At 43.3% G+C, this 1,065,077-nt stretch overlaps 4 protein-coding genes across 9 annotated transcripts; 1 reads left to right on the top strand and 3 right to left on the bottom strand.

Annotated features, from left to right (window-relative positions):
• Nucleotides 1-4,320: 4,320 nt before the first annotated feature.
• Nucleotides 4,321-49,115, bottom strand: LOC115090114 (serum albumin-like). Its single transcript, XM_029598832.1, has 15 exons — nucleotides 48,988-49,115; nucleotides 42,421-42,487; nucleotides 41,387-41,519; nucleotides 40,434-40,648; nucleotides 39,678-39,810; nucleotides 37,657-37,754; nucleotides 27,488-27,617; nucleotides 25,235-25,449; nucleotides 21,577-21,709; nucleotides 19,808-19,905; nucleotides 17,523-17,661; nucleotides 11,096-11,319; nucleotides 9,609-9,741; nucleotides 6,729-6,783; nucleotides 4,321-4,522 (listed from the first exon to the last, which is right to left on the bottom strand). Exons 1-14 carry the CDS (start codon nucleotides 49,064-49,066, stop codon nucleotides 6,739-6,741), a joined length of 1,842 nt encoding a protein of 613 aa, XP_029454692.1. The 5' UTR covers nucleotides 49,067-49,115; the 3' UTR covers nucleotides 4,321-4,522; nucleotides 6,729-6,738.
• Nucleotides 49,116-134,225: 85,110 nt separating this feature from the next.
• On the bottom strand, nucleotides 134,226-308,871 carry LOC115095751 (vitamin D-binding protein-like). Its single transcript, XM_029609871.1, has 11 exons — nucleotides 308,574-308,871; nucleotides 305,997-306,071; nucleotides 300,632-300,685; nucleotides 263,761-263,824; nucleotides 250,302-250,434; nucleotides 219,440-219,657; nucleotides 210,881-211,013; nucleotides 206,884-206,981; nucleotides 164,823-164,958; nucleotides 161,216-161,418; nucleotides 134,226-135,404 (listed from the first exon to the last, which is right to left on the bottom strand). The coding sequence occupies exons 1-11, from the start codon at nucleotides 308,869-308,871 to the stop codon at nucleotides 135,242-135,244; spliced, it is 1,575 nt and encodes a 524-aa protein (XP_029465731.1). The 3' UTR covers nucleotides 134,226-135,241.
• Nucleotides 308,872-310,782: 1,911 nt separating this feature from the next.
• LOC115090109 (afamin-like) lies at nucleotides 310,783-396,583 on the bottom strand. The gene is made up of 10 exons (XM_029598820.1): nucleotides 396,306-396,583; nucleotides 373,133-373,234; nucleotides 346,614-346,677; nucleotides 345,639-345,771; nucleotides 344,900-345,117; nucleotides 342,376-342,511; nucleotides 333,997-334,091; nucleotides 329,823-329,958; nucleotides 316,123-316,322; nucleotides 310,783-314,305 (listed from the first exon to the last, which is right to left on the bottom strand). Exons 2-10 carry the CDS (start codon nucleotides 373,227-373,229, stop codon nucleotides 314,116-314,118), a joined length of 1,269 nt encoding a protein of 422 aa, XP_029454680.1. The 5' UTR covers nucleotides 373,230-373,234; nucleotides 396,306-396,583; the 3' UTR covers nucleotides 310,783-314,115.
• ANKRD17 (ankyrin repeat domain 17) lies at nucleotides 395,585-884,523 on the top strand. Of its 6 annotated transcripts, none has more exons than XM_029598782.1 (34): nucleotides 395,585-396,044; nucleotides 508,474-508,627; nucleotides 556,109-556,265; nucleotides 570,307-570,454; nucleotides 570,718-570,865; nucleotides 593,283-593,516; nucleotides 595,463-595,557; nucleotides 603,938-604,175; nucleotides 613,729-613,920; nucleotides 617,502-617,611; nucleotides 619,710-619,797; nucleotides 659,332-659,459; nucleotides 667,144-667,287; nucleotides 667,852-667,954; nucleotides 670,168-670,920; nucleotides 698,209-698,357; nucleotides 699,942-700,053; nucleotides 703,878-704,023; nucleotides 704,716-704,858; nucleotides 718,466-718,679; nucleotides 732,466-732,641; nucleotides 733,478-733,640; nucleotides 747,820-747,915; nucleotides 748,390-748,506; nucleotides 755,269-755,440; nucleotides 760,960-761,395; nucleotides 782,259-782,414; nucleotides 784,164-784,313; nucleotides 791,999-793,632; nucleotides 812,927-813,124; nucleotides 831,646-831,894; nucleotides 864,824-864,981; nucleotides 871,159-871,320; nucleotides 883,878-884,523. In XM_029598782.1, exons 1-34 carry the CDS (start codon nucleotides 395,793-395,795, stop codon nucleotides 883,935-883,937), a joined length of 7,635 nt encoding a protein of 2,544 aa, XP_029454642.1. In that variant the 5' UTR covers nucleotides 395,585-395,792; the 3' UTR covers nucleotides 883,938-884,523. The 6 variants fall into 6 exon arrangements, with proteins under 6 accessions (XP_029454642.1, XP_029454666.1, XP_029454659.1 ...); XM_029598771.1 differs by having other exon boundaries at nucleotides 395,586-396,044; nucleotides 698,212-698,357; nucleotides 864,797-864,981; XM_029598762.1 differs by having other exon boundaries at nucleotides 395,586-396,044; nucleotides 864,797-864,981.
• The last annotated feature ends 180,554 nt before the right edge of the window (nucleotides 884,524-1,065,077 follow it).

The raw sequence follows: 1,065,077 nt of genomic DNA, 5'->3' as shown, positions 1-1,065,077 counted from the left end.
TTGCTCCTCGAGGGCCTAATGTATACCATCTCCTGGGCTGCCTTAAGAGACTATTGTGTGAGCGTTACCATCAAGGACTTGTTCCAGAACTCTGCATATACTGCCTACTCACTGTCTTAGTTTCTCTACAGCTCAGCCACACTGGGATCACTGTTCCAATACCTGAGGGACTACAGTAGGGATGTGAATCGTTTTTGAACGATTAAAATTATCGTCCGATAATTTTAAAATTGTTCTAAACCGTTAGAGTACACGATACAATACAAATGCCACGATTTATCGTTAGGAGCATTTATATTGTATCGTTAAATAGGGCATGGGAATTATTTGGGGGAGGGTGGGAAAACCGGCACACCAACACAACCTCTAAACCCACCCCGACCTTTTAAAACAAATTCCTTACACTCCCCCACCCTCCCGAACCCCCCCAAAATGTTAAATTACCTGGTGGTCCAGTGGGGGGGGGGGGGGGTCCCCGGTCGCTCCCTGTGACAAGGTAAGGGCAAAGGCGATCGGCGCCATTTTGAAACCTCCAGCACTGGCACCGGCACGATTGAAGGGATGGCTCCTGGACCCCCCGCTAGACCACCAGGTACATCTAAAAGGTTTTTGGGGGGGTCGGGAGGGTGGGAGAAGCAAAGGGGTAATTTGAAAAAGGTCGGGGTGGGTTTTTTTTTTTCGGGCCATCGGTGCCTTTTTATCAGTGGTAGCCAAAATGGCGCCGATGGCCCAAGAGCGGGAGATCGCGCCGGGGACCCCCCCCCCCCACTGGACCACCAGGTAATTTAACATTTTGGGGGGGGGGTTCGGGAGGGTGGGGGAGTGTAAGGAATTTGTTTTAAAAGGTCGGGGTGGGTTTAGAGGTTGTGTTGGTGTGCCGGTTTTCCCACCCTCCCCCAAATAATTCCCGTGCCCTATTTAACGATACAATATAAATGCTCCTGACGATCTCCCGCCGGGGACCCCCCCCCCCCCCACTGGACCACCAGGTAATTTAACATTTTTTTTGGGGGGGGGGGGGTCGGTGGGGTTTTGTTTATCTGCTCAGGCCTCACTAAAAATTTAACAATGTGAATTGGAATCGGAACGATTCCAATTCACAATCTCTAACGATCCGATTTTTCCCTCCCACCATCCAAACCTGATCGTTAAGACGATCGGGCACACGATTCACATCTCTAGACTACAGCCCATCTGGGCGTTTTCAGCTCACTACTGCCACCTCTGGTGGTTTACTATATTGTAGAGATGTGAATCGGAACCGGAATCGGTTCTGATTCTGGTTCAGATTCACCTCGTGGATTTTTTTCGTTCGGTCCCATCGGGTTTTTTTTTTATCGACTGCGCCCGAGCCGATAAAACAAAAAACCCACCCCGACCCTTTAAAACCGCTCCCTTAGCTTCTCCCGCCCTCCTGCCCCTCCCCCCCCAAAAAAAACGTTTTAAAATTACATGGTGGCCCAGTGGTGGTCCCGGGAACAATCTCCCGCTCTTGGGCCGTCGGCTGCCACTAATAAAAATGGCACCGATGGCCCTTTGTCCTTACCATGTGACAGGGTATCTGTGCCATTGCCATTTTTAAAGATGGTGCCGGCCATCCATTATGGCCAGCGCCATCTTTAAAAATGGCGCGGGCCATCCAGTACTCCTACCATGTGACAGGGGTCGGCCAATGGCACAGATACCCTGTCACATGGTAAGGGCAAAGAGCCATCAGCGCCATTTTTATTAGTGGCAGCCGACGGCCCGAGAGCGGGAGATCGCTCCCAGGACCACCACTGGGCCACCAGGTAATTTTAAAATGTTTTGGAGGGGGGGTTGGGAGGGTGGGAGAAGCAAAGGGAGCGGTTTTAAAGGGTAAGGGTGGGTTTAGAGGTTGTTTTAGTGTGCTGTTTTTCCCGCCCTCCTCCCAAAACGATAAGAGAACCCCACGAACAATTTTGTGGGGTTTTCCTATCGGTTTCAGGGAGCCCCCACTTTCTGATGATTTTGAAAATATCATTCAATATTTTCAATCGTCAGAAACACGATTCACATCCCTACTATATTGTATAATAAAAGAACTAGTGTGTGTCTGTCTCCTACACTAAGCCTGACCAGTGGTCCCTCTCGGGATTTCCCCCGTGGGCGTGGTCACCTGCCATTGGTCTAAGGATCCACCCACAACCATTCTAAATAACTACAGATTGCTAAATACCAGCTCAACAACAGAGCTTTCTGACACTATACCCTGTGGTGTTGAAGACCTGTGCTTTCTGCTCAGATAAGGACATCATCTTTCATGTGTTCCTGAAGTGTCCAAGGTTAAAACCTCTTGATTTTATGCAGAACAATTTTTCCTTATTTGCTATCAATTTTTCCACTTATTTACAGTATATATGTGTCGGTTATGGGTTCTATCTTACCATCCTCATTAAGATTTAAAGTAGTATATTAAAAGTTTATACTTTAATTCAGTGACTAATTGTATGTGATATTTGAGGTACCTGGGGCTACAGGTATGCCACTTGACTTGATGTATTCTTTTCTCTAATAAAAAGATTTAACACTGGGAAAAAGGGTTAGATTTAGAGAGCGGAGAGGAGATATGTGCACTGCAGTGATTTCATTTATAAGTCTATCCCATGCTACTGATGCTAGTAATAGCAGTGGCTATTTTCTAAGTCAACTTGATTAATAGCAGGTAATGGACTTCTCCTCCAAGAACTTATCCAATCCTTTTTTAAACCCAGCTACAGTAACTGCACTAACCACATCCTCTGGCAACAAATTTCAGAGTTTAATTGTGCATTGAGTGAAAAAGAATTTTCTCTGATTAGTTTTAAATGTGCCCCATGCTAACTTCATGGAGTGCCTCCTAGTCCTTCTATTATCCGAAAGAGTAAATAATCGATTTACATCTACTCGTTCAAGACCTCTCATGATTTTAAACACCTCTAGCATATCCCCACTCAGCCGACTCTTCTCCAAGCTGAATAACCCTAACCTCTTTAGTCTTTCCTCATAGGGGAGCAGTTCCATCCGCTTTATCATTTTGGTAGCCCTTCTCTGTACTTTCTCCATCGCAACTATATCTTTCTTGAGATGCGGTGACCAGAATTGTACACAGTATTCAAGGTGCGGTCTCACCATGGAGCGATACAGAGGCATTATGACATTTTTCGTTTTATTCACCATTCCCTTCCTAATAATTCCTAACATTCTCTTTGCTTTTTTGACTGCAACAGCACACTGAGCCGACGATTTCAAAGTAAATATTATCCAAAGTATTATCATTGTGTATTCTTTCTAGCACATACTTTGTTTCTGCCCCCATATGGCTGCAAAGTACATGGGTACAAAATGACCAGGTTGTGCTGCGCTGCCTGAAAATTCACTTGCAGATCTGTGTTTCAAGACAGCAAAGATATGGTAAATTATTTAGTCAGTTTTTGGGAACTTGAGCAACTGTAACACAGTTTAGTATATAGGCCTTTGTATCTGCTTGCCAATGTTTCCTCTCTTGATATATGCAGGGAAGTTAGGAACAGAGATGAGTGTACTATGGGACAATGTTTGGATCCAAGACATATGTTCCATAACAAACCTACAGAACCAAACCAACTGAAGTTGCAGAGTAGTTTTCTGTCTTTATGAGACTGAAATTTCTCCAGCACTGACATTAGGCCATATGTAGCATTCTAAATTGGAAAATGACCCTACAATCTGTAAAGTCCACCTTCCACTGCCAAGCACCTTCAACATGGTATAGACTTATGTTGAAATATATGGCACCTCTGTTACTGACTTTATATTAGAAATGGTCATTCAGTAAAAAAAAATATCACTAATATCTCTCCAATCTATAACTGTGGCAATGATCCACATGCTACTCAACATCTCCAGGGCCATTGGACTTGAATAAAAAGATAAAAATAATTTCAAAACAAGCAGTGATGAGAGGAGAATTAATAGAGTGTCTGGGTTATATGATAGGAATATTGTACTATTGTATTTTGACTTCTAACATTTCCATTCATGACTAGGAATTCTGTGTTGCACTTTCAGTCAATTTAATGTATTTGCATGGCTATTATGCAACCCCTATATGAGACCAAATCAGCCAATCAGGACAAACATAGTTCTTTTCTAAAGAATAAGTTGAGATGTATATCATTGTGTCAGCTACAAAAATAGTTGGAACTTGTCCTTTGCCTGCAATAATACAGGAAAATATGCTGGGAATCAGAAGTCTGCAACCTGAAACAGGTGGTGAGCGAGGAATGGCAAGCCAACATAGAACTGGATTAAGTTTGATTAAGTCACAATATCACAACTGTCAAGTGTTTTGTAAAGTATTTATTCATTCTTCATTGTACCTAAGGGAAAAGAATAGAAAGCTGCAGAAAGATCAATATCTTCTGTAGGGGCTGTTAGTTTTCCAGGAAACTGAAGACTAAACCAATAGGATGAATGAGACTAAAGCAAAGGAGAACTGGTCTTGCTTGGAGGAATTTGCTTATTATTTTAGTCTCACCGCAAGCTACAAAAACAAATAAACAAAAAAACAGTAAGTTGCTAGGCAGTAAATAAACATTATAATGTTTATGGCTTTACAATATAGTAGAAATAATTGTAGAGGAAACATTGTCCTGTAACTTCAGCCTGAAATTGCATAGGTCTGCCTTGTTAGTGCTCTTCTCAGTCTTACGTAAGTCTGCAAGATTTCCATTAATTTAAGGAAATGTTAAACACATGGAGGAAGATATTCAAAAGAAAACATCTAAGTGAATTAGCCAGATACTCTAACAGCAATGCTGCTGGTATACTGTGATCCTAGGAATGCTTTCAGAGTATGGTTCTGACATTAATAAAGCTACTGGGAGTGCTACAAACCATACTGGGAGGGGGAGGTGAGAGGGGCTGTTGGCCTGATAAGCTATAAACCTTTTAATTATCTTTGGAAGGATCGGATGCAAGGTCTGACATTAATGTTATTGGGGTGGGGGATAGGGCCAACAGGTCTATTCTTTGTTTGGGGGAGGGAGGAGATCATCTCCACTTAACTGGCTATATTCTTTAAATATAGCCACTTAAATTAAAGTTATCTTGGAACACATTTCCAAATTACTTTACCCCTGCTCTGAGGTACATCTTAGCTGACTCTAAATATCTGCCAGATGACTAATCTGGCTAAGTCAACTCTGCCCGGGAACGCCCCTAAAATGCCTCCAAGTTATCCCAATACATTTTAATGTCTTATCCAGATAAAATTTATGCAACTACGTAGCCAAGATTTTCAAACTTTGGGGTTTATCTGGTTAGCTCCAAAGTTATCCAGATAAACCCCTTTGAATATCGATCTCGTGCTTTATAAATATGCTCTTTTTACATTCCTTTTGAAAAACTATTTACAAGAACATTTTATTGGTGATGCTTTATGCTTACTTTCAAAAACATGACACTTTGCTCTCCTTTAATAAATTGCTTAACTTTTCTGTGCTTATTACATGGAAAGAAAGAAATGGATAAGGCCAGTCCTAGAGAATCTGCAGTGTCTTGCTACAGATTTTAATGTTCTACTTTCCTCCTACTCCATGGCTTAATTACAGAGCACACTGTGGATCTCATTATGTATTATAGTCTTCTCTTATAAGTGAATTATTGTTTTAATTACAAACCAGAGTATAAGATTAATAAACGGTCTTGTACTGAAGTGACTGCTTCCTGTCAGCATGCTGATTTTTCTAAATGTTCAAGAGTTTTCGGTAGACTAGACTATTATTATTATTTGGTGGCCAATATTCAGCGCTACTGAGGAGGATAAATAGCGTAATCCAGCTAAGTGGCAGCCGCTGAATATCTGGCTGAGATGTGAGTGGATCAGGGAGGAGCAATTTATCTGGTTAAGTTAGATGGATAAGAACCAATAGTCGGGCTTATCCAATTAAGATAACGAGATAAGATAGAACTGCTCAATAGTAGGATAAGACTTATCCAGAACTAGTGACGTTAAAAAGGGATATTCAGCAGCACTACTATACTGCTGAATATCCCTTCTGTTAGCCAAATAAGTCTTATCCAGCTAACTCACCTAAATGTTCATCTTTGAATATCTACCCCATTATTATCATTTTAGAATCTTTTTGCATTTATGCAGCTAACTTTAGGATAGGTCAGTGGCACAACCAGAGTTAGCCACATAAATTAAGCTGCTAACTCTGCTCCTCCCCATAATGCCTCCCGCCCACATCCTGTATACAACTGACTTATGCAGCTAAATTATAGGTGCATATGGTGTTTAATATCACCGTTTTGCCATTTAGATGAATAGCTCTTTAGTTTTCTGTCTAAATGGGTTTTGAATATCAACCTATAGGTGTATTTAACCAGGCAAAAGATCTAAAATCATAAAATACCCAAATCTTCCAAATTTTAAAATGCCCGACTAACAGAGAGTCTTTTATAAACTAGTCATGTACCTGGAAACTTGTTGGACATTCTCTGCCAGGTCCTACGTTGAACCAAACTTTTTCTCTATAAACACTGCCTTTTTGTAGTTCTATAACTCAATACATCACAATTGATAAATAATCCAGAACTACCTCAGAGAGCTTTGGGTTGCGGATTAGTCATCACATGATAGTTCAAGAAATGCTCCCATTAACATTGCATCCCTTCCCTTTACACATGCATGCAATCATTTGTTTGTAAATTCTACCTTTAAAGAACATCTTTACGAAAGTTACCTGAAATTCCTTATGTTGTAAATAGTGCCTCACATTTTTTTATCAATACTGGTCCCTGTGAAAGTCCCCAGAAAAAAAATTGTTAAAATCATTCTAGATCTTGTACAATATAACAGAAATCTATGTGCTTCTAGTGGGCAGATGTTCCAAGCCCAGGTAAATAGCAAATTATCAGAGTAACTTGAATGTTTGAAAACTGGTCCTACTCTTAGCAAGCATACAGTGAGCCAGTAGGAGAGGAGGCATTCCCGGGGCATGTTTTGGTTGGAGTGAGAAAATAACATGCAGGGACTGTATTTTCAAATTGAGTGCAGATGTAGTTTTTCCAAAGAAAATTTACCTCCCCCCATAAAAAAAAAAAATAAAAAAACTGTTGCAAAAATCTGCAGGTTCACTGTTCCAAAGCAATTTACAAAGGGAACTCACGCACATATTTTCCCCTTAAAAACTAGATATGAAGTCCCATGGATTTTGCACCTAAAGGAATAATTTGAAAATTGCCCCTTATTAATCTCAAAAGGGGTTTTCCCCCATAATTTTCATGAATATTTTATTCTTCAATACAGATATTAAAATCTGATTGTTAGACAATTAAAATTAACAAAAGTATCTGAAACGCTGATCACCAAAAAAAAAAAATTTTTTATATATATATATATATATATCTTCTATGCTTAGGGAAGAATGTGGTGTCTATCTGCAGTCAGCAGGGAGCAGATGCAGGTGTCAGAATGCATGTACACCCTGCTGTCCACTGAGGAGCATACGCAAAGCCTCAGGGTTATGTGCCTAATGTGAGCCTTGCAAGCAGCTTGTCAGATTCAGGAGCTGGGCGTAAAGCCACATGAACGTATAGAATGCAGACACTGGGCGTGCACATTACTTGGTGGACAGTAGGGTATTCATGTGCATATAAGCACTCTAGTGCACACATGCACCCTGTTAATCATGGACAGGTAAGAGTGCACTGTAGTTAGGTGTGAGGAAATGAGTAATGGTGTTAGCCTGGGCAGATGGGTCACCATATGCTTTGGCAGGGCGAGGGAGGCAAGGGAGTGAGTGCTGAGGTCAGGCTGTACAGAAGGGATGGGAATGTGCTGAAGTTGTAATGGGGAAGATGTATCAGGGAGCACAGAGTTGGGCCAGGGAAGCAGATTGGAGGTTGCTGGGGGTCAGGTGTTGAGTTGAAATTGGGGGGGAGGGGGGGGGGCTTGGTGTATTCTGGACTTAGGCTGGGGAAGGAGTGGGATGTAAGTATTGGGGTCTAGATGGGGATGGGTGGAGGAAAGTGCTATATGCTAGGGATATCAGGAGTGAGATTCTAGATGTCATGCAAGGGAAGAATGAGTCCATGTATATTTGTAATGAAACTGGCAATGCAATAGAGAAAGCAAGAGTGGAGGCTGGCCTAAAACCCATCTAAAGGGATCTTATCACTTTTAAACCATATACACAAGTTGTGATTTTTCTAGAAAATAGGTTGTTATATTTTTCTTCATTTAAATCACTGAATATCCTTCTGCTGAAAAATGTTACTAAGACTTCAAGCTGGGTAAAGGGAGCCAATCTGGTCGATTTTAATAACCCTGTGTGTACCAAAGCTGGGAGATATGCACATGACTCGGCACAGCGTGTGTCGCACGGTTTTTCATATCCTCCGGCCGGATACGTGCATATCTCCCAGTATTACACACAAAAATATTTTTCACAAAAGAAGCGGGGTCCGGGTGAGGCACGGGCGGGTCAGAACTGCATCTTGAACTCTGCCCGTAATTCTTGACGCACACAAGTGTACACTTGGGCCCCCTACCATTTAACTTTACTTCCTCTATGGACGGTCACGGCATGTAAGTTGTAAAATAAAGAAAAATAGGGTATCAGCGGGGTTTTAAGGCTCGGGCCTAATAGGGTAAAAGGGAGGCGAGTTAGCTGGAGGGGGGTGGGGGGCGTTAGGAAGTCCTCTCCTTCACTGGAGTGAACTGGGGACAAACTGGGAAAAAAGGTAATTGCGTCGGCGTGCCTCCAGTAAAATCCCCTGCCCCTCCCCCCCAATTCGCCTGAGCAAGGCAGCCTTTGCACGCTCATGCGCACATCAGTATGAAACATGCACACATGCACGCGCGAACCATCGATTTTAAAACGCGCACATACGCTCGTATGCTTTAAATCCGCCGTGTCCATGTGCATGTGCCGGCAAACATGCTCGTGCATGGCTCTTAAAATCTCTCTCAATATGAATGCAACATGCACAAGTGAAGAACTGACCCACATGGGTGGAGCCTTGCTAAGGAGCACTGATTGATAATCCAAACAACTATAAAAAATATCAGTGATGATCCAGCCCCTCAGCTCAGGCCAAGGAATATTGTTCAATGCAGCATACTAGACTCAAGTGTAAGTTTAATCTCTGCTGGGACCAGCAGGAACTCGAGCACATTGTGGAGGTAATCTGCCCAAGCCCAGGACAAGAGACGATGCTTCTGTGGTGACCTCTGCTAGTCCTAGATTGGATCTGAGAGTTCCTCTTGTAGGAGGACTTCCCTCCAGCCTTCAAGGCCAGTGAATGCATGACAATTACCCATGTGAAAGGGGAAAAAACGGGGAGAGAGTAGCTCAATTTAGAATAATTCATGGTGACTAAAATAAATGGAGACCTGGACTATGAAACAAAGAGGATGCCATAAAACAAACTGATCATTTAAAAACTAGGAATCACTAATTCTTTACATTTATTCAATGCATTCTGTGCCAAACTGAACTGGGATCATTCTGGGCCCCTGTATCCTGGCACAGGCTTTCTATGGCTATCTTAGACCACAGATTGCCTTTCAATGTGAAGTTGTCCATATAGTAATCAATATTTATCATAATGTATTGTACCTGTGTTGTAAAGCATTCTTCTGGAGAACCATCTTTACAGCAGTCGTTCACCATTGTTAGGAAAAGTTGAGAGACTTCCTGAAACTGACTGTCTGTCATGGTTGGCTTATTTTGCAGAAGATGAACTAGCAACCTGAAAAGTAAACAAACAGGAAAGGTCTGTTAGCTTCAGCAGCACGCCCCCGTGATTCACTAAAGGCAAAACAAAATGCCGTTAAGCAGGCATCGCAATGGAATAACATTAACATTGCATCTGTGAAAAGAACCCCCCACCCCCACCCCCCACAAAGTCAAAATCTAATCAATCACATATAAGAACCAAAGGGATGAAAAAAAAAACATGTTAAGACTTTTTAAAGAAGATACACAAAACAATAAAGGCTAGATTTTGCAAGACGTGCCGATTTTATACGAGGCGACTCGCGCGTGCAAGGGAGGGTCATTTTCTAAACAAACGCATGGTGATGCGATCGAGCCATTCCCAGTTCCCTGCCTCCAATTAGGGAACAAACTGGGAGGGAGCTCCTTATCCCCCTACCTACCTTTCCTCCCTTTTCCCTTCTCCTCCCCAACCCCTAACCCCTCCCCCCCCCAGCTAATCTTTTTTGTTGTCGTTGTTGGGGGTTTTTTTGGGTTTTTTTTAACTTACTTCATCTTCAATAATGAAGTACGTTCCGAGCACCGGGACAGGCCCTAATGGCTGCTGGCCCAGCTGGCTCCCACCCCGCCCTCGCCCCTTTTAAACCACCCGGCACTTCTGCGTGTACCGGGAGATACGCACGCGCCTGGGCCGTTTTTTAAAATGCGCTCAGCCACGTGCATAGCTCCCATTTTTTTTTGCATGCGCTGGGTCCTGAAAATTTGCCCATATATGTTAAAAAAAAAAATAAAAAGTGTGTGTGGTGTCATAGTAGCACTGTAATCACAATCAAGATTAAGTCCAATCTGCTGGGTGTCTCATGGACTATTTTTTTTTAGACATAAAAGAACATGAATATATAAAGTTTCACAAATTAAGAGAGTGTAAATATAATCAAGCATTAAGCATTAGAGCTTAATCACATACCTACATCCAACTGGGCTGACTGGGATTAAGGATGTTTTGGAGGTGATGTTACAGTGACTAGGGGATGTGGGAAGTGAGCTCCAGTTATTACTCCAGACTGGCATGTACTGGCCAGACTTAGGGGGCTACACTTGTGAATGCAGCAGAAAGAAGTGAGCGTTGCTGGGGCTTTGGTCGTTCATCAAAAAACTCCCTTCCAACTTTAGGTGAAAGAGAAAAACAACATATTACAGAAATAAGACTTCGTTTTTCACACGTCTCCAACTGCTACCAGGAGCACACTCTACCCACTGATCCCGAGTCCATCTGCTACACGTGAGGAAAGACCTCGTTTTTCACACGTTTCCTGCTGCAAAGATTCGCCCACGTCTCTGCTTGCGGTACAGAGGGAAAGCGCCACGGGGAAGCCGTGTGCACTTACACTTGCTTCTTTTCCTGTTGCTCCTTCTCCGACACAGTGCAGAGGTCCTTGTGGAAGGAGAACATGTCAGGAGTGAGGGGTGGCGGGACGTAGCTCTCATCGGGTTTCATTTCGATGAAACACCTGCTTCGTCCAGAGTACGAAAGGTCGCAGCACTGGGTGACCCTGTCGCTTATGGGTACCTTCTCGTGCCTTTTACACAATTCGTTAATTACCATACTCAGCTGTGGAACAGAAACAAAAGAAAACAAATTGGGATTTAGCACCGGGAATTACATCAATGACAACGATGACAGCACTGGGGGGGGGGGGGGGGGCAAATCGCACTACAACTACACAGATACAAAAGTACTCGGGTAGGTTTGCCCCCTGCTTTAGTTTCTCTTGGATTAGGCAGGAGAAACTTTGCACATACATTTGAACTTCTAGGTGTGTGCATAATTCCCTTCCCTGACTCAAGCTTGCCTCCCAAAATGAGTTGTGTATATTTAGCTGTTCAAGAGGGAACAATTTTTAAACCCGGGGATCTGGTTGCCTACTTCTGTGCGCAGGCAGCTAGATTCCTTTTGAAATTGTTCTCAATAATAACCAAGAGCACTGAGCATGAGCCTGCGAAGAGGCACAGACAAATTAAGGGGGCCTATGAAATAAAATGTGCCCAGCCTAGCGCAACCAAAACACGTGCACTGAGATAGTAAGGGGTAAGAAGGAGAAGAAACTCTAGATGGAGAGAAATGGGAGAAGAACTGAGGTAGTGTGGGAAGGGAAGGGAGGGAAGAGCATCTGGAGGGAGAGAAAGGGGTAAAAAGTGGGGGAATGAGGAAAGATAGAGAGGGAAAAGGGAGGAAGAGCTAAGGTGGGGAGGTAAGGGGTTGAGAAGTAAAAGCGCCGAGATAGTGAAGCCATGGTCCGCTTGGTGAACCCCATCTATCTGCAGATGGCCTAAGTAGGGAAGAGGCTTTGGACTGCCGGTGGATCGCAACCTACCAGCAGCTCAAGTGGAGTGGAGGCCACCTTAGGATCCTGATCCAACAGAGGCCAAAGTGAAGAGACGGGCCCAGAGCTCCCAGGGTAGCAATTGGAAGAAAAGAAAAGGTAAAGCTTGTGTGTGTGAGTCAGCATATGTTTGTATGTGAGACAGCATGTGTGTGTGTGTGTGTGTGTGTGTGCACGCATGCATGTGGGAGAGAGGGAGTATGTGCATCTGAGAGAGGAAGCATGAGTGTATGAGAATGAGTATGTATGAGAGAAAGAAAGTGTTTGTGCATATATGAGAGAGAAAAAGGAGAAAGTTTGGGTGCCACTAATCCCCAGATATAGAGAGAGTGGGAATTATTTTTTAATCCTTATAAGTTTTAATTATTGGGGTTTTGATGTGTCTGCTGTTTTGAAATATTTTACTGGTGTTTGGGAAATTTAAAAATAAATTTAAATTAGTTTTTAAATATTGGATGTTTATTCTTCAGCTGCTTGAAATATTTGTTTTTGTTATTAATATGGCTTTACTATTATGATTAATTTTTTATATTTCTTGATTTTATTTGATATTTTATGAAGAATGGTGGTTTCTGTTTTTGCATTGTTGCACTGTAAACAGAGTCTGGCTTTTTGCAATGTCCATTTGTTTTTGTCTGCACATTTCTATTTCTACTTTATGGTTTCTTTATCTGTATTTGCTGAGGGTCTGTCAGTGTTTTGCATGTGTTACAGAGGTGAAGTATTTTGCTAGTGTGTAGCTTCTGTGTAGGGCTATATAGCAGCCTGGCTTGTTCCGTTTTCCTAATAGGAGGTGTATTGGTATTTTAGGAGCAGGTGTTATATTTGCAATGTTACTTTTTCATAGGTCAGATTGTTATTGTTTGAATGCTAGCAGTTAGTGCTGTTTTGGCATGGGAGGTTACTCCTGGCTTTCTGATGGTCAAGCCCACATTCAGCATGCATTACAATACGCCTAATAACATATGGGTATTTTTGCAGGGTTTTCTGGTTGGCCGTGCATGTAAATATAATAAGCAAGTTGTTGTAAGGATATTTTCACCTCAGAAGACTGTACTCTGAATGTTATTTTAATGCAAAATCTGCTATTATAGATGCATAATGTGTAATTGTGTGTTTTGTAGAGGGCTGCAGTGGGGGAGGGGATGCTAGGGCATCTAATACTCTTGCATTGGCCATGAGTTCCAGACGAGAAGGGGTGGACCCAGGTAGGGAGGAATGTCAGATTTTAATGTTTAGATTACTGGAGGGAGATGAATGAATCATGGGGGGGGGGGGGGGGGGGGGGCGGCAGAGGGAGTGCAGTACACTACTTGTCTCACAGGGCAGCAAAAAAAAACCTAGCTCTGGCCATGCTAGGTCAAGAGTACAATGTACAAATCTCATCTTTATGTACCTTTCCTCACTCTCAATCACATCAAATCTTCACTGATGTGTACTGTGCTGTTCATACCTCTTATTGTGCATGTAAAACTGCCTCCCAAACCTCACCTAGAGTTACTAGTTGACCCTTTTATAGTAGTATAAATAGTTGACTTATAGGAGAGCTTTATCAAGTCTCTCTCTCTCATGTGATAAAAACCTGTCCAGGCAGTAACACAGGGTGAGATGTGAAATAACGCAGCTTGCGATGCAGTAACAGGAAAATTTCCCTAAACAAGCACCTTTTCCTTATCTCGGGTGTTAGGCCTGCGAAATTTATAGAAAAATGATTAATCTAGGCTAAGATAGCCGGATAAGTGTTAAAACGCTTCTTAGCCAGCTATCTTACCTAGCAGGATAAGTCTCAAAAAGTGCTAGGTAGCCAGCTAAGTAGCGCTTTTAAGACATATCCAGCTAAGGGGGGGGGGGGGGGGGGGGGGGGGAGAGTAGGCTTTGCTACCCCTTAGCCAGATAAATCGTAAATGATCCAACTTAAAAATGCCTTCCCGCCTATCTTTTCAATACACGCAAATGTGCTAACGTATATTTAAGAGTATTTTGAATTGTGCACACATACATTTGTGTGCATGAGAACGTACGTCCATATAAACGCATATATGGTCACGCATGTGTGAAAGTTATCCTCTTAAAGGTGAATTTTAAAAACGCAACGCATGCTGAAATCATGGAATGTGCAAATACATTGGGCAGGCTCGCACCGAGAAATTTTTAAAAGCCACCGGGAAGCACATGGTCATACGCTGCATGCACAAATGTAAAGATTCCAAAGGGGGGGTGTGGCAAGGGCGTGGTCAGGGTGGGGCATGGGTGTTCCAGGATTTTAACATGAAATTTGCACGGAAATATGTACGTGCACTGTGTGTGCTAGGGTCCCCTACTGCGTAACTTAACTTCTGTTATGGATGATGTGTAAGTTATCAAACAAAAAAAATCTAGGCAGATCAGCGGGGTTTTAAAGGTCAGGGCTAACGGGGAAGGGAGGCTATTAAACTAGGGGGTGTTTGGAAGTCCCATTCCTTAACTGGGTGAACTGGGAACAAACTAGGAAATTGGCAATGGCATCGGGGTATGTGCCTTTTAACATTCCACCACTTATGCGGTCAGAGCGTCATTTGCGCGCACAGGCACACATCCACTTAAAGCTGAGTGCACATCTAAAATAAATAAACAAATAAGCGTGCATATACGCATGCATATTCTATAATGGCCGCGCCCCTAGACACAGGCAGGCGAATGCGCGCACATGTGGCTGCACATCATTATGAAAGTTACCTTAGTGGTTGAAATAATGAAACTATGAAAGATTTTTAGAAAATACATTGGCTAAGGTGGCTCAAAGCGCACAAAAATCTATTGGGGAGCATGCTTGGTAAAAGTTGAGAAGTGCTGATCTTGGGCAAGAAGTGACTTGACCAAGGTCACTCCTTGTGACCTTGGGCAAGTCACTTTACCCTACATTGCCTCAGGTACAAAAACTTAGATTGTAAGCCCTCTGGGGATAGAGAAATACCTACAGTACCTGAATGTAAACCGGTGTGATATCTCAATTGAGATGAATGTCGGTATATAAAAATAATAAATAAATAAATAAAATAAAAAATGGTCCATTTGTTATCCGCTGTAAACATATGATATGTGCAAAATATAAAATGTCTTAAATAAATAAATACAATTTTAAGCCACATCTGTCAATTTTATCTGAGGTCATTCTGCCACTTAACCTTAGAGCAATTCCTCAAATTATGGTACAACAGAGTTTATGGAGAGATTGCAAATCCTTTATAACCGGCTGCTGACAGCGATTATAAATTCTGGCACGAATACATAGGAGTTTACCCATTCTAGGCAGGAACCTTTAAAAAATTAGAAACGTGTTTAATACCAATAAGATTTCTTTTTTTGTTGTCTTCAAAAGTATTAATCCCACAATTTTCAGTACAATAAGGAAGTCTTCTTGCCTTTCCATTTAATAACTCAATAGTGTGTATACAGACACCACAAATAACTATGCATGACAAAAAGCATTATTTATTGGGATTTCCACATAAACGCTGTCCAGTGCTGGCTTTCTGATAATTTCTGTATAAACCAGGGCACAATGATAAGAATGATTGAGGAATGATTGAGACCAGTAAATGCAAATATAAGGCTGGATTTTAAAACCCCAGCACGCGTGTAAGTACAGGGGCCTCAAAAGGGGGTGGTCCCGGGGGGTGGCCCGGGACAGCACCATTCCTCGCTGTCCCAGCATGCGCAAGTTACTTCAGGGCCCGACCTGAAGTAACTTGCAAAACAGAAGGTAACAACAATTTTAAAAAGGGTTTTAGAGGGTGGGGAGGAGAGGGGAAGGGGAAGGGAGGTTAGGTAGGCGGGGGGGGGGGGGGGTAGGAAAGATCCTTCCAATTAAGGAGCGGACCGGGAGGGAACTGGGGAAGGCCCCGATCTCGTCACCACGCGATTTTGCAATATTCCCCCCCCCCCTTGCGCGCGTATTTTAAAACATCTACCCCATAGTCATGAAGAGATTTTTTTTACTAAAGCGCATTAGTAAAGAGATAATAATGCATGTTAGACACTTTAACATGTGTAAATGCTACACTATTTAAGTTGCTTAATGTGGCCTTTATGCAATTTTACATACAAAGGCGGGTGATGTGGATCATTAATATTGCAGTGCATTACCAAAAATCATGTTAAGGAACACTTCAGCATTGTCTACCACAAAATACCAAAATTAACGCCCCCCATATAAAAGGTTTTAACCCCTTTAGTGTCCTGGACTTTAAATTCACAGATAGCAGGGGTTAATTGACAAATTTAATGCAGTTCAGTGACACTTAAATCTGACTGGTTGCAAAATTGCCTACTATTACTTTTCTACACTGAAAAAATGGCTCTAGTATTTGTGTTAAAATGGTGCTCTTTGCATTGCAGCGATTACATTATGATTTAATGTAAAATGAAATGCCAAATAAAACGTATTTGCTCCAGATCTGAAAAAAGTCATATAAATACACCCCTTTAGATTATTCCTAAAGCTCATCCTGGAGTAAGCTTAAATAAATTATGTCATTAATTCTAGCTTATTGCAATGGGTATTAAAGGATAAAATTTGCTGAGGTTGAATTAACCCAAGAGAATATGAAAATTCCTTTGATATAACTAATGTGAGCCACTAACCAGTGTTACAAAATATACTTTAAAAGGATTCTATATACAGTGGTTAGTTCAAAAAACAAATCTAACCAGTTACCGCCAAATATCCAAAACCCCCATAAAGAAGAAGATGAGGAGCAGCTTGGTGGTTTGGTGACTGCTATCTATTCTAGAGGACTCAATTCCTGATTCCGGTTTTCCACTCCCAGTGTTAGGTGGGCCTGGAGGTACTGCAGATTAGAGATGTGAATCGGAACCAGAATCGGATCCGATTTCAGTTCCGATTCACATCTCTACTGCAGATGCAGCATTCACAGTCCCTGGCAGGAGGGAGTCCAAGTCATTGAGCAAGGGAGACACCTAGAGGACAGATTTGGGGCCCTTGATTATAGGCGTTCTGGAAGGAACTCTGGGGTATGATCCCTGGCAGAGGACTGTCACCGCAATGACAGGACTAAAGTAAATTGGAAAGGGATATGAAATAGGAGAAAAAAAATCCACAGGTTGTTCTTAATAAAGGTTCAAGGAGCTAGTTCCTGGCTCTAGTTTTCAATTGAGCTAGAAGCAAACAGGCATAGGAGGAAACTGCCAGGTTAAAAAATGAAAAGAATAAGTTGGACCATCTCAGAGCAGTTTAAATATAAAACAAAAACTCAGGACAGTATACAAAAGAGAAATGAAAATCCATTACTGGTATGAACTCATGTGCAGTTGTTATCAAGATTAAAAAAAATATATATGTATATCTTTGGAAACTTAAAGGCAAATTATTTTGATGGAAGTGAATCATCTTTGAAACTAGGGGAGGTGGATTTCAGGAAAAGATACTCACGCCCGTGTCAGAGCAAAACATTTGTTTCTCCTCAGGATCTTCACAACACTTCTCTGCTACGTTCACCATTTTTTGTGTCAGGTCAACAATTTCTTCAGCTCGAACTAAAGGCATCTTCACTGTGTAGGCCCTGATAAGCCTGAAACCAGAGCCATGATTTACTTATATGCTAGAGCATGTCTCCCATCCTGAGTTGCAGCAGCCCAACACGAAACTAAAAGAGCTAACCTTAGCAATATTTTTGGCAATAGCAGCACAGTTATAAGTGGTAAAAAATTACAAGCCATGCCCAGTACTAATAACTCAGCCCATTGGGGACAGGAAAGAGACCAAAATCATGCTGGCTGGCTGTTTACAGGAAAGATTATTTGCATTGCTTGCTCAATAGTTGAGAAATTTGCATGTTTTATTTTTGACCAAAACAAAAAACAAATGCAAACTAAGATTAACTGATATCCAAGACATAGTTCATTTGAACATTATTTACATTAGTTAAACATAGCCTTAGCTCAGTGGGGAAAGAAAGAGATCCATGAGAACATTATTGGGGCAATTTTCAAAATTGTGCGTTTTGATGCAAAGTCCACAGGCACTCGTACCCATGGGCTTTGCACCACTTCTCAAAGGTCCACACACCTTTCCCCTTTGATAATTGCCTCCCAGAAAATGTACCCCCCAGAAATTTGCACCTCCTTTTTCTGTGGGGTCATTTTTCCTTGAAAAGCAAGGTGCCTCATTCTCAAAATGCAAATTGTTGCATCCACTGTCCTGACCCCATCCCAGTAACGCTGCCACGAAAACGTAAGTAAATGGCTTTTGAAAGTTGCCCTTCCCATTCTTAGGGGCCGTTGCTGAGCGCACTATATAACCTGCGATTGGACGCGGGTTGAACAGGCGCTAATCAATCCCCTAATGCAAAAAGGGGATTAGCGTCTATTCAATGCGCATCCGATGCAGACTGAATCTAATAGCGATCATAACATGCAAATGCATGTGAATGAGGCAATTAGGCATTCACTCCCGATGCGAAAAAAAAAAAAAAATGTGCGTCTCGGACACACATTTAACTGTCATCTATTAACGCCTGCCTGGAGCAGGCGTTAATAGCTGAGCGCATCTAAAACAAGTACAGAAAAGCAGAAAAAACTGCTTTTCTGTACTGCCTTCTACTTAATATAGTTGTGATATTAAGTAGGAGGAAAAACTTAAAGAAACAAGTTTAAAAAAAAAAACTCTTGGCAGTCGGGTGCAGGAAATGGATGCTCAACTGACGAGCATCCATTTCCTGAACCCCCGGCATCAGTTTTCCTAACCAGCAGACGGCCGAGTTAGTAACAGCGATTGGGTTCTCATTAGCCTCTAGCGCCTCCTTGCTAATGTGACCCTCCTACTTTAAATATTGCATGCCACCCACCTTGGGGGCGCCTGGGGCGCGTTAAGAAAGCGAGCACTGACTGCTCAGTGCCTGCTTTCTACGTATATTTATTTCATCGGCTCCTTGTTCAATAAGAACCACCTTCTTCTTTTAGAGAAATACCAGGTTGCCAAGTGTCCTTCTGCAGAGCCAGTTAATAGGAACTGTGCTAGGGGGGAATGAAAGCTATTACAAAATCTCTGAAGCATTCTAGGAAAATGCTTATGGTTTATATGGGTCAATGGGTTTTTCTGGAAGATAGGAAGGGATTTTGTGATCTGTCCCACAGGTCTCTATTTTTTTTTTGAAACTCAGAGGATACTGATTTCTTTTTGCATACACCATAGCCCAAAGCCAACCATCTCCTGACTCAGCCTAAATAAAATATTTTGTTTTGCAGCAGGAAAGAACATCCCACAGAGAAAACGCTCCACTTATTTTGTCACGCGAACATATTTTGCAGTAGAAATATCCCAGAGAATGGGAAAACAAGTATTCATTTATGTATTTTTATTCATTTGCTATTCTACCTTTTTCTTGGGAAAGGCACAATAATGACTACTATTGCATCTCTGCCTTTTACTTATAAATATTTTTTCACTCTTAAAAGCTGTTTAGAAGCAACAGAACGTTTGTTGCATTAAAGGATCTGGCAAAGCCAAGGATTCAGCCGCAGGTCTAAATGAAAGACCCAAAAGAAGGTGCCAGGCACAGCAGCAAGTGCCTCCCTAATGCGGGCCCACCTATGGGATTCTTGAGTAGTCGGTAATATACGAATAGCTCTGATCATGGTTAACCCACACCCCCACTGGGAACAAAAGAAACCAGATTTCAAAAATGGATGGATGGAAAGGTTTGTATTGTCCCTTACGCATTTTGGAATATATAGGGTCCTGATTTGTGAAGCTGCTCGCAAGAATGTTTCAGCACAGCCTTGGCCGCGGCAATTCTCTCATTGAGCTGGGTTTCCTAAAATGAAAGACAGAAAGAAGAAAGTTATTCACAGTTACTAAGATGTCCCCTCTGGTTACTGTTCCCTCACGTTCGGACTGTTCCTAGCTGTTACTGTATTATACGAGCTCAAGCATATCATACAGCCCCCCCCCCGTTTCCCCTTCCCCTCTGCACAAGCCCACCCAGGGGACGAGAAGGTCAAAAAACGTTTCCAGGAAGAAAATGTGCAAGCATGTAAAAGATGTTCATCTGCCCCGCTAGGGGGCAGTGTTCTAGAAAACCTCTTCACGAGAAGTCTCATTGATCTATTTGAATTGATATTCTTTCTCCGTACTAGGACAAATCCTCCAGGAAGTTATACTGCTGTGGCAGTTTAGCATGCGTAAGGGATGGGCTGAGGAGCCATTTACTTTTCATTTCTTTTGTACTATGACTGCAAATTAAGCATTCCACCTGCCCCCGCCCTTCCCCCCAGACAGAGAATGGGGAAAAGCCTTAGCAAGCCAAGTCCTGTAAGTGTCTCCTCGGATCGCGTAAGTCTGCTTTTGAAAAACAATATTTCTTGGAACATTATGAGCCCCTGATTAATATACAAATGGATTATCACGGGCACCTGTTTTTTTTTTTTCCTTTCCTCTCCTTATCTGCTAATGCGCACACTGTGTGCCCACACTCATGCACACTTTTCTCGGGGGCGGGTGCTGGGATGTAAGACTTTCAGTTCTTCTCTGTACACATAACAAATAATTCCTCAGTGTTCGTTACTCATGTTTGCATGTTGTCTGTTACTAATATGTTAGCGTAGTGTCGTGCTGGATTGCGGTGCTAGGTTGCTTTCGATAAGCTGCAGTTTCCTGTTCTGTTCAAGTGACAATGAACCCTCTTTTAGATCCGAGGCACAGCTGAGAAAAAAAGACTTATGGAGTTTCTACTCACTGACCAACAAGAGAGCTTCCTTCTGACACAGTTGCTGTCCTGTTGATCCCACAAGTCACTGAGATTTCTCAGGATATCTACAATGCCTATTCGTTTGCCTACATTGAAGACTCAGTATATGCACATCATTTTCACCTGCATATTCGTTGTGGATATCCTGAAAACCTGACTGGTCATGGGGGTCGCCAGCACAGGTTTGGGAACCACTGCTCTAGTCTAGACAACAAGTTTGCTGGATCTGTTCTTCAAGCTGAGCTGGACTGACTGTTGCTTGCAATTTGTTTGCTGTGCTGAGTGGTTTTTTTTTTTTTATGTCATGGTTTACAGTACTGGCCTGGCCTGCAATACGGTACCACAAGGCATCTTACAGAACACGGATGTCCACTAATCTGATTAACTACCGGAGTCACTGAGAAAACCGAACCCCCCCCCCCCCCCCCAGTGTGGCCCTAGTTCCCTGCCAGAGAATATGCCGCACATACTGATGCGATACTCTCTAGCATAATTTCGTACTTCAAAACTTCCCTTCCCCTATAAACATAGAAACATAGAAATGACGGCAGAAGAAGACCAAACGGCCCATCTAGGCTGCCTAGCAAGCTACGCACTTTATCCATTTTTTCCCCCTTTTTTTCCTCTCCCACCTGTTTCTATTGACTTCCAGTACCCTCCAGCCCTAATTCCCCTCCACCCCACCACCAATAAAGCAGCCTTTTAATCTCTTTTGCTAGATGGAACAATGCAAAGTACCGCTTTGCTCAGGCATTCCACAGCGTTTTCTTGGGGGCAGCAGTTTTTCAGAAACTGTTCATAGTTGCTGGCAACGATTAAGACCTGTTGAACAGACAAGTCCCGGCGGTCCTTTGCAAACGCACACTCAAATCTGTAAAATTCCAGACATTTTTTTTACGTCAGGATGTAACAAATAGAATACCAGCAAACAAAAGAAAGTAATATTAGCATAAAATAAATGCAAGAATTTTTTTTTAAACAATTCATTTGTCAGTTAGAACGAAGACTGTGACTCATTTTCATCCTTTTTTTTTCTTCTATTTCATTTCTGAGATATCTTAGCGCGTTAACATTTGTGGGCCATCCCGCCCCGCTGGAATAAATCTTAAGTAACTCGGAAAGCTGCCACGATCATCCCCATGCAGGCATCACACTTTTACCCGAATGTAAGACGAACAGCTAAAGATTTCTGTCGCGAGGGTAGGATCGTGAGAATAGGTGCTGCATTCAGTAACTTTTGTTGATAAAAACATGCAAATATAAGACATACAGTCACATTTAAAAAAAAAAAAAAAGAAAAAACTGGAAGGTAGGCTGCAATACTTTTTATTGAACCCCCAAAGTAAAGGCGATCTGCTAACTTTAAATCTTTTATGTTAAACACACTCCCTGTGCTAGAAGGGCTATCATAGGCACAGGTAATGAGGGTTGTACTTGAGTCACCTGAAATGCCCATGGCGGATGATTATAAACAGGGAGAAGATTTTAAGTCAGCAGATTCCTTTAATTTTTGGTGAATGCTCCTATCTGGCCATGCTGGTCTGGTTTTTTGTTTTTTTTAGTGTTACTTTTATTGAACCAACATGAAAGGATGCTGTTCTTCAGGGTATTTAAAGATCACATAAATGTGATACTTCGAGAAGAAACGTGTGTGGTTTTTAAAGCTCCTGTACTGCCAACATCTTTGTGAAATCTTTAAGTTGGACCAATAAAATGTATTACAGTCAGCAAAAAAAAAAAATCTAATCTAAGCAATTTTGCCATTATAAATAATAAAATGGGTAACTTTAGCACCGTAGTAGGCGGGAGATCTGGGTTTGATTGCCCCGATCATTGGACTCAGTCAAACCTGGGTGAGCAGCAGGGGTGGCACATTCAGGCCTGGGGAGGGAGGGAAGCTGCCTGCTGCTGTGGTATCTCCTGCCAGCCCTCCAGCAGCACCAATGGTACATCTTGGAGGTGGCGCCACCCTAGCTCACGGATTAGGGACAAAACAATGGAAGATCCAACCCAAAAAAAAAAAAAAGGTTTTAATTAATTAATTAATCTGTAACTTCCAGAGTTTGCTTATAAGGCTTTTTCCTGAGCTCTCGCATTCTTACTCTGAGTCATAATAAGTTTTTTCCCCTAAAGTTTGCCATGATAAAATGTCAGCCCTACTGCCTACCTGGCAGGGTGTACCATGAGGAGTATTAAGCTCAGAAAATATGCTAACCTGCTATTTGTCCAGGGTTTCCCCATCAATTTTACAGAGTCGCCATCACCCGTCCTTCAGCTCAGTGAGAAGAAATGGCGCCTCAATACAATTTAGATATTGAGTTCCATTAATATCTCAACCTAAGGCCCAGAAGCGTGCTAGGGGGGGAGGGGAGCGAGGGAGGCGCTCAGCCCCGGGTGGCAACAGGGGGGAAGGGTGCCATTGCTTCCAGCAGGAAGGTCCCGCGGTGGCGCAGAACCAGGTCCCGCGCAACCAGGGGTGCATACCGTGCATTTGCACAGGGCAGCACAACCAGGGGAGGCAGCGAGCCGGCGGCAGCAGGAGAGACCATGGGGGGGCCCGCCGGCAGCCAAAGAAGCAGAGCAGCTGCAAGAATCCGGTGCTCGAGCCGCCAGCGGCCTTCGAAGAGGTCCGCATTTTGTTTCCGTGTGCGCCCACGCGCGCGCACACAGAGTTTCCACTCTTCTCCCCCACCCCCCCCCCCCAACAGGAAGGCCCGCGGGGCCCTGATGGATAGGGCCGGTGAAAGCCTGCCTTCCCTTCCCCCTTCGGGCTCCCAATGACGATGATGCAACAGAGAAGCTCGTGCCATCTACTGCATGCATGCTCGAGCAGGAACAGGAGTGCATGGGAAGGGAGGAGAGCGACTGAGGGATTTAAGTAGGAGAATGGAAATTTGAACATTGAAGGGAGAACAGGAACACAGATTGGGTGTGGGGGGGGGGGGGATTGAGGGAACGAGCAGAAGGGAGGGGGACAGAGAGTGGCCACAGGTGGGAGAGAAGCTTGGGTATGGGAGAGCAGGTGTTTGGATTGGGGCTGGGGACAAGAGCGAGAATTGGGGGATCGAGTGGGAGAGCAGTAACGCTGGGAATGGAGAGAGAGGGGGGAAGAGGAAGGACTGGGTGATGAGGTGGGGTGAGGATGCCTGTGGAAGAAGAGCAACGACTTTGTGATTGAATTGTTGTGTGTGTGTGTGTGTGGGGGGGGGGGGGGGCGCATGGCTGCCTAGGGCACCTAATACTCTTGCACTGGCCCTGATGATGCTGCTCATCCTACCATGGCCCTAAGATATCAGACGGTCCACAGGGCCATGGTGGAGCTCGTCCCACCACGACCCCGAAGATAACAATAGACCATGTGTGTATGTGTGTGAGTAACTGAGAGCAAATGTGTGTCTGAGAGCCTGTGTATTTGTGCATGTGTGTCTGTGTGAGAGCCTGTGTGCCTGTGAATGTGCTTGTGTGAGAGTCTGTGTGTATGTTTGGGTGCCTGTGAGAGCCCATGTGTCACACATAGGCTCTTACAGGCACACCCACAGACATAATGTATCTGTGAGGGAGAGGGAGCCTGTGTATGTTAGAGAGAGGGAGCGTGTGAGAGAATGAATGTGTTATGTGCATGTGTGTGTGAGAGAGAAGATAAAATTTGGGTGTCCTTACATCCCCCAATCCACAACAATTTCAGAGTGACTGGAAATCAAAAGATTACAGGTATGGAGAGCAGGAGAATTTTTTAAATCCTTATTAGTTGTAATTATTGGGTATAATTTGATAATTCTGCTGCTTCAAAATATTTTTTTTTTTGAGGGGGGAGGGAATAAAACATTTTTTAATTATTGCATTTTTTTTATTCATCAAATGTTTTGTGCGTGTGTTTTTCTGGGTACCCCAGTTCACTACAATCTCAGGATGACAGGTATGGAGAATGGGGGATTTTTAAAATCCTTACTAGTTTTAATTGCTGGGTGTTATTTGATGTCTGCTGTTTTGAAATATTGTATCGATTTTTAGGAAATTTTTTAAAATGTGTACAGGAGTTCTAATTATTGAATACTATTCCATTCACCAGCTGTTTTGAAATGAATATTTTTTAGTGTGATGTGTCTGCTGTTTTGAAATATTTTATCGATGTTTAGGAAATTTTACAATTATATATTGGTGGGGGAAGGGTGCCAAAGAAGTATCTGCCCCAGGTGCCAAATACTCTAGGTCCGTCTCTGGTAAGCCCCCCCCCCCCCCCCAAAAAAAAAAGGAGCCTATGCTCCTAGTTTTCTTTTTTTTTTGCAGTGAAACAGTGGGAATCTTTTCTTTCTGGATAATTCCACGCTTGTCAATCATCAAGGGCATTGAAAATATTTCGTCCAAAAAATAATAAGAGTTTTCTGAGTTGCATTACTTTGCGAGGTGGATGTCCTTTTCTTGTTCAAACTGCTGGCACATCTTTGGGTCCTGTATGTACTCAAGGACTTTGGCAGCCAGTCCCTCAGGTTTCTCATCGTCCTCCTTCTTGATGATGCAGTCTCCTTTCTCTCCGATAGGCTTATCACAGCATTCTTTCAGATTGCTTGATATCTTCTCTTGGTTGCTGCATGTATAGTCTGTAACGTCCTTCTATAAAAGTGGAAACAAAGCTCAGGTTACATCACTACTTATGTACTTTGGGGCCAGCTGTACTAAACTTTCTTCTTTTAGACACAAATTGGGAAAAATCCCTTTAAAACATCTGCCCTTTATTCTGGGGGTGTGGTGGGCACAGTTGTTCTCTGACCTTCCTCCCAGATAATCTAACACAAAAGAAAACTGAGAAAATCAGCACAATTCACTGAGGCGCACTGGAAGAGGATGAGGCTGTCCCTTCGTTCAGGTCAGCTTGTCAGTCCTGAGTCAAGAGACATATCCGAAGGCAAAGCACGAGATCCCTGGCTTCCATTCTGTGAAGTTAGGAGATGTGCCTAAGAATCTCCTCCATGATGGCCTTAATATCTTGTCTACATTCTCAGAAAAAAAATAAACTATCATTTATACAGCTCAGGAATTTTGCAGAATAGAAGCCCATGTCTTTAGCCTTGAGCAAGATAGCTTGCTACCATCCAACCCTCATTACTGTCATCTTGTGCAGTCATTCACACAACCAAGCCAGGGCTCCTGAAACTCTACACCCAGCACTGCATTCTACAGGTGGACATTTGAAAATGTCTACCGCAGGCATTAGAAACTATGTAAAGCTAGCTAACTTCCATATGTCTCTCTCACTGGTTTTCTCCATATGGACTTTGCATATTATCACAGTTCTCAATGTGGTAATTTGTGAGTTGTCTCAGTTAAACACAACAAATACATTTTTATTTATGTATGCATTTTATACACCGTCGTTCCAATAGAAGATCACAATGGTTTACAAAAGCGACATTAATATTATAGGTCAACACAATACCTAAAATGTAAAAATAGCCAGCTGAAGAACTCCTTAACCTTTGCTACAGGAATTGCACCTAAAATGCTAATCAGTTCTTCAAAAGTACCCCTGGCAAGTGGTTAAGTCTGAGTTAATTTCACTATAATTCTCCTTAACCCCAGTAGTCAAGAGAGAGTCACAAAGACTGCTCATTGACTTGACATAGAGTTACAGAGCTTTTTTGTTTCTGCGTCACCAGCTGAAATGTGACTCTGCTCAGCTGATCTACATAAAATAAGTTTGTGATCTCAGTCCTGTTTCCAGCAGACAAGTGTCCACATCATTAAAGATAACATCACAGTTTTGAAAGTAACTGGTACCAAAGTCAGTAGTCTCATCCAAATAAGGCCGAACACCACATGGGAATGAAGAATTCCAAATTATGCTCTCACCGCTAATGGCATTCTCTCTGGGGGGGGGGGGGGGGGGACGGGACTGAAGTATATTGACAGGGCAGTCTCTCTCTCCCTCTCACTGTATACTTGTTACAAATGAGTGATGCATGGAGAGGCTTCAACTGCAGCTGCCCGTGTTATACCTGTTCTATGGATAAATGAAGGATTTTAATGTCCCGTGCTGTCAATAAAGCACTTTTCATACACTATCTTCCCTCATAAAAAAAATACAATAAAAAAAACACACACACTGTAAGGTGTTAAATAATGGGAAAAAAAATGAAAAAACACCCATGTAAGAATTACAAATTATATCTCCCAACATGCCACAAGCAGCATCAAACCCAATCCATGAACCAGTTGGGGCCTATTCCATACCAGGACATTTGTGACACTGCACTCCCAGGGACTTAGAGGAACTGGAGGAAACACATTTAAAAAGTGTAAAATGAATATACTTTAGCAGTGAACACCTGCTCCATGTACTTTGAAAATGCTGTACATTACAGCAGAGAGTAGCGCTATCTTTTACTCTCCCACTAAACTGCAGTAGGATAGAAGAATTTAATTTTTGAGAAGCAGAGCAGAAAAATATCCCACTTTTATCCAGAATGAGGGATTATGTTTTAAATGAGGGTGTGCAGATGAGAGCCAGTTAATCTGTTTTATGCAGTGAACTGGACTAGATTATCCACATCTGAAAAATGTTAATGCAGCACACAAACCAAAGAAAAAGGAAAAGTCAATTCTGTTAATTTCTGTTTGATGTAGAGTGCTTAAAATGGTTTTGTGATTTTACCCGTTCAAGCATACACTCCAGCATGTCCCCACTGCAACATTCCTTATGCAGGTGCGTAATATCTCCTGAAAGTTTGATTAATATGTCAGAAGCAGCACTTGGGTATTTCCGGCATGCATGAGCAAGTTTTCTGGGGGGAGAAAAGAGAGAAAAATGTCACAACCTTTACATTTCATAACAGGATTCTGAAATTGATAATACTTCGTCATATTCCCGGGTTGTGTTTTAGCAATCCTGAGATGCTTTATAGGTTAGAGGCTGGGGTTCAGAACATTCCCAGCTTGGACGCTGATTCAAATCCCACACCCCTAATCCATAAACAGATTTAAGAAGAACGAGAAACAAGAGTGGAGAAAAATGGTCTTGTAATGTATTTGTTTTGTTTCTCAAATGTCCCACAGTCTCATTTAACATGTCTGGCTTTCAGGAAATCAGGCAGGCCTGTGCGTGGAATATATTTTCCTACCTCAGATCTCCTGCTTATGCCACTAGATCTCATGCAAATTCAATGTAGATATCCCAAAAATCAGACCTGTAGATGAGGCTGCAGGACAAAGCTTGAAATCACTGCTCTAATACCCGCGTTACCAGATCTCTCATCCCAATCATGATCTCCCCCTTTACTCAACTTCTGGGTCTTACACTATTCTCATTGACTCTATTCAATGCTCAATCTCTCACTAAGAAATCACATATTCTAAACGATTATCTCCTCGACTCAAAGCCAGACATCTGCGCTATAACGGAAACCTGGCTTCAACCCACAGACATAGCCCTGATAAACCAACTACCTACACATCTTTACAACTTCTTCTCTATTCCCAGACAAAAAAAGAGAGGCAGTGGCCTGCTCCTGGCGGCCAAGAAAGAACGTAGGCTAACTCTACAACCAGCCAAGTCAACATCTAAATTAGAATTTGGCCTGATCAAATCTGACCAGCTTCAAATCCTTCTCATTTATGCTCCGCCAGGTCTCCTAGACACCAACGCCTCCCCCATTGTAGAAACCATAGCTAAACATATCAACCTAGATGCCCCCGCTATGATCTTAGGAGACTTCAACTTCCACATTGATTCAATACCTCTCTCTACCAACTGCGAAGCATTCCTCACCTCCCTCAAGGCTATGGACTTCAAACAAATTATCAATAAGCCCACCCACAAAGTAGGTCATACTTTAGACCTCATCTTCATAAACTCCGGCCTCTCACATTCTACCCCCCCTGAATGCACCCCAGTCCCCTGGTCAGACCATTCATTGATTTCCACCACCCTCACGAGAAAAGAAAATCCCAACTCTCACCCCACTCAATCCACATTTCACTACAGGAGATCATTCTCTCCCGAGGTCCTCAATGAGCATCTAACAAAGAAGCTACTTAATCTAGATGTCTCAACCCCCAACTCAGCTCTGTCCTCATGGAACAGCATCACAGAATCAGTAGCAAACAAAATATGCCCTCTTACAACCAGAAAAATCAATCAGACGTCTAACAGGAAACAACCATGGTTTTCCGATGAACTCAGAAAACTTAAACAAAACCTCAGACAGAAAGAGAACAAATGGCGTAAGACCCCATGCTCGAGCACACTAGCTGCCTACAAATCAGCCCTCCACTCCTACAGGACCTCCACTCTTCGAACAAAAAAAGATTTTTATGCCCACAGAATCCACGACTTCATTTTTGACGCCAAGGCCCTATTCTCATATATATCGGATCTCACGAGAACCATCACCCCATCCATCCCGGATGATCAAGCACAATCAAAGGCAAACGAACTCGCAACTTTCTTCCAGAGCAAATTAACCAACTTACTAACACTCCTGCCCATCAACCCCAACTGCACTCCCATCTCCATCTCTCTCTCATCAAACACCGGAACCACATTGGATTCATTTGAACCCACATCTGCCCTAGAGATAGAATCCTTAATAAAGAAAATGAAACCCTCATACCATCCCCTCGATCAAATTCCAACTAAACTACTCCTTTCAGTACCAGACGCCATTTCCAAACATTTAGTGGATATTATAAACTGCTCACTATCATAAGGAATTTTCCCGGATGTACTAAAACTTGCCACTCTGAAACCCCTGCTCAAGAAACCAAACCTAGACCCTAAGGAACCCATCAATTTCCGCCCCATCTCCAATCTCCTAGGATTAAGGAAAAACTAGTCAATAACCAACTATCAGACTACCTGGAAGACCACAACATTCTCCACCCAATGCAATATGGATTCCGCAAATCTCTAAGCACGGAAACCCTCATCTCCCTCACAGACCACCTCCTCATGGGGCTGGACACTGGGCACTCCTTCCTTCTAGTACTTCTTGACATCTCGGCTGCATTTCACACGGTGAATCACTCCATTCTCCTCAAACGACTTTCAGACATCGGGATAACAGGATCAGCCTTCAAATGGTTCGACTCCTTCCTCAGTAACAGAGGATACAAAGTAAAAATCAATAACAAAGAGTCTCCTCGCATCAACTCCACAAGAGGTGTATCTCAGGGCTCTTCCCTGTCACCCACACTCTTCAATATATACCTTCTCCTCCTCTGTCAGTTGCTTTTGAATCTAAAACTTAAACACTATTTCTATGCAGACGACGTACAAATTCTGATCCCGATAACCGAATCCCTCTCAAAAACACTTAAGTTCTGGGACAACTGTCTCCAAGACATCAACCACCTCCTAACGAACCTAAACCTAGTTATGAACACATCTAAGACGGAACTGCTCCTTATATCTCCCAACCACAGTGATAACCTTCACTTGACCCACACCAATACTCTGGTCAGCCAAGCAAGAGATCTTGGTGTTATAATTGATAATCAGCTAATTCTAAAGAGGTTCATCAACAACACAACCAAAGACTGCTTCTTCAAACTTCAGGTGCTAAAAAGATTCAAACTGCTTCTGTACTTCCAGAACTTCAGATCGGTACTCCAGGCCATTATATTTTCCAAATTAGACTATTGTAATTCAATTCTACTAGATCTTCCCGCCTCTTCCACCAAACCTCTTCAGATGCTGCAAAACTCAGCCACCAGAATCTTAACAAACGCCAACAGAAGAGACCACATCACACCTATCCTAAAAAATCTGCACTGGCTTCCAGTAAGCTTCAGAATTTTACACAAATGTCTCACCATTATTCACAAATCTGTTTACAACCAGACCCCTATCGATATCCAATACCCACTCACTCTCCACACGTCTCCAAGACCCATCAGAGAAGCTTACAGGGGATCGCTTCACCCCCCCCCCCCCAGCCAAATCCACACTCCACTCAGCCACCAAAGAGCGAGCCTTCTCGACAGCGATGCCTACCATTTGGAATGCTATGCCCCCAGACCTCAGACAAGAACCCTGTCTATTGACATTCAGAAAAAAACTGAAAACTTGGCTATTTCAACAAGCCTTCCCTTAATTTGGGACCTCCACAGCTACAGGCACACTCCAAGGCCCTCTAATCGTCGCACTGCCTTTACCGCTATTATAAATATCGTTGTATTGATATTGTTAGTTCCGAGTTTCCTTTGCCACTGGCTCCTCTTCTTCCCAGTTCAACTACCCCTGTTTTATTGTAACTTTCGCTATCTTCTTGGTTATGTTAATGTTATTTCTCCTTGTTCCATGTAAACCGATATGATATGATCTGTATCATGAATGTCGGTATAGAAAAGCACTAAATAATAATAATAATAATACATGCTCCTGCTTCATTTGAGCTAATAAATAAGGCATGCCCAGTTATTTCTTTTTCTCTTCATTATAAGGAAAGTCCAGACAAAGCAGAAACTAAGGAGCAGGGTTGGGGAGCACTGTCTCAATGTGTGCTACTGCACATTAGACATGATCTAGCCATTGAGATGTGTTGAATCCTCTTTCATTATTTCAAACAAGAAAAGAATTGCATTCCAGTGGAGCAGGAGTTGAAGCAGCTCATGCAATGGAGATATCTGGGCCAGGCCAAAAGGTACAGCCTCCCCCAGCTCTGCAGTCTCAGAATGGGTGGCCCTCCTCTCGCTCCTCAGTATCTCAGAGGGAACGTGTCCCTTTGAAGAGGCTGCAATACTCAACATGTCAGTATCATCTATTAGAATTAGGGCTTGAGATTTCAGGTGAGGGTGCCTATTGGGCAGCGCATGTCCACCCGTCTTTCTGTCCATCTGTCCATATTCATCCTTGTGGAGGTGAAAGTGTGCGTGTGCAGCCGCACACACCCTTGCTGAAGTGGCGGTAACATGCCACGTGCAAAGGGGCCCAGGATCCAAGAGGAGCAGAGGGAGCCATCACTGCTCCTCATCTCTAACTTCCCTGCACTTTAGAGGGAGGGAGCAGAAGACATAGCGGGAGTCCATGCCACTGCACTTCTACTCTCATTGAAGCCAACTTTTCAAAATGTTTGGGGATGCTCAAGACAAAACACATTTCCCAGCCCTGGCAAAATAAAGAAGAAAAGGAAGAAAAAAAAAAGCATGGTGAGTCATAGGCACAACTGACTAGGATCAGATGGTACATCAGACAGTGGGAGGATTCATGCGGTCAAAAGAAAAGCTAGGAAAGCAGTGAAAGCCCCATTAGTTTTTCTTGCCTCAGCTCATCCCCATCAGTCACCCAATCCCCTATCCCACAGCCCATCCACACTCTCCCCTGTACACTCTCTCTCCCTCCAGCCCAGCCTGGCTCATCCACACTACCCACACTCTCTCACTCGCAGCCAGTCCTCGATAGTCTCTCTTCCCACTCCAGCACACACTCTCTTCCTCCAACCTATCCCCACTTATCTCTTAAAACCTCTCCTTTTATTTTCTCCAAAATCTCTTCTTCCTCTATCCTATTTTTCTCCTCCCTCTTTTCTCCCTATGTATAGGCATAGTATTTGGAAGCAGGTCGCTTAATGCCCTCCTGGCTCTTCCACTCCCCCCCTCCCCCCACAACCTCTGCTCCACACTTCCTCCTGCCCTGGCCAGCTCTGCCCCCTTCCTGGTTCCCCCCCCCCCAACTTCCTTCCTTCCCCAGGTCCCCTTCCCTGTAGGCTCAGCTCACTCACTCCTGCCTCTGCAGGCTCAGCTGTCTTTCAGTTTGTGATTTTTCGCCTTTCCTCCCCTTGCTCCAACCTCTTTTCTCTGGGACCATTCTTGCCTCCCCATCATCTGCAGCACTTCTCCAAGTACTCCCAGATTCCAGGCCAGTGGCAGTCCCCGCACCTGCATGGTCCAGGCGAACGGCTTCATTACCTCCATGCCCTGAATGCTGGCCACTCGGCACCAGTCAGCACCTACTCGGTCCCAGGGCCACAGCTGCCCACTCTTCTCCCTGTGCTCAGCCTAGAAACTCCCAGAGGTTACACATGTAAACCCTTTGCAAGGTCGCTAGAAAGATCCGGAGAGTTAAAGCTGATCGTCCCCAAAGGGGCTGGGTTTGAGGTGAGGACCTAAAAAAGTACAGTAGCTGTGAAATAGATTTCTGAGGCTAGATAGTGGCTGAAGAAGTTCGCCGCCGGAGGAGCAGGAGAGCTCCCTGCAGTACAGCTATGGATCATCAAGAAGGATAAGGGGACCATGTCCGGGGGGGGACACACACACTGGTTCTGTCTGGGGAAGCCCACAAGTTGTAGAAGTGATGTGAGCAGCACAGCTTTCTAGGCTGTGTTAGGTGATTTTCTGCCGCAGTGATTAGGATTAAACTGTGCGTAACATCTGTGAAGGATTTTGTGAGATTAGGATTAAACTGTGCGTAACATCTGTGAAGGATTTTGTGAGATTAGGATTAAACTGTGCGTAACATCTGTGAAGGATTTTGTGATTGACTGAGAAGCTGCCTTGGTATTTAAGTGCTGGGCTGTAGTTCTCAGTATATTTCAAACTTCTTGGACTTTGCTCTCTAAAATAAATTATTTTCTCTGTTCGGAACACCATCCGGATGTGGACAGCTATTGTTTTCTGTGTGCAAGTCTCCCCAGTTGGCCTTCCCAGCTTTTGCTGGTCCCCCAACTGGTGTGAACTCTGCTTTTGTCCATTCTGAGGCTGCAGAAGGGTCGCTCACCACCCTTGCAGCCGCCAAAGTTGCCCCCTCAACAAAAGGGTTTTGGTTTTTTTCGGGTTTTTTTTTTTAATTGGCATCTGAACAGTGGACTTAAAGATTTGGTGTTTTTTGTGAAAACTGCAGCTTTCCAGTGCGAAGAGGCTGGAGAAGATTTTCCTTTTTTTGCTCCCGTTGACCCAGTCCAGCTGCCACAGAAATCTTCACTAACCTTAAACCATTCTCCAACCTTTGTGTCTGCAGTTTGATTTCTGTCCTCTGCCTCCGCTTGTTCTTGGTCTTCTCTTCAGTTTCCTCTCTGCCTCCATATTCCTTTTTTTTTTTTTTTTAAACACTTCTTTTACTGTATTCCTCTCCTTTATTTATCATTTGTTCTCTCTCCTCCAGGTCTGCATCTCTCTCTCTCTCAGTTCAGAGCTGGTATTCTGCCTGCGCTCACCTCTTCCTGCTGTTTCTTTCCTCCCCTGTCTCTTTTCTTCTCTGTCCGCATCCCTTTAACACCTTTTCTCTTCACCGTGATTCCTTTTCCTCTCAGCCCCCCCCCCTTGCTGCTCTCCCAATCCTCCCCCCTTTTCTCTCCCTTTCACAGCCTGTGTTACCACTCCCAGCCCCCTGCCTGCTTTTCTTCCTCGCTCCCAGGTCCTTCCCTCCCCCCCTCCCCCTTCACAGCCCATTTCCCCTCAGCCCCTCTTATCCTCATCCTTTATTTACTTCTCTCCCGGGAATCTCTCCCCTTTCTTCATCCTCTCTTTCCCCCTCCTAAGCTTCTCTCCAGACTTCCTGCAGCAGTATTCTCTCTCCCAAGCAGTCACCTCTTTCACTTCCTCTCTCTCACCCCCTGCCAGCACTTCCTCCATTCTCTTGAGCAGTCTATCTGCTGCTCTTCCCCTCTCCAGCGCTGACGCGGGCAGGACGAGTGCCTTATCCTGCACCGCCACCGCCGCGCTGACGCGGCCCATTGCTCGGGCCAAGAGGCTGCAGGAGCAGCAGCAGCAGCGCCGGAGACAGAAGCTTTACCTGAGAACTTTTGAGTTCCGGGTTCTACTGAGACTGGAGTCGATAAGCAGGGGAGGAGATGAGAGGAAAGGGAGAGAGAGAGAGAGCAAGGATGCATGTCACCATTCCCTCTTCCTCAACCTCACCCCCACCCCAATTCCTCTCCCTTTCTCTTCCTGCCTCCAGGAATGACCCTAGAGCTGTCTCCCCCTTCCCATTCCGGACCCCGACACTCCTTCTATCCCCAAACCTGAGCCCTCTCCCCCTTCCCTCTGTCCTCCTCCCGGGCTGGATCCCAGCATTCTTCCCCCTCCCCAGGCCTGCACTTTCCTTCACAGAATTCCCCGGCATTCAATCCCCACCTTAACCTCTTCCTGGTGTTCACCCCTCCTCATCTCCTCCACATCCACTCCTCCTCACACCCACCTGCAGAGGCTGCAGCACCAGCACTGGCTACAAAAAGTGTCAGCAGCGTATTATTAAAATTAGGGCTTCTGTTTGTAGGTGGATACTAAAAATGAGTGCTTATCAGTGTTTTCATGGTGTGGCGAGCTTCCGCAGGGTGCTTTTTCTTTTAATACAAACACTTGGGGGTAGATTTTACAAATCTACGCACGCGCGAACAAAAGTACGCGGGATTTTATAAGATACGCGCGTATCTTATAAAATCCGGGGTCGGCGCGCGCAAGGGGGTGCACATTTGTGCACCTTGCGCGTGCCAAGCCCTGCACGCGCTGCCCGTTCCCTCCGAGGCCGCTCCGAAATCGGAGCGGCCTCGGAGGGAACTTTCCATTCACCCCCCCCCCGCACCTTCCCCTCCCTTCCCCTACCTAACCCTCCCCCCCAGTCCTATCTAAACCCCCTCCCTACCTTTATTTAAAAGTTACTACTGCCTCTGGGCACTCTGGGCACTCGGCCATGCCCCCGAGCTGGAAACACTCCCCCGGACACGCCCCGAAAACGCCGCGCCACCCCCGACCCCCCCCCCCCCCCCCCCCCCAGGCAAGCACCGGGACCTATGCGCATCCTGGGGCTTGCGCGGGCCCGCCGAGCCTATGCAAAATAGGCTCAGCGCACGCAAGGGGCTTTTTTAAGGGTTACGCGCATAACTTATGCGCGTAACCCTTTTAAAATCCGGCCCTTGTCTTGTAATGTTGTAACATGCAACATACTCTGTAACTTAACTCTAAAATAAAACATTGAGCCATTGCTCTGTCCCCCAAAAGATTTTTTAAGGTAAGCAATATAAGAGTTTTGATTTCTGCAATTCAGCAGAGACTTTAATGCCTCTTACAAGAGAGCAGAGTCAAGAAAGTACTAGGGCTCTGTGACATTGTTTTTACGGTGCTTATCCAATACACGCAGATTTCATTCTTGTTTTCACTGGGGTTGATTTATCAACGTTTAAGGATTAAAACCAACCAAGCTGAGAAGTGCCTGCTAAAAGCATTGCCCAGCTGTGTGCTCCTCTGTGCTCTCTTCTCCCGGCCCCCTCTTACAATTTCCGTCAGGTCTGAGACTGGGAGCAGCATCGGCGGCTGCCATGCAGTCTTCCCCACTGCTCCTCCCACTTTTGCATCAGAAGTTGCACGGGGTCCCAAATGGGGTGTTGGCAGTGGCATGAACCCACCTCTGCTCCTGTTGCGAGGTCCAACTTACGGGACGATACAGTTGGCCCGGGTTTGGACGGGCATTTTTGACGCGCTAGCTTTACCCCTTATACAGTAAGGGGAAATAGCGCGTCGAAAATGCGCGGCCAACCCCCTCGAAACTAATAGCGCCCGCAACATGCAAATGCACCTTGACGGCCCCTATTAGTTTTTTCCCCGCGCCATACCAGAAAGCAAAATGTTCAGCCAAGCCGCACATTTTACATTCAGAAATGAACGCCTGCCCAAAGGCTGGCGTTAAGTTCAGCCGGCCCCAAAAGTTAAAAAAAAAAATAAATTATAAATGTGCCTGCGGCCCGCGGGTCGGATGACGGACGCTCAATTTAGCCGGCGTCCGTTTCCCGAACCCGTGGCTATGTCAGCAGGCTTGAGAACCGACGCCAGTTCTGTGGGTGCTGTAGTCTCTTGAGCGCCCCTAGCAGTCTCCCCTTCCCTCCTGCACTCTTACTGGCCTGAATTTGAGAGCTAGCTTGCTGCTGGGCTGCAGGGGAGAGGGACTGTGTCGGACAGTCCCACATTCGCAGGGGGAAGACAGCAGCCTTCTGTGTCCTGCTTTCGCCCCTGCCCTTCCTGGCTGGGTGTGGGGGGGAACAGGATGGGAGGAGGAGTGAGCCTGGAGCAGAGCAGAGCATGGAACTGCTGCTCTGCTCTCTGATCTGGCTCTACCTCTCCTATCATTCAGGAACAGCTGAGGAGAGGGTGAGAATGGAGCAGCCGACATGGGAGATCCAAGAAATAAGAACCAACTCTGCTCCAAAATCCAACCCTTCCTCTCCTGTCATTCAGGGACTGGAAGAGAAGGAGAGGATGGATCAGAAACAGGTCTAGGCCACCTCTGTGATTCCTGTGAGGAGTACTTTGTGGGGAGGGAGAGGTGGCTACTGCTAAAAAAAAAAAAAAAAAGGGAGTAATAATCTTCTTGCCATTTGTTTTTTGGTTTTTTTTGTGTGTGTCATGTGTCTGTGCTATGTTATATTTACATGGATGTAAATAATTTGATAATACTGTACCTTGTTGACAGAAGAGCAAATAACAAATAATAGTAATATTGTTATAAACTGGTTTTCTTGATTTTTGCTACCAGTTAATTCTGAAAAATTATTTTTTTTTATTGTTTGCTAGGGATAACAGGCTTGGCCTGCCTTGGAATGTGGGGGTTTGTTCCCGTTTTTGTAATTGGTATTCAGTGAAAGCTAGGACTTTTTTTTTTTTCCCCTTTTGCTGTATTTTTTTTTTTTTTTTACTTATAAAATAATAATAATAATTTTTTTTTTTTAAACTCTTCAATCTATTTAAACGTCTCCCGCCTGTAAGAGACTTTAAAGGTTGTGCTAATGAAGTGGAAAGCAGAAGCCGAGTCTGGCTTGCTAAGGCTGTGTGCGCCGGACCTTACGGTGGTAGAAAAGAAGGTGTGACCCATGTGCTGCAGAAATGTAAAAAACTTACGAGGCCTGAAAAACTCTTTCTTCAAACTTGCGCAGGATTTCACAGTTGTATGCCTGATAGGCCTCCACGGTTTTGATTTCTTTTAGAAGGTCGGGTTTCTAACATATGGCGAGAAAGGTAGCACATCAACAAAGCAAGTCATTGGCATTTTTTTTTTTAATCTTATAATAATGAGAAAACTTAACTAAACAACAACAAAAACAAACAAACAAACAAAAAAAAAGGCAGGAGACTGCTCCTTGTGATATCTTAACCCCTGACCAAAGCCATATCAACACCGATGTATGTTTGCTTATTCCTTCAGCGAGAGCATCGGTGGTTTTTGTCACATTTCAACTGACTAAACTGCTGGAAAAGGCATGTTTGCTGAATAGAGCCTTCCAGATTATGTTGTATACTGAGAGCAGGAGTGGGTGCTTTATATTTGCTTTTGCTGTGGGAAGAATTTGAAAATTAAAAAAAAAGACTAAAAGGCCCCTTAATCCCAGCAAGTATGATTTCTTCTGAGTCGCTGTAATACCGGATGTGTTAAACAGTGAGTTCTTCCAAATCAGAGCGGTTTTGGACTGCATCGACAAGGGCACCCCTTACTCTCTATTCCCCTCCCTGTCAGGAAAGCCCTTACAATACAAGGATTCATTACAGGACTTGGGGGGGGGGGGTTCAGCTAGATCAAAACCCTTACAATGGAATTCCCACATCTCCTTTCCACACCCATGGTGGATTCACCGGCTCTGTGACTACTTTGATAAAAGCGCAGCCTTGCTACTGTGATAAATGCTTTACTTCCCAGCCGCATCGACTACTATAATCCTCTGTTCGGTGGTATTCCACAGTGCAATCTCGGATGCCTCCAACTCCTACAAAGCATGGCTGCCAGAATCATGGTAGGGGGCCAGCGCATCTGAGCACAATAAAACGAATCCTAAAGACCACTGCACTGGCTCCCAGCTGAAAAAAAAATCTCTCTGTTTCATCTTCAGATGCGTGAGCAACCTGGACCCCCTGAGCATCTTTCCCAATTCCTATTCCGCTGCACCCCAACAAGAGAACTTCGATCCTCCCAAATGGCCCCCACTGTGGCTTCCACCAGGTCAGCACGCAGTCGCACTAAGCCGCTTTGCCCCCAAACTATGGAACAATCTACTGCTACCTCTCCACCTCAAGACAAGTTACCTTACTTTCCCCAAACCCCAAAAAGCCAAAGCTTTGCTATTCAGCCAAGCCTTCCTCCAGCTTCTGCACCAAAGACTTGGACTAAGCCTGTAACATAGATTTGCCTCTGTCACCGGTCACCTGAGCCTGACCTCTCTTATTTCATCTCCCTATACTTGAGGCACCGTCTCTCCTCTTCCTATCAGACTAGTCCCATCTTTGTTTTGTTTTATTTCTCTTCCCCTTGTTTATTTCCAATGTTTATTCATTTCACATTTACCAAAATGAAACATAAAATAGACATGTTCAGTTCAGATTCCTAATTCATTTAAAACACACGCACATCCCTTCAAAGGACCTGTGGGCATTTGCACCTGCTCTTTGTGTGGGCAGCCAATCCAGGGAAAAGCTGCCTGCGTGCCTATAAAGTGCAAACATATTTGTGCAGTTTATTCCCCTAAACTAAGTGTCCCTTCCTAGAAACATCTGGGAATTTGCCAGGTATTTGTATTCTGGATTGGCCACTGTTGGAAACAGGATACTGGATTTGATGGACCCTCAGTCTGACTCCGTATGTTCTTACATTTCTCTTTTTAATCCGACAGAACGTGCACACACTGTGAAAGCTCAGGCACACTTTAGCTGCTCTGAGGAGGATTATTTTTGACCACAGCAATCTACCCCCAGGTAATATTTACCCAGTAAAAATCCCTTTTTAAAATTGTCTTCAGTGTACTGTGGATGGAGAGCTCATTTATGTTCGATTTCTGCCTTCTTATATAAGTTCACCTTGTACGCTATAAAACTAAAGCAGTGACTCCCTGAGAGAAACATTGCACCATTTTACCTGTGGAAAATCTAAATACCTTCTCTTTAATGCATTCAGCAATGTTGGGTTCCTTGCAACAACGGTTAAGGAGGTCTTCCCACTGATGGGTAGCGTACAATACGAATGGGGACTGAAGGGACGGGTATCTTTTGGCAAGTTCACAGCCATAGCTGAAACAAAAACAAAACAAAAAAAAAACCATTCAGATAACCCGTGGTTTCTACCATAATATTGCAATCGATTTTGTAAAGCTCTGAAATTGTCAGGAAATTGTAGAAAAAAAGACATAACTGGAAACAAATAACTGAACAATGCAGTGAAAAATCATGCATTTGTACTATAGGAACATTTTCCGCTTTTCAACAATTTTTTATGTTGATACCACTGATCCCTTACTGCCTCTAAGTCACAGAGCCATTGTTGAGCTTCATTCAAGGTTAAAAGTCAATTGTCTCTCTTTTGCCAAAATTCTCCTGTTCCCAGACAACGGGATGACTTGAATCACTCCCAGCTGAAAAGTGCCAAAAAAAAAGCTCTCTCATACCCTATAATTTTTATTCTTTTCTCTATTCCTCTCCTTTTTTGTTCTTTGATTCTCATTGTCTTTTACTCACTCTTGTTCTCTCTTCCTCTCCACCTATCCTCCCTCTTTGAATCTTCCCCTTACTTTCTCTCTCAGTCACAGGCTTTTTTTTTTTCTTTCATGATTTCCCTTTCTCTCTCTTCTCCATCTCACACTCTTTTTCTCCAGTCTGGATACAATGAACATTCTCGCCAGGTTAATGATCCTTACTTTTGCAAGGTGTCTATTTTGTGCTCTTCCAAATTCTTGCAGACTTCCTGAGGGTCTGGTCTTACATAGGGAGGGAGGAGCTTTGAATCGGTGATTTTATGACTCTTAAAGCATGTATTTCTCTCAGGATCCTGTTTACTGCAACAGTCTGTGAAGCCTTCATTCATGCCCGCCTGGTCTGAATGTCTGCAAACAGCGTCTAGCATAGTGGTAACCTGTATGGAGAGAAAGAAATATGATCACTGACTGTTGGTTTGCTTTCTTCTGGACATATCCTCAAAGCAAAGAATTGATTAATACTGCATCACCCAAGATTTGCTTCCTGTTTATTATCAGAAATAGTAGTCCAATATTTCTTTTATTTATGCCCTGGTGTTCTGCTCCAACACACACTGATTGCTACTGGCTGTGCAATACAATGTGTGACTCCTACGCTCAGGTTAATGTCTTTTTCTGAGTCAGGGTAGATGGGAATCTCTTCATTTATGAAAAGATTGCCTAGGCTGAATAGTTTGAAGCAGAAAAAATAAGTTTCTTTTATCTCCCTAAGACTTACTTAAGATTTAGCAAAAAAAGATCTCATTTCTGAGGTAGAATGTATTCTTCTGTTTTACTCTAGACTCATTATTTCCCTAAATGAGACAAATTATTAGTTCTGGAGTGACACTTGGTGAACAAGGAGGACTGGAAGTTTTATATGGCACAGAAAAAGAGAATGACGTGAAACAGCAAAAGCAACATATTATGCAATTCTGTTTAGAAAAATCGACACAAAGGGCAATATTTAGGGGTGGTGTTGTAAATTGGCAAATTATATGATCTTTTCCAATTTCTCAGCTGAAATCCTCTCTCTTTACTTCTTGGGGGGAGGGCTAATTACATGCAGATTCATAGCATTCCTTGTCTAGTGAAGATCTGACCAGTAAGCTCTTTGAAAATAAATTATTTCATACTGCGTGTTTCTGACAGTCCTCTTCATGTTCGTTGGTGGCACAGGCCTCTGCCTTAGCTGTGATATCCCTGGCAATATGGTCTATATCATGACAGGAGCTTTGCGGGATATAATGAGCAAGCATCATAATAGCCCTAGAATATAAAACAGAATTTGTTTTGTCACTGTAAAAAAGGATCAATGCAATTAAAATGCTAGTTCTACCAGTTATGAGAATACTTTAGAGGACATCCATGGTCTTGCCAATAGAGCTATATAAGTCCCAAGCAGATTCTCAACCTAAAAAATGTGATTCGCTGTCACTGAATATTCTCATCTTTTATCCAGAACTCCATTCTAAATGAAAATATAAAAACATAAATGAATACATATTGATGACAAACAGTACAGATAACATTTAGCATTTATAAATGTTATTTGTACAGTTTATCATTAATATTATTAATTCATTTCTATACTGCTTGTTTTAGAAAGGAAGAGAGGATATTTTCTATAATGATTTAGGTTTTCTTCTTACGATGAATTTCAGCTAGCCAGATCGAACACATCTTAACATCCACAAAATTGACAGAACTGTGGTTCCCACCATGTTACCTGTCAAAATAGCACTGCCTCCAGTATTCCCCTCCCCCCACCATACATGTGGCCCCTACTTTGATTCATCACTGGTTCAAAGGGGAGTTTGTGTATATGCTGTTACTTCCAGATCCAGCTTTTCTGAGATTTTGCAAGATGAATGCCCAAGATGGTATGGGTGAAGTAAAACCAATAACTTTTTAAATTATTGTTTCCTCCTTTCAGTAGCACCAGTTATAAAAATACTAAATAATTGCTATTTCTCAAATTATAGCATGTGGAACACCTTTAGAGACCCCATATCCTGGAATTTTAATGTAGTCCATTTTTTGTGTCTGAAGGATGTAACTCACAAAAAAAAAAAAACCCCAAACCCTGGTATTAAAATAGCTGACATTTTAATCTATAATAATGATTATCTCTACAATGGAGGTTTACGATTTGGGGGATGATACTTACCCAGCTTGAAATTTATCTTTATCTAAACTCTTGAACAACTCGCCAGCTGTTTTGTGGTGGTCGTCATCTGAAAAAACAAGATTTATTCTCTTTAAATACATTAAAAGCAGCTTCGATCCTCATTTATTAGAGGGAACAAAACAGAGCTCAGTTTAGTTTTTCACCAGCAAATGTTACTTGCACCGCCACACTCATCTCCTCTCAATACTGAAAGCAGCTGATTGGATTTCTCAACAAAGCTCTCAAAGGCCATGATCTCCTCTATCAAAATCACCTGAAGGAATGTGCGGCTGAAAAAGACCACAGCTCTCTCTTTCTCAAGGATACTTTATTTTCCAACAATAGTGTAGAGAATCCCCCACAGGAGGATATTGTTCAGGCCTGGATTTGTCAGTAGGCACATCAGGCCAGTGCCTAGGATGGCAAAAATCTGAGGTTTAGCAGGCTGGCTGAAGATTTACAGACTTCTAGCTGTGCTGAACCTCACTCAGCAGAAAAGAGCCCCTCCCCTCCCAGGCAGCATGCAGGGAACAGGAGAGGAGGGGGTGAGCCTGGAGCAAGCATTGCAGAGCAAAGAAGAGTTTCTTTGCTCTCTAATCCAGTTCCTCCTCCCCCCTGTCATTCAAAGGCAAGAGGGGAGAGATTGAGCCTTGAGCAGGCAGAGCAAAGGAGAATTATTTTGGGAAGGTTAGAAGGAAACGAATGGGGGGATCATCCTGGGGTGATGGAGATGATAGAGGATCGACTGGGGGGATGGGGAGGCAGGTGTCTGTGTATGAGAAAAAAAAAGAAAAGAGGAGCAGGAAGGGCAATGTTTGTGTGAGAGAAAGATATGTGAGTGGGTGGAAGGTTACAGAGGGGATGCAAGGGGGATCAGATCTGGAGCATGGAAGGGACACCTGCCCTCTCTTACCCCCCCCCCCCCCACCATCCCACTACTTGCCCCTGATCTCAAATTCTTTCCTACAGATCCTTGAAATTCCCTCCCTCCCTTCCTTCCTACCTCTCCCTTCTGCCCAGATCTTTGAATCCACTTTTCAAGCCTTCCTACTCTGTTCTTCCCTCTGTTCTCCCTAACCCCAGAACTTCCCTCCTTCTCCCTCTTTTTTTTTCTATCCCAGGTATCTTGATCTTCCTCTGTCCTTCCTTGATCCCCATCTCTGGTCCTCTCTCCCTCTCCTCCTGTGTCTCCAGGGCTCCACAGCCTGAAACCCAACTGACTTCCTCTGATGTAACCTGTCACCTTTGCAGCCACTATAGCTTAACTCATGAACCCACCCTCCTCTGGTCACAGCCACACATTTCTATAGATGCTAGTATGGACTTGGTCAGGCACTTTTGGGGCTCGGAGTGGGGGGGGGGGGGGGGGAGAGCGGCTAGAGTTTAGACGCACCAGTGGCAGCAAAGACATAGATTTCATGCTGCATTTTCAGAGGTAGCATTTTGCACCACAAGGGAGAAGCATTGGAGATGGTGGCAGTGGGAAGGAAGAGAGAAGAGCTATACGTGGCATCCGGCTCCTCCTGCCGCGCAGTGAGACCTGTGGCCACTGAAAACAATGCCATGACCACCACATTTCCCAACATTTGTTTTAACCCTTGGGGAATCCCTTTTTCTGAAGGTTGCCTTTGACTAACAGGAAGCCTCTTATAAAATATGAATAGAGAGAGACACAGGCTAGCTTTTATTTCATGCTGGGTTATAATTCCCATTGCCTGCCGCTCCTATCCTTTGAAATGCTATCATCAGTCCGCATGCATAGTTGGCGTCGCACAGCACAGGCCTCAGAATCCTGTAACCAGAATACCCAGGCCTGGGAGCCCTGGAACTCGCCACTCCCCACCCACAGTCAGATGACCGATCAAAGAACAGCAAAGTGCTTTACTCGGAGGAAGGACATAACCAGCGGTTTCTGTCTCCAACAGTCTTCTTCGGCAAAGGGCTTCTTTATATATTTTTTTTTGGACCCAAAGTGAAAGATGTTTTTTTACGGTGTATTATTAAGGAATTTATCGCATATACATTGGACAGGGGAGAAGGTGGGGGAGGACAGGGGGGAGTTGGGTTGGAGACTGTGGGTTGCTTTGGAGTGACAAATATGCCAGCCTTTGAATGACGTTGCTCTTTGCTTCCTGGGATACATACAGTAAGGAACAAATGTACGCCAGATCAATTGTTTGCATCATTATTGTTCTTTAATAAAAATGCTTTTTTTTTTTTATAAGCATACATGAGACTTAAAGTCGTACGTTTCTGGGTTTAAGATAAATCACTTCAGCACCCTCTGCCCTATTCACCCATCTGTGGAATAACTACACTGTCCATTTTCCCTTTTAGAAGCTGTTATATTGATAGAAATCAGTGAACATGGTCATCCACTCCAGGTGTGTCTGCACACTCTATCGGCCAGATTTTAAAAGGCCTGAGCACGTAAAATCCGGGGTTTATGCGCGTGGCCGGGCCATGCTTGCACCACACACATTTTCAAAGCGGCCCGGCCACGCGCATAAACCACGGTATGTGCACAAGTGCTGGGCCTCTTCAAAGGGGCAGACCGGGAAGGCTGGGGCTGCGCCATTGAATGCTGTCCCAAAGACTCGCACGCTGGCAGCTGGCCAGCGCACGCAACTTACTTCAGCTCGGGATCTGAAGTAAGTTCTAAAACACAAAAAAAAAGGATAGGTAAGGTTTAGGGGGTGGGGAGGAGAGGAGAGGGGAAGAGGGAGGGAGTTTAGGTAGGGAACTGGAGAAGGCCCGAATGCATCACTGAGCGGAATTTGCATTAATTCTCTCCCCCTTACGCGCACGGATTATAAAATCAGCCCACAGCTTTTATAACATGCGCACGCTGGTGCATGCATGTTATAAAATCAGTGCCTCCATGTGTGCATCCATGCACATGAGCACGCACGTTATAAAATCTTAATCTACCTCTATATTTTTCTCAATTCTATGTTTTTTAAATGCAGTAGGATCACATTGGGCTGAAAGATGCAAAATAGAAACAGAGAAAAATGCAACGTGATGGCAGACAAAGCACATATGGCCCATCCACTGTGCCCATCCATATCTGCTCAGACTTAGAGTCTCTTCCTTTTCCTCAGAGATATTCTCTGCTTCTCCCATGCTGTCTTTAATTCCTTTACTGTCTCTGCCTCCACTAGGAAACTGTTCCTTACAATACATCCACTAACCTTTCTGTAAGGAAATATTTCCTTAGATTACTCTAGATTCCTACCCCCTTTCACCTTCATCCCATGATCCCTCATTCCAGATCTTCCTTTGAAAGATATTTAAATGTCTCTGTATCTTCTTATCCTGCCTTTCTTCTAGGGCAGGGGTGGGCAGTTCTGGTCCTCGAGGGCCACAAACCAGTCTGGTTTTCAGGATATCCCTAATGAATATGCATGAGAGAGATTTGCATGCACTCTGCCTCAGTTGTATGCAAATCTATGGCATGCATATTCATTAGGATATCCTAAAACCTTGACAGGTTTGTGGCCCTCGAGGACTGGAATTGCCCACCCCTGCTCTAGGGAATACATGTTCAGATGTCAGTCCCCATAAGCTTTATTATGAACACAATGACCATTTTAGTTCCTGGCTTCTGGACCAACTCTATTCAGTTTATATCCATATGAAGTTGCGGTCTACAAAGTGCTCCAAATGAGGTCTCACCGAAGACTTATGCAAAGGCTATATCACCTCCCTTTTCCTGCTGTCTATTCCCCTCCCTGTGCACCCAAGCATCCTTCTGGATTTTTCCACTGCGTTATTTACTTGTTTGGCCACCTTGAAATCATCAGATACTATCAACACCAGTTCCCATTCTTATTTCATACATAGAAGAATTTTACCCCCTATACTATACTCTTCTCTTGGGTTCTTGCAACTCAAATTGCACGGTCCTGCATTTTTGTTTTAGCATTAATTTTTAGCTGTTGGACTCTAAACCATTCTTCAAGCTTCACTAAATCCCTCCTCATGTTCTCCACACCTTCCAGGGTGTCTACCCAATGATTCTGGTATCATTCACAAAAAGGCAAACCTTTCCACATACAGGGCAAGTGGCTATAAACAATCTGTGCCAATGCCATAGATTGGACAGGGGCTGCCATGTCCGCCAGATGCTGCTTTAGTCACTTCATTGGAGCAGACCTCTGTCTGTTATTGCAACCTCTGGCAAATCTGCAGAATACTCTATATCGCCAGCACCTCATAGCAATTGGCCCTGTAGCTGCAAATTACTCTTATTTCACTTCTGAACACCAACTGTATCAGAGTCTACCTTCCTTATGATCTGTCTTAAAAGAAAGTAGCACACTGTGGATAATGTACAATATTTTAGAAGTGAACATTGTGAATAGCAATATTTTTTCCATCCCAGTTAGAAAATAAATATGGCAAAGTTCTTCTCTGTAACTCTGCTACAACCCTAGGAAATCTCACATTTGGGGAAAGTGTCATCTTTGACCTCACATACAGTGGGATCTGTTGTTTTATGCAATGACTATGAGCTTATTTGTGACATCATACAAATGGACCAATAGGATACAAGACTTGTGCAGTAATTTGTGTTTCTCTTGCTAACATGGCAGCTGCAGTTCAGGAGAAACTGCAGGAAAGCTGATCAAAGCTGATGAAAAAGAGGATTCATTTTAATTTTCTCTTATGTCTGATTGCTCAGGGGATATCTTGGATGTAGCATTCATTTATTCACATTCCGATTTTCATTTTTAAATTTATTTTTATAACTGTTCACTGTGGCCCCCCTCTGCATTCGATAAAGGCTCTATTGAGAGGTGGCTGCAGTCATTATTCTGGTCAGGAGTCCATAGTCCACTATAAAATATGAATACAAATACTGTATAAAAAAAAACTGCACCAAAAGACATTAATATTGATTCTTACATAACATCTGCCTATGAATCAGCTGCAGCTTCTTGTAAAAAATTCTATTACGGCTGAATAGTCTCCCATGAGCTTTATAAAAATGAGGTACTTAACAGGAATAATTCTCATGGATGCAGAGCGCTTATTACTGCTTATCACATGGAATCCTTGAACCCTGTACAATACACGGTGTACAGTTTGCACTTTATGCAAATTTTAGATACCTCATTACTGTTATAGGAGTGGCTCCATTTGGGTGCTTATGGTGTGAGAGCTGCTGAAGCTCCCTACTCACCTTGAGCCATCCGGCATACTGACAACTGCATCATCAGCAGTGAACCTCCATTAGTACACCATATACTAGAGAAGTCACATTTTATAGACAAATATTTTAGAAAAGTATTTGACGAGTGAATATGCAGGAGAGCACCGTCTGTTTCTTTTTAGTGACAACTGCTCTAATTCACCACTAAGCATGGCACAGGTGTAGTGACATTGGTACAGCCCCTGAGGTCAATGAAATGTGTGACATGGAATGCTGTTTCAACAAAGCATAGGGGAAATGACAGTGCTCAGAACAGTGTTTCATGAGAATCATTGCATTGTTTTCTGCTGAAGCATACTGCAGATAACTACAGCTATTTAAGTTACATCGTGCAATTTAAAGGTGGCACTAATTTTTTTTGCAGTTAATCATTAATTAAAGTTAAGCAGGGCGACTAACATAGTGGCCAGGAACAGAGCTAGTCCTATTCTTGTGGAACTGGGGATAGGGTAATGCATTTAGCAGGCAAGGGCTGGGAGGTCAATAATCTGAGCCACTACTGAGTCCACAGAATAGCAATGTGTTTTACAGCATCAGTTATAAATAATGCCAGTCTAGGCAGAATCCAAAGGAAAAGTTACTTACATTCATTCAATTTTAGATCCATCTCAAATTATTTCAAAAAGGTTTCATTGTCGCTCATCAGCAAAATCATGACAAGATATTCTGCTTTGCAGTGGTAAAAACTACAAGTAAAAGCTAAAGTGTGGAAGTGCAAATTTCTTTTTTAGGCCAATCATTACAATCTAAGGCTTAGCTTTTACCTTTTGCTTACACAGGATTCCTGAGAATGACCATAGCTAAATAACTGGAGGCATCTGAACCACAGCGCTTTTTATTTTTTTGCTTATGCTGCTGAGATGTGCTCGTGCAAGTGCACATGATTTTGCGTAACTCCAAATTTCGCAGAAAGACAGGTAAACGGCATTTATCTCAGAAGCTATATGAGGCTCTTTGGTTTTAGAAACGGGTGCCATGCTTAACTATCTTGTAAAAAGTAAGATGATTGGCAAAAAGAAAACACTGACCCTCAATGAAAAATGTTACTATATAAAAGGAAGATGTGTTTGCCGTAATAAGACAAGTGCAAACATGTTTGGCAATGTAGCAGCTTTGTATGGGCACCCACTCTAAGGCCGGTCGTATTGCACAGTACACGGGCAATCTTCCGAAGGAAGAGCTGAGCAGTGAAATGTGGGAATTTCTGTGCCATTTGTAACAGCCACCTACACACATTTTAAACTGGATCAGAGAAGTTAGGAGCACGAGCTACTTAACATCTGTACATTGATCTATTATGTATGTGCTGCCATTTAATCATAAAAATGGTGAAAAATACTTTTTCTTACCTGTATCCCTCTTTTGGAAGTTCCTGGACTCAGTAAAGCTTAGCAAAATTACAAGCGAAATTAAGGCTATCCACTTCATGTTTGTGGATTTTGGGGGGGTTGGACTCCAGAGAAGTCTGAAGAGTCAGACCAAAGAAACTCTTTTTATATTTTTTGCTATCACCTTTCATGAATGATTAACCAATAGTATTCCATATTTAATTAACATTTGTCCTTCTAAAGGTTCCAACAGGTAAAATATTCCAGCCAATAAATAGAGAGAGAACCTGATTTGCGTAGGTGTTTGTGAACTGGACATGGTGTTTCAGAAGGGCCTTGTAAATTCATTAGCGCATCAGAACTCAGACAGATAATCATTTTGTAAATTACCTTATCAATTTACAAACAAGAGTTTAAACAAATTGCTCATTTTTCATTACCATGGTCTTTGTCCCTTGTATCTTATGGTCCAGCTTTTTTTTTTTTTTTTGCAATGTCTGTATAAAGGTGAACAGGTCTGGTGGTGTAGGGGGTGATCTTTCAGACCCAAGTGCATGTAAACAGACCTTGTCCTCTGAAAGAGATGATGATCTAATCTCTACTTGACTAAATATGAGATGCTAATACCACAGTGTGTCGCTCTAAGGACCCCCCCACCCCAATTCCTTAACTAGAGCTCAAAGAGGAACAGCAGAACCCCCTGATTCCTTTAGCTTCTGTTGCAGGTGAGAGCCACTAGTATGGTGCACCTTATAAAAAGTTTGGCCATTGCTGGTGCAGGAGGATAATGGTGAACATAATAATAATAGTGGCAAAGTTTGGGCTTCTTACTGTTCTAGAATGCTGCCTGGAGCATGTAGAAAAACCTCTTATTCTAGGAGGTTGAAGATCTGGAATAGAGAATATTCTAAAGGACTTTGGAATGGAAATATTAATGCTGATCGCAGAAAAACAGAGTTTTTTCTTATGTTCAGCAGGTTTTTTGGATAAATGCATTCTAAAAACAGGTCACATTTTGGACCGCGGCCACTGTGATTTAAGGAGGCAAGGTCCAAGCCACTTAATTTTGTCAGCATCTTATTTATGGATTACAATCCATGATTAAAATTGTGCAAGTCAGAGCATGATCTTAATATAAATCTCAGTTCCCTATCATACTGGAGACTTTATTTTTTACCTGGATCAATTTCCAGATCACAAACTCCCAATAGTGATTCAAAAATAGAGACCAAACTTGAAAATATCAAAATCAGCCTCTGCTTTATGGATCACAGTTAATAAAATGTCAAAAGTTAGTTTGTCTCTAATCTTTTTCCAGTGTCCTAATTTGAATATCAGAAACTCTGATCCTTCTACAGGGAACACTAAGGAATGTACCGGGCTGGAAGTTGTATTAGCCTAGTGATAACTGCAACATGCTTCACAGTACAAGCTTAGGGCCTGATTTATTAAGGTTTTTCTCCCTTTCTATGTCAATGCAGCTCTCTACATTAATGGCGGGGGTGGAAGGGAATTAGAACCAAGAGCTAAGAGAAACAGATAAGTATGAGAGAAGAAATGAGGGAAGCTTGCTGGGCAGACTGGATGGGCCATTTGGTCTTCTTCTGCCGTCATTTCTATGTTTCTATGTTTCTATAATGGGGAAAATGGTTAGTAAATCAGATTTAAGCTCTCTGGGGGCAGGGAAATACCTACAGTACCAGAATGTAATCAGTATCAAAGCTTTGCTACATTTTTGTTCTCATGCAAACATTTCTTGAGTTCTGATCTGGTCTTCATGAAAAAATCCAGAAACATTTTTGCAAAGTGAATGAATATGCAAGCATTGCATAATGATAAAATTCCCTCATTCTTTTGGTTGATCATATATGTGATGGTGAAACCCAAGTCCAAGAAGGCAAAATGTCTAAAGCCTACCAAACATCCCATGATTCAAATGATTCGTAAGTAGTTGACTGGATAATTGTAATCTTTGTGGCCATCATGCGTTAACACTTTTAAAGGGCTTTTGCTGGAGAAAAAGCAAGGCTGAGAGGACAGTTTTCATTCATGAGAAATGAAAGAACTGACATGCAAGATAAAAACTTCAAAAGAGCAAATACAGTGCAGCCCTCATTTATCTTTCCTTGAAAGCTTTCAGTGCATTCCATTTGAGGTCCAAGTCTATTTACTCAAATTGGTCTCAAGATCAATTATATTCTAAACTCAGCTGAGTGAAAGTTAAATATGGACTATATCATACTGTAATTTTATGTAGTGTGTACTTAAAGATGTATGAGAAGTATATTTTATTATTTTTTTTTTCAATTTCTCTTTATTAAATTTTTTAACAAATTACAAAGATAATTTAACACTTTGTAGTGAAATACAATAGCAGACAAAACACATTGATATTATTCAATAAAATTACAGACATAAATTTCAAGAAATATTATCTTATCTTTGTGCTTGTCATTGCTAAAACATCAAAGAGGTAATACTTGCAAAGGGTTTCTGTGCAACATTAGATAGGGATTTCCAAAAATATTCTAACAATAAACAATTGTATAAGATACAGCCTTTATTCTTTATTGACCTCATTACCATTTCCATCATTCAGAACCTGTTGTTTTGCTTTCAAAAAATCTCTTAACTGATTTATTTCAAAGAAAATATATGTTATTCCTTGAAGTTTTAACATACACTTACATGGGTATTTTATTTTCATTATAGCACCTAATGCCTCAGCTTCAGGTTTTAACAATAAAAAGGACTTTCGACGTACCTGGGTACACCTTGCTAGGTCAGGAAACAACCTGACCTTATTACCTAGAAAATTAATATCCATATTTTTAAAATATACTTTCATCACTAAATTATTTTCCTGTTCAGATTGAAAGGTAATCAAGAGTGTAATGTGTGTGAGTATCTCTACCTGAGATTCTTCTAGAAATCTTGTTAAATTCTGAAAGTCTATGGGATTTCTTTCTGCATTATCATTAGAAGTTTGCTTATTAGATAGTTGAACAATTTTCTTTATATCTGGTACTTTATCTGATGGAATTTTTAAATTTTCCATCAAATATTTCTTAAAGGTAGTAAGCAATGGTTCTTCTTTAATTTTTGGGAAGTTTAAAACCCGGATATTCAAAAATTTGATGGAATTTTCTAAAAACTCCATTTTTCTAGATGTTGCTAACTTATCTCGGGAGATAGCTGATGACAAATCTTTCAATCCCTTTACTTCTTCTCCTAGAGATTGTGGGGTAGATTTTCAGACGAGCGCGAACAGCCTACTTTTGTTTGCGCTCCAGGCGCAAACAAAAGTACGCTGGATTTTAGTAGATACGCGCGGAGCCGCGCGTATCCACTAAAATCCTGGATCGGCGCGCGCAAGGCTATCGATTTTGTATAGCCTGCGCGCGCCGAGCCGCGCTACCTCCCCCCGTTCCCTCCAAGGCCGCTCCGAAATCGGAGCGGCCTTGGAGGGAACTTTCCTTTGCCCTCCCCTCACCTTCCCCTCCCTTCCCCTACCTACCACCCACCCGCCCGGCCCTGTCTAACACCCCCCCTTACCTTTGTCGGGGATTTACGCCTCCCGGAGGGAGACGTAAATCCCCGCGCGCCAGCGGGCCTGCTGCGCGCCGGGGCCGCGACCTGGGGGCGGGTACGGAGGGCGCGGCCACGCCCCCGGGCCGTAGCCACGCCCCGTACCCGCCCCCAAAACGCTGCCGACACGCCCCCGGAACGCCGCGACGACCGGGCCCGCCCCCCGACACGCCCCCGACACGCCCCCCTCCAAGAACCCCGGGACTTACGCGAGTCCCGGGGCTCTGCGCGCGCCGGGAGGCCTATGTAAAATAGGCTTCCCGGCGCGCAGGGCCCTGCTCGCCTAAATCCGCCCGGTTTTGGGCGGATTTAGGCGAGCAGGGCTCTGAAAATCTACCCCTGTATCTGCACACACTGGTCTGTAAGAATTTTCTGATGGTCTTGAGATACAAAATCTAGCTTCTGGGAAACATTTCTTAAAATTAAAGACTGTTCTTGAATGCTAACAGACAGCTTTCTGATCATGTCCGCCAAGGACTCTATGGACACAGCTGATAGTTCTTTAATCCCTTCATCCTCTATTACCCCAGATTTGCCTTCTGGTATAGAGGACCTAACTATCACTAAATCCTCTCCATGGTCTCCAGTTGTTTGTTGTACTGTGGTAGATATATCTCCATTTCCAACAACAACCATGGAGGGTATTAAGGGGGAAGCTGTAAGCAGCTGGCGAGGTTCAGGGGGGCTTAAAGATATTTCGCCCGGTGATAGCGGTATCCCTACCCCCACTACACCAATGGGACTAGCACTCCCCTGTAATGTGGCTGTTAATGCATATTCAGGAATTAGGCGTTGTTGTAACAAGGGAGAAGGTTCAGCTAGAAAAACCCGTACCTTGGCTTTTCTCTTATGAGGCATACTTTAAAAGGAAATTTCTAACACTTACCTAAAATCCTGAATTAGCACTTATGCAAACAAATTAATACACAGAAAACCTCTTATGGAGAGGTTTGGAGTTTTCCCAATCTAGACAAAAGAATAAAAACTTTATCCTTTAAAAGGAAAAGGAAAATTACGGGCCCTAAAATCCGTACAATCCGGACTAAGCCGGACAAAGCCGCACGCGCCGGCTTTGGCGGAGCGCCGGCGGCAGCAGGGCACCGCAAGGGCATGGATCTTATGCGCGCCTCTAGCTCCTCCCACTGGCGTCCGAATTCAAAGAAGAAATCTTTAAGCAGGCAATTACTCACACTGCAGCAAGAAATGTCCCACACAGACTGTCTGATGAAACTCCAATTGGGAAAAGGATTCCAAACCGCCCGGTGAGCTCTCTCAGGCCGCGGATCTTATGCGCGCCTCTAGCTCCTCCCACTGGCGTCCAAATTCAAAGAAAAAATCTTTAAGCAGGCAATTACTCACACTGCAGCAAGAAATGTCCCACACAGACTGTCTGATGAAACTCCAATTGGGAAAAGGATTCCAAACCGCCCGGTGAGCTCTCTCAGGCCGCGGATCTTATGCGCGCCTCTAGCTCCTCCCACTGGCGTCCGAATTCAAAGAAGAAATATTTAAGCAGGCAATTACTCACACTGCAGCAAGAAATGTCCCACACAGACTGTCTGATGAAACTCCAATTGGGAAAAGGATTCCAAACTGCCCGGTGAGCTCTCTCAGGCCGCGGATCTTATGCGCGCCTCTAGCTCCTCCCACTGGCGTCCGAATTCAAAGAAGAAATCTTTAAGAGAAGTATATTTTCACTTGGTGATTTTAGTTATATAGAAAATCCACCAAAGAATGCTGTGCTGAAATATGCCACCTCTGCATTGATTTATCTAGTGCTTTCTTATCTTTCAAGTCAGCCATGGTAAATGTTCTGCTTTTCTCATGGCACCTAAGGTACTTAGGACACTAAAAGCATTGTATCATCTTATGCAGGGGTGGCCAATTCTGGCCCCCCGAGAGTCACAAATAGGCCACGCCTTCAGGATATTCACAATAAATATACCTGAGATAGATCTGCATACAATGGAGATCGTGCATGTAGATCTGTCTCATGCATATTCATTGTGGATATCCTGAAACCTGGCCTATTTGTTGCTCTGAAGGACCAGAGTTAGCCACCCCTGATCTTGGGACTTGGCTGTGAAATCTAGATACATTTTCATGAAATGTCAGAACACTGTGGGTCAGATTTTCAAAGCCCCACGCACGTAAATCCAGGAGGATTTATGCGCATGGGGGGTTACGCGCGCCAGGCCTATTTTCAAAAGGCCCAGTGGCGCGCATAAAGCCCCGGGACGCGTGTAAGTCCCGGGGCTTGAAAAAAAGGGCGGGCATGGGTGGGGGGGGGCGGGGCGGGCCGGAGCCTCCAGGCACAGCGGCCATTTGCCGCTGTGCCAGGGATCGCGGGCCGGCCATCAGCCGGCGCACGCAAACTACGCCTGCCCGGAGGCAGGCGCAACTTATAAAATAAAGGTTAGGGGCAGCCTTGGAGGGAACGGGGAAAGCCAGCAGGGCTCCTCAAGGGCTCGGCGTGCGCAAGGGGGTGCACTATTGTGCACCCCCTTGCGCACGCCGACCCCGGATTTTATAACATGCGTGAGGCTGTGCGCACATGTTATAAAATCGGGCGTACATTTGTGCGTGCCGGGTTGCGTGCACAAATGCACGCCAGAGCGTAGGTATTAAAATCCGGCCCTGTATGTATCTTGAGAGAGAAAAATTTCATATAGAATGCCCCCCCCCCCCCACCTCCCCTAGAGAAAAATTTGTGAAGGAGTTGAGACTGAATAATACTGAGTGGCCAACTTCGGTCTTCGAGAGCAATAAACAATCCAGCCTTTCAGGATATCCACAATAAATATACTTGAGAGAGATTTGCGTACATTACCTCCATTGTATGTAAATCTACCTCATACATATTCACTGTGGATATCTTGAAAACCAGGCCTGTCTGTGGCTCTCGAGGACCGGAGCTGGCCACACCTGGCATACAATAACAATGCGCATGTTTCTGTTAGGCATCCTTTACCAAAGATGAGGTGGGGCGGAGGAGGAGAATGCCTTATGGGCAGGTGGAGTCTTGGGTCTGAGACCCAGTATTAGCAGAGAAATCGGTAAACTGATCTGAACGTTATCATAAAGACAACTACAAAATTTAGACCTTATAGGCAGCTTGTAATGAGACATAAGAACTTAAGAATATAAGAACTGCCATACTGAGTCAGACAAAAGGTCCATCAAGCCCAGTATCCTGTCTCCAGTAGTCCTCAAACCAAATCACAAAACCTGGTAGAATCCCAGATAATAGATTACATGTTGCTTACACCCAGCGATAAACAATGGCATTCCCTAAGTCTTCCTGGTTAATAACAGTGTATGAACTTTTTCTTCAGAAACGTGCCCAAACCTTTTTAAATCCACCTACACTAACTGCCTTTACCACATCCTCCATCAACAGAGAGTCTAACTGTGTTCCAAATGATAAAAATATCCTTTCAGACCTGTTCCAGATATGCTACTTAGCAATTCCATCGAGAGTTCCCCAGTCTGCCTATTCTTTGAAAGAGCAAACAACCAATTTGAATCCATCCATTCCATACCACTCATGACCCTTCAGCCCTCCATCATATCTCTCCCCACCCCACCCCCACACCAACCATCTCTTCTCCAAGCTGAAGAGCCCTGAACTTCTCCAGCCTCTCTGTTTGAGACCTAGGATCAGCAGAGAAACCAAAGAAAAAATTTAGATGAAATTTGATATTTGAGAGCTATAGACAGACACTGAGTCAAAATTTATGGTTTCAAACTATGACTGTGAAACATGCCAGCCAGTTTATATGAAGGTTTACTGATGAAAGCCAAAGTACTTGTGTTCTTATAGTATTGTTGATTATTTAGCCAGCATCTAAATGAGACAGCAGACACAATGAGTTGGATAAAAGCATTGGGGGAGGAGGAGAATGAAGGGGTGAAAGGGAGAGAGGAAGGGGAAGTGAGTAGCAAGGAGACCGAGTGGGATGGGAGAGGAAACAGAGTGGAGGAAGGGGAATGTGTTCAGGGGAGGGAAATGGGAAGAGGAGAGAAAGGACTGCAGCAGGATAGGGATAGGAAAGAGATGGCACTACACAGTAGAGGATAGGGTGGAGGATGTGCGCACTCGCTAGGGAAGGTCGCCAGGAAAGAACTGCACTACCATGCACGCCTGCCATCCATCAGCCTCAAAAAATGTTCTTAGGAGCTACAGAGAGGCAGGATATCTGGTAAGTTCATTTTATCCCTGGTGTGTATGTGCTGGATATAAAGAACACATTTGGAAATTTTATGTGCTCCTTGGAATGCACCTTCCCAATCTTGCTTTCCTTCTGTTGATACCCATCTCTTAGATGATATTTGTAAACAAGGGGCTTTCTTGTTAGACAATGTGACTCCATCAAGAATTTCAGAAAACAAATAAAGACTTACATAAGAACATAAGAAATTGCCATGCTGAATCAGACCAAGGGACCATCAAGCCCAGCATCCTGTTTCCAACGGAGGCCAAACCAGGCTACAAGAACCTGGCAAGTACCCAAACACTAAGAAGATCCCATGCTACTGATGCAATTAATACCAGAGGCCATTCCGTAAGTCAACTTGATTAATAGCATTTAATGGACTTCTCCTCCAAGAACTTATCCAAACCTTTTTTAAACCCAGCTACACTAAATGCACTAACCACAACCTCTGACAACAAATTCCAGAGCTTAATTGTGCATTGGCTGAAAACAATTTTCTCCATTTAGTCTTAAATGTGCTACTTGCCTACTTCATGGAATGCTCCCTATTCCTTCTATTATCCGAAAGTGTAAATAACCAATTCACATCTACTCGTTCAAGACCTCTCATGATTTTAAAGACCTCTATCATATCCCCCCTCAGCTGTCTCTTCTCCAAGCTGAACAACCCTAACCTCTTTAGCCTTTCCTCATAGGGGAGCTGTTCCATCCCCTTTATCATTTTGGTCACCCTTCTCTGTACCCAGTGCAACTATATCTTTTTTGAGATGAGGTGACCAGAACTGTATACAGTACTCAAGGTGCGGTCTCACCATGGAGCGATACAGAGGCATTATGACATTTTCCATTTTATTCACCATTCCCTTCCTAATCATTCCTAACATTCTGTTTGTCTTTTGATTGCTGCAGCACACTGAGTCGACAATTTCAATGTATTATCTACTATGATGCCTAGATCTTTTTCCTGGGTGGTAGCTCCTAATATTGAATCTAACATCGTGTAACTACAGTAAGGGTTATTTTTCCCTATATGCAACACCTTGCACTTGTCCTTATTAAATTTCATCTCCCATTTGGATGCCCAATCTTCCAGTCTTGCAAGGTCCTCCTCAATGTATCACAATCCGCTTGTGATTTAACTCGTTGTATTCCTTTCCAGATCACTCGTTGTATTCCTTTCCAGATCATTTATAAATATATTGAAAAGCACCGGTCCAAGTGTTATAATCTTGGGTGATAAAGTGTGGACTCTTGGTCATTGCAAGAGATGGTACCTCCCACAGGGAGGAGCCCTGTGGGGACTTGCAGCGATAGGCCAACTCAAATAGCTGTGGTCACAGATTAAGAGTCTTTATTGTACTGCAAATAGAATCAGGTTGTAGATGCTGATCCCTGCCAGAGAGGAGTCTCTGGCGCTGTTGTGTTCTCTGTGGACTGTATAGAACATACAGTGGCATAGCTTTGTCAGTCCCGATAGCCAATGGGACCAGAGCGTAGTCTTTGGTGGTAGAAGGCCAGGGGTTCTGTAAGAGATAGAGCAGAGATATACAGGAGCAGCAGTACTCACTGAGATGTAGTTACAGATGTGAGAGAATCTCTGAGGAGCAGAGATTTGGGACAAGAGCGGGCCCCCGAGGCACGGTTACCCTGGACTTACTAAGGTCAAACAGGAGCAAGGCAAGACCCCCAAGGAGCAGGAGTCTTGGTGTCCTTGCGATAGCCATATCCTGAAGAAAGCAGAAGAGGCAAGGCTCAAAGGTAAATACCTTTAAGCTTCTGTAGTCAGTCTGGCCACAAAGGGTAGAAGGGAACAAGGCAAGGCCCCCAAGGAGCAGGTACCCTGATAGTCCCAACATTGTCCTTATCTAGGCCAATAGTGGAAGTGGTGAGGCCCTCGAGGAGCAAGTGCCAAGTAGTCCAGGAAGAGACCAGAGCAGCGTCTGGCAGTGAGTCAGAGAAGCAGGAGAATCCTTGCTAACTCATATTGCTGTGAGCGCTATGAGTTTAAATACTGAAGCCTCATGAAGGCGTCCCCGAAGTTCCCACCATGATGCTGGTAAAAGGGCGGAGTCACAATTCCAGCGCAACCCCAGCGGACGGTGCCAGAAGAAAGAAGAGGACAATGAGGGAGCAGCATGAGGCCTGGGCTCTGGGCCTGACCCAAGGTTGAGGGCCAGGCCCCAGTGTCGAGCAGGCCAAGGTCCAGATATGGGGACCTGGCCTCTGGATCGGGTCACAACATTGGGCTTGGGACCTGGGCCGAGGCCCTGGGGTTGAGACCTGACCTCCGGTCCGGGTCATGGCATCAGGCCTGAGTCTGGGCTCTAGCCTAGACCGAGGGCCCGGTGTCAGGACCTAGCTTCTGGGCCAGACTCCAGTGTCAGGCCTAAGTTCAGCCGAGGGTTCAGCCTTGCGTAGGCCAAGGACATGGTAGGTCACTGCAATCTCAGCCTCTGCAAAACCGAGGATCTTCTCCAGACCAGGTAAGTGGAGGCCAGGAAGGATCCAGGCCCCGACATATTTCTGGGCAGGCAGGCACCCCCGTTTTTTATTTTTGGCCATTTTCCTTTTTTGTTTTTTTATTATTGCTAGATTCATTTTTTTCTCACGATTTAAACCTAAATTTGTGGGGGAAAAAACTCCCAAAAACGAACCGAAAACAAACATGAATATTTTTCTCCTGCACACCCCTATTTGATCCAAACATATGGCAAGAATCAGAAGCAACCCAGTATTTGGTGGAGCTGTTCTTGTTGCTGCTGTACTTGGTGGGCCAAATCAGGTATGGCCTGAACTGAAGATGCATTTACCAAGCTCATGGCCTCAGCAAACTGTCACGATTGTGAGTCCTTGGGCTGTGGCGTGGTTGACGCAGCCTGGTAGATGAATCAACTAGGCCCAAGTTGACAGCTGGCAGGCACGCACTTTGCTGAGATTGAGCTGGACCTTCACCTATACCAGCTCTGTTCCCTGCAAGTTGAGCTTTTAGGTTTCAGGGGCCAGAAGGACTTAGGCAAATGTCCCTGAGGGCGGTCAGAAACAGAATGTCCAGAGATGGGCTGAGGTTCAGGGTAGGCAGGAAATGTCAGTGTCCGTGGCAAAGATCAATACCAGGTGGCAGGCAAGAGAATGTTCCAGGTCTGTAGCAGAGGTCAATACCAGGCAAGCAAGAGAAGGACCGTGACAGGGCAAGGCACAGAGCAGGAATAAGGTAAGGCTGGACTGGGAACAGGGCAATCTGGAACAAGGCAGGTTGGATCAAGAATGAGGCAGACAGGATCAGGAACTAGCAACACACACTGCAAGACTGCAGGATCACTTGTTGCTGACGTCATCAGTGGAGCGCCAGCCTGACTTTGCCACTGCGGGACCTTGAAACTGAAAGGGAGTTTGAGTGCATGCATGCATGTATGTCTAGGAGAAGGCGCAGAGTGCCGGGTCCAGCACACAATGATGGCGTTCCTGCTGTAAAGAATTCCTGGTGGCACACTGGGATTTGGCGGCACTTGGGGTAGGTGCGATTGGTTGCGGGGCCTTCCTGCGGCTGGTTGGAATGTTACATTTCCTCTTCACAACTGGCAGAAGAAGGTTAGATAGCTGATTGTGCTCCAATGTATCATACCCTCCTTTTTGAGACTGGCAATATAGCATTGCAGAGGCCTGACAACTTTTATTCTCTCCTAGAAATTTAGGGAATCATTAGACTCCAGACAAGTAAAACTTGTACCAGTTGTAGGAGATTTGACATTCTTAATCTTTTTTGGCACAGCATGATATTTCAAATTAATTTCTCCCAGCTTATCAGACAGAGAAAAAATAAAAACAAGGCCATATATTAAGTGGGGAATATACTCCAAGGACCTATAAATTCTTTAGAGGGATGTGTCTCCAGACTTTGTTTCTGTTTCTTAGCTTTTGGGCTGTACTTTTGATAAGTACATTAATTTTGGTTATGTATTTTAATTATTCACTTCTCTTTGCAAGATATTGCTAAATACAATTTAGCTCATGACTTCTACAGTATGTTCTTGAAAACTAAGTCTTTCTAAAGCTTTTCAGGTGATCTCCACATCAATTATCTTTATCTTTATTTGAAATGTGTTGATTGCTTAGGCTGAAGCACTAAGCGATGTACAAAATGCAAACATAAAATTTTAAAATAAAGTACAAACAAGACAACATATAAAACAAAAAGCAGCGCCTTAAAATGTTTAGAGCAGTATTGGCAGGAGTCTGGGAGATCTGCCTTTTGGTAAAATGAAATAGGACTTTAGTTACTCTGACCTGGTAGCTTTAAACAGAAATTACAGTATATATGCAACTGAGACATTAGTGATGTTCTAAACAAGGTCCTTGAACTAGTGAGCTGAAGTATTGACCTTGTTTGCTGGACAAGAGTGTAACGAGAACATGCTCAATAATGGGGCCATAGAACAGAGATTAGACTTTATTGAAGAGCCAAAAGCCGAAGTGAGATTTGATGCTGGGCCAAAGAGCAAATATAAGACCTCATATTTGAGCCAGAAATCCCAGAGTCCAGGCAAAAATCAGATCAGGAGAGGTTATGAAAACCAATATCTATCTATATATACTGTAGTTATGTATATATATATATAGAGAGAGAAAGAGAGAGAAAGAGAGAGAGAGAGTTAAGCTGAGTGCAGGGTTCACATTGATCCCAGGGTTAAGTTCTTGCACAGTCCAATAGTCCCAGGCCCTGGATTCTCCAATGGGAGAGGAGGATAGATTAGGTCCCACGATGAAGGGCTAAAACCCTTCTGTGAGTATAAATGTAAATAAAGGTGGTGCAGATGGATGTATGTGCCAAAATAACCAGTTTGGACACTCTGGATGTGTGTTTCAACTTAAATGTTACTGCTGCAGATCTTCAATTGTAATCATATGGCACCATACATATTTGACTTTTGTTACATCCATGTCCCAAAGTTGCTGACCAAATGCCTTTCTATCTGTGAAAGTGTCCCTCAGCACTGATGTCCTGAAATGTTCCTACCTTCCAGGGTTGGAATGGCTAACATCTCCAAAGTGTAGAAGAACCCCTTCCCAGACAGTACTTGAGGTCCAGATGTACTTCAGAATCTCCAAAACTCTCAGTCCTCTTCTCTTTCCTGAGGAAAAATCTCCAGCAGGATTGCTAGATGAACAAAAGTTCTTATTCTCACTTCTCCTTTCCAGAAGGTAACTTGGGATCTTTGAAGATGAAAAGTCCAATGCAGCAGGTAAAAATAAAGCTCTTTTCCTTTCTATACTGTCAAGTAGGAAGATTAGATTGGTAGAGAACATCCTCCCAAAACCAGAAACAGAAAAATATTCACAAAAATAATCATTCAAACTAGAGTTACCACAATACCACTGTCCATTTAGTGTAAGCTAGAAACATCAGGTCTCTCTCATCCTAATCCTTGCCAGAGGAAGACGGATCTTCCTTCCTAACTTGAACAAGAACCAAGGGATCCAAAAAAACACCAAAATGTAAAAGCCAAAATCTCTTAAACTATTAAAAAAAAAAAAAAAAAAAAAAAAGGACCAGAGGCAACCTAACCAGCTAGATTATGGACTGAAAAGATATTTGCCTCCTTCCTATTCTGGGACACTTGGGTGAGAGGCCTAGCCACTAGAAACAGGGGAACAAACACAAAATCCACGCCTACTTCTTTGAATACTAACTCAATATGTCATAATGTTTCCCCTTCTAACTCCCGCTCTGCATGCTTTTAAGCAGGCAGGAGCTCACAGTTCCATTCAACCTCACAAAAGTTGCTGTAAGAAAGGTAAAACTTCAGCTCTGTCTCCATCCAGGGCATGTCCACCAGCTGACAATCATGCCGCAACGCTAGGATCCACTTCGCTTAGGGGCGGATTTTAAGAGCCCTGCTCACCTAAATCCGCCTAAATGAGGGCGGATTTAGGCGAGCAGGGCCCTGCGCGCCGGTGCGCCTATTTTACATAGGCCTACCAGCGCGCGCAGAGCCCTGGGACTCGCGTAAGTCCCGGGGTTTTCTGAGGGGGCGTGTCGGGGGCGGGCCCTGTCGGCGCGGCATTTTGGGGCCGTGTCGGCAGCGTTTGGGGGCGGGCCCGTGGGCGTGGTTATGGCCCTGGGCGGTCCGAGGGCATGGCTGCGCCCTCCGTACCCATCCCCAGGTCGCGTCCCGGCTCGCGGGGATTTACGTCTCCCTCCGGGAGGCGTAAATCCCCCGACAAAGGTAAGGGGGGGGTTTAGACAGGGCTGGGCGGGTGGGTTAGGTAGGGGAAGGTGAGGGGAGGGCAAAAGAAAGTTCCCTCTGAGGCCGCTCCGATTTCGGAGCGGCCTCGGAGGGAACGGGGGTAGGCTGCGCGGCTTGGCGCGCGCCGGCTATACGGAATCGATAGCCTTGCGCGCGCCGATCCAGGATTTTAGCGGATACGCGCGGCTACTCGCGTATCTACTATAATCCCGCGTACTTTTGCTTGCGCCTGATGCGCCAGCAAAAGTACGCCAAATCGCGCGGTTTGAAAATCTACCCCAGACTCTATGGCTTGCAGTTTTCCACACCAGTGCTCCTGCTGCACTGAGGCTGTCTTGGTAACTTTGGATCATAGGTGTTTATGCCTCTGCTCGATCTGTTCTTTTCAAATTCTCTTATGGTACTTATTGACTGTTGATCTTGCCATGCCAATGCAATGTTTACACACTTGCTGCAACTTTCATAGTCTCTCTAGGTTGTGTTCATGATACTGTTGGTACTGATTTGCTGCTCTTTCAATCCCTTAGAGTTTTGATGCCACTCTTCTTCTTGATTTAGCCCTTTCTCCATGTTTGGGGACATTGATTGATAGTACCACTATGTACATTTTTTCCGATGAACATGATTGTCTGCTCTCCTTGAGTGTTTGTCCACACTACCAGATGATAATGTATTATAGTAAAACTAAAATCTCCTAGCTTTCTACTATACCCCTCAATGTAAACCCTTAGGAGTTAAAGCCATTCTTCTCTTTTCTGACGGTTGTAGTCTGTGGATGGCCCCAGGAATGAGCTGCCTAATCCCAGGAAAGTCAAATCCAGGCTAACCATGATAGATGGAGTTCTGTCTAGGTCAGCCACCTTCACTTCGGTTTGAGCCCTCCGGTGCTGGTGGCTTTACATTGTTTACGTGAAGAATGTGTGTTAAAGAGAATGACATTAATTGTATATTACGTTTAAAAAATGGGGGAGGAGCTTGTTTGATGCTCTTGTCCCCCACCCAACCCAAAAAGGCATTCCACTGCCCCTGATGCACTGGGGAGTTTTTATCTCCGTAAAGGCATAGAAAAGGGGATTTCAGTCTCCAGACCCTACCCTCCAACCCATTTCCCAAGTGATGCCTTAAGGAAAGTACAACAGGACCTTTACAGACCTCCTGCAGAGATTTCCTCACAACCTCTCCCTGTCCAATGATAACATTCATCATCTTCTGGTTTCTAGATGGTTGGATAAGCACTCTACATACATGAGGTCCTACTTGTACGTCCTGACCGCTACGGAAACTCTCCACAGTTTTTCCGGCTTCACAGGTCATTGTTTAAGATGATTTTTCCCCTCTCATGATAATTTTGAGGTTTTAGCAGTGGGGTACAACTATTAATATAATCTTGACCGAGGAAAGGCATTTCTGTTGGAGAATGTCATCCACTCTGTCTAAGCCCACATCTTCTGGAGGGACAGGTATGGAGCGCAGTGAGGGAAGAAAGTTATACCCATGGGGATATGAGCCCAGCCGGATCAGCTGAATCAATCTTGGTAATCAATGGCATGACGTGTCAGAGCCAGAATGCCCTCACAACCCTCTCACGGTGCCTCAGGCTTTTTTTTATGCGAGTGTTGTTAGTGCCATTTGCCCCTCTTTCAGTGCTTTGGGGTCTTCACATCAATTATATTAGTGCCCATTTAGAGCTTTGCTCCTCTCATGGTGCCTTGGGGTGTTGTTTGGGCTATTTTGCCCTGTCGCAGTGCCATGGGCTATCGTTGTCACTCTTGGTACCACTTTGCCCCAGTCTATTTGTCTTGGAGCACCTTTCCCTCTGCTGCTGACGTCTGCCTGCAGGGTTCAATAAGCTGGAATGGAAAATCCCAGTTTTAGAGCCCAAAATAAGATGCATTGCTTCCCTCATTGACTTTAATTGAAACAAAAAATGACATGAATAATTTTTAAAAAATTGTTGAAACAAAACAAATTAATAAACCGAAGTTAACATTTTTACACACACATTCCTAATTCCATTATTAATTACAAAGCCATCTCCTATTTTACAATGGGGCCACATATTTAATTCTGAATTGGTATAAACAAAGCTGGCCCTAGGGCTGTGTGGTCCAGGGCAAGTCGGCTAGAGCAGGCCCCCCCCCCCTCTTGAGATTGAAGAGCAGGGGGGAGATGGGGGTTGTTGGGACCATCTGATTCTCAGGCCGATTCAGTAAAATGCGCGGGAGAGCGGGCGCTCCGAGGCGAGCACCCGCTCTCCCAACGCACGCCCAGGCCCCCTCTCCTGGGCGCGCGACTCAGTATGCAAATGAGGGCCCGCACTAATAAGTGTGTCCCTTGCGCCTCCTTATTGGTAGAAGCGGGGCTGTCAGTGGGTTTGACAGCCGATGCTTAATTTTACTGGCGTCGGTTGTCAAACCCGCTGACAGCCACGGGTTCGGAAAACAAACACCAGCAAAATTGAGCGTCCTTTTTCCAACCCGCGGGCCGCGGGCAGATTTTTTTTTTTTAGGATTTTTATTTTTTTTTTAATTTTTGGGGCCTCCGACTTAATATCTCTATAATATTAAGTCGGAGGGTGTACAGAAAATCAGTTTTTTCTGCTTTTCTGTACACTTTACCGGTGCCGGCCAAAATTAGCGTCTGGGTAGGCGTTAATTTCTGAGAGTAAAATGTGCGGCTTGGCTGCACATTTTACTTTCTGTATCGCGCGGGAATAACTAATAGGCTCATCAACATGCATTTGCATTTTGCGGGCGCTATCCGTTTCGGGGGGGAGGAGGTTGGACGCGTGTTTTCCACGCGCTATTATATAGCGCGTGGAAAACGCGCGTCCAAACAGGGGTTAACGGTGCGCTTGCCCTGAGCGCACCGTACTGAATCGGCCTGATTGTTCGCTCTTCTTGTCAGCACTCCACCAAAGACTGCCAGCAAGCACTGCCCACATACTTACCACCATCAGACCCCTGCAAACATCTTTCTACCCTCCCCCCTCAAACACCCCAGGTCCAAATTAGGATTGGTCCCCCCCCTTCCCATATCCACACCCCTCCCCAAAAATTTAAATTGAAAAAAAGGGTCCCAGGCCCCATCTCCTCTCCCGCACCCCCTTGAACCCCCTGGACCTTATAAAAGATCCCACATTGGGGTAAGATCTGGAGATTGGACCCTCCTACCCATGGCTTAAAATGTGGGCAGTCAATCCCCCCCTGTATCTCCCTGACCTCTTCTCCATCCTCCCCCCAATTCATGGCAGTCCGTGCTGGGAGCGGGTAATGGGTATGACCTTACCCGCTCTCGGCCCTCCAGCACTGAATCTGTTGACCGGCCACATTTTAAGCCATGGGTGAGTGGGAGGCTCTAGGGAGGAGAAGAAGATTTACAATTACTTTAAATTGCTAACAGGGTTGGCAGACCAGGGACATTTAAATATATTGTACTGGGTTTGACTGGGGGGGGGGGGAGGCAGATGCAAGGGCAACAGGGCTTCATTTATAATTTTATCAAGGAATCAAAAGAAATGGGCCACAGGCCCCTTTACATATATGTTTTTCTTTTCGAGATCTCTACTTAACCAGATATCTTTCGAGATACCTGTTAAGTAGCAAATTATCTGGCTGCACAAGGCCGGATAACTTTAGATCTGCTCAGAAGCAGATCTAAGTGCTAAGTGGCTGAATATGACACATTTGCCATTTATCTGTCTAATATTGACCTCCAAGTGGCAGTACTGGGTTGGTTGGCACTTACTGAATAAGCACATGAGCAGCAGTGCAACAGCAGAATGTGACTGGGTGTCTCTGTGTCTAAGAGAGAGAGTGCCTGTGTCTGTCTGTATGTGTCTCTGTATCTGAGACAGAGTGTGACTGTGTGTGTCTCTGTGACTGAGAGAGTGATTGTGTCTGTGTCTGAAAGTGCCTGTGTGTGTGTCTATGTGTCTGTCTCTGTCTGAGAGAGGGTGATTTTGTGTGCGAATCTCTGAGAGAGAGTGACTGTCTATGTGTGACTGAGAGAGAATATGTTACACTCAGTGCATACAAATTAAACCCTTATTTTGAATTTAAAGAAAGAACACTGTTATCCTGTTTGGAGTGGGTTTTGTTTTTTTTTTTTTTTTGGGGGGGGGGGGTTTGGGGGGGTGATAAATGACTAGGGGTGCACCAAATTACTAGCCAGCCCAGGGTGCCAGCATGTTTTAGTCCGGCCCTGAGCCTCCCCTTTCACATGAGACCTATTCCTGTTCAAATGCAATTTACCAGCCTGATACAGCTTGCATTTTCCTGAGAAAGGCTCCCAGTACAGCAGCTCCTTTATTTACTTATTGGTGGCAGTAACTAAACAGGATGAGCTTTCAAGACATAATAATATAGTAACATAATAAATGATGTTGGATAAAGACCAAAGCAGCCTGTTCAGTCTGCCCAGCAAGGTGTTTAGGGTTGCAAGTGCCACTCCATGCAGCTACACTTTTCTTCATGGTTATAATTGCTGCTCTGTGCAGGTTACATTTCCATACAGTTCTTCAATTCCATTCTCTTGCCACTAGGGATCCCCCACCCTACTCCTCCTCCAACCCCAGGAGCTTCAGATCATGGCCCATAGATCTACAGCTTCCTCTCTTTTGGAAAAGTCTTGATTATTGTATATCATTCATATCTTTCAGGTATTTAAAAGTCGGTCTCTCCTTTCTTCCAGGGTGTACATATTTAGGTTCCCAAGTCTCATTTCATGGGTCTTTTGGTGCAGAGCCCGCCCATTTTGAATGCCTTTTTCTGGACCGCTTCTATCCTTTCCTTCTCTTTTTTTTTTTTTGAGAGAGGGCCTCCATAACTGAGCACAGCACTCCAGGTGAGTCCTCATCAGTGACCTGTACAATGGCATTTATCACCTTCCTCGTTTCCTGCTTGTTATGCCTCTCTCTATGCAGCTCAGCACCCCTCTGGGCATTGCCATATTGCTTCACTACCTTCAGATCATCGAACTCTACTACCCAGAGGCCCCTCTCTCTCCTGGGTCCACGCTCATGGCCATTCGACCTTTCACCCCCATCGCACACAGCTCCTTTGGATTGCTGCACCCCAAATGCAGGACTCTGCACTTTTCGGATCTGGATCTTAAGCCAAGCATGAGCCCACGCCACGGAGTTTTCTTAGATCAGGTCTCCTCCTCTCTAATCCTTTAATTAAATAACTTTAGCCATGCAAGGAAAAAAAAAAAAGCATTAGAAGCGATTGCATTTCACACGTTTGCCTTTACTGGGGGAAGTGGGAGGGAAGATTTGCTCCTTGAACATTTTTAATGCATTTCATTTATTTAAGAACACGTTTCATATCCCTCCTGCCTCTCCTCTAGGGTATACATATATGGGTTCTTAATCTAACCCTAAACCTTTGAGTAATGCCACTTAAGGAATTAAATATCCATCAGGATGCAAAAGAAGGGATATTAATGACTACTTGATTGAACTGCTCGCTGAATTATCTAAACATTTTTTTTATTGACACTGTTACAAGTCACAAATGTATTGGAATAAATACATCAGAAACCCAAATAGAAAATATTTCACATGCATCCAGAAGTTAAAAAAAAAAAAATGAGGACTGTGTTGTATGCTGCATCAATAGCATTGTGAGAGAATTCAGTTTATCACCCATGTACCCTGCTTTACCTTTTCAACTCATCCTAGGGAAAAATATAATGAAGCATGGATGCAAATGGTGCATCAGCTGTAGATTAAGCAGGAAAAAAAATTGCAAATGTATGAAATGCAGTCACTTCTGCTGCTCTTTGTGTGACCAAAGTTATTTAACATTCTGAACACTGCATGAAAGGAAAGAAGATCAAGGTCTGAACACTCCATTGTAACATAGGTAAGCAAGAACAACATTTTCACTGTCAGCTACCTTTAAATCAGTTTGAAATCGATCCCCACAGCAATTTCCTATGTCAACAAGTAAGAGGTAGAAAAAAACAACCCATAGTTGTTCTTCTTGAACAAACAAGTAAGTTTGTCAATGCAGGGTCCATGTTTACTTCGAGATATCACAGGCTGCTCAGTGTCCCAGAACACTGCTAAAAAGATACTTATGCCAGCATTTAGTAAAAATGCTGAATCAGAGATTTGGTGTCATCCAAGGTACATTTTAAGTAATAGCAGACAGAAAGTTAGCTCAGGAAAGAAATCTTTAGTGCACTGCTCAGGTATTTTTGCCAAAAACTACAATTTTATCATAGCCGATCGGATTCTACTTACTTTCAGGGCTTTTTTTTTCAGGGGGGGTGGGGTACGTGCAGGTACTGAGTACCGGCACCTTTTCTCCTCCACCTGCTTGATCTGCCCTGTCATCCCTAAAAAAAAAACACCATTTTTTCCAGAAGGAAAGCACTGCTTACTTGAATCCCCATTCTAAAATCATGGGGATTGATTCACCCAAATTATTTGTGGTTTTTGGAGGATGAATAGCAGATATTCACCAAATATTGCTTAAAACAAACGTCAATATTTGGCACAACCTGAGGAAAGACATTGGGGCATGCAAGAGAAGGGGGCCATCATAAACCCTCCACTACTGTCCTCCATTTCCCCCATGGACTAGCCCATAAGAACTGATTCACCTGAATAAATAGGCATCATTTGTGTACTTCTGGGGGGCTTCTGACTTGAATATATTTTTTCCAGCCCAGAGTGATGAAGCAGCAGGGAAAGCTACCAGAATGCTGAGGTACATAAAAAATTGGTCACCAGCAAGGGAAAGGTGGTAATATTGCACTTGTATAAGACCGAAGCTTTGAGTACTGTGTTCAGCTTTGGAGGCCATAGTACCTTTGTAAAGACATTGGAGAAAAATCAGATTTTAATTTCTGGAGGGTAAATAAATTTCAGTATTGGCGTGCTACCATCATAGACCATTTTGCAGGTGTGTGTGTGTTGGAGGGTGTCTTATTCGATAAAGATTTTTTTACATATGGACAGAAGTGGGACGTGTCCTTCTTGAATAAGGCCCTTTGCTTTATAAGGCATGCTGGTTAAGTACACAGGAATAAATGCAGAAACAAATACCCATTGTTCATGAGCCCTTAGGGTGCAAAGGAATCCCTGGACACAATGCATTCCAAAGCACACTTTCAGTACAGCCATGTATGACTATTCCATGCACACTCAGGACTTAATCAGAATCAGTCATTGTAGCCCTTTTAGTATTATTGCATATGATAAGCATATGTTGCTTATCAACAAGACAGCTGTCAAACTCTGATATATTCAGCTCAATCACATATCCATACTAGCTGCTACACCATACACATTCTCTCATACTCCTATGCTTATAGGAAATTACAATAAATAGGAGTATGCCGTATTTCTTTTTTCTTTTTTTGCTTTATTTCATTTGTGAGGGAGGTTTTGTTTAGTTTGTGTCATTTTTTTTTTTTTTACTTATAATTTAAATTGGTTTTAGCATGCACTGTTTTACAATAGCATGCACTGAAATCAAATTCCAGCTAACATTTTTAAATGGTCCCTCCCCCTATTATCTCCGACCCCTGCCGGCCCCACCAGACTCCCTTTTAACATATTGTAAAGCTGGGATCCCCCCCACCCCTGGGCAGGAGTAATCCCCAGTTGCTCCTGGCCCACCGGTGTCATTTCTCATAAGGACATCCAGTGGTTTTTTAAAATGTATATGTGCAAAAATATGGCATAGGTAGGACAGACACAGACAGCATGTGAAAGCAAACTTACAGTCTCTCACAAAAGTTGCTATGCAAGCAAACAAGAGACCTACAAACAAAAGTGCTCATGGAGTAGGCATTCACCACTACAGCTTGTTTCCCAGAGTGTGATGTCCTTCTTCCAACCAATGAGGCCCCTGGATCTAGGAAAGAAGGATGGTGCCCTGCTCCAATCCTTGCACCAGAAACAGGCTGTCAGTGTTAACTAATCCCTGGTCTATCTGTAAAAACGAAAAACATTAGTACATAATCTAGCTTGGATCAAAGAAACATACATTTCCCCTTTTACTGTTCATTATCGCCCTCCTAGCATGCAATGGATACAGCAACAATATTTAGTTTTATTTTATTTGTTTCCATTTGATATTCCAACATTACCTAGGAATGAGACAAAACAGATTACAAAGAAAAATGTGAATTGCAGTATATATGTCTGGGAGGGGGAAAATTGGCAATTGAACAATGCAAAACAGTATAGGTGGCAATATATGGTAGGGATGTGAATCGTTTTCCATATCGTCTTAACGATAGAAATCGTGTGGCAGGGCAAGAAAATCGTCTTAGGCACGATTTTTTAGTTAAAAAAATCGTTAAAAATCGTTTTTTCCGATTAGTGCGCACTAACTCGAGTTAGTGCGCACTAACTGGGAGTTAGTGCGCACTAACTGGGAGTTAGTGCGCACTAACTGAAAATGATACAATTTGACACTTTTCAGGTCAGTTAAGGTCAGTTTAGGAATGAATATGTATTCCTATTGGCTGCCCTCTTATTTATTCATGTTACCAAGTTTCCTACTGACAGTATATGGGGGATGGGAAATGGAAACAGTTGGTAGCTTGACAAAACAAGTAATGTGATCAGTCAATGTGACTAGAACTTGTGCCCTAACCCTGATACCAGGGGTATTGTGATCTTCCTGCACACAGTGCCCTATCCCTATTAATACCAGGAGTGTTGTGATCTTCCTGCACACAATGCCCTATCCCTAATACCAGGTGTGTTGTGATCTTCCTGCACACAGTGCCCTATTCCTGATACTGGGGGTGTTGTGATCTTCCTGCACACAGTGCCCTATTCCTGATACCGGGGGTGTTGTGATCTTCTTGCACACATCCCGATATCAGGGATAGGGCACTGCATGCAGGAAGATCACAACACTCCTGGTATTAATAGGGATAGGGCACTGCATGCAGGAAGATCACAACACTCCTGGTATTAATAGGGATAGGGCACTGCATGCAGGAAGATCACAACACCCCTGGTATCAGGGATAGGGCACTGTGTGCAGGAAGATCACAATACCCCGGAGGAGTGAGGGTCAGGCAGCTCCCCCCTGTCTGTGAAGCCAGCCTCTCACTAGTAATGCAGGGAGGGAGCTGTCTCAGACTTCACCATCCTCCCCCCCCCCTTACCCACACACCATTCACTAGCTGGGACATGGGGGAAGTCAGGAGTGAGGGTCAGGCAGCTCCCCCCTGTCTGTGAAGCCAGCCTCTCACTAGTAATGCAGGGAGGGAGCTGTCTCAGACTTCACCATCCTCCCCCCCCCCCCTCACCCACACACCATTCACTAGCTGGGACATGGGGGAAGTCAGGAGTGAGGGTCAGGCAGCTCCCCCCTGTCTGTGAAGACAGCCTCTCACTAGTAATGCAGGGAGGGAGCTGTCTCAGACTTCACCATCCTCCCCACCCCCCCCCCCCTCACCCACACACCATTCACTAGCTGGGACATGGGGGAAGTCAGGAGTGAGGGTCAGGCAGCTCCCCCCTGTCTGTGAAGCCAGCCTCTCACTAGTAATGCAGGGAGGGAGCTGTCTCAGACTTCACCATCCTCCCCCCCCCCCTCACCCACACACCATTCACTAGCTGGGACATGGGGGAAGTCAGGAGTGAGGGTCAGGCAGCTCCCCCCTGTCTGTGAAGCCAGCCTCTCACTAGTAATGCAGGGAGGGAGCTGTCTCAGACTTCACCATCCACCCCCCCCCCTCACCCACACACCATTCACTAGCTGGGACATGGGGGAAGTCAGGAGTGAGGGTCAGGCAGCTCCCCCCTGTCTGTGAAGCCAGCCTCTCACTAGTAATGCAGGGAGGGAGCTGTCTCAGACTTCACCATCCTCCCTCCCCCCCCTCACCCACACACCATTCACTAGCTGGGACATGGGGGAAGTCAGGAGTGAGGGTCAGGCAGCTCCCCCCTGTCTGTGAAGCCAGCCTCTCACTAGTAATGCAGGGAGGGAGCTGTCTCAGACTTCACCATCCTCCCCCCCCCCCCTCACCCACACACCATTCACTAGCTGGGACATGGGGGAAGTCAGGAGTGAGGGTCAGGCAGCTCCCCCCTGTCTGTGAAGCCAGCCTCTCACTAGTAATGCAGGGAGGGAGCTGTCTCAGACTGCACCATCCTCCCCCCCCCCCCTCACCCACACACCATTCACTAGCTGGGACATGGGGGAAGTCAGGAGTGAGGGTCAGGCAGCTCCCCCCTGTCTGTGAAGCCAGCCTCTCACTAGTAATGCAGGGAGGGAGCTGTCTCAGACTGGTATCAGGGTTAGGGCACTGTGTGCAGGAAGATCACAACACTCCTGGTATTAATAGGGATAGGGCACTGTAAGAGATGACTGTAGTAGATTGAATAAAGATCTGATGTTTCTGCTCTCCTCACACCAAACAAAAACAACACACAAGCAGAGAAGCCCTTCTTACAAAGCTGAGCTAGTGAGTTAAGTAGGAGGAAAAGTAAACATACTGGTGCCAGTGTGGCTACTTAAAAAATACACTTACCAACAATCAATTACATATATTTGAACTGTGTACAGTTCCAGCCAGGACCACCTTTCTATAATGCACAGTGATTGGCAAATTCAACATGCACTAGCATTTCAGGTGCCTGCTAACAAAAATAATAAACAAACAAGTTCTAGTCACGTGAGTGCTGATCATTACATTACTTTTTTTGTCAAGCTTCCAACTGTTTCCATTTCACATCCTCCCAACCATATTGGTAACATCAATAGATAAGAGCACAGCCAGCCAATAGGAATACATACATACATATTCATTCCTAAGTGACCTTTACTGACCTGGGAAGTGTGAACACTTTGTTTCATTTTCTGTTGGTGTTCGTTAGTTTCCAGTTCCATTTCCCATCCCCCCCAACCATCACCTCAGTGGTAACCTTGGTAACATCAATAGATAAGAGGGCAGCCAGCCAATAGGAACACATATTCATTCCTAACTGACCTTCAGTGACCTGGATAGTGTTTATTTGTATCATTTTCAGTTAGTGCGCACTAAATCGAGTTAGTGCGCACTAACGGGGAGTTAGTGCGCACTAACTCGAGTTAGTGCGCACTAACACGATTTAACGATTTTTAACGATAAATCGTTAGAATTTCTATTGTATCGTGTTCTATAACGATGTAAGACGATATAAACATTATCGGACGATAATTTTAATCGTTGAAAAACGATTCACATCCCTAATATATGGTGTACATGGATTTCATAGTATAGGAGGATGCCTAACATTAGACAAACATAGCACATAAAAGTAGAATACTGTTTTTATAGTTAAGGGAGGATACTAACAGTAAGATGGGTGCAAATGTGGAGGTCAGAAGAAGGCTTGGCTGAATAGCCAGGTTTTAATTCTTTTTTTGAAAGCAAGAGTAGCAGGTTTCTTTGCATAAGTCCTGTGGGATATTATTCCATAAGATGGATGTGAAGCAACTGAATCCACAATATCATGTTCAGGTGAGCCTTGCTGGAGCTGGTGAAGGGGCAGATAAAGGGCCTGTTGGTAGGATCAAAATTCCCAAATGAGAGCTCTGAATTTTTCTGTTAACTCTTAGCTTAGCACACACATTTTTAACATAAAATTTGATCTTACCGGAGGAGGGAAGAACACCCTCTAGGGCAGGGGTCGGGAACCCATGGCTCGCGAGCCAGATATGGCTCTTTTGAGGGCTGCATCTGGCTCGCAGACAAGTGTCGCCATACTTCGCGGTTCCCCGCTGACCCAGCTGCTCCCCGGTCCTCCGCCGCCCGGGCTTAAAATGCTGTCAGCCCGGGCGGAACGCGGCAGGACAGCTGGAGTCAGCGGCACCGGCGTGCTCTCTTCTCCTCCCCTCCCCCCCCCCCGCGGCCCGGAAGAGGAAGTGGAGAGCATCGGGTGCCTGCGCGGGAAGAAGAGACCACACTAGCGTGGTCTCTTCTTCCGCGCAGGCACCCGATGCTCACCACTTCCTCTTCCGGGCCGCGGGGGGGAGGAGAAGAGAGCACGCCGACTGGAGTCATCCGGGTGCCTGCGCGGGAGTCATCGGGTGTCAGCCGGGTGCCAGCGCTGGAGTCATCGGGTGCCTGCGCGGGTCTTCCCGCGCAGGCACCCGATACTCTCCACTTCCTCTTCCGGGCCGCGGGAAGAAGAGAGCACGCCGGTGCTCTCTTCTTCCCGCGGCCCGGAAGAGGAAGTGGAGAGCATCGGGTGCCTGCGCGGGAAGAAGACTGCAGCGCGGCTCGGAGGAAAATGAAAATCTTCAACCGCGGCCGATGGGACTCCGCCTTCGCCTCCGCGAGGGCTGAAAATGAAGGAGGTTAGTGTTGGGAGGTGGCTGCTGCTGCCGCGAGTTCCCGGGGGGGGGGGGGAAGGGGGAGAGAGAGAGTGAATGAATGAGCGAGCAAGCATGTGTGTTTGAGATCCTGTGTGTGTGAGTGAGAGATTGCATGTATGTGAATGATTGAGAGCCTGTATATGTGAAAGAGAGTATGTCAGTGATTGAGATCCTGCCTGTGAGAGAGAGAGCATGAATGTAAGTTTACCATTGGGAACCTGTATGTGTAAATTTGTAATTGAAAACCTGTTTGTTTGAAAGAGTATGTGTGTATGATTGAGATCCTTTGTGTGTGAGAGAGATCATGTGTATGTATGATTAAGAGCCTGTGTGTATAAGTAAGAGAGAGATCATGTGTGTCTGACAGCTGGTTTAGGTGATGGAGCATGTGAGTATGTGATTGAGAGCCTGTGTTTAAATGAGAGAGAGAGACCATGTGTGTATGTGTGTGATTGAGAGCTGATTTAGGTGAGGGAGTATGTGATTGAGAGCCTGTGTGTAAATGAGAGAAAGAGAGGACATGTTTGTAAGCATGTGAATGAGAGTCTGTGTGTGAGAGAAAAAGACAGCATGTATTTATGTGATTGAAAGCCTGTGTGTGTGTAAGCGTGAAAAGATAGACAGCATGTGTGTAAATGTGTAATTAAGAGCCTATATAAGTGAGAGAGAAAAAACATTTGTATATGTGAGTGACTGAGAGCATGTGTGTATAGGTGTGTCATTGAGAGCCAGTGTGAGAGAGAGCGCTGGTATGTGACTGAGAGAGGAGAAAGTTCCAAGCAAACCACCCCACCTCCTGCTAATTCAGAACAATCTCAGGACACCTGGATATCAAACGTTCCCAGGTATGCAGAGCAAAAAAATTTTTGTATCCTTATTATTTTTCATTACTGGATCTTTGTGTCTGCTATTTTGAAATATTTTGTTGGTATCTGGAAATGTTTTATATGAGTTTTTAATTATTGGATATTCCACTCATCAGCTGTTTCGAAATATGTTCTTTTTGTTAGTACAGTTTTACTGCTGATGATTTTATATTTCTTGATTTGTTTTATAAGGATGTGTGATGTTTCTTTTTTCCTTTGTTACACTGCATACAGAGACTCTGGCTTGTTGCAGTTTCCAATTCAGTTTTTGTCTGCATGCTTCTTGTTATGCGTTTTGGTCTCTTTATTCTATGTTAGGTGAGGGACAGCACGTGATTCAGGTGAGGTTTTCTGCTGGCGTGTAGTTTCTGTGTAGGACTCTATAGCAGCCTGACTTGGTCCGTTTTCCTAATAGGAGATGTATTGGTGTCTTAAGGCCTGGTGTAATATTTTCAGAGACTTATTGTACTTTAAAAGTGTGATCTTACATAAAATGCACACATTTACTTGTATTTAGTTTTAAACATATTGTATGGCTCTCATGGAATTACATTTTAAAATATGTGGCGTTTATGGCTCTCTCAGCCAAAAAGGTTCCTGACCCCTGCTCTAGGGCATGTTTCTGGATTCCCAGCACACATCCAGGAGGAATGCAAGCTTGGAATGATGTTGGTGTGGTCATGTTAGTGCTCAGTCTAGGAATGATCAACAACATGTGATGTCTAAGTATTAATACTTTGCCATGCATCCATGAGGGAAGAGCTGCAATAATATTTAGAGGGCCTACATTTGTTATAACAAGGTTAGTTGAGGGGCCCCCCTCCTCACCTGATGGGAGACAGAGACGCAGTAAGCAATTCCTCATTCTAGCTAGGAATGTCTAAGCTGGTGTCCTGGAATGTAAATGGGCTGGGTTCCCCTATAAAACGCAAAAAGGTCTTGTCCCATCTTAGACGGTTACATGCAGAAATAGCCGGCATTCAGGAGACTCATCTTAACGCGCAGGAAAGTCAAAAGTTGCAAAGGGAGTGGGTTGGCAAGTGTTTGTATGCAGCGGCCCCCCACAGGAAAGGAGGAGTCGCGATTTTGATACACAAAACTGCAAACTTCCAAGTTTCCCTCTCTATATCAGATCCTGAGGGACGGTATCTTATCCTAAAGGGCACTTGGAATGGTAGACAGGTCACTATTTGTAACCTGTATGCCCCGAACGATTATAACCATAAATTTTTTGTGACCCTCTGCAATTTATTACATGAGCATACTCAAGGCACTTTATACGTTATGGGAGACTTTAACTGTGTCCATGATGGGTCCCTGGATAAAAGCGCTGTGCCTCCAACCAGCGTTGGGGGAGGGAGTCGTAGAAACAAAAAAGGAGTAGAGTTCATTTGCCATCACTTAGCTCTCCTGGATGTCTGGCGAATACTGCACCCGCAGGAACGGGACTACACGCACATTTCCCGTTCGCACAACACGTTCTCACGAATAGACTACATTCTCACTTCTCAACAGGATTTTTTCACAGTAATGAAGGCAGAGATAGAAGTTCTAGCTATATCGGATCATGCCCCTGTCTCTATACAAATACAAACATCCACCCATATGCACCACCCACGCTTGTGGCGTTTTCCAACTTTCCTCCGAGACGATGTTCAGTTTCGGGACTTTTTAAAAGAAAAATGGAAAGACTATGCATATCATAACAGTCAGCACACTGCCACCCCGCAAATTTATTGGGAAACCGCGAAAGTGGTGCTCCGAGGGGAAATAATCACCTATGTATACTCGCGTAACAAACGCATAAACAAGGCTATTTTAGACCTAGAGGCCTTATTGAAACGTGCAAAACAAGCAATGACTAGGCATAATTCCAGTGCACATAGAACTGAGTTTTATAGTATCCTGGGTCGTTTAAATACACTTCTGGATGCACGTGCGCAATCGTATTTATGGAAAGGACAGAAATCCTTTTTTAAATATGGAAATAAGCCGAGCCGCCTGCTAGCCAATTTAACAAAAGTTAGACGACAAAATCCTCCTATAGTAAATTTGCAGACCCTTGCGGGACGACTTACCTCCAATGAAACGGAGATCAGGGACATTTTTAGACAATTTTACAAGACCCTGTACACGGCAGAAGCTACGGAAGATGGGGAAATAGAGGACCACTTTTTCAGAGACCTCACTATACCAACCCTTACGAGCTCTCAACTCTCCTTTTTAAATCGCCCACTACAGACATTCGAAATTGCCCAAGTCATTTCAGCTGCGCAACCGGGCAAATCACCAGGTCCGGACGGTTTTTCATATGATTTTTACAAATTGCTAGAACCATTTGTCACAACACCCCTGACTGAATTTTATAGGGAGGGGCTGAAGCGTGAATACTTTCCCACTCACTTCAATGAAGCCCATACTATAGTCCTCCCCAAACCAGGGAAGGACCCAGTGAGTCCTTCCTCCTACAGGCTGATTTCCCTATTAAACTGCGACCTCAAAATCTTAGCAAAGGTTTTAGCGGAAAGATTAAAAATTTTCCTTCCCCGCCTGATCTCACACCCTCAGACAGGCTTTGTTCGGGGGCGAAAGCCTAATTCGAATATTATACAGTTACTTACGGCCATGACCATCTGCCAAACCCAAGATATCCCGGCCCTGGTGATCGGGTTTGATTCAGAAAAGGCTTTCGATCGGGTAGCGTGGCCATACCTTTTTTCGGTTTTACAGCGTTTTGGGGTTCGGGGGGATTTTCTGAATTACATCTCTTTATTATATCATGGCCCGACATCACGTATCTGGGTGAATAATGGCCTATCTGAAGCAGTAGAAATACAACGTGGGGTTCGGCAGGGATGCCCTCTATCCCCTTTGCTATACATACTTGCCTTAGACCCCCTTTTACGGAAGGTGGATGGTTGTAGGGAGGTGAAGGGTTTTGGAGGCCCAAAGCATATTTTCAAAATTGCCGCTTTCGCGGACGACTTGCTAGTTTATCTGACGCAACCTAGCAGGTCCCTCCCAGCGGTGTTGAGCCTTTTGGAGCAGTACGGACAGTTTGCGGGACTTAGGATAAACTTCACCAAATCCGAGGCCTTGGATGTTACAGACTCCATACGACCCCACTGGCGTGGTGATTTTCCTCTCAAATGGGCAGCTGACACGTTAAAATACTTGGGCCTATATATCCCTAACAAGATGACCCATTTTTATAGAGCGAATATACACCCTCTGTTAAAAAGGTCTCAGGAAACTCTGAAAAGATGGGGGCCCCTTCCGCTATCATTAATGGGGCGGATAAACCTGTTCCGGATGGTATTGCTCCCCAAATGGATATACATATTACAATTGGCTCCATTGTGGATCAATAAACGGGATCACCACAGCTTCCAACAGGCACTACGTTCCTTTCTCTGGAAGGGAAAAAGGTCACGCGTACCTCTGTCGACCGTGATGTTACCTAAGGACAGAGGGGGGCTGGGCTGTCCAAATTTGGGTGTGTACAACTTAGCGTGCAGTATGAGATATGTCAAAGATTGGCTTTTCGCCTCGACTTCCTTTACCCCATATTTTCAGCTCTTAGAATGGTACGGGGTTTCGTCACTCAATCCCTTATTACAACTTTCCTATCAGCTGATCCCCAATCATATTAAGGTACAAGGTCTGTTACAGACGTGCCGGAAAGCCTGGCAGTCGTTTTGTAAATTGAGTTCACTGCCGAACTCTCTTACCCCACTTCTTACAATAACAGGACATGATCTCTTTCCTCCGGGGAAAACCAACAAAGCTTTTCAGCGGTGGAAGGATTCGGGGCTCACCTATGTATTTGAGCTCTATGACAGCCAGACTGGAGACATGCTTCCTTTTCAGAACCTCCAACAAAGGTATTCCTTGCCAGGGACAGATATATTTGCATATCACCAAGTTACTCATTTCATTAAGGCACATAAGCCATTTCTTACAGACAGCTCAGGGGTAACAAAAATGAGGGAGGTGGTTCAGGCGCAGAGGGAGAGGAAGATTTCGATCTCCTATTATTATAGAGAGCTTATGCGATGGGGAGATCCGGGCCATCTGCGTCCGGTATATACTAGATGGCAGACATGGGCTTTGTTTGACTTAACATATTCTGAATTTGTGCACTGTTTCCAGGATGTCAATATGTTATCGGAAAATGTATTATTACAAGAAACACAGTACAGATTTCTTTGGCTGAGCCATATTACGCCTAAACGAGCATACCAAATGAAAATTGCGCAGTCACCCCGGTGTCTTAAATGTAACACTATTGAAAGCAGTCATTTTCACTGTTTTTGGGAGTGTACAGGAATATCTCAATTTTGGAAGCAGGTGCGTCAAACCTGCACTAAAATATTAAAAAGGGTTTTACCGCCGGACCCAAACCTGTGGTTCTTTGGTTTGACTGACACAATGCCCACCCCACTATCTCCGCCAGAACGTCTTTTTATTCTAAGAGCGGGATTGGTGGGGAAACAGGTAATCCTGACCAATTGGCTAGATATAGCACCTCCAAACCATGAATACTGGTTTAGGAAAATGGTGCGTTTGTGCTCTATGGAACATGCCATTGTGACTCCGGTGGAGCCAAAGAGGGCTGTATGTACTTCGCAGATATGGGCTGCTTTCACTACTTTCCTTCGTCCTAGAATCCAAACCCATGAAGACCCGTGGCTCCCGCACCAGACACCCACGCAACAGAAGACATTCGAAACGATAGACGAAGCACCTAGGGATTAACTGGATATCACTTCCCAAAGCTCAGGCCTCGGCCTGCAGTATGATGGACAATTCTCGGAAGGGGAGGGGGGGGGGGAGGAAGGAGGGAGGGGGAGACGGGATAGGGGCTGTTTGATACTGTTATTGTGTTTCAAAGGTGATTATTATTGTTATTGAAAAACTCTTAATAAAGATAATAATAAAAAAAAAAAACAAGGTTAGTTGACACACATCATCACATTTTTTCCCTTTTTTTTCTTCAGTGGTTTCTGCCACTCCCTCCATCAGCAGATGGCATGCCTGGTGGCTTAGAAGACTCTTCCTGGCTTGAGGGTTGGATCCAACCAACTACAACAGATGGGCAATCAGAATCTGGTTCCCCTATGTTGCAATGTACAATGCTGTGACCTCAACCTCAGAACTGGCCCCACCCACCAATTTTTCTAATATACAGCAGCCTTTATAAAAGAAGCAGGAAGACAAGCATTTTCCTTTATACATGCTTACGGTAAGATGGATATGCATTTGAGGTACATCTCTGTGTCTCTACGAGTGATTCGAACATTTTAGGAGATATCAAGTAAGGATGTGCATTCATTTGAAACAAACGGGCAGAACATAACAATTGAACCTATATTTGTTGCATGGCCCCTCAAAATGAAGAGAGGAATCCCACAAATGAAACAAATAATCTTCATTGCATTTATTTTTATGTATCTTATTCATTTCTATGGCCCATTGAAGTCTATGGCTGTGTACTGCTGAGAAAACAAAAACAACTGGAACTATAGCAACCAGCTCTTGCCTGTGTGACCTCACTGACTTGTCAGAGCCAAGGCAGAACAAACTGGCAAGGAGACTAGCCAGTCTCTTTTTAAATAGCCTATAGCTCTATCTAGTTAAAATAATTCGACGTCCTCCCACTGTAAAGTCTGAGCATGTGCAAAAACCTCTATCGTACCTCTCTAGCTCTTGGCAGAGAAGGTCATTCTACTAAGTTCTTCAGAATTTTATAAAAGCACTGGTAAAAGGCTGCCTCTACTTTTCTCTGTATTACAGTGGTCTCACACATTCACTGTGCCAAAAAGAGAGGCAGTGCACTATTGCTGATTTTTCTCTTCACTGGAAGAGGGTAAGGGTGGGAGACACTAGATAGTGTAGAGATTGCAGTTGCACCAAAAGAACTTGCCATACTGGGTCAGACCAAGGGTCCTTCAAGCCCAGCATCCTGTTTACACAGTAACCAATCCAGGTCATAAGTACTTGGCAGATTCCAAACAATAAATAGATCCCATGTTGCCATCGTGAAGTGATAAGTAGTGGCTATTTCATAAGTCTACTTGGTTAATAACAGTTTATTTATTTACTTTATTTATTTAAAATCTTTTCTATACCGTCGTTACGCAAGCTGCCGTCACAACGGTTCACAATAAGGCACTAATTACATTTTTGCTTAAATGTGTTATAATATATTAACTAAACAGGTGCCAACAAATACTGTCACATAGTTTCATATTAAATATTACTTAGTGGTTGTGATAAGTCATGTCTACTTCTAACTATATCAGCTATAAGATAAATTCACACTAAAATCTCGTTCTGTGTTGATGCAATCTATTAAGAATAAAATACACACAATTTAAGTAAGCTGGTGTGTGTGTGTGTGTGTGGGGTGGAGTTCTGACTGCATCCTACATTTCTCTGGATTCGACTCTCCATTCTCTTTGTGGTATACTTGTTTAAAAAGCCATGTTTTAGACTTTTTTTTTTTAATGTTTTGATGTCTCTTTGCATTCTGATTTCTGAGGCATGGTGTTCCATATTATAGGTCCTGCTAGGGATAGGGCCCTATCCCTTACTTGAGTTAGTCTAGCTGTTTTTACTGAGGGAATAGATAGCAGGGCTTTGTTTGCTGATCTCAGTTTTCTATTGGGGACGTGTACGCGAAGGGCTGTGTTCAGCCATTCTGCCTTTTCATCATGTATTAATCTATGTATGGTGCATAGGGTCTTATATTGAATTCTTTGTTCAATGGGTAGCCAGTGTAGTTCAATTAGGGTTTCGGTTATATGGTCTCTTTTAATTTTACCAGTTAGAATTCTTGCAGCTGTGTTTTGTAATACCTGTAGTGGTCTTATTGTGGTGTAGGGTAATCCCAGTAGCAGGGCATTACAGTAGTCGGTGCTCGAAAAAATTAATGCTTGTAATACTGATCGGAAGTCGTTTGTCGTTAGTAAAGGTTTAAGTCTTCTAAGAGTCATAAGTTTGGCGTATCCTTCCCTTACTTTTAGAGATATATGTTGTTTCATACTTAGTTCCGTATCAATAATCACTCCAAGGTTTCGTACTTTCTCAGCTAGTTGTATTTTTTGGTTGTTATTGATTGTGGTTTTGAATGATTGTGGTGGTTTTTTGTTCTAGATGTAAGAATTCTGTTTTCTCAATATTAATAACTAATTCCATTTGGTTAAGTAATAATTCATAACATTCTGTTTGCTTTTTTGACTGCCACTTTACACTGAACGAAGGATTTCAAAGTATTGCCCACTATGATGCCCAGGTACTTTTCCTAGGTGGTAACTCCTAATATGGAACCTAACATCGTGTAAATGCAATATGGGTTACTTTTCCCAATGTGCATCACTTTGCAGTTGTCCACATTAAATTTCACCTGTCATTTAAATTCCCAGTCTTCGAGAATTGCAAGATCCTCCTGCAATTTTTCACAAACTACTTGTGATTTGAATACTCGGAATATTCACTGCATCCTATCTTTAAACCAGCTTGCAAACATTGCCTCCTATCCTGTGACTTTTTAATTTTCTCAGGAGTCTCTCATAAGGGACTTTGTCAAACACCTTCTGAAAATCCAAATACACTATATCCACTGGCTCACCATTATCCACATGTTTATTAACTCCTTCAAAAAATGTATCGGTGAGGCAAGATTTCACTTGTGTAATGCCATGCTGGCTGTGTCCCATTAAACCATGTCTTTCTATATGTTCTGTGATTTTGTTCTTTATAATAGTTTAACTTTCCATGATTTTTTCCAGCACTGAAATTAGATTCACCAGTCTATAGTTTCCTGGATCACCTCTGGAGTCCTTTTTCAAGATTGGGGTTACAATGGCCAGGATCCAGTTTTCAGGCATGATGGATGATCCCAACGATAGGTTAAAAATTGCCAGTAACAGATCTGCAATTTCATTTTTGAGTTCTTTCAGAACTCTGGGGTATATCCCATCTGATCTGGGCGATTTGCAACTTTTTAATTTGTCAGTCTGCCTTATTATTACTGTTTCTTCCAGCTTCACAGTGTTTTGTATCAGTTCTTCTGAATCATTACCATTGAAAATAGTTTCTGGCACAGGTATCTCCCCAACATCCTCTAGAGTAAATACCAAAGCAAAGAATTCATTCAATCTTTCCATGCTGGCCTTATTATTCCCAAGTGTCCCTTTAATTCCTTGATCATTTAACAGTCCAACCTACTCCCTCACTAGCTTTCTACTTCGGATACATTTTAAAACGTTTTTATTATGAGTTTTTGTCTCTAAGGACTGGCTTCTTTTCAAATTATATTTTACCCCCCTATTTTCTTTAGTTGAATCCTTTTTCCGATTTTTGAAAGAAATTATTTTGGCTAAAATAGTCTCTTTCACCTCACCATTTAACCATGCTGGCAATTGCTTGGCCTTCCTTCCACTTTTTTAAATGCATGGACTATATCTGGACTGGGCTTCTGAGGTGGTATTTTTAAACAATAACCACGCCTGATGTAAACGCTTAACCTTTGTAACTGCACCTTTCAGGTTTTTTCTATTTTCTCATTTTATCAAAGTCTTCCTTTTGAAAGTTTAATGTCCTCCCAGTTATTAAGTCAAATTTGATCACACTATGATCGCTGTTGCTGAGTGGCCACATCTCTATTACCAAATCCTGTGTTCCACTAAGAATTAGGTCTAAAATGCATCCCCCTCTCTCAGTTCCCAGACAGAAGTCATTTATTTCATCTAGAAACTTTACCTCCTTACCAAGTCCTGATGTTACTGAGAGGAGAGGATCACCTTACTGGTGGCTGAAAGGAATCAGTAAGTTTTGCTTGGCACATTTTTTAAAAGTATTGGGGAGAAGTAAACCATTGGGGTATATTATTTAATAGAGATGTGCATTCATTTGTGAAGAAATAGGAAATATCGTCTATATTTTCTATTTCATCGCGTTTCAGGGGGTCATCGAAACGATAGGAAAACCCACAAAGTTTCATGTAGTTTTCTTATCATTTTTGTAGCAAGGAGAAAGGGCAGATAAAAAAAAACAAAAAACCCCAAACCCACCCAAACCCTTCAAATTTCATTAATTGCAACTCCCCACACTCCCGACACTCCAAAACTTGCCCGACACCCCCCCCCCCCCCCCCCAAGACTTACCGAAAGTCTCTGGTGATCCAGTGGGGTTCTGGGAGTGATCTCCCCCTCTCGGGCCATCGGCTGCCAATAATCAAAATGGTGTCATTGGCCCTTTGCCCTTACCATGTGACAGGGGCTATCGATCCCATTGGCCAGCCCCTGTCACATGCTAGGAGCAAAGGATGGCCTGCACCATTTTTTAAGATGGCGCAGGCCATCCATTGCTCTTACCTTGTGACAGAGGCCGGCCAATGGGATCGATAGCCCCTGTCACATGGTAAGGGCAAAGGACCACCGGCACCATTTTGTTTACTGGCAGCCGACTGCCCGAGAGCGGGAGATCACTCCCAGGACCCCTGCTGGACCACCAGGGGCTTTAGGCAAGATTTGAGGGGGGGGGGGGGGTCAGGAGGGTGGAGAATTGTAATTAATTAAATCTTAAGGGTTGGGGTTTTTGTTTTTTTCAGTTTGGGACAGCCGAAAAAAAACGGCCCGAACCATGGTAAACAAAATTTCCCGCGGCGGGCCGATAACAAAGGCCGAACCAAAAGGTTCGGCCAAATCACATCTCTATTATTTAGTGTGTTTGTGTTTTCAATAGTCAGTAAGGCAGGTAATAGGGATGTGAATCGTATTTCTGACGATTGAAAATATCGTACGATATTTTCAAAGTCGTCAGAAATCGGGGCTCCCTGAAACCGATAGGAAACCCCCAAGAAATTTTTCGTGGGATTCTCTTATCGTTTTGGGGGAGGGCGGGAAAAACGGCACACAAAAACAACCCCTAAACCTACCCCAACCCTTTAAAACAGCTCCATTAGCTTCCCCCACCCTCCCGACCCCCCCAAAAAACATTTTAAAATTACCTGGTGATCCAGTGGGGGTCCCGGGAGCGATCTCCCGCTCTCGGGCCATTGGCTGCCACTAATAAAAATGGCGTCGATGGCCCTTTGCCCTTACCATGTGACAGGGTATGACATAGTGAGGGCAAAGGTAGCGCCGGCACCATTTTGAAGATTGGCAATACGGCCCGCGTGCAGGAGGCCCCCCCAAGCTGGCCAAAAGTCCCTGGGGGTCCAGCGGGGGTCCGGGGGCGATCTCCTGCACGCATGACGTCGGGAGCCAGGAACCAAAATGGCGCCGGCGCTACCTTTGCCCTGTCACATGATAAGGGCAAAGGGCCACCGGCGCCATTTCTCTTAACGCAGTCGTGGCCAGAGAGAGGGAGATTGCGCCGGGACCACCCCACTGGACCCCAGGTAATTTAAAACATTTGGGGGGGGGTTCGGGAGGGTGGGGGATTTGTTTTAAAGGTTCGGGGTGGGTTTTAGGGTTTTTTTGGTGTGCCAGTTTTCCCGCCCTCCCCCGATTTACGATTTTTAACGATTTTTAAAAAAATAAAAACACGACGATCAGATTTCCCTCCCCCCTAGCCAAAATCGATCGTTAAGACGATCAATCACACGATTCACACCCCTAGTAACCACCGTAATAAGCAAGCTACACCCATACTTATTTGTTTACTCAGACTATGTAATTCAGTCCTTGTTGGTTGTTGCCTGAATATAAATCCTCTTTTCCTCTTCCCTCCCTGCCGTTGAAGCAGAGAGCTATGCTGCATATGCATTGAAAGTGAAGTATGTGTCTTTCCCCCTTGCCATTGAAGCAGAGAGCTATGCTGGATATGCATTGAAAGTGAAGTATCAGACTTATTTGGTTTGGGGTAGTAACCGCCGCAACATGCAAGCTATTCCACTTTTTTGTGAATGCAAATCCTTTTTTCCACATTTCCTCTTGCTGTTGAAGCACAGAGCAATGTTGGAGTCACATTAACAGTGAGTATGTTTATTGAGTAAGGGTATTAATCTCCAGGTAATAGCTGTGGATAGCTACTATAGACGCCACTGAGACTTCAACGGAAGTGGCGATGTTAGGGTACTTCCAACCTACTTCTAAAGGTAACTCTCCAGTAAATGATGCTGGATGAGAGATGGTAATTTCAGCAGCAATAGCTTAGCTGCTATAGCATCACTGAACCTTCTGTGAAAGTGGCGAAGTTGGGGTATGTCCAAACCATTTCTTGATAACTCTTCCATAGTTGAAGTGGAAGAGAGATGGTGGCAGCACCAGCCATCACACATGCTGGTAGCTAGAGACATCTTCTTCTGAACTAATAGTGCTGTAGAGCTTCAGACACGTCTTACAAAAATGCTTCCTTCGGAACTAATAGTGCTGTAGAGCTTCAGACACGTCTCCCAAAAATGCTTCTTTGGTAACTTGAGGAGGAATACACGCATCCTTCTAGTGGCACCAAAAACTTAGACCCAGGGCACCAACGTGAGAAATCCAGGGATGTCCAGACAAATAGAGGTTGGTGCATCAGCAGCCATGGAAACCCCAGGACAATACGGTGCATAGCCTTTTCCGGTCCAAAGAAAGAGATGGTTCCTGTAAGGAGCGTGACAGATATCTCTAAGTTACAGTCCGTGAAATGGTAAGATGTTATATCTTCTTTGGATCTACAATGTGCTATTGTACATCCAGCATATCTTCTGAGTGAATGAGCGTGCCAACGCGTTACTCTGATGTTCCGATCTCCAGATTGGTATGTGAAGCGGAGATACACAAGTTCTTGTGATCCATGAAGACAATAAAGATGTCGAGCGCCATCTGACCATGGCGAACATAGCAACTGCTATGTATATCAGCAGCCAGGAGTAGAACGGCTGTGGATGTCATTAAGATCCTCAAGAGAAGTGGTGATATAAGGAACGTCCAAAGCCCACTTCAAGTTGTGATGCAATAATGGATCTTCAATTTTGATGAAGGGACTCTGCAGGTCATCCACAAGACGACTGAGAATTAGGTTTCCTCCTGCCCCTGAGTCCAACAGCGCAGAGGTTTGAACCACAGCTGGTTCAGAGGTCACAGAGACTGAATGAGAGATCAGAGGATAAAATGCAGTATGCCCAAGAACAGTCCTCCCACGGGACTTAGGCCCATCCGTTTCCCGGATGAACGAGGCATGTAGAAACCTCATGGCCAGGCTGACCACAGTACATGCATAGGCCGTGCTTCTTCCGAAATCTTCTCTCCTTTGAGGTCAAGTGACCATGATCAAGTTGCATCGGTTCATCTTTATTAACAGCAGGAACTACTGGACTCTTCCGAGGTGCAGGGGTACTAGCCTGTTTCAACTCGATTAACACCTTAGGACGGAGTTCCTTCACCTTGTCTCGGAGCCGACAATCAATCCGAGTAGCTAAGGCTGTCAATTCTTCCAGCGAGACAGGTGTCTGGCGAGCAACCAGCTCATCTTTCAAGTGGGTATCCAGGCCTCTGCAGAAGAGGGTCTTGAGACATCTGGGGTCCCAGCGAAGTTCCGCTGCAAGAGTTTTGAATTCTATGGCAAATTCAGCCAATGATCTGTTGCCTTGTTTCAAGTCCACTAAAGCAAATCCGGCAACAGACATGCGCGCAGGGTCATCAAAAAAGGATTTAAACAAGTCCATAAATCCTTCTATGTCCTGCAATATAGGGTCCTTGCATTCCCACAGGGTAGATGCCCATGACAAGGCTTTCCCATCCAAGTACGACAGGATGCAGGTAGTCTTAGAGAGGTCCATGGGAAATAGTAAAGGCTGTAAAGTGAAATGTATGATGCACTGGTTCAAAAAGCCCCGCGTCTTCTGGAGTTCTCCCGAGAAGCGAATAGGAGCAGCCAATGGAACAGCAGTCTTTATAGTTACCTCCTGTAACTGACCTTCTTGTGTAGAAGCTGTGCCTTGTATCTTCTGTGTGTGTAGCTTATGGAATGCTGCAGTAAGTTTTTCCAAGGTTTCTTGCTGTTCTGAGATGCGTTGAGCCAGGCCCGGTATAACCTGCAAAGCAGAGAGATGTGCCGGGTCCATAAGGTTACTGACATCTCATACCTTAAGCTGGATTCCCAGGAGTACTGCTTCTCCAATTAAGCTGGATCCACTGGAGTTAGCAATCTGTTATGAGCGAGCTCCTCTGGAGGGAGGAGCTAGCAATCTGATGTAAATCTGCTCCTGTGGAAGGAGGAGTTAGCAATCTGTTATGCTTCACTCCTCGAGAGAGGAGGAGTTAGCAATCTAGTAGATCTGATGCCGGATGGGCGGAGACATCAGATAGGAATTAGCATTCTGTTAAGGATCTGCTAGGGAGTTAGCAATCTCTTATGTGTGAGCTCCTCTGGAGGGGGAGCTAGCAATCTGTTATGGTGGAACTCCTATGAAGGGGAGGAGTTAGCAATCTTGATAGGAAAGCTCTGTGTTACAGCTAGGTGTAGCAATCTGTTGTGTACTAGCTCCAGAAGGAGGTGGAGTTAGTAAGCTGTTATGAATCTGTTGCTGAAGACTCCCAGTAGGAAAGGAGTAGCCATCTGTTACCAGTGGAGTACTTGAAGAGGACACTCAGCTGTAGAGGAATGTAAATAGGTGAATCCTTGAGCCGATGGCAGATGACAGCCCCCCTAGGAGATTATCCTGAGAGGGACCACCGGCTAGGCTTGAGTATGAAGACAGACACAGAATTATTTTATTACACAGGTAGTAGAACCACCAGAGGTGGCAGTAGTGAGTCGCTACACCGGCAGGGCTGAAGTCCCTCAGGTACTGGAACCACAATACCAGGGTAGCGGAGCTGTAGAGAAACTATAGATAGTGAGTAGACAGGTATACTGTGTTCATAGCCAGAACTGGATGACAGATCTCACATAAGGTCTTTAGAAAGCTCAGTAGCTGGAAAGGGTTAGGCCCTCAGGGAACGAGTACCTGGTTCCAGGGAAAGCTTTGAGAGAGCGATGGTAACTCCCAATTGTCTGTATCTGTGATAGCTTCCAGGCAGTAGAGAATCTTCAGAGTGTTCAGGAACATGGGCCCTCGAGGAGCGAGTACCAGTTCCTATCGGCAATCTGAAATAGAGAAAAGAGAGCGAGGTCCCCGTGGATGTGGTTAGTGCAGTTAGTGTAGCTGGATTTAAAAAAGGATTGGATAAGTTCTTGGAGGAGAAGTCCATTACCTGCTGTTAATCAGCTTGACTTAGAAAATAACCACTGCTATTACTAGCATCAGTAGCATGGGATAGACTTAGTTTTTTGGTACTTGCCAGGTACTTGTAGCCTAGATTGGCCACTGTTGGAAGCAGGATGCTGTGCTTGATAGACCCTTGGTCTGACCCAGTATGGCATGTTCTTATGCGGTAATTGAAATCTCCCATTATTACTCTTTTGCCAAAATTATTAGCTTCCCTAATCTCTGTTAGAATTTTATTATCCATCTGTTCATTTTAGCCATTTAAATGGTAGTATACCCCCAATGCTACATCTTCTCCATCACACATGGAATTTCCATTCATAAGAATTCTATTGTGCCTTTAGTCACCTGAAGGATCTTTATCCTTTCAGACTCTATACCATCCCTAATATAAAGTGCCAACCCCCTCACCCCTCTGGTTGATCCACCCAATCATTGCTATATAATTTGTACCCTGGTATAGCAGTATCCCAAAGGCTCAGCCAGAGGGGAATGTGGGCTGGTAAAGGTAAAACTCCTAACCGGTCTCTGCTTCGCCTGCTGATGGTGAGAACCTACAGGACTTCTCCCTACAGGTAGAGCCAATCTCACTTCAGCCCAAGGTCCACAGACACAACAGATGCCAATTATATCTACCTCTTCATTCAGTTCTATGCATTCTAACTCTCCCATCTTTCTTTGTAAACTTATTGTATTAGCATACAGACATTTCAAAGTACTTTTTTGTTGGTATTAATAATTTGCTAATCACTTGGCAGGGATATTTTGGAATCTTTTAATTCAGGTGGTTCTTTACTTATATGTACGTGGGCTACTATTACTTTAATTGGAAACCTCTCTGTCGGGATGCCCTATCTCCTCTACTGTTTTAGTTTTCTTTGAAGATACCTCCCTCTGAACCATGTGCTGCTGAGCAGCTGTCTGCTTTCCCCCATGTTTTAGTTTTAAAGCTGCTGTATCTCCTTTTTGAAAATTAGCACCAGCAGCCTGGTTTCTCCCTGGTTAAGGTGGAGCCCATCCCTTTGGAATAGGCTCCCCCTTCCACAAAATGTTACCCAGTTCTTAATAAAACTAAAGCCCTCGTCCCTGCACAATTGTCTCATTCATGCATTGAGACTCTGGAGCTCTGCCTGCCTCTGGGGAATGGGGAGCATTTCAGAGAATGCTGCCCTGGAAGTTCTGGATTTCAAATCTCTACCTAAGAGACTAAATTTGGCTCCCAGAACCTCCGTCCCACATCTCCCTGAGTGTTTGATGCCCACATGGATCATGACATTGCTAGTGAATTTTTTTTATCTCTGTCTGGACACCAGTGAGATGAGCAATACATCACAGAGACTGATGAAAAGTCTTTTTTTTGTCTGTTAGTGTTTAACATTTTTTTGTGTGGAGTCAGTTAGCAATAGTACATACAGCATATCAGACCTACACGGTATATTTCTGTGGTGACAGATAATTCTCCATTCAGTAAATGGTATTTTGAGTTAGAGTACAGTTACAGTATCAAATTCATTTGTAATATCTAAACCCTCAGTAAGCAGTGCATTTCACCAAATTCCATCATGCCTGGAAAATGGAGAAGATGTGATATTGTCAGATTTGGCAGCATTGGCAGGGGCAGCAATAAAAAAAACAGTCCTACACCTAAATTGAAGATCCAGAATGGCAGAAGGAGGCAGCTCAATGCAGAATACATTGCTTGTGCCACTGCCACCTATTCCTCTCCCACTTGTTTTGGAGCAGAGAGAAAAGGTGGCAGAGCCATCCAAGACTGACATTAGCAGGGCCTGAGTAGCATAACTGCAATACCCAAAACCACCAGCATGCTTCTCTTTGGTTCCTGCTTCTGAAGCAGTGAAGGCAGTATTTGCACCATCTGATTAGAGGAAGAATCTTGTGTGTGATTCTCTGAATCAGAAGATATTGAAGAACTAGTAGCCCAAGAAAATTTAGGAAGTTTAGTCAGTAACATCTTAGTCTCCAATTCAGTGTTGGAGGAGAGAGATTATATGAAAAATAACTAGCTATGTGTTTGTTGCTGAGAATCAACTTAAATCTCCAGAGTTATCTCTATCTTAAAATCATGGAACTTTATTTCTCTCAATATAACTAAACTATTTTTATTTTAGAGAAAAGACCTCAGTATTTGCAAGAGATCCGAAAAATCAGAAACTGCTTTAAAGCCAATTGTTTCAGTCACCGGTCTTATATTCTCTTATTTTTATTTTAATAAAATTATTTGAAGAAACTCCTTCTTGTTTATTTATTATGATGTGTTCTTATAACGGTGTCATTGTGTTTTAATGCTGACCTATTGTTTGATGAATTCAGAATTACTGTTGACAATGTTTATTTTAGTTGGAAGGATTACACTCCTTGTAACTCAATTGTTATTTGCTGCTTTATCCACAGTCACAACTTGAGTGCCAATGTTTTTACTTTAAATAGTCCTTATGAAGTTATCATATTTCTCCAAAAATCAAGGCTATCTCATTATGTTCTCCAACTTTGATGATAATGTCTTTTTCTTTTTTAACATTAACGCTTGTCTTCAGCTGTTGTAATCTTTAAGTTGTGTTCATTATTATTCCGCTGTACTTTAAATGCTGGAACATTATGATTTATATACTCTTATTCGTCACTGGCTCATGAACCAAATGACACCTTTCAACAGTTTTCTCTGCAACACAAATTAAAATTCTTTCTTAATAGCCCTTCTTGCAAATTTCTTTTTATCTTTCAAACCTCCAACAAATGACAATTGTGTCATTTTGTAAAGCGCATATTTGTGCTTCTAATATCCAATATTCCTTAAGAATCCCGACAATTTTTACATTTTATAATGGAGCACTTGTCTAGCGCTTGCAATATAGAACTCTTATTTTGCCTCGCTGCCGTGCCTCCGACTCAAAGGGTCTGTTTGACCACCACCAGTACTCCTTAACAATCCCGACAATTTTTGATTTTATAGCAGAGCACTTATCTGGCGCTTGCAATGTAGAACTCTTGTTTTGCCGTGCTGCCGTGCCTCCAACTCAAAAGGTCTGTTTGACCGCCACCAACGTGGCCGACGTTTCGCTATGAAAACGGTGCTTCAAGGCGGACTCAAATTTAAAACATAAGTCAATGTAATTGCTTACTGACAGCAGTTTCAATCGGAATTTTTATCCGGAATACTCACAATGTTAAAGGGTTCCTCCTTCTTTAGATGTCGGGCTCTTTAAAAATGGCGCCGGCCATCCAGTGCTCCTACCATGTGACAGGGGCCGGCCAATGGCACGGATACCCTGTCACATGGTAAGGGCAAAGGATCATCGGCGCCATTTTTATTAGTGGTAGCCGACGGCCCAAGAGCGGGAGATCGCTCCCGGGACCACCACTGGACCACCAGGTAATTTTAAAACGTTTTGGGGGGGGATTGGGAGGGTGGGGGGGAAACTAAGGGGGCGGTTTTAAAGGGTCGGGTGGGTTTAGGGGTGTTTTAGTGTGCCGTTTTTCCCGCCCTCCTCCCAAAACGATAAGAGAACCCCACGAACAATTTTGTGGGGTTTTCCTATCGGTTTCAGGGAACCCCCGATTTCTGACGACTTTGAAAATATCGTACGATATTTTCAATCGTCAGAAATACGATTCACATCCCTAGTTCTGGTCTCTTTTTTCCACTTTTCCCTTGACAGACTTTTCCTAATTCTTTCTCCAGGGTCACTCTTCTCTTTTTGTTTCTTCTATCTTCTTCCCTTCCTCTCTCACACACATACGCACACAGATTCATGCTTTCTCTCACAGACTCCCTTATACACACAAGCTCTCACTCTCACATGCTCTAACTCACACACAAACTCACTCTCTCATTCATACACCAAGGCTCCCATTCTCACATACACAAAACACCCAGGCTCCCATTCTCTCAAACACACACACAAAAAAACCCAAGATTCCATTCATAAACACAAACAACTCAGGCTCCCATTCTTACACACATATGAGGCTCCCATTCTCTGACACAAACATCCAGGCTCCCATTCTTTCACTCACACACACAGACATAAATACCCAGGCTCCCATTCTCACACACATACAAAACACCCAGGCTCCCATTCTGACCCCCACACTCAGACTCCCATTCTCACACATATGCACCGGGCCTCGCCGCCAAACCTCTTGCTCTGCCGCTGTGGGTTGGACTCCCATGATGGTCTTGCTTTCATGGGTTTTCTTGTTCGCCACCATGAGGATGGGCTCCTATGGCAACCTTGCCTCAGCAAGGCCTTCTTCACGATCACAGGGATTGGCTCCCATGGCAGCCTTGCTTCAGCGGGGCTTTCTTCACCACCACAAGAAGGAGTTCCTGTGGCAGCATTGCTCCAGCAGACCCTCTCGCTGCCACGGAGATGGGCTGCTGGACTCCTCTCCCTGGGGATGCTGAGAGCAGTATGCAGATGAGCCTTCCGGTCCTCTTCTACTGCAAAGGGTGCGGGGCCTCTGGAAACTGGGGCTGTGGAATTCAATCCCTGGAATGCTTGTGGTAACCTCTGGACTCCTCTTCCAGGGATGCTGGGAGCAGTAGGCAGATGAGCCTTCTAGTCTCTTCTACTGCAAAGGGTGTGGAGCCTCTGGATGCTGGGGCTGTGGAATTCAATCCCTGGATCGCTTGCGGTGACCGCTGGGCTCCTCTCCCAGGGGATGCTGGGAGCAGTATGCAGATGAGCTTCTGGTCCTCTTTTACTGCAAAGGGTGCAGGGCCTCTGGTAGCTGGGGCTGTGGAATTCAATCCCTGGATCGCTTGCGGTGACCTCTGGGCTCCTGTCCCGCGGGATGCTGGGAGCAGTATGCAGATGAGCCTTTTGGTTTAAAGCATGCTTCTCTAGGCACAGTTCAAGGCCCCTCTTTAAACCTTGGTTTTCTAGGCACAGTTCAAGGCTCCTGCCACTGGTTTAAACCTCACTTCTCTAGGCACAGTTCATGGCTCCTTCCATGGCTCAAGCACTGAATCAAGTGCCTGTGGGCTTGGTTCAAGGGAAACCAAGCCCTTACTGCCACCACCCACCATAGCTTGTAGAGGGACACTTACATAATGCACCTTGCTCAACTACAGCTTCAACCACCCACAGGCAGTTTCCTCTTATCAGATTCTAACCTGTTTTGCAATCTGAGTTTACTTGAGGTGGTTTCTACCAGTCATCTCCCACCTCTAGCCGTATTGGCCTGGGCTCTCTGACATGTCCACCTCTATCTCCTCCATGTCTCCTTCTGCCTTTAGTAGTAGCACTGTTTATATCAGACTTTCCTGTTCTCTGTTGTTTTGGGGTGAGAGGTCTGGGCAAAATGAGGGGCGTTCAGGGTTAAGTACTAGGAGGCTCTTAGTTAATCATACTATTATACCTTGATTGAGCTCGTTTTATCCTATATCATCATATATAACTCCCGGCTCCACCAGTTACAGCATTGCGTTTCTATGGTTTCTCTACATGTATTTCGTTGTTCCAAATGTAAACTGGAGTGAAGGCACCTAGCTAAACTTCAGTATATAAAAACGATCAAATAAATAAATAGTGAACTATAGACGGAGTGGGGAGAAATGGCAGAAGTATTGACAAACTGCTGATTTTAAGTACACATGGATATTTTAAAATATACCCTCCTTCTGCATATAAGTCAGGGTTTTATGCGCACATTTTTCTTCGCATGTAAAATAAGTAGAGAAATTACATGCTTTCAATGCATTGCAAACATTTGCATGTACTGAAACATAGGCTGTATTTTACATGTGCAAATCCAGTAATGCAAATAGATTCAAAAGTTGTCTTTCCTAGTAGGAGAATAAAACCTACATAGCTGGGTTAGTAAATAACCCCTTATGGCTTCTGCAAGGTGGCTAAGTGGAGGTCATTAACAAAGAGCATTTATGGTGACTCTGCCTCCTACACACAATGACTATAATTTTTTGGGGGGCTGTGCTGAATATCTTTTTGTTAACCTTGAATACTCTTGTATGACACTTATTATTCAGGAAAACCTAAAATGTCTCCAGTTATTCATGCAAGGGAGGCTGAAAACTGTGGGGATGAAATTACTGTTTCTGAAAAATGCTATTTAAAGCAACAGTTTCACATAGTCTATTAGGATTCTGTAGGATTTCAGAGAGACTCTGCGTGAGGAGGAGAAATCTGTTGGATTCGTGGACCCTTGAGCTGGCTAGAACTGATGATGAAGCACCGTGGGAAGGCCAACCGCGGAGGTTGTAGCCGGGAGGTGGTCTAAGCCAGTAGACCAGCCAAATCTTTACCACTGCAATCCCGAGACCCCCCCCCCCCCCCCCCCCCGGGAGAAGCCCTTGAGGATCCGGACCGCTTGGACTTACGTACGGTCTCCTGAGGGCGAGTATCCGAAGAGAAGTCCAGGAGTGCGGAGAAAAGGAGAAGCTGGAACCAGGAGGCCAACCGGAACTTCACCACTGGAAGCCTGAAGTCCCCCCAGGAGGAGTCCGTGGGGACCCGAGCCTCTTGGACTAGGCGAAGCCTCCTAGATGGAGCGATCCGGACAAAGAAAAGCAGAAGGAAGGAACAAACCAGGATTCAGGGTAGGTGGCTGACAGCAGAAACTGAAGACGAACCAAGGTCGAGGCAGGCAGAGAGCGGAATACCAGGAGACGAGCCGAAGTCAAGAGCCAGAGGACAAGCTGGAGACAGAAGCCAGTGGACGAGCCGAAGTCAGAAGCCAGTTGACAAGCCAAAGTCAGAAGGAAGAGCAAGACAGGAACAGCAACTAGCACACTCCAAGGAGTCAACCTTGTTGCTAGGCCAGGAGTGTAGCTAGTTGCAGGGTTTTAAACCCTGAAGAGCGTCTGACGTCATCCCCGGGGCAGTGCTAAGTTTCCCGCGCTGGCCCCTTTAAATGCTGAGCCCCTGCGCGTGCGCACGCTAGGGGGTGGGACCAGCTACAGCACATCAGCGGTGCTTCCCTCGAGGAGGAAACGTCACGGGCAGGAGCCGGGTAGGCCGGCTCAGGCCACAGCGATGCCGCAACGTCTCGGACCGTCACCGAGGTAGGAGGAGGGACTGGGGTATGGCCTGGGACTGCAACAACAAAATCACAGCCTTACATAAATAGAAGAAAAAAAACATTTCAATGGATAGTTTTGAAATATATATTTTACTGCAAAGGGTATAAAACACTATTCTGTTAAGTAGACTTATATGATCGACCCAATACAAACCCAATACAAACCCCTTCAGATGGTACAGAACGCCGCCGCCAGAATCCTAACAAACACCAATAAAAAAGAACATATCTCCCCTATCCTGAGCAACCTCCACTGGCTACCCATCAAACAGAGAATCCTTTATAAAACCCTTACCATTATTCATAAATCAATAAACAACATCGCCCCTATATCTCTCCAAACGCAACTTCGTCCACACCTATCCTCCAGACCCATCAGAAGCGCCTACAGAGGCACATTATTCGCCCCTCCAGCAACATCATTACTAAGAAAAAGAGCACTCTCAACCGCAGGACCACACCATTGGAATGCTCTCCCCCCAGACCTACGCCTTGAACCCAGTCTGCCAGAGTTCAAAAAAAAGTTAAAAACCTGGCTCTTCAGACAAGCGTTCCAATTTACAGAATCCAACTAAGCACCTTATCCTGATTGAACCTTTAATTTATTGTTTTATACAGTTAACAATATTCAACATATATATATATGCAATATTTAACTTTTTAATTATTTTAATTTAATTTAATTTAGGTCACGAAAACATTCAATGTTTAATGTTTAATTGTTAATTGTTATTTTTTATTTTATTTTTATTTTTCATTGTTATTTTTCAATGTTCAATGTTCGATGTAATCAACCCAGGTCTGACCTCCCAGACTGGGGCAATTTCTTCGTTTACTGTAAACCGGACTGATTTGTATTGTATACAGGAATTCCGGTATATAAAAATTAAAAATAAATAAATAAATAAATACAGAGCAATTCTACACAGCTAAAATGTTAGCTATCCTTTAGTTGAGCACCAGTTGTGTATTGTGAAATCTGCAGACAGAGAGCAAACTTTGTGTAATCCTTTAACAGCAAATCTCTGGACTGTGTTCAGAAAAAAAAAAAAAAGCATTTTTGGCAGTAGAATCACTTAGCACAAGCAATCCAACCAGTCCCCAGACAATGAGCACTGCAGTAGTCTGGCCCAATATCAGTCAGAGACCAGCTTTTTTTTTTTTTCCTGAGTAGACCCTGTTTTTGTGCAGTTGTTTTCCCACCTGGGGTAGTAAGGCCATGAGATAATCTAAACCACTTGAAACAAGAAAGTTATTTCAGACATGATTACTTTGCTCTAAGTTTAACTGTTCATTCCCAACTAGAGCAAAGTTACAGGTCACCAAATGCTTGTGTTGGGACTTGGTACCCTTTTCGAGTTTTTAATGCCCTTTGTACAATCTCTATCATCTTTGTTGACAACTTATTTAGCATTTTAAACCTGCAATGTTCCATTCTGACTTCGTTTTGATCCCCCCTCCCAGTTTTATTTTTTACACCCTGTTAATTGTAATTCTGTTTCTCTCAAGTTTCATGTAAACTGATATGATGTTCTTACGAATACTGGTCTATAAAAGCCTTTAAATAAATACATAAATAAATAAATAAATACATAAATAAATAAATAGATATCTGGTTTTTCAAAACTGTACTAATTGCTATTTTTATGTGTTTACTCAAAAGGAAATTATTATATCAAACTTAAAGCAGATATTTTCACCTGGACTGGGAAGATGATGCCAGTATGCCCAGAAATTTCATGCCTGGAGATTCCAAAAGCACCAAGCTTTAAAGTCTCAAATATTTGACCTAATGAGGCCAATTTTCAGGAGGGCGGTTAGTGGACAAGTTATCCGGCTACACTTAGCCGGGTAACGTGTCCTTTATATTCAGCAGGTTAAACATTCCGCTGAATATACTTGTTTAAAATTATCCGGCTACATATAGCCGTCGATGTTTTTAAGTTATCCGGCCACGTGTGGATAAATAACTTGCTATTTAACTGGATATCTTGAAAAGATATCCAGCTAAATGGTGCTGTCATAATAAGGAAAAAGGAAAAAAAGCTTTCAAATCTAGGGGCCTCCGGAGCAATCTTCTCCTTCTCCCCCACAATATCTTAAGAAGGCCCTGTCAGGCTGTCCTCTTATCACCCCAAAAAAGCTCCCTGTGCCGGTTTTTGTTTTCAATGTTTTCTGTTTGGCCTATACCCCACCCGCTAACAATGGTCGCAGATACCCCTTTCCCCCGACTGCCCCTGCCCCCATCCCCCTAGCACCTTATTTTTGTTTGCCGAAAGCCAGGGACCCTGTGTCCTGCTCCCGGCACCTCCAGCACTGCTGTAAGACAGGCAGCACTGGAAGTGTCAGCTTACATTAAACTCATGCTTCCAGCACAGCCTGTAGCCGTAAGAGAAGGCGATCTAGATGATGCACTGGATGCATAAACATTCCTTCCTCTGACACAGAGTGCCTTATCTCTTATTTTCATCCAGGAGACCTTTTTGTTATTGGAGGGGGAAGGTTTTCCCATGCTTCCTGCCTCTTGTTTGGTTTCCCCTTTGAGCAAACTTTTTTCTTTATGTTTTGCTGAGTGCTCTAGGGCCCAGGACTCTGATTTGTTTTCCATCCGGAGGAAGTGGTGTCTTTCACCTAGAAGGAACTTGAAGAACATCTATGCCATCAAGGAGGAATGGATTCCCATCCCTTACCAGGGAGGAGCAGCCTTGGGAGTATCATTCAAGAGCATTTTATTAGTAACCCAGGTTTGAAACACTTGGGAGAAGAGGAATAAGATAGTACCAACTTGATACTACAAAGAGAAGAAAAGGAGAATAGGGAAACTACAGGAGAGGTATGAGATCTGGGGATTTGATATTCTTTCAATGCAACTGGTTCTAAATTTCTAACCATTTAAAGAGGGGAAGAAGCTGAAAATAAATGTACTAATTGGCAAGGAGTAGGAGCTAAATTAACAAAGGAATTGGCTTTACTGGAAGTTGAAAGTCTCAAATTTATTTGGATTTAATGTGTAAACTTTAATTGAGTGAAACATCAAGAGGTATAAAGAACTTTTCAGCTATTTCCATCAATATCAGTAATACCGCATTGGAAATCATGCAGTTTCCAGTATGATAATTGATGCTTTTTACCACCTATGAGATTTATCAATGTTGTTTACAAATGGACTTACAGTGCAATTAAGAACTAAGCAACATATATGGCCTAGAACCAGGGGTAAAATCCAAAAGAACAAAATAGCAAATCTGCACTCTACCACGATATGTTCATAACAAAGAGTGTAGAAGAATATTTCACTTAGTCCGTAGATATCTTCAAAAGATTTTATTGTGAAAATTTATATATCTTTATAATGAGCGGCAGCTCCATACATTTACACAAATCACGTCTTAAGTCCCCCGATGCGGACCCGCGTTTCGCGGTAGCTGCTTTGGGAGGGACGTAACCATTCAAAGAACCATCTGTAAATATTTTAAACAGTTTAAAATATTTAAACAGTTTAAAATATTTACAGATGGTTCTTTGAATGCTTACGTCCCTCCCGAAGCAGCTACCGCGAAACGCGGGTCCGCGTCTGGGGACTTAAGACGTGATTTGTGTAAATGTATGGAGCTGCCGCTCATTATAAAGATATATAAATTTTCACAATAAAGTCTTTTGAAGATATCTACGGACTAAGTGAAATATTCTTTTACACTCTTTGTCTAGAACAAGGGGTAGCCAACTCTGGTCCTGACAAGCCACAATCAGATCTAGTTTTCAGGATATCCATGTGAGGAAGTGTACAGAAAACTCCCTCATATTACCTTAAAGGACAGGGTGTTGCAGTCTGGGAAGCTGCGGACCAGGAGTGAACCCTTGGGCCGAACTACCCCAATGATAGGGCAGGTCGGGAGGCGGAGCCACAGGCAGAGGTCTTCACCCGGGAACCAGGAACCCCCCAGGAGGAGCCCGTAGGGTCCTAGAACCTTGGGACTTAGGAGAACAGTGAGAGTCTCTATAGTAGAAGAAGGCCTGGGCAGAGAGTATGATAAGGTAGTCCAATAAGAATGCTGTAGTCCGTGGGCTGGTTGGGGCCGGCGTATGCTGGAGCAGATAGTGAGCAGATACAGAGTCTTTAGCGTGCTGTGGACTGAAGCAAGCTATGAGCAGGAACGGAGTCTGTAGCGTGCGAAGAGCTGAAGCAAGCTGTGAGCAGGAACGGAGTCTGTAGCGTGCTGAGAACTGGAACAGACTGTGAGCAGGAACGGAGTCTGTAGCGTGCCATGAGATGAAGCAACCTGCGAGCAGGAACCGAGTCTGTAGCATGCTGAGAACTGGAACAGACTGTGAGCAGGAACGGAGACAAACCCAGGTCAGGCTGGCAGCAGGCAGGAGCAGAATCAGGCACGGGCAAAGGTCGGTGGCTGGCGGCGAGCAGAAGCGGAATCAGGAACAGGCTGAGGTCAATGGCAGGCAGAAGCAGAGTCAGGAACAGGCGGAGGTCAATGGCAGGCGGCAGGCAGAAGCAGAGTCAGGAACAGGCTGAGGTCAAAGCAGGAACGTGGAACAAGTGAAGCGCAACTCAGAACTACTATCCAGTAGCGACCCTCGTTGCAAGGCAATGAGACGGTAACCGAACGCCGGTTAAATCAGGCTTGGGGCGTGGCATCATTAGCCCGGGCGGGGCCAGACTTCCGGCGGCTGTGCGTCCATAGTGCGCGTTCTCACGCGCGCGCATGGCGGCAGGGAGACGAGCTGGTAATGGCGGACGCCCTGGAGGACCGACAGAGCCGCGGGAGCGACGTTTCCACCACTGTAGGTAAGCGCAGTGCAGAGCGGATAGAGGGGAAGCGGTGGAGACCGCAACACAGGGCACAGATGTCTCACCCGGTCCTCCTTAAGGATGAGACCTGCAGAGAATCTTGGGTGAAGGGAGGAGCCCTTCACCAGAGTATAAGACCTCAGGGCCCAGAAGGGTTATACGGGTCCCAGGGAAGAGCGAAAGTCCCACCATATGAGAAGACCTGCTACGTTTGAGGTTGAGACTGCCATTGTTAAAACCTGCTAGCTTAAATTTGAGAACTTGCCTGAAATCAAGGGTGAATTGCCTGCAAGTAATTATTTTTGCTTTGCACTTTCCTTTCTTAATTGTGAGATCCATGCAGGCAAGGTGAGCTGCCTAAGTTGTTTTGTTTTGCTGTGCACTGCACTTTTGAGTGTTTTCGCTGTAAATAAACTGCACTTGAACAGCCAGAGCGCATCTCCATTTTTCCTCTGGCTGCCCCCAAGCCACTACCGCTCAACTTTCCATAATAAACAATTTGAATTTGATTATCCTAATGGGTGATTTTAATCTCCATGTAAACGCCAACCCAGTTTTTTTGACATCATGAACTCACTGGGTTGGAAGCAGTTAGTGCATCAAGCAACACATAGATTTGGTCACACATTGGATTTGGTATTGTTATCAATTCTCTTTTTGATTCTTGTGTTCCCAGTTCAGCTTTAACTGATATCACCTGGTCTGATCATTTGTTAATTTTATATTGCAGATTTCCCCTATATAGCCTTGAGTAAATAACTCTAATGAATATGTCTTGAGAAGAGGCCATATTGATAGCACTGCATCTTCTAAAATGGCAGAGAAGGAATTAGCATCTTTTGAAAATGCATCTTTTTGAAAATTCAGTCACCTCATGGAACTCCACCACGAGCACTACTGATCAGTTAAGCCCCGTTAAAACTACTTTGTAGAAGACTTAAACATGTTCCATGGTTAACCTCCAAGGTTTTAACACAGAAGTGCTTTTTGCAAAGGTACATGCGTAAATGGCGAAAATTTAAATCAGCTGAATCCCGAAAGGATTATAGGGCTAGGCTTTAACAATATAGAATCTCCATTATTAATGCCAAAAGATCTTATTTTTCCTCACTGCTTTCATGAAGAAAGCAGAGACATAAAGTTCCTGGGAAATGTAAGCTAAGGATTTTATGACTTCGCCAGGAGTGAACAACACTTTGGCAGTGTCAGCTTCTCTTCCAAGCTGTGATGATTTTTTTGGATTATTTTACATCTAAAATCCATAATATATCGTGCTTGGAGTGTGTCCATCAGTGATCGCGGATGTTCCGCAGCCCGCCGATAGATGGCGCTATAATATTTATTTACTTATTTTTATTTAATTAAAATCTTTTCTATACCATCGTTAAGTTAATTCACCATTACAACGGTTTACAAAAGGCACAAATAGTATTAGAAGTTGATTGGTATAGATTACATATTATAGATGTGCCATTATGGTTCCTAATATAAATGTAACACTCTAATATGTATTAGGATATAGGAAAGAAAAATTTAAAAAAACTGATTGCTTGGTGCTTACTTATGCGCTCATTTGTTTTCTTCGTTCTCCTTATAAAAGCCTGTTTAAAAAGCCAGATTTTTAGACTTACTTTGAAAAGTTTAAAGCTCCTCTGCAGTCTAATTTCGAGTGGCATTGAGTTTCCCAGCCCGCCGATAGATGGCGCAGGCAGCTCAAACACGGCACAGGTAAGAAGGACAGCGGCCATCGCCGGAGAGGCAGAATATAGCAGAGGAGATCCTGGCATGCAGCGAACAGAGCGCGTCCCGTGGCACATGCTCCGTTGGTGAGGAGGAAGCTCCAGTGAACGATTCGCGGCGAAAAGGGAAGGCCTCCATTTGCCATGGTTGGCACGCCCGGGCCTTCCTCTTCACCGCGAATGGAGAGTGTGCCACGGGACGCGCTGTGTTCACGGCATGCTGGGATCTCCGCTGCTATTTTCTGATCACGCCGAAAATGGAAGGCCCCCGTGTGTCACGAATAGTACGCCGAGCCTTCATCTTCGCTGTGAACAGCGCGGGTCCCGCAGCTTGCCGGTGAGAGATAATGTTTGTCGGGGAGGGGAGGATGAGAGAGAGCAGGAGGGTGTGAAACAGATCATGGGGGGGATGCCAGTGAGAGACAATGTGTGTGTGAGAGAGGGGGGGTGACAGAGAGCATGGTTGGTGAGAGGTGGGTGGGGAGGGTGTGAGAGAGAGCATGGGAGGTAAGAGAGGGTGGGTGAAGGGATGCTTGAGTGTGGGTTTCAGAGAGAGGGAGCCTATATGAGAGGAGGGGGATGCCGGTGAGAGACAATGTGTGTGTGTGTGGGGGGGGGGGGACAGAGAGCATGGTTTGTAAGAGGGGGGTGGGGAGGTGTGAGTGAGAGCATGGGAGGTATGAGAGGGTGGGTGGACCCGTGCCATGCCGGTGACAAGAGAATGTGTGTCGGGGAGGGTGAGAGAGAGCAGGAGGGTGGAGAGAGAGCATTGGGGGGGATGCCGGTGAGAGGGAATGTGTATGTGAGAGAGGGGGGTGACAGAGAGCATGGTTGGTGAGAGGTGGGTGGGGAGGGTGTGAGAGAGAGCATGGGAGGTAAGAGAGGGTAGGTGGAGGATGCTTGAGTGTGGGTTTCAGAGACAGGGAGCCTATATGAGGGGAGGTGTGTGTGTGTGAGAGAGGGGGAGTGACAGAGAGCATGGTTGGTCAGAGGGTGTGAGAGAGAGCATGGGGGGGATGCCAGTGAGAGACAATGTGTATGTGAGAGAGGAGGTGACAGAGAGCATGGTTGGTGAGAGGTGGGTGGGGAAGGTGTGAGAGAGAGCATGGGAGGTAAGAGAGGGTGGGTGGGGGGGATGCTTGACTGTGGGTTTCAGAGACAGGGAGCCTATATGAGGGGAGGTGTGTGTGTGAGAGAGGGATATGACAGAGAGTATGGTTGGTCAGAGGGGGGTGGGGAGGGTGTGAGAGCATGGGAGGTAAGAGAGGGTGGGTGGGGGGATGCTTGAGTGTGGGTTTCAGAGAGGGGAGGTGTGTGTGTGTGAGAGAGGGGGTATGACAGAGAGTATGGTTGGTCAAAGGGGGATGGGGAGGGTGTGAGAGAGAGCATGGGGGGATGCTGGTGAGAGAATGTGTGTGTGAGAGAGGGGGGATGACAGAGAGCATGGTTGGTGAGCAGGGGGTGGGGAGGGTGTGAGAGAGAGCATGGGGGGATGCCAGTGAGAGAGAGGGGGGTGACAGAGAGCATGGTTGGTGAGAGGGGGTGGGGAGGGTGTGAGAGAGAGCATGGGAGGTAAGAGAGGGTGGGTGGGGGAATGCTTGAGTGTGGGTTTCAGAGACAGGGAACCTATATGAGGGGAGGTGTGTGTGTGAGAGAGGGGGTGTGACAGAGAGTATGGTTGGTCAGAGGGGGGTGGGGAGGGTGTGAGAGAGAGCATGGGGGGGGAATGCCGGTAAGAGAGAATGTGTGTGTGAGAGAGGGGGTAAGAGAGAGCATTGTTGGTGAGTGGGGGTGGTGAGGGTATGAGAGAGAGCATGGGAGGTAAGAGAGGGTGGGTGGGGGGATGCTTAAGTGTGGATTTCAGACAGAGGGAGCCTATATGAGGGGAGGGGGATGCCGGTGAGAGAGAATGTGTATGTGAGAGAGGAGAGGGTGTGTGGGGGAGTGCGAGAGACAGCTTGGTTGGTAAGAGGGGGAGTGTGCGGGATGCTTGTCTGTGGGTTTCAGAGAGGGAGCTTATATGAGAGGATGTGTGTGTGTGCCAGAGAGTGAGGGAGCCTGTATGAGGGTGTGTGTATGTGGAAGAGACACTCTTACAGTGAATTTCTAGGGAAATTCAGCTCAAAACAAGAACAGATGTACCAATAAAAAGGCTCTCCGTCCAGGCGTAGAACGATTACAGTTGCTAGTCAAGAATATTGCAGAATCTTTCTAGTTTCTTCCTGACTGAACACTTCATAGATACATTACGACATTTCCTGTTGGGATTCTTTTGATACAGCTCAATTAGTGAGATTGAGTCTATCATTTCTAAAATGAATCCCTCATATTGTTTTTTAAACATTTGTCATGAAGTTGTTTTGAAAGTTGCTAAGGGCACTTTAGCTCCTTCTTTCACTACCATTGCCAAAGCTTCCCTGGAACAGGGAATTATGCCTTCTGTTCTTAAGAAGGCTGCTAGGCCTTTATTAAAAAACACAGTCGTAATCCTGCTGAACCCTACAACTTTAGGCCTATCTCTTCCTTATCTTTTGTGCTTAAGCTTTTAGAAAATGTGGTCTTGCATCAGCTTTCTAACTTTATTGAAGTGAAGCAAGTTTTGGAATTGCATCAATTTGGTTTTACAAAATCTCTTTGTTCTGAGCTACTCATGACTTTGTTACTAGATTATTTAATTGAGGTTTAGACTGTGGTCATAAATACATACTAATTTCATTAGACATTTCAGCCACATTCGATACAGTTGATCACAATATCCTGCTGTTCTGCCTCAAAGAATGTGGTATTTCCAGCCTCTGTGAAGGTTACAAAATTTATGCAGATGATATACAATTCTTCATTCCTGTTCAAGATACCTAGTCAGCCACCAAAATTCTTCTTGGTATCTGAATAACTACTGTCAGGAAATGGTTTTCATTTAACAAATTGGCCCTTAATATGGAGAAAGCTTATTTTATTTTAATTCAAAGAGATCTGTCTAATTTCATCCTCATGTAATTCACATTGAAAATGCAGTTTTTCCTTTAGTCTTTTGTATTAAAAGTTTAAGGATTTCAATGGATTCTAACTTATCTTTCCGTTCACATATTGAATATGTCATTCAAACTGGATTCTACAAATTACGTGTTCTCCGTGGAATGAAACAGCTTTTAGACATATCTGATTTTTATATTATTGTGCAGGCCTCAGTTTTGCCCTTGGTAGATTTTTGCTATACTAGTTACCTCGGTTTACCTTCTATAGCTACAAGACTGTTGCAACTTCTTGTCAACTCTGCTGCATATCTGATGTCTGGTGTGAGTCAGAGAGAATGTATTATTCCAGTTCTTGATCTTCATTGGCTTCCCATTCAGCAGTGGGTTCAATATAAAATTGTCATGACTGTTTACAAATTTGTCGTATTCTGATGTGACTCCTTGGGCGAATGCGTTACAGGAGCTGGATCAGCCTACTCAGAACCTGAGATTTGTTCAGAGGCTTTTTAGATGTTCCCTCATTGAAACAAGCATACTTTGTCTCTACATGTGAGTCCTCTCTCTCTATAGCAGCTCCAGTGCTTTGGCATACAAGTACTCTCCAAGATGCATTGCAGTTAGAAGAGAATTTTAAGATGATTTCAAGCAGGCTTATTTTTTTAATTTATGGCTTTTACACGGATCAGATTTTTGTGTGTTTTATCTGTTTCTAAATTATTATTTTTTTAAGTTTTGTGTTTGTTGCGTTCGAGCCTGCTCTTCGCCCTCGCTCCACCCTCTCTACCTCTGTGGCAACTCCCTCCAGGCCTGATGGACGGCTTGCTGCCACAGTGTCTCCATGCCACTTCTTTCCGGCATCCCAGACCGGCTCAACGCTGCGGATCCGCCATGTTCCCGATAACGTAGGGCACGCGCGCGCGCTCCGAAGTATGTACCAACAAGGGCGCGAACCTCAGGGGTGTCCCCCTGTATTGACGTCATCCGCTTCCAACATAAAAGGTCTTCACTTGCGCTTACTATTCGAGTTAGCAAGGACTACGGACTATGAATTTGACTCTCTAAGGATTCGTCCAAGCTACTCTGCCTCCTCGGACTTACCAGGGGTACCCGCTCCTTGGGGGCCTCGCTTTCTTTTCTCTATTTCAGATTGCAGATAGGAACCGGTACTCGCTCCTCGAGGGCCCATGTTCCTGAAGACTCTGAAGATTCTCTACTGCCTAGAAGCTATTACAGATACAGACAATCATGAGTTGCCACCGCTCTCTCAGAGCTTTCCCTGGGACCAGGTACTCGCTCTTCGAGGGCCTAACTCTTTCCAGCTACTGAGCCTCCTTAAGATTCTATGTGAGATTATCATCTACTACAGGCTATATATACAGCATATCCTGTCTACTCACTATCTATAATCTCTCTACAACTCAGCAACCCTGGGATCGCAGTTCCAGTATCTGAGGGACTTCAGCTCTGCTGGGCATACCAGCTCACTACTGCCACCTCTGGTGTTTCTACTAACCTGTCTAATAAAAGAACTATCTATGTCTGTCTCCATACTCAAGCCTAGCTGGTGGATCCTCTCAGGATATCCTCTTGCAGCACTGTCATCTGCCATCGGCCCAAGGATTCACCTATTTACTACAGTGTGCTCACTCCTCCCACTTTAGGAGCTGAGCATAACAGAGTGCCAACTCTTCCCTTCTGGGGGAGCAAACCTCTAACAGATCGCTAACTTCCCCCTCCTGGGGAGCTCACTCAGCCGGCGCCATTTTTCAAAATGGCCGCCGCAAAATGGCGGCGGCCATAGACAAAAACGATTCGACGGAGGAGGTCGTTCCGGACCCCCGCTGGACTTTTGGCAAGTCTTGTGGGGGTCAGGAGGCCCCCCCAAGCTGGCCAAAAGTTTCCTGGGAGTCCAGCGGGGTTCCGGGAGCGATTTCTTGCCGCGAATCGTTTTCGTACGGAAAATGGCGCCGGCAGGAGATCGAGTGCAGGAGGTCGTTCAGCGGCGGTCCGAAACCCCCGCTGAACGACCTCCTAGCGTTAGAACATTCTACTTGATGCTCTTTTCTCCGGATCCCACTGACCCAGACACCTGCATGGTTTTATGGGAAGGGCTTCCCATGGTCAATAAGGATGACAGGGAGTGAATGGACAAACCCCTCAGTCTAGATGAGCTCTCCAAATCCCTAAGTCTGATGCCCTACAATATGTCTCCCGGTATCAATGGGCTGACCGTGGAGTTCTATCATCACTTTTAGTGAACTAGGGCCCACCTTCCTGTGGGTCCTAGAAGAAACCTTTGAGACCAGTTACCGCTGTCATGCCATCGCCCAGTGTTAACTCTAATACCTAAGAAGGGGGACCTGTGCAACTTGAATAACTGGTGCCTGGTCTCGCTGCTCAGCACAGACAATAAAAACATAGCCAAAGCCATCTTGCTGCGACTTGTCTGTGCATGCCGATGTGATTCACCAGTCCTACACAATCCCAGGCTGCACCATATTTGATAACATCTATTTGGTCTGGGATCTGATCCATTTTGCACGCAGGATTAGTCTGCTGATCACCCTTCTCACTCTACATCAAGAGAAGGCATTTGACAAGGTGGATCATGGATACCTCATGGAAACCCTGCAGATGTTTGGTTTTGGCCCATACGTCATGGGTCTTTTCCAACTCCTATACAGCTCTGCAGAGTGCCTTGTAACGGTCATTTGGTCCCTGACAGTGCCTCTGGCATTCAGGCTAGAAGCGTGTCAAGGGTGCCCCTTGTCGGGGCAACAGTATGCACTGCTCATTGAGCCTTTCCTGCTCCTCATATGAGACTCACCAGGCTAGTGCTGCAGGAACCCGAGATGTGACTGATCCTTTCAGCATATGCCGACAACGTACTCCTCATGGCCCGAGACCCGGTTGATCTAGTGAGAATGCAGGAGTGCTAGCAGGCGTACTCCACTACATCATTGGCAAAGATCAACTGGGCCAAATATTCCGGGCTTTTGGGATGTTCCATGTCCCTGACTCCCAGTTAACAGAGCAAGGGACCTCCTCATCAACTTCCTCCTGGCGCTTGTAAAAATGGCCATCTACAAGATCAGGAGGCAGCAACTGAATGGGAGTTACCCATGGATTGCGAAGTCCTGTTCCAGGCAATAGTATGTTCCCGCCTTCAAGCAGAGAACATAAGAACATAAGAAATTGCCATGCTGGGTCAGACCAAGGGTCCATCAAGCCCAGCATCCTGTTTCCAACAGAGGCTAAACCAGGCCACAAGAACCTGGCAATTACCCAAACACCAAGAAGATCCCATGCTACTGATGAAATGAATAGCAGTGGCTATTCCCTAAGTAAACTTGATTACTCTGCCCCCGCCCCCGCCCCAGACCGCCCTACCCCCAGACCGCCCCTTTTTTAAAGCCTGGGACACAGCACTGGAGGCAGCTATAAAAGGCGCTGAAGAAAAATTAGAGGACCTGGAAAACAGGTCGAGAAGAAACAATTTAAAATTCCTTGGCATTCCTGAAACCATAGCTGACCTGGACCTGAAGCAAACCCTGGAAGAATGGCTACCTCAGGAGCTGCATATACCGGAGCTGAGGGGTAAGCTGCAAATAGAACGAGCTCACAGACTGGGACCCAGGAAGGACATGGCGAACAGACCGAGGCTGGTTATTGCCCAATTTTTAGATTGGAGACAGCGGGCTGCAATCCTGTCAGCATACAGAAAGAGTAAATCAGTGATTTTTAAGGAACAAAAAATTATAATTTTCCAGGACTATTCAGCAGCGGTGGCCACCAAGAGAAAATTATTCTCTCAAACATGCCAGGATCTTTACAATCAAAATACGCGGTTTGCCCTGCAGTATCCTGCGGTGTTAAAGATTTGGAGTGGAGGAAAGATTCATACGTTCGAGTCCCCTAAAAATGCAGCGGAATGGCTCAACAACAACAAGGGACATACATGATCTGCGAGTATGAAGTCTGGAGGTTATTAGCACTGGGATGTTACGAAAGGGGCGCATCTGCTGCAGATTATGTGGCAAGCAGCTCAAGTTGTTTATGTTTATTCTGGACTGTTTCAAGGGTTATCCTATGTTCCGTCTTCAGAGATTTTGGAACTTTGAAAGGTGGGACTTATTGGAGGTAATTCCAGGTTGAACTTCTAAGTTGTAAGTTGAACTATAAAGCTAATGTTCTGTTTCCGCTGCAGTCAGATAGCGAATCTTGACTTCATGTACCTAAAGTGTTGTTATGGGTTATGGGGTTACAGCATTTACCGTGCAGTCAGTTATGCAGTTTAAAAGCTGTTACAACACTTAAAAAAAAACAAAACAAAAAACCAACAACAACACTGAGGCAGCAATGGGTATCAGCTGGGCAAGATTGCAACTACTGCGAAGTCTGCCTTAGAGCCGTAACACAAAAGGATACAGTTTCGTGAAGCGAGGTGGGAGCGGACCATTATAGGGGGGAAGCTCCTGAGCGCATATTCACACGGACCTCGACCCACAAATAGTGGGGGCGGGTGGGTCTTGCACCCACCAGCATTCAAAGATGCGGCGGAGGGAGGAAGGAGGGAGGGGTAGGGGGAGGAGGGGAAAGGGAAGGGTAAAGGGATATGGCAGGGGGGTTGACCATAAGTGGGGAGAGATAGTGCGGTTTGTAGATGCTATAGAACTGGGGGCCCAGGCTGGGGGGCCTCGAGTTCATCTTGAATTATGGCAGCAAACATCAAGGGTAAAACTCAGAAGACAATCATGATTACTCTCAGATGTGGATCATGGAATGTCGGAGGAATAGGATCACCAATAAAAAGGAAAAAAATACTTAGTGCTTTACAACGAAAACATATTGGAGTAGCGAGCTTACAAGAAACGCATTTGAATGATGATGAAAGTAAAAAATTGAAATGTAGCTGGGTGGGACAATGTATCTATGCACCTGCAGCTAATAGGAAAGCGGGAATAGCCCTCTTGGTTCATAAAAGTATTTCCCTGGAGGTCACCTCTCAATCGAGTGATGATCAGGGTCGATATTTAATAGTGACTGGGAAAATTCAGGGAAGGGAATACACGTTCTGCTCAGTGTATGGCCCCAATGTATACTCTCATTCCTTTTTTCAGAATTTGGTAGCCAAGGTCATACAGCTTACCAAGGGTTCCCTAATTATGATGGGGGATTTTAATTGTGTACATGATCCCACTCTTGACAAGTCAGTGCCGGGAACCACTAGCCACGGTGGGAAGAAAAAAGGAATTGAATATCTTTGTGACGAACTAAATATGGTAGATATCTGGCGTACATTACATCCTACCGAACGGGATTACACCCACGTTTCGAGGGCACACGCTACAATGTCTAGAATTGATTACATATTGGTGGCAGAGGCATTGTTTCCACAAATCGGAAAAGCGGAAATAGGGCCTATCGAAATTTCAGATCATGCCATTCTTGGGATAGAGGTCATAGGTAGCACTAAGATTCCTGGAAATAATTTGTGGAAATTCCCGGGGTATTACACGGACAATCAAAAATTCCAAGAATTCCTAAAGGCAAAATGGAGGGAATATGAGCTTTTCAACCAGATACATAAAGATGACCCCATATTGTATTGGGAAGCAGGGAAAACTGTTATGAGGGGGGAAATTTTGGCCTATCAGATAGCTCGATCTAAAAACATGCATGCCACTATTAAACGGCTAGAGACCCAACTTAAACTTGCTAAGGCAAAATTGGCCACACATAACACAGTTCCAAACCGAGAAGAATATCAGGCCATTCTGTACTCTTTAAACGAATGGTTACATAAAAAAGCGCAACAGGCGATGCTTTTTGGAGAACATAAATGGTTTCGATTCGGAAATAAAGCCGGACGGTTACTAGCGAATATGACCAAGTTAGCGCGGGGGAAATCTTATATTGCTAAATTGAGGGACAGTCAGGGTAATCCCATTAGTAAGGAATCGGACATTTGCGCTGCATTTCGGGAATTCTATATCCAGCTATATACAGAGGATAGAAAGGGTGGACTTGAACAAGAAACAGCATTTTTTAGCGATATTCGCATTCCCAATATTAGTCCGGAGCAGTTGGAACAATTAAATAAACCAATTAGCTTGATAGAAGTAGTGGGTGCCATCACATCTAGTAAACGGGGCAAGGCACCAGGGCCTGACGGCTTTAGTGCTGAATACTATAAAGCCCTTTTACATCAAATTGCTCCCGACCTTTTAAACTTCTTCAAAGAAGCACAAATACAACAGCGCTTCCCTAAAGGATTCACTCGTGCTTATATTACTGTACTAGAGAAACCGGGTAAGGATCCCGCTTTTACATCGTCATACAGACCGATATCTTTGCTAAATTATTTATTTATTTAAGGTTTTTTTATACCGGCATTCATGAACTCGTTATGAATTATGAAGCTAAAATCTTTGCTAAGATACTAGCAGACCGCATGAGCATGGTTTTCCCATCTATAATTATGCCAAATCAGGTGGGATTCGTGAGGGGGCGGTCGATAACAACAAACCTCACTAAGCTCTTAATAGCTCTGGAGGAATGTAAGACAACCAGTTTACCGGCCTTGATCGTTGGGTTTAATTCGGAAAAGGCCTTTGATAGGGTTTCTTGGCCTTATTTATTTTCCGTGTTGGACAGATATGGGTTCCAGGGAGACATATTGCGAAATATTCAGATGTTATACGATGCCCCGAAGTCGGCCATTATAGCCAACGGTCATGTGTCAGAGGACTTTCAACTGTACAGGGGAACAAGACAAGGGTGCCCCCTATCCCCGCTATTATATATCTTAACTATCGATCAGAAATTGTTTGGTGCCTTTGCAGGATTAAAAATCAATGAGGAAAAATCAGAAGCAATGGACATAGGGCAGGCAGTGAAGGAAGGATGGGTGGGGACATTCCCATTACGCTGGGTAAACCAGACTATGAGGTACCTTGGCATCCAAATAACTAGGGACGTCGCTCAGTTGCGAGGGGCGAATATTCGCCCGCTTCTTGCCAAAATGGAAAATAGACTTCGGGGTTGGGCTTCGCTTCCCCTGTCCTTGATGGGGAAAATTAGTCTTCTAAAAATGATGGAGTTGCCTCGCTGGCTATACGTGCTTCAACAGGTTCTCTTCTGGCTGACTAAAGGGGAAATACAACAAATAAATAGGACTATACGCCACTTCCTCTGGGGAGGACGTAGGGCGAGGGTATCCCTAAAATCATTGATGCGTCCGTCTGCCCAGGGGGGCCTCTCGTGCCCCAATTGGAGAGACTACAACTTAGCGTGTCTCTTGCGACATGTACAAGACTGGATACGGGGAACTAGTTCCTTTACTCCTTACGCCTTCCTTGCGGAGTGGTTGCGCCCATATAAACCTGAAAATTTGTTACAAATCCGGGAAGCGGAGGTGCCTGCTCACTATAAGACCAGTCTGCTGATTAAAGCATGCAGGAAAGCTTGGTCCTATCTATGCGGAGAGAAAATGGCCAGTAAAGGCGTACACTTGCAGTATCTGACCTTAAGGGGGAACCCACAATTCGAAGCCGGGTTATTCAGTCCAGTGTTTCAAAAGTGGGAACAAAGAGGGTTGGTAAGGTTATCTCAACTGTGGGATGTACAAAATGCAGGGGTATTGAGCTTTAGAGAACTGCAGGACATATATGGGCTGGACTCTAAAGATTTCTATGCTTTTCTCCAAGCGAGACATTATATACAGGCCTTACAGAGCACATATGGGCTCAGCCAGTCTGTTAAACAATTATCAGACTTCTTTACTCTTCTGGGTAAGAGGCAGAATTCCTGTGCTATGTTCTCCAGATCTCTCAGGGAGCTACAATCGGAAGAGACCTTAATAGAAATATGAGGGAAATGGGAACATCAGTCAGGGATTTGCCTGACGACGAAAGAGGTCTCTCAGCTATGGCTGGACTGTTTAGCGACTTCAGAAAATGTCCCTTTACGGGAGACAGGGTATAAGATTTTAAGATGTATGTATATGTCCAGATCCAGGCTGTATCTTGCTAAATTGTGTTCCACAGCCATTTGCCTGAAATGCAATAAAGAGTCGGGTACTTTCATGCATGTCCTCTGGGAATGTGATAAGTCACAGCAGTATTGGCAGCAGGTGACCAGGGCTCTGGCCACGATGTTAAAGGCTATGGTGCCAATGTCACCAGAAGTATGCTTACTTCGCTATTTTCAAGGAACTATGGGAGACCTGCCCGAGGACGACCAGTCATTTTTGAAAAAAGCTCTACTGGTTGCGTTGCAACCCGTTCTGACTGAGTGGATTACAGTGGAACCCCGTAGTGTGGACCGATGGAAACATAGACTATACAAGCTCCTACAGTTTGAATATATGACTGCCAATACCAAATCCCAGGAGGCGATCGCACGATGTCACGCGATATGGAGCAAATATTGGAATACTCTGACATCCACCATGCAAGACTGCGTAAAGAACTGTACTATCCCTTAAGCATTGGTCGGTAAACCATAGGAAATCAATGATGGTCACATAATAATAGGAGGGGGGGGAGGGGAGGGGGATAAGATAAAGGACTATCGAAAAACAGAAAACTATATGTTCATAGAACAGTTCATGATATGCCATGTATACGGACATCATTACAGGAGTTTTATTTTGAATTGTACTTTTGACTTTCCTCTTCTTGTAAGAGGCTTGCCTGTATTGCATATCTTATGATGTTGAATTGTCAATAAACATAAATTAAAAAAAAAAAAAAAAAAAAGGATTGTATAAGTTCTTGGAGAAGAAGTTCATTACCTGCTATTAATTAAGCTGACTTAGAAAATAGCCACTGCTATTATTAGCATCAGTAACATGGGATAGACTTAGTTTTTGGGAACTTGCCAGGTTCTTATGACCTGGATTGGCCACTGTTGGAAACAGGATGCTGGGCTTGATGGACCCTTGGTCTGACCCAGTATGGCATGTTCTTATGTATCGGTTTTGTTGCTGTTGGAATCATTCTACCTGCTGAATCTTTCACTGAAAACTGTTAAGGTGTGTTTTCAGAAAGCATTTAAAGAACTTCTTACTTGTTTCCAAAATGGGTTTTTCTCCAATTTGGGATTTTTAAAAATAAATTTGACTGAATCTGAACATTAGAGTCAAGGTAGCTATTGCTGTGAACCAACAATCATTGCATTTCAGGTACTGTTATTGTTTGTATCTCTTTCAACTAAATCTCATGGCACTTACTTCTGTCCCCTACTTCCAGGGAAACCATTTTTTATTGTTATAATTACAATAGAGTGAAAAAGTGTTCTTTTATACGTGACAGCTTTTAGAGGAAAAGTGAAGGAGAGAGTTTTTCCTCCACTTTGGCCATGTGACAGATCTGCTGAAGCTTCTCCTTTGTTCCGCCCTAGAGGGTTACAGTAGGGAAGTCTCAGTGGGGATCATGTAACTCTGAGCCTGTGAGAGCTCCACTGCCTTCCCCATTACAAGTAAAGTGCAATTCAAGGCTTTGACTTTAGTGCACCAATGTCTCAATGGAGCTTGCCAGATGTACAAGGTACATCAACGATTATGCTCGAGTACTTATATACCTAGTAAGTCCTTCCAATCCTCGCAGCAGCCACTGCTTGTGACTTGAGCTTTGTCAGTAGCTAAACTGATTTCAACCAGAACCCCCCCCCCCAAAAAAAACCAAAAACGTTTTCTTGCAATGCTTAGGGGTTGCCAGCTGACTCCAGATTTTCAGGACAGGTTGATCCAGTTTTGGTTTTACCCCATTGCCTGCAGGGACTTGCCGTCCAGACATCTCTATCACATTTCTTTAGAAAAGCAAGACTACAAGTCCCTGCATATAGTGCGATATAACCAAGACCGGATCAGTTTGTCCTGAAACCTGGAGCAGGTTGGCAACCCTAGCCTATGCCCTTGAAATGTCCTGCTCAGATGTTAAAATATTGTATATTAATGCTCAATCTGTTAAAAGAAAATTTCAGTTGTTGTTTGACATGATTGAAATAGAAAAACCTGATTTTTTTTTGTGTTACAGAAAGTCGGCTTCTTGACTCTTAGTTATTCTAAACCAGATGTGTCCTTTATCTCATAACCTCGCCTAAAAGGTCGAGGGGGCGGGTTACTTAGAATCTATAAAAATTCATGGAATATTAAATCTCAAAATCTTAGTGGATCCTCACACCAGGAATTACTTTTGGTATGTACTTCAGGTTTTTCTATCTGTTTGGTTTATTGTCCTCCCAAACTCTTACAGTCTAATCTTTCATTCTTTGAACAATTATTGTTAGCAAAGGCTGATTTAAATAACATGTTGATTCTTGGTGACTTCAATTTACCTTTTAACCATGCTATTCAGGATAGTCAAGTTCAATTGTTTCTTGAAATCTTATCATCATTAGGATGGTCTCAATTGGTTCAAGCTTCTACTCACCATATAGGGAATATATTAGATCTTGTTTTCATTAATACTTTCAGCTAAGCTTTCGGCTTAGAATTCACTTAACATTAGTGATGTACCCTGGTCTGACCATTCTTTAATTAAATTTATCTTGAAAAATTCTTCTGAGGTAAGGAATTCTAGTAAGCCATTAACATATATAAAGCGTCCATTCATAGATATTCTGAAATTTAAAGAGTCTTTGGCTCTGTTCTTTGATTCTCTTGTTTTTAATGATTTGGATTCCTATTTTGATAATTGGATGAAACATAAGAACATAAGAGCATGCTATACTGGGTCAGACCAAGGGTCCATCAAGCCCAGCATCCTGTTTCCAACAGTGGCCAATCCAGGCCATAAGAACCTGGCAAGTACCCAAAAACTAAGTCTATTCCATGTTACCATTGCTAATGGCAGTGGCTATTAGGGGCGGATTTTAAAACGAGCGCGAATAGCCTACTTTTGTTTGCGCTCCAGGCGCAAACAAAAGTACGCTGGATTTTAGTAGATACGCGCGGAGCCGCGCGTATCCGCTAAAATCCTGGATCGGCGCGCGCAAGGCTATCGATTTCGTATAGCCGGCGCGCGCCGAGCCGCACAGCCTACCCCCGTTCCCTCCAAGGCCGCTCCGAAATCGGAGCGGCCTCGGAGGGAACTTTCCTTTGCCCTCCCCTCACCTTCCCCTCCCTTCCCCTACCTAACCCACCCGCCCGGCCCTGTCTAAACCCCCCCCTTACCTTTGTCGGGGGATTTACGCCTCCCTCTGGGAGGCGTAAATCCCCGCGCGTCAGCGGGCCTGCTGCGCGCCGGGACGCGACCTGGGGGCGGGTCCGGAGGGCGCGGCCACGCCCCCGGGCCGCCCCGGGCCGTAGCCACACCCCCGGGCCCGCCCCTGGAACGCTCCCAACACGCCCCGAAAACGCCGCGCGGTTCGGGCCCGCCCCCGACACGCCCCCCCGACACGCCCCCTCCGAAAACCCCGGGACTTACGCGAGTCCCGGGGCTCTGCGCGCGCCGGTAGGCCTATGTAAAATAGGCCTACCGGCGCGCAGGGCCCTTCTCGCGTAAATCCGCCCGGTTTTGGGCGGATTTACGCGAGCAGGGCTCTGAAAATCCGCCCCTAAGTGAACTTAATAGCAGGTAATGGACTTCTCCTCCAAGAACTTATCCAATCCTTTTTTAAACACAGCTATACTAACTGCACTAACCACATCCTCTGGCAACAAATTCCAGAGTTTAATTGTACGATCAGTAAAAAAGAACTTTCTCCGATTAGTTTTAAACGTGCCACATGCTAACTTCATGGAGTACACCCTAGTCTTTCTATTATCCAAAAGAGTAAATAACCGATTCACATCTACCTGTTCTAGACCTCTCATGATTTTAAACACCTCAATCATATCCCCCCTCAGCCTTCTCTTCTCCAAGCTGAAAAGTCCTAACCTCTTTAGTCTTTCCTCATAGGGGAACTGTTCCATTCCCCTTATCATTTTGGTAGCCCTTCTCTGTACTTTCTCCATCGCAATTATATCTTTCTTTTTTGAGATGCCGTGACCAGAAATGTACACAGTATTCAAGGTGCGGTCTCACCATGGAGCGATACAGAGGCATTATGACATTTTCCGTTTTATTTACCATTCCCTTTCTAATAATTTATTTACTTTATTTATTTAGAGCTTTTTTATACTGGCATTCATGATACAATCACATCATGCTGGTTTACAGGAAACAGGGGGAGTGATAACTTTGAACAATAAACAGGTGATGAGAAGAAAAGAAGTAAAAGTTACAATAAAACAGGGGAAGTTGGAACTAGGGGAAGAAGAAGAGATTAAGGAATAATTTAACCATTCCCAACATTTAACCATTCCCAACAATTCCCAACATTCTGTTTGCTTTTTTGACTGCCACAGCACACTGAACCGACGATTTCAATGTGTTATCCACTATGACGCCTAGATCTCTTTCTTGGGTTATAGCACCTAATATGGAACCCAACATTTTATAGCATGGGTTATTTTTCCCTATATGCATCACCTTGCACTTATCCACATTAAATTTCATCTGCCATTTGGATGCCCAGTTTTCCAGTCTCACAAGGTCTTCCTGCAATTTATCACAATCTGCTTGTGATTTAACTACTCTGAACAATTTTGTGTCATCTGCAAATTTGATTATCTCACTCGTTGTATTTCTTTCCAGATCATTTATAAATATATTGAAAAGTAAGGGTCCCAATACAGATCCCTGAGGCACTCCACTGCCCACTCCCTTCCATTGAGAAAATTGTCCATTTAACCCTACTCTCTGTTTCCTGTCTTTTAGCCAGTTTGCAATCCACGAAAGGACGTCGCCACCTATCCCATGACTTTTTATTTTTCTTAGAAGCCTCTCATGAGGAACTTTGTCATACGCCTTCTGAAAATCCAAGTATACTACATCTACTGGTTCACCTTTATCCACATGCTTATTAACTCCTTCAAAAAAGTGAAGCAGATTTGTGAGGCAAGGCTTGCCTTGGGTAAAACCATGCTGACTTTGTTCCATTAAACCATGTCTTTCTATATGTTCTGTGATTTTGATGTTTAGAACACTTTCCACTATTTTCCTGGCACTGAAGTCAGGCTAACCGGTCTGTAGTTTCCCGGATCATCCCTGGAGCCCTTTTTAAATATTGGGGTTACATTTGCTATCCTCCAGACTTCAGGTACAATGGATAATTTTAATGATAGGTTACAAATCTTTACTAATAGGTCTGAAATTTCATTTTTTAGTTCCTTCAGAACTCTGGGATGTATACCATCCGGTCCAGGTGATTTACTACTCTTCAGTTTGTCAATCAGGTCTACCACATCTTCTAGGTTCACCGTGATTTGATTCAGTCCATTTGAATCATTACCCATGAAAACCTTCTCCAGTACGGGTACCTCCCCAACATCCTCTTCAGTAAACACCGAAGCAAAGAATCATTTAATCTTTCCGTAATGGCCTTATCTTCTCTAAGTGCCCCTTTAACCCCTCGATCATCTAATGGTCCAATTGACTCCCTCACAGGCTTTCTGCTTCAGATATATTTTTTAAAAAAGTCTTACTATGAGTTTTTGCCTCTACGGCCAACTTCTTTTCAAATTCTCTCTTAGCCTGTCTTATCAGTGTCTTACATTTAACTTGCCAACGTTTATGCTTTATCCTATTTTCTTCTGTTGGATCCTTCTTCCAGTTTTTGAATGACGATCTTTTGGCTAAAATAGCTTCTTTCACCTCCCCTTTTAACCATGCCGGTAATCGTTTTGCCTTCTTTCCACCTTTCTTAATGTGTGGAATACATCTGGACTGTGCTTCTAGAATGGTACTTTTTAACAATTTTTTACTTTTGTAGCTGCTCCTTTCAATTTTTTTCTAACAATTTTTCTCATTTTATCAAAGTTTCTCTTTTGAAAGTTTAGCACGAGAGCTGTGGATTTGCACACTGTTCCTCTTCCAGTCATTAAATCAAATTTGATCATATTATGATCACTATTGCCAAGCTGCCCCACCACCGTTACCTCTCTCACCAAGTCCTGTGCTCCACTGAGAATTAGATCTAGAATTGTTCCCTCTCTTGTCGGTTCCTGAACCAATTGATCCATAAAGCTATCATTTATTCCATCCAGGAACGTTATTTCTCTAGCATGTCCCGATGATACATTTACCCAGTCAATATTGGGGTAATTGAAGTCTTCCGATAATCCAATGAAGCATAAACCTTGCACATCCGCAAGTACTCAGACACAATGGTGCAGGATAGAACTCTCATCCACTGAGAATTTCAAACATTCTGTTTATTCAGGAGAATTATCAAGCATTCATATGGCAACTCCATCAATAATAGCAAGATATTCTTAAAGTCCCCCGACACGGTCCCGTGTTTCGCGACTGCTGCATCGGGAGGGACCAAATTAACAGTATCAATCTGTAATACAATAAATTAAGTAAGAAGTGGAACAAAATAAGGCTACAATAAAATTTCATTGTACAAACACATACCTGTAGAAGTAATCATTGGAGCGCAAGCGCCCTTGAAAATGACAGCCATTTAAACCAGAAAAGGTGCGAAGAAAAGGACTCTTGCGAGACCCAATCAGATCACTTTAGACACCGGATCACTTCCCTCAGTAAAACAGGTGCCACTCGATATCTTTGTTAAGTCCTTTTGGGCAAAAAGGACTCTGCTCTCTCCTTCCTAGTGTTAGAGGTAGTCCCGTGTCCCCAGCGGGGAGGTGACTTCCCCATGATACTGGGTCGGAGAGAGCAACGATGGATTTTCAGAGAGTCTCAGCCACGGTACATTATTCAGGAAATAATTTCCACTTACCACTGAATAACCAAAACTCAAGAAAAAAGAGATTTACTGTGGGCTCAGGTAGGATAAGACCTGTAATCCACAGACACCCATTATTGAAAGCTGTGCAACCCACAACTCTATCCCACCACTCACACAGGCCATTAAGGAACTTTAAAAGTATTTCAGTGGGCTCTGGTAGAATAAGACCTGTGTTCCGTAGACACACACTGTATCAAGTGCAACAAGTACAAAATGCCTTCTCTGTATTAAATTCTGAAGAAGTCCTTGAGAAAAAGATTGAAATGTTATCGGAAAAGAGAGAAAAAACCCAATGCATACAGAAATTCCAAATCGAAACCAAAGGAAAAAGCTCACGGGGATGGATGACTCTGTCATTAGAGGCATTAATCTCTTCCCTTGCACAAATGCAAAGAGAAAAGTGGATAACAAAACTCAACTAAATAGGTCACAAAAGGAGTCCAGGAACAGCAGTAACCTGAGCAAAGAAAGCTGGAAAGCTATGAGCACAAATGCTCGTAGTTTGGGTAATAAAATCCCAGAGCTGCAAGCCCTAATGGTGGAGGAGGATTTGGACGTTGTTGCTGTCACGGAAACATGGTTTACAGAATATCATGACTGGGATACGGCAATACCAGGCTATAACTTGTTAAGGAAGGACAGAGAGGATAGGAAAGGGGGAGGAGTGGCTCTCTATGTCAGAAACAATATCCAAGCATCTGAGCTGCAAGGAAGATGGGGCAAAGAAGAAGCACTATGGGCCGACTTAAAAAAAGATGGGGCATCCATTTTTATTGGAGTGGTTTACAGGCCTTCAAACCAAAAGGAAGAGCTGGACAGAGATCTGATTGAAGACATCCACAGGATAGCAAAGAAAGGAGAAGTGGTGATCATTGGAGACTTTAATATGCCAGATGTAGACTGGAGAATCCCATCTGCAGAATCTGATAATAGTAGAGAAATAGTAGATGCCCTGCAAGTAGCTTTGTTCAAACAAATGGTAATGGAACCCACGAGAGAAGGAGCTATACTCGACTTAGTGCTCACTAATGGAGATAATGTCTCAGACGTCCAGGTGGGTGCCCACCTCAGCACCAGTGATCATCAAACGGTATGGTTTAATATCACAAAAAGGACACGGAAAAGAAGCACAAAAACCCAAGTTTTGATGTTCAAAAACACAGACTTTGATGAAATGGGGAAGTACCTGGAGGAAGAACTAAAAGGCTGGGAAAACGAGAGAGATGTGGATCAACAGTGGACCAATCTAAAAGGAGCAATCACCAAGGCAACTAATCTATATGTTACAAAAGTAAAGAAAAGCAAAAGCAAAATGAAACCTATCTGGTTCTCAAAGGAGGTGGCTGACAAAATAAAGGCTAAAAGAACAGCGTTCAAGAAATATAAAAGATCCCAAAAGGAGGAACACAAAGAAGAATATCTGGTAGAACTGAGGGAGACGAAGAAATTAATCAAGATGGCAAAAAGTCAAGCGGAAGAGAGGATTGCCAAAGAGGTAAAGAGTGGTAACAAAACATTTTTCAGATACATCAGTGAAAAGAGAAAAGTTCAAAGTGGTATAGTGAAATTGAAAGGTGGAAAGGATCAATGTGTGGAGAGAGACGAAGAAATGGCAGAAATATTAAATGAATACTTCAGTTCTGTGTTCACTAAAGAGGACCCTGGAGAAGGACCGACACTAGTTAACAAGAAACTGGAGGGGAATGGAGTAGATGTAACTCCATTTACAGTAGAAAATGTATGGGAAGAGCTGGTGAAACTGAAAGTGGACAAAGCCATGGGGCCTGATGAAGTTCATCCCAGAATACTGAGGGAGCTCAGAGATGTGCTGGCGGGTCCGCTGTGTGACCTATTCAATAGATCCCTAGAAACGGGAGTGGTGCCGAATGATTGGAGGATAGCGGTGGTGGTCCCGCTTCACAAGAGTGGGAACAGAGAAGAGGCTGGTAACTACAGATCGGTTAGCCTCACTTCGGTGGTGGGAAAAGTAATGGAATCATTGTTGAAAGAGAGAATAGTGAACTATCTACAGTCGGGAGAATTGCTGGACCAGAGGCAGCATGGATTCACCATTGGAAGATCCTGTCAGACAAATCTGATTGACTTTTTTGACTGGGTAACCAAGGAATTGGATCGAGGAAGAGCACTCGATGTCATCTACTTGGATTTCAGCAAAGCTTTTGACACTGTCCCGCACAGGAGACTGGTGAATAAAATGAGAACCTTAGGAGTGAGTGCCGAGGTGGTGGCCTGGATTGCAAACTGGTTGACGGACAGAAGACAATGTGTGATGGTAAATGGAACTCTCTCTGAAGAGAGAGCGGTTTTAAGCGGTGTACCACAGGGATCGGTGTTGGGACCGGTCCTTTTCAATATCTTTGTGAGCGACATTGCGGAAGGGATAGAAGGTAAGGTATGTCTTTTTGCAGATGACACTAAGATCTGCAACAGAGTGGACACGCCGGAAGGAGTGGAGAGAATGAGACGGGATTTAAGGAAGATGGAAGAGTGGTCGAAGACATGGCAGCTGACATTCAATGCCAAGAAGTGCAAAGTCATGCATATGGGGAGTGGAAATCCGAATGAACTGTATTCGATGGGGGGAGAAAGGCTGATGTGCACGGAGCAGGAGAGAGACCTTGGGGTGATGGTGTCTAATGATCTGAAGTCGGCGAAACAATGTGACAAGGCGATAGCTAAAGCCAGAAGAATGCTGGGCTGCATAGAGAGAGGAATATTGAGTAAGAAAAGGGAAGTGATTATCCCCTTGTACAGGTCCTTGGTGAGACCTCACCTGGAGTATTGTGTTCAGTTCTGGAGACCGTATCTCCGAAGAGACAGAGACAAGATGGAGGCGGTCCAGAGAAGGGTGACCAAAAAGGTGGAAGGTCTTCATCGAATGACTTATGAGGAGAGATTGAAGAATCTAAATATGTACACCCTGGAGGAAAGGAGGAGCAGAGGTGATATGATACAGACTTTCAGATACTTGAAAGGTTTTAATGATCCAAAGACAACGACAAACCTTTTCCATAGGAAAAAAATCAGCAGAACCAGGGGTCATGATTTGAAGCTCCAGGGAGGAAGATTCAGAACCAATGTCAGGAAGTATTTCTTCACGGAGAGGGTGGTGGATGCCTGGAATGCCCTTCCGAAGGAAGTGGTGAAGACCAGAACTGTGAAGGACTTCAAAGGGGCGTGGGATAAACACTGTGGATCCATAAAATCAAGAGGCCGTCAATAAAGAGTGGGTGGCTCGCCAGAATGACGGCTACTGCCTGGAGATAATACCCTTATTCAATAAACATACACATGGTTACTGTGACTCCAACATCGCTCTAAGCTACAACAGCAAGAGGAAATGTGGAAAAAAGGATTCGCACTCACAAAGTGGGGAGTAGCTGGCTTGTTACGGCGGTTACTACCCCAAACCAAATAAGCCTGATACTTCACTTTCAATGCATATCCAGCATAGCTCTCTGCTTCAACGGCAGGGGAGAAGAAAAACTGATACTTCACGCATATCCAGCATAGCTCTCTGCTTCAACAGCAGGGGAGAAGAAAAAAGGATTCGCACTCACAAAGCGGGGAGTAGCTGGCTTGTTACGGCGGTTACTACCCCAAACCAAATAAGCCTGATACTTCACTTTCAATGCATATCCTGCTTCAACGGCAGGGGAGAAGAAAAACTGATACTTCACGCATATCCAGCATAGCTCTCTGCTTCAACGGCAGGGGAGAAGAAAAACTGATACTACACACATATCCAGCATAGCTCCCTGCTTCAACGGCAGGGGAGAAGAAAAACAACCAATAAGGGCTGAATAACACAGTCTGGGTAAAACAAATAAGCATGGGTGTAGCTTGCTTATTGTGGCGGTTACTTCCCCTACTTCCCCTACTACCCATAACTAATCAAGCTTGATATTTCACTTGGTTGCTGCTCCATCACTGCTCTCTACATTAATGGTGGGGGTGGAAGGGAAATAGAACCAAAGAGCTAAGAGAAACAGATAAGTATGAGAAAAAAAATGTGAAGCTTGCTGGGCAGACTGGATGGGCCGTTTGGTCTTCTTCTGCCGTCATTTCTATGTTTCTATGTTTCTATCTATGATGGAGTTGCCATATGAATGCTTGATAATTCTCCTGAATAAACAGAATGTTTGAAATTCTCAGTGGATGAGAGTTCTATCCTGCACCATTGTGTCTGGGTAATTGAAGTCTCCCATTATTACTGCACTACCATTTTGGTTAGCTTCCCTAATTTCTCTTAGCATTTCACTGTCTGTCTCACCATCTTGACCAGGTGGATGGTAGTATACTCCTATCACTATAGTCTTCCCCGACACACAAGGGATTTCTACCCATAAAGATTCAATTTTGTATTTAGTCTCATGCAGGATGTTTATCCTGTTGGACTCTATGCCATCCCGGACATAAAGCACATTTGATTTTTGTGTTTGATACCATAGCTCCTTTGAAACAGTTTACTTACAGAATAAATAGAAAGTCCAAACCATGGTTTACCTCATCACTACTTTCTTTACGCAAATTATTGCAAAGGAGCAGGCGAATTTGGGTTAAGAGACGTTCTGCTTCTAATGCAGCTGAATTTAGAACTTTGCTTAGGAAGTACAAGAATGAATCATCTAAGGCCAGAAAATAATTTTAAGCCGTAAAAATCAAAGAACTAGAAAATCATCCTAAGGCCTTATTTCACTCAGTTCATAGATTATTTCAGGATCATAAATCTGATATGACTTCTGTTGAATCTTTATCAGCGGACACTTTTGCCAAATACTTTTCTTTGAAAGTTGAGAACTTATCTCTAATCTTCAAGGATGTTAGTCCTTGGATTCATAATGCTATCGTGGACAAATTGTCAGTTTGGTCAACTTTAGAAGCTGTTTCCTCTTTGGAAATTTACAACCTTGTTTCAAAGATGAATAATGTGTTTTATCCACTAACTAATGTCTCTGTGTTAGTTTTCAAAGCTATCTCTGACATTTTAAGTGTCTGTCTCTCGTATTATTAATTCTTCACATAGTACTGGTTTGCTTCCTAATTGTCTTAAAAAAGCTGTAGTTAAACCTTTGTTGAAAAAGCCTCAGTTAGACAGTACTGACATTGGGAATGATAGGCCTATTTCTTCCCAACCCTTTGTAGCGAAAATTATTGAAAGCGCTGTTCTGCAACAACTTACAGACTTCCTGGGAAAAAAAGAGAAATTCTTAATCCTCATCAATTCGGTTTTCGCCAGTCTATGAGTATAGAATTGATCCTCATCTCACTTATTGATACTTTAAAATGAGGACTCGATAATGGACAGTAATTTCTATTGGTTTCTTTGGACATCTGATTGGCTTTCAACACTGTCGACCATGACATGCTTCTTTTTCAATTGCGTGAATGGCTCTGTTCTTGCTTGGTTTGCCAACTACCTTGAAGGTCGTTCGCAATCCATTATTTTCAATAATCAGCAGTCGGCAGTCTTTCTCTTAAAATCTGGAGTGCCGCAAGGTTTGGCATTGTCCGCCATGCTGTTTAATATCTACCTTGCGCCTATTACTAAATTACTGACCAATGTTACAGATGGTTTCAAATTATATGCAGATGACAAACAGATTTTTATCAGACCTTCTTGGCAAGAAACACTTTATCACCTAAATCTATGTTTAACTACTATCAAACAAATGGCTAAATCAAAACAAGCTTTCTCTCAATACAAAAAAGATAGAGTTTTTACTCATACATCATCCTCATTCTACACCTTACATAGACACCATTAGGTTGGATAATTCCTCTTTTGCTTTGAATAAACCTATTAAAAGTCTCGGCATCTTTCTTGATGCTACGCTTTCATTCAAACCTCAGATTAAAGCCATTGTTAAATCTGGGTTTTTCAAATTACATTTGCTTTCTGGTCTACACCATTTGTTTAATTCTGATTTTCTTACCGTAGTGCGAGCTATTATCTTTCCGCATTTAGACTATTGTAATAGTTTATTGTTAGGTCTACCTAAATCTAATCTGCAGCCATTACAATTACTACTTAACGTTGCTGCTAGACTAGTGTCTTGTACTAAACGATTCGAACATATTACCCCGTTCTGATTCATTTAAAATGGCTTTAAATTTCTGAATGTATTCATTATAATATTGCAATGACTGTATATAAACTACTCAGTCCGGATTCTCCTCCCTGGGCAAATGCCCTTCTCAGGATTTACCAACCTACTCGGCAATTAAGATCATCACAACGTGGTTTACTAGATGTGCCTTCTGCCATCATGCCCATCTTGCTTTTACACGGGAAACTGCTTTCTCTGTAGCTGCTCCCTCTATCTGGAACTCTTTACCTTTTGAGGTTCGAATGCAGGAAAATCTGAAGAAATTTAGACTTTCCCTAAAAAACGTCCTCCTTCAGTGCTCTTGATGCAAGGTCTGAATTTCTAAATGCTGGTAGTTTCTGTGTTGTTTTAGAATCCAATGCTGTTGTATGTGATATTTTTTGTTTGTTTACTAATACTATTTTATGTATGTTCTATTGTAAATTGCCTAGGCCACAAACAACCCTGGTATACCCCCCAGAATTAAAGAATATGAAATCCAATTTAAAAAAGCTCGAAAGAGCATGGCGCAAAGACCCCACCTCTACCCAATTAAATAAATTCAAATCCTACATGCACTCCTACCATATAGCTATCGATAAAACCAAAAGAGATTTCCACTCTCAACGCATACACCATCTACAATTCAATCCAAGAGCCCTATTCCAACGAAACCCTGTACCCCATCCATACCAGACATAGACAACCTGACTAAATGTGAAGACCTAGCCTTATTCTTTCACAATAAAATCAGCAACATCATGTCACGCTTCCCCCACAACCAATCATCCAATGAAACGCTACAACACCAAGCTACTACCAATCTTTCTGCCTTCGACACCACATCATCTCTTGAAATTGAATCTATCCTAAAAAAAATCAGACCCTCTACACACCCATCAGATACTATCCCCACAAAAAATCTCCTCTCCATCCCCGGGATCATCGCCAAACCCATCTCCAACATCATAAACAAGTCCATTGAACTTGGCAGTATCCCCAAAAACCTTAAACATGCCATTGTTAAACCCATACTGAAAAAGCCCTCCCTTGACCCCTCCGATCTCTCCAATTTCCGACCTATCTCCAACCTGCCACTTATCACAAAAGTTCTTGAGAAAGCTATAAACAAACAGCTATCAGACTACCTGGATGAAAACAACATCCTATCCCCCTCACAATTTGGCTTTCGAAAGCATCATAGTACTGAGACCTTGCTCATTTCACTCTCCGACCACATCTTGAAAGGTCTTGACAAAGGTCTCTCACACATCCTCATTCTTCTTGACATATCCGCTGCATTTGACACCATTAAAAATCACATTCTATTAGAACGCCTGAGCGGCATTGGTATCTCAGGATCGGCACTTCAATGGTTCCACTCATACCTGGCTGAAAGACAATTTAGCGTACAACTTGGAAACTCCACCTCCAAACCCCACTCCCTCGCTCAAGGAGTACCTCAAGGATCATCTCTTTCCTCTACACTTTTCAATATATATCTCCTCCCCCTCTGCCATCTCCTAGCTAAACTTGGCCTTCCGCACTTCATATATGCTGATGATGTGCAAATACTTATTCCGGTTAATGACTCAATACACAAAGCCATTGAAACTTGGAAATCCGCCCTCTCCGAAATCAGCAGCCTCCTATCCAACAACTTTCTTGCCCTCAACGCTGCTAAAACGGAACTCATCCTCATATCACCCCCCAACATCTCCCACACTCCTCCTATGACCCCCCTCACTCACACATAACAATGATCCCTCCACCAACATCACCTTCCCTACCCATGTACGAAGCCTCGGCGTATACCTTGACAGCCACCTCAACTGCAAAAAATTCATCAATAATACCCTCAAAGACTGCTTCTTCAAATTGCACACCCTAAAAAGACTCAAACCTCTATTACATCTCAGCGACTTCCATACCATACTACAAGCCCTCGTATTATCTAAAATAGATTACTGCAACTCCTTGCTCCTAGGCCTGCCTAAAAGCACCATACAGCCGTTACAACTCCTCCAAAATGCAGCTGCCCGGATACTCACCAACACCCACAAAAATGACCACATAACCCCAGTACTCAAACAGCTACATTGGTTACCCGTAGCATCTAGAATCACCTTCAAAGCCCTCACCCTAATACACAAATCTCTTCACAACCAGAACATGCACTGGTACAAAGAACATCTCTCCTTTCACAACAATAACAGACCCACTAGAAAACAATACCTGGCCACACTACATACCCCCTCATCCAAACTCACTAAGCTCCACACCACAAATGAAAGGGCCCTCTCCCTAGCAGGCCCTCTCCTCTGGAACAAACTACCCACCTCCCTCCGCCTAGAAACCTGCCCAAAAATGTTCAGGAAAAACCTCAAGGCCTGGTTCTTCAAGCACTCATACACCTAACCTACGCCCATTCACCCGCACTCCCTCCCTAAACTCACCCGCATTCCCTCCCTAACTCCATCCCATCCTTCCTCCCCCACCCCTCCCCCCACCCTCTTCATGGCCCCCACAGCACCATGGCCTCCTCCCTCTTCCACCCCACCCCCCATCCTCTCCATTGCCATTACACTTCCTTTCCTCTTCCTTTCCACCTCCCTTTATATTCCTAAGTGTATATAAAGGCATTACAACTGTATATAAGAACATTATATTCTCAAACACATGTATATTTACCCCTTCTAAATGTAGGGATCGCCCCCAATTCTCGGAATTTTCCTGCTCCTCCAAGTTTAACTAACCTTAACTCACATTTCCTCTTCCCCTATTTGTTACTTGTAAAAACGAACTTGTTATATGTAAATACTAATGGTTTAACTGTTCTTCATATAATCATGCGTTAATTGTAAAGCCTGTTGCTAAATTTGTGTTCTCTGTAAACCGATGAGATGTTCCCAACGTTCGTCGGTATATAAAAGCCATTAAATAAATAAATAAATAAATAAATAATAAATGAAATGAAATGAAAATAAGAACTCTGAACGGGCAGTTACTGTTTGAGGTTTCCTAAGCAGTTGAAGGCATGGCTCTTTCAGCAGATTTTGTTATGCAGACGTTCTGTGAGGGCATTATGTGATGGAGTTAGAAAAGTGAGCCTGGGTCTGCTGATTGAGAAGGTCCTTAACTGCAGGCCTTCTGCTGGGGGAAAGAATAAACCTTTACTTTCCTCTTCAGTGCCAATAAAGGAGCTGCACACGGTGACAGTGATTCACCATAAAACTTTAATGAATAAAATGTTCAACATGAATATATGGCATGGGATACAAGTCTTTTAGATAATTAACTCCATCATTGCAACTCAAAAGTTGTGAATCTTTTCCTCAAGATCCCTTCTCTTCCTTGAGATGTGTTGTGAAACTGCTCTGGGCAGGGATGGATTTCTGCTTCTGCAGACCTTAGGCACTGTAATTTATTTCATTAAAAGATGTATATCCCACTCACTCCAAAGGTTCCTGGGGAGGTACAATACACAGCATATTGTGCATAAAAGAGATATATGCAAAACAAAACAGTTACATAACTCCCACAAACAAAGACAATTAAGACAGCATAGGAGAAAGAAAGTGGAACATCTTATGAGCCTTATAAAAATAACAAGCATAATAAAAGTATCTTTGATTGCCCCTAGTGATGGATTTAGAATTTTGCTGCCCCCTAAGCACTGTTGGTGTCGTTGCCCCTGCCCCTTTTTTCTTCCCATTTCCTCTTCAGACAACAGAGCAGAACGTCTAACTCTAAGGCACAGCCTTCATGTTCTGCTCATTCTGCTCCAGGCTCATCGCCTCCTCTTAAGCCCATGAATGACAGGAGGAAAAGGGCAGGATCAGCATACCTGGGAACTCACCGGATTTAGACCGGGTCTGTGGGCAGAACCATAAAATCTCCAGAGGGTGGGGCACTAATTTTTTTTTAGTTTCCTCTCGGTTCCTTTAACTTCTGACCCATGTCACATGTGCTGCTGCCAGGGGCGGATTGGCCTATCTGGGGATTGGGCATGCCCTGGCCTAGCAGGTCACATGAGCTCCCGTTTTGCATCGAGGCTCCCACTCTGCTGTGTCCCAGCCTGCACAGTGCAAAGCAATTGATGGCGAGCCGACCTGATTGCTTCAGTGCTTTTTCCTCCAAAGCTGGTGGCTGGCCTGGCAGGCCCCAGGTAAGCCTGTTCGAGTCTCGACCCTAGTGGGAAGGGAGTGGAGGCGAGAGAAGGGGGTGACTGACAGAGGGAGCAGCATAAAGGAGGGGAAGGAGGTGTGAATGAGGGGAGGGAAGGGGCGTGAGTGAAGGTGAAATGGGAGATCAAAAGAGGATGTGAAAGAGGGAAGAGAAGAAGGCGAACGAGTGGGAATTCGAAAGATGCTCTTTCACATCTGCTTTCATACTCCCACTCATTCTCCCCTCTCTTTTATATCCCCTTTTTAACTCCCCATTTCACCCCCTTCATTCCCTTCATTCACATTCCCTTTCCTTCCCTTACCCATCATCCTTCTGTCATTAAAGAAAATTTAGAAACTGAAGAAAGAATGCCTGTTTGGGGGAGGAAGAGAGAAAGCGTGTTGTGTCACTACATCCACCTTCCCTCCCTCCCCCCCCCCCCCCCAATCTAGCGGGTGAGCAGAATTCAAAAGTTCCCAGGTATGAGGATTAGGGAGCAGAGTGACTTTTCCTGGCTTCCTGCTGTGTGCTGTGGCCTCACCTCCCTCTTCCTGTTTCCTGCACAGGATAAGAGAGGAAGGGCTGGAATAGGGAGAAGAGCACTTTTTTCTTTGCTCTGTCCCTTCCAGCCTCACTCCTTCCTTCCTGCTCTCTGCACTGGAAGGGGAGGGTTTGCAGCAGAAAGCAGGCCATTCCCCACTGAGTGAGATTCAGCATAACTGGGAGGCAACAATTTTTCAGCGGGCCCTGCTGCCCTCCAGAATTTTGCCACCCTAGGCACAGGCCCTAGTGTGCCTATTGGCAAATCCAAGCCTGATATAACCATGGACCTCTTAATTCCCAACTGTATGAAACCCCTGATTCCCATGCCACTTCTCCCTGTGGTCCTCTGATTCAGTTTCCAACCCAGCCTGGATCTGCAATCCTTTTGCTCCTGTCACCCCTCCACTGACCTCAGGGATCCCACTCTACCTTTGCCCAACTCAAGGGACCGATATCACCTTAAAGAGGCCGCTGCTGCCCCCCGGAAAAATAAAAGTTGAATGGGGGTCAGGGCTGACCCCCAGTTCAACCCAGGGCCATCACTGTAGGTGGCTCCAAAACCTCTAAGTTAAAAAAAAAAAAAAGTGCTAAGTAGGTCTCACAGCGACAGCCCTCCTCCCCCATGTTCCTAAAATGCATTCCCCACCCCCCTTTTCCAATGACAATAGGGCACCCTAAACCCCTCCATCCCACCACCGCAATGTATCAAGCAACTCGTTGGGGGTATAGTGCCCCTACCCCCTCCCCTCGTTGGGGGTTCAGTGGGGAGTGCAATTGTAATTTTAGTTTAATTTCTAATTTTATTGATGTAATTGTTTTTATTTTAATTTTAGTAACGTTTTATTTTGTTATTGTTGTTTGTGCTGAATTCTGTGAGTATTTATTGTAATCGGCGTTTGAACATTGGGAGTACAAGTGGAATATAAGTTTTTATTAAATTATTTATTTATTTATTTATTTATTTATTTATTTATTTATTTATTGTTTTTGTTATACCGGCTTTCATGACAGGTATCACATCAAACCGGTTTACATTTAACAGGGTGTGCAATATACAGAGAACTCAAACCAACCCACACTCCCAAGCATCCCCCAACTTCCCCACCAATTCCCCTGCCATACCTCCAAACCTTGATGGTACCATACCCCAAATAAGTTGCTTGGTACATTAGGGAAGGGGTGTCTGGGCCACTTCGAGAGATTGCCCCGGGTTGAGTTGGGACTCCGCCCTGATCCCACTAAACTTTTATTTTTTGGCGCAGCAGTTCTTTTTGCTTGCATGGCCCTTTAAATGTAATGTAGGAGCCTCAGGACCCGTGTTAGGGTCCCGGGGCTTCTGCTTTGCATTTATTAATTCCCCAGGAGATGTTATTTTATCGTGGCTGGCCACTTTCTCGGTCAGCCATGATAAAATATTTACATAAAATTGTCTACCAATAACCTCCTTTTCATGCATTTGCATTATTCATGCATACAAACCGCATATAATGCAGGTCATTGTAATAGGGGAGGAAACCTGTGCAGGGCCATGCAAAATATCATATGTATTACACTATATCACTCCAATAGTGCTCTAATTTGTAATATACAGCATATATCACGCAATATACTCTGTTTAACATACATCAAGCAGTAATATTCTAATGTATCTCCCAGTTACTCAGTTATTCTCATTTATTTATTTATTTAAACCATTTCTATACAATCTTTAACAATACAGGATGTTAAAAATCAGCTGTTAGCTGGATAATGTAATACCTTCTAGAAATGCCTCCAGAATGCCTCTACATTATCTGGTTCAATTTTAGAAGGATAACTCATTATCCTTCAAAACTACAGCTGGATAAGTGGAGGAAATATTGAGTACTCCACATTTAGCTGGATAATTTGAGAGTTATCTGGCTAAATGCCACTGAATAGTGAATATTGATCCCTAGAGGTCACATATTTATATGAAAGCAGGAATAAACCTTTACAGCAGCCTCCAATGGGGATGCTGTGGCAGAGGTGGTACATTCCTTTACTCTACACTGCCTGACCTAGCCACTAGGCTACACTCCTTAGTAGGGATTCCAGTGGGGCCCTGCAGATGGACATCAGAGTGTGCCTGAGTAGAGGGTGGAGATAGGCATCAGAGGTCTGCGGGTGAGTAGGGAAGGATGGACATCTGAGGTCCACATGGAGGGATGGGTGAGAATATCAGAGGGCTGTGGAAAGAGGGAATGGCAGTTAAGGCATCAGCTTCAAGGTCTGAAGTGGGGCAGCAGAGCATGGAGAATGAAATCCATCACTGTTTTCTGTATTGTTTCATTATTGCCCACACCTGCTTGCACAGACTGCTGTAATAGAATTTGATACTCTGTAAAAAGATGTACTGTGGAAAACATAAGACTTTTTAACGATAACTATAGATGACATTCACAGATACATTTACATTTTTGCTGACTGGTTCCAATAAAGGGTTCTTACTAACTGATATTCCTTGTAGTGAATACAAGATTGTGAAACCTCGGGCGATCTTGACGTTCTAATACAGCAGAATGACTAGCCATACTTTTGTGCTATTATAAGCTATATAAACGGTGCATTTATTTCCTATGACGGTCTCTAAGGAACTGGAAAACTAAGCTGGGGCAATGAAGTTGAGAGGCATATTTGATAGTCACTTTCTTTACAACATCTTTTCACTGTAGTCTTAAAATCTGAGACTGCCCTCAGCACCATGTCCAAGTTTTGCTTTCTGTGTCTTCTTGCATATTCATATGTATACCTGGGAGAATTTCAGAGGGAAAATAAAATAACTATTAGAGAATTATATCTGTAGAAGGAAAATAAGTAAATGCGAGTATTATTTATTTATTTTATTTAATAACTTTTATATATCAGCTTTTCATGCAAGCATATCAAATCGGTTTACAGCAGTTAGCAATTAATCATTTAAAATTATTTGCATTTCCAAAGAAGAAAGAAGTAAATACATTATTTCATAATAAAATTAACATAGCAAACTAAATAGTATGCTAAATAATCAAAGTTTAAACACTTAGAGAGGTAGTATAGTTAGGGTAGAGATAGTATAATAAAAATAAAAATATACATTACCTTGGTATTAAATCAGAAGTGTAAGATAATTATGCTAACAGCTCTTGGTAGGCTTGTTTAAAAAGCCAAGTTTTAATTCCCTTTTTAAATAATTTGATGTCAGCTTCTAGTCGTAATTCCTGCGGGATAGAGTTCCATAGAAGGGGTCCAGCAATAGAGATAGATCTTTCTCTTACATTATTTAGGTGGGCAATTTTGGGGGAAGGAATTGGTAGCATCCCTGTTCCGGTTGATCTGGTGGATCTTGAGGGGGTGTGAAAGGGAAGTGAAGAGGTTAGCCATTCAATTTTTTCATTGTAGAGGGTTTTGTGTATTAGTGATAAGATTTTATGCTGGGCACTGTATTTGACCAGCAGTCAATGAAGTTCTTTTAATATTGGGGTGATATGTTCAGATCTTCTAGTACTTGTCAAGAGTCTAGCTGCAGAGTTCTGCAGAAGTTGCAATGGTCTTGTTATATTTGCGGCAAGGCCTAAGAATAGTGAGTTACAGTAGTCTAATCTTGATAAGACAAGTGCCTGTAAGACAGTTCTAAAGTCTTTAGGGAATAGGAAGGGTTTTAATCTTTTGAGTATGTTTAATTTGAGTATGTTTAATTTGAAGTAACCATCGCTTATGATTTTTTTAACGCAGGATTTCATGGAGAATTCGCAATCTATAAGAATCCCTAGATCTCGTACTTCTAGGGAGATTTGGATGTTGCTGCTACCACAGATCCAGGCTGCAATGAGTCTCATGACTGGAACACCATACCAGGCTATAATCCATTAAGAAAGGATAGAGTAGACAGAGAGAAATAGCATTATATGTTAACAAAAAAATAAATCTATTCATCTGGAATGCATTACATAAATAATAAGGGCAAGGGGTATGAGGAAGGGCAAGGAGACACTGTGGGTTAGGGGAAATGGCACTTCTATTTATATGGGTGTGATATATAGATCTCCAATGTAGGTAGAAGAACAGGATAGAGATTTAGTTAGTGATATATATATTAAGATTGCAATAAAGGGGATGGTGTTGCTGGTGTGAGATTTTAATCTGCCAGATGCCATTTGGAGAATCCCTACTGCAGATACAGTTAGAAGCTGGGAGATCTTGGACTCCCTACCACAGGATGCTCTTCAGGCAACTGGTAGCAGTGGAGTGCATCACATATCTGTACTTGGACCCATGCTTTTTAATACATTTATAAATGATCTGCAAAGAGGTATGATGAGTGACATAATCAGATTTCCAGATGACACTAAATTATTCAGAGTATTTAAATCATAAGAGGATTGTGATAAATTGCAGGAGGACCCTGACGAACTGGAAGACTGAGTGTCCATATGGCAGATGAAATATAATGTGGACAAGTGCAAAGTGATGCATATAGGGAAAAATAACCCTTGCTGTAGTTGAATGATATTAGGTTCCATTTTAGGAGTTGCCCAGATCTTTTTCCTGGGTGGTGTCATAGTTGATATCACATTGAAATCGTCGGAACAATGTGCTGTAGTGGTCAAAAAACCCAGACAGAATGTTAGGAATCATTAGGACGGGAATGGCAAATAAAACTATGATTCTTATGGATGTTTTGTTGTACCTCGCTTCAATCATTGTAGAATGTGACTAAAAAAATCAAATGTGACTAACAAGCTTTTACATAAGGTAGTCGCAATCAAATATCAGCACTGCTATCCTCCTTTGATCTCACAACCCCACCTTCATGAATCTCTCATATCTGTACCCTCCTCGCAGATATGCCCCCTCCTTCCTCTCGATTCTTCCCTTCCAGTGCATGACATGCCATGCCCCTTCACTTCTAATAGGTTCCTCCCTAGAATATCTCCCCTTTTACAGAGATGTATTTCTGCAAGCTATTATTCATATTAGTTTAATTGTACCAATCATATTGAGGTACCACTCACCTCAATACGCAGATAACAAGTTTTCAAATTCTGTTAAATTTTGTCCTTCTCTTATGCTTGCTTAATGTGCAATAATCAATGCCCCTAGAGATATCCCTAGAGATATTAGTCCATTAATTCAATTTCATCAAATAGAGGTCCATGAGAATTATTCCTCTAGTTAATATAACATTGCCTTTTAATTTGGTAGTTTTCTTGTATTTAGCTTTCTTGTATAAAATTACCTTCCACCATGTTAACCCCTAGCATTTATGTGGATTTGTCATTACTCTCTTAAGTCTGAATATCGGTATATAAAAACCAAAAATAAAATAAATAAATGCATTTTAAATAAATAAATTTAACTTGGTAGGTAGTTAACATGTAAAAAAAAGAGGGAGCTTGAAGACTGGAGAGGGCACGAGAGATGGGGAAGAGAAGAGGTAAAATCCAGTCATGAGTGGAGAGAGAAACAAAGGAGAGAGAAACTGAGGAAAAAGTTGAAAGTTCAATGTCAGAAGCAGGTGCAGGAAAGGAATGGAGAAGAATGGATTTAGCTTAAATTGCTTGATTTTCCAAATGTAAACTTGAGGCACGTTATAACCAGGTATTTCCCTACCTCAGAAGGCTTACAATTTAAGGGGCCTATTTACTAAAGGACTTTTCCCATGCTTTGTAAATCAGGACCCAAGTTGGTACCTGAGGCAGTGGAGGGTGAAGTAAGTTTACCCAAGGTCACAAAGAGTACTAGTGGGATATGAACCCTGGCTTATAGCTCACTCCTCTAACCACTACATTACTCCTTCACTCTATCACAATACTTAAGAGAAGACCAACAAAAGGAAATAAGAGACCCGGAGAAGTAGAGAGATAGTGGATGTCCTCCAAGGTGCTCTGCTCATACAATGGTAATGGAACCCACGAGGGAGGGTGTGATACTCGATCTAATGCTCACTAATGGGGAGAATGTCTCTAATGTCCTGGTAGGTGCCCACCAGAGCATCAGTAATCATTAGATGGTATGGTTTGATATCGCAAAAAAAAAAAGATACAGAGAAGTCACACGAAGACTCAAGTTTTGAATTTCAAAGAGGATGTTCCTGGAGGAAGTCTAGAAGACTGGGAGAAAATGGGTGAGGTAAAACAACAATGGGCCAAATTAAAACGAGCTATTACAAAGGCAACACATCTGTATGTTAGTTAAACAAAAGTAAGAGGAAAAAGGAACCAATCTGGTTCTCAAAGGAGGTGGCTGAAAAAATACAAGCAAAATGAACACTGTATAAAGGATCCCAAAAAGAGGAACACAGGGAAGAATATCTGGTGAAACTGAGGGAGATGAAGAAAGAAATTGGGATTGCCAAAGAGGTAAAGCGAGGTGATAAAACATTTTTCAGATATATCAGAAAAAGAAGGGAGGCCAGAAGTGGTATAGTGAAATTGAAAAGTGACAAGGAGCAATGTATGGCAAGAGATGAAGAAATAGCAGAAATATTAAACAAATACTTCAGTTCTGTGTTCATTAAAGAATACCCTGGAAAAGGATCACTGCTGGTTGACAAGACTGTAGATGAGAGTGGGGTAGATTAAATTCAGCTAGGAAAACTGAAAGTGGACAATGCCATGAGGGCCAGATGAGGTACATCCCAGGATACTAAGGGAGCTGAAAGACCTGTTCAATAGATCCCTGGATTCGGGAGTGGTGCGGCATGACTGTAGAAGAGTGGTGGTGATCCCTCTACACAAGAATGGTAGCAGAGAGGAGGCTGGGAACTGCAGGCTGGTTAGCCTCGCCTCAGTGGTAGAAAAATTAATAGTCTCTGTAGATGAAAGGATAGTGAATTATCTACAGTCTGGTGGGTTGTTGGATCCAAGACAGCATGGATTTACCAGGGGAAGGTCCTGTCAGACAAATCTGATTGATTTTTTTTTGATTGAGTGACTAGAGAATTGGTTCAAGGAAGAGCACTCGATGTGATTTACTTGGATGTCAGAAAAGCATTTGATATGGTCCCGCATACTCGGTGCCAAGGTAGAGGGGTAGATTACAAACTGGTTGATAGACAGCGTGAACTGGTAAACGGAGCCTACACCGAAGAGAGAATGGTGTTAAGTGGAGTGCCACAGAGATAGGTTTTGGGACGGGTTCTGATCAATATATTTGTGAGCGACCAGTGCAGAAGGGATAGAAGGTAAAGTTTGTCTATTTATGGATGATACTAAGATCTGTAACAGAGTAGAGATAATGAAAAATTATTTTAAAAAGCTTGAAGACTTGGCAGCTGGGGTTCAGTGCCAAGAAGAGCAGAGTTATGTACCTGGGGGTGCAGTAATCCAAAAGAGCTGTATGTAATACGGGGTGAAAGTCTAATGTGCACAGACTGGGAGAGGGACCTTGGGGTAATAGTGTCTGGCAATCTGAAGGTGGCGAAGCAATGTAACAAGGTGATAGCTAAAGCCTGAAGAATGCTGGGCTGCATGAAGAGAGGAATAACTAGTAAGAAAAAGGAGGTGATAGTGCCCTTGTTACAGATCCTTGGTGAGGCCTCACCTGGAGTACTAGAGACCATATCTCAAAAAAGGTAGAGGTGGTCCAGCAAAGGGCAACTAAAATGGTGTGGAATCTGTATCAGAAGATTTATGAGGAGAGGCTGAAAGATCTAAATTTGTGTAGAGATACCTTGATCTCCACTAGCTGGCCCTAGCTCCCAACTCTTAGACATCTGCCATTCAATCCTGCACCGCCCCAGAGGGTGCAGGAACTTGAAGTCCTTTAGGCATAAGGGAAGGGGCTGGCCAATGTGACTAGGAGGCAGTGTAGTTTGGCTTTCAGGAGGGAAAGGAGTGTTTTCAGCGTGCTCTCCAAGTTTAGGCCCCTGCCTAGATAAGGAAGGGAGAGACACTGCCCTGCCAGGTCTTGGTTATAGACTGGAGGAAGAGAGAAATAGAGAGTTAGGAGGGGGGGTTTTTTTTGCCTTTTTGCTCAGATTAAGATTTTTGCTGTTTTTGCCCTGCATCTGCTGAGAGGCTGAAATCTCCTCTCCAAAAGGAGCAGGAGGGATCTGTATACCCCTTTGCCTCATTAGGTTTCAGAGATCTGCAGTTAAGACCCAGTGCTGTTTTTGGAAAGCTTGAGTTTTCTCCTCTGATTGGGAAGGACGTATTTTGCTGCCCCCTTCCTTACCCACAGCTGGGCTGTAACTGTTCCAGTATAGGCCTTTCCTACAGAAGTGTCCTATGTCTATCTTTTGAAAAGAATACTAGAGGAGTAGAACCTTTGGAGACCCCCATTGGAGTTTCAACCCCGGGACTCAGGACACAGGCAGGTTGGAGTCTGAGAGTGCCCTCTGGATATCAGGTAATGTGGGGAAGGGGGATATCCACCCTGGTTAGGACACCCCAGCCCCTTGGGACACAAAATCATTCCACACCATGAATGAAATATAAGTTCCAAGTTTTAGTACAAAGGGATGCTTTCACAGAGGGAGATACAACTTAAACCTATGCTACCTTAAAGATAAAGAATCTGGATGTACTTGGACACTTTATTATTTGCACCTATTGATTCTTTTCAAATCAAGCATGAAAACCATTAATTTGAACACCCATCCAGTGAGTCCAGCCTGTTTTGGTAAGGTACCTGTCTCAAAGATACACACACACACACACACACAGAATGTTTCCAGTGCCTGGGACCAGAAGTTTAGCCTTCCCCCACAGAAATGAAATCCACTTCTTGGAGACAGAAGAGTTGGGGAATTAATTGGCAGAGGAGCTAGCCCAGTTTAATAAATTATTTTATGGCTCATTTCCTGAAAATGGGTTACATATCTATACCCTGGAGGAGAGGAGGTGCAGGGGAGGATATGATACAGACCTTCAGATACCTGAAAGGTTTTAATGATGCATGAACTTCAAACCTTTTCTGTTGGAAAGCAGACAGCACTAGGGGGTCATGAAATGAAACTCCAGTGGGAACGACTCAGAACCAACAGGAAATATTTCTTCATAGAGAGGGTGGTGGATGCCTGGAATGCCCTTCTGGAGGAGGTGGTGAAGACAAAAACAGTGAAAGAGTTCAAAGGGGCATGGGATAAACACTGTGGATCCCTAAAGGCTAGAGGATGGAAATGAAGAAAAGAGTGCATGGGGGTAACCTTCATGGAGTGGCAATTACTACCCTTAACAAATTAGCTTTTATGATTTTGACGGAATTGCCACATCGCTCTCCGCTTCAACGGTGGAGGTAAAAAAGGAGTTGGATTCAGACGACAGCCAACCCTGGGCCTTTACTTTTAAGGTCTGGGGCACTGACCTGCAGATATTAGGGAAAAAGTGGACTGCTTCTACGAGAAAGTCCAAAGTCTGAATTATCAAGGCTGCTCACCCCATAAAAATGTTGCTAGTAGGATTACTACCCTTATCATAATGTTTGGAGGTAACCAGCACAGAGTGGCCTGTACTACCCTTAACAGAAACATGGAGGTAACCTGCATGGAGCAGCAGTTATTATCATATAAAACATGCTAGGCAGACTGGATGGACCATTTGGTCTTTTTCTGGCATCATTATTATGTTACTATGCTCTAACCACTACATTATTCCTTCACTGTTATGAATTGGAGAGATGTGAACTCTTGGACTGCTCCTCGGGTTCTCCTATCGGGTGGCGAGGCTGAATTGAAACAGGAACTGGCCGGATCTTCGCCACTGGAAGCCCGCGGCCCCCCCGGGACGAGCCCGTAGGGGCCCGGACCACTGGGTCTTAGGTGGACCTTTGGGAGGTCGAAGAGATGTGGAGTCGGTGCAAGGGCCAGGTGGATCTTCGCCACTGGAAGCCCGCGGCCCCCCTGGGAGGAGCCTGTAGGGACCCGGACCGCTGGGACTTAGGTGGGCCCTTGAAGGTGGAAGGTCCGTCGAAGTTATTCCGAGGTCGAGTACCAGAGAATCGCCGCTTGCCAGGCCGAAGTCACACACCGAAGAATCGTTGCTTGCCAATCCGAAGTCACACACCGAAGAATCGTCGCTTGCCAATCCGAAGTCACACACCAGAGAAACGTCCAGAAAGAGAGGCAGGAACCAGGAAATACAAGGCACCAGAAGACTCACAGAAGCGAGCAGACTTGCTGCCAAATCAAAGAATGAATGGAAGAAGTCTCCTTAAATACTTCCCTGTGCCTGGCCCGTCTGGAGCAGGTGAAGACAATTTAGAGGACGAATCCCCTTTAAATATCTTCAAGAGGCGCGGCCTCGCACCTAAGAGCAGGGCAGCCAAGGCCATTCCTGGAAGAGCCTACGGAGCGGCCCAATGCCTCGAGAGGAAGCCCGGGGGGGCATCTCCCCTGCCAGCAAATCCCACGGGGACCCATCCCAGGGAGTGGGGAGAACAGGAGGCCAGCACCAGAGTGCTTCCCTGCTGCTGCCATGGCAGCGGCAGCAGCCCCGACACCATGACCCGAGGTAAGGGGTGGTCAGCCGCAGCCGCCCGCAGCCAGAAACCACAACATTCACTCTATGAAAGACTTAGGGGAAGACCAATAAAAGGAAACAAAAGACCCGGACCACCCCAATTGGAAAAATAAAACAACCATTTAACAAAGGTAGAAATAGATTTTATTTTCCATTTTTAGTGATCGGAATAAATCAACTTTGGGAAATGTACATTTTGTATATCTTTGCATATAGCTTCTGAGTGCCTTTTTTGCAGGGTTTTGTGTTATTTCACAAAGGATATAATTTCAAAAGGATTTACATGCACAAATGGGCTTTTAAAAATTGCTACTTGTATGGCATAACTCCTTTGAAAATGCACTTCATAGGACTGAATTGTCAAAGGATTGTATGTGCATAAATACACTTTATGCATGCAAATGGACTTTTGAAAATTGCTATGAAAAATGCTACTTTTATGAGTGAAAATACTTTAAAAAAATTACCTGCAAAATGCCTGGCAGTTGAAAGATTTGGAATTGCTTTTTTGACGGTAATACCAGAATCTGAATATACTTTTTTTTTTTTTTCTATGGTGAGTTGAAAGGGGACTTGAAGGAATCATAAAATGCAATGACAAATACATTTAATTACAAATACCTTTAATTAAAGATTCCTTCATGTTCAAGATAACTTTGATTTTGGAATCTTGATTTTTCTACCTTTGTTAGAGTTGAAAGGGGAAACATTCTGATTCCGCTCTGTATAACTCCAGAATAGGTTAAAATATTTGGATGTTGACAGTGAGATGCACCAGAGTTTGTCTACCCTTCAACCCTGTATTGAGAAATTGTGTGCAGCACATCAGTCCCACGTTTCTCCCTGATGAAGTAAGCAAAGATTAAAACTTGTAAAAAAATAAAATGCAATAACTTTAATTTCAATAACAGCCTCTAAAAAATAAATGAAGAATATTCTATCTTTCTATTGTGCCATTGTTGACAGTAAGATAATAATTGGATTTTTGTTTTAGTTCAGCTGTGGCATATAGTGTGCAGTGTCACACACTTGAGCATTGTCTGGCAGGTGTGTCACAATAGACAAAAAGGTTGAGAACCGCTGGTTTAATACACAAGCAAAGGCAGAGAGAAAGGTCACACAAAGGCGTATCAACTCTGGGGTAAATTTTCAAAGAGCCACTAATCAGTCAAAGTTAGCTGGTTATATTTAGCCAGCTAACCTCAGGATGGATTTCAGCCACAAGTTACCTAGTCAGCTAGTTTATGGCTGAAAATTAGCATGAGTCAACTTAGCCAGCTATAATTTAGTGGGCTAGACTGATACTGAGTGGCTTTCTGAATATTTACCCCTTAGAGGTTTCTATTCCTCCTTTTTTTTTTCTGCACATGTAAAGCTATCACAAATCCTCCTGCTCTGACTCATGGTCTCCCTCTCAGCAGCACCCCCCAAAGCAACTTTAAGGGTGCTGAGAGGAAGGGAGATGGCAGATCTGGATAGGATGGTTTGTGACAGTTTCAGGAATGCAGAAGGAAAGTGAGGGAGGGGAGGAGTCGTTAGATGGATGGGAAAATATAGGGCAGTATTTCCCAAAATTTCCAAGCTGTCACTTAATTCACTTACAACAAATGTTGTAAAGCACACCATCTTCAATGGAGCAGGCAGTGTGTCACGAGCTTGAAAGAGTGGACCTTGGGATCACTGACTGAAAGGGCCAGGGCCTGGTACAGAACCATGGGGCAGAGATGTGATTGGGCAGGCAAGATCAAGGCAGGTAGATTCCATTCGGAAGCAGGAGATAAGGATCAGGGCAGGCAGCAGACAGAAGCAATAGGAACAGCCAGACACAGAGAAATGAAGAATCAAGGCCTGTTGCTCAGGCACTAGCCCAGAGGAGTTAGCTTCCTTTTATGTTAGCGTAGTAATGATGTCATCAGTCCGCGTGGCACAGGAAATCCTAGGTGCTGGCACTGTAGGGTTGGTTAGTTGCTATGGTCCCTTACTCAGAGCAGCAGGATGCAGCTGAGAGGACACTGAGCTGGGCCTGGGACCATAAGGTACAGGACACCATTTCAGTGCAGCACCCCGTGGTCAGCGGCATAATACACATTGCAGACATGAAAAGGATACATATGGCCAAATGAATAGCTAGGAAAGCACTGGAAGCCCCAGCAGTCTTTCTTCCAAATTAAAAACAAAGAGAGAGGGGGAAAAAGACACACATGAGCCCATCATGATGTACCAGCTCCCTCAGGAGAAGGGAAGATATGGTGTGGTGTGGGCAACTGGTTCAGTTAGTTAACTGGCTGCCAGAGCTCATTCACTGCTGCTGCTGCTGCTCCCAGCACTCAAAGTGAGTCACATCCAGTGCTCAGTGCATACACTCTCTCCATCTTATTCAGCCTGGGAATAAGATAAAGGCTTGAAGGACTCATAGACAGGGAATATGAGGAACTGCTGTGTGCATTGTGCATGCTGCACAAAGTGGGTAGCAGTTGGCCATGTCCTGCGTGCTGCCCATTAATTACCACATTCCAAGGCTCATGCTGTAACTGGGAAGAAGAGGCATTCATGATTACACATGTTCTCAGAAAGGAGTTCCTATCTGTCTAAGAGCCACACCGGTGTCTCTTGTTGAAAGGCTGAGAGAAGAGCCCAGGTACTGGCCTGTATCTGAGCATCATGCAGTGATGAACATAAGAACATAACATGCCATACTGGGTCAGACCAAGGGTCCATCAAGCCCAGCATCCTGTTCCCAACAGTGGCCAATCCAAGTCACAAGTACCTGGCAAGTACCCAAACATTTGATAGATCATGTGTTACTATTGCTTATTAATTACCATAATAGTTTTTGGATTTATCCTCTAGGAATTTATCCAACCCTTCTTTAAACCCAGTTACAGTAACTGCTGAATTTTCAATGGCACACCTGATCAGGTCTGAAGGCCCATCAGTGTGCCGTAGCATACTGCTTGGAAAACTCTGATCTAAGGGAAGCAGAAGAGCAGTGGAAAAAACTAGAAGAGGATATTATAAGGGCAACTAATATTTTTGATAGGAATGTAAAAGGAAAGAGAAAAAAAGAGGCTGCTATGTTTTTCTAAAGAAGTAGCTGAAAAGATAAGGGGAAAAAAAGTTAGTGTTCATAAAATACAAGAGAGTGCAGAAAGAGGAAGATGGATGACAATATTTGGAAAAGGTAAGGGCCCACATTGATGCTGGCTCTTCTAGAAGCCTCTTCCCATGCCTAGCCTGCTCCCAAATTGCCTCTTTGACCAGCTTTTGAGGGGTTCTATTGCTCTTTCTTCCACGTGCAAGCTCCCTCAAGACTATCCCCTGGCAACTTTCTGCTGTCCCGTTACCACTACTGAGTCTGAACTAGAGCAACTCTGCCCCCTCAGGTGATCAGGGGTGGTCTTGTTAAAGGGCCCATGTATCAGAGTGGCGGACACCTCTGTTGTGTGCATGATGGAGCGCGACAAAGGAGCAGCTCCTTTGTGTGCTCCTTTGTGCACATGATAGAGGTATGCACTGCTCCGGTGTCAGTGTGAGCCCTTTAACAAGGCTGCCATCCAAATGTTATGTGAGTGAGTGGGACTGGTCTTGCATTGGACTTGTCAGTTGTAGCAGGGCAGCAGAAAGTTGCCTGGAGATAGTTTTGAGGGAGCTCCCACATGCTATCCTGTACCAGCTTCTGGAGCAGTAGGAACACAATTTTTTCACTCCTGTACAGCAACAGCAGATCAGGTCCAAAGAAGGGTTTTCATGTGCTCACTTAACACTTCCTTTCATCCCAGTCTATTCTTAAATTTTTCTTCAGTTCTCAGAGTTCAAAATCTAACCATCCTCTCTTTTCTCATCCAGAGTCAAAAATGATTAGAGATCATTATCCAGACCTTTTGAGTATCACAGAAACTTGGTTCTGTCCCTCAGATATTGTTTTGCTGAATCAGCTATGGTTTGTCCGGTAATACTATGTTGTATTATTCTTGTACTGACAAGCATGGTGGTGGACTTTTACTTATTGCTAAAGAAGCTCTGAATTTATCTCAATCTCCCGGCGAAGAAGTCCCCCATATTGAGCTACTCCTTCCATCCTCCCCATCCGGCTGGGATATAAGTTTCATTTACAGCCATCCTGGATTTTTGAACACCTATCATTCCTTACTAACGGACTTATTGCTTTCTGCCATATTGACAAGAACTGTTTAGTTCTTGGCAACTTCAGCCTACAAGTAGGTATCTCCCCCTCTTCCTATATGGTGTGAAGATTTTTTGAGTGCATTGGCATCTTTGGGTTGGATTCAGACTATTAATAAAATATAAATATAATATAAAATAAATAAATATTAACTCCCTGGCACACAAGCATGGTCGCATGCTTGATCTAGTCTTTCTGAGAGAGAATTTACTTTCTCTGAGTTCCTTTCAGTTTTCCTGACCTAAAACAAGGCAGTGAGTATATTGCTGGAGGTAAGCAGTGCATGTTATGTATACTGATTAATGCTATAATAAAGTGGAATCATTTATGAAAGAGGCTTGAGTCATGTGAAGTGTCTCCAGCCTGAAATTTCCTCAGCTACCCACAGTGCCCCTATACACGAGCGAGCACATTGCCCCCATCCTAAACAGATTCCATTGGTTACCAGTGACCTGGAAAATCCAGTTGAAGATCATTATGCTGATTATACAAAGCTAACAATGGCCCCACCCCTCACTGCCTTAACTCTGTATTAAAGATATATTGTCCTACCTGAACTTCACGCTCATCATTTAGAAATATGCTTGATGTGCCTTCCCTGAAACTGATTCAGCATGAGTGATCATTCTGTGTGGCTGGTCCCTTGCTTTAGAACTCACTTCCTGAGGAACATAAATCTGAACCATCTTTGCTTCAGAAAATTGCTTATAGCTCACTTGTTAGCAGTGGCGTAGCCACGGGTGGGCCTGGGTGGGCAGGTGCCCACCCAACTTAGACCCAGGCCCACCCAACTGGCACCGGAACTGCAAGGCTGTCGCGGGATCCCATCCCCGCGACAGCGAACAAGAGAACCCACGCCTCGCGCGCCATCACGGCACACATGGGGAAGCGCTGCTGCGGCCGTATGGCCAACCGGTCTTCCTGTGGAAGGGAGGGGGGGGGGAGCGGAAGCGCCGCGCGCAGCTTCCGCTTCCTCCCCCCAATGCAGGAAGATCAGCTGCCTCTCCTGCTGCCTTCGGACCAAACGGCCCGCCGAACTTCCTGTTTGAGGGTGGGGAAGCGGAAGCGCCGCGCACAGCTTCCGCTTTCTCCCCCAAAGCAGGAAGATCAGCTGCCTCTCCTGCTGCCACCGCCCTCCTGCTATCTTCGGGCGTCGGGCCGATCTTCCTGCTTGGGGGGGGGAGGAAGCGGACGTTGTGCGCTGCGCTTCCGCTCCCCCCCCCGACAGGAAGTTCGGCGGGCAGTACGGCCCGACGCCCGAAGATAGCAGGAATCCGGTGGCAGCAGGAGAGGCAGCTGATCCTCCTGCTCTGGGGGAGAAAGCGGAAGCTGTGCACGTGCTTGAATGTGTATGTGTGGATGAGAATGGGAGTGTGTGTGGGTGAAAACTGGAGCCTGGGTGTGTATGTGGGTGAGAATGGAAGCTTGAATATGTGGGTGAATGGGAGCTCGAATGTGTGTATGTGTGGGTGAGAATGGGAGCCTGGGTTTGTGGGTGGGTGAGAATGGGAGCTTGAATATGTGTATATATGGGTGAGAATGAGAGCCTGGGTTTGTGTGGGTGGGTGAGAATGGAAGCTTGAATATGTGGATAAGAATGGGTGCTTGAATGTGTGTATGTGTGGGTGAGAATAGGACCTTAAATGTGTATATGTATGGATGAGAATGGGAGCTTGAATATGTGTGGGTGAGACTGGGAGCATGGGTTTGTGGGTGAGAATGGGAGTCTGGGTTTATGTGTGTGGGTGAGAATGGGTGCCTGGATGTGCGTGTGTGTGTGCATAAGAATATAAGCCTGGGGAGGGGTGAGAAAGTGAGAACTTGTATGTGTGTCTGCAGAGAATGTGAGCTTGGGGGGGGGGGGGGAGAGCATATGAGAGTGACAGCTTGAGTGTGTGAGAGGGAGTCTGTGAGAGAAAGCATGTATGTGTGTGTGTGTGTGTGTGTGTGGAAGGGAAGAAGACAGTAATAGAAGAAAGACACTGAAAAGGAATTAGGAAATGAACTATAAGGGAAAAAATGGGAAAAAGAGACCAGGACCAACTGATTAGAAAAATACAAAGATCAGACAACAAAGGTAAAAATATATATCTATATTTTGAGATGTTAGCAATTTAAATATAAGCAACACAACCGCTCTCTCAAAATTTATGGACAGGTAGGAGCCGTGTATAAAATCGTAATAATAAGAAGACTAAAGTACCACAAATCACCGTGAATTATGTTTGTATCATTAAGTAAACCTCATACTTAGGCGTAGATGTGAATGCTATGCTGCATAATTTGGCATTATTTATCAGTAAAAAAACAACTAGTAGACCTGCATGCCTACAGCCCACCCATGTTAACCTTGTGCCCACCCAAAAAATCAATTCTGGCTATGCCACTGCTTGTTAGTATAAAACTATTTATTGAAACAAGATGTAATTACAAACATAAGCTTAGTGTATATTAACAACATAAGAATTGCTATACTGGGTAAGACCAAGAGTCCATCAAGCCCAGTATCCTGTTTCCAACAGTGGCCAATCCAGGCCACAATAACCTGGCAAGTACCCAAACATGAAATAAATCTCAAACTACTATTGCTTATTAATTAATAGCAGTTTATGGATTTTTCCTCTAGGAACTTATGCAAACATTTTTTAAACCCAGCTATATACCAAACGTGGAAATAAGAGCAAGAACATTTTTGAAAATATATTTTCATTCCCCCTAGCCAGTAACAAAATACTCAACAGAAATTATGCTGATAACCACCCCCTCACCCTTGATTCCACACCCCTACTAAAAGAATATTATATAGAACATCTCCCCTTCATCAATGTTAAAGATCATTAAGGGCATTGCATGCACTCTAATAGACAACACCTGTAGATAATTGTCCCAAATAGCTAGAAAGGTCCTCTGAGCCTTAAAAGACCATTTTGATTCCAGCTTTTCCATTAGATTAAAAATGAAACTTCTGCATGTTCAGTAGGAAGGGGGTTCATTCAAGATACCTCCAATGTAACAAAACAGATTTTTTTGTACCCAACAAATAAGCCTTCCTTACAAAAAGACATGTGTGCTTCCCTGCTAATCTCAATGCATCAGGAATGTCAAAGCACTTACTCCAGAGAAAAAAAGTATCATTTGCCCTTTAACCTAGTCAAGAAAAGATTAAATTTTAGCCCAGAATTGCTGGATAACAGAACAAGACCAAAATGCCACATTGCCTGTACATTTAGGACAATTATCAGGGTCCGAAAAATGAGCTTGAGATACCTCAACAAGAAAGATATATGCACACTAAAGAATTGTATAGAGTATTTCCTGGAGGGTGACTTGACCCACAACAGCTGGAATCTGTTTAAAACCAGCGACCGCATCTCTGCAGGAAAATCAAAGACTAAATCCCTTTTCCATCTGTCCAATAAAATTTCGGCATCAACCTTCAAAGAAAGCGCCAAAATGAATGTATATTAGAACCCCCCTTAAAAGATCAAGACCAGGCATTTACCCTGGTCCAACTTAAGAGACACACTGGAAGAAAATCCTGATTCCAGGGTGTTTCCCTTAGCAGGGGGGATAAGTAAAGAGGCATCAGAGAAACAGGGAGGCTCCAGACTGGAAAAGGAAGCAGGGTCTATGCTAGAACTACTTATGTGTAACTGCTGCATTTCTGTTCTAAGCACTGCTGAGGTAAGGAGGCCTTTTTGTTTGCTTTTTCTGTAAACAATGTTTTTGGCAAGAACAGCCAGAATCCATATTTCTCGGTCCTCCAGTACTTGTCCCAATCTATGGGCTGCTCCCACAGCCTTGCATAAGGTGTCAGCAATGGAATCCGTCTGCTGTAAAACATGTGCACAAGTAGAGACCCATGTAGAAGGGAAAAAAGGGGATTTTTTTTGGGGGGGGGGGCGGGGACTGGCAACAGTTGCAGTTGAGTGTTTAAAAACAACAGGTTAAAGGGGGTAGCCCTACCTGGACAGGTAGGGGACTACAATTAGAGCTGGATAGGCCATGATGTTTTTTTTTCCTTCCCTGAGGCAAAGGGGAGAGACTTTTTGCTTTCTATGTTTTGAACAGGGTAGTGGCCCCTGAGAAGAGAAGCCTCTGTGGCACCACAGCAAGGTAAGACCAAAATGGAGAAAACAGTACAGACTCTTGCAGAAGGGCAGCAGCAACTACAGATAGAGGTTCAAGCCCTACACGAACATTTCCGTCAGCAACAATTGGCACTAACGTACAGGCCGATTCAGTAAAGTCCATGGGAGAGCAGGCAAACGCCCACTCTCCCGGCTTGCGCACAGGCCACTCGCCTGTGCGCGGGATACAGTATGCAAATTAGGCCCGGCAGTAGAAACGGGCAAAAGGAGGCACTAGGGACACTAGCATGTCCCTAGCGCCTCCTTTTTGACAGGAGCGGCGGCTGTCAGCGGGTTTGACAGCCAACGCTCAATTTTGCCGGCGTCGGTTCTCGAGCCCGCTGACAGCCAAGGGCTCGGAAACCGTACGCCGGCAAAATTGAGCATCCGGTTTTCGACCCGACAGCCGCCGGCCTACTTCAAATTTTTTTTTCTTTTTTTTAAACTTTATTTACTCTTCGGGACCTCCGACTTAATATCGCCATGATATTAAGTCGGAGGGTGCACAGAAAAGCAGTTTTTACTGCTTTTCTGTGCACTTTCCTGGTGCCGGAAGAAATTAGCGCCTACCTTTGGGTAGGCGCTAATTTCTGAAAGTAAAATGTGCGGCTTGGCTGCACATTTTACTTTCTGAATCACGCGCGAATACCTAATAGGGCCATTAACATGCATTTGCATCTTTGGCTATCTGTCAGGCCGATACAGTACAGTGCGCTCCGATGGAGCGCACTGTACTGTATCGGCCTGACAGATAGCCAAAGCTATGCAAGCTGCCACAACCTGGATGGCTCCCCTATCTCTGGTGATATTTAAAATGATGACAGAAGATCCTGACTGTTTCTTTAGGATTTTCAGAGATGCACTCAGCTGGCAGGCTGGCCAGAAACCACATGGACCACTTACCTGGATAATCTGCTTAAAGGCAGCAGCCAGGCTGTCTTCCAAGCTGCCAATGCAGATGGAAGATACACCTATACTGAGGTTAAGGCTACTGTCCTTGAAAGGGCTCCGTACATCCCAGAAGTATGTCAGCAACAGTTCCAGCAGGGAGTCCTCCAGCCTGAGTGGGGCATCCAGTGAGTTTTTGTTTTTACTTGCTAAAAGATATACACTGAAAACTGCTACAGCCTGAAGGGCGAGCCCTGCTTTCTAGATCCTCAGTACATGCAAAGGCTGCGCTTCTTCTGAAATCTTCTCTCTTTAGAAGTCAAATGTCCACGACCAAGTTGCATCAGTTCATCTTTATCAATAGCAGGAATAATTGGAACCATATGAGGTGCAGATATGGCACTAGCCTGTTTCAACCCAGGTAACACCTTGGGCCGGAGCTCCTTCACCTTGTCCCAGAGCCGGTGATCAATCCGAGTGGCCAAGGCTACTAATTCGTCCAGCGAGTCAGGTGTTTCGCGAGCAGCCAGCTCGTCCTTTAAACGGGTATTCAGGCTTCTGCAAAAGAGTGTCTTGAGACATTTGGGGTCCCAGCGAAGTTCTGCCGCAAGAGTTTTGAACTTGATGGCAAATTCAGCCAATGATCTGCTGCCTTGCTTCAATTCCACCAAAGCAGAACCAGCTACAGCAGTTCGAGCAGGGTCATTGAAAACAGATTTGAATAAGTCCATAAATCCTTCTATGTCCTGAAAAATGGGGTCCTTGTTTTCCCACAAGGTGGATGCCCAAGACAAGGCTCTACCATCCAGATAGGAAAGGATGTAGGTAGTCTTGGAGAGACCCGTAGGAAATAAAGATGGCTGTAAGGCAAAATGCGTGCAGCACTGGTTTAAAAATCCCCGGGTCTTCTGGATGTCTCCGGAGAAGCGGATAAGAGCCATCAGTGGTACAGCAGTCTTTAAAGTTATCTCCTGTAACTGACCTTCATGGTTGGAAGTTGTGCCTTGAAACGTCTGTGTGTGTAGCTGATTAAACGCTGAAGTAAATTTCTCCAAGGTGTCTTGCTGCTCCATAATGTGCTGGGCCAGGCCTGGTATGGCCTGTAAGGCGTTAAGTTGTGCCAGATCCATGGAGTTAGCAATCTGTTATTATTTGTGGTAGTTGTGGGTGGATCCTTGGGCCAGTGGCAGATGACCAAGCCCCTGAGGGGAAGATCCCGAGAGGGACCACCGGTCAGGCTCAGAGGCTGGAGACAGACACACACTAGTTCTTTTATTAAACAGTATATAGAACCACCAGAGGTGGCAGTAGTAAGCTGGAAGTGCCCGACTGGGCTATAGTCCCTCAGATACTGGAACAGCAATCCTGGATACTGAGCTGTAGAGAAACTGAATATAGTGAGTAGGCAGGGTATGCTGAGTTCTGGTACCGAACCTTGATAATAACACACAATAATCTCATAGAAGTAGTCCAGGTGTTGGAATGAGTTAGGCCCTCGAGGAGCGAGTACCTGGTTCCAGGGAAAGCTCTGAGAGAGAGATGGTGACTCACTGGTGTAGTTAGCAACGATGACTTCCAGGCAGAAGAGATATTCAACAACCAGTCCGGGAACATAGGCCCTCGATGAGCGAGTACCGGTTCCACACTGTGACCTGAAAAACAAAGAGAGAGCGAGGCCCCCAAGGAGCGGGTATCCCTGGTAAGTCCGAAGAGGCAGAGTAGCTTAGAACGAATCCTTGCTAACTCGATTAGTTAGCGATTTCAACACCTTATATATCCGGTACTGATGACATCATCTCAGGGGGACGCCCCTGAGGTTCACGCCACTGCTGGTACATCAGTCGGGGCTGCGCCTCGCGCGCACCCTTAGGCTCTTGTGAATCATGGCGGATTGCAGCATCGAGCTGCTCCGGGGATGCCGGAGGAAGACGGCAGAAAGACGCTGCGGAAGCCACCCTTCCACTTGAGCAAGAGGGAGTCACCGAGGAGGTGAGGAGGGCGGAGTGGAGACATCGGGCAGCGATGGTCGCAACAAAATTAGTCAGGAATATGAAGATTCAAATGGAAGAAAAAACAGCAAATACAGTAAAACAGGAAGGCAAGACTTCTTCAGATATGTTAGGGATAGGAGGAAGTGCAATAGTGGCATTGTGAAACTCAGAGGTGAAGGGGAGGACTATGTAGATCAGAGTTTTCTAAACTTTTATCCAAAATGACCCCATTTTAGCACCTAAAAATTCACAAGACCATAGAAGATGACCAGAGCAAATTAGCAGGGGTCTGTTACCTTTCAATCACTTCATGTTCACCTGCCCTGTACTTCAAGTGATCCTCTTTTCTTAACCTCCATCCTCTCCATAGGACCTGCTCTCTTAGCCTTCTCCCCTCCAGTGGACTTTCTTTCTTAACCACCACTTCTCTAGCTGATCCCATCCAGTTCCTCACCTCCCCAGCTGATCCTTAGATCTCCAGGCCCTTCGAATAACCTCCAACTGATCCTCTATCATCCTCTCTCTCTCTCTCTCTCAATCCATCCCCCATTCTCACCTCACTCTTCTCCCCTACTCTCAACTCCCATGCTCGACTCCTCCCCTTCATCCCTTCTTTCCCCTCCCCCCCAGCATCTCTTACATCCTCCAGTTAATCTTTTGTCATTTCACTCTTACCCTCCACAGCCAATTCTTCTTCAGCTGATCCAAACTCAAACCCCTCCTGAATCTGATTCCTTCCTTCAAACCCCCATCTCTTCCAAGCCCCCAGGCCAGGTCAGTGGCACCATTTTCTTTTGCAACCCACACCAAAAGTGGATGACGGCTGGTGAAAAGAAAGTCAGGCTGATGAAAGGGGAAACATTTTTTTTGGGGGGTGGCTGTAAATTCAATGATGGATGAGGAGAAAGAAGTGTCATTCTCCACTGGCCCATGCATACTCAGCCCTCCCTTCACCTCTTGGTTGGACCCAAGTCCAACAGTGATTGACAAGTGGGAGAAATCTTAATAGTGGAAGTCAGCATGGGGCCTGTGAGTTAGTAGAAGCACAAGGACCGTGCAGTGACCCCGATCCTTCCTTGTGCAGGGCTTCCTGTTACCATAGAATCTCATGTAGGGGCAGAGCCACTGCAGGGTCTATGAGTGCGTGATGGCTCCTGTTAGCGTTTTGAGGTGTTGAAGTGGATTCTTGAGTACTGCGGAGATGGCGACTCCCATGGGAAGGAGCCCCGTGAGGAACCGCAGTACTAGGCTAGACTCTATGCGCACAGACACAGAGAATTTGTATTTATTATACAGCTTGATGGTACTGCCTGGGGTGAACCAGTAGTAAGGCAACCCAGTAGAAGCAGTCCAGGGGTCCTCGGCAGAGGAGACCAGTCCCACTCGAGTAGATGAAAGGCAGCGCAGGGTAGCAGAGGCAGGATCTGGATGTAGACTCCAAGAGCTGAAGCTGAAGGTGGAACAGACTGAGAGTGTTAGTACTCACTGAGAAGTTAGCTGTATTGATGGAAATCCTGGCAGGCAGAAGCGAAGCAGTTTCAGGCACCAATGTAGGGAGCGCAGGCCCTCGAGGAGCGAGTACCCGGTTTCCCAGATAGGTACCTGAAAGAGAGAAGATGGGCCCCCGAGGAGCGGGTATCCACGTTAGCGATGAATTACCCCGAAGGGCAGAGAGAGAGCTTCCAGCAGTTGCTGGGAAGCAGCAGAGCAGCTTAGACTGGAGCGATTCCAATCCTTGCTAACTCAGTTGGTTAGCAAACGACGAGCAGGCTAAATATCGGGATGTGCTGACGTCACTAGGAGGGGACGCCCCCGAGGTTCCCGCCATGACGTGGATAAAGACAAGGGTGGTGTGCGCGCACACACCCTAGGAGGCTCTTAGGAGAAACATGGCGAATGCCGTCGCCGTTGCCGATCTGGGGACGCCGGGGAGAACAGCATGAAGACGCGGTGGCAGCCAACCTCCCAAGGCTTGAGGAGAGAAAAGGAAGAAAGGCAAAGGGCAAAGGTGATTGCATCTCAAAATGGTGCCGATCGCCTTTGCCCTCACTATGTGTGACATAGTGAGGGCAAAGGCGATCGGCGCCATTTTGAGTATTGGCATCGGACGGCCGGCGTGCACGAGGTCGCTCCCGGACCCCCGCTGGACTTTTGGCAAGTCTTGTGGGGGTCAGGAGGCCCCCCCAAGCTGGCCAAAAGTCCCTGTGGGTCCAACGGGGGTCCCGGAGCGACCTCGTGCACGCCAGCCGTCCGATGCCAGGACTCAAAATGGCGCTGATAGCCTTTGCCCATAATATGTCACAAGGGCTACCGGTGCCATTGGTCAGCCCCTGTCACATGGTAGGAGCACAAGATGGCGCTGGTGACCATGTGACAGGGACTGACCAATGGCACCGGTAGCCCCTGTGACACAGGCTATCGGCGCCATGATGAAACCGGCAAACGAGGGTGTGAGAATGCAGGGATGGCTTTTGGACTCGCCACTGGACCACCAGGGAGTTTTGGTAAGTCTTGGGGGGGGTCAGGAGGGTGGGGGGTTGTAGTTAATTTTAATTTTAGCTGGGACACGAATTTACTCGCCGTATTAACGCATCGGGGCGTCATACGTCCGTATGGAACGGAATTGACCCTCCACGAATCCGAATTGCTAACGCAACGAAAACATTTTGGCTGCACATCCCTACTGGTTTGCATGCAAAAAGTAGAGAATCATTGATTTGAATTATGCAAAAAATACAAGGAAACAGAGGGTGAGATACTAATGATGTTGCGCTGGAGGTGGACCCTTGGCCTGGTGCAGGATTAGCACGGCCCTCTGGTCGGACCCAGAAAGTGCCTGCCACCAGGAGGCGGAGCACACAAGGAGACAGAGGCTAGCTGGAGCTTCGCCAATAACGGTCTGGGGTTTCCGCAGGTTGAGCATTTGGGTACCCGGACTGCCTGGACGTAGGTGGGCCTCAGATGGTCTCCCGGAGAGGTAGCGGAGGGGTGTGCCCACCACGAGCAAGGGTGCGCGGCTGATGCTGAAAGGATGGACTAGACCCGAACTGGAAGCTCCGGAGACCTCAGGGAGGTAACAGTTCAGGAAGGTTGTCCAGGCAAGGCAGACAGCGTCTGCGGGTCTAGTCAGATGGAGGCCGCGGGTTGAATCCAAGCAGGTTGGTCTGGTAGTCATGGTAGGCCAGAAGAGAGTGTCCGAGGGAAGCGCAAGGGTCAAAGCCAGAGTATCCATCCAGAAGTGGTCAGTCAAAGCAGGGGTCAATACCAATGTCAGTCCGAATGTAGTCAAGGCAAGTGAGGGTCAGTTCCAGGCAGCAGATGAAGAGAATGGTCAGGCAGGCAGTGGTCAGTTCCAGGCAGCAGACGAATAGAATGGTCAGGCAGGCAGTGGTCAGTACCAGAGATCAGTCCGAAAAGGTTCTACCTGAGTGAGGACACAGGAACACTGGAGACGCTGGAACAAGGACACGCTGGAACAAGGATCAGATACGAGGAACAGGCAAACTAGTACACCGAGGTGTCGACCCAATTGCCAAGGCGAGGTCCTGGGGGCAGGACCTCGCTTTATATAGGGCTTCTATGTGATGTCATCAATTCACGTCCGAGTCAGGATTCCCGCACTTGGCCCTTTAAATATCGAGACGTCGGCTGCGTGCGCACCTAGGGGCAGATCCGAAGCAGCTGAAGACACGGAGCCCCGACGGGAGCTCCGCTGCGAGACCTGCGACGTGGAGGAAGCCGGAGAGAGCCATGGTAAGCGAAGGGGACGGCGGGAGTTGGCAGCAGCAGCGAGACTGGAGCTAGTTGAGGGCTGCGCGAGGTGAGCATGCCCGGTTGCAGCACCCACGCGGCTGGGACGCACAACAAATGAGCACCAACCAGGTCTGAAATCTCAGGGTGATTGTTTCTGTTGATCTCAATGCAGCAAAACGGTGTGATAAGGTAGTGGCCAAAGCCAGGGGAAAATTGGAGCACACAGAGAGAGGTATAACCAGTAGGGAAAAGGAGATAATAATGCCTCTGTACATATTGTTGGTGAGATCTCCCCTAGAATATTGTGTCCAGCTCTGGAGACAACACCTCCAATAGGCTATAAACAGGGTGGAAGTTACCCAGAGAAAGCTGACCAAATTAGTTCAGGGTTTTCATTAAAATAAAAATGAAATAAGGCTTAAGGACCTATATATGTATACCCTGGAGGAGAGGAGAGATGAAACAGGACATTATGATAAAGACATACAAGGGGGCAATTTTCACAAATGTTTCTGTGGGTAAAACATGTGCTTACCTGCATAAAAATGCAGTTGGAAATTACTTAAGAACATAAAAGATGCCATACTGGGTCAGACCAAAGGTCCATCAAGCCCAGCATCCTGTTTCCAACAGTGGCCAATCCAGGCCACAAGTACTTGGAAGGATCCCAAGGGGTAGATAGACTCCAAGCTATTCATCCCAGGGATAAGAGGTGGATTTCAGCAACTCCACCTTAATAATGGTTTATGGGCTTTTCCTCCAGGAACTTATCCAATCCTTTTACAAACCCAGCTACACTGCGGGAAAAGGTATGTATGCTGTATGATAGCACATGTACTTTTGTCTGCACTGAAAAGGGGAGGAGTTAAGAGCATGGAAAGGGTGGGCACCATGAGGTATATACAGGGATTTCATTTTATCCTGTAAACTTTACACCTGCAAAGTTCATGAGTGCACAACAATTTTCAAATGGAAAGGAAGTTCTTCAATAGAGCTGGGCCACATTGAGTGTCCTTTCTAGGTGGAAATAGATTCCCCCCGCAAGTTTGCGGAATGGGGGGATTCCCCATGGAGAACTGCATGAGGAGGGTCCCCAGTGTCAACGTTTGCACTTTTGCCCAATGCAGTGTCACTTCTAAACGCAAGCACCTACACCCATAATGTCACTTCCAGCTGCACCTCCTAGTATTACCACCATGGGCCAGGACCCAACTCATCGCTGGGTCATAGTTTGCCCACCTCTGTTCTAGAACAAGTGATCGTGGCATGAGGCTCAAAGGGGCAAGGCTCAGAAGCAGCAGAAGTAAAATATTTCTTCACAGAAAGGATAGTAGTTACATGGAGAAACATCCCAGGGGAAGTATTGGAGGCAAATACAGTAGCAGAATTAAAGAAATATAGGAGAAGCACAAATGATGATGCTTAGTTGTGAGGATGTGAAAGTAAAGCCTGAGATCAGGTATGGTCTGCAGTATTGCATCAGAAATGGACATTGGACAGATGGACCTTGCGTACCTTATCTTCTGTCATATTCTATGTTTCTATGAAGCATTTCATTACGCAGATGCAATAAACAACTGCTCTGCACTTACACTGGGCACACAATTGTACTGACAAGCATCAATGCATACCGGTAATTACCATAATAAAACTGACACAACCTGTTTACCAATGTTAGAGTATTAAAAAAAAAAAATACTTGCCATTACATAATTCTACACTATAACATCTGCATATAATAATGTTTCTTTGGCATAACTGCAATTCATTTGCCAGTCATGTTGAAAAGCATACCTATCAAGTTAGTGGTTTTGTGATAGAAAGAGTATTCATTGTGTTAATTCTAAAATACAGAATATTTTTAAAATACTAGGTGCTGCACTTCTGCTTGCTTTGGTCTCAAACTTCGGCAGTAAGCTCTCCACTATGTACTCTATGTTCCTGCCAAGACATTAAGTGCAAGAAGTGGCTGGGTGGGACAACTGACTGACGGCATACTAACACATGTGGATGGGGTGGGGTGGTGTATATGAGGACGATAGTGATGTGGGTGGGGTGTTGGTATGTATGTGTATGTTGGGGGAGAGTGTAGGTGGGGTATGTGTTGGGATTGGGTATGTATATCTGTGGCAGGGTAGGGACGTGTTTGTGTCTGTGTCAAGGGTGTACATGGTGTAGATTGCAGGACAGGGTGCTGGGGAGGTGGTGGTGTAGCGCTGAGTGTAGTAGGGTGGGGAATGCGTGTATAGGGGGAATGTGGATGTGGTGGGAAAGGTTGGCATAGGGTAGGTGGGTGTGGTGACAGGATACGATAGTATAGAAATATATGTGTGTGTGTGTACAGTGAGATGTGGGTGTGGTGGTATTAGGGGTTTGTGAGGTGTGGGGAGGGTGGTATAGGAGGTGGAGAGGGCGTGAGAGTGAAGGGAATGGAGGTGTGTTAAGGGATGTAGGGGGTAGTCATTAGTGGAGTGGAGATGTTTCTTTGTGTGTGAGGGGGCTGTGGAGGATTGGGACATGCATGATGGGTGTAGGTGGGTGATCATTATATGTTGGAGTGTGGTGTGGTGGTGGTGGTGGTGGCTGCAGGGATGCAAGGTTTGGGGTGATGGTGGTGTGTGGGTGAATATGCATGCATGTACATTCTGTCCCCCACTTTCCTCTCCTTCCCTCCCATTTATCACATGCTCGATTTCATCCCCCTTCCCTGCACTCCCCTCCCCTCTCTCATATTCTCCTTCCTCCTTCACATTCTCCTCTTCCTACTCATCCCCTCATTCCCTCTGGTTGTGGGGTTGGGAGTGGTGTGGTAATGTGTGTGCAGGTGGCAGCGGGTGGGGGTGTTGAGGTACGCATATGCATTCTTTCCCGTTCATACTCTCCATTTCTGCCCCCTCCCCTCCCTTGCACTCTCTGCTTCACCTATCTTCCCCTCCCTGTGTGTATCAAGGGGTGATGATACAGGGTATTGGGAGGGCTGGTTATGGTGTAAGGGTGTGTAAGGATTAGAAGTTGCTTGCTTCAGTTCAAATCCCAATGAAACCAGACTGTGATGTCATCAGCCACTGTTCAATTTGCCTCTCTATTGGCCAGTGACGCATGATGTGTTCAGTGTTCATCAAAAAGTTGTGGTGCTGCAATACATGATGGTTTATGCATTCAAATATTCTTACCAAACAATAATATTTGCATCATCTTCCCTGTGAATCTTGCACAACTGTCCAGCTCTTGCTGGTATCTTTTCAGGCACTGCTTTTGACTGTTGATTTGCAATTGCATTCAGACATCCTATTCTGTCAGACCCATTTCTCAGGCAACAAGTGCTGTAGCTGGCAGGGGTGGATTTTGAGCAAAATTGATCCAGAAGAACTTCTGACTGTAACAGCACAAAGTGAAAAATAAGGATCTTCATCACAGGAACACTTCCCAACTGTTAATAAAAACAGCACAAACGAACTAACACAGAAATGCCAATCAGACAATAGTTTGAAATGTAACTTGAAGAATGACAATTTTTTGCTTTCTCATTATAACCTTATCTTGTTAAGTCATAGGCCTGTCTGCTCCTGTGATGTGTGGAGAATGCCAGAAAATGAATGAAGCAGCTTTGCATGGCTGAGAGACTAGCAAAGGTATGTTTGCTAGGTTAACTTTGGCTCCTGTACAAAAAGTATGGGCTTGGCTTTCTTCTTCTCCTGTTATAGGACAGAGTATCACTTCTGTAAACTAGGAAGTAATGATATTTCTTTTGTGTACCCCCTCTTTCTCTGGGTCACCTTCAGCGGCTGCAGAGGTGGTGACTAACACTTCTGCAGCCCCGGAATGGGGTGAAGTCTGCCAGAGTTCACCAGTCGGGAACCAGAAAAAATCTGGTAGGCCCAAGGAGATAGTCCCAAAAAGCTAAAGTCCACACTTAAGTATGTAGTTCCAAAGACAATGAATTTATTAAAGAGTCCAAAATTGCAAAGTCACAAAATCACAACAAATTATCCAGATGCAGTCTAAGTAAAAAGAAAATAAGAAAAATATTGAAAAAGCAGGTAGAAACAGGAAAACAGTCACTTACAGATGGAGTACAGTTCAATATCCAAAAAACAGAATTCCTGTCAGATATTAATTCAAGGCTTCAGTCTTTAACCCCAAGGTTTGAGGGTAAACTCCACACAGCAGTAACTCTTCTACCTTCACTTTAGGCTTCCTTAGTTTAATTACCTCTGGATGGCTCTCAGTGATCTAGACCAAAAAATATTCATAGCTACGCCACCACCTCACCCCTGGGAGGTTGTAAACAGCTAGAATCTTTCACTTACTAAACTTACTCTCCTTTCTAGTGATCCTAAGCAGGATTACATTTAGGACAAGCTGCTCCCTCTCACTTTGGCTTTAATATCTGATTTCTGTTTGCAGAAAGTGTTCTTAATGACGAACATAAGAACATAAGAAAATGCCATACTGGGTCAGACCAAGGGTCCATCAAGCCCAGCATCCTGTTTCCAACAGTGGCCAATCCAGGCCATAAGAACCTGGCAAGTACCCAAAAACTAAGTCTATTCCATGTTACCATTGCTAATGGCAGTGGCTATTCTCTTACAGGCCTATCCTGTAAAGTGCGGCCGCGTTTACCCTGCTCCTAAGCCGCTTTTAACTCACGTTTCGGCCGCGTTAGCCCTTCCTGCGATCCCGAATCCCCTTTAACCTACTCCTACCGCATCCTAAATTCCCCGGGCAACCCCTTCCGCCCGCGGCATGTATATTGCATGCAAACGAGCGAATTAGCGCGATATTGCATGCAAACGAGCCAATTAGCTATTCCCCTAGCATCCCGTAACCCGCGCCCCGACTATCGCTACCTTTCCCTGCTGTTTTGTCGCGCGTTTAACCTGCAAACTTACCGCCTACCCTGACCCAGGCGGTAGAGGCATGGGTAAGGGTAGGTGGCAAGCTTTCCCCCAGCCCCCGCTCACCTGCCCCGGCCGCGATCATGGGTGCCGGTCTCCGTGGCAGCCCCAGTCCTCTCCCCTCCTCCCAAAGCCAAAAAAAAAAGCGAAAAAAACGTTGCAGCCCCCCTCCGATGTCCGGAGGGGGGCTGCAACGTTTCCCAGTCCTCTCCCCTCCCTTCGGGAGGAGGGGAGAGGACTGGGGCTGCCACGGAGACCGCTTTCCCCCGTGCAAGTAAGTTGCTTCGCCGCTTCAGTTCTTCTCCCCCCTCCCGGAGCAGGGCGCGAAAAGCAGCCTTGCTCTGGGACGGGGGAAAATAGAAACTGAGCGGCGAAGCTAAAAAAAACCAAAAGCAATTTTGGTTTTTTTTTTTCAAAATTGACAATTTTGTTTTTTTTCAAAAGCGACTTACTTTTGGGATCTGTCAAGATCCCAAAAGTAAGTCGCTTTTGGACGCCGGCAAAACTTATCTTTTTTTGCAGCCATCAGCCATCAGCAGGAACACGATCTGGCTCCCGTAGCTCCTCCCAACAAGATGGCCGCCTGCACGGGGAAAGCGTACAATTGGCCGCTGAAGATGTGGCTGAAGATGTGGCTGAAGATTCCAATTTTACTACCAAATGTCATTATATCGCTACTTATGAGAAATAAAAATTCAAGTCATCCCATAGCACAGCCTAATCTTTCTCAGGGTCAGTCATCAAAATAGGATATTTTATTTATTTATTTATTTATTTAAAACATTTATATACCGACGTTCAAATGGATATCACATCGGTTTACATAACGCATACGGTTTGCATTAACGCATATGATAACGCGTTAACGCATGTGATAACGCATGTGATAACGCATATGATAACGCATTAACGCATGTGTTAATGTCATAATGCATGCAATAATAGCAATATCACATGACGCGAATGCAAATTTTGAGAAGGGGTGAGATTAGGGAGGAGTTTGGGTGGGATTTATGAAAATGAGGGGCAATATCACTCCATGCAATAGCATAATGCATGCTGTCACATGGTTTTAATGCCGGAAATAACTACACCTTTTTTCCTGGCGTTAAGATGTGCAATATGACCAAAACGGCTGTAATGCAATTTGCGATAAATTTTTTGAATTGCATTTTGGCCATTTCTGGGCTTGGGAGGGGGAGAGAGAGAGAGAACGAACCTCTGGTGAGGCCTTCACAGTATGCAACTATTTATATGCCTATAGGAGGACCAGCTAATAGTTCGAGATGAGGTGTTGGAGGTGGTTTAGGGGCCAGTTTCACATGTAGCGTGAGACGTACAAACAGCACAGTACACCTTGGTGAAGATTTGACATCATTTGGAGTGAGGAAAGTCTCTCAAAGATGAAATTTTGTATTATGTTATCTTGCCCTAGCTTGATGGTACCCTGTTATAGATTCCATCAAGCTAGGGAGAGAGAACATAGTAGAGATGTCATCTTTATGAGACTTTCCTCACTCCAAATGTCTACAAGGAAGGCCTTGCAGATAGTCAGTCTCTCTCTCTCTCTCTCTCTCTCTCTCTCTCCCTCTCCCTCCCCACAGTCTATGCTGTTTGTGATTTTCTTACCTTCCACTTTTTAAGATAGTACACATCCCTTATTTGCTTTCCATATCATAAAGTTCTTTATTTATTGTGTTTACATGGAAGAGAAGGATGATATGAAGTTAGAAGATATGTAGAAAAACTGAAAAGTAACAAGTTTATGCCTATGAGTGATAATAAAAGCAGCTGAGTTGGGTCCTTTAAAAGAAAAATAGCTGAAAGTATAGAAAAATATGATTATAAAAAAAAATCAAGAAAGCTTAAAGTTATAACTCACCTCATCCAGGAAACAGTCTGTTGCCCATTTACTCAGTTCACAACACTGTGATGCACACTGTTCATAATTTGTAGCAAAATCCATTGTTTTTGCAATTGAACCCGTGGGATTAAATGATGTAAAGAACACAATTCCCCTAAAGATAAACAGACAAAAAATACATATATATTATTTTTGAAATATGAAGGCTGCCTCAAAACCAGACAATATTTGATTTTTAAGCATTATCCTGAGCTCTAACATTTGTAATATCAGGCTTATGGAAGTCTGTGATGTACTGTATGACAAACACTGCTGTCCTACCCTCAGATATTTATGGGTCAGCAGGCTCTGCCTAGCTGCCAACCTGCCTGAAAACCAGCGAGGGCTCCTGTTTGTTTTCTTCCCTCCCTCTCTCCCTGTCTCCATTCCAGGATTACCTGTGCTCCTATTTGACCGCATTTCTCTTTTGTTTTTTCTGTCTTTTGTCTTTTTTTTCTCCATACAGACGCCGTCCACAATGCCCCCGAGAACCCCGGAAATGCTGCCACGCTCCTCCCCCTTGGCTGACGCTACTGACGTCACTGATGTCGGTAAGTGCGCCAAGAGGGGGGATTTAAATTGCTGAGAGGGAAGCGGAGGTGCCACGTGCCAGCATCACGCACCTAAGGGGCATGCCCCTTTGTACGCCCCTTCGTACACCCCTGAGAAACCGAGAACAACCATAAAACCCACAAGTCAAAACCTGTGAACTTGCAACATGGACAAGAAAGGTGAAGTACCAATTAAACAACCAATAACCATCTGCCTGAACAAAGGTAAATATGCAAATAATTATTTAAAGAACAAAACTAGATGTAGAACACAAGAGACAAAGAAAACCTCACACAATAACCTTATACAGATAAAAAGGACCCCTATTTCAAAAAACTCTGCCATAAAGAACCTACTTATGTTAACATTCCTCTTAGTAAATGCACAATCAGTCGCAAAAAAAATTCCCTATCACAGATTTACTGTATGACAATAAACCAAACTTCGTTGCAATAACTGAATCATGGTTAAAAAAATCAGACGTAGTTCTAAAAAATCAAATAGCACATAGAAATTATGAGGTGTTTTCAGTCCCTAGAATAAATAAGCGCGGAGGTGGACTCTCACTAATTATTGAAAAAACTTTTAAATGTAAACCAATCCAAATAACAACCCCCCCCCCAATCATTAAATTGCCATTTTTGATACTTACAATGTACAAATATGCCTTATCTACTGCCCACCAAGCCTCCTAGAATTAAATATCTCATCACTAATTGAGTTCCTTACAACACACTTAAACATCTCTAAACCTACCATAGTGCTAGGAGATTTTAATCTTCACATGGACGTCCACCCGTTATCAAACACATGCCAGACACTAATAGACACTATGACAGCACTAATAACAGACAAATCAACACAAAGCTGGACACTCCCTGGATCTCACCTTCATCAACCACAACTGTTTAGAACACTGTAAAACTGACTACACGCAAATTCCCTGGTGAGACCACTTTTTTATTCATTCCAACATAAAATTCCTTAAACCTCAATCAAACAAAATTATAAACCCATAGAATATGAATATCGACCACCTTTTAAGACTGAAAAACTAAACGACAAACTAGAGGAAAACTAACAAATCTTCAGGCCGATACAGTACATTGCACTCCGATGGAGCACACTGTTAGCCCGCTCTGGGACGTGAGTTTTCCCTTACCCCTTATTCAGTAAGCAAAGGTCAGCGCTAATTTCTTCCGGCGCCGGGAAAGTGCACAGAAAAGCAGTAAAAACTGCTTTTCTGTGCACCTTCCGACTTAATATCATAGCGATATTAAGTCGGAGGTCCCGAAAAGTAAAAAAAAAAAAGAAAATTTGAATTCGGCCCACAGCTGTCGGGCTGAAAACTGGACGCTCAATTTTGCTGGCGTCTGGTTTCTGAGCCCGTGGTTGTCAGCTGGCTCGAGAACCAACGCCGGCAAAATTGAGCATCGGCTGTCAAACCCGCTGACATCTGCCGCTCCTGTCAAAAAGGAGGCGCTAGGGATGCGCTAGTGTCCCTAGCGCCTCCTTTTACCCGAATCTACCGCGTCACCTAATTTAAATAGAGAATCGCGCGCACCGGCTCCACACAAAATCGACTCAATACCAACATTTGAACTTAAGAAAACAGCTAACACAGTCTCCCCTACATTAGCTAAGATCATAAACCTATCCCTAGAAGAAGGAACTATGCTAGATATACTGAAAGGGGCAATTATAAAACCAATCATAAAGAAAAAAAACAGTGACCCCCTTATCCTGAACAACTACCGCCCAGTATCAAATCTTCCCTTAATAGCTAAACTAATAGAAAAAACAGTACAGAAACAGCTAGCTGAACACCTAGATAATAACATACTGTGTCTATCTCAACATGGATTTCGAAAGCACTACAGCACTGAGACACTACTTCTCTCGCTAACAGATAACATTCTAAGAGGTTTTGATAGCGGTAAACATTACATTCTAATAATGCTAGACTTATCAGCAGCCTTCAACACAGTAAACCATAAAATACTACTAAAAAGACTAGAAGAAATTGGATTACACAGCAATACAATAAAATGATTCAGTTCATATCTAAATAATAGGTTCTTCCAAGTTCAGATCAACAATGTATTATCAGAAAAAGTCAATCACAAAACAGGAGTACCGCAGGGATCAGCTCTGTCTGCAACCCTCTTTAACATATACATGCTGCCCTTATGCCATCTGCTTGCAGGATTAGGAATCATACATTACATTTATGCAGATGATATTCAACTAATTCTACCAATCGAGGACACATTAGAGAAAATGTTAAACCTAGCTAACATGTACCTAGATATTATAAAACAACTGCTAAATCAAATGGAACTTGTGATTAATATTGAAAAAACAGAATTTCTACACTTTGTTCGCGCACCAGGCGTGAACAAAAGTACGCTGGATTTTATAAGATACGCGCGTAGCCGCGCGTACCTTATAAAATCCGGGGTCGGCGCGCGCAAGGGGGTGCACATTTGTGCAACCTGCACGCGCCGAGCCCAGCGCGCGCTACCTGTTCCCTCCGAGGCCGCTCCGATTTCGGAGCGGCCTCGGAGGGAACTTTCCTTCGCCCTCCCCCCACCTTCCCCTACCTAACCCCCCCCCGGCCCTATCTAAACCCCCCTACCTTTCGGCAAAGTTACGCCTGCTGAAAGCAGGCGTAACTTTGTGCGTGCCGGCCGGCAGCCCCACTCCGTTTTCCGGTCCCGGGGGCTGGTCTGGCACCACGCCCCCGGGCCCACCCCCGAAACGCCGCATCGTTTCGGGAACGCCCCAACACGCCCCCTCCCCGCCCCTTTTCCAAAGCCCTGGGACTTACGCGCGTCCCGGGGCTTTACGCCCGCCGGCGGCCTATGCAAAATAGGCGTGCTGGCGCGCATAAATCCGGAAGGATTTACGCGCACAGGGCTTTTAAAATCCGCCCCTTAGAACGGAAAAATTTTGAAATCATCCAAACTCCAATAATCCTCAAAGACAACCAGAAAATTGAACTAGCTGAAAAAGTATGAAACCTTGGAATAATAATGGACCCTGAAATAAATCTAAGACTGCAAATATCACTAAAAATAAAAGAAGGCTATGCAAAACTCATGGTACTCAGAAAACTAAAACCACTAGCTGATTTCAGAACAGTACTTTAGGCACTAGTTTTCTCCAGCATGGACTACTGTAATGCCCTTTTACTAGGACTCCCGAATACAACATTAAGGCCACTTCAAATACTTCAAAACACAGCAGGTAGAATACTAACCGGAAAAAGGAGGAGGGACCATATAACTGAAACCCTGGCGGAATTACATTGGCTACCTATTGAACACAGAATTAAATACAAAGCCCTAATGTACCATATATAAACTAATACATGATGAAAAATCGGACTGGCTAAACACAGCATTACGAGTACACGTCCCACACAGAAACCTTCGATCGGCAAATAAAGCACTCTTAACCATTCCCTCAGTAAAGACAGCAAGACTAACCCAAGTGAGAGAAAGGGCCTTATCTTTAGCAGGCTCCACACTTTGGAACACAATGCCTCTAGAGATCAGATTACAAAGAGATCTCAAAACCTTTAAGAAAAGTTTAAAAACATTGCTTTTTAAACAAGCATTTTATAAAGAGACTGGAGAATAGAAAATATACAGGAATAGGCAGAAGAGCACCAGAACACAGCACCATTCTAAGAATGTGCATTAAAATAGTCTATGAACTCTATATCACAATAAATGTAATTGTAAACCCTATGAATACGAATTTTACCCATGAACATTACCTTACAGGTACACCTGGTCATGACCTACTTCACTAAACAATTGATTGTCTTTAATGATATATTGTAACAGAACTTTTTGTGGCACCTGTTTTTCTGTCCTTTATTTCCTGGCTACTCTAGCCCCCAAGTTTCATTCTCCCTGTTATTTGTAACTGCGCTTCGGCCTTCCTGTTATATGGTTATGTTCAGTTAATCCCTAAGTTTTGATGTAAAACTGTCTGATATGAAGCTTGTCATGAAGTTCGGTATAGAAAAATGTTAAATAAATAAATAAATAAATAAATGTACTATAGCACGCATTCACCTACATTAATTTATGTGCCTACATGTAAACCGTTGCGATGGTATATAACTTAGCGAGGGTATAGAAAAAATTTTAAATAAATAAAATATAAATGTATTACTTGCCTCCGATACATGTTTGGGCATATAAATGGCAGATGAAATTTAATGTGGACAAATGCAAGGTGTTGCATATAGGGAAAAATAACCCTTGTTGTAGTTACACAATGTTAGGTTTGATATTAGGAGTTACCACCCAAGAAAAAGATCTAGGCATCACAATGGATAACACATTGAAATCGTTGGCTCAGTGTGCTGCAGCAGCAGCCAAAAAAGCAAATAGAATGTCAGGAATTATTAGGAAAGCAATGGTGAATAAAACAGAAAATGTCAAAATGCCTCTGTATCACTCCATGGTGAAACCGCACCTTGAATACTGTGTAAAATTCTGGTCACCACATCTCAAAAAAGATATAGCTGCACTAGAGAAGGTACAGAGAAGGGCAGCCAAAATGATAAAAGGTATGGAATAGCTCCCCTATGAGGAAAGGCTGAAGAGGTGGCTGAGGGGGGATATGATAGAGGTCTTTAAAATCACGAGAGGTCTAGAACAGGTAGATGTGAATCAGTTATTTACTCTTTCGGATAATAGAAGGACCAGGGGGCACTCCATGAAGTTAGCATGTGGCACATTTAAAACTAATCGGAGAAAATTCTTTTTCACTCAATGCACAATTAAGCTCAGGAGTTTGTTGCCAGAAGATGTGGTTAGTATAACTGGGTTTAAAAAAAGATTTGGATAAGTTCTTGGAGGAGAAGTCTATTAACTGCTATTAATCAAGTTGACTTAGAGAATAGCCACTGCTATTACTGACATCAGTAGCATGGGATCTACTTAATGTTTGGGTATTTGCCAAGTACTTGTAGTCTGGATTAGCCACTGTTGGAAACAGGGTGCTGGGCTTGATGGACCCTTGGTCTGAACCAGTATGGCAGTTTCTTATGTTCTTATGAGACGAAGTACAAAAAAAGACTAAGGGGCGGATTTTCAGAGCCCTGCTCGCCTAAATCCGCCCAAAACCGGGCGGATTTAGGCGAGCAGGGCCCTGCGCGCCGGTAAGCCTATTTTACATAGGCCTCCCGGCGCGCGCAGAGCCCCGGGACTCGCGTAAGTCCCGGGGTTCTCGGAGGGGGGCGTGTCGGGGGCGTGTCGGGGGGCGGGCCCGGTCGTCGCGGCGTTCCGGGGGCGTGTCAGCAGCGTTTTGGGGGCGGGTACGGGGCGTGGCTACGGCCCGGGGGCGTGGCCGCGCCCTCCGTACCCGCCCCCAGGTCGCGGCCCGGCGCGCAGCAGGCCCGCTGGCGCGCGGGGATTTACGTCTCCCTCCGGGAGGCGTAAATCCCCCGACAAAGGTAAGGGGGGGGTGTAGACAGGGCCGGGCGGGTGGGTTAGGTAGGGGAAGGGAGGGGAAGGTGAGGGGAGGGCAAAGGAAAGTTCCCTCCGAGGCCGCTCCGATTTCGGAGCGGCCTTGGAGGGAACGGGGGGAGGCAGCGCGGCTCGGCGCGCGCAGGCTATACAAAATCGATAGCCTTGCGCGCGCCGATCCAGGATTTTAGTGGATACGCGCGGCTCCGCGCGTATCTACTAAAATCCAGCGTACTTTTGCTTGAGTCTGATGCGCAAGCAAAAGTAGGCTGATCGCGCTTCTTTTAAAATCTACCCCATTATGTAAGTTCATAATATAATGTAATACATAAAAATCTAAAACCAATGAGAACAATGATAAATTATCCAAAACTAAAAATGACAAAAATTCCATAAAATAATATTTACTAAGATATTCAATCCATCTAATATCTCCAGTAAGAAAATATCAACCAACCACAAACTAACATCACCACGAAGGAAAAAATTAAAGCTTGAATAGCTGTGCAACCAACCAGATCTTTATTGTATGGTGGAAGACAAGGTAATCATTTGCTAAAGAAATCTCTTTAGGAAGCTTCATCCATAAGAATGGCACTAAACAAGAAAAGGCTTTATTACAAGTCTGAGATATTCTTGCCTCTTTTATTGTTGGGACCACCAGTAAAAATTCATCCTGTGACCTTAAAGATCAACTTGGCAAATAATGACAAAGTCATAACAAAGATATGCAGATCCCTGTTCATTCAAGACCTTGAAAGCTAAACGCAAGGCTTTAAATTGTGCTTTGAAATAAGCTGGAAGCCAGTGTAAGCCTTTCATAATCTCTAAAGCTGCAGATACACAGTAGCCAGGTAGCAGCATTCTGAACCAATTGCAATCACTGTAATAAAATAAGATGGAAGCCCACAGCACATTGTTAGTAGTCGAGATGAGATGTCACAGATTCATGACTAAAAACTAGTGAGGTCTTATTTGCAAAATATGGATTTAACTGATGTACCAAAAACAAATGAAAAAAAGGCGCTTCTAGATACCATAGCAACTTGAGAATTCATATTTGATTTGGTATCAATGAAAACACTAAGGTTGTGGATCTCATTGTTCAATGAAAGCCTGTAGCTGAATTACAAATGAGAAAACTCAGATTGAGGGTTGATTGACTTTCATACAAAACCTTGATCTTAGCAGGATTGAGTTTCAATTTATTTCCTGTTATCCAGTTCCAAAACATACAGAAAAGAATTGATGTAATCTATAGTGGCATACATATGGAAATGAATACCAAATCCTCTCTGACTGATTGATTTAAAATTAATTTTGCTGGCACCCTGACCACGGTTTGGGGTGGGGAACAATTAAAACATACACAATTTCAAATCAAAAGAACAAGAAAATTAAAATATAAAATTACAGACATGAACCTACCAAATATCAAAATAGTTTGTTACAACACACCTATTCTAATATAAATTAAACGTGCTTCTGAAAAATGCTAGGTTCATAAGTATATCAACCATTTTCCTAATGTAAAGAGGAAAATAATTCCAGGCTACTTGAGCAGGTATTGAAAAATCTTTTATCTCGTGTTTCCCTGAGGTAACCATCATGAATTGCAAGGACATCAAGAAGACCTTGTTGGGAAGATCTTAGTGACTTAGAGGGAGCACAAATCCAAAGGATAGAGTTAAACCAAGGTGTTTTCACATTGTTCAAAAGTTCATGAACAAGTAAAACCACCTTAAACTCAATTTGTGATTGCACTGGGTGCCGATGCAATGAGCACAGCATAGGAATGATATGTAATCGAGTTCTAGTCAACAGGCAAGCTGCATCATTCTGCAGCACAAAGGTCAGATTGTGGTGGCAGGGAGGCCCGTATATAAAGAATTGCAGTAATCAAAGGCCAAAAAATAAGCATTTGCAGGACAGAGTGGATGTTGTTATAGTTTAATAATGGCCCAAGAGCCTAAGCATCCTGACTTTATTAAAGGGCAACTCATTACAGGCTTAATCTGGTGACACAGTACGTTGTTGATCCAAAATGACACAGATATTTTTAATTTCCTTGGTAACTAGAATTGAGATGTTTTCAAACATAAAAAATCTGTAAGAGGAAATCTGCTTAGAATCATCATTTTTGTCTTGTTTAGATTAAGCATCAACCTGTTATGTTGTAACATCTCCTAGAGATTTCAAGTGCATATTGAAACGCAATGGTGATAATATTGCTCTCTAAAGCATGCACCTGGGTGAGGAACAGAAATCACCCATAAAAAAATGTTGTAATCTTTCATTTAAGAATGATCTAGACCAATCAAGGGCTTATTCTCCAATTCAAAAAAATCTGTTTATTTATTTTATTTAATTAATTTTTAAAATCTTTTATACTGCCTCCCTGGATTTTACAGACTGCCCAATGCAGTTTTCAAGTACAAAAAATGTACATGCTGCCACAAATAATGTTTTTAAAAATCTGTTATCAAATGTGGCAGATAAATCAAGTACAATTAACACAATGAATTGCTGCTATCTAAAAACTGAAGCAGATCATCCAGCAAGATGACAAATACAGTCTCTGTCCCATACGTCATTCTAAAACTGGACTGCCTCATGCCCAGAGGGTGCCCTTCATCTAAAAAAAAAACAAAACCCAGTAAATACTTAAGATAATATTGTGTGCTCTATTATTCCAGTCAGTACGAAAATGACCCAAAACATCAAGCACCTCAGTTTTGTCCAGGTTCATTTTAAAACCCGAGATCTCTCCATATTGCATGAACAAAGTCAAAGCCTTTGGAAGTGCCTCTTGGGCATTGGTAAGCAATAATAACATATCATCAGCAAAGAGAACTGTGTTTAAATTTGCCGAGCCTACCAATATTCCTTGGATATTCTCTTTACTTCTAAGCTTAATTATAAATGGTTCCACAGTAAGGATGGTTCTACAGAAAACTGGTCAGATAACACACTGTTTAGATATATTTGAGCACATGGATTGGTATATAGTTGCTTGATATCATTTATAATATTCCCTGAGATCCCAAATTTTTCCAAGCAGTCAAAAAGAAATGGCCATACCACCCTATTGAGGGTCCTCTCCATGTCACAGCCTACTAAAACAGAATCCTTCAATTCTGCCATCTGACACTGATGTAACGCAGCATACACCTTGGGTATATTGATTCAGGAATGCCTTCCATATACAAATCCTGCCTGATCCCTCCAATAAGCCTAGGTAGGATTAATTTAAACCTAGAGGCCATAATTGTCGCATATATTTTTTAATGGCAAGATTTACTAATGAAATTGGTCTGTATGAAGATGGATGTACAGAATCTTTTCCCAGTTTGGGAAGAATGACTATCACTACTTCCTTCAAGGAATTTGGCATGGACCCTTCCAATTTAATTTGTTCATAGACATCCCTCAAAGTTTCAGGTATATAATCTGTCAGTGCTTTGTAAAAGTTGGAATCTATGCCATTTGTTCCTGGAGCTTTATTGGAGGGCAACTTTAAACTGTTGCAATGACCTCTGATACACAAATTGGAGCATTAATTTTTGTAGTTCTATATCAGATACAGTTGATAAAGGAATATCTTTTTTTTTTTTAAACTGTACCATGATTTTGAGTTCAAACGTTTCTTGTATTTATACTGTATTTATACTCTATCTACACTATATTATAATATTACTATGTTCAATTGGCATTCTGTTCTATTGTTCCATGTAAAGCCCCTACCTCTATTTTGGGCATTTCATTGTTTTATGTAAACCGGAGTGATTTGTATTTCTTACAAGAACATCGGTATATAAAAATTAAAAATAAATAAATATCTTCTAGGAATGCCCTGATTTTATTAGGTTCTACGCCTTCCGCAGAATATAGACTTTTATAATATTCTATGAAAACCCTACAGATATCTTCAGATTTGATTCAAAAATTACCATTTTTATCTTTTATCATTGTAATAAATTTATAAGAATTATTTTGCCTTACAAGGTTGGCAAACATTTTTCCAGATTTGTTTCCATATCAATATAATTTATATATAATATATTGCACTGATTTGTAAGCCCTCTGGTGCATCAGACCATTCATAGACTATTGCAAATATTTAAAACATTCCCTAAGATGATTAGATGGACTTTTATTCATTTGGATTCTAATTTCCATCATCTGCTTATCCATTACTTAGATGGCTGTATTTAATCTGTTAGGGTTAACTTTAACATAACTGATTATATCCCCTCTTAAAATGGCTTTTGCTATTTCCCAAAATAAAATAGGGGTTGCTTTATATTGTGCATTATCTTGTGCATACTGCTGCCATTTCTCTACCAGATAAGCTGGAAAATCTTTAACCTGGGATAATTCCAGCAGCATCCACCACAGTTTCGGAGCTATACTGTTGTTAATTAATTGCACACTACAGGTCATCAGGCTATGATCTGAAATGAATTGACTCTCTATGGTAGCTGACCTGACCATATTAAAGAGAGTCTCTGAAAGAATATAATCTATTCACATTTGGGTTGGGTGCACTCTAGCTTGGTGTGTAAAGTCATCCTCAGTGAGATGGAGTACCTTCCATATATCCAGCATCTTTAAATGAGCACATAAAAATTGAACATCTTTCCCTTTATCAAACTGTGAAACATGATCCTGTGGTTGTCTATCCTAACAAAAATCCACAATGCAAGTCAGGTCTCCACCAAAGAGTATTGGATAGTCCCCCATCTCAGTAATCACAGTAGCCAGTGATGAAAAAAAGGAATGATCATATGCATTAGGCACGTATACAGACACTAATAAAATCTGTTTACCCATTAAATACCCCATAACCATGACATATCTACTGCCAGGGTCACTAAATGACTTAACTAGCTTAAAGGAGATATTTTTTGGATCAAAATAGCTACTCTACAGTTCTTAGAGGAGCCTGAAGCATAAAACACCTGGGACACCCACTTGTTCTAAGTTTTATATGTTCAGAATCTAGCAAATGTATTTCTTGTTGCAAGTGAGTCAGCACCTTCTCCTATTTTATAGAAATTCCAAGTCCAGCCACATTCTAGGATGTTAATTTAACTTGCATCAAGTATCCAAAAAAATTAATGGAATATGTAGAAAATGCATACTTTCTATCAAAGCAGGAATACTACCTGTCCCACACCAAGCAACAGGTTCCTACAAGTAATATACCTTTTCACATGTCACCTCGATTACTTTCACTGCCTTGCTCCTCTCTAAAAATGAACTCCCTTCTCTCCTCCCCACCCAATACCCCTCTCCAATACAAACATCAAGACTAGTAGCTTCCAATAGACCATCAAGGCCACCTGATATGCTCAGGTGCCACTTTCATTATCAATTCAAACATTAACATTGCCTGGAACATGCGCATTAATAACTCGAAGAATTATTTTACAAAGGGACAAAAATAAAAAATATAGTAAGTTAGAGGAAAACCAAGTAAACATCAAGAAACTTTCCTTTAACATAACTTGTTCCTCTGAGATTAAACAGAATCAGTTGAATATCTGATCCTTGCAGTAGTCGACAAATCATTTCTTATTGATATTTTCAGTTACTGCAAAATTATTTCCCGCTGAACCTTTCTTCTCCAGAAGATTGGCCATGAAAGTAGATGTTCTGTTGGAGTATCCAAATTGTGTGTTTTTCTTTTGAGCCCTATCTTATGTCTCACCGAATACGGAAGATTAAAACAGATATTCCGGCGAACAAGATCAGAGCAAATAGAAGAGAACTTTCTTCGTCAATTTACAATAGGAGCCAAAAAGTCTTGAAATATTAAGATCTTCGCTTTCTGGTATTTTATCTCTTTGCATTTCCATATGCCAAAAGCAATCGAGTTTTGTGAGTATAATTTAAGAATCAAACCATAGCCGCTTTCGAGTGATTTTGTGATGCAGTTTTAAGCTTCACATGCCACCACCAGTTTTAGGGCCTTTCCACCACCACATTACCAGCTAGCTTGTCCTTACCTACCACTTGTGGCAACCAGGTTCCTAACAGTTGAGCCAAGTCTGCATCGGGAATGCTCTCGGGTATACCCACAAAACTCAGGTTATTGCGGTGTGAACAATTCTCTAAATCATCAATTTTCTATGTTGCACTGTCAAGAGCTTACATGTTTCCCATAATTGTGTAGTCAAATCTTCTGTGTTGTCTTCCAATGAGGAATTCTGGTTTCTGCCTTCATAACCCATTGAGATTTTTTAACTCTGATATGTTCTCATTTATTTTCTCAAAGCGACTATCAGGCATCATCACAGTTGACACAGTTAAGTCAGCTATAAGTGTATCTGATTGATCCAGATTCTCCTCCTCAGTTTCATCCACCATTTTTATTTCTACTGGCCTAGATTTTTCTCTCTTTAAATCTTGTCGCCATGGTAGGTGTCTGCGGAATCATGTATTTCTCCAAATGTTCCCAAAACTGATTCTTTTTCTTAGTAAGAAGCTGATGAGATTACAGGGCAAGAAATCCAAGAAAAATTGGAGGTGGCACCCGGAACTCTGCAAAAACGCAGCTGCCTGCGCTCACCGCATCATAAGACCCCCCTCCAGTGGCTTGTTTAAGTGAAACTAGAACTAAATCTTCCCTGATAGAATAATTAACAATATGTCTGAAGCAGCCACCAAATTAGAATGCGAAGCCTTAACCAGCCAACCCCTAGATTGAAAGATATCAACAAGAGGAGTTATTACTACAAAGCAGTTTCTACTTCATTGTACAGATAAACTCCCCTTGTTGGTACCTTTCACTGATTCAAATGATAGAAATTCATCAGTGCAGAAAACAAGGAAAAAAAAAAAGAAACTGTGTTTTTACAAATAAAAGAAAATGTTGAACCTTGAGCCATAGGGCCCTGTTTTTGGCAGTGTGTGCTTTGAAAGCAAACTGTACTCAACATGATTTATGCAATATTTGAAAAGTACACAAGGCAAGCATTAGTGTTCAACCTGTATTAATCAAAAACACTCTGTTAACTTATTATTTTTTATTCTTAAAGCTGGCCCCTGTGTTGTTTTCTACCTGTCTTGGCACAGTCACACAAAGTTATGCTGATGAACCAACATTCTGTCAACCTCTCTATTGCATTTCTGAGTCTTTCTGCTATCAGTTGACTTATTTTTTTTTATGCTTGCCTTTATTTAGGCAAGCTATTTAGTGAAATGATTTGTTCAATCTCATTATGGCATTTTCCCCCTTTTTTCTCTTGTCAATTGTCTGTATTATATGATTTGTATGTTTTTATTGTACCCCTCCACGAACTGAAGTGAGTGGGATATAAATTTGATTTAGATTATAAATAAATTAATAGCCATATTTTGAAGTGAGTCATACCACTCTTAAATTCTTTCCAATACATTTGAAACAGTTTCAAGTGGATTTCAAAAGACTTTTCATTTTGCAAGCTACAACTAATTTAAATCTGGGCCTTAAACTCATTGGGCAAGACAGAGAACACAATAGTATATATCACAAGAGGAGCCTGTGTCAGGCCTTCACACCTCACAATGAAGAAACAGCAGGTTCTTTCTCATAGAATATTAATTCTAGGGTTACTAAATGTTCAGGGCATCTAAACAATATGTGCACAGGATATTAAAAGTTGTATGTTTGGGCATCTATGTCCTCTGAGAGACTGTGAGAGCAGACAAGATGTCTTTCCATATCTTGCAGCTGCTGCTTCTTCCCCCTCCAATGATCTATTGACTATGCAACCAATGTCTGACCAAAAGGTTTTGGAAAGAGACAGAGATTCCTACCTGCCCTTGTGGTCCCTTGTACTCCCCACTCAATGGCAGGCTACTGCCATTGAAAGGTGGTGGACCCAGGAAACCATCCAGAATACGACCATTAGAAGCAGGCATGGCAACCTGACACCATCCTTGATAAGGCCATTACCATCAGAAGCTGTATCAGTAATGGCCCACAAAAATCATCCACTTACAAGCCATTGCCATCAGAGCTTTGCGCAACAGTAATACTGCACATTCTGAATAGTGGTGGGAAGTGGAGGGAAAAGAGTGTTTGTTAGAGAGAGAGAGAAGGAGACAGAAGATGAAAATGGAAGGAAAGAGAGTTACAAATCAGAAGGTGGACCCCTGTTCTGAGGTAGGGTTAGTGCTACCAAAGAGAGAATCAACCCTCTTAGGTCCCTACCGTCGGAGGGCAAGGCCTGGTGAATCAGCAGCTGAAGGAAGACTTCGCCCTGGAAGCTCGTGGTCCCCCCAGGAGGAGCCAGTAGGGACCTGGGCCGCTGGGACTTAGGAGACTCACTGAAGATTGAATATAGGTCTGGATGCAGGCGCCTCTTGCAGGTCGTGGATTCCAGACAGCTGGCGCCTCCAGCAGATCATAGTCCAGCAGTGGAAGCCGAAGAATGGTCAGGAACCGGTCCAATGGTCAAATCCAGGAGAGCGGTCATAAGCCGGTCCAGGAGCAATTCAGGAGAGTGGTCAGAAGTCAGTCCAGGAGCAAGCCAGGAGAAGGGTCAGAAGCTGGTCCAGGGTCGAGCCAAGAGTAGAACAGAAGCCGGTCCAAAGTCAGATGCCAAGAATCAGTCCAACAAGGGAGGAGAGCAGAAGCAGGACAAAGAGCAGGAACAAAACCAGGAGCGGCCCCTTTAAATAAATTCTTCAGCCGCGCATCCAGCTCTAACAAACCCAGAGGGGGAGGAGACATCCCGGCCAAGCAGGGCCATGCAGCCAGTCTTCAACAGCAGCTGAGGCCACAGGGAGAATGCTGAGGGAGGCTGCCTGCTGCAGCAGGAGCCTCCGAGACAGCCCGACGCTGCGGGTGAGCACTTGGTCCCAGCCGCGAACTGCCACAGCCAGCAGCCATGACAGTCGGCCCCAGTCGTGGACCGCTGCGGCCGACAGCCATAACAAAGAGTGTGGCAGAACAAATAGGAATAAAGGATGGGGTAGAATAGAGACAAGGAGGAGGGAATGAAAGAGATGAGAGAGTGAAGTGAGTGTTGTGGCTTCATTGCTGGAGGAGCCTCCAGAGTGGTGCAGGAAGGCACGATGAAGCTAGGCCTAAACTGGGGCAGTCCGGTGAGGCAGGAGCAAGGCATGAAATGCTGGAATTCAGGAACAGATTGGAATGTGTGCTGTTATAGATTAAAGCCTAATATAAGAGCAAAACAAATTCAAATTAATCAATGAGAAGATTCCATCATGTCAGTAACTACCTGCATCTAATGATCTCTACATATACTTTTACTAATTTGCATAATGTTCCCACTTTATTTTAAGGAACAAGCAATAGTCAAAACCACAAACAACTTAGGTGCTCAGACATTACATAAAAACATATATTTCACTGATCTGACTACATAAATTCATTCATTGCATTCTTCATTTGTAATGACAAACGAATAACAGTGCAGGTAAGGGTGAATTGGAACTCAGGAACAGACTGGAGCTGGGTGCAAGAGTGAACTGGAACAATTGGAACAGAGTGCAGGAAAGCATGGAACTGGAATAACTGGAACAGAATGAAGGAAAGCAGGTAACTGGAACAGAGTGCAGGTAGGCATGGAACTGGAGCAACTGGAACAGAGTGCAGATAAGCGTGGAACTGGAACAGAGTGTAGGTAAGCTTGGAACTGGAATAACTGGAACAGAGTGCAGATAGGCATGGAACTGGAGCAACTGGAACAGAGTGCAGGTAAGTGTGGAACTGGAATAATTGGAACAGAGTGCAGGTAAGAGTATAACTCAGGAACACTAGAAGAGAGTGCAGGTAAGCATGGAACTGGAACAATTGGAACAGAAGCTAGGGCATGGTCAGACTAAGTCAGTACACAACAGCACAGGTCAAGGACGACACAAAACATAGACTATAAGCCCAAGGCATCAATGCAGGAATGCCCCAAGGGGCAAGACAAGGAGAGGCCAAGAACAGCCTCAGGGCTAGAAAAGGCCAGAGGTTAGTGATGTCCTAGGTAGACCACAAGCAAGGAAAGGGCTAGAAGGCCCAGAGGCCACAAGACAAGACAGAGGCTGAAGGCTGGATGGCCACAAAGCAAAGGTAGAAGGCTGGATAGCCACAAAACACAGTCAAGGAAGGACTGGAGTCAGAAGGCCTAAAGGCCATGAGGCAAACAAAGAAAATGCCTGAGAAGGCCACAAGGCAGAAGTAGCTAGAGCAAGGAACTAAAAGGAACTCAATGTTGAAGCATTGAGGCAGGGGTTAGACGGGGTTAAGTAGGACTGGAGTTTGGGCATGGACATGCAGGCAAGGGCTGCTTGGACAGCCAGGGGAGTGTGTTCAAGGAGGTCCCTTGGTGAAGCAGAGGCTGTAGGACTGGTTGAGGCAAGATCAGGGATGTGCTGAAGGGTACAGTTCAGAGCAGGGCTCACTGGAGTCCTCTGATGGAGGGGAGGCTGCACAGCAGCCGGAACCATAACAGGAAGAAGAGGAGAGGCAAAGAGGTAAGATAAAGAGGAAGAGGTGGTGGAGGGATGATTAAGAGAATGGGCAGAAGTGGGGGGGGGGACAGAGTTAAATAAAAGAAACAGGGCAGAGATGTAATAGGAGAAAAAGAGTATGAAAGAGGGTGGAATAGTACAGAGGGGAAGAAATAGAGATTCTTAAAAGGGAGAGAAGGAAGGAAAGAAGTATGGGTTGGGAGTGGTAGGCAAGCAGGCGACAAAAGGTGGGAGAAGATGGCAAGGGGCAAACTAAGGATGTACATTTATTTATTTATTTTATTTAACACTTTTCTATACCGACCTTCATGGTAGAGACCATATCAGGTCGGTTCACATCGAATAGGGGAACTGAACCAAGAACAGTAACCAAAACAAAAGGTTGAACGTGAAAAAGCAAAGTTACATTTAACAGGGAAATTAAACTTGGAGGCATAGACTGCTGGAAGGAAGGAAAGGCTAGAGATAGCGGAGAAATTATTAGTATAAACAGAGCAGTCAGGAGGCTCTTATTCTGGGCTTAGGGGTAATATGGAAATCCATTGCTCCTAAAGGAAGTTCTGTCGACTATTGTGTGTCATGGGTATCTGAGAAGGTTTGGCGGAAAAGCCAGGTCTTAAGTTTTTTCTTGAATGTTGGTAGGCAGGGTTCCATTCTGAGGTCAGCTGGGATGTTGTTCCAGATAGTTGGGCCTGCTGTTGAAAAGGATCGGTCTTTAGTTGAGATGAGGCGTGTGGCTTTTGTAGGTGGGGTCTGTAGGGTTCCTTTATATATTTCTCTAGTCGGTCTGTTGGTGAGGTGGAGATTGAGGGGGAATTCGAGGTCCAGATGCAAGTGATTGTAGATGACTATGTGGATTAAGGTGAGTGATTTGTGGAGGATTCTGTACTTCACTGGGAGCCATGTACATGTACATGTACATGGAGGAAAAACAGCATGGATGTGGGAAGAGAGGATAGGGAAGAAAGCTGGATGGAGTAAGAAAGCAGGAAGAGGCATGAGGAGGACAGTAGAGGGAGGGACAGGCATAAGGGGAGAAGAGAACATGGAGAGAGAGAAGGAAGAAGTATAAAGAGAGAGAGAGATGGGGAATCAGGATGAGAGGAAAGGGAGAAAAGTGACATGGAAGGGCAGGTGCATGAGTGGGTAAGTAGGAGGAGGAAAGAGACAGAAAAAAAACAGGAAAATAACATTTTGAAGAGAAGGAACGAGGAGCCCAGATATGGTGTTCCGAGAAGATCAAGAAAAGAAGGAACAAGCAGAGACAAAGAATAATTAAAACCACAAAGTTTACAAAATTGTATTTTAATTTTAGTAAGAAATGCCTCCTTTTTTCAGGTCAGTTAATGTTTGGACTTTAGAAGAGTGCAGCATATTGAAGCTAATGAGTTACACAGGCCAGGTTAGGTGTTAGTGGTGGTTTAGGGTTTAGAGGCCAGTTTTGCATGTAGAGTAAGAAGTATGAACACCACAGTACACCTCGGTGAAGATTTGATGTCATTCAGGATGAGGAAAGGCTCAAAACATGCCATTTCTACTATGTTCTCTCACCCTAGCTTGATGGACTCTGTAACAGGTTACCATCAAGCTAGGGCGAGATAACAGTACAAAATGTCATCTTTGTGAAAATTTCCTCACTCCAAATGATGTCAAATCTTCACTGAGGTGTACTGTGTTGTTCGTACATCTCACTCTACATGAGAAACTGGCCCCTAAACCACCACCAACACCTCACCTTGAGCTATTAAATGGCCCTTCTATAGAGAGATAAATAATTGTACATTGTCAGGCCAATACAGTAAAAATCATGGGAGAGAGAGCGCTCTGTGTTGAGCGCCCGCTCTCCCAACATGTGCCCAGCCACCTCTCCTGCATGTTATTTATTTATTTATTTATTTATTTATTTATTTAAATCTTTTTCTATACCGTCATTAAGGTGGGTACCATCACAACGGTTTACAGTAAGGCACAAAAGTAATGCTATTAAAATCTAGCAGTTTACACAGGTGCCATAAGGTTCGGTAACATAGTTTTTAGTTAATGCTAATTGATAAATGAGTGTGATCACTATCATGTCCAGGTCAATTCTATAGCAGTTTTGAGTCTAGGACTCATTCTATAGATGTAACTTATCCTTAGTGATGAATTCAGTTAAAATCTACACCCTTAGTGATTTCTGTTTGTGTGGGTGTTTCGTATCTTGCTCTTCCCTGTTTTGAACCTTGCAGTTCCCTGGATTCTATTCCCCCTTCTCTTTTTGAAAGGCTTGTTGCATGTGTGATTCTTTATTTAAATGAGGGGTCACGCTAATAAGGAGGCACTAGGGACAGCATGTCCCTAGAACCTCCTTATTAGCGTAGAGGTGGCTGTTTGCGTGTCCTGAAAACCGATGCTGTATTTTACCGGCATCGATTTTCAAACCCGCTGACAGCCACAGGTTAGGAAAATGGACGCCAGTAAAATTGAGCGTTCATTTTTCTAATCGCTGACAGGCAGGCAGATTTAAAAAAAAAAAATTTTATTTTTAGTTCCTCCAACTTAATATTGCTAGGATATTAAATTGGAGGGTGTACTGAAAAGCAGTATTTTCCAGGTTGCTCAGAAATTTCTGAGTGTAAAATATACGGCTTGGCTTGGCCGCACATTTTACTTTCAGTAACCCAGGGGTTAACTAATAGCCTCATCAATATGCATTTGCATGTGATAAGCGCTAGTAGTTTTCGGGGGGGGGGGGGGGGGGGGGGGGGGGGGTTGGCTGCACGTTTTCGACACACTAAACCTTTTACTGTATAAGGAGTAATAGACACGTGTCGAAAACGTGCGGCCAATCGCATGGTAAACGGTGTGCTCAGCCAAACGCACCATACTGTCTTGACCTGTGTGAGGGCCTCCCCTTAGGCTCTCTCTCTCTTTCTCTCTCTCCTCCATACTCTATTTCTCCTCCCCTCTCCCTTCCCAAGCCCAGAAATTGCCAAAATGCAATTCTAAAAATTTATTGCGAATTGCGTTACGGCCATTTCAGGCATATCGCACAGCTTTAACACCAGGAAAAAGGTGTAGTTATTTCCAGTGTTAAAACCATGCGATAGCATGCATTATGCTATCTCACGGTGTGATATTGCCTCTCATTTTCATAAATCCCACCCAAACTCCTCCCTGTTCCCACCCCTTCCAAAAACTTTGCATTCGCGCCATGCACTAGCGTTATCGCATGCGTTATGGCGTTAACACGTTATTGCATGTGTTAATGCCATAATGCATTTTGATGAATGACCCTAAAAGATGGGAATTGGGAAGGGGTGAGAAACAGAGGGGAAGCAAGTTGGAGAAAGGGGTGATAGAACAGGGAGGTGATGTGATCTGAGAGATGAGTAAAACAGTAAAAGAGAAGCCAGTGTAAGGATAAGGAGTGAGAAGTCTGAATAAGGGGAGAAGGGGAAATTGTGGGCTGAGGGGAATGGTGGGGTAAGATAGATAACTGGTAGGAAGGCAAATAGTGGAAAGAGGAAGATTGAGGAATCAGATGGAGGCAGTGTGAATGAGAATTATAGAGATGTCATGGGAGCTATGGAGGAGAGAAGGAGGGGAGGGAGATAGAGTACTATAAGGAGATAAAAGACATGGAGAGAAGGGAGGTGGAAATAGATGATGATGGTGAAAAAAAAAATATAGAGGCAAAGAAGAAAAAGATATATAACAGTAGCATAAAAGAGAGAATACATGTTGGCGGGATGGAGGAGATGGATTAAAGAAGAGGGAGAAATGGAAAGGAGAACTAGGAAAAAGAAGCAGTATATGAAGGACAAGACGAAAGCACAACAGTAAATTGAGAAACTAGACTATGCCAGAAAAAATTCAATTTAAGTACCATGAGGTAGATATTCAGAAGTATCCGGTTTAATTAAGTTAGCCAGTTAGACATATCTGGCTACCTTACAAGGGATATTCAGCAGCACAGCTTTAGGTACAAACTTAAATTGTAAGGCCCTCTGGGGACAGGAAATACCTACTGAGCCTGTATATAATCTGAAGTGCCTGAAAGGTGGAATATATAAAAAAAAAAAAATCAAATCACAGCTACTGTATGCTGCTGAATATCTTCATAAAAGTCACTAGTTAGCCAGTTAAGTTATATCCAGCTAATTTTAGACTTGCAATTGTATAGGATGTACTACATTTAGATATTTAATTAAATGTTGAGTAATGTGTCGTCCTTGCTTATGCTTTCATGCCAACAATGTTACTGATTCCTTTCCAGGTCACCTCCTTCATCTGCCTGCTTTCTCTGTAGACAGGGTAATAAAGATGGGAGTTGTAGATAGGGTAAAGGTTTAATTCCTTACAGGACTGCAAGGCACAGCAAGGCTGAGGAGGTGCAGTGAACCTGCTCCTTGATCACTGTGAGCCCTGTTGCTGCTGCTACCTTCCACAGCCCCTTGCCACTCCTGAGAGCCTGGTCCAGTTTGGTCCAGCACCCAGGATATCATCATCAAGGACTGGGGACAGTAAGAGAAGAGCCAGCATCAAAACCACTAAAGCATAGCAGGGTTGAAAATAGGCAGCGGATTGCTCCTTGATCACTGAGATCCCCACTACCCTCCATGCCCTCTTGCCACTGCTGAAAACCTGGTATGGTTCTGTCTTGCATGGCTCACAAAAGGATTGTCGCCTTAGTGAGCCACGGTGACTTATACAGTGTTTAAGAAACAGTACTGAGGCTGTGTTGCTTAGCAACTTAGCAATTATTGTTATTACAAATAGAAGTAGATATGGAGAGAAAAAAAAGGGTAGGCCATGTTTTGTCTATACCATTGATATTACCAATACCTGATAACTCTCAGCTTAATGGTGAGAAGTTGTTAGGTATTTTACTTGCTTGGAAGATAATCCTGTTAAATACCAGGTCTTTGAATTTGAAAACCTATACCATTCATGATCTGATCTTTGATGAGTATGATATCCTATGAGTATATTGATATACTATGCCAGGGGTGACTCAAGGCAGACCTCAGGATTCACAGACAGGTCTGGTTTTCAGGATATCCACACTGACTATGCACAAGAGATTTGCATGCACTACATCCACTGTATGCAAATCTTTCTTGTGCATAGTCATTGAGGATATCCTGAAAACTAGACGTGTTGTGGCTCTTGAGGACCGGAGATGGCCACCCCTGTTTTATGCATTACACAGTAAGATTCAGAAGGTTTTTTTTATTTTTCCAACTGTGTCCATCTGTTTTTCTTATTTTGAGCACTCACAACTGGGCAAATGAGTTGGAATGGAAGCAACAGTTTACTGTGATGCTATCCCAGTAAGACATTTCTTGATCTGTCAGCCCCATGGCCCAGGGTGTGTATTTTTTATCTTTTAAAAATTGTAACAAGTTGGGGATTATTTCTAGCTTATCAAACACCTCATGGTACTATTGACTCTCTCTGACCTGACAGAAGTATCCTAGAGTCGTACAACTGTGGACGTCAACATACACACCGAACATACTGCTTCAGGGACAGCATGTGACTTTTTAATGTACTTGTACATGGATATTTTGGGCTTGTCCCAGGTAGTCTGCATGCCCATTCATAGAGCAGACCATATTTTTTACTTGATTTTTCACCACAGTTGAGTCTAGACCTGGTAGTGGATATAATTTTTCAGTAAGTTTCAGTCTAACTGACACTCTACCTGGTATTAAACATTTAGCAACTTTTATGGTATTTCATTCCAAAATCAAAATTAATTCAGAAATGTTTCTTAGGGTTTTAGCAAATTTTTCCCTGGAACAATCAAGCAGCTCATTAGAGTCCTATGGTTGACATTTGGAACAGGTAAATGAGTAAAGCCATTAACTTAGTTGCCCCTTCCCTCCCCTCCCCCCCCCTCCCCCCACCATCACCACCAAAGGCTATGTATAATCTCCCAGAAAAAGTCCACTCCCTGGTTTGCAGCTCAGTTACATGCCTTGAACCAACAAGGTCATAAACTTGAGAGATGGTTGTAGAAATCCACAGCTGACTGGATAAAACTGTGCAAATTTCATCAACTATCCCTGTATATAATTTGCTATTCTTAATGTGCCCAATGTTCAAAGCGTGTTCAGCACTATTTAGCCAGATAAGTGAGATTTATGCGGCTAACAAGCAGCCGCTGAATATTTGTCTTCATTCAGCGGCCGCCATTTAGCCATATAAATCTCTTATACAGCTAAAGGTTACACACACAAATGGTAGGCATTACTGGGCAGATCGTGGGTGGAGCAAGTTATACTGATATTCAGAGTTAGCTGTATAAATATACATGTAAGTTTAGATGCTCCATAGAGCAGTTCTAAACTTAACTGGGTAGACATAACTGGCTAAGTGTGTGTGTGTGTGTGTGTGTGTGTATATATATATATATATATATATATGTGTGTGTGTATGTGTGTATATATTTATATGTATGTAACTTCTGCAGCTTCACTGTGCCAGTGAATATACATCATAACATAGCCAGATAAATTCTATCTGGCTACGTAACTTACATGGCCAGCTTTGAATATTGTTACACTCACTGGCTGCAGGCCGTCCCGCTTGGCCTCCCTGGCTGAGCTCCAGCCCTTGGTTCTCGGGCCGCGGCACTCGGCTCATTCCAACGCGGCCGGCATCTCATCTCAGGCCAGCCAGCATATGGGACACCGCCGTCTCCATCCTCTCCTGCTCCTTCCCCTAGGCACGTGCCGCCTGCGGGGATTTAAAGGGCCCGTGGCGGGAACTCGCTGCCGGCCTCCTCCGATGAGGTCAGGGCTCTGGCCCTATTTAAACCCACGGCAGATTTCCACCCAACGACTTGGCAACAGGTCTCTTCGCTCTGGATTCCTGTCACAGTGTTCCAGTTACTGTGTTCCTGTTTTCTACGCTCCAGTTCCTGAGTCCCTGATCCTGCCTACGTGCTCCAGCTTGCCTGTTCCAGCCTGCCTGTACCTGCTTCCAGCCTTTCCATCCAGCCCTCCAGCTCCAGCCTCTCCTTTTCCCTTTCAGATGGATCTCCCAGTTACTTGACCTCAGACCGGACCTCTTCCTGCTGTCTCACCGCCAGCCCCAACCTCTTGGACTGTACTTCACCTTGCCTCTCCTCTCCTGCCTCGACTTCTGGACCACTGGGATATTCGCTTGCATCCTACCTCTGGCCATGGACTGGACTTCACCACACCTTCAGTCTTCCACCTCATCTCGACCTGTCTTCACAGGGGCCCACCTAAAACCAGCCGGCCCCGGTACCCAAAGGTTCAACACGCAGGGAACATGGGCTGGTAGTGGTGAAGCTCCCATTGGCCCCTGCCTCTTTTCAGCCTTGCCTCCCGACGGTGGAGACTTGGAGGGGTTTACCCCTTCAGGTAGCGCCAACTCCCCCCTCGGGCCAAGGATCCACGATCTATACTGGATTCATAACACCTATGTGTTTGTCACTCTGTCAGTCACATTAAATAAACATTTATTACCTGGGAATTTATGGGGCATCATGTGACTTAGGTTCAACAGTAACCCATGGGAGTGTGAGCTGGCAGAGAAATGGAAGGAAGTGCATTTTGGCATTTTCCACAGGTCTGGACAGCAAACACACTCTAAAGAATAGCATGAACTGATCTTAAGAAAGACATAGTGGAACTAGGAAAGGTGTTGAGGAGAGAGACAAAAATGATAAAGGGAATGGAACATATCTCCTATGATGAAAGGCTACGCAGGCTAGGGCTCTTCAACTTGGAAAAGAGATGGCTGAAAAGGGATATGATAAAAATGTATAATTTCTTTATTTATGCATACAAACTTCTATTCTGCTGATCCACAAATGTCAGCGGAGTATAAATAAACATTAAAAAAAATCAGGCAAACAATAACTTAATTTTAAGCAACACTAGCAATTAAGGAACAAAAGCTATTGGAAACCTGAAAGGTAGGAAGTGGAAGGGAATTGCATCAGTCAGGGAAGACCAGGGTCAACAATGGAGTGGAACAGGTAAATGAAGGATGGTTATTTACACTTTCAAATACCATTAAATAAGGGGTCACTCTATGAAACTAACAACCAGCAGATCCTAAACAAATCATAGAAAGTACTTTTTCACCAAACGTACTATCAAGCTTGGGAATCTGTTACCAGAGGACGTGATCAAGGTGATTAGCACAGGGAGGTTTAAAAGAGGTTTAGACAAGTCACTGGAGAAAAAGTCAATAACACGTTACTAGCTGGGTAGACTAAAGAAAGCTATTGCTAACCCTGGAAATGAACAACTGGAATTAGATCTACTTTATGGAATCTGCCAGGAATTTGTGACCCGGATTGGCCACTGTTGGAGACAGGATGCTGGACTCACTGGACTTTAGTGTTCTTATGGTCCATTATTATGTATTTAATGTTGTTTTCTGTTCTTTTTTAGAAACTGTGTTTAAATCTCTTGACAACATTATAAGCACAGTCCAGATGTATTCCACACATTAAGAAAGGTGTTGCGGTCTCGGCCGCCACGGGGGCGTCCGAGCCCTTACCTTCCCTCCAGGTCCCGGGTCTGGGCCGCGGTCCGCGGGCTCGGAGCTCGTGCGGGCAGCATGGGCCTAGTTCCTCCTCGTGGGAGACGCCGCCGGCCGTCGCGGGGGACTCCTCCCCTTCGGGGGAACGCGCGCGCGCGACGGGAGGGTTTTTCTGCTGTCAGCACCCGGATGTGCTGACACGCCCCCCGTGATGTCAGACGCCGGGTAGGGATTTAAACCGGGACCCGGGGCTTTTCGAATTGCCTTGCAACGAGGTTCCTTCTTTGAAGTACTAGTTGCCTTGCTGCTACCCGGTTCCTGATTCCTGTTGCCTGCACTTCGATTCCAGCTTGTCTTCTGCCTGCCTTGATCCCGGTTCGTGACTCCGATTCCAGCTTGTCTTCTGCCTGCCTTGACCCCGGTTCGTGACTCCGATTCCAGCTTGTCTTCTGCCTGCCTTGACCCCGGTTCGTGACTCCGATTCCAGCTTGTCTTCTGCCTGCCTTGACCCCGGTTCGTGACTCCGATTCCAGCTTGCCTTCTGCCTGCCTTGACTCCGGTTCGTACTCCGATTCCTGCTTGCCTGCCATCTGCCTAGACTCCGGTCCGTACTTCACTCCTGGGCTTCTTCACCCTCGCCTAAGTCCCAGCGGTCCGGGTCCCTACGGGCTTCTCCTGGGGGGACCTCGGACTTCCAGGGCGAAGACTCCTAAGACCTAGCGACCCGGGCTCTCACAGCTCCTCTGGAGGAGTCGCGGGTTTCCAGGTGAAGCTCCAGTTGCCCAGTGGGAGTTCTGCCTCCCGACTGTTCCCGCTGGGCAGTCGGCCTAAGGATCCACTTCCGGATTTTGTCTATCACAACAGTTTGCAAGGCCATGGATCCGGCAGACCTCGCCGGGCTACAGGCCATTCCGGGTTTGGCCCAACGCTTAGTTCAGCAACAACAAGTTTTGGACTCTCTGGCCGCTACAGTAGAGCGGTTGGCAGCTCGCATGGATGTCGAGCCGCCCGCACCTGTACAGGTACCGGTACCTGCTCCTGTACCGCTGGTAACCTTCCAGACTCCGACACAGCTTCCAGCCCCATCCCGCTACTCTGGGGATGCCAAGGCGTGCCGAGGGTTTTTTAAACCAATGTTACGTGCGCTTTGCACTTTTGCCTAACCAGTTCCCTACTGACGGCGCCAAGGTGGCGTACATTTTTTCCCTTTTGGATGGACGGGCCTTGAACTGGGCTTCACCCATGTGGGAGAATAGTGATCCGGCTCTGGGAGATTTGAACCGTTTTGTTGAAGAGTTTAAAGCGGCTTTTGATGAGCCAGCACGACAAGCTTCCGCTACTACTGAGTTGCTCCAGCTTCGGCAAGGAACACGGTCTCTTGCGGACTATGCATTGGATTTCCGCACACTCGCCCACGAGGTAGGCTGGCAGGATGAAGCTCTACGGGGCGTTTTTCTGGAGGGCTTAGCAGGCCGTATAAAGGATGAGCTAGCGGCTCGCGATCTGCCAGAAAACCTCAACTCTCTTATTGACCTTGCGGGTCGAATCGATCGGCGTTTACAGCAGAGGGCGAGAGAGGCTCGCCCTTTTCGACGCCTGACATCTGTGGCACCAAAGACCCTGAATTCTGGCTCTCGAGGTACTACCGCCTCTTCAGCAACTTCTTCGGAGGAGCCCATGCAATTGGGTCGTTCTTCTTTGTCGCCCGAGGAAAGGCAGCGTCGCCGCGACCTGAGGTTGTGTCTGTACTGTGGCGGTAAGGGTCACTACCTTGCGCAATGCAAGGAACGAGCGGAAAACTCCCGCGCCTAGAGGTAAGGGAGGAGTGTCCCCTAGGCTGCCTTAGCACTGCTCCTCCATGTACCATACCAGTAACTTTGGAATACCCGGGTGGTTCTTTTCCCACGCAAGCCTTGGTCGACTCCGGGGCTGGAGGCAACTTCATTTCTAAGGAGCTCGTGCAACAGTTGTCTCTTTCTACACGAACTAGGACTCCTGCCTTGAGGGTAACCTCTATTCAGGGTACTCCTCTATCTGGGTGCATTTCCACAGAGACCTTCCCGCTTATTCTGCAGACGGGGTTATTGCACACCGAAGAAATTTCATTTCTGATTCTGGAGAAAGCTGTACATCCGATGGTCCTTGGTCTACCCTGGCTCCAAAAGCACTCTCCAGTAATCCGTTGGAAGGACTTTCAGATCACCCAGTGGAGCCCCGACTGTTTCCAGTCCTGTCTCCAAGCAAAGAAAGTCCACCGGATTCCATTGGCACTCATCGAATCAGAGTTACCGGCCCCGTACGCGGATTTTATGGATGTCTTCTCCAAAGAGAAAGCGGAACTGTTACCACACCACCGACCTTTTGACTGTGCTATTGAACTGCTCCCGGGTTCTACTCCTCCTCGGGGACGCGTATACCCTTTGTCTCAGCCTGAGACTCGGGCTATGTCGGAATACATTACCGAAAATCTGGCGAAGGGCTTCATCCGCCCTTCAAAGTCTCCCGCAGGAGCTGGTTTCTTTTTTGTTGCAAAGAAGGACGGAGCCTTACGGCCGTGCATAGACTACCGTGGGCTCAACGCCATCACCAAGAAGAATCGCTACCCGCTGCCTCTTATCCCAGAGTTGTTGGACAGACTCCAGGGGGCTCAAGTTTTCACCAAATTGGATCTGCGCGGTGCATACAACTTGGTCCGGATCCGTCCCGGGGATGAATGGAAGACGGCGTTCAATACCCGGGACGGCCATTACGAATACTTAGTAATGCCCTTTGGGCTGTGTAATGCCCCTGCCGTCTTCCAGCACTTAATGAACGAGATTCTACGAGAGTTACTTCACTCCTGTGTAATAGTCTATTTGGACGACGTGCTAATACATTCTCCAGACCTTTCCTCCCATCGACAACATGTGAGACAAGTCCTCCAGATCCTACGGGACCATCACCTGTATGCGAAATTTGAGAAATGTCTCTTTGAGCGGGAGTCGTTACCCTTCTTAGGGTATATAGTGTCCTCTACCGGTTTCCGGATGGATCCCAGCAAGGTGTCCGCCATCAAGAAGTGGCCCCGCCCTGAAGGGCTTAAAGCGTTGCAGCGGTTTTTGGGGTTTGCTAACTTCTATAGACACTTCATTCCCCAGTACTCTCATTTGGTGGCACCTTTAACTGCTTTGACTCGGAAGGGGGCTAACACCCGTCTATGGCCTGAAGAAGCTTGCGAGGCTTTTGATCAGTTAAAGAAGGCGTTTCTCCAGGATACTTGTCTACGTCACCCGGATCCCACTCGGCCATTCTTTGTTGAAGTAGACGCTTCGAATATTGCGGTGGGAGCGGTCCTTTCGCAAGTTTCTACTACCGGACATCTCCTACCCTGCTCCTATTTCTCCAGAAAGTTTTCTTCAGCTGAGTGTAATTACGGCATAGGAGATAAGGAGTTGCTGGCCGTCAAACTTGCACTGGAAGAATGGAGACAGTGGTTGGAGGGCTCTCTCCATCCGGTCACGATTTACACTGATCATAGGAATCTGGAGTTCTTAAACCAGGCCCAACGATTGAATCCCAGACAAGCACGTTGGTCACTCTTCTTTAACCGTTTTGATTTCATATTAAAATATCGGCCAGCCGCGAAGAACGTTCGGGCAGATGCACTCTCCCGTTATGAAATTCAGGAGGAAAAGGAAAATTGTCCCCAACACATCATTGACCCGGCTAAGATCCAGGTGGCCAGTTCCACTGTTTCTACTCTAGGTCGAGTTGTGGTTTCCCGCAGGGACCGAAGAAAGGCGTTAGCCTGGGCCCACGATTCCCTTTCAGGAGGTCATGCTGGCAGAGCGAGGACTCTCGATCTACTAAATCGCTATTACTGGTGGCCTCAAATCCGTCAGGATGTACGGTTGTATGTGGATTCATGTCCAGTATGTGCTCGGCAAAAACCCTTGAATGGCCGGTCCTGGGGCCTGCTGCACCCACTACCTATTCCCGCGGAACCGTGGTCCCACATTGCCACGGATTTTGTGGTGGATCTGCCATCCTCAGAAGGTAATACGGTCATTTGGGTAACCGTAGACCGTTTCTCTAAAATGATCCATTTGGTGCCTCTGCCTAAACTACCCTCTGCACCTGAGCTCGCGCTTTTGTTTACTCAACACATCTTCCGGGCTCATGGACTACCTCAGAGTATCGTATCTGACAGAGGACCACAGTTTACGGCCCGTTTCTGGCGTGCCCTTTGTAAGAAATTTGGGGTACAGCTGAATTTGTCTACGGCTTTCCACCCACAGACCAATGGTCAAACGGAGCGCACTAATCGTACTCTTAAGACTTTCCTCCGAAGTTTTGTTTCTGAGAAGGGGACTAACTGGGTTTCTCTTCTGCCTTGGGCTGAGTTCGCCTACAACAACCACACCCATGCCATCACGGGACGAACGCCTTTTCAGATTGTGTTTGGTCGCCACCCGCGGCCCCCAATACCAGTACCTGTTTCCGTTCCTTCCCCAGCTGCACTAACCACAGCAAGTCAAGTGCATCGTCTCTGGAGGAGTATTCAGCACAGACTAACCAGCGCAGCGAAGAAGTCTCAGCAGTTTGCTAATCGCCACCGACGTCCTGCACCAGTCTTCCTGCCAGGCACCAAGGTTTGGCTCAGCACCCGGAATCTTCACCTACCCAATCGTTCTCGCAAATTGGTTCCCCGTTACTGCGGCCCTTTCCAAGTTGCGGAACGTATAGGAGCGGTATCTTATAGACTTCGTCTTCCCACTACCCTGCGCATACATAACGTTTTTCACGTCTCCTTGCTGAAACCGGTGGTTTTTTCACGCTTCCATCACCCCTCCTCGGATGCACTTTCTTCTGCTTCTTCAGGTGAAAATACATATCAAGTACGGGAGGTTCTGGACGTCCGCTTCCACGCCCGTCGCTGGGAGTACCTGCTGGCATGGGAGGGGTGCGGTCCCGAGGAGGACTCGTGGGAACCAGCTCGGAACATCTTGGACAAATCACTGCTAACTCAGTTCCATTTGGACAATCCTGGGAAACTTGGCCCTCGGCGGAGAGGGCGTAAGGGAGGGGGTACTGTTGCGGTCTCGGCCGCCACGGGGGCGTCCGAGCCCTTACCTTCCCTCCAGGTCCCGGGTCTGGGCCGCGGTCCGCGGGCTCGGAGCTCGTGCGGGCAGCATGGGCCTAGTTCCTCCTCGTGGGAGACGCCGCCGGCCGTCGCGGGGGACTCCTCCCCTTCGGGGGAACGCGCGCGCGCGACGGGAGGGTTTTTCTGCTGTCAGCACCCGGATGTGCTGACACGCCCCCCGTGATGTCAGACGCCGGGTAGGGATTTAAACCGGGACCCGGGGCTTTTCGAATTGCCTTGCAACGAGGTTCCTTCTTTCAAGTACTAGTTGCCTTGCTGCTACCCGGTTCCTGATTCCTGTTGCCTGCACTTGGATTCCAGCTTGTCTTCTGCCTGCCTTGATCCCGGTTCGTGACTCCGATTCCAGCTTGTCTTCTGCCTGCCTTGACCCCGGTTCGTGACTCCGATTCCAGCTTGTCTTCTGCCTGCCTTGACCCCGGTTCGTGACTCCGATTCCAGCTTGTCTTCTGCCTGCCTTGACCCCGGTTCGTGACTCCGATTCCAGCTTGTCTTCTGCCTGCCTTGACCCCGGTTCGTGACTCCGATTCCAGCTTGCCTTCTGCCTGCCTTGACTCCGGTTCGTACTCCGATTCCTGCTTGCCTGCCATCTGCCTAGACTCCGGTCCGTACTTCACTCCTGGGCTTCTTCACCCTCGCCTAAGTCCCAGCGGTCCGGGTCCCTACGGGCTTCTCCTGGGGGGACCTCGGACTTCCAGGGCGAAGACTCCTAAGACCTAGCGACCCGGGCTCTCACAGCTCCTCTGGAGGAGTCGCGGGTTTCCAGGTGAAGCTCCAGTTGCCCAGTGGGAGTTCTGCCTCCCGACTGTTCCCGCCGGGCAGTCGGCCTAAGGATCCACTTCCGGATTTTGTCTATCACAACAGAAAGGTGCAAAGAAGGCAAAACGATTACCGGCATGATTAAAAGGGGAGGTGAAAGAAGCTATTTTAGCCAAAAGACCTTCATTTAAAAATTGGAAGAAGGATCCAACAGAAGAAAATAGGATAATGCATAAATGTTGGCAAGTTAAATGTGAGACATTGATAAGACAGGCTAAGAGAGAATTTGAAAAGAAGTTGGCCGTAGAGGCAAAAACTCACAGTAAAACCTTTTTAAAATATATCCAAAGCAGAAAGCCTGTGAGGGAGTCAGTTAGACCGTTAGATGTTCGAGGGGTTAAAGGGACACTTAGAGAAGATAAGGCCATTGCAGAAAGCTTAAATTGTTTCTTTGCTTCGGTGTTTACTGAAGAGGATTTTGGGGAGGTACCCGTACTGGAGAAGGTTTTCATGGGTAATGATTCAAATGATTGAACCAAATCACGGTGAACCTAGAAGATGATTGACAAACTGAAGAGTAGTAAATCACCTGGACCAGATGGTATACACCCCAGAGTTCTGAAGGAACTAAAAATGAAATTTCAAACCTATTAGTAAAAATTTGTAACTTATCATTAAAATCATCCATTGTACCTGAAGACTGGAGGATAGCTAATATAACCCCAATATTTAAAAAGGGCTACAGGGGCGATCCAGGAAACTGCAGACCAGTTAGCCTGACTTCAGTTCCAGGAAAAATAGTGGAAAGTGTTCTAAACATCAAAATCACAGAACATATAAAAAGACATGGTTAAATGGAACAAAGTCAGCATGGCTTTACCCAAGGCAAGTCTTGCCTCACAAATCTGCTTCACTTTTTTGAAGGAGTTAATAAACATGTGGATAAAGGTGAACCGGTAGATGTAGTATACTTGGATTTTCAGAAGGCGTTTGACAAAGTTCCTCATGAGAGGCTTCTAGGAAAAGTAAAAAGTCATGGGATAGATGGTGATGTCCTTTCGAGGATTACAAACTGGCTAAAAGACAGGAAACAGAGAGTAGGATTAAATGAACAATTTTCTCAGTGGAAGGGAGTGGGCAGTGGAGTGCCTCAGGGATCTGTATTGGGACCCTTACTTTTCAATATATTTATAAATGATCTGGAAAGAAATACGACGAGTGAGGTAATCAGATTTGCAGATGATAAAAAATTGTTCAGAGTAGTTAAATCACAAGCAGATTGTGATAAATTGCAGGAAGACCTTGTGAGACTGGAAAATTGGGCATCAAAATGGCAGATGAAATTTAATGTGGATAAGTGCAAGGTAATGCATATAGGGAAAAATAATCCATGCAATAGTTACTCAATGTTAGGTTCCATATTAAGTGCTACCACCCAAGAAAGAGATCTAGGAGTCATAGTGGATAACACATAGAAATTGTCGGTTCAGTGTGCTGCGGCATCAAAAAAGCAAACAGAATGTTGGGAATTATTAGAAAGGGAATGGTGAATAAAACGGAAAATGTCATAATGCCTCTGTATCGCTTCAAGGTGAGACCGACCTTGAATACTGTGTACAATTCTGGTCGCCACATCTCAAAAAAGATATAGTTGTGATGGAGAAGGTACAGAGAAGGGCTACCAAAATGATAAGGGGAATGGAACAGCTCCCCTATGAGGAAAGACTAAAGAGGTTAGGACTTTTCAGCTTGGAAAAGAGACGGCTGAGGGGGGATATGATAGAGGTGTTTAAAATCATGAGAGGTCTAGAATGAGTAGATGTGAATCGGTTATTTACGCTTTCGGATAATAGAAAGATTAGGGGGCACTCCATGAAGTTAGCATGTGGCACATTTAAAACTAATCGGAGAAAGTTCTTTTTCACTCAACGCACAATTAAACTCTGGAATTTGTTTCCAGAAGATGTGGTTAGTACAGTTAGTATAGATGTGTTTGAAAAAAAATTGGATAAGTTCTTGGAGGAGAAATCCATTACCTGCTATTAATTAAGTTGACTTGGAAATTAGCCACTGCTATTACTAGCAACGGTAGCATGGAATAGACTTAGTTTTTGGGTACTTGCCAGGTTCTTATGGCCTGGATTGGCCACTGTTGGAAACAGGATGCTGGGCTTGATGGACCCTAGGTCTCACCCAGTATGGCATGTTCTTATGTTGTTAGGACATGTTTTCATATGTAAGCTGTCCCTCCCGATGCAACCCATGCGAAACACTGTTCTGTGTCGGGGGACCGTTTGTCAAATAAAATTTGCTGTGTACAAATTTTGAAGGCAGTATTTCCCCCTTTTTATTTAATTGTATCCACCTGCATTGTCAGGTGTATGGACTATATGCAAGTTCCTTTTGCAACACACCTGCTCTCTTGTTTCATTTAGTGTGTTTGCTCATCCTTCCACAATTTGTTGTGGTAACTTAAAGTAAATTATTCCAGAAAAGACAAAAATGACTCATCTGGTCTGCCCAACATGTTTTTTTAGGGTTGTAACTGCTGCTCTGTGCTGGTCATCCCACTGCTTTATTAGCATCCTAGATATCTTTGTGTTTATCCCATGCTGTTATGAATTTCAGTACTGCTTTTCTTTTCTCCACCACCTCTACTGGGAAAGCATTCCAGATATCCACTACCCTTTCTGTGAAAATATATTTTTTGATTTTGGTCCTGAGTTTACCCACTTGGAGCATCATATCTTACACCCTAGTTCCAGAACTTACTTCTATTGAAAAAGGTTTGCTACTTGTTCCTTACTAATATCTATCAGTTATTAAAAGCGTATATCCTATGCCTCCTGCCTCACTCTCCTCTAGGATATTTAGATCTTAAAGTCTTATCTTATATGGCTCCTGATACAGATCCCAAACCTCTAGACTTTCTCTGTCCCTTTTGATATGCAGTCTCCAGAACTGAACACAGTAGTCCAGGTGAGGCCTCACCAATACCTGTACAGTGGCATGATAACCTCCTTTATTCTGCTAGTTATGCCTCTCTCTATGCATCCCAACATTCCCCTAGCTCTAGCCATTACATTGTCACACTGTTTCACAACCTTGAGCTCATTCGGCACTATTACCCTAAGGGCTCTCTCCCTATCAGTGCACATCGGCTTTTCACTCACCATCTCATACAGCTCCTTTAGATTTCTATACCCCAAATTCATGACTTTGCGCTTTTTAAAAATGAATTTGAACTGCCAAGAACTCTACCACTCCTTGAACTGTCTTAGATAACTTGTCATTTTGTCTACTCTGTCAGGTGTGTCCACTTTATTGCAGATTGTAGTGTCCTCCACAAAAGGACTTTTCTTTCTAACCCTTCTGCAATATTGCTCACAAAAATATTGAACAGAATTAGCCCCAGGACCAATACCTGAAGCACTCCACTAATCACCATTCTTTCCTCAGAGTGAATTCCATTTACTATTACCCTTTATCATTTATCACTCAACCAGTTTTTAATCCAGTATTCCAACTTAGGACCTAGCCCCAGTCTAGTCGGTTTATTTATGAGCCTTCTTTGTGGGACAGTACCATAGCTTTCCTGATATCCAAGAAAATCTTATCTAGCACATGTCCTTGATCTAATTCCTTTTTCACACAATGGAAGAATTCAGTCAGATTTGTTTGACATGATAGGCCTCTAGTAAAACCAGGCTGCCTTGAACTCTGCAACCTGTTGCATTGTAAATAGTTCCCTATCCTTTCCTTCAGGACAGTCTTCTTTAATTTTCCCACCACCAATGTAAGACTAACAGGGATCCTCCCTTCTTCTATTTTTATGAAGAGGAACTACATCTGCTCTTTTCCAGGTCCGTGGAACAACTTCCGTCTTCAAGATCTATTGAATAGGTCTTTCAGTGAACTCACCAGAATTTCTCCAAGTATTTTTAATATTCTAGGATGTATCCTATCTGGCTTCAGGGGCAGCTGTATCATGAGGCAGGATGAGTTGGCTGTCTCAGGTGGCAAAATTTTGAAGCGGTAGCAATTGGCCCCGAAAACACCCCTACAGTGGCCTGCTTTACCCTGCATCCACATTCAAAGTGTAGGTAGTGCAGGATGATGCAATGCCCATGGGATTCTCAGGCCCCTTGGAGAAGAAGAAAACCTTGCAGCTATGCGGGTTGATGGCGTACCTATGAGCAGGAAGATGACTCATGGTAGCACTGGATGATGAACTGCCTGTGGGGAACCCAGGTCTCTTGGGCAGGAAGAAAATGAAGACACAGCAGGGTGGGGGTGAGTAAAAGGAGCTGGAAGAAAAAGGGGGGAAATATGGAATGAAGGGGGGAAGGGATATGTTTTAAGGGAGGGGCAAGTAAATGAGAGAAGATAAAAGGGAAGAGGTGAGTGACAAGGGCCAGGAGGAAATGGAAATGGAGAAAAGTGAGTGAGAGAGTAGATGGGAGGGAAGGGAAGGAGTGAGTGACAAAGAAGGGAGGAAAGGGAAGGGATATTTATTGCTATCCATGGGAATGCTATTGTTATCCCTGGGAGTGGGTAATAGGAATTAGATCTACTTTATGGGATCTACCAGGTAATTTGGATGTGAAATGGCCACTGTTGAAGACAGGATGCTGGGCTTGATGGACCTTGGTCTGACCAAGCATAGCAATTCTTATGTTTTTATGAGTAGGTGAGTGGGAGGAGAGGTAAGGGAAGAGAAAGGTATGAGTAAATGAGAGGGGATGGGAGGGAAGGGAAGGCTATAAGTGAGAAGAGAGGGGATGGAAGGGAAGGCAGTGAATGGGAAGGGAGGGGCTGTGTGTGAAGAGAAGGGAGGGGAGGGGAGAGGGTAAGTGAGAGGAAAAAAGTTAGGTGGGTGAGATGAGATGGAGGGGAAGGAAGTATGTGAGGGGGAAAGGATTGAAAGTAGAGAGGTAGCAATACTGAGTGAGGGTGTGAATGGGAGAGAGTGCTGGGCCAGTGGAAGCACAGTTTTGAGTGTGGCACATCAATGGCAAGACCACAACAGTATGGAGAGCACGGTGTGTTTGTGTGTGTGTGTGTGTGGGGGGGGGGGTGTTATCTTTGTTTTAATTATTATTAGATGTTATTTAATGTGTCTGCTTGTGAGGGGGTATACCAGAAACACCCTGAAACTACCTTAAGGGATTGGCCTCAGAGATTTAGTCAGGTCTTCCTTAAGGATTAGACCCGCAAGGGATTCTGGGCCCAGGGAGGATCCCTTCAGCCTAACAAAAGTTGGCAGGGTCCAGAAGGGTTAGAGAGGCCCCAGAGAGCAGGCAGGAACCAGGAACATGCTACGACTTGTTATGTGTGATACTGAATATTTGTGAGATATTTGAACTTCAAGGTGAGCTGCCTAATTTGCTGTTTTGTTTTTCGCTGTGCTTGCTTTCACTATAAGTAAATGGCATTTAAGGAACAGCTAGAATCAGCATCCTTTTCTCTCTGGCTGTTTCCAAGTCACTACCACTTGAGTTATCACATTGCTGTTTTGAAATATGTTATTGTATTTTGTGAATTTTTTATATGAGTTTAATTATAGAATGTTATTCTATTAGCTGTTCTGAAATATTTATTCTTTTTGTTAGTATGGTTTTACTATTATGAGGTATCTTTTATATTTTCTGACTTTATGAGGAATGGTGCTGATTTTATTTTTCCATTGTTGCACTGCAAACAGAGTCTGGATTTTTGTGGTTTCCAATTTAATCTTTGCCTGCATGTTTCTATTTATACTTTATGATTACTTTATTCTGTATTTGGTGAAGGTCTGATGTGAGACCAAGGTGAGGTATTCCATTACCATATTTCTGTGCAGGAATCTATGGCAGCCTGGCTTGTTCTGTTTCCTTAATAGGAGGTGCATTGGTGGTTTAGAGCCTGGTGTAATATTTACAGTTTTGCCTTTTCTTAGGTAGGGTTGTTACTGTTTGAGTGCTGGCAGTTTGTACTGTTTTGATATGGGAGGTTTATTATATTTTAATTGTAGTTCAGTTTATTCATGGCTTTCTGATGGCTGGGGCCAAGCCCAAACACAAAGCATTTTACAACAGCCTAATACCATATGGTTTCCAACTTTTTTTTCAAGTTTTTCTCATTAGAAACACAGCAGTGCTTGTAAATATAATATACATGTTATAATAAATGATATTTTTAGCTGAGAAGACTGCGAATGCCCTTTTTCATGTAAAATCTGTTTCTATAACTTCATGGGAGTAAATATTCAGCCGCTAGGTGGCCAGTTAAGTTAGCCAGATTCCCATATCTGGCTAACTTAACCAGGATATTCAGCGGCGTACATATTCAAAAGCCGCATATTGAAAAGGTTTACCCAGCTAAGTTCTAGCCGGATGACAGTTGGTTGGCACTTTCCCCTGTTTTTGGGAGTGGTCAGTGCTCCCCTATAAAATACTGGTTTGAACACGAGGAAGGTATGGGTAAGTGTAGTTTTTGGTTTGACGTGGAAGGTTCTATTCTTGTGAACTCCAGTAAGACTCCTGTCTGCACCAGTAGGATAATCAAGGAGAGCTCTGAAGAGTGGATTTTTTTTTTTAACTTTTGTAGAGAGCTGGTTTGTCTTTGACCTGCTCCCAGTTTTAGGAGAGAACCCCCCTGGCCTAAGGGGTCGGGACTGGGTGCTCTTTCCCCTGCGGAACTGTAGTGGCTTAGAAGGAGGAGGGGTAAGCACTTAGTTTTTGCAGAAGTTTTGGCACCATCTTTATGAAGGAAGGAGTTGTTTTTCCCACTGCCATCTCCCTGCCTATACTTTTTAAGAAGAGAAGGTTTTTTTTAAAACCTCAGCATCAGCTCAAAGCAGTGTTGTGGACAGTACAAGCAAGAGAGAAGAGAAATCCGGGAGATGGGGACTTCTGCTGTGAACCCCTGTATCAGGGACTTCAAAACCAAGAAGGGGGTCACACTCAGATAAAATGCATCACGTGTATTAAAAAGATTGAAGGGAGACTAAACTGCCAGCATGGTTGAATGGCGAGGCGAAAGAGCCAAAGTCAAAAAGGCATCTTTCAAAAAATGAAAAGCAGACCCAATCGATGAAAATAGAACATAAGTACTGGAAAGTTAGATATAAAACAGTATTCAAATAGGCTCAGAAATTCAAGAAGAAGCTTGCTATTGAAGCAAAAATGAATAACACAATTTTTTTTTCAGGTACGTTCAAAGCAAAAGCTGGTGAAGAGTCATTTAGGCGCTACATGATTGGGTGGGGGAGGGTAAAAAGGGACGCTCAGGGAGGAAAAGGAAACAGCAGAGAGAGGGAATTAATGTTTTGCCTTGGTCTATAATGAGGAGGATGTTGGGAATATGCCCACACTGGAAACATTCTTTGATGGTGATTATTCTGAAAAACTAAAACAAATCGATGTGATAATAGAGGATGTAATAGACCAAGTTGACAAAGAAAAGCATAACAAATCACCGGGAATGGATAATATCCAGCCTAGGTCCTGATAGAACTCAAACATGAAATTGAAAACATGTTGTGAGTAATTTGTAACCTACAATACCTGAAAGCTGGAGGTGGCTACTGTAACATTGATTTTTTAAAAAGGGCTCTAGGGGAGATCCAGGAAACCATAGACTGGTGAGTCTAACATCAGTGTTGGGCAAAATAATAGAAGCTATACTAAAACAAAAACTACTGGCCATGAAGAGTCAACATGGTTTCAGCAAAGAGAAGTGTTGTCGTACAAATCTATTAGAAGTTTTTGAAGATGTAAATAAATATGTAGATAAAGGTGAGCCAGTTAATCTATAATATATCGGGCTTGGAGTGAATCCATCAGTGATCGCAGATGTTCCGCAGCTCGCCGATAGATGGCGCTATAATATTTATTTATTTATTTTTATTTATTTAAAATCTTTTCTATACCGTCATTAAGTTAATTCACCATCACAACGGTTTACAAAATTGATTGGTATAGATTACATATTACAGATGTGCCATTAGTGAACGGTAACATGTTTTTTATAATATAAAAAGCTATGTGTTGATTTTGCTTATACATTGGTTGAAAAAACTACTTTATGGTTCCTATATAAATTTAACACTCTAATATGTATTAGGCGATAGGAAAGAACAATTTTAAAAACTGATTGCTTGGTGCTTACTTATGCGCTCATTTGTTTTCTTTGTTCTCCTTATAAAAAGCCTGTTTAAAAAGCCAGGTTTTTAGACTTACTTTGAAAAGTTTAAAGCTTCTCTGCAGTCTAATTTCGAGTGGCATTGAGTTTCCCAGCCCACCGATAGATGGCGCAGGCGGCTCAAACACAGCACAGGTAGGAAGGACAGCGGCCATCGCTGGAGAGGCAGAATATAGCAGAGGAGACCCTGGCATGCAGCGAACAGAGCGTGTCCCACAGCACACGCTCCATTCGCGGCGAGGAGGAAGGCCCAGTGCGCAGTTCGTGGTGAAAAGGGAAGGCCTCCGTGTGCCGTGATCGGCGCGCCCAGGCCTTCCTTTTCACTGTGAATAGAGCGTGTGCCGCGGGACGCGCTCCGTTCACGGCATGCCAGGATCTCCGCTGCTATTTTCTGATCACGCTAAAAATGGAAGGCCCCCATGTGTCGCGAACAGCATGCCGGGCCTTCATCTTCGCCATGAATGGTGCGCCGGGCCTTCATCTTCGCCGTGAACAGCGCAGGTCCCACAGCTTGCTGGTGAGAGCTAATGTTTGTCGGGGAGGGGAGGGTGAGAGAGAGCAGGAGGGTGTGAGAGAGAGCATGGGGGGTGGGGATGCCGGTGAGAGAGAATGTGTGTGTGAGAGAGGGGGGTGACAGAGAGCATGGTTGGTAAGAGGGGGTGGGGGAGGGGGTGAGAGAGAGCATGGGAGGTAAGAGAGGGTAGGTGGAGCCGCGAATTTGTGTCGGGAAGGGTGAGAGAGAGCAGGAGGGTGTGAGAGAGAGCATTGGGGGGGGGGGGGGGCTGCCAGTGAGAGGGACAGCGCCTCTGGAGCTGAAGTAAGTTGTGAGACAACGAAAAAAACAAGAAAAAGGTAGGGTTTAGGGGGTGGGGAAGAGCAGGGAAGGGAGGGGAAGGGAGGAATGCTCCTTAATTGGAGCGGACTGGGAGGGAGCTGGGGAAGGCATCGCTGGGTGGAAATTGCAGAAATTCCCCTCCCCTTGCGTGCACCGCCAGCACATACGTGCGCGGATTATAAAATCCAGCGTGCATGTGCGTGTGGCCCAAGGATTTTATAACATGCACGCTCCAGCGTGCGTATAATATAAAATCTCTCCATCCATACCTTTTAAAATCTACCCCTTTTTCCCTCTTATGGTGCCACTTTGACACAGTTTTGGTGACATGGAGGGATCTTCTTTCTTCTGATGATGTCCACCCACAAGTTTAATTAGAATTGATTTAAAAAAAAAAAATTTTTTTTTGGAGTCTAAAATAGGCTGCATTGCTTCCTCCATTGACTTTAATGGGAAACAGATAGCCAAATGGAGCAAATAAATGAATTGAGTTTTTTTTCATCTGAAATGAACCAAACTAATTTTTGTGACCTACAAAACAAATTAATGAATCGAAACAAAATGTTTTCCTCTGCTTATCCCTATCAGGTAGACTAAAGAAAGCTATTGCTATCTCTGGGAATGAGTAACAGGAAACAGACCTACTTTATGGGATCTGCTGGTTACTTGTGACCTGGACTGGCCACTGTCAGAGACAAGACGCTGGGCTGGATGGACCTTGGTCTGACTCAGTAAGGTATTTCTGTATAAGCAAATATATGTGCTAAGGTTAATCCAAAATGTTTAAGAACAAACACTACCATCACTGGTAGGGAAATCAACACTGGCCCTTTAAAAGTGGATCTGGCATGCAAAATTGTAATCAGTATCAAAATAGGGGAATGTTGTTAAAATTAACGAGGGGAATATTATCTGATAAAATAAAAGTAGAGGGTTTGTTCACTCTAGCTTGCCTTTTTTTTTTCAGAATTAAAAAAAATTGAAAGCACCAAAATTGCTGTCAAAAAGAAATTAGTGGGTACTAAGGCTGCAGCAGTGCTCTTACTGAACTAACAGGGCTTCTGGAGTGAATAAAAGGTGGGTACGTATGTAGGTGAATGGGTATTTGTGGGCTTGTCTGTGGGCACAGTGGATGCTCTGAATATCTTGGTTTGGAATCAAATAGTTCCCAGATATCTACTTTCATGACAATTACCATTTGAGGTGCTTGCTTTATTCACCTTTTAGAGGCCAAAAAGAATTTGAGTGAATCTAGTCCATTAATATACATTATTACCAGCAATTTTCCATTTTATTCTCCTAATGTTGCTCATCAGCTTGCAAGGCACTCTTAAAATATTTGCATTTCCTATTGCAAGGTAGTACCTCAGGCACAGTGACATGCAGTGTAGCAGGCACGGACCGGTCAGATCATGAGAACCACTGAGCGTATTACCCCTTGGGTATGTACCTCTGTCTCGGCGGCACATGTCTGTTAGGTTGGGGTATATTATGGTTTATGAACATGCCGTTCTGTCTGTAGTATGTGGTATTTTCAACTTAATTTGCATATCAGAAACAAATATTTAATGCCACATACAGAATGCAAAAATCACGGTTTGTGTTTGGGTAATACACTGGATTCTGAACAGGCAACTTTTGTAACATCCATACAAACTGTTGATTTTGGTTTTGTTTAGTTGTTTTTCCTTTGGGGGGAGGGAACCTGGCAGCTTCCTCCCAGTCCTTTTGGGCTTTAAGTTCAGCCAGACCTGGGGCTAGGATCAGACACCATAAGCCTTCATTTACAATCCCCTGAGAAATTTTCCTCCCTGTTTTATTTGCCTTCCCAACTCACTTAGCCCAGTCATGGCAGTGAAATTCCTTGTCCAGAGATGGCACCTGTAACTAACTTTGCGATCATGAGGCTTTAGAACCGGCCACTGGGCGCCTTCGCTGCATGATGGCTGGAGCTCAATGTCCCGGCTCACAAGCGGAGCAGAGAAACTAAGTTGGGAATTAAACCAGGGTCTTCTGCAAGACGGGGCCTCTGGGTTGGTTCCCATATGGACCGTTTTAAAACGAGGAGATTATATCATCAGAGTAGCACATTACCACAGGATAGTCTTTCCGGCTCCCATGACTTTGTACTTATTGCAAATTCTGTTTGCTTCTGCTATCACCTTTACAACACGAGTCACAGTGTCGGCTGTCTGAAAACAAAAACACATTTTTGTTTATTTCTAGAATATTCAGACTAGTAAAATATTTTACAACTCTGTTTTTACTATAATGAATTTTAACTTCCCCCCCCCCCCCAATACCCCACCCCATTATGTGGAGAAAAATGAGTGCTGTCCACGGCACGTGCTCTTTTCCCTGTGGGGGAAAAAGGGACAGTGCTGAAGGCAGGATTAGGGCAAAGTAAATAGGACAAAGACTTACCACAGTATCAGCCCACTGCAGGATTTTTAAAGGGAAACTTCTACATAGTGTTTGGACGTCGCCCCCGTATACCAAGATCTGTTCCGATTTCAGTCACTTGTCCAGCAGCTAACCTGATGGAGCATGAACTCCAGGAACTTTGGCAGAAGATACGCTGCCTCCTAGAGCAAGTGGCAAAGCAGCTTAAGAAGCAAGCAGACTAGAAATATTGCCCATTGTCTCAGCTTTGCCTGGGAAGCCTGGTTTGGCTCAGCACTAAAAACCTGCAGTTGAAAATGTCTTCACTGATATTCGCTCCATGATTCATGGGTCTATTTCCCATTGTACGACAATTCGGACTGTTACGCATGCCTTCTGCGGCAGACTCTCGGCATGGCCCCCTTACCTTTCTACAGTGACTCCAGCTTCTGGTTCCTCCTCGCTGGCGGCGGTGGGCCATCAGCTCTGTCCTCAGGCCTCCCCTGGTGCCTCCGGCTATGCCACAGTCCCAGCGTTCCTGGTCCTGCTACCACTTCTCGTCAGGCCTCTCCGTGTGGCCCGCCGAGAGACGCCATTGATCCTTAAATGGGGACCATGGCGGGAACTTAATCGTGGCCCTGGATGATGACATCAACTCAGCTACAGTATTTAAGCTCAGGCTCCATTCTCTAGCATTGCCTTTGCAACAGATCCCCTCGCTGATCGAGTATTCGTTGCCTCCTAGAGATTTGTCTCATCTCTATGTTCCTGTTCCTCGTTGTTCCTGGTTCCTGTCGCCTTGTTCCTACCTTGCTTCATACCTCAGATTGACTACACGGACTTTGACTTTGCTTCGCCTGACCACGCCATTGACTCTCTCCAAGCCCGGACCTCTGCTTCACCTGGCCACGCCATTGACTCTTTCCAAGCCCGGACCTCTGCTTCGCCTGACCACGCCATTGACTCTCTCTAAGCCTGGACCTCTGCTTCGCCTGACCACGCCATTGACTTTCTCCAAGCCCTGACCTCTACTTCGCCTGACTACGCTGTTGCCTATCTCCAGACCCAGACCTCTGCTTTGCCTGACTACGCTATAGACTATCTCCATGATCAGACCTCAGCCTTGCTTGCTACTGCCTTCCGATTGCCACCAGCCCTGACTCAAGGCTGCTCTTTGACGCCTCTTCAGCTTACTCCCTGGACATGGTTTATTCAGTCTTCAGCCTGCTCTTGCTCGAGCGCCCCCTGTCTGCCTCCATTCCATTGATGCCCGAGTTTTCAGGACATTACCCAGTCCAGAGTAAGTTTGTACCACCTCTCACCTGCTGTCTCTGGGCTGAACCAGCTCTTACTTCGACTACACACAGAGGCCCACTTAAGTCCTGCCGGTCCTGGCACCCAAAGGCTCAACCCGCGGGGAACGAGGGCTGGTATAGGTGAAGCTCCAGTGGCTCTGTCTATCAGCCCACTTCGCCTGCCAACGGTGGGGACCCGTAGGTCTCCTACCTATGGGTTGCATCAACCCCACCTCGGCCCAAGGGTCCACCTCCAGCACAACACATCATAGTGGATAATCCATTTAAATCATCAGCTCAGTGTGCTGCAGCAGTCAAAGAAGCAAACAGAATGTTAGGAATTATTAGGAAGAAACCTCGGACTTCTTAAAGAAGATGCTCGACACTCTTGTGGGGTGTTCCAAAAATAAATTTACTTTTACCAAAAACACTTCAAGTCCCAATTAGCAACAAAAATTCTCCAGTTGATCTTCTCACAAACTTAAAACAGTTCAAAAGGTTTTTCTTTTCTCAGTTGTATCAGCTGAGTCTGTGTCCCTTGGATGACACACACTAAGCAAAAACCTAGTATGTAATGTATGGTAAGTCTGTGCTTAAAGTCCTGTTTTGTTTTATTTGTTTTGAGGCAGGAATTATGACCTGCACAAGTATTTTACTCAGTGGTCATCTTTGGATTCTTAATGTGGGCTAACTTTTGGGCCATCCTCTTTTTGGGATGAGTCTCAGGGTATAAAATGCCACTGAGCACGTGCAGAGAGGCAGAGGGAAGGCGAGGTTGCAGAAGCCAGAGGGTTGGTGGCACATGGGTGGAGGAGGAGATCAATCCAGGATTTCAATGTGAAGAGGTTTTTGAGATTCAGAGTTCTGAGAACACTGGATATAAGTGATTTTTTTTTTTTTTTGTGCTGTTTAGGATCAGTGTCTGACTGAGAGGGAAGGAAGGAAGGGCTCCCTGTTTTTGCACCCTGTGCTCAGTTAACAGCATAGTGGAAGACAGATTGGGATTTCTGAGAATTTTGAGTTTTGGACCATCCATCTATTTTTGAAGCTGGGAAAAGTTTTCCGTCACCCCTAGTATATCTTGGAATTGGAGGAGATCCTTCCTTTTCTTCCTGGGGAAGGTATTTTGGACCAGGACATGGTGGGGGAAAGGAAGGCCATAAAAATAGGCACCATGGATAAAGAAACGTACTACTCTTTTATTTGTATTTTTTTCTCATCTTGTTTATCAGTTTTTGGAATCATAGCCTGGATATTTATTTTTCAAGCTTAAGTGGCTGTTTTATGGTTTGACCACCGCCTTTGGATTCTGAGTTTTTATTCATGCGCCTTTTTGGATCGATTGACCCCACTCACTCTGATTCTTGAGCAACGAGTGTTGGCGACTGTGCAGCCTGGTTACTCCCCCCCCCCCCCCCCCAGCACCCAGGGCCCTGCAGGTTCAGGCCGCCTCCCCGCCAAATAACCCCGGCCCCCAGGGTTGAAGTTTGGTGCATGATTGTGTTTAAAGGACTGGGAGAGTAAAGACAGCCCTGGGACTTTGTTGTAGCCCCTGCCTCAGGGACTTCCACCAAAGAGGGGGTTACATTTATATTGTACTCTGCGCCGAACAATGCATTGGAGGTAGCGGATTATAAAACATTTTAAATAAATAAATAGCCTTTAGTGATAGAATGTGGGGACTGGGATCTACTTCTCCCTCTTTCTCTTTGATGGTATAACTCTGGACCTCTGGTGTTCAGAAGTCCCAAAAATTGCAAAAACTAATGTCCTTCTCCTTCTCAGTGGGCAGAAACTGGTGGCAAAAGAAATTCCTCACAAAACAACAGAAATTAAAATTTTCAAAACTCACAAACTGCTTTTCTCTTCTTCCCTGTCAGGTCACTGCTATCTCTCCTTAGCTGGGGTGGGGGGGGGGGGGGGGCAGGGAATCACAGCCCCTCATCCTAACCTCCCAAAGGCAGGGATGAAAATCATCCTTAGGCAGGCCCAGGCTCCAAGAAAAACTCATCTCAAAACAGCAGCTTTTTAAAAATTCTTCTTCCAGGCTTCAAAGCTGATTCCTTCCAGACCTGTAAGGGGGAGGGGTGGAGGTACTGGCAAGGGCAGAGTTTCTTCTTCTGGTTCAGGCTGTGTGAACTTAAACTGGGTTCCACTTCATCCCTCTCTCCTGCTACTCAAAACTCCAACTAAAACAGGAACTGAAGCCACCACTCTGCTCCTCCTGCACAGCCTGCCTTTAAGGAGCTGGCTGACCAATCCGGCTTAGCCTCTGTGGAGGTACCTGCAAGGGATGGTCTGCAAACTACTCTCTCTTCCTAAACCCTAGCCTAGGGCTTATGCTAAGTACAATTTAGTTAGTGAGCGCCCTCGGGGGCCCCTTACAAACATTTTGGAGAGCAAACTGTACTTACCATAGACAGGAAGCATGCGTGGGGTCTTAATTCTTTGCAGCAGATCTCATGCATCTTTATGAAAGCATTCACTGCTTGAGCTACAGTTTCAGGTGGAAATATCTGTAATCGTCTTGAAAATTCATACAGGTAGCTAATGGCAGAACAAGTAAAACAAGAGAAAAATGTAACAGTTTGTACTGCCGGATTATATAACAAGTCAGGGCAGACTTTTATTTCCTAAAGCTCCTCTCCGTCAAAGGATAAGATGTGAGCCACTTTGCATCAATACAGAAAAGTGCATCATCATCATCATCTAATTGCCTCATAATTTGGTTAAGTGTTTCAACTGTTTGGTAAATTGTGACCGATAGATAAAAATTGGGTGTGATTGGGCCCCTATCATTGGGTCCATGTCTTGGAGTATATGCACCGAGAGATAAAATTGTCATTATAGACAAGTGGAAAAAATGTTATATGTGCAGTACCAGTGAATTACCTGGTAATAAAACCCTTTGTATGTTGTTCAGTGGGAATGTTCCAGATAAAGTTAATATTGGGTTCTAGTGACTTTGCTTCTTAGGGTTGGAAAGAAGATCCTTTAGACGAGTAGTTAACAGAGTTCAAGGCTTGTCGAGAGGATTCTAAGAGGAGAGACCACCATGGACTAGGAGTGGGTCCTGCAGGAACAAAGGGAAAAGTCCAAGGCTGAAGATGAACTCTCATGAAGAATCATCAGGGACCCGGTCTGGGTTTTGCCCGCAGGAGGAGGAAACAGGAGGAGTGTGGCCCCTTCCAGAACTAAAGAAGATAATGAGTGGAGAAAACAATTCATGAGGAGGAGAATACCAGGGATGCCAGGGAAGTCCCAGAACACACAAAGGTATTGGACTTAAGCAAAGGTGGCAATCTGTTGGCCAATGTTGTGAGTTCTGTTTCACAAAGGAGAGACCACGGAGAGGTTGGTTTCCCTGTTCCAGCTTAAGAAAAAAGTATGCATCCTTTCTGCCTCTGGCCCAGGTCCACTATGCCATCTGCTTCATCCACATTGCTGAACCCTAAAACTGAGAGGCTGGTACTTGGCTCTCATAGGTGTCGGACCCTCTCAACATTGTATGTGATCATAAATATATGAAAGATTGATCTTTCTCAGTGCCTCATTTTCTAAGCTTTTTTTCCTCATAGACACAGAATGGGAGAAGAGCCTTAGTAAATCAGGCCCTTAATCTTATTTTGTTTGCAATACAGGATGCTAATCAGGTATTTAAGAACATAAGAACATAAGAAAATGCCATACTGGGTCAGACCAAGGGTCCATCAAGCCCAGCATCCTGTTTCCAACAGTGGCCAATCCAGGCCATAAGAACCTGGCAAGTACCCAAAAACTAAGTCTATTCCATGTAACCATTGCTAATGGCAGTGGCTATTCTCTAAGTGAACTTAATAGCAGGTAATGGACTTCTCCTCCAAGAACTTATCCAATCCTTTTTTAAATACAGCTATACTAACTGCACGAACCACATTCTCTGGCAACAAATTCCAGAGTTTAATTGTGCGTTGAGTAAAAAAGAACTTTCTCCGATTAGTTTTAAATGTGCCCCATGCTAACTTCATGGAGTGCCCCCTAGTCTTTCTACTATCCGAAAGAGTGATAACCGATTCACATCTACCCGTTCTAGACCTCTCATGATTTTAAACACCTCTATCATATCCCCCCTCAGTCGTCTCTTCTCCAAGCTGAAAAGTCCTAACCTCTTTAGTCTTTCCTCATAGGGGAGTTGTTCCATTCCCCTTATCATTTTGGTAGCCCTTCTCTGTACCTTCTCCATCGCAATTATATCTTTTTTGAGATGCGGCGACCAGAATTGTACACAGTATTCAAGGTGCGGTCTCACCATGGAGCGATACAGAGGCATTATGACATTTTCCGTTTTATTCATCATTCCTTTTCTAATAATTCCCAACATTCTGTTTGCTTTTTTGACTGCTGCAGCACACTGCACCGACAATTTCAATGTGTTATCCACTATGACACCTAGATCTCTTTCTTGGGTTGTAGCACCTAATATGGAACCCAACATTGTGTAATTATAGCATGGGTTATTTTTCCCTATATGCATCACCTTGCACTTATCCACATTAAATTTCATCTGCCATTTGGATGCCCAATTTTCCAGTCTCACAAGGTCTTCCTGCAATTTATCACAATCTGCTTGTGATTTAACTACTCTGAACAATTTTGTGTCATCTGCAAATTTGATAATCTCACTCGTCGTATTTCTTTCCAGATCATTTATAAATATATTGAACAGTAAGGGTCCCAATACAGATCCCTGAGGCACTCCACTGTCCACTCCCTTCCACTGAGAAAATTGCCCATTCAATCCTACTCTCTGTTTCCTGTCTTTTAGCCAGTTTGCAATCCATGAAAGGACATCGCCACCTATCCCATGACTTTTTACTTTTCCTAGAAGCCTCTCATGAGGAACTTTGTCAAACGCCTTCTGAAAATCCAAGTATACTATATCTACCGGTTCACCTTTATCCACATGTTTATTAACTCCTTCAAAAAAGTGAAGCAGATTTGTGAGGCAAGTCTTGCCTTGGGTAAAGCCATGCTGACTTTGTTCCATTAAACCATGTCTTTCTATATGTTCTGTGATTTTGATGTTTAGAACACTTTCCACTATTTTTCCTGGCACTGAAGTCAGGCTAACCGGTCTGTAGTTTCCCGGATCGCCCCTGGAGCCCTTTTTAAATATTGGGGTTACATTTGCTATCCTCCAGTCTTCAGGTACAATGGATGATTTTAATGATAAGTTACAAATTTTTACTAATAGGTCTGAAATTTCATTTTTTAGTTCCTTCAGAACTCTGGGGTGTATACCATCCGGTCCAGGTGATTTACTACTCTTCAGTTTGTCAATCAGGCCTACCACATCTTCTAGGTTCACCGTGATTTGATTCAGTCCATCTGAATCATTACCCATGAAAACCTTCTCCATTACGGGTACCTCCCCAACATCCTCTTCAGTAAACACCGAAGCAAAGAAATCATTTAATCTTTCCGCGATGGCCTTATCTTCTCTAAGTGCCCCTTTAACCCCTCGATCATCTAACGGTCCAACTGACTCCCTCACAGGCTTTCTGCTTCGGACATATTTTAAAAAGTTTTTACTGTGAGTTTTTGCCTCTACAGCCAACTTCTTTTCAAATTCTCTCTTAGCCTGTCTTATCAATGTCTTACATTTAACTTGCCAATGTTTATGCTTTATCCTATTTTCTTCTGTTGGATCCTTCTTCCAATTTTTGAATGAAAATCTTTTGGCTAAAATAGCTTCTTTCACCTCCCCTTTTAACCATGCCGGTAATTGTTTTGCCTTCTTTCCACCTTTCTTAATGTGTGGAATACATCTGGACTGTGCTTCTAGAATGGTATTTTTTAACAATGACCATGCCTCTTGGACATTTTTTACTTTTGTAGCTGCTCCTTTCAGTTTTTTTCTAACAATTTTTCTCATTTTATCAAAGTTTCCCTTTTGAAAGTTTAGCACGAGAGCCTTGGATTTGCACACTGTTCCTTTTCCAGTCATTAAATCAAATTTGATCATATTATGATCACTATTGCCAAGCGGCCCCACCACCGTTACCTCTCTCACCAAGTCCTGTGCTCCACTGAGAATTAGATCTAAAATTGCTCCCTCTCTCGTCGGTTCCTGAACCAATTGCTCCATAAAGCTATCATTTATTCCATCCAGGAACGTTATCTCTCTAGTGTGACCCGATGATACATTTACCCAGTCTATATTGGGGTAATTGAAGTCTCCCATTATTACTGCACTACCAATTTGGTTAGCTTCCCTAATTTCTCTTAGCATTTCACTGTCCATCTCACCATCTTGACCAGGTGGACGGTAGTATACCCCTATCACTGTAGTCTTCCCTGACACACAAGGGATTTCTACCCATAAAGATTCAATTTTGTATTTAGTCTCATGCAGGATGTTTATCCTGTTGGACTCTATGCCATCCCGGACATAAAGCGCCACACCTCCTCCCGACTGCTCCTCTCTGTCATTTGAGAAGTTTCTTGGAGAGAGCATGGCACAATCTCTCTCCGAGGTTTGTGTGATATGATTGTGGATTGTTACAGTGGATTTTTCTTATCTTGAGTCCTTCAGGGGTGGATTTTGTGTACCTAAAACCCTGTTATAAGCATGCAAGTGGCGCGTTGAAAATCAACTGGGTAGGGTGGCTTTGTGTGTGCAGGTATGTGCGAAACACAATTTTGTATGTGCTTTCAACTTCACTTGTGATAGGTGCTCTGGGGTGGTGGGGAGAGCGGATATGGGATAATAGTCAAAAGTATGTGCTTACATTTACATGCACAAAATTACACCTGCTTTGGAGCCAGTGTGCAATTTTGTGCCTGTATGTCCACGCGTGTACTAGGACAACTCGCAAATGTTCAAAGCAGACTTATATGCATCAGTCTACTTTGAAAATTTGGGCTAAAGTCTGGGGGTTCAAAATATTTTTTACTTTAGACCTGCATGGGGCTATCTGAAAATTCCCCTCTGCGGACTGACATCCTGTTAGGAAGAAGCTGTCCATCTGTAACTGAGCAAGCTTCTTCCTGAGGCTGATGGGCTCCAGGGATGATTCAGGAAATTAGAAACAGGGGAGCCTGACATTCATGCCAGACAAAATGGTGGAAACAATTTCCAAATATCAAATCACTGAACATATTGATAGATATGCATTAATAGGGAAAAGGCACCATGGAAGCCGATGTACTGAAATGTTCTGTGGGTAGAAATTTTGAATGAAGGTCAGCCACTTGATATATAATATACCAAGATTTTCAGAAGGCATTTGACGAAGACCCTCATGAGAGATTCCAGAAGACATTAAAAAGCCACAGGATAGAAGACAGTGTCCTCTTGTGGTTAAAAGATAGTGAAAGCCCACTCCGGTGTGCCGGTCTAGCACGGGTGAGGCCATAGAGTTATTTATACTCTTTGGGGCAGGAACCCTGACTAGCTCTTGCACCTCCTTGACTTCCCATGGTGTGGATTCGCTGGACTGGGGGAAGAAAGGAGTCCTCTCAGGTCCAGATGTGACAGGGGTGGATTTCTTACACAATCCCTTGTGTTTCCCCTGGGGAGGATGCTGGTCTCTCTTGTGGGTGCAGTGAGTGTAGAAATAAATACTCTGGAGCCACTTGGTTAGTGTCCAAAACAAAAGGCTTTACTGTTAAGCACTGATAGTGAATGTCGCAACTCAAACTGCAGCACCACAGAAATCTCTCTGCAGTTCCTTTACAGCCTCTTCCCTCTATTTGTGCAGGACTCACTTATATCAGGGCAAGGGAGGCACCCACTCTCCTTGGATTAAGGTGGAGAGGAGCTCACAGATGGGCAGGGTCTTTAGGATGGTCAAAATCCCTTCCAAGCTGATAAAAATAGCAAAGTCTATGGCACAGAAAGTAAATCCTGTCTTTCTCTCCCCAGGGTGGTAAACACTGGATGGGTGTCCCCAGTGATGTTATTTCCTTGACACATGGTTAACAGATCTTCAGGATCTCCTTGATCTTACACAGTCTTTTTAGTACTCTCTCTGGATCCTTGATGTAAGGGACCCTCTTTGAAACAAGCAGTTCTCTTGCCTCTAGCAGGAAGGAAGGGGCGGCCAAAATCTTCCTCCTGGATCTTCTAGCAAAAGTGTTCTTTCTCCAAACTGGAACAGAAACTAACAGCGGAGTCACCTCCTCATAGCAGGTCACCAGCACTTCAGGGGGTATCTTCCCTATTCCTGGGTGGTTCACACACAGGGTTCCCAATCCCTGCATGCAAGACAGGCCCAGGTGTCCCGTGAGGCTCCTAACAAAAATCTCAAAAATCCTCAAAAACAACCCAGAAGGATATCCCAACCAGCTAGTGAGAAGTCTGGAAGGAAAATCTTCCTGACTCTGCTCAGGACCAACAGCCTGGATTAGCCTACCTCTATTGACTGGGCCTGGAAAAAATAACAAAAGTTAAACTTCTCTATACGTCTTGAACTCTCTGAAAACCTAAAGGGGCTGCCTCCTGAGCTCACTGTGTAGAGCTCCTAAATAGACTCCCAGGGCCATTCCCAACTCCACAAAAGGCGGAGCTATATGTGAATGGTACTTCCATCTATTCTAATCTATTCTCTCTCTAGCTAAACTAAGGGCTCAACCAGGTCTTAATAGTGACGTGACCGCAGGGTCTGTCACAATAGAAAACAGAGAGAAGAATTAAATGGTAAGATTTCCAAGTGGAAGGAGGTAAATCATGGAGTGCCATGGGATCTGTGCTGGGACCAGTGTTAATTTTTTTTTTTTTTTTTTTACATATTCATGAAATGACCAGAAACACGGCAGAAAGAGTGAGATCACCAAATTTGCAGATGACACAAAATTAATCAAAGTTGTCAAAATACAAGTTGATTGTGAAAGATTGCAGGAGGACTTTGTGAAACTGGGGAACTTAGCATCTAAATAGAAGATGAAATTTATGTAAAGTGATGCACATAGGGAAACAAATCCAAACCATATGTAAACAATGATGGATTCAGTGCTAGGAGTAACCACTCAGCAAATGGATTCTGAGTCATTGTGGACAACACTTTGTCCACAATAACTGGCTCCAAGGGACAGCAGTTAAAAAAAAAAAAAAAAGCAAATAAAATGCTAGTAATTATTTGGAAAGGGATTGCAAATAAAATATGGATATTACAATGTCCTTGTATCAATCTACAGTGTAATCACACCGGGAGCATTGTATCCATTTCTGGTTGTGACATCTAGCAGAACTAGAAAAGATGTAGAGAAGGGAGACAAAAATGATAAAGGGGATGGAATGGCTTCTGTATGAAGAAAGATTAAGGCTCTTTTATTTGGAGAAGTAATGGCTGAGAGAAAACATGATAAATGTTTACAGATTCATGAGATGTGTGGAATAAGTTGATAGGGAATGGATAGTTGTTTTTTCCAATAGTGCTAGGACTAAGAGGGCGCTTCATGAAATTAACTAGTAGCAGATTTAAAATGAAGTCTAGCAAGTACTTTTTTCAGTCAGTGCATAATTATACTATAGAATTTGTTCCCAGAGAATGTGGTCAAAGCTAGTAATTTAGCTGAATTTAAAAAGGTGTGGATAAGTTTCTAGAATACAGATCTTTCTTTAGCTGGATAGCCTTAGATATCTCCACCTCCCTCGCACCGAGAGTAAGTAATACAAAATGGGCTTTCCTATTCGGGATCTGATGGGCACTTCTAAGTGACCTGGACTGGCCGCTGTCAGAGGCAGGATTCCGGGCTGGATGGACCTTGGTCTGACCCAGTTTGGTAATTCTTATGTTTTCCACATGATACAGCTGACAAAGTGAACTCTGGTCCTCAAACGCTCGTAACTCGGTAGGTCTGCTAGGTCTGTAAAGTGCCAGCAGACTCTTTGTTACTTTTGCTGCTACAGACTAACACAGCTACCCCTCTGGAAATTATATGAAAGCTTTACTAGTCAGTAGGGATGTGAATCGTTTTTGACGATTTAAAACAATCGTCAGATAAATTTTAAATCGTCAAAAATCGTTAGAGCCGCGATACAATAGCAATTCCCCCGATTTATCGTCAAAAAATCGTAAATCGGGGGAGGGGGAGGGCGGGAAAACCGGCACACCAAAACAACCCTAAAACCCACCCCGACCCTTTAAAACAAATTCCCCACCCTCCCGAAGCCCCCCAAATGTTTTAAATTACCTGGGGTCCAGTGGGGGGGGGGGGGGGGGTCCCGGCGCGATCTCCCGCTCTCAGGCCACGGCTGCGTTAATAGAAATGGCGCCGGTGGCCCTTTGCCCTTACCATATGACAGGGCAAAGGTAGCGCCGGCGCCATTTTGAATATTGGCAATACGGCCCGCGTGCAGGAGGTCGCTCCCGGACCCCCGCTGGACTTTTGGCAAGTCTTGTGAGGGTCAGGAGGCCCCCCCAAGCTGGCCAAAAGTCCCTGGGGGTCCATCTGGGGTCCGGGAGCGATCTCCTGCACTTGTGACGTCGGGTGACAGGAACCAAAATGGCGCCCTGTCATATGGTAAGGGCAAAAGGGCCACCGGCGCCATTTCTATTAATGCAGCCGTGGCCCGAGAGCGGGAAATCGCGCCGGGACCCCCCCTCCCCCACTGGACCCCAGGTAATTTAAAACATTTTGGGGGGCTTCGGGAGGGTGGAGGAGGGTTTTAGGGTTGTTTTGGTGTGCCGGTTTTCCCGCCCTCCCCCGATTTACGATTTTTTACGATTTTGTACCAAAAAAACCCATGACAATCAGATTTCCCTCCCCCCCCCAGCCAAAATCGATCGTTAAGACGATTGATCACACGATTCACATCCCTACTAGTCAGCAATGTTTGCCAGTGCGTAAGTGTGCCATGACAGTGACGTTTTGCCAGTCAGGTGACAAATTCTTAAATCCTTGGCTTATAATGGCTTTAATTTCATGCATTGTTTTAATGTCTTTTTTTTTTTTTTAGAGAGAAAATGTCTTTCAAGCAGTTTGCTTACTTTTCCACAAAAGAGCGGTGATCTCCCATGTGGAAGAGACAGCGCTCCTCGAGATGATCGCTGGCTCCAAGTGGTGGCAGCTGCCCGGATGGACTATGCCGGAGCTCTTTAAAGCAGTTCTGTCTTTCCAGGCTGAGTTTCCCACAGCATGCAGCGGCTTCCTTGTTTTTGAGTTTTGACCCGGCATCTTTGCACGCTCTGGCCAGAAACACACTGCTCTGTAAAACAATGAAAGGTATTTAGGGAACTACAAAACCGATTGCGATTATGCACCGAGTACCCGATGAATTTATGGGAGTGGATTCTTCCTATTGCAAACAAAAATTTTGTTTTAATTTAATTTTTGGAACTTGAGGGAGAGAATCAAAGCAAAGCATAGCACAAGTTTTCATTTATCATGGGCTCTCCCAATTATCTTTGTCTTTTGGGGGGGGGGGTTCCATTCACTGCGAGCCATGTTCTCCTGGAGGCTACCGGTGAGTTTAAAGCTGCAACACCAACATATTGTTGCAGCTTTAAACTCACCGGTAGTAAGCAAAGTCTTTGCAGATCACCTTTTCGTTACTTTTTCTTTACAGTAATTCTGGTACCGTTGCTTGTTTTAAGTGGCCTAGGTTTGGTTAGAATCCCTCCTGTGCTGAGCTTCATTGGAAGCCCATGCAGGCATCAGACTGAAACATGTAGCGCATGAATATAATGTGGCAAGAACAGCTGAAGACAGGATTCAATGAAGGAGATTTTTAGAAACAAAAGGTCCTACCATAAGAAAAGGCGTACAACTTTTAATCAGAAATGTCTAAAGGTCCAGCCTGGTGAGGCCATAGCCCATAACAGTGCTGTACACTGCCATGCAGAGGGTTGGGCTTTGGTTCCTAGACTGGGTCCTCAACAATGCGAGTTGGCCGAGGCTGGGAATGGAGAGGAGAGGAGACTGTAGAGGAAGCATTTATAGCTATTGGAGGGGAGAGAGTTGTGGTCATCCATGCCTGTTAGTTGGATTTATACCACATGATACAGGGTTCCAGAAGGAGCCCAGGTCAATGGCTCCCAGCCTCATGACAGGATCGCAGGACTGGTTCTGAGAAAGGAGGAACTTTCAAAAGGGAAACTTTGATAAAATGAGAAAAATAGAAAAAAAACTGAAAGGTGCAACTACAAAGGTAAGAAGTGTGCAACAGGTGTGGACATTGTTAAAAATTACCATCCATGAAGCACAGTCCAGATGTATTCCATGCATTAAGAAAGGTGGAAGGAAGGCAAAACAAATACTGGCATGCTTAAAAGGTGAGATGAAAGGAGATCTTGATGCCAGAAAAAGTTAATTTCATTGTGTGCGTGTGTTGCAGAAATCAAAGTGAAAATGAATTCACACTGCACTATTTAAGTGGAAGCAGAAGAGAGATGAATTTATGGAGAGTTAAATTATGAAAGGCTTTGAGCATGTGACTGTGAATCTGAAAAGAGATTATACTACCATATGTGATATGGAGACTGAAGAAGAAAATATACTACTTTGATGCCATTGTGACAGAATTTTGCTGCAAATCTGAGTTGTTGGCAGAAATTTAATTCTACATTTTGCACAGTGAATGAGAGTGTCAACTAAATTATATATAGGAAAGTCTCCCTCTGAGGGTAATTCACTTTTGCTGGGAAAAATTCAAAAGAGAAATAGGGCAATATTTTGATTAAGTTTCGTAGCTAGAATATAGTTTCAATAAGGTATGTGGATGGTTGAGAGAACATTCTCTCTCTAGATCAGTAGTTCCCAAACCTGTCCTGGAGAGAACATGTCAAGTTTTCAGGATATCCACAATGAATATGCATGAGATCAAATTTGCATGCATGAAAACCTGACTATCTGGGTGTCCTCCAGGACAGATTTGGGAACCTCTACTCTAGATTTTTGGAAGAATAACATGAGAGTGCCGACAGGTTTCTTTTATTGATTTTTGTTGAGAATATGGAAAAAGGCCACTTCATGAATCTTTAGTGACAAGAGTCAAGAGGCAGCAGAATGGCTTCCAAAAGGATACAGCCCAGTTATGACTGGTCCAATGCATCAAATGGACTACCTGAAAAATTGTGAGTTCACAAATCAACATACCACATCTGAGTACTCAATTATTCAAATCCAGAGCTCTGGTGTACATCAGGGATATTAAAATACTAACCCCAAGAGGACTCAGTGTACATGAATGCAGATTTATATATTTTCCCTAGCCCAGCACAATTAGTACTTGCTGATTTATGCACACGATTTCCCATCAAAATAACATTTACAATATTTTTTCCTCCAATATCCTTTGCTAACAAACCATCCCCCAGATGCATTAAGCCATAATGTTTTATCACAGATGGGGTCAACTATCGCGGGGCATTTCATTGCAATAATGGAGCCCCTCCCTCAAAAAACATCATGGCTGCTTGGCATGTTCTTTTTTCTGGCGGCCAAACACTGCAGGGTAAAAGAGAGCGCCTAGTGATCCTTTAACACACTGGTGGCCCCCTCCTCAAGGGACCGCTATTTCCTTGAAGGGTTGCTGGCCCCAAAACAAAAGAATTTGTGGGAAAATGAGGAAGTTGATTGGGGATCAGTGCTAACTCAAGGCAGCGCCAACTCCCCCAAATTGTAAAAATAAAGAGCTCACGCAGCAATGCTAAATACATGCACGCAGGGGCATAGGGTGACTACTGAAGTTGGTGGTACACCATAAAATATGCTGGGGTCAGGTGATTTAGAACACAGTCCACCCTCCTACATTACCTTGTGAGCATTACTTTCTTTGAGGCAAAAGCCTATCAATTTTATGCTCAGAGCAACCTAATCCTTAGAGGGAAAATTAGCTAAAGCCATCACTTAAAATAATCTCCTAATCTACTATCAATAGTTACAATAATATATTTGAATGAAAAAATATTTTCTTCAAGAACATTCAAAACCATTTTTCTGCAAGCACATGAAATTAATAAAGAACAAACTTCTGCTTAAAATAGAAATGAGAAAGAGAGGACCATAATGCCATAAAAGCCAGTGATAAGTACCATAATTTTTACAGCAAAAATTCAAGTAACACAAGAACTGAACCTTTAAAATGCAGACAAACCCTCACCAAATACAAAATAGAAATGTGTCACCAAAAGCTGTACTGGAAACCAGAAGCCTGTCTATATTCCTCGCAAAACATCAAGCAATAAAATCAAGAGATTATAAAACATTCATAATATTAAAACCATGATAATAAAAAGAATAAATGTCAACACTGCAGACGTACATCCAATAATTTTTTTAAAACTTGCATAAATTTATTCTATTATTTCAGAAACATCAATACAATATTTCGAAACTTCTGATGAATAAAACATCCAATAAAACATTTTCTAATATTCCCCCACCCCCCAAAAAATAAAATGTTTCAAAACAATAGAAACATCAAATTACACCCAATAATTAAAAATAATAAGGATTAAAAAAATGTCCTGCTCTCCGTACCAGGGACCTTTTGGTTTCCACTCACCATGAAATTATCATAGATTGGGGAGGTAGGGCCACACAAATTATTTCTTCTCTCTCTCATTCACATACACATACTAACACATTAATTCTTTCAACATTCCCTTTCTCATACATATGCCAATGCTTTCACACACACACTCCCTCTCACACACAAGCTCTCTCTCCCACGTGCCTGCTATGAGCCTGTGTTTGACACACCAGGCCCTAGAATACTAATACACCACCTACTGGGCAAACAGAACAAGTCAGGCTGCTACAAATCTCTACAGAGAACCTACATGCTAGTCAAAATACTCACCTCTGTCTCACTTGCACCTCATAGACAGACACTTACCTAATACAGAATAAGGGACTAAAAATTAGAAACAGAAATATGCAGGCAAAACCAAACTGTGAACTCTGGAATACACTCATATGATCTTACAAGCATGTTCCCATTCTCACCAACACACACACAAGCTCTCACTTTCACATGCAGGCTGCCACTTTATCACACACAGGCTTTTACTCTCGTATACTGTCTCTATCATGCAGGCTCCATTCCTCCTCTATAGACAAACACATTCTCTCTCACACAGCTTCATATCGCCTCACAAACACACAAGCTCTCACATGCTCTTTCTCACATGCAGGCTCCGACTCCCATACATATCTCTCTCTCTCACACACACACACACACACACATCCAGGCAGCTCCCATTCACAACCCTCCAAGCAGGCACCCATTCACACCCATTCCCAGGCAGGCTCCCAATTTCACACACACACACACACACACACACACACACACACACACACACACACACACACATCCAGGCAGCTCCCATTCACAACCCTCCAAGCAGGCACCCATTCACACCCATTCCCAGGCAGGCTCCCATTTTCACACACACACACACACACACACACACACACACAGGTAGGTTACCATTCACACATACCCAGGCAGGTTATCATTCACAAGTAGGCTCCCCATCAGTCCAGAAGGCCGCCAGCAGAAGTTCTTGTTGGGATGATTGCAGGGAACGTGTTGGGCAATATGAAACTACTAGACATACAAGATAAGATGGAGTTCCAAATCAAAGTGTCTGTAAAGCCAAACATCCAATTTTAAACTATATACCATAGGAGCCTGGAAGAGAGTGCAGAACCTACAGAAGTGGGGTAACATGGTCATATCTATGTTTAATAAAACTAACTTTAGCTGTTGTGTTTTCAACCTGATTGGACATTAACCTTTGACATAATGAATTGCAGTAATCTAATCTGTTCAAAACAAGAGAATGAGCTAATAGTTTTAGATATGAGAGATTTAAAAATTGGTGGCAGCCATCGAATGAATCGCAGGAAAAGGCAAACTTTTTTCATAAGATTAGAAATATGAAATGAAAAGGTCAACGTGAGGGGGATGTGGGCTGGTATAGTTGAACGTCCTAACTGGTCTTTGCTTTACCTGGTGAGAATCTGAAGGGCTCCTCCTTGCAGCTAGAGCCAATCTTGCCTCAGCTCAAGGGTCCACAGACACAATAGAAAAAAGAGTAACACCTAGAATGATCACAGAATCTCTAAATTGAACGAGTTCACCAACCATAATAGAATTGGTAATGAGTCACAGCACTTCTTTCTAGTAAATCAGAGCCATCTGACTTGGAGGATTTGACCTTAAGTTTGAAAGACTTAAGCCAGTGGACAACTTCTATAAGATAATAATTAAATTCAAAAAGAGGATCCACTGATTCAAGATATTGGTGTGCAATGATCTAAATGTGATTGGCATAAAAATATCTGGTAGGAGTCACGTGATGTGGTGAACGGGGTTAGACGTGTCTGACTCGGCTCCAGGAGACCGGCCCGGAATCCTTTTACAAATTGCGCCATCTGTCCTAATTTTGCGCTGCAAAATTCCCAGTGAAATCCGCTTATGAATATCGATAGATATATGAACAAATCTCCAGCGACTATGCCCGCAAAACTGGCTAGGAAGGAGAAGGAAAAAACTAAGCCGGTGGAAGACAAAATGGCTGCCAACGCTGCAAAATCACCCTCGGCTGGAGCAGTTACAGACCCCACCATTGCGGCGATCACGGAAGCTGTTACTGAGGCGCTAGCGGTCAAATTGGATAAAATCTCGGACCAACTTTCTAGTTTGCAGAATGCACTTGCAGAAATACCGCCCCGAATCGACGCACTAGAGCTCCGCATGGCAGCAGCGGAAGATGAAAATCTAGCAGCTGGGGGCAAATTAACAACTTTGGAGAAAGCAGTCCTACAGCACGAAGAAAAATTGGATGAGCTAGAAAACCGCTCAAGGCGGAACAACCTGAGGTTTGTAGGACTGCCAGAGACTGTCCCGGACTCGGAACTTGCTAGCCAGCTTGGGAAGTGGCTCCCAGAGGCTCTGGGCCTCTCAGATCAGTTGGGCGCCATGAAAATTGAGCGGGCTCACCGTCTGGGACCACGCATTGATTCTCAACAGAGACCCAGGGTGGTCATTGCGCGCATGTTGGACTTTACGGACAGGCAACTTATATGGCAAGCTTCGAGAAAAGCACCATCGTTACAATTTCAAAATATGCCGGTAAAGATATTTCAAGATTTCTCTGCCCGAGTGGCGGCTAAGCGAAAAGAATTCGGCCCACTCTGCTCACAATTAGCTACCAAACAAGTGCGGTTTGCTCTTCAGTTTCCCGCCAAGCTTTGCATATGGCACAATGGGCAATCTCAGGCTTTTGAAACCTTCTCTGAAGCGCAAACGTATGTGAAAGATTCGCTGGCGATTGTTACTACTTGAATCGACTTGCAACGGAAAGGGGAAGGTTTTCTTCTTCGCTGAGGAATTTAGTTGATGTTTGGCGTGCCTGACCTGATTCAGGCTACTTTATGGATCTACAGTTTGATATGCGGGTTCTTGTTTAGTTGGAAGCTTTTTCATTCTTGTTTGGTTCTGCTTGGACATTGATTGACTGGTTTCCTTTTATTTTGGGTTATTTGACCAAGATAACTGGATCAGTATTTTTCTAAAATGTCCGGGACCTGTCTCCTGACCACGTACATTGGCTCCAGCTCTCCTTGTTGAGGGCGTACCCTGAGGATGGGAGCATATTTTGATAAGGTTCCTAAGGGGAAGGGGGGGTGGGGTGGGAATCGGGGAGGGAGGGAGTTTAGATACCAATCTGTTGGGATAAAGGACTGTGGCTTCAGGGTTGAGACCCATTTGCAGTGTAATTGCTTGAATGTTCAAAAGATGTGGAGAGTGGATACCCAATTGTCTTATAATGATGGGGGGGGGTTATGGAAAGCTCCAGCGGCTTGTTTGTATCATGACGGGGTGATTTCAATGATAACATGTGAGGTTTTTCATGTCTATGTAATTGTAGTAAGTGATGATACCTAAAACGAAATATATGAGTTGGAATGTTGCAGGTTTGGGCACAGCTATTAAGAGGGAAAAGGTCCTGGCGCACTGTCATAAATCCAAGGGTGACATAATTTTTCTGCAGGAAACGCATATGCTGGATAAAAACATCTTAAATTGCAAAACAAAAGGGGTTATACACAGGTGTTTTTCTCCTCTGGTACGAGTAAGCGCAATGGAGTGGCCATTTTAATTAAAAAATCGACTCCATTTCAACTAGATACTCAATGGTCCGATACGGAGGGGAGGATTATAATTATTAAAGGTACGCTGTATGGCCATCCCATTGTCCTAGCTTCTATCTATGGGCCAAATAAATATAACCATTTGTTTTATTCCAATTTGGTTTCCCAAATTACAGGATTGGGTGTTGCAGCAGTAATATTGGCAGGTGATTTTAACTGCTTGGCGGACCCCAAAATGGATAAGTGCTCAACAGTCCATACGCCTTCTTTGGGTAAGGGGAAAGGCATTCCTTTTTTATGTGATACCTTGCACTTATTAGATATTTGGCGAGTGTATCATCCATCGGAAAGGGATTATACCCATTTTGCTCGTGCCCATCCAGCGAAGTCTAGGATTGACTATTTTCTCATTTCTGAATCCCTCTTTCCTGACGCGGATGGCGCAGAAATTGGAAACCTGCTCATCTCCGATCATTGCCCGATTTTTTGTACGGTGGGGGAGATGGCCAGGGTGCCTTCACTGTTTCAATGGCGTATGCCAGAGTGGCTGGCGATGGATTCAGAGTTTAAGACATTTTTGGAGCAAAAATGGACTGAATTTGCAAATTTCAATGCTCAACACCAGGACACGCCAGTTCTCTTTTGGGAGACGGCTAAAGCAGTCATCAGAGGCGATATTCTTAAATACACAATCCAAAAGAAAAAACAACAAAATAAACAAATTTTAGAGTTGGAAACTAGACTAACCTATTATAAGAAGCAATGGAATAGTCAAAATTCCCAGATTTGGAAAGATCGGTTTCAGCAAACCCAGACCTTGCTTAACGATTTAATTCATCGCAGGGCTACTGGTAATATTTTTGCATTTAAACACAAGCTGTTTGTGCATGGTAACAAGCCAGGCAGACTTTTGGCACAGTTATCCAAAGCACGGGAACCCTCTAAATTTATCTCCTTTATTAACCAACCTGATGGCACCCGGGCTATTTCTACGGCTGAGATTGGGCGGGTTTTTCAAACTTTTTATGAGACCCTTTATACAGCAGATCCCTCGAATGTTGACAATCAGCAGGCCTTTTTTACTGATCTACTCTTGCCTACGATATCGGATACTCAGCGGTCTAGTCTTAACAAACCCATCACTGCACTGGAAGTTAAAAAGGTAATTTCAGAGCTCAAATTACATAAATCCCCGGGACCAGATGGCATGAACTCGTTATTTTATAAGTCCTTAGGAGACCTTCTGGTGCCCTCCCTGGTTACATTGTTTAATCATATGATCGATAATGAGATGATACCAGATACCATGAAGGTTGCAGCGATTACTATTTTACCCAAACCGGGTAAAGATCCTGCGGAACCGGGCTCTTACTGCCCTATTTCTTTGCTTAACCAGGATGTTAAGATATACGCTAAAGTGCTGACCAATAGGCTGAAACATGTTTTGCCCGATATTATCTCTCCAGAACAGACAGGATTTGTACAAGGCCGCAAGCCTGTAACCAATATCAGACGCTTGCTGGCTGCCTTGGAGAGTTGCAAGGTGACATCAATGCCTGAACCTCTCTTGGTAAGCTTCGACGCTGAAAAAGCGTTTGATCGGGTAGCTTGGCAATATTTATTCGATGCCTTGAGGGGCTTTGGCATTACGGGTCCCTTTTTATCAGCAGTTCAGTTACTGTACAAGGACCCTAGGGCTTTTATATGCGTCAATGGGACCACCTCCCCTATGTTTACCTTGGGAAGGGGAACCAGGCAAGGATGCCCCTTGTCTCCCCTACTGTACATTCTATCCTTAGAACCGTTGACCCAAAAAATTAAGCAATCCCATCTTATCCCGGGTATTAGAACAGGAGCCATAGAGCAAAAGTTGATGTTATTTGCTGATGATATGTTGATGATGATAACTCAGGCTCGTACCTCTTTACCGGAGCTGCTTAGTGTGATTAAAACTTTTGGGACTTTCTCTGGTTTGAAGCTTAATCTAACGAAATCAGAGGCATTAGACTTATCTGGCTCCTTACGGTCTTGTTGGGGGGATTTTCCGTTAATGTGGGCGACCGACACGATTAAGTATTTAGGGATCAGAATACATAGAGATCCGCAGCATTGGTACTCATATAACATTTTACCAGTATTGAAAATATTTCAGGTGAAAACGGATAGTTGGCGAGCATTGCCCTTGTCCATATCGGGGAGAATTGCTTTGGTGAATATGATCCTTTTGCCTAAACTACTTTATATTTTACAGATGACACCTTTCTACCTAACAGTTAAAGATGTAAAACTTTTCTATAGGATATTGGGTAAATTTTTTTGGAGTCCTAAACGAGCCCGATTGGCCTTCTCGAAGCTGATGGCCCCTAGGGCAGCCGGAGGCAAGGGTGTTGCAAATTTGCGATTTTATAATATTGCTTGCTTGTTGCCAACCCTGAGGGACTGGTTAGGGTATGAGACCGGCTCCGAAGCCCTGCTAGTAGAGAGGGAGGCATATTCACCCCACCATTTGGTTTTTTGGTTACACTCTCCGCAGGGGAATCTTCCAGCACATGTCTCCTGCGGTCTAGTGGCGAGTGGAATGCGCAAATGTTGGCAATACATTAGACGACACTTTCATTTAGACTGGAGAGTGTCATATTGTCTACCGCTTTTACAAAACCCAGATTTTCCAGCTGGGATTCCCCTACAAACGTTGAGGAGGTTTCAACGGAGGGATATTGTAGATATTTCTCCGTTTATTGACTTACAGACCAACTCAATGCACTCCTTTGCTCACTGTTGCCAACAATATGAATTGACTGATGCAGATCATTTCACATACATGCGGATACGGAGTTATATCCATTCATGTCATAACCGCTGTAGTAGAGCGGTCACTAATGGCCCCTTCCAGAGGTATTTGCACATTAATTCACTTAAAAAAGTTAAACTGTCCATGTTTTATAAGTTGCTGCATGATACTACTACTTATGATTTATATCAAAGGTGCTCTACTCGATGGGGGGAGGCTTTGCAGGAAGACATTCCGGTAAAGGCCTTACGTCAGGCCACTCAAATAATACCGAAGGCCGTAACCAGTGCAGACATGCGGGACCTACATTTTAGAATATTACACAAACTTATTATTGGCCCCCATAGAGCATTTTTGGCTGGTATCATACCTTCGGGGGCGTGCCCTAAATGCTCTGAGGTCCACGCTTCTTTGTTTCACTGTTTATGGGAGTGCTCACAGATTCAAACCTTTTGGTTACAAATTATTGATTACAATAACTTGCAGTGGCCGCAGCATTTACGGACAGGTTCTTTTTGCTTATTGGGGACCACATGCACGATGATATCCCAAGACTCTTGGAACACTGCTTCGATTTCGTCTCTAAAGTTTCTGCACAAGAGTCGATTGGTGGCGCTGCGGATTATACTTCGCCATTGGATAACTTCGACCATTCCATCAATGACAGAATGGAAAGAGGCTATGCTGGACTTATATCTTCTGGAATGCAAATCGATATTGACTTCTCCCAAACAATAACAGGCACGCTTTGGGAAGCTGTGGTCCCCTTTCCTAAAGAAGTCCCCATTGGGAGGTGATATACAGTCTGGATTGGGTAGCGGATAGTATTTCCTTGTAGTATTCACTTCTGATTCTGATTATGGCTTGTTTGATTACACTGCTTTGCTAGGTTAAGCTATATTTTTGGAATATTTTTGGAATTTTTCTTTCTTTTTGTTTAGTTAGTCTCAAGGGATGGTGTCTACTACTGGGAGGGGGTATGGGAGGGGTAGCTGCAATGGGATTTGTTGGGGAACTGTTGGGGGAAGTTGGGAAGGGGAAACAAAACGGTGACAATATCACCTGTATTGTACACATCAGCTTCTACCTTTAATAACGGATCTGTGTGTAAGGTTTATGAGAGCTGCTATGCTTTTTCTTTAAAAATATTTGCTGGTCTTGTTATCTTTTTATGGTATGGTACTATGCTGTGATATTTGCTTGTTTGTATTTACCATAACGCCAAGGCCTATTTTGTATTACATGATTATTTCTTCTGTTTAGTACCATGTAATGTTAACATTGGTGATTTGATGCTATAATAAAAATGATTACAAACAAAAAAAAAATATCTGGTAAAGCCAAGGCTCTATATCAATGTTGCTAGGGGTGTCAGGGAAAGAGTAAAAAGAATAGGTGAAAGCAACGATCCCTGTAGAACACTATAGTCTAGGTCTTTTGATGCTGAAGTAATAGAGTTCCTAGTAATTTGATACATCTAATCTTTCAAAACAAGATTGAAACCAATCTAATGCTCAGTTGTAAATTCCTATATCCTGTAGTCAAATCAACAATAGCTGATGATCTGCTATGTCAAATGCTGCACTTATGTCTAAGCAGACCAGGAGAACAACCCTACCATTATCAAGATGAAGACTTACCTCATTAACCAGGGATACCATGGCTGTCTCAGTAGTCGGTACTATACTCTTTTCTGTAATGAGAATGTTTGGGATGCAAAACCAAATTTTGTTCCAAAAATGTATTAAGTTAAAGTTGTACTGTTTTTTCAGTGACTTTAGACAGAGAAGCCAAATAGTTGTGTTCTTGCCACAACAGCAGCCGGATATTCAGTCACTGATTATATGGCTAAGATGGGCTGAATATCGGCCTCTTATAAAATAGATATAGAAAGTATGCATCTCCCTGCATTAAAAAAATGAGGATATACTGAACATATGCATGTATGTTTGGGACAGAGATATGTGATATTTTATAAAGTGTGCAGCTCCCATCACAAAGCTTATAAAATACAGGCATAACATTTTGTGCACATTTTATATGTGTAAGTGCTAAATTACACATGCTTAGGAGAGAATATTGTTCTGGGTGGGCTATAAATATTTTAAATTAATTAACTAATAATGAAAACTAGAGACGTATGTTTTCAGTTTTATTTTATTTTGTCTGGGAATTTCAATGTTATAACAAAACAAGTCTGTGGAAAAAGGACTTTGATATTGTACACAGGAAAAAAAATCAATGGAAACGTCAATTTTCCACTGATTTCCTTTTTTGTTCTAAATAAAAACTGAAAATGAAGGTCCTTAAAAATTACCCTCATTATATTTATCTTTTGAAAACAAGGAAAGTAGTTACAAAGGAAAGACTTGGTGTTGTCACTTTGGATTGAATTATGGAGGGTTGGTGGGCAGAAGCACCTCAAGTTACATACTTCAAAATATTAACTTACCTGATGTTTTACTCTTATTAATTATATGATCTTATTCCTAGGTGATTATTTCTTTTTTGATGCGATATATTGATTTTAGTTAAATCTTTTTTATTAATATTGCTAGCAATTTTAACAGTTATAACACATAACTCCAGCAATATACTATGGGGCCAATATAATAAGCTGCGGTAGATCTGCTGCAGGTTTTTGCATGTGGTATTATGTATGTTTTCCCATGCTAATCATATGCATTTATGTAATAATGCGGATAGCATGGAAAATATGCACATAGAAACCTACTCAAAAATCCACGGCTTGTTTAAGCACTATTCTGTGCTAATGCCATGCAAAGGATGCAATTAACTATTCATGGACAAAGCAGAGAGTCGCATTAGGTAGGATTTTTAGCACCTAGGTCAGGGCAGGAGTTAAGTTTAAGTGCCTGTCTGGAGGTTAATAAGTTAAGCAGTAGAAGCCAGAAGAGAGGTCAGAGAGGGAACAGGCATGTGTCAGAAATGCCAAATGCTTTTGTAGTCCCTTCCAAATCTCTACTACATTTCCCCTGCTTACTGGCATCCACCATTATAGCTCCCATTTGGTTGATTTGGATCATGAAAGGGTTAGACTGCACTACTAGGTTGCCAGCTGGCTCTGAAATTTCAGGACAGGTTGATCCAGTCCTAGTTTTACCCCATTGCATGCTGGGACTTATCCTGATCTACCTATTGCATTCCTTCAGAAAATCTAGACTATAAGTACCTGCGTGCAAGGGAGTAAAACCAGGACTAGATCAACCTGTCCTGAAAATCTGTAGCTGGTTGGCTACCTGTGCTCTACCCACCTACAGTCCCACTCCCAGACCACTAACTGTCTTAAAGGCTTTTAACTGAGAATCAGTCGGGGGTCACCACATTAATGCAAATGTATGTGAAATTTATTGCATAGGGCCTTCAGCGCACATTGAAGTGTTTGTATCGGTGCAGATATTTGCTTTGCATGGATTTTCTGCACGTATCTCATTTGCATGCAATCCCTTTATTACATACTGTGCAGGTGCCTGCATTTTCCGCATGTGCTAAAAAAATAATACATACTGAAAAATAGCACCAATTTTAACATGGGTTTTATTACATCAGCCCCTATGAATGTACAAGGAAAAAATATTTCTTTCGGTTTGGTTGCCATTTTTTGTTCATTTTGGTCCCTAAGTTCATTTGTTTCTCTCATTGGGGTGTGTGCGGGCGTACATGTGTGCGCACACTTGTATGCCCGATTTTATAATGTGCGCGCATGTTATAAAAATGTGGATCGGCGCACGCAAGGGGATGCACAATGGTGCATCTTGCATGTGCGAGCCACGCTGCTTTCCCCCATTCCCTCCCCCCCTAGCCTGACCTTCCCACCCCTTCCTCTAACCTTCCCCCCTAGCCCTACTCTAACCCCCCCCCCCCCCCGACCTTTGTCTTACCTTTTGCGCCTGCCTCTAGGCAGACTGCGCGCACCGGCAGCCTGTTGGCACGCAATCCTGCAACACAGTGGCAATGGCCGCTGTATCGGAGGCTTCTGGCCCCAGTCCCAGCCCCACCCCTGGACCGCCCCTTTAGTAAAGCCCCAGGACTTACACGTATCCCAGGGCTTTACGCACATCACCGGGCCTTTTTAAAATAGGTCCGGCAGGCATATCCCAGCCCTACATGCGTAAATCCAGCACATTTTGTTTTTCATTCATTTTCATTAAAATCAGTGGGGGAAGCAATGCATCCTATTTTGGGTTCTAACATTGGAATTGTTTATCCAAGTTTAATGAAACTTGAAGGCATGTATCGGCAGCAGAAAAAATGGCATTCATTGACCCCAAAAGTGAGATAAAGTGCACCAACAGTGATATCAAAAACCTCAGGCAGCGTGAGAGGGGCAAAGAAGAATGAACAGTTTTATAAAGAGCCCAAGGTGCCATGAGAGGGGCAACATCATAAAACAATGGCATGAACACTTCAAGACACCAAAAGAGGGGGAAAGGGCTCTAACAATAGTGGCATTAATACCCCATGGTACTGAGATAAGGGCAAAGCAGAACAAACAGTGGCATGAACACCCGAAGGCATGAAAAGATGGGCAAAGATCACCAACAACACTAGCATGAACACCCCAATAACCAAAAGTGGGGCAAAGAACACCAACAGTTGCATCAATACCCCACAGCACCAAAAGAAGGGCAAAACAGCACAGAAAATGGCATGAAGATACCAAGGCTCAAAAAGGGGAGGAAAGGGCACCAACAACGGTGTTTTGAAGACCTCCAAGGCAGCAACAAAAGAGCAAAATGTTCATATGCAAAGATAGTTAAATTGAGCTTTTGAATTAAGAAAAGCAAAACGTAAATGGAAAAATCCAAAATGATATTTGTAGCCCCAATTAGCCGTACAGCTGAGAAGTGCGATTTGGTAGGGGGAGATGGCATTCAAACCTTTTGGTTGATTAGAGCAGCGGTCCCCAACCCTGTTCTGGGGGCCCACCAGCCAGTCGGGTTTTCAAGATATCCACAATGATTATGCATGAGAGAAAATGTGCATGCACTGCCTCCATAACATGCAAATTTTCTCTCATGCATATTCAATGTGGATATCCTGAAAACCCGACTGGCTGTGGATATCCTGATAACCCGACTGGCTGGTGAGCCCCCAGGAAAGGGTTGGGGACCACTGGATTAGAGCACCAAATATGCTAATTGGTTATGACATACATCTAAACAATAATCCAGTAGCCAATAGACATGCAAATATATATTTAATAATTATAAAAGCTATTTATTGAAGCATTCTATACTCAAATCATGAAAAATAATGTCTGATAAATACTATTTAAACCACCCCAAAAATATTCCACAATGCAAAATTACAGATTATAATATACAAAATATTTTTGGAGTGGTTTAAATAGTATTTATCAGACATTATTTTTCATTATGATTATTAAATATATATATTTGTGCATCTTTCTTGGCTATTTGATTAGAGCAGCAGCAAAGCTGAAATTCTCGATTGACATGTAACAGAAGGAAAAAATGATTGTTTTTTAAAAAAGAAAAGTTTTATGGCTTGCAACAGTATAGCAGTAATCACTCTGACTTCCCCATTTGGATACCTCCTGTTCATTAATGTCCCAGTGGGCTAAAGGTCCTTTGGCTTACATCATTTAAAAAGAATATTCTGGGATTTTCCAAAGGCTGAATGGCATGCTGTTTACTACTTGGTCTATTCTTGACAGGCATTTACTTTGACACTTTGCAGATTTTTCCACCTGTGGATTGACTTATGACCGTAAAAAGTAAATATCAAAGATGTGTATCTATTGCAAAGAGGCTGCAGATAAAGTGGGTTCCAATATCCACACTTTTGCAAGCAAAAGTTAGAGTTGAAGGAACGGAAGGTAGTGACACATGTATTATCAAGCGTGTTATCAGAAACCAGTGGTACCAAATGTGTTGCCAACTCAACGGTTACTCTCTGTGTGCTGTTCAAAGATGGTTGAACAACATCAGCCACAAAGTAATTCCAGAGAGCTTAATCATTCTGGTTAAATTTCAGCTTACAAAAGTGTCATCTAGGCCATTTTAAGCAGCACCCCTTAAAAAAAAAATAAAGATGTTATCATTTTTTACAGAGGCAAATTCAGTTTTATTTTTATTTTCAGGTTCATATACTCTCTGTTCTTGATATAGTCACATAACTATATTACATCACAGAGAGACCACATACATATGAATATAATTTATCATTTATTAGAAATCACAAAATATTCACCTATGTAAACATTTTAAAATCTAAACTCACACATTCAACCACCATTCACACACCAACATAAAAATATCTATATTGCACAAACGATATTCATTAATCCTAAATTACAATTGATTTTCTAACATCAAGTGTACATCATTTTTACTACATTAAAGTTATTCACATCAAATTTATTCAAATGTTTCTTTGTGTTTTTCTTGTATGTCCAACAAAGGATCTCCTTGTTTCGCCTTCCAATCAGGCTTCCTCAGGGACTTAATCTCATAAAGCCGGTTATATATCTCTCAATGCTTATATCTTGAGACTTTTGTTCTTATTCCACCACGAAAGAAACTAAAAACAAAAAAATTTTTATGTTCCAAAAGCTAATCAGCGTAAATTAATAACTATTGTATAAACCCCAAAGCTTACCTCTCATAAAGTGCAAATCTTCACACTTTTCATTCTACCATCGGTATAGCTCAAGGTCATTTTCAGCTATAAACACACCTTCCCAAACCAGCTTTTGATCACTATAATAAACAACCGAAACATTATATAGAACCTCCACTACATAACTATATCCCCAATCAAATTTACCCCGTATCTCAATTTACTCACACCTCTCAGTAGTGCAAAACATTACAACCGAACACCGCCGCTGGTTCCAGTTTTTAAATAACTCATCTCAAACAATTCATCAACATTGATTCAATGTGGAACCTTGCGTGTTGTGCTTCATTGTATCTATTTAAAAACCAATAATGAATAGCTCCTTAGAATTCATCCTTTAAATACAGACTTACCATTACTTTGTAGCACTCCTAACCACAATCATTTCACCTCCGCCATACTTACACGTGACCCGACGTAACAATCTACGTCGGAAGTAGAGTACCGATGTTGAATACTCAAAACTTTATATACTTGCCTCCAAACAATCCATTTCTCCACCCCTTCAATTGGTTCACATTCAAAAAAATGCGTGCCATTCAATGGCTTCATTAAGGCCCGATGGTATAATAGTTCGCCAATTAAAAATGAATCGTTGTTCCGTCTTTCTTAAAGCTCTAGACAAATCCCCACCATGCTTCAATATTACTCGTTTAATCACGAAAAAACGAATCTCATCTACTGAATGATTTTTTAACACCCAGTGTTCTACCAAGGGGGCATGTTCTCGACGTGTCTTAATTCGACTGCGATGTTCAATAATTCTTAAGCGTATCGAACGCGCCGTTTGACCCACGTAGATCAACCCACATGGGCAAAGTATGGCGTATACTACACCGCTGGAACTGCAATCGAATCTCCCAGGAATCTTATAAGGGTGCTTTAAATGAGAGTGTTCAAAGACTTTACACACCATTACTAAAGAACAGACCGAACAGGCCTCACATCTGAATTGACCACAATTTTCATCAGGATCTAATGGACTGTTATAATCTCTCAATTGTTCACGTAACGACTGGCGCTTTTTCATCGCAAAAATTGGTGTCTCTCTAAATTGTGAATTAGTAGTCAAAATATGCCAATGTTTTAAAATGGCTTGTTTAATACTCCCAGATTTTACAGAGTAAGGGATGGTACAAATTGGTCGAGTCAATCTTTCCTTGGTATTGGATATCAGAAGATTTTCCCTGTTTGAATATAATGCCCGCTTGTAGGCCTTCTTCACTATAGATTTACTATACCCCCTAGACAGAAAGCGTTCTGATAACTGATAAGCCTGTGCTTTAAACTCTGCTGTAGAGCTGCACAAGCGTCTGTAGCGTAAGAACTGTCCTGTTGGAATATTGTTTTTAAGCGTTTTTGGATGAAAGCTCCCATAATGCAATAAAGTATTGCGATCCGTAGGTTTTCTATGTACACTGGTAACCAACCTGTGTTCATGAATCGACACTTTCATATCCAAAAATACTGTAGATCCTGTGTTTTGAGTCACTGTAAAAATCAAATTTGGATCACTAGAGTTCATCATATTCAAAAATCTCTCCAAATCAACCCTATTACCTCTCCAGATAAAAAATAAATCATCTATAAATCGTTTCCAATAGATAATATTGTGGAATAAAGGCGAACTATAAATAAAAGTTTCCTCAAAATTTGCCACATAAAGGCAAGCTGTACTAGGGGCTAATGGGGACCCCATCGGAATGCCACTGACTTGTAAAAAATATTCAGTTTTATAACTGAATATATTCCTAGTGAGTGCTATTTCAGCAATAGTAATCAAAAATTTTAACCTTCGTCTGGGCATATCCATCCTTCTAAGTTCACCTTTAATAATATCTAATATCTAATAATTCTATATAGAATCGGATTGGCTATTGGTGACTGCCGGTATAACCTCTTTATACACCAGTATTCCACAACAGTCGGCATTAGATATTATTAAAGGTGAACTTAGAAGGATGGATATGCCCAGACGAAGGTTAAAATTTTTGATTACTATTGCTGAAATAGTAGAATGAAAAGTGTGAAGATTTGCACTTTATGAGAGGTAAGCTTTGGGGTTTATACAATAGTTATTAATTTACGCTGATTAGCTTTTGGAACATAAAAATTTTTTTGTTTTTAGTTTCTTTCGTGGTGGAATAAGAACAAAAGTCTCAAGATATAAGCATTGAGAGATTTATAACCGGCTTTATGAGATTAAGTCCCTGAGGAAGCCTGATTGGAAGGCGAAACAAGGAGATCCTTTGTTGGACATACAAGAAAAACACAAAGAAACATTTGAATAAATTTGATGTGAATAACTTTAATGTAGTAAAAATGATGTACACTTGATGTTAGAAAATCAATTGTAATTTAGGATTAATGAATATCGTTTGTGCAATATAGATATTTTTATGTTGGTGTGTGAATGGTGGTTGAATGTGTGAGTTTAGATTTTAAAATGTTTAGATAGGTGAATATTTTGTGATTTCTAATAAATGATAAATTATATTCATATGTATGTGGTCTCTCTGTGATGTAATATAGTTATGTGATATCAGAGAGTTGTGTAAAAAGAATTTCCCTCTGTTTAATTACCTTGATATAGTCACGGCATTTTGTGTGCACAACAGCGATTGTTGCTAAATTCCACCAAATGTGATGCAAATTATTATGAATTCCTTCTTATATTCAACATGGCCTGGTGAAATCTAACAGCAGATTAGATGTCGAACATGACTTATTTAGAGATAAGTTTATAATGGCACTTCACTATGAAAATTTTTGTTAGTACGCTATTTTTTTTTTTTTAACTCAGCAACTTGCTCATGCTTCTTTGGGATTCCAGCTCAGTTGGAAACTGCCCTGGCAGTATTCCTTCTCATTTTGAAAGGGTATGTGAGCAAAACTTTTCTTATGTGCAACTTTTTATCAGCTGAGTTCAAATTTGTGTGCTACGAGCCAGTATAATGCAAATAACATCAGGATTTCTTGTGTGTGCTATGACTTGCCATTTGCACAGGGTTCATGGCCTGCGACTGCAAGCTTAGAGGGGACACTGCTAACTGGCATAAGGCACCATGCTGAGCTTTCATTTACAACCACGCAGGCTCTTTCCCATTTTATTCCCCTTTAATCAGTCCAACATTGCTTTCTGCTTCATTGGCAAGAGGTAACAGGGAATTGGACTCAGACAGCAACCAACAAGGGCCTTGACTTTGACAGTTCGGGATACTAAGTATGGGGGTGAGCTGTATGGCACGGCGAATGCTACCATAAGCTAGCTGGGCAGACTGTATGGACCTTTTTTGTCCTTTTCTGCCATCTTTTTTCTCATTTTCTAAGTCACTGGAACAATAATCCTCATGCTGAGAAGCACCAAGCCTTGGCCCCTCCAGTCCTGGTAGAAGTACACTCTTGAGTTAGCTAGTAGGAGTCACGGTTGTGCAATGGCAGTGATTCTCTTCCTCCTAAAGGCTGCCTCAAGGAGCGGGAGTCATACCTGATTTCCTAAATGACAGTGTTGCCGTTGAGTCATTGGGCCAACCTAACATTGGCATATATTTAAATGGGGTTAAGAATTGTACAGTTTAACTTCTCTATCTAACTTGTAGAGGCATCCAAACATTTTGTTATTGGTTAAGTACAGCATGCGTTATAAAAATGTGATGAGAATCAATGACGGCATTGTTTGGCTTGACTTATCCAGATAATTTTGGACTTATTCATCTAAGTGACACCGGCTGAATATCTGCCAGGGATGATTGGCTGCTATTGAACTGGATAAATACTCATCCAGATAAGTTTTTAGGCAAATACGTGTCGTAAGGGGTGAGGGTGTTCCGGGGGAGGAGCTGAGTTAACCAGATAAGTTTTCCAGCTAACTCCTATATTCAGTCAGCTGGATAACTTATCCAGCTAACTATGGTTGGCCTATATGCCTGTCATAAAGTTAGAAACTTAACCAGCCAATGTTGGGGCAGCCAGCAGGGACGGATTTAGGATTTTGCTGCCCCTAGGCACTTTTGGTGCTTTCACCCCTTCACCTTCTGCAAGGGGCTATTACAGGATAGCAGAGCCGGAAGGCAGCAAATCTTAGCCAGCCTGCTGCTCCTAAATATTTGCCATCCTAGGCACAAACATAATGGGTGCCTATTGACAAATCCAGGGCTGATAGCCAGGAATATTCAGCAGCACGGCTGCACCACTGACTTTACAAGGTAGGTCAGCTGGATAATTTATCCGGTTAAGTAGACAAGCCACACCCTGGCCTAATATGGACCTCACTATCAGGCCGATACAGTAAAAATCACAGGAGAGCGGGCAAGCGCACATGCCAATCTCCTGTGCGCGATTCAGTAAATAAAATTATTCAAATTATGGCCTGTGGTAAAAAGAGGCGCTAGGGACACTAGCGCATCCCTAGCGCCTCTTTTTTGACAGGAGCGGCGGCTGTCAGCGAGTTTGACAGCCGACGCTCAATTTTGGTGGCGTCGGTTCTCAAACCCGCTGACTGCCACGGGTTCGGAAACCGGACGCCAGCAAAATTGAGCTTCCAGTTTTCAACCCGCGAGCCGCGGGCTGATTTTAAAAATTTTTTTTATAATTATTTTTAACTTTTGGGACCTCCGACTTAATATCGCCATGATATTAAGTCGGAAGGTGCCAACAGAAATTATTAAGTCGGAAGGTGCCGGCCGAAATTAACGCCTAGCTTTGGGTAGGCGCTAATTTCTGAAAGTAAAATGTGTGGCTTGGCTGCACATTTTACTTAGTGAATCGCGCGGGAATAACTAATAGGGCCATCAATATGCATTTGCATCTTGCGGGCGATATTATTTTCGGGTGGTTGGACGCGCGTTTTGGATGCGCTATTGCCCCTTACTGAATAAGGGGTAAAGCTAACGTGTCGAAAACGCGCGTCCAAACACGGGATAACAGTGCGCTCCGCTGGAGCACAGTGTACTGTATCGGCCTGAATGTTTTAAACATTTTAACCATTATCTCCCAGCCTGTGTCATATGCAAAGAAGAAAATGCAAAATGCAGTTTTCAAGACAACTATCAAATCAAGCGAATTAGACTGGATTTTTCATTTATTTTTGTATTTATTTTGCAATGGATTTTTCTCGTACAATAGCCACAATGTTAGAGTTCCACACTTGCCACCGCACTCTATATTACTAGAGTTTATTATTCCACTTATGGGCTGGTGCTATGATATCGCCACATTCTACTTAACAGAACAATTCTCTTGGAGAATTAGCAGATGAATATATATATATTTTTTTTTTTTTTAAACTGTATCAGGGTTGCCAACTATTACTTGAAGAAAGTTATGTGAGACACTGTAACATCTCCAGATGGGGAAAATGTACCTAACAGAAACTGCAGGACACACAGCAAGCAAGCATGGGTGGAACATTTTAAAATGAACCTTTGGGGATTTGGAAATGAGCCTTAAACAGAAATCCCTCTGTATTATATGCTGCCTTTTCATAGGTAGAGCTTTTACTGTGAGTCCTGGGATTTAGTGCTCTTTTGGTATAGAGATTTGCTATATAGTTGTTGAATGTGTTTTTGCAGGGTTTTTTTTGTTACATGATATCGGGCCAAGTAGAGGAAGTGGTCCATGTTGCTGTTAATGAGTTGGCACCAGAATCTGAGTCTCTTTTTATTTTTTATGCTGAGCAATGAGGGGAAACATCCTAACTCTGTACACACATTGCTGGGGAGTCTCTGTGGATGTGTTGTATGTTTTCAGATCTGGAGGTGCTGGATTTTCCTCTTAAAAACATGGAGAATAAAGTATTTTTCCACTCTGTGAACACTACCATCTTCCTAATTGATTGACAGTTCTGTATTGCAATAAGGAGGCATTTCAGATTTGAAAATTAGACCTATATCTGACATAGAATAATCAATGCCTAACCTTTGCATTTTTATCAGTGGTCAGGGCTATGGGAACTGCAATCTCAATTATCTGACAAAATAGCTCTATCTCTGCTACATTTAATCTGCCTGTCTTCAGCCAGGGCATCTCCACCAGTCATGTACTCATACAAGGAGCTCTGCCTTCATGTAAGTCCCTTGATAGAGATGTGCAGAGGAAAATGTTTCATTTTGGTTCATTCATATAATTTTATTTTTATTTATTTAAAAACTTTTCTATATCATCATTAAGTTAAATAACCATCACAACAGTTTAGAGAAGGGCACGATAAAGAGAAATATGGGTGGTACAGATTACAAATTAATCATGTGCGCCTCCATTTGGTGGTATAGATTACAAATTAATCATGGCGCCTCCATTTGTTTCATTAGTTTCAAACAAAAAAAATTGTTTGCTCATTTTATTCATTAGCCATTATAGTCAATGGAGGAAATAATGTAGGCTATTTTGGGATCCCAAATTGGGATTTTCTAATCATTTCTAATGGAACTGGTGAGTATACATCATCAGAAGGGTGCCAATGAATCAAGATTATGTCAACGTGACACCAAAGACTGCATGAAGAGCCCAAGGACCCGCAATGGGGCAAACTGGTACCAGTAGTGGCAGGATTTCTCCAAGACACTGACAGTGAAATAGAACAGCAACAAGAATGGTCAGAATATCCCAAGACTTCAAAAGTGGGGAAAAGGGCACCAACAACAGTAGCATGAACTCCTCAAGGATGTATGAGAGGGAACAAAGCACAAAAAGAGGCAGAACTCCCCCCCAGCAGTGAAGGTCAAAAAAAGTGAGAGTGGCATGAAGACTCCAAAGCATCATGAGAGATGCAAAGCAGCCACCCAGAGGGCAAGAACATCCCAAGGCTTCAAATGAGAGGCAAAGGGAATCAACCAAATTGGTAGAAAGTAGAGATGTGATTCGGCCGAACCTTTTGGTTCGGCCTTCATTATTGGCCCGCCACAGGAAATTTTGTTTCCCACTGTTCAGGCCCATTTTTTTTTGACTGTCCCGAACAAAAAAAAAACAAAACCCAACCCTTCAGATTTAATTAATTAAAATCCCCCACCCTCCTGACCCCCCAAAACTTGTCTAAAGTCCCTGGTGGTCCAGCGAGGGTCCCGGGAGCGATTTCCCACTCTCGGGCCGACGGCTGCCAGTTAACAAAATGGTGCCGGTGGCCCTTTGCCCTTACCATGTGACAGGGGCTATCGGTGCCATTGGCTGGCCTCTGTCAGTTGGTAGGAGTAATGGACGGCAGGCGCCATCTTAAACAATGGCGCAGGCCATCCATTGCTCCTACCATGTGACATCTATTCCTGATGGCTCATGTTGATGAACAATGGAGCCGTCTGGTACTTGTCTCTCTTCCTGGAGTTAATACCTGAGGTGTCCACAGCCCTCGGGACAGCTCTGAAGGAAAAAAAACTTATCAGGAGCCATGGAGGCTCCAGGAAAATTAAAGAGATGGGTATTGTGGATGGGAGTCTTATCATTTTCGGGGATCTCCACCATTCTCAAGGTGACCCCTTGTTCTTTTACCACTTCATCAGGTTGTTTGTCCTGTCCCGAAAGCAGAGGGAGGGAAGCCCACTCCTCCTTTTTATTTTGTGTGTCAATCGGCACCCATATCACCGTTTCCCCGGGGGGCTCCTCTCTAACTAGGAGACGAGGGTAGTGATTATCCCGTAGCAGCCTGTAACTCAATAGCTGCAGTTGCCAGGAGTCCTTCCGGTCTCCTGTTATCCTTCCCTAGATCTGCAGAAAGGGGGTGGGGGGGGGGGCTGCCCTGTGTTATCAAGGAGGGGTGTCTCTAATGGTCCTACAAGCCTTGCCATGTCTGTTTCCTGTCCTTCTGGGAGTTCCCTTGTAATGACTGGGGGATCATCTGCGGGGGGACATGTTTCCTATTTGGGGGCACATGTGGCTCCGGAAAGGCTTTCCTGGGAGCTGTGGGAAGTCAAATTGTCTCCCCACTGACGTTCAAGGGCAGCTGGCTCTCCCCTTCCTCGCTGGCCAGGAGCGTCAGGGTTTTTCATTGCAAGGGGATATATCTCTTCCCCACTTAATGGGTCAGATGGAACTGAACTTCTGGTTATTACTAGATCAAGGGTGATCATCACCTCCCCAATCATCTGTTGGCAGGCTGTCACAGGAGGCGGACACCAAGAGGTCTCATTACCTGGACTCTCAGCCTGTGGAGTTGTTTCTTTTTCTTTTTGGCCGTTTGATGGGTTCTTTTCCCACATTTTTCTCTCTTCTTCAAGCCCCGTGATATCCCGCTTACCATCCATGGCTAACAGGAGGAAACAAGTAGGGATTTTATTTATAGGGGGAGCAAACAAAAGTGGGGGGGGGGAACTAAACTGTTTCATAAAAGAAAAATAAGAAGAGAGGGGGCAAAGAAAAATGGGGCTTTCACCTGCAGCCTTCCTTCACCTCAAGGTAGAAGGCAACCAAACTTGCCCTTCTCATACCCTGGCAAAGGAAAAAGGTCTGCTTCCTAAGAACATAAGAACATAAGAAAATGCCATACTGGGTCAGACCAAGGGTCCATCAAGCCCAGCATCCTGTTTCCAACAGAGGCCAATCCAGGCCATAAGAACCTGGCAAGTACCCAAAAACTAAGTCTATTTCATCTTACCGTTACTAGTAATAGCAGTGGCTATTTTCTAAGTCAACTTAATTAATTCCTATAATATAAAGGAACGCTGCAACTCCTTTCCTAAAATACAAAGAGTGGGGGAGTGGTTTTCCTGCTCTAAGAAACACCAGAAGAAAAAGTTAATTAAAAGGGAAAAAGCAACTCCTTTCAGCAGTTGTGCCACTCCTCCCCAAGTGTCTGTCTATCCCGCAGTTCCTGCTGCCTCAGAAAGATGTTCCAGAAAGAAGGCAAAGAAAATAACCCACCTTGTTTTTTTTGGGGCAGCAGGGAAATTCAGCAATTGGGCAGTCTCTGGAGAGGAGCAGATGCAGGGCCAGAAATGGGAGGGAGAGGGGAAAGCAAACTTATTTGCTTTTAAGTTGGGAAAGAGGGGAAAAAAGAAAGAAAATGGTAGTAGTAGAAGAGGGAAAAAGCAATCTTTCCCCCGCCCCAAAACCCACTGAATAGTAGCTAGGGTAAGGAGCCAAGGAAGACTGTATGCAGAAGCATCTTGGGTTTGGTAAGGCAGGGTTATATAGGGCTGGAGTCTGGGTGTGGTGCAGGCAGGGAGGAGGAGCTTGGCAAGGTAGGTGGCCAAGCTCACTGAGGGATCCTGGAGGCTGGGAGCTGTACTACAGGCATAGTCATGCTGATAGTGAGGGGATGGCTCTGATGGCTGGAAGCAGAGTTCATTAGAGGCCTCTGCTGGTGGGGAGGCACCACTGCAGGAGCCAACAAGGAAGGATGAGGCTATGTAGCAGGCGAAATCCTAACACACTGGCAGTACAGAGTAGGGATGATCTTCCTACTAAGAATAGTATAACTGTACCCCCACTCACAGTACCACCCATATTTAGAACTGTCTCTCACACACACACAGTGTATGTGTGCTGTGCTGACTGACTCCATACAGAAAAAAACCTGTTAGTTAAATAGAACCAAAAAGACTGGTAACTTGATAAAACTCTTCTTCTCTTCAGTCTATCAGTGTGCTTTGCTCACCTCACTGTTCAGAGACAAAAAAAAATCATTAGCACTGCTACAATCGACACAATGTCTCCCACCATGATCTCTCCCCCAGTGAAGAGAAAATTCATAATCAGCAGCAGTTCACTACCTCTGTCTTTCTGGTACAATGAAAGAGATCACTGCAGAATAGAAAGCAAAAGTATCAGAGAGAAGATCAGAAGCAAAAGTTCCAAATCCAAAAGTTCTAAGCTTTTTTTAAAACTCTGCGAAAGCTTCTACAAAAAAGTCTTTCTCTGCTAACAGCTAGAGAGGAAATCTACTCTGCTTCTTGCACATGCTCAGACTTTACAGCGAGCGTGGTTCAGTGTCATTTAATCCTGATAACTGCTATAGGTTTCTAAAAAGATGCTGCATCATGATTTGTCCTCTGGCTGGTCTCCTTGCCAAGTTGGTTGCTATAGTTACTTCCATCTGTTTATTTACACAGAGCACAGCCATAGACTTAAATGGGAAACATAAATAAATTAGATGAATTTTTTTTATTTCATTTGTGGGACTTCTCCATTTATTTTGGGAGTCCACAAATATAGACTCATTCATTGTGTTTACCCATTCCTTTCAAACAAATGCACATTCCTATTCCCTGATGCTAAGACCATGGGAATGTATGGACCACATCCATCTCCTAGATAGGGAAGATGATCCATCAGGACACAGAAGTGTGAATGCTTCCACTCATTTTGCTTGTCCTTTTATAAACACAGTTGTTAAATATTAGAGGTGTGCCGAACTAAAATTGTTTTTATGTCATTTCATTTGAATAATTGTAATTTTTAGTTTCATTTCAGTTCCTTCTTTTGTTTAGTTTTTGGTGTCAGAAAATAGTGCATGCAATTTGCAAATAGTGCATGCTATTTTCCGACACTAAAAGCAAAATGAAAGAAAGGAAAAAACTTGAGTCTCAAAACTTTGGCGTCTCTGGAGACCCCCGTCCCACCAATCCACCACCGCTGGAAGTGGGCATTTCCCTAGAAAAGATAATATTTATCTAAAAATCTGTCACAGGCCCCACCCCCAACCCTCCAGCCCCTCCTACTTGAGGCTTGAAATCTGCTTGGCGCGCACCTGCCCAACTTGGGCATGTAGCTCCTTTTTTTTTGGCACACAACAGGCTTTTATAATTCACCTAACAGCATGTACAATATATACTCAATAGTATTTGTATTATACTGGCTTGAGCTGCATAAATTTGAACTTGGCTTATAAAAAGTTGCACAAAAAGAAAATTCTGCCAGTCCACACCATTCCTTTTCCAGTTCACCTAGACCCTCTAGTACTTCAACCTGAATTCCCCCCCCCCCCCCAGTTCATCCAGACCTCCCACCCAAAAATTGCAAACAGAGAAGTCTGATTTCAGTTGCCTTAAATCAATTAGCAAGTACAAAACTGTACAAAAAAAGTTTGATAATTTATGCATGTAAAGCTCTTATAAAAACAGCTACTTCCACAAATACCTCATGACCTCACCCCAGAATGCCCTTAGACCGTCCCTTTTTTATGCCGGTAGATGTGCACTCAATACTGAAATTACACACACACTTTTGATGCTTATAAACTTGCATGTGCACAAGTACATGCTACTTAAGTGCATATATGCTAGTTTTGGGCACAGAACCTCTTTCAAAATGTATTCAGTGTTGCTGATGTGTCCAAATTGTGTTGGAAGAGTGAGTGAGGAGTAATAGTGTATTTAAACTTTGCTCTGAGATCTTTGCTATGCTGTTTACAAAATGAGATTTTCTTTTTTCCTGGTTTTCAAACTGGCCAGTGACCAGTCATCATTATGCTTCTTGGCCAGGGCACTTGCAATAAGAACGTGCAGCCTGGGGTTTTTACAACAAGGACAGCTTTGCCACATTTATCCCTCATGAAATGTGATAGATTAAATTGACATTTGTTGTTTAAGAGGAAAAGAAAAGTGCCTAAATTGGTCCTAGAGGGTACATTTTTCAAGAGCTTCTGAGCTGCTATTTAGCTGACTATTTTATAGCCAGCTAAGTTTATACACATTTTAGTCACAATCTAGCTGGCTAGGTTGTGACTGAAAATTAGCCTATAGTTAGCCAGCTTTAACACAGCTTGCTGATTTAAGTCATCTATCCTGTACATGGGGATAGGTGCATAATGTAGCTGAAGTGGCTAGCGCTGAAGTTTCAATGCTTATCAGCTAAGTTTCCCTGCCCATCTGACTGAACGAAGCCTCCAGGAATTCCAGTTTTTTGCTCTGAAGGGGATAATTTTTACTCCAAGGGGACTTGCTTAGTCACGTAGGTCCATTCCAAAATGGATCCCATAGACTATAAAGGGAGTTATGCAGCTGTGAAAAGGGACCGGGAGATATCCCAACATTAGGGCAGGGCTTCCCAAACCTGCCCTGCGGACCCCTCAGCCAGTCGGGTTTTCAGGATATCCACAATGAATATGCATGCAATAGATATGCATACCATGGAGACTCAGAATATGCAAATTGATGTCATACATATTCATTGTGAATATCCTGAAAACCCAACTGGAGAGTTCAGGATTAGGAAGCCCTGCATTAGGGTTTGTTGACTCCAGGAGGTAAATAAAGGCTGTGTAAGTGTGTGGGTGAATAAATCTTTCTGAGTTAATTCATGGGCAGAATGGAGAATATTAATGAATTATCTAATGAGGCTCCACTTCCTGCACAGCCCCAATATTTTTTTTAAGCATGCCAAATATCTTTCTGACTGCCAGTAATATCACAGGCCTGTCCTCTTTTCCAACAGATACTAACCAGCAAAACCTGAACAGCCAGGGATATTCTCTAGAGTCCAAAAAACAGCAATATTTTATTTAATTTCTGTACCCTCCCCCGCCCCCAACATCAACTTCCTTGTGTTCAGCTCACCCTTATTTCACTTTGCTAAAATCAAAAACAAAAGGTACAGCCGATCTCAATAACTACAGACCTATTGCCTCCCTCACATCATTAGCTAAACTAATAGAATCTGCAGTTTTACGTCAACTTTCTGACTTTCTATCCGAAAATAACATTCTCCACATTAACCAGCACGGCTTCAGAAAGGGACACTCTACAGAAACACTTCTCCTATCTACCTTTGACACATTATTCCGGGCATTTGATTCATATACAGATTACATTATAGTATTTTTAGATATCTCAGCAGCATTTGATACGGTCGATCACCAAATTCTCATCTCAGGCCTACAAGCAATAGGCATCACTGGAACAGTATTAAGTTGGTTTTCATCTTTTCTTACAGATCGTCCTCAACAAGTTAATATTAACCATCAATCCTCTACCCCCTACACAATTCCATCCGGCGTTCCCCAAGGATCTTCATTATCTCCCATATTATTCAATATATATCTTCTTCCGCTTTGTCATATCTTATCTTCACTCAACCTACAATTCAAAATTTATGCAGACGACATTCAATTTCTGGTCCCCTACAAAACTTCCTGGTCCGATACTCTATCTTTAGTTTCACTCTACCTTTCCACCATTAACTCTTGGCTATCTCATAATCGTTTAAAATTAAATCCATCAAAAACTGAATTAGTCCATTTAACATCCATTACAGATTCCTCTATAGGCCCACCATCTCATTTCACTTTCAATGGCTCAACCATTCCAATTAACTGCCATGCCATAAATCTAGGTGTAACCATAAATACAGACTTATCTATGAAACAACAAATCTCCTCCCTAACAAAGAAATCATTCTACAAATTACAGCTTCTGAAACGTCTTCGTCCTCTTCTTTTCTATCGTGATTTCAGGACTGTTCTACAATCTCTTATATTTTCTGGTCTAGACTATTGTAACGCTCTTTATCTAGGTCTATCTGATTCATCAATTCACCCGCTACAATTAGTTCAAAATAGTGCAGCTCGCTTATTATCCGGTACCCCCATTCGCAATCATATTACACCTATTTTACATTCCCTTCACTGGTTACCCATAAAATACAGGATAAAATACAAAGTAATCTCAATCATCCATAGTTTAATCTACAACTCTACATCCACCTGGCTTTGCACCTTACTCCGCATTTACAAACCCACCCGACACTTAAGATCACTTACTCAAAATCTCTTAGACATTCCATCACCACGACAGGCTAGATTAGATATCACCAGGAAAAGAGCTTTTTCAGTAGCAGGACCATCTCTCTGGAACTCTTTACCCAACCCACTCCGTTTAATATCAAATCCTCATCATTTCAAAAAGGCTTTAAAAACATTCTTTTTTCAACAAGCATTTAACACTCCCACTAAGCATCTCCCCGATCAAAAATGAAACTCCATCCCCTAAATTTCTCTCATCAGATACATATTACCTTAACGTCTCTCCTCTTTCATTCCATCCGTGTTCTTTCTAGGACATTACAATTCGATAAGTTGCTACCCCCCCTCCCCCCCCTCCATCCCTTTTACCCTCCCTACTCTTTACCCATGGCATGTTACCATTATTATTATTTTGTTATTTAATAATTTGTTTTAGCTAACATTTATCTAGCTATTTAGTTAAATTTATGTATTTTAAGTTTATTTTAGTTATATTTTATTTTCACTTTATTTTAACATGTTGTAAACCGTTTTGATAAAATTTTATTTTAAAAAGCGGTATATAAATACTTTTAAATAAATAAATAAAATTATCTTTACTAATCAACACTTTTTACTGTACCTGATCTTCAAAGCAGTCAGATCCTGCATCAATTAAGCAACAGTTCGATGAAAACAATATGAGCCCATTTACCAATCTCTTGACATCTTCAAATGAGTTGTTCACTAGAATCTGAGTATAAAATATCAGAGCCCTGAAAAACATTATTTACACTATGTCAGTATTTTCATTTTTTCAAATGTAATATTCTTCTGTGATTGCTCCAATAGACAGCAGACCTGGTTTCCTGCACAGTAGTCCATATAAGACTCTTCTAATTTCATTTTAATATACCCCCTCCCCATAAAAGTTCTAACTCACTGTAAATTTATACCAGGGAGCAATAAAATGGCAAGTTTGATACCAAATACCCTAAAGAACCTGAAAAATAATCTAGAACAGCAGAGATGTATCTATTTATTTAGCAGCAGGTCCATATTCAAAAGCATTTAGCCAGCTAACTCAAACGTTAGCCGGCCAAATGAATATTTGAGCACTTATTCAGCCAAATTCTAGCCTACTAATAAGATAACCGGCTAGAATTTAGCCAGCTAATTTAAGGGCATTCCAGGGACGTAACTGGGAGGAGTTGAGTTAGCCAGTTAATTTAGCCAGCTAATTCCGATATTCAGAATTAGCTGGATGACTTATCTGGCTAAGGGCTGGATTTTCTTTCTTTGCACGCCTTCCTGAATCACGGAGGGCGGGGGGGTGAAGCGGGGGGTGGGCCTGTGAAAGCCAGCAGTGATCGCACCACCGCAGTATCACTGCCGACCTTCGCACCCAATAGCGCCATCATAAAAGGTGGTGCTTTTGGGCGTGCTACTGGCAGCGATAAAGGGTCTTACCTTATCGCCGCCAGCAAAGTTTCCGCAGTGTCCACCCTGACACCGCCTCAACTCCTCCTCTTCCGTTGCCGACACTGCCCAGACTACAGGATTCAACGAATGCTTTCGCGTCGGAGACCATGGTGGGCCACCAGAAGAACCGCTGGAGCAGTGCCAAGGTTCGTGCTCGTACTGGGTGACCAGCGAATTTGGAATCATGTGCCCGGCGGAGAACTCTTTCTCAGAGTCGTCGGGGCATGACTGTCTTTCCTGCAGGAATTAGATGAGTGGCAGATAAACAAATACAGGCCGGGTCTATTATATGCATAGGTTCTTCCAGAGTATCCTAGGGCTCGAAGGATCGTGATAAGGCATCAGCCCGGAGGTTTTTATTGGCTGGACAATAGCAGAGTTCAAAATCGAACCTGGAGAAAAACAAGGCTCATCAGGGTTGACGGGCGTTGAAGCATTGTGCTTGACTCAAATGTTCCAGATTCTTATGATCGGTGAACACAGTAAATTTGTGTTGTACACCCTCTAGCCATGGGTGCCACTCTTCGAGGAGCCAATTTTACGGCGAGCAGCTCCTGATCCCTGATGCTGTAATTTTGCTCTGCAGATATAAATTTTCAAGAATAAAAAAGAACAAGGAACTACAGTTCCAGAGATGGTGCATAGACTCAGGACTACCCCAGTCCCAATGGTGGAAGCATCAACTTCAACCAGGAATAGACTATTCGAGTCAGGATGGTGCAGACAGGAGCCCTTCTGGAAGGCTTCCTTCAGGTGATGGAAGGCTGCAACGGCCTCGGGAGGCCAATTTCGTGTGTCTTGTAGGGATGTGAATCGTTTTAGGACGATTAAAATTATCGTCCGATAATTTTAATATCGTCTTAAACCGTTATGGAACACAATACAATACAGATTCTAATGATTTATCGTTATAAATCGTTAGAATCGTGAGCCGGCACACTAAAACCCCCTAAAACCCACCCCCGACCCTTTAAATTAAATCCCCCCCCCCCCCGAACCCCCCCCCCCCAATAACTTAAATAACCTGCGGGTCCAGCGGCGGTCCGGAACGGCAGCGGTCCGGAACGGGCTCCTGCTCCTGAATCTTGTCGTCTTCAGCCGGCGCCATTTCCAAAATGGCACCGAAAAATGGCGGCGGCCATAGACGAAAAAGATTGGACGGCAGGAGGTCCTTCCGGACCCCCGCTGGACTTTTGGCAAGTCTTGTGGGGGTCAGGAGGCCCCCCACAAGCTGGCCAAAAGTTCCTGGAGGTCCAGCGGGGGTCAGGGAGCGATTTCCCGCCGCGAATCGTTTTCGTACGGAAAATGGCGCCGGCAGGAGATCGACTGCAGGAGGTCGTTCAGCGAGGGTTCCGGCGCCTCGCTGAACGACCTCCTGCAGTCGATCTCCTGCCGGCAGTTTTCGTACGGAAAATGGCGCCGGCCATACGCGTATGGCCGGCGCCATTTTCCGTACGAAAACGATTCGCGGCGGGAAATCGCTCCCTGACCCCCGCTGGACCTCCAGGAACTTTTGGCCAGCTTGTGGGGGGCCTCCTGACCCCCACGAGACTTGCCAAAAGTCCAGCGGGGGTCCGGAAGGACCTCCTGCCGTCCAATCTTTTTCGTCTATGGCCGCCGCCATTTTTCGGCGCCATTTTGGAAAATGGCGCCGGCTGAAGACGACAAGATTCAGGAGCAGGAGCCCGTTCCGGACCGCTGCCGTTCCGGACCGCCGCTGGACCCGCAGGTTATTTAAGTTATTTGGGGGGGGGGGTTCGGGAGGGTGGGGGATTTAATTTAAAGGGTCGGGGGTGGGTTTTAGGGGGTTTTAATGTGCCGGTTTTTCGATTTTTCGATTTTTCGATTTTTAATGATTTTTAACGATTTTTCACGATATTTTACCCCCCCAAACGGCAACAATACGATTCCCTCCCCCTCCCAGCCGAATTCGATCGTTAAGACGATCGAGGACACGATTCACATCCCTAGTGTCTTGACCCTTACGAGTCAAGGCTGTCAACAGGGCAGCCCGGCTTGAATAGTGTGGGATGAAATGACAATAGTAGTTGAGGAATCCCAAGAAGCACTGGAGCACACTGAGGCCCACCGGCTGGGGCCAATCCTGGATTCCCTTTAGTTTGGCTGGATCCATGGAAAAGCCTTGCTGAGAGATTATATAACCAAGAAACGGTAGGCTGGATTTCTCGAACAGGCATTTGTCCAATTTCGCAAACATGGTTTTCACGAAGGCGCTGGAGAATGGTTCGAACATCAGTGCGATGAGTGTCTAGGTCTTTGGAAAAGACGAGGTATGCCATGACTTTGGTGTACAGTAGATCTCTGAAGATTTCGTTCATCATTCGTTGGAATAATGCAGATGCGTCACAGAGGCCAAAAGGCATCACCAAGTATTCATAGTGCCCGTCCCGGGTGTTAAAGGCAGTTTTCCAAATGTCATCGGGATGGATTCTTACCAAGGTTATATGGAGGAGGCCGTACCTAAAGAAACTGCAGCTGTTTTTGTACCTTGGAGGCCTGGCCTGGGATGGCCTGGAGGGCATGCGGCTCCACCGAGTCCATGGCCTTTGCAACCTGTTGCGTCAGAGGTGGACCCTTGGGCCAAGGTGGGGTTGATGCAACCCGTAGGTGAGGACCTATGGGTCCCCACCGTCGGCAGATGGAGTGGGCTGAAGATAGAGGCCGCTGGAGCTTCACCTATACCAGCCCTCGTTCCCTGCGGGTTGAGCCTTTGGGTGCCGGGCTGGCAGGACTTAGGTGGGCCTCGAAGTGATTAGTGAGAGAAGTTGGTTCAGCCCAGAGACAGCAGTCGATAGATGGCGTAGTCCTACCCTGGACTGGGTACGGTACTGGAATTCGGGCACCAATGGGTCAGAGAGTAGCTGGAGGCGCTCGAGCAAAGATAGGCCAAAGCCTAATAAGTCCATATCCAGGGAGTAGGCTAGAAGAGGCATCAATGATAGGCTTGGATCAGGGCCAGGGGCAAACGGAGGTCGTGGCAAGCAATATAGAATTCTGAACATGGAGAAGTCTATAGTGCAGTCAATCAAGGCGATGGTCTGAGCACGAAGTCAAGCGAAGTCAGGCATAGCAGATGTCTGGGTCTGGAGATAGGCTGAAGAGTAGTCAGGCATAGCAGAGGTCTGGGTCTGGATATAGGCTGAAGAGTAGTCAAACAAAGCAAAGTCGATATCCGTAGAGTCAGTCCAACACATAGACAATGCAGGACCAATGAAGACAGGAACCAGGAACAATGAAGGTCAGGAACATGGAATAGAGAGGATTCTAGAGATGTGAATCGTGTGCCAGATCGTCTTAACGATCAGATTCGGCTGGGGGGGGGGAAAAATCTGATCGTTAAGATATGTGAATTGGAATCGTTTCCGATTCCAATTCACATCGCTAATTTTTTTTTTAGGGAGGCCCGCGCCGCTAAAAAAAAACAAACCCACCCGACCCTTTAAATCGACCCCCCCAAAACCTTTTAAAATTACCTGGTGGTCCAGGGGGGCCTCGAGGGACCTCAGGGAGAGATCCAGGGGGGCCTCGGGGAGAGGAGAGATCCAGGGGGGCCTTGGGAAGAGATTTCCCATTCCCAGGCATCAGCTGTTCTAAAAAACAAATGGCGCCAATGCCCCTTTGCCCTTACCATGTGACAGGGTATCCGTGCCATTGGCCGGCCCCTGTCACATGGTAGGAGCACTGGATGGCTGGCGCCATCTTTAAAGATGGCACCGGCCACCTTTACTCATCAGCCCCTATTTGGCGCTGGCCATCCAGTGCTCCTACCATGTGACAGGGGCCGGCCAATGGCACGGATACCCTGTCACATGGTAAGGGCAAAGGGGCATCGGCGCCATTTTTTTTTTTTAGAACAGCTGATGCCTGGGAACGGGAAATACACTGGAGAGTCTGTCATCATCCGGGGCTGTGGCCAAGTTCCCTCCGCGAGCCTTCAAAAGGATTAGCGATGCGCGTGCGCCTAGGGAGGGGTGCGGCGCTGGTGGCAGCGTCTCTCCGTGGACCATGCAGAGAGGTCTGACGAGCACTGGTATCTTGACTGGCAACACTGGGGACCATGGCAAAGCCGGAGGCACTAGGGGCAACCAGAGGGTGAAGCTGGTGGCCCACTGCCGCTAGCAAGGAGGAACCAGGAGCTGGAGTCCGTGAAAGAAGTTGAGGGGGCCATGCCACGGGTCTGCCGCAAATGGCACATGTAACACTAATTTTTTTATGTACCATGAAAGGGGACTACTTAATCATCACAAAAACTGTAGCATTTCAAGTCATCTACAAATGGTAAGCGAGATGCCATCAATTGGGGATTGGTAGCTCTAGGATTAAGGAGTTAATTACAATACTCGATGGATTTAGTGCTATTCATGATGCCCAAATGGGCCATCCGCACTTATGTCATCTTGCAGAGCCAAATCATGAAGGATTTCCCATTGCTCCAGTATCCTCTTCAGTAAAAAATACATGCCTACATCCCCGATCACCCAGTAAACAGGCACCCACACTGCTTTCTGCTGCTCAGGCAGCTGCTACCTACCCTTCATGCTATGGTGAAAATACCCCCCCTCTTTTCTTGCACTTATCAATCTTTTCAGCACTAAGCTGTTAAGTTCTTGGCTTGGCCCCAAGGCATCTTATACTGCCAGGTGCAGTAAGTGTGCAAAATAATGGATGCCCTCATAGCTCCCATCCTGCACTGCCTTTTTCTTATTTTTACCACTATCTGTCACAATAAAAAAAAACCCAGGAGCAACAGTCTTGTGTCTCTACTCTAGGTGCCAGCCCACCTGCTGCTAAGATGTTCATTGAGGTGTAGTTAATATCATTGCATGGGTGTGCGGCATAGCCCACCTGTACTCTGCTGCTCTTCCCTCTGCTACAGCTGCTTCCTGTCCCTGCCTTGGACTGCTGCCACTAATGGGCTATCAAGGAAATATAGGTGTGTGTAGCATTCTGGCTTGTCCAGATATCGCTAGTGGAATGCACGCGTATCTTCTCCACCTTGGCCAACTCTGCCTGTATGTGAGCATAGCACCGAGCGTACAGATTGGGGATAACCTGCGTGCTGAAAGTTGTCTGGGAGGGAACTTTGAAATTAGAGGCTAACACCTGCAGTAGCTGCTTAAATCCCATGGTCTGGACTGATCATTGAGTGTAATTATTTCCCTGATGCATTAGGTGGCAACCTTTCAACCTGCCTGCTTCCTACTATGGGATAGTGAGGTGGTGATACATCCCAACTGCTCCATGATAGCTTGCCACATTGATAATTCAATGGAATATATTGTAGCAATTTTCAAAAGCCCACTTACATGGGTAAAGTGCATTTATATGGGTAAAACCCAGTGTGAAGTGCTTATATGCTTTTGAAAACTGGGCCCATAAAAATGAATTTTTCCTCCATAAATAGGCTTTTGAGAATTGCTACATTTATGTGCGTGACTCCTTTGAAAAGTTTTACATGCATAAATGCACTTTATGGGTGTAAATGGGCTTTTGAAAATTACTATGGTATCAGCTACTTTTATGTGCACAATTCCTTTGAAAATTACCTCCAATGGTTACATATGATTGAAGTGCAAATGTGAATGATTTTCTGGAAATAATTTTATTTATTTATTTATTCATTTGAAGTTTTTTCTATACCGACATTCGTTGGCATATCATATCGGTTTACATGGAACACGTTTCCAGAACCTTCCTAGAAAATATAATCCTCAATACCTTTGCTGAGCACACTGGATTCACCATTTACTATATTAACTTTTCCAAAATCAAGATACTTGTCACCTAACTACTCTAGGTTCTCCAAATTATATGAACAAAAAAAAAGGCCTGGCTAAACAGGCATCATCACCAAAAATATAACTACAAGCATACAAATAAAATGATATACTATATTACTTTTTACTCAACAGCTAGAGTTTCTTATCAATGTATTTTTACAAAACAATCTTTGAAAGGTTAAAAAGCAGTTCTACAAATACTTAGCAATAAGCACAGAGGGACAACACTTAAGAATTAACACAATACATACAACAAATTCCCCACAGAATCAAAACCATCACTCCCCCCCCCCCCCCCCCCACACACACACACACACACAATACTCTGTGGAAGTATATTGAAAACTAGACACTCAATAAGCTAGCATGCAAAGCTGAGACTAAATGTTTTGTTATATTGCAAACTCCAGACAGGATTGCACAGTCCCACCATAATTTTATCAAGGAGGAATTCCAAAGGGATTCCTGAATATTTTAGGTTGTGATCTAAAGAGAGTTATACAACCAGCGGCATTATACTCTCAACATGTTTCGCCCACCACAGCCTTCCTCAGGGAATCTTTTATTCACCGCCACTGTCGCTGTCTGTGTCATGCATATTTATTTATTTATTTATTTATTTAGAATTTTTTATTAGGGATGTGCAGAGCAAAATTTTATGTTCATATTTTTTATGTCCGAAAGGGGGTCCCACTTGCGGCCAATATGGACATAAAAAAAATCCAATGAGTTGGGTATATGTACATATGTGCAAAAAAAAATTTAAACCCCCTCACCCTCCTTAATCCCCCCCCCAGACTTACCACAACCCCCCCAAGCTGGCCAAAAGTTCTTTTTGGGCCGAACGAGCCGTCCGGCGCGAACTCGCCGGGAATCACGTGACGCCGCGTCACTCGACGTGCCGCCGACGTCACATGCTTCTCGCCAAGGATTGCAGAAATGGCGTCCTCACTCCTCGCTCGATCACCAGGGAGTTGTGGTAAGTCTGGGGGGGGGGATTAAGGAGGGTGAGGGGGTTTAAATTTTTATTTTGGCTCAACAATCGCGATTTCCCACATATCGAACATATCTATGTTCGATATGTGGGAAATCCGATCGTTTATGTCGAATCAATTTTTTAAGTAAAAAAAAAATATGAGTTGCGTTTTACTAATGCGGTCAATCCGAATGCACACCCCTATTTTTTATATAACCGACATTCCTGTAAAGAATACAGATCACACCGGTTTACATTGAAACAGAACTTTCACTGGGAGGCGATACATTAAACAATGAACATTAGCGTATTATAACATTCAAACATTTGGAAACAAGGAACAATTACAAACCGAAAACAGCTTCAACGCAGAATTAATAAAAAATAAAAATAAAAATAAAAATAAATATAAATACTTTAATACAAGTTCCATTAAAACAAGTAGGAAGGTTAAGTAGCTTGGATAAGGGGGGGGAGAGAAGGAGGGAAAGGATGGCAAAGGGGGTGGGAGGGAGGGGGCAGGAAGGAATAAGGGGTAGAGCCTACGGAAGAAAACAATAGGAGGGAGAAACCCAGATGAGTCCTGGGAGGGCTGTGTAGAGAGATCGGTGTGCCCATTAACTGTTGGCCTTAGGCCTTAGTCCATGTTCTAAGAACAGCATCAGAAAGAACTTGGGTTTTCAGGGAAAGCTTGACTGAAATGTAAAGCTTCAACGCATATCTGGGAAAATCAAGGCATTCATACAATAAGATGCATCCAAACCATGTGAACTTTGAATGAATCTGATTTTCAATACACTTCAACAGAGGATTGTGGGGAGGGGGTGGGGCAAAGATGGTTTTGTTTCTGTGAGAACTTTTTTTTAATCTATAGATGCAATATTGCATATGTTATGTTACTTGTTAGTGTTGTCCCTCTGCATTGTATGCTAAGTATTTGTTTAACTGCTTTTAATCTAAAGATGTTTTGGTAAAAATAAATTAATCCTTGATTAGAAGTTTTAGCCATTGATTAAGTAATGTAGCACATCACTTTGTTTATACAATCCAAATTAGATGGACATCTATTCTATCTCAAACCTTAGAAGCACAGTAATCTTTCAAAAATCTCCCCCTCGCAATCTGATGTTTATAATTTTCTCCCCCAAATGAATAAGTCAATTTTTCAATTCTTGCTACTTCAAAAAAAACTGCAGTCGTCCATACCTCACAGATGACACAGATTTCCAAAAAAAGCCACATCAGAGAATCTAGCAGTTAATAGCACTGGTGATGCTAGTTTTGGAATCTTTTTAGGAATAGTGTTCTCACCACCAATCTACTAAGCCTTGTCCTGGAGACAGATACAGTTTTTACAGTGGTTAAAAGACAGGAAACAGAGAGTAGGATTAAATGGTCAATGTTCTCAGTGGAAAAGGGTAAACAGTGGAGTGCCTCAGGGATCTGTACTTGGACTGGTGCTTTTCAATATATATATATATATATAAATGATCTAGAAAGGAATACGACGAGTGAGGTTATCAAATTTGCGGATGATACAAAATTATTCAGAGTAGGGGGAGAGAGAGAGGATTAGAGCAGGAGAACTGCTTCGTTTACCTTTGAATATTTGCCTTTCTTACTGACTGTCTCCTTTGCAACCGGGGGTGAGGGTGTGGCCCTGGCCCTGACGGAGAGTGTCCACTGCTGATGACATCACGGGCTGGAAGGCCTTAAAAGGAACGCCCCCAGCGGCGTGCAGTCGACGCCGACGCGCTGCCAAAGCCGCGCGCGCCAAAGGGGCGCGCGGCTTAGCAGTAGTTTGCTGCTCGAAAATTTGTTTACTTCTTAGAAGAACTCCTATACAGTGAGTAAACAGTTTATTTTTGCGCTTATTATCCTCTCGAAACTCTCCTCTCCCTCTATACCAGGAAACAAATAAGAATACTTCCTCTTCAGAGAAGCATAAAAAAGGGATTTTGTTTGTTACTTGTTTATCTTATGCCGCACACTAAAAGAAAGGCACGGGTGAGGGAGGCTATTACCTCGTCTCCACTCCCCATATCATCACAGCCTCAAATTGACTCCTTTTTTATGATGCAAGCCACTTCGACGCCGGTGGAGGGTGCCGCAGGGGATGCCACTATAGAGAGAAATGTGGCACCCAGGGCAGAGGTCATCTCTTTGAGTCCCGGTGCTCCTTCTACTCCTTCCCCTCCAGCAAAAAATTTGATAAATGTTACTAGACCCATCTTGTTAGATGAGAGTCTTAATAACTCTATTACTGAAAAGGGGAAAGAGGACCTTGCTGTAGGGGGTAAAGAGGACTATAAGGCTGAGCTTGGAGTGATACTTCCTTCAGAGGTTCCGATTACATTAGAAACTCTTTGGATGGCAATTAAATCCCTGGAAAAGGCAATTATAAATTTAACTCAATCGACATCTGAATATCAAAAGAGACTTGTGGAATTGGAAAGTACTAACAACTTAAGCCAGAGTAAAATTGATAATACTGTAAAGCGTTTGGATAGTGTAGAGTCTTTACAATTAAATATTGTTAAAAATGAAATGGTAAATGTAAAGAAATTAGAGTATATAGAGAATACTTTGAAATACTCCAATCTAAGGGTTATAAATTTTCCTATCCAAAATTTAATATCAGCTAAAGATATGTTTACAGATTATCTACATAATATATTAAAAATGCCCCAACAGGCAATACCAGCTATAGCTAAGATATTTTACATTACAAATAGGGGGAAAAATGAGAATCAAGTAGCAATTCCTCAAGTAGAAGAAATGAACCTGACGGAGGTATTGGAAACCTCCATGAGTACTGAGATTAGATCACGATCTACTATGTTTGTACAATTCCTATTTCAATCTGAAAGGGACACAGTGCTAAGATTGTTTTTGAGACATAGAGGGGAGAAATTTCATGGACAGCAGATTTGGATTTACCCAGATCTTGCTAGAAACACCCAATTAAGAAGAAAAGAATTCTTGAAATTTAAACCTGATATAATAGCTAGGGGCGCTAGATTTATGCTTAAATATCCATGTAGATGTGAGTTAGTATACAAAGAACATAAATATGTATTCATGGAGGTTTCGGGTCTTCAGTCTTTTTTAGATTCTCACCCCATAGATACAGCTGATGGTTAGGAGCTATTTAAGGGTAGTGGCTTAATATCTCTGAGAATAAGAGGTAGGGGGATTTATTCCCCTATGTTTTTCTTTAGAATTTTCTTTAGTTAAATTTCGCTCAATACTTATTGTTCCCTGGATTACTTTCATGACGATAGATATTGTTTAACAATGTAAGTAAGAGAAAAAAATTCTTGTTTAAATTATGATAACAATATGGATATGGTATAATGTTTGTCATTATATTTGTGAAAATTTATAAATAAAAAAAAAAAAATTATTCAGAGTACATAAATCACAAGCGGACTGTGATACATTACAGGAGGACCTTGCAAGACTGGAAGATTGGGCAACCAAATGGCAGATGAAATTTAATGTGGACAAGTGCAAGGTGTTGCATATAGGGAAAAATAACCCTTGCTGTAGTTACACAATGTTAGGATCTATATAAGGAGCTACCACCCAAGAAAAAGATCTAGGCATCATAGTGGATAATACTTTAAAATCGTCGGCTCAGTGTGCTGCAGCAGTCAAAAAAGCAAACAGAATGTTAGGAATTATTAGGAAGGGAATGGTTAATAAAACGGAAAATGTCATAATGTCTCTAAATCACTCCATGGTGAGACCACACCTTGAATACTGTGTACAATTCTGGTTGCCGCATCTCAAAAAAGATATTGTTGCGATGGAGAAGGTACAGAGAAGGGCAAACAAAATGATAAAGGGGATGGAACAGCTCCCCTATGAGGAAAGGCTGAAGAGGTTAGGGCTGTTCAGCTTGGAGAAGAGATGGCTGAGGGGGGGATATGATAGAGGTCTTTAAGATCATGAGAGGTCTTAAATGAGTAGATGTGAATCAGTTATTTACACTTTCGAATAATAGAAGGACTAGGGGGCATTCCATGAAGTTAGCAAGTTGCACATTTAAGACTAATCGGAGAAAATTCTTTTTCACTCAATGCACAAAAAAGCTCTGGAATTTGTTGCCAGAGGATGTGATTAGTGCAGTTAGTGTAGCTGGGTTCAAAAACGGTTTGGATAAGGTCTTGGAGGAGAAGTTCATTAACGGCTATTAATCAAGTTTACTTAGGAATAGCCACTGCTATTAATTGCATCAGTAGCATGGGATGTTCTTGGTGTTTGGGTAATTGCCAGGTTCTTGTGGCCTGGTTTGACCTCTGTTGGAAACAGGATGCTGGGCTTGATGGACCCTTGGTCTGACCCAACATGGCTAGTTCTTATGTTCTTATGTTCTCAGTGACTGGAGACAGCTCCAGGAAAAATTCTGGATCTTAGGACCACATCTACCATTCTACCATGCATGTATGTGTGTAGTGTAATGTCCACAGTTTCTCCAACAATATGGATTAGTTTTAGGATCGTGACAGAAGAGAGGAAATCTGTACATTTGCTGAAACAAACGAACCATCAGCTTAGAATGGCAGGCACTACTATGTTAGAATTAAATGGTGTCACTTACTCCAGCCTGCTTTCATGTCTAATCAACCTTGATTTTCTTTGCTTTGGAGTCAAAACTCTTTTTTTATGTGACTTTTACTTATTTAAAGGATGCTATAATATATGCAAACATGACCATAATATGATGTGCATCGTTTTTTGTGTTTGTGTCGTTCTTCGTTTTTCGGCCGCCATGGAAAATGTCGTTTTTTTTCGGTTCGGGTCTTTTTTTTCGCGAAAAATCGATTTTTAGTTAGTGCGCGCTAACTCCCCGTTAGATTTTGTTAGTTTTTGTTAGTTTTTGTTAGTTTTTGTTAGTGCGCACTAACAGGACTTAGTGCGCACTAACGGGGAGTTAGCGCGCACTGACTCCCGTTAGTGCGCACTAATCGGAAAGACGAATTTTTGCGAAAAAACAGGAAAATCCTGATTTTTTTCGGGCTCCCTGAAACATGCCGAATTGGACAATTTCGTTGCAATTTTCCAATTCGGCAAAAACGAATGCACATCTCTAATATGCACTAGTAATGAATCATATTCTGTCACGTTGCTTGCTCTGTTTTCCCTGTGTATTGTTTCTAGCAGCGATGGGCAGACTGCATTTAACCTGTTTCAGATTCCTGCTTGGAATAGACTGGCCTGGTCTGGATTCTTTTTTAGTTCTTTTAGTTAGATTTATCATGGTTATGACAGAATATTACTTTTGCAGGCTGTCTCAGATTTTCCTGGCTTGTCTGAGCTCCAACTTTTCAGACAAGGCCTCTCTGTTTCTGATCTAGACTGGTTTGGGTTATCAATGCCAGCCAACTTAGACTGTCCAGCTCACCAGGTAGGGGAAGGCAAGAAGCTTTGCCCTGATCTTTGTATCTCTTTCACCTAACCAAACAGGGCAGTAATCTTACAACAGATGCCAAACAAGAATCCAGTCCATCAACTACCTTACATGAGTCAGGTTGAAAATGCATTCTGGAAGCCAAGTTGATTTTGGTGTCAGAACTCATGTCTGTCTGGATTGGATCTAAGTGACATCTGGACAGACCCAGAGTTTCTCAGAAAATCTGAATGAACCCCACCCCAGGTCTAAAGATGAAGGAAATTAAATCTGCAGTGACTCACTTGTTCCTAGTTATTAGTATCACTTCACTGAAAAATACATTCATCTAACCTAGACTTTTTGGTCTGGTGAACAATATATTACCGAGCCTCGACATAGGTATGAACATAATATGATTACAAATTTATTTAAAGGCATAACTTACCTGGTCCTAAAAACAGTTTCCACACCGTACGTTAGCCCACACCCAGTGTTTTTCACTTCTTGATCTAGAGTACAAATACCAAAAAATATTAATGTGAACATAGCTGATTAGTTAACAGTCACGTATTAGATCATTTGCTCTGTGCCTTTTGTATTGTTGTGTGGGTACCACTGGTAAAGGTAATTCACTTATAGAGTTCAGCCTAATGGGTCATCCCCTATATGCAGGATGCCTTTGGCAGGCACAAGAAACCAATGGAATAAAAGCCCACAACTCCACCCAATTGCATTTTCCTTTGCCAGGTCTTTCTCCAGCCCTTCTCATATTACTTTCTTTTTTTTCCCTCTATCTCTTTTAGAATGATAGTTTTTCCTTGATCCTTTGTGGGTTTCCAGCCCAACCAGAAATGGCCTTTACTGAGATGTGGCATTGAAAGCCTTCACAACTCTTTGGGGATTTTTCTGTCTTTAACACTCTTCTTCCTTCCATCTAGCTCGACCACTGCAGCAATTGGCCTTGGGTCATGGGTCATATATTGACACTCCCTCCAGAACCCACTAGGCACAGGCACTGAGTTTGGCCAGTAGGTGGCATTGTTATACAATGACTAAGACTTTCTCCATTTCTTCTGCAGTATCCCAAGCTGCAGCTGGCCCAAGGAGCAGAAGCCATGCTTAGGTATCAAACCAAGATCTTTATTTTTATTGCAGATTTATCGCCTGCTGCATAAGCATTAGGCAGTGTACAATATGAACATACATAAATTTAAAATATTGATAGTAATAAAATAACATAAAATACTAATTAAAATCAACAAGCATACAATCTTTCTCAATACTAAAATAATAAATCACACACAAAAAACTGTCCAGAAGTGCAATACCATCACTTGTATGCTTATCATAATGTGCATAAACCAGGACAATAACCTGCCTGGAATTTCAAAAGAAACAATATAATCAATCAAATATCTGTCTAAATAGAAATGCTTTTAACAAGGTTTTAAATGTTTTAGTACATTCCATCAACTGTATAACTTCAGGAAAGGTATCCAAAGTTCTGGAGCAATGACTGAAAAGGACCGTGCATGCTCCTCTGGTAGCAGGGACATCTAACAAACCTTGTTGGGAAAACTGAAGGGTGCAAATAGGATTGTAGAACTGTAATAAGGCATTAACCCATGGAAAAGAATTAATTCTTAATAAATTATGGACAAGCATTGCAATCTTATATTGGATGCAAAACTGAACTGGTAACCAATGCAGATTATACAAGATTAGTGTAATGCGATCTTCTATGATCTTCCTATAATAAGACAAGCAGCTGACTTCTGCAATAATTGAATTTCTCTCAAAGAAGAGACAGGAAGGCTGATATAGATGATATTACAATAGCAAATAAGAGAATTAATGCCCGCACTATGGATCAAACATTAATATGATCAAGAAGTGGTTTTAGTCCACAAAACACTGCCAGCTTCAAAAACCCAGATCTTACTACTAATCTGATATGCTGATGAAAAGATAAATTTGAGTTTCGCCTACCCCAAGAGTTTTTACAGAGAAAGTATTTGGAACTGTCAATCAATGACAGTTGAAACTGTCAATCAATGATGACACTGGCTTCACATTAGAGCATTAGAACACAATGATCTCTGACTTCGAGACATTAAGAGTGAGTTTATTGTGAAAAAGCTATTTTGTAATGAATGACAAACAGAGCAAATCCTACTTTTCAATGAAAAATTGAATATTGTCTGCATAAATTCTTTAACCCACACAAAGCCCTGCTAACAATTTATATACTGGTGCCAAATAGATATTAAATAAGGTAGCAGAGAAGGGGACTCTGGTGGTTACAGAATACCAATGTGAAAGTTCATTCCCCATCCTAATCTGATGGAAACGGTCAACAAGGTAAGATCTGAACCAATTCATAAAAACACCCAAGACCCCGCACTCCTCTAGTCGATAATAGAAGAATGCGGTGATCAAAGGTGTGAAATGCGGCAGAAATGTCCAATGTAACTAGAATAAATCTTTTACCACTATCAAGACCTCTCCTAAAAGTATCAATTAATGAGACTAATAGGACTGCTGTTATAACTGAACTAAAAAGGATGTAAAATATGATATTTACTCAAAAAGTCCTTGAGCTGTTGCCATATTTGAGGGATTAAGCCCATGTTGTTACGCGTGCCGTCCGCAGCAGACCTGCGGCACGGCCCCCTCACCTTCTTACACACACTCCAGCTACTGGTTCCTCCTTGCTAGCGGTGGTGAGCCGCCAGCTCTGACCTCGGGCCGCCCCAGTGTCTCCGGCTCTGCCATAGTCCCCAGCGTTTCAGGTCAAGATGCCATTGCTCGTCGGGCCTCTCTGCGTGGCCCACAGAGAGACGCCACTGACCGCGCCGCACCCCTCCCTAGGCGCGTGCACGCGAATCACTGATCCTTATCAAGGGCCCGCCGCAGGAACCTGGCCGCGGCCCCGGATGATGACGTCAAACTCTTCAGTGTATTTAAACTCAGGCCTCACTCCATAACGTTGCCTTTGCAACAGGTCTCCTCACTACTCAAGTACTCGTTGCTGCTAGAGATTCGTCTCTATTCTTCACTCCTGACCCTCGTTCCTGGTTCCTGTTCTCTTCATTCATGCCCTGCCTATGCCTTGGATTGACTACACGAATATCGACCTCGCTTTGCCTGACTACGCTACAGCCTATCTCCAGACCCAGACCCATGCTACCCCCGACTACGCTACAGCCTTCTCCAGACCCAGACCTCCGCTACGCCCGACTACGCTACTGCCTATCTCCAGACCCAGACCTCTGCTACACCCGACTATGCTACTGCCTATCTCCAGACCCAGACCTCCGCTATGCCCAACTAAGCTACTGCCTATCTCCAGACCCAGACCTCCGCTACGTCTGACCAACACTACTGCGTATCTCCAGACCCAGACCCCTGCTACCCCCGACTACGCTACAGCCTTCTCCAGACCCAGACCTCCGCTACGCCCGACTACGCTACTGCCTATCTCCAGACCCAGACCTCCGCTACGCCCGACTATGCTACTGCCTATCTCCAGACCCAGACCTCTGCTATGCCTGACCAACGCTATTGACTTCTCCATGATCAGACCATTGCTTCGATTGACCAACACTATTGACTTCTCCGTGATCAGATCTCAGCATTGCTTGCCACGACTTCCACTTTGCCGCTGGCCCTGATCCAAGCCTGTTATTGACGCCTCTCCTAGTCTACTCCCTGGACGTGGACTTATTAGGCTTTGGCCTATCTTTGCTCGAGCGCCCTCTGTCAGCCTCTGTTCCATTGGTGCCCAAGTTCCAGTACCTTACCGAGTCCAGAGTAGGACTATGCCACCTATCATCTGCTGTCTCTTTGCTGAACCAGCCTTCTCTGATATCCAACCTCGAGGCCCACCTAAATCCTGCCGGCCCCGGCACCCAAAGGCTCCACCCGCAGGGAATGAGGGCTGGTATAGGTGAAGCTCCAGCGGCCTCTGCCTATCAGCCCACTCCACCTGCCGATGGTGGGGACCCGTAGGTCCTCGCCTACGGGTTGCATCAGCCCCACCTCTGCCTAATGGTCCACCTCCGACGCAGCACATGTTTCTTCAAAAGGGGTCTCACTGAGTCCTTTTATAGGGATGAAGGAAACATAACTTCAGAGAAAGATAAATTTACAATAGATGCCAAAGAAGGTACCAAGATATCTCTAAACGTTTTTAACAATCTGATATCACAGATGTTTAACAGAGACCTCAGATGCAGATAACCTTTCTAACGAGGTCCTAAAGAGATTCACTATGCTGTGGAATATCATTATACCAAATGAGAACAGATTTAAATATTAGAGATAAGTTTATCACTTTCTCTACAAAAAAATTCAAAAAATCATTACCACTCAACTAACTAGACTTATCATTGTGCCTATTGTTTGTTATGCTCAGGCTTGTGGACCCTTGGGCCGACGAGAGGATGGCATACCTTGTGGAGGATCCGTAGGTTCTCTCGTCGGGTGGCGAGGCAGAACAGAAGAGGAGAGCAGTTGACCCTCGGCACTGGAGACGGAGGAGGCTGCAGGCAGATGAAGAGGCTGGAAGAGGAGCTGTGACTTTACCCTTGGAAGTCTGTGGTCCCCCCAGGAGGAGCCCGTAGGAACCCAGACCGCTGGGATCTTAGGTGGACCCAGAGGAGTCGTGGTATCGGTGCAAGGGCTGACTGGAGCTTCACCCTGGAAGTCCGTGGTCCCCCCAGGAGGAGCCCGTAGGGACCCGGACCACTGGGAATTAGGTGGGCCCTTGGAGACGGAGTCCAGGAGCGGTCCAAGACTGAGTGCCAGAGAGTCGTCACTACCAGTCCGAGGTCACGCACCAAGGGATCACCATTTGCCAGTCCGAAGTCACACCAGAGAATCACTGCTTGCCAATCCAAGTTGCACACCAGAGAATCACCGTAAGCCAATCCGAAGTCAGGAACCGAGAAGATCAAGATGCACAAGGAACTCACCGAAGCAAGCAGACTAGACAGCACTGGAGGACGTTGCCAAGTCAGAGAATGAGCAGAGGAAGCTTCCTTTTATACTTCCCCTGCTCAGGCTGATCCAGGACAGGTGAGGCTTGTTAAAGAGATCAGGTCCCTTTAAATTTGTGAAGGGGGCATGGCCTCGCGCCTAAAGATGGCGGCAGCCATCTTTGATTTCCTCCGTGGAGGAATGGCTGCAGGAATGGCGCGGGGGAAGAGCAGGGACAGCTCTTCCCCTGACAGTCAGGACGGGGACCCGCGCCGGGGCACGGAGCACCCGGTCAGGGGTTTTCCCCGAAGCTGCCGCAGTGGGTCGCCGCCGCAGACGAGGTAGGGGAGCGAGGTCATGGACTCCCATGGCTGCAGGACACAACATTGTTAGCGATATCAGGAGTACAATTTAATTTCTGACCAGTCTTAAACAGTTCCCTGGGATTATGCCCAGCAAAGTGAATGTGTCTAGTAAAATAAGATTTTTTGGCTTCATTAACCCTCGTTTGGTAATCGGCCAAAATTGTTTTATAGATGCATAGTGAGTTGGCAGATCTAGCAACATGCCAGGCCTGCTTGCATATATGTAACAAATGTCTTAATTCAAGAAGACCAGGTTTCAACCGGCCAGCGGTCTTACCAGTACAACATTTCACAATCCTATGGGAGCAAGCGGACTCTTTTTCAGGATCTGTAACAATTTGTTAAGGCCTTCAAACTCAACTTCGATGAACCCAGCGGCTGGCCACAATGGATTTAGATCTCCTTCACCTTTGCCAGGGTTCCCAGATCCTGATGGACTATGAAATTGAGTTTTGGATCATGGCTATGAGGTTCAACTGAGGAGAGGATAGCTTCCATAGTATTTTCATGGAAGGGCTGTCTTCGTGGATCAAAGACAAGCTAGCTACCCACGAGTTTCCAGCATCCCTGCATGCATGGAGCTCTGCCCACCACACAGACCATTCTCACTAGCCCCACATTTTCAGCGTCTTCTCTCTTTCTCTTCCATAAACCTTAACCCTTGCCCCAGCACACCCAGAGGAGCCAATAGAACTTGGTCATGGGTGCCTCACCCCTGAAGTGAAGCTTCACCGACACCAGTTGGGTTTTGTTTCTATTGCGCTAAGACCAGGCACCAGCTCAAACAGTGCTTCCGAAAGCTGGGAAACTACCAAGTCTAGAATCTAGTGGGGCTTTAATCCTAGGCTTCATGACTCCGGCTTCTCAACTGACACTCACAGTGACCATTGTGATGGGCAACCAGGAATTTCCCACTTTAGACTCAGTTGCCAGGGAGAACTTCCTAATGAAAGCCCTCGTTAACCACTTGCAGCTTTCCACGGTGCTCCGTAAGATACCCCCCTCATCATTTCATCCATTCTTGGGGACCCTCATGCCACAGTGCCTTTGCACATATGCACCAGCATTCTACAAATAGAAAACATGATTCTCACATCATTGATAAAGCAGTACACCCAATTGAACTGGGTCTTCTATGGCTATAACTCCACTCTCCGCAGTTCAATTGGGCTTCAGCTGAGGAACTCTTTGCCATGACTCCTAATTGCAGGGAATTGAACCACCACTCTGTTTGCCTTTAACAGCCATTATTGTGGGGTTACCCCCATCGTATATTGACTACCCAAATATCTTCTCCTAAAAGGAATCTGAGACACTGCCCTCTCATAGAGTATTCGACTGTGCCATCGAACTGTTCCCTAATTCTAAACCCTCTCAGAGCAGGGTGTACCCATTGTCCATCCCAGAGAGCCAAGCAATGACAGAATATATCAAGGAAAACTTCACTGGGGTTTCATTTGGCCTTCTACTTCCTTTGCCAGGGCTGGCTTCTTTTTTGTCTCCAAGAAGGATGGCTCTCTATGCCCGTGAATCAATTACAGAGGGATAAATGTGATTACAAAGAAAGATCAGTACCTTATACCACTCATTGCTGAGCTATTTGACCATCTCCAAGGAGCAAGTGTCTTATTAAGTTGGATCTCCGCGAGGCCTACAACCTGATTCAGATTCAGCCAGGAGATGAGTGGAGGACAACACTCAATACATAAGATGGGACTATCAGTACCCAGTAATGCCTTTTGGATTATGTAACACACCCGCAGTGTTTCATAAAATGATGAACTAATCGGAGAAAATTCTTTTTCACTCAACGCACAATAAAGCTCTGGAATTTGTTGCCAGAGGATGTGGTTAGTGCAGTTAGTGTAGCTGGGTTCAAAAAAGGTTTTGATAGGTTCTTGGAGGAGAAGTCCATTAAAGGCTATTAATCAAATTTACTTAGGGAATAGCCACTGCTATTAATTGCATCAGTAGCATGGGATCTTCTTAGTGTTTGGGTAATTGCCAGGTTCTTGTGGCCTGGTTTAGCCTCTGTTGGAAACAGGATACTGGGCTTGATGGACCCTTGGTCTGACCCAGCATGGCAATTTCTTATGTTCTTATGTTCTTATGAATGAAATCTTCAGAGACCTTCTCTCATCTGTGTCATCATCTATCTTGATGGATTTCTCATTTTCTCTAAAGACCTTAACTTTCATAGCTGGAATTTACATTTAGTCCTCCAGAAGCTGTGAGTCAAGAAGCTATATGCGAAGCTAGAAAAGTGTCTTTTCGGAATGGAAAGTCTCCCCTTCCTGAGATACATCGTGTCCAGCAAAAGATTCCACATGGACTCCGATAAGATCAAAAGTATTCAAGATTGTCCACAACCCACGGGCCTATGGGTCCTGCAAAGATTCTTAGGCTTTGCCAACTATTAGCGGACTACTCTAAGATTGTGGCTCCTCTTATGGCTCTCACCTACAATGGAGCAGACCCAAAGGTATGAACTGCAGAGGCTATTATCACCTTCCAAGAGTTGAAGAACGCCTTTCTACAAAAGCTCTGTCTCCATCATTCTGATCCTACTCGACCCTTCATAACGAAGAAGATGCATCCACTCTCTGGGGGTAGGGGCAGTCAAGTCAATACTCAGATAAAGGCATTCTACATCCAACATCCATGCTCCTTCTTTTCAAGAAAATTGTCTCCTGCAGAATGCAATTTGGGTTTGGCGACAGAGTACTTCTGGCTGTTAAGCTTGCAGGGAACTCTGCCCACCAAGCAGACCATTCTTACTAGCCCCACATTTTCAGCGTCTTCTCTCTTTCTTGAAGGAACTCATTATTGCATTACTATTTATTGCATTACTATTTATTTTTCTTGAAGGAGCTCATCATTGCATTACTATTTACACCAATCATAAAAACTTTGAACATCTCCACCATGCACATCTAAATGCTCACCAGGCCCACTGGTCTCGATTTTTTGCACATTTTGACTTTGAATTAAGATACCAACCAGCCATCAAAAACTTTGAGCTAACGCCCTAACTTGATCCTTCCTCTCAGAAGATACTCCAGAGCCTCCCAAAAATATTATTGACCCCACCTGGATTCTTCTGGCCACTAACATGACTGTCCCACCAGGGAAGACAGTTATTCCATACAAACTCTGAGATAAAGTGTCGAAATGGTCTCATGACTCCCGTGTCACAGGTCACCCTGGATAAGCCCGAACTCTCACGATGCTCCAGCAATACTAATGATAGCCCCAGATGGAAAGAGATATCCAAGCCTATGTTGGCTCCTGTCCCACCTGCACACAGCAGAAACCTTTGGCAGGACAACCCTGAGGGTTGTTACAGCTACTGCCAGCACCCAGGGAACCCTGGACCCACTTATCCATTTGTTCATAGTGGATCTTGTCTACTTGTTCATAGTGAATCTTCCTTTCTCTAGTGGCTGCTCATTCATTTGGGTCATTGTTGACCGCTTCTCAAAGATGGCTCATTTCATTCTGCTTCCTGGACCCTATGGCCCTGGAGGTAGCCCGATTACTCATACACCGCACAGCCTGCCCCAGAACATTGTCTCAGACCAAGAGTCCCAAATTATGGCCAAATACTGATGCTCCCTCTGTAAAAAATTTAACATCATCTTGGATTATACAACAGCGTACCACCCCAAGCAAATGGACAGACCGAGCAGACCAACCACACTCTGAAGGGTTTTCTTAGGGTGTAGGCTAATGAACATCTAGACAATTGGGCCTCTGTCCTACCATGGGTGGAATTCTCTCACAACTCCCATATCTGCAACACTACAGGCTTGTCCCCCTTTCAAATCATATATGGGAAGCAAACATCACCTCCGTTGCTGTTCCATTGGCCGTTCTCTCACCCATGGCCCAGCTGACTGTCCAGGTGTTTCAAGAATTCTGGGTATGCATCAATGACATGCTCTCAAAGGCAGTTGACAGGGCCAAAAAAGCTACAGACATGCACTGAAGACCAGCACCACAGTTCAAGCTGGGAAACAAACTCTGGCTCAGCACCTGTCATATTTGGCTCTAGATCCCTCCATGCACCTAGCTCCCAGTTATATTGGGCCTTTTCCAGTTCTACACCAACTGGGTCCAGTAACTTACCATCTATGGTTATCTGCCACTCTCGGGATCCACAATGAATTCCATGTTTCACTATTAAAAACCCTAATCCTTTCTTGGCCCTCCAGAAGACCACCAAAAATCCTAGAAGTTTTTTCGGAGGACAGCATTACCTACCAAGTAAAGGAAATGCTAAACGTCAGATGACATGACAAGAGAGTACCTTATCTCTAGGGAAGGATATGGTCTGGAAGAGAACACATGGGAGCACCAGCATTTTAGATAAGACTCTCCTGAAGGAAATCCATGCCATGCAAGCCCATCCCACAGACCACTGCTCTTACCTCCAGAGCTGGACCTCAAAATGAAGCAGCCAACGCTGAGGGAGACCACCCGGGAAGCACATGGTGGACCATCATGCGATTCATCTGCCTCCTCTGCTGGGCTTTCCACTGACTCATGAGAGGCCCCTGAGCCTGACCTGCCATTGATGCTGCTCCTGCCTTAGGCCCCCCTAGGGGTGGGTGCCGATGGCATCCCTCTTAAAGGGACCACGATGGGAAAACCCTGGAGGTACCTGAAGATGAAGTCACCCACTGATGGCTCCTTGTCTCGGCAATAGGTCAACTCACTTGAGTAATGCTTTGCCATTATGTGCCTGGATCTTGATTCTTGTTCCTGGTGCTGGATTCCACTGTGTATCATTCTTGAGTTCCTGTGTCCTGTTCCTGGTTCTCTGGCAGTCATAAGTTTTTGTCTTCCTGGTCAGTCTCCCTCATTTGTCTTCAGTGTCCCTTTCTAGTTCCTGTGATCCCTCATCCTCCTTCATTCCTCATCTCTTCGGATTGGACTTCTGGCTTTGACCTCATATTGGACATTGATGCTGCTTGACCTCCGCATGCCACTGACCACTGCCTGTTTACCATTATTGAATGAACTCTGCCTGGCCCGACCTCTACCCAAACCTCAACAATGAGAGAACTCTGCCTGCTTTGACCTGCCTTCTTTGACCTGATTACCTGCTGCATGCCCTGACCACTGCTTGACCTGATTTAACTTTCCTTTACTATGCTGGCCTGCAACATCTACCACATGATGGATCTTCACTTCCACAGAGGGCTCAACCTAAGGGGAACAAGAGCTGATATTGTTAAAGCTCCAGTGGGGCCTCTGTTTCAGTGAACTCTTCCAGTCGACAGAGGAGACCTACAGAGTTACTCCCTGCAGGTTGTGTCAACTCCCCATCGGCCCAAAGGTCCACTTCTGCAACATCACCTGATTGAGATACTGCTAATAGAGCCAAGAAGACTGCAGATGCCCATAGTAGACCAGCCCCCCTGTTCAAAATTAGGGAGAAAGTGTGGCTAAGTACTTGGCATTTGTACCTGCAGCTCCCTTCTATGTGCCTAGCTCCATTTTACATTGAACCCTTCTCCATGTTCTGATAGTTGGGAACAGTCATGTACCAATTGAGAATATTTTCATGTATCGCTACTCAAGCCAGTGGTACTCTCATGGCCCTCTAGGGTAGCACCTGAACCAAAATATCTGGCTATCGATGGAGATCTTATACATGAAGTTAATGAGGTGTTGGATTCCCGCCCTAGGGGTAAAATATTTGAATACCTCCTTTTTGGAAGAATTACGGCCCAGAAGAAAATTTTTGGGAGCCAGCTTCTTGAGGACTTCCATCAACGGTACCCCAAGAAACCCAAAATTCTCAGGGAGGGGGCGTAAGAGGGAGGTACACTTATGATCAGTGGTCCGCAGGCTAGTCCTGCGAACCACCAAGCTCACCTCCCCATCCAGGCCTCCTCCACTGGCTCCCAATGCAGCGCAGTCTCTCCAGGCCTCTTCGCGGTAGCTCGCCTTCCTCCAACGTGGTGAAACACTGCCAACATTCTGCACAGCAGGAAGCTGCCAACACATGCTGGCCTCTCTCCTCCTAAGATGCACGTGCACCCATGGTCAGATCATTTAAAGGGCCAATGGTGGGAAAAGACTCAAGGCGCCTTCTGATAACATCACGTACACAGGGCTATACAAGGACCTTGTCAGCACTCCTTCAGTGCTTCAGCATCAGATCCCACTACCCTGGTGTAGAGCATGTTGCTACTGCATCTTGTAATCAGCCCAGCCTTGTTTTCAGCATATTGTCCAGCCCAGTCTTGTCTCAAGTGTCTTGTCTTCTGATTCTGTGCTGTCTTCTGTTCCAGCCCAGTCTTCAGTTTTCCTTGCCTTCTGTGCTTTTCCATGCCTGACATAAGAACATAAGAACATGCCATACTGGGTCAGACCAAGGGTCCATCAAGCCTAGCATCCTGTTTCCAACAGTGGCCAATCCAGGCCATAAGAGCCTGGCAAGTACCCAAAAACTAAGTCTATTGCATGTTATTGTTGCTAGTAATAGCAGTGGCCATTTACTAAGTCAACTTAATTAATAGCAGGTAATGGACTTCTCCTCCAAGAACTTATCCAATCCTTTTTTAAACACAGCTACACTAACTACACTAACCACATCCTCTGGCAATGAATTCCAGAGGTTAATTGTGCGTTGAGTGAAAAATAACTTTCTCTGATTAGTTTTCAATGTGCCACATGCTAACTTCATGGAGTGCCCCCTAGTCTTTCTATTATCTGAAAGAGTAAATAACCGATTCACATCTACCCGTTCTAGACCTCTCATGATTTTAAACACCTCTATCATATCCCCCCTCAGCCGTCTCTTCTCCAAGCTGAAAAGTCCTAACCTCTTTAGTCTTTCCTTATAGGGGAGCTGTTCCCTTCCCCTTATCATTTTGGTAGCCCTTCTCTGTACCTTCTCCATCGCAATTATATCTTTTTTGAGATGCGGCGACCAGAATTGTACACAGTATTCAAGGTGCGGTCTCACCATGGAGCAATACAGAGACATTATGACATTTTCCGTTTTATTCACCATTCCCTTTCTAATAATTCCCAACATTCTCTTTGCTTTTTTGACTGCTGCAGCACACTGAACCGACTTTTTCAATGTGTTATCCACTATGACGCCTAGATCTCTTTCTTGGGTTGTAGCACCTAATATGGAACCTAACATTGTGTAACTATAGCATGGGTCATTTTTTCCCTATATGCATCACCTTGCACTTATCCACATTAAATTTCATCTGCCATTTTGATGCCCAATTTTCCAGTCTCACAAGGTCTTCCTGCAATTTATCACAATCTGCTTGTGATTTAATTACTCTGAACAATTTTGTATCATCTGCAAATTTGATTATCTCACTCGTCGTATTTCTTTCCAGATCATTTATAAATATATTGAAAAGTAAGGGACCCAATATATATATATATATATATATATGCAAAAAAACCCCAATAACAAAAATTGTTTGGGGAAAAAGCACTATTGTATTCCTCATATAATTAATTTCAAAAATTCCATGATATCATAAATATAATTATGCTTTATTGAAAAATATATATTAAATATCAATTTTTCTATTTTTTATAAAACATTCCATCAATATAAAAGTTTTATATATTAAATTGAACCTCAATAACAATATCCACAATTATACCATCATATATTTGCCCTCTACTTTATACTACCTCTAATCTCAATCTGTCCCTCAAGTTCCCAAATAACACCAGAGGATGAAAATATTTTAATAATACTATTGGTCTTCTTATGTGGTAAACACCACTAGATCTATATAATTATTATTTAGAGACCAAGTCTATAAACCTAGAGGGCCATTTTCCAAGGAGTTACCACAGGTTCACAACATTTCTAGGGGGGGGGGGAGAGAGAGAGAGAGAGAGAGAGAGAGAGAGAGAGAGAGAGAGAGAGAGAGAGAGAGAGAGAGAGAGAGAGAGAGAGAGAGCGCCATGCTATAATGTCTACTCCCTAGACAACTATTTGTATCCCTATGAGAGGCCCACCTAGTAACTCGAGGTGGGGATTAGGTATGAGTGTAGGGGGTTGGGGGCCGCTTTCACATTCAACATGAGACGTACGAACAGAACAGTGGTCTCTTGTGAAGATTTGATGGCCTTCGGAGTGGGGAAACTCACTCCAAGATGAGATTTGGACAATGTTCTCTCCACCTAGCTTGTTGTTGCCCAGGTAGAGTGTCCATCAAGCTAGGTGGAGAGAACATTGGCCAAATCTCATCTTGGAGTGAGTTTCCCCACTCCGAAGGCCATCAAATCTTCACAAGAGACCACTGTTCTGTTCGTACGTCTCATGTTGAATGTGAAAGCGGCTCCCAACCCCCTACACTCATACCTAATCCCGACCTCGAGTTACTAGGTGGGCCTCTCATAGGGATACAAATAGTTGTCTAGGGAGTAGACATTATAGTATGGTGCTCTCTCTCTCTCTCTCTCTCTCTCTCTCTCTCTCTCTCTCTCTCTCTCTCTCTCTCTCTCTCTCTCTCTCTCTCCCCCTCCCCTAGAAATGTTGTGAACCTGTGGTAACTCCTTGGAAAATGACCCCCTAAGTTTATAGACTTGGTCTCTAAATAATATTATATAGATCTAGTGGTGTTTACCACATAAGAAGACCAATAGTATTATTAAAATATTTTCATCCTCTGGTGTTATTTGGGTAATTGAGGGACAGATTGAGATTAGAGGTAGTATAAAGTAGAGGGCAAATATATGATGGTATAATTGTGGATATTGTTATTGAGGTTCAATTTAATATATTAAACTTTTATATTGATGGAATGTTTTATAAAAAATAGAAAAATTGATATTTAATATATATTTTTCAATAAAGCATAATTATATTTATGATATCATGGAATTTTTGAAATTAATTATATGAGGAATACAATAGTGCTTTTTCCCGAAACAATTTTTGTTATTGGGGTTTTTTTGCATATATTACATGTAAGCACTATTAATAATATACAATACAATACATTGCCTTAGTTTTTGATTTCTTATATATATATATATATATATATATATATATATATATATATATGCTGGTACTATATCAGTGAAAGATTATAGTACTTTTCTATGTACTTTCATCGAGTGGTTTTAGTCCATGTGGTAGCATGTTTGGATGATTCACGTGAAGTATGACATTAGTGTGAGTATGATTTTAGGGGAATTAAGGTGGGTTTGAAATGGGTTTAAATTGGTTATTGGATACACTGTTATTGTATATGAGATTTGGAAAGTTTTAATGCTATCTATTGAAAAAATGGCGATAATAATAAGTGTATCTGTAAATGTTTTGTAAAGTTGTTTGTCATTTTGTACTTTTGACATTGATTATGTAATAAATATTTTTAGGAAGCAATGAAGAGTCAATTTTAATATGTATATTTGTTCTAAGAAATGTTTGTCACTATTTGCGTAGTCTCAGTGTGTTATATTGAGTTTATAGACCTTCCAGGGTCTATATTTCCCTGTTGACTCTTCTAAGGTCAGCAGGGAAATATGTGCTAGAGGTTTCCACAATAAGATTAGCTCGATTGGACATTACAAGGGACAGAGCATTCTCAATTGCAGGTCCACACTTTTGGAACTCTTTACCGGATTGCATCAGATTAATTGATAACATTAACAATTTCAAGAAAGCTGTAAAAACATATTTATTCAGAAAAGTATACAATCTAGACGAGATGCATAATTAATGTTATTGAGTGCTTGGTTTTTACATTCCGTCATGAGGTGTTATTCCTCTGCTTGTATTAATGTTATAAAGACAATAAGATTCTTTGTGCTTGTAAATAGATGCTTATCATAAGATTTACAGTACATTTTTTATGCACTATGTTTATTTAATTACAAATTTAAAATTTCAATATACATTATTAAGTAAAACAAGAAAAATACAATAACTGACACCATCACATTAAAGTAAAATTCAAAAGACTCCTGATAAAAATAAAATAAAACTAAATTACAGTAAAAGAAACAGTAATATTAAAACTGATCACAAAGGCACTTTAAGATATTTAAAATGCCCAGTGTGTGTTCTTTTGTAATCCACCTTGTAATATCTTTGTGAAAATGTGGACAATAAGTTTTAATAAATATCAAGTATATGGAGAGGGGACCAAAATGGTAGCCTGACCTGGACACGCTGAGGCTTCTCTCTTACCTTCCAATTCTTTGAATCTTTTTCCTTGGAAAACGCCACCTAAAAGGAAGGGGAAAGGTCATTTCTATCCCTACAAGACAGAGTGCTCTCTTAGACAGCAGTCTATAACACCTTTTGTGTCCAGAATTCCTGCAGTGTTGGGGAACTGCAGCGGCACCATTGTGGTCTCAGGCGAGGGAGCGCTTGAATTGCCAGGTGAAGAAACATCTTTGAGTCCACTGGATCTCTGAGCCCCACCGTCGGAGCAACATGATGATTCAAGTGGGCTGCATGTAATGAAGTCATCAACACTTCTGTGCTGAAGGAAGCCCATGCTATGACGGCATTTGGAGCAGCTTCTGCTGTTTTGGAGGAGCTGGAGCACGAATTGAGGGGAGAATTCCAACCTTCCCTTATTGAAACTTCAAATAAGGTTGGTGTCATCTCTGCTGCCCCTATACCAGCTTTGTTGCAGAGGGATGTAACTGTGTTTCCCTCCTTCTCTGCAGCCGGGACCTCCAAACTCGCAGTGGTGACGTTAAATTCTTTGTGGGACTTGATCTCTATTCATGGAAATCTAATAGCTGACTACTCTTCAAAAATTGCTTCGCTATTTCAAAAGTTTACAATTTTCAAAATCATGTGGAGCAATTAAAAGAACATAGCAATAGAATTACAAAGCTGAAAAACAAGGTACAGGGCCTCCGGTCTCTTAATTTTACTATGGTGCAAGAGCAGGGATTCCTTTCCAGGTGGATTGAGTACAGGGAGAACTGTGAGAGAAATCTTAATCTATGTCTGCTTAATTTCCCTCAGGTGGTTGTCAAGCCTTTTTGTATGATACTTTAAAAAGTTTCTTATTGAAATTCTATATATGTCTGAAGAGACTATTTGCTCCAGAATTCATTTGCTTCCTTTGAAATGTGTAATTTGAAAACTTTTTTTGAAAGTTCTAATGTAGTAGTCTCTGAGCGTATAACTCTATTGGTTTCTTTTGTCTCAGAATTTGATTGGAATCATGCTATAAAATTATATTTTCAAAATTTGAATGTTAATTTTCTAGGACAGTCCATGATAATATTTCCTGATTTAGCCAGGGCCAGCCAGGAAAAAAGGAAGGCTTTCTTCACTGTGAGATCAGAGGCTTTAGCACTGGGGGCTTCTTTTTCATAAAGATATCCATGTAAGTGTATCATTAAGTATAATTGAGATTGCTATGTTTTTTGTTTTTTTTTACCACTGAGCAACTATGTTCTTTTTTAGATTCCAGGAATGTGATCACTGAATCCCAGTCTGAGTCACCTAGAGATACATAACGGGCCAGATTTCCAAGGATTTACGCGAGTAACCGGTCATATGCACGCCGGGCCTATTTTCAAAAGGCCCGGCGACGCGCATAAAGGCCCGGGAGTGTGTAAGTCCCAGGGCTTGCAAAAAGGGGTAGTCCCGGGGCAGGGAGGGGGCGTGGCCAGAGGCCTCCGCACGGCCGCTGTGCCAGGGATCGCATGCCGGCAGTTGGCCAGCGCACTCAACTTACTTCAGCCCCAGGGCTGAAGTAAGTTTGGAAATAAAGAAAAACAAAGAAAAAGGTAGGGGGGAAAGGGCGGGGGAGGTGAGATAAGGGAAGGGAAGGTGGGGTGGGGGGTAGAGAAGTTCCCTCCAAGGCTGCTTCGATTTCGGAGCAGCCTGGGAGGGAACGGGGGGAAGGCAGTGCGGCTCGGCGCGGGCTTGGCGCACACAAGGTGCACAATTGTGCACCCCCTTGCATGCGCCGATCCACGATTTTATAACATGCGCGCGCGCATGTTATAAAATCGGGCATACATGTGCGCGCGCCAGGTAGCACGTGCACATGTACGCCCACGCGCAGGTTTGAAAATGTACCACAGTATGTTTATTTTGCAGGATTTATCATGCTGTTCTCCTGTTTATTACTGCTAGCTCCTTCTTGTTACTATGGAATAGATGTTGAAGGATGATATTTTGTATCTTATTTCGTTGTATATGAAGAGCTCGATATTCAGCCATATCCAGCTAAGTAACTTAGACACCTATAACACGTCCAGCTAAGTTACAAGGGATATTCAGCGACATGGCTATGCCTCTGAATATCCATGTACCAATCGCTCTATGACTCGTCTAATTTATCTGGTTAACTTAATCCGATAAGTAGCGCTGCCTTGATCTACCCACTATCTGCTGACTTTTTATTTTGCTAAAAGATAGTCAGATAAGTGACTTATCCAGCTATCTAGCAGCCGCTGAATTTACCTAGATACTTATCTGGCTATCGTGCGCTGAACTTGTTTTGAATATGCCACCCTAGATGTTTTATTATGTTTTGTTTCTGAATTGAACCCCTTAACGTGTTTCTACAAAGTTTATTTCTAACTTTGTAATTTGTAAAGTCTATAAATAAATTTAAAAAATATATCAGGTACAGAGTCATATTATTTGCCAGTGGATCTTCTTTAATTGGTTTAGCAATGAGGAGTCCTATTTTTTCTCCTCAGGTTCCTAATAGAACATCCATCATGGTGCTTTGTTTGTGACCTACAGCATGGGCACTATATATTTAGGAAAAGAATTGTAAAATAGAAATGTGCAGTCCAAAGTTTTGTTTTGGTTCATTATTTTTTTAGGGGGAGGTTTTATTATTGTTTGTTTTAATATTTATTTTGTTTCAGTTCATTTGCCAAACCAAAATAAAGATTAACCCCTGCCAAAAATAAACAGACGAAAAAAAATAAATAAATGGAGCATCCCAGGCCCCAACTGCTTCTTCCTGGAGCTTCTTAGGGCCTCCCTGACCCCTCACCCCACCAAGACCAGGACTAACCAGCCAAGCCCAGCTTCCCCCCAGAAATCAACTGGGGTCAGGGACCTCTTAGACCCTCATATGACCCCTTCCATGGGAGTTTTGGCAGAAGAAAGGGGCAGGAACATTCCCCACTTATTTCTGTCCACCGTGCCTATTTAAAAATGGATCTCTGCCCTGAGACTGGCCCCAAGGTGACATAAAATGGGTACCATAAATATATGGCCATAAAAGAAAATGGCACCAGCCAGCCCTTAGACTGGCTCTGTTGATTTCTGGAGGGCAGAAGAGGAGGGGGGGATTGGTGTTCCCCGACTGGGCTTGGTCAGCCCAGCTAGATAGGTTAGGGCTTGACATCTTTGCAGGGAATGGGTGAACAGAGGGGCCAGGGAAGGCCCTGGGAGACATTGGAAATGGCAGAAGGAGATCTTGAGGCACTATGGGAGGCTACTTTCTTTTTAAACAAACTGAAAATATCAAAAGAATTTTGGATATTTTTGGGGAAGACCATTTTCAGTTTGTTGTGTTAGGAGCGAACCAAAAATGGCCTTTTTTGTCTTGGATGAGTCATTCGTTTTCAACATATATGCACATCTCTACTGTAAAACATACATTGAAATATATACTAAGAGTAATTTTCAAAGGCATTTCCATGGGTGAAATGGTGCCTGCCTGATTTTATAATAAACTTAGGTGCATATGTCCTGTATGAGTGTAAGGATGGTGTTGTAAAGGGATTGGGACTCACATGCATACTTCTGTATTTTGGAAAGTATGCATACAAATTTTCCCAAAATTTTTCCACTCACATAATAGCACTTGTAATTTTGTGCAGAAAAATTTAGTGGGATACATTTCACAGCAGATTTATGCACGTAAGTCTGCTGTGAAAATTATCCCACCAAATTTTGCAGGGCATTATAAAATTACCCCCTGGATAACTCCCATTCCCCAGGTGTTCTTCACTCTAAGGATGCCATGACTTTGTAATATTACCAATAATACTTTCAGGAAGGGTGATGAGAAATACTAAATATAATATAACTAAAATCATAGATCTAAAAATATCATTAGCTTCCTCCAATTAAGTCTGTAACAGTTTCAGATTCAGGGATGCCTTATTCTTCTGAATGGCAGTATACAAAATCTCTGAAAAGCTGCAACTTTCTTCCCTTACTAGTGCGTTTCGAAATACGAGCAGTGTGTAGTCTAACAACAACCATAGAAAGAGTCAGAGCACCACCTCCTGGAGGATAGGGTGTTCTGCAGAGAAAAACATGCCAGGTACAGGGGAAAAGACTTTTCAATTGATTGGGAGTAAGGGGAAATCCTGCCGAAGAATAAAGATACTATGGTAGTATGCTTCATACTCTATAATCAAATGAAAAGTGCAGTATCCCACATGCTGTCCCATTTCCTCTTCCTTCAGAAATACTTCAACTGATTCTTCTTTTCAGCTTCCCTTGGTCTTCCCCCAAGGTCTTCCCTGACAAGTCAGCCTCAAATAATACTGCTACTATGGTGATGTTATGCCATGTTTGGTTTTCTTACCAGAACTAGGCTGCTTGTTTGTCTTGAGAGATCCATGAAGGAGCAACATCAAAGCTAAGAAAAACTTAGAGAGAAAGCATGAGAAAAAATTCAGGTGTTAAATGTCTAAAGTAATAATAGAAGGACTAGGGGACATTCCATGAAGTTAGCAAGTAGCACATTTAAAACTAATCGGAGAAAATTCTTTTTCTCTCAATGCACAATAAAGCTCTGGAATTTGTTGCCAGAGGTTGTGGTTAGTGCAGTTAGTGTAGCTGGGTTCAAAAAAGTTTGGATAAGTTCTTGGAGGAGAAATCCTTTAACGGCTACTAATCAAGTTTAGTTAGGGAATAGCCACTGGTATTAATTGCATCAATAGCATGGGATCTTCTTAATGTTTGGGTAATTGCCAGGTTCTTGTGGCCTGGTTTGGTCTCTGTTGGAAACAGGATGCTGGGCTTGATGGACCCTTGATCTGACCCAGCATGGCAATTTCTTATGTTCTTAAGTCTTTCTTCAGATAAGGACCCTAGTAGAGTTCAAGAGGACCTCGCTGCTTACCCATTTCAGTGGGCCTCCACACCCTTTAAATATTTGAGGGTATGGTTTTGTTCTAATCTACTAGCACCATTGAAGCCAATGTTGACTATCTAGTTACTCTTGTTAAAGAATTGGTCACACGATGGTTTCCACTGCACTTGAAAACTTGAGCTGCAAAAGTTAATTTTATACTTAGCATGTTACTTCTCCTGTTTCATATGAAGTTGTACAAAACCATTGTTAAACTCCTTATTTCTTTCCTATGAAATGCAAAGACCCTCTAGAGAAGCTTTGAAAAACTGAAACTTGTGAAGCAAGAAGCTTTCATAATGAAGCAGGGTAGCCTCTGGTTACAGGCAGACACTCTAACTTCTAAGACTATATGGCTATGTTTAGAAGAATCCTTGGTTCACCTATCCCAATGATTTATTTTTTTGATATCTGTCTGCCTTTTTTTTTTAATTTATAATTTTATTGAATCTTTTAACAATAAACATGGCTTATCATAGTAACACATTCGTATTAACTATGGAATTACAACATTGCAATGTTACTCCTGTTACAAACATAACTTCAAAATAAACCCCCCTCCCTAAATTCCCCCACCCTCCCTCCCTAGCCGGAACAGAGACAGCAATACTTCCATGTTATGAATTACTCATGTCCGAATATAGATGATGATATAGATGATGTGTCTATCTTTTAAAATGGGGGATCATTTGGTTCTTAAGGATACTTTATTAACTTTTCAGATTTGGGAAAATCTTATTCAAACACCATCGCTTTTGTCTAAAAAAGCAACTATATGGTATAATAAGTCATTCAAAATGTATACTACAGTTTTGTTTTGGGTTGTTTTTTTTTTTTAAACAGTGATGTATATCTGGTGTTTGGGCCTTTGGACATCTGAGCCAGAATGGCAGATTAAAGCCATTTACTGCTCTGCAGGCAGAGTGTTATCTACATTGCTTCACAATTTTTTCAAAAGCTACAATTATATCATTGCATTCTAACTTGTAATTTAGTTTTGGTGATTGCCCCTGAAGCATTGCCTATAGAGAATGTTTGTGAATGTGTTCTTACAGTAATAAGCAAGCATCAAAGTTTTATCAATTTAAGACTGGCCTGAAGTATAGCTGTATTGAAATAGTTCAGTTCTGGGAAAATGATCTAGATTTCAACTTTACTTTCAGCCACTGGCCTATTTCTTGGGGATAAATTGTTGAAAATATCCTCCTTGGCTTCTATTACCTAGTCTCTTCTTTTTATTGCCTATAGAGTTATATGGACTCCTATAAAGTTTGCGGGGGCTCGGGTACTGAGAGCAATAAATGCTGATCCTGCTTGATTAAGACGGGCACCTTGTCACAACTTTTGTTTTCCTGTCCAATCTCCTGCATTTTCGGTCTCAGTTGTGGGACAGAATTTGTGTCATTTCTTCTATTGACCAAGAATTCGTGTATAACGAGGTCATTTTGAAATCATTGGCTATTAAATATTGATTCGCTTCAAACATTTTTTGGTAATCAATTGCAGAATATAAATATATGTAAATAAATAAAAATAAATACTGGTAAATTAATTGATGCCATTTTATCTTTTCATTAAAAGAAACTCATGGATTTTTTTTACTGTCCATGGCTAAAGCATATTTGAATAACTGGAAGAACAACATTGTGCTGGATATGAATATGTGGTTGTTTTCAAGGTATGAACGTGCTGCAGCAGATCGGAAGGGATTAATTTCGGAGGCCCGAAAGGTTTGGAACCCGCTTTTGTCATTTTCATATTACTTCTTTTGCTGTATTCTCTAGATTATTGTGAACATATCACTGTTTGTTTTTGTTTTTTACTGGTGGCTTCTTGTTCTGATGAAATCCATACTTCAGGGGTGGTCAACTCTGGTTCTCAAGAGCCACAAAGAGGCCAGGTTTTCAGAATATCCACAATGAATATGCATGAGATAGATTTGCATACAATGGAAGCACTACATTCAAATCTATCTCATGCATATTCATTGTGGATATCCTGAAAACCTGGCCTGTTTGTGGCTCTTGAGGACTGGAGTTGGCCACCCCTGCCATATTTTATCTGAACAAGGGAGAGGGGTTTGGAGAATGAGAGTAACATAGTAATATAATCCATCCAGTCTGACTAGCAAGTTGTTTAGGGTAGTAACTGTTGCTCCATGCATGTTACCTCTATGCCAGGACTTTCCAAAATTGTCCTGGGGCCACACAGTCAGTTGGGTTTTCAGGATATCCACACTGAATATACATGAGATAAATTTGCATACCATGGATACTCAGTATATTCAAATTTATCTCATGCATATTCATTGTGGATATCCTGAAAATATGACTGGCTGTGGGGTCCCAAAGACAGGTTTGGGAAGTCCTGTTCTATGCAGAAATGTGATACCTAAAGTTAACACAGGTTACCTCATTTCTTTAGTTTCCTCCATTAGGCACTAGGGATCGTCTGTATTTATCCTGTGCCCTTTTGAATTCCATTACTGTTCTTGTCATCACCACTTCTTTCAGGAGGTCATTCCATGTATCCACCACCCTTTCTGTAAAGAAATATTCCCTGATATTGTTGCTATATCTATCCCTTTGGAGCTTCATATCATGACCCCTACTTCTTCAATTTCCTTTTCAATGGAGAAGATTTGATTCTTGTGCAGCATTAATATCTTTTAGGTGTTTAAAAGTCTGTATCATATCTCCTCTGTCTCCTCTCTTCCAGGGTATACGTATTTAGGTCCTCCAGTCTCATTTCATAAGTCTGTCAGTGCAGAAGACCCCAGACCACTTTGGTTGCCTTTCTCTAGCCCTTTCCATCCTGTCTCTATCCTCTTTGAGATACGATCTCCAGAACTGAACATAGTTACAGATCTTAGTGTCATCTATAAAAAGACAAACTTTACCTTCTAATCCCTCTGATATAGTGCTCACAAAGATATTGAACAGGATGTGCCAAAACTCATCCTTGATGCACTCCACTTATCACTCTTCTGACTCCAGAGCAAGTTCTGTTCACTATTATACACTGTCGTCTGTCAGACAACCAATTTATAATTCATTCCACCATCTTGGAACCCACTCCCAGGCTTCTCATTTTATTCATGAGCCTTCTTATGTGGGACCATATCAAAAACTTTGCTGAAATCCAAGTAAACCACTTTGCATGCTTTTCCTTAATCTAATTGTCTAGTTACCTAATTAAAAAAAAAAAAAACAGTCAGATTTGTTTGACATGACCTTCCTCTGGTAAAACCATGTTGTCTTGGATCATGAAACACACTAGATTGTAGATAGCTCCCTACCCTTTCCTTTAGCAGAGTCTCCATTAATTTTCCAAACACTGAGATAAAGCTCACCGCTTGTAGTTTCCAGCATCCTCTCTGCTACTATTTTTGTGAAACGGGACAACTATTGCAGCACCACTCCCATCTCCAAGGATCTATTGAACAGTTCCTCCAGCAAGCCAGACAGCATCTCTCTGAACTGTCTTAGTATCCTGGGATGTTTCGCATCAGGTCCCATGGTCTTGTTCACTTTCAGTTTTGCTAGCACCTCCCAAACACTCTTCTGTAAACAGAGTGGCATCTACCCCATGCCCATCCACACTCTTGAGATCCAGCAGAGGCCCTACTCCAAAGGCTTCTTTAATGAACTCTGAACTGAAGTATTTTGTTTAATATGTCTGCGATCTCCACATCTTTCTACACACATTGTCGCTTGTCTCCTTTCAAACTTAAAAAGCCAGTTGGCCTTCTTCCTTTCCCTGATATATCTGAAAAACGTTTTATTATCTCACTTTACATCGTTGGCGATCCTTTCTTCTACTTGTGCTTTTGATATTCATATTTCTTTCCTTATCTCTTTCAGCTTCACCAGATATTCTTTCCTGTGTTCCTCTTTTTTGAGTTCGCTTGTACTTTATGATTACTAATCTTTTTGTGTTTATCTTTTCAGTCACCTTTTTGGAGAACCATGTCGGTTTCCTTTCTTCTTATTTTTATTTGCTTTTCTTACATGTAACCCCATCCCCAGGTACTTGCTTACTACCAATGGAGCCATAAATATGTTTGTACTTCTGGGGCTGGATCACACACTCAGGTGAGCTCTTGCACAAGTCTCCTTCCCCAAAGGCTTGAGTTCTTTGGTGGTTGTGGTAGGAGGGGGAACAAATTCTCTTTCTAGGCCCAGAGTGCCAGCAGTGCCTTTGAAGCCTTTTTCCCTGGGAGAGGTATACTTACTTTTCCACGGTGGGTGCTACAAGTGCCAATAAACACCGGAGACCCAGACTTGATTGTTCAAAACAAACTTTACTGAAGGTGAGATGAGTGTATGACATATTTAATACAGTCCTCAGCACCACAGATTATATTTAATCATCACAGACTTTTCCTCCATCTGTGCAAGAGTATCTTAATGCCAGGGCAAGGGAGACACTCACCTTCCAGGGCTTGGATAAATGAGATTCCTAATTAGGTAAAGAATCCTTGTGTAGGCAGGAAAATCCTTCCATCACTGGTAAATTACGTAACAGAGTCTCTGCACAGAGAGACCAGGTTTCTCTCTCTCCAGGGGTGAAGACTCTGAGTGGGTGTCCTCAATAAGTTTCAAGATGGTATTACTCATAGTTTATTCCAATGTCTCTCTTGATCTCTCTCTCTCTCTCTCCCTCTCTCTCTCTCTCTCGAATTCCACAATGGAAGGGATCCTCTCAGGAACGCACAGCTCTTGATCTTCCTCCTCAGGTAGGAATGGGGCAGCAAAATTTTTCCTCCTGACTTTTCTAACAATAATCCTTTTCTCCAAAAACAGATCAAAACACCAGAATGTCCTTGCATCTGGTCACCACCATTCATCTGTCCAAGAGGCCACAGAGGGTTATGTCTTCCTTATCCTGGGTCCCTCAGGGTAAGGGTTCCCCATGTCTTCTAACCAAGTGACACCCAAAGGTCTCACAAGGCTTCCTATCACAAACAAATTTAAAAACCTGAAACAACCTTGGAAGCAAACCCAACCAGCCAGTTAATGGCCTGGTAGGGCAGCTTCACAACCTTGCTCAGGATTCCCAGGCAGAGTGTTAGATTTCAGTCCATTTTCCCTTACTGCATGGCAGGGAGCCACCATCTCATGCTCTGATGCGTGCATTACTAGGGCCTGGTGAAAAGACGCATAGGGCCTGCATGCGAATCTGTGCACACAATTCTGCTCACTCTGGTGAGAGAGTCAGGTAGTCACCCTGATAATGTTGTCACACACTCAAGACTATTTAGCTTGCCCGGATATGGTCTCCTTGCCTTGACAACAAGTTGCTTGGTCTGTTCCTGGTTCCTGCCTTGCTTGCTGTGTGCCTGGTTCTGGATGCTGTTCCTGTCTGTCTGCCTGCCTGCCTGCTTGTTTGCTGCTCATCTTGACTTTGGACCATTCTGGATTCTGCTTGACAACTGGCTGTCTTGACCCCACACCAGTTATTGGATTTTGCATGCCCACTGCCTGCCTTGACCCTGGACCAGTTACTGACACAAGCAAGGGCTGCTCTTCTAACACTAACAGTTTGCCAAGGCCATGGACCTAGTGGAACTTGCCATGTTCCATGCTATTCCTGGTATGGCACAACATATACAACAACAACAGAATGTTTTGGATCAGGTGACACGGGTTCTGGAAAGGCTTGCAGCATGAATGGATGTACTCTCCACACAACAGGCACCTGTAGAAGTGGCTTCACCTTGGGCTCCAGCTTCTGTGGCAGATCCATTGCCATGTCTCCCTCCATCACCTAAATACAGTGGCAACCCCCAGGAGTGTTGGGGTTTTATTAATCAGTGCCAAATGCACTTCAGTCTGCAGGCAGCTCTATTTCCAACAGACAGAATTATGGTTATATTTATTATGACTCTACTGGGGGAATCAGCTCTGGCCTGGGCTTCCCCATTATGGGAGCATGAGGATCTGATCTTGGAGGACCTCAACTGCTTCCTTTGTGACATCTGGTTCATATTTGATGAGCCTGGATGAGGGTCATCGGCTGAAATGAGCTGTAACAGATTCTTTAAGGTTCTTGGATTGTCGGCCAATATGCAGTCCAGTTCTGGACTTTGGCCTCAGAACTAAGTGGCAGGATGATAGTCTGTTAGCCATCTTTCATCAGGACCTGTGTGAACCTTTGAAAGATGAGCTGGCCTGGTGGGACCCACCTGAGGATCTATAAGAGTTCATTAGGTGACTATTCACCTTGACTTTCGCCTGCAGGAAAGAGGTAAAGAATGGTGCCAAGCCTGACAATCTATCTGTCTAGCTCCCGAGTTCTAGCAGTCAGTGATTCCGCCCAGGGCCCCTCTGTCAGCCAAAACCCCACAGGAACCTATGCAAGTGGATCAGCCTCATTTTTCACTGGAGGAACGCCTATGCAGAAGGCGCCTCAACCTTTGACTTTATTGCGCCGGTTCAAGACACTATGCCGGCCAATGCCCTGTTAAAAGCGGTAAACTCCCAGGCCTAGGGATGGTAGTAGAGGCCATCCTAGGTCGACAAGGTACCTATCCCCAACTCCTATTTCCAGTGAACATCGTCCTGGGGAAATCTGAAACCCTGAGTTTGGAATGAGGAAGTCATTTTAGCCATCAACCGTCTGAAACAAGAATTTACCCATGATCCATGCCTTCACTACCCTGACTCTACTCGACCATTTATCATAGAGATTGACATCTCCACGCTTGGGGTAGGAGCCATTCTGCTTCAACATGACCCTCACGGTTTTCTTGTTATCTGTGCCTTTTTCTCAAGGAAGTTGTTCCCAGTGGAGAGGAATTAAACCATCAGTGACCGGGAACTCTTAACAGTTAAATTGGCTCTCAAAGAATGGCGCTATTTGTTATAAGGCACCCAATTCACAGTAACAAAAATCTTGAATATTTGGCTCAAGCCCAGTGGTTGAATGCTCACCAAGCCTGCTGGTCTCTATTTTTTAACCAATTTGATTTTGAGTTATGGTATTGCCTGGTGGGAAAGAATATATGCGCTGATGCCCTTTCCCGTTCTTTCCAAGATGACAGTGTCTCGAGATCTATTATTGATCCTGCAAAGATCTGCCTGGCCACTGCCTTGACTGTACCCCCAGGGAAAATGGTGGTACCACGACACCTCAGGAAATGGGTACTGAAATGGGACCATGACTCTCAGATAGCCAGGCATCCCGACCTCACCAGGACTTTTGAACTACTCTCCTGCTATTATTGGTGGCATCAATTGTGAAAAGATCTTAAGCACTATGTGGAATCTTGCCCAACCTGTGCTGCAAATAAGACATGCAGAGTCTGACCCTGGGGTCTACTACAACTATTGCCTATTCCCAAGTGACCATGAACCCACCTTGCCACAGATTTCAACACCGATCTCCTGCTTTCGGATGGCAAAAATACCATCTGGGTGATTGTGGACCAGTTTTCAAAAATGGCTCACTTCCAGTGCTAATCGGAGAAAGTTCTTTTTTACTCAACGCACAATTAAACTCTGGAATTTGTTGCCAGAGGATGTGGTTAGTGCAGTTAGTATAGCTGTGTTTAAAAAAGGATTGGATAAGTTCTTGGAGGAGAAGTCCATTACCTGCTATTAATTAAGTTGACTTAGAAAATAGCCACTGCTATTACTATCAACGGTAACATGAAATAGGCTTAGTTTTTGGGTACTTGCCAGGTTCTTATGGCCTGGATTGGAAACAGGATGCTGGGCTTGATGGACCCTTGGTCTGACCCAGTATGGCATGTTCTTATGTTCTTATGTTCTTACCATCTGCTCCTCAACTAGCTTGCTGTTTATTCAGCACATCTTTCGGTTACATGGTCTAGCTACCCATATCTTGTCTGATTGTGCAGATCACCTTGACCTTTTCTTCCGCGTATCACCCACAGACAAATGGACAAAATGAATGGACTAATCAATCTCTCAAAGCCTCCTTCCTTCCCTGGGCGAAGGCTTACCATAATAACCAAATCAATAAATCTACCAGCTCATCCACCTTCTTCCTAGTATATGGATGCTACCCCCAGATTCTAGTACCACTGACCCCCTCTGTGGAATGCCCAGCTGCTGAGATCAAGGGGCAGGAATTACTAGACCTCTGTCACTCAACCCATCAGTTCCTAAAACAGGCCGCAATCCATTCCAAAATACAGGCAGATAAGAAACGTCAGCCAGCCCCTCAGTTTCAACCTGGAGACTTAGTCTGGCTGAATACTCACAATTTGAAGCTTCACATGCCATCCCTCAAGTTTGCTCCTTGCTTCAACGGATCCTTCCCAATGATCTGTGCTATAGGCCAGGTAGACTATAAGCTTAAAATACCGCCTTCAGTACATAATCACAATGTGCCCAGCCTAGCACGCAGCTTGACAAGCGGTTGGACATGCGTTTTGGACACACATCTATAACCCCCAATGCAATAAGGGGATAAGTGCATCCAAAATGTGCATCCAAACTCGCATGTAGCTAATAATGCTCATCACATGTAAATTCCTGCTCGCCAAATGCACCCTTGTTAACATGGAAAATTTAACACCAGCCCCGGAACTGGAAATAAGCCTTGCCGCGAATCAAGGGCTCACAACAAAATAAAAATTCCTGCTTTCTGTGGTGCCTGCTACTTAGCATTGTGACGACACAAAGTTGGAGGAACCACAGAAAGCTGTATCATGACAAAATGAAAAAGGGAAAAAAATGAAAAGGGGAAAAAAATTCTGGGCACACAATATACACTCTCCAGGCCGTGTATATTGTGCATCTTTATATTGTGCAGGTAGTGGGATAAAACGGACACTCATATTGAGCGTCTGTTTTCCTAACCTGCACACAGCCAAGTTTCCTGGATGCCCGAAGCCAAGGATGCACTAGGGATGCAAATTTTCCCTAGTACGTCCATATTAGAGCAGCATCTCATTTAGCAATTGCATCAGGCGCCCAGGAGCTGAGGATGTGAGCACATTAGGAAAACAGGCGCTCTACATGAGCGCCCATTTTACTGCATGTTTTTATTGCTTTGACCCCAATGTATTTCACATATTTTTGCTGAAACCTGCAGTACTTTTGTAGCCCACCAAACTGCCATCCCAGCTGCAGGAGATCCCAGTAGAAGAAGAGACACAGTACAAACTTGCAGAGGTCTTGGGCTCACGAGTCGGCAATAAACTACAGTATCTTGTTGCTTGGAAGGCTTATGGTCCTGAGAAAAATTTGTGGGAGCCGGTTTCCAGGGCTGGTGCAAGGGTATTAGGATCCCGGTCCAGGACATGTGACGTGTCCTGGACCGGCCTGGGCGGCAAATACCCGGGCCAGTCCAACGTCGTGAGTCGGCCGCTGGTCTTGGGATCTACCTAAGTCCTGCTGGCTATCCACACCAAGGGCTCAACCTGAGGGAACGACAGTTAGTAGATGTGAAGCCTCCCCAGGTCCCTCTTTGGCAATTCCACCTGAGCTCAGCGTCATCGGTGGTGCTTCTTGCTACCTCACCACACAGGGGTCCACATCACTGCCTGTAGTCCACAAGGGCTTATGCAGTGGCTAGAGGGCTACCCCAATGACATCACCAAGGGCTACCTTCCTAACACTAACATAGAGTTTATCTGCCTCCTCCAAATAGGCCAGAAATCCAAAACAAAGAAAAAGATTTCTGTACTGCCACCTAACTCTAAGACTGCCTCCAATTTCTTAGTAAAGAGCTGCTTTTATATCCTAATTAGGGGATGGCCATCCCAGCTCCTTCATAAGGAGGAGGCTGTACTGAATAGTACCTCCCCATAAAGTCCAACTTGTCTATCTTCCCAGTTAAAAGGAATCACTAGGGCAATATTAGTAATGAACTCAATGGGTCATTACAAACATAAAGATTTGTTGCTTTTATTTCAGTGGCGTAGCCAGAAATTAATTTTTTGGAGGGGCCGAAAGTTAACATGAGTGGGTAGTTGATATACAAGTCTAGGCCCTACTAGTTGATAAATAGTGCCTGACAAGGGATATCTAAGTAGTTTTATCATGAATGATGCTTTTAACTATTTTAATTCTATTTCAAGCACTTTCCAGCTTATACATCTGTATAAATTTATTTTATATTTATTACAGTTTATAAATACACATCATATAAAAAGTAAACAAAAAACACTTAACAGAAACATCAGATCCAAACACATAATAAAACAAATATCAATGTATTCTTTAATGAATCATCTTTTCAAAAATGCAAAGAATATCATAACTACAATAAAACAGCAATAATTATTATAAGAACTTAAGATTTACAACAGGTGCAGAACAGAACTAGGACATGCAAAATAAATATATTCAAATTCTGGTGCCTCCTTAGTGTCAGCAAAACAAACTCCCTACAATGCCAAACATTCTGTGAAGTAAGACAAATCCCTATAAAAAAACAAAAACCAACAACAACGCCTAGAATCTTTCCATATCATATCATAACAGCAGTAACCTTGTCATATCATATCATAACAGCAGCAACCTTATCAACAAAAAGGCAGCAAAGGCAAGCATTACACCAAGCCTTAGAACACTAATACACCACTAGTGAGCAAACAGAACAAGCCGAACTGCTACAAATCCCTACAGAGAAACTACACGCTAGCCAAAATACTGCACTTCTGTCACACATGTGCAACACAGACAGAGACTTACCTAATACAGAATAAGAGACTACAAATTAGAAACAAACATGCAGACAAAACTGAAATGGAAAGCATGAGAAACCAGGCACTGAACACTGAAATACTGAAGAAACAGCAAAATGCAAATATATAAGAAAATCATTCTCAAAGATGGCATATTTTAGTAAAAATAACTTTTTTTTACCTTGTTGTCTAATCTTATTTTTCTAATTGGTTGGTCCCAGTCTCTTTGTTCCCCTTATCCGTCTTTTCCTATTTCCTTTTTCAGGGTTTCTTTTATTCTTTTTGTTTCTTCTCTCGCCACTTGCGTCTTTCCTTCCTCCTTCATACACACACAGAAGTTCTCTCACACATGCTCTCTCATACACATTCTTTCTCTCACATAGACTCCCACTCTTGCATGCTCTCCCTCTCACATACACACAGACTCCCACTCCCACACACTCTCTCTCACTCAGGCTCCCACTCTCACATGCTGTCCCTCAATTGCAGGCTCTCACTCTCACATGCAGATTCCCACTCCCCCCCCACAAACACAGGCTCTCACTCTTACATGCTGCCTTTCACATTCAGGCTCCCATTCCCCTCACAGACACGCACAAGTCCTCACTCTTACATTCTGTCTCATACACAGATCCAGATTCCCATACAAACACACATGCTATCACATGCTCTCTCTCACATAGAGGCTTACACACACACACACACACACACACACACAGGATCTCACTCTCACAAGCAGGCTGCCACTCCCTCACAGACAGAGGCTCCCACTTTCACACACATACGCTCCCTCACACACACACAGGGACTCACTCTTTCAAACATACATACTCTCGCTCTCTGTTACACACAGGCTCACACATGCATATGCTTTCTCTTTCACACACAGCTTCTCCACTCCAACATGTTGTCTCTCATACACACATACACCCTCCCAGGAAGTCTCCCATTAACACCCCCACGCCACACTATTTCAAGCTTTCATACACACATACACCCAAGCAGGCTCCCATTCACAACAACACCCCCCCCCCCTCAGGCAGGCTCTCATTCACACCTTCCCCTCCAGGCATCATCCCATTCATACCCCCAATCCACATCACAGCAGGCTTCCATTCACACACACACACACACACACAGACACACACCTAGGCAGGCTCCCATTCACACAAACATACACCCAGGCAGTCTTCCCATCGGGAGCAAAAAGAGAAGCCCATTCTGTTGCTCCTCCTCATGTGCCTACCTCTTCACTATGCAAAACTCTTGTGGCTAGCACTTCCTCATGAGATAAGCATAGAGCACATGCTAGCCACAAGAGTTTTGAATTCCATAGGGCTGGCACACATGGAGAAGCAATCAAATGGGCTCCCTCTCTTCTTGGCCATCAATGGATGGATTCCAATGGCGAATTCTTGGGCCTCTTCTTTCTTTATCTGCTGGTGGGACAGGGTCCACTGGTGGCCTCCTGAGCCTCATTCTCTTTCCGGACGCCAGTGGATGGGAGCCACCGGTTGCCTCGTAGGCCTCCTTCTCTCTTCAGTTGCCAGTGGGGCAGGATCCACCAGTGGCCTCCTGGGCTGCCTCCCCTCTTCAGCCACTGTTCCGCTAGCTGTGTACACCTGGCAGTGCCAGGCCTGTTCACAGGGACCCTATGACACAGCCTCTCTTTTCAGGACACCAAGAAATGCTAAGTGAGTAGGTCTGAGCTCAACGTGGGTGGGCTGTGACCCATCTAGGCCCACCTGTGGCTACGTCACTGCTTATTAGAGCTCCCTTTAATTTGAAGTATGGATCCAATTCACCCATCTTGTCCCAGTCTTCTAGCTCCTCAAGGTACATCACCATTTGACCACAGTCAATATTTTTGAGATCCAGGGCATTGATCTTCATTTGATTTCTTGCCTCCTTGGCTATGATATCAAACTATGATGATCATTCGCGTTCAGGTGGACACCTATCAGGACATTAAATATGTCTCCTGTAGGATAACCAAATGAATTCTGTATAGGCTGGAACAGGAACCACACTGACGCCAGCCTTTCTTCATGCACTTTAACTGTTATTCACAGCAAAACAACAGATCAGTAGACTGCCTACCTTTGCAACTTCCCAGAGAGGGTCAGGAGCTCCTGCTCCTGGAGACACGGGCCTCCTAATCTCAGCTGGGCTCACACTCTTATCCTGCCCCAGCAAGGTCTACCCTCAGAGCTCTCTCTCCCTGTAGGATTTAAGGTGGACCAGGCTGGATGCCTGGTCAAGTACAGGTTAAGGAGGGGAAAAGGGTCACTCCTTCATAGCGCCATTTGTGACTACAAGATCCAGTATTGTTCCTCCACTTGTGGGTTCACATCACCATTTGTCTGAGCAGAACCCCCTTGAACAGCATTCACAATCTCTGCTTCTTACAGATTCTGCAGCAGGGTAATCTAATCCACATCTGGAAGATTAACATTTCCAATGAGCAATGCCTCTCCCTTCCTTCCTACTTTCTGGATGTCTTTGGCCAGATCTCTGTCCAGTTCTTCTGTCAGAGTCAGAGGATGGTAGATCACATTAGTATAAATGGAACTGCCATCATCTTTTTTCTTTTTTGACAGCCCTCAATGATTTTTCATTTTCTCACAACCCCTGCATTTCAATTGCTTGGATATTGTTTTTGATATAAAGAGCTACTCCTCCACCTTTTCTGAGTCAGACCAAAGATCAAACAGAATAAATCAAAGTCACTGATCATTTCACATAAATCTCCAGATTCTCCTAATTTAGGCCTGGGTTTTCTTATGGCGCAGAGCTCATTGAATCTCCCTTGCCTTCCCAGCAAGGTCTGCCCCCCCCCCCCCCGCCTTGCTGAGAAGGTGGGGGGCAAAGCAGGGGGCAGGCCTGCGAAAGCCGGCAGCGATCGCACCACCGCGGTGTTATCGCTGTTGGCTTTTGCACCCAATAGCACCACTGTGAAAGGTGGTGCTATTGGGCTAGCTACTGGCGGCGATAACGGGTCTTACCTTATCGCCGCCAGCGATGTTACCGCCACGTCTGCCCCGTCGCCGCCCCAACTCCTCCTCTTCCGGTCCCGACTCCGCCCCTATCAAGCTATCGCGTGCGAAAAGTCCTTTTTCGCGTGCGATACCGATAGAAAATGACCCCCTTTAGTTCTTTTTGTCCTAAACTGAATACACAGATTTGCATGTATTTTAATTATTTCCAAGTTTTGCACTACCAATACATACATCAAATGACATCCAATTACACAGGTGTTTTTCATTCATAAAATATAATTAAAAGATGATTCTGAAAGCTGCTCAAATAACTTATATTTAGATAAGCAGTTTATGAAAACCTGAAGAAACAAAGAGGCCAATAGTCAAAAGATTTACCCAGGTAACATTGGCTTTTAGCCAGGTAAATCTGTGCAGTTAAAAATTGGCCTCTTTAACCAGCTAAATCTGTGCAGTTAAAAGCTGTGTGAATTTAGCTAAATAATAAAAGGCTCTGCTGTGGCCTGATATTCAGTCCTATATGGCTAAAAATTCAGGCCAGGAGAATGACAGGCCTAAATCCACTCAAATTTTGAACACTTAGAAGCATGGAAAAATAACAGGAAACCTCTTTGTGAGTCATTAACCTGGGCAAACTGGGGCTGTTTGGTAATTGCTAGGGATGTGCAGACCAAAAGTTTAAGTTCATAAGTCCATAAGTCGAAAGGGGGTCCCATTTGCGGTCAATATGGACATATGGAGAATTCCATAAGTTGAGTCTATGTCCATATGTGCAAATAAAAATTTAAACCCCTCACCCGCCTTAATCCCCCCCCCCCAAGACTTACCAAAACTCCCTGGTGGTCCAGAGGGGTCAGGACGCCATTCCTGAACTCCTTTGCAAGGAGCACATGATGTCGGCGTCACGTCGGAGTGACGCGGCGTCACGTGATTCCCCTCGGGTTCACTCCCGGACCCCTCGTTGGGCTCAAAAGGCACTTTTGGACAGCTTGAGGGGGGCCTCCTGACCCCCCCAAGCTGGCCAAAAGTGCCTTTTGGGCCCAACGAGGGGTCCGGGAGCGAACCCGAGGGGAATCACGTGACGCCGCGTCACTCCGACGTGACGCCGACGTCACGTGATTCCCCACGCGTCCGCTCCCGGACCCTCACGGAACTTTTGGCCAGCTTTGGTAAGTCTTGGGGGGGGGATTAAGGAGGGTGAGGGGGTTTAAATTTTTATTTAGATCAACAATCGCGATTTACAACGTATTCAACATAGCTATGTTGAATAAGTTGGAAATCCGATCGTTTAAGCCTCATCTTTTTTTTAAGTTAAAAAAAAAAAATAAGTTGCGTTTTCCATTTAAGTTCAAAACGAATGCACACCCCTAGTAATTGCCTTCTTCAGAGCAGCTGAGAAGTGTGCCTGGGATTTACAATGCACCTACTTTCAGCTGCACTATTAAGAACCGTTCCAGGGATGTGTTTAGTTTGGGGGGAATAAAGTCCATGGGCAGAATGACATTTTCAGTTCTGCGTGCGTGCCTTTCCCACTTTTCCTGTGCCCTGGAATTGTCTGCGTGGACTTTGGTGCCCCTGTAGCTACATAAGCATATCTTCACAAGAAAAGCTACACATCTAGTTTTCTTTGAAAATTGCCTACCAGGTCTGCAGGTACAAAAATACCCGCGGACTTTGCACCTTGGGAGGCTATAGAAAATGTCCCCTCTCCCCCCCCCATAATGTAAAGGGAGCAAAGTCCTCAAGGCTGCCCATTTTCCCAAACTTTGGGGCAGATGCTAAAAGCTGACAGGTAGATTTTAAAAGTGTTGCTCGCACAAAAGACCCCTTACACGTGTATATAGGCCGTGCGCAAGCAACCAAATTTAAAGATGACGGGAAATCCCCCACCATAAGAGAGGCACTTTCAACTCAGGGTGGGTTTTGGAGGGGGCGGTGTTACATTGGTCTGCTTACAGCGCAAGGGTCTGTAGACCCTTGTAACTCTGAGCCCCCCCAAAACCCACCCTGAGTTGGAAGTGCCCTACTTATGGTGGGAGAAATATAGAGGGTCAGATTCTTTCTCTCTCCTCCCCCGCCCAATAGGGTCACTTGTGTGAGTACACGCGTAAAGCCTGCATGCATACGTGCGGCAGGGATATTTTGAATGATGTGCATGTACTTGAATTCACGATATAAAATTAAGCGAATCTTTGCTTGCATGCCCAATTTGCTCATTTATGGGCACACACACACACGCTCCTTTTAAAATGTACCTGTGAGTGTTAAACTGTGCACTGAAAGTTTCTTAATACACAAGCTAATTTCTTTTTACTTCCGATGCAGAAAGCTAATGGTATGCTAATTCATCGGAAGTTAATAAATGCACAAACCAAAAAATGTATGCAAAGAAAAAGCTTAGCATACTACACAACATGATTTATGTGCATAAATCATATTTTCCATAAATGTAAGTATGATTTATGCACATAAAAAAATATGTTTTATGTGTAATCAGAAACAGAAAGGAACACAACTTTGTGTGCTTAGCTTACTGTCACTGTGCGCATGACTTGAGCTAGGAGCACAACTTTGTAATCCTAACTCAAGTTGTGCTCTTAACTTGAGTGCCAGTTCCTGTAATCGAGATTTTCTGCACAGAAAATTATGCTTTGTGCACAGAAAATATGATTTATGCACATAAGAAATTTTTTCAGCAAAGAAAGGTTTTTGTGCACATATCATATTTTATGCACAGAAAATATGCTTTTTGTGCATAAAGCATGTTGTCTGGGCATAAAATCCAGACTACCAGTCCTGTCATCAGAACTTCAGCTTCCGCTGGTACATTAAAGTAAGCCCTGGAAACAACTAGGAGTTAAGTTTCCAGCACTAAGAAAACACAAAATAAGCCAATGTACCTTTCTGCAATGGGGGGGGTGATAGATAATGCCTTCCATGCAAGGGCGCTAAGGAATATGCACAGGTCTAAGCACACATTTATTGCGCACAAAACTCCTTGCTGCGTTGGCAGTAACGTTTGTACACAAAAAATGTGCACACGACTGCAGATTAAATTTATGCGCTCTGTCAGGCACACCTTATTCTACACTTTCCCCCACTCTTCCCCCCCTCCCCAGTCATCACCACCATTATGGAAACGTTTTGCATTTCCCAGGATTCCTTGAACTCTGTCACTGTTTTTGCCTCCACTGCTTTCTCCTACTTAGTTACTTACCAGTACTTCCCAGGTACCATGGTTCATGCGTAAGACACGCGGGTGCAGCTATTTCTACAAATAAAATAGTATAAAACAAAGGATACATGTCTTCATAGCTGAAAGTTATATGTCAGACTAAAATATCCATGGTATTTAACTGCTGTTCCCATAGTAAATTCAACAATTCATGTGCAGTAATATTGTCCTGTAACTGATTAACAATCTTTATTTCATTTCTACTTTAGTTGCTGGATGTGACTTTAAAACACAACAGAAGTTCATTTTAAGTCATTTCAAAGTCAATACTGTCTGACCTTACTATGCCAATCAGATGTTTACCTGGAATACAGGGAACAGGAGTCAAATGCCTCCCCATCCCCCCCCCCCAAAAAAAAAAAAAAGGTTGCATTAGCTTGTACACGGTGATGCAATCAGAATCCATACATTAATCCATCACCTTCCCTCCTGATGAATGTTCCACTATCACACTACACGTAGAAATCCAAATGCTAGCTAAATGCTTGCAAAAGTGAAAATGGCATTAAAAAAAAGGCTTTTTCATCATTTAATACTTTCATAAGCATGACACCTTCACCCTGGGAGTTCTGTATTCACTTTAGAGGCAGAAGGTAAAAAAGAGAGAGAGATCTTATTATTGCTGTATGATTATTTTACCTATGTACTGTATAAGGAGAATGATTATGCCTAATCCTTCTAAATCTAATTAATTCTCAAGATAAAAGATTTTCTCTCTCTGAAATTAGAACAGAGTTGATAGCTTTTGTGCCACTCGATGCAAAAACCATTTTTACATTTAGTATAAATCCTGGATTTCCCCGCCTTTAGAACCTGAAAATCCAAGCAGAGGCATCATTCCACTTGCATTTATCATTTAAAAAAAAAAGTATATATAGATACACGTAGAAAAGCTAGTCCGTGATTTGTCATATCCATTTTCCCCAGGAAAAAATACATCCACCATATAAAACACATCCACAGAAAAACAAGGGTATAGATTTTATGTATGGATATTTGAGGGCAAAGAAACAAGTACAGCATCTATTATTTCCCGCACATCCCCAAGAAATAGATGTATTTACTTTGAGAAAAAATGTATTGCCTAGTTTAAATGACCTTGAAGGAAATAAGAAACAGATAAGAACCGGGAAGAATGCACTACAGATTATGCGACATTGAACTGGGAAGTAATGGTGGGGAAGAGGGATGTGCTGCTATGGGAATGGAGTGCAGAGAAACTATCAATTCAAGGAAAAATAGCAACATTGAAAGGAAATGGCACCCGCTTTATGGGTTTCAAGTTTATTTCTCCTGAACTACTTTCCATCCTTCCTGAGGCCAGTCAGGGCAGGAGGTAGGATCCCCAGGCCTTGACTTTCCCACCCTCCCGTGCCGTGAAATAGCTGAGGGCTTTCCTGATGCCAGAGTTGAAGTTTGCAATCCCTGAAGTTTTGTCTTAAAGCTATTGAATTACCAACTTTGCTGCTCATGTTGCTCTTCAATGGACTATTCCAGGAGTTCTCTACCCTATTCCTCAGAACACACCTCACCAGTCACATTTTCAGGATTTCCACAATGAAAATCTATAAGATATATTTGCATACAATGGAGACAGTGCTTGCAAATTTACTTCAATCATATTCATTGTGGAGATCCTGAAAACCTGACAACATGTGTCCCAAGGACTTGGTTGAGAACCCCTGGTCTATTCAATACATTTACCGTCCATTCTGAAATGCGGTGGTTGCCCTGAGTGACACATGAGCAGTGGCACTGAAATCAGTGGCACTGCCTATGTCTTGCAATGAATATCTGCATAGTCCCGCAGATACCTGGCTACATTTCAGTGATTGCCACGCTTGCCTGCTTTTCTGCAGCCAGTATTACCTGTCCATAAGTAAATTATTACTACAGTGTAGAAAAAGTGCTAAGAGCTGGTAGCTGTAGGAGCACTGAATGACATGTCAACGGCACCTCTTGCTATAATGTCAGTAGTTAATATTTGACTTGATTGCTTTGTTGAATTAAAGATGGGATTAACTTGTACTAAATCTGGCCAAGGCAATCTCAACAAGAGCAGCAACAAAAATCAGCAAAAGCTTTGGGAGAGCCTGGGAGAACTTTGAGAATTTGCAAAGACTAGAAACAACAAAAAATTAGTCTGAGAAAGCAAATGTCTTCAAGGTCATTTCCAAATATAAAGATGCTCAGAATGCTATGAAGGAACATGCGCATAAAAAGTTGTGGAACCAGGAGCTAGCCTGGTGGTTGTGAGAGTGCTGTGCACTGCCTTGGAAAGGGACCTGGGTTCAATATTTGGCTCACATCTTCCACTCCCCAGGTCAGCCAAGACTGGGGTTCCTATGGAGGCCCCTGGGTGGAGAGATTCATTGTGCAGTGGCGACACCTAGTGGCCAGATTTAGGGTTTATGATTGCAGCCCTGGTGCATGGCCCTTCTCCCAGACTAAAGGACTGTCACTGCAATGACTGGACTCAGATAAGTTGGGAAGGGGAATAAAATTTGGGGGAAAATCCCTGGTTTCTTGCAAATGAAGGCTCCTGGCAACAAATCCCAGCCCTGCTTCCGACTGAGCTGAAAGAACAATGAAGCAGGAGGAAACTGTGGTGCTGAAAAAAAAAAAAGATAGAACCTGATGTTATTCAGAAAACTTTGATTCAGGCAACTGCCCTCATTCATGTGCTCTCATATTATTTCAGTGAGTATTATGGCCTTTTCAGTTTGACATATTTTTAGAAATACCTGTTCTGTCAGTGAGAAACTAGTTCCAATATGAATGCGCTATTTATTCTTTATGTATTTTTGACTAGATGTTGCCATGTTTCTCTTTGAGCTTCCAGCTCAAATTGGAGCAAACCTTTACTAGGGCTATGCTGCCATGAGCCTGGATTTGCAACTATCCAGGTTTTACCCCCCCCCCCCCCCCCCCAGCTAGTTCAGCCACTGTAGCCACAGTCCTTGGCCAGCGGACGCAGACTGTGGCCTCCTCTGGAACCTAGAGTTAAGTGTACCCTGAGCCTGGGCACTAGGCTTCATGGCTAGGGCTGTGAACTATGACTTTGTCATAATTCTTATACCAACTAATCTGTCGAGTAAGACTTCATGCCTGCTATTCTTAATAATATGTCTAAACTCTACTGAAATAGTAGAGTCTCTTGAGTTTGCCCAGAATGCCCTCTGTTTTCCACTGTATTAGCAGACTTTAATTGGAAAACAATAGATACAAACTTTTATTCCAGAGGAAAAAAAAAGTTGAATTGGCATCTATGTCAATGCTGATTAACATGTCTCCAGTAGCTCCTTTTACATGATATCATAAAAACATATAGAAACATAGAAATGACGGCATCCATCCAGTCTCCCCAGCAAGCTTATGGTAGGATCTGCCGTGTCGTGCAGGTTACCCCCAGGCTTATCAGTTTCCCAAACTATAAAAGTCAGGGCCCTTGTTGGTTACTGTCTGAATCCAATTCCCTGTTACCCCTTGCCGTTGAACCAGAAAGCAATGACGGAGTTGCATTAACAGTATGTAGGCTTATTGGTTAAGGGTGGTAACTGCCGCAATAGCAAATTACCCCCATGCATTCTTTTCTTTATTTCCATCCTCTAGTAGTTAGGAATCCACAGTGTTTATCCCATGATGTTTGATTGAGCTACTACCTTTTTGGAAACACCTGCTTTGTCAAAAGGTACTTTCTTAGCGTACAGACAGGTGAATTCAAAACCGGTGGGTTATGCACCTCTAGCAGCAGATGGGGATGGAGCAAAAATGACATCATGGTATATATACCCCTGCAGTGACATCAGCCTGCCAGTATTCTCCATCTCCAGGAGATGGTGACCTGTATCTCCCTACTGAGAATTGCTTTAAGTTTTAGAAAGAGAAAAGAAGAAGGAAATTTAATTTGACCCACTCTCTTGTGGTGATACTTTATGGACCCTCCCTCAATTGAGAATTCCTGAGGTGATTTCTGTGGTCCCTCAGATGAGTGCTTGGCCCAGTAGCTAGTTTTTCGACTGGCATGGGCTTAGCTGTAAAAAAAAAAAAAAAAAAAATACAGCTCAAAGGGAAGCAGGTGCAGGAAGCTGAGCACGGCAGTTAAAGTTTATGCCCTCTCCCCCTGCAGCCGGAGACCGACCTTGTACTCAGCCAAGATGGGCCGAGCCTAGGTAAAGGGTATTTTTTAAAAAATGAGTAAGGATTCTTCCCCTCCCAGTCTCTGTGCTTGGTGCGCAATCCAACGGTCGTTCCCCACCTCTGGTGAAGTTCAGGGGACAGGGGCTGCCTGACTGGTTGAGCAGCCTTTGTGGCTAGGCCTCACTCCAAGGCTTGTCTGGTTTGCCATGTGGTAGGCCGCGGCAACATTTTTCACGCGTTTTGTGTACCACAGACTGCCTCTTTCAGTTTCCATTGGATCATGCTTCTGCGCCAGACTGTGCGGCCTGTTGAGTGTTTGGTTCAGTGCCTAATTGGGTGTCTAGTTAAGCGCCTAGTTAGGCACATAGGAGCGCATTCCAGGGCGCTCATTTATGCGCATGTGCACGCACCTTTGTACACGCACTCACATGCATGCGCCTTTTTACACACATGGGGAGCTCAGTTGGGCTCAGTTGGGCTCAGTTGAGCTCAGTTGGGCACTTATATAGACACAGTGTTATGCACCTTATCTTTGAGCGCCTACATTTTTGGGTGCACTATTGTCAGGTGCCTGTTAGGGTGTATTGGCAGATTGATGGCACCCATAGTGAAGAAACCTAAGCACCTTGCCCTATGTGTTGCTAGTCATATTCAGGCATCTCAACCTGGCATTCCCTCAAATTTGTGTCAGTGCTGTTTGGAGGCTCAGGGAGAATTAACTCCTTCTGATTTTACTAAGCTTGGTTCTTCCCAGCCTGGTACGGGAATGGAAAAAGAGCTGCCAGAAGGGTTGCCTGAATTTGGAGCTCCCCTAACTGGTTCATCAAGCAGGGAAAGTGTTCAGTGTGCACAGGACAGTTTCTCCCTGGTTTTGGCATGGATCCTTCTACCTTTTCTTGGGTAGAATTTTTTCAAGGACTGCACTCCCTCCTTAAGGTGAAGTTCCCGGCCCTGGCCAATTTTAACAAGTCAGGGTCGCAAACGGTGAAACCCTGCACGCCAGGTGCTGCGGGTAAGCATCGGTGTACGCCTGGAGCAGGTCTTCCCAATAGAGACCCAGATGGCATGGATGATGAGACCAATCTTTACTCCTTGGAGGATGGGGAAATTCCTTTAGGATTGGAGCCGAATAGAACTATGTTGAGATTCTTTCATAGAGATGAGTTACCAGCTCTGATTTCCCAGACATTGAAGCTGCTGGGAGTACCTAGCGCTGAATCCATGTCTGAGCCAAAGAAAGATCCAGTTTTGATTTCCTTGCTTAAAGCCTCATGCTTTTTCCCTGTTATGGAGGCCATTTATGAATTAATTGATCTTGAATGTGGCACCCCATAAGCTAATTTTAAAGGGGGTTGAGTCTTGGAAGGACTGTATCCCCTGGATCCAGTTGTAAGAGAGCAATTATGTTTTCTGAAGGTGGATGTACTTGTGTGTGTTGTTACCAAGCAGATGACTATTCCTGTAGAAGGGAGAGAAGCCTTGAAGGATGCACAGGATAGGAGAATTGAGGCTATTCTTAAGCAGTCTTTAATGCATTGGCAATGAATTTGCAAATAGCTTCCTGTTGTTCCCTGGTGGCTTGCTCTTGTTTATTGCTCTCTCAGGAGACTGATGAATCTGTTGTGAATTCAAGAGCAGTGATGGATACAGCAGCCACCTTTTTGGCAGATGTGGGCTGCTATTTGGTCTGCACTTTGGCCAGAGGGGTGACTTCAGTAATAGCGGCTAGGCCTCAACAATGGCTGAGAAACTGGTCGGCCGGTAAAACTTTTAAGTCTAACCTTATGAAATTGCCCTTTAAAGACTCATTTTTATTTGGGAGTGAGCTGGAGAAAATGGCCAATAAGTGGAGTGAGTCCCAGGTCCCTCGATTACCAGAAGATAAGAAACAGGAGTCGCAATCCTTTAGCACTAGAGGTCATACTAGGGAGTTCAGATGTTTTCAATCCTACAGATTTTTCAGAGGACTCGACCTTTGGGTAGATCTCAGTCCTTTCATCTCAGGCAGCACAGAAGGGGTGCAGGCTCAGATACTGGAGCACCCTGAGCCTCCCAATGAAGGGGTGCCAACGCACCTCCAGAATCAGGAGATAGGAAGACACCTCTCTCACTTTTTTATTGGAGGTGTGTAAATGTGGTGAAGAGAATTAAAAATAAAAGAATTAATTTGAAGGGGCTGTATGAGTGCCAGTGATGCCTGCATTGAGTAAAGTGCTTGGGAACCATAGCAACGGGTATCCAGGGAAGTTATTACCTTAACAACAGAGCACTGGTCATCTGCTCACTGTAACAAAGTTTAAAGTAATGGTTCAAATTATACCCAAATTACTATTTTGTTTAAAGAGTTGGTATAATTGAGAATGCATTTAAATTAGTTAATAAGTTTCCTTTTTACTAGTCTCTTGAACCAAGGGGGTTTTTTTTTATTTTTTAGATTTCTGTTAATTACTAATCTATCCCAAGTAAACACTTTTCTTTTTATGACATCAGCAATATTCTTTTAGTTTCTCTGCATAACAGCTGGTCAGTAAGAGGTTGAGCTGGGAAAGGTGACAGAGAGAGAGCGGGTGCTGCTGAGCTCTGTTACTTAGGCCTGTATATTGTGTAAAACACCTTAAAAACATTTAAGAAACACTAATTAAGAGTGAATGAGAGTGATTATTAATGTTTATTTGCCTGCCAAAGGTAAGGAAATTACTTTAGTGAGATTAAAAATAAAACAGCTGAAACACGGATATTTTCTCAGCTTTCATAGTTAGCTGAAAGAAAGAAAATTTGGAAACTGATTGTGTGATATCATAATTACCCTGAAGTTAAAGCCCTTTAAGAAGCAGACAAATATTGCTGCTTATATATATTTTGCTGTACACCTGAAGATACGGGTGACTGCTGCTGAATTCCAAAGGGAAATTAAAAGCATTTTGGCAGAAGGGCAAAATATTTTCATTTTGGGCTTCAAGACTTCTTATTTTCAAAACCTCATTTCCATTTAAATGCAGTTATCTGAAGACTGTTTGAGGAAAGAGTGACTGAATGGGTATAAGGATCTCGTGTGTTATCTAATTTAAAGAGTGTCTGATCTGAAAACACATCAATTTATTCTTTTCCACCTTTCCTAGTTGTAGACAGGGAACTGAATTAGCCTTTTATTTTGAAGCTAGTAACATTAAAGAAAGTAAAAATTGACAGTCTCAGGGAGACAGGTTCTTTTATTGATTTCTTAAAGTCAGAATAGTAGGAAATTGTTCCAGAGATGACGTGGTCAAGCTCCAGAGACGACGTGGTCAAGCATAAATTCAGAAAGAACTGTAGCCTTCAAAACGTTTCTTCTTTGTCCAAAAACCAGCGTACACAAATCATCGTGGGAATCATAGATAAGTGCACCAACGAATACACTTGTAAAAGTATTAAAGACTTTATAAAAAAACATTTAAATATTTAATAGTGCGGAAAATATTTTATAAAATAGACAGAATTTGAAATATAGTTATAATTATCTGAAATGTTTGGAATGTTTTAAAAACCTGGCACCAAGGTTAAAATATATTTATTTGTGTTATAATTCATGTTTATATTTGTTTTCCCAGTAAATCATATTCTCTATTGCTAGTTTAATAAATTTAACGTTAATAATACCAAGTGTCAAAATAATTAATTTTTCTTTTATTGGTGAAACTTCATTGAGGAAAATTGTAAACTGTTAACTTATAACAACTTTAATTAAGGAAACCCCAAAGCCTGAACCACACAGCTACCTATGTGACCGTGCATAAAAGCAGTTTACAATTTCCGAAGTGGTTTACAGGTGGATCAAGATCATGACAGACCAGTGGGTGCTGGATGTAATAAGGGATAGCTATGTGCTGGATTTTTGCAGTGCGCCTCAGGGACATGTTCATGGTGTCTCCCTGCAACTCTCCGCAGAAGAGACATGCAATGTAGGTTACGTTGTCAAGAATCCTCAGTCTGTGGGCTGTAATTCCAGTGTCCACATTGTAAGAAAATATGGGCTGATTTTCCATATATTCGTGGTTCCCAAGATGGAGGGCTCCATCCTGGATCTCAAAGGAGTCAACCGTCATTTGTGTGTGACTCATTTTTTCATGGAAACCTTGTGCTCAGTGATAATGGCAGTGCAGTCAGGGGAGTTCCTGTAGTCTCTAGATCTGTCTGAGATGTACTTGCATATTCCCATCTGACTAGAGCATCAACGATTTCTGCATTTTGAGGTTTTGGGATGTCTTTATCAGTTTCGAACACTACGCTTTGGTTTGCTCACTGCACCCAGAACCTTTTCCAAGGTTATGGTGGTGGTGGCGGTGGGGTTGAGAAAAGATGGGATCCTGGTACACCCGTACTTGGATGACTGGATGATTCGGGCCAAGAATCTGGAAGAGAGCCTCCGGGTCTAGTGCAAGGTGATCTCCCTGTTGCAGGGGCTAGGTTGGGTCATGAATCTGGCTAAGAGCAATCTTCAGCCATCACAGTTGCTACAGTACCTCAGTATTCAGTTTGACACAAAACAGGGCAGGGTGTTCCTACCAGAGGGATGTATACAGAAGCTGATGGCACAGGTGCATCTATTGACGAACACAATACGCTCGACAATATGGTCCTATTTTCAGGTGCTTGGATTGATGGTGGTGACACTGGAGGTGGTGCCATGGGCAAGGGTGCATATGTGTCCTCTTCAACACACTCTGCTGTCTCGTTGGAGCCCACAGTCTCAAGGCTATTCGATTTGGCTCCACCTGCCAATGGAGATCTTCTCTCAATTACAGTGGTGGTTTCAAGTGGATCATGTAAGAAAGGGAGTTTCCCTAAGATCACCGGACTGGCTAACACTCAAGACAGATGTGAGCCTCTCAGATTGGGGAGCTCACTATCAGGAGCTGACAGCATAAGTGCACTGGAGTGCAGAAGAGCCTCTCTGAAACATCAATTAGCTGGAAGCCAGTGCGGTCTGGTTGTCATGCTTGCAGTTTGGCAACAGATTTCAGGGTCAAGCAGTCTGGATAATGTCAATTGAATGACAGTGGCTTACATCAGTTGGCAGGGAGGAACCAAGAGCCAGCAAGTGTCATAGGAAATAGCCAACTTTTCAAATGGGCAGAAGCGCATCTTCAGGCGATCTCAGCCTCACACATTGCAGGAAAAGACAATGTAAAAGCAGACTTTCTCAGCAGACAGAGTCTAGATCCAGGAGACTGGGAATTGTCAAAAGAGACATTTTGGTTAATAGTGGATCATTAGGGCCTTCCGTTTCTGGTCCCGCTGGTGACTTCTTGCAATGTGAAGGTTCTTCGATTCTTCAGTCGCAGGAGAGATCCAAAGTCCTTGGGCATCAATGCCCTCATACAGAAGTGGCAAGAAGAGAAGCTGCTGTATGCTTTTCTCCCATGGCCCATATTGGGCAGAATGATTCGGAGGGTCGAGGGTCACAGAGGGATGGTGCATCTGATGGCACTAGATTGGCCCAGGAGACCGTGGTATGCAGATCTGCAAAGGCTTCTGGTGGATTCTCCCCTCCGGTTTCTGGCGCACAGGAATCTGCTACAGCTGTGTACTGGTCCTTCTTTTTTGCCAAAGTGGTCTCAGATTTTCACTTGAATCAGTGTATTTCCCTGCTGTCTCTGGACAAGACAAGAGGTGTGGAGGAATATTGCCTCTTACAGCCCTTAGATGTCAAAAAGCATATCTTGAGGTATTTAGAGGTTTCTGAACCTCTCAGAAAGAAGGATCGGCTGCTTATTCTCCATGGTGGAAGTAAACAGGGCGAGCCGGTGTAACAGGCTATAATAGCCCGCTGGATTAAGGAGGTAGTCACAGCTGCGTATCTGGATGCTGAGCAGCCATTGCCTAGTCAGGTTAGGGCTCATTCCACTAGGGCTCAGGCAGTGTCATGGGCGGAAGTTAGCTTATTATTTTTATTAGTATGGTTTTATTATTATGATTGATCCTTAATATTTATTAATTTTATTGTGTGTTGGTCCCTTATTCTGTCTTTGCTAAGGGTCTGTCTGTTTTCTGTATCTGTGACTGAGATGAGAGATTCTGCTATATAATTTCTGTGTAGAGGTATAGTTTTCTGTTTTCAATAGGAGGTGTATTAGTCTTCTAGAACCAGATGCAATATTTACACTGATGATCTTTCCTGGATAGGGTTGTTGCTATTTGAGTCCTTGGAGTTAGTGTTTTGATATGACAGATTTGTCTCTTGGTATAAACTGTATTCTTGGCAACCCGTGATTTTATTGGAGCTATGTAAGTATTATCTCAAAATAATGTCTTAAGATATGAATGTTTCAGGGTGAATCTGAAGAATGGACCTATATAGTTTTAAAAGCTTTTGTACAATATATTTAGGAACATGCATTTTTTTTTTTTATTTTGCAGGTATTTTTAGGTAACCTGGCTTCTTCTGTTTTCCTTAGAGCCTGATGTAATATTTGCTGTGTTGTCTTTTCATAGTGCTCTTTTGGTATGGAAGGTTACCTTATTCTAATTGCTTGTTCATGGTTTTCTGAGGGCTAAGCCCACACCCAGTACATTTTCAATAGGCCTAATGCCATATGGGTCCCAAGTATTTTTTGTATCATGGGGAGAGGGGGTGGAGGGAGTGAGACTGGTGTGTGTGTGTGTTTATGTGGAAAGGTTTAGGGAGGGGAGAAGGGACTGAGGGAGCGAGACTGCTGGTGTTTCGGAAAAGGGCAGGATGGAAATGGAGAGGGGGCCGAGGGAACGAGACTGAATCCCCTGCTATAAATGTTACCACACGCCACTGCCTGGCATGGGTGTCAATGTCCAAAAAGGAGGAGAATAAGCTCCGGTTATTCCAGAGCAATTAAAGAACTTGAAGGAGACGTTTTAAGTTTGTAAGTAAATAAAGTGGAGCCTGTATAGTCAGGCATGCAATACTTGATAAGTAGGGACCTTCATTTTTGGCTTTTATCATTTTTCCTGGGAATTCATCAGGGTTTATTATGACAAGAACAAAAACAGGAGAAAATCAGTGGGGGGGAAAAGGGAACTCCTCATTGTTCTGGGTAAAATATCTGAGTTTATTTTGGTGGACAGAAGCCAGGACAATAAAACATTTAGCAGCTTCTCTAACCCACCCAATCGGCAGCATCCCTATCTCTCCCCACATCCCTGATAATCTCCCTCTTCCCCTCCGTTATTGGAGCAGCATTCATCCTTGCTAGGGGTGGCTCCAGGCTTCTCCTCTCTCCTTCAGCAGCACGCTTACTGAGGCCCCTGTGAGCTGCACTTCTGCTCTTGTGTGGGACCAGGGAACCTGCCGGGAAGTGCTTCTGTTGGGAATGGAGGCCTTGGGACGCTGCATCTGCAGTTCTGGAGCTGCTTTCTAATCAGCTTATAATTAGGGTGAGAATTGGATGAAACCGAATGTCACTTTTGGAAAATCTGGGAATTTATGAGTGAAAACCGGTTGAAACTGAAAACAAAGGACCCTACTGATCAGGTACAGGATTCTAGCAACACACCGAAAAGGGAGAAATGAACAACTTAAGAGAAGCAACCCAGGAAGTGAGCCAACTGCTTAGTGGTCACAGGATCTCTCCCCTAGTACTACTACTACTACTACTATTTATCATTTTAAAAGTGCTACTAGATATACAGCGCTGTACAGATACACAAATAAACAGTCTCTACTCCAAATAGCTTACAATCTATTCAGCATAAACATACTTGGCAAACATAATTCTCTAAGAAGTGTATTATAGAGAGATTTGAAAAGCAGTTTGAAAAAGGTGTTTTGAACACAGCCAGAGAAGGAGCTTACACTTCCAGCACTGCCTCTGTCAGAGCAGCGCCAGAGGCACGGGGGGTGGGACAGAGAGTCCCTCGCTCCCGGCTCACATCATAAAGGTTTGGGGCAGGATGGAGAGGGTCTGGGGAATGGGAGGCGGGGGGAGGTTGCTGGTGCAAGGATTCTCCTTTGTGGGTGAGTTGGGGGGGGGGGGGGGGGGGGCGAGAGGCAAGGAGGCAGCCAGATGGTATGTGCGACACTGGGACTGGGGACTGGGGGTCCAGCATTGAATGCCAGGCACTTCCTCAAGGTTTAAAAAGGTTTTGGAGAGAGGAGAATATGGCCTGACAGGGTCCTGATATCACACTTTGAGGAGGAGGGAGGGGATTGGCCATATGCTGTGCTGTTATTTACTTAGCAAATGACAGTGCCACTTAACTGGCTATCTTTTAAAGACAGCACATTATCTGGCCACAGAAGGCCATATAACTTTAGATCTGATAAGAAGCAAGTTTAAAGTTATCTGGCTAAACAAGCCGGATATACCCGATTCTTGGCTAGGTTAGCCACATATCTCAGCTCCTCCCTGGAACACCCCCAAAGCACCCCTTTTTTTATCCATCTAAATTATAGCCAGATAACTACTTATCCGGCTACAATTTAGATGCATAATTGGCTAAATATTCCACATTTGCTATTTAGATGGATAACCTTTAAGTTATCCATCTAAATGGCCTTTGAATATAGTCCTCAGAAAATCTATTCCAATTTCTTGGTTCAGATAATTGGTTTTTTTTTCATTTAATAGCTGCATATTCTCCATCTCCTCCTTTCCTGCATCTTTTAAAGTTGCCTTTAACGATGAAGGGCCTGATTTACTAAGGCTTTTACCTAATTCTAAAGAATGGAAAAAATAGTCTCAGTAAATCAGGCCCTAACTCAGTTAGAGACTGCCCTGGTTGGATGGTTGCGCTGGTGCTACCACCTTCTGTTCTCTGTCCTGATGGGGTGTTACCTTAGGACCCTGAGCAGACCACCTAGCAAAGGTTTTCTATCACTGTTACAATACACTGAGACATTCACCACCATTACTATTGAAGAGCCCTACTGGGAGAAGAGAAATGGCTGGATATGAGAAAGAGATTTTTGAAGCTGGTGAGCAGTAGACAGTACAGAAGACAGAACGGCTGGTGAAATGAAGAATGCAGAGAATGGGGACTGTAGATTTGCTATTCACAGCAGATTATGGTAGGAAATAAGATTGATGAAAATTATCATGAACAAGAGAAGATTTAGAGGAACCATAGGAAACAGAGAAAAAGAAGAACAGGGTGTCAGCAGCCCTGGCCCAGATGGGTTGTACTGGACATGTTGTGGTATGTAGATGGATCACAACCTGCCCAGTTACCTAGCATGCAGTTAGAAGGAGCGTACGGTGTCAGAAGCCCAAGTGAGTTGTGATGGGCTCAGTAGTCCACCACCAGGGAAGTTGGGAGAAGCATGCAGATGGCCTGCAACCTCCCCTTCTCTGATGTTTTCTTTTTTTATTTCATAGTCATCTACCAGCTTCTACTGCAAACAAAGCAATAATGTATTGGGAAAGAAAGGGGAAATGGCTGGAAAAGCAGGTTCCAGGGTCATGTCTTGCACAGCAGTCGCTGATGGCATCTCTGGCTTCAAGGGAAGAATTCAAAATTGCTTGAGTGCTTTCATTGGTATGTCGCCGTGCATATTCATACGCACACCTGCAATGAGAGATGGTATGACAAGAAGATTAACTCCCCAAAAAATTATTTTAAAAAATATATACTGCCATGGAACCTATAGAATGACAGATAAGCTACATCAAAATACAGAAACTAATTTCATCTACAGAATCTAATGATGTTTCCAGTAACTTGAAAACTTACTGAAAATATGTTGATTTTAATTTGCCAAGTTATGATTCTGGACCATTAGGATCACTCTGGAAGGTGAGGTTATACAATGTTTCCCAACCCTCTCCTGGAAGCACACCTAACCAGTCTGCTTTTCAGGATATCTATAATGAATATGCATGTGATAGATTTGCATACATTGAATGATTAATGTATGCAAATATCAAGCATATTCATTATTGCAATCCTGAAAACCCGACTTGCTAGGTGCACCTCCAGAACAGGGCTGGGAAATTCTGCTCTATGAGAATTCCTCCAATGGAAGCAGATAATTCTGGCAAGAAAAGGCCTCCTCCTGTGGACAATCTATGTCTGCACATCCCACCACTTGTGCTCTGATAAGAACATAAGAACATGCCATACTGGGTCAGACCAAGGGTCCATCAAGCCCAGCATCCTGTCTCCAACAGTGGCCAATCTAGGCAAAAAGAACCTGGCAAGTTCCCAAAAACTAAGTCTTATCCCATGTTACTGACACTAGTAATAGCAGTGGCTATTTTCTAAGTCAACATAATTAGTAGCAGTCTGGTAATGGTCTTCTCCTCCAAGCACTTATCCAATCCTTTTTTAAACCCAGCTACACAAACTGCACTAACCACATCCTCTGGCAACAAATTCTAGAGTTTAATTTTGCGTTGAGTGAAAAAGAACTTTCTCTGATTAGTTTTAAATGTGCCATATGCTAACTTCATGGCATGCCCCCTAGGCCTTCTATTATCCGAAAGAGTAATAACTGATTCACATTTACCCGTTCTAGACCTCTCATGATTTTAAAGACCTCTATCATATCCCCCCTCAGCTGTCTCTTCTCCAAGCTGAACAGCCCTAACCTCTTTAGTCTTTCCTCATAGGGGAGCTGTTCCATTCCCTTTATCATTTTGGTCACCCTTCTCTGTACCTTCTCCATCACAACTATATCTTTTTTGAGATGCGGCGACCAGAATTGTACACAGTATTCAAGGTGCGGTCTCACCATGAAGCGATTCAGAGACATTATGACATTTTCCATTTTATTCACCCTTCCCTTTCTAATAATTCCCATCTTTCTGTGGGCTATACCAATTTTTTTTTTTTTTTTTACAGCAGTCTGGATTGATTGCAGAGCTGCTATTTCTGAATATGATTGGTGTCCCTAAAATGCTAACCAATAAGAAGAAGGACATGAACAGTCAGCACCTACAGCCATGCCAATCCGATGCTTTACACACTTGCTGCACCTCTCATGGTCCCTTGGTGAACCACTTTGCCCTTATTTTGATGCCTTAGGGTGCTGATGCCACTCTTTTTGCTGCCTTGCTCTGCTCCTATTGTAAAGGTTTTTAACATCTATACTCCTTCTGTTTTGCCCCTCTTCTGGTGCCTTGCTATGATTTAGCCTCCACTCATACTGCTTTGACTTTTAATCAATGCCTTGAGTGTGAGAAATAGTTGCACATGGCACAGGTATCGACGATCCACACTGGACCAACACTACCATCGGTTTGAATCCTCCCAACATACTCCACAAACCTTACCCGCTTATCTTTAATGGTTTCATGCTCTTGTGGACATTTTCTTTACAATTTTTTTCAAGTTACCTCCCTTTATTTTTGTTTTTTTTTCTGAAAAGAATTGCAGACCCTTACCAGCTGAGAACATCCTCCCTACTTTGACTGTTGAGTTCACAAAGATGATCTGATTTTAAAGAGATATCTGATATCGCCTGTGATTCCTGGAATGCTAATTTTTCAAAACAGTCTTCGATTTCCGAATCCCTTTTAAGGCAACATTCTCCATCAGGTCTGATAGTTGGCAAGGTACAGAAATAGTCTAGGAGACTATCTGACTGCAAATAGAAAAAAGTCAGGTTAGCCATATTTTTACTCATCTGAGAGTGTAAGGATTTCAAGAATAAAGTTAAGCTCTGTCACATTAACAATTTATGGGCCTGATTTTCAAAAGCACTTATATGCTTGAAACTGGGTTTTACACATCTAAATGCACTTTACCCGTGTAAGTGAGCTTTTGAAAATTGCTACAATATATGACCTTGACGTGTTAATAGGTTTTATCCATGTTAAGCGAACTTAACCCGGGTAACATGGCTTTTGAAAATTGCTATGATAATAGGTTACATTTGCATACGTAACTTCTTTGAAAATTCACCTTTGAGGAGAAAACCTTGGTTTGATGCTTGATAGCTACATAGCAGGTGGCATAAGTTTCAAAATGGTGTCACTAATATGGGAAAAGCAAAACTGAGATAACATAAACAGCTATGACAGCCCAATATAGAAGGAGAAATATTACAAACAAATGGACTTGGTCAGCTAAGTGGAGGTATGGTAAGCTGAATGCTACGTTTGGTGGTCTATGGGCTAATCCCGCAAACTGCCGCCCTCATGTTCAGTCTCAGGCCAGCCACGCTGTCCTCCGTTACTACATTGCCATCTTGGATCGGCTTCCGGTTTGTTTTTTGGCTCCAACTCCGTAGCAGTGGGTCAGCAACCCCGGACACACCAGGAAACCGCTGTGCCTTCACACAGCAGGATGGTGCTGTCTTCAGCATGCCACCCCTCTCCTCAAGCAAACACACGTGTGCATCACACTGAAACATTTAAAAGAACTGTGGTGGGAAAACCCCTGCAGCCCTGGAGATGTCGCCACAGGTGCTAGCCTATGAAAAAGCAGATTCCCAACTGCAACATGCCTCAACAACAGGACCCAATACTCTCAGTAGAGCATGTTGCTCCAGCATCTCGTCTTCAGCCCAGCCCTGTCTTCAGTCTCTTGTCTCCAGCTCCTGCGTAGTCTCCAGTTCAGCCCTTTCTTCAGTGTCCCTTACCTTCTGTGCTTCTCCTCTCTGGACCTCCCTGCCTATCCATCCCTTATTCCCTTTGGATGGATAACTGGATCGACCACAGCCTGCCCTCAGATTATGTTGACCACCTTCTGCTACCGACCTCTGCCTGCTTCTCAACATGCTTGACCGCTACCTGTCACCAACCACTGCCTGCTTCTAAATGTGCCTGATTGCTGCTTGACATGCCTATGACCCTGCTATCCAAACAGAGACTCCACCTAAGACCTGCCAGCCCCTGCACCCAAAGGCTTAACCCGAAGGTGAAGCTCCAGCTGGGTCTCTGTTTTGTCCGGGTCCACTTGCTGACAGACCCGTCTCAGCCTAAGGGTCCACAAACACAACAGTGAAATGGTGAAGGATCATTCCTAAGTACTTTTCCTTTTCTGTCATTTTAGTAAGCAAGTAATAGATGGCAATAGGAAGCAAATTGGTAAGGAAACATTGTGCATCAGAAGTGGGCATGGAGGAACCCATATTCAGAGATCACAAAAATGGTAAGTAAAACAAAAGGCAAGAAATTATACAATAAAAACACAAGTTTATCTGCAATGTACTGTTTGCAGATGTAGCTGAATGCAGAATATGTAGACATTCCTTGTACTTCAGGAAATAGCAACACACTATGTAAGTGTGGCCCAGGTCCCAATTGTGGTCCATATGTCACTATTTCATCACTTACATAAGAAATTGCCATGCTGGGTCAGACCAAGGGTCCATCAAGCCCAGCATCCTGCCTCCAACAGAGACCAAACCAGGCCACAAGAACCTGGCAATTACCCAAACACTAAGAAGATCCCATGCCACTGATGCAATTAATAGCAGTGGCTATTCCCTAAGTAAATTTCATTAATAGCCGTTAATGGACTTCTCCTCCAAGAACTTATCCAAACCTTTTTTGAACCCAGCTACACTAACTGCACTAACCACATCCTCTGGCAACAAATTCCAGAGCTTTATTGTGCATTGAGTGAAAAAGAACGTTCTCCGATTAGTCTTAAATGTGCTACTTGCTAACTTCATGGAATGCCCCCTAGTCCTTCTATTATTCGAAAGTGTAAATAACCGAGTCACATTTACTCATTCAAGACCTCTCAGGATCTTAAAGACCTCTATCATATCCCCCTTCAGCCGTCTCTTCTCCAAGCTGAACAGCCCTAACCTCTACCCATAGAACCTCTACCCATAGAAGGTATAGGGAAGTTTTCATTTCAGTAGTATATGGTATAAAATGACAGTTGTACATTTAGGTCTGGATGATGTCATAAGGTGACATCCAGTGGTATGAAAGATCATTCTAGCAGTGAGTGCATTCCTTTTCTTCCGGTCCTTTTTCTGTCTTTCTCCAGTTCTCAGTTGAGAGGTTGTGTGTATTTTCTCGCTGGTTTAGAAACCGATGGAGACACATTTTTCCATGAAGAGAGTAAATCTTATGTAGGGATCCTTTCAGCTCCCTACTTGAGTATAGTCAGAATATACATAATTGTAACCTTGTGGGTTTACAGCTCCCTCATGTGGAAACTAGTAATGGCTGTATCACTTGAGCCTGATCACCATTTTATCTTGTGAATTCCCTATTTGCTTTTGTAGATGCAGCATGTCTTGGCTGTCCTCTGTGGTTCTATATTGAGTTGAAGCTTGTATGAAGACTTTTATGTGGATGGGATTTCCTTCCACCCTCCCAATCTACCCTATAGTCTTCAATTAAAGTTTGGAGTACCCAGTACTCCAAGTTACTGGGTACTGCAAGCCCTAATGGTGGAGGCAGACTTGGACATTGTCGCTGTTACAGACACATGGTTTTATTTCTTTTATTTATTTATTATTTTATTTAAAATCTTTTCTATCCCGTTGTTAAGCAGATGCCGTCACAATGGTTCACAATAAGGCACATAACTTCATGTTGCTTAAATGTTAAATTATATCAACTAACCAGGTGCCATCAAATACTGTAACATAGTTTCATATTAAATATTAATTGGTGGTTTTGATAAGTCATGTCTACTTCTATCTATATCAGCTATAAGATAAAGTAATACTTAAATCTAATCCTTTGTTGTTGAAATAAAATAAAAATAAAATGCACACAATTCGAGTAAGATAGTGTATGTGTGTGCGGGAGTTCTGCTGACTGCATCCTACATTTCCCTGGATTCTACTCTCCATTCTCTTTGTGGTATGCTTGTTTAAATAGCCATGTTTTTAAACTTTTTCTGAATGTTTTGATGTCTCTTTGCATTCTGATTTCTAAGGGCATGGTGTTCCATATTATAGGTCCTACAAGGAATAGGGCCCTATCCCTTACTTGAGTTAGTCTAGCTGTTTTTACTGAGGGAATAGTTAGCAGTGCTTTGTTTGCTGATCTCAGGTTTCTGTTAGGGACGTGTATGCGAAGGGCCGTGTTCAGCCATTCTGCCTTTTCGTCATGTATTAATTTATGTATGGTGCATAGGGTCTTGTATTGTATTCTTTGTTCAATGGGTAGCCAGTGTAGTTCAATTAGGGTATCAGTGATATGGTCTCTTTTACTTTTAGCAGTTAGAATTCTTGCAGCTGTGTTTTGTAATACCTGTATCGGTCTTATCATGGTGTAGGGTAAGCCCAGTAGAAGGGCATTACAGTAGTCAGTGCTCGCAAATATTAATGCTTGTAATACTGACCGGAAGTCATTTGTCGTTAATAGTAGTTTAAGTCTTCTAAGAGTCATACGTTTGGCGTATCCTTCCCTTACTTTTAGAGATATATGTTGTTTCATACTTAGTTCCGTATTATCACTCCAAGGTTTCGTACTTTCTCAGCTAGTTGTATTTTTTGGTTGTTATTGAGTGTGATTGGGTTTTGAATGATCGTGATGTTTTTTCATTCTAGATGTAGGAATTCTGTTTTCTCTATATTAATAACTAATTCCATTTGGTTTAGGAGCTGTTTTATTATATCTAGATACATGTTGGCTAAGTTTAGTGTTTTCTCAAGTGAGTCATCAATTGGAAGTATTAATTGAATATCAGCGTATATGTAGTGTGAGATGCCCAAACCAGCTAGCAGGTGTCATAACGGCAGCATGTATATGTTGAATAGTGTGGCGGATAGGGCTGATCCCTGAAGAACTCCTGTTTAAAGGTTTATTTTTTTTTGACATTACATTTTTGATTTGCACTTGGAAGTATCTATTATTTAGCTTTGATTTGAACCATTTGATTGTTGTGTTGCATAATCCTATTTCTTTGAATCTATTTAATAGGATATTATGATTTACTGTATCGAATGCCGCTGATAGGTCTAGCATCACTAAAATGTAATGTTTACCGCTGTCGAAACCTCTCATGATGTATGTTAGCACAAGTAGTAGTGTTTCAGTGCTGTAGTTTTTGCGAAAGCCATGTTGTGATGGGTACAGGATATTGTTGCTCTCTAAGTGTTCTGCTAATTGATTTTGTATGGTTTTTTCTATTAATTTTGCTGATTCTCATGATTGGCATATGGCCATCCTGGGCAATAAGAAAGAACAAAGAGGACAGAAAAGAGGGAGGAGTAGATCTTTATGTCAAAAACAATATTCAAGCAACTGAAATGAAGGACTTGGGGTAGAAAAGAGGCATGAACTATCCTAAAAAAAAAAAAAGAAGATGGTGCTTCCATTTTTACTGGTGTAATCTGCAGGCCACTGCCTCAAAAAGAAGAAATGGACAGAGAACTCACTGAAGACATTAAAAAGTTGGGAAAAAAGGGTGAAGGGTTGCTTGTTGGAGATTTTAATCTGCTGGATGAAGATTTGAATATTCTTTCTGCGGAATCTACAAGAAGTAGAGAGATAGTGGATGCCCATCAAAGGGCTCTGCACAGACAAATAGTAATGGAACTCATGAGGGAGGGTGCAAACTCAATCTAGTGCTCACTGATAGTGATAATGTCTAATGTTCAGGTAGGTGCTCACCTGAGCACCAGTAATCATCAGACGGTCTGGTCTGATTTTCCAAATAGGATACAGAGAATTCACACGAAGACCTGATTTTGAATTTCAAAAATACTGACTTTGTCAAAATGGGGACGTACCTGGAGGAAGAATTGGAAGACGGAGAAAATGGGTGAGATGGAACAACATTGGACCAAATTAAAAGGAGCTATTACAAAGGCAACAAATCTTTATGTTAGGAAAGTAAACAAAACTAAGAGGAAAAATAAACTGATCTGGTTCTCAAAGGAGGTGGCTGAAAAAATAAAGACAAAAAGAACAGCGTTCAAGAAGTATAAAGGATTCTAAAAAGAGGGAAGAATATCTGGTTAAACTGAGGGAAACGAAAGAAATCAGTAAAGCAAAAAGTCAAGCAAAAGAAAGGATTACCAAAGAGTTAAAATGAGATGACAAAACATTTTTTAGATATATCAGAGAAAAAAGGAAGGGCCAAAGTGGTGTAGTGAAATTGAAAGGGGACAAGGAACAATGTGTACAGATAGATGAAAAAATATTAAAGAAATACTTCAGTTCAATATTCACTAAAGACGACCTTGGAGAAGGACCATTGCTGGAGTTACAAGACCATAGATCAGGGTGGGGTAGACAAAACTCCATTTACAGAAGAGAATGTATGGGAAAAGCTAGAAAAACTGAAAACTGAAACATGGAGAATTCCATGGGGCCAAATGAGGTACATCCCAGGATTCTAAGGGAGCTCAGAGATATGCTGGCGGGTCCGCTGAAAGCCTTGTTCAATGGATCCCTGGAAACGGATGTGGTGCCATGAAATTGAAGAAGAGTGGTTGTGATCCCACTTTACAAGAGTGGTAGCAGAGAGGAGGATGGAAACTACAAGCCAGATAGCCTCACTGTGGTATTGCAGAAAATTAATAGAGACTCTGCTGAAGGAAAGGATAATGAACTATCTTCAATCTGGTAGGTTGCTGGACCCAAGGCAGCATGGATTCACTAGGAGAAGGTCCTGTCAGACAAATCTAATTGACTTTTTCGATTGGTTGACTAGAGAATTGGATCAAGAAAGAGTACTCAATGTGATTTTCTTAAATTTCAGCAAAGCTTTTGATATGGTCCTGCACAGGAGGCTCATAAATAAAATGAGAAGCTTGGGAGTGGGCACCAAAGTGGTGGAGTAGATTACAAACTTGTTGAGTGACAGGAGACAGTGTGTAATAGTAAATAAAACCTACTCTAAAGAGAGAACAGTGTTAAGTGGAGTGCCACAGGGATCGGTTTTGGGGCTGGTTCTGTTCAATATCTTTGTGAGTGGCATTGTGAAAGGGATAGAAGATAAAGTTTGTCTTACTGCGGATGATACTAAGATCTGTCACAAAGTGGATATGCCTGAAGGAGTAAAGAGAATGAAAAGTGATTTAAGAAAGCTTGAAGAATAGTCAAAGGTTTGGCAGTTAAGATTCAATGCCAAGAGTACAGAGTGCATCTGGGGTGCAGTAATTCAAAAGAGCTGTACATGATTGGGGATGAAAGACTAATGTGCACAGATTGGGAGAGTGACCTTGGGGTAACAGTGTTTGGTGATCTGAAGGCAGCAAAGCAATGTGTCAAGGCTATAGCTAAAGCTAGAAGAATGCTGGATGCATAGAGAGAAGAATAACCAGTAAGATAAAAGAAGGTAATAATGCTTGTGTACAGGTCTTTCGTGACGCCTCACCTAGAGCACAGTTTTGAAGCCATATCTCAAAAGGATAGAGACCAAGATGGAGGCAGTCCAGAGAAGGGTGACCAAAATGGTGTGGGTGTCTGTATCGGGAGACTTATGAAGAAGGGCTGAAGGATCTGAATATGCACACCCTGGAAGAGAGAAGGTACAGGGGAGATACCCGAAAGGTTTTAATGATGCACAAACTTTGAACCTTTTCTGTTGGAAAGGAAACAGTAGAACTATGAGGTCATAAAATGAAACTCATAAGAACATAAGAAATTGCCATGCTGGGTCAGACCAATGGTTCATCAAGCCCAGGATCCTGTTTCCAACAGAGGCCAAACCAGGCCACAAGAACCTGGCAATCACCCGAACACCAAGAAGATCCCGTGCCACTGATGCAACAAATAGCAGTGGCTACTCCCTAAGTAAACTTGATTAATTGCAGTTAATGGACTTCTCCAAGAACTTATCCAAACCTTTTTTAAACCCAGCTACATTAACTGCACTAACCACATCCGCTGGCAACAAATTCCAGTGCTTAATTGTGCATTGAGTGAAAAAGAATTTTCTCCGATTAGTCTTAAATGTGCTACTTGCTAACTTCATGGAATACCCCCTAATCCTTCTATTATCCGAAAGTGTAAATAACCGATTCACATCTACTCGTTCATGACCTCTCATGATCTTAAAGACCTCTATCATATCCCCCCTCAGCCGTCTGTTCTCCAAGCTGAACAGCCCTAACGTCTTCAGCCTTTCCTCATAGGGAAGCTGTTCCATCCCCATTATCATTTTGGTTGCCCTTCTCTGTACCTTCTCCATCGCATCCATATCTTTTTTGAGATACGGTGCGGTCTCACCATGGAGCAATACAGAGGCATTAAGACATTTTCTGTTTTATTAACCATTCCCTTCCTAATAATTCCTAACATTCTGTTTGCTTTTTTGACTGCTGCAGCACACTGAGCCGACGATTTTAAAGTATTACCCATTATGATGCCTAAATCTTTTTCCTGGGTGGTAGTTCCTAATATGGAACCTAACATCATGTAACTACAGCAAGGGTTATTTTTCCCTAAATGCAACATCTTGCACTTGTCCACATTAAATTTCATCTGCCATTTGGATGCCCAATCTTCCAGTCTTGCAAGGTCCTCCTGTAATGTATCGCAATCCACTTGTGATTTAACAACTCTGAATAATTTTGTATCGTCTGCAAATTTGATAACCTCACTCATCGTATTCCTTTCCAGATCATTTATTTATTTATTTATGTATTTATTTAACATTTTTCTATACCGAACTTCATGACGAGATTCATATCAGAACGGTTTACATGGAATTTAGGGACTAAATAAACATAACCATATAACAGGAAGGCCGAAGCGCAGTTACATATAACAAGGAGATAGAACTTGGGGGCTAGAGTAGCCTGGAAATAAAAGGACAGCAAAAAACTAGAGGCTGAGAACATATGTCTATACTGTGGCTGGACCAGGCATCTAGCCAGTTGGGCTGAGTCTGATAGAGAGTAATGTTGAAATGTTAGAACTTAAGGGAAGGCTTGGAGGAAATTTTTATATTTATATTTTTATATTTATATATTTATTGAAAAGCACCTGTCCAATTACAGATCCGTGAGGCACTCCACTGTTTACCCATTTCCACTGAGAAAATTGACCTTTTAATCCTACTCTGTTTCCTGTCTTTTAGCCAGTTTGCTATCCATGAAAGGACATCGCCTCCTATCCCATGACTTTTTAGTTTTCTTAGAAGCCTCTCATGAGGGACTTTGTCAAACGCCTTCTGAAAATCCAAATACACTACATATACCGGTTCACTATTATCCACATGTTTATTAACCCCTTCAAAAAAATGAAGCAGATTTGTTAGGTAAGTCTTCCCTTGGGTGAATCCATGTTGACTGTGTTCCATTAAACCATGTCTTTCTATATGCTCTATGATTTTGATCTTTAGAATAGTTTCCACTTTTTTTCCTGGCAGTGAAGTTAGGCTGACTGGTCTATAGTTACCCGGATCGCCCCTGGATCCCTTTTTAAATATTGGGGTTACATTGGCCACCCTCCAGTCTTCAGGTATAATGGATGATTTTAATGATAGCTTACAAATTTTAACTAATAGATCAGAAATTTCATTTTTTTTTTTAGTTCCTTCAGTACCCTAGGATGAATACCATCCAGTCCAGGTGATTTGCTACTCTTTACTCTTTGTCAATCTGGCCTACTATATCTTCAGTTCCTCTGACTCATCACCCTTGAAAACTATCTCCGGAACTGATACCTCCCAATATCCTCATTAGTAAACACAGAAGCAAAGAATTAATTTAATCTTTCTGCAATGGCCTTATCTTCCCTAAGAACCCCTTTAACTCCTCGGTCATTTAATGGTCCAACCGACTCCCTCACAGGTTTCTTGCTTCGGATATATTTTAAAACATTTTTATTATGAGTTCTTGCCTCTATGGCCAACTTCATTTCAAATTCTCTCTTCGCCTGTCTTATCCATGTTATACACTTAATGTGACAATGTTTATGTTTTATCCTATTTTCTTCAGATGGATCCTTCTTCCAATTTTTGAAGGATGTTTTTTTTGGCTAAAATAGCCTTTTTCATCTCACTTTTTAACCATGACTGTAATCGTTTTACCTTCCTTCCACCTTTCTTAATGCTTGGAATACATCTGGACTGCGCCTATAGGATTGTATTTTTAAACAATGTCCATGCCTGTTGAACACTTTTAACCTTTGCAGCTGTACCTTTCAGTTTTTTTCTATTTTCCTCATTTTTTCAAAGTTTCCCTTTTGAAAGTTTAGTGTTAGAGCTGTAGATTTACTTATTGTCCCCCTTCCAGTTATTAGTTTAAATTTGATCATATTATGATCACTATTGCCAAGTGGCCCCACCACCATTACCTCTCTCACCAAATCCTGCGTTCCACTAAGAATTAAATCTAAAATAGCTCCCTCTCTTGTTGGTTCCTGAACCAATTGCTCCATGAAGCAGTCATTTATTACATCCAGGAACTTTGTCTCTAGCAAGTCCTGATGTTACATTTACCCAGTCAATATTGTGGTAATTGAAATCTCCCATTATTACTGCACTACCAATTTGGTTAGCTTCCCTAATTTCTCTTAGCAAATCACTGTCCGTCTCACCATCTTGACCAGGTGGATGGTAGTATACTCCTATCACTATAGTCTTACCCAACACATATGGGATTTCTACCCATATAGATTCTACTGAGCATTTAGTCTCTTGTATGAACTTTATCCTGTTGAACTCTTCACCCTCCCAGACATAAAGTACCACACCCCCACCAAGTTGATTCTCCCTATCATTGCGATATAATTTGTACCCTGATATAGCACTGTCCCATTGGTTATCCTCCTTCCACCAAGTCTCTATGATGCCAAGTATGTCAATCTCATCATTTACTGATATACACTCTAACTCTCCCATCTTACTTCTTAGACGTCTGGCATTGGCATACAGACATTTCGAAGTGTGTTTTTTGTTTGTATTAACAACCTGCTTTTCATTTGCTAGGGATAATTTGGAAATCATTAGCTTTGGTGATTTTTTACATATAGGCAGATGAACTACGTTTGCATTTATAGGAACCTCTCTGTTGGGATGCCCTAACTCTCCTGTTTCATTAGTATCCTTCAAGGATACATTTCTCCGAACCATGCACTGCGGAGTGACTGTTGGCTTTCCCCCTTGTTCTAGTTTAAAAGCTGTTCTATCTCCTTTTTGAAAGTTAGTGCCAGCAGCTTGGTTCCACTCTGGTTAAGGTGGGCCCATCCTTTCAGAAAAGTCTCCACCTTCCCCAAAAGTTTCCCCAGTTTCTTACAAAACTGAATCCCTCTTCCCTGCACCATTGTCTCATCCACACATTGAAACTCTGGAGCTCTGCCAGCCTCTGGGGACCTGCACGTGGATCAGGAAGCATTTCAGAGAATGCTAGCCTGGAGGTTCTGGATTTCAGCTTTCTACCTAAAATCCTAAATTTGGCTTCCAGAACCTCTCTCCCACATTTTCCTATGTCGTTGGTTCCCACATGTACCTCGACAGCCGGCTCCTCCCTAGCACTGTCTATAATCCTATGTAGGTGACGCGTAAGGTCTGCCACCTTCTCACCAGGCAGGCAAGTACCAGCCACCCTGCTATCTACATTTCTAATAATTGAATCACCAACTATGATGGCTGGCCTAATCCTTCCCTCCTGGGCAGTAGCCCTGGGAGACTTGTGCTCAGTGCGAGAGGACAATAGATCACCTGGAGAACAGGATCACTTCTTGCTACACCAGGGTGATGTTCTCCTACTGGGAGACCTTTCTGATCCAAGGCAGCACAGGGGCTCCCAGACTGGATTTGGAACTTGGCTACTTTGTCCCTGAAGGTCTCATCAATGTACCTCTCTGTCTGCCTCAGCTCTTCCAAGTCTGCTACTCTAGCCTCCAGAGATCGTACTCGTTCCCTGAGAGCCAGGAGCTCTTTGTACCAAGTGCACACAAACAATCTTTCACCGGCGGGTAAAAAATCATACATGGAACACTCAGTGCAAAAGACTGGAAATCCTCCCTCTTGCTGCTGGACTGCTGCCTTCATCTTAGCTTTATTGAGTTCCTAGTTAAGTTTAAGATACTAAGGGAGTTGGAATTAGTGTACTTTAAATTTACAGGAGTATTTACTAATTAATCTGCTATTTAAGTTTAGGATATTAAGGGATTTGGAATTACAGGTGAATTTATTAATTAATCAACTAGTGTCCTACAAGGGGATGATTAAACTTTCAATAAGGTTCGTACAACAGTATGATTTAGATAAGACCCTGATTGATTTTTAATGAGAAAGTGTCTCTTGCCTAAAAATCAAGGGTTGAGTGGGTGGGAAAGGCAGACACTAGAATTAACTCTTTCTGGCTTGCTTATAACTGCAGACACACACAAACTCTAAAGAATATATCCCTCTATTTCACCTTTCACCAAACTTTTATAAGTCCAAAGATTTCCCAAAGCTATACTTACCAATCCTCTTTAACCACCATTAAATTGATCTTCACTCAGTTAATTGAAGGGTTTGAGATTCACACGTGATTAGGCATGCCCTTCCGGTCCTCTTCTACTGCAAAGGGTGCGGGGCATCTGGAAGCTGGGGCTGTGTAATTCAATCCCTGGATCGCTTATGGTGACCTCTGGACTCCTCTCCTGGGGATGCTGGGAGCAGTATGCAGATGAGCCTTCCAGTCCTCTTCTACTGCAAAGGGTTCGGGGCCTCTGGAAGCTGGGGGCTGTGGAATTCAGTCCATGGATCACTTGCGGTGACCTCTGGACTCCTCTCCCGGGGGATGCTGGGTGGACGACTCAGAACCAACATCAGGAAATATTTCTTTACCAAGAGGGTGGTGGATACCTGGAATGCCCTTCCAGGAGAGGTGGTGAGGACAAAAACAGTAAACAAATTCAAAAAAGGTATGGGATAAACATTGTGGATCCCTAAAGGCTAGAGGTTGGAAATGAGAGAAAAGGGTGCATGGGGATAACTGGCACAGAGAGGCAGTTACTGCCCTTAACCAATTAGCTTTGATGCTTTTGATGCAATTGCAGCAACGCTCTCCACTTTGATGGTGGGAGAGGAAAGGGGAATTGCATTCAGACGACTGACTTTTATGGTCTGAGGTATTGATACGCAGATATTAGAGAAAAAGCATAGGACTGCTTCTACGGCCAAGTCCAAAAGTAAAGCACATTTGAGCAGCATTGTTGAATTATCACGAAGACTGTTCACCCTGTATAAATGTTGCTAGCAGTGGTTTTGTTATGGGTTGATAGTTGCTTGGTTTTTATTGTAAATACTACTACCCTTACCAGAGAGTTGGGGTAACCGGCACAGAGCGGCAAATACTACACTTTACAGAAACATGGGGGTAACCTGCACAGAGCAGTAGTTTCTAACATAAGAAACTTGCTGGGCAGGCTAGAAGGACCATTTGGTCTTTTTCTGCCATCATTACTATGTTACCATAATATTTCTATAGTTTCCATGAAAATTCTGAAAAAGTGCTTGAGATAATGTGCCTGACAAAAAAATCTGGTTAAAATGAAAATGAGATTTTCTGATCAGGTACTCAGATATTCTGATGGCAAATAGTTAGCATGTGTTAACAGAACTGCCAACGCATACAAGCTAGCTTAGTCCAGTTACAGTGCTGTTAATGTGCATAAACTAGCATGTGATAATTATAACATGAAATCTATTCTAAGGTAATGAAATGTAAAACTGCGAAATAGCTCATCACCCATTAGTACAGTGAAAAAGTACACATGCAAATTGCTGTGCAGATGTGCTTCCTCTAGGAGGTGTGGTTAAGATGTTGTAACACTGTGAACACTTGTACATTTGTATTTTAGCCTCGGCAGTAAAGCACACCTCATTTGCATCTCATTAACATTGGCCATTAATATGAGTGATAAACACCATGTTTGCCAGCATTAAAGGCTGATGTTAGTGCACTTTAGAACATCAGCCCTTTAGCACTGCAGGGTACAACAGAGGGAAAAATGAGGTAAGAGGAAAGAAGTCGGCAGTCTAGGATCATGATGTCAAAAAAAGATCAAGATGTCAAAATGTGGGTGAAGCAAAGAGGAAAGCAGAGCATAGAGAGAACTGGTGCATTTGCGCAGTAGAGAACCTTCATATCAAAGATGCCCCATAATACAGAACAATTTCATAGCTGAATCTTGATTTTAAAATAGGAAAAACTGTAGTCAAATTTCAATCAACAGAATTTCTTCAACATATATATATATATATAAAAATATACCTGAGTCTGAAAGCACTCTGAAGTAATAAATTCAGGAACGCAGCACCCTGAAACAAAATTAGCATACTGTTGTCCAAAGACTTTTGCATGTTCCCATGAATCTCTGGGCTTCTTTTTGGCATAAAATATTAAAGCCCTGAAAAATAAAATATTTAAAAATGTTAGTAAACCACTATGAGTTCAGTGTACTGAGCAGTTTCTCTCCATTTGCATACAAAGGAAAATGCTTAGTATATCCGACCCGCAGGCCGATGCAGTACCGTGTGTTGGCCACAGCGCACGGCTCAACGCATGATTGGACGCACATTTTGTATGTGCGTCCATAACCCCGGATACAAAACAGGGGTTAGCGCGTCCAAAACACATGTAGGTAATAGTGCTCATCACATGTAAATGCATTTGATGAGGTTATTATCTATTCCACCAATGAAAAAAAAAATGCGCCCAATGTACACATTTTTACATGACAAAATTAATGCCTGCCTCGAGCAGGCGTTCATTTTGGAGGAGTCCAAAAAGTGTACAAAAAAGCAGAAAATACTGCTTTGCTGTACTTCCTCTGACTTAATATCATGGTGATATTAAGTCAGAGGAACTAAAAAATTCGAAATGTCCCCAAAAAAATTTTGAAAAAAAATGGTGCTGGCAGTCAGGAAAGGAAAAGGGATGCTCAATTACGAGCATCCATTTTCCCAATCTGTGGATGTGCATTTTGCATCAGACACCCCAGAGAGGTGGATCAATGCGCGTTAAGGTAGCGGGCGCTCAATCACGAGCGCCCATTTAACGCATCAATATTGCATTGGCCTGCTGGTATTTTGTAAAAGGTTTTGAGTGATACAAATGTAGATAAACATAGAAATTTAACATGTAGATCAGAGTATTATTAATTTAGTACAGAGGATTTAACTTTTTTTTTTTACTTATTAGTCTCCTGATCTGCCCTAGTCCAACACTATTTTGTAATAATATGAACTCAGCTCATGTGTTTCTTGTCAGAGAATAAAGAACAAGCTTAATGACATTATTTTCAAAAGAAATAGAGGTGGTATCTGTTGCGCTTCCCGGCCGTGTCCACTCCGCGGCCAGTCCTGCTCACCTCTCCAGTCTGTCTACCAGCTCTGGTCTCACTCCCTCTGCCACCACAGCAAGTTCGCGGTGTCCCCGGCTCCCCCGCTTATGGTTTCCGACACTGGCCTCACAGCAGCTCCCGCCTTCCTGCTTCTCGACCCCGGCCCTAGGCTCGCACGCAGCTGACGTCCTCCATTTTAAAGACCCGAGCGTGGGAAACCCAGGCCCGGTGTTCACCAATAATGTCATGACTCTCTAGTATAAATTAGGGATGTGCAGAGGGTCGCCATACGTTGCATTCGTGATTCGGATTCGTCGGGGAGCAGATACGTTGCATTCGGTCGTATGGCGCCCCAATGCGTTAATACGGCGATTTCTATTCGTGTCCCAGCTAAAATTAAAATTAACTATAACCCCCCACCCTCTTGACCCCCCCAAGACTTACCAAAACTCCCTGGTGGTCCAGCGGGGAGTCCGGGAACCATCCCCTGCACTCTCACACCCTCGGTACCGGTTTCATCATGGCGCCGATAGCCTTTGTCACAGGGGCTACCGGTGCCATTGGTCAGCTCCTGTCACATGGCCATCGGCGCCATCTTGTGCTCCTACCAAGTGACAGGGGCTGACAGGGGCTGACCAATGGCACCGGTAGCCCCTGTGACATAGTATGGGCAAAGGCTATCGGCACCATTTTGCGTACTGGCATCGGCCGGCCAGAGTGCAGGAGGTCGCTCCGGGACCCCCGTTGGACCCCCAGGGACTTTTGGCCAGCTTGGGGGGGCCTCCTGACCCCCACAAGCCAAAAGTCCAGCGGGGGTCCGGGAGCGACCTCCTGCATGCCGGCCGGCCGATGCCAGTACTCAAAATGGCGCCGATCGCCTTTGCCCTCACTATGTCACAGGTAGGAGCACAAGATGGTGCCGGCCATCCAGTGCTCCTACCATATGACATGATCCAGCCAATGGCACGGATACCCTGTCACAAGGTAAGGGCAAAGGACGGCCCGGTAGCCGGAGGACGGCCCGGAGCGGGAGATCGCTCCCGGGACCCCACTGGACCACCAGGTACCTGTAAAAAGGTTTTTGGGGGGTCAGGAGGGTGGGGGAAGCTAAGGGTTACTTTTAAAGGGTCAGGGTGGGTTTAGGGGTTATTTTTGTGTGCCGTTTTTCCCACCCTCCCCCAAAACGATAAGGGAAGCCCCACGATCAATATCGTGGGGTTTTCCTATTGTTTTGGGAGAGCCCCCGATTTCTGACAATTTTGAAAATATCGACGATATTTTCACTCGTCCGAAGCCCGATTCACATCCCTAGTGTGTACCCCCTTGCGCGCGCTGACCCTGGATTTTATAACATGCGCGCGGCTGCGTGAGATTGTTATAAAATCGGGTGTACATTTGTTCGCACCGGGTAGCATGCACAAATGTACCCCGCGTGTGCAGATTATAAAATCTGCCCCTTTATGCGTGTAAGTGAGCTTTTGAAAATTGACAAACTATATGCCATTGAATTGTCAATAGGTCTTACATGTGCAAGTGCACTTTACATGCGTAAATGGCTTTTGAAAATTGCTACAATAATATGTTACGTTGACTCAAGTAACTTCTTCGAAAATTACCTCTTTAGTACAGCCTCACCATGGAGCAATGCATTCACCATTTTATGCTCCATTCTTTTCCTAATTCCAAACATATAGACACATAGAAGCATGCTGTTTGCTTTTTTTTATCACCACCGCACACTGAACAAAGGATTTCAAAGTATTTTCCACTATGACGCCCTGGTCCTTTTCTTGGATATAACTCCTAATATGGAACCTAGTATCTCTCTTCTCTTACACACAGGCTCTCGCTCTCTCACAAACACACACACACAGGTTCTCACTCTCACATGCTTTCCCTCACAAGCACCCTCCCACACACACACACACACAGGCCCCCCCCCCCAAAATCTCATGCACACATACACACAAGCGAAATGAGTCTCACACTCACCCCTCAATGCCCTTGTCCCAGCAGTTTCACAATCATCCTTCATTACCTCCCCATCCCCAACAGTCTTACAGGCATTCTCACTGCAACATTGTTCCTGCTCCTTCCCTTGCTCTCTTCCCTCTCTCTCACTCACCCCCTTTTCTTCTCTCACTACCCTTCCCTTGCCTTCCATTCACTCCTCCTCCTCCTCCTACCTTCTTATACCCTTTTCCTCTCACTCACAAACCCCTCCCTTCCCTTTTACTTATTCAGTTCAGCTCCCTTTTCCTCCCCTCCATTCTCAGAAATAGGAAGAGAAGGGAAGGAAGGGGAGATGGGCACCAAGGCAGATGGACACGGAAGGGATGGGGAGAGGAGGCCGAGGGAGTGAGACCTTCCCACTCCTCCTACCTTCCCTTTCACAGCCTGCCTCCCGCACCTCCTGAGGCCCTGTCAATTTACCATGGTCTCAAGCCCGCGGGAGATGATACCCTTGCGGACATTCTTCACCAGGCCACCTTGTTCCTCTTCAGCCCGCGGGGGGGTGGAACCCTCGCAGGCAGGTCTTCACTGCGCCGTGGCCACGCTTATATGCTCGCGGGGGGGGGGGGGATTACGATCGTCATCAGCGTGTCGCTATTTGGGCTTTGCTCTGCCGCAGCCTTGCAGGCCTCCCAGCCCCACATGGCTGTCTGATGTGGCCGCAGCCGGTTTCTTTTCAGGCCGTAGCAGCCCTTCTTCTTCTCATTCGCCAGAAATTTATTTTAAAAAATCACGTGATGGGAGCGACTGGCCCACCGGGGGAAGCCCAATCCCCCGATAGGGCAATCCGCCCCTGATCAAGCGCTTAAAAATGTAATTTAACTTACAAGCCTATTTGCTGACTTTGTTATGTGAGTTGTTACAAAATTACCCTTAAAGTATGCTTATGTGAATTTTTTTAGATACACGGGACCTCCAAGCCAAGTTTTTAACTATAGGAATTAAATATTTGTGTTCAACAAAACTGATCAATGACTTTTGGCCAAAAATGTTCTTAGGTCTTTAACGTGGGTAAATTAATCACATGATTAGCATAAAACATAGCAAATAAATAAAACACGTTTCTGGATATTGATTTAAGTACATTACCAAAGACTGTTCATTGTTATCCCATGCTTGTTTTTTTCACATATCTTATTTCCATTTTCAATCACTTTTTTCATTTCACCTACAAATTCTTCTTTCTGCAATTGCAAAATGCAAAACAATTCTTTATGAGGGTAATATTATAACAGCCTGCTTAAATTGCACAGTAAATATGCATGTAAGTTATACAAATTTTCAAAGCAAACACGCTTTAAAAATGATTGCACCAAATGTGCCTGTAAACAATTACACTTACTATTATACGAAAAGGAATCACATTACAGATACACTAGCAGAACTACATTGGCTACCAACTGAAAAAGAGTTCAATTCAAAGCACTGTGCACCATACACAAACTGATCCATGACGAAAAAGCAGAATGGCTGAACACAGCACTACGAGTACATGTACCACATAGAAATTTAAGATCAGCAAACAAAGCACTAACTATCCTGTCAGTAAAAACGGCAAGACTGACCCAGGTCAGGGAGCGAGCTCTATCAATGGGGAGGAGGAGATTTTAACAGAGCTCTGTTAAAGGAGGAGCAGCGATGGATACATCTACTTGACACGGTATATCCTAAAGGTTTAAATTCTGCTTTGGAGTTACAAGTTTTCTTATAAGACTGTCTTGTTGACATTGGTAACCATGATGTCGACACGTTTTTGTGGTCTGTGCAGGCTATTTAATCATTCTAGGCTGCTGCAATCAGTCTCTGTCCCACTTTCGAGAACACAACATCGAGAGACCAGGCGTCTGAATAGAAGAGGTTGGCGCTGCGATAATTCAAGTTAAGTGATTTATCTTTTTGTCCCACACTGCAAGTTTCAAAAATTTTTTTGGTTTTCTCTTTAATTTAAAGGTTTTTTTGAGCCCTGAAGAAGCTGCAGATAGTGCAGCGAAACACCGGCCGCTGTCGGGATTCTGTTTACATGGGATCTGTTTACATATAGCCACGGGACATTGCGAAATTAATTCTTCATAAAGCAATTTATTTAACAAATTTCTACAGGCTTCTCAGACCACAAGAGTTACATCAGGCTGTTTTGGCCTGGTAAGATCCGCAAATGAAGAAAAGACTGGACGGTTCAATTTGTTGAACACGTTGGCAGGCTTGCAGATGCGGATCTTACTTTTTCAATAATATTTTGTATTTACATATTGTTTTTTTCTGCGTGCCAGACGTTTTTTGAAGTGTCATTGTTGGTGCCTTTTGCGTTTGTAAACTTATATATGGACAGGTAGTACACATGTAAATTTACCTTGCATATCAAGTGTGTAATTTCATAAAAAGGCCATTGCTATTAGTAAAACAATTTTACCCATGGAAATACCTTTGAAAATTACTCTGTGTGTGACATCCTATTGTTACTATTAAAAATATTATAAAGGAAGTTTAACTGCAGAAAAGTGACATTCTTTGTAGCTTCCAAAAAGGCCTGGAGTTTCAAGATAATCATTAGTGAATATGCATGAATATATTTGCATATATCCAATCTAAAGCCATATTAATTTGTAGATTATAATTACTAAAAAAAATTAGACCTGTTTTGGAGGAACATAAATTCTCGTTGTCAGAGGTACTTAGTTTGCTTAATTTATAAAAATAAATAAAAAAAAATTATGAAATGCTTTTCTGACCACTATGGCTTCACAGTCAATCTTTTATTCATGGGAATGTAACAGGTTTTACAATGTCAATCTCCCATTAGAGAAAGCAAAGTTGATCACCTCCCATAGACAGCAGAATAAATCATCCATGCAAGGGTTTAACATCATCCAATGGCAGTGAAACAGAAAAACTCTAAGTGGGTATTCCTATGCAGCTACCACCACCACACAAGTCTCCACATTTAGGACAGTGACCTTCAACTGGAGAAGAGTAGGATTATTGGGCTGATTTGCCCTGCTGTCTACGAAGAGCATCTGTTACAGGTAAGCAATTTTGCTTTCTGTGCAGATAAGCAGAATAAGAATCAGCCAAACAAGTGGGGACTCCCAAGCTCAGGGTTATATGAAATGTAGATTGAGACGATAACTTTTAAACAGGTGCACAGGTGCACGTGTGCCTGGTTGCTGACTTGCATCCAGAGATACGTCCTTTTTATAAAGTGCATATATGCACCCATTTTATAAAACAGCCTGGACGTGAGTACATATGTGCACAAGTTTAAATGGACCCGCGCATTTGCACACAAATGGCGCCTCTACCTCATAAGTGGGGGAATTTTACAAGGGATGCCCGCTAATGCTATCTGCCATTTTCTCAGTTAGTTCCTAGTTTGCCCGTTTTATGGATAGAACTTGCAACCCCCCCTAATTTAATAACCTCCCTTCCACCCTATTAGCTCAGACCCTTAAAACCCCACTGTCCAGGCTAGATGTTTTTGTTTTAAAAGTTACACGCCTTTCATAGCAGAAGTAAATTTACCCGGCAGGAGACGCCGGTGCACATAAGGATGCGTAAGTATTTACATGCACATTTCTTGGCCAGACGTCCTCACACCTTCACCGCTGTTCCAAGATAATGGATTGATTTAAATAAAAATGAGAAATAACTTTTTAGTAGAAATTTAGATGAGTTTTCAAATTACTCTGGTATGAAAAATTTGACTACAGGGAGAACGAGTGGGCTCGCGCCCCCTTGCACGGAGCCCACCACTTAACCTAGCGCCGCACTTGGTGTCCCGGTTGTGTCCTTTGGGGGGGCTCCGGTTTTGGGCCGAGCCTCGACGCGGCTTCCTTCTTCCTCCATGCTCCTACTCGGAGTGCCGGCAGTGCAGACGGGTGGGGAGGGGAGGGGGAGGAGCAGTCGCAGGCTGATGATGTCATGGCCCATTTAAAGGGCTGCGACTGAGACGCACATCCTCTTCTTTCCCAGCCAGCGTTTCCCACCCTGCTTACCTTGCTAAACAGGAAATTTCAGGTCAAGTAGTGTAGCAATTTTATGTTAGTGTTGGTGTTTGAGGTAGTTGTGGGTGGATCCTTGGGCCGGTGGCAGATGACCACGCCCCCGGGGGAAGATCCCAAGAGGGACCACCGGTCAGGCTCAGAGTATGGAGACAGACACACAATAGTTCTTTTATTAAACAGTATATTGAACCACCAGAGATGGCAGTAGTGAGCTGGAAGTGCCCGGCAGGGCAGTAGTCCCTCAGGTACTGGAACAGCGATCCTGGATAACTGAGCTGTAGAGAAACTGAATATAGTGAATAGGCAGAGTATACAGAGTTCAGGAACAGAGCATTGATGGTAACACTCACACAATAGTCTCTAGAAGTAGTCCAGGTGTTGGAATGAGTTAGGCCCTCGAGGACCGAGTACCTGGTTCCAGGGAAAGCTCTGAGAGAGAGATGGTAACTCACTGGTGTAGTAGGCAGCGATGACTTCCAGGCAGAGTAAGTATTCAGCAACCAGTTTGGGAACATGGGCCCTCGAGGAGCGAGTGCCGGTTCCTGACTGTGACCTGAAAAACAAAGAGAGAGTGAGGCCCTCGAGGAGCGGGTACCCCTGGTAAGTCCGAGGAGGCAGAGTAGCTAGGAGAGTGCGAAACTGGTCCTTGCTAACTCGATTAGTTAGCGATTTCTAAGACCTTATATATCCGGTACTGATGACGTCATCTCAGGGGGACGCCCCTGAGGTTCGCACCATTGCTGGTACATCAGTCGGGGCCGTGCCGCGCGCACGCCCTTAGGCCCTTGTGAAACATGGCAGATTGCAGCGTCGAGCCGCTCCAGAGACGCCGGAGGAAGACGGCAGAATGACGCTGCGGCAGCCAACCTTCTACTTGAGCAAGAGGGAGTCGCCAAGGAGGTGAAGAGGGCGGAGTGGTGCTATCGGGCAGCGATGGTCACAACAGTTAGTGAGTCATATTGCTATTGGAATATATGGTTAATCTGTAGTTGACTCCTGGTAGATGGGATAGATAGCACCCAATGTTAGCCAGCATGACGTTTACTGTTGTAATATCCAAATGAGGCACGTGTTAGATAGTCACCTGATGGTAAAATGTACAGTTGTAGGGTTATGTCGCAGCTGAGACAGGGAGGCGGGTTACCCGGATGTGGTGCAGGCGAGCATTATGGTCCAGGTCAGCAGTAGATTTGTGACTTGAGGAGTGCAGGGAGGGGGTGTTCTGTACGCTGGAGGTTAGGGGTCCCCTTGCTTGTCACGAGGTGGGGGGCCCGGTGCGAAGTTGCCTTGCTGGGTTATTGCGGCAGGCAGTGGATATGGTGGTGTAGCCTGGTCTTTGAGTAACTGCCATACCAGACCAGGTACCAGTTTTTAGAGGGATATATATATATATGTATTTTTAATAAAGCTGTGGCCCCTTTTCATCCAAATCTGTCTTTGTTGTTATTCCATCATATCAAATAATGTATGCATGTAAGTCTGTGGGTCAAGCAGAGATGATTGGGAGGGGGGGGGGGTAGTAGATTGGGGATTGGGAGGCACGCGAACAAGAAGACACTACAGTTGCAGCTGCTAGAGTTAACATAATACCAAGTTTTGTAGCTTGCCTCCAGGAAGTCATAATTGCTATTACAAATAAAAAACTTTCCAAGAAAGAAACTTCAGGTTTGGTTTTACCAAAGGTTCAAATGGTGGTTTCATGAATTGAGCTGGAACCACATTTAGATTCTGGGCTATAGAAGGATTTTTAATCAGAGGTTTAAGATTTCTCCTTCTTGAAAAGAAGTAATGCCTGAGGCTGAGGCTTCCTAGACATAGGTTGTTCTGTTGTTGTCATTAACCCATTATGTCCCAGTGTCCCATTTAGAGATCAGCTTCTTAAAAAATTTGAGACATAATGGGTTAATTACTTAAGTAGTGTTGTATAATGATCTGTAATATGGTCTACTGTTTCTTTAATTTTTTCTCCAAAGAGATTATCTCTTGTACATAGGAGATCCAATGGCTATTGCTGACATTCTGGAAGAAATGCCAAAGGATGATTTGATGAAAATCTTACAGCATTCTTCAGATTCATGGAAAGTTGGCATGAAAGTTGCTTAAACACTGATCAAAGTTATTGGGTCATATCCCTTAGATTTTGTAGGGAAGTATACATATATTCAGTGCCCCTAGGCTCCTGTGATTCTGCAGCCCTGGGAGAAATCGCTTAATTAGCCTGTTGCCACATAATTTTCAACTTGCCGTAGAATCAGGAAACCTAAAGCTCCCCCAATTCCTAATTCAATCATCTGATGACAGTCACAGGGTACCTGCCTTCAGTCTCAACTCTCTCTTTCTGCTTCCTTATCTAGCCTTCCCCTGACAAACAGACTGTAGAGGAGGGAGTGAGGTCAAGGCTAAAATAGACGGAGCAGAGGAGAGAAGAGGCACTCTGCTGTCTTGCCCTGAAAGCAATATATAGGTATATGTAGCTGGGAGGAGGCTGTCTGCTCCCCTTCCCCTTCTCTCTCTGAGGAATACCAGCCATGCTACAGAAGCTTATCATTTATTACCTTATATGTGATCTGAAAAGTCTAAGAAAGGACACTTGTTTGTCTCAGAATCAGATTGCTTTCTTTTCAGACATTTCACGTTTAGCAGTTAGAATAAAAGAGGCAACACATGCCTCTATAGTCCTTAACACAGCATAGACATACTGAGTAAAGCTCTGCATCATTAGTAAATTTAACATATCAGAGAACTTGTCTTGCTTAGGGTATATTAATAAATGTAATTAGTTAACTACCTCCATAAATTTAAAAGATAACCTTCCATTTCACCCTGAAGCAAGCAATCTTGGAGGCAGACTCTGCTGATGAGAGTAGACACTCTTGGCCCCAGTCACTTGCTGGGCTAAGGCTGGTCTGAGCCCTGGAGAAGAAAAGACAGGTTCAAGACAAACAGCCAAGTAATAGCAAGGCTTCCTTCCGTGCAGTCTTACAGGACATTGGAGCTCATCTGCTTCATCGAAGGGAGGGCATAAGGTGCTGGCTAAGGCATCATCTCAGGTGTTAGTGCTTCTTCTTTTGCCAGCCCTCTGAGCCCTCTCCTCAGCTGCATTTAACAGGCAAAGCTTGAATATGTAAGAAGCTCATGCATAGTCAAGAGGCAGGATAGACAAGGTCATTATTCCATTTCAAACTGCTGCCCTCCCCCCCCCCCCTTTCCCATTGGGAAGGGGTCACTGTTCATGCTGATTCTGGACCAGGGGTCTGAACTCGGTCCTAAAACCTCTTAACCCCTGAGCTGTCTTGCGATGTCAGCACTTTTCTGTGAGCCGACCTGTCTGATAAACTACCCTTTGGATAACCTGTTTTTCATCTCCTGGCAGATTTGAGTTGTTTTTGCATCTGTGATCTGTGCCTATCCTGAGCAGTTTTAGCTCATTGTTTGTGGAAAGAAGCTATTGCTCTTAGTTGAACAGGCATATCAGATAACCTGGGCACATATTGTTATTCTGGTCAAAAAGTCCTCTTCTTGTTTTTCTGTTGAAACATACATGTCAGCATCCATCTAATGAAGCTGGCATCCCTCTTGTGAGGTTAGTATTCATATTTGATTGCATACAGTGGTAAAACTTCTGGTCTCTTCTACAGTCCATGGAGAAAAATCTTCTCTTTTATTATTTTCTGAATGTTCATTCACATCAGGAACTCTCCTCATCACAACTTTAAGCTCTAAATTAAACCAAAAATATAGAATATTTTGCCAGATTAGGACCAGCATGTCTGCCCAGAGTACTTTCTGTTGCATGCCTTAGACCTCAGTTGGTCTCAGGTTTTCCATCACATCTGAGTGACAAGGGGCCTTCTGTGCTTATCCCCTTCTTTCTTAAATTCTGCTATTGTTACTTACTCCACCATTCATTTTGTCTCTCCCCTCAGGAGTTTCCACTGGGAGGCAAAGACCTTATTGTCATCTGCAGAACGACAAGCCTTTCCTGCTAACTAGGGTTACCATACAGCTCCATGTCAGTACAGAGAGACTGAGCCAGTTCTGCTTTCATGCTTCATGCATGTATGGGCTTCTAGTTCCAGTTTTTTAAGAAACAGGAACTACAAGTCCATGCATGTAATAGGTGAAAGACCAGCACTGTATCGGCCTCTGCCGAGAGACATGGAGATAGTCTGGAAACCCTAGCCTAATCCTCTATGTAAGATGACCCAGTAAGCTTTACGTCATAAGGGGCAGGCAGGGCAAATCTTGATTTTACCCCATTGCATTGATAAGTCTGAGAGACATTTGAACTACAAGCCCAGAAATGCCATAGAGTACACCAAAGTGCTCGGCCCACCCCTTTTAACATGGAGTTATATGGGCAAAGATCTGTTGAGTGAGTCAGTTACTCATATATACTGAAACTTTATCGAGTTAGCTTTACCCAAATATCCAAGTAGAAGTGCCACTGAATATACCCAGATAAAGGGGGTTATTTACCAGACGGATCGCACGCGAAAAGGGATGTTTCGCACACGAAAAGTACCTTATTGCGTGCGATACCAAGATGGGGGCAGAGTCGGCCCCGGAAGAGGAGGAGTCGGGGCATCACCGGGGCCGACTCCGCAAAGACGCCGCAGACGACGAAAAGGTAAGGGCTTTTTCGTGTCCTATTTCGCGCCCAATAGCTACACGTTCTATGGTGGCGCTATTGGGTGCGAAACCGGCAACGATCGCACCACGGCGGTGCGATCGTTGCCGGCTAGCGCAGGACCGCCCCCATTTCAGCCCCCCCCCCCCACCCCTCATTACCTAAAGTATCGCAGGCCTGCGATACTTTAGAAAATGAGGCCCAAAATTAGCTGGATCAAGTTGTCAGGGTAACTTTAGAAACTTGATTTGTCTGAGCGCATTTACCCAGGTAACTCACTCCTGGTGGTCTGGAAATATCAGTGCTGCCCAGACAAAATGAAACTGCACCCTGCATTGCCTCTTTTTAACCCAGGTAAACTGTGTGGGCAACCATTTGCCCAGATAAAACTAAGCTGGAGAGAGTTAAAACTTTTTCCAGCTAATTCTAAAAGTAAGCCAAAAAAAAAAACAAACCATCTGAATATGGACTCCTACTCCCTTATGCAGAAGACAGTGTGATCTTAGAAAGTTCTTAGAAAACTCGACAACTAGAGAAGGAAGAACACCCAAAAAAACTTAACTACTACAAGGAAAGCCAAAGATATTGTGCCAATTTGCTAATTAAAACCCTTTGTAGTAGAACAGATATGCTCTTCTCTTTGATATGGAAACAAATTAGTGTTTGTACAAGATACTGCTTTTCTTTTCTTTTTCAAACAATCTGCCAAAGTGCATGAGTACATGCCACAACGAGAGGCTGCAGCGTAGCACAGTGCAAGATCGATGGAGAGAGGATTTCTCCATGCACGGATACAAAGCTGGCTCATTCTTAAAGAAAGTGCTGTGCCATACTTACTTTAGAAGAAAAGCATTGTTCGAGTTCTTCAGATTTGCTACAGCAGGCCACGTACATCCATAAGTATGCATGTGAAATTCTGGAGATCATCTCTGATGAAAATATTGAGAGTCTTCTGGCCAAGCCATGGATGTAGCTAAGGTAGCAGATAAGCCAGTAAAAGTACACATTGTTTAAATCTCAGTTTGCAATAAGAATAAAGTTAACTGAAATTATATTTTAGGTTGTTGTTATTTTAGTTCAAAACAAAAAATATGGAGCAAAAGGACTCGCCGACTTGTCTAGCAACACTATGTTAGACTAAAGCAGAAGAACCAAGGTAAAGTATCTGACAGATGAGGAAATTAAACTAATGCTGTTTAATGATTTGGGACTGTCTTCACGTGAGAGTTCCTGAGTAGCGGAAACAGGAAGATATTTGGTCTGAAACATTTTTGGTATTTTTTTCCTAAAAATAAATCTGCTTATGTTTTTCTCTTTGTCCCTGTAACCGTGTAGACATTATCTCCCAAATCACTCAACCCACAGCAACTACATTTTCAGGACAGAGAAATGTATGTAAGATCTAGAAACCAGAATAATATTGGCCCAGAGAATTTATAGATGTAGCTACTAGCTAGTAATTGGGAAAATCAAGTTTTGAGCCACAGTATCATCAGTGACCACCAGATGGCAGTGTTCTATTATAATAGATGATACTGACTCCTTGTGGCCAGTATGAGTACTGCATCCTACAGAAGCAGATGGGTAATATGAGTTATAAAGAAATTCTAGTGTTGGCAGAATAAAAGCAATTCATAAGAATTGCTTTGCAGTCATCCTCTTACTTATATTCCTTCAAGTCACAAAAGAGACAGGGGGGGGGGGGGGGGCAATCCAGGGGGATGTTCTTTCTGTTAAACAAAGATTTATTATTGTACATTATTGTTTGTACCCTCCAAAATTTTACAGAACGGGACCTTAGTTTTTAATTCAGAAGTCCAATTATGTTAGTTAATATATGCAGTGATATAAATTTGTGTATTTTACAGGTGTCTCTTATGATATAAAAGAATTATAATTCTGCATCCCAGATTTGCAAGAAAAATATTTTTGTATACTATGAGTTCCTCTCCAGGGTTTCCAACTGTCAGAAAACAAGTGTGTGATTTTTTTCAGTGATAATGTAGTCCACAATGTCAAGGGTTTACAGGCTAAGTATCTGAAAGGTGGAATATAAATAAAGAAAAAAGAAAAAATAGTGAAAAGGCTATTTGGTTTTCTAATTGAAAGTTTCAGAGTTACCAGCTGCTGAAGTCAGGGTGGAATAATGTCACTGTGGAATTGGAACTAAATGATGGTTTCAATATTGATGTGAAAGCTTCCTTCAGCATCCAAAACCAGTCACAAAGCTGAGATAGAGTGATAAAGTTATTTTGGTCATTTCTTATTTCCTCTCTTCAGCAGTTTTAACCTTGAAATTTTAACCTAAAGTAAGAATCAAGCAGAATCCTGCCAAGGGCAAAGCATAAGTATGTAAAGAAAGACTTCAAAGAAGACTGTCATTTCCCTGGATGTGGCACTAAGAAATAACTTTATTCAGCTAAAGCTCAGTGGTCCTCAGTTCCCTACAGGCCTCCCAACCAGCCTGGGTTTCAGGATATCCTGAATTAATAAGCATTAAATACAGTATCTACATGCATTCCATGCATGCAAATATACCCCATGCATATTCATTGTGGATTGCCCGGTGGCAGAGGTAGCCTGTAGCACTTAGTTGGGAACTACTGATTGAGCCCCAAAGACATAAAAGTAATATGGCAACAATGCATCTGACAAAGTGGACTCTGTCCTCAAAAGCTCATGCTTCAATAAATTGGTTAGTCTATGAGATGCCACCCAACTCCTGTTATTTTTCCCAGATCTGGCCTCCCATAGACATTATGCAGTCTAAGTCCTTTCTTGTCTTCACTAACGCCAGCTTTTCACCAAGTTTGAGAAGTGTGTGTTGAACAGAAGCACTGTAATCTTGGCTCAAGGGTTTGAGATGGACCTTGATAATGTTAGCACTTACTTAAATGGCTGATATCTTTGGGTCTCAAAGCACTCCAACACTTCCTAGGTTTTGCTAACTATTATCAGCATTTCATCCAAAACCTCTTCAAGGTAGTATTTTCAGTTACTCCTACACATAAAGGCTTGCCAAAGAATTCTTAGAATCCACAAGCTCAGCAGGCCCTCGAAGAACTAAAGCAATTCTTTACATCAGCTCTAATCCTGCATCACCCTCATTCAACCAAGCCTTTTGTCTTAGACGTAGATACTTTTGAGGTTTGTGCAGGTGCAGTTTTGTCTCAAAGACATGATCTAGATTTTCAGCTCTGCCCATGGTAGTTACCTTTCCTGAAAGTTTTCCCTTGGAGAACGCAACTGATGCTAGAGTGCATCAAAGATGTTCAAGTGCATATGTTTTCAAGACTGCAAACTCCCTTTCTCAGAATTTTACTTACAGGTAAACGTATTCATTAAATCTCAGAATGCATACCTTTCCACAAACAGGTGGTTGTCTGCAGTGAAAGTGACACATTCCTCTGCATGACTGAAATGGCTTCCTATAGGGGGCAGTTTCACTGGAGGGTTGTTTTGCAAATCCCTGAAGCATATGTCTCTTTCTACAGGTATCTTTCCACAGCAGAGAGCAGCTGCTTTGTTTTTGGATTGAGAAATAACATCATCACAAATTCTAGCCTGGAAAATATGTCTCTGTGAAGAAATAAATATATGTCATTATAACCAGGGAATAGGAATATTATGGGGTGCAATGGTACAGAATGAAACAGAGGGGGACTGGCTTGTCTTTTTATGCTATCATCAGCCAGTAAAATGTGGCATGAGTAGACAAGAAGTAAAACAGGGCACTGGATAACAGAATGGCATGGTAGCTACTAGAAAGCCAAACAGGTGCCAGGTGTGAAAGGCTCCAGGCTTCAATAGATACTGTAAGTACAGGAGGTCATGATGAGAAGCCTTCTTCTGAAGGGTTTGCAAACAGAAGGAAAGTGACCAAAAAGGAGAGGTGAGGGATGTAGGGGAAGGGGGCAAGGGTAAGGTAACCAGCTGAACATCTTGGGGGGGGGAGGAGAGTGGGAATGAGAAGAGGGGTAGATGGAGCCCCTAGCTTTGCTTATCCATGACAAGCAATTGAAAGAAAGTCTCTCAATATATAACAGCATGTTATCCTTTGTGATTATGCAGAGTAAAAAGGTATCTGTGCCACACACTACCTCACTCAGAAAACATTCAGGCTTTGCATTCTGTGAGCAGCAGCTAGAAATAAATGCCTTGAGCTGATCCAGCAGTCTCCTCGTATCTGCTTGCGTGTTGAACAATACTCTTTGACTATAGTACACAACAGTGCTGCAAAAGAAAGAAAAGCAAGCCTTCAACTGAAATGCTTTAAATTAAGGTTGCATTGAATTTTAATCCTGCAAACACACTGTAATTAGCTCTTTCCTTGCCTGAAGTCAGACTAGCCAGTTTGTTCACTGTACTACAATCAGAGAATCATGGAAAGGTAGGGGAGGAAGAGACTTTGAAGGTTCATCCAGTTCATCCTCCTGCCTACAGGTGAGATCCATTGAATCTGTACCATCCCAGAAATGTAGGAGCATAAGAAAAAAATAGAAAGGAGTCCCAAAAATAACAGAGATAGGAAGAGAGCCGTGCAAGAATCAGCTTGAGATCTTCAGCTCTAAAGATGGTAATGCTATTTTATGATGTGGCCATTTCTCATCAACCTTTAATTCCAGAAATCATTATTGCCGCAAGCGTATCTTTGGCAGCGTATTGGAAACATCCTGAATCTCCCCCAGTTGTGGTGGTTCAGCGGCACCTTCAGAAATTATATGGGTAAATTGATGGCCATTTGTCAAGATTTTGCAGCCTTACCTAAGCTGGTTGTCTGCAGAGCCTACATGATTTATACTTATTCCTACCTTTTCCTAGATTCTCTTTGTATGATGGTCTTTCACGGGCTCTTATCTTACCTTCTCAATTACAGTGTAAACTGAATGCTATAAGATCTGTGGGGATGGCAGGGTTGGGGAGGGGTGGGACTTATCTTTCTTTGTAATGTATACCACAAAATTGTATATCTTTATTTTGCATTATGATTATACTTTTTGGTCAATAAACTTCAATTTAAAAAAAGTAATGCTGTTTTATAATCTTTTACATTTTGACCAGAATTAATAACTTACTTGAATCTGAAGACAACATCAGCCACATGAGACAGTGCACAGCCAGTGTTTCCTCTGTCTTCCTCTGTAAGGACACAATTGTAACACTGAAGGCTGGCAACATTAAAAGCAGGAATGAAGGAATCATGGCTTTGGAACTGTTCTGTATTGGTTGTGCCTTCACTATAGTATTTTCCACATCTAGAATGGAACACTGTTGAACTGAATTCACTGGGTAAGGCAACATATAAAGTTGAAAACAGTTATAGAATGAATGTGTCTTTGAAGTCCCAGTTCCATCCCATGTATCATTTTTAAAGGATCAAATTCACATTTATTTATTCATATTAGTCATCTCATTTAGTGGGAGCTGTAGACAACATCACAGTTTAATTTAATGATCCTTCCAATTTTGCATGAACCAAAGACTTTTTTTTTGCCCTTGATGGACAATAAGAGTTAGATTATTAATAAAAAATAACTGGATCCAAGATGGCTACAAAACATAAAAGCATATAAACATGATGGCAGAAAAAGACCATGTGGCCCATCCTGTCTGCCCATCTGTCCAATTAATTTAGCATTATAATGCTCATCACTTCCTTAGAGAGCCCCTGTATTTATCCCATGCTTTCTTGACTTCAGATGTTGGGGACTAGCTAGACAGTGGACCCTTAGGCCGGCCTGTGGGAGACCTGGTGTAGTTGGACTTTGGTCTCAGGGCAGCAGGCCGGTAGGCAGACCAGGCTGGTGTAGACAGTAGGCTTCACCCGGAAGCTGGTACTCCCCCGGGAGGAGCCCTTGGGAGTCCAGCCGCTTGGGACTCAGGAGGTTCACCCTGGAAGCTGGTGTCCCCCCGGGTGGAGCCTGTGGAAACCCGGCCGCTGGGACTTAGGCGATCTCTGGTCCGGTTCTTAAGTAGACTGGTGTTGAAGCGGATGAAGGAGACCTGGCAGGAACTGCGGCGGGCCGAAGTCAGGCAGCGAGGAACCAGGCAAGGGCTGCAGCAAGCTGAAGGCAGGCAGAGCAAAACCAGGCAGGAAGCTGGACAGGTGCTAAAGCAGGCAAGAACCAAAGTTAGTAGTGCGAGCAAGTCACGAAGTAGACTAAGCAGGCAGGCAGGCAGGAAGGGTGTGCAAGGGAGTCACACACCGGGGCTCTGGGCAACAGGGCACCGCAAGGGACCCGGTTGCAAGGCATCGTAGCGGGGACCGCGGGGAGTTTAAGTAGGACTGGGCGTCTGACGTCAGGGACGGGGCAGAACGCGCTCTGGTGGGAAACGGGCTATATCAGCACTGTGATTGCGCACGCGCGCGCCTAAGGAGCCCAGGGTAATGGCGTCTCCCCCGCGAAGATGCTCATGGAGCTGGTTCGGGCATCGCGTGGCCCAGCTGGAACTTTGAGGTAAGGGCCAGGACGCAAGGGTCGCGGAGCGGACCGCAACATCAGATACTGTTTTTGTCTCCATCACTTCCACTGGGAAGCTGCTCCATGCATCCACCACCCTCTCTGCAAAGAAATATTTCCTAAGATTATTCCTGAGACATCGCTCTTTCATCCTCATCTCTTGACCCCTCATTCTACAGCCTCCTTTCCACTGTAAAAAAGCTCACCTTCTGGGCAGGGAAACCTTTGAGATATTTGAATGTCTCTATCATATCTCCCCTATTTTGTCTTTCCTCTAGAGTATACATGTCTAAATCTTTAAATCTATGTCCACATGCTTTAGAATGAACACTGACCATTTTAGTAGCCACCCTCTGGACTGACTCAATCCTGTTTATATCCTTTTGAAGGTGCGATCTCCAGAATTGTACACAGTGAGGTTTCACCAGGGACCTTTACAGGGGCAATATTGCCTCCCTTTTTCTGCTGACCATTCCTCTCTCTATGCAGCCAAGCATCTTTCTGGCTTTTACCTTTTCTTTATCCACCTGTTTGACCACCTTAAGATCATTTATTTATGTATTTATTTATTTAAGCGTTTTATATACCATCATTCCAGAATAAGATCACAATGGCTTCCAAAATCAATGTTCATATTCTTAGTCAACAATTACATTCTGTGCCAGCATCAATCATCTAGGTCAACATCACAGCAGATTAGAGATGTGAATCGTGTGCCAGATCGTCTTAATGATCAGATTCGGCTGCGGGGGGGCTCAAATCTGATCGTTAAGATATGTGAATTGGAATCGTTTCCGATTCCAATTCACATTTTTTTAGGAGGCCCGCACCGCAAAAAAAAAACAAAACACATCCGACCCTTTAAATCGACCTCCCGACTGGACCGATCGCTAATTATTTTTTTACGGAGGCCCGCGCCGCAAAAAAAAAAACAAAACCACATCCGACCCTTTAAATTGACCCCCCCCCTCCCGACCTGAACCATCGCTAATTATTTTTTTACGGAGGCCCGCGCCGCAAAAAAAACAAAAAAAACCATCCGACCCCTTAAATCGACCCCCCCCCCCCCCCCCCCCCGACCCGACCCATCGCTAATTATTTTTTTACGGAGGCCCGCGCCACAAAAATAAAAAACAACCCATCCGACCCTTTAAATCGACCCCCCCTCCCGACCCCCCCAAAACCTTTTAAAGTTACCTGGTGGTCCAGGGGGGCCTCGGGAGACCTCGGGAAGAGATCCAGGGGGGCCTCGGGGAGAGGAGAGATCCAGGGGGGCCTCGGGGAAAGATTTCCCAGGCATCACCTGTTCTAAAAAAAAAAAAAAAAAATGGCGCCGATGCCCCTTTGCCCTTACCATGTGACAGAGTATCCGTGCCATTGGCCGGCCCCTGTTACATGGTAGGAGCACTGGATGGCCGGCACCATCTTTAAAGATGGCACCGGCCATCTATACTCATCAGCCCATAGTATAATATGGGCTGATGAGTAAAGATGGCCGGCGCCATCTTTAAACATGGCGCCGACCATCAGCCCATAGTATAATATGGGCTGATGAGTAAAGATGGCGCTGGACATCCAGTGCTCCTACCATGTGACAGGGGCCGGCCAATGGCACGGATACCCTGTCACATGGTAAAGGCAAAGGGGCATCGGCGCCATTTTTTTTTTTTTTAGAACAGCTGATGCCTGGGAAATCTTTCCCCGAGGCCCCCCTGGATCTCTCCTCTCCCCGAGGCCCCCCTGGCTCTCTCCCCGAGGCCCCCCGAGGACCCCTGGACCACCAGGTAACTTTAAAAGGTTTTGGGGGGGGTCGATTGAAAGGGTCAGATGGGTTTTTTTGGTTTTTTTTGCAGCGCGGGCCTCTGTAAAAAAATAATTAGCGATGGGTCGGGTCGGGAGGGGGGGGGTCGATTTAAAGGGTCAGATGGGGGTTTTTTTTTTTTTTTTGCGGTGCGACCTCCGTAAAAAAAAAAATAGCGATGGGTCGGGTCGATTTAAAGGGTCAGGGTGGGTTTAGGGGCTTTTTTGGTGTGCCCTATTTAACGATACAATACAAATGCCCCTGACGATAAATCGTGGGCATTTGTATTGTATCGTGCACTCTAACGATTTTGGACAATTTTAAAATTATCTGACGATAATTTTAATCGTTCAAAAACGATTCACATTCCTACAGCAGTTATGTTTTATTTATTTATTTATTTATTTATTTATTTATTTATGAACTTTTAATATACCGATATTCTTGGGACACATCATACCGGTTCACAATAAACTCATGGAGAAAAAGGAAATAGAAATTACAAATAACCGGGAAAGGGGAAGGGGAGCAGAGGAGGAAAAGGGAGAGAGGGGGGGTAGGGAGAAAGTTAGAGCCTAAGGAGCGTGAAAAAGCAAGAGTAGGAGAGAAAGGAGAAAGGTGGATAGGAACTGAGATAACAATCTTAACAATATTCTTAGTGGAAAAACAGCATTAACAATATCCTTACATTTTATAGATTGTATAATTTACCTTTTCTTGTGGGGAGGAGTGGAGGGCGTGGGGTGGCGGTGTGGCAGGGGGTAGGTGGGTTAGGTTTGGTTAGCGTCGGGGTAGGCCTGCAGGAAGAGCCATGTTTTGATGCCTTTTTTGAAGTTGAGTAGGGAGGGTTCGAGGCGGAGAGAGGTGGGGAGTGAGTTCCATAGGGAGGGTCCTGCTATGGTGAAAGCTCTATCTCTGGTGGAGGTGAGATGCGCAGTTTTGAGCGGTGGGGTGTGGAGGGTGCCAGCTAAGGTGGCTCTGGATGGGCGATTGGATGTACGGAAGCGTGGCATTTCCTTGAGCCAGGCGGGGTTGTCGCTATAGAGTGCATTGTGAAGAACAGTGAGGGTTTTGTATTTTATACGGAAGGGGATGGGGAGCCAATGCAGATCCTTTAGGACTGGGGTGATATGTTCTCTTTTTCGGGTGTCTGTGATTATTCTTGCCATGGAGTTTTGCAGGATTTGTAAGGGTTTAGTGGTAGAGTGTGGGAGGCCTATGAGGAGGGAGTTGCAGTAGTCTAGTTTTGATAGGATGGTGGACTGCAAAACTAGACGGAAATCTTTGGCGTGGAGGAGGGGTTTTATTTTTTTGAGAATTTGTAGTTTGAAGAATTCTCCTTTTAGAAGAGATTTGATGTGGGGTTTGAAGTTAAGATGTTGGTCTAATGTTACACCTAGATCTCTTACGGTTGGTACATGTTCTCTGTCAACACAATTACCCCCACCCCCAAATCATTGAGATTTGAACTTTGAACCTAGAACAGCTTGAAATCAGGAAAGGTAAGGGACAAGTATGGGCTTATCTTTCAGAGCCCTCTCAGACTCTCCAACTGTTGCAATGATTGAGCTGGATTTTTCCAGAGCTGAAGGGCTTAACAGTGGAACAATCATCCTTACCATAGTTGAGACCTTGCAGAGCCAGAGATCCATTCACTTCCTCTGAGGTTGGGAGAATATAATGTGGTCAGGATGCCTGAGGAGTCAGCAATACTGACAACCCAGGAGAAGAGAGTTTGGTTGCATATATACCATGAGAGCACTCATAAGTGAATTTGGTAGTCAACAGTGCTAATTCCAGAGAAGGAAAAACTCAATCCCAGCCTACCAATCGATCACTCATTTCTGGCTTCAGATTGTAACCTTTGATTCATTATGGATTGCCATATCCTCTATGGAAAAAGCTCTATTTATGCCTATAGACTGTGTCTTGGAGGGGACTTTAGGGATACAGAATCTTTTGAAGCAACATTGCAATATCACAGGACTAAGATAAAGAAACTAAATCAGTAAATCACTGAACTGCAGCGTTGTAATGCTGCATTAATAAAGGCTAAACTAGCAGTTTGGAAAATCAAAATAAGTGACTGAAACATTTCCCTCAGTGAATTGATTTCACTGAGGGAAATGTTCAGAAAATATTATAAGGAAATTCTGAAAGTTCCAGAAGAGTCAATACCACCTATCACTAAGGTTTTTTTAATACGCATCTGGAAAACCGAGCAAGAATCAAAGTAAGGGCCCTAAGAACATCTCAGATACATCTACCAATAGTCTCGACATAACTGGTTTTCTAGAAAACTCCCTGTTGGAAGCCATCACCAGAGATATTCATCTGATAACGTTCACCCTGGAGCCAGACAGGAACTGGACAATGAAATCTTTCTTTACATGTTTTGGGCATAAAATATCTGTTTCCAAATATATGTAAATAGTCTAAATGAAGAAGTGTAGCTATCTTTAAAAAAGGAATTGGATAAGTTCTTGGAGAAGTCCATTTCCTGCTATTACTTAAGTTGACTTAGAAAATAGCCACTGCTATTACTAGCAACAGTAACATGGAATAGACTTAGTTTTTGGGTACTTGCCAGGTTCTTATGGCCTGGATTGGCCACTGTTGGAAACAGGATGCTGGGCTTGATGGACCCTTGGTCTGACCCAGTATGGCATGTTCTTATGTTCTTAAGACATAAAATATTTTTGTCTAAACATTAGGTAATTATCTCATTAGGGGGCAACATTTACTTCATTTTCCTTGTTTTTGTGTTGCAAAATACAGAGATATCAAATATTTGTTTTATGACCCAAATCAGTTGCAGAACATTTTGGATAATAGAGCTACCCCACAGGTCATGTTAGCCAGAGTGACAGGATAGAACTGAAGTTGAAACAGTGGTTAAAAGAGGGAATGTAAATAGCTTAAGATAATGTAGACCTAACTACCCTTTTCTTTATTTTTATTTTCTTTTTTTAAATTATTATTAACTGGAATGCTTCTATGGATTTGATTCATGGACCCTTGATTGTGATTTCTGTTTTGAATATATTTACTGTTAACATTTTTCATTTTTAATTGTTCTTATTATGCTACTTTATGGATGTAAAACATACCTTTTCTTGTTCAAATCTTCAATTTAATCTGTTAAAACTTACATATATTTTCACAATTAATAAATAACAGTAAATGGTTAAAGTCAAAGCCCCCAGTTTCCTGTGGCAGCTTAGATGTAGATTCTGCAACAAGAATTAGAATGTTCTACAACCATTCTGTAGCATATTTGCATAACTTTATTTACAATTTTATATTTAATAATTCATACACATTTTTTTAAAATTTGTATGCATTAATAATTTAAATACAAAAACATATATTACTCAAAATGAAAAACAATAAATCATAGTTCTGCATGATTTTAAAGAAATAAACAGAAATAACATACTTAAGGATAATTACAATTTCTGTTTTTTATTTCTTTAATATCAAGCAGAACTGTGATTTATCTATATTTCATTATCAGAAATATGTTTCTTGCACTTAAATTGTTATATGCATGAAAAATAAAATGTAAACTTTTTTTGTAAAAAAACAATGTGGTTACAGCAAACATTGCACATGCAAACAATATATGTGATAAATGTGTTACCACAAAATTCGAGCTGTTTCAGAGATTCATATCAATGTTTGTTTTATTCAATGAAAGGCTCCAAAATAGACAAAAGTTCAAAAGTCATGCAATGCCCCAACACTGGACTGTTTTGTCAAGGCTGTGTCAGGAACGACAATACAAGGAGCAGCCTTATCTTTTTAGCAGAGCACAAGTGCATGAGAAAAAAAAATCTCCTGTGTCAGGGACTGCATGACTTTTGAACTTTTGTCTATTTTGGAGCCTTTCATTGAATAAAACAAACTTTGATATGAATCTTTGAAACCGCTCGAATATGGTTATACATTTATCACCAACATTTTTCTTTACACATTATAATGACTTCATTAAAAGAGATGGGAAGTCCAAACTTAAGATTATAAGAAAAATAGACCATCAAAATTAGCTATACACACACCTAAACCAATGCATATGTCCATAAGCTCAAAGAAAGAACCGTATCTCGTCAACAATCAACAATTAGTCAAAGTCTGAAGAAAACACACAGGCAGAATATGCTCTACTTTTCAAGAAAATCTCTCACTGGGCAAGGTCCAAATAGAAACTGAATCTCTTAAATATTTTATTTACATATTTATATTCCAGTTTCCATGACCAACAACCATTCCAATGAGAATGAGAACAAAATTCAAAACAAAATAAAGTGTAATACAGACATTTCCCCAAATAAAAATAGTAAAAAAAACCAAACCATACAAACCAATCAATAACATAACATGCATTGACAGCATTAAAATATTCTGTCAAAATGAAAGCATATAGTCCAAAAAGTCCACCCCAAAGTCCAAATCTACTACTGGAAAAAAAGGCAGAATTCCCTATCATCTACCATAAAATCTTAGTAAGAGGAGTAATTATGTCTTTCCTATTCCCTTCTCCAGCTGGCTAAAGAAAACTGTTTTCAGTTGTCAGCAAAAAGACATGTAATTCTTAAGATTCCTGAGAGCCACTGGTAAGGAATTTCATAACATGGGGTCGATAAGGTTTATTCCCTAGATTTAACCTTAGAAATAGCCTTCATTGACGGGACCTCTAACCTCACTTCCTAGTTAGAACACATAGCTGTGGACGGAGTATGATGTATAATCTTAGCTGTCAGATAGGAGACTCCAATATCTGCTATGGAGCGAAATACCAACAGAAGAATATTAAAAATGTATTCTCTATGTCACCGGAAACCAGTGAAGAGCTAACAATAATGAGAAAATCCACACCCATCACCTGCTACCAGTAATAATCCTTACTATGGTATTTTGCAACATTTGCAGATGACCTAACACCCACATTTGGAGCCCAGCCCACACAGACAGCATTAAAACAATCCAAGACAGTCAATACCAGAGGCTTCATAAAGTTTCTTACATCTTATGTCTACAAATAAGATCTTAGATGTTTAACTAATCATAAACAAAGAAAAGCCCTTCTTGTCACTGACTGTATTTAACTCTCCATAGAGAGTCTGGAATCCAAAATGATTCCCAAACTTTTATCTTCATGGACAGCTTAATTCCGGTTGACCCCATATCAGTCCTTGAGAACTTTTCTGGAAAGTGGGAAAAGTCCACCCATAATATCTGCTTTAAGCCACATTTAATTTCAGACAATTCTGATGCATTTAATAAGCCACTACATCAAATAGTAGCTCAGGAGTCTCCATAGATTTTTCCCAGGAATGTTGCCAAGTATCAGAGTGTGTGAGCTCTTCAGCTATGGTGGGATTGGCACTGCCTGGATAGCAAACTAGCTAGGCCCACACCGACAGTAGGCAGATTCTCTCAGATGGGGACAGGAGCTAGGCTTCATCTTTAGCGGCCTCGTTCCCCCCCACAGGTTAAGCCCTTGGGTTCCGAGGCTGGCTGGACTTAGGAGAGGGTCCCATGGAGAGTGATCAGGCAGAGTCAGTAACCAGGTTAAGGTCAGGGCAGACAGAGTTTGGGAAGCGTTGGGATCCAGGCAATGGTCAGGGTAGGAGGAGATCAGGCAAAGTCAGAATCCAGGCAGGGGTCAAGCACGGAGGTCAGTCAGAGGAGGATGGCAGGAGGGTCTGAAGCAAGGCAGGGGAGAGCTGGATATGACAAGGCTGGAGAAGGCAAAGCAGGAGCAGACTGGATAAGGCAAGGCAGGAACAGGTTGGAGCAAGGCAAGGAGAAGGAGCAAAGGGCACTGCTGGCAAGGCATGGCATGAGATTTGTTGCTGAGGCACAAGCCGGAAGTGATGCAGGTTTTTAAAATACCTTGCTGTGCTGACATCATCACTTGGTGCCGCGAGTGTCTTTCCCGCTGCATGGCCTTAATAAGGGGGCTGAGGCATGTACATGTGCACACCTAAGAAAGGCAATGCTGGTGGGCCAGGATTCAAACGGTAGGATCAGAGCCTCTTGCAGCTGATGAGGGATCCTGGGTTTAGTAAGGCCAGTCGTGGGGCTGTTCTGTGACCTACCCAACATTACTGTACCCCCCTTCTAAGCCCCCTCCCCAGGCCTCCAGGCTTAGACTTATAGGGAAACAGGCAATGGAATTCCATAGTGAGACAAGGGGCTTGGACATTTGAAGCAGGCTCCCATGTATTTTCTTTGGGTCCAAAACCCTTCCAAGAGATGAGATAACACAATTTTCCTCTGATGTGTCTGGAATCCAAGATGGACTGCACCTCATATTCGGTGTCTGCTTCTGAAACCAAATTGGTGGGCTTGGGTATGGACTGAGAGGACAATGACAAGAGCAGTGGTTTTAGCAAGGAGACATAGAAAATATTGTGAACTCTTAAAGTAGGAGGCAGTCGAAGTTGATAGCTGACAGGTCCCACTTGGTGGATGACAGGGAAAAAGCCAATGAAGCATGGAAAGAAACTCATGGATGGGGTTTTCAATCAAAGGTTTTGAGTATTAAGCCACAACTTGTCACCTGGTTTTAGGTGGTGCCAGATGGTGTCTCTTATTGGCCTGTTTCTTGTATTTCTGTGGCCATGACAAGGAGTCACTGAATCTTCTGCCAAAGTTCTCTAAGATCCTGGGTTATAGTATTAGCTGTTGGACAGGGAATCATTAGAGGATCCAGAAGAGGAAGTCAAGGATACCTGCTGTAGACTATATAGAAGGATGAGGTACCTGCAGATTCCTCAGCGTGGTTGTTATAACAGAATTTTAAGACATAAGAACATAAGACTTGCAATACTGGGTCAGACCAAAGGTCCATCAAGCCTAGTATCCTGTTTCCAACAGTGGTCAAGCCAGGATACAAGTACCTGGCAGGATCCCAAGGGGTAGATAGATTCCAAGTTGCTTATCCCAAGAATAAGCAATGGATTTCTACAACTCAATAATTGTTGATAGACATTTCCTCCAGGAACTTGCCCAAATCTTTTTTAAAAGCAGCTAGACTAATAGCTTTCACCACATCCTCTGCCAACAAATTCCATAGCTTAATTATGCATTGAGTTTGCCCATGGTAGTAGGAAGTCAGTCATCTTGCTGGTCATTTACATATGCTTTAAGGAAAACCTTGAGAATCTGGGTTTTCCTGCTCCCTCTGGCCAATGATCTGCAGATGGTAAGCAAATGAGAAATCTTTCTTTCTTAAATTTTTTGCAGAGGTTCTTGTTGAGTTTGTGGACCCTTGAGCCAGCTTGAGAGCAGATGGATCCACTGAGGGGAGGCCCTCTAATGGTACTCTTACCTGGGAGGCGGAGCAGGACCAGGAGACCAGACTGGAGCTTCACCTTTATCCTCGTTCCCCGCAAGTTGAGCCCTTGGGTGCCGGGGCCGGCAGGACTTAGGCAAAAGTCTCTTGGCAGGAAGAGTCCAGTAGGTGGTCCGAGTCTAGGCTGGTGGAGATCCAGAAGAACAGAGATGGTCCAGGAGTCAAGGTGGACAGCAGCAGCGGTGCAACATGGAAAACCAGGCCAGAAGTCAGGGCAGGCTGAAGACAAGCAGTAACCAGAGAACACACCAGAAGTCAGGATGGGAAGAAGACAGGAGAATCAGGATACCAAGCCGAGGTCAGAGCCGAGGAGACAACCAAAGACAGGAACTGGAAGAGGAGCGGAACCACAGGAGTAGGAACACAGGAACTGGAACAAGCAGGAATATAGGAATGGAGGCAGGAACAAACAGGAACACAGGAACTGGAACAAGCTGGAACACAGGAATGGAAGCAGGAACGCAGGAACAAGCAACTAGCTACTCACACGAGCTGACCTGTTGCCAAGGAAAGGAAGAGAAGCGGGAAGTGGGCTTTTATAGCCCTAGTCCGTGATGTCATCCTTGTGGGCTGGGCCGAGGTTTCCTGCCACAGCCCCTTTAAATGTAGAGCTAGGATGCGTACGCGTGCACCTATGGAGGAAGAGTCCAGGAGGGAGTCGGCGGCATCTCCCTCATGGGGAGAATGCCATGGCAAAGGCCCAATGCGGCCTGCCCGCATTGGGCCTTTGCCCAATGCGGGCAGATGGAGGCCAGAGTCTTCCGGGAGAGTTGGGGAGATCTGGAACGGAGATGCCCCAGTCGCAGAGTGGACATGATGGTTATTCGAAAACTCCACCCAAGGCAGGAGAGATGCCGAGTCATCTTGTCGGTTACCCACAAATGAACGACGGTAGCCTTTCAACATGCAATTGGTCCACTCTGCATGGCCGTTTCCTTGCGGGTGAAATGCCGATGTAAAGTCCAGTTTGACTTCGAACTTTTTGCAGAGGGCACGCCATTACTTGGCGGTAAACTATGAGCCACAGTCCGAAGCTATATGTTGAGGTAGACCGTGCAAATGAAAGACGTGTTGGGCAAATAGGTGGGCAATGTCAGGTGCCGTAGGCAGTTTCAGGAGAGCCACAAAGTGGGCCATTTTCGAAAATCTATCGATGATTACCAAAATCACTTGCTTTCCTTCCAATACTGGTAAACTCACCATGAAGTCCGTAGAAATGTGGGTCCATGGCTCCTCAGGGATAGGGAGCGGTTCCAAAAGCCCCCAGGGGTGGCCAGGAAGCGGATTCTGTTGGGCGCACGTTGGGCAATAACTAACATAGGCTTCGACGTCTCGATTAACGTGGAGCCACCAATAATTGCGAGTCAGTAGTTCTAAGGCGCGAGCCTTGCCAGGGTGACCAGCGGTCAAAGAGTCGTGGGCCCAGGATAAGACCTTCTATTTGAGACGAAGTGGCACTACTGTCTTGCCTGTAGGGACTACAATTGGTAGCGGTAAGATGAACCTGAGCTGGATCCAGGATGTATTGGGGTACCACTGGAGTATCCTCGGACTCGGAAGTGCGAGAAAGAGCGTCAGCTCGGATATTCTTTGAAGCTGGGCGATATGGGAGAAAGAGAAGTTGAACTGGCTGAAGAACAGGGACCAGCGTGCCTGTCGGGGATTCAGCCGCTGAGCCCAGCACAAGTACTCCAAGTTCTTGTGGTCTGTGCATACGGTTATAAAATGTTTGGCCCCCTCCAGCCACTGCACCACTCCTCAAAGGCCATTTTTATGGCAAGCAGTTCTTTATCCCCAATATCATAGTTATTTCTGCAGGGGAAAATTCCCGGAAAAAATAGGAACAAGGTAGCAGCGCCCCATTGGGTGAGAACTGGCTGAGTACGGCCCCAACGGCAGAGTCCGAGATATCCATTTCCAACACAAATGGACGGAAAGGATCAGGGTGAAGTAAGAACATAAGAACATGCCATACTAGGACAGATCAAGGGTCCATCAAGCCAGCATCCTGTTTCTAACAGTGGCCAATCCAGGCCATAAGAACCTGGCAAGTACCCAAAAACTAAGTCTATCCCATGCTACTGTTGCTAGTAATAGCAGTGGCTATTTTCTAAGTCAACTTAATTAATAGCAGGTAATGGACTTATCCACCAAGATCCTATCCAATCCTTTTTTAAACACAGCTACACTAACTGCACTAACCACATCCTCTGGCAACAAATTCCAGTGTTTAATGGTGCGTTGAGTGAAAAAGAACTTTCTCCGATTACTTTTAAATGTACCACATGCTAACTTCATGGAGTGCCCCCTAGTCTTTCTATTATCTGAAAGAGTAAATAACCGATTCACATTTTCCCATTCTAGCCATCTCATGATTTTAAACGCCTCTCATATCCCCCCCTCATCTGTCTCTTCTCCAAGCTGAAAAGTCCTGACCTCTTTAGTCTTTCCTCATAGGGGAGCTGTTCCATTCCCTTTATCATTTTGGTTGCCCTTCTCTGTACCTTCTCCATTGAAACTATATCTTTTTTGAGATGCGGCAACCAGAATTGTACACAGTATTCAAGGTGCAGTCTCACCATGGAGTGATACAGAGGCATTATTACATTTTCCGTTCTATTAACCATTCCCTTTCTAATAATTCCCAACATTCTATTTGCTTTTTTGACTGCCGCAGCACACTGAACCGACGATTTCAAAGTGTTATCCACTATGATACCTAGATCTCTTTCTTGGGTGCTAGCTCCTAATATGGAACCTAACATTGTGTAACTATAGCATGGGTTATTTTTCCCTATATGCATCACCTTGCACTTGTCCACATTAAATTTCATTTGCCATTTCGATGCCCAATTTTCCAGTCTCACAAGGTCTTCCTGCAATTTATCACAATCTGCTTGTGATTTAACTACTCTGAACAATTTTGTATCATCTGCGAATTTCATTACCTCACTAGTCGTATTTCTTTCCAGATCATTTATAAATATATTGAAAATTATGGGTCCCAATACAGATCCCTGAGGCATTCCACTGCCCACTCCCTTCCACTGAGAAAATTGTCCATTTAATCCTATTCTGTTTCCTGTCTTTTAGCAGTTTGTAATCCACGAAAAGACGTTGCCACCTATCTCATGACTTTTTACTTTTCCTAGAAGCCTCCCATGAAGAACTTTGTCAAACACCTTCTGAAAATCCAAATACACTACATCTACTGGTTCACCTTTATCTACATGTTTATTAACTCCTTCAAAAAAGTGAAGCAGATTTGTGAGGCAAGACTTGCCTTGGGTAAAGCCATGCTGACTTTGTTCCATTAAACCATGTCTTTCTATATGTTCTATGATTTTGATATTTAGTAGGGATGTGAATCGTTTTTCTGACGATTGAAAATATGGTACAATATTTTCAAAGTCGTCAGAAATCGGGGGCTCCCCGAAACCGATAGGAAAACCCCACAAAATTGTTCGTGGGGTTCTCTTATCATTTTGGGGGAGGGTGGGAAAAACGGCACACAAAAACAACCCCTAAACCCACCCCAACCCTTTAAAACAGATCCCTTAGCTTCCCCCACCCTCCCAACCCCCCAAAATTTTTTTGAAAAGTACCTAGTGGTCCCTTGGGGGTCGCGGGAGTGATCTCCCGCTCTCGGGCTGTCGGCTGCCACTAATAAAAATGGCGCCGATGGCCTTTGCCCTTACCTTGTGACAGGGTATCCATGCCATTGGCCGGCCCCTGTCACATGGTAGGAGTAATGGACCGCCAGCGCCATCTTTAAAAATGGCAGGGGCCGGCCAATGGCATGGATACCCTGTCACAAGTTAAGGGCAAAGGCCATCGGCGCCATTTTTAATAGTGGCAGCCGACGGCCCGAGAGCGGGAGATCACTCCCGGGACCCTCACTGGACCACCAGGTACTTTTAAAAAGTTTTGGGAGGGTCGGGAGGGTGGGGGAAGCTAAGGGATCTGTTTTAAAGGGTCGGGGTGGGTTTTTTATCGGCTCGGGCGCAGCCTATAAAAAAAAACCGATCGGACCGCATGAAAAAAATTTCACGATGTGAATCGGAACCGGAATCAGAACCAATTCCGGTTCCGATTCACATCTCTAATATTTAGAACACTTTCCACTATTTTTCCTGGTACTGAAGTCAGGCTAACTGGTCTGTAGTTTCCTGGATCGCCCCTGGAGCCCTTTTTAAATATTGGGATTACATTAGCTACCCTCCAGTCTTCAGGTACAATGGATGATTTTAATGATAGTTTACAAATTTTTATTAATAGGTCTGAAATTTCATTTTTGAGTTCCTTCAGAACCCTGAGGTGTATACCATCCAGTCCAGGTGATTTACTACTCTTCAGTTTGTCAATCAGGCCTACCACATCTTCTAGGTTCACTATGATTTGGTTCAGTCCATCTGAATCATTACCCATGAAAACCTTCTCCAGTACGGGTACCTCCCCAACATTCTCTTCAGTAAACACTGAAGCAAAGAAATCATTTAATCTTTCCGCGATGGCCTTATCTTCTCTAAGTGCCCCTTTAACCCCTCGATCATCTAGCGGTCCAACTGACTCCCTCACAAGCTTTCTACTTCGGATATATTTTTAAAAGATTTTACTGTGAGTTTTTGCCTATACGGCCAACTTATTTTCAAATTCTCTCTCAGCCTGTCCTATCAATGACTTACATTTAACTTGCCAATACTTATGAATTATCCTATTTTCTTCTCTTGGATCCTTCTTCCAATATTTCACTGAAGATCTTTTGGCTAAAATAGTTCTTTCACCTCCCCTTTTAACCATGCCGGTAATCGTTTTGCCTTCTTTCCACCTTTCTTAATGTGTGGAATACATCTGGCCTGTGCTTCTAGGATGGTATTTTTTAACAATGACCATGGCTCTTGCACACTGTTTACATTTGTAGCTTCTCCTTTCAGTTTTTTTCTAACTATTTTTCTCATTTTATCAAAGCTTCCCTTTTGAAAGTTTAGCACGAGAGCTGTGGATTTGCTTATTGTCCCCTTCCAGTCATTAATTCAAATTTGATCATATTATGATCACTATTGCCAAGCAGCCCCACCACCGTTACCTCTCTCACCAATTCCTGTGCTTGTTTTAATCCCTCAAAAGCCTTCAGCTCCTCTGGTGGCCAATCTCTGGCATTGGCTCCTTTTCTGGTGAGTGCGGTGAGTGGTGCTACAATGTGCGAGTAATGGGGAATAATGGGCTGGTATCAATTGGCGAAGCCAAAGAAACACTGGGGGGCCTGAATTCCCACGGGGCGGGGCCAGTCTCTAATTCTCGCCACTTTCTCTGGGTCTATATGAAAACCAGTGGTGGATACGATGTACCCTAGAAAAGGGAGAGACTCCTGCTCGAAGAGGCACTTCTCGAGCTTCGCGTACGGGTGATGTTCCCAAAGGCATTGAAGCACTCATCATACCTCTTGGCGATGGGAAGGAAGGTCCTTGGAGTAAACGAGGACATCATCCAGGTAGTCAATTACACATGAGTGGAGCATTTCCAGGAAGACCTCATTCATGAGGTTTTGGTAGACTGCCTGAGCATTGCCTATTCCGAAGAGCATTACCAAATACTCATAATGCCCGACGCGAGTATTGAAGGTGGTCTTCCATTCATCGCCAGGCTTTATTCGAACCAAGTTGTATGCCCCTCGAAGATCGAGTTTTGTGAAGAGACAGCCATGTGTATATATACATGAAAAAATTTAAAAAGTTAAGTCAAAGAAAGAAAGTCAAAGAAAGTTAAGGCTGTGGAAAACAAAATGGCATCAGAGAAAGAAACTGCAGACACAAGTGCTGCGGATAAAGAGCCAGCTGATTCAGGCATTTTTGGAAAAAGTGACTTTGATTGTGGACAAGCCTTTCAATTGACTGGAATCGACGCCAGCAGACATGAAATCGGAATTCTGTGGGCATACTACCCAAATCTGAGAGCTATAACAAGAAACGCAGTCCCAGGAAAGAACAACTAATGAATTTTCAGGAACAGACAAAAACTGAAAAAGCAAAACCAAAACATTGGAAAACAAAAATAGAGGAGCAAGAAAATCAGGGATGCCAAAGTATTGGAGTGGTTGGTGGATCCAAAGGTGTGAAAGAAAGATAAGGAACTCTTTTCAGTTGATGCAGAAGTGGATCCCAACTGAGCTAAAGTCAGACAGAGAGCCGAGGCCCATGCATGAGTGGGTGCGCAGATTGGGAACACAGAAGGGCGGCGAGGAGAGGCCAAGGCTGATTATGGACCATGCATTGTGTTATTCGGATAAACCAAAGATCACGGCAGCTTATCGAACAAAATTGCATCTGGAGACGAGAAGGAAAAAAGGTACTTTCGTTGCTGAAAAATCTTGGAGCAGTTACTCCATACTGCTCAGTGCTTGACAGACAAAGCATTAAATGCAGGCTGATGTACTTAACTGAGAGTACAGCAAAATGTCACCTTGTTAACCTTCACAGATATTAACCTACTTCAATTAATTTGTACAATGTTAAAACTTGTTTACTTAATTTTCAATGTTCAATGTAAAAACTCCTGTTTTATTCTTATTCTGTTCTATGTAAACCGCTAAATGTAGCGACAGTTACTGTTCCTTGTGAACCGGGGTGATATGTATATTATACAGGAACCTCCGGTATATAAATCATTTAAATAAATAAATAAATAAATAAATGAAGGAAGACCAGAATAAGTTTTAAAAGGAAAAAGAACAAAGAGGCAGGGAGGAAACTAAGACAAAGCCAGAGGATAGAGTGAAACTATAAGCACGGAAATTGGAAAATTGTTTATTCAAAGTTTGGCAAGTCTTGTGGGGGTCAGGAGGCCCCCCCAAGCTGGCCAAAAGTCCCTGGGGGTCCAGCGGGGGTCCAGGAGCGATCTCCCGCGCTCATGACGTTGGGGGACAGGAACCAAAATGGCGCCGGCACTACCTTTGCCCTGTCATATGACAGGGCAAAGGTAGCGCCGGCGCCATTTCTATTAACGCACCCGTGGCCCGAGAATGGAAGATCACACCGGGGACCCCCCACTGGACCCCAGGTAATTTAAGACATTTTGGGGGGGTTCGGGAGGGTGGGGGATTTATTTTAAAGGGTCGGGGTGGGTTTTAGGGTTGTTTTAGTGTGCCGGTTTTCCCGCCCTCCCCCGATTTACGATTTACACGATTTTAAAAAAAACAAAACCGCGATGATCCGAATCCCTCCCCCCCCCCCCCCAGCCAAAATCGATCGTTAAGACGATCGATCTCACGATTCACATCTCTAGTATTCAATAACATAGGCTCAAAATCTCTATCTTAAAAACTGGCATAAGAACATATGATATTGCCATGCTGGGTCAGACCAAGGGTTCATCAAGCCCAGCATCCTGTTTCCAACAGAGGCTAAACCAGGACACAAGAACCTGGCAATTACCCAAACACCAAGAAGATCCCATGCTCCTGATGCCAGTAATAGCAGAGGCCATTCCCTAAGTAAACTTGAATAATAGCAGTTAAAGGACTTCTCCTCCAAGAACTTATCCAAACCTTTTTGAACCCAGCTACACTAACTGCACTAACCACATCCTCTGGCAACAAATTACAGAGCTTTATTGTGCGCTGAGTGAAAAAGAATTTTCTCCGATTAATCTTAAATGTGCTACTTGCTAACTTCATGGAATGCCCCCTAGTCCTTCTATTATTTGAAAGTGTAAATAACCGATTCACATCTACTCGTTCAAGACCTCTCATGATCTTAAAGACCTCTATCATATCCCCCCTCAGCCGTCTCTTCTCCAAGCTGAACAGCCCTAACCTCTTCAGCCTTTCCTCATAGGGGAGCTGTTCCATCCCCTTTATCATTTTGGTTGCCCTTCTCTGTACCTTCTCCATCACAACTATATCTTTTTTGAGATGCGGCAACCAGAATTGTACACGGTTTTCAAGGTGCAGTCTCACCATGGAGCAATATAGAGGCATTATGACATTTTTCATTTTATTAACCATTCCCTTCCTCATAATTCCTTGCATTCTGTTTGCTTTTTTGACTGCTGCAGCACACTGAGCCGATGATTTTAAAGTATTATCCACTATGATGCCTAGATCTTTTTCCTGAGTGGTAGCTCCTAATATAGAACCTAATATCATGTAACTACAGCAAGGGTTATTTTTCCCTATATGCAGCACCTTGCACTTGTTCACATTAAATTTCATCTGCCATTTGGATGCCCAATCTTCCAGTCTTGCAAGGTCCTCCTGTAATGTATCACAATCCGCTTGTGATTTAACTACTCTGAATTATTTTATATCATCCGCAAATTTGATAACCTCACTCGTTGTATTCCTTTCCTGATCATTTATATATATATATATATATATATATATATATATATATTGAAAAGCACTGGTCCACGTACAGATCCCTGAGGCACTCCACTGTTTACCCTTTTCCACTGAGAAAATTGACCATTTAATCCTACTTTCTGTTTCCTGTCTTTTAACCAGTTTGTAATCCACGAAAGGACATCGCCTCCTATCCCATGACTTTTTAGTTTCCTTAGAAGCCTCTCATGAGGGACTTTGTCAAATGCCTTCTGAAAATCCAAATACACTACATCTACCAGTTTATCTTTATGCACATGTTTATTAACCCCTTCAAAAAATGCAGCAGATTTGTTAGGCAAGACTTCCCTTGGGTAAATCCATGTTGACTGTGTTCCAATAAACTATGTCTTTCTATATGCTCTACGATTTTGATCTTGAGAATAGTTGCCACTATTTTTCACGGCACTGAAGTCAGGCTACTTGTCTATAGTTACCCAGATCGCCCCTGGAGCCTTTTTTAAATATTGGGGTTACATTGGCCACCCTTCAGTCTTCAGGTACAATGGATGATTTTAATGATAGGTTACAAATTTTAGCTAATAGATCAGAAATTTCATTTTTGTGTTCCTTCAGTACACTAGGTTGCATACATCTTTAGTTTGTCAATCTGGCCTACTACATCTTCAAGGTTCACAATGATTTCGTTCAGTTCGTCTGACTCATCACCCCTGAAAAACATCTCCGGAACTGGTACCTTCCAATATCCTCATTAGTAAACAAAGAAGCAAAGAATTGATTTAGTCTTTCTGCAATGGCCTTATCTTCCCTAAGACCCCTTTAACCCCTCGGTCATCTAATGGTCCAACCAACTGCCTCACAGGTTTCTTGCTTTGGATATATTTTTAAAAGTTTTTATTATGAGTTTTTGCCGCTATGGCCAACTTCATTTCAAATTCTCTCTTTGCCTGTCTTATCAATGTTTTACACTTAAATTGACAATGCTTATGTTTTATCCTATTTTCTTCAGATGGATCCTTCTTCCAATTTTCGAAGGATGTTTTTTTGGCTAAAATAGCCTCTTTCACCTCGCCTTTTAACCATGATAGTAATCGTTTTGCCTTCCTTCCACCTTTCTTAATGTGTGGAATACATATGGACTGCGCCTCTAGGATTATATTTTTAAACAATGTCCATGCCTGTTGAACACTTTTAACCTTTGCAGCTGCAAAAAAAGATGTAGTGGAATTAGAAAATGTATAAAGAAAGGAAACCAAAATGATAAAGGGGATAGAATGGATCCCCTATGAGGAAAGATTAAACAGGTTAAGGTTCTTCATCCTGTAGAAGAGACAACTGAGGGGAGATATGATAGAGGTCTATTAAACTTGAGTGGGATGGAATGGGTAAACAGGGAACAGTTATTTACCATTTAAAATAGTCATAGGAAGGGCTTTTTTTCCAGGGGTATATGCCAGTACTGAGGACCATCATCTTTTTCCTCCACCTGCTTGATTTGCCTTGTAATCAAATCTTTTTATAGCCCATGCATCCTACATTTGAGAACCAGATGACTTTAAACAATAGGGACTTCCTATCCCCCCCCCCCCCCCGCAATTGTTTTAAGAACCCCTTCAGAGAGTTACATAGTCCTGCAAGTCTGGCAATCTTAATTGGATTCCAGCTTGAAACTCCATTCTTTTCCCAACTTAGAAGCACTCTCCCTGGATGATGTTAGGTTCCATATTAGGAGCTACCAGGAAAATGATCTAGACGTCATAGTGGATAATACTTTGAAATCATCGGCTCAGTGTGCTGCGGTAGTCAAAAAAGAAAACAGAATGTTAGGAATTATTAGAAAGGAAATGTGAATAAAACAAAAATGTTATAATGCCTCGGTATCGCTCCATGGTGAGACCACACCTTGAGTACTGTGTACAATTGTGGTTGCCGCATCTCAAAGAAGATATTATTGTGATGGAGAAGGTGCAAAGAAGAGTGACCAAAATGATAAAGAGGATAGAACAGCTCCCCTATGAGGAAAGGCCAGAGGTTAGGACTGTTTAGCTTGGGGGGTGGGGGGGGGGGATATGATAGAGGTCTTTAAAATCATGAGAGGTCTAGAATGGGTAAATGTGAATCGGTTATTTAATCTTTCGAATAATAGAAGAACTAGGAGGCACTCCATGAAATTAGCAAGTAGCACATTTAAAACTAATCAGAGAAAAATTTTTTTCACTCAACACACAATTAAGCTCTGGAATTTGTTGCCAGAGGATGTGGTTAGTGCAGTTAGTGTAGCTGGGTTTTAAAAAGGTTTGGATAATTCATGGAGGAGAAGTCCATTAACTGCTATTAATCAAGTTGTCTTAGAGAATAGCCATTGCTATTACTGGCATCAGTGGCATGAGATGTTCTTAGTGTTTGGGTATTTGCCAGGTTCTTATGACCTGGATTGGCTACTGTGGGAAACAGGATACTGAGCTTGATGGACCCTTTGTCTGACCCAGTATGGCAATTTCTTATGTTCTTAGGGACTTACATATCTTATCCTTGAGTCAAATGAAATTACTCTTCCCTCTTCTGAGGAAATCCCTCTCAGTTGTATCTTTTGGATACCTAGGAACCCTCCATTGGACTCCTCAGCAGAAAAGCTTCCCAATCCTGAAGGCCCTGGATACACCGACCTTGATACCCCACCACCCTCCCAGGATAGATGACAGGCAGTCTTCTTCCCCTGGAGGGAGAGACCCCAACACCAGCATCTCACTCTTGAGAGACGAGACTTGAACAGACCCTGAACCATGAGGACACAACAGTTTTGATAAACTGTTGACATCTTACACCGAGGACTAGTAACCACAGTAAATTCAGCAGATAAAGGTCATAATGGTTCATCCAGTCTGCCTAGAGATTTTCTTAGGGTAGTAACTCCGTTCTGTGCAGATTCCTCCATGTAGAAAGGTTACACCCAAAGTTAACATGTTACCCAATTTCTTCATTTCCATCCTCTAGTCTCTAGGGATCCATAGTATTTATTCCATGTTTTTTTCAATTCCATTACCATTCTTGTCTTCACCACCTCTTCTAGGAGGGCATTCTATGCATCCACCACCATATCTGGAAACTTTTGAGTTGTAGTCACCCTGAAATTGCCACTGAGTAGTGGGGCAGGGAGGGGTAAGTTAAGAGGAAGGAATAATGGATATCATAGAAACACAAAGGCCTATTCAGTCTGCCCATCCACATCAGCTGCTAAGCTTTACTATCCCTACCACTCCTTCAGAGTTCTCTGCTCTTTCCCCATGATTTCTTGAATTCATTTACTGTCCCTCTCTCAATCACATCCACGGGAAGGCATGTTCCATGCATTCACCACCCTTTCTTTTTTTTTTTTTTTTAACTGTTTATTTAACAATACAGAAACGTGACATTACACGGAAAGCAATATAAAACAATCATGGATGAGAACATAACATGACTATAACAGAGAGGTTTGTCTATCTGGAGAGGACGCCCCCTCCCTGGAACTTAGTCCTGCCTTGCCAAGAAACAGGCACAGAAAGCTTTACAGAAACCCTCTGGGCACCCCAGATGGTATCACAGCCTTTTTGGTTTCATCTGTTCCAATACAACCAGAAAGCCCCCAAATATTCCCATACAAGGTTGTAAAGGAATATTTCCTTATGCCTGAGTCTACACCCTTTCACCTTCATCCCATCAACTCTCTCTGTTCCACCCCCTCCCTGTTAATTCACACTATCTCCCTCCATCACCACCATCACTTTTTCTGCCCTCCAGGGATGACCCCCAGCATTTGTTCCCTTCCTCCCATCATGACTTCAGCACTCTCCATGCTCCCATCCCTTTATAAGTCATAGCCCACAAACTTGTGCACCTTTACTCTATCCTCAGCTGAGGCCCAAGTCCTGGAATCACAGCTGCTGTTTCTTCCCATGTGCTTACTGCCACGTCTATGCTCCAGGCTACTCTTTCCTTACCTGCAGGCTGGAGCACTATAGAGAGAAGCCTAGAGCTTTTTTGTTTTCCCTGAGACCTGGCAATTGATGAAAATTTCCAGAGTCATTGGGGGAAAATCCAGAGAGTTCCCAGATATGTCCACCACCCTTTTGGTTAAGAAATATTTTATGACATTGGTCCTGAGGTGAACCCCTCGGAGTTTCATATCATGACCTTTAATTCTACAGCTTCCTTTCCATCAGAAAAGATTTGATTTTTGTGCATTATGATTTATCATTTTTAGCTCATGTGCGTTTTAAGGTGAAAACCTCTTTTTATAAATTGCACCTGGCTCCTGCAGCATTTGAAACCACTGCTAACTTTACAACCCACTGACTTTTGGATGGCATTGCATGCCTTGGTGCTGTCGGATATGGATCACTGCACCATCAGGGAACTCCAGATTGTGCAGAATGTGACTGTCAGAATCCTGATGAGGGCTCGGCTCAGAAATCATATAACTCCTGTGTTGCAATCACTTCACTGACCCCTGATATATGGCGAATAAAATTTAAGGTTGTGACTATTATACAAGTGGCACCCCTACAGGTTGGCCACGAGATGTCACTAAGTCCCTGTATTGAACACACTATCAATGAGCCTTCCATCCCTCACAGCCCCTCCCAACCTGGAAGGTCTGGTTTGGATGCCTCATCTCTGTTTAGCAGTGCACATCCTTTTTAAGACTCTTTGGGATCAGTTTTAGGAAGCCTTGTAACAGTAAGGATGTTTAAGTTTTACACTCTAGTGAGGCCTCCCAGCTTCATCCTGGAGTTTCAGTTGGAAGTTATACCTCATCGTGCACTCCTTGCCAGAGGGTCCTTCTCCTACTAATTTACAGAAGAGATAGATTTTTTACTCTTGATTCTCTTTTGGGGTGAAAGGGCTCTCACCCATAAGACCGAAGACCTGTGAGTCCACTCTAAACTCTAGATTTTTTTTTTTTTAGTCGCCTATGCTTCACCCCCCCTTTGTTATGCTTTACCCCCCATGAATCCCTTCGATGCTGTAGCTTCCCCTTTCCTCTTATTTCTGCTCTCCCTCCCATGTGCCACTCTACCCCTGCATACTACCACCTCTTAAGTCTGCCCCCATCCCTGGCCTTTACCTCCTCCTTCGAAAATGATTAAGAATGCCTTAAGAACGCTGGCTCCTGTACTTTGTATTTTATTGTATTATAGTTGTCGTATTCATTGTTATGCTCCTCAGCATTATTTATAGTTCCTGTTACAGTAAATGCATATGATTCCCCCATATTTAGTTCCGAGTCTTAAAACATATATATTTTAACACACTTTTCCCCCTTATATTTCGTTTGTTACTTGTCGTACGATTGTTATTTGTAAGGGCCTCGCCCAAAAGTTATTTGTTTTATGTAAACTGATACAATGTGCAAACGGCTATCGGTATAGAAGAGACTTTAAATAAATAATAAATAAATAAATAGATGGGCAAGCCCCAGTGACGGATCCTGAAATGAGAGACCGTGATGGCTGAAGATGTATCCAGCTTTAAATTTAGGAGTATTGTTTGAACCTGAACAATGTGAGGAGGTTTTTGGATCTCTCTTTCCCACCGATCCCATTTGACTTCTTCTAAAGAGAAGTCCCCAGAGATTAGGGATGTGCAGAGGGACGCCATACGTTGCATTCGGGATTTGTATTCGTTGGGGGCAGATACGTTGCATTCAGCAAGGGAGGCCCCCGATACGTTCATGCGTTAATTCTTATTCGTTTCCCAGCTAAAATTGAATTAACTACAACCCCCCACCCTCCTGACCTCCCCCCAATACTTACCAAAACTCCCTGGTGGTCCAGCGGGGGGTCCGGGAGCCATCTCCTGAACTCACACCCTCGGCTGTCGGTCTTCAAAATGGCGCCGATAGCCTTTGACTTTACTATGTCACAGGGGCTACCGGTGCCATTGGTAGGCCCCTTTCACATGGTAGGAGCACAAGATGGTGCCGGCCATCCATTGCTCCTACCATGTGACAGGGGCTGACCAATGGCACCGGTAGCCCCTGTGACATAGTACGGTCAAAGGCTATCGGCATCATTTTGAATACCAGCAGCCAAGGGCATAAGTGTAGGAGATGGCTCCCAGATCCCCCGCTGGACCACCAGGGAGTTTTGGTAAATCTTGGGGGGGTCAGGAGGGTGGGGGGTTTGTTTAAATTCGCTCCTTTAGACGACCGAATAATTCGGTGAAGATTTGTTGTATTCGTGGGGAATCGCGATATGTTTCACTTCCCCACTAATACAACGAATATGGCCCTATACGTTGCGGATTACCAATCCGTAGGAAACGAATGCACACCCCTACCAGAAATATCAACTAAGGATGAAAGAAGATTGGGAGACTCCACCCATGGGATCAGGAGAGGCTGGGTGTCCAGAAAGGAGATGGATTAAGATAGGACTGTTTTGCTGTGAAGTTGTGGACCCCTCCAATAGGATTCTTAGTTAGCCACTGGATGAGTTTTACGCAAGTAAAATCACCATGGGAGTTCTACCCAGATTTATCCGTGAGCTTCAGTCTAGTAATCAAGGTTTTCTTGATGTTGTGTCATATAAATGAGTGCATTTGGTTTAGACTCACGAAAAGGTATTCTCAGTTATTTTAAAAAGCAACTCATGGCATACTTTTTAAACAGGTATTTGAACTGGCAGAGTAAAGCTGGTTGCTTAGTTCAAGAGCTGGTTAATTTTAATTCCTAAAATTATGGATATGCATTCGGATTGGCAAAACAAAGAACTGATTAGCTCTTTCTAGAGTCCTATTCATATTACATGTGACAGTGCATACATTGCTCTCAATAGTGTTATGTTTACCTTTTTGTTTTTAGTATGTGCTGATTGTTTTGCTGTAACCTATTGCGAACTTTGGAGTTAGTGGGCAATTCATTTTTATTAATAATAATAATAATAATAATAATAATAATTTAAAAACTCAAAGTAGAGGTCAAGTGAACTCCCCCTCCAAGAATCCTTTCTAAACCAGGGGTTCTCAACCTAGTCCTTGGGGTTTTTTAGTTTATCCACAATCAATATGCATAAGATACATTTGCATGCAAATCAATCTCATGCATATTCACTGTGAATATCCTGAAAACTTGACTGGCTAGGTGGGTCCTGAGGACTGAGTTGAGAACCCCTGTTCTAAGGGACTCCTCATTGATTAAGGGCTCCTTTTGGATGACCCATCACATTTGTAAGCAGAACTTTCAACCCTTGCTACTATCCATTCTTGCATCTTTCATATACATTCATAACTCAATCAGCCTACAAATAAAGAAGTTAAAGTGGAAAGTATATCTCACATTTACCATGTGTCTAATTTATGGACATGTATATTGCTGTATAATTTACAAAAAGAATACAAAGAGCTATTTCTCATCAGTGTGTACTGCAATGCATGTATCTAGATACTGTTGCTCTTGAAAGGAATAACATTCAGGAAATGGCACTTTCACTTATTCATTTTGTTTGCAGATATCTGAAGATGTTTATCAAAAACTGCTTAGATGCCTAAATGATGCACAGCCATGAAACTTGCCTAAATCAGCCCTTTCAAATTTTATATACAGAATGATTTCTACATGCAAAGAATATCAGATTAAAATACCTACTTACCCCCATGTCTGGGGTATCTCTGCCCTTGAGTGCAGCTCACAGAAACTATAATAGGAAACAGAATGATGCCCCAAACCACATGTAGGTGTCTCTTCATTTTTCCTGCAAATTAGCAAATAAAAACCCCATTCATCTTTATAATCTATTAACCCAATTTATTTTTCAGGTGGAATTATCACATAGGCTTTTCTAGTATGCACTTACTTTCAGGAATACTTTGTGGTATTTACTCAGCTGTTAATAATTAATGACTACAAAACAAGGGGAGAGAAAGGCTCAGCATCCACAGCTGACATATGAGGAAGGGTTTGGATACTTCAGAGCCTATCTTGCATTTAAAATGTCGGTGGCAGAGAGCATAAGAAAATGAGACGTGTCATGATGAGTCAGACCAGAAGTCAATAGAGCCTAGCATTCTGTGTCCAGCAGTAGCCAAATCAGTCATTTGGAGGTACCCAAAAGATTCCAAAGAGTAGACCCAATTCCTTATTGCTCACTGCTTGCCACAAGCTGTGACTTTCCCCAAGCCCATCTGACAATAACTGTTTATAGACTTTTCCTCCAGGAACTTGTCTAAACCTCTTTTAGAGCCCACTATGCCAGATGCCTTATTTACATCCTCCAGCAACAAATTCAGCAGCTTAATTGGGCACTGAGTGAAAACATATTTTAAATCTGCTATCTGTGCTACTTTCATGGAGTATCCCCTCAGTCCTAATTAGGGATGTGAATAGTTTTTGAACGATTAAAATTATCGTCATCCATACTCATCAGCCCATATTATACTATGGGCTGATGAGTATGGATGGCCGGCGCCATCTTTAAAGATGGCGCCGGCCATCCAGTGCTCCTACCATTTGACAGGGGCCGGCCAATGGCACGGATACCCTGTCACATGGTAAGGGCAAAGGGGCATCAGCGCCATTTTTTTATTTTTTTTTAGAACAGGTGATGCCTGGGAAATCTTTCCCCGAGGCCCCCCTGGATCTCTCCTCTCCCCGAGGCCCCCCTGGATCTCTCCCCGAGGTCTCTCGAGGCCCCCCTGGACCACCAGGTAACTTTAAAAGGTTTTGGGGGGGTCGGGAGGGGGGGGGTCGATTTAAAGGGTCGGATGTGGGGTTGTTTTTTTTTGCGGCCGGGCCTCCGTAAAAAAATAATTAGCGATGGGTCAGGTCGGGAGGGTCGATTTAAAGGGTCGGATGTGGTTTTTTTTTTTTTTTGCGGTGCGGGCCTCCTAAAAAAATGTGAATTGGAATCGTTTCCGATTCCAATTCACATATCTTAACGATCAGATTTGAGCCCCCCCGCAGCCGAATCTGATCGTTAAGACGATCTGGCACACGATTCACATCTCTAGTCCTAATACTATTTGAACCATTCCCTGCTTAATCTTTCCATCCTACTCATACATTTATAAACTTTTATCATATCCCTTCTCCAAGCTGAAGAGCCCTAACCTGTTTAACCTTTCTTCAGTAGGGAGCCTTTCTATCCCCTTTATCATTTTTGTTGCCCCTCTCTGTATATTTTCCAGTTCTGCTATATCTTTTTTTAGATAGGGCAACCAGAACTGCACACAGTATTCAAGGTGCAGTGGCACCATAGAAGTATAATGATATTCATCAGTTTTATTCTCCATTCTTTTAAGAATATTTCCTAACATTCTATTTGCTTTTTTAACTGCCACAGCACAGTGAACAGAGGATTTCAACATATTGTCCACAGTGACTCCAAGATCCAACATACCGTTCCATTAGTTAACATACACCTAAAGGCTCAGTGACACTTCCAACCATAGAGTTCCAACGTACCAAGAAATTCCAGCTTATTTTGGGATATCGTCCATTATCTTTTTTTTGTTCATTTTCTAATGACTTTGATATTACACTGACTGTTCCAATGTTTCTACATTATATACACCATAAGATAAAACTATTTCTTGCTCAGACTGAATACCATCACCTGACATCTCATTTGAGCATGATGCTGTGAAGTCGGGCAAAAAATATGGACCCCTTCCCCGAGGTAGAGTTGGCACAACCTGAGAGGGTGAACCCTCACAGGTCCCCACCATTGGGAGGTGAGGCCGGGCTGTTGCAGGGGCCGGCTGGAGGTTCACCAATACCAACCCTGTTCTCCGCAGGTTGAGCCCTTGGGTGCGAGAGCCAGCTGGTCTTAGGTGGGCCCCTGTAAAGATAGTCGGATAGCAGTCGGGAGCATCATCCAAAGTCAGTCCAAGATCAGAAGCCAAGGGATTTCTAAAAGCCAGTCCAAGGTCAGAAACCAGAGAGCCGCCGATAGCCAGTCCAAGGTCAAAGCCAGAAGAGTCGCTGATAGCCAGTTTGAGGTCGAAGCCAGAAGAGTCACTGAAAGCCAGTCCGAGGTCAGAAGCAAGAAGATTTGTTCATAGGGACCCAAGGATGGGAGGTGGAGCAGGAACAGGACTCGGAAGGTAGGAATAGGACTCGGAAGGCAGCAACAGGACTCAGAAGGCAGGAACAGGAATCAACGCAGCTCAGAAGACTTCACCAGAGAGAAGCAGACTTGTTGCCAAGTCATGGAAGGATCGGAGAGGCAGGCCTAAATAGGCTTGAGTCGATGATGTCATCAGGGAGAGGTCCCGGAAGTTCCTGCTGCTGGACCTTTAAGGATCGGAAGGAGGCCCCGACCAGAAGAGGGCTGCTGATGGCATCGGGCCACTGCCTGATGCTGCGATGGGGGGACCGGAAGTCATCCCCACAACACGGAGCGTGGTGCAAGGCTGGCGGCAGGAGCCAAGAAAAAGGAGGAGGCCAGACGCTTGCAGAGAGAGCGCCTCCTTGCTGCCGCGCAAGCTCCGACGATTGCCCCGGCGCCGGAAACGGAGGTGAGGGGGGCTGGCCGCAGCAGCCCGTGGCCAGCGCGCCTAACACATGAGTTCTTATGTTCCATGGTAAGACTATAAGAGCATAAGAAGTGTCATGCTGGGTCAGATGTAAGGTCCATCATGCCCAGAATTTTGTCTCCAACAGTGACTAGTTTCTAAAAGTAGATCCAGTTTCTGCTCACTCCCTTTCACAGGTGGTGGATTTCCTTGAGTCACCTTGTTAATAATCTCTTGACTTTTCTTCCATGAACTTGGCCAATCCTTTTTTAAACCCAGCTATGCTAGTTGCCTTGACAACATTGTTCAGCATTGAATTCCACAGCTTGAATGTGCATTGAATGAAAAAATGCTTTTTCCACTTTGTTTTAAATCTGCTACCTGTTTGCTTGAAGTTGTATCCCCTAGTCCTAGAGTTAGTTGAAATAGCCATTCCCTATTTACTTGTTCTTTTCCATTGATGACTTAGGGGGTTATTTTCCAAGGACTTAACGCGTGCGAAAAGGGCGTATCACGCACGATAAGATCGCAAACCGTGCTAAGAGCTGTTATCGCGGTTTGCGAATGCAAATTCTAAATTTAATATTCAAGGGGTGGAGTTGGGGCAGGAAATATGTAAAGTAGAGAGGACTTACCGCAAACCGCGAAACGTCTGCGCTGTTAGCGCGGCTCCTAATGCGGCCAATAACTACACCTCTTTCAATTGCAATAGAATGTATCGCTGCGTATAGCTCACACCGCGATATTATTGCGGTGCGCGAAAATGATTAATACCAATCCCCACAAACCTACAAAGCTATTGCTACCCAATAAAAAGGCTTGTTCTTAGTAGGTTTATGTTCCCAACACCATCTACACATTCCCAGTGTATGGGGCAGGCTCACTCCATGGCTGAGCAGGCCCAACGCAGATGCCGGGACTTTGGTCACCGTCGCTGCAGGTACAGGCAGCGGATCTATCTTCCATGAACCTCATTGCTGGGTATGCCAGAGGACGTTGTGATCACCAGGTATCGCCTCAGCTCTCGTGCCATCCTGGAAATATATGAAAACATATGAGGTGCCCTTAAGCCTCTAACCCGAAAGAGCTGTGCTGTCCCCGGCCTCACCAAACTCTTGGCCGCCCTGCACTTCATAGCAAGTGGCTCCTTCCAATCCACAGTAGCTGTTGTGGGTGGGATGTCACAGAGCACCTTTTCACGGTGTCTGGACCAGGTCATTGAAGCAATTATAGCCCACATGCCTCGATACATAGCTTTTCCGCGCAATAGACAGGACCTGATGGACCTCAAGCACAGTTTCTACACCATTGCCCGCTTTCCAAATGTCATTGGAGCTATTGGCTGCACTCTTGTGGCCATCATTCCACCCTGTCAGATGGAGGCAGCCTACCGCAACAGAAAGCAGTTCCACTCCCTCAACGTGCAAGTGGTGTGTGATGCTGGAATGTGGATCCTCTCAGTGATGTCCAGCTTTCCGGGATAAGCACACGATTCCTTCATACTCAGACAATCATCTCTGTTTCGCAAATTCGAAGCTGGCCTGTATGGTGATGGTTGGCTTGTAGGTAAGAAATACGTTTCCATACACCGACCATGTTTGCAATGTTTATCTCTGTAATGGCACACAAATGTGATGTATATGCCTGTCCGGATGGAGTGATATGTCCCCATCACAACAGGCCTCAGTGGCTCATAATGTTACCTTAACTGGTGGAATGGCTCATGCACCCAACCAGTTGCCATGGGCTGCCAAGCACGAGGTACACAGCAGCCCCAGTATGGCCTGTATGTGGCATGGCTTGCTCACTTCACTGCACTAGTGGACAGCCTATACATATTAGGTATAGCCATGGTTAATGGCATTGTCAAAGGTGATTCTACAACTGTGATGTAAGGGCAGTTCACTTCCACAGGTGTTCCTGATGTCGTGACGTTCATGAAACTTCTCATGATCACGTCTAGTCAGTTGTGCACATTCAGGGGCAGGCAGATTACACCATATCTGTTATTGGGAATGCGTACCTACATAAAAGGTCAGGTTGAGCTGATATGTCCATACACAATGACTATTTTTATTTATTTATTTTCTATACCGACATTCGATTTGCCATATCACATCGGTTTACATATAACAAATAACATGAAGTCTAAGGCTAGCCTTATAGTGACTTGATACATTGTAACAGGTTGATTGGTTAACTAGCTGAGTATAAATAACAGTTAAATAAGATGCAGTATAACAGCTTGATTGGATAACTGACTAATCAGGAATAACAGATACATAAGAAAAGAACATGCCATACTGGGTCAGACCAAGGGTCCATCAAGCCCAGCATCCTGTTTCCAACAGTGGCCAATCCAGGCCATAAGAACCTGGCAAGTACCCAAATCTAAGTCTATTCCATGTTACCGTTGCTAGTAATAGCGGTGGTTATTATCTAAGTCAACTTAATTAATAGCAGGTAATGGACTTCTCGTCCAAGAACTTATCCAATCCTTTTTTAAACACAGCTATACTAACTGCACTAACCACATCCTCTGGCAACAAATTCCAGAGTTTAATTGTGCGTTGAGTGAAAAAGAACTTTCTCCGATTAGTTTTAAATGTGCCACATGCTAACTTCATGGAGTGCCCCCTAGTCTTTCTATTATCCAAAAGAGTAAAAAAACGATTCACATCTACCCGTTCTAGACCTTTCATGATTTTAAACACCTCTATCATATCCCCCCTCAGCCGTCTCTTCTCCAAGCTGAAAAGTCCTAACCTCTTTAGTCTTTCCTCATAGGGGAGCTTATCATTTTGGTAGCCCTTCTCTGTACCTTCTCCATCGCAATTATATCTTTTTTGAGATGCGGCGACCAGAATTGTACACAATATTCAAGGTGCGGTCTCACCATGGAGCGATACAGAGGCATTATGACATTTTCCGTTTTATTCACCATCCCCTTTCTAATAATTCCCAACATTCTGTTTGCTTTTTTGACTGCCGCAGCACACTGAACCGATAATTTCAATGTGTTATCCACTATGACGCCTAGATCTCTTTCTTGGGTAGTAGCACCTAATATGGAACCTAACATTGTGTAACTATAGCATGGGTTATTTTTCCCTCTTCAGCTAAATTTAAATCCAATCTGAAAACTCAACTTTTCAAGGCTACTTTTATCACTTCAACCTTACAATTTTCTGCTCATGCAAATGATTTTGGTAGTTTGGGTTGGAGAGTGCATTGTTAACTTATTCTTTGCCTATTTACACTAATTAAGATTAGGTGGATAAGTAACACCATATAAAACCCAAGCTCTTCATTAAATATGTATAGTCCCACCATTTTATTTGATCTGCAATTAAAGCTTTTGGAGATTAAAATCTGCTAGGTTGACATCTGGTCTTTGCGGCAAGATTTTGGATCACATTATGTAATGAAGATCCTGCTCGGCTTGGAGTGAGTGAGTTTTATTATATTGTTTTTATTATGATGATGTATGTAATTATGGATGTACCTGTTCATCCTTTGGGCAGATGTGTTTTTCTGCAATGCTCAGAACTGGGTAGGGATGGCGCGTAATTAAACGTAAGTAAATAAATACAATTAATAAATATAATCTTTGCTCCAAACTTACAACAACTATTTTTTATTTATTTACTTTATTTTAAAATATTTGTTATCTGCCCTTCCTACATTCAGGGCAGGGTACAATAAAATACACAGTAAACAGAATAAAAAGAAATAAAAAACTGTCAAAACAAATACAGCAGTATAATTGCAGCAAAAACAGAAACCTGAAACTGCATCATCACAGTCATATTAATGTGCAAAAAACCTCTGTGCTAATCACCAATGCCGGTAATAGCAATCGAGGGAATGCCATTTTAACATGTTTCCTGAACAATAGTAAATCTATCGCAATGTGCACTTTCCTTGCCAGAGCATTCCAGAATTGGGAAAAGGCTGGTTTGAGAACAGAAAGGCTCTTGCTTATACAAAGGATCCCAGCAGTACGCTCACTGGATCACCACCGGACAGGCTTCTTGTGCCCAGTGGGATCTGTGGCACTGGGATCTTCCCATTGGCACTCCTCTTTCGATAATGAGCCACACCCAGCCCTTCAGTTTCCCTCTGCTTGTGCCGCAACTTGCTCTGGGATTGGTTCTTTGACATCTCTTGGGCAGTGACTTCAGTCACCGTGAGCACTGTCCCACTTCCATGGGGACGCATGCACTCAATGTACTCGTGATTTCCTTTGACGCCAGACAGCAAGAAACCCGCCATATTTGAAAAGGTCAGCATATCACCAAAAGGTACTTTACAGCTGTTTTAACATAAAAATTGATGCAGTGCTTGTTCTTTTGAAGAAAAATATATGGAGCACAAGTATCCTCACCAAGCCACAGCTCCCACCTTCCCAAGGGGGTCACCTTCCCAGCCCTGGGAAGCAATGGGGATAGCTCTGTCAGGATGGGGAACATTCTCTCTTAGGACGTGACCTGGGGACAGATCCCTCCACCAGGCCAAACTGAGCAGAGGACACCTTGAAAAAAACACATTGTCCACACCAGTAATTGTGCTCCCAAAACTAAAATGTTTATTGTAAATTCATCAATACAGCAAAACTAGTAAAGGAAAACAGTTCACAGTTCAGATCAGATCAGCAAAAAAATTCAGCAAACAGATCCAAATTCAGAAATTCACAGTTCTTGGCTCAGTGAATCCAAACAGCAAAAAACAGTTCACAACTTCACCAGACTATCACAATTCCTCTTCCCTCCCAGATCAGCTGTAGTCCCAGGAATAGACTTTCACTGTCGCTTCACTTTTTAGTTTACTGGGGAAAAAACAAACACTTCCGACTGCTTAAATTCACAATTCTCCAAAGGGGCTTAGCTGAACACCCCAAAAAGTCAGTTCAGAATCCCACTCATAAGTAACACACTCTCAGTGCCCTTTGTCCACTCCCAATCTTCTTTCCCCGGAACCTCTGCAGCTCCAGAAAGTCTTAGAAATGAAGTCTCGGTTACTCAAAGCCACCAGGAATGGAACCAAACAAAACATCCCTGTGCCTTGGCAGATATAGCTCTTCCACCCAGTGCTGAAGTTCCAGAAGGCACCATTTCCCTAGGTCCTGTGGCTTCCTACCCCCAGTATCCAGGTCTGTGTTTCCAAACTTCTCTTCTTCCTCAGCTCTGCTACTCCTTAAGAAACTCCTTTCACTTCTCCAACTCCTCAAGCGTTTTTGGAAACAGCTCAGGAACTCTACTTCAGGCCCCACAAGGAAATGAACCTGCTACAGATTTTTTCATCTATTTCCATTCTTTCCCATCTCCAGTCCTGAAAATTCCAAATGGGGGGTATGTTTTATAACCCTTTCAGAATCATTTCTCCTTTTGGGATGGGCTACCCTGTCAGTCATCTTAATGGCTCTCACATCCACTGAACTTCCTTCTCCAGAAACTTCTCAATGTTAGAGAATAGCCACCCTTTTAGAAACCTTTTGCACTGCATCTGACCCTGAAGGTTATAGAGATTTCTCAATGTTAAACATACAACCTATTAATAAGAATAAGCTCCATATACTGCTGTTATCCAGGTGCCACCTAGTGGCAGTAGTGCCACATGCGATAAAACAAATACCACATAAAAAAAGGCAAGTAACATATCTGGAAATTTCACAGGTTATTTTACTTACTGCAGCTTAAATCAGGAGCAACGTGAGTAAAAAAGGAATGAGTTATGTTGTAATGAGTTGCTTTGCATGCTATACAAATGAAGTAGCATAGCTCATGATAAAACTGCAAGCTGCACTACTCCTAAAGCTCAAGAGATTTAGTTAACTTTCTTCCAAGAGTATTGCCAACACCATTCTAAAAGGGCTACCAACCCCTATGGAATGCTTCCCTTCACCATTCAAAGAATATATAGTGGTCTGTGGTGCCATGAAGAAACATAGAAACACAGAAATGATGGCAGAAAAGGACCAAACGGTCCATCCAGTCTGCCCAGCAAGTTTATTATAGCATCTGCTGTGCCATATAGGTCACCCCCATACTTAATTTCCCAGACCGTCAAAGTCAGGGCGCTTGTTGGTTTCTGTCTGAGTCCAATTACCCATTACTTCTTGCCGTTGAAGCAGACAGCAATGTTGGAATTTGCATCAAATGTATTAGGCTTATTGGCTAAGGGTAGTAACAGCCGCATTAGCAAGTTAACCCCATGCTTATTTGTTTCCCAGACCATAAAATTCAATGTCCTTGTTGATTGCTGTTTGAATCTAATTCCCCTTTTCCTCCTGTTGTTAAAGCAGAGAACAATAATGGAGTTACATCAACAGTATGAAGGCTTATTGGTTAGGTGTAGTAACTGCCACACCAGCAAATTACCTCCATGCACTCTTTTCTTCATTCCCATCCTCTAGCCTTTAGGGATCCACAGTGTTTATCCCATGCCCCTTTGAAATCTTTCTCTGTTTTTGTCTTCACCACCTCCTCCGGAAGAGTATTCCAGGCATCCACCACCCTTTCCGTGAAGAAATATTTCCTGATGTTGATTCTGAGTCATCCTCCCTGGAGTTTCATTACGTGACCCCTAGTTCTACTGATTTCTTTCCAATGGAAAAGGTTTGTCGATTATTCTTCATTAAAGCCTTTCAGGTATCTGAAGCTCTGTATCATATCTCCCCTGCACCTCCTCTCCTCCAGGGTATACATATTCAGGTTCTTCAACCTCTTCTCATTAGTCATTTGATGGAGATCCCCCACCACCACCACCATTCTGGTCGCCCTTCTCTGTCCCTTTTGAAATACGGTCTCCAGAACTGAACACTGTTGTGTCCATTGGTGCCCGACGCCCTCTCTCTGCCCTCCTTACCTCTCTGGTGCCTCCCTCTCTGACAGCGGGAAGATTGGCTGCCACAGCGTTTTTCTGCCGCAAGTCTTCAGGCATTCCCGGACCGGCTCGACGCTGCTATCCACCATGTTCCTTTAGGCCTAGGGGCGCGGCGCAGCCCCGACTGAAGTACTGGCTATGGCGCGAACCTCGGGGCGTCCCCCGAAGATGACGTCACCCGCGACGGATATTTAAGGTCTCAGTATTTGCTAACACATCGCGTTAGCAAGGATTGACATCGGACTCGCTTTGTCTTTCTAAGCAACTCTGCCTCCTCGGACTTACCAGAGGTACCCGCTCCTCGGGGGCCTCGCTCTCTCCTTTGTTTTTCAGGTGACAGTCTGGAACTGGTACTCGCTCCTCGAGGGCCCTTGTTCCCAGACTTGCTTCATATACTCTTCTGCCTGGAAGTCATCACTACCAACTATATCAGCTACATCAGTGAGTTACCATCGTTCTCTCTGAGCTTTCCCTGGAACCAGGTACTCGCTCCTTGAGGGCCTATACCTTCTAGCTCATGGCCTTCATTGGGACATTGTGTGAGTGTTACCATCTGCATACCCTGCCTACTCACTATATCTCAGTTTCTCTACAGCTCAGCCTCCAGGGATCGCTGTTCCAGTATCTGAGGGACTACAGCCCAGCCGGGCTTTCCAGCTCACTACTGCCACCTCTGGTAGTTCAATATATTGTTTAATAAAAGAACTAGTGTGTGTCTGTCTCCAAACTCTGAGCCTGACCGGTGGTCCCTCTCGGGATCTCCCCCCCGGGGGGCATGGTCATCTGCCACCGGTCCAAGGATCCACCCACTACTATCCCTAACTATAACAGAGACTGTTAACTCCTTACGGAGAACACATCAGATTGCTAACTCCCTAGCATATTCACATCAGATTGCTAACTCCTATCTGATTGCTCCTCCCATCAGGCATCAGATTCACATCAAACAAGGTACTCCAGATGAGGCCTCACCAATGACTTGTACAAGGGGATTATCACTTCCTTTTTCTTACTGGTTATTCCTCTCCCTATGCAGCCCAGCATTCTTCTGGCTTTATCTATTGCCTTGTCACATTGCTTCACCGTCTTCAGATCTCTACTGGTCCCTTCCTACCCACTTGGCATATGCATATGTATCCCTAATCCCCGCTATTAATCCACCAAGACACATAACCCCACCCTGTTCTTTTATGCCATCCCTAATCTTCTTGAAAAGTTGCCTCTTACCTTCACACCCTCAATTTCCATCTTCCTGGATTCACCTTCTGCTTACCCATAGGCTGGAGTCCTTTAGGATGTAGGAGCAATCCCTAGTCATTCCTGTCTAACAGGCACAAAAATTCAAAATGGCACTGGATGACCCCAGGCTCTCCTTTGTCCCTGTGCCCCATACAGGCGTTAAGTAAGGAATTCAGTCTCAGCTGGGTATAGACTGGGAAGAGATAAACTGCAAGGCCACTAATACAAATACCTCCACAGATTCACTGTCTTCTACAGAGGGTGTACTCCAACAAGAAAATAATTTATTTATCTAACCACCCCGCCCTTTCGGCGTAATATGGTGACACCCCCCCCCCCCTTCCGCTACAGAGGCTGAGGTGCAATAATGAAAATGGGGTTTCAGATGTTATTAGAGAGGTCACCATATGAAGGAAACCAAGAAGGGGAGGGCAGAAAGGGAATTCTCCTTCTAACTGAGTCTTCCTTAAAATGGAAAAATGGATTCAGAACTCATCCAGCACATCCCGCAAGGGTAGAGGGGGGAAGGCAGAACCCAAATTACAATGCTAAATTTAAATGTAACCAGATGATAACTCTTAGAGCATTCAATATACTTCAAAACTGATTAATTTTAATTGCAAGCAAGAATTATCAATTTGTATCTACCATGAATAATATCTTAACAAAACAGGATAACAGATGTTTATATATATATATATATATATGTTAACTAATAATATCTCTTTTCTTATTTTTCTTATCTGCAGGAACTAACAGAACTGGTCCTGAATATAAACTAACATAATTATCAGATAAGTTCTCTATTAGTCCCCTATTTTAACAGTGGATTATTAAAGATGGAGCTTTAAATCCATAGGTGTTTAAAGTAGCTGATTCTTTGTGTAAACTTTTTTTTTCAGATGTTGTTACTGAAATCAGCTGATAAATGATACGTTGAAAAGATTACTAGGAGATTTCTCTGGTTAATCACTGTTTGTAATCACTATTTGTGTCTCACTGTCTCTTGTTCTTGCCTTTTATTTTTTCTGAAAGTGAGTGTCCTTTCTTTTTCTTTAAAACTCTCTGTTGGTCTAGCTAGACTTTCTGGTGGCCAAAGTGCCAATGTACACTTATCTATTTCCTTATTTGAATAATTTGAGTGCAATGAGCTAGTGTTAGGGTGCACTGGTTCTTCGTCCTCTCACTGAGTCTAGGGTTCTATGATAGGGGGTGTTGTTTGCGTTTACTGCGAGGAACTGGTAGATTCTATCTCGAGAACTCTTCTATTTATTTATTTATTTGTTTGTTTGTTTGTTTATTTATTTATTTATTTAACAGTTTTATATACCGAAGTTCTGGTAACAAATGTAATGTAAACCAAATTGATTAGTAACAGAGTTACTAATCAATTTGGTTTACATTACAACAATTGAATTGACAGTATATAGAATAATGTCTTACAATGAACAAGGTAAATTGAACTTGGAAAAAATAAATAATAATAACTTAAATGAACAAGGAGAGTATAATTTAAATACAATATATTTCGAGGAAAAGTGAACATAATTGCTGGTTTTGTTGAGACTTTTCACCAAAATGTGCTGATCTTCTCCTATGCTGTTATCAAGGATTTTGTTGAGACTTTTCACCAAAATGTGCTGATCTTCTCCTATGCTGTTATCAAGGTGCCCATAAACACACATATTGGGCATGTGAGCAGAAATACGCTTGAATTTATATCGTGCATGCAAGTACACGCAAACCATTTAAAATATCCCTACTGTGCATATGGTTGGAGCCTTTACACATGCACTCACAAGTGGAGGGAGGGAGGGAGAGAGAGAGAGAGAGAGAGAGAGAGAGAGAGAGAGACTCTTTTAAAGAAGCAATCTGACACTCTAAATATATCCTACTATAAGCGTGGCACTTGCAACTCAGGGTGGGTTTTGGAAGGAGGCAGTGTTGCAAGGGTCTACAGACCCTTGCACCCTAGGTAGACCAATGTAACACTGCCCCCCCCAAAAACAAAACAAAACAAAAAACCCCACGCTGAGTTGAAAGTGCATCTCTCTTACAGTGGGAGATATATAGTGTCAGATTGTCTCTTTAAAAGAGTCTCTCTCTCTCACTCTTTCCCCCCCCCCCCCCCCCCCCCCAGTGTTCAGGATCCCTCTGACCCAAAATCTCCAGACTTGCTCCTCATCAGAGCAGTAATAAAGTTATACAGGTAGCATGGTCAGCCTTGCAAAATTCAGTGGTTACTCATGTACATCGTGGCCCCTTTTCTTCATGTTGCTTGCTTGCAGCCCACATACGCATGTGTGGGGCTGTTTTTGTGTGAGCAATGCTTTTAAAATCTGCCTGTTAGTTTATACTAAGTGTTGTCTCGTCGGCTTGGTGTCACTTAATACTAGCTATGGCTCCAAAAAATAAATGATAATTCAGTATCCCTATTCTTTATTAAGACAAACAGAGAGATTTTGGCATGTATTTTCTGACCCAAACACAGAGAACATTTCCTCTCACACTGTGGGGCTAATGCAATAAAAAGCACAGAAAGCGGGCGCTGAAATGTCAGCGCCCGCTTTCCTAACGTGCGCATGGTGCCCGCAAGGGGGGCGCCATGCAATACTCAAATTAGGGGGTTGCGGCTGCCGGTTATGAAAACCGATGCCGGTAAACTGGGCGACGGTTTTCATAACTGGCCGTCTGCCAGTAATGGCCATGTTACCTGTGTAACTTACCGGCGTCGGTCTTCATAACTCGGCAGTCTGCCGAGGTGTTTTTTGTTTTACTTAAGAAAAGAAGTACAGAAGAGCAGATTTTTCTGCTTTTCTGTATTTCTTTTACCTGCGCTCAGCTATTAACACCTGCTCCAGGCAGACATTAATATCTGAGAGCAAAATGTGCGTCTGAGACGCACACTTTTTTTTTTTGCATGTGGAGTGAATGAGTAATAGCCTCATTCACAAGCATTTGCATGTGATGAACACTATTGCATTCACTCCACGTCCGAAGCGGGTTAAATAGGCACTAATCCCCCTATTGCATCTTTACACAGAATCCGCCCTGTCCAGCACCATAGAACGTACTGAATCTATCTAAACAACTCCGCCCCTTCCCACAGCCACCACCATTGCCACCATCACCTAATCTGTTATATATAACAGCCTCTAGTCTTTGCTGTATATGCTGATAACATTGTATTGAATGATGCTGTACTTGCACTTATCAGTGCTGTACACTGCTCTGAGCACCAGCCTGATGTGGCGGTACATGGAAAATAAATAAATAAGGAGAGAGGATCATGAGGAAGTGAGAGAGGATTGTGGGGTGGGAGCAAGAGACAAGCTCATGCTTGAAAGATGGGGTGGGCTAAGGATTGCGCAAAATTTGGACTAGGTGTGCCATGAGGATCACACAAACTAAAACGTTTGCTGTGAAATAAGAACATAAGAACATAAGAACATGCCATACTGGGTCAGACCAAGGGTCCATCAAGCCCAGCATCCTGTTTCCAACAGAGGCCAAAACCAGGCCACAAGAAGCAAGTACCCAAAAACTAAGTCTATTCCATGTTACCATTGCTAATGGCAGTGGCTATTCTCTAAGTGAACTTAATAGCAGGTAATGGACTTCTCCTCCAAGAACTTATCCAATCCTTTTTTAAACACAGCTACACTAACTGCACTAACCACATCCTCTGGCAACAAATTCCAGAGTTTAATTGTGCGTTGAGTAAAAAAGAACTTTCTCCGATTAGTTTTAAATGTGCCCCATGCTAATTTCATGGAGTGTCCCCTAGTCTTTCTACTATCCAAAAGAGTAAATAACCGATTCACATCTGCCCGTTCTAGACCTCTCATGATTTTAAACACCTCTATCATATCCCCCTCAGCCGTCTCTTCTCCAAGCTGAAAAGTCCTAACCTCTTTAGTCTTTCCTCATAGGGGAGTTGTTCCATTCCCCTTATCATTTTGGTAGCCCTTCTCTGTACCCTCTCCATTGCAATTATATCTTTTTTGAGATGCGGCGACCAGAATTGTACACAATATTCAAGGTGCGGTCTCACCATGGAGCGATACAGAGGCATTATGACATTTTCCGTTTTATTCACCATTCCCTTTCTAATAATTCCCAACATTCTGAAAAGCCCTGACCACAGGACACATTGTATACTTAATGAACTGCGATATATCATTGGACCACAGGGTGCCACTGTTACACCTTATCACTTTCCTATGACTTTCTAAGCAATGGCCCTTGTGTTGTATAAACTCACAAAAGTTGTTTTGGTTTTTTTTCTAACATTGACAAGGTGTCTGAATAGTAGCTCAGATGGGAGTCCTTAACAGATGTAATTGCTTTAACAGAGAAAGTCAAACAGCATTAGATACAAGGATGACCCTAGAAGGATAAAAAAAATACCAGGGATTAAAAGTAGAAATGCTATGGGGTGAATTCTCAAAGCAATTATGTGTGTAAAATTAGCAAATAAGTGCATAAATAGCTTGTACTTGTGTAGATGCTATCTTATAAACATAAAAAATACATATGCCTCTTCAGTTTCATGTGCACATTTACCTGCGCAAAAAAGGGGCAGTCTAGGTGCATTCCAGAGTGGGCCAAGAGGTAGACATAGAACTTGTTATTTTACAAAATATAAGAACATAAGAAAATGCCATACTGGGTCAGACCAAGGGTCCATCAAGCCCAGCATCCTGTTTCCAACAGTGGCCAATCCAGACCATAAGAACCTGGCAAGTTCCCAAAAACTAAGTCTATTCCATGTTACCGTTGCTAGTAATAGCAGTGGATATTTTCTAAGTCAACTTAATTAATAGCAGGCAATGGACTTCTCCAAGAACTTATCCAATCCTTTTTTAAACACAGCTATACTAACTGCACTAACCACATCCTCTGGCAACAAATTCCAGAGTTTAATTGTGCGTTGAGTGAAAAAGAACTTTCTCCGATTAGTTTTAAATGTGCCACATGCTAACTTCATGGAGTGCCCCCTAGTCTTTCTATTATCTGAAAGACTAAATTTTTATTTTTGCAGCTTTACACCTGATAATTATCTAGCACAAATTATATTAGACCCATCTGTTGTCTGCTATTGTTGGGTGGGAGGTCTGGATGAAGTGAAGGGAGTTCAAGGTGAAGTACTAGGAGGGTTTTGATGAACTGGCGACAGTCTGGGTGAACTGGTGCCAGTATTAGCAAACCAGAGATTTCAATTATGCACACATGTTTTAAAATAAACCAACTTCCATGTGTACATCAGGGCTTGACGAGAGCAAGTTAGATTTTTTTTCACACATAAAATATATATACGTATATTTATAAAATAGGTAGGGAAAGAATATGCTTTCAATGCATTGCAGATATTTGATTTTAACCAAACATATGCATGTATGTTGGGGGGTATTTATAATCTGCATGTACTTGATATGCACAGATTATAAAATATTGTAGCAGATCTCTGGATTGCCATATACGTATGTTTATGGGGGCTGTGCAGAGTTGTCTGAAAGTTATCCTCTATGTTTGTCACCTATGATGGTAAAGCAGTCCTAGTGTTGAATGCCCACTTTCTGTTGATTTGTTGATGAGTGAAGAATTGTTACAGAGAGAGAGAGAGAGAGGGTAAAAGAGTTTGCGTAGTAGCAAAGAAGGATACTGAGTAAGGTTATTCTGCTATAAATTGTGTATTCTAATTTATTTCCTTTTGCCTTTTACCTGTTTTCACCTTTTCCCTTTTCTTATTGTCTGTTCATGCATGTGACTATACGTTGGTCTCTGTTTGTGTAAGTTTATGTTTGTTTAGGTTTCATATAAATTTGGAATGCTAATATTTATCTACATATTGTTTTATATATTGTATATTCTCTTCTCTAATTAATCCAGGACCACCCTGCCTATGTAATTTAAGTTTATTTCTTTTACGTCTTTGTCAGGCCGATACAGTAAAGCGCGGCCGCGATTACCCCGTTTCTAACCCGCTTTGTACCCGCAATTTGGCCGCGTAAGTCCAACCCGCGATTCACTATCCCTTTTAACCCATCCTTACCGCTTCTTTAAATCAACGGGTAACCCTTTCCGCCCGCGGCATTTATATGATATGTAAACGCTCCGATTAGCTATTCTCTCCCATACAGTAACGTGCGCCCCGACTATCGCCTTTTTAACCTGCAGTTTAGCCGTGTCTTTAACCTGCTAAATTACCGCCTACCCTTACCCCCTGCGTTAGAGGGTAGGCGGTAAAGTTTGCCCGTGAAATTTCACGGGCAAACTTTCCCCCAGCCCCCGCTCACCTGTCCTGGCCACGAAAGTATTATATAGACAGCTACTCCTCTTTCTCTGAGACTTGCCAGCAGCCTATATATATATATATATATACAGATTGCTACTCCATAGTGGGAGGTATGATAGATTGCTATCTCTATAGCGAAGTACTATATACCTATTGCCAACTCCTCTTCCTTGGAGAGTTGATCCATAACAGATTGCTACTCCTTTGCAGAGTGATACAGCTTGCTACTTCCTTTCCTTATAGGAGCATCTAACAGCAGTTCGCTAATAGAATTACAGATAGCTAACTCCTCCCCTCTGGAGGAGGTAAGCGTAACAGATTGCTAGCTCCTCCCCTTTGGAGAAGGAGAGCGGAACAGTATGATTTTATATTGACGTGTGCATGTGCTCGCAAATTCCGTCTCGAGTGCGTAAGTGGGGGAAATTTTTGTAGGTACATGCAGCGACGCAATAAGCCTTTTTCCCAGTTCGTTCCCAGTAAAGGAGAGGGTTTCCTAAACCCCCTAGCTAACTTGCTTCCCTTTTACCCTATTAACCCCGCTGACTAGCCTCATTTTTTTTTGTTACACGAATTATATGTTGCCCACAGCAGAAGTAAAGTTACATGTAGGGGATCCTGGTGCATGCTTGTGCGAGGGCCCACCCATATCCTGCCTACGCCCCATGCAGACCATGCCCACTTGCTGCCCCTTTTTCAAAAAACATTTTTTATACACGTACCAGGAGATACGTGCGTGGCTTCAGGCCTTTTAAAATCTGCGTGGCACGTGTGGGTCCGATTCACGTGCATATCTCTGGTTTTGGCGCGCACAAGCCTATGAAAATCGACCAGAGTATTTCTGTTTCTATCCCAACTGCAAGACCAATTTCTGAAATTTGAGCATTGTGTTTAAAGTCCCATTTTATAAGGTTCATTTAAGACAGTTTTCAAAATTCCATTGACTTGCTGGAAATTTTTAAAGTGTTTAAGTTAAAGGAGAGAGATAATCATTATATTCTTAGAATTTCAGTTAATTCTAATAAAATACTTGGAGGTTACATACACCTTTCAAAGTACAAACAAACTGAATTGTTGAAATGCAAAGAAGAAGCAGCATCTAAGGTAAAAATTGCAAGATGCTTTAAAGGTCTATTTCAGTCATAATCGTGTGGAAAGAAAAGTAGATTCAGTCACACTCCTTAAGAACTACAACTGAGCTCATGGGCGGAACTGAGTGCTATAAATCTTGCAGAAAGCTAAACAGCAGTGTCTTGATCGTCATTGCACACATTCATAAAATACTATAAGTTGAATGTATCCGCCAAAGGAACACATGAATTATGGAGCAAACATTTTTTTATACACGTACCAGGAGATATGTGCGTGGCACGTGTGGGTCCGATTCACGTGCATATCTCTGGTTTTGGCGTGCACAAACATTTTAATGGTTGATCTATCAGCTTACTACCCAGGAAAGTCTGGCTTTGGGACATTCCAATTGTTCTGGACTGGTGTAGCAGAAAGACAAGAAAGAAAAAATTTAATTTACCTGATAATTTTCTTTCCTTTATTTCTGCTACACCAGTCCAGAATCCCACCGGAATAAAAAAATAAATAAACAACAAAAAAGAGGAGTCTATGACAGGGCTACTTCTTAATCATTTATTAGTTTTTAAATACCGGTAGATTGCACGAAGGTTATTAGATTTGCCAGAAGAATAAATAGTACAAGTGATGTCATATAACCTCCCCCCCCAAAAAAAAACCAAACCTCTGCCTCCATCAGCTGGAAGTGGGGACAAACCCAATCATTCTGGACTGGTATAGCAGAAATAAAGCAGTGGCCCACCCACTTTGGGCTCAGGTCCACCCAATCAGGGCTGTCTGACCCAGAAGATGGCCAGAGCTCAGAGCATCAATGCCACTGTGGGATTCCATCCTTGTGATGGCAAAAAGGAGGGCCGGAGCAGCAAGGCCGTCGCGGGATCCCATCACCACGGCGGTGGAAGTAGGATTTTGGCTAATGAAAAGGCCCTGTGTGTGGGTGTGTGGGTGAGAATGGGAGATTGAATGTGTGTGGGTAGATTAGAATGGGAGCTTGAAGGCATGTGTGTGTGTGTGGGGGGTGAGAATGGAAGCCTGGGCATGTGTGTATGTATGGAACCTGAATATGCATTTGTCTGTGGGTGGGAATGGGAGTTTGTATGTGCATCTGTCTATATAAGAGTGGGAACCTGGAGTGTGTGACAATGGGAGCTGGGGTGGGGTGGGGGGGGTTTAAGAGAGTGAGAGCTTGTTGTTGTGGTAGTGCATGTGAAAGTTAGTTTGTGACTTTGTAACTATGGTTACGTAAAGATATTGTAATCAAGCCCGCAGACAAAGGTGGTGCAGTGGTGGTACTTAGTAATTTTCAATACAATCGAGAAATAATGCGCCAATTATCAGATTCTCAATTCTATCAATGCTATTGGAAGATCCCACACATGATATTATGCAAGAAGTCAAGAAATTGGCACAAGCAGGTTTGGACGAAGGATATCTCACTCGTTCTGAATTTGAATTTCTTATTAACAAACATCCTCGTATTCCTGTATTGTATATTTGGCGAGGTGGGGACCGTGTTTTAAGATTGGTACAAGAACAAAAGTGGATCTATCGATTAAATACAGTAGTCCTGTTGAGTCTTAATAGGGAAATTGAATGGACTGTTTTTTCACAATTATTTGTATTCTTTGAACGCTGGTATTACGATCTGAATGAACTAGTATATCATGTATGTCTAGCTATGTGCTATCACGTGAATGATTTAAAAACCTCTGCAGTTTAGGCGTCTCAAGCTTGGTATCCATATAGAATGTCGGGAATTTAAGTAACTCTTTCCCCTTAACATCTTGTTTGTCATTGTATGATGGGATGCTAAAACATGTTCTTTTACCTTTTAGAAAATATTTGTGAGACCAAGAATTCACAATATATGAAATAACTGGGAATTTTGGAAGTGTTTACTAGAAACGAAGCCCCTGAAGCAGCTCTAGAGAAACATGATATCGTGTCAGACTTGGCAAGATTGCATTCATCAGAAGGGGAAGTAAAAAACGTTTTTTGCACTTTGGTGGATGTCATCACATTTAAAATTATTAGAAAATAGGACTGATGATTTATTTATTTATTGATCATGTTTTAAATACCGTCATTAAGATATATTCCATCATGCCAGTATATATAAGATTATATAAGATCCTATAGGTTTGTTCCTCGAACATCACTATGTTCTAAAAAACAAAAGGGTGGTATGATGGTCCCAATGATAAATTAAAGTTTTTCTTATTATTATTCAACTTATTATTTTCTGCAATGCGTATTATTTTTGTGTATGGTAGAGCATGTTAGAGTGAGAACTTGTGTGTGTGTGTATGTTTGTGTGTATGTATGGTACAGCATGTTAGAGTGAGAGTTTGTGTGTGTGTGTGTGTGTGTATGGTAGAGCATGTGAGAGTGAGAACTTGTTTGTGTCTGTGTGTATGGTAGAGCATATTAGCGTGAGAGCTTCTTTGTGTGTAGAAAATGTGAGAATGAGAGCTGGGGGGGGGGGGGGGGGGTGCAGAGCCTATGAGAATGAGCTTGTATGTGTGAGGGAGTCTGTGAGAGAAAGCATGAGACTGTGTGTGTGTGTGTGAGGGAGGAAGGGAAGAAGACAGTAGGGAAAGAAACAGAATGAGAAGAGAGATCCTAAAAAGGAATTAAGAAATGACCAATAAGGGAAAAGTGGGAAAAAAGAGACTGGGAAAAATACAAAGATCAGACAACAAAGGTAAAAAAGAGATATTTTGAGATTTTGGCATATTGGAATATGCTATCTTTGGGAATGTGCATTTCTTATATTTTTGTATTTTGCTCTTTCTTTAGTATTCCACTGTTCAGAGTCTAGTTTCTCAGGCTTTCTATTTCGGTTTTGTCTGCATGTTTCTGTTTCTAATTTGTAGTCTCTTATTCCTATATTAGATAAGGGTTGGTCTCTATTTTGCCTATGTGTCAGTGAAATGCAGTATTTCTGCTAGCATGTAGTTTTCTCTGTAGTAGTCCAACTTATTCTGTTACTCGGCTAGGCGATGTGTTAATATTCTAGGGCCTGGTGTAGTATTTGCATTACTGCTTTTTAATAAGGTTACTGTTATTTGAGTCCTGAGAGTCAGTGCTGTGACAGTATGGTATAGCTAGGTTCTAGATGTCACTTTTTTTTTTTTACAGGAGTTTATGTTACTTCACAAAATGTTTAGTAGTGGAGGGTTCATCTTTTGCTGATGTGACACCAGAGTTTGAATATTTTTTTTCATGTTGGTTGTAATATGAATTTTCCTAGCTCTGCTCTTCACCTGTTCTAATTAATAATGATATTTTATTGTAGTTATGATGATTTCTGGTTTTCTGCAAAGAGGATTCATGAAAGAATACAGTGATTTTATTTTATTACATAAATGATTAGATCTGTTTGTTTTATTTGCTTTTTATATATTTGTGCATTTATAAACTGCAAAAAATATAAAATAAATTCATACAGATGAATAAGGAATTCTTTTATGCTTGAAATAATTGAGGTAAACTGTTTTAAAGTTTCATGCATGATGCATAACGGCTGTTGCAAACTACTTAGAAAGCCATTGTAGGATGCAGTATATGGCACTATTTATCAATAAGAATACAACTAGTAGGTCTCAGACTTGCATGCCTATAGCATGCAGCGCACGCAAAAAATCCGTTCTGGCTATGCTACAGAAATAAATAAAAGAAAATTATAAGGTAAGTTTAATTTTTCCACATCAAAAGCATCTTTTTTTTTTTTAATTTGAAAGACCTTAAACTTTAGAGATTGATATCTACACTTCTCACTACTTTCCCTCCTGAAGCTTCCCATATAGAACTATATTTTTTTTTTGTTTGCCCGAATTAAAGATGGCCGCCGAGTACCTCTGCCTAGGTCAGAAGGCACGCACTCACGCACCGCCCCCTTACCTTTGATTAATGCTACCACAAACCAGAAAAGCCAGACTAGCGTCCGTGCGCTTACTGATGACGTAATACGTCATCGACGTTCGATCTATCTATCTATCTATCTATCTATGTATCTATCTATCCATCCATCCGCTTTAAGTGCATATATGTGTGTGTGTGTGTGTTTTGTAAAAGGTGACGAGAAATTGTGGAGGCTGCGCGACTGGGAAACCAGAAGTTCTGCAGCCGAGGTTGGCCAGCGATAGCGCCAGGAGCGCGTACGGAGTGCGGGAGCGCGCTTGCGTGTACGGGCAGGGCCGGCGCGCGCAGAGAAGAAAGAGAGCGAGAAAGACGCGCGCGCGTAACTAGGAGTGCAAGCTGCAGAGGGTTTGGAGCGGCTCCCGGCCATGGAGCACCAAGAACAGCAGCAACTGGAAGCCGAGGAGGCGGTGGCGGCTGTGGGGCAGCAGGAGGGCAGCAGCAGCGGTGGTGGGAGCCTGGTGCGTGTCTGTGACTTGCTGCTGAAGAAGAAACGCCGGGAGCGGAGGAGGAAGAGACGGCGGCGGCCGCGTCGGGAGCAGAGCCGGGCCGGGAACAGCAGCAATAGTAGCAGCCGGAGCAGCAGCGACAGCGATGCCGGAGAGGAGGAGGAAGAGGAGGTGAGGCAGAGAGGGGAGACACACACACATAATCTGGATTCGTGATTATTGCTGTCAGCAACTGCTAACATTCGCGTTTAATATACTTCGGCGCCCTCCCCCGGGTTGGGAACGAGTTTAATCCTTTAGGCTTCGCCATTTGCCTGAGTATAGCAGAGCGGTTTATCTCTATTTGTTTTTCGTCCATACACTGATGCCCCTGGCGGCTGATCTCTTGTGACTGACGCACGTGCGTGGAAACATATGGATTTAAAAACTCACCTGTTTCTGTAATAGGTACCCGTACTTATTCCTGCCTGCGTGATTTCTTGTTTTTCAGTAGTGGGATGCATCCGGTATGCATGACTGGATCAGGTGTTTGCCCTCCATGGTGTGGGGAGTGATCCTATGCCATGGGGTGCCCCGGAGTCTTTTCTTTCGGGTTTATTCCAGGCTTGGCTGCAGGGGGCAGTGCGAGGCTGCGCGCACACACTCGCTTTCTTTCTCTCATCCTTGGGCAGAAAATCTCTGCTCCTCCCAGCCTGGCAGATCACTCTGGGAAGGCCTGCGGCCTCATCCTTATAAAAGCACTGCACCCTGGTAACACCACATGGGAGTAGTGTTGGAGACTATTGGGTCATGTATGTTTTTCTTTCTTTGCAGCCTGTGGCACAAACACTGGCAGAGCTAGTTCTTAGTATGTTTAGGGCAACAATATTGCTTTCTTCAAGCTATTAATTTGTAACGTGTGTGTATGTATGTATTATATATGTGTATGTGTTTTCTTAGATCACATACATAGTAAATATCTTCTTTACTGCCAAAATATATATTTTTCACCCTTTTTTGGGAAAAAAGGGGGTGGGTATTTTATCTCATGCTTATACCCACTCATTTAACAAGCTATCTCCTTTGCTGTGGTAGTTCTTAAGTTGTACATGCTGTATTATAAGATGTTGATAGTGTCTTTCTGAGCCTGAATGATGTTTGTGTGATGCTTGTGTAATAAGGTATCGGTTGCAATGCTTATGATCTTAAAACACCAATTTTTGCCTTACAACTACTTTTTAAAAGAGATCCAAGGAGATCTAGGAAAAGATGGGCCAACAGTGATCTGTATTGAAGCCAATATGGGTGTGGTTGCCCAGTCTTTCATAGATGATGCTGAAGCAATTAATGTATTGTTTGGTTTACAATTGTGCTGAGCGAGAGCTTCCTATAGCCTGAATCCACTTATTGGCAAACTGCTGGCACTACTGACTCTGCATGGAATTTTGAGGCAGGGGTACTTCAGTCACTTGAGCAGTTTGATTGGTTCCATGTTCTTGGGTGCTGTATGTTCATGTAATGTGTGCGATGCCTTCATGTGATTCCGATGCTGATCAGCAGAGCAGTACTCTCTTCCATAAGAGTGAGAATGCTTGTTGCTCAAGAAGAGGTGGTGTTAATGAATTTGTTTACACGAACTGTTTGCCTTATGTAAAATAAGTCTATACATTGTGCTCTACAGGAATCTGTAAACCTGTCCCCTGGAGTGCATGCATTATTTCATGTAATGCCAGGCTCCCTAAAGGGGGAAAGCCTATTTCAAAATGCCATTATTTATTTTTACTGATTTATAGTACATACTTAGTAATTACTACCATATGGTACCAGCCCCTTTTCAAAACACTATCTCCGTTCCCTTTCCTGCCCATGAATAAACATGAAGCTATAAAGAAAAATGAAGATACATGCAGAATTCCCCATAGAATCATTGTACTCACGTTTTCATATTTGAAGGAGAATTCTCAAGTGATGTTAACGTCAATCTAAAAATCATAAGCTTTAAAATGATATATAATGTGTGTATGCACAAAGCAGACCTTAAAATGTTATTTTCCTTAGCGTATTATATTAATGTGCAACTGCACTCCCCCCCCTCCCCCACCCCTACATGCTGCTTCCACTTGAAATATCCTATATAAATGTTCAGAACAATTATTACAACTAGTGAAGATGTGGTTAAATCCCATTTTATTCTCTGGCTTTAAATAAGGATGGTATGAGGCACTTTTTCCTCTGTGTGCTGAGCTTCTGCAGTAAGTGGGGTGTTGATAGTGCCCTTAGAGCCAGAGAGGAATATATTGCCCTTATATAAAAACAGAAAAGTTAGCTTTGTTTTGGAAATTTTTCATGGCAGTTTACTTGCCTTAGTTCTGCATTTTCGAAGCCTCATCATTTTCCTTGAGATTGCTGGTAACTACCCAACCTTGATTTCGTACATCTTGTAGAGCTATAAAAATGATTGAGTACTAGTTAGCAAATTTAAACTAGTGTTACACTGGCGGACCTTATGCCAGGAGCCAGGGTCACCTCTAGGCCACCTTGTGAGGTGCAGCCACGCTGGGCTTCATGTCTAGATGTCAATGGTTATGCTGTACCGGCCTAAAGATGATATCCCCATATGATTGGCAGCTGGGTGAGTGAATTATGTGTTCACACAGGTCTCTTGTTCTGTCTCCCCAGGTATTTACCTGTTTGTTCATTGTTCTGCTTCTACAGCAGCCTTTCTGTTTCTGTTGCTAATGCTGTTCATGCTTTTACTCTGTATAGTTTTATTGTTCTACTTCCAGCTTGGTGTCACATGCATGTGCACTGTTTTTGCTATATTTATAGGGTCTTTCATTTTCAGTTTAAACAGCTTTTCATCCATAAATTCCCAGATTTTTCCAAAAGTGACAATCTGTTTAAACCAAACTCACCCTAATTTTAGGCTGATGCAGCATTTTAAGGCCTACACTGGCCTGGAAACCAGTGTAGGTCAAAGCACTTGAGGCATTTCAAGTCCTGCTCCCCTCTCTCCCTAAGTAGCCAAAGTGCCTGCTACCTGGTGCTGCCAGCTAGCAAGCATTTAAAGTGGGCCATGACTACCTGAAGCACTTTGTGGCGGGCTCCCTGGCCCCACAGAAAAGAATGGGAGCCTCAGTAAGGTGCTGCCATAGGAGAGAGAGGAGAAACATACTAGTAAGGATGAGTGCTGTTGTGATGGGGAGGGGGGAAATAAGGAGATTCTCATTGGGGGTGTGGAGAGAGAAAGTGACATGTTAAGCAGGGGATAGGGGAAGAAATAGGGATGCTGCTGATTGGGTGTGTGGAAGAATCAACTTAATATTTTTGTTCTTTCTTCTGTCCACCAAAATAAACTGATACTTATCCAGAATAATGGTTGCATCTACCCAATGATTTTTCTCCCGGTTTTTTGTTCTTGTCGTAATAAACCCTGATAAATTCCCTTGAGGAATTTAAAAAATAAAAACCGACAATATTCAGTGCAGCTCTAAAGAGTTGCTCCCTGACTTAAAACCACAGATTCCTTGGTGTGTTCCTCGTTTTCAGTCAGCTCTGGCCAGCCTGAGTGATTTAGTTAATCTGGACAGGACTGGTGAATAATCCTTATTTTACCTGTCTTTATTTCTGTGGTCTAGACTTCTTTGTATTGCGTGTTGTTAAAGTTTAAAGAAGGTACTGTCCTCCGTCTGTGAGTAAAGACAGTTAAGCTATCTGTTTAAGCTGCACATAGGAGATGGAATACCCCCTCCACATTTATATATTTTATTTAAACAAAAAACTTTTCTATTCCGCCTATTCCGGTACTCGACCGTGCTAAACGGATCGCCACTTTAAAACATAAACAGTCATAACAACAAAACCATGTTAAGTGATCATAGCAAACCGCGATAATTAAAAAATGTTAAAACTTGTTGAAATAGACAAACTTCAACAAATTAGGAAGGTCTCCTTCCCTACCTACCCACCCGCCCTGCCCAGCTCAGCTCAGGAAGCTGTTGGGTTGTCTTGGATCCGGCAACAGCAGCAACGGGCATTCTGAGTGCAGGGCCTGTGAACCCGGCGTGTGCTGGCAGACCGTGCGCTGCTCCCTCCTTTTGCAAGCGCAGGCTTCCTCTTTTGGACAGGGAAGACAAAATGGATTGGCCAGTTCAGGTGTGGGGTGTGTGGGTTTTTTTTTTTCCCTCATAAATTCTCGTGCATTAATTGGGTCTATAACAGCTAAGGAACTTCAGTCATTTTGCCTGTGGAGGCATGTTAGGTCTGACTAGGTTAACCTGCATTTTGGCATTATTTTTGGTAAGGGGGGGGGGGGGAAGCCTTTTCTGAAAGGATGGGTTCCATGTTAATCAGAATGGGACCAGGCTGCTGGCGCTAATCTTTAAAAAAATAAGATGGCGGTGCAGCTTTTAAACTATATGATGGGGGAAGTGCATGGTTCAGAATGATTTATCTTTGAATGATACTGAGAGAGCAGGGAAACTAGGGTATCCCAGTAGAGAGGCTGCAATAAATGCTAAAAGGGACCAGGTCCCTTTTAAGTAAAGAGTAGACAGAAAAGAGATTCCAAATTACACCTGTTAACTAATAAGCAGGTTGTTAATACAAACAAAAAAAATACTTTGAAATGTCTAGGTGAATGCTAGAAGTCTAAAGACAAAAGAGTGTATAGCACTGGATGAAGGAGGAGATATAATTGGCATCTGAGACCTGGTGGAAGGAGGATAACCAATGGAACACTGTGATACCAGGGTCCAAATTATATTGAAATGATAGGATGGATCCCATTGGTGGAGAGGTGGTGCTATATTTTAGAGCAGTGGTTCTCAACCGGTGTGTCACGACACACCAGTGTGTCACCAAGTATACACTGGTGTGTCTCCACACTTCCCGGTCTCCCGCTGACCCAGGTGCTCCCCCTACCCGAGCAAAGTAGGTCCTCCACCTGGGCGTAAAATGCTCATAGACCGGGGGAAAGCAGCAGGAGAGCTGGAGTCAGCGGCACCGGCAAGCTCTCTTCTTCCCGCCCCTCCCTGCGGCCTGGAAGAGGAAATGGTGAGCAGCAGGTGCGTGCGCGGGAAGAAGAGACCATGCTGGTGCGGGCAACGTCTGCCCGAAGAAGGAGAAGAGAGGCCGCAGCCTGAAGAATGAGCAGCGTGGCTCGGAGAAAAACGAAGAACGTCAACCCCCAATGGGACTCCTTTCTCCGCGAGGGCTGAAAGTGAAGGAGGCTGGTGCTGCCTATAGGGTTGGAAGTGGAGGAGGCTGCTGCTGTACCTAGTTTTGGGGGGTGGTGAGTGAATGACAAGCATATGTGTTTGAGGTGCTGTGTGTGTGAGACAGCATGTATGTGTGATTGAGGCCTGTATATGTGAAAGAGCATGAATGGAAGTGTATGACTGAGAACCTGTATATGTAAGTTTATGATTGAAAACCTGTTTGTGTGAAAAAGTATGCATGTGTGATTGAGATCTTTTGTGTGTGAGAGAGATCATGTGCATGTATGATTAAGAGCCTGTGTGTATAAGTAAAAGAGAGACCATGTGTGCCTGTGTGATTGAGAGCTGGTTTAGGTGAGGGAGCATTTTAACAGTTACCTTTTTGAAGGTTAAATGCTGTCACAGTAGATTTCTTTAGTGTCCTCCCTCCAGTTAAGTCAGATTTGATCATGTTGTGGTCACTATTGTCAAGTGGCTTCAGCACGGTTACCTCTCACACCAAATCTTTGTTCCACTAAGGACTAGGTCTAAAATAGTTTCCCCTTTAGTTGGTTCTTATACCAGCTGCTCCATGAAGCAGTCATTTCATTCAAAAACTTTACCTCTCTAGCATGTCCTGTGACATTCTCCTAGTCAATACTGTGGTAATTGAAATTCCCCATTATTCCCCATTATTACCATGCTACTTATTGTGCTAGTCTTCCTAATTCCTAATTCCTTTTAGCATGTCCTTATCTGTCTGTTCATTCTGGCAGGTGGACAGTAATAAAATAGCAGTGGCAGTGTATTTCCCCTTGAATGAAAGCAAAGAAATCATTTTAATCTTTCCGCAATGGCCTTATCTTCTCTAAGTGCCCCTCTAACCCCTCAATCATCTAACGGTCCAACTGACTCCCTCACAGGCTTTCTGCTTGGGATCTATTTAAAAAAGATTTTACTGTGAGTTTTTGCCTCTACGGCCAACTTTTCAAATTCTCTCTTAGCCTGCCTTATCAATGTCTTATATTTAACTTGCCAACACTTATGCATTATCCTATTTTCTTCTGTTGGATCCTTCTTCCAATTTTTGAATGAAGATCTTTTGGCTAAAATAGCTTCTTTCACCTCCCCTTTTAACCATGTCGGTAATAGTTTTGCCTTCTTTCCACCTTTCTTAATGTGTGGAATACATCTGGACTGTGCTTCTAGGATGGTATTTTTCAACACTTTTTACCTTTGTAGCTGCTCCTTTCAGTTTTTCTCTAACAATTTTTCTCATTTTATCAAAGTTTCCCTTTTGAAAGTTTAGCACGAGAGCCATGGATTTGCTTACTGTCCCCCATCCAGTCATTAATTCAAATTTGTCCCCCAATCTACACTGAGACCTTTGCAAGTACTGCAAAATGCCGCAGCACGAGTTCTCACCGGCAAGAAGAAATATGAACACATCTCACCAACTCTGATGAACTTACATTGGCTACCAATCACACAAAGGATCAAATACAAAACATTAACTATTCTGCACAACGAAATCTACAAAGTGGACAATTCTTCCCTGGATCACATGATCAAACTACACAAATCACCTCGCTCTACAAGAATCACTAGCAAATTGCGATTAATCATTCCCCCCCTTACCTCTGCGAAACTATCCATCACCAGGAATAGAGCCTTCTCCATAGCTGGACCTAAGGAATGGAACTCAATCCCAAATTACCTAAGTTCAATCAGGGACTCCAAATCTTTCAAAAAAGAACTTAAAACATAGTTATTTAGACAATCATTCGCAGACTGAATAGAATAACCAAAGTCTGTATTTTGAAACTCTTTCACAGTATCAACCATAGTTTTCATTTCTCCTCACCCCGTTGTACCTATTACTTTAGCTCTATTCTTTTCCCGCCTCATTTATTTTTTCTCCACTATTTCCCTCGAAGCGTTTCTTTCTTTCTAATTAACCAATTCACCTTTGAATAAAATTCTCTAACACACCACTTCAATAATTCTAAATTTATTACCTTATTAACCAATTTCTCCTGTTAAATACCATCTACACCGATTTACAAATTGTTCTCTTTAAATCTGTTCTACTCTGCCTTTGCCGAGATGTTAATTACTATTTACTTGTAGATATGTGCGGTATGAACATGTTTTATGTATGATGTTGTTTAACTGTAAACCGGAGTGAAGGCATTATGCTAAACATCGGTATAAAAAAGAATCTAAATAAAATAAATATTATGATCACTATTGCCAAGCGGCCCCACCACCGTTACCTCTCTCACCAAATCCTGTGCTCCACTGAGAATTAGATTTAAAATTGCTCCCCCTCTTGTCTGTTCCTGAACCAATTGCTCCATAAAAATTTCATTTGTTTCAGTTTTCACTGAGGAAAGGTGTAAAAGATATACCCACAAACCAACAGTCCGAGGACAACACAATAAATGTAATCATAAAAATGGGATGAGTATCAGAAAGGGTTTTTGGTGCTTGATTTGAACTAATGCACAGGCTCATGCCCACAATGGGCTTTAATCAGTATACACAAAGGAGCACTTTAATTCACATAATCTGCTTTTTCCATAAAACTACCAACAATTTATTGTTAATTTTTAATTCTGTACCACATATAAAAATTATTTACTTATATTTTTATGTCTGACCTCTTCCTATGAAATTCATTTTTCACAGACCTTTTTCACTATTAAATTGAATATACTTATCTTACCTTCTCATACTGCTCTAAATCACTTGACCTGCAGGCTTTACAATTTTCTGCTATTATTGATCAAAGATAGCCACCCGAACACTGTTCCTTCAACTCCCACAAACTCCCAACATTGACAGTGTTTTAGCGAATGCCTTCTTCACTGGAACTTATTCTCTACAACAAAACACAAAACAAAAAACGTTAAAAATCCCAACTCATTTTCAAAAAGTTTCTATTTTTAACACCTCATGGCAACCCATTAATAGCAAACTCACTGAGACTTCCACAGCACATATACTCTTCAAAAAAATGGCAGAAAACGCTCACAGTTTGAACCTAAAGACACCTATTTAAACACACCATGCTGGATACTATTCATCCAATGAAAGGACCTTTTGATTCGAGTGATGATATACAGTTTTTACAAAAAAACTTCGATGGTATGCTACAAGATGTATCTTTGGTCACTATTGATAGTGTCTTTGTACACTAATATACCCCAAGATGCAACATTAGAGGTAATTTCACAAGTTTTGGAGAAAGCATCTGTCAATGACCAGATACCATTCCAATTTATAATGGATTTAGCGACTCTGGCTCTAAAAGAGAATTATTTTTTGTTTGATAAAGTTTATTACCAGCAAATTGGGGGAACGGCGATGGGAACAACAATGGCTCAGAGTTTAGCAAGTCTTCATGTTGGTGCTTTTGAGATGAAATGGTTATCACGATCACCATACCTACAGTACATAATATGTTGGAAGAGGTTTATTGATGACATTATAGTGTTGTAGAGGGGTGATCAGGGCTCCTTTGTACAATTCTTACAGTGGTTGAACTCTTGGGACCCTTGTCTGCAGTTTACCTCTAATTTTGATGGCACTAAAGTTTATTTTTCAGATATCACTATCTCAAAGAATTTGGATAATGGTTTCTTTTTTTCTATTTTTCAATAAGAAACTGATCGTAACACACTATTATGGAGCTATCATCCTCAAAGTTTGAAGGACAGTATCCCTTTTGGGCAATTCCTGCATTTGAGACGTTTGTGCTCATCTGTGCAGGAGTATAAGAACAGAGAATGCGAAATGCGGGAGCGGTTTCTTCAAAGAGGTTATCCTGTGGGAGTGGTAAACCGAGCTCTAAAACAGGCTCATTGGAATGATAGGGATGCCCTTTTAAATGTGATTAAAAAAAAAAGGATAAATCTGCAGGCAAGTTAATTTGTGTTTCCTTTTTCTCCCCAGATCTATAAATTAGTGGGCAGCATAAAGAGAAATTGGCATGTTTTACAACTACATAAGGTATCTGAAAAGCCACGGTTTCTGTATAAAAGAGGGAGGAATCTAAAAGATCAGGTGGTACGTTCTTGGTTTCAGGAGGAGAGAATTCATGATAATAGTGAAGGGGGTCATAATGCTTGTGGATCTTGCTCGGCATGTATGCAATTACACTCCAATATAAACGTACCCTTACTAAAACTGAAGGGTTTTCGACCGAAAGCATTTTCAACTTTTGTCGAGTAAGGTTATATATATTATTTGGTGTCCTTGCAAAACTGATTTATGGAGGGAAAAAAACAATGTGACCTTTGAAGACATGAATAATAGAGCACCGCAGTGCAATTAGATGTCAGAGTGGAGGTTCAACATTGTTTGGACTTAAATCATGTTTTTGAAAATTTGTTTTTCATGGTACTTGAAGTAGTGCGGTTTGAGAGGGGAGGTGATTGCAATCTCAGTTTGCAGTTGGAACAACACTGGATTTTTAATTTAGGGATGGCATGTCCTGAAGGGCTCAAAAAAAGATCTGGATTGGTCCATTTTTTTTAGGAAGGGAACAAAAAGTCCTTTGATTGGATGAATAGTATCCAGTGTGGGGTGCTTAAATAGGTATCTTTAGGTTCAAACTATGAGCGTTTTCCGCCATTTTTTGAAGAGTGTATGTGCTGTGGAAGTCACAACAGTGAGTATGCTGTTAATGGGTTGCCATGAGATGTTAAAAATAGAAACTTTTTGGGAATGAGTTGGGATTTTTAAAGTTTTTTTTTGTTTTGTTGTAGAGAATAAGTTCCCCTGAAGAAGGCATTCGCCGAAACATTGTCAAATGTTGGGAGTTTGTGGGAGTTGAAGGAGCAGTGTTTGGGTGGCTGTCTTTGATCAATAATAGCAGAAAATTGTAAAGCCTGCAGGAGGACAAGTGATTTAGAGCAGTATGAGAAGTTAAGATACGTATAATCAATTTAATAGTGAAAAGGTTTATGAAACTAATTTGATAGGAAGAGGTCAGTCTTAAATAAATAATTTTATATGTAGTAAGGAATTAAAAATAAACAAATTGGTAGTTTTGTGGGAAGAGTAGATGATGTGAATTAGTGTTTGTATATGATACTGGTTGAAGCCCAAGAGCCTATGGATTAGTTCAAATCGAGCACCAAAAACCTTTTCTGATACTCATCCCATTTTTATGATTTTGTGTTATCCTCGGACTGTTGGTTTATGAGATATTTGAATGAGGTATTTTGCCAGTTTTTTTTCATTGATTAGGTATCATTAAAGAGGTATACCCATGCCAGAAATGATATTCAAAGCTGATGATTCAGATGAACTGAAACACATCTGTGTACTTGGAAGATGTAATAGGGAAGATTGACAAACTGAAGAATAGCAAATCACCTGGACCAGATACATCCCAGCGTGCTGAAAGAATTGAAAAATGAAATTGCTGACCTGCTATTGGAGATTGGTAAACTATCATTAAAACTGTCTATGGTACCTGAAGATTGGAGGGTTGCCATGTAAAGCCAATTTTTAAAAAGAGAATAAGGGGTGATTCATGAAACTGCAGACCAGTGAGTGAAGTCTGCTAGGCAAAATGGTAGAAACTATCAACTAGCAACAAAAATGGTAGGAACTATCAACTAGCAACAAAATTGCTGAACATATAGATGGACATAGCTTAAATCCATACTGACTTAAATCCATACTGACTTAAATCCAACTAAGGGAAGCCTTGCCTCTCCAATCTGCTACATTTTTTGAGGGTGTAAATATGGATAAAGGTGAGCCAATTGAAATACTATATCTGGAGTTCCAGAAAGTGTTTGACAAAATCCTTCATGAGAGACTTCTTAGGAAATAAAAAAAAAAAAAATTGAGTTGGGGACAGTGTCCTATTTTGGATTACAAACTGGTTAAAAGACAGAAAATGGAGAGCAGGAATAAATGGTAAATTTTCCCAATGGGACAGGTGAATAGTGGAGTACCCCAGGGATCTGTTTTGGGACCATTGCTTTTTAATAAGTTTTTATATACCCTTGGCAGAATTTGTAAGATGCGTAGCATTTTAAGAAAAGATGAGTGATCAGACAAAACATGTGGTGTTTTTAATGAGTTTCAAATTAAACTATTATGCATCACAGAATACTATAAACATTAAACAAATACTAGCAATAGGAGGTGGAAAGGAGAAAGAAAGTTGAGAATTGTGGTGTGAGGGGGCCCGGAGGCCTTACTGGGGGTGTGCTGGATTTAGACAGCCCCGACGGCAGGTACTTCCGTGACATCGGTGGAAAGCGACGCCCAGGGACTACAAAATTTGCCCATTTATGGCACGTAGCCGCCGCCGGCGCATCGCTTTGTTACAACTTCAGCTGTAATTTTGTAACATTGTAATTTTTATACAGTTTTGCTATAATTAGTTTAAAAAGTTGGCTTTTTGATCTTTCTCCTTGAATTGAATCCTCTTTCTCATCCTTTAACTCCTTGAAGCCTCCTATTGGATTCAAGCAAGCATTGTGGTCTAAGATGTTTGTGTGCGCCCTATTTTCAACTGGGGAAAAAATCTTGCGAATGCCGTACTCCGCTTGCAAGAGAAGAGCGAGGGAGAGGATAGCTTCGGGGAGCCTCCCTCGTCTCAACTTGTGGTGGGCCCCATGGACACCCACATTCGTCAGGAAGCAGGAAAAACTCAGAGGATTCTTTGACGGGGGGAAGAAGAGCCCGAGGTCCAAATCTTTCCAGATTTATCTACACAAACAGAAGAGAAGGCAACAATTTTTATTGTTGAAACCACAAGTTGTTCAGCTGGGATTATTATTCTATTTAAAACATCCATGTAAATGTTTATTTAAATGTCAAGGTTTCTCGTATATATATTCTTTCAGCCCTCCCGATTAATCTTTCTTGGCTAATAAAAAACAAAACGTACCCAGCTTAATTCCGACCTCTAGCCCAGTAACTCTATAAAAGCTGTGTTTTAACATCGTGTAAGAAATATACCTGTCCCCTATATGGCCAAATTTTACTTATTTTTGGTATTTTGAAATCTATAAAATGAGACTGTGAAGTGCTTGGATCCAGATTGAGGGCTAGTTCATGTACTTAGTATGTTTAATATTGTTAATTTTCTCTTTTTTTTCTTGAAAGAAAGGAGTAAGATGCTTAATTTTTGTTACATAAATATGTGTGTGTGTGTGTATATGTGTGTGTGTGATTTTTGATATGCATTTCAATTCAAGTTTGATGCTTGAAATTTTGTAAAATTAATAAATAGAAAATAAAAAACAAATAGCAATAAAGGAAATAAAAAAAAAATGGCCCTGTTCAAAGTTTTGCATACCCTTAATTCTTAATATCGTGTATGGCCCCCTTTTTGCATCAATGATGGCTTGCAGTGTTTTGTGATCCTTGTGAATAAAGTCCTTTATTTTGCCATGTGGTAAAGCTGCCCATTCTTCTTGGCAAAAAACCTCCATATCCTGTAAATTTTGGTTGGCTAGCATGCACTGAATGTTTGAGTCACTTTGAGAAGGTCAATGATGCTGAGGTCAGGAGACTGTGATGGTCACTCCAGAACCTCCACTTTCTTCTGCTGAAGGGTCGACTTGGCCTTATGTTTCAGATCATTGTCATGTTAAAGTCCAAGTTACTTAACGAAAAATTTGAAAATTACAAGGAATGCTGTGCATCTTATTTTTAAAAAGGTGACTGGATTTACTTGAAGATGTGCTTGTGCTAATTCCATTCAGTTCTTTAGAGATAAGCCCACCACTCCAAATAGTATATTTCCAAATTACATTTTAAGTGGTAAAAAAAAAAAAAAGGTATTGTATCTGCTTATAAAAACTCTTTGGAGGGCCAGATATACTAACCCCCCCCCTCCCCAAAAGCTCAAACTGGCTAAAACTCTAGTACATTTGATCCTGAGTGTATGTATTTGTTTTGAATTTTTTTAAGCATTAACATTACAAACACTCGTTGAACTATAGTCTCCATGGGTATACGGAGCAAGAAGCTGATATCCAGATACATTGGGTTCACTATTTGGTGTTGTGTTGTAGAGGATGAGTTTTCGCTGGGATTGTTTGTAGCAGTGCATGGGAAGTTACCTCTTAACTCCCAAAGCAAAGACAGTCCTGGAGAGCTGAGAGCTCCGTGGTGTATTCCTCCTTCAGTCTCTCTTGCTGGTATTAAACAGGTACTGCCTTGCATACATGCATGTCAGTAAAATAGTTTAAAATCTGTTTTAAGTGGTAGCATCTTTTTTTTTTTTTTTGTTTTATTTTAGAGCAGGTGGCTCTCTGGAAGATCTTTCTTTGCCCGCTTCATCCTATCAGAAGCACACCCATGTCACGGTGCAGCCCCGGAGTGTGCATAGCAGACGGTCATATCAATTTACATTTTCTATAGTAATTTTTAACATTTTTTTTTTTTTTTTTTAATTCCAACCACATTCTGATGGGCTTTACGGGAGTGCACACACTGTCTCCTTTGTGGTGAAAGGTCTGTAGACATGTTTTTAACTCTTAAGATTGCATGAAACTTGCCAAATGGGAGGCACTAGTGGATTATCTGACATTAAGGAAATGGGTGCTGGCTTATTAAAGATGGACCCCTTAGGCAAAAAATAGGAGAAGAACTTTAAGCAGATCTGTACTATAGTGTCTTTTTTTTTTTCTCCTCCCCTTAGTTGATACTGTTATCACAACAGGCTATTCAGATCTCAGGTAACCTGGTGGAATTATCAGAGTTATCTCTTCCTGTCTGTCTACACCCAGGAGAGAAAGGAGCAAGTCCACAGCCATGAGAACAGACCCTTCCGGCTGTGTCAGAGAAAAGGGCCGGTGTTGGTGTCTTTCGTTGTGGAAATTCCTGGCAAGGCACAGCTTTGTGTGTGACCGCTTCTCTGAGCAGTGTTGTTGCCTAGAAAAAAAAGGAAAGAATGCATTTTTGGGAGGGGTGGTGGTAGGTTGAAGGAAGGCTTTCTTCCTGCGTCTGTGTCAGGTTACCTCCCTTCAGATACCCCGCAGATATGGAGAAGGGCTGAGCGTTGCACAGACTCTGGCCTAGGACAGGTTGAAGAAGGGCCAGGCAGGTCGCAGACAGGAACAGGAGCTAGTCAGGGATAGTTCACACAGAAGTGGGCTTAACTCAGAAGCTGGTTTTTGCAGGCCGGAAGCTGGAGCCCAGGTACAGATTCACAATGAAGCAGGTTTGAACAAAAGGCTGGATTCGCAGGCTGTAAGCTGGAATCAGTAGCATGTTCACAGTGAAGCAGATTTAAATATGAAGCTTGACTTGCAGACCAGGAACTGGAATCGGTAAGTAGCACTTGCAAAAGCAGCATCCTTCAGTTGCTGCGAGCAGCTTCCTGTTTCCCAGCAACCCTTTTAGCTGAGCCCCAGCCAGACCCTGTTGCCCAGAGGTGCAGCCTCCCAAGGCCCTCTGAGCCAGACTTCTCACTTGCCATTTCTGCTCACTTCAGGTGCTTGGCTGCTCTAGAGGTTAAGACTCCAGCCCTGCCAGTTCAAGCCCCCCGTCAGGATCCAGTCCCGATGATTTGTTGATGCTAGGTGTCCCATCCCCCTCCCCAAGTTGTTCCAGAGTATGAGCAGGCTGCAGGGCTCTCCCTTGTAGCAATGTACACATTGATTTTTCAGTTCAAAGGCCACAGAATGGTCTGGTTTCCTTGATTGGAATATGGAAGGTAACTGTTCTTGTAAGGCAATCAGATCTCGTGAATATTCACTGTGGATATCCCGAAAGCAAGGTGTGTATTTCTAGCTTTGGAGGATTGACAGTGAGGCATTGAAGAACGGCACCAGAACAATTCATCTTCTGAACACTGTGCTCTGCTTGGCACCAATATGCTTTCCCTATCACCTGGCATGTGGAAACCTGTTCTTCCTTTGCCCTGCACCTCCCTCCACCACCATCGGATTGAGAGATGTGTGGCGCATCTGGGACACTGGCTCTGCTCTTCCCTTAAGCCCTAAGGATTTGCTGCTGTTCTCTGCTGAATGGAGAGGATAAGAACATAAGAACATGCCATACTGGGTCAGACCAAGGGTCCATCAAGCCCAGCATCCTGTTTCCAACAGTGGCCAATCCAGGCCATAAGAACCTGGCAAGTACCCAAACACTAAGTAGATCCCATGCCACTGATGCCAGTAATAGCAGTGGCTATCTTCTAAGTCAACTTAATAGCTTTAGGCAATGCCAAAAAAAAAAAAAAGGAATTTTTGTTCCCATCAGCGTCTGCAATATGACCGCTGCTGAGCTGGAAGAGAGGCATCCTCTAATTGCAGAGAAACGGCTGAGAGGTTTCAGTTGTGGATTGCTATCACTCCCTGAGCCTGAAAGAAATCTTTTGCTACTATTGCTTAGACACTGGGTAAACAATCTGAGGTCAAGATTGGATGTAGGGGGGGGGGGGGGGGGGGGGGGGATTTCTACCAGTTTTCTGAAACTCTTTTGGATTAGGCATCTTTTCCATATGATCCTTATGGCTTTTACTTGAGGTGTGCACCAAGGGCTTAATCTTTCTTTGCACATGCAGTGAACCCGGTTTTGAAAATCTGTGATCTGTTTTGTTAAAGAAAAAGCAGCGAGGGCCTTACTGAGCTGCGATGATAACATGGGGGAAACACCGCACGAGAGGAGGAGTAAGAGGGACGAGGAAAGAGAGGGTTAAAAGAACAGTCGGGAAACAGGAAGACAGGAGTCACACAGAAAAGGGGGGGGGTCAACGGTCAAGTTCAAATTTGGGCAAGCTGATAGGGTAGAGAGGGTGACGTAGGATAGAAAGACATCAGAATTGGAAAGCTGCAAGAAGGAGAACAAGCTAACCATTCATCCCTATGTTACCCCATCCAGTTGGCAGATGCAGTGTTCACTCTACCGCTGCTTTGGTGCTTCTGTGACTATAAAAAAAATTCTTTGGTAGATGGATTCTCTTGGCAGTTGAGTTTTCATCTTTATTAGTCCTGTTGTGGAACTGTCTTTTCATCTACTTGGAAAAAAACACTCTGTAAATTTGTTTTCTCCCCTTCTCCCCCCCCCCCCCCCCTTCATATCCCTGAGGAATTCAGCAAGAGTTTTTGCTTCTTTTCCAGCTCTGATTTTCCTGACTTGGATGTCTTGGATTCTGTGTGTGATTCTTGGATTGATTCTTAGATGTCTGTGTGTGTGATTCTTGGATGTCTCTGTGTGAGATATAGCCTAAGGGAGAAGAAGCCAGCAAGAAGAATAGGTTCGCTGTTGTCTAGGTTGTCTAGCTGGATAGCGACTGATATGGCTGAACTCTGCCTTGTTTTTATACATACACAATGGTGCTGGGTAAAGGATGTGTTCCTCTTTTATACTTAAGTTTGTTTTTTGTTTTTGTTTGCAGAGCTGAAAAATCCTATAACTTTCTGGTGGTTCTGTTTTGGTATGGTTATCTACCTCTTATGATGTTTATGCAGTAAACCAAATCTTGGGCAAACGACAAATTGTATGGATTTATACCTTTTTAAATATATTAAAAAAAAAAAATGCTGCGCATAGATATGACCCAGAGCTTATTAACTACTTTGCTGCAATATATGGATAAGTTGAATGTTTATTCATGCGTTTGGCGGCAGTAGTGGGCTGCACAGAAAGCCTTCATAGAACAAGTGGGAACCTTGCAGTTCACTGGCTTTTAGACATTTTAAAATTGCCTCTTCAGCTTATTGTGGTCTTGGTTCTGTTTTATTTTCTTGCCTTGTTGGCCTTATTTTTCCCTCCTCTGTATGGGTAAAACTGTCGTCATAGGGGGCCATTTTTCAAATCGTGATGGGCCTTTATCGTGGGCTTTAGGGCGTTACTGCCCGCGATAACTACTGCATCGCGATGTTAAAATGTGAATGAGGGAAAGGGGAAGAGTTTGGGCAGACTTTAGTAAAACGAGGGGCCGGTAGCACTGCGGGCGATAATGTTTCGCACATTAACGCCGACAGTAGTGCTGGAAATACCTACGCGTTTTCTACTGGCGCCATGGGGCAACCGCAGCTTGTAATACCGCACCGCCGTGATGCGACTGGCTGCACACTTTTACCCTTCTCACCCCTTTTTTGGCCACGGGCGATCATATCGCTATAATTATAGTGAAATGATAAATCAAGGCCTTAGGTTTTTACATTTGTATCTGGAGTTTATTGCAGAATGTTATGTTTTGAGAGTTCAGCATTACTGTGCTTTTTGAGAAGCTACACTTTATATATCTGTTTTACAGAAATGTGAAGTGATATAGCATTGCCATTAGAAATGGTCACAAAGGAATCTTCCCACAAACCCAAAGCTAGCCAGTGTCCAAGTTTATTGTATATGAAGGGGAGCCAAGACCATGGGGATATTTTCTCCTTTGCTTGAGAATTTGAGGTATAAGAGAGACTTTTAAGAGATAAGGTTCAAGCATCAAATCATTTGCATCCCTCTAATTCTAGGTGGTTGGTGAAACAAAGAGCGTAATTGTCCACCCAAAATTTTATGGCAGTGTTTCTCAAGCCAGTCCTGGAGTTCCTTCTTGTCAGTTTTCGGGATGTCCATAAGGATTATGTATGAGAGAGTGGGATGCAGTGGATGCTTAGCATGCAAATCTCATGCATTTTCAGGGTGGATATTTTGAAAACTTGGCTAAAGAATACTCCACGAACAGCTTAAACACAGTTTTAGAGACGATTGGTTCCACAAAATTACTGTATTTAGAAGGAGACAGTTTTAAAATGTAAAGAATCATGGTTTCTGCTTCTTTGATAAGTTGGAATCAGAACCTGTCTCATGCCTCTGATGACCATAATTGAGAAACACTGAACCAGGAGATAGAGGGAAGTGGCAAGTGCCTGAAAGGGTAGAAAAGGAAGCTGAAATAGTAAGAATGCTTTAGGTTGGCATTATGGGAGAAGGCTTGCTTGCATCTGAAGTAGGATGAAGTATTCATGCTTTTGAGTCTGCGTGCTGAGTGCAGTAGTCCTGGGTGAGCCTTAGCAGCCTGAAGCTCTGGCATGACAACCCCCCCTTCACCTATTCTCATAGGTGAGATGAGCTGAGCTGAGTTCATTCCCATGTCTTGCTCTAAGATACTCACCCAAGTGCAGGGTGACCAGTTTTAGCTTGGAAGAATCCTTGTTGCCAGGCCAGACGTATAGAAGAGAAGCAGTGGCAGCTTCAGTGCAGGGGGGGGGGGGGGGGGGTGCCCATTCTATCAGGCTGCTGAGTAAGGAGAGGAAGGGGTAAGAGAGTGAAAAGAATTGGGAGAGGAGCAGTGCCAGGTAGAGCCCAGCAGCCATGGCTTCACGCAGGCCAGGGAGCACTGACTGCGGTCTGGTAGAAGGGGGGAGGAAGGAAGGATGTGGGAGGATTGAAGAGAAGGTGATGGGTTGGGGCGAGTGAGAGATGCAGACAGAGGTTATACAGCGGCAAGAGAAGAGTGTATGAAAAGAAACAAGGAAGACAAAATGAATTTGCACAGAGGAGGAGTGATGTGATTACAGAAAATAGACCAAACAAGATAAAATGAAGGAAGAAGTTGAGACCAATGATAAATCAAACAAACCCTGAATTTTTTAAAAATTCTGGTTAGGATTTCATGCTTTTATTTTCTTGTGCTTGTTAATTTGGCTTTGCTCCTTTAGGCTTTTTGAACCATCTCTGACTCCTCCTTTCCGTGATTCTGTCTGAGCTCACCCATCACTTTTTCTGACCTGCCCTCTTGAATGCAACATCTGTTTCCGGAGGCGACACTTTCTTGTGAATGACCCACATTTTGATTCAGAGTTGGGTGTGCCTGCTTTCTGCTTCTCTGTTTTTCTAGACATAAGTAACTGTTTTCACAGGTGCTTTTTGAGCCTGATGGAGGGCCATGAGCTGCCTCACAGTTTACTTGGAAATATTTGTACCATTTAATATGTGTGTGGTAAGAGATGTTGTGTGACCGAACAGGTGCTGGACATAATAGTGCAGTGACTCAACTGCAGTTTCAGCTGTTTAAGATTAGAAGCACACATCCCTAGTCCTTGAGGGCCACAGACAGAGCCGGTTTATGAGTAACTGAGCTAGCTATGCAAATTGACCGGATTCTTGTATCGGATGTATGCAGATGAATTTGAAGAATATTCATCATATGTACATGTGCTGCAAACCAGGCCTTTGACAATGAGGGTCATGCATATCTGAGTTAAAGATTGCATTTGTAATATTGCTTAGCTCATATACATCTCCTGTTGTCTCAGAATCAGGCAGTCAGGTGAAAAATGCCTTAAATGTGTTCTTTTTCTTCCTGGTAGAATAGTCCTTGTGCATGGAATTTCCCTCCTCCACAGCTGCTGGAGAAAGAGGACACACTTCTTATGACCTATCAGTGAGGGCAAGGCTGTTGCTAGTAGTCTATCTCCAGCAGCTGTGGACACGTGAAGGTGGCAGCTCCCAGAGCCTAGGTTTGGCCCCGGACTGGTAGAGCCCCTGTTGCTTCTGTGGATTGCAAACTGGTTAAAAGACAGGAAACAGAGAGTAGGATTAAATGGTCAACTTTCTCAGTGGAAAAGGGTAAACAGTGGAGTGCCTCAGGGATCTGTACTTGGACCGGTGCTTTTCAATATATATAAATGATATGGAAAGGAATACGACTAGTGTGGTAATCAAATTTGCAGATGACACAAAATTATTCAGAGTAGTTAAATCACAAGCGGATTGTGATGAATCGTGGGAGGACTTTGTGAGATTGGAAGATTGAGCGTCCAAATGGCAGATGAAATTTTAATATGGACAAATGCAAGGTGATGCACTTAGAGAAAAATAACCCATGCTGTAATTACTTGATGTTAGGTTCCATATTAGGAGCTAATCATCGGCTCAGTGTGCTGTGGCAATCAAAAAAGCAAACCATGTTAGGAATAATTAGGAAGGGATTGGTGAGTAAAATGGAAAATGTCATAATGCAGGGGTATTGCTCCATGGTGAGACCGCACATTGAGTGCAGTTCTTGTTGCCGCGTCTCAAAAAAGTTATAGTTGCACTGGAGAAGGTGCAGAGAAGCGTGATCAAAATGATAGACGATGGAATGGCTCCCCTGTGAGGAAAGGCTTAAGACGTTTTGGCTGTTCAGCTTGGAGAAGAGACAGCTGAGGGGGGATATGATAGAGGTCTAAAATCATGAGAAGTCTAGAACTGGTAAATATGAATTGGATATTTACTTTTGCGTAGTAGGACTAGGGGGCACTCCATGAAGATAGCAAATAGCACATTTAAAACAAATCGAAGAATTTTTTTTTTCACTCAACCCACAATTAAGCTCTGGAATTTGTTGCCAAAGGATGTGGTTATGGCAGTTACTGTAGCTGGGTTTAAAAAAGGTTTAGATAAGTTCCTGGAGAAGTCCATTAACTGCTGTTAATCAAGTTGACTTAGGGACTAGCCATTGTTATTACTGACATTAGCATAAAATCAATTTAATGTTTGGGTACTTGCCGGGTACTTGTAACCTGGATTGGCCACTGTTGGAAATAGGATGCTGGGCTTGATGGACCCTGTCTGTTCCCAGTATGGCAACTTCTTATGGTCTTATGTTTTAGTATCTATGAGGGAAGGAGAATACTTACACCTTTGCCAGAGGCTATTTCCATATTCCCATTCAGTTGTCCCACCAGAGACCCCTAAGGTTCTGCATACTGGGGCCAGCATTTTCAGTTTCAGGCATTACCCTTTGGTCTACTAACAGCCCCCAGGACCTTTACCAAGGTCATCATGGTACTAGTGGCAGCCACTCTCCACAACAGGGCATAATGGTGCATCTGTACTTGGACTAATGGCACAGCCACATCAATCCACATATTACTCCCACCCTTAAAGATCTTCACTGGCTCCCGATATCCTTGCGCATCCACTATAAAACCCTTTCTATCATTCACAAATCTATCTTCAGACACAATTCCAATTGGCTAGATGAGCCATTCCGCCTCACACTCTCTAACCGCCCCACCAGAGCAACCAATAAAGGTGCCCTCCACATGCCATCCCTCAAGAAGGCACACCTAACATCCACGAGAGATCGAGCCCTCTCCATTGCTGGTCCTACCCTCTGGAACTCACTACCCACGAACCTCCGTCTTGAGCCTTGTATCATCAAATTCAGATCCAAATTAAAGACTTGGTTCTTTAAACAGGCCTACCTTGAATAGACCCTCGCACTCTTATTCCTTGTTGCAACTATACTTGACCGGAGCCTATGTATAAAGTTAGGTTACTTTGTTTACCAGGCTTTGCCACTTGTTACATTTTTTACATTGTTTACCTATTTTTTTGCACTTGTTTGCTAGCTCCTAACTATCGCTCTTGTTCCTTCTAGTCTTGTTCCTTCTAGTCTAGTCGTCTTCTTCAATCGCTGGGATCAGAGCGAGAGTGTGCTAGGCCTGCGCAGCCGATGCCAGAGACCTGCCAGAGTAAGGCTTCAATTACCTCACTTACCCCCAGCCGCTCAAAGCGCCGACCGCAAGGCAGCACTCCTCATCCATCGGAGACCGACGCCTTGAACTAGGCCCTCTTCCGGGCCAGCAGCCAATCAGCAGAGCCTGTGGGGCAGCCAATTGGGGGACAGCTCAGTCGGCCCTTTAAACCCACGCGGCAGCTAGGCTCAGCCTCTTCTTCAATCGCCGGGATCAGAGCGAGGGCATGCTAGGCCTGCGCAGCCAGCGCCAGAGACCTGCCGGGGTAAGGCCTCAATTACCTCACTTACCCCCAGCTACTCAAAGTGCCGACCGTGAGGCAGCACTCCCCATCCATCGGAGACTGCCTCGAACTTGGCCCTCTTCCGGGCCGGCAGCCAATCAGCAGAGCCCACGGGGCAGCCAATCGGGGGACAGCCCTGTCGGCCCTTTAAACCCACGTGGCAGCTAGGCACGAGCGTCGCGCGCCAAAGAGGCAGGCCCCTTTGTGCGCCCCTTTGTGCGCCACTGTAGTGCTGCCTCAGCCCTTTCCTTGCCGCAATCACAATCTCTCATGTAGGCATTCGCTCCAGACTTCTTTATACCAACTACTTCCCTCCAGCTTCCCAGGCCGGCAGACAACCAATGCACCCCAACTGCAGCTCAGTCCAGCATTCATCACCCTTTCCTAGCTTTCATACCCACCATCTAAATCAAACTGACCCCAGCACTCATACTGCACTTAACCAATTCCAGCACTCATCCAGCTTTCCTCCTTCATGCAATTAGTTCCAGCACTCAATTCTGCACTCAACCTGTTACTTCGTACGTCCCAGTGCAAGACCTAGTACCCAACAGTACTTACCAGTCAACATCTTCTCCAGCAATCCAAAGTAGTCAGCCTAGTCTGATTGAGACAACCTATCTCCCAGCCACCACAGATACGTCAAGGCCTCACAACGCCCTCCCGAGGCAACTCTTGACTACGTAAGCACTCAAGCCTTCTTCTTAAGATGCAAAAATACTCAATACCTATCCTACACCAAAGCTCCTCTACTAAGATGAAATTACCAATGCAGCACCAAAACCAATCCTGTAGAAATCTCATTTGGTTATGATCTCCCCTTTTACCCAATTCCTTGGACCCTCCTTATTCACTCTAACACTATTCAATGCTCAATCGATCACCAAGAAAACCCACATCCTACACGACTACCTACTTGACTCCAAACCAGACATTTGTGCGATCAGAGACCTGGCTCAAGCCGACAGATGCAGTCTTAATAAATCAGCTTCCCGCTCACCTAAATGACATCTTCTCAATTCCTAGACAAAGGAAAAGAGGGGGAGGACTTCTCTTAGCGGCCAAAAAAGATTTTAATCTCACCCTACAACCTATCAATACAATATCTAAACTAGAGGTAGGCCTGTTCAAATCCAAATCACTCCAAATCCTCCTCACATACAGCCCCCACCACCCCCCCCCAATTTCCTAGACTCTGATGCCTCGCCTCTAGTGGAAATCATAGCCAAATACCTCATCTTGGATTCCCCAGCTATCATCCTAGGGGACTTTAATTTACACATCGATACCAATCCTCTTTCATCCAACTGCGAAGCTTTCTTATCCTCCCTCACGGACATGGGATTCAAACAACTCGTCAACCAACCCACACATAAAGCAGGTCATACACTCGATGTGATCTTCACAAACACCAGCTTCATACAGCATTCACCCCCCTTATGTCTCCCAGTTCCATGGTCAGACCATTTTATTATCACCTCTACTCTCAGGATGATAGGAAGATCTTGTACACACCCTCTGCTCACCACACTGCACTACTGGAAATCCTGCTCCTCAGAAGCCCTCAACAATTCACTGGTCAAAGAACTTCCCAACCTGGATCTATCAAACCCTAACGCAGCCATACTCTCTTGGCAAAACATTACAGAAGCCATAGCTAACAACTTATGCCCCCATTTGACAAAGAATATCAACCCTGCTCAGAAAAACAAACAACCATGGTTCTCAACAAGACCTGAAACAGAAAGAAAAGAAATGGCAGAAAACCCCCAACCCCAACTCTCTAGCCATATATAAAGCTGCTCTCCACTATTAAAGAACTGCGACACTACGAACAAAGAGATTTTTAAGCCCTCCGAATCCATGATCTGATATTCGACGCGAAGGCTCTCTTCTCTTACGTTTCGGAACTCACTAAAACAGCCACCTCATCTATTCCTGATGACCTAGCCCAATCGAAAGCCAATGATCTGGCCCTCTTCTTCCAGAATAAAATCTCCAACACTCTAACTAGATTACCTTCCAGCCCTAACACACCACCTGTGGCTTCTTCCTACCTCCATAACTCGGAAGCTGTGTTGGAATCCTTCAAACCTACTTATACTATAGAGATTGAAACCATTCTAAAAAGAATGAAACCCTCCACTCACCCTCTAGACCAAATTCCATCCAAATCACTACTTCTAGTACCGGACTCCATCTCTAAATATCTAGCAGATATCAACTGCTCACTCTCACAAGGATTCTACCCGGATGCTCTCAAATTGGCTACTCTCAAACCCATACTCAAGAAATCGAGCCTGGACCCTGCGACCCTAACAATTATCACCCTATTTCCAACCTGCCGTTTGTAGCCAAGATCATGGAAAAAGTGGTAAATAATCAACTATCAAAACTATCTGGAAGAACATAAAATTCTCTATCCGTCACAATACGGATTCTGTAAATCACATAGTACTGAAACCCTCCTCCTCTTTCTCTTAGACCACACATGCATGGGCCTTGACAAAGGACACTTCTTCCTGCTAGTGCTCCTTGATATCTCCGCAGCGTTCGACACAGTAAATCACTCCACCTTATTATAGCGGCTATCAGATATAGGAATCACAGGATCCGTTCTCAGATGGTTTGACTCATTCCTCAGCAATAGAGGCTATAAGGTTAAAATCAATAACAAGGAATCACCACGCACCAATTCTCCACACGGAGTCCCCCAAGGCTCCTCTCTATCTCCCACCTTGTTTAATATCTATCTCCTCCCTCTCTGCCAACTGCTCACAACTTTAAAACGGAAATTCTATATATACGCAGACGACGTACAAATTTTGATTCCTGTAACTGACTTGTTGGCAACAGCAGTCAAACAATGGGACACTTACCTGCAAACGATCAACCTTCACCTTACAGGCCTTAACTTGGTACTTAACACTGCCAAGACAGAACCCCTGCTTATCACTCCAGAAGATGGTCATCACCAACAACAGTCGCTTGCTAACATCCAAATCTCTCATGCAAGAGACCTGGGAGTCATAATCGATAGACACCTGAGCTTAAAGAAGTTCATAAACCACACTACCAAGGAGTGCTTCTATAAATTACAGGTGCTCAAAAAACTCAAGCCTCTACTATACCATCATGATTTCAGATCTGTTCTCCAGGCTATCCTGTTCTCCAAGGTTGATTATTGCAATTCTATTCTACAAGGTCTCCCAGCATCTACGAAAAAAACCCCTCCAGATGCTTCAAAATGCGGTGGCGAGAATCCTGACGAATACTAATCGGAGAGAGCACATTACACCTGTACTAAAGGATCTGCACTGGCTCCCAGTTAACTTTAGAATACTTCACAAATCGCTCACTATTATTCACACAAGCATCCACCATCAGACCCCCCCCCTTGACCTGCTATATCCGCTCAAACTACACTCTACGGCTAGACCTATAAGGGAAGCTTACAAGGGATCTCTACACGCCCCCCCCCCCCCAAACAAAGTTGTGCACCGATCAACAATCAGAGATCGGGCATTCTCAACAGCAGGTCCCTCCATCTGGAATGCCATACCCCCGGACCTCAGACAGGAAACTTGTCTCCTAATTTAAAAAAAACAACTCAAGATTTGGTTGTTCGGTCAAGCCTTCCCCTGTTCCTAGACTAGCATTACTTTTACAGAATCTAAACTAGCATTTCGTTTGCAAAACCCAGACAAACATTACGTTCACATAACCATGTCATAGTTTAGAGGTAGGCTATTCAAGCCTCCCCACACACTTATCTGTATTTAGTTTTATTATCGTTCTCTCCCCCTCTTCATTTCCAATTCCCAGTTGTATTCCCTTGTTTTATTGTAACTTGACACTTCTTCTAATTACGGTTTCATGTTTAATGTTATTGTTATTGTTAAGATCTTTGTTCTCTGTAAACAGAGTTGATTTGATTTGTATCAAGAAAGTCGATATAAAAAAGCTCTAAATAAATCCTGGAGAGTCATCAAGCCTTGGAGACTAAAGTTTGGCTTCTGTAGTAAACTACAAAGAGCAATCTAGAGCCCCCTCAGACCCTGGCATTCTTAGGGCGCTCATTTCGATATGAGACAGGGAGGTTTTGCTGTTGCCCAACAAAATAGCCAAGTTAACAGACCAGGCCCTGGCCTTCCAGCCTCAGGAGTCCCCCAGAATGTGAGATTATATCCATTTTCTCGTCCTTGTGGTATCCTTGCTGGACCTGGTCCCATGGGCCAGGGTGCACATATGGCCACTTCAGCAGTCCATGTTGTCATATTGGTCACCCTCCTAGGATTACCAGGTTTGTCTCGGTTTCCTTGAGGCTAAGGAGAAGTCTGGATTGGTGGCTACAGCCCTCCAGCCTGCAGAAAGGGATAGCCTTAGGATCTCCCGACTGGGTCTTAAGTAAAGACTGACACTGGCTAGGAGGGATGGGGGAGGCGCGCTGTCGGGGCCAACTGACCCAAGGGCACTGGTCAGAAGAAGCAGCGTCATGGTTACTAGGCTAGAGACAAAGAACCAGCAGGCTGGTTCTGCAATACATCCTCCCATTATTAAGGGAGAAGGCTGTCTTGGGTCTTGTCGCACAGCACCATGGCAGTGTCGAACGTAACAGGCACTCTCAGCCTCATGGTAACGCAGGAAGCGGCCCAGTTGTTCGAGTGGGCAGAGGAAAACCTCAGCCTCTCAGCATACTACATGTCGGGGAAGGAGAATTTTCAAGCCAGCTTTCTAGGCTGGACCCAGGAGAGTGGGAACTAGGTCTGGAAGTCTTTCAAGTGACAGTGGATTGATGGGAGTTACCTGAGCGCACAGATCTCATGGTGATACGGTCAAACGCCGAGGCTGACACATGCGTCAAGTCGCAGTGTAGAGTTTGGTTCCAGCAGCATAGAAGCACTTTTAGTCTTGGCTCAGCCTGCTGTATATTTTCCCATTATGGGAAGCATGCTTTTTCTCTTTTCCTGTTGTCTATCGGAGTATCTTCCAGTACCAAGAGGAAAAATGGGTGAAAGGTGATCTGGGTGTAGGGAGGGGAGGAAGAATGTTCTTGGGGGGAAATGGAACCGCATTTGGAGAGGGGGTGAGAAAATGGGGAAAGAGGAACATCATGGTGAGGAGGAGGGAGAAGATGAATGGGGTTGAGGAGCAATGTTCCCTCTAAGGTTTGGTGGCATGTGTGCAAAAATTGAAACTAATGTGCAAAACTTTCATGTCAATTTTATTGTGCAAAATTTCTCAACATATGATTCAAATATGAACATTTGCAGAAAGCTGAAAGAGAAAACATTACATTACATCAACCGTAGAAGTATTTCGTCATCCTTTGCAGTTCTTCCAAAATGAATACACATCGTCCAAATTAACTGCTTGTCCTGACATTAAATATAGTTTTATCCTAATGAGGTTGTCCAGATGGTTGACTTCTAGCCGATTTCTGGTCTTTGTTTTAATCTGATTCATGAGACTGAAACCTCTCTCACAATCTGCGCTAGACGCCTGGAAAGTTCCACAAATGTCAAGCAATTGGCCTAAGTCAGAAAACCCATCCTGCTGCCTAATATAAGCAATCATGTCGTCAAAATTCTTCAGTGCACATTGTGCCAATTTTTCACTCATGATGAATTTAAAGTCCACATACTGAGCAACTAAATTCTTCTTAAGAACAACTTCTGGCTTGTTTAGCAAGGTGCAGTATCTAGCTGCCAGTATTTCAATTTTGTCAGAACCAAATAAAAAATTCTTAACATTTTTCAACAGATGCAAAGGAATCTTTATCAAAGACTGACCATTCGCCAAGTTCATCTTCAGGAAATCTACTGCTAAAGTGATCACAGACACGTTCTATGAAATGGATGACAGCAGTGGTGTTGACAGAAGGATACGTTGCTATAACATTACGAACTTCCCCTGAGAAATGAATGGTGTCACCAAGATACTGTGATCGAAGTTTCATTATTTTGGCTTTTGTCATCTGGAACGCCTCTACAGTTGTTAGATTGCTCCTCTGAAGACGTCTACACAACTCTGCCAACTCTCCTAATTCATCATTTAAAGTAAAGATGGTAACATGATACTCAGGTTTTGTCAACTTGTCTAAGCAGTATTTGTGTATTGGGTCATCGTCGTCTTCTATCCGTTCTCTGCAATATTGAATCAGCATATCGTAGTTCTTGACTAAGGCATTCACAGCAAAATGTCGAGACAACCACCTGACTTCATTAAGGGGCCTGAATGCAACTGCATCATGTTCTGATGCCTGACAAAGTTCCTCAAACCTGGATTTCTTCACAGATGACCGACTAAAAATCGTGTAAACTGTTCGAATTAGTTTCTATATCTTTCAACACAGCGTTATGCTTCCAAGCATCATCAAGTCCTAAATCCTCTCTGTGTGCCACACAATGTTGCTCAAGCAAATGTTTGTTAGATCGAAGTATTGCAGCAACACCATTATATTTCCCGAGCATCACAGAAGCCCCGTCTGATGTGAACATTACCATTTTGCTCAAGTCAAGATTGTTCTCTTGGTAGAAATTGGTAATGGCTGTCACAATAGCTGCACTGTTACATTCTGTCAGCTTCAGAATTCCAGCAAAATAAGTACAGTAAGCAGCTTCATCTTCTTTTCGAAATTTTACATAAAGAATTAACATTTTTGTCATGGTGATGTCTGTACTCTCATCAATTATGAGAGTGTGGAATGTCGACTGGCGCCAATCGTTTATCATATCTCTTTGTATTACTGAGTTTATGCACTCTAGAAATTCAAACGCATAATTTTTACTTCTCCAAGATTCCGGTATTTTTACATATTTTCCAATGTGATTGTGAATTTCCTGAACAGATAGCATCGAAGAATTCAATTTTATGGCAAGGAGGACATATCAATTAGAATTTTTACCTCCTCACTGGAAGCAGACTTTCTTTCAGAAATTTCAGTTTTTGTCTTCTTTTCTTCAGTAGTTTCCTTCAGCAATGCCCGAAGTGTTCCCTGACGCTGACTTCTTAGCAAATCGACAGACTGAACGTGAACTTTCTGGAGTAAATGTCGCTTTAAATAATCCAGTTTCCATTCGTCCCACTGTTTTCCTTGGGCGAAAGCACAATGGGCATTCGCCTGTTTGCAGATGTCGCAGACAACAGAGTTCTCCGAGTTGAACTTAAAAATATTTCCAAGAATCGTTCGCTGTTTGACGCACTCCGGCATATCGGCTTCTACATATTCTTTGAGCCATTCGACTTTAAAGTTCAATCTCGCTTTCTTAGTCAAACGTTTATCGTTTCTTCCGTCTTTGAATTCACGTTTCGACATATTTTTCCGCTATCTTCTGTCTGCCTGTACCCTTTCTCGTGAACGCCGTTCACCATACCACACAATCAACCGGAAACAGGAAACGGAAATCAACGAAAGTATGACTAATGCGCTGTCGATAAGAAAATTTAAATTTTGTAGCACCATACGAAAAAGGCTATTCTTACTGAAACTCGTTACAATTTTGCCATTGAAATCCGTAAATTTAAACTTTATTTTTTTTTACGCGGCAGATAAAAACATGTGCGCGGCAGGAATTTAACTTGTGTGCGGCCGCGCGATTGCGTAGCTTAGAGGGAACATTGTTGAGGAGCATTGCAGCAGAGGGAGATAACTAACTGGGATAAAGGGAAGAAATGGGGAAATAGGAAGTACTTTGACAAGGGGGGGTGGGGTGGATGAACTGAGGGAAGAGGATCATCATGGGAAGGGAAGCGAGAAGGGTGGAGCTGTGGGAGAAAACTGTAGTGGGGTGAGTTCCGCTATAGGTAGAAGAATGTGATGGTGCGGCTTAGTTTTTCTGTCCCTGGTTCAAAGATAGCAAGCTCAAGCACTGCAAACCTGTCTGGTTTTCAGGATTTCTACAATAAATGGCACGTATTTGATTCAAGAAACAGGTTTATTTTACTCCTGGGGGAATTCTGCACACAAAAACTTAAAATTCTGCAAACTGTTATTGGTCAAAATAACACAATTTACGTGACAGTCTTTAAGTAATTACATTTTAAATTAATACATAAAGTTATTACTTAAAGATGCAGAATTTTAAATATTTTGAGCAGAATTTCCCTAGAAATTCACTGTAAGAGTGTCCCTTCCACTCGCTTTCCCTACTCCCCTGGCCACTTTGCCCTCTCAGGTCCCAACTCCTTCAGCTGCCAGTATCTCTCCCCTCCACCTCTAGGCTCACCCCCTTCCACTTTATCGCCAGTCCCAGAGTTTGACCCCGTTCTCAGTACTGCCCCTCACACAGGCTCCCTCTGTCCCTCCCTCTAATATACATACTCATACCCTCATACAGGCTCCCTCACTCTCTCGCACACACACATCCCCTCATACAGGGCCTTCTCTCTGGCATACACACCCACACAAGCTCCCTTTCTCTCTCTCATATACATCCTCACACAGGCTACCTATGTCTCGCTCTCATGCACCCCTTCACACAGGCTCTCACACATACACAATCCCTTCACACAGACTAGCACCCTCCCATACACACTATCCCTTTTTCATAGACACGAGCTCCCAGTCTCTCTCACACATACACACTCCTTCACAATCTCCTCATATAGGCTCCCTCTCTGAAACCCACACTCAAGCATCCCCCCTCTCTCACACACACTCTCTCACCGGCAACCCCCCAACCCCCCCTTACCGCCCATGCTCTCTCTCACCCTCACCTTCCCCACACCCCCTCCCCTCATATAGGCTCCCACACTCAAGCATCCCCTCACTCTCCTTACCTTCCACGCTCTCTCACACCCTTCTGCTCTCTTACCCTACCCTCCTCCACACCCCCTCCCCTCTCTCTCACACACATTCTCTCACCGGCATGCCGCGAACGGAGCATGTCCCGCGTGCGCCGTGGGACGCGCTCCGTTCAAGGCGAAGATGAAGGCCCGCACGCGCCGTTCGCGGCACATGGGGGATTCCATCTTCGCTGCAAACGACGCACCTGGGCCTTCATCTTCGCTGCGAACGGAGTGCGGCACACGCGGGACGTACTCCATTCGCAACATGCCTGGGTCTCCTTGGCAGTTCTGCGCAGGAGGGGAATTCTTCGGAAATTCTGTGCTCCACAGTAGCACAGAATTCGCCCAGGACTATTATTTGCATCATTTGGGTGTCCTGAAAACAAATATTTTTCTAGTCTCTCTTATTGAGAGGTTTTGCCTCCATATTGTAAGATTCTTACATTATTATATTGGGGAAGCAAGCTCCTTTTGTTCATCTGCCTCAAATTTAAGGTTCAAACTTCAGCATGGGCAGCAACTCAATCTCTGATTTTTCCAAAATAGTGTGAATGTATCCCAGTTGCTGTCAGGTGGTAATTGTGCAACATGTTTTTAAGTGCTAGATGAAAACACAGTATATCAGCATAAGAGATAAATAGCACACAATCTCTGAGCTAGGCTGCGGTGAGTTGCAGCTCTTACAGGTGTTGATCTTATGTCTGTGAATAATAGGCATAATACATAGGCAGAATTGCAGTTGGTATATTGCTACAGCTTCTTATCCACAACACGTCACATGACACTGGGCAGATGCACCCAAGGTTTGTTTGCAGGTGTGAGGAACCTCCGGTCTTTGAGGGCTGCAAACTGGTTGAGTTTTCAGGATAGCCCTAAAGAATATGGATGAGAGAATTTTGCATTCAACAGGCAGTATAATTCTAACTCATACATATTCACTAGGGATATATCCTGAAAACGTGACCAGTTTTCATTGCTGGGCGTGGGTTCCTTACCCTTGGCATAATGTGTTCCACTAAACCAGGTGAATTGAAATGTGTGCTTCATAAGCAGAGAGCTCCTAGAAGTGGTGTCTACAACACATTTTGGGAGGCATGGATTTCCATTCCTTGTGCAGACTACTTGTGTTGTGTTATTTAGTGTCTTGCATCTTAGCTTGAAACCAGTGGCGTAGCCACGGGTGGATCTTTGGGCTCAAGTCCACCCAATCAGGGCTCCCTGACACCAAACAAGGCCTGGCCACTACAGACTCCATCATGGTGACTGAAGAAGGCCCTGCATGTTAGGTCTAGTCTGGCTGTTTTTATTGTTGGGACTTCTAACTCGCAGGCATGCCTTTTCAATCCCTAATCCAATATTATGGAACACCCTCCCAGACCGTATTCGTCTCATCCAAAATTACAAAGATTTCAAAAAGGCTCTTAAGACACATCTCTGCTCTATGGCATATGGCAAACTTGAAGTTCTTAAATAAAATTTTCCTCTTTATTTATTTTGACACTGAATTTTTGTTCATTATGCTATATTGTTACTTTTTGTTTTATTCTTTATGTATGTACTTCTCTGTAAACCGCTTAGATCCACCACAATTGTATAGGCGGTATACAAGAGTTTTCAAAATGAATAAATACATTTCAAAAGTTTCTATGAATAAGAGGCATGAGCCTCTTTCAACAGAAAGCAGGCTCTACAATGAGGGGTCATGGGATGAGAGTGAAAATGGGTAGACTCAGAAGTAATTGGAAATATTTCTTTACAGAGAGGGTAGTGGATGCTTTAAACAGCCTCCCAGTAGAGGTATTTGAATTTAAGAAAGCATAGGATAAATACAGGGGGAATCTCTGAGGGAGTGATGGGAATTGTAAAGCCAAATTAGTGGGGTGGATGGGGAAATAGACCATACAGTCTGTCATCATGTTTCTATGTAGCCCTTGTTCTATCACTTAAGTTGGTGTAAGGGCTCTGGGTAATTGATGAGGGTAGGGCCACTATAGTCCCTTCTGCCCCTGTTAACATTTTATGCAGGCTTTCATACGGCTGCATTGGAAACACTGCAGTACATTGTGTCAAAGATGGAGCAATTTTCTCTAACAATAACTATGTTGAGGACTGATGCATTGCTCTTTCTAGTTGCTGTGTCAAAGATTTATGCTTCAAAGGATCCAGAGACTTGGGTGTCAGTTGCACCGATGGCACCAGAGACTCTGTGCTTTTTGCGCAGCAGCTGTTGGTCAGCTCCACCTCTTCAACGCATGTTGCTTACTCTATCACAAGGATTAAGCCTGTTCTGCCAATAGGGATAAGTCTCAGGGAAGCAGATGAGGCTGTGCTCCCAGCAGAACATGGCTTCTGAGGAACTTGTGCATTTTCTCCATTTCCCAGGCCCTGGTTTTCCATATATACTGGGACATCCATATAGTTGACCTGATTGTGATCCAGTTCATGTCTATTGATAATGGACATTCTTCTACCACAAATACAGTCCTTGAACCCAATCACTATGGATGTCTTCTTACTGGACACAGAGAGAGGAATAAAATGTTCTTAATTTTTTTTGTGGCACTGAAAAGTGCTGTTTGGGAGCCGCTGAGGAAAACATTAAGATTTCCACAGAAAAAACAAATATAGGTTCACATCCATGATGGTGCTCAGACAAAAAAAAAAAGACTTGAGGGTTCACCAGGTGATTCCCGCACATGCTCTACTAGCTAATAACAGGTTCATTCAGTTCTGCCACATGACATCTCCCCACACGACATCTCCCCACACGTAATGGCTAATTCAGCCCTACTTATCGACAAAATGAATAGGTATGAGTGATATGCATACAATGGAGGTAATGCATGCAAATCACTCTTATGCATATTCATCATGCATATTCTGAAACCCTAACCTGCTTGCGGCTCTCAAGGACCAGAGTTGCCTATCTGCGCATTAGCACGTTTCCAAAAAATTGATTTGTAATGACACCAAGCTGCTCATCTTCAGGTTATCTGTGAGTAGATGAAGACAGTTTTCCACACTTCTTGCAAGCAACCCATACATTTCATTCTACCTCCCTCATCTCTCGCCCAAGTGCACCCTCTCCCCCCTCCCCTATCATCTCTCCACATTTTCCCCAAACCAAGTGGCATAAGAAGATCTCCACTGATCCCAACACTTTACCGCCTTTGTCAGCTGTGCCCATCCTCATCGATCAGGCTCCATGGTTACCATTTTGAAAACTCAGACCGGTTCTCCCAGTCTTATTTAAGACAAAAACAGAGTTAGGACAAGGCTGGTGGGGGCTGGCAAGAGGACAGAATGAAGCCCAAGCAATTGTTGGAAGCATTTGATGAATGAAGTTTTGTTTTTAACAAGATAGTTGCATTATGAATATTTATGAAAATTGCACAAATGGTCAGTAGCTAAAGTTGAAATCTTGATAATTGGTACTATGGCTCTCAAGTTTCACACCTGTGTTAATTAAATCTTTTCTCTGTATATACTTTAAATTTCACAATGCTGAGTTTACTTACACTTTTCTTCTGAGCATGTCATGATGTTTGACATTTTTCCCTTGAACACATGCAAGAGAAACCTCTTCTCTAGTCTAGAAATTGTTCTTGTTTAAAGCACTGGCATAGCCACAACTGACTTTTTGGGTGGGCCCAAGGTTAACAAGGGTGGGCTGTAGGCATACAAGTCTAAAGCCTACAAGCTATACTCCAATGGGATCCTAAGAGGTCTACAAGTCCTTATGTATCACGAGTGAAACTTTTTTAGAATATTTTAACCCTTATTTCAAGCACTTACCAACATTAAAAATTCCTTATCTGTATTTTATTTTATATTTAGTACAATTTATAAAAACAAGAATATCAGGTAAAAAGCAAACATCAGATCCAATCAATCATGCCAAGTATTCTTTCACGAATCCTCTTTCCAGAAAGGCAGAGATCACCATAACTACAATAAAATAGAAATAATCATAAGAGCAGGTGCAGAGCAAAACTACAAGTTCACATTACAAGTTAACATTAAAAAAAAAAAAAGCAAAAAAAAGCTATATACAAATTCTGTAGTCATCTAAGCCAAAAAGACTCCCTCCATACTCTCAGGACTGAAACAGCTGTATTAATATGGCAATTGTCTTCATAGGCTTGTGACAAAATACTTTTTAGACACCACCTACTGTTCTTACCCATTTATATAAAGAGAAAAAAGGCTACGATTATTAGAATTAAGTGGGATTTTTGGGCTGTACTTGAAATAAATCCTTTCTTTTTTTTTTGATACTTTTTATTTAATAATTTAAAAAATTACATAAACAAGAAAAGACAAGATAACATCTTTGGAGTCACTTTGGTGAATTTATTTATTTAAAAATGTTTGTATACCGCTTTTTACAATTGGGAAATTAATCAAAACGGTTAAAGTAAAACATACATAATCTAGAAGTAAAAAACTTAATTTAAAAATAAAAACAAATATAAAACATAGTTCAGAAACATAAAATTTACAAAAATAACAGATATTAAACCTACAGGCCGATACAGTACAGGAGGAGCACACTATTAACCCACGATTGGACACGTGTTTTGGATGCGCTAGCTTTACCCCTTATTCAGTAAGGGGTAATAGCGCGTCGAAAACGTGCGTCCAAACCCCGCCCGCAACATGCAAATGCATGTTGATGGCCCTATTAGGTATTCCGCACAATTCAGAAAGCAAAATGTACAGCCAAGCCGCACATTTTATTTTCAGCTGCTGGCACCAGGAAAGTTCACAGAAAAGCAGTAAAAACTGATTTTCTGTGCACCCTCCCACTTAATATCATGGCAATATTAAGTTGGAGGTCCTGAAAGTTGGGGAAAAAAAAAAAGTTAAAAAAAAATAAAAAATTTTAAAATAGGCCCGCGGGTTGAAAACTGGACGCTCAATTTTGCCGGCATCCGGTTTCTGAACCTGTGGCTGTCAGCGGGCTTGAGAACAGACGCCAGCAAAATTGAGCGTCGGCTGTCAAACCTGCTGACAGCCGCCGCTCCGGTCCAAAAAGAGGCGCTAGGGACGTTGTAGTGTTCCTAGCGCCTCTTTTGACCACCGGCCCTAATTTGAATAAATTAATTTACTGTATCGCGCGCACAGGAGAGTGGGTGCTCTCCCGCGAATTTTACTGTATCGGCCTACTAGTGCCTTCTAAAATGTAATATGAAAGGAGAATGGTTGAGAATTGTGATTTATCTAGTGCACATTTTCCTTCCAACCTCCCCCAGCAGTTTTTTTTTATTTTTTTTTTAATTTTTATGATTTTTTAAGAATCATTTATGACAGGGAAACCACTCTTAGTTTGATCTTGGCAGGAATCCAATGACTTTCTCCACACCTGTCTGTTACCAAATTCCATATATGCAGTCAGGATGGTCATAAAACAAGAGACATTGCTACAAACATTTTGCACCATTGTCGCAAGGTACTGGACATGTATGTCAATGGCTTCTCCAGGCAGAAGAGCATTCTAAGTAACAACAAACAAAATCAAAACCCTGGCCAATTTCAGCCATCTAGTAAAACTACCATTGAAATTATTCAAGAGCATAAAACAAAAATTCGTCTAGATAGGAGAGGGACATCCCTGCATTAAACCTGCATCTTGCGTTCTACAATAACCCTGCATTCACAAACTCCCCCCCCCCCCCAATCAAATGATGCAGTGCAGAACAAGGTCATTTCCACTTAACCACTCACCATGAAAACATAATATTCACATTCTGAAGTCACCTCAGTAACAGCAGCACAAACTCCCTGCACTACTATTGAACATTGTGTAACACAAAATCCTGACATACCATAACACACCAACTGCCAGACTCAAACAGTAAGAACCTTACATATGAAAAGACAATACTGTGAATATTATAACCATGCCCTAAAACACCAATCATATTAGGAAAATGGAACAAATTGGGCTTCTATAGATCCCTATTTAGAAACTGCATGCTAGCAGAATACTTTCTTAGTCATACATGCAGAACACAGACACTCTCTCCAAGTACAGAATATAAATACAAACATGCAGACAAAAATTGAATTGGAAACTGCAAAAAGCCAGACTCAGTATGCATTGCAACAATGGAAAAACACATTACCATTCCTCCTAAAACATCAAATACAATCAAGAAATGTAAAATATCAATAGTAAAACCATACTAAAAAAAAAGAATTAAAAGACACAATATCCAATAATTTAAACTTCTTTAAATGATTTTTAAATTTCCCAATCAACAACAAAAATTTGAAAACATTAGACACATCAAATAACAGCCAACAATAAAACTAAAACTAAAGGATTTAAAAAATTCCACTCTCCATACCTGGTACCTTTTGATTTCCAGCCCCCCCCTGAAATTGCACTGGATTACACACTCACACACTCTCTCACACACACTCTCCCTCTCTTTCATATACACATGTGCTCCTTCTCTCTCGCTCTCTCTCATATACATATGCTCTCATACACACTCCATTTCTTACACAGGCTGTTTCACACTCACACACATGCTCCCTCTTACATACATGTTCTCACGTTGACACACTCCCTCTCACACACACTCCCTTTCTCACTCATGCTCACATACACACACTCCCTCTAATTCACTTAGGCATACATGCTTATATAGCCTCTTTCACCCAGGCCACTCCCTCTTTGTCTTTGAATCTGCACAGGGAGAAGAGTCCAGTGGCTGCCTCTTCACTCAGGCTGCAGGCGGAATCTGGTGAACTGGCAGCCCCGTAACCTTGCAGTTTTCAGCTACCAGTGAGATGGGGTATGCTGGTGACTGCATGGCCTTCATTCTTTGGCTGCTGGTGAATGAGGTTTGCTGGCAGCCTGTTAGGCCTTCTCTTTCATGGCCACCGTGCAGTGAGGTTCTGTTGGGCCTCTTCTTGGCACATGTTTTCACAAAACCTTTGTTATGGTCTGGTAGATCCCTGGGGGTCTGCAGACCCAGGTTGGGAATCATTGCAGTATAGGAAAGGATGGCAAGTTACTACATCAAAATGGATGTGTTTAATTTGGGACACTATGGAAATATACGTACAGCCAGATTCTTTCTCGTACTAGAGTGAAACTCTCAGTATGTGTATATGTAAGCCTTCAAGATTTTTCCCATTTCCAGAGAATAAATGCTGACAATTTTGCTGTAATTAATTTTGCAAATCAAAGGAATTAGTGACATCTACTTCTTTCTCCCTTCCTGCCCCCGTCCACAACACACATTCCTGAAGTCTCTAAATGTGAAATTCAGCCAACAGAGAAGGTAAGATTATCCAGTTTTCATGAATACTTTCAGAAAGCCCTAGTCTCCTGAACTATTTTTTTCCCTTGTGTGTGATTTGTGCTTTTCTTGGACAGATAGCACTCAGAAGAACTTCAGGATTGCAGGGCTAAGTAGTCAACTGAGGCTTGTGCTGGTGCTGCACACACTTTGAGTGAACAATGTGCAAAATCCTCTGCTTACTGAAGTTTTTTCTTTTCTTTAACTGCGTGCTCTCCCAATGCTATGTTTTTTTCTGGATTTTGAATAAAACGCATTGTGACAGGCTATGCTGTAGGGTAAACTGGTTTAAATCAAGCCAGCTTAATTGGGTGCTTTAAATTGGTCAAGTAAAGAATGCTTTAAATCAGCGGTTCTCAAACTTTCTTCTGTCAGGACACCTGATAGTTGTCACAAGGCTAAATGTAAATGTACACTTTGCATCCACATGAATCCTACCCCCATTAATGCACAACTAGAACATTCCCCCGTACAGCTCACCATACAAAAAATATATTCTGGTATTACCTCAATAACAGCAGCATAAACTCCCTCTACTACCAGGTGCAGTAGCCCTACTTATAAAAAAAAAAAAAAAAAAAAAAAGACAGCAGTTCACCACCAAGTCACCTATTGAGAAAACACAACAAAAAGGTGAGATATTTTACTAGCCTATGTGCTAGTTAAATACCTCACCTTGGTGTCACACACACAGTCGACCTTCACCAAGTACAGAAAGACCACAAATTATAAATATGGAGACAGAAACTGGAATGGAAATCCAAAAAAGCCACTCTGCATGCAGTGCAAACCTGGAGAAATGGAAAGAGTAGTACCAGGATCTGCAATAATGCGCAAAAACTAATCTGCACAAAGTTACACCTGCATTATGGCATGCACTCAAATGGAACAACCCTACCTATAAAAAGGTAACACTACAAATATTAAACCAGGCCCTAAACACCAATACACCTCCCATTAGGGAAATAGAAAAAGCCAAGCTGCTATAGATCCCCACATAGTTTTATAGTTGTAAAACTATATGAATAAATGTTTCAAAAGAGCTGATGAACAGAACAACATCTAACAATTAACTCTTAAAAAATATTAAACATTCTCCAAACAAAATATTTCAAAACAGCAGACACATCATATATTACCCAATAATTAAAATGACAGTCAATCAAAAATGAACTTAAAAAGCCACCTTTACTTACCCTCTACTCCTGGGGAATTTTGCGCTACTGCAGAATGCAGAATTCACGCAGAATTCCTCCTTCACACAGATTTCCTCCCTCACCTCACATATTTCTTAGATTTCATCACCGCTGCGCAGATTTCCTCTCTTGCTGCCCTTCCTCTTGCCATTGCCTCGCAATTTCCTCCCGTGCCGGAAAAAGATTTAAAAAAAAAAAATATGGAAGCATGCCGCGCACGGACCGGCCAATCCAGGACAGCAAAGTCAGGTGATGCACGGAGAGTGGGGGCATCGCATCACAGCACGGCACCGGTGGCTCGAGGTTACCAAGCTGTACCATGCTAAAAACCAGGACCCAACAATCGAAAATAGAGAGAAAGGGAGAGGGGGAAAGAAGAGGGGGGAAAAAGGAGGAGAAGAGGGAGAGAGAAGGGAGGGGAACAGGGAAGGGGGAAAGAGAAAGAAGGGGGGGGAGGGGGCTAAAGAAGAAACCCAGGTGTCTACGTGGGAGTCTGTGTGTGTGTGAGAGAGTTGTATGTGGGGAGATATGGTATGTAAGAGAAAGCATATGTCTGATAATCATGTAAGAGGAGAGACAGTGAGCATGTTGGGGATTCATCCCAAGTCTCCCATACGGCAGTGCATGATGCAGCCATTAGAGAAGCCACTTCCATGCCACAGAGGTAGAGGTGCAGTTGCATCAGAGCCCATGCAGTGAAGGGGCCCTGGTATGGATACTCAGGTGGAGAGGTTAGCAACAACTGCAGCAATCCCTGCCAGCTTGGCTCATCTGCCAGCAACAGCAATTGACACTGCTGGCAGATGAGCCAAGTTGCCAGGGACACTCATTGCACTGAAATGCAGAATAATTTGCAAAAAATATTATTTTGAAAAATAAATGTGCAGAATTTAGAAAATGTGTGCGCAGATGCAGAATTTTTAAATTTTTTGCGTAGAATTCCCCCAGGAGTAACCCTCTCCAGCAGTTCTCCTACTGCTGAAACTGTCCTCATCTCACTTACACACAGGCTTTTAGTCACACATACACTGGCACCCTGCTGGCCTGGTCTCCGGCAACGGCCAGCGCTCCGTTCTTCGCCCCACTGACTGCGGGTAGCAGGTGACACACCGGTTGAGAATCACTGAATTTAAATTTTTTCCCATTTGAATATATATATATGCACTTAGCATTCAGACAGGTTAATCTAAGACCAGTGGGTTATGCACCCCTCTACCAGCAGATGGAGACTGAGCAAAGCTGACAATCACGGTGTATATACCCCTGCTCTAACATCAGACTGCCAGTATTCTCCATTTCCAGCAGATGGACGTTCATCCTACTGGGGATTGTTTAAAAGAAAAAAAAGATTAATCATGCACTGCTTCTCCTGGGGTGATACCTTTATGGTCCCTCCCTCAGTCGAATGCCTGTCTGGTAGCTGGTTCCCAGTGTGGACTTAGCTGCCAGGAGGGAGTAGGCTGAGAGGCTAGTGTGTGAAGGAATCAGAGTGAGGGGCAGTGAAGGCAAAAGAGGGGGGAGGAATACCTAAATCTTATGCTTTACTAAAAAAAAACAAACCAAAAAACCCACAAAAAAAAAAAGCTCTTTACCTCAGTTCACTCTCACAGTGTGTGTATATGGATGTCCACACCGTACAGACAGATGCTCAGCCTGGATGTCCATTTTTTGGGCATCCTGTTGGGGCTTGCCAGGTATAGGCACGCTGTTGGACGCACAATTGTTCAATGCTTGTGGTGTTGAGCGTGTTGCCATCACGTCGGTGTTTTTCCTAAAGCCATTTGCAACTGTTTCTCTTACTGTCTGCACGGCAACTTTGATGCTTTGTATCCCTGACCACGTCTACGAAGATTTATCCACTAACCATATTGGTGAAGATTGATTTTTGATCTCCTGCTCAGACCCTCCCGATGCAGCCAGTGCGAAACATGGCCATGTCGGGGGACCAACAGTGCTACAACTAATTACCATATTATATTCAAATGCAAGATATGTCTGCCTGATAATTGTACTGAGAGAATAAACATCTTCTGCTCTACTACGGTCTCTGTGCCTGTAGATGATTCATCTGATTTGATACACCCCTATTTTTTTGGAATTCACTGTTGCTGTGTCTCACTCTCCACTGGAACATAAGACATGCCATAGTGGGTCAGACCAAGGGTCCATCAAGCCTAACATCCTGTTTCCAACAGTGGCCAATCCAAGTCACAAGTACCTGGTAAGTACCCAAACATTAAATAGATCCCAAGCTACTATTCCTTATTGATTAATTGCAGTTTATGGGCTTCTCCTCTGGGAACTTATCCAAACCTTTTTTAAACCCAGTTTCATTAACTACCGTAACCACATCCTCTGGCAGTGATTTCCAGAACTTAATTATGCATTGAGAGAGAAAATTTTCTGATTTTGTTTTAAATGAGCTACTTGCTAATTTCATGGAGTGCCCCCTAGGCCTTTTATTATTGGAGGGAGTAAATAACCAATTTACATGTACTTGTTCTAATCCTTTCATGATTTGTAGACCTCTAATATATCCCCCCTCAGCCATCTCTTCTCCAAGCTGAACAGTCCTAACCTCTTTAGCCTTTCCTCATAGGGGAACCATTCCATCTCCTTTATCATTTTGGTCACCCTTATCTGTACTTTCTCCAGTGCAATTGTTTCTCTTTTGAGATGCTGCAGTCAGAATAACACATGGTATTCAAGGTGCGGTCTCACCATGGAGCAATACAGAGGCATTATGACATCCACCGTTTAATTTGCCTTGGGCCGAGGGGAAGTTGGCACAACCTTCAGAGAAGAGCCCTGCGATGGAGCTGGCTGAAGCCGAGGCCCAACAGGAGCTTCACCTTACCAGCCCTTGTTCCCCTTAGGCTGAGCCTTCGGGTATTCGGGCCAGCTGGACTTGGATGTAGGCCACTGCGGAGGTGAAGATCTGTGTGTAGAAGATGACGTGGGCCAGCACAGTGTGAGTGGAGACAAGTCAAGAAGTGGTCTGGGCAGGTGACAAGCAATCAGGAACAGGCTGAGGTCAGAGGCGGACAGAGTACACACAAGGTCGAAAGCCAGGCAGAGGTCAGAGTCTGGAGGTCAAACAAATCCAAGCCTGAGGTCAAAGCCAGAGCTCATACCAAGGAGACAAGGAACAACGGAGAATGAGGAGCCACAGGAACAAGGAGGAACACTTGAAGGCAGATGAGGGGGACTGACCAGGAAGACAAGGACTTGGGATGAAGATACAGGAGAAACAGGTACACAGCAGGAACCAGGAACACTGAGGCAAAGCACTGCACCGAAGAGGCAACCTATTACTGGGGTGAGGAGAGGTGGCCTTTTTTTTTTTTTTTTATAGTCCAAGATGTCATCAAGGGGGCACCATGGGAGAGTTCCTGCTGTGGGCCCTTTAAATGCCATCAAGTTGGGCGCGCATGTAGAGAAGCTCCTGCAGCATTGCTGGTGTTGGCGATGTGGTCCTAGTCACTCCACGCCGGCTGGGGAAGCCGGCCGCTGTGTCAGAGCTCAGTGTGCCGGCTTCCCCAGCCGCACATAGTGGGTCACTGGGGCCTACCATATCTAGACTTGCTAGTTATGTCACAATGTAAAGGTTCCTCCTTTCTTCAGTTGCAGGCAAGATCCAAAGTCTTTGGGCATCGATGCACTAGTACAGGAATGGCTGAAGAGCAAGCTTCTGTATGCCTTCACCCCCATGGCCCTTGTTGGGCAGGTTGATTTGGAGAATCAAGATACATGGAGATGGTGCTTCTGGTGGCTCCCGACTGGCCCAGAAGGCTGTGGTAGGCAGAACTGTGGAGAGACTTCATGAGGATCCAACTGTATTTTGTTTTATGATATGGCCCTTGAAAGGGCTTGTTTGCTGAAGCGTGGATATTCCACTGCTGTGATTTTCACATTGCTTCAAGCTCGGAAGTTCTCATCCTCCTTAGCCTATGTTCGGGTTTAGTGATGTGCTTGAGGCTTGGTGTGAGGAATGAGGGGTTCATCCTCTTTCGGTTAAGATCCCACTCATTTTGGACTTCTTGCAGGATGGGTTGATTAAAGACTTGGCCCTTAATTTCTTGAAGGTACTGGTGGTGGCTAATGTCTGTTTTTGGGACCAGTTGAATGGTGGACCCCTGTTGGCCCATCCAGTTGTGGCTTGGTTCTTGAAGAGGGTGAAGCATCTTTGTCCTCCCTCGTAGTTGCCGGTGCCTTTGTGGAGCCTTAATTTGGTACTGGATTTTCTGGCAGGTCCTGCGGGCAGCCTTCCACCCTTTTCGGGAGTAGTTAGGGTGCATCCTACTGGTCGTGGATTAAACCTGTCTGAATGCTGAGAAATGAGAAATTACTACTTACCTGGTAACTTCTTTTTTTCTACTGAAGACAGGTTAATCCACTTTCCTGCCCTTGGCTGCCGGATGGTGATTCTATTGTCCTGCTGAGTGGCTGCATTTTGGGGATAACTGGTAAGTGTCAGTTTCAGTCCCTAGATTAGTGATGTTACATTCTTTGGCTGAGCTCAGTGTTCCCTGTTGCTGCTGAGTGCTTGAGTGGCTATCCGTTTAATGGTTATATACTTGGTGTTTGGGTACTTGCCAGGTACTTGCCAGGTACTTGTAGTCTGGATTGGCGACTGGGATGCTGAGCTTGATGGGACCCTTAGTCTAACCCAGTATGGCCATTTGTTCTTATGTTCTTAGTTCTTCTGTTTGAGCCGGAGGCTTGTAAACCACTCCAGTAAAAACGGATGCACCATCTTTTTTTTTTTTTTTTTTTTAGGATAGCCCAGAATGCTGCTTCTTTACCCCACATTCCTTGCAGTTCAGTGTTGGTGTTAAGTAGCTGTTCACATGCTTTGGTGTTAAATGTTTCACATTACTGAACTGTGAATTGTTAGTTCATTAATTATTGGATTGAAAGGAGTCTAGTAAACAGAGGATTTTTTAAAAAAAATATAACATCCTTAAGTTCAATGGAAGTAAATTTACAAATCACAAAATGTACTAGTTTGTTATAACAAATAGAACGTATTTCCTAGTGACTCTTCCTTTAATGCTTAAGCTTAATTACCCAAGCAAAATCAGCCTTTTGACAGGTTTTTAAGCTTTTTCTCAAGAATTTTCCCCACTCCCTTCATTTGAATGTATAATTGTTCTCAAAGAATAGTGTAAGGAATGATTTAAATTGGCTAAAGATGTTCCTGCTGTATACATACGGAAGAAACAATTGAGTGACTGACCACACTTGATTTGACCTGGTGATCCTGCCATTTCCCTCTTGGGGGTTCAGTATACCTGAAAGTTATTGTGGAAGGGGACAGTGAAGGGAAGGCTTTGGCTGCTTTGGGCTTTGGTAATATGGTGATTTAAAGGGGGGTGAAAGGAATTCTCCCTTGGTCTTATAACCCTTCGAAAGGCAGTAAGGGCACTTAAGTATTTAAAGCTGAAAGTCACTTCACACACTCCCTGCTGAAGCTCCCCCTCCCCGAGACCCTGTGTTCCGTTTGACCTGGAATGCTTAATCGCTGAAGACCTCATTAAATACTCACGCACTCTCAAACATGCTAAATATGATCTGTACATTTTAAAATCAGAAACAAATGACGGATCTGCCCAATATCACAATGAACGTTCCCTCTGTAGAGGCTGATCTGTTAGAGTATTTGTGATTAGTTTACTGCTAGTTCAGAATGTGGTATGCCAGTCTGATTTATAAAAAGGTAGTGACACTGTAGTATTCATGTGAATAGCATTGGTATTTATCTTATTAATATGACACAAGATTGAGATTGCGATGTTGGTGTTGAAAATTTGATACAGCTATATGGGTCATAGACCATGGAGAGGTAGCCATGCTCAATAACTAAGCAAAATCTTGGCCAATTGACAAATTGTTACCTGCGAAACTCTTCCCTGGTATGGGAGTTGATCAGAGCTTTGTTTTGTATTCTTCAGCAAAACACATTTAGGATGAAGGAAGCAATGTTGTGGAATGCAGCTGATGACTGACTGAAGGCACATCAACTGCCTCTACGTAGTCTCAGAACTGCTCGTGGACTCTGATCCTATTTCACTTGTGGGTATGACATTTGCGTACATCTGTGATGATGGGCATGGTCATGTTTTGGTTTGCTGATATAGGCTGGCACTTTTTTCCTTTCCCTTACCTCATTATGCCTTATAAAGGCAAGACAAGGAATGTGGGAGGAGGCAAGGAAATTAGATTTCAGTTGTAAATGGGTCAGCATATCCGAGACTAGACTACCAATAGACCTGGAGAGGTTTCATTTAATAAACAAGGGAAGAGTGTGGAAAATAGATCTGACTAAAGAAATGCTTAGTAAGAAAGAATGGGGTGGTTACAGCACCAAATGCAGCAAAGAGGTCCAACATCAAGAATCTTGAAGGAGCAGAAATGAATGGTCATGCAGAGTTGATAAAATGTATAAGAACAGCTTCTGTTGCAAAAGTTGATCTGAAGCCAGATTAGTGGAAAAGAGGAAATTGAGGGTTTGGCAGTGCATGGTGAGCTCAAGAACCTTGGAAAGGAAGGGGAAAAGAAAAGGGTTGATAGAAATAGAAGTAAGGAAGACTTCTTGAGGCCGAATTTCCCCTAGTTTTCACTCTTGCAGGTCACTGAATTAAACATGGAGCCTGTGTGAACTGTTGTCCCGTCTTTCAAACTATTGTTTTCAGATTGAGAAAGTTGGACAGACAGTTTGGAAAAGAACATCTCAAGATTGTCTGCTGAAATAAAAACAGCTGCTGCTATGATCATTGTAAAATCTGCTTCCCACTTAGGTTGTGTTTTCATTTCATGTATCAATTACTTTCCAGATAAATATCACCCAAAATGATGCACAACAAAAAAAAACAAACCATAAAACAAAAACAGAAACAGCTTTATCCCATATATAATACCACAAATTTAACCAATAACTCACATCAGCCAGGCCTTTTCTAAAATGCAACACATTTAGTTTCCTTCCTAAACTGAGGTGGCAGTTTATTCCACAGTGTGGGAATAGCTGCACTAAAAGCTTGATTTTGTAAACTCACATGGAGAGGCTTTTACTGAAGGAAGTTGCAGCTGGCACTTTGAATATCTGGAAATCAGACTACTGCAGTACCATTTTAATTTACCACTAAAATGTGGAGGGCATTGCCTTCTCATGATCTTAAAAGCTAGCACCAAACATTTAAACTGACACTAATACAATAGACAGCCAGTGTAGTTGAAAATTAATGGTGCAGCCATATTCCACTGAACATTCTTAGTTGTCGTGCAGCGAAATTCTGTAAAATCTGTAACTTATGGGTTAATTTCACTGGGAGTCCTAGATAAGGTGCATTACATAATTGAGCTGCAATACACTAGTGCATATGTCACTTTTTTTTCAGTGCCTCTATATCTAAGACAAATCTCAGGTGTTTCACCAGTTTCAAATTAATATAAGCCTTCCTAAGAACCAGTGCAATGTCTTTCCACATATAGCTTTAAATCCAGTCTCTAACTCCAGAGACCGAACCTCCTCTGAAGGAGTTAAAACAACTAGCAGTTGATGGGTACACCTCAGCTTGCACCAAACTAATCTGCAACCAATGCTGTCTTTTATGATGTGGAGACTTTATGAAGTTTAAATTTTTGGTTGCGAGAAATTGAGTAGGTTAGGTCACTGTTAGCAACTAGTTTCATTTTTTTTTTTTTAAACATGGAAACTGTGGAAAAAGCTACCTTAATCACCATGACCCAAACAATATCATCTGACTTGAATTTTCATAAAATAATGCTGGAGGGCTGTAAATGCTAGCCTTGACCACTTCAAGTAATAACTAGAATTACATATTGATGTTACTTGTAAATCATTTTAAACACATTATAAAATGTATATGGTTAAAAAAAATATATATTGTTTTGAATTTCACTTTTGATAGGTGGGCTTGCCTGTTCAAGAGATTCTACCAATTTATTTAAAATTCTTACATACCATTTTTAGTTCCCATGAACTATTAAAGCAGTGCATGGTAACTAATAATAGCTACATAAAATAGCACAAAAAATATTTAAAATATTATCCAATCATTCTGGAAACTCATTGTGCTCAGATCTTAACAAAATGCATCCTCCCACAATCTTTTATTAGGGAAATAGCCATGTTTTTAGCTTTTTATGAAAGGTCAAATTAGCTTCATGGTGAAGATCAATTGGGAGCTGATTCCGTAGTGAGAGAAGTATCTCAGAAAATGCTCTAGCTCTTACCTGTGCCCTTTGAACAATCTTAAAAGAAGGAATTTTAAGTAGCTTCACTTGACTGGACCTAGATGATACCATTCCTCTGAAGATATTGTGGGCCTTGACCCCCTCAATATTTTAAAAGCCAAACTCAAGATTTTTCAAGACAAAGATCCCAGGTCCACTAATGTAGCCTGCCTTCAATGCTCATCTGCCCATGTTCCTTTTCTACATGCTGTTTGACTAGATTGTTAGCTCCACTAGCAGGAACTATTTCTTCTATATGTTTCTACAGCACTGCATGCATCTTGTAGTGCCATATAAATGTGAAGTAGTAGTAGTATAGATCAGCATTTCCCAGCTGGCGTGCATCAAACATTTTCTTTCAGCTGCTGGCCAGAACCCGATTAAATTGCGGCTCTATGGCTTTTTTGAAGCCAGAGAAACTGGGAGAACAAGCAGTCCACTTGCTTGTAAAAAATTGCAAGAAGAAAAATAGGACCATGGAAAAAACAAAATTTATTCATGCCATTTTAATAGTGTCGAGACGCCCCCACCATGTTAAGTGAAGGAGAGACCAATGTAAAATAGAATCACGCAACATATTCAAAAGTGAAACCTCACACTGAGATAAAGTGGAGGCCAACTCTGGGGGTGGGGGGAATGAATATCCAGATATTTAAAACCTCTATCCGATTTTGAAATGGATAAGCAGATACATCTACCCGAAACCCCAAAAAGTTCAAAGAAAGCCACTCTGTTTTATGCCAGTTGACCCAGTATCCAGAAAAAGAAGAATAATCAGAAATAAGAGAAAACAAATGTGGCAGGGGAGAAATGGGATTAGCAAGGAATAACAAATCATCAACAGCAAAGCCAAAGCTTATAGGTATCAGAACCAAAATCCGCACCTTCAATAACAGGATCATTACAGATAGCCAATAGCAGGGGTTCCAAAGCCAGGTTGAAAAGGAAGGGAGATAAGAGGCAACCCTGTCTAGTACCCCTATACAATTCAAAATGAGGGGAAATCTGGTTGAGATACAAAAAGGCAGAAGGGTGGTAGTAAAGCAATTGGATCCAAGCCAAAAAGGGAGAACCAAAGCCAAAACCACCTCAGAGCCTCTAATAAATAAAGCCACTCTACTCTGAATGCTTTTTCAACATCCAGAGAGAGAGAGCAATCGGGAAAGAGAAAGATTTGGCCAACTCTTGAATATGGAAAAACAGATGAGCAATATTGGAAATAAGCTGATTCTTGATAAAGCCAGATTGGTCAGGATGAATAAGAGCACCCATAACAGCCGCCAGTCGGGTTGCCGAGACCTTATCGAACAGCTTGTAATCAGTATTTAGCAGGGAATTGGGTCTATAGTTGGAAACTAGCTGAGGATCTTTCCCTAGCTTTGGAAGCACCACTATACAAGCTTCCGGAAAAAAAAATTAGAATCAGGGTAAGATGGCATGGTGGAGAAAAAGATGAGTAGCTAGGGAACAAGCAGCTTCTGGAAGACCTGGCAATAGTCCTGCTGTGTAGCCATATGGCCTGGAGCCTTCCCTCCCTTCAGGGAAGATAAAGCAGTAGCAGTCTCAGTTGAAGTGATGGGACAGTCCAAATTCTCACACTGGTCTGCTATGAGAGTAGGATGAGAACTGAAAGAAATTAGTTAATAGCACATACAGAGGAAGAGGACTTGTACAAATCAGAGTAAAAATCACGGAAGTCTTGCAAGATATCAGTGTCAGACAAAGCTCCTTCATGCTGGGATTTGATCACATGAATGTTTATTTTCCCTTTTCTTTTTTAGATCATCAATAGATGACCACACTTATTCTTTTCAGCATAGTACTGAGCCTTTTGGATAAAGAGGGATTTCCCAGCATGTAGGCTCAGGAGTTTTATATTCATAATGCGCTTTCTGCAAACTAATCAAAGTAGCATGAAGGGCGAGAAATATGTTCCTTTTCCAACTGCACCACAGATGTGTAACACAGCATGGCCTCTTGTGCCTTATGAGATCTAATACTGTGACTAATGATCTCCACCTGAATAGTGGCCTTGAAGACAGCCCAAACAGTGGAAGGAGAAACATCAGGAGTGTCATGTACAAAATGGTCAACAATTTTGCATTGAAGAAAATCATAAAAAGAGGAGTCTTCCAGCATGAACCATTACATACGATCTTCCACGGAGGGAGAGGTAAGGGTGTGACTGTAAGTGAGACTGCTGAGTGGTCGGAAACCAATATGGGGTGGATGGTAGCAGAGCGAATACTAGGGACCAAAGAGCTAGAGACCCAAAAATAATCAATATGGGAGAATGTAGAGTGAGGAGAAGAGAAAAAGCTTTTATCTTTATCAGTGGGGTGTAACAGGTGCCAAGGATCCACCAAACTAGAAGCATCTAAAAGGTTGTGAAGCACCTTATATGCTTTAGTGTAAAATTCTAGCTGTGGATTGTTTGTCCATAATTAATCTAAACGTTGATTAAAATCACCCCCGATAGCTATCTGTGAGGACCCTTCCCCCCCTCCTATAAGTTGTGAAAAAGCGTCTTGGAAAAAAAAAGGGCCATCAATATTAGGGGCATAGAGATTGAAAAATGAATTGCTCTGTCCTAAGGGAAACCACACTGATTGCCAACGACCAGCAAGGTCAGCAGCATGTTGTAGAACCTAAACTCCCAACTTATGAAATAAATTGGCTACCCCGTGCTTCTTATGCTGCAGAGCACTAAAGAAAACCTCCCAAATCCAAGCTTGTTTTAATTTGAGAGATTCCACAGAAGAAATGTCTCCTGAAGCATGGCAGCATCAGTATGCAGGGAATTTAAATAAGACAATTTTCTTACATCTGATAGTGTGTGAAAGACAGTTAACATTGAGGGAAATTATTTGTAAAGCAGAAGCAATAGCTGAAATACACACAAAAATAAAAAGCACAACGTACATGATAGAAATGCAAAGGACACAGATCTTCCTGCGAAAAAAGCACCAGGCAGCCCATCAGACACAAAGACATTAACAAAAAAGAAAAACATTGAGCGTAGTGAAATACAAGAACAAACAATCAAAGCCAAGAACTTGGCAACATGAATGAAATGAGCCTCAGGGCAGAGCCAGAAGCCTGACTAGATCCAGCTGAAGCTGAAAGGAAAAAACAACGCCCATACATGACCTTGAGAAGAGAAGGCAATAAAAAAAAAAAATGTGCTAAAAAATGAAAACAACGTTCCCTTGCGTAAGCACACAGAGAAAGTGGGGAAAAAAACCCAATGTAGGCAATCCAGGAGTTGCTGGACTCCAGGTGTGAAGGGATCCCACTGCTGGGACCTCCATATAATAAAGTAAGCAAAAATAAAGTTGCAAGCAGCAGAGCCAAAAGTCATGTCACCATTTCTTGCGCTGATCTATCAAAGAAAGAAACTCATCCAAATCATCTGGCACCTTAAAGGTTTTCATCTGGTTATGAAAGTTCACCCACATCTGTGCAGGGTACATGAGCCCATATCTAGCTCCCAATGCCTGCAAGCGAGGGTGGAAGGCCAAAAGAGCTTTTCTCTTCGCTGCATTGGATTTAGCCAAATCAGGCACAAAAAGTGTATGCTCCTGAAAAGTAATGGGTGATTTAGTGCAAGCTGTATGTAGAGTATTTCCAAAACTTGCAGGTAGCGAAGTAATTTGAAGATGATGGGCCTCTGGTAATGAGAATTCTGGAGAGGCCTGGACAGAATCCTGTGAGCATGCTCTGTTTCAGAAGCAAAGTCAAATTTCAGCTGTAGGCATTCGGGAATCCTAGTACACGAGAATTTCCTCATATCAGGGCCCTCTATGCCTTTAGGAAAACCAAGAAAACCCGTACATTGCTGCGTTGATTCAGAGTAGCCAAATCCTCAATCTCTTTGGAGGCAACCACTTTCTGGGTAAGTTGCGGGAGTGGGGCAGTCGCCAGCAGCAATGACTCTGTTTGCAATTCAACATCTTCCAGTCGCATGTTAAAGGATCCCAATTGCTGGGACATGGATGAAAAGTCGGCGCGAGTGGCTGCTGTAGAATCCATATTTTCAAGCATTTCCTTCAGTTGCTTGAGTTCAGCTAGGACCATATCAGCAGACGCCATTGTTTTAGAATGTGTCAATTTGTCGGGCAATGGGGACTCTTGTTTACAGCACTTTGTACTGGCAGCCACTGCAAAAGCAGCCTCGATTTTGTCAGGTTTTGTTCCAGACATGACTGAGCACAAGTGAGTGTAAAAAAAAAAAAATCAAAATCAAGGCATGCTCAAATAACAAGGGCAAAAGTGTATATTCAGGTAGGATCTTGAAGAGCAGTTGGATCAAGCAGCCATCTTGGTCGCTGCTCAAGAGCACCACCCAAGGTTAAAGATCTTTATTGCACAGCACACCCTTGTCACTTCCCATGCTGCTGAGGCCTATCACCTGCCCTAGATTTCCTTATTTCCACTGGCCCAGTCAGGCATTTTTTCAGTAGGCTCCTCAGCAGTGTTTATGCTATTTTTTCCTTCTTGGGCCCCTCCAAATATCAATTTTCCTTTTTGTTCTCTAAGTTGACTTTTTTGCTACATTGACACCCCCCCCCCCCCCCCCCAACCAGTGCTGTAAAGGGGATGCCAGGCTGGCCTCTGACTTTTTTTTTTCTGGTGCAAGTGTTTTTTTTTCTCAATTTTATTCCTCCCTTGACTGTGCATCGTTGTTTTCACACCATATCTGAGAAGAAAAGCTGCTTCAAATCCTGTTTGTCATGCATGAAATATGTACATCGCTGACCATCACTGTGCGTGCTATACCTGCTTTGGAAAGGACCACAGTGATGATGACTGTGAAATCCTAATCCAGGGTTGTACCCCAAAGCTGTTTGGTCTTGGAGGAATAGGCTTCATGCCTTCCTTGCCAATGGACTTAAGCCCATTTCCTGGAACTGTTTCAAAAGCTCGACACAGCCTGGGAAGCTGACAACAGTTGTGCTGGTAATTCTACCTTGCCAAAAGAGGTCCTCACTCTGAGGGATAGGCCTGATAGCTGAACAGTCCTCCCTGCTTGAGCCTAAGCAAGGGCTCCAAAATCTCATGCTGGGAGCTGACCGCAGCAAGTTGTGAATCTCGAGTGGAGGCTCCGTGTTTGCACAGCTCCTTTGTGAGTGGCTGATGGATGTGATGAAGTTTTCCTCATGTTTTCAATACTGAGGCATTCTGTGCCATTCCTCTTCTTCCCCCCCCCCCCCCAATCCCCCCGGGATTAGGGGGGGGGGAGGCGGCAAACCTGAAGCTTTTGAGCTGTCATTAACGAGCTATATGAGACACATACTAGGGGTGTATACATCAGAAACATTTTAGATTTTTGTTTTGATTGTTTAAATTTGTTATGCACATAAAATGCATTTTTTACATGCATTCATGTATGTATATGTAACTACATGTGACTGTGAACCATGCTGTCATCTGGGTGCTGGTTGAACTCCTGGTTGCTCTAGTGGCTCTCCCAAGCAGTTTCTGTTCTCCGCTCCAGAAGGTCATGGGGGAAAAGGAGCAAGGGGTATGGACGGAGATGAGACTCCCCTCCACTCCTCTCTAAGTAAATAGTAAATTCCCAAAAAACCAAAGTCCCTTTGTCTGTAGCCACTCTGCTGTGGTGAAGTGCAGTCCCCGCCTCCCCCCACACACACCCATGCTCAAAGTAAATAACATATTCCCTCATTTGCAGGCACTTCTTGCAGAAGGAAAACGCAGTCCAGAGGAAGACAGCATGGACTGAAAACTCCCTCTTACGTTCTCAGAACTAAATGGCACATTCTAAAAACACAAGTCTTAGCTGCAATTCTAACCTCAGGAGCAGAGATTCCTCATCATTCTCCATCCCCCTGCCACCCAACCAAGGAAAACCACATCCTTTTTATTGCAATGTGCTAGAGTTCCCATCCACAAATACTTCAGGAACTCTCCTACTAACCCCCATCACATGACTTGTCCCTTGGTGCTTAGGGCAGAGCTTTCCAAACTTTTCATTTGGTGACACACTTTTTAGACAAACATAATTTCACGACACAGTAATTCAGTTTACTCTCAAACCAGAGGTTAAATGAACAAAAACGTATTTCGACAAATGCACACACTAAAGGCAGACTCCCATTCATACACATGCACACACTAAAGGCAGACCCCCTCTCTTTCTTTTGCCAGCAACCTCGGAACCTCTCTCATTCCTCTGCCACTGCTGCCATGTGGATATTTGGGGAGGTGCTGATTGCTGCTACTGGCACTGAAGCCCGTTCTGCTGCCTTCTATTAGGAAAACAGAAAAAGCCAAGCTGCTACAGATCCCTATACAGAACCTCCACACTAGCAGAATATGTCAACTCAGTCACAGATGCAAAATACAAAGACCTTCACAAAAATGCCGAATAAAGTAACCATAAACTAAAGTATTACAAACATTCAGACAAAAATTGAACTGTTAACCGCAACAGGCCAGACTATTATTCAGTGCAACAACGGAAAAACAGAAATATTACAATACCTGAAAAACATCAAAATCAGTAAATATAAAGGATCAATAGAAGTAAAACCATACTAATAAAAAGAATATTTCAAAATGACAAGGCTAGCCTTAGACGTCATGTTATTTGTTATATGTAAACTGATGTGATATGGCAAATCGAATGTCGGTATAGAAAAATAAATAAGTAAATAAAACTGACAAATAGGGCATCATCTAATAAATGAAAACTCGTACATTTTCCAGACCAATAAAATATTTCAAACACTATGCAATACTTAAAAAGGATAAAAAATCCCTGGTTGTTCATACTTGGAATCTTTTGATTTCCAGATGCCCTGAGATTGTTGTGGATTAGCAGGGGAGAGGGGAGAGGTGAGGGGTTGTTCCTCCCAATCTTTCTCTCATATATACACACACACGGACATGCTATCTCAGACATGCAGTCATAAGAACATAAGAAATTGCCATGCTGGGTCAGACCAAGGGTCTATCAAGCCCAGCATCCTGTTTCCAACAGAGGCCAAAACCAGGCCACAAGAACCTGGCAATTACCCAAACACTTCTTAGTGTTTGGGTAATTGCCAGCCATACACAGTCATGCATGCTCTCACACACACGCTCTCACACACACGCTCTCACACACACCCCACACACTCTCACTCTTTCACTTCCTCTCCCCTCCCCTGTAGAAGTACTGCAGCAGCCTCCTCTTTCAGCCTCCATGGAGAGGGACTCTTCATTTTTCTTGAGGCCGTGGGGGCTGATGCTGCTCTGTTTTCTGCAGGGGTGGGGGGAGGGTGGTGACGCTGTTGATTTTCCTCTGGCCCTTGATGCCTCTTCCTGTGACAGCCCGGGGAATACACTTGCGTGGAGGCTGGAGGCTGAGGCGGGAGAGATGTTACTGCTGCTTTTTGGATGCCGCGCGAACTTGGAGCCAATGCCTGCAACGGCCAGTGCTCTTCTTTTTCCTGCATGGCCTCTTCTTCTTCCCGCCCACGCGGACCCACCACTTCCTCTTCCGGGCCGTGCGGACAGGAAGAAGTAGTCATGCTGTTGCCGCCCCCAGACTGGTGGCACACCGGCCCTGCACCCAGGTCCTCTTCAGCAGCCCCGCAGATCTCTCTTCACGCCGCGGCAGGATGTGCTCTTCATGCACAGCAGAATGAGCTGTGATGCAGCCCACAGGCCTCACTTCAAGTGCGGCCTCATCGGTTCTACTGCGACTTTGAAGATCTTTTTTTGGCCCGCAGCAACCCTTCTTATTTTCTTTGGTGGGAATACTTGTTTAAAAAACAAAACAAAACACGTGATGGGAGTGACCGGCCCACCAGGGGAAGCCCGATCCCCCGATAGGCCAATCCGCCTCTGTACGCCTCCTTCCTGCCCATGTGGCTCCGGCAACGTTTTTCTTCCGGGGCTTTGCAGGCAGGATGAAGGGGGAGTGAACATGACCCCTTTCTTCGGGCCGTCATGAGGTAAGCTCCACCACGGCCCCGCCGATCTACCTGCTGTAGTTCCCTGCTGCTATGTGGACCAGGCGACACACTCTAATGTTTCACGACACACACTTTGGAAAGCTCTGGCTTTAGGGGCTTGTAGTTCTTACAATAAACATCCATCTGGGGGGTTTCCCATCACTCACAAACCCCCATATGTATGAGCCTGGGTCTTATTGTATCTGAATGTAATTTGCCTTGAGCTACTAAGGAAAAAGGCATGAACTAACTGCACAACATAAATTAATTCCTCCCAGCCTCTCCTCCATGCTTCTGGTGGAATGGGGATAGACTCCATCACAGCATATAAATTCAATTTTATGCACATAAATGTTTTATGTGCTAAAAGTATTGAAACAAAACAAATACACATATGAACATAAGACATGCCATATTGGGTCAGACCAAGGGTCTATCAAGCCCAGCGTCCTCTTTCCAACAGTAACCAATCCAAATCACAAGTACCTGGCAAGTACCCAAACATTAAATAGATCCCAAGCTACTAATGCTTATTGGTTAATAGCAATTTATGGTCTTCTCTAAGAAATTATCCAAATCTCTTTTTAAATCCAGTTACACTAATTTCTGTAACCACATCCTCTGGCAATGAATTCTAGAGATTAATTATGTGAATGAAAGAATTTTCTCATTCTGTTTTAAATGAGCTACTTGCTAACTTCATGGAGTGCCCCTATTCCTTTTATTGTCAGAGTAAATAAACTATTTACATTTTACCTGTTCAAGACCTTTCATGATTTTGTAGACCACTATCATATCTCCCCTCTCCAGTCTCTTCTCCTGCAAGGCCTATCCTGTCATCCTCAATGTTCATGGAGCCGGAGACTGGAATTTCAGTGATGCTTGAGATATTGTCAATCCTAAGATTCACTCCCAAAGAGTTTGTGTCCTACTAATAGTGTCTGTCTGTCTCTTTAGTATCGTTTTGGTACTGGCATTGACTTGGCTCCCCCTGCTACTGTGTAAGCTAGTCATGCCAAAGTTTGAGGTAGCTACTTCGGTCCAGGAAGCTAGGTAAATTTCTCTTCTGTCAATTCTTGGAAGATCCAATCCAAAAGTAGGCCATTGGCATAATCTGCTTTGGGGTTGGTGCTCTTTTAACAGTCAACTGTTTTTCACATTTTTGTGGAATCTGTGTTTGGGGATTACTCTCTGGATCTCCCTTTTTTTGAGCCCTTTTTGTAACAGGAGGAAGTGTGTTCTGCTGAGGACCTTTCCTTTTCAGGTTTTGTTCAAAGGATTCATAAAACATTCCCTTTTTATTCAGTGGTTATAAGAAATCCCAGGGCTCTTTACTTGATATTTTGATGCTACAATAAAGATTTGGTGGTAGTGCTCATCTACTCTTCTAGGTTGTGCATAACAGGATGTATGAACCCACATGATGTTCTCACAGTGGGGCATAGAAGTTGAACATATGAAGTATCATGTCCAGTTAACTGCAGGCTTCAATCTCCAGCCTCCATACCTATATAGTATGATTGCTTTTAGCCCTTTTTAAGGGCAAATTTGACACTAAGACTCACTTCTTTGTGCCCCAGGGTCATGAACCTAATATCTTGGACTTTATTAGGGGGTTCAGTTTTTTTAACTTTGTTATAGTCCCTCATAGCTTCTTATCAACTCTACATTGGTTAAATATTTGCATGCCATTTTGGAAGATACTATAAAATGTGATGGTCTTCTTGAAGAGAAGCAAAATAAATTTCACTCCCTTTTGGAGAAAGAACAGAAATGTGAAAACATCCAGTTGAGATGATATCAAGAGCTTCTGCAGTGGCCATAGACACTTGCCAGATTCTTGTGGCTGCAAGTTTCAGGCCTTTATGAAGACATGTAGGAAAGGTTTGCCAACATGCAATGCGGCGGGGATGAGGTTAAGGAAGAGGTGACTGTCATAAATGATGTGATGTAAAGTGATGCTAATAAGCGAGCAATAAGTAATGAATGGTGTGACGTACATTAAAGTTAATGGAGTGAGCAATACTGAATATATATATTAGTGTGATTAGAATCTGTATCCCCATTAGGTCATCTGTGAAAATGCACGAATATAAACTAGAATAGAAAGTGCGAATAAGAACTAGAATATACAGTAGTGAGTGTAATTTCCTAAAATACTTATGATTATGATAGAGAACATGTATACAATGCAGTGTCGAACTAGAAGTTGAATGCTAGCGCACAGTATGCAATCGTTGTTCATGAATATGGATGCAGATCTTGTAAATCATTGTGTTCTACTTTTGGAACGATGATATATAAAACGCCTAAATAAATAAAGGTCATTGTTCTATGCTTCCCGACCCTCTTCCTTGCTACCTGAAGACACCAGAGTTGTGGGTGGAAAAGCTTAAGCTTAAAAATTGGTATTTGGTGCTTGCTTGCCATAGCCAACGTAAACCTTGAAAAGATCCACTGCAAGAGGAATTGTTGCCACGGAAGGCCTAAGGTCCAGGAGAGCCCCATTTTATTTATTTTTGTTGAAGACTGCCTTTAAGTCACGGCAGAGGGTGGCCAACTCTGGTCCTAGAGAGCCACAAACAGGCCAGGTTTTCAGGATGTCCACAGTTAATATGTATGAGAAGATCCGCATACAATGGAGGAAGTGCATGCACATCTATCTCGTGCATGTTCATTGTGGATATCCTGAAAACCTGACCTTTTTGTGGCTCTCAAGGACCAGAGTTGGTCACCCTTGAAGTAGGGCAGCGATTCTTAGCTAGTGTGTTGCGAAGCACAAGCTGGTGTGTCGCAGCCTCCGCTTCAGAATACAGAGCTCCCTGGTCTCCTCTTGATTTGGCTGATCTTCTCCCCCCCTCCCCCCTCCCTCTGCTCCAGTGCAATGTGGAGATCGCCCGCCCGCCCGGGCTGTCAGCATGCTCAAGCCCGGGAGGAACGCTAGCAGCAGAACAGATTGCACCATCAAGCGGCCATCTGGAAAGAACACGTGGGGGACTTTGCGGGCGGTACGGCCTCCTTACCGGCCCGGCCCAGCCCGGAAGAGGGAAGTGTGGTGGGCCCGCATGGGAACAAGAGAAGGAGCCATGCGAGCCAAATTTGAAGAGGCACAACATCAACCCCCGTGGCCCCTAGAAAGAGAATGAGTCCCTGCTCTACCCTCCCTGATGCGATCCTTCACAGTTGCTGCTAGTCCTCCTCCTTTTAATGAACCCCCTCCCTCCACACTCCCAGCACCATCTGTCCACCTGCTAGGAGGGCAAGAGCAGCAGCACTTGTTACCTGCAGCCGTTTGCTTCTTCCTCTTTTGACTGACGGTTACATTTGAGCTGTGTGAGGACCTGTAGTCTTGCGGGACCTGCTAGGCCTGCACAGGTCAAACTTCGTATTGAGGCAGCACAGGATGAAACAGACGTTCACATGTAAGAATTGCTGCTTCTGTTTCTTTCCTGTCGCGTGGAGGATCGTAAAGGGACGATTAGAAGGGTGGGCCAAAAAGTGAACAGGGGCCAGAATGAGCAAAGGGAAAAATAATGGAGGGGGGGGGGGGGAAGAGCAAAAAATAGGAGAGAATGGGGGGGAGGAAGAGTGAGCAAGGGAAAGCTGGTGGGGAGTTGAGTGAGTAATGGTGGCTGGGAGTTGAGCAAGTGACCAAGAGGGGCTGGAGGGGTTGAAAGCAAAGGAGCTAGGGATGAGAGAGCATACAAAGGGGGAGGTTAAAGGTGTGAAAGCACGAACAAAGGGGGTTCAGGGAATGAACGAGCACTTAAGAGGGCAAAAATGGACAGAATAGATCTGTTATTGGGGTGGGGGGGGGGGAGGGGAGAGGAATTCATCTTTTGATTCAGATTGGAAAAGCAGGACTAGACAAACCCATCCATCCCATTAAATGTAAGTGAAACATCCATTTTTTTTAAAACTGTTTAATGTAATTTTGGGTTTTTTAGCCTGTCTTTTCAACTAATGCTTAAAGTAGCTTACAAAATTTTCTTTTTGAATTCAAGTGCAATTAGTCCCTGCTCCAAAGAGCTTACAATCTAAGACAGTAACTTTTAAACAGGCTGCTGATAGTTGTGTTTCTGGGAGAAGAGACAGCGTGTGTGTGTGTCTGTGTGATACTGAGCATGTGAGAGTAAGGCTCCCTGTGGATGTGTCTGTGTGAAACTGAGTACATGAGTGAGAGAGCCTGTGGGAGACTCAGCATCTGAGTTGTCAGCCAGTGTGTGCCTGTGAGGGTGAGAGAAGCCAGTATGTGTCTGTGTGAGACTGAGCGTGCGAGTGAGGGGCTGTGTGTGTTTTTGCCTGTGTAAGGCTGAGCATGTGAGTAACAGACTCCCTGTGGGTGTTTGTGTGAGACTGAGCACATGAATGAGACAGCCTGTGTGAGACTGAGCATGTGTGTGACTGTGTGAGACTGAGCATGTGAGTGAGGGATATAGTATGTGCATATATGAAAGAGGAAAAAGTTTGAGCAAGAACCCCCTCCTCTTCCTCTTGCTAATCCAAGACGTCTCAGAGCACTGTGAAAGCAAATGTTCTCGGGTATGGAGAGCAAGGTCTGGTTTTTTTTTTTTTTATTGGATGTTTGTGTCTGCTGTTTGGAATTGTTTTATTGGTGTTTGGAACATTTTTATGAGTTTTTACTTGTTGGATGTTCTATTTTTCAGCTGTTATAAAGTATGATTTTATTACTATTTATTTCATATATACCGTATTTTTCGCTCCATAAGACGCACTTTTTTCCCCTAAAAGTGGGGGGGAAATGTCTGTGCGTCTTATGGAGCGAATATTAAAAAAAAAAACTAAAAATCTAACAAACCCCCCCCTCCCCTCCTGACTCCCCCAAGACCTGCCGACTTAATTTTCTACAACCCCCCACCCTCCTGACCCCCCCAAGACCTGCCGACTTAATTTACTACAACCCCCCACGACCTGCCAAACGTCCCTGGGGGTCCAGGAGCGGTCCGGGAACGATCTCCTCTGCTTCGGCCGTCGGCTGCCAGTAAACAAAATGGCGCCGACGGCCCTTTGCCCTCACTATGTCACTGAGACCGACCAATAGCAGCGGTCAGTCCCAGTGACATTGTAAGGGCAAAGGGCCGTCTGCGCCATTTTGTTTACTGGCAGCCGACGGCCGAAGCCGAGGAGATCGTTCCCGGACCGCTCCTGGACTCCCAGGGACGTTTGGCAGGTCGTGGGGGGTTGTAGTAAATTAAGTCGGCAGGTCTTGGAGGTGGGTCAGGAGGGTGGGGGTTGTTAATTAATTTAAAGAACATAAGAACATAAGAAAATGCCATACTGGGTCAGACCAAGGGTCCATCAAGCCCAGCATCCTGTTTCCAACAGTGGCCAATCCAGGCCATGAGAACCTGGCAAGTACCCAAAAACTAAGTCTATTCCATGTAACCATTGCTAATGGCAGGGTTGGGATGGGGTTTTTTTTTGGGGGGGGAGGGGTTCCCAGAGAAAGAAAAGTTTTCTGATCTGGGGAGTGGACCGAAATGGCCCTCCCCAGACCCGAAAACAAAATGGGGAGAAAAAAAAAAAAAGCTATGCACTCCCCTAATTTGCTCCATAAGACGCCCAGACGCAGAGCCGGTTTAGCACAATTTGTTTTTTTTTATTTTCCCCCTCTGAATCCTAGGTGCGTCTTATGGTCAGGTGCGTCTTATGGAGCAAAAAATACGGTAAATATATATTTTTATGAGGAATGGTGAGTCTGTTTTTCCATTGTTCTACTGATGTGGTTTCTCGTTCAGGTTTTGTCTACAAAATTTCTATTTGTACTTACAGTATGCTTTTATTATTCTGTATTTGGTGAGGGTCTGACTGTATTCTGTATGTATGTCCGAGGTGAGGTATTCTGCCAGCGTGTAGTTTGTGTAGGGATCTATAGCAGCCTGGTTTGTTCTATTTTTCTAATATGAAGTGTATTGGTATTTTAGGGCCTGATGTAATATTAGTACATCTACCTTTTTCATAAGTAGGGTTGTTACTGTTTGTGTGCTGGTAGTTAATGTTTTAGTATGGAGGTTTTACTATATTATAATTCTTTTACCCATGGCTTTCCGAGTGCTAAGCTCATATTGAACATGTTGCAATAGGCCCAATGCCAAATGGGTTCCAAGTGTCTCTTAAATGTAATTTTTCATATAAAATCTATTATAAATGCATAATTTTTAATTGTGTGGGGAGGGGATGATGCGCAAGGCTATACATTCACAAGGCAGACTTCTTCAACCACTGGGTCCAGTAGGACACAGCTTGTCCACCATTCCTGCTGGAGCCCAGCAAGAAATGGCAATTTTTTTCTCTTCCCCTGCTTTGCCTGAAAATGACAGCAGAAGAAAAAAGGTTGGCGGCCACATGGGGGACAGAGAATGTAGCTTGTGCAAAAATGTATTTCTGTTCAGGGAGAGTACTCTTATCTTTCCCTTCTGTCATTCTTACAATAAAAGTAATACTGAACCTGGTTTGCTGTGGATTGTTGTGAGCGGTGTCTCACACACGGGGAGCAATGTCCATCGAATGTGTCATGATGGGAAGAAGGTTGAGAGCCACTGAACTTGTGATGACATTGTGAACATGTCTGAATATTCATGAGATGTTTTCCTAATCAATATGCATGATTGCATTTCTCTAAAACTCTGACCTCTTTGGGTGTTTCAAGGGTTGAATTTTAGATCCCTTACTTTTGTATGTGATGAGAATTTGCACAGCAGGCACTGTCCAAGCTCTCTTTATGGGATTAAAATGCAAATGATAAAATAAGTACTTCAGTGATTTAATATGGTGCTGTGTAATCTGTGCTTATGGGACTATTCACATTTGAATGCTGGTGGTTTTTTGTATGCAGACATATGCTTTATAGGATTGTGTAAGTGTGTGGGTGTCTTTTTTTTTTTTTTTTTTTACTTGCTGTCCCATGTCCTGACATGGACAAACTGTTGTCTCTTTCACAAGTGAAATCTCATGGCTTTGTTTATATGCAGAGGGTGCCAGGCCGCAGTGGAGTGTGTTATTTTTCTTGTCTACCTTTTTTGCTAATTTAAAAATCTTTCAGCTAAAAGTAGATTTATCCAAGATTCTGATAAAAGGTGGCTGTCTTTTCTTGCTAGCTTGGTGTTTGTTAGGGTGAGATCCAGGCATAGGAGTCTTTTCTGTGTCTTTAAAGAGCAGTGCACAAGTGAGTCACCCCTGCCGAATGGTAGCTGCTGTCTGGCCTGCAGCCCGCACTGCTGCTGCTGCTGCTGCTTCAGGCAGGGAATAGACCCGTCCATTTCCTGTTCCCTGGCTGGCACAGCGCTCTGTTCCTGCTTGCAGCAATCTGATCTCGGGGGCAGAGAGAAACATGGCAGTTTGATAAAACATGGTGGAGTCAGCAGCCGACATGGAAGCATATGTTCTTGAAGACATCCTGGAGGTAAGGCTAGATGGTAAACCTCAGTCAGAACGAAAGAAAAAAAAAACCCAGAAGCTAAATCTCTCTTTCCTGGAATGTATCTGCAGGCGTCCAGGCTGGGGAAGAAGTTATCAGTTAAAGGCAGTCCTTGGGCACCTGCACTCCTTCTCTCTGTGGGGAAAATTGTGCCATGAATTAGCCTGTGTGGCTAAGGGCTGAGCTCAGAATGGGTGTCTCTGTAGCGGCTGTTTCATACCTGAAGAAAAGAAAGGGGCTGTGACTTTCTAAAATGCCTGTATACTTGTGACCTTTTAGATGAACTCATTAGGTGGTGGAGCCAGCATGGAGGGTTTCCCTGGGTTTAATAATGGGACACCTTGCACAAGAGGTCCAAACGCAGCACTCTGAGATCCCTCTTCTGATTGATTTAATTGATAGAGCCTTCTAATCTATTGAAAAGAGGGTTTTTAACACTTCATGGTGCATCGGGGAGGGGGGGAGGATCCAGGATGAAAATATAAAGGAGAGGAAACTAACATATTGGGAAAAACTTAAATCCATACTGTGAACAGATGAAAATCCTGCAATTTAATATTTTACTTGTTTATAAATCCCTGGAATGCTTTGCTTTATATTGCTATGAAGGATGGCTGATATGTTAAGGCCTTTATGAATCCCAAGTTAATGAAATTGTATCTGCTTCTTGGCTTTTGTAATGTAGAGAAAAACTGGATGTGGGCAATTTCTCATGTGCGTGTGTGTGTGTGTTTTTTTTCCCTCCCCCCCCCCCCCAATGTGACAGCAGATAGGGATTGAATGTTTTCTGGGTTGCTGTAAATAGTAGTAGTCGTGGTGGTGGTGGGGGTTAATTTATGTGCACCGATGAGTCAGTGCAGATGTTGAGATGAAACACCAATTAAGAAAGCAGTCCTTTTGATTTTTCATTAAAATGTGGTTATGGGCAGGCAGCAAAAATAGATGAATTTTTTAGCAGTCTCTTACAAGGATATCTGATGTTCACATGCCAGATTGCTGTGTAGCCACTGAAGGGTTGGGGAGTGGGGGTTGGGAGGAAATGTGCTGCGCATTATCCACTGCTGCATGATTGCTGTGCATTTTCTGGAGTCCCTGTGTGTTTGCATGCCTGGAGCTGACATTGCAGTAAGTCCTACAGCTTATAGCTATTTAATTAGATTTAAAAACAACAAAAAATCCCCAAACAAATTGCATGAGACATGCTTTTCTCTTCCTCCTCAGCATGTGCTCTTGCACCATTAAAGTGACCTATGCACTCTGGGTAACAATATATATATTTTTTATTTATTTTCCTGTTTGTAGCCTTTTCTGGCAGGGAATGGGAATGGACCTGTAGTTTTAAGGTAGTAGATCTTGTTTCGGGGTCACTGAAGGCTTTTCGGTAGGCTTTTCCCTGATGTGCTTGTGTTTGTAGTTTAAAGAGACAGCTGTCATTTCAAGTTCCTCCTTCCCAGATGGTCTATGTGCGAGCAGTACAAAGGAACGCAAAACTGCTGGGTCCATCTCAGGACAGAAAGGGGTTTTTTTTTTTTCCCAGAGAATGGACTGGTGCCTGCTAAAACTAAGATTCTGTATTTTGTTTCTGATTTGTTTAGCCAGCAAGGCTGATTCATTCATGAGAGGTTCTTAGTAAGCAGCAGTCTTCAGCTGTGTGCCGCCTCTTCTATGCTGCGTCATTGTGTAACATCCAGTTTTTAAACTAGATCTTTAAATGCTTTTTTTCCCCTTGTCTACTTTTTTTTTAAAACTCTGCTCAGAATGTTGTCATATAGTTTGTGACAAGGTTGAGTATAGCAATATATAATGAATGTGTGTGTGTATATATATATATATATATATATATATATATATATATATATATAATTTTTTTTAACAAATAAATTGTACAAGCATTAGATCAGATTTCTTTTATGTTGTACAAACTCCAGCAGGAACTGATTTCATTCTCCTTTTGCCTTCTCACCATCTAAACACAATTGCTTAGTGTAGAAAGAAGCCTGGTTAAGCCTCGCCTTCAGCGTGCCGTAGTGAAAAACCTGTCTGATTAATTTGTGAATCTGCTGTTTTATTTAGTAACACACATGATGGTATTTGGGGTGTGTCTGACCAGAGACTTGACTAGTAGAGATTTTACTTGTGGGTTCTGTTTCTCTTTTCTGGGAGTAAAATCCCATTCCATGACATAGTTGAAGTGGAGACATGCTCAGTTAGTATTGGTATAGTGGGCAGTGACTGTGCTTTATAGTTCTGTATTGTTTCATAGATTAGATTCTATGCAGACTGCGAGTCTTTTTTTTCTTTTTTTTAAAAGACCAAAAATAGGAATTTTCAAAGATATTACGGATATGCTTTCACAAAGTTCCCTGTTTTGTTTTCTGATGTAACATCTGAAGTGTGCTAGATACTCTTAAAAAATTCATGGACAGTGTCATCTTTGCATACTTACCTTTTTAAAGGTGAAGGAAAGGCTAGAGTACCTAATTAAGAAAACATAAATAAAAGTGCGTGATGATAAGGGAGAATTCTGAAGATTTAGCTGAAAGATGATCTTGGATGAAAAAGTTCATGAGCTACTGAGAGGTGGAAGATACCAGACCAAGAAGACCTGTCCTAGAGGAAGATGCTGGTCATTTACTCAGTTCTTTTGGCAAAGCAGCTAATCTAGTACCTGGGGGGCATGATGGAGGAAAATTTAGAGCAATGTGGGGGCAATAACTTTTAAAAACATGCGTTTAATATAGAGGAAAACAGGGGGGACAAGATGGCTGCCTATTGAGAAGCACAGCCAGACGTCTCTCCAGTTTCCTGACTGATACTTTTTCCTCAGGTCAATATGCTTCATACTAAATGGAAAGCCAAGCTGAGGGAGAGTATTACCAGCTCTCCCTCGCTTGAGATGAATCAACTGCCGATTGAGACTTTTGTTGCTGGAACGCTAGGGACTGAAATGGGCGTGCATGCCGCTGCGGAGGTAGGCGGGGAACAAACACAGTCTCCGCTGACAGTCCATCTCTTTAACCCCTGGAGCTCCGAACACACACATTCTTCCTTCTCAGGGCCTCCTTTTATCCCCAGATGATTCATCAAACCCCCCCCTCCCCCCAAAGGTAACTCGGGGGGGGGGGGGTGTTTCGAATATTGAACGGGAGGCCCGGGATCTTTTATTGATGATGCCGAAGGGGCATGGCTTAGTGCGGTTTGTGCTGCAAGTTCCTCTGGTGGATATTCTGAACGTGGTTTGGCTGTCTCTACCCCGAAGGCGCTCTCCTTAGATGCTGTAAGTGGAGAGTCTAATGGCAATAGAAGTGATTTGGCAAATCTCATTTCCTTTAAACCTCGTCTCTCAAAACCATCTAAAATTAACTTGGAATCAGTATGGGATGCTCTGGTTATTCTGGAGGTTTCAATTACATCATTAACCAAATTTATTCTGGATACAAATCAAAAACAAATACAGCTTCTATAACTAAGATTGCAACTAATATGGACAATTCCGAGTCGCGGATATCTTCGGTGGAGAAAGTTCAACATACTCTAGTCCAATCAGAGCAAGTACATGCCAAGAAGCTGGAGAACTTAGAAAACTCCCTTAGAAGCTTGAATTTAAGGGTTTGAACTTTCCTATCATAAGCTTGATTTCACCTGTTGAACTTCAAGAGTTACATTTCTCAAGTTTTGAAAATGCCTAAAGAAGCTATGCTAGTAATAACCAAAGCTGATTTACCCCCTTCCACTGAAAACGCAAAAGGTGTTCAACCTCAAGATCATACATTAGATCTATCAACTATCTTAGAAACATCACAATCTTTCAAAATAAAGCAGAGAGGATCTCTTGGTGAATTTCGCCTTCTATTCGGACAGAAGCAATGTCTTTAAAAGTTTTTTACGTAATCGTTTATCTCTATTCTTCGGTCAAAAGATATGGATCTACCCAGATCTTACCAGAGCCACTCAAATTACGCTGTAAAAAAATTCTTGATATGCGTCTTGAGGTGGTTTCTAAGGGGGTTCATTTTCTACTCGGTTATCCTTGCAAATGTCTTTTGAAATATCAAAATGTGAATTACATTTTTTTTGAGCCATCTCAGCTCCGTGCTTTATTAGACTTGCACACTTAAGTGATTTATTTGGTTGTCGACAAAATTAGTAACTGGCTATATTTCTGTTTTTCCTTTTTTTTTTTTTTTTTTTTTTTTTTTTAAATTGTCCTTGGTATTTTTGCTTTATTCTCCTTTGTTCCCCACTATTTCTTTCTAAAAGTGAGGGGGGTGTAACATCTTGGTGTTTAAGAACCAGATTTTCAGATTGTAACTTTTTTGCAGTACCTCTTATTTCTGTAACAAGAATTCTTCTTGATGTTTGTAAATGCATGGAAAAAGAAAAAAAAATATAGAGGAAAGCTAAGCACCGAGAGAAATGGCCTACCATAGCTAACAGCCTTGGTATCGAAGCGGGCATCTGATGATGATGAAGACTAAGCATCTAGAGCTCTGCATTTTAAGTTCAATGTATCTTGTTTCTTTAACAATCATTAGAAATAACCATATAAAGGGAGTCCAGAGGTGAAATGCATCAAATATCACGCATAAGGTGTACCCCTGACGCAGAAACAGTTCGAAATATAACGTTGGGTTGCTGTGGACTGCTGCTGACAAGTGCTTAATCGTCACTCCTCCATTATAAAGAAGAGATTTCTGTGGAAGGAAGTGTTTCATTTTTACTTATTTAATATGCAAAGAGAAAAAGATATATATATTTAAAAAAAACAACCCCCCACCCATTTGTGACCATAGATCAATGATTGTTCATGACCCGCTTATTAGCATATGATTCACAAATCAGTTTTTATGTTTACGGGTGGTGTTATGGTCTTTCAACATCTTTATGCTGATGCCTGTGATCATGAAGAAATTTAAAATGTGGTGGTGAATGCCGTTTTGTTCTTTATCATACCAATGTGTTTGGGCGATGATTTGGTGGTGTACTTATAAAGTAATGAGAGACCCTGGAAAAAAAAAAAGCCCACACTCCACACACATGTACCAAAGCAGCATTAACACCCAGAACTCAAACGGTTACTACCTCGCCTGTGAAAAGGCAGCAATGTAAATAATGCAGTATGCCTTAGAACACCAGTACACCTACTATTGAGAGTTGCAAATTGGAAGACAGTAAAAGTTGGACTAGTACAGATCCCTACACAGAAACTTAGATGCTGGCAGAATATCTTGCCTCTGTGACACATGTAAAACACAGACCCTCACCAAATACAGAATAATGGACCTCAGGCTAGAAATAGAAATCCGCTGACAGAAACTGAACTGGAAACCCCAAACACTCTTTGCAATGAAACACTAGAGAAATAGAAACTGAAATGCATTTCCTGCTTTATTGTGCAAAATTAAAAAATTGTTTTATTTCATATCATTTGCATTCTGATAATACAGGATGATGAACTTGGTGGAGTACAGCTGAAACAGAAGCATCTAAAATAAGCAATCAAACAAGCCGTAGCTATGAGACAATCCCCCCCCCCCCCCAAAAAAAAAAAAAAAAAAAAAAAGTTCAGAAATGCACATTTCCCAAATCTGGCAGAAAATTAAATTTCCCGCAAAAGAATGAGCTGGAAAACTATGTATAATACTGGGAGGGAGGAATAGCATCTAGAGCAGCAAAATGTGTTCTGTTACCAGGCCAGAAATTAATCTTCCCAGGGATGATAAAAGAGCAGCACCAAAACTTGGGGCTAGACTTTTATTTTCTGTACCCTGTAATTTTGTTCCTTTTTATTTTAATCACTGAATGCAATACTTGGGTGTGAATAATTGTATGAATAGTTAACATATACTGATATTTCTCTTTTACATAGTATAACAAAACTATAAATGTGGTAGCATGGGATCTACTTAGTTTTTGGGTACTTGCCAGGTTCTTATGGCCTGGATTGGCCACTGTTGGAAACAGGATGCTGGGCTTGATGGACCCTTGGTCTGACCCAGTATGGCATTTTCTTATGGTTATTAACTGAAATACAAATAAATGGAAATGGAGTGGATCAGCAGCCTAGTGGTTAGAACAGCAGGCTGCAAATCGGGGAAACCAGGGATTTGAACCCTGGCTGCCGCTCCTTGTGAACTTGGGCAGGTCACTTCACGCTCCATTGCCTCAGCTGCAAATATAGATGGTGTGCCCTCTGGGACAGGGAAACAACTAAGGTACCTGAAAACCCCACTATGCAGGGCTTCTCTGTCAACAAGGGAAGATGTGACCTGCTGCTCAAACCAAAATCGGATGGCCTACGTACCCAGAACCCAAGCTTTTACAGATTTATTTATTTTTGATTTATATTCCACCTTTCAGGCACTTCAAAGAGGATTACATTCAAATGGCTAGTCTCATTCTCTTTTTCACCCTTCACTCACACACCTGTTTTGACTCCTGCGCTATATGTTAATGGATGGTGTTGCCGAGCTGTTACTATTCAGCTGTTGCCACAATTAGATTCACTTGGGAAAGCTTTTGAGATGAGCAGAATGGGGACGACTGGTTCCAGTGAGCCAAATGTATTCATAGTGACAGTTTTAAACAGCAAGGGACACCTACAGATGCCACTTTCTTTGTAAAGCACCTCTGAATTATTATTACTTTTTTTGTTTGTAGGTGCTTTGAACTTTTTTTTTTTTTAAATAAAAGATTCATAAAGGGAAGTTCACCCCACAATTGCCCAGTGGAACAATCTACTATATGCACTTATTCTGCACCAGAAGTACAGGCAGGAGGTGGGGTTATCTGCTCGAACAAATTGATTAGGTTTTCCCATGATCCCTGGCAAGAAGAGAAGCCTCCTTCATCCCTTCTTAATCTCTAATTATTGTAAGGGCACGCAGAGTTTATGAAGCCAACAGACTGTGCTGACTGTTTGCAGTGGACAGTCTTCAAGCCACCATCAAACTTAGTTAAAGGGCTCTTGTCTGGGATGTGGCTCAGTGTCTGTGGTTCCTACTGCTGCAGAATGGGCTGTTATGCAGACCCTGTTTACACAGGCTCGCGTTGCCGAGTTCCCGGCCTGTCCTGTAGTCTGGTGGTGGGCCAGGTTAAAGCTGTGCTTTGTAATATCAGTAGGGATTCCTCCCACAGATATTAGATGGTTGACCTGTAGACCTATTTCTGTTCTATATTTTAAAGGACTGTTAAATGATCCAGCATGATTAGACCAAATTTTAAAATCTCGGCTAGTATTTAAACATTTTTCCTGTCTGTATGTAGTGGTGAGGTGTGTACCGTTGTGGTTTATGGTTTTGCTGTGCTCATTCTGAGCTTTTCGGACTCTTAGTTCAGGGATTTGGGTCCAGGTTCAGTAAATGAGGGTCTTGGTGTGACTCTGTCTGTCTTGCGGTTTGATAGAAATGGCCATTGAGAGAGATTTTGTAAGTAGATGCTGAAACCTAACAGTCTTGAAGGTGATAGGATTAGTAGTTTTTTAATCCTTGATATCCTAAAATAGTTGGAAACATTTTTCACACTGTATTATATCTATGTACTTTATTTGATGTCTGGAAAAATTGACCTTTGCAAGTATCTGTATGATCCTTGTCTCTGTATTGGAATACCTGCATTTCCTGCTGTTGTCTTTCTTTACAATTCACAACCTTCTGGAAGGATTTGGATATCTCAGTAAGAAGATACAGCAATTATTCACAATACTCTTTTTGTTTATGTATATCATTTAATATTTGCTTGCAAGCATGCACTTTAATATGAAGGAAGGTTAAATAGTTTATTTGGGGTTCCCAACTGAAAGAGAACATGAGATGCATTGTACTAATAAGTGCATCTCTTTGTGTAGATATCCTACAATTGTGTGTATATATGAACATATATCGGATGTTTTTGTGCTTTCAAGAGTTACATCGGTATTTTTTTCCCAATTGTGAAAGCTCATTTTCTCTTGCTTCAATAGCTTATTCTTATGGTATCAAGAGTGCATCTTGCTTGTTAGTACGTCTGATTTGGCCACTCAGATTTGCACCACCTTGGTTACTTGAATAAAACTGCAGATTTGGTGCAGCATGGGTAACGTGACAAAAACAGACTGACCTTCATAAGATCAAATGCTGCAGCTAGTCCCTGATATGTCAGGAAAACAGTGTTGGTGGTGGTCCTTTAAAAAATAGCCTTTGTCTGCTTCCTATTCTTGAGTATGCTTTATCGTATGAAGATGCTCCATTACCACTACCCCACGATTTAGCTGAATATACTTTGATCACAGGCAAATGTTTTTCTGTAGCATGCTTGAGGCGCAGCACCTTGAGATGTTGAGCAGTCTGTGAATGTAGTCAAGAGTATAGGGGATGAGTGATTTATAGAGAGGAAAAAGAACAGGTAGCATAAGGAATATCAGAAATGTAATCAAGAACATTAAAAAAAACAAAACTTATTTTGGTGGAAGAAAATCCATTCTATTGTAGAGAATTGTGAAATATTGTGCTCTGCCTGTATATTTTCGAATGGTTGATATTTAGAAGCTATTTCTGAAGCGTTTAACATGAAACCTTGTACTGATGTTTTGATGTCAAGTTTTTCTTGAGTTTTTTTTGGGCTTTTAAGTTAATTTTGAGTGGATGTATACATATGTATAGGCGTTAAGATATGTGTTGGGATGTTTGTGATCATTTTTGAGTAGCTGCATATTTTTGGGTGATGTGTGACATAAATTTTAGACAGCAGTCTGGTGATTTAATTAGGTAATGGATATGTACGTCATGTGATTTGAATTAAGACATGAAATGATTTAAACGGTGTTTAATGTTATGCAATTAAAACAAATTATGTATGTAATGAGACTATTTGTTATAACTGCATCTTTAAAAACTTTTATTAAAAAATTTTAATATATAAACTGTATTTCAAATATAGTTACTCTTTATATGCATTTTTATACTGTTTGTTAGAGAGGTAATATTCCCTTCATTGTTTGATATTAGCCTTACTGTATGTATTATTTGGCATTAGGGAAAGCTGAGCTCCAGCCTAGTGATGTGACTGCAGCATAAACCTCAAATATATCAGTGCCTGACTTATAAAGGAATACAACCACAGCCTGATGAGCAGAGATGTTAAAACAGACTTAACTTGAATTTTGTAAACTTCTGTAAGCCATTTAACAGCACTATAGAAGCCTTATAGTGTCATACTCACAGGGTTTGCTGACAGTTATAGATTCTGAATCTGGTTTGCCAGTCAGAAAAGAAATCGAATATATCGTATTGCTTAGGAGTTACACACAGTAAGATAGGAGCAGTGACAGAATGACACAGGATTATTAGAGTTCATGGTTGGAGTCCAGTAGATTAGTAAATTGTTCAAAGCTAGTATATCATAAGCATATTGTGAGGAATTGCAAGAAGACCTTGCGGGACTGGAGCTTGGGCATCTAAATGGTAGATGAAAATGAATAGTGAATAAGTGCAAAGTGATGCATATAGGGAAGAATAATCCAAACTATAGGTATATGCTGCTGGGTTCTGAATTAGGTGTCGCCATCTAGGAAAAAGATCTTGAAATCCTTAGTCCAACGTATGGCTGTGGTTTAAAAAAAAGTTAAAGTATATTAGGAAACAGAGAAGATATAATGCCTTGTATCGATCCATGGTGTGATTGCATCTTGAGTATTGTGTGCATTTCTGGTCTCCCTATTTCAAAAATGATATAGTGGAACTAGAGAAAGGTGGCCAAAATGATAGGGAGTGGAATGGCTTTGCAATGAGGATAGGCTGAATAGGTGAGGGCTTTTTAGCTTGGAGAAGAGATGACTGAGAAGAGATATGATGTTCATAAAATCTTGAGTGGGGTGCAATGGGTAAACGGGGAATAATTATTTACCTTTTAAATAATTCTAGGACTAGAGGACATGCCATGAAGCTAATAGCACATTCAAAACAAATTGGGTAAAGTTTTTTTCACTTAGCGCACAATTAAATTGTGGAATTTAACTGCTTTCACCACCACCAGAGGTGGTGGTGAAAGCAGTTAACATAGCTGGGTTTAAAAAGATGTTAACTTTTCCTCTAGGAACTTAATAAACTATTAGCCATGTAGATTTGGGAAAGCTGCTGTTAATCTTTAGATATGAGCAAGGAGGATTGGATCTGTTCTTTGGGATACTGCTGGGTTACTTGTGATCTGGATTGCTCATAGTCTGAAATAGGTTGCTGAGCTTGTTGGACCTTTGGTCTAACTCACTATGCAATTTCCTGTGTTTTTATGTTCTTAGGTTACTGAATGATGGGAAATTTGATGATGTGCAAGTAGGAAAGAAAGCAGTTCTTGTCATACCTTTTGTCTGTAAGCCAGCAAATAGTGATTTCAGAGCTTCTCGCAGTGCCTGAGGATGAAGAATACATACACACATTGTTGGTTTCTCACTATCTTTCCAATGAAAGTTCTTAACAAAAAACCTTGTCTGTGAACTGACAGTCTCTTGGGGCATAATGTTTCTGGACTACTTTATCTCACAAGCAGTTGGCATATACTGTACTAAAATAACATTTTGGCAAATTAACTAGTAGAAAAATCACCAGGACCTGATGGTATTCATACCTGAGTTCTGAAGGAATATGAAATTGCAAACCTGCTACTGGTAATCTGAAACCTATCATTAAATTCTGCCTACCTAAGAACTGGAGGGTAGCCAAGGTAATGACAACTTTTAAATAGGACTACAGATGATGCAGAAAACAAGACTAGTGAGCATGATGTTGGTGCTGGGCAAACTGGTGAAAGCTGTTAAGAACAGAATTACTGTACATATGGCTAAAAATGGTTTTATAAGGAAGAGCAAGCATGGATTTAGCAAAGGAAAACCCTGCCTTCTTAATCTAGAATTGTTTGAAGATATTAAAAAGCAAGTTAAAGGTGAGTTGTTCAATATATAGTGTATCTGGATTTTCAAAAGGCATTTGACACCTGAGGAAATTAAAAAGTCATGGGATAGGAAACAATGTCCTATGATGGATTGGTAACTTTAAAAGGATAGGAAACAAAAAAAAAAAAAGGATTAGATGATCAGTTTTCCCAATGGCAGGAGGTGAATAGTGGAGTACCCCTAGGGATCTGTACTAAGACTAGCATTAACTTATTCATTAATTATCTGAAAAAAGAAGCAGTGAATGAGGTGATCAACTTTGCAGATGACACAATTATTCAAAATAGTTAGAACATGAGTAGACTGTAAGGAATTGAAGGGGAGTGCAGCTGTTGAAAGCTAGTCAGAAATGTATTATATAAATCCAATAATATGGTAATAACCTACAGTGCCTGGGTGCCAGATTTTTCTTTGTAATCACACCTCTGCAAGTTACCCTTTAAGGGAAACCTTTTTGGAGAAGATCAGGAAAAGACTAATTTTAACCTTTTTGCACAATGTGAAAAAAGGAGACAGGCAGGCTGAAGAGGTTGAATAGCTTTGAGTTATAGGCCTGGCAGGCCAAATGTATTGACACAAGTGATGGTGTGTTGACAAAAATTAAGGTGAAAGGTCAAATCAATGATCTGAGAACAGTCCCTTCTTGGCCTGATAGTTTTGATTGAACACGATGTTGGATAAGAACTGGATGTTGGTGCTACAACCCAAGAAAGAGATCTAGGTGTCATAGTGGATAACACATTGAAATCGTCGGTTCAGTGTGCTGCAGCAGTCAAAAAAGCAAACAGAATGTTGGGAATTATTAGAAAGGGAATGGTGAATAAAACGGAAAATGTCATAATGCCTCTGTATCGCTCCATGGTGAGACCGCACCTTGAATACTGTGTACAGTTCTGGTCGCCGCATCTCAAAAAAGATATAATTGCGATGGAGAAGGTACAGAGAAGGGCTACCAAAATAAGGGGAATGGAACAACTCCCCTATGAGGAAAGACTAAAGAGGTTAGGACTTTTTCAGCTTGGAGAAGAGACGACTGAGGGGGGGATATGATAGAGGTGTTTAAAATCATGAGAGGTCTAGAACGGGTAGATGTGAATCGGTTATTTACTCTTTCAGATAGTAGAAAGACTAGGGGGCACTCCATGAAGTTTGCATGGGGCACATTTAAAACTAATCGGAGAAAGTTCTTTTTTACTCAACGCACAATTAAACTCTGGAATTTGTTACCAGGGGATGTGGTCAATGCAGTTAGTATAGCTGTGTTTAAAAAATGATTGGATAAGTTCTTGGAGGAGAAGTCCATTACCTGCTATTAAGTTCACCTAGAGAATAGCCACTGCCATTAGCAATGGTTACATGGAATAGACTTAGTTTTTGGGTACTTGCCAGGTTCTTATGACCTGGATTGGCCACTGTTGGAAACAGGATGCTGGGCTTGATGGACCCTTGGTCTGACCCAGTATGGCATTTTCTTATGTTCTTATGTTCTTAACATAAGAACATGCCATACTGGGTCAGACCAAGGGTCCATCAAGCCCAATATCCTGTTTCCAACAGTGGCCAATCCAAGTCACAAGTTCTTGGTAAGTACCCAAACAAATCTCAAGCTACTATTGCTTAATAATTAATAGCAGTTTATGGATGTATCTTTAAACTTTTAATTTTTAATACCTCAACTATTTTAATATTTTATTATTTTACTAGCGGTGGCCTGCCACGCGTTGCATTGGCAGAGTCAGGTTCTTTTCCCCCCCTCCCCCTTCCTCTCATATACCTCAGTCACACATCGTCCTCCCCCTTGGTCACTAACCCCCCCCTTCACTCCCCTGTCCCCACTCCAACTCCCTCCCCTCACACTCACCTCTCCCCTCTGTGTTGCGGTGGCCCGCCACGCGTTGCAGTGGCAGAGTCTGATTCTTTTCCCCCCCTCCCCATTGCTCATATACCTCAGTCACACATCGTCCTCCCCCTTGGTCACTCACCCCCTTTCCTCCTCTGTCCCCACTCCAACTCTCTTCCCTGACACTCACCGCCCCCATCATTCTCCCTCCCATCACTGTCACCTCTCCCCGCCTACTCCCTACCCTTTCGTCAGTGACAGCACACCCTCTCTGAATCTCCTTCCCTTACTCAGATCCCCTCCCGCTCGCAATGCCCTCCCAGCTGATCCCCCCCCCGTCCCTCTCCCTCTTGTGCGGTTCTGCGCGGCCCGCTCCCGAAGACGCGAGGTCAGTGAGGATCCCTCCCTGTCGTGCACGTGAGCCGTACCAGATCACCGCCGCAGCTCCTCCCAGGTGTCGAAGTTCGGCCGGCCGACACCACCACGCCCGATATCGCCGCCGGTCCGCCGCTGCTGCTCCTCCCAGGCCATGTTGGTCCAGCTGTGCCCGACGTGCGCTCCCGCCCGCGCATGCGCAGTACAGCAGCTTCATTTCCCAAGGTAGATAGCGTGTATTGCATGTCTATCCAACAGATGTCGCTGTTTTCCCCACACACATGTAAAAATGTTTTTCTCTGTAACCGTGTGACATCTATGTAATCTAGATAGAGAAGAACCTTGCCGAAAGTGAAAGCAAGGTTGTGTCCAAATTTGAAAGCAATTAGTACAGTAGTTTCTGAGATTATCTATTACGTCCAAACTATATTACATTTTTATTTATATTGATTTTATTAATGAAATTATGTATTTATATCTTTTCCTTTTAACTTTTGAGATGCAAATGTTTTTAAATGAATATTTGCCAGTAAGTGTAAACCATTGTGACATGTTCTCATGAACACTGGTATATAAAAACTAATAAAGTAATAAATGGATGTTTCCTCTAGGAACTTATTCAAACCTTTTTTAAATCCAGCTACACTAACTGCTGTAACCACATCCTCTGGCAGTGAATTCCAGAGCTTGACTATGTGCTGAGTGAAAAATAATTTTATCTGATTTGTTTTAAATGAGCTAATTGATAACTTCATGGAGTGCCCCCTAGTCCTTCTGTTATCTGAGAGTAAATAACTGATTTACATTAACTTGTTCAAGTCATTTCATGTTTTTATAGACCTCTATCATATACTCCCTCAGTCATCTCCTCTCCAAACTGACCTACCCTAACTTCCTTAGCCTTACCTCATAGGAAAGCCATTCCATGCCACTTCTCATTTTGGTTGCCCTTCTCTGCACTTTCTCCAGTGCAAGTATATCTTTTTTGACATGTGGTGACCAGAATTGCACACAGTATTCAAGATGAGATCTAACCATGGAGCGATACAGAGGCATTATGACATACATAGTTTTATTTGCCATTCCCTTCTTAATTCCTAACATTCTGTTTGCTTTTTTGATTGCCACAGCACACTGAGCCGACTGTTTCAATGTATTATTCACTCTGATGCTTAGATCTCTTTCCTGGGTGATGACTCCTAAGATAGAACCTAACATTGTGTGACTACAGCAAGGGCTATTTTTCCCTGTATGCATCACTTTGCACTTGTCTGTGTTAAATTTCATCTGCCATTTGGAAGCTCAATCTTCCAGTCTTGCAAGGTCCTCCTGCAATTTATCACAGTCTGCTTGAGATTTAGCTACTCTGCGTAATTTTGTGTCATCTGCAAATTTGATTACCTCACGCGATGTACCTCTTTCCAGATCATTTATAAAAATATTAAAAAGCACTGCTCCAAGTACAGATCCCTGAGGCACTCCACTGTTTACTTTTTTCCACTGTGAAAACTGACCATTTAATCCTACTCCTTCCTGTCCTCACCTTCCTTTCTCAGCTCTGCAACACCTAGCACTCCCTGAAAGTGGTAGGGATTTTATTTCATGTTTTTATACTTCATTTTCTATAGAAGTTTGGAATATATTTTTCACTAGGCTATTGTGGTGTAGAATGTGTGAATAATGGAACAAACACTGGTTTGATGCATTAATTTTCAGGCTATAAGGCAAGAAAATGTGAACATTGTGGAAACTGACCCAAATATACTTTTACATTAATCACCAAAGGGATAGGCTGTCATCCATTCACATATCATTAAAATTCTTCAAAAGACAAGTGTGATCCATTTTTATTCCATCAGAGTTTTCATCTTGTGTATTTGCTTTGCAAGTGTGACTAGCCAGTGGCAGGGTAAAAGCCTTAGTTCTTTAACAAGCAAGTAAATGCTCCAGCTCTGACCTAAGGGGGGGGGGGGGGGTGCAGTGGTGGATAAGAAGCCCTCCAGTTCTTTCGCTTATGGTCTGTTTCCATTTAGTACTCATGGGTCTTGAATGTAGGGGAGGGATTGGATGCATCAGAGAACTTCATTGCCTTCCAAAGCTTTAAAATGGCTGTGATGCAGGATATTGTGAGACAATTGGCGCTTAATGGAGCAGGCAGGAAGGTCCCATAGACAGTTACAAGGGAGTGTACTCTTGTTTTTGTTTTGTTTTTTTTTAATTCTAAAAAGGTCAGAGGGCTTTTGGCCTGTTCTAGCCCTTATCAGATTCACAGACTGAATGACAGCTAGAAGCTCTATTGGGGCCAAATATTTCCTGTGATCTTATATCCAGATTCAATAGCCAGTGTTCACCAAATCTTCTCTGATTTGTGATAGAATACATTTTCAGTGCCCATATTGCTCTTTGGGTTATCAGCCACAGTGTGAATCTTTACCAAGTTCCTAGTGAATCTGTGACAGCAGGGAACTTTTTTTGTATCTTAGATGATTTGCTTATTAAAGCTTCCTTGATCCAGGTGTCCTTTGTGGCATGGGTCTAGATGGTAGAGGTCTTACATAATGGTGATCATTTATGGTGGAAGGACGGTCTGCCTGGTTATTTATGTCTACACCTCTAAAAAGAGACCAGCAGCCAACTTGATCACTTCTAAGATATCACTCCTTATCCAAATCTGGTTTTGTTGCTTCTTCCTCATTGGCTCGCTACCATCCTAGGTAGATGAGCATACAAGATCCTATACTTAATCCAGCACCTAGCCTCACACTCCAATGTCTTACCACCAAGCTTAGTAGTTTAAACAGCTACCAAATCTAGATTTATTGGAACATTTGGCCTCCTAAGTTCCCATGGCTTTGCTTGATGGTACCCAGTCACAATCAACCTGTTGGCACTAACCTGGTTGGTTTCTGAGGTGGTCACCTGCCGATACCAACCCACTACTCCATATCCTGCAGTTTTGCTAGGTCATTCTTCCTTTATCCCTATAGGAGTGTTTTGTTTGAGTCTCTTGTGGAAGAGGTAACTGTTTATGGTGGACTAATATCTTTTCAACCCAGGTTCTTCACAAAGATATCCAGATACTCATTAATAATCTACCTCCACTTATAGAATCTATAACCACATTACCAGTTTTTCTTTTAAAAACAATAATAGCTGGAGATTTGAACCTACTCTTTAACCAAAATACTCCCCTAATTGCTGTTTCCTCACTACTTGATGTCATGTCCGGTTTAGGCTGGGAACAACTCGTAGACATGCCTACACACATGAAAAGACACAACTTAGACCTCATTTTCTATAATCCTGCCCATCTAGATTTTTCTGCAGTAACCCAGCAAGTCCCTTGGTCTGACCACTTCCTAATATATGCGAGTGGTGAGCTTAACAGCAACCTGCATAATAGCCTTGTCAGTACCCAAAACATTTATAAAAGAAAATCTCAGTCCTGAAACTTTTACAAATTCTTTGCTCCCAAATCTCCCCATGACCCTTGGTAATGACATCGACCAGTCCACAAATATTTGGAATTCTTCAATAATTAAATCCCTAGACTTGGTAGCACCAAAAAACTATGTACTATCAGATCTAAACCTTGTTCCACCTGGTTCTCATCAACTCTACGAAGAATGAAAACTACTTTAAGATGTCTTGAATGCTGCTGGTGCAAGAACCCAACTTTAGAAAATAAAACTGCTTATATCATTCACTCAAAAAAAATGCAAAAAAAATTCGACCTTACAAAAAAATGTTGTTATGCAAATAAAATAAAAATGGCCAATGGTAATCCGAAAACCTTATTCAACATTGTAAAATCTCTAACATCACAAAAAAACCACTCCACAAAATATTTTGAACGATCTATGTAATAAAATTGCCCATTGCTTCCAAGAAAAACTAATCAAAATATCCTCAGAATTCACACACCTGCCAATTCTGAAAATAAATCCACTTCCACTCTCTTGTTCTTGGTCCACCTTTTCTGAAACTGACGCCTCTACAATCTCATGTTTGCTCACCAAAGTGTCATAATCACCGTATAATTCATGTCCAGGTCAATTCTTAAAGGACAGCTGAGATTTCATCTCTCCATCTATTGTGCAATTGGTTAACTTATCTCTTAATTCCTGAACATTTCCTAGCATTCTCAAACAAGCTACGGTAATACCTATTCCTAAGGAAAAAAATCTGACATTTATGACCCAGCGAATCTTCGTCCTATAGACTCACTGTTAATTCTGGCTAAAGTAATTGAATCTACTGTTCTTCAACTAACTGAATACATCACAGATAACAATATCCTACACCCAAACCAACATGGTTTCCTTAAAGGGCATAGTACAGAAACTCTGCTCCTTTCTGCATTTAACAGTGTTGGCTTTGATGCCAACATTGATTACATCATCCTCCTCCTTTATCTTCTGCAGCTTTTGACACCTTAAATCATGAATTACTTCTTGCCAGTCTACAGTTTATAGGGCTTAAAGACACTGTCCTTCAGTGGTTCATTCTTTCCTATCCAACCAGCAATATATTAACCTAGATTCTTACCATTCTGACTGGTATACTACCACTACTGGAGCCCCTCAAAGCTCATCCCTATCTGCAATGTTGTTTAAGATCTATGTCATGTATTAACTGGATTAGGCATAGATTTCAAGATTTATGCAGCAGATACACAGTTACTTATTCCATATACCCCTTCTTTGATCCCTACTTTTTCACAAATCACTCTTTATTTAGACTATAAAAACCTGGCTGTCCCACAGTAGATTGAAGCTAAATTCTACAAAAAACAAATTAATCCATCTGTCCACCATTCCCAACTCTCCTTGCAGTCCCCATTGCATCTTACGTTAGACAATCACACAATTCCCATAGTAATTCATGCTCGGAATTTAGGCATTATCGTTGACTCTAAACTATCCATGATAGAGAACATATCCAAACTTGTAAACATTTTACAAACTGAATCTTCTAAAAAGACTGAAATCTTTTCTCTTTCCAGCAGATTTCAGAACTGTGCTTCAGACCTTCATACTATGAAGTCTAGATTATTGTAACTCTCTCTATATTGGTCTTTCAGTAACAACAATCCGCCCACTGCAACTCATACAAAACTCTGCAGCTCGCCTCCTGACAGATACGAAAATGAAAGAGCATATTTCTTCCATTCTCCTCGGTCTCCACTGGTTACCAATTAAACACATTCAATGCAAAATTCTTATACTAATTTTCTATTTAACTCACAATCCATCTTCCATCTAATTATGGACTTCTTTACGCCTCTACCAGCCCTGACGTCACTTAAGATCAATGGATAAAAAATCTCCTTGAGGACCCAGCGGTCAAAACTGCCGGACTAGAAATCGCCAGGAAATGTGCTTTTTAGTAGCTGAAAGAATTTAAGAAAAAACTAAAAAATTATCTTTGCTCTATTGCCTTTGAGAGAATTAATATAGATTAATACCTTTGTAATTCTTCGCGTAATTCATTGTTTGCCTACTTTAGTTACTTGAATGCATTTTTTTTTGTTTTTTCTTGCTATAGTCTTGTTATGTTTTTGTTTTAGCTATCACTGAATTATGTATGTTATCTGCAAACTCCTAGTTCGCTACATCGTGTATAAGCGGTATACAAAATTTTTAAATAAAAATTAGATGGTTTGACAGTTCTTGTGGTAATGATGTATCTAAACAAGCAAGGATGGATGCACAGTCCCAGCATTAAGCTAGAGAGTGCCAAAATAATTTCCTCCATTGTAATCTCCCAAGTCTATTTGCAATGCGTACAGCAGAGAAATTGAATTGTCATGCAGACTGCTTGAGCAGAAATGTTCTGAAATGAAAGGCTGACCTGAAGCAGTTTGTCTTTTTGAAATAGACTGAGTGGGAATATCTGGCTATGGATCTCATGCTTTTACATTTTAATAAAAAATATTTTCACAGTCATTCTGTAAGTTTGAGGACTCCAAGGCGATGGCAATGGATGTGCTTAGGCAAACAACTTGAGTTCAGCTCTTCTGTATGTGGTTTCTCATCAGTAGGAATGAGTCGGTGTCATCTGCAGTCTGTGATCCTTGTTGTGCTGCATTGGCCCAGGAGATCTTTATTTCCAGACTTGATTGCATTACCAATATCAGCCTCAGGGGAGATCCTACTTAAAAAGGACATAACATTTCAGGATCTGGTGCTTCCCCCCTGACCTTGGGGTCTCTGTGACTGATGGCCTGAAAATTTGAGAGGCAGCCACTGAAGAGAGGGCTGAGGTTTCAGGGCTTGAGAAAATCTTCTGCAGTAAGACTTACTCTCATTTGTAAAATTTTTTTCTGGTGCTACGAAAGAAATATTTTTGCTACCTAAAGTCTCTTAATTTTGTTTTGTTTGAAGTCCTTAAGGAAGACTTGAAAGGCTTTAAAGTGAACGTGTGCAGTGTCCAGCTAATAGCAGTTGCCTCCATCAGGGGTGGAGAGATGAGGGGGTGGCTTGCAAAAGGAGAGGCTTTTTTCTGCCGACTCAGATCTTTTTTTTCTTTAGACGTAGCCAAGTTGACCAGACCAGAGGTAGTAAAGCCCCCTACCATCTTGGAGCTTGTTTAGTTTTGAAGGTGCTTATGAAGCTTTCCTCTGAATCACTGTTTTGCTTTAGTTCCTCTTGATAAGGACTGTATTTTTAGTGGCTATTTGTCTACGAAGGATCCGTGAACTGTAAACTGTCTTCAGTCTCATCTTTCCTTTAGTCTTTTTTTTTTTTTTGACAAGGTGATAGAACAGTATTGAATCTTTTTTTTTTTTTTTTTTTTTTAATTCCAAAGGCTATTTTGGCCTTTCATTTAAATCAAGAGTTGATCTTATTTATTTATTTATTTATTTGTTTTTTTATATACCAACATTCAAGACGGTAGTCCCATCATGCTGGTTCACAAGAAACAGGGGTGCAATTAAATAAACTTTACAATTTGAACAATAGTGCAGAAAAGCAGTTACATGTAACAGGGAATCAATAACTTGGGGTAAGAAGGAAAATGAAGATCAGATATATATATATATACAAAAACATTATAAGAGGTGGCTATTAATGCTATTACTAGCGAAGTATGTTGATTGAAGGGAGTTAAGTAATGTTGGAGTTAGGAAAGGCCTGCGTGAACAGCCACGTCTTGAGTCTTTTCTTGAATGTTGAGATGCTGGGTTCCATTCTAAGATCCGGGGGAATGGAGTTCCATAAAGTTGGACCAGCTGTGGAGAAGGCCCGATCTCTAAGCGTGATGTGTCTGGTAGATTTGGCTGGAGGTACTTGAAGTGATCCTTTGTAAGCATCTCTTGTCGGTCTTGTTGAGTAATCGCTGGGGGATATGGAGATCGATTGGGGCTAATTGATGGATGTTTTTGAAAATGGTGAGAATGGCCTTGTAGATTATTCTGAAGTGGATAGGCAGCCAGTGGAGGCCCATCAGGATAGGGGTTATGTGTTCTCTTCTCCTGGTGTTAGTGAGTATACGGGCTGAGGCATTTTGGACCATTTGCAATGGTTTGGTGTGTGATAAAGGGAGACCAAGCATGATGGTGTTACAATAGTCCAGCTTTGCGAAAATGATTGATTGTAGAATCGTTCTAAAGTCATGTGTGTGGAAGAGAGGTCGTATTCTTTTCAGCACTTGGAGCTTATAAAAGCAGTCTCTGGTGGTTTTGTTGATGTTCGCTTTCAGGTTTAGGTGATTGTCAATTAGAACTCCTAGGTCTCTCACTTGTGTAGTGTTTGGTAAGGTTGGATGAGTGTGTGTGAGGGGGCTGTTTTCTGGTGTGATGATAAGAAGTTCCGTTTTTGATGAATTTAGTATCAGGTTGAGACTTGTGAGAAGCTGTTTGATATTTTGGAGGCAGGTTTCCCAGTGAGACAGTGTTTTTGCGAGTGACTCCTTGATGGGGATCAGGACCTGAATATCGTCAGCGTAGAGGAAGTGTTTGAGATTGAGGTCAGTGAGAAGTTCACATAAGGGTAACAGATAAATGTTAAACAAGGTAGGTTGTGGAAACTAAGTCTACATTATCAAAAGATGTCTGACATTTCACCTCTCCATTCTGAAATCTCCCATAGAATGTGAAATGAAGTTGGCTGTAGAAGTAAAAACTCATAATAACTTTTAAAAATATATCTGAAGCAAGAAACCTTTGAGGGAAGTTGGTTAAAAGACAGGAAACAGAGTAGGACTAAATGGTCAATTTTCTCAGTGGAAAAGGGTAAACAGTGGAGTGCCTCAGGGATCTGTACTTGGACCAGTGCTTTTCAATATATTTATAAATGATCTGGAAAGGAGGTTATCAAATTTGCAGATGATATAAAATTATTCAGAGTAGTTCAATCACAAGCGGATTGTGATACATTACAGGAGGACTTTGCAAGACTTGGAAGATTGGGCAACCAAATGGCAGATGAAATTTAATGTGGACAAGTGCAAGGTGTTGCATATAGGGAAAAATAACCCTTGCTGTAGTTGCACAATGTTAGTTTCTACATTAGGAGCTACCACCCAGGAAAAAGATCTAGGCATCATAGTGGATAATACTTTGAAATCGGCTCAGTGTGCTGCAGCAGTCAAAAAAGCAAACAATGTTAGGAAATATTAGGAATGGAATGATTAATAAAACGGAGAATGTCATAATGTCTCTGTTTCACTCCATGGTGAGACCGCACCTTGAACACTGTGTACAATTCTGCTCGCTGCATCTCAAAAAAGATATAGTTGCGATGGAGAAGGTACAGAGAAGGCAACCAACATGATAAAGGGGAATGGAACAGCTCCCCTATGAGAGACTAGAGGTAGGGCTGTTCAGCTTGGAGAAGAGACTGCTGAGGGGGGATATGATAGAGGTCTTTAAGATCATGAGAGGTCTTGAACGAGTAAATATGAATCTGTTATTTACACTTTTGAATAATAGAAGGACTAGGGGGCAATCCATGATTAGCATTTAAGACTAATCGGAGAAAATTCTTTTTCACTCAATGCACAATTAAGCTCCGGAATTTGTTGCCAGAGGATGTGGTTAGTGCAGATAGTGTAAGTGGGTTCAAAAAAGGTTTGGATAAGATCTTGGTGGAGAAGTCCACTAACTGCTATTAATCAAGTTAACATAGGGAATAGCCACTGCTATTAATTGCATCAGTAGCATGGGATCTTCTTGGTGTTTGGGTAATTGCCAGGTTCTTGCGGTCTGGTTTGGCCTCTGTTGGAAACAGGATGCTGGGCTTGATGGACCCTTGGTCTGACCCAGCATGGCAATTTCTTATGTTCTTATAGTCAGTATGGTAAAAAAAACGTTTCTTGAGGCTGAAATTTATGAAGGGTCTCTTCAGTTGGTATATGTGTACTAATCATATGGAACAGTAGGCTGGTATCTGAAAGTCTTTGCATACATTTACTAAATATTATTGCATTGACAAATGAGAATCAGTCAATGCCACTTTTTGATGTAGAGGTTTCCAAACTGCAAACAATCCTTCTTGAAGGTGGGACACAATAGACTAGAATGACTTAACTGATAATGCCTTTGTTAGTGGCAATTCAGACTTGACCCAAACTGAATTGTGTGTCTTTTTTACTTCCTATTTTTTCACTCTCTCTCTCTTCTGCCTGCCTCCCCCCCCCCCCCCCAAACATACCTAGTCTGATCACTGCAATGATATTGATTTGGCTGGGGACTATGCACCAGGGCTCCTTTTAGAGCCCTGCAGTTATGGGCTGTTAATCCAACTGTTGGGGGGGGTCACCCTTGAGTAATGATCAAGGCTCTCTCATCCCCAGACTGAATGCTGCCTCTGCAGCATCCTCATCCCCATTTGATCCAGAGAGAAGACCTGACTCGGAGATTGAACCAGGAACTTTCCACATGGCAGTACACAGTGCTGCCTGTGGAACCATCTTGCCAGCCTGATCTGGCCTTTTAGTTGCAAAAATGTGGCGCTGGAATTAAGTTTTTCTATGCCAGTGCTGTAATTTTTCCTGCTATATACAAGGATTGCTATGCAATTCAGCTGGACTGGTACAGGGGAGGAAGTGATATCAGTAGAGAGGGGAGGGAAGGTAGGAGGAGCCTGAGCTTCAGAAAGGTTGCTTATCTCATTCCAGCAGGTGCTGCTTTTGCCGTAGGATCCATTCTGGTGTGATCCTAATTGAAAGGATTTACCAGATAAATCTTTCTTTTCTCAGAGTAAACACATTTTAATTATATTGCAATTTAACAGTGACTGGGTAACTTTTTTATATGTTCTTTATTTCCACCTTTTTTTTGGTTCTTCGGCAAAAAGATACAGTTTAGAGCAGGGATGGGCAAACTACGGCCCATGGGCCAAACCTGGCTTTTTCCAGTCCTCCTACCTCTGACCTGCCAGCACCTTGAATGATGTCATCCTGCTTCAGGATCTTTATTTATGTAATTAACAAAGGTCTGACATGGGCCTTCATTGATGTTGATCTGGGTGTCCGCTGCTGGCAGTGATATCCCTCTCTGAGATGTAGCATAGCATGGTAGGGAAGCAGTTTGGCCCTACTGGTATCAATAGCAAGGCTAGTGGGATCTTAAGAGGAGCATCACGGCTATATCGGAATCGGCAGCGTGGCCTGTGGGGCCTTAGGGTTAGGAGGAACAGCATGGCAATGCTGTCTCAAGGCCACAGGGGCTGAAGACTGAGACTTCTCCCCTCTTGAAGCAGCAGCAAAGTGAGAGAGAGAGTGTGTGTGTGTGTGTGTGTGCATACACGCATGCATGCGGATGAGAAACAGATTGTGTCAATGTGGGTGAAGGAGAGCATGTGTGCATGAGAGCGAGCGAGCATGTGTGTGCACAACAACCCTCTCGTCCTCTCAGCCTGCTAATCTGTGACAATCTAGGGGCATCTGGAAATCAAAAGTTCCTAGTTATGGAGAGTGGGGATTTTTTTTTTTTTAAATCCTTACTAGTTTTAACTGGGTGGTATTTGATGTCTGTTTTGAAGTATTTTATGGGTGTTTAGAACACTTTTTTATGAGTTTAACTATTTATTGTTAATCTGTTTAACTATTTTGAATTCTTTTTACTGGTGGTATTGCTGCTTTGATCCACAGTGTGGTATACTTGGCACTGTACTATGAAACTCTAAGGGGGGACCAACCGTTCCTATCCCGTGTCTCCCCCCCCCCCCCCCCCCCCGGTTCTGATAAGCCCCAGTAATATGGCCCTATCTTTAAAAAATAAATTTGTTTTTGCCCACCTCTGAATCTGAGGGACAGAATTGACTCCACTAAAACTGCAGAGCAAATGTTACCCATTGAAGTATGGCATACTGAAGTCATTACTCCCAAGTTTGTTACAAATAAGAAATTACAAAAAGCTGAAATAGCAAGTTTTCTTTTGAAACGCTCTCTCTCTCGTTATACGAACCCTGAAAATGTTCTTTTGTTTCCAGTGTCTAGCTTTTCTGTGTCTTCTATACATTCCTTATCCTTGAGAACTGGAGGAAGTGTGTTGAGGGTGTCTTGACTTAAAAATTGATTAGCGGGAATAAAATATAGCCTTTCTTTAGGGGATCTCTTCCTCAAGTAGAACATGGGTGGAAGACCTCGGTGGAGCTAACCTTGTTTTTCTTTAGAGAGAAGGATCTCTTTGTGACTTGTCTGATGTTCCTCCGTAGCGCTAACATTGTGAATGACCTTTGTGTGCTTGCAATCTGAGTGAGCAGTGTCTGCGAGTGACGGGGATGACACTGCCCAGATTAATTCCTAGCAGCAGCAAGCATGAGCAACAGCTGCATCTGTGCAAAGGGATGTGTTGGGTGAAATAAGGGAAAATAGGTAGCTCAGAATGACCGGAAAACCCTCAGCACTAGTAAGACAGCCTCTCGGTTTTAATATTGAAATAATTTTCATTTAGTCAAATGGGAGTTAGGGCCCACATTCCTGATACAGAATATGACTGCTTATAAGGACTGCAAGTTGCATCCTAGTCTGCCCAGTCTTTTCCTCTTAAACATATACCATAGACACAGCTTTCTTTGACTTTTTCTTTATTTCCTTCAAAGTAAGGATCCTCTGTGATTTATCCTGTGCTTTCTTGTTTTTGCCTCCACTGGGAGGCCATTACATGCATCCACTACCCCTTTTGATGAAGACACATTTTCTAACATTACTGTTATTCTATATCTTTACTCTCTCGTCTTGTGACACCCTTGTTCTAAAACTTCATTTCCATTGAAAAACATTTGCTGCTTGTGCAGGACTTCAAAACTAGTATGTTGCCTGGTCACAAGTAGTGACAAGAAACCTCTTTCACTGCCACAGAGCCTTCTTCATTCCTGAAGAACCGCCATTAACTTTCTATTTTCTTGGGCTGCTCCTTTCTGCATTCCTTGGAAGCACTGCCTGGAACAGGAACCCAAAGAAAACTCCCTGCCTGCCCTAAGGAGCAACAAAACATCACACCCAGAGCAAGCAGTGGCAGGGAAGAGAAGTTGACCAGGAGGAAGCGGTAGGAGCCTGTTGGATGCCTGGGGAAGGGAGACGGCAGCAAGATCTTTTGCAGAGGAAGTGTGGTAGGTAAGATAACCTTCTGTGATAGGTGTCTGGAGGAGAGGGGGAGAAAGACAGGGGATAGAGCAGGGAGGGAGATAGGATTAGTGAGTAAGAAAAAAAAAAGTCTTGCTAGCTACTTTTTTTTAACATTATTTTTGGAGCCTCTGTTGTTATCCTGTTTTGTATCAGAAGAGAGGCTTATTAGACCAGCAGTTCTCAACTGGTCTGTCTCCAAGCACATGCAAGTGTGTCGCCACACTTCCCGGTCCCCTGGTGACCCAGCTGCTCCACCTGCCCCAGCGAAATAGGAATTCATCCTCCGCCCAAGCTTAAAATGCTGATAACCCCGGGCGGAACGCAGCAGGAGAGCTGGAGTCAGCAGCACCAGCATGGTCTATTCTTCCTGCCCCTTGCTGCCCCCCCCTCCCCCCCCCCCGTGGCCCGGGGGTGGTGGGAAGAAGAGACCACGTTAGGGTGAGCAGCATTGGCCCGAAGAAGAGGTGCAGCCCGAAGAACAGCGTGGCTTGGAGCAATGTCGGGACTCCCATCCACCGAGGGGCTTTCTTCAGGCCACGAGAGCTGGGAGGATGCTGGTGCTGCCGCTAGTTCGGTAGGGGGAGAGTGAGCAAGCATATATGTTTGAGATCCTTTGGGGGGGTGGGTGTGTGTGTGTGTGTGTGTGTGTGTGACAGCATGTATGTAAGTGAGTGATTGAGAGCCTGTGTGTGTGTGTGTGTGTGTGTGTGGGAAACCTGTTTGTATGAGTATGTGATTGAGAGCCTGTGTGTGAGAGAGAGAGCATGTGTGTAAGTTTGTGATTAAGAGCCTATATAAGTGGGAGAGCATGTCTATATGTGTGTGTGTGTGACAGAGAGGAGAACGTTGCAAGCAAACCATCCCTCCCTCTGCAAATTCAAAACAATCTCGGGGTACCTGCATATCAGACATTCCCAGATATGCAGAACAAAGCATTTTTTTATCCTTATTTTTCATTATTGGGTCTTTGTGTCTACTATTTTGAAATATTTTATTGATATCTAGAAATTGTTGATATGAGTTTTTAATTATTGGATATTCCATTCATCAGGTGTTTTGAAATCTATTCTTTTTGTTAGTATGGTTTTACTGTTGATTTTATATTTCTTGCTTTATATTATGAGGACTGGTGATGTTTCTCTCTTTCCATTCTACACTGCATACAGAGACTCTGGCTTGTTGCAGTTTCCAATTCAGTTTTTTCTGAATGCTTCTAGTAATGCTTTATGGTCTCTCTTCTTTGTTAGGTGAGGGTCTGCACATGTGATTGAGGTGAGGTTTTCTGCTGACGTGTAGTTTCTGTGTAGGGCTCTATAGCCATATTTTCTCACCATCGCAATCCCTTCTGCAGATCACATTTATCTTAGACAATTACGCCTTATTTTATGATTTGGTTTCTCAAAGAGACTATACAATTTTCTCAATGTTATTTTTCGAACCTGTTTTCCATGTTTTCCAAGTTCTACAACCTTGTTATATGTACCGCCTCTTGGCGTAATTTTTATGTTTCAATGAAAACCGATGTGATCTGTATTTTAATACAGGAACACCGGTATATAAAAATCTAAAAATAAATAAATAAATATAGCAGTCTGGCTTGTTACATTTTCCTAATAGGAGATGTATTGTCTTAAGACCTGGTGTAATATTTTCAGTGTTGCCTTTTCTTAGGTAAGGTGGTTACTGTTTAAGTGCTGGAAATTGGTGTTTTGGTATGGGATGTTTACTGTTTATGCAGTTTCTGTTTAGAGTACTTATCTTTCCCTTGTTTCATTCTTAACAATGAAAATAATACTGGACCTTTAATTTTTATTTCTGCAGTGCATTGTAATGAGCTGTCACATGTGAACGGTCTGTCAGGCGTGTCATGATGGGGAAAAAGGTCGAGAACCACTGTATTAGACTAGCGGTACTCAACCAGTATGTCGCGACACACCAGTATGTCGCCAAGCACCAGCAGGTGTTTCGTGCACTTCCTGGTCTCCTGCTGCTCTTCTCTTCCTCTCCTTACTTCAGCGAGACGCACACAGTTCCGTGAACACTGCTGCTGTTCCTGCCCTTGCTATCAGCACTTTCAAGCCCAGAGTGGAACAGCAGCAGTATTAGCGAAGCCGGAACAGCAACATGGCCTTTTCTTTTTCCCACCCATCAGGGCACTTCAGCAATATTGTCAGCTTTTGAAATTTTTTATTTTAGGAAATTGTATTCAATTGAGAATCAAGTACATAATGAGCAAAGGTAATTTTTCCAAGGAATAGATCTTCCTCAGCTTTCGTTGCAAGACAAGTTGAACCTGGATGCTCCCATCTGCGAGATGGAAGTACGGGCGGTGGTTAAAAAAAAAAATCTAAATCTATGTAAATCCCCAGTACCTGATGGCTTCAGGCCTGAATTCTATAAAATTCTGGGTGAAAGAGTACTTTCACCTTTGAAAGAAATGCTTGCTGTGTCCTAATCATTTGGGCACTTGGAAGAAGGCCATAATTTAGCACCAGTGGTCTTGGTTTTGAATCCTGGCAAAGACCCTATATACCCAAACTCTAGGATATTAAAATCCTAGCAGTTATATTGGCCAGTAAATCCATTGTTCAATCTCTTGTCTCATTTGATCGAATTGGATTCATTCCTGGAAGTTCTAATTTGTTGAAGGCACTTTTAATACTGTCTGCTATAAAATGCAATGCGGTGATGGTTTGCTATTAAGCCTAGATGCTGAAAAGGCTTTTGACCTTGTGGAGTGGTGTTATATATGGTAGGTCTTACATCAGTTTAATTTTTGAGATCCTTTTGTACAGTGGGTAAAAGTTCTATATAATAAAACTACAGGCCAAATATTAGTGAATGGAGACATTTCTGGATCCTTTGAGTTAGGATGGAGGAACGAGACAAAGCTACCCCCTATCACCATTACTATATGTTCAAGCCATAGAATCATTAGCCATTAAGTTGAGCAATATAACTAGTTTTCAGGTTTATAGTTTGAGGAAACATATTAAGATTAGCATGTTTGCGGATGATATGCTCTTATTTATTTGTAATCCAGTGACTAGTCTAAATGACGTCATAGAAAATATTATACTTTCTCGGGATTGAAGATCAACTGATAAATCTGTATGCATGGTGAGAAATGTTATGACGTCAGTCTCTTATCTTTCAATCAGTGGCAAGGACCATTCCCTCTTAAATGGAATTTGGAGCCAATGAATTACTTGGAATATGACTTTCACATTTTTAGACATGTATCAATGGAATATAGTGGCTATATTAAATAATATAAAGGCAACATTATACAAATGGGCCTCGTTCTGATGTCTCTTATGGGATGATGTCCAGTGGTTAAAATGAAAATACTTCCAAAAATACTATACCATCTGCAAATAATTCCAGTCTGGGATAGAGACATAGATATACCTGTATATCGGTCTTGGGTATTTATTTTTATATGACGCAACAGGCATGCTACACTTAGCTTAAATACCTTAATGCATGAAAGAAAATTTGGAGGTTTATGTGTACCTGATAGACAAGTATATAATGCATGTTTCCTGCGCGATATGCAAGCCTGGGCTTCATTGCATACCAGATACGGTAGAGAAGGGTTAATGGAGGAATGGGTTGGCCACATAAAAATCTAATTTTAATACACTTTCCTAGAAATTTAGTTGGAGTGTTGCATGTCAATTCATATTGGACTGCAGCCTTCGTGAAAGTGTGGACATGGTGGCAAGTTCAGGATCACAAAGAGGTTAATGTTTCCCCCTTCCTACATTTAACCGGAAATCAATATTCCTGCTTGGTCTTGAAACATCTATATTTCATATAGGGGAAAAAGGGCTGTACTGCCTATACCAACTAGTTCACAATGATATGGGTCGTTGAGCTCTTTTCAGCAACCGGAAGACCAGTGGGATAAGTTTTCTAGAGTGACATGTACATTTTTGGAATGCTGTTTGGGGGTTTCAGTTCCTTGGGATGGCAAAATAATTTATTTAAACTTATTTGACAAAGGCATGGTGTTGCCTAGCGGGGGACAAAAGTTCTTGGCTATTTCCCTTATTTTGTTTAAGAAAGTGATTTTCTCTTGCTGGCATTATACGGAGATCTCTTCCTTTGGCGTATGGAAGACTACAATGCGTAATGCTGCATCTTTAGAACTATTGAGAAGATCCGAATTATCTGGCAAGAAAACATTACTGTTTGGGTTATTTTAACCTGTGGGTCAGAGTGCCAGAGATGCTCTAAGGTCATGTCTTTGGGGACCACGTAAGACATGTTCATTAGGAGAGCGTGATTATCTGGCAAGGGAAATAGGGCTGTAGATTGAGTACGAATGTGATATTGATGGATGGACTGCATGTTGAGGGAGTGGGTGTGAATTTTTGGGGACTTTAAATAAGAATGGTGAGATGTTATGACGTTAGTTGCTTATCTTTCAATCAGTTTTGTTTATGCAAGAGTTTGTTTATCTTGTCTCACAAAATAAAAATGATTTAAAACAAAAAAAATCATATCAATATGCCTGAAACAAATATTTATTAAAGGCTTTTATATACCGACTTTCTTGATACAAATCAAATCAACTCTGTTTACATCGAACTAAGCAGTAAATACAATTAACCAATCAACAAGAGATAATTAATTCAAGGAGCATAAAAGTTACATTATAACAAGGATGCCTTAACTGGGAGTAGGAAATAAAGAGAGGGTGAATGAAAATAAATAAATACTATATACAAAAGAGGGGGGCAAGGAGCCAACCTCTTAATAGTTACTATGCATGAAATGTGGATTATTTGTTTACATAAGTGAGTGATGGAAAAATACTAGATCAGGCAATGGGGTTTGTAGTGGGGAAGGCTTGGCTGAACAGCCATGTCTTTAGTTTCTTTTTGAAAGTTAGTAGACAGGTCTCCAGTCTGAGGTCCGGAGGCATGGCGTTCCAGATGGAAGGGCCTGCGGTAGAGAATGATAATTAAATTACTTAGATAATTTAAGGAAAAAAACAAACAATTCTAAAATAAACACCCATCTCCCAAAAATTAACTTAAAACTACATTAAAAAACTAGTAAAATAATATTAAATAACATAGCTCCAATCTCATTTCTAATGAAAATTCATTCTGAAGAGCAAGTGCACTGAAAACGAATGCTTTCTTCCTTGTCTCTATCAGCTTGCTCTGCTCCAGTGCTGGGATAGCCAATAACACTTGCTGAGAGGAGCTCACAGTATATGAAGGGGAGTAGTGGATCAGTATTAACGACAAATATTCAGGTCCCTTTTCTTAAAATTGAATTCTGTTGTTTGCTGGAAACAGTGTTGCTGTTCCAAAACTGGTATAGGGTCCTTAGAATTTTAATCCACCAGTAATCTAGCTGCCATCGTATGGTGAGTTGCAATAATCAGCAAGTTGATCTGGCAGCAATGCATGATAATTGTGGCACAATCTTTTTTTTTTTTTTTTTTTTCATCCATAGATGGACATACTTGGTCTAACCTGAACTGTCTGAAAAGTGAAATATAAAACTAATAAGTAAAACTTGACATAGGCACATAAACACAGCTCTAACCTCCTTTTGTTTCTCAAAAGATAGAGGAATTGATAAAAAATACTAATGATGGAATTGCCTCTTATCTTCAGTACCTAAAATTGAAGGATGAATAGTCCTGTCTGTGCTGCTTACTAATCCACAGAGCTTCATATATTTCTGGTTTCAATTTTAGCTTTTATAATGCAAGCCAGTCTGCCAGTTTAATCAAATAGATATTTGAAATTCACTACTGTTCTCCCTTGGTCTTCCTCTGGAGACATAGTTGAATATTGTCTACATAATTTTAATTTTTGAAAAACATTCCATCCATGCCATACTTCGTGGTGGGGTACAACGATACATGCATAAAATCATCTTATTTATTTGTTCTTATTCACAAATTTCCAAAAATACGTTCAATGCTGAGAACACAAAATATTTATAATAGAAAAAAAAATACAAACAAATATTACAAAACAAAATCAAAGATCTTTCTGTGCACAAAACTGAATAGTTGGAAACAATTGAATGAGGTGAGTCAATCTGACTAAACCACAAGCATAAACTAGAGCTTAAGCTTTAGATAAAGACATTGCCTGTGCTTCCTGGATAATGTGAAAAAATGATGCCCTGTGACCAAGCAGTGGATTCAAAATCTTGTTTGAAAAATCTTCCTGGATAACATGAAAAATGAAACACTCAATTCCAAAGCTGTCAGTTGAGACTAAAGGCCAAAGATAATTTTATTAAAATTAATTGATCATAAATCTTGACTTTATATTGTCTTAATCCTGTTTATAAAAATAAGCATAATACCAAGTTAGTTCTCATGTCTCTGCAGTCCATTGAGGGTTTGCTTGATGGTACTGAAATAAGCGATTTCATGGTAGTATTCTGGATCAGGTAATTCAGATTGGAGTTTTCACTCTGGAGCTGGTGGTGATCGGGGTACATTATGCAAGTGAAATAGACAGACCTTTTTTCAGAGAATTGAAAGTGTTAGGTTGATTATTTTTTCAGAGAAGCACTGTGCACTCTTCCTGTTTAGGGTCTCTGGTTTCCTTTGTAAACATGAAGAAAAGGGAAAGTAGAAAAGTTTCAACCTATATTTCAAATAAAGTTGTAAACATGGAGGTTGAAGTGTCAGTTGGCTTTTGGGTGTTGCAGTGTTACTCGTTGCCAGACTAAAGATGTAAGAGGTTTCATTGGAAGTCCTTGTTCATCCACAATAGAGAGCTTTAGGAAACTAAGCCAGGGGTGCTTAATTCTGGTCCTCGAGAGCCAATAACTGGTTTGGTTTTCAGGATATTCTTAATAAATATACATGAGACATATTTGCATACAACTGAGGCAGTGTGCTTGCAAATCTTTCTTATGCATATTCATTAGTGGTATCGTGAAAATCCAACTGATTGGTAGCCTTCAAGTACCAGAATTGTCCACCTCTAAACACGGCATTGTTGTGTCCAAATCTCATCTTCTGTACTTTGTACATTCCTTGGAGCTGCCCCTAGTACTTTGCTGGCAAACTAATTGGGTAATATTGATGGCTCAGTAAGAGGGCACCATTACTATCAAGGGGCACAATGGTTCTGAGTTTTCTTTTGAATGGTTTGTTAAACTAACTCCTCTATCCTCTTTTGTACATCCCATATCACTTTCATCAAGTGTTGAAATAATGTTCATGTTATGGCTAAATTACAAAATTTCCCTACAAAATGGCTAAATGGGGCTTACAAAAAATCTCTACTTTTGCTTCCTTAATTAATTTAACAGTGCATAACGTTTTAATGTGCTTCACTCAGGCTATGAGATTGCTAAGAGCCAAACATCTTTTCAGCTATAACACAGGAAAAATACACCCATTCAGAAAGGCTTTCCAGACAAGTAGTTTAAACATTAATGCATTGCTTGGCGTCCTGTTGAAACCTTCAAGTTCATAGCACAGATGCCCTCTCTGTCCTACCATACCTTTCACAAGATTTCCTCCGGTGGTAGCATGCCTTGAGCCTTGGAAGGGCATTTGTACGTGTCTGTGTGTGTGTGTTTTTGACAGGTTGACCTTGGTTGAATGCATAACAAGATCAGGAGGCAGTGGTATGCTCATAGGATGCCGTCCCTCAGAAAACTTTGGGAGCCTGCCATAGGTGCTTATGGTCTCTCATCTCTGGCAGTTTTATAATATTCATATGGTGGTGTTTGTATTCTTAACATTTCTTGGTATGTTTACTGGAAATAAAATAAGGTGCTTGTGCTTTAAAGGAGATAAAATCTTTATGGTGCCAATGACCTGTACATTGCTGTGTGTTCATTCCACTGCTGTTAATCTTTGGGTATTTGTAACTGTTAGAAATTGATTTGGGCTTTAGGAAGCAGTGACATCAGCTAAATTCAAAGCACAAGCTATTGATGATATCGAATTTTGAAGAGTGTGAGGGGAAGGGAGAGTAGACCTGTGCACAGGATTTTAGGGGTATGCAGCCAGAAAATGTTTCATTTTTGGAGGCTTTTATATTTTATTAGTAGTATGCGTTGTTTTAATGCTTAAAAAATATTTAGATAAGAAATTTAACGCATACTAAATGACATGAAAGAAACAGCCCTACAGGTTGTGATTTGAAATATTCTAATAGAAACCCATGATTACTTGTGGATTAGACTAAGCTAATTTCTTCAGCAGTTTAAAGACTGGGCACTCCATTATAAACAAGTCCCCATGTGTGTTACAGGAGAGAAAGCTCCTTTGTTTACGGGGCATAAAAAGACGTGAGACCTCATGTCCTAACTCCCACTGTACCTTTGGCAGTTTTTTCTGTTCTCTGTATAGCAGTTAAGTCTTTTGAATACTGAGCATTTTCTTCCATCTTTGTTTACTAGAACCAGAACTCTAAATGAAGGCAGCTTAAGTTTGCATCCTCTGATCATTGTATAATAAGGCTGACTCTTCATAATTCATAGAAGAGAGACTAGATAGGAATATATTTGATTAGATGGTGATGTATCGCACTTAGAACCCCTCTCACTTCACCCCTTGTGAAACCGTTTGTCAGCCAGTTGTTTCAAGATCCGTCACTATTTTGGCTTTCAGTAGGGCATCCTTTACCTTGCCCACCACTGATCTTAAAGTAACAGCTCTGTAGCTTCCCACTTCCTCCTCTGAAGTGATACTGCATCTGTTTTCCTCCAGACGTTTGGAACTACTTCTCTTCCAAACGCAAACTGAATAGAGAATCAGCATATCACTTGAAACAGGCGAGGGTCCAAGAGACTGAAGAAGGGTGGATGTGGTTATGCTCCACAATGTTGAGAACAAGGAGGAAAGGGGGAAAATCTCAAACCTGCTGCTTGATCAGCGGTGGGTAGCATAGAGAGCACTCCTAAAGGACACTGTACCTTGAAACCAGAGGTACAGGAGGTGGACTTAGCATTTAAAATTAAGATTTTAAAAAGCTTAGTCTTTTTACACCCTCAGATGTGAGGTTGATAGTTTTTGCTTTTTTTTTTTTTCCAGTTTAAAAAAATGTACCCCTAGATTTATCAAAATGTTAACACATTGATAACGCTCGCGTTAAGAAAAAGAGGAGTGTTTAGGGAAATTTTAGAATTACCGCTTTGCATCAGTAGTATTGCATGGTGCGGTAAACTTATCACACCCTGCAATAATTCCTATTTTCGCATCTTGCAGAGAGAGAGAAAGAGGCAGACTTATCTACAAGGCCCTCATAGTAGTGAAGTATTTATATCTCTCTAGGAGAGCCATCTAATAGGTCGAGGTGAGGTGGTGGTTTAGGGGCCAGTTTCTCATGTAGAGTAAGACACATGAACAGCACAGTACACCTCTGAAGATTTGACTTCATTTGGAGTGAGGAAAGTCTCTCTAGGGTACCATCAAGCTAGGGTGAGAGAACATAGTACAAAATTTCATCTTTGAGACTTTCCTCACTCCAGATGATGTCAAATCTTCACAGAGGTATAGTTGTATGTCTCACTCTGCATGAGAAACAGGCCCCTAAACCACCACCAACACTTCACCTCGACCTATTAGATGGCCCTTTTATAGAGATATAAATAGGTGCACACTGTGAGGGCCTCCAAAGAGGCTCCCTCTCTCTTCTCAAGCCCAGAAATGGCCAAAATGCAATTCTAAAAATTTATTTCGAATTGTGCTACGGCCATTTTGTGCATATCGCACAGCCTAATGCCTGGAAGAAAGGTGTAGTTATTTCCAGCTTTAAAACCGTGCGATAGCATGCGTTATGCTATCGCACGGAACAATGTTACCCCTCATTTTCCTAAATCCCACCCAAACTCCTCCCTGATCCCACCTCTTCCAAAAATTTGCATTTACGCCATGCGCTAGCGCTATTATTGCATATGTTTTGGCATTAATGCCATAATGCATTTTGATGAATGACCCAGTTAATTTTCTTTGTCCTTGTTAACTAGGACTGCCATACTTTTTTCCTGCCTGTTACATATGTAATATTTCTAAACTTCCCATATCATTCTGGCTGTTTAATTTTATATAAACTTGCTTTCATAAAGTAGGTGGAGAGGCATAACTACTAGGGATGTGAATCGTTTTCCATATCGTCTTAACGATAGAAATCGTGTGGCAGGGCAAGAAAATCGTCTTAGGCACGATTTTTCAGTTAAAAAATCGTTAAAAATCGTTTTTTCCGATTAGTGCGCACTAACTCGAGTTAGTGCGCACTAACTCGAGTTAGTGCGCACTAACTCGGAGTTAGTGCGCACTAACTGGGAGTTAGTGCGCACTAACTGAAAATGATACAATTTGACACTTTTCAGGTCAGTTAAGGTCAGTTTAGGAATGAATATGTATTCCTATTGGCTGCCCTCTTATTTATTCATGTTACCAAGTTTCCTACTGACAGTATATGGGGGATGGGAAATGGAAACAGTTGGTAGCTTGACAAAACAAGTAATGTGATCAGTCAATGTGACTAGAACTTGTGCCCTACCCTGATACCAGGGGTATTGTGATCTTCCTGCACACAGTGCCCTATCCCTATTAATACCAGGAGTGTTGTGATCTTCCTGCACACAGTGCCCTATCCCTAATACCAGGGGTGTTGTGATCTTCCTGCACACAGTGCCCTATTCCTGATACTGGGGGTGTTGTGATCTTCCTGCACACAGTGCCCTATTCCTGATACCGGGGGTGTTGTGATCTTCTTGCACACATCCCGATATCAGGGATAGGGCACTGCATGCAGGAAGATCACAACACTCCTGGTATTAATAGGGATAGGGCACTGCATGCAGGAAGATCACAACACTCCTGGTATTAATAGGGATAGGGCACTGCATGCAGGAAGATCACAACACCCCTGGTATCAGGGATAGGGCACTGTGTGCAGGAAGATCACAATACCCCGGAGGAGTGAGGGTCAGGCAGCTCCCCCCTGTCTGTGAAGCCAGCCTCTCACTAGTAATGCAGGGAGGGAGCTGTCTCAGACTTCACCATCCTCCCCCCCCCCTTACCCACACACCATTCACTAGCTGGGACATGGGGGAAGTCAGGAGTGAGGGTCAGGCAGCTCCCCCCTGTCTGTGAAGCCAGCCTCTCACTAGTAATGCAGGGAGGGAGCTGTCTCAGACTTCACCATCCTCCCCCCCCCCTCACCCACACACCATTCACTAGCTGGGACATGGGGGAAGTCAGGAGTGAGGGTCAGGCAGCTCCCCCCTGTCTGTGAAGCCAGCCTCTCACTAGTAATGCAGGGAGGGAGCTGTCTCAGACTTCACCATCCTCCCCCCCCCCCCCCCCTCACCCACACACCATTCACTAGCTGGGACATGGGGGAAGTCAGGAGTGAGGGTCAGGCAGCTCCCCCCTGTCTGCGAAGCCAGCCTCTCACTAGTAATGCAGGGAGGGAGCTGTCTCAGACTTCACCATCCTCCCCCCCCCTCACCCACACACCATTCACTAGCTGGGACATGGGGGAAGTCAGGAGTGAGGGTCAGGCAGCTCCCCCCTGTCTGTGAAGCCAGCCTCTCACTAGTAATGCAAGGAGGGAGCTGTCTCAGACTTCACCATCCTCCCCCCCCCTCACCCACACACCATTCACTAGCTGGGACATGGGGGAAGTCAGGAGTGAGGGTCAGGCAGCTCCCCCCTGTCTGTGAAGCCAGCCTCTCACTAGTAATGCAGGGAGGGAGCTGTCTCAGACTTCACCATCCTCCCCCCCCCCTCACCCACACACCATTCACTAGCTGGGACATGGGGGAAGTCAGGAGTGAGGGTCAGGCAGCTCCCCCCTGTCTGTGAAGCCAGCCTCTCACTAGTAATGCAGGGAGGGAGCTGTCTCAGACTTCACCATCCACCCCCCCCCCTCACCCACACACCATTCACTAGCTGGGACATGGGGGAAGTCAGGGGTGAGGGGCAGGCAGCTCCCCCCTGTCTGTGAAGCCAGCCTCTCACTAGTAATGCAGGGAGGGAGCTGTCTCAGACTTCACCATCCTCCCCCCCCCCTCACCCACACACCATTCACTAGCTGGGACATGGGGGAAGTCAGGAGTGAGGGTCAGGCAGCTCCCCCCTGTCTGTGAAGCCAGCCTCTCACTAGTAATGCAGGGAGGGAGCTGTCTCAGACTGGTATCAGGGTTAGGGCACTGTGTGCAGGAAGATCACAACACTCCTGGTATTAATAGGGATAGGGCACTGTAAGAGATGACTGTAGTAGATTGAATAAAGATCTGATGTTTCTGCTCTCCTCACACCAAACAAAAACAACACACAAGCAGAGAAGCCCTTCTTACAAAGCTGAGCTAGTGAGTTAAGTAGGAGGAAAAGTAAACATACTGGTGCCAGTGTGGCTACTTAAAAAATACACTTACCAACAATCAATTACATATATTTGAACTGTGTACAGTTCCAGCCAGGACCACCTTTCTAATATGCACAGTGATTGGCAAATTCAACATGCACTAGCATTTCAGGTGCCTGCTAACAAAAATAATAAACAAACAAGTTTTAGTCACGTGAGTGCTGATCATTACATTACTTTTTTTGTCAAGCTTCCAACTGTTTCCATTTCACATCCCCCCAACCATATTGGTAACATCAATAGATAAGAGCACAGCCAGCCAATAGGAATACATACATACATATTCATTCCTAAGTGACCTTTACTGACCTGGGAAGTGTGAACACTTTGTTTCATTTTCTGTTGGTGTTCGTTAGTTTCCAGTTCCATTTCCCATCCCCCCAACCATCACCTCAGTGGTAACCTTGGTAACATCAATAGATAAGAGGGCAGCCAGCCAAAAGGAACACATATTCATTCCTAACTGACCTTCAGTGACCTGGAAAGTGTTTATTTGTATCATTTTCAGTTAGTGCGCACTAAATCGAGTTAGTGCGCACTAACGGGGAGTTAGTGCGCACTAACTCGAGTTAGTGCGCACTAACACGATTTAACGATTTTTAACGATAAATCGTTAGAATTTCTATTGTATCGTGTTCTATAACGATTTAAGACGATATAAACATTATCGGACGATAATTTTAATCGTTGAAAAACGATTCACATCCCTAATAACTACAGTATAGAGAAACCTAGAATTGTACTGATGGCTGTATCTAAATTAGATCCTCAAATTAAACTTTTTATTTTTAAGTAATTTTGAGCAGAATGGGAGTGACAGAATTGGTTGTTTACTTAGCCAGATGGACTGGAAGACACTCTGCCTTACTCATAGTTGACCAAAATTGAGTGAGTTGGTTGTGCTGCTGTTTGAGGTTAAACTCCTACATTTCATCCCTCATACATTTACACTCATTCTTGGGTGTAACAGCTTGAGCTGTTGTAAAGGCATACAGAGTTGCTTCATTTGTAGCAGGTGAGTAATGTTATAAGTATTAAATGCCAGTAGTTAAATGCTGTAGAATTCACAAAATTTTGCCATGGAATGTGGCCATAGATTTTTATTGGCAGTGCACTTGGCCTGTGAGTAGTGTTTCCCCTTCCAAGACCTTTCACGAGCTTGAAATCATTGCAGCCTGAAGCGGACTCTTTTCATGATGGCCTGCTGTTGGCCTTGTTAACTTACAAATAGAAATGTGCCTCATTGTTATGTGGGCTTCCTGGCTAGCTTATTTTACAGAGGCAGATCGCTGGTGGGATCAACCTTTTAGGTTTGTTGATCAGTCTGGAATATTTACAAACTTAAGAAATTCTTTCAGATCCTTTGCTGTTGCAGAGTAGTATGGCATTCCTCTTTCTGCATACCTTTTGTTTATTTGGTGGGTGTGGTTTTTTGTTTTTTTTTACCATGTGCTTTGTTTACTGGCACATGTATAATCAAAACGAAAAAGCACATCAGTGTCCAGGTATTAGATTTAAAAGAGAAAAATGCATTTTAAAATATAGCCAGAAGTCAGGTAATGTTCACATTCCATGTGTGGATACTTGGCACTGTTTAGCCTTAAGAAATTTGTTGATAGGTTATTTTTAACATCAGATTTCTCTGAATGCCTTCCTTCCTTCCCTGCTGTTTCTCTTAATATCTAATATCTCTTAATATCTAATATCTCTTAATATCTCCGACTTAATATCATGGCGATATTAAGTCGGAGGTCCCGAAAGTTTAAAAAAGTAAAACATTTAAAAAAAAAAAACTTTAAATGGGGCCTGCGGCTGGCGGGTCAAAAACCGGATACTCAATTTTGCCGGCGTCCGGTTTCCGAACCTGTGGCTGTCAGCGGGCTTGAGAACAGACACCGGCAAAATTGAGCGTTGGCTGTCAAACCCGCTGACAGCCGCCGCTTCCGTCAAAAAAAGAGGCGCTAGGGATGCGCCGGCCCTAATGAAAATAAATTAAAATACTGAATCACACGCACAGGAGAGTGCCCGCTGTCCCGTGATTTTACTGTATCGGCCCGAATGAGAGCTGAAGCTTAGCAAAAAGGAGCATTATTTCAGCTGCGTTTTCCTTGCAAATGTTTAAAATTCCAACAGCAAAATTGTGTGTATTACGAGCCATCTCATTTGAGAGCATTTTTGGATTCCCACAACCTAAAGTTTTCCAATGCTGGTTTGGTATTATGTAATAATGGTGTGGTACCTACTCAGAAAGCCTTATTTTCTTTATTTGAAGTTATAATTCATTAAGATTAAGTAATGCTCCATTTCTCCTGCTCTCCTCTTTTATTTCTTCTATTACATACAAATGTAGCTTTATTCCATTTTCTTTTGTATATTATTATAACAATTTTTATTGCATACTACATTGTAAATTTCCTAACAAGTGGATACTTGTATAATTGTTAAAATCTCAAAAAAAAACCAAACCAAAAAGCACAGTAAGTTCAGTTGGTAATAAAAAAGAAAAAAAAAAAGAAAAATAATGCTTGCTTAATGCTGTTGCACGAAAAAAAGTGGTTATTTTCTGGTTATAAATAAGACCTGCATCCGAAGGCCATGCTGCAAATAAGTCTGAAAGATGTGTATATCTTTAATTGTATTATACCCTACTTCGAGCAATTGTTTGGAAAGGAGGGTAACAAATGCATAAATAAAAATAAATGGACAAAATACTCGAGGGAACAAAAAATTACTGGGAACATTGTACTCAAAGTGCATAAGGATAGTTCAATAACCCTCATTTAGGAAGGTACTGAGGAGAAAGAATGGGGTCATAAATCCATCAGTTGGGGGTCACAAGTGCCTCAAGTGACAGCACTCTTTAGGTGCCACAGCATTAGTCGTGGAAGTCAGCAAGGGGCCTGTAAATAAGCGCACACTCATATTCTGTGCAGTGGCACAGCCCTTGCATGAGTTTCTGTAGTTGCAGGATGCCCCGCGCAAGGAGGGATCAGGACTGCTGCAGGGCCTGATGTGATCTGCATGCGGCAGCAGCAGCTTGGGACCAGCCATGAAAGAAGAAGGGGAGGGGCTGTGTGTATGGCCAGCGGAGATTTTCACTGCCGCCCTCCCCTCACCAACCACTGAACCTAACCAAGAAAAAAATGTCGCCCCTGTCATCAGCCTGCTCTCTCTTCCCACTGTTATCATCCACCTTTTGCCCAGAGCCCAAAGGATAATTTTATCATTGATTCTGGCCAGTGAGATGTTTGGAAGAGGGGGCTATATTTGAAGAAAGGGATGAGAGGCAAAAGGGTTTGTTTTTTTTTTATATTGGATAAGGTAGGGAGAGATTACTTCTGGAGAGTGAGAGAGAAGGAATGACAGAAGATCAACTGAGGGATGTAAAAAGAAGAGATGTGAAAAAAGAGTTGGAGGGAGGAGATGAAGCTTAAGGTTTGAGAGAGAGAGGATGAGAGGGAGGAGGCAATGGGAGATGGCGTGAGAGGGAGCAGATGACAGAATCAACTGGGAGATGTGAAAAGGGCTGGAGGAGGTGAGAGAAGGGTTGGACTGGGGAGTGAGAGATACTGAGATTGAGAGAGGGGAGGAGGTTAAGAGAGAGGGCATTAGATGGAGTACAGGAAGGGTGAGAAGGAGTGATTGATGGAGGGGAACTGCATCCCTGCTAATTTGTTTGTCACCCTCTGGGCATACTTAGGAACTCCCCGGATTTAGCCTGGAGACTCCGGAATTCGGAATGAATTGCTGGGTCTCCAGGCCAACACCCAATAACTCCGGGTGCCCTGCTGCAGAAAGCCGGAAGAAAAAGGGTCTGGAGCAGTGCAAGATCTAGGAAGGAGGAGCGTCAGCACCTGTGCCTCAGGAAAATGACGTGAAAAGCGGGATGAGCAGGAGCGTTGCCCTCCCCTGCAGGAAACAAGAAACTACAGATGCAGGAGGGAGGAGCAACAACATCAGCCCCCACACTGAAAATAAAACAAGGGCAGAGCAGCTGGGCACTGCAGGAGGGAGGAGGAAGTGGAGCACATGTCCTGCGGGCCTGGAGAAAGAGGGAGGCTTCTGTGGCTAATAAGAATCGAGGTGAGAAGAGAGAAGGAGAGTGCATGTGTGTGTGGAAGTGGGAGAGAAGTGAGTGTGTGTGAGTGTATTCATTTATGGGCATATGTGGAAAAGGGAGAGGAGTGTGCATGTTATATGTATGGAAGAAGAAAAGTGTGTGTGGAAAACAGGAGTAAATGTATGTACGTGTGTGTGTGTGGAAGGAGAGAAGTGAGTATGTGTTTGGAAGACAGTGTGTGTAAAAGCGAGAGGGAGTGCATGTATGTGTGGAACAAGGAGAGGAAGTGAGTGTGGATATGTATGTGGACAGGGAGAGGGATGAATGAGTATGTGAGAATAAGCATGTATGTGAGTGAACATGAGTTTGTGCACATGTTGCTATTGCCTTCCCCCAACCCTCGACAATCTCAGGGTGACAGGAAATCAAAAGTTCCCAGGTAGGCCTCTGGGGTCATATGAATTTTCAAGTTCCAAAATGGGGTCACTTTGGATAAAAGTTCGGGAAGCCCTGTTTTTAGGGGTGGTTTTTTTTTTGTTTTTTTGTGAATTCACCATAATAAGCAATCTGGAAAATCCAGGGCAGTTTCTGGTTTGCTGCACTAGTCTATCCTATGCAAGCTCAATGGTTTGGTACAAGGCATGAGTGAAAGAAATAGTTCTCAAAACTTTCCTGTGGCTCTCTACTTACTGTGCAAACAAATCTCATTATGCCTAGCATAAGCTTTGATGGCATTCTGCAAATACTTAATCGTGTGAAAGAGAGAATGTAATTTTGGTTTCTGTTCGGGAGAAGACCTAAAAATACAATAACATAAACTGTCTGAGATGAAAATGTCCACATGTTTGGACAGTATCCTTCAGACATCACTTGTCAGTACTTTTTGGAAGGGGTTCAAGTTGCTGGATTAACTTGAGCAGTACATAAGATCATAAGAAATGCTACACTGGGTCAGACAAAGGTCCATCAAGTCCAGCATCCTGTCTCAACAGTGCCCAGTCCATGTCACAAGTACCCAGCAGATCCCAATAGCTCTCTTTAGTCTTATCGGTCTAATAATGTTTTATAGACACTTCCCTAGAGAAACTTGTACAAATCTTGTAAACCTGTGACAGTTGTCTTGACCATGTCCTTTGACAACAGTTCCCTAGTTTGATTGTGCACAGAGTAAGTGCTTTCTATTTATTTTAAATCTGTTGGGAGTGTCTCCTTATTTTATATTGACAGGGCAAATAACCATTGTTTATTTACCTGTTCTGTCTCACTTATGATTTATAAACTTAATATCCTGTCCTCTCTCAATTGTATCTTTTCCAAGCTGAAGAACCCTAACATATGCTGTCTCATTATACCGGCTCTTTTCATCCCTTCTATCACTTTTGTTGCCCTCCTCTGCGCTTTTTCTAGTTCTGCCTTTTTTTTGAGATGGGGCAACCAGAGCTGCACACAGTATTCAAGGTGCAGTTGCCCCATGGAGCGATACAGAGGCAACATGACATTTCTGTTCTATTCTCCATTCCTTTTCAGATCCTTCCCAACATTCTATTTGCTTTTCTGACCACCATATACTGAGCTGATGATATCAATGTTATAGTCCACAAGGACTTCAAGGTTCTTTTCCTGGGTGGGACACAATACAGAACCCAGCATTGAGTACTTGTAGTTTGGATTACTTTTTCCTTTGCACATCACTTTGCACTTTTCCACATTAAATTTGATCTTCCACTGATGTCGATTATATTCAAGATTGAATTGCACTGTGCTCAAAAGAATCGTATAACAGAGTTTGCACTGTCAAGATAAGAACGAGTCGTGTCAAAATTGTCTGTCCTTTTGGCACACTCACAGTTGGAATCTGGTAGACTCTTCCAGCCACTTGTTATCTCCGGGATAGCATCTTCAACACCCAGCCTTTGAGGGGACACTCTGTCCTGGTGGCTGATTCCTCCCAAACTCCTCTGGTACAAATTGTCCTCACCATGGATCTGTCCAGTTTGGGTTGGTGGAGGCACATATAGATGGGCTTTACACTTAAGGTTGCTAGTCTGCTCAGAAGGAGTTTTATCAGATAAACTTTCTTGAGCTAAGGGCAGTAAAGAATGCTCTGAAGACTTTAAGGTTTTGATTGGCCAATGAATTTGTCCTTATCCAAATAGCCATTCAGGTAGCTATGCTCTACTTTGTTAAACTGTGGGGAAACGGGCTTGTACCTCTTGTTACAGTCTCTGGATAGGGGAATAGCAGACCAAATATTCTGTGTGTGAAGTATATCCATGATAGCTCTGTTTGTATGTCAAGTCTCACAATGTTAGAGCCATGGTATCGACAAGTAGGGATGTGCATTTGTTTAAAACGAATGGCCTATCCGCAATGAATATACTATATTTGTTTGAATTGTTTGCCCCCAAAAATGTATGAGCATGTCCTGCGAATGAAACATAATGTCTCATTCATTTCATTCATTTAAATTTCCCCATTGAAAAGCATTGTATTATAAAGAGTCTGAGGCTGGGCAGGTCATGTGAGTTTCCATGGCAACCAACCCTGATACCTGTGACTCGTGAGGTCAGAGGAGAACTGGTATCTATCAAGGAAACCAGACTGACAAAGCAAGGGAACATATCCATCCTTATTGTATTCCTTGACTGTTTCAGCTTGCACTTGGATTCTCTCACTCATGGAGGATACATTCTGTATTGCTACAGTATTCTGTATCAACAGTGATTTGGTTCAAGATTAGAAATATTGCATCTGTTCTAACCCTGTTAGATGGTAGCTGCTCTCACACTCTGTTAATTTGCACAGGTTTTTACATTTTTTTTTTTTTAACATCTCACTTCTGTCACTGCCACTGACAGGAGGAAGGATAGTGTTTTCCATCATTCCCTTCTTCCCTCCTGGAGGGAAGGCACTGCAGGCTGCTTGCCTAGAAGTGGATCTTTTTCCAGTGATTTATTAAATTTTAAACCTGTTAACCAGTGTAGTACCAGCTCTGTAGCCGAACCTTGCCACAGTATCCCACATACGGGCTGATACAGTAAAGTGCGGAGTGCACTGTTAGCCTGCTTTTGGCCGTGCATTTTCAATGTGCTATTTTTACCTCTTATAAAGTAAGGGGTAGTAGCGCGTCGAAAATGTGCGGCCAACCCCCCCCCCCCCCCCCCCCCCCCCCCCCCCGGAAACTAATAGCGCCCACAACATGCAAATGCATGTTGATGGCCCTATTAGGTATTCCCGTGTAATACAGAAAGCAAAATGTGCAACCAAGCCGCACATTTTACTTTCATTTTACTGCTTTTCGGTACACTTTCCTGGCCAGCACCAGGAAAGTGTACAGAAAAGCAGAAAAAACAGCTTTTTTGTACACCCTCTGACTTAATATCATAGCAATATTAAGTCGGAGGCCCCAAAAGTGTGAGAGAAAATTTTTTTTAAATAAAATTTAAAATCTGCCCGCGGGTTGGAAGACAGACGCTCAATTTAGCCAGTGTCCGTTTTCTGAACCCGTGGCTGTCAGCAGGTTCAAGAACAGACGCCGGTACAATTGAGCGTCGGCTGTCAAACCCGCTGACAGCCACGGGTTCGAAAACGGATGCTGGCTAAATTGAGTGTCTGTCTTCCAACCCGCGGGCAGATTTAACACTTTTTTTAAAATTTTTTTTTTTTACTTTTGGGGCCTCCGACTTAATATAGCTATGATATTAAGTCGGAGGGTGTACAAAAAAGCAGCGGTGGCTGTCAGCAGGTTCGAGAACCGATGCCGGTAAAATTGAGCGTCGGCTGACAGCCGCCGTTTCTGTCAAAAAGGAGGTGCTAGAGACGCGCTAGTGTCCCTAGCGCCTCCTTTTATCGCAGGCCCTCATTTACATATTTTTACTTACTGAATCGCGCACCCAGGAGAGTGGCCTGGGCGTGCGTCGGGAGAGCGGGCGCTCGTCCGCTCTCCTGCGGGTTTCTCTGTATCAGCCCGATAGAGATGCTCCCTGCACGGGGACCATGGGACACTGGCAGTGGATGCCTTCACCCACTCCTGGAGTGCGGGCCTCCGATTCCACTAATAGGCAAGACTCTTGTGAAGCTACAGCAGGACCGAGGCTCCATGATCCTCATAGTCCCGCATTGGCCGCGTCAGGTCTGGTTTCCCATTCTCCACGACCTGTCTGTCCAGGACCCTATTCGCCTGGGCACCTCACCCGACCTAATTATGCAGGATCAGGGCAGGCTGTGCCACCCGAACCTCTGGTCGCTGTCCCTAACAGCCTAGATGTTGAAATGCTAATACTATGGCTCCTCAACCTTTCTGATAATGTCTTGCAGGTCCTAGTAGCTTCACGAAAGCCTTCCATGCAGAGATCATATCAGGCGAAATAGAAAAGGTTCTCATCTTGGTGCATGCTGGAGGGCCTTGATCCCTTCTCCTGTGCCACGCTGAGGCTTTTGGACTACCTCTGGTGCCTTTTGGAGTCTGGTTTACAGAAAACCTCAATCCGGGTACATCTGAGTGCTATTAGCGCCAACCACCGAGGGGTGGGCGATACCCCAGTCTCGGTGAAGCCCTTAGGTGCTTCATGAGAGGCTTACTTCAACTGAAGCCTCCATTATGTCCTCCTGTTGTGGCCTGGGACGTCAACATAGTGCTGGTATGGCTCATTTGGCCTCTGTTTGAGCCCCTGCACTCCTGCGAGTTCAAGCACCCCACTTGGAAAGTTCTCTTCCTCGTGGCGGTTACTTCTGCTCGCAGGGTCAGTGAGCTGCAGGCCCTAGTGACCTATCTGCCTTTTCACTAGGTTGTTCCATGACAGGGTGAGTGTGCAGTCACCCTAAATTCCTGCCTAAAGTAGTGACTGACTTCCATCTAAATCAGTCCATTTTTCCCGAAGCCACACTCACACCCAGGTGAGCGGGCTCTGCACACCTTGGACTGCAAACGTGCTCTCGCCTTTTATGTAGACCGCACCGCAGCCCACAGGCAGTCCACCCAACTTTGTCTTCCTTGACAGGAATAAACTGGGAGTTGCAGTGGGCAAGCAGACCTTCTCCAATAGGTTGGCGGATTGTATTGCTTTCTGGTACCAGCAAGCAAGCCTTCCACTCAAGGGATGAGTGAAAGTGTACTCATTGAGGGCCATGGCAGCGTCAGTGGCACACTTCTGGGCAGTCCTTATTGCCAAAATCTGCCTATGTGGAGCTCCCTCCACACATTCGCAGTCCATTACTTCCTGGACAAGGATGGTCGACAGGACAGTGTCTTTGGCCAATCTGTCCTCCATAATTTGTTTCCAGTATATCAACCCAACTCTTCCTACCTAGAGCCCAGTATGATGATCAGGCTGCCTCGTTGTTGCTAACAGCGCCTCTTTTCTGTCTGTTGCATGTTATTGGGTGCTTGTTGGCCCGGAGTGTTCCGGGGACAGCTATGCACCCATCTGTGAGGACCACCATCCTGCTTGTCCTGGGAGAAAGCAGAGTTGCTTACCTATAACAGGTGTTCTCTCAGGACAGCAAGATGTTAGCTCTCATGAAACCCACCCACCACCCCACGGAGTTGGGTTTGCTTATGTTTCTTATTTTATTTTTCGCTCGTGCTTTTTTGCTATAAAATGAGACTGAAGGGAACCCCGTGTGGCCAAGGGGTCGGAGGCATGCTGGGCATGCTCAGTGTGCCATTCAAAGTTCTAGAAACTTTGACAAAAGTGTTCCGTGCTGGGCTCCATCTGCTGATGGTCACCCATCTGTGAGGACTAACATCCTGCTGTCCTGGGAGAACACCTGTTATAGGCAAGCAACTCTGCTTTTTTATGCCATATGTATGACTGAAAACCCTGGAAACCTTGAGTAACAATTCCTAGAAATTGATTTAATGGTTACACCCTGGTTTTTCTGCTTTACAATTGAAATTCTGATGACCTTAAATGGACGACTCTAGCGCAATTATTTAGCCTTTCTACAAAATGCCATTCGCATAGCATAAACAGAAGCCCCCTGTGCCATCCCTCCCCCAAACCGTAAATCTGGAGTATTCAGCTGTTTACTTGTGTATGAAGGGGAGGGGCTGGTTCAGTTTTTTGTGGTTTTGCCACTCCTAGCTTATGGAATCTCTCCCCTAACTCATGATCTGTAAGAATTAGTGATCTAGTGATGTTGGTTGTATATTACATTCCTAAACATGCAGTAAGATATTTCCAACTGGCTGCTTTGTAGTGTTGTACCACCTATACCAAAAAGAAATAGAAAATCAGTGTCACTAATAGTGACCCGATCTAGCCCATCTCCTGATCCCCTCCCTGATGTAATTCAGCCTCTAGGAGCTGTGTGCAGGGGTGGGATGTGGGGTTGGGAGGGGCTGGAATCTTGCTACCCAAACTCATGCCTGGCAAACCTTTCCATCCTGGAGTGCTGGCACTGCAATCAGCCTTTCTCATGATGGATGAGATTGGCGCAGCCAGCCTGCAGATTTTGAAAGTGATTGCAGTGCCAGCATTTTGAGTTCTGAGCGCTGCACCAGGCAGAAGGTAGTATGCATGCTGAGGGGTGGGGGGAGGAGTTTGTTGACTTGCTATGCTATAAAAAAAAAAATTAAAAATTCAGATTGACTGAATATTCTTTTTTTTTTTTTTTTTATTTTGTTCCCATTACTTTCTCTTTGAGTGAAGGAATTGTGAAAATCACAAATTCTTGAGGATCCATAAATTGTATGTGAAATAAGACTAATCAAACTAATAGAATTGGAGCACTTAGGATGAAACTAATAAATGAAAAATTTACTTAGAAACTGAAATTTTTATCATAATCTACATCCACTCTATTTTGTTCTTAGCTGTGAAAAATATTAGTTAGTATGGAAATGTTAGAGCAAAGCACGCTTATGAAAAAAAAAAAATAGAAGCTGACCATGAGTCTAAAAAGTTTGCAGCTTTCTCAAAACTTTGATGTAAAGGAGCGGGGCTAACTCTGCCATGCTTTTGGATGCTTCAAAGTTAGCAAATCTGTACAAGGAAGGGGGTGCAGTTGGGGTGAGGATGTTTAATATTTCCCTGTTATAAATAACAGAAAAATATGGGGAGGGTCGGGAGCTGGGTTATCTACTTATTAGGCAGGGATAAAAATAGTGTGTGATAAGTGGTAGCTGCTTTACTTTAGAATATCAAAGGTAAAAATGTTTATGCATTATTTGCATGTGGTGATATTCTTTGGTATGGCAATGTAAATTTAAGAATGAAGAATTGATCTAAAATGTATTGAAAACACTGTTGAATGCTATTCTGCATTTGCACAAAGTCTGTGCATGGAAAACATCTGTAGAGAAATTACTTTTGGCATTCGACATAGTACTGATTGCATGCAATGTACCTAACGTGTGCGTGTGTGTGTGTATATAATTTTACTGTTGGCAGCAAAGAAATTGTCTTCACGCTTTTATGGCATAAATAGCTGTAACATGCTGCTCTGCTGGTATTTACTTGAAAGGTTTTGCTGGGAAGAGGGCTCCTCGATCTCTTCCACCTCGATACTTAATTTCCTAATAACGGCTTTGGATCTAATTAAGGCTTATGCTCATTTGACTTCCACAGGTGGAGTCCTTCATTTTGGACCAGGAGCACTTAGAAAACCCAATGTTGGAGACTGCTTCCAAACTGCTTTTGTCTGGCACTGCTGATGGGGCAGACTTGCGGACCGTTGACCCAGAAACTCAAGCTAGACTAGAAGCCTTGCTTGAAGCTGCAGGTATGTTCCTTCAGACTGTAACACATTTCCAGGCTCGTCGTTAAACAGCAGCAGTGCTTCCCTCCCCCGTAGAAAGAAAGCTGCCAGTACTCAAATGCAGGGCTGTCCTTAAGAGGAGATGGGGAGGGTTAGGGGCAATCCCCCCCCCAATCCCTGCAACTGGCTGAACAGCTTATCCATTTTTTCCCATTCTCTAACCCCACAACAGCACATCCTTTGCTACCTTTATGGCATGGAGAAAGCACCAGTGGGGGAAGGTTTAAAAAAGAGAGAGGCACTAAGGGTGCTTTCTGTCTCTCTCCTCTCCGCCCAGCACTGGTGTTTTGGTCAGATTTAGGTTGTTAACGTTATCACAAAATGTGTACATGTATTGCAAATATATAAGGTGGTTAAAAGGAGAAAAGAATATGTAACAATGCTAATTACTATACTGTTAATAGTATGGACATTTACCAGGTTCTGTACTCCTGCTCCATGGTATCCGGGACTGATGCCACTGCTTCATCGGCCATTGAGCAGAGAAACTACTATTCACTCTGCTTCCTGATCCAGCCCCTCCTCTCCCGTCATTTCCCGGGGGGGGGGGGGGGGGGGGGGGAAGGTGCTGATACTAAGTACTCGCACAAAAAAATAACCTTGAGTAACAATAGCCAAGAAACTGCAAAACTGCAAAACAAAGCAACTTTCTGCTTTGCTTGAAATCTTATTGTGCTGTACTTACCACTGGTGTATAAAAGGTTGCATTAGGTCCAGTTAAAAGATTGCAGTTTGCTGAAATGGGTTTTAATTATAATTGTTATAAGTTGTGAAAATGCTAAACTTCTCTGTGGAGCTGCACTTTGCCAAATAAGAGACTCAAGTTTGAGTTCGAGCTTTGGCTACTGTGCCTCATACTGACCCAGGCTTTCAGAATGGGGTTAATTAGAGTCTACTTTCAGAATGCTCAGGGAAGGGAGGATATGTCCTCTTACCTGCTCCAGCGGCTCCGATCGTTGCGAGGCCTGCGCAGCCGGCGCCGAGGCCCACCGGGGTAAGGCCTGATCGCACCCCTGCCCCACGGCAGCCCCCAGCGCCGACCACGAGGCACCGAGCCGCGACCCGAGGCGCCTCCCTCAGCCCTCCTCCGGGCCGGAAGCAGCCAATCAGCCCCACCACCAGCCGCCAATAGCAGCAGGGCCAGGAGCCCTTTAAATCCACCGCGGCGGCGAAAACCCGGCCTCTTACCTGCTCCAGCGGCTCCGATCGTTGCGAGGCCTGCGCAGCCGGCGCCGAGGCCCACCGGGGTAAGGCCTGATCGCACCCCTGCCCCACGGCAGCCCCCAGCGCCGACCACGAGGCACCGAGCCGTGACCCGAGGCGCCTCCCTCAGCCCTCCTCCGGGCCGGAAGCAGCCAATCAGCCCCACCACCAGCCGCCAATAGCAGCAGGGCCAGGAGCCCTTTAAATCCACCGCGGCGGCGAAAACCCGGCCTCTTACCTGCTCCAGCGGCTCCGATCGTTGCGAGGCCTGCGCAGCCGGCGCCGAGGCCCACCGGGGTAAGGCCTGATCGCACCCCTGCCCCACGGCAGCCCCCAGCGCCGACCACGAGGCACCGAGCCGTGACCCGAGGCGCCTCCCTCAGCCCTCCTCCGGGCCGGAAGCAGCCAATCAGCCCCACCACCAGCCGCCAATAGCAGCAGGGCCAGGAGCCTTTAAATCCACCGCGGCGGCGAAAACCCGGCCTCTTACCTGCTCCAGTGGCTCCGATCGTTGCGAGGCCTGCGCAGCCGGCGCCGAGGCCCACCGGGATAAGGCCTGATCGCACCCCTGCCCCACGGCAGCCCCCAGCGCCGACCACGAGGCACCGAGCCGCGACCCGAGGCGCCTCCCTCAGCCCTCCTCCGGGCCGGAAGCAGCCAATCAGCCCCACCACCAGCCGCCAATAGCAGCAGGGCCAGGAGCCCTTTAAATCCACCGCGGCGGCGAAAACCCGGCCTCTTACCTGCTCCAGCGGCTCCGATCGTTGCGAGGCCTGCGCAGCCGGCGCCGAGGCCCACCGGGGTAAGGCCTGATCGCACCCCTGCCCCACGGCAGCCCCCAGCGCCGACCACGAGGCACCGAGCCGCGACCCGAGGCGCCTCCCTCAGCCCTCCTCCGGGCCGGAAGCAGCCAATCAGCCCCACCACCAGCCGCCAATAGCAGCAGGGCCAGGAGCCCTTTAAATCCAACGCGACGCCTAGGCGTCGCACGCCGAAGGAGCACGACAAAGGGGCTGGCCCCTTTGTGCGCCCCTTAGTGCAGCCCAGAAGAGCAGCCCAGAAGCCAGGTCTCAATCACAGCTGGGTCTTAAGGTAAGCCCGAAAGACTCTCAGCTAGCGGCAGCGAAAACAGGCCCTCTCAGCAGACCTAACCTAATAGCCGTAGACGAACCCACAGTGCCAGACCCACCACCCTCTTCCTGACACCTATAGACTAGAGGACACTGCAACTACTGTTCCAACCATTGTCTAACAGCCACCCATCAGTCATCAGAGAAGCTACCAGCCCTCCGTCACCCCAACCACAACTTCGGATTCCAAGTAAGGATACAATTCAACACACCACCACCGTATCATGCACCCTATACCTATACCAACTATCCAGTACACACCTAAACCCAAATCCAATAAACCCAGGATTCTAGGCATACGACATCAGAGATTGATTCCAATCATGATCTCCCCCATGACCCAAACGCTAGGATTAACATTATTCACGCTCACACTATTCAACGCCCAATCGATCACAAAAAAACTACACCTCCTCAACGACCATCTGACAGACAACAACCCCGATATTTGCGCCATCACAGAAACATGGCTGAAACCCACAGACACAGTCCTACTAAACCAGCTACCCAACCATCTTTATGACGTTCATTCAATCCCTAGAATCAAAAAAAGGGGTGGAGGGATCCTTCTAGCCACAAAAAAGGGCCTAGGGCTCTCACTCCAATTATCTACCACAATAAACAAGACTGAAATTGCCTTCTTCAATTCGGACCATCTACAAATAGCTTTAGTCTACTCACCACCTGGAACTTTAGACACGGACCCTTCACCTCTAATTGAGTTCACAACAAAACATTGCAAACAGGATAAACCAGCTATTCTGATGGGAGACTTCAACTTACATGTAAATAACACACCACTAACTCATAACTGTGATATCCTTCTCTCAGCTCTCAACCACTTAGGCTTCAACCAGATAGTCAAAGATCCCACGCACAAAGCAGGACACACACTTGACCTGATCTTTCTCAACAACGGCATATCACCAACCAATAACCCTACCTGCGTCCCAGTCCCTTGGTCGGACCACCACGTCATCTCGGCAGAACTTCAAATTTCAGACCAGCCTCGTCCCATATATCCAGTAACCACTATACGTTACAGGAAACCCTGCCCCATAGACAATCTTAGTAACATACTTTCCACAGAACTCGACCGACTGGATTTAACAGATGCATCCTCAGCTATTACCCTCCTGGCTCAATATTACAAACAAGATTGCCGATCTTACCTGTCCCGCTACCACCAAATCCTTAAAACCACCCCAAGCAAAAAGACAACCGTGGTACACTCCAACACTCAAAACCCTCAAACAAGAACTCCGGAAAAAAGAAAACAGCTGGCGCAAATCTCCGTCCATCATCACAACGCGAATTTACAAATCCCATCTTAACACATACAGATTAGCCATCCTAAAAGCCAAAAAAGACTTCTTTGCAAAAAAAATTCACAACTTTGCACTGGACCCAAAAGCTCTATTCTCATTTGTATCTTCCCTAACAAAACCTACTCCTCCTAGCATTCCAGATGAACTAGCAGCCAACAAAGCTGAGGAACTAGCAATTTACTTTGACAAAAAGATCACCAACCTCCTCAAGCCTATCCTTACCCAACAAAAAACAGTACTACAGCTGACAACCACACCATTTATCAAAGAATACAGCCTTTCATCGTTCGAAACTCCTTCATCATTAGAAATCGAACTTATCCTCAAGAAGCTCAAACCATCTTCCCATCCTATGGATACTATACCCTCCAATCTTCTCCTAGCGACCCCAAACACCATTTCTAAACCCATATCAGACATCATCAACTGCTCCTTAATACAAGGAAAGGTCCCAGACCAACTCAAAATAGCAGTTTTGAAACCGTTACTAAAAAAACCAAACCTTTCAACGGATGACCCTGCAAATTTCCGACCTATCGCTAACCTTCCCCTTATTTCAAGAGTGATGGAAAGATTCGTCAACAAACAATTGTCGGAATACCTGGAGGATAACAACATTCTCTCCCCTTTCCAATTCGGCTTCAGGAAATCACAAAACACTGAAGCACTCCTAACATCGTTATCCGACACCATACTTCTTAATCTGGAAAAAAAACAACCTTACCTCCTTGCTCTTCTTGACCTATCCGCCGCATTCGACACAGTTAACCATACCATACTACTCGAGCGACTATCCGACATTGGAATTCAAGGAGAAGCACATAGCTGGTTCCAATCGTTCCTGGAAAATAGATTCTACAAAGTAAAAATCAACAATGAAGAATCGCAACCCATCAAATCAACTCGAGGAGTACCACAAGGATCATCTCTCTCTCCTACGCTATTCAATATTTACTTGCTCCCACTCTGCCACTTACTCTCTAACCTCAAGCTAAAACACTATATTTTCGCTGATGACATTCAGATTCTCATGCCCATCACAGAATCACTACAAAAAACTTGGGCGCATTGGAATATCTGCTTACAAACCATCAACTCTCTCCTATCCAGCTTGAACCTCATACTTAACCCAAACAAGACAGAAATCCTCATCATCTCACCAGACGAAAATCACACCCTTACCAACTTTCAAAGCGTAACTCAATTCTCAAATCCAATCACTAACCTCTCCACCTCCGTCAGAGACCTGGGGGTGCGTCTTGACAACAAATTTAACCTAAAATCCTTTATAACCAACACAACTAAAGAATGCTATTACAAACTCCAAGTGCTGAAAAATCTCAAACCTCTTCTTCACTTCAGCGACTTCCGACTAGTAGTCCAGTCTTTAATTCTGTCTAAGCTGGACTACTGCAACTCTCTACTGCTAGGTCTCCCAGCTTTATCCACCAGACCATTACAGATGGTGCAGAATGCAGCAGCAAGGCTACTCACCAACACTAATAAAAGAGCCCACATAACACCTATTCTTCACAGCCTACACTGGCTTCCTATAAAAGCTAGAATCACCTACAAGACTCTATCAATGATCCACAAGGACATAATGGGCATCGCCCACCTAAATCTAAATTCGCTTCTCCGCCTTCACACATCTCAAAGACCCATCAGGCACAACTACAAAGGTTCCTTATATGCTCCCCCGATCAAAACCACATTAACAAAACGAGCACTCTCAACAGCCGGACCCACACTCTGGAACTCACTACCGCCAGATCTACGCCAAGAGACCTGCCATCTAACTTTTAAGAAAAATCTAAAAACGTGGCTTTTCAGGCAAACATATACAGAATCACAAGTTTACTTAGACACCGGCCAAAAGAAAAATAGCTCAACACCAGATCCAGTTTCACCTTTACCCCCCTTCAAGACTCAACTACGTCGGATCTGAACTTCTCACCTTAAAGACTTCTTAAAGACTTCTTCTCTGATTCATCTGTCTTCCTTAACTCATGGATTTCTCGCATACTTTGCACATCAACATGGTCTGTGTACCCTCAAATCTCAATTTAGTCTACCCTTTAATTTTTTTCTAGATATTTATTCTCGCTATAATCATGCCGAGCATTCACCTACGTCCTGTTGACGAGTTACTATTATTATTATTATTATTATTATCTATGTAATATTTAATTTAATCTATTATTAATATCCATATGTTATAGGTTATATGCTAAATGCAATATGTTATACGTTATATGTTAAGAAACGCTGTTCCATGTAACGCCTTTTGTGCGAAAGTTTTGTTATATGTAAACCGACCTGATTCGATACTTGTATTGAGAATGTCGGTATATAAAAATCCGAAATAAATAAATAAATAAATATGTTAAAGTAGTGCAAACCGCAGGCTACGTGTGAGAATGCATCTTCTGCCAGCCCACCCTAAAGTTCAGGTGGCTTTTGGCTGTGCAGCAGAATGAAAGTAAAATGAAAGGAAATTGTGCTATTGCGAAGACCTTTGGTGTGGGAGATTTGGTACTCCTTGGGGAATTCTGCTCAAAAAAAATTTAAAATTCGCTCTCAAAAACTTAAAATTTTATATTGGTCAAAATAACAATTTATATGACAGTCTTTAATTATATTTTAAATTAATACAGAAAAAAGTTATTACTTAAAGATGCAGAATTTTTAAATATTTTGAGCAGAATTTCCCTAGAAATTCACTGTAAGTGTCCCTTCCACTCACTGTTCCTACTCCCCTGGCCACTTTGCCCTCTCAGGCCCCAACTCCTTCAGCTGCCAGTATCTCTCCTCTCCACCTCTAGGCTCAACCCCTTCCACTCTATCGCCAGTCCCAGAGTTTGACCCCGTTCTCAGTACTGCCCCTCACACAGGCTCCCTCTGTCCCTCCCTCTAATATACATACTCACACCCTCATACAGGCTCCCTCACTCTCAAACACACACATCCCCTCATACAGGGCCTTCTCTCTTGCATACACACCCACACAAGCTCACTTTCTCTCTCACACATACACCCTCACACAGGCTACCTAGGTCTCTCTCTCTCAAACCCCTTCACGCCGTCACTTTCACACATACACAATCCCTTCACACAGGATAGCCATCTCACATATACATGATCCCTTTTTCATAGACACCAGTTCCCAATCTCTCTCTTACATTCCTTCCCAATCTCCTCATAAAGGCTTCCTCTCTCTGGCACCCACACTCAAGCACCGCCTTCCCGCTCTCTCTCACACCCTCTGCTCTCTCACACCCCCCCTGCTTACCCTCTCTGCTATCTCACCTTCCCTTCTTTCACACCCTTCTCTCACACCCCCCTGCTCTCTCCTCCTCCTCCTCTCACCCCTCCTCTCTCTCCTCTCTCTCTCACTCCTTCCCCTCTCTCCTCTCTCTCACCACCTCCCCTCACACACACACCTTTGTACACACATTCACTCTCACCGGGGCCTTCATGTACACTGCGAGTGGAGTGCATCCCACGTCCCGCTGGGGCTTTCATCTCCACCACGAAGGGCACACGCTCTGTTCATGGCACACCAGGGCCTTCATCTTCGCCATGGATGGTGCACCAGGGCCTTCATCTTTGCTGCAAATGGCACGCGCTCCGTTCACTGCATGCCAGGGTTTCCTCTGCCATTTTCTGCACAGAATTTGGCAATTCTGTGCAAATTCTGTGCTCCACAGTAGCACAGAATTCCCCCAGGACTAATTTGGATAGAGGTACTGCAGGAAAGGATTCTGCAGTCACAGCATTAATAATGGCTCTGTACCATAGAGGATCCAACACAATAAGAACATAAGAGCATAAGAAAATGCCATACTGGGTCAGACCAAAGGTCCATCAAGCCCAGCATCCTGTTTCCAACAGTGGCCAATCCAGGCCACAAGTACTCAGCAGCCTTCCAAAGAATAGATCCATTTCTTGCTCAGAACCAGGGATAAGCAGTGACTTGTAATAATTGTTCCTTGTTTACCTGTTTCACCCAAGATTTTATACACCTCAATCACTTCTCCTCTGCTATCTTTGCCAGACTAAAGAGCCCTAACCTGTTTAGCCTTTCTTGCCCTTCTCCGTACCTTTTATAGTACTGTAATCTTTTTTTTTTTTTTTTTTGTCATTTGACTATAACTTCACACAGTATTCAAGGTGCAGATGCTGCATGGATCGATAGGCACTATGATATCCTCTGTTCTATTTTTTGTTTCTTTCCTAATAATCCCTAACATTCTATTTGGGGTTGTTTTTTTTTTTTTTTTAAATGCTGCCACTCACTGGGCCAAAGATTTGAAAGTATTGTCCACAGTGACCCAAAGATCTGTTTCCTGGGTGGTGACACTAATATGGAACCCAGCATTTTGTAGCTATAGTTTAGATCATTCTTCCCTATATGTATCACTTTGCACTTATCAGTATTAAATTTCACTTACCTTTTAGACATCCAATTCCCCAGTCTCACAAAGGCCTTGTGCAATTTCATACAATTGGCTTATGATCTAACAGTTTTGAATAATTTTGTTCATACGCAAATGTGATCATTTTACTCCATTTTACAGATCATTTGTAAATACATTAAAAAGCACTGGTCCTAGTACAGAATCCTGGGTCATTCTACTATTTTAACTTTCTGGATTGAGAAAAATGACCCAGTCAGTCCTACTCTGTTTCCTGTCCTTTAGCCAGTTACTAATCCACAATAGGACATTACCTTTGGTCCCATGACTTTTTCATGTCCTGATGAGTCTCTCATGAGACTGTTTCAACTGATTCACCTTAGTCCATATGTTAACCTTTTTAAAAAAAAAAAACAAACAATAGTTTTCTAAGACAAGATTTTCCTTTGCTAAATCAGTTTGCTCTGCTTATTAGTCTGTCTCTATCCAGAGGGCCAGTAATTTTGTTCAGGGTAGCTTCTACTATTTTGCTTGGCATCGGTGTCAGTGCCTGTATTTTCCCGGATCACCCTGCAGCCCTTTTTTTAAAAATGGGTGATATGTCGGTCACCCTCCAATCCTCAGTTGTAGCTGATTTGAATGAGAAGTTAAGAGATTACTAGTAATGTCTGCAGTTTTGTTTTTGAGTTCTTTTACTACTCTGTTTTATAACTGCTCCAGATTATTTAGTTTGTTAATTGCACTCTTACATCTTCCCAGTTCATTGATTTTATTTGGTTTCTCTGGATCATCACCCTTGAAGAATTTTTCTGACAAAGGAATCTTCCCCAGTATCTTCCTCACTAAAGACCAAAGCAAAGAATTCATTTAGTTTTTCTGCTCTTTTCCAGGCACCCCTTACCCCTTAGTGTAATGTAGCAGTCCAATTCCCTCACAGGCTTCTTGCTTTGAATATACTGGAAAAAGCTTTTGAATTTTTGCTTGTATAGCGAGCTTCTTTTCAAATTGGCCTGCCTTATTAATGTATTACGTTTCTTGCCAGTGCTGATGCTTTTTCCTATTTTCTTCATTGGCTCCACCTTCCAGTTTTTGAAAATGTCCTTCTGGTTTTAATAGTCTTTTCGCCTCACCTACAGGCCGATACAGTAAAAGTCGTGGGAGAGCGGGCGAGCGCACAGGCCACTCTCCTGTGCGCGCAATTTAGTATTCAAATGAGGGCTAGGGACACTAACAGGCCCCTAGCGCCTCTTTTTTGACAGGAGCGGCTGTCAGCGGGTTTGACAGCCGACGCTCAATTTTTCCGGCGTCTGTTCTCAAACCCGCTGACAGCCACGGGTTCGGAAACCAGACACCGGAAAAATTGAGCGTCCGGTTTTCAACCCACGAGTCGCGGGATGATTTTACATTTTTTTTTATTTTAAATTATTTTTTACTTTTGGGACCTCCGACTTAATATCGCCAAGATATTAAGTCGGAGGGTGTACAGAAAAGCAGTTTTTACTGCTTTACTGTGCACTTTCCCAGTGCCGAGAGAAATTAACGCCTACCTTTGGGTAGACGCTAATTTCTGAAAGTAAAATGTACGGTTTGGCTGCACATTTTACTTACTGAATCGCGCAGGAATAACTAATAGGGCCATCAACATGCATTTGCATGTTGCGGGCGCTATTAAGTTTCGGGGGGGGGGGGGGGGGGGGTTTGGCTGCGCATTTTTGACGCGCTATTACCCCTTACTGAATAAGGGGTAAAGTTAGCGTGTCAAACGCGCGTCCAAGCACGGGGTAACAGTGCGCTCCATCTGGCAGTTGTTTGGTATTTTTTTTTTCCTGCCTCTTTTAATGCATGGAATATATTTTAATTTGGGCTTTCAAAATGGTGTTTTTAAATGGCATCCATGCCGCATGCAGAATTTTAACCTTTGCACCTTGCTCATTTTTTTTTCTAAATTGCCTTATTTTATTGTCTCCCTTAAAGTTAATTGCTACTGTAGTAGTTTTCATTTATGTTCTCTCTATTCAGTGACTGTTAAATTTGATTGCGTGATTAGTGCTGTTGCCAAGTGGCCCCACCACCTTTACCTTAAGCACCAGATCCTGTTGCAGTGAGGATTCGATGTAAAGTAGTTCTTCTCTTATCTGATCCAGGACCAGCCTATGAAGTAGCCACTTATGGCATCTAGAAACTTTATCGCCCTAGCACCTTCACATTTACTCAGTCAATGCTGAGATAATTGAAATCTCTATTACTGCATCGCCTAATTTGTTAGCTTTTCTAATTTCTATTAACATTTCACTCTGTCTCTTTACCCTGGCCAGCAGATGGTAGTACACCCTCAGTGCTACTCTTCCCCGTCATACATGGAATTTCTGTCCATAGATTCTACAGCGCATTTTGTTTTCTTGCAGGACTTTTTTCCTGTTTGACTCTGTCATCCCTAACGTACAGCACCACCCCTCTGCCAGTTTGACCTGGTCTAAAATTTATACCCTGGTATCAGTGTATCTTGGCTAGCCTCCTTCCGCCAGGTCTCTGAGATGCCGGTTATGTCTATCTTCGCTCAGTGCCATTCATTTCAACTCTTCAGTCTTATTTGTTAGATTTCTAGTATTCACGTATAGACAAGTCGGTTTGTTTTTAAATTTTATTTGCAACCTAGCAGTTGAAATTTAGTGGTTTGAAATTATTTGTCTGCTGTTTATTTAAATGCATCTGGGCTACTTCTGCCTATATCACAACCTCTGTATCAAGATATTCTAACCTCCTTGCTATGCCAATATTCCTTGATACTTCACTTCAAACCATGCGCACCTTAGCGACTGTCTGCTTTCCCCCATGATTTAGTTTAAAAGCTGCCTTCTGCTAGTAGACCAACACATGTTGTCTTAAAGTTTTTCATAATGCCTCCCTCCTCCCAGGATCCCTTTTACTGTTCCTCTTCCCTCTGTCATCTTGTTGGTTTGTTGCCATAGAGGCAGCATCTTTATGCTGGAGGCCTCTATTCTGCATGTAAGTAGGCTGCATTTTTTTTTTTTTTACAGTGCAGCTGAGGCTTATTTAAAGAACTGTGGTTATTGCCCGGTGAATCTGATAGACTACATCACAACCTGTATTGGATCACTGGACTGTGATGCTGCAGCCACTTTTTTTACTCTGGTTTTCCTTCAGTTATGAAACAGATGATATAAATATCAGGGTGAGAATGCCAGAGATCATAAGGTCTGAGGCTCTGGGCCTCAGATAACAGATGCTGGCTAGCTTGGTGATCCCAGATGTTCATTTTTTTTTTTTTTTTTTTTTAAGGGAAAAGACCATTTGGGGGCAGGTAAGAGCTTGTGGTTTATTTTAGTCATTTATTAACTTATGACATTCTGCTTTTTGCCATGAATTGGTCTCAGAGCAGATTACAATAATACATAGGTAGGTCTTCAGCAGAAGCAGTACTAGTGGTGGCTTTAGAGCCTGTGACAGAGGAGATCAGCTGCTGCTGCTACTACTAAACATAGGAGGAAAGGGTAGGAGAAGTGAGAAGCAGCTGCAGAGGAGGGGATGGAGGGAGAAGTGTCTGTGGAGGGAGCTGATTGCAGAGGAATAAAGAAGTGGTTGCAGAGTGATGGAAGCAAAAATTGGACAGAGAAAAGATGAAGGAAGGTTGGTCTAGGAAAGATGAAAGGGCGAGTTTCCAGGGAACAGAAGAAAAGGTCGGAGGAGTTTAAAAAGAAAAAACAAGAATAAAGGAAATAATTTACTAGACACAGGAGACTGAATAGAGATGGTGAATAAATCATCATACAGAGGTTAGAAAAAGGTGTGCATTTAATCGACATGTGACTGTTTCTGTATAGGGAGTATCATCCCTGAAGGATAGCATAATTGGGCACATGAAAACAGTTCTAAATAGGATTTACAGGCTTAATGGGATGACCGTATGCTTATTTTTATAATTTTTAATTTATTTATATTCTGCTTTTTGTCACTTCAAAAACATTCAGGTGCTATAGTTATTTCCCTGTCCCCAGAGGGTTTTATAATCTAAGAAGCTTGAATCTGAGGCAACGGAGGGTGAAGTGACCTGCTCAAGGTCACAGAGCAGCAGTAGGATTTGAACCCTGGCTTCCCTGGTTCATAGCCCACCGCTCTAACTACTAGGCTGCTCCTGTGTCTTCAGCAAATATGTGCAGCATTTTCTTGAAAAGGGCTAAGTAACCATAAAGGGAAGATGTGAATAGCAAGATTGTGTGGGTAGAGGTTAGATATAGCTTTAATATCGGTGATTAATATCCTAGTGGACACAGGCTATGACTTCATTGCAGTATCAACTATAAGGCAGTGGTGTGTGTGGGATCTCTGGCTGCGTACTGGGGTGAGTTTCCTTTTTTTCTTTGAGGCATGCTTGCTTGATGGGGGGGCACCTTTTGAAGGTAAATGTCTTTTTGGCTCACGGCTGGCATAAAAGATCTAGCAGACAGAGACTGTTGCTTGAGAGGCCCTTTCTTTATGGATTCTTTCAAAGGGACTACAGGACATGGTTTAATTTCAAACTCTGAAGTAACTTCCTGCTTCTTTTCAGAATCAAGGGAAGAAGAGAGCAGGCTAGGGCCAGAAAAGTGAACGGGGCTCCTGACTCTCCTTGCCTAAGGTGGGAATGGGATATTGAGGCTTTCTGGGGAAGACGGTTCAGTTTTTACTAGACCGTCTGGAATGCATTAGTATGAGCTAGGTGGATGTCAAGTATAATAAAAAACAAACAAAAAAAACTCAGTTATAGGACAGTTTTTATATGGAGCTGTGCATTTATTCAGTGCTATATATGTCTAGCAGTACCGGTATTATAGAAATAAGTTATAGCAATGTTTTTTTTTCTTTTTTTTAAATCCTGCCCAGCCCAAGGATTTTGTGTTTCACTCTAGAGTCCCCAAAGAAAAGAAGCTAGACATCATGAGGCAGACAATGCATCTTTTAAACAAAGGAGCAGTACCGGTGACGGAGAGCTTTTAAAACATCTACTCAAATTATTTTCTGATGCTGAAGAAGTCGAGGGTTTTGCCCAGTGCTAACGTCAGAACAGTCCCTGTGTCTATTAGGCTTCATGTTGGTGGCAACAGAGAGCGTACTGTGAGTCAGGTTGCATGTGTCGTCATCGCGACATCGGTGAAAGCTTGGGACGCTGCTGAGAAGGGGGATACGATACTGCGTTTTCAGCCCCCCCCCACACGGTGGATTTGGAGAAAAGAGAGGCTCTTATTGAGAGAAAACTGGATATTCATTTTAACAGATGGGAGCTGCTTTGAATGTTTTTAGTTCAAGGAGTTTGGTGTTAGAGAGAGAGTTGCCCATGAACGTTGTGGAAATTAGAGCAGTGTGGCGTGCTCTGACAGCCTTCCATCAAAGGATTGTACAAAAACACCCAAAATCAGACAATTTTGTAACAGGTAGTGCACTGAAAGTTAGGAAAGGAGTCCAGATATGAGGCTAGAGTCCTCAAAGGTCGTGTTGTGGGCAGAGAGACAGTTTCTCAGTTTAATAGCAGCAAGAGTAACAGGTGAGATGACTCCACAAATAGGACTGCTGAGTGGGCACGGCCTTATTTATTTAAAATTATTTTTGTACCGCCTTATCCTTGAGACAGGTTACTTGGGAGTTAAAGCTGGAGGTCTTTCAGTCCGTAGGCCAGAGGATATGGTGCTTCAATGGTAGATCTCGTGGTGTTTCGCTTTAACAGAAAGGTTTCCAGCTTTTCGGCAAACACCTGGGAGGGTAGGGGCTGGGGCTGTGCTCAGGAATGGAGCAAATCTCACTTCTCTACATTTTCCTCCATGGTCTGTGACGAGAAAGGTAAGGAAAAAGGGGGGGGGGGGGGGGGGGTCATTCTCAGATTGCCCACATTGGAACAAGGACTGTGCGTCCTTTGTGACCTGTGGGATTTGCACCAGTTTTTAATGTGAAAGTACGCATGCACCTTTGCTTGAGACTTGGCCCAGGTGCAAAGTATGTGCAGTCGCTCTACCTGCTTTTTGAGGGTAGACTTTTTTGCTGGAAAAGTACATGCAATGATTTAAAAATGCTATCTGTGTGTACCTCGCCCTTCTCCCCCGCCCTCAATCCTAAACATGCCTCTGGGAATGCCGCCTCAGTGTCTGGCTTTTTTTTTTTTTTTTTAAGTTACATTGAAGGAACGCAGTTTTCAAACAAATGATTAACATGGGTAAAACACATTTTTTTTTTTTAAACCTACATAAATATTTCAAAATTATCTTCTAAAAGCACAGCAATCGGACTCTATAATCCAAGAGCAAGAACTGGCTGAGGAAGTGTTTGCGTAGATCATGACCATAGTGACCCACGGAAATGCCAAAACAAAAAAAAAAGTTATAGTCGCAGGAGAGAAGCAGGCTGTGTGGGACCTGATGCACTAATGCAGCAGTGGCCATGAGACAGCCACTTATGGTTTTTCCTCTCTGATAGGGAAGGTGCTTTGAAGAATTGCAGGTCCTGGAAGGGGTAGTGCTAGTGGCTCCAGATTGTATTTACTTATTTTTATTTTATGTTTAACTTTATTGTGAACCGTTTGGATAATTAGTTTGTACATGCGGTATATCAAATTTAATAAATAATTGGGCAAGGAGGCTGAAGTATGTGGACCTGATCAGGTTCTGGAAAACGGAACTGCTCAGGTTAACCACATCAAAGGCCTACTGCATCAGGGTCCAGGGGTCCTGGTTGTTTATTTATTTATTTATTTAAAGGCTTTTATATACCGGAGTTCATGCACTTGTGCATACCACTTCGGTTTACACAGAACAAGGAACAGAAAATTACATCAAACAGATTGAACAATTAAACAAATATACAATTACATCCAACAATTGGGTATAAATAACATGGCTAACTTAGTAGGAACTTAGAGTTTGAGGTAAAGGAGAGAAATAGTACCAAGTGGTAACAGAACAATGTTAATGGCTAAATAATAAATATAAATAGTAAATACAAATTCTTATAATAAATACAGGTGTTTACAGATTACAGTCTTCATGAAAAGTTTACGTCTACAGAAAAGGGTTAAGTAATAAGAACTGGCGGTTATTTCTATAGGAGTGAAGACTTCAAAAACTGAGGTTACATCTGGATTAAGAGGTATTGGTGTAGCATGCTCAAATATTTAATGATTTGGAATTGTGAGACCAAGGATAAAATTAGGAGTTGTTTGATATGATTATAAAAGCGAGAATGATTCAAGTTCTGGGATGTGGTTCTGAGCTAGACCTTTAAGTGTAGGCTTTTGTAAAGAGCCAGGTCTTGAGTTTCTTTTTGAATGTTCGAGTACACGTTTCGAGGCGAATGTCCGTGGGGAGGGCATTCCAATGAAGGGGGCTGGCAGTCGAGAATGCACGTTTCTTGAGTGAGGACTTGGCTGAAGGTACGTGTAAGGTGCCTAAGTATCTGTTTCTGATTGGTCTTGAAGACTCGTGTAGGCGAAGTGGAAGGCTTAGATCTAGCGACGTTTGTGAATGGATGTTCTTGTGTGTTATAGTTAGCACTTTGAAAATGATTCTGGATCTGATGGGGAGCCAGTGTAAGTGTTTTAGTATGGGTGTTATGTGTTCACTTCTGCTGGTGTTAGTAAGAATCCTTGCGGCGGAGTTCTGCAACATTTGTAGAGGTTTTGTGGTTATGGTTGGAAGGTCTATAAGCAGAGAGTTGCAGTAATCGATCTTGGAAAATAGTATTGTTTGGAGGACTGTTCTGAAGTCCTGAAAATGCAGGAGAGGTTTCAGCTTTTTCAGAATATGTAGTTTATAATAGCATTCTTTCGTTGTGTTCTTGACAAATTCTTTGAGGTTCAGCCTTTTGTCTAAGGTGACCCCCAGGTCTCTTACTTGAGTGGAATTGATCATTGGTGATGAGGTTAGGTTGTTGGTAGGCTGAAGGTTCTCATCTGGAGTGATAAGCAAAAGTTCTGTTTTTGACGTATTAAGTACTAGGTTAAGGCTAGATAGGAGTGAGTTTATGGACTGTAGACAATTGTTCCAGAAGTTGATGGTGCTGGAGATGGAGTCAGTGATTGGCAGCAGAATCTGAACATCGTCTGCGTATATGAAGTGTGTGACCTTAAGACTTGAGAGTAGATGACATAGGGGGAGAAGATAGATGTTAAAGAGGGTGGGGGAGAGAGAGGATCCTTGGGGAACTCCGAAAGAGGATTTGACCGGGAGGGAGTCCTTGTTGCTGATTCTGACCTTGAAAGTCCTATTGTGTAGGAAGGATCTGAACCATTCCAGGGCTGATCCTGAGATGCCTATGTCTGAGAGCCGGTCGATCAGGATAGAGTGTTTTACGGTATCAAACGCAGCTGATAGGTCGAGGAGAATCAGGAGGTATGGGGTCTTTTTCTCCAGACCTACGAGGACTCTGTCAGTTAGAGAGGTTAGGAGGGATTCCGTACTAAGGGATTTGCGGAATCCGAATTGGGCTGTTGTGAGTATTTTATGCTCTTCTAGGTATTCAGATAACTGTTTGTTGACTATCCTCTCCATAAGTTTGGCTACAAATGGAAGGTTAGCTATGGGGCAAAAATTAGCTGGGTCTGTAGGGTCCAAGTTGGGTTTTTTGAGGAGAGGTTTGAGGGTGGCTAGTTTCAGGATGTCTGGTACTAGTCCTTGGGTTAGCGAGCTATTAATTATCTCTGCTAAGGGCTTCGCTATGATGTTCGGGATGGTGAGTAGGAGTTTAGAAGGGATGGAATCTGTCGGGTGAGTGGAGGGTTTCATCTTTTTGAGAGTCATTTCGATTTCAAGTGAGGAGATAGGTTCGAATGAATCAAGGTTTATGTTCTGGTTGCGTGAAGGAGTGATGATAGAAGGAGGTACTGTGTTACTGGTTGCCAGAGGGGCCATTAGCTTGAGAATTTTGTTTTCAAAAAATTGAGCAAGCTCTGTGCATCTTGATTGTGCTTGATCATCTGGGATAGTTGGTGAGGTGGTTTTTGTGAGCTCTGAGACATATGTGAACAGTGCTTTGGGATCAAAGGAAAAATTGTGAATTTTGTGGGCATAAAAATCTCTCTTTGTGCGAAGGATGTTGTTTCTGTAGTTGTGCATGAGGGTTTTGTACTCATTCAGTGTAGTGTTGGAAGGATTTCTCCGCCATGCGTGTTCTTTTTTTCTCAATTCTAATTTGATGGTTTTTAGTTCCTGCGTGAACCATGGTTTTTTGGTTTTGCAGGCTGGGTTGATCTCTTTGGTTTTTTGAGGGCAAAGTTTTTCTGCCACCTTGTTCGTAATGTTGTGCCATGACGAGGTGGCTGTTTCTGCGTCTGAAAGGTCAAGATTGGCGAGTTCCGAAGATAGGAGAGAGGTGAGGTCCTCTCTAGAGCATGAGTTCCTGTAGTGAATTGTGGTTTTGGTGTTTGGAGATATGGGGTTGTCCTTGATACAGAGATTAGTTGTTATCATCAGGTGATCTGACCATGGGATAGGGGAGCATTGTGGTGGGGAAGATTGTGAAAGGCCTGAGTTGATGAATATAAGGTCCAGAGTGTGCCCTGCTCTGTGCGTGGGACCTTTAACAATTTGAGAGAAGCCCATAGCCTTAAAAGAAGATAGTAGCATATCGCAATTGGCGGATAAAGGGATCACGTCTGTGTGAATGTTAAAGTCTCCTAGGATGACAGCTGGGGTGTCATTTTTTAGGTGTTTGGCGATGAGTTCAATGAGTGGTGATGGATCTGAATCCAGGAGACCGGGAGGGGCATATATTAAACAAATTTGGAGCTGTTTAGAGCTGAAGAGGGCAAATTCCAGTCGAGAGGAGTGAATAGTGGTCTGTAGGGTTAGTCTGAGCTCCTTCTTTGCAGCTAAGCAAAGTCCTCCCCCTCTTTTTTTGGGTCTGGGTATGGAGTAGATGTCGTAGATGTGAATGGGTAGTTGGTTAATTAGAGGTAGGTCTGTGGGTTTCAACCATGTTTCTGTCATAGCACATATATCCGGTTGTGTGTCCTGGAGATAGTCATTGATTATGTGAGTTTTTTTTGAGATTGATTGAGCGTTAAAGAGTGTTAGAGAGAATAAGGATAGTCCGAGGAATTGGGTGAGAGGGGTTGTCATTATTGGTATCAGACGTTTGTGTTGGAAGACTGAATGGTTGGCTGGTTTTATCCGGTTGTTGTAGAGGTTTTTGATGATTGGGATAGGGAAAATGAGCATGGCTGAGGTCCCAGAAAATTGAGGCTGTACAAGCAGGTGTGTGCACAGTGGTTGAGATGAGGGCACTTGGAATGCTGTTTGGACGCAATGCTGTTCCCACTACTTTCCCACTACTTTCCCACTACTTTCTTACAGCCTGGCTCTTGAGTGGACGAGATTGCGCAAGCGAGGCTGCTCAAGAACAGTGATATTGATGCTACTTAAAGCAAGAAAGGTATCCATGTCCCTGGCTTATATAAGCGTATGGAGAATTTTTGAGGCTTCCTGTTGAGAGAGGTGTCTTTCACCTTTTAAAACAGAACTGGAATTCCTTCAAGATGGATTGGACAAACGATTAGTCCTAAATTCTTTCAAGGTACAAGTGGCAGCCATAGCCTGCATAGCCACTGGTCCCAGCATGGCATCTGAATTTAATTCTCAAAGTTTTGGCAGCAGTGCAGTTTGAGCCTATATAGAGAGCATCACTTCAAGATCTTAATCTGAAGGTTGTGTTCCTGCTGGCCCTATGTTCAGCCTGAAGAATTTCAGAGCTTCAGGTGTTATCTTGCAGGGTGCTGCGACAGTCACTGCCCGACACCCTCACTCTGCCCTCTTTACCTCTGTGGCGACTCCCTCCAGGTCTGAAGGACGACTGGCTGCCGCAGCGTCTCCCTGCCGTCTCTCTCCGGCGTCCCCGGGCCGGTTCGACGCTGCAGATCCACCATGTTGCCTGAAGCCTAGGGCGCGCACGCTCCGAGTGAAATACCAGCAAGGGCACGAACCTCAGGGGCATCCCCCTGAGATGACGTCATCCGCTTCCGCTATTTAAAGGTCTCTGATATTGCTACTAGTTGAGTTAGCAAGTGACAGGGCTAAGGTTCAGATTGGGTTCCCTGCCTAAGCTACTCTGCCTCCTCGGACTTACCAGAGGTACCCGCTCCTCGGGGGCCTTTCTCTCTCTCTTTGCCTTTCAGGTTACAGACAGGAACTGGTACTCGCTCCTCGACTATCTACTGATTCTCTTCTGCCTGGAAGTCATCATTATCTACATCATTGTGAGTTACCATCGCTCTTTCAGAGCTTTCCCTGGAGCCAAGTACTCACTCCTCGAGGGCCTATCCTTTCCTGAGCTCCCTGAGATCAATTTGTGAGTGTTGTCATCTAGTTCTGTTCATGAACTCTGCATACCCTGCCTACTCACTGTCTACAGTTTCTCAACAGCTCAGCCTTCCAGGGATCGCTGTTACAGTACCTGAGGGACTTCAGCCCTGCCGGGCACTTCAGCTCACTACTGCCACCTCTGGTGGTTTCAAGACCTGTTTAATAAAAGAACTAGTGTGTGTCTGTCTCCATACTTTAAGCCTAGCCGGTGGTCCCTCTCAGGATCTTCCCCCAGGGGCGTGGTCATCTGCCACCTGCCCAAGGATCCACTTACTACTATCTCCGGCAGCTTATAACAGATTGCTAAGTCCGCCTACGGAATACATCAGATTGACACCCCTATCTGATTGCTCCTCCCATCAGCATGGGCGGCTAAGTGCGAGAAGCATTTTTTTTTCTGTGGATTGGGTTGGTTTGGGACTGGGCGGCTAAATTTCGTCTCTGTCTGCTGGGGCTTGGATTGGGTTGGTTTGGGACTGTAGGAGAGCCATCCACTTCCTGGTACTTGTAATTTCAAACGTCATTTGAAATGACAGGTACCAGCGCACCCAGGATACTGTATAGGAGGTGTATAGCGCCTATACAGTAAAATGGATTGCGCTTCATGGACGCGCGTTGGACGCGGCTTGCATTTGCATGCCATTTAAATATAGTATCGAGCGATAGGTGAGCCGAACTGTGTGTGCGGCAAACGCAGGTGCACCGGGCACTAACGCACCTCTTTCTACCGCCCCTTACTGTATCGGCTCGACACTGAGTAACATCGCGTGAAGGTGTGGTGGTGGTGTTTTGTTTTTTTGTTTTTTTTTTGAGCAAAGGAGCCATCACAGAGCACTGTGACTGGTGCTTAAATTTTGTATATATTTTTCCACTGCTGAAAAACTGTGACCCATCCTTTGAGAGCTCACTCGAGCTATGACAACTTCTCAGGCAAAGGGTAGATAAGTTGTGACCAACATTTACAGACGCCATTTCAAAGTCAAGAAAGAGAGACACATTTACTAAACATAGCATTGATAGATGGACATTCACAAATTGTGTGCAGAAAAATAGCTTGATAAGCTGTGTTTAATCTACCACAGTAGGGCATTGCTGAGAGAGGACTACACACGGTACAGACTGGCTAAGACATGATAGAAGAACATAAGAACAAAAGATATGACATACGTGGTCAGACCAAGGGTCCATCAAGCCCAGTATCCTGTTTCTAACAGTGGCCAATCCAAGTCACATGTACCTGGCAAGTGCTCAAACAAATAGATCTTAAGGTACTAATGCTGGTAACAAGCAGTGGCTATTCCTTATTAGAACATAAGAACATAAGAAATTGCCATGCTGGGTCAGACCAAGGGTCCATCAAGCCCAGCATCCTGTTTCCAACAGAGGCAAAACCAGGCCACAAGAACTTGGCAATTACCCAAACACTAAGAAGATCCCATGCTACTGATGCAATTAAATGCAGTGGCTATTCCCTAAGTAAACTTGATTAATAGCCATTAATGGACTTCTCCTCCAAGAATTTATCCAAACCTTTTTTGAACCCAGCTACACTAACTGCACTAACCACATCCTCTGGCAACAAATTCCAGAGCTTTATTGTGCGTTGAGTGAAAAAGAATTTTCTCCGATTAGACCTAAATGTGCTACTTGCTAACTTCAGGGAATGCCCCCTAGTCCTTCTATTATTCAAAAGTGTAAATAACCAATTCGCATCTGCTCGTTCAAGACTTCTCATGATATTAAAGACCTCTATCATATTCCCCCTCAGCTGTCTCTTCTCCAAGCTGAACAGCCCTAACCCCTTCAGCCTTTCCTCATAGTGGAGCTGTTCCATCCCCTTTATCATTTTGGTTGCCCTTCTCTGTACCTTCTCCATCGCAACTATATCTTTTTTGAGATGCGGCGACCAGAATTGTACACAGTATTCAAGGTGCGGTCTCACCATGGAGCAATATAGAGGCATTATGACATTTTCTGTTTTATTAACCATTCCCTTCCTAATAATTCCTAACATTCTGTTTGCTTTTTTGACTGCTGCAGCACACTGAGCCGACGATTTTAAAGTATTATACACTATGATACCTAGATCTTTTTCTTGGGTGGTAGCTCCTAATATGGAACCTAACATCGTGTAACTACAGCAAGGGTTATTTTTCCCTATATGCAACACCTTGCATTTGTCCACATTAAATTTCATCTGCCATTTGGTTGCCCAATTTTCCAGTCTTGCAAGGTCCTCCTGTAATGTATCACAATCCGCTTGTGATTTAACTACTCTGAATAATTTTGTATCATCCGCAAATTTGATAGCCTCACTTGTCGTATTCCTTTCAGATCATTTATATATATTGAAAAGCACCGGTCCAAGTTCAGATCCCTGAGGCACTCCACTGTTTACCTTTTTCCACTGAGAAAATTGACCATTTAATCCTACTCTCTGTTTCCTGACCTTTAACCAGTTTGTAATCCACGAAAGGACATCGCCTCTTATCCCATGACTTTTTAGTTTTCTTAGAAGCCTCTCATGAGGGACTTTGTCAAACGCCTTCTGAAACCGGTTCACCTTTATCCACATGTTTATTAACCCCTTCAAAAAAAATGAAGCAGGTTTGTTAGGCAAGACTTCCCTTGGGTAAATCCATGTTTATTTATTTCAAAATTTTTCTATACCGTCGTTAAGTTAGGTAACCATCACAACGGTTTACATGTTGACTGAGCTCCATTAAACCATGTCTTTCTATATGCTGTATGGTTTTGATCTTAAGAATAGTTTCCACTATTTTATAGATGTCTCCTCCAGGAACGTATCCAAACCTTTTTAAACCCAGCTACACCAACTGCCTTAACCACATCCACTAGCAACAAATTCCAGAGCTTAATCTTGCATTGAGTGAAAGAATTTTCACCGATTTGTTTTAAATGTGCTACTTGCTAACTTCATGGGGGTGACCCCTAGTATTTCTATTATCTGAAAGAGTAAATAACCGATTCACATTTACCTGTTCAAGTCCTTTGATTTTGTTGACCTCTTTCATATCCCCCCCTCAGCTGTCTCTCTTCTCCAAGCTGAACAGCCCTAACCTATTTAACCTTTCCTATTAGGGAAGCTGTCATCCCCTTTTTCATTTTTTGTCTCCCTTCTCTGTACTTTCTCCAGTGCAATTTTATCTTTTTTGAGATGTGGCAACCAGAATTGCACACAATATTCAAGGTGCGGTTTCACCATGGAGCGGAGTGATACATAGGCATTATGACATCCACCGTTTTATTCGCAATTCCCCTTCTAATAATTGCCTAACATTGTTTGCTTTTTTTTACCTCCACAGCACTCTGTGCCAGGAATTTCAATATGTTATCCACTATGACACCTAGATCTTTCCTGGGTGGTAGCTCCTAATATGGAACCTAACATCATGTAACTACTGCAAGGGATATTTTTCCCTATAAGCACCACCTTGCACTTGTCCACTTTAAATTTCATCTGCTATTTGCTCGCCCAATCTTTCAGCCTCACAAGGTCGTCCTGCAATTTATCACAATCTACTGCCAAATTTTGTTTTTGCTAGTCTTTTGCCAATCTGAACTAAATCTGCCCTGGTAAAGGTAGAAATGAGAGAGAGCGTGGATTTGGTACATGTATGGAAATGGGCTTATGCTCATATATTTTAACCTGTCAGTCTCTGTATTCTTGTACTTAAAGTATTGCCGAGAAAGTGTTTGGTCTGAGAGAAGAGGAGCAGCAGAAGGGATTAAAAGGGCATCACGGGAATGTTTCCTAACAAGACTGGCACTGAGCTGGCAGGTGCCGCTGTATCTTAAATGTTATAGAGCCTAACAGAAGGAGAAATAGCAGGGAAGAGAAATTGCTCATCTGTGTTTGTGTTCCAGCTGAAGAATGGAATTAATGTTAGTAGTGTGACAGATTGTAGCAGAGAATGATCTCCTTCTAAAACATTGTGTTTGGCCTTTTAGACAATAAAACAGTGAGATGACTTTGAAGGTGTTTCTATTTCAGTAACATTTTTTTTTTATGCTTATGTAAATGGAACGTGAAACCTAATAGCCATTTCTGGAAATCACTTTGTTCTGATTGAGAGAAAATTGTCAGCCCATTAGCTTTTATCGTATTGTAAAATTCCACTCTTCTCCCACTCCTTTCTTGGACAGACATCTGCTCTAAAGCTCTCTCTGACGCTGTGGTAACTGCCTTCATTTAAAGAGAACACCTCAGAATGCACAGACTTATAGTTTGCACATTTAAGCATTAAAGCAGAAATTTTTGAAATGTAGAGGACTATATATATATTTTTTTCAATATTTCTTGTGAAGTCTTGACTGCGAGTTAACTTTACTTCCACCTCTGGGGCTGGAGATAAATTCCCGGTGTTAAGTGTGCGTTGGGCGCCCTGCTTTTGGGCGTACTTTCCTGCCTCGGGTGGTAATTAATAATAGCCTCATCTACATGGAATGTATATGCGGTAGGCGCTAGTTGGTCCACGTTTGTTAGCGGTAATCCCCTTTATTGCATTGGATGCTAGTCTAGTGTGCCCAAAATGTGCGTCCAACTGCAAATAAACCTTTGCACTAGGCTGGGTGCACTTTATATTGCATTGGCCTGTCAGTAACCAGTCATCTGATAAGAGTTCAGGTGTGTTTTGACTAACATTTTTCAGTATTTTCTCATTGTTCCTATCTGAATATTAAAACAATTTCTTTTTTCAAGTCTTCTGCTTGGTTTTTAATATATAATTCATGCACCTTGGACCTGGATTTTTTTTGAGGTAAAAATGGAATATAAATGCTAAACTATTAATTTTTTTTCAAACATCTTTATTGAATTTTTAAACTTTTCACAGAGTAACAAATAGTTATCTGTCCATTCTGTAATACATTTTAAGACAAATACAGTCACAACATTTGTAAAGATTCAGAGTAAGGCTGTACATATGCTGACTGAATCAGGAACACAGAGAACTAGGAATTTTTTTGACAGATGGTTTACTCTATGCTTCCCTTCTGCTTCCCCGCCTCCCCCCCCCCCCCCCCCACTCGCATCCTTATTTCACCTTAAAAAATATTTGTTACTATTTGTTACTCTGTGAAAAGTTTAAAAATGCAATAAAGATGTTTGAAAAAAATTTAGTTTGGCCTTTATATTCCATTTTTACCTCATAGACAAAGGGGGAGGGGTTAAAAAAAAAAGACTGAAAAATAGGAGTGATCATATGGTTAGTATCATACTGAGTTTTCCCAAGGTCTTCTTTTTCTTGAAATTATGCAAAAACTCTCATCAGGGTAAGTTCATCTAAAGCAGGGATGGCAAACTCCAGTCCTCGAGGGCTGCAAACAGGCCAGGTTTTCAGGATATCCACAATGAATATGCATGAGAAAGATCTGCCTGCACTTCCTCCACTGGATGCAAATCTTTCTCATGTGTGCTCATTGTGGATATCCTGAAAACCTGGCCTGTTTGCAGCCCTCGAGGACTGGAGTTCGCCATCCCTGATCTAAAGAGTTTCAGGTTATTTGTAAGGTGGTACTTCTGTAGAGGTACAGCTCTGAGGTGAAAGTCTCGAAATTTGGCCCAGGTCAGCATCATTTTGGCATATTGTCTTGGAGTCAGCCACAGCAATTATGTATTTAAATGTGAAGAGAATCAGCATTTTTTGAAACCAATGGTCAATCTTCGACCCTGTTTCACCAGCCCATCCTATAAGAATGACTTTTTTCCCTATTAGACTAGCTTTCTGTATGAAAACCAAAGCTCCTCTGACTTTTTTCAAGGAGGGACCCTCGACCCCTGCTGAATATTCACAAGTTGGGGTTACTTGGGAGATCCATCCCTAAGATGGTGTTGCACCTGTGCTGAACTTGTTTCCAAAATCGATATATAATAGGACATGACCAGAAACAGCGAACATAGGTGCCTACCTCTTGCTTGCATTTATTACAGATATTAGAGGGGGTAATGTTGGCTGCAAAGGCTTTAACTGGAGAGCAAAAGAATTCTCAAGAACTTACATTGCATTTCCCGTAGGGTGACATTCCCAATGATGGGTTTGATCATGACAAAACAGGCTTTGAATTCTGAAAATGATAGATGAAAATCTGACCAGTTTTGCCACTTGTTAAAGACATGGAGCAAACCTTCTTCTTTAGACTATATGGAGCAGCTTAGAAAATTTAGATATGAGTCTTACTTTTCCCTTTATTAAAAATAGTGGAGATTAGAGCAACTGTGGTTTTGGAAGGCTGAAAGGCAGCAAAGTGTTCTTTAATAAAGTGATTTGTTTGCAGCTAAGCAAATAAATCAGTAGAGGAGATAGAAAAAGCATTTTGTAATTCAGAAAACATAGTTATTTTGTGGTTGGGGAAAAGAGGAGTTAGATAAAGATTAGTGGTTAATCCACTTGTGAAAATTGGAGTCTTCCAACCCTGGTGCAAAGATTTCATTATCTGTAATATGTTAATAAAAAAAAAAAGTCTTTTGGGGTGTTGCTCTAGGGTACACAGAAAGTACCAAGCCTTCCTACAGATGGCCACTAATATTTGTTTCTGCAATAGGTCTGGAAGTTTGAGTCTCTAGTTGTATCCAAGGATTTAAGGAGCGCACATTAAACCATTCTAACAAGTGTTGAGTAGGTGTATAGTGTGAAATCTTGGATATCCTTAATATACCGGAGGGTACAAGCTAGATTATACTGTCTCCATTTGGGACACCCAAGGCCCCCCCCTGTTCCACCGACTATCAATGTACTCGATGCCTTCTCTCCTTTCCATCCTTCCAAAAGAAGCTGTATAAGTGCCTCTCTATCAATTTACAGTCTTGGTTACTAAGCCACAAACGAGCCATCTGAAATATATAAAGCCAATTTGGATCCTTCCTGTCAAAGATAGGGGAAGACTTTTCCAGTAAGACAGTTTTTGCCATGTACTGTAAGAGTGGGGTGATGTTAGCCACATAAAAAGTGTCTAAATCAAGTGGTATTTTCACCCCTATATACTTCATAGAGGTCGTGACCCACCTGAGAGGAACATCCTCTGTCCAGCTTGGACAAACTTTCCACACAAGTCTAGGGCTTCCGATTTATCTTGATTTTTAGTCCCGCAAATTTGCCAAATTGGTCTTGTAAGGCCAACAACGAGTCTTGTGGGTTGGTAAGGAAAGTCAATACATTGTCGGCAAAGGCAGCTTTCTTGAAAAGCCCAGTGATGGAAGGTGGATGATGGGGTGCATCAAAGCCCCCTAATACTAGGGGTAGCTTCAATTTTCCTCAAGAGTGGGTCTATTGACAGGATATATAATAAAGGGAAAGTGGGCACCCCTGTCTGACTCCGCTATGTATATGCACTTCCCCAGATTTACACCCATTGGAAAGGATAACTGAGAGTCATTATAAAGAAGATGGATGCATTTTAAAATGTTTCTCTGAAAACCAAATCGCTGCAGGACTGAGAAAAGATAAGACCATGAAATTCAATCAAATGCTTTCTCTGAATCGAAGCAAATTGCTAAAGCTGGTATTTGTTTAATCTGACAAATGGACATAGCTGTAAGCAATTTAATGATGTGTATACCTGCCGTCTTGCCTTGTACAAAGCCTACCTGATTTTAGGAGACCAAGTGTGATAAAACTACCTTCAGGCGGTTGGCTAATATTTTTGCAATAATTTTGAGGTCACAGTTAAGAGATATGGGTCGATAGGAAGATGGCAAAAGGGGGATCTTTACCAGGTTAACTAAGAACTGTAATATGGGCTCTGTTGAAGTCTTTAGGGAACTGATTTAAATGAAGAATGTTGTGATAATTTTTTTTTTGTATTTTTTGTTTAAACAGTTTTTATTGGCAAACCAAAAAGAGTATTACACAAATCTAATCATGTAACAAACATACTCAAGACTGTGCAACCTGTCAGATCTGTAACAGTCAAATATCATAACCACAAGGTTCACCAGTTTTATATCCCAATTGCATTAACTCCCCCCTCCCCACATCCAGAATTACAGAGGATATAGTATATAACTGTGTATATTATATCATATGATATTATAATATGTGAGGTATAATAGAGGAAAATCAGTCCCATGTAGGGCAGATGAGTAATTGAAAGAGGTTCGGTGAAGGTTTGAGAGAGTCTGAGAAAAAAAAAAAAAAAAGGTAAGTAATCAGTCCGTTGAAGGGCTATTACACTCCTTATGGTACACATTCACCATCTGCAGGTTGCACCCAATCTTGCGTTGAGGTGGCAACAAGAAAAGACAGGTAGGAAAGGTAACCAAGCCAAAGAGGAATGTGCATGGTCGATTAGGTTGAAACTGCTCTGATCCAGCTGATGTAGTTAGGTCTGTTATTACTGCAGTTCTTGCCCCGCTATCCATAGACTATATGGTTTCCAGATTCTCTGGAATACCCCCAGTCGATCCTGATGTAAAGCGGTAAGTTTACCCAGTTGGTAGTAGGAGTGTAGATAGCGTTGAATGTTGGACAGAGAAGGAGCGGTGGCCCGCTTTCGTCTTGTTGCAATAAAAACTTGCAAGATCAGTCTCTGTGTGTCCTTTTTATGTTCTGGGAGTGGGAAACCAAGGAGTGTATGCCATGGTTTTACATCTACAGTTACCTGAAGAACCTGAGCCAGCCACTGAAACACCTGAGCCAGCCTCTTCCAGCATAATATAATTTGAGGGCATTCCCACCAAATATGTATGTATGTGCCCAAGCTCCTACATTCCCTCCAGCATGTGTCCGGTACAGTAGAAATAAACTTATGAAGAGCAACAGGTGTGTAATGCAATTTTCTTGAAGCTCTACAGCTAGAGCATTTATGGGCCCCTGTGTATATTGTTTCCCAATCCTGATCCTCTAAGGAATCAGGGAAATCCATTTCCCATAACAGATGATGCCTCTGGTGTCCAAGGCGTCTACCATTAATAAGGGCATAGATTTTGGAAATAACACCCCAAATTGAGGAAGCATTCCTGCAACGAGTGTCAAATAGGGTACCCTGGGTCCACAGCGTGCCCACCCCCCCCCCCCTCATTCCTTTGCGAGTAAAGTGGTATACCTTGGCGTACAGAAGGAAATCAGTATCCTCAAGGGAATATGACTTTTATTGTAACGGCCTGTAAGTGAGTAAGGATGCAAAGTTTAAAGTCCCCCAGACACTCCAAGACCTCAAGGGTTGCTATATTCTTCTGATAGGGAGCTGGAATGGAGAGGTGGTCATTATCTGTAACTTATATGCCCCAAATACTTACTCATAGCTTTTTTACCCACATAGTTCAGCTCCTGATGGAACATCAGCAGGGTATGGCAATTGTGACTGGTGATTTTAATCACCTGCACAATCTGTCATTAGACACATACTCCTCAGGTACCTTAAAGAACAGAACAAAACAAAAGCAAAAGGTATGACTTTTCTTTGCACCCAATTAGGCTTGCTAGCTATTTGGCACACTCTCCACCCAGAAAAGCAAGGGCACACACACATATATAGCAAGGGCACATCCTACCTTATCACATTTGGATTACATCCTTTTATCCCAAGGATCTTTTTCTAAAGTTTCTTCCACAGAATTTGGGCCTGCAGCACTATCTGACCACTCAATGGTTTGGCTAGACATGCATCATTTCCATCAAAGCAGGGGGCAAAATTTGGAAATTTCCTTGCTATCTCAAAGATGATCTCTCTTTTCAGCAGTTCTTAAAGGACAAATGGGAGGAATTTACAACCCACAATCAATATCATCTAGAAGCCCCTCAACATTTTTGGGAAACCAGCAAGGCAATCCTCCAAGGAGAGATCTTCTATGTCATCTGACAAAAAAAATTATTACATTCTTCCATTTTAGATTTAGAGCATAGTCTGCAGAATGCAAAAACGATCTGACACACCTACATTGGCACGCAGAAATATTTATTTCTTCATTCTAGAACCACTCCATGTTCTTTTGCACAAATGAGCTCACAAATCTCTACAAATGTGAGAGTTGGGAATTATTAGAAAGGGAATGGTGAATAAAATGGAAAATGTCATAATGCCTATGTATCACTCCAGGGTGAGACCGCACCTTGAATACTGTGTACAATTCTGGTCGCCGCAAATCAAAAAAGATATAATTGCGATGGAGAAGGTACAGAGAAGGACTACCAAAATGATAAGGGGAATGAAACAGCTCCCCTATGAGGAAAGACTAAAGAGATTAGGACTTTTCTGCTTGGAGAAGAGATGGCTAAGGGGGGATATGATAGAGGTGTTTAAAATCATGAGAGGTCTAGAATGGGTAGATATGAATCTGTTATTTACTCTTTTGGATAATAGACTAGGGGGGCACTCCATGAAGTTAGCATGTGGCACATTTAAAACTAATCGGAGAAAGTTCTTTTTTACTCAACGCACAATTAAACTCTGGAATTTGTTGCCAAAGGATGTGGTTAGTGCAATAAGTATAGCTGTGTTTAAAAAAGGATTAGATAAGTTCTTGGAGGAGAAGTCCATTACCTGATATTAAGTTCACTTAGGGCCGGATTTTATAAATGTGCGCAAACGCGTACTTTTGTTCGTGCACCAGGCGCGAACAAGAGTACGCGGGATTTTAATAGATACGCGCGTAACCATTAAAATCTGGGGTCGGCGCGCGCAAGGCTGCCCAAAATCAGCAGCCTGCTTGCGCCGAGCCGCGCAGCCTGCCTCCGTTCCCTCCGAGGCCGCTCCGAAATCGGAACAGCCTCGGAGGGAACTTTCCTTCCACCACCCCCCCGCACCTTCCCTACCCCCCCTACCTTTGTCGGCAAAGTTACGCCTGCCGGCCGGCAGCCCCACTCCATGTTCCGGTCCCGGGGGCTGGTCCGGAGGCCGCGGCCACGCCCCCGGAACACCCCCGGGGCTGAAACCACGCCTGCATTGCCGCCCCTGAAACGCTGTGTCATGCGTGACATGCCCCCAAAACGCTGCGTCACTCCGGGCACGCCCCTGACATGCCCCTTTTACAAAGCCCTGGGACTTACGCGTGTCCCGGGGCTCTGCGTGCGCCAGCGGCCTATGCAAAATAGGTGCACTGGCGCGCGTAAATCCGGCTGGATTTACGCGCGCAGGGCATTTAAAATCCAGCCGTTAGAGAATAGCCACTGCCATTAGCCATGGTAACATGGAATAGACTTAGTTTTTGGGTACTTGCCAGCTTCTTATGGCCTGGATTGGCCACTGTTGGAAAGAGGATGCTGGGCTTGATGGACCCTTGGTCTGACCCAGTATGGCATTTTGTTATGTTCTTATGTTAGAATACTTTCCACTATTTTTCCTGGCACTGAAGTCAGGCTATAACCGGTCTGTAATTTCCCGGATCGCCCCTGGAGCCCTCTTTAAATATGGGGGTTACATTAGCTATCCTCCAGTCTTCAGGTACAATGGATGATTTTAATGACAGGTTACAAATTTTTACTAATAGGTCTGATATTTCATTTTTTAGTTCCTTCAGAACTCTGGGGTGTATACCATCCGGTCCAGGTGATTTACTACTCTTAAGTTTGTCAATCAGGTGTACCACATCTTCTAGGTTCACCGTGATTTGGTTCAGTCCATCTGAATCATTAACCATAAAGACTTTCTCCAGTACAGGTACCTCCCCAACATCCTCTTCAGTAAACACCGAAGAAAAGAAATCATTTAATCTTTTCGCGATGGCCTTATCTTCTCTAAGTGCCCCTTTAACCCCTCGATCATCTAACGGTCCAACTGACTCCCTCACAGGCTTTCTGCTTCGGATATATTTAAAAAAGTTTTTACTGTGAGTTTTTGCCTCTATGGCCAACTTCTTTTCAAATTCTCTCTTAGCCTGTCTTATCAGTGTCTTATATTTACCTTGCCAGCGTTTATGCATTATCCTATTTTTTTCTGTTGGATCCTTCTTCCAATTTTTGAATGAAGATCTTTTGGCTAAAATAGCTTCTTTCACCTCCCTTTTTAACCATGCCGGTAATTGTTTTGCCTTCTTTCCACCTTTCTTAATGTGTGGAATACATCTGGATTGCGCTTCTAGGATGGTGTTTCTTAACAATGACCACGCCTCTTGCACACTTTTTAGTTTTGTAGCTGCTCCTTTCAGTTTTTTCTATTTTTTTCATTTTATCAAAGTTTCCCTTTTGAAAGTTTAGCACGAGAGCTGTGGATTTGCTTACTGTCCCCCTTCCAGTCATTAAATCAAATTTGATCATATTATGATCCCTATTGCCAAGCGGCCCCACCACCGTTACCTCTCACCAAATCCTGTTCTCCACTGAGAATTAGATCTAAAATTGCTCCCTCTCTCGTCGGTTCCTGAACCAATTGCTCCATAAAGCTATCATTTATTCCATCCAGGAACTTTATCTCTCTAGCATGTCCCGATGATACATTTAACCAGTCAATATGTATCTCCTTGGCTGGTGCCATAGTTGTGGTCTGCTTGTTGGATCAATCTGGCACTGCATCTCCTTCGAAGAGAGGGTGAAAATGAGTCTGGGTGACTAGCTTCGCTGATGCACCATTGGTGTCATACCCAGAATCGGTTGTCTGTGTACATCTGTGCCAGAATACCGATTGACTCCAGGAACATGTTGAGTGCCAGGGGCGTTGCAATTGCCAGGGGCGCCATCGAGCATTATGGACACCATTTGGTGCCCTGGATTGAGGGCCATGGATATCATGGTGTGCTGGGGTGCCATTGAGTGTCATAGAGGCCATCTTATGCCGGGAGCACATTCGCTGCTGTTGTGCACCATGGGTGCCTTCATCATTGGTGCCGTTAAGCACCATGGCATGGCAGCTGTAGAGTGCTATGGGCACCATCAATGCCATTGAGCACCATGGGTGCCATCAGGTGCCATGGGCATGATAGATTCCAGCAAGCACCACAGGTGCTAATCCATACCATGGACACCACCAACACCAAGGCTGTCAAAGTGGCATCGGTATTACACACTGAGGGTCAAATATATACTAAGTTCTCTCTCTATATATATATGAACACATCGACATTTATTTATTTATTTTATTTATTTAAGGTTTTTTTATACCTGCATTCATGAAAAATTCACATCATGTCGGTTTACATAAAAAACAGGGGTGCGATGAATACAACAACGAACATAAATAAACGTGATGAAGAGATGCAGTTACAATTAACAGGGCTATTGAACTGGGGTGGAGGAATTAAAGAGAGATAGAAGAAGTTAATTATATACAAATATACAATATATACAGACATAACAGAACTCATAAATCTATTCACATCGTATTTATGCAAATATCATTTTTTATTCATAAGAACACATATTAAAACAATCCTATCTAGACATTAACTACTATCTAGCACAAACATGCACTCATACCCCCAAACGTTCACTCACACTTTAAAACTACCCACCCTAAATTGCACAATCCCCACGTGATTCAAATGTAATTTAAATTGCACTATTTATATTCCACTCCAATTTTTTCAATATTTATGACAACCGCAAAACTTTTTCAATTCTTTAGAATCTTTTCATAGCGTATCCACACTGTGAATGCTTCTCATCCCAATATTGAAAAACAAAGTTGGCACCATCCGCAGGACCAATCCGACAAGGACTCCTTGTTTCACCCGTACTCTCCGGGCTTCATTGGGGAAATACGATGTGAATAGATTTATGAGTTCTATTATGTCAAAGTGGCATCGGTGCCATTGAGCACCGTGGGCAGTGTTGGTGCCTTCAGTGTGAGTAATGTGGGTGCCAGCGAGCACTGTGGGTACCTTTCAGCATAGTCAGAGGTGAGCACTGTAGCATGGTGCACCATGAACGACATTGATGAATGCTCTTGAGTGCTGTGGGTGCCATCATTTCCTTCGGATCGAATACAGTGGCTGCTGCCGAGCACCGCAGTTACTGTTCAGCTCTGTCAGAGGTGCAGATGAGCACCGTTGGAACTATTGAGGAGGGTACCCTGGGTGCCATTGAGCACCGAAGAGGCTATCATAGGGCATGGCGTCATTGCTGTGATCGAACACCAGGGCCACCATTATTGCCTTGGACCACTATGTGCCATTGAGCCCGATGGAAGCTAGTGAGTACCATGGAGGCCTTCGGTCACAAGTCTCAACAGTCATAGAGTGCGCAGGTTGTCCTTGCTGCCATTGGCGCTGTGTAGTGCCTGGGATGCCGTCAATGCGTCATGATCGCCATCACACACCATGGGCCCCTGTCGAGCACCATGGTCACGGTTGCGAACCAGGTGAGCTGATGGTTGTCGGGGACACCTTACACTTTATTGAGCACCATGGGTGCCGACACATTTGGTGCTAGCAGGCACTAGGGGCACCATGGAGGTGCTGCTGTCTAAGTGCGCCTCCAAGTGATGTAGGGTGATATAGTCAGCGCTGTTGCCCTTGCTTGAGCATGGTGGGTAAGGCTGCCGCCATAGTGCATCATCTGGACAATGGAACTCTGAAGGTGGTGGTGTCATTGGCATGGGTTATCTATGCCTCTGTTAGCTAGGCGCACCACTGGTGCACTGCCATCACTGTTGGCATTGTGGAATGTCTAAGTGCTGTGAGCGGCAGCATTACCATGTCAGTGTGGGAACCATCAGACATTCTTGTTGTGGATGGTGTCTGGGTGCTGTAGATTTCCTGGGCACCATTCTTTCCATTGCATATGGTATGTAACATGTCCCTGGTATTGTGTACCATCACCATGTGTACCAAGATATACTTCTGTGCTAGGTGCATCATGGCAGTGGATCTTGATTGCCATCAGGTAGCGCTAGGGGCACTTTTCATGTATTTGTACTTCCAATTTTAAAAGGATATTTGTGTAAATTTGAATTGTGTTAGAAGCTTTTACCCCGTAACTCTGTTTTTACACGCGCAAGTCAGGGGATTTTATAACGTGCGCATCTTTGAAATAACCAGTTTTACCAGTTAGTCTACCAGTTTGCCCAATCCATCTGCAGCTTGTGAAAACCCTCCTAACGTTTCAGCCTGAAAGCCCTCATTTTACCCAGATCTCCCACACAGTCATTTTTTTTCACTTCAACGATGTTTCCAATCACTTACACCAGATATTGAGTAGAAGTAAATATACACAAGTAAAAGTTGAAGATAAGTCACTTTGGCAGGTATTGAAATAGTAACTTATTTGCATAAATGTTGGCCCTGTCCCAGAATGCCCCTGGTACGCCCCTTTCTAACAAGCGCAAAGTTACTCATGGATCCTAATTTACACATGTAAGTTGCAGTTTTGAAAATAACATGTATTTGTGTTGTACTATTTTATGCATGCTAATTTTTATGCATGTAGCATTTGAAAATTCACTTGACAGTCAATTGTCAAAAACCTGCTGAGTGTGTAATAAAATCTGTTCTCTTCAGCTGAATTTTCAGCCAACTGGCTAAGCTTGTGGTTGACTTGCTTGTATCTAGCTGGACAAAATTTGTTTGGCTGGATTTTGGTTTACTATGTGCATGTCCGTAGTGCAGGCAGATTTGCTCGGCTAAATCGAAAACCTGCCCCGGTAGTCTTTCTAGAGCTCCCCCTTTTCTAACTGGCTAAAAATCTGCAGTTTAATGTGGATAAATTTAGTCAGAGGGAGGGAATTGTCTGTAATTTGTGTTTATGCAAGCAATGTAATTGTGATGTGCTGTTTTTAAATTTTTTGTTTTATTGATATTTGTGTAAATCGTGTACATGGCTTAGAACATAACTTTGTAGTGGGCGGGGTATAAACTTTTGAAATTAAAAAAAAAATAGATTTATCGGGTTGTCTTCTGAAGTTTGTCAGATAAATGTTTTGAAAATCCACTTTTATAATTTGGTTGGAATTTGTGCTTTGCATGTGTGACTGAGCTTAGGTATTCTGCTAGTGCAAAAGTGGCCAACTCCAGTCCTCGAGAGCCACAACCAGGCAAGTTTTTCAAAACAATGAATATACATGAGAGATTTGCAAACAACTGAGGCAGAGTGCATGCAAATTTCTCTCAATGTCATAGTCATTAGGGATATCCTGAAAACCGGACTGGTTTATGGCCCTCAAGTACTGGAATTGCCCACCCCTGTTCTAACACCTGTTGGCAATATTTGCGGTGCAGCATGTTTATAGTTAGGGCGGTTGCTATTTGAGCTCTTTGGCAGTTAGCTGGGTTATGGTATAACACGTTTGCTACAATGTCTTATTCGTGCACCATGTCACAGTCCTACATTTTGTTCTAGTTAAGTTCCAGTACAAATGGACATTGGGTATCAACTCAGCTGCTGCGTACATGTGTAGTTACAAAATAAAGGGATCCCATAATTTTGGTGAATTTTTTCTTATTCTTCACCACTTAGTCTAGGCAATAGACTAATTGAAAGCTAGCTTGAACAGTTGAAAAGATGGAAAAATGCAGAAATTTCCAGTTTAGAGCAATAGCAAACCTACCTACCAGCAGGAAACGCACAGTCGGGGGGGGGGGGGGGGGAGAAGGTGCTGAGGGCTAAGGAGGCCATCCTGCGTCTTTCCCAGCAGCAACAGTCCAAGATTGGGTAAATGATTTCTTGAAGCATTTTTTGGAAAATTCATTAAAAAAAAAAAAAAAAAAAGAGCATAACTGAATTGCTTCTATACTACATCCCTGCAAAATGATTCCAATTGTCCATAGGGCAATCTGACGAAATATGCTGAATTGTTCTCATTTTTTCCCCCCACTTGGTTGTCAGTATCTGTCTTCCACCTCTTTTTAATATAAACCCATTTTACAGGGATGTAGTATAGAAGCATTAAATCACACTTTATTTTTATAGCTGTTTCAAGTGGTCACTTGGCTTGACTTAGGATAATAATAATAAAAAGTAATTGAATAACAACCACAATAACCACAAAAAAGCTAAAGCACTTAAAAAGGCAGTATTTTTTTACTTACTGTTTTTTGAAATGGACAGAATGTCTCCCCTTGGAATTACAAGATTTATTTTCATGCGTTCCTCCCCCCCTCCTAACAGTGTTGTCACGAGTGGCTTGCTTTACTAACTCATGGCTGAGCTGCTTGAAGTGGTTTGCTGGCACCATAGAAAATGGGATTTGTTTATCCCTCCCCGGGGTGATATGTTCTCTGTGTAACGTGTACCGACACGAGGTGGAGTTCAGAGAGCTGCTTTCTTTGTTCTGGATGGTTGTGCTAGTCAAGGCATGTTTCATCCAAATTCACTCTAGCGTATTGTGTAAGGAAAGTGTACAGTACACACACAAACATGCTATGTCTGGGTTGTGCCATTGCACCAAGGTGAGGAGATCATAGAGCCTTCTCGGTGCAAATTCTTGAGAGGGACTGTGGCTTTTTTTTTTTTGGTTTGGAGGTATAGAAAGGTTATTGAGATTTAACATGCTGTGGTAGTCTACCTACGCGCCCCCCCCCCCCCCCCCCCATGTGACCAGTAATTTTTTAAAAAATTTTCTCTTGTTTGAAATTCATTTTAAAGAGATTTTATTTTTGAATAACTGAAAATAGTTTGATTCCAAATGTTAGACACCATTGATCCCTATTCTGGGTTGAATGCTTTACTTTTCCTGGGAAATTAAGAGCTGTTCTTGCAGGTCTAGAGACAGATTTGTGGAGGTAAAAAAAGAAAAGTTAGATAATGCCTGGAATCGTCAAGCAGCTGTCCCTCACTTGTTGCAAACTTTTTAGTTTGCAATGAATTGTGGGTGGCAGGGGACAGTTGGAAATGTGTACAGTTTCGGGGGGGGGGGGGGGGTTGAGGGGGGAGGGGCTGTTTTCATGATGTGCTTTTTTTTTTTTTTTTTTTAAACAGGTCAGCAAAGTTTAAAAATAGCTATGCCTCCTTTGGGATTGGTCATGGGCTAAGCTACAAGTACGGTATGTGTCATTCTAGTGGAGGGGAGTTGGAGGGAACAAGCAGCACCATGATCAGCAGCAGGACATGTTCTCCGAATGTAGTTACTTGGGTTTTTGTTTTTTTTTTAAATTTAAGTTCTGCCAGGAAATATTTGGTTATGTGCCCCTCAAGCTTTCAGCTGAAAGCATAATTCATCGATGTCATCCTGGTTCAGTGACTCTCCTAAGCCATACCTGCTACACCTGTCCTAGTTCTTGCACACTTAGTACGCATTATTTGGCAATTTTGTTGGGGCCTTTTCTGACTGCATATTTGTTTTGCAAATAGTAGCCCTGATGTGTAAAAGGACATGGCCTCATTCTGTCCCTTTAATTGGCTTTTTTGTCTGAGTGGGGTGTGAAGGAAAATACCTGTGCCATCAGTTGGGCAAATGCATCAGGGGAAGGGAGAGAATGAATTTAGATGGTTGGCCAGTTGGATGACATGGTTGTCTGATACACTCACCATCATTGGTTTTAGAGTGAGTGGGTGATGCAAGTTATACCATGAGAGAGAGCTGGCACAAGACACAAGGAAACCCACCACGTTGTATTACTTGATGAATGTTTTGTGTTGCAGGATCAAGGTTCAATAATAAAAATGATCTTACACGTTCAGTTGTAAAAGTTCTGTTATATCTTGTGTGTCGGGTTACAAGCTGTAGCAGATTATTCTGATGCTTTGCAAAGGAGGGATCTTGGACTCATGGGTAAGAGTGCTGCGGTCCCTAGTTGCTTTGTAATAGTACAAGCAATTCAGTTACGCTCTTTTTTTTTTTTTTATGAATTTTCCAAAAAATTCTTCAAGAAATCATTTGAATTGCAAACAGAGATAAATGAAATACTCAAAAGAAAAAGGAGAAAGAAAAATCGCAATAATATTGTCTCTTATAATCCAAGTCTTCTATACCGGGATCCATGCTCTCACAACCTCAGGAAACTTTCTTTCGAATCATCTATAACGAGCAATAGGCGAGGAGCTTAAAACAGATGGTGATTTATCACTCAAGGAGGAGGAGAGTTGTGAAGGTGAAAAAAATTAAGTATGAAACATTCTGGTATTTGATAATACATTTAAAGGGAAACTTCAGTTCAGTTACTCTTGAAGGGCTGTAATGAACGGAACACATGTGGTCCCTCTGGTGCTATAGCAGTGAATATTCTGCAGCAGGAGAAATCAAAAGTGTTTCGGAGTTCTTTGCCGGCAACATAAAACTTCACAAACCTCTTCCAGAATAGATAGGGTCCTTCATTTTCAATTAAAACCGGTTTCATCCATAAATTCCCGGATTTTTCCAGAAGTGACAATCTAAACAGATTTTCACCCTAATTTTTTAGGCTGATTAGAGCTGCTCGTGTCTCTCAAGGCCCCCAGCCACTGCTAGAAGCCAGGGCAGCCAAAACACCTGCAGCGTTTCAAGTCCCATCTCCTACCAGCGAAAGTGCTCGCCCTCCAGTGCTGCTGATGTGGTGTTGCAAGTCCCCACCTCCCCTTCCCCCCCCACAGGTGGCCAAAGTGCCTGCTGCTTGGTGCCACCAACACAGCATTCGAAGTGGGCCTTGCCCGTCAGAAGCACTTCCCAGCAGGCTTTCTGGCTGCTGAGGGTGAGAGGAGAAGCCTGGAGCCGTATCACTTGTAAGGATGAATGCTGTTGCAATGAGGGGAAAGATTCTTGTTGGATGTGTGGGGAGACAAAGGGACACGCCTGGCACGGGATGGGGGGGGGGGGGTAGAGATAGGGTTGTTGCTGCCGAGCGGGAGAATCCATTTAACATTGTAACATACACATAGTCACATAGTATTGTTGGCAGAAAAAGACCAAATAGGTCCACCCAATCTGTCCAGCAAGTTTCTTATAGTAGTAACTGCCACTTTGTGCAGGTTACCCCCCATGCCTTATGTTAAGGATAGTAATATTTAGAATCCATATCAAGCAGTTGTCAAACCCATAACAAAATTACTGGTAGCAACATTTTTTTTATGTGGTGAGCATAATTCCAGACAATGCTGCTTGGGAACGTGCTTTGCTTTTGGACATGGCCGTAGAAGCAGTCCTGTGCTTTTATCCCTAATGTCAACCTATCAGGACCTCAGACCATAAAAGCTGGGGCCCAGCGTTGAGAATCCAAGAACCCTTTTCCCTCCCCCTACCCTCCATCATCAAAGCAGAGAACGATGTTGCAGTTCACTCAAGAGCATCAAGGCTAATTGGTTAAGTGTAGTAACCCCCATGCCTTTTGTTAAAGATACTTAACTGCTTCTCTGTGCACATTACCCCCATGCACCCTTTCCTTCATCATCATCCACAAGCCTTTAGGGATCCACAGTGTTTATCCCATGCCCTTTTGAATTTGTTTTACTGTTTTCATCCTCACCACCTCTTCCGGAAGGGCATTTTGAGTATCCACCACCCTCTTGTGAAAAAATATTTTCCTGTGTTGCTTCTGAGTCTTCCCCTTTGGAGTTTCATTTTGTGTCCACTAGTTCTACTGTTTCCTTTCCAACAGAAAAGGTTCAAAGTTCATGCATCATTAAAACATTTCAGGTATCTGAAGGTCTGTAGCGTATCTCCCCTGCACCTCCTCTTCTCCAGGGTATACATATTCAGGTCCTTCAACCTTTTCTCATAAGTCATTTAGAGACCCCCCCACCATTTTTATTGCCCTTCTCTGGACTGCCTGCATCATGTCTCTGTCCCTTTTGAGATACAGTCTCCAGAACTGAACACAGTACTACAGGTGAGGCCTCACCAAGGACCACTGTACAAACTGCATTACCACCTCTTTTTTTTCTTACTGGTTATTCCTCTCTCTATGTAGCCCTGTATTCTGGTTTTAGCTATTGCCTTGTCATATAGATTAACTGTCTTCAGATTGTAAGACACTATCACTCCAAGGTCCCTCTTCCAGTCCGTGCACATCAGTCTTTCACCCCCCCCCCCCCCCCCCCCCCCAATCACATGCAGCTCTTTTGGATTACCGTACCCCTGATGCATGACTGCACTTCTTGGCATCAAATCCCAGCTGCCAAATCTTTGACCAGTCTTCAAGAGATTTCTTAAATCGCTTTTCACTCTCTTCTTTCAGGCATGTCCACTCTGTTGCATATCGTAGTATCATCCGCAAATAGAAAAACTTTACCTGCTATCCCTTCCGCAATGTCGCTCATAAAGATTTTGAACAGAACTGATCCCAACACAGATTCCTGTGGCACTCTGCTTAACATTGTTCTTTCTTCAGAGTAGGTTCCATTTACCATTACACACTATCTCCTGTCATTCAAACAGTTTTCAGTCCATGCCACTATCTTGGCACCCACTCCCAAGCTTCTCATTTTGTTCACTAGTATCCTATGTGGGACCGTATAAAAAACTTTGCTGAAATCCAAGTAAATCACATCTAGCATTCTTCCTTGATCCAATTCTCTAGTCACCCAATTAATCAGATTTGTCTGACAGGACCTTCCCTTGATGAATCCATGCTGCCTCAGGTCCAGCAACCCCCACCGGATTGTAGATAGATCACTATTCTTTCCTTCAGTAGAGTCTCCATTACTTTTTCCACCATGGAGGTGAGGCTAACCGGCTTATAGTTTCCAGCTTCCCCTCTGCTTCCCACATTTGTGAAGCGGGACCACCACTGCTATCTTCCAATCTCGTGGCACCAGTCCGTTTCCAGGGATTTATTGAACAGGTTTTTCAGCGTACCAGTCATCACATCCTAGCTCCCTCAGTATCCTGGGATGTATCTCATCTGGCCCCCATGGCCTTGTCCACTTTGTTTTCCTCGCTCTTTTCATATATTCTCTTCTGTAAACAGAATTTCATCTATCCAACTCCAATTTACAGTCTTGTCAAACAGAAATGGTTCTTCTCCAGGGTCTCTTTTAGTGAACACTGAAGTGAAGTATTTGTTTAATATTTCCATCATTTCTTTGCTCTCTCCACACATTTTTCCTTTGTCATCTTTCAATTTCATTATACCACTTCGGGCTTTCCTCCTTTCTCTGATATATCTGAAAGATGTTTTGTCAGCTCGCTTTACCTCTTTGGCAGTCTCTTTTTCTGCTTGACCTTTTTCTTTCCTGATTTCTTTTAACTCCTTTAGTTTCACCAGGTATTCTTCCCTGTGTTCCTCTTTTTGGGATCCTCTATTCTTGAATGTTCTTTTTGCTTTTATTTTTTCAGCCACCTCCTTTGAGAAACAGATTGGTTTCTTAATCCTCCTACATTTGTTTATTTTCTAACATATAGATTTGTTGCCTTTGTAATAGCTTTAATTTTATTTATTTAATAGAATTTCTGAATTGCTTTACAGATAGAAACTGTCGCCCAAAGTGATGAACAAAGATAGCAAATTGAAGAAAATACAAAATTCACATTTTAAAATCATTATACCTATAGCAATACATATTAAATTACAAAACTCCAATAAATTCATCTCCCCCCCCCCCCCATTGTTCTTCCTCCCCCATTTTTACCAGTCTTCTTTCTAGTTCTTCCTCTTCGTATATACCCCCATTTTAGACTAAATCTGTGTTTTTGCAATTCAGAACTTGGGTCTTTGAGTGACTTTTCTGTATCCTGTTTGTGATATCAAACCATGCCATTTGATCACTGGCGCTCAGGTGGATACCCACCCAGATGTTAGAGACACAATTTCTTTCATCCCAGCCGCCTCTTTTGTCAGAGCAAATGTGGCCAGGACACAGAGGTGCAGCAGCGGCATGCAGAATTGAGATCTGGCAGCTGCTGCACTTTGGGTGATGGGGGTATTTATTTTTTATTTTATTTATTTGTTTTTGTATACCGGCATTCATGTAAAAACATATCATGTCGGTTTACATCCCAGGTCAGGCATTAATAATCATATTTGCATATTAAAATGAACGTTTAAAATCTACCGTATTTTCCGGCGTACAAGACGACTTTTTAACCCCTGAAAATCTTCTCAGAAGTCGGGGGTCGTCTTATATGCCGGGTATCGTCTTATAGGGCAGCGTTTCTCACCGGTGTATCGCCAAGCACCGGCAGGTGTGTCGCGTGCTCCTGGTCTCTCCCGCTGCTCTTCCTTCCCTGCTGCCGTTGCCGCTGGGCTATCAGCACGTTCAAGCCCAGCGGGAACGGCAGCGGTGCAAAAAAAAAAAAAAAAAGCAAAAAGCTGTGGCATCCGCGGCTGGCCTTTTCTTCTTCCCGCCCGGGCCTGATATACGGTATTTGTAGTGTTGCCCTTTCATAGATAGGGTTGCTCCTGTTTGAGTGTAAAATTATTTTTTTTTCTTAAAAATGTGTATAAAAAGGGGGGGTTGTCTTATACGCCCAGTCGTCTTATACGCCGGAAAATACGGTAATTACATATTATCCATTTTGCCTAAGAATATCTAAAATAGAACTAAAAACAACTAGTACATCAGAGAATAAAATCTTAAAATCATAAAAACTATAACAAAAATAAAATAAACACTGTCAAAGTCATCCATTGTTATTAAATGTTTTGTTAAAAAGCTGTTTTGATTCCTTTCTTAAAGACTTTGATGTTAGTTTCCATTCTCAATTGTGGTGGTAGAGAATTCCACAAGTTGGGTCCAGCAATGGATAGTGCTCTTTCTCGAATGGTGTTCATATGGGTGGATTTTATTGTCTGGATTGGTAGGGTAGGGGGTGGAGGAATATGCAAAGGTGCATGCATTCAGTCTCTGTCTTCCAGCGTGTTCTGGCTCTTCTGAGTTACTTGTTTGAAGAGAAAGCCAGTGCCACAAAAAACTGCAATACAGGGATCGTAGATGCATATTTCTCTCTTTGTTGCTGCAGTTGGCAGAGAGAGAGAGACATGGCCTCCTCTGCCCACATTCCAGTGTTCTTCTCCAAGATAATCTGAGACCTAAAGCTTAAACTCTAGCTTCAAGCAGGGTGGGGGAGTAGAGAGCCTAGAGGAAAGGTGAATCTGAAAGAGAACAGTCAATTCAGGCATTAAAGATTGATTGATTTATTTTTTGGTGACACAGTACATTGATCTCATCATTAAGGGGTCTAACAAAGATGTGCATTTTCTCATTCGTTTTGGAGTTACTTGCACGACTCACGGACTTTATAGTACACGCATAAAAAAAGGATAGTGTGCACATTTATTTTATTTATTTATTTGAGTTTTTTCTATACCGGCATTCGCGATGGGATCGCATCATGCCGGTTTACAATAAACAAGGTGTGCAGAAAGGGAAAATAATAATAACATTAACAGGTGCAACAGAAAAAAGTAGCAGTTACAATTTAACAGGGACGTAATACAACTTGGAACAGTGAAGAGATGATAGTAATTTAACAGAAGAACGAAAACTGCCCAAACCTGGCAAAGTTTTTGATTAACCTGTTGGGTGGTCAAAGTTGTTTAAGGTGAATTAAGGTTCAGATGGTTTCTGGAAATGCTTTCATAAATAACCAGGTTTTAAGTCTTTTCCTGAATGTTGGAAGACAGGGTTCCTGTCTCAGTTCTGGTGGGATGGAGTTCCACAGAGTAGGTCCTGCTGTGGAGAATGCTCTGTCTCTGAGAGTTATGTGCTGAAAGGTTTTGAGCGAAGGTAAACATAACTCGAGCTATTAAAAATCACGCATATAGTATATGCAAAATGAATAATAAAGTTAGTTATATGTGTAACTCCATAGAAACACAGAAACATGGCAGAAAAATACTGTATGGCTCAACCAGTCTGCCTATCCATCCAGTTAATTTAGCATTATAGTTCTCATCACTTCTTTTAGAGATCCCCTATATTTATCCCATGCTTTCCTGAATTCAGATACTGTTTTTGTCTCTACTGCTTCCGCTGGGAGGCTGTTGCACAAATCCACCACCCTCTCTGAAAATATTTCCTAAGATTATTCCTGAGTTTACTCCAACTCTGAAACGAATGAAACAAATGCACATCCCCCCAAACAATTACACTGCTTTTTACAGATGCCGTGGACTAAAAGTGGATGCCTAGTTGCCTTCATGTTTAAAAATGGTTTTGAAAGGTTTTTTTTTCCTTCTAAACTAAAATGACTGGATCTTTGTTGCTGCTGATCTGCCGTTGGACTGTTTCTATGAAACAGCACGTGGATAGTTTTTATTTCCACATCACTCTTAAAAAAATTAATTAAATAAAAATTGGGTGATAGTACAAATTTTCCAAAAATGCCCTCTGTCTTTAAAAAATGTCACACTTTAATTTTGTCTAGGAAGATTTCTAAATCTGGATGCTTGGAATTTATTTACTATTTTTAAATTAAAAAAAATAAATGTCCATGCAGTACAAAGTGTGAGTGGGAATTGCATTACTGAGGATGGATCCTATATGATCCTTACTCAACATTTCTGGCTTGAAATTTCAAAGTCACAATGCAAAACTAAAACTCACTTGGTGGGTTTATTTGGAGCAGCTTCTTCCTCCGTCATTTACTTCTTACGGTTATATTTTAACCAACTCAGGTACTGCACAATGAGAGTGGATTCTGGTTTTCAGGAAGTGTTCTTTCTGGAGCTTATCTTTGTACAGAAGGAAAGAAAATGCTTCTTTCTTGGCAAGACATTTGTGCAGCAGCCCCGCTCCCACACACACACATCCTGATCTGCTTTTCTGTATTCTCTGCGTGTTAATCCAGTGCCCAGATTTTATAAAAATAAATTGTATGCCTTGTACTCTTAGGGGTGTCTGCTCCCATTGCTCTTCCAAATGCTCTTGTTTTGTGAATGACACAGGAAGTCCTTACTTACCTGCACTCTGGGGGTGGGATGTTCAGAAGGCATGTCTCCTGGCTTGCATTCCCAGGACCATTGACGGGGTTGGTAGCACTACTACCATAGTGGCAGTCCTCTTCTTTTCCTCTCCAGGTCTGAAACACACCAGTGCTGCTGTGTGCTTGGGCCCATCCAGCTCCACTGGGTGGTGGGGGATCTGAACCTGTTGCATCCTCAGAACAGAACACTGTGGCCTGAGCCATAGGGTCTCACTACGTAATGATTCTAAGCAGCAAAATGAGCACTGACTTCCCCCCCCCCCCCCCCCCCCCCCCCATTGGAGCTTCGGTTGAAAGCAGCTGTAGACCAACTTCTAGATAATTCAGTTACTGGTTGAAGAAATGCAATTTTTTTTTTCAAATGCTTCTTCTCTTTAAACCTTCCTATCTTTGGTGTCACCCAGCATGACACATTTTATGTTCTTGGGGTGTGCTGCCCGTTGTCAGAACCCATGCTGGCTTTGCATCTATGGATGTCAAGTATGAATATTCAGCACGAGATTAACTAACAAGTAGACTTCGGGGAGGGGGTAGGGAGAGAGGATTATTTTTTAAAGCAGGGGCAGTAGCCATAATGAAATGGGCTCAGTTTTGAAGCGTAGGGAGTCCTTTATCCCATGAAAGGGGCTTTTAGGAAATTGCTAACCCTGTATGCAGGTAAAAGAAGTACACTTCTAGGGCCACTCTGTGGTATTTTTGAGCTCAGTAGGTGGAGGTGTTCCTGGGAGAGGAGGAGGAAGTTGGGGCTACAATTGGAAGTATGTGCTGGCTTTGAATTTGCAAAAAAATATGCACAAAAAAGGAAGCACAAGTGTATGCAATTATTTTTTCCCTAGGTAGTTGTCAAAGCGAAAATAGACGTACTTCTACTTTGAAAATTTGATGCAAATTGTGAAGTTAAAAAGTACCTGCAGGCTTTGCAGGTATATGGGCAGGGTGAAAATTGCCCTCATTAAGCACACCCCCCCCCAAAAAAAAAAATGAAGTCTGAGATAATCCAGTTACTATTGCTGCTTTAACTACATAGGTTGTCTGTCATGCAGTGTGATTCTTGGTAGTAGAGGTATTAAGTTTTTATAAAATGCATAAAGGGTGTTTTTTTTCCCATAAAAGTACCCTTAGAAAGTCCCTCACCAAATGAACTTCCACTGTCTAATATGGGGGCCAGAGAAAATAAGACACAATTGATCAGTGAAATGTGAACATCCCTGCCCCATGCTCAGTAGTAACAATAGGTAATGACTGTAGGAGGCATGGTCGCAGCTCTCAGAACATTGGGTCAGCCGTCATAGCCCAGCTCTTTTAATACCATAGTGCACATCTGGCAAGGCACAACTTCATTCCTGCATCCGGCTTCATCCGCTCTCTGATGATAGAAGTATGCAACAGAGGTTCCCTTTCCAAAGAGGGCCTGAGTCCAGCAGCACAGACTTCACTATTAATGGCATATATATGGATTTGCTGAAATCAAAGATTTAATATGGTTTAAATTGTAATATAGAATTATTGTTTAAAGTATTTGACTAAAGGACACATTTAGAGGATAGGGACTAGGATACTTTTCTGGATTTTGTATATAGAATTATACATGAGGGCCCCACTCATGTAACATTTTAAGTGCTAGGGCATATATATATATATGTGTGTGTGTGTGTGTTCCCAGGACACATAGTTTCCTTACGTCTTCTCTCCTGGATTTTGCCTACGTTGCCAGCAACATTCTCCTTGGCCTTCCCCTCATCTCTTCCTTCACCTTACCGACCTCATTTCTGCCTGTGCCCCTCTTCCATACTTCTGTGTGGTGAGCACCAGCTTTACCTTCCTGCCAGCGGTGCTGGGTCCCAAATCCCCCATCAAAACTCCCACACACACCATCTTTACTCGCTCTCCACCTTCACCCTTTTGCTTTCTCTTACTCCCCCCTACATTATTCTTTCAGCCTATTCCCTTTCCTCCCCATTTTCTCTCTTCCCCCCCCCCCCCCACCCCCCCCCCCCCCCCCCCCCCCCCCCCCACGTACATGTTCACACCTTCTTTTTCCAGTACACCTTTGTTCAGTTTATTTAATAAAAGGGCACTTTTTCTGTAAAAATGTAAAGATGTGAGAAATTAAATCAGTTAAGATAAAAAATGTATCTTATAAAACCAGAAGTGGTAGCTACAGATACTTTACAGTCTAGCTGCCATTGCTGCCTTTAATAAGCACCCCTAAATATATAGAAATCCATTGGGAATTTGGGATTCCTTATTGTACAGTCTTGCCTTTTGGATGAATTATAGGAACAGGTACATGAAACTCATGAATATTTTTATTTATTTTTTTTTTTTAAATGTAAATTTTGGTTCCGGCAACTTTGGCTGAAAGGAATTGGTAAATTATCCACTGCTGATGGTAAAGCATTCGCGGATCCTGAGGTGCTCCGAAGATTGACATCGTCAGTCAGCTGCGCTTTGGATGAAGCTGCTGCTGCACTTACCCGAATGAGAGCGGAGAGCACAGCAAGTGCAGGGCAGACTGACAAGTGAGTAACCCCATTTGTTGGCTTTTGGAGAGGCTTGGACATGTTGGTGCTCTGCAGGCTGCTTGGCTTTCCTTGCTGAGACACTGAATTGGTAAAACTGATGCAGTAAGATTGGGGGGGGGGGAGGGGGGAGGGAATGGCTTTCCTATCAGAGCAGTTGTTTTTGGGGTGGCTGCAGTGCTTTGGATTCTTTGCATGAGAAATGGTGGCTTCCCGTTGTTAACAGGTCTTGCCCTCAGATTCCCTGTAACACATGGGCAGCTTCAGGCCTCCAGATGAGATTTTATTAAAAAGAATCTTGTCATTACGCCCCCTGCCTTCCCCCCCCCCACAACTGAAAAAAGACAAAATAGATGCATGCCGATTTATTTTCCAATTTTCCAGGCTGCAAGGCTGTTGCCTCTGTCGCCTCACAGCTGCTGCTCTTTGGTGTCCAGCTGCCAGCTGGGTACTATTACAAAATACAAATGCATGATAATGGAGTTGACAGAGAGGGGGAGAAACTGAGGGAAGCTATAGGCTTTTCCTAGTTTCCTAAAAAATATGTATTTGCTACTGGATCAATCTTTTAAAAATAAGGCAAAAACATTTTTTTCATGAACTTCCTTCACCAGGCCATTAGCTCCAAATGTACAATAGTAAGTGACACTCAGTTCCGTGCTTATTTCTTCCCAATAATCGGGCTGATATAGTAAAAACGCGGGAGAGCGGGCGAACGCTCGCTCTCCCGGCACACGCACAGGCCACTCTCCTGTGCGCGATTCAGTATCTTAATTTATTTAAATTAGGCCCGGCGGTAAAAAGAGGCGCTAGGGACACTAGCGCATCCCTAGAGCCTCCTTTTGGACCGGAGCGGCGGCTGTCAGCGGGTTTGACAGCCGACGCTCAATTTTGTCTGCGTTGGTTCTCGAGCCGGCAAAATTGAGCGTCCGGTTTTCGACCCGACAGCCGCAGGCCCATTAAAAAATTTTTTTTTTTAAATTTTTTACTTTTTTAAACTTTCGGGACCTCCGACTTAATATCACCATGATATTAAGTCGGAGGGTGCACAGAAAAGCAGTTTTTACTGCTTTTCTGTGCACTTTCCTGGTGCCGGCAGAAACTAGCGCCTACCTTTGGGTAGGCGCTAGTTTCTGAAAGCAAAATGTCCGGCTTGGCTGCACATTTTGCTTTCTGAATCACGCGGGAATACCTAATAGGGCCATCAACATGCATTTGCATGTTGCGGGCGCTATTAGGTTTGGGGCGGTTGGACGCCGTTTTGGACGTGCTATTACCCCTTACTGTACTGTATCGGCCCGATAATGTTGAGTCAATAGATTCAATAGTGAGAGGATGTGCTAAAGCAGAATTGAAGCAAGACCACGAACACCGTGAAAGATATTCCTGAGCAGTAGACATAATACCCACTGTTTGTTATAAAGAGTCTGTTATATAATTAAGGCATGACCAGGGTTGAGGACAGTGTTCACCCTACCCTCACAAACCAGGTATCATGAGACAAAGTGGGAGTAGGGAAGGAGCGGAAGATTAACACTGCCACTCCTTGAAGTAGTTTAACATAGTTACTTTTCAGCTTACTGGGGTTGTGGGTAAGGGAGATGATAGACGAGCTGACTGGAGAGGCAGCAGCAGGAGTAGTAGCTGTGTTGGTGAAGTACAGGAATTGGATGGTCAGACCATTATCAGTGGGTTTACTAGCATCCAGTCTACTGATCTTCAGACCAATGAGGCCGATGCAATATCAACATGGGGAAAACAGGTGCTCATGATCTCCAGGGCGCCCAATTTAATATTTAAATCGGGTGCAGTGGTAAAAAAGAGGCACTGGGGAAATTGTTCACCCCTAGTGTCTCCTAAGCAGCGGGCGCCCAGGAGAGGTTGGCTGTCAGCTGGTTAGGAAAAACAAGACGCTCAATTCTATGAGGGTTCGTTTTCCTAACCTATGCATAGCCATGGGTTAGGAAAATGTACGCTTGTTAATTCAGTGTCCCTTTTCCTAACCTGACTACTGGCACAATTTTTCTTTTTTTAAAGGATGTCTTCCTTTTTGTTCCTCCGACTTAATATCGCCAAGATATTATGTCAGAGGAAGTACAGAAAAGCAATATTTTCTGCTATTCTGTTTACTTTTTGGGCTGCTCAGAAACTAACGGCAACTCTGGGCAGGTGTTAATTTCTGAGGGTAAAAATGTGTGTGTCAGGTGCACAGTTTTCTCCTAGGACAAACAGAATAGTAGTCCTCACATGGGTGACATCATCACATGGAGCCTGGCATGGAGTCCTGTCAAGTCCCTCTGCGCTTCAGGGTTGTTTTTGGGCGCTGTGGTAAGTCTCTTCGCTTTTCGCGGTTGAATACTGACTGTGCTGCCTCCCAGTGTCCACCAGGCATTGACCATGCGCTGCGCTCTTTTTCCCATGGTGTCATCCGGCTTCTGCCGTTGCTCCCAATGCCCCCCCCGGACCATGTCCATTACAAGGCCCCCTTGAGGTCTGTGTTTTGTGCCTGAGGGTGTCTCATTATGTCCGGGGCTGTGATTTTTGTTCACAGATGACCCCCGAGGGCAGTCATGCGTGCCTTGATAAAATGGAAAAGTTGTTTGGTGCCAAAATGTCGGAACCCTCGACTTTGGCATTGGGTGCATCAACACCAAAGAGTTGGGAGGTCTGAGCGATCCCAGACTCCTTTGGTGTCTCCTCTGCTACCGGTTACCAGACTGGAACTGGGTGAGTGGGTCTGTCCGATGTCTGTTTCTTCTCATTCCAGGTCTTGATCCCCGCCATCTTCCTCGGCTCCTGGTAAAGACTGGGCCAAGCATTGGGGGAAATCAAGAAAAGACCGCCATCTATCCTCGTCACATATGTCTGCCCACAGGAGGGCACTGGCACCATCCATTCTGCCCCCGAAGCGGTCCTGGGCCGAGGAAACCTCGCCTTTGTTCAACCCGAAGGACCACAGAGATCTCCACTGATGCTGATGGAAGGCATGGATCCCACCCGCGGTTCCGGGGAGAATTTGAATTTCGCTGCCGCCTCATCAAGCTGTCCTGTCCTCATCAGCACTCGAGGAGGAGTTGGAGAGATGTGTGCGGCTGGCAGTTGGCCGGGCCCTGCAGGGACTGAGCCACTGATTCCCCCGGGACCACCACCGAAGCCCACTCCATCAGTGCTTGCGCCTTTGTTGGACTGGACCTTCTGCTCAGTGTATTGCTGATGCAGCCTGCCCCGATGCCGCGGGCCCCCTCGTTGACGCAGGGAACATTGATTTGGTTCCCACCGGTGGCTATCCTCCTACGAGGATAGGCCATCGGTCAATGGTACCACTTCCACGCAAGACACTCTGACCGGTGTTAGCCCTCCCTGATCGTTCGGGATCGATGATGTGGAAGCTGCCGATTCCCTCTGTGCTCCTGGTGCCCACAGGATCTTTGGTGCCAGGGCACCCTCCGGTTCCAGTGGTGCCTTTGGTGCTGCCGGTGCTGCCGGTGCGGTCTCAGCATAAAAGCTCGTTGGGGGCTCCACCTCGGGTGTGCCCGAGCACACAGAGTGAGGAGGATGACCCCATATGATCCTTGGGAGGGTGAGGCATCCCCATCCTTGATGGAGGACTCAAAAGACTTGCCTCCTCCTGAGGAGAGGCGTAAGTACCCGCTGGAAGACTTAACTTTTGCCGGGTTCGTGAAGGCCATGGCAGAATCGGTGCCTTTTCAGCTCCTGACTGAGCAGGATTCCAGGCACAAGATGCTTGAACTCCTGCAATTTGTGGACGTTCCAAAAGAGGTGTTTGCAGTACCAGTGCACAACATCTTTAAAGATTTGGGCATCCAGCTATGGAAGCACCCCCATTTTCATCCCACTAGTAAACCAGAAGACTACTGTCTTATTTGGTACAACCCACCACAGGATTTGAACACCGCCAGCTTCCACACCAGTCGGAAGTAGTGGAATCCACCTTAAAGAAAGCAAAGAGATTGCGGACTCATGCTTTGGCTCCTCCAGGTCATGAGCATTAGGGCCCTGGATGCTCTGGGAAAGAGAGTCTTCCAAGGGTCCATGTTGGCAGGCCGGATTATGTTATCAGCTCTATATGAGCCAATATTCCAGAAACCTCTGGAAACAAGTTCAGGATCTGGTGGAGTGCCTTCCACAGCAATTTCAGGAGGATTTCCTGAAGGTGATCCAACAAGGCCTGGAGTGTGACAAACACGAGGTCTGCTCGGCTTATGATGTGTTTGAAACAGCGGCAGGCATTGGAGCTCGACGCATGGTCTAGCTTCGGGCCTCGGACCTCCAGCCTGAAGTACAAGACCGCCTTGCAGACCTGTCCTGTACTGGGGAGAATCTCTTCAGAGATAAGATCAAAGAAGCGGTAGCACAGCTGAAGGATAACCATGAAACCCTCCAGCAGCTATCGGCCAGCACCTCTGACCTTTGCCGAGATGGCGAAAAGCCATCTCAGCAAATCTCAAGACACCCTTTTTACAGGCTGCGGAAGTATTATCTGCCAACTGCTAGGGTGAGACCCCAGTGGGCACCAGCTAGGTCAAGAGTAAGGCAGCCACCCGCCCCTCGATTGCATCTGGCCCCGCAATAGAACCCTGCCACGGGGTTTTGACTGGCGGCAAGGGAGTTTAAGCCAGCAATCCATACCTCCCAAGGAACAACCCTCCAGTAGGGGCCATCTATAAATCTTTGCTGACCGGTGGCTGTCAGTCACCTCAGACCAATGGGTCCTATCCATCGTTCGGCGGGGGTACAGATTGAACTTCCAGTACTTCGACTAGAGCTCTCCAAATCGCTGGGCGACTGGTTTTACTCCAGGTATTTCCTGATTCCCAAGAAAAATGGAGGGCTTCACCCCATTTTAGATCTAAGGGTGTTGAACAGATTTCTCATAAAAGAAAAATTCAAAATGGTCTTGTTGGGTGTCCTAATTCCTCTCCTCAGGACTGGGGACTGGCTTTGCTCCCTCGATCTCAGACGATTACGTTCATATTGCGATCTCTCCCTGCCATCAAAAAATACCTTCGTTTTCTGGTGAGGGAGGAGCACTATTAGTATTGGGTGCTGCCTTTCGGCCTCGCATCCGCACCCCACATCTTCATGAAATGCCTGGCAGTAATGGGAGCTTATCTCAGGAGGCACCGGATGCATGTCTTTCCCTACCTGGACGATTGGCTCATCAAGAGCAACACCAGGCAGGGAGCATTACATTTTCTCCACTCCAGCATCTGGATCCTAGAGGCCCTGGGATTCCTAATTACCTGAAATCCCAGCTGGTTCCATTGCTATAGCTGCACTTCATTGGGGCCAGGCTTGACACGGTCCAGGGGAAGGTTTTTTTGCCACAGGACCGAGAGCTGACCCAGGTGTCCCTAGCAGGATTGATCTCTCGCAGCCACCAGGCCTCTGTGCACCAGATCCTGTGTCTTGGGGCACATGGTGGCGACTGTGCATGTCACGCCTTTTGCTCGACTACACATGTGCTGAGTGCAGTGGACATTGTGCTCTCAGTGGTGTCAGGCCACCCAAGACCTTCGAGCTAGCATCAGTCACCCGACCACTTCGCAATCCCTCTTGTGGTGGGAGACCCTGTCCAACCTAGAGGTGGGAATATCTTTCTAGTTTTCTCTGTCTCGGGGTGCTCTCACTACGGATGTGTCCCACATGGGTTGCGGGCCTCAGCACCCAGGGTCAATGGTCCTTGCTGGAGCAGTGTCTTGAAATCAAATTCTTGGAGCTCAGGGCAATCTGGTACCCCCTATGGGCATTTCGGGATCACTTGGCAAACAAGGTAGTTCTGGTGCAAACCGACAACTAAGTGGCCATGTGGTATCTGAACAAGCAGGGGTAAACGGGGTTCTTTCCTCCTCTGCCAAGAGGCAGTACAGATCTGGTCCTGGGCTCTCTCATAGGGTATTTTCCTGCGAGCCATATACCAGCCACGGGCCAAAAATGTGATGGATGCTTTGTCGGGCCTTTCATCCCCACGAATTGTTCCTGAAACAGGAGGTGGCGGATCAGATCTTTCGCCTTTGGTGGATCCCAGATATAGTTCAGTTTTGCTTTTCTGTGCAACAGGAAAGTGGATTGGTTCTACTCCCCAGTCAGGCCAGCTGGCCAGTTTTGGATGCTTTCACTCATCACTGGGGCACCGGCCTCCTATATACATATCCTCTGCTTCCACTAGTGTTGGACTGTCTCGAAACTTTAACAGGACTGAGGGACCATGATCCTGATTGTGCCTTATTGGCCATGACAGATCTGGCTCCTGCTTCTGCAGGATCTATCACCACGGTTTCCAATCCATCTGTAGACCACTCTGGACCTGATCACGCAGGATCAGAGCAGGCTGCTCCAGGCCTAGTCCCTCATGGGTGTGTGGATGTTGACCGGATGACCCTGCAGGCCCTGGGCCTCTCGGAGAGCGTGTCTTGGGTGCTGGTGGAATCCAGGAAGCTTTCGACCAGGCAGTCTTACAATCTCAAGTGGAAGAGGTTCTCGATCTGGTGCGAGGGAAACTGTTTGGATCTGTTCTCCTGTTCCACCCCGAGACTTCTGGACTACCTGTTTCACCTGTCTGAGGCTGGCTTGAAGGCCACCTCCATGAGAGTTCACCTTAGTGCCATCAGAACATAGCACTGGGGGAGTGGCTGTCTTGTCCATCTCAACCTATCCTCTCATGGGGCATTTCATGCGGGACTTACTTCAGCTCAAGCCTCTGATCTGACCCCCAGCAGTATCCTGGGACCTCAATGTGGTCTTGACCCATCTCATGAAGGGTACTGTTTGAGCTCCTGAGATCTTGCAAACTGAAGTACCTATCTTGGAAGGTCATCTTCCTAGTGGCAGTCAGCAAACTTCAGGCTTTAGTGTGATACCCACCTTATACAAAATGTTTTCATGAATAAGTGGTTTTGCGCATGCTTCCTAAGTTCCTACTGAAAGTGGTCACAGAGTTCCATCTCAGTCAGTTTATTGTCCTCTCCATCTTTTTTCCAAGGCCGCACTCTCACCAAGGTGAATGAGTTCTGCACACCCTAGATTGTAAGAGGGCCCTAGCCTTTTACCTGGATCAGATGGCAGCCCACTGCCAGTCCACACAACTTTTTGTCTCCTTTGATAAGAACAGATTGAGAGTCGCAGTGGCCAAGCAGACCTTGTCAAACTGGCTGGCAGACTGCATTTCATTCTGCTACGCGCAAGTGGGGCTGCAAATTGAGGGCCATGTCAGGGCTCATTCTGCATGATCCATGTCAGCTTCGGTGGCTCACTTGCATGCGGTACCCATACATGAGATCTGCAGAGTGGTGCCTTGGAGTTCCCTCCACACCTTTGCCTCTCATTACTGTCCGGACAAAGATGGTCGAAGTGACACTAGTTTTGGTCAGTCGGCCCTCAGTAATCTTTTTCAGCTGCCTCCCTCTGTGACAGATAGCACCGAGGTTGTTGTACCTGTTATCACCTAGTTGGATGCCTGTCGATCTTGTTTGTTGTTCGGGAGCAGCCCGTAGCTATGTCTTCACCCATGTGTGAGACTACCATCCTGCTTGTCCTAGGAGAAAGCAGAGTTACTTACCTGTAACAGGCATTCTCCTAGGACAGCAGGATGTTAGTCTTCATGAAACCCATCTGCCACCCTGTGGAGTTGGTTTTTCTTTGTTTATTTTTTCACAAATTCTATATTATAAGACTGAAGAGGGACCCTGTGTGGATGCATGCTGGGCATGCTCAGTGTGTTGGTCAAAGTTTCTAGAAACTTTGACAAGTTTTCTGTGCCAGGCTGCATCTGATGATGTCACCCATGTGTGAGGACTATTAGTTTCGTGGGGGGTTGAAATGCGCATCCCCTTATAGAATAAGTGATTGTGGACGTGCGTCCAAAACACACATCCAACTACAGGTTAAACAGTGCACTCAGCTGAGTGCACCTTATTGCAGCAGCCTGAAAGTTAGTATATTGGATGCTAGTATACCCATTGATAATGGTCCGTCTTAACATCGGTGCTATATTCTAATAGTAGTAGTAATTTATCAAATGTAATCCAACAAGGAAAAGTAAATCTCAACATTTGGAAAGAATTTGTAACAAAATGCTTTGCTGTCTTTTAAATTTCAGTTTAGAACACCTCAGCATAATCCTTCCCGCTATTACCATTGAACAGAAAACCTTTCTCCTAGGACAAGCAGGGAATGGTAGTCCTCAAATGGGTGACATCAGATGTAGCCCGGCATGGAAGACTTCTGTCAAAGTTTCTAGAACTTTGATTGGCACACTGAGCATGCCCAGCATGCCACTGTCTGCAAGGCCACGCGGGGTCCCCCTTCAGTCTTTCTTTCCATGGTGCAGTTGCCTCTCGCGGTCATAGAGCTCTGCTCTGTTTTCAGATTTCTTTGCTTTTTCTTGCGATTTTTTTTTTCGCTGCCTTTGCATGGGGTCCCCCTTCTTGGTTCCCCCCAGTCAGTGGTGTGGTAAGTTCTTACCTTCTTTGCAGACAGTTCTGGGGTTTTTTGGCATCTGTGTCCGCCTGGCACCTTCCGCTTGTCGGCTTGAGGCATGGCCTCTGATTTCTGTTGATGCCCCCAGTGCCCGTGGACCGTCTTTGATCTGCATGAAGTCTGTATTCTTTGCCTGGGGATTGCGGACTTTGCAGCCAGATATTTCCCAAAGGTCATCGGGTGCGTTTAGATAAAATAGAAAAGCTTTTTGGTCCCAAGAAGTCAGGGCCCTCCACGCCAGTGTTAGGTGTGTCGATGCCGTGGGGTCAGGGGGAGCCCATGGACACTGAACTATCAGTGTCCACTCCCACTCAGGCTCCTTCTCTGGAGAGGGGCGCCGGAGATCAACCACTGTCGGTGTCCTACTACTCCAAGATGTCTGATTCTTCACCCTCCTCGGCACCGGGGAAAGACCAGGCCGAGCACTGGGGAGATTGAGGAAGCAGTCACCGGTCACCATCGACGCATGGCTCCGGTTCCGAGAAGGTGCCGGCATCGGTCATGTTGCCCCCAAAGCAGCCCTGCAGAGACCAAGCTTCACCCTTGGTCGGACCAAGGAGGCCGAGGCGCTTCCCACTGATGCCCATGTCTGTGCCAGGCACCAATCTCCCCATTTTTTGAGGGAGATCCAGTGGTGCCTGCTCCTCCTCCACTTGCCCTGTCCACGGCAGCCTTCGAGGAGGAGCTGGATCGTAGGGTTCAATTGGCAGTGCTCCGAGTCCTCAGGGATATCAAACCACAGGCCCTGTCGGTGCTTCCACTGATGCCGGAGCCCAGTCCCTCGATCTTAGCACTGCTGCTGGAGCACCTCGATGTATTGCTGAGCATCTTCCCTACGCAACAGGTACCTTGGGGTTCCTCAGTTCCCCGGTGGCCATCTTTGCCTCTCCCTTGGGGCTATATCGCTGGAACTTCTCCCTCAACAGCAGGATGTGTTCCTAGTGCTCGTCCAGAAGGGCTTCGAGTGCAGTAAACACGAGGTGTGTTCCATGTATGACATTTTTGAGACATCAGCTTGCGTGGCTGCAGCAGGCATCAGAGCCCGCAGGATGGCCTGGCTCAGAGGTCCAGGAGAAACTTGCAAACTCCCTTGTACAGGGGATTACCTTTTTGGGGATAAGGTCTGGGATTCTGTGGCTCAGCTGAAAGATCATCATGAGACCCTCCAGCTTTTTTCAGCTAGCACCTCTGACTCCCCCTTGGCCAGAAGGTTGGTGAAGCAAGGGGCACGTAGGTCTTTTTACCATCAGAGAAAATATCCTCTGGTTTCCCGCAGGGTCCTCTAGGGGCACCTCCATTGCAGTTGCCAAGACCTCAGCCGAGCCCTGCTATGGGATTTTGACTGGCGGAGAGGGAGCATAAGTCCAGTCACCATGTCCTCTGTGCCGAATCCGCCTGCGCCTCTTCTGGATCATTGGTTAGCGACCACATCGGATCGGTGGGTCCTTTCCATCGTGCGCCAAGGGTATCATCTAAACTTTTAGAGTGCGCCTGAGGATGCCACCCCCCCCCCCCATGCCCTTTTTGGGGTCAGTCTCCTCATCAGGAAATACTGTTGTCTGAGCTCTCAGCCTTCATTCAGGGCAGGTAAGTCGAGCCAGTTCCTCTGCAGCAGCAGGGAATGGGGTTTTACTCCCGGTATTTCCTGATCCCCAAGAGGACCAGGGGACTCCGTCCCATCCTAGACCTACGGGCTCTGAATCATTTTCTCAAATGAGAGAAGTTCAGGATGGTCTCCCTCGGGACTCTGATCCCTCTCTTGCAGAGGGGAGATTGGCTTTGCTCCCTTGATCTCAAGGATGCGTACACGCACATCAAGATCTGCCGCAGTCACCAGAAGTAGCTCATGGGCACCAGACATTTTTAATTCAGGGTCTTGCCATTTGGCCTCGCTTCGGCACCTAGCATCTTCATCAAGTGCCTAGCACCGGTGGCAGCATACCTGCGCCGTCTAGGGGCGCAGGTGTTCCCTTGCTTAGATGACTGGTTAATCAAGAACAGTTCCTAAGAGGGGGATGCTATGGTCGCTATGCTTAACCTTTCAGGTATTGGAGTCTCTCAGTTTTGTCATAAACCGCACGAAGCCCTATCTGACTCACTGTGCTGGGTTTTATTGGCACCTGCCTGGACATGGTGGAGGGCAAGGCCTATCTACATCACGACCAAGCACTCTGGCGGTCTTGACGACCTTAGTGTGCTGGTGCCGGCGGAACACTGCCTTTTGGGTCGCATGGCAGCCACGGTTCATGTCACACCCTTTGCCCACCTACGCATGTGCAGGGTGCAGTGGACCCTAGGGTCCCTGTGGCAGCAAGCCTCCTAGGACTTCAGCATACGTATCTGTGTCACTCCACCACTCCAGATTTCCTTGTCCTGGTGGGAGGACCTAGCCAATCTGAAACAGTGAGTTCTTTTTCAATTCCCCTCTTTCCAGGTTGTCCTCACCAAAAATGTATCCACACTGGGATGGGGTGCCCACGTGGAAGGGCTTTGCACCCAGTGCCTGTAGTTGGCTCAGTAAGCTCAGTGCCCAATCCACTTCCTGGAGCTCTGAGCGATCCGTTACAGCCTGTGGGTGTTCCGGGCCACTTGGTGAACATATCTGTCCTCATCCAGACCGACAGTCAGGTAGCGATGTGGTACATCAACAAACAGGCACAGGATTGTTCCTCCTGTGCCAGGAGGCGGTTCATATTTGGTCCTGGGCCCGCTCTCAGAATATATTATTTTGAGCTGTCTACCACGCGAGGACGAAGAATGTAGTGGCAGACTGCTTCAGCCGTGCTTTTCGGCCCAATGAGTGGACCCTGGACCCAGCGGTAGCGAACATGATCTTCCGTCTTTGGGGAATCCTGGATGTGGATCTATTTGCCTCCCCCTGCAACAACAAGGTGGAGTCCTTCTGCTTCCTCTGTGGGAAGGATGGCAAACCATCCTCGGGTGCCTTTGCTCGCCACTGGGGCAAGGGACTTCTGTATGCATATCCTCCATTCCCGGTGGTGATGATGAGGATGCTCCTGAAGCTCCAGCGGGACAAGGGGGCCCATGATCCTCATAGCTCCCTCTTGGCTGCAGCACCTCTCTGTCTGGAACCTGATCAGTCTGGGCACCTCCCCGACTCTAGTCATACAAGATCATGGCAGGATGCGCCATCCCAATCTCAGGGCATTGTCTGATGGTCTGGATGTTGAAAGGCTAGTCTTGCAGCCCCTGGCATTATCTGACTATGTATCCCGGGTTCTGGTTGCCTCCAGGAGGCTTTCGACTAGAAGGTCGTACAGCCTGAAGTGGAGGAGGTTTGCTGTCTGAGGTGAGCAGCATGGGTTGGATCCATTTACCTGTTCCGCCCCAAAGCTCTTGGACTATCTGTTGTACCTTTTGGAAGCTGGTTTAAAGCCCAACTTTGTCAGAGTGCATCTCAGTGTCATTGGGGCTTATCACAGGGTGAATGGTATGCCTGTCTCAGGGCAATCCTTTGTTGGGCATTTCATGCGTAGTCTGCTTCAGTTGAAGCCTCCTCTTCATCTTCTTCCTGTATCCTGGTACCTTAATGTGGTCTTGGCTTGCCTCATGAAGGATCCCTTTGAATCTATGCGCTTGTGTGACCTGAAATATCTGACCTGGAAGGTCATATTCTTTGTTTCGGTCACGTCAGCATGTTGGGTCAGCGAACTTCAAGCATTGGTGATGTACCCACCATATACGAAGTTCTTCCACGATAGGGTGGTTCTCCGTACTCACCCTAAGTTCTTGCCTAAGGTGGTTTCGGACTTCGATTTAAACCAATCTATCATTCTCCCTACATTCACACCCAAGCGAACTGGCTTTGCATACCTTGGATTGTAAGAGGGCCTTAGCATTATACCTTGAGAGGACAGCAGGCCATAGGCAGTCCACACAACTCATCTCGTTTAATAAGAACAGAATGGGAGTTGCTGTGGCCAAACACACCACGTCTACCTGGCTAATGGACTGCATCTCTTTCTACTATGCACAAGCAGGATTCGAGCTTGAGAGCCATGTTAAGGTTCACTCCTTCCGGGCCATGGCATCTGCGGTGACTTACTTATGTGAAGTTCCGTGGTGGAGATCTGCAGAACTGTAATGTGGAACTCTCTCCATATGTCCGCAGCTCACTATTGCTTGGACAGAGATGGCTGCCAGGATAGTAGCTTTGGCCAGTCGGTCCTCTGTAACCTTTTTCGGATCTAAATAAACTCGTCCATCTAGGGCCCTGGTTTTTGGGTTTAGGTTATTTTCCTCCTTTACCAATAGCACCTAGGTAGTTGTGCCCGTTGGCACCTATTTGATGTCTGTTGGTCCGCTTTATTCAGAAATAGCCTGCAGCTAGTTATTCACCCATGTGTGAGGACTACCATCCTGCTTGTCTTAGGAGAAAGCAGAGTTGCTTACCGGTAACTTGTGTTCTCCTAGGACAGCAGGATGTTAGTCCTCATGAAACCTGCCCCCCCACCCCGCGGATTTGGGTTTCTCCTATGTTTATTTTGATTTTTGTAATTTTCTGTAAAGAGACCAAAGGGGAACCCCATGTGGCTGTGCAGATAGTGGCATACTGGGTATGCTCAGTGTGCCAGTCAAAGTTCTAGAAACTTTGACAGACAGTTTCCATGCTGGGCTTCATCTGAAATCATCCATGTGTGAGGACTAACATCTTGCTCTCCTAGGAGAACCCCTGTTACAGGTAAGCAACTCTGCTATACTGTCCAATGTATTCTTTTTCTTGATGGGTGAAGGTAACACGAGTTATTTAGATGGTAATTTTTAGAAAGTCTTATTTCTATTATAAATAATTATTATTTTTAGGATTTTTTACATTTATGAGAAATTGTATTTTTCTTTCTTTCCTATGTTAATTGATTGATGTATAAAATGTGAACCGTAGAGATGGACTTTTTGTCTAATCAACGGTATATAAAAACTGCTTAAATAAATAAATTATGGTCTGGTGCAGAGCACTTGAAATGCAGGAAAGAAGCCCCGGGATACAAGTTGGAAGTTCTTTCCTTTGCCTTTGGTTGTCTATGCCCTTCAGCAGGGAGATTTGATGCCTTCCTCCATCTCCCACCCCTGTGTCTTAGTCAGGTCAGCTATAATTGCATGACCTATGATGCTCTGCATTCCCTATCCTGTTTGGATACTCCTGTACAATCTATGCCTCAGAAATGTTTCACATGTAAATCCCAACCTAAGAGCATGTGGACATGTGCTTCTGAAATGGAAGAACACGAGGCATGCTAGAAGCCTATTGGAGAGAACACAAGGCATGCTAGAAGCCTATAGGAGCCTATAAAGTGAGAGATTTATATATAGATATAGATCTCTCTCTCTCTCTCTCTCTCTCTCTCTCTCTATATATATATATAGATATAGATATTGATATCTATATTGAGCCACATGATTTCCCCCATCTCCTAAGTGTTGTATGTTCGAGTCATGACCCCCTTTTCAAATGCTGATCACTATTCTCTCAAGCTAAAGGAAGGACTGAATTTTTCCTGAGATTTTCTTTTTTCCTCAACAGCCGCAGTTTGGCAGAAGCCTGTTCTGAAGGGGATGTAAATGCTGTGCGAAAGTTGCTAATTGAAGGTCGAAGCGTTAATGAGCACACAGAGGAAGGAGAGAGTCTCCTTTGCTTAGCCTGCTCTGCGGGATATTATGAGCTTGCTCAGGTTGGTTGCTTTTCTTGCTCCTCTTGCCATTCGTTGGCATGTTCTGTAGTATCATTTTAAGGTGACGAATGCTTTGCTTTATTCTAGCATACAGAAGCCCTGCTAGATGAGGTAGATTTCATGTCATGCTTAAAATATAGGCTACTGGAAGTGAGTACACAGTGCTGAGGTTGTCATCTGGTCCTGGTGATTTGTATTTTGTCCTTTTTATTAGCAGTTAACTATCTTTGATTTTAACCTTTTGTTGCCCTTTCTGTCTCAAGGTGCTACTTGCTATGCACGCTAATGTTGAAGACCGAGGTATCAAAGGAGATATAACACCTTTAATGGCTGCTGCTAATGGAGGGCATGTTGAAATAGTGAAGTTGCTGCTAGCCCATGGTGCTGATGTCAATGCACAGTCCTCCACAGGTAATCTTACCTTTGTAAGCTTGCCACTGAACAGTTTACTGAAATGTTAAATGCCTGGGAACATAGCAGGAGACTAATTTCCTGAGTGCTGAGGAGGTATGTGCTCAGCTGGTGGGAGGGAAGGAGAAATGAACGGGACTGTAGTGATATACAAACTTTGCTGGTGTCCTGAGTGAGGCAATAGTCCCTATCCCTTGTTGGAGGGCTACCAGTAAATGAGCTAAGGAGTAAATGGCCAGTAGTGATCTGTGATACTGTAGTAATGGGCTAGTACCATGAGTGTTGAATACCGCGGGGTCTGCACATGAGGAGTTGCCGGACGGGCTTCCTCTTCTGCTGTGGCCTCTAGCTTTTTCTGCTGCTGGTGGGATTGGATCCACCGGCGGCACCACGAGCCTTCTGCTTCTGCCGCCAGTGGGATCGGGCCCACTGGTGGTACCATGGGTCGTCTCCTTTCGCTGCCAGTGCACTCAGTTGCCATGGTAGTATACTAGCATGGCAATTAAAAAGATAATTTGAACCCAGAACTTAAAAATTAAACATGTTGAGTGGATGGTTTTATGTGATAACGATTAAGTTAGAAGTAATTTTGCATAATTCTATCAAGAATTGTATGTGGCTGAGCAAATTATTAAAGAAAAAGCTATAAATAATTACCTGATTGAGGTAGCTATGCCAAGCTTATCCACAGAAATGCTGGATGGCGATATCATGAGCTTTGAAACTGACACATCGATATCATCTCTCAAATTAAATAAATCCCTGGGATTAGATGGCTATACTGGGCAGTTTTATAAAAAGTGTAGGGACTTGTTAAATCCATAATTACAGAAGCCGTATAACTCGTTATTAGAAGATCCAGTATTACCAAAATCCATTGAACCTAGCTGACATTACAGTACTCCCTAAACCAGGAAAGGATGCTACTTTGTTTAGTTCTTTTAGACCTATTTCACTTTTGAATGTAGATTTAAAAATCTTGGTAAATTTTGGCTTCTAGGTTTGAACAAAGTAATGCCAGATTTGGTGCAGGCAGACAGGCAGCAGATAACATCAGCAAAATAGTAAACTTGATTAGGGAGGCAAAAGAAATAGTTGGTGGACGTGGTGGATGCTGAAAAGGCATTTGACTGAGTAGACTGGGCTTATATGTTTAAAGTTTTAGAAAAGATAGGATTGGGCCCAAAATTTAAACTGGTTGAGGGCACTATATTCAGCTTTCAAGGTGTGCATTAAAGTAAATGATACGAATTCCCCAATATTTGATTTAGAAAGAGGAATGAGGCAAGGATGTCTGCCGTCACCTTTGTTATTGGCCCTGGTTATGGAGCCTTTTGCAGGGAAAAGCAGACAAAATGAGGATATACGTGGTATTGTGGTGGCACAGAATCAGTTCAAGATCTTGTTATTTGCAGATGATATCCTGCTCACAATAAATCATGTACTATTTATGTTAGTGGCTAAAGAATTAGAGTTTGGAAGGGTGGGTTCAAAGTTGATTATGTGGAAATCGGATTTGTTAAATTTAAGTCTAGTGGAACTGCACACAAGACAAATGATTCATTTCCTTTCAGATGGGCAAAGGAGAGTATTCAATATTTAGGGGTCCAAATTGGGTCAGACTGGTGACAATTATTTCAGTTAAATTATCCTCTTATGGAGAAAACAGCAAAAGAGGTGGAACTGCGATCCCTTCATCAGTTTTCATGGCCAGGACGAATAGCTACAATAACGATGACAGTTTTACATAGATTTATTTTTTTTCCGGTGCTCACTATTGAGGTGCCTGCCAAGTTTTTGAAGCAGCCACACAAACAGGTGTTTCACTATATTTGGAACAAATGGGTAAAGAAGGGTGGGTTAGCTGTCCCAGATTTCAGGCAGTACTGTGACAGCACAGTCGAGAGCCATGTACCACTGGTTTCCAAAAAGCAAGATTAAACAGTGTATATTGACCGGGGGGGGGGGGGATCACAGGAAGAAATGAATGCCAGGCTATGGTGGCAGCACAGCGAGGGTTCCAGTAACAGGGGAACCCCTTCACAGCACTAACATTGGAAACTATAGATGAAATCCAAGATTAGCCTTACAGAGCATAACATTCATTCCCTGTTAATGCCACTGGGTATAAATGTTGGAAAGGAAAGGACGACATAATATTCCACTTATTTTAAAAGGTAGAATAGATTGGGGATATGGTGCTGTGGGCAGTTATTTGGCAAAGATTAACTGCTGGGATTTGAGGTGTTGAAAGGTAATATAAACTACCACAGTTTGAATACTTCCAGTATATGCAATTAAATCGTTGCCTAATCCAAGACCCAATTAGGAGCCAAGTAGCTTGAGCTTTTTCAGACTTTGAAGTTATGTGTTTTAAACAGTATGTGTATAAAGGTTTGCTTTCTAAATTGTATTTGATGTTATCTCCACATAGTAGGGAGAAATCTAGGCACATGATGCGATGGGAAAAAGGTAGGGGGGAAGGTCATGAATGAGAAAGATGTGGGAAGCATTCTTCTTGGGCGTGGGTATCTGCATAGTGGCAACGAATTACAAACTATTGTACAGACTTCTCCGCGGACCTGCAAAGTTCTAAATTTGTAGGGTGTCAAAAAAGAATTACAAAACCTTAACATTCAGTAGGCAGTGCTTTATCCAGCCAAGCTCAAGAGTTTTATTAATAGTAATGCTATGGTGCTTCTATATGAGAAAGCTGCAAAGGAGCATGTGGCCTAAGTAGTCAATGTGCCACTATAGATGCAAGGAACCTTGCTGCTCAGTGGGCAAATCATTTGGTCTGCGATCGTGAGATTTTTCCTTTTTCTGATTACACTGTCTGTTTTCTTTTCTCTAACTGACTATAGAGCATTTATGATAATGCCTGAAATGAAGGTCTGAGAGGGAAGGAGTGCTATGAAGATGAGGTTTACATTTTAGCAGGCGAGTGAGATGAGCTCAGTCGCCAGACATTAGTAAAGCATCCATCAGAAATTTGAGAATTGTCCCGGCCCTCTGATGCAGCCATTATATATCGAAATGCTACAGCATCGGGATAAGAGAGAATTGAGAAATCAGGACAGGAAATTCGAGCTAATAGAGAAGTGAAAGCCGAGACAGGAAATTTAACATAACATTTAAAAAGAAATAACCCAGTGGAAATAAAATGGGATAATAGAATATTGGGAGAAGATATTTGAAAAACGTCCGCAAACATATTGTATGCAAACACTTTTTTAACAAATGGATATATTTGTTTAAATTTTGTAATGTTAAACTTGATAATGGTATGTTTCACAGGGTTGTGTGGTACACAATATAGATTGTATATATATATTGGTATAGGTCTTTGTGTTTACAATCGTTTTAAATGTATTCTTTTTTGTAAAAACATTTTGTCAAAGTAATTTATTCATGTAAAGGCAATTTGAATGTAATTGAGGTGTAATACTTATAAATGCTGAACATGTTACGATAAAGGTATGAAGTCTTAGAAAATGTGGTAAATAGGATATTTGCTGCCCTTTGTTTTATTTGAGAGATTTATCGTTTAGTGGGTGCAACCTTAGCGGTTGTTCATGTTGTAGTGGAGTATATACTAATAAACACGACAATTTAAAGTTTGGAGCCCATGTACAGGTTGAGGGAATCTTATTTCCTCAATATGTGGTATGTTTTTCTTCAAGCAAGAAAGTTTTTTTCAGAACACTGTAGTATTAACCTGGTTCAGTTATGTTCTCTTTTCCAATGTTTTCAGTCTATTATTAGATATCAAATTACTCATGAATCTGGTTGTGCTCCTTAAATGTCAGGAGGATTTCATCTCCTGTTAAAAGGAAGCAAATTCTTCACAATGCAAACAAACAAAATTCAGATTCTACTGCTGCAGTCAGTTATATGAGAAACTTAAATTTGGATGGGTTATGCAGTTATATTATTCCACATTTAATTCTAGGAGTAGGGGAGTATGTATTCTCATTGACAAAAATTTACATCATTCCCTTTCTAACCCTGAAGGGAGATACAGAAACATAGAAATGATGGCAGAAAAAGACTAAACGGCCCATCCAGTCTGCTCAGTAAGCTCCCATACTTATCAGTTTCACAGACCACCAAGGTCAGGGCCCTTGTTGGTTGTTGTTTGAGTCCAATTTCCCGCCACCCCCTGCCGTTGAAGCAGAGAGTAATGTTGGAGTTGATCAAAAGTGAAGTATCAGGCTTATTGGTTAAGGGTAGTAACCACTGCATCAAGCATGTTACCACCATGCTTGTTTGTCCAGACTGTACAGTTCAATGTCCTTGTTGGTTGTTGTCTGAATCTAATTCCCTTTTTCCACATTTAGGGTAGTAACTGCTGTATCAAGCAAATTACCCCCATGCTTATTTGTTTTCCCAGATGGTACAGTTCAATGTCCTGGTTGGTTATTGTCTGAATGTAAATCCTCTCTTCCACATTTCCCCTTGCCGTTGAAGCAGAGAGCAATATTGTAGTTGCATTAACCGAATGAAGGCTTATGGGATAAGGGTAGTAACCACTATTCCAGCAAGCTTACCCCCATGTCTCTCTTCATTCATTCCCATCCTCTAGCCTTTAGGGATCCACAGTGTTTATCCCATGCCCCTTTGAAATTATTCACAGTTTGTCTTCACCACTTCCTCTGGAAGGGCATTCCAGGCATCCACCACCCTCTCCGTGAAAAAATATTTCCTGACATTGGTTCTAAGTCTTTCTCCCTGGAGTTTCACATCATGACCCCTAGTTCTACTGATTTCTTTCCAATGGAAAAGATTTGTTGTTGACCAACCTTTCAAGTATCTGAAAGGCTGTATCATATCACCCCCTGCTCTTTCTCTCCTCCAGGATATAAATATTTACATTCTTCAACGTCTCCTCATAAGTCATTTGATGGAGACCACCCACTATTTTGGTTACTCTTCTTTGGACCACCTCCATCTTGACTCTGTCCCTGTTGAGATAACTGTCTCCAGAACTGAACACATTACTCCAGGTGAGGTCTCACCAAGGACCTGTACAAGGGGATTATCACTTCCTTTTTCTTACTAGGTATTCCTCACTCTATGCAGCTCAGCATTCTTCTGGCTTTAGCTATCGCCTTGTCACATTGCTTCACTGACTTCAGATCGTTAGACACTTTCACCCCAAAGTCAGTCTCCTGCTCGCTGCCCAATACATACAGTTTTTTCGGATTGTCACACCCCAGATGCATGATTCTGCACTTCTTGGCATTGAATCCCAGTTGCCATATCTTCGACCACACTTCCAGCTTCCTTAAATCCCTTCTCATTCTCTACTCCTTCCGGCGTGTCCACTCTGTTGCAGATCTTAGTATCATCCGCAAATAGACAAATTTTACCTTTCATCCATTCCGCAGTGTTGCTCACAAAGACGTTGAACAGAACCGGTTCCAATACCGATCCTTGTGGCATTCCACTTAGCACCATTTTCTCTTCAGAGTAGGTTCCATTTACCATCACACGTTGTCTTCTATCCATCAACCAGTTTGTAATCCATGCCACCACCTTGGCGCTCACTCCCAATCTTCTCATTTTGTTCATGAGTCTTGTGTGGGACTGTATTAAAAGCTTTACTAAAATCCAAGTAAATCACATTGAGCGCTCTTTCCTGATCCAGTTTTCTAGTCACTCAATCAAAGAAATCAATCAGATTTGTCTGACGGGACCTTCCCTTGGTGAATCCATGCTGCCTTTGATCGAGCAACCCACCGGATTGTAGATAGTTCAATAGCCTTTCCTTCAGTAGAGTCTCTATAAATTTTCCCACCATCGAAGTGATGCTAACCAGCCTGTAGTATCCAGCCTCTTCTCTGCTCCTACTCTTTTGAAGGGGAACCACCACAGCTCTTTTCCAGTCACTAGACACCATACCCTTTTCCAGGGATCTATTGTCAGGTCACACGCGAACCCACCAGCACATCTGTGAGCTCCCTTAGTATCCTAGGATGAACATCCTCAGGCCCCATGGCTTTGTCCATTTTCAGTTTTCCTAGCTCTTCCCATATATTCTCTTCCATAAATGGAGTTTCGTCTACTCTACCCCCTACTATAGTTTTGTTAACTAGCGCTGGTCCTTCTCCAGGGTCTTCCATAGTGAACACTGAACTGAAGTATTTAATATTTCCGCCATTTCTTCATCTATCTCAACACATTGATCCTTTTCACCTTCAATTTCACTATACCACTTCGGACCTTTCTCTGATGTATTTGAAAAATATTTTGTCTCCTCGCTTTACCTCCTTGGCAATCCTTTCCTATGCCTGACTTTTTGCTTTCTTGTTTACTTTTTTTGTCTCCCTCAGTTTCGCCAGATAATCTTCCTTGTGTTCCACTTTTTGGGAACCTTTATATTTCTTGAACGCTGCTGCTTTTGCTTTTATTACGTCAGCCACCTCCTTTGTGAACCAGATTGGTTTCTTATTTCTCTTACTTTTGTTTACTATTCTATCACACAGATCTGTTGCTTTTGTAATTGTTCCTTTTAGTTTGTTCCACCTCTCCCATTTTCTGCCAGTCTTCAAGTCCCACCTCCAGGTATATCCCCATTTCAGCAAAGTCTGTATTTTTGAAATGCAAAACTCGGGTTTTGTGTGACTTCTCCGTATCCTATTTGTGATATCAAACCATACCATTTGATGATCATTTGTGCTGAGGTGGGCACCCACTCGGACATTAGAGACATTATCCCTGTTAGTGAGCACTAGATCAAATATAACTCCTCCCTCGTGGGTTCCATCACCATTTGAACAGAGCCCATTGCAGAGCATCCTCTATCTCTCTACTTCTGGTAGATTCTGCAGAAAGGATATGATCTAGCTCACTCAATTTATTCAATACACTTCACATTAGTAGCCTGAGTTTTTCTATAACCTTACAGATAGCTTACAGATAAAATTTGCCATTTTAGGATTTAAACATCTGTGCATAGGAGGTGCTTGGAACATGTCCCCAGACCCATTAATTGATAAAACTTCAGTGCCCAAGTCCTGTCACATTCCTGTTTCAGCTACTAAGGACTTAATTTTCACTTTTAATCTCATTGACATCTGGAAGCATCCACACCCCAATAAAAGATTTTTTCTACTCACCAAGTTGCAACATGTATACTAGGATGACTATTCTTTATGTACTCTTTATTTAGTTTCCAGGATTTAGGAGGGAGTGGTATTATGACCAGCATGATATCTGATCATCACCTTTTCAGTATCCATATCTTTTTTGAAACCATGCTTGAAGGAGTAGAGAGAATGAAAAGTGATTTAAGAAAGCTTGAAGGAGTTGAAGATTTGGCAGCTGACATCTTATCATTCATGCGTCTGGGTTGCTTTATTCCAAAAGAACTGTATGTGATTGGAGGAGGAGGGGGGAGGGGTGAAAGACTGATGTGCATGGACCGAGAGTGGGATATTGGGGTAATAGTGTCTGGTAATCTGAAGATGGCGAAGCAATGTGACAAGGCAATAGCTAAAGCCAGAAGGAATGCTGTGCTGCACAGAGAGGAATAACCAGTATTGAAAAGGAGCTGATAATGCCCTTGTACAGGTTTTTGGTGAGGTCTCACATAGAGTACTGTTTTCAGTTCTGGAGTCTATATCTCAAAAAGGATGGAGGCAGGATGGAGGTGGTTCAGACAAGGGTGACCAAAATGATGTGGGGACTCTATCAGAAGACCTATGAGGAGAGGCTGAAGGATCACCTGGAAGAGGAGATGCAGAGGAGATATGATACAGACCTAAAAAGTTTTAATGATGCATGAACTTCAACCTTTTTCTGTTGGAAAGAAAACTATAGAACTAGGGGTCATGAAATGAAACTTCAGGAGAGATGACTCAAAAACAAGTTCGCAAAATATTTCTTAACAGAGTGGGTGGTGGATGCCTGGAATGCTCTTCCGGAGGAGGTAGTGAAGACTAAAACAGTCAAACAATTCAAAGGAGCATGGGATAAACCCTGTGGATCTCTCAAGGCAAGAGGATGGAAATGAGAAAAGTGTGCAGCGGGGTAACTTGCTGGTGCAGCGGTTACTACCCTTAGTAGAAGGCATGGAGATTACTACCCTTAACCAATAGCCTTGATGCTTTTAATGCACCTGCAACATTGCTCCCCGCTTAGACGGCAATGGGAAAAATGGAATTGGATTCAGATAAGAGAGCCCTGACTTCCATGATCTGGAATACTGATACACAGACTTAAGGGGAAAAAGCATAGGACTGCTTCTGCGGCCAAGTCCTAAGGAAAATGAAGACAGCGTGCATGGGGGTAATTTGCTGGTGCAGCATTTACTAACCATAGCAGAAGGCAAGGATATTACTAACCTTAACCAATACGCCTTGATGTTTATAATGCAACTGCAACATTGTTCTCTACTTCAGCAGGGGAAAAGGAGAATTGGATTGAGACAACAACCACAAGGGCCCTGACTTCTAAGTTCTGGGGTACTGATGCACAGACAAGGGAAAAAGCACAGGACTGCTTCTATGGCCAAGTCCATAAGCAAAGCACGTCAAGCAACACTGTCTAAATTTTCAAGAAAGCTCATCACCCAGTAAAAAGTTGTTAGCTGCAATTTTTATGGGTTATCATAAGCCTTGGACATCTGCACAGAGCAGCAGTTACTGCTTCCCTTAAGAGAAACATGGGAGTAACCTGCACAGAGTGGTAGTTACTACCTTAAGAAGCTTGCTGGGCAGACTGGATGGACCATTTGGTCCTCTTCTACTGTCATTTCTATGTATTGCTTGGAGGTGGCATTCCAATTTCATTGGCTACCTTCTGTCACCCCCACCCTGTAGTTTAAATGCCTAATGACGTATGACTGGAATTTCTCACTTATTCTGTATGTACCAGACAGGTTAAATGCATGGTTAAGTTATTACACAGAAATTGCAGCACCCCCATTTTTTATTCTAAAGTCTTCTCAGGCACCAGTACCACCTGCTGGAGAGGATGTGGAGAAATGGGCACCTGCTTGCACATGTGGTAATGCCAGGGTGTACGTCAGTTCTCCCAGGACAAGCAGGATGGTAGTCCTCACATACGAGTGACATCAGATGGAGCCCTGTCATGGAACACTTTTGTCAAAGTTTCTAGAACTTTGATTGGCACACTGAGCATGCCAAGCATGCTACTAACCCTGTAGCCACCAGGGATTCCCCCTCAGTCTCTTTTTTTCCACGCAGCAAGTTGCCTAGCGGTTAGGAGCTCTGTGAGAAATTCTCACAACTTTTCCTCACGGAACTTTCGAAGTTTATTCTTCATAAAATTACCGACATTGGGGTCCCCCATCAACATCTGCTCCCTCCGTTGCCCGGTAAGTGAAATCCCCGTGATTTGCACTCTATTCCCGCCGGCATTTTCTTCGGTGCCTGTCATTGATCGCGCGCACGTGCCAATTTTTCCTAATGGCGACTGGATTTAGAAAATGCCCTGAATGTCCAAGGACCATGTCCATAACAATATGTACCCTTGACTCTTTAGAGTTCTCTCATAAGGATACTGTGCTTGGAGGAATTTCTAATTACTTATCCGAAATCCCTCTCTGCACCGTCTTTTCATCTCCTCTTTTGGAGCTGAATTACATCTTACATTAGCCAAAGGATTCTCCCGACTAATTGTGCAGTCACACTATCCATCCTCGCCAGTTACTTGCAATCGAACGACACCCTCGATTCAACTATTGCTCTAGCTAGAACGTATAATTTCAACAATTCATTTCACCACACTGGCACAAATGACCAGAAGCTTCACATGTTGGACTTTCAGTCTGTGTTGTCATTTGTGGACACAAGACAAATCTGATTGCAAATCTACCATTCAGGCATATAGTACTAGGGTGACCTTCACTATGGACATCTCCCTTTAACGTTGGAGTGCCCAGATCAGAAGTCTTCAAACTCCATACTCAGATATGGCCCTCAGTGCCATATAAAGGCAATTTCCTGGAGTTTTCGGAAGAGTTGGTACATTCTCTAGGCTTTAAAGAAGTGCCTCTCTATCCAGGTAGTCTTCATTTGTCGACCACCAGGTTGCACGTTAATACTCGAACACACATGGCAGTTCAAACTCTACCACCTCTGCCAGAAAACACAGAGGTTTTATCCTACTCCGTAGTGCTACGCAGTATGCATATGGAATGTATTAACGTCTCCGACTCAGCCGACAATTCCAGCCCCTTGGTTGGTGCTTGGATACCCTGTTGTGGGCAGAACCATCCACTAGCAAACTTCATCAACCATCCACTCTTGTGTCCCATCTGATCCGCAAGAATGATGCTTCTGCTCCCAACACATGAACAGAAGAGCACCATCCATAGATGCCTTAACTCTTCCTCGAGATATAGGTTTGCTATAGCTGTCCCATCAGATGCCACTTATAACAAGACACTCGTGAAACTGCAACATGACAAAGGCTCCATGATACTCATGGCCACTTCAGACGGTGCCATGTCAACTTCCATCTTTCTGGTGCCGTTCCTCCCATACTTGTAGTTTTCACGGACACTTCCACGTGGAATCCTTACCGTTCTATATGGCAGGGGTCTACCTGGTAGTGTACATGGAAGGACTTTATCCCATTCTGGTCCACATTCCACTTGGAATCGGTAAAATTGGACTTTATTGGATCTTGCCCGACTCTGGCCGAGTTTCGCTCTACGAGCTGCCTCAGGGGCTATTGCAAATAAATAAAAACAAATAAAAGGACTCACAAACATGAATATTTGTAACAACAAATAAAATGCAATATAAAACTTATATAAATCATATAAAATAATATGACAAAAATAAAGATAAACATATTGCACTTAAAAGTTAAAATCACATTGCTCACTTGTTTGTGTGTAAATATACATATGCAAATATTTTATAGGACAAGTGTATATTTGTATGTACAGATATTAGTGCAACAAACAACAAACAAAACTGATAACTATAAGGTGTATATGATTGTAAAGGACTAAAAAACAGCCAAAAAGAAATCATAATATATTATCTGTATCAAAACACAAAATGAAAAAACAAGGTGAACCAGGGTGTATAGAACATAAGAACAAACAATGTAGTAAAACTAAAAGAAATAAACAAAATAAATCAACAAACAAAATCCAGTAAAGTAAATTGAAAAAATTAAATCAAAGAAAAGGTGTGGATGGTTCCCAGAATTTATTCTGAAAATTTTTTTAAGTACCTTTTTGAACCACTCGATTTGGCTCAGATCAATGCAGACGTTGTGTGTATCATAGTCGGAAGAACATAAGTTAGCGAACTATCAGACCTATTCTACAAACAGATGCTGTCAATCACAGACCACTGTGAGGATTACCGGTTTGTTTTCTTGGACCACATTCCACTTGTACACTTTGTATGGCGGATCTTCCTCTGGCCAAAGTTACCTCAGAGCGGTTACTGTACCTCATGCAGGTATGAGGGATGTTCCGTATCAGCTCAATCCCTGGTGAGTTGCTTCATGACAAGCTTATTTTCACCTTAAGCTCTCTACAACCATCAATCATGGCATACCACAGTACTGTAGTCCTTGCACTACGACTCTGCTAGTTTAGATATCTTACTACGAAATTGTTTCCTAGTAACCATAACATCTGCTCGCACTGCTGGTAACTCGCGCCCCTCGTGGTGTATTAACCATGATCTGATAATTCTCCACACTCACCTACATACCGTCTTCAGGTGATTACTGATTTCCACAGACTCACTCCATACTTTTCAAGAATCTTACACTCACTCGAGGGCTCAACCTTTCCACACCTTGGACTGTAGCATATAGCTTGCATATTATCTGCAAGATCTGTAGTCCACATGACATCCACCCAACTCTGGTTTCTTTTCTAAAACTAACCTCGAGTTATGGATATAACACCCTTCTTCGCCTGCTTTAACGAATGCGTTGTATTCTGCCATGAGCAAGCGGCCCTTCCACTTCTGGAATAAGTGAAGGCATTTCGATAAGACCATAGTAACGTCAGTAACATACAACCGTCTGAAACTGACTGCCAACACCTATGAGACTGTGACATGAACTTATCTCCACTCCTTCGCAGTTGGCTAGTGCCTAGACAAAGCCGAATGACACCATTCTGGCTTTTCCCTGTATGTACTATGAAATTCTTCCATCTGTAAAACCCAACTCGTCCTACCACGACCCGTTGTGAATTTCAGTCTGACTCATAGTTGCCAGCAACACCCAATTGTTGTGCCTGTTGCACGTGTTCGGTGCTGCTTGGCCCTATACGTACGACTCAGCCTGTAGGTCGCTATTCACCCATATGTGAGGACTACCATCCTTGTCCTGGGAGAAAGCAGAGTTGCTTACCTGTAACAGCTGTTCTCCCAGGACAGCAGGATGTAGTCCTCACGAAACCCTCCCACCACCCCGCGGAGTTGGGTTGGCTTACGTCTTATTTTATTTTTCGCTCGTAGTTTTCCTACAGAGACTGAGGGGGGGGGACCCCTGGTGGCTGCAGGGTTAGTGGCATGCTGGGCATGTTCAGTGTGCCAGTCAAAGTTCTAGAAACTTTGACAAAAGTGTTCCGTGACAGGGCTCCATTTGATGATGTCACCCATATGTGAGGACTACATCCTGCTGTCCTGGGAGAACACCTGTTACAGGTAAGCAACTCTGCTTTCTGGTCTCAGGTGATGCAGGGAATTTGCAGACATTCTAGGTTTCTCTGTAAATGTGCCAGTGTTTGGCCTACTAAGTAAATGGGAAGGGTCCTGAGTCCTAATGAAGCATAGGATTCTGGTTGATCATGTCCTTCTAGCTGCTGGGTTTACCATTGCTACTTTTCGGAAATCCAATCCTCATATAGATTATTGGCGTGGCTAAGCAGAGGACATAGCCAATATAGAAAAACTAAGGTACAATCTAAAAGGCAAAATTTCCAAATATTACAGAATATGATATCCTAATCACACATTTTATGGTCTCACCTAAGTCTTATCTAAACATCATATTAGAACGGGTTCTCTGCCTGGCATGCCTTTCTGGTTTTAACTCATTGTTTTGTATCTTTACATTAAGTTTTCATCAATTGTACATAATTTTATATTTGTATCTGTAGGCAAAGAGTATTGCCACTGTCTCTTTCCTGTTACATGCTGAAAAACTTACTAAATAAAGAGTTATAAAATTAGCATTTATGCATATGGGTGAACCTTAGCCTGGGATTATTTGCGCTTGGAATGTTTGTAGGCTGAGCTGGGCTCCAATAAGTTTGGTTTAATATTTAGCAAGTAGTCATACTTCCCTCTTGTACCTATTTGTGAGTGGTGATCCATGCCTTTCTGTGAGGTTAACCTTTTCTCAGTGTTTGTTCTTGTGTACTGTGTGCATTGTGATTTAGATTTCAATATGCAAACATCTTAGCAAATATTAGCCATACCTTGCATTCTAGCCTATCCTGGAGAGCAGGTTTCGAGTTGGAAACATTTTGATGGAAATTTCCGGGGGGATTTCTGTGGGTAGAGTAGTACTTGTAGAAATAAACTTTTAGAAAACTGCAAGAATGATATGCACATGAAATTACATGCTTGCTGTATGTACTTTTTTGCATAATCACACACATAATCACACACATAAAAAAAAGGGAATAATCACAAAGTGATTATTCCCTTGTACAGGTCCTTGGTGAGGCCTCACCTGGAGTACTGTGTTCAGTTCTGGAGACCGTATCTTCAAAAGGACAAAGACAAGATGGAGGCGGTACAGAGAAGGGCGACCAGGAAGGTGGAGGGTCTTCATCGGATGACGTACGAGGAGAGATTGAAGAATCTAAATATGTACACCCTGGAGGAAAGGAGGAGCAGAGGTGATATGATACAGACTTTCAGATACTTGAAAGGTGTTAATGATCCAAAGACAACGACAAACCTTTTCCGTAGGAAAAAAATCAGCAGAACCAGGGGTCACGATTTGAAGCTCCAGGGAGGAAGATTCAGAACCAATGTCAGGAAGTATTTCTTCACGGAGAGGGTGGTGGATGCCTGGAATGCCCTTCTGGAGGATGTGGTGAAGACCAGAACTGTGAAGGACTTCAAAGGGGCGTGGGATAAACACTGTGGATCCATAAAGTCAAGAGGCCGCCAATGAAGAGTGGGTGACTCGCCAGAATGATGGCTACTGCCTGGAGACAATACCCTTATTAAATAAACATACACATGCTTACTGTGACTCCAACATCGCTCTAAGCTTCAACAGCAAGAGGAAATGTGGAAAAAAGGATTCACACTCACAAAGAGGAAAGTAGCTGGCTTGTTACGGCGGTTACTACCCCAAATCAAATAAGCTTGATACTTCACTTTCAATGCATATACAGCATAGTTCTCTGCTTCAACGGCAGGGGAGAAAAAAAACTGATACTTCACACATCCAGCAGAGCTCTCTGCTTCAACGGCAGGGGAGAAGAAAAGAGGGTTCGCACTCACAAAGCGGGGAGTAGCTGGCTTGTTACGGCGGTTACTACCCCAAACCAAATGTGCCTGATACTTCACTTTCGATGCATATCCAGCATGGCTCTCTGCTTCAACGGCAGGGGAGAAAAAAAGAAAACTGATACTTCACGCATATCCAGCATAGCTCCCTGCTTCAACGGCAGGGGAGAAGAAAAACAACCAATAAGGGCTGTATAACATAGTCTGGGTAAAACAAATAAGCATGGGTGTAGCTTGCTTATTGGCAGGGGAGAAGCTTGCTTATTGGCAGGGGAGAAGAAAAACAACCAATAAGGGCTAAATAACATAGTCTGGGTAAAACAAATAAGCATGGGTGTAGCTTGCTTATTGCGGCGGCTACTACCCCTAACGAATCAAGCTAGATATTTCACTTGGATGCAGCTCCATCACTGCTCTCTACATTAAAGGTGGGGGTGGAAGGGAAATAGAACCAAGAGCTAAGAGAAACAGATACGTATGAGAGAAAAAATGTGTGAAGCTTGCTGGGCAGACTGGATGGGCCATTTGGTCGTCTTCTGCCGTCATTTCTATGTTTCTATGTTTCTATGTTCTGGATTTGGAGCTTATATGCATACTTTTGGTAATTAAAAAAGTGTTATGTACGGTAAATTCTCTTGGCAAAACTAAATTGTGTGCGTGTAGTTCTGCCACAATAATTTTTTCATAAGCCTACTTTGAAAATTGATGAAACTTGTACCCATATTTGGCAGCTAACTTGTGTGATGTTCCAAAATTAATCCTCTTAATGAAAATGAAGCCCTTTATGGCCTATATAAATGATCCTTTAGGTTCACAGAGGGCCACATTTTAACATTTTTGTCTGCTTTGAATCTCCCCTATGAGTACCTGAAAAGACACTGCTGACCCTTTTATGGCATTTATATCTTCTCTAGAAAGGATGTAGCACCAGATGGAAATGTTTGGGTTCAGCTGGTTATCTACTACCAATGTAATATTAATACAGTGGACCCTCGAGTTACAACCGACCTGACATACGAACAACTTGGGTTACAACCAAAATTTTAGTTTTGAGTTACAACCTGAATGCCAGCCAAGGCCATGTGTATCCACTTGTGCGTGCGGTTGCTTCTAATTGGGCGTTTTTTCCTGTCAATCGTGGGGTTTTTTTGTGCTTGGTGGGTGGGACCTTTGCTCTGCTGTTGCAGTGATTGGCTGCTGCTGCCGATGAGGCCTGTCCATCTCAGGCTCACCCAGAGCTGCAAATGTTCACTGGAGCACATAGGCAGCCCCGGCACGGCATTGCAGCAAGCAACAGCAGCACTGGTGACCAAGGAAGCTTCTGTGCAGCAGCAGAAAGGGAGTGTAGCAATCAGCTGGCTACAGCAAGGTATCAGGAGGGGAGGAATGAGTATGCTGGGAGGGGGAAATGAGTGGTGGCCAGAGATTTATTTATTTATTTATTTTTAACTTTTATATACCGATGTTCCTGTATAGAATACATATCGCACCGGTTTACATAGGAACTGAACTGTCGCCATGGGGCGGGTACAAGGAACATGTAGTACAATTGAATTATAATATAGTATAGTATAGATGTGCTCTGAGGGGGTGGGGAGGGGGGGAATCCTCCCCCTCCCTTCCTTCCTGCAAGCCAAAGATGTCAACTTGAATGGTGAGTACAGTATGAAATTGTTTCTGGTAGACTATGCACAATTTATAACTTTTTGATGAGTACACTAGGAAAATTATTGGTGTTTCTGGTAAATTAGACATATTGTTCAACCCTTTTTTATGATGAAAAGGTTAGGTAAGGGGTGCTTTGGGAGGTTTGGCACGCATTATGGGTATTTCCATTATTTCTTATGGGAAAAATAGTCTTGACTTACAACCAACTTGAGTTACAACCAGCCCTCGCGAACGAATTGAGTTTGTAAGTCAAGTTTGTATAGACATTGAGTGCCCTTACAGTCATTAAATTGTCCATTTTTCTATGAAACATGTTTAGCCATGTTACACTTGTATGTTTACTAGGTGGAAAATGCCATAATCTAACCACTCTATCTGTAAAATAGTCTTCTAAAATCATATTGAATTCATTTTCTTTTTTTGGCTGGGACACACCTGACAGATGGTTCTTACATGCGTGACACATTGAACATGACTGTCACGGGGCTAAAAGTAAACATTCTGTATCCTCAGGAACCCTCTTGACTCCCAACAAATGGGTACAGAGCAAAACTAGGGCATTGCCCATAAAATACACCATACAAAAAGATCTTCTGGTTCTGATGACATCTCTGTAAAAGCAGAACAAACTCCCTTTACTGGCAGGCACAATACACCTCCTTATGAAAAGACAGTAATTTACTACTAATGCATGTCCTATTGAGAAAACACAACAAATAAGATTGATACAAATGCCTACATGCTAGTAAAATTCCTCACCTTGGTCACACACATAAAGCCGACTTTCACCAAGGACAGAAAGACCACAAATTATAAATAAGGAGACAAATTGGAATGGAAAACCAAAAAAGCCACTCTGATGCAGTACAAACCTGGAGAAATGGAAAGAGAAATATAGCACCTAACATAATCCCAGGATCTGCAATAATGCATACAAACTAATCCGACATAGTTACACCTGTATTATGGAACACACTCAAACAGTAACAACCCTATCTATGAAAAGGCAACACTACAAATGTTAAACCAGGCCCTAAACACTAATAAACCTCCTATTAGGAAAACAGAACAAGCCCAAGCTACTATAGATCCCTACACAGAAATAATTGGGAAAACTATACTAATAAATATTACAAACAGCTGATGAATAGAATAATATCCAACAATTCAAAACTCATAAAAATTATTAAAAATTGTCCAAATGTCAATAAAATGTCAATAAAATAATTAAAAAGGCAGTCAAGAAAGATAAACTTAAAAAGCTACCTTTACTTACCCTCTCCAGCAACTCTCCTACTCCTTTCCCTTGCAGGCCAATGGCATACACCAGAAGCAGCAGTGGCTGCTGAAGCTCTGACCTCAAGGTCCTCTTCCTTAGGGCCCACAACCAGTCACTCACACACAGTCTCTGTCTCACACACACGAGTCACCTCCTTGACCAGTCCTGTTTCTCTCTCACACATGCTCTCTTACTTACATACAAGCTCTGTCTCCCACAAATGCTCTTGTACCTATTCTACCACACACTCACAAAGCTGCCACTCACATATACACACACATTTCCTCTCACGTGGAGCCTCTTCTCGTTGTTTGGCCCAATAAGCCTGGCCTCTGCTCTTCAGCTGCCACCGGCGGTGGCATACAGTGTCACTGCTCTTTAGCTGCCACCGGCTTGGCCTCCTGCAGCGGCAAACAGCGGCCCTCCAACAAACTGTATTGGCCCACTGGGGAATGATTGATTCCCCCAATAGGCCAATCTGCCCCTGGGGAGAAGGGAAACACAACTGGGGCAGTGGGATGCCGGGAGCTGCGACACACCTGCCAGTACTTGGCGACACACTGGTTGAGAATCACTTGTGTAGACAGATGGACTCAGGACCAGTAGGTTTATGCTCCCCTGCCAGCAGAAGGAAATGGATCAAGCTGACATCTCAGTATATATAGTCCTGCAGTGACCCCAGCCTGCCAGTATTCTCTGTCTCAAGCAGATGGGGACGTGCATCTCTCTGTGGGGATTGCTTCAATCTTTTTGGAAGGAGAAATTTGAAATTCTAAATTCAGGAAAGGAAAGCCCTGCTTTCCTGCGGTGGCACCTAAAGGTCCCTCCCCCAGTTGAGATTTCCTGAGGTGATTTCCGTGGTTCCTCAGAGGTGTACCTTGGTCCGGTTGCTGGGTTTCCTGGCATGGACTTAGTTGCTAGCTCAGCTGAAAGGGTGCAGGAGGCAGAGCGTTGTGGTGATGGCAGATGCCCTCTCCCCCTGCAGTCGGAGACAGTCTCTGTACTCAGCCGGTAACCGCTGAGCTGAAATAAGGTTTAAAAGAAAGTTTGACCTTGAATCAGAAGGAAGGGTTTCAGGATTTCCTCTGGTCTCTGTGTTCGGCATGCCATACTGACGTTCGTTCCTCCTCCTGTTGTGGTTGGGCAACTGGGCAGCCTGGTGGGTTGAGTGGCCCCTGTTAAACTAGGCCCTGCACTTAGGCTTTCTTGCATGCTGCGTGGTAGGCCGCATCAACCGTTTTTGTGCGTGTTCTCCTGCCCTCCAGAGGCTGTCAGTGTATGCAGTGCATTGGCTATAAGCACGTGTTATGCTCAGTTTTTGGGCGTGATTTTTACACGCTCAAAACTTTTCAGTGTTTCCACAATTAACTTTGTGCACAGGTTGTGCATGCGCCTTGCCGCGCTTTCTTCTAGATGCTTATTTTTTGTGCGCATTCCACTTTTGAGCGTGAGCTGTTCCAATGTACGTTTACTGCTGTGATGATGCCAGTAAGCAAGAAGCCTAAGCATTTTCTATTTGTGTTTCCTGTCATATTAGGGCTTCTCAGCTTGACCTGGCATCTAACCTGTGAAGGCACTACTCAGACGCTCAGGGAGAGTTGCCTTCCTCAGATTTTGCTAAGCCTGGCTCTTCCCATTCTGATAATGGGTTTGTCATGGCCTTGACTGGGAGATTTACAAAAAACACTGGCTACACCCCTCAATTTAATATACCAAAAAGAAAATAAATTTTGAGGGAAAACTGCACAATACAGAATTATCTATATCCATACACGCTTAACCCCCCCCCCCCCCCACCCCCCAGGAATCTGTATCAGAAAGCTCAGTGCTACGGTCTCATGGGCTCTTGCCCACATAGGGCTACAACCCCTCTCCTTTGTTGGCACTTTCTGTCACGTCATCTACCTCTTCCCGTTCTCTATTTTTCTTTGTTAAAACCACTTCATTTATTCCCCTTTTCGAACACCCTTTTAAAAATAAAAATACCCTATGGTAATTTTCTTATTTGTCACAAACAACTCTATCTCTGTTCACCTCTATTCACCGTTAACACATTGTAACTCTTCCTCAAGGTCTCAAACGATTTTATAACTTATCTTTTTCTTTTCTGCTGTCACCTTTAAGTAAATTGAAAAAGTATAAACCGATTATGAAAACATCTTGTTTATCAAAAAATGTTGTTTATGTAATATGGTGTCCTTGCGAGTTGTTATATGTAGGAAAGACGACGAGGCTATTGAAAACGCGCCTAATTGAACATAAAAGTACGTTGAAATGAAATGTAATAAGTTGGAGGCACCATTAGTGCAACACTGTGTTGATCAAGCTCATTCCTTTGAGAGTTTGTGTTGTACAGTTCTGGAAAGTGTGGAGCAGGATGAACGAGGAGAGGATTTAAATTTAAGATTGTTACAACATGAGCAAAGATGGATCTTTAAATTGGATACAGTTACCCCGGCAGGGTTGAACAAGGAAGTGGACTGGTCCATGTATATGTAGGTATAAGTTGATTCCTTGCTTCTATAATCACAGGAGAGATCTGTGGTCCCTGGGAATAGATGCTCTCATACAGATCTGGCCGGAAGACAGATTGCCTTTTGTCTTTTGTCCATGGCCCTTGTTGGGCAGGATAATTTGCAAGGTCGAAGGCCACAGGGCGCTAGTACTCCTGGTGGCGCCGGACTGGCCCAGGCATCTGTGGTTTGCAGATTTGTGACTACTCCTGGTGGAGGCCCCCTTTGTCTTCCGCCACACGTGATCTGCTTCAGCAGGGAACGGTTCTTCATGAGAATCCGACTCAATTCTGTTTTATGGTTTGGCCCTTGAGAGGGCTCGCCTGTTAAAGCATGGTTATTCTTTTGTGGTGATTATCACTTTACTCTGCATTAGTTCGCCACTTCCTTGGCTTATGTGTGGGTTTGGAGAGTTTTTGAGACCTGCTGTGAGGATTGCGGGTTGTTCTTCTTCGTTGAGTTAAGATCCCTCTCATTCTGCATTTTTTGCAGTATGGATTGAATAAAGGCTTGGCCCTTAATTCCTTGAAGGTGCAGGTTGTGGCTCATGCTTGTTTCAGAGGCCTAGTGAATGGTGTTTCCTTGTCTTATCCTGATGTGGCCTCCTTTAAGGTTACCAGTTCCTTTGCAAAATCTTAATTTGGTGCTGGACTTTTTGGCGGGCCCTATGTTCCGACCACTGCATAGCCTTTCCTTATGGTTGTTGACTTTGAAGACTGTTCCTAGTGGCTATATGTTCTGTGCGCCGGATTTCTGAGTTGCAGGCCTTGTCTTGCCGGGAGCCGTTCCTTCGGGTGACTCTGGGCGAGTTACAGCTATGCAATCTAACATCCGTCTTGCCCAAGGTAGTCTCAGACTTTCATTTGATCAGTCCATCTCCTTGCATCCCTGGATAAGGTCAGAGATGCAGAGATGTGCTTCTTGGATGTTAAACATCTTATTGTGCGGTATCTGGAGGTTTGAGTCTTTTTGATAGATGTATCGCCTGTTTTGTTCTTCATGGCAGGAGTAAGGGTACTCCGGCTTCGTGGGCTACCATAGCTCATTGGATTAAGGAGGTGGTCAGGGCTCGTATGTGGATGCTGGAAAGCCGTTGCCTACTGAGGTTATGGCTCATTCTACTAGGGCTCAAGCAGTGTCATGGGCGGAAATTAGTCTTTTGTCTTCTGTCGATGCCTGCCGAGTTGTGACATGGTCCTCCTTACACACTTTCTCCAGGCTTTATTGTCTGGATGTGCAGGCCCGGGAGGATGCAGCCTTTGCATGTGTGGTGTTGACTGGACTGTGGGCAGCCTCCCACACTATTGGGGAGTTGCTTTGGTACATCCCACTGGTTCTAAGTCCATCTGTCTACAGGCTAGGAAATATTTACTTGATAATTTTGTTTTCCTTAGTGTACAGGTGGACTTAGCTTCCCGTCCTGGGCTGCCGCATGACTCTTGTCAGTAGACCTGTGGGGCCATGGGTCCCCAGGGATTACTGGTAAGTGTTCATCCAGTCCCTAGCTTGGGGTACTTAGAATATTATGTGAGTTCATTGGTTATGGTTGGTTGAGTACAGTTCTATTTTTAATCAAGTTGTTTGCTAGTCTGTCCACAGTTGCTTTTGAAGAGAATACTGGCAGGCTGCGGTCACTACAGGGTTATATATATACTGTGATGTCAGCTTGCTCCATCTCCATTTGCTGGTAGGGGAGCATAAACCTACAGGTCCTGAGTCCATCTGTCTACACTAAGGAAAACAATTATCAGGTAAGTACTGTAATTTCTCCATTTTAGTTTTGTAATTTTCACTGAAAGTTGTTGAATTTTTTTTTCTTGGTGTTCATTTCTGCTTGTGTTCCAATGGAAACTTTTTTTGTTGTCCCAGCAGTTTCTTCCTGCTCTATGGGCTGGTAGTTTAGTCCAAATTTGCTTTCACTAGATTGAGGTACCATGAACCTTCATTTAGTTTCTGGGATTTTGACCCTATTTTATTGCCTCTTCCCCCACTCCCCTTTCTGGCCTGGCCCTGCCCACTTTTTGCAGCAACCATGTGCCTTCTGAGAGAGAGCGAGTGAGTTCATGAACCAGTTGTGAATCGCCCAGTAGGTTTTGCTGTTACACAATGACTAGAAATTCTGACCATTTAGCAATTACATGTACTGTCTTTATAGTGCCCTTGTCTAGCCCAGGCAGGAGGACTCTGGTGTGCTGGGCCATCAGTTTGGTCTGTATGTTTTAATGGAAAAATTTGGAGCCTTTCACCTGTTTCTTGTTTTCCTAGTAGAGCAGTACTAGCATTTTAGGCATTGGGATCTTGCCAGGTACTTGTGACTTGGATTGACTACTGTTAGAAACTGGATGCTGGGCTTGGACTCTAGGTCTGATCCAGTATGGTAATTCTTATGTTCATTGTGAAAATGGGTAAAGAAGTGAATGCAAAAATCTCTCTAGTTTTTTTTCATGTTTTTTTTTTATTCTTGTTTCTCAATTTAGGGAATACAGCTCTTACATATGCCTGTGCAGGGGGCTATGTGCATGCGGTTCGGGTGCTGTTGGAAGCTGGTGCTAGCATTGAGGACCATAATGAGAATGGCCACACTCCACTCATGGAGGCAGGCAGCGCCGGGCATGTGGAGGTGGCCAGGGTGCTACTGGAAAATGGGGCAGGAATCAATACTCATTCCAACGAGTTCAAGGAGAGTGCATTAACGTTGGCTTGTTACAAAGGTACAGTATGTTCATTGTGCATTTAAGTTTGCTTAAAATCTTCAATAAATTAACCAGTGACTGATTCTAGTTCAGTTTCTTTTGTGATCTAGAAAAAATGTCATTCTTCTAGCTTGAAAACAAAATTATTCTTTCAGTAGTTTAGAAGTAAGCAAGAATTTTGAGGCATTCCCAACTGTAATTGATGTGAAGATGAGAGAAAATTATTCTTGTAAACAGGTTCTGTGTTTAACTGATGTACAGAAAGTTTTATATCACTCTTTGTAACATAAATTTGTCTGCAGATGATCATTTTGGAATTCTCACTTTCTGATTTGCATTAAGAATTCTCCTACAGAAAATTGTCCCTTTAAAACTGGGTCTCACTAAAGTTTTGAGGCAAGCATTTTTCTCTCTGTTTAGGTTGAAGAGAAAAGGGGGCCTGCTTAGTGGAGCGCCTCACTTTTTAACGCAAATGTATTAGCAACCCAAATGGTAACTTTGTCATGGGGAGTCTCCACCTACCAATGTAATGTTGCCAGTAACCTGGTATACATAAAAATTCCATGAACAGATTGACCAGCTCCTTCATTTTAGCTGTAAATCTCAAAACGTCTGTATAATTAACTTATTGAGGATGGGAAATTTTCATATCATAATTTGCAATAAATGTATTCATATTTTATCCCTGTTGGAAATGTAATTTGAAGATGGTTTCACAAGTAAAACTTGTTTTCTTTGTTCTGCATGTGTTTCAGATTAGGTTACACCAGATAACAAAAAAATCCCTTATTTGAACATCAGGACATTTATAAGCATGTTTACAGTCTTTATAGTGAATAGTGATAAATCAAAACGAACAACCCAAGAATGTTACTCCAGATTATAAAAAGACAAGTATCTCCATTATACAAAACCAAATTTCTGACTCCTTAAATATTAAATTCTTACAGCATTAAGTTTCTCCAGATGTGTCTGTTCAATATGTGTTGCAGTTGTGAAACATGCTGAGAGAAGTAGATGATTAACCATTGCCCTGTAATGCAGTGGAACCTATGATCCATCCCATCTACCCAAGAGACCAACCAATGGGGAGATATAAGATAAACAACCAGTGATATCAGAGATCCTGTGCCTAACCCTTTCCATAACTGAGAAACCTAGAGAGCACTAGAAAGACTCTTACTTTTTGTCAAATGCAGCTTTTTAAATCATAAATAAAAGTAAGATGGTTGCCTCATTAGTCTACTGGGATGCATGGAAAAGAATGATTAATTGGAGATGGAATACTTTTTTTTTTTAAATCTTAAACACTTTTGCAAAGAAGCTTGGCATGTAAAATAATGCACAACAGTGCTTCCTCCAGTAATGTTGAATATATTTTCTTCAAAATTGGGAACAGTGGTATGCCCTTAAGTTTTTTTTTGTTTTTTTTTTAAGGTTTTGCCCAGTTTTATGTCTGGAATAAAGTAAATGCAAGACACTGGTGTGTGCAGGGTGTTGAGCAGGCATGGCACATCAGTTTAGGTGTAAGATGGAAACTTTCAATGGTTTTGGTCAGCTAATTCAGTTTTGGACTGATAAGTTTTAAGATTATCCTTGTCACACAGCTGTCTGTCTGCAGTTTTATATTTCTGTTCAAAAGATTAAACCTAATAGATTTCTAGAAACATTGTGTTGCTCATCCATGGCTTTCAAACTGGCCAAATGTTTCCCTTCTGCAGCCACCCTATAAACCATAGACTATTGCAGATCCTAATAACAGTGTATAAGATAAATTTGGTGGGCAGTTTCTGCAATTCTCAATCCCGATAATCATATACTATTTCCCTTTCTCTGCTTTGTAACATCATGGGTGAAATTTGTTTCCATGTCCAGGTACTTCTTTTGATTTTTCTAGATGCATTTTATGTTCTGCCGCATCTTTTTCATCCAGTTTATTGATGATTTTTATTTTTTGTTTTTAGGGCATTTAGAAATGGTTAGATTTCTGCTGGAAGCGGGGGCAGACCAGGAGCATAAGACAGATGAAATGCACACTGCCCTAATGGAGGCTTGCATGGTAAGATAAATTTCTCACCTGAGCATTAGTCTTTTTCTTTGCTATAGTGTGACCATTCAGAAGCCATTTATCTCTCGTGGCACAAACTTTGGATACGCCATGTAGTTTTTCAGTGTTTGTCATAATGCTGTGTTGCGTGCTTTCTGTTGCTTTCTGTTTTTTTGTGACAAGATCACAACTATTCAGAACCAAATAAACTAGCATTCTTGGGCCAGTTTGAATTGTGAACCTGAAAAGTTTCCAATAGCAATTTTTCTTTTTTGGCAGCTTAATTATCTTAGTGCTGTTGTGTTACAAGCCTCGGCAAGTGCCTTTGGAAATGGAAGTCAGGCTTCTGCATTTTGCTTTCTTGTAACTTACTGGTAGTAGTGATTAAAAAAAAAACAAACCTAGGACTGCTTTTAACACTCTGATTTCTACTTACATTCCCTCTTAAGTTACCATGCAGGCTGTTAACAGCCTCATCAGGGGTTCTTATTTCAAAAGGATTTCTTGCTGTAAAAGCATTTTGTAAATGAATCCTTTGAGCATGAACTGAAAAAATACAAAGCAGAGCTTCTCCAAGGACATGCAAGATTGTAGCCCTCACACACAGATGACATCGTCAGATGGAGCCTCATGCAGAAACCTTATGTCAAAATTTCTAGAACTTTGAATAGGCACCCTGAGCATGCCCAGCATGCCCTATACCAAGTGTCCATGCAGGACCCCTCTCCAGTCTCTCTTTCCACGGAGCTGTAAGCCTCACTGTGTGAGTGAGCTCACTTTGTCTGTTTTTTGGCCTTGTGGAAAACTGTTTTTCTCCCGGTTTTCACAGGATTTTTCTTGTCATTCCATCGTGTTCTTCTCGGTGCCCTCCTGTAGTGTCTCCTAGTCAAGGTTTTCGGCGATTCGAGTAAGTTTCCTTTCATGATTGATTCCCCTGTGGCAGTAGTGGATCGGTGCCTGCCTGCCATCGATGCCCTGCCGCCATAGTCTTCCATTAGTACCCTTTTGTTTTGTCCATCATGGCTACATCTGGTTTTTGGCAATGCCCCTGTTGCCCGAGGATCATGTTAATTATAGATTCACATGAGACATGTGTCCTCTGCCTAGGGGTATCGCATGACATCCTGGGTTGCTGCTTATGTGCCCAGATGACCCTGAAGGGACGTCAACTTCAATTCGACAAGATAGATTCAGGTCGAAGAAGTCCGAACCATTGGCATCAGCGACGCTTCATCACAGGCCCAAAGATCTGCACCGATGGACACTGAGCCATAGACATTGGTAAGACTGTCTGTTCCATCAAATGTCGTTGGTGGACAGGGGCATTGCAGAATGACCACCTTTGATCTCCAGGCCAAGGATGCCAGGTTCCTCGTCATCGGCCTCGCCACCAGGGAAGACCCGGGCCAAGCATCAAGGGAAGCCAAAGAAGCATTAGCACTGGTCCCAGTCGATGCCTAGTGCCAGGCATGGGGATGCCCCCAAAGTGACCCTGTGGCAAGGAGTGCCAAACCTCCATCAGTGCCAGGGGTCTGCAACGGTCTCCACTGGTCCTGTTGCTAGTCACGTTGAGTGTCCGAAGATCTGGCTATCTCTCTTTCCTCTCAGTTGGTCTTGGCATCGGCAACATTTGATGAGGAGCAGGATCATCAAGTCTAGCTAGTGGTAGACTGGGCGCTACAGGGTTTCGGTACTGTGGCACCATACCCGGTGCCACCAGTCCTCATACCACTTCTGGAGAAGCTCAACATGCTCATTGGTACGTTACTGACCCAGCTGGCATTGGTTCCCGGGACAGCATTCTTGGTAGTCGCTGGTTTCTCCTCCAAGGAAGCTCCATAGAGGCCGGCGGAAATGCCAAGGCCTGCCTGCCATCCCTCGTCCAGTTCTACTGGTGCCTGCACCTCTGGACGTAGGCAGAGCACATTGGGACCCATCCCCTGTCACCTACAGTGAGGATAGGAACCCTATGTCCCCGGGGGGGGGGGGGGGTGACGTTTTGGAGTCCTCCGAGGGCATCTCTTCAGACCCTTCTCCTCCAGAGGAGAGAAGTCAGTGCCTGAGGACTTGACCTTCGCAGGGTTTGTGAAGGTAATGACTGAAGCCATCCCTTTTCAGTTATTGACAGAGGAGGATGCCAAGCACAAGATGCTTGAGATCTTCCAGTTTGGAGCCTCCTAAGGAGATCGTGGTGGTCTTAGAGTTGCTGCTGAAGAAATGGTAACACCCCTTTACAGTACCTCCCATCAATAAGAAAGCACACGGGATTTACCTTGTCTAGAAGGCTGCCGGATTCAATAAGCGTCAGCTGCCTCACCAGTCAAATCTACCCTCAAGAGGGCTAAGCACTCTTGGACTCATTCATTGATGCCTCTGGGGAAGGACCATAGAGTGGTGGATGCTCTTTATTTATTTATTTAGTCACTTTTCTATGCCAATATTAGTGTGAAACATCATATTGGTTTACATCAAACTGCAGATAGAAATTACATAAAACAGGGAGGGGTAGCGGGCTGAGAGAACTAAATGAAAGATAAAGGAGAGGCAGAAAGGAATGAACAATAATAAAATAACATGATTATATAATTATATAATAAAATAACATGATTATATCAATACAGTGATACATTGTTAAATGGTTATATCACTAAATGGTAGTGTCTTAGCATGATTGCATGATTGCTCTTGGGAGGAAAGTATTTCAAAGCACCATGTTTATTGCCCGTGTTGCCGCCTACCAGCTCTACATAAGCCAGTACTTGCGGGATTTCTGGAAACAGGATCCAAAAGGAGGCTAACAAAGCCTCAGCAGCAGTATACTCTTATGTTGCTGGTGCATAAGGGCCTGGAGTGAGGAAAATGCTAGGTCCATGTGAGCTATGATGATTTTGAGACAGCATTAAGTGTCTCTGTAGCAGGAATCAGCACTTGCTGAATGGCATGGCTGCGGGCCTTGGATCTCTGACCAGAGGTATAGGAACAACTCACTGACGTGCCATGTACTGTAAAGAATCTCTTGATAGAGAGAGTGAGGCATTCTGTGGCCAAACTTTGGGACCACCATGAGACCCTCTAATAACTCTCCGCCATTACTCCGGACCAGCCATCCTCATCCAGGAAGCTGGCGAGACCAAGGCCAAAGAATTCCTTCTTTCGCTAAAAGAAGTACTACCTGACACCTCTTCACTCCTGTCAACATCAGGACTTCCTCAGCTGTCCCCTGGCAGCAGAGAGCCCCCAAGCCCCAGCCGGCTCCTCAGTCAGCTCTAAGGATGGGGTTTTGACTGGGCTGCAGGAAATGTAAACCAGTTCGCCCTACCTGAGATGATGAACCCTCTGATTGGGGGCAGGCTGTGGTTCTTTGTGAACCAGTGGCCCAGTATAACTTCGGACCAGTGGGTTCTGTGCATTGTCCACCAAGGATATCAATTGAATCTGTTGGATGTCCCGCCAAATTGCCCTTCATGCCCATATTGGGGGCTGGTAGCACATCAGGAGTTACTACTAGTGGAGCTGTCCTTCCTCTTAACTGCCAGAGCAATCGAGCCTGTACCACCAGGGCAAAGAGGGTGGGGATTCTACTTCAGGTACTTCCTGATTCCAAAGAAAATAGGAGGACTCCGTCCTATCCTAGACCTAAGGGTATTGATCAGATTTCTAAGAAAAAAGTTCAAGATGGTTTCCCTGGGCATCTTGATTCCCCTTCTTCAAAAAAGGGACACATACAATCATATCGATCTTCTCCAGTCACAGAAAGTATGTGGGAAATCAGCACTTCCAGTACCAGATGTTGCTGTCCGGGCTTGCGTCGGCCCCATGGGTCTTCATAAAATGCCTGACTGATGGCACTGCACCTCTGCAGACTGGGAGTGCACGTTTAAATATATCTGGACAATTGTTGGTCAAGAGCACATCTCAGGCTGGGGCCGTCAGGTCCATGCGCTTGACTATTTGGGTGTTGGAGTCATTAGGGTTCATTGTCAACTACCTGAAGTCTCATCTTAGCCCATCACTTCAATTGGACTTCATAGGAGCCCTGCTAGACGCAGCTCATGCCAAGGCTTTTCTGCCTCGCCAGAGGGACCCTCACCTTGGTGGCCATTGCAGCAGAGTTAAGAGCCAGCAGGTGTCAGCCTAGCACATATTGAGGCTGTTGGGCCATATGACCACAGCCGTCCGTGTCACTCTCGTGGCACTTTTACACATGCGCAGAGCCCAATGGACCCTGAGGTCACAGTGGTGCCAGGCCACTCAGAACCTCCAGGATTGCATCAGAGTTACCCTGTTTCTTCAGGACTCATTGTCCTGGTGGCGGGTACTTTCCAATCTGGAACAGGGGATCTCATTTCGAAGTTTTCCTATTCAAATTGTCCTAACCACTGATGCAGCTACCCTGGGGTGGAGAGCCCATGTAGATGGCTCAGTACCCAGGGTCTTTGGTCTGCTCAGGAACATTCTTGTCAATTCAACTCCTGGAATTTCAGGCAATCAGATATGCACTATGATGTTTCAGAGATTGGCTATCCAACATAGTTGTCCTGATCCAGACTGACATCCAAGTAGTCATGTGGTATGTTAACAAGCAGGGAGGCACTGGATCATACCTTCTGTGTCAGGAAGCGGTCTAGATATGTTCGTGGACCTTGTTCCATGGGATGGTGCTCAGGGCCATGTACCTGGCCAGGATGGAGAACATGGTAGCGGACAGGCTGAGTCAAGCTTCAGGCCCCACGATTGTTTCCTGGAGCCAGGGGTTAGTGAATTGGATATTCAATCTCTAGGGGTTCCCAGACGTAGCTCTGTTCACGTCTCCCTGCAACAGGAAGGTGCCTCGTTTCTGCTTCCTGAACAAGTCAGATGGCAAACCAACCTTGGATGCCCTTGCCTGTAATTGAGACAATGGTCTTCTGTATGCGTATCCTACAATTACCTTAGTGGCGCAGACCCTTTTGAAGCTTCGTGAGGAGAAAGGGACTATGGTTCTCATAGCCCCTCATTGGCCGAGACAGGTCTGGTTTCCATTCCTACGAGTGTTGTCTATCAGGAGACCGATCAGTCTGGGAACTTTCCCAGATGTCATCTCGCAAGACCAAGGCAGACTGCGGCATCCCATCCTCTAGGCCCTGTCACTCACAGCTTAGATGTTGAGGTTAATTCTGCAACCGCTTGATCTTTCAGAGGATGTGTCTCGGGTCCTGGAGTCTTCTAGAAAGCCTTATACTAGAAAGTCCTATGGACTGAAGTGGAGCAGGTTTTCTGTGTGGTGTTAGCAGATGGCCCTAGATCCATTCTCCTGACCCCCATCAAAACTGCTTGATTACCTTCCATACCTATCTTTAGCTGGCTTAAAACATCAACTCCATTAGTTCATCTTACACCAAGGTGTAGATGGTATGCCCATCTCTGTACAGCCTATAGTTGTATGTTTTATGCAGAGCCTACTTCAATTGAAGCCTTCCATAACGTCTCCTACTGGGTCCTGGGACCAAAACATGGTTTTAGCTCAGCTGAGGAAAGTGCCTTTTGAGCCATTGCGCACCTGTGACCTGAAATACTTGACCTGAAAGGTGATATTTTTAGTGGTGGTCACTTCAGTTCACAGGGTCAGCAAGCTTTAGCTTTTAGTGACTAATCCACTTTATGCTAAGTTTAATCACGACAGGGTGGTCTTGCGTATGCACCCTAAGTTCCTGCCTAAGGTGGTGATGGATTTCCATCTTAACCAGTCTATCGTCCTGCCAGTATTCTTTCCCAGGCCCCATTTGCACTAGGGCGAACGAGCACTGCACAGTTTGGACAGCAAGCGAGCCTTAGCCTTCTGTCTGGAGCGGACAGAAACCCAAAGACAATACACCTAACTTTTTGTTTCTTTTGATAAGGTTAGGCATTACCGTTGCCAAACGGTCACTATCCAGTTGGCTAGCAGATTGTATCAACTTCTGTTGTACCAGGCGGGACTGAATCTTGGAGTCCTGTCAAGGCTGATTCTGTCAGAGCCATGGCAGTATCGGTGGCCCACTTGTGATTAGCTCCTGTGGAGTAGATCTGCAAGACTGCGACGTGGAGTTCTCTCCACACTTTCACATCTCATTACTGTCTGGATAGGGATGGCCAACATGACAGTAGATTTGACCACTCCATCCTTCGAGACCTTTTTGAGATGTAGTACCCAACTCTCCCGCCTAGGTCTTAATGTTTGGGTTCAGGTTGTCTCCCCCTCTGTTACCAACAGCACCAGTGTTGTGCTCGTTGGCACCTGGTTAGGTGCCTGTTGATCCCTTTTTGTGTAGGGGAGCAGCCTGTAGCTAGGAATTCACCCATGTGTGAGGACTCCCACCCTGCTTGTTCTCAGAGAAAGCAGAGTTTCTTACCTGGAGCAGGTGTCCTCTGAGGCCAGCAGGATGTTAGTCCTCACGAGATCTGCTCGCCACCCCATGGAGTTGGGTTTCTCCTATTTTTTTTTTAATAGTAGTTCTATGTTACGAGGCTGAAGGAGGATCCTTTGTGGGCATACAGGGCATGCTTAGTGTGCCTAGTCAAAGTTCTAGTAACTTTGACATAGGTTTTATGCATCTGGGCTCCATCTTTTGGTGTGAGGACTAACATGCTGCTGTCCTCAGAGAACACCTGCTCCAGGTATGCAACTCTTATCTTCCAGAGGAAGAACAGAATTTACTTTAGTAAGAAACTGTTGAAACTAGGTAAGTGAGAGGAGTTACGGCAGAAGTTCTTGAGATATAGTGGGATGATAAGTCCCATTCAATGTCAGCAGTCCTAGCAGCCTGATTTTGAAGATTCCCCCTTATGGTAATTTGAGTGGTTGGTGCATTTCCAATTTTAGCTATATGACTAAAAGGGAAATGAAAGGTCAGCCTAGTTTAAATATCTGCTTTGTTCCCATTGCAGGTGAATACTAGAATTACGTGGAGCAGGCATAATGATTCCAAAAATGTCTCAGAAAAGTACAGTTCTAAAATAATTTCTCCAAAATGTTTTTATTTTTGTCTTTCCCTCTTGTAGCTATAGTGTTTTTTGCCACTCCCATCTTTTTCTAGATCATTATACCTGGGTAATCTGGATCCCCTTAACCAGCCGTGAGGGCTGTAGTAGTATCTCCTTCATATCTTTTCCTCATAAGAGGGGAAGTCTGGATTCCAGGACACTGATTCATCTTCACAGTTGGATGTTAGGGGCTTTTTAGGAGGGTGGGGGGAGAAAGGAAGGGTTTAAATGGTCAAGTGTGTAGTCTGTGCCCAGCAGTAGGAGCAGAAATGCCTGCTCTGCACAAAATAAATTTATCCTTTAAACTCAAATAGATTACATTTTTTAATAAGAACATAAGAACGTAAGAAATTGCCATGCTTGGTCAGACCAAGGCTCCATCAAGCCCAGCATCCTGTTTCCAACAGAGGCCAAAACCAGGCCACAAGAACCTGGCAATTAAGAGTGTTTAAGAATGTACCGTATCTTTCGCTCCATAAGACGCACCTGACCATAAGACGCACCTGACCATAAGACGCACCTAGGATTCAGAGGGGGAAAATTAAAAAAAAAAAAATGGTGTGCTGAACAGGCTTTGTACCCGGCCGTCTGTGCATCTTATGGAGCAAATTAGGGGAATGCATAAAATTTTTTTTGTCCCCATTTCATTTTCGGATCTGGGGAGGGCCATTTCGGTCCACTCCCCAGATCAGAAAATTTTTATCGTTCTTTCTGTGGGAAACCCCGCCCTCCCATACCAACCCTTTAATTTAATTAACTACAACCTCCCACCCTCCTGACCCCCCACAAGACCTGCCAAAAGTCCCTGGTGGTCCAGCGGGGGGTCCGGGAGCGATCTCCTGCACTTGGGCCGTCGGCTGCCAGTAATCAAAATGGCGCCGACGGCCCTTTGCCCTTACTGTGTCACAGGGGCCAACCAATGGCACCGGTAGCCCCTGTGACATAGTAAGGGCAAAGGGCCGTCGGCGCCATTTTGATTACTGACAGCCGACGGCCCAAGTGCAGGAGATCGCTCCCGGATCCCCGCTGGACCACCAGGGATTTTTGGCAGGTCTTGGGGTGGGGGGGGATTGTAGTTAGTTTTTTTTTTTTTTTTTTTTATATTCACTCCATAAGACGCACAGACATTTCCCCCCCACTTTTGGGGGGAAAAAGTGCGTCTTATGGAGAGAAAAATACAGTATATATCAATGTATTTGTCTCTTTTCACATATCTCACTTGAGGATCGGGCCAGTTTTCTTCTGTATATATAGGAAAAAAGTCTTTGCTTTGATCTGTAGAGCTGTGCTTCATATAGTGAAGTTATGGGGTAAAATATATCCACGGGTATTGCATTTAGACTTGCATCTAACTTGTTAGTTTGACGCCTCATGGTTTTTGCCTCTGTAGGATGGGCATGTGGAAGTTGCCAGGTTGCTTCTTGACAGTGGTGCCCAGGTGAATATGCCTGCGGATTCATTTGAATCTCCATTGACACTAGCAGCCTGTGGTGGGCATGTGGAATTGGCAGCATTGCTGATTGAGCGTGGTGCTAACCTTGAGGAAGTAAACGATGAAGGCTACACACCATTGATGGAAGCAGCTAGAGAAGGCCATGAGGAAATGGTGGCATTGCTGCTGGGTCAAGGTAATGAGCCATAAACATACAAGGTTTAAAAGCAAGTCTAGCATTCGTCTGAGAAGGTTACATGCACATGGGGTTTACCAGGATGTCCCTGAAAACATTAAGGATACATGTGTAAAACAAAAAATATTTTATGTACTGCATTCATGCTAATTGTATTATTTATTGTATATTTTGATGTGTATTCTCTGTTTCTATTGTAACCCACCCTCAATGGTTTCATAATTCTGAATATAAATAGATTTTTTTTTTGCTACATAGATTCATCATATCTATTGGCTAGGCATGAGAATCTGTTGGCTATTTTAATTTTAAGCCATTACTCAGAAATATTTCTGAAATATGGTTATGTAGTAGCTTTCCCAGGGGAGTAGTTGTCTAATGTAAATTAAATTTTATTGTTTGAAAATTCCAGTTTTCTTAGCATACGGACAGGTGGATCCAAAATCAGTGGGTTATGCACCTCTACCAGCATATGGGGACAGAGCAAAGCTGACATCACGGTATTTTTATACCCCTGCACTGTCTTCAGCCTGCCAGTATTCTCTGTCTCCAGCAGATGGTGGACGTGCATCTCCCTACTGGGGATTACTTTAAAACATTTTCAAAGGAAAAAAGGAGATTTATTATGCCCTGCTCTCCTGAGGTAACAACTTATGGTCCCTCTCTCACTTTAGAATTCCTGAGGTGATATCTTTGGATTCTTCCCTCAGATGAGTGCCTTGGTCTGGTAGCTGTTTTTTTTAGCCGGCGTGGTCTTAGCTGTGTGTTAAAAAAAAAACAAAAAAAAAACAAACTGAAAGGCAAGTGGGTGCAGGAAGCCGAGCGCCGCAGTGTGAAGGTCCTTGTCCTCTGCCCCTGCAGCCAGAGACTGACCTTGTACTCAACTGGGCTGGGCTGAGCTCAGGTAAAGAGTAATTTAAAAAAAAAAAAAAAAGAGGAGGAGGGGAGTTTTGTAGGGATTCCTCTTCCCCCTGGTCTTCGTGCTTGGTGCATTGATCAGACGTTTGTTCCTGCCTCCGGGGAAGCTTAGTGTGGGTGTGGGCAGCCTTTTGGCTAGGCCCCATCCTCAGGCTTTTCTTCGCCATGTGGTAGGCTGTGAGGCATTTCACGCGTTTGTTTTGCGCATGAAGCTGCCCTCTTCAGTTCGGTCAGTTCATGCTTGTGCGTCCAGCTATGTACCTGGTTGAGTGCCCACTTGGCACATAGGGGCATCTATCTGGGCGTTCACATGTGCTTATTTGCGCGTGCAGTCTGATTGGCCTTGTGGGTGTTCATGGAGGCAAGTGTTGAGCACCTACATTTTGGGTGCCTAGTTTTTTGTACATTCCAAATACAGCTGGATGCAGGCTTCTCAGACGCCTGTTTAAGCGTACTTGATAGAATGATGACACCTATAGCATAGAAACCTAAGCTTCTTACCTTCTATGCTGCTTGTGATATTCCAGCATCTCAGCCTGGCGTTTCCTCTAACTTGTGTCAGCACTGTTTGGAGGCTCATGGGGAATTGCCTTCATCTGAGCCCACTTCTTCCCAGCTTGATGCAGGAATGGGAAAAGAGCTGCCAGAGGAGTCGTCTGACTTTGGAGCTCCCCTAACTGGTTCCTCAGCAGGGGAAAGGTAGTTCAGTGGGCACAGTACAGATGCCCCCTGTTTTCAGCATGGATCTTTCTGCCTTTTCTTGGGTAGAATTTTTTCAAGGACTTCAGTCTTTTCTTCAGGCACAGTCCTCAGCCCCGGCCAATCGTAATAGGTCAGGGTAGCAGGTGACGCAATTCTGCATGCCTGGTGCTGCAGGTAAGTTTCAGAATATGCCTAGATCTACTGCAGGTCTTCCTGTTAAGGGACCTAGATGGCATGGATTAGGAAGCTGATCCTTACTCCCTAGAGGATGGGGATATTTCTCCGGGATTGGAGCTGTATAAAACTATGTTGAGGTTCTTTCATAGAGATGTTACTGGCTCTGATTTCCCAGACATTGAAGATGCAGGGAGTACTGGGAGCTGAATCCCATTTTGATTTTTGTAAAACTTAGATTATTCCCTATTATGGAGGCCATTCAAGAATTGATTGATCTTGAGAGGGGTTCCCTGGAAGCTAATTTCAAAGGGGACTGAGCCTTGGAAGGACTGTACCCCCTGGATCCAGCTGCAAGAGAGCAATTGCGCTTTCCGAAAGTGGATGCGCTTGTGTGTGCTGCTACCAAGTGGACGGCTATCTCCATAGAAGAGGGAGCAGCCTTGAAGAATGCACAGGATAGGAGAATTGAGGCCATCCTCAAGCCGGCCTTTGAACAATGGCAATGAATTTGCAGAAAGCTTCGTGTTGTACCCTGGTGATTAGCTCTTGTTTACTTCTCTCTCAGGAGGTTGATGAATCTGGTGTGAATTCCAGGGCAGTGATGGAACCAGCCACTGCCTTTTTGGCAGCGGGTTGTGATTTGGTCCACATTTCAGCCAGAGGGATTGCTTAGGCAATAACGGCCAGGCATCAGTTATGGCTGAGAAGTTTGTCATCTGATGCAACCTCTAAGTCTAACCTTACAAAGTTGCCATTTAAAGGCTCGCTTTTGTTTGGGAGCGAGCTGGAGAAAATGGCTAATAAGAGGGGTCAGTTCCTGGTTCCTTGGTTGACAGAGGATAAGAAGCAGATGCTGTTCTGCTTCAGCATGAGAGGTCATACTAGGGGATCCAAAAGTTTTTGACCCTACAGAGGAGTGGCCTTTCAGAGGGCTCGATCTTTGGGTAGGTCTGTGTCCTTTTGTCCCAGGCAGCCCAGATGGGTGCACAGGCTCGGGTTGTAGAGCCCCCCTGAGCCTCCCATTGAAGGTGTGCTGACCTACCCCTGTGAACAGGAGATAAGGGGTTGCCTGTCTTTTTTATTGGAGGTGGGTCAAAATCATGTCAGACCAGTGGGTGCTGGAGGTAATAAGAGATGGCTGTGCGTTGGAGTTTCGTAGTGTTTCTCGGGACATGTTCATGGTGTCTCCTTACAGCTCTCTGCAGAAGAGAGAGGCAGTGGAGTGGACATTGCCAAGACTCCTCAATCTGCGGATTGTGGTTCCAGTGCCCATGTCTCAAAAAAAAAAAATTATGGGCCGATATTTCATTTATTTCATTGAGCCCAAAAAAAGAAGTTCTTTTCGCCCTATCTTAGATCCCAATAAAGTCAATCGTCATTTGCATGTGACTTGTTTTTGCATGGAAACCTTGCGCTCAAGGATGATGGCTGTACAGTCAGGAATTTCTAATGTGTCTGGATTTTTCTGAGGCGTACTTGCATATTCCCATTCAGCTAGAGCATCAGTGATTTCTGTGTTTCATAGTTTTGGGGTGTTGTCAGTTTCGAGCACTACCTTTTTGGTTTGCCCACCATGCCCAGAACATTTTCCAAGGTTATGGTGGTGGTGGCAGTGGATTTGAGAAGGGATGGTATTCTGGTGTGCCCGTACTGAAACGACTGGCTGATTCGGGCCAAGAGTCTGGAAGGGAGCCTCTGGGTCTCGCGCAAGGTAATTTCCTTGTTGCAGGAGCTAGGTTGGGTGGTGAACCTGTCCAAGGACAATCTTCAACAATCACAGTTGCTAGAGTATCTCCGTATTCGGTTTGACACGAAGCAGGGCAGGGTGTTCCTGCCGGAGGGCCGTATTCAGAAGCTAATGGCACAGGTGCATCTATTGACGTAACACAATACGCCTGACAGTGTGGTCTTATCTACAGGTGCTCAGATTGATGGCGGCGACCCTGGAGGTGATTTCATGGATGAGGGCACATATGCATCCTCTTCGGCGTACTCTATCTCATTGGAGCCCACAGTCTCAGGACTATTTAGTTCGTCTTCACCTACTGATGGAAGTCTGTATACACCTGTAGTGGTGGTTAGAAGTGGGTCATCTAAGAAAGGAGGTTTTCCTAATATCACCAGACTGGCTAGTACTCGCGATAGATGCGAACCTCCAGGGTTGGGGAGCTCACTGTCAGGAGCTGACAGCGCAAGGGCACTGGAGTACAGAAGAGTCTCTATGGAGCATCAGTAGGATGGAAGCCTGTGCGATTTGGTTGGCATACTTGCGGTTTGGCGACCAATTGCAGGGTTGAGCGGTCCAGATAATTTTGGGCATTGCAACGACAGTGGCTTAAGTCAGTTGGCAGGGAGGAACCAAGAGCCAGCAAGTGTCGCAGAAAGTAGCCCAACTTATGGAATGAGCAGGAGAGATCAGCCTCACACATTCCAGGAAAAGACAATATAAGAGCCAACTTTCTCAGCAGACAGTCTGGATCCAGGAGAATGGGAATTGTCAAACGAGGCATTTCAGCTAATAGTGAATCTCTGGGGCCCTCAGTTTCTGGACCTGCTGGTGACTTCTTGCAATGCGAAGGTTCCCTGCTGCTGCAGTCGCAGGAGAGATCCAGAGTCCTTGGGCATCGATGCCCTCATGTAAGAGTGACTGGAGGGCAGGTTACTATATACTTTTCTCCCTTTGCCTATGTTGGGCAGAATGATTTGGAGAATCGAGAGTCACACGGGGATGGTTCTTCTGGTGGCATTGGATTAGCCCAGAAGACCATGGTATGCAGATTTGTGAAGGCTCCTGGTGGATTCTCACCTCTGGTTTCCATCTGACAGGGATCTGCTACTGCAGGGGCCTGTTCATGAAGATCTGACTCAATTTTGTCTTACAGTATGGCCCTTGAGTGGGCTCAGTTGCTGAAGTGTGGATATTCTACTGCGGTGATTGCCACATTACTTTGATCGAGAAAGTTCTCCTCTTCTTAGCCTATGTGCAGGTTTGGCGAGTGTTTGATGCTTGGTGTGAACATTGAGGTGTTTTTCCTTGTTTGATTAAGATTCCACTCATTTTGGAATTTTTGCAAGATGGATTGAATAAAGGGTTGGCCCTTAATTCATTAAAGGTACAGGTTGTGGCTCTTGCCTGTTTCTGAGGTCAGGTGAAGGGTGAACCTTTGTCAGCTCATCCAGACGTGGCCTGTTTCTTAAAAGGAGTGAAGCATCTTAGTCTGTGCAGTCTCTGCTCTTTGTGAATTTCTCTTTTGGGTCTGTGGCAGGATAGATGAAAAACTAATACTTTCCCAGCATAACAGTGCTGTAAGCACATTGTGAAAAGAGTATACATACTCAAATAGCTTCCTCAATAAAGGAAGTTCAATTGCCTTGTAATACCAAATTAGGAAGAAGAAATCTTGCTGCATTTCAAACACAAGTCAAATATATCACTACTAAAGGTTTTCTACATTGCTCTTGTGCACTCTTTTATATTGTAGATTTGAGGGATTTTCTAAGCCACGTACCTGGATAACATGATCTCTCTAAAAATTACCCTTTGGCTAAAACTATTCACAGCCTTCTCTACAGTGCATAATTTATTTGCTGGGTTACAATGAGATATTTCTGGGAGGGGGGGGGGGAGTTAGGTTGAAGGAGAAAAACTATGTTCAGAGTTCCTTCTCTGTGTTAGTTTCAGCAGCCCTTATTGAGGATGAGCCAATGTGGGTTTATGAAGAGGATGTGTCCAATTCCTGTGCAGATGATCCCTGCAGCAGCCTTCCTGACGGACGCAAGCTCAGACCTGGTATGCACCTCAGCCAGGGGCGTTGCCTCAGTAGTGGCAGCCAGAAGACAACTATAGCCACAGAATTGGTCTGCGGACATGACATCTAAAGCGAATCTCACAAGAATGCCTTTTAAAGGATTTCTCTTGTTTGGAAGCAAATTGGAGAAGTTAGCCAGCAAATGGGGCGAATCCCCAGTACCTCGGCTACCGGAAGATAGGATTAAGATGGCAGTACAACTGGGAGAGTTTCTAACCTCCCTGGACCTTTCCGAAGCCTACCTTCACATCCCAGTCCATCAGGATTACCCGCGCTTCCTATGCTTTGCGATACTGGGTCACCATTACCAGTTCCGAGCACTACCCTTCGGCCTAGCAAACCCCCCCCCCAGAACCTTCACCAAAATCATGGTGGTCGTGGTGGCAACACTAAGGAAGGAAGGGATTTTGGTACACCCTTACCTGGATGATTGGCTAATCAGGGCAAAGTCTTCAGAAGAGAGCCGGCAAGTGACCAGCAGAGTCCAAGAGCCTACTGCTGGAACTCAGTTGGGTCGTAAACACGGGCAAGAGCAGTCTGCAGCCCTCTCAATTGCTAGAGTACCCAGGGGCCCGTTTCGACACCATACAGAACAAAGTCTTCCTCCCTCCGCCGAGGAGAAGGAAACTGATGGAACAATTACGACGATTGATGACCAATGCATGCCCTAAGGTATGGGACTATCTTCAATTCCTCTGCCTCATGGCATCAACCCTGGAAGTCGCCCCTTGGGCAAGGGCCCATATGTGACCGCTCCAGCGCTCCTTACTGTCACGATTGAACCCACTGTCCCAGGACCACTCAATTCGCCTCCAACTACCAGCAGAGGTACGTTCTCAGCTCCAGTGGTGACTTCAGGAAGATCACCTAAGCAGTGGAGTAAGCCTATCCCCACCGAACTGGATCTTGCTCACCATGGATGCAAGCCTGCGAGTGTGGGGAGCCTACTGTCAGGAACTGACAGCCCAGAGATGATGGAACAAGGAAGAGGTGGAATGGAACATAAACTGCCTGGAAGCTTGAGCAGTCAGACTAGCATGCCTGCAATTCAGCCACAGACTCTGAGGCAAAGCAATTCGAGTAATGTCGGACAATGCAACAACGGTTGCTTACAACGGTTGCTTACATCAGCCGCCAGGGAGGAACCAAGAGTTAGCAGGTGTCTCTGGAGATAGACCCTCTCATTGCATGGGTGGAGATAAACCTACAAGGGATCTCTGCCTCCCACATTGCAGGAAAAGACAATGTCTCATCAGACTTCCTCAGCAGAGAGAGCCTGGAATCGGGGGAATGGACGCTGTTGACCACAGCCTTCCAACTGATAGTAAATTGCTGGGGCTTCCCAGCCATGGACCTACTGGCCACCCATCTCAGTGCCCAAGTGCCCAAGTCCCCAGGTTCTTGAGCCGCAATCCCAAGGAATCGACGCTCTCGTCCAGACTTGGCCAGAGGAAGACTTACTGTACGCCTTCCCCCCATGGCCACTACTAGGCAAGGTAATCCGCAAGATAGAACATCACAGGGGACTAGTTCTACTAATGGCCCCGGATTGGCCAAGATGACCATGGTATGCAGACATGCAAAGACTCCTTGCAGGAAACTACCTCCACACAGGGACCTTCTCGGCAGGGCCCGATTCTCCACGAAGATCCATCTCGATTCTCTCTTACAGTCTGGCCCTTGAGAGGACTCACCTGAAGAAGCGCAGTTACTCAAAGGCCATGTGACACCCTGCTCCGAGCATTCAAGTTCTCCACATCCCTGTCATACATACAGATCTGGAGAGTATTCGAAGTCTGGGGATTCTCCCGTGGACAGCCAAGATTCCCATGATTCTGTTCCTACAGGGCGGTATGAAGAAGGGGTTGTCATTCAACTCCCTCAAGGTCCAAGTAGCTGCACTGACCTGCTTCAGAGCAGAAGTGGACGGTATCCGGCTATCAACCCATCCGGACTTGTCCTGCTTCCTGAAAGTCGTTAACTTCGACTGCCGCTAAAGTGGCCGGTGCATCTATGGAATGTTATTTATTTATTTATTTATTGATTGATTTTTATATACCGCGGTACATATAGTAATACATCACCTCGGTTTACAGTAAACATTAATATTAGCAACAGGCTTTACATTAAAACGGTTTAAGCAGTAAGTAAACAATAAGATAACAATAAGGAGTTAGCAATCTCAATCTAGTATTAGACTTCCTAGCTGAGGCTTCCTTCAGACCAACAAGCAGTCTGACACTACACCTCTTAACATTGAAGAAGGCATTCCTGGTGGCAATATGTTCAGCTCGTCGCATCTCCGAACTACAAGCTCTATCCTGTCGGGAACCGGTCCTCAGGTTCACACCTAGAACCATACAACTGCATATTATCCCTTCCTTCCGAAAGTGGTTTCCGAGTTTCACTTGAATCAAACCATCTCTACCAGCTCCAGATGAACATAAAGACTCGGAAGTCTCATGCCTTCTTCGCCACCTGAATGCAATACCTGGAAAGATCAGAACCGTTGCACAAAACGGATCACTTATTCGTTCTTCACAGCGGGAAGAAACAAGGAGAAGCGGCCTCGTGGGGGAGCATAGCCCGCTGGATCAAAGAAGTAATAAAGGCAGGAAAGCTCTTACCTCTACAGATTAAGGCTCATTCTACGAGGGCCCAGGCAGTCTCCTGGGCAGAAACCAAGCTGCTGTCGCCCGCCGAGATCTGTTGGGCAGTGACGTGGTCCTCCATACACACCTTCTCCAGGCTCTACCACCTGGATGTTCAGGCCCAGGCAGATGCAGCTTTCGCAAGGGCAGTATTAAGTGGGCCACGGGCAGCCTCCCGCCCTGTCCGGGAGTAGCTTTTGCACTTTGCGCTTATGGATCTTGAATATATGTTTGAAATTGAAAATATACACATACATTCCTTTTGAAAATTGCTTTTATAAGTACCTGCCAACTTTGCACCTGCTTTCTGTACAGTTGTAATTTTTATGGAAAATAGAGTAGATCAATGGAGTAACCTAGTGGTTAGAGCAGCTGATTGGAAACCAGAGTTGAAATCCCACTGCTGCTCTTTGTGACCTTGGGCACGACACTTTCCCCTTTATTGCCTCAGGTACAAACTTAGATTATGAACCCTCTTGAGACAGGAAAATATCTACAGTGCCTGAACATAATTCGCTTTGAGCTACCAATGGAAAAGCATGAACTATAAATAAATAGTACATATTTGAAAATTGCATGTGATATTTTCCAATCTCCTTAAACATGTCTGGCAGCTCCTACTTTAAATATGGCAAAATGTATGTATACTATAAAATAGTGAGTTTACTTTTAGTCACTTAAGAGTAACAGTGTTCCGAACTAGCATTCTACCTAGGTACATTTTTATTTTATCTGTTAAAATGCGTTTTAAAATTGTCCTCTGTATGTCCAAGTATAGAAATATTTTCTGATGTTTTATTTTTCCTCAGTGAATGAAGAAAGGAAAGGGAACATTTGAATAATTTTGTTCTAAATGTTGAAGTAATTATTTTTAATTTTAATTTTTAAATTTATAACATAATGAATACATCTTATACAGAAATAAATCATGGATAAACTCAATTTTAATTTATAAGTAATTTACTTTAGACAGGAAGTCAAATCCACAAATATTAGGAGTTAGGATTCACAGTACTAGAAATATAAAACTCCATGAAAGTAAAATGGTAGGAAATTAGATGAGCTCATTGAACTAGGACAATATCCTAAATGTATATATGAATTTTTTTTGTGGTACTGTTGCTTGCAGGAATTAAAAAAGGGAAAACGGTTAATATCTTGCAGTTAATGCTGAGGGAACTGCAAAGTCTGTGCAGTTGCCTCAAACACTGAGTGAGTTTAGTAACGTTTTCAGTGGTGTGATGTTATTTCCGAGCTATCTTCTAACTTATTTTTCTATTCTGATTTATGCTGAAGGTGCAAATATCAATGCACAAACAGAAGAGACTCAAGAGACTGCCTTGACATTGGCTTGCTGTGGAGGGTTTCTGGAAGTGGCAGACTTCTTAATCAAGGCAGGAGCAGATATAGAACTGGGCTGTTCCACCCCATTGATGGAAGCTGCACAAGAGGGTCATTTGGAGTTGGTGAAATATTTACTAGCAGCAGGTATGCTGATTAAACTATAAGGTGTTTTGTTTTTTTTTTACATACTAAAATGTCACTTAATGGTGTCGTTTATTTTCCTCACAGACGTTTCAGTACATGGCAGAAAAAACTTTGCCTACTATGTTACAAAACGCAAGTGTTTGCTGCTTGTGGTGTTAGGCTGGTATTGCATCAGTTTTTTTATTTATTTTTATTTAACTTTTTTATATACCAACATTCAAGACGGTGGTCCCATCATGCTGGTTCACAAGAAACAGGGGTGTAATTATAATACACTTTACCATTTAAACAATAGTGCAGAAAAGCAGTTACAAATAACAAGGAAAACAATAACTTGGAATGAGAAGGGAAATGAAGATCAGATAGTTATATATAAGTATAAATAACGTTGTAAGAGGTGGCTATTAACGCTAATGCTAGCGGAGCGTGTTGAAAGAAGGAAGTTAGATGGAATTGGAGTTAGGAAAGGCCTGCGTGAACAGCCACGTCTTGAGTCTTTTCTTGAATGTTGAGATGTTGGGTTCCATTCTAAGATCCGGGGGAATAGAGTTCCATAATGTTGGACCGGCTGTGGAGAATGCCCGATCTCTGAGCGTGATGTGTCTGGTAGTCTTGGCTGGAGGTACTTGAAGTGATCCTTTGTAAGCATCTCTTGTCGGTCTTGTGGAATGGTGTAATCGGAGGGGGATATGAAGATCGATTGGGGCTAATTGATGGATGTTTTTGAAAATGGTGAGAATGGCCTTGTAGATTATTCTGAAGTGGATGGGCAGCCAATGGAGGTCCATCAAGATAGGTGTTATGTGTTCTCTTCTCCTGGTGTTGGTGAGTATACGGGCGGAGGCGTTTTGGACCATTTGTAATGGTTTGGTGTGTGATGAAGGGAGACCAAGCATGATGGTGTTACAATAGTCCAGCTTTGCGAAAATGATTGATTGTAGGATTGTTATGCTATAATTCCCTTTATGCTATAATTCCCTTTATCTCAGCAGCCTAATTCCCTTTATCTCAGCAGCCTGTTACAAGGAAGAGAGTATAGCCCTGAGAATGGAAAATGTTGATGCAACATGGGCTTTTAAACCAGCAAAGGACACTCATTGGATAACAGAATGTTTCCAGAGGCAGGGAAAGCCCTGCCTGCCAGCTACTGCACAGTTTCTACCATTCAACCAGTGGAGATGGGACATGGAGAGGTTGCCCAGAGATATGGAGCAAGCCACACCCTTGGGGCTTTGCTGCCCGCGGTGGGACTCAGTGTAACCCTGGAGCAGTTGTAACTAAGCATTTGGAGAGAGGGCTGCTAATTGATCTAGTTCTGGTTTAGCCCCCCATTGCGTGAATTAACTAGTACCCCAGATAAGGCTGTTCAGGATAGACCTGGGTCAGCTGTTAACCCCCCAGGTTCAAGAAGAGCAAGTTTCAGTGATGAGAAAGTTGCTGATCAAAAAGAAGAGAAGGTTAGGGAATAGTGGTCTGACAAAGAATGTGAAGCAAGGAAAAGGTAAAATTGAAAGGGCCATGAGGAGAGGGATCTTAAATGATTGTCGCTGCCTAACAGAGTTTAAATGCTCTTTCAGCTGCTGTTTTTTTGTTTTGGTTTTTTTTGCATCTGTTCAGGGCAAGCTATAGGTGTATCCCTCAGCTGACCTAATATAGCCCAGTGCAGTTTTTCCCTACCTCTTTGCAGGGTGTCAAGCAGGTGCATCCCCTTCTTTGGATGCAGAGTTGCTGGTCTGGAGCTTCAGACGGCAAGCAGATAACTGAGCCTCAACATGTTGCAGCTGTCTAAGGCCATGTGGGAGGATTTGTATTTGGTGTGGGGCCCTGTGGGTGAGACTTTTCTGTTGCAGTGAAAGCTGGGGACTACTTGCGTAGATTGGCGGAGTTGTTTGAGGAAGCTCTGAGAGAGAAATGTAACGCCAATTTTTAAAAAGGCCTCCAGAGGTGATTGTTGAAATCGTAGACCAGTGAGTCTGATATCAAAATGCCAGGCAAAGTGGTCGAAGCTATAAAACTTTCTGGCCATATTGATAGACATGACCAAATGGGGAAGAGCCAAGATGGATTTAAAAAAAGGATGATATGCCTTACCAATATAGTGGATTTTTTGAAGGTGGTAAAGGAATTAATGATGTGCAAAAATTAGATCTTTTCCAGTGGAAAGGAATCTACAAAACTAGGAGTCCACAGCATGAAACTTCGAGGAAGACTCAAACAATGTCAGAAAATATTTTTTCATTTTAAGTATGGTGCATACACGGAATGCCCTCCCTGAAGAGCTGGTGAAGGCGAGAACAGTAATGGAATTCAAAAGAGCATGGGACAAACATAGAGGATCCCTGCTGGCTAGAGAATAGAGCTGAACAGATAAATAACTTTACTATTACACCTAAAGTTAACATTTTTGCTCTGCATGGAGGGTAGCCTGCACAGAGCAACAGTTGCTCCTGAGCTTAAGGCTTGGGTGGGGGGTAGCCTGCACGGAGTGCCAGTTGCTACTATCCATAATGGAAAGTTTGGGGGTAGCCTTCACGGAACAGCAGTTGCTGCTACAGTTAAGTTTAAAAAAAAAAACCCAAAAAAAACTTGCTCGGCAGACTGGATGGACCATTTTGGTCTTTTATCTACTGCTATTCCCTGTTTCTATGTAACATGTGGACAAGAGTGATCCAGTTAACATATACTGTACCTGTATTTTCAGAAGTCATTTGGCAAAGTCCCTCATAAGAGATTCCTAAGGAAATTAAAAAGGGATGGGATGTGGCAATGTCCTGTTGAGAATTGGTAACTGGTTAAAAGACAGGAAACAGAGTAGGACTAAATGGTCAGTTTTCCCAATGGACAAAGGAATAGTGGAGTGTCCTGGGGATCTCTGCTGGGACCTGTGCTGTTTAACATATTAATACATGATTGCTCAGTCTACTGCACTGAGTACGCTGGACTATTGCAACGTTTTGTAGGTTGGCCTCCCATAAAATCATCTTTGTGCTTTACAGATGGTGCAGAATGCTGCTGCTGCACACTTGGTCACTGGTTGCCCATTCAGAGATCATATCACTGCATGACTGGCAAAATTACACTGGCAACCTGTCTTAGCAAGTAAATTTTAAGCTGATTATTCTTTATAAAGCATTTGAAGGAAGATCCAGTATACTTAAAAGATGTAGTAAAACTATATTGACATGCACGAAGCTTACGCTTTGAGGAATAAGAATTGTTGGCTGTTCTCTCCTTGAGGGAGGTTCGATTGTCCGATATTCGAGGGCAGAGGGTGTGTTTATTATTTGGCAACAGTGTGTGTTCCGGTATGCAGTCACACCCTCTTTCCCATACCATTTTGATAATCTTAGTTCATGCCAAGCTTTAGCATGAAAGGGCTAGAGTATTAAAGGGAGACTCAGGAAATAATGGATCATAGAATGACTAAAACATTCCTTTTTCTAGAAAATGGAAAGAGTTTTTGAATGAACCAGGAAAATGTCAATGTTGCAAGTTTCCTGTACAGTTTCCATCTGCCAGGCTTCAGGTTGCATTTCGAGTTTAAGATGAATCTGAAAGGATATTTGTTTCCCTTCATGCAGGGGCCAATGTACACGCAACAACAGCAACGGGTGACACAGCACTGACGTACGCCTGTGAAAATGGACATACTGATGTAGCAGATGTCTTACTTCAGGCAGGAGCAGACCTGGTAAGCATTTGTTCTTACAATTAAAGGTTGCACTTGCTCTGAACTTAAAAGGGAAAGATTAAAATGTTTGCTGGTGGGGGTTTTGCTTTTTGATGGTGCACTTTGAATTTGCACTTTTTTTTTTTTTTTTTTTTAAGACTTATGAAAACTATTGGTTGCTTTGAATTTGGATCTTGAATCATTTCTTTTCTGGTGTAACTGGAAGCCAGCATTCATGGGACCACGGAGTAGCTGTTACTGCGGACTTTAATTTGTTCCATTGTAATTCCCATAGGCCAAGATTTGGTTAATGAAATAGAAGTCACTTGATATTTTTTAGATTTCTTACGGTTGACAGGCACGGAGCAAGTTAAGATTCTCTTTCTCAAAGTTATAAGATGTACAACTGAAAATCTTCGGATTATGAGGGGACTTTACACAGTAAGCATGGGATCTCTGAAATACATTAAAATATCTAAGTATAATCTTAGGCTTAAAATTGATAAAGCCATATCAAATGTGGCATGGGATAACCTTGAAATGTTAGGGCTGTGAAAAAAATTTTGCAATGACTTTGGCCAGAACAGCCATTCACTATTGTAACTGCCTTTAGCAGAAGACTGTTTTGTGATGTGCCTGGGTTAGATTGTACTCCAGGTCTCGCACATCTAGCACATTAAAAAAAACAAAACAAAAAACTACCCCCCCCCCCCCCAAGAAAACTTAGATATGTGTGCATATATTTGTGTGTATATATATATATATATATATATATATATATATATATATACACACACACATCTTATATGTCAATATAAAACTATTTTTTAAAAACAGACTTTTCCTTTTAGGGAGAAAGTTTGTACTTTATGGCAAAAAATCTTTAGAATTATAGTCTAAAAAATTGATAAATTAAAATCAAGTGCACTCATTTTTATTTAAGGACCAAATGAGTGACTCTGTGAGACTATTGTGAAACCAAACAATTGAAAGCCCTTATTTTACACAAGAGATGCTTATTAAGGTCTTCTTGACCAGCTGATGATAAAATTTGTGCATTGGTTTTATATAAACTGTATGTACTACATATTTTTTCAAATCTTTTTTTTTTTATATTCAATTTCTGGAATTGGCTGTGTTTTGCAATGCAGTGAGAAGGTGACAGATGTTTTGGGCCCAGGCTGGAAAAAGAGCAATTATACTGTTAAAAACAAAAACATACTGTGCTGAAGTTATAACACTATCTGTTTTCCGATTCGGAGTGTATTTTACTGCTGTTTATAAGAGAGTGTGCACAGTTTTTATCCTCGTGCTGCAAGTTACCTTACTTGCTCTTTCATGTAGCAAAACCAGAGGGGGAAAAAAAAGTTTATTCATGCATAACTAAAAAGTGAGCAGGCACGTTTCTGGAATATGAAGCATACAAGGGCTGTCTCAGTGGCCGAGGCAGTAAGTCTGTGCACTACCATGCTGAAAGCCCCTGGATTAGCTAGGGCTGGAAATGCTATAGCCATGATTCCCCCCCCCTCCCCAACCCGGGGGGGGGGGGGTGGTAGGGGGCGAGAGGGGCTATAGTTTAAAGGTGACACTTAACCAGCTACAAGGCCCATAATGGCATGGCCCCCGGCCCTGGATCGTTGCTGCACTGACTAGATTAAAGGTAAATTGGGAGGTGATATAAGGGGAAAATATCTGAATAGTTGTGAATGAAGGCTTATTGCATGCACCATATCCCAGCCCTGGTTCACCCTGTGTAAGATGTACGGAGGTGCGGTAAGAAACTCCTGGAGGAGGAGTGCATTGGAGACCTTGGAAGCACCTTTCCTGTGCCTTCCTTTCTACTTTGTCTACTCTTAGAACTACTGTATGTCTTGTATAGCTGCGTTAAGTATGTAGAGCAAGCGGTGGCTGAGCATGGCCTTTCAAGCTTCTCATGAGTAATAAGGATCCAGTAGATAAGGCAGTGCAGATAGTATCTGCTCCCCTCACTCTCCCATCCCTGTCAAAACTGCAAATCATTAAAACGTGGAATGTACACGAGTTTCTCTTTACTGTTTTTATTTGGCTTTTTAAGAGTAGATCTGGTGGAGTGGATGTTTGTAATGAATTTATTTCCTAGGAGCATGAATCTGAAGGTGGGAGGACCCCTTTAATGAAAGCTGCAAGAGCGGGCCATGTCTGCACAGTTCAGTTCTTGATTAGCAAAGGTAAGCTTTGAAAATAAAAAGAATACTAATCAGTCATTTCCAAGGCATTATCTGAAATTTTTAGCATGTGACCTGCTCCCATCAAATCGGCAACTAAAGTGTTTATTTTTTGTTTTATTCTTTTAATATATTTAAGCCTTGGACCCACAGTGTGCTGTTGAAACATGGAAGTAGCTAGGTGTCAGTCTGCTATGGCTATGCTGGCAAATGTGAAGTTCAAAGGTTTTGTGTATCCTAAGAAAGCACAATTACTCCCCATAACTCTGAAAATTTCAGGTTTTATATATATCTATATCTATCTATCTATATGAAACCTGAAATTTTCAGAGTATATATATATATTTCTATGGATGCAAATCCTTTCTCTCTTCCCTATGCTTATTGTCTGCTGTTGCTAATATTACATCCTAATATGATTGATGTATGAAGGAATGCATTTTATCCCTTCTTTGGTTGCCGCCTTCCACTTAATCCCTCGACAACAGAAATATGTTCTTATGGTTCTTGTAATGACTGTTATCTGGAAGAAATTGATTAAAAAAAAACATTTAAATTGCTTAGGTAATATCAGCAACTTGGGTGCAGAAGCTGTAGGCTGACCTGACCAAAGAGCAGTTTGACTCCATCGGGCTGTAGTCTATAATTTACAAAAGGATTATAAACAATAGAATTCAAGCTTGTTATATCAGGAGAAAGACAAATAGCAGAGAGAGAGAGCCAATAAAATTTCTTAGAAGGAAGAAGAGAAACGTTTGGTGAAGGAGTGTTGACTCACTTACACTTTCTTCTGCTTTTATGAGTAAACACACATGTACGTGAATGCCAGGCTTAAACCCTACTTCAGAGTACTCTTGTAAGCAATAGTGAAACTTTGCCAGAAATGCTCATGTGGCTGCCTGTGACAATGGGAATTTCAGTGCACTGCCCTAAGGTATCCAGAGGACACTCAATCGATGAACAACGTCTAAAAAAAAAACCAAAACCCAAAAAAACACCTCCCTTTAATGCTAAAAATAGCATGATCATGATACATTCCTAAACCAAAAAATAAACAGAAATATGTGGAATGAACTGCTGCCTGAGCAGTCTGCTGGAAAATGGCAGGTGATTGGTGCCCAACGCCACCAGAGCAGGTAATATCAAAGTGCTGGAAAATGCATTTATTCTGACAGCTGAGAAGCAGTGGTCAGCTTTACATAACATTTTGTTTAGAAAAATAAAATTATTCTTTAGAATTCCAAACATCTTAATGGAAGACTTGAGGTGAGGATTTTGTAAAGATTTGCTTTTATCTAGGGGGATCGAAGGGGCATAAATGATAGTATATTCATTTAAAATTTTCTGTGGTAAATAAGTTGTAATATTTCATTAGTTCCAGATGAAACTGATGTATTTGTGCTATAGTATAGTGCTTGCTTGTGCATAGATATGGAAATTTCACATTTTTACATCTAAATTAAATTTTTCCAGAATCAAAAGGTGATATTTTAGGATTTAGAGCCAACAAAGCGAATTAAAGAACAAAGGAGACAAATACACAGTAGCTCCTAGATGGGTTCTGCAAGGTTTAGATTTGCAGGATGCACAATACATGAATACAAACCCTAAATTTGCAGAGATAATTATTTTGAATTTAAATTCTAGCTGTAAATGCTCCTAGAGAGAAAATAACTTGTACATTATTTCTCCAGCAAATTAGGTACTTCATGTCTCATGCACCCCACCAACCTGTCCTATTTAGAAAGCAACTTTGGTGGTGTGCATTTCCCTGGGCTCAGTGTGGTTTACAGAAGTGTCAGAGAAAGCAAGAGTTTTCCTGGTCTGCATCCAAATGCCAGGCGAAAATGAACATTTTGTCTGGAGCAGGGGTTCTCAATCCATTCTTCTGGAAACAACTAGCCAATCAGGCTTTCATTATATTCCCCAATGAATGTGCATGAGATAGGTTTGCATGCATTGCTCCCATTGCATGCAAACGTATCTCATGCATATTCATTGTGGATATCCTGAAAACCTGACTGGTTAGGTGTGTCCCAAAGACTGGATTAAGAACTCCTGGTCTGGTCAGGTGGATCAGTAGTCACATAAGTGGGCATGTGCCTGCCTGTGCCAACAAACATGTTCCAAAGTTTCTGGTCTGTGTGTGACTTCCCATTTGCTGGCACCTCGGCAGCAGCCTTAATTTTAGTTTGCACAAATTGCCTTGGCTCTGCAGATGCTCCTTTGGTGCTGAGAAAATATTATATTACTGAGTTGCTCCTTTTTCCCAGAGAGGAAGAGCCTAGTGGTTAGGGCAGCGGTTTGTGAACCAGGGAAACCACGCTCAAATCCCACTGCTGCTCTGTGTAACCTTGGGCAAGTCAAGTACAAATTTAGGGACTGACTTACTAAAGCTTTTTTTTCCTATTCTGGGGGGGGGGGGGGGGGGGAAAGCTTAGTAAATCAGGCCCCGAGATTTTAAACCCTCTGGAGACAGGGGAATACCCATAGTACCTGAATTTTAACTTGCCTTGAGCTACCAATGAAAAGGCATGAGCTAAACATAAAATAAAATTAGTAGTAATTACCTAGTCAGGTTTTGAGACATTTAAATAAGTGTACTGCTCTTTTTCCGTTGTTCCCAGTCTGACACTGCAGTTCTTAGTCTTTGTTCTGTACTATAGAGTGCCAACTATCCCTTTTTATTCTGTAGGGAGTGTATTTTCAGACAGGCTGCAGTATCCCCTATATAAGAACATAAATCCCATGCTAACTCAGACCAAAATGCATCAAGCCCAGCTTCCTGTATTTTATAGTGGCCAGTCTGGGTTACAAGTGTTCATATTCCAAGAAGTAAATCTATTTCTTGTTACTCATACCCAAGGATAGCGATGATGCCATCTCTAGTCTACCTGGCTAATGTTTTAAGGATTTTTCCTTCAGGAACTTGTCCAAATCTCTTAAACCTTGCCATGCCAGTCGCCTTGATCATGACCTGTGGCAACGGATTCCAGTTTGATTATGCATTAAGCAAAAACGTACTTTCTGTGTTTTATTATAAATCTGCTGGTTGTTGGTCCCATGGAGCGTCCCTTTGTTTTAGTATTTGAAATGTTATATGTCCTTTATTTACCCATTCTACCCCACTCATCATTTTGTGAACTTGTATCTTGTCCCCTCCCAGCCATCCCTTTTCCATGCTGAAAAGCCCTAGCCTCTCATCATAGAACATGAGTCTTAAGATTCTCAGGCTTTTTGGGAGAAATTATTATCATGCTTTGCTTCAGCCCTGCATAATTCTCACCAAACCTACAGCATCTCCCTCAAGAGAATAGGAGGACTAAAACTTATGGGTAAAGGGGAGCAGTATGAGTAATATCTTGTCCTCGTGGGCTATGCTTTTTCTATTGATGCTACTTGCATGTCATGGCTGCAAACATTAGATATACCTTCCAGGAAAGGTTTACTGGAAGCGTGCTTCAGTCTCACCACTGCTATCTCTGACCCATCTTTAGCACCATAGAAAATGCAGAGCATGTTCCTTAAGCAACTTTTTTCTTCAAAAGAGGTTTTATCAGGGACCTCCTTTTCCTAGCAAGAAGAACTCAAGGCCTCTCCAACATGAGCAGAAGGGTCGTAAACCTCAAATGGCTAGTCAGTTAAAGCTAAAGTAACATTTATGACCCAGGGAAAATAGCTAGCCTTCCAGTCCATGTACCAAAATATTTCACTGTAGAAGGGAAGTTGTTTGCAAACTGTTAGGCCCCCTTGTAACTTCAGCAGGGTCTTTCAGATGATCAAAGGCTAGTACAAATTGCAGTGCTATACAAATCCACCTATCCAGAAAAGCATTCAAGCTCTTAGTTCACCAGAATCTACTCAGGCTGGAAGTTTCCTCCTTACAAGCCAGAGGAATAGAACCTATCCCATAAAGGAGAGAGGATGGGAATTTTACTCAGGAGACTTCATGGTTCCTAAGATGATGAGTAGATTCGGACCAGTTTTAGACCTAAGGTCCTTGAATAATCCTATCAACAGGGACAAGTTAAAATGATATCTAGAAGCACTGTCATTTCACTTCTATTAACAAGAAAACTGACTCTGTGCTCTGGGTCTTAAGGAGACATACTTCTGTGACATGGCTGTATCCTTACTTAGACAAACAACTAATCAAGAACACATCTCAAACTAAGATATATGAATCTATGCATCTGGGTGTTGGAGTCACTAGGTTTCGTGATTAGTTATACCAAGTTTCTCTTAAAGTCATAACTTCAATTTGAAGTTCATAGGGGCTCTGTTAAAAACAAACATTGGCGTCAAAGGTCCTGCCCTTGATTGGTTCAGATCCTTCCTGTCCAACAGGTTCTACAAAGTCAGGATCAACAAAAAAGAATCTCCCCCTGTCCGCTCCAACCTGGGTGTCCCACAAGGATCTTCCCTATCTCCAACACTCTTCAACATATACCTTCTACCACTCTGCCACCTACTCACAAGGCTAAAACTATCCCACTATCTCTACGCGGACGATGTCCAAATCCTCATCCCGATCAGACTTTCTTCAAAAAACCTTTAACCACTGGACCACCTGCCTCCAAGAAATTAACCAACTACTTTCCACGCTCAAACTGGTCCTAAACAGCGACAAAACCGAGATTCGTATCTCAAAGGAAATCCTCACCAAACCTCCAACGCCACCACCCCCCTCTCATTCGGTCAACTCGATTAAATCATCTCCTCTCGTCAGAGATCTAGGCGTGAGCCTAGATAATCAGTTTAACCTAAAGAACTTTGTGAACACCACCGCGAAAGATTGTTTCTTCAAATTACAAGTTCTCAGAAACTTAAAACCTCTCCTTCACCTCCAAGATTTCAGACTAGTACTGCAATCCATCATCCTTTCAAAACTGGACTATTTCAACTCCCTCTTGCTCGGGCTCCCAGCCAACACCATAAAACCTCTTCAAATGGTTCAAAACTTAGCAGCCAGGATCTTCACCAACACCAAAAAAAGAGATCATATCACCCCCACTCTTCAGCACCTCCACTGGCTACCCGTCAAGTTCAGGATCCTCTTCAAAGTCCTCACGATTATCCATAAAGCCAAACACAACCTCACATCCATCGACACCACTATTCAATTCACACCACATACCTCATCCAGACCAATTAGAAACGCCTATAAAGACACCCTGTTTGCCCCACAAGCAAAATCAGCCCTAAGAAAGAGGGCCCTTTCGACAGCAGGACCTCATCATTGGAATGCATTACCACCGGACCTCAGGCAAGAGCATTGTCCATCTTCTTTCAAAAAAAGACTTAAAACATGGCTATTTAGCCTAGCCTTCCCTGACTCTTAATGCTATTCTTCCCATACTCCAGACTCTAGCCTTCACAGACTCCTAATTCTTGCAACCTCAGACTGTTAATTCCTCCTCTCTTTCTACCGAAATTCGCTCCTACCATGTTTCTTAGCCACTTCTCCAACGCATTCCGCTAAGATGCCATTTTATGTTATAAAAAAAAAAAATCTCTGATCAAGTTATGTTGTCTCAGTCGTCTCATCTGTTTACGAGATGTTAAGTTATACGATAGGATAAGTTACAGTTTTCGATATGTTAAGTTATAATTAATTTCATATTTATATGCCTTCATTGTTCTATGTAACGCTCCTAAGCGAATTTTGTTGTTAAAATGTAAACCGGTGTGATTTGTATTCTTACAGGAACATCGGTATAGAAAAATTAAAAATAAATAAATAAATAAAACTCAGACAAGGCTTCTTTCCCAGCCAGTGACACAGTAACCACAATAGGAGATAGCATTCAGAGTCTATCAGTCTGGCCCATGCTGAGTACTGGGCCTTATGACATTTACAGTTCAAGTCCATGCCCATGACATGTCTTCAGATGAGACTTACCCAGTGGAATCAAGTCACTTGAGCACATTTATGTCATGAAGGAGCATATAGAGACTTATTTGTTGCTCTACTGTTCTAATCTGACCCAAAGGATTTTCTGTCGAAATTCTTCCTATCAAGTGGTGTATTTATCAGATACATCCAGCCTGGGATGTGAAGCCCACCTAGTACAGTTCCACAGCTAAATACCCTGGTACAACTAGGAAAGGCAGTGATATATGAACTGCTGGAAACTTGGATTAGTTTGAAACTGTCTAGGGCTTTCAGAAATCAGGAGTCCTAATACAGACAGAAAATCATGTTAATCATGTTCTGCCAAACAAGCAGGAAAAAGATTGTAGCTTTTGTGTTGGGAAACTGGGCCACCTCTCATGGGTTGATTCTCAGAGCCACTTGCAAGGTAGCAAAAGACAGTGTCTGGAGACAGACTTAGTCATCACCTGCTGGACCCCTGCATGTGGTCCCTGAATTGTAAAGTGGCAAGCAGTCTTCCTCTAGCGATATCTAGCTGAGATGAGTTTCTTTGTGATGCCCTTCAACAGGAAGGTATCAGTCTTTTGCTCCAGGAGGAGATTGGCAGGTACACTGGCAGCAGATGCTGTTTTCCTTTATTGGATGTCAGATCCTCCTGTATTGATAGAAGGGACCACAGAAATATGATACTTAATAGCTATTTTTAGCCAAGGCAGATTTGGTTTCTGTTCCTTTTTTGAAACCAGTGAGGTTGAGAATTTCTTCAGCTGACCATGCAGACCCAAGGTTCACTATTCTACACTAACATATCACTTCTAGCACTTCTATCTTTTGGTTTCTCCAATAAAATGTGTCAAGTTCTTCTGGCTTCTAGAAATTTTTTTTTTCCAGGAGGTCATTTGGCTTCAAATGCAGGAGTTTTGCTGTCTTGTGTGAGGGCTAGTGTTGTGGTTCACTGAAATAAATGCTTAGAGTTAACAGCTGTGGAGAAAGCGTCTTTATTACGTGCTACAAGATAATGTAATAATATTAAGGTGATACCTTATGGCCAGAAAGACGAGTTAATGCTACGCAAAGCACCAGCATAAAACACTCTCAAATTATTTCACTCATAAGACATTATATAGGATTTTTCACTTGTACATTTCTAACCCCTAAACTAGGTTACGTAGTTGTCAACATTTCTATGATTGGTTTCAACTATAAACCATCTGAATAGCCATATGTAAATTTCTCTCTCTCCATAAGATATTTCCTTATTATATTTTTAGCATTTAATAAAGAAGTTTTGTTCACAGCTGTTGGCTCTAAATGTTTATTTCAGTGAACCTCAGCACTAGGCCCTAGAGCCCTTCCCTTGCCTCCTAGAAGAACTGTTTGAATATATTCCGCATCTCTGGTTTCAAAATGAACTGAGTTCACTTCAATGTGATTAATATTTACCACAATTTTATAGAACATTCTATATTACTTAGATTCATATGAGATTTGCTTCATTTGAAGCCCCTATCAAGACTTCTGCTATCTCATAGCACAACATGTTTCTAACACATTTTCCCTTCAATTAAGCATTTAGTGAACTTGTCCTTAGCTGAAGGATTGGTTCCAGCTAATCTGACACCAGCCGCTGTTCGACCACTTCTGAGAAATACAGGGCTTGATCCCACAGACATATCATACTGTTGCCCTATCTCTTCACTGCCTTTTCTAGCTAAAGTTTTAGAAAGAATAGTTTTACAGCAGTTAGAGGATTTTATAGAAGATCATGAGGTCCTTCATCCCTGTCAGTTCAACTTCAGAAACACTTTTAACACAGCTTCTTATGCTGACTCTTATTGATACTCTAAGGAGAGGATTGGACAGGGGTCACAGCTTTAGTTTGGTTATGTTTGACCTTAGCGCTACATTCAATACAGTTGATCACAACATCTTGGTATGACCCTTGGCTTCTCAGGTAAAGTCCTGAATTGGCTTCACTTACCTAGCCAATAGAAGAAAGCAACAAATTGGAATAAAGGGAGATCCTCTGCCTATGGAATGTTCTTGGGAGTGCCCCAGAGGTCTGCTTTATCAGCTATTTTGTTTAATATCTATTTTGTCCCACTATGTGAGCTACTCTGTGGCCTCTGTGAAGGCTTCTGGGTGTATAGAAATGACATCCAATTCTATTTCTCATTGAAGAACTCATGGTCCAAAACAAATGAGAAACTGTCATTTTGCATGTCTGCAATTACTGCCTGGTTATCTGAAAGTCGTTTAGCTTTGAACCTGTCTAAAACTGAAATCCTATACATCAGGAGAAAAGAGACACTTATTCTAAACTATCTCTCCTTTAATGGGACTGATGTCAAGGTTCTCTCTCAAGCCAAAAGCCTAGGATTGATTCTTTGATCAAGAATCATATTACTTAATATTACTCTTTGGTCCCTCACATAAAAGATGTGATTAGTTCAGGATTCTTTAAGCTAGGTTTATCATGTCTGTTAAAGAATTTATTGCAATCTTAAGAAGTTAGTCTTGTTGTTTAGGCTATGCAAACCCCTATTCTGGACTATTGTAGTGTACTGTATCTTGGTCTGCCTAAGGCTATTTTGAAACTTTTGCAGCTCTTGCAGAATGCTGCGGCTCGCCCGCTTACGGGCCTGTCTGCTAGAGAACACATATCAGCAATGCTTGATCTCCATTGATTACCGATCCAATCAAGAATTAGATTTAAAGCCATTCTATTGGTACAAAAGCTATTTGCTTGACCTTCATGTTCATGGACTAGTACACTATTGACGCCTTGTAGTCCACAAAGACCTTTATGATCATCTCAGGCAGCTCTTTTAGAGAGAAACCATCTATTCATGATGCCTGCCTAGCTAAAACATGTCAAGGTATGTTTTCAGTAGCAGCTCCAGAAATTTGGAATAGTCTTCCATTAGAACTGCAATAATTAAATTGTATTAAGTTTAAAGAAGCTTTTAAAGACTCTTTCTCCTCTAGGACAGTTACTGTGTTAATAGTTAATGATTGAAACAGATTTAGTGAGAGAACAAGGCAAGAGTTTCATTTTTAACAGTTTGGTTTGGATATTACTAATGGCCTGATAATTTTATTTTCTATAACCTTGTTTTGAGTTGATCTTATTCATATGATCATTTTGTTTTAAATTTAGGTGTCAGTAACTTGATTGTGTTTTAATCCCTAGCTAGTAGTGGTTTTTTTTGTTTTTACTGTTTTATGTACCACTTTGTCCGTATTATAACAATGTGTATATTTTGCTGTAACCCACCTAGTGCGATGCATAGGTGGGTTAGAAATAAATGTAACCATAACCATGAAAACCCCCTTTGATCCATTAAACTCTTGTGAACTAAAGTACCTTATCAGGAAGGTAGCATTTTTGTTGGCAATCCTTCAGCCTACGGAGTTAGAGAGCTCCAGGCCCTATACTAAATTTTTTCATTGTAGGATGTGTGCAGTGCACCACCCTAAGTTCCTTCCTAATGTAGTGTCAGTTTCCACCTTAATCAGTCACTTTCCCTTCCAAAATTCTTCCCAACATGTCATTCACATAAGGGTGAATCAGCTCTTTATTTTATGGGCTGAAGCAATTTGCCTTTTACGTGTAGCAGACTGAAACCCTTATAAAGTTCACCCAACCTTTATCATTTCTTTTGACCCTAATACAGTGGATTTTGCAGGTACAAAATACACTATCTCCAGTTGGTTAGCAGATTCCATCGCCTACTGTCATGCTCAGGCAGGTCTGACCTTAGAGGGGGATGTCAAGGCCCATCTAAGATTGACTTCCTTTGAGGAGATTTGCAAGGCTGGCCATAGAGTTAGGTCTAGACATTTGCATCTGATTATTACCAAGTGAAGCTTCCTGTCTGATGCTAGGTTCAGTCTGTATTTTCCATGACCTTTTTGTGAGTTGAGTCCAACTGTTGTTGCCCTATGGCCCATTCTGTATTTTCAGGATGTCTTTCTCTCTTGCAAAAAAAAAAAATAAAAGGGGGAGGGGCAGGAATGTGGTACATGTCTAGCAAAAAAGGTTTTCTTTATTGAAAATTCTGTTCTGGTTTTCCGGGGGGTTTTTTTGTTTTTTGTGGGGCCATCAGGAGTCCCACATGTGAGCAAAAAAGACCTTCAGGACTTTATCAAAGTTCTAAAAATGCCTGACACATTCAAAAATCGCATGCCTACTTGTGTGATTGATCTGTCTTCAGAGAGTATATGTTACAAGGAAGCAACTTTGCTTTGTCTATTTAAGGATAAGCTGTATAGCGTTATATCCTTAAAGCACTATACACTTTGAGTAGCATTTCAATCCAGCCAACTATTTGTCAGCTTAGCTGAAGAGCCACTTCGGGGGGAAAAAAAACATAAGCATTTCATACCATTTATTCATACCATTTATTCATGTCATTTCATACCATTTATTCATACCATTTATTCATGTCCTGCACCAACTTAAAAAACAAAAACAAAAAAAAACCAAAACTTCTCCTGAAGCTATGAGCATTTCCTTTCTTCAGAATTTTATCATGTGTACCACCTTATACCACTGAATTCTATTTGTGCGAAAGGTCCAACGCTTCTAGCTCTTGTGCATATGTTTTGAACTATAATTCCAGTGATATGTTGACGGAGGCTCTGAAAAGCCTCTATTTACATTAATTTATGATACAAAAAAGATATGTGCATCAGAGCTGGCAAGAGTTCCTCGATAAGAATTTGGTAGTTCATCACAGTATCTTAGTGTGGTGGCATCAGTTAAGATTCCATTCCATTTTTTTGGATGGAATGGAATGCTATAAGAAGGTATTTGATGAAGTTTTGGACTTTTTGAAATATAGACAGTCATTTTTGAGGTTGCCTGGTGCAGCTTGGAATTTTGCTGTTGTGTGCCTAGTGTTTTAGTGATCCTTGTGAGCCTTTGTCTCATACCATTTGTTCCACCATACTGCCTGCTCCTCTGGCAGTGCTGTCTGTTGCTCTGGCAGACCAATGCCAGTCTTAGGAAGATCTGCCATGATGCTTCCTTCCTCCCAGGACTCTATTTGCTGTTCCTTCTCTTTCTTTGCATTGTTCTTAGAGAACAAGCAGGCTGGCAGTCCTCACATATGGGGTGATAGCATCTGATAGAACCTGGCATGGAAAACTTATGTCAAAGTTTCTAGAACTTTGACTGAACCTCTCTGAGCATGCCCAAGCATGCATTTATACCATGTGAATCCCTTCAGTATAACTTTTTCCACAGAGCCTAGTGATTCGCAGTATCGTTGGAGTTCCATCAATTCCCTCAATGTGTGAGGACCATGTCTATCGCGAATCCCCATGATACTTGTGTCCTCTGCTTGGGGACCTCTCATGATGTCCAGGGTTGTCACAAATGCTCACAAATGATGCTGGACCTATTTGGAGAAGATGGACCAACTCTTCGGGCACCAGAAGACCAATCCATTGACACTGAGGGACCTCTGAGCTGTACCAATGACCATCGAGTTATCGACATTGGTGGAACCATTGGCTCTATTAGCATTGATGACTGTCAGGCACTCCGGAGACACGCCATTACCCAGCTCTCCAGGCCGAAGTTGACATCAGATTTATTGTCTTCGACCTCTGCACTGAAGAAGGACCACTGCTGAGCATCGAGGGAAGCTGAAGCATTGACATCAGTCCCAGTCTATGCACAGTTCCAAGCAGGGGGGAATGCTCCAGCTTTGGCTGAGAAGCTCCTGAAGTGACCCCATAATAAGGAGTTCTAGTCCTGTACGATTCCCAAAGGTTCTCAATGACCTCCTTTGGTCCAGATGCCAGCCACAGATTTGACTGTCAGTTCCGAAGAGGATTTTGTCACGCCTGGCTCCCAGTTGGTGGTGTTATCAGTTTGTGATAAGGGGCTGGAGAAATAAGTGTAGGTTGCCTTGGAGATGGCTCTGTAAGGCCTCTGTGTCAGCACTGACTGCACCGGGATCGGCACTACTCCTCAAGCCACTGCTTTGCTCCCTACAAGCTCTCATTGGTGTTCCAGCACTGGTGACTGTCCCCTTGGCAACATAGACACCTGGAGGGGTATTGGGACCACTGCCTACTGGTCCAGTGGATATCCATGGTTCATCAGAGGACGAAGCTCCCCTAAAGACAGGGGGATGCCCCAGGGAAGCAGGCCCACCTGGCCAGTCACTCTGGTACCCATACCACTAGCTGAGGATCGAGCACCACAGGATCCATCCCCTGTAAATGACTGTGAGGAGGACCCAGTTTACCCCTGGGAGTGGTTGCTTGGAGCCTTTGGAAGACAAGGCATTGGATGGCCTTCTCGTCAACTCTTCTCCTGCCAGCAGAAGGAAAGCTCCTCCAGAAGACCTCTCCTTTGCAGTCTTGTCCAGCTGATGGCCAAAGTCATCCCCTTTAATTTACAGATGGAGGAGGAGATCAGACACAAGATGTTGGATATCTTTCAGTACTTGGAGCCTCCTAAGGAGATCATGGCAATCCCAGTGCATGAGATCCTTAGTTACTGATGAGGATGTAGGAGAATCCTCTCTTGGTGGCTTCTGTTAATAAGAAGGCAGATGCAGTCTACCTTTTCCAGAAGGCTCCCAGATACAAGTAGTGCCATCTGCCACACCAATTGATAGTGGTTGAATCTGCTCACAAAAAGGCCAGTGTACTCAGACCCACTCCTTAGAGCCCCCCTGGGAGGGATAAGAGGGTCATGGATACTTTTGGGAGGAAGCTGAGCTAAGCTCATTGCCAGAATAGCAGCCTACCAGCTCTTCATGGGCCAGTACATGCGGGAAATCCTGAAGCAGGTGAAGGGGGTGACTGAGCAGTTTCTTCAACAGCAGCAAGACACGCTCTAGTCACTAATGAATAAGGGTCTGGAGTGTGGAAAACACAAGGTTTATTTGACCTATGATGATTTCAAAGTGGCATTGAGTCTGTCACAGAGTTTGATGCACGTTGATCTGCCTGGCTTCGGGCCTCTAATCTCCACCAAGAGGTACAGGAATGACTTGCTGATGTGCCATGCACAAGAGGGAATCGGGAGATTATGTGAAGGATGTGGCAGCACAGATCCATGATCACTGTGAACGCTCCAGGAGCTCTCTGCAAGCACTCAGGCCCTGGCCTCATGTAGAAGAGCTCTGAGATCAAGCCTGTGGAAGTTGTCTTCTCAAGGAGACTCTATCTTCTGCTATCAGGGCTGAGATGGCAGCAGGCCCCTCATAGCTGCCTCAAACAACAGAGGGCCCCTTAGTCCCAGATGGCACCTCAGTCAGCTCTTGGGATGTGGTTTTGACTGGATCAGAGAGAGTGTAGCCAAATCCCTGGTACTCCGTGTCTAAAGACCTTCTGGTTAGGGGCAGGCTGTAGTTCTATGTGAGCCAGTGACTCAGTGGGCTCTCTGCATCATTCACAGAGGGTATAAATTAAACCTATTGGATGTGCCATCAAATCGTCCTGAGTCTGTTTTGGGGACCCATAGTTCATCAGAACTTGCTACTTTCGGAGCTCTCCTCCCTCTTAATGGCCAGAGCAGTCAAGCCCATTCCATCAGAGCAGAGGGGACATGTATTCTAGTCCCGGTACTTCTGATTCCAAAGAAAACTGGGGGACTCCTTCCCATCCTAGATCTAAAGCCTTGAACAAATTTCTAAAAAGAGAAAAGTTTAAGATGCTTTTCCAGGCCACTTTGATCTTTTTTGCAAAAAAAAAAAGGGACTGGCTATGCTCTCTCTCCATCTAAAAGACATCTACATTCACATTGAGATCTTCTACAGCTATCAGAATTATGTCAATTTGTGGTGGGAAACCGGTTCTTCTAGTACCACGTTGTGCAGTTTGGGCTAGCATCTAAAAACTGGGAGCACACATTTTTCCCAATTTGGATGACTGGTCAATCAAGAGCACCGCTTGGGCAGAGGCCAAGGTGTCAGAGTGCTGGAGTTACTAGGGTTCATTATCTACTACCCCACATCCCATCTCAGTCCATCACCTCAATTGGAGGTCATCAGAGTTTGGCTAGACACGACTCAGGCCAGTGCCTTCCTGCTATGGTAAAGGATCATCATCTTGATGACCACAGAAGAGATTTAAAGGAGTCAACAGGCACCAGCATGGCACCATATTGAGACGTTTGGGCCATATGGCCTCAACCGTGCATGTAACTCCCCTGGCACACCTGCACATGAGAAGATTCCAGTAGCTTCAAGTCGATCAGGATTTTTGGGACTGCGTCCAGGTCACTGTCATTCTGAGACTCATTGTCTTTGTGTTGAGAAATTTCCAATTTGGAACCGGGGGGGGGGGGGGGGGGGGTATCCTTCAAAATTCCTCAGGTACAACGGATGCGTCCAACCTGAGATAGGCTCAGCATCTAGGGTTTTTGGTCCACCCAGGAATGTCTGTTTCAAATAAACTTCTGGAACTTTGAGGGCTTTAGAGATCAGCTATCCAACAAATTTGTTGATTCAGACAGACAACCAAGTGGAAATGTGCTCATCAATAAGCAGGAAGCTTCGGATTCTTACTTCCTATGTCAAGAGGTGGTCCAGATATGGTCATGGACCCTCTCCCATGGGATAGTGCTCAGGGTCACGTATCTGATCTGTCTGGAGAACTGGGTAGCGGACAGACTGAGTCGATTGTTCTGACCCCACGAGTGATCCCTGAGCCAAGGGGTAGCGAACTGGATCGTCCACCTCTGGGGTACCCTGGAGGTAAACTTATTTACAACACTTTGGAACAGGAGTATTTTATGTTCTGTTCCATGTTAAGGGCACATGGCAAGTTAGCCTCAGATGCTTTTGCCCTCCAATCGGGCCAGGTCTCCTGTATGCATACCCTCCAGCTCCACTGGTGGCGAAGACTTTGTTAAAGCTCAGGGAGGACAATGGAGCTATGATTCTCATAGCTCCCCATTTGCTGAGGCAGGTCTGGTTTCTGCTGCTTTGGGAGTTATCCATCTGGAAACTGATCATACTGGGAACTTCCCCAGATCCCAACTTCCAGGCCATGTTGCTCACAGCTTAGATGTTGTTTGATCCTGTAACCCCTCAACTTCTCGAAAGATGTCTCATGTCCTCGTAGCTTTCAGAATGCCTTCCACCAGAAAATCCTGTGGACTGAAGTGGATGTTTTTCCATGTGGTGTGAACAAAAGGCCCTAGATCCTTTCTCTTGTTCAATACAAAAACTGCTTGAATTGCCTTCTACACCTCTCCGAAGCTGGTCTCAAGACCAGCTCAGGCTTCATCTTAGTGCAGTTGATGCATGTCACCATGGTGGTGTAGAAGGTAAGCCCATCTTTATGCAGCCTCTAGCTATACGTTTCATGCGGGGTCTACTTAAGTTGAAATCTCCCCTAAGGCCTTCAACTGTCCTGGAACCTTAATGTGATTTTAGCTCAGCTGATGAAAGCTTCTTTTGAGCGACTGTGCTGCTATGACCCTACGTATCTAACCTGAAAGATTGTGTTTTTTGTGGCAGTGACTTCAGCATGCAGAGTCAGTGAGCTCCATGCCTTAGTGACTTACCCACCTTACATTGTTTTTTCACGACAGGGTGGTCTTGCATATGTAACCTAAGTTCCTGCCTAATATGGTGTTGAACTTCATCTTAACCAGTCGATCATCCTGCCATCATTTTTTCCCAGGCCTCGTGCTCACCAAGATAAACAATTCCTGCACAGTTTGGACTGCAAGAGAGTCTTATCCTTCTGTATGCAGCTGACAGAAGCCTATAGACAGTATACCCAGCTTTTTGTTTCTTTTGACCAGAATAGGCTGGGAATTGCCATTGCCAAACAGATGCTATCCAGTTGGCTGGTAGACTGCATCTCCTGTTATACCCAGGCGGGATTGCATCTTGTGGGTCATGTCAAGGCTCACTCTGTCTGAGCCATGGCAATGTCGGTGACTTGCTTGCGAGCAGTTCACATAGAGGAGATCTGCAGAGCTGCGATGTAGAGTTCTGTCTACTCATTCACGGCAGGTTGGCCACCACAACAGCAGTTTTGGCCAATCTGTCCTTTGGAACCTGTTTGGTGTATAACTCAACACTGTTCCCTCTTAGGGGCTGTTGTAGTTCAGGTGGGCCTCCTTTTAGGATATTTACATATATAAAAATAAGACCTGTTGCCAACAGAAATATAGTTGGTGGTGGTCGTTGACAGTGGTGGCTGTCTTCCCCCTCACTCCTTTTTTTTTTTTTTTTTTGTTTGGGATCTGTCTGTAGCTAGGGATTCACCCATGTGTGAGGACTACCATCCTGCTTGTCCTTGGAGAAAGAGTTGCTTACCTGAAACAGATGTTCTCTGAGGACAGCAAGATGACTGTCCTCATTAGACCCGCCATGGAGTTGGGTTTCCACGTCATGGGTTTTTTCTTAGAATTGTGTTATAAGACTGAAGGGGAACCTGTGTGGAATGTGTGGTATAATGCATGCTTAGAGAGGCTTAGTCAAAGTTCTAGAAACTGTTAAAATAAGTTTTCCATACTGGGCTCCATCATATCTTCACCCTCTAAGGACCAACATCCTGCTTTACTTGGAGAACACCTGTTACAGGTAAGCAGCTCTATCTTCTGGCCTCTGCTTTGCATGTGGATGGGCCAGTGGTTCCTGCAATGCACTTGAGACCTGGCTGCAAGGCTGTGGTGATGTAGAAAGTGTGACAGATGGAACTGTATTACAGCACATAATAGGTCAAGATATGTGGTCCTGGGCTCAAAGTCTGATTGTAGCTACTTGGTCCTTCAGGACCACGTGGGATCATTTGGAGAGTTGTGAGCTGAGGCTATGGTTTTGAAATGGCAGGTGGTGGTTAGTTTAGTCATCTCTAATTGCTCTCCTAAGGGAAAGAACACTGAGAGCAGGAAGAAGCATGTGTCCTGTAGCAGCTTCAGGGGTGAGTATAGCCCACACTTGAGAGCTGTTTGCTCATGGAGTAGAAATCAGAGGGAAAAAGAGGGCTGGAGTTGGTGGTGTCATCCTTGCCCAGATTTTAGGAAACAGGTGTATTCTCCTAGCAGAGGATGAATACGCCTGGATGGTAAAATGGCAGATTCAGAGAACAAGGAAAGATCCCAAATGTGAAGAAACAATTGAAAGACCACAGCATTGTTGGGAAGTGATTTATGGGAAAAGCTTGGATTTCTGCATTGTGGACTGGCTTAGTGAGTATTTTGAGGCAAAAGCTTCAGCACCACAGGGTTCTTGTTTCATGAGAGAGAGGAAGACTAGTCCTCTCAATCCATCTTATATAGCATCTTTGATACCTCCGGCTTTGTCCAGAGAGGGACTGCAAGAATCATTGGAGTTTCCATCTAACCAGAAAAGGAGATGGTTGGAAAGTTTCTATTTGTAGAATCGGAGGGAGGACGGTTAAGAGTGGTGTGTGCCCGAAATGTCAGAGGTAATGAAGCTGGAAGTGGACAGGGAGGCCTTCCAGAGCTAAGATATCTTTCTAGTCACCTAATGGTAACGGAGTTTACTTAAAAGTAAATGGCCTACCCCAACCACAAGGAGTCTGTTTTGAAGCATCTTTCTAAGCTGATTGGTATATGGAAGGAAGTAATAGGTAGGTGGAACTTTGACACAAAAATGGACAGTACTGTAAGTTTTTCCATCCCTTTGGGGATAGGGAAATACTTACAGTACCTGAATATAATCCTCTTTGAAGTGGCTGAAAGGCTGAATATAAATCAAATACATATCTCTAGCAAAATTCATTCCCATATAGGGAGCAACAGACTCTGAAAGGTAGCATGAATAGGCCCATAGAAATGTTCTAAAAGGCTTTACAAACTTATTGTAACCATATTATAGGCTGTGGTGAATTTTTCAGAGCTATCATGAAATGGGTTCCGCAGCTGGAAAGAGAGGACCTGATAGGGCTGGTCAATCACTGCTTGAGATCTTCTGTGATAATGGTAATGCTAGTGGCTAAATTGCTAGCAGATGCAGTTTGACTACACAGTAATGTCAACGAAGGTCTGCTCTGGAAAAGCCTACAGCTAAAGAAGTGGTTAATTGCTTTACCTTTAAGGCACACATGATGGTTATTCCTTGAAGGTAAATATCTTTTTGACCCTCATTTCAGCAAAACCATAAAAGATGTGGCAGAGATTAAGAAGAGTCTATCATAGGAGCGACTATCTTGAGGTCCTTTTGGAAGGACCACAGGAAAAGATTTAAGTTCATATCCTACAGAAACTCCCAGCTTGGTAGTTCTCAGTTTTTACAAGAAAAAGTGAAAGCAGGAGTTGGAAAGCTTCTTTCAAACAACTTTACTCACACTCCTGCTTTAAGGCATATGGGAGCAGAGAGCGTTTCAGTAGGAAGGTGTCAATACGGGAGATACAGGTATTAAAAAAAAAAAAAAAAAAGTTGCATAGTCAAGAGCAGACGAGGTGATGAGACAATACAATAGTTATGATTTATGTTCGATAACACTTTTAGAGATTTGTTCAAATTTTAAGGTGCCAAATAAGTTTCATCCAGTGTAAACATCATGCATATGGGAATCACTTTCTAATGTGTACAGGCAGGCAGACTAAAGAAGTTTTTCTTGAATCCACAGAGTGCCTGTCTCTGCAGTCTAATCAATGTCACCAGAAATACCTCCACTTTGTGGGGAAATTAGCATTTTCAGTACAGGTCCTGCCTGTTTGACCCAGCATCATCCCCAAAGGTTTAATTACTCTATTAGAAATGCTTCAGGAACAAACAATTTTGTTTATCCTTATCTGGATGATATGCTGATAAGAGTTTTTCCTTTGGAAAAGAAGAGACTGGGTAGTGAAAGTCAAGACAAGTGATTCATATGATTGAGGCCAGATACAAGCTGTCAAAGAACAGTGAATACAGAAGGATGCATACACCTGTTGGCCTTCAGGGTAATGTTGATAGCCATGGTTTTATGGGCTAAGTTACAGATGAGAGGATTACAGCGTCTATTGCTAAATCTATGAAAGTTACCAAGAGTGTACTAAAGTGGGGGGGTTTTGTGGGGTTTTTTTTTTTTTAAGTAGTTCATATTCTGATCTGGTAAACTTGGAGAGACCAGTTAGAAAAGGAAGTTCCTTGTTGAGAGAAATTGTATGTTTATTCTGATGCATGGAAGTTTACTCAGATGGGAACGACTTTGTTGGGACTTTCCGCTCAATACTTTGGTCTTGGAGAGATAACTACTCATGAATATTCTGAAAATGAGACCATTGAGGAATGTTCTAGTAGCATCGAGCAAAGGATTGTGCAACAGAACAATTGCATAAAATCAGGCAATTTTGTAACAGCATTGCATTTAAACAAGGGGAAACTTGGTGTCCCAAGATGAGAGAAAACAATTGTTCTGACATGTGCAGAGAGAAATCTTAGTTTAAAAGCAAGTCATGTAGAAAGGAAGACAAATTCACAAGCAGACTGCTGAACAGACACTTCCGTGAACAGGCAAAATAGAAATTAAACCATATGCCAAGGTATGGCATCTAGCTTCTAGAGATAAGTTCTTAGATTTTTCATGAGATTCAAAGATTACCTGCAGTAGCTACCAGTGCATTGCCTTAGAAGTGAAGCAATTAATTGCTGTACATTTTTTCCTCCTGTGGGCTGTAGCCTTTAAAGATGATAGAGTAAAAGCACAATCCCTAGTGATCATGATGATAACCTTACGGCCTGAGAAGGCCATGGTTTCCATTCATCATGGAACTGACAGTGATGGAGCCTTTCATTCTTTCTCTCAAGGGATGAGATGATTGACCAAGGCCAGTTTACTACTGAAACCAAACATGCTGTCTCTTATGACTTTACATTGAGGGACTAAAGAGAGAGTTGTTGAGTCAGAATTAGATTTTATCATTGGAAAAAGTTGGCTTTCAGGTGTCAAGAGAAACATTTCTTTTACTAATGCCCTTGTGAAATCTATTTTGGAATATTTTTTCAATAGTCTTGGGCAAAGGCCTAGAAGTAGTCAATATAAGGGTGCAAGTAGCAGCACCATTGAATATGTAAGGGCCAGTAAAAGGAGGAAGTTTCTTTGTTCGGAAGTTTATTACAGAATTTGTTTAAATTTCATTTTGAAGGCACTAAGGAAGTCAACTTCTAAATAGTTGGCCTCACTTTCCTTAATAGTCAAAATTATTTCCTTGGTGATTGTTCAGCAAGAAGAGTCAACTGCAGACTGTTCTCTTTAATACGTTTAAGGCTAGGATAATTTTAAGGGCAGTTCCTAATTTTATTTCCAAGGTGAATTAACCATTTCATTTGTATTAAGAGGTCCAGAACTCTGGAATCTGTTGGAGAAAGATTTATAATGGATGTGAAGATGTTTAAAATTCTATTTAGAGAGTCAGAATCTTTCTGGAAACTAGATCAGTTGGTCATTTTGTTTTGTGGCAAGCAAGAAGGTAAATAAACCATGAAATACATGGCTAGATAGATATAAACATATTTTTGAAGCTTAAAATTCAGAGGAACTTTTCAGGCCAAGATTTGTTAGTGCTCAATGAGTTATGGTAACATCACAGGCAAAGAGATGTGTTTGGCAGAGAATTATAGGCTGCTATTTAGAAGTTGGAACAAACCTTTACTTAACATTATCATATTGATAGGTGGGCATCAGTGGATACAGCATTTGGAAGAAGAATTTTGCAAGATGTATTGAACCCACCTGAGTAGGACACTGCTGAGGTAAGTTTCTACTTGGTACAGATTGGCGGAGATGTAACAGACCAGGAATTTCTCTTACCTGTTTATTCTCTTGCCAGTCGGGACCAAACGTGCCCTTGTAAAGTTAAGTCTTAGAGGGTGTGGACTTGATAAGCATATAATGTGGGTTTATGCTTATTTTTCTAGTTTGTCTCAAAGTTGCATTTTTCTCAGCATGCCTACAATATTTACAGTATTGCTAAGGAAGCGCTCTGAGTGGGGAGCAGCAGCAGGAGGGATTCTGTAAGGAAGGAGGCATCGTGGTAACTCTTCCTTAAAACAAACAAAATAAAATTTGGCATTGGTCTATTGAGCCAACTGGTGGCATTGTGCAATATATGGTCCAAACTAGCAGTAAGCTAACGGAGAATAATTAGTTCAGAGAAGATTTTCTTATAAGTGTTTTTCTGCTCATAGACATCATAAACTTAGTAGTTATTGACAAAAAATTAATTTGGCTTGGTTCCCCCATCTGTCATTTCATGTTAGTCTATCTCAAGTTATTCCTTTACTTTGCCCGTACTGCAGTTACCCTCTCTTTGTGTCTCAGATGCTTGCATTATCGCATTTTGTGTAGTATCTCAGTTGGTAGCCTATTCCAAGCATCTATTATTCTAACAGTAAATAAGTATTTAACATTTTCTGACCATCCATTTCTCTCTTCTAACTTTTATCACCCTGCAATTCTTGAGCTGCTTTATCTATGGAAAGTGCTACCTTCATTTATTTCACTTCATTTATTTCACAGGAATCACAAGATCATGCTTGGTACCGAGCAGCTTCTTTTAGAACTTTCTCTAAAAAGGCAAAAGCATTTCACTGCTCATACACATCAGTTCCTGCTCTGCAGAAGCCCCACACTCCTCTCACTTCCATTGGAGCTATCAGCCACATTCTTCTTTCTTTCTTGCAGTCCTGCAGAATTTAAGTTTTTATTCTCTTCAGCTTGTTTTCTGTTCACTCTTTAAATTTCCCAAATTAGGGTTTTTATTGGCATTTTGCAAATTTTTTTTGTTCCTGCTGAACCGGCCCATAATTTTTCTTCAGCTTTACTACTCCATTAGACCACCAGTCTGAATTATTTTCATCTCTTCAAACTGTCTTTTGAAAGGAAAAATATTAATTTAATTTTCTCATTCATCTTCCTCAGAATGCCCAAGCAGTAGGCCAGAGGCATTAAGGGAAAACAGAAGATGTCCATAGACAACCATCACAAAGTTTGACAATATTAGGGACAATGCCACAATGACTCCTGTTTTGGGATGTCTGCAAGGATGTTGTCCAGTTTGATTTATGCCCAGAATAGACTATAATCCTTTTTTGTTGGTAAACTAAAGGAGAGTTCCTCCTCAACCTTACACATTTCTTTGAGGAAAGACCTAGGAGTGAAGAGAAATTTCACTCCCCTTGCTTGAGCCAACGCCAGGGCTCTGAGTGTTCAGGTAAGAAGCTAAAGAGATTAGGTAATGATCTTTGAGTGGAGGCATTAAAGAATCTGTGTATCTCTTTGTATAGCTCTGAGAGCAGTGAGGTGTAAAAACTTCCACTTCAACTATATCTGGAGGTAGCTGTATCTCCTAGGTACAGACACTGCCAAGTCTGCCTCCAGAAGTCCAGTCTGAAGGCTTTGACAATAACCTTCAGATAGCCTTAGAGGACTTCTACTCCCCTATTAGGCCAACTCTGGTGCTTTCATTGGTATTCCTTGAAATGGATTTAGATTGAAGGATCACTGAAGTGTTTGCCTGTCCATGGGTACGTTGAAATTCCAGTATTGAGCACCTTAACTCTCTTTGGTGTGTCCTCTTAGTGCTGAAGACGTGGACACTGATATACTTTTGGTGCATTGAATCAGTTAAACTGGTTCAGTGCAGAAAGCCTCCTCTGCCCTTTGATCTCATTTGGTTTTGAACACAAAGGAGCTAGGTTTTAGGCTACAGAAGTCTGCAGCTCCAGGGTTGGTTAGTCCTAGATTTCTATTCAACCAGTGTTCTGAGACCAAGTCAGAGGAGCCCTAGATAGCTGTCAGAGGGATATTGTTCCAAAAAGGAATACTCAGGGCATTCATCAAGGCCAGGGGATATATTGCCATATGAAGACCTTTCTTTTCCAGACTTTGTGTAATGAATGGCTAAGTCAGTTTCCTTTGAGTTTCAGGTGAAGGCTGAGCCCAAGTCATCTTTGTTAGTATAGTTCAAATACTTGGGTACCCCTAAAGAGCTGGTGGCATTGATGTTCACCTTCTCCTCCAGGTTATATGGAAGAGGATGTGGGAGACTCCACACACAGTACTTTCTGTTGGTAAGAAGATGGACACAAATTGTGCCCAGACAGATTAGATTTAAGTCCTAGTTACCACACAAAAATGTGGTAGTTGAATCCACCTTAGAAAGATTTAAGCAGTTGAGAAATTATGCCTCTTTTTTCTGGATGTGTTGGTTCTCAGAGACTGGACTTTTTTTGGGAAGTATTACCAGAACACTGTGTAGCAGTCCCACATAGCATCCTTTCAAATCTTTGTATTCTTGCACATAATCATGGAAGAGGAATTTACCAAGTTTCTTATTGTTGCGGAGTGCTCGGAGAGCGATCCCACTTCCTGAGTGAGGTGTGTCCTTGGGCCGCGGCTCGACCCCAGAGGATTCCGAAGAGGGCCGCGGGAGGGGTGGCATGCCCGAGCATGGGTAGGACGGAAGCAAGACTGGAGTGATGACAAGGCGACAGGCCCTCCTCCGGACCTGCACGCTTCGGAAGACCCAACAACGCAATGTTGGTCTTGTGAACAGTCCTCCGACCGTTCCCAGCCCTTTCGGACCTGCCGCAGGGTACGGCACGAAGCGGCAGGCCGGACAGAGGCCAGGGCAGCGAAGACTGGAACATAGATTCAGATGAGACTCAGGAACAGGGTACTGGAAGTGCAGACGTAGACTCAGAAGCAGTGTACTGGGAGTGCAGACGTAGACTCAGAAGCAAGGTACTGGACGTGCAGACGTAGACTCAGAAGCAAGGTACTGGACGTGCAGACGTAGACTCAGAAGCAAGGTACTGGACGTGCTGACGTAGACTCAGAAGCAAGATACTGGGCGTGCTGACGTAGACTCAGAAGCAAGGTACTGAAGGTGCAGAGGTAGGTTCAGAAGTGAGGTACTGAAGGTGCAGATGTAGACTCAGGAACAAGGACTGAAGGAAGACATGAGCACAGTCCCTCAGGGCACCCTGCTCAGACCACTCCTGGGACTGAGTCAAGGGCCACCCTGTCCCACGCGTCCCCAACACTGCCTTGGAGGGCAGGTCACGGACCACGCTGAGAACGGGATAATGCAGGAGAGAACCAGGCAACGCGAACTCAGATGCTGGGATACTGACATCCGAAGCCCCGTCGGCTGGCAGGGCAGAAGCTCCAAAGCGCAGGGACGAATCCCACCTGTTGGCCACTCCAGGGCCCAACAGGCCAGAAGGCTCAGGAACCAGACAAAGACGAAGGGCAGCACATATAGGACTGGATCAGGGACTGGATCTGGCACCGACATCAAAGTCACAGGGGAGAAGCTGGATTGCTGCGCACCGGCAGCCAAGGCAGGATACAGGGTCAGGAACAAGGACTTCTCAGGGACTTGGAAACGAGGTACATGGCTTGCATCACAGATGGCCCTAACCAGTCCGCCCCGAGGGTTGGTCACGGACCACGGCGTGGCTTGCCGCGAGGTACCAGGACATTGGAGGACACAGGATCAAGGTGCTAGCTTTCAGGAGATTCAAGGCAAGGTACTTAGCTTTCAGGCGGGTTTCAGGAACAGGTGCAAGGCTTGTAATATCTGGACTGGATCATGGATACTGGATAGGAATCGGACCTCAAGACAGGAACAGGAACAAGCGAACATCAGGACTGGAACAACTGAAGACATCAGGACTGGAACACAGGACAGGAAGCTTCAACGGAAAACATGGAACACTGGACCTTGCAGAAGGCTGGGACACAAGGCAGCTCCTGGAACGAGGATCTCAGGAGTGACCAACTCCTTGCGAAGGCAAAGACAGACTGGACGCGGAATCCCTTTGTAGAGCTGAGGTGGACAACGCCCAGGGAGGAGCCAGCAGTGGCCACACCTGGCTGGCCCTTGAAGAACAGACGAGAGGTGCGCGCTCGCGCCCTAGGAAGCTGGAGAGAAGAGTGCTGGAAGCTGGTGGCGTCCTCAGCCACGTGGAGGAGCCATGGAAGCCAGGCAAGCGTGGGGGCAGCCCTGCCCTGAAGCTGGAGAAGTGGCAGGCTGCTGGAGTGGCTTCCAGCCGTGAAGTCAGAAGCAGGAGAGAAGGTAAGGCTGGCTGCAGGGGCTGTAAGGCTGAGTAGGCTGCAGGCACCGGCAGGGACGGCCTCCCTGCCGGGCGAGGACCCGGACTGCAGTACGGGCACCGACAGGGATGCCCTCCCTGCCGGCTAAGGACCCCGGGAACGGCAGAGCACGCCGGGGACAGCCAGGACACCGCGGAGGGACCGCGGCAACGGCAGCAGCGTCGGCGGCTCGGCCAGCCGCATGGAGGTGAGGGCGCGGGCAGGATTGTAACACTTATTGACGAGAAATGGGTAGCGTTCTGTTACATGATGGAAGCAGGTGTGAAGAATGTGATGAGCATCTAGTTCATACAACTTATGATTTTGAAATGGTTTCATCATGGTTTCGGCCAGTTTCTGATTTTGACTAGGTGGATATATATGAGGCTGGTTGCCAGTCGGGTCTTGAATCTAGTGCGATTTGAGCCCACTGGGATTCTCTCACAAAGTTACGCCATGGCAGTTATGTGAACTATGGAAACCACAAGACCTAAAATTAACATGAATCAAGCTGTCTCCTGACTCTGAGTAAGTATTTCCACCACTGCCACCCTATTGTTGAACCTGGTGGTAGCATTATATAGGAGGGAGCATGACATTACTTATAAAGAGCAGTATTATTAAAGCAATATCATTGATGGGTTTACTAAGTAAGGAGGAGGCACTGTGAGTTAATCTGGAAAGAAGGAATGGAACATCTGTTTATATTGGTGTAATATACAGATCTCCATCACAGACAGAGGAAATGAATAGAGATTTAATGAAGGATATTCACAGGATTGCCATAAAAGGGGTGGTGCTGCTGCTTGGATGTTGTTTGGGACATCTTAACTGCAGTATTTTCTGGAAGTAGGGAGATCCTGGGTTCTCTGCAAGGAGAACTGTTCTGTCAACTGGTAATGGAATTCACCTGGGAGGGGATGATACTGGACCTGATGCTTACAATTTTTCTGATGTTGTAGTGAATGATCTTCTCGGAACCAGTCACTACCGGATGGCATGGTTCCGTATTAGGATGCAAGAGATGAAGGTTCATTCTTAGATGAGGGTCCTAGACTTCAGCAAAAATAACTTTCTCAATATGGGGATGTTCCTTAAGGAGGAGTTAATTGCATGGTAAAACTTAGGGGAACTAGAAGGGCAGTGAGCAAAACTAAAAGTTGATATAAGGACAACTAAATCTTCTTGTTAGGAATGTAAATGAAGGGAAGAGGAAAAATACTTTGTGGTTTTCTAAAGAAGTAGCTGAAAAGGTTAGCATTCATAAACTACAAGAGATTGCAGAAAGAGGAAGACTGGCAATGTCTGGAAAAATTGAGAAGCCGGGAAAGTAGTCAGGAATGCAAAAATTAGCTTAGAAGAAAAAATAGCAAATATGGTAAAACGGGGACAGGACTTTTTTTTTTTTTTTTTTTTTTTAGATGTTAGTGATAGAAGGAAGTGCAAAAGTGGCATTGTGAGACTCAAGGATGAAGAGAAGTAATAAGTAGAGGCTGATGAGTAAAAAGCAAAATTGCATAACAAATATTTCTGTTCGATGTTAACTGTGGAAGGGTCTGGAACAGGACCACATAAAACACACTCAAAAGTTTTAGAGCAGTGTGTTTGTGAGGAGCTATCTACTTTTGTAGATAAGGTGATTGGGCCGCATGGGAAACATCCAAGGATACTAAGAAGGGACCTTGAAGATGTCCTAACAGCTCTGCTGGCTAACCTTTTCAATGCTTCCTTAGAATCTGGAGTAGTTCCAGAGAACTGGAAAAGGGCGAATGTGGTTCCTATTCATAAAAGTGGAAGTAAGGAGGAGGTTGGAAACTACAGGTCAGTTAGTCTGACGTCTGTGGTGAGAAAACGAATGGAATCGTTAAAACAGAGGGAAGTACAATTTTTGAAATCCAATGGATTGTAAGACCTGAGGCAACATAGTTTTACCAGATTTAAATTTTGTCAGACAAATCTGATCAATTTCTTTGGGTGCCCAGAGTTGGATCAAAGGAGAGCGCTAGACATAGTGTAGGTGGATTTCAGGGAGGCCTTTGACATGATTCCGCACAGAACACTTATAAATAAATTTTGCAGTCTTGGTATGGATTCTAGAGTGATCGGGTAAGAAACTGGCTGAGTGGGAGGCGACAAAGGGTACTTGTAAAAGGAGGTTTTCCCTTAGGAGGGAGGAGTTACTAGTGGTGTGCCTCAGGAATCTGCCTTTGGACTGGCTCTTTTCAATATTTATGTGAGTGACATAATGGAAGGGTTGTCGGGAAAGTTTTTTCTTTTTGCCAATGCCAAAACCTGTAACAGGGTGGGCAGCCAGGAACATAAGAAATTGCCATGCTGGGTCAGACCAAGGGTCCATCAAGCCCAGCATCCTGTTTCCAACAGAGGCCAAAAACAGGCCACAAGAACCTGGCAATTACCCAAATACTAAGAAGATCCCATGCTACTGATGCAATTAATAGCAGTGGCTATTCCCTAAGTAAAATTGATTAATAGCCATTAATGGACTTCTCCAAGAACTTCTCCAAACCTTTTTTGAACCCAGCTACACTAACTGCACTAACCACATCCTCTGGCAACAAATTCCAGAGCTTTATTGTGTTTTGAGTGAAAAAGAATTTTCTACGATTAGTCTTAAATGTGTTACTTGCTAACTTCATGGAATGCCCCCTAGTCCTTCTATTATTCGAAAGTGTAAATAACCGATTCACATCTACTCATTCAAGACCTCTCGTGATCTTAAAGACCTCTATCATATCCCCCCTCAGCCGTCTCTTCTCCAAGCTGAACAGCCCTAACCTCTTCAGCCTTTCCTCATAGGGGAGCTGTTTCATCCCCTTTATCATTTTGGTTGCCCTTCTCTGTACCTTCTCCATCGCAACTATATTTTTTTGAGATGCGGCGACCAGAACTATACACAGTATTCCAGGAGCGGTCTCACCATGGAGCGATAGAGGCATTATGACATTTTTTGTTTTATTAACCATTCCCTTCCTAATAATTCCTAACATTCTGTTTGCTTTTTTGACTGCTGCAGCACACTGAGCTGACGATTTTAAAGTATTATCCACTATGATGCCTAGATCTTTTTCCTGGGTGGTAGCTCCTAATATGGAATCTAGCATCGTGTAACTACAGCAACGGTTATTTTTCCCTATATGCAACACCTTGCACTTATCCACATTAAATTTCATCTGCCATTTGGATGCCCAATCTTCAAGTCTTGCAAGGTCCTCCTGCAATGTATCACAGTCTGCTTGTGATTTAACTACTCTGAATAATTTTGTATCATTTGCAAATTTGATAACCTCACTCGTCGTATTCCTTTCCAGATCATTTATATATATATTGAAAAGCACCGGTCCAAGTACAGATCCCTGAGGCACTCCACTGTTTACCCTTTTCCACTGAGAAAATTGACCATTTAATCCTACTCTGTTTCCTGTCTTTTAACCAGCTTGTAATCCACGAAAGGACATCGCCTCCTATCCCATGACTTTTTAGTTTACGTAGAAGCCTCTCATGAGGGACTTTGTCATACGCCTTCTGAAAATCCAAATACACTACATCTACCGGTTCACCTTTATCCACATGTTTATTAACCCCTTCAAAAAAATGAAGCAGATTTGTTAGGCAAGACTTCCCTTGGGTAAATCCATGTTGACTACGTTCCATTAAATCATGTCTTTCTATATGCTTTACAATTTTGTTCTTGAGAATGGTTTCCACTATTTTTCCCGGCACTGAAGTCAGGCTCACTGGTCTATAGTTATCTGGATCGCCTCTGGAGCCTTTTTTAAATATTGGGGTGGAAAACATGAGGATGGATCTAGCAATACTTGAAGAATGATCTGAGGTATGGCAGCCTAAGATTTAATGCTAAAAAAAAATGTGGAGTAATACAGTTAGGATGCAAAACCCAAGGGAAAGGTACAGTATTGGAGATGAAATTCTTCTAAGCACAAAAGAAGAGCAGGATCAGGGGTAATTGTATGTGATAATCTAAAGGTGGTCAAATAGGTGTCTAAAGCAGTAGTAAAAGCCAGATAAATGTTTGGATGCATAGGGAAAAGAATGGTCAGCAGAAAAAGGGAGGTGATATTGCCCCGTGTAGGTCACTGGTGAGACCTCACTTAGAATACTATGTATAGTTCTGGAGACTGCACCTTTAAAAGGATATAAGCAGAATGGAGTCTGTCCAGAGGGTGGTTACTAAAATGGTCAGTGGTCTTTATTCTAAAGCATATAGGAATAGACTTAAAAATCTAAACCTAGGGCAGGGGTGGGCAAGCTGCAGGCCAAACTCACCCTGATAGGTTTTTTTTTTTTTCCTGCCCCTCTACCACTTCAATTTTCCCCATTATCTCCGGACTGCCAGCACCTTGGAACGATGTCATCAACAATGGCCTGACATCACAGGCCATTGTTGATGACTTTGACCTGGATATTGGCAGTCAGAAGTGACAGCAGCGTAAGGAAAGCAGCACAGCCCTAGGGTCCACTAATTAAGAGGAGCAGCAGGGCAGAAAGAGGAGGAGCATCGCCCAATTGGAATCAGCTGTGTTGACAGCCATAGTAGAGACTTCCTGTGGTCTCAGTCCCCCTGTGACGAAGAGAGAGATGAGGCCAAAGAACAGAGGCGTGAGAGGCTGCTGGTGGACCTCATCCTACCAGCGGTGAAGACAGATCTGTCTTCTCGGTTCACCTGGCGGCACACTTCTGTGCAGTTGGGTGAACTGAGCCTGTCTAGTTTCTCTGCAGGCCTCATGGTATTAAAAGCTTATGAGGGCGGCACATTCTCTGTGATATCATGTATTGAGAGATCTCTTCAGGCCTCTCAATACACGAGATCAGCATACAGAAACTGGTATACCCGCAAATATTTTATACTACAGGGCCTGCAGAGTAGGCTTCTGGAGGGATGACACAGCATTGTAGGAGTAAGAGGCTCCAAATCTGCCTTGTGTGTGTATGTGAGAGAGTGTGAACGGGTGCCTGTCTGGGGGTGTGGGTGGGTGTGATAATGAATGGGTGTATGCCTGGGTGGGTGTAAGAATGAATGGGAGCTTGCCTAGGGGTCTGTGTAGGTGAGAGAAAGAGAACATGTGTATGTAACACCCCCTCCCCTCCACCCCACCGGCTAATGCTAATCCATGACAATCACAGGGTATCTGGAAATCCAAGGTTCCCAGGTATAGAGAGTGGGGAATTTTTTTTAAATCCTTAATTTTAATTATTGGGTGGTATTTGATGTTTTGTACTATTTTATGGGTATTTGGAACATTTTTATGAGTACTTTAACTGATGATCTGTTAAATTCTTTTTATTGGTATAGTTGCAGCTTTGGTCCTCTGACTGTGGGGTATACTTGCCACTGTAACCCCAGCCCCACCCCTGCTTACAGAGTTTTAAAGGGACTGTCGCCTCCCCCACACCAGTTATGTAGCCCTCTAAAGTTTTGCGCCCCTGCCCTGAGGAAAGTTGAGATAGGGGAGATGACAGACATTCAAATATCTCAAAAGTTTCCATGCACAGGAGATGAGTTGCCTTCAATGGAAAGGAGGCTTTAGAATGAGGGGTCATAGATGAGGGTGAAAGGGGTGTAGATTCAGGAGTAATGTTAAATATTTCTTCGGTCCCTAATCTCACCACCAAACAGGTGTAATTCTATATCCAAAATTTACACCTTTGTTGATGATAATGGGAAAGGACAAAAAATAGTTTGTTTATATATTTTTTGGGGTAAAGAAGTAATTTAAAAAAATATATAAACAATTAAAAAAAAAAATTAACACCCAGAATGGATGTTTAGGAAATATTTCTTTACAGAGAAGGGTGGTGGATGAATGGAACAGCCTCCCAGTGGAAGTGATGGAGACAGAAACAGTATCCGAATTCAAGAAAGCATAGGATAAATACAGGGGATTTCTAAGGAAGTGATGCTAAATTAATTGGATGGATTTGCAGATTGGATGGGCCATATGGTCATTTTCTGCTGTCATGTTTCAGGTCACTATCTGTTATGGAGAGCTTGGAGACTCCCAGTCATGGTGATTTTCCCATTCCAGTATAACTTTGGATTTGGAAAACTGTTAAGGTGTGAAATTAGGTCATCTTTCATGGGCCAACGCTAAAAAGTCATGTACTTGGCAGAAAGACAATTTAGCAGACAAAGTCAACACTTGGGCCACTACGAGTGGCACCTGGATTAGAATGTAACAAATGGTGCTAGAGAGCCAGGTCTCAAGATAGATGCCTGAATCTTTTTCACTTGCTCTCCAGGCATAAATTCTCCATATTTTGGTGCTGTTTTTTATGAGATCTTGCAATTGGGACTCTCCTATGATTAATCTGCCCTTCTGGATGTCTATGGTTCACCTTTTAACCTCAGCCTGAGGCGCTTTAACTGCTGAGTGCATCCTCCTTGCAGGAGCGGGTTTGCAGGCTACATTGCAGCTACAGTATAGCACAGTGTTGTTGCCGCATTATATGCACATTCCTAAACACTTCCTTACCCCATTCAAGAGTGAAGCAGTCTGATTGTTGCTTGCAGGCCTGGGTGAATTTTGAGAATGAAATATGCTGAATTTGAGTGATATTTTCTAAAAGCTGTAAGTACCTTGGGAAACATGCCAGTTGCGAATTTGGCCATCTTTATGTTGATGACCTCAAGAAAATCAATATCAAGAGACACAGGTAAAATAAGTATATTTTTGGAAAGTGTGGTGTAATGCCTTCAAGATGTCTTGGTCTTCCAACATTCTCAAGCGATAGACACTTGTAACTTTTGATTATCTTTGTATGGTTTTATTCTTCTCTATTTTTTTAAGCTAACTTCCTCCCAAATGCTGTGCCCTTGGAGTGAAGGAGCAGTAACCTGTTTTCTTTTTGGGTCTGTGGATCTCTGTGTCTTCCTTGCCTGTGTTACTTAAAGGTTTGACTGTTCTAAATTAAAAAAAAAAATCAAAACCTACTTGTGTAGCCTCATTGGCAAAGTTTGGTAGATCTGGAAAAGGAAAATTGGAGTATCAAAATGTGTCTCTGGATTTGTTATGAAGCCATCGATGGAGCTTAAGCAGGACACTGAAATTACAGTTGCAGTGTTAGCTGTTTCTGAACTTGTCAAATAAATCAAAATGCTCAGAACTGAAGTTGGTAACTCAAGGAAGAGATTAAAGTTCTCAAGAGTCTTCAGAATACTTTCTACAAAATGAATACTACTGAGAAAATGTCTAAGGGACCTAAAGACCTTGAAAATTGTCAAACAATAATACAAGTTTTTGGAATGCTGAAAACTGACAAATGAAGATACTGCTCAGTTAATGATCTACTTAAAATGGGAGCTCATATGACAGGCTACTATAACTCAGAAATCTGTAGTCTCCCGTCTGTGATCTGCCAGCCTTAGAGCTCATAAGGCTGGCAGATCACAGACGGGAGACTACAGATTTCTGAGTTATAGTAGCCTGTTTGCACAATTTTGAGACAAGCAAACTCTTCTTAGATATACGAGGAAATGATCATACTGAATACCGAGGAGAAAAAGAAAAAATTGTTCAAGACTTTAACAGTATACTGTTGAAAGGAGGAAGAGTTTCAGCACCCTGTCTTCATTGTTGAGAGACAAAGCAATAAGAGTTAGATGGAGTCTCCTGTTTAGCATTACTTTTCAAGCATAATGGAAAGGACTATCATGTTATGGAACTTGAAGATTGCTTGGAATTTGCTGATTGTTATCTGGATGGGCTAAAACACGTAGATAGTCTTCCTCTCTTCAGGACCTGGATTGTACAGAGGAATCCCCAAGAAGGAGATGGTGTTTGATCATAGAAATTGACTTTCTTCAACTGATCACTTGGAAGGGGACATCAAACTTTCGGTTCATGATTGAATAACCTTCTAATATAGTCTTGTGGTTATAACCCTATTTTTCCTGAGTCTCTGATCTACTATGTTTGGTGGGCAATCTTTTTGTTGCTAGAAGGGCAGAAAGGAAGCTATGGGTCTGCTTATTTGGACTATCCCTAGCTGCTTGTATTTTTGGAGATAAATGGTTTTTTCTTGTGTTTTTCTGTTGGTGCTTAATCCCTCTTGGTTTTGCATCTTTGTCTTTCAATACTGGTATATTGTTTGGCTCCATTGTTAGTTTCTCTGCCCACTTTTTATTTGAGGGTTTAGTCTGGAGGCATGTGTGTTCTTTCCCATTTTCTTTGCTAATCTTTGCAGTAATTTCTCTGCTTTTATTCTTATACTCCAGTTTTTGAAGCAAAAGGATTTATATACAGTTTATTTGATGCACTGGGGTAGGTTTGTATTCAGGACAGTTTATCTTGCTTCTCTAACCTTGGTTGTAGTTGGGTTTTGCTCCGCCAGTTTTGAGCACTAGGCTTACAATCTAGGGTATTTGGGTTGATAGGTGTTAATGGTACTCATATTTGTTTATTTTAATAGATATGTTCCATTTGTGTTCCCTGCTGGGTACATCTTTTGCTTGTATGGTATCCCTCAACCAGATATTTTTTTTATTTGCAATCATGTCAATTTTGGAATTTTCCTATTGCTCACTGAATGTGAAGTCTTAGTTCCCCTGCAAAATATAGCTTGTTTGTGATAGAGAGTCCTAAAATAGAAAGGTTTGAAAATAAGAAATGCCATTCTGGCTCAGACCAAGGTCCATTGAGCCCAGCATCCTGTCTTGACAGTCGCCATCCAGGTCGCAAGTACCTGGCAGATACTTTAAATGAGATCTATTTGGTTTGGTTTATTCCAGAAATGCATTTTTAAAGTGACAGGGAATTCAGTCTTAAAAGCAAGTTAATAATTTTCCTTAATCACATTTTTACAGTTGTAAATCAATGTAATATACATATAAAATCAAAACAAAAGTTAACAAAATAAGTGTCAGTATTAAATACAAAAATAAAACATTAACCAATACTAAAACATCCACTTTAAAACACACTAACGAATAATAGTACAATAGAATGAAATAGAATAAAAAGAAATTTAGAGGTACAACCCATAAAAATAGAAAAATAAATACAAAAAGCTAAAAATCTGTAATAAATTACAGGAATACATTACTAACATCTTTTGCATCAGTGAATCTTAGACATTTTAAAGAATTAACAGGTTGAAAAACCCTTCTGGAAAAGATATCTTTAAGGTTTTTGTAAATTTAGAGTAGTCTATTTCCAGCTGTACACCCAGTGGAAGGGAATTTCACAAACTAGGTGATAAATAAGAAAAACTGGTATCCCTTGTACTTTCTGTCTTATTTCCCTTGATAATGGCATATTCCCCATTCCCTTTTTTTTTTTTCACTTCTGCTAGAGTCAAGCAAGGGGACTAAAAGTTTTACATTAGTAGTTAATAAAGGGACCCTTTGGACAGATATCTTTGTGAAAGATAAAATGGTCATTTGACTCTTTGGCTTCAGACCTTGCTCCAAATGTTAATCAGACTGAATTTATTTCTAACTGCCTAATTGACCTTTTGTCATTTTCTGAGAGCAGATTATTTGTAAGTTGTGTTGTCATTTTGGTTCCCTCTCCAGTTATGAATAAAAAAGGCCTGATCCCTAAAGAGGTGAGGAAGAAAGCTCTGTTGTTTGATCACTTAATTAATGAAAGTGGTTGGTTGATTCATAAAGGTACTTAAATCCCAGTTAAATATACTTCTTTCTTCTTTCCACCTCATAATTTACTCGATGATAAATTTTATATTTATTGGCCAGAAAGAATTGTCAACAATTTGTTCAGTTTGCTTAGATCTAATTGAATTGGCATATCAGATACTGGTTATATTAAAATATACATTGGTTATTAGAGTTCAAATATAGAGAGCTTAGAAACCTGATAATGCTTATTGAAGGATGATAGTATTAGAACATAAATGGCAGATACTGCAGAGGAATTGTTTGAAATAAATTATGGAGAGGTATCTGGTGTTTTGTGGGAAGCTGCTAAAGCTACTCTTAAAGAGAAGCAAATAGCATTGGCGACTGAGGGGGGTTGGAAGAAAAGGCTATGGCTGAGTTGAAAAAGGTTGAATTTGTTGAATAAGAATACCACTCCACTCATCTCAAGGAGGCAGCAGTGCATAAGAGAACTGAGCTGAAATCCATAGTTCATTAATATAAAGGGAAGGATGAAGAGTAAAGCAATTATTGTATGACAGTAGAAATAAGGTGAACAAATTTAGTAGATAAATTGAAAGCATCAGTGAAAGATATTTGAACTCAACAGTGATTCTGGGACAATTTTTGAAACTTTTAAAGAATGTTATATACCTGCTTATGCTCTTCTGAGTTGGCAGTCAGTGAAGATGAAGTAGCAGATCTGCATGCTCTTGAGTTGCCTGTGTTGTCAAGAGATGTTTCTAAAGAATTGGAAGCTATGATTTCTTCTTAATAAGTTGCCAGTGCAGTTTGCACTTTGAGTGGTAGAAAATACCCAAGGAATATGGTTTTTCTCTTTTTACAAGATATTTTATGATTCTTTGGCCCCCAGATTAGCTGCATTGTATATGGTGTCCTCTGTTGTACATAAACCAGGCAAAGATCTTGTGGAATCTAACTCTTAAAGGCATATCTCCCTCTTAAATTATAACAACTTTCTAGCTAAGGTTTCAGCTTATAGGGTGGAACATGTGCTCCCCTCTTCAATTCATAAAGATCAGACTGATTTTATTCATCAGACATATGGAGTAGCCTAAAAATTAGGCACACATTAAATTTAATGCATCATATATGTAATATGGATGAGCAGGCAATGCTGGTAACTTTGGATGCTGAAGAAGCATTATTTGAGTAGAATGGCCTTATTTGTACTTATATCTTCAGGGTTTTAGATTTCTGGAAAACTTTCTGAACTGGGTTGTCTTTACTAGGATCCTGAAGCTCAAATTAAGATTATGGTATGTTGTCTTGGAGATTTCCTTTAAATAGAGGTACCAGGCAAGGCTATCCTCTCTCGCCTCTTACTTTAGATATGGAGCCATTTACTATCCTGATCAGAAAACATCTACATTTTGGGGGTATTATGGGAGTGATAACAGGATAGCTCTTTGCTGCTGATATGCTTCTGTGTTAAGCATCCAGATTGCATGCTGAAGGTAGAAACTAAGACTATTAATTTGTTTGGAAGGCTATCTGGGTATAAGGTAAATGTGTACAATTTTCTCAGTGGAAAAGGGTAAACGGAGTGCCTCAGGGATCTGTACTTGGACTGGTGCTTTTCAATATATATATATAAATGATCTGGAAAGGAATACGATGTATGAGGTTATCAAATTTGCGGACGATACAAAATTATTCAGAGTAGTTAAATCACAAGCGTATTGTGATACATTACAGGAGGACCTTGCAAGACTGGAAGATTGGGCATCAAAATGGCAGATGAAATTTAATGTGGACAAGTGCAAGGTGTTGCATATAGGGAAAAATAACCCTTGCTATAGTTATACAATGTTAGGTTCCATATTAGGAGCTACCACCCAGGAAAAAGATCTAGGCATCATAGTGGATAATACTTTTAAAATCGTCGGCTCAGTGTGCTGCAGCAGTCAAAAAAGCAAACAATGTTAGGAATTATTAGGAAGGGGAATGTTTAATAAAATGGAAAATGTTGTAATGCCTCTGTATTGCTCCATGGTGAAGACCGCACCTTGAATACTGTGTACAGTTTTGGTCGCCATATCTCAAAAAAGATATAGTTGCGATGGAGAAGATACAGAGAAGGGCAACCAAAATGATAAAGGGGATGGAACAGCTCCCCTATGAGGAAAGGCTGAAGAGGTTAGGGTTGTTCAGCTTGGAGAAGAGACGGCTGAGGGGGGATATGATAGAGGTCTTTAAGATCACGAGAGGTCTTGAACGAGTAGATGTGAATCAGTTATTTACTCTTTCGGATAATAGGACTAGGGGTCATTCCATGAAGTTAGCAAGTCGCACAGTTAAGACTAATCGGAGAAAATTCTTTTTCACTCAATGCACAATTAAGCTCTGGAATTTGTTGCCAGAGGATGTGGTTAGTGCAGTTAGTGTAGCTGGGTTCAAAAAAAGGTTTGGATAAGTTCTTGGAGGAGAAGTCCATTAACTGCTATTAGGGAATGGCCTCTGCTACTACTGGCATCAGTAACATGGAATTATCTTAGTGTTTGGGTACTTGCCAGGTTCTTGTAGCCTAGATTGGCCTCTGTTGGAAACAGAATGCTGGGCTTGGACACTTGGTCTTGACCCAGCATGGCAAGTTCTTATGAATATAAAACTCAGGTTCTTAGATTTCAAATAGTTAGAAACACAAAGAAGGGTGGAAGCTGCTTTCTCTTGTAGGTGGAGTAACAATTTGAAAAAATACTGTGGTGTGGTTATTCCAAATAAATTAGAAAAGCTTTACATATTGAACTTTTTACTCATATATCTTGCTTTACTTTAATTATGGTCACTGTTTCAGATGTCCTGGTTTGATAGTTGTATCCAGAAAGATGAATGTTCTCCCCTGATTTATATTTTTGTTTGAAATACTATCAATTACTATTCCTGATATCTATTTTAGGAGACTTAAAAAAAAAAGTTTCTGATTTTATTTGGCAGGGTAAAAAATCAGAGGGTTGGGTTTAATGCTCTGATGGTTCAGAAAGACAAGAGAGACCTTGTGTTACCAAACTTTCGAATGCATTATTGGGCCATATTAATGAAAGATGAAAGCAATAATAGCTGTTAACTTTGGGTGTGACTTTTTTTTTTCCATGGGGTTAACCTGCACAGAGCAGCAGGTACTACTGTAAGCAACTTGCTGGGCAGACTGGATGGCCCATTTGGTCTTTATCTGCCGTCATTCACTATGATACTATATAATAGCGTAGTCTTTTAGTTGAATGGGTACCCTGTTAAGCGTTGGATTCCAATGAAAAGGAAGTTAATAAAGAATAAGAAGTTTGCCATACCATTGATGCCTTAAAAAAAAAAAAAGAAACCCTTGAAAACAAGTGTTTCTCACTCCATTGTTGCCTCTATTCCGGATGTGTAGTACATTATTTGTCAACAAGAAGTTATAGTTTCCTTCTCCATTATCATCTTGTTGGAATAACCCTTATTTCCTTGTTCCCTTTTCTACATGGAGAAAATTAAGTCTGTTTTAGGGTGTGTCAGATTTTTGATGATGATTCATTACTTTTGTAGTTTATCAAGGTGAAATCTTAGTTTAATAATGTTTTTTCACTATTTCCAGTTGAAAGGATGGTTCCTGTTAGGTTTAAGTGTAGAGAGCATTAACAGATTTTGAACAGTTGGTAACATGCATTAATTAACAAAAGGAGGAAAGCGTGAAACAATTAAAATAGTCCTTACTGAACGTGGTAGTGCAGACGAACCTTTATTGCCATGGCGAAACTCCATAACTTCTTGGCATAAAACAAGGTCCGCTTTATGCCAAGAAGTTATGGAGTTTCAGCATTGCAAGAAAGGTTCATCGTTTGCACTACCACGTTTAGTAAGGACTATTTTAATTGTTTCATGCTCTCCTCCTTTTGTTAATTCTTGCAACTGAGAGTTGGATTTTTTTCTGATTCCTTGTGGCTTGACCAACAAATGCATTAAGTCATAAGGTTTAATTTCTATTTTTTTTTTTTTTTTTTACAAGTTAATGGATGCAGATCCAGATACATTGAAAAAGGTAGAAATGTGGGAAAAAGATCCAGGGAGTGGGATGATGGTTTTCTCAAGTTGCATCAAGGGAATTCCTTAAGCATTTCTATTCAAGAGCATGGTTATAAGATTTTCTACCTATGAAATTTTATATGCCTGTCAGACTTTATGAAATAGAAATCAGTCATCTTTTTTGCTCTATAGAGTGAAAGTGGTACTTTTATCCGTATTTGGTGGCCATGTCATATAATTACAATATTTTGGGCAAAGGTTATCTTGTAGATTTACAAAATAAGATTAAGCTGTTGGCTGACGCTGCAGTATATTGGGCCTCAGGCTTCATGTTTTCATATCTTGAACTTCTAAGAGCTCTACGTTGGTCTCCAAATAGGCTGGTGGCTACGAGACTCCTTATTGCATTTCATTGTAAATTCTCATCTAAGCCTCCTCTTCTTTCCTGGTTCTACAGAAAAGTTAACTTCTCAAGTTAGGGATATATATCCAGATCTTTCACAGATTTGGAGACCCTTCTTGGATGCTGCGGGCAAAAAAATGGTCACCATTTGTATGTACACATAGTTTTGTCCATATTCCGCCCCTCTCCTGGCTTCTTTATAGAGCAGTAATTCATAACCCAGTCCTAAAGATCCATCAATCATGTCTGTTTTTCAGGGTGTCTACAATAAATATGAATGAAATTTGCTTACAATGCCATATTCATTTTGGATATCCCGAGGACCAAGGTCCTGCCACTGTTCTCGAGAGCACATTTTGAGACCCTAAGCTTCTTTGTGTCCGGTTTGTGTCGCAGCTGCTGCATTATTTTATAGCCTTATTCTGTTCTGCTTCCATTCTTTCAGTGGCCTTCGTGATTAATTCAGAAAGACACTTTGAATGTGAAAAAGCTAATGTTCATATGCATTGAGGGCATGAAGTGTATTGTAAAAATTATTTTTTTTCCCTTTTCTTTTCTTTTAAGGAGCAAATGTGAATAGGACCACACTCAACAATGATCATACAGTGTTGTCACTGGCTTGTGCTGGGGGGCACTTGGCGGTTGTGGAGCTGCTGCTAGCTCATGGAGCAGATCCTACCCACAGACTAAAGGTAGGTAGCTCTGTCTTTTTTGCATGTTCCTTTTTTCTCTTTGATACCATTGTGTGTTGACACTTTGGCAAGTAAAAAGAAGCTTCTTCTACTGAGTTTGACTTCTATATGCAAAGAAGTTGGAATTCTTATTTCTGGTTCTTAACATACTCTGGACTGTTGGTTTCTTTTCCATTAACCAGCAGGGGAATTGGAATTCAACAGGCAGTTGCAATTCATGCTCTCCCTTAGTCTACTAATCTTTTCCCAGAGATAGTTCTAGTAGCCGCCTAAGAGAGAAGACTTGTGTAGTCTCTATCTTATGTGCTGTAGCATCTTATGTGGCCTTTTTTCAAAGGTATTGCTACTTACTGTGTTTCCAGAGGGAGGCAAATTGTTCTAGATGATGACTTTTGTGGCTGTTACAGAAACATGGTTCAGTGAGTCTCGTCACAGGAATATAGCCTTGCCTGGCTAAATTCTTTTCATGAGGAAACATAAAAAAATATATATTAAAGCAACAGAAATGCCGGGGATATTGACTGAAGAGAAGGTGCAGTGGTTTATACTGGAAAGGGGAGATGGCACTTCCTTCTACATTGGAGAGATTTACAGACCTCCAGCACAGACTGCCAAGAATTGGATAATGATTTAGTCAAAAATATACATCATAATGTGCTAAAGGAAGAAGTGTTGCTGAAGGGGCAGGGCTGGCATGTCCTATTAGGCGAACTAGGCGGGCGTGAATGAGGTAGGAGTTGGGGCCGAGACCTGGGGAGGGGACCGCACAGGCACAAGGCAGAAGGTTTGCCTAGGGCACCTAATAACCTTGCACTGGCCCTGCTGAAGGGAGATTTTAAAATGCCAGATGTGGATTTGAGCACTCATTTTTTAAATTGGGCAGAAGTTGGGAAGGATCCTCTACTCCCTTTAAAGGGCTTTCTTCAAGCAAATGGTAATGCTGAAGGGATTATCCTGGACCTGATACTTAAAATTGGAGAAAGGGTTACTAGTATTCAGAACGATGGCCATCTGAACGCCAGTGGTCATCAGATAGTATGATTTAATGTAAAACAAAGCAGCGAGGGGGTCATACAAAAGTCAAAGCCCTGGACTTCAGGAGTACCAGCTTTGTTAAAATGGAGTACTTTAAGGAAGTGTTGGCAGGGTGAGAATTTCTTTGTGAAGCACAACAGTGGACTAAACTAAAAGGAGCTATAACGAAAGTAAAAAATAAGAGTAAAAAGAGACCAGTTTGGCTCTGAAGAGGTGGTTGAAAAAGCAAGGGCAAAAAGAATAGCCTTCAAAACGTACAAAGAACCTCAGAGGAGTAGAAGGAAGAATATCTGGTAAAGCTGAAAAACAAGGAAAGTAGTCAGGACAGCAAAAGTGCAAGCTGAAGAAACAATAGCTAAGGCAGTATTGGAGGAGCATGGTTACTTTTTGGCAGGGCAGTAAATTAGTTAGGCGCACGGTGTAAAGCGCACGTTTATAGGCGCCCGCTGATAAGCGTCCGTTTCTAGACGCACATGGAGCGTAAGAGAGCCCAGGCATCAGCGGAGCTGGCCCCTCCAACATCAGGCATGAGCCTCTGCTCAGCATGCAACCTCAGGGCTACACAGACCGAGGAAGCAGACTCCCTATGTGCCCAATGTGAAGAAGCCCTGGGAGTTCCAGGCCAGGACCGGTCACAGCCCAGTGTACTTGCCAGTTCCTCAGGGAACACCCCGGACCTAGCCGGCAGTAGTGAGCAGCCGGGGACCCCGAGGGACCTGGTACCCCTCAGACCAGATCCTGCTTCGCTCTCCTGGGTGGAATTATTCAAGGGGATTCATGCCTTTGTCTCAATGCAGGCTGCTTCCCGAGCGGGTCCATACATACCGGATGACCCGGCCCCTGGACCCTCAAGGCCTAGGCACGGCCACGCGCCACCCGGGACCCCCACTTATGGGGATTCAGATTGCCCTGAGGAAGACGAGTCCCCCGAGGAGGGAGAACTTCCCTCGGGGGTTGAACCATATCGGACCATGAGGCGCTTCTTCTTGAGAGGAAATCTCCCAGGCCTGATCTCTCCATGCCTGTCGGAACTGGCTCTTCCGGGCCATGATGCCCCAGAGGAACAGAGAATGAACCCCCTGTTGGAGGGCCTGCGCCAAACGTCTCACCATTTTCCCCTCCGACAAGTAGCTCAGCAGTTAATCGATCTGGAATGGAATACGCCGGAGGCCTCATTCAAAGGGGGTCGGGCCTTGGCTGGCATGTATCCCTTAGACCCGGCAACCAAGGAGAAGCTGGCGTGCCCCTAGGTAGACGCCATGGTTAGCGCAATTGTGAAGCGCACCACATTCCGGTGGAGGGGGGGCCGGCCCTTAAGGATACACATAACCGGCGCATGGACACCATTCTGAAACAAGCCTTTGAGGTGGCAGCCATGTCCCTACGGATTGCGACCTGCTGCATTGTGGTGACACGTTCCTGTTTATCACAGGCTAGGAGCAACACCCCGGGAGAAGAAATGGAATCAGCTCTCTCATTCCTCACTGATGCAGCCTCCGACCTAGTCCGTACGGCAGCCAAGGGAGTGTCATCCTCAGTGGCGGCCAGGAGACAGCTCTGGCTACGTAATTGGTCGGCCGACTCCTCCTCCAAGACGCGCCTCACGAGAATGCCCTTTGAGGGATCCCTCCTGTTCGGCAGTGACCTTGAGAAACTGGCCAATAAATGGGGCACCTCTCCATTACCCCGTCTACCAGAAGACCGGTCAAGGAGGAACCAGCGCCCCTTCCCCAGACCATCCAGAGGAAGAAACTCTCAGCGCTTCAACCCTTACAGGACTCGCTACCAAGCTCCTTGTTAGCAGGCCAGGAACCAGTCCTTTCGGCCTAAGCACAACAAGAGGGGAACCGGCTCGGGTTCGGGTCCCGGCCGTACCCCACAATGACAATCAGCCGACCCATCTGGGGCTCGCGGCCATAGGGGGCAGGCTGTCCCTCTTCTACCGCAGGTGGGTCGAGATTACCTCGGATCAGTGGGTCCTCACCATCATCCGAGAGGGATATTACCTGGATTTTCTTCGGCTTCCGCCGGACAGGTTTGTGGAATCTCCTTGTTCGCCCATCAAGAGGACGGCACTAGACGTCACTTTGCGGAGGCTCCTGTCCCTAAAGGCCATAATCCCAGTGCCTACAAGGGAGATGAATTCTGGGCATTATTCCATTTATTTCATCGTGCCCAAGAAGGAGGGCACTTTCCGGCCCGTCCTGGACCTCAAGTCAGTCAACCGATACCTACGGGACCTCAGCTTTTGCATGGAAACTCTGAGGTCTGTCAAAAATTCAGTACAGCCAGGGGAGTTTCTCACATCCCTAGATCTGTCTGAAGCCTACCTGCATATCCCAATCCATCGGGATCATCAGCGCTATTTACGCTTCAAGGTCCTGGACCAGCACTTCCAGTTCCGAGCTTTACCCTTCGGGTTAGCCACCGTGCCGCGGACCTTTACCAAGGTCATAATAGTAGTGGCAGCGTCCCTCAGGAAGGAGGGAATCCTCGTCCATCCCTACCTGGACGATTGGCTGATCCGGGCGAAGTCACCAGAGGAGAGCCGCCAGGCAACCAACAGAGTTGGTTGCCTGGCGGGTAGGATGGGTTGTAAACTTGAACAAGAGTTCCCTACAGCCTTCTCAGTCGCTGGAATACCTAGGAGTCCGATTCGACACCCAGGAAGACAAGGTCAGCCTGACCTCCAAGAGAAGATCAAAGCTCCGGAATCGTCTAAAAGCCCTGCTGAGCACCACCCGGCCCACAGCTTGGGATTACTTACAGGTCCTCGGCCTTATGGCATCCACTCTGGAGGTGATACCATGGGCGCGGGCTCATATGAGACCAATACAACGCGCCCTCCTATCTCGATGGAGCCCACGATCACAGAACTACACCGTACACCTACCTCTACCAGCCAGAGTGCGGAATCAGATACGGTGGTGGTTGCAGCACGGCCACATGAGCTGGGGGTCAAGAATGTCCTCCCCAACCTGGACCCTGCTCACTACAGATGCCAGCCTGAACGGATGGGGAGCACATTGCGAAGAACTCACCGCCCAAGGGCGATGGAACAGAGAAGAGTCGGGGTGGAACATCAACCGACTAGAGGCACGGGCAGTCAGGCTAGCATGCCTGCGATTTGCCCACAGACTTCGCAACAGAGCGGTCAGAGTGATGTCAGACAACGCCACCACGGTGGCATACATCAACCGACAGGGCGGAACCAGAAGCCAACAGGTATCCCTAGAAATAGCCCCCTGATGACTTGGGCGGAAGCAAATCTCCAGGACATCTCCGCCATCCACATCGCCGGGAAGGACAACACCACGGCAGACTTCCTCAGCAGAGAAAGCTGTGGGCGACAGCTGCCATTCCAGGGGAATGGCAGCTGTCGCCCACAGCTTTCCAGATGATTGTGGATCGGTGGTGGACGCCGGGCATGGACCTACTAGCGGACAGGTCCAACGCTCAAGTACCCAGATATTTCAGTTGCAGGCGGGATCCTCTATCCCAGGGGATCAATGCCCTGGTACAGCCATGGCCTCAGGGGATCCTTTTATATGCCTTTCCTCCATGGCCCCTGCTGGGCGCCATTATACACAAGCTTCAGCGGCACAGAGGCCTAGTTCTTCTAGTGGCACCGGACTGGCCAAGAAGACCCTGGTACGCAGACATGAGAAGACTACTGGCAGGGGATCCACTACCCCTGCCTCCACACAGGGACCTGCTGCGGCAAGGTCCCATCCTCCACGAGGATCCAGCTCAATTCTCTCTTATGGTCTGGCCCTTGAGAGGGCTAGATTGAAGAAACGAGGATACTCGGGGACGGTAATAGATACCCTCCTCCGAGCACGCAAGTTCTCCACATCACTAACATATATAAGGATCTGGAGAGTATTTGAAGCCTGGTGCGAAACTCATGGCACCAATCCACATGCCGCTAAGATCCCTATCATTTTGGATTTCCTGCAAGATGGACTTCAGAAGGGTCTGTCCCTCAGTTCCATCAAAGTTCAAGTAGCAGCGCTATCCTGCTACGGTCCCCGGAGTGACGGCAACAGCATTGCCACACACCCAGACGTTTCACGTTTCCTGAAAGGAGTCAAACACATTCGCCTGCCACTGAAGTGGCCAGTGCCCCTGTGGAACCTCAATCTAGTTTGGAATTTCTAGCGGGATCCGCCTTCAGACCCCTTCGAGGCCTGACTCTCCGTTTGTTGACCTTGAAGATGGTGTTCTTGCTGGCTGTATGTTCAGCACGCCGCATCTCAGAGCTACAAGCACTGTCCTGCCGTGATCCGTTCCTCAGAATCACTCCAGAGGCTATCCATCTTCGCACGATTCCTTCCTTCTTACCCAAAGTAGTCTCAAAATTTCACCTCAAACAAACCATATCCTTGCCAACCACGGAAGGTTTGAAGAAGTCAGAAGAAGGCCGAATACTGCGTCATCTCGACATCGGCAGAATACTGGCCAGATACTTGGAAATGTCAGAAGCAGTACGAAAGACGGACCATCTGTTCGTCCTTCACAGCGGGAAGAAGCAAGGAGAAGCGGCCTCACGGCCAACCATCGCCCGCTGGATCAAAGAAGTTATCAAGGCGGTCTACGTAGAGGCGGGAAAACCACCACCTCTACAGGTCAAGGCTCATTCTACCAGAGCGCAAGCAGCCTCTTGGGCAGAAACTAGGATGCTGTCGCCTGCAGAGATATGTAGAGCGGCGACCTGGTCCTCCCTCCATACTTTCTCCAGATTCTACCGTCTGGACGTTCAGGCCAGGGAGGACACAGCATTTGCGAGGGCAATCCTAAACGGACCTTGAGCAGCCTCCCGCCCAGTCTGGGAGTAGCTTTTGTACATCCCACTTGTTTTGAGTCCATCTGCTACACACTAGGAAATGTTGAGATTACTTACCTGATAATCTCCTTTTCCTTAGTGTATGCAGATGGACTCAGCATCCCGCCCGGCTGCCGGTATACATGGGGATTCGCCGACTCACGGTAAGCCATGTTTGCTTATATAGGGCTTCCACCCTGCCGTGTGTCGACGCCTTCCGGTTAAGAACACTGGCGGTCTCCAGCTACCATCAATTGGTCAGGGTAATCCTGTTCATTTAAACGATCGGTCAGTCACACATATATCCATAAAAGCTTTTGCAAGGAAGATTATTGAATTGCTACACTTCCTGTGGGGGTATATGTACCCGTGCTGATGTCAGATCTGTCTCCAACTGCTAGCACGAGCACACTATATCCCACTTGTTTTGAGTCCATCTGCATTCACTAAGGAAAAGGAGATTATCAGGTAAGTAATCTCAACATTTTCCTTCGAGTTGACGGGACTGAGAAAAAGATGACCTTCATGGAACCAGGGGCAGTTTCTTGAGGTTTTGGAAGGATTGGGTTTGGTGGGGTGGAGGGGGTAGAGTTAGGATCTCAATGGCAGAGATAAATTCATTGTTTCATTGTTATATTAGGAGTTCTCCCGGTTATGAATCAATGGGGGCATCTTGTATGTTAAGGAGTTCTCTATTTTTGACAGAGAAGTTTCTGATAAGCAGTTGGAGAGTCCTAACAACTAAGGAATTCCAGCACTGAAACACAATTACTAGATGGACACTAATATTCATAAGGCATAGTCAGCCTGAGACATCCGTTTTTAGATATGTGCAGAACTGCAAATTTGAATTTGCCAGCTTCTTTGTAAAGCAGCAAAGGGGCTTGGAAATCTGATCCTTAATGAAGATAATTTTGGAAGCATTTATTGTGACTCTTGTAAGGTGGACCCCTCCCATACCGTTTCTTTGAGAGGTGCTTATTAGCTCAAACAGTCCAAAATGAGATGTACAAAACCAGAACGTAAGAATTGTTAACCATTTGATTCTAGTTCTGAGAGTCTATGTCTCATTCTGGACACTTCACTCATAATTAAAATAAACATTTCTGAAGAGGAAAAACTGTGCTTGCTAATGGCGTAAACTCATCTCTTTCACTGTGATAGCAAGTGGAACATCTTCATTTACCTCATATTGGTTGAGGAAAACCTGACTATTGATAATGATTTACAAACTGGAATTGATTGGTATGAACTTCATTTCTAATCCTCTTGGCTAACATAAGCAGCAAGTGTTCAAATTCCTATCGTTTAATGCAGATAACTGATAAATATTGTTGAAGTCTTCAGTCTTTTTTTTTTTACATTGGATTTTATATACCCAAAAATATAATAATGTCAAAAGTATAAAACATTATTTTTTGTCCTTTAAGGCTGACTGGTGTATATTGGGTACAGTTTTATTATGCTTCAAATTAAAATACAAATGTGAAATGTCAGTTTTTTTATGTAGCCACAGGTTTTTGAGGGGGAAAAAGCAGGATTTCTTTAACCCTTCTACAAAGTAATTATGAAAGCAAATGACTGTATGTGCACGTACATGTATGCATATTTCACCTAGTGGTTGCCCATTGGACAAAACTTTTTATCGGCACCATGTTGGAGGGGTGAGGTTTTCTAAGTTATCTGTGGCGTCACTGTACTTATTGGTAGCCATTAACAAACTCCTAGGGATAAAAACTGGTGTAAGAAATATACTGTGTTTTCTTTCTTTCTGTATTGCAACCTTCTTAAAACATTTCTCTTTGTATTTTTTGTTTTTTAAAGGATGGTTCTACAATGTTGATTGAAGCTTCCAAAGGTGGTCACACGAGTGTGGTTTGCTATTTGTTGGATTATCCCAATAACTTGCTTTCTGCTCCTCCACCAGATGTCACCCAGTTGACCCCACCTTCCCATGATTTAAATCGAGTAAGACTCAAGTAGAACAATTAGTTTTATTCTTGAAATTTGTTTTACTGATGCACTTAAGGGAGCTAAAATCTGTAATAAATCACAATTATGTTTAAATAACCTTAAAGCTTAGATGTTCAAGAATCAAGTAGTTTGCAAGAAATGAGGACTCCATGATGATGATGATATATACTTCTATTACTCTACTCATGTCTTTGTTTCACACGTGTATGAATTCTAGTGATGATGCCAAAATTACATACCCTAGAAAGGTCATTTGTACAGAATTGTGATTTTTCTTTTTTCAGTTTGACAATCAATAGGTAAAATGTTAGCAGTGCTACTGAAATTGTCTTGATAGTGTTCTCTCTAAATATATCTATATAGAAATGTATATCTGTATAAGTGAGTTTTTTTATGTGCTGATGAGCAATTGCATTCAGGGAGCGATTTGTACAAGGTGCCCCTCATGTAAATGTTCTGCATGTCGTTTCATAAAACATTAAAATGTATGAACTAAAATACAGTTTCTAGTGAGCACACAGGAAGAAATGTTAGCAATGACAGTGTCCAATGTTTTAGGCTCCTCGTGTACCAGTGCAGGCACTGCCCATGGTCGTCCCACCCCAGGAGCCTGACAAACCCCCTGCCAATGTCGCCACAACCCTTCCCATCAGAAATAAAGGTCAGTTGTAGCTTTGCAGACTTTTGAAAAAAAAAAAATTAGTTCATTATATAATAGACAAATATTAGCTTGCTTACTTTTTTCTTTTTTCCTTTTAAGTTAAGGCTATTTCCTCTTATTCCTGTAGTAACTAAGCTAATTATTTTAAGGGGCACAGTCATCTACGTTTAGCCTTTGGTAAAAATCAAATAGGAATTCTCATGTTTTACAGAAATCTGCCTTCATAAACTCAATACTAATATATCTGGTTGCATTTAGAATTAAAATGTGGTATGATAGTGGGCAACTGTTAAGTATGTGACCAGAAATTTGTAAATTTTGAACAGTCAATCTGGTCAACACCATCTCATTAGTCCTGGTTACATTTTAATGTGTTAAGGCAGAATTTCTTTTAATGCAATAAAATATCAAACCCTAAGGAAGCCCTCCTTTCAGACACTTAAATGTGGTGGTAGTTTGGAATCCTTTTTCTTTCTTCTGTTGTTTTTTTTTTTTAATGTTTTGTTTAGTTTGTGTGTTTGACGTGCAAATAAAAACCCATTTTTTTTCTCTGTATAAAGGAAGATGCTTGCTTGAGAATCTTTTCATCGAGGGCCATTTGTTTACGTTTGTGCTGTATTTGTCTGTATATTACTGTGCATTTGCTTTTTAATGTGCTCTCTAAACCATAATGTGTGTTGTGTATTGAAAGAGGGTTTGCATTCTCTCTAAAATAAATTTTCCCTGTTGGTTTTATTTCTCCCCTGTGTTTTCCTCTGTCTAACTTTCAAGTAGGTGCTTTATTCCCTTCAGTGTAACCTTCCATCTGTGTAAGCCAGTGGAGTGTGCTTGCTTCTGTAGCTATGTCCAACCCTGCATGTCTTGTGGCTAATGTATACCACAGATCAGACTTGTATTTGTCTCTTCCACCTCCACAGCGTCGTGGGGGCTGGGATTTCACAAGTTCAGGTGTTGTATTTGAGAGCACCTTTTTCTGCCATTGGGCAGCTTAGCCAATATTAATAAGGTGTTATAAAAAAAAAATTTTTTTTATAAGTTGAGTTATAACAAGCAAGCACATCTTTCTTCTGTTTGTGTTAACTTGCACGCCCATTCTTTCCTCTTGAATTTGTCTATTTTGTTCTGATTTTCCTCTCTAGCCCCATTGAGACAGTTTTAACATGGCAGTGGTGTGATTGTTCCTCCCCTCCCCCCCCCCCCCCCTTACCACCTTGGTGCCTACATGCATGTCCTTAAAACAGCGGACAATTATTTTCTGTGCAGACTTTTAATTAGAAGTCTTGTGCTCATGTTTAGCGTACATCCTACAAAATCAGATATGTAAAGTGACACGGGACTCAGAATAATGAATTAAGGTTCCAGAGAGATCATTATATCTCCTTCCCTGCAAGACAATTATTTGAAGTTAGAGCAGGATAAAGAGCCTATGTATTTCCTCCTTGCTTCCTCAGTCTATTGGATCAGTGTAGCATGCTCAGGTTAAACATATCACACCATAAACACGTGTGTGTTTGGACTTTTCTTTAAGTAGGAAGAGTAAAAGATTTAATAAAATAGGAATAGGGTTGGATCTGGACCTGGAGTGAGGACATTTTTGTTTTAAAACTTTTAGGGAAAAACCATTTTTCTGAGCCCTGTAGTGTTAGATTAATAGGGACCTTCACTTTACAGTTTTTTTGTTTTGTTTTTTTTCCCTAGAATTTATCAGTGTTAGAACAAGAACACATATTTACCATTTTTTTTTCCACTGATTTCCCCTTTTTTTGTGTTCTTGGAATAAACACTGAAAAATCCTTAAGTAAAAATAAAAACTGAAAATGAAGATCCCTATAGATTGAATGCTCAGTTGCCTAGTGACCCAGGTTTTGGAGGGACATTTAGACCATTCCTGGCTTTGTTGTCATCGCCATGATGTAATGTAATTCCTGTGATGAACTGAAGAAACAGATGCCACATTGTATTGGGATATAAACTAAAAATCCAAGAATGGCAAAAATGTTCTTCTAGAAGGCAACTGTGAAAATACATCCTGTTGTGTAACATTAATGGTAAAAGTACTGTATGATTTTTTTTTTGCTCAAGGTTTTCATCCTTTTCATCTTCCCTGGCGTATGCAGAACCCTTGTTGACCCTTAATCCTCCCAAGTAGTCTCTTAGAGGTTGCCATTTATGTGCCATTGCATAAGTTCTGAGGGGGTTTCTTTTTCACACAGCTGCTTCTAAACAGAAGTCCAGCAACCATGTGCCAGCAAACGGCCAGGATGCGCAGGGTTACATCAGCAGTCAGTCTCCAGAGAGCATTGTGGAAGAGGCTCAGGGAAAGCTGACGGAGCTGGAGCAGAGGATAAAAGAAGCCATAGAAAAGAATGCTCAGCTGCAGTCCCTGGAACTGGCACATGCTGACCAGCTCACCAAGGAAAAAATTGAGGAGCTGAACAAAACCAGGGAGGAGCAAATTCAGAAGAAACAAAAAATTTTAGAGGAACTGCAGAAAGTGGAGCGTGAACTACAGTTGAAAACTCAGCAGCAGCTAAAAAAGCAATATTTGGAAGTCAAAGCTCAGAGGATTCAGCTTCAGCAGCAACAGCAGACCTGCCCTCATCTTGGACTGCTGACTCCTGTTGGAGCTGGGGAACAGCTCACGGAGGGAGACTATGCACGCTTGCAGCAGGCAGATCCCATTGTGCTCAAAGATGACCCTCAGCAAGCAGCTGCTGCACAGATGGGGTTTGCACCAATCCAGCCTCTGGCATTGCCCCAGGCTTTGCCTCTGGCAACAGGTACTTTGCCTCCAGGCTCCATCACTGATCTGACGGAACTGCAAGGAGTCATAGTTGGACAGCCAGTACTGGGCCAAGCCCAGCTGGCAGATCTGGGGCAAGGAATTTTAGCAGAAGCGCCAGAAGGTTTAATGGTAGCCAGTCCTGCACAGACCCTCACTGACACACTGGATGACATCATGGCAGGTGAGTTTTACATTAATTACTAGCATGTGTATTTATTTACTTTTTTTTATTCCACCTGTTTCAAAATGACTCCTGAGTACAGTAATAAAATACAATAAAATAGAAATTACAAACATAAAAAAGTAATCAGACTCATAACAAAAACTTAATAATGGACCAATTTAATGACAGTCTACTCTGTCAGACAATTAAGGTGTTAAGGTAAGTATAAGGTATGTTTTGCACAAGGCCAGTTCAGTTTGCTTAAAATTTTTCCATACTGCACTTTTGGGCCTATTAACTTGCTCTGAAAGAACGTGCTAGTTTTGTTTCAGAATTGTTTTGAAGTGTTTAGCACACAGAATGTGAAATGTAGAATGGACCTTCCATTTCAACTTTCAAAACCACTCCTCAGTTGTGTGCATAGGAGTAAAGGGAGATTGCAGGTGAAAAAAACTCAATTGTCTCTCACATAGGCCAGGTTTGGAATCAAGTTTCTAAGATATTGAAAATGCCAAATTCTCATAGGATTAGATCTTGTTTGATTGCAAGCCAAGTAGAGTAAAACTGTGGTTATGAGAACTATCAAATATGCCATTAAATTTTAACTACTGTTTTATTTTGTTGCTTCTTTTATACAAATGTAGCCCAGAATGTTTTACAGTATAGTGTGGGAAATATATTTAAAGATTAAAATATTAGGATGAAAATAAGGGATGTGCTAGGGTTGGCTCAGCTTGTTCAGTGTAAAAGTTTCAGGCAGAACACGCACAGGTAATGGAGAAAAAATGTTTACAACTAGGCTTTTAAAGTAGAGGTAAAAATCACCAAGGATAGTGGTTTGTTTGTCTCAGAGTTTGATCACATTTTGTCATCAACAGTAGTAAGTTTGGAGAACTAGTCAACAGGGTGCAATGTTTTCCTTTCATCTCCCAAAGCTAGAGAAGTCTTGAGTTTTGTTCTGCCATTTTGGATTTGCACAGCAGAATTTACTATGCAGTTTTTCTCTGAAGTTGTCTGCTGTCAGGAAGAACACGGTCTTCCTCTCAGGGGAAAGGTAATTGATCCCAGACCTATAAGAGAGGAGCAATTGCTGTGCAACATAGCCTTAGTGTGGAGCCAATCTCAAAGATGTCTTGCAGCCTTAGCAGAGATTGATCTACAGGACTGCTGAAGAGGCGGGAACTACTGTGTCCGGAGTCTAGGACCAGTGCAAGAGTACTGGCTGCCCTAGTCGAATCTTCAGCCTTGTACCTTCCCTTCAGCTTACCTATTAGTAGTAATGGGACACTAAGAAAAACCAGTGTGGAACACACAATCTACATTTAATCAGTAAAAATGGATAAGACATGTCAAGCTGTAGAGATTTTGGTTTTCTTTTTTTCTTTTTTTCTTTTTTTCTTTTTTTCTTTTTTTTAAAGTCATTTTGACCATTTGTCTTGTTTTATTTTTTCATATGGTTTTATTTTGCCTCTCTTCCTTTGCTACCAAAATCCAGTCTGCTATGTTAAGAATTTGGCTTTCATTTGCAGTAGTATTTTTTGTTCAAAATTGCACCATAGAGTATCCAAACAAAATAAAATGCCATGTAGCTCACGGAGAGCATGTCACCCAGCTTGGCTCCCCCCCCCCCCCCCAACCCATGCATGCAAACAAATAATGTATCAGTATACTCTAATTTATTCCTTTTTCTGGAAATGGGGTTTAATAGTGCAACAAGTTTGCATGTTGAAATATGATCTAGACTAGATAGCCAGAAAAACATTTTCCTTTGGAAGCACAATAACCCAGGGTTTTTATGCAAGTTTAACCTGTGTAAAAATGCATTCCAAAAATGTCCCCTTCCCTATATGAAACGTATGCATGGCACTTTTAACATATAGTGTAGTGACAAGTGGAGCAGTGTGTTTACTAGTGGCATAATTAAAGAGAGAGAAAGACATGGTCTTACTTCAGCACAGGTCCTGTCTATTAGCAGTTAATTTCCATACTTGCTTTTATGTTGATTCCTTTGAACACTTATTGCAAATTTGCACAAAATCCTAAGAAAAGGCACTTCAAAAAGTGCATTTATTATTTCAGTAGATATGAACTGTAGTCATAAACTAAAACAGTGTGGGGCAGATTTTAAAACCTTGCGCGAGCGTGTACTTTTGTTCGCGCAGCAGGCGTGAACAAAAGTACGCTGGATTTTATAAGATACGCGTGTAGCCGCGCGTATCTTATAAAATCTGGGGTCGGCGCGTGCAAGGGGGTGCACATTTGTGCAACCTGCGCGCGCCGAGCCCAGCGCGCGCTGCCTGTTCCCTCCGAGGCCGCTCCGATATCGCGCTGCCTGTTCCCTCTCCCTCCCCCCACCTTCCCCTACCTAACCCACCCCCCTGGCCCTATCTAAACCCCCCCCTTACCTTTGTCGGCAAAGTTACGCCTGCTGAAAGCAGGCGTAACTTTGCGCGCGTCGCCGGCAGCCCCGCTCCGTCCTCCGGTCCCAGGGGCGTGGTCCGGAGGCCTCGACCACGCCCCCGGGCCCACCCCCGAAACGCCGGGGCATGCCCCCGAAACGCCGCATCGTTTCGGGGACGCCCCCGGACACGCCCCCTCCCGCCCCTTTTCAAAAGCCCCGGGACTTACGCGCGTCCCGGGGCTTTACGCGCGCCGGCGGCCTATGCAAAATAGGCGCGCCGGCGTGCGCGCGGCCCTTTTAAAATCCGCCCCTGTGTGAAGAAAATAAATAAATCTTGCTATTCTCTGACAAGCAGGTATGAATTAGCCATTATGCATGGGTGGCATCTGACTCCATTGATGTGGATCCAGCTCTCAACTCAGTAAAGATTGTAGTGAGTGTGCACAGAAGTTCCCATGCCCCTGTTGCCTCATAAGCTTTTCAGTCTTTGTCTAAACTGCCAAATGGACGTATCCCAGTCTCTCAAACTTTTGTAAATTTTGGGCACAAGTATCGTTACTGCTTCGTTTATTTTATTTTTTTTATAATTTATTTTTTTTATTGTTTTTTCCAATATTTACAAGTAAACATTGTACACATTGTAGATTAATAAAGCAAATTATAAACACAATTAAACTTTTCATTTCTTACTCGGTTTAGATTTATATCGTAGTTCACATCTACTATTCCAAGGAATCCGATGGGGGACTTATACAGACGGTATACAAAGAAATCAAATGACTTTTATTTATTTTAGTTTAGACTCGTCACATGAATGTAGCAAGACTCTTTCGAACAGCTACGATATACTCCAGGAATTAGGGATTAATTGGTTCAAGAAACTTCTGTAGCTGAACAGGTTCAAAGAAAATATACTTCGCATTTAAATGTCTTATAATACTTAAGGCTAAAACTAGCACCCCTCGCCACTACTTCAGGCCTGAAAGACAGAAATTTCTTGCGTCTTTCTTGTGTTATGTGGGAGATGTCTGGATAAATCCAGATATTTTTCCCGTAGTATAGTTCTGCCCGATTCCACATAATTCTCTTCAGAATCAATTCTCTATCAGCTGAAAAAGTACATGAAAAAAATGTCATTTGCCTTTTAACTTCAGAATCCAGTGATAGTTCCAAGATCTGAGTCAAATTCGGTTGGTTATTTTCATCCTGGGCCATTTCTTTAGATCTTTCTCCTTTATCCGGGAGGTAATATACTCTTGATATCACAGGAAGCCCTTCCACAGGTATTTTTAATATTTTTATCATGTAGTCCTTAAGCATTTCATAAGCAGAGATCTCTTTTATGAATGGAAAATTCAATGCACGCAAATTCAGATATTTTTTCTGAATTTCAACATTCTCTAGCTTTTTCACATTAATATCTTCCACTCTCAATATCTCTATTTGAATATTCTTCAATTTCTCCATGCGTTTTTCCATCGATTGAATCTTTGTAGTTTGCTTGTTCATATCTCTTTCTATATTTAAGAACCTATTATTTGATTCTAGCATTATCTTGGTGAAGTTCATAACAGCTCTTTCCAATCCTTTCATAGCATGCCACAGGGACTCCATAGTTATCACCTTAGGAGTTTCCATTGGTATGTAGGTTTCCAAAGTCAGCTTCTGAGCCATTTCTCCCCCTCCTGCTGTACTCCCTCTCATCACTTCCTCAATAGCTCTCTTTTCCTCATCTTTGCTGCTCCTGGGTAAGTCTCTTAAATTAAATTTATCTAAATCAGTATTTGTCCCAGAAGAAGTACAAAGTTCTTGAGGACTTATCCCAGCAATCGCAGCGCCAGGTGGGACTGGGGGAGGGGGAATCATCGGAGCGCCAGGACTTAATGTGATGTCATTGGCCAGCAAAACAGACATTATTTTATTTATTTAGCACTTTTATATACCGATTTTCCAGTAACAGAATTACTAATCAAGTCGGTTTACATTCTAAACAATAACCATGACAAGAGGATGTCTTACAATAAACAGGTAGATTGAACTTGGATAAAAATAATTGGGGTTAACAACATAAGGTAAAAGATATGGGGCCTAATGTAGGCTGGAGTTAAGAACGGGTGTTGGGCATAAGGCTAGGTTTTTAATATTGCTCTCTGGGGGTTACCAATGAAAGGGATCATAGGTTGGAATACACATAAAAGCTGAAGTTAGGAGAATGCTTGGTTGAATAACCAGGTCTTGAGTCTTTTCTTAAATACAATAGGGCATTGCACTAGTCTGAGGTCTGATGGGAGAGAGTTCCAAAGTTTGGGACTGGCAGTTGAGAAAGCTCTTTCACTTAATGCTGTCTTAATCGGTGGGACCTGTAGGTTGTTTCTGTATGCTTGTCTCACTGTCTGGTGGAGGTGTGAGGTTGAAGAGGGATCTTGAGCTCGAGTGGGGCGATGTTATGTATTGCCTTGTGGATTGATGAGAGTGCTTTGAAAAGTATTCTGAATTTGATAGGAAGCCAGTGTAGATTTTTCAAGATGGGTGTTATATGGTCTCTTTTGTTTGTCTTGGTTAGAATCCTTGCTGTTGCGTTCTGCCACATGTGTAGAGGTTTTGTGGAGTTAGCAGGGAGGCCAAGTAGTAGTGAATTGCAGTAGTCGATTTTACTGAGAATGATTGCTTGTAAAACTGATCGGAAATCTTGAAAATGGAGGAGGGATTTCAATCTTTTTAAGACTTGTAGTTTGAAAAATCCATCCTTTATGATGTTGTTGATGAAAGATCTGTAATTCATTTGGTTATCTAGTATAACTCCCAGGTTTCTGACTTGTGGGGATAGGATTAATTGTGAGGCCAGGTTGGTGATAGGTTGTGGGTGGTTTCCGTCTTGGGGAATGAGAAGGTACTCTGTCTTGTTTTGATTAAGAATCAGATTGAGACTTGTCAGCAGGTTGTTGATGGCATGTTGGCATGAGTTCCAGAAGTCCAGAGTTTTATGAATTGAATCCGTAATAGGAATCAGAATCTGAATATCGTCAGCGTATAGGTAGTGGATAAGATTTAGTTTGCGGAGGAGCTGGCAGAGTGGGAGCAGGTATATGTTGAATAAGGTTGGAGAAAGTGAAGAGCCTTGTGGGACTCCCAGGTTGCAGTTGACTGGTTGAGATTCCTCCCTGTTGATCTTAACCTTATAATGCCCTATGAAGACATCCGCCCTATGTCGGCGTTTGCAGCGGCCACCTCCACTGGCAATCCTCTTGCTACGCCAGTAGCGAAAAACGAATCAATCCTCGATTGGCCACCTTCAGAGATTGGCGATGATGAGGCCAAAACTTCTCTGAGCTTGGCTTTTCTTTGAGAGTGCAGCATGGTTCAGGAAAATACTTTCAAAGAAGTTGGGGAGAGAACGATTTCGCCAACCGTTTCATGTGGCGGCCATCTTGAATCCCCCTTGTTCTGTTTTTTTGTTGCTACCTCAGCGGGAGATAGCCTCAACTACATAAGTCCCTTCATCCTTTATGGTGCAGAAAATTCCCATGGCATTGTCATTTGTTTATCCAGACCTGGGGCTGACCAGAACACCATCTATGACCTTGGCACAGAGCTCTCTCTAAGGCACAGTCACCCCACTTATGGGAGTAGAACTCTTTGATGTATAAGCTGAGGAATCTTGCCACTGAGGCTAGGTTGCAGCAGGAGACTCTGCTGTCCTAGCACCATGGCACCATTCAAGAAGTTTTGGCACAATTGGTGCACAGAACATCTCACAGCCAGCCGCAGCAGAAGCAGCTGCCATGGTGCAGAGTTCCTCTGTGGTGGTACAAACAGCCCTTAGTGATGATGAACTGATTTGGGTTTCTGAAGAGCATATCTCTCACCCCAACTCCAGTGCAGAGGGCTCCCAGCTGTCTGAGCTTGTGAAGAATTTCTTTGCCTCCTTAAGCCCTGGAAACCAGAGATGGAAATTAGAATCTCTCCTATCTAAGATGGAAGAAACTTTCATACATAGTAGGGCTTCTGAACATCCCACAGCAGCGTATGGCTCTCCTCAAGGGCTTTCAGAATTTAGGAGTAAGTGTTCACCATAAATGATGGGTTCTCCTTGTTCAGGGGCATCTCTCACAAGCGGAAGGGAATGAAATGGACTCTCTCCATTCTGAATTCTTGCAAGATATTCCCCACTTGTCTTTTATAGGCACACAGTCATACAGGCCTTCGTCACTTCTCAGTTGCTCTGTTGTAATGGCCTGTACATGTGCTTCCTGAAACTCGCAGGTGGTCCAAAACGGAGCTCAGATTGTGTCCCGGAGTTCTTGTTGGACATCTGTGACTCAAGTGTTACATACACTTCATTGTTTAAAGCATGTATCCAAGTTACTACTGTTAACTTTTTGTGCTCTGTGGGGGTTGGTGCCTTAATACTTGAGCAGAAAGTTGAATTGGTAGATATCAAATCGGCAGTTAAGATCCTATTAAGGAGGTAAGATATGTACATTTACGATCAAGGGCATTTTCATCAGAAGCCTGTCACAGCCTGCTCCATTGGGGATGGCAAGGAGGTACTATGTCTAGGCAGAGGCCTACCTTGAAGTGGCCAGGTGGCTGGAGTTGCTGTCGCTGTTCCCCACGGGTTGAGATCTTGGGTGCAAGCAGCTGCCAGGACTTCCCAAATGGAAGCAGGAACCAGGAAAAACCTGAAGACCAGGACCGAAGTAGCAACCAGGGTGGTGGCAGAGGACTAGGACTGAAAAACATGTACCAGAAGTGCAGCCAAAGACCAGGACCAGAGCAGGAATCAAAAGTGTAGCTGAAGATGAGAACCAGGCATCTCAGGAAAAACAGCCAGGCAATAAGATGAAATGGAGTTGGACCAGCAAAGGTTTGTCAGGGTAGAGCTTCTGATATACAGCCCTCTATTTGGGACACATCTTAATGCTGGTACAGTAGAGAACCTCTGGAGGTGGGTTTCCCTAATTTGCTTTGCATAGTATTTTCTGTAGGGTTTGTAGTGATTTGAAGTCCCTGTGATTTTTACTGTAAGATCCCTGGCCTTTGAATACCCGTGGCTGCAGATTTGATCCTTGCTGTCCCCTATACTGTGGAATTTTCTGCCCATAGTGATTAGATCAGAACGAGATTATTTAAACTTTTGCCGAAAGATGAAAACATGACTCTCCTAATCTATAAAGTTAGAGGTATGTTTATCATGGACTGTTAGGTTATATGGCAGATCATAACTCTATGATTGGGTGAGATAAAAGAACTCTAGTTTGGGTAAAGTGGTTAACAAAACATTTTAAATAAATAAAATAGCAGAAGTCTGCTCCTCAGTTGCCCTCATCCTCTTCGTGGTTCTTCTTAGTATCTTCTTCCATGGTCAGGAGAGGAAGAAGATTCTACAAGGATTCCTTCAGAACCCCTGTCAGACTTGCCTTAGCATACTTCTCCTCCGGAGTATCTCTGCTACTTCAAATTCTTGTATAAAGTGGGAAAGACACTATCCATTAGTATTAGGAAAGAGAAGTACCCGGGAACAGATTTCTTCGGGCTTTTTCAGCCTCCAGCAGGCTATCCTAATTCATAAGCTCCTTCAGAATATCCAGATGAAGATGTGGTAAACATCTTGCCTTCCAGTGGCCCAGAAACTGGATTTAAAATATAGGGTATAAGCTACCCCAGGCATCGTGGCTGTCCAACTACTTTATCACTCAATTAATTGTGGAGTCAGCATTGAAATGTGCTAATCACACTTGTGAACACTCCAATACGCCTCCTGGGAAGGACCTATAGGCATTGGACACCTTTAAAAAGAGAGATTTTCAGGGGTCTGTGCTGAGAGCCTAGATCTTGGCTTACCATCTCTGTATGGTTCGTTATATGTACTAATGTGTGTAAAAGCTAAAGCCTCTGGATTCAACAGATCCAGAGCTGATGGACTTCCTCCAAGCAATGAAGGACATGGAATGTGAAAAGCACCTCTTCCATTCTACTTACAAAGTTTTTGATACTGTAGTCAGTACTTCAGCTGCTTCATTCAACAAAGCGATCGAATATGTACTCTGGATCTGAAAGACACTTATGCACACATCCCAATTCACCCTGCCCATTGGAAGTTCCTGAGACTTGTAGTGAAGAGTGCACATGACCAATATAAGATGCACCTTTGAGTCCTCCAAGAGTGTTCACAAAATGCCTTGCTATAGTAGTGGCCCATCTTTGTTGACAGGGATTCTGTGAATTTCCATACTTGAATGATTGATCTATCCCCCATCAGGCATTCTAGAGTGGCTTGAGAAGACCATACAGCTTCTCCGGTCTTTGGGTTTCTTAGTCAACTTTGATAAGTCAAACCTGGTTGTGGCTCAGAGAATTCAGTTCACAGGCACTTCAGGAGAAAAGAGCTGCATTGCTGATGGGCTTGGTAAGGTTTATTTTTCACCATCGAAAATACAATAGACTGTTGCGCAGAAATCACACCAAAGGGGAAAACAACAAAATAGTGTGCTGCGATAACTCTTAGTGGCTTGTTGGTAAAGACAATGAGTCAAATAAAAGTTTTTGACAGTGAATATCAAAACTTGAAATAGTTTTAATTGAGAATTTTTTTAATATAATGCTAGAAAGTCATACAAAACAGTTGCCTAAATAGATGTTAACGAATTCAGTCAACAGGACCAAACTTTAGCAAGGCCAATCCTGTTCTTCTTTGGATACATGGTTATAAATAGTTGCTTTGGTGCATGTGGTTCCTCTGACACGTCTGCATGTGTGAAGTCTTCAGTGGAGTCTTTTTGGAGCCTATGGGGTCAACTCTATCAGCAATTATCCCTATAAATCTCAGTGACCCCCCCCCCAAGATGAGAAATTCTAAAGGTAAGCCTCTTGTTCTACATTCCACTGCATCAAGTGACTCAGCCTACCAGTGCCTCCACCAAGGAGTGGGGAGCACACACCAGTGCAGCATGGACTCAAGGATCATGTCCCCAGTGGAGAATCATCTACAAATCAACTACCTGGAACTGCGAGCCATCCGCTGTGCTCTAAGGGCTTTCTCTCATTTTCTTTCAGGAAAGAGAATATTGATTCAGATGTACCACCAAGTGGTGGCTTTCGATAGAAACAAGTAGGGAGGCACAGGCTCTTATGCCTTCTGCCAGGAGGCCTTCCAGATCTTGCTATGTGCAGGACAATCAAATGCCCATCTCCAGGACACTTACCTTCTGGGAATCCAGAAAACATTGGTGGACTGCCTCACAGAACTACAAGTGCATGAGTAGTCCCTAAATCACAGGGAATTGTAGATGTCTTGGTCATTTGTTGGGGGTAAGTCATCTATCAAACTGGTTGCCTCAGACAACAGAAAAGTTGAAGTTCTGCTCCATGTATCTGAGCAACAACAGATCACTGGCTGATGCTTTTGTATTAGACTGAAGGGTCTGTCTACTCTAAATGCACCCATCAATTCCTCTTTTCACAAGGACCATCCAGAAGATCTTTTGGGATAAGGTGAGGATAATCCTCATAGCCTGGTCACAGCACGTATGGTATTCATAGTTTTATTATTTATTCATACTTTATGAACCACATTTAAAAACTATCCAGGCAAGGTTACAAATAAAAGGATACATAAGATCACCAATTGATCAATAGCAATAATAAAATTAATTTACAATCTGAAACAAAATGTAGAAAGTCACTGGTAGGAAGCTCTTAAGATGTTTTATTGCAGTACTGAAAAGCTTGACAGAAAAGCCAGGTCTTTACTGTCTTCTGAAATTTCATAAAATCCTTCTCCAATCGAAAGTCTAGGGGGATAGTGTTTCAAAGAATTGGAGCTTGGTAGCTGAAAGTGGATTCACAGGTTGCATCCAGTCTGATTAAAAAAAAAAAAAAAAAAAAAAAAGGTAATGGAATATGCAACAAATTTTTGTCTGAAAATAGGAAGTAAACTGGTGAATATGGTACCAAAAGTTTAAAAATTTATCAAGGGCCCCTAACTGAAGTGTTTGTAATGTTGAGCATAGTACCTTGAATACAGTCTGCTGCTAAACAGGTAACCAATGTAGAGATTTAAAGATAGGCAAGAGATATGATCATATCTCTTTAGACAAAAAATTACCCTAGCAGCCATATTTTGCAATAACTGTAATTTCCTAGCGTGTAGCAGATGGACTCAGGACCAATGGGTATAGTGTACTCCTGATAGCAGTTGGAAACGGATCAGATTTCAATCTGACATCAGCCCCTAGTACATATACCCCTGCAGGAAGTGTAGCTCTTCAGTATTTTCCGTCTCTATAGCAGTTAGGAGCTATCTGCATGCTCTCACAGCGTTAGAACAAATTCAGCGGAGAAAACCCAAATTCGGAAGAAAACCTACCTCTGAAGACGAGTCCCGCTCTCCTGCGGTGAAACCCACGGGTCCCTCCCCCAGTTTAGAATTCCTGAGGTGATTTCCGTGGTCCCTCGGAGGTAAGCCTTGGTCCGGCAGGCGATTCGCGGCGAGGGCCTAGCCCCTCGATCCCGGGCGCGGCTGAGAGGCAACGGGTGCACCCTCGAGCGTGGCAGTGAAGATATTTGCCCCCCCGCAGCCGGGGACCGCCTGGAACAAAATCGGGAAGCACCGAAGACAAGGTAAGGTAGAAATCTTCAGCATAGACTCCGGTCTCCGAGGTTTGAGGAGTCGCACTGGTCGCCAGCTGGGACCAGTGCCGCTGGCTTGATCCACCCTAGCAGGGCCAGGCCCCAGTTAGTTCCAAGGGTCTTCCCACATGGAGACCCTCTGAGGTGGTCGCCATATTGCCCGTGTGGTCGCCGTCGCCATCGCGGCCCTATTCGCCGCTCCGTTCGCCATCTCGACCCGGTCGCACAAGGCTAACTAGGCACACAAATTACATGTGCGCATTAAGTTACACGCACAGACTTCATGTGCGCATAAAGTTACATGCACAAGGGCCGTGCGCATAAGACATATGTGCGTCGCATGCCTACCGGGCTGAGCGCATACCAGGCTGAGTGCATACCCGCGACTTGGGCGCACAACTGCGCGTGCAACCCACACGCACGTCTTAGACGCTCCGGAGCGCATAAGGGTTTACACTCCGATAGCCATGGCACCACCGGAAATGGAGATCAAGGTTCAAGGCCTCTGCCCAACATGCCATATCAGAGCCGCACAAAGCGAGGAGGCCAACGCCCTGTACACTCAGTGCGAGGAGGCCTTGGGAGATCCAGCCCAGGGCCAGTCCCACCCAGGGCAGAGCACTAGCTCCTCAGTGGGTTCCCCGGACCTAGCAAATTCCAGCGGTACACCCCCACAGACAGGGACCCCCAGGGACTCAACGCCCCTTAGCTTGGACCCAGCGTCTATCTCATGGGCTACACACCTTTGTTCACATGCAAACGGAACCTCTGGCTGATCAGCCACAACTTCTGCCAGAAGACCTCTATGCCCCAGGCCTCTCGAGGCCTAGACAAAGGTTCCCACCGCCCAGAAGCCCCACCTATGGGGACACGGACAACTCTGAAGAGGAAGCAGAGCCCCTAGAAGAGGGGGAACTCCCCCCAGGAGACAGAGCCTCACCGAACCATGAGATGCTTCTTCACCAAGGATGAGCTCCCTGACCTGGTCACCCACAAAGTTGTCTCTTGGCAGCCGCCGCTGATGACACTCCTTTGGCCGCTGTGCGCACCAGATCGGAAGCAGCGTCCGCAAGGAATGATACTGCTGGTTTCGCCTAGTCGGCTGCATCGGGGGCTGTAATAGTAATGGAAATCAATATATTATCCATTGAATTTTAGTCCTTACAACAAAACAATTATATATTTAAACAAAACTCGACATCGAAAAACATATAAAAGCTTAATTAAAATAAAATCTTTAACTTGTACAAAAGATCAAAATCAGAGATATTACCTCAATTTTCTTTGTTTTGTATTTAATGCTACACAGATGTTCTTATGCGTAGCAATACGTCAAAGTTGGCTGAAAGAAATCTAAATGTATAAACAGAATCAATTTATTGCCGTAAAATTTGACAGATGCCTAAGATGATATATAACGAGACAAAATTAAATTGTCACAACTTGAAAATTAAATGTTAATATTTACCAATTAACTTAATTGCACAAACCAATATTTCAGAGAAAGTCTTAGGTTATAAACATTGCTATTTATATAATATTCAGCATCATTTAATATCCTCTAGGTAACATTTATTTTACATAACTCCTGAAAAGCAGTATATAAGTATGTACTTAATAAATGTTACCTAGAGAAATTCAGCAAATAGCTAACAAACGATTTTCTACAAATGCTGTTTGTTTTTTTTGAAAAATTATTTTAGATCAATTATTGATTCCATTTTTTTCAGATTAATTTTGAACAATCTTGTTTCTCTAATTGAATCCTATAATGAAGTGATGCTGAATATTATATAAATAGCAATGTTTCTACCTCTCTGAAATATTGGTTTATATATATACCAAATACCTTTTTACAGAAGATCACATCTATTGTCAGTTATTAACTCCTTATATGGGGAATAGATTTTTAATTTTTAACTTAAAGGTTACTTCCTGTTAAGAACAAACTAAATTTATGAATGAGTACGTTTTGTTATCTGTAGAAGAGATTGTAATTGACACGTATACAATGCCTAATGCTGTAATTTGTACAAGTGAATTCCTTGTACAAATCGTAAAGTCAATCAATATTAATTTTAGTTGATTGTTGCGTGTGAGTATATATTTAAAAAAGGGACTTTTTATTTAAATAGTGAACTATCTACTTATCCTTTCATTATTAAATTGGATAAAAGAACTGTATTTATACAAATGTTTGACACTATTTGTAAGTAGACCTTTTGGGGATAAATCATGGCATTAATATATTAAAATTGAATAACTTAGAAATTCCATTGTGAAATTACGTTAATTGGTAAATATTATCATTTAATTTTCAAGTTGTAACTACAATTTAATTTTGTCTCTCTATATATCATCTTAGGCATCTATCAAATTTTACAGGGAATAAATTGATTCTGTTTATACATTTAGGTTTCTTTCAGCCAACTTTGACGTATTGCTACACATAAGAACATCTGTGTAGCATTAAATACAAAACAAAGAAAATTGAGGTAATATCTCTGATTTTGATCTTTTGTATAAGTTAAAGATTTTATTTTAATTAAGCTTTTATATGTTTTTCGATGTCTAGAGTTTTGTTTATTTATGTTTAAATATATAATTGTTTTCTTGTAAGGACTAACATTCAATGGATAATATATTGATTTCCATTACTATTACAGCCCCTGATGCAGCCGATTAGGCGAAACTCAGCCGGAGTCGGGCGTTTTATCTAATAATATTAATAAGACTTCTTTCCACGGCATACGGTCTTGCTTTTTGTTTTGTTAATATTTCAACAGAGCCAGCAGGTTTAATCTCTGCCCTTGCTGAGGCTGTTGGGCCACATCCGTCCTTGTTACTCCCTTATTACGCTTACACATGCACAGAGCCCGATGGACCCTGAGGTTTTAGTGGTGCCAGGTCACGCAGAGCCTCCAGGTTCGAATCCGAGTCATTCTCTTTCTCTGGGACTCTCTGTCCTGGTGGTGGGTTTTCTCGAATTTGGAATGGGGAATATCTTTCTAAAATCCCCCTATCCAGATTGTCCCAAACATGTATGCATTCACCTTGAGCTAGGGAGCTCATGTAGAAGGGCCCTGCACACAGGGCCTATGGGCCGCCCAGGAAGCACGATATCAGATCAACTTCCTGGAGCTCCGGGCGATCAGGTACACGCTGTGGGCTTTCAGAGATTGGCTGTCCAACAAAATTGTACTGATCCAAACAACCAAGTTACGATGTGGTATATCAACAAGCATGGAAGCACAGGGTCGTACCTCCTGTGTCAGGCAGCGGTCCAGATTCGTTCCTGGGACCTGTCCCACGCGATGGTACTTGGGGCCATGTATCTGACTGGAATGGAGAACGTGAGAGTGGACAAGACTGAGTCATGCCTTTAGTCCCCACGATTGGTCTCTGGGCCTGGGGTAGTGAACTGGATGTTTCGCTTCTGGGAAAACCCAGATATGGTCTTGTTCGCGTCCCCCTGCAACAAGGTTACTCAGTTCTGCTCCCTGTACAGGTCAGATGACAAACCAGCCTCTGATGCCATCGCCTGCCATTGGGGCAAGGGTCGTCTGTTTGCATATCCTCCAATTCCTCTTGAAACTTTGTGAGGACCAAGGGACTATGATCCTCATAGCTCCCCATTGGCTGAGAGAGATCTAGTTTCCACTCCTTTGAGAGTTGTCCATCTGGAGACTGATCAGTCTGGGGACTTCCCCAGATGTCATCACTCAAGATCAGGGCAGGCTGTGGTATCCCAACCTCCAGGCCCTGTTGCTCATGGCATGGATGTTAATTCTGCAGCTGCTAGATCTCTCTGAAGATGTTTCAGGTCCAGGTGACTTTCAGAAAGCCTTCCACTAGAAAGTCCAACAGACTGAAGCAGAAGAGGTTTTCTTTGTGCTGTGAGCAGAGGGCCCTAGATCCGTTCTCCTGTCCCACACAAGAACTGCTTGACTACCTTCTACATCTATCGGAGGCTGGCTTGAAGACCCACTCCGCTAGAGTTCATCTCAGTGCAGTTTTGCATACTACCAAGCTGTAGATGTTATACCCATCTCTGAACAGCCAATAGTTGTACATTTCATGTGGGGCCTGCTTCAATTGAAGCCTCTCCTAAGGCCTCCCGCAGTGTCTTGGGACTTCAATGTTGTGCTAGCTCAGCTGATGGAAACTCCCTCTGAGCCACTGCACTCCTGGGACCTGAAGTACCTGACCTGGAAGGACATACTTTTGGTGGCAGTCACTTCAGCATGCAGGATCAACGAGCTCCAGGCTTTAGTGACTTATCCACCTTATACCAAATTTTATCATGGCAGAGTGGTCTTGCATATGCACCCTAAGTTCCTGCCTAAGCTGGTGACTGATTTCCATCTTAAAACAGTCAATTGTCCTGCCAACATTGTTTCCCAGGCCCCATTCGCACCAAGGCAAAAGAGCACTGCACAGTTTGGATTGCAAGGGAGCCTTAGCTTTCTCTCTGGAGTGGACAGAAGCCCATAGACAGTTCACCCAACTTTTTATTTCTTTTGACAGGAATAGGTTGGAAGTTGCCGTTGCCAAACAGGCACTGTCTGATTGGCTAGCACACTGCAGCTTCTGTTATACCCAGGCGGGACTGCATCTTGGGGGTCATGTCAAGGCTCATTCTGCTGGAGCCATGACAATGTCGGTGTTCCACTTGCGAGCAGTTCCCGTAGAGAGATCTGCAAGAGCTCTCTCCACACATTCTCATCTCACTATTGTCTGGATAGGGATGGCTGACGTAACAGGTTTGGCCAGTCTGACCTTCGGAATCTCTTTGAGGTGTAGAATCCAACTTTCCCTGCCTAGGGCCCATTGTTTGGGTTGAGGTTATCTCCCCCTCTGTTACCAACAGCAATGTGATGGTTGTGCCCGTTGGCACCTGGTTGGTGCTGATTAGTCCCCTTTTGTGTTGGGGAGCAGCCTGTAGCTAAGGATTCACCCATGTGTGAGGGCTACCAACTTGCTTGTCCTAGGAGAAAGCAGAGTTGCTTACATGTAACAGGTTTTCTCCTAGGACAGCAGGATATTAGTCCTCACAAAACCTGCACGCCACCCCATGGTTGGGTTTCTCCTGTTTATTTTAATTGTAATTGTATGTTATGAGACTGAAGAGAGACCCCGCATGGACACATAGTATAGGACATCCTCGGCATGCTCAGTATGCACAAAGTTCCAGAAACTTTGTCGTAAGTTTTCCATGCTGGGCTCCATCTGATGATACCACCCATGTGTGAGTACTAACATCCTGCTTTTCTAGGAGAACACCTGTTACAGGTAAGCAGCTCTGTTACTGTGAAGTGCCTGTCTGGATGTGGTGTGGTATCTGCCTTTCTTTGTGTGTGATATACACAAATCAGAGGTACTCGGCAAATTTATATGCCAATCATTTTTTTATTATTATACAAAATTTAAACTATACCTTTTTTATTCTTAATCTGCTATATAGACCACCTTGCACACTTATATATTGCCTAAAAACATCCCCAATATCATACATTCATTACCCTTCATTCACACCAATCATACCACTCATACCCATCCCCTCACACAATGCCCTTATTAAAATACTGTTCTAAATGATGTTGAATTCTTTAGATACAAAATATCCAATATCCAACAATCAATATATCACATATACACTTCTCTTGTTACATGGTATTATTGTAACTAATTCATTATTTTCATATTATACAATCAACCACTGTTACATTGTCTTCATATTATATTGTTTTTGTATATTCATCCTCTAACGAGAGCCTCGTTTCACCCTGAAGTACAGGGCTTCTTCAGGGATCTGCAACACTCAAGAAAAGTGGATCTATATACAGACAACAACCAACAGGTCTGAATTATTTAGTCTGGGTAAACAAATAAGCATGGGTATAGCTTGCTTATTGCGGCGGTTACTACCTCTAACTAATTAAGCTAGATATTTCACTTAGAGGCAGTTCCAACACTGCTCTCTACATTAATGGTGGGGGTGGAAGGGAAAACAGAATCAAAAGGTTACTAAGAGCCAAGAGTAACAGATAAGTATGAGGAAAAAAAAAGTGCGAAACTTGCTGGGCAGACTGGATGGGCCGTTTGGTCGTCTTCTGCCGTCATTTCTATGTTTCTATATGTGAACATCAAATCTATATTCTTCATTGTTTCTTCATGTATCAACATCAAACATCACTTTCTCAACTTTCTCAATCAGTAAAGTTTTTTGCTACAAAGTGGTCTATTCTGTTTCAACGATGTCTGTGAAAACAGATATCAACCTATTGTCACGTCTCACATCTAATTATCTCTACACATTTACCTTTGTGCTCAACATATTTGTGAACCACCACCATCACTATATAAAAGAGCAGAGATAATTAGATTAGATTATATATAATATGTTATAAGCCAACTTTGGGGGTGGGGGGGCAACAAATTGTATGGATGGAAGAGTGGGCCATGTTTCAAAACATTTGTTCACCCCTGGGCTAAACACTGTGGATCTCTAAAGAGATTGAAATGAAGAAAAGGGTGCATGGGGGTAACCTACACAGAGCAGCAGTTTCTACCCTTAAGCATTGCTATGACTACTCTACCAATTAGCCTTGATACTTTTGACGCAACTGCAACATCGCTGTCCACTTCGGTAAGGGGGGAAAAAGAGAAATTGGATTCAGTCGACAGCCAACGCTGGGCCCCTGAATTTTACGGTCGGGTGTATTGATGCACAGACATTAGGGAAAAAGCTCAGGACTGCTTCTATGGCCATGTCCAAAAGGAAAGCATGTTCAAGCAGTATTTGAATTAAAATGGTGCTAGCAGTAATTTAGTTATGGATTTGATAGATAAGAACATGCCATACTGGGTCAGACCAAGGGTCCATCAAGCTTGATTTTGATTGTAAGTATTACTATCCTTACGATAAGAGTTGGGGATAACCTGCACTGAACAGCCCTTAATATCCTTAAGAGTAACATGGGAGTAATCTACATGGTATAGCAGTTGATGGACCATTTGGTCTTTTTCTGCTGTCATTAATGTTTCTATATTCTGTTCCAATTCAAGTTAAACATTGTCAAGGAAATAGCTGACAGTAAAAAGGGCTTGCCACAAAGAGCAAAGACTGGGAGTGACTTCAAGACTCTTATCAAAGAAACTACAGAGGGAGAGAGTTCTGTTGATTATAATTGTTGGCTGCTCTTCTTTCAAGCTTTTCAGCACAAATAGGAAAAAAGTTTAAACCATCTGACATTTCCAGACAAGATATTTCCACAATCTCGGAAGAGAGGAAATGTTGCATAAGTTTGCAAGTTGCTGCAAATATTCAGTCATCGACTAATAGATATTGGAGTCAATTTTGGTTAACTGATAGAATTTCAAAGTATTCCCCCTCAAATATTTGTAAGTCAGAGGTGATAGGGGAATTACAAAAGTATGCACTCATTCTTTTTGTGATCAAATATTTACAATAGAAACAATTGTTACATTTAAACTCAAGAGAGATGTTGAAGGGTCTCTTCAAATTATTGTGTATTCTGAAGAAGACAGGCAGTTTCATGCCACTAATGAATGTAAAATCTGTGTAAAGAAGATACATTTTGGAATGGACTCCATTAGGACAATAATTTGATAAATTGGAGACTGTTCTCCAGATTTCAAACACCCATACCTGTTATCAGAAATTCAGAGGAAACACTAATACAGATCAAATTTTATCTTATCTATGCCCAAAGTGTTTTCCAAAGTATTGGTTACCTTTGAATCATTGCTCAGGACACAAGATATATTCATCTGCCCATATCGGGATCATTTTCTCATCAGAACACAGTCCTGTTCAGAAATGAGTGATCAAGTTGCAAACTTGTAGGTGGATGTTCAGATGAGAAAAGAGTTCTGTAATTTCATATTCTCTGGGTATCAGGTTCTGCACTGTTAGGAATAATTAGCCTTTTGGAAGAAAGAGTATGTTCACTTATGACTGAAATGGCAATGTTACTACAGCATATGACAATGCCATGTCAGTGTCTACAAATATTGACTCGTGGCATCAGCGATGGAACATGTTTCCAGCAAATCAAAAATTGCATATGAACTTTCTGATAACTTGATAAACTGTTCCTAGGCTAGACCAAATTTTCTCAGTATGTCTGTCACAGTCAATAATATATTGCTATGGTAAAAAGCACTAAACAATAAACAGTTTCAAATCTTTATAAGATGCAACATAGACTCACATATCAACAGACACATAGGTCTTGTAGGTTGGGGGCATGATTTTACCCAGGAAAGAAATTCAGGGCTTATAATCAAGAGAGGAAAATGTTTCATGGAAATTTGCTAGAGAAGCAATGCACAGCACATCGAGGATGATTTGTTGGGAAGCACATCAAAATAAGATCAGACAATTATATTTCAGTGATTATAAGCTAGCAAAAATCCAGACAACACTAAAAGTCTCTAAGTTCAATATTGGGCAGAACAATTATCTGAGAACTTGGAAACAGTACATATTCCAGGCAAGTTAAATATTCAAGCAGAATGGCCATACTCCCTTTTGGTGCCCATCTTTTGAGCTGATTACCATCCAGTTCCTTTTCCTATTTTGGTGATTGTTAGGGTTTTGTTTTCCTTTCAAATATGGTTTTCTGCACCCAGCCTATGATTCTCTGTTTTTGTTTTACAAGATCTTCCCTTAGGATCTTGGCTTGAAGGTATAGCAATATTATTTTCCTTTAGCAGTTATTCCTTTATTTTGGCTACAGTTGATATCTGCATAACAGCTCTGCAGTTTTCTGCTTTCTTTGTTTTCACCCTTTATGATGTGGTACTAAATCTACTTTTCTTCAGTTTCTTATGGCCCTCTCCTGTTTTTACGATGCATTGCACATCGCCCAGAAAAAAGGTGCACGGACAGTGCCAAATACTGTTTAAAAAAAAAAAGGCACAGTCAGGAGGAACTTATAGATTAGCCGGTCCGATTTATAGATGAGTGTTTCTATGTCTAGCCCCTGATGCAATCATTTTCGAAACATCTGTAATGTCTGCAATGTGGGGCTAATAATTTTATTTGCTGTTCAAAAAAAAATGTTCTAAAAAATCTATTGTGGTTTTGGGGTAAAAGACTGAGTAGTCCAGTGGTTGGTTTGTACTACACGTATCACAGCTGCTGATACCCCATATTAATAATCTTTAAGCTCTTGATTGTGCTTCTTTGTTAAACAAACATTTACAGTGCATTGAGCAGAGATGTAAGGGGTATAGTTAGTACCTTGAGTTCCTTTGGCACCCTGTCAGGTCCCATTTCTTTGTCACAATTTGGCACAATTAAAAATAATCTCCTAGAGAATTAAGTGTATTTACATCTCAGTCCCTTTCCTTAGCCTTTGGTTTATCACCCTCTCCTAGTGTTAATACTGATCAAAAGTATTTAGAAATATTGAAACAGGCACATCCACACTAACTGCCCAACTCTACAATCCCTATCACAGTTTCAGAGACCCCTCACCCCCACCCCCATGCTTGTCCCATGCTTTCTCAGATTCAAACACCAGCCTTGTTTGCATCATCTGCTCTGGGATGCAGTTTCATGCATAAGTCACACTTTCTGAAAAAGAAATATTTCCTTAGATTAATCCTGAGTCTTCCCCCTTTCATCTTCATTCCATGACCCTTCAGAGCTAAAATATTTTTAAATACAATAGTATAAAAAAAAATGGAGGAAAAGACTTGAAATGATGAAGTGTGGGCAAAAGCTGACATACTTACATTAACAAGTGTAATCATTAGTAAAAAATCTTTCATATACTGTTGTCCAAAATAACAAATGGTCTTAAGTGCAAACCTTCTTTAAATACTTTCAAAAGATGAAATCTATGAACAACAATTATGAATGTGTCTATTGGAAACTTAACTTGCATAAGCATAGAGTATCACTTTTTTGAAGGGGTTAATAAACATGCAGATAAAGGTGAACTTGGATTTTCAAAAGGTATTTGAAAAAGTTCCTCATGAGAGGCTTCTAGGAAAAGTAAAAAGTCATGGGATAGGTGGTGATGTCCTTTCGTGGATTACAAATTGGTTAAAAGACAAGAAACAGAGTTGAATTAAATGGACAATTTTCTCAGTGGAGGGGGGTGGGCAGTGGAGTGCCTCAAGGTTCTGTACTGGGCCCCGTGCTTTTCAATATATTTATAAATGATCTGGAAAGGAATATGACAAGTGAGGTAATCAAATTTGCAGATGATACAAAATTATTCAGAGTAGTTAAATCACAAGCAGATTGTGAAAAATTGCAGGAGGACCTTGTGAGACTGGAAAATTGGGCATCCAAATGGCAGATGAAATTTAATGTGGATAAGTGCAAGGTGATGCATATAGGGAAAAATAACCCTAGTTACACAATGTTAGGTTTCATATTAGGAGCTACCACCCAGGAAAGGAGATCTAGGCATCATAGTGGATAATACATTGAAATCGTCGGCTCAGTGTGCTGCAGCAGTCAAAAAAGCAAACAGAATGTTAGGAATTATTAGAAAGGGAATGGTGAATAAAACGGAAAATGTCATAATGCCTCTGTATCGCTCCATGGTGAGACCGCACCTTGAATACTGTGTACAGTTCTGGTTGCCACATCTCAAAAAACATATAGTTGCGATGGAGAAGGTACAGAGAAGGGCGACCAAAATGATAAAGGGGATGGAACAGCTCCCCTATGAGGAAACACTAAAGAGGTTAGGACTTTTCAGCTTGGAGAAGAGACTGCTGAGGGGGGATATGATAGAGAAGTTTAAAATCATGAGAGGTCTAGAACGGGTAAATGTAAATCAGTTATTTACTCTTTCGGATAATAGAAGGACTAGGGGGTACTCCATGAAGTTAGCAAGTAGCGCATTTAAAATTAATTGGAGAACGTTCCTTTTCACTCAACGCACAATTAAACTCTGGAATTTGTTGCCAGAGGATGTGGTTAGTGCAGTTATTGTAGCTGGGTTTAAAAAAGGTTTGGATAAGTGCTTGGAGGAGAAGTCCATTACCTACTATTAATCAAGTTGACTTAGAAAATAGCCACTGCTATTACTAGCATCAATAGCATGGGATAGATTTAGTTTTTGGGTAATTGCCAGGTTCTTATAGCTTGGATTGGCCACTGCTGGAAACAGGATGCTGGGCTTGATGGGACCCTTGGTTTGACCCCATTATGGCATGTTCTTATGTTAGGGAATTCTCACCACAAACAATTTTGGAGGAGCAACTGTTTGACTCATACTTTCACTGGCATAAGTATATGTAAATTGCCCAGAGCTGTTATGGGTGGGCAGAAAACAAATGTGATTTTCTATTTATTTTTGTGTGAAAAAAAGGTAGTTTAAAAAATGTTTAGCTTGTAACTATTCTAAGTAACCACAATACAGAACTCCCCTAGACAGGAATTTGTGGCTTCAGCCATGGAACTGGTTCTTGAGTAAGTGGTTGGAAGGCATGCACAGCAATGTAAGCAAATTACTGTTATATAAAATAGAATGGATTCTTCTCCCTTCCAGATTGCATTCCTGTCTTGCTTATTCCTTAGTTGAAGAGCAATGTCCTATTATAAAGTTGTAATTTTTGTGGTAGAAGCTTTGAATTCTTAGCTCCACAAATAATTTTAAATCTGTTAATTTGCTATGGCGAGGTCAAAAATTCTTTAAAATGTATGTAAGCAATGGTTGACTTGTAACTCTTTTCCCACAGTTATGAAGCATTGTGTGTTTCAGGTCATTTAGAGGGTAATTGTCAAAGGCATTTCTGTGACTTAAATGATTTTATCTACAGAAATGGCCTGTTATAAAACTCTGGTGAATGAACCACTCAAGGTAGAACCATAGTCACCTAAAGAAATTATCCATCTATATTAAATGATACTTAAAATTAAAAAAAATAATAATTTTGGGGATGTCCATACATGGCTACTATACACCATACAATCGGGGCGATACAGTACACTGCGCTCCGGCGGAGCACACTGTTAACCCGCATTTGAACGCGCGTTTGACGCGCTAGTTTAACCCCTTATTCAGTAAGGGGTAATAGCATGCCGAAAACCCGTGTCCAACCCCCCCCACCTTGAAACTAATAGCGCCCGCAACATGCAAATGCATGTTGATGGCCCTATTAGGTATTCCCGCGCGATTCAGAAAGCAAAATGTGCAGCCAAGCCGCACATTTTAATTTCAGAAATTAGCACCTACCCAAAGGTAGGCGTTAATTTCTCTTGGCACCGGGAAAGTGCACAGAAAAGCAGTAAAAACTGCTTTTCTGTGCACCCTCCGACTTAATATCATGGCAATATTAAGTCAGAGGTCCCGAAAGTTAAAAAAAAAAAAAAAATTGAAATCGGCCCGCAGGTTGAAAACCGGATGCTCAATTTTTCCGGCTTCTGGTTTCCGAGCCCGTGACTGTCAGCGGGTTTGAAAACAGACGCCGGCAAAATTGAGCGTCGGCTGTCAAACCCGCTGACAGCCGCTGCTCCTGTCAAAAAAGAGGCGCTACGGACGCGCTAGTGTCCCTAGCGCCTCTTTTTACTGCGGGCCCTAATTTAAATAAATTAATGTACTGAATCACGCACACCGGAGAGTGGCCTGCGTGTGCGCTGGTAGAGCGGACACTCTCCTGCGCTCCCGCGATTTTTACTGTATCCGCCTGTAAGTGATATAAATGCTTTCATAGAATCGGTCACCCTAAGTATGTCCTTGTCCAAGACACAGATCCACATTTTGAAAAACGTTGTCTCTGTGATTATTTTCCACCATTATGGGTCTCCACTAGATCCGCATGTGTGCATGATTTTATGCACTTAAGTTTGCTTTGAAAATTGGTGTAAATTGTTTTTTGTCAAGTAATTTATGTGGATTGTTATAAAATTGCCCCCTTAGTGTCCCATAACATTTTTTTATGTTTCCTTCACAATTTATTTTTAGAAGTCCCGAATTTATTTTTCTTAAAAGTTTTATCAGATATTTGTGCCATGGCCTATAAAATGTTTCATTTCTTAGTAAAACTAAACAAGCATCACCTTTTCCAGTTAATGTTTTAATGTAAATCCCATGCCATGGTGTCCTTGAATAAGCACTGTTTTCTTTCACATGACTGGAAAGGCTGCCTCCTGATGATATATCGAAAGTGAAATATAATAGGTGCAGTTGGATTGCCATTTTAGTTGCAAGGACCAGTAACTCTTATGTCTTATGCAAATTCATTTCTACATAAGAACAAAAATTGGCTTACTGGGTCAGACTTAAGGGTCTAGTATCCCATTTCCAACATTGGCCAAGCCTGGTCATAAGTACCTGGCAATATCCCAAATAGAAGATAGATCCCATGTGCTAACACGCAGGGATAAGTAATGGCTTCCCCAAGTCTACCTGGTTAATAAGTAGACTGTATTGTGTGATTTTTATATTGTTTATGATTTTGGTTTGTATTATGTTGTAAATTACTCTGATCAGTTTTCTCTGTATTTGTGGTATAAAAAAGTCTGGAAGTAAGATTATGGACTTCTCCTCTAGGAGTTTGTCCAAACTTTTTTTTTTTTTTTTTTTTTTTTTTTTTAAACCCAGCTATGCTGACTACATTTACCACATCCTTCAGCAATGAATTTGAGAGCTTCGTTGTGCATTAAGTAAAAATATTTCCTCTGATTTGTTTTAAATGTGTTACTAACTTCATGGAGTGTCACCTAGTCTTTTTGTATTTTTTTTTGAAAGAGTAAATAGCTTATTCACATTTACCTATTCTGCTCATAATTTTATAGACCTCTATCATATCCCCCTTCAGCTGTCTCTTCTCCAAGCTGAACAGCCCTAATCTCTTTAGCTTTTCTTCACAGGAAAGCCATTCCATCATTTTAGGTGTTCTCTGTACCTCTTGCAGTTCAACTACATCTTTTTTGAGATGCAGCAACCAAAATTCTACACAGTACTCTGTGCGGTCTCACCATGGTGCAATATAGAGATATTATGAAATTCTCTGTTTTATTTTCTATTCCTTTCCTAATAATTCCTAACATTGTTTGCTTTCTTGACTGCTGCCGCACATTGAGCTGAGGATGTCAAAGTATTGTCCATGATGACGCCCCAGAATCTTTCCCTGTATGGTAATTCCTAATATGTAACTACAGTGTGAGTTACTTTTCCCTAAGTGCATCAATTTGCACTTGTCCACATTAAATTTCATCTGCCATGTGAATGCCCAGTCTCGCAAGGTCCTCCTGCAATTTCTCACAATCTGCTTATGATTTAACAACTTGGAATCATTTTGTCTAAAAAAAAAAAAATTGATCACCTTGTTCCCTTTTTCCAATAATTTATAAATATATTAAAAAGCACCGGTCTCATACAGATCCCTGAGGCACTCTACCTTTTACCTTTCTCCACTGAGAAAACTGACCAATTTAATCCTGTGTTTCCTGTCTTTTAACTAGTATGACCTTCCAAAAAACTTCACTTACCATCTGCAGCTTATTCCGAATGCTGTGGCATGGAGCCTGCTCAATGCTAGTAAATTTGAACCTGTTGCCCCATTTCTTGAGTCTCTGCACTAGTTGCTGATCTTTTACCACCCTATTTTTAAAGACCTCAAAGTTCTTGCACCTCTGTATCTGACCAACTGACTCTCCCTGTGTACACCGTTTGCCCATTGTGAATGCTACCGAACATTCGCTTGATAGTGCCTGACCCCAAAGAAATGCGGTTCATTAGCATGAGGAAAAGGACTTTTTTTTGGTTCAGTCCCGACCCTTTGGAGCTCCCTGCTACTAGACATCAGGCGTACTCTGGATCTCCTGATTTACAGGAAAATCTCAAAACTTGGCTATTTTCTGAGGCCTTTGGCCTATAATGGAGGCTTGTTGATGCTGACTTTTCTTGACTCAGACCTTGTATTTTTGTTTCCTAGTTGATTGTTCCTATTACCACCACTCCAAACAGTGCTGCCTTTCTTCCCTTTTGGTGCTTTTCAGATGGCTTGTTCCTTGTGTGTAATCTGTGATGATTTGATATTGTATTTCCAGTATTCTTTACTGGTTTAGTATTGTACCACACATATTTAGTATTTTTTACTGGTTTAGTATTGTACCACACATAGCCTTCTCTTGTTTAATGTTTTATTATTATTACTACGATTATCATTATTATTATTATTATTAAGATAAATATTAGTGTTTACCTTTTTTGTTACCTATCCACTTGTTAATTGTAAACCGACATGATGCGATATCTATTGTGAATGCCGGTATAGAAAAAACTTAAAATAAACTTAAAATAAAAAAAAACTTAAAATAAAAATAAATATTCTTATATTGACTTAGTACCGCCTCTTTGTTCTGGCTTTCTCTTCCTTTCCTCTCGTCTCTACGCTCTACACTTCCCTTGCCTCCTCTCCTCTGATTGCTTTCCCTTGTTGACACTGTTGGAGCAGACTCCTTTTTATGCTATTCTGTATCGTGCTCTGATCTCATCCATTGGAAGTGTGTGAAATACAGTGATGATGATCCACAATAGGACATGGCCGCCTATCCCATGACTTTTTAAAAATTTTCTCAGAAGTCTTTTATGAGGGAACTTTGTCAGATGCCTTCTGGAAATCCAAATGCAGCCTAAACTCTTCTCAGCTCAAAGACAGCCCTTGGTATATTAAGGACCTGATACTTTATTAACAATTTTCTGTACCATGTTATCTAAAATTCTAAACAGCTTACAATAACACATACAAGTAACAAATATTTGAAACATCAAAAGTCTGCCATTATCATACGGGAGCATCTCTAAAATTGCCAATGTGTCTCCTTCTGACCGAAATCGAGACAGACTAACTTTGTTTCCACTGGATCTAAGAAAATGCTTTTCCAAACTCCCTTTTAAAAATCCTAAAGCTGGACTCTCTTCGGAGGATATCCAGGAAATTGTTCCATAGCATAGGACCTGATATAGAAAACATTCTTTACCGGGAATCTGTTAGCCCCACTGAGAGTACAAGGTAAATCAAGCAAACACTGCCCGGAAGATCTCGTATTCCTCTCTGGTCTGTATATCTTCAACAAAGAGCTAATAACACTGTGGAGCATCATTATTCAAAGCTTTATGAATTCTGTCTATGGGAAAAGACCTTGATGAATCAGCCGCTACGTGTTAAATTTACAGTTCGAGATTTTTTTTTCTTCATTAGGAAAGGCAAATGCCTTTTTTTATTTTGGTTACAGCTTAAAATTAACTAATTGTAGACATTTTGTTCAACAGCAGTGAGTGGAAGAACGTCTGCAATGTCAAACACTCCTACCCACAGCATTGCAGCCTCCATCTCTCAACCACAGACTCCAACTCCAAGCCCTGTCATCTCTCCTTCCACCATGCTTCCCATCTACCCTGCCATAGATATAGATGCACAGGTGAGTACAAAATACTCTTCATCATCAGGGATCTTTGTAAGCATCATCGTAAGACGTTCCGACAATAAAGCATATTTATCCCCCTTTTTTTGTCCCAGTCAAGCTTAATGTATTTGGTGAAAATTGAGAGCTTGCATAAGATGCAGTTTGAATTGGTTTCAATAATCCTTGTGTTCATTATTCTAGGCCAAACACTTTAAATCAGCTGGATTTTCTGCATAAGTGGGTTTTATTTTTTGTTTTGTTCTTTTTAACTTTTTATTACGAGAAGCAGAAAGTTAGTGTTTAATTTGAAAGTGTTAATGAAAGTTTCTGTTGACTGACAGATCCATTGTGCTGCATTTTACATTTTGAGAGGAAAATGTTTTTAAAAATAACTAACTTCTCACATAAATATTTAGGTTACTATTCCCTGGGAGTGCTCTTAGCCTTTGCTTAGTGTTCCCAAATCGTGGGTTAGAAGACAGCCAAAACTGCAAACCCTAAAAATTAGAGCTTCCCTTTCACCTATCCCAAGTTTTCTCCTCTCCAATTAGAGCATCAAATCTCTGCCCCCCTTTTAGGGTGGCTTTCTTTTATTTAAAATATATTTTCTTCATGTGGATGTTGACATTTTACCTATTTCTATAATTAAGAAACGAAAGATTGTTTCCATCCTCTGCCTAGCCATGCCTGACGAATAGCATTCTATCACAGACTATGAGATCATAAGTCATTAGTTAGGCAGCGGGAGAAGACTTGCTTGGATGCACTTTATGATGCTACAGGTCTTTGACTACTGAGCAAGCCAAATACCATGGTCAGTGGGTTCCTCTGATAATGGCAGAGGTCAAATTATAAAAAAAAATACTGTTCAGTGAGTAGGGAGACTGACGTGCAGCTAACTAGAGTCACAGTATACAAAGAGCTGGCAGCAACGAGAAGAATGTCTTCCTGTACATGGCAAGTTGCACAGTTCAAATTTTGCCAGTTCCTTGTGAAAAGACTCAACACTTTTTGCAAAGGCAGCATATTAAAATATGGAAATAAATCATTCTGTGCTTGATTGAAGCCGCCCTCAATTTATGAACTTCTCATAGCTAAGGGATTTAGTATTTGCTTGGATTTTTTTCTAGCAGTCATAGTTTTCCATCTGTTAGCATTTCATTTGGTTTAAAGAGGTGTTAAATTGCTAATTTTCCTCTTTTTTTTTTTTATTAATTCTTTTCATTTATATTTTCAGTGATCAAGCCTCTATAATTCCACAATAAATATCTTTTATTTTCTGACGAAAAGAGTGTATAGAGCACTTTTTGAGGACCTAAATGGATTTTTTAGCACTAAAATTTACACAGATTAGACAGCTCTTCTTTGTGCTGCCTTTGCTCTTACTGAGTAGTTTATGTGTGGGTTTGGTTAGTCTGACTGGTACATATGAAGCACTGGAGATGTTTTATGAGCTAGTTTTCAGTGCAACACAGGATTATGATTGGAAGATGTGAAGCTGTTGGCCTGAGTACAGCTAGGAAAATTCTGAATCCCTGGCAAAAGTCTGTTTCTCAAAGATTTGGGTGTGCGTTCGCATAACTTGTGTGTTGCCTTTAGACGGAGAGTAATCATGACACGGCATTGACCCTTGCGTGTGCTGGTGGCCATGAAGAACTGGTGCAAACCCTACTGGAACGCGGAGCCAACATTGAACACAGAGATAAGAAAGGTGAATGTTTTTTCATTGTGGTAAAGCGGTAATAGCAAGCCTTGTCGCTCCAGTGCTATACGTGCTGGGTTGGTAGACCATGTTTTATGTGATTTCATTTTCCCATAGTACTGTCATTAAGACTTTCAGAGAATTAGGGTCAGGGCTAAGACTTCTGTCTGTCTGTCTGGGCATACAAATGCTCGCCTTTCAGCCCCATTGTATTTTGGTCCTGGTCCAGCTTTCCGCAGTGCAGCCTGACATAGGATTTATGTTGGCAAGCTTGTTAGCAGCAGCTAAGGTGATGTACACCATGATATCTTTCCAAGAGAGTTGGTATATAGGGTGTCAACAAGAAGACAAATATGCAAATGCCAAATAACCGATGGTTTAGGAATGAAAAATGAGGAAGTGGAAATCTGTCTGATGCAAGGTCATAGGGGTTTCGTTTGCATAAAGTCAAAAGGCATCAGGAACACATGGTTAAGCAGTTTTGAGGGAGGACTAGAGAGCAAAGTCTGGGGAGGGGGTGAAGGAAAATGACAGGTGTTGTAAGTAATCGCAGACACCTGTTGCATACAAGTTCTCAAGCAGATAAAGCAAGGCATCTCTAGGAAACATTTTATTTTTTAGCTGAGGTGTGAAAGGCCACCAGCATGTTAGATTGCAAGCCCTCTAGTAATTGGGAAATACCTATAGTACCTGAATTTAAACCGCTTTGAAGAGCCTGAAAAGTGGAATGTATATAAAATTAAAATACACGTCGGCAGACGTTCAGTTTGCTGGTGAGCTGTATATGGAATGGTAGGAAAATCGGCCATGAGCATCATGTTGGGCACTTGGTCTGTACATTCTTCACCATCTCCATAAAAAAAAAAAAAATCAAACAGCTGCTGTTGACTACTAAAGGGAAATCTGGAGCAAAACCAAAATGGTGGGTTTGTAGTCCTCTTATCAAGGTTCCTGGCTCTTTTAATATGCATTGAGAGATTTTCTGTAAAAGTATGTTACATGTGTAACTAATCTCCTGATTGTTCTCGAGGCAGTAAAATACAATCCACGATTATACATACATAATGAGACCAAATGTAAAGGGGAGCAGAGGCAGGAAACTCAAATTTTGCCAAATTAAAACAACAAAAAAAAAAAGAATGGAATTGCCTATTTAAAAAATGATGGGTAAAAAAAATTGTACCCTAGTCCTCTTTTAGCTGCCCCCAACCCCAGGCTGACTCCAGCCCACTTCCCAGTGCTTTCTTCCCCCATCCTTCCGCACCCAGTACTTTTCTCTCCAGCCCTACCCCAGCACTCTTTCCCCCATCTCCCCAGTTTGCTTTTTTTTTTTTTTTTTTAGTGTCTTGTTTTGATTGTTGGCCTCTCTGTCAGTAGCGGGAGCAGAAACAGTACTTCCCCTCTGTCTTTGGCCCTTTCCCATGAGTTGATCCAGCAAGCACTTTAGATTCCAAAACCACTGTCGGTCCCAAATTCCACGCTCTCTCCTGCTCGTTGGTTCATCCCTGAACCTATTAGGCTAGTATTTTAAAAATTATCTTTGAGCCTCATTGAGCCCCAGAGCATTCCCTCCCCTCTCTGGCTTTCCTGCTGTCGTGTACTTGTGTGCCAGCACCACATGCCAGCTGCCTCCACGACTGGCAGGGGAGGGATGCTCGGTGAGAGGGCTGGAAGTAAGAATACACATGGGGGTGCGTGCATGCTGAATTGCGTGACAGCCTGAGATGGAGCAAAAAGTTATTTTTGCTGAAAGATATTTTGGGTACCAACAATGAACGGGCTGGTATGGAATTGAGAGGAAAGAGGAGCCAGCATAATGTGGCATATTCTTTAAAAAAAAAAAAAAAAAAAAAAGTGAGTTTTTCAGTGTGACTGAGGTGACCGAGACACCCTTGAAAATTATATATAGGATCAGGAAATTCTAAATCAAATCTTGATAACCCAGACATTAGCACTGATGAAAAACTAAATTTTGTTATCTTCTTGAGCTTGGTGTAGGTGATGTCAGGAAAGAAATATCCCAGTGTTAAATTTGGTATTTAAATAAAACATCAAGAGGTCAATATTGAAAGCCATTTGTCTGGTTAAGTCCCGTATTTAGCCAAACAAACCATGGGATTTAAAATCCTGCTCTTCTGACCACCCTAGTTTTTTTATCTGGTTAAAATGTTAGCCGGATAAGTCTGGGCCGGGGCAGGGGTGTTCCCGGATGGAGCTGGTTATTCAGCTGCAGTTGCCGGATGAAACTGATTTTTAGTTTTAACTATCTAGCATAGTTGGATAACTTTAGGACTGCCAGGGAGCAGACCTAAGGTTAAACGATTTAACCTTCATCAGCCAAGAGTAAAATGCTTTAAATTTTATTTTATATATAACGTGTTGCTCTTCTGTGAGTGGTCCTGAAATTATCTTTCATCCACAATAAATTGTGGGCAAACATTTGATCAGGGCAAATGGCAACCTGGGCAAAAAACTGTTGATAGTACCCCCTTCCCCCCAACTGATCCCCATTCCCAGTCTTTGGCATAGATTTGGTGGGTAGGAGAGCATGAGTTTTCTATACAAGTGAGTGAGTGGTGACTGCAGTGCTGGAGGGGCCAGGAATTCCCCCCCCCTCAAAAGTATCCTCTCTCCAGCCTCTTAATCCCCCATCCCTAGCATCTGCCTCTTGCCTCCCTCCACTGCTGCCACTGCATCTGCCCATCCATGTTCCCTTTTACCTTCTTCCCAGGCAAAAATACCTGTTTAACAGAGCTGCCACCTCCGCTGTTCCCTGTCACTGCCTGCTCTGCGAGCATGTGGGAAAACTCCTAGAGTGGGATTTCCTGTATTCTGATTTTGTACATAGTAAATCGGAATACAAGAAGTGATGGTTCATGAGTTTTGATTGTGCTCACAGAGCCAGCAGTGATGGGGAGGAGCAATGGCAAGGGCTTCCATTGCTCCTCCCTATCTCCTGCCAAGGGCAGGTTTGGGTCTGTATGGTGAGTCGTGTGTGTGGCTGCTTAAGGATTTTTCTTTGGCTACGCATGCATGTACCACAGGGAACAGTGTTGATGCTGACCCTCGCTGGTGGCGCCCCTCGTTGCACGGTGCCTCGGGCATTGGCCCTGCTCTCACCATATCCTAAAGCCGGCCCTGCTTCTGATTCCTTGTTACAGTTTTAGAATACTCAACTCATGTGTGCTGCATGTGAAAATACTGATTAAGTATTTGGAGCCAATAATGCCAGCAATGTCAGGATTTGTTTAGTTTAGAGATTAAAATAGCCACTTTTAACTGGTATTTGCTTGTTTGGTCACAGAAAGCCGCATACTGGCAGTTCTTGCAAAGAGCATGCAGCAGAAAGTTGGAGCAAAATGCATAAACCATTATGTGAAGTAGTAATGGTGGCTTCTGCACCAAACAGAAGAATAAAGATGGACCAGGACCCTAAGGGCAGGAAAGTTGGGTTATGAGTCATTGTCCCAAATAGTTTGCAATCTCAAGAGAAGGGATTGGAAAGACAAGCAAAAACGTGTAAAGTGAAAAGCAGGGGTTGCAGGAAGCAGGTATAAATGTTAATGGGACAAAACAGCAGTGGTAAGACAACTTTGCGTTGTACAAAATGTTAAAACCCAATGCAATTATATAGGTGCCAGAACTGGATGGGCAGGGTGAAGTTGCCCCATCAGTAATTTGGTTGCAAAGTTACGTGACCTAATTCATTACAAAGTTCAGGGTCTGCTATTTCATGCTCAAATACAATCTCATGAACTTTTCCGGACCTATATAATTTTGCTTGGGTAGCTATCGTGGAAATTGGTAATAAAATCTGGCTGTACGCATTTCAGGATTTACGCCACTTATTTTGGCTGCAACAGCTGGTCACGTTGGGGCTGTGGAAATCTTGCTAGACAATGGTGCAGATATTGAAGCCCAGTCTGAGAGAACGAAAGACACTCCATTATCCCTGGCTTGTTCAGGGGGGAGACAAGAGGTAAAAGATTAAATATATACCCCTTTCGAAAGACAGCTATAAGGGCAGATGATCTGGAGGCAATAAATCTTCTGTAGAGTTTGACATGATTTTACTGCTATAACCAATAATGTCCTAAGGATGCTGTAAGGAAAAAAACCTTCTGTTTACAGTAAGTTGTTATAAAAGGGGGTGGGTAAGAAGAGGAAGCACAGTAAGGATGATTTGGCTTAATACATGTACATTTATATTTAGTAAACTAGATATTACATACATACATACATACATGCTATTCGAAGACTAGTTTCCAGCTTTAGGTCATGTTATCCTTATGCCATGGCATTTGTAAACTAATAACAGATTCACCAAGAGGGCAATGTTGAAAAGCCCGGGTAAATAGGCTGTCTGAAAATTCTCCCGCTTTCCCCCAGGTGAAAGTATGTGTGGGGATCAAAAGTATGCTTGCTTTTTACCCATGGGAAAAGTAGATGGGCTTAGTGGTGGGGTTACATCAGAGGGAGGCCACAACTTAGAGTTTTGCATTTTCAAAAATACACACATTTAATGTATATATCTTTTTCCCTGCTTGAGTTATTCTGATGTGACCATGTTTTCATTGGGATGACTGGGATGTTTAATTTCAACTTGGGATTTTTGTTAAGGTGCATTGCAGATTCTTAAAAAAAAATTCACCCCCCTTTGTGGTTTTTCAGGTGGTGGAGCTTCTGTTGGCTCGAGGGGCAAACAAAGAACACAGGAATGTATCCGATTACACTCCCCTCAGCCTGGCTGCGTCAGGGGGCTATGTGAACATCATCAAAATTTTACTAAATGCTGGAGCAGAGATCAACTCTAGGCAAGTTTCTTTCTCAACTTAGGAAAAGCCATCCTCCTTGAAACGTCTGTGCAGAACGTACCATTCAGTTCCTTTTCTCTTCAGGCTTTCACTTTGGCAGTTAGTCCAGTTTTAGAAAGCGCATTAAAAACATTAGGATAAAAATATTGCACAATCCCCAGGGCTTCAGCAGTAATTAAAACACTCTATCCATGTTAGATAATCATTCATCCCTGTAGTAGCAACATGTTTTCTTCTTTTTATTGATTGTTTATTTTATATATACAACCGATAATACAATTCATAAAATATCATTGCCGATATTTTTTCAAGGTCCCTGTGAACAGGTGGCACTTTCCAATTTTTAAACTGGAAAATAGAACAGACAGATTTAATGTTTCCACGTTTCCTAAAATGAAATGTCAGCACTCAGGCCAGCTCAGAAGGAATCTTGTTTCACTTACCCTCATTTGTTTTATGTGAATGGTTTGGTTAATCTTATTAAAGCAATTACTAGTGTTGGGTATTCGAAATCCAGATGTAGTCGCCTGCATGGAATACTCTTAAGCTTGAGCAAGTAAGGTAATAGGCGAAGGTCCAACCATAGAAAATGAAAGACCAATAAAGAAACGAAGGACGTAGAAAGTTCATGTCCAAAAAGTTCAAAGTTTTGTTTGTTTTCTAAGCAAGCAAAGCATTCAGATTGTCAGCATCCTACCAAAAATATACATGTCAGTAGGGGGACCATGAAATTACTGATATGCATATTTTTGGCTGGATGCTGACAAACCTGAATGTTTCACTTGCTTAGAATACAAATAAAATTTTGAGCTTTTTGGACAATAATTGAATTTTCTGTGTCCTTCCTTTCTTTATTGGTCTTTCATATTCTTAAGTTTCCCATCCCATCATGAGATCTTTCTCTGCAGAATCTGTTGGATATAAAATATCCCTGTCTCATATCTCATTTGGAAATCACACACTTTTAATATATTGTTTTTGATCTTGCAACTATTTCTCAGAAGAATTTTAAGCTGTTTAGTTTAATTCTGTTATTCCATTCTTGTTCTCTAGTTAGCTTACCAAATTTCAGTTTTTCTAAATAGTATTGTTTCTGGAATTTGTTGCCCCTAATTATAATCTTAAACCAGTAAAGAAACATGTTTTGAGTCTGATATAAAAGTGGACATTTTTCTTATTCTGATTTGAGAATATCAGGAATAAAGATCAATTAAGAAGTTAGGTAGTATATTAAATACATTCTCCTAGGACAAGCAGGATGGTAGTCCTCACAGATGGGTAACATCAGATGGAGCCTGACACGGAAAACTTTTGTCAAAGTTTCTACAACTTTGACTGATACACTGAGCATGCCCAGCATGCTACTATCTGTGCGTCCATGTGGGGACCCCCTTCAGTCTCTTCTTTTTCCGTGAAGTAGTTGCCTCGCTGTAGTGGAGCCTCAGCTTTTAGCTCATCCTTTTCAAAGGTTTTTCCCAGTCGTTTGTCAATGTTATTTGAGCCGGGTCCCTCTTCGGTTTGTGCAGTCCAGTGTGCGGTAGGTGTTTAAATTTTCCCTTCGTGCGGTCGGTTCCTGGCGAGTCGCCTCTTGGTGACCGATGGCCATCGACCGCTCACCGGCTACTTTTCATGGTGGTGTCTGGTTTTCACCGGTACTCCCAGTGCCCACAGACCATGTCGATTACTGATCCGCATGAGGTTTGTATCCTTTGCCTGGGGGCATCTCATGACTTCAGAGGATGCCATCTGTGTGATCAGATGACCCCCAAAGGCCGTCGGGCCTGGCTGGATAACATGGAAAAGCTTTTTGCCAAAAAGTCTGATCCATCTACACCGGCACTGGGGGGGCGTCGACACCTAGAGGCCAAGGGGAGCCGTTAGATACGACGTCCCTCTCTGCCCCTCAGGCAGGTCCCTCTCGTGAGAGATGAGCCGTGACAGGCTGTCTCCGGTGTCATCGCACTCAAGGATGTCAGGATCTTCACCCTCCTTGGCTCTGGGGAAAGACTGGGCTGAGCACAGAGGGAAGTCCCGCAAGCATCATCACTGGTCGTCGTTGGGGAACAGCACCGGACCCGGTTCGGCAGCCTTCGTACTGCCACCAAAGCAACCCTGTGGAGAAGAGGCACCATCCTTTATCAAACCCGGGAGTCCAAGGCATTCCCCACCGGTTGCGATGCTCGGCACTGAGCCTCCTTGTGGCTCCGAGGAGGCTCTAGTGATGCTGCCGCTGCCTCCTCCTCCTCCATCTATCTTAACTACAGTGGACTTTCAGGAGGAGCTGACTGCAGGGTTTAGCAGGCAGTGCTCCGAACCCTGAGGGATATCAAGCTGCCATCGGTCCCCATGCCAGTGCCAGAGCCTGCACAGAATCCATGCAGCCGACAGTGCCCTCGGGGCCCTTAGTGCTGTGGCCGGGGTTCCCAGATCCCATTCCTGGACCATCGGGGATCTCTGTGCTGTCGATGCCAAAGCCGAGAGACTTGGGCAGGGACCCCTCTGTGCCAGTCCTCGAGGGACCTTAGTGAGGAGGAGCCCCTGTATGATCCCTGGGGAGAGGACACATCTGAGTCTTCCTCAGAGCATTCAGATGACCTTCTTTCCGAACCATCTCCGCCGAATGAGAGGTGTCTGTCTCCCCCGGAGGAACTTTCATTTGCGGGCTTCATTCGGGCTTTGTCCGAGGCCATCCGTTCCAGCTCCTCACTGAAAAGGACACTAGGCACAAAATTCTGGAAGGCCTCCGTTTTGTTGATGCCCCAAAGGAGATAGTGGCTGTCCAAGTCCATGAGATCTTCAAGGAACTTCTCCATAGGATCTGGGAGCATCCTGTGTTCATTCCTTCGGTCAATTGGAAGGCGGTCAACATTTACCTGGTGCCACAAGCCTTGGGCCTTGAAGTACCACCTCCCACACCAGTCTGTGGAGGTGGAGTCTGCCTTCAAGAAGGCCAAAAGTGCTCACACATACGCCTCTGCCCCAGCAGGTCGGGAACACAGGGCCTTAGATGCTCTAGGTAGGAAGGTCTTTCTGGGCACTATGCTCATCGCCCATATTGCATCTACTTACTGTATATGACCCAAAACCATCAGAACCTGTGGAAACAGATCCAGGAATTGTCGGAGCGCCTGCCCCAGCAGCAGCAGAATGCTTTCATGATGGTAGTACAGCAAGGCCTGGAGGCGGGCAAACACGAGGTGCAGTCCACCTACAACATTTTTGAAATGGCAGTAAGGGTGGCTGCAGCGGGCATTGGTGCCCACAGAATGGCCTGGCTTCGGACCTTTGATCAGAGGTCCAGGAGAAGTTGTCTGATTTACCCTACACAGGGAAGAATATCTTCATAAATAAGTTTGGGCACCCTAATCCCTCTCCTCCAAAATGGAGACTGGCTCTGCTCCTTCGATCTAAAGGATGCCTTCGCCCACATCGAGATCTTCCCCAGCCATAGGAACTAGCTCTGCTTTCTAGTAGGCAAGGAGCATTTCCAATACTGTGTGTTGCCCTTCGGCCTCGCTTCAGCTCCATGGGTCTTCACCAAGTGCCTGACAGTTGTGGGGGCACACCTGCAGAGGCAGGGAGTGCACGTGTTCCCCTATCTGGACGATTGGTTAATCAGAAGTAACACCCAACAGCGGGTGCTCCGCTCCCTGACGCTAACTGCCCATATGTTCTGCAGTCTCTGGGGTTTGTCATCAACTACTCCAAGTCCCATCTCAGTCCATCTTCACATCTGGGCTTTATTGGAGCCAGACTAGACAAAGTTCAGGCCAAGGCATTTCTGCCCCACGACCAAGCACTTGTCCTGGCATCACAGGTGGGATTGGTCCACTGCAGTCAGGTTTCCGCTCGCCTGTTGCTCCATCTTCTGGGTCACATGGCTGCGTCTGTCCGTTACCCATTTGCCTGCTTGTATGTGCGCAGTGCTCTGTGGCTGTAGGCAACCTAGGACCTCAATGCACGTGACTGCATCAAGCAGTCTCTTCTTGCCTCCCTGTCTTGGTGGGAAAATCTCTCCAATCTGGAGCAAGGAATTCCGTTTCAAGCTCCCTCACACCAGATTGTGCTCAACACCGATGCACCCAACCTAGGTTGAGAAGCACATGTGGAGAGCCTCCATACACAGGATCTATGAATGGCACAGGAAGCTCGCTGCCAGATCAATTTCCTGGAGCTCCGAGCGATCCGCTACGCTATCTTGGCATTTCGGGATAGTTTGTCCCTCAAAGCTGTCCTGATCCAAACAGATGATCAGGTTGTGATGTGGTACATCAATAAACAGAGAGGCATGGGCTCCTTCCTCTTTTGTCAGGAGGCGGTGCAGATATAGTCCTGGGTCCTATCCCAAGCATGCTGTTGCGAGTGATATACCTGGCTGGGATGGAAAATGTGGTGGCTGGACCCCCTCGGTAGCGGACCAGGTCTCCACCTTTGGGGAATACTGGATGTGGATCTCTTTGCCTCCCCTTGCAACAGCAACGTCAGCCACTTCTGCTCTCTATAAAGGAGCGAAGGGAAGCCAGCCTCAGAAGCCTTTGCCCACTACTGGAGCAAGGGTCTCCTGTATGCATATTCTCTGCTTCTGCTGGTAATGAAGACTTTCTTGAAGCTCCAGCAGGACAAGGGGACCATGATCCTAATAGCCCCATATTGGTTATGGCAGGTCTGGTTTCCAATCCTGTAGGACCTGTTGGTCAGAGAGCCCATCCGTTTGGGGACCTCCCCCGATCTGATCACACAGGATCAGGGCAGGCTGCGCCATCCAAATCTCAGCTCATTAGCTCTGATGGCCTGGATGTTGAAAGGCTAGTCCTACAGTCCCTCGACCTCTTTGACGACGTGTCTCAGATACTGGTAGCTTCAAGAAAGCCTTCTACCAGGAAGTCTTGCAGGCTCAAGTGGATGAGGTTCTCCATCTGGTGTGGAGGTCGTGGCTTGGATCCATTCGCCTGCCCCATGCCGCAGTTGCTAGACTACCTGTAGCAACCTTTTGGAGACTGGCCTGAAGACCAACTTGGTCAGGGTCCATCAGCACATACCATCAAGGGATTGGTGGTACGCCCATCTCTGTGCAGCCATAGTAGGGCAATTTATGTAGGGGTTGAAGCCCCCCCCCCCCACATCATTCTGTTGTGTCCTGGGACCTCAACGTGGTGCTAGAATGGCTCATGCGTGACGCATTTGAGCCTATGTGATCTGAGGTACCTAACTTGGAAGGTTCTCTTCCTCGTGGTGTTCGCTTCAGCTCGCAGACGTTGGTGATGTATCCGCCCCACATGAAGTTCTTTCATGATAGGATGGTCCTGAGTACTCACCCTAATTTCTGTCTAAGGTGGTGACTGACTTTCATCTTAATCAGTCTGCTATTCTGCCCACCTTTTTCCTGAGACCTTATTGTCACCAAGGCGAAGAGGCTGTACACAGTTGGGACTGTAAGTGGGCACTGCATGCCACAGCAGTCCAAGCAACTCTTCATTTAAGAACATAAGAAAAACATAAGAAATTGCCATGCTGGGTCAGACAAAGTGTCCATAAAGCCCAGCATCCTGTTTCCAACAGAGGCCAAACCAGGCCACAAGAACCTGGCAATTACCCAAACACTAAGAAGATCCCATGCTACTGATACAATTAATAGCAGTTGCTATTCCCTACGTAAACTTGATTAATAGCAGTTAATGGACTTCTTCTCCAAGAACTTATCCAAACCTTTTTTGAACCCAGCTACACTAACTGCACTAACCACATCCTCTGGCAACAAATTCCAGAGCTTTATTGTGCGTTGAGTGAAAAAGAATTTTCTCCAATTTGTCTTAAATGTGCTACTTGCAAACTTCCTGGAATGCCCCCAAGTCCTTCTATTATTTGAAAGTGTAAATAACCAATTCACATTTACCTGTTCAAGACCTCTCATGATCTTAAAGACCTCTACCATATCCCCCCTCAGCCATCTCTTCTCCAAGCTGAACAGTCCTAACCTCTTCAGCCTTTCCTCATAGGGGAGTTGTTCCATCCCCTTTATCATTTTGGTTGCCCTTCTCTTACCTTCTTCGTCGCAACTATATCCTTTTTGAGATGCAGTGACCAGAATTGTACACAGTATTCAAGGTGCGGTCTCACCATGGATCAATATAGAGATAAATGGGATTCAACAAACAGTTATTGATGTTCAAAGATAAAAGTAACACAGCTTTGAAAATTGAAAATTTAGAGAATCTGGTTAAAAGCAGAAACCTGAGGTTTATTAATTTTCCTCAGATACCTCTAAGGTCTCCGAGAGAGGTCTTTAAGAAATATTTAATGGAAATTCTCAAGGTCTCAGACTCCGCGTTACCGCCTATTACAAAGATATTCTATTTACCCAAATCCAGAAGAGAGCCTGCTGACCAAGAAGGGGGAATGGATTCCTTAAGACCAACACAGGAACTGTCTCTTGATCTTTCTGCAGTTCTGGAGGCTTCAGATTTGGAGTTAGCAGTCCCTGCAACTCTCATAGTGATTTTGGCACTAGAGACTGATAGGGAATGGCTACTAAAGGTATCATTGAGATATAGAAATGAGTGCTTTATGAGATGTAAAATAAGAGCTTTCCCAGACGTCTCACGTGAGACCCAGAAGAGGAGGAAAGCATTCCTCTTACTGAGACCACAGGTCTTGTTAATTGGGGGGAGATTTTTTTTTAAATTTCCATGTAAGTGTGTGGTGAAATATCTAGAAAATACTTGTCTTTTTTTATCCACCTCAGTTAACCCATTTCTTGGTGGGAAAACCCCCCATAACATCTGCCACACCCGCAGTACCCAGTTCAGAGGCACCTAGTCCCTCATAGAGTGTAAAATTGTCGCTGTTAACTATCTGCGTATTTCTTATGAGTTTTCGCTCTTTTTTTTCCCTTAAGGTAGTGAATGATCTACCCCCTCTATATGAGGACTTTAATATAGAGAGTTTAGAATAATGTTATTTCCTGATTTAATACTTGGTGTTATTTGTTTATATGATCTAACTCTCAATTTTCCTGTTCAAGATTTGTTCTTGTAATTATTATAAACTGGCATAAATAAAACAAAACAAAAAAACAAAAACAAAAAACTATTTCTTTGCTTCAGTGTTTACTGAAAGAGGATATTGGAGAGATACCCGTTCTGGAGAAGGTTTTCATTGGTGATGATTCAGATCAACTGAACCTAGAAGATGTGGTAGGCCCGATTGACAAACTGAAGAGTAGTAAATCACCTGGACTGGATGGTATACACCCCAGGGTTCTGAAGGAACTAAATGAAATTTCAGACCTAGTTAGTAAAAATTTGTAACCTATCATTAAAATCATTTGATGTGTCTGAAGATTGGAAGATAGCCAATGTAACCCCTCTATTTAAAAAGGGATCCTGTGGTGATCCGGGAAACTTTAGACCGGTGAGCCCGACTTCAGTGGCAAGAAAAATCGTGGAAACTGTTGAATAAAATCACAAAACATTTAGATAGTCATGGTTTGATTGGACATAGTCAGCATGGATTTATCCAAGGGAAGTCTTAGCTCACAAATCTCCTACTTTTTTTGAAGGGGTGAATAAACATGTGGACAAAGGTGAACCGGACGATGTGGTGTGTTTGGATTTTCAGAAGGCGTTTGACAGTCACGCATGAGAGGCTTCTAAGAAAACTAAAAAAATCATGGGATAGGTGGTGATGTCCTTTTGTGGATTGCAAGTTGGTTAAAAGAAAGGAGGATTAAATGGTCGGTTTTCAAAGTGGAAAAACAGTGGAGTGCCTCAGGGATTTGTACTTGGACCAGTGCTTTTTAATATATTTATAAATGATCTGGAAAGGGGTACATCGAGTGAGGTGATCAAATTTGCAGATGACACACAATTATGTAGAGTAGTTAAATCTCAAGCGGATTGTGATGAATTGCAGGAGGACCTTGCAAGACTGGAAGATTGGGCTTCCAAATGGCAGATGAGATTTAACGTGGACAAGTGCAAAGTCATGCATGTAGGGAAAAATAACCCTTGCTGTAGTTACACAATGTTAGGTTCTATCTTAGGAGTTACTACCCAGGAAAGAGATCTAGGCGTCATAGCAGATAATACATTGAAATCATCTGCCCAGTGTGCTGTGGTGATCAAAATAGCAAACAATGTTAGGAATTATTAGGAAGGGAATGGAAAATAAAACGGAAAATGTCATAATGCCTCTGTATCGTTCTATGGTGAGACCGCCCGTTGAATACTGTGTGCAGTTCTGGTCACTGCACACAGGATATAGCTGCACTGGAAAAAGTGCAGAGAAGGGTAACTAAAATGATAAAGGGCATGGAATCGCTGCCCTTTATGGAAAGGCTAAAGAAGTTAGGGCTGTTCAGTTTGGAGGTGAGACTGTCGGGGGAGGGGGGGTTATGATAGAAGTCTACAAAATCATGAAAGGACTTGGACAAGTTAATATAAATTGATTATTTACTCTCTCAGATAATAGAAGGACCAGGGGCACTGCATAAAACAAATCCAAGGAAATTCTTTTTCACTCATCACATAGTTAAGCTCTGGAATTCATTGCCAGAGGGTGTGGTTTTTGGTATCCAAAAAGGTTTGGATAAGTTCCTAGAAGATAAATCCATAACCTACTATGATTGTAATTAATAAGCAATAATAGCTTGTGATCTATCTGATGTTTGGTACTTGCCAGGTACTTGTTACTTGGATTGGCCCCTGTTGGAAACAAGATACTGGGCTTGATGGACCTTTGGTCTGACCCAGTATGGCATATCTTATGTTCTTATGGCGGCATTGGTAGCACACTTACAAGCTGTTCCCTTTGCCAAAATCTGCAGAGCCACGACATGGAGTTCCCTCTCACATTTACTGCTCACTACTGCTTGGACAAGGATGGTCGAGATGACAGTAACTTCAACCAATCTGTCCTTTGTAACCTCTTCCAGGCTTAAAAACCCAACTCTCCCTGCCTAGGGCCCATTGTGTGGGTTCATACTGTCTCCCTGTGTTACCAACAACACCGCAGTTATTTTTATGCCTGTTGGCACCTGGTTCGGTGCCTATTGGTCATAAGCCTTACCAGGAGCAGCCTGTAGCTTGGTATTCACCCATCTGTGAGGACTACTATCCTGCTTGTCTAGGAGAAAGCAGAGTTGCTTACCTGTAACAAGTGTTCTCCCAGGACAGCAGGATGTTAGCCCTCAGGAAACCCGCCCGCCACACCACAGAGTTGGGTTCTCCTGCATTTTGTTATTTTTTTTGCTCATGAATTCTGTGTTGCGAGACTGAAGGGGACCCCGCGTGGATGCTCGGATAGCGGCATGCTCAGTGTGCCAGTCAAAGTTTTCCGTGCCGGGCTTCATCTGTTGCGACCATCTGTGAGGACTAACATCCTGCTGTCCTAGAACACCTGTTACAGGTAAGCAACTCTGCTTTCATCACTAGCTTTCTAGAGCTATGACCCTTTTCTAGAGTGGACTAACATAGCACACGTATTTGTTCCAGCAGGAGACACTGCTAGAGTGGTTTACCAAAGCTCTTCTTTAAAAAAAAACCAAAAAAAACCCCACGCACTTTGGGTTACTTCTATTGAAATTTTTCGTTATTTAGATTTTGCCTTAGCTCTATTCAGGATGTTCTTTGATGCAGCATTTGATGTGCTGTCTTAATTATCTCAGTCATATTACATCCACCATACATGAAAGTTAAATAAATATTCACTTGACCTAATTTAATGACTCGTGTTCTTATCTTTTTCTACAAAATTAATCATGATTAAAGGTTTTCCCTAGGCATTCATAATTTGATGCAGTTTTAATATTTTTCCTCCAGGGTAATTTTTTTTTTTTTAAATGTATTGATTTTTTAGGTCAATTTTAGATTTGTCATTACAATTAAAAAAAAAAAAAAATATATATATATATATATATTCATATTCAGCAGCATTCTTTGCTAGAGCTGTGAAGGAAAAAGTTTTCATGTAATTTGCTGTTGGATCAAAAAACATTTACTATATCCATTCCAAAAAGCACATTTTGTGTCATTTGTTTCCAGAACGTTATGCTCATAAATTGTTTTACATGGACTAAAAGGCTTAAACATAACCCCCCAAAATCCACAAAGAAAACTACGCTCTAACAACGCAGGATACTTAAACATCCCCACCATCAGAGACGCTCATCTTTCAACTACACGAGAGAGAGCATTTTCCATCGCTTCCCCCAAAATTTGGAACACCCTACCTAAAGCCCTGAGAACCCAGCACAACCTGAAAACATTTAAAAAAGACCTAAAAACATTTTTATTCTGCAAATTCTATTCTAACTCTGACGCCTGATCATCCCAGCTCTCAACCGAACTTGCATACATAATCCTCTTTCTTCCTGCTCTCCTGATGTACCCCCTACCCTCCCTTTCTACCCCTCCCTGCTCTCTGACTTGATTCGTTAAATTTTATGAAAATGTTCTCCTCACTCTACTGTTATACATCTACTAAGAAAAAAAAATGTATATTGTTCACAAAGTTTTACTGTGCCCAACTACTATGATAATTGCATACTTTTGTATGATAATTGCATATTTTGTAAACCGTTATGATAGCTCTACCAAATAACGGTATATAAAACTCAATACATAAAATACAGTTTTATGCATGTCAGCATTTACATGCATAAATTCCTGGAAGCAAACAGGAGCAAATGAACATCTCTATTTTTTGCCAGCCTGTTCTAGACAATACCATCAGAACTGCATTGCAAGTATTCATAAGACAGTTTATAGTAAGATTCCCTTTCTTTTGTGGGGTAAAGGTTTTCATTCTTCATTTCCTCAACAAAAGAAAGTATTAAGTTAAGTGGTAATGGGGCAATTATACATGCTTGCCTTGCTCCTTTATTAACTAGATTTACTAGAAAAATCTCTCTCAGCCAGTTGGCTAGCTCAGTGGCAGTGTTTTGTGCTACCATATGGGAGGTCAAAGTTGGATTCCCAAGCCTGGCTTCTGCTCCCTTGGCCAATAGGGGGATGCTATGGAGGAAGCATTCACAGCCTTTGGGCCAAGGTGGTTGGCATCTCAGTGACTGCATAGCATTGTCACATAGTGGCCAGACTGAGTAGATACGCACTGGATGTATGGCCTGTGGATGGGCTAGATAGAAGGGAGAGGGGATACAATAGGATGAAAACCTCAGTTAGTTGCAAATGAAGGCTCATTCTGATATAGTCCCAATCAGGCCAAATTGATCTGAAACCCAAAAGATCAGAGGGAAACTGCCAGGCCAGGAAATAGAATTAATTAAAAAAAAAAAAGCCACTGACTATGAAATCTCTTTAGTTCAGGGGTGGCCAACTCTGGTCCTCGAGAACCACAAACAGGTCACGTTTACAGAATATCCACAATGAATATGTATGAGACAGATTTGTATATACTGCCTCTATTGTATGCAGATCTATCTCATGTATATTTATTGTGGATATCTTGAAAACTTGGCCAGTTTGGCTCTCGAGGATTGGAGTTGGCCACCCCTGCTTTAGTTGAATACTTCTTCTACCATAGCCTCCACAATTTCTCCTATATATTCTTAGCTTAGTGAATCAAATGCCTTCAGATCAATAAGCTGCATACTTTTTAATTTTTTTACTTCTGTGTATTTGTAGGTTAAATGATACATAATTATCTATAGTCTTATGTTCTCAATTATACTATTCATAAATGGTTTACTGGTGTTTAGCTTGAGTCACTAGAATTCGGTCTTCAAATACCAAAGAATTCAGTTCTTGAATACCAAACAACATTTATTAGAATGATGAACAGTTCAACACTGTGACAAGGCACCAAGAATTGCTATTATAAGTCTCTGGATCCTCAGTAGTCAGAGAGAGACAACTGCAGCTGTTGTAGAAACTGTAGATATTAATAAATAGGTGGAAGAGCCAAGCTTCTATAATGGAGGAAGATTCAGGATGAGCTATGAGCCTTTTCCCAAACTGAAAAATCCTTCCAGGCAGGGAACAATGCAAGATTGCTCTGATTCAAGGGACCAATAAAAAGCAGAGAGAGCAAAACAGCTACAGATCCAATAGGAAGTTCAGAAACATTCAAACAGTATCCAACAATAATCAGAAAAGGGAATGTTACACTTTGCAGACTCATAAGTTAAGCAATATCCCAAGATGACACTAGGTGGCAGTGTAATAAGCACATACATACACTGGAGATAGAACAAATAGTACACATGAAAAATTACAAAATAAAAAGTTGGAGGTGCCATATTTTTTATTCGTGGCAGATTGTCAAGCACACATTTGCTGTAGCATTTAATTTGTTTGAATTGAGTGTTTTTGTTTGCTGATTGTGGGCTCCTGCTCAGAGTACTAATATCTGATTTCATTGGAGGATGATCTGCTTAAAAAAAAAAATTAATTATAATGGCAGGCGAGGTCCATCTAGGCTGCCCAAATTAATGCCTAGTTTAGTTCCAAAAACCTCATTTTATTTTTGGCATTAGTTGGTTTTGGCTGAGGACATAGTGAACTATGTTTGAATTTTAACAATTTTTATATTGATTTTTTAAAACATACACAAAGTAATTGTGAAGCCTACATACGTTGAAGTGGAAAAAGGTCTCTTATAGGTTAATGCCGCAGCCAGAATTTTGACTAACACCAACCACGGAGAACACATTTCACCTATCCTCAGAAACCTACACTGGTTACCAGTTAACTTCAGAATCCTACACAAATCACTCACCTTAATCTACAAATCCATCCACAATCAACTTCAACTTGACCTCGAAATCCCCCTCAAACTCCATACCTCCAACAGACCGATTAGAGAAATCCACAAAGGAACTCTGCAAGCTCCTCCAACTAAAGCCACGCGCCTCATCTCAACCAAAGACCGGGGGTTCTCAACAGCAGGACCAACTATTTGGAATAACATCCCTTCAGACCTCAGGCTGGAACCATGCCTCCCAACATTTAGGAAAAAACTTAAGACATGGCTTTTCCGCCAAGCTGCTTCAGATCCCCCGGATACACACTAGATGACCTAATTCCCTTCATGAACGATGGAACCTTGTACCTCAAAGTTCATTAAGTGCTAGCCCGCTCACCTTATTGTATTATATTACTAGTTTTCTGTCATCCTAGGCCTCTCTTTCTAGCTGATTAAGCCTCCAAGTTCACCCTCCTTTTTGAATGTAACTTTGCCGCCTCCGTTCATGTGTTTATTTTTGTTTCAATTTTTACCCTGTTTGATGTAAACCGATCTGATATGGTCATTACCATGAAGGTCGGTATAGAAAAGTGTTAAATAAATAAATAAATAAATAAATAAAGTTAACAATATTATGAGCTGACTTAAAACGTTATGGTTGGTTTGCAGTAGGCACTACCCGTCATTAGTCAATGTGAAACCTGCTTTCATGACTTTGATCACAGCTGATAGGTCATGCAGCTGCGCCGTGACTTAGTATTCCAGGTTTGTGAAATCAGTAAAGAATTTTATATTGTACAGGCTGGGATGCTAATTTCTAGAAAATCACACTTTGAATTGCTTTTTTCCTGCAAGGAGTTCATTTGATAATTTAACTTGTATGTATGTGTATATGCTCTTTTCAGAACGGGTAGCAAGTTGGGCATTTCTCCATTAATGTTGGCAGCCATGAATGGGCACACTGCTGCTGTTAAGCTCCTGTTGGACATGGGATCTGACATTAATGCTCAGATAGAGACCAATCGGAACACTGCCCTTACGCTGGCCTGCTTTCAGGGAAGGACCGAAGTGGTCAGCCTCCTGCTGGATAGAAAAGCCAATGTGGAGCACCGAGCGAAGGTAGGAGAGCAAACCTGATTTCATCTCCTAGCTCAGTCTTGGCATTCCTGCTTGAAAATATTGCTGTATATGTTGGGTCTATATTCTTGACTCCAAAATGTTATTTGCATTTAAAAAAAAAAAAAGAGGGTGTGTGTGCGTGACTGTGGATGTGTATATACATATATATGTGTGTGTGAATATATAAATATGAGCTATTGAAGTGCTGGGAACGTCTTGCAGGAAACTATACAGTGAAAAGGAGCATCAGAAATAAAGGTGGTAGAAGCAGAATTTTGGTTAAAGTGAAAGGTTTCTTGAAGAAATATTAAGTGAAATCCATTCTGCATGCATACAATTCAAAGGTTGATCCTTGTGCATGATGATCGATAATCTCTGCCTTGCCCTATCCTGGCAGGGTATGGAACTAGGAGCTCTGCAGCAGGTAATTTCTGCTTGCTATGCAAATAATGACCAGTACATAGATGCCAAACCTTTACTTTTGAAAAGCAAAGCAGACGTAATAGTCTTTTTTGCTGCTAACATTCCTTGGTTCGTCTTGTCTGGACTATGCAGTCCGTAGGTGATCGGTGTAGGCTGCTGAGCCTGGGGACTCGCCTGAGTTCTACCTGAGCTGGAGTTCTATGGTACTTCACCGATCTCTCAGCATCAGGAGATTCAGGCAGTGGAAGGATTGAGGACTATGCTGTTCCTTTGGGGAGGCTAGATCATCCTCCCCACATCTCGAACTAGTCTGCACAGGCAGGAGCCTTGGATGACGTTGCCTCCCCTCCTGCCTGCCACCTTGGCAATACAATCTCCCTGGGAGAGAGGGTGATCGGAGCTTGGGCTAGCAGCTTGCTGCCGCTCTTTGGTGCCATGCCCATCAATGGTTGCTCGTGCACAGCTGTGACTAGTGCACTATTTGTCCGCATCAATGTCTCAACTGCATCAGGAACAGGGCTCATCTTCGGGTACCATGGTCTACCTGACGCCGTTGAGGTCCAGGGTCACCCTCGTTGCGTCGAGGTGATTGACTGGCCATGGTGGTATTTGGTGCCATCGGCATCAGTGGAACTGGAGTCTTACTGCACTGGTTTGAGCATCAAGGCCTCTATGCCCTTGGTGTCGTGATGCGGCACACTCGATGACATGGAGCCCTCGATGCACTCAATGGTATGGTGCCTTCGGTGCACTCGAATCCCTCAGTGCATTTGATGCCTCTGTGCCGTTGACACACTTAATGCCACGGTGCCTTTCATTCACTCGATGGCTCGGTGCACTCGACCACCCCCCCCCCCCCCCCTTCGACACAGTACCCTCGGTGCACTCGATGCCTCAGTACCCTCTCTGCAATCAGTGGTGTGGTGACCGTGGTACCATTGATGCTTTTGTGCTCTTGATTACCGCAGGGCCCTCAATGCCAGACTCCCTTGATCCAATAAGGTGTGTGTATGGCCACCCTAGGGGTTGACGAGGTTAAAGCGGTGGCAATCCCTCGATGCTGTTGATCCCACTATGTGCTGTAGGTGTGCGACCTCGGTGCCAGCATGAGCTCAATGCCATCACGATGTGGTGCCATCCCATTACCATTGACACGCTCGAGGCCATCAAGGTGTGGGGCCACCTGAGAAGACTTCGGATCACCGATGCCTCTTATTACTGCCTCGACTACGTTGAGCCCCATTGACCAGGCACTCGATTCGCCACTGAGCACCTTTGTCGTCTCTGTGGTCATCAACTTCCAGGACTCTCTGAAGACTCCTGTATGACCCTGCAGCCCTCAGGGGGTGGGGAGGGGGGGTGCAGAGGTTCTTGGCCTCTTACGGATCGAGCACAGGAGTCTCCATCTACTTGAGGCAGCCTGGTGCATTGGTGCATCTGTACGCAGTGGCCCAGTGCCCTCAGGGCTCCTGGGTGGTGGCCACTACAGAACACTGAGAAGTGCAGAACTGCCCCTTCAGCCGACGATCCCAATGTTGGGGGCCCCATCTATATGCACACACCATCAATATTAATGGGCGCTAGTGAGGCTCTCGTCAGCCGTAATACTTGCAAGGTCATCTGGCTCGCAGCATTGACACCACCAGATGAATCAGTGAGCCAATTGCTGTTTGCACTATTGGTCGTCAGTTCCTTTTGATATCGATGACCTGTCAGGGGGCTGCAAGGCCTCTCCCTGCAGATGCCCATGGCTTCTTTGGTCCTTACCTTCAGGCGTCGGGGCCCCCAGGCGGTCAAAGTCTGTGGGCACCTGTGGCACACCAGGAATGGTGCTATTTACCGGCAAACTGCTTATAGATCACAGGACATGTTCACAGTCCTCCATAAAGACCTGCGCTGCAATTGTTCCCTGTGGGACTCGCAGGTGAGCCAGCTCCACTGCAGTTTTGATGGCCCACCTCCTGAAGTGTTCTCAGATACTGAAGGGGGCAATGCCATAGATGGCTATCCTCTATCATGCCTTACCTAGAGTGCCAGTGGTGCTGGCGATGCCATCGTCACACTGTCCTCTCCACTCTGCTGGAGTTTTTGTGATATTGACGCGCAGCTTGCATGGTTGGGACAGATTAGACATCTGTTCCAAGGGCTTCTGTCACTGCCAGATGGCATTCTCCCTGCTATGCAGTCAGCCACACTACAGTTCTGCCATCTTTCAGCATGGTCTCAGCATCCACTTCAGTCTATATCGCGTAGTGCTGAGGAGCACTGGTGGAGGAGATGTCATTACACATTCTGTGCTTGGTCGTGGGGTGGCGTGTAGCCACCAACTCGGGCACGTGGTTCTTGGCCCTCGCTGGGGCATGGGATTTCTCCCACAAGCTCTGCGCTCAGGATCAAGGGTGTACCACCATCCGTGGATGGATTATCATGGCATGAGTCCATCCTGGGTGCTTTTGCTGCAGAGGGCTTCCAATTGCCTTCTGACCCTGGGTGTTGCTGTATGTGTGTAGATTGTCCCTTCCGATCGGTCACAACAGGTTGTGTTGCGCAACAACAGGGTTGGCCTAGGATTGCACTCCTAGTCTGATTCTGAGGTGAGTGGACATTGCGACAGTGGCTCCAGCGTCCTCTCCTTTCTCAGCAGAGGCATGTGTCTTTCGCCCTCTACCATATTCATGAGGCTCTGTCCCTGCTAAATGTTTTTCCTCTGATCCAGAGCCCCGTGTCTGTGAATCAACATGTCTCCTTGGAGCTCAGGGCCGAGGAGCGGCATCAGCAGTTGTTGGACCATCTTCAGCTGGGGCCCCTCTGAAGATTGAGGTGGCGACCTACCCTATCCATGGCTGGCTGCCTGTAGTGGGTTGGTTTCATCAGCACCTCAGCGTTTGGTCATTGTGCCTTAACTCTTCTTTGGGGTGTTGCTAGACTCTGATCCCGCTGTTTCCCTCTCCTCTCTGGAAGGAGAGACTCGACTGGGTTCCAGGGTAATCCTTTTGGGTTCCCTTCTCGACTCCCGACTATTCATTCCTTCGAAGGGTGTCCCTCGTTTTCTGTTCCCGGACAAGGGCTGCCACTGCTCTGACTGGCATCAGCTCCAAGAAAAGTCAAGAATACCACTCTCCTTTGGGTACTTTAAGATGCAGGAGGTCTATCCATGAGGGAGCTGGCCTAATGTTGCTCCCCGGTGACCCTCCAAGCTTACCCCTGTTTGGGAGTCATTTTGGAATCTAGTAGACTCAGTGAGAGTCTTCCTTAAGGATCGTTATCAAACGTCATTCTTGCTGCGGAACCCTCCTCTGTGAGGAGAGTTTGTCCATCAGCTGGATGATCACGATGACAGAGAGGAGCATCTTGGTGGAGGGGTGATGCTTTATGTCTGGGATGGCATAGAGTCCAACAGGATAAGATCCTGCATGAGACTAAATGCATAATCAAATCTTTATGGATATAAATCCCTTGTGTGTTGTGGAAGAGTGATAGTATACTACCATCCACCTGGCCAAAATGGTGAGAAGGACAGTGAAATGCTAAGAGAAATTAGGGAAGCTAACCAAACGCAGTAATGGGAGATTTCAATTACCCCAATATTGACTGGGTAAGTGAAACAGGGCATGCTAGAGAGAGAAAGTTCCTGGATGGAATAAATGACACATTTATGGAGCAATTGGTTCAGGGACCAATGAGATAAGGATCAAATTTAGACCTAATTCTCAGTGGAGTGCAGGATTTGGTGAGAGAGATAACTGGTGGGACCACTTGGCAATAGTGATCATAATATGATCAAATTTGAATTGACTGGAAGGGGGGACAATAAGTAAATCCACATCTCTAGCGCTAAACTTTCAAAAGGGAAACTTTGAAAATATGAGAAAAATAGAGAAAAACTGACAGGTACGCTGCAAAGGTAAAAAGTGTGCAACAGTCGTGGACATTATTTTTTTTAAAAAAATTTTTTACTATCCTAGAAGCACAGTCCAGATGTATTCCATGCATTAAGAAAGGTGGAAGGAAAGCAAAACAATTGGCAGCATGATTAAAAGGTGAGCTGAAAGAGGCTATTTTAGCCAAAAGATCTTCATTCAAAAATTGGAAGAAGAATATGTCAGAAGAAAATAGGGTAAAGCAAAAGCTAAAAAAGAATTTGAAAAGAAGTTGGCCACAGAGGCAAAAACTCACAAGAAAAACTTTTAAAAATATATCCGAAGCAGAAAGCTTTCGAAGGAGTCGGTTGAACAATTAGATGATCAAGAGATTAAAGAAGCACTTCGAGAAGATAAGACCATTGTGGAAAGGTTAAATGATTTCTTTGCTTCGGTATTTACTGAAGAGGATGTTGGAGAGAGACCATTCTGGAGAAGGTTTTCATGGGTGATGATTGAGATCAACTGAACCAAATCATGGTAAGCCTGCTTGACAAACTGAAGAGTAGTAAATCACCTGGACCAGATGCTATATACCCCTGGTTTCTGAAAGACCTAAAAAATGACATCTCAGACCTATTTCAATTAATATGTATCCTATCATTAAAATCATCCAATGTACCTGAAGATTGGAAGGTGGCCCATGTAACCCCGATATTTAAAAAGGGATCCAGGAGTGATCTGGAAAACTATAGACCGGTGAGCCTGACTTCAGTGCCAGGAAAAATCACGGAAACTGTTACAAAGAATAAAATCACAAAACATGATTGATGGGACACAGCCAATATGGATTTACCCAAGGGAAGTCTTGCCTCACAAATCTCCTACATTATTTTGAAGGGGTGAACAAATATGTGGACAAAGGTGAACCGGTAGATGTGGTGTATTTGGATTTTCAGAAGGCGTTCGACAAAGTCCCGCATGAGAGGCTTCTAAGAAAACTAACAAGTCATGGGATAGTAGGTGATATCCTTTTGTGGATTGCAAGCTGGTTAAAAGACTGGAAACAGAGAATAGGATGAAATGGTCAGTTTTCATAGTGGAAAAAGGTAAACAATGGAGTGCCTCAGGGATCTGTACTTTGACTGGTGCTTTTTAATATATTTGCCGATGACATCCAGTTCATCATCCCAATTTCCAACACACTAGAAGAGGCACTCTCCACAGCAGCAAACCACCTAACATCAATTAGAAACATGCTAAACCAACTAAAACTGTGCCTGAACATGAATAAAACAGAATGCATCCTCATAGGAAGAAATGTACCAGAACAAACTATCAATACACACTCCCTTATAATCGACATTAACATCCCGATAAAAAATGATACAAAGAACCTCGGCATATGGATTGACAAAGATCTCAACTTAAAAAAGAGCATTGCAACCAAAACCAAAGAAGGATTCTACAAACTGCACGTCCTGAAACATCTAAAACCTCTTCTCCACCATCAGGAATTCAGTACAGTACTACAATCATTGATTTTCAACAGCCTTGACTACTGCAACTCGCTCCTGTTAGGTCTTCCCAAATCTACCCTAAAACCACTCCAACTGCTGCAAAATGCCACAGCCAGAGTCCTAACAGGCAAAAAAAAATCGGAACACATCACCCCTGTTTTAAGAAGTCTTCACTGGCTCCCAATCGAACAGAGAATCGAATTCAAAACCCTTACTATAGTGCACAACGCCTTATACAAAACGGAGAACACCACACTCAAAAACATGATCCATCAACACAAAACCTCAACGATACACCAGAACTACCAGCAAATTACTCCTGGACATACCCTCACTTCCATCGGCAAAGCTCACGAGCACGAGAAACACAGCCTTCTCAATTGCAGGTCCAATCATATGGAACTCCTTACCACAATACCTAAGCTCAATAATCGACAGCAAATCCTTCAAAAAAGAACTGAAAACTTGGTTATTTAGCCAAACATTCAGAGATGGCGTGGGCTAAACGTCATAACCCCTCCACCAGCAACTCCCCTACAGGATGAACACACTAAGAGTTCCTAATGCCCTCCCCCCCTCCCCCCTTCACCGCTCTTATCCGCTCGATCCCCTTAACATGTCACCCGTATAATGCAGCGATCCATTTCTCCCGCCATACGATCCTCCCCTACCCCCCCACCCCACCCCCTTCTTACCCCCTCCATCCTCCCACCTTAACTTGCAAGTTGCTTTGCTCTAAAGTCTTGTTTTTTTTAGAAACCCGTTTCCCAGTTCTTTGTTGCCGTTAAAGTTTAGTTAATAACGTTACGACCTTTTTCAAGCGTTTTAAGATTTGTTCTATGATATACTTCTAACAGTTCGATGTAATCTCTGCCACTCTATGTTCCATGTCCTGTTCGATGTAATAATTTGTTCCACTGTAAACCGGGGTGAAGGCTAATTGCTAAACCTCGATATATAAAAGCTCCAAAATAAATTTATAAATGATCTGGAAAGGGGTATGACAAGTGAGGCGATCAGATTTGCGGATGACACTAAATTATGGAGAGTAGTTAAATCTCAAGCAGGTTATGATAAATAGCAGGACAGGGAAGATTGGGCTTCCAAGTGGCAGATGAAACTTAATGTGGACAAGTGCAAAGTGGTGCATATAGGGAAAAATAATCCATGTTATAGTTACATGAGGAAAAAGATCTAGGCGTCATAGTGAATAAAGTATTGAAATTGTCTGCTGCGGCAGTCAAAAAAAACAATGTTCAGAATTAGTAGTAAGGGAATGGTGAATAAAATGGAAAATGTCATAATGCTTCTGTATTGCTCCATAGTGAGACTCCACCTTGAGTACTGTGTACAATTCTGGTCGCTGCATCTCAAAAAAGATATAGTTGCGATGGAGAAGGTACCAGAGAAGGGTGACCAAAATGATAAAGGAGAGGGAACAGCTCCCCTGTGAGGAAAGGATAAAGAAGTTAAGGCTGATCAGCTTGGAGAAGACTGGTGAGGGGGGGGGGGGGGGGGGGAATATGATAGAGGTCTTTAAAATCATGAGAGTTCTAGAAATGGGTAAATGTGAATCTGTTATTTACTCTTTAGGGTAATTGAAGGACTAGGGGGCACTCTTTGAAGTTAGCAAGTAGCACATTTAAAACTAATAGAACATTTTTTCACTCAACACACAATTAAGCTCTAGAATTTGTTGCCAGAGGATGAAGTTAGTGCAGATAGTGTAGCTGGGTTTCAAAAAGATTTGGATAAGTTCTTAGAGGAGAAGGCCATTAACTGCCTCTATTCAAGTTGACTTAGAGAACACTGCTATTACTGATATCAATAGCATGGGATCTACTTAGTGTTTGGGTACTTGCCAGGTACTTGAAGCCTGGATTGGCCACTGTTAGAAACAGTATGCTGGGCTTGATGGACCCTTGGTCAGACCCAGTATGGAAATTTCTTATGTTCATAAAGTTTACATACCCTTGAATTTTGGTCTAATATACACTAAAAGATGAGAGAGACAGGTTGAGATGGCAGTGAAGATTAGGTATCCACATTTGTGCCTTGTTTGATTAGTTAGTTCTGTGTATAAATAGTCAATGAGTTTCTTAGCACTTGCGAAATCCTTGTGCATTTCATCCAGGGCTGCTCTGACTTTGCTGATTACTGAAGCATGGGGAAAACAAAAGAATTGTCAAAGGATCTGTGAGCAAAAGTAGCTCAACTTTATAAATCAGGAAAAGGCTATAAAAATATTGAAATATTTGAAAATTCCAATCAGTACTGTTCAAACTCTGAACAGGGAGTGGAATATTATGGGTTAGGTTAATACCAAGCCAGACCAAGAGAGATTTGACACAACTGCCAGGAAAACAAAGTGGTATGGGTCTTTCAGCATGCACAATAAGGAGAACCTTGACCACAAATGGGCTGCATGGTAGAGTTGTCAGAAAAAAGCCATTGCTGCATCAACACCACAAAACAGCCCGCTTAAGATACACCAAACAGCACCTAGAAAAGCCTCACAACTTCTGGAACAAAATAATTTGGAATGAGACCAAAATTGAACTTTATGGTCACAACCATAAATATGGTTGGAGAGGAGGCAACACCATCCCTCCCGTGAAGCATGAAGGCAGATCACTGCTGAGAATTTAGTCAAAATTGATGGCAGGATGAATGCAGCATCTGATCAGAAAATTTGCATTCATGATAAGGAAGCTGCGCATTGGTTGCACTTGGACTTTCCAGCATGACAGTGCTATGAAACATGAGGCCAAGTCGACCTTATAGTGCCTGCAACAGAAGAAAGAAGATTCTGGAGTGCCATCATTGAGCCACTTTGGGGAGAACTCAAACATGTAGTTCATGCCTGATAACCAAAGAATTTACCTGATCTGGAGGCTTTTTGCCAAGAGGAATGGACAACTTTACCACAGGAGAAAATAAAGGGTCTCATTCACTACTATCACAGACTGCAAGCCATCATTGATGCAAAAGGGGGCAATAAATGATATTAAGATCTAAGGGTATACACATTTTTAACAGGACCATTTTATTTCCTTTTATTGTTATGGTTTGTTTAATGATTGTGCTATTCTGTGATGCATACGTTTAATTTGAAACACATTAAAAATAAGATGTGTTTTGTCTGATCTCTTATATTTTCTTAAAATGCTACACATCTTAAATTCTGACAGGAGAGGGTAAATGTATGAGCACAACTGTAAATGTGTATTTTTAAATTTTTTTTTTATTAAATATTCTCCCTGAGTCCACTGTTCATGCTTTAATCTGTATCAGTGAGATTAGTTTTATGGGGTTCTGAAGAGTTGATAGGCAGCACCACAATTTTACTTTAATAGGAATGACTACGATACTTTCAAAAACATTATCAGTATCTTCGTAGGAATTACATAAAATTTAAGTTTTTTAAAATAGAAGATCTTAACTGAAGTATTGCTAAAACTCCCATGTTAAATCAGTACTACATTTTTTTTTGTGGGGAGGAGGGAGAAGGATTGCTTCCTCCCTCTTATTTCATATCCCCACTCAGTTTATTTCAGACTGTCAATGCAGTGATGGTCCTTGACTAGGGACCATAAACACCAGAGTTCTTCCGGAATGGAATCATGAATACTAAATCCATCCTGTAATTGCCATCATTGTGTGAAGACTGGGGACACTCAGCCCCAGGAACTGCAAGCGCTTTATCTGCAGCCCTAGCCAGCCCAAAGTTTTAATCTTTTGTATTACACTATTGTATTCTTTCATTTCCATTTCTTAACCTTAGCCTATTTATTACATATGTTAATGATCAACATGATAGAATGTGTTGGCCAGCATAAAAAAAAAAAAATCCCCCCAAATTAGAAGGCAAATGAAGCAAGAGATCCACAAACAATGGGGCTGATGCAATACAGTGTGCTTAGCCGAGCGCACTGTTAACCCACAGTCAGACGCGGGATAAATAGGCGCTAATCCACCCCATATTGTAGTAGAGGAATTAGCGCCTATTTATCATGCGTCCGACATGGAGTGAATGAGTAATAGGCTCATCACATGCAAATGCATGTGAATGAGCCTATTACTCATTCACTCCGAATGCAAAAAGATAAATGTGCATCTCAGATGCACATTTATCGCTCAGATATTAACGCCTGCCTGGAGCAGGCGTTAATAGTTGAACGCATTAAAAAGAAGTACAGAAAAGCAGTAAAAACTGCTTTTCTGTACTTTTTTAATGTAAAAAAAATAACTTGGCAGACTGTCGAGTTATGAAGACCGACGCCGTTTTCATTACTGGCAGACAGGCCGGTTATGAAAACAGAGAGGCCAAGTTTACCAGCGTCAGTCTTCATAACCGGCAGCTGCAGCGGGTCGCGTTATGAAGGAGGCGCTAAGGTCGCATAAGTGACCCTAGCACCTCTTTCCTAGCGCGCCCCCCTAATTTGCATATTGCATGGCACCCCCCTTGTGGGCGCCATGCGTGCATTAAAAAAGCAGGTGCTGAAAAGTCAGCGCACATAATTGCATCGGCCCCAATGGAAACATCAAAAGTCAGAAATTTTAAATACTACAACAAAGTTTAGACATTACTAGCAAGCAGTTTTAAAGTCATCAGCCTGAAAAACAAATATATGTTAAAAAGAGAAAGCAATGCAAAATAAATTAAACAGAACATTATTGAGAATAGTCATGTCTAAGGAATCCTTCGTAACAAAATTGGACACCTGATAAGGTTTCTTTATATACAATATCACATTTAGCAGGGTATGTGTTTACTGTATGTATTTATTACCACTTTCCTAGTGTGTAGACAGATGGACTCAGGACCAGTAGATTATGCTGCCCTGCCAGCAGATGGTGGACATGCATCTCCCTATGGGGATTGCTTCAGATTTTCAAAGGAGAATGTAAAATAGAATAAGGAAAGCCCCGCTATCCTTCGGTGATACCTGATGGTCCCTTTCCCATTTGAGAATTTCTGAGGTGCTTTCCGTGGTCCCTCAGATGTGTGCCTTGGTCCGGTAGCTGGATTCTCCGGCGTGGACTTAGCTGATTGTACAGCTTAAAGGCAGTGGGTGCAGGAGGCCGAGCATGGCGGTGATGGCATTTGCCCTCTGCCCCCGCTGCCAGAGACTGTGTCTGTACTCAGCTGGTAAGGCTGAGCTCGGGTAAGTTTAAAAAACAAACAAACAAAAAAAAACAAAACATAAAAGCAGAGACAGTGTAGAGGGGTTTGCAGGACTTCCTCTGGTCTCCATGCTCGGCACGCCATTCCGACATTAGTTCCCACTCCCTTTAGGGGAACTGGGCAGCCTGGTGGGTTGAATGGCACCGGTGGGCTAGGCCCCGCAGTTAGGCTTCTTGCCTGCGCGCCACGTGGTAGGCTGCCGCGGCGTTTTCGTGCACTTCTGTGTGTGCTCTCCTGCCCTCTGCAGGACGTCTGTGTGCGCAGTGTCGGCTCTGCACTCAGTTTTGGACGTGCTTTTTGTGCAATCAAATTTTTAAGGGTTGGTATGGCCCAGTCTTTGGCACTCAGTTCGTGTGCGCTTTTTGCGGCGCTTGCTCTTGGGGTGCATACATTTTGTGCGCTTGAAATTTTTTCAGCATGAGACGCCTGGATGCACATTCTCCGTCTGTGCACTGATGACACCAGTGAGCAAGAAAATCTAAGTACCTTTCTGTGTTGCCTATCATATTTGGGCATCTCAGCTCATGTGTCTTCTAACACATGTCAGCACTGTTTTAGAAGCTCAGGGAGAGTTGTCTTCCTCTGATTTTGCTACGTTTGGATCTTCCCAGCCTGATGATGTTCTGGCTGCAGGTATGCCGAATTTTGGAAATTCCGTGACTGGTTCCTCCACAGGAGTTGACAGTTCAATGGGCCCCACTCTAGTTCCTTCTGGGTTTGGCCTGGATCCGGCTGTCTTTTCTTGGGTGGAGATTTTTCCAAGGTTTGCAATCCTTTCTTCAGGTGCAGTCCTCTGGTTCGCCCACTCCTGTCAGGTAGGACCCTCAGCCCGGTTGCCCCTCCCTCTTCCAGTCTTATGTTTAAGTGCCAGAAGACGCCTCTGTCTGCTGCGGGTAATCCCAACAGGAGCCCAGATGGCATTAATGATGAGGCAGATCCTAATTCCCTGGAAGATGGGGAAATTCCTCCAGGACTGGAGCGCACAATCTTAAGTTTGTACCTAAAGGCAATGGAGGGGTGAAGTGACTTGCCTAAGGTCACAAGGATTAACAGTTTAGATTTGAGCCCTGGTTCGCATCTCTAACCATTAGGCCACCCTTCATCTATAATTGTGGCAGTATAGTACAAAATGTATCTACATAGAAACATAGAAACATAGAAATGACGGCAGAAGAAGACCAAATGGCCCATCCAGTCTGCCCAGCAAGCTTCCCTCATTTTTTCTCTCATACTTATCTGTTTCTCTTAGCTCTTGGTTCTAATTCCCTTCCACCCCCGCCATTATTGTAGAGAGCGGTGATGGAGCTGCATCCAAGTGAAATATCTAGCTTGATTAGTTAGAGGTAGTAGGGGTAGTAACCGCCGCAATAAGCAAGCTACACCCATGCTTATTTGTTTTTACCCAGATTATGTTATACAGCCCTTATTGGTTGTTTATCTTCTCCCCTGCCGTTGAAGCAGGGAGCTATGCTGGATATGCGTGAGGTATCAGTTTTTTTCTTCTCCCCTGCCGTTGAAGCAGAGAGCTATGCTGGATATGCATCGAAAGTGAAGTATCACTGTTCTCATATAATCCCATTCTCATATACTCATAGTTTTAAAACTATGAAATTTCCTCATGTATCAGGTATTTCATGTTTTGTTCCCAAAGCTCAAAAAACAGTTCCTTTTCTCCCACCCAGTGTATCAAAATACATTTGTTTGTCAATAGCAGTACAATATAAATACATTTTTGTATCCCATTTTTGATAAGCTGAAAGCAGTCACCCAAAATAATCAGACAACCTGTCGTCTCCAATTTCATAGCCACTACTCTTTCCACAATAGATGATATGGCATTCTTAAATTTCTTTAACATGTGACACCCTGCAGAAACATACCTTAATGTCCGAATCTCAGTTTTAGCTTTGAAGCTATTACTTTGTGAATAAAGGTTCACGTGACCATCTTTGTTAAGTGTTAGGAAATGAACCTGTGCTCCCGCGCTATCGCCTGCCAATCCCTGCGATCGGGACCGTCCTCGGCAGCGTTCAAGCCAACGCTGCCTCTCTCCGCCCTCTTTCACCAGCGTCACTCCCAGCAGCCCCCGCCCTTGCGCGGGAAACTACGGCATTTAATCTGACAGTCCAGCACAGGTCCTGGCCTCAGCTGTTAGGTTTTTTAATGTGGACCCAAGGAGGAGTCCACAGCAGCGGCCCAAAGGAGGAGTTTACCTGGCAGACCCAATGACAAGCCAGTGAACTCAGAGGAGGGGGCAAGTTAAGTGCCCTGGGCTGGTCGCAATCCAGAAGTCGGTCCAGGTATAAGGCGGGCGGCAGACAAGAGTAATCCAAGGCACAATCCAAGTAGTAGGCAGGCAGCAGACAAGGGTAATCCAAGGCACAATCCAAGAGGTAGGCAGGCAGCAGACAAGGGTAATCCAAGGCACGATCCTAAACAGTGACAAGCAAAGAAACACAGAAAACAGCACCAGCACAAGCAAGCCTGTAGCTGAGGCAAGGACCTGTGCTGGACTGTCAGGTTAAATGCCGTAGTTTCCCGCCCAAGGCGTGGGGGGCTGCTGGGAGTGACGCTGGTGAAAGAGGGCGGAGCGAGGCAGTGTCTGCTTGAGGGTCGCAGAATGGCGCGGAACCACGCCAAGAACTGCTCCGATCGCGGGGATTGGCCGGCGATAGCGGGGGAGCACAGGTTCATTTCCTAACAATAAGAAGGTTGGGTTGGAGTTAGCAAGTGAAATATGTTTGTAGATCTTATGTAAGTAACTTGAAAAATTCTGGTTTTTTCTTTTCAATCAGACTGGTCTTACACCGTTGATGGAAGCAGCATCTGGTGGCTATGCTGAAGTAGGCAGAGTTCTTCTAGACAAAGGTGCTGATGTTAATGCCCCTCCTGTACCTTCTTCAAGAGACACAGCTTTGACCATTGCAGCAGACAAAGGCCACTATAAATTCTGTGAGCTGCTCATTAGCAGGTACAGTATTTGAATAAATAATCCATTGAATGCACTGCTTAGCATTACTACAAAGGAGAACGGAAATAGCATTATTAGGTTAAAATACATATTTTTAGGAGCCAGAGAAACTCAGAACTGTAGCTTCTTAGAACTGTTTTTATAGGAACAAATCTATTTGTTAGGCATGTGCATTCATTGCTCCATTTGTTTCATTATTTTGATAGTACGCGCGTATCTCATGACTGGAAAGGCGCACAAAACGAATGCTGTTGCATGTATGTAGTCTGAAATAGACCTACATGAATATCTGTTTTGCACCCTTATGAGATACGCGTGAACTTCTGAAATAAATGGAGCAACAAATGCACATGCCTACTATTTGTCCACAAGATTTGGCAAACATTTTTGGACCTTATTGTCCTTTAGTTGCTTCTCTTTGCCTGCATGTATTGCAATAAACCAGTGTTGAGATCAAAATCAAGAAGGAAGTCCTCTGTAAGCTATAGTCATTGCTTCAAGGGCCATCACTAGCTGCATGTAGTGCAAGTTAAGAATATTTTATATGGCATCATCTTGGAGCCACTGCACACAAAGACTGATCTTTGCAAACGTTGCTCACCTCTATACAAGAAAGTAGCAGGCAGATTAATATTTGTGGTTTTGATGCTGTGTATATCCCTCTGAGTTGCATCTTCTCATAAGATTAAAGTCTAGGCATAATGTGTTTCAGAAATGCTGAGAAATTGCATTGTCTTTACCCATTCATAGAGCACAGACATCCAGTAAAGGAAAAGCAGAAGACAGGTAGGTGAAAATAAATTGCTGTTGTCTCATGAAACTGAGTGCTTTTCTAGGGGTGCTCACGTTGATGTGCGTAATAAGAAAGGGAATACCCCTTTGTGGCTGGCAGCAAATGGTGGGCACCTGGATGTTGTCCAGTTACTGGTGCAAGCTGGAGCAGATGTAGATGCCGCAGACAACAGGAAAATAACACCTCTCATGGCAGCCTTTAGAAAGGTAGGTTTTTGTTTCTGGATTTAACTTCTGTACTTTAACGATTTGTTTTGCTTTCAGTTCCTGACTGATTTCACAAGCTCTGCCCTTCTATTCACAATTACAATAACCTTTCATTACACTAAGCTCTGTTATGGTGAAATTTGGTCTACTGAACATTTCTCAAAAGTCCTCTGGTCTTTCAGGATATTTCATTGGTACAAAACAAGGCAACACGTGTTTTAGTGACCATAGCGCTTGGAGTCTCTCAGTCCACAAAATCATAACTAATGTTTGTCATGTTGTACATAGCATAATCCTATTGGTACCCACAGCCAGCTGAGTTTCCAGGATATTCATAATGAATATGCATGGGGTATATAGTTGTATATATCAGAGACCTACTGCAGGTGACTCCTGAAAAGTGGATAGGTTTGGGAATCATTGCCTTACTCATGTCATGTCTTATTATTATTATTTTTTTAATCAAAAAATTGTCAAAGGCACTGAGAGATGGCACACCATAGTTATCACACAATATTGGCTCTTATACCATATGTATTCCGGGTACCACAGTTGTAAACAATACTTCAAAATATCGGTACACCTGGTCTTTTCTTAACACTTATTGAGAGCAAGCTAACATATATTTGTGGGACCTCACTTCTCAGGGTCATGGTATATTTACCAGACTCTATCTCATGGTTCTGGGTCCATTTTACTTTATATTTTTTTGTTATTTGTTTGTCATTTTTCACCAATCACCATTTTTTGAATTAAATCTTTTTTTCTTTTTTCAAAGCCAATGAACATAGTCACTTTTCAAAAGTCACTGAACTCAACATCAAAAGTACTTATCTGCACAACCCAACACGATCGCGTTTCGGACCACATCCCTTAGGGTCCTGCTTCAGGGGACTAAGATTTTCATCATTTTTCTGTGACAAAATAACCAACAGGAAAAGTTCAATTGCTGCATTCAGTCATGTACGTTCTTATATCCGCGATCCCAGCGTTGGAATCGCCGTTCTTTAAAACATGGCTCCTACCGGATGGCTTTTAAAGAGCTAAATACGGAAGTCCCTCCCCTCTTCATGCCTGATAGACCGATCCACTGTCGCCACCTAGGTCGGATTCCTGCATGAATTCCCCTCAGTGCAGTTCTCCATTACGTCGTCTTTCATTTGCGTCCATTTTTTTGAGAGAACGTAACTTTCCACTGCTTAGCGTAGTCTTCAACCAGGTCGGATTTTTGCATGCATTGTCCTCAACACAGTTCTCAATCACGTCATTCCTTCAATTGCGTCTACTTTTTTAGAGGAAAGTAACTATACGTTACCGACGTGCTCCTAAATCAGGTCGGAATAATAACTCGGTCTTCCGCAGTTCAATTCTCCATCACGTCGTCTTTCATTTACGTCTCTTTCATTTTGCTACTCTAATTTTAAATGATTTTATCTCTCCCCTATTGGGTTCAACTCGGACTACGGCAATGATAATTTTTGGTAATTTTTGATAGGCTTCTATCCCCACAAGTCCTCGCAGATCCTGAACAACCCAATATATTGGTTTTTTCTCACAACTATCCTCAAATTAACGAATACCAATTTATTTTCTCATTCAGACCTCCAGGATCCATTGTGTTTAGGGTATAAATCCAATGATGTTCCCGTTTATTAAGATGATATTGAATGTCCCCTCCTCTACTACTTGGTCGTATTTTTTCTATGATTAGCCACCGTAAATCAGTAAACACATGTTTATATGACACACAATGTTGTACTAAAGGGGCTGCCATTTTCGATGTCTTCAAACAGCTTCTGTGTTCGATCAAACGGGTACGAATTTTTCTTTTGGTTCTCCCCACATAACTTAATCGACACGGACATTGTATGACATAAATGACGCCCTCAGAGTCACAAGATGTCATGGATATAAGTTTTACCTGAAAATTTGAATGTGGCTCCTGCCATTCTTCGCCAGACCACGAGAGAGAGCACATTTCACAATGACCACATGGGTAATGACCCCCACTTGTCAAATTCCCTGTCATCGACTGAAAGGTGGAATGTACCACCATATCTCTTAGATTTTGTCCTCTATAGAACGCAAATCTTGGACCTGTTTGAAAAATGGTATGTAAAGCCAACACTTGCCAATGATTTCGAATCACATTGATTACTGACTGAACTTGACCAGAGTATCTTAAGGTACAGGTGAGATATTTAGAGAATGGGCGTTGTTGATAGTCCAAGAGCAATTCTCTATTTGCAAATAGAGCCCGTTTAAAGGCTTTCTTAATAACTGATTTTGGATAGCCCTTTTGGCAAAATCTATCCACTAGCTCGGTTGCTTGGGTCCGAAATTCTACTTCAGTAGAGCATAATCGACGTAATCGAAGAAATTGTGAAATAGGTAACCCATCTTTGAGGCGGGACGGATGAACGCTGGAAAATCGTAAATAATTATTCCGATCTGTCTTCTTTCGATACAAGGTAGTGCTGATTTTATCACCTTCACGCTTAATCCAGATATCCAAAAACGCTATCGCTGTTTGTTCATATTGAGCAGTAAATTGTAGGTGTGAATCCAATGAATTGAACCAAGCCAAAAACAATTTGAGATCTTCCAGTGATGACAACCAAATGAAAAAGATATCGTCAATATAACGTTTGTACGATAACATTTTTGTAAACCATTGAGAGCAATATAAATAACGCTCCTCGAATTGTGTAACGTAGAGATTCGCAATGTCAGGTGCAACTGTAGCACCCATTGCCACTCCTCTTACTTGTAAGAAAAACTGCCCATCAAATTGAAAAAATTTTTTAACAGTACCAACCGCAAACATTCAGATAAAAATGATGACGGAACTCTATGCGGTAGCTGACGTTTGTGAAAAAACTGTTCCATCAATGTAAATGCCTCTTGCTGCGGGATACTTGTATATAATGCTGAAATAACCAACGTGACTAGCCAATATTCATTGGGAAGATCCGTAACATCCTGTAGTATTCGCAGCATATGTGAAGTATCCTGAATGAACGAGCGAGCTTCTTTGACAAATGGTTTTAAGAAGAACTCCAAAAAAGTAGATAGCGGCTCCAACACAGATCCTCTACCTGCCACTATAGGGCGTCCCGGGGGATGTTCCAAATCTTTATGTACTTTGGGCAAGGTATACAGTACAGGGTCAATTGGATGTTTTATTTTTAATGCTCTGGCTTCTCTCAATGTCACAAAACCTCTTTTCACACCATGATCAACTAACGATTCAATTTGTTCTTGAAGGGCTGAGGTGGGATTTTCTTCTAAAGGAAGATATGTCTCATCACTCAACTGGCGTCGAATTTCAGCAACATAGTCTTGGGTGTTTTGTATGATAATAGCCCCTCCTTTATCGGCTGGCTTTACAGTAATCTCTTTATTGTCAGACAGCTGTTTAAGGGCTTGGTATTGTAACAATGACCAATCAGTAGCAAATTGATTTCTCTTAAACTGATCTTGCTCTTCTAACACAGTAAGATCTTTCAATACTAGCTGTATGAATGTAGATATTGCTGGATCCACTGGTCCAGGAGGTAGCCAAGTGGATCGAGGTGTAATAATAGACCCATCGACTGTATCTTTATCTGAAAAAAATAAATCCAGTTGTAACCGTCTGAAAAATCTATGTAGATCTATCCGAGTTTGAAAAGAATCATATTTACAATGGGGGACATATGATAATCCTTTATCTAAAGCTCCAATTGCCTCTTCAGACAATGTCATATGTGATAAATTGATGACTGAAGAAAACTCCTTTGAAGCTACGGAGCATTCTGGCAAGTGTTGGCTTTACATACCATTTTTCAAACAGGTCCAAGATTTGCGTTCTTTAGAGGACAAAATCTAAAGGATATGGTGGTACATTCCACCTTTCAGTCGATGACAGGGAATTTGACAAGTGGGGGTCATTACCCATGTGGTCATTGTGAAATGTGCTCTCTCTCGTGGTCTGGCGAAGAATGGCAGGAGCCACATTCAAATTTTCAGGTAAAACTTAGATCCATGACATCTTGTGACTCTGAGGGCGTCATTTATGTCATACAATGTCCGTGTCGATTAAGTTATGTGGGGAGAACCAAAAGAAAAATTCGTACCCGTTTGATCGAACACAGAAGCTGTTTGAAGACATCGAAAATGGCAGCCCCTTTAGTACAACATTGTGTGTCATATAAACATGTGTTTACTGATTTACGGTGGCTAATCATAGAAAAAATACGACCAAGTAGTAGAGGAGGGGACATTCAATATCATCTTAATAAACGGGAACATCATTGGATTTATACCCTAAACACAATGGATCCTGGAGGTCTGAATGAGAAAATAAATTGGTATTCGTTAATTTGAGGATAGTTGTGAGAAGAAACCAATATATTGGGTTGTTCAGGATCTGCGAGGACTTGTGGGGATAGAAGCCTATCAAAAATTACCAAAAATTATCATTGCCGTAGTCCGAGTTGAACCCAATAGGGGAGAGATAAAATCGTTTAAAATTAGAGTAGCAAAATGAAAGAGACGTAAATGAAAGACGACGTGATGGAGAATTGAACTGCGGAAGACCGAGTTATTATTCCGACCTGATTTAGGAGCACGTCGGTAACGTATAGTTACGTTCCTCTAAAAAAGTAGACGCAATTGAAGGATGACGTGATTGAGAACTGTGTTGAGGACAATGCATGCAAAAATCTGACCTGGTTGAAGACTACGCTAAGCAGTGGAAAGTTACGTTCTCTCAAAAAAATGGACGCAAATGAAAGACGACGTAATGGAGAACTGCACTGAGGGGAATTCATGCAGGAATCCGACCTAGGTGGCGACTGTGGATCGGTCTATCAGGAATGAAGAGGGGAGGGACTTCCGTATTTAGCTCTTTAAAAGCCATCCGGTAGGAGCCATGTTTTAAAGAACGGCGATTCCAACGCTGGGATCGCGGATATAAGAACGTACATGACTGAATGCAGCAATTGAACTTTTCCTGTTGGTTATTTTGTCACAGAAAAATGATGAAAATCTTAGTCCCCTGAAGCAGGACCCTAAGGGATGTGGTCCGAAACGCGATCGTGTTGGGTTGTGCAGATAAGTACTTTTGATGTTGAGTTCAGTGACTTTTGAAAAGTGACTATGTTCATTGGCTTTGAAAAAAGAAAAAAAGATTTAATTCAAAAAATGGTGATTGGTGAAAAATGACAAACAAATAACAAAAAAATATAAAGTAAAATGGACCCAGAACCATGAGATAGAGTCTGGTAAATATACCATGACCCTGAGAAGAGAGGTCCCACAAATATATGTTAGCTTGCTCTCAATAAGTGTTAAGAGAAGACCAGGTGTACCGATATTTTGAAGTATTGTTTACACCATAGTTATCTTCATATTGAAGGTAGATTCTGATCTTTATCATATTTCATACAGTTGTTATAAAGTATACATATTCATCCACCTTGAATCAGTAATCAAATCTACAGTTATCAAATCTAAAGCTATAAGACTTCATGATGTTTAAAGTGACAGTATCATCTCCTCTCTGCAGTTAAAATTTGTATATTTATTTATTTATTTATAACTTTTTTTATACCGAAGTTCAGGTAACAGAATTACTTATCACTCCGGTTTACATTATAACAAGTAGAAAACAATGACAACATATGTCTTACAATGAACAAGGGAGTGAACAACTTGGATAATATAACATAACATAACTAGGAACAGTAGCAGTATGCACTATTAGAGTGAAACTAGCGCATGGGGAGGGAGGTTTGCTAATGGGGGGGGGGAGGGGGAAGGAAGGTTGTTCGTGGAGGGGGGGAGGAGGGAGAAATTTCTTATTGATGAGTAAAAACATGAGCATAGGTTCTGGACGTCAACAGTATGAAAACAGTCTATGGGAGCTGTGGAAGACTAAGTAAGTTAAGGGAATGCTTGACCGAATAGCCTTGTCTTGAGTCTTTTTTTGAACGTGTTGGGGCAATGTATCAGCCTTAGCTCCGGAGGAAGCAGATTCCACTGTTTGGGGCCTGCTGTGGATAGAGCTCTTTTACTTAAAGATGTTTTCATGGGAGGTGCATGTAGAGTTCCTCTTTGTGCTAATCTTAGCGGTCGGGAAGAGGTGTGAAGCTGAAGAGGGATTCTGAGGTCCAGTGGAGTGTTGTTGAATATGGCTTTGTGGGTGATTGATAGAAGTTTAAACAGGATTCGAGATTTGACTGGGAGCCAGTGGAGCTTCTTTAGAATTGGTGTTATATGATCTCTTTTGTTGGATTTAGTATAGAATAGGATGCTGAGGAGGAATGTAAATTAATGGCTCAGATTTCTAAAAGTCGATCTGCAGGCTTAAAACTATGTAAGGAATGAACTGGACTCTTGTTAAATTCCAGGTAACAGATTGCCACAACCCCACTCACACCGAACTCCTATCTTGGGGTTTTTATTTCATTGGCCATAGCACCTATAAGCAATGGTGATTTCTTTTAATAAAATACAATAAAATACCAGGTTGGGATCAGTTTCTACTCACAGTAGTGGAGAAAAGGAAGGAATCTGCTGCATTTAATTAAAAAAAAAAAAAAGTTCAGGTCAATGACCTGGCAAAAAAACCCGCACTGCCTATAAAATGCTGCAGCATATCTAACATGTCTATCCCACTTTGAAGCACCCATTCCCAGTATGACCTCTGTTCCACTCCCACTTAAAAAAAACAAAAGTAGGAAAATGATCTCCTCATGTCATAAATTTCCTTATAGCACTGACCTTTCTCAGCCCTCCACTATATTTTTATAAGTGCAGGTAAAGTATTACTGATGTCTTTTGATGAACGTCCAAATGTGTGGATCTTCTTTCCTTCATCTGACAATAAACCCTGGTGTCCACTAAAAGAAACTTATTTGATATATTCTTCTATATATTTTAATTTTCATAAGTGGATTCTAACTTTAGGATCAGAAGTTCAAATTGGATTTTATTTCTAAATGCAATATTTATTTATTTATTTATTTATTTATTTAAAAACTTTTCTATACCGTCGTTTAGTAGTATACCATCACAACAGTTTACAGATAGGCACATAAGTCTGGTTAGGATTATAAATTAGCTAGTAGGTGCCAATAAAGTTTCGGTTACATGAATCAAATAATATACGCTATTTGGATTGTGGATTGGAAATTCCATTTATACGAATAATAGGATATCCATATGAGAATACTGTACTCTTAAATTAATCTTTAGGTATGAGAAAAAATAATAAATAATAAAGGAGGGATAACTGCTATTTGTTGACTTTTAACAGTGTGCCGGAGTTCTCTTTCTTGTCCGCTAGTATTCCTTACTCCCCACTCTCATTGTGAAAAGCTTTTTTGAAGAGCCATGTTTTTAAACTTTTTTTTAAAGAGTTTTAGATCTTTCATTAGTCTTATTTCGAGTGGTAGTGTGTTCCATAATATTGGACTGGCCAGGGATAGTGCTCTCTCTCTTACCTGTGTCAGTTTTGCTGTCTTTACAGAGGGGATGGTTAGTAGAGCTTTATTGGCTGATCTTAGATTTCTCTGGGGGACATGTAGTCGTAGTGCAGTGTTTAGCCAGTCAGTATTTTCCTCATAGATTAGTTTGTGGATTGTGCATAGTGTTTTAAATTGCACTCTTTGTTCAATTGGCAGCCAATGTAATTCAGCGAGTGTTTGAGTGATGTGATCTCTTCTGCTTTTTCCAGTTAGAATTCTGGCTGCAGAGTTCTGTAGGATTTGTAGTGGTCTTAGTGTTGTATATGGTAATCCAAGGAAGAGTGTGTTACAATAGTCTGTGCTCGCGAATATAAATAATGTTAGAAACATAAAAACATAAAAAAATGTTAGTAACATAAAAAAAACATGGCAGAAAATAGGCCATATGGCTATCTAGTCTGCCCCTCCAAACCAACTACTCAATTTTACAATCCTTACCACTCCCACAGAAATCTCCTGTGCTTGTCACATGCTATCTTGAATTCAGATACTGTCCTCAACTCCACCACCTCCACCTGGAGGCTGTTCCATGCATCCATCACCATTTCTGTAAATACTTCCTTTAGATTACTTCTGAGTCTACCTCCTCCCCACCTCATCCCATGACCCCCTGTCCAGAGCCTCCTTTCCAGTGAAAGAGGCTCACCTCCTGTGTGTTGATACCTTAGAGGTATTTAAATGTCTGTATTTCCCCTCTCCCAACATGTTTTTATCTTTGTCTGCCTCATATGCTTTATAACATGACCATTGACTGTTTTAGTAGCCACCCTCTGGAAAGACGCTATTAAGTTTAAATCCTTTTGAAGATGTGGTCTCCAGAATTGTGCACTATATTCCAAATGAGGTTTCACCAAGGGCTTACAGAGGAGCAATATAACCTCCTTTTTATTATTATTAATTCTGATGAACCAAATTTCTTACAAATGTATGTCTATGCAATGTACATAATAAAAAATAAACATAGCATACATTAAAACTAATAGTAAATAGAACAAATTAAAATTTAAGATATGAAAAATAACATAAAAATTAAAATTCAAAATCTTAAAACAATGAGAAAAAAATGAAAATAAATCAAATACAAACAATAGTAATTATAGTAAATAACCTTAAATATGAGGTCCCACACAGCTTGCATGGAAGGATCTCTCAACATGGCAAGCTGGCCTGCGCGAGATAAGGCATTTAAACTGTGAATTGGTGGCACCCGCCATATTTACAGGTCTGCCGCATTCATATGTTGGTTGCCCTGGGTGTTCCCGGCAGGTGGTTAGCAGCCATCGGTCAGTGGAAAGGGGGCTGAAAGTGCAGAGGGGAGGCAGTGAGCAATTGTATTTCGGTGCGTGATTTGAGTTGCCAGAGAATTTTTGCGATGGCGCTAATGGCACTTGTGCAGGTCAGGAGCCAGAGTGGTTGGTGATGATCACATTTGGGACAGCAATGCGGAGCAGTCGGCGATCCTCTGTTGAGTGGAGGCATCTGCACATCAATTGTAAGATAGTCAGAGTATACGCACAATGTGTGGCTGGTCAGTACGTCACCATAGCATCTGCGACCGATACGGTGGCGAGCAGAGGAGGTGAGGTGGCGCCAGATGTCGCAGAGGGGAGTATCCACTGCTAGTCAGTGAAGCGAGGCGATGGAGAGCAGGCAGTCAGGTACTTGCACACAGGATAAGGTGACTATTAAATTTGGCGGGCCCCATCGATTTAAAGAAAGGGGGAGGAGTTTGCAGTAATAGCCAGCGAAGGGCAGCAGCAAAGCCTGTGTTCAAGCACTTTATACATTTCCATCTCCAGCATTGGTGTCGATGCCTAGGCAGGCCCGTGGAATGGGAGTGAGACTGAATCAGCCATTGCTGCAAAATGGCGACGACGGAGCTCCAGCTTTAAATGAACAGCTCAAGGCAGCACCAGCCTCCACCCAGATCAGGAGCCAAGTGAGCACATCTAACTGGCTGCTCCCAGGAAGCAATGAGTGGGGAAGCAGGCCCTGGGTGCACTTGCCCGGTCATGGTTTTGGTGGTTCTCAATGGGGCAAGGGGCAGTATGGGCTGCAAGTAGGGCTTCACAGCATGCACAGCCCGGCATGCAGAATGTTCAAAGTAAGCCTCCAGAGGGCAGCAGTCCAACCTTGGGTGAAGGAAATGGCAGAGAATGGGTGCCACAGTCTGTCCTGGTCACATAGGAATTATTCCTGGTTCACCTCTTTTTGCTTACGTGGGTGGGGTCTGTGCCTGTTTGTCATGATATCTCAGACCCTTCAATGGCAGGGGCCAGGGTGTTGGAAGCAGCAAAGGGACATCAGCAGTTCCAGTTACAGTCTATTCGGAGGTTTGGCAGGCACCAGTTCTCAAAGGACCTGTGGCGCAGGAGGACCATGAAGTCATTGTTGGTTCGGAGGCAGCACAGTCCCAGATCGGGCTGGCAACAGATGACTCGGCTGCAGGGGTGCCCAGCGGTGGAGCGGTAAAAACAGATGCAAAAGAAGCAGTCCAGTAGAGTGAATTGGTCGGGGAGCAGGGAGGCATTCCACAGATGGCTGGGGGGTAAAAGTACTGGTAAAGGGGCTAAGAGGAAAAGGTGCAGAAAGGCAGGTTGGGGGTCTAGTTCTCGGAGTTCAGAGGACACCTCTGATTCAGGTTCCTCCTTGGATGACAGTCCTGCACGGCCAGTCACCGATGCATTGGAGCTGAGTAGGGCACCTCCTGCCCTTACTCTAACCTCTTGCAACTGTGGGAAGCATTCCTAAGTCACTGCAAAGCAAGATTAAAAAGAGGTATTACAAAGAAAGGTGGGATGGCCCTGCCTAATCTTCTAGATTACTGGGCGGCTAGGTTAGTGTGTCTCCAGGCCTGGATTTTTGGCTCCTCTGCCTCTTGGGTACTTATGGTGTGTGAGCAGGCGGACTTGATTTAGCTGTTCTTCCTTTTATGGCTCTAGATGTGCCGCAGTGTTGTAAGATTTGTAGACATAGTCCGATATTGGTGCATACGTTGTAGCTATTGCAACAAGTCACTAATTGTTTGGTTCTGACTGGGGAACAGCTGTCACCTATCTCTCTCATATATAGTAATTCATCATTATCAAGCTGTACTTTTCTCTCTAGCCTTTAAAGACTGGAGAGGGCAAGGCTTAGTAACTTTAGCTCAAATGTGAGATGAAGAGGTGGGTATACACACTTTTCAAACTTTAGTGGAAGATTTTGATATTAACCCAGACTCTCACACTCAAGCTTTGCAGTTGCAACAGACCATAGGCACTTGTTTTGATATTGTGCATCCGTTATGACCTTTAAATGGCATGGAGAAATTTCTTGGGAACCTGGATGCTCGGACCCGCAGTGTTGCTTGATTTAGTGGGGAATACTAGAGGGTAAATATGGTGTTGCTGTACCCCAAGCCCTTATAGATGTTTGGAATGAGGATTTGAGGCTTTCTTTGGTCAGTAAGGATTGGAAAACTATTTGGACCTCCATTCATCATATTTCTATCTGTGCGAGGAGGGTCACTTTGGTGATTCGACTTCTATACAGAAATTATAGAACTCCAGTGTCTCTTGCTAAGATGTGTCTGGGTTCTGATGTTGCCTGTTGGGAGGGGTTGCGGGGATGTTGGAACCCTTTTGCATATGTGATGGCAATGTCAGAGTATTTGGCATTTCTGGACTTTAGTCACGCAAGAGGTTGCAGATATTGTGGGATTGTTGGTCTTCACTGGACAAAAATTGGGCCGCGTTGGTAGTTGGGTTGCGTCTTTAGTACTGGTTAAGCAACGGGCTTTGGTGGGACAGTTACTGTTGGCCAGATTTACTATAGCTACCTTCTGGAAAACTAGTCCTCCTTTTGATTATTGGTGGAATCAGATATGCGATATTGCCGAAATTGAAAAATTGCATCATGATTTTAAAAAACACCTTTTAAATATGAGCAAATTTGGAGTCCCTATTTAGAGTATTGTCATAGGAGTTCCCAGTAAAAGTATTATAGTAAGCTGGTTTGGAAACAGCTCTATTTCTGTATTTTGTGCTCTCTTGCATGAAACCTTTTATGTGGATTTCTCTACTGTTATGTATATCTGAAAACGTTAGGTTTTTTTTTTTAATTTTTTTAAAGAGGTGTTACATTGACACATTCCAGGTTTTGGAGGGTAGGAGGAAGAAAGGGGACAAAAAGAAAGGGAAGAAGAGGGATTGAGGCAGGAGTGATGACAGAAGGATCCTATAGTTGGACGCATGCATTTCTTCAAATGATCAGCGTGGTTGGGCAGGATGATCTTACTCAATGCTTATCCAATGTTACGTTACATGGATACTATATTTGAGGCATATAGGAACTGTGAGGGGTGGGAGGAGTTAAATTATGATGAACGATTTAGGGATAAAATGGAGGAAAATCGTTATGTCATTGGTAACACAGGATGTCTGATTATGGCTTAAACAAATGACCAGTAAGGCCAATGATACGGACGCTGGAAGCAAGTTTCAGCATAAGAATAGCTGTTAAAGGCACCATCACCAATAAGTTTGTCTAGCATGGATGCATGGTTAGCACTCTACCCAAGGCACAGGGATGCTCAAAAATAGTGGAGGGTTTTAGGGAGGGATTTTTGATCCCATTCCAGGGAGAGATCAGTAATAATTCCTTTGGTAATGCACCTTCAACAGCCCATCATACTGAGATTGTTCAGCAGAAAATAGATGCTAAGGTAGCATTAAAAAGGATGGCAGGTACTTTCACTGATCCCTCGTTCGAGATTATATGCTTTCGCCTTTGGCAGTAGTACCTAAGAAGAAGCCGGGCAGGTTCTGCCTTATTCAGAACTTGTCCTATCCATGTGGGGAGTCCGTGAATGATAATTTGCTGCCAGAGGAGTGCACAGTCCAGTACATGTCCTTCGATAGCGCGATAGCTTTGTTGAGGCAGTGTGGAAAAGGGGCATTGATGACAAAAATGGACATTGCATCCATTGCCTCATATCTTGCAATTCATTGGATTACAGAAACTAAGCTCTCTAGTTTAACAATAATTCCATTAATTTAATCACCATAAAGGTCAGATGATCTGACTTGTACTTTCCAGTCTCCTCCTTACTTCCCATTTTCTAAAGACTATCAAATGTATGCAAAGGAAACAGGAATTGAAGGCAGGCAGATGCTATGTACTGTACTTAATACAAGGGGAAAATATATTTTTATGTGTGGTATTGAGCTGTTGCCTTTTTAAGATCAATATATATGGCTTTGAGCTGTGGACTATGCATCATGATACAAGATCCAAATATTTTGTGTACCATTGTATTTTTTTGTTCTTTTCTGTAAGTCAACCTGATTGTTTTAATGAGGGTGCATTTGTGTAAGCGGTAGCCTTGAATATATTCAATATATGTATTACACCATAGATCACACAATCTTATAAAAGCAAAACTGTTTACTAAATATGTTAAATATGGTATAAAATTGTACAGTCGGCAAAGACAAATATACAGCATCACCACAATATTGCATAAATTAATAAAGGCAAATAGCTATTGTAATAAAAATAGATTTTTTTACAAAGATTTTATACAAAGAATACTTCCCTCATAGGTCTTCCTTTTCTGTGAGCCAGTGAGACAATTGCGGCTTCTTATATTCTCATTTTTCTGGCTCTAATCCAGGGTCTGCAAGTTAGTTGTTCTGACTTGAACTCATAACTGACCAGATTTATGGCCAGCTGGGTAGCTTGTTAGGTTGTAGCTAATTGGAGATCCTGGTACTGCCTAAGTAATAGCCTTATCTATCAGACCGAGAACAGATGTGTTCCTTGTTCTTAACTTATGCCTGTTATTGAGCAAGAGAAGAAGGAAAAAAAAACAGTTTGCAATTTAAAAACATCTTATGCTAAGCTATGCCATATATATTGATCCACATTTAGCAATTTATTGGTGATTGCTTTCATCCACTATAAATCCCACCTTTCCACAATACTCTTCCAGGAAATTAAAATAACTCCCTAAAAAATGTTTACACAGTTTGTTAGTTTGAAAGTACTGGGCTTACCTGTATTGAGAAGGCTTTAGCAAACATCAGCAGTGAAGAGTTCCTAATGTCTAAGACTCTTCCAGTGCAATGCATTGGTGTGAAATAACCCTTTTATCTTTCTTTAACAAAGACTGCCTACTATGCCAAATGTCTGTTAAGAACCAGGATAAAACTGCCCTCAATTCCCCAATGGCTTAGCCAGAATTTGAAACTAGGCTGTGAAGTTGAAGGGCTAGTACATGAATTGTGACTTGTGGTTGCTTTGGTGCATTTAACAAGTTGAATATTGTTGGACCAGTAAATCTGAGATCAGCCTGATAAGTTCCATGAAGCGAGCAGATCCTGCAACTGGTTATCCTGTGTCATTTTGGTTATCTCCCTTTTTTTTTTTTTTGTACCTCATGGATTTGTTGCCTACTGTATTCTCCAATGACTGAGTCAGCATGATGGGGTCCGGAGCTCCTGCTGTGTTTTTGCTGCCCTTATGCCAACTATTGAAAGGACCTTTAATCACCAACCCTGCCTCCACTTCCTCAGACGTATAGTGTTCTTGACTGTCATTTGTCATCTTTTGTCATTATTAAATAGCCTTACAGAAGGAATAGAAAAGTGTGGTGTGCGTTCATGTTTGAATTTGCTTTTCAGGGTCATGTAAAAGTGGTACGCTACCTAGTGAAAGAAGTGAACCAGTTTCCATCAGATTCAGAATGTATGCGATATATAGCAACCATAACTGACAAGGTAAGTTTTTGTACTTTACCGTTAAAAAAAAAAAAAAAAAAAAAATCAAAACAAAATGCTCCGGTATAGCCAAAAGCAGTCTTCATAAATGACCCAAATTGATATTTTTTTTTATTAGCTCTTCTTACCTAATTATTTTTTTAAAGTTAGTTTTACACTTAGAGGACAGTTTGCAGTGATTTCCATGGGTAAAAGTGTTAACGCAGATAATTTAACCCTCATTGTTTGAAGGTGTTCTCGTGGGCAAGGTTAGGTCAGAGCCAGCAGTGTGCAGTTTTGGCTGGCAAAAATACCTGCAGAGAAAGGAGACGTAATGTAGTGATAAAGCAAAATTACTACATAGTTTTGCTCTGATTAGTACGAACTCCATAGGTAAAAACTACCTGTAGAGTCCGCACAGATTTAGGCAGTTTGTTTTGTTTTCTGGGGCATTCACTTCCATTTGACACACACATTCTGACTGACTCCTTTCAGGAGATGCTGAAGAAGTGCCACCTGTGTATGGAATCAATAGTACAAGCCAAAGATCGGCAGGCCGCAGAAGCAAACAAAAACGCAAGCATCCTTTTAGAAGAGCTGGATTTGGAAAAGGTAAGTCTTGATCCTTTATTTCCTAGCATGTAGACAGATGGATTCAGGACCAGTGGGTTATGCTCCCCTGCCAGCAGATGAAGATGGAACAAGCTGATGTCACAGTATATATACTCCTGCAGTAACTCCAGCCTGACAGTATTCTCCATCTTCAGCAGATGGTGAACTTTGGAAAGAGAATTTAAAATAGAAAAAGAAAAGCTCCGCTCTCCTGCAGTGATACCAGATGGTCCCCATTTGAGAATTCCTGAGGTGATTTCATTGGTCCCTCAGATGTGTGCCTTGGTCCAGTAGCTGGATTTCCTGGCATGGATTTAGATGATTGTACAGCTTAAAGGCAGCAGGTGTAGGAGGCTGAGCATGGCAGTGACAGCATTTGCCCTCTCCCCATCAACTGGAGACCATCTCTGTACTCAGCCGGTAAGGGCTAAGCTCTGGTAAGTTTAAAAAAAATAAGTTAAAGGCAGACATAGTATAGAGGGGTTTGCAGGACTTCCTCTGGTCTCTGTGCTCTGCGTGCCATTCAGACGTTCATTCCCGCTCCTATGGGGGGTTAGGGGAACTAGGCAGCATGGTGGGTTGAGCAGCTCCGGTGGGCTAGGTCCCGCAGTTAGACTTTTTGCCTGTCCACCACAGGGAAGGCTGTATGGCGTTTTCGCACACATCTGTGTGCGCTTTCCTGCCCACTGTAGGACATCAGTGTGTGCAGTGTGGTGGCTCTGTGCACACATTGTGTGTGCCTTTTGCGTGCACATATCGTGCGCACCTTTTGCGAGCACACATTTTTAAGCGTTGGTAGTGCGCCCAGGCCTTGACACAGTTTGTGCGTGTGTTTTTTGCGGCGCTTATTTTTGGGTCATCTAATTTCTGTGCACATAAATTTTATGCGCCTGAAATTATTTCAGTGCGAGCTGGTTGGACACACTTTCTTCGTCGCCTGTGCACTGATGGCGCTGGTGAGCAAGAAACCTAAGCACCGTTCTCTATGTGTTGCTTGTCATATTCCGGCATCTCAGGACTGATGTGTTCTCTAACCTGTGTCAGTGCTGTTTAGAGGTTCAGGGAAAGTTGTCTTCCTCTGATTTTGCTAAGCCTGGTTACTCCCAGCCTGGCGATGGTTTGGTTAAGGACCTGTCTGAAGGTATGCTAGATCTTGGAACTTCCATGACTGGTTCCTCCACAGGAGATGGCAGTTCAGTGGGCCCCCGCTCCTGTTCCTTCTGGGTTTGGTCTGAATCCGGCTTCATTTTCTTGGGTGGAGTATTTGTCAAGGTGTGCAATCCTTTCTTCAAGCGCAGTCCTCAGCTTCCCCACTCCTGTCAGGTCGGACCCTCAGCCGTTGGCCCCTCCCTCTTCCAGTCCTATGTTTAAGCACCGGAGCATGCCTCTGTTTGCTGCGGGTAATCCCAACAGGAACCCGGATGACACTGATGAGACAGATCCTGATTCCCTGTGAGATGGGGAAATTCCTCCAGGGCTGGAACCATATCGGACCACGTTGCGGTTCTTTCATAGAGATGAACTGCCAACCCTGGTTTCTCAGACCTTGAAGATGCTGGGTGTTCCTGATGTAGATTCCATGTCTGAACTGAAAAATCCCATTTTGGTTTCCTTGTGTAAAGCCCTCTTGTCCTTTCCCTGTTTATGGATGCCATTCACGTATTGACTGATCTTGAATGGGGCACCCCCAGAGTTAAATTTCAAAGGGAGTCAGACATTGGAAGACCTGTACCCCCTGGATCCAGCGGTGAGAGAGCATTTGTTTTCCCAAAGTGCTGGTCTGCACAGTCTCTAAGTGGATGACTGTCCCCATGGAGGGAGGAGCGGCCCTGAAGGATGTAGATGATAGAGGGATTGAGGCTATTCTTAAGCAAGTCTTTGAAGCAGTGGCGATGACTTTACAGATAGCTTCTTGTTAAGCCCTAGTGGCACAATCTTGTCTGCTTCTCACTCAGGACGTTGATGATTCTGGAGTGAATTCCAGAGCAGTTATGGAGCCTGCTGTTGCCTTTTTAGCGGATGCAGGCTGCGATTTTTTCCATACCTTGGCCAGAGTAGTGGCTTTGTTGGTAGCAGCCAGGCGTCAACTGTGGTTGCGGAATTGGTCAGCTGACGCAGCCTCCAAAGCTAATCGTACAAAAATGCCCTTTAAAGGCCTGCTCTTGTTTGGGAGAAATTGGCCAGTAAGTGGTGCAAATCTTCGGTCCCTCGGTTGCCGGAGGATAAGCAGTTGCAGTGCCCCTCTGTTACGAGGGGTAGTCTCTGAGGTTCCAAGCATTTTCGTCCCTATGGAGGGACGACCTGTCAGAGGTCGAGTTACTAGGTGGGCCTACCATAGGGATACAAATACCTACCTATGGGGATGACATTATGGCTAGTCTCTCTCTCTCAAAAATGGTCCGCCCAGTGGTCATATGCAGGAAATACAACAGGTCTGACACACATCGCAAATTCTCTCTCTCTCTCTCTCTCCCCCCCCCCCCCCCACCCCTCGGGCCCTTCAATTCACCTCAAATAAGCCTTACGGGAGACATCGGAAAAGGGGATGAAACCGTACCGCGCGGTCACGGCAGCTAACGCAATTCAAAGAGGTGTTAAAATCGGCGTTACGGCTGTGCGATAGCTCTTTGCAGACAGGCTAACCCAGCCCACTCTCCGCCCCTAACTCCTCCTATTTTCTGAATTTGCATTGCGCCATACGATATGGTGCTATTGCATGCGAAAAGCCCTTAATGCATGCGAAAACGCCTTATCGCATTTTGATAAATGACCCCCTTAGTTTGTAAGCCCTCTAGGAATAGGGAAATACCTACAGTACCTGAATGTAATCCACTTTGAAGTGCTGATGAAAAAAGTGGGAAAAGTGGAATATAAATCTAAATAAAAAAGTAAACCACCCCCACATTTTTTAGGGCGAGTTTGTGAAAAACCCAAATATTTGACAAATTTGATTTAATACAAGATGGTCAGAATCTAGCAACCAAGATTCAGTAAAACAGAAAAAGTCACGTTCTCTAGAGCAGTGGTTCTCAACCTTTTTTGTCCGGGACACACCTGACAGATGGTTCTCACATGCATGACACACTGAACATGTGACCATCACGGGGCTAAATGTAAACATGCACTCTGCATCCACAGAAATCCTCTCAACCCCCAGCAATGAGTGCAGAGCAGATCTAGGGCATTACCCTGTACAACTCGCCATACAAAAAAGATACCCCCACAAAGTTACACCAGTATTATGGAACACACTCAAAACAGTAACAATCCTATCTAAGAAATACAACTATTAAACCAGGCCCTAAACACTAATACACTTCCTATTAGGAAAACATAATAAGCCAAGTTGCTATAGAGCCCCACACAGAAATAATTGTAAAGCTATGCTAAAAATCAAAACAGCTGCTGAACAGAATAATATCCAACAATTAAAAAAACTCATAAAAATTATTAAAATATGTCCAAATTTCAATAAAATATTTCAAAACAGCAGACATCGCATAATACCCAATAATTAAAATGGCAATCAATCAAGAAAATACATTTAAAAAGCCACCTTTACTTACCCTCTCCAGCAACTTTCCTACTCCTTTCCCTTCCAGGCCAATATCACTCACCAGAAGCAGCAAGGGCTGAAGCTCTCTCCTCACAGTCCTCTTCTTTAGCGCCCACAACCAGACACACACACAGGCACACACACAACCAGTCTTTGTCTCTCTCACACCACTCATCTTCCTGACCAGTCGCTCTCTTTTATACAAGCACTCATTCACACACAAATGCTCTTGCACCCATTCACACCAGCTCGTACCCACACACCCATTCACACCCATACACCGATTCACACACAAAAGCTCTCACCCAAGCACTCACACACACAAGCTCTCACCCATTCACAGACACAAGCTCTCACCCATGCATCCATTCACACCCACAAACAAAGCTCTCACCCAGGCATCCATTCACAGACACAAGCTCTCACCCAGGCACCCATTCACACCCACAGACACAAGCTCTCACCCAGGCACCCATTCACACCCACACACACAAGCTCTCACCCAGGCACCCATTCACACCCAAACGCACAAGCTCTCACCAAAAACCTCTTCTTCCTTCACTGCAGGGATGGGCTCCAGTTCTGCCGCAACTTTACTCCGGTGGGCCTTCTTTTTTTGCCATCACGGGAATGGGCTCCCGTGGTGGCCTCGGTTGGGGTCGTGTTCCTCTTCGCCGCCACGGGGATGAGCTCCCATGCGGCCTTGCTTCATCGGAGTTCAACACTGCCATTCGGTAGCCCACTGACGAGCAGTTCCCATTGCCGAAATCTGCAGTACCGCAACATGGCATTCCCTACACTTGTTCGCTGCTCACTACTGTTTGGACAAGGATGGTCGACATCACAGTAACTTCTGCCAATCTGTCCTTTGTTACCTCTTCCAGGTTTAAAAACCCAATTCTTCCTGTCTAGGGCCCATTTTTTGGGTTCAGGCTGTCTCCCCGTGTTATCATCAGCACCGAAATTAGTTTTGTGCCTGTTGGCACTCGATTTGGTGCCTGTTGGCCTGAAGCTTTACTGGGAGCAGCCTGTAGCTTGGTATTCACCCATCTGTGAAGACTACCATCCTGCTTGTCCTAGGAGAAAACAGTTGCTTACCTGTAAACAGGTGTTCTCCTTGGACAGAAGGATATTGGTCATCAGGAAACCCACAGCCACCCCATGGAGTTGGGCTCTCCTGCATTTTGTTTTATTTTTTCGCTTGTGAATTCTGTTATGAGGCTGAAGAGGGATCCCGCGTGGATGTGCGGGTAGTGGCATGCTTAGTATACCAGTCAAAGTTCTAGAAACTTTAACAAAAGTTTTCCGTGCTGGGCTCCATCTGATGATGTCACCCACATGTGAGGACTGACATCCTGCTGTCCTAGGAGAACACCTGTTACAGGTAAGTAACTCTGCTTTTTATGACCTTTCCTCCTCAGTGGATCCCTTCTTATTCTCCTAAATAGAACATCAGTAACATGCACTATTATCTCTGGCTCTCTAAAACCACCTCCCCTTTTACCTTCTACGTAGGTAGGGACAGTTGTAATTGCAGCACTATTTTAATGGTTACACTGTGTATGAGAGACCCTAAGGTGGTGAGAGAAAAGAGGCGTAAGATGCACGATCTATCCACATTCTCTGGTTCTAAACATCTTCTTCCCCAAGTTAACGTTTGAGCTCTTTGTACTGTACGCATGTTACCATATGAATGCCTTGCCTGTGTGGGGTTTCTGCTATGAGTCAACTTGGTGGTAACCTGGTTTATTTCCGTGTGTAATGATGGTCATGGAGGAGCCTTTGACACAGATGTCTGCTCAGGAATACAACTGGAATCAGAATGAACAAGGAAGAGGTTTAAGTGGTTTTCTTTAACTTTTGGCTGAATTATCACAGAAATTGTAAATACTGCTTACTTAATGAATACTTGAAAAGTTTGACTTTGGGACTGGTGTGTTAGCTCCAGCTACCATGACTTCTACAGTTTCCATGTCTTTTGGACTTTTCTGTGTTTGAAAATGTATTACTCATGTGTGACTTACAAGTGAATTTTCAAAGGAGTTGCGTGTATAGAAGTAGCATATATTGTAGCATTTTTCAAAACCCATTTACGCGCATAAAGTTTTTGAGACTTCAGCCCTATGGAGTGAATTTCCAGAGGAGTTATGTGCTTAAAAGTAGCATTCCTCATCATCCAGTAAGACCAGTCCAGATGAATGGGTTATGCTCATCGACCAACAAATATGAGACAGAGATCAACAAGCTTGCTGATGTCACCCCTTATGTGCATCCCTGCTGATCTCAGCCTGCCAGTATTCTCTCTCCAGCAGAGATGGTAGGCGAATATCCTGTGCTGTTGGACTGAGGCCTAGATAGACAAGGGATCTGCTCCCAAGGTGAAAACATTCACTCCCTCCTTCAGTTGAATTCAGTCCCGGGTCTGCAATACTGTTCAAATCTGTTAAAAATGTTTTAGAGAGCTGATATCTATGACTTGTAGAATGTGACACTCAGTTAGGGATGTGCATTTGTTGTGCATTCATTTTGTATTTAAAATGAATTGAAAAAAAAATTTCATTTGTTTTGTTTCAGGTTTAAAAAACAAATAAAACTGCCAGAACTAGAAACGTTTTTTTTTTAAAAATCCCTTCTAGCCCCTCCCTTGGTCACTCTTATTCTCTTCATTGCTTGAAATGTTCTTCACAGGCAGAGGTCCTGCCAGCGAGTCAGTTACAAATGGTACTGGAAGACTGAGGCTGGCACCGTTCCATTTCTGCCTGGTCTAGGTTGAAATGAAATTGTTCATTTCTATCATTGTTCATGGTAGAAATGAACAATGGTGCTGGCCTTTGTCTTTCAGTGCCATTTACATATATATATATATATATATTTTTTTTTTTTCTCACTGATGGGGACCTGTCATTTTTTTTGTTTGGTTTTCTTTCTTTTGTAATTGGTTTTTTTTTGTTTTTTTTTTTTCCATTTTAAATAAACAGAAGTAAAGCACGCTATAAATGAACAAAAAAAAACCTGAAAACGAAATGAAAAAAAAAGTCTGTGCGCACCATTACTGTCAAATATATTAATGGGATGTAGCAAACTTTTAAACCCTAAAAGTTTCTGTGATGCAGAATATAAAAATCTAAATAAATACTTGTGGCTGAGATTTCTGCTGGTACGGTAGAAAAAAAATAAAACCACCACAACCCTTTTTTGCCTTGCAGTTAAGGGAAGAAAGCCGAAGGCTAGCGTTGGCTGCCAAAAGAGAGAAGAGAAAGGAAAAAAGGCGAAAGAAAAAAGAGGAACAAAGAAGAAAGTTGGAAGAAATTGAAGCAAAAAACAAAGAGAATTTTGAAATGCAAGCAGCACAGGAGAAGGAAAAGCAAAAATGTGAAGGTAGTTTTCCTTTCTGTGCTCCACAGACCTAAAAAAGCTTCAACGAGCTGTCAAACTAACATTGGTTTGTTAGGGGTGTGCGCACACATTTGGTTTTACATTTCATTTGAAACGAAAATAAAACATTTTCAAAAAATAAACTAAAAACAAAAAGAATGTCAGCCCCTACAAACCCTGCCTGGGCCCTCCAGCAAGCCACCCATTCTCCCCTGGATCTTTTTACCTAAGTCGCCATTCTTTACGGAGCAGGAATGATCGCCCCTGTTTCTCCTGCCTCACTGATGTTTCAATTATAACTAGTTGCAGGCAGACTGAGATTGATGCCATTATCAATTTCTTCCGTATAAAAGACAGCTAGATGCAAGTGCTTTCCCGATTTTAACTCTTGAGTTAATAAGATAGCTCCCCCCCCCCCCCCCCAACACGCTTGATGTCCAGTGCTGCTTTTATTTCCAAGTGCTCACGAGCTGTGATTAGATGTATCTCTGATTGCTAGTGATGCTGTGAAATGCAATAGATAGCATCTCTGGTGGAATCGGCTTTGCTTCCCAGCTGAGAAAAGTTGGTGGTATAAGCCATGTATTACCCTATACTGCTTATCCACAGGTTCACTCCAAGCTGAGTCACAGCCAGCTTCACCCACGGATAGAGAGTCCGACTTTTCCAGCCGTAATTGCATATTATGCAAGTACCTGCTGTGGTCTGTGCAGTCGCACTGCTTGATCCCAGTTCACTTTAAACTCTTGTCAGAAGTACTGCAATATTATAGCTTGCTTTTTTGGGGGGAGTTCACCTAAAGCGGTAGAAGTTGAATGGTTAACTTTTAATTTTTCACCTGTTACACACACCATGGTATGGTTTATTTATTTGTAACTTTTATATACCGACATTCATGTGCAAAAGTACATATCGGTTTACAGCGAATCGGTAGATGCATAAAACGAATGCATTACATCGAACAGGGGATACATAAACTGGGATGAAACTTATATGCGTATATCTTCCTTTAAAAAAAATAAATAAAGCTCATGTAGCAGAAAATCGAGAAAATATTTATTTCAATCCACTAGACATTATTCCTCCATAATCATTAAATTAAAGAAGGGAGGCAGAGAAGAAATGGTAGGAGAGAATTCTTTTACTGAGAAGGCAGTGGATGCTTGGAACTGCCTGACAGCAGAGGTGGTAGTAATGACCAAAACAGTGGCTGGAGGTTGAGTTGATTCTCTGGGAAGAAAGAAATAACCTAGCAGACTGGGTATACCAAGCGATCCTAATGCGCTGCAAACTAATATACTGCTATATGAATTAATTCCCTCATGCCCCCCCCCCCCCCCCACTCTCTAGACTGATCAAGTCCTACTGCTGTTAATGCATAGAACAAATAACTGATCAGACAGCATGTGGCTCTAGGTTGTTTCCTTTAAAGCCAATATTTTGTTTGTTCACCTAATTCAGTCTTTCCTAAACCATAGCAGTGATGCTGTGGTATCGCCTACAACCTGTTGACCCTCAATGCTTTGGATATAAAATTCATCAGTTGGCACGTGCCATGTGAAATGTCTCATTCGCCAGCTGTCATACGGATTGGCAGTCGTTACTTGGGTGTGATGCACAAGGTAATGCTCTTGGCTTTCCCACCAACTCTCGCCCTCTGCTTTAAAATGGGAAGGGTGTCACCGGCAGCTTGAATTACTGTCTGTCGGACATATTTCCTGAATTTAGTGATTAAAATCAACCTAGATGCATGTATATGTGTTCATGCTCCTGAGATTTTCAGTTGATTTCCAACATGAGTAGGGAAAAAAGACAAGAAATAGATATGCATATATCTTTTTCTTTTTTTTTTGTAAGTGTTGTGATTTTTTTTTTTTATTATTGGCTTTGTACTACTTTTGTGATGACACCGGCAGGCTGTGAGAACAATAGCAGAGCTCTGTCTGCAGATAGTTTCTTTTGGCATTTTCATTCGGCCTTGCTCTTTATTTGTGACAAGCTGAGTCTTGAGAGGGAAAAAGAGGAAAATATATATTCCTCCCCCTGAAACTCAGCTTGCCTATATGTATACGCACACACAAGGACTATATAATACACCTCCTTCTATCATTTTTTTCCGTTCTACAGATGGGCTGAGCAAGTCAGTCACAGAAATGTTAGTGACTTTTAAACATTTTCTGTAGAACTTTGAAAGACAGAGGATTGCTATTCAATCCTTTTTGGTAATGTTTGATCGCCTCCTAGTGTGAGTGTTAACAGTAACACAGTAGACAGCAGAAAAAGACCTATTGGACCATCCAGCTTGGTCATTTATTCCTGTCTACACTGCCAGCTGTATAAACTTGGCCGCTTGTAGGGTTTTTCTGCTCATTCAAGTCATTTATTTTTCTTCCTCATTGGTTGTCTACTATTGTTAGATGAGCATTCAAGATCCCATACTTAATCCATTATTCAGTTCCCCCTCCTCCACCCATGTCTTACCACAAAGTGTTTTATAATACTTTAAACAGCTACCAAAACTAGTGAGGCTGTTGCCTGAATATTCAACCTCCCCACTCCCCTTGATCTCGCTAGACAGAACCTGGCAGCACCAACTCTTGGCTTCTGGAGGATGGTAGTCTGGTACCAATCTGGATACACCATGGTTTGCTGGAATGCCAGGTTATGCTTCCTTTATCTGTCACCTTTCCCTTTGTCTCCACTCTTGAGGGAGTAAAGAGTGGGTTTGAAGGATTGTAACCTCCCAACCCTTTTTATACCATAGAGTATCACAGCAGATAAGAACCATTAGGCCCATTAGTCTTCCCAGTTTCATTTCTGGTACATTATCATACCGTACATCCCAATTGAACTCTAGTTTCCCCGTCACATCATTGTTACTAGGGGTCTTCTATGCTTACCGCATACTTCCTTGAATTCTGTTACCATTTGTGTCTCCACCATCTCTACTGAGAATACATTCCATTCCTCGATCAGCCTTCTGTGAAGAAATATTTGTTGGTGTTGCTCCTGAGTCTACCTCTTGTTCTAGAGTGTTCATTCCTATACTACTTGTGCCTGATTTGTAATATTGAGGTAATTGAATGTCTCTTATTATATCTTCTTGTTTCTTCTCTTTTACACATTAGATGTTCCTTTTTACTTTTCAGGCACTCTAGTACAAAGTTTCTTACAGTGGAACTCTACACCAGTTATTGGTGAGGCTTCACCTGGAATATTGTCTTCAGTTCTGGAGCCATACTTTGAAAGGATGCTGGAGGCAGTTACAAACCACTTCCCCTCTTCCCCCTTTCTTTGTGTGGATAAAACTTGTCATCCTCCCAGTCCCTTCAACCTGTAACCATGGGGTCATCTTCAACTCCTCTCCTTCCTTTGCTACATCCATCAAAAACACTATTAAAATGTTTCTTTCTCTAGAACACCATCAAAATCTCTCCCTTCCATTCTGACAAAGCCTTATCCACTTTATCTGCTGCTTAGGCTACTGCAACCTGCTCTTGACAGGTCTCCCAGTGAACCATCTCTTTCTTCTACAATTTACCCAGAATTCAGCTGTACAACTTATCTTTTGCCAGTGTCACTAAACTCGTGTAATCCCTTTTCTGATGCCATGGTTGTTTCCACCTGCAGTTCAAGCTTCTTAGCCTTGTACAAATGCATTTGTTCTGCAGCTCTTCACTCTCTCTCTTCTGTTCTCTCACTGCACCTCCCATGAACTCTTCTCATCAGGTGAGTTGTTTTATTTTGTGCCCTTATCCTCCACTGCCGAGACTGTGCTTTCCTCCTTGCTGCACAGTACGCTTGGAATTGACTTCCTGAGTTGGTGTCGTCATACCTCTCTGGTTGTCTTCACATCCAATCTAAAAATATACTTTTTTGAGGTTGCTTTTAAATGTTAACCTCTGATTCTCCTGATCATAGCCTTATTTATTTTAGCCATTTACTTAAATGAAGCCTCTCTTGTTCAGTATGTTGTCTTGACTATGTTTTAAGTTGTATGGAGATGGGACTCTTATGTGTGTTTGTACAGTGCTGAGTAGGTCTAATAGCACTACAGAAATTAGTAGTGGTAGAAACACTACCAAAATGGTACAGGTTCTGCACCCAGTGCTTATATGATAGCCCTCTTTAAGGTTCTCTGCCGTTTTAAAGATGGTACCTGATGTCCAGGACTTTGACTTTTGTATTGAGCCCTCTTTGCTTGGTCTGTTTCTATTACACCAGACCATCTAATGATCACTGGAATTCAGGTGACAGTCTGCCTGGATATTAGAAACACTTTTTCCATTTGTAAACATCAGGTCCATTATTTACCTTCTCGCTTGCAGAAGCCTGAAAATAGCGTTTTGAAGGGAGCCCAGGAACTCTCTGCTTCTACCTGATTCCACAGAATCTGACAGATTAAAATTTTCCACAGAAGTACCTCTCCTTTCCTTAAATTCTTATGTATATCTTTGGCTAGATTTATCTCCAACTCATTCTTTTAAACACATCTAGGTCACTCCAGTATTCCAAGGTAACCTACAGTGCCACCTCCTTTCCTCATACCTCCTTGTTTCTGTTGCTTAAAAGGTAGTGAAATAGTCTGACAAGGGATCATGGCCATAGTCAGAGAGACACTAGGGTGGATAGGGAGAGTTATGTTAGAAAAAAGAACATTATTCTATTGATAGGTCATTAGTAAGAACTTGCCTGGATTATTGTGCTCAGTTCTAGAGGCCATTGGAAAGTGATTTATGCAGAGTAAAATTGGCCACACAAAAAATTTTTAATGCAGGGGTTCAAAATTTTTTCTTTTTACAGTGCATTAAAGGTGTCCAGTGCACAAATTGTTTTGAAAAACATACTTCCTGTTACTCTCAGTAACTCTTTGTACGGGCTGGGGGGATAGTTTTAAGATCTGTTTTTATCTAAATCTGCCCCTTTAGCATTCTCTTGTTTTTCTAACTCGGGCAAAAAATTACTGTCTTTCATGATGAATTGTGGCAAAATTAATCAGATAAATTAAACAAATCATGATGGCTTTACAGTACCGATTCAACCTGATAATATGTATACTCAGGCTGGCTTTTCAGTTTTTTGCTGAACTTGTGAAGTAATAATGAATAAAGTGGCTACAAGGTGAAAATAGGAATATAGCTGGGTGGCACTTGTCGCACTAATGTAATTGCTCACCGAGTAATAGTTTATGCATGGTACATTACATAATATTTTTTCTTTGCAATAAGCAGAAATACTGATGATATACTAGAGGTGAGGGATGTTTGGCTCATGTCTATCCCCATAAAGGTTCCCTACTTTGGGGAGTTGCAAAGCTGCTGGCTATGATCCACATGAATAACTCCCAGCATGAATACAAGGGCATCCTTCAGAAACCTACTCTTTCAAGTCAAGCCATTTTTTATTTCTGATTTCTTGGTTGTGTGTCATATGCAGTAGTAGTCATTAGTAATTTTGGATAGTAACTTCGTTAAAGCTGGGTTCTGTTCAGTTCAACCCTCCCTTGTTTTACATTTAAACAGATGAGCCCCTGCTCCTAACAGAACCTCCCAGTGCAACAACCACCACGACCATAGGCATATCTGCAACATGGACAACTCTGGCAGGTCCCCATGGGAAAAGAAACAACACCATATCCACGAACAGTTCCAAGAGGAAACACAGGAAGAACAAAATCCCCTCCGAGAACATGCAGATTATTTTAGAAAACCAACTTCCCGTTGCCTTCGGGCAGCCAGAGAAAGCAAATGGAGAGACCAAGAGCAGCAGCACCAGTGAAAGCAGTGACAGCGACACGAGGATTTCCAGCTGCAGTGACGAGAGCAGCAACAGCAATAAGAGCGATTGTCATTCTTCCTTGATAGTCACGCACCCGCAGAGCAGCAAGAAGCATCCCTCGCTGCTCGTCACGTCTCCAAAGAATGACAGGAAGGCAGTCTTCTCCAAATCTGCTGGCAAGTAAGTGTATGGGGAGTTTGTGGTGGTGTAAAAGTAGAAACCTGAACCAGAATAAATCTTCTGGGGGGTTTTTTTTTTCACAGCACTTTTATTACTTTTTTCAGGCATACAAAGCAAATAGGAAGAATTGTCATTTTTCCACTAGGAACAACATAAAGAAAAGAGTCAACAGTTAATTCACTCGAATCGATTCGATACTCGAATCACTCCAGCCTATAGTAATCTTTATAGCAACCCCAAATTTGAAGGAATTTAAAGTTTTGCCCCTTCACATCATAATGCAATTTTTCAGTATTTGCAATGTCTCTAAGTTGAGCCTGCCAGTATTTTAATTTAGGGTTAAACTTTCTAAAGGTAGCCATCGTGAATCTTGCAGCCAGGATAAGTTGGCCTATGAGGCATATGTATTTAACAGGGCTCAGTAAACCCTGCCAAATACCCAACATTAATGAGAAGATTAATAATATCAGAAATCTCCTGAGCAACTTCCTTCCAGAACCCATGACACGCGGTGACAAAACCAGTACGTGTGTAAGTAAGAGCCTTGCTCACCCCTGTGAGTGTTTTTACAGATAAAATAGGGTGATTAAGACTGTTCGTACAGCTGGTGTTGGCCGATTAAAGGCAATGAGTAAATAAGTAGGCAGTGACATAGGACAGGGCAGGTATTTCCAAGATTTCAACTCATGCTCTAGCTATCTGAAATCCTTCAGTAAGTGCACAGGAGTGAATTACTGCTGCTGTGTTTTGAATGACTTGTCCGTGATCTCGATGTCTAGGATTCTTGGACAGCACTTTCCTTGGGGAGGGCAAATGTTGGAGAAGACCTTGAGATGACGGCCAAGGTTTAGGTGACATAATCATGTTTTAGAGATCTGATATCTCTGGTACACAAGAAAATCTTGACCATAGCGTTAAATATAAGTAGGGACCTTCAATTTCAGTTTTTATTTTGCTTGTGAATTTCAATGTTATGACAAGATAGGTAGGTGAAAAAATGACTTTGTTAACTCAAGGAGAAAATTCAGCAGAGTAGTCATTTTTCCATTGGTTTCTTTTTTGTTATAACCGTGAAATTCCCAGGCAAAATACAATAAAAACTGAAAATGAAGGTCCCTAAATTTAAGTTGAGCATCGGCTGATGGCTCAGGTGCATTGGATCACACTGGCACTGGGGGGATCCCCTGTCACATGGGGTGTTTTGGGCCTGCTGCTTCTTGAAGACTGCACAGGCTTAGAGAGGGAAGGAAGGCCCCTACTAACCACCTAGTGGTGCCAAGTTTATTATTCAAAGGATGTGCCCCACTAGCCTTTCTAGTGGGAAGGTAATTTGCACCACATTGCAGATTGCCTGGAGATGGGTGGGGGTGGAGAAACCAGGGAGCACGGGATGATGATAGGAATACGTTGCTCAGTCATGTATTCTTATTACAAAAAGTAAAATTAAACATGTTAGACATGATTTGATTTTAAAATAAAAATATTTTCTTTTTGTATATTCACCTGTCTCGGTGAAAGTTCAGTCCAGCCACACTGCATTATGATGTCATCATTGACTTCATTGGTTTCCATTGGTTAATTCCTCATCTGTTGACTATGTGTTTCTGACTAATTACATTGCTTGCTTGAATTTTTTCAGTCATGTAATAAAATACAGTAAAAATTTGGAAACAATTTGTATACTAATAAAATACACGAATTTCATATCCAAGAGACAGTTTCAAGACTGAGTGTAGCGGTGGTCAGAAGTAAAGATTCAAGGATTTGGTTTCTCCTTTCAGCTACTCTATCCTTAAACACTTGGATTTTGAATCCAGTATCAATTTTCATAGCATGTAGCCAGATGGACTCAGGGACCAGTTTATGTGCTCTTCTGCTAGCAGATGGGAGACGGAGTCAATTTCAAGGCTGACGTCACTAGATATACCCCTGCAATAACCTCAGCTCTTCAGTATCTCTCCGTCTCCTAGCAGATGCAGACACTATCCCACACAGTAGAATAGTGTTAAGAATTACAGCAAAGAAGAAAAAGAAAATTTTACCTTAGACGATCAAGCCCCGCTCTCCTGCGGTGAAACCTAAGGGCCCCGCCCCCAGTTGAGAATTCCTGAGGTGATTGCCAGTATCCCTCAAAGGTGTGCCTTGGTCCTGTAGTCTGTTCCCGGCGTGGACTTGGCCCCCAGAGAGTGGCTTGAAAGGCAGCGGGTGCACAACAGAGTGCTGCAGTGAAAGTAAAGCCCTCTCCCCCTGCAGCTGGTGTCCGTCCCGGCACACGATCGGTAAGCGCCGAGACCAGGTAAGCAGGAAACTTTAAATTTAGGTCTCCGGTCTCCGAGGCTCGAATTGCCGTACCAATTCTGTTCTTTCTTCTGTCGAGGTAAAAAAAAAAAAAAGGGAGCACAGATCGGGTTGAGCAGCCCTGATTGGATTAGGCCCCGATCTGGTGCAGGAATACACGTGGAGACCCTCGGGGGCGCTATCTTACATGCAGGGGGCATCGGCGCAATCTTCCTTTCTCGACCAGTGGTACGCATGTGGCACGCTGGGCGACCGATGCGCCTAAGTTGTGCGCGTCCGATACAGACGCGCACAGCTGCGTGCACAACTGAGCTGCAAGCACAACTGAGCACACAGCCGCGCTTACAACTACACGCGTGCATTGAAGCTCATTACATGTGCGCCTAGACATAGAGGCAATGGCACTGACGCCCAAGAAGGCCAGAAGGCACCCTTTGCACAGCCTGCCACATAAGAGCCGCACAGCCTGAACTGGCGTCCTGCCTATGTCAGCATAGGCAGGACGCCTATGCTGACATAGGCAGGACCAGGCTGACATAGGCAGGACCAGGCAGGACGCCTATGCTGACATATGCTGACATAGGCAGGACCAGGACCAGCTGACATAGGCAGGACCAGGCTTTGCCCCCCCCCCCCCCGGGGGGGGCAAAGCCTGGTCCCTCACTGTCTGAGGATGGGTCCAGAATTACTACATACGATAGCTCCCCAGATCTAATCAACTCCGAGATGGCTTCTCCACAAGAGGGCACCTCAGGGGCCCCTACTCCAACTCCCCCTGGAATTAGCATGGACCCAGGAACCACCTTCTGGTTAGAAGTTTTCCAAAAGCTGCAAGACTTCGTTCAAGCGCAATCAGCCCCGGCTGCATCCCGGGCTCAACCCCCCCCTGCTGGAAGCACAAGATCTTCCCAGCCCTACTCGGATGCCTCGAGACATGCCTCGCCTAACCAAGAATTTCCCTGACAGGGACCCGGACGCCTCAGGTGATGATGGCGGCTCCCTGGAAGAAGGAGAAATCCCTCCAAGCCTGGAACCATACCAAACCATGCTTCGCTTCTTCCACAGGGACAAATTACCAGCCCTTGTTTCCCAGATTCTGAAGACTCTGGTTATTTCAGGCACGGACCCTATGGCGGAATTAAGGAAGGACCCCATCCTGGTGTCCCTTCGTAAAGCCTCATGCTACTTCCCAATGATGGAAGCCATCCAGGAACTGATTGACCTAGAGTGGGATGCCCTAGAGGCCAGCTTTAAAGGGAGTCGTGCCTTGGAAGCCTTATAACCTCTGGAACCAGCGACCAAGGAATGCCTGCGTTTTCCGAAAGTGGACGCCATGGTTTATGCCGCCTCAAAGCGAACAATCATTCCCGTTGAGGGAGGGGCTGCATTGAAGGATACTCAGGATAGGCAATTGGAATCCATTCTTAAGCAGGCCTTCGACATAACAGCAATGATGCTGCAGATTGCTTCCTGCTGCGCACTGGTGGCACGTTCCTGCTTGCTCCTCTCAAGAGAGGCAAATAACTCTGGAATGTATACCGGTGAGATGATGGAACCTGCAGCAGCCTTCCTGATGGGCACAAGCTCAGATCTGGTACGTACCTCAGCCAGAGGAGTAGCATCAGTAGTGGCAGCCAGAAGACAACTACATTACCCAACCCACAAAAAATCATCAACCCTGGTACACGACTGAACTAAGATCCCTAAAAAATACCCTCAGGCAGCGAGAGAGAAGCTGGCGTAAAGCCCCCTCACCTCAACTCGCCTCAAGTTTCAAAACTACCCTTCACCAATACAGAATAACCACCCTCAAAACAAAAAGAGACTACTTTTCAGCTAAGATCCACCAATACATATACAACCCGAAAGCCCTTTTCAATTATGTTGCCAACCTCACCAAATCCTCTCAGCCCACTATCCCTGAGAATGATGCCTCCACTAAGAGCGAAGAAATCGCCCAGTATTTCCTCACAAAAATCACCAACATCCTCCGCAGATTTCAACACCCTTCTCCATCTACCTCCCCTTCCCCCTCCCTCCAACCTTCCCCTTCCCCCTCCCTCCAACCTTCCCCCACTTCACCCACCCTCCAAACCCTTGACCTGACTTCCGCTAAAGAAGTGGAATCTATTCTCAGAAAACTCAAACCAGCTTCCCACCCTTCAGACACCATTCCCACAAAATCCCTCCTCTCCATCCCGAATACTATATCCAAACCCATCGCAGACATCATAAACTTCTCCCTCTCTTCAGGCTCTGTCCCAGATGCTCTCAAACAAGCTATTGTCAAGCCCCTCCTAAAAAAACCAACACTAGACCCTAAAGACCCCGCTAACTTCCGCCCTATCTCTAACCTGCCCTTCCTATCCAAAATTATGGAAAAGATTGTAAACATCCAACTTACAGAATATCTAGAAAGCAACAACATTCTGCATCCAGCCCAATACGGCTTCCGTAAATACCTCAATACAGAAACCCTCCTGCTCTCCCTCACGGACCACTTACTCATAGGCATGGACCGAGGCAACTGTTACCTCCTCGCCCTACTCGACATCTCAGCTGCCTTTGATACCATCAACCACAACCTCCTCATCAACCGGCTATCCGAAATAGGCATCTCAGGCCTAGCCCTACTATGGTTTAAATCCTACTTATCTAACAGAAAGTTCTCCGTCAAGATAGGAAACGCCAACTCCACACTCTACCCCTTGTCTCAAGGTGTCCCACAAGGCTCCTCCCTCTCCTCCACCCTTTTCAACATTTATCTCACACCTCTATGTCAGCTCCTCACAGACCTCGGCCTCAAATTCTACCTCTATTCAGATGACGTTCAAATCGTCATTGCCATTCACAACTCTCTCTCAGATGCCCTTGCCTTCTGGAACACATGTCTTGCCAACATAAATGACTTCCTCACCAACATCCACCTCGCTCTAAACTCCTCCAAAACAGAGCTGCTCCTTATCTCTCCTCACCTCCCTCCCAAACCACCGATCTCCAACGATCCAGCTTTCAACGTCATAACACCCCAACTCACAGTAAGAGACCTTGGGGTTATCATAGATCAACAACTCAATCTCAAAAAACAGATCAACTCCATCCTCAAAGAAGGTTTCTTCAAGCTTCACATCCTGAAGAAACTCAGACCCCTCCTCCACTATCATGACTTCCGCACCGTCGTCCAAGCCACCCTTTCCTCAAAGCTGGACTACTGTAATGCCCTCTTCCTCGGCCTACCCTCCTCCACCACCAAGCCCTTACAAATGCTCCAGAATGCCATCGCCAGGGTCATCACCAACTCAAGGAAAGCTGATCACATTACCCCTATACTCAAAGAACTCCACTGGCTCCCCATCGCATCCCGAATTCTCTTCAAAATTCTAACCATAGTGCACAAGTCCATCCACTCGCACAATTCCAATTGGTTGGATGAACCCTTTCGTCCTATACGCACTGAACGACCCACTCGCACTGTCAACAAAGGCACCCTCTCCATTCCCCCTTTGAAAAAAGCCCACCTCTCCTCTACTAGGGACCGTGCACTATCCATTGCAGGCCCTAAACAATGGAACGCCCTCCCTACCACTCTCAGGCTAGAGCCATGTTACGCCAAGTTCAGAAAAAAACTTAAAACATGGCTCTTCCGACAAGCTTACCCTGATTAAGTACACTGACTTCCGCAAGTATCTTGCCTACGCCTTGTATATTCCTGTAAATAGTCCGTTGCAGTTTTATTTATTGCTTTAATTCCTCCACCTCCTGCTCTTTGTATACTCCTCCTTGTTCGCCCTCCCTGTTCATTGTAATTTCTGCCTTTAAAGTTACATTGTAAACCGGTATGATGTATGCATACTAATACCGGTATATAAAAGTTTTTAAATAAATAAATAAATAAACAACTATGGCTGTGGAATTGGTCTGCTTGATGCGACCTCTAAAGCGAATCTCACAAGAATGCCCTTTAAAGGATCTCTCTTGTTCGGAAGCAAATTAGAGAAGTTAGCCAGCAAGTGGGGCGAATCCCCAGTGCCTCGGCTACCGGAAGACAGAAGTAAAAGATCCCAGCGCCCCTCCTCCAGAAGAACCAGGGGCAGAGGTTCGCAATGCTTTTGCCCCTACAGGAACTCGCAGTTCCAGGCACCTCGTCCCTCTGGAAGGTCCCAGTCCAGACAGAGCAAGAGAAGAACAGACCCGGGGGCAGGCTCCAGCCATGCTCCCCAATGAGAATGGGCCGACCCATCCACAGGAAGAGGAAATAAGGGGCTGACTTGCTCTCTTCTACCAAAAATGGGTTGAGATCACGGCTGACAAATGGGTACTAAACATGATTCGAGAAGGTTACGCTCTGGAGTTCTACAGCATCCCTCAAGAAAAATTTGTCATCCTACCAATCCCACACCAAGAGACTGGCAGTGGAAGCCACTCTGATAAGACTACTCAGTCTGAAGGCAATAACTCTGGTTCCTATGCCCCAACAAAATACGTGGCGCTATTCCATCTATTTTATCGTTCCCAAGAAGAAAGGCTCATTCCGACCCATCTTGGATCTCAAGAACATCAACCGTCATCTGCGGATAGTACACTTCCGCATGGAGACTCTTCACTCTGTAATAATGGCAGTACAACCAGGAGAGTTCCTATCCTCCCTGGACCTCTCCGAAGTCTAGCTTCACATTCCAGTCCACCAGCGTTTTCTACACTTTGTGATACTGGGTCACCATTACCAGTTCTGAGCGCTACCCTTTGGCCGAGCAACAGCCCCCAGAACATTCTCCAAAACTATGGTGGTCGTGGCAGCAACACTGAGGAAGGAAGGGATCTTGGGTACATCCTTACTTGGACAACTGGCTGATCACGGCAAAGTCTACGAGAGACAGCTGGCAGGTAACCAACAGAGAGTCAGGAACCTACTGCAGGAGCTTGATTGGGTCGTGAACACGGGCAAGAGCAGCCTGCAGCCCTCTCAATCTCTAGAGCACCTGGGGGCCCGTTTCAACACCAAACAGAGCAAAGTCTTCCTCCCTCCCCCGAGGAAAAGGAAACTGATGGAACAATTACGACGACTGATGACCAATGCATACCCCATGTATGGGACTATCTTCAAGTCCTCGGCCTCATGGCATCAACCCTGGAAGGGCCCACATGTGACCGCTCCAGTGCTTCTTACTGTCACAATGGAACCCACTGTCCCAGGACTACTCAATTCACCTCCAGCTACCAGCAGAGGTACGATCTCAGCTTCAGTGGTGGCTACACCACTGAAGACCAACTAAGCAGAGGAGTAAGCCTATCTCCACCGAACTGGGTCTTGCTCACCACGGATGCGAGCCTACGAAGGTGGGGAGCCCACTGTCAGGAACTGACGGCCCAGGGACAATGGAACAAGGAAGAGGAGGGATGGAACATAAACCGCCTGGAAGCTCGAGCAGTCAGACTAGCTTACCTGTGATAGCCACAGACTCAGAGGCAAAGCAAATTGAGTAATGTCGGACAACGCTACAATGGTTACCTACATCAACCGCCAGGGTGGAGCCAGGAGCCAGCAGGTGTCTCTGGAGATAGACCCTCTCATGGCATGGGCGGAGATAAACCTACAAGGGATCTCAGCCTCCTACGTCGCAGGAAAAGACAACGTCTCAGCAGACTTCCTCAGCAGAGAGAGCCTGGACCCGGGGGAATGGATGCTGTCGACCACAGCCTCCCAGCCATGGATCTACTGGCCTCCTGTCTCAGTGCCCAAGTCCCCAGGTTCTTCAGCCGCAGAAGAGAGTCACACTCCCAAGGGATGGAAGCTCTCATCCAGACTTGGCCAGAGGAAGACTTACTGTACACCTCCCCCCCCCCCCATGGCCACTACTGGGCAAGGTCATCCGCAAGATAGAACATCACAGGGGACTAGTTCTCTAGTGGCCCCGGATTGGCCAAGATGCCCATTGTACGCAGACATGCAAAGACTTCTCTGTGCCTAAATCCACACAGGGACTTTCTCCAGCAGGGCCCGATTCATCATGAAGATCCATCTCGGTCCTCTCTTAAGTTTATGATTTTAATGCACCAAGCTTTTTTTTAGAAGCAGAGGCTGAATGGTAGGAGGAGGGACTTATACCAGCAAAGGTCCCCAGGCTATCAGGGGTGTTGGATCCCTCTAGGGGACAGTCAGGATGGACGGCTGTTAATTCCTCGGAGTCTTTAGCTTCTCATCTGCCAGACCCTGGGTCGCAGGACCTTCTCATTGGGAATGCAGACGGGGACATTGATGGGTCCACCCCAGACGAGTTGGACCAGATCATTAAAACGCTTGGAGAGAACAAGGTGCATAAATTGCCGGAAGATCGTCACTACGCGGACCCGGTTCAGAGGCCAACAGCTTTGTCGTCAGACTAGACCGGTGCCTCTCAGGACTCCCTCTTCGAGGTCGCAGTCCAGGTCTCATTCCTTTTGAGGCCGGAGACCGGCTCTGAACTCCTCTATGCACGGAGCTTCTGCTACATCTACCCAATGAAACGTTGCCGGTCCACTCTTCGGTTCCCAGGATAGGAAGACATCTTTCCCTCTTCTACGAGGAGTGGATCAAAATCACCTCAGACTGGTGGGTCTTGGATATTCTATGGCACGGTTACGCTTTAAAATTTGCTTGACCTTTCAGAGACAGGTTTGTCTTCTTTCCGTGCGGTCTTATCAAACAGTGGCAGTGCGACAAACACTGGATCGGCTCCTGGATTTGGGTGATTGCCGCAGTACACCGGGGAGAGTTCCTCACGTCCTTGGACTTGACGGAGGATTATCTTCATATCCCCATCCTGTAGGAGCATCAGCGCTTCCTCCGCTTCAGCATTTCCAGTTCCAGGCCCTGCCATTTGGCCTGGCGACTGTTCCTCGCACCTTCATCAAAGTTATGGTGGTGGTGGCGGTGGCCCTACGGAGGGAAGGAATTCTGGTCCATCCCTATTTGGACGACTGGCTCATCCGTGCGAAGTCCACGGATTTGTGCCAGCACTCAGTGGAAAGAATATTAATTCTCCTCCAGTCGCTAGGCTGCATTGTCAATTTTGCCAAGAGCAGCCTCACTCACAGTCACTCAACTTTTTGGGAGCTCATTTCGGCACCAAAGTGGGCACAGTCTCTTTGTTTGGATCGGGCCCAATCTCTCCTCTCTCAGGTTCAGTGCTTTCAGAACTTCCAACTTCCCACTGCTTGGGACTATCTCCAGGTGCTGCACTCCATGGCCTCCACTATAGATGTAGTGCCTTGGGCATTTCCCACATGCATCCCTTGCAAAGAGCATTACTCTCCCGTTGGAAGTCGGTGTTTTGGGAATTTCAGGCTCTTTTGCCACTATCATCTCTAGCCAAGGACAGCCTGACCTGGTGGGTCAACCTGGATCACTTGCTAAGAGTGGTGGACATAGAGGTTCCGCAGTGGGTGATCATTACGACAGACGCCAGCCTCGCTGGCTGGGGGGCTGTGTGCGGACGCCAGTCAACGTAGGGGCAGTGGACGCCAGTTCAGGCAGCGTGGCCCATCAACTGTTTGGAGACAAGAGCGGTTGTTCTGGCGCTGAAGCGCTTTCTGCCTCTAGTCCAAGGCCGAGCAGTCCGAATCCTCTCCAACAACGCAAAGACAGTGGCATACATAGCCGTCAGGGAGGGACAAGGAGTCTCCATGTCGCTCAGGAGACGAACAAGCTAATACCGTGGGCGGAACTCAATTTGTCCCATCTGGCGGTGTCTCACATTGCAGGCGTAGACAATGTTCAAGCGGACTTCTTATGTCGCCAACGCTTAGATCCCGGGGAGAGAGAGCTGTCCCAGGAAGCAGTGTCACTCCTCTTCACGCGATGGGGACTCTCCATCTCGCTCTAATGGCCACTCAAAGGAACGCAAAGGCTCCGCGCTTCTTCAGTCGCAGAAGAAGAACAAGATGCAGAGGGCGTCGATGCCTTAGTCCTCCCATGGCCGCGGGACCTCCTGTTCTACGTCTTTCCGCCTTGGCCCCTAGTGGGAAAGGTGCCCCGAAGAATAGAGTCACCAGGGGCCCAAGATCCTGGTAGCTCCGGAATGGCCTCGACGGCCGTGGTTTGCACACTTGGTCAACCCTAGCGGTGGACGGCCCGCTTCGACTGGGACATCTGCCGAACCTTCTCGGACACGGCCCAGTATTTTTCGACTAGGGAGATCGCTTCTGTCTAGCGGCCTGGCGTTTGAGCGGCGCTGGCTGAGAAGACTAGGGTACCCAGAGGCTATCTCCACTCTTCTCAAGGCTAGGAAGTTTTCCACCTCCATGTCCTATGTCCAGGTCTGGAAAGTTTTTGAGTCTTGGTGCCAGTCCACAAACTTTCTCCACGTCATGCGACAATATCCCAGATCTTATCTTTCTTGCAGCAAGGTCTGGAGATGGGATTAGCCTACAATTCCCACAGAGTACAGGTGGCAGCCCTTGGTGCCCTCCATCATCAGGATGGAACTACTCTTTCATCGCACCCTGACATAGTCCGGACCTTAAAGGGAATAAAGCATGTGAAGCCACCGATACACGATTTAGGTCCTTCGTGGAGCTTGAATTTGGTCCTTCGAATTCTAGGCGGTCCACCGTTTGAACCTCTGAAGAGAGCTAGCCTCAAGGACCTCCGCTCACAGAATTTCAGAGCTTCAAGCCTTGTCATGTAGAGAGCCTTATCTACGCTTCACGGATTCAGGGGTATCCCTGAATCCGTGAAGGACGACACCACCTTTGGTGGTGTCGTCCTTTCATTTGAATCAGTGAAGGACAACACCACCTTGTCCTTTCATTTGAATCAGTTGGTGGAGCTGCCGTCCTTCCAGGACGAGGATTCCAGAGAGCTTAGACACCTCAATGTCAAGTGCGTCCTCCTTCGATGTCTGGAGGCTACCAATGCTTCCGTTTATTGGATCACCTCTTGACCTCTGGAGTGGTCCCCAGAAGGGAAACAAGGCTTCTAAAACCACCATTGCCTGCTGGCTAAAGGAAGCAATTTCTACAGCGTACGTTGGCGCTGGATGTCCACCGCCAGACTGTATAAAGACTCATTCTCTCTGAATTTGAGCAGCCTCTCCGCAGGAGATTTGCAGAGCAGCTACCTGGAAGTCATTACACACATTCGCGTATCACTATCGCTTGAATCTTCAACCACCGATCGTGGACTCCTTTGGGGCTCAGGTCATTCGAGCTGGGCTATCAGTGGTCCACCCTACTTAGGGAAGCTTTGGTACATCCCACGGTCTGGACTGATCCTGGTACGTACAGGGAAAAGAAAAGTATTCCTTACCTGCTAATTTTCGTTCCTGTAGTACCATGGATCAGTCCAGACGCCCACCCTATGGATTGTTTGGGGTTCTTTGAGATATTCTTTCAGCTTGACTGTGTGATTATTTCAGGATCGGTTTGGGACTGATTAAGAGTTCAGGTTGCAAGTTTTTTGCTTAGACTTGTTTACAGTTTATATTCTATTTTGTATTGATCCATGATATTCTATTTTGTATTGATCCATGATATTCAATTTGTATTGATCCATCCAAGGTGTTTTTCCTTATTGCTTGGATATTCTTAATACGGAAGGTTTACAGAAGGCGTACCAGTTATGAGGAACCACCCTCTCAGTTTTTGCTCTGACTCCATCTGCTGGAAGGGGCCATAACTCATGGTCTGGACTGATCCATGGTACTACAGGAACGAAAATTAGCAGGTAAAGAATAATTTTCTTTTTACAATGAATAGCACAGAGAGCCCAGTGTGTATAATTTATAGTCCTTACTTGACAGTTCAGGTAGGTTGGAAAGACAGAGGGTCTCTGCCCGGGGGATTGTAAGGGAAAGTGTGGTCAAAGAGCCATGCCTTAGCTTTTTTCATGAAAGTGAGGTAACATGTCTTAAGGCATAGGGGTAGCACTACCTTGTTCCTTGTCTGTCTTTGAAGGAAAGAAAACTATAGATCTAGGAGTTATGATTTGAAATTCCAATTGGGTATTCTCAGGAACAGCACTGGGAAATATTTCATCACAGTAAAGGTGGAATGCTTGTTCAGAAGAGGTAATGAACACACAAACAATAATGGTATTCAAAAGTTATAGGATAAACACACAGAATCCCTAGTGGCTAAAAGATGGAAATGAAGAAAAGGGATAATCTGTTATCTGGGGTAACCTACACAGAGCAGCAGTTTATAGCCCAAGAAGGGAAACTGAGACCTAGCCTGGATTTTCGAACATTTAACAGGGGTCGTTCCAGGAGAAGTTCAAGATGCATGACCTCCACGCCATCCTACTTTTTATCCAACTGAGAGACTGGTTGTGTGCCCTGGATCTGAATGATGTGTATGCTTACATCCCCATCCATCCATCTCACTGGAAATACAGCAGATTCGTGGTGGAAACAGCTCACTACCAATTCAAGATTCTCCCCTTCGGCCTCTCCAAAGCCCTGTGGATCTTCATGAAATGGCAGCTGGTACCAGTGGCACACCTTTTTCATCAGGGAATTTGTGTTTCCCCTTATCTGGATGACTTGTTGATGACAGAGCTTCTCAATTGGGGGTTCTAGACTCCTTGCATAGGACTGTCTAGCTACTTCAGTCACTAGGTTTCATAGTTTCACTAGTATGAGTCTAGTCTCCACTCAGAAAACCAAGTTCATCAAGGAAAGTCTTCCTCTTGTTGAAAAAGACAATCTGCATATGAGCACTGGTCCAGAATATGCTGCAGTGGGATCAAATCCTGGCCCGAACAGTCCTGCTTGTCCTCATGCATATGGCTGCGGCAGTGCATGTGGTCCCCATAACTTGCCTGAATATGAGAGTTCTCCAGTGGGCACGCCACTCCCAGTGGGATCAGCTGTGTTGGCCCATGTCACATTCTTTTAAGGGTAACCCTGAAGATGAAAACCTCCCTCCACTGGTGGCTGAAACCAGTGGTCCTGAAAGTAGATTCACCTATTCAAGTTTTACCGCATTAGGTGACACTGGCAATGGATGCACCAGAAGGCAGAATGCACATGCTCCTTCCAGACTGAGACTTAGTCAACGTTGCATCATATGTTCCAAATCAACCTCTTAGAATTATGGGTTATTCGGCATGCATTATTCTCTCATCTTTAAGGAAAGTGAATTTTGACCCAAACCAGCAACCAAATGGTATTTTATTTATATGGAATATTTATTTCCCATACCCTGCAAAGTTCAGGATGGGTTACATAAAAATGTACATTTATTTATTTATTTATTTAACACTTTTTTATACCGACCTTCATAGTGATAACCATATCGGATCGGTTTACATAGAACAAGGATAACTGAAGCAATAAAGTGAATAACAATAACAATAAAGGAGAATAAGGTAAAGTTACATTTAACAAGGAGTAGAAACTTGGAAGCTAAATATAGCTGGAAGAAAAAAGGCAGGAAGTATTGTAACATAATAATGATAAAGGATGTGGGTTAAAGCTTAAGGTGCTTTAACCTAAAAGTGCCAGAGTCCATCTTTTGAGTAGATAGCAATCCATTTGTCTGGGAGGGGATAAATTTGTCTCAGTGGGAATAAAGGTGACTAGAGATTGTCTGGAGGGTCAGCAAAGGCTTGATGAAATAGCCACGTTTTGAGTTTTTTTCTGAACGTTGAGAGGCAGGGTTCTAATCTTAGGCCTGTGGGAATGTTATTCCAGATAGAAGGTCCTGCTATTGAAAAAGCTCGGATTTTGGTCGAGGAAAGGCGTGTGGCTTTAGTTGGGGGAAAATTCAGAGTACCTTTAAGAATATCTCTAATTGGTCTATTGGAGGAGTGTAATTTGAAGGGGATTTCGAGGTCGAGTTGGAGTTGATGATGAATGAATTTGTGAGCCAGGCCCCTGCTCCATTCCTGATGCTTGCACACAGTCTGCTGTATCCTTGCTGGTTGAGGCAAAGGGTATTTGGGAAAGGGGGGGGGGGGGTGCAGCTTATTGCAGGCAAGGGGGGTACAGGGTCCTGGATCCTCTGCTAGGAATCCCAGAATTTGGCAGTGGACTGTCATGGGAGCTTCCCTTTAAGCAGCCTACATTCCAGAGTCTCCAAGATGTTGGCGGATCGTCTCAGCAAAGATTTTTAGCTCCCTCGAGTATCTCCTAGACCAAGATGTGATGAACAGACTCTTCAACCTTTGGGGCCAACAGTCAATCTACCTTTTCACATGGGCATGCAATAGGAAAGTCGACAAATTCATTTCCTACACTTCCATTGTTAAGGATGGTGCAGAAAGATACTCAAGAAGCTGGCACACCTTGTCCTCATTGCCCAGGCATGTGTGGCTCTCTTATCTCATCATGTTGTCAGTTGCCAGAGGAACTGAACAAACTCTAACACAGATGGAGGGTTGTCTACGTGATCCGAGCCTCCTCTGCCTCAAATTGACAGTATGGATTTTGAGTACTCAGCAGTTCCCTTGTCAGTATTCAGAGGTTGAGAACATTGTGATTTTCCTCACCAAAATCACGATGTCCTCAACCTTTTTAGATAGTGGCGAGGAAATTACTGAGAATTCAACATCCATATCAGGCTAATACAGCCTGTTGAGAGAGAAAGCAAGTTTGTTTACCATAAACAGGGTTCTTTGTAGACAGCAGGATAAATTAGCTTTTCCTGAACATACCCAGATCAGTCCAGACAAGTGGGTTTTGCCTCCCTACCAGCAGATGGAGTCAGAGAAACAAAACTTTGAGGCACTGCTACATAAACAGAGTGCCACACACAGTCCCCTCAGTATTTCTCTGACTCCAGCAGATGGTAGAGGTGCAATCCTGTAGTCTGAGATTAAGAAAGAGAGAAAGTAGGAGGATTTCGCAGGAAGCTCCCTAAGGTGTTGGGCTCCTTGGTGGACCATGCCTCAGGTTGAGCCGGGCATGCAGGGGGTTGGAAAACCCCTGCCTTGTGCTCGCCCACATCGTGCCGAGGGCCCTGAAAGCCAAGGGACTGGTTTCCTCAGGGCCTCCGAGGCCTCTGTCTGCAAGGTCCTGGAGTCAGGGGAGTACCCCTGTGTGTTTTTTTTGCCTTTGTATCTGATTTTAAAGTAAAAAGAAAGAAAGAAAGGAGCAGAAAGGCAAACAGCTGGATGTCCCTTTGGACCACCAGGGATTGGTTCCAGATGACTATGGCACCAGGTATGGACCCGCATGTGGCTAAGGATGACCCGGATCCAGATGAAATATTGGAGGGGAATGATCCTCGAGTTGTCAGTTTTATTTAAGAAAGTGGAACAATGCCCTCTTATTCTCAAGGTCTTCTAGGAATTGAGAGTTAAAGTGACTCAGGAGTCAGATAGCGAGGTGGTTAGTCCATTCCTGGATGGGCTGAGGGCCCCCCCCAAGTGTCTTTCCCTTACCTGAGAAGATCAGGAAGTTGGGAAGCTATATCCCCTGATGGAAGATACTTTGGAGGTACCAAAGGTGGATACTGCACTGTCGGTGGTCACTTAAAAAACGACCATCCCGGTGGCAGGGGCTGCTGTTATGAAGGATGTGCAGGACCGCAAGTTGGAGATTTACCTAAAGTGGATGTTTGAGGTCCCCGCGCTCAGTCATTGGGCCACCGTGTGTGCCAGCTTGATGCAGAAGGCTTGTCTGTGTGGGATGCAGAAAGCACAGGATCCAGCTTCGACAGGAGATGGTGCCCTCCAGTCAGCTCATTTAGAGGCTGGGGTGGCTTATGGTAATGCTCTATTATTTGGTTCGCATGTCAGCTAGGAGCATAATCTCGGTGGTGGCGCCCCGCAGACTTTTGTGGTTGCACAATTGGTCAGCAGACGTGGTCGAAGACTGAGCGTGTAATCTCCTTTCAAAGGGAAGCTTCTCTTGTGGAAGGATTTGGATCAGCTATTGAAGACTTGGGGGAACCTAAGGGGAACAGGCTGCCTGAGGATAAGCACACTAGTAAGAAGGTGTTCCCACCTCAAACCCTGTTCAGGGATTCGAGGAGATTTTGGTCTGGTAGTACCACCTCCAAACACGACTGCGAAGCCGATGGGCAACTACCAGCAGTCCTTTTCTGGAGGCCGTAGAAGCTCCAGGGTTGATCTGGTCAAGGGGCCAGTGGTGGAAAGTCAACACAAGGAAGCCAGGGTGTCCCACTCCTGCATAGAATCCATAGGGGGCAGCTTGTCCAGCTTTTACATGGAGTGGACCAGGATTACCTCAGACCTTTGGGTGCTAGAGGTCATAAGAGATGGCTAAACTCTCAAATTTTTGTGCCTGGTTAGGGATGTCTTTCTTGAGTCTCACATGGTCTCTCTCAGCAAGCGAGAGGCTGTGTGTGGTGGTCGCTGCAAAGGTTACTGGATCTATGTGCCATAACACCCATGTTGCGGGAGGTACAAGGACAGGGCAGGTACTCCATTTACTTTTGTGGTTCCCAAGAAGGTGGATACTTTTCATCCCATTTTCAACCTGCGGAAGGTGAACAAAGCCCTTCAGGTGCTGTGTTTTCGTATGGGGACACTGCGCACGGTTGTAGCAGCAGTCCGCAAAGGAGAGTTCCTGGAGTCCCTGGACTTGACGGCGGCGTGTCTTCATACTCTGATTTGAATGGACCATCTGAAGTTTCTTCGTTTCATAGGGCTAGGTCAGCATTTTCAGTTTTGGGTCCTTCCTTTCAGGCTGGCGGCATGGCCACCAACCTTCCCCAAGATAATGATGGTGGTAGCTGTGGCCCTACGCAAGGAAGGAGTTCTGATTCATCCGTATCTGGACGATTGGCTAATTCGAGCAAAGTTGGAGGAGGAGTGCGAGAGGTAGCTTCAGTGGTGATGAAAACCTTGCAATCACTAGGTTGGGTCATAATATGTCAAAAAGCCATCTGGTTCCGACCCAGTCCTTGGAGTATTAGGGGGCTCTATTCGATTCTAGGAAGGGCAGGGTGTTCTTGTTGGAAGACTGAGTGAGTAGGTTGCAGGCACAGGTGACACGCCTGCTTCGTCTTATGTTGCCAACGGCTTGGGATTATGTTCAAGTTCTCGGTTCTATGGCATCCACGTTAAATTTGATTCCATGGGCATTTGTGTATATGAGACCTCCCTGCAGCGCGCTTTGTTGACCTGGTGGGGCTCGTTGTCGGGACAATATCATCTGCCGTTGCCCTTCTGCGAGAATCCAGGTCTACTCTCTATTGGTGGCTGTCTCGGCGCAATATGATGAAGGGAATGGACCTGAAACCCCCGGCCTGTGTGGTGGTCACCACAGACACAGATTTGCGTGTTTTTGGACAATGTGACAACTGTGGCGTACATAAACCATCAAGGCGGGACGAATAGTCGGGCAGTAGCTCTGGAGGCATGGCATTTGTTAATATGAGCAGAGCACCATCTTGAGGGCATAGGGGCCTTGCATGTCACAGGGGCGGAAAACATACAGGCAGACTTCCTCAGCAGGCAGCAACTGGACCCAGGGGAATGGGAGTTGTCCCACAAGGCTTGGAACCACATTTGTGCTTGGGGAGTTTTCCAGCTGGGCCTCATTGCGACACGGTTCAACACAGGTTTCTCAGTCGCAAAAGAGAGGTTGGTTTGATGGGCCTGGATGCTCTACTGTTCCCTTGGTCGTTGGGGGTCCTGCTGTCCATGTTTCCTCCTCTGATCGGTCTAATTCGGAGGCGTATAGAGGTGCTTCCTGGTTCTGTGGTATTGGTAGTGCCCAAGTGGCTGCGGTGTTTGTGGTTTGTAGATCTGGTGCATCTGGCGGTGGTTGGATCCCTTCAGCTGGCTCATCTACCAAAGTTGCTGTGTTAGGGGCCTATATTTTTGTATCGAGAGGATCACTTTTGTCTCGTGGCTTGGCTTTTGAGAGGTGGTGGCTGTGCCTGGAAGGATATTTGGAGCAAGTTATATCCATGTTTCTCTAGGCTCGTTGACCTGCCACTTTGGCATATATTCAGGTCTGGAAGGCGTTTGAGTCTTAATGACTTTGGAGACAGGTGCATCCCCTATCAGTGGAGGTTCCTCTCATTTTGGAATTTGTGCAACAAAGCTTGTATAGGGGTCTCGCCTATAGTTGTATTCACGTTCAGGTGTCAGCTTTGGTCTCTCTTAGGGGCAAATGGCGAGGGAGGTTCTTGGGCTCTTGTACAGACTTGATTTGTTTCTTAAAAGCAGTCAAACATTTGCGACTTACAGTCCAGAAGTTATGCCCAATTTGGAGCCTTAATTTGGTCTTGCGAGTTTTGTGTGGGGCTACATTTGAGCCTTTAAGGAGAGCGACACTGAAGGCTTTGACTCTGAAGGCAGTATTCCTGGTGGCCTTCTGTTCGGCCAGACAGGTTTCGGAGTTACAGACCGTCTTGCAAGAAGCCCTTTCTGCTGATTTCCCATGTCGGGGTTTCCTTGCGGATGGTCTCTTTTTGGTCTAAGGTAGTGTCCTTTCATGTTAATCAATTGGTAGACCACCTGTCTTTTCCGGAGTGGTCTAAGGATTCCCCTAGGGGCAGGGAGCTGCATCTTTTTGGATGTGAGGAGAACTCTGTTGTGTTATCTGGAGCTGTTGAATAGTTCCGGCACTCTGATCACCTTTTTGTCCTATATGGGGGCAGGAAGAAGGGAGAGAAGGCCTCTAAGGCTACCATTTCCCATTGGCTGAAAGCGGCTATTTGCGCGGCCTATATTTGAAAGGGCCGTCAAGTTCCAGCGGGGCTGAAGGCGCACTCCACAAGATCGCTAGCCACTTCCTGGGCAGAATGTCAGTTTCTGTCGCCTCAGGAGATTTGTAGGGCTGCGGTGTGGTCCTTGTTGCATACTTTCACCAGACATTACCGCATGGACATGAGGGCGCAGGAAGAAGCATTCTTTGGTGAGACTGTTCTGCGTACGGGTCTTTCGGGTTCCCGCCCAGTCTAGGGGTGCTTTGGTACATCCCACTTGTCTGGACTGATCTGGGTATGTTCAGGAAAGGAAAATTGGTTCTTAAGCTGCTAATTTTCGTTCCTGTAATACCACAGATCAGTCCAGAGACCCATCCCATCACTGCCGAAAGACTGTTGGGTTTTTTTTTTGCCAACTGGTGGTTCAAGTTGGTTTGCCTTTCAGGGTATTTGGGTAGTTGTTGATCATGGTTTGGGTTTTTCAGATTTAGTTTTTGGGAGTGTTTTGGGCTTCAGTTTTTGGGGGTTTCCAACCCTATAGCTTTCCCTGTTAGCCCAAGAAAGGGGTTTTGGGGTTACATCTTGGCTTGAGTACAGGTCAATACTGAGGGGACTGCAGGTGGCACACTGAGTTATGTAGCAGTGCTTCAATGTTTGTTTCTCTGACTCCATCTGCTGGTAGGGAGGCAAAACCCACTTGTCTGGACTGATCTGTGATATTATAGGAACAACAATTAGCAGGTAAGAACCAATTTTCCTTTCTTAATCCCTGCCTGCTTCCCTGGAGTGTTGGCTACCTTGCCAGAGTTAATCTCTACAATTGACTGAGGGGCTCATGAGGTAGCACGTGCATGCAGGAACTCCCATGCATGCTCAGTAATAAAAATTTTGCTGAGCCAGAGAGAGATCTTTGTGTGACATCACCCCCATGTGTCATGACTACTTCATCCTAATGTCTATGGAGAACCCAGTTTATGGTAAGTCAACTTGTTTTAAGTTCTGCTAAATATCCAGCTAAAGTTATCAGGTTACCTTTTCCTGGAAAACTTTCCTGCTCAATGGTGTACTCAATATGGATCTCTCTAGCTCTATAATTTTTTTAAAACATCTGCTTATCAAGTATCTCATTTCAATAGACAGAACATGCCTTGTTCCATTAAGGTTTTTTATCATCCTTATCAGTGGTATCTTTATCTTTTTACTCCCCACTTACACAGAGAGAGGTTAGCAGTATATTTGTGCACAATGAAGTCAATATTGAAAGCCATATAGATGGATAACTCAAAGTTATCAGCGTAAATGGCAAGTTTTGCAGTATTTAGCCGCTTATCTGGCTATACAGAAAATTTTTTCACTCAACGCACAATTAAGCTCTGGAATTTGTTGCCAGAGGATGTGGTTAGTGCACTTAGTGTAGCTGGGTTTAAAAAGGGTATAGATAAGTTCTTGGAGGAGAAGCCCATTAACTGCTGTTAATCAAGTTGACTTAGGGAATAGCCACTGCTATTAATTGCATCAGTAGCATGGGATCTTCTTAGTGTTTGGGTAATTGCCAGGTTCTTATGGCCTGGTTTGGCCTCTGTTGGAAAAGGATGCTGAGCTTGATGGACCCTTGGTCTGACCCAACATGGCAATTTTTTATGTTCTTATGTTCTTAATTAGGTGGATAAAAAGATGTTCCAGGATATGCCAAAGTTATCTGGCTAACAGCCAAATTTTAGTTAAATCCAGCTGTTAGCTGGATAACCTGCCACTTAACTGGTTATTTTCAAAAGATATCTGGTTAAGTGGCAATCCTGTGTGTAAAAAAAAAAAAAAAAATTCATCCCACTGAATATCCAGGACAAGTTATTTCGCTGACTTTAGCTAGATAACTTGTCCACTAACAGACCTACTGAATATTGGCCTCATGTTTCTTGTGTTTTATTAATCTATTCTCTTCTTTTTTGTCCTTTTTTAGATTGTCTGAATCTGTTAATGAAGTGACTGGTAGCACTTTGTCTATGTGCAGTAAATCTGGTACTTCTCCACTTTCCTCCCCAAATGGAAAATTAACTATAGCAAGCCCAAAAAGGGGACAGAAACGGGAAGAAGGATGGAAAGAAGTTGTTAGAAGGTACATACAAATTTGAAAGTGCAAGATTGCTATGTTATTTTATACTTCATGCTGGTTTGTTTTTAGAAAACACTGAGCTTCTTCCGTCTCATGTACTGGAAATTAATGAATAAAATAGCTTGAGCCAAGCTAGGAGCTTTATCTTTTTTCTTAAGGCCAAAAGAATGCAAGCTGTGCAAAAAAAATAAAGTATAAACACCAAAATATTTGGTGCTCCCCATATCACAAGAAAATCAAATAAAATCCCATTCCAAGAGGGTGATACCTTAAAATAACATCACACTTTCTGAATTTCTTAAACTCAATTCCTGCTATTAACAAGCAATTTGTGTAAAAGATTTGTCGCCTTTGGAGTCAGCCTGTCATGACATATAAGGACTTTTGTTTTGAGTTTTTATTTTATTTTTTACTGGAATTTTAATTTTTATTATAATTTTTATTTATTTAGGTTTTTTATATACCGGCATTCATGAACAAGTCACATCATGCTGGTTTACATAGAAACAAGGGGTGCATAGAACAGTAGAACTAAACTGGTGCAAAGGGGAAGCAGTTACAAAAAACCGAGGGTAGAATAACTGGGAGAGAGAAAAAAGAGGAACATTGGGGAGTAAAATGAATTGTATGAGGATAAGATAAATAACTTAATGAATATTTACAGTAACATTGTTACAGGAGTAGGAGGTGGTTATGGGTTGTCCGGGAAGGCTTGTTGGCTTGAAGGCTTGTTGTTAATGAATAAAAGGGAGAAAATCAATGGGGAAAAAAACACTTTTTCCTATCAAAGTTCTCCTATTTTTGTTCATTATAATAAACACTGATAAATTATGGGAAAAATAACACAAATGAAAATGAAGGTCCCTGATTATATAGGATTGTGATGCACATTGGTCTATGACAGCACCAGAGGGATCAAGCTAGGAGTTGCCATGTCACCCAGGTCAATGCCATATCACCCAGGTCATTGCGAACAGGCTGATCCAGTTCTGGGATTTTCCCCTTTGCATGTATAAAGCTGTAGTTTTGATTTCCTCGAGAATAGTAGTACTACATTTCTATGCACACAATAGGGCAAAGCCAGGACTTGCTTAGCCTATTTGGGTTGATCCAGGGTGAAGTGGCAACCCCTAGATCAGGTAACAAGAGAATTGTCTTCTTAAGGAATATTCATTGTATAAACTGGCTTTTGTGTCTTGACACAAAATCTGACCAGCAAATTGAGGTTCTAATTAAGGAAGAGGTCTTCTAAAGATCAGAGGCGCATGTACATCCAAGTGAAAATGTCTGTCAGGCAGTAGAAGCTGAAACAAGTTGTGAGATGTATTTCTTCCCTAGAAATAAGGGCTCCCTGGTGCTGCTAGGTATATAGTATTTGTGGCAGTAGCTAGCAACAGAGCAATAATGTTGGTTCACTTGTACTCTTCTGTTGAATGGAGAACATGAATGCATCTGATTACTGCTACTTCAGATGCAAGATGAATGTTCAAAGGATCTCAAAGCTCATATTTCATGCAAGTTATCCCATAACTCCTCTGGCTATAAAACATTTATCATGCCAGAGAGGAGGCTGTAATCTGAATGGATAATAAGCCACTATTGATTTTGTAACAGAAGAGCTTTCTTTCAAGAATGCTGATAATTTATATAAGTGATGGGAGAAGGGCAAACATAAAATTGTGAGTGGGGGCATTCAGATTGTACCGCTTTTCATATGTGTTGAATAGTTTTTGCTGACTTGATTATTCCTAGGTCAAAAAAGGTTTCCGTTCCATCTACAGTAATTTCCAGAGTGATTGGAAGAGGTGGTTGTAACATCAATGCTATAAGGGAATTCACTGGAGCACATATAGATATTGACAAACAAAAGGATAAGACAGGGGACAGAATAATAACAATAAGGTAAGTCATGCATTGTTTTCTTCATATTTGTGGGTGTGACAGACCTTTGATAGAAATTGTTTTGGGGTATTTTGATAAAGGAGTGTTCCATTTCAATGTTAGTTGGAATTTAAAATTTTAGTTATTGTTTAGTCAAGTGCTACCCAGTAATACTTCTGAAATAAATTGTAAAACATTGCTGTAAGAGATAAAGGAATAGATATCGATGCATGCGTGTATATGGGCTCTGTTTTTCCCAATGGACAGCTGTACATTTGCTTTGTTCTCCAAGGACAAACAGGATGGTAATTCTCACACATGCGTGACAATCCATTGGAAACCCCTATGTGGAAAACTTATGTCAAAGTTTATATAACTTTAACTAGGCACACTGAGCATGCCCTATACCATGTGTCCACATGGGGACTTTCTCCAGTCTCTCTTTCAGCAGAGCTATAAGCATCACTGTGTAAGTGAGCTCACTTTGGCTGTTTTTTTGGCCTTGTGGAAAACTGTTTTTCTTGCGTTTTTTGTGGGGTTTTTCCCTCTTTGTTCCATCGCCAGATCCCTCTTGGTGCCTTCCCATAGTGTCTCCTAGTCAGGGTTTTCGTCAATTCCCCCTTGGCGGCAGTGCATCGGTGCCCACCATCCATCAACACCCCACTGCCATCATTTTCCGTTAGTGTCCCTTTTGTTTCGTCTGTCATGCCATGTCCAGATTTCGGCGATGTCCCTAGTGCCTGAGGGTCATATCCATTACAGATCTGCATGAGACATGTCATGCAATGCCCCCTAGGCAGAGGATACATCTAGGTTTCTTGCTTATGCGCCCAGATGACCCTGAAGTAATGTCTGCTTCGATTCAACAAGATGGAGCAACTCTTTGGGTTGAAGAAGTCTGAGCCATCGGCATCGAAAGACCAAGGAGCCGCACCGATGGACACCGAGCCATCGACATTGGCAGGACTGGCTCCATCGATATCTCTGGCAGACAGGGCCGCCGAAGACTGACTCTTCCAGGCCGAGGACGTTGGGTAGTTCATCATCGACCTCTGCACTGGGGAAGGATTGAAACTGAGCATCGAAGGAAGCTGAAGAAGCATCAGTGCCGGGCACAGGGATGCACCAGCTTTTGCTGTGATGCCCCCAAAGCGATCCTGTGGCAAGGAGTGCCAATACTCCATCAGTGCCATGGATCCAAGATGGTCTCCACTGATCCTGTTGCCAGTCACCGATCCACCTCAAGGGTCCAAGGAAGATATGGCTACCCCTCCTTTCTCCGTCAGCCTTCGCAATGGCAATGTTCGAAGAAGAGCTGGAGTGTTGAGTCCAGCTAGCGGTGGAATGGGCGCTGCAGGGTTTTGGTCCTGTAGCACTGACGGCACCAGACCCGGTGCTGCCCGTCGTTGTACCACTTCTGAAGAAGCTCAGCGTACTCAGTGAGTTATTGACCCAGTTGGCATCAGTTCTTGGGACAGCATTAGATCCCCTGCTGGGCACAGAGGCCTCCCCCTAACAATACAGTAGTTGTTGCCGGTTCCGTCAAGGAGGAAGCTCCACAGAGGCCAGCGGAGGCCTGCCCCCCCCCCCCCCCCATCCAGTTCTACTGGTGCCTGCACCACTGGACATAGGCCAAACACCTAGGGACCCATTCCCTAGGTGTTTGGCCTATGTCCAGTGTTTGGTGAGGATGAGGAAACCTATGACCCCTGGGGGGATGTTTAGGAGTCCTCAGAGGGCCTCCCTTAGAACCTTCTCCAAAGGTGCAAAGGAAGTCTCTGCTTGAGGACTTAACCTTCGCAGGGTTTGTGAGGGTGATGGCGGAAGCCATCCCTTTTCAGTTATTGATGGAGTAAGGTGCCAGGCACAAAATGCTTTGAGATCCTCCTGTTCGTGGAACCTCCTAAGGAGATGACAGCAGTCCCGATCCATGAGATCCTTAAGTTGCTGCTGAGGATATGAGAACACCCCCTCACAGTGCCTCCCATCAAAAAGAAGGCAGACAGGGTTTACCTCATCCAGAATGCTGCCAGATTCGATAAGGGTCAGCTGCCCCACCAATTGGTGGTGGTCAAATCCGTCCTCAAGGGGGCCAAGCACTCTCAGACTCATTTTTCATTGCCCCCAGGGAAGGACCATAGAGTGATGGACTCTCTTGGGAGGAAGGTATTTCAAGGTGCCATGATCATTGGGATAAGAGGCAGTGTCCTTTCGTGGATTACAGGTTGGTTAAAAGACAGGAAACAATAGGATTAAATGGTCAATTTTCTCACTGGAGAAGGGTAAACAGTGGAGTGCCTCAGGGATCTGTACTTGATCCTGTGCTTTTCAATAGATTTATAAATGAACTGGATAGGAATATGATGAGTGAGGTAAACAAATTTGCAGATACAAAATTATTCAGAGTAGTTAAATCACAAGCGGATTGTAATAAATTGCAGGAGGACCGTGCGAGACTGGAAGATTGGGCATCCAAATGGCAGATGAAATTTAATGTGAACAAGTGCAAGGTGATGCATATATGGAAAAATAATCCATGCTATAGTTATACGATGTTAGGTTCCACATTAGGAACTACCACCCAGGAAAAAGATCTAGGCATCATAGTGGATAATACATTGAAATCGTTGGCTCAGTGTGCTGTGGCAGTCAAAAAAAAAAAAAAGCAAACAATGTTAGGAACTATTAGGAAGGGAATGGTGAATAAAACGGAAAATGTCATAATGCCTCTGTATTGCTCCATGGTGAGACCACACCTTGAATACTGTGTACAATTCTGGTCTCTCCATCTCAAAAAAGATATAATTATGATGGAGAAGGTATAGAGAAGGGCAACCAAAAAATGATAAAGGGGATGGAACAGCTCCTCTATGAGGAAAGGCAAAAGAGGTTAGGGCTGTTTAGCTTGGAGAAGAGACAGCTGAGGCGGGATATGATAGAGGTCTTTAAAATCAAGAGAGGTCTAGAACGGGTACATGGGAATTATTTACTCTTTCGGATAATAGGACTAGGGGGCATGCCATGAAGTTAGCAAGTAACACATTTAAAATTAATCAGAGAAAATTCTTTTTCATTCAACGCACAATTAAGCTCTGGAATTTGTTGCCAGAGAATGTGGTTAGTGCAGTTAGTGTAGCTGGGTTTAAAAAAGGTTTGGATAAGTTCTTGAAGTCCATTAATTGCTATTAATCAAGAAGACTTAAAGAATAGCCACTGCTATTACTGGCATCAGTAGCATGGGATCTACTTAATGTTTGGGTACTTGCCAGGTATTTGAAGCCTGGACTGGCCACGGTTGGAAACAGAATGCTGGGCTTGATGGACCCTTGGTCTGATCCAGTATGGCAATTTTTTATGTTCTTATTGCCGCCTACCAGCTCTTCATGGGCCAGTACTCGCCGCACATCTAGAAACAGGTGCCAGGAGGTGGCTGAGCAGCTGCCTCAACAGCAGCAAGACACTCTCATATTGCTGGTGCATAATGGTCTGGAATTCCGAAAACACGAGGTCCGTGCGACCTATGATGTTTTCAAGACGTCATGGAGAGTCTCTGCAGTGGGAATCAGTGCCTGCAGAATTGCATCGCTGCAGTCCTTGGAACTCCAACCAGAGGTGCAGGAATGACTCACTGACATGCCATGTACTGGACAGAATCTCTTCAGTGATAGGCTGAGGGATGCTGTGACCCAACTTTGGGACCACCACGAAATCCTCCAACTCTCTGCCAGTTCTCCTGATGCGTCCTCCTCATCCAGGAGGGCCAGCAAGACTGGGGTCGAGGAGCTCCTACGGCCGACCCAGGCAGCAGAGAGCCCCCAAGCCCCAGCTGGCTCCTCAGTCAACTCCAGGGATGGGGTTTTGACTGAGCCCTAGGGGAGTGTAAGCCAGTTGCCCATACTCAGAACAATGGACTCTCTGGTCAAGGGAAGGCTGTGTGTTTTTGTTAACCGGTGGCCCTGCATAACCTCTGACCAGTGGCTTCTGTCCGTTGTTCGTCAGGGGTACCAATTGAACTTATTTGGTGTCCCGTCAAATTGCCCTCTGTGCTCATTTTGGGGGCTGGTAGCGCATCAGGAGGTACTACTAGTGGAGCTCTCCTCCCTCTTAAAGGCCAGAGCAGTCAAGCCCTTACCACCAAGGCTAATAGGACATGGATTCTACTCCAGGTACTTCCTGATTCCAAAGAGAACAGGTTGACTCTATTCCATCCTAGACCTAAGGGCCTTGAACAAGCTTCTTAAAAAAAATTTAAAAAAAGTTAAAGATGGTTTCCCTGGGCACCTTGATTCTCCTCTTGCTAAAAGGGGACTGGCTATATATACTTCCTCGACCTAAAGGATGCATACACCTATATTAAGATCTTCCCTGCTCACAGGAAGTACCTCTAATTTATGGTGGGAAAACACTTCTAGTACCAGATTTTGCCATTCGGGCTTGCGTCAGCACCATGGGTCTTCACAAAATGCCTAGCTGTGGCACACCTCCACAGGCTGGGAGTGCATGTTTTCCTGTAACTGGATATTTGGCTGGTCAAGAGCACGTCTCAGGCAGGGGCCATCAGGTACAGGTGCTTGACCATCCAGGTACTGGAATCACTAGGGTTCGTTCTCAACTACCCAAAGTCCCATCTCAGTCCATCACTTCAATTTGACTTCTCAGGAGTCCTGTTAGACATGGATCAGGCCAAGACTTTCCTGTGTCGCCAGAGGGCAGTCACCTTGGTGACCGTCATGGCAGAGAGCCAGCAGGTATCGGCCTGGCACATGTTGAGGTTATAAGGCCATATGGCCGCAACCGTCCATGTTAATCCCTTGAAATGTTTACACATGAAATGTTTACACTGAGTAGCCTGAGGCCACAGTGGTGCCAGGCTACTCAGAGCCTCCAGCATTGCATCTGAGTCACTCCATTTCTCCGGGACTTATTGTCCTGGTGTCGGGTACTTTCAAATCTGGAACAGGGGATCTTGTTTCGAAGTCCCCCTACCCAAATTGTCCTAACCTCAGATGCATCCACTCTGGGATGGGAGAGCTCATGTAGATGGGCTCAACACTCAGGGTCTCTGGTCCGCCAGAGGAATGCTCTAGTCAAATCAACTTCCTGGAGCTTTGGGCAATCAGGTGTACACTATGGGCTTTCAGAGATCAGCTATCCAGCAAAGTTGTCCTGATTCCACACCAATAACCGAGTAGCCATGTAATATGTCATAAGAACATAAGATATGCCATACTGGGTCAGACCAAGGTCCATCAAGCCCAGCATCCTGTTTCCAACAGTGGCCAATCCAAGTCACAAGAACCTGGAAAGTACCCAAACAGTAATTTTCCTCTAGGAACTTTTCCAAACCTTTTCTAAATCCAGTTACACTAACTGCTGTAACCACATCCTCTGGCAATTATTTTCAGAGCTTAACTATGCACTGAGTGAAAAATAATTTTCTTTGATTTGTTTTAAATGAGCTACTTGCTAACTTCATGGAATGCCTCCTATTCCTTCTATTATCTGAGAGAATTAGTCCTTTCATGATTTTGTAGACCTCTATCATATCCCCCCCCCCCCTCAGTCTCTTCTTCAAACTGAACAGCACTAACTTCTAACATAGTAATGATGGCAGAAAAAGACCAAAATGGTCCATCCAGTCTGCCCAGCAAGCTTCCCAAGGTAGTAACTGCTGCTCCGTGCAGGTTACCCCCAAGCTTTTTTATTTATTCCCATCCTCTAGCCTTTAGGGATCCACAGAGTTTATCCCATGCCCTTTTGAAATCTTTCACAGTTTGTCTTCACCACTTCCTCCAGAAGGACATTTCAGGCATCCACCACCCTCTTCGTGAAGAAATATTTGCTGACATTGGTTCTAAGTCTTCCTCCCTGGAGTTTCAAATCGTGACCCCTAGTTCTACTAAATTGTTTCCAATGGAAAAGGTTTGACGACCACCATGGATCATTAAAACCTTTCAAGTATCTGAAGGTCTGTATCATAACACTCCTCTCCTCCTCTTTAGCTTTCCTAATAAGGAAGCCGTCCCATGTCCCTTATCATTTTGGTCACCCAACTCTGCACTTTCTCTAGTGCAACTACATCTTTTTTTAAGATGTGACCAGAATTACACACAGTATTCAAGCTGTGGTCTCACCATGGGAGAGATACAGAGGCATTATGACATCCATTGTTTTATTTGCCATTCCCTTCCTAATAATTCTTAACATTGTCTTAACACCTTACACTTAGAAGACAATTTCAATTTATTATCCACTATGACGTCTGTTTTCCACTTTTGCCTTAAATAACTACAAAAACTATTGCCTCTATTGATGCAACTCAGTTGCTGAACTAAACCTTTTCAGTAAGGAAGTTTGTGCCTAGTTTGAATTCTAGCGCTAGTGACCGGAGTCTTTATAATATGGAGATGGAGTTTGCATAATGAACTATCAAGCAAAGCCAAGTAAAGAATAAAATTTACAAGAAACCAGCGTTTGTAGTGTACCTACAATTATTCTCAGAGCACAGTGCAGCCTCTTCCCCTTGAGGAAGCCATTTTGGCAAAATGACCTTGTCAGGATTTGAACACCTTCCTGGTTGCCCGCCATAGTTTGGATTCAAGAGTGGTTATACAGTTCTCTCCATTTAAATAATTTTAGTCGTTCAAAACTTAAGATTTAGTTCAACAATGAGTTGTATCTATAGAGGCAATAGTTTTTGTAGGAAATACTTTTGTAGTTATTTATAACAAGAGTAGTGCACATAGCAGTTTTGGGTGTTTATGCTTGCAATGGTCAGAATTTAAATAGCCTGTTTGGCAGTTCTATATAAAACATTGAGCAGGTTTTTTTTACCCAGTCAAGGTTTGTAATTCTATTTTTAATTGTATAGATATTTACTACATTATTCCAATATAAAATTTAGTATAGCATGAGATAAAAATTCACACTAGAGTTCTTTAAATTTTTTTGGTGTATTCACAGTTGGAAAAATCTTGTACAACTGTTTGCACTGTCTGTTCTGTCTCTCATGCACATTCTTTACAGACATCCTGAATATATGACTGGCTAGGTGTGCCTCCAGGAGAGGGTTGGGAAGCAGTAGTAAGATCTACCTCTCACCACAGATCTGTATCATTTTAGAAAGGCCTTAAAAATACTCTTGCTTGTAGATACCTTTGACAGGATCCTATAATTTGGCTGCTGAGTCGTTTTTTGTTTTTTTTTTGTTTATACTGCTTTTTAGTTTAGGGATCTTTGACTATAAACTAGCCTTTCAAAGGCTAGCAAGTAGTATTGATTCATTTAAGTTCTTAACTAGCTTCTGGTAATTTTTTGGGGGTTATTAGAGTATGCCTTTAATTGGAAGCTGAACTATGAATTATATCATCTACATTTCAATATTAATCTTGTGTATGTTAAAAATGGTGTCCTTTGATTTATTATTAGAGCAAGATGAAAGAGCCTAGAATCATTGAGCTTTTATATAAGGGATATGATGCTTTGAATGTATTGACTGTTAGAACATAAGATGAGCTGTTGCTCTCTGTTCTTTTTAAATGCTCCTGTTTTGTTTTGCAATGTGTTTTATATGAATTTGATTTTTAATATTTTACTGATGGTTCTCTGCCTTGGATTATGTATGGGAAAGGTTAGATTATAAGAATAAAAATAAGAAAAATAAATCACATAAACAATTTATTTGAATGTGTTGATTCTTAATATAGGGGCGGCACAGAATCGACTAGGCAAGCAACACAGCTAATCAATGCTCTGATTAAGGATCCAGACAAAGAAATTGATGAACTTATTCCAAAGAATCGATTGAAAAGCTCTGCAGTATATTCTAAACTGGGGTCATCCACCTCTGCCACACTTGCAGCTGTTAATAGCTCCATAATGGGGATCAAGGTCACAGCAGTAGCCGCCTCATCAACTTTCCAAACTGCCACAGCACTCGCCGTGCCTGCAATTACTTCAGCAACTGCCCACAAAACGATGAAGAATCCAATTAATGTGCGACCTGGTTTTCCAGTCTCTCTTCCCTTGGCATACCCGCCTTCACAGTTTGCTCATGCTTTACTTGCTGCTCAGACTTTCCAGCAAATTCGTCCACCTAGGTTGCCTATGACTCACTTTGGAGGTACTTTTCCCCCAGCTCAGTCTACCTGGGGACCTTTTCCTGTCAGGCCTCTGAGCCCTGCTAGAGCTACCAACTCGCCTAAACCTCATATGTTGCCTCGCCATAGCAACCAGAGTAGCAGTGGTTCTCAGGTGAATTTGGGGCTCTCTTCGTCAAATCTGACAATTGCAATGAGCTCTGCAACCTCTACTGTGCCTGTTTCCTGTGTGAGCGGCAGCCCTAGTTCACCTTCGGTCAGAAGACAGCTTTTTGTCACAGTGGTGAAAACTTCCAATGCCACCACAACCACTGTTACAACCACAGCGAGCAACCACACTACAGCACCTATAACCTCCACTTATCCTGTACCTACTGCCAAAGAACACTGCTCAGTGTCATCTCCTTCCCCATCACCACCAGCCCTGCCAGGAGGAGTATCCAGAAACAGCCCTTCTGACTGTCTTACAGCTTCTCCAAACAGAGGTATGCTGTCCTCTGAACCAGAGGTGGTTAGTTCGCTGGCAGTGGAAGGAATTAATTCAGCCAGCAGTAAGCAATCTGGTGCTAGTTCTGGCGGGAGTTCATCCGTGCATACCACTCATCAGCAGACACCAGGATCTCAAGAGATGAGACCTGCCATCCTACAGTCTCAGGTTTCTCCACCAGACCCACGAATGACTGCACCTCCTAATCTAGCAGCCAGTTGTTCCTCCGCCACAGCAGTAGCAGTTCCTTCTAATCCTCCTGTGAACTATATTTTATCTCATCCACCACCAACGGCATCTGCTCAGCCAACAACTAAAATTGAAACGCCTATCAGACCACCTGCCCATGGAATGAATCCTTCTCATAAAAGTTCAGCTTCTACCCAGAATTCTGTGGCCGCTGTGAGCATGAACCATATCAAAAGGCCACACAGTGTTCCATCATCCGTGCAGATGCCTTCCACTCTGAGCACACAGAGTGCTTCTCAAAACCCAGCCCTTCTAGGAAACAAACCTGTGGCTGCCAACTTTGGCTCTACTTTGCCGTTTGGGCCCTTCAGCGCATTGTTTGAGAACAGTCCTGCTCCTACTCATGCCTTTTGGGGGGGATCTGTTTCATCCCAGTCTCCAACAGATTCCATGCTGTCTGGACAGTCTTCATATTTGCCAAATTCTGATCTTATGCTTCCATCTGATACTTCCAAAGCCCCTGGTTTCAGGCCACCATTGCAAAGGCCAGCACCAACTCCCTCAGGTAAGTGGGGTTTGCACTGAAAAAGCTGTGCCAGAGAGAGTATAATTACCAGATGTCTAATTCATGCAGTTTAAGGTCCATTTCTGAAGGACCTAATGTTCTGTGCACAAAGTTCTTGACAGGATGTGCATTAAGTGGTTAATTTTCAAATGGTTTCCATGTGTAAAATTGTCATATGTAAGTAGCGTGTATACATGTGTATGCTATTTTGGAAACATCGTGACTACACATGTACTTGGCAGTGTCACATGCAAATGTTAATGGAAAAAAAGGGGCCCTCCAGGGTGGAGCTCAGAAGTACCAACACAAGTTGCTATTTGTAAGCAGTATGTGCAGTTACATGACCGAACTTGTCTGTATGCTGTTACACCTGCTAATTACCGTATTTTTCGCTCCATAAGACGCACTTTTTTTTTCCCCCCCAAAAAATGGGAGGAAATTGTCTGTGCGTCTTATGGAGCGAATGTAGCGTCTCTCCCTCTCGCGCGCCGACCCCTTCCTCCTCCTCCCAGCTCAGCCCAATCAGCATGGTGGCACAGGTGTGTCGTCTTCTGCCGGCGGAACTTGAGCTCCCTGCCGGTCTGCTGTTCCCGGGGTGCATCTTGCTGCGAGGGTCGGCGTGGCGCAGGTCAGACATCAGCTGTTTGAACCACATGGGCTACGGAGGCCCCTCCAGTTCAGACGGCTGGCATTTGACCTGTGCTGGCCTTCGCAGTGGGATGCACCCTGGAAACAGCAGACCGGCAGGGAGCTGTTTGAACTGGAGGGGCCTCCGTAGCCCACGCGGTTCAAACAGCTGATGTCTGACCTGCACCACACCGATCTTCACAGTGATGCACCCCAGGACCGGCGGGGAGCTTGGGGATCTGCCGGCGGAGGACGATACATGGCATCGGGGTTTGTGGTTGGTGCCATTTCCTTCTCATTTGTTTGGATGTATTGGAGGGTCATGGGGTTGGTATACTGCCTGGGAGGGAGGGCACATGACACAGACCAGCAAATAGAATTACTGCCTGTGCTGATTAAGTGGCTACCAGTTGAAATATTAGGAGCAAATTGCTCTCCTAATCAATGTAATATAGCCCTGACTATTTATTATTGAAATTTGGAGCAGTCATGAAAGTTTACAATAACTGGTGTGAGAGAGCTGTGTGTATGAGGGAGAGAGTCTGAGTGTGTGATTGTCTGTGGGTATGTGTATATGTGAGGGACAGCCAGTGAATTGAGTGGGGGAGAGAGCTAGTGAGTGTGAAAGAGCCTATGTATGTATGTAAGGGAGAGAAAACCAGTGAGTGTGAGTACCTGTGTGGATGTTCTCTGCCTTACTTATAAAAAAAACAAAACCAAAAAAAAAATCCCACGGAAGGCCACCAGGGGGAGCTCCGAACAGAGCCCATCATAGGGACAGAATTTTTTTTTCTTATTTTCCTCCTCTAAATCCTAGGTGTGTCTTATGGTCAGGTGCGTCTTATAGTGCGAAAAATACGGAAGTGAAATTGCACTTGCCTGTAGTTTTTGGGTGTGAAGTTTGTGTTAACTGGTAGTGGGGATTGGAGTCGAGGTGAACTGGTGACCGCAAGTATGCACACAAATATTCTTTATAAATTACATGCCTTTGTGTATAACTCTGAGTTAATACATATGTAAAATATATGCATGTAATTTTATAAAATGAATAAAGAAAGTGCATTTTCCTGCAATACAAATATATGCACCTATTGGGGCAGAAATATGTGGTATTATATAAACTGCAGCTTTTGTCACACTGTTTATAAAATACCAGCATAAATCTGTCTGCGGGCCCACTTGTGTTTGTGCATTTGGTAATTTATGCAGTCTGTAGAAAATTAGACTCTAAAAGAAGTGGATGAACTATAAGCATTATGCTGTGTTAAGTATGAAGTGAAATTATGTAATATTGTAAGTAATAGCAGAAAAAGACCAAATAATTTTTCAATGCACAGAAAGTTTTATTGAAATGTTCTAATATGCTATTTAGGGCATTGTAGTTTCCAAGATAATGTCTTAAAAGCAAAGGTCTCTTTTAAAATAGAAACTCAATTTATTAACTTCTCTGGTTTTGTGGAGCTAGAGCATACTGTATTCTCTGGTGTCACAGATTTACCAGTCACACAATTGAGTCATGTGACCATGCTCAGAGCTGAACAGACACACTAGTAATGTAGATAGTTGGGTGACTTGTGGACATGAGGAATATTTGGTAACTTGCCTGCCTAGTGCAAAGGTGGCAGATCTCACTCATCACCTAAATTGGATTTTAGACAGTGCTGGGGAGGAGCCAGCTGTTGTGGTACATGTGGGCACTGACGACATAGGACTGATAGGGAGGAAAATTCTAGAAGCCAAATTTAGGATTTTAGGTAGAAAGTTGAAATCCAGAACCTCCAGGGTAGCATTCTCTGAACTGATCCCTGTTCCACGCGCAGGTCCCCAGAGGCAGGCAGAGCTCCTGAGTCTCAATGTGTAGATGAGACAATGGTACAGGGAAGAGGGATTCAGTTTTGTAGGGAATGGGCAACCTTTTGAGAATGGGGGAGTCTTTTTCCCAAAAAGGTGGGCTCCACCTTAACCAAGGTGGAACCAGGCTGCTGGTGCTAAACTTTAAAAAGGATGTAGAGTAGCTTTTAAACTAGAACAAGGGAAAAGGCCCACAGTTGCATAGTGCATGGTTCAGTGGGAGGTATCTTTGAAAGATACTAATGAAACAGGAGAGATAGTGAGTTCCAATAAAAGCATAGTAGTCCATATGTCTATAAGTAAAGAACCATCTGAGTTATAATTCAAAATTATCCCTACTAACTGATAAACAAGTTAATACAAAAAAAATCTTTAAAAAAAAACACCATGAGTGAAAACCAAAGCCATGATATTGAAATAATATAAATTTACCTTGTTAACAATAGAAAAGTTTGTGATGAATCGAGAATCTATATGACCATCATATAAAGACGCTTGATCCATTCACTTATAGAGTTAATAGTCAGTCTATTCAAGAATTTTTTCAAGAATTATTTGTGTAAATAAAGATTTATCTTTAAATGAGAACCTTGGTATTCCAATCTTTTTTGCAAATTGCCACCTGACACTGCCTGTACAGTTCCAGTGTGTCGTTTGTCTGCATCAGGAGCATAAAAACAGCAGGAATGAATACCATGACTTAGAAACGTCTATTCAATGGCAATGTACAATCTTGTATTTTGGAGCAAAGGTGTTGATATATAAACATTTGTGGACATTGTGTAGGTATTCTGCATGGAGTACGTAATATTCTACATGGAGTACTTAAAATGTTCTCGGAGCATAGGTATTGTGAGATACTTACAAATCATTTATAAGTCTGCTGCTTATCTCAAAACAACCATGCCTGTGTCTCACAACAGCGTCTCCAACTGATTGAAACCAGAAGGATGCTTGTCCACACTAACCTAAGTACCGGAAGTGGCGGGGACCAAGAGTGATCCTGTCAGTCATTCCGTGTCATTCTAAATGTAAAATATATTATTTTGTTAAGCCAACATAAACTGATATGGTTTTTAATTTATCTATTCATTGAAACCATTTGGTGCCAAGGGGTCCAGATCAAACAAAAATTCTGCTTGTGATAATTGAGAAAAGTTGATATCCCCATCTTTGGGAGGGAATCGAATCACCTGTAGTATAAGAACATAAGAACATGCCATACTGGGTCAGACCAAGGGTCCATCAAGCCCAGCATCCTGTTTCCAACAGTGGCAAATCCAGGCCATACGTACCTGGCAAGTACCCAAAAGCTAAGTCTGTCCCATGTTACCGTTGCTAGTAATAGCAGTGGCTAATTTCTAAGTCAACTTAATTAATAGGTAATGGACTTCTCCTCCAAGAACTTATCCAATCCTTGTTTAAACACAGCTATACTAACTGCACTAACCACATCCTCTGGCAACAAATTCCAGAGTTTAACTGTGCGTTGAGTGAAAAAAAACTTTCTCCGATTAGTTTTAAATGTGCCACATGTTAACTTCATGGAGTGTCCCCTAGTCTTTCTATTATCCGAAAGCATAAATAACAGATTCACATCTACCCGTTCTAGACCTCTCATGATTTTAAACACCTCTATCGTATCCCCCTTCAGCCATCTCTTCTCCAAGCTGAAAAAGCCTAACCTCTTTAGTCTTTCTTCATAGGGGAGCTGTTGCATTCTCTTTATCATTTTGGTAGCCCTTCTCTGTACCTTTTCCATCGCAATTATATCTTTTTTGAGATGCGGCGACCAGAATTGTACACAGTATTCAAGGTGCAGACTTGCCATGGAGCGATGCAGAGGCATTATGACATTTTCTGTTTTATTCACCATTCTCTTTCTAATAATTCCCAACATTCTGTTTGCTTTTTTGACTGCCGCAGCACACTGAACGGACTATTTCAATGTGATATCCACTATGATGCCTAGATCTCTTTCTTGGGTAGTAGCACCTAATATGGAACCTAACATTGCGTAACTATGGCATGGATTATTTTTCCCTATATGCATCACCTTGCACTTATCCACATTAAATTTCATCTGCCATTTTGATGCCCAATTTTCCAGTCTCACAAGGTCTTCCTGCAATTTATCACCATCTGCTTGTGATTTAACTACTCTGAACAATTTTGTATCATCTGCAAATGTGATTACCTCACTCATCATATTTCTTTCCAGATCATTTATAAATATATTGAAAAGTAAGGGTCCTACTATAGATCCCTGAGGCACTCCACTGCCCACTCCCTTCCACTGAGAAAATTGTCCATTTAATCCTACTCTCTGTTTCCTGACTTTTAGCCAGTTTGTAATCCACGAAAGGACATCGCCACCTATCCCATGACTTTTTACTTTTCCTAGAAGCCTCTCATAAGGAACTTTGTCAAACGCCTTCTAAAAAGCCAAGTACACTACATCTACCAGTTCACCTTTATCCACATGTTTATTAACTCCTTCAAAAAAGTGAAGCAGATTTGTGAGGCAAGACTTGCCTTGGGTAAAGCCATGCTGACTTTGTTCCATCAAGCCATGTCTTTCTATATGTTCTGTGATTTTGATGTTTAGAACACTTTCCACTATTTTTCCTGGCACTGACTTCAGGCTAACCAGTCTGTAGTTTCCCGGATTGCCCCTGGAGCCCTTTTTAAATATTGGGGTTACATTAGCTATCCTCCAGTCTTCAGGTACAATGGATGATTTTAATGATAGATTACAAATTATTACTAATAGGTCTGAAATTTAATTTTTAGTTCCTTCAGAACTCTGGGGTGTATACCATCCGGTCCAGGTGATTTACTACTCTTCAGTTTGTCAGTCAGGTCTACCACATCTTCTAGGTTCACCGTGATTTGATTCAGTCCATCTGAATCATTACCCATGAAAACTTTCTCCAGTACAGGTACCTCCCCAACATCCTCTTCAGTAAACACCGAAGCAAAGAAATCATTTAATCTTTCAGTGATGGCCTTATCTTCTCTAAGTGCCCCTTTAACCCTTCGATCATCTAACGGTCCAACTGACTCCCTCACAGGCTTTCTGCTTCGGATATATTTTTTAAAGTTTTTACTGTGAGTTTTTGCCTCTACGGCCAACTTCTTTTCAAACTCTCTCTTAGCCTGTCTTATCAGTGTCTTACATTTAACTTGCCAACGTTTATACATTATCCTATTTTCTTTTGTTCGATCCTTCTTCCAATTTTTGAATGAAGATCTTTTGGCTAAAATAGCTTCTTTCACCTCCCCTTTTAACCATGCCGGTAATCATTTTGCCTTCTTTCCACCTTTCTTAATGTGTGGAATACATCTGGACTGTGCTTCTATGATGGTATTTTTTAACAATAACCAAGCCTCTTGCACATTTTTTATTTTTGTAGCTGCTCCTTTCAGTTTTTTAATAACTATTTTTCTCATTTTATCAATGTTTCCCTTTTGAAAGTTTAGCACGAGAGCCGTGGGTTTGCTTACTGTCCCCCTTCCAGTCACTGCTCTCTTAATTAACAAATGTGATATCCTATTCAAAACAAATTACACTACCTCAACACCTGTCCAAGATGAGTAACTGAACTGAACTTTTCAACCTTTTTATTTAGGTATATACTGCTTCTAGCTTATTTCTAGTTTCTGGCTACTTTTTTTTTTTTAATACAAACACTAAGTTCTGCTTACTAGCTGCCTTACCGACTGACTATATAAAAATACAAACCGTCTAACTTGTTTATTCGCTACCGTACTGACTATTAAAAGTATAGTCCATTTAAGCTGCTCAAACTTGTGGTGTTGCTCCATACAGTGTTGCACTATCGGGCATTGAGTGTGCAGCAGTTGATTTTACTATGATGATCTCTCAGCTGCACGTACTCTACGGCTGGTTCTCCCTACATAGATTAGCAGGCATAGGCACTGAATCACATATATCACATTCCTAGTTGTGCAGTCTGAATAGGAATATGGTGAAATTTCAACGTTGGTGATCAGATGTGCCTAGAACAATGCCTGTAATTGTGGATGTCCATACATCAATTATCCACATTGAAAGTGCCCAATGCAATGTGTAGAAGATGAAGGACCTGATGGTATAGCTCTAACCACTTTCTCCTTTAGGTTGCACCCTCTACTAAATGAGAATCTGGGTGGACGCTGCAAAGCAGGATGAAGGGATAACATGCCAATGGCGTCCGATAATTGATTTAACTTCATATGCCCGATTAGTAAATCTTAGCACATGTTAGGTTTTCTGTTGATGTCTGTTAGGTTCTGTAATCCAAAGAAACAAAAAGAGCAGGGAAATCCCACACACAGTAAACATTAGAAAAAGGGAAGACCATATAAGTGCTTAAACTTGTCGCCCACTTATCAGGTCAAAAGAATATATTTTTTATTTGAATATTTTAATGAAAATATTTTTAGAAAAAAAATGTTTTGCCTTGCAAACAATCGTATCAATGCTCCATTAGTAAATCATTGCAATGAATTTTCACACACCTTCGAATTACGAGTATGCGTACTGGAACATATACGCCCTTCCTGGCGCGGCGGTCACCACAACCGTTTATTAATCCAGTCTGAACAACGATGGATACATCGGTTAAACACCGTACAACCTCACGGCTTGAACATCACCTTGGACCTACAGTTGTTTCTTTAATGATTTTGGAATCATCGTGAGATGACGTCATTCGTCCCCATTGGTTACGTGATTTCAATGTCCGCCTGATATAAACAGAGTTTGTTTGCTACTTTGGTCTCTGTCCATTTTGAAATCAAGCAGGAGACCTTTGGTCCCAAGTAAGGATTCAACATTCTGCTCACTCAGAAAAGCTAAGTATTTGATAATGTTTTCTAATTTATGTTTCCTTTATGTGTTAAGTTCAAGAGTCGACAGAACCTGAATATACAGTAGAAGACTGTTTATAGGCTCTGGAAATTTATTGTCTCTATTTCCTGCATAAGACGGAAACATTACAAACTTTGTTTTGTCGTTTGGCTTCTGAAGAAGCTTATGAGTGAAACTTTGGCCGTTGTTGAGCCTATTTATTTGTTGCTGAAGATCTCAGAACTGCAACATGTCTCGATACCCGTCAATCGCGTTTTTTAACACTTGCTTATAGAGCGAGCCTAATTAATTTGATCTGGTTCACACAACTTTGAAGATGGACCGCATATAGAATTGACTGCAAATGATTGAGAAGACCGAGCGATCTCCGTACTCATAGGAGATATGCCGCCTGGCTTGCTGATGCGGTTCATTCTATACATACAAAAAATTTTTTCTAAAAATATTTTCATTAAAATATTCAGATAAAAAATATATTCTTTTGACCTGATAAGTGGGCGACAAGTTTAAGCACTTATATGGTCTTCCCTTTTTCTAGTGTAGGTTCTGTAATCCAACAGACTCTGACTGAATTTTGTCCACTTATATGCTTATATACATCCTAAATGCATAACTCTGCATTTTTTAGCATTAAATCTTAGCTGCCAGACCCTAGACTATGCCTTCATTCTTCTCTAGAACCCTCCTCATGTTCTCCACACCTTCCTGGGTGACTACCCTGTTGCAGATTTTGGTATAATCAGTATAAAGACAATCTTTTCCCAACATCCTTCCACAGTGTTGCTCAAGAAGAGGTTGTGCCAGGCAATCCTGGTGTCATACTGCTAGTAATACCCTCCCACTCAGAGTGAACTCCATTTACCTTTATCGCCTCTCACTCAACCAGTTTCTAATCCTTTCAGTCACTTTAAGGCCCTTACCAAGGAGGCTCAATTTATTTATAAGTTGCTTATGCGGAATTATGTCAGAGGGCTTACTGAAATCAATATAGACTACATCTAGTGCTCTCCTTGATCCACTTTCTAGTCACCCAATCGAAGAAATTGATCCAATTTGTCTGACAAGACCTACCTCTGATAAAAACCCTGCTGCCTCAGATTTTGTAATCTACTGGATTCCAGTAACTGCATTATCCTCTTTATTAACAGCAATTCTATTAATGTGTTCACCCTAGACTATCCAGCCTGTAGTTCCAGCCTCCTCCTTCCACATTTGTGATTAAGAACCACATCCACCCCTCTCAGTCCTCCAGAACTATTTCTGCCTCTAAAGATGCATTGAAAAGGTGATCTAGTGGTCCTGCTCCTGGCCCCTCCACAGTGAACAGCGAACAGAAATAGTTATTAAGCAGTATTTTTTCCTAGTCCAGCCTCTGCATATTCCTCCCCTTCACCTCGGAGTCTCATTATGCCAATTTTGCATTCCTTTTAACACTAACATATCTGAAAAATGCCTTGTCTCCCTGTTTTAACATATTTGATTTTTTCCTAATTTAAATTTTTGCACTAACATAAGAACATGCCATACTGGGTCAGACCAAGGGTCCATCAAGCCCAGCATCCTGTTTCCAACAGGGGCCAATCCGGGCCATAAGAACCTGACAAGTACCCAAAAACTAAATCTATCCCATGTTACCATTGCTAGTAATAGCAGTGGCTAATTTCTAAGTCAACTTAATTAATAGGTAATGGACTTTTCCTCCAAGAACTTATCCAATCCTTTTTTAAACCCAGCAACACTAACTGCACTAACTCTGGCAACAAATTCCAGAGTTTTGTGTTTTGAGTGAAAAAGAACCTTCTTCGATTAGTTTTAAATGTGCCACATGCTAACTTCATAGAGTTCCCCCTAGGCACTCCATTCCTGACTAAATTCCCAACTTCTTACCTTTCCTATATACTGTTTCCTGATTCCTCTTTCTGCAACCTCTTGTACTTTGAATGCTAAAAATGTTTTTCTTACCTTCTCAGCTACTTCTTTAGGAAAACAGTGGCTTTTTTTCTTTTATTTACTTTCCTAACAAAAAGATTAGTTGCCTTTATTATATCTCCTTTTAGTTTTGTCAACTGCTCTTCTACTTAGATTTTCCTATCTAGTTAACAACTCTTTGAGATAATCTCCCATTTTAACAAAGTTTTCCTGACGTTCAGGACCCTTGCCTTTGAATAAACCATCGCCTCCTGTGCTCTAATACTGAATCACACCATCCGGCAATCATTGTATCCCAGATGATCGTCCACTACATCACATTGTCCCAATTAATAAACACTAGGTCCAGTATCTTCTCCCATGTGGGTTCTGTTGACAGTACAGTTCTCCCTGTATATAATGTAGGATCTCCTTGCTTCTAGAAGGAATTGTAGCTGGGTTGTCCCAATCAACATGTGGCAGATTGAAATCCCCTTGTAATAGCACCTTCCATTTCATAGCTATTTTATGAATGTCCTCCATTTCTTCTGTCTGCAATTCATATTATCCATTTTAGAACAAGGCTGTGAAGGGGTCTGAATGCTTTCGTATGTATTTAATATTTTATCTACCTTAGAGCTTTCTTCACCCATCCCTTACGATCCTAGTTTAAAGCCCTCCTCAGTAGGTTTTCCAGTCTAAGTCAGAAGTTGTGCCCCTTCAACTTCTCTGCTCAGCAGTCCTTGAAATATTATGCTATGGTCCAGACAGCCAAAACGGTTTTGTCGACACAATCTGCGCAGCCATTCATTCATCTCCAGAATGTGAGCTTCCTTGAATTTTTCCAACTTTAATGTATCAATAAGTATTTCATCGATGTCCTCATTTTCCCAGATGTTTCTCACTCTCCAACTCTTCTGAGTTCTGCCATCTGTTTCCTGAAGGAGTAAATTGGCAGACATCCTTCACACGGAATCAGTTCCTCATTGTGAATCAGGACATCTGACTAGCTAGAGAGAAGTAGAATTGGTAGCAATGTTGACAACTTTGCAATACGATATTTCCTGGCCATCCTTCAGCTGTTGGGAGCTTCTGTACCTGTTGAAATAATGACACTTACCAAAGTCCCTGCCTTTTCCTCAGCTATTCTGCAGGTAAAAATGTCTAGCCTATGGAATCTAGCTTCCACCTCCACACTCAGAATACCTGCTTGTAGTCCTGTTTGCTTGCTTGCTTGTTGCTTGAAAGTGTCTTATCTTTTTCTTTCAAACTACAATATGTATTTATATTGAGGTATGTAGTTTTGTGTTGCTCCCTTTTATAGTCTCTTGTTGCTTAGGTTTTAAAAGTAAACTAGAGCAACTAGAAATTACTACCACAAAGATCAAAATATAAGTGAATTTCTTGGGAGTTTGATTAATTTGTTACATTAGTAGATGACACAAAATGACCTAAGTCACTTGCTATCCCTCCCCTTCCAGTTACAAAGTACTTTTCTCCAACGGAGGACTACAAATTTACCTTAATCTATGATCTTAATCTGTTTATCTAAGATCTCTAATAGTTACTATTTCTTTTTATTTTGCTTATGATTTACTTTACACTTTTTTGTCGAAGGCCATTAATAAGTATGGTTATACACAAACCCTTTTTAGTGTATAAGTGTTTTTTTATCCCTTAAGCATGTACTATAAAGAATCCTGTTGCCTTGGCTACTGAAGCTCAGCTCAAATAAAAATAATTACCTGAAAGATTTACTGTGGTATTACTAATTAAGCTCTCCCTATACCAGTCTGTTTTCACTAAATTATCTAAATGTTTTCCTTATGTTTCTCTGACAGCCAAGGTCATGTTATATTCTGTGTAGTCCAGCATCTTAATTAGTAGGTTAAGTCGTGGAATTTGGGATGGGTTGAGTGAGGAGGGAGTTCTTACCCTTCCTAAGTAGAAATAACACCAGCAAAATAATAGTGATTTAAATAACCTTTTTCAAAAATAAACAAAAGCAATGAAAACAATTATCCCCCACCCCCTTCAAAATACATTCTCAGAGGAAACCCAACCCAGAACTTTGATCTCAAAGATTCTAGAACTCTCAAACATGCCCTACCGAGCTTGTGCAGCTATAGTTATCACCCCTGCCCCCTAGGCAGAGTCCCTCAGTCTTTTTTTTTCCCCCCCCACGCAGCAGTGTGGTTGCAGGAGCTGAGTATGTTATGGTATTCAGCTTTGCTCTTTCCTCACAGTTTTTGTAACTGATTTTTTTTTTTTCTAGAGCTGCAGCTGTTTTGGGGTTTTTTTTCCCCCCTTACAGTAGTTTTATTTTCTTTTTTCCTCTTCTTTCCACTGTCTGCCAGCCACATGGCTGCCTTAGTCGCTGTGCAGCCTGGCAGAGTCTAATACTATCGCTTATTAAACAAATACTGACCTGCAGTTTAGTAGCTGTGTCCTCCTCTTGCTCTGTCTATTTTTGTACCTTTGTCAGCTACTGGCAGGACTGACTGAATACAGTCTGTGGATGATCCGTGTAGGCTGCTGAGCCTAGGGACTTGCCTGAGTTCTACCCAGGCAGGAGTTCCATGTTTCACCTATTGATCGGCATCAGTTGAGGTCGGACAGTGAAGAGATCGAGGACCACACCGTTCCTGTTGGGGGGAGAGCTCATACTCCCCACATTCAAAGGAACTAGTCTCCATGGGCAGAAGCCCTGGAAGACACAGCCTCCCCTCCTGTTTGCCTGTGATGGCAGTGCATCATCCTTGTGAGAGAGGATGAGCAAGAGCCTAGGTAAGTGGCATTGCAGCTGCACCTTTGGTGCCATGCCCAGTGACTGTTGCCCATGCACACCCATGCCAGAGCACTAATGGTCTGACTCGTCAATGTCAGGACCATGTCAGGGACTAGGACTGCCATTGAGCACCTTGGTCACCCTTGACGCTATCAAGATGCCAGGGTACCCTCGATGCCATCGAGGTGCACGACTGCTCTCTGTGCCATAAGGGCTACATGGGCAGCATCAAGCACTGTGCACTTTTTGAGCGTGTTGGCTGGGCCTTCTGTGCCGTTGGTGATGGGGGGGGGGGGGAATGCCGTAGAGTCTCCATGCAGTGGAGGATCAGCATCGAGCATCTTGGGCCTCAATGTGGCAGAGTAGTGTCACTGATCTCTAGTGAAGCGGTTCAGATAGCATCGGGGACCAGGACTGCCAATGAGCACCCTCAACGCCATCGGAGCCACCCTCGATCCTATCAAGGTGTGTTAGTGGATGCCTTCAATGCCATCGAAGTGAGTGGCCTCAAGGCTGCAGCCTTCTTCGATGCCATTGCGGTGTGGAGCTGCCTTGATGCCCTCTGCCATTGAGGTGTGGGGCCACCACGGAGGCCATCAGGCATGTTGGCCAGCAATGCCATTCATTGTCGCTCTCTAGGTCGAGCATCATTGATGAGACACGGGGCTCACCATTGAACGCCCTTGTTGCCTTTGAGGCCATCAACTGCTGGGGCTCCTGAGAGCCCTCAAGTACCACTGAAGCCCTTGAGCAATGGGTTTTGAGTCTGGCAACCTTGGCCAAGGTCGCCATCAACTCGAGGCACCCTGGCATGCCGAGGCATTCAGGCACAGTGGTCCGCTGCCCTCGAGGCTCATTTGTGGTGTCCAGACAGGGCATCAAGGGGCATTGTGCTGTCCCATCGCTGGCCTATGGCTATTGGGCACCATGGATGCCGATGATCTTAGGTGCTTTAAGCCCCTGGGATCGGGGGCATCGGAAGCTCCACCTGGCTTCATGCACAGTCAGTGCTTATGAGCACTAGGGTTGCTGTTGATGCTATCATCAACCATGGCCGCTGCCTGCTGGTGAGGGACACCATCGAGTTCACAGCATTGATGCCTTCAGACGTATAGGTGAGCTGATGGGAATGGGTACTCATTGGTTCCTTTGAGCACCAATGAGGCATGTTGGGGCTGCAGAGTCTCTGCCTGCAGGTGCCCCTGGCATCCTCTGTACTGCAGTCTATCGACACCTTCGGGCACTGGGCTGTCTGTGTCCACGGGCGCCAGGAATGACATTATATACAGTCAAACTGGTCAAGAGACAGTCAAATGCTGTCAACACCCTGAGTGCAGCATCATTTGGTGCCATTGATTCAATCCATTGTGGATGAGCGTGAGAGCACTATGGGCCCCACGGGCCCCGTCACCAAGGTAGGCACCAGTGGATGCGGTTGGATGCGGCAGGACACGACCACAGGCACGGTCTGTCACCAAGGACTTCGCTGCTGCTGTTCCATAAGAGAAACAGTGGTGCGCCATTCCCCATGCCATTTCAAGGGCTTTTGGAGCGTTATCAGGTACTGGGAGTACTGGGGGCGACGCCATAGAACACCCATCACCACACCATAATCCGAGCCCCATTGATACTGCGGACACCGTCACACTGTTCCTATTCACTCCATTGAGGGATAGTGTGACAGTGGAGCACAGCATACGCAGTCTGGTACACCAGGGGTCTTTTATTCCTCCAAGCGCCTCTGGCAGGCAGCATTCTCTGTCAGTGCAGTACACAGCCGTGCCAGGGTTCTGCCATTGTTTCATCAAGGTATCAGCTTCCAAATCTGTTGTGCACCATAAGGTGCTCAGGAGCACTGGCAAGGAAGGCACCATCACATGCTCTGATTGCTTTTTGGCAGTGCACATCTACTGACTCTAACAGATGGTGCTTGGTCCTTGCTGTGCCGTGGTATTCTACCCATAAGCATAGTGCGTGAGTTTGTAAGTATGCCACATCCATAGGATGGGATACCCTTGTATGAATGCTGGTCAGCATGCTTTTACAGTGGAGGGGCAATGTTCTTCCAGTTGCCCTCTACTGTATGGGTTTGTATCTTTTTCCCTCATTGCAAGCGCAAGTTGTGTGCCTTAGCCACAGGACTGACCTAAGATTGCACTCCTGGTTGAACCACTATGGGAGTGAATTTCAGGAGAGTAGTTTCGGGAGTCTTTCCCTTTCCTCAGAAGAGCATTGTCTTTCGATCCTTCCTGTGTTAGAAATCCCCTTTATGGGGAAGCCCCTAGATCTCCATCCCTTGAGGGTTATCACCGAACCGAAGCTTAGATTGTTTTGTTTGTTTTGTCGCCAGGACAGAGAGACAGCAGCGTTGGTCATTGGGCTGTTTTTGCTGGAGTCCCTCCATTGATTTCTGTGGTGGCCTACCTAAGCTGAGAGTGGCTGTAAGTGGCAGATTTGGTCGCTTCTGAACCTTGGCGATCAGTGACTGTAACCCAACTCTCACCTGGAGATTTAGGTTTTTCTGGATCAGGAAGCCCCAATTCTCATTGCTTTCCTGTCCCTTCAGGAAGGGGAGATATGATTGGGTTTCCAGGGAGACCCTTATGGGTTCCCTCCTGGATGCCGCCTTGTCCAACCCCTACAATGGATGGTCCCTCGTTCTCAGTTTCCTGGAGAAGGGATGTTATTGCTTTTGACTGCAGTCACTCTCTGTTCCTCGAGGGATCCAAGAGCAGATTGGGTGGTAGCGCTCTCTTTAAGTCGTCCTAAGGCACAGCAGATCTATTTCGCGAGGGAGCCAGATTTGGTCTCCCCATCGTACTAGGAGTCTCCTCTCCGGGGTAGCTCCCCTGTGAAGATTAGGGATTTCTCCTGTTCGGGAGTCACCTTTGATACCTACTGAGCTCAATAGGTGTTTTCTTCGTGAAGGAACACTATCAGTCATTCTCGCCTGTGGGACCCTACGTCAGTGAGGAGGGTTCTAGTCTATCTAATTGGCAAATATGCCTTTCAGCTTCTAGCCATATCCATGGCTGTGGGAGTTGGAGGACGTGGGATCCTGCAACAGAGATGCTACTCTTTGGTTGCAGTGGCTTGCAAGCTATACTTCCCCAGTTTAGGGATAACCCTCTCTGCAGACAGGAGAGTCCTGGTTCATGCAAAGGTTGTTCCATTTTATTGAACCCTGTGCTTCCTTGGGGGAAGTATATGTAATCATATCTGAGGTACCTATACCTAAGCCAGGTCAGTGGGCAATGTGTTCCACGATCACACTGCCCTGCCACCCTTATGGTTTTCAGGGTGGTAAAGAAATCCTGTTCTACAGGTGTCTGCACTTGTGGCACACCAGCTTCCTGTCATTTGGAGGAATGTTTCTGGATTTCTTCCCTGGGGAATTCACTCTGTTTCAGCTGTTCCAAGCAGGCTGAGGGCTCTATCTTTGGGGGGGGGGGGGGGATAATTCCCTACTGGAATCGGCAATGAGTTATTCGCTTGGGGTTGAGATATACAACATAGTGAATTGTTTTTACCCTTGCAGTCCAGCAGTCTGCCTCCTTGTGGTGTTCACCCCTTCCGACTTCCAGCTGGAAAGTCGAAAGGGTCGGGAAGAAAAGCTAGGGCATTCGTAGTATATTTTAATGTATGCTTGCAGGGAAAGATCACCACTTTTTTCCTATTTTTCACCAAGTTCTGGCCAGGACTGCCTTTAGCTTTTCTCACTTCACTGGGTTGTCCAAAGTATCTTCCTGGTCATCTGAACTATCCTGTAGACAGGATGGATAGCTCTGCTTTTGACAGGGTGAAGTGTGGGTGAGCTTCAGGCCTAACTTATCTCCCTTCTCAGGGGTTTGGGCTAGTGATCCCATTCAGGAATTGCCTTTCATCCCCTGAAACTCTTGATATTGTCCTGCGATGTCAGCTATGATGAGTACTTTGGCACATAGGATTTGTCACAGTCCCTTCCACTGTTACTGATTATTCTTCCAAGCATTGCTTTTATTTATTTATTTATTTTTTATTTAAAAGTTTTTTATATACCGCACATGGGGTCACTTACGTGTCCGTCTAGGCGGTTTACAGGTTTACATACACAATATAAAGCATAAAACATTATTCACATACATAATAAAATAAACAAAATAAAGTAATTCTTGGTTAGCAGGTATCAAACAGATATGGATAAATCAGGGTAATCGTTTAGGTGATAGTACTGTAATTGTATGCATCATTAAATAAAAAGGTTTTGACCATTGTCCATTGTCCATTGGGCTTATCAGCTAAACATGAGGCGCATTTCTGCAGATGCATTCTGTCCTTCGTGGACCACAGTTTCTTTCTGGGGAGCTCTCGGGGTCCTAGTTTTTTTTCAGTTGTCTTGTAATACTGAAGGAAACTATACAATCTTCATCTAAGAATTCTTCTCCTGTTTGCATCTCTAGACTTTTTCCTGTATCCAGGAGGTTCTAGACCAACCGTCAGGGTTTACTGATCCGAAACCCTGCTTGTAATGTTTTCCGTGATGCGGATTATGTTTCTTGCTGGCATTTTGCTTCACTCACCTGCCTTAGGCGCCTCTGCTATGCATTGAGATTTTGTCTCAGACTTTTCTATGGTTTTCTCTTTGTAGAACTCAACTCTTTTCCTGACGAGACTCCTTTGTTGTTTGGCTTCCTCACAGGCAAAAGGGGGAGAGGTGGTGCCTTCAGCATTGCACAGTTTCCCGCTTTGTCCTGCTCAGACAGCCTATAGTTTGGGAATCGCCCATGTGTGAGGACTACCATCCTACTTGTCCTTGGAGAAAGCAGAGTTGCTTACCTGTAACAGGTGTTCTCAGAGGACAGTAGGATGTTAGTCCTCACAAAACCCACCCGTCTCCCCTAGGAGTTGGTTTCTCCATGTGAGCTATATCATGGCCTGAGGGACTCTGCCTAGGGGCAGGGTGATAACATCAGCTGAACATGTACTGTAGGGCATGTTTGAAAGTTCTGGAATCTTTGAGATCAAAGTTCCAGGCCAGGCTCCATCCTGCTGTCGTTGGAGAATACCTGTTAAAGGTAAGCAAATCTGCTTTCTCAGTAGTTGAAAATCAAGCCAGAAAAATTCTGTTTGTAATTGAAATCCTCTAACTGGCAGATTTCTTAGCTTGGCTGACCTATATACAGAACTCAGGCCCTGATACAATTAACACTAACGTCAAATCAAACAGTCCAAAATTGGGAGAGACACCAAAATAATAGAATCTATAATCCCAATTCTTATGGATTTTTTTATTTTTTAATCTTAGGATTCTTCATATCCAGAACACATGTGACACTTTTAAACAGTTTCTGTGCTCAAACCTTTGATATAATGATTGGTTCCCAGGTTATTGCTTTTTATTGTAACTTATCTTATAAAAATAGGTTAAAAAAATTTTTTTTTCATAAGGATTGACATTTTGGATTATATTACAATTAGCACCAGCAAAAGTAATGAACTTCTTTCAACTCCCAAGGCTTCAAACAAAAATTTCTATTTGAACTTCCAAATCTAAAGACAGAAGAGAAAAAAAACCCTACAGCAAGGCAGCCCTTTCTATCCTAAAACTTCCTCTAAACCTAAGCAGTAATATCAAAATAATAAAGCAATTTAAAATAACCCTTTTATCTTTTACTGGTATGTAAATAAAACTTTGAAGAATAAAAAAGCAATGAAAAAATATATATCGTCCCCCTTTCAAAGTATGATCTCAGTAGTTGAAACTCAAGCCAGAAAAATTCTCTATTTGCTTCCTCTACATACAGCTAAAAGGCCGCATGCAGGTACTTCTAGCCGGACTGAGTGGCAAGTTTCAGACAGGTATATACAATAGAGAATATATTGCAACACTCACCTAGAGTGGCGACTCAAATATATATATGGGGGTTAATTCTATATTACAAAGCACACATTACATTATAAAATAACATTGCATAAATACCAGCATGTATATATATTCATAACACTTATTTATCATATCACAAAATTGAACAATTTAATAGAGTATACAAAAATAAACACACAGGTTTTTATACTACTGTATATTATGACAATAACATACATATTCCTATCATTCATACACATTCATTCATCATACCCACATTAAAATCTCATAAATAAGACCCAAAGCAGTATACCCAATTCCAATTCATAAACCCCACAATACATCAATTCCAACTCATAAACTCCAAATCTCAGACAGGCCAGTTTACCCCTCTATAAGTATAAATCAGGCACAAGAAGCAAACCTTTTTCAGAGGAAATAAGGCGTAGAAAGATTCTCCAAGTGGAGTAGGTGCTAGAGCAACATCAGAAAATGTCTTCACTTAAAAGTGTGGTGGATGCATGGAATGGACTCTACTGGGAGTCATTAGAGACTAAAAGCAAACGTTATGCAAGAAAGAATGGGATAAGCACACAGAATCCCTAGTTGTGAAGAAGTGAAGGGAAAGCCAGAGATAAACTAGGGTCTGTGGCATTTAACCAGGAATATTAATTGGGTAGACTAGATGGGTCAAGTGGTCATTATTAGAGCTAGAGAGATGGGTCTGTTCAGTGCCCTCAGAATGCATTATCCCACGTATCATAGCTAATTCATCCTGCTGCCTATGGAGAACCTTGTTTATAGTAAACAAACTTACTTTATGGTCTAATGATTTTACCTAGGGCACCTAAATAACCTGGACTTCTTTTTTCTACAGCCAGTGTTTTGTTTGCTGTTTATCATCTAGCCATTCCTATTTTACTATTCTTAATGATGTCCCTTTCAAAAAGTGGGAACCAGTATTAAAATGTGGGTTTTGCTTGAACCGCTTTCATGTAGTCTATGGACCTTGCTTGATCCCATAAGAAATGTGCATGTCTTAGTACTGATAGGCAATGGTCCGTGTACTGATGTCTGAAGTTTACATAGGAAACAGGAAGCAAAAAAATAACTTACCATCATACAAGCTAGATGTAAGTAGGGCATGAGTATTCATATACTGTTGAAATTTAGAAGGGGCAAGTATTTGTTGTTTTGATTTTTGGGGAGAGAGTGGGAAGTGGGAATGTAAACTGTCAAAATTGGACTGCCAAGAAAGGGTTTTTTGCTCTTGAGCATGATAGTCATTCAGATCACAAGCTACTTAGACAAAGTACTTTACCTTCATTCACAAAATATTTTTTCTTCCTACAGCTACTTTATATTGCATGGGTCTCTAACAATTTTGCCTTTTCTTGCACAGGTATTGTTAATATAGATTCACCTTATACTTCAGTGGCACCTTCTTCTACTCATTTGAGTAATTTTGCCTCAAATCTTTCTGGAGGTCAGATATATGCACCTGGCACGCCTCTTGGAGGAGCACCTGCAGCTGCTAACTTTAACAGACAGCACTTTTCCCCACTTAGTTTGTTGCCTCCTTGTTCTTCAGCATCAAGTGGTGAGTGTTGTGTAGAACAAAATGGAGAAAAGGCGGTGATGGAAATGCAAGTTTTACAGACAGGCCTGGAAATCTATAAGCTAGGTTCTTTAGAAAATAAATATTTTAGTTAAGATTTCTTCATATGAGTAAGTTTGCACGGTGTCTGTATTTTTTATGTGATTTGGGTTATTTCTGTCTTAAGCCTCCACAACACCCACATGCACACAATTTTCTGATCTTTCAAACTGCCCCACTCTATCTTGCTGTCTGTTTTCCTAGTCATTCCTGATACCATCTGTTCTCACTGCAATTTATAGTGTTAGTATTTACAATTTTAGTGTTAAATGGAGATTACACAAATGTATTTATTTTTTTTAATGGTAGTATTACTATATTTGAATGCTGTATTCGATTACTTTAGAGGACCGAGTTTAGCACTATGCCTAACACCAACTGAGTTGACCCTGTGAACACTCAGAAGGTCCTGCCAGGTACTGCTCTGGCCTGCCTGCACCTATGTGCATGACCTTATAATGGTAACTTCCTGTCTACCAACTGGCTTCCCACTCACCTTTTGAGCAAGTACCCTGCCTGCAAACTACTCTGTGATTGGTTTCTAGGGACTCTGAGACCCCACACAGCCAAAGGGTCATATTTCCTAGAAATGCACCTACACACCAAATACAAAAAATGCTGGTTCATCAGTCACAGGATACAGCTAACAAACTAAAATGTTTATTAATAAATAAATAGTGAACAGAAAAAAGTAATTCGCAAACAGTTAATAGGTAAAATAAGAATTCATATGGTTAACACCATCTAAACAAATTTCATTGTACTTTGAACCTCTCCAAGCAGAGTAGGATATTCTAAAATGGATGTATAGAATTGAGAAAGGGCTTTGACACAGATTAGATTCCCCTGTACTCTCGGTCAAGACTGGTGAGTTCTGGGCTAGTCCCTATTAGTGCTGGTAGTATACAACCACTGACTTTCTGACCAGTAGCAATACACAGACTGGGGGAGTATGCATTCTAAATTTCACTTTGGGGTATATGGCAGGTTAGCCTGTTGAGTCCTAGCTACCATAAATTTCAAAGCACAGCAGACGTTAAGCTCCATGTGCCTATCAGTTCATGGATTGCAAATGAAAGATCTTACTGGGGAAATAAAAATGTGGGTGCAAACTAAATCTCAGCAGGCACAAAGATTCTCATATTGTGAACAGCTTCTGTTTTAAAAATCAGTCCTGGGGCTATATTGGTGGCAGTGCTGTTCACTGCTTTGCAGAGACCATGGGCTCAATTCAAGAATCATGTTTTCTATTCCATGGCCAGCCAGAGCTTGCGGTGTTACACAGGGACTCTTTTGCAATAGCAACACCTAGTGGCTGAATTTAGGGCTTATGATTGCGGGGTTTATGGCCCCCTGGCTGAGGACTGTCATTTCAACGACTGGACTAAGTGAATTGGGAGGGAATGTAAAATAGGATAAACATCCTTGAGTAATTGTGAATGAAGGCTTATGGTACCAGATCATAGTCCTAGTATCAATTGGGTACCCCCTCCCCCCCCCCCCCCCAAAAAAAAAAAGTCTTTATCAATTTTTTTTCCAGCATGATTATTATAGTTTCAAATAGTGGCTGTAGTGAGAACTTGGCTTCTGATGTCATTGTGCAATTGTATGCATGTAGCTATATCACACTTAAGTTTTCACTTTCACAATTCCACATAAAAAAAAAAAAAAAGGTTGTTGTCTTCAGTATTGAAAACTGTCAGATTTCAACATCTTCCTTGATAATACATTGCATTGTTGTCTTATAGAAAATGATTGTAAAATATGCATGCCGTAACTTCTTTGCAAACAAGCATACAAAACTAAATTGGTTCTTACTGTTCATACATTTCGAATTCTGCATCAGATCAGGGTATGGTGCTGACTGCCCTGGTTGGCACATTTCGAAGAGGATGTGCTCGCTAGGTAGGAGCTACTTGTCAGAGATTTGGTACTGGAATGCATCTTTAGAAAAATGTGCAGGTACTGTATCAAACTCTAGAACCTGCAAGGAGGAGCAAGCATGAAGAGGTGATCTCTGTTCAGTCTAAGGAAATAGGGTACATATGCCATTTGAACAAAAACCCTGGTGTCCTGTAACACACAGTATAGTATAATTTTAAGTTTTCATTCTGGCTGCTGTGATTTGCTACAAACATTACTGAAAATTCATATTTCAGGTAATTGGATGAATTTGACTCTTGTCACCAATAAAACCACTGTATATATAATTAATTTAAAAACCATCTTTTCCTCTTCATCCAGTCAGACCAGTCCAATATGCTCACCGACCAGCAGATGGAGACAGGCCAACCTTATATGCATCCGTACTAACTTCAGTTTGCCAGTATTCTCTGTCTCCAGCAGATGGTAGTCGAGCATCCTGTGCTGTGGACTAGTTAGGCTGAGTGAAAGGTAGAAAAGCTTGAAGGCAGCTCCCGAGGTCAAAGATGAGTTCTCCCTCCCTCGGTTGAGCATCGCCCTAATCCAAAGGAATTGACAGTAGTGGTGAAGCTCCTAAGGTGAAAATTTAAGGCTTTCTCCCTCAGTGGAGCACTGCTGGGAGCCAAAGGGTTACCAGTGTAAGTACTCTTTTTCTCCCCCCTCTCTTCTGCTTTTATTGCTTGTCAAAATAAAAAAAGAAAGATGATTGGGGCAGAAGAGGCTCTGCTCTATGCTCTATCATTAGAAACCAGGGTATCTAGATTGATGCTCATTTACATTTTCAATGTCATATTAAATCTTTTATAAGATCAGGTTTTTTTTAAGCTGCAAGTGCTAAATGGTTTAAAATCTGTTTGGATCTAGCTGACTTTCATAATATCATCCAGGCTTTCTATACTGCCCTTAATTGATTATTGTAACATGCCTATTTGTGCCTACCTGCTCAGACCTTGAAACCTATTCGGTTGCTTATGAACTCTGCTGCCTGTCTTAAAACAGGAAAAAAGCGAAGCGATCATATTACACCTATGCTATTGGACTTACATTGGCTCCCTGTAGTCCGTGTTCAGTACAAAGTGGGCATGATTGTTTTTAAACTGATCACCTCTGACGTGCTTCCTAGGGCCATCGTATTGGTTCAACTGTACTGTCCAACTTGTGCTTTGAAGTCTCCACAGCCAGGGCCGGCGGAAGCACTAGGCGAACTAGGCGATCGCCTAGGGCGCTGAGCATTAGGGGGCGCCGAGCCGCTGATGGCCAATGGCCGCCGGTGGACGTCATCCCAATGGCGGCTGAGCGGTGAACTACTGCTATGCTGTGTGCCGGATACACACAGCAAGAAGATCGGCAGGACCATGCCGTCTAAACATGCTGGTGCTCCTCCTCCTCCTTCCTGCCCGCGCGGCCCCGGAAGAAAAATGTTGCCGGGGCCGCGCGGGCAGGAAAGAGGAGGAGCATCAGCCAATGCAGGAACTTCTCCTCCTTCCTGCCCGCGCGGCCCCGGAAGAAAAATGTTGCCGGAGCCGCGCGGGCAGGAAAGAGGAGGAGCATCAGCCAATGCAGGAACTTCTCCTCCTTCCTGTCCGCGCGGCCCCGGAAGAAAAATGTTGCCGGGGCCGCGCGGGCAGGAAAGAGGAGGAGCATCAGCCAATGCAGGAACTTCTCCTCCTTCCTGCCCGCGCGGCCCCGGAAGAAAAATGTTGCCGGAGCCGCGCGGGCAGGAAAGAGGAGGAGCATCAGCCGCGTGCAGAAGAGGATCAGCGCGGCTCGAGAAGACCGGGGCCGCTGCAGAGCCCATCCTGCAGTGGCCCGTGAAGAGGAGGCCCAGAGGTGAGAGAGAGACTGAGGGTTTGTACAGTGTGTATGTGTGCGTGTATGAGATGAGTTGAGAGACTGTGTGTGTGTGTGGGTGTGAGTGAAGACCTGAATGTTTGCAGAGCCAGCATGGGAGAGCCTCTGTGTGTGTGAGAGACAGCATGTGATAGTGAGAGCCTGTGCTTGAGCAAGACAGCATGTGGGAGTGAGAGAGCGCCTGTGTGTGTGTGTGAGTCAGCATGTGACAGTGAGAGCCTGTGTGTAGGAATGATTGTATGAGAGAGAGCATGTGACAGTGAGAACCTGTGCTTGAGCAAGACAGCATGTGGGAGTGAGAGTTAGACAGGATGTGCAAGAGAGAGACTGTGTATAAATAATTGTATGAGGGACAGCATGTGAGAATGCCTGTGTATGTGAGAGAGAGAAAGCATGTGAGAATGAGAACCTGACTGTGTGTTTGAGGGAAGCAGACAGATGGAGAGAAAAGAAATATGTTATAAAAGGAATTGGCAAAAAAATAAGAAAGGGAAGGTGGAAAAAAAAAGCCTGTGACCAACCGATTAGAAAACTAAGATCAGACAGCAAATGTAAAAAGAAATAAATTACTTTTTACTGATTGGAACATGTAATCTTTGGGAATGTGCAAGAGTAGCACTTTCTCTATGCGGATCTCACAATGTACGAGATCAGCATAGAGGAACTGGAAGCCCATGGGGCCTGCACAGAGGAGGCAGCAGAATGGGCTTCAGTGCCAATAGCAGCAATCAGCACCTCCGCAATAGCCATACAGCAGCAGTGACAGTGGCAGCAGAGGGATGAGAGAGGCTCTGAGGTTGCTGGCAAAAGAAAGAGAGGGGGTCTCTGCCTTTAGTGTGTGCATGTGTATGAATGGGAGTCTGCCTGGCGGTGTATGTGTGTGAATGCATGGGTGCCTGCCTGAGGGTGTGTCTGTGTATGAGAATGTATGGGTGTCTTCCTGGGGTTTGTATGTGTGAGAATATGTGCCTGCCTGTTTGTGGTGTATGTGTGTGTGTGAGAATAAATTGGTGCCTGCCTGGGGGTCTGTGTGTGTGAGAATGAATGTGTGCATGCCTGGGGGATGGAGAGGGAGTGGTGTGAAAATGAATGGGAGCCTGCCTGGGGTTCAGTGTGAGAATGACTAGGAGCTTGCCTGTGTGTGTGTGTGTCTGTGTGAGAACGAGTGGGAGCTTGCCTGGGAGTGTGTGTTTGTGTGTATGTGAGGGAGCCAGTGAGAGCATGAGTGTGTATGAGAAAATCCAGGGGAGTAAGAGTGTGTGTGAGTGGGGGGGGGGGGGGGGGGGGGGGGAGGAAGAGAGTGTCTTACACCCTGAGAGTGTGTCAGTGTCTGTGAGAGCGAGAGGTTATGGTTGGGTATAAGAGCATGAATGTGTATGTATGTGACAGTGTATGTGTGAGAGAGAATGGACATGTGAGTATGTGTGAGAGAGAGAGGATAACCTCCTAATCCTCGACAATATCAGGGTGACTGGAAATCAAGAGCTCCCATGTATGGACAGCAGGGGCTTTTTAAAATCCTTATTAGTTTTAATTATTGTGTGTTATTTGATATATGTACTGTTTTGAAATATTTTATTGGTGTTTGGGAAATTGTAAAAAATGTATATGATTTTAATTAATAGAAATTCTATTTATCAGTAGTTTTAAAATATTTTATTAGTATGGTTTTACTATTATAACTGATGCTTTGTTTCTTGATTTTATTTGTTTTATGAGGAATGGTTGTTCTGTTTTTCCATTGCTAATACACAGAGTCTGGCTTCTTGGGGTTTCCATTTCAGTTTTTTCTAATTTGTGCTCCTTTATTTTGTATTCTGTATTTGGTGAAGGTCTGTCTCTGCTCTGTGTGTGTGACCATGATGAGAGATTCTGCTAGCATAGGGATCTATAGCAATTGGGTTTGTTTTGTTTCCTCAGTAGGTGGTGTATTGGTATTCTAGGACCCAGTGTAATATTTACCCTTGCTTATTCACAGGTAGGGTTATTGTTGTTTGAGTCCTTGGTGTTATTACTGTTATGTTATGATGGGATTGCAGTATAGATTTTGGGTGTCTCTTTGCGGTGCTTTATGTTAGTTCACAATGTGTCTGGCAGTGGAAGGTGTTTGTGCTGCTGTTACTGTGAGGTGACACCAGAATTTGAAAATATCTTTTAGTATGATGAGCTGTAAGGGAAACATCCAAGCTCCATTGTTTGGGGGAATTTCAGTGGATGCACAGAATTTCAGAACTGGAAGTGCAGGATTCATATTGACATTCTGTCCCTTCCTATATATTCCAGACTTCACTCTCATAATCCATATAGAATTAGTTGAATGAGGCTATCAAATAATTTTATAGTAGTTTTACTAGAAGTGTGAAACTGGCCAGCTTTTTAAAATAATGCAGAGGACCCTTTGGACTTTTTTTAACAACACTTTTTTTTATAACCAATTTTAAAGCAGGATCCATGCTATAGAGGTGGGTGTGATGAAGAAATGTCATTTTGGCTCCCCCCCCCCCCACCCAAAACAAATTCTTCTGTCTAGAGATGCCACTGATTTTCTGTGGCACACAAATGCATTGGCCCCTGGGCGCCGGAGACCCTTGGTGCGCCACTGGGTGCGAGCCATATGGGGCCGCAAGTGGTGGCAAAGAGGAGTGGAGATTTGGCGGGCCGCAAGCAGTGCCCAATCTGCTCGCGACCCAGAAAACCCCAGTCAGCGGGCGTGATTGAGAATGAGGTAGGAGTCGGGGCCGAGACCGGGGGGGGGGGGCGCAAGGAAGAAGGCTCGCCTAGGGCGCCAAATCCCCTTGCACCGGCCCTGTCCACAGCATGGACTCTTGGATGTTCCCTCAGCTCACAGGCTTGCTTGGCTGTCACTCGAGAGTGTGCTTTCTCTGTTGCTGCACCCATGTTTTGGAACTCACTGTCAGAAGAGATTAGGCAGTTGGATTGCTGAAAAACATTTAAATGTATGCTGAAGACTGCTTTTTAAGCAAGCATTTTTATCCTAGCTATAGCATATCATTTTTTTCAGACAGTGCTGTTCTAGTGATGTTTTTAGCATATTTTGTCTGTCTTGTATCATGACATTTTAATTATTATATTTTATTGAATTATGTATGTTTATTCTTGCATGTTGCCTAGGGCCTGGCACATAGGCAATTAACAAAATTTGATATTATAAATTGCTGTTTGTTGCAACTTAATAAATGTTAAAAACCCCAAAAAAACAAAAAACCACATTCTGTACGAGGGAGCACTGCAGAGGGGAGTTGAGGCCTACCAGTGCTGGCTTGGATAAGTCAGTTTATTTAATTGGTGGGGACCCCGAACACTGCCGAGTTTAGACTGTAGCGGCAGCATGCAAGAAAAATCTTGTGCGCTGTGTGGAATGTAGAACTAGGCGATAGCACCCTGGATGCAGTTTTCAGTTGTTACGCATTTGCTATGAGGCATAGGAGTGGCGGAACGCATCAGTTTTAAGTGTTCTGGGGATTTCCAGGATAGTTGCAGCAGCAGGGTCTGTTTTCATTTTTTCTGCCTTGGTTCTTGCTGAAAGACTGGCAATCGTGGGTGCTGTGACAGCCATTTTGAAACTGTAGATGAGTGAGAGGATGTCGGGCCTCCTATCCTCACTCCCTCTTAACTTCATTTTCTGTAGCAATAGTGGGGAAAAAAGGTCAAGATCAGTTCCCTTTCCCTGGAACTACTTTTATGTGGTCTGGGTATCAATTTATAATTTTATAAAATGCCTTCAGTGGGCCTTCACATGGTCTCATTTCCGTCCTGATTCTGCTGCAGGTTTTCCATCGTCCTTGGTGGCAAAAGCTGGGAGTAACAGAGCAAGAAAAGATTGCATAGAGTTGAGGAGAAATTGGGCGGGACCTGGAGCAAACCTGAAAGATTAAAAAAAAAATAAAAAAATAGAGAGACAAGAACACATCAGGGACTTCTGTGTTCAGGTTTGGAGGAGAAAGTCCTCTGGACGAGGAGGATGTTACTGCATGTTCTATGTCTACTGTAGGGAGAGCTGGCATCTGGTTTTCTCAGTCACTGATCTGTCCATAGTGCTGAGCATAGAGAAGCAGATCCTTTCTTCTTCAGCAAAGGCTCTCTTTATAAGACTGAAAACAAATAATCTAGCCGCCTCTGCAGCCCTGTGGCAAGTTCACAGCCTGCAAGTTCTAGAGCTGCAGATTCAAACTCCATCAATCCTGACTGTACTTTGAACCTGTTCCCATGCAGGTGCAAAGTATATGTATATCTCCATTCAGTTCAAACCTTAGTTTGATCCGGGTTGGGTGTCTACTGAAGCTCCCTTTAAGAGAGGCATTCTCGAACCACGTTATTCCTCTTGACCATCAGGAGATAGAAAAGTCTTTGGTGCTCAAAGGAATATTCCTTGCTCTGTTTATCCTAAACTTGTGGGTTTTTCCAGTTGAAAGGGATCCTATGCTGCAGGATTAGGCTGTAGCAAAACTTGGCGACGTGCTATAAAGATTGCTTGGTGTAGCTTTATGATTGTGTCTAGTGCCGCATGCTCAGGGGATCCAGTGGATGATTCCACTTTTTGGATCCTGGATATGCATACTTGATGAATACCTATTTTGACTTGGTAAGAACTCCGGCCAGGGGCATAGTCCTATAGTGGCCATTAGGGTGCCTATCTGGTAACAAGATTGATAGATTCAATGTCTAAGACCAATTTCATAAAGTTTCCTCTTAAGGGACAGCTTTGGTTTAGAGCAAAGCTTGGAACGATGTGAATGCGTAGGGGAAGTACAGCCCCTGCATCTGACAAAATTCTTGGAGGACAAGTCATAGAGGACTATTGCATTTTTTTTTGTCCAGATATGTCCTTTTCTGGAGCAGTCTCTGCTTGCAGGAAGGTCCCAAGGCAGAAAGGCCAAGAGTTTCTTCTCATGCTCATTTTGCCCTGAATGGGTTCTGGTATTCCTGGAGATTTCTGCAGGAAGGAAATGTCAGTAGTTATAGATCTTGAATCTTTGTCTGGTACCAAGCCTTCATTCTTGCAATAGTGGGGGTAAATAGTTTCTTCAGGTATGGGTTTCTCCTTCAGCACCCAATCAAGATTCAGGCTTTTTTTTTTTTTTTTTACTGTTCCAGAGATAGGTGACTCTCTATCACAATTCTATCTGAGAAGGGTCCAAATTATATCAGATCTCTGGGCCTGGAAGATCATTCAGAATAGCTAAGCCTTGAAGTTCCCGCATCCCATTTCAGACTCCTTTTGGTTTTTCTCCTGTCTCTCTGCCTAAAAGCGAATTCTATAAAGGAGGAGTTAGGCAGAGCCCTGCTTCGGTTGGTGACAGTACCGGTCACAATGGCCAGTAAAACCTAGATTATCATTCCCTTACTTGTGGCTCACATTCAGGATCTGCAGTGGGAGCACAAATTTATGAGGGGATCTTATTTTCAGTTTTGTTCTGCCCTACCCTTTGGGTTAGCCGTAGCGCCAAGGACTCTTTAGAAGGTAAAGGGCTAGAAAAGGAGGGCTGGATGACCATTTAATAAGGGAACCAGCAGTTCACTTTTTTGTGTGTGTGTGTGTGAAATCTGAGTTGATCCCAGGGGAATCTGCAGCCTCCTTTGTCTCTGGAATATAGATGAGCTGTATTTGACACAAAGATAGGCCAAGAGAACAAGAATCCAGAAATTGAATCAGAAAATCCTTGCATTGTTTCCACCAGGGGTCCTGCTGTGTGGTCTTATCATCAGCGCTTTGGTTTAGTGCCAGTGGCACTGGCCCTGGTCCCCTGGGCGAGGTTGCACAGGGGATCTCAGAAAGCTTTGCTCCACAGATGGAATTCCCAGTCTAAGTCCAGCACCGGAATTCCTCAAGATTGGCTTGCAGTAGTGGTTACATTAGAGTTTTGGGAATGGGTCTGGATACACCGGTTTGGATGACTGTTCCATTGAATGCCAGGCTGTTATGCGGGAAGCATGCTGTCTGGAGCAGCTGCCTCAGGGATAGTGGAAGCTTGAATAGTCAAAATAGTTTTTTCAATCAGTTGAAAGCCAAAACTGTAGATTGGTCTTGGATATTTCATACCCCTGCTAATGGGTCAAACAGTCGGCCTGTCAGGACAATGTTTGACAGAGCCACACTGGTACTATGTGAATCTTCAAAGAGAGACCCTGAGTTTGAAGCTAATTCTTCTCACTTGTGCAGTATGGAATTGAAGAATGGCTGGCATTTGACATAGCAGCCTATGGGCATACCTTGTGTGCTTCCAATTTCTTCTGATCTTGGGAGCTAAGCAGGCTTGGGTCTGATTAGTACTTGGATGGCAGACTACCAGGATATGCCAGGTGCTGTGGGCTTAGGGGTAGATAATATTCCTTTGACTTATTTTAAGTCTCAAGGAGGTCAACCCAAGGGAATAATCCCTATCTCAAGCGGTCTTCAATCAAGTTGGGACCAGATGGGGAGTTCAGATAGTTCGTCAATGATCATCATGTATGTGAATGTGCATATTTTTCAGCCAGAGGTGGGTCAGTCATCCAGAATTAGGGACTTGGATTAAACATGACTGGCAGAAGCAGTCTGTAGGCCTTCCTCCTTATCCCATGGTAGGGGAAGTGCTTCACAATTTCTCGGAATGTCAACGTGTGGTCAATTTTGTGGCTCTGGATGAGTCAGTGTTCTTCGTATATAGTTCTCTTACTGTTGAATTGCAGAATGCCTTTCCTCTTCTGTCCTAAAGAGAGTGGCTGTCATAGGGTTTGATTCTTTACAAAGATCCCATTTGTTTTTGTTTTACATATTGACCCTTCAGAGGGCATAATTAGGTAAGGATGGATATTCTTGAGCTGTGTTGGCTAGGCTCCTAAAGGCTTATGTGTGGTTTGTAGAGTGGTTGAGAATTGGGGCATCGGGCAACAGTGTTCTCCTGGTGAAGCCTCTCTCTCTCTTTCTGGAATTATTACAGGAAGTTCTACCAAAAGTTTGGCTTTTCCTTCTTGAAGTTACAGGTGATGGTTCTCCCATATTACAAGAGACGTTTGTCAAGTGGACCCTTGTCCTTTCATCCAGATGTCTCATGTTTGGAGGGGGTCTAACATGTTAGGCCTCCGTAGGCATTCCTTTCCCATCTTAGAGGCTGAATCCAGTTGAATTATTTTGGTGTAGTATGATTTTGATCCTGTTAGAGAAATCTTGGAAGATTATGGTATTTGTTACTGACTGTTAATCAGCCTGGAGGATTTTTGAGTTGTAAACACTTTCTGGAAGAGGGTCTTTTTATTGGTGTTAACCAGTAGTGTTTATTTTTGTATGGTTCCTTCTTTTTATCAAAGGTGGCCTCGTTCTTTTTTTTAATTTCATTCAAGCAATCTGTATTTCTTCATTCAGACTTGACTGAATTCAGTCTGCTTTATGCCTTAGAAGTGAGAATTTTTTTTTTATCTCAAGGTCATCAGTACTCTCCAGAGGTCAGATCTTCTTGTGTGCTGCATTGGGTACTGCAGAAAGGTGACGCAGTGCCTAATGCTGCAGTAGTAAGTTGGATTAAAGATGTTAATATAGGGCCTATAGGTTCTGATAGTCCCTTCCAAGCAGGAAAGATTTATTCCATGACAGCTGAAGCTATTGTTGAGCATGTCTGAGACTGGTATTTCCTGGGAGATTTGTAAGACAGTGATTGACCTTCAGTGTTATCCTTTCAGAATATTTCCAATTGGATATCTGGATCAAAAATGAGAATTTCTTCGTGACTAAGGTGTTGAGAGCTTCTTTATCAGCATCCCACCTTTATTTAGGAGTGGCTTGGGTACATCCCATTTGTAATTCTTACCTGATGATTTTGTTCCTTGAGTCCAGTCAGACAGTCCAGGACCATCCATGTGCTGCCAATTTAGGTTTCTTTTTAATATCAATTTGGACGGTTATAGCAGAACTGTGAATTTTCTGCTTCTATGCAGCTGATGAAGTCAGCGTAGATTCATATAAGGGGTGACATCAGCAAACCTGTTGGTTTGTCCCCATTTGCTGGTCAGTGAGCATAATCAATTTGTTTGGACTGGTCTGACTGGAATCAAGGAAAGACAATTATCAGGTAAGAATTAATTTCTCCATTATTGTCACAGAAGCCCTAGTTTCTGTCCATATTGCCCCAGGAGGGACATATCTAGGATTCTGATGCGGTATAGAAATCATTGCAGTTTGTACTATAAAATTAGTAAAGGTCACATCAGTGCATATAGAGGCCAATATTCAGTGCCATTTTTCTAGTTAAGTTTGGACTTAACTGGACAAATGGTGGAATTGAAAATACTGCCAGATTGACCGGCCCCAAGATAACTGGGTAAGGTGTTGTCCAGGTAGCTTGGGGGCAGGGCAGGAGTGTTCTATGGCACAGCTGGTTATCAGGCTAAGTTAGTTGAATAAACATGGACTTTGTGGTGTTTGATTTATATTCAACTTTTTCATGCACTTCAAAGCAGGTTACATTCAGTTACTGTAGGTATTTTTCTCTGTCGTCAGTGGGTTCACAATCTGTTTTGTACCTGAAGCAATGGGGTGAAGTGATTTACCCAAAGTCACAAGGAGCGACGACAGGATTTGAACCTTAGTTCACAGTCTACCTATCTAACACTAGACTACTCATCCACTCCACATATAGTTGGATAAATTTAGGACAGCTAAGAAGCATTCCTAAAATTATCCAGTTAAACTTATCTGGCTAACTTTAAGATAGCTGGGTATATTTAATTGTGCAACCCTAACCCTAATAGAGTCCAACAGGATAAACATCCTGCATGAGACTAAATACAAAATTGAATCTTTATGGGTAGAAATCCCTTGTGTATCAGGGAAGACTACAGTGATAGGGGTATACTACCGTCCACCTGGTCAAGATGGTGAGATGGACAGTGAAATGCTAAGAGAAATTAGGGAAGCTAACCAAATTGGTAGTGCAGTAATAATGGGAGACTTCAATTACCCCAATATAGACTGGGTAAATGTATCATCGGGTCACGCTAGAGAGATAACGTTCCTGGATGGAATAAATGATAGCTTTATGGAGCAATTGGTTCAGGAACCGACGAGAGAGGGAGAAATTTTAGATCTAATTCTCAGTGGAGCACAGGACTTGGTGAGAGAGGTAACGGTGGTGGGGCCGCTTGGCAATAGTGATCATAATATGATCAAATTTGATTTAATGACTGGAAAAGGAACAGTGTGCAAATCCAAGGCTCTCGTGCTAAACTTTCAAAAGGGAAACTTTGATAAAATGAGAAAAATTGTTAGAAAAAAACTGAAAGGAGCAGCTACAAAAGTAAAAAATGTCCAAGAGGCGTGGTCATTGTTAAAAAATACCATTCTAGAAGCACAGTCCAGATGTATTCCACACATTAAGAAAGGTGGAAAGAAGGCAAAACAATTACCGGCATGGTTAAAAGGGGAGGTGAAAGAAGCTATTTTAGCCAAAAGATCTTCATTCAAAAATTGGAAGAAGGATCCAACAGAAGAAAATAGGATAAAGCATAAACATTGGCAAGTTAAATGTAAGACATTGATAAGACAGGCTAAGAGAGAATTTGAAAAGAAGTTGGCTGTAGAGGCAAAAACTCACAGTAAAAACTTTTTAAATATATCCGAAGCAGAAAGCCTGTGAGGGAGTCAGTTGGACCGTTAGATGATCGAGGGGTTAAAGGGGCACTTAGAGAAGATAAGGCCATCGCGGAAAGATTAAATGATTTCTTTGCTTCGGTGTTTACTGAAGAGGATGTTGGGGAGGTACCCGTAATGGAGAAGGTTTTCATGGGTAATGATTCAGATGGACTGAATCAAATCACGGTGAACCTAGAAGATGTGGTAGGCCTGATTGACAAACTGAAGAGTAGTAAATCACCTGGACCGGATGGTATACACCCCAGAGTTCTGAAGGAACTAAAAAATGAAATTTCAGACCTATTAGTAAAAATTTGTAACTTATCATTAAAATCATCCATTGTACCTGAAGACTGGAGGATAGCAAATGTAACCCCAATATTTAAAAAGGGCTCCAGGGGCGATCCGGGAAACTACAGACCGGTTAGCCTGACTTCAGTGTCAGGAAAAATAGTGGAAAGTGTTCTAAACATCAAAATCACAGAACATATAGAAAGACATGTTTTAATGGAACAAAGTCAGCATGGCTTTACCCAGGGCAAGTCTTGCCTCACAAATCTGCTTCACTTTTTTGAAGGAGTTAATAAACATGTGGATAAAGGTGAACCGGTAGATATAGTATACTTGGATTTTCAGAAGGCGTTTGACAAAGTTCCTCATGAGAGGCTTCTAGGAAAAGTAAAAAGTCATGGGATAGGTGGCGATGTCCTTTCGTGGATTGCAAACTGGCTAAAAGACAGGAAACAGAGAGTAGGATTAAATGGGCAATTTTCTCAGTGGAAGGGAGTGGACAGTGGAGTGCCTCAGGGATCTGTATTGGGACCCTTACTGTTCAATATATTTATAAATGATCTGGAAAGAAATACGACGAGTGAGATAATCAAATTTGCAGATGACACAAAATTGTGCAGAGTAGTTAAATCACAAGCAGATTGTGATAAATTGCAGGAAGACCTTGTGAGACTGGAAAATTGGGCATCCAAATGGCAGATGAAATTTAATGTGGATAAGTGCAAGGTGATGCATATAGGGAAAAATAACCCATGTTGGGTTCCATATTAGGTGCTACAACCCAAGAAAGAGATCTAGGTGTCATAGTGGATAACACATTGAAATCGTCGGTTCAGTGTGCTGCGGCAGTCAAAAAAGCAAACAGAATGTTGGGAATTATTAGAAAAGGAATGATGAATAAAACGGAAAATGTCATAATGCCTCTGTATCGCTCCATGGTGAGACCGCACCTTGAATACTGTGTACAATTCTGGTCGCCGCATCTCAAAAAAGATATAATTGCGATGGAGAAGGTACAGAGAAGGGCTACCAAAATGATAAGGGGAATGGAACAACTCCCCTATGAGGAAAGACTAAAGAGGTTAGGACTTTTCAGCTTGGAGAAGAGACGACTGAGGGGGGATATGATAGAGGTGTTTAAAATTATGAGAGGTCTAGAACGGGTAGATGTGAATCGGTTATTTACTCTTTCGGATAGTAGAAGGACTAGGGGACACTCCATGAAGTTAGCATGGGGCACATTTAAAACTAATCGGAGAAAGTTCTTTTTTACTCAACGCACAATTAAACTCTGGAATTTGTTGCCAGAGAATGTGGTTCGTGCAGTTAATATAGCTGTGTTTAAAAAAGGATTGGATAAGTTCTTGGAGGAGAAGTCCATTACCTGCTATTAAGTTCACTTAGAGAATAGCCACTGCCATTAGCAATGGTTACATGGAATAGACTTAGTTTTTGGGTACTTGCCAGGTTCTTATGGCCTGGATTGGCCACTGTTGGAAACAGGATGCTGGGCTTGATGGACCCTTGGTCTGACCCAGTATGGCATTTTCTTATGTTCTTATGTTCTTAATGTGCACCTGCACTGCTGAATATCCCAGCTAATTTTGCCAGATAAGTTTATCTGGCTAACTTTCCTAACTGAGATATATCAATGTGATACACCACTATTTCAGCGATCTAAACAACAATACAAAAAATCATAGGCAAAGACCTCTATCGCTGATGTTAATGAAATTTTTACGAATACTAATGAGATTTTTTTATATAGTGAATAAAATATGCTTTTTGCACCTACATAATGTGGAATGTACTTATTTAAAGTGAACTATGTTATATTTGATAAAATGTTAAAGGAGTTAGAGGAAAGTTTCATACATAATGTAGGTGTCCCCGCACCACTACTTTGTGGTATATAATCATAAACTCTCCTCCTCCTCCTCATGTGCAGTTTTTGTATGAAACAAATTTTTTTTGCTTTTTTTCTATATGTTATAATAACCTTGAGACTCTGCCGGGGCAAGAGGGTCAATAAGATTTCATTGCAAATAACGCGTTAGTGAGGCTTAACAAGCGTTAATGCTAAATGAATGAAAGTCAGACTTCCCCGATTGGTGTTGGTATGTGATGTCCGCCTTCTGATAACGGTCCCGACACGAACTATCCGTGTTTCAGTAGGCAAGGCCGGAGTAACATCCATAGGAGGCGAACGTGGAAACTGTTTGAGCAATTACGGCGCGGAGAGACTCAGACCCCAGTAGTTGGTTGTCCAGCATCAACTCATACACCCCTGAGGAAAGATTCGACATCTGAAACACGGATAGTTCGTGTCGGGACCGTTATCAGAAGGCGGACATCACATACCGGCCTCTCCTCCGGTAGGTGAGGCCGGAGTAACATCCATAGGAGGCGAACGTGGAAACTGTTTGAGCAATTACGGCGCGGAGAGACTCAGACCCCAGTAGTTGGTTGTCCAGCATCAACTCGTACACCCCTGAGGAAAGATTTGACATCTGAAACACGGATAGTTCATGTCGGGACCGTTATCAGAAGGCGGACATCACATACCAATCGGGGAAGTCTGACTTTCATTCATTTAGCATTAACGCTTGTTAAGCCTCACTAACGCGTTATTTGCATTGAAATCTTATCGACCCTCTTGCCCCGGCAGAGTCTCAAGGTTATTATAACATATAGAAAAAAAGCAAAAAAAAATTTTTTCATACAAAAACTGCACATGAGGAGGAGAGTTTATGATTATATACCACAAAGTAGTGGTGCGGGGACACCTACATTATGTATGAAACTTTCCTCTAACTCCTTTAACATTTTATCAAATATAACATACTTCACTTTAAATAAGTACATTCCACATTATGTAGGTGCATTATGTAGGTGCATTATGTAGGTGCAAAAAGCATATAAAAAAATCTCATTAGTATTCGTAAAAATTTCATTAACATCAGCGATAGAGGTCTTTGCCTATGATTTTTTGTAACTTTCCTAACTGTCCAGTAGTTGAGTGTGGACCTCATAAGTGTTTGGCAGGCACCAAGTAGTTACATGAAAATGTTTGCCCAATATATTCTTAACTTGCCTGGTGTCATCTATATTATCCGGATATGTAGTAGGTCTGTGACTACCATTATTGGTTAAGGATTGTAGTCTGTCTTTTTTTTTTAGTTTATTTTTAAGCTCTTCTTCCAGACAAGCATGACCTTAGCACGCATTTTAGTATGACCAGCTGTAAACATGTCCTGCTAATTCCCAGAAATTCCCACTATCAAGGGGTTAATATGTTACCAAACTAACATGTAGAGTATAATTTTCAAACATATTTCCACGCAAAAAGCATTTTGTACTTTGAGAAAGAGGTTTTCTAAACTTGCCCGCCTGATGTACGGGTGAACTTGGACTCATGTGTCCTGGAATGTGTATGGAGGTGTTCTGGAGGCAGGGTTGGGGCAGAGACTTGATATACTTGCATACTACTTAAAATCTAAAGGAATGTTTGTATTTATGCATGCCATATAGCAGATGTAACTTCTATAGATACTTTTGGTGGGATAATTTTCAAAGCAAATGTACATGTGTATGTTCTCTTTGAAAATTGGTGTAACTTGTGAATATATTTGCAGTGATGTTATGTAATGACCCTCCCTGTGATGAAATGGCATTTCATATCTGCAGTTCTATATTGGCATGCAGTCAAGGCAATTTAATTCAAAGCTTATATTTCACATTTCCCAGGGTTGGCAATCCACTCAATTTGGATTGCAATCAGTAATAAAAACATAAAAACCCCTATAAAACAGTATACAATAAAATGGGATAATAAAATAAAAATCTAATTTATGATCCATTACATCCACAAATAAACTACAATACAACAAGAAAACAAGTCATTCAGATACCTACCATACAAACAAAATATGTTTTCTTTCAGCATACCCCAAAAATAATGAAATACCTTCCTACAAATAAAAGAAAAATGACTGAAATTAAAAACGGAATAAAAATCAGATACAAGAATGTAGACATGATGTAGATGTCTCAGCCATACGCATTGAACCAGATTGAGTATGTATAATCTGCCTCAATACTGTGTCTGCAGCTCCCATTTCTCTATTCCTTTTTAAGAAATAAGCTTACCACAGTAACCTAAGACTAGCTGGCTATAGAGATGATTATATAACAAACACTAATCACAAACCTAGTGGGATGTCTACCTAAATTAACTGATTAAAGAAACAAAACTAATATAATACATTTCTTTTTTCAGTTGCCTATTTATTTTTAATCAATGTCAGCCCAGTATTCCTTCCTTAAGGCCAAGGCAGTTCTCCAGTCACTGCAGTCCCACTAAGCTGTTAAACTGTAGCTCAGCCTTTTACATTTTCAGTTTACAGGTTTTTATATTTTATTTTGCTATATGATGAAACAACTTCTGAAAAGCTATCAGTTGCTAGCCTTGAAAAGTAGGACTGTATACTGAAACCTCTGGCTATCAGTCTAGCACCTTTTCCAGATTTTTAAATCCTGCATTTGTTAATGTGATTTTAAGGGATCAAGTCAGTGAAGGCTGCACGAAAAAAAAAGGTTTTGTTGTGTATATATGTTAAAATGTCCACACTAAAGGGAGCACAGCCATTTTAATGGCAAAGAATTACTTTTAGTACATGCAACATAAAGAAGCTTGATAGAACTCTTTTCTTTTTAGTCTTGGTGCAGTCTGTTTCCTATTGAATTTGGCCATGTTCTTTGTTCTTTTCTTTAGATTCTCCTGTCCAGTCTGCATCATCTGGAGTTAGAGCACCATCTCCAGCCCCTTCTGCTGTTCCCTTGGGGACAGAAAAGCCAACATCTGTGCCCCCGGACAGAAAAGTTCCAGTTCCAATTGGGACAGAGCGTTCTGCTCGCATCAGACAAACTGGGACATCTGCACCATCGGTCATAGGGAACAACCTTGCTACTCCTGTAGGACATAGCGGCATCTGGTCTTTCGAAGGCATGGCTGGCAGTCAAGGTAGGTAATCCATCAAAATTCTAGAATTGTTTACAGTGATTTCTCATATTTTACAGTCCTATTAATGTAAGAAACATGAATGTCTATTATCAACAGTTTCTCACTTTCTCATTATAGCAATTAGCTGTGCTTCCTAATTGAAGATTAACTCCATATGGTAATCGGAGCCATATCTCCCATTTACTTTCTCTAATATCTTTAGCTTATTGAGCATATTTTTCTCTCACTTTATTGCTCCTTTTTATTGGTGCTCTAAGGGCAGCAACTTTATCCTAATAAATACTTTGCTTGTGTCCCATACCTTATGGTCCTTTAGTAAAAAGGAATTTGCCCCTTTGTGCGTCCCTTCGTGCACATCTTCATTCTGTTTGATAACCCATTTGATAGCTCTGATAATGGCCGAATTAATGCCAGATATTTGGGGAAAGGGTTGCTTTGCTGGGATCTCTTCTCTCACAAGAACCAAGTCTAAGAAGTGTCTTGTTAATGTGACTCTTGTTGAACCTCCTGTCCAGCAAACGTCTCAGCTGTTGATTTGATTAATACTCATTCTGAGAGGAAAAAATGCCCGTTTTAAATTTGATTCAGAGCCCTGATATTTTTTGCATCACAGTGTCATAGTTCCACGATTCCAACGCTGTTGTGGTTGTGATTAAACACCTAGAAGTAAATGATTATTTAATTTTTGCTCAAAATTGATCTTCCAGAAGTGGAGGAGAACTTTTAATATTATCCAAACAAATCCCTTAATTTATCTAAGGTTCAAGTAGATTGGCAAAATGCTATTGAAGTTCTTGTCATTGCCAACTCTAGGTTGGGTGTTTGTTTGATTTATACCCCTCCTAATGTTTTAAATGCTTGCCCAAGTACTGTTATTGAGACCCTATCTTCCTTCGAATCTGATGAAGACATGGTGGCATTAGGTGATTTCAATTTACATGTTGATTTTTGACCTTTTAGCTGAAAGTTGTGAATTTATCCTGAACTCAATGAAAGCTCTAGGCTGGATACAGATTATTGGGAAACCTACTCATTGATTGGGTCATACTCTCGATCTTGTTTTTGTTTAAAAAAAAAAAATCCTCATTGTTACTGAGAGATACCAAGTCATCTTGTTCAATAGGTCCCTGGTTAGATCTCTGCCTTATTAAGCTAGAAGCTATTTTCCATTCTAATCCTAAGGCACCTTGTACCCAAAAAGCTATCTAAACAGGGTAGATATGACACTGATATACTGTAAGAAAAGTTTGGTTGCCATGATTGAAGAGGCCATTGTGTCCTACTCTCTGGAAGCAAGTCCTTTCAATAGTCTCTTGACAGAATTGCCCTATTAGATCCTTTAAAACTAAAAGATCACATAAAGCACCCTGGTATAATCTTGAATTAACCCCTGCTAAGCAACAACTCAGGCAATTTGAACATCATTGGCTAAAAAACCTTCAAAGTGATGATGAAGAGTACCTTGCAGCCCTACAGTAATATAGAGATAAAGCTGATGAGACCACATGACAGTGTTTTTTTCTTCTTGAATCCAGTCTGTTCCTAATCAGTCCAGAGAGATTTTTTATATTGTCAAGACTTAGACAGTTTCTAGTGTGGAGAATAGAGAAATAAGAAAGCTGGGTCCCGATATTGGACATTTTTAATTGACAAAATTGTAATGCTTTGCTCTCGATTACCTGATACTTCTTTAACATCAAATAACAGCAATAAATTTACCATTTTATAGGATGTAATTCAAGAAATATCATCAGTTGAGGCCATTCATATTGTGAAAAATTTAAAGACTAATTTTTGCATGATGAATGAATGTTCAAATGCTTCCAGTTAATTAAAAAAAAAAACCCTCTCTGGATGTCATATGGCAAGTTTTTTGGTAATTTTTTTTTTTTACATCTATCTTGAATCTCCCTTTTCTTAACAAAGTTTGAGAAAGCTGAACTTAAGCAACTTCAGTCTTTTCTAGATGACCATTCTGTTTTAGACCATAATCAGTATGGCTTCAGGGCAGGACACAATACAGAGTCACTTCTCTTATCCCTGTTTGATATATTTAGAAGATAATATAATTTGACAGTGGCCAAAAATGTTTCCTGGTATTGCTTGATCTCATAGCGGTATTTGACTCCATTGACCATGAACTTTTATTAAAAAGGCTTAGAGGTATGGTCTTGGTTTGTGCAATCAAATGCTTTGAATCCTTGAAAGGACAATTGGGGGACAAAAATCATCTACGGTTCTAAATCTTCTGTGTTTGAGGTTAAGACTGGGGTACCTCAAGGATCCTTCCTTTATGCATCCCTGTTTAACATTTACGTAGTTCCTATTTGTCAAGTGCTTTCCAATCTGGATGTTGAATCTTTGCGGAAGATAGTTAATTGTATGCTCCTATTAAGCACTCCTTGAATGAGGCCCTGAGAGAGATTTCTGGTTGTTTGATAGCCAATTTTTAAGAGTTAACAAATCTTAAATTGTTAAACATGGATAAGACCAAAATTTTATATCTCACAAGATATCCCCGAGATATCTATCAGTAGAAGGAATTCAGTTACCCATTTCTGATCAAGTTTGGAATTTTGGATTTATAATGGACTCTACACTCTCTCTCTTTGCATCCTCAAATTAATAAGATGGTCAAAAATGCCTTTTTTTTTAAGCTACACATGATTTGTAGATTATGTCCTTTTTAAAATGTGAATGACACTAACACTGCTGCTCATTTACTTATTAGGTGATCTTTAAATTATTGTAATGCTCTATATCAGGGGTCGGGAACCTATGGCTCGCGAGCCAGATGTGGCTCTTTTGATGGCTGCATCTGGCTCGCAGACAAATCTTTAATAAAAAAGTAAAAATCTTAACAAAACCCCCCCACCCTCCTGACGCCCCCCAAGACCTCCAAAATTAATTTACTACAAACCCCCCCCCCCAAAGACCTGCCAAAAGTCCCTGGAGGTCCAGTGGGGGTCCAGGAGCGGTCCGGGAGCGATCTCCTGGACTTGGGCTGTCGGCTGCCAGTAGTCAAAATGGCGCCGACGGCCCTTTGCCCTCACTATGTCACTGGGGTCGACCAATGGCGGCAGTAGCCCCTGTGACATAGTAAGGGCAAAGGGCCGTCGGCTGCCAGTAATCAAAATGGCGTCGACAGCCCTTTGCCCTCACTATGTCACAGGGGCTACCGCTGCCATTGGTCGACCCCAGTGACATAGTGAGGACAAAGGGCCGTCGGCGCCATTTTGATTACTGACAGCCCAAGTCCAGGAGATCGCTCCCGGACTGCTCCTGGACCCCCGCTGGACCACCAAGGACTTTTGGCAGGTCTTGGGGGGGTTAGGAGGGTGGGGGGTTGTAGTAAATTAATTTTGGAGGTCTTGGGGGGCGTCAGGAGGGTGGGGGGTTTTGTTAGATTTTTACTTTTTTATTAAAGATTTGTCTGCGAGCCCTGGACCCCCGTTGGACCACCAGGGACTTTTGGTAGGTCTTGGGGGGGGGGGGGCAGGAGGGTGGGGGATTGTAGTAAATTAATTTGGCAGATCTTGGGGGGGGGCGTCAGGAGAGTAGGGGGTTGTAGTAAATTAATTTGGTAGGTCTTGTATGGCTCTCACGGAATTATATTTTAAAATATATGGCGTTCATGGCTCTCTCAGCCAAAAAGGTTCCCGACCCCTGCTCTATATTTAGGATTGCTTCAGACTATTCTACAGGCATTGTAATGTGTTCAAAATACGGCAACCAGAGTTGTTTCTGGGATTCCATTGTGCCAACACATGTCCCCTGTGCTAATGAAATATTGGTTGCCCGTTGTAGGGTGAATAAAGTTTAATGTTTTATTGTTAGTCTTTAAGGGGCTTCATGGCTTGGTGTCCCCTTATTTTAATGCTGCCTTGAAGCTTTATCAACCCTCAAGATCATTATTATCAGCTTCCCAGTAGAATCCTAATGTGAGGCTCAATGAATCCCAGGAGTGGCTTTTTTATGTGCGGGTCTGCTGAGGTGGATTACCCTACCATTAGGACTAAAGGAAGAGAGCTCACTGTTGAAATTCAGGAAGCTGTTGAAAGCATTTTTTATTTAAAAAACAAAACAAACTTTTAACTTGCCTGATGAGAAGATCCCTTAAAGCCCCCCCACCCCCCCCCTTCCCCGAGGGAAATAAATGGCCTTATAAAAGTTTGTGCAGCCTGTTAATTGTTTTCTTATCATTTTTATTTTATTGGTTTTAATTGTTTTTATTGCTTGTTGTATGGTGTATGTGCTTTTTTATATAAGATGCTTTTATATAGGTTTACTGTTTTATGTTTCTACTCAGTTGTAAACCACTCAATATTAGATCGGTGGTCTATAAATTCAAAACAAATAAAATCTGATAAACTTGTAGTTGCTTCTTTCACCTTTGTATCTTTCAAGAGCCCATCTTTTAGGTGCCATGACTATTATGTTAAATAATTAGGTCAGCTGGAGAATTTGACAGTAGCTGAGATGTGATTGGACCAAGTGATATTCCCAATCATAGCTTTTTTTTTTTTTTTTTTTTTTTAATATTAGCAACCTAGCACAGCAGAAGATCTTATCTATTCTCATATAAGAGTTAAGGGGGTAGCAAGAAAAAAGTTACTTTACTTATTTTTAAGGATTTATTCCCACTTTATCCAAGGTTCAGAGCAGGCTAAATAAAAATCACAACCAAAATATTTGCCTATACAAAAACATAATAAACAGCTACATCACTTGCTAAGAGCTAGTCTGCTGCCACAGCTGGGCTGTCTAGAGTTTGAAGGTTTTCTTAAACAAGTGTGCCTTCAAAGCATGGTTGAATGACTGCATACATGTAGCTAACCTCAAGCCATTAGTATGGAATTCCAAAGGGCTAGGCCTGCCACTGAAAAAGCCTTCTCACGAGTCTTGGATAATCAGGCTATAACTGCATTGCAAGAACCTTGAGAGAGCCACAATTAAGAGACCTCAGAGCTCATGGGGCATTGCTATACACACAACATTGCTCAAATCCAGGAAAACGATTAGCGGTTCGTGTATCAAAGATAAAATCTTATACTGTGTATGCCACTTTATTGGAAGCCATGTTTCTCACAGGACAAGCAGGATGGTAGTCCTCACATATGGATGACATCATCAGGATGGAGCCCAATCACGGAACAATTTTGTCAAAGTTTCTAGAACTTTGACTGGCACCTACTGGGCATGCCCAGCATGGCACTAACCCTGCATCCAGCAGGAGTCCCCCTTCAGTCTCTTTTTTTTCCGCACAGCAGTAGCCACGCGGGTTAAGGAGCTCTCTAGAGATTGCTGGCAGGAATTTTCCTCAGGGAACTTCTTTAAAAATTTTCAAAATATTTTACCCCATAAGGGTCCCCCTATTGATATCCATACTCCACGGTCGAAAGGTAAGGTTTTACCCTCGTTTGCAGTCGATTCCCGTGGAGTTTTCCCTTCGGGGCCTACTGGCCATCGACCACACCACGGCTAAATTTTTGTCAAAGCCATGGCGTTGGGTTTTTGTTGGTGCTCTGATTGTCCTCGGACAATGTTCATCACAGACCCGTATAGAGTGTATATTGTGTTTGGGGTCCGACCATGATACCCTAACTTGTACCAAATGTGCCCAAATGACGCCGAAGGGCCGTAAAGCCTGCTTAGAGAAGATGGAGTTTCTTTTTCATTCAAAACCTTCGACTTCATCTGAGCTGATGCCATTGACCTCTCGCCAGCAGCGGGACACCGGTGCTGCCCGACCGGCATCGACTGCTCCAAAGGTGACTACTTCTTCCTCATCGCCTCAGAAGAAGGACCGAGGAGAATATCGTGAAAAGCGTTGACATCGGCATCGGAAGGCTCAGTCCACTGATCCAGGCAAGCCCTCAGCATTGGCGTCGAAAGAGCCACCGAGAAAGAAATCCCATCCAGAGAAGGCCCCCATCCTCCTCTGTGACCGGAGTCGCAGCTCCCTGCACCTGTGACCGGAGTCGCAGCTCCCTGCATCTTCATCAGTGCAGGGAGCTGCGACTCCACTTTTACCGGTGGACCCTCCGGCTACGACTCTATTGCCTCCTACTTCGCAGCTGGGGTTACATGCCCCAGGCTTCCATGAGGAATTGGATCGGATGATCCAAGAGGCCATCAGTAAGGCACTTCAGGGCTTCCAACCTCCATCGGCATCAACATCGATGCCAGCCCCAGTCATCGACCCGATTCCCACAGTGCTTGCACTGCTGCTAAGCAGACTGGATGTGCTGATCGGTGCTCTTCCACCGGTGGAACAGAGAGTACCGGTATGTCCACCGCCTTCTACGCCGATACCTTTGTCATCGGAAGATGAAACACAGATACCCATACCGCCGTCGGGAATCTTGCCACAGACTCACCAGTCAATGTCACCGGTTCCATCAGTGCCTTTTTCTGCCATCGTTACCGCATCGTCCTCCGGTGCCTCCTCCGATACCATTGATGCCTAGGCCTGATCCTTCAGGATTAACACCATGTCTTCCATCTGGTGATCCTATGGGATCTGGGGATCAACCTTAGATCCTTGGACCGATGACTCTTCACAGGATTCTAATGATTTGCCTTCAGATCCCTCTCCCCCTGAGGAAAGATGACGCTCTCTTCCAGAGGATCTCTCCTTTATTAATTTCATAAAGGAAATGTCTGAAACAATTCCATTTCAGCTTCAGACAGAGGAGGACTGTAGGCACAAGATGCTCGAAGTACTCCAGTTTCTTGATGCCCCAAAGGAAATCGTCTATTCCTATTCATGAAATCCTAATTGACCTGCTGAAAAGGAATTGGGAGCACCCAGGCTCGGTACCACCTGTCAACCGAAAGACAGATGCCACCTACCTTGTCCAGACAGCCCCTGGTTTTCAAAGAACACAGCAGGATCACCATTCTGTGGCGTGGAGTCAGCCCAGAAGAAGGCACGACACTCTAAACCTCATTTCTCCATACCTCCAGGGAAAGAACAGAGGTCCCTGGATGCTTTTGGTAGGCGTGTCTTCCATGGCTCAATGCTCATTTCTCGCATTGCTTCCTACCAGTTATACATGACCCAGTATAACAGGAACCTGTTCAAGAAGATCCAAGATTTCTCTGAATCTTTACCAGAACAATTCCAGGATCCACTCAATGCTTTGGCTCAAAAAGGCCTAGATGCTGGCAAGGATGAGGTCCGTGCTGCCTATGATATTTTTGACACTGCCTCCAGAGTGTCTGTAGCGGGGATTAGTGCAAGGTGGGCCTGTCTGAAGTCCTCAGAACTACGACCAGAAGTGCAGGACTGGTTAGCAGACCTACCCTGAGTTGGAGATAATCTTTTCAGGGACAAAATCCAGGAAACAGTGGCACAGCTAAAGGACCACCATGAAACGCTGTGCCAGCTTTCCTCAGTACCCTCTGATTTGCCATCCACTTCTAAGAAGACTTTCCGAAGGGGACTCTAAGCGACCGTCTTTCAAGCCACGGAGATATTATCCTCCTGCCGCTCGAGGTCGTCCTTCCAGGCCTTACCAGAAGAGTCAGCCCAGGCAAGCCCGGCCTCAGAAGACCCAGCCAGCCCCTCAACCTGGCGCAGCTGTTGGAATTTGACTCCTCGCTGGAGAGCATAAGCCAACCCCCTCTACCGTCCATACCAGTCGGCGGTCAACTGTGCCATTTCACCAACATATGGCACGCGATCACTTCAGACCAGTGGGTACTTGTTGTACTGACCCAAGGCTACCACCTCAACTTCCTATCAGTACCAGCAGACTCCCCACCTCGGCTGATGTAGGGTTCATCCAACCACTCCTCTCTTCTGGAAGAGGAGGTATTAACACTCCTGAAATCCCGGGCAATAGAACCAGTGCCCCTCCCGCAGCAAGGGCAGGGGTTCTATTCCAGGTATTTCCTCATTCCAAAAAAGTCAGACTGCATTAGTCCAATACTGGACCTGCATGCCTTAAACAAATATCTACAGATGGAGAAGTTCAGGATGATGACTGTGGGTTCTCTACTGCCTCTTCTACAAAGAGGAGATTGGCTTTGCTCTCTAGATCTTCAGGATGCGTATACACGCATCTCGATCACTCTGTCCCACCGCAAATTCCTTCATTTCCTGGTCAGCCCCTGGCATTTTCAGTACCGGGTACTGCCGTTCAGCCTATCATCCATTCCTTGAGTCTTTACCAAATGCTTTGTAGTCGTAGCGGCCTACTTGAGATGTCAGGGCTTCCATGTCTACCCTTATCTCAACGATTGGCTGATAAGGGCTCAGACTCAGACAGATGCATTAGCCTCCTTACGTCTCATTATCTATACGTTGCTGTCTCTCAGGTTCCTGATCAACTATCCCAAGTCCAGCCTAGTTCCGTTTCAAACTCTATCCTACATAGGAGCCGACATGGACACCATGCAGGCAAGAGCATTCCTCCCTCATGAGCGAGCTCGTACTCTCATATCCCTCAGACAATGCCTTCAGAATCGGCATTATTCAACAGCTCGTCATTTTCTCATTTTGTTGGGTCACATGGCATCCACTGTACATGTCACTCCAATGACATGCCTCGCCATGAGTCATGCAGTGGACTCTAAAGTCCCAGTGGACTCAGGCTTACCAGCCAATGTCCAGCATTGTCCATGTTACCAAGCAGCTCTGCCTGTCGCTGACCTGGTGGGATGCAGCCCTCCAACCTCCTTCAAGGCCTTCCCTTTCAGGTTCCAGAGCCTCAAATTGTCCTAATGACAAAAAGGGTTTGCTTGAGCTTTTATCCACATTTAATGTGGATAAGTGCAAGGTGATGCATATAGGGAAAAATAACCCATGCTATAATTACACAATGTTGGGTTCCATATTAGGTGCTACAACCCAAGAAACAGATCTAGGTGTCATAGTGGATAACACATTGAAATCGTCGGTACAGTGTGCTGCGGCAGTCAAAAAAGCAAACAGAATGTTGGGAATTATTAGAAAGGGAATGGTGAATAAAACGGAAAATGTCATAATGCCTCTGTATCGCTCCATGGTGAGACTGCATCTTGAATACTGTGTACAGTTCTGGTCGCCGCATCTCAAAAAAGATATAATTGCAATGGAGAAGGTACAGAGAAGGGCTACCAAAATGATAAGGGGAATGGAACAACTCCCCTATGAGGAAAGACTAAAGAGGTTAGGACTTTTCAGCTTGGAGAAGAGACGACTGAGGGGGGATATGATAGAGGTGTTTAAAATCATGAGAGGTCTAGAACGGGTAGATGTGAATCTGTTATTTACTCTTTCGGATAGTAGAAAGACTAGGGGGCACTCCATGAAGTTAGCATGGGGCACATTTAAAACTGATCGGAGAAAGTTCTTTTTTACTCAATTCACAATTAAACTCTGGAATTTGTTGCCAGAGAATGTGGTTAGTGCAGTTAGTATAGCTGTGTTTAAAAAAGGATTGGATAAGTTCTTGGAGGAGAAGTCCATTACCTGCTATTAAGTTCACTTAGAGAATAGCCACTGCCATTAGCAATGGTAACATGGAATAGACTTAGTTTTTGGGTACTTGCCAGGTTCTTATGGCCTGGATTGGCCACTGTTGGAAACAGGATGCTGGGCTTGATGGACCCTTGGTCTGACCCAGTATGGCATTTTCTTATGTTCTTATGTTCACTTATTAAATGTTTTATTCTTCAGCTGTTTTGAAATGTTTATTTATTTTACTAGTATGATTTTGTTTTTTATTGATTTTGTTGTTTTGTGAGGATTGGTGATTCTGTTTTTCAATTGTTGCACTACATAGGCTCTGGCATATTGCAATTTCCATTTCAGTTTTTGTCTGCACATTTCTACTTAAGGACATAAGATGTGTCATACTGCATCAGAACAAAGGTCCATCAAGCCCAGTATCCTGTATCCAACAATGTCCAATCTAGGTCACAAGTACCTGGCAGGATCCCAAGGAAAATTTATATTTCATTTTTCGACACTTCAGAGTGCAGATTACATTCAGGTACTATAGGTATTTCCCTATCCCCAGAGGGTTTTCAATCTTAAGAAATTTGTACCTGAGGCAATAGAGAATGAAATGATGTGCCCAAGGTCACAAGGACGGCAGTGGGATATGAGCCCTGGCTTCCCTTGTTCAAATCCCACTGCTGTAACTACTAGACTGCTACTCCACTCCAACTTAAACCTTATTTTGTATTTCTTGAGGGTCTGTGCGTGTTCCGCATGATGAGGTATTCTGCTAGTCTGCTTCTTTGGTTCTATAGCAGTCTGGCTTATCTTGTTTTCCTATTAGGAGGAGTATAGTTGTTTTAGGGCTGGTGTAGTAATTGCAGTGATGCCATTACGATAAGTAGGATTCTTACTGTTTTTAATGCTGGAATTTAATGCTGTTTTGGTATGGGCAGGTTACTAAATTGTATTTATAATTCAGTTTACGCATGGTTTTCTGAAGGCTAAGCTGACATGCATTACAACAGGCCTAATACCATGTAGGTTTCAGCTATCTTTGCAAGGTTTTCTGATTGGCTCCTCAGCAATGAATTTAAATTTGTATAATATATAATATATTTTAACTTCAGATAACACTACTTTGAATGTCCTTTTTTATAAAATCTGGTAAAATGTATAATTAATTGTGGAGGGAGAGGTCCTTGGGAGAAAGATGCAGCAGAGAGAGGGTGCAATGATGTAAGTGAACGATATTGTGTGTGTTTTATTATGTAAACCGCCAAGACGGATAGACTACTACCCCATGGTGCGGCATACAAAAACTTTTAAATAAATAAATAAATGTGCGGCTCAAGATTATAAGGTTCACCTAGGTGCCTAAAGTTATACCGGCCCTGTTGAAAAGACCAATCTTATCCTTAGCATAATCAATGCCATGCTGAAATTGGTCCCTACAACTATTTTTGCTTCCTCAAAGGCTATAAGAATAGATATAAAAGCAAATAGAAACCCCAGTTTGTTTATATTGGGACATTACAGTGAAGATATGGTGATAGATATCCCAAAGGAGGCACATTTTTAATGCAATGAATCTACCATCTCCATTCTTTTTAATCTTACCCACTTTCAATGGAAAATATTTTGCTATAAGAATGCCTATTCTTCTTTGATGCGAGTGAGGCAAAGTAGACTTCATTTATTAGCCTGTTTTTCATTAGAAATTCTCTGTTTTTGTAAAGTGAGTGTCCTGATTGAAAAGAATGTTAGGTCTTAAGTTTATCAAATTCTCAAAAAAGTTTGACCTGTTGGCTGAGGAGTTAAGCATTTATGCATTAAGGGTTGAACAGGAGAATTCACTGATTGTAGTTATGTTTCCTCATCAGAGGACCTGTATCTGCATTTCGGATTTTATTTTTGCATGTGACTCCTGTAGACACAACTCAAAAAAACTCATAGCATATTTTAATACTTCCTTCTTTCCAGGGCAAAGTCCCTCCCAACACATCCCATCACCACAGAGAGCATGGAAACCTTAGTCCTCTGCAGAATCTTGCAGAGAATATAAGATTTGCCATACTAGGTATTTCAAAGGTCAATCAAGCCCAGTATCCTGTTTCCAAAAATGCCAGTCCACGTCACAAGTACCGGACAGGATCCCAAAAGGTCAATAGATTCCATGGTGCTTATCCCAGGGATAAACAGAAGATTTCCCAAAGTCCAAAATTCAAGTCCACCTTCTTAAACCCAGGTACACTAACAGTTATCCACATCTTCTGGCAACATATTAGTTTGTGTTGAGTAAAAAATATATATTTTCTTCTATTTGCTGAAAACATATCACCTAATAACTTCATTGAATGTCATCCCTACTTCCCCTACTTCCCCTACTACCCATAACTAATCAAGCTTGATATTTCACTTGGTTGCAGCTCCATCACTGCTCTCTACATTAATGGTGGGGGTGGAAGGGAAATAGAACCAAAGAGCTAAGAGAAACAGATAAGTATGAGAAAAAAATGTGAAGCTTGCTGGGCAGACTGGATGGGCCGTTTGGTCTTCTTCTGCCGTCATTTCTATGTTTCTATATCCCCTCCCCCCCCCCCAGTCTTTGTACTTTTTGAAAGTTTAAACAACCATTTATTTTATTTTACTTTAATTTATATTCCACCTTTCAGACAATTTAAAGTGATTACATTCAGGTAGAACCACTCCACTCATTTTATAGCTTCTATCATATCTTCTTCTAACATATCTCCTTCCCGCAACTTCTGCGCTTACTGTCACCTGACCCCCATCCTCTCCTTTTTCCTTCACTGCTCCACCTCCCCCCTCCCTGTTATTTGTAATTTCCTCTTCCTCCTTTACAATGTTGATTGTGAACCGGCATGATATGTCCTATGAATGTCGGTATATTTTAAAAGCATTTAAATAAATAAATAAATAAATAAATAAATATCTTCCCTTAGCCATCTCCTCTCCAAGCTGAAAAGCCCTAACCTCTTTAGCCTTTCCTCATAGAGCCAGGAGTGGCCAACTCCAGTCCTCGAGAGCCACAAACAGACCAAGTTTTCAGGATATCCATAATGAATATGCATATGAGATTTACATGCACTGCCTCCATTCTGTGAAAATCTATCTCTTGCATATTCACTGTGGATATCCTGAAAACCTGGCCTGTTTTTGTGGCTCTTGAGGACCAGAATTGGCCACCCTTGTCATAGACAAATAGTTTCAGCCGCATTATCATTTTGTTTGCCCTTCCCCATACCTTTTCTGATTCCACTATATCATTTTTGAGATGCAGTGACCAGAACTGTACACAATATTCAAAGTGTGGTTGTGCAATAGAGCGATAAGAGGCATTATGATGATCTTTGTTTTATTCTCCATTTCTTTCCTAATAATTCCTATCATTCTATTTGCTTTTTTGTTCTGTTTTCCTAGTAGGCTGGTTGAATAACTTACTTTCTCATGCTGTAATCCTGGAAAAAGTCAATTTCTATACAACAGCTACAAAAAGTTCCTCACCCTTTTTATTAAATGGTTTTCCATCTCTTAGCTTAATTCTACCTAGATATAACCACCTATGCAGATCATTGCAAGGGAATACTGCTAGTTTAAAATTTTTGGATGGGACTAAACTAGTTAATGCAAACAATTTGGGTTAGAGTTTTCACCCCTTTATGATGCATACAAAAAGTCTCATCGTTCAACATTTAGAGAGAACTTAAAACCCACAGTATGGTTAAAGTGGAAAGTTATATTTTAGTGCAGAGCGCCATCAGTTTCTGAAAGTCTTTCATTCCTGTTTGGTTGCCTATTTCTGGGCTTCACCTGTAGGTACAGGACTGCAATATGACTTCATTAAATTTAATGATCCTCAAACAGTTCTTCTTACCGTTTGATTGCTGTCCTCCACAATATATCTAGATGGTATGATTCTCTTTTCACTTTAAAAAAAAAAAAAAAGTGCCATCTCTGATTTATTAGTCTCCTCTGTGCCCTTCAGAATTTTCCTCCATTTATCAGAGATCTTCCTTTTCTTTGGAGTAGTTTCAATCCAGTTGCAATCAGAAAAGGCCATTTTTTTTTGTTTGCTTGTCTATTTCCCAACAGTCCTTCATATATAGCCATGCATTCCTGAATTATATTTAAAAAGTATTAACATTGACAGCTTGCACCATCCCATTCCCATGCCGCTCAACTAGCCATCAATGCATAACCTCACAAAGGGAAAAAACAGGCCGCATCTTTTTATTGACTAGTAACACAAACTGATCTGCCTCAGTAACCGAGTCACATATTAATACTGTAAACCCCTGTCTGGGCATCAAACTGCTATATGCCTTGGCACAGCAAGACAGCCTCCACCCCCGGCCCCCTGTCATGTATCCAAGCAAGGGTGCCACAACATATGGGCAACCTATGCCCACTGGAACTACGGGTACCGCCCTGTAGGACACGCAGTTCACCCAAATCCCAGGACCTCCCCCCCAACCCCTAACTCCTGCAGCCTGACTAAGCCTACACACCCAAAACTCCCTCCAGTGCTTCCTGTAGAGCATTAGAGGCTTTGCCTAATGTCGGACAAATGTACTTTGTCCAGCCGATATAAACCCTCACATATTTTGTCTACCTACTTATGCCTCACCAGGTGCCCCCGCAATGTTTGCACCCAAGCCCCCACTTGCCTCTTCACCTTCTTCCTTCCCTGCCCCATAACCTCTGGTCCCGCCACTTAATGCGAGGCATAATGTCTGACCAAACCAATTGCACTGGGCAGGTCAAATACTTAATCTCCGTGGGATTCTTTTTAATCATGCTAATTAACTACCTACACGAGTATTCTCAATGGTCGTTCCCACCTAAATGCAATAGAATAATATCAGGTCTAGAGAATGCTTCCAGTATGTGGCATAATGTTGTTAACTCTCCCATAGCATTCCACGCCTTCCTATCTACAAAACTTGCACGCTGAATGGGGCTAAGCCCAGCTGCATACCATATGACCTTTCGCGTGCCCACTTGGCCACCCAGTAGATGGAGTGTCCCAAAATCCAAATTGTCCTTCGACCCCCGAGGCTAACTTGCAACAAAAATTGTCAACAATTAGTATCTGAACTGCACAGTTTAGGTGAAACATACAAACTAACCGCCAGGCAGAATGGTATCTATGTTCAGACCACGCCGATCCTAAATGTATGTGTTCCGTATTCCACTGGGTCCAACTCAGTTTGGACTAGTATCCTATGTAGAGGGATGCCATCTGTCTGAACCAACAAGTGCACGCCCCCCCCCCCCCCCTCCTTCCCGGGCGTCATCCACAAATAGTAGTTAAGGTTTCTCAGCGAGCATGACACTTGAGAATTCATCTATCATGCATATCTCATCTCCTCTCGCCGCTGATCAGTTTTTGATCTATAAACTACAATGCGGCAGTTTGACCCTGGATCTGCACATAATTCACAAGGATACCATTCAAGCCTGCAACATCCTTGGGTGCAGCCCACCAGTTCACTCACCCATAATGCCCCAAAGAATGCTAAAGAAAAGGCCACCTTAATTGCGTTTCAAAACTTGATGCGAAAATGTCCGGAAATGCATGCCATAGATGAACTAGCAGTTCGTGAGTTATGGGGCGCCTCTTGTTGTTGATTGCTCCCTCCTTTCTCCCCCCCACCAAGCATTTTCATGACTATGGAATTGTCAAGAGTCACACCATCCCTGTGCCTTTGCAAAGAAAGCAAAACCCGCCAATTGATTGTCTGCCACTCCCCTGGATAACCCCGTGTCCTTGGCCTGCATAATGAACTTGATGTGCGTATTCAAGACAGCACCCCATACCCACCCTCACCCTTTCAGAAATTCCTGCGCCCTGTTGTAACCCCTGCAGTACACCACCCATGTTGCCAGGGCGACAGAGTCCTTCAGTAATTCCTTCTTGGCCGAGCTCCAGTTTCCCATAACCGGACTGGGATTCTGTCTTCGTCTACCTCTGGGACCTGCAGTCGAAACACATTCCATTTAGCTCGGGGTGGAGAATCTGTGATACCATTATTAATGCCCAGAACATGCCTTGCCCTAATGGTCATGTTTAACTGTAAGCACTGACTCAAGGATCATCTCCCTTAATAAAACTGCCACATTTTTCTTTTCATGCACCAACGGCGCACCAAACTCCTTGGCCATAGACTGAAATGCCCACAACATACATGCATAAAAATCCGAACCGGAAGGACCTACGAAGAGAAAATCGTATTAGTGTACTACGCTGGGGATCCATACCTTACTCTCTAGCACACAGTGGAGAAAAGTGCAAACAGCTCAGAATAGGCACAAGAGACAGAGCACCCTATGAGCATGCACTTGTCAAAGTAGTATAAACCTTGAAATTGAAAACCCTGGACTGGTAAACTATTCGTATGGATCGGCAGCAGCCTGAATGCAGATTTAATGTCTGACTTTGCCATTAACATCTCCTTTGCATTTTGTCTCAGCAGGTCGATCGCAGTATCAAAACTGGCGTATTGGACCATGTAGTCTTCCGCAGGCAGGTGATCATTCACAGACTCCCTATGAGGGTAGGACAGATTTTGAATTAGTCAGAACTCGCCTGCTTCCTTCTTGGGAACAACTTTGAAAGGCAAAGAGCATCATAACATCAAATGGGTTACCGATGAAGGGGCCTGCCAGCCGCCCTAACTCGATCACCACCTCCAACTTTTGCTGTACTGTCTCAACATGTCTGGCTGAGAAAAGGGCATTGCAAAAAGAACTATTCCTGATCTCACCCTAAAAAGGTATCACAAACCCCCCCATGAAAACCCTCTGTTAGTCTCTGCGCATCCCTGCGCCTAGATAGATAACCACTCCTCCATGCCGGGTTAACGAATTGGTGATTGAGCCTTAAGGAACCTGGGATCATTTTACCTTGCCAAAACTCTTTCCTGTGTCCCCCTGTACCTTTCTTCACACACTTAGATGCAGGATGAGATGCAAAGCATACGGAACACATGTTTAAATTTAGAATCTTGAAAATTACAGGCAGATTTGTTAAAGCACCAGCACAAGTTGCTACTACCATTACCTGTCTGGTTCGAGCTACCACCTGGAGTTATTCTTTCGCCCCAGCTTACCTGCAGCACCCACATCGCTGGCCTTATTGGTCATCTACCTGAGCCATAACCCCATGTCTTGGGAGACACAGGTCATGTAATGATTTTCCTCCATCTTATCCCTAAACTGTTCATCATAGTTTAATTAGGCCCATCCCTCATACTCCTTATACGCCTCTAAAATGGTATCTGTGTAGCTCAGTATTGAGCCGTATTGCAAGTCACCCACACTATTCATTCTCAGGAATGCCCATATCCAATTAATTATATTCCTGGTAATCTTTTTTTCACCATCCCACACTTTATCCCTCTTCTTCCCCTTTTTTCATATCACTTCTCTTCCTTCTGCCCTCCAGTACCCGGAAAATGTCAATGTACTCCCTCCTTTTTATTTGTTTCCTCAGCACTTAGGTGCGTTCTCCCACAACTGAGATAAATTAGTAAGGGCCGGAGGTGCCCTGCTTGCCTCCAAGGCATCCTGGGCAGGCCGTGTTGAACTATCATCAGAGGAGGAGATCGAATCCGAGGTGCCCTCTGAATTCCCCGAGCTAGACCCCACTCTGCCCTTCCTCCACCTCCTCCTTTTCCTCTTACTCACTTTGCCTGCCATCCCATAACCCCTGGCTTGTGAAATACTCATGCTCACTCACTCACCTTTCGCAATTACTCCACTTGAAGTCTCTGCATCCGCTGGCTTGCCATTAGGCACTTCCTCCGACAGTGGATCTGGCATTCGTGAAGCTTGACACTTTGTCGACTCTGTATGTCCAGCAGAAATCTCTGCTTGTACCGATATTGCAAGCTCATCAGCCGCCATCTACTGCCGCACCTCCTCCTGACCCGTGGATTCTTGTGGGAGCACATTGTCACGCTTTACCATCACCGTCGCATCCAGTCCAAGCAGACACTAACCCTTACCATGCAGGCCACACCTGGGGATATCCAGAAAATGAGCCTGATGGGCCAGGTAAGATCTGTGGGGGCCCAGTGTACCCCATTCCACTCTTTGTGGTTATGTTGGTGCCCTGAGATTATAGGGAGGCTCTGCGCACACAGCTGCACTTGTTGCCCCGACCCGCCAGCGGACCCATGCCAACCTGACTGACCGCTGAGGCAGGCCAAACACTTGGTGGTGCAGGCCCATCCAAGGGTACAGTGGCACATACCATGGCTGCCCCGCTTCATCCCTGAATCCTCCTCTAGAATCATTGCCACTTGCAGTTGTTACACCTGCTATGAACGATGCACTTCCTTGCTGTCCTGATGTTGCAGCTGCGACTTCCTGCTCGATCCTTCGGACGTTCTCTGCTGCCACAAGCCACCAGGTGACTGCTCTGCCTCAGGTCTCTGCTCCCGTCGAACTGTGGTCTTTCGCAGGCCCCTCCGAGCCTTGGGTCAACTCTCCTCACTGTGATTGCCGGAGCCACCCGCTGTCAGTCACGCTTGAATAGCAGTGCTGTAAGAAGACCCGGATCGTAAGCTGTGGTCAGCCATTGTAGTTTTGCGCTCTGTTCCTGGATGCACATAAGCCTGTATGCGTTGCGCTCAAACGGTCTTGCACATCTGCTGGAGAATTCTAACCTCAGCCTCACTGACTGGGTTCAGCCAATAACGATACCCCGCCCTTAATGTCAATATTCTGCTGCCAAGAAAATGGTGGCTCCCGCCAATCCTCCTCGGACAGTCTCTGCTCTTAAATGAATTGCCTCACCACCTGACCTTGGACCATCCGCCTGCAGTGAGACACTTGCTTCGTTCTCCGCACTTGTACACAAGGTTACTGACCTAACTGGCAGTGCCAGTTTCAGACTTGGCTCGCGCTGCATGGCTCACCTCTCCGCGCAAGTTTCAATGGCCGCCAAGCTCCACCTTGTAGTCCCGGCCTGCGCATCCATCGCCACATTGACTGAGATGATTATGGCCGACTCAACATGGTTGATTGCCAAATTATTGCCTGCTGCTCTGGCAAAGATCCTGAAGTGCACCATTGCAGTCGCTGTTGAAAGATGGCAAATACCGCCAGCACCTCACGATATCAGCTGCCATGACATAGAGGTTCATGCCCCCCTCCCCTTTGCCGAAGACATTGTCAGGGAGGGCCGTCCACCTCGATGAAATCCTGCCACCAAAAATAATACAGGCCGGCAGGAGGAGGAGATTCGACTGTCTCGTGGCATGTTAATACCGACTCCGTGCATGTCGCGCAGGACCTCCCTCTTTCTGAATATGACCTGAAAGCTCAATGCAAACAGGAACCCATATTGATAGCATATCTCCTAAGCCAATGTTTGAGATAAGTCCAGAAAAGATTTTGATTATCTGCACTTCATATATTTCTATTTTTATTTTTTTTAATACTGTTTTTCACCAAGGACCCAGTGTGGTTAACAACATATGACAAGCTATATCAGCAAAACCATAGATTCTGGACTTGACACCATGAGTATAAAATACATCATCTCTCAACAGTGAATAATTACAAAATATACAATTTCCCCAAATTAGAAATTACCCAGCTACCATTAATAAGCTGCCATTGCCACCCTCCCTGACTGGACTACTCACTCTAAATATGTTCTAGCCCAAAGAAAATTACCAAGAATAAATAACAAAAGCCTCCACTATCCCTGCTAGTAATGTCTGTGCATTTCAAGCTGTGGAAACAATGCAATGGTATTCATAAACTGCAGTTCTCAATTACCTCAGTTTAGTAAATGTCGTAAGAACTACAAAAAAAATTAAAAAACAGGCATTAATGCCAGGTTTTAACATAGTTTAATCTAGGCAAATGAATTGTAGGCCTAAATTTTAAATTAATTTTCAGCCAAAAATATGAGGCCAATATTTAAAAAAAATTTAAAAAGGAAAACTTATCCAGCTAAATTTAGCTGGATAAATTATCCTGGATATTCAGCGGGATAAATGTCGATTAAAGCTTTCTGGCTACCCTTTATCCAGATAATGTTTACACCTACCGATGCTTTTCTGAAGTTTTTTTAAGTTAGCCAGATTTGTGTGGCTAGATAACTTTAGCCTTAACCAGCTATGTTAAAAACCATAACCAGTTAAGGGGAGCTGCAGTGCCAAAAAAACCCCTATTTCACAGTCCTAGCAGCTCGAATGACAGCTTCCCCACCCTAATCAAGCTATGGCAGCTGACCCTACCGGGCTGAGCATCCTCACCCATCAAACTCTTCTAAAGGGATTAAATAATTTAAACAAAGAAATGGTCTGACACTAGCCTGCCCATATCTATAATGTTAAAATATTCCTCGGGCTTCCCTTCTTCACCCACTTTTTTTTTTTATTTTTTTTTTATTTTTAATGCATTTAAACAAACATAGACAGCAATACCCGCATGCCACAGATTAGGTACAAATAATATATACTCGTAGTAATACCCAGGCTGTACTATAATTCAAGCCATTAAAGAAAGGAAAATTTTTCATGCAGTATGTTACTAAAAAGTACAGCCTAACAAAAAAGCAAACCCCCGTTATAAAGTATTGGGAGATCCAACATGATATACAATGAGCAAATTGAAGCATATATAAAACTTAGGCATTAAGTAGGTTATGTAGCGCTTACAATCATAATCCCTAATCAGGTCTCAGTGAACTACAGGTAATTTTGCATCAAGAAATTTACACAGCAGCTCTAAAAACACAAAGCTATCGTTCTGGAATTTTACTACACATTTACTGGGGTAATAAATCATAATCTGTGCTCCGAGGTTTTTTGCCTCTTGGCACATCTGAAGACATTTTTTTCTACGTGTTTGTGTAGTTTTTTTTATATCAGGGTATGTCCATATTTTTTGTCCCAAAAACAACTCGTCTCTATTTCTAAGAGACAGTTTTAATATTTTATCTCTATCTACTGTGCGAGCAAATTTCACACATAGAGTTCCTCGATGTTCAATTTGTTTGGACATGCTTTGTTCAAGGAAAGCTATAATATTATCCATCTCTTGTTGTTGAAAACCTCTTTTTTCTTGATCTTCATTCTTTGTTTTCCCTTGCACCACAAAAAAGATTTTTTCCATTATTGGTATCTCCTCTGATGTTAACATCAAAACTTTCATTAAATATTTCTTATAGATCTCATAGGAAGATATTAATCTTACACTTGGGAATTTGAGTATTCTAAGATTATTATATCTAGTTTGATTTTCTATAGTCTCAATTTTCCGAGTGTTTGCCGTTTCACCATATATCAGCCCTACCTGGGCTTTTTCCACTTGCACCACCCGATTTTCAAGATTCTGGAATTTTTCTTTGTGCACAGTCAATATCTGATCTATCTGAGAAACACGATTCTGCGTTTCTAACAGAGTTTTATTTAGGGTTTCGATAGATACTTTTAATTCCATAAGGACTCCCCATACACTCTCCAGAGTTATTATAGGCATTTGTAAATCGCTTGAGACGGCTTTATAACTCAATGGTCCCTCCGAACGAAGTCTTTGCCTCTCAGTCGGGGCCTCCGCTCGGTCCTTGCCCTCCTCTGGTGTTGAAGTCAGGGGTTTCCCTTCTCCTCTGGCTTTTTGGCTCGCCTCATCTCCCCTCGAATTTCCCTCGATGGGGTCTGAAAAGTCCAGCATCTCTAGTCGAGCTTTCGTTCCCAAATCCGGGGTTAGAGTAAGACAGGGAGGTAAAGGCTTAAAGGGAGCCCCGGGGCTCAACGAGGTGTTTAGGCCCTGCTGCGTCAATGTTTGCTCCTCATCGATGCCAGCGCTGGCCACTTCTCCCGGGGTATTCGCGCTCCTAGGTGAGAAGAAGTTTCCGATTAAAGGCTGAAAAAGGTAGGAGTCAGGGCTGTCGGGGTCTCTACCCTGACTCTCCCTTTTCTCTTAGTATGCGGCATTTTTTCGAAGCAATTCCGTGCAGCTCAGGAGCTCACTCTCACACAGCCTATTTCTGAGACGCCATCTTCTTCACCCACCCTTATCCCCCCCTCACCCCCACCCCCTAACCCTCCCAGCCTTCCAATACCTTTCTTTGCAAGTCTTCAGCCCAGATCATGGTACTCAGCAATTGTGACCCAAGTCCAGCGATTCCAGTATTGCTCACATAACAATGCAAAGAGCGCTGGACCAGGGTCGTGGTCACTAGCTTTTAGCTGGATTTGCCAAGGGAATATTCAAAACTTGCCAATTAAATGGTTAAATTTAGTAGTCAGCTCAATGGCTTTGAATATTGACCTCTAGATGTCTTAAATTTGGATCAAAACTTGCTTAAATGTACTAGCAGAACTGGATCAGGAGCATAAGAAATATACGAATAATGCATTCTGGAAAATAAATAAGCTTTAAAAAAAAACAAACTTGCTTAAATGTAGATGCATAAAAATAATGAATTCTTTGTCTCCCATTTTGTTTCATAGCTTTTTTTCCTTGTCTTGACTGTGTAGCCAGATTTTTCCTCATTCCTGAGCATTGTGTGCTCTTTTGCATTTAATACCTTTGCTGCCCTCATTTCCCATTACATTAGCATAGATCTTTTTAAAAATACCCATGGCATCTTTATTCTTCTCTTCCGGGGCAGTGATAATACTTTTTTACTTTCTCTGTTCTCAAGGTCCTCCTGGAGCTCTCTCTCAAGTTATTGGTTACTTTTTCAATTTTTTCATCATTTTATGGAAGCCTGTTTTGCATTACTCTGTCATTAGCTTCTTAAGTTTTCCCTCTTCATTCTGTGACCACATTTGAGATGCCTTCTCAGATTAATTTAAGCTTATAATTGGGGTAGGATTTCTGGTTTTGTATTTCTTCTTTCCTTTTTTTGGATTCAGTTTTGACAAAATTCCCTGCATAATGTAGGTTTTAAGTTCATCCACAAAACAGTGCCCAAAATATATATAATATATTGGACCATCACTTTAAGCACTCCATGTTTACAACCTTCATTGTTTTACTCATAATCATAGGTCCTGTTATTCCAACTTTTTTCTCTCTCATGTATTTTTGCAAATAAAAAAAATCAATAACTTATCTTGTTTAATTATATTTAATATCATTCTCCAGACACACGCCATGTTTTGAAACTTTCATCTGCATCAGGTGATTATGGTATTCCTTTTTGTATTCAGCATAATTCTGAAAAGGAACAAAATAGTTAGTATTAGAATAGAAACAGAGCTTATAGCACAGAGTGATAACCTGCTCCTACCACCTTTATTTTTCACTACAGTAATCTTCAGATTCAATTCCAACCCTGGAAGTATAAGACTTTTATAACCTAACTGGTTCTTTCGTTATACCAGCTAAAATTGCTATCAAATATGACATCTGTATTCAAGCTAGTGTTCTCAACTTAAAACAGCTATTCAAAATTGGTGGTCAAAAGATATTGTATGACATCATTAGTTTCTGCCTATGTCTCTCAGATGAGAGAATACCACTCTATTTCAGCATTCAGACCCTGTTAAGCAACTAAGTCCAAAGTATATATCGCAAAACTGAATTTTAGAGAGCAGTTTTGATCTGATTTCTCTCCTCGAGCTGAAGGCATAACCTGATTGATTATCCCACCAGCATAAATCTGTAAAATTGTTAGCAAATTCAATGTAGTGAGCAACCATTGGTGCTTGTATTTTCTTTGTGGATATACAGCTTTTATGTTGTATCAAACGGGTTCTCATCATCCTTCTAGTTCAGCCTACATTCAAGAAACCACATGGACATTTTGACATAAACCACATTCTTCAATATACAGTCAGTGTGTGTCTGTATGTCATAAGTACATCCCGAAACTGGATCTTGCCACACTATTTTCATTGTGGTCCAGGTTATCTCGATTAACAAGTATCCACATCTGGAATTAGTGGTAGATATAACTGGACAATAAAGTCTTTCTTTCAGTCTTTTTCCTCTCGTATAAGCGACCAATGGGTAATCTTGGAAAATCCTATGCCAGTGTTTCCACAATACTGCAGCTATTGTGTGTACCTTATCCGAGAATCGTAATGTACATACTAACGAATTCAAAGGAGATTTTACATTATCCAACAATAGCCACTGATGTTCTGCCTTCAAAGCTCTTTTATATGCTGGTTTTATTACTCGCATTGGATAAACCTGCTGTAGTAGTCTATTGCAAATTTCCTGTTTACTAGAGCATATCCTACATAGACATAAAAGGGTAAATATTCTACATGGACTTACATGGTAAACTGTAAATGTCAGTCTCATGAGGTAAGCCATATTAAAAATTTTGCAACTCATCTATCATGGATGACCATATTAAAATATATCAATGTATCTTGACCAAATATGTATTTTTTTCTTTAAAAAATAAATAAATAAATAAAAGCAACAGAAACAAGAATTTCTCTTCAAAATCAGCCATGTATAAATTCACAACACTGGGAGCCATCATGGCTGTACCATGTTTCTGGTGATAGATTTTTTTCTTGGAACAAAAAATAATTTCGAGTCGGTGCAATCTGAGCAAACTGGATAATAAAGTCTCTTGGTATTCTGTGTGGTCTAGATCTTTTGTCTAAGACCGATTCCACAATAGATAATGCTTCCAATTTGGGGGCATTTGTGTATAAGGAATGACTATCCAAAGATACTAAAGAACATGATCGTATATCTACCTCAATTGTAGTTAGTTTCATTAGCATGTGTTTTGTGTCTTGAACATATGATCTAGCTGCTTGGACCTGTTCTTGTAAGAAGGAATCAACAAAAACAGACTGGTTCCAATATAGAATCTAATGAGGAGATGATCGGGTGTCCCGGAGGATGATCCAGTCTCTTATGCATTTTGGGTACCATATAAAAAAACAGGTATTTTAGGATTTTTTTTTTTTTTTTTACTTCAAAAACATCAATTTGCATCGTGTCAAGAAATCCAGTTTTTCAACTGTGGTTAATGTAAATCCTATTTGCTCACTATTTCTGCAGTCCGCTGGTAATATTTCATAATAGGTGGAATTGGATTGCTGATTTTCAATTTTTCTAATGTAATCTTCTCTATTTATACCACCTCAAGTTTCCACTGGTTTTATTACCAGATCTAAATCATTCATTAATTTTCATAGCTTCCCTTTCAGACCTTGTGACATCACTCAACACCAATTCCATGTAGGTTTTAACAAAGGGGTCAATAGGCGCTGCAGGAAGCCATGATGATTTTGGTAATGCAGCCGAAATATTTATTTTCTGTGGGATGTTGAAAAAAGAACAGTCTGTTGCAACAATCTAAAAAAATCTATATAGGTCAATGTGATTGCGAAAGGAGTGGTAGCTGTAAGTAGGTACAAATGACAGTTCTTTATTTAGAATAGACATTTGTGCTGGGGTAAGAATTTTACCATATATATTCACAATAGTTGATTTTGACGAAATTGTGATCTGGGGTGTGGCCTCGGCCATGGAGGTTCCTGTTGCTGCTGATTCAGGTACCTGCCTCAATGTCCGTGCTTAGGGTTCAGATGACCTCAATTCAATTCTAAAAATGTTGGGCTGGAACAGAGTTATTACCTTCATCTTCAGAACTAGAGGAAAAGTCTGTGGAGTTTTCAAAAAGGACTCGCTTGGTCGAACGCATCTGTTTATCTCTTTGCTAGGGATAAATTATCCCTGTTTTATTATCAGATTCGTCCCATCTGTATTTTATTGGACCGTTGTGATGATATCATACGCCTCAAAAGACATAAATGTTTGAAGACTCAATTTAGACTCAACCAATGCCCAAAGTTGTTCTGCCGCTTTTTTGTTTTTCTACAGTTAATATCATTAAGTCCAGGGAACACTTATTCAAGATAGCAACCCATTTCATATTGAAATCATCATCTATAAAAAGTTTTAGTTCTTTGTGTATCCTTAAACCACTGGGAATCATGTGCTGTTTTATATATTGTAAAAGTGAGGGACTGTGTAATTCAGATCTCACTAGGCGTATTTTCCAGTAATGTTGCATCTTTTAATACTAATGTTATTTGGTCCTCTGTGTAGCTAAAGATGTGGCGCTCCCAGGGTCATGCCTTTATGAACACCCCCACGCCCCTCCAAAGGTGTCAGTTCCCAGGGGTCTCAGTAAACTTTCATTCCAACCACCTGCTATCTCTGAAGGCAATCAAATTGGAATAAACATTTTTTTGTTTAATACCTTCAGGAATAGGCCCTGCCCCAACCCCTACCCTGTGACTAAAAATTGGCATCCCCCTCCAAAACTGCCCCCAACCCCTTACCCTAGCATACCCTCTCGACCTCTTCTAGAAAGTAGCCCTAGTGGTCTGGTGGTGACCGGGATGCCTCCTAGCCTCTAGATCCAGTAGCAGCCATTTTCCAAAATGGCACAGGTTGCCCCATCACATAATAGAGGCAAAAATAAGGTATTGGCCAGCGAGTGCCATTTTGGAAAATGGCTGCCACTAGGGCTGGATCCTAGGAGGTGCTCCAGTCCCCTAGCAGATCACCAGGGCTACTTTTGTAAGCCCACAGGAATGGGGGTTGGGGGTGTCAATCTTTAGTCATAAGAGAAAGATTGGGGGTTGGAGAGTATGGCCTGTCCAAAGAGGTATTAAATAAAAAATGTTTATTCTACTTCGGCTACCTCCAAGGTCAGTGGGGGTAGTAGGACCAAAGGGTCTACTGAGACTCCCAGCAACTTTAACATCCTTGTTGAGGGGGGGGGTTGGTTAGTCGGGGCTGATTGGCCCGGCATGGCAGCCCCAGACTATGGGGGCCACCATCGTACTTAATTTAGTGGACAAATAATGCTGCAGTAGTGTACTCAGTGGAATTTTACCATTGGGGAAAGTATCGCGGGATTTACAAAAAGTAGTGTTGAGTATTGCCTCCTAAGTCCCATGGTATTTTCCCCTCCAGAAAAAATGCCTCACTTTAGTAAATGAGGCTATTAGATTATAAGCCCTCTAGGGATAGGGAAATACCTATATTACCTCAATGTAATCCACTTGAAAGGTGAATTGTAAATGAATGAAATGTAAGAGTTGTCTGAGACAGTCTTTCGGTGTGAAAGTTGGTAGTAATCAGTGACTTTGGTACTAGAATAATATGATGGAGACTATGCTTAAGAGAATCTCACTTACTTATGTTTGATTGAGAGGGTAAAATAAGACCATAAAAAGAGGTGGCAATTAGAAAGATTATTAGGAAATGCTTTCTGTTTTCACATTGGGAATTTTACCATTGTTTAAGAGGGCAAGTTTCAAAACTATATGGATTGTGGCAAAGTTCACAGGTATTTTTGCTTGTTGACTTTGCACCAGTTCCCAAAGAGAACGTACATATGTATTTTCTCTTTGAAAAATGCCTAGGAAAAAAAGTACCCACAGAGATTTGCACTTGCTTTTTCTGTTGCTCGCTTTTCTTCCCTGTAAAAACACTGCACAGCTAAATGTGGCATTTCCTAGCATGTAGACAGATGTTCTCAGGACCTGAGGGTTTATGCTCCCCTGCCAGCAGGTGGAGACAGAACAAGCTGATCTCACAGTATACATAACCCTGCAGTGACCCTAGCCTCCTAGTATTCTCCATCTCCAGCAGATTGTGGACATGCATCTCCTATATGGGGATTGCTTCAAGCTTTTTGAAAGGAGAATTTTGAAATTCTAAATTCAGGAAAAGGAAGCCCCGCTGTCCTATACCTAAAGGTACCTGCCCAGTTGAGAATTCCTGAGGTGGTTTCTATGGTCCCTCAGAAGTGTGCCTTGGTCTGGTGGCTGGGTTTCCCTGCATGGACTTAGCTGCTAGTTAAGCCGAAAGGCAGCAGGTGCAGGAGGCCAAGCATAGTGGTGATGGCAGATACCCTTTTCCCCTCCATAGCCGGAGACAGATTCTGTACTCAGCTGGTAAGCGGAGCTCAGGTAAGATTTAAAAAAAAAAAAAGGAAAAAGTTTTCCCTGAATCAGAGACAGGGGTTTCAGGACTTTCTCCATTCTCAGTGTGCCATACCAATGTTCATTCCTGCTCCCATTGGGGTTGGGGAACTGGGCAGCCTGGTGGGTTGCACGGCCCTCAGTGGGCTAGGCCCCTTCTTAGCTTATTACTTGCACGCCACTTGGGAGGCTGTGGCAGCCGTTTTTGCGTGTTCTTGTGCATGTTCTGCCCTCTATAGGCCAGTGTGTGCAGTGCGTCTGCTTTGCACATGCATTGTGCGCTTTGTTTTTGGGTGTACTTTTTTACGTGCTTAACTTGGCACACAGGTTGTGCGTGCACCTTGCCATACTTTCTTCTAGGCACTTATTTTTGGGCGCATTTCATTTTTGAGCGTGAGCCATTCTGATGCACGTTTACTGTAGCAATGGCACCAATAAGCAAGAAGCCTAAGCATCTTCCTGTTTGTGTTGCCTGTCATATTAGGGTTTCTCAGCCTGACCTGGCTTCTAACCTGTGTCAGTGCTGCTCAGACACTCAGGGAGAGTTGTCTTTCTCGGATTTTGCGAAGTCTGGCTCTTCACATTCTGATGATTGGTTGGTCATGGCCTTAACTGGGGGGACGCCAGATCTTGGTCTTCCTTGACTGGCTCCTCTGCTGGCTAGGGCAATTCTGTGGGACCAGCTCCAGTTCTTCTGGGCTTGGTCTAGACCCAGTTGCCTTTTCTTAGGTGGAAACTTTTCAGGCGCAGTCCTCTGCTTCCCCCTTTTCTGTCGGGTCAGACTCTCAGCCAGTGGCTTCTCCCTCTTCCAGTCCTATGCTTAAGCGCTGGGGCTCGCCTCGGCTCCCTGCTGATGTTCCTGACAGGAATCCAGATGGCACTGATGATGAGGTTAATCCTGATTCCCTGGAAGATGGGGAAATTCCTCCAGGGATGGAATCATATCAAACCATGATGCGGTTCTTTCATAGAGATGAACCGCCAGCCCTAATTTCCCAGATCTTGAAAAAGTTGGGTGTCCCTGGTTCGGATGCTATGTCAGAGCCGAGGAAGAATCCCATTTTGGTTTCCTTATGTAAAGCCTCTTGTCTTTTCCCTGTCATAGATGCCATTCAGGAATTGATGGATCTGGAATGGGATGCCCCAGAGGCAAATTTTAAAAGAGCTGGACATTGGAAGGCCTGTACCCCCTGGATCTGGCTATGAGAGAGCATTTGTGGTATGTGCGGTTTATAAGCGGACGACTACCCCTGTAGAGGGAGGAGTGGCCTTGAAGGATGTACATGATAGGATTTAGGCTATTCCTAAGTAAGCCTTTGAGGCAGTGGCGATGAATTTACAGATTGTCTCTTGTTGCGCCCTAGTGGCGAGATCTTGTTTGCTTCTCTCTCAGGAGGTTGATGAGTCTGGACGAAATTCCAGAGTGGTTATGGAGCCTACTGCTACCTTTTTAGCAGATGCAGGCTGTGATGTGGTCCGGACCTCGGCCAGAGAAATGGCTTCAGCTGATACAGCTTCCAAAACCAATCTTACCAAGATGCCCTTTAAAGTCTCGCTCTTGTTTGGGAGCAAGTTGGAGAAACTAGCCAGTAAGTGGGCGAGTCTCCAGTGCCTCAATTGCTGGAGGAAAAGAAACTGTTACAGCGCCCCTTTGGTTTGAGGGGTCGTTTCCTGGGTTCCAGGCGTTTTCATCCCTACAGAGGAGTGACCTTTCAGCATACTCGGCCATTAGGTAGGTTTCAGTCCTTTCATCCTTGACAGCCCAAGAGAGGAGCAGGCTCAGGTGGTGGACCTTCCCGAGCTTCCCAGTGAAGGTTTGCTGACCCACCTTCCGGAACAGGAAATAGGGGGTGTCTCTCTCTCTTTTATTGGTGGTGGATCGCAATCACGTTCCACCAGTGGGTCCTAGAGGTAATACGAGAAGTGTATGCACTGGAATTTCTCAGTATTCCTCGGGTGCCCCCTTGTAATTCCCCACAGAAGAAGCAGGCAGTGAAGTTCTTGCTTCAAAGGCTCCTCAGACTGAAGGCTGTGGTTCCAGTATCCACGTCTCAAGAAAGTAAGGAGCCTTATTTCATTTATTTTGTTGTGCCCAAGAAGGAGGGCTCCTTTCATCCCATCCTGGATCTCAAGAGGGTCAATCATCACTTGAAGGTGATTCATTTTCAAATGGAAACCTTACGTTCTATGATAAAGATAGTGCAGTTGGGGGAATTTCTGACCTTGGATCTGTCAGAGGTTTACTTTCATATTCCCATCTGATTGGAACACCAACGCTTTCTACACTTTGCAGTGTTGAGGTGCCATTATCAGTTTCGGGCATTGCCTTTTGGTCTAGCCAACGCTCCCAGAACATTTTCCAAGATTTTAGTAGTGGTAGTGTTGGCCTTGCGAAAAGAAGGAATCCTGGTGCATCCATATTTGGACAACTGGCTGATTCGAGCCAAGACTCAGGAAGAGAGCCGCCTGGTGATACACAAGGTGATCATCTTATTGCAGGAGCTCGATTGGGTAGTGAATCTGACCAGGAGCAATCTTTAGTCATCCCAGTTGTTTGAGTATTTGGAAGTCCAGTTTGACACGAGACAGGACAGTTTTTCTACCAGAAATTTGGATCTAGAGATTGATGTCTCAAGTATGTCAGTTGATGAACTTCTGATGGTGTCTTCCTACCTACAGGTACTTGGCTTGATGGCAGCTACCCTAGAAGTGGTGCCGTGGGCAAGGGTGCATATGCGTCCTCTTCAGCATACTCTTATTTCGTTGGAACCCACAGTCTCAGGATTATGCAGTTCATCTCCACTTGCCATTGGAACCCACAGTCTCAGGATTATGCAGTTCATCTCCACTTGCCAATGGAAATCTGCTCCCACCTTCAGTGGTGGTTGCAGGAGGATCATCTGAGAAAAGGAGTTCCCTTGTTCTCTCCGACCTGGTTGGTACTCACGACAGATGCAAATCTACATGGTTGGGTGGCTCACTGTCTGGAGTTAATGGCCTAGGGGGGCGTAGGAATGTCGAAGCATCACACTTGAACCTGGAGGCCCAGGCGGTACAGCTGGCATGCTTGCAGTTCAGCCACAGGCTGCTGAATCAAGCAGTTTGCGTGATGCTGACAAGGCGACAACGGTGGCTTTTTTCAATCACCAGGGAGGAGCCAAGAGCCAGCAAGTGTCACAGGAAATAGACCAACTGCTGGAATGGGCGGAAGGTCATCTGCAGATTCTCGGCCTCTCACATTGCAGGAAAAGACAATGTAAGAATGGGCTTTCTCAGCAGGGAGAGTCTGGACCCAGGAGGGTGGGTGTTGTCAGCCGAGGCATTTCAGCTGATTGTGGATCATTGGGTCTTCCATTCCTAGACCTGTTGGCGACTTCTCGAAATGTGAAGGTTCCTTGCTTCTACAGTCACAGGAGAGATCCATGGTCCCTTGGAATAGATGCTCTCATATAGGTCTGGCCAGAAGACAAATTGCTTTATGCCTTTCCTCCTGGCCCTTGCTGGGCAGGAGCAGGATAATTTGCAAGATTGAAGGCCACAGAGGGCTAGTATTCCTAGTGAGGCCGGACTTGTCCAGGTGTCCATGGTATGCAGATTTGTGATGACTCCTGGTGGAGGCCCTCCTTCGTCTTCCACTGCACATAGATCTGCCACAGCAGGGACTGGTTCTTTGTGAGGATCCGACTCTATTCTGTCTTACGGTTTGGCCCTTGAGAGGGCTCGCCTGTTAAAGCATGTTTATTCCTTTGCGGTGATTGCCACTTTACTCCGCATTCACAAGTTCTCCATTTCCTTGGCTTATGTGTGGGTTTGGAGGGTTTTTGAGGCCTGGTGTGAGGAGTGGGGTGTGCTTCCTCATTCAGTTAAGATCCTTCTCATTCTGGATTCTTTACAGGATGGATTCAATAAAGGCTTGGCTCTTAATTACTTGAAGATACAGGTTGCGGCTCTTGCCCGTTTCAGAGGCCTGGTGAATGGTGTTTCTTTGTCATCTTATCCTGATGTGGCCTGTTTTTGGAAGGGAGTGAAGCATCTTAGGCCTCCCTTGAGGTTACCAGTTCGGTTGTTGAGTCATAATTTGGTGCTGGACTTCTTGGCGGGTCCTACGTTCCGACTAATGTGTAGCCTTTCCTTACGGTTGTTGACCTTGAAGACTGTGTTCCTGGTGGCTATATGTTCTGTGCATCGGATTTCTGAGCTGCAGGCTTTGTCTTTCCGGGAGCCATTCCTTTGGGTGACTTTGGGGGCATTACAGCTGCATACTGTTCTATCTTTCTTGCCCAAGGTAGTCTCAGACTTTCATTTGACTCAGTCCATCTCCTTGCCGTCCCTGGATAAGGTCAGGGATGTGAAGGAGTTTCACCTTTTGCACTCCTTGGATGTTAAGCATCTTCTCATGTGGTATCTGGAGGTCTCTGAGTCTTTTTGAAAGACTGATTGCCTGTTTATTCTCCATGGTGGGAGTAAGCAAGTCTTCACGGGCTACCATAGCTCATTGAATTAAGGAGGTGGTCATGGCTGCATATGTGAATGCTGGAAAGCCGTTGCCTACTCAGGTTAAGGGCCATTCTACTAGGGCTCAGGCAGTGTCATGGGCGGAGGTTAGTCTGTTGTCTCCCACTGATATCTGTCGAGCTGTGTCGTGGTCCTCCTTACACACTTTTTCCAGGTTTTATTGTCTGAATGTGCAGGCCCGGGAGGATGCAGCCTTTGCATGGGCGATGTTGACTGGACCGTGGGCAGCCTCCTACTCTGTTGGGGAGTAGCTTTGGTACATCCCACTGGCCCTGAGTCCATCTGTCTACCTGCTAGGAAATGGAGAAATTACTTAGCTTGATGATTTTGTTTTCCTTAGTGTAGACAGTTGGACTCAGCTTCCCGCCCTCAACTGCCACATGAGCGTGTCCATAGTCTTCCTGTGGGGCTATGGGTCCCCAGGGATTACTGGTAAGTGTACATCCAGTCCCTAGCTTTGGGTACCTAGAATCTTACGTGAGTTCACTGTTTATGGTTGGTTGAGTACGTTTCTGGTTACCTGACTTTAATCATGTTTTTTAATCAAGTATTTTGCTAGTCTGTCCACAGTTGCTTTTGAAGAGAATACTGGCAGGCTGGGGTCACTGCAGGGCTAAATATACTGTGATGTCAGCTTGCTCGGTCTCCAGCTGCTGGCAGGGGAACATAAATCCACAGGTCCTCAGTCCATCTGTCTGCACTAAGGAAAACGAAATTATCAGGTAAGTAATTTTTCCATTGCCTTCACCCCTAATCCCACTTTTTTCCGATGGCCAAAAAATTACTTGTACTGATAACCACACGTGCTTTTACCTACATACAAGGTTGGCACGTTTGTCTCCTTTATCCAGAATAAATAACTTGAAAATTTCTGAAAAAAAATATTCAGGAAAAGCATTTGTAGTCTTCATACCATTTCGTCTTGGAATTATAGCATTTGTTAATATACATAATTGACTGCTGATTGCTGGATCTGTTTGCTTAATAGATAAAGTGTCTGACTGGTGTCACACAGGCATAGGAAATCGCATGATCCACAGGCCGATGTCTGACCCTGGAGTGTTTCCACAGCATCAAGCAATAGAGCGAGAGAGTTCTGGAATTGTGACGCCTTCCGGTGCATTTCATCAGCAGCAACTTCCTGCAGGCTATGTGGACTTTCGTAAAGTTGGGGTGAGTCTTTTGAGATTTCCAAAATCTTATCAATTCCGTAAACTGGTGGCGACCTGGAACATTCATGATTCAAAACACTCTTCTGGTGGCACAGCGGCAGTGCTGTGTACTGTCGTGTTGAAGGGTCTCCATTTCAGTCCTTGAATCGCTCTTCTGTTTCTTCCTGAGTTGGCCTAGGAAGGATGCTGCAGAAAAAGCATTCAGAGTCTCTGGGGGAAGGTCCCCAGTCTGTGTCCTTTCTTGGACAGAAAAGATCTATTTCCAGTGCTCCACAGTTTAGATATGTTATGCTTGGATCACAGCAGTTCTTTGTATATAGGTCTCTCAAAATATTGCCTTGCCAGGTTACAAGCCGTGCAGAACTCTGCAGCACATTTAATCTTAAGGACTAGGTCTTGGGATCAAATCTGGTGCAGTCGCCGCTATCTATTTAAAACATTTCTAAACCACACATAATCGCTACAGCCAGATAAGTAGCAGCGACCTGCTCCAGATAGCTGGATAAGTAGGTCTTATCCAGCTAAATGGAAAATCTCAACAGACAAGATACGTCAGTACTTATTTGTGAAGTGTATTTGAAAAAAAAAGTTTTTTTTAATGGGTTTTAAGCGCCAGCGCAACAGCACTGGAAACTTAACTCCATCTCTAACCCTGGAAAATTTCCAGTGGAAAGAGAATCCTGGCCAGGCCAACTCTTCTCTCTGCATTGGAGAGTAATGTTTAATGCCCTCGTTTGGATGGGATTTTGATGCAAGGGTGCTAAATAGTAGTACTCCCATTTTAAAATGATCATTTTCTGACCATAAAGCTTCCTGCTGCACAAAATGAGCGTACATATGCAAGCAAAAGTTAAGTCCTACATCCCTTTATTTTGTCTAGTCTCATTAATTGAGGCACAGTGGCAGGATACTGTTAAGTCACTGTTTCTACAGGGAAATCTCTAGGCTTTTTTGTAGATGAGCTGGGTCCCACTCCTAACCTCTTTGTCTGTGAAAACAGAATCTGATCAATAAAGAATTCTGACACTGTTTGCTCTCTGAAATTGCTTTAATAGTTTTTTCCAACCTTTTCAAACCCAAGGCACACCTATACTAGAAAAATATTGTGTGGCACACCAACCTCCACAGTGCAGGCAGTGTACACATGGAGAGGACTCATTTGGCCAAAAGAAGAGCTAGTGCAGCACTGAAAGCCCCACCAGTCTCGTCCAAATTTTGAAACAAAGGGAAAGGGGGGGTGGGGGGGGGGGTGAAAAACCATGACCCCATCACAGTGGATCAGTTCCCTCTATATAAAAATGCAGTCGGCTTGGTTAGTTACCTTGACTGCCACAGCTATTCCGCTGTGCTGCTCCCAACACTGAGACACACATCCAGTGCTCAGGGCACACGCTCCCCGTCTCACTCAGCCTGAGGATAGGACAGAGGCTGGAATTATTCAAAAGGAAACAGGGATCAGAAGATGAGGAGGTGGTGCTGCATAAAACAGGGCCCAGCTATTCATGCCATGCATGCTGCCTATTAATTAGCACTTGCTCGTGCTTATAGTTAAGAAGAGGAGGGATACATGTTCTCAAAAAACAGCTCCTACATGTTTGAGTGGCTGCTGCTGTCTGTTGTTACTTCAGGGTGCTGATAGCAGAGCATCAGGCAGTGGTGCCTTTTCAGTGGCACACCTGATGAAGTCTGGAGGCACACTGACTGGGAAAAACTCTTCTAATGTATACAGGAATGCAGGATGCAACTTTCTGATGTGGTTTTGTTACCCATATACCCCTTTGAACTGAATAATCACCATGGAATATAGTAAACTGCGCATATATTTCAGTTGAGGATGATATGGATAGTAAGTTGTACCAACAAGTATCAAAAATAAGACCAATTTTATACCAGGGGTTTTTTTTTTTGTTTTTTTTGTTCAATGATTGTGTTAATAGGAGAAAGCCGGGAAGGACCTCAGTTTACTTGGCACATACCTAGTGCCCAGTCAGTTTTCCCCCTGTGTGAGCACTGACTAAACAAAGCATACAATTGCAAATTATATTTTCCAAAAATTGAGGAATGTGGACAGGAATGTATAACAGAACCTTAGCACACACAGCTTTGTTAGCTATAGCCCAGCCTGAAGTGGAGCATGACCATGTAGTGTTGTAAAACATTCATACAGTAGCTGTATATCAAGGGGAATTTGAGTATAGTACAGCTGTGCAGAAGAAAGCTTGGTCATTCATTCCTGGAAACAGAGTTTTGCCTGTTTTCACATAATATAACTTGGGGCCAGATCTGTGCAATGTTCTTAGATTTTGAGCATGTGAAATAGAGTAGGAGCTTCTAGAGGCTGACTTCCTTTTGGATCCAATCACTTTGGCCCCTTCCCCTTTACACATGATCAAGCAGTGGAAAAATGAGGTGTTAGAAGTATCAAAATAAAAACCAACAATAAAAAAAGGGCTAAAAGCGCCACAGCAAGCATAATACAACAAAAGCAGTAGAAGAAGGTAAGCAGCATCAAAACAAGTCAGCTAACTGTGGGACACACTTTCACACATGCCCCACCTATGTGTTTTACCCAGGGACCTTGTATGTAATTTTTGAAAGGAAACTATATGCGTATTTTCCCACTGAAAATTGCTCACAGGTACAGAGGACCCACAGACTTTGGCACATGCTTTTTTAATTTTTCTGAAGGCAGATTTTTGCCAGAAAAGCATGCACATGGATTTTGAAAATCCAATCTTGCATGTATTATTTTCCATCCTCCACCCTAAATAAAGTGCCCAGGAGAACTTTCCTGCTCCATCTAGCTGAAAGTACGGATGGGTGGAGTCTGGTGTGTACCGCTTAGTTGGATCGAATGATGGCAGTTTTCAAACAGACAAGTTACTTGGTAAGTGGCTTTGAAAGTTGTCCTTTTGGCAATAGTGATCATAACATGATCATATTTAAACTAATAACTGGAAGGGGGACAATAAGTAAATCTACAACTGTAACACTAAATTTTCAAAAGGGAAACATTGATAAAATGAGGAAAATAGTTAGAAAAAAACTGAAAGATGCAGCTGCAAAGGTTGTGTTCAACAGGCATGGACATTGTTTAAAAATACAATCCTAGACGCGCAGTCCAGATGTATTCCATGCAATAAGAAAGGTGGAAGGAAGGCAAAACGATTACCGGCACGGTTAAAAGGTGAGGTGAAAGAGGCTATTTTAGCCAAAAAAAAATACTTCAACAATTGGAAGGAGGATCCATCTGAAGAAAATAGGAAATAGCATAAGCATTGTCAAGTTAGGTGTAAAACATTGATTAGACAGGCAAAGAGAGAATTTGAAGTGAAGTTGGCCGTAGAGGCAAAAACTCATAATAAAAACTTTTTAAAATATATCCATAGCAAGAAACCTGTGAAGGGAGTAGGTTGTATCGTTAGATAACCGAGGGGTTGAAGGGGCTCTTAGGGAAGATAAGGCCATTGCAGAAAGATAAATGAATTCTTTGCTTCTGTGTTTACTAATGAGGATGTTGGGGAGATGGTTTTCAAGGATGATGAGTCAGATGAACTGAACCAAATCACTGTGAACCTGGAAGATGTAGTAGGCCAGATTGACAAACTAAAGAGTAGCAAATTACCTGGACCAGATGGTATGCATCCTAGGGTTCTAAAGGAACTAAAAAATGAAATTTCAGGTCTATTAGTTAAAATTTGTAACCTATCAATAAAATCATTCATTGTACCTGAACACTGGAGGGTGGCCAATGTAACCCCAATATTTAAAAAGGGCTCCAGAGGCAATCCAGGAAACTATAGACCAGTGAACCTGACTTCAGTGCCGGGAAAATAGTGGAAACTATTCTAAAGATCAAAATTACAGAGCATTTAGAAAGATATGGTTTAATGGAACACAGTCAACATGGATTTATCCAAGGGAAATCTTGTCTCACAAATCTGCTTCATTTTTTGAAGGGGGTTAATAAACATGGATAAAGGTGAACTGGTAGATGTTGTGTATTTGGATTTTCAGAAGGCGTTTGACAAAGTCCCTCATGAGACGCTTCTAAGAAAACTAAAAAGTCATGGGGTAGGAGGCGATGTCCTTTCGTGGATTACAAACTGGTTAAAAGGAAACAGAGAGTAGGATTAAATGGACAATTTTCTCAGTGGAAAAGGGTTAACAGTGGAGTACCTCAGGGATCTGTACTTAGACCAGTGCTTTTCAATATATTTATAAATGATCTAGAAAGGAATACCATTAGTGAGGTTATTAAATTTGCAGATTATACAAAATTATCCAGAGTAGTTATATCACAAGGGGATTGTGATACATTGCAGGAAGACCTTGCAAGACTGGAAGATTGGGCATCCAGATGGCAGATGAAATTTAATGTGGACAAGTGCAAGGTGTTGCATATAGGCAAAAATAACCCTTGCTGTAGTTATACAATATTAGGGTCCATATTAGGAGCTACCACCCAGGAAAAAGATCTAGGCATCATAGTGGATAATACTTTGAAATCGACTGGGTGCTGCAGCAGTCAAAAAAAGCAAACAGAATGTTAGGCATTATTAAGAAGGGAATGGTTAACAAAACGGAAAATGTCATAATGCGTCTGTATCGCTCCATGGTGAGACCGCACTTTGAATACTGTGTGCAATTCTGGTTGCCGCATCTCAATAAAGATAGAGTTGTGATGGAGAAGATACAGAGAAGGATGACCAAAATGATAAATGGGATGAAACAGCTCCCCTATGAGGAAAGGCTGAAGAGGTTAGGATTGTTCAGCTTGGAGATATGATAGAAGTCTTGAATGAGTAGATGTGAATCAGTTTTTTACACTTTTGGATAATAGAAGGACTAGGACGCACTCCATGAAGTTAGCAAGTAGCACATTTAAGACCAATCGGAGAAAATTCTTTTTCACTCAATACACAATTACTCTGGAATATGTTGCCAGAGGATGTGGTTAGAGAAGTTAGTATAGCTGGTTTTAAAAAAGGTTTGGATAAGTTCTTGGAGGAGAAGTCCATTAACTGCTATTAATCAAGTTGACTTAGGGAATGGACTCTGCTATTACTGGCATCAGTAGAATGGGATCTTCTTAGTGTGTGGGTACTTGCCAGGTTCTTGTGGCCTGGTTTGGCCTCTGTTGGAAACAGGATGCTGGGCTTTGGACCCTTGGTCTGACCCAGCAAGGCAATTTCTTATGTTCTTATGGACTCTCCTACTATATTGAGGGTTATACAGTGTAAATCTGTACCCCTAAGTTTATAATCATAGACCCCAAAATTTAATGTAATTACAAGTGCAGAAAAGTGTAATGTGAAAAACAATCTGAAAATGAGAAACAATGTTTCCCAGATATCATATTTCCAGATCCACATGAGTTTAAGGCATCCTGAATACACTCCTGACACTGTCCACATTTTGACACTGTCTGCATTGGAGAAAATCACTATCCAAAGCATCAGTGTAAATCTTCATTTGATGCTGCATTAGAGTTCTTTTTCATTTTACCTCTTTTTTTTTCTTGATATTTACCTTATTGTACCATTTGTTTTTTGTGGGGTGGGGGGGTGGGGGGAGAGGAAAAAGAGGTACCTTCATTTTGAAGTCCTAGGAAAAAGTTGTCTTATGTCAATATCTGCTGATTACTAAAGTTTACATAACACTATAGTAAAAAAAAAAAATTCATAGGAAAAAAAGTCTGCATTCAAATATTTTCACTATCTTGGTGTCTCCATCTGTATCTGAAATTTTCTTTTTTTTTTTTACTTTTTGCTGTCATTCACCCTTTGTTGGAGACTACCCCACCATCTCTTGTTAGTTCTACCTTTTTTTTTTCCTTCAGATCATTCACCATCTGTGATCTCTCCAGCTTCCCCACTCCCTAGAGCCCATCCTGCTTTACCTATATTTCCTGTACTGGTGCCTCTTCCCTTAGTGGGATGGAGATACTTTACATAGACAGCCCTGCTTCCATGGTGATCACATGAGCACAGGAGGGGGGGGGGGGGCCCAGACTGACAAGGCATACGTGTGCATCTTGCTGGCCATTTTAATAGGCATCCTACTGGCTGGCAAGAGTGTTAAATTTGAAATTTTTTACTATCACATTTTAAAAGCATAGTATGCACTTCATGAAAATTTGTAATTTGTGTTGGCTTTTTTTCTTCTTCTTCTTAAGGGTATGCCTTTCTCAGTATATGGAAATGCAGTGATTCCTCCAGTAGCGCCAATCGCTGATGGAACTGGAGGCTCGATCTTTAACGGACCTCATGCTGCTGATCCAGCTTGGAACTCCCTTATTAAGATGGTCTCAAACTCCACAGAGAATGGCCCTCAAACAGTAAGAAAAAATGACTTGACTTAGAAGTATTATCTGCAAGAAATGGATGCAGAAAGATGTGTAAAAGGCCTTCCGATTCTGATAATCACGGTTACTTTTACCCAAATAGGGCAACACACACTGCTTTTTAATAGAATCTTTGGGTCTGTTGTGGGGAGCTGCTGGATACGTACAAGTATCTCCATTTATTGTGATGGATATGCTATGGGTTTCCCCACAGGAATCAGCAACTTGGCTCTAGCCATCTGTTTTGATTGCACAGCGTGGTTGGTGGGGTGGGGGGGGGGGTTTCAGCAGCTCCCTTTCTGTTATGGATGCGATTACTTTGCTGCTTAGTGACACCCTTTCAAAAGGTTCCCTGCAGTTACACAAGGGAAGGAAAAGAAATCTCGAAATTTGTTACAGGCCCTGATTTTTTTAAAAGTTGCAATGGATACTAGGGCCTACGCCAGCACAAACAAACTTTGCAGATTTTCTTGCGTATATAATTAATAATATAATTAAAGTATAGCCATCAAAGTGACATATAAAAGCAGAATTTGTATGTGTTCCCCCACAATAAGCTTGTAAATATTTCAAGAAATTGGCAGTGCTATTTATGTGAGTAAAAACTGCCTCGAGGTATTGATATTTCTTTGGTATAGCAAATATGAGTTTCTCTTACATCTCCTCCAACACTCCTTATCAAGAGAAGTTTTCAGCTTTATTAGTTAGAAATGGCAACAAAGAAAAAATCCAGACATCCCTTCCTACAAATTCCTGCTTAATCTCTAGCCTCTTTGCCCCTGCATAAGTGGAAGTACTATGCCTTGTTGATCCTCTGCACATAACTTACATGACAAACCCTACAGGTTTTATGGCTGTAGAAATCCAACAGCAGACAAATGGGGATATAAAAATGGACTCCTCAAAAAACCAAGTCCATCTCTTATGCGAAGAAGCATTCCTCCGGAGCAAGGCTTAGGAAATCCTTCTCTCATGATTCCTATATGGTGCCATCCAGTTCAAAATGGTCACTGCCATGCAGCTGTAATTCATGTAACTAATACTGTCCTGCAGCAGGAAAAAAACACCTGTTCCTGAACATACGCAGATCAGTCCAGACAAGTGGGTTTATGCATCCCTACCAGCAGATGGAGATAGAGAACAAAAACTTTGAGGTACTGCTACATAAACGAGAGTGCCACCTGCAGTCCCTCAGTATTTCTCTATCTCCAGCAGATGGTAGAGGTGCATACTTGCAGTCCTGACTGAAAATGGAGACTTGGAGATTTTAAAGTTGGATTCTGCCACCCCGAGGTGCTAGGTTCCTTTGTGGGCCATCCCTCAGGTTGAGCCAGGCGACCGTGGGGGTTGGATACCCCTGGCTGTAGTGGGCCCAATACCTCCAGGGACCTTGATAGCCAGGGATCGGGCTCACTCTGGGTGGGCCCAAAGTCTCTTCCTGTCTGCAGCTAGCTCCATGCAGGGAAGTATCCCTATTTTTGTTATTGCATGTAAGCTTGTTTAAAAAAAAAAAAAAGAAGAGTGAAAAGAGAGAATCAAGTGGAGTGAGCCAGGATTATCAGCCTGTGGTGCATGCCGGGGCGGTCGACCCGCGTGAGCTGTTGGGATCGACAGGAGGCTGAGAGTGCTTACGGCCGCGTGTGAGTTTGCCTTTTTCCCCTGGCAGGGGAAGGTTTGGTGGGCGCTGCGCACCTCTTAGGCTGCTGCCGTTTTACTTCCCATGCACCATCAGTGCTGGGTGTGCACCACTGCTCATGCGGCACTTAGGCCGCTACTGTTTTCCCGCCTGCCATCAGAGCCAGAGAGGGTGCACGTTTTCGCGCTACTCAGCAGGGTTCACGTGGTGCGGCCTTGCTCATGGCAGTGCGCAAGGCCGGGTGAAGACCACATGGTAGATAAGCCACGTATGGAATCTTGTAAAGTTTTGGGCTTTGGTCAGCCTGTTTGAATAATCGATCTCTCTGCACAGGTTGTGCTAAGGGAGGGGAGGGCTCTTCCGGTAAGCCTTCAAAGACCAGGAAGGCCTCTCAATCCGCAGGTGTCGCGACTGGCTCGAAGGGAGGGGTCTCCTTTGCTTCTTCTCCCATGAGGGATTGCAGTCGGGCCCCAGCCAACTGGGATTCCTGTGACCCCCCTCCCCCTCTCTCTTCTGCAGTGCAGGAGGCTGAGGACTCGCAGGAAAAGGGAGCAGAATCGGAGTCAAGTCTCTTTACTTAAGGGATTGGAGGCCCGCAGGGTTTTTCCCCCCCCGTGTTCATGCTGCTAATGCATGAGGCTTTCCTGGCTATAGAAAGCTCAGGACAGAGGAGATCCAGAGAAAGAAGGTCTGGCCTGTCCAAGAGCAGGACCCTGGCTTTGGCAGGGGGTTCTGAGCACAAACTCAGACACCTTGGGTTGCAGGGCACTGGTGCAGAGGGTGACCCCAGGGATCTAGATGACTCTGAGATGCAGGAGGATAGGGGCCAGGAAGCGGATCCAGATGTGGGCAAGGATGATCTGGTCCTCCTGGAAGGACCCGCAACCGAGGGGGATGACCCTCGGGTAGTCCATCCGTTTAAGGAGGAGGAGCTACGCTCTCTCATCCCTCAGGTGTTGGAAGAGTTGGGGGTGACGCTAACTCAGGAAGAGTCAAATAATGAGGGTGTCAATCCGGTTCTGGATGGGCTGCGGGTCCGCCTAGTGCCTTTCCCATACCTAAGAAGATTCAGAAGGTGATTAGCCGGGAATGGGATTCCCCGGATGCAGGCTTAAAATTTCGGTAGGACTATGGCTAAGCTTTATCCCTTGCCGGAGGAGCACTTGGACCGTCTTAAGACCCCCCTAAGGTAGATTCAGCAGTCTCAGCTGTCACTAATAAGAGTACAATTCTGGTGATGGGTTCCACCACCAATGAAGGATGTCCAGGACCACAAATTGGAGATTCAGTTGAAGCGCATGTTTGAGTTGTCAACCTTGAGTTTGCGAGCTGCAGTGTGCGCTAACATGATGCAGCAAGCTTGTTTGTGCTGGATCCAGAATCCTCAAGAACAAACCTCATCTGGTGTGCTCACCCCTGTTCAGGCGGCTCACCTGGAAGTTGGGGTGGCTTATGTGGCGGACGTCTTGATTGATTTGGTGCGTAACTCAGCCAGGAATAAGGTCTCGGTGGTGGCTGCACATGTGGTCCAAGACTCAGCTATGCAATCTTCCTTTTAAGAGGAAGCTGCTTTTTGGGGAGGACCTGGATCAACTGATGAAATCCCTGGGGGAATCCAAGGGAAATAGACTGCCAAGGATAAGAAGGACAATAAGGAGGTCTTTCCATCTCGATCCTGTTTTCGGGACTCAAGGAGATTTTGTTCTAGGAAAGGGGCTCCTTGGGTACCAAGCAGTTATCTGGTTGCCAGCAGACATTTCGGGGGGCCGGCAGGTCCTCCAGAAGTGGGTCTGATCAGGGAACTGGAGGAAATAAGGCCTCCCAATGAAGCCAGGCTCGCCCACTACTCACTGGAAGTGGTAGGGGGCAGGATGTCCCATTTGTACAAGGAGTGTGTCAAGATTACCTCTGACCAGTGGGTGCTAGACGTTGTAAGAGATGGTTATGCCTTAGAATTTTTGCATCTGCTCAGAGAAGTCTTTCTGGAGTCCCACTGTGCTTCCCAAAACAAACTGGAAGCGATGGGGGGACACTTCAAAGGTTAATAAGACTGGAGGCCATAATTCCGATACCGCTTAGCGAGCAGGGGTGGGGGAGGTACTCCATTTATTTTGTGGTTCCAAAGAAGGCGGGCACCTTCCATCCCAACTTGGATTTGCAAAAGGTAAACTTAAGCTTGCGGGTGCCGCATTTCCGGATGGAGATGCTGCGTACAGTGATTGCGGCGGTCTGCAAAGGAGAATTCCTGGCATCTTTGGATCTAACCAAAGCTTAACTGCATATTCCCGTTCAAAAGGACTATCAGAAGTTTCTACGGTTCAAGGTATTAGGCCAACACTTCCAGTTTCGGGCTCTCCCCTTCGGGGTGGCCATGACTTCCTGAACCTTCACAAAGGTGATGGTGGTAGTGGCAGCAGCCTTGCGACAAGAAAGGATTCTGATCCTTCTAAGACAAGCAGGATGGTAGTCCTCACATGTGGGTGACATTATCCGATGGAGCCCAGCACGGAAAACTTTTGTCAAAGTATCTAGAAGCTTTGACCAGCAGACTAAGCATGCCACTATCCAAGTGAGGTCCCCCTTAGTCTCGTAACATAGCAAAAATACAAGTGAAAAAAATAAAACATACTGGAAGGAGAACAAGGGCTAAAGCACTCAGCGTCCCTGCGTGGGAATCACTCTTGATTAACCAGCCTAGGTACAGGAAGACGTGCATTGCATGGCGCCTGAGAAATGCAGCCAGGGGCTGAGCCAACCCAAAACGCAGCACCTTGTACTGATAGTGAGCCTTCCCCACCACAAAATGGAGATATTTTCTGTGGCCGTGGAAAATGGCTTTGTGGGTATAAGCTTCCTTGAGATCGAGGTCACAGAGACAGTCTCGCTGTGGCTCAGGGAACTGTTATTGTTTGCTTGGGCATAGCATCACCTTGAGGGAATTGCGGCCTCCCACATAGCGGGCGTAGACAATGTGCAGGTGGATTTCCTAAGCAGGCAACAGCTGATCCAGGGCATGGAAACTGTCCCTGGAAGCCTGGAATCACATTTGTGCCAGATGGGGGTGTTCCATAGCTGGACCTCATAGCAATGCGGGCCAATGCAAAGACGACAGGATTCTTCATTCACAGAAGGGAAGTTCTGTAGGACTGGATGCCCTAGTGTGCCCATGGCTGAGGGGGATCCTTCTGTATATTTTCTCCGTGGCCATTCACAGGTCGAGTGTTGGCGCATAGAGAAACATCCAGGATCAGTAGTGTTGGTGCCAGAATGGCCGCAGCAACCATGGTTCATGGATCTGGTGTATCTGGCGGTGGACGAACCTTTTCGGCTGGCTCATCTGCCGGGATTATCGTGGCAGGACCCATATTTTTGGATCGGGAGGATCTCTTTTGTCTCGCAGCTTGGCTTTTGAGGAGGTGCTTGCGCATGAAGGGATTTTCGGAACCAGTAATTACTATCTGTCTGTGTCTGTTCTGCATATTTTATCCTTTCTACATCAGGGCTTGTCCAAGGGCTTGGCCTATAGTTCTCTCCTTTCAAGGTTTCTTAGCTGTTAATTTTTGTTCCTGTAATACCACAGATCAGTCCAGAGACCTGCCCCAGTATTGCTGCCAAAAGTCTGTTTTTCCTGGTATATTTCGCTGTATATTAAAGATTTTATTACCAATTATTCTGTTCGGTTTTTGTTGGATCAAGCAGTTGTCTGGCTGTTTGGGTCCTGGAGTTATGTTGCTCTCCAGTTCAGGGATATCCAACTCTGGGGTTTTTCAGTTCACCCTGTTTTGGAGAATTCTTTCTAATCTTGGCTTGGGTACAGGTCAATACTGAGGGACTGCAGGTGGCACTCTCGCTTATGTAGCAGTGCCTCAAAGATTTTGTTCTCTGCCTCCATCTGCTGGTAAGGATGCATAAACCCACTTGTCTGGACTGATCTGTGGTATTACAGGAACAAAAATTAGCAGCAGGACAGAACCAATTTTCCTTTGTGTCAGGCAGAGCAGGTGTACACTCATAGTTCAGATATCCATCTCAGCATATACGTCTAAGATGATAGCTCACATAAATGCAGAAACCCATGTCAACCTGCCACACATGTATTTTGGTACTTGCAGGGCACCGAATAACAGTTGTGAGGCATGAAAGCTGTATTCCTGGTTCCCTGCAGTTAAAGCTATTGTGTTTTTCAGAAGCCCCTAAAGCAAATGGTATTCACATTTCTTATAGGTACTTTAGTGTCTCCCTCTGCCACTGATATAAAAACTGATGCTGATTTAAGGAAAGATTTTAGGAGTTTAATTTTCAGAAGTCCAAATTTTCAAGTAGATTTATGCACCTAAATCCGCTTTGAAAATTTGTGGATTTGTGCGGAAGCTGGCACAGAAAATTTGTGTGTAAGTGGAGCCTGACATGTCAGACGTGCATAAATTTCTACCTGAGAGAGGTGCAACGTTTTGCATGTGAGGTTACATGCATACTTGAAAAAAGAAAGTTTGAGCATAAATCCTTTCCCTGTCCCAATTCTGCCACAGAATGCTACTTACATGCACATAAAAGTATGTGCAGAATTGTGTTGAAGTGTGCAGTTTTATGGGCTTAGATCCCCTGAATGCTCTGCTGTGGTATTTAATGGCCATATGAAAAATACACAGCTAAATGGTTTCATGAGCTGCTAAAGAAAATTTCCATTCTTTTTAGACAGTTGGAGCAAGAGGAAGAACATTGAGAGCCGTTTCTTGAGCAAGGAAAACAACTTTTCATGTAGTGCCTCATTTGACTAAATCAAGTGAGGAGCTAGTGCTTTGGGTTAGGCTGTAGCAGTATAAAAATTGCAGCTAATTATTTGGGCCAAATACCAGGAAATTGTGGGGGCAACATCAATAGATCTAGTCACCTCTCTGAGATCATCAGGTATGCAGATTTTGCTCCAATTTCCATATACCGTGTCCTGTATTATTTGGACAAAGGAGTTAGGCAAGCTTTCCCATCTCTGCTTCTAACGCATAGGGTGATCAAAAAGGTGAGGGGATGCTGAGGTGTGTCTCATCTTTATAGCCTCCTCCAGGAAGCAGGAGCAATTGTGCCACCAGGATGTCCCAATTTTTAACCCTCCAACTGCAGTTTATCGAATCCTTCCCTGCAATTATACAGTACAGAGTATGCTTTGGTAACTACTCTATATTCAGTGCATTAGATGTATTTATTTTATGTCACTTGCATAGACTTCAATAGTAGTGTGGCACATAGGCTGCTAAAAGCAAATCTTTTTTGGTATAAAGAAGTTCTGGACCTAGTGGTCATAATATGAGGTTCTAAAGGGGTAGATTCAGGAGTAAAATCAAGAAGTACTGATTTATAAATATTTAGATATGCTACCTTTTGCTAGCGACATTGTCTAAGGACTGGAGAGACTGTGACCGCTCTTCCATGGTCTCTCCACTTTCAAGGGCATCGGGATCCTCAACTTCCTCGGCACCATGGAAACACCGGGCTGAGCATTGTGGGAGATCCTGGAAACACCGACACAGGTCGCCATCAATGCATAGCACTGGTCCTGGTGCGGCACCAGCGGCTGCTGGGCTGCCACAGAATCGACACAATGACAAGGAGGCCCCACCCTCCGACAGGCCTGGGAGTCCCAGGCATTCCCCACCAGTGCTGGGGACTGTGCCTTCTTGGAGCTCCGAGGAAGTGCCGGTGACGCCTCATCCCCCTCCATCAGTTCTGTCCTCACAGGACTTCCAGGAGGAGTTGGACCTCAGGGTGCAGTGCTCCGAGCCCTACAGAGCATTGAATCGCTCTTGCCACCGGCCCCCATACCAGTGCAGGAGCCGTGCCATCCATCTTTGGCACCCCTGCTCGAGCATCTGGATGTCCTGCTTGGAGGACTGCCGACGCAACCGGTGCCCGAGGGGCCCTCAGTTCCCCAGCGGCCACCGATGCCCCCCCTTGGGTGCGATTCCCATCATTGGGTCCTCCAAGGAAGAAAATATGCACCGACCGCCGGTGCCATCCGGTGCAGTGGTCCCGAAGCCTTCATTTCCCGAGCCCTTGCCGGGCCATCCAGCCTCCCAAGACCCTCTTTTCCCCGCTACCACCAGGGCTGTCGACTCCATCAGTGCCTTTGGTTCCCTTGAGGCCCATGATGCCTAGATCTGGGATTTGCGCAGAACTCGCCCGCATAGGCCTCACGGGGACCTCAGTGAGGAAGAGGGTCCCTATGATCTGTGGGGAGATGACTCTTCAGAATCTTCCGACAAGTATTCTGATGATCCTCTCTCAGAGCCTTTGCCCCCGAGGAAAGGTATCCCCCAGAAGACCTCTCCTTCGCGAGCTTTGTACGGACCATGGCAGAGACCATCCCCTTCCAGCTTCTCATGGAGGAGGATGCACAGCATAAGATTTAGAGGTCCTCCAATTTGCCGATGCCCCGAAGGAGATAGTGGCTGTTCCCATCCATGTTATTTTTAAGGACCTCCTTCTTTGGATATCGAGTATTCCCACATCCATCACCCCAATAAATAGGAAGGCGGATGCCACCTTTTTGGTGCAACAAGCCTTGGGCTTTGAGAGTCGCCATCTCCCCCACCAGTCTGTGGAAATAGAGTCCGCTCTCAAACAGGCCAAACGCTCCTGCCCTCATGCCTCGGCCCCTCCGGGGCAAGAACATAGGGAGCTCAATGCCTTGGGTAGGAAAGTTTTTCAGGGTGCCATGCTCATCGCCCAGATAGCCTCTTACCAATTGTACATGACTCAGTACAATCGGAACTTATGGAAGCAGGTCCAAGAACTTGTAGAACGTCTCACGCAGCAGCAGCAGGAGTCGCTGTCCGCTATCATGCAGCAAGTCTCAAAGAGGAAAAATACAAGGTGAAATCTACCTACGATGTCTTTGAGACCACAGCCAGGGTGGCTGCCGTGGGCATCGGTGCCCATAGGATGGCCTTACTTTGTGATTCCGACCTAAGGCCAGAGGTCCAGGAGAAGTTGGCTGACCTACCCTGTGCAGGAGAAAACCTTTGGGGACAAGGTCAGGAATGTAGCAGCTCAGTTGAAGGATCACCATGAAACCCTTCAACAGCTATTGCCAGTGCTTCAGACCAGCCGTCCTCCACACGGAAGCCTCCCTGACTCGGTTCTAGGAGGTGTTTCTAAAGGCAGCGGAAATATTATCCCCCTGCCTCCCAATCTTGAATGCCCATATTGCTTCCAGGGGCCACTCCTGCCAACCAAGAACTCTTAGACCCCAGCCGGCCTCCCAACAGGCACCAGTTGCAGGGTTTTGACTAGAGGCGAGAGAGCATGAGTCAGCATGTCGTACCCCTACCACCCAATCCCCCAGTGGGGGGCAGACTTCTCTACTTTGCCCACCTCGGACCGATGGGCCCTCACTATTGTTCATCAGGGTTATTGACTGAACTTCAGAGAAATCCTGGAGGACTCTTCCCCATATCCATCTTGTGGTTCGTCCACCCAACAGGACATACTTCTCGCAGAGCTCTCCACCTTCCTATAGGTGGGAGCAGTAGAACATGTCACCACCAGGGTTGAGGGTTCTATTCCAGGTATTTCCTGATACCCTAGAGAACTGGGGGCTTGAGCCCCATTCTCAGTCTCAGGGCATTGAAAAAATTCCTCAGAAGGGAAAAGTTCAAAAAGTTTTTTCTGGGTACTCTGATTCCCACTGCTCAAAAAGGGGGACTGGCTCTGTTCCCTCAACCTCAAGGATGCCTACGCACACATCTCCATCTTTCCTAGAGAAGGAAGTATTGGCGCTTTATGGGGGGGAAAGCTTACTGCCAATACAGAGTGCTGCCATTTGGTTTGGCCTCAGCCCCTCACATCTTCACCAAATGCCTGGCCGAGGTGGCAGTGCACCTCAGTCGGCGGGCGGTGCAAGTCTTTCCTTACCTAGATGACTGGCTGATCAAAAGCAACTCCCAAGCAGGAGCACTGAACGCTTTTGCCTGACCATGCGGGTGTTACAGTCTCTGGGATTTGTTAGCAACTACCCGAAATTCCACCTCTGCCCGTCTCCTCAGCTGGACTTCATAGGAGCCAGACTGGACATAGCTCAGCAAAAGCATTTTGTGCCCCGCGATCAAACTCTTGCCCTGTCCTCGCTGGCAACCTTGGTGCACATGTCAGTGCATGAGTGTTCACCTACTGCTTCGCTTGCTGGGCTACATGACAGCTGCTGTTCGTTACCCCATTAGCCCATCTCTGAATCACAAAGCACAATGGACGTTGCAGTCTCAATGACAGCAGTTATCCTAGGACCTCGAGGCCCGGGTCTCCATCACGCAACCTCTGAGGGTCTTTCTATCCTGGTGGGAAAACCTCTCCAATCTGGAGCAGGGGATGCCCTTCCAGGCTGCCCCATCTCAAATAGTGCTTACCACCTATGCCTCTCCCCAAGGCTGGGGACCCATGTGGACAACCTCCACATGCAGGGTCAATGGACCACTCAAGAAGCTCTGTGTCAGATAAACTTCTTGGAGCTTCTGGCAATTCCTGGGATCTCAACGTTGTGCTGACATAACTCATGCATCCTCCTTTCGAGCCTATGCGCACCTGTGAGCTGAAATCCCTCACCTGGAAGGTTCTTTTCCTGGTGGCGGTTACTTCGGCTCACAGGTTAAGCGAGCTTCAGGCCTCGGTAACGTACCCACATTACACAAAGTTTTTTTCATGATTGTGTGGTCCTCCGAACACATCCAAAGTTCATGCCTAAGATCGTGACTAATTTTCACCTTAATCAGTCCATTGTGTTGCCCACCTTTTTTCCAAGGGCCCCATTCCCATCAGGGGGAACGGACTTTGCATGCATTGGATTGCAAGAGAGCTCTGGCCTTCTACTTGGAATGCTCAGCAGGCCATTGACAGTCCACCCAGCTGTTCATATCTTTCGATATCTTTCCAACTGGCTAGTAGATTGCATCTCATTCTGCTAAATGCAGTTGGGTTTTCAGCTAGAAAACCAGGTTAAAGCTCTCTCTGGCAGCATCAGTGGCCCACTTATGGGTGGTCCCTGTCGCCGAGATCTGCAGGGCAGCAATGTGGAGCTCCTTACACACGTTTGCTGCCCATTACTGCTTAGACGAGGATGGTCAACAAGATGATAAATTTGGCCAATCTGTCCTGCACAATCTCTTCCAGACTTAAACACAACTCTTCCTACATAAAGGCCCGCTACTTGAGACCAGGCTGTCTCCTTACCTTCCAACAGTACCTCAGTTGTATTTGTGCCTGTTTTCACCTTGTTTGGTACTTGTTGGTCTTGATTGTTGCGAGAACAGCCTGGAGCTTGGTATTCACCCTTCTGTGAGGACTACCATCCTGCTTGTCCTAGGAGAAAGCGCAGTTGCTTACCTGTAACAGGTGTTCTCCTAAGACAGCAGGATGTTATTCCTCAGGAAACCTGCCCACCACCCCGTGGAGCTGGGTTCTCTTACATTTCTTATTTTCATTTTCGCTCATATTTGTGCTATGTTACGAGGCTGAAGGGGGACCTCGTGTGGATGCGCGGATAGTGGCATGCTGGGAATGCTCAGGGTGCCAGTCAAAGCTTCTAGATACTTTGACAAAGGTTTTCCGTGCCAGGCTCCATCTGCTGATGTCACCCATCTGTGAGGGCTAACATCCTGCTGTCCTAGGAGAACACCTGTTACAGGTAAGCAACTGTGCTTTCTTATGAATTCCAGCAAAGAATCTGGACTTTGTAGTGCTTTTCCAATGTAAACTTTACTGAGTAATTAATTCAAATATGAAAAGTAAAGCAGTTGGTACAAGACTCTCAGATAATATATCCATAAAAGAATTTCAAATAGTGAAATCTGTGGGCCCTTAATCAGGGTTCCTTCTTTTTCTTGAGATGCATTTTGAATCTGCTGTGGGTAAAACTGCAGCAAAGTGGATTTCCCCTACCATAATACCTGGAATCCACATCTTGACATTTCCAGTTTTCTTCTCTTTGCTGTATCCTGGGTCATCTTCTAAGCCGTTCGCTATTTGTGAGCACTAGTGTGGCAACTCAGTTCCGCCTCTCTCCTCCCACTCTCCCCAGCTGGCTTTCTCTCCTCTCAACTTGACTTGAAAAGAACAAATCTTCACGCCTCTATCTAGAGTAGGAAGAGTGAATGAAAATTTCCTCCCAACAAAAATCACACACAGAGTATATAATAATAATTAAAAAAAAAAAAAACTACAAAGAGAATTTACCAACCATTGGATATGAGTTGAAGACTTGTCAGTCAAGGCTTTGAGCATGTATTTTTGTAAACCACAGGGAACTAGAAGAAAGCTCCTCCTCCTCCCAGTTCCAAACTCAAAAATCCAAACAGACACTAGGGGGTCACTTATTAATATATAAGCAGGTATAAACCATTGCAGCTGCCTCCAATGAGGATGCAGTGGCAGAGATGATATATTAAAAACATAAGAATTGCCATGCTAGGTAAGACCAAAGGTCCATCAAGCCCAATATCCTGTTTCCAACAGTGGCCAATCCAAGTCACAAGGACCTGGCAGGAGCCCAAATAGTAGATAAGACAGTATATTCCTCTGCTCCATATTTCCTTGACCCAACTACTAGGCCACACCTTTAGTAGGGATCCCAGTGGGGCCCTTTATGGATTTTTCTCATGGTAAAGAGTAGCAATAAAAGTTGCATGTCTGCAACCCTGTCAATGAAGATATTACACAGCATCTCCAAGAGTCTGGAAATTTTATGATTGAAAGTTGGCAATCCTATGCTTAGAGTGGGGGGGGGAAAAAAAAAGATTTTGGAAATTTTTTGCAGCCCTGTCCTGCTCAGAGTTGGTCACATTTTAGTAGGGCCCTTTGAGGGGGTGAAAAGCACCCAGTCCCCCATCCTATTGCTGGTGTCTGATCAGTGTTCTTCCATCTTTCTTTCTAGGTATGGACTGGAACATGGGCGCCTCACATGAATGGTGTCCACATGAACCAGCTCGGCTGAGCCGGGATCAACCGCTTCAGCCTTGGAGAGTCCCTTCCCTTCGGAGGAAATCACAGAATGGCAGAAACAAAGTTAATGTGCTCCCAAATCATTCTCCTGATGTGCTTGACTGAAATGTGTAGGCTTTTTGCAAAAGAACTGACTGAATCTTTATTTTCCGTGAACATCGTGACTGCCTATTCCCCCACCTTCATAATCTTGCCTTTGTTAGTGCTGCGCTCCTACCCCCACCCCCCCCCCCCCACCCCCACCCCCCCAAATACACACACACACACACCTTTCCTTTCTGTTTCTTTTTTGTTTTCCTCCTTTGGACATAACTTTCTGTTGAAACTGTTCTTTTGGCTGGTTGGTTTTAGTACTGTAAACTGCTTCTGGGCAAACACAGAAATTTAGCAAATTATGTAACTTTGATCCTGAAATTTTAGAATGGCAAATAAATGTACAATTGTTTACAAATGTCTAAGCAGAGAATTTCACTATGTCAGTATAGAGGCTCTACTTTTATGTAGACTTAAATGAATGTGAGATGTAACTCCATATTCAGATTTCTGGATGTTACCTTCATACATTAAACTATTAATAAGCATAACTTTTGCTACTTGTGTTATTTTAAGTTTAGTTTAAAGGGAGAAGGGCATTGTGGTTGGTAGGAGAGGCATAAAGAATGGGCCTGTTGAAAAATAAAGCCCATTTTCCTAGCGTGTAGCAGATGGACTCATTACAAATGGGTATAGTGTGCTCGTGCTAGCAGTTGGAGACGGATCTGACGTCAGCACGTGGTACATATACCCCTGCAGGAAGTGCAGGCACTCAGTAATTTCCGTCTCCAAAGCAGTTTGGAGCTACCTCACACTCGCTGAGCGTTTTTCCAAATTCTAACGACTAAATTCATAGAAGTCCTACCTGAAGACGAACCCCGCATTCCTGCGGTGATACCATCGGGTCCCTCCCCCAGTTGAGTTTCCCGAGGTGATTTCCGTGGTCCCTCGGAGGTACGAGCCTCGGTCCGGTGGCCGATTCGCGGCAGGGACCTAGCCCCCGAGTGAGAAGGGCTCGGGCGCGGCATAGAGGCAGCCTCGGTCCTGATCCATTCACGGTGAGGACTTGGCCCCCGAGCGAGATGAGTTCGGGCGCGGCCTAGAGGCAGCGGGTGCACTTCCTCAAGCGCGGTGGTGACGGTAATCACCCTCTCCCCCCGCAGCCGGAGACTGCCCGGGTCGCAGCCGGGAAGCGCCGAAGATCAGGTAAGGCGTACATCTTTACTTTGCTGGTCTCCGAGGAAGCGAGGATTAGCGGGGTCTGCCTGCGTGGCAGCCCGCCTAGGAGGTCGCCATTTTGCCTGCCTGCTCGCCGTCACCATCTGCCCTGGTTCGCCGCCTCGCCCTAGCGCTCAGACCGGACTCAGCGCACAGGCGATGGGTGCGTATGTTAGGCGCCCGAAAATAATTGGGCGCACATTGATAATTGATAGGCGCACGATTGCTAAGCGCACGTTGATAGGCGCACGCTGCTAAGCGCACGTTGATAGGCGCACGTTGATAGGCGCACGTTGATGGGCGCCCGTTGATGGGCGCAAGTTGATGGGCGCATGCTGATCAGCGCATGTTGATAGGCGCACATCTTACAAAGCGCATAGAGATAACAGACGCGATGGAGCGTGAGAGCCCATGCATCCGCAGAGCCGGCACCTCCAGAATCAGGCATAAGAGCTCTAGGCCTCTGCTCAGCATGCCACCTCACAGCCACACAGAGCGAGGAAGCAGACTCTCTATATGCCCAATGTGAGGAGGCCCTGGGAGTTCCAGGCCAGGGCCGGTCCCAGCCCAGCGTAATTGCTAGTTCCTCAGGGAACACCCTGGACCTAGCAGGCCGCGGTGAGCAGCCAGGGAACCCTAGAGACCTGGTGCCCCTAAGGCTAGAACCTGCTTCGCTCTCATGGGTGGAATTATTCAAGGGGATTCACACCTTTGTCAAGATGTAGTCTGATCCCCGAACGGACCCCTACGTACCGGATGACCCTACCCCTGGATCCTCAAGACCTAGGCACGGCCACCCGGAAGCCCCACTTATGGGGATTCAGATTGCACTGTGGAAGAAGAAGAGCTCCCCGAGGAGGGAGAACTTCCCTCTGGGATAGAACCGTATCGAACCATGAGACGCTTTTTTCTTAAGGAGGATCTCCCAGACCTGGTCTCTCAATGCCTGTCGGAGCTGGCTATCCCGGGCAACGGCACCCCAGGGGAACCTAGGATGAACCCCCTGCTGGAAGGCCTTCGTCAAACGGCCCACCACTTCCCCCTCCTACAAGCAGCACAGCAGCTAATCGATCTCGAGTGGAATGCGCCGGAGGCCTCATTCAAAGGGGGTCGGGCCTTGTCTGGCATGTACCCCCTGGACCCGGCAACCAAGGAGCTGCTGGCGTGCCCCAAGGTAGACGCCATAGTTTGCGCAATTGTGAAGCGCACCACCATTCCGGTGGAGGGAGGGGCGGCCCTCAAGGATGCACATGACCGGCGCATGGACACCATTCTGAAACAAGCCTTTGAGGTGGCAGCCATGTCCCTACGAATCGCGACCTGCTGCACCGTGGTGACGCGTTCCTGTTTATCACAAACCAGGAACACCACCCCGGGAGAAGAAATGGAATCAGCCCTCTCGTTCCTCACTGACGCTGCCTCCGACCTAGTCCGTACGGCAGCCAAGGGAGTGTCATCCTCAGTGGCAGCCAGGAGACAGCTCTGGCTATGAAATTGTTCAGCCGACTCCTCCTCCAAGATGCCCTTACCAGAATGCCCTTTAAGGGATCCCTCCTGTTCGGCAGCAACCTCGAGAAACTGGCTGACAAATGGGGCGCCTCTCCATTGCCCCGTCTACCAGAAGACAAGTCAAGGAGGAACCAGCGCCCTTTTCCTAGGCCATCCAGAAGTAGAAGCTCTCAACGCTTCAACCCGTACAGGACTCGCTACCAAGCACCTCGTTCTCAGACCAGGAACCAGTCCTTTCAGACCAGGCACAGCAAGCGGGGAACCGGCTCGGGTTTGGGTCCCGGCCGTACCCCACAATGAGAATCAGCCGACCCATCTGGGGGAAGAAGCCATAGGGGGCAGGCTAACCCTATTCTACCGCAGGTGGGTCGAGATTACTTCGGACCAGTGGGTCCTCGCCATTGTCCGGGAAGGGTATTACCTGGACTTCCTTCACCTCCCTCCGGACAAGTTTGTGGAGTCTCCTTGTCCGCCCCTCAAGAGGGCGGCGTTGGAAGCTACCTTGGGAAGGCTCCTGTCCCTAAAAGCCATAATCCCAGTGCCTGCATGGGAGATAAATTCTGGGCATTACTCCATTTATTTCATCGTGCCCAAGAAGGGGGGCACCTTCAGACCTGTCCTGGACCTCAGGTCGGTCAACCGGCACTTAAGGGTCCCAGGATTTCGCATGGAAACTCTGCGGTCAGTCCGAAGTGCCATACAGCCAGGGGAGTATCTCAATCCCTGGATCTGTCAGAAGCTTACTTGCATATCCCAATCCATTGGGATCATCAGCGCTACTTACGCTTCAAAGTCCTGGGACAACACTTTCAGTTCCGGGCTCTACCCTTCGGGTTAGCCACCGCGCCACGGACCTTTACCAAGTTAATAGTAGTGGTGGCGGCGTCACTCAGGAAGGAAGGAATTCTCATCCATCCCTACCTAGACGATTGGCTGATCAGGGCAAAGTCACCGGAGGAGAGCCACCGGGCAACCAACAGAGTTATATCTCTTCTGGAAAGCCTAGGATGGGTAGTCAACACAAACAAGAGTTCCCTACAGCCTTCGCAGTCGCTGGAATACCTCGGAGTCCGATTCGACACCCAGGGAGACAAAGTCAGCCTGACCTCCAAGAGGAAATTAAAACTCTGGAATCGTTTGCAGACTTTGCTCAGCGCCACCCGGCCCACAGCTTGGATTACCTACAGGTCCTCAGTCTAATGGCCTCCACTCTGGAAGTGGTACCATGGGCGCGGGCTCATATGAGACAGTTACAATTCGCCCTTCTATCTCGGTGGAGCCCACGATTACAGAACTACACCATGCATCTACCTCTACCGGCCAGAGTATGGCATCAGTTACGGTGGTGGCTGCAGCCCGGCCACATGAGCCGGGGGTCAAAAATGTCCTCTCCAACCTGGATCCTGCTCACTTCAGATGCCAGCCTGAGCGACTGGGGAGCACACTGCAAAGAGCTAACCGCCCAAGAGCGGTGGAATAGAGAAGAGTCGGGGTGGAACATCAAGCGTCTAGAGGCACGGGCAGTCAGGTTAGCATGCCTGCGATTTGCCCACAGACTTCGCAACAGAGCAGTCAGAGTGATGTCGGACAATGCCACCACGGTGGCATACATCAACCGACAGGGCGGAACCAGAAGCCGACAGGTATCCTTAGAAATAGCCCCCCTGATGGCGTGGGCGGAAGGAAATCTCCAGGACATCTCCGCCATCCACATTGCTGGGAAGGACAATGCCAAGGCAGACTTCCTCAGCAGAGAAAGCCAAAACCCGGGGGAATGGCAGCTGTCGTCCACAGCCTTCCAGATGATCACGGATCAGTGGGGGACGCCGGGCATGGACCTACTAGCGGACAGGTCCAACGCTCAAGTACCCAGATATTTCAGTCGCAGGCGAGATCCTCTATCCCAGGGGATCGACGCCCTGGTACAGCCAGGGCCTCAGGAAATCCTGCTATATGCCTTTCCCCCATGGCCCCTGCTGGGTGCCATTATACACAAGATTCAGCGGCACAGAGGCCTAGTTCTTCTGGTGGCCCCGGACTGGCCAAGAAGACCCTGGTACGCAGACATGAGAAGACTACTGGCAGGGGATCCTCTATCCCTGCCTCCTCACAGGGACCTGCTGTGGCAAGGTCCCATCCTCCACAAGGATCCAGCTCAATTCTCTCTTACGGTCTGGCCATTGAGAGGGCTAGACTGAAGAAAAGGGGATACTCGGGGCCGGAAATAGATACACTCCTCCGTGCACGCAAGTTCTCCACATCACTAACTTATATAAGGATTTGGAGAGTATTTGAAGCCTGGTGCGAAACCCACAGCACCAATCCACATGCCGCTAAAATCCCCATCATTTAGGATTTCCTGCAAGATGGGCTCCAGAAGGGTCTGTCCCTCAATTCAATCAAGGTTCAGGTGGCAGCGCTATCCTGCTACGGCCCCAGGAGTGAGGGCAACAGTATTGCCACACACCCAGACGTTTCACGTTTCCTGAAAGGAGTCAAACACATTCGCCCGCCACTGAAGTGGCCAGTGCCCCTGTGGAACCTCAACCTAGTTTTGGAATTCCTAGCGGGACCAGCCTTCAGACCCCTCCGAGGCCTGTCCCTCCGTTTGTTAACCTTGAAGATGGTGTTCTTGCTGGCCGTGTGTTCAGCACGCCGCATCTCAGAGCTACAAGCACTGTCCTGCCGCGATCTGTTTCTCAGGATCACCCCAGGGGCTATCCATCTTCTCACGGTTCCTTCCTTCTTACCCAAAGTAGTCTCGCACTTCCACCTCAACCAGACCATATCCTTGCCAACCACGGAAGGTTTGAAGAAGTCGGAAGAAGGTCGAATACTGCGCCATCTCGACATCGGCAGGCTGCTGTCCAGATACCTGGAAATGTCGGAAGCAGTATGAAAGACGGACCGTCTGTTCGTCCTTCACAGTGGGAAGAGGCAAGGTGAAGCGGCCTCACGGGCGACTATTGCCCGCTGGATCAAAGAAGTTATCAAGGCGGCCTACGTAGAAGCGGGAAAACCACCACCTCTACGGGTCAAGGCTCACTCTACCAGAGCACAAGCGGCCTCCTGGGCAGAAACTAGGATGCTGTCGCCTGCAGAGATATGCAGAGTGGCAACGTGGTCCTCCATCCATACCTTCTCCAGATTCTACCGTCTGGAGGGCCAGGCCAGGGAGGACACAGCATTTGCAAGGGCAATCCTAAACGGACCTCGGGCAGCCTCCCACCCAGTCCGGGAGTAGCTTTTGTACATCCCATTTGTAATGAGTCCATCTTCTACACGCTAGGAAATGGAGAGATTACTTACCTGATAATCTCGTTTTCCTTAGTGTAGGCAGATGGACTCAGCATCCCGCCCGGCTGCCGATATATATAGGGATTCACCGTTTCAAGGTAAGCCATGTTTCCTTACATAGGGCATCCACCCTGCCGGGTGCCGACGCCTTCTGGTTGAGAACACTGGCGGTCTCCAGCTACCGTCAATCGGTCAGGTTAATCATGTTCAGTTAATTGATCGGTCAGTCACACATATATCCATAAAGCTTTTGCAAGGAAGATTACTGAGCGCCTGCACTTCCTGCAGGGGTATATGTACCACGTGCTGACGTCAGATCCGTCTCCAACTGCTAGCACGAGCACACTATATCCATTTGTAATGAGTCCATCTGCCTACACTAAGGAAAACGAGATTATCAGGTAAGTAATCTCTCCATTATTATTCCTGAGGGGAGGAGGAAGACTTGTGCTTCATGTGACTTAAATGAGCAAAAAATAAAACCTAGTGACGTGTAGGAGGTTGCCAGCACTCCTGACACTTTTCAGGATTAAACAGGGTAACACTAGAGACTTGTGACTTTCAAGGATTGAAGGCAAGTATATTTCTCCATGCAGATCCTTTCTTCCTACAGATAGAATCAACATTTATTCCTTTCTGTGCAATAAAGTACAAACCAGTTCATCCAGAAGCTTCCTTGTTGATCCCTGACCATCCTCTCTTGGAAAGTTGCTAGCCTTGGTTCATTAGAGATGCTTTTGTATCTATTTACTTTTGGTGTATTTTTTTTATCTTCTAAATGTCTGTTAACAAACTTCATCCCTAAAATGCCAGCGCTTTTTTTTTTGTAACTGTATTTTTCCTCCCATCTTTGTTATCCTTCTTTACGTGTCTCTTGTTGGCTGTTACCCTTTTCGGTTTTTGAATAGAAGAGAGGCAAACGTGAAGAATCTTGGGTAGCAAAACTCAAAAATGTCAGGATCGCAAACCTAAGAGCGCCAGGACTTAAATCACACAACTGCGTGGTAAGCAGGGTGCAGGAGAATTGTATGACTGTGTATATATACACCTGTCCCTCTGTGCGTGTTATGTTTTCAATACCAAGCAAGCTAATTAATAAAGTGGAATTTCCAAACCAGTTTTCACTGATGCAATCAAGTGAATACAATGTTAGCACAGCAGTAGAAGAGATCAACTTGTATTCTGCTATCAGTCATGCATCCCCCCTCTTTGGAACAGCGATATGGAAAGGTAACTTTAGCATTTACTGAAACTGAGTAAATATTTTCTATGTGCATGACACTTTGTGTAACTTCACAATTCTACTTTTGAATTTGGTTTAAAATTAGATTTTAAGGCTGCAATGGTTACCAAAACAAGTCCTCACAACCAGTAAGAGAAAAGTGCAAAACTTTATTATCACAATTTTCAAGAAATTTTTAGAAATGTGTCCATACAAGTTAAAATCACACATACACTCACTCACACCTTAAAACATCACAGAATACACACAAGTGCCAGTATATAAGACTCCACTGAGCCTATATAGATATACAATACCCTTTAGATGTAACTACCACGCAAGTTTATATCCGAAGTTGAAAATGGACCAGGAATCAGAATTTCACACCAGCGGCCAGCGTTGGCATTAATATACATTTTTAATGTGTTAAATTGACAGATTATGTTTATTAGAATTGGATAACAGAGGAGCAAGTTAGAAATATATAGATTGTAAGTGGAAAAACCCACAGGGCATTTAAGTTACATCTAAAGGGTATTGTATATCTATATAGGCTCAGTGGAGTCTTATATACTGGCACTTGTGTGTATTCTGTGATGTTTTAAGGTGTGAGTGAGTGTATGTGTGATTTTAACTTGTATGGACACATTTCTAAAAATTTCTTGAAAATTGTGATAATAAAGTTTTGCACTTTTCTCTTACTGGTTGTGATGATATAGCTTATAGAGAAAATACTTCTGGTTATCCCGTGAGTGTACCTTGTACGGTTACCAAAACAAGTCCAACAGCAAAAAGAAAAACCAGTCTTTAACTTTTTCAGCCATTGAGAGGTACTGTTTAAAATGTCAAAAAGGCCATGCTGAGTGCCTCTGTTAGTACAGTAGTCATGATTTACATTGATGGCAATAATGCAGGAGATTTCTTTCCCAGGAAACTGGAATTTGTCATTCCTAAACAAAAAATTGGGGCTTAAAGGAGTATTTTAAATAATGACCCTGTCTGACAAATTTAACTTAAAATAAAGTTAAAATTCAGCACTTTCCTGTAAGGAGTGGAGAAACGCAAAAGTTAAATAGCCTTGAGCTCCACTGTCTTGTAATGATTTTCTGGATTTTCAACCCCATTCGGGATTTTTTGGTTGGTTTAAAAAGTTAAATCCTGCTCTTGTTCAATATTTATTTTGTAACAAAATATTCTATAGTTAACATGAACTGAATTTCTTAGGATGCTGTTTCTTACATAGCTTATTTTTCTTGACTTGAAAACAAAACTGTGGACAAAGGATTAGCTAGGAATATGCCCTATGTTGAGCTAGTTGCAAAAGGCTTGTTAAATCCTAAAACCATGGTTTTTAGACATCTGTACTTGGAACGTTTTTCCAGAAACTTTTTAAAAATATTTCAAATGTATTATCCATTTCACTTAACCAATAAAAGAGGAACATATACATTTTGAGACCTTGCAGGTCTTTTCTATTTTAATATATACACACACACACACACACACTTTTTTTTTTTTAGTGGGGTGTTATGCAGAAAACTTGTGACATGTGTCTTTACTCTGTTACTCTTACTGTTGTCATGCCACGTATCACCATGAATGGAGAAAACTTCATTCAGTATGTGTCATCAACAATGCTTAGAATTTGTGTGACTGCAGAGTGTGTCAACATCACTTCAGCCACTATCAGAGTAAAGACACGTGATACTTTAGGTCACAAGTTTTAAGTTAATGAACAACATTGTGACTTCAGCCCTACAAGCATAACGCATGTCCTGCTTAAATTGATTTCCCCTGAGGCAGCTCTAGTTACTAGAGCGAAACTCGGCAAGAGTCGGGCACATTTTAATAAAGGGCTTTTTCCATCATCCAATTCTTGTTTTCTTCACTGTTACACAGCCAACTGGATCTGCTTCCGCTTTGCTTTTTGGGTCCATGCCTGTAAAGGTATGCACAATAGTTCCCATACACATTTCTTTTACATGCTGAGGGTGGCGGCATTTCTGGGGGTGGAGTCTGGGAGGAATTGGCACTTGCACATATATGCATAATTTTGCAGGAAAAAGTACTTGCACAAATAGGTGCAGATCTGTGCATCTCAGTTTTCAAAGGGAACTTTTTTCCTCTCTGAAAAATAATGTAAGGTATGTGGATAAAAGTATCCACAGATTTTACGTTTCTGCATGTAGTATGAAAAGTGCCCTCTGAATATTTATTCCTTCCCTTCCCCCACAACACAAAAGAAGAGCCTCTCATCAATAGAATATTACAGCCATTCTAAAGAAAAACTGGTAGAGCGTAGCATAATTCTAGTTTTATAAGTTTTCTCTGAAAGCAAGGACCAGGCAATAAAGATATCCAGGAATCTTCTATTCTATGGAGCCAAGTGAGTAGAGAACTTGCTCAAGCTTACCTGCATTCTCACTCGTTTGGCAGCTGCATTGCGCCACATTGATGTACTCCATGTAGAAATGATATCCAGTGTTTTATTTCTGGAAAACTTGCCCCTAAACTCCAGAATCTGCATGAGCCCTGTATCCTTGTCCTTTCTCCTCTCTCTCTTCTGGTCTTGCATATAATGCACGTGATCGCCTGTGATTTAACATGTCTGTTTTATTGTACCAGTGGGCAATTCATCTCATGTCATTTGCCAAATTGCATAATTAACTAGCCCCGGGCTATGAGATCTGTTGGTTTTTTTTCATTCCACAAGGCTATTAAATTATTCTTAGTCTAACTCAGTAGGAGACCAGAAAGATACAGTTAACAGCATGTTTATCAGCAGGCTGTAAAGCTACTAAGGTCCACTCGTAGGTATTGGAGGGGTAAGGAGTCCTTGGCATTCATCAAGGGATAAAGTTGTGAATACCCTGGCTGACAAACATGTTTGATGATTTGCATTCTTAAAGTGGTTCTCTAGGGGTATTGATAAAAATTAAACCTTTAGTTTGGTGCATAGCAGTGGAGAGCACTAAGTTGTACTTGTTCTCGTGCCGATGCAATAAGATGCGTGTTGAAAGCAGGCACTCGAATTGAGCACCATTTTCCTAATGCATGCCCAGATACATCCCCCGAGTGCCTGATGCAGTATTTAAATGAGGGCTGCATAAAAAAGGACGTACTAGGAGAGAATTCTACATCCCAGTACTCAAATGCATCGGGTGCCCACAATTGCAATGGGTACTCAATATGAGCATCTGCTTTTATCCTACTTCTGGCTGATGTTGCTGAAGACACCTATAGCTAAGTACTAGGGATGTGAATCGTTTTTGAACGATTAAAATTATCGTCAGATAATTTTAAAATCGTCCTAAATCGTTAGAGTGCATGATACAATACAAATGCCCCCGATTTATCATCATAAATCGTTAAATAGGGCACGGGAATTATTTGGGGGAGGGCGGGAAAACCGGCACACCAAAACAACCCCTAAACCCACCCCAACCCTTTAAAACCACTTCCTTACCCTCCCCCACCCTCCCGAACCCCCCCAAAATGTTAAATTACCTGGTGGTCCAGTGGGGGGGGGGGGTCCCGGCGCGATCTCCTGCTCTCGGGCCATCAGCGCCATTTTGGCTGCCACAAATTAAAATGGCGCCGATGGCCCAATAAAAAAAAAACCCACCGACCCTTTAAATCGACCCCCCCCCCCCAAAAAAAAAACCTTTTAAAATTACCTGGTGGTCCAGGGGGGCCTCGGGGAGCAATTTCCCGTTCCCAGGCATCAGCTGCGCTAAAAAAAATGGCGCCGATGCCCCTTTGCCCTTACCATGTGACAGGGTATCCGTGCCATTGGCCGGCCCCTGTCACATGGTAGGAGCACTGGATGGCCGGCGCCATCTTTAAAGATGGCGCCGGCCATTTTTACTCATCAGCCCCTATTATAGAATATAGTATAATAGGGGCTGATAGCCAGCGCCATCTTTAAAGATGGCGCCGGCCATCTTTACTCATCAAGGGCAAAATGGTCGAAGCTATTCTTAAAAACAAAATTACTGACCATATAGATAGATATGGTTTAATGGTGGAGAGTCAACATGGGTTTTGCAGCAGGAAGTCTTGCCTTAACAATTTACTAGATTTTTTTTTTGAAGGTGTAAATAAACATTTATTTATTTATTTATAATTTTTATATACCGACATTCTTACATTAAAATGCAAATCATACCGGTTTACATAAAACAGAAAAAGCAGGAAAAAATATTTCCATAGTCAAATACAGAGAACATTTATAATAAAATTGTTAACAAAGGTTAAAAAAGGTTACTTAACAGAAAACGTAAAAAAAAAAAATAGTAAATGAAGCACAAAGAGTTGACGTCGGGGGAGGGGCATGGTCACACATCGCAGTCACCCATTTCCCCTCACCTCCTGATGATAGTTCCGTTTCTTTTTTATTATTTAACATGCGGGAAAAGATGAGCTGGTTGATATAGTGTATTTGGTTTTTGGAAAACATTTAAGAAAATCCCTCATGAGAGACCCCTCAGGAAATTGGGAGGACAAGGGATTGGAGGCAGTGTCCTGTTGTGGATTAGAACTGGATAAATAGGAAACAGGTAGGACTAAATGGTCAGTTTTCCAAATGGAAACATGTTAGTGGAGTGCCCCTGGTCTTTGAGACCTGTGATATTTACCATTTTCATAAATGATCTGGAGAAAGGAACAAGTGAGCTGACCAAATTTGGAGATGTCACAAAATCGGTTCGAGTCATTAAAACAGCAGTGGATTGTGAAAAACTGCAGAATGAAAACAGAAGACTGGGCTTCTAAATGACAGATGCAATATTATGTGGACAAGTGCAAAGTAAAACATATACGGAAAAAATAATTTCAGCTACAAGTACACAATTCTGGGTTTCATGTTATGAGTTGCCACCCAGAAAAAGGACCATGGAGTCCTTGTGGGCAATACCTTGAAATCTTCAGCTTAGTGTGCGGCAGTGGTCTAAAAGGCAAATAAGAGTGCTAAGAATTATTTGGAAAGGCATAGAGAACAAAACAGAATATCATAACGCTTTGTATAGATCCATGGTGTAACTGCATCTTGAGTATTGCATGTAGTTCTGATTGCCCCATCTAAAAAAAGACATAGCAGACACAGAAAACATACAGATACCTGTGATGGAAATGAAAAAGGGGATGGAAAAAGCTCCCCTATGAAGAAAGGTTAAACATATCGGGCTCTTAAGCTTGGAAAAGCTGACCGAGAACATGATTAAAATGTATAAAATCAGGAGTGGGGTGGAACAGGTAAATAGGGAACTGTTTAACCTTTCAAACTCTAGGACTAGGGAACATTCCATGAAACTAGCAACCGGCAGATAATCGTAGGAAGTACTACTTGTTTCACTCATCACCCAATGAAGCTATGGAATCTGTTGCCAGAGGACATGATCAAGGCAACTAAAATAAGGTTCAAAAGAGGAGGACTGGACAAGTTCCTGAAGAAAGTTATTAGCCACATAGATTTGGGAAAGCCAACGCTTTTCCCTGGGAGTATCATACAAGAAATAATTAACCATTGAGGTACTGATGGGTTCTTGTGACCCAGAATGGCCACTGTTAACAGAATACTGGGCTCGATGGGCCTTGGTCTGACCCAGCATGGCATGTTCACACTGACTTGCAGAGGTATCTCGACCTTGCCCTTGGTGGGAAAGGATGTGAGAGGATAATTCGGTCTCTCTGCCTGGCCTTTCTGCTAAAGACTACCAGTGGTGGTGCCATCTGGTACCAAACTGTGGTGGTGGGTCATTGATGTGGGCAATAGCTCCTTTCTCACAGTCCAAACAGATTTCTTTTGTTTTCTGTATTTGTGCTTATATAGTTATAGATACATATATAGATGTAAAAGACAAGCAGTAACCTTCCTCCCCTGTTTCGAAAATAAGGATTTATTACTCCTCCCCATAAAGTATATAAATGTTTTTTATTTATATTCTAAATATTTTATAAGGCACATATCAAATATTTATACAATTCAGCATATCAATTTTTAAAGCAATTTAAAAACACACATTCATTCACACTAAGATAAAAACATGAAAGTTACAACAACCTTTGTGGCAAGCAGCAAATGTTTTTGAAAAGCACTTGATAAATTAAGAATTTTCCTGTAGAAGTAGAACACAGTCAAAGTAGCTGTAAAATAGATTTTGAATTTCAAATGTTCTATTCCAACAATCCTAAAAGATGCTACTTAAATGAACAAGTGTCAGATAACTCTGTAAAGTTCCTTTGGCTATTTTAAATTCTGTAGAAGCTATGTACTTTAAATATCCAAATTGGTACTGCCTAAGCAGTTTTCAGATGTTTGCCAAGCTCCTCAATGTCTTTACTGTAAATATTGAGGCCTCAACAAAGGCTTCCTCGGGTTTGGATGCAATAAGTGGCAACACACAGCTTAACAATTAAAGGCTTATATGCCCAATATCAAATGCTTTTGGAAATAGGATTTGATTTGGCTGCAATGTACAGTGGACATAAGAACATAAGAAAATGCCATACTGGGTCAGACCAAGGGTCCATCAAGCCCAGCATCCTGTTTCCAACAGTGGCCAATCCAGGCCATAAGAACCTGGCAAGTACCCAAAAACTAAGTCTATTCCATGTAACCTTTGCTAATGGCAGTGGCTATTCTCTAAGTGAACTTAATAGCAGGTAATGGACTTCTCCTCCTAGAACTTATCCAATCCTTTTTTAAACACAGCTATACTAACTGCACTAACCACATTCACTGGCAACAAATTCCAGAGTTTAATTGTGCGTTGAGTAAAAAAGAACTTTCTCTGATTAGTTTTAAATGTGCCCCATGCTAACTTCATGGAGTGCCCCCTAGTCTTTCTACTATCCGAAAGAGTAAATAACCGGTTCACATCTACCCGTTCTAGACCTCTCATGATTTTAAACACCTCTATCATATCCCCCCTCAGTCGTCTCTTCTCCAAGCTGAAAAGTCCTAACCTCTTTAGTCTTTCCTCATAGGGGAGTTGTTCCATTCCCCTTATCATTTTGGTAGCCCTTCTCTGTACCTTCTCCATCGCAATTATATCTTTTTTGAGATGCGGCGACCAGAATTGTACACAGTATTCAAGGTGCGGTCTCACCATGGAGCGATACAGAGGCATTATGACATTTTCCGTTTTATTCATCATTCCTTTTCTAATAATTCCCAACGTTCTGTTTGCTTTTTTGACTGCCGCAGCACACTGCACCGACGATTTCAGTGTGTTATCCACTATGACACCTAGATCTCTTTCTTGGGTTGTAGCACCTAATATGGACCCTTGACTTACGAACTCAATTCGTTCGCGAGGGCTGGTTGTAACTCAAGTTGGTTGTAAGTAAAAACTATTTTTTCCATAAGAAATAATGGAAATACCCATAATGCGTTCCGAACCTCCCAAAGCACTGCTTACCTAACCTTTTCATAATAAAAAAGGGTTGTATAATGTGCGTAATTACCAGACCCACCTATAATTTTCCTAGTGTACTCACCAAAAAGTTATAAAATGTGCCTAGCCTACCAGAAACAACTATTTCATACTGTACTCACCATTCAAGTTGACATCTTTGGCTTGCAGGAAGGGAGAAGGGGGAGGATTCCCCACCCCGTCAGAGCACATCTCTGGCCCCCACTCATTTCTCCCCTCCTGATACCTTGCTGTAGCCAGCTGAGTGCTACACTCCCTTTCTGCTGCTGCACAGAAGCTTCCTTGGTCACCAGTGCCACTGTTGCTTGCTGCAATGCTGTGCCGGGTCTGTCTATGTGCTCCAGTGAACATTTGCAGCTCTGGGTGCGCCTGAGATGGACAGGCCTCATTGGCAGCAGCAGCAACTAATCACTCAACAGCAAACTGTTTCTCCGAATCTCAAGGAATAAAAGTGAAAATATCTCTCATCCCCCTGAGGAAACCTGTGAGAAAGCGAAATAGGCCTTTGTTGAGGTCTCAATATTTGCTGTAAAAAGACATTGAGAAGCTTAGCAAACATCTGAAAACTGCTTAGGCAATAATCTGGTTATTTAAACTAGGTAACTTCTACAGATTTTAAAATAGCTAGAGCAACTTTACAGATCCATCTGACACTTGTTCATTTAAGAAGCATCTTTTAGGATTGTTGGCATAGAACATTTGAAATTCAAAAACTATTTTACTGTGTTCTACTTCTACGGGATAATTCTTAATTTGTCAAGTGCTTTCCAAAAACGTTTCCACTAGCCACAAAGGTTGTCGTAACGTTCATGTTTTTATCTTACTGTGAATGAGTGTGTTTTAAAATTGCTTTAAAAATGTTTGATATGCTGAATTGTATAAATATTTGATATGTGCCTTATAAACTGTTCAGAATATAAATAAAAAATTATTTACTTTTGTGAGTAGGAGTAATAAATCCTTATTTTTGAAAGAGGGGAGGAAGGTTATTGCTTGTGTTATATGACTATATATTGTATATACCTTCCAGCAAAATATCTTAGTTTGTGCCAGATTTATTAGATATAGATAGATAGCAAATAACACCATTTACACATTTGATTAACACAGCAATATAAAATATATTTTGAAATGTTATATATTTGTAATATAAATACTGAAAATATTATATAAATGTACAGTTCAAAATAGAATATTAGATATAACTTTTCTGCACAGTTAACAGTTTACTGAAATTCTTGGTACAAGAGCAGAGTTACTGTAAGTTTCCGCTCATCCCCTAGCACATGCATTGACATATTTTGTCGCTTGTATGAAACAGTATGTGAAATTAAAAGTGGTTAAAAGTGGTTTTATATTTTGTTGCATCCATAGCAACTGAACAAACGCCAGTGGTGTAAATGCTCTCACAATCTAAGATGTATAGTGAAGATACTGAATCCTAAACCAAGGAAGAAAGGTGAGGGGGGGGGGGGGGCGGGGGAGAGATGCAATAACTGCAGTCATAACTTTCGTTCACTCATGTGTCTACACTGAGAGAAAGAAAACAAAGGAGCTTCTGTGATTGTCCTTGGCTTTCTTCTTCTTTGGCCTTTGTAGAATTTTCAGTTGGAACCTTTCTGCATAAAATCAAGGATGGCACAGTGGGTTCTGTTTTTGTTTTCTTTAGAAATTGACAGGAAGAAATCCATAGGTAGTACATACCATGGCCATAGGGTGCCACTATTGCTCTACAAATTTCTGCATAAAATGAGCATTTTAAAGGAGCAATACCAGCAAAATATTTAGATGAATCTGGGTCCTATAACAGTTAAGATAGTAACATTTTCTAAATACGCTTGCTGAAAAAGTTAAGCCCCGATGTAGTAAGCTAATAGTATGCAAACTGGAGTTTAAAAAAAATGTAAACTTAAAAATGAGCACAAAAAATGAATAGTACACAAGTCAAGGACCAGTGCAAAGGCATTAGGCTCACTAGGTAAATCTTATAGCCTTGCAACCCTCACACACCTCACCACGCACACTTAAAAATTATTTTTTTATTTATTTAATAATTTTTATATACTGACTTTTCATGTGAGCATATCAAATCGGTTTACAGTAGTTAGCAAATAGTCATTTAAAAATATTTGCCTTTCCAAAAGAAGAAAGGAAGTAGATACATAGTTTCATAATGTAAATAAATAAAATAGTAAACTAAAATAGGCTAAATAATCTTAAAATTTAAACAATTAGAGAGGCAGTATAGTAAGAGTAGAGATAATAAAATAAAAAATATATACATTACCTTGGATAAAATCAGTAATTTGAAATCATTATGTTAACAGCTCTTGGAAGGCTTATTTAAAAAGCCAAGTTTTAATGCCCTTTTTAAATAATTTGACGTCTGCTTCTAATTGTAATTCCTGTGGAATAGAGTTCCATAGTTGGGGTCCAACAATAGAGAGAGTTCTTTCTCTTACATTATTTAGATGCGCAATTTTAGGGGAAGGAATTGGCAACATCCCTGTTCCGGTTGATCTAGTAATTCTTGAAGGGATGTGGAAATGAAGTGATGAAGTTAGCCATTCAATTTTTTCATTGTAGAGAGTTTTATGAATTAGGGACAAGATTTTATGTTGGGCCCTGTATTTGACTGGTAGCCAGTGAAGTTCTTTCAATATTGGGGTGATTATTTTGGATCTTCTAGTTCCTGTCAAAAGTCTAGCTGCTGAGTTTTGCAGAAGTTGCAATGGTCTTGTAATATTTGCGGGTAGGCCTAAAAATAGTGAATTGCAGTAGTCTAATCTTGACAAGATAAGTGCCTGTAAGACAGTTCTGAAATCTTTTGGGAATAGTAGGGGTTTTAATCTTGTGAAGATATTTAATTTAAAATAACCATTGCTTATGATTTTTTTAACGCATGATTTCATTGAGAATTCGCAATCTGTGAGGATGCCTAGATCTCGTACTTCTAGGGAGATGGGGTAATTTTTAGCTGCTTCTTGAATTTCAAGCTCTTTTGTCTTGCTTAGTTTAGATGAGATGTATAGAATTTCAGTTTTATTAGTATTTAGGGAAAGATTCATTTGGGTTAATACCTTTTCAATGGCGGATTGGTATATATCCCAGAGCTTAAGAGTTTGGTCGATAGATTTTTGGATCGGTATTAAAATCTGAACGTCGTCAGCATAGACAAAATGTGTTAGACCGAGGCCTGATAGAATTCTGCATAATGGAAGCATATAAATATTAAAAAGGGTTGAGGATAGAGAGGATCCCTGAGGTACTCCATTGTGGAGATCGATTGGATGTGATTCGTTACCAAGAAATTTTACTTTGAAGGTTCTATCTTTTAAGTAAGTTAAACCATTTCAGTGCGGAGTCTTTAATGCCTATTTCATTTAGTCTATCAAGGAGGATTTTATGATTAACTGTATCAAAGGCTGCTGAAATATCTAGCATGATTAGGAAGTAAGTTTGGCTGTTATCGGCTCCTCTGAGGAGCATTTACAATAACATTTTATATGAAAAAGGATGAAGTAAAATAGCATTTAAAATGACATGTATATTATATTTAATACGCTCCTGTAGTGCTAAAAGGACACTTGTAATCAATATGGTATTAGGCCTATTTTAACATGTGTTGGCTATGGGCTTGGTCATCAAAGCCATGAATAAACTGAATTGCAGTTACAATATAGTAAATTTCCCATACTAAAACAATAACTACCATTATTCAAATAACAATCCTTCCTATGAAAAGGCAGCACTAAAACACCACACACCCCTATCAGGAAAAGAGAAGGTTTGGAAGATCTAAGATGGCGTCAGAATGGTAGCACTGTTAGCCATGGCGACATTACCTTAGAAAAATTTCCTGAATTAATCGTTGCAAATGTCCCATTCTGCCAGGAAAAGGCAAGCAAGGGAGAAAGCTCACCCTGGGGCTGCTCCGGAGACACCTCTGACTGGCCCAATAGATGCCCACGTCTTTCGTGGGGTCCAGACATCGGGAGTGGAGTCGCTTTGGCAGGGAACCACAGAGGAGGAGCGGAGTTCCCTGCCGGACTCAAACAACTTTGTCCCCGATGGTGAGAGAGGCGCCAGCGAATCCTGCCATGCTTAGAGACCCAGACGTGAACCTGGTGGAGCCAACTGCCGAAGCTGCAGACGGAAGAAGACATCAGGCAGGGAGTTCATTCCCGGGAGGAGAAAGCATGGAAGCCGTGCCGGTGGGGCATGACGAATCGGCCAGCAGCCCAGAAATAGGAGAGTTCAGGCTGAGGACACCTGGCAGCTCTTCAACACCTTTAAAGATAAGTTCCAGATTTATTCTTGAAAAACCACTTCAAGTAACTCTTGAATCGTTGTGGGAAGCAATTGAAGGCCTGGGAAACATGATTAAACAACTAGAGCCGGTAACAGTAACATTGGAGGATCATGATATTCGAATAAAAGCTTTGGAAAATAGTTAGGGCATCTAACCAACAATTAACTGAAATTAAGACTGCACTAACTTCCAATAAGATCATGCAGGACTCGATAAAGATAATGCGATCTTACTAAGTAAAATGGAGAACATTAAGAATATTCTGAAAGGCAGGAATCTTTGCCTGGTAAATTTTCCAAGAATAACACATATACAACCTAGAGAAATGTTTAATAAATATTTAATGGAGATTTTGAAAGTAAAGCAAGAAATCATTCCACCACTAGTACGGGCATTTTATATACCTCTTGGGAAAAAGCCACTAAGAGAGAATCTTAATAGAGAAGAAAAGAGTAATATTCTAAAACCCCCAGTAGATCCAGGAGAATAGCCACAATTGGCTTAAATATTACTGAATTTCTTGAATCTTCAAATGAAGCGCAAGCAACGTCTGCAACAATGATTGTGACTTTTGCTTTGGAACCAGACAAGGAATGAGTGTTAAAACTTTTCTTTAAACATCGGTTAGAATCCTTAATGAATATGCAGGTCAGGATTTTTCCTGACATATCCAAGACAACACAGAAGAAAAGAAAACTATTTCTGTTACTTAGACCTCAGGTTTTACAAATAGGGGCATATTTTCTGCTCGAAATTTCCGTGTAAATTTTATGTTAAATATAAAGAGAATTATCTTTTCTATTCTCCCTTATAATTGATGCAGTTTCTATGTGATAAAAGTGAATAGTTAATTGAAGATTTGTTAGGTGTATACCCCCTGGATATCCTGGTGTATAACCAGGGGGTTTGTTCTCTCTCTTATATGGTATGACCCCATAGAATGCTACCGTTAAAATTACCTATTTTTATTTCTTTATATACATTTAGAAATTTAAACTTGGATCTTCCATATTATAGACTTAAAATGTAGAAGTGTATTTCATTGCTTTATTTTGTTTTATTGTAAGAGAATTGTACTCTCATATCACTGTATACATTATTCTGTAGTCAAGTTTAGTTCTTGATGTAAATTTTTAAAAATGAATAAATTAAAAAAAAATTAAAGAAGCCAGGCTGCTAAAGAGCCCTACAGAGAAAGCAGATGCTAGCAAAATACCTCACTTCAGTCACACATGCAGAACACTGACAGACCCTCATCAAATATTGAATAAAGAGACCTTCTCCTGGGACAAGCAGGATGGTGTTCCTCACATGTGGATGACGACATCTGATGGAGCCTGGCACGGAAAATGTTTGTCAAAGTTTCTAAAAGCTTTGACCAGCATACTGAGCATGCCCAGCCTGCTGCTATCCGCGTGTCTACACGAGGTCCCCTTCAGTCTCTTTTTTTCCACAGTGCCTCACAGTTTGTGGAGCTCTAAATTTTCTTGTTTTTCTCGATAGTTTTTGAGTTTTTTCCAAATTTCTCGTCTGGTCCCCCTTCGCGGTTCGTGCCTCCTCGGTGCAGTAGGTCATTTTTTCTACCTTCCCTCCAACATTGTGGTTAATTCCCGGCCCTTCGACTTACGGTGGCTGCCCTTCATCGACTGGATGCCACGTGTTTTTCATGATGTCAACCGGTTTTCATTGATGCCCCCAGTGTCTGTGGACCATGTCCATCACAGATCCACATGAGGTTTGCATCCTCTGCCTGGGGCCCCAAAAGGATTCACGCGCACCTTGATAAAATGGAGAAGCTTTTCAGGGCCCTGAAGTCTGCTCCTTCCACTCCTGCATTGGCCCCATCGATACCAAGGGACCACGGAGAGCCTCTTGACATGCTTCCTCTGGCTGTTCCTCTCCCCAGTACCTCCAAGGATCATGGGGATGGTGATAGGTTTTCAATGATTTCACTGATTTCCCAGATATCAGGGTCTTCCACTTCTTCAGCACTGGGGAAAGACTGGGCCGAACACCAAGGGAGATTCTGTAAATATCGCCACTGGTCACAGTTGACGCACAGCTCCAGTTCCGAAGCGCACTGGTGGCTGCCAGGCTGCCATTGAAGCGACACCAGCCATCAGAGGTCACATTCTCCAATGCCCTGTGCCCGAGGGGACCCTCAGTTCCCCCAGCGGCTACCGATGCCCCCAACCAGAGTGATCCTGATCCTCGGGTTCTTCGAAGAGGAAGATACAGCCAAAACCATGTTTCCCAGACCACGGATCCCTGAGCCCTTGCCGGGTCCTTCTGGCCTCCCGTGGCCTCCGGTCCCCTCGATGCCAGGGGAACCGTTGATTCCTGTGGTGCCCTTGAGGCCTCCGAAGCCATCGGAGTCCAGGGCTGATACCCTTGGCGAGGTCCATGGGGGGGGGCATGCTGATCCCAGTGAGGAAGAAGGGCCCTATGACCCTTGGGGTGATAACTGCACAGAGTTGTCCTCTGTTTATTCGGACAACCCCCTCTTGGAGCCCTCCCCTCTGGAGGAACAACCCTGGTCACCTCCTGAGGACATGACTTTTGCAGGATTTGTCAGGGCCATGGCTGAGGCCATCCTCTTTCAACTGCTTACTGAGGAGGAGACACGTCATAAGATGCAGGAGGTTCTCCAGTTCGACACTCCTAAAGAGATCATGGCAGTTAATACCCATGACATTTTCAAGGACCTCCCCCTCTGTATGTGGGAGCACCCCATTTCTATCTCTCCCGTCAATAGAAAGGCCAACGCCATCTACTTGGTGCAGCAGGCTGTGAGGTTTGAGAGGTAGGACCTCTCCACCAGTCGGTGGTCATGGAATCCACACTAAAAAAAGGCCCAGCGCTCTTGCATCCATGCCTCCACCCCTTCAGGATGTGAGCACAGAGAGCTGCCCTGAGCAGGAAAGTCTTCCAAGGTGCCATGCTGGTAGCCCGCATCGCCGCCTACCAGCTCTATATGACTCAATACAACCGCAGTCTTGGAAGGGGGTCCAGGACTTCACGGAGAGCCTACCTCAGCAACAACAGGAGGCCCTCTCGGCCATTGTCCTGCTGGGTCTCGAGGCCGGGAAGCACGAACTGCATTCCACCTATGATATATTCGAGATGACAGCCTGGGTAGCTAAGTTGGCATTAGCACCAGGAGAATGGCATGACTCAGAGCCTCTGACCTCCGCCGGAGGTCCAGGATAGATTAGCCGATCTCCCCTTCACAGTTGAAAACCTCTTCGGAGCTAAAGTCTGGGATGCAGTAGCGCAATTGAAGAATCATCATGACACCCTTCAACAGCTTTCCGCTAGTGCTTCTGATGCCTCGTCCTCGGCCAGGAAGTCCTCTAGGCCAGGATCCCGGAAGCCTTTCTACAAGCAGAGGAAGTATTATCCTCCAGTCTCCAAGGCTCGCATGCCTCGCACCAGCTCAGGGGCTGCCCTTGTCAGCAACGAGCACCTAAGCCCCACCCGGCACGCCAGCAAGACCCGGCCACGGGCTTTTGATTGGCGGTGAGTGAATGAAGGTCAGTTGATCGTACCACTGATATCGGATCCCCCGGTCAGAGGCAGGCTTTTGAGCTTCACCCAATGCTGGGAAGAGATCGTGTCAGACCGATGGGTCCTCGCTATCATCCATCAGGGTTACTGTCTAAACTTCAGTCGTCTCCTGGAGACCTCTTCCCCATGTCCATTGTGGGGTTCATCCGCCCATCAAGTCATACTCCAAACGAAATTCACCGCCCTTCTCAAGGCAGGCGCTGTAGAACCGGTCCCTCCCCTTCAGCGGGGCTGAGGGTTTTATTCGAGGTACTTCCTCATTCTGAAAAAGAATGGTGGCTTGCGCCCCATTCTTGATATCCGGGCGTTGAACAAGTTCCTTGTAAGAGAAAAGTTCAACGTGGTCTCTCTGGGCACAATGCTCCTGTTCCTCAGAGGAGGAGACTGGCTTTGCTCCCTCGATCTCAAGGAGGCTTACACACCTAAAAGGTTAGAGGATGGGAATAAATAAAAAAGCTTAACCGGCACAGAGCGGCAGTTACTACCCTTAAGAGAAACATGGGGGTAACCTGCACGGAGCAGCAGTGACTGCCTTGGGAAGCTTACTGAGCAGACTAGATGGACCATTTTGGTCTTTTTCTGCCATATGTTACTATGTTACATTGCTATCTTCCCCAGCCATCAGAAGTACCACCACTTCTTGGTGGGGAAAGCACATTACCAGTACAAAGTGCTGCCCTTTGGGCTGGCATCGGCCCCCGCATTTTTACCAAATGCCTAGCGGCGGTGGCCGCCTCCATCAGGCATCACTCGGTGAATGTGTTCCCCTACCTGGACGACTGGTTGCTCAAGAGTGACTCTCACTCAGGAGCCTTGCATGCTCTGGCCATGACAGTGCAGAGGCTGCAGGCATTGGTATGTTATCAACTTCCCCAAGTTGCATCTCTGCCTGTCTCCTCAGCTGGATTTCATAGGCGCTAGACTGGACAAGGCACAGGCAAATGTTTTTTTGCCCAGGGACCCGAGTGATCACCCTCGCCTTGCTGGTTGCCCTTATCCAGAGGGTACCAGCCCACCTTCTGCTCCACCTGCTAGGTCACATGACTGCCTTTGTCCATGTGACCCCTCTGACTCGTGTCTACATGAGGAGGGCCCAATGGACCTTGTGGTCCCAGTGATGACAGGCTTCCAAGGATCTTGAGACTCTTGTCGCAATCAAGGACCCTCTGCGAGTATCCCTATCCTGGGGGGAAGATCTCTCCAACCTGGAAAAAGGACTTCCCTTTCAAGCCTCTCCACCTCAGGTGATTCTGACCACTGATGCTTCCCCTAAGGACTGGGGAGCCCCTGTGAATAGTATCCACATGCAGGGACTCTGGACTGCCTCCAAAGCCCGCTGTCTGATAAACGTTCTGGAGCCAAAGGCAATCCAGTACACCTTGTGGGCATTCAAGGACCAGTTGTCATCCAAGGAAGTCCTAATTCAGACGGAGAACCAAGTTTGCGCTATGGTACATCAACAAGCAGGGAGGCATGGACTCATTTCTACTGTGCCTGGAGGCGGTGCAAGTGTGGACTTGAGCCCTCTCACATGGAATGTGTCTGCCACATATCTGCCGGGTTGCCTGAATTTTCTGGAAGATTGCTTAAGTCGCTCCTGAAGCTTCAACAGGATGGCGGGACCATGATCCTGGTGGCACCCTTCTGGCCATGCCAAGTCTGGTTCCTGCTTCTGCAGGACTTGTCTGTAGAGATGTGATTCGGCCGAACCTTTTGGTTCGGCCTTCGTTATCGGCCCTCCGAGGGAAATTTCGTTTTCCTGCAGTTCGGGTCGTTTTTAATTCGGCTGCCCCCGAAACGATATCCGAAACCCGCTCCAACCCTTCAAATTTAATTAATTGCGACCCTCCCAAAAAACTTGCCAAAATTCCCTGGTGGTCCAGCAGGGGTCCCTGGAGCGATCTCCCCCTCTTGAGCCATCGGCTGCCAGTAATCAAAATGGTACTGATGGCCCTTTGCCCTTACCATGTGACAGGCTATCAGTGCCATTGGCTGGCCTCTGTCACATGGTAGGAGCAATAGACGGCCAGTGCCATCTTAAAAAAATGTCATGGGCCATCCATTGCTCCTACCATGTGACAGAGGCCGGCCAATGGCACCGATAGCCTGTCACATGGTAAGGGCAAAGGGCCATCGTCGCCATTATGATTAGTGGCAGCCGATGGCCCAAGAGGGGGAGATCGCTCCTGGGACCCCCGCTGGACCACCAGGGAATTTTGGCAAGTTTTGGGGGGGGGGGGATATTGCAATTAATCCTCTTTTTCATATACACACAAACACTCATGCTCATACGCCCATGCACACACAAGGTCACACATGCCCACATATGCTCATTCACACACGTCCAAGCCTCCTTCACACACGTGTTTATTCACACACAATTACATATATTTACACGCACATACCCACATTCTCCTTCAGACAGACATGCTCATTCATGCACCTGCCTCACATATGCTCATTCATACACATGCCCACACACACGCTCATGCCTATACATGTTCATTCAGACACACACATGCTTACTCTTCTCTCCCTCCAAAACAAGTGGCAGCACTGCAACTACCTCCTTAGGCAACCTCCAACACTGGGATATCTATCTTGAGGGAGTAACGCAGCTGCAGCGTTCAGTCATGCAACCCAGCTGATACCGTTGCTGTTTTTGCTCTTTCGTGCCATGCAGCCCAGCCAATACTGCGACACCTCATGAGTCCTATATGCTTCAGGCCGCATGGCCAAACCAACATTACTGCTTCTTCTGGGCCCCATGGACACTGCTCTGCCTCTTTATTCCGGACCTGCATTAACAGCTGCTTCTTCAGGACATGTGGCCGTTAATACCTCTCTCTCTGATTACAAACGATCACTCCATCTATACAAAAGTACCACGTTGAAAACCAAAAGAGACTATTATGCCCGGAAGGTTCATCATCTCATCTTTGACTCAAAAGCCCTATTCGCCTTTGTTTCAAGCCTAACCAAACCCATCACTCCAGATATCCCACCCGAACAAGCCCAGACTAAAGCAGACGAACTGGCCCTTCATTTCAACAAAAAAAATATCGGATCTCCTCAATCAACAAATTCCAAACTCTACTTCTCCAGATAACACATTTTTCCCCCAAAACAAAGACATCCAGCTAAATGCTTTCGAACCCATAACAATCACAGAGATACAAACGACGTTAAGGAGAATGAAACCGTCATCTCACCCATTTGATCAAATCCCTTCTAAAATGCTTCTTCTCATCCCTGACACAATAGCAAAAACCCTAGCAGATATCATAAACTGCTCTCTAGCACATGGTATCTACCCAGATGACCTAAAAACTGCCTCAATCAAGCCACTACTAAAAAAAACAAATCTAAATGCATGTGATCCCAACAACTTCCGCCCTATTTCCAACCTCCCTTTCATAGCCAAAATTATGGAAAAATTGGTAAACACCCAACTATCCAACTACTTAGAAGACCACAGTATTCTGTCCCCAAACCAATATGGTTTTTGCAAAGCCGCAAGCACAGAAACGCTACTACTTTCACTCACGGACTTCCTCCTCCTCTCTGGTATTGATAAAGGCCAAGCATATTTACTAATCCTCCTCGACTTCTCGGCGGCCTTCGACACCGTCAACCACTCCCTCCTTCTAAAACAACTGGCAAACATTGGTTTAACAGGTGCCACATTAAACTGGTTCAAAACATTTCTAGGAAACAGAGGATATAGAGTCAAAATTCACAATAAAGAATCCCAATACCACCCATCTAATAGAGGGGTGCCGCAAGGTTCATCACTTTCACCCACACTCTTCAATGTCTACCTGCTACCACTATGTCAATTACTTACAAAATTAAGCCTTAAACACTTCCTTTTCGCAGACGACGTACAGATCGTGATCCCCATAAAAGAATCAATCTCAAAAACAATGGAATACTGGGACACTTGCTTATTAGAAATTAAACTTCTCCTCAACAGTCTAAATCTTGTGCTCAATGCTTCAAAAACAGAATTCCTGCTCATATCACCGGAAAACAATAACATACTTCCAAAACCACCCACACTCCTTCAAACAGCCCATGTAAGAGACCTAGGAGCCATACTAGACAATCGTCTCAACCTCAAACCATTCATTAATCAAACCACAAAGGATTGCTTCTACAAATTGCATATTCTGAAAAGAATTAAACCACTCTTCCACGCTCAGGACTTTAGAACAATCTTGCAAGCAATAATCTTTTCCAAACTAGATTATTGCAACTCGTTACTACTAGGCCTCCCAGCTTCTTATACTAAACCTCTACAAATGGTTCAGAACTCTGCAGCCAGAGTCCTCACAAATTCCAGGAAAATCGACCACATTTCCCCTATCCTCAAAAACCTCCATTGGCTACCAATCCATTATAGAATCATGTACAAAACCATCAACATCATATACAAAACTATCAACCAACACACGCAAATCGACCTACAAATACCACTTAAAAAATACACTTCCGTCAGACCCATCAGGGAATACTACAAAGAGTCACTCCAAATTCCAAAGGCCAAAACCTTCCAACATAAATCTTTGAGTCTCAGAGCCTTCTCTTCAGCAGGTCCAGCTCTCTGGAACTCTATCCCACCAGATTTGAGACAGGAGCCATGCTCTCTAACATTTAGGAAAAGACTAAAAACTTGGCTTTTCAAAAAAGCATTTCCAAGCCCTGAATAAAACTTCACGCAACAGCACAATTGGATCCAAATTCTGTGTCATATTTATTCATATTCTGTGTCATACTTAGCCTTCTGGTTACGTATGTCCCATCTCACAGTGATGTACCGCCACATTTATTCGCATAGTCTTATTTACTCATCTTGCTAATTTTTTACATTAATTGGCTGAAATGTAAATATTGCTCTGTTCTTTTCTCTCCCCCCTTCCAGTTCCAAGTTAATTTTTCCCTGTTTTATTGTAACTTTCTCACATCCTTTTTCTGATTCCCTGTATTTAAAGTTCAAGGTTTTTATTGAGAATATTGTTTACTACGCTACGTTATGCTTTTCACACTTTGTTAATTGTAAACCGGGTTGATGTGATGCCTGTCATGAAACTCGGTATAACAAAAACAATAAATAAATAAATAAATAAATAAAATACCGCTCTGCCTCCTTTCTTCTGACCCTGCATGTTCAACCATTCCTGCTGCTTCGGGTAAGCAGGTCAGCCCCTGACATTGCTGCTTCTGCTCCTTGGGCTACACCAGCCGGGCCACCTTCTTTAAAGACAGAGCAGCAGAGGTCCAGCCAGCACAGCCCGAAGGAGCAGAAGCAATAGGATCCAGTTCTGATCATGGCCACCCCTAAACCTGTGGCGCACTAGGCAGCCACCTAGTCTGTCTAGTGCTTCCACTGGCTCTACATAATCACTTAATGCACACAACCCATGGTTTATGCTTAAGCATAATTTCTGCACACAAACCAAGATTTAGGGGCATAAAACATGTCAGGAAGATAGCAATATTTTATGGATATTGTGCAGAAACCATGATGTGTGCATGTCGTATGCACAAAACAAATTAAGTGAATAAAATTTATGCTTAAGCTTATGCATTGAAAACTTGGATAAATTGTTTGTGCAGAATCCCGGCAGAACAAACTTCAGATTTAGCACCATAGATAGGGATCTTCATTTTCAGGTTTAATTTTTCCTGGGAATTTCTGTTTAAAAAAAAGAGACATTTTTTTCCCCACTTATTTTCTATTTTTGTTTAAAATAAACATTGATAAATTCCCAGGAAAAATAAGAAAAACTGAAAATGAGGATCCCTGGCCATAGACTAACACTAAGCTAAGAAACCTTTCCCCACCCCTGACAAGGATTTAAAATTTCAGCATTAAGAAAATATGAATAAGCCTTTATTCCTCTCCGCACTGGGAAATGAATAGCTAATGCCTTGATCAACAAGGGATTTGCATGGAGGAGCACTAAGCTGTGTGCACATTTTTATTCAGGTTTGTACACAAAACTCTTTGCTATATCAGGAATAGAGTTCCATGCACAAAACTCTGTGCACACAAAGCGTGGTTCTGTGCAATCTAGTGCACCTTATCTGAGAGCAAGCAAGATGGCAGTCCTCACAAGTGGGTGACAGGCAGAACCTGGCATGGAACTTTTATCTCAAGGTTTCTAGAATTTTGAGCACGCTTTACTACTACATGTCCATGCAGGGGGCCCTTTAGGTCACAGATCTCTGCTGTCATTGGATCCTTTCAGCAGCATCTTGGCCTCGCTGTATTTTTTTTTCTTCCCTCTTTAATATCCCTACTTAGGTTTGGTTTTTTTTCCACTCATTTTTCTAAATTTACATTTGCATGGTGCACTGTGCACTGAAGCAGCATTAACCATGTAGCAGTCATTAAGTAATTTAATTTCTCGCAACTGGACTTCTCATGGGTTCCCCAAATGTCTGCCAGTGAGGACTGACATCCTGTTGTCCTCTTAACACCAAAGAACTCTGCTTTATATGGAGACCGCAGTAAGGGCCTCATTTTCCAAAGCTATCGCAGGCCTGCGCTACTGAAATCGGGGCGGAATCGGCCCCGGAAGAGGAGGAGTCGGGGGCGTCACCAGGGCCGACTCCGCGAGGACGGCGCGCACAGCGGAAAGGTAAGGCCCTTTTTGCTGGCTATTTCGCGCCCAATAACTACACCTTCTATGGTGTAGTTATTGGGCGCGATGCCGGCAGCGATCGCATCGTGGAGCTTGAACTACCTCCTTAGCATCACCAGTTACCACAATGCTCTTCCCACTATAAACTTGTGCCATGTGGGCAGAAGGACTTTGGCTTATCCAAGATCATCCAACATCTAAATATAAAGCCAACTATCACAACACTACTGAACATCCAGTCCATCCATAAGAAGACCAACTTGCTATATGATCTGTCATAGATGGCTCCGCAGACATCCTTTGCTTCATTGATTCTGTGGACACAGGATGCGGTCACGCCCCCAGATCAACCAAATCCACCCTCACGACTTCACCTGTGTCAACATCAATAGTAACAAAAATAGTATTGATGGCAGAAAAAGACCAAATGTTCCCTCCAGTCTGCCGAGCAAATTTCTTATCGTAATAACTGCTGTTCCGTGCAGGTTACCCCCAAGCCTTATGTTACAATCAAAGCTAAGCTACTGTCAAACCCATAAAAAAATTGCTAGCAACATTTTTATGGGGTCAGCAGCCTTCTTGATAATTCAGACAATGCTGCTTAAAAGTGCTTTGCTTTTTGACTTGGCTTTAAAAGCAGTCCTGCACTTTTCCCTAATGTCTGCATATCAGTTCCTGGATATAAAAGTTGGGGCCCAGCATTAGCTGTAGTGTGAATCCAAGTCCCTTCCCCCATTCTGAAGCAGAGAGCAATGTTGCAGTTGCATCAAAAGCATGAAAGCTATTTGGTTAATGGTAGTAATCACCCTGCTTTCTATTAATGGTAGTAACTGACACTCCATTCAGGTTACCCTCATGCATGCTTTTATTCCTTTCCAAATTCTGGCCTTTAGAGATCCACAGTGTTTATTCCATACCTTTTTGAATTTGTTTACTGTGTTAGCCACCTCTTCCAGAAGAGCATTCCAGGCATCCACTACCCTCTTTGTGAAGAAATATTTCTTGATGTCAGTTTTGAGTCTCCCTTGGAGTTTCATTTCATGACCCTGGTTTGTTCTACTGTTTGCTTTCCAACAGAAAAGGTTTGAATTTTGTGCTTCATTAAAATCTTTCAGTTATCTGAAGGTCCTTATCATATTTCCCCTGCAACTCCTCTCTTCCTGGGTATACATATTTAGATCTTTCAGCCTTTCCTCATAAGCCTTTCGCTACAGACCCCACACAATTTTGGTCACCCTTCTCTAGACTGCCTCCATCCTATGTTTATCCTTTTTTAGATATGGTTTCCAGTACTCTCTAGGTGTACTTGCCAAGGACAATTCAAGGGCATTATTACCTCCTTTTTCTTACTAGTTATTAGGGATGTGAATCGTTTTTTGACGATTTAAAATATCGTCCGATATATTTTAAATCGACAAAAATCGTTAGAGGCGATATTTAATAGGAATTCCCCCGATTTATCGTCAAAAATCGTAAATCGGGGGAGGGGGGAAGGGGAGGGCGGGAAAACCGGCACACTAAAACATCCCTAAAACCCACCCGACCCTTTAAAATAAATCCCCCACCCTCCCGAACCCCCCCAAAATGTCTTAAATTACCTGGGGTCCAGTGGGGGGGTCCCGTTGTGATCTTCCACTCTCGGGCCACGGGTGCGTTGATAGAAATGGCGCCGGCGCTACCTTTGCCCTGTCATATGACAGGGCAAAGGTAGCGCCGGCGCCATTTTGCTTCCTGTCCCCCGACGTCACGAGCGTAGGAGATCGCTCCCGGACCCCCAGGGACTTTTGGCCAGCTTGGGGGGGCCTCCTGACCCCCCACAAGACTTGCCAAACGTCCAGCGGGGGTCCGGGAACGACCTGCACTCGAATCGTGTTGCCGTAAGGCCAGCGCCATTTTGCAATATGGCCGGCGCCATTTTGCAAAATGGCGCCGGCCATACGGCAACACGATTCGAGTGCAGGAGGTCGTTCCCAGACCCCCGCTGGACTTTTGGCAAGTCTTGTGGAGGTCAGGAGGCTCCCCCAAGCTGGCCAAAAGTCCCTGGGGGTCCAGCGGGGGTCCGGGAGCGATCTCCTACGCTCGTGACGTCGGGGGACAGGAAGCAAAATGGCGCCGGCACCATTTCTATCAACGCACCCATGGCCCGAGAGTGGAAGATCACAACGGGACCCCCCCACTGGACCCCAGGTAATTTAAGACATTTTGGGGGGGTTCGGGAAGGTGCGGGATTTATTTTAAAGGGTCGGGGTGGGTTTTAGGGATGTTTTAGTGTGCCGGTTTTCCCGCCCTCCCCCGATTTACGATTTACACGATATTTAAAAAAACAAAACCGCGACGATCCGATTGCACCCCAGATGCATGAATTTGCACTTCTTGGCATTGAATCACAGATGCCAAATCTTTGACCACTCTTCAAGCATTCTTAAATCACTTTTCATTCTCTCTATTCCTTCAAGCATGTCCACTCTGTTGCAGATCTTAGTATCCTGCACAAATAGACAAACTTTACCTTCTATCCCCTTTGCAATGTCATTAAGAAAGATATTGAACAGAATGGATCCCAAAACTGATCCTGTGGCACTGCAGAGTAGGTTCTATTTACTATTATATGCTGTCAGTCAAACAGTTTGTAATCCACTCCACCATTTTGGCATCCACTCCCAAGCTTCTCATTTTATTCACTAGCCACCTATGTGGAACTATATCAAAAGTTTTGCTGAAATCCAAGTAAATCACATCATGTGCTCTTCCTTGATCCAATTCTATAATCACCTAATAAAAAAAAATCAGATTTGCCTGACAGGACCTTATCCTGCTTCTTCAGCAAAACATTGGTTTGTAAATAGTTTATTATCCTTTCCTTCAGCAGAGTCTACATTAATTTTCCAACTACCGAAGTGAGACTAACTGACCTGTAGTTTCCAGTTATCACTCTTGTGAAGCTGGGACCACAACCGCTCTTCTCCAATCTTGCAGCACCATTCCACTCTTTCAGCATACCCACCAGTACATTTCTGAAATAAAAAAACTGAAGTAGAGAGCTTTAGGTCTGACACTGCATCACGCAAGAATCAGAAGGAATGGAAACCATCTTTCTCCAGGCCTACATGCACACATGGGGAATGCTTCTATCCAATGACCACCACCAAGGTTTCTATGTCCTCCTGCAATTCATAACTGAGATCTGGGCACACCCTAAAACTCTAAATCTAGGAGATTTCAATGTTTTTGTGGATGAGCCACAGCTGGGACCCTCCAAGAATTCCCAAGCACAAAAGATGCCCTAGGCCTAGCTTAGCTCAACTAATAAATGGGCCAACCCATTCAGCTGGTCATATAGTTGACCTGGTACTAACCAAACAACCAATCAAGAACATACTATTGGCTAAACTCTCCTGGACAGATTCTCTCTTTATATATTTGGAAATATACCTCTCCTACCACCCCAGAAAGCAAAATCAGATGAAACCTCAAGACTAATCCAACATACTCTGGTTTATAGAAGATTTAAAAACACTAAAGAGAATGGGCAGAAAACTGGAAGACTGGATCTAGAACCACCATATGGCCTACAGAAAAGCTACTAATGAAGCAAAGAAAGCTTACAATGCAAACACATTCTTTCAAGCAGAAAACTCACCCAGAGTTATTCCAAACCATTAACAAATTCCTGTTATCCACTTTCTCCATACCCTTATTCCTTGGAGGATGGGGCTGGAGCTGTTTAGATGTACGTTGCGTTTCTTTCATAGAGATGAGTTACTGGCTCTGATTTACCAGACATTGAAGATGCTGGGAGTACCAGATGCTGATTCCATGTCTGAGCTAAAGATAGATCCTATTATGGAAGCTATTCAAGAATTGGTTGATCTTGAATTGGGTGCCCCGGAAGCTAATTTTAAAGGGGGATGAACCTTGAAAGGACTGTACATCTTGGATCTGGCTGCGAGGGAGAAGTTGCGTTTTTCGAAAGTGGATGCGCTCATGTGTGCTGTCACCATGTGCTCAACTATTCTCATGGAAGGGGGAGCAGCATTGAAGGATGTTCAAGATAGAAGACTTGAGGCCATCCTTAAGCAATGAATCTGCAGATAGCTTTGTGTTGCTCCATGGTGGCTTGTTCTTGCTTGCTTCTCTCCCAAGAAGTCAATGAATCTGGTGTGAGTTCCAGGGCAGTGATGGAACCAGCAGCAACCTTTTTGGCAGATGTGGGCCTCAACCTAGTCCACACTTTGGCCAGAATGGTGGCTTCAGTAAAAGGGCCAGACATCAGCTATGGCTCAGGAATTGATCGGCCTATACAATTTCAAAGTCTAGTCTTACTAAAATGCCCTTTAAAGGCTCACTCTTGTTTGGGAGTGAACTGGAGAAATGGCCAATAAGTGGGGCGAGGCCCAGCTTCCTTGGTTGCTACAGGACAAGAAGCAGACTTCGGGCTCTTCTCTCATGAACTCTCGTGCTGGAAGTTTCAGACATTTTCGTCCCTAGAGAGGAGCAGCTTCTCAGAGGACTAGGCCCTTGGGCAGGACTCGGTCCTTTCATCCCAGGCAACTCAGAAGAGGTGCTGGCTTAGATGGTGGTGCCCCCTAAGCCACTCAATGGTGTGCCAACCCATCCCCGGGAACAGGAGATAGGGGTTGCCTCTTTCTATTTTATTGGAGATGGGTCGAGATCACAACAAGCCAATTTATGCTGGGAGTGATAAGAGGCAGTTACGCTCTGGAATTTCTCAATGTTCTTTGGGCATCTTCATGGTGTCTCCATGCAACTCTCCGCAGAAGAGACAAGCAGTGGAGTGTTGAATTCTTTATTTATCACTTTTCACTATATAATACACATTTCCCATTACATAGTTACTGAAATGACAATGTATGGTTAATGCAATATTTTTAACAGTTACTAATAAGTAGAACAGATTTAACCACCACATTATTTTTATCAATCATAATGGAGGGTTATTATTCAAACACTTAGGAGCATTTATCAAGAAACAAAATTTTTAAAGATAATTTGCATATCCTATACCTTTTCTTTCATTATATTAACTAGAAAGTGGGGTTGAGGTCGGCACTCTAACTTGATCCAAGAACATTTTTAATTGGTCAGGAACAAAAAATATATATGTATTCTCTTGTTTTTGTATTATACATTTACACGGATAGCGTAGTAAATAGGAATAACCTAACAAAATTACCTCCTGACGAAATGCCAAGAAAGCTTTGCGTCTCAACTGAGTAGAGGGAGCTAAATCAGGGAAAATTTTAATACATTTTTCATAGTAGGTAATTGGATATTTGCTAAAGTATTTTTTCATTATAATATTAATATCTGTGGTGGCATAAAAGGTGACCAACAAGGTTCCCCAACTTATTATATTTGCTGTGGAGTCCTCCAAAAAATTAGTAAGGTCTCCTTGGAAATTTTCTACTCTAGGCAATTCATTTCTCATGGGGAGAAAGTAACAGTTATTAATAGTAGGAGACCGCTCTAAGGTAAACCCTAATTGTTCAACAAAAAATTTCTTTAAAGATATTATGGGTTCTTCCCCAACAATTCTGGGGAAATTTAAAAATCTTAAGTTGAACCTTTTTGTGTTATTTTCCAACATCTCTATTCTCCTACTAATGGCAGCCCTATCTTTCACCTCAGCAGCATTAAACTCTAATACTTTTTTTCCCTGATCTTCCAAACATTTTACTCTTTCTTTGGTATCTTTTATCTGCTTTTGTGTCTCTAGGTGTTCCTGTTCATATTTCCCATTAAGTACATCCATTTTCCTTTCCAAATCTTTAATATTGGTCGACATGCCTGCCATCAAATCCCATAACGTTTCTAGTGTCACTAGTGCTGGGCGGGTTAATGAGCCTGATAACTGGATATTTAGCATAGTGATTTTCCCCTCCATTTCTGGAGTTACCAACGACAAACTTTCATTGCCCCCTGAAGCAAGTAAGGGGGTAACTAAGGTGTCTTTTTTACCATTTGAACTATAAATGCGGGGTTGAACATTCCCCGCTATAAGTCCAAGATCTTCCTGGTCCTCTACAGTTGATTCAGGGACATTTCCCTTCTCCCTTTGCACTGGTGGTAGCCCGGTGTTAGGGCTAAGAGAGGCCTCCTCTGTAGACACAAGGGGCCCTCCCTGACCCCCTGGCACATCAAAGTCCTTGGCATCTCTGTCTATTGGGATAGGAGAGGCCATGAAGCTGGTAATTTCTTGTTGCAGCAGAGACGGCATCGGGAGAGTAGGGAAAACTCTTACCCTGCCTTTACGTTTAGGAGGCATAATTTTAAAAACAAAGAAAAACAGAAACTGCAACCAAAATATGTCCCAGCTTCCCTTTTATGCAATTTTCTAGAATAGTTGACCCCGAGAGAGAGGAGTAGTAAATTTCCTGATCTTACTTTTGGCGATTCCTGCAAAGTCCAGTGACTGAGCACGCGCCCCTTTAGCTCGCGCGGCTTAAGCGACGCGCCGGCTCTGCTACGCGCCGCAGGGTGGTAGGTTTTATTGCCGCTTCCGGGTCCGCCCCTCTCAGCAGCCGACGTCACGAGGCAGACCAGCTGGCCTCAGACAGCCCTGCCGAGACCAGCTGTAGATGGAAAACGAAAGCCAAGCCGCGTCGCTGCAGTCCTCTGCTCTCCTCTCTCTCTCCCTCAACCAGAAGAGCAGAGCGGCAGGTTTTATTGCCGCTTCCGGGTCCGCCCCTCTCAGCAGCCGACGTCACGAGGCAGACCAGCTGGCCTCAGACAGCCCTGCCGGGACCAGCTGTAGATGGAAAACGAAAGCCAAGCCTGCAGTCCTCTGCTCTCCTCTCTCTCTCCCTCCAAGCAGTGGAGTGTATGTTATCAATTCTCCAAAGCCTGCGGGCTATAGCCCTAGTGCCCAGGTCTCAAGAAAATATAGGTTCTTATCCCCCCATCCAAGATCTCAAGGGAGTCAACCATCATTTATGGGTGACTTGATTTCGCATGGAAACCTTATCCCCAGTGATAATGGCAGTACAGTTGGGGGAATTTCTGACATCATTGGCTTTGTCAGAAGTGTACCTTCATATTTCCATCTGACTTCATATTCATATCAGTGATTTCTACCTTTTTCTGTGTTGGGGTGATACTATCAGTTCCAGGCTCAATCTATCGGTCTGGTCACTGTGCCCAGAACCTTTTCCAAAGTTGTGGTGGTGGTGACAATGTTAAGAAAGGATGGCATTCTGGTTCACCTGTACTTGGATGATTGGCTGACTTGCGCTAACAGCCTGGAAGAGAGCTGTGGGGTCTCAAGCAAGGTGATCTTATTGCGGGAACTAGGCCGGGTGGTGGACTTGGCCAAGAGCAAGCTGCAGCCATCCCAAATGCTGGAGTACCTAGGTGTTCGCTTCACAACGAACCAATGCAGGGTGTTCCTGCTGGAGAGCCACATTCAGAAACTATTAGCACAGTGCAATTATTTCCAGAATTGGTACACCCGACTGTGTGGTCTTATTTACAGGCGCTCTGTTTATTGGCAGCCACCCTAGAGGTGGTTCTGAGGGCACATATGTGTCCTCTTCAGCACACCCTGCTGGCTCGTTGAAATCCTTAGTCTCAAGATTATTCGATTTGGCTTTTATATTTCTTATAATTTCTGTGGCTCCCAAACTCAATGTCTGGGCAACAGGGTATCGTTGCTAGCCTAAGGGCTGGAGGAAAGTTTCCTCTGAGGCTAATGCTTGGCTCTACTCTTTTGGCTGACTGAGGTTGACACACTAGCAGCAGCAGTACTCTTCCCTCCCCATTTCTGGGATCAAGCCTCAGAAGTGCACTTAAGCCTTGACGACCCCCAACTCCCCCATCAGGCAAGAGCTCCCAAGGCACAGGCTGGTCAATGTCCTTTAAAGTTTTTTCTTTTACTTTTCCAAGGAAAGTCTCCTAATGCTACTATTTTTAAAGTCAGAATATCATAACAAAAGTAGAATTTAAATGTTAGTGGCCACAGCAGTGAGAATTATGAGATAATTGCCTGTACTGATATGTATCCTGAGCTGAAGGTGAAGACATCTAACTATACTGCATGGACTATTTTTTTTTTTTTTTGTAACTACTATCTTGTCTTCTGATTTAGCAAGTTTCTTCTATCAGCACACCTATGAATCTGGCTGCTGACCTTTTCCTAGACCTGTGCAGTCCTTGCTAGCTGACCTGTGACTAATATACACTATCTGACTCCAGTTCACAGTATGCGATGCCCTGGCCTCCTGAGTGGTTGCACTGGAGGATTAATCTGTTTCTTCAAAAATGGTTCCACCCTCATTCTCTACTAGCCCATTTGTATATGGGCTGTGTGGAACCCAGGTTCCCTGTCTCTGTTTCAGATCTTAGTTTTATGTTGCTAATGTATCTGCCAGGATCATTCACCAGGTTTATTCCCTGGAACAAGAACATAAGAAATTGCCATACTGGGTCAGACCAAGGGTCCATCAAACCCAGCATTCTGTTTCCAACAGTGGTCAATCCAGGCTACAAGTACCTGGCAAGTATCCAAACATTAAGTAGATCCCATGCTACTGATGCCAGTAATAGCAGTGGCTATTCTCTAAGACAACTTGATTAATAGCAATTAATGGACTTCTCCTCCAAGACTTATCCAAACCATTTTTAAACCCAGCCTACACTAATTGTACTAACCACATCCTCTGGCAACAAATTCTAGAGCTTAATTGTGCGTTGAGTAAGAGAATTTTCTCCAATTAGTTTTAAATGTGCTAATTGCTAACTTCATGGAGTGCCCTCAGTCCTTCTATTATCCGAAAGAGTGGGTTGCTTGGCTGTTGCTAGCATTTCATTTTCAAATACATCACAATGTAGACCCCACAAGCCATCTTCTCTCAAAATGTCTAAAGTTTCATAAATAAAACAAGCTAATTGGCTTTATAAAACTTAATGATGTGTTGTCAGCATATACATTGCCTGATTGTATCATAAAAATCTTAGCTTCCCGTGGAGTCACCGACAGATCCCATGCCACCACTGGCCAAGGAAGAGGCCCAGTAGAGCTGGGCAGATTGTCTCTATTCCCTCTTGGCTCAAATCCAAAAGAAGAGGATGACTCAGTTTCAATCCAATGCTGCTATTTTTATTTTTCATGTAATATTACAAGGAGAAGGCCACACTTTGAATTAGGGATGTGAATCGTTTTCCATATCGTCTTAACGATAGAAATCGTGTGGCAGGGCAAGAAAATCGTCTTAGGCACGATTTTTTAGTTAAAAAATCGTTAAAAATCGTTTTTTCCGATTAGTGCGCACTAACGGGAGTTAGTGCGCACTAACTGGGAGTTAGTGCGCACTAACTGAAAATGATACAATTTGACACTTTTCAGGTCAGTTAAGGTCAGTTTAGGAATGAATATGTATTCCTATTGGCTGCCCTCTTATTTATTCATGTTACCAAGTTTCCTACTGACAGTATATGGGGGATGGGAAATGGAAACAGTTGGTAGCTTGACAAAACAAGTAATGTGATCAGTCAATGTGACTAGAACTTGTGCCCTAACCCTGATACCAGGGGTATTGTGATCTTCCTGCACACAGTGCCCTATCCCTATTAATACCAGGAGTGTTGTGATCTTCCTGCACACAGTGCCCTATTCCTGATACTGGGGGTGTTGTGATCTTCCTGCACACAGTGCCCTATTCCTGATACCGGGGGTGTTGTGATCTTCTTGCACACATCCCGATATCAGGGATAGGGCACTGCATGCAGGAAGATCACAACACTCCTGGTATTAATAGGGATAGGGCACTGCATGCAGGAAGATCACAACACTCCTGGTATTAATAGGGATAGGGCACTGCATGCAGGAAGATCACAACACCCCTGGTATCAGGGATAGGGCACTGTGTGCAGGAAGATCACAATACCCCGGAGGAGTGAGGGTCAGGCAGCTCCCCCCTGTCTGTGAAGCCAGCCTCTCACTAGTAATGCAGGGAGGGAGCTGTCTCAGACTTCACCATCCTCCCCCCCCCCTTACCCACACACCATTCACTAGCTGGGACATGGGGGAAGTCAGGAGTGAGGGTCAGGCAGCTCCCCCCTGTCTGGGAAGCCAGCCTCTCACTAGTAATGCAGGGAGGGAGCTGTCTCAGACTTCACCATCCACCCCCCCCCCCTCACCCACACACCATTCACTAGCTGGGACATGGGGGAAGTCAGGAGTGAGGGACAGGCAGCTCCCCCCTGTCTGTGAAGCCAGCCTCTCACTAGTAATGCAGGGAGGGAGCTGTCTCAGACTTCACCATCCTCCCCCCCCCCCCCCACCCACACACCATTCACTAGCTGGGACATGGGGGAAGTCAGGAGTGAGGGTCAGGCAGCTCCCCCCCTGTCTGTGAAGCCAGCCTCTCACTAGTAATGCAGGGAGGGAGCTGTCTCAGACTTCACCATCCTCCCCCCCCCCCCTTACCCACACACCATTCACTAGCTGGGACATGGGGGAAGTCGGGAGTGAGGGTCAGGCAGCTCCCCCCTGTCTGTGAAGCCAGCCTCTCACTAGTAATGCAGGGAGGGAGCTGTTCAGACTTCACCATCCTCCCCCCCCCTCACCCACACACCATTCACTAGCTGGGACATGGGGGAAGTCAGGAGTGAGGGTCAGGCAGCTCCCCCCTGTCTGTGAAGCCAGCCTCTCACTAGTAATGCAGGGAGGGAGCTGTCTCAGACTTCACCATCCTCCCCCCCACCTCACCCACACACCATTCACTAGCTGGGACATGGGGGAAGTCAGGAGTGAGGGTCAGGCAGCCCCCCCCTGTCTGTGAAGCCAGCCTCTCACTAGTAATGCAGGGAGGGAGCTGTCTCAGACTGGTATCAGGGTTAGGGCACTGTGTGCAGGAAGATCACAACACTCCTGGTATTAATAGGGATAGGGCACTGTAAGAGATGACTGTAGTAGATTGAATAAAGATCTGATGTTTCTGCTCTCCTCACACCAAACAAAAACAACACACAAGCAGAGAAGCCCTTCTTACAAAGCTGAGCTAGTGAGTTAAGTAGGAGGAAAAGTAAACATACTGGTGCCAGTGTGGCTACTTAAAAATTACACTTACCAACAATCAATTACATATATTTGAACTGTGTACAGTTCCAGCCAGGACCACCTTTCTAAAATGCACAGTGATTGGCAAATTCAACATGCACTAGCATTTCAGGTGCCTGCTAACAAAAATAATAAACAAACAAGTTCTAGTCACGTGAGTGCTGATCATTACATTACTTTTTTTGTCAAGCTTCCAACTGTTTCCATTTCACATCCCCCCAACCATATTGGTAACATCAATAGATAAGAGCACAGCCAGCCAATAGGAATACATACATACATATTCATTCCTAAGTGACCTTTACTGACCTGGGAAGTGTGAACACTTTGTTTCATTTTCTGTTGGTGTTCGTTAGTTTCCAGTTCCATTTCCCATCCCCCCAACCATCACCTCAGTGGTAACCTTGGTAATATCAATAGATAAGAGGGCAGCCAGCCAATAGGAACACATATTCATTCCTAACTGACCTTCAGTGACCTGGAAAGTGTTTATTTGTATCATTTTCAGTTAGTGCGCACTAAATCGAGTTAGTGCGCACTAACGGGGAGTTAGTGCGCACTAACTCGAGTTAGTGCGCACTAACACGATTTAACGATTTTTAACGATAAATCGTTAGAATTTCTATTGTATCGTGTTCTATAAAGATTTAAGACGATATAAACATTATCGGACGATAATTTTAATCGTTGAAAAACGATTCACATCCCTACTTTGAATAAGTTCTCCATGGGCGTTCTGAAATCCATTACATCCAGCAAGACTTATATGCTGTTTCTACGCAAGAATCAAGATGACACAGCATATATGTCTTAAGTCATAATTAGTTATTATGTCAGCATTAACTAGGGTCCTAATATTAGATATCTATAAGCACAGCACATTTTATTCTTATATGAAATTAATATACATTTTTATCTAATTAGGAGACCTTGAATTTTGCTCCTGTTAATCTCTGTTCTCAAAAACATAGCTAAAATTAGTTTGATATTAATAATCTCTGCTGTCAAAAGCTAAATTGGACAGAGAGGTTCAACAAAAACTTGTCTATTTTGGTAGGGTCACCATGGATACAATCCTACTGGCAGCTGAAAAAGAAAGGGAGAGACCCAGAATGAGCATGTATGTGTGATAGGCTGAATGTGTGTGTATGAAAGAAAGAGAGAAGTTTTGTGTGCCATCTTCCATTAATCCATGACAATCTCAGGGTGACTGGAAATCGAAAATTCCCAGCTAAGGAAAGCTGGGAATTTTTTAAAATCCTTATTCATTTTAATTGGATGTTGTGTGATGTATCTATTTTGAAATATTTATTCCTTTTATTAGTATGGTTGATTTATTTCTTGATTTTGATGCTTTATGAGGAATTGTGATGTATATTTTTCTACTGTTGCACTGCATACAGTCTGGCTTTTTGTGGTTTCCTGTTATTTGTCTATGAACTTATATTTATATTTTTATGGTCTTTCTAGTCTGTATTTGGTGGTGGTCTCTGTGATTTATATGTGTGATAGAGGTGAAGTATTTTGCTGTGTCAGGTCAGTAGCCTGATTTGTTCTGTTTTCCTAATAGGAGGTTATTGGTATAATATTTGTAATGTATTGCCTTTTCATGGGTAAGGTGGTTTGTGTCTGGCAGTTAGTATGTTGTAGTGTGGCAGTTTTGTTATAGTTCTGAGTATGTTTTTTTTTTTTGCAGGGTTTTGAATTATTTCACAATATTCCTGGTAGTGAGGTAACAGCATTTGAATATTTTTTGGTAGTGAGTTTTAAGGCAAATGCCCTACTTCTGCTCTGTACCCTTTGTTGGGGGAGTTTCTGTGAACGCAAAGTATTGTAGAACTTGGTATGCAAAGTTTATTTTGGGATTCTGTTCTATCCTATAAAGATTCTAGACCACTCCATATAGAAGAATGTTATTGATTGATGCTATTGAATAATTTTAATGGTAGATTTACTAGTCCTGCAAGCCTTGATATTTGCTAAAATCGACTACTGCAGTGCACTCCTCTTGGGACTCCCCAGCTCTACCACCAAGCCGCTACAGTTGATACAGAACGCTGCCGCAAGAATCTTGACTAACACCAACCGGGGAGAACACATATCTCCCATCCTACGTAACCTACACTGGCTCCCAGTGAAGTACAGAATCCTCCACAAATCACTCACTTTAATCCACAAAGTCATCTACAATCACTTGCATCTGGACCTCGAATTCCCCCTCAATCTCCACCTCACCAACAGACCGACTAGAGAAATATATAAAGGAATCCTACAGACCCCACCTACAAAAGCCACACGCCTCATCTCAACTAAAGACCGATCCTTTTCAACAGCAGGCCCAACTATCTGGAACAACATCCCAGCTGACCTCAGAATGGAACCCTGCCTACCAACATTCAAGAAAAAACTTAAGACCTGGCTTTTCCGCCAAGCCTTCTCAGATACCCATGACACACAATAGTCGACAGAACTTCCTTTAGGAGCAATGGATTTCCATATTACCCCTAAGCCCAGAATAAGAGCCTCCTGACTGCTCTGTTTATACTAATAATTTCTCCGCTATCTCTAGCCTTTCCTTCCTTCCAGCAGTCTATGCCTCCAAGTTTAATTTCCCTGTTAAATGTAACTTTGCTTTTTCATGTTCAACCTTCTGTTTTGGTTACTGTTCTTGGTTCAGTTCCCCTATTCGATGTGAACCGACCTGATATGGTCTCTACCATGAAGGTCGGTATAGAAAAGTGTTAAAATAAATAAATAGATAGTTGAAACTGGCCGGGGTTCATTGTTCATAGAAGGTCTTTCCATCTAGAGACACCAATGACATGCATGACCACACCTTGCAACAATGGTGCAAAGTGTTTGTTGCAGTGCCTCCTGCATAGATGGAGTTTGGTAAGAGGCAAGTGGGGATAGAAACAAGGGACTCCGAATGGATCCCTGTCATAGGTCATATAGATTGACTCCTTGATGACAGCTGCATGGGAACTTAGTACAGAGAAATTTAAAAATGCAACATTTAAAAATGTGATGTCCAGTTGGGTGTATAGGATTGCTTTGAGAGAGAGGGAAAGTTGCTGATCGTGATTGTGTTTCATTATCAAAATCTTGGGGATGGGTGGGGATTTGGAGGGACAGGGAGGGCCTATATAAGCCCATGCTCTGGATCTTTTAGGTACCTAGCAATGCCTCTGAAACAGATCCTTAGGGCTTGAGTTACAGCTCTGGGCTTAGGAGAGCCAACAAGCCTTTCTGTTTGCATCACTTCCTTTCTATATCCCTATCAGTTGGCTCAGTGAAAAAACTCCTGCTTCTCACCCTAGCAGGCCACCCATACTCTCTTTCCTTGACATCCTCATTGCCTTAGCAGCAGCAGCACTGCACATTGAAGGGAAGCAATATCTTAGTTATTACTCTGAAGTGTCAGTCTCCACTTCTCACAACATAGGGCACCTTGATAGCTCTAAACTGACTATACAGAGCAACACAGAAAGGATATAAGGATGGTAAAAGAGATGTTATTTTCTTCACCTAACAAGAGCCTTCCTCAGCTTTCAACACTGCATGCACTGAAGCATGCAATAACACAGTAGAGGCACGATATCAATTGGACTAAAACCTCACCACCTGCAAGACCCCACAAAGAAGCTTGCAGCCAAATGGCTAGTAGTATGTTTCCCTGTATATAAATCTTAAGTTATGGTGCATTTCTTTTATGTTACATTTTGGATGGCATGCGTTTAGAAGGGCTGTCTATGTCTATGCTGTAAAAGATATGAGTTGATAAGGGGATGAGTGAGACGTGCACATTAGTTTGTCTGTAGAGAGTTGATTTTATGTATTCATACTAGGTGTGGCTGTGCTGAGAGATGGTGAGGATGATGTTTAGGATAATGAGGGTAAACAAAAGCAGCTTTTAAATGATGATCATAAGACAGACTGGCTAAATTTTTCCATACGTATGCACACGCCACACCGATCCTTAAGATCCGCTAATAAAGGACTTCTTTCTGTTCCGTCAATAAACACTGCACATCTAGCATTAGTACGGGAAAGAGTTATTTCCACAGCAGACCCAAATACATGGAACATCTTACCAACCGAGATGCGGCTTGAAACTTGAGTTTAAGAAATTTAAGAAAGGTCTAAAGACTTGGCTCTTTGAGCAAGCCTTTGCGCCCAGCCCTTGAATTATGCTCCCAGCATGATATATAATTGTTGATTTGAACTGTATTATTTTAGAAGTTTTGAATGTTGTATTTATTTTTATTTTTTATTATGTTACTATTGTGAGCACCGTTGTTTTCAGATGCTTAATTTTTGTACACCGTTGATGTAACCACAAATGACGGTATATAAAATCTTTTAAACAAATAAATAATAAACACATGAGCTTTATAATCCCTGGTACGAAAATTGACACTTGTTCTTTAAAGGTACCTTTGTATTGGACAAATGTAGATAGTGTTTATACATAGGGGAACAATTTCTTTTTCTTTTTTTTTTTATTAGAGTAAAAGAGGCGGCTTCACTTCAGCTATTTTTTTTTCCCATTTTCCAAACATCAGGTTTGTGTCTCAAATATGTTCTAGCAGGAAATGAGGGGAAACTGTATAGCTGAGGCAGCACTTTTTCCTGAAGTAGAACTAAATATATTTGGGCCTGGGGTCTCCTGGAGGTAAATAAGGCACATATACTGTATGTACTTGTGTGAGTAGATGTTTGTAAGCATTTATGAGGAGGGCATTAATGGAGCATCTATGGAAGCTCTCTACATGCTTCAAACATTTTTCAGGCTGTAATGAATATTCTCCTATTTACTGAATATCTCATGAATACCTTCTTTTATGAGAGCTCCTGTTTAGCAAACCTCTTAATAGCTCCCTCCTTCCACCATCCAGAGGGCTACAAGAATGTGGGGAATGGAGATCCCAGTCCCTTGGGAAGAATGAAGGAGAAGAGCTGCACTTTTTACAAATGCTGTACTTTGTGGACTACATTTGAAAGTAGAGCTTCATTGATGTACTCTGGATTTTAAGCTATAAAATGTAACATTCTGTATAGTTTGCCACCTCTAGGTGGTGCTTGTGTATAGATAATTGGATATCAGATTCAGGAAACTTTTATTGGTATGGCAAAATGTGTACATGTGTTGCCTAGAAATAAGGTTAACAGACAAAATAAGGTGATGCAAAGGCTTGCCTTGCTGAAACGTGTGAGCGAGCCTTTCTGTCACAGGCCCAGTTCTCTGAAATTCTCTGCCCGAGAATCCTTCAGTTGTCAGCATGTTCAAAGTCATTTAAGAGTTTATTGAAAACCTATCTGTTTCAGCTTAAGCTTTCTGTTAAATCCCTGTTATATGATGCAGGTGAATGATCAGTAGGATTCTTGTTCTACCATGTAGATGAGATGTATTTTTTGTTGCTAGGAATGTTTCGTTGTCATTTTTTAATGAATGCATTGCTTTTATATGTAAACTGCTTTGAGATGCAGACACATGTGACATAGAAATGTTTAAAATAAATACAAATAAATAATGTGAATTTACTGTGTTAAAACCTGACCTGACCTAAGTGAATCAACTTCAAAGTAGTTAAAGAAAAAAACCAGAAGAGTGAAAATATATAATAGTAATAAAATTAAATTACAAAAGTACAATAGACAATTCTAGAATCCTGGTGATATTTAGTATTGTCTTAGTTATGTTTCTTACTTGGTGGCAGATTATCATGGCACACACTGGTATAGTTTATTTTTAAGGTGGATTTTTTTTTTCTTAATTGCTCTTTTTTTTTTTTTTTAAAGTATATTTTGCATTGTTCCTTTTGATTCTTTGGAATTATTACTGATTAAGTCTAAAAGAGAGTAGATGGGAAGGGGTTGCCTTACTCTAGTGTTTTGTTTTGTTTTTTAATTTTTTTATTTATTAGTTCAAAGGGAAATACCGTACTTTGAAGCCTTGGGAGTTGAAAGAAGCTGTTAATTGTACCAGGGCCAGAGCTCTGTACATAGGTCAACCAAGCTAAGAAAAATCTGTCATTCTTGGAGGAACTGATCTACAAACAGGTAATATTTCTGGCTTGAATTCAACTACTGAGACCCTGGTTTGAAGGGGGGATATTTTTTCTTAATTGCTTTTGTTCTTTTTATTTTTGAAAAAGGGATATTTTTTGCATTGCTGTTTTGTTTCTTAGGTATTACTGCTTAGTTTTAGAAAAGAAAAGAATTAAAAGGAAGGCACCCCCAACTCTCCCCAGCCCTAACTTCAGTTCTAACTTTATAGACTAATCCACTAATCAGGTGGCTGGACTACACTGAATAACTTGACTTTAGTTGACAGTTACACAAGGAAGTAATTTGGATAAATTTAGTCATTTGTGGAATCAAACCACTTAAAGTATAGGAGGAGCTTAATTAGTAATATCATATAGGTCAGGCAATTTATTTTTAATTGGTCTGATCTTTAGTAGTTAAGGCAAGAAGATTTGTTTTTAAGAATACAACTTAATATATACAAAACACATTTTATAAACTAAAAAAGAGCTTTGGAATATTGTGTATAACTAGTAGTAACCCTAGACAAGTGAAAAATTAAGCGTAATGAAGATTATGGGGTAGATTTTCAAAAACGGCGCGTTAGCGTACTTTTGTTGGCGCTCCAGGCGCAAACAAAAGTACGCAGGATTTTAGTAGATACGCGCGTATCCGCTAAAATCCTGGATCGGCGCGCGCAAGGCTACCGATTTCGTGTAGCCGGCGTGTGCCGAGCCGCGCAGCCCGCCTCCATTCCCTCCGAGGCCGCTCCGAAATCGGAGCGGCCTCGGAGGGAATTCGCTAATGCCCTCCCCTCACCTTCCCCTCCCTTCCTCTACCTAACCCACCCCCCCGGCCCTGTCTAAACCCCCCCCCTACCTTTGTTGGGGGATTTACGCCTCCCAGAGGGAGACGTAAATCCCCGCGCGCCAGCGGGTCGCTGGCGCACCTAGACACAACCCGGGGGCAGTTCCGAAGGGCGCGGCCATGCCCCCGGACCGTCCTGGGCCGAAACCACGCCCCCGGGCCCGCCCCCCGAAACGCCGCGTCCCGCCCCGAAAACGCCGCGCCGCTCGGCCCCGCCCCGGACACGCTCCCCTCGGAAAACCCCAGGACTTACGCGAGTCCCGGGGCTCTGCGCGCGCCGGTAGGCCTATTGAACATAGGCGCACCGGCGCGCAGGGCCCTGCTCGCGTAAATCCGGGCGGATTTACGCGAGCAGGGCTCTTAAAATCCGCCCCTATATATACATAGAAAAAAAGATCTATGAGAAATTATGGGGAAAAAGAATTAAGATCATAAATTAGGATAAATTGCTAGTCATCAGCTGAAGAAAAGATTTGCTTGATACCAGGATAAGGAGGGATAGCAAGTGATTTAGGTCATTTTGAGTCTTTTGTAATAGAACAAATTAAATTTCTTCTGAGCATGATTGGAAACATGGTAATAATTTCTAGTTTCTCCAATTTACTCTTATATCCTCAGCAAGAAGAATCTACGAAGGTAACACCACAAAACTACATATCTCATGGATTTATAACATATTTTATAGTCAGAATAAGATACTTCATACTTCCAAGCATCAGGTAAGCAAGCAAAAAGGACCACAAGAAGGGATTTTTGGTGTAGAGGTGGAAGTTAGATTTCATTTATTTATTTAAAACTAGCTGTACCCAGCCACGCATTGCTGTGGCTCAGTCTGGTTAAATGGAAAAGAAAGAAAAGAGAAAGCGCACGTTTCTAAAATGTTTAATTTCACAATGCTTGTAGGTATACAATATTATTTGTTGTTTCATTGTCTGTGCAGATATAGAGATTGTCTGGTTTGCCGACTCTAGAACACGCAACATATAATTGTCCAAGTGAGAATCAATCCGTGTCTAGATGTAAACTGCATAATTCTTGAAATGAAAAAGAATGAAAAAAACCCAAAAACTATACTCAGTAAATGAACGGTATGGTAAACGACACAGCTAAATTCCAACGCAATGTCACACAAAATAATTAAATCAAAATGAAAATAAATCGAAATCTATGAAAATTCAATTTAACAATGCAATCGGAAACATTGAAATGGAATTGTAAAATATTTAGTACAAGCCGTTAAGCCTATTAAATCAGGCGAGATTTTTGTTGCGAAGGGCCAGAGGCGGCAGCGGTGGTAGGAGCTGCAGCGGTGGCCGAGGGGGATCTCGCAAGGCATATAATGGTCCTGCCATCCCAACTCCCTCCCCCTTCCCCGGTGGCGGAGGGACAGGCTCAGACCCCTTTCACTCTATCCTTACAGGCCCCAACTCCTTTGCTCTCCCATTCCCCTCTACACTCAACCCCTTCCACTCTAACCTATAAGTGGAGAGCTTGGGGGGGGGGGGGGTTAGAGACTCTCTCTCACATACAGCCCCCTACATAGGCTTCCTCTCTCTCTGTCTTGCACATATACTCTCCCTCTGTCCCTCACACATGCACGCCCAATCCCTCTCACACACATACACAATCCCTCACGTAGTCTCCCTCTCGCTCTGGCACTCACACTCGCCTTCAGCGCACATTAACACACTTCTCTCTCACACAGTTAAAACGGGCGATATTTTTGTCCCCTTTCCACCTAAGTCTTTGCTCTGCCCTCGCAAGAGCTTGCAAAGTTCCCACGCCTGTTGTGTCTGGGAGAGTGAGGAAAACACTCCGCCCCGTCCCCCTCGCAAAGGGCAGGTGGCAGGCACTGCAACAGATTTGGGACACGTTGCCTAGTTTACTTTGCTCTTTCTGGGAGACCTGTGCCTTTAAGAAATCCGATCGGGGGCTTGAGACTCTGGCTTTCACTTTCGTGACGGTGCTTTGCTGGGAGTGGGGGTGGAGTGATGCCCATGTAAACTCTTCCTGTGGTGGCTGAGACCCACGGGCGGTTTGACAGCACTGCATTCCCCCTCCCCCCCCACAGTTGTGGGATCTTAACTTGGCTTCTCCTTATCTGCGGGACTCAGGGGGCGGGGGAGGAGGGCGAGCTGTTCTATGTTCAGCTCTTTGCGCTTTGGCTGCTGCAGGCTGCAGCTGCTTGTGATGTTTTCACAGCCGCTTTCTATTGCATTTGCTCTGCTCCGGCCGTCCCAACTCCTCCCCCCTTCCCCGGCGGTGGACGGACTGGCTCGGCGACTCTTCTATCCTTTCCTCCTCCTGTGTGTAACTATCTAGCAGTCCCTACTCCCTCCCCCATTCCCCAGCATCAGAGGAATGGGCTGAGCAGTTTCTCGGAGCGGCAACTCGTCTGCCCTTTTCTCCTCCCCTCTGTGATACCCAGCACGTAGAGCAGAGCTCTATGGTCCACACATGCGCAGTAGAGCTGCTCTCTACTGTGCATTTGCGGTCCGTCGGTCAGAACCCATTTATATTGTAGATAGCGTGTGTTGCTTTTACGTCTAACAGATGGTGCTGTTTTAAAAAAAAAAGCATGTTTTTACCTGTCACAGGAGTGACATCTATATAATATAGGTATATAAAAACACGCACGTATTCAAATGCAACGTTGTGTCAAAATTTCAAAGCAATCGGTGAAGAACCTTTGGAGATTTAAGATTTTGAACAAACGAACATTTACATTTTTATTTATATAGATTTACTATATACTGCTCAATTCAGATAACAGATCTGTCCAGGGCAATGTATAACAAAATACATACACAATATTACCATAAATCCCTTCCCATGTAAAAAAACAAAACAAAACCATGATTACTTCATAAAAACATCCCAAAGCTGGACTGCCCACTTAACCTATTAGACTACAGTATTAGCCTAGTCATTGGGAACAACCATACCTTTACCTTCATTCTAAAAGCTAGATAATTCGACTCTAACCTGACATCCAAAGGCACCGAGTTCCACAACTCAGATTCTAGCAGTTGTGATTTCCTCAGGTTATTTTACGTTAAAATTGCTGTGACATATAAAAACTTTTCTCAATTTTAAAGGAAGGCAATTGCAGTAATCTTATGTGGTTAAAAGAAATGCTTGAACTATTAACCTAAAATCTTTAAAATCGAGAAAAATTCTTATGTCATAGCAATTTTAACTTAAAATAACCTGAGGAAAGGACTCTTCACAACTGTGGTACATAATTCAATTTTCCATCAAAAATAAATCCTTAATTCCTCACTTGCTCCATAAATAAAATAGAATTCCCATTTGCCCAAAATATTAGTTAAATACAGTGGTTTCAGTCTTCTTGAAATCCAAAGTGCTTTGGATTTAAAGAAAGTAAATGACAATGAATTTGAAGCCATCCAGTCCCCAACTGCAGCTAAGTAGAAATTCACAACAAAGAAGCCATAATATTCTGATACACTGATGTGCAGCTATAGTTTTTGTAACATTTATAAAATACATTAAAAGAATCCAATAGGGGAACATAATGAAAGATAAACATTACAAAGTACCGGAGACAATATTGTTCTCTGTGGAACTCCCACACTCACATTAAAACAGAGTAAGTGGTACCCACCCTTACCCGCTGCTGTCAAGTGTTTAAAAATGATCCAAACCACTCAAAAACTTTGCCCTGGATACCTACATTTCTTAACCCAGTTACCAGGTTTTGCAATTGTTACAAAACTCAGCAGCCCGATTAGTGATGAAGCCATCTCATAAACATATTACTCCCTAACTGCGGCAATTGCATTGGTTGCCTGTTTTTTTACAGCACTTGAACACTAGATTCAAGATCTTAAACTTTAAGGGGTAAATTTTAAAAGATATGTGCAGGCGTCCATGTGCGCGTGCTACTCGGCGCGCACACATGGATGCCTGATTTTATAACATGCACATGCAGGTGCGTGCATGTTATAAAATCGGAGGTCGGTGCACAGAAGGGGGTGCACACTAGTGCATCTTGCGCGTGCCAATGCCCATGGCCTTCACCCGTTCCCTCCCCCTTACTCTCTCCTTCCTACCCCTTAGTCAATATGAGCAAATTCCCCTAATTATTTAACCTAGCTGTTTGTTGTATTGTCCAACTCACATGTTGTGGTCCTCCAGTCAGCACCTATTGGTGGTACTGAAGATACAAGAAACTCGTCTCCAAGACACTTGAAATAGAGCCCTAACTGTCACTGGATCAAGATTGTGCAACATGTTGCTGGAGGATCTGCACTCTCCAAGTCGTGAACAATTTTCGGAAAATGCTTAAAGCATTTTTATTTAGAGAAGCTTTTCCTGTTGGAGAATGTTTTTGCAAAGTGATTTTATATTGTGTATAATGTGTTGAATGTTTTATGAATGTTTTTATGTTGAATATGGATTCCTACCAGCTTAATTTTTAATTATTATAGACACTATAAATATTTTTAAATAAATCAACAGAATTGCAGAGCTTATGAGGTAAGGAGGAAGCACTGTGGGTTAATCTGGAAAGAAGGAATGGAACATCTATTTATATTGGTGTAATATATAGACTTCCATCACAGATAGATGAAATGGATAGAGATTAAATGGATATTCATAAAATTGCTATGAAAGGGGAGGTGCTAGTGCTAGGCAATTTCAATCTGGATGGTGATTGGGCCATCCTGGCTGAGGTGTCTTCTGGAAGCAGGGAAATCCTGGACTCTCTGTAAGCAGAATTGTTCTGTCAACTGGTAATGGAATGTACACAGGAGGGGGTGATACTGGACCTGTTGCTTACCAATAGCACAATATCTCTGATATTGTAATGGATGACCATCTGGGATCCAGTGATCACCAGATGATGAGGTTCAATATAAGCATGCAAAAAATGAAGGCAAGGGTCCTAAATTTCAGGAAAACTACCTTTTTTTAAAAGTCTTTAGCTGCATGGGAAAATCTAGTGAAAGTAGAAAAGCAGTGGACAAAATTAAAAGGAAATGATATAAGGGCAATTAATCTTTTTTTTTTTTTTCTTTAAGTAAATAGAGGAAAAAGAGGGTTGCTATGGAGTTTTAAAGAAGTATCTGGAAAGCTAAGGGAGAATGAGCTCAGTGTTCATAAACTTCAAGAGATCACAACTCCTTTTCTCCCTTCTCTCCTTCTCCTTACCAGCATGGCTGAAAGACATCCTTGGATCTTGTTGATCTGAGTGCTCTTACATGACTGGTACCTTTCCCACTTGGTTGTAGAGCAGAAAATAAGTTAACTTAGTCTTTCGTTAACGGGTATTCAAATATAAATAACTAAAAAAAAAAAAGCAACACAGATTGGGAGGGTGGAATGAAACTCCCGTCTAAATAAAATGCTCCATGGCGACTTTAACAGAATATATAGAAGTCAGAGAGCAGACAAGACATGCTGCCTTTCCAAAAGCAAATAAGGAATCCATACCCTAAAATGGTGGTTTGGCTTTACATACCAGAGGAGCTTACCAATTACCAGCTTCCACATGTGGGCACTATATGCCTACAAGTTTACCATTATGTCTACTCCCCATTTTTCTTTTTTCAATTTAATCTTTATTAATTTTCAAAAATATTTTCAAGCATGTATGCATCTTGATATGAAAACAAGAGTGTTTAAACATTTATCCAAATATATAGCATCTTAATCTGCTTAACCAGAATATGTTTATACATAGTAACCATAAAATAAACTATCTTTTCCTTTTCTATAAGAAGAGACAACTCATTCACAAACACTATTTAATTCCACTCTCATCCCAGTCCTCAAAATGTATTTGTTGTACCTAATTCCACACCTGCAAAAGAAAATGAAGGGGAAAAAAAAAAAAGGAAATCCCTGCGCAACGGGGAGCAATATTCATTACTTATGGGATTTCACACCAGATTTATGGATGTTCTGACAGTATTGGAGACTACTTAAAGGAATCTCCTTATTTGAAAAAAAATTAGAAAGTTGATTAGGGGCAATAAAGATATGTGTATTACTTTGGTATCTTACGATACACTTACAAGGGAATTTAATAAAAAATGAGGTTCCAATCTCATTCACCCTAGGTTTTAACAAAAGAAATTTTCTCTTTTTTTGAGTAACTCTTGAGATATCTGGGAAAACCCTGACCTTTAAATTTAAAAAAGTCTCAGTACGATATCTAAAGTACATCCTAAGAGTCCACTGCTTATCAGTTTCTAAGAGAAAAGATACCACAAGAGTTGCAGGTGTTACTAATTTTTCTTGAGATGTCTCCAGTATTTCAGTTAAATTTAAGGATAGAGCAACTGGTTCAGTAGGCGTAAATGCCTGTTTTCCCTTTTGATCTTGCACATCTTTCTTTTTAAAAGATGGGATATGGTATACTCTAGAAGTGAGCGGAAGGGCTGTGTGTGTGAACACTTCACACACACATTTTTTCCACATCTCTTTGGGAGGTGTGAATTGATCCTTGGGGAAGTTAATAAAGTGGAGATTTTTTGCTCTAGACTGATTTTCCATTTGCTCCATCCTCAAAGCAAACATTTTATTTTTTTTTTATTAAAGAAACATACAAATTAGATTTTTCTTTATTTGCCTCTTCAATAGAGGCTATACATATAATGGTACTTTCTGACTGAATCCTAGTAGGGTGCTGACAGGATCCCTGCACATAAAATATAATTAACTAAACAGCAATCAAAAATATATAAAAGAAATAAACAGAGAAAGCTAGTAGGTTTGGGTTTTGCACATCTCTAGTTATTATAGCCTGTCTCATCTCACCTCTTAACTATGCCAGTAGTCATTTAGCCTTCCTTTCACCTTTTCTAATGTGTGGAATACATCTGGTCTGGGCTTCCAAGATGGTATTTTTAAACATCCATGCCTCAGCTAAACTCTTAACCTTTGCAGTTGCTCCTTTCAGTTTTTTCCTAACCATTTTCCTCATGGGCGCTGGATTTTAAGATTTCTGCGTGCATGTATGGGCTACCTGCAACTCTCATGTGCAAGGGGGAGAAATTTTACAAGGCCATGTGCAGCGACAAGAGTAAGGCTTCCCCAGTTTCCTATACCCCTACCTAACCTTTCTACCCTTTCCCCTCTCCTCTCCTCTCCTCTCCTCCCTGATCCCTAACCCCTTCCTAACTACTTACTTTTTTTTTTTTTTCTGTTCAATTACTTACTGCTCCTTGGGAACAAAAGTAATCTCCACGCGCCAGCCGGCTGCCGGCACACGCTTCCCTGGGACCGTGTCGAATGGCGCTGTGCCGGGTCGCCCACGGCCTGCCCGCTTTGGAGAGGCCTGGCACTTCGGCACGTAATGGACCCTTATGAAAATGCGTGCAGCGCACGCAAGGCTCAGCTATGCACATAATCCCCTATTTTTACCTGTGGCCCATTTAAAATCGGGCCGTTAATGTATTTGTGTGTGGTGCTTATTATTAACTCCCCACTCCCTTCCAAGGTATGTGAGAATCTGGTCAGCAAGCTTTAACTCTTGGCATTATTATGATGTAAACTTTAAGCAACTGGGAGAGTAAGCCAGCACTTCACAATTAAACAAATTGGGAGTGCATCACACTGGACTTTATTTACTAAACATTTTTCTCATACACACAGAATGCAGAAAAGCTTTAGTAAATCAGGTGTGCAGATTGCAGACCTTTCCAGCCAGCATTACTAATATCCTCCATTTCCTGGTGGTTAACTAATGATGAAGCTGGAAGTGTTGATTTAAAGATACATTTGATAGTGCAAGGATCATTGAAGCATTTTGTCTTAATGTTTGTTTACTTGGAGATTTTGGATTTCATTTTCTGTACGTAATAAGTTTTCAGTATATTGCTTACCCACACGGTTTCTAAGAGGCCTGATTCAAGTCATGCTGATCTCTCATGGGGTGCTTGTTTCGTCTGAGGTGCCAGATTACTCTAGGTCATGTGAGACGGTCAGAATCATTCCTGGTTTTGCCCCATTGCAAGTTTGTAATTCTGAATCTCCTAAGAGAACCAGAACTGTGTATCCATACAAGCAATGGAACTTTGGTGCATCATACAAGGGTTTGAATGTTTTAAGAATGGAGATTTCATGGTTTCTTTTAGTAGTTTTCGCAATATTGACGGGATGTGTTAGTCCACTCTGCTACAAAAACAGATCAAGGAAATTTGGCACAGAAAGATGGACATTACAGATGTGGACATGTTTGTTTGTTTGATTTATATTCTACTTTTCAGACACTTCAAAGTGGATTACATTCTTGTTGTGTCCCCAGATCATTGAAACTAAACAGTTTGTCCATCCAAGCAAATTGAAAGAATATGTATTGAAAAGTTTTTCAGATTGTGACTCGGAGAAAGTTAATTGTTATATGAAGAGACAAATTACAGAGGCAACGATGGTGGAACATTGTATATTGTTGAACTACAAATTTTAACATTTTGAAGTTTTGTGTCTTGAGGAAAGTTCACATTTCATGAAGAAGAGCTGTGAACACTTTACTTTTAAGAGAAAAGCAGAGACTCATTTATGAAATTACTGTCAATCCATTAGGGCTCAATCAAGAGCTGGATTTTTGTCTTCCTATAGCTTTTTATATTCAAGGGGCTTTTATTTGCCCATACATGCATTTATATTAATAAATATCTTATTTTTTTAATATATTATAAAAATGTTTTAGCAATTTTAAATGTAAAATTTTCCATTTTGATGCATCAGTGTTTTATTTTTACCATTTGAATTTTTGTTACTACATTATTGCATTTTTATACATTTTTTAGGTATAATTTTATCACCTTCCTATATTTTATTTTCTATATTTAATTTTCTTTGTCAGTATACTTACATTTTGGCTATAATTTGCATAATTCCCTTTTTTTTCCATTCTGCTATCCCCCCAGTCCTTTTCCCTCTTTCCCTCTCTCTCTCTCACAAGACCCTCTGTTCTCTCCTCCTTCCCCATTTTCCTCTTGTTCAACTGTTTACTTTCACTTTTTTCTTCTACTTCTTGTTCCTTTTATCCTGCTCTTGCTAACCCCTTTTCTACCTTCCATAAAATATAGGATAGATGCCTATTCGAATTTAATCTATGGGTTTTGCCCCGCCCCTTATACATATCAGTCACTCTGCTGGCATTTAAATAATATCACCGTGGTGAAGTTTTTATACTGTTTCATGAGTTCTTTGTTTAAAAAAAAAGGTAAATTCTGCAAGCTTTTATTTATTTACTGTGACAACATTATATTTTTTGATGATTTATTTGTTTGCTTTTCTGCTGGTGATTCTTGTAGGCAGAGGTGAGATATAGTTAATGAAAAGGAAAAGCAATTAAGATCTTTCTGACCCCACGCTCATTTTATAACAGATATGCATATGCAAAGTTTGCTTTGGGCTTGTTGAGCTGGTTTAGTAAATTTGGTTCTGCTTTGCAAATTCTTGTAAATTGCTTTTTCATTTGTTGTAATAACTCTATTTTTAAATGATTGACGTGTTACTTTTTTGCTAGTGATTCGTTTAGTAAATTTAGTTCTGATTGTTTTGTCTCCTGCAACTTAATTTTGTTGAACTGGAGGAGAAATAGAAATATTAATGATGTGAGAGAGGAATGACATGGGAGTTTTATTATGATTAGAGAGAATGGACCTCAAGACATCTAGATGTATGTGTAGGGTTAAGATGCCCCCACCGAAAAGTGAAACACTGACAGCAGGCAATATTTTATATCTTTGGTTGAATGACAGAAATCTGAGCTGAGCATGTCTGTGACTGTATGGTATAAAGGCTTTGTTCTCAATTCTGATTGCAGGACAGATAAGAGAAGTAAACATATGATTTACTGTTATATTTGTTCATTCTCTCCTACATTTGTAGTTTATAGTAATATTAAGATGGCCGGTTTTATCCTCCCCCCCCCCTGCTTTTATTTATTTATTTTTTTACACTTTTTTCTCTTTCTCTCTCCTCTTCTCTTTCTTCCTCCTCCTTCCCCTGTCTCCTTAATATATTTTAAAATTATATTTAAGGTATCTCATATTGATGAATGTTTCATTTTTTTAAATTCATCTTTATTTTTTATTTATTTATTTACATCTGGTTGTCTGTTTTGTGCTTCATCAACATTTTATCACACTGGGGCTTCCTGCCCCCATCTCTAAAGCTGCTGTTAGCTTTTAAAGAAAGCTGATACTTCAAATTAGGTATGTTTCCTTTTGGTTTATAGACCCTTTGTTTTACTTTTGAAAATATGTATACCTACTATAATATGTTTGTCACAGGGACTGGATAACTGTTCACCAGTGAAATTGATCTCATGTGCTTCTCCACATTTTTAAGATAATGCCCCTTTTAAAAACTTTGTCATTTTGCACATTTGTCCTATTTTTATAATATTGCTTTTATTTATACATTTTTTAAAATTTTAGGCATTACCAAAAAAGCTTTGTCTATAAATCCTTTATATGTCTGTATCCCTGAAGCAGGAGACAAGCCAAAATATGGCGATGTTGGGTCTATGTAGAATGGAAGAGTAGCCTAATGGTTAGATCAGCAGGATATGAACCAGGGAAAACAGCATTCAAATCCCATTGCTGTTCCTTGTGACCTTGGACAAGTCATTTTACCCTCCATTGCCTCAGGTACAAACTGAGAAGAGAGAGTAGTAATCAACTATTTATAGCACTATAGGAGGTTAATCTAGTAACTGGAGGTGAGATTTTGGTGGTGGACTAGGGTTTTGGGGCCAGTTTTAAATGCACAGTCAGATGTACAACCAACACAGGTACACATCATTGAAGACTAGATGTGATTTGGAATGAGGAAAGATACACAAGGATGAGATTTCTGCAATGTTCTCTCACCCTAGCTTGATGCATCTCTACCTGGGTACTAACTGTGCATGTAAAACTGGCCCCAAAACCCTAGTCCACTACCAAAACCTCACCTTGAGTTACGAGATTACCCTCCTATAGTGGTGTATATAGATGACAATTATGTGTGCCATCCCAGAGGCTCGTTCTCTCTCTCTCTCTTTACTCCACTCCTCTCCCCTCTCACTGCCTGAAAATGCCCAAAACAGAATTCACGATAAATATTGTGAATTCCGTTTCGGGCATATTGCACAGCTTAATGCCAGGAAAAAAGGTGTGGTTATTTCCAGCGTTAATAACGTGCATTATGCTAGCACACGCTGTGTTAATGCTCCTCATTATCATAGGTCCCGTCCAAACTCTTCCTAACTCCTATCCTTTGAAAAAATTTAGAAAATTTGCATTCACGTTGCACAACGCAATAAATAATGCATGCATTATGGCATTATCGTGGATGTTAGGGCCCTAACACCCGCGATAATGGACTAACGCATTTTGATGAATCTAGGTCTAACAGGGGCATTCATCATTTTGCTATAAATTTCGTGAGAATAGCACCTGCAATAAGAAATAAAGGTAATTTTCCAGGAGAGAGAGAGAGAATCTTTATAAGGCTGTCACATCAGTAAACATTTTATACCACTGTAAGAGGGGCCATACTGAACTCAGGATGAGGTTTTGATGGTGGCCTAGGTTTTGGAGGGCAGTTTTACATGCACAATCAGAGGTACGAACAGCACAGCAGACATCAGTGAAGATTTGATGTGATTTGGAGTGATGACAGGAACACAAAGATGAGATTTGTACAATGTACTCCAAATCACATCAAATCTTCACTGATGTCTACTGTGCTGTTCGTACCTCTGATTGTGCATGTAAAACTGCCCTCCAAAACCTAGGCCACCACCAAAACCTCACCCCGAGTTCAGTATGGCCCCTCTTACAGTGGTATAAAAAGTTGACTAATATATGTACTTCCCCAGAGGCTCGCTCTCTCCCCTCCCCCCCTTTTCCTTGGCCAAAATGGGATTTGCGATATTTATCGTAAATCCCATTTTGGGTATAATGCCAGGAAAACAGGTGTAGTTATTTCCGGTGTTAAATCGTATGACAGCATGTGTTCAAACGAAACTTTAAGCACCCCTCATTTTCATAAACTATGCCCAAACTGCTCCCTTTTGACTTTTTAAAATTCATATACTCATCTCATGATGCGTTAATTCTCGCATGGATTATGGCATTATCATGAGTGTTAGGGCCCTAATGCCTGCGATAACACCATAGCGCAATTAGATGAATGACCCTGTTAGATTGTAAGCCTTCTGGGGCCTGAATGTAATCTGCTTTGCAGGATTGAAAACGGGAATATAAAATCAATTAATCAAATCTTTTATTGTATCGTAGAAGCTGTTTGTCCTTTTGCATTCGTTACCATATTACTATATTTTTATGATATTTATGTAAGTTTTATAATATATATGAAAATTGTTTTTTTACTATGTTTTTATTGGATAATTTATGTATGTTGTGGTCTGCCCCACCCTCAGTGTAGTTTCTCTTGTTTGCATATACACTAGTCCCCCCCACCCCTTTTTTTTTTTAATCCAAATTTGTTGTGGTGGTTGGCCTCTCCTTTTATGACCTCTTGGGGAGACAACTGGTTTTAATTGTAACTGTAGTTCAAGTGAAGATCATGAAATATAGTTCCTCTATATTAATACTGCAAATGATATTTTTTTTCACTTTTTATTTCAATATTTTAGGAAGGAGCAAGGGAAAACCTGGGGCAAATCATAATCTGGAAAAATAAACAAGCCATTTGGAAATGATACAGAAAGAGAAGGACATGCATGCTGCTCCTGGCTAATATCCCTAAAATTATTTGTGTCTGTGGTTTTCTAGGGATGTGTATGGAAAATATTTTTAGTTTAGTTCATTCATTTGCAGGCTTATGCAATATAGTGTGGTCAACCAGTGCACAACCTTATGTGCAGTTAGACATGCGTTTTGGATATGCTAGAATAACTCCCAATGCAATAATAGGATTAACGTGTCCAAACCACACGTCCAAACCATCGCACAGCTAATAGTGCTCATCACATGTAAATGCTATGTAGATGAGTATATTAACTATTACTCACAATACAAAAAAATCACTGTGCGCCTGGCGTGCATGTTTTAACATGCAAAAATTGTCAGCCCCAGAGCTGTCCTTAAAAGTACTGAAGCACCCCAAAGCTCCACAGAAAATACTGATTTTCTGTGGATCCTCCTTAATATTGTCGTGATACTAAGTAGGAGGAATCACAGGAAGCAGCATGAAAAAAAAAAAATCTTGGCAGCAGTCTAGTTAGGGAAGCGCTCAATTTACGAGTGTCCATTTTCCTAACCTATGGCTGTGCGCGGGTTAAGAAAATAGATGCTCATAGTGTTCATTTTCCTACCCTGCGCACAGCCGCATCTCCTGGGTGCCTTATGCCGTGGATGCGATAGGGATGCACAATTTATCCCTAGCACATTCTTTTTATCAGAGCAGTTCATTTGCCTATTGCATCGAGCACCCAGGAGAGGGATATGTGCGCACATTGAAAAAATGTGTGCCCAGTTTGGGGACACATTTTTCCACGCTTGAGATTGCATCGGCCTCTTGGCTTGTTTTGCTCAGTTATTTGTTTTGTGCACATCCCTAGTGGCCATAGACTTGAAGAAATTGTTAATCCACCTAGGGGGGAAGTCTGTTCGTGTCACAGAAGGGAAATTGGTTTCCTGTCCAGTAAAAGGAAGCACTGAGGAATACCTCTTATCCTGGTCCACTATACCATCTGCTTGACCATTTTTCAGAATCCCTTGACCAGTGTAAGAATTGAAATCCCTCAACACCTGATCATATTTAAGGTGTCATGTCATGGAATTAAAGAATGTATTACACCAAATGAATATAAAGGCATAATAGGTAACTCTGAGATCTCGTAGAAGGGGGATAACTAATGGGACACCTTGATCCCAGGATACAAATTATACTGATATGACAGGGCAGATCTAATTGGTAAAGAGGTGGCACTCTAATTAAAGGATGACAAAGTTGAGGAGGATAAAAGTCCTGCAGCAAATGAAATACACTGTGAAATCTTTATGGATAGAAATTCTGTGTGTGATGGAGAAGAGTATAGTAGTGGGTCTATCTACTGTTAACTTGGCCTTGAAAGTAAGATCATAGGTGAAGACACCAGCAACAAAATCCAAATCATATTTCCTCAAATTAGAGGCAATCCACACAAAATTTACATTATCACTAAAATGGAAAAGTTGACATCTTTTGATTACAATGCAAAACTCTTGTGTTTTAATTTAATGAAATCAAATGATGATAGGTCTTTATGTTTAATCACAAACTCCCTGGATCACTTTAATATGTTGCTAACAATGATGTGCTCGATAGTTTTCATCTCTTCAGCTTCTGAAACGATTGCCTGATACAACAGGTAGTTTATTCACCTAAGAAATCTTTGAGTATTTCACAGTTAATCTATGAATTGGCCAGCAGGATGGACTTGGAGTGAGTAGAGTCTATTACCCTTGCCCAAGGATTGAACCAGGTCAGTGCTGTTCTGGAATTCATTTGCAGCCCTTGTGCTATGCATTTTGGATGCATGGAACAGGATACAAATTGCAATAAATAGATGAATTTTTCCCAGGGGCAAAAGATGGGTAAATTCCTTAGTATACAGGCCCAATAAAATGTCTCTTGCATTGATTGTCATGCTGCTGGGCTGGCTCTGGCTGTAGATACTTCTTAATATAAACCAAAATGATGTGCTTGTATCTGTGTCTGACATACTTATTTTTGCAGATTTATATATTTGTTCACTATATGGGGGAGTCTGTAGGCCAAATGTGTACTGAGACCAATGCTCTGGTTTGAAGTTTAGGTTGACTAAATAGTGTGAATGATGTGTCTAAGGAATTATTAACCTGCAGCGAGCACTGCAAACAATTTGTTGCCTTTATACATATTTAAATGCCACCACAGACTGTGTGACCCCTGTATTAGGGACCTTAAATCAAGACAGGGATACACAACACACAAAACCAAACACTAAAAATGCAACTATGTTTGACCCCCCTCAAACACCCATACACTTCAATGGGCACTGCAGCTTAACAATATAAAATAACCCCAATATTGACCCAAGTCCCGTGCATGGCTTTAAAAATATCACAGAATAAGAATTACTCGGTTCACACCTGACCTTACAAACTGAGCTAGACACTTAACTATTGTCAATTCTTCACACAGGAACAATCTCCTACCACCTCAGTTATAGGAAAATCCAGGCCTTCATCCTTTTCCTGAATGTATAATACTTCTCTTCCAATCTCATGTCATCAAATAATGCATTCCAGAAACTGGGAGCAATCACCAAAAAAAAAAAGGCCCTCTTTGGCTAATTTATAATTGCCACTTTGGCTAGTACTAGGGTGGTTTCTGCTTCAGATAGTCAGAGCTATTCCCTTGAGAGCTCAGAAGGCCAGCATTAATGTTTTAAGGGTCTTATTTACTAAGACTTTTCTCCCATTCTGTGTCTATTGGATTAAATGCTTAGTGAAAGAGCCTCCACCAGGGCCCGTGTAGAGAGCAGAGCATAGGCTTGATAGAAGCCCTTCTTGCACCCCTCCACCCCCAGCACTACCCTACCTGCCAAATTCGGAACCTCCTGAAGCCTGTGTGTGATCTTCCCAGGGAGGCCTACACACAGGCCTTTAAAGTAAACCACATAGGAAACGTAATGAATGCATAAACTGCTGCTTCAATAGATTTTAAATTTAAAAAAAAGTGTTGTCTGCTAATCATTCTTAACTTGGGAAACGTGAGACTCTAAAACCAAAGTGCAAGATTCAAAATGGACGCATCAACCTTAACTGAAATGAATGACCCCCCCGCTCCAGATTATTGCCAGTAATTAACAGGGTCTCAGTTTTCTTGGAGTCTGAGTTCAACTTGTGCCTGAAGAACCAGCTGGAAATCACCTGTAACAGAGAGGCGCCAGGATTTGGATGCAGAGCCATCCTGAAGGAACTGTGGCAGTTGCCCAGTCTCCTGCAACCCCCCATGTTAGCCCCGCCTCTTGCAGCTGGCTTCAGGGTTCCATCATGGCATGTTCCTCCGCCTTCCTATCCTCCCTCCTCCCAGCAGGAGGCATAAGAGAGCGCCACTCTTACCAGCTGGTGCCTCCTCTGCCACTGACATGGCATGAGAAAGCCACCTGTGGCTGGGGAGTTTAAGAGACCGAGGAACCACTGATGCTTTTCTCTAATCCCTCTCCTACCCTCTCCCTCTCTCTCACTTTCCCTCACATGTGCTTTTCTCTCGTCTTCTCCCTCCCCTACTGGTGCTTTTCTCAGATTTAGATTCTGGAAACTTTATGGTCATGACAAAATTTGTACATGTTATCAAAGTAGTTAAAAGAAGAAAAAAAGAAAAAAAAATAGATATCACTAATAACAGTAGTTAAAATGACAGGGTACAGAATGATTAATAGTATGGACATTTACCAGGTTCTGGCACTGTCCCAGGTCATGGCATACAAGTCTGGTGCCCCAAATCTTGGCCAGTGCCCTGCAGAGAACAGTCCTCTGCTTCCTGCTCTGTCCAGCTCCTCCCCTCCCAGACAGCTGCCTGCAGAGATCAGGAGAAGACAATTTGAAACTGGAGCAGACAGAGAACTAAGCTGATCCCTAATCTAGCCCTTCCCCTTATGCCACTTCCTGAGCAGATGTGGAGAAAAACGAGGTCCCTGAGGCTGCAACTACCAGACTGCCTCACTACTGCCACCTCTGGTGGACTCTTCAAGCTGTATAATAAAAAGCTATTTGTGCTTGTATGTTCTGAGTCTAGCCCAGTACTGTGGCTCCTCATGGAGCTCCTCCCCATGGGCGTGGTCATCTGCCACAGTACCCAAGGATCCACCCAAACACCGCTCAACCATAACACAGTGATATGGAATGTTTAAATGGATATTTCATTACTGACAATGGTGCCAATATTATTAAGGCTCTGGCTGATAGTGGATTCAAGGGCATCCGATGCTTTGTACATACCCTGCATCTGATAGTGAGGGATGCTTTGGGGCTTAGTGGCAAGGAAGGTGGTACTAGTCATTGTAGTCAACTCCTGAAGCGGTTGATTGAAAAGTGTCGCAAAATAGCTGGACATTTCAACCGCAGTGTGAAAAGTGGGAAGCAACTCAGAGAGAGGCAAATAGCAGTTGGGGCACCTTTACACAACTTTCTTCAGGATGTGCCTACCAGATGGAATTCCACTTATCTTATGTTGGAGAGGTTGTGTGAACAGCAGACACCGCTTCATGATTTGGCAATGGCAACTGAAATTGGATTGGAAAATCCTCTTGGATGTCAGAACTGGACAAACATTGCACAGATGGTGCATGTCCTCAAGCCTTTCAAAGAATATACTGATGCATTCAGTTCAGCTACGGCTACGTTGGGTGGTGTCATCCCTGTAATAAAGTATCTGGAGGAGGTATTGTAGGAATTTCTGCATCAGCCAGATTTCTCTAAGGAAGCGTTACTGCTTGTTAAATGCTTAAAAGAGCAAGTTCAAAAAAGATTGAAAGCTCTCATGCAAAGCGATTGCTATACATTAGCCACGATGTGTGACCCACGTGTGAAAGGCAGTATTGCTCTCAAGTGCAATGCTCTTATACACTGGGAAAAAAAAACAGTTGTTTGGGTAATTGCCAGGTTCTTGAAGCCTAGTTTGGCCTCTGTTGGAAACAGGATGCTGGGCTTGATGGACCCTTGGTCTGACCCAGCATGGCAATTTCTTATGTTCTTATGTTCTAAAAATGCTAAATTATATGTAAAAACCAATATATAGGCTGCCTCATGGAACAGTGTGTGTGTTGGGGAAAGATTCCCCTCAAGGGTTTTGGCTATTGTAGGAGTGGGAGTGATATTCAGTCTGATCAGTCCTTTTAAGAAATAGCCCAGGGGTATTGGAACATGCATTGGCATCCCTATTCTCCTGAGAAAGTTAGCTACAACTCTGGAGTTATAGCTAACTTTACAGAAAATAATGCAGCTTTGTGATTTTTCAGGCAAGTTGCATTATTTCATTTAAATGGGATTGCCTAGTAATGAGCTGCTTTGAATGCAAAGCAGCTCATTACCATACTTATATTATTGGGGGTAATGCAGGTGTGGTTAAGGCATTTATTATGTGGTAAATGATTAAAGCTGCTAATTAAATAGCACCCCAGGTTTGTTCCTTTGGCAAGGGAGAATGAAATGAATTGCCCGAAATCATAGGAGAGGATTTGAACCCTTGAATTTCCGGTTCCCAGCCTGCTGCTCTAAGCTACTCCTCCAGTCACTGGATAAAGTTTTGATGTGCTTTTCTTCGAGTTTGGTTTAGATAGCAAAGTAAAGGTTTGTCAGATGATGATTTTTAACATTGAAATACTTGTCATTTTCTTCTTTCTTTAATGAAAAGTGAACTTTAAAAAAAAATCATAGATAATGATAGTAGAATGAGTAATAAACAATGAGTGCTGGAAAGTACATTATGACAACTTACTAATGCGTGAATGAAATTAAAATGAAATTTATAATTACAAAATACCATCCTAGCCCCCTAGTTAACGTGTTAGTTGTTGTTGTTGACCTAGAATATGAATGTTGCTTTATAAACCATGGTGATCTTCTTTTGCAATGGCGGTATATAAAAAATGCTTAATAAATTGTTGAATCTTTTTTTTTTTTTCTTTTTGTAGAACTCGCTAAAAGAACAGCTGTGAATAATCCCCCTGAGATTAGGCTCTGTTTCCTGACAACTCATGCTGACATGCATAGGTAAACCCTGACAGATCAGTGTCTTTTGTATGTTAGCAGCACTGGGTAGACTCATTTGGTATTCTACTTGCTAGTTTATAGGTTGCCATATCTCTCTCTGTATCAGGCAAAAAATATAAGAACTTCCAGGCTACTTCTCTACAACTGCACCAGATTTCATGAATGAGGTGGTCTTTGAAAGTCCAGGAAGTGTGTCCTTCCCTGCCTGTAGATCAGTTGGGTCATGAAATTTGACCTCTTCCTCTAAATTGAAAAAGCACTCATTTTCATAAACGAGGTATCATCCAAAAGCCAATGATGTCTACATTCCTCACCATTTCTCAGAAAGTCATGAACGTGAGGTTACTGCCATGTATCTAAAGTGAACTTGCATGTAGCAGACTAAAGCGTAATCAAGTACAGAACTCATTGCTTTTTGTTAATATTTTAATGCAATTGTATTTGTATGTGAAAGTCCAGGGCATATTGTGTTCTGTTCATGGCAAAAAAATATAACCACATTCAGGCTGATGCAATATCGGCACAGGGGACGGGCGCTCATGACTGAGCACCCGCTCTCCTAATGCACGTCGGTCAAACTTTCCAGGGCACCCGATTTAATATTTAAATCAGCTGCCACAGTAAAAGGAGGCGCTAACCCGCTGACAGCCACCTCTCCTGGGCGCCCGCCACCACCTCGGCAGTGAGTGCCCAGGAGCGGTGGCTGTCAGCGGGTTAGGAAAAGGATGTTCGGTTTTACAAGCATTCCTTTTCCTACTCTGACCTCGGCACACTTTTAAAATTAAAATTTTTATTTTTTAAAGGCTCTCCTTTTTGTTCCTCTGACTTAATATCACCAAGATATTAAGTCGTAGGAAGTACAGGAAGCGGTATTTTTTGCTTTTCTGTACACTTTTTGGCCTGCTCAAAAATGAATGCCTGCTCTGGGCAGGCGTTCATTTCTAAGGGTAAAAATGTGCGCGTTGGGCGCTCTTTTTTTTTGGCATCGGGGGGGCGGGGGGTGGATGAATAGTTAATAGCCTCATCAACATGCATTTGCATGTGATGAGCGCTATTAGCTTCACAGGAGGTTGGACACGCGTTTTGGACATGAAAATTCCCCTATAGCATAAGGGGCTGTGAACATGCATCCAAAATGCGTGCCCAACCACAGGTTAACCAGTATGCGTAGCTGAGTGCACTGTATTGCATTGGCCTGATTGGGTGTTAACTTTGAATGCTTCTCTTTCCCTTGCATCTCTCTGCTGTCTCCCCTTTGCAAGCATACATCTCTGTTTCTCACTCTAGTCTCTTATCGTTTTCCAGTTAGTCCCTGGGGGCTGCACTACTACATGTACGCTTCAGTTCTAAGCAGGAATCATGCAGAAGTGTGGTGTTCTCAGCAATCCCTCCTGTTACAGGAAAAAGGGACAATGTCATGCAAAAATATTATCTTGGGTGCTCTAGCTCTACCCATATAGTTGGCTCCACTACTGATCACATACCATGGTCTAGGTAGCAGCTATTCACATCATTTGCTTTATAATGCCTTACTTCTAACATGGAATCACTACTTTATCACTCTGCTTACTGTATATAATACATACCTAATTCACTGTGATGTCATTGCTAGTGCAATTTTATTTTCTCCTCAACTTTGGAAGCAAGCAGAAAATCAGCGGACAAAGAATGACTTTTGCTGCAGTCCACACTCCAGCTCACTTTGATTAGTTTGCTCCATGCTGTGCCAATCGTAACTTCGACCGATTCCTAAACATTGCTCGGTTTCAGAGCTGACATTCTGATGTCCTCCTCTTAGATTTAGTTTAATAACACATTTGAACCAAATGTTTTTCCTAGTGAAACTCTCACCAAATTCAATGTCTTGAAATTTATGTGCACGCTGAAATTCACAAATAGTCTTAAATCATCAGCAAGGTTAAAACTTACTTTTTCCACTGCATTTCCAGACAGAACCAAGCTGTTGGCAATTACAGTACATGCCTCTCAGACTGGCTGGTTTTTTTTCAGACTTAATGTATAAATGCCCCAGATCTTTATATTTTTACCTAGAATAAGAGCATAAAGAATTGCCATATTGGATCAGACAAAGGGTCCATCAAGCCCAGCATCCTGTTTCCAACAGAGGCCAATCCAAGTCACAAGTACCCGGCAAGTACCCAAACATTAAATAGATCTTAAGCCATTAATGCCGCAACAAGCAACGGCTATTCCCTGATGATTAATAGCAGTTTATGAACTTCTCCTCCAGGAACTTATCCAACCCTTTTTTTAAATGCAGCTGCACTAACTGCTTTAACCTAGGGTGGGTGCAAGGGGATTGGGCGCCCTAGGCACCTTCTGCCTTGATTAGCCTCGCCCCTCCTCGGTCCTGACATCCCCATCCCACTCTGCCCCCGATCGCAGCTCTGACTCCTACCTCCAGGGGTGAGGACCACATGCCATCGCTCTCCCATCCCCTGCCCCATCCCCCACATTTAAATAAAATAACCCCTCCACCCTCCTGACCCACAAGACTCACGGAAACCCTTGGTGGTCCAGCGGGGGAGCCCGGGAGCGATCTGCCGCTCCCGGGCCGTCGGCTGCCACATGGTAGGGGCTAAAGGCCACCGGCGTCATTTTGGTTAGTGGCAGCTGATGGCCCGGGAGCGGCAGATCGCTCCCGGGCCCCCCCCCCCCCCCTGCTGGACCACCAAGGGTTTTCATGCAGATCGCTCACGGGCCCCCCGCTGGACCACTAAGGGTTTTCATGAGTCTTGGCGGGGTCGGGAGGGTGGCGCGACAGGGGGAAGGCAGGGTGAGGTGAGGGGTAGGCAGAATTCTGAAGGGGCACTTTTTGTTGCTTCAAAATTCTGCCGCCTGAAGTGGCCACTTCACCCTGCCTCATTGGTGTGCGAGTGGCAGCGGTGCCCCCCTAATGATCTACGCCCTAGGCCCAGGCCTAGCTCACCTAGTCCTTCCACTTTAACCATATCCTCTGGCAAAGAATTCCAGAGCTGAATTGTGCATTGAGGGAAATAATTTTCTCAGATTCTTTTCAAATGTGCTACTTGCTAACTTCATGACGTGCCTTACCCTGCCTTAGAGACCCCCTTACCTTTACTGATTGCAATATTTGCAAGGTTGTATATAGTGCTTTTGAATGTATAATTTGCAATGTTACATATAGTGCTTATCGGATGGTTTTCCCATCTCTGTACCTCGTACTCCATCAGGTACTGTTCCTATATTATTTCCATCTGTCTTTTTTTTTCCCCCTCTCTTCGCTCGTTCCTATTTTCTTCCCAGCTGCTCCCCTCCCCTTACCCTAGTTTTTTTTTGTATTTTCCTCCTACAGTTTTATGTAAACCAGCATGATGTACCCACGAATGCAGGTATAAAAAAAGCTAATAAATAAATAAATAAATTATCAGAAAGAGTAAACAACCGATTCACATTTACCCATTCAAGTCCTTTCATGATCTTATAGGATGTCTATTCTATCCCCCCTCAGCTCTCTCTTCTCCAAGCTGAACAGCCCTTAACCTCTTTAATCTTTCCTCATGAGAGGTCTAGAATGGGTTAATGTGACTCAGTAATTTACTCTTTCGCATAATAGAAAAACTAGGGGGCACTCCATGAGGTTAGTATGTAGCACATTTAAAACTAATTGGAAAAAGTTCTTTTTCACTTAACGTACAATTAAACTCTGGAATTTGTTGCCAGAGGATGTGGTTAGTGCAGTTAGTATAGCTGGGTTTAAAAAAGGATTGGATAAGTTCTTGGAGGAGAAGTCCATTACCTGCTGTTAATTAAGTTGACTTAGAAAATAGCCACTGCTATTACTAGCAACAGTAGCATGGAATAGACTTGGTTTTTATGGTCTGGATTGGCCACTGATGGAAACAGGATGCTGGGCTTGATGGACCCTTGGTCTGACCCAGTATGGCATGTTCTTATGTTCTCATAGGGGAGCCATAACATGCCCTTTATCATTTTGGTCACCTTTCTGTGTACTTTCTCCAGTGCAGCTAGATCTTTTTTGAGATGTGGTAACCAGAATTACAAACAGTATTCTAGGTGCTGTCTGCCCATGGAGAGATACAGAGGCCTTATGACATCCTTCCTAATAATTCCTAACATTGTTTGCTTTTTTAACTGCCACAGCACACTAAGGGGTAGATTTTAAAAATTTGCACGATCGCGTACTTTTGTTCGCGCGCCTGGTGCGTAAATCCGGCCGGATTTATGCGCGCAGGGCATTTAAAATCAGCCCCTAAGCTGACAATTTCAATGTATCATCTACTATGATGCCCAGATCTTTTTCCTGGGTGGTAACTCCTAATATGGAACCTTAACATTGTGTAACTACAACATGGATTATTTATCCCTTCCCCAACACACATGGGATTTCTACCCATAAAGATTCTATTGTGCATTTAGTCTCTTGCAGGTTCCTTATCCTTTTGGACTCTATGCCATCCCGGACATAAAGTGCCAGTGTCCCCCTCACCCCACCAAGTTGCTCCTTCCTATCATTGCAAAATATGTACCCTAGTATAGCACTATCCCATTGGTTATCCTCCTTCCACCATGTGTCTGAGATGCCAATTAAGTCTATCTCGTCAGAGCATATCCTGAATCTGTCATGGACACACAGTATGCTTACCTACTCATAAAATGTTTTATTTGGCTTTGTTGTTTGTATAAGTTTATATATGATTATATGATATTGTTGTATATGTGAGTCAGTTTTGTTTATATGTAATGATGGATGTGGCTTTTGGCTACCGTTATCTGCTTGAAGCATTTTTTTTTTTTTTTATGGAAAGGCAGGCTATAGACTGAAATAAAATGTAAGGAGGGAAAAAGTAATATGTTATAAGTTAGCCCCTCTGATTTCTGTTATGGCTCATGGTTAGATTTTGAAACATGGGTCAGAAAATTCTGCAGCATGGTTTTCAAGATCCTGGCATATTTGCATTACTTAAACACTGAATAGTTTTTCAGCCATCATTGTGTGTCCCTTTTTTATTTGTTCATTCCTTTCTCCATTTCACGTCACACTGACTTCTGCTTTATTTTACATTGGATTCCTATTTCTTTCTCTCCCTCTTTATGTATCAGCCTCTGCATCTATAACCTTTGTCCCACTTGTCTCTTTCCCTGCCAAAGTTGCCTTTTTTCCTCATATTTCTTGCTCCCACAGTTTCTCCTTACTGCACTCTATCTAGTATTTCCTCCTATCCAGTTTCTGCTTCTGTCCTCGATCCAATCCTTCTCTCCCTTCTCTTTTCATCTTCTGATATCCCCTCCTCACATATCCAGTCTCTTTGGGCCTTCCCTAGTATTTTCATCTTTCCACCGTCCCTCCAATTTCTTATGTCTACTCAACCTCTTCGTCTGTCCCTCTTTCCCCACCACTCAGGTTTCTGTTCTTCCTTTCCATACCCTTCCTAGATTACACTCTCTCTGATTGCCTCCTTTGATCTCTTCCAGTCTCATCTGCACTTTCCTCCCTACCCTCCACCTTTTCTACCATCCTTCTTGGCTAATACCCCCCCCCCCCCATCTCTCTTCTCCCTTCCTTGTCTGCTTGGTTCCCTCGACCCCAGGTCTTTTCTTTCCTATGTGACCAACCCTTTGACTTGACACTAGTTGGCCCTAGGTACCTTCATGGCATTTTCCATTCACTTTCAGTCTCTCCACTAAGCTGACTGGATTGGCTATCTCAGGAGCATAAGGTAGGGACGTACTGAGTGTAGCCATTTTGAGTTAGAGGTGGAGGAGTAAGGAGCTGTTTTTGTTTTCTCCCTGCTGAGCTGAGCCTATTAACCCAGCTTGGTATCTTTCTTGCATTTAGAGGAGTTCCTTTCTCAGTACACTCCCTGTCTGAGAGGGTTTGCCTCCCTTTTGTATTGAGGACTGTGCTTGTAAGAAGTCCCTCCGGATCAACTGAGCCTCTTCCAGCAGGCTCTTGTTTAGAGGAACACTGCCGCTACTGCCCAGAGTTGCCTAGACTGGCCGACTCAACATTGGGCATTAGGCCCGCCACCACGATGATATCACCTGTGCGGGGGGAACAATGGATGGATGCTGATGTCGGAGGTAAACCCACTATGTGGACTATGCCTGTAAGAGGTCCCTCCGGATCAACTGAGCCTCTTCCAGCAGGCTCTTGTTTAGAGGGACACTACCGCTACTGCCCAGCGTTGCCTAGACTGGCCGATTCAACATTGGGCATTAGCCCCGCCCCCACAATGACGTCACCTGTGCAGGGGAACAAGAGCCAGATGCAGATGCCGGGGCCGTGCGCTTCATCCTGCGCATGAAGGAGTGCAACAAAGGAGCACCTTTGCTTGCTTCTTCGTGCGTGATGAGCATACTATATGTAACTTAACATCTTTCCCTGATTCGTGCATCAGTTTAGGTACCTCTTACTCCTCTCGTTATGTATCAGGGTAAATATGGTGCATTGTAAAGAAAACCAATCTGGATCCGTCCGATCCTATCAATTGCTTATTTCCTGCTTTCCGGCCCTGAGTAAACTGATAGAAAGCTGTGTCTTTATTCAACTGACTGATTAAATCAAAAACAAACAGATCTTGGATCCCCACCAGTATGGCTTCAGAAAATCATTTAGTGCCAAATTGCTTATCCTATCCCTTCTAGATTAATTTAGAAGAAGTCTGGAAGATTCTGGAAACAGTTATATTCTTGTTTCCCTAGACATTACAGCCACATTCAATACCATCGATCACACAATTCTTTTACATCGCCTGTACGAATGTGGTATATATTGGACAGTTCTACAATGGTTCTCCTCTTTTCTCTCAAATTGTTTCATAAGAGTTAAGTTTGAGAATAAATATTCTGATTGGGCCGAGTTGCCAGCTGGGTTGCCACAAGGGTCAGCTCTCTCAGCCATATTGTTTAATTTGTATTTAATTCCTCTGTGTAAAGTTCTAGCCAGATTGTGTGACGGCTCTAAGCTTTACACAGATGATATTCAGATTTTTGTCCAGGTCTGTCCTTCTTGGTCTGAAACAGTCGACCTGGTAAATTTGTGTATAAAAAGCATCAAGAGGTGGCTGGTGGCTTAAAAAAACCCAAAACTGTCCCTGAATGTTGCTAAAACTCAATGCGTACTGATTCGGCATACTCACTCCAGGATACAAGATACTTCAATTATGATAGAAAATATTTTTTACGCTCAATTCCTGTATCCACAATTTAGGTGTCTTGATTGACTCCACTCTTTCCTTTCATCCCCACATTAAGAACATTATCAAGTCTGGCTTTTTCAAACTACGCATTTTATACGGGCTTATACATTTGTTGGATATGGAAGATTTTTGAAATGTAGTATGGGCTTCTAATCTTCCAATATTGGACTGTTGTAATTCTGTCTTATTGGGTTTATCAGCCCTTACTCTAAAACCTCTCCAACTGCTTCTTAATAGAGATGTGAATCGTGTGGTCGATCGTCTTAATGATCGATTTCGGCTGGGAGGGGGAGGGAATCAGATCGTCGCAGTTTGGGTTTTTTAAATATCGTTTAAATCGTGTAAATCGTGTAAATCGAAAACCGGCACACTAAACCATCCCTAAAACCCACCCCGACCCTTTAAAATAAATCCCCCACCCTCCCGAACCCCCCCAAAATGCCTTAAATTACCTGGGGTCCAGTGGGGGGGGAGGGCGGGAAAACCGGCACACTAAAACAAGCCTAAGACCCACCCCGACCCTTTACAATAAATCCCCCACCCTCCCGAACCCCCCCCAAATGCCTTAAATTACCTGGGGTCCAGAGGAAGGGTCCCGGTGTGATCGCTTTCTCTCGGACCTCCGTGCGTTATAGAAATGGCGCCGGCGCTACCTTTGACCTGTCATATGATAGGGCAAAGGTAGCGCCGGCGCCATTTTGTTTTTTTGTCCCCCGACGGCAGGAGATCGCTCCCGGACCCCCGCTGGACCCCCAGGGACTTTTGGCCAGCTTGGGGGGGTCTCCTGACCCCCACAAGACTTGCCAAAAGTCCAGCGGGGGTCCGGAACAACCTCCTGCAGTCGAACCGTGTTGCCGTACGGCCGGCGCCATTTTGCGCATGCGCCAAAATGGCGCCGGCCGTACGGCCGTACGGAAAAACAATTTGCGTGCAGGAAGTCGTTCCCGGGGGTCCGGAACAACCTCCTGCAGTCGAACCGTGTTGCCGTACGGCCGGCGCCATTTTGCGCATGCGCCAAAATGGCGCCGGCCGTACGGCCGTACGGAAAAACGATTCGCGTGCAGGAAGTCGTTCCCGGACCCCCGCTGGACTTTTGGCAAGTCTTGTGGGGTCAGGAGGCCCCCCCAAGCTGGCCAAAAGTCCCTGGGGGTCCAGCGGGGGTCCGGGAGCGATCTCCTGCCGTCGGGGGACAAAAAACCAAAATGGCGCCGGCGCTACCTTTGACCTGTCATATGACAGGTCAAAGGTAGCGCCGGTGCCATTTCTACAACGCACGGAGGTCCGAGAGAAAGAGATCACACCGGGACCCTTCCTCTGGACCCCAGGTAATTTAAGGCATTTGGGGGGGGGGGTTCGGGAGGGTGGGGGATTTATTGTAAAGGGTCGGGGTGGGTTTTAGGCTTGTTTTAGTGTGCCGGTTTTCCAGCCCTCCCCCTTCCCCCGATTTACGATTTTTTGACGATAAATCGGGGGAATTGTTATTGTATCGCGGCTCTAACGATTTTTGACAATTTAAAATATATCGGACAATATTTTAAATCGTCAAAAAACGATTCACATCCCTACTTCTTAATGCTGCTGCACATCTCGTTACTGGCACGAAAAGATGGAAACATATTACCCCGGTTCTCATTGACTTGCATTGGCTCCCCATAGCTGAGCATATTAAATACAAGTTTGCAGTGATCACTTTCAAATTAATTTCTCCTGCTGTCACCCCATGGTGCAACGCCTTGCTGTGACTGTACTGTCCCACTCGCCAACTTTGCTTCTCGCAGAGGGACCTGCTAGATGTACCCTCACCTGCACATGCCAGGCTCAGCTGTGCGAGAGACTGTGCATTTGTGATCTCAGTCCCAGCTCTCTGGAACACATTCCCTGAACCATTTCGATTGGCAGACAGTCTAAAGACCTTTAAGCAGTTACTAAAGACATGGCTATTCAGGCAAGCATTCTATTAATTGTCCGTTTTGTATGTTACTAACTTTTAAAGAATTTTAAACATGTTGATATGTTGTCTGTACAAGTTTTGATTGAAATCTTGTGTATGTTTTGGTTTTGTACTTCGCTGGTTCTTAGGAAATTAATACATTTTGATAAAGATAAAGAGTTAAGTTGTTTTTTTTGTAGATTTTGGTCCAGTTTTGATAAGTTTTCTTATTCTGGAGAATACCCCGTGGCTTGGGAAAGGAGCCATCCCCTCTAATCTTGAGAGCAGGGGCTTGGAGATCTGTGAGAAACCCTCTCTACCCCACAGAGGAAGCAAGACCAGTGACAGCACTACCCAGCGTGAGACCTTTTGGAAAGAGATTTTTGGGATTTCCCCCCCCCCTTTTTTGTTCATGTTGAGGTTTTTGTTCCACCTCTCTGCACAACCTGGTGAAGGAGACAGAGCTATGAGCTAAACTGGAACATCTGGCCTCTTTCCCTGAGAGGCCCTTCAAGGTTATACCATCAAGCCTTGGAAGATTCCCAATCGGATCTCCACCCCAAAGGGATCAGGACACAGGCTGTGAACGTCAGACTGAACTTTGGACTCATGTCAGGATGTTTTCGTGGTGTGGGGCTTCCCCATAGGATTCCCCCTCTACTGGGCTGTTGCACAGATGAATAGGCAGTGGCAAGCTCTCTCCGAGGAGCTGGAGAGATGGACACCAGCACCCCCAGCAGAGACACTGTGTAAATAGTTCAACTGTACAGTTTCATTTGCTAAATGTTTGGACAGTGATTGAACTTTTGGAAATAATCAGTAAATACGATTTGAACACCCAGTCTGGATCCAGCCTGTCTGTCCTTGAGGAGAACACCACACCAGAGACACCCACACCATTGAAGGGACTCTCCATCACCTGGGCACAGAGGTTTTCCTCTCCACTCACAGAAAGAGCTCACTCCCAAGGAAGTTTGGGAAGGATGGCAAGAACAGCCCCGACTTATAAATAATTTTATGGCCCTAGGGAGAGCCACCATCTCTGCTGCTGACTTGTTGGCATTGCCAAGTAAACAGCCAATCAGACAGAGGCAAAAGAGATATTAGTAGAATGAGAAGAGAAAAACAGCTGCAGAAAGCAGGATAGAATAGAGATGAGCTTCGTTTTGTTTTTCTACCGGGTCGTTTTTTGAGTCAGACGCTTCGGGGTAAAGTTCGTTTTTTGGAAAAATGAACAAAAACTAAACTGGGAAAAATGAAACGGGCACAAAAAACGACGAGGGAAAACGAAGCTAAAAAAAACCCACCCCAAGCATTAAAATTTACTTTAATACATTAAATATAACCCCCTCCACCATCCCGATCCCTCCCCAAGACTTACTAACAACCCTTGTGGTCCAGCGGGGTCCCACGAGTGATTTCTCCCTCCGTGCCATCGGGCTTTCCGGCCTGCCTTGCATCAAAATGGCGCCAATAGCCTTTAACCTACTATGTCACAGGGGCTACCGGTGCCGTTGGTCAGCCCCTGTCACATGGATGGCTGGCGCCATCTTGTGCTCCTACCATGTGACAGGGACTAACCAATGGCACCGGTAGCCCCTGTGACATAGTAAGGGCAGAGGCTATCGTCACCATTTTGATTACTGGCAACCGACGGCGAGATCGCTCCCAGACCCTGCTAGACCACCAGGGTCTTTTGGCAAGTCTTGTGGGGGACAGGATGGTCTCCAAAGACTTGCCAAAAGTCCCTGGGGGTCCAGGAGCGATCTCCTACACTCGGGCCATCGGCTGCCAGTAATCAAAATGGCGCCGATAGCCTTTGCCCTTACTATGTCACAGGGGCTACCGGTGCCATTGGTCAGCCCCTGTCACATGGTAGGAGCACAAGATGGCGCCAATGACCATGTGACATAGTAAGGGCAAAGGCTATTGGCGCCCCTGTGACATAGTAAGAGCAAAGGCTATTGGCGCCATTTTGATGCGAGGCAGGCCGGAAAGCCCGACGGCACAGAGGGAGAAATCCCTCACGGGACCCTGCTGGACCACCAGGGATGTTAGTAAGTCTTGGGGAGGGATCGGGATGGTGGTGGTGGTGGGGGTTGTATTACAGTAAATTGTAATGCTTGGGGTGTTTTTTTGTTTAAAAAAATAAAATGTGCCCCTCCCCCCATACAAACCCGAAAAACTAATTTTCCTCATAGTTTGGAGAAAATCAGTTTCGGGGTTCGGGGCTCCCAACCAACAACGAAATAGGCAATTTCAATGAAATTGCCTAATTCGTGATAAACGAAGCACATCTCTAGTATAGAAGGGAATGGCAGAAGGAAGCTGTGGCAGTGATGACTATGGAGGAAAGGTATAGTGGTGGGGAGCTGGAAATGGAGGCTGGCTGAAGGAGCTTTTGCAGTGGCAATGTGGGGAGTAGTGGCAGCGGGCCTGTGTTTCACATGATTTTTCAGCAAGGGGCCAATTCTCCAGCAGTGGCTGTGGAATTGTGGAAAAACAAGGGGCCTTTTTACAATAGTGCTTAAATATTCTAGTAGAGTTCACATTTTATATGTTTCATAAATGCGCCTGAAATATATTGCTTGAAGCTTCAAATGCATTGGCGTGGTGATCTTGAAATTCAGATGGATTCATGGCATGCATATTCAACTCATTTCTGGAAAGGTTAGATAAAAAGTGTGCTATGTATCATGTCTTAAATATTTGAGCTACAATATCAGGATGTGAGACAGGGGAGCAGGGCCACCGTTTCCATTAGGCAGCATAGGCACCTGCCTATGGGCATTGCATCACTGCTACTTTCAGATTTTTTTTTTTAAAACTCTTCTCCAGGCACACGTGAGAAGAAGTATACTAAAATTAAGCCGAGAGAAAGAGGTTATTGATGCCTAATTAGCCTCCAGCCTGCCCCTGCATGATGCTTGTTCTGTGTCCAGTACCAAGTCCGTCTGTCCCCACACACCAGACTGAAGCCAATGAGATAGAATAGGCGACGGGCAGGGGCAGAGCAGCAGGCACGGTGTGAAGAGAAGCTGGGAACAACCAGTCTGCATGTAGAGGAGCTCTTGGTGATGATGCCAAGCGAAGGAGTAGAGAGAGATCTGTGCCAGAGTGTGAAGGAAAGAAGCTTTAGTGGGTCGCCCGTTCTGTGCTGTTTTAGGATGCATGTTACATTTTTATCACACACATGGCAAAAAGAAATTTAGCGTGCGCTTTAGTGCATTGGCCACCAATATTTTGAACCTTTACTCCTGAATGAATTAAAAAAAATATTGGCTTTCGCTTCTCATCTGTTATATAAGAAGTAAATATACTTTCTCAACTATCCACACAGAAATGAGCACATGCTTTCTTTGTATGTGGGAATGTACCCAAAACTGCTTTTTACAATGGATCTTCTGTTCATGGGCAGAAATAAACTCATCAGTGTTAAATTCAGATACAGACTTGAGCATGAAATAACACAGTTTTCAAGACTGATTGTGATAGCCAGTGAGCCTGGAATATACCACATGCAAGCTATTTATCATCCAACCTAATGGTGGTGGGTTGTTTTTTTTTTTTTAAGAGGTTGGACTGAATTTGCATGCAAGTGTCCAAATTCCTTTCCTACATGTTAGAGATAAAGCAGTTGGTTTCTAGTGGGGTCTCCGTTATAAGAAGCAGCAAACTTGCCAGTGACGGCAAGAAATGGGTAGCATTTGAGGTCCTGTAAAGTCATTTAGCACAAGAGGGTGGCAACCATTTTGGTATTTTATGCATCGCATGCGAGATCTGTATCTGTCAGACCCAAAATCTAAACCCTTATTTATTTTGCCTTTGCTTGCCTTTCATTTCCACCCATGCCTTAGACCTTTAATCAGCCAGCGCACTTACAGTGCACATTGCTTTTCCACCTCACTGCTGTACCCTTTTGAAGTAACCCACAGATGAACACTGCTGATCTTTAGCAGAATGGGAAAAAAGAAAACTAGGAGCTGATTCAACCCTGTGCACCCTCCGACTTAATATCATGGCGAAGAGTAAAAAAAAGTAAAAAAAAATAAAATAAATTTGAATTCGGCCCGCGGGTGTCGGGCCGAAAACTGGACGCTCAATTTTGCCGGCGTCTGGTTTCCGAGCCCGTGGCTGTCAGCGGGCTCGAGAATCGACGCCGGCAAAATTGAGCGTCGACTGTCAAACCCGCTGACAGCCGCCGCTCTGGGCTAAAAGGAGGCGCTAGGGACACGCTAGTGTCCCTAGCGCCTCCTTTTGCCTGATTCTACTGCACCGCCTCATTTGCATACTGTATCGCGCGCACCGGCGAGTGGCCGGTGCGCGCGCCGGGAGAGCGGGCGTTCGTCCGCTGTCCTGCGTTTTTACTGAATTGGCCTGTAGGTTTTTAAAGCAAAGAATTTCCATCAAGCACTCGCTGGATGGCATAAGAATGCCACCGGGAAAAAAAGTTAGCAATGGGTTACCCCCCTTTTTTTTTTTTCCATTTTCATCCTCTAGCCATTAGGGACTCTCCTTTTATCCCAAGGTGTACTATTAAGTCTCTGCCTGCTCCAGTCTTTCAAACGTCTTCTTCCCTTTTTCTCTCTCATTCTGTCTTCCTCTGCCCTCCTCCTTACCACCACACCAGGTCAGTTGGAAAGTGGTGTTGCTTACAGGCACTGATTCCACTCATTCTTTTTGAGCCATGGGAGCTGGCAAGTCTTACACTGCTCTCACAAGACCTTTCTGTGGGGCCAATGCAATACAATTTGCGGAAAGCGGGCGCTGACTTTTCAGCACACGCATGGCGCCCGCAAGGGGGGGGCACCATGCAAATAAAGAAATTAGGGGGTTGCGTTAGCAAGGAGGCGCTAGGGTTGCCAGCGCGACCTTAGTGCCTCCTTGCTAACGCGACCCCGTGGTTACCGGCGGTCTGCCGGTTATGAACACCGATGCCAATAAATTCGTTGTCGGTTTTCATTACTGCAGCCGACCGGTTATGAAAACAGACGCCGAGTATATTGGCGTCTGTCTTCAAAGTGGCCAGTAGATTTTTTTTTAATTTTTTTTTTTTTACTTTAAAAAAAGTACAGAAAAGCAGTTTTTACTGCTTTTCTGTACTTCAGTGCGCTCAGATATTAACGCCTGCTCCAGGCAGGCGTTAATATCTGAGAGATAAATGTGCGTCTGAGACGCACATTTATTTTTTTGCATTTGGAGTGAATGAGTAATAGCCTCATTCACATGCATTTGCGCGTTAAATAGGCGCTAATCCCCCTGTTGTATTAGGGGGTGGATTGGTGCCTATTTATCCCGCGTCCGACAGCAGGTTAAACAGTGCGCTTGGCTGTGCGCACTGTATTGCATCGGCCCCTGTATGAGGCAGCAGGTGAGTTAGCATTTATAAGCAATAGCCCTCTCTTGCCAAAGGGATTTTTATTGCCCCAAGACCTTCCTGTAACACCATGGTCAACCCCTAATATCCTCTATTCTGGCAGAAAAAGATCCCCCCCCCCTCTTTTAATCCTTGTTCATGTTGTTCAGATGGCTTGTCTGGCTAAATTAAGGAATTGGCTAGACACATGAAATTTGAGAATCCTATTGGGCTGACAGGGTCCAATGTATCCAGGTGAGTTTTGAGCTGGATAAAATTTATTTGGATAAATTGTGGGGGCATTTTGGGGTGAGCCAAACTTATCTGGCTAACATACCCGGATAATGCAGCTATTCCAGAAGACCCCCAAAATTGACTCTTTGGCTTCTAGGAGCACAAGATGTTCTGGGTGGGGGAGACCCTGCACTTATCATGTTTGACTTGGCTGATAACTGTTTTCCTCAGGATGGGTATTTATAGAACTAGCAGTTGTTTATTTGATAATGTGATTTTTGGGGAAGATGATAGATATTCCCTTAAATATGTGAATTATTCTAATTGGGTGTCCAAGGTTTAGTGGGAGGTGTAAAGGTGGAAAGTTTCTGATGGGTTTTGCATTTTTGGTTCCTGCCCTTCTAAGGGTGGGGTTTGTGAAAGGGACCTTCAAAGATATAACTTTCTGGAATAACCAGCCTGCAGGCTGGTAGGCCTGGGGCCATCCCAGTGGGAGTGGGACTCTGCAGGGACTCTTCCCCTTAAGAGGAAAGACCTGAGGCCATGCTGTGGCTAGGGGTTCTCTTCCTCCTCCTGAGGATTTGACCTGAAACCAGGGTGAAGTAGCAGTTGTTTCTCCCCTTGAGGAACAAGACCACGAAGAGGAGTCAGCTGGGGAGAGTCTGAGATGAGCAGTGCCCCAAGTGGTTCATTGTGTGGGGGATGCTGGGAATAGCCTTCTTGCTATGGGACTGGAGAAGTAGGAGTCAAGTAGAAAGTCATAGATGAAGGAGTTAAGAGTAGTTCTAAGAATGGAAATTGCACTGTCCCTTGGATGTGAATTTTCAAGGGTTATATCTGAGGTAGGTCAACTAAGTGAATCTCATTCCTGAATAGAAGTGTTTGGGGAATGGGGTAAATGGGATGGAACATAATCGGTACATGCTGGAGAGGTAACAGGTGAAGAAGTCTAAAAGATTTCCATGAAAAGGATGGAAGACTGCCCTTGTAAGCCTCGTAAGTGTTAGCTATGGTGAATAAAATGTGGTTGTGACTGATGTCCATGAATTCTGAAATATTCAACATGTATCGTTTTACCCTATGCCAATCATTGTAAATAGTTGCTGGCTGGCTCACCCAGAAATAGTTAATGGTATGAAGCTTGAAAGAGATGTCTAGAGCATCTTTATTTAAGCCAGCACTAATAGGATGCATGGGACCAGAGTTCATGGAGCAGCGTTGCAGTGAGCCCTCCCTGTCTAGTCAGGAAAGTGAATTTAGTACTTTACCCACTGCAGCTGTTGCTATACAGGTCCACTTCACCATCTGCATGACCTACTCTAAGAACCCCTCGACAAATTTGGAAGCAATGACCCTTATCAAACAGGGAAATCCCTTCCATCATGTTATATACCTCCAGCAGGGGTTACGTATTACTCTTTAACCATCTTGTCTCCCTCCCAGTTTCCCACTTCCATTTCTCTCTCTGCTTTAATACACTACTCCCTGTTGCTATGTGGTTCCATGATCATCTCATCACAAGGTCCACCAGCATCATTCAGGTCAGAGTGAGGTCATGGAAACATAATAGTAATGGAGGGTCATGCATTATAAAAGCAATACATCTTGTTCCTGATGGCAAGAGGCAAGGTCAGGGAGAAATCAATAGCTGAACATGGACGGATGGAGAAGCAGCGCATCAGTCTCTGGCTGGTGGAGATGGGGATGGGCAACTCTGGTTGCCTAGGAAAAGTGCTGATAGAGCAATAGGTTTGGTAAAAGACATTTCAAAGCATAAAAAGAAATCAATGAAAGCACTGAGAAATTTTTACAATGACATAAAATATATGAAAACCCCTTTGTAAGGGCAATTTTTAAAGGCATTTACCCAGCTAAAGGTGATTTACCAGGTCAAGCTGTCCTGTCTGATCACTGCCTTCCTTTACCCTGCTAAAGGTCAACCAGGTTAAAAACAGGCATTCCATTGGGGTGTGCATACCCCAGGGAGGGAAAACCTCACACCTGCATGGGATTTCCAAAAGTACATGTGCCATTTACACCCCCTCCCTTTCCTTCAGCCACCCACAAAAATAGCAGTGGGAACTTTTAGTGTGCATGCTTTTCATGAGCTGATTTCCCAAAACAATTATCCAGGTAGTTCTGGTAAAATTATCGGTGTTCTTTGCAGCTATGCTGGCTATTTGAAAATTGCATCCTATTATTCTAGGCCACTGTTGGATGCCAGCAGCTCTATTAAGTAGGACAGTGTTGTAGTGGGTCCCCCGTTTGACTTAGTGTGCTACGTCCGGGGAGCTTCAATGCCGGGGTCCGTCAAGCGAGGGGAGGATTAACCTCCTGGGCCCTCAGTGTGGTCGTGTCCATGGTCATCTTCATTAAGTTCCAATTCACTGCTTTACTGGCTGGGCAAGGGGGGGGGGGGGGGTCCTCCAGGAGGGAAAATGAGACCAAAGATAAAATAAAGGGACCCACTCCTTAAATTCCCCAAACTCCTCTCATGGTCAGTCCATCTGGGGGATGGCAAAGACCCAAACCACAGCAACTCTTTACTCCTTCCAACTCTCTTTAAGTCCTCCTTATCTCTGACTTATGAGCATGCTCCAGGGGACTTTTTATGATCTCTAAAGCACATCCCACAGAATGGTGTGGATAACTCAAAAGGATAATTAAAAAGTGCAGAACTCCCCCTCCCTGATGGGAACCACCTTAGCGACAAGCAAAGTTGGGTCACACTGTGCTGGAGCTAGGCCGCAAAGATAAGGGCTCTATGTACTGGAATTTGTGCTCAATTGTTCTCTGGTTTATATTGTTTGTTGCTTATTAGCCATTTTCTCTGTTTGCATATGAGTGAGGCTATTCCAGTAATTTGTGGCTGTGGGTGTTACTCCATACGGCCTGCTCAGCAAAATATTCTGGTAGAGTGCTCTCATTTTTCCCCTGAATATAGTTCCTTTTCTCATTCGTCTTCCAGCCTTCTATCTGATTTTCTGATCAATAGCTGAGCAATAGGGAAGACATTTCCTGTTGTTGCTGATTTATTGAGGGACAAGCCAACCTTATTTATTTTGCATCACTGAAACCTGGCTTCTTAACCCTGATTCTGTGCTTCTGAATCAGTTGTGTTTTACCATCTTATCATATTTTTTTCTCAGCCTAGGCCAAAATAGAAGGGGGGAGGTGGGCTTTAAATTTCTGAATTTTTTTTTTTTTTACTATATGACTCTTGTTCAAACAGAAGTGATCCCTCACCTTGAAGTGTGATGATTTTTTAAATGCTATGACTGCTCTAGGATGGACACAATTGATCTATCAATCCTCTACAAATTTGGGTGCACACTGGATTTAGTTGGGTTTTCTTTTTTTTAAAGAAATGACTGGGCTATAGACAATAGCTTTGGTTACTTTTGTAATAAAGTCCCTTGATTAGGCTAGTACCGCATTGAAATGAAGGTTGGGATTTTATGTATGATCGCCTGTATGGACTTACATCCTCGCAAGCTAGCAAGGTGGGGTCATATTGATGTGGATTAACTGTATGCTACTTGGCTCTCTAAATTTGTCATCTCATCATCTGACATTGACTTTGCTGTCAATAGTTGGCATGAGACATTGCAAACTGCTTTGAATATGGTTACATCTATCAAATGTAATATGATTGTAAGAAGTTATAGATCCCATTGGTTTAACAAGGATTTAATTATTTATGTGGATTTATTGCCCGCGTCTTTGATTACGAGATGTTCTCAAAGCAGGCTATCGCACACTAGAGAACTTGTTTACAAATGAGATGCTTGTAGCTTCACATTACAAAGTGTTTTAAGAAGCAGCAATATAACAATATAATTAAAGGTGTGCCTCAGGTCTAACTATGAATTATGGCAGCACGTTTAAGGCAATTTCACGTGAAATGCCAATACAGTTTCCCATAGCCAGTTTAACAGCTTTGGGTTTTGATTTTAGCAATTAAAGGCCTGACAGAAAAGTTAGGCTTTTATCTATTTCTGGAAGTAAGAATAGTCATGTATCTGGGAGGAAGTTCCAAAGATTGGGTGTTGCTCCCAAAAAGAATTAATTTTGAGTACCTATTCTTCTGATATCTTTTGTATATGGAGTTGTAAAGGATGTTTCCTGTGTAGATTTTAGTGGTCTGGAAGGCAGGCATGATGAGAGCCTTTAATTCAGGTAGATAGATCCATCCCCTCATAAAGCTTTATAATTCAGTGTTAGAGTTTTGAATTTTATTGGCAGCCAATATAGCTGGTGTAGTGCAGATCTGATGTGGTCATGCAGTTCATATCCTTCTTGAATTTATGTAGGGCCTTACCTGTTAGACCCTTATAGTGTGCATTGCAGTAGTCCAATCATGTGGTTACCATGGCTTGAACCACTGTGAGTAAGTTTGACTTCTCGATGAGGGGGGCACAATCTTCATAAGATATGAAGTTGAAAGTGGCAACTTTTTACGATTGCTTGTATTTGTGGCAGAATAGTGAGTTCAATTCCTTTAGGGACTCCAAGGCTTTTCACCTGAGTTTTTAGTGGGAGTTATGTGGGCTTTTGGACATAGGGCCATTAGATTATTCTCTAAGCCGCCTTCAGTGACTGGTTCTATATGACATATTGTCAGCTTTCTATACCGTATACCATTCCGTTATGTTTGATTGTCTGAAAGAGTTGGGTCTTTCTTCTACAGTCTTATTCTGGTTTACTTTGTTCTTTCGTACAATCTGTTTCAAAGGGTTGCTATGTAAGGCATGATGTCTTCTACACTTACTTTAAATACAAGTGTCTCCCAAGGCTCTGCAACTCTCCGGCTCCGCTACATTGTTTAACATCTATATATTTTCAAATTCCTTGCAAATTTAGGTGTGGGATACAAGCTTTTCACTGATCATCTTCAGTTCTATCTTTCCATCTCCATGACTATAGCTGATAGTTTTCAAAATTTTGGATTGCCTCTTTTCTAACAAGGGTTGCATGACTTATAGTAGATTTGTATTAAATGTAAAAAAGACAGAGATCATCCTTCTTGCAAGGCTTCCTATATCTGAAATGTATTTCCATCTATCATTTGATGAACCAAACATTCCAATTTCCTGTCTTGTACAAAACTTTGGTATTTTAATGATCTGCTCTTTCCCTTTGTCCTCAAGTTAAAACTGTGTGTAACATTGTGTGAATGGTTTTTGGCTGGCTGAAGGACAGATTAGTCTCGATACCAGCTAACTCTGGCATAAGCTTTATTATTTGCAAGTCAAATAAACAACAGATACTGCTTATCTCAGCAGTGCTCAATATATAATGTCAGATAAGCAGCTTTAGCAAAGCTCCTGTTTCCTTCTCACCTCTGGGGCCTCCCCAAGGCTCTGGCAACTTATCTTTCTCCCTCCGGGAAACATCCTGCAACCAGTATTCTCTTGTGGCAGTCCTAAGGTGGACCAAGCTTAAATGCCTGCTCCTGGACTTTTAAGAAGGGTCCTTTACATACCCTTCCCCTCAGCTTGACTTTGTTAGGTTGAGCAACTGCTTCTACCTTGGTTAACTCCCAAGAAATTAATTCATAATTCCTATTTTCTAAACCCACCCTAAACTGGGCTCAAGTGTACCTTTCCCTCCAACATCCGTCCATTCCTCCAGTCTAACTCAAGAGAACTACATTCGAGTGAGGCTTGTTTAACGTCTCCAGTTTACTCTCTCCCACCCTTTTTGGGTGATACATGTCACCATGCATAGTTGCAATATTAAAATCCCAGTCAGTCTTTAAACACTGGGAGTTTCTGGATTCTGTTCTATGGATGTGCCTTCATTTTAACCAAATTTGAAAACAAATAAGGAACACTTTTCTTTCTTTCAGAGGGTCCCAAAATGTCTGTATGAATTGCTCTGTGTTCATTTAAAAACAAATAAATAAATAAACAAATAAACCTTGGCACTGCAGAAGCTTTTCTGGCAGCATTTCCATGCCCTGTTTTTGTTTTTTTTTTTTTTTAATCATAGCCTGTCTTGCTCTGGCTAACATTTTTTCTCTGTCTAGGCTGGGCTACCCCCCTTGGCCTGCTGTATTTTATCTCATGACTGTGGCTGCTGCCAGGCCCCAGGAAAAATGTTTACATGGTTCATCACGGGTCCCTGGTCTGTGCCAAGGTTAGAGTAAAACAGATAAAAAAAACCCCCAAAACAACCCAACAACAAAATTCTTTGCTGCTACTGTGGGGTCCCTGTCTGTGCAGAAACTTAAAACAGGAACAATCCTACTGAATGACACCATATGTAACAGTATGAGCGGTCTTTGGCAGGCCAGAGGACAGATTAATCTGGACCCTGGCTGTCTCTGGCATGAACGTTATTATTTACAAGTCAAATAAACAACAGATCCTGCTTACTTCAGTAGTAGGTTATATTAGTAGCTTTAGCTGTGCCACTGTCTCCTTTTCCTCATATCTGTGGCCTCCCCTCTAGGCCTGGTATCTTATCCCTTTCTCCACAGTGAAACACCCTGCAACCAGTATTCCCTTCTGGCTGTTTTAAGATGGACCTGGCTAAATGCCTGATCCTGGACTTTTAAGGGAGGGTCTAACATAAATTCCTTCACATTGAGGTTAAGAATTCTGTCTTTAAATTTCATATGTTCCTTCAACTTAAACCTTTCGTTATGAAGAATGATAATGGAACAGTTATGCAGGCTTTAGTCATTTTGTCTGATTACTGTAATGCTTTATGTTGGTCTTCCTCAATCAACCATAAAATCGCTTCAAAATAGTGCAAAATGTGGCTGCATGGATTGATTGTAATAGCGTGAATTAATGATCCTGTCACGCTGATTTTATTTAAACTTTACTGGCTACCTGTTTGGAGGATTACGTTTAAAATTAGAATGCTATTTTTTAAGGCTGTGTTCAATGTTATGGTTCCGGCTGCTGTGCAGGCTCCTCTCCACCAGAGGTCTCTAGTGAGCCCTGCTTTGAACTGTACTCTCCAGCACATCCCCAGTTTCTTTCCTCAGCCGATCTTGCAGTCTCCTCTCCACCAGGGGACCTCCACGAGCTCATTCCCCCGGTTAACCAAGCTCCTCTTGCCTCCCTGCACCACACCCAGACTCCAGCACTACTTAACCTTGCCTGTCCCTTCCTTCATGCTTCGGCATCGAGATTGAATTTGGCTCCCTGCTCTAGCCACTTCTGCCTTGTGGCCTTCTCAGGCCTTTTCTTGTTTTGCTTCATGGCCATTGGGCCTTCTGATCTCAGCTTTGCCTTGTCTTTCCTTGTGGCCTCTCTACTTTCTGTTCCCAGTCTAGCTTTGCTTTGTATTCTTAGGGCTGCCCTTTGCTTGCTTTGCAGCCTATCTAGACCATCCCTGACCTCTATCCTTACCAGGCATGGCCTAGCCATGTGGTCTCTCTTGGCCTGTCCTGTCTTGCCCCTCGGGGCCTCTCCTTCAGGCTTTCTTGTTCCATGTTCTGTGCTGCCCTCATCTTGTCGTGTCTTAGTCAGTCACAGCTCCAGTCTGTATCTGAGTTCCAGTTCCACTCTTACCTGCACTCTGTTCCTGAGTTCCAGCATTGCCTGCCTTGCTCCAGCCGCACCAGACTGCCCAAATCTAGCCTTGGCCTGGCTTCCTCATGCCATCCTGCGCCACACCGGAAATGGTGTCCACCACGCGCCCCCAGCACTAGACCCACAACATATGGCATGGCACCCATGTGTTAATTCAGTATTAAAAATGTATCAGCTGACTGATATTAAGGTCTACATGCCATAATTTGTTAAATGTGCCTGTTAAATTCAATTTGCTGAGTCTAGAAACCAGTTATTTGGTGTAGCCAGTTCTCATCTCTGGAATTCTCTACCTGATGACCTAAAGGCCAAAGATTCAATAGCCAGATTTAAAAAAATTGCTGAAGGCTTATTTGCATAAACCTTTGAGGATTTAGTTTAAGTTGGCCATTGCTATTTTATATTTGTTAGTAACAGGATTCGGTTCGGCTATGGTTCCTGGTTTGTGGCTGTATCTACAGTTTGTATTGTTTTATATTTTACGATTGTGAGATTGTTAGAACAGGTGATAGTGTGTGATACCATGTAAGCTTGATTGTCTACGTAAGTTCAGGCTAATACTGTAGCAGCTCAACATATTGCAGGTGAATCCCCCATGCCTTTACTCCAGCTTCAGCAGCAGCCTTCAGACCAGCAGGACTGGCTTTGCTGAGCCTCTTGAGGGCAGTCTCCAGCCTAGCAGGTTAGGCTCTTCCAGGGTATGCTTCAGCATGCTTGGTTGCAATTGTATGGTGAGGTAGTTTTTGTTTGACATGCACAGTGTAAAAATAAATAAATACATCTTGTCTTATAATCAGGCCGGTATGGTTAATCCCAAAGCAAATGGTGGTAGAATAACCTATCAAATTTAAGGGAGTTAGAGAGCATGGGTAAAGAAGACCCAGGTTTACATGAAAGTCACCTAAAACATTCACCCGATTCTAAATGTGGGCCTGCCTGAGTCTGCCTTTTATATGGCTTTACATAGAAGAAAATAGCCATTAAAACTAAGACAAAATATGCTGTATAGCTAATACAAGAATAGTGTGACTTTAGAGAGAACATCTGACCAAATGAAAATGAAATATCTTTATAAGTAAAAGGATGCTAATGAAAAAAAGGCTATTTTAATTGTATCGCATAATAGCAGGCAGGAAAACACCGAAGGTCCTATTTTCAAAAGAACCTTTTTAAACAAATACAGAACTGGAGAAGAACATTTTGCATTTATGACCTGAAGGTGGAAGTAGTAGATAACAGGGCAGCATTAGTTTTAAAATGGGCCTTGAGCACAGAGCTCCAATGAAGATCTAAATAGAAAGAACATAAGAACATAAGAAAATGCCATACTGGGTCAGACCAAGGGTCCATCAAGCCCAGCATCCTGTTTCCAACAGTGGCCAATCCAGGCCACAAGAACCTGGCAAGTACCCAAAAAACTAAGTCTATTCCATGTAACCATTGCTAATGGCAGTGGCTATTCTCTAAGTGAACTTAATAGCAGGTAATGGACTTCTCCTCCAAGAACTTATCCAATCCTTTTTTAAACACAGCTATACTAACTGCACGAACCACATCCTCTGGTAACAAATTCCAGAGTTTAATTGTGCGTTGAGTAAAAAAGATCTTTCTCCGATTAGTTTTAAATGTGCCCCATGCTAACTTCATGGAGTGCCCCCTAGTCTTTCTACTATCCGAAAGAGTAAATAACCGATTCACATCTACCAGTTCTAGACCTCTCATGATTTTAAACACCTCTATCATATCCCCCCTCAGTCGTCTCTTCTCCAAGCTGAAAAGTCCTAACCTCTTTAGTCTTTCCTCCAGGGCCTCCATCAGGAATTTTGAGGCCCCATACAGCCAGTATGCCGGCGCATACTGTCTGACGCGGCGGTGACGTCACAGCCGCGTCAGACAGTGAACGCTGGCAGGACAGAGCGCGCGGACGAGTCTCTGTCTGCGGTGCTCTGTAAATCAATGCTATGTGTGTCTAAAAGACACGCATAGCATTGATTCTCTCCCTTCTCTGGGGCCCGCACCCAGGGCCGGCTCCAGGTTTCAGTAGGCCCCAAGCGCACCTGCCGCCTGGCGGCCACCGCTCTCAACGAACTGCACCTCGGACACGATGAATGATGTTGTCCTCCAGAACGGAGCCGCAGCCCGTACACACCGCATCGCCCCGGGCCTGGTCGATATCGATGTCCGTGCAACCGCAGTTCTTACAGGCCCGGCCGCTCATGTCGCCGTCGACGCCGCCGCATCGGGCGGAGAAGGTGAGCGCAGCAAAGTGGCTCCGCGAGCTCGGAGTCCGGGCGCGGGCGAGAACCAAAAGCCGGCAGTGCAATCCTCCTCACAACCGGCGTCTGCAGCGCACGTTACCGCACAGAGGCCAAATCCCGCCCCATCTCGCGAGAACTTCTCTTCCAGCTTCTAGCCCGCCTTCTCCTGCTGACGCATACTAAAGCGGCCGCAAGCTGCCCTCGGCAGCTTCTTCACGGGACCTAGTTGAAGGCTGTCGCGGTCTCTCCGCACAGCTCAAGCGAATGAACAGCGTGCCGTGACGTCTCACATCCAGATAGCCAATGAGGAAGTGGTTTACCTCCCCGCCGCTTTTCTACCGTCCCGGAGATCTACTGCCACATATGGGGGCCCGCAGCCTGCGGGCCCCCATATGTGGCAGTAGATCCTGGGGCCCCATACTGCAGGCCCAAGAATACTGCCCTGATGGCGGCCCTGCTTTCCTCATAGGGGAGTTGTTCCATTCCCTTTATCATTTTGGTAGCCCTTCTCTGTACCTTCTCCATCACAATTATATCTTTTTTGAGATGCGGCGACCAGAATTGTACACAGTATTCAAGGTGCGGTCTCACCATGGAGCGATACAGAGGCATTATGACATTTTCCGTTTTATTCATCATTCCTTTTCTAATAATTCCCAACATTCTGTTTGCTTTTTTGACTGCCGCAGCACACTGCACCGACGATTTCAATGTGTTATCCACTATGACACCTAGATCTCTTTCTTGGGTTGTAGCACCTAATATGGAACCCAACATTGTGTAATTATAGCATGGGTTATTTTTCCCTATATGCATCACCTTGCACTTATCCACATTAAATTTCATCTGCCATTTGGATGCCCAATTTTCCAGTCTCACAAGGTCTTCCTGCAATTTATCACAATCTGCTTGTGATTTAACTACTCTGAACAATTTTGTGTCATCTGCAAATTTGATTATCTCACTCGTCGTATTTCTTTCCAGATCATTTATAAATATATTGAACAGTAAGGGTCCCAATACAGATCCCTGGGGCACTCCACTGTCCACTCCCTTCCACTGAGAAAATTGCCCATTTAATCCTACTCTCTGTTTCCTGTCTTTTAGCCAGTTTGCAATCCACGAAAGGACATCGCCATCTATCCCATGACTTTTTACTTTTCCTAGAAGCCTCTCATGAGGAACTTTGTCAAACGCCTTCTGAAAATCCAAGTATACTATATCTACCGGTTCACCTTTATCCACATGTTTATTAACTCCTTCAAAAAGTGAAGTAGATTTGTGAGGCAAGACTTGCCCTGGGTAAAGCCATGCTGACTTTGTTCCATTAAACCATGTCTTTCTATATGTTCTGTGATTTGATGTTTTAGAACACTTTCCACTATTTTTCCTGGCACTGAAGTCAGGCTAACTGGTCTGTAGTTTCCCGGATCGCCCCTGGAGCCCTTTTTAAATATTGGGGTTACATTTGCTATCCTCCAGTCTTCAGATACAATGGATGATTTTAATGATAAGTTACAAATTTTTACTAATAGGTCTGAAATTTCATTTTTTTAGTTCCTTCAGAACTCTGGGGTGTATACCATCCGGTCCAGGTGATTTACTACTCTTCAGTTTGTCAATCAGGCCTACCACATCTTCTAGGTTCACCGTGATTTGATTCAGTCCATCTGAATCATTACCCCATGAAAACCTTCTCCATTACGGGTACCTCCCCAACATCCTCTTCAGTAAACACCGAAGCAAAGAAATCATTTAATCTTTCCGCGATGGCCTTATCTTCTCTAAGTGCCCCTTTAACCCCTCGATCATCTAATGGTCCAACTGACTCCCTCACAGGCTTTCTGCTTCTGATATATTTTAAAAAGTTTTTACCGTGAGTTTTTGCCTCTGCAGCCAACTTCTTTTCAAATTCTCTCTTAGCCTGTCTTATCAATGTCTTATATTTAACTTGCCAATGTTTATGCTTTATCCTATTTTCTTCTGTTGGATCCTTCTTCCAATTTTTGAATGAAGATCTTTTGGCTAAAATAGCTTCTTTCACCTCCCCTTTTAACCATGCCGGTAATCATTTTGCCTTCTTTTCCACCTTTCTTAATGTGTGGAATACATCTGGACTGTGCTTCTAGAATGGTATTTTTTAACAATGACCACGCCTCTTGGACATTTTTTACTTTTGTAGCTGCTCCTTTCAGTTTTTTTTCTAACAATTTTTCTCATTTTATCAAAGTTTCCCTTTTGAAAGTTTAGCACGAGAGCCTTGGATTTGCACACTGTTCCTTTTCCAGTCATTAAATCACATTTGATCATATTATGATCACTATTGCCAAGCGGCCCCACCACCGTTACCTCTCTTACCAAGTCCTGTGCTCCACTGAGAATTAGATCTAAAATTGCTCCCTCTCTCGTCGGTTCCTGAACCAATTGCTCCATAAAGCTATCATTTATTCCATCCAGGAACGTTATCTCTCTAGCGTGACCCGATGATACATTTACCCAGTCTATATTGGGGTAATTGAAGTGTGGATGTGTGGGTAATTGAAGTCTCCCATTATTACTGCACTACCAATTTGGTAAGCATCCCTAATTTCTCTTAGCATTTCACTGTCCATCTCACCATCTTGACCAGGTGGACGGTAGTATACCCTATCACTGTAGTCTTCCCTGACACACAAGGGATTTCTACCCATAAAGATTCAATTTTGTATTTAGTCTCATGCAGGATGTTTATCCTGTTGGACTCTATGCCATCCCGGACATAAAGCGCCACACCTCCTCCCGACTGCTCCTCTCTGTCATTGCGATATAATTTGTACCCCGGTATAGCACTGTCCCATTGATTATCCTCTTTCCAACATGTCTCTGAGATGCCAATTAAGTCTGTCATCATTTACTGCTATACATTCTAATTCTCCCATCTTACTTCTTAGACTTCTGGCATTAGCATACAAACATTTCAAAGTTTGTTTTTTGTTTGTATTTTTATTCTGCTTTTTAATTGAAAGGGATGTTAGAATTTTTTAGGTCAGGTGAGTTTTTAGTTACAGGCACTTGGACTACTTTTCTAATTATTGGAACCTCACTGTTGGGATGCCCTAATTCTAATGCATCATTAGTATCCTTTAAAGATACCTCTCTCCGAACCATGCGCTGCTGAGCGACTGTCGGCTTTCCCCTTTGTTCTAGTTTAAAAGCTGCTCTATCTCCTTTTTTAAAGGTTAGCGCCAGCAGTCTGGTTCCACCCTGGTTAAGGTGGAGCCCATCCCTTCGGAAGAGACTCCCCCTTCCCCAAAAAGTTCCCCAGTTCCTAACAAAACTGAATCCCTCTTCCTTGCACCATCGTCTCATCCACGCATTGAGACTCCGGAGCTCTGCCTGCCTCTGGTGACCTGCGCGTGGAACAGGGAGCATTTCAGAGAATGCTACCCTGGAGGTTCTGGATTTAATCTTTCTACCTAAGAGCCTAAATTTGGCTTCCAGAACCTCCCTCCCACATTTTCCTATGTCGTTGGTGCCCACGTGTACCACGACAGCCGGCTCCTCCCCAGCACTGTCTAAAATCCTATCTAGGTGATGCGTGAGGTCCACCACCTTTGCACCAGGTAGGCATGTTACCAGGCGATCCTCACGCCCACCAGCCATCCAGCTATCTACATTCCTAATAATTGAATCACCAACTATGATGGCCGACCTAACCCTTCCCTCCTGGGCAGTAGGCCTTGGGGAGATATCCTCAGTGCGAAAGGACAATGCATCACCTAGAGAGCAGGTCCTTGCTACAGGATCCTTTCCTGCTCACCTGGTTGGTGCTCTCCCATTATGAGACCTTCTTCCTCCAAGGCAGCACCAGGGCTGCCAGTCTGAAGTTGGGACTTGACTACTATGTCCCTGAAGGTCTCATCTATATACCTCTCTGTCTGCCTCAGCTCCTCCAGGTCTGCCACTCTAGCCTCCAGAGATCGGACTCGTTCTCTGAGAGCCAGGAGCTCTTTGCATCGCATGCACATGTACAAGGTTAATTTCAGTTCTGACAATGAATTGTACTGGTGATCTAGTACAATCACTATCATGGAAGGACACCCTTTTCTATCTGCTTGTGACTAGTAAACCTGCTCCACTCACCCTTGGTTTTAGCCAGCACATCTAGGATCTTGGTGTGCTTTATAATAGTTTTATGTTTTGATTTCTTATACGCCCAGAGATTATTATTTTCATGTGCAGATGCTGGGATGGACTGAAAAGTAACTTGGAATGCATATATTAACCACATATAAACCCTAAAAGTAAAACTATTGTTAATTAGAGATAAACAGATCCTTTAGAAAGCCCTGTTTGAGGGATCATGGCCTACATGGACTGATTTCAACTTTTTAAACAGGATAAAAATGTAGGAGTGTGTTTAATTTCAAAACAGCAAACAGCTGAAGTGCTCTGGCAGATGCAGTCCAGATTAAATCTTAGGGAACTGTAAAGGAAACCCTGCTTTGGCCTTCAGTCAAAAACAAGAGAAGTGATCCAACTTTTGGCTTAACCACTCTTGAGATATTTAATTTGGTCAAGATGAAATGTTGTTTGCATTTCCTTTACAAACATTTTTAACATAGGAAAGACCTGCAACCATGTGAATCTGTGAAAACGAGACTTTTTCTACATGCAAAAAAGTAAAACAATTATAGCAAATATTAAAACCTGTGTTGAGGTTTTACAAGTACATTGGTAAGGGTGACAGTTTCAGCCTGAAAAGTTTTGCATGACTGTGTAGGGAAAAAGTTCTGTGACAGGCAGGCAGATGGGCTCAAAAACTATGAATTGTTTTTTGGACCCCAATACATGAGTACTTCACTTTCTGATTCTTTAACTCAGATCCTGTTTTTTTGTGGCTCACGGCGCCATTTGGAAACTTACTAATACAGTAAGTGCTGCTTCTGCCATGCTGCATATGATTTATAAATATTCAACAATTAAAAATTATTGGCAGGTTTATTTAAAAGCATTTGGTGTTCCACTTTCACTGAAAGGTAGGCCGAAAGCAGATGACATAAAGTAAAAAAACATTGAATACATGAGTAATAGATACTCTATAGAGATACGATAACAAATATGAGGTAGATTTCTAGTAAATATGTACAAGTGGGTCCACTGGATAGGAAGTATGTTCATTGGGAATAAATTGCATATATTTAATTTAAACATCAGCAGTGTGACAGATATTAAGAAACCACATTTAGCTAGAGGTAGCCCAGAAGTGAACGAAAGAATATTTGATATTTGGAGTAATCTCACATTATTTGAGTGATGTAGAAATTGGTAAACTTCCTGATTGTATTGATGAATTTCAAGAAAAATAAAACAGATTCAATTTGCTTTTGTCTTTTGCTGTTAAAAGTAATTCTTATTAATTGGAAGGTCAGTTCTCAACATGGTAAAATTTGGTCATTTTAACCCACAAAAGCGAATTGTTAGCAGCTGAAGGAAAGAATCATTTTTGGATTGTGTGAATATTAAGAAGTAGCCTAGTGGTTAGAGCAACAGGCTACAAACCAGGGTTCAAATCTCACTGCCACTCATTGTGACCTTGGGCAAGTCACTTCACTCTCCATTGCCTCAGATATAAACTCGCAGGCCAATGCAATAAGGGGTGTCCAGCCGAACGCATGATTTTATTCGCGGTGGAGTGCATGTTTCGTGTATGTAACAGCAGCCACCTATGCAGCAAAGAAATGAACGTGCCTAAAACGCATGTTCTAACAAGCACGATCCAGATAGCAACACACATTTAGATTCAATATAAATGAAGGCATTAGCTAATTGCTGTCTGATGCAGGAAGGTGTGCCCAACGCACATTTTTTTTATTCTATCTCCGGCTCTGGAGAATAGAATAAAGTTAATTCACAGTCGAGGGCTCATAAAACAACATAAAAATCTGGTCCTTTGTGTTGCAATAAATGTCTTCTTCCTGAGTATCATCCTGGCTAGTTTCCCTGTTCAAGTCAATAATATATATATATATTTTACAGCAAATATATATATTTCTCCACCATGTTTTCCTGTAACTAATTTAATAGGCACTGATTTAAAAATGATTTAAAAAATGTCTGAAGGGAATGTATAGCATGAGGAAAAAGTCAGGTTTTAATTGGTACCCTCAAAAGCAAAATATTTGTTTTTGTTTGCCTTGATACTACTCTAATTATATTTGGAATTGTTTGCAAGATCATTGAGGGAAGAAACTATTGTTATAGTATACCCAGGTCTTTACCAAACAAGACAAATTGAAGGTAATTAGTTATTCAAAATTAGCTTCATGTTAACAATAAATTCATAGAAAATGAATGGACAACTTATCCAGACCTCTTTATAATTAGATGAATCTTCAATTTCATAAAATCCACTGAAATATAGGATTGATATAATATTTTGCTTTGTCCCAAGCTCTAAAGTTTGAGTATAAACTCTACCTGAAAGAAATGTATCAATGTCCTACAGGATTGCTAAAACACATTTTTGAAACAATTTTAAAACAGTTTTAATCCAGTAAATAAGGGGGAGAGATATATATATTTGCTGTACAATGTATATACATTGACTTGATCAGGGAAACCAGAGAATGGGTGGGCCTGTAGTAAATACAAGGGCCCACGGCTTACCTGGGGCTGTGAGCCGAAGATCAGTGAAGATCTGGCATTGGCGGGCGGCGCCGACGGTCAGCGGCCGGCTGCTCTGCCGTGCAGGGAGCAGCATGGGCTAACGTCATCGGGGCGCTCTGGCGCAGCCTGATGACGTTGGCATCACCACGCACTCGGGGGGGGGGGGGGCATTTCTTCGGGCCAGCGTATCGGGGATGGCCGCGGCCAGCCCTGATGACTTCGGCCATAGTATTTAAAGTGGGGACCGTGCCGCAGCCGGCCTCTTTCCGGGGACTGACTTTGAGGCTCGGCTGCAGCGCGACGGGGGGCCTTGCACAGCGGCAAATTGCACGCGGTGGCGGCGATTCGCGCGGAAGTAAACTCAAACAAAAAAAACCCCCGGACGGTCCAGGTGCTAAAGACCCCGAGGGCAGCCAGGCGATCCAGCAACCACGTGGCAATCGGCGGCCACGTGGTGATCAGGAACCCGAGCACCGCATGGCAAAAGACCTTTTTTGTTTTAAAAAAATAAATAAAAATACAACACTGCAAGCCTGGGTCTGCACAGGAGGACAGAGCTCGTGCAGGGGACCCAGCACCAAGCAGGCAGCAGGATACAGGAGCTCCCGGGCCAGGCAGCAACACCACCCAGGCAGTAAAAAGAAGGCATCAAGCACAGAATAGGAAGCAAGATGCCCAGGATCAGCGGTGCAGTGAGTACCCAACCAAGCATGAGAAGGGGACAGAGCATCCGATCCGTGGGCCAGCAGAGGGGCGCCTCGAACCGTAGCCCACAGATCAGCGTAGGAATGAGGACAGCAGAGGGGGGAGGTTGCGAAAGGGACTCCCCGCAACGCGGTGCTGAGCACACTAGCAAGCGGAACGAGGGTCGTGGCGCAATGAAGGCACGGGCCCCACAACAAAACAGGGGGCGGCGTCTGACGGCAGAAAACTGCAGGAAACCGGCTGAGGGAGTCAGTTGTGGTGCGAACCCAGGCACGGGAGACCATGCACAAGGTATGGGTTTTCCATATTTACCGGGTTTTCCCCCACCATGGGCCTGTGGTCCATGGATACCGTCAACCACTACCAGTGGCAGCAACAACAACCCTGGCTCGAACATGTTCCTGCAATGGCCGCACACCACCTATGCAGGAGGGACGCCGTACCCAGTATATCTGTAGGGATATTGGCCGGGGCAACAGGGCATGTGGAACACCCAAGAGGCACAGGAGAGTAGAGATGAGATGCCACTGGCAGAAGGGAGCTGCGAGCGTGCTGAACACACAGCGAGAGGAAAAAACAGTAGTAACACCGCAGCGAGGAGACAGTCATGCAGAGAGGGTCACCAGCACAGTGAGACAACTGGTGCAACGACCAAGGGCGACAGGGCGGATGTGATACTGCCTGAGGAGAGCTTGGGGGACACCATGGCAGCAGAAGCAAGGCAGGAGCCACATCAGCTTGGGTGAGTTATCTGTTTCAACAGAGTTATCTGAGCCTAATGTTTCCACAGCACAGCCCCCCGCCAACTTGGCAGTAGCGCATGCATCAAAAAGGAAGGGGAATAGAAAGCGGAAGAGAATAGAAGGCACAGTTCGAGTTCCAGTGACAGTAGCTCATCTTCGGAATCCGATAGCGCAGCCGAGGAAGTGGGAGCAGACTCGACGGGACCGAACAGCGTGGCCCCTCTATGGGTAAGCGTGCCGAGGAAGCTGCGAAAGAGGATTACAAGGAGGAAATACATTGACATCTTCCAACTTATGGAAGGAAGGAGAAGCACAAGAGACAAAAAAAGGAACAAAAGCAGGGATACACTGCCGGAAGACAGCAAGACCATACCGCGCAACAAATGGACTTGGACCAGAGCACACCTTAGAATGATGAGTGTCATAACAAAAGATGATCATGTACATATTGTAAATATTATCTTGTAATTTTGTTTTTTGTACCTATTGCTATATTTTTCTTCTTGCTTCCTCCTCTCCCAGTTGTATTTTTCCTGGTTTTATTGTAACTGCTATTCCTGCACCAGTTCAATTCATTTAGTTTTATGTTCATTACACTAAATGTTAAATGTAAACCGGGTTGATGCGACTACTAGTCGTGAAAGCCGGTATAGAAAAATATTAAATAAATAAATAAATAAATGATCCATTGCAATGCGGACCAATGATCGGATATACAGACACAATGTTGGAGGCATACAGAGCATATGAAGGCTGGGCGTGGCTAAATTATGATGAACACTTCCGGGACAAGATGGAGGAGTCCGGAAAGATGTCATGGGGACCCACGATGTCGATCTATGGTTGAAACAAATGACGAACAAGGCCGGCGGGCGTCGAAGAACCGCAACAAGGACATCATCCATGGGAGCAGCTCACGGCAGATCCACGAGCACTCAAAATAACGCCTGTTGGAGATTTAACAAATCATCCTGCATGTTCAAAGATTGCAGGTTCAAGCACATTTGCTTGATTTGCGCAGCACCACATCCAGCGAACAAATATACAAAGAAGCTGGCCACGGGAAGTTCTCCCCCAAGAAAATGAAACAAGGCAATGGCACAAAGCTGACTCACCATTCCAATTAGACAGAATGTTGGACTGGCTTGGCAAGTATCCCAGGAGAGAGGACGTTGGGAGGATTGCCAGAGGTTTTAATGAAGGATTCCAAATCCCTTATCAAGGACATATCAGGGAGTTTACAGTAAACAATGCAGCATCGTCGATGAGACACCCCGAAATAGTGCAAGTCAAGTTAAACACCGAGCTGTTTTTGGGCAGGATGGCAGGCCCTTTCATGTCACCCCCATTCCAAAACATGGTGTTATCTTCCCTGGCGGTGGTACCAAAGAAGGAGCATGGAAAATTCAAACTAATCCAAAACCTATTGTTCCCACCGGGGCTCTCGATTAATGACCACCTGCCACAAGAGGAATGCTCCATACAATATGCTTCATTTGACAGTGCGATCAATCTTCTTCGGAGGTGTGGGGAGTCATTAGTCATGGCAAAAACGGACATCGAGTCGGCTTTTCGGTTGCTGCCGGTCCACCCATCTAGCTTTCCCCTGTTGGACTTCAAGTTCCTTGGGATGTTTTACTTCAACAAGTGCATGCCCATGGGTTGCTCCATATCCTGTGCCTATTTCGAGGCGTTCAGTTCATTTTTGCACTGGGTGATAGCGAAAAGGGCCCGTCAGGCAATATAATCCACTACTTGGATGACTTTCTATTCGTCAGCCCGGCAGAAACAGAGATGGCGGCTCGTCTGTTACATACCTTTCAGGAGGTGGCGGAGGATTTGGGAGTTCCGCTGGCACAGGAAAAAACGGAAGGGCCAACTACCACCATGTGTTTCCTCGGCATTGAGTTGGATTCGGAGATAATGATAATCCAGGCTGCCAGCGGACAAACTCCAAAAATTGCATGACCTACTGGACAAGGCATCAAAGGTTAAGAAGATGACACTTCAGGAGATGCAGGCGATGTTGGGAGCATTCAACTTTGCCTGCTGGGTAATCCCAATGGGTAGCAGAGATGTGAATCGGAACCGGAATCGATTCCGGTTCCGATTCACATTGTTAATTATTTTTGTGCAGCCTGATCGCGGTTTTGTTTATCAGCTGCGCCCGAGCTGATAAACAAAAAAACCCACTCGACCCTTTAAAACTGTTCCCTTAGCTTTCCCCACCCTCCCGAACCCCCCCAAAACTTTTTACAAGTACCTGGTGGTCCAGTGGAAATCCTGGGAGCGATCTCCCACTCTCGGGGCCGTCGGCTGCCACTAATAAAAATGGCACTGATGGCCCTTTGCTCTTACCATGTGACAGGGTATCCGTGCCATTGGCCAGGCCCTGTCACATGGTAGGAGTAATGGATGGCCGGCGCCATCTTTAAAAATGGCACGGGCCATCCAGTGCTCCTATGTGACAGGGGCCAGCCAATGTCACATAGGAGCACTGGATTTGTTAGGCAAGGGAAGTCTTGCCTAACAAATCTGCTTCATTTTGTTTGAAGGGGTTAATAAACATGTGGATAAAGGTGAACCGGTAGATGTAGTGTATTTGGATTTTCAGAAGGCGTTTGATAAAGTCCCTCATGAGAGGCTTCTAAGAAAACTAAAACGTCATGGGATAGGAGGCGATGTCCTTTCGTGGATTAAAAGCTGGTTAAAAGACAGGAAACAGAGAGTAGGATTAAATGGTTAATTTTCTCAGTGGAAAAGGGTAAACAGTGGAGTACCTCAGGGATATGTACTTGGACCAGTGCTTTTCAATATATATCTACCTTATAAATGGGCTCTGACCGGCCCACAAATGCGCAGTAGAGAGCAGCTCTACTGCGCATGAGCGGGCGGGAGAGTTCGTCGGTCAGAGTGGAACAAAGATGGCGCTGGAGGGAGCAGCAGCGGCGGATCAACAGCAACGATATCGGGCGGAGCAGCCGGTGATATGCGAGTGTTAGGCAGGCCGAGCTACACTAGATGGGAGGAACGGCGGCAGCAGCGATATCGGGAGGCAATGTGGCGGCGGTGGCATGGAGCAGCTGAGCTGCGCGCTGGGGAGGGATCCCCGGAGACCTCCCGTCTCCATGAGCAGGCCACGCTGAAGAGCATAAGAGGGAGAGGGAAGGGGGTGGGGATTGAGAGTGATGGAGGGGATTGAGAGTGGGTGGGGAATGACTGAGGGATTGGGAGGGAGAATGAGGGGAGGGAGGGGAGGGTGGGAGGGAGAGGAGGGAGTGGGGGGGAGGTGAGAGTGAGAATGGAGGGGAGGTTGAGAGGAGGGAAGGGGAGGGAGAATGAGGGGGAGAATGGGAGGTGAGAATGAGGGAAGGGGAGGGCGTGGGAGAGAGAATGATGGGGGAGGTGAGAATGAGGGAAGGGGGGGAGGTGAGAGTGAGGGAAGGGAGTTTGAGTGGGGGCAGGGGAGGGAAGGGGGGTGAGTGACCGAGGGGGAGGAGGATGAGTGACTGAGGTGAATGAGCGAGGGGAAGGGGGGAGTGAGGGAAAGGAAGTGTAGACAGGTGCAGTGTCTGAAAATGGACCGAAAATTTTTTTAAATGTAGCCCGTTTTAACGGGCTTAACGGCTTGTTCTTTTATAAACCCAAGAAGATGAATAAAAGTTTATTTAACAGCATTAATCTCCTGCGTAGAGAAAATTTACCCATCAGAAAAAGCTGAACCAGTCAATCAGATTGTGAGAGAGTTCATATCAGCAAGAGAGGATTATTGGCTCACCCAGTCTTCCTGGTTGTACCTGCCAACGTTATTCTAGCTGAGGGTCTCTCTTAACTGCCAGCTGCACAAGCTTAATTTCCCACAGTGTTTTTTAACTGTGGCCATCACACTTCCTTATCTTTTGCCCCAAGTCACTGTGCTAAAGTTAGCTGCGAGTTGTCGGCTGTCCAAACTTGACTACCTGCAGGGTACGACCCCTTCCTAGCTGGAAAATGTGGCCAAATCAGCCTCCAGCTCATGATAGGAAACTGGCGACTTCACCCTGATATCTAATTTCTATTTTTACTTTGCTTTTTTTTTCCTATCTGCTCTGAGCTACTTCGTAGAAGCAGAATAAAAGTCTAATGATAAAAGTAAAATACCTTTCTTGCTGCTGTTTTCATATGGTTGACCTTATGTCCTCTTTCTGGGACCTTCACACACGTGTATCATAGGAACATGCATTCGTTTGAAAGAAATGGGTAAACTGAAACAACAAAACAGGCTATTTTTGCTTGGTTTTGTTTTGTTGAAAACAAAAGAAATGGACCATGATTCTGAAAATACAAATTTTCATTGTTGCATTCCATTCAAGCATTTGGGCAACCAAAACTGCAGGTAGTTTCCCCCCCTACTCAAAACAAGCCATTGAAGTTAGATTGAACCGTACTGTGGTGGAAAAAGGACAAGGAAGGAGCAGGGCCAATCAAAGTGGAGTATTTACTTTTTAATCAGCCTATCCCAGCTGTCACCTGCGTAGACTGACAATGAGTTCCTAATGTTTTTTTCCAACCTGAAATGGAAAGCAACATGCAATTTTTAGCAGCCGTTATTCTGTTCCCTTATTTCTCTGCTGGGTTCAGAAAGGTTGTGTTTCTGAAGCTTTTACTCAGAACCAAAGAAAAAAGTTGAACAAAAATTTAGGAAGGAAAAGAAGGAGAAACTTGAAGTGAGATGGGCTGTGCTGTTCCCTGTGGTCATAAGTGTAATTGTGTAAAAGGAGAAACTGCTGTTTTTCTGTCAGCTCGTTGATACAGAATTACTGTATTAATGAACAGCCGAAAGTAAGAGACAATGTGTTCCTCTCTATGCGCATGGGCAGTGCAGAGACAGATCTGTTTTTATTTTAGCAGCTGCAGTGTGTCTGACAAGTGCCCATTGCACTGACTCCAGATAGCACAACCTTATTTTTTTTTTGTTTATCTGGCTTTCTGTGGGTGGCAAAAAGAAGTTGGTATACACTGGCTACCCTGTGTATGTGTGGCCTTTTTGCACAAGCTGTGTCATTTCCTGCTGGAAGATTACACAGTCATTAATCAGTCAGCTGATAGTGTGTGGCATGCTTCTGAACAAGAGACTGTATGCTATCTGTTATACTCCATTCTGCACATGACACTAATATTATTGTATTCAAAAGCCATTTAGACAGATAATGCAATAGTTATTTGTCTAAATGGGCTGGGGGAGACATTTATATGGAATTGGGGCACTGGTCAGAGTGTTCCCAAGTTATACATTTTGGCTTGGTTATGTTTCTTGTAAAAATTGAATAAAAAAGATTGCTGTGGGTGGCCAAGAGGTATTCCAAGTAGGAGCAGAGTTAGCCGCATAAGTTAAGTGGCTAACTCTGATATTCAGCCTTATGGCCAGATCAGAGTTAGTCGCTTAACTTATGCGGCTAACTCTGGTCTGGTCATAAGGCTGCCCTAAAGTTAGCTGGTTAGACATAAGATAGCCAGGTATATTCAGCGGTGCAAATGCGCCACTAAATATACCCTGTTACTTAGTCAGATATGTTTATCTGACTAGCTGAGCCGCACAGCGACTGAAAATGGACTGTTGCATTTATCGAAAGAATAAAAACACCTGGCCACTCTTAGTGACTAAGGGATGGATTTTAAAAGCCCCGCTCGCGTAAATCCGCCCGGATTTACGCAAGCAGGGCCTTGCGCGCCGGGACGCGCGTAGGTCCCGGGGTTTTCGGAAGGGGGCGTGTCGGGGGTGGGACCCGATGACGCGGCGTTTCGGGGGCAGGGCGTGGCGTTTTGGGGGCGGGACCAGGGGCGTGGTCCAGGTCTTCGGACCAGCCCCCGGGTCGGAGCACGGCGCGCCAGCACTCCGCTGGCACGCGTAGATTTACGTCTGCTTCTCGCAGGCGTAAATCTACGGACAAAGGTAAGGGGGGGGTTTAGATAGGGCCGGGGGGGGGGGGGGGGTTAGGTAGAAGAAGGGAAGGTGAGGGGAGGGCGAAAGAGAGTTCCCTCCGAGGCTGCTCCGATTTCGGAGCGGCCTCGGAGGGAACGGAGACAGGCTGCGCGGCTCAGCGCGCGCCGGCTGCCCAAAATCGGCAGCCTTGCACGCGCCGATCCAAGATTTTAGAAGATATGCGCGGCTGATAGCAGTGGTCCTAGGCAGAGGGAAGGATTTTCTTTCAAAGAGATCTAATGAAAGCACAAGCAGCAATTTCTATGATAGCAGTGAGAAGACCAGGACCCCCCCAGACCAAGGTAAAGGGAGACTTTTATAATAGGGAGAAACTGCAGGCAAAGGCAAGAAGAAATTCAAGTTAGAGGAGCATCTTTTGTGTTATTCCACTCTCATCTCTCTTCCTTTATTGCAGGGGCAAGAGAAGGCAAGGTCTGTGGAGGGTGACCTCAGCAGAGGAGGGGCAGGGTCACTATTAGCTGAGCACCCAAAGGCAGCACAGTGCTATCCCCTGATTCCTCCTAGCAGCAGCAGACACTTGAAGAAAGTATTGATTCAGAAGAATCAGGCCCGGTGCTACCGGGTGGGCATACTGTGCAATTGCACAGGGCAGCACACCTGGAGGGGTAGCGGAAGAAGCAGCCCATGAGGCTACCGGTGGATCTGTCCCACCAGTGACTGAGAAGAGGAGGAGGCCCATGGAAACTGCCAGTAGATTGCGTCCCATCGGTGACCCGGAAGTATAGAAGGCCAGTGAGGCCGCCAGTGGACTCTCTCCCACCAGCTGCCCAGAAAAGGAAGAGGGACCATAACGCCGCCAGTAGACTTCATCTCCCCAGCGGCCCAGAAGAAGAAGAGGCTCGTGAGGCTGCCGGTGGACCCCCATCCTATTGGCGGCCGAAGAAATGAGGAGGAGCTCCTTCTCGGTGCTGGCGAATGCTGTTCAAAACCCATGCAACAAGCATCTTTTCTGTGCTAATCTTGCAAAGCGTGAGATCAGCATAGAGGAAGTGCTAAGCTCACGTGGTTTGATTAGTGCAAGGGCTGGCACACGAGGAGGAGCAGCAGAATGGCTCCTGCTAGTATGTGTGTGAATGAATGAATGAATGAATGAGTCTGACCTGAGGGTGTGGTGTATGAATGAGAGCCTGACCTGAGGGTGTGGTGTATGAATGAGAGTCTGACCTGAGGGTGTGGTGTATGAATGAGAGTCTGACCTGAGGGTGTGGTGTATGAATGGGAGCCTGACTGGGATGTGTGTGTGTGTGTATGGGAACCTGTCTGCTGGGTGTGTGATAATGGAGCCCTGTCTAGGTGTGGGGGGGGTGTTTATGAAGAAAATTTGTGCTGCCTCTGAATTTTTAGTTTATAGTCTCTGAATTTGGTGAGGGTGAGTCTGTGTTCTGCATGTTTAATTGAGGGGGGGCGTATTTTGTGTTTAAAAAAAAAAAAAAAAAAAAGAGGAGGGGGCAGCACAGTAATTATTGGTACAGGGCAGCAAAAATGCTAGCTCTAGCCCTGAGAAGAATCATGTGAGGGATTCTCAGACTCAGAAGTTATTGAACTTCTAGTAGCTCAGGAGGGTTTGAAGACTCTGGAATTCTAAAGGATTCTACCTCTTTTCCCTGAGCTGGATGTCTACTTAATAGAAGGCCCTAGAAATGAAAGTGGTCTAGGCTGTGTGCTGAAAAGTGGGAGTAAGAAGAAAGAGGAGGAACATCAGAGAATTGGAGAGCCCCCGCCCCCAATTTAATGGTGGAAGAAGAAACAGGGGTTGAGTAAGGGGGAGGAGAATGGTTGGCCCCATGGGGTAACAGGAAGAGGAGATCCCTGGCCCAGAGCAGCAGGAGGATGGAGGAGGAGGAGATCCAGCGCAGGCCTTGAGGAGGAGGCTATTGTCGCTGATGTGTTGGGGGTAAGAAGAGAATGCATGAGCATGGGTTTGAATGAAAGAGAGAGAAAAATTGTGTGTCTGCGAGACAGAATGGGCGTGACATGGAGAAAAGTGTGTGGGTATGTGTATGGGTGGACCTGTGTGAGTATGAACATGTATGTGTGAGAGTGTGGGCGCAAGTATGTGTGACAGAGGGAGAGAAGTGTGTATGTGTGGGCATGTGTGAAAGTATGTGTGGAAGAATGAGAAGAGTTGAGTGTGTGTGTGTGTGTGAAAATGAGTTTATATGACTCTGAAAGAGTATGAGAGCGAACATGTAAGTGTGTGAAAACGTTTGTGCATCTGCTGATTTCCTGCCTCTCCCGAATCTGCGACATGCTCGGGGTGAGTGGAAATCAAAGGTTCCTGGATATTCTAGTTACTACTAGCATGCTATCCTTTAGTGATCAGTCGCAGCAGGCAGAAAAATACTAGCAGGACAAAAAGTACCCCTCAGGAAGAACAATTAGTGGAAAAGCATGAAAGATGCTCTCAACGTTAGCCCCCCCCCCCCCCCCCCCACAGCAGCACCCAGCCTATCCAGAAAGAGAGGAGATACCAGGACACCCGAGGTGTGGACACAATTTAAAGTTAGGGAGGACCAGCCTTTTGCAGAATACATTCAATGTTGGAAGGCCGTCAGAAGAGGAAAGATACTGGGCTATCTTCCAAACAGTTGTGTGTAGTATCATTTTGAAAAAAAAAACCCACACATTAACTTGGGTTTCAGCAGAGGTCACTAGTACTAGGCTGGGGACAATGTCTACTACTCAAAAGCAGCAGGAAAGCCAGAGAACAGAGCCAGTCCCTTTCTCCAGTGATGTGACGGGGAAGCAGCCCTATGTCAATAGCAAAGCCACCATGGAGCACATAGGGTGTTTTACCCCATCTCTGCCTCCTAGGAAGAGGCAGGCAGCATCACAGGTGCTGAGTTGCTGAATCAGGGAAATGATTACGCTGGATGACCACCCCTTGCAGATCATGGGCAATGTGGAATTTAAGAGGCTGCTGCACCTTTTAAGATCCCAAATGCAAAAGTCCCCTCCTTAGGAACAGGCTCCCATGCAGATGCAGCTGGCTAAGGTGCAGAGGGACAGCATCCATTTCACCAGCGCCTTCTCGAGCAGCCAGAGAACACAACACGTGCCTTCCTTTCCTTGACAGCACACTGGCCTCTGGTTGGGGCACGGGAGGGTGGGGTGGGGGAAGGTAAGCTGCAGTGCACGCCTGGGTGCTGAATGTCAGCCACACTTTGGAGCAGTGAGGAAGCTGATAGAGAGCTGGCAGCTAGACCACAGAGAGAGGACTTTGATAAATCCAAGAGAGTATTTCAGACTAAACAGGGAGATAGTGGGACAAGACCACCAAAATGAGTTTCTCTACAACCTCTCCAACAAAAATGGAACTTTCATGCATCCCATTGTAAACGCTCAGTGATATAACAATACCACCGCTAAAGAATTTTAAACACATTCTGAGTGTTCTTTATTTCACCTCAGAAAAATAGCTGCCCATTCTGCCTTATCTTAAATCTGAGATCCCTTTCTCAAGTGCCCAAAATACTATCCAGTGAGTGAGAGTCTCTATCCATTAACATCTTCTAAAAGGTTATCAGACTTATTACCATAAGGATGCAATAATAACTGTTGTATCTGTGGACATTTGAGCTGAGGCAGGATTGACTCTACCTGCAGGGAAGAGCCCTGCAAGTTCCCACTGTCAGCAGGCGGACCCAGGTGAAGCAGAGACCGGCCAGGACCTTCACCTATACCAGCCTATGTTCCCCTTGGGTTGAACCTGTGAAACTGTCTTCACCCATTTCTTTTATCCCCCTTCCAAGCTCTGATTATACTCTTGACCTTCTCGACACTGATTAAGTTCTCAAAGTGCAGCCCTCCCATCTGGTAACTGTGGGAGAGACAAATTACACAAGAAAGAAGAGATCTCATTCCCCTTGGTAGATAGCTCCTTAAACAAGTCACATATTTTTCTGACATCACAAGAAGGCTCATCAGAAAGAGTACTAATCTTCTTAATCAGGATAGAACATGCTATGAGCCAGCAATCTATCTGCCTTATTTCCTTTATCATAGACCAACTATTTAACACAACAGAGATTTACCAACTTTTTTCCTTTTTGTTTTAATATTCTGCCTTTCAGACACTTCAAAGCGGATTACACTCAGGTACTGCATGTATTTCCCTGTCGCCAGAGGGCTCACAATCCATTGTTTCTGCACAACAATAGGATTTGATTGCTCTTTTATTTAAAATTACTTCATGCAGAGAAGAATAGCATCTCTGACTAAGTCTCAGCCTTCTTTAATGCAAACCTTACCTTTTCTTCTAAGAGCTGAAACAAATGTTTTCTTGCAAAGTTTAAAGCTATCAACTTCCTCCAGATAGTAGCCTTGGCTGCCTCCCACATAGTGGCCTCAGAAACCTTGCCATTATTGATGATTTTGAAGAACTCCTCAAGGCCTTTGAAATAGAAGAACACACCTTCTCATCTTTCAACCAGAAATCATGCAGTTTCCAACTATGCAAACAATGGTCTGTAATATCTTAAAACAAACAATGCAATGACATTGGGGTATGATCAAACCACTTAACACCCACATCCATAGAACTGAGCAATCCCAATTCTTTCTTGTTGAAACCTGTGGCTTAAAAAATTAAAAAGGGGGTATAACTTTTTTTTTTTTTTTTTTTAATAAAAACAGAACTGACATGGGCTCAGGTGGAGCTATTATAGCTCATTCTGAACTGTCCAAAGATGCCCCATGCCAGCTGTGAGCTATGCACATGACAGCTCAAGGAGAGAGCTGTTGGTGCTGTCATAGTCCCTATTGAAAAGTAGGGATGTGAATCGTTTTTTGACGATTTATAAAAATCGTCAGATATTTTTTAAATCGTCAAAAATCGTTAAGAGTCGCGATACAATAGAAATTCCCCCGATTTCTCGTGAAAAATCGTAAATCGGGGGAGGGGGGAGGGCGGGGAAAACTGGCACACCAAAACAACCATCACTGCTCTCTACATTAATGGTGGGGGTGGAAGGGAAATAGAACCAAGAGTTAAGAGAAAAAGATAAGTATGAGAGAAAAAAATGTGTGAAGCTTGCTGGGCAGACTGGATGGGCCATTTGGTCTTCTTCTGCCGTCATTTCTATGTTTCTATGTTTCTATGTTTCAACCCCTAAACCCACCCCGACCCTATAAAATGAATCCCTTACCTTCCCCCACCCTCCCGAACCCCCCCAAAACTTTTTACGAGTACCTGGTGGTCCAGTGGGGGCGCAGGGACCGATCTCCCGCTCTCGGTCCATTGGCGCCATTTTGGCTGCCACTCAAAAATGGCGCCGATGGCCCGATAAAAAAAAACAACCCACCCGACCCTTTAAAAATGACCCCTTAGCTTCCCCCACCCTCCCGATTCCCCCCAAAACATTTTAAAATTACCTGGTGGTCTAGTGGTGGTCCCGGGAGCGATCTCCCGTTCTCAGGCCGTCGGCTGCCACTCATAAAGATGGCGCCGATGGCCCTTTGCCCTTACCAAGTGACAGGGTATCCGTGCCATTGGCCGGCCCCTGTAACATGGTAGGAGCACTGGCTGGCTGGCGCCATCTTTAAAGATGGCCGCTGCCATCTTTAAAGATGGCTGCCGCCGCCATCGTAAAGATGACCGCCGCCATCTTTAAAGATGGCGCAGGCCATCCAGTGCTCCTACCATGTGACAGGAGCCGGCCAATGGCACGGATACCCTGTCACATGGTAAGGGCAAAGGGCCATCGGCGCCATCTTTATGAGTGGCAGCCGATGGCCCGAGAACAGGAGATCGCTCCCGGGACCACCACTAGACCACCAGGTAATTTTAAAGTGTTTTGGGGGGAATCGGGAGGGTGGGGGAAGCTAAGGGGTCATTTTTAAAGGGTCGGGTGGATTTTTTTTTTTATCGGGCCATCGGCGCCATTTTTTAGTGGCAGCCAAAATGGCACCGATGGCCCAAGAACGGGAGATCAGTCCCCGCGCCCCCACTGGACCACCAGGTACTCGTAAAAAGTTTTGGGGGGGGGAGTTCGGGAGGGTGGGGGAAGGTAAGGGGTCAATTTTAAAGGGTCGGGCCTTACTAAAAAAAAAATAACAATGTGAATCGGAACCTATTCTGATTCACATCACCACCGATCAGATTTTTTTTCCCCCTCTAGCCAAACCTGATCGTTAAGACGATCGGGCGCACGATTCACATCCTTATTGAAAAGGGTTTAAAATTCGAGGATGTCCCTGGCTTGATTTGTGTGGCTATAGTGGCCCATACATGTGGAGATATTGGAGCTGTGAGTCAGTCTGCTCTAAAAATGCAGACAGTGACAAGTTGCTCAAAAACAACAACAAAAAACCCAGAAAGCACCATGCAGCCAAGAAGGAGGGTGGGGCTGAAGAGAGGGAGTCTTGATCATGCAGGAGAAGAGCTGCTGAGATTTTTCTTTCATTTTGCAAAGGCAGCACAGCTAATGCTAGGGCTGATGGGAATTCCATGCTGAAAGATATGTAATTTAGCAGTCTCACCATTTTAAGAGAAGAGAGCATGTGCAGAGAGAGACATGGGACACAGCTCAGAGGAGGAGCTCTGAGCAGCTACTCTTTCACGGAGTCTAAGTGCCATTTTTACTGGAAAAAGGACATTGAGGGAAGGTATAAGCACATTTAAGATTGAATGGGATGTGTGTGTGTGAAACTTATAGTGGTTAAATGCAAATCTGAAGCATTTGTCTTGATTAGAGACAGGATAGGAACACATAAAGATAAATTGTAGTGAAGACCGTGGAATATTTTCTTGGCATTTATTAGAAAAGTATGAGAGGTTAAGGAATTCTGGAAGTGTGAGAAGTATCATTTTTGAAAAAATTAGTTTTTTGCCTATGAGCTTGTGATAACCCTAGCCTATAACCATTATTTGGGACTAAAATACTTTTCAATTTCCTTGAAGGAATAGCATTCTGGGATGATATCGTACGATATTTTCAAAGTCGTCAGAAATCAGGGGCTCCCCGAAACCGATAGGAAAACCCCACAAAATTGTTCGTGGGGTTCTCTTATCGTTTTGGGGGAGGGCGGGGAAAACGACACACACAAATAAACCCTAAACCCACCCCGACCCTTTAAAACTGCTCCCTTAGGTTCCCCCACTCCCCCGACCCCCCCCCCCAAAACATTTTAAAATTATCTGGTGGTCCACTGTCACATGGTAGGAGTAATGGATGGCCGGCGCCATCTTTAAAAATGGCACGGACCATCCAGTGCTCCTACCATGTGACAGGGGCCGGCCAATGGCACGGATACCCTGTCACATGGTAAGGGCAAAGGGCCATCAGCGCCATTTTTATTAGTGGCAGCCGACGGCCCAAGAGCGGGAGATTGCTCCCGGGACCCCCACTGGACCACCTGGTAATATTAAAACATTTTCGGGGGGTCAGGAGGGTGGGGGAAGCTAAGAGAGCAGTTTTAAAGGGTCGGGTGGGTTTTTTTTTTAATCGGCTCAGGCGCAGCCGATTTAAAGAACAAAATTTAAAAAAAAACCCGATTGGACCGCACGAAGGAAAATTCACATCCCTAATAGGTTACATTTTAAAAATCTTGTGACAATCTTGAGCTGAGACAGCCTAAGCATACAGGACCGGATTTTATAAAGTTGCGCAAGCGCGTACTTTTGTTCGTGCACCAGGCGCGAACAAAAGTACGCTGGGTTTTATAAGATACGCGAGGCCGGCGCGCGGTGCCTGTTCCCTCCGAGGCCACTCCGAAATCGGAGCGGCCTCGGAGGGAACTTTCTTTCCACCCCCCCACACCTTCCCCTCCCTTCCCCTACCTAACCCACCCCCCGGCCCTATCTAAACCCCCCCCTACCTTTGTTGGCAGATTTACGCCTGCTTTCAGCAGGCGTAAATCTGCGTGCTCCAGCAGCCCGCTGGCGCGCCATCACCTGACCCGGGGGCTGGTCCGGAGGCCTCGACCACGCTCCCGGGCCGGCGCCACGCCTCCGATCCCGCCCCAAACCGCTCCCTGACCCAGGACATGCCCCCAGACACGCCCCATCCCCGCCCCTTTTATGAAGCCCCGGGACTTACGCGCGTCCCGGGGCTTGCTCGCGCCGCCGAGCCTATGCAAAATAGCCTCGGCATGCAGGGGGGGTTTGGGGGTAGGTTTTTGGGGGGTACGCGCGTACCCCTTTGAAAATCTACCCCACAGTGAGAGGAAATTTTCTGTGTTTGAGACAGCTCTGCCAATACATTCCAAACCTCCTCCTTTGTCCTGTTAGACATAAAGATACTTAATTATCATTTAATATTTTGAGGCTATAGCTAGTATTTAGTGACATCAAACCAGCGAGACACTGCTTAGTATACACTTTAGTTTCCCTAACCAGAAGACTTTATTGTGTTAGTATAGTCAGGAATTCAGTTTTTTATTTATTTTAAAGTACAACAAAGGAGAAGATCAAATTTTGTTAAACAGAGTTTCTGAGATAGAATTTACCAGTGCCTCTCAGCTAATCAAGCATAAATGCAAACAGCACCCCCATATCATCGAACCTTAGACTTGATGAGAGAATGAAAAACCAGCGTGCACCTTAACACTAGCACATCACACTCAAAACTACTCAAATAAGGATACAGATAAGTTCACTGATGCTTCAGCCACCAGAAAGTCTATCTAGACCACCAGCCATTTATACCTTCAGAAAGTTTTAAAGAAAAAGGACACTCACAAACAGAAAAGGCAACAGTGAACATCACAACCAGAGAGAGAGAAAGAAGGAGATTAAAGAAACCAAATAGTGACAAACCAAATAGATGAGCATTGCAGTATGTGAAAGTTCTCTCTCTCATGGGGAGATTCCCGAAATGGTTTACTTGGTATGAAATAGGAAGCTGGCCAGGTTTTGCCTCTTACAGAAAGATCAAGATCTACCAGTTTTTCTTTCCCAGCAAGGGTTTATGCTTGACTTTGGCTGAAAAGCTGAAGCAATTATGATGAGATATTGAATTTGTGGGAGAAAAGGCAAGGAAATAAACCTTCTATCTCCTCTTCAAAGTTTAGATTACTTAACTCAGTCTTTTAGGATGGTGATCCAGCCATATGCTCTTGGGACTGGATCACTCTGAAAAGGAACTCTGTCTCTCAGCTCCTGGCTCCTCTGTCCCTTGTTGGAATTTTACATGTGGCTCAGCTATGAAGCAAGAATAGCCATCTGTTTTTCTATTTCCTCAGAGTATAGATTCTGTCTTTCCCTTTCGATAATAAGCTCTTTAGAAGAAGAACTGACTACAAGGCTGCCAGATACACTTCTCTCTTCCTGGCTCCTAATTCATCTACTGGCTGTCCCCACCACTCACACATAGAGCCAGCCAGTTTGCCTCTTTTCTTCCTTAAATTGCCTCCAGCATTACTTTGGCTTCCTCCTCTGCTGACTATGCAATGTTGTTCTCTGAACAGGCTAAACAGTACAGCCCTTTTCCCAACTTTACATTGTGCATGCTGAATGCTGGTTCTTGCAGAACATTTGTATTCACAAAAGAGCACTCAGGAGTTTTGTCGTATTTTGTATTCCTTCACCTTGGCTGCGGTGGCTTGCAGTCTCTGGTTAAAAGACAGGAAACAGAGAGTAGGATTAAATGGTCAATTTTCTCAGTGGAAAAGGGTTAACAGTGGAGTGCCTCAGGGATCTGTACTTGGACCGGTGCTTTTCAATATATATATAAATGATCTGGAAAGGAATACGATGAGTGAGGTTATCAAATTTGTGGATGATACAAAATTATTCAGAGTAGTTAAATCACAAGTGGATTGTGATACATTACAGGAGCTTGCAAGACTGGAAGATTGGGCATCCAAATGGCAGATGAAATTTAATGTGGACAAGTGCAAGGTGTTGCATATAGGGAAAAATAACCCTTGCTGTAGTTACACGATGTTAGGTTCCATATTAGGAGCTAGCACCCAAGAAAAAGATCTAGGCATCATAGTGGATAAAACTTTAAAATCGTCTGCTCAGTGTGCTGCAGCAGTCAAAAAAGCAAGCAGAATGCTAGGAATTATTAGGAAGGGAATGGTTAATACAATGGAAAATGTCATAATGCCTCTATCGCTCCATGGTGAGACCGCACCTGGAATACTGTGTACAATTCTGGTCACCGCATCTCAAAAAAGATATAGTTGCGATGGAGAAGGTACAGAGAAGGGCAACCAAAATGATAAAGGGGATGGAACAGCTCCCAATGAGGAAAGGCTGAAGAGGTTAGGGCTGTTCAGCGTGGAGAAGAGACGGCTGAGGGGGGATATGATAGAGGTCTTTAAGATCATGAGAGGTCTTGAACGAGTAGATGTGAATCAGTTATTTACACTTTCGAATAATAGAAGGACTAGGGGGCATTCCATGACGTTAGCAAGTAGCACATTTAAGACTAATCGGAGAAAATTCTTTCACTCAATGCACAATAAAGCTCTGGAATTTGTTGCCAGAGGATGTGGTTAGTGCAGTTAGTGTAGCTGGGTTCAAAAAAGGTTTGGATAAGTTCTTGGAGGAGAAGTCCATTAACGGCTATTAATCAAATTTACTTAGGGAATAGCCACTGCTATTAATTGCATCAGTAGCATGGGATCTTCTTGATGTTTGGGTAATTGCCAGATTCTAGGGATGTGCATTCGTTCATACGTTTCCTATACAAGCATGTAATGTGAAACGTATGAAACATATGAAATGAATGCACATCTAATTGACATGTAATGGGAAACGTATGAAGCGAATGAAACAAATGCACATCCCTACCAGATTTTTGTGGCCTGGTTTGGCCTCTGTTGGAAACACGATGCTGGGCTTGATGGACCCTTGGTCTGACCCAGCATGGCAATTTCTTATGTTCTTATGTTGAAAAATCCTTTATAGCAGGTCCAGACGCAGCTCAATCCACATTGTAAGGCTCCAACATATGATAAGCTCATGGGGATAGGAACCTGGTTTATAGTAGCTTGCTCCAAAAACAAAAAAAGGAGCACTCTGCATGCAAGCAATCAAATCAGCCAAGAGAATGTACAGGATAAATTCAATGTCCACACATAATTCAGTAAGAAGATGTATTCTTTCAAAACGGCAACTCCACAATGTTGTTATAACAGGATTCAATGCAATGCAGGTCCCCCGACACAGACCCGTGTTTCGCCGCGAGGCTGAGTCAGGAGGGACAAACAATACTTTAGTTGTTCTGGAAGGTAAAACATGAATTACATTAGAAACCAGCAAATCAAGGAGATGGACAATAAAGAGAATGGTGATGGCATTTTTTGAGATTATAAAATACTTTAAGGCATACCTATGTTCACCTCAAACTTACATATTTCAACAGCCAATCAGGAGGTTCTAGCAATCGGACTTGGAAAAACTAACACAGTGAAGTCAAACAGTAAAATGAAAGTGAAAGGTAGACTAAGTGGGAGGACATAAACCAGAGTATATTTAGTCATAATTTTAAAATGTGGAAACAAAGTAGATATACTTTAAGGAAAAAATGTTTTTCAAAATTTTGGCAATTGAGAAAACATTTTAAGGCATACCTGTGTACAGTTCAACATTCAGCGTTACTGGGAGTGCGACGCTACCATGTAACTTGCGGCGAAACACGGGTCCGTGTCGGGGGACCGGCTTTGTATTGAATCCTGTTATAACAACACTGTGGAGTTGCCGTTTTGAAAGAATACACCTTCTTACTGAATTATGTGTGGACATTGAATTTATCCTGCACATTCTCTTGGATGATTTTATAGTAGCTTGCTACATGTGATTCTTAATTTGATAAGTTATTCTTGAGTTGTCATTGAAATATTATTTATACTTTCCATTGCCAATGAACTTCAGGGATCAGAGTCCCAGTTGAAATCTTCAGTATGAGCTGAAGGGGAAAAATATTTTTCAAATGTTGAGAAATGCCATTGACCAAAACCACTGCCAGTTGGCCTTGATAAATTTGTCAGGGGGAATGCTTCTATAATGGGCTTTTGCTATATTTTCATGCCAGAAAGTTTGCTTAGACCTAAACTCATACAGTTTATCAGTGCTGGAGAGCAGGATCTTATTTCTTCCTTGCATTTTCCAGTTCAGGTTGCTGAGGTGTCAGAATGTGCATAATATATTTAATGCTAAAAGTTTTCTTTGATACTGTCTAATTCAATGTACCTAATATAAACCAAGATCAGAGTATGAACTCTGTTGACTCATCAAGCTGCAAAGCAAATTTTCCATTTGTTTTTTGTTGAGAAGCAGTTTTCATGTCAGTATGACGTCATCACTGCAGCAACATGTTGTCAGAATGGGTAACTTTTGTGATTTCATTGATTGCATCTAAACCTAACATTTCTCTCATGATTTTTTGGCGGGGACTATGGCTGGGTCTTCCCAGAGTCTCAAAGTTAGTTATGGGTGATTGAGCAGACCCCTGCTCCTTCTGTTTCTGTTCCTCTAGTCAGAAGTGCAGCATGTCTTGATGGTTCTGAAGGAAAAATGAAACCTAAGAAAACATGCACTTAAATGTTACCTATTTACAATGGCCATTCACAACACAACTTCAGAGAATGAGCTTAAGCAGATCAATGGAAGAGGAAAGAAACTGTAACAGGCAAATAACAGAAGGAGAGGTAGAAATCAGAACAGTTGACAAAGTAACAGGACTGACATCCAACAATTTAGGTGAGAAAAACAGCAAAAGACCTGTGCATTTGCATAAACAATATCAATCAGCACAAATAACCTACCTTCCCATAATAAGATACACCAAGCTGGAAGCAAAAATCTGAAATGTCACTTTATAAATACAGCACTGATGGCAAGGGGGTGTGCAGTCCAAAAAATGTCATGATGTGTCATTTGGGAGTCGATTTTTGCTGATGTTCTTTTTCTCTCTCTCCTTTTTTTTTTTGTTTCTTTACATTTTGGAAAGAGTGTGTACTATTTGTTTCACTAAAAAAAATAAAATGAAAGGTAAAATTTCATCTATTTTTATTTGTTTCGTTTTCAAGAAGTCACCAATCCAGGTCTACTTCCCCCTGCCAACCCCCCCCCCCCCCCCCATAGCCAGTGACACAAAATTAAAAAAAAAATCTGAACTCACCCCCAAATCTTCTCCCTCTACCCCTTCCTCGGAGCCACCGTACCCTGTCTGTGGGTCTATAGAAATGTATATAGGGTGGAAGGAATCCCCAGGTGCCATTTTTAAGAAGGGACCCAGCGAGGCAGCAGTGCCTCTGGATCATTCCTGTGCAATTTGGATTTCCGCAGAGCCATGGAGAGGGGAAGGCGGCTCCAGGGGATCTTTCAGTTTCTTTTCAAGTTTTGTGTTGCCAGTGATTGATTGTTTTTGGTGGGGAAGGGAGACTCTGGCCCCTGCATTTTTTTTTAGTTTTTGGTTCTCATTTGGTTTATCTTGTTTCAGATGAAATGAACTACAAACGAGTCAAGGAATAATGGGAAAAAAAATCCCCATGAAACAAAAAATAAAATGAAAAAAATGAAAGGGGTGGATTTTAAAAGGCCCGCGCGTGCCTATTTTGCATAGGCCGCTGGCGTGCGTAAAGCCCCGGGACGCGTGTAAGTCCTGGGGCTTTCGAAAAGGGGAGGGAGGGGGCGTGTCCGGGGGCGTTCCCGAAATGACGTGGCATTTCGGGGGCGTGCCGCAGCATTTCGGGGGCGGGCCCGGGGGCGTGGTACCAGCCCGGGGGCGTGGTCAAGGCCTCCGGACCGGAGGACGGAGCGGGGCTGCCGGCCGACGCGCGCAAAGGCAGGCGTAACTTTGCCGACAAAGGTAGGGGGGGGTTTAGATAGGGCCGGGGGGGGGGGGGTGGGTTAGGTAGGGGAAGGGAGGGGAAGGTGGGGGGAGGGGGAAGAAAAGTTCCCTCCGAGGCCGCTCCGAAATCGGAGCGGCCTCGGAGGGAACAGGCAGGCCGCGCTGGGCTCGGCGCGCGCAGGTTGCACAAATGTGCACCCCCTTGCGCGCGCCGACCCCGGATTTTATAAGATACGCGCGGCTACACGCGTATCTTATAAAATCCAGCGTACTTTTGTTCGCGCCTGGTGCGCAAGTATTTAAAATCTGCCCCTAAGTGCGTATCCCTCTTAGATAAAAGTAAGTCAAGGTGCGCACATGGTGATTAATGAAGGTTGGAGCCTTGGTGTTACTGCTGACGAAATGACGAAAACATAAGAACATAAGAACATAAGAAAATGCCATACTGGGTCAGACCAAGGGTCCATCAAGCCCAGCATCCTGTTTCCAACAGTGGCCAATCCAGGCCATAAGAACCTGGCAAGTACCCAAAAACTAAGTCTATTCCATGTAACCATTGCTAATGGCAGTGGCTATTCTCTAAGTGAACTTAATAGCAGGTAATGGACTTCTCCTCCAAGAACTTATCCAATCCTTTTTTAAACACAGCTATACTAACTGCACGAACCACATTCTCTGGCAACAAATTCCAGAGTTTAATTGTGCGTTGAGTAAAAAAGAACTTTCTCCGATTAGTTTTAAATGTGCCCCATGCTAACTTCATGGAGTGTCCCCTAGTCCTTCTACTATCCGAAAGAGTAAATAACCGATTCACATCTACCCGTTCTAGACCTCTCATGATTTTAAACACCTCTATCATATCCCCCCTCAGTCGTCTCTTCTCCAAGCTGAAAAGTCCTAACCTCTTTAGTCTTTCCTCATAGGGGAGTTGTTCCATTCCCCTTATCATTTTGGTAGCCCTTCTCTGTACCTTCTCCATCGCAATTATATCTTTTTTGAGATGCGGCGACCAGAATTGTACACAGTATTCAAGGTGCGGTCTCACCATGGAGCGATACAGAGGCATTATGACATTTTCCGTTTTATTCATCATTCCTTTTCTAATAATTCACAACATTCTGTTTGCTTTTTTGACTGCCGCAGCACACTGAACCGACGATTTCAATGTGTTATCCACTATGACACCTAGATCTCTTTCTTGGGTTGTAGCACCTAATATGGAACCCAACATCGTGTAATTATAGCATGGGTTATTTTTCCCTATATGCATCACCTTGCACTTATCCACATTAAATTTCATCTGCCATTTGGATGCCCAATTTTCCAGTCTTTGACTTTCTGCGACTGGATGTAATAGTTTGAAGCATAATTTATGAAGCACTCTTTAAATGTGATTAAACGTTTTCGATGAGGTGAAATTAATTCCGAGACCTGAGAAATTGACGGTTTCATTAGCGTGAATGCATGGATGTTGTGGAAGTGGAATTGTTGGCGAATACAGTTTTGGCGAAAATTTATCCCTGAAGAAGCCCGTCCTTTTCGGGTGAAACAAGGATCCCTTGTCGGATGAGTCCATTGGACAGTGCCGATTCTACATTTTGAAATGGGATGAGTCTATGGGATGTGTGAGTTTCCAAGCGGTGAGACATATTGGATGTTCAGCGGTCAAAAACTATTTGACGGTGTAATTTGTTAAATTCTTGATTCTTGATTGGACAAGCTATAATATCTGCATATAACACTGTTTACAATTTAGAGATGTTTATTGAAATCTTGAGCTATAACTCCATATATACTTTCCACGAGATGATGAATATGCTATATTATGTTTGTGAATGTTAAAGAATATGTATTGTGTGACTTTTTAGTGGTTGAATGGTAGGGTTGTGAATGAGTGTATGAGCTAGATAGTATTTATTGTCTAGATAGAGATTTTTTAATTATGTGGTCTCAATAAAAAATGTTTGCACGGATTGATGTTTGATGTGTTATAAGAACTGTGTGTTCTCTAATGTATATGTCATTTTTTTTTTCTGAGCATCTATGGCCTCTGGGAGTGGCTTCACTGGGCTCGCTGAGCTGGCTGGCCTTTCCATTTGCCACACCTCCAGCCTTAGATTCTCCCTCTCAGCTTGCTCTTGTGTCTGGGGAACTCTCACTACATGGAAGTACACGGCAGGTTTTCTTTTAAGCCCACCAGCTTCTTTTGCTTCACCTGTTGCTGCAGTATCTTGACTGCTCCACTCCAGGTTTTCTTGTGGCTGCACTCCTTGAACGGCAGAATAGATTGTCCTGTTTCCATTCACAGCACTCACAGCCCACTGTAGCAAGTTTTTCAGGGCCAAGCCTTGCTGCACCACTATTTCACTCCCTTTTCTTTTCCAAAGGCAAAAAGGTAAAAAAAATTTAAAAAAAGCCTGCATAAATAGCATTAACTCACTCACTTTTTATTCCCTATCTCCAGCACAGCTTTTCTTGTTGCTGTCCCTGCAACCACACCCATGAATCAGTTTTCTCTCTATCTGAAACTTTAAACTGTGGTGTTTTTTTTCTCTTCAGTTCCACTTTGAGTCGCACCCTTTCAGAGCCCACTGTGCTGTGCGCACTCTTGTACTCTGTACCTAGTTTTAGAGCCACAGGCTCCCTGTGTTATGTACTTTGTTGTAGACCTGCAGGTTCTCTCACAACTCTCTGTACTTTACACAGGCACTTTTCCTTTCTCTTCTGAGGGCTGCTTAGCTTTCAAACTTTTAGCAGGCTACACACAAGCACAAAACTTTTCATTCTTCCCTTTGGAGGCTTTGGGATATTTTTTTTTTTTTTTTTTACTGTGCGATGCTTTAGAAAACAAATCCCATGCATGACAACATGTGGAACCTGAGCAGTGATCCCTCAGGCCTGAAGGCACAAACGTACTCTGACTCCAGCCTGTTAAAAGCACTTCTATATTTATTTGATAATTACAGCAAACAAACATTAGTAGCCTGTCTTATCTCCAGAACAGTGTACTCTCATTACTCAGTTTTGTACCGCTTCCCTCAGTACTCACAGCTTTGTTACAGATCAGTATTTGGACAGCATTATTCTACAGGAGCCGCCTTCCTCCTGGAGACCTGGGCCTGGTCTGACTATCCCTACCTGGATCCCAGTTCTTATTCCTACCATCTTGGCCCCACCCACAGAGCTCTCTCTCTCTCAAGGGGAATTAAGGTGGACCAGGCATCTAGCCTGGTCCTGCACAGGTTTAAGGGGGAAAATAGGGGCACTCCAACAAACTATATTAAAATCATACATGCATATGTTTTATGTACAAAAAATATAATTTGTCACATAAAACCCCGATTTACATGTGGAAGAAGATATATTTTAAAATATGTGCGTGTACTTGGTCATACTTTGTGGATATCTCTACCAGTTCATAGAGACCCTCCTATTACTTCACCCAGACCTCCCATTCAAAAGTAATAGACAACAGATGAGTCTGATACAAATTGCTCTGGCGAATTAGCAGGTGTAAAATTACACAAATAAGTTGCCTAATGTATTCATGTAAATCTCTTATAAAATAGCAATTGATTTACAAACCTCTTGGCCCAGTCTCAGAACACCCTAGATCACCCCTTTTTTACGCAGGTAAATATGCCCATGCAACTGAAAATACTCTCATATATTTGATTTTTATAAAACAGCATTTTCATGAATACAATCTACTTATATACAAGCATAGAGACCACCTAGTTCTCTACTAGATAGACCTAGATCCCGGCCTTGAGTTAGTCAGCAAGGAGGGAGATACTATCCCCCACAGCACTTCTCCTAGAGTATTGCTGAGGTGGTTATGTCCAAGTTCAGAAGCGAGGGAGGGGGGTTAGGAGAGTAGAAATTGTGGTTTTTTTGTTTGGATTTTGGAGTGTGAGGAGCTGTATCAGTTGTCTCTGTTTTGAGTTAGGGCCTCTCGGCTTAACTTGGGGTTTTAGGAGAGGATTCTTTTCGGTGCACCTCTTGCCTGTCAGGATCTCTAGTTTTTTGTAAAGAGATTTTTTTGGATTTGCATGGAGATTTTTTTGGATTTTTAGTCTGAGGTGAGAACCTGGTTTCTGGAGTAAAGACACCCATGGATCTGTTGACTAGAGGAAAGATCATCTGCTGTACCTCTCACTAACAGTGAGGGAGCAGCTGTGACCCTTCACCTCAGAGGGAGTTTGGACTTTGAAAGTGTTTCCCTTTTTTTGGTTTGCGAGGAACTTAATACAATCCTTCCTCACACTGAAGCTGGGCTGTTATAGCCAGGTTTCTTCCAGCAACGGACCTTTTCCCATAAGAGGTCACATCAGAAGGAGCACAGAGTACGAAGGACAGAGAAAAGAGGCAAGATCTTTGGAATCACATCCCTGTGATCGCTACCCTTTGGAAAACAGGACTCAGGCCGGGACTTGACAGAACTGGACTCTCATGGACCTTGGGTACAATTTTGAGACTACAGAGATCCTCCTTCCCAACTGGAATATCTTATTCTCTCTCTCCCCAAGGGATAAGCTCTAGCAAGCATCTTGAACTTGAGGACACATGCACAGAGATAGAGAAGGGAGAGGAATTCAGGGAAGGAAACAGGACTGAACACAGATGTACTTTTGATCAGTTATTTCTAATTGATTGGACTTTTATTCTGAAGAAAATTAAAGTGAACTTTAATTTGAACACCCAAACTGTGTCCTATCTGGTCCCTGCAGCCCCATCAGAAAGAAAACACACTAATATGTGGAAAGGAGGGGATTCCACTAAACTGCCTGGGCCTTGAAGGTCATACTTTCTCCCCAATAGAAAAGAGCCTCCTCCCCTTTAGACAAAGAAGATTGTGAACATGACAGTGGATTTAGCCCTGAGATATATATTTGTATGGCTCCTTAGGATACAACCCATCCACTAAAAAAGGGGTAATACATATATGCTAATTTTACATGCATAACTCCTTTGCAAATTAACTCGATAGATGGCATTTTCAACTCTTTGTAAATACTTTCCAGTAAAATTCTATCTGCAGACAAAGCAGGTGCAAGTGACTGTGTTTATTTTGTACCAGCAGCAAGTACATGTGCAATTGTGCTTTGAGACTTGGTACAAAGACTGCCAGCAAAATGTATGTGCACTCTGTGTCCTAATGTGAACAGCCTGAAAATGAAAACCAATCCTTCCAGCCTGTGCTGTCCTTGTGACTTGTAAATATAAACAAACTCCGATTCTATCACTGCTTTGAATCCAAAAGACATTTTAATTACTTGCAGACGGGCAGCACCATGGCTGCTTCCTGGATTCTGTTTGACACAGCTTGAATTCAGGAGTTGCCTGTGATGCAGATCCTTGCCCAGTTAATAAATAAAACTTCTCTTGGCTTCAGAGGAATGAGAAGATCAGCGATATTCAGAAACAGCACAGGCTTGGAGGATATGTTTTTATTTGTTTGGAAGAGAGGCTTTGGGGTGGCAAATAAAAGGTCCGTGTGTGTGTATGTGGGTCGGGAAGGGATGGGGAATCGATCACTGGTTGTTGGTGGGCTCTATTCTTTTCTTCCATTTTTATCCTGTCTTTCTCCCAAAGTAGCTTACAACAGTAAAATAAAATTGAAAATAGAAAATATTCAAATCAATATAGTAAATACAAAATACAATCAATATAAGATTTAAATCTCCTTTATTGAAACAAAAATAATTACATGAATTAATGCATGCAACAAGGAGATATAACATGCTATTGGTATAGGAGGAACATATCATACATACTTTCTGAAAATAACAGATATTCACAGAATTTCAGAAAATACATGAACCAGGGAGTTCTAAACTTTTGGGGAGTATGGACCCAAATTTGGTGGACCATGTCAGGCATCTCTTTAATTTTTTCATGCAGTTAAATGCCATATGGAAAACGTATTATTGTAATAAATAATAATATGCACTCAGTCATCTGTAATGTATAAAACTTAATATTAAAGAAGGAATGGTTTCTGATATAAAGTGTACTTTCTCTCCTGCTCTCCCTTTGCACTGGCTACTACCTTGCTCAGAAAGTTTGTGAATGCTATACTTACTAGTCTCTTTGCAGCACTTTTCAATGGGCCATAGATTTGTATAGGAAACCGAATGAAACTAAAATTTATTTAATTTGTGAGCATCCTCCATTTTGTTCTGGAGATCCATGAATGAAACAAAGAAGGTCTCATTTGTTGCATTTCACCCATTCATTTCAAATGAATACACATGCCTAGAATACAAACATCTCAGCACAATAGGTTATAGCAGCATTTTCAAAGCATTCAAATACAAACAATAGGTTGTAGCATCACCTTTAATGCACTGCTATAAGAATCCAAGCAGTTTATAGCACTTTCTTCTGCCCTTTTCCCTTGAAAGACTCTTTCCAAGTGCTTTCACTCCTATGTTCACCCTCTTGCTCTTTCCTCCCTGTGACCTATTCTCTCCTTTCTTAGTGCTGATCCCACTATGAACCCTTCTTTCATGCCCTTCTTTCTCCCATGCTCCACCATGGACATACTACTCCCTCTTTTCCCCTCACTGTCAGGCCAGCCGGAGGGACATGTAGCAGTGGCCAGAAATGCTCCTCAGTGTCATTACCCTGCCTGTTGCTGCTGCCACTGGTTGTGTGGCATAATGGTTGATGAAGGCAGAGCTCCAGACTCCTTATGGTGGCAATCAGCCACACCCTTCATTTCCTCGCTGTGTGCCAGCTTGGGCTTCCTGATTCTGCATTCATCTTCTCCTCATATGGGATCAGGGAGTGAAACTAGGAAGCAGGATCCTTAGAGCTGAACTCCTCAGAGGCGAGGCCAGCCTACTCTATTTCTCAGCAGCTGCACTTTAGTTGCTTCCCTTCTGGTGGACCCCTGTGATGGTCTCGAATACCCCTAGTGGGTCTATAATCCCAGGTTGGGAACCACTGTCTTAAACCCAACACAATATCCTAGCAATTTTCAAATCACCATTCAGCATCATGTATATTGCAAATATATATATATATGTTTGTTTTTTTTTACAGGCTTTTATGAATATCTTTTTTTTTTTTTTTTTTGAGCTTTCAAAGCTCAGTGAACAATGGGGACTATTTCCTTTTACAATAGCAGATGTTTGGCACAAGCTTCTATTCGCCAGCTGTTCAACAAAAAGATGCTCAAAGTTTTTGTTTTTTTTAAAAAATGCTTAGATATTAATAATTTAGTGATATAGAAAGTGACCAAAATAAAAAAAACAGATGCCAAATAAAACAAGTATTTCTTTTGATTTTAAATTTAATTACTTACTTTTTCCAAATCCAAGCTCAAAGTGATTTACAATACAGTTCAGGTATTTGTAGTCATTTCCTTGTACCTAGAGGACTTACATTATAAGTTGTACCTAACTCAATGGAGAGTGAAATGATCTGCCCAAGGTCACAAGAAGTATCCGTAGAAGAAGCAGAATTTATGCCCTAGCTTCCCTGGTTTTCAGCCTGCTTCTCTAACCAACCACTAGGCTACTCCTCCACCCATTTATTTCTTAAATGGTGGACATGTAGCAGTAATAAGAAATAGAAATACTGTAGCTACTGCATTAATTTAAATGAATTTGTAATTTTAAATTACAATTACATGATGCAAGGCTTGCAGGGGTGTATAACTAGTTCTTGAGGGCTGCAACTGAGTCTAATTTTCAGGGTAATCAAAATATGCAAATTAGCCCAGTTCTTAGATCAAATGCATGCCAATTATATGTTATGAATATTCAATGTCGATAGCCTGAAAACCAGACTTTTTATGGCCACTGACGATCATAGTGGCGTACCTCTGATAAACAGCCTTTTTGAATTACACCCTTTGAGTATGTTGCTTGAACAGAGGTATGGGGCATTGTAATGACCTTGGGAATAGCCCAGGAACACAATGAGTCTTGTCTAGTCCAGTTCTGGTGCATTATTTATTTACACTGCTTCACACTTACAGAAACAAAATAGCAGCTCACCTAGCGCCAGGCAGAATTGTCAGGTAAATATACTTCGTACAGATATACCTGGAGGTCCTACCAGCTCCATGGGGCTGCCTCAAGCTTTCTAGGCCTGGGTTCTCATGATAGGGTGAAGGGAACCTCTCTACTCAGAATCCCTTGCGGCATTCTGCCTTAAGGAGAACTGGGTTAGAAACCTGAACTGGGACCCTTAAGGTAGAAGGAGGGAATTGTCAGTATACTCCATCACGTGCCATCCCCCTCAGCTTGGCCTTGTCAGGTCGAGTGTTCAGACATGCCCGGGACACACCCCGGCTCTGTCTCAAGAGCTTCCCCTCTCCGGCTGTATTTTCCCCAACATTCATGCGTTGTCTCCATAAGGTTGCAAATGGGGATAATCTCAACCCAGGACTACTGGGTACAGAAGATCGGGAAGGACAGCTGCTTCTAACACAGCTTATCCTGCGGTGGTCATCAAAAGGACTTGGGAGTTGGAACACTTATGTTCGTCCCCATATATACATCTCAATGTTTACATTTTCTTATAGTTAATGTGTCCTTGACATAATAAGTCCTGGCAAATGAGCGTTTTGCTACAGCCGGAATCTACCAAGGCCTGGGTAGAGGCTCCTTGTGGTTCCACCTAAATTATAAAGTCCTTAAGTCGTGAACGCAGCACACCCACAAAATTGCAGCTTTGTAGTTTTGTCAACTTGTGACCCAAACGTGTTTCCCCGGGTTATTAATATTCTGGGACTCTGTCCCCATTCTTTGCTCCTTCTCCCGTTGTTCAACCAACTTGAGTCTGCACTCCAGGTCATCAAGCCAAGGACATTCTTCTTTTGCATAACATTCTGTTTTACAGAAAGTACAGGTCCCGGAGGCACGGTCAGGTTTCTGCCCTACCAGGTTCACTTAAATACTCTTTGGTTACCAGCTGCCTATTTGGACAGCTGTCTTCTTCATGCCCTTTATCCGCACAAAGGGCACAAAAAGAGAGGGTCTGCAAGGCCCCAATTCTGGGTTGTTCTGTCTCTCCGGATTCTCCTTTTTTTTTTTTATTGCGGGTCATTGCTTCAGAGCATTGTTTTGTAGTATGTGTACTTCTTCTTCAGGCATTGGCTGAGTCACCCAGCTAACGTCCATAGACATGCTTCGGCCATACTGACAGTCCTTTGCCAAGTGTCCTTTCCGTCCACAGTTAAAACATGTGGATAAAATTGGTATCTGAAAGGTGGGTACAGAGGCGCAAACAAAAGTACGCTGGATTTTAGTAGATACGCGCGGAGCCGCGCGTATCTACTAAAAAACCTGGATCGGCGTGCGCAAGGCTAGCGATTTTGTATAGCCGGCGCGCGCCGAGCCGCGCAGCCTACCCCCGTTCCCTCCGAGGCCGCTCCGAAATCGGAGCGGCCTCGGAGGGAATCCTCTAACACCCTCCCCTCACCTTCCCCTCCCTTCCTCTACCTAACCCACCCCCCGGCCCTGTCTACACCCCCCCTTACCTTTGTTGGGGGATTTACGGCTCCCGGAGGGAGGCGTAAATCCTCGCGTGCCAGCGGGCCTCCTGCGCACCCCGGGCCGTGACCTGGGGGCGGGTACGGAGGGCGCGGCCACGCCCCCGGACCGCCCCGGGCCGTAGCCACGCCCCGTACCCGCCCCCAAAACGCTGCCGACACGCCCCGAAAATGCCGCGACGACCGGGACCGCCCCCGACACGCCCCCCGACACGCCCCCTCTGAAAACCCCGGGACTTACGCGAGTCCCGGGGCTCTGCGCGCGCCGGTAGGCCTATGTAAAATAGGCTTACCGGCGCGCAGGGCCCTGCTCGCGTAAATCTGCCCAGTTTTGGGCGGATTTACGCGAGCAGGGCTCTGAAAATCCGCCCCTTAGAGAATAGCCACTGCCATTAGCAATGGTTACATGGAATAGACTTAGTTTTTGGGTACTTGCCAGGTTCTCATGGCCTGGATTGGCCACTGTTGGAAACAGGATGCTGGGCTTGATGGACCCTTGGTCTGACCCAGTATGGCATTTTCTTAACTGCCCTGACCTGCATGGCGGATCTTAGTTGTTTATTCTGCTCTCCTCGAGCGTCCGTTAGCACTGCTGCCCCAACGGTTTCAGGCCCAATTGCAGCCACATCCGCCTGTTCCTCTGCCGGCCCACCGGGTCGCACGGTCCAGGTCTGCTAGAGGGACTCACCGTGGATAGGGGGGGAGGGAGTGTTGGGCGCCCCAGGACTCAGCGATGTTGATGTGTCCAATGGCGTCTGGGTTTGCCCTAAACCTGGCGCCTCCGCGGACCCTCTCTCTGGGGTTGAAGTTATTGCCGCGCCGAAGAAACCCTCGATCGTTGGCTGAAGGGGGACCCAGTAAGGCGGTGGGTGTGGGAACCTGCCTCACCTTCCCCTTCCTCTTGGTGTGAGGCATTCTTTTCGAAGAACAAAGATTATTTAACAAGAGTGCGGAGCTCCTTCAGCGCGTCCTCTCCTTACGACGCCATCTTCAGAAAGTTCTTTTTTACTCAACACACAATTAAACTCTGGAATATGTTGCCAGAAGATGTGGTTAGTGCAGTTAGTGTAGCTGGGTTCAAAAAAGGTTTGGATATGTTCTTGGAGGAGAAGTCCATTACCTGCTATTAATTAAGTTGACTTAGAAAATAGCCACTGCTATTACTAGCAACAGTAGCATGGGATAGACTTAGTTTTTGGGTACTTGCCAGGTTCTTATGGCCTGGATTGGCCTCTGTTGGAAACAGGATGCTGGGCTTGATGGACCCTTGGTCTGACCCAGTATAGCATGTTCTTATGTTCTTAAGGAGGATTGGGTTAGAAACCTGAACTGGGCTCCTTAAGGTATAATGAGGGAGTTGTCAATACACTCCATCACAGGCAATCACCTGTAAGCAGGGCAGATACATAGTAACTGATCTAAATATGTTTTGTTTCAATCATAGGGCCTGATTTTCAAAAAGATTTACATGCTTAAAACTGGGTTTTGCATGTGTAAATGCACTCATTACATTTTATTTGCGTTAAAATGACTTTTGAAAATTGATCCAATATATATCATTAAATTACCAATAGGTTTTACCCACATTAAGTGCACTTAATATGGGTAAATGACTTGAAAATTGCTCCAATAGTATGATATTTATTTATTCATTCACTCATATTCCATCTTATAATCAAAGTGGATTACAGACTACAAACGTAAGAATACATAATACACAATTGGGTAATTGCCAGGTTCTTGTGGCCTGGTTTGGCCACTGTTGGAAACAGGATGCTGGGCTTGATGGACCCTTGGTCTGACCCAGCATGGCAATTTCTTATGTTCTTATAAAACAAAACAATATCACATTTATTCACTATTACAATAATACATTGCAAAGCTTTAGCACCCTCGAGTGTGGACTGCACTCCAATGGGGCCATAAAATAATTTATAAGTTCTTTGGGGCAGGAGCCCAGGCTAGCTCTCCAACCTCCCATCCTTCCCAGGATGTGGGCTCTTTTGACTGCAGGATGAAAGGAGTCCTCTCAGTTCCCAGTGCAGGGTGACTAACTCTCCCTCTGGAATCACCTGGGTTAGGGAAATTCTGATACTCTGTGTGCTGGAGGCCAAAGAAATCAAAGGAGCCACTGTGTCAGTATCTAAATAAATCTTTACTGTCACAAATAGTTATAAAATGGCACAATACCGGTCCACAGCACCACTAGATATGTTCTTTACAGGATTTTGCTCAATCTGTGCAGGAATATATGTCGCCAATGTCCAGGGAACTGCTACCCTCCAGGTTGTTGGAAAAATAGAGTCCCAGGTGGGCAGGGTGTCCTTTGGATGGGCAGAACACCTGCTTCCACATGGCCAGAATACTAAGCCGCTGCACAGAGAGATAAAAGTCTCTATTTCCCCAGGGTTTGAAGAATCACCGGATGGGTGTCCTTGGAATGGTAGGCTCTGCCTTTACTCACTGTCAGATGATTCAGACCTTCTCTGTTCTTAAACAGTTCTTGTTCTTCCCTTTGGATCCCTGATGGGAAGGATCCCTTGGAGCAGGATTCTCAATGCTCCCAGCAGGAGGGAAGGGCAGTCAGAACTTCCGACCTGGATCTTGAAATTATGGGGTAGATTTTATAATTCTACGCGCGCGCGAACAAAAGTACACCGGATTTTATAAGATACGCGCGGTTACGCACATTTGTGCAACTTGCGCGCGCCAAGCCCTGTGTGCGCTGCCCGTTCCCTCCGAGGCCGCTCCGAAATCGGAGCAGCCTTGGAGGAAACTTTCCTTCCACCCCACGCACCTTCCCCTCCCTTCCCCTACCTAACCCCCCCCCCCCCCAGCCCTATCTAGACCCCCCCTACCTTTATCTGAAAAGTTACTATTGCCTCTGGGCAGTAGTAACTTACGCGCGCCAGCGCGGCAGGCCCTGACACACCCCCAGACCGCCCACTCGCCCCCAATCCGAAACTGCGCCCCCCTGGCTACGCCCCCGGCTGCCCCTTTTTGCAACCCTCGGGAGTTACGCGCGCTGCCCAGCCTAAGCAAAATAGGCTCGGCACATGCAGGGGGGTTTAAAAGTGTTACGCGCGTAACCCTTTTAAAATCTGGCCCTAAGTGTACAAAACTGAAGATAACTCTGGGGTGACTCACAGCAGGTCACGGATACCCACTTCCTCACAGAAGCAATGGGGGCAGGTCTTCCCTAACCTGCCCAGGCCCAGATCCAAGGTTCCCCGTGCCCTGAGTGAGGAGCTGAACAGGCTCCAGAAAGGCCCCTATACTTAAAAGGTAAAATTCAAAAAAATGCACTCGGAGGGATCTCCCAGCAGACAGGTTGTGTACTGACTGGGCAAAAACTCTCCCAACCCTGACCAGAGCCACCAAACAGGGCTTGCTTGGCTAAAACTGGCTGGGCCTGTAAAATAACAAAATCTAACTCCTCTCTGCTTCCTGTACATACTGTAGCACTAACTCAAAGGACTGCCTGCCAAGCTGTAGCAAGTGGACAGGTCATTCCAGACTCCACAGAAGGAGGATCTGCATTTGAATGGATCCTTCCTTAATGCTTACTCTAGCTAATTGACACTGCACTAACTCAGAGCATATTGGTAACCCGAGAAGTACCCTGGTTACATATACATTAACAGCATTAATTAAAAGCTTCTAAAAGCCCCATTTTTACTTTCTTTCTAAATTGCAGGTAGTCAGCTTTGTTACGTATTTCAGCAGGCAACAAATTCCAAAGTGTAGGACTTAAAAAAAAAAAAAAAAAAAAAGCCTTTTATTTTAGCTGTAGACTAAGTAACAGGTGTCAAAATAGGTGTAGCTAATAAATTCTGTGATGGACAAAAAAAACCTCTCTGCAAACCTTTTAAACAATTATCTTGATATTTAGCTTTATGTATTAAACTTAGTTTAAATCTGATTCTCTGTGTTATTGGCAATGGTTACTAGTGTAGTTCCTTCAAATATGGTGAACAACTTTCCCTTATCTGTAAGCCAAATATTGTTCTTACAGCTATGTTTTGAATACGTTGTAAAGCCTCCATATAAGGCATGACAACAATTGAGATGTGAAAGAACAAGAGCTTGCACAACTAGTTGAAAATCATTGAATGGAAGAATTTCACGCAACAGTTTCAGCATTTTTTCTTTAAAAAAAGAATTCTTTGTTACCTTTTTTACTTGAAATGTGAGTAATAATTTGGAATCTAAAATCGTGACTCATAAGAGCATAAGATATGCCATATTAAGTCAGACCAAGGGTCCATCAAGCCCATCATCCTGTTCCCAACAGTGGCCAATCCAAGTCACAAGTACCTGGAAAATACCCAAACATTAAATAGATCTCAAGCTATTCTTCCTTACTGATTAACAGCAGTTTATGGATTTTTTGTCTAGGAAATTATCCAAAACGTTTTTAAACCCAGTTACACTAAGTGATCTAACCACATCCTCTGGCAATGAATTCCAGAGCTTAACTATGCGCTGAGTTGAATAATGTCTGCTTCTAAAGCTGACAATTGCAGAGAGAATGGGATAGGTAGAGCCCCAACCACAGTACAGTAGTCTTTGTGCAATTCAGTATTAAATCTGTCTGTGCAAACCATCTTTTTATATCAAGTACCTGTTAAATGAACCAGCAGGAAATTCACCAACATTTACATGTGTAACTCCTTTGAAAATTCACCTGTATATCAATGCTGTAATCTTGGTAACTTGCATTGAAATGGAATAGGAAGAAAGTACCTCATAACTCTCGACTATAGAATCTATATTCTGAAATGCATATTGGGTCTATAGGAACCTGGAATGTTTGGTTTGAATTTTTCTCTTAACTAAATAATATGACATCAAATATTTCTCACATCTTAAGATTACTATATATGTTAAACCATCTCACCAATTTATGTATGTAATTTCTGTATGTATTTAGCTAAGCATAGAAATATTATTCCAGCCATAGATGGCAGTCAACTGTATTGTTGCTGAGTGCACAATGCTATTGTTATATCTGCATGCCTATAAATGTATCCTGCAAGAACCTGGAAGTGATTTGGAACACAGTGCTGTGCTCCTGGCTGAGGTTTGAGGGAAAGGCTCCAAGGGAAGGAGAAGGTGAGGAGGGGTATAGTTGAGGGTGAGGTTGGAAGAAGGGGGGCATGATGAATTCACCTATTATATTATGGAATGAGGGGGGGGGGACTGGTTTCAGGTTGTTATGACCTGATTTTTCTTTTTTTTTTTTAATTGTGATGATTAAAGGGGGTTGAGAGGGGTTCAGATGTAGGGGACTGAGGGATCAGGTCTCAAGGTCCAGAATTATTTTTTTTTAATGTATCCACCTATATTCTGAATATAGCTGACTAGGTTAAGCTTATTTGGGTAAAGTCACCCGGATATCTTTAAACCTACTCGATTACATTCAGAATACAATATATCCTGTTAGGTTTAAAGTTATATGGCTAAAATTAGCCGGATAACTTTAGATGAGTATATTCAATGAGTAACCTGTCTTGATGACTATCCATGGTTAGCCATTTAGCTAAATTTAGCTGAATAACTTGCATGCTAATCTGCTCTGAGATGTTAGCACATACATGCTTGTAAAGAATGTCGTATGTAAATTAGGATTTAGCAGGCATTTTATAATAACATGGTATGCGCTGTTCCATGCTATTTAGCTCCTGCATGCTAACACTTAAAATCTAACAGCTATCTAGGACCAGGTATAAACATTTTAGCTCACATGCTGTTTAAAAGGGTCAGCTAATAGCATGCTTTGTGGGTTTCGAAATGTAGGAGATATGACTTCTGAAGCAAGATGAGTTGGTGGAAGAATGGTGAACAGTACTAGGAGAAGATGGAGAGAAAATGAGAGAGAGGAGGAGATGCAGAGAAGGAGGTAGAGGGGATATAGAGGAAGAGAGGGGGAGAGGCTGAGGTAAGAAGGGAAGAGCAACAGCAGAGAAGAGCAAAGTGGCAGCTGTGGCCATGCATTTTTAGGACAAGGGCCATTATACTTGAACTGCCAGAGGAAGAGAGAATCTGCATGCCCCACTTCAGCTAAAGAACTATTAGGATCCTATATTTATTTATTTATTTATTTATTTATTTAATATTTTTATATACCGACATTCGATCTCAATCGAGATATCACATCTGTTTACATTCAGGTACTGTAGGTTTTTTCCCATCCCCAGAGGGCTTACAATCTAATCTATATGAAGCATTACCTTTTTGAAAGAGTAAATTACCATTCCTATGAGTGAGAGGATCGCCTACGTCCAGGCAAAAATCCTACCTGAGACCACAAAGTTCATTCTTCTTTTCCCTGCCTGTGTCTTGTGTCCAGGGGATGGAGATCCAGTGGTGGGTCCCCAAGATCTTTATTCTTCTCTCCAGTTTCTGGAAGAATGCTTTAGAAATTGGAACCAAGCTCTTACAGCCTTGTCTCCAATGTGAGGTGGTGGTGGTAGTGGTACAAAAACCTCCTCACCACCCAAAAGTGGAAAAAAAGTCTCCAATCCATAAATCTCCTCTGTAATGAACACTGTCACTGCATCTCCTTCCCTCACTTAGACAGGGGCTTGCAGGTCTTCAGTTCCTTGGCCTCCGAATCCAGGGAATGGCCAACACCAGAAAAGACCCAGGTTTCAGCTCCAGTCAAAATCCACAAAATAGCCAAATTCTTAATAAAGTCTTATCTTCAAAATGGGAGGCAGATCCTCACAGGCAGGTACTGCACTGTTATGACTCTCACCTATAACAGAAAACATTAAGTCAGGAATAGGCCCCCACCTCAACCGAGTAATCAAAAATAGCTCCTCATTCCTGAAAAAGCAACTCAAACTGACTACCATACTTACTAATCCACTAGTTTCCCCAAGTGTACTAAGGAGATACCATTCACAGGCAGCCTCAAGGGGGAAGCGCTGCAAAGGGAAGGATCTCTCCCACTAAGTTGGAAAATACCTATGGCAGGGATCTAAGGCCATCTAATGGAGACCTGGGGGTCTCTGCATAACAATATGAGTTGAATGGGGAAGACTCAGCTGCCGCCCATCGTCCTCTGATAGACAGATCTTTCTCAGATGCCCCTTTCAGAGGATACTTTCAAAGCCATTTATGCATGTAAATTGGCTGGCTGAAAATGGTCATTCCTCGAGGAAGCTAAAAGTATAGGCATCGTTCCACAACATGCATACTTTTAGCCGCTTTTAAAGGAGACATTCCTCATCCTGTGTGTGTGTTTAGATGAGGGAAGGAAAATAGTACACATATATTTCATTTTATAACTCTGTATGTGTTACTTTCCATGGAAATGTGGATAGTATGAAAATGGCCTCCTAAATGTCCTAATAGTGATATTCCATGGATTTGATGGTCCTGTGGGCAATTCAGAGGCTGTTGATGTCAGAGGAAATTCTCTTAACAATAAATAAAACTCAACATATCATACTTTACATATACAATCAAGATTACTAAAAGAATGTGAAGTGCAACAAATATTCTGAAGACGTTAATAAAATGGTATTAGGGATATCAGAATAAGATGTTGCACTGCACATATTTTTTAGTAATCGTGATGCAGTTCTTTGCCAGATACAATCCTTTGCTGTCATGGATTTTCTTGCACAGTCTGGAGCAGATGTTTGAGTCTTGGCTTCACAATTTTTTGTTTTCTTGTTGAGTGAAGTGAAACAACTGTTAGCCTTCAACAAAACAGAGTTTGTCAAATTAAAAAAAATAAAAAAAACAACCAAACAAAATCCAAGCCAATATTGCAAAAATCAACATAAAAAGGATGACTACTCCCAAGGTTTATGGATTCTTTGTCCATGGTACTTATTCCAGGTCTCTTCCTTTGATCTGAATCAGTATCCAATATGCCCTCCTCGTAAAGGGTGGGAAAATTCTCTTCTTTCAAAAACAGAAGTAAGGAGATACAGAATGGAAAAATTCCTCCTCTTCAAAAGTGAATACAAAATTTCTCTCGCTAAGTACTCTGTCCCCACTATTAACTGGTCACAGGTTGAAACCACTGTGTAATCCAGACTTTTCAGAAAGAGGGGAGATTACCCTCCTGTTGAGAACTGGTCAAAAATGCAAGGAAGTTCAAAACCTCTCAACAATCTTCCACTGGTGAGCCGTAAGGCCTATGGAAAACACCACCTCAAAAAAATATCCCTCCTCTTCAATCTCTAACCCGAGGATCTCCATTGAGCATGCTCAGAAAGAATACATATACCTCCTGATTCAGTCTCAAAAAGGGAAAGATCACTAGCTAGGGAAGGATACCCCAAAATGGAAAATTCTCCTGTAACCTGGAAAAGGTTTAATAATGGTACCAAGCCACCTGTAAGAGCACTAGTGTAAGGTCCAGTGAAGTTTATGTTGAAGTAGACTTGGGAGGTAATAGATGTGACCTGGCTTTTCTGTTACTAGGATTTTTCTGGTTTCTACATCATAGATAGTGGGTGGGCATTTTGGAGTCCTCCCCTTGAGTTATCCTCTCCTTTTTTTTTTTTTTTTTTTAATGAGAGGCTCTTTTGTACTATAAAAATCCCCTGGAACATGCTCATAGTGATGAGTTGTTGGCTTAGGAGTTGGGTGAGGAGTCTTCTGAGTGTTGGTCATTGCCTTGTCCCAAAAGGAGTGATCAGGAGTCGGTCTTTGTTGCTAGTGGAGTGGATTGATCAAGAGAGGAGTTTTTGAAGCTGTGAAGAGTTCTTGTATTTTGGAGTGGACCAGCTCCTGAAGGAAGGGAGACCTCCGGTATCTAGAAGGGCTGGATTCTACAACTTAGTTGTCTTTGTTCAAAGCTAACAGCAAGGATGAAGTGGGAATATTTTTGACATACTGGTCTTCACTGCAAATGTTTTGGGATTGTTCCTGTTTTGAAACCAGAGGTTTTACACCTTTTTTAGCCCTTGTGCATGCTGGAATTACAAAGAGACTACCTATCCTCTATGAGGAAGGGATTATGGAGGTAGAAGTAAGTACAGGGGCAAGAAGAACATCCAGAAGTGTCCTGGACAAAGAGAGAATGGTTTTCCTAACTTTGATTTTTCTGATGCAGTTTCTCATTTTTTTTCTGTTTTGCCTTGGTTTTTGATTTTCAAACTTAAACTTTTGGTTGAACACTGTTCTGGACTCTAATGATTTCTTTTGGCACAAGACATTGATACATTGGGAGGACAGTGCAAGTTTTATTTCTTTTCTCCTCCTTATAAACTCCCCTGCCCAGTGACTAGGACCCCATTGGATTGGGATTTAATGAGGACGACCACAGACATGACCACACCAGGGTATCAGGAGGATAAGCATTCCCCCCCCCCCCCGTCCCCCGTCCCTGGTATTATAGCTCCTCTGTTCCAACCAGCAAGCAAACCGGGGATCCCATTACGCAGATATAATAGAACTAATAAAAAGTGAAGAGAGGTTAATGTTGAAGAAATCCCGGTCAGGAGTTCAAGTTCCAGCTGTGAGCCACAGATTTATACAAATCGCCAGATTTTCAGTTTCTTCTGAAAAGTGAGAAGGTCTGGTGTATGCCAGATGTCAAGAGGCAGAAAGTTCTCTTCTTGTTGGTGAGCTGCATTTATTTGGGGGCTGGTACTACTACATGAGCTTGAGTTAATGAATGTAGTGGGCAAAAGGGTCTGCAGTGGGAGAGTCTGTTGAGGTAGGGTGGTACCAAGCCTTTGAGTGCCTTGAAAACCTTGAATATGGTGTGGTGTGGAAAAATGTTAGGGATCTTAGGAGTGGGGTTATCCAGTTAAATTTGCTGATGTTTACCATGATCCACACTGTTGAGTCTTGTATAAGCTTCAGGTGTTGATTTAACTTTTTTGGCAGTCCAATCTAAAGGGAGTTTCAAAGGTGGGGCCATCAAAGAAGGGGCAGAGATAGGGTTTCCAATTAGTTCCAGATTTTAAGGACAGGTTGATCCATTCCTGGTTTTACCCCATTGCATGCAGGAACTTGTAGTTTTGCTTGTCTTCAGGAATGCATAAGGAAATCAGAATTATAAGTCCCTGCATGCAATGGGGCAAAACCAGAACGGGCTCAACCTGTCCTGAAAATCTGGAGCCAGTTGGTAACCCTAGGCAGGGATGGCAAAGTTGATGTAGTTGACAGAAAACCAGTTTTGTTACAAATAGTATTTGAATTTCATTGGTGAGAGTTGGAAGTCAAGAATGTGTGAAGGTCCAGCTACAGTACAAGTGGATATGGGTATGGTTGCTTTTTTCAATCCACAGTATCTCCATTTGTCAAGGGGTTTAATTTTAGTTTATTATAGTATAACCAGTTTTAAATCATTTTAAAGCTGTAGTTTAGGTTTGTGTTTGACTGGCGTGGGTCAAAGACAAAGGGACACAGTAACTGGATATCAGCATAGCCATGGAAAGAGATCTGGAAGTCTCTGATTAATTTCCCGAATCTTTATTTTATATAATTTTTATATTCTGCTCTGCAGCACTTCAAAGCGGATTATATTCAGGTACTACGTATAGGTATTCCCTATCCCCAGAGGGCTTACAATCTAAGTTTGTACCTGAGGCAACAGAGGGTAAAATGACTTGCCCCAGGAACGACAATGGGATCTGAACCATGGTTTCCCTGGTTCGTAGTCCCCTGCTCTAACCACTAGGCTGCTCCTCCCTGCCCTTCCTAAATGAAGTCATGTATTTATTTTCTTTATTTTAAAACATTTATTACCTGCCCTTCCTGCATTCATCTAAATGTAGACATTGTGTAGAGCTGGGCATGAGATGGAGCCTTGTGGCACACCGCATTGGAAAGGGGTATGGGACTGGGTGAAAGCATGTCCAAGGGAATCAGTAAGTGGAATTGTGAAAGAAATATTTAAACAATGCTAGTGCTGTGCCAGAGACTCCTAGGTCCATTAGGCAGGCAAAAAGGAATTCTTGGTCTATGGCATTTAAAAGTCATTGAGAGATCTGGGAGCACTAAAAGAGCAGGTTGTCTACAGGCAATGTGAAAGATAATCTGCAAGCTGATAGTGAAGTTACTGTGTTGTGGTAGGGTCCAAAACCAGATGGCTTTTGACTTGTAGAAATGTAATCATGATAGAACTACATTTTCAATGATTTTGCTGAACAAAGGGAGATTTGAGGCTAGTTGGTCATTGCTCAGGATGTTTGGGTTCAGGTTTGGTTTCTTCAATATAGGTCTTACCACAGCTTGTTTAGGCACTTAGGTGGGAGGTCCTTTGAGAGAGATGTTGATGGTCTAAAGGTGGCTGAATAGTTAATTTAGCCAGTTTGATGAGTCAAAAGGGGCAGGAATCTTCTAGACATTCTGGATTTGAGCTCTGAGACAAAGTCTACTTCATCAGGCAGTGAATGGAAGGAGATGAGCAAATGGGTAGAAGTGTTTAGTTGAGTTTTACTAGGGTGCTGCATGGTAAAGGTGTCTAGCTCTGCTCTGATGCTATTTATTGTTGGAAAACAATTTGGCTAGTTTATTGCAGTACATTTCTGTTAGGGAGAGGTTAGCAATATAGTGCGTATTGACCTTGACCATGTGAAATATTTCTCTTGGTGAGTTTTTTGCTTGAGTGAATGTTTTTGAAAAATAGATCATTTTGGTTTCCATGATGGTCTTGCAGTAGATTGCCAATAACATATCTATTGAATTAAAATCAATAAGACCATGATTAAACACAATAGGGTTTAAGACCCTAAAACAGTCCCTAAAGGTGAGTCTGTAGGTGGGATGTGATATAAGTTATCCCTCTCCTATGGTCCCTCTAGAATTTCTTAGAACAGTCAGGGTAAATAATATTTAATCTAGATGGACTCAAATAGGCCCAGTGTAAAACCTTATATTGCTATTAAATGGTAGGATGGAGCATAACTTATTAAAGTATACAATACTATTCCACTCTTCTTGCAAAAATTCCACTTTTATTTACCTTGATTATAAATTCAATACCCCTAATATGGAGGTGAGCAAGCATCTAATTTTAGAGCTCTATAAATCCTACATAATCTCCCCTGAACCCTGTTTCTCGAGAAAACAGTAGTTTCCACCAGAAGGAAAGATTTGAGCAGCAAAGGCCCAATTTCCCTAAAATATCTATAGGGCTTGTAGGGGGGGATTAGAAACTGCACAATTATTTTTCTCAGTGGCCAATTTGGGATTTTTGCTGAAGGCTTTTTGCATATCTTGCACCTCCCCAGCTTTTTGGCCATCCTCTTTTTGGGATGGGTCTCGGTGGTATAAATTGCTACTGAGCACATGCAGTAGTCAGAAAGTAAGGAGATATTCAGAGGGACGGTGAGACTGTAGAGAGAAGAGGGAAGGAGATATTGAGAGAATTAAGAGATTATTCCAGGATTTCACAGTGCAGTGGAGTGTTTTCTAGAAGACTAAGTCTTCAAGGCCTAGTCAGTTTGAGGCATTGTAGACTAAGAGTTTTGAAGATTGAGAGGATTTATGATATTTTGGATCAGCTCCTGACTGAGAGGGAGGACTCTCTGGAAGGAAGGGGCTTTTTGCATCTTGTGCCCAATTAACAGCAAGGTGGAAGACACATTGTGCTTTTTGAGCATTTTGAGAAGTACTTCGAAGATTCAATATATTTGAAGCTGAGGAAAGGTTTTCCATTACTTCTGGCGTATGCTGGAACTGAAGAAGAACTTACTTATCCCTACTGGGGAAGGCATTTTGGACCAGGACACTGTTAAGAGCAGTCAACCACTCCAATATTGAAGAGAAGTTATGTGGATATTAGGGATGTGCACTATAGATATCCCTCTTGAACCATTTTTGTGTCGTTTTTGTTTCGGGTGTTTATGTGCTTAATTTTCTTTTTTAAATGGTTCTGGGGTGGGGTTTTTTTTTTCATGTTTCCCTAATTTTAGACTTAGTGTGCACTGAGTCCTCTTAAATGCACACTAACTCAAAATACTAATTATGCAAAATGTTGTCTTTATTTATTTTTTTTCATTTTGGGGTGCTCCCTAAACAAGACAAAATAGACAATTTTGTGGCCATTGTCTATTTTGTCTAAAACAAATGCACATGTCTAGTGGATATAGGCAAGCTAAGTGATGTTTTAGCTCCTATGTTTTGAAACCTTTGAGTTCAAGAATACAGATTATGCTTTCTCCTACTGGGAAACAACTATGGTCTCTACTCTGGATAGGATTGCTCTACTTCAGTCTTATAAGTACTGGGGCTCTGTTAAGAGGCCCAGGTTCTCTTTTGACATATGCGCATTAAGGTGCCTACTACGTAAACACTCATGGCCTAAATCAAGATCCACTGAGACCCTTGACATCTGTTTAACAAAAAAATGCTATAATGAATATAGACATCAGATTGATTGTGCTGAAAATGCAGGAACCAACCCAAAAGTGCTATTCACTATTGCTTGTTCTCTGACTTCTCCCCATGGGCAAGATTCAGGAGATCTTTCAATGTCTATCAACTGAGAAAAATTTATGATCATCTTAGCTGGCAAAATCTCAAAGGTGACTGCTAATCTTGTTCATGTGCCAGATTGGTTTTCATCTCTATCAGATCCGTCTGAACCTAAGTGGACCTCCTTGAATCGAAAATTCTACTTTCAATCACAAAAGTTAATCCTACTTTTTTGGCCTCTCAGTCCATTTAATGTTTATATTTTTAAAGCTGTTAAAGATATCATTGTCTTTCACTTACTACCTTGGTTAATTCAAACTAATGGAAGGGTCTGTTCCAGGTTATTTGAAATTTGCATCAGTACAACCTTTGTTAAAGAAGTTTAATCTTAATCTGTTGGATCTGCAAAATTATAGGCCCATTTCCTTTGTATCCAAAATTGGTGAATCTATGATATTGAAGCATTTCTCAGATATTTTTTTTTTTTAAAGAGTATCATCAGGTATTACACTTGCTACAATTTGGATTCAAGAAGGTGCTATGTATTGAAATTCTACTTGTCTCATTAATAATCAATGCTCTTAGACGTGACCTTGATGCTAGAAAAAAATGTTTTGGTAACATTAGAAATTTTATTAGCATTTGATACCATGGACCAGGGCTTCCCAAAACTGTCCTAGGGACCCCATGTGCCAGTCGGGTTTTCAGGATATCCACAATGAATATGCATGAGATACATTTACATACCATGGGGACTCAGGGTATGCAAATGTATCTCATGCATATTCATTGTGGATATCCTGAAAACCCGACTGGCTGTGGGGTCCCCAGAACAGGTTTGGGAAGCCCTGCCATAGACCATAAGATTTTATTTTGTTTGAGAATGTGGAATTTCTGGAACTGTTTTAAAATGCTTCTGCTCGTACATAGCTGAGCAAAGACAATAGGCCACAATGGAAGCAGATATTTCCTCCTGGTATCCACCTGCTACAGGGCTTGGCCTGCTCTGCCCTGCTTTTCAATATATATATATGCCCCATTCTGCAGATTATTGGCTGGATTGTGTACAGGATACTGCCTGTATGCTGATGACATACAGTTTTTCATTGAAATGGTCATCACCTAGGAAGAAACCGGCCCTAGTTTCCTGCTGTTTATCAACATTGCATCAATGTTTAACGCATAACAAGCTAGCCTCGAACATCTCACAAACAGAGATACTAGCTTTACAGAGGAGGGTTGGGGGCTAATTGAAACTTCTGTTTTCCCATAGCTACTATGAATTTCAGTTATGAAAAGGGTCCCACCTGTGTAAAGTCACAAGCAGACCTCCCCAGGAAAGCAGCTTTCAGGGATAAAAGTGGCAATAATAGAATTATTTCACATCAAACCAGGACTTGCTCTTTGTGGATTTTATTGCTGAAAAAAAAAAAAAAAGACAAGTTAACAAACTCAAAGCTGCTCTGCCTGTTACAAATCCAGACAGACACTAATATAAATCTCACCAATCATTGGAATTATACAGAAGCAATCAACATGCCAGCTTGATTACGCATTTCCCTGAATCATATCCTTACACCACAGTCAATCAAAGGATCAGGTCTACAACTCCTAACCTCTGTTCAACATCTTTGGTCTAAGATCATGTATCCCTTAAGCTTCCATCTTGGAGAGGCAACTCGGGATGTTTTTCTTCATCCCAACTTGAGACATTTCTCCATCTCTATAAACAGCTAGCCTTACAGTTTCACTATGACTATGACCCAGATGCAAGTTTAAATTTACCCTTGATTCCAGAAAGCTGATTGCAACATCAAAACATATGACTTAGAGAGATGCAGAAAAGAGCACATTAAACTAGTAACTTTCAACTTTTCCACTATGTGACACACTTTCAACTGCCTTGCCTGGAGATCTAAGACCCTCAGTGGTCCTCAAAAGTAGGGCCATTTCTAATCTGATTCCACACTACTTGTGTAAAAAGCCTTGGCTTTCAAATCGATTGTGGTTTGAAATATAATTCTCAAATCAAATCATTTATCTTGCTCTAGCTTTTACAAACTTTGCATCCTGCGCAATTTGAAACCTCTATTATTGCATTCCGTTTTCCATTTTGTGGTTCAGGCTCTAATACTACTATTATTAGATTACTGTAATGCCCTTTATATAATGGGCTACCTGCGGTTGCATTAAAGGCACTACAAGTACTAGAGAATGCTGCAGCCAGGCTAATTACAGGGCTTTCTCTAAGTGATCACATTACCCCTGTACTTAGAACACTTCATTGGCTTCTTATTCAGTTTAGAATCATTTACAAAATTATTAGTTCACAAACTCCTAACAGTACATTAATTTTCTTGGGCTAATGCACTTCTGTTGGGTGTACAATCCTACTCGATCCCTGTGCTCATTGGAAAGAGGCTTACTCGGAGTTCGACAGGCCTGTCTGGCAGAGACCCACGAATGTGCATTCTCCGAGGCAGCTCCAGAGTTGTAGAGTTTTCTACCACAAGCTCTGTGCCTCACTATTTGTACAAAAAGTTTTAAAGTATTGCTTAAAACTGATTTTTTTTTTAGTTAGCTTTTGACCAGTAGCTAAGAGAATATACCGTAATGATTTTTATGTTCTAATGGCTGTCTTATTTATTTTTGGACTGCATAATTATTTTGTGCGTGTTTAAATTATAAACCACTGCGGGCCATGGCATTTAGTGGTATATACATTTTTGGTATAGATAAAAAGGGCACGATGGACAAAAAGAACAATACTATTTTTGATTGTATTTGTCTTCACCTGTTTGATTTTCGGCATCCTAACGTGGATACCCTTTTTAAAGTTGAAGTTAACCTTTTTTTATTTGAACAGAAACCATGGACTCTGAACATTTATTCAAGTGTGATCTTTTGGATTATCAGAGTATTGAGTAAAGAGTGAGAGTGGCTGTAAAGCCTTGTTACCTCACTACAGCACCTAGTGCACTGGAGGCTTAGGCCTCCTCCCTGCCAGAGAACCCCGGCCCCCAAGGGCTGAAGTTTTCTGCAAGAGCTGTTTTGGGAGATCTGGGAGAATGAATTCAGCCCTGGGACTTTGCTTTAGCCCCTGCATCAGGGATCCTCCGCCAGAGAGGAAGTTACCCATAACTGAAAAAAGGTAAATACAGGGAAATTAAGTATAACACATTTAGATCGAAAGTTTTCAAAAGGGCAAAAAAATCCCTCTTAACAAGAAGCTAAGAGAAACCTCTATTAGACCTTTAATCTCTGGTGGCCAAACCTTAGAATAGAGAAGGAATACAAAGATAGGCGTTATGGAGAGTTAAGACCATGTCCATGAGCTCTGCAATAGTTCTGCCATTCCTGGCTATACACCTCAGAAAACCTCCAACAGCCTGCCCCATTATTTAAAATTCCCACCCACCATGATGAAATCCCAGCAGATCTCTTGCCCTGCATTTTAAGCCAAAGATGATCTGGGAGATGCCAATCCCATTTTGCAATTATATTAACGCAAACTTACCTGATGAGAAGAATATAATCTCCTGATGTAGCCCCTGTTCCATTCTGGTCCTGGGCATGGGGGCAAACGAGGAGGGCCAAGGACCTCACGCATGCTCCTAAGAAGAACCTGGGAAGAAAGTATATGGGAGATCCTATGGCCTTCTCTGGAAATTTCATTTTGTGAAAAATTCAGTGATATGAGAGTACGGATGAGCTTATGTTGGAAGAATGACTATGCACCTGAGAGAGAGAGAGAGAGAGGGATCTGGATGGGATGCTAGTGGAAGAGAAAAAATAAAATGTTTCTGCTATTATCTCTGCCGTGGATTCCTGTGACTCATCTTCTGTGATTTTGATTGATTGCTAGTATCCCAGAAGGATATAACTTTTTGATCATTTTAAAATACCAATTATTGTGAGAGACTGAGAAATACCAGGGTTGTTGACTTGACGTTTTGGGTCTACCGAGAAACAGAAAAGAGGAGATTGAAAATTTTGTGCAGGGGTGTGCAGTCTGATGGTCCCAGAGGGGAAAAGCTAATTTTGGTAATTTCCCTGACCAGCAATAGAAAATATTGCCGTTAAGACTCTGAGCCAGATCCAGGACCCCATCTACCCAGCCATTGTGTTTTTGAATCCCCATTGCTGGTGCTAGGACCACAAAAGTCCACCATCAGACCTCTTTAATTGTGTGTGCCATGCCCCAGTATGGGGTTGCACATAGTTGGCCTAGCATGTAAATACTGGAACTCCCATAGTCCTTCACATAATTCATTTTCATAATCTAGTCCAAGTAGGAAGGGGGTGTTGAATAGGTTATATAAGAATCACTAGGGAGGTTTTGGAGTTGATTGCAAGGGAGGGGACAGTGTGAGAGCTGTCCTGCTTTCTAGCAGAGAGAAGCAGTGTTTGCTGGGCCTGCTCTCTAGACAGAATGGGAGAGGAAGGAGAGTTTGCCCTTTTTGCTCTGACTGGAAAAAGAGACAAAGGGTCTAGTGGTCCAGTGACCCAAGGAAAATAACTGATATTTTTACATTTTCTGAGAACTCTTATGATTGCAACCTTTGGAGGCTATCCAACCCAGCAAGAGGAGATGGGAGCCTTTCCTGAGTGGCTGCAGAAATGATAGGTACCCAGGGAGAATGTGTTTATTTCTAGAGACGTGTTGGAGACAAGAGAGTCAAAGGGATCCCGGGAACCTTTATTGTTGGTTTGGTTTTGTGTTTTTCTGAGCTATAATTCTTGATTTGACTGATTTTGGAAAAAGATTTTATTTTTAATTTACTTCAGCACATTTTTACTTGATTGGAACAATTCAACGTGTGGCATATTTGCTGGACTATAAGTTGATCTCTAAGGGCTAGAATAAAGAATCTTGAGCTCTCCCAAATTTTTCCCAGTCTCAACACACCCAAACTTGTTAAATACATAAATGGATTTTTTTTTTTAATTTTATATTCCGCATTTAGTGACTGGTCAGCCACTTCAAAGGGGATTACATTCAGGTACCAAAGCTATTTCTCTGCCTCTTTCTTAAAAGAAAATCCAAAAAATCAGCCACTAGGCAAAAGCCAATAATAATCTTGCTGGGAGCAGATTATTATTGGTTGCACTTGCAAACTGCAGGGAAATGCACTGGTTTTCTGCAGTTTCTCTGAGACTGCATGCATTTTTGTATGGAAGCTGTGCAGACCTTAGCTCCTGAATAAATCTGTCTTTTCATACCTTGTACATCTTCTCACGCATTCTGGTGACAACTCAGCAATTCAGAGATTCCGTTTTCTCTGTAATTCCTAACAATCCAGTACATTGACCTACATATTTCTGGTGAATACATGAGCATATATGAGATTTGCTGATCTTGGCTGAAACCTTCATGGTTTGGCTAAGACTTGACTGATTGTCTAAGCTGGCACTGAACAACTGAGACCTGCTCTGCTAATGTTTAAGCTCTACTTTGTTGGACTGAGGCTTGCATTTCTGGCCTGTTATGTTTGGCAGTGACCTGCTCTGGAACAGTGCAGGAAACTTTGACCTTTTTTTTTTTTTTTTTTTTTTTACACTACTGTTAATGAAGACTGTAAAGAGTCATTTTAATTCAGCAAGAGATTCAGTTTTGAACTGCAACTTTCATTTTAATTTAACCGTCATGGCATTAAAATTCAACATGCTTTTATTAAATTTTATATTTTTTTATTTTTTTTTTGTTTTTTACTTTGTTAGTTCCATTATCAGTTTATTGTCTATTTAACTCTGCTATTGAGATTCTTTAATGAAGGTGTGCCTTATATTTATTTTCTTTACACTCTGTACTTCTACTAATGAAATACTTAGATGATTGATTCCTTGCAAAATATTAATATAGTGAATCTGAGAGAGACAGTATTTGAACCCTCCTTTTTGCTCATTAGATCATTAGTCCATTAATGTTTTAAAAGCATTCCATGATGAGTTGAGCATTATTGTTGTTAATATAGTAAATGCTTTATTAGTGGAGGGGCAATTACTTGCTGTGTTAAAACATGCTTGGGTTCATCCAGTATTGAAAAAGATGTCTTTCTCTTTTGATCATGTGAAAAAAGCAAATTACAGGGCATTTATAACAAAGTTGATAGTCTGTTGTCTTAAAACAACTGTAAGAATTTATTAATAAGCAAAAATGTCTTGACCAATTTCAATTTGGTTTTAGACTAGCTAGCTCATAACACAGAACTTATTAGTGACAAGTGTAAGGGTTTCTGTGAGGGCTTTGATATGGGGCAAATTTTTTTTGATCTTGTTAGATCTTTCAGTAGTGTTTGAAATATATAAAATATATATAAAAATATATAAAATATATAAAAAATATATAAAATAAATAAATAAAATATTAAATCATTCAATCCTATTATAATGCCTAGCTAATTTAAGGATTGTGTCAACCGTCTTGTGGTATGAGTCATGTTTATCTTCCAATCAGAATCAGCAGATAGTCTTTGCCTCGTCCAACCTCCCGCTACAAACAGAGGTGCCACAAGGCTCCATCTTGTCTGCTATACTCTTTAATGTATATCTTCACCCCTGATCTGCACATTGTTAGCCTGTCTTGGAAGTTGGATATTGCCTCTGGGCCAGTGGTCCCCAAACCTGTCCACCAGCCAGTCGGGTTTTTGGGATATCCACAATGAATATGCATTAGAGAAAATTTGCATGTTATGGAGGCAGTGCAGGCAAATTTTCTCTCATGCATACTCATTGAGGATATCCCAAAAACCCGACTGGCTGGTGGCCCTCCAGGACAGGTTTGGGGACCACTGCTTTGGGCAGACAACAATCAGTTCTTCATACTTAGTTACACCTTCTGTAGCAGATGCACTACAGCACATCGGTTTGTGCTTAGCTGCTGTCATTTCTTGGATGATGGCTAATAGATTAGCACTGAACATGGAAAAGCCAGAACTGGTATACCTAGCCAGGTCTCTGTTTTCTGAGTTACCACTATCTATCTGGTGTGGTTCGTCGCTATTTAGCTGGATAAAGTACTTATCCAGCTAAGTAGTAGTGACGCACGCCAGATAGCCGGATAAGAACGGACTTATGTGGCTATCTGGCAGCTGCTTCCTGCTGCCAGATAGGCAGATAAATCTGTATTTATTTGGCTAAGTGGCGGTAGCCTGTCAGAGATACCTCCTCCTTTCCTGAGTTAAAATGTGCGCTTGGCCTGTGTTGAATATACATTTTAAAGTTTAGGTGTGTTTTTAACTACCGATGCAATAGCAAAGCATTAGCTTACTGCATTGGAAGTTAAAAAAAAAACAAACTAGGTGCTATAAATGTGCCCTGAAAACCAACGGACATTTTCTTAGTGCTCAGATTACTGCTTTGGCCTATTAACTGGATATTGCTGAATATCTATTGCTACACACATAAATACTCTGGTTTAGGGTTTGATTCACTAACTTTTCTCCCATTCTGGGTCTGTGGAAAAAGACCTTGATGATTCTGGCCCTTGGAGTGCCAGCTTATTGTTTGTTAATAAAAATAAAAAGCAAAGAAGAATGGTAGACTAAAGAAAAGATATACTATTAAAGATATGGGATTAAAAAGAAGCGCAATGCATGAGGAAAAGGGAGCAAAGAGATAGAAGGGAAGTTACACAGAAGAGTATAGTGACATGTCTATATTCTGGAGAAGCTGGCTGAGCTGAGTTCTTGGAGGGCAGCTTGGCACTGCTTTGGGGGGAATTCTCAGACACTATTTAACCAATATTATTTAATATTCCCTTCCATGAAATTGTTATCCCACCCTTTGACTGTACTGTTCATAAGGCGTGTAATTAATAATTATTATTCATTTTGTAACCCTGTGACCTCAGGACTATACAGGAACTCCCTGCCAGGGTGCAAAGGAGCAGGATGTTAAAACTGCTGTAAATGTTCTGCATGCATGCAGACTAAATGGGAGAAAAGCCCTACTACTTTTCTCTACAGCCCCCACCACCCTCTGCAGGGTTACATGAATAAAGCATCTCCTAGATAGGAGGGGGTGAGGGTGTAAAAAACCCCAAAAGCAATGTTTTCTCCTCGAAGGTGGGGGATGTTTAGATGTTGAGCTGTTTGTATAAGATGTTACAGGATCTATACACCCTGGTCTATATAGCAGCATTTTCAGTGATGTTGTACACACAGTTGAGTGTAATGATCCTTTGCTGACTTATACAGATATGTTTTACGGTGGTAGCTTTTGGAACTAGGCGATTCTTGTTAGATCTTTTGTTTTTTGCAGCTTTGTGTTTCTTTCCATTCTAGTGTACTGGCCCCCCTGACGCAGCCTGTTCGCGGAACACGTACCTGTCAGGAGACGCAGCTGTTAGTGCACCTTTTTCAAGCTCTGCTGTTTTGAAACCTTAATAAACCTATTGTTAGATGTTTTATTAAGGGTTACTGAATTTTCATTTCTGACTTGCTTGGACTTTGGTTCGGCTTTACCCTCCGACCTCCTCACCATTTTTTCTTTGTATAAAGCATCAGACTATACATTTTTATAATGAATATTAGTTGTTCTCAGTAAGGTGTTGACAGAAACATATGGCTGTTGCTTAATTTATCATTTCAGATTCTGATGATAAAAACATGTTCTGTAACATTCAATTTTTGCAATTAACAACTTCAACCTAAATATAGGAATTAGGTAATTTATTGTTTTCTCTTTAGTTCTCTATTCCTTCCTCTGTTCAGGAAATACACCCTATGATGAACAGAATCAGATAAGTCTCTGTGTGCAGAACTAGTTTGTTGTAAACCTGCTAATTTTACTGCCCATCAGTTCTGATTATTTCCTTAAATTCGCTTTCCTTTTGTGTCAGGTGATGTCTTTAGAGATTCTCAGAAATAGTGAGTATCAGTAAGGGTTTATTTGTACCTAGTAAAATTCATCATTTATGTTCATTACCAGAGCTCTAGGTTTGTTTGTGATGTTAAATATATATTATTATATATGAAGCTGTGTGGTGATGTGTGAGCTCATGGTTTTCCCTTGGGGATTCTTTGCAAGTAAGTGAAGGTCTCAGGGGAGTTGGACTACTCTTTGTTGGGTAGTACTCTTGTGATAGCTGCTCTCCCATCTCTTGACGCTCATCACTGCTGATCTATCTGGGTACCCGTCTCCCTATACTCAAACCATATCAATAAACTAAAAAAACTAACTGCACTCCCATGTTCATCTGTGAATATGAAGTAAGAATGTTTCGCCACAAGATACCTTAGTGAAAACTGAACTCTAGCTAAAAGAAACATAATTGGTGTTTCCCTACTCTATGGACATTTTTCAACAAAATCCCATTTTCCTCTGATTTTTCTTTTCTGTATTTGCTCCAAAAACTCTCTCTATCACATTCCTAATTTAGGATCCAATTCTGCCAGTACTGGGAAATTAATCCAATTTTGCAACAATTGGGAATTTCTATCAACACTCTCTCTACTTTGGTTATGGAATTTCAAAACAATTGTTTCTCTTTACCTTTTCTTAGATCCTGTTAGTTAGTTACTTCAGATAAAATCATACCTACATGAATGACTGAAGAGAATTACTTAGAACTGTCCACTCAGATTTTTAGCAATTTCCTCAGAGCAACTTCTCTGTGACGCTGTTTGCCTTCCCATTTGTCCCTTGTTTCACTTACACAGTTACTCCAGGCAGTTTTTCTTCTGTTATTTCAAAGTCTCTTTTATTCTTTCACTAGATTCCCCAGAAGCCTGCCTGCCTGCCTTTTCTCTCCAATTTCTTTTTCATTCCTTAGCACCTTTTCACAATTTCAACCCAAAAATGGTCTCTTACCACACTTGCAGGTTTTTCCTCAGAAGGCACCGTTCATCCTCTCTCGCCATCTGGATCCCACTACTTTCTGTGCTGTCTCCTTTTGCTCCTATCCTTTTCTTCTTCCATCACCAGACTGCCACAAGCTCCTTTTGTCTTATCCCCAGCATGAGTTGTGTTTTTCCCATCATGCTATATGAATTGTACCATAAACATTCCTCCTGCAGCACTTCAGAGGAGGTAATAGAGTGCCTGCCTCTGTTCCCCTTTATGGTCCATTCTGCTGACATACCAGCATCCTCCAGACAACCTGGACCCTCCGGGGCTTTTGCAGCTCTTAGTAGTATCAGAAACCAGACCAATGTGCTTCCGCTGCCATTCCTTCTAAGCCCCTGAGTAGAGAAAGGGGTATGTAATTAGTAGCCCCAAACTACATTAAATTGCCAGACAGGCAAAAATTCATAATAAAAAAGTTTTCAGGTACCTCAAAAACAATAAGCCAGTGAGAGACTCAGTTGGACTATTAGATGAAAGGAAAGTTCAGGGAGGATAAATCCATAACAGAAAAACGAAATTAATTCTTTGTTTTGGCCTTCACTGCAGAGGATGATGCGAAGATATCCACACTGGAAACATTCTTTGTAGATTCACAGGAGTACTGAATCATCATAAGACATGCTAGAGCAAACTGACAAACTAAATAGTAGCAAATCATCAGGACTTGATAACCCCAGAGTGCTGAAGGAATCCAAATATGAATTTGCAGACCTGTTCCTGGTAATCTGTAACTTGACTTTTAAATCTGCAACTGTACCCAATATAATGCCAGTTTTTAAAAGGGTTACAGTGTTGATCCAGAAAACTACAGACCAGTGAATCTGATGTTGGTATCAGGTAAACTGGAAGAAGCTATTGTTAAGAACACAATTACTTGTTATATGGATAAACATGGCGTAATGGGAAAAATCCAAAATTTAGAAAAGAAAAGTAAGTCAAGCATGTGGATAAGGATGAGTCAATTGATACTGTGCATCTTCCAGAAGGCATTTGACAAAGTCCCTCTTGAGAGGTTCCTTAGGGAATTAAAAGGTCATGGGATAGGAGGCAATGTGTCATTGTGGATTTGTAAGTGGTTAAAGGACAGGAAGCAATTAGTAAGACTAAATAGTTTGTTTTTTCCAGTGAAGAGTGGTAAATATTATAGTCTCCCAGGGATCTGTAGTAGGACCAGTGTTTAACTTATTCATTAATCATATGGAAAAGGGAGCCATGAGTGAAATGCTGAAATTTGCAGATGAATATTATTCAAAGTAGTTAAACATGAGCAGAATATGAGGAATTGTAGAAGGACCTTGTAAGACTGAGTCATAAAGAATCTAAATGACATATTGAATTTAATCTGGGCAAGTACAAAGTGATGCATACAGGGAAAAGTATTTTTTTAAATATATAGAAACATAAAAATGATGGAAGAAAAGGACCAATAACTTCCATCCCTAATTATAGTTTCCCCTCCCTAGTTTACCCCACTTAGTAGCTCCTTGTTTATGTTCTTCCCACTCCCCAGTTTCATAATAAGTTCTACTGTAAAGCCACTGTGGCTGCATTTCTGTTTAATGGTAACCGATGTGATGTTATTAACGAATGTCGGTATATAAAAACGTTGAATAAATTAAAAAAAACAACCCAAACAAACAATAGTACATCCAGTCTGCCCAGCAAGCTTCCCATGGTAGCATCTACTGTGCCATGCAGGTTACCCCCATGTATCAGTTAGTTTTGCTTGACGTGCTTTGCTTATAGACTTTGCCATAGAAGCAGTCCTGTGTTTTCTCCTTAAATCTGTGCATCATTACCCCAGACTGTAAATAAGTCATGGCTTGTGTTGGTTGTCTCTGAATCCAAATTCCTCTTTCCTTCCACACTAATCCCCCTCCTTCATAGCAGAGAGCAATGTTGCAGTTGCATCAAAAGCATCAAGGCTTATTGGTTAAGGGTAGTAATCCCATGCCTTCTGTTAAGAGGAGTAACTGCTGCTCTGTGCAGGTTAACCCTAAACTTATCAGTTCCCCAGACCATAAGTCGGGACCCTCGTTGGTTGCTGTCTAAATCCAATTCCCCCTTTCCCCTGCTGTTGAAGCAGAGATTAATGTTGGAGTTGCTGGCTTTCATAAAAGAACTTAATGCTCAGGAGAAAGATTTTGGAGACACTGTGGACAATACATTGAAAACAGTATTACAGCTTGAGAGTTTTCGACCATTTAGATAATATTAATATTTTTGAACTTGGGGCTTTTCTTCACTTTCTGACCAGTGCTTAGTAGAATTGCACTCGTTACCCTATCCTTCAAGGGGAAGGGTTCTTAAATATGGATGGTGGTGCAAGAGGCAGGCTGATTATAAGAAGATCTGGAATGGAAAAGGAAATGATGGTTTTCATTACTCTTATATTTTTTATGCTATTCTTAATTTTTTGAATTTTAGCCTGGATACTTATTTTCAAGTTAAAGTAATCTTATTTTGAATACTAGCTAGGACTCGGTCTGTTATTTATTTCTTTTTTTTACTGCCTTTACAGAAGGATGGAACATGGCTTGACAACTACTTGACTCTTTTTTATTAATTTTGTCTTCCTTGCTCCTATTTTGGATTCCAGCACACCTAATGGGCAACATCCAGTTGGAGTGTGAGTTGGTATACATGAGTGATAGTAACCGTGCCAGGGGCCCGGAAAGATAGCTTCCCTTCCCCCCCCCAACTGGAATTTGACTCTGGAACCCATAAAATATTTGGAACCCATAAAATCTGTTGCTTCCCAACAGGGGACTTGACTACACATGTTATTTACCTTTATCATTTTAAACCCTCTGAAAATATTCAAAGGGGCTGTGTCTGGCTAAGTATAAGACTTTCCTGAGCCACTGAACAGATATGTTTTAGCCAGAAAAGTCATCATCTGGCTAAAACTTACCTAGATAAAAGGAAGTGTCATCAGTGCTGGACTAGTAGAAGCATTAGCATTATGCAAGAAAAAACTTGCCTTGCCAATCTGCTACATTTTTTTGAAGAGGTTAATAAACATGTAGATAATAGTGAGCCAGTGGATACAGTGTATTTGGATTTTCAGAAGGCAGTTGAAAAGGTGTCCCATGAGAGACTTCTGAGAAAATTAAAAAGTCATGGAATAGATGGCAATGTCCTACTGTGGACTGCACACAGGTTAAAAGATAGAAAACAGAGAGTAGGCCTAAATGGTCAGTTTTCTCAATGGAGAACGCTAAACAGTTGAGTGCCTCAGGGTCTTCATTGGGACTGGTGTTTATTATTATATTTATAAATGATCCTGAAAAGAACATCTAGTGAGGTGATCAAATTTGAAAATGACACAAAATTATCCAAGTTGTTAAATCACAAGCAGATTATGAAAAATTGCAGGAGGACCATGTGAGATTGGAAGATGAGCATATAAATGGCAGTTGGAATTTAGTGTGGACAAGTGCAAAGTGATGCACATGGAGACAAGTAACCCACATTGTTGTTATAAGATGTTATGTTCCATAACCACATCCTCCACAATGAATTCCAGAGCTTAATTGTTTGTGTGTTAAATGAAAAAGAATTGTCTCCGATTTATTTTTAATGTGCTACTTACTAACTTTATGTACAGTCCCCTAGTCTTTGTATTTTTTGAAAGAATAAATAACCAATTTATATTTATCTGATCTATTCCACTCATTTTTTTCATAGACCTCTATCATATCTTCCCTCAGCTATTTCTTCTCTAAGCTGATCAGCCCTAACTTCTTTACTCTTTTCTCATAGTAGAAATTCAGAGTATTTTTGACATATCAGTATTTGCCTGGTAGGACCAGATATTGGTGGGAGTCAGCAGTCTGCTAGGGAGTTAGCAATATGCTGGAGTTAGCAATCTGTAGTTATTTAGGAGAGTTGTGGGTGGATCCTTGGACCAGTGGCAGATGACCACGCCCCCGGGGGAAGATCCCGAGAGGGACCACCGGTCAGGCTCAGAGTTAGAAGACAGACACACACTAGTTCTTTTATTAGACAGTATACTGAATCACCAGAGGTGGCAGTAGTGAGCTGGAATGCCCGGCTGGACTGTAGTCCCTCAGATACTGGAACAGCGATCCCTGGAGGCTGAGCTGTAGAGAAACTGAAATATAGTGAGTAGGCAGGGTATGCAGAGTTCATGTACCGAACCTGATGGTAACACTCACACAATGTCTCATAGAAGCCCAGGAGCTGGAATGTATAGGCCCTAGAGGAGCGAGTACCTGGTTCCAGGGAAAGCTCTGAGAGAGTGATGGTAAGTCCGAGGAGGCAGAGTAGCTTAGGTAGAGTAACCTGAACCCGTACCTTGCTAACTCAATCTGTTAGCAAATTCTAAGACCTTATATATCTGTCGCGGGTGACGTCATCTCAGGGGGACGCCCCTGAGGTTCGTGCCATCGCTGGTACTTCTGTCGGGGCCACGCCGCGTGCACGCCCCTAGGCCTCCAGGAAACATGGCGGGTTGCAGCGTCTAGCCGGTCCAGGGACGCCGGAGGACTTCAGCAGAAGGACGCTGCGGCAGCCAATCTTCCCGCGGACGAAGAGGGAGGCGCCAAAGAGGTAAGGAGGGCGGAGAGAGGGCATCGGAACCCAACGGACACAACAGATATAGAAAAGAGGGCAGGCATTTCCCTCAGAGGCAAAGAACTATATGTTGCAATTCAGCCTGTGGCAGGAGCCACAGATCACTTCTCCACTTTCTTTCCCCTTCTCAGAGCTTCTTCAGCAGCCCAGAGGCTGCCAACATTCTCCTCTGCTCAGTCACCTGGCCCGGAGGCTGTCATTCCTTAAGCAGGCCGCCGAAGCATATTCTGCATTCCCGGTGCCTCGCTAATCATCCCCTGTGTTCAGGGGCGCACACTCGGCATTCCAATGCAGCAGGAGCCGTCCCCGGACAATCCCGCATGGCATGGAGGCCGCTGATGTTCCTGGCGCGGCTGGAGCCGCGTTGCTGCTGCCCTCCGTGGCTTGGAAGCCGCTGGCTCGTCTTCCATGTGGCTGGATCCACATTTCCATTCCTCTTGTGACCAGGAGGCTGTCAACAATGCCCTCCTGTGACCCGGAGGCCGCCCACCTTACCTCTGTATCCCCTGTGTGGGGAAGGCCCTCATCCCCGGACTCACCTATGACAGGGAGCCGCCTCTGGTGCTCTCCCTGCGCCCTGGGAGCAGCTGACAGCCCTAGGCCTGGTTTGCGGCCTAGCTCCAGTCCCTGCTCCTGCAGTTTCCAGCGCCTTCAACAGGGCTGCTGTCCTGGGTCCTGCACACTTCCTGCTTCCTCCTTAGGGGTGAGGCCGACTCTCTCTTCAGCATTTAAAGCTACAGCGAAGGAGTGGTCCACTTCTGATGTCATCGTGGGAGTCGCCTCTTCAGCCCTACAAAAGGGCTCATCATCATTCCTTCCTCACCTTCGCAAGGAACCAGTCCTCCTTAGGACTTCTCTACATCCAGATTCTCGTTGGCACTATGTTTCCTGTGGAATTCCATGTCTTGTCTTCATTGTCCATGGTCTCACGTCTTCATCTTCACGCATCCTGACCATCTTCGTCTTCGTCTTCAGATGTCATCTCATCCTTTCATCTACTTCTCTACGTTGGACTCTTACCCTGCTCCTCGGCTGTCCCCTTGTCTTGCCTTCATTGGTCGTGCAAGGCCCACCTCAGGCCAGACTTTGTTCGAGCCTTTGTGGACTTCTTCTATCAACCTGTTAGGGGAACCACTAACGTGGTCCGCGAGAAGCCATGACAGTCTGTGTAGGGTGTGCCAGCTGACGTTGCCAACGACCAGCTCTCATCGGTTGGTAGGGCGTGTGACATGGCAGTACCTATCCAGGATGGGTGACCTTGTGACTCTTAGTGAAATACTCATGTACCTTGAGTCATCCTTTTTATTTCTTCAAGCAACTTCATCTGTGATGCCCTCACTTATCTTGAGTGTGTCTCATTCCATTCGTCTTCGTCTGATGTCTCCATCCTTTGACCACTATCCGCCCTGTCATAGTTGCTGCTCCATGTGGCAGGTCCGAAAGGGCTAGGAGTAGTCGGAGGACCACTCATGAGACCAAGCATTGCGTTGTCTGAGTCTCTCTACTGTGCCACAGTTGCGGCGGTGGTCAAGGTCCATCTACACCAGCCTACACTCGGATGCCTCTCACCTGCCTCGATGCTTGCTGGACCTCCTCTGCAGCTGCATCATGGCCCAGGGGTACACGTATTCCACCAAAGATGGGCCCGTTACCTGCGGTCCCACAACACTATAGACCATGGTTCTACTGCTGTTCTGTAGATTCATCACTGAGAAAAATTGCATGAGAAGAGAGATTTGTTAAGCTGATACATGTCCATAAGGGTAGAACAGGAGGGCATATACAGAATCTTTTTTAATATCACATCATTGGACAAAGCTGATATAGATAATAGGATAATGGATTGCAAGGACTGATACATATTAGAAGAACAGAGGTGATATATTCTTCATTTCTAACTTCACTTAGCTAATCTGTGGCTCTGAAAGCACGTCTTCTCTTCTATGAATATTATATGAGACGTCAAATCTTATACAGGAGAATCTTTTGTCTCAAACTGCATCTGCATTTGCTGGCCAAGGAAAGGTGCCTGGCCAGAATCTTATAGTCCAGATTGGTATCTCCAAATGGGTTTGCTGTACACTTAAACCAAGGAATACCGAGTACTTTTCCAGTCTCTCAAATTTACTGCTAATGCTCTTCATAATATTTGTTTTTTGCTAAAGTGCGAATACTTCCTGAGCTCAGACTATATATAAATATATCTGCATTTCATTTATTTATGTATAAACAATTTTTTTAATCAATTGTAGAATCTAAATAAAACTGCATGCACAATCTAAAACAAAGCATAATCATCATAAGAACATAACAGTCCCAGTGGGACAACAAATTAGTCCCATAAAAACAATGCCTTAATACAGCTCCAATCTCCTGCCATCTGGCTCCATATAGTAACAACCCCTTCCAAATATCCCGAGTCAAACACCATCTATTTCCTGGCCCACATCATACCTACATATGTTGACTCCCATCATTGACCTACCTGCCCCCATAGTGTGCCTACATATGCTGGTTCTCCGCCCACTACTTCCCTATCCCATAATCTCTCCCTTTCACCCCCAGTGACCAATAGGCCCAAATTGCCAATCTCTGATGTAATTAACAACTCTTTTCCCAGCCTGGCTGCCCCATACTGTAACTTACCTTCCCCTTATATTGCCTTAAATCATACAACAGCCTAATGGGATCAGAAAAGTTAGTGCTTTATTCCTAAACCTTAGAAAGCTTGTCAACTATAATTTCCATCAAACTGTGGCACAATATAGAAGCTGATACTGAAAAGGCTCTGCTCCTATTCACTGTTCTCCAAATTGTTTTTATTGTTGGAACTTCCAACAAGCAATCCTGTGAAGACTGGAGATCTAATTCAGGACAATATCAACTTGAGGTCTCCAGATAATTTCTCAGGCTATTATCTCTCTGTGATCAAAAAGTTAGGGCCAAGATTTCATATCTTATCCTCATCTCCTTAGCAACAAATGCAATGTCCTAAGTAAAGGAGATACTCTTAGTCTGCCTAAGATGGCCAAAGCTTCCGGATTCTGAACTAATTGAAACCTATTTATTTGTTTGGCAGGATTGACAGGTCTACTACTTTTTAAAATGCCTCCCAGCTCAAATAGGGCTGCAAGAGATGGACTACCTAAAGCCTGCCAAATGCTCTCCTAGTTGTTAACTGGATATGTGCCTCTGATTAAAATGAGGAGTCCATTCGTACTTGCAGATTTCTCACTACTTCTGCTAGATAACAGGGATGCCCACTACCATAATTAAAAAAAAAAAAAATCAAGAGGATCAAATTGTTCTATCCTTTGAAGGTGAGCATACATGCAACTGGTATGTGCTGGAGAATACATAGGCAATGGGACACAGCTTAGCATCTTTGCTACACTACCCAATAAACTCAATAATTATTATCAAGGTATGTAAGATTATATCCCATAGCATTACTATTTGGTATAATATCTGGAAGATTATGGGGATTACAGGAGATAAATTGGTACCCATTATCACCTTCGTATGATAATTCCCAGCTTTCTTTGGTGATCTTTTCTCCTGATTTATGTATCTGGGGGGCTTCTGAGTTAAATGTTTTATGTCAAATTTGGGAGGATCAGTTTTTTTATACTTTCAAGGCACTAACCCCTAGATTCATCAAAATGCTATAATAGTGCAGACGTTATCTATGCATTAAGAAAAGGGGTGTGTTTATGGAAATTTTAGAATTACCGCATGGTGTGGTGAAATAGCACCTTGAGTCAGTAGTATTGCGGGGTGCAGTAAACTTTTCACATCCCAAGATAATTCCTATTTTGCATCTGAAAGAGAGACTATAAGGCCCTATCTCTATAGGAGGGCCAGCTAATAGCGCGAGGTGAGGTGTTGGTGGTGGTTTAGGGGCCAGTTTTACATGCAGAGTGAGACGTATAAACAGCACAGTACACCTTTGTGAAGATTTGACATCATTTGGAGTGAGGAAAGTCTCACAAAGATGACATTTCTACTATGTTCTCTCACCCTAGCTTGATGGACTCTGTAACAGGCTCTCTCTCTCTCTCTCACCCCAGAAATGGCCGAAATGCAATTCGTTTGGTTAATTCTGCCCCTTCCCAAAATTTGCATTCACCCCGTCCCCTAGCATTAAAACCATAATGCATTTTGATGAATGACCCTGTTGGTGAGAAGTACAACCTGGATACTCAATCTCATACCTTGACATAATATGCTTGAGAAAATAGTTACACAACCCCCTTAAATGCAGTCTAAGAACCAGAAGCAAGCAGATCTCTTATTGATAAATGGAACTCTGATCTCCAATTGAATCTCAATGAAGAGGTCTGGTGTCGGATATGAAATTCAATATCTGAGGTTGTGTGTGCAATAAAAAGTGAGAATTAATGTTTTAATTACTCCCTCGTACATACCAGATGCCTTGTATTTGGCTGTGAAATTATCAGCTCTAGTCCTGTCTTTTGAAGGTGGGATCAAAACTTGGAGTGAAGCCTGCTGTTTGTGTGATAATTCCCTCTCGGTGGTCTTGCGGGTTTGTCAGCCCCCATTCTACAGAACTCTCAGAAATGTTTCCTCCCACCCTGGGTGAGGGACTTGTTGCTCTCCAATATGAACCCTGCAAAGGGAGTGGGGGAGGGTTCACAGATAAAAAGTACTGACTGGTCTTTATTACCTCTCTACTGGCGCCTTTCAGACAATGAGAGGAGTCCTGTTTGCCATCAGCCAATCCTTTTTTGGATGTCAGAATTTCCACCAGTTTTCAGCACAGCCTGTACCTGTGTACTCTGCAGGAGAGACAGACAATTCACACAGCTTGTCTTTCACATGGGATCAGGCCTATAGTATATGGGCTTGGTTCCTCCAAGTATTCAGGAGGCCATCTACTTAAACCTCAAGAATGATCCAGATCTGAATACGCCGGTGTGCTGTTGTCATGGCTTACTAGTGAAGGATGTTGCAACCAAATTTCCCATGATGCCCACATGTTATGGAAGATTCCCATATTTGAGTAGATGTATGGACAGAATCGTCTGGATAGCATATGTATCCACACAATGCCACATATGTTTAGTGGCACTATAGAAATGATTAGTAGAGTGCTGCTGGGTAGATGTGGGAGTGAATAAGCCTTTGCATGTAGTTCTGGGAGAAGAATAAATGCACCAGACTTTCAAAAGCATTTACATGCTTAAACTTGGTTTTACACATATACCGGTAAATGCACTTTACCCATGTAAGCGGACTTTTGAAAATTGCTACAATAGCATGTTACATTTATATGTGTAACTCCTTTGCCAATTTACCAAGCAGAGAATATTGGAAGCAGGGTATCCCCCTTAGTGTTTGCAAGTGATAATGATTACTTCATGCTTTCTCTTTTTCTTTACTCATTTTTCATGGACTTTCCAATAACACAACAATAAGCAAAACATAGAGAGGATAATTTTCAAAGGCATTTCCACAGGTAAAACAACGCTTTGCCTGTGGAACCTGCCTGATCTATGGGTAAACTTATGCACATATGGCTTGATTGTATATAAGTTCACCCATAGTGAGCAGAGGCATGCCCAGGGGTGACATTGGGGAGGAGTTTGAATTTACGAGCATATTTGAGCAGTTTCGAAAGTATGCATGCACAATTTCTCCCAAAAAGTATATAAATTAGCAAGTTTAATTGTATGTGGGTAGGTTTTATTGTGATAATTTTCAAAAGGAATGCATTGTGTACTTTTTCTTTGAAAATTGGTGTGAGCTATGCATGTGTTTTCTTTAAAATGTATGCAGGCTCCTTTACATTTTTCCCATAGAGGGTCATTTCCAAAGCTTTTTACCTGGGTAAAGAGCTGTCTGTGTAAAAAGCCCTGCTGAAATTGTTCCCGCCCCTCACAAAATGTATAAGTGCCTATGTTGTTTGCAGTGGGAGTACTTTTTCCTGCATAATAACGGTAAGGGGATAGGTGGGGGAAGGAAAAGTACGTGCTGGGCTTTAATTTTAAAAGCACTGTCTGTGGGTACATTGGCACCTGTCTGAAAGCAGTGTAAATGTACGTGGGTACTAAATACCCACTGTCCTGCCATGAGACAGATTATCAAAGGAACCTCACCCCCCCCCCCCCCCCACACACACACAGAGTTTCCCTCTCAAAATGTGCTTACATTGCCTGTGGGCACAACATATACATGAGAATATAAGCTCCCATGTTTAATTTTAAAATTGATCCCATAAAACATGACATTGTTGTAGCTGAAACTTGTATATTACAAAACTGTGCAATGTAAACCATTAAATAAATATAATGGGATGAAGAAGAGGAGTGAGCCTAATCCTTTACCATCTTCTATTCACCAGCCCTCCTCATTTTACACTTGCATAGCACTGACATCCTGAAAGCTTTTTCAAGTAGGGCACAATAGGAAAAAAAATGACCACAGTTTCACAAAATGATGGCAATTTGTCTTCTCGCTTATGTAATAGGGCTTCTGATTTTAGGTATTCATAAATTGAAACTGGTGTTTAGGGATGTGAATCGTTTTCCATATCGTCTTAACGATAGAAATCGTGTGGCAGGGCAAGAAAATCGTCTTAGGCACGATTTTTTAGTTAAAAAATCGTTAAAAATCGTTTTTTCCGATTAGTGCGCACTAACTTGAGTTAGTGCGCACTAACGGGAGTTAGTGCGCACTAACTGAAAATGATACAATTTGACACTTTTCAGGTCAGTTAAGGTCAGTTTAGGAATGAATATGTATTCCTATTGGCTGCCCTCTTATTTATTCATGTTACCAAGTTTCCTACTGACAGTATATGGGGGATGGGAAATGGAAACAGTTGGTAGCTTGACAAAACAAGTAATGTGATCAGTCAATGTGACTAGAACTTGTGCCCTAACCCTGATACCAGGGGTATTGTGATCTTCCTGCACACAGTGCCCTATCCCTATTAATACCAGGAGTGTTGTGATCTTCCTGCACACAGTGCCCTATCCCTAATACCAGGGGTGTTGTGATCTTCCTGCACACAGTGCCCTATTCCTGATACTGGGGGTGTTGTGATCTTCCTGCACACAGTGCCCTATTCCTGATACCGGGGGTGTTGTGATCTTCTTGCACACATCCCGATATCAGGGATAGGGCACTGCATGCAGGAAGATCACAACACTCCTGGTATTAATAGGGATAGGGCACTGCATGCAGGAAGATCACAACACTCCTGGTATTAATAGGGATAGGGCACTGCATGCAGGAAGATCACAACACCCCTGGTATCAGGGATAGGGCACTGTGTGCAGGAAGATCACAATACCCCGGAGGAGTGAGGGTCAGGCAGCTCCCCCCTGTCTGTGAAGCCAGCCTCTCACTAGTAATGGAGGGAGGGAGCTGTCTCAGACTTCACCATCCTCCCCCCCCCCCCTTACCCACACACCATTCACTAGCTGGGACATGGGGGAAGTCAGGAGTGAGGGTCAGGCAGCCCCCCCCTGTCTGTGAAGCCAGCCTCTCACTAGTAATGCAGGGAGGGAGCTGTCTCAGACTTCACCATCCACCCCCCCCCCCCTCACCCACACACCATTCACTAGCTGGGACATGGGGGAAGTCAGGAGTGAGGGACAGGCAGCTCCCCCCTGTCTGTGAAGCCAGCCTCTCACTAGTAATGCAGGGAGGGAGCTGTCTCAGACTTCACCATCCTCCCCCCCCCCTCACCCACACACCATTCACTAGCTGGGACATGGGGGAAGTCAGGAGTGAGGGTCAGGCAGCTCCCCCCTGTCTGTGAAGCCAGCCTCTCACTAGTAATGCAGGGAGGGAGCTGTCTCAGACTTCACCATCCTCCCCCCCCCCCTCCCCCACACACCATTCACTAGCTGGGACATGGGGGAAGTCAGGAGTGAGGGTCAGGCAGCTCCCCCCTGTCTGCGAAGCCAGCCTCTCACTAGTAATGCAGGGAGGGAGCTGTCTCAGACTTCACCATTCTCCCCCCCCCCTCACCCACACACCATTCACTAGCTGGGACATGGGGGAAGTCAGGAGTGAGGGTCAGGCAGCTCCCCCCTGTCTGTGAAGCCAGCCTCTCACTAGTAATGCAGGGAGGGAGCTGTCTCAGACTTCACCATCCTCCCCCCCCCTCACCCACACACCATTCACTAGCTGGGACATGGGGGAAGTCAGGAGGGAGGGTCAGGCAGCTCCCCCCTGTCTGTGAAGCCAGCCTCTCACTAGTAATGCAGGGAGGGAGCTGTCTCAGACTTCACCATCCTCCCCCCCCCCCTCACCCACACACCATTCACTAGCTGGGACATGGGGGAAGTCAGGAGTGAGGGTCAGGCAGCTCCCCCCTGTCTGTGAAGCCAGCCTCTCACTAGTAATGCAGGGAGGGAGCTGTCTCAGACTTCACCATCCTCCCCCCCCCCCCTCACCCACACACCATTCACTAGCTGGGACATGGGGGAAGTCAGGAGTGAGGGTCAGGCAGCTCCCCCCTGTCTGTGAAGCCAGCCTCTCACTAGTAATGCAGGGAGGGAGCTGTCTCAGACTTCACCATCCACCCCCCACCCTCACCCACACACCATTCACTAGCTGGGACATGGGGGAAGTCAGGAGTGAGGGTCAGGCAGCTCCCCCTGTCTGTGAAGCCAGCCTCTCACTAGTAATGCAGGGAGGGAGCTGTCTCAGACTTCACCATCCTCCCCCCCCCCTCACCCACACACCATTCACTAGCTGGGACATGGGGGAAGTCAGGAGTGAGGGTCAGGCAGCTCCCCCCTGTCTGTGAAGCCAGCCTCTCACTAGTAATGCAGGGAGGGAGCTGTCTCAGACTTCACCATCCACCCCCCACCCTCACCCACACACCATTCACTAGCTGGGACATGGGGGAAGTCAGGAGTGAGGATCAGGCAGCTCCCCCCTGTCTGTGAAGCCAGCCTCTCACTAGTAATGCAGGGAGGGAGCTGTCTCAGACTGGTATCAGGGTTAGGGCACTGTGTGCAGGAAGATCACAACACTCCTGGTATTAATAGGGATAGGGCACTGTAAGAGATGACTGTAGTAGATTGAATAAAGATCTGATGTTTCTGCTCTCCTCACACCAAACAAAAACAACACACAAGGAGAGAAGCCCTTCTTACAAAGCTGAGCTAGTGAGTTAAGTAGGAGGAAAAGTAAACATACTGGTGCCAGTGTGGCTACTTAAAAAATACACTTACCAACAATCAATTACATATATTTGAACTGTGTACAGTTCCAGCCAGGACCACCTTTCTAAAATGCACAGTGATTGGCAAATTCAACATGCACTAGCATTTCAGGTGCCTGCTAACAAAAATAATAAACAAACAAGTTCTAGTCACGTGAGTGCTGATCATTACATTACTTTTTTTGTCAAGCTTCCAACTGTTTCCATTTCACATCCCCCCAACCATATTGGTAACATCAATAGATAAGAGCACAGCCAGCCAATAGGAATACATACATACATATTCATTCCTAAGTGACCTTTACTGACCTGGGAAGTGTGAACACTTTGTTTCATTTTCTGTTGGTGTTCGTTAGTTTCCAGTTCCATTTCCCATCCCCCCAACCATCACCTCAGTGGTAACCTTGGTAACATCAATAGATAAGAGGGCAGCCAACCAATAGGAACACATATTCATTCCTAACTGACCTTCAGTGACCTGGAAAGTGTTTATTTGTATCATTTTCAGTTAGTGCGCACTAAATCGAGTTAGTGCACACTAACGGGGAGTTAGTGCGCACTAACTCGAGTTAGTGCGCACTAACACGATTTAACGATTTTTAACGATAAATCGTTAGAATTTCTATTGTATCGTGTTCTATAACGATTTAAGACGATATAAACATTATCGGACGATAATTTTAATCGTTGAAAAACGATTCACATCCCTACTGGTGTTTATCTGTGTGCTCTCGGCTCAGGTACTATTGTTGGGTATCTTTTCCGGTTGAATCGAATGCATACATCTATGTAGCCGAGGAGTCGTTAGTGTGGAAAAGGCAGAAAAACAAAGCGAAGGATCCAGGATAATAGGCAAAGGGAGGGGTGAGAGAATACAAAGGGAAGTGCTGTTTTTCCAGTGTTTATGTAATAAACACCTGCTTTGTTTGTTTTTTGTATCGGGAGGAAGTTTTATTGGTTAAACCTAAATTCAGAAGTCCCATTTATACCTTATATAGTCATAAGAAGCAGTTTTAGATACGGTATTTCCTGAGACTATTCATATTTTCCTCCAGAAGGGCCGAAGTTTCTCGTGGTGCCAAAGTTCAGGTGCAGGGAATTCATCATCTCCATTGCCTAGTCAACAATTCCTGAGAGTTATACTATGGCCTGCTCGTAATGATTTTTTTGGTTGAGTTCTTTAGCAGCAGCGCATTACTTCAAACTGAATCAATTTTGCTTTGGCTTCCTCATGACCTTTTCGATGACTTGCCAAGATACAGTTCCAACTCAGAGTCAAGATAGTTTCCGTTTCCCATCGAAATGTTAGTTTAGGCTGCGTAGCCTCGAGGTATGCGATTTCTAATCGTAGCAATCCCCCCTACCCCCCCCCCCCCCCTTGGGCATGTACACAGTCAAGGGGAGTCACCATAGAAAATAAATATACAGTTTGCTAAATTACATCCTGATGGAAATGTAACAGCAGATTTTTATCTTCAGGAATAGGATATGAAATAGAAATATTGGGTCCCTGTACCCCTACTCTGCAGAATAGTAGCAATAATGTTCTCCACACAGAAAAAATAAGAAACACTTTTACTCTAAACCGGGATAAAATACAGAAATTGGTTGGGGTAAATTTAAATAAATAATATAGTTGTAATACAAGAACAGCAGTGAACAGCGTATATATAGAAATGCTGTTTCACAAGCAAAGAACTACAGTCAGCTTCTCCAGCAACATGAATGTACCTTCCAAGGTGAATCTCAGGTCCATGAAGCAGGCGGTGTAGGTAAAGGTGAGGTGCTTATTTATTGGTGTGGAAGCAGAAAAGAAAGTACCAGTCTCGGATGAAGTTTGTGACTTAGAGCTGCTTGCTGCAATCTCGATCGTGCTGCTGGCTCGATCCCTGCCGCGATCCACCTGGGTGAGTAGTGCTAAGCATTTTCCCACTAAAAGGCCTTACTTAAATTTAAAAAAACAAAACAAAAAACTTTTCTTTTGGACCTTGCAAGTAGCCGGCTTAATTAGTTTAGCTGCAATTTGATGGCATTAGCAGGGACATAATGATGTTAAAGAGGGAAGAGATTTATTTTGTTAAGTGCTTTGTCGGTGAATTAGGATTTATAAACCAACTCGCCAACTTCGATCAATGGACAAATGCATTCTTGATGTTCCAACAATAAAAAGTGCAAGACTTGACATAACCTGCAAAAGAGCTTTTTCAGTCGCTGGCTCAATTCTCTGGAACTCCCTGCCTGAAGATATTAGACTTATATCAAACACCAAAGAATTCAAAAAATCATTAAAAACTTATCTTTGTTCTGCCGCTTACAATATTGCTATCTTTAACTGCTCCCTCCACTAACTTTTTAAGAAAATGTTTTATGTCTTTATATCTCTTTACTTTGTTAAACCGTTACGTGTAAACCGATATGATGTGAAAACGAATACCGGTATATAAAAAAAAATTTGAAATAAATAAATAAAAAAAAAATGTCTAACTAGCTGTCCTTTTAATATTTTATTATTGTACATTCTTCTTTGTATTTATATTGTTATATTGTCTTTTTAGTTAATTCATTATGTATGTATTATTGTAAACCACTTAGACGGATTGTCACTAATCTTATTAGCGGTATATAAAAACTTTTAAATAAATAAATAAAAACATTTCAGCTGATTCTGAACAGGCTAGTACTTATTTGAAGCCGAGGTGCTGCCAACGTTTGATAAGGATGATCCTGAGGTCCATCTCATAAGCTGTGGCTTGGCAGGCCCCAGCACAGTGTGCTACGGAGATTCTAGGTACCCCTGTCATTGAGTTGCCCATTGGGCCATAACCTTTCATGTCCTGATCCTATGGCCCTCCTGCCCTCTGGCATCTCTGACCAGAGGGAAGCTAGAAGCTGATGGGGAGGAGGTAGGGCATCTGGGTCGCCTTGAGGAGTGAAAGTGGGTGCAGAAAGGTCTGGGAAAGGTTGCAAAAAGGTAGGAAAGACTCCAAAAGGAAAACAGAATTTGGATAATTCTATGAAGTAGGGGGTCCAAGGAGGAAAAGCATGGGGGAGAGACAGCAGCAGTTCTGGTGTGCTCAACACTGAGGTGCCGCAGCCCACAGCTGACGCGATCAAAGATCAAGTGGTTCTCCCTCTTGAAGTTGTCCTGCCACTCCTCCCTACCCAGATACTGGAAACCGGTGCACAAAACCTGGTCGGCCATGTAGAACATGCCTCGATACTTTCTCGTGAGACCATTGTTAGGAGCATGCACAGTCTAAGGGAGGAGTTGTGATACAGATCCCCATCCTGGCCGGCTTCCTGCTCGTCTTCTGAGCATTTGCATGGAAGTCCTGGTTTGCAGTACAGGCCCAACAATGGCTACTACTCTCCAAAGGATCCGGATAGTTTGATGTATTATTGGAGGTGTAGGTCTTTTGACTTTGATTCCCAGACTATGCGGGAAAAATGGCCTCTCTGTTCCCCAACCGCATTCAGATCTCCCCCTTACCACTACCAGAACGTCTCACCATATCCTGATAATGGTAGGGATTTGGGAGAGCACAGTCGTTGCCTTCCTTACCACCTGAGGCTTAGGCATGGTCGCAGGGAGATCTCTGTAGTGCCTCTAAGCAGCCCACATCAACCTGGGGGTGATGTGACCCGCAGTCGACATTGGTATTCATCACTAGGGATGTGAATCATGTCCTCGATCGTCTTAACGATCGATTTCGGCTGGGAGGGGGAGGGAATCGTATTGTTGCCGTTTGGGGGGGTAAAATATCGTGAAAAATCGTGAAAAATCGTTAAAAATCGAAAAATCGAAAAATCGCAAAACCGGCACATTAAAACCCCCTAAAACCCACCCCCGACCCTTTAAATTAAATCCCCCACCCTCCCGAACCCCCCCCAAATGAGTTAAATAACCTGCGGGTCCAGCAGCGGTCCGGAACGGCAGCGGTCCGGAACGGGCTCCTGCTCCTCAATCTTGTTGTCTTCAGCCGGCGTCATTTTCCAAAATGGCGGCGAAAAATGGCGGCGGCCATAGACGAACACGATTGGACGGCAGGAGGTCCTTCCGGACCCCCGCTGGACTTTTGGCAAGTCTCGTGGGGGTCAGGAGGCCCCCCACAAGCTGGCCAAAAGTTCCTGGAGGTCCAGCGGGGGTCAGGGAGCGATTTCCCGCCGCGAATTGTTTTCGTACGGAAAATGGCGCCGGCAGGAGATCGACTGCAGGAGGTCGTTCAGCGAGGGTTCCGGCGCCTCGCTGAACGACCTCCTGCAGTCGATCTCCTGCCGGCGCCATTTTCCGTACGAAAACGATTCGCGGCGGGAAATCGCTCCCTGACCCCCGCTGGACCTCCAGGAACTTTTGGCCAGCTTGTGGGGGGCCTCCTGACCCCCACGAGACTTGCCAAAAGTCCAGCGGGGGTCCGGAAGGACCTCCTGCCGTCCAATCGTGTTCGTCTATGGCCGCCGCCATTTTTCGCTGCCATTTTGGAAAATGGCGCCGGCTGAAGACAACAAGATTGAGGAGCAGGAGCCCGTTCCGGACCGCTGCCGTTCCGGACCGCTGCTGGACCCGCAGGTTATTTAACTCATTTGGGGGGGGTTCGGGAGGGTGGGGGATTTAATTTAAAGGGTCGGGGGTGGGTTTTAGGGGGTTTTAGTGTGCCGGCTCACGATTCTAACGATTTATAACGATAAATCGTTAGAATCTCTATTGTATTGTGTTCCATAACGGTTTAAGACGATATTAAAATTATCGGACGATAATTTTAATTGTCCTAAAACGATTCACATCCCTATTCATCACCGGAGCATTCAGCCGAGCCCCATCTCAGCGATGAGGGCAGCAGATCCCAGACACCAAATCCACCGGCAGAGATACCCACACCGGTGCCATGACCAACTGAGGAGCATGGTAAGTCTGCTTCAAGGAGCGTAGATAAGGCTTCTCAAAAGTAGTATAGAGGAAGGGATAAACACAAGTGCATGAGTCACAGGTGGTCTTCATCTTCCTCACATAGTTGATCATTCAGTTCATCTTCCTCTACTTCCATAAGTTCATGTTCCTCTTCCTTGGCAAGTAGATCAAACTGGGAGGACACTGTATGGCCTCCAGAGCTGCCTGGAGTGGACCATGAACTTTGGGAATCGGTTCTCAAAGCTCTTAGACATCGTATCAGACACAGGCACCACATTGATCTGTTCCAGTTGTTGGAGGGTCATAAAAAGCTGTGCCAGACTAAGCGGGAGAGGAAAAGGGAACTGGAGGTAGCTAAGCCTACCAGGAGAGAGATTAACTGGGTGCAAACATTTGCTCGAATGCCTTCTGAAGTTGTGCGTGCAGAGCCTGCTACTGTGCAGCCATTATTCACATACTTGGACACTATTTTGGGCGCTTATAAAGAGCATAGCGGGTTCTCATGGCTTAATTATGATGAAGCCTTTTGGAAGAGAATGGCCAGTAAGTCCGCTATATCTTGGGGAAGACAGGATGTCAGCCTCTGGCTCACAAAAATGACGGAGTGGGTGCTTGACTCCAAAGCAAGCTTGAAGTGCTTTCGTAGTGAGCAGGTGCGTGGTGAGCAAGCCAAGCACGTGCAAATCCCTAGTGACATTTGCTGGAGATACAATCAGGAAGCCTGCTCCTCTGCTGATTGCAGATGTAAGCATGTCTATAATTGGTGCACAGCACCCCACCCAGGAAACAAATGCTCGTGAAAGGTTAAGAAAAGGGTGCGCCCAGGTTATCGTCCCGACCCTGATAAAGTGACAGGTGATGATTCCCTGGTTGGCACGTTACCCTAATAGGGTGGAGGCAAATATTTTACTGAGTGGTTTCCAAGATGTTTTTTTTTTTTATTCCCTACACAGGTCAGCTGCAATCTGTTAAGATGGTTAATGCCCCTTCGGCATGCTGTCTGGTCAGCATTTTCAGGAAGAAACTCAGAAAGGAGGTTCAGCTAGGGTGGATTACCAGCCCTTATGCTGAGCCCCCATTAGAGCATCTTGTTTTGGCCCCACTAGCAGTCATCCCAAAAAAGGAGACTGGAAAATACAGGCTTATACATAACCTATCTCATCCTGAGGGGGCTTCCATTAATGACCATATTCCCTTGGAATTCTGCTCGGTACAGTAGGCATCCTTTGATGCTGCATTGGACATACTAAGATCCTGTGGACAGGGCGCCCTCATGGTGAAATCGGACATCGAGTTGCTTTTCAGCTACTACTGGTACACCTGAGTAGTTTTCCACTACTCTGTTTCCATTTCGAGGGGGCCTTCTATTACAACAAATGTCTGCTAATGGGATGCTCAATTTTGTGCTCCTACTTTGAAACATTCAGTATCTTCCTACACTGGGCAACCAAAGAGACATTTGGGCTAGAGTCGCTAGTTCACTATCTAGATGATTTCTTGTTTATAGAAAAGGAGGTACATCCGAATATGTTAAGATGTTTGACACATTTCATGAGTTGGCACGCAAGTTGGGCGTCCCTTTGACAGAGGACAAGTCTCAAGGCCTGGCTATGGTCCTTACTTTCCTAGAGATTTAACTTGATTCCACAGGGATGGAATCCAGACTCCCCGGCAACAAGTCAGCAAAACTAACCAATCTGGTGTCTATCACCATGCACAGCAAGAAAGTCATGCTGAGGCGCACGAGGTTTCTCATAGACAGCCTGACTTTTGCCATGAGTGTTATTTCAATGGGCAGGATTTTCCTATGCTACTTAATCTGGTCCATAGCTGGTATGGTTCGTGACCACCACCACCAGCGGCAGATTGAGCAGTCCCCCAGGAGGGTGTGAACCCCAAAAGCAGATCAAGTACTCCCCCGGAGGGTATGAACCCCAGCGGCAGACTGAGTAGTCCCCCGGGAGGAAGGGGACCCCACTGGCAGGTCCAGAGTCACAGTTGGGTTCCTCAGGAGGGCGTGGATCCCAGCAGCATTCCAGGAGGCAGAGTTGGGTCTCCCATGAGGGCATGGACCCCCAGTGACAGACCGGGAAGTGGAGTCAGGTCCCTGGGAGGGCATGGACCCCAGCGTTGACATGGGCTATTTAGAAGAGCAGAAGCAGCACTTAGGAGATGGCAATGGTTTAGATATAACAGACACCCCCCCACAAAGCCAACAATACCCACCAGCCAACTTACATCTTTTCACATGGTTGAGACTTGGGATAAAAAGGGGAGGATAATAATAATACTTGATTAAGCAGGAATGCAAGAGGTCCCTTCTATTCTCTATGGTGGTATACTGTGGGGACCAACAACCTCAAATTGCCAAATATTAAATGTTCTTGCTACCTTGTAGAAATGTGTATAGTTGTATGGCTTGAGACTATTAACCTCGAGTGGATAAGAGTGCTATCTGACATCCTATTAGCAATGTACATAGTAATGTAGAAATGTATATAATTATATAGTCTAATAAACCTGTATATATTTGTACATACTGCCAACCTTGTTCACAGTTCCTCCCTTCACCCTAGGAAAACAAATGGGAAATCCTACCCACTAACACCACCTTCCCCAGGTGGCAGCACCAGGCACCAAGAACATGAGGACTGACAGAATCTGCCCTAAGCGGGGCTTCTGCCAGGTCAGCCCCAGACCCAGGAACACCCTGCAAGGTAAGCGGTCAAGGGGGCATTAAAGATGGTATTTCCTTGTAGCTCTGCTAATGATTAAAAATTGCCTGATAGTTTGATAAAATGGTTTATGTAACAGAGAAACAAACCTGTTTTCCCACTATAGTCTATAGATTGGCTGACTCAAGATTTTGATGTCATGATCTTGCCGTCTTGAGGTATTGCATATTCTATTATGATCCTCCTTAGCCAGTCAATTTTTTGACCTGTATTTCTTTACTATATTTTATAATTGCATTGCTTATTGAGTGTAGCTTCTTATTGGCACTATAAATCATCTTTCATACTGATGCTGTCTCTTTATCTAGTTGTATCCACACTGACCCATCTTTTCATTCTGAAATGGATTTATAAAATGAGGCCAGAGCTATGGCTACTCACTCTTGTTTCTGGTTGTTAGCACCATTCCTAGATTCCAACTTCTAGGACAGAAGAGTTCATCAATTCAGCACAAGTCTGGTGCAAGAGTATTTGGTGCCCTAGACAAATCTTCGGTCATGCATCCCTTTGCCCTAACTTACCTATGGCGGCAGCCCCAGCACAGCGCTCCGCTCTAGCAGAATGCTCCTTTGTTTGTCAATATTGGTTCTGGGATTGCATCCCTCTGGGTTTCCTGTTGGCAGGATTTTTCACCACCCTCCCCATAAATTTTGGTGTTCTTGGTAACTGTGTCTGGCAGTTAGAAAGCACATTTGTCTCCTGAAACATGTTTTCACTGTGTAGACTACTCTGGAAGCTTTCTATTGCTGGTTCCAGCTAGGGTGCGTCAGGCATCTGTGGTGTTCAGTTTCATCCCAAATGTCTTCCTGCCATCAACTGCCTTGGGAGGAAGATGGCTGAAGTATGGATTTCCACATATAAGTGATCTTAAACACTCAGAACTATTATGGGCAATAAGAACATAAGACTTGTCATACTGGATCAGACCAAAGGTCCATAAAGCTCAGTATCCTGTTTCCAACAGTAGCCAATCCAGGTTACAAGTACCTGGCAGAATCCCAAGGGTTAGATAGATTCCAAGAATAAGCAGTGCATTTCTGCAACTCTGCCTTATTAATGGTTAATGGATTTTTCCTCCAGGAATTTGTCCAAACCTTTTTTTAAACACAGCTACACTAATAGTTTTCACCACATCCTCTGGTAATGAATTCCAGAGTTTAATTATATGTTGAGTAAAAAAATATTTTCTCTTATTAATTTTAAATGTAACACGTAGTAACTTCATTGTGTCTCTCCTGGTTTTTGTACTTTTTGAAAGAGTAAACAACTGATTAACGTTTACTCGTTCCATTCATTTCATTATTTTATAGCCCTCTATTATATCTCCCCTCAGCTGTCTCTTCTCCAAGCTGAAGAGTCCTAACTTCTTTAGCCTTTATTCATAGGGGAATTGTTCCATTCATGTTATCATTTTGGTAGCCCTTCTCTATATCTTTTCTAATTCTGCTATATCTTTTTTGAGATGTGATGACCAGAACTCCTCATAATACTAGAGATGTGAATCGGAACCGGAATCGGTTCGGATTCCGGTTCCGATTCACATGTGGGTTTTTTTTCATCGGCCCGATCACGGTTTTGTTTATCGGCTGCGCCCGAGCCGATAAACAAAAAACCCACCCCGACCCTTTACAACTAATCCCTTTGCTTCCCCCACCCTCCCAACCCCCCAAAAACATTTTACAGGTACCTGGTGGTCCAGTGGGGGTCCCGGGAGCGATTTCCTGCTCGCGGGCCGTCGGCTGCCACGAATAAAAATGGCGCCGACGGCCTTTACCCTTACCATGTGACAGGGTATCCATGCCATTGGCCGGCCCCTGTCACATGGAAAGAGCACTGGATGGCCAGCGCCATCTTTAAAAATGGCTCTGGCCATCCAGTGCTCCTACCATGTGACAGGGGCCGGCCAATGGCACGGATACCCTGTCACATGGTAAGGGCCATTGGTGCCATTTTGATTAGTGGCAGCCGATGGCCCGGGAGCGGGAGATCGCTCCCGGGACCCCCACTGGACCACCAGGTACATGTAAAATGTTTTTGGGGGGGGTCGGGAGGGTGGGGGAAGCAAAGAGATTAGTTTTAAAGGGTCGGGGTGGGTTTAGGGGTTATTTTTGTGTGCCATTTTTCCTGCCCTCCCCCAAAATGATAAGAGAACCCCCACAATCAATATCGTGGGGTTTTCCTATCGTTTCGGGAGAGCCCCCGATTTCTGACTATTTTGAAAATATCGACAATATTTTCAATCGTCCGTAGCCCGAATCACAATCCCTACATAATACTCAAGATGAGGTCGCTCCATGGAGTGATACAGAGGCATTATGATATTCTGTGTTTTATTCTCCATTCCTTTCCTAATAATCCTTAGCAATCTGTTTGTTTTCTTTGTTGCTGCTGTGCACTGAGCAGAATTTTTCAATGTATTTTCAACAATATTTGCAACTTTTTCCTGAGTGGTGACTCCTAATGTGGAACCCTGCATTGTGTAGCTATAATTTGCATTACTCTTCCCTTTGCAGTTGTCCACATTACATTTCATTTGCCATTTGCATGACCAGTCTCCCAGTTTTCAAATGTCCTCTTGCAATTTCTCACAATCCTCTTATGATTTAACAACTTTGAATAATTTTGTATCATAGAAACATAGAAATGACGGCAGAAGAAGACCAAACGGTCCATCCAATCTGCCAACAAGCTTTCACAGTTATTTTTCTCATACTTATCCGTTACTCTGATCGCTGAGGTTAGGTCCCTTATTGGTAACTTTTTGGTTCTAATTTCCTTCCACCCCTGCTATTGATGTAGAGAGCAGTGCTGGAGCTGCATAAAAGTGAAGTATCAAGCCTAATTGGTTAGGGGTAGTAACCAGCGCAATAAGCAAGCTACTCCCGTGCTTATTTGTTTACCCAGACTGTGCAATTTAGTCCTTTTGGTTGTCTTGATATATATCCTCTTTTCTTCATCCCCCCTGCCGTTGAAGCAATGAGCTGCTCTGTATATGTATTCAAAGTAAAGTATCAGGCTTAATTGGTTCAGGATAGTAACCACTGCAACAAGCAAGCTACTCCCACGCTTATTTGTGCCGTTGGGCTGTCAGGCCGTTGGGCTGTTGTGCCGTTGGGCTGTCGGGCCTGCTATGACTCAAAATGGCACCGATAGCCTTGCCCTTACGATGTCACAGGAGCTACCAGTGCCATTGGTCAGCCCCTGTGACATCATAAGGGCAAGGCTATCGGCACCATTTTGAGTCGTAGCAGGCCCGGCGGCATGGAGGGAGAGATCGCTCGATGGGACCCCGCTGGACCACCAGGGCATTTAGTAAGCCTTGGGGAAGGATCGGGATGGGGGGGGGGGGGGGTTGTAAGAAAGTAAATGTGAAGGGTTGGGGTGTTTGTTTTTTTTAATAAATGTGTCCCTTCCCCCTGCACTAACCCGAAAAACAAATTTTCCCTGAAGCTCGGGGAAAATCTGTTTCGTGGTTCACGCCCCCCCCCCCCCCCGAACCACTACGAATTAGGCAATTTCGTTGAAATTGCCTAATTTGTGATAAACGAATGCACATCTCTACTTGATATTCCTCTCTCTATGCAGCCCAGTATTCTTCTGGCTTTAGCTATTGCCTTGTCACATTGTTTTGCCGACTTCAGATCGTTAGACATTGGCAAATTTGATCACCTCATTTGTTCCCATTTCCAGGTTGTTTATAAATATATTAAAAAGCAGTGGTCCCAAAACAGATCCTTGGGGCATTCCACTATTCACCTTTCTCTACTCTTTGTTTTCTATCTTGGCAATCCACTATAGGACACTGCCCCCATTCCATGACTTCTTAAGGAATTACAAAGTCTCTCATGAGGTACGTTGTCAAATGCTTTCTGGAAATCCAGATACACTAAATCAACTGGTTCACTTTTATCCACATGTTTGTTTATGGCCTCAAAAAATGTGTGAGGCAAGACTTCCCTTAGCTAAATCCATGTTGGCTTTGTCCCATTAAACTAATCCTATCTATATGTTCAGGAATTTTGTTATTTATGATAGTTTTTTACCATTTTGCCTGGCAAAGACATCGGACTCACTGGTCTGTAGTTTTCTGTATCACCCCTTGATCCCTTTTTAAAAATTGGCATTTCATTAGCAACCCTCCAGTCTTTAAGAACAATAGACGATGTTACTGATAGTTTACAAATTTCTAATAGCAGGCCTGCAATTTCATTTCTCATTTCTTTCAGCACTCTGGGATGTATACCATCTGGTCCAGGTGATTTGCTATTTTTTAGTTTTTCAATTTGCCCTAGTACATCTTCCAGGTTCACTGAGATTTGTTTTAGTTCCTTTGAATCATCACCTTTGAATATCATTTCTGGCATGAATACATCTTCCTCGGTGAATACTGAAGTAAATAATATATTTAGTCTCTCTGCTTTGGCTTTGTCATTCCTAAGTGCCCCTTTTACCCCTTGATCATCTAATGGTCCAACTGACTCCCTCACAGGCTTTTTACCTGAAATGTACTTGAAAATTTTTTATTATGAGTTTTTGTTTCTATGGCAAGCTTCTTTTTAAATTTTCTCTTTGCCGTCCTTATTAATGCTTTGTATCTGACTTGCCAGTGCTTATGCTGTTTCCTGTTTTCTTCATTTACATCTCTTTTCTGTTTCTTGAAAGAAGTGCTTTTAAATATTATAGCCTCTCTTACCTTACTTTTTGCCCGTTCCTATAGTCGTTTAGCCCTCCTTCCACCTTTTCTAATGTGTGGAATACATCTGGTCTGGGCTTCCAAGATGGTATTTTTAAACAATGTCCATATTTGAGCTAAACTCTTAACCTTTGCATTTGCTCCTTTCAGTTTTTTCCTAATCATTTTCCTCATTTTATCAGTAACCTTTTTGAAAGTTAAATGCTGTTGCTGTAGTTTTCTTTAGTGCACTCACTCCTGTTATTAAGTCAAATTTGATGATAATTTGATCACTATTGCCAAATGGCTCCAAAACTGTTACCTCTCGTACCAAATTCTGTTTCCACTAAGGATTAGGTCTAAAATAGTTTCCCCTCTTGTTGGTTCTTGTACCAGCTACTCCATGAAGCAGTCATTTATTTCATCAAGGAAATCTACCTTGCTAGTATGTCATGATGTAACATTATCCCAGTCAATAATGGGTTAATTGAAATCACCCATTATTACTATGCTGCTGATTCATTCTGGCCAGGTGGACGGTAATACACCCACACTACTATTTTATTCCCCTTTTCACCTGGAATTGCTATTCTTAAAGATTCAACATTACATTTTGTTTCCTGCAGAACTTTTATCCTGTTTGACTTAATGCTCTTTCTAACATATAGTGTCACCCCTCCACCAATTTGATCCATCCAATCATTTCTTTATAATTTGTACTCTAGTATCCATGTCCCATTGGAATCTTTCTGCACTTTATCTAAAGATGACACCTGGTCCACTTTAGCATTTATTGCAACCTCTCTACTGGGTAGGGATGTGCAGACAAAAAGTTTATGTTGATAAGTCCATAAGTTGAAGGTGAGGGTCAATTTCGGTCAATATGGACATATGGAGAATTCCATAAGTTGAGGCTATGTCCATATGTTCACCGGTTCCCTAAATAAAAATTTAAACCCCTCACCCTCCTTAATCCCCCCCCAAGACTTACCAAAACTCCCTGGTGGTCCAGCGGGGAGTCAGGAAGCCATTCCTGTATTCCTTTGCGAGGAGCACGTGACGTCGGCGTCACGTCGGAGTGACGCGGACATCACGTGATTCACCGCGCGTCCGCTCCGGGACCCCCGTTGGACCCAACCGGAACTTTTGGCCAGCTTGGGGGGATCAGGAGGCCCCCCCAGCTTGGGGGGATCAGGAGGCCCCCCCAAGCTGGCCAAAAGTTCCGGTTGGGTCCAACTGGGGGTCCCGGAGCGGACGCGCGGTGAATCACGTGACGTCCGCGTCACTCCGACGTGACGCCGACGTCACGTGCTCCTCGCAAAGGAATACAGGAATGGCTTCCTGACTCCCCGCTGGACCACCAGGGAGTTTTGGAAAGTCTTGGGGGGGTCAGGAGGGTGGGGGGTTTAAGTGTTTATTTAGGTTCGACGTATTCAACATAGCTATGTTGAATAAGTTGGAAATCGCGATCGTTGCGCCTCATCACTTTTTTAAGTTAAAAAAAAAAAAAAGTTGCGTTTTACATATGCGTTCAAAACGAATGCACACCCCTACTACTGGGATGCTCTATTTAACTGTTCTCTTAGTATCCTTCAAAGGTATATCATTCTGAACTATATGCTTCTGAGTGACTGTCAGCTTTCACCCCATCCCCTAGTTTAAAAGGACACTATCTTCTATTTAAAGGTTAGTGCCAGCAGCCTGGATCCACTCTGGTTAAGGTAGAGCCCCTCCTTTCGGAAAAGGCACCCTCTTCCCTTAAATGAAGCCTAGTTCCTAACAAATCTAAATACCTCTCCCTTGCACAATTGTCTTATCCACATATTGAGACTCTAGAACTCTGCCTGCTTCTGTGGACCTGTAAGTGGAATAGGGAGCATTTCTGACAATGCCACCCTGGGGATTCTGGATTTCTACCTAAAACCCTAAATTTGGCTTCCAGAATCTCCCTCCTACTCTTTCCTATGTCATTTGTACCCACATATATCAAGACAGCCAGCTCCTCCCCAACATTATCTAAAATCCTATTTATGTGATGTTTGAGGTCTACCACCTTTGCACCAGGTAGGCAAGTTACTAAGCGATCTTCATGTCTACCAACAACTCAACTATCAATCTTTCTAATACATCACCAGCTATAACAGCCATTCTAACTCTTCCCTCAAGGGCACATGCCCCTGGAGACTATCCTCAATTTGAGAAGCTGCTACATCACATTGAGGGCAGGTCCTAGCTACAGGATTGCTTCCTGCCTCATTAAAGTCATGCTCTCCTTCCAGGTGACTTTTCTCCTCCAAGGCAGCACAGGGGCTACCAGATTGGAGGTGGGGCTTTTCTACTATGTCTCTGAAGGTTTCCTCTATATACCTCTCTACCTCCTTTAGCTCCTCCAGGTCTGCCACTCTAGCCTCCAGACTTGTTCTCTGAGAGCTAGGAGCTCTTTGCATCTAGTGCACTCATATAACCTCTCGCCAGCTGGGAGATAATCATGCATGTCATACATGTGACACTCAGTGAAAAAGATTGGAAAGCCTCCCTCTTGCTGCTGGACTACTTTCTGCATCATAATTTTGTTGATTAGTTATCACGTTAGCATTTCTAAGAGAGCAGAGATATAAAGCTAACCTAAAGTACTTTTAGTATAGAGATTTATTTTATATTTGTTTGGCAATGACCCTCAAAGCACTACAGTTAATCTACCTATATCTTCCTAGTTACCCACCTTATTGATTCTTGTTTTGAATTAAATTCCTTCTGTATAAAATCTGTAGCAAATTACTCCTACCAAACACAATTACCATGTAAAATCAAAACATATAAAACTAAATACAAACAGATAAGGTCTAGTATACAGATATAAGGTATAGCAAGGTAAATGGATAGAGTATAGTAAGGAGGGTTGAAGAGCGTTTGCCTAATGGTTCTCTTCTGCTGCAAGGTGTGCCAGGCCTCTGGAAGGTGGGGCTGTGGAGTTCAAAGCATGGATTGCTTGTTTTGATCTCTAGAGTCCTCTCTCAGGGGCTGCTGGGAACAGTATGCAGATGAGCCTTGCAGTCCCCTTCTGCTGCCAAAATGAAGTAACCAAATGAGGATGGAATCTGAACCCACGCATGTAGAGCACAATGAGTTTAGCAGTCCATCGCTTTAAGCACTCGGTCAATTATTGTTATGACCAATCATAATAGGCACTACCTGCAAGTCTCGCCTTCATTGCCTTTTATTTAATCATAGGTCATGAAGTTTAGTTGAAATATTTCTTTAGTACTTTTCAAGCCATGTCAAATTTTATGTGCATTAGAAAAATCATAGGATTTATCCATCCGGTACTTGGCTTCAGCTAAGGTGGCTGCACTGGATATGCAATGAAAAACCCACCATAGCATACACATGGGAGAAAAATATTCGAGACTGGGTGACCAGATCCGATGCTCCAGCAACTTCAGAGATTGAAAGCACCACTGACATAGATCACTTCCCAAGTGGCCATTGCAGTTTTTGTATGCAATCCATAATGGGTCAGAATTAGCAAATTCCAGGAACTAATTAAAACAACAACAACAACAAAAAAAAAACAAACCCTCAACTATTTGCTAGATTAATGATTACCAAACTGCTTCTGTAATATACGTTTTAGTCTGCCCTTGCAACAAATTGTACATTGGGAAGACTAAAAGAAAAATCAAAACTTGCTTAATGAAGCACAAAAGCTGCTTCAAAACCAAAAACAAACATGCACCTGTAGTATTACATTGTTTAGAATTTAATCATACTTTTGCAGATTTTACATGGAGCATCATAGATTAGAACATTTTACTTAATCCATGGAGGGGCAAGCTTGAGGCACATCTACATCTCTGAGAACAATTTTGGATTTAAAATTTTAAATACCATTTCTTCATTTGGATTAAATATGGACTTGGAATGGTACTCTATTATTTAATTTAATTT

This window comes from Rhinatrema bivittatum, chromosome 1, assembly GCF_901001135.1.
Source record: "Rhinatrema bivittatum chromosome 1, aRhiBiv1.1, whole genome shotgun sequence".
NCBI lineage: Eukaryota > Metazoa > Chordata > Amphibia > Gymnophiona > Rhinatrematidae > Rhinatrema > Rhinatrema bivittatum.
The sequence above is the reverse complement of the archived record's forward strand: the minus strand, read 5'-3'. Positions and strand labels throughout refer to the sequence as shown.

Bases quoted from the DNA above. Each gene is read 5' to 3' on its own strand.
- LOC115090114 (XM_029598832.1), bottom strand. From the start codon at position 49,066: ATGAAGTGGATAGCCTTAATTTCGCTTGTAATTTTGCTAAGCTTTACT. The intron at 21,710-25,234 runs GTAATGCAACTC...GGAATTTTACAG, and splicing joins AAGGACATCCACCTCGCAAA to ATTTGAGTGTGCGTTTGCAA. The intron at 6,784-9,608 runs GTACAATACATT...GGACTTTCACAG, and splicing joins AAGAATGCTTTACAACACAG to GGACCAGTATTGATAAAAAA.
- LOC115095751 (XM_029609871.1), bottom strand. From the start codon at position 308,871: ATGACGGTTGACTCCTTTGAGATCCAGGATGGAGCCCTCCATCTTGGG. The intron at 306,072-308,573 runs GTAAACTGCTTT...CCTCCATAACAG, and splicing joins TGTAAACCACTTCGGAAATT to GGAAAAAGCATGAGGCTTTA. The intron at 263,825-300,631 runs GTAAGTAACTAA...TTTGTACTCTAG, and splicing joins ATGGTACCTGGGAAGTACTG to ATCAAGAAGTGAAAAACACT.
- LOC115090109 (XM_029598820.1), bottom strand. From the start codon at position 373,229: ATGAAGAGACACCTACATGTGGTTTGGGGCATCATTCTGTTTCCTATT. The intron at 345,118-345,638 runs GTAGTGTGTGGC...ATTTCTTCACAG, and splicing joins CTGAATGTTTTCTGAGTGAG to AGACATATTTTCCAGGCTAG. The intron at 342,512-344,899 runs GTATGCATTCTG...CTGCTACCTTAG, and splicing joins AACCACCTGTTTGTGGAAAG to CTACATCCATGGCTTGGCCA.
- ANKRD17 (XM_029598762.1), top strand. From the start codon at position 395,793: ATGGAGCACCAAGAACAGCAGCAACTGGAAGCCGAGGAGGCGGTGGCG. The intron at 700,054-703,877 runs GTGAATGTTTTT...TACGCATTTCAG, and splicing joins TGAACACAGAGATAAGAAAG to GATTTACGCCACTTATTTTG. The intron at 755,441-760,959 runs GTAGTTTTCCTT...ACATTTAAACAG, and splicing joins GGAAAAGCAAAAATGTGAAG to ATGAGCCCCTGCTCCTAACA.